At 38.3% G+C, this 1,153,433-nt stretch overlaps 1 protein-coding gene and 1 non-coding gene across 9 annotated transcripts; both read right to left on the minus strand.

The window, feature by feature from the left end:
* Nucleotides 1-63,276: 63,276 nt before the first annotated feature.
* On the minus strand, nt 63,277-950,573 carry Znf385d (zinc finger protein 385D). Of its 8 annotated transcripts, XM_057769818.1 has the most exons (10): nt 950,197-950,573; nt 898,185-898,220; nt 758,361-758,579; nt 317,647-317,789; nt 204,857-204,967; nt 162,224-162,386; nt 88,937-89,170; nt 65,915-66,093; nt 64,586-64,687; nt 63,277-63,651 (listed from the first exon to the last, which is right to left on the minus strand). In XM_057769818.1, the coding sequence occupies exons 1-10, from the start codon at nt 950,300-950,302 to the stop codon at nt 63,418-63,420; spliced, it is 1,527 nt and encodes a 508-aa protein (XP_057625801.1). In that variant the 5' UTR covers nt 950,303-950,573; the 3' UTR covers nt 63,277-63,417. The 8 variants fall into 8 exon arrangements, with proteins under 8 accessions (XP_057625801.1, XP_057625802.1, XP_057625803.1 ...); XM_057769819.1 differs by lacking the exon at nt 898,185-898,220; XM_057769820.1 differs by lacking the exon at nt 204,857-204,967.
* Nucleotides 444,279-444,396, minus strand: LOC130875242 (small nucleolar RNA SNORA44). The gene has a single exon (XR_009057180.1). It is a non-coding gene; the product is annotated as a small nucleolar RNA SNORA44 (small nucleolar RNA).
* Nucleotides 950,574-1,153,433: the final 202,860 nt, after the last annotated feature.

Consider the following 1,153,433-nt stretch of genomic DNA (forward strand, 5'->3'; position numbering starts at 1 on the left):
CCACACTGCTTTTCAAGTGGTTGCACAAGTTTGCATTCCCACCAGCAATGGATGAGAGTGCCCCTTTCTCCACAACCTCTCCAGCAGAGGCTATCATTGGTGTTTTTGATTTCAGCCATTCTGACCGGTGTAAGATGGTATTTTAATGTTGTCTTGATTTGCATTTCACTGATTGCTAAGGAAGTTGAGCACGATCTTAAGTGTCTTTTGGCCATTTGAACTTCTTCTGTTGAAAAGTCTCTGTTCAGCTCAGTGCCCCATTTTATAATTGGATTGATTAACCTTTTACGGTCTAATTTCTTGAGTTCTTTGTATATTTTGGATATCAGACCTTTGTCAGTTGCGGGGTTGGTGAAGATCTTCTCCCAGTCAGTGGGTTGCCTTTCTGTCTTAGTGACAGTGTCCTTTGCTTTACAGAAGCTTCTCAGTCTCAGGAGGTCCCATTTATTCAATGATGTCCTTAGTGTTTGTGCTGCTGGGGTTATACATAGGAAGTGTTCTTCTGTGCCCATGTGTTGTAGAGTACTTCCCACTTTCTCTTCTATCAGGTTCAGTGTGTTTGGACTGATATTGAGGTCTTTAATCCATTTGGACTTGAGTTTTGTGCATGGTGATAGATATGGATCTATTTTCATTCTTCTACAGACTGACTTCCAGTTTTGCCAGCACAATTTGTTGAAGATGCTCTCTTTTTTCCATTGTATATTTTTAGCTCCTTTATCGAAAATCAGGTGTTCATAGGTTTGTGGGCTAAAGTCAGGGTCTTCTATTCTATTACATTGGTCGACTTCTCTGTTTTTATGCCAGTACCAAGCTGTTTTCAGTACTGTAGCTCTGTAATAGAGTTTGAAGTCAGGGATGGTAATGCCTCCAGACAATCCTTTATTGTATAAGATTGTTTTGGCTATCCTGGGTTTTTTGTTTTTCCATATAAAGTTGATTATTGTCTTTTCCAGATCTGTGAAGAATTTTGATGGGATTTTGATGGGGATTGCGTTGAATCTATAGATTGCTTTTGGTAGAATTGCCATTTTTACTATGTTGATCCTCCCAATCCAAGAGCAAGGGAGGTCCTTCCATTTTCTGGTGTCCTCTTCAATTTCTTTCTTCAAAGACTTAAAGTTCTTGCCAAATAGATCTTTCACTTCCTTGGTCAGAGTTACCCCAAGGTATTTTATGCTATTTGTGGCTATCGTGAAAGGTGATGCTTCTCTGATTTCCCTCTCTGCTTCCTTATCCTTAGTGTATAGGAAGGCAACTGATTTTTTGGAGTTGATTTTGTAACCTGCCACATTCCCAAAGGTGTTTATCAGCTGTAGGAGTTCTTTGGTAGAGTTTTTGGGGTCGCTTATGTATACTATCATATCATCTGCAAATAATGAAAGCTTAACTTCTTCCTTTCCAATATGGATCCCCTTGATCCCCTTATGTTGTCTTATTGCTATTGCTAGAACTTCAAGCACTATATTGAAGAGGTATGGAGAGAGTGGACATCCTTGTCGTGTTCCTGATTTTAGTGGGATGGCTTTGAGTTTTTCTCCATTTAATTTAATGTTAGCTGTCGGCTTGCTGTAAATAGCTTTTATTATATTTAGGTATGACCTAAAAAGAATAATAATAATAAAACAGTGACACTCTTTGGCTCATTCATTTTGTCATTTAAATAGTAAATGAGATTAGTCTGGACAGGCAGTTCCCAACACTTTAAATCTTTTGATAGTTTTTCCTGGTTAAAGCAATTTTGTATACATGCCCCAGTTAAGGATGAGCACTCAAATGTAACCTATTCCCCAAATATTGACTAGACATGAGCATCTATATTAACAGTTTTCCTCTTCTAAAATAAAGTTCTCTATCCAGGCTAAGATCAGTACAAATCCTTGGGATCACAAATATTTAGAAAGAAGATTAACAACATGTACATTTAAGGAAGTAAGTGTATGTGCTTCTTTTGAGCCTAAGATGTCCCTACCCAGACATTTCAATAAGCTTGTAATACCAGCTATACAGGTGGCCTCCAAACTACTCATAAAGCAGGTGGTTACCTCCAATAGAGCTATCCCACTCTCAAAACCCCAATTTCTAACCCTGAGTTTTCATTTAATTGTACTTCATTTGTGAGTACGTATGTGTGCATAGACTCAACTTGGAAAGATCGAAATTCTCTGTAAACTTGCAAATAAGATGTGTCAACCAATGAACCCAGTCACATTGTCTGGTGGGTGGATCTGGCAAGAAGCCATAGTAGAAAGTAATGGTGTGTAGAGCCTTACCTCATTACTTTCAAAGCAAATGATCCTGCTGAAATCATTACATCACTCTCAATTTAAAAAGAAAAGAAATGGAGGTGGTTTATTATCTTTTTAATAGATAAGAGTATGAATTTGCTCATTGTGGAACAGTGAACTAAAGACAAGTAGATCAACTTGTCAGTTTCTGTGTCCAAGCCATCAAAGAGACAACACATGCTTAGCTTGGCTGTCAGTGTTCATATATGCTTCCTAGTATCAGTATTCATATCTAGATTGTGTGCTTGTCTGAATTATTTTTGCCACCTGTGAGTCTATTACTTTCAATGTTTGACTTAAAAGTAAGATGATAAAATGAAAGGGAGGTATTTTAGAGTTTTTCTATGACAGACTGCTTCCTTCAGCATGTAATTGTTTATTTGATTATTAGCTAGAGACAAATTATTAAGAATTTCTGTATTTTGGATAAAGAACCCAGAAATACACAGTAAGAAGAATACAGTAAGCCAGGCGGTGGTGGCGCACACCTTTAATCCCAGCACTCGGGAGGCAGAGGCAGGCAGATCTCTGTGAGTTCGAGGCCAGCCTGGTCTACAAGAGCTAGTTCCAGGACAGGAACCAAAAGCTACGGGGAAACCCTGTCTCGAAAATCAAAAAAAAAAAAAAAAAAAAAAAAAAAAGAAGAAGAATACAGTATCTATTGATGCTAGTCAAATAAGAGTGATTAACATAGATCCCTACTTATCACCCTGAGCAAAACTCAAAACCAAATGGATCAAAAACTCAACATTAAAACCAAATATACTGAATCTGATAGAACAGAAAGTGGGGAATACCTTTGAACTCATTGGCACAGACAGATCTCCCTAAAAAAGGGAAATAAAATTGAAAATTATGACTTGTTCAGAGATCTGAAAGAAGGGAATCCAGTGGGGTTCACAGGCGCAAATTCTGCCTGAGATAACTCAAATTTAAAACCATTTGAGTGGCATCGTTGCAGCTTCCTTGTCTCAAAATGTTATGTCAGGGCCTTGTTTTTTCATTGTTGTTTCTTTAACTTATCTTACTTTTGTTTTGCTTACTTAGTTTTTCCCTCTTTTTACCCTACAGATCCTTTGCTTTCAGTCTACTGTTTTTATCAAATTCCTGGAATGTGAAAAAGTGGATCCCTGCATCTGAATCTGCTCTTTTGCTTCTGTTTTTGTTGTAGCTGTTGTTGTTGTTGTCATTATTGTCCTATTCTGATATTTAGGTTTCTGTTTTATCTATTGTATTTTATCATTATCTACTTGAAAACTCTTTGTTTTCTAATGAGAACAAAATGGGGTGAATCTGTATGGGAAGGGAATTGGGGAGGAGTAGAAGGAGAAGAAACCATAATCAAGACATATTACGTGACAAAGAAAGGTATTTTCCCCCCAAAAAAGCAAATAAGGACTGGGGAGAAGGCTCAGTGACTAAGAGCCACTTGCTGTTTTTGCAGAGGTATCATGTATGTTCCCAGCACCCACACAGAAGTTTACAACCATCTGTCACTGCACTTCCCAGGTATATAGTACCTCCTGTGGTCTCCATTGGCACAAGGCATACATATGGCGCATCAAACTAATATTCATACAACTAAAATTATTTTTAAAGTAATTAAAATAACTCTTCTCAGAGAATAAGATGATATCTGAAGGTAAAGTAAAGAAGAAATGAAGAATAAGGAGGGTCAGACGTGTTATGTAAGTTTGCAGTTTCTCCAATAATAGCTAACGTGAATAGCTCTATACCAGTTGGTTTGATTACAGAGTGTGCACTGAGAGCTCTAGCAGAGGAGAAAGGTTTTATAGTCTTGTTTCACATTAGCATGGTTCATGCCTCTGAGTTTAATTTGTAGTTCCCAATATTTGTTGCCAGTGAACATTATAGTACAAGTGAAATATATACACAGTGAAAAACTAACACACACACACACATACACACACACACATATGGAGAGAGAGAGAGAAGGAAAGAGAGAGAATAATTTATTTTCTACTGCTAATATAACAGGGTCGCAGACTGGGTTTATATCAAGAAGTTTTTGTTTTGACTCATGATCTTGGGAATGGAAACTGCTGTATCTGATGACAGCCTCACTGGCAGAGTATGTCATGTCACAGATGCCTGAGACCTGTTCATTTTCTCCCTTCCTATAAAGTTAGTGAGTCAATCATTGCGCTACACCCCTATGGCCTGTAAACCCAACCATCTCCCAATGATGCCATATCCAATATTACAGCTTTGCTAAAACTGTTATTCTCTTAATATCTCACCATGTGTATTGAATTTCATCATGAGGTGGAGAAACAAACCATATTCAAACACTGTAAGGGTTGAAGGTTTTCTAACATGGAATATAGAATATGACAAAAGAATTTAACTGTGCTATATAGGTAGAGAATAACCTCAACAGAAAGGTGGGGTGACGAAGGTGCCCGTGGTAACTTTAGTAATGGATGCCAGTGTTTATCGCATGCTAGTCAATATGCTTATTATATAAAGAAAGAGGTTAAAATTTGAACCCCCATTGCATAAATACTAGAGTTGAAAAACAAAAGAAACAGATGGATGATTATAATAGCAGGTTTCCCATTGGTAGAGTGTATTATTAACATCACATTGCGCTAGACTGAAGAGATCTATGTAATAATGGATTTGAGTTCAAGATAACATTGCAAATTTCTGTTTGGTTTAAAATAAATAAGGTTGTTAAGGACAACATATCTGTAGATATATGTATGTACCTGAATTAGTACACATGTCTATTATTCCTTCTCTGTTGACTGAGACAGTCTGAAAACAGTAAAACTCCAAGAGAAATGCAGATGCCTAGCACCTAGAATGTTGCTTCTAATATTCTCCTACAAAAAGTGAGAATCCCCAGATAAATATTAGACTTTAGAACTTAGATTGCAAATAAATGTAATTTTGGAGCATTTCATTGTGCCAAGAAATAATGAAGTGCCCTTTAAAAGAACAAACCATAATAAAACTGCAGTAGTGGGCTGTATCAAAGGTACATAAGCACCAACCAAAAGAACTCCAAAGATGAAAGTTAGAGAAATGTGAACAACAAATGGTTTGATTATAAAAGAATGTACAAAAGGAATAACTAGACATCCATGATGATATAAAAAAATTGAATGTATAAAAAACTAGTTTCCCTTATAGGAGAATTATAGATAATTTATTTCAAAATGTAGCATTCTTGAAGTGTGGACTGTAAAAGGTGACTTCATGCCAAAAGCTATCACGTGGGAAGCAGGGAGAAGGGATGCAGATTTAGAGTAGAGACAACCAACAAATGTCTCCTTTCCAGCCAGGAGGCTGGATCTGTGAAATATCGTGCTGATGTGTACCTATAGAGACTATGACATACTTCAACTTTACCACTGGAGTTTCATTTCTAAAACTCCATGAATCCAGCCTAATGAGGAGAGATTCATACAGCAGAGTTCAGCTCAAGAACAGTCTTATAAAATCTGACTCACACTTCCAAAATTCTAGATGTCATCAGAACCAGAGTGAGATCAGCAAGGTGAGGGATCAATGTCTCCTAAAGGAATTCAGGTAACAAGTGTCAAAAGCAGGTATATTTTGAATGTTTGTCTCTGTGTTATTTTTGCTTAGCAAACACTGTACCTCAGAGCTTCATCTTTAGACATTGCAAAACTATGAAAAGCTGGTTTGAAGGGCACAAAGAGCTGGAAGACCCTTTCACAGAGATGTCTGTGGAACACAGTTTGTGTACTGACAAAGTGAGTTGTCAATTCTCTACTACTCTTGGTTTTTGTTGTTGTTATTTTATTTGGTTTCGTTTTATTTTTTATTTTGTTTAGTTTTAGAATTGTTTTTTGTTTGTTGTGTTTTTTTCCCATTTTTTGTAGTTTTTCTGTTTGTTGGGATTTTTGTTTTGTTGTTTTTGGAACACAGGTTCCCTTCCTCTTCATCTTATGAGACAGAGTCAGACCATGAGGGTATGTTAGAACTAATGAACAATGGTAGAATTTGGACCAAAGAGTAAATGGATCTTGGTGATTTCTTGGCATTCTGGTTAGCAGAGGAGACACAGCAAGGTGGCGAGCCAGAGGGAGCACGCTGAACAGATCTCCACTGTTTAGTCTCTAGCCAAATTTCCCATGCAGCCTGATACTTTCAATTAGTCTTTCCTAGAATGGTAGAATACCAGAGGCTAGCAGTTAACCATAGACAGCTCTTCCCAAGCCCAGGTGCTGATCAGTGACTTGGTGTTCTGCTTAGGCACTTGTTTAGACAGCAAAACTAGCCCAAGTCCTGGTCATGCCAACCTTGTAAAAACATAATCAGTCTCTAGTCTTGGCATCTGGTACAAAGCTCTGTTTAACAAGAGACCTCACATAACAGTACAACACAGCCATGGAGCTACAGCTCTCCTCCATCAAGTGCAGGGCTGACAATAATATCTGGCTTGATAGAAGTCTCCAGACATCTGTTCCAGCCAGGGGTCTCCCAATACCTAAAAAAACAGCTATTAGTGCCATTTAACTCCAGAGAACAGCATCAGGAGAGAAGTTGACATGTCTGTCTGTTTAGGATTTCTAGAAGGTGGCCTATCACAAGCCTGAATATAATAAATGACAGAAATCTGTTACAGTTAAGGATGACATACAAAGGTAAATAATGTGACAATTCTTAAATGTGTAGCTATCAATGTGAAGACACAAGCGTTATCCCCACCATCCAAAATGCGAGAGAGAGAGAGAGAGAGAGAGAGAGAGAGAGAGAACCACATGGGATTATGATAGTTTCCAAAGAATGAATCTCCAATTATCGACTGAAAAGAAGCAGAATATGACAGAATTCAGAAATCATTTTGAATTCAAGGAGTTGCAAGAACATGTGAATAGAAATGAAAATACAATTTGTAACCTAAATTATGGACACAACAAAACATTGACAAGGAAATAGAATTAATTAAAATAGAAATAGCCAGAAAATGGGTTATTTAAAATTATCAAGAACAAAAATAAAACCAAATTTAAATGAGTAAAGATGGCCTGCAGAGACAATTTGACGCTGCTACAGTTCTAATATGAAATACCTCAGCGTTTGAGCACCCTATCTAAACTCTGGGATGCCTTGAGAATTGTTGCCTGGATGGTGAAGGCAGATCAGGGAGCCTTTCAGGGCTGCGATCTGGTTGTGCCTCTGGCTCTGCTCCCTGGTTTCTGATCAGGAGTCATATGTAGCCAACTACTAACACTGCCAATGGACACAGAGCGAGTTGTTCTCACCCCTATACCTTTTTCTCCATAGTAACCTTGATTTCCCTTCAAACCATGAGCTCAAATGAATGAATCAGTCTGTCCTCCTGTCAACAATGAGAAAGGTAAATACTCAAGCCATCTAGCCAACCAATTTTGTGTAAGAAGAGTTTTTAAAAAGAGAAAAACAGACCTAGAAAACATACTTGAAACAAAAATTACTAGCATCCTTCACATGCCCATCTAGGGAAGATGACAACAGACAAGGACAGGAGGTTCAGAGACCACTAAGGAAATTGAGCTTGAAATTGAACTCACTGTAATACAACATAATGAATGTCAAAGGCAATAAAAGAATGGGAAAGGGTGAAGATACAAGACGTAGATACATTGACTCCAAAACACGGCTTTCAGGGGATTTCTCAGTGGACAAGACTGAGTAGAATGTAAGTGCAGAGAAAAAAAATCTTCCAGTCAAAAGTAATTAACTCAGTAACATCCTTCAGTAATGAGGGAGAAGTCAACCTTTGAGATAAGAAAGAACATAGTTCTTACTTTCTTTTGTTGTCCTAAGTAAAACAAAACCACTGGGTACAATAAAGCCACATCGATTAATAAGAATTAGGAGAAAGAATATACATTTCACTAACCACATCATTAAAAACTGGTGGAAAATGTGTACGGTGTAAAGGTTGTGTAAGTGACTAAAGGTCACCTCTGTGAGAAGAACAAACTATTTTGGTGCTCTGATCATGGTGGTGCACACATGTAATCTCACCATCACCTGAAAAGATGGAAGCAGGGGGATATGTTCAAGGTCAGACTTGGATAAATAGGAAGCCCAAGGCTAGCAAGATCTTGTCTAAAATAAAATCAGTCACTAATACATCAAGAAAAGATAGCAAGGACTGGATAGGTGACTCAACGGAGAAAGTTCTTCTCTAGCATGTGTAAGGCCATTGCATCAACCCTGACTATTGCCTAGCATGTGTGAGACCTTGATTTCCATCCCCGCAACCGAGGAGGATACCCCTCCTACATCAAGTACCAATCAAGAAAATGTCCCTTAGACATGCTCGTAAGCCATTCTGATGGAAATAATGCTCCAACTGAGGACCCTCTTTCCCAGGTGACGCTCATCTGTGTCAAGTTTACAGAAACCAACCAGCACAGCAGCGCTTTTACATTGTTAAGGGAACTGTAAGTCAGTAAACCTGGTGTATAAAACAGTGCCATGGTGACTCACACTTTCAAATATAAAACTATGTGCTCCAGACATTCCCACTTCTGGTTACACATCCAAAGAAAATAAAATTAGTATGCCAAAGAGACACAGAAAGCTTATGGAATGGATGTATCTTGAGGACAATGTGTGGAATTAAAGAAGCTACAGTCAGACAAATGGCACATGCTCTTGCTTAGTAGAGAAACAGAATCAACACCATAAGCAGGAGAATTATGATTATTGGGGCTGTGTAGGTATGTCATACAGTCAAAAGGTACATTGTTTTTAGATCATAGTAGATTTGTGATCTTTTGTGTAGAAAGTGACAATAAGCAGTAATATGGGCTTGTGAGCTACTGCATAAATAGTGATAATAATCAGTAATATATGTCCCTGTGGAAAAATAACTAAAGCAATACATTTCAAACATCTCAATCAATATAATATATCTGCATAATGAAAAAAATAGGAAACTATGTAATATCTCACTAGATAAAGACATCTAAAAATCAAAGAAAGAACACTCTTCAAAACCATTATAACTGTATGTGGCAAGCACAGAGATGATACCATACTGGGTTGGAAAGGATGGAAGTGGTTGATTATCAGATCTATGAATGTCCTCTTTCTGTACTTTGTTTCCCCAACCCCAGGGTGATCAAGTCACTTATAGAAGATGGCACAGTGGACCAAAAGGATGGTATAGAAGGGAAGGCACAACACAAGAGGCCTGAAGACCTGAGTTTGGTCTGAAGATCTCACATGGAGAAAGCAAGGAACAGACTTCTTCAAATTGTTCTCTGATCTCCACACACATACCATGGCACATGTACACAATGTAGGCATATACACAAATAATAAATTTAAATATAACAAAAAATTAATTTAAATGTCACAGTATTTGCATATAACCTGGACAGACCCTTCAGTACACATTTAATCCTCTCAATCATTTCTATGACCTAATATTAAATACTTGTAAACAGCATTTAGAAAACAATTTTAAGAAAATGTCTTTTGTGTTATGTATAGATGAAATTTTGCTCAAGCATTTTCTCCCATTGACTGCAAGCCTTTATAGAAATTGAGCATATACTAAGGGCTTACTAACCATGCCCATGTATGTATAAACATGTATATATGGTGTGCATGTAAGTGACTCCATCCAGACAATTCAACCCTGCTTATTTTCCTACAAAATAGCTATTTCTTAGTCTGTTTGTCAAAGTTCTTTGTAATGTTTTCAGATAGATGTGCACCACCTAAAATATTTCTCATATGTGTTTTTCCTTTGAAGAAAACGACATTTTTGTTCCAAAAATATGAATTAAACTCAAATTGCTTTTTTAAAATTTTTCAAAGAGAACTGGTTGAAATCCACTAAGTGAACTTTAAACCACATAGTAGATAATGTTGCTCTTTAAAATAGAACAGTATGTCATTTTAATATACAAACCCTTATCGTGTTCAAGCTTAAATAATCAGTGGAGATAAATTCAGTAGGAGATTCATTAGCCTTTGTCTTCAAGTTGAAGCCTGCAGTGCAGAGAACAGAGAGGCTAAGTGCCTGCCTCTCGGAGTACATTTACCACTGCACCTGAGCACACGCATGAACAGAATAGTAAAATGGCAAATTGCATGTTCTGATGCCAAACCGCAAGGACAGATTGCTATTTATACCTGCAATTACAACTCGAAGCACACACTACATCACACGCTCTGCACAGATGTGAAGTCAAACTTCGCAGCTGTAGCCTGCGTTTTGGCATTTGCACCCTTCATGACACACAATAAGGCCTCCTGCACATGATCATGACTGCAGTGATGTGAATGTTTCAGTACTATGATTAGAGACTGGGGGTCTCTATGACCTGTGTATAAGGCATATTTTCTGGGGAAGACTTTTCTCATTTGAAATGTGTAAGGACTTCTGCTTATTTGTGATGGCCTATTTTGATCAAGAGTAGAAAGATCATCTTATTTCAAACAGTCAGTCATTCATACAAACAATTTTTCCTCTTTTGTGTTGTGACTGTAATTCTACAGTGGAGCACTTGCCTGGTGGGTGCAAGGTCCTAGGTTCAAGTCCTATTACTACCAAAGAAAGAATGAGACAGTGAGTCTGTAGAAATTGCACATGACTGCAAGAGCTGTGCATGTTGTTTGGAAGCATGGAAGCAGGGCCTCTTGATCCTCAGTGGGTGAATCAGAAGCCAGGAAGTGGAATCACATGAACACAGATACTAGCAGCAGGTGTTGGAGAGTCATTTCTTATGTATTAGGAATCATTCTTCCCAGAATGGAAGCCAACCAAAGCACATAGCCTGTTCCAAATAGAAGCAATCAGGAAATGCTTGGAATTGGGCTAATTCAGACATTTGACAAAGGACGGTATCTCAATATATAAAAATACCTTGTGAGAGTAATATTGCATTCACAGAGGGATATGAACTGACTGCTTTAATTAAAAATTGAAAACTGGCAAATAAAAGTCAGACAAGTAAAATCCTCATGACACTCCTTTGCTTGTTTCTAAATACTGACATTGATTATGGTTTAGCTTTGCTGCAGAGACATTGTTTATACCACTGAGACACCCTCTGTTTAGCAAAGAATTCATTTCCCAAGCTCCTTGGAGTATCACCAGCTGCCAGATCTCTCCAAGAATTTCTTCCACCTGCCTTGATCAGAATGAGACTGCCTCCCCTGAGGCAGGAGTGCTGAGGCCTGTCCTCTCAGCTACTCCAGGAAGTGGCTCTCAGAGGCTCTTCCAGGTTGGAGTTTCCCCACTGGACTCTCTGCTAGGACTCTGCTCTTATGGATATATGAAACGTCTACTCCTACATAGCAATCTTTACCTTCCCTAACAAATCCTTCTTCAGCTGTCCTTATATAAGCCTGAAAACATTTCTAAGTCTCCAAAAGACACTGAAAACCAAATATTACTATCTCAAACTTGGATCTCAGATATAGGACCTAAATTCTCTAGGAATGAGTGAATAAAAGGGACCATTCCATCTGGACCATTTTCAGTAGCCTGGGTGAGGGTGCCTGTGCTTCCCCAGCTCACAAATTCAGATTCTGTGCCTTGGTAGATCTCAGTTCCCAAATGGAATTCCTCCATCAGGTCACAGATGAAGTGTCAATGTGAAACTTTAAACATGGGTTGTCATTAGACGCTTCAGACCCCCTGTGCCAAAGATCTGATAGTTACTGACAGGCGTATTTGACTCTTTTCAGGGAAGGTGGTAAGATTACTCCCACAGCACAGGAGAGTGGCTTAGAGTTGATCCTAAATTTAATACTCAGAACTGAGATGGGCATGGTGACAAAGGACTCACACAGAGGAGGAATGAGGAATATTGAGTCAAACTCTCTAAGAGGGTAGCTAAAATGAGAAAAATCTAAGAGGAGTATTGGAAAAGAAAAGGGAGTTTGCTTTAGAGACAGGAACTATTTCCCTTTCAACACTAGGAAGTTAAGGGTGACTATCCTGATAGAGATTCTCCATACAAAGAGGTGTAATCCATCCTTGAAACAGTGGAGTTCCTTTGAAGTCAGGGTGGACCACAAAGTAGTATTTAATTGTAAAGAGCTATGCAAATAGACTCCTTGGTGTGTGGTCTCAGAGCATGGCAAATCACAGCATTTCTCATATTTTCTCATATCAATGTGACAATTTTAAATAGAACTGGGATGTACTTTGCATGCCTCCTTATAAGGGCATTATCAACATTGTGTGATGATCATTGTAATCTTTTATTTTATTTGTATTCAGATAGAGTCTTTCTTTGTAAATGTGACTGAGCTGTATGTAACTCACTTTGCAGACCGGACTTGTCTGGAACTTGTGGTAATTCTCCCATCTCAACTGTCCAACTGTTAGGACTACAGGTATGGACTGTCATGTCCAGGTATCCACTGTAGTCATTTTTGATGATAAACTATGGTGGAATGTTGAGTCATTATTTTGAATTGTGTGCCTCAGTTAACCCTTTAAAGCTCATACTCATCCTATCTGTCTTTAGAGACAGAGGTGAACATATTGTTCTTCTTACCATGCTAAGATACAGAGTGGATATGTTGCAGGATGCTGTTCCTGTTCTATTACTATGCCTAATCCACAACAATGACTCCTTGACCTGCAAGACCCAGGCTTCTAAAAGTATCAGCCAGAGATGCTGTGTGATTGCTGGTTTCAAATTATACTCCCACATTCAATACTTTTCCAATGTGATATTTTTATTATCTTTTTTTGCCCACCAGTGTTACCATTTAACCTTGAATCCAAGAGCAAGACAGGTAACTGAGAAGGAGGCATATATGCGTGTGTGTATTTAAGGGGCAAGTCTTTTTTTAAACAACCAATTCCCTCAAGAATTTTATTCTAAATTGGAAAGATCCTTTATTTTGACGACTGGTGATGTGATGTCTGGTTAAGCGATTGCTTTGTGAGTGTTGGCACTAGTGACTGACACAGGTTGATAGACACAGGTAGCCAAAATAGCATCCACTGCCAGCTGTTTTTAAATGAACCAAGAAAAGAAGAGGATTAAAATATCCTGCCACTGTGATCCCAAGATGAGGATACAAAGTGACAGCATGGAAAGACGAACAGGGAGATGGGGTATTAACTAGCTTTCTATTCTTGTTACTATTCTGAGCCAGGATGGTTCTGCATCTGGAAGGCAAATCCCACTGCTATTATGCATTTTCTAAACCTCATGTGATTTCTACAGGTGTCATGCAATGCTGAGTTACCACAAGGATTCTGTCCCTTTTGTTCACTTCTGTTTTATAGTCTCCTTCAGTGACATCAGATTTTCCTCAGCAAATAAAAGATGAGATATGTGACATTTATTATTGGAAATGAATCTATGCCTGCCTTGCTTTGGCAATTGATCTGTAACTCTAAGTATTCATATTTAGTTTTAGTTTTTATTGAAACTGCTTGAGTCTTAAAAAACAACACTAGTAACTTGCATGCCAATTCTGAGAAAGAACAAATGTGGCTCAAAAGTCAATGAAGTAAATTATTAGCTAACACATGGCCCTCTAGCCAGACATCTCATGGCATGCAGTGATGCCCAAGGTCCAAAGGCAGCTGGTCTGTTGTTAGCAGTCTTGGATGCGCCCACTACGGTGACATCAGAGTCTGTGTGGAGGCTTCCAGCAACCCTGACCTCAATGGACCCGGCTGGTGAAGAAAGTCTGGGTTTATTCTGGAACCTAAACTTAAATGTAAACATCACAGGGCTGGGTATGTTGCAAGTAGCCAATTCCTTTTGCTCTGGAGTTAAAATTAGCCTTTTTCACACAGAAGCTATTTTTCCCAAATGAAGTGAAACATACTTAGCACATAGTCAGTCATTACCTGCAAGAGGACCAAACTGGGTATGTTCATTAAGTGTCCAAACTCAGCAGATAATGAAAAACCAGTAAGTCTATAATTAATACAACTCTTATATTTGAAAAATGCAGTGTGTGTAAGGATGTGTGTGTGTGTGTGTGCGTGCGGAGGGGTGGTGTGGAGCTTAGAATAACAATAAGAAATAAACAAGAGCTGAATGACTGATACAATATCATAAATAAACATAATTGAGGGCTTATTTTGGTAATTGCTTTCTACAACGAGCCAGGTCAAAATGTTCCTGAAATATTTAAGTATTTCAGGAATTACCTCACCTGTCTGTCTGGTTTTGCACTTCAAATAGATATTTTGAGACTTCAGCTATCTCAAAATTATCAAATAAGTGATCAGCGCAAGGGAAAATGGATTCATTTCACAGAACTGACAAGAATTTTGTAAAAACAAATAGATCAAAGAGGGAGTGCGAACGAGTGAAGCAGACAGCAACTTAGTACCTTGTAGACGTCAGGAAATGTTTCCATACATCGCTAAGTGTTAATACTTTCCAGTAAAGACACAGAGAGTTTAGATATGATGACTCAGTTTCTTCATTTCTTGCCAATACCACAACCCTAAACTAAACATTATCACAATTATTTCTAAAAATAAAAATAACTCAATCCCTAATCATATCATTACCTAACTCATAGGAAGGCAAGGCTGCTCCCAATAACCTTAATTTTCATGTGTTCATTCATTTATTCATTCACTCATTCATTTACTTAATAAATATTTATGATTCCTAAAAGTAGCTCATGCTGTGAGACAGCCACAGACAAATAGGTAAAAGTTAGTTTCCTAATTCTACATGCTTATACTGAATATGGTGAGGTTCAAAACGAAGCAAACAATTGTCAGTGATCTTTGAGTTTGCCACCTGTGCTTGCTCTAGATGTTGTTGCCTGCCCCTATCTGAATCCAGCTTTAATCTTATTTTTCTGTACTAGGATTAAAGCTAGGATTTCACACAAGCAAGTCAAGTGCTCTAACATAGAGTTACATCCCCAGCCCTCTTTGGTACTTTTAATGTTGAGATAAAGTCTCCTTCCATTGCCTAAATTGGCCCTGAACTCACTCTGTAGCCAAGTCAGACTCTGGGCAGCTGATAATCCTCTTGTCATCTCCAAAGCAGCTGAAATTGCAAACTTGAGAAACCAGACTCCACATCTTTGATATTTGCTTCAAATACAAATGCTTGCAGATCCCCAACCTCAGGTCTTCACTGAGTCCCTTCCCATGATGATGCTCTTCTAGAGGACCAGAGTTGGTTCTCAGCAGCAATGTTAAGTGGCTCAAAAGTATCTGTAAGTCCAGCTCCTGGCAATGTGACACCCTCTTCTGGCTTCTGTGGGCACCTGCACTTGCATGTATGCACAGACATAAATAAAATAAATCTTGAAAAAAATGTAACAGACCAAAGTCAATGGAATGCCACAATGGGATGTTAAAAGGGGAGTAATCTACTGTAAAGGCTTTTTTTTGGTAAAATCTCACAAAAAAATAATCTAAATTTACACCTCAGGGAACTAGAACATGAAGACCTGGTCCCAAGAGCAGCTAAAGGAAAGAAACAAAAATGCTCAGAGAAGAAACAAGAAAATGGGACATTTGGTTTCACAAAAACAACATCAACAAGCTTAAACCATTAGTTAAATTAAGAGTTGAACACTAAAAGTATACAAGTAAAAAAAAAAATCACTGAATGACAAAGAATTTAGAATTTAAAGTTTACCAAAAAACGTACATATCAACAACTTAACTGATATATACAAAACATTCCACCCAAACACAAAAGAATATACCTTCTTCTCTGCACCTTATGGAACCTTGTCTAAAAATGCCCACATTCTCAGTAAGAAAGCAAATCTCACTAGATACAAAATAATTGGTATAATCTCCTGTATCTTATCTGGTAACCATGGTTTGATGTTAGAATTCAACAATAACACTAATTGCAGAAAACATACAAATTCATGGAAATTGAATAGTATTATTCCTGAATCAAGGAAAAAATAAAGAAATTATAGACTCCCTAGAATTCAATGAAAAAAATCATAGTGTGCCCAAACTATAGGACAATATCAAAGCAGTGCTATGAGGAAAGTTCAGAGCACTAAGTGCCTACATAAAGAACACAGAGAAATCTCACACAAGTGGCTTAACAGCACATCTAAAAGCTCTAAAATAGCAAGAATCAAAGTCACCCAGGAAAAGTAGATACCAAGAAATAATCAAATTGAAGGCTGAAATCAATAAATAGAAACAAAGAAAACAATACAAAAAATTAATGAGACAAAGATTTGGTTTTTTGAGAAAATTAACAAGGTAGACAAACTCTTATCCAAACTAAACAAAAGGAAGAAAGGGAATATGCAAATTAACAAAATCAGTAATGAAAAGGGGACCATAACAACAGACATAAAGGAAATCCCCAAAAAATCATCAGATCATACTTCAAAACCTGTCCTCCACAAAATTGGAAAATGTAAAAGAAATGGACAATTTTCTGAATAGGTACCATATACCAAAATTAAATCAAGACCTGGTGAACAATTTAAATAGAGCTATAACCTACAAAGAAATAGAAGTTGTCATTTAAAGCCTCTCAACCAAAAAAAAAGTCAAGAGCCTGATAGATTTAGTGCAGAATATTACAAGAACTTCAAAGAAGAGAAAATACCTATAATCCTCTAATTGTTCCATATAATTGAATCAGAGGAAACATTGCCAAACTCTTTCTATGAGGCTACAATTATCCTGATACCGAAAGAGAATAACAGACCAGTCTCTCACATGAACATTGATGCAAAAATACTCATAAAGCACTGGTAAATCAAATCCAAGAACATCAAAAAAATTTAATCCACTATGATCAAGTAGGCTTCATTCCAGAGATGCAGGGATGGTTCACAATACAAAAATCTATCAATGTGACCCATTATGTAATTAAACAGAAAGAAAAACACCATATGATCATCTCATTAGATGCTAAAAAAGCATTTGACAATATCCAACATTCCTTCATGATAAATGTCTTGGAGAGATTGAGGATACAAGGAACATACCTAAACATAATAAAAGTACTATAGAGCAAGCCAGCAGCAAACACAAATTAAATGGATAGAAACTCAAAGCAGTTCTACTAAAATCAAGAACAAGACAAGTGGCTGTCCACTGTCTCCATATCTACTCAACATAGTTCTTGAAGTTCTAGCTAGAGAAACAAAAAAGGAAAAGGAAATCAAAGCAATATAAATTAGAAAGGAAGAACTTTTGCTATTCACAGATAATATGATAGTATACATAAGTGACGCCAAAAACTCTACCAGGGAACTCTAAAAGCTGATAAACATCTTCAGCAATGTGGCAGAATACAAGATCAACTCAAAAGAACCAGTAACCCTCAAATATACAAATGATAAAGGTACTGAGAAAGAAATCAGAGAAATATCACCATTCACAGTAGTCAAAAATAATATATCTTGGGGTAACACTAACTAAAGAAGTGGAAAAACCTGTTCAACAAGAACTTTAAGTCTTTGAAGAAAGAAATTGAAGAAATCAGAAAATGTAAAGATTTCCCATTCTCTTAGATAGGCAGGAACAACATAATAAAAAATGGCATTCCTACCAAAAACAACATATACAGATTCAATAAAATCCCCATCAAAATCTTAGCACAATTCTTCACAGACCTTGAAAGAACAATATTCACCTACATTTGGAACACAAAAAAACTCAGGATCCTCAAAACAATACTATACAAAAAAGAAACTTCCAGAGGTATCACTATCCCTGACATCAAACTCTATTATAGAGATACAGTAATGAAAACAGCTTGGTATTGTCAAAAAACAGACAGGTTAACCAAAGAAATTGAACCGAAGACTCGGATGTTAATCCTTACACCTTATGAGCTCCTGATTTTGACAAAAAGTTAAAATTATACAATGAAAAAGAACAAAGCATCTTCAACAAATGGTGCTGACATAACTGGATTTCAGCATGTAGAAAAATTAAATAGATCCATACTGATCCCCATGCACAAAACACTAATCCAAATAAATTAAAGACCTCAATTTAAATCAGACCACTCTGAACCTGATAGAAGAGAAAGAGGGAAGTAACCTTCAATGCATGGGCACAGTAGATGACTTCCCAAATATAACACTAGTAACAAAGACACTGGAAGAGACAAAGAATAAATGGGACCTCCTCAAACTGAGAAGCTTCTGTAAAGCAAAGGACATAGTCAATAAGACAAAAAGGCAGCCTGCTGAATGGGAAAATATCTTCACCAACCTCACATATGACAAAGGGCAGATCTACAAAATATATAAAGAACTAAAAAAACTAGACATCAAAATATCAAATAATCCAATTAAAATTATGGTATAGATCTAAACAGAGATTTCTCAACAGAAGATTTCAGATGGCTGAAAAACACTTAAGGAAATGTTCAACATCCTTAGCCATCAGGGAAATGCAAATGAAAACGACTCTTAGATACCATCTTATATCTGTAAGAATGGTTAACATCAAAAATACCAATGATAGTTTATTCTGGAGAAGATGCAGAGTAAGGGAAACACCGCTCCATAGCTGGAGAGAATGCAAACATCTACAACCACTCTGGAAATCAGTATAGCAGTTTCTCAGAAAATTGGGAATCAACCTACCACAAGACCCAGCAATACCACTCTTGGTCATATACCCAAAAGAAACTCGACCATACTACAAGGACATTTATTCAACTATGTTTATAAAAGCATTATTTGTAATAGCCAGAACCTTGAGAAAAACGTAGATACCCCTCAACTGAAAAATGGACAAAGAAAATGTGCTACATTTACATATTAGAGTACTGATCAGTTGTAAAAAATAATTACTTCTTCAAATTTGCATGCAATGGAATGGAACTAGAAGAAACCATCCTGATTCAGGTAACCCAGACCCAGGAAAATGAGCATGGTATGTACACACACATAGGTGAATACTAGCTGCTAAACAAAGGATAAGGAGCCTATAGCCCATGAACCCAGAGAAGCTAAGTAACAAGGAGAATCCTAAGAGAAACATACCTAGAGTCCCCCTGGTAAAGGGAAATAAACAAGAGCTCCTGAAAAAATTGGGAGCATGGGGGTGGGTGGAGAAGGGAAGGTTGAATGGGAGGAGGATGACAGAAGAGGAGGGGAAAGAGAACTTGAGGGAACAGGATGGTTGAGATGGGGGAAGGACAGAGACAGATAACAAGGAAAAAAATATCTTGGTTGAGGGAGCCATTATGAGACTAGCAATACACCTAGCACTAGAAAAATTCCTAGGAATCCACAAGGATGACCCAATATAAGACCCTAAGCAATAGTGAACATGGTGCTCTAACTGGCCTTGTCTAGTAGTCAGATTGATGACATCTAGCAACTGATGAAAGCAGATGCAGAGATCCACAGCAGAGCGTCGGGCTGAGCTACCAAAGTCCGGTTAAAGAGAGGGGGGAGTGATATTATGAGTAAAGAGGTCAAGACCTTGGTGGGGATTCCCACTGAAACAGTTTACCTGAGCTAATAGAAACCTTCCAACTCTGGCCTGACAGAGAGGGAACTAACATAGGACCAAACTTGTCCCTCTGAATATGGGTTACAGTTATATGGCTGGGCAGACTGTGGGGCCACTGATAGTCAGACCAGAATTTATCCCTACTGTTTGTTCTGGCTTTTTGGAACCCATTCTCTCTGGAAGGATACCTTGCTCAGGCTAGATATGGAGGGGAGGGCTATGGTCGTGCCTCAAATATATGTGCTAGGTCTTACTCTTTCTGAGGAGTAGATGATGGTGGGAGGGGGAAGGCAGACAAAGCAGGAGGGGAGGGAGTAGGAAATGGATTTGGCATGTAAAATGTGAAAAGACAGTTTTTTTAAAGAGAAAATTTTAACACAAAAAATAAATAAAAATAAATAACTACCCACATTTAGAAGAGTCTAAAGCCTTATTTCAAACTACAGAAAACCAATCAGTTCAGAATGTATTGACAACAAAATTTGAGTACCCAAACTGAGAAAATTCAAAAGGAAAACAAAAAGGTAAGCTTCCTGGTAGTAACTGAGTAAATATTTTCTTGGAAATAATCTCTAAAACACAGGGAAGAAAAGTAAATGTAACAAATGAATTAAATAGCTTCTTCTGTTCATCAAAAGAAATAATAGAAGTACAGTATTACTGATGGACCATTACAATGACAGGGAGTTAATATTCAAGGCATATCAGGATCTCAAATATGTTGAAAGAAAGAAAAACTTTCACCTCACAAATGAGCAAAAGATCTGAATGAACCCTTTTCAGAAGATCAATGAATGTTAACAGGATATGATACAATGCTCACCATCACTAACCACCAGGAAATACAAATCAAAAATGCAAAGAGATAATTTCCCACTTCAGAAAGATCTGCTGCCACCCACTGAAAGGGTGGGACTGATCTAATGGGAGCTCACCAAGGCCAGCTGGACTGGGACTGATGGAGCATGTGATCAAACTGGACTCTCTGAATGTGGCTGACCAGAGGGCCGACTGAGAAGCCAAGGACAATGGCACTGGGTTTTGATTCTACTGCATGTACTGGCTTTGTGGGAGCCTAGTCGGTTTGGACCTTTTTAGACCTGGATGGAGGGGGGAGGACCTTGGACTTCCCACAGGGCAGGGAACCCTGACTGCTCTTTGGACTGGAGCGGCAGGGGGAGGGGAAGTGGGGGGAGTGGGAGGGAAATGGGAGGAGGGGAGGAGGTGGAAATTTTTAATAAATAAAAATAAATAAATAAATAAAGTAACAGAACATCATCAGTGCTCATCAGAAAGAGGAGAGAAAAGTACCATTTATGGTAATATAAATTAACACAGCAATATAGGAAACAGCATGGAGTCTTCTTTAAATCCTAAAGCTAGGGTCTGTGAGATGGCTTTGTAGGTAAAGTGATTGCTGATAAGTCTGGTGGCCTGAATTTAATCCCCAAGTCATATGGTGGTAGGAGAAAACAGACTTGTGCAAGTGGCCCTGTGCTTTCTATATTCATGTTTATGGTACATTCATACCCACACACATACAAAATAAGTAAATAAAATATAATTTGTGAATTAAAACTACCACAAAATTGAACAGTTTCATTTCTGGATATCAAAAAAATAAATCAATATGATTCTGCTAAAAAATTGCTCTACTGAGTTTATTCATTCATAGTAGACAGGAAATAGAATCAATCTAGGTGTCTGTCACTAGACTAATAAAGATAATATGATACATTTTTATGAGCAGTACATGTACACAGTGTATTTCACTCTGGATCCTATATATGTATTATGTGTGATGTGTAGAATGTTAATAACTATCATTTTAATAATAAATTATGTTATTTGTACTAATATGGGATAGGACATTATGCCAAGTAAAATAAGTCAGACAGACAGAAACTACAATGGAAATAGATACAAACTACAGGAGGTATTTTATTGGCCATAAGTCATGCCAGGATGTTTCAGACATTTTTATACTTCCCTGTTCAGCAAAGCAATTTTGACAAGCATGATATTCTGTAGGAAGGAGTACATGAACCTTAGTATAAATATAAAATATATATTCATGTTGAATATTTCAGTGATGACAGTCATATAGCAGAAACATTTTGCTGAAATGAAGACCTTCATATTTCACACAAAAATCTGCTCTCAACTTTTACAGCAATGTCAAAGTCTATGTATAACCAATAGTGTTATAAACAGGGTGAACTTATGAATGTTCTAACATGAAAGCATTTTATGTTCTCCAGACTTTCTTCATCCTCGGCTTGCAGCTAAGGGTGTCTTTAAATGCATCCCAACAGAAAATCATGAACTCATTTATATATGAGATATAAATTTGTTAAATTTTAAATTGTTTTGCTATTTTTTAAAATAATGTGATTGAAAGGTTCTTTTATGAACTTTGTAGATGATATTGTTACAACAAAGGTCATAGGGTTGGACTCACTGCATCTTGAAAACATCCTGAGTAATGTAAGTATTCTCCATTTTATATCCATGCTATGAGCCAGCTTTAAGCTTCTTCCACCCATCCCAAGGTGATAAGGCTGTTTCTTGCCCTTTATCTGTAGCTTGGTCTTCTGCCTTTCCCTGTAGTTAAATTCTTTTTTTAAATTATTAATTATTTATTTATTTATTAAAGATTTCTGCCTCCTCCCCACCACTACCTCCCATTTCCCTCCCCCTCCCCCAATCAAGTTCCCCTCCCTCGTCAGCCCGAAGAGCAATCAGTGTTCCCTGCCCTGTGGGAAGTCCAAGGACCACCCACCTCCATCCCAGGTCTAGTAAGGTGAGCATCCAAACTGCCTAGGCTCCCACAAAGCCAGTACGTGCAGTAGGATCAAATTCTTTGTCTATGACAGAGCACAAACTCAGCAATTTGCTAGAAGACCACTAGCATATCATATTCCACGAACCCCTAGTTAACAACTATCTTTGATGAAATTAAAAGGGGTATTAATTTTACAGATTGAAAGAAATTGTCCCAGCCAAATCTAAAGTTTTTATAACTTTTTGAGGAGGAGGGCTTATATACAAATTTGACATAGTATGCTACATTTGTTGTTCTCTGTCTTAGTGTTGTAGTGTTGTGAAGAGATATCATGGCCATGTCAACTCTTATAATAGAAAGCATTTCCTTGGGGCTTGCTTACAGTTTTAGAGGTCAAATCCGTTGTCAGCATGGTGTGAAGTATGGCAGCAAACAGGAAGATATTGGGTGGGAGATATAGCTGAGAATTCTGTGTCAGATCATAGGTAGCAGGAAAAGAAGACTAGACTTGGAATGGGGTTTATAGAACCCCAAAACACACCCGCAGTGACACACTTCCTCCAAAAAGGTGACACCTCCTAATCCTTTCAAATAATACCACTCCCTGGCAACCAAGTTTTCAAATCTATGAGTTTATGGGGGCCATTCTCAGTCAAACCACCGAGTCTTCCATGGTGACTCTTGATCCTGTGCCTTTACACTGTGGATTATTTGACTTGTTTGACCAATAGAACACTAACCAATATGATATAATCAGAAGCCTGATAACTACTCTCTCTCTCTCTCTCTCTCTCTCTCTCCCTCTCTCCTATTCTCTTTTTTCTCTCTCTGTATGCCTAGAACTTTCTTTTTTTTTTTTTTAAAGAAAAAAAGCCTATACTATAAAGAGACCCATGATATGTAACTTCTTGGGCCTCAACTGCAGCCCTAAACAGACGAACAAATGGTGACAAGTGTCTTTGTCTTCTGCATCAAGTCTTTGCTCACAAAAGACTGAAGAATAGTAATATCAAAACACTGTTTTTGTAAGTCAGTGAGTGATAGAAAATAAGTGTAACTGGGAATCTTTCAATCCCTTAGCTAAAGGACCACAACTGCTATTATCAAGGATAATTTTTGTGATTGTTTTTCTTAAAAATACTAGTTAAATGACTAGTAAAAGTCATTGCTCTGCATTTTTAGTCAATATTAAGGGAAATAAATAATGAATAATTAAATAAATGCATAGCATAATTAAGTAAATAAGTAATTAATAGTTTTCCATTACTGAGAAATGTAAAGCTTTAAACAGGATTTGAAGTCAAGAGTTTACTACTTGTTTGTTTGAAATGCCAACATCATGGAATTTCATATCATCACTGCAAATTTCCAAGAAAAAGTGCTGTAGAATGTCATTTTGTGTTATTTCTAAGAAATGAAAATTTACCAAATGAACCAAATTTTTTTTCTTGGAGAGCATAGTTCACATTGCACAGATCGCTGAATTTGCATAATAATTTCAGTGGTGCTCAGGCTCTGGTAAGTAGCTTAACCTGTGTGTGTGCTGCTATTTATTTCAAAACCTCAAATTATTTGCATAATTTTCATTCCTGAGCTCAGTTTTACCAGCTATAGAGTATGTTGAGTTTCAGGCCATTTCAGCTTGCTCTCCCAACCTCTTTTTATTAAAAATATATTTTACTCTAAATTATACACATTATATATAAGATGATGTTAAAAGATCATTTCCAACTACTCTTGATTTAGTCATACCCCCCAATTTATTTTGCATTACACTATCAGCTTAACGAAACATTTGACAAACTACACTGGGGCATTAGTCTCTGAGGCCACCAATACAGACACACACACAGACACATGTAGATACACACACATATACAAAACAGACACACATACACAGAAACACATGAGATACACACACATATACAAACCAGACACACATACACACAGACATATGTAGATATACACACATATACAAAACAGACACACATACACACAGACACATGAGATACACACACATATACAAAACAGACACACATACACACAGACACATGTAGATATACACACATATACAAAATTTCTTAAGACTTTCTTCCTTTTTATTTATTGTTTTTATTAAGCTATATATTTTCTTCACTGCCCTCCCTTCCCCCTTCCTCCCCTTCTACACTCTCCCATGATCCCCATACTCCATACACAAGGAGATCTTGTCTTTTTTTATTTCCTATGTAGATTAGATCTATGTATGTCTCTCTTAGAGTCCTAGGGTCCTTTTTGTTGTCTCAGATCTATGAATTCGTGAATTGTAGGCTGGTTTTTCTTTGCTTTATGTCTAAAAGCCACTTATAAGTGAATACGTATTATGGTTGTCTTTTTGGATCTGGGTTACCAAATATTCAACATCCTTAGCCATTAGAGAAATACAAGTCAAAACAAATCTGGGATTCCATCTTACACCTGTCAGAATGACCAAGATCAAAAACACTGATGACAACTTATGCTGGAGAGGATATTGGGTAAAGGGAACACTTCTGCATTGCTGATGGGAGTACAAACTGAAACATTCCCTTTGGATGTCAGTGTGGTGTAGTCTCAGAATTAGGAAACAACCTATCTCAAGACTAAGCAGTATCACTTTTGGGTATATACCCAAAGGATGCTCATTCATACCATAAGGACATGTGCTCAACTATGTTCATAGCAGCATTATTTGTAATAGCCAGAACCTGGAAACAACCTAAATGCCCCTTGACTAAAGAATGGATAAAAAAAAAGTGTAGTACATTTACACAATGGAGTACTACACAGAGGAAAAAATAATGGCATCTTAAAATTTGCTGGCAAATGGATGGATCTAGAAGAGTTGCTTTCTAGTAGATAGTATAGAATATCTTGTGCAGCTTTTGAGCCCTATAAAAGAATGTGAATTTTGTTGTCAAGTAGTAATTAATGAACATAACTTCAAGATTTGGGGTAAATGCTTCATTATAGTTTCTTAATTTGTGGTTTGGATTCAATAGATAGGACGGCAATTTTTAATGCCTATAAAATTCCAAGTAGGACTTCAGATTTTATATTCCAGAACTTATTGAACAGTGCCAACAAATGAGAATCTGATACTTAAACCATGGTCCTGTGCAGACAATTTCAGACTGAAGATACCACAAACTTTTAGTGTTCTGTTTCTTCATTTTAAGTAGAATTTTTACATAATTACACTATGTATATCTCTATAGAATCTTTTGTACTTAAACAAACTCCCTTTAAAATATATCAGCCCTTGTATTTCATTGATAAATGTTTACATAATATGTGTTCTTCCCCTTTTAATTTGGAACTACCTAGAACTAAATGACTTTTTAGTGGGAAGCTAATGATTGCATTATTTTTCAATGCTTTAGAACATTGCTGGGTTTTTTTTTTTTTTGTTTTGTTTTGTTTTGGTTTTTTTTTTTTTTTTTGCTTTTGCTATTTTTATTTACTTTGCTTGCTTGTTTTTTGAAATTTACCCATATCCACGATGAACTTGCATGATTTCTTCAGAGCCATTTACAGTGTGCAGATTTTTTTGTGTGTGTGTTTGGTAAAGTCACCCATGTATTTCCCCATTACAGTTATTCTCACAACTATTAATGAAACCCACCATGTTTCAGGCTATTTCTCCATGACATGTTCTAGCCTCATTTCTTGATTGAATTTGCTCTTAAGGAAAGAAATAATAATATTTTAAATAAAATGTAAGTTTTAAAGTTGTTTTTATTCTAGAACATCTATCTGTTGACCTGTAGTTATGTCAAGACTATTTCAGCCACATGGACTTTGTACTTGCTGTTCTTACGCTTGAGCATTTTCTTCACTTTGATATGGCTCCCATATTCATTGCTAATTCTATTTAGAATGTTACTGAAGAGCTACAACCTTCAAAATCACATCACATGAATTTTCAACTGTAAGATCTCTTCTCTCTATTCTCCTTTACTAATGCATTTCAGGTTTCATTTTTAGTCTGCACTGATTGCTTGCTGTCATTTCAGCACTATCCTTTTTCAAACGCCTCTTCTTTTTTATGTCTCCCCTCTCAGTGGTAAAAAGTATTAGGCCCAGGGTACTGCCACTCAAGAACCAGGCAATAGGATATTTGACTTAGTGCATGCTTACTAGGTGTTTTGAGATGTAAGGAGGAAATTGTGCTTGTTTGTTCCTTGTATCATGGGACAGAAGTCTTTTGCCCTCACCTTTTGACTGGGGTATATAAAGACTATGAGTAATAAACCTGAGGCTGTTACAGTCTTCACTGGAAGCCCTCTCGACTCTACCTTATGTCTCTTGTCTATTTCCTCATTCTCATTTCACTTTCGAGGAATGTGCAAGCGGTGCAAGAAATGTGCCGCTGTTCCCGACAAACGGCACACATATGTGGAATCTGAAAACGGGGTAAAATTGAACATCACCACAGATGAAAGTGAGCACTTGAATAGTAGTGCAGTAGAAGTGTGGTGAACAGCTCAGGAGTAAAATTGTAAATATGGGACAGGGTAATAGTAGTCAGCTGCTTGTACATTTGCTTAAAGATATTTTCAAAGACAGAGGAGTCCAAGCAAAGCAGGAACAAGTACAACAATTTTGAGAGTTTGTAGATCTTTTTAACCTCCCTCTCACTCCTCTGCACTGGTAGCACTGATGCTGTCTCCCGGATGTGACAGGTCTTGGGGAAGCGAGGCAGTCGGGTACCCCTTAGGGCCAGTCATTGGTTTCTGGTGGGACTGCCTAGCTGCACAGCATGCAACCCATGTCCTGACTTAATAATACAAGTGGCAACTGAGGTCTGTGAACTCCATGAGCTGCCACCCCACTCCATCCAGCCCTGCCATGTGCCTACAGGGAAAAACAATTAAGGACCTTACTTCCAATGAAGAACATTTGAATGGAAGGGATCAGGCAAGATTTGCCATTAAAAAAAAAGTGAGGCACATATATGAGTGGATCAGTGGCCTCTAACAGAAGAGAAGATATAGATGACATTTTGCTTGCCCATAATAATGAATGAGTTTTGCTTGCAACATATGAAAATTCAGGTAGAATCTAGGTGATGTTTTGGTAGAGAACCAAGTGTGATCAGTGTTCCTTATACTAAATAACAAGTTGATTGGTTATGTCAAAATGATTCTTAGAAGATTGCTTTTGCTCAGTTTTTGGGCCAAATTGATAATCATTTTCTAGCTGATCGATTGTTGCAATTTGCCCAATTGTATTTCTTTATATTTCCTAAAGTAGTCATGAAGAATTCCTTAAAGGATGCTATGCTGGTTTTTACTGATGGTTTCTCCAGTGGAAGAGCGGCCTATGTTACTAATGCAAAAAATTATGTAGTACAAACAACTCCAGCCTCAGCTCAGAAAGTAGAATTATGAGCTGTAGCTATAGTTTTCCAGCTTTTTATACAGTTCAATTAATTTATATGCTGATAGTCATATTTTTGGAATTCTTCAATTTATAGAGACTTTCCCTGTATTGGAACTAGTAATGGTCAGGTTAGGATGCTATTTTAGCAAATTCAAGATGCCATTCATCGAAGAAAGTTACCATACTTTGTAGGTCATATTGGAACTTATTCCAGTCTTCTTAGCCCTCTAGCTGATGGCAATATGTCAGCTGATAAATTAACAAAGATGGTTGCCTCATCCCAGATAGAATTGACTCAACAATTACATGCCCTTCATCATCAGAATATCAGAAGAGTAAGAAAACTTTCTGGTCTTATCAGGAAAGGTGCTCTTCAGATTGTTAAGCAATGTGACGTATGCCTGTATTATCTGTCTATGCCTCACTTCAGGTTAAATCCTTGAGGCCTTCATGCTAAATGGCAAAAGATTTTAACTCATATTGCAGAATTTGGCAAATTAAGATATGTGCATGTGGCTGTTGATCCCTATTCAGGGATCTTGATGACCACTGTACAAACTGGGTACATCACCAAGTGTGTGATAGATAACTCCTTGCTTAAAATGTTATTTAATATGTCAGAATCCCTAAAACTATTAAATAGATAATGGACCCAGATATATTAGTAAAACATTTCAACAATTTTGTTCTCAATGGAAAACTGAATATAAAATAGGCATTCCTTATATTACTCAAGGGCAAGGAATTGTGAAACATGAACATGGTCCTTTGAAAACACAATTTTAAAACATAAAAAAGGGGTAGTTATACCCCCAATCACCACATAATTCATTAAAACATGCCCTCTTTATTTTAAATTTCTTGAATGTGGATGCCTGTGAGCAATCTGCTGTGGACAGATTTTTGGCATGATGGCACTTTGCTTCAGTGAAATGGAGAGATCCTTGCACTGGATTAAGGAAAGGTTCTGACCCTGTTCTAATAAGGGGTTGAGGGCATGCCTATTCTTTTTCGCAAGATGAAAATAAAGCTTGATGATTGTCTGTACATTTGGTGCAGTGTGTGGAACATAGAATGCTGGCCCTGATAATAGTGTGGCTGCTGATGCTCCCCCAAAGAATTTGGGATGAAATGTGCCGAACCTATGTTCCTGACCCTCCAATATTGTATCCAGTAGTCTGAGAAGGGGAAGAGATTACAGTGATTGTTAAGCATTCCCAGCTCCTTGATAGACCTACTGAAGCAGTTTCCCAAAGCTCTGTGAGTATTAATTATTCTGGATCTGGATGAGGAATGCCCATCTGTTTTTCCAAAAATAATTCTGTGACTAAGTGTTTAGCCATTTATCCACACTTGGGATATAGAGGGCACCTTTGCCAGTATAGTGTTCATCTCCTGCTGAAATAGAAGGCCTAGAGAACAGGTGCCTCAGAAATTTCCTTTCTGTGGGAAAGAGATTCATTTGAGCAATCGAACACTATTATGAAAGTGATGTGTAGCCCTTCTTTAGTATATTCTCACTAGAATTCAGAAGTAGTGCATACTGGTCAGAAAATCAAATTGGAGGTGCTAATGGGACTGCCCCTCAAACTGATGCGGAGAAGTGGGATGATGTTTTTGCTGCTGGTATTCAGAACTTGGGGACTGGAACAGCCCAAACATATCATTGGATTTTGATAGCAGCAATACATTAGATTTTAGGAAAGAAAGGGGAAAGACTTATACATTATCCACCACAAAAACATTTCCCTTATTTCAACTGAAATTATGAGAATTGTAATTTAACCAGTTATGTGTCCTTTGTTAATAATCATATTATAATCATGGTATTTGACCTGTTAATGTTTATAATCTCTTCTGTTGGACATGAAATTGCAAATTGGTAGAAAAAAGTTAGAACTCATTCTAAGAGGAATTTGGCATGATTCTAACACTTTATAAACAGAGACTAGTGGTCAAGGATGGATAAGATCTTTTTGCCTCCAGTCAATCTAAGCCAGAACATGTATGATGGAATATGTGTATCAATGATGGGTTAGTCTAGGAGGTTGAAAAAGACAACCTAAGACAGGCATAGTCATCTGTCCTGTGGCAGAAAAACAGGCATAAAAGTTAATTTTAAAAAGGTGGAGTCATAGGGGCTCATAATTTTGAATCTGTTTCACCTTGACTAAAGGTCAGAAAGTCCAAACCTATTCTTGCTCTTCAAGGAAAAATAAAAGGATGTTTGGCCAAAGGTGGAGCTACTGGATGTCTTGATACTCAGAGACCAGGCAACAGGGTACTTGACTTAGTGCATGATTACTGTGTTTTTTGAGATGTAAGCAGGAAATTGTGCTTGTTTGTTCTTTGTATCATGGGACAGAAGTCTTTTGCCCTAACCTTTTGATTGGGATGTATAAAGACTGTGAGTAATGAATTTGAAGCTTTACAATATTCACTGGAAGCCCTCCTGACTCTATCTTCTGTCTCTTGTCTCTTTCCTCAATCATCACTCCCTTTTTCAGGAATGTGTGAACAAGTCCGCTGCTGGTTCTGACAGGGCCATGTCTGTGTTGGTAGTTCTTCAAAATCTAGAGTCTGTGCTGATGTCTCTGGTCATTGAGGTCACATGGATATCCAGGGCCTAGGTCACAACTTGTGGCCGGCCATGTTGGTGTCTGAAAACCATGGTACCACTGAGGTAATGATGATCTGAGTTGCCTGTGCTGCCACCTGGAGCCATGGTGTTTTCCAGGCCCAATCTGCTGCCAAAGGCCATGTCTGGATTCATGGTAGTGCTATAGCTTGGTTCTTTGTTGATATCCATGGCCCATGTTACCCTGCTTTTTTCTGGCCCTGGGATTGCTGTTCCTACTCCATACTAGAGATGTTAGGTACCTGATTTGGGTGCTGGGAATATAACTATGGTCCTTTGGAAAAAACAGTAAGTACAGTTAGCCCTCTCTACAGCTATCATATCCCTTTTTCCCCAAATAATAAAGTAAACAGAAGATAAAAATTAAATAGTTCAGAACTGAAATGACTATAAATAAATTAAAAAAAATAGAAAGAGCAATCTGAAATGAAAAGTAAGTTCTTCAAAATCAATAAAGTTGCTGGATACTGGCCAAACTGACTATAATAAGAAATAAAAATAGAGGGGCTGGAGAGATGGCTCAGAGTTTAAGAGCATTGCCTGCTCTTCCAAAGGTCCTGAGTTCCCAGGAACCACATAGTGGCTCACAACCATCTGTAATGAGGTCTGGTGCCCTCTTCTGGCCAGCAGACATGCACACAGACAGAATATTGTATACATAATAAATAAATAAATATTTAAAAAGAAATAAAAATAGATTATGAATATCACATACAAGATAAGATCAATAAAAGTTCTGCTGATACAGAGTTGAAATAAAAGAATACAAATAATTATATTCCGATATTTGATAATTTAGGAAGCAAGCAAGTCTCTTAAACCCGCAAACCTCTAAAGCTCATTGAGGATGAAGGTGGTAGTGGAAATTGTTATCTAATCATAGTGAGTAGTCATGGCTTTCAAGGAGAATTGAACACACACACCACACATACAGCACCATTCCCCCTGCACATATTTGCATAAAAATAGTGGCCATTTGCATGCTGGGCAGCCTGAGAACCTTATAGCTGCTCAGCCCATGGAGACTGATGACTGAGAAGTCCCCATCTATCAATGAAAGTCTGGGTTTTTTTTTTTTCTTTTGAAAGTCATTGGGTTTAAGTGCACATATAAGCAATTGGAGTATATGAAGAATGATAGAGCAAAGCAGAGGTAACCCTAATCACAAACAAGAAGCAAAGGCAGAAAGAGGGCAGACTGCTACTGCCTCTTCCTCTGACACCGTCACATCAGGGCAATCACTTGAAGGGGCTTTTCACTCTTGGCAGGAGGCTTCTCTCTCTCCTTTAAAACAGGAATGCCCTCACACACCTACGAAAAGGCATATCTTAGTTGATAGTAGATCCAATGAAGGTGACAATCAAGATGGGCCATCACAACTACTTATGAAAAGGAGAGTCCCCTACAAAGAAAACCCCAAACCAAGATGGCTTCACCTGTAATTTGTACAAGCATTTAAGTGAGAAGGAAACACCAAATTAGTACAAACTTTTCAGATAATTAAGAAGTGGCTATTCTCTTCATTTCATTTTAGGAAGATGCAATATAAATATAAAGTCAGAAAAGTGCACTGAAATTCAAAATCTCCCACAGCGAGAATTCACAATGACATTTGTACAAATCAAACATTAAGTAAAACAATGAAAAGATATTCTTGATAAAGATTGCCATGAAATACAGAGACGGTTTAGCATTCAAAAATTGAAAAGTGAAATCTGCCATATTACTATACTGTACAAAAATATTTCAATAAATCCAGAAATATTTTACAAGATGCAATATATATTCACAACAAAAATAACTGCACAAATTACCAATAAAATACAGCTTCCACAAAAACTCCTATCATCACGTAGAATCATAAAAGAATGAATGACATTTTTTCTAAAACATAAATGTCTGTAATAGGGGAGAATGGGACCATTTTTTCCTAACTGGCATTTTGCTGAGCTCTTAGCCACTATAGTGATGTAATAATAAATATACCCAGGCAAATATAAGAAGAATGTGAACACTGCTTACAGACTGAATAATTTTCTACATAAAAAATTAAATGGCATCTTATGAAAATATTACTCAGTAAATAAAAGAGATTATCAAGCTTTTTCATTTTTATTCTTTGTGGTTTTCACATTAAACATTCCAATCTCACTTATCTCCTGTCCCCTTGGATCTACCAGCCCTCTGTCCTAACAGCCTCCAAGGAAAACAAAAGCAAATTTAAAAGAAAAACTAAAATCAAACGAAATAAACAAAACAAAAAAGAAGAATCCTTTTAGAGGACGCTGTAGTTGAGACATGTAATTTACCCTTTAGTCTGTTCATCTTTACTTACAAGTGTTCATTGCCAGGAGTCGTTGGTCTGACTCCAGGGATTTGGTTTCTGCTACACCACCAAAAATGGGCTCTCACAAGGGCTCCTTTTGGATGTCTTGTCATGAGTTATGGATATCCTGCTGCTCTGGCTCTGTACATTGGTCCCCTTCACAAGCTCCAACCATTTGTAGATGGGGTCGGTGTTAGGGTGGACCAACTCGTTGCCCTGGTTCTGGGTATTGGTGTTAGCTGGGTTGGTCAGGTCACTTGCTTTCCCTCATTGTCACTACCCATATGAACTCTCCAGAACTGCCTCGTCTTGCTAACACAAAGCAGTCTAGTAAGACCAGATCCAATTCTGCTCTTGGACCCTTAGATCCAGATCCCCTACACTCAGATCGCCAGAGCCAGCTCTACTGTTTTGCCTAGGCAAGGTACATGGTCCTCTCTCCTGATTGCTGCAGGGGCCATATGGTGGGGGTAGAACCATCAGGGCTGGCTCACTTGAGACTCCAACAAAACAGGGTCAGCTATAGGGTGCTACCTAGTCAGAGTATAGAGTTTGTTCTCTTGTGTGCTGTACCTGCTGTCAAGCAGGGCTAGTTTTCTCACTCTTGTGACCCTACAGCCAGCTCTTTTCACCTGTTTCAGGTGGTAATGGGTTGGAGGGTGGCATCTTTTCCTTACTCATGCCACCACATGACAGATAGAAGCTGGTATAAGTTACTTTTTTCTCATGCCCTCAGGGTTTACTCATCAGTATCCCCAACAATGGGGTCAGCTTAGTGTACTTACCATGTGAGGTGCCTGTCTATAGTGAAACTGGGGACCCAGCAAGAGAAGGACCAGCCTTCCAAGGGCCAGTCAAGGGTTGGGCTGGCTCAGCACAATGTGATTCCAATTACCCCTTTGCTAACAAAGGCCATGGGCATCACAACAGACTCCAGATGCAGTAGGACCATGGACCCAGACAAAGCCCTTGGCAACAGCTTGGCCTGGACATCACCATGGTCCCAGTGGCAGCATAGGCCCTTCAGACAAGCGTGGCTCTGGTAGCAGTGTGGCACACAGTCATCAACATAGTCCCAGTTGGTTGAACAAACTCTTGCTATCCACTGAGCCCTCAGGCGACAACCGGAGACATGGATATCATCCCAGATCCCAGTCTCTGCAGGACTACAGACGCATACATGATCTAGGCAGTGACCTGTGCCTTAAAGTCTCCCTTGTTCTATATGGCAGCACAAGAACAGCGTGGCCCAAAGTATAGCACTATCCTTAAACACTGACACGGTCAGAGGTGGCCAACCAGACCCCAGTCATCTGCATGACCCTCAGTGACAACAGAAGCCCCGACATCAGCTCAGATCCTGATTGTTGTAGGGCCACAGAGATTATCGAGCTTTTAATGTATTATATATTTATACACACACACACACACACACACATATATATATATATATACAAATATAATTTGATTTTTATAAATTGACAACAGAAAATCATGTATCAAATTTTTAAAGAAACCATACAGTATGGGATGAAATTGTGAGTTGATAAGTTTTTTACAGAAATATTTGACCAAAGGAAACTTAGAATACATACATGAAGAAACAAACAATTCTGAAACAAAATAATAGTGAAAAAGTAAATGAAACATGCCAGCTTTATATCACTTCTCCCAAATTTTATTTATGGGTTTGAAATACTTTCAATGGAAAAAAATTCAGAAACTGTTTTGTAGATACAAAATTTAAAATCCATGTAGAGTAGCAGAAAGCCATTTAAATAGATTATACTTGGAGAGCCTAAATCTCCTGACTTCAAGATACAACATAAAGAAAGTAATGGATATAAGATTGATGCAAAAGTTGAATATAGAGGTTAAAGAGAATGTGTGGTTGCCATGCAGATGGGCGGGTGAAGAACGCATCAGCTGAACCCCTCACAGATGCACAGGTTTCCTCAGATAATCCCCGCAGAGATACACACTGATTCCCCACAGCAACACACATGGACCATTCACCAATCCCTACACAGATGTAAATGTGCACCACCCAGCCATCCCATATGCAGAGTCACACATGTACTGTCAGCTCACTTCCAATAGTATGAACACTTCATTTAAAGGGAAAATCAGAGAATTCTCAAAAAAAAAAAGGGAAAGAAAGAAAGAAAGACAAAGAAAAGAAAGAGAAAATAGTGCTGAAACACCAACGCATCATCATGCAAAGGCCAAAAAGCAGCAGTCCTAGATTCACAGAATGGACCATGTGCAGCATGAACACAGCTGACTCCAGATGTTAACAGGACTGAAAGGTTTTGCACTTCCAGAGGAAGCACAAGGGGAATGCTTTTTATAGGCACAATGTCCTAGATTTAACCCTAAACCCAAGACTCATAAAATAGAAATTAAAAACTTCAATGGCATCAAAACAAAAACTGAGTTTTTGAATGATGCTTTTAGGCATGTGTAAATAAATGCACAAAAAAGGAAAACAAATTTTATAAAACTATAACTTTAAAATAATTTATTCTACCATATATAAAGTACTCTCAACTATCAATAATAAGAAAATTAAAAATCCAGTTTGTCATAGGAGAAATAGCCTGCGCAGATGAATTCAATCACCACAACCCATATTAAAAATAAAAGTTGCCTGTAGTGGTACTCACTTGTAATGGCAATGTTGTGGAGGCAGAGATATTTAGCTTATAGGACTTGCTGACCTAGGTGATGTCACAAGCCTCTAGCAAGTAAGCAGCTGTCTTTAAAAATCTGGCAGATGGCCCTTAAGGACAGTACCCTTTGGTTCTGTCCTGCTTTAGGTCCAAAGCAGTTTATTTATTCATTAATGGTAACCACAGCATACAGACAGGAATCCCACATCACCTCCTTTTGTCTGTTTAAATAAAAAAGGTTTTAACTTTAACATAGAAAATTACATACAACAGAACAGTATTAACCAAGAAATACAGTTACAATGTTTATATCTTTTTTATCTTTTATCATAACTAAGGAAAACTGTAACTATCAATTCTTTAACCCCATCAAAGAATGCAAAAAGATATCCTATTACCTAAGCAAGCAAGTTCCAAAACTCTAGAATTGACAGAGAAATCTCACTGCCTGGACAGTCACCTAGAGTTCTTTTGTAAAGTAAAGTTGGGGCATCCAGTCTTCAGCCTATAGGCCCATAGTATTCATCAGACTTTTCATGAAGCAAGAAATTTCAAAGACAATTCTACCTATATTGACAGTTTGTCAATCACTTTCTTCTGTGTCCTACTGAATGTCTAGCAGACTTTTTCATGAAGCTGGAACCCCAGCTGAACATTTCATCTTCCTTAGGCAAATTTAGCAGTCATCTCTCAGTGGGTCCTGTGTATCCAGTTCACAGAGCATGCCATAAAGCAGTTCAGGCAAGAGCAGTTTTTTGTCCAAATGGCTAGAAAACTCCTTAAGGAGTCTCTTCGATGGCCATCTTCCTCTTGAAGTAAATGGTGCTTCAGGAGCAGATGTGTCTTATTGTCATGAAAAGTCTTAAGTTCTTAACACATTTTAAATGCCTTATTTTGAAGGTCATTGAAAGATTTGAAGAATACCTATCTAACTGAAATATATCTCTATATCTAGAAAATCTAACTAATATGACTACAAGCTTGATTATTAAAGATGACTATCTATTTACCTATATTTCTTAATTATATATTACATTTAAAATTTTTTTGAACTCAACAAAATAAATTTATATTACATAAACAATTACATAAAGAGATCATGGATTTGGGAGGAAGTGGAAGATATGAAAGGTGTTAGAAAGAGGAAAGGGAAGGGGAACCTATATAATAACATGTTCCGCACCTCATTACAGCCTGCTGTCTTTTCTCCTTGTTCTCATAAGACAAAAATCTTACATGATCAAAGTTAACATTTTTAGATTACCACAGACATGGCCATGTTAGTCTGCAGAGCTCTTTTTTTTTATTTTATTCTTTTTTAATTAAAATTTCCTCCCCATTTCCCATTTCCCTCCCCCTCCTCCCACACATTGCCCCCTCCCCCCACTCCCCTCCCCCTCTCCCTACTCCTCTCCCCCTCCCTCTAGGTACTGAAGAGCAGTCCAAATTCCCTGCCCTGCGGGAAGACCAAGGTCCTCCCACTTCTATCTAGGTCCAGGAAGGTGAGCATCCAAACAGGCTAGGCTCCCACAAAGCCACTTCATGTATTAGGATCGAAAACTAGTGCCATTGCCCTTGGCTTCTCATCAGCCTTTATTGTCTGCCATGTTAAGAGAGTCCGGTTTCATCCCATGCTTATTCAGTTCCAGTCCAGCTGGCCTTGGTGAGCTCCCAATAGATCAGATCCACTATCACAGTGGGTAGGTGCACTCCTCGTGGTCCTGACTTCCTTGCTCATGTTCTCCCTCCTTCTGCTCCTCATTTGGACCTTAAGAGCTCAGTCCATTGCTCCAAATTGGGTCTCTGTCTCTATCTCGATCCATCGCCAGATGAAGGTTCTAAGGTGATATGCAAGATATTCATCAGTATAGGATAGGGTCATTTCAGGTTCCCTCTCCTCAGTTGCCCAAGGTACCAGCTGGGGACATCTCCCTGGACACCTGCGAGCCCCTCTAGAGTCAAGTCTCTTACCAACCATAAGATGGCTCCCTTAATTAGGATATATATTTCTCTGCTCCTGTATCCACCCTTCCTATATCCCAACCATCCTATTTCCCCAAGCTCCCCCCATCCTTCCCTTCTCACGTTTCTCACCCCATTTCCCCTTAGCCCCATGCCACCTCACCCGCAAGTTCCCAGTTTTTGCCCGGCAATCTTGTCTACTTCCCCTATCCAGGCAGATGACTATAGGTTTTTCTTTGGGTTCACCTTCTTATTTAGCTTCTCTAGGATCACAAATTATATGCTCAATATCCTTTATTTATGGCTAGAAACCAATTATGAGTGAGTACATCCTCTGTTCATATGAGGTCTGGGATACCTAACTCAGGATAGTGTTTTCTATTTCCATCCATTTGCATGCAAAATTCATGATGTCATTAGTTTTACCGCTGAGTAGTACTCTAATATGTATATATTCCACACTTTCTTCATCCATTCTTCCATTGAAGGGCATCTAGGTTGTTTCCAGGTTCTGGCCATTACAAACAATGCTGCTATGAACATAGTTGAACAAATGCTTTTGTCATATGATAGGGCATCTCTTGGGTATATTCACAAGAGTGGTATTACTGGATCTTGGGGTAGGTTGATCCCAAATTTCCTGAGAAATCGCCACACTGATTTCCAAAGTGGTTGCACAAGTTTGCATTCCCACCAGCAATGGATGAGTGTGCCCCTTCCTCCACAACCTCTCCAGCAAAGGCTATCATTGGTGCTTTTGATTTTAGCTGTTCTGACAGGTGTAAGATGATATCTCAAAGTTGTTTTAATTTGCATTTCCCTTATCGCTAAGGAGGTTGAACATGACCTTAAGTGTCTTTTGGCCATTTGAATTTCTTCTGTTTTGAATTCTTTGTTCAGTTCAGTGCCCCATTTTTTAATTGGGTTAATTAGCATTTTAAAGTCTAGTTTCTTGAGTTCTTTATATATTTTGGAGATCAGACCTTTGTCTGTTGCGGGGTTGGTGAAGATCTTCTCCCAGTCAGTGGGTTGCCTTTTTGTCTTAGTGACAGTGTCCTTTGCTTTACAGAAGCTTCTCAGTCTCAGGAGGTCCCATTTATTCAATGTTGTCCTTAATGTCTGTGCTGCTGGGGTTATATGTAGGAAGTGATCTCCTGTGCCCATATGTTGTAGAGTACTTCCCACTTTTTCTTCTATCAGGTTCAGTGTGTTCAGACTGATATTGAGGTCTTTATTCCATTTGGACTTGAGTTTTGTGCATGGCAATAGATATGGATCTATTTTCATTCTTCTACAGGTTGACAACCAGTTCTGCCGGTACCATTTGTTGAAGATGCTTTCTTTCTTCCATTGAATACTACCTGGCAATGAGGAACAGTAAGTGTTGAAATCATGAAACTCCTGAAATTGGTAAATTGGACATCAGTAATTATTATATAATTTATTTGTACAGCTGTGGCATATATACAAATTATCAAAAATATATGCTTCATGATCATATAAAATCATGATATTCAAATAATTTTATCACATATGTGAATTGACAGATGGACTGTTGAGATGATCTTGAGTGTGAGAGATACTCCTTGCCTTCTGTGTAATTTTGTTCCTCATGGAATGTTTAAATTCAACCAATGATGAATTGAAGAGTTTAGGGACATATTAATGGAACTAATTTCCTTTAGGTTATTTGTATATGGTATCTCAATTACTGTAACTGTTTCTATGCTGGGTGACTTCCTCTGTTTCATAATGAAGGACGAGAACATGAGAAGTTCAATTATGTGATCATAGCCATTCCTGAACTCGCTGGATCTGGATCTAATGAGCTAGCAGGTCTGTAGTGCTATCTTGAAATGTGTTTTCCAAGTCTGTGAAACCTGCCATTGACAACCTATCTTCTTGTATTTTTCAGAAATACACAGACTGTACTTAGAGTCTATGATTTTCTCTGAGAGGATCAGAACTTTCAAAGTCCTAGAAGTAAGCATTTTTCATGGAGGAATTTATTTATTTTACTAAAATATTTTTATCACTCACAAGCATCTATTCTGTATTTATTTTTATTTACTTAATTTTTAATTTTATAGGATTTTTTTACATTGAATAAATGCCCAGCGCTTTTATTATGAGAGAGAGGAGCCTTCTTTCAAATAATGGATGATTTTATAATTTAATCACAAACAAAATACAAGCGGCTTGCTATCTTCCGAGGAGATCTCTGCTGTCCTCTGCACACTTCTTATTAGTCTCCTTGGCAACAGGTAATCACTTGTTTCTCTTAAATAGATGAGATGCCAACAAATATGCAATAGTGGTTTGATACTTCAGCACAGAAAATCGGTGTGATGACAGCATAATAAATCTGAACACAAAAAGTTAATAGCCATATTAGTGACAGCCTAGCGTGATCATGAAAGCTCACAAAGGCTGATTTCCCTCTTCCTTTCCCTTCTCTTCGTGATTCTCAGCTCTCCTTTCACTTAATGTCTCTTGTTTAACTCATGCCTAGCTGAAACCCTTCCTAAAAAGAAACAGACCTATTCTTAACTTCTTTTTACCCATAAAAATGGAAGTTAAATTTGGGGGGCATCAGGCAAATGATTGCATCATAAAATAATTTTAAAGATATCCACTGTGATACAGATTTGTGATTTGAGCACAATATATTTCCCTAAATACACTACATTAGGGAAAATTCCCCTGTTTAATTCCTGCTAAGGTCACTAGTTTCCAATAGACTGTTCCCTGTTTGCTGAGATTGGATAGCAGTTCTGTCATGGTGGGAGAGTTCCAATTCTCTGTGGTAGAGCCAGAGATCGCTAAAGCAGTCTTAAAGGAACTATTACCTACAAATCACAATCCCAGATAACCTAGACAACAATGAGGACCCTAAGAGAGACATACATGGATCTAATCTACATGGGAAGTAGTAAAAGACAAGATCTCCTGAGTAAATTGGGAGGATGGGGACCATGGGAGAGGGTTGAAGGGAAGGGCATAAAGTCTACCTCAACTCCTCTTCTTTTGTTCTCAGGTCTACCTCCTTCTCCTTCTAGATTCTTCTCAATATAATTTACCAAATCAAATTCTGCTCTCTCACCTTAACAGTATAATATAACCATCAGAAAAAAAAAAAAAACAAGACCTGTGTCTCCTCTAAGATATCAAAAAGTCCAAAAAAGGGGTAAGACTAGAGAATAATGTTGGTTAGACAAATATATGCACATTAGACAGTATTAGAAATTGATTCCATTATTTGTCAAGTCCTTCTAGTTTATCAAGCAGAGGCCTCAATTTTATGTATTCTACTTCCATTGAATCTTTGTAATATGCTTATTATGATCTGAATTTGCAGGCATTTAAAGTGTACACTGATTTTAAAGATTTTGTCTAAGGTCACATAACTAGAAATTGTCAGAATCAATGTAGAGTTGAAAGGGTTATTGAAAGTAAATGTATAATTTATTTCAAAAATGCAGCCAATGTTCTTTCAGAATCCTTGGAAGGGTAACAGGTTAGTTTCTGAACAGCTCCACATCTCTGTGTTCCAAAGCATTTACAATGTTACTAATAATAAATGGAAGAATAATTAGAGTTTGCATAATGCTTCCAATTCACTAGATATATTCCTAGGCAAAAAATATGAACAATAGTTGTAATCATGGAATCTCATCCCCTTACTCTCAGTCCCGGCTCCACAATTATAACCCCTCAGACCCATGTGTCTTATTATCTCTATTTTCTCATTTATATGCTGAAGAATAATAGCATTGCATATCATATAAGATGATAATGCGAACTAGATGAAGAAGCATCCCATACATGTTATCTGGACTGTTGATTGTTTTTATAGCTGTTATGTTTCCAATGATGTACTAGGTTTATATTTATCATTTAATTCATTCTTCAAAAATTATGCAAGACACATAGTATTAGAGGATAATGGTCAATATTGATTATCAATATGACAGTTCTACTATCACCTGGAAACAAGTTTCCAGTCATTTCTTTGAGGGCATATCTTGATTTGATTAACTGAGGTCAGAAGAGTCACCATGAAAGCGAGGGCATCACTCCCTGAGATTTGGTCCTTGACTGCATTAGATGGAGAATGTAAGTACGGTACACGTGTTTGTCATTTTCTGCTTTATGATCTCAGAGGCAACAGATAAGTAATGCAGTTATAAAAGAATGTGAGCTCATAATATTTTCCTACGTACTCTGAACAAGATTTGGCTGGGCTCTGTTTCAAATGCAGGCACTGTATTTTCAAACCTGGCTTCCAGGCAGATGTGTACATGACACCCTGTAGACAATATAAATGGTTAGAAAAAATATCTACTTTAGATTTATCATTATTTTGTTTGTGTGCATGTTAGTACAAACACACATATGCTAGGCGAGTGCCTAGAGGTCAGAGTACAACTTTTGAGAGTTGGTTCTTCCTATCTTGTTGCCACTTTGCCTCATACTTGGCCAGCAGGCCCTGTGAACTTCTATAAGACAATTCCCCTGTGTCCTTTCTCCAATACAATGTAAGAATACCACCACATTCAGTCTTTTTCTTAAACATGGGTTTCAAAGATGAAACATTAGTCATCAGCTTCTTGTGAGATTCCTTTTATCTAGTAAGTTACTGCAATGGCCCCATGTGTTTCTATTTTAAGTCAATTGTGCTCAGGAAAATCTTCCAACCACTTTGTTAGTTATAGTTATTTCCAGCTTACATACTTTACTGACTTTTCTGTTCAACTCTCTCTTTACTAGTAATAGTCAAGAGATCTATGTCATTAAAAAAAGATCTATTTCTATTATAAGGTTCAGATAATTTCAGCAAAATATGCAAAGCAAACTTGCATGATTCTAAACAAGGAAAAGAAAATTTGTTTATATTTGATGAAAAGTGTGTCTTTAAATTTAATTAGTGCATATTCAGTTTGAGATTAATATTTTTTTTAACGGAAAGTAACAATGATATTCAAGAGGTAAGACATACTCCTAAGGGTTTCTCTGGTTATTATATCCAAATGACCTGTTCTAAATCCTTTGCTGGGAGAGGATGGAACATATATGCCCAGACTTTACCCTTTACTCTGCTTCTGATAGCACAGAGGTTCTGGCTTGGGGACTCCCTGCCCCCTTCAAAAACATAATAATGAAAACACCATTACCATGCTCTGAGACTGCTTTTCAGAAAGCAGAAATTTTAGGGAAGTGGTGTGATGGCTGCAAACTTGTATCACAGAGACATGGACATTTTCAGTAAACAAATATGTTTCAAATAACTTTATCACCAAGGAGATTTCAGATTGTGTCACTTGATGTCCTGTTCTTATGTTGGACCTGAAAATTCCACATTTTTCCCCATTATCAATTATCACAAGTAGAAAATATTTTTCTTTCCAGGGGGAGATGAAACATTGCTTTTCAGGTTTTCTCAGAATAATTAGGGAGACAATGTCAGGAAAAAAAAGTTTGATTTAAAAGAATGAATGTTTGTCGGACTTCATTTCTGCATCTGCTGCTGGAACCACTGGATGAGCTAAGGAGATCTTCTGAATTCATTTCCAGCAAACTCAGAGCTGGTGGGATCTTAATGAACTTGTAGTTAAGTAGTAAAAAAATATTGGTCCACTACAGCAACTTGTAAGATATGGTATTAAATGTGCATAACATTAAATGAATTTCATATACATAATTATGTCAAAAGTGTGTAGGAGAACCGATGACATAGAATGGTTTCCAGGCAGTCTCTGGGAACACGGGATGTCTTTGTTTTGCCTCACTCCTAACCCTGCGTTCTATTACTCATGATCTATTTGAGGACATTTAAGAAACTTAAAGAGTCTTTCTTGTGCACATGTCTCAATGATCAAAGACCGCACTTACTCTTTAGTGGATCAGAATCTCATCCATCATAAGCATTATGGTACCTCTTCATGGGTAGCTGAGAGAAATATTCATTCTACTGTGTCTTTCATGTGACAAACCATTCCCCAGTCCTTTCTCGCTGCCATTCTCTTCTCGCTGAAAGCCTCCATAGAATAAGTTTCACGGCTTTGGTAGCATTATCTCTTCCCTCCTAAAGTATAAGCCTTTTAAAACAGATGTTACATTCTATGCTTTTTAGAAATTTTTCTATGAATCCAACAAAATGCTGTTCCCCAAGTTGGATAAGGATATAGCTTGATGGACAGCTTTATTAAAAAGTAAGAATTTATGGTAAGAAGTTTGTCATTGCTACAGTCAAGGTTTATTAAATAGTCACTAGTTTCCACTAATTAAATTTGGTTAAGTTCGTTAAAGAACAGCTAATTTAGAAACAAGAATACTAAAGTTTAAATGCCTATGATATTTCTTCCTTGCTACTTAGTGTTTCAAGATCATATGACTAAGACTGTTGACATTATTTTACATAGGTTGTGTGCAGTTATGATTACTTCTAAGGAATTTCATAAAAATCAAATAAGATTGTAAATATAATGGATCTAGAAAACATCATCTTAAGTCACGCAACCCAGATCCAGAAAGACAAATATCATATGTACTCACTTTTGAGTGGTTTTTAGAAATAAAGCAAAGAAAACCAGCCTACAAATCACAATCCCAGAGAACTGAGACAACAATGAGGATCTGAAGAGAGACACACATGGATCTAATCTACATGGGTAGTAGAAAAAGACAGAATCTCTTGAGCAAATTGGGAGTATGGGGACAGTGAGAGAGGGTTGAAGAGAAGGAGAGAGGAAGGGAGGGGAGCAGAGGCAAATGTATAGGTCAACCTGGTATCAGAAGATGTTGTATACATAGTACTGGTTTGAATAATATTCAAAAAAGTATGGCAGAGTCATAGAGACATGCACCAAGGTTCCAGAGAAAACCCTTCAAGATTAGGCATTATTATTGAAGAGAACTCTTTGAAATTGTGATAGGGATCCTGAGGTATAGCTTTTCACAACTGGTGCCTTATGGTGGAAATAGAGGGACTCAGTTTTCTTTAAGGGGCTGACCATTGGGTGTATGACCATGCTTCAGTGAGTATGTGGACAACACAAATTGGAGTTGGTATTTTTTTTCATGTTTTTTTTTTTTTTTCATTTCTTCTACTTTCTTTGATGGAGATCAAAAGGGATGGAGTGGATAGACCGGATATGACAGGAAAGTGAATGTGATCAGGACACATTTTATGAAACTTGCAACTATTTGATAGAATTGGATTATGCACAGAGAGGTCTATGGATGCCAATATGTAAAGTGTGGATAGTGATGCCTAAGATACAGTGGAGTCCCCAGTATGTTGGAGATGCCAGGAATATGGAATATCTGCTGAGGAAATCTGTAACCTTTCTGTGGAGTGCCAAAAGAGAGCCATTTGTGTAACAAATAGCAGGTTCATAGAGAAATGGTTGAACAAGGCTACCACGTTTCTAAAATATTAGCCATGAAATTACACAATTTAATGTTTTTTCTGGATAGTTTGAATTCACTTTGGTGCAGTCTTTTATTGCTATTTATATTTTTTCAGGATTCTCTACAAGAATGGAGAAAATATTCCAGGTAATAAAGCAAAGTGCTCTCAAACTGGAGAGGCCAAGAACTGAGCAGTAGTTTAGTCTGTGAGGCTGGATATCACAGTAGTCCCAGTCTGGTGCTGAAGGCCCGGGTGATTCATAGAGAGCCCCTAATGATGTTTGTGCTAATACTGGTGAAGGAACAACACAGCATAAAGTTAGATGAACTTGCGAGAGAGGGAGGGGCGTGCAAAGAGGCAAAACACAAATTTTCTTCTCCCATATTTCTTTCTTTAGGCTGCTACCAGAAGGTACTACACAAATACATGGTAAATCCTCCTGCTTCACATAATTTGAGCAAAAGAATTTCTCAGAGAAGTGCCAGGTTACTTGTGTTTGGTGGATTTCAGATGCAGTCACATTGATAACTGAGATTAGCTCTTGCACTTTCCTTCCATTGCTGTCCGTTGGAATGATCAGCTGAGTCAACAGAGTGAGATCCTAGACAGCCAAAGGTAAACAGAGAAGCCCTGTCTCAAAAACGCGAAAATTGAAAACAAAAACAAAAGAAATAAAGTAAAACAAAAAGCCACATAAAGCTGGAAAATACACAAAGAGTCTGGATTATACATATTATTATATTTCTTTTAAATTTTTTGTGGGTTTTGGAGACAGGGTTTCTTTGTAGCTTTGGAGCCTGTCCTGGAACTAACTCTTGTAGACCAGGCTGGCCTTGAACTCACAGAGAGGAACTCTACCTTCTAAGTGCTGGGATTAATGGCGTGCAGCACCACCGCCTGACTTCTTTGAATTTTTCTACCATGAAATTATATTATACAAGTTAATAGAGTGAAGAAGTAGTATAAAGATTGGTTAAGCTCATCAGTCTTGCAGGGATTTGAAATAATCTCACTGAGTGGCTGCAAGTGTAGATCATCTGTGTTTAAAAAACTGTATACACCTGATTTTACATGTAGAAGTTGGTGAAAAGAAATGCACACCTTGGAAACATGCTCCCCTAGTCTAGGGTGGCTGTGGTTTACACAAAAATTTACAATTATCCACTCAAGTAAACAATGATATTTTAGTGCTTGTGTCTACTACTACCAATGTTAAAGGTGTCCCAGCACAATGGGTAGCAAGCCAAAGAGAGGATGGTCAATATGTCTAAGAATGCCATTTTAATTTGGCTTCATAACACTTTGTGTGTGATTTATCCATTAAGTGGAATGTAAACTCTTAAGTGTTTCTCTGTTATGTAAACTTCCTTCCCTCCCCCACCCCCTTTCTTTCTTTGATACAAGGTTTCTCTATGTAATCAAAGTGGCATCAAACTTGCAGTACTCCTTACTCAGGCTCTAAAGTGTTAGTATTACAGACTTCTGTCCACCTAGTCCTTAATTCAGATATGTAATCTTATAAACTGATAATGAATCCCTATTATATTTTTTATTTGTCTTCATAATACTTTTACCTATTAAATATTTATGTAAGTCCTATTTTACATGAACTTACGAAGACATTACTGAAAATAGCCATGACAAATACATTTTGTGTGTGCATGTGTGTTGTTGTTGTTATTGTTGTTGTTGTTGTTTGGAGATTTTTCCAATAAACACAATAGGCAGCAGAAGGCCCTGTCTGTAATGTCTAGGTTCAGTGTTATGTTCTATTGAAGAATTCTTATTTGATAGGGACTCATCATTGATTGTGTAATTGATAACTCTTCTAGCATCAATCTCATCTCATCATCTTATTTAAGCAACTGTAATATACTAAAGACTGAACAAAGGGAGATAGAAATTTATACATAACAGTTGCTGAAAATAACAGTGATAATGTGGATGATATATTTTTGATTGTTCTAAAGACCTCATTTGGCCGGGCGGTGGTGGCACATGCCTTTAATCCCAGCACTTGTGAGGCAGAGGCAGGCAGATCTCTGTGAGTTCGAGACCAGCCTGGTCTACAAGAGCTGGTTCCAGGACAGGCTCCAAAACCACAGAGAAACCCTGTCTCAAAAAACAAAACAAACAAACAAACAAAGATCTCATTTCACTCTTCTGTGAAGGAAAATACAGAAAATAAAGTGAGTTGTTCTGGACATACAATAAGTTCAGTCACCAGCATCATCTTTACCATGCTATCATTGTTACCATGTTTACTAAACTGTATGGAAAGTTTCACACTTTGGCTTCTCCTATAAATGAATTCTAGTTATCTGATCCTTAACTAGACTTAAAGAAATTTTGTTATTCTCCACAAGAAACATCCTGAATGGAAAATTAGACTTTATAGGTCCCAAGATTGTGCATGTAAACACCATCATCAAAGTTCCCTTCCTGTTTATTCTGAAGAAGTGGATTCACCTTTGTGACAGTGCTTATTCCATATTAGTCATGGGATATAGTAGTATTTTGCTATCATTAAGAAGAAAACATAAAATATGCATTTAACGTAGAGTTTATCAGTAAAAATGCCTCAATCCCCTCCTCACTCATTCTATAAAGTCTAGGGAATCTTATCCCTGTGTAATAATGGAGGACTCATGAGTAGGTGGATTGGGGAATAGGTGGATGGACAAATGAAAAAATTCTTACATTTGTTTTAACTTTATAATAGCGGCCACTTATAAAGAAAAAAACTTCTTGTTCTTTATTGTGTTCACTCATAAATTACTTAGTTTTGTTAAATGCTGAGCACTAGACAAACAAAAAAATTTTATTTCAGCATGCTCATTTTATTTATTTTTCCCCTTTCCCCTGGTTTTTATTTTTTTAATTAATTAATTAATTTAATTATTAAAGATTTCTGTCTCTTCCCCGCCACTACCTCCCATCCCCCCCCCAATCAGGTCTTCCTCCCTCCTCAGCCCAAAGAGAAAGCAGGTTTCCCTGCCCTGTGGGAGGTCCAAGGACCACCCATCTCCATCCAGGTCTATTAAGGTGAGCATCCAAACTACCTAGGCTCCCACAAAGCCATTACGTACAATAGGATCAAAAACCCATTGCCATTGTTCTTCAGTTCTCAGTAGTCCTCATTGTCCGCTATGTTCAGCGAGTCTGGTTTTGTCCCATGCTTTTTCAGACCCCGGCCAGCTGGCCTTGGTGAGTTCCCGATAGAACATCCCCATTGCCTCAGTGTGTGGGTGCACCCCTCGCGGTCCTGAGTTCCTTGCTCATGCTCTCTCTCCTTCTGCTCCTCCTTTGGATCGTGAGACTTCAGTCCAGTGCTCCAATGTTGGTCTCTGTCTCTGTCTTCTTTCATCGCCTGATGAAGGTTAATATTCAGGAGGATGCTTATATGTTTTTCTTTGGGTTCACCTTCTTATTTAGCTTCTCTAGAATGACGAATTATAGTCTCAATGTCCTTTATTTATGGCTAGAAACCAAATATGAGTGAGTACATCCCATGTTCCTCTTTTTGGGTCTGGCTTAACTCACTCAGGATAGTGTTTTCAAAAACACCAATGATAGCCTCTGCTGGAGAGGTTGTGGAGAAAGGGGCACTCTCATCCATTGCTGGTGGGAATGCAAACTTGTGCAACCACTTTGGAAAGCAGTGTGGCAGTTTCTCAGGAAAGTCGGGTTCAACCTACCTCTCGACCCAGCAATACCACTATTGGGAATATACCCAAGAGATGCCCTAACATACAACAAAAGTATATGCTCAACTATGTTCATAGCAGCATTGTTTGTAATAGCCAGAACCTGGAAACAACCTAGATGCCCTTCAATGGAAGAATGGATGAAGAAAGTATGGAATATATACATATTAGAGTACTACTCAGCAGTAAAAAACAATGACTTCTTGAATTTTGCATACAAATGGACGGAAATTGAAAGCATGCTCATTTTATAAATAAAGAAAATAAGAATTTTAAAAAGGCGAGCATACCAAGAAGGAAAATTTCTGACTTTGAAATAGAGCAGCATCCTTGAGCCTTCAGTGTGGCATATATAATGGGTTGTCAAAATTCTCAAGAGCTGAAGGTATCCATTGTCATTTTGTCTAAGTGCAGCTGCCTCCTTTATTATGCCATTCATTGAATATGATAATGATAAAATATATTGTTTTCATAAGAACAAGTTAAAACTAGCTCTTACCTGGTTTCTCTCTGCATCACTCACTTGCTACAGAAAAGGGTGATATTAGTCACACAAAAAGGTTAAGAATTCCATTCCAGTCTCTGATTCTAAAGGAAAAGATACAATGCAACATCCTGAGGACCTAATACTGTGACATTATTTTTAAATAGGCTCTTTTAAGATATACTTAGAATTATGTCACACAGACGTGAGATGATTCTGAAATTCAATATGGCTGATAAACTTATGAGAAAAAAGAGGACAGGTAAACAAGAAGACCTCTAAAGACAAGGACAAAATTAGAACAGGTGATTGCAACCCATAGGACCCCAAAGACTGCAATAAATCAACAGAAGCTGAGGAATATTCATTGAATAGTATCCACCAGGAAATCTCTAAAGCAGTGGTTCTCAACCTGTGTGTCATGGGGATTGCATATCAGATATTTGCACTGCAATGCAAAAAAGCAGCAAAAATTATAGTTATGAAGTAGAAACAAAATAGTTTTATGGTTGGGGGTCACCACAGCATAAGCAACTGTATTAAAAGGTCATAGCATTAGGAAGGGTGAGAACCCCTGCTCTAGAGAAGGACTGTAACATTTGGGACTTTGAATCTCCAGAACCATGAGAGTGAATTCCCGGTGTTTCAAAACACTCAAATTCATGACTACTTCTCTCAGGAGCTCAGGAAAAACAGTAGAATTGCTCCCTAGTAGCAGTGCCTTTGCATAAATGATATTTTTCTCCGTTTTGTAAATCTTTAATACTTATGTCATACCAGTGCCCCTTGCAACCGAGCTTTCTGTTTTAAGTACCTTTTACTCAGAAAAAAATCCAGAGAAGAATCAGCAATTAAACTAGACTATATTCTTTTACCTTGGATAACATATTTTTCCTCCATTAAGTTCTGCTTTTAGGACTAACGAAATCAAGAGTTTATTGAGGTTTTGTTTGTGTATGTTTTCCTCCATAAGCCAGCCCACCTGAACCACCCTGATACTCTCAAAAAGAATTTTAATTAATGAATAAAACATGATAAATGGATAATTAGCTTTTGAAGGTGAACTCTTTAACAGGAAGGTAATCCAGTAATGTCCTAATTGTTTCCCCAGCACCAGACCTTAGCTGACATTTGGTTTTAGCTTCAACCAAACAATTTCCAGTCTATGTTTAGAAAGAGCATGAACAATTTCCAATGACTTGGCCAGATATTATTCACAAAGCCTGAATTACACACTTTGAAAAATGTGAAGTTGTGTGTTATTCAACATCCGGAATCCCATTTTGCAAAGGATTTTGACTTGAAACGCTCAACAGAAACTCACAGACAGTTCTGTAATTTTAATTTCTAAAAAACAAAAACAAAACAATATCAAGGACATTTTTGATGCTGTGTATTTAGCTATTGTAAACTATGGAGCCTAATATTATGTGAATTAATTTACTTTATTTCCTATGTGCATGTAAAAGATATGTGTTCTCCACACTATAGGCAAATCTAAACACTAACTGTTTTCTCCTGAATGTGGGAAATATCAGTACAGCACTTTTGATTGCATTCTGTTCAAACTGACAGATTGTATTTGAGAAAGAGTATCAAACCCCTTGAGAATCAAAATACATTCAGTATGTACAGAAACATTTCTGCAATTACCTTCAATTTATTTTAAAGAAAGAGCAAGAGAAAAAAGGACTCATTTTCTTACGAAATATACTTGGCCATTCTTCCAGAAATCCAATTTTTACGTTTAGCCGAAGACAAATCCTCCTGTTCAGAAACCCAGATTGCATTCCAAAATCACTTACTTCCTTGATTTTGATTCATAAGAGAATCAAATGTCTCCTGATTACCGTGGAACGAAGCCCTCCTTATCCCACTCACCATTGATCTGTCGAAGACCACATTCTGGTGAGAGAAACCTCTCTTGAAGTTAATATTTCTAAAGCATTTCCCCTTATGGACACTTCTCTCCGACATGAGAGCTTAGTGCAGTAACAGAAGGAACTTGAAGACATGAAATTCTAAGTATGGGGAGTGGGAGGAGAGCCTAGAGGGTACCCATGTGGCTGTGGCCCAATAGTTAGGGGGTCTGGCCAGAAACAAGGGAAAGGACCTCTGCACGAAGCTTCCAGAAATTGTGTCCATACGCAACAGCAGCGCTGTGACCGAGAGTATTCATCAGTGTGAGAAAGCAAATGTTATTACCCGTAGAGGTGGGATTCTTCTGCATGCCAAGGCATTTGCATTTGAGTCAGAGGTTAACTTTGGTAGTTGTTTTTTTTTTTTTTTTTTTTCTTTGTACCAAACTCAGGTCATGCACAGCAAGCAATTTACCTACTGAGCTGTCTCACTGGGGGAGAAAAAGTCCTTTTAAAACATATTTGGAAACGAGTTAAATTATTTTAGCTCTGTAGAAAGATGGCCAGCGTCTTTAAGTCTCATATCTGCACTGAGATTTTATTTTAGCAAATACAAACATAATGTTTAAAAGTTACCATGAAAATGATTGTACTGTTTTCTCACTAAAAGGAAGTAAGCAAGCACATGGAAAAAAAAATGGTTCTTGTCCTTCTAACAAGAAAGAAAGACGGGTCGATAAATCAAGTACTGGCTGGAGTTGAATAAGAACAAAGTATTCTACTTCTTTCACGCGTGCTACACACTTCTCCGACATAAGTGAGGAGACACATTTATGATTCACTCAGAGCCTCTATTCAGCCTGGAAATAATCGTGTTGTATGTTGTAATGGGAAGACATTCAGAGGAGTTGTCTGAACCAAGTAGAATGTATAAACACTTGTAATTTTCTTCTTCCAAATAAACTTAAGGAAAGAAAAGTGTATCTGAAATTAGAAACGTTGACTGTGAATTATATTTTTGGGAACCTAAAAATAAGCAACTGCTTTCATTTTGCAGACTAAGAGAAGAATAAAGACAAGAGTGAACCGGTCTCCCAGAATCATCAGTGACTATCCCATATCCATGGACAATGTGGATTATTATCATAAAGGAGGCAAAAATTGAAGATTTTTTAGAACTACTAAAGCAATGGGGAGATTTTAGTACATAAAATGATTGCTAGACTCTTTTACTAAAACAGAAAAGTTCAGATAACCCCCTTATAAAAATGAACATTTATTTTTTGCAACTAGAAATTTAATTTAGTGTAAGACCACAGGTGAGATAAAATGTATTGTGCTTTACATTTCTGTACATGAAATGGGAAGGTGTATGTCAGACTAGAGAGATGTTGCCATTTGGGAGACTTTACTACATGTCATATAGAGACAGTGATTGACATATGGGAACGTGCGATTGCATGTGCACACATGACTGCATGAAACACAGTGTGCTTATTTCCTGGGTAGCTGAGCAATCTTTGAGGCAACCACAAGATAATTAATTAATCTATAATTAAGATAAAATAAATGTAGTAATAACATTGATGATCATTTAATAATTATGATGTAATTTCTTAAACAAAATCTCCATTTCAAGTGTAAAGGCTCTTTGAGAATATCTAGGACTACTGAGAAAGGTTCTATAGCCTTGTTTGACAGAAGAGCAGAGCCACTGATGGTGGGTGTGCAGGTCAGTGGAGTGGTACAGGTTCGCATCCTGAGCATTTGGAACCATACTAGTCAAGTTAAGCTCTCCATGTACACATGAGGACATAGCAAGGAAGGTCAGTACCAGGAGAGGGAGTCCTTGATGTGACCAAGGGTTGCATGAGAATCTGCCTTTGTGCAACTGGTAACTGTGGGGAAGTCTATGTACCTGAGGGATGATTGAGAATCTTCCCCTGTATCCAATGACTGTGAGATCATGTGACTGAGGGATGCATCAAAATTTCTCTCTGTGTAACTGGTAACTATGTGCAGGTCCCTGTCTTCTCTCTCTGTCTTTCTGTTTCCATTCCCCCCGTCTCTCATTCATACACACACACAGAGACACACACATTCTCTCTCTCTCTCTCTCTCTCTCTCTCTCTCTCTCTCTCTCTCTCTCACACACACACACACACACACACACACAAGCAAACAAAACTTCTTTGACGATACACACTATATGCAAGAAGTTGTTTTCATTTGTTATCACTTACTGGATTTCATTGGTGTTGCTCTCAGGAATGTGGATGGGACTATTATTTGGGGCTTAACCACTGCAGAAAACGAATCCCTTTCCTCTGGTAGCTAATTGCTCCCAATGATTCTTCACCAAGGGATAGAAGCTCCCAAGAAATGTCTCCAACCCCAATAAAGTGTGGACATACAGACACATCTTGCGAAGGTCTGTGTAGGTAACCATGGCTATTGTGGTTTACGAGGGCAATGGTCATGTTATCTTCCAGGAGACATAATTTCACAGCAATCCTCCCTGTCCTCTATCTCTTACATTTGTCCTCCCCACACCTTCTGTGATTTTCTCCAGACCATGGTGGCCCATTTAAGACTGAGTATTCAACAAGTCAATGTCCTTAACCTTCTCTTTTGTTTGTGTGATCACTTGTTTTAATAAACCCAAAATAAACACAGATACTGCATATCTCTTCAGTATCTGTGATAATGCATAGCCTAAGACGCTAGAGCTCTCACTCAAGGCTTTGAGCCTGCTAGCCAAGTGGTCCACTACCATCTCCAGTCAACAATGCCTTCGAGAATCTGAAGTATCATTATTAAATTGAATTAGGCAAACCTTGCCAAAAGATTAATGATGGACAGAACTCTAATTGTATTGTTTTAAAAATTGTTTTACAGCATTTATTTATTTATTTAGTTGCCTGTGTATGAGAACCTTGTGCATGTGCATGTGAAGCTGTCAGGCATGTGCATAACAGCTGCTCGGAATTCATTATCTCTTTCACACTTCATGTGGGCTCTGGGGATTTAACTCACCTTTAGACTTGCTTTGCAAGCTCTTCATTTGTTTACCTGAGAAGTCCTCTCATAGGACCCTGCCTGATGCTATTTCCTAACTTAGGGGAACATAAGAGAGAAAAAAAAATCACATGAATATTTTCCCATTTTTTTTTTCAGAAAGGCAAGCATGTAAACCACAGCCCCTTCTGTTTTCATTTCAAAAGTACAGAGTTTTAGAATAGTGATTTAATGTCAAAGTTTGTAAGAAGCCACTTGATTATTAGAGAAAACAATATTGTCTCTAATTTGTTCTCATGAAATGCATACATATTAAGCTATGTTGAGATCTGCTATCTGAAGTCCCAAACTTCTCATGTCAGTAAATCGGTGTACTTGGCATCTCATCCATTTTGATATGATTTCTTCAACTCTTTTGTTAAGAATAAGCATTTTAGGGGGTGGCAAGCTGGCACAATGGTTAAAAACAAAGTTTCTCTTGCAGAGGATCTGGATTTAGCTCCCAGCACCAACAGAGTGGTTCAATCCATCCTTAATTCTAGCTTCAGGGGGATAAAACAACCTCTTCTGACATTTGAGAGCACAACATACACATGGTATGTATATATACATGCAGGCAAAACACACACATAAAATAAAATTAGTAAATCTTGAAATTTTTAAGTAAAGATAGCCAGCATGTAATATTGTGAGAACTGAACGTTTTGTAATAAACTGGCAATAAATTTCCTTTAAACTGGGCATGATGACACATGTCCAAAATCCCAGGAGTCACTCGGAGAACTGACAAGAGGGATATAAATTCCAAGCCTGTCAGGACAATACAGCAAGCTCTCTCACAAATTTTTCCCCTGGAATCTCTTAGGGGTTAGTTTAAAATTAACTTCTATTAATTAAATGTTTCTGGAAAAATGCCACATTAAAAAGTAGATTTTAGCTGTTAGGAAAATGTGCTTTCCACTGAGAAAAGAAGTGAAAATATATGACTAAAAAGACCTCAATTAAAAACATTATTTTAAGCATGAAGCGCCACGGTTCCAGGAAGAAATCTTTTTAAAGCATGCCATCAATTCTTCAGAACAAAAGACAGTGCTTAATATCAATGTAGGTCTGGTCTGAGATATGTTTCATTTCAAATATGTAAGCATTGGGCCATTATCAAATCACGTTTTGAAACAATTTCATTCAAATTTATTGAAATAAGCTTGGATTTTTAAACTATTTGAGTGTCAAAGGACTTCCACTAAATTCAGTTTCTTCTTAGCACAGTATGAGTTACTATTGATCATTATTCAAATTTATTTGAAAAAGAATTGTAATAATAGGAAGTGAGTTTTCCCAGGGAATCCTGGCCTCTGTTCTCTGACACTCAATTATGGTACCAGACCCTTTGGCCACCTACCCGTTTCTCTTCTACTACACAATACATTCACACAAACCATATCAAAATTAATTAAAATATAGTCTTTTAAATCAGATGTTATCAAATGAAATTTATTTTAACTATTTGATAAAAATTAAAAATGTAATCTCAATAACTGTTTCTTCCCCATTTTTGGTAACTTGAACTCAAATCCATAGTAGATCCACATCAGCTCCAGAAAGACATTTTTTTTTTTTTTTTACCACGTGTGTTTTTCCTAATTTGAGTACGTCGTACTATAATTATTCACTGGTAGACTTTTCGGTTGAGCTAACAAGGTTCAATGGAGCCCACAGTAGGTTTACTCAGTCCAACTTCAGAAATACTCATTAAAGCTACAAAAATCTGCAGTGGTCCTCAGTCAGGAATGATGGTCCTTTGCCTATAATTACAGTACTTTGGAGGCAGAGGCAGAAGGGTTGAGGCAAGCTCAAGACCAGCCTAGGCTAACTAATGAGTATCAGATCAATTAGCCTACATAGCAATACCATCAAAAAAAATTTCTGAATGAATTTATATTTCACAACTCTAAAACATAAAGACTAATTAAACATTAATATTATTTTCATCTTTACCAAATATTTTCTTTTTGATAATTTTCCTTCTTTCATGTTCTGTTCCCTGCTTGGTCTTGAGATAAGATTAGGGCTAAAATTTATAATTCAAAATCCAGGTTCTATAAAAGGAAACAGTCAGAGTACACGACCCCAACAGTTAGCACCATGATCTTGGTGTATAGCATTGATTCTCTACATTGCAGCCATTTTTCATCCTTCTACTGCAGCAAAGCCAATATTATTCTCATGTAAAATAAAGTTTTTCTCCTTGAATTTTATGTATATGAGTGTATGCCTGAATGTATGTATGTGTATCAATGCATCCAATGCCCACAGAGGCCAGATGAGGGCATTGGTTCCTTGGAACTGGAGCTACAGATGATAATAGCCCACCATGAGTATGCTGGGAACTAAACCCCAATCATGGAAAAGAACAGCAAGTGCTTTTAACTGTTGAGCCACTTTTCCAGTCCCAGTTTTTCTTAACATAAAGCCAATCTAATCATTAAAAATAAAACATCGCCATAGCTTTAACAGAAATGGCAGATTTGAAAAGCACTGAGAGGCCCATTCAAAAGAATTTTGTATACATATGTGGGCACTGTTAGAACTGCTTGCTATAGAGTTATTTATTTTAGAATACACCTTTACTCACTGTGGTGAGTCAGACCAATTCAAGACTTTCTCATGGCCCTGATGAAGGACAAAGGGAACTTTAGTTCTTTCTCCTTTTCGAAAAGCAGATTTGGAAAGATTGGTCTAGGGCAGGATCCAGCATCACACAAGAGTCAAGTTTGCATCTTTGGAGACACAACTCTTCCCTCTGGGCTATGGTTATCAATAGTAAGGCAGCTGCTTCTTTGGTATCCTGTGCGGTCTTTGTCAACATTGTCTGATTTAGCTCTCTGTGGGTCATGCCCATTTTCAACCTACAAGTTTGTATGATGATCTTCTTCTTAATAAACTTGTTTGATATAAGTCATCAACTTACACAAGACCTCATGGTCTCAGGTATTGCTTTTGTCTTCTTTATCCCTTGTCTTCTTTATTTCTTGTTTCTGGTCTTCCCAACTGGACACCTACCTGTTTGCGATCCTTATTCCTGTGGGTTTGGTAATCATTTTAGTCTAACTCTGGACAAATTATCTTTAGAGATGGCATGGAAAGAATTTGTTCTGTTCTATATAACATTAGTAGATGTGGTAGATTATTAATACTCAATTTGATCAAAATAACAATGGTCAGATCAAATCAGTTCCAAATATATTTGACTGTTTGTAGAGCCAACCCAGACATTAGGAAGGATGAATTTCTATCAGATATAATAGAAAAGAAGATCTCCCTATTAAAAATGTTTCTTAGTTCATTCAATGTTGCTAATCACCCCTCTTCTACCCTGAGGTCATTCCTTAAATTCTGGGAACTCTCATGATCCACATAGACTTCTCTATCACATAGGAGATTTTCCTCTCGATGAAACTGACCTACATCATCATGTGTTATTCTGGTAAGCTGTAAATCTATTTCTGAAAGAAACAACTTTGACGGTCACATAGGGAAAACATGTCAACGAATCCATCTTTCATTGTTAACTGCAATGACATTCTTAAGCCTAGTAAGAGGGCAATGGAGACCTGCCACATAAATGATCCATTTCACCTCTGCATAGAAGTGTTTCTGTTACTGAAGGATGCAGAACAAAGACTAGAAGAGATGCTTTGGGGATAAACCTCTCCCTTTATCATGTGCATCAGCAACTACTAGTCAGGGTGTTTATTGTCAGAAACTCAGTTCGGGCATGGCAGGAAGAAATAACTAATATTTTAGCTGTAAAAGGAAAGGTCTCAACAAGGTTGGTCTTGACTAAAATTGAAAACTGAGGCAACATTAATTAAGCCTTAAGTAGTGGGATGAGGTCCTCAATTGCCTACTGATTCTGTTGTACATTTGTTAACCCAGCATAGGAAAGAGAGATTGCACATAAAATATGGGCTTGATTACAATAAGTGAATATAAATTGAGCCAGTTAACAACTCCCCCAGTATTAACTGATGAAGCCTAGATTCGAGTTGAGAAGATAAATGCTTTACTGTGATATATACACCCAGGATGGGAGTATATAAGTAACTGACTTGCTTTATTCCCTATAAAAATGCAATTTCATGTCAGAGATGATTCCAAAAATACTGTTTTAATGTGCAAACACTAAGCTGTCTTAGCTTTTAATCTGTCAGTATTTTACTAGTGAATTTAAAGCAAGGTAATTTTTTTGACTATATGAACTAACCTTGCTGATCAGAGACAAAATCTACAATAGAGATTCGCCTTTAGTGTGTGTGTGCTAGTGTGTGTGTTACAATACTGGTAGGCCTTATGCATGCTAGGCAAGCAGTCTAGTACAGAAATGTATTCCCAGCCCTGTTTGTTTGTTTGTTTTTGAACTCATTGTGCTGGTGCTATTTTGTAAACTTGAGAAAAACATATAATATCATAAACATATCTGGGAAGAGGGAATCTTAATTAGAAAAATTCCTCCAACAGACTGGTCTGTAGGCAAGTATATGGGATAATATTTTACTTAATGAATGATGTAGAAGGACCTACTCACTGTGGGCCCTATCGTTCCTGTGAGGATGACCTGGGTGTAGAAGAAAGTGGGCTGATCAGTCTAGGTGGAACAAGCCAAGGCAACATTCCTTCACTTCTGCTTCCGATTTGCCTCTAAGCTTCTGCCTGCTGTGACAACCCATGGCTACCAGGGCTTCCATGATAATGGACTGTGCTGTAGAAGTGGAGGTGAAATAAAACTTTTCTTCCCCATGTTGCTTTAGGTCATGGTATTTTATTGCAACAACATGAACCCTAAGTAAGGTAACTACTGTATTTGTGTGTATGTGTGTCTGTGTGTGTGCTTGCCTGTGTGTCTGTGTGTCTGTGTGTGTGTAGGAAATGGAATAGCTTGAAGAAGTTAGTTTTCTCTTTCCACTATTTGGGTCCCAAGAGTTTTCTTGATGGCAAACACTGTTACTCTCTAAGCTGTTCTGTCAGTCCCCAGAACTGTTGAATTTAACTTTTAAAAAGATGTATTTTTAATATTTTATGTGTGTGAATATTTTCCTTGTATATACCATGTGCATGCCTGGTGCTGGCGGCAAGAAGAAGGTGTCAGAACTCCTGAAACTGGAGTTTGGATGATCATGTGCCATTGTGCAGATACTGGGAATTGGATGCAGATCCTGCACAAGCAACCGATGCTTACGCTATTGAGCCATCCCCCCCCCCCATTTTATTTTTTTATTTTATTTGAGGTGGCACTACCTAAGCTGCTAAGCTTGGCTTTATGCTTACAATTTTCCTTCCTCGGCCTTCTGAGTGGCTGACACTGCAGGCCTGTACCGCCAGCTAAACTGACTCTCACTTTCTTTAAGCTTAGCCTGTCATGCTTATGCTTTGCAGAACAATAGTTATTAGTAAGTGCTACCCATGCTCCCATACAGACATGCAGATATCTTTTCAGTGTACACACAGAACAGAGGCTTTTAGATTCCTTTGCACTTTCCACTCGTGGTCTGATCTTGGTATGGTTTCTGTTTGACCCTCTTTCTTTGAAAAGAATAGTACATTCCGTCCCTTGGATTTACTGTTTAATCCTTGAACTTCTGGTCCTTTTGCCTCTGTTTCCCCAGTGTTGACATGACGGGCATGTGCCACCATGTCCAGTTTTGTGCAGTGCTGGAAATCAAATCTAGGGACATAGGCACATTGGGTGATTCATAAGGTCTACCAGCTAACCTGTATCCCCAGCCTTCAAAATCTGGCTGTTTCCAAAATGTTGAAACATGAAGACACAGAGACATTCACTCCAACGTGAGCTTCAAGTAGAACAAATTGCTGAGCCTTGTTGAATCTAGTGGTTTGCAGATGTACACAGTCACATCCACAGTGGCTTCCACCTTATCTTTATAAAGATTTGTTTTCAATCATGTATCTGGGGGGAGGGGTGTACGGCGTACAGACACACGTATAGGCCGGAAGCTTTGGATCTCCTGGAGCTGGAGCTAGAGGTAGCTGTGAGCTCCTCTGTGTGGATACTGTGACATACATGCAGGGCTATATCTCTAGCCCTCCCATATCTTTTCTTGAAAATGTTATTTCTTTAAAATTTTAAAAACCTTTGATTTATTATTTCTTGTTCTCCTGAGTTCTAAATAAAGATTATATCATCTTCACTAATTATTTCCTTGCTAACAAAGTTATGTCTCCAGTCACATAGCGATGAATTTTGTCATGGTAAGAGGTTCCAAAAGCACAGAACAAGAGCAGTCCTTTCCAATGAGGCAGTGGCTAGAGAATTTGCCAAAACCCACTTCTTTTCTGTTTATGGAATGGAAATAACCATTCCTCAGAGTTCCCATCACCTATCTTTGCAGGAGAAAAGCACAGTAGAACCCTAAGAACCTTTGACTCTGTCCTAAATTTTCTGCAAGTATGGCATAAATGTTTTCTGCAGGGTCTTTGACACTTGTAATGTATTTATATTGTTTCAAATAAAATATAAAGCACTCCCAGATCACACCTGCAGTGGGTATGATACACAGAAAGGGAAGTATAACCGTGAAGTCAGACAGCCTTCGGGGATTTTCACAGTACCATTGCTAAACTCCCCAGGGGAAAGACTATGGTTTAGCAGTCTGTACGGTAATAGATGCTGATTGAGTAAAGATAAACAAGGAAGAAGGAAGAAATCACAGAGAAGCCACTGGAGGTTCAATGGTTAGGCTTCATCCTTTATTAGGTAGTGAATAAACGACAACTGATGCTTAAAACTCCAATTTAAGAGACCATTTAAACAAAAGAGATTCCGTCGCGAAGTGAGGCAGACGGGGTTCAGGTTTTTCTGAGTTTTCTCATATGGCTGATGAAGAAAATATGGCTGATTTGTTTGTTCCCAGCAAACCATTAGAGTTACTAAATGCCTTGTGACCCAGGACGCCATGTGACCCACGGGCCCTGACTTCTTGCAGACTGGTTCCTTCACTTTGATGAAAATGGGAGGAACAACGGAAGTATGTGATGATGGAATTGCTTCGAGAATGAGCACAGCGGCCTTGTGGGGTGCAGGGCCTGAGATGCAGTGAGTTCAGTGAACAATCAAATAAGAAAATAAACCCAACACAATTAGGAGCTGCTGGTCACACGGTAACAAACTCTGGGTAACTAAGTCCACCTGGCTGAACTAGCCCCATCTGTAGGCAAAAAAGAAATAAATGAAAAGAAATGCTTGCTAGAACAGAAGGCCGTGCTTGGAAAGACCATAAATGAGAAATCACTATATTCAATGGCAGATATGTCTAAAAGATCTTTGTACCAAAGACTGATGGAATGATTATATTTTCATATTCTTGCTTTCCTTCTACTTTCCATGTTTTTCTTTATAATCTTTCTTTTTCTTTCCTCTTTTAAAATGTTGTTTTGGTTATTTGTTAAGTTACAGGTATATATAGCCAACTGTTTTAAAGCTACACTTATAGACAAGTTTTACAGCTAGACACTGGAAACATCCTCAAAAGACCACAGTTAACAGTCAGCACCAAGCACACTATGCATATTCTCTAAATATAAATGACAAGGGCTACACACCTCTCTCTCCAGGAACTCCTTAGTTCTCTATTCCTCTCTGAAGGTCACTACAATTGAGATGAAAGAAGTTCCAGGAAGGCCACACTCAATTCATCCCTATATTTTTAAATAGTCTTTATAAAACCTTTTCAAAAATAATTTTTTTTTATTTTTAGTCCTAAGTCACAGAAGGCTGATGTGTACATATTTTGTTCTTGTTCTCATGTCAAAGGTTATTATTCTTGAATGCAATAATCTGTCTGCATCCGGCCCCATCTTTTCCACAGGGGCAAGCTAGCTTTCTATGGGAAAAAGCACACTGCCTTTATCGCAAATTAAAGGCACAGCTATTTCATGCCATTTGTTACCAATTTAATGATAACATGTAACACTGAGTGGTTATAGAATTATCTCATATAGATTTTCTTTTTATAAGTTATTTTCTTAATCTTTCTAACATATATACAATATACATATATATATATATATATATTCCCCTGATAAATCTTTTTGTTAAGCTAAAACATCAATTACTTTCAGCTCTGTGGTGAATATAAAGGCAGCTCTTATCTCACAATGCCACTAGAGAAATGATGGTCTAGGGGATCTTGCTAATATACTTTGTTGATGTCCTATAATTGGTGTGCAGTGAACTCAGATTAATTTTTCTTGACAGTACTAGTATTTAAAAGTATGCTAGCTGTTTATGTCATGTCAGTAGGGAAAAGATAACAATAAACACAACCAAAGTTCACGCTTACGTCTGTCTTCCTACATTTCTGTTTAAAGCAAAGCCTTCTGCTATGGCTCTAGAATGACATAAAGGGTTATTGCAGATGGCTAGTTTTCTCTGTTTTTGTGAATCTGTGCTCATGTTACAACATCAACTGAGGTTCTGATGGCTTTTTATGTTAGAATAAAGGTTATACTGATTTCTTACTTCTTGCCCTTAACACATGGGATGGTACGTTTTCAGATACACTGCCATTTCAAACACTTGGCTTTCGCCAGCAACGCCTGTTCCGAGTGAGAAAGTAGTATTTGGTGATGAAGTGTCTGTCTTATTGCCTTTCCACCTCTAAGTTTACAGGAGGGGGTGTTGACCATGTGTGCTTGCAGGATACCATCTGATGTTTGCTTGGTTTTTGTTGTTGTTGTTTTCTTTTTTTACTGATTAATAGGTATGAAATAGCAGTTCATTCTACCTTTTTTGCAATTCCTTAAAACCTAAAGGCAAAGATTGAGACACAGCACTATTGTTTGACAAGACATCTACTGTATCTACTTTTGCTTGGATACATACCCAGGAACTGCTATCATAGTCAGAGGACCAGCAAGGGCACTACTATTCACAGTGTTGCTTTTGTTTTTGTTGCTTTTTTCTTTTATATATATATATATATTATAATCTACAGAGTAAATTATTACATATACATTGGAACCAGTTAATGCCCTTAGACAATGTATACTTGTTTTAGAAAGCAGGAAAGACAATGCAGGGGAAACAGGTGCCCAAAAAGCACAGTCACAAAGATTTCAGAAGTTCTAGATACCACTATGAGTCAGTGCTGGAGATAACTTCTAAAACAAACAGTGTTCAAGAAGAATACTTTAATTTGGAGAAAATGCCACGCCTTCCCTCCCCTCCCCCCCAACCCCACCCCCTCACTTTTATTTATTTATTTTTTTAAATAACCTTTTCATTTTACTATCAAAAGTCCTGGCTCTTCAGGTACACTGGAAACTATAAATAAACACTGCATAGTTCTCTTTTGTTTGATTTTAGTTTCATTTTGTTGTCTTAAAAATTATTGCAGTACAACACCTCCTGTTCGGGAATTCAGTAAGGAGCAAAGAGCACAGGAGTGTGGGTGGTCCGAATGGGTCCAGGAGCTGGCCGCAGGAGGGCTGGAGGAAGTGCTGAGGTCTGGAAGAGGGTGGCTGCTGGAGCAGTTCGAAGACTGAAGGGGGAATTCACAGCCACAGCAGCTGCAGCTGCGGCCGCTGCCAGCGGGTTCGGGAGAATTCTGGGAGCCAGTGGCTTTGAAGCTTCTTTTGAAAATACTAATTTTACCTGCAAAGGAAAGCAACTGTTAAAGGATCAAGAACTAAAGCTTTAGAGTTTGTAGTTGAAATCCAGAATGGTAGGCCTTAGGAGTGAGCAGCTACAAAGGGAAGTACTGGTGGAAGGCTAAAGTAAAACGGGAGAGTGTAGAATTGATCCCTTTGGAAAGGTAGAAGACAACTATCCAAGCATGCTAAAGCATCTTCCAGAGATGGAACTCTACAACATTTTTTGCATTTTGGTTAAAATTTATACCACCACATAAGGTCCCTCTTTTGAGGAAAAGTACAGAAGACACTGTGCTAATCAGTATACACTCAGCAAATGTCTTGCAGCAAATACTTGTTCTAAAAATGACAGTAGTCACACCACCATGCTGTCAACTCTAGAAAGAATGGCTGATGTATTGTGAGAGAACATTTTCTAGGACCTATTTCTCTCAGCTTCTAAATGTTCTTCAATGCATCATTATACAAAATCTAAACCATAACCGTGAGGCAGTGTTTTTAAAATAAACTCCGGAGGATATAAAATAACAAACATGCTCAGACAAAATTAAAGAAACACAATTTAAGGACTTAGCCATCTCTGACATCCTTTTTGAAAGTGTTCAATATCATCAAGACCACATTCTAAGTCATTGCTTTCCTAGCTCAAAATCCTCACTTTTCTCAAGTCTTTGTGCTCAGGGACAAATCTCAGCTTAAATAGATAGATGAGCTGAGTATAAAGGTGGAAAACACTGGAAAAAGCCATGTGACCCAGAGTTCCGTTGGTGGAGGCCAAGCTGAACCAGAAATTCAACTGGTTCTAGTTTCCTCAGTATCGTCCATCCATTCTACCTAATAACTGACAACCTCCACCCCAAAAAACCTACAAAACAGACTGTGGGGCACGAACAACTTCACATTCTCTTTTAGGAAGCAGCAAAAGTGTCACTCACCCCTAGTGGATTTGTTGCCTTCTGCAGTTTGTTGTAGGGACTGTATTTTGGTTTGGGGGGCTTCCCAGCAGCTCTGTCTTTGTGCCTTCTGCTGCTAATGTGCTATGGAAAGCAACAAAAATGACAGCTTTCAAAAACACATCTAGAACACGTCCATGAATATTATTTTTACCTGGAGGGAGATGATGCTGATTTCAGGCAAGTTTCACAAAGATAAAAGGAAAGGAGCATTGTACACTTCTGCATTTGGATATTGAAGCCTTTCACACGATCATTTTAATATACTTTCAGCAAATAAAACAATTTTCTCTTCTCCTCTGCTTTTGCCTTATCACAGCACACATCTCCCAAAAGTATTTACAGACAACAGGATGTCTGAAGGAATTTTATGTGCAAATAAACAAACATGCCCAGACAGGCATGAATGAATTTCCATACTAATAGTTATCCTCATATTTGTGCAGCCAAATGCCAACACCTTAAATTCTAAAAATAAATAACTAAGGTGCAAAGCATCATCCATCCACAAAACACAACACAATATGAGGGCGGAATCTTCAGCTGGCAATGTACCACCACATTCTTTAGGAGGCTATTTGGAGAGCACAGTTAGTGCCCATTGTTAGTCATTACATCAACAGGTGGCTGTAGGAATTAGAAATAAAGTACAATGAATAATAAAATAAAAGGACATACAATAAAAGAACAACACAATATGAAATTAGTTGTAGTATAAAACTATCTAAGTATGTTAAAAATAGAACAGTATAGATTGGTCTTCAAAGAATGCTAACAGTTTTCAGTGGAAAACTCAATAGAGAAAAATTCTCATACTGCTGTTTCTCCCAAAGTGCCTACACAGAAACAGACAAATTCATTGCCAACAATTTCCAACAGGTTTTATTTATTTACCATTGCATCTTAGTATTCTCTCAACAACTAAATTAAGCAAATGCTAATTTAAAAACAGTGAACAAAAGATAAATGAGAGTGTGATCAGATGGATGTACTACTTACTGATAGGTGGATGAAGAGGTAGTTGGATGTCTTAGTGAACGAGGGGGCAGATGGATGACTGGAAGGATAGGTAGATGAGTGAGTAGATGAATGGACTGATGGATGAGTGGATGGGAGGTTGCTTAGATGAATGGTAGATTAATGAATGTTTATATGGATGGTTTTGTTGGTAAAAGGACAGGTAGATGAATGAGTTGTGGATTGGTGAATGGATGGACAGGGAGGTAGATGGATGGGAACGAAAGATGTGAGAACAGGAACATACACAGACAGCTCACAGAGTGGCCCCTTGGGCTTTCAGTCTTATGGTACCTGTTTGAGTTGTGTTTCCGAGTTGACATGCACATCACATATTTCACAGTGAAATGTTTTGTTTTGGAGGCCTGTGTTTCCCTTAGTAACAGGTCCTTTGCCCTTCATTCCTGCCCGAGGAAAAGCCTTGATTGTTCCACTTCCATTGCGGGCTTCTAGCATTGTTTTGTGCTTAGTACCTACCAGGGATATTTAGAAAAAAGAGAAAAAAAATATTTAAAAAGGAGAGAAAAATATTGTATTAATGATAACCTTCAAATGGAACACCAAACTTGAGGCTGTACTAAAATACATCTAGGGCACAGTAGATTGTAAAAAACAAAACAAAACAAAACAAAAAAAACATTTTTTAACAAGATGGTATTAAATTATTAGCTTTTTAAAATACTTGATGTCACATATATGTACCATTCATAAGTAGAGTAATTAAATGGTAGGTCATGGGCAAAATTCAAAGGATGTGATTTTGTCTCATTTGCTGTTAATATGACATAAATGATAGCTGATGATAAGGAGTGACCTGTTTGCTAAACGTGGTGTGCACCAAATATAATCAGCTTAGGCATGGTGGTCTCACAACAGTGGCACTAATTAAATACCTACTTCTAGGCAGAATGCAAGCAAGCTTTCCTGTTTCTGTTTTAGGCTCAAAGACGAAGACCAATAGTAATAGCAAACATGGCATTAATTTTCTTAAAATTTTATTTTAGTCTGTGAGCCAAGTGTTTAATAGCCAAACCATTTCTCCAGACTTTTTTAAGTTTTTGAATCCAGAAGACGATGTTGGATCCTCCAGAACTGGAGTTATGGGCAGCTGTCAGTCACTTGACATGGGTGCTGGGAACAGAACTGGGGTCCTCTGCAGGCAGTCTTAACCACTGAGCAATCTCTTAAGTTAAATGTTAACTACCATTAATTCTTGTTTTCTGGGATTACTATTGTTATATATAATTCCAAGTGACAATTTCCCCTCAAAAATTACTTAAAATGTTCCACATTTTTCTAGCTAATAATTCTTTTTGTCCACTCGATGACATGATTTGCTATGGAATTTTATTTTATCCTTTATGATATTCAAATTTTTAAATTTCTCTTCTGTACCGCTTTCTTTCTACTTGTATTTATAAGATCGTTGGTCACTTCTATGAATATAGAAAAAGTGTTTCTGAGTCACATGTACAGAATTCTTGAATATTCAGAAGACGTTTCTGAATCATGTGTACAGAACACTTGAATATTCATAAGATGTTTCTGAATCACATGTAAAGAACTCATGAATATTCATGAGAAAATAATGCTGTGAGCATGATACAGATGACATCATGCTAAGCAAGAGACAAAACCAGCAAAGAGTTTCATAACCACATTTTCCTCATTCAAAAAAAAAAAAAGCATTACTTCAGCAGGCCCATTTCCTACAGCATAGGCTGCTCATGCGGATGATGACTATTCTTAGTGCGCAGCTGTTAAAACGCTTTTGTGCTAAGGAAGAGAATCAGTGTCCTGCAGGAAGAGACGGTGCACAGAGGCTTAATACACAGAGTGGGCTCACGGTGCTGCCTGGGATGCCTCGTTGCTTGTTTTAGGTGATCACCATTGCAGTGCGGAGTATACAAAGGCTTGCATGTCCTCTGAAGATGGAAGAGAGTAGGGGACACTAACGCCCAAGGGAGCAAGCAAGGCATATGTGGGTGTCTATGCAAAAGATGATTTTACAGATATTTTAGACAAAATGGGAAACATTTATGAGGCCATTTTTGGCTAAGGAAGGTGGAACGTATGGGCCAATTCTCATTCTGATTTTCATGAGTGACCTCTCGCTCAGCTTAGCTTCAAATCATTTGTGACTTGGAACTGGTATCTAATATATACAGAGCGCACACACACACACACAAATACACATATGCTCACATTCATACATGCAAGCACAAAATAGAAATCTAAAAATGTAGCAAAGGTGGTATAACCAAGACCTCTACTAAGTGCTCGGCTCTCTGGCTATGATTAAGCCTCAAATACAGATAAACTTTTGTGCAACTTGACCTTTAGCTCATAGCTGCACAATGTCAGTTATTATAAATAGCTACTGTATAGTTTTTATAAGATTTTCAAAATGAACAAGCTGTATTTTCACTAAATGTAACTAAACTTCAAGAAAACAGTATACTCTTAATTTTAAAGCATTTATATATTTGAGAGAGAAAAATGTGCATTAATAATATAAAAATCATAGCTATTAAAAAGTTACCTTTATTGAATATTTAATGCATTTCAGAGGCTATGCTGAAAATCTCTCCTGTTCACTGGCACTAAGAGTTCAGCGCTATTATCATCCCTTCTCTAGGGAGGACAAAACAGGAGCTGAAAGGTCGGGTTACATGAATGTGGTCATAAAGCAAACACCATATGAAGTCCTAGTAAACGGAAAATATATTTCTGGCTATTTTTTCCAAATACCAAGGACTCATAAACCATTAGGGCACAGTTGTATACAAGGCTTTCTTCGGTACACCTTTCTACACAGCAGTATAGCCTTTAAAAAAGATGGTTTTCACTTCAAGTCTTTTGATGGTCTCCACCTTATGCTGTTCCCTACAATCCATGTTGCCTCCCACTCAGCAGAGCTTCATGAATCCTGACATGTGGAAAGTGTGTCTCTGGCCAGTGATGCCATCACTGTTTACAACATCCTATAGCATTTTGTACAACTGAGACCTGCTTCCATGCCTGCTCAGCAGGGCATTGCAAACTCACTTCTGCCTTTGACTTCTCCCCTTCTGAGGAAAAAAAAACCTTTGGAAGTCAGGTGGATTGAAACCTTTGTAAGAATGACGTTGACATTGCCTCCATTTGAAACTCTGTGCCTTCTGAAAGGAGAAACCACAACTTAAACTCATAAGCCATAGGGTTTTCAGAAACCCTTTTATGTGTTTGTTATTTAGTTTGAGATACCTTGGGCAAGCTAAATACTGTTCCAAAATGGGAAGGAGGGGTTTGTCTTCCTCATCGTTCTCTGTTATCCTTGGGGCTACTTTCTCTTTATCCTCCTCCTTCTCCTTTTCTTTTTCTTGCAATTCCTTCATCTCTTCTTCCTATCTTTCTCTAACTCCTCCTCTTCCAAGTCCTCCCTTCTTCCTTCTACTCTTCCTTCTTCTCTGGCTCTGGGGATTGAACCCATAGCCTCACACACACCAGGGAATTACCCCCTGTAGCTCTCTACCTCAGACCTATGAATTTCTTTTTTTGTCTGCTTTGCAAGTTGGATGTTATAGAGAGGAAAAGTGACGGAGATGGGAAACAAAGGCCTTATTAATAAACATTCAGTTGTAAATAATTTCTTAGAAAATCTGGGGAATATCTTTTTAAAAGAAACAAACAGTTCAACCAACTCAAATTTATCAAAATGTGAAAAATGGTTTTTATGCACCAGTACTTTATTTTCTATTTGAGTTTATTTATGATTAGTGCAAGTATCTTAAGGGCATCATATGTTCCATGGAGCACTATGGTGGTCAGCAGACATCTTTGTGGAATCTGTTTTTTTTGTTTGTTTGTTTTTTGCTTTTGTTTGTTTGTTTTTATGTGGGGATTGAAATTAGATTGCCAGACTGGTGTGGCAAGGCCTTTACTTTAACTAATGAGCCATCTCCCTTTCTCTTTCTTATTCAGATGTGAGTTTTTAAAAGATTGGAGAACTTATCTGAAGTGATCATGCATAAAAAGTCTTATGGAATCAAATATTCTTTTAGAAATGGAAATGGTTTTTAATGACAGCACAATGAATAATCACTTATCCAACACAAGGAATTAGAACTACTTCCTTTTTCTTTAAATAATTAGGTTGCACTAAGCATCATAGTCATTGAATTTTCATTACTGATAGTTTCTTTATAAAAGGTTTCTGTAAATGGTGCTTCAAGAACAAAGAATCTGCATATTTTTAAGTGTCTTGATCTAAATTTTGTAAGTGTTACTAAGGTAGTTCCAGAGGGAAAATGTATCCTGCTACAATCTATCTTGGTATAGTCTGAAGTTTTCCCATTTATAAATAATTCCAAGGCTTTGAATTTAATCCCTTAATGTCCATTTACATTCCTGTGTTTAACACCATGTAACTACAATCTCAGTGCTTCACGGAACTGCCAATAGTCATCTAGCTGCTATCTTACTCACAAGTTCATTTCTTAGGGCTATGGATAAACATTAGTCTAAGAGCTTAAAGGGATCCACACAAACAGCACAGTCCCAGATGCTTTTTGGATGTGTTTTCTTAAACTCTTCATTATGTACTGTCTCCCGTGTGTTAAAGAAGAAAAGCACTAGCACCTGTACACTCAAAATGAATGCTGAGCAACACAAGTCCAGGTACTCTTCTTTAAGACTTTTAACTACAAAATTAGTCTTTTGTCATCCAGAATCCCATATAGAATGCATCTTCTATGTTAATTACATTTTACTTTGTCTCTGGGGAAAATGAAACAATATATTCACAAACATCACTAGAATGGCATTCATGGTATCAGAGGACCAACCAATGCCATAAGTGATTAAAATTATAGTACTTCCGATATTTTGACAGAAGGCACCTGCTCCAACAGATGCCATATCAGCAGCCAGATCCCAAGGAAAAGCCCCGACTCTTGAACCACCAACATACTCTTACACCCCAGAACTCTTACAGTATAACTCCAATAGCTCCTTCTCTCATTACCATTCTATTTTTCCCACACCTCCAAGCCTACCAGATCTCTAGCCCCCAACTCAGGCAGAAACCTCCTGCTGAACCACAGATCACTCTTGCCATGAGAAGTTCAGGTTCCAACTTGGCTGGAGACCCTCTATGCAAATCCAACAAAGACAAACTCAGAAATTCTCACCTATATCTTTAATCACCTCAAACACAGGTGCCTAAACACTGGTGTAAGAAGACAATCAACAAAAGCCAAAGCAGTATGTCACCACTAGACCCCACCCATTCTATTACAGCAAGCACTGAGTATTTCAACACAGCTAGAGCATGCAAAAAGCACCTTAAAAGCTACTTGGCAAAGATGATAAATGTCCCTAATGAGAAACAGAACAAATCCCTTAAAAAAATCCAGGAAAATACAAACAACTGGAAAGAATAAGTGAATCCCTTAAAGACCGCTAAAGGTGGGGGGAGGGGCAGTTGATGTAAATGAAATAAACTGTACAAAACCTGAAAATGGAAATAGAGGTCATAAAGAAAACACGAAATGAGGGAGTTACAGAAAGGGAAAATCTAGGTAAGTGAACAGGAACGACAAACACAAGTATCACAAACAGGATACAAGAGTTGGAAAAGAGAATCTTAGGCACTGAATATACAATAGAAGAATGGATAAACTGGTCAAAGGAAATGTTAAATCTAAAAAATCTCTGATACAAAATATACAGAAAATCTGAGACACTATACAAAGACCAAACCTAAAAAATAATAGGAATAGTTGAAAAGTCCCAAAAACATATTCAACAAAATCATAGAAGAAAGTATTCATAACCTAAAGAAGAACATGCCTTTAAAGGTAGAAGAACACTAAAGAACATCAAATAGATTAGAACAGAAAAGAAATTGCCCTCTCCACATAATAAATAAATACTAAACACACAGACAAAGAAACAATATTGAAAACTACAAAGCAAAGGACAAGTAACATATAAAGGCAGACCTATTAGACTTATACCCAATCAATGAAGTCTTTAAAAATCAGAAGGGCCTGAACAGATGCCCTGAAGACTCTAAGAGAATGCAAATATCAGCCTAGATTGTTCTATGCAAGAAAAGTTTCGATTACCATAGATTAAGAAAACAAGATACTCCATGGTAAAGTCAAGTTTAAACAATAACTATGCACAAATCTAGCTCAACAGAAGTAGAAAGAAAACTCCAACCCCAATATGTTAGCTACATTCTCAAAAACACAGAAAACAAGTCATCTCTCACCAGTAAAAGCCTGAGAACAGGAACCACACACACACACACACACACACACACACACACACACACACTACTACTACTACTACTACTACTAACACTACAAACAGCAACAACATAATAATAAGAATTAACAATCATTGGTTATTGATCATTGGTTGTTCTTAATTTTAGTGGATTAAATTTCCCAATAAAAAGACACATACTAAAAGAACAGACGGGAAAACACTATTGATCCTTCTCATACCTAGAAGAAGCATACCTCAACATCAGAGATAGACATTACTTCAGAATAAAGGATTGGAACAAAATTCACCAAGAATGTAGACCTAAGAGTCAAGCTAATGTAGTCATTCAAATACCTAACAAAATAGACTTCAAAATAAGCTAATAAAACTAACAAAAAGACAAAGAGGACATTTAGTACTCATCAAAGGAAAAGTCAACCAAGATGATGTTTTTAAAACTTGACATCCATGCTCCAAAAACAAGGGCACCCATATTTATAAAGAAAGCACTACTATAGCTTAAATCATACACTGACCCTCACATAATTTAAAGTGAGAGAATCAAATACCCCACATTTGTAAATATATATGTCATCCATACAAAAATGAAACAGAAAAATATTGGAGTGAATGGGCATTGTGAATCAAATGGACATAACATATATACAGAATATTTCACCCAAACAAAAGGCGTATCTTTTCTTTTCAGCATCTCAAAGAACATTCTCCAAAACTGACAATGTACTAGGTCATAAGACAACTCTCAACAAGTACAAAAAATTTTGAAATACCCTCCTGCATCTTGGCAGACTACCACGAAGTAGATTTCAACAACAACAGAAACAATAGAAACTCTAAAAACTCATTGAAACTGCACAACTCTCTACTAAATGACGATTGTGTCAAGGAAGAAATATAAAAAAAATGAAGACTTCCTAAAATGTAATGAAAATGGATGAACAACATAACAAAATGAATGGAACCCAACAAAAGTGGCGTTAGGAGGAAAGTTCACAGTACTAAGTGCCTACATAAAGAAACCAAAGAGATTTTATACTAGCAAGTTAGCAATGCACCTGAAAGCTCTATAGCAAAAGGAAGAAAGTACACCCAATAGGAGTAGACAGCAGGAAATGGTCAAGCTGAGGACTGAAATCAATAAAGTAGAAATAAAGAGAACAATGTAAAGAATCAATGAAACAAAGAGTTGGTTCTTTGAGAAAATCAACAAAATGGACAAACCCTTATCCAAAAATATTCACATTAACAAAATCAGAAATTAAAATGAATATGTATGGATCTCCCTTGCTCTTGGATTGGGAGGATCAACATAGTAAAAATGGCAATTCTACCAAAAACAATCTATAGATTCAATGCAATCCCCACCAATATCCCATCAAAATTCTTCACAGATCTGGAAAAGACAATAATCAACTTTATATGGAAAAGCAAAAAACCCAGGATAGCCAAAACAATCTTATACAATAAAGGATCGTCTGGAGGCATTACCATCCCTGACTTCAAACTCTATTACAGAGCTACAGTGTTGAAAACAGCTTGGTATTAGCATAAAAACAGAGAAGTCGACCAATGGAATTGAATAGAAGACCCTGACTTTAGCCCACAAGCCTACGAACACCTGATTTTCGATAAAGGAGCTAAAAGTATACAATGGAAAAAAGAGAGCATCTTCAACAAATTGTGCTGGCAAAACTGGATGTCAATCTGTAGAAGAATGAAAATAGATCCATATATATCACCATGCACAAAACTCAAGTCCAAATGGATTAAAGACCTCAATATCAGTCCAAATACACTGAACCTGATAGAAGAGAAAGTGGGAAGTACTCTACAACAAATGGGCACAGGAGACCACTTCCTACGTATAACCCCAGCAGCACAAATACTAAGGAAATCATTGAATAAATGGGACCTCCTGAGACTGAGAAGCTTCTGTAAAGCAAAGGACACTGTCACTAAGAAAGAAAGGCAACCCACTGACTGGGAGAAGATCTTCACCAACCCCACAACTGACAAAGGTCTGATCTCCAAAATATATAAAGAACTCAGGAAACTAGACCATAAAAGGTTAATCAACCCAATTATAAAATGGGGCACTGAGCTGAACAGAGAATTCTCAACAGAAGAAGTTCAAATGGCCAAAAGACACTTAAGAACATGCTCAACTTCCTTAGCGATCAGGAAAATGCAAATCAAGACAACATTAAGATAACATCTTACACCTGTCAGAATGGCTAAAATAAAAAACACCAATGATAGTTTCTGCTGGAGAGATTGTGGAGAAAGGGGTACACTCATCCATTGCTGGTGGGAATGCAAACTTGTGCAACCACTTTGGAAAGCAGTATGGCGGTTTCTCAGGAAATTCGGGATCAACCTACCCCTGGACCCAGCAATACCACTCTTGGGAATATACCCAAGAGATGCCCTATCATACAACAAAAGTATATGCTCAACTATGTTCATAGCAGCATTGTTTGTAATAGCCAGAACCTGGAAACAACCTAGATGCCCTTCAACGGAAGAATGGATGAAGAAAGTATGAATGTATACATATTAGAGTACTACTCAGCAGTAAAAAACAAAGACTTCTTGAATTTTGCATACAAATGGATGGAAATAGAAAACACTATCCTGAGTGAGGTAAGCCAGACCCAAAAAGAGGAACACGGGATGTACTCACTCATATTTGCTTTCTGGCCATAAATAAAGAACATTGAGACTATAATTCGTGATCCTAGAGAAGCTAAATAAGAAGGTGAACCCAAAGAAAAACATATAAGCATCCTCCTGAATATTAACCTTTATCAGGAGATGAAAGGAGACAGAGACAGAGAGACCCACATTGGAGCACCGGACTGAAATCTCAAGGTCCAAATCAGCAACAGAAGGAGCGAGAGCAAAAGCAAGGAACTCAGGACCACGAGGGGTGCACCCACACACTGAGAAAACGGGGATGTTCTAATGGGAATTCACCAAGGCCAGCTGGCCCGGGTCTAAGAAAGCATGGGATAAAACCGGACTCGCTGAACATAATGGACAATGAGGACTACTGAGAACTCAAGAACAATGGCAATGGGTTTTTGATCCTACTACACGTACTGGCTTTGTGGGAGCCTAGGCAGTTTGGATGCTCACCTTACTAGACCTGGATGGAGGTGGGTGGTCCTTGGACTTCCCACAGGGCAGGGAACCCTGATTGCCCTTTGGGCTGAGGAGGGAGGAGGACTTGATTGGGGGAGGGGGAGGGAAATGGGAGGCGGTGACAGGGAAGAGGCAGAAATATTTAAGAAATAAATAAATAAATAAAAAATAAATAAATAAATAAAATTCAAAAAAAGAGAACAGTTAGTTATAATAAAAGAATTTATAAATATTAAAAAAAGAAAGAAAATGAGTATGTAACAACAGCCACTAAGGAAATCCAAAGAATTATTAGTTCATACCTCAAAAACCTGTACTCCATGAAATTGGAAAACCAAAGAAATGAATAATTTTCTTGATAAATACCACGTACCAAAGTTTAATCAAGATCAAATAAACAATTCAAATCATTCTGTAATCCCCAGGTAAATAGAAGCAGTCATTAAAAAGTCTCTGAACAAAACACTCAGGACTAGAAAGTTTTAGCATAGAATTCTACCAGACTTTCAAAGAAGAGTTAATATTAATACTCCTCAAATTATTAGACAACATAGAAACTGAAGAGATATTGTCAAATTTATTTTATAAGGTCACAGTTACTCTGATACACAAACTACACAAAGTCTCAAAAAAGAAAGAAAATAACATGAATATTGATTCAGAAATAATCAGTCAAATACTTGCAAACTCAATCTAAGAACACATCAAAAAGATCATCCATCATGATCAAATGGACTTCATCTCAGAGATGCAGGGATTGCTCAGCAAATCTGTCCATACATAAACAATCTGAAAAAGTAAAAGACCATCAGCTCATTAGATACTGAAAGTCTTTGACAAAATCCAACACCCATAAAAGATAAAAGTCCTAGACAGTTCTGGGATACAGGAACATGAGTAAATATAATGAAGGCAATTTACAACAAGCCTATAGTCAACATGAAAATAAAGAAAAATTCAAAGCAATTCCACTAAAATCAGTAATAAGACAAGGCTTTCCACTCTCTCCATATCTATTCAATATAGTGCAAAGTTCTAGCTAGAGCAGTAAGACAACTAAAGCAGATCAAGGGGATACAAATTGGAAAGGAAGAAATCAAAGTATTGCTACTTGCAGATTATATGATAGTAAACACAGTGACCCTAGAAATTCTACCAGATAACTTACAGCTGATTTACACCGTCAGTGAAGTGACTGGATATAAGATCAACTAAAAAAAAAAAAAGAAAGAAAGAAAGAAATCAGTTGTTCTCCTATATAAAAAGGACAAACTGGCTGAGAAAGAAATCATGAAAATAACATCCTTCACACTAGTCATAAATAATATAAACTATCTTGTTGCAATGCTAATTAAGCAAGTGAAATACATATATGACAATAACTTCAAGCCTTTGAAGAAGGAAATTGAAGATGATACCGGAAGATGTAAAGCTCTCCCATGCTCATTGATAGGATTACCATAGTAAAAGTGGCAATCCTACCAAAACCAGTCTACAGATTTAACACAATCCCCATCACAATTCCAGCACAATTCTTTACAGATCATGAAAGAACAACACTCAACTTCATATTGAAAAACAAAACAAAACAAAAAAAAAACAGGATAAGCAACCCTGTACAATATAGGAACTTCCAGTTTTCACCATCCCTGATTTCAAGCTCTACTATAGAGCTATAGTAATAACAACTGTATGGTATTGCATAGAAACAAACAGGTGGATCAATGGAATTGAATTGAAGATATAGATCTAAATCCACACATCCATGGAAGCCTGATTTCTGACAAAGGAGGCAAAATTATACAATGGAAAAAAGAAAGCATCCTCAACAAATGATGCTAGTTTAATTGGTTGTCAGCTTGCAGAAGTATGTAAATCTATCAAATCTATCATCCTGCACAAAACTCAAGTCCAAGTGGTTTGAACACCTCAAGAAACCTGATAGAAGAGAAAGTGGAAAATAGCTCTGTATGCATTTGCACAGGAGACAACTTTCTGAGCAGAACACCAATAGTGCAGACACTAAGATCAACAATTAACAAATGAAATCTTCATGAAACTGAAAAGCTTCTATAAGGCAAAGGACACTGTCAACAGAACAAAATGGAAACCTACAAAACAAGAAAAGATTTTCACAAATCTTGTATCTGACAGACAGTTAATATCCAAAATATATAAAGTACTCAAGAAACTAGAGATCAACAAACCAATAATCCAGTCACAAATGGGGTACAGGGCTAAATAGAGAATTCTTAACAGAGGAATTTCAAATGACATAGAATCACTTAAAGAAATGTTCAATATCCTTGGCCATCAGAGAAACACAAAACAAAACTACTTTGAGATTCCATTATATACATTTCAGAATGGCTAAGATCAAAAAACACAAGTGACAGCTCTTGCTGGAGAGAAATTGGAGCAAGAGGAACACTCCTGCATTTCTGGGGGAAGTGCAAATTTGTACAGCCACCATGGAAGTCAAGATGGATATTCCTCAGAAAATTGGAAATCAATCTAACCTCAAAACCCAGCTTAACCACTCCGTTGAATATATCCATCCAATACAAAGACACTTGCTCCACTATGTTCATAGCAGCTGTATTTGTAAGAGTCAGAAACCAGAAACGATGTAGAAGTCCCTCACCTTAATAATGGATAAAGAAAATGTGGTACATTTACACAACGAAGGATTACTCAGTTCTTAAAAAAAAGTTATGAAATTTACAGGCAAATAAATGGAACTAGTGAAAATCATTCTGAGTGAGGTAACTGATACTCAAAAGACAAACATGGTATGCACTCTATTACAAGTGGTTATTATCTAAAAAATAAACAATAGTCATGCTACAATCCACACACCCAGAGAGGCTAAATAACAAGAAGGGCTCATGTGGGGAATGCACTGGGAAAGGAAAATAGAATAGATTTTGTGGGTAGATTGGAGATAGGTATGGATGGGAACAGGATGGATTAGGTGGGGGATGTGGAAGAAGAGAGTGGTTGGATAGATGACTGGAATGGGGGGCATTTCAGAGGCAAGGTAAAAACCTAGTTCATAGGAAACTACCAAGAATCCATTAGAGTGACCTTAGCAAGACTCCTAATAAAGGGGAAAATGGAACCTGAATGAGCCATCTTCTTTCACCAGACAGGCTTCTGTTGGAAGGACTGGGATACCAACCAAGCCAAAAAACCCTCCTATATACAATTATTTCTGCCTGCAAGGTGTGCTTGGGTAAAGGTTGTGCAGAACTTGTGAGAGTAGCCAGTGACTGGTTCAAACTGAAAAGCAAGTTCATGCCTCACACTGTCTGTAGGGCCAGGAACCAGAAACTGGATAGCCCAGAGACTATAGGGTAGGACCAAACGTGACTGGTATAAAAGAAGAAGGCAATCAATGAAATTATTCCTAATGATTCTCTGCTAAACTTGTAGACAAGATTCTATCATAATCATTACCAGAGAGGCTTCATCCAAGAACTGATAAGAGTAGATGCAGAGACCCACAGCCGAACAACAGGCAAATCTTAGGGAATCCTGAAGGACGGGGTGAGGAAGGACTTAGTAGCCAGAGGTTCAAGACACCATAACAGCCCCTGCTGCTGGGGCTGCAGTCTCTGCTGTGATCTGCTGGACCTGCTCTGCCTGCGCCCTACTTCCCTTAGTCCCTGGCTCATTGGGGCATCCAGGAGTTCCTGTGTAGGTGCCGAGAAGTTTCATCGGGACGGAACCTTCATCTGGCGATGGATCGAGGTAGAGACAGAGTCTCAATTTGGAGCAACGGTCTGAGCTCTTAAGGTCCAAATGAGGAGCAGAAGGAGGGAGAACATGAGCAAAAAATCAGGACCACGAGGGATGCACCCACCCACTGTGACAGTGGAACTGATTTATTGGGAGCCCACCAAGGCCAGCTGGTCTGGGACTGAATAAGCATGGGTTGATTCCGGACTCTCTGAGCATGGCGGTCAATGAAGACTGATGAGAAGCCAAGGACAATGGCACTAGGTTTCGATCCTAATACATGAACTGGCTTTGTGGGAGCTTAGCCTGTTTGGACGCTCACCTTTCTGGACGTAGATAGAAGGACCTTGGTCTTCCCGCAGGGCAGGGAATTTGGACTGCTCTTCAGTATCGAGAGGGAGGGGGAATGGAGTGGGGGGAGGAGAAGAGGAGTGGGGATAGGGGGAGGGAAGTGGGGGGAGGGCAATATTTGGGAGGAGGGGAGGGAAATGGGAAATGGGGAGCAGGTGGAAATTTTAATTAAAAAAGAATAAAAATAAATAAATAAGTAAAAAAAAAAAAAGAAAAAAAAAAGACACCATAACAAAGACAATACACAGAATCAACTAACCAGTGCTCATGGACTCACAGAACCTCAACCAACAATCAGGGAGCCTGTACTGGCCTGACCTGTGTCTTCTGTATATATGTTATGTTTGTGTAGCTTGATGTTCCTGTGGAACTCATAACAGTGGGAATGGGGACTTTCTCTGACTCTTTTCCTTGCTTTTGGGAACCTTTTCCTCTTAGTGGACTGCCTCATCCATCCCTGACATGAGGAGATGTGCTTAGTTTTATGATAATTGACATGCCATGTTTGGTTGATATCTGTGGGAGGCCATTTTCCTAAGGGAAAAGAGGAGGAATGGATCTGGAGGAAACGGTGTGTGGGGGAGAGAGATAATGGATGGCAAGGAGAGAAGAGAGGGGAAACCGCAGCCAGCAATCAATATATGAGAGAAAAATAAATTTTTTAAAATTGTAGTACTTGGGTTAGTTTCCCAGTTTTACCAGCAACTTCAATTTGTTAAGAGATGAGACAAGTAAAAAGCAATGTGTCAAACAGAGACAAGGAAACCTTTTTCTTTACACCACAAAGGCCCTAGCAGAAATAGAAGGACAGCTATGGTAATAGAATCCCAGGGGTGGAGGTGATGTGGGATTATAATACAAAACAAACAATGAGTCAAGTGTCCTAAAAACCTTCGGAAACTCTGTGCGGACTGGAGGTCCCAGTAGTCAGAGGTGATGAGAGGAGAAACATGACACTGGAGAATCCTTATGAGCCAATAAGCAGTCGAACAGCAGACATCCAGAAGCTTCCTTTACTCAGAAAGCCCTAGAACTCTGACTATGGGAAACCAAGTAATTTCCCTGTGAAAAACCGTATGACTATCCCAACACATTAAGAATAGGCCCTGTATGAACAGGACATGACTCCATGCTTTTGTGTTTCTTATTCAACCCTACTTAATAGTCAATAGACAAACAAGAAGTATACTTCTGGAACATAATGAGAGATGCTTAGTTATTTGTCAAAACAGAGTTTTTTATTACTTTTACCATAAACTGGTATGGTAGTTAGACTAAGAATGGCCCCCAGAGGTTCACATATTAGAATGCTTGACCACCATGGAGAGGTACTACTTGAGAGAAATTAGGAAATGTGACCATTTCGAAGGAAATATCTCATTGGGGGTGAGCTTTGGTCTCTCAAAAGCCCAAGGAAGCTTCATTCACCCTGCCCCATCACTCTTCCTGCTACCTGTGAATCCAGATATAGAACTCTCAGCTTTGATGTCTGACTGTGTGTCACCATGCTTTCTGCCAAAGGTACTAAATCTTTGAGACTGTAAGCAAGCTCCAATTAAATGTTTTCTTTTATAACGATTGCCATAGTCATAGTGTCTCTTCAAAGAATTGGACACTAACTAAGACAAGTAATTTGGATTTTTCTTATTTATTTCTTATTTCCCATTTTTTCGAGACATTGTTGGACTATATAAGATAGTTCTGGTTGGCAATAAACTTACAATTTTCCTGTATCAGTCCCCTAAATAATAAGACTAATGGCATATGCAATTTCACTTAGGGTCTTTTGGTTTGTTTAAAGAAGTTTTCAATAAGTTATATGTATTCTATAGCAAACTCCAAAAATTCAAAAAGCCCAAAGCTTGCCTATGTGCCATTGTACATCTCCTTCTGTTTCTGCCTTCAGTAGAAGTAAATTTTCAGGAATGTTCTAAGTCAATGACTTTACTGGAAATACTAGCATTCCTTTGCACATTGGGCAACCTTTAGCAAGAACTGCCATTTAACTTCATAGCCAGAAAATACATGTTTTCATGGCTCTAAAATCATTTCTTCTGTTTGTTACCCAGTAAAAGGTCATGAATATGAAATGGCTAAATCCTAAATATGCACAGGAATGCACAAGCTATTTTTATCAAGTAAGCCAACCCAATCATTCACTGCATGGTCCTGCAAATGTATTTCTAAACTACAGTGCCAGCATGTTGTGTAATTAGGATGTCTGCAGTGGTAAGGATTGCCACCATTGCACAGATCTGAGGTAAAAACCACATCTATTGGCCCTGTGGCTTTCTAGAAGTGGAGGCATGAGAAGCTCAACTTGAAAATAATTTAAAGGAACATGAAGTTAGTGGTGAGCATGTGATATCTCTTTCATAGGCAGGTAGGACAAGGAGGAGGCTTGTGGAATCCAGTTTTTGCTCACTACAGGAAAATAGCAAAAGCATCAACTTAGAGAAGGTATGTGGGCTTGTGCTTTTAGATGTCTCAGTCTTTCATTGAATGGATTCTTGACCTCAGGGATTTTTGATAACTAAGTATTTCATGGCAGGAGCAATTTCGGTAAAGTCATCTATCTCAAAGGCAGAGAAGGACAGCAAACAAAGAAGACAGGAACCTACAACCTCCTCCATGAACATACTCCCAGTGACCTAAAGACCTTCCATTAGACCCACCTTTCTTCCCAGCACGGTATTTTTAATTATTGTTTGAAAATTTCACACTTTGTATTTTGATCTTGTCCCCTCCTCCAACTCCTGTTGGTACCCTTCCAATGTTCTCCTCCCAACTCCATGTCCTCTTTTTCCTTAAGTGACCTAGTCAGTCTAATTAGTACTGCCCCTATATGCATGGGCGTGGTAGGCCCTACCTATGAAAGATTCTGCTACTTTTACAATTACCACATCAGAAAAAAGAACCTTTAACACACAAGCCTCTGAGAATTAAGGAAGGAATAAGTCTGCACTGTGTGTGGGTTTGTGTGCATGCATTCTTGGGTACATGTGACCTGTGCATGTTGGTACTCCTAGTGGCCAGAAGAGGGTAGTAGGTCCCTTGGAACTAGGGTGAAGCACTATGTAGATGCTTCTGATGGAACCTGGATCCTCTCTAAAAGGAGCAAATGATCTTAACCAGTGAACCATTGAAACTCTCTTTGTTTAGTGTCAAATTCAAACTGCAGAGCACAGAGTTTGAATAATAATAAAGCTGTGAATACTGACCATGGCTAAGTAGCTTACATGAGTTCTGCATATGGATTAAGTCTCCACATATTTTTTGGCCTGTATTATCCCAGGGCTTCTTGAAAGCAGAATCCAGGTTTTGCTCATAGCTACATTATCAATATCTAATTCACAGTAGATGATCAATGAGAATCAGTGGAGGTATTAGGCATTAATTTATATCAAGCAGAAAGTATGATTTTTTTCATGTCAGAAGAGTTCTGTTTTCAGACTGTTGATGAGATCCTGTAGTCCTCTTTCACCAACTGTGCAAGGTTTATCCATGTCTCTGTGTCCCCAGCCCAAGAAGGGAAAGACATGTTGTCTTCATTTGAGCACCCTATTTACAGTATGTCTTTTTTTAATGGTTCCTGCAAGCCTTCCATTTGCCCAATAACTTTTGGGCAACTTTCTCTTTCTCTTCCCTTAGTTTACCTTTGTTAACATAGAAGAAAAAATTCCTAGAGATTTTAGGAATGATGAAACTTTTCAAGTGTCTTAAAACTTTGTAAAGTCCACTTTCTAATAGCAATATTTTGTGCTCATTAAAACTTGGAGAGAACTAGAATGAACAGTCAATGTCCCATGCAATTAAGTAACAAATCTGCCCAAATTAGCTTAACTGACAAGCCATTTCAAAGGTTTCTCTTTTCAAGTATGTAGAGGAAAACAAAATCAAAATTAGCAGAACAACTTCAATGTTCAAGAGGACTTTCTTTTTAAAGGCATCTTCTATGAAGTTTGTGTCTGTCTCATGCAAGATTAAAGGGGCTTTCTGTTCACTTGGAAGAACTGGGTCTTCATGGCCTTGTGGATTTACTAATCAACTCCAGAGAGCTTCTAAGTGTGGCAAAGCAGAAATGTTTGTTCCAATTTTGTATTCAGTGGTATGGAATAAAAACCGAATAAGCACAATGCCAAATGGTGACATATTTGCAGAAAGAATGAAGAGAAGCAGCTGAAACAGCTTCACCAGTTCTCAGGGAAGTGTTTGTAGCTGTGCTTCTGCAAACATTGCTCCCACAATATCTGACTCTTAAAAACTATCATATCTTCAAATAACACCATTAAAGATTGAGATGTGAGAGACACCGATCAGAGAAGACAGCTTTCCAGCCCAATGCATAGTCTCATAAGAAGATATCTTATTTGAGAATAAATATTAAATTACTTCTAGTTCATTCTACTAGGCTGCATTATGGACAGATTTTGATGAAAATTCTTATTACCCAAATATGCTTGTATCATTTGTTTGGATTAGGAATACATTTCTAAGTATTAGACATAAATCAGGAACATTTTCTGAAAAGCCATTAGCTTTTCTCTGGCAGCCCAAAGCTGCAGAGTTAACACTCAGTGTTGTGGACACAATTTCGGCTTTAAATATTATTTCTTCTCAGTTGGAAAAAGAGATAACTATTATTTGGATAAAGAAGAAACATCCCTTTTCCCTCTGCTTGGGTGCTTCTGAAGAGAGCTACTATTTAAACCTACAACTAGTTCCAAAGTAAGATGAGATTTGTGTTGTTCTCCAGCTAGGTAGAGGGACAGTAGAGAGACCCAAGGTGAACAGGACTTTCTCTAAGTGCATTAAAAAAAAACAGGAAAAAACACTACATCATTAAATGGACTAAATGAACTTAGAAATCTTCATTCTCCTAGCACTATAAGCCACCAGTGAAAGACTATGCGCAATCCTATTAGCCTATATTTCAATCAATTGATGTGGTTACTATGGAAAAAGGAGAATATGGCCACTGTTTATCCTAGAGCAGGCATAAATCTGGGCTCTAGACACGCAATTCAGGATTTTATTTTGTCACTAAACTCCTAACATTTTGAAAGGCTATGGATAGTGGGGGTATGGCTCATGACCCCTTCATGACTACATCCTTTCAGAAATTACACAGTAGATGATAAGTAAGAAATGGCACCACAAGACAAGAAAGCAGAATTAGAGTCAGTAAAGCTCTGAATTCTGTCATTTGTTCTTTGAAATCCAAGAGAACAGGGTGACATATAAAATAAAGACTTCTATTTCCAGTACTGGGAATTGAAGCCAAAACATCTGACTGGCTTGTAGTTCCTGACCAAATTAGGGTTTGATTTTAAGATCTGTTTTGTTCTGATAACAGACCTACAACCTGTAGGACTAGAGAATTTAGATATAGAGGAAAAGTCAGGCACACATGGATCTCCCTGGAATGGATAAAACGAATAGATTTTATGGGTGAACTGGGGAAGGTTGAGGACAGGAACGAGAGGATCAGGTGGTAAGGGTGAGGAAAAGTAGAGTTGAGAGATAGAATGTGGGAAGAGACATATGGAACTAAGTAGAGATGATGTGGAAACCTAGTATAGTGGAAACACCCTAAAATATATGATTGCAATCTTAATAAGGTCTCTAATAGCGCCACATACAGAATACCACCTGGCCATCTCCTATCACCAAACAAGGCATCTAATACCGGGACTAGGTTCTAGTCAATTGATTTGTTAGCCAAGGTGGTTCCGTGGATATACCCCAAAATCTCAAGCTGTTGTCAAGACAATAGATTTCTTCTGAAAACTGACAGCAGGGTCCCATTGCCAACCACAACACCTACACAATTCATTAAACATGGAAAAGTTGAGCTTGTGCCTACACGGAGCCTTTGATGGAGGAAGGTCATTGGCTAATAAAGAAACTGCCTTGACCCATTTGATAGGCCAGCCTTTAGGTGGGTGGAGAAAACAGAACAGAATGCTGGGAGGAAGAGGAAGTGAGCTCATACGCCTTAGCTCTGCTCTCTGGGGCAGATGCGATGAAGCTCTGACCCAGGATGGACATAGGCTAGAATCTTCCTGGTAAGTGCACCTTGGGGTGCTACACACATTAATAGAAATGGGTAATCAAGATGTAAGAATTAGCCAGTAAGAAATGTAGCCAGTAGAGCTAATGGGCCAGGCAGTGTTTAAATGAATACAATTTGTGTGTTGTTTATTTCAGGGCATAAGCTAGCCAGGCAGCCAGGAGCCGGGAGGGAATGCTGCCCACAGCTCCTTCTACAAGCCTTCACCCTGCTACCAAAAGAGAAAAGTAAATACCAACCTAACCACAAAACCTTTGACCTACAATCTGTCCTGCAAGCAAGGTATGCTAAGGCAATGATAAAATAAAGATTGTGGAAATAACACACCAATACCTAACTTGACTTAAGGTTCATGCCACAAGATGGAACCCATACTTAATACTACTTAGGTGACTAAGAACCAGAGACGAGATAACCCAGAGACCTAGGGTAAATCCAAAAACTACTGATCTAAAAATAGGAGAAAAACGTCAATAAAAAGCATCAATAAATGTGGTATTCTGCTGTACTCATAGATCAGTGCCTTATTCAGTTATCATCAAAGAAGCTTCGTCTTACACAGATGAGAACAGAGACCCATAGCCGGACAACATGCAGAGAGAGAATCCTTTAAACACAAAGCTTTACATGGCATCTCTCCATCAAATGCCTTCCTTCTGAGCTTGGGGATTCCCACTGAAGAGGAGGCAGCAAGATGGTAAAACCAGAGTGGATGGAGGATACTAAGAGAACAAAGCCCTCGAATCAACTCAACAGGACTCACAAGAACTCGCAGAGACTGAAGCAGGAAGCACAATGCCTAAGTGGCTCTGTACCAGGTCCTCTGTATATGTACTATAACTTTCAGCTTAGTAATTCTAATGGGACTCCTTGAGCGTGCGAAGAAGTCAGTCTCTGATTCTTGTGCCTGCTCATGAGGCCCTCTTCCTTCTGTTTGGTTGCCTTATTTGGTCTTGTTGTAATGATTTTGTTTTATTTTACTATATTTTATTTTGTCAAAAAATAAGTGGAAAGCTAAAAACCTATTTATTTTATTCTACTGTGTGTGTGCAGGTGCACATGCGTGTATGTATATGTGAGTAATCCAGAAGAGGCCATTGGATCCCCTGAAGCTTGAAATTTGTTGTACTACACACTAAATTCTGCTCCAATGCCAGAGCAGCAAGCACTGTCAATGACTGAGCCATCTCTGCCCAGTTTTCCAACACTTAAATATTAACAGTTTTTGCCTGCTGACTCCAGCAGCCCTCACCGCAAATCAGTTAGATGAAGCAGCTTGTGCTGTCTGCTTTCCCTTTGTCCTTTCTTTTTCCTAGTCCCCTACCTTTGACCCTTGTGCTCTCTATCTGTTTGCATTCAGATCTCTACCTCAGGATAAGCTACTCTACCACGTCAAATTAAAATACCCTGCAGCAATCCTGTGTTGATTCCTTTGATTCTACATCCATTCCAGCAGAAGTGTGCTGCATATGGAGGTTTTATTCATTACACCCACCCCTTAGATTTCCCTACAGAAGACTGCACACAAAAGACCCCAGAAGCTGCTCATGTGTGAACATGCAACTGGAGTATGGATATGGACACCACTACATGACTTAGATGCACAGAGGCTGAAGTCCAGACTCTGTGACCTCTTGACACTGTTGTAGTTAACAAAAATAGAGCAAGTCAGAGATCAAATACAGTGTGTGCTGGGGAAGAATCAAAAGTCACTGGCTATTTTTGTCTTCTTACTTCACCATTTCTAGTCCAAGGGCAGAACAAGATCTAAATGAGCCGGAGTATCTGGTGGCACTTTCTAAATAGAAACATCTCTCTGATTCAGTAAGGAAAATAAAAGGAGGAGGAGTAGCTGCAGTGGTCAGCACAGGCTGCTCTTCCCAAGAGAACAGTCCTATACAGGGACATGAGGAACAAGTTCTGCTAAAATTCAAATGAGATTCTTCCAGCCATCCTCCAGTTTCTCACCAGAAGACACCAAGGGTCCTTTCTCGGTCTTTTCCCAAAAGGACACCTGTACAGGCCCCAAGTTAAAATCTTGGAATGCCTAGGTATTGTGCCTGGATGAATACACATGTATTCCTTCTTGAGACACTTTGACACACAAAGTGGAAATGAGGACCACACAATTGGAACATAAAAATAATAACCTCATATGATTCAATGAAACATGATTCCTTTGCCCCTAAATCAGAGAATTCTTAGAAAAATTCAAGGTGCCCCAAATCTTTCAAACCACACAGGCATGGTTGGCTTGTATTTTTGACTATCATTGCACAGAATGATCACATGTTTGAGTAGCAAGTGGGTCCTGATGGTGTTCACTAACTCTTGATGTCTACACATCAAGGTGGACCTGCATTTGTAGATGCTGACTTGGGGCAGAAAGCTTTCTGTGTATTTATCTCATGAACTCTGCTGACGGCAGCTGAGGGACTCACGCTCCATTTGCAATCACTTCTCAGGGCATGGAGTCTAAACGTCAGTGTCACCTGCGTAGCACTGGCACTTCTCAGTGATGACACTTCCATCAGTAACATGAAACGAAGGCATGAACAACAATGATACCATCTACTATGTTCATTGACAGAACCTGGCTTATCATTTTAGGGTAAGCCAGAATTTTAGGGTAAGGTTGATCTTGGCAATCACCTAAGGTTTGAGAGAAAAGCTCATGTGTTTAAGTATGTATGCACAAGTAAAAAGAATCATATGCGTATATTGTCACACACATATGCACATATGTATATGTTAGCATGTATGCAAATATCTCACATATGCAAACAAAAAGAGAGCAACTTGATGGAGCCGTAACTGGAAGGCCAGTTGTATCCTGATCCTTTATATTCCAGTTTGCTTCTTTCTGATTTAAAAAGTTTGAAAAGATAAATATAACTTATAAAAATGCTTAAATAAGAGAAAAAGGCTTGAATCATTTTTCTGCCAGTTTGTCCCATGATCTTCTCTGTGCCCAGTCAAAGTAATAATGTCTCCCTGGTGTACGTAGTAAAATCTCTGAAGTAGACTTGCACACATCACACTGATTTGCCTCAGACATTGATATTAACCGCAGAAAACATGACCAGAACTGTGCCTGGGCAGCAGCAACACTGACTAGGTTGAGTTGCAAAGGTTCTCAACCTGTGGATTTGGCCCCATTTGATAGACACATATTCAAGATCCCACATATTCGATATTTACATTGTGATTCATAACAATAGCAAAATTACAGTTATGAAAGAGCAACAGTATAACTTTATGGTTGGGGGTCACCACAATATGAGGAACTGTAGTAAAGGGTCACAGTATTAGGAAGATTAAGAACCACTGAAATAGAGGCTTCATGTGGAAGTAAGTGTACAGTAATAGAGAAACAATGATAGAAAGTACATAAATACTAAGCATATTCTGAAATGACATTTTACTTCATTTCTTGATGCTTCCCACGTACACACATGCACACGTGCGCGCGCGCACACACACACGCACACACCCCCACACCCCCATACCAGCATACATACTCTTGATCTCAAGCCATGGAAACCTTCCTTTGTCCCCACGTAAATGATATTTTGCCTGTCGTTTTTATGTTTTCCTGGCTGGTGGATGCCATGTAATAATTGTCAGTTTTCTGTTACTGCTGGTTCCCCTGCTGCAAATGAGCTAATCTGTTCAGAGGAAGATAATTGCTCAGCAGTTGAGAGAAAAAGGAAGGGCCTGCATCTCACCGCTGTTGTGAGCCTCCAGCTGCGAGGCAGAGTTCACAGCCACCTTGCATAGTGAACAGTAAAGCAGCCTCTTTGCCTTTTCTTCCTCGGTCTCTGTGGAGGGACTTGAGCTGTTGCCAGTGGCTGCCACCGCTGTGGGGCTCTTCTCCGGTTTAGAGATCTCGGTTGTTACGGTGTTGTTCTTGCGCATTTCCACATTTGTCGATGATATCACTGTTGTCCCCGTGGTACTATCTGTATTCGAGACAGAACAGGAGAGTTAGGAAATCATGGCAGTATCTCTCCCTACTCAGAAACACATCACTAATGTAATAATCTGCTAAAAATGATAACAGTATGTAGCCAGAATGTTTTGACACCTGGGACTTAATCCTGGCATCCATCACAAATGATCAAAATTAATTTCACACATTAAAATATGTTAGATGATGCCTCAAAACACACACAAGTACAGTTAGAAACTATCCTTTTGCCCCAGAATAGGCATAACATAAATTTCTCTGAACACACTGCCTCCTTGTAGGAACTTTGAGAGTATGTTTCCTTCTTTATACACACGTTTCAACGCCAATAGTTTTTAAGATAAAGATATAGAATGAATGCTCTTCACTGCTTTCCTTTTCCATAGTTCCTGTCTTCCTATCTTCCTAAAACATACATTTCTTTATTTCCATTTAGATCCTTTGGTACACACTCGGGAAAAAGTTTACAGGATGTTAGTGTCACAATTATTGTGTTCAGTTCAGCAACTCATTGAAATCATGGCTGTATTCATAACGAATTCTAGCTCAGTACCCGGTACCAAAATCACTGATATAAAAAATAAGTGAAATTCTATTCTGAATATTTATTAAAGGCTTGCTCTGTTTCAGCATGTGTGCAGGAAATTCACGGTAGGTGTAGTCAATCAAAGACACTACTCTCAAGGCATCCAAGGCTTGTCATACCATATTAGTATTTCAAGAAGTTGACGACCATGAAAGTCTTGATGTATTGTAACCCAACAACCCTCTCGCTCCAAGTTCTGATACTAAATCTTGAGAGATCAACCTTTGAAGTGCAACCACCTCACCCTAACTTCCCTCAGAGACACACTAAATCCCCAAAATGTATGCCAATCAGCATATCAGTAACGTTCATCATACCCAATGATTGTTTACAAATAAAATCTGTTCTTGGGTACTACCTAAGCTCATATTTCTTCTGCATCTCAGTTGATGCTTAGCCTTCCTAATACTCTCAGCCTACCTCTCCAGCTGCTCTTAGTTTGCTCTTCCATAAGTCATTCCATAGACTGCCATGGTCACTGTTTCATGCCATAATGAAAAGTCTGAAGATAAATGCATTTGTCAGTGGGTATAAGGGACAGTGATCTGTTTGTAATGGTGTATGGTATGGGTAAATATATATATATGATGTGTGTGCATGTGCGCGCATGTGTGTGTGTGTGATTTGAACCTGTATACACAACAGGATGACAGGTGTTGTTCCTTGGGTGCCACCACCCTTGTTTTTGGAGACAGATTTTCACTGATCTGAAGCTTCTCAAGTAAATAAGACCAGTTGGACAAGGAACCCCAGTGACCTGCTCATCTCTGCTTCTACACCAGTGCAACTACAAACATGTGGCACCATTCTCAGCCATTTTATGTACGTTCTGGGGGTCAAACTCAGGTTCTCATGCTTGCACCGCAGGCACCTGACAGACTGGACTGGACATCAGTCCTCTGTAGCTCATATTGTGATGTATTTACTTAGGTGTAGGACTATGGACTGAGGCTGTTTGTCAGTTAAAAGATGAAAAATGGGCTTTTCTTAGGGCTGTTCTATAAAAAGATGCATCTGGATCTAGTTTCCTTCAACTGACATTCACACCCTTTAGTCAGTTATTTAGCAATAAGTCTCTTCCAGTGGAAGGGGACTATTCCCCAATTAGTTATATATTTTTAAAGGGTCATCTGTGAATTAGTACCTCATGGGCAAAGAAAAACAAAATCATTCTAACTTTTGCTTCTGAATACAGGTAGGCGTTCTTTCTTCTTATGATTTGTATTTATGTGTACACATGGTGTGTGTGTTTGTGTGTGCCCCACATGTATGCATACGCCTGTGGAGGTCAGACTAGAGGATTGGATTTCCTGGAGCTGGAATTGCAAGTGGCTTTGAACTTTCAGACCTGAATGAGGGGAACTAAGTTTGATTTCTCTGCCTGTGTAGTAATTGCCCTGACCCACTGAACATCTCTCCAGTCCCAAGATGTCCATCTTCTGATTAGCCCAATAAATTCCCATATTGAAAACCAGATAATAGCTCCAAAATGTCTTTAAGAGTCTAGAACTAGCAAAAAACCAATAGCTCTCAGATAGGTCTATAACTGTTCAGTTCACCAACAAACAAAAACGATTTAAAACACTTGTCTCTAAAATTATCACCAGCATCGAGTTTACCAAGGGTTTATATTATAAAATGAATTTTATGTACTTCTTAAACCATTTTATTTTGCCTTTTCTTGAGCTACAGACATCAGAAATCTCTGGAATTTAAGGAAATGATACAGGGCTTCACAGTAGGACAGAGGGAAGCAGGGTAAAATACTACATGAAATGTATAAACTGGAAATTTAATAAAAGAGAGAGACGTTAATGGCAATCTTTGCCGTGACTGTGATTGTCCATGGTAAGATCAAAAGCAGTTATGAGCTACAATCACTGAAGTTGCTTTGCATTCAGCTCTATGGGGAGTGAGGATTGTAAATACCATACTTTAAACCCAGTGTGTCAGTACAATGAAGTCAATGCATTGGTGTGGACATGTATTTTAGGGAATGACCATGGGAAAGATTTCCCTGGTAATATCCTCCTTCTAAGAGCACTTCCTATGAACCAGTATATTTCTTGTTATATATTGATCTAAAAAGGGTACATAACACAGACCGTATTAATCCTAAACAATGTTCTTATTTACAGTGAGATTTGTAATTAAAAAAATGCAGTCATGGCTCTTCCAATCCCCCAATAACTGTACTAGTCTGTTCCCCTAAATCTAGAGGACAACGCGCATTTACCCCTGCTGTGGAATAATGTTCTTGTACCTTGTAAAGATTTGTCACTCATATTGGTTTAATAAAATGCTAATTGGCCAATAGCCAGGCAGGAAGTATAGGCAGGGCAAACAGAGTAGGAGAATTCTGGGAAGAGGAAGGGTTTAGTCTGCAGTTACCACCTAGACACAGAGGAAGCAAGATGAACATGCTGCACTGAGAAAGTTACCAAACCATGTGGTTAAACATACATAAGACTTATGGGTTAATTTAAGTCATAAGAGCTAGTCAGTAATAAACCTAAGGTAATCACCCAGTTTATTATTAATATAAGTCTCTGTGTGTTTCTATGGAACTGACTTGTTGCAGGACCAGGTGAGACGGAAATCTCCAACTACATATTCCAAAAACACTGTAAGGTGACAAGTGCCAGGCTCTGTGCTTAGGCCTTCTTACCTGATGGAGACTCCTCACTTGAAACAGTATCTGGGAATTCATCACTAAATGCTTAACTTCCAATTATTTTTGACTACATACTTGAGAATGTGTTTGTTGCTTTTTAAGCTTACAAAAATTGATAAAGACACAAAACTATATTTTTCTAATTTTAAATTTAATGTGTATATCTTGAGTTCATAAGGGAAGACCCCTATTCATTTATAAAAAGACACTTGTTTTCTCTTGTTTTTGTTTATCTCCAATAAAGGGACATTTATTTAAATCAATAAATTAACTTAACCTAAAATTATACTGCATTAAGAGAAAACCAACTAGTCTATATTTGGTATTAAATCAGCATAAAAGTTTTTCTACAACATGATACATTAAATCACCAATTATACATAATTCTCTCTCTCTTTTTTTTTTTTTTCTTTTTCGAGACAGAGTTTCTCTGTGGTTTTGGAGCCTGTCCTGGATCTAGCTCTTGTAGACCAGGCTGGTCTCGAACTCACAGAGATCCACCTGCCTCTGCCTCCCAAGTGCTGGTATTAAAGGCGTGCGCCACCACCACCCGGCAATTATACATAATTCTTATTTACCCATTAAAAGAATGTTCAGGTCTGGTGATAGCTCAGTGAGTAAAGGCATGTCTCACCAAGACTTAGAACTCATGTTAAATCCCTGTGTCCCATACAGTTTAAGGACAGACATACATCTTTTTGTTGTCCTCTGACTTATATATATGTGTCATGACATCACACAGACAGGAAGAAAGACAGGCAGACAAATGGGCAGAATGACAGGGACACACACACACATACACAAATGTAAAAAACGGAGAGAATATTATTCAAGGCGGAACAGTTCTCCAGCACACCAAGTGGTGAGATTCACCCGAGGTCCTTTATCCTTGAAATCCACAGTCCCCATAGAGTCTCAGAAAATAAACTAAAAGTCGGAGGCACCACATTTACTTCCTAATCAGTCATCTTCTATACTGTCAAGGTTGTAATGGCAAAGGATGTCTTAGAAATTTTATCAGTGAAGGATGCTCAAGGAGACATGATGACTGAGTGACAGGATACAGTAGTGATTCAAACAAACAACCTCTCTCCCACACCCAGCGCTCCATAAGTCAGAATGAGGCAGAAGCTTTAGGAAATTGCTCATCAATGTGAGTTCATTAGTTTTAAGGAACAAATCACAGCACTGTGAAATACTGATAAGGGGAATTTGGTAAAGAGCCTGGAGGGTTGGAGCTATTTTCTAACATCTATTTCTAAATCTAAATTTAAAACTCAAGTCTATTAAATGCAAGGAAGAGGACTTGCCAACAAAAGTGCAGTACAATCAGAGGCACATCCAGAGCTATAGAACCCAGTTCTCAGTTTGGAGACTGTAGTAATATGAGCGGCAGCTGGGCGGTGGTGGCGCACGCCTTTAATCCCAGCACTTGGGAGGCAGAGGCAGGCGGATCTCTGTGAGTTCGAGACCAGCCTGGTCTACAAGAGCTAGTTCCAGGACAGGCTCCAAAGCCACAGAGAAACCCTGTCTCGAAAAACCAAAAAAAACAACAACAACAGTAATATGAGCAGCAGGGCTGCGTCCCCGGCACCCAGCCGCCCGCATAGCTTATGCCCCAAAATAATTACACGGAAACTGTATTCTTTTAAACACTGTCCAGCCCATTAGTTCCAGCCTCTTATTGGCTAGCTCTTACATATTGATCTAACCCATTTTTGATATTTTGTGTAGCACCACGAGCTGGCTTACCAGGGAGGATCTTAACCTGCGTCTGTGTCTGGCGGGAGAATCATGGCGACTCACTGACTGGGCTTCTTTCTCCTAGCATTTTGTTCTGTTTACTCTGCTTATCTAAATTCTACCCTATCAGAGGCCAAACAGTTTCTTTATTATATAACCAATAAAAGCAACAGATAAAAAGATGACCCTCCTCCATCAGGCGACAAGTTAATTTCAGGACATTTTCTGTGGTCAAGCTGTGCTCTCGAGTGGAAACTCATACTTGGTATTTCATAGCTTACTTCTAAATTTGAGCCTGTCATTGTACTCTGGAATGACTCATGTCTTCAAACTCCATTTCATCAACATTTCATGTTAAGCAGCTAACTTCAGCGTTAAGACACGGTGGGTAGCAAGGTCGTTAAATATAGATCATGCACTTAGTGGTGGAAGGGACACACTCAAAACTTCAAACATTAAGCTCTCACAAACCTAGCCTGTCACCTGCTCTGCTCATTTCTGTATTTCTAGTTTGCACAACCCAGGCACTTGATAATACTTATGGAAAGAAGTGAAGGAAAGAACACGATTGAGTACGGTGAGGCACTTTTCAATGCATTTGTAGGGACTAACTAATCCAACTCATAAAAGCCTAAAAGATGTGTATCATTCTTGTACCCAACTTCTCAAAGAAATTGGGGCCTTGAAAACTGTTGGAAATTCCAATTGACAGATCAGTAGCAGGTAGCACACTGGTCTGAAGTCAGACTGCTTCAGTGGCACTGAGCTGGCATTCATTTCTTTATTGACAAACTTGTGTATTGCAAAAGATTTCGAGTGCATCATGATTCACCTTGAAATCTAAAATATAACATCTCAAACCTTTGATGTGAAATGCAAGTACCCGTAGTCTAAGTTGATCGCGACTGTCTAATTGTGCTTTTATGCACTGCTCAAACCCACTCAGACTAAGAGGGAAAGAGGAAAAGTTACATCTATCAAATCACACAGGTAAGAAACAGCTTACTGACTCTATAGCTGGGGAGCCTGCATGGGACCAAACTAGACCCTCTTCATGTAGGTGACAGCTGTGTAGCCTGGACTATTTGTAGGACCCCAAGCAGTGGAACCAGGATCTATCCTAGTACATGACCTGATTTTGGGGGGCTCATTCCCTATGATGCCTTGCTCAGCTTTGATGCAGTGGGGAGAGTCTTGGTCCTACCTCAACTGAATGTGAAAGTTTTGTTGAGTCTCCATAGGAAGCTTTACCCTCTCTGGGGAGTGGAAGACAGGATGGCTTGGGGGTATTGAGGAGAGGGGAACTGTGGTTGGTATGCAAAATGAATAAAACTTTTTTTAAAAAAAAATAATCACAGACAAGAAATCATGGTTTCTTTACCACCGCAAAATACAGAGGATGCGGGGGTAATGATTCACTCTTCCCAGTGTTCCCCAAAGGCTGTTCAAATTTCTTTGCACTGTTCAGCCAGTGTCTCTAGTAACAATATATGTGACAGGAAGCTGAAAATAATGGGTATGGTTCAGGCAGAAGAAAAATGGTATGAGCCTATATTGCTATGCTCTCTTTCTGCCAGGGCCCCATAGCAAATATTCATTAATGCTACTGTCACTGTTTGGCTCTGCCATCCAAACAGGTTGTTGATACTTTGTGGAGTGGGCTTTAGTTGAAAATGAAAGGATCTATGTCAGGATTCAGAGTGGCCCATTTGCAGTCCCGTCTTCTATAAAAATACATCCTAAATATGGATTTTTTTTAATCTACAAAGCACTGCCCTCAACTTGAATTCTGTATAACAAAGCAGAGCAGAAAAACTATTTAGATGTATTCTCCTGGGGACTTCAGAACTTCAGAACCAGAACCAAGTGTGGAAACATATCTGGGTCCCACCAGGTTCCTTACAGGTACCAGGGATCAATGCTGCGACACTCAGGCCATCATTACATTATCCTGTGGACAGAGGAATCTGAATTGCATGTATCGTTCCTTTCTTCCTCATGAGAATTTTATTCCCAGACTTGCTGACAGATAAATACTGAAACTCTTGAATATGCTGACAAAATGAATTACAAGTTGCAGAAAGCTCTAGGTTCATCCTGGCATTGCTTAAAAGTGGCCCCCAATAGGATACAGCTATAACCCCAATGGGAAAGTTCAAAATCATTCTTTTTATTTAGAAAGTGTTAAGGCTGCCTAGATAGATATATGGGACAATATTTAAGAAATGAAAGGAACAAAGTGAGAGAGGGATGAGAGAGAAAAAGAGAATGAGAGAGAGAGAAAGAGAGAGAGAGAGAGAAGAGAATGGGGGGGAGGGGAGAGGTTTCATTACTAGAACAATAACCTCCACTGAAGAGCTGTTGGCAGTCTATGGCTGCTGAGGAAGGAGAGTCAATATTTTGATATGCATGTCCCCTAATAAGTTGACCATATTCCAGTAATATGTATATGGGCAGATTAATTGGACCCAATGATTATTAAAGACAAAACAAAACACCCATAAATTTGAGAGGGAAATGTGGCAGGGGTATTAGCATAGAAGACTAGAAGTATGTATGACCAAAATATATTGTGACCATGTATGAATTTCCCAAGGAATAAATAAAAATGCACTAAACAGAATCAGGCAAGGGAGAATGAAACAAGGTTATTATTACTTTTACGTCACCTTGTACGAGGTAGTGGGACATTGTCACCAAATCAAAATAAGAGAATAAAAGGGGCTAGGGACAGGTGGCTAATAGTGGGGCTTCTGAGAATTAGAGAGAGTGAAGAAGATTTGAACCATGCAGAGGGGAGAGGCCGTAGCTCTCACAAGCTTCAAAGAAATAGGTCTCATCAGAACCTGTCCAGCATCTCTCAGGGAAGTTAGGAGAATCCAGGCATTGGCCAAGCACAGCTGAGATCTATTTTGCAACTTCACACTGGACAACTTTGAGAAATATCCTTGGCATTTGACAGGATCACACTAATCTGAACTGGGATTTCACCCAGTAAAAGGAGACTACACTGTCTAGGGAAATGTCCCCTTCCACACGACAGCAGCCAACAAGTCAATGGAAGAAGCTAAGTTGAAAACGAGGGAAGTAAGCCAACTGTGCAGTGTTAAGGATATGCACAGCTTCGTCTGATGTTTTGGCTAAAGTCCCAAATGTAAGTTAACCTGTAAATATTCTAAATCATAAATGACAATGTCTCTATTAACATATGTGTTAAAATTCTCAGTTGGCCACAGGCTGTATGGTCTGGGCCACACACTGCTAGTGTTGGAAGGCACTCTGGTACGCAGAGATGTTCATGGTCACCACAGTTAAGGTACAGTCGTGGGGCTTTATTGAGGCTCCTTTCAGAATACAAGGACAGATATGCTTATTAGAAACTATTATAACATTTACTTCTTTTTAATTTTTTCCCCTTTTTAAAACATTTTCTTGTTTTCATATCCTAATCAAAGTTTCGCCTACCTTGCTCTTCCAAGTGTCCCCCTTTTCTCTCCTACTGATCCCATCCACTCTTCCTCCTCTCCTTCTCCTCAGATACAGGCTGGCATCCCATGGATATCAACCAACTGTTGTATATCAAGCTGCAGTGAGACCAGGTACTCCCTTACTCCACTAAGGTTAGATGAGTCAATCTAGTAGGAGGAAGGGTCCCAAAATCAAGCAACAGAGTCAGAGACAGCCTCTGCTGTCACCGCTAGGAGCCCCCCCCCCCCAAAGATCAAGTTGTACAACTCTAGCATATATACAGAGGGCGTAGGTCAGTCCCATGCAGGTTCCTTGGATGTTGGTTCAGACTCTGTTAGCCCCTGTAATCCAGGTTACTTGATTCTGTGAGTTTTCTTGTGGTGCCTTTGACACCTCTGGCTCCTACAATCCTTCCTCCCTCTCTTCAGCAGGTTTCCCCGAGCTCTAACTCTTGGTTGGCTGGGGGTCTCTGCATCTGTTTCCATCAGTTGCTGGATGCAGCCTCTCTGATGACACTTGGGCTAGGCACTAATCTATGAGTACTGAAGATTATAATTAGGAGTCATTTCATTGGTTGTTTTTTTTTTTCCTTGCCTGTCATGTTTGGGTCTATCCCAGGTCTCTGGGGTATCCAGGCTCTGGGTTCTGGCCTTCAGCAGGGATCTCCCTCTCAGGGTGTAAGTCTCCAGCTGGGTCAGACACTGGTTGGTCAGTCCTGAAATTTCTGTGCCATCTTTACCCCAGCACATCTTGCAGACAGGACAAAATGTGGCTGGATTGGCGTCCTAGTCCTTTACCTGGAAGTCTTGCATGGTTATAGAATGGTTCAAGCTCAGGATCTTCCATTACCAAGACTCTTACCTGGGGTCAACCTCATAGATTCCTGGCAGTTTCCATTGCTCTGGGTTTCTAGTTCATCCCAGAAATGCCCCATGACGTTTGCTTTATTACAGGTAATTATTCCTTTCTCCTTTCTTTGGAATCAGAAGGAATAGTGCCTAGGGTGAAAGCCTTCGTGAACCTTCCTACCTCTCTTAATTCTCTGGCATCCTCTGGATTGATAATAGGAAGAAAAGTCCATATAGGAAGACTTCATCACATCAGAATTACGGCTTCTTAGAGTTAATGATGATGCTTTTCTTCATATGCTTCCTGTTTTAATATACCACAGCTAGCCCTGAATCTGCTAGATAAGTGATGATGTCATCAGATGTGTGACGTTAGCCTTTTCTCAGCCTTTCAAAGGATGCATTTCTATCTTTGTCAAGGGCTCAACCAAAAACTGAACAACAGTATACAATAGCACACCTGTGGCCTCCTGAACTCAATTCCAACCTTTATTCATTTTCTCCAAATACTTGGAAAACACTTTCATTCTTTACTTCATTGGTTTCCATAGTATCTCACTGAAACAGGCACAGTGTTAGAAACATTCAAGAATCAAGCATAATGGTGCTACTGAAATTAATAATTCTGGAACTTCCCTTGGCCTCATGACCATGGGGACATTTTAGAGAGGTTTTAAATTCCACTGCCCAGTCTCTGATTCAGTATGAACTGGTGGGAGCCTGAATGTTTGCATTTCTAAAAAATCACCAAGAATTACTGCAGCTGTGAGAAGCATACTTCAAAACTGCCGCAGATATAACCGCCAGTCAGTTTCTGGCTTAGAATTATTGGTGTCAGCTGTGATGTTAAATACCACTTAAACAGCAAGTCACACACTTGAGAAAAGAAAATTAAGAATTGAGTGGCTTAGTCTTTCTCTTTTCCTGTGGCTGAGGAAGTTCAGGGACATGGGACCTTTTGTGCAAAAATTGGGCTCTCTGTGTGTCCCAAGAAAACCAGGACAAGTCAAACACCCATGAAAACCATTTTATAAAAGTAGAAAACATACAAACTAAAATGGAGCTGGAGAACATGGCTCAAGAGTTAAGAGCACTTGCTGCTCTTCTAGAGGAAAAAGTTCAGTTCTAAGCACACCTATCAGGCTGCCTACAACTCCAGATGCAGGGTCCAATACCTCCTCTGGACTCTGGTTATCCCCCCAATGTATGCAAGTATGTATGTGTATGTATATATTTATATTTATATTTATATATATGTGTGTGTATATATGTGTGTATGTACACACATACACACATGCATATATATGTGTGCACACGTGTGCAAACATCCATATATATACACACACATAAAAATCAAAATAAATGTTTTGGAAGAACAAGAAATAGCAATAACAAATACAGAAAGCTGTATGAATGTTTCTGCAAGTGCACATATACACAAGGCATAATGTATGTATAATGATCACAAACACATCATGTGCATTTCTATCATGAGAGGCAGGTCTCAAAATAATTGTTATAATCAAGGATATAAAAAGACACATTCAGATATTTGATGTAGAGCTCAATCCCAATCGATCTTCCATTCAACTGTAAAACGAACCTTTTTTTAAAAAATAGAAATGGAGTCGCATCTCTAATTAGAGTTTGTATTTCTAAGAATTTTTTCCCTCTTAGATGTTTCCTTATAAGTCCCGTTGTTTCATCCCCTCCGAATGTAAATTAAAGCAATGTAAATTAATCATTAGTCAGGCTCAGTCTATCTGGGTGGATCCAGTCACTGTACCCGGAGCTAATAAGCACCAAGATGAATGTGTGCATCTTGTCAGACAATATTCTGAAAACTATTAAGGGAAAGAAAAAGAGGAAAAACAAACAAAAATGGCGTGTTACAAAGCTAGTTTAAGCAACTGAATGCAGTCTTAAGGTTTTATTACTGTGAAGAGACACCATGACCACAGCAACTCTTATAAAGGAAATCATTTAATTGGGGCTGCATTTCAGTTCAGAGGTTCAGCTCATTATTATTATGGCTGGACGCATGGCATCACTCAGGCAGACATAATGCTGCAGAGACAGTTGAGAGCTCTACGTCCAGATTGGCAGGCAGAAGAGAATGAGAATGGACCAGGCTTGAGAATCTGAAACCTCAAAGCTCACACCCAGTGACACACTTCCTCCAAGAAGGCCACATCTCCCAATAGTGTCATCCCTTATGAACCTATGGGGGCCATTTTCACTCAATTTACCTGTCTCAGTTAGGGGTTCTATTGCTGTGAAGAGACACTATGACCACAGCAACTCTCATAAGGGGAAAAAAATAATTAGGACTGACCAGAGGTTCAGTTCATTACCATAATGGTGGGAGCAGACATGGTGCCGGAGAAGGAGCTGCTACATGCTTTATACAGGCGACAGAATATAGACTGTGACACTAGGAGTGGCATGAGCACCGGAGACTGCAAAGCCTAACCCCACAGTGACACAGTTCCTGTAACAAGGCCACACCTCCTAATAGGCCACTCCCTTTGTCGACCATTTTCTTTCAAACTACTACATCACCACAGACGACATGAGATTAGAAAGATATCTTTTTAAGCCTCTTAGATAATATCTTTCCCTCAGTAGCACAAAAAAAAAATCAGTATATATAGTTTCTCATGTTTCCAAAGCTTTCAAAGGTTAAAAAATATGTAAGTACTATATATGGTAGTAAGCATATATATTGAAAGCCTTGATTCCATATCTGGCAAGCAGTCAAGGTTTGATTTTGCAGTTAGTGGCTGAGGTAGTGAGCTGCTTAGAACATATAGCAAGAGCCTTTTCCCTCTGACTGAGTGCTCTAGTATTGTAGGAGGGGCTGCTTGTTCATCTCAGCCACCCCAGAATAACCACACAGAAACTGTAGTAATTAAATAACTGCTTGGCCCATTAGCTCTAGCTTCTTATTGGCTAACTCTTACATCTTAGTTTAACCCATTTCTATTCATCTGTATATTGCCACATGGCAGTGGTTTACTGGTGAAGTTTCAGCAGCATTTCTTACTCTGGAAGCAGATCCATAGCGTCTCCCTGACTCTGCTTTCTTCCTCCCAGAATTCAGTTCTGTCTTCCCCGCCTACCTAAGTTCTGCCCTATCAACAGGCCAGGACAATTTCTTTATTCATTAACCAATGAAAGCTGCACATGGACAGAAGGACCTCCCACCCACTCTAGGGAAGAAATTAGAAAGGACCTTTTGTCCTTAACTTCTATTGTAGCTATATATCTGTTAAGAATTATAGCACAGGGTACTATGAAGTTGGAAATATTTGCTGATTGAAATGGAACACAAAATGAATGAGCTCTTGCCTATTTATATTTCTGATATGTAGAGGATATATAGAAAAGTTAGAAGGCATCATGTCAAATTACTTAGAATATAGATCATTGGTCTAGGATTCTATTGGGCAGAACGTAACAGTGACGAAAATAACAAGTTCTCATAATCAACAGTGCCTGATGAAATACTTAGTATGGAAATAATTTAGAACATTATCCCATCTGGTCATAGGCATTTTAGTACCTGTAGAGATTACTCACATTTTCCACTATAGTTCTAGAGAATTTCATGGATTAACTAGAAAGAACCTATTTTAATTATCAGAAAGAAGCCATAATGTAACCAAGGAGTTTATTCCACAGTCCATTATGCAGACATCCAGAGTAAAGGTCTCTTTAATTTCAGGCTACTAGGAAAAGGATTTCCAGAGAGGCAATTCCATTAGAGAAATGAGAGAATACTTATAAAGAGGAGGAAGAAACAAGATAAGGAAAGGCCTTCACAAAGACGAAGATAATACTCATTTTTATCTACAATTGTATATGGTCTTTTCAACTGAAAACTAAAACTAGCAATTTATTATTACTTTTCGCCTTGAGAGACGAGGGAGAAAGAAGTCACCATACAACTACCTGACAGAATTTCTCCCTTCAAAGTTGTTGCCTCTTTACAGTGTTAGCCATGACAATTTTTAAAAATCAGAACACCCATAAAATAATAGAGAAAATATACAAGTTAAAATACAACAGGAGAAAGCTAAATCTACTTTCTCAGAAGGATGAAAGCAGAAAGATTCCTAGAACTTTCTTGAAAATCATGGAACAATGACATGGAACCCATATTCTCAAAAAGGAAGAAGGGAAATTTTCTACAGAAATCATATAGGCACAATTTCATAAAATTCCAGGTATAGTATTACATTTTCTATTATCTTCATTAACTATAATGCAGTTATTGAACTTCCAAACTATAAAATTCTTTTTTATAATTTCTCAAAATAGTCATTATATCTCCAGTTCAGCAAGAAACATCATTAAACAAAAACAAATAATTACTCTTTAATTTTGCCAAAATTATGAAACTGTTCTCTCTCTCTCTCTCTCTCTCTCTCTCTCTCTCTCTCTCTCTCTTTCTCTCTCTCATTTTTGTAGCTTTGGAGCCTGTCCTGGAACTAGCTCTTGTATACCAGGCTGGCCTAGAACTCACAGAGATCTGCTTGCCTTTCTCTCCCGAGCGCTGAGATTAATGGTGTGTGCCATCGCCATCCAGCCTGTTCTGACTCTCTATAGGCTTCACTTAAAAGTATTCATCTGTGATTAATTCAAACTGAATTGCTTACATATACTGTATTTAGTTTAATAATGTAAATTATTTTAAAGGCAGAACTGTGTTCATAAGAGCATTGTGTTTGAGAGTTAATTTCAAAGGACACATGTGAGCTTTTGGATAACCCTAGTGGCTAGTTCCATCCTGCAGAATGTTAAATATTTTTACAGTCACAAAAGGGCAGAAATAGGCTCCCATGTGTCCTAAATTTGCGAGAGATGCTGATATTTTTCTTTTATTTTAGGAGGCAAAACATCCATCTAATTAGAGCATATCTTATACAGACAGAAGATCTAGACTCTATCATTAGTTTAAGTAAATTAACATTTAATAAAATAACATATAAGACAACTCTTGCATCATAGGAGTCAGCATTTTCATTAAGACCCATATATCTTTTGTAATTTCTTGTTTTGATTTCGGTTTTTGTGGTCATAGCCAATCTTAATTTAGCTTTCTTCATTCCTCCAAGAGATTTATGTATGCTTTATTATTATGCCCATGGGATTGAGTTAATTATCACCAGATTAAGATTTCACCAAATTGTTCTGTGTTTAAATATGCCTGAAATAAACTACTCGAGGTCACAGCCTCAAAGTTTGGATTAACATTGGCTACTTTGTTATGTTGAACTGAACTATTTTCTTGCCTTCCAGAGATCATTACTTTACTGGCCATGGTGGTCTCAGAAACTCCGAAGCCAGGAAGGAGACTGACTCACTGGTTTAATTGTGGTGAAACTGTGTGAAGACAGTAGTGAGTAGGAAGCCTCAGAACCCTGCATCTCCCCCTGCTAGGCCTGTTTTGCTTTCTTCCCACCAGCATGAGTGCCCAGGGGACGATGACACCTTACCTTCTTCTCCCTCTGGCAGGTCCAGTCAAGTATCTGTTGGTTCTTTTTCAACTTTCTAAATGAGTTATTTCATAAAAGAAACAAAAATGGAGCTGAGGACACATATATCTTATGGGTATCCCCACTGGATAGTTGATTTTTGAGACCAGGGTGGCCTCAAATTTAACATCTTTCTGCTTGCCTTAGTTTCCCAAGTACAAGGTGTGCATCACCCAGTTTGGCAAACTCTGTTTTAATTATTGACATTTGTTACTTTTAATCAAAGACCAATTATGAATAATAAAAGTAATTGCTGGTACCTTGATTGTGTCGACTTGCCTTATAGAGTGTTTGCTGAAAGAACTTCTGGTGAGTTCTGCTTTCTGTACAGCTGTTATGAAGGCAGCATAGTCTTTGGAATTGCTTCCCTAGCAATGGAAAAGCCTTCCCATGCAGTATGGCATTCTTTGTCCTCTCTAACATGCTTTTCGTGCCTGAAGAGGAAGTCAGTCCAGGAACACTAACACTCCAGGCTTAGAAATGTGTAGTCAAACATCTCAGTGTGTCAGGCGAAGAACACAGCCAAGCCCTGTATTTGTAAGTGTTCTGCCAAGCAATCAAGATCACAGCCAAGTCCCAACAGCCAATCCACAGGGTTGAGGAGACACGGCAGAGCCAGGAGGCAGGCTGCTCTGAAGAAACAGGGCCTAGGGTATTTGAGGACATGGTTTAAGTACACATTAGGCAAAAAGGTGGTAACCTTGTCAGTTTATTTTTAGCATGACAGCCTGGCCTTTTGGACAGACCTCATGGCTTCATAGAGGAAAATTTCCAAACTCACCATCTGGCCCTCCATAGAAGATGTCAAGGGATGAAGGCAGCAGTGATCCAGATTCTACACATTGTGTCTTGAGATCACACTGGTCTAGACAGGTGACTTCCTACCTCATTACAATAAAAGACCAATGCAAACAAATAGCATATGTGTATATGCATTCTGTCTGTGAGATTTTTACTAGCTTCCATAAACCAGCCCTTTTGGAGGGCATTTCTATTGAAAGCAAATAAAAGCTTTTCTCACTTCTCTGTGGAAAAAATAAAACAAAAAGCAAACAGAAAAAAAATGAAGAAGAAGAAGAAGAAGAAGAAGAAGAAGAAGAAGAAGAAGAAGAAGAAGAAGAAGAAGAAGAAGAAGAAGAAAAAGAAGTAAAACAAAAGTTTTGTCACCTCAGACAATAGAATCCATTTGTATGGTCTGGTCCAGCAACATCATCCTCTCAGAAAGAAAATGTACTTGCCTGGAGCTGTTCTATGAAAAGTATCATTCTTTTCAGAAAAATTAAATCCCAGGATAAAGTCATCAAGATAACTCAAGGGAACAATTGCTTCTAAGTATTATAGGAATTTTTGAAAGAATATTGGATATTAAAAATACTGTATTTTGTTTTTTATACAACTTATTTCCATAGATGATGTGATATGTTTATGTGTGTATGTGAGTATATGAGTATGTGTGTGTTTCTGTGAGTATGGGGGGTGGTCATCATGGTATCATTTCAGGAATTATTTCTCATTTAGCAGTTCAGAAAAAAATAATCCACCATGCCCCAATATTTAGAAGATAATTTCAAAACCAGCTGGTCTCCTTTCTGCTGACCAGTCAGTCATAGGAAATAATCATGGCTCTGAGTAGAGGTCAATTAATGAAAGCTGAATATATTTGAGTAAGAAGCTTTCTTGTATTTGCCCATTAACAGCCATAGAAGTATGTAATTTATGCCTTACATTGTATTTCACTCAGAGGTAAATTTTGTGACCTCCTTCTTTTCCTTTTTCCTCTGTTTGGTTTTATGTTTGACCTGGTGTTTCATTCTCCAGGCTGTCTGGGACCTCATTATGCAGCCCCAGCTGACCTGGATGACCTTCCTGACTCAGCCTCCTGAATATCTGACTTACAGGCACTAACCCAGCTAACCTTTTATTCATAAAATAATGTTTTATCATCGATAATCCCAGAACTTAAGAGGTAGAGTCATGAGGACTGTCATGACGACAAGATCTCTACAGAGTGAAAGCACATGCTAAAAATAATTAATAAACAAATAAGTTTATCATTAATTGAACTTGATAGAATGAAAAGAAAGGAAGGTAGACAATAGGCAAAAAAAAAGGACTGTTGATTTTTATCAACTCATCTGAATAGATGCATAAGATTTGGATACAATCCATCAGTTGTATCTCTGAGGTTCCATCATCACAGGTGCTTTGATTTTATGGAAGGTTTGTCCTCCTAAAATTTCTGAGGTAAAAATGGAAAAGATGTCCACTGTGTAAATGCTGACGGTGATGTTGCTGCACTGCAGGAAGTGAATGAATGGCAAATATGGAAGAATGTAGTCTATTCTGCAAGTTCCCAGCTACACACCACGTTTACAGTTATCAGTTGCAATGCTAAAATGAAGACTCCTTTCTCAATGACTGTAATGACTCATTAGTTTTAGCTATGACTTTCTCTAGATAGCTAGAGCCACAACTTGGCTGTCTAATTTTATAAATGATTATTCTAAATGACATGATTATTACACTAATTCACTATTAGGTATAGCAATAACTGTCTCTTCAAAGTAAACTTGGATCATTACAAAAATTAATGTGCGATTCAAAGTATCAACAAGCTATAAACCAATGACTCCTATTTGGTTCTTTTAGATTTCAAATCATTTTGTGTATTCTCTGCTTTTAGAGCAGTGCTATAAGAAAAACAATATGGGTTTTATAAGATTTGTCTTAATTAATATTTTATTTATATTCACGTGTCTTTGTGTGAGTATGAAGAGAGAGGTATTTACTCATAGAAGAAATTCCTGTAGAGTTAGAATTACAAGATGTTAAGGGTAGCCTCTATGGGTACCAGAAATGAAACTCAGGTCCTTCTTCTTTAAGAACATCAAGTGCTCTGCTGACCCATCATTCTAGGACAAGAGGCCCTATTTTATAATTGAAATCTAGCCGGGCGATGGTGGTGCACGCCTTTAATCCCAGCACTCGGGAGGCAGAGGCAGGCGGATCTCTGTGAGTTCGAGACCAGCCTGGTCTACAGAGCTAGTTCCAGGACAGGCTCCAAAGCCACAGAGAAACCCTGTCTCGAAAAACCAAAAAAAAAAAAAAAAAAAGGTATAATTGAAATCTACCATAGAATGTACATACTTTCTGGAACAATATAGATACTAATTATAAAATTCATATTCAAAATCAAAATTATTTACACATTATTATTATCACCTGGCAGAGAAAACATTATCTCTGACATTAATGAGCAAAGTATAAGAATCTTAAGAGGTATCAATCAGACTTTGTTTCAATCATACAGTTAAAATTTTCTATTTCTACAAAAATATTTCTAAGTTAATATTTATTACTAGAAAGTATTATGTAATTTTGAACTATTTTTGTAGCTTATACAATAAAATATAAGTCTTAAACATTTTAGTGTGATATTGTTATATTATTGTAAATTGGATGTACTGTGCCAGATTTGTAATTCTTTTTGACTATATTTATAAAAGTATTTAACTTTCTCTAAATACAGTTATTTAAAATGCCAAATTTTCAGAGATATGCTTTAAAACTAGGGTTTAGATTTCACTTTATGAACTCCTATGATGGGACTTTCTGTTGTTTCATGTAAGAAAAGGGTTGTTCATCTGCAGGCCTTCCCCTTAGATAAAGAATATTCCAAGGCTTGAGGCATAATGCTGAGGTGAAGGTCACTTGTTGCTCTTCCAGAGGACTCAAGTTTGATTCCCGGTACTAACATGAAGTTCACAACCTCTTATAACTCCACCTACAGAAGATCTGACATTGTCCACTATTTTTCCCAGGAACCCACTATGTGACATATACTGGCACATGCGCCTAAACAATGACTTTTAAAGAATAAGTCAAGCTTTCCCCTCTGTACATGTTACTGCTATTCATCAATGTGGTGAAACTTCTAGTCCCCTGACAAGACCCTTGGTAAGCAAGAAAGAAAGGGACATGGAGATTGGAGGGAACGAAGTAAAACTTTCTTTGCTTTCAGCTATGTAATTTCATGGCTTAACTCCTGTCAAAACCTAAAGAATAAAGCAGAGAATATTAATTTATAAGCTTGATAATGTCATAAATGTAACATTTATGTACAAAATCAGTTGTATTTCTACTAACAGCAATAAATAATCTATAGATTACTATAACAGATAAGCCCATTTACAATTGTATTAAAAACATAAAATATCCAGCACTAAATTCAACCAATATCATGAGAGTTATGCACATAGAAAACTATAAGATAATGTTGAAAGACATTAAAGAGGGCTTGAAGTACTTAAGTAGAAAACACAGGCCCATTTATTGGAACACTTAATGTTAATGTGGCAAGATGGCCCAAATTAGTCCACATTATCTGTGTAATCATTCAAAATTTATAAGTGTAAGTTTTTATAGAGTTTGACAATCTGATCTATAACTCATAGAAAGGCAAGGGTCCTTAACTACAAAGACAAATTTGGAAACGATAAAACTGAATAACTCACACTTCTTGAATTAAACATATATAAAAATGTATAGCAATCAAAGGAGTATGCAGCCTAAGATTGAACTCTATCAAAAAGAAGGTGTCTTAAGGTTTCTTTGCTTGGAAGAGACACCATGACCAGGGTACCGTTTATAAAGGAAAATATTTAATTGGGACTGGCTTACAGTTTCAGAAGTTTAGTTTATTATTATCATGGTGGGGAGCACAGTGTTATATAGGCAGACATAATGCTAAAGAAGAAGCTGCTATATGCTGATATGCAGACTACAGCATGTAGACTGTGACACTAAGAGTAGCTTGAGCATTGAAGACCTCAAAGCCCACCCACACAGTTACACACTTCCTCCATAAGGGCCATCTCCACCCCAATAAAGCCACAGTTCCTAATAGAGCCACTTCTTGTGAGATTAGGGGGAGGGAGCAATTACATTCAAACTATTACAAAACGTAGGAAAACAACATACAATGGCAGAAAATATGTACATATTGTCTACTTTACAATATACAAAGAAACCCTGCAGTTCGACAATAGAGAACAAACAAACAGAAAGTAGACAGGAGATTTGTCAACATACTAGATTAGATTAGCACAAACCAACAAAGACAGGGAAGAAATTCAGCATGATGCATTAGGGAAATAATTGTATTCGTATTCACTAGAACCAAAACAAAGCACAAAATATCAATTCAGATTAAAGCAAAGCCAGTGAGGAAAGAATGTTGGCAAAAGTGCCAAGGAGCTGGAATCTACCCATGATTGGTTATTTCTCAAAAGTGGAAGTTTCTCAAAAAGTTACACATAGGTTTCTCTGTGACTCAGAATCATAGCTCTTTGAAAATACACATATCAGTGAAAATATATGCTTATAAGTAACTTGACCATGAACAGGCATTGCTAAGTTACACTGTTCATACTCATCAAACCAAACTAACACTTTTGCCTAGGCACTGCTTTAAGGATACATCAATGCTGGATGCTTCTACATGGAAATTCTTTCAGCCTGTAGAGAAGATAATGCTGGTTGAAGTTGTGTTATGGCTGAACCTTGATAGCATATGCCAAACAAAAATTAGTTGATCACAAAAGTCCACCCTTTGTGTGGTCTTATTTATATAAAATGTCAGGAGTATCAACAGAGACAGAGAGGAGATTGGCCGTCACAGGTATTGAGACAGGGTGAGTTAGGAGGCTTGGGGTTTCCACTTGTGGGGAAGGAAGCAGTTATGATTGTACTAATGACAGATAATTACAAATATATTTAAACCACTTGGTTATATACCTTGATCTGATAAAATATTTTCATATTATGTAAATTTCCTATCTTTAATTTATTATGAGACCGATGTTTCTGTAGTGGCCAAAGCCTTGGGTGGCCCTGGTCTTCCAGGCTTTATCTTGTTTTATCAACACAGGTGAAAGTGTGTCTACACATCTTGCAACTCTTCTGCCTTCTTTCTCTCAATAGCGTCTATCACATTCAAATAAGCTTTACCACATATTGAAACCACAAATTGTTTTTATCTGTGTCCTAGACTTGCAATCAGAGACTTAGAGTTGTTTTAATTTTTGCTGATCCTTAGTATCTAGAACAATTTCTTAAAGAGAAAGATTTCCTGATAAGTAGTTTCTGCATCAATGAATAAGACAATCCAGAAAAGCAGTGCTTCTTTAAGAAGAGAGGAATAGAGAAATCCAATACCATCACATGGTCACATGTATCAAAGTCATTTTCATTTCTCACCAAGTTTCATCATCTTTGATTGAGGTGTGGTTTAATTAAATGATTTAGGAAGAGTGGTGATTACTTCATTGAGAGTAGGTATATATCCCAAGATTCACCAGGTTCCTTAGAATTTTAAGTTAATTGATTTTGATAAACAAGATGGTTATAAAAACAGAAGTTTTAGGTCTGCTCTGGACTCCTGGAGCAGCGGAGGGGGTCTGTGTTAATGTCTGTTGCTCCTGTTGAAGCTGGGGTCTGTATAGGAGTCTGTAGTCTAGGCGATCACCTGGGACCATGTTGGTGTCTGAGAGCCATGCTACTTTGGGAGCCATGCTGCCCTGCCATCTGAGAACATGGTGACATCCAGGCCAGGGTTGCTGCCTAGGAGCATGTCTGGGCCCATGGTTCTACCATAGCCAGTGTCTATATTGAAGCCCATGGTCCATGTTTCTACCAAAGGCCACATAGATGGACAAGGTGAACCATAACCTGTGGCCATGGGGCTACCCGAGGACCATGCTGCCACCAAAGACATCCTGATCTAAGTGATCTGCACTGCCACCTAGGGCCATGGTGTCATCTGGGCCAGGGCTGCTGCTAAGGACCATGTCTGGGTCCGTGGTGCTGCTGCAGGTGGGGTCTATGGTGATGTCAATGGCCCATGTTAGCACAGCAATCATTGGAACCATGCAGTGCTGAGACAGTCTCTCCCTTTCTGGTCCTGCCCCTCACTGGATACTGAAATGGGTGGGCTGGCCCTACCCATCAGGGCTGAGCTTGCCACTGCACTAGGAAAAGATGACCTTACTGTTGACTGCAGGCATGCACCTCTCCTGGGCAGTATACTAGAGGTAGGTGATACTATAGTCAAGACTCAAGTAAACGAATCCCGAGGGCCTGAGAGCAGAAAAGGTGGTCCTGTCCCCAATACCTTTCCCCATTACCCACTGACATCTGCACCAGGCGATGGAGCTGATTCAGGGGTCACGATAGTAAAAGAAGTAGCCCTGCCCCACTCCAGTTTCAGCACACAGGAGAGCAGGCCCTGGACCTCGCCTGGGCAGCACTCTAGAGCTGACCCTGTTTTCAGGGTTGTGGCTGAACCAGGCATGAGGGTATGAGAGCAGGATAGCTGCCTCTGCCCCTACCCCTGCCTCCCATATCCCCCCCTTCGCAATCATGAGAGATGACCCTGTACCTCGCCTGCGCAAAACAGTAGAGCTGGTATCGGTGAAGTGAGTGTGGGGAACCTGGATCTGAGGGCCTAAGGACAGAAGAATTGCCTGCACCCCTTGCTGCAGGCTGCATTGGGTGAGCTAGGGGAGGCAGTGCTGGATGGTTCGCCTGGCTAATGACAATGAGGGAAAGCAAGCGAGCTGACCAACCCAGTTACCAGGCAGGTCCAGAACCAGGAATATGAGTTGACCCCGCCCAGCACCGACCCCATCTATGAACTGGAGCATGTGAAGGAGATGAACCTACAGATTCAAAATAACAGGAGCTCCATGACACAGGACAACTGCAGGATATCCAGTGAGATCCCATAATCAGAGGTTTGAGAAAACAGAGGCCTAGAGCCAATGACTTATGGCAATAAACACTTGCGCATAAAGAGTAAATTGTGTGATTTAACAGGCCACACTACAGCTTCAAAAACAAGACTCATTTTCATTTATTTCTTTTTTGAGACAGGATTTCTCTGTAGCTTTGGAGCCTGTCTTGGAATTAGCTCTTTTTACAGGCTGACTTTGAACTCACAGAGATCTGCCTGCTTCTGTCTCTGCCTCCCAAGTGTTGGGATTAAAGACATATACCCCCACCCCCCATCTTTTCATTTGTTTCTTTCTGTTTGGTTTGGTTTTTGGGTTTTCTTTTAACTTTGGTTTTGATGTGGGGAGAGGTTACAAGAAAGGGCAGAGGGCAGATCTGAGGAGCCAGGGAGATAAGTAGGATCAGAATGCATGATGTGAAATCCACAAAGACTCAATAAAAGTTATTTTTTTAAGTAGTATTACTACTTACTATTTCTAAAGAAGGATCAGTGGGTGGGGAAATGTATAATTCTGAAGCTGTGGCTTAACTAGCTAGGGTGATGTGGACGGTGCCTTTGGAAGGATGCTGCTGCAGCTGGATGAAGACAGTAATTGTAAGTTCTGTCTCCTTTTCATTCTCCTTGGTCAGAAAGAAGGGAGCCCTGCAGCCAAGGAGAAGGATGCTGAGACTGTTAGGAAAAACAATAAAAACTTACACAGCTGAGAAAGATATTAGGATAAAAACATGAAAATCAGGCCAATAAGACAGTGGGGGAATGTGAACTCTAAGGCATCAAGTAACCAGGGAGTCCCCAAAATAGGACCGGAGATGAAGAAGTAGAGCTGAATTGTCTGCATTTAAGAGATTTATGCAAAGACATGAAAAAAAAAAAACTGAATGTAGTAAATACCGTGATTCCTTCAGCCTTGCTCTGGAGCAAAGGAGCCTCCTGCTTGTCATTTGCTGATGCTTGCACTTCATGTTTGTATATTTCACAGTTTTATGAAAATTCCATCATTGAATAAAAACACATGCTTCTTTTTTTTTTTTTTTTTTCTTTTTGGTCCAGTTAATCTATCCTGTGAGGAATCCACTGTGGAAAGTATCAACCCGATGAAACTTCAATAACACTTTTTTCTTTACGGCTGAGGATAAATAATCTCAAACACAGTGTCCAATAAGCTGTCCCACTTTGGAATCAGTGTGAGAGAAGTCATTCAAATCATAAAATACAGAGTTTCAATATGACCCAGAAGAGCACTGCTTGCCCAATTTCACACATACTCGATAGAAATATAAATGTGTCTACAATAAAAGTATAAATAAAATTTCTTAGGAATATTGCTTATTATCTGAAAAGATTAGAAATAAGAAAATATCATTTCTGAGGAGATGAAAGGAATGGCAAACTGTGGCTTATTCTAACAATGGAATATTACTATGCTCCCCAAAAGAAGTCATCGTGACAAAGTCCATATTTCCAAAAATTTGAAAACATTCCACTTAATTAAAAGAAGTGAGGTGTAAACTACTCTCATATATCATGTCTTTGTATGGACAACCCAGTATGGATACATCCTCACCGAGATACCAAGGGAAGATACAACCCAGTATGGGTACATCCTCACAGAGATACCAAGGGAAGATACAACCCAGTATGGGTACATCCTCACAGAGATACCAAAGGAAGAGGGTCACAGGACTGAGGATAATAGCTGATGGGGGCGGTGTTTTCCTGGAGGTCTGGAATTGACTGAGGTGATAAGTACATACCTCATCATGTACATACCACAAACCATTCGGTGCATCCCTTAAAAGGTATGTTACCTGGTGAGTATACAAGGACCCAGTACATGATAAGAAATCCTTTGAAGCTCTAGTTCCTTCATTTCCTGCTTAGTATTCAGAAGCATGACCTTATGATGACTGCTGCCTTCTGGAAGAGGCTTGCACAGGGCTCTGCACAGATTAGCACTTGCATTGGTTCACTGATGGCTCATGACTAAACCACAGTTACAGACCTTCTGAAGAGCTGTGTGGTCCATGCTTTCTGCATGTTCAATTTGATGGGCGAAAATTATGAATCCACTTATGTGAATGGGATGGTGAGACATGTAACTAGAGCTACTAAGTTTCTTCTAAATGATAACTCTAGATCACTGCTCTGTTAAAAACACCATAACTTCAAAGGCGATCTTCATGGTCAGTCTGGTCCTTGATATACTCCAAGATTTAAGCTACCTCCCCACTACACTTTGCATCTTAATACTATCAGATACCTGCCAGAATTTGAATACTGAATGTTCCCCCAAAGGTTCATGTCTCAGAAATTGGATACCCAGCACTACCAAGAAATGACAGAACTTTTAAAAGGTGTGACCTCATAGGAAAAAAATTAAGTCACGGGGACAATATTTTAAGAGGAATGTAACTAGGTGGTGGCTGCACACGCCTTTAAGCCCAGCATTCAGGAGGCAGATGCAGGGAGATCTTTGTGAGTTCAGGGCCAGTCCGGTCTACAGAGATAGCTCCAGCAGGACAGTTAGAACTGTTACACAGAGACATCTTGTCTCAAAAAAGCAGAGAGGAAGAGAGATGGGAGGCAGGAGAGAGGGGGGAAAGAGAGAGAGAGAGAGAGACAGAGACAGAGAGACAGAGAGACAGAGAGAGGGAGAGAGAGTTTTTCTAATGGACCCTATTATGATGGACTCCCTTGGCACCACAGGTGAGACCTCTACACCCTGAGCCAAATTAGACCTTTCCCTTCATTCTCTAGTCATCTCAGGCATTTCCAAGAGAAAGCTAAGTGTCACCCTATCCCAGCTGCTGGAAAGGAAACCTATTTCCTGTTTTATCTTCTGTCCATGCCTCTCAGAAGTACCAGTGGAGATGTTTTGGGAGTTCTCCACAAGTTCACAACCCTGTCCATATTATTATTTTTGCTTTAGTCATTTTACTGCAATTATTTTTGTGATCAGACATATTTCTCCAAGATTCCAAGCCTCAAAATGGAAATATCTGTCATGTTAACTTTTTAAATAAAGTACCTATTATTTGAGAATTGGGATGAATGGCTGGATCTAGTGTTGCATATAACTATTTCTGTTTGACATCTCTGTTTTATAGGGAAGGAAGACAAGAGGGAAATACAATGGCAATATATAAGTAAATGGAAAATGAAGTTAAACAATCTGGATGAATTAGGCAATCATGCATTCAATGGAAAGGACCGAAATGTGGAGTAAGCTGAAGATGGACAGTTAAGTAGGACATGTTCTACTCTGCGTGAATTCTCAATCAATGTGAAGAACATTCTTCCAGTAAATGTGATCCTTAAACACAAGCCACTTTCCTCATCTACTGATCATCCTATAGACCATCACCTACTGTATTGCTTATTGAAATGTGGTCTGAGTTGGGCCCTCCAGAGGAATAGAGGGTTCTCTTCATATTTCCATCATTTAAATATCTTTAGCTAAAGCTGTAGTCTGTGCTCACTGTAAATTGTAAAGTAGGGCCGGGCGGTGGTGGCGCACGCCTTTAATCCCAGCACTTGGGAGGCAGAGGCAGGCGGATCTCTGTGAGTTCGAGACCAGCCTGGTCTACAGAACTAGTTCCAGGACAGGCTCCAAAACCACAGAGAAACCCTGTCTCGAAAAACCAAAAAAAAAAAAAAAAAATTGTAAAGTAGGCTCTCACATGAGTGGGGGCCTCAGCTCTCTCAATCTGGGCATATGAAGCTGTGTTCAAGCCCCCAGATGACTGCTTACAATCCCCACATTCCTGTTTCTCATCCCAAAGTGCAGTGAGCACTTGCCACATAATGGACACCACGAACTGCTGCTAAGTTGCTAGTTGGAGGTTCTGAATTAGACCCCACTCCATTAGTGCTTAGCTTGCTAGTCTGTGTGGTGTCTCTGTTGATGCTGTTCCCACAAGGATCCCACAGACATTCCAGAATGACCTCAGCTTTGGGCTCTGATAGTTTTCCAGTAAAGCCACCTTTTTCCTTTATAGTATTAGGAAACAAAAAGCTCAACCATTGCTTAGTCCCCATGTTCTGACTTGCAGAATTACTGAAACAAAATTGGAGAAGGCTGTCTTTGTCCTCATTTCTGCCAGAAATTCAGATTCTTTCACCCAAGTCTCTATGCATTTAGTCCACAGAAATAGCACGCCAAAAGGTACTTGGTGGACAATGAGCTTTAATTGCCTAAATTGGTTCCCTGCAAGTGAGAATTGGTATAAAGCTTGAATGACATGATGCATAAACTTTGTCCATTAAGAGGAACAAAGGATACAGCAATAGGTTTCTCTTTAAATATTGCCTTGTATGCATCACAGCATTAAACCCTTCTATTATATATTGTCGAGGATCTATAATTAGTGGGTCATTTAATAAATACAAGTGTACAGGAGGGCTACTGATTTTTGAGTTAATGTTGTGTCCTGCACCCACAAACAGAGAACTCCCAACAGAGGAATCTAAAATGGTTGAAAGACACTTAAGGAAATGTTCAACATCCTTAGTCACCAGAGATATGCAAATCAAAACAACTCTGAGATTCCATCTCACACCTGTAAGAATGGCCAAGATCAAAAACACTGATGATAACTTATGCTGGAGAGGTTGTGGGGTAAAGGGAACACTCCTGCATAGATGGTGGGAATGGGAGCTGGCATAGCCCCTTTGGATGTCAGTGTAGTGATTTATCAGAAAATTAGGAAACAACCTTCCTCAAGAACCAGTAATACCACTTTGGGGTATATATCCAAAGGATGCTCAATCGTGCCACAAGGACATGTGCTCAGCTATGTTCATAGCAGCATTGTTTGTCATAGCCAGAACCTTAAAACAACCTAAATGCCCTTTAACAGAAGAATGGATAAGGAAAATGTGGTACATTTACACAAAGGAGTACATACACAGACCTAATCTACATGGGTAGTAGAAAAAGTCAAGAGCTCCTGAGTAAATTGGGAGAATGGGGACCTTGGGAGAGGGTTGAATGAGAGAGGAGAGGCAGGGAGGGGAGCAGAGAAAAATGTAGAGCTCAACAAAAATCAATAAAAAAATAAACACCAGTTTATACCTATTCTTTATAATGTGTATTATAAGAAGTGCTATTTAATATCATCACTTGGTTTTAGAAAAATGGAAATTGATAAAGTTTCCCACTAAAGCAGCTGTAATCTCTTAAATTGATGGTTGCCTAATTTGATTTGGATTCATGAAGTAGGTCTCTATAAAGGAAAAAGCAATTAATTAGAGCAATTGGGTTCATGAGATATTCCCTACAGGTCTTGAGGCTCATCTTTCTCTGGCATGACAAAACTTTTAAACTGATTTGCCTTAATCATTTCTTGGCTTTCATACTATAGGATATGCAAAATACTTTCATACCCATTCATTCTTAAAAAGCCTCTGTGAAATCAAAATAGTTTTGTTTCCTTTAAAGTGTGGAGGACTGGTGCCTAAAGAGAACCTCCACCTCTACATTCTAGCATCTTTGTTACAAGGCAGTAGCTTTGCAGGCTAATATATATATATATATATATATATATATATATATATATCAAGACAGCCACAAATCCTTTAATGTATAATGATATACTGTCTGCAAGATATGTTAAAGAAATGATGGTGCAAACCTTGTGTGAGTAACCAGCTGATTTGATTTAATGCCCACTCTGATGTGGGATTCCCCTCTGTATATTGTGATTACCATTGATTAATAAAGAAACTGCTTTTGTTCTGCAGGGCAGAACATAAGTAGGCAGGAAAAACTAAACTAATGCTGGAAGGAAAAAGGCAGTGTCAGGAGACGCCATGGAGCCCAGACAGAGACAGATGCTGGAACTTTTCCCAGTAAGCCACAGCCACATGGCAATACACAGATTAATAGAAATGGGTTAAATTAAGATTTAAGAGTTAGCCAATAAGAAGCTAGAGCTAATGGGCCTAGCACTGATTTCATTAATAGAGTTTCTGGGTGGTTATTTTGGGAGTCTGGGTGGCCCAGAAACGAACAAGCGGTCTCCTACAACAACACTCCACAAGATAAAGTCAACACCCAACACTGTTTGTGTGACTATGAACCAGAGACTAGAGAGCCCAGGTACCTAAGATAAAAATGAATAACATTGGCCTAAATAAAAAGAAACAAAGAAAATCAATGCAGTAATAAAATGACTCCTAATGATAGTTTCCTGTACTCGTATATCAGTACCTTGCTCAGCCATCACTGGAGATCTTCCTCCTGCAGCAAATGGAAACAAATACAGACCCACAGCCAGACAATATGCAAAGAAGGAAGCCTAGAAAGAATCAGCTCTAAATGGGATGCCTCCATCAAATCTGTCCCTTTGGGGCTCTGGGAATCCCAAGGAAGAGGAGATGAAAAAGAGTGTAAGAGCCCAGAGGAATGGAGGGCACTGAGAAAACAAGGCCCTCTAAATCAACTGAGCAAAGCTCATATGAACACACCAACATGGAAGCGGGATGCACAAGCCCTGCATAGGTCTGCATCAGGTCCTCTGAGAGTATACGATGGCTTCTGTTCACTGTTTCTATGGGATTCCTGAGTGAGTCTCATTCTTCTGCCTTTCCTTGGACTCTTTTCCTTCTGTTTGTTTTTGGGTTGTCCTGTGCAATTTCAATGTGATAAATTTTGTTTTGTCTTTTGAATTTTATTTTGTAATATTTTTTAAAAATTAATGAACATGAAAGAATAAATGATTTGATGAATGAATGAATGAATGAATGAATGAATGAATGAATGAAGAAACCTAATCACTAGGGTAAAGCTTAAAAACTGAACTGTCATTTATGCATACTGAGAGAGGGAAAATCAGTTTTCTCCAATGGAGTGACACTGGATATCTCAATCACTCCAGGGCAGGTTCCATCTTCAGGAGTTGTTGAACAACATTTAATGAACTTCACAGTTGTTTGTTTTTTGTTTTATTTAATTACAGCTTGATGGCTTTTTTGCTTTGTTTTTGTTTTTCCTTTGGGGTGGTGTTTTATTTGTTTTGTTTTTGTTTTGATTTGTGGGGTTTTATTGTTTCATTGAGTTTTTGTTAGTTTGTTTGCTTTTTCCAAAAGAACTTAAAGGGTGGGGAGAGGGCAGAGAGGATCTGGAAGGACTTAGGGGAGGGGAAGAATGTGATCAAAATAAGTTTAAAATTTAAAAATGTTTTAAATAATAAAAATAATTGAAAAATCAAATAGTGTTGGGAAATATTATTTTAATGTGTGTGATTTTTGTTTATGCTTCATTTGTTTAACTCTGTAAGCTGTGATTCTTTGCCTGTCTAAAACACCTGATGGTCCTAATAATGAGTTGCATTCCAATAGCAAGGCAGGAGCAAGGATGGGGGGCACTGGCAGGCAGAGAGTATAAATAGGAGGAAAAAAACAAGAAAGAGGAGTAGCAAAAAGAGAACAAGAAGAGGAGGACTTCGGGAGTGACCTAGCCAGCCGTGAAATAAGAGTGAAAGTAAGATTGCAGAAATAAGAAAAGGTAAAATGTAGTTGGGATAATTTAAGTTAAGAAAAGCTGTCAAGAAACAAGCCAAGATAAAGTTGGGTGTTTATCAGTAAGAATAAGTTTCCATGTATGATTTATTTTGGAGCTGCGTTCTGGGCCTCATAAAAAGCCAAAAGACTAAAGGAGTAAAACATCACACAACAAAATTAAAATAAAGGAAGTGTGGAGGACTGGATTCACGTGAAAACAAGCCCTGCATTGCACCTACAAGACCACCAGGTGAGGTTCTTAGCGCACGTAACTCCTTAGAGAATAGCAGGGAGGAAAGACCGTTTCTCCCTGCATTCACATTGATTCTCCTTGACATTCACATTCAAGCGACATGATTAACAACATTAAAATTCATCTTTAAAATTAAGTTGTAATTTTGAAGCAAACTGTTTAAGAGAGTAATTTTGGTAAAGATGCTAGAAATACACATTATTCATGTTGGGCCAAATGTTAAATAGTAACTTAATTGCCTTCAGATTTGCACAGTAACTAATTAGGCCTCCAGCCAGTTGAAATCACACACTATCACCTTGTAGCTGGATATCTGAGATGCTTGTGGAAAGAGGGCAAGTAATCTCTGGAGAGTTCGCTCAACTGATAGCTGCCAATATCCAGGCAAATTGTTTGATGGGTGAACCAGGACAGATATCCATCTGCAGCCATGTGGATATTACCCTTCACCTCGATTTACATATGTGTCTGTACTTGGAGTCTCTAGTTCTTAAAATAACAGCTAAAACTATGTATGCAAGAACACCTCATAAAATAGTCTGAGATGTAGGCATTGCCTAATAAAATTTTACATGTAGCTCAATTCTTTAGGTTGCCTATAAAACGTTCATGGCTAAAAGATTGTAGTATGTCATATTATGGCCATGCTTAATACAGAAAGCACACACTTTATACCAACAGACTAGAACCCCCAGAGATCCATATGGCTTGAAGTTTAGTCAGTTTTAAATATTACCATTTCTTATTCTTTTTAATTTCTTTCTCATTTTTCCCCTTCCACCACAAAGACAGAGGAACTTCCCAGGCTCTGCTCTGTGAGACAGGCATTTGCAAGCAAGTCAAGAGAGAAACTGCAACTTTTGAGAAGAAATGGGTGGGTAGGTAGGAAGGTTTCTAGATAATATTTTAAGGAAAAATGCATATGAAATGTGCTCGGTGTAATGTCAGAGGTAAGAGCAAGACTGAGGATGGTGAGGGCAAAAGTGTGTCACACATCAGGAAATCAAAATCTAATTTAAAATCTCATTACATATGGCATGAAATAAGTCAAACTAGTTTATTGAAAAGATAAACAGGCCATACCAAAGAAAATGACTTTTAAAATACTGTAATTAGTTATTCTTGAGGTTTTGTTGGTTTGTTTTGTTTTTTTTTTTTTGTTTTGTTTTGTTTTTTTTTTTTTTGGTTTTTCGAGACAGGGTTTCTCTGTGGTTTTGGAGCCTGTCCTGGAACTAGCTCTTATAGACCATTCTGGTCTCGAATTCCCAGAGATCTGTCTGCCTCTGCCTCCCAAGTGCTGGGATTAAAGGCATGCGCCACCACCGCCTGGCCATTCTTGAGTTTTGATACATTTAAAATGTATCAAATGTAAAATTATAAATATGTAAAAATACAAATGAGGCTAAAATGTTGCACATATCACAATAAATACTATTAGATGAGGTTATTAAAATAAGAAATACACTAAGATTCTCAATTGAAGAGCAAGACAGGCAACAAATAAAACAAAACCCATTAAATGACTTGTAAAAGACATGCAGTCTAGTCAAGCAGCCATCAAAACAAAATCACTGTCTAGTGTCCATTGTGTGGCTGTGATAAAACATTTGACCCAAAACACTAGAGGAGAAAAAGATGTATTGGGCTTATAGCTTTAGGTCTCAGTCCATTACTGAGGAATTCAGGGCAAGAACTCAGACAGGAACTCTGAAAGAACACCGTTGCTGGCTTGCTCCCAGGCTCATGCTTAGCTAGATTTCTTAAACCAGGACCACTTGCTCAGGGAAGATGCAGATCACACTGAGCTTGGCCCTTCTATATAAATTGGTAAGCAAGACAATTCCCCCAGAAAGTTGCCTACATCCAGTCTGATCCCTCAGTTGACGCTCAGTCCTTTCTCAAGTGATCTAGGCTATGTCAACTTGACAGTTAAAGCTAAAAAGAGCAACATATACTTTTAAAAGGAGACTAAAATGAAGACTATGGGGTCTAGAAAGGTTCTGTGTTTCTCCATTAAAGTAAATTGTAAATTCTGTTTTCACAATTAGATTCTGGCCCAGTGAGTTAGACCAATTAACAGAGGGCAGTCAAAAATCTCATGACCCATGTCCTTGGTGCCAGGGTGCAGTGAAAGTCCTAGAGCCCCTCACATATGGCCTTGTAGAACCAACTACTTTGGGATATTGACTGGCTGTCTCACCCATGTGTCCAAGATGGCTAGCCAACGAACATTTATTGTTTGTGGTACCATCATAGCCCAGATATCTGGAACACAAGATAAGCTTGTTCAGGTGTGAGACCTCTCATTTCTTGGTGACAGAATCTATTGCTGAATTCCAAAATATTAGGTCATGATAAACATTTTCATCCTGAAGAGTTACACTGCATGTGGTACATTGGTGGGAAACCCTTCATGCAACAGGAACAAGTGTATGTCCTGTATTTTTTTCTTTATACTGTCCCACAGGTACAAATGAAGCAGAGCAATTACCTGAAATGAGTGCCTAAGGTAAATTCTATGCACAACTCCTAGTTTACCCAAAGGAAGAAACATTAACAGGAAACCCTAAACTCATTTAAATCTCTACTCAAAGCAAATATTTCACTGATTACAATATTCTCAGGGTGTTTTGTAAAGAAGTCCTCCGACCATATAATGTAGATGTTAGAGAGAGTAATTGCAGAGATTTTATAATCACTGACTGCAATTTAATATAGAGCAGCACACACATGTTTTTATGAACCATGTAATCTCCTAATCTCAAATGGAAAGCAAAAAGCCCTCTTTTAAATAATTCTCAGAGACTAGTTCTACTAACATGAAAAGAATAAATCTTTCTGCTAATGTATGAACTTTTTAAAATTAAAAAAAAAGCACAAAATATTTTCTGGTACCAATTATTTTTATTTATCTTTCTCCTTACTGCAGTTAAAATTTTCCATGCACACACACACACAGGAGCACAGGACCTTATATAGTCAGATAGTAATGTCTTTTATCTCTACAATATTCCTTAACTTCAGAAGCAAGAGTTGCAGTTGGCAAACCATAGCTCTTAGAAGCTGCACTTCAATGTTCATATGTATAAGCCATGTCTGCCAAGACAGACACACATGTCCAATTACTTATAATTATCAAAAAATAAAATACACAGTATACATATTCACATAATAGTGAGCTGCACTGCTGCAATGATTTATGAATATAAAAATAATCCAGCTGTTATGTGGCACAGTGAAATGTCTATAGACATAGAACACACATGCACTTCTTCTCTAACCTGGGGACACACAGAGGGATCTCATTCATGTTACGTTACTGGTCAAAGCATACTAAAAAAAAAAAAATAAGCTCTAAATTTCTGTCCCATCAAATACTTAAGTTATCTTCACACAGACTTCACAGACAAACTCTGTGTATCCTGGGATAGAGAGATAGCCAAATATATCTCCCTCTATAGAGAATACTGTGTATTATTCCTTTAATCACCCAGTGAACCTCCATTATAGACCTGTATCTATCTTTCTATTTGCCATATTTCTATGCATCCTGCTAAGTTTCAAATACAAAGCACACTGGTCTCTAAGGATTACTCTTTCCAATGTATATTTTTGGTCTACTAAGACATAAAGGATCTCAATTAATTTGAAATGTGTCCTCTTTTCAAACTGGAGGAAAATGTAGAGCTCAATAAAACAAAAAAAGCATCCCTAAAATGGTGAAAAAAATTATGGCTACCTAGAGTTAACTGGATTACCATGAACTAAATACTTGAACTGAGTACTTTATATCATCTCAAATAAATAAAGAAGAGAGCTACATTTAATGTCAAGCAACTAATGGAAAAATCAAGAAAATATTTTTAATCATGTCCACACCTGTGTGTGTGTGTGTGTGTGTGTGTGTGTGTGTGTGTGTGTGTGTTGATGGATGGATGAGTATGTAGACATGAATTTAGGTACCTGTGAAAGTCAACAGAGGGCACTGGGCTCCCTGGAGCTGCAGTTACAGTTAGTTATTTGCCACCCAATACGGGTTCTGGGAACCTCACTTGGATCCTCTCCAGGAGCAGCAAAGGCTGCTGAGCCATCACTCCAGCACGTGTCCTGAAAGAATTTTGCAATTCTTAGACCTAATGGACCTCTGTCTTTTGTTTGTTTGTTTTTCCTTATCAGGGTCCTCCTATATAGCTTGCACTGCTTGTGTCACCCAGGTTTGCTGTGAACAATAGTTAGTCATCGTCCTTCCTCAGTACCCAAGGTGCTAATATTAGAAGCTTGTGTCACCACACCAGGATGCAGGCCCTCCCTTTTGAACCACACTTTTACAAGTCCTAGCCACACCCTAATCTCAACCCAGACCTAAAAAGGACTGCACCTTTTCATCACCTGGCCAGGGTAGGTAACCAAGATAAAATGCTTCATAAACTCCATGGTGAAACAGTGAATGAATCACACATCATATTGTCAGTTATCACTGTGGTTTGAGCCTAACTCTCAAAGCACTCAAAGAATGACGTGGAGGCATTTATGTTTTTGGCACTCCTTTCTTTCACATCTGTGTGTGTCTCTGGGTCTCTTACGTCCTTTCACAAATATAATTCTAACTGTACTGTGATAAGGCCACCTGTGTGAATTTCAACATTACTGCAATTTGTCTCTCTTTCTGCACATTTCACGAATGTGACTAATAGCACAGGAGACCCAATCCAGGTTCTGAGCAGCAGTATTTGTCACATAACCAGGTGTGCAAGCTACAGAGTTAGACAAACTCTCAGATTACACACACTTCTGTCTCCATCACTCTCCAGGGTGTAGGGTCTGGCTGTGATCACCAAGAAGGATGCATGTCTGTGCCAAGCCTCTGAACTGAGGTTGACCAGATGCTCAGAATACTGGAGTGTTATCTTTACTAACAGCAGAGTTCAAGATACCACTTTCTCCATGCATGAATACAACCATGCTGTGAACCTGGCTTCATAAGCTGCCTCCCACCTCCCAACCCATGCTGATAGGCAAATAAATTCTAGAACTTTACTTTGCAGCACGTTTGCTTGCTCGGCTTTGGGGAAAAGGAAGTTTCAGGTCCTCAGTATGGCTCCCTGGCTCCTTAAATTTCTTCCATTCTCCTTGTGGGGCATAAGAATCTATATTAATGGACACTCATAAACAACTTTATTACTTTATGTAAGCGTAATGTAACTGCAAATGGTAAGCTGGACATGGTAGCACATGCCTGTTGGTCTGGCACTCAGGGAGCTTAGGGAGGAGGATAGCCAGTTAAAGCCAACCTGGACTATGCTATGTAGTCTTGCCTTAACAACAATAAAAATAATACATCTACTTTATGTGTATATCCCTAGATTAAACATTATCAGTTCACCCTAAAATATCTATCACCCTAAAAATAACACTATTGGCCCATTACAGTTAATTTTCCAGCTCCAACAAAGGCCACAAGGGAACTTGCTGCCACAGTAGTTTTCCCTTTTATGGAATTCATTGTCCATGAAAGTCTTCATTTTTACTCTTTTGTGCCTTATGCCTTTTGCTCAGTATGTTTTTTTTAAGGTTTTTCATCAGTTTCAGTTTCACTGCTACCTAGAGTTCACCCTTATTAATTCAATTTTCCCCTTTACCTGATAGAGACTTGAGTTGCTTGAAAGCTGTGTTTTTATGTAGAAAGCCATCTGAACATTCTTATTTACATTTTTCATTCATTTATTATTTTTATTGGAAAATACATAAAATACGTACATTCTAGCTTTGAACCATATTTTATTTTATAAGAAATGCCAGGGTTTTATGTCAATCACTGTAACTTTTGCATTCCCGTAATAACATACCAGCCATATGCCTTATTATTGCCAATAAATAAAATTACAGGCTTTCAAGTTGTAGCATTTAGTCTACCGCATGACATCTAATTAGACTGGCTAATAGTCTTCTTGGAGAGGTGCAGAAAAGGTGGTTTAGAAAGGATACCTTGTCTAAATCTACAGCATAGGTCAGGGGTAGGAGCAATGTCTCTTGTGTGCTGTACGTCCTTTGGCACACATTCCTGTCAGCAGGATTTCCCAGTCCTTAAAAAATGTGGTGTCAGGTAAACCTCAAGGGTTTCACAGGGTAGTTTGTGTTCGCTGGGGGCAGAATTAGAGTTAATACTCTCAGTAGTGAGACACAAGAAACACAACACAGGAAACACTGGCACCAACCATCTGAGAACAGGTCCAAGTTCTAACGCTGGACGGGAACTGAAGTTAGTACTTGCTAGCTCACTTTCCTCTAACAACCAGATCAGAGAGAATGTGACATGCTGAAGGATATCAGATCTACCATATTTTAATTAATGATGTTGTTGCCAAAATATCATGACATCTACAGGCCCAGATAAAATTTCAGAGAGTTCAGGTTCTGTGACTTCCAGTTTGCTTGTACTGAAAAACAAATCTTATTTTGTTAGCAAGATGTTGAAAGTCAATGACACAAATTCTTATGAGCAAATATCACAGCCAACGACTTTTGTCCCAAGAAATTAGAAAAATCATGGCAGCATTGGAGTTTAACCCAAGTAAGTGGCTTCTGTTCCCTTGCATAACCTACCCTGAGAGTATGTCCACCCCAAATGCCTCAGACTCCTGAGTTGTCCCCAGGGTCTCCTCAAATTGCACTGATTTCTCTGTGAGGCAAAATATAAGTAGTTGTTTTGGTTTTTTTAATCCCTTTATTGACAGTGAATTAACACCAGGTATGTGGGTACTCTGAAAATAGCTGGTATTTTCTTCAGCAATAATAGTGGAAATAAGTTGAACACAATACATTGCGTGAATGAACAGATTGAGGCTTACCTTCTCATGGGAGTTTTAGCTCAATGTTTATCAGAAGTCATTCAAGACATGCTCAGACACCTTCTACTCCTTGTATCTACTTCTCTCATATTGATGGCAGTTCAATTACATCAGAACAGTTATAAATATTCTTTTTTGTATTTTAGTGTCTCAAGCAGTTTGGCACAGGTGTAGTCACATAAAGCTCAAGTATTAAAATGGATTTTCAGAATTTAAACAACTATACAAGAAAGACTAAGGAACGGTGAAAAAAGTCAGTAATTGATTTGTGGTGGAGAAATTTAACACAGAAGATGAAAAACAATCTCTTATTATTTTAGAGTGTGACATGAAGCAGGTGCATTAAGGGAAGATTGGTGGGTGAAAGGGCTGAGGATTTAGCTACTAATGGAAGGTGTAGAATTTAAAGTTGGTTAAAAAGGAGGTAAGTGCAAAACTTCTCTCCAACACTTTGCTCAGCGTGTATATTATGCACTTAAAACACTTGATGTTTTCCCTTTGAAAGTACACCACTGTTGCATAATTATGACAGGAACACATTGGATCCTTCTTTTTTGTTCTTTTTTTTTCCCAATTGCCTAGTATAAGGCTTTCCAGATTTGTGATTAGACCAGGATGTACTGGGGAAATTAAAGAATTAAGCTGGTGTTATAAATGTTCTTCATAGTAAACACAAACTCCATCCGAAATGTTTACCTAGGTCTCCTCGTGTGAATGGGGAGCTGTTTGGTTGTAGAACTCTCATCCCATATTCAGTACTGTTGCTCTGAACTGCGGGGGTTTGAGTCTTTAAAGGAATGATTGAAAACAATACAAACTTAGAAACAAAGCTTTCTAAAACTTCAAAATACTGTATCATAGAATTAGCAACAAAAGAATCATGTAAAATAAATTGGAGACAAAAAACATAAAGGAAAGGCCAAAATAAATTAGGTCTGACATGTAACTACAGTGTTTTAAATATTTCAAGTCTTTGGGGGAAGCTGTGCTGCTGCCATTGGTAATGGTCCACTCTTTAAGTCTCTATTCAGTTTCTGTATTAACTAGACTCATAGTGAGAAAAGTGTTCTGACAGATATGAGTATCTTCTAGGGTTCACTCCAGAAGTGAAAATAACAGGATACTCCTATCTGTGGTTGATTTTGCATTATTACTCATAACCTTCTGTCATCCTTGGGCCCAAATATCATTTTACCTACATGGGACAAGGAGGGTTTGTAATTACATTCCAGCACAAGGGATAACTGAACTTGGACAATATACTAAGGAAGCAGTAAGACAACAAATTCATATGTTATATGTATACAGCCCTCAAGTACTAAATTTCTTAATTTAAATAGGAAAACACAGAGGTTTGGGGATGAGTCAGTTTTGTGCCAAGATAGCATACACACACTCTATAGTCAGGATCACCACTGATTAATGTGATTGTCAATTTGACAGGCTCTAGAAGGGCCAAAGTTAAATGCCTCTGAGCTTCTTCCTTCTTTTTTCCCTTTTTTCCTTCCCTCCTTCCTTTTTTTCTTCCTTCCTTCCTTTCCTTCTGTCTTTCCTTTTTTTCTGTGTAACAGCTTTGGCTGTCCTGGAACTCACTCTGTAGACCATTCTGACCTCGAATTCAGAAATCCACCTGCCTCTGCCTCCTGAGTGCTGGGATTAAAGGTGTGTGCCACCACCACCTGGTTCCATAAGAGTTTCTTGAATGAGTTAATTTGAGAAAAGTGAGGTCCTAAAATATGGGTGGCATCTCCCATGGGCCGTGGTACCTGACTGACAAAAATGAAAAAGGTATGCTCCACAGAAGCACTCACCATCTATGATTCCTGATTGTAGACTGCACTCAGTCTTCACCCTCACTCTTTCTGTTACCAAACTTTCCCCCATGACACACTTCCCTCTTGCTCTGTATGTTGGAGTAAACCCACCCTCCCTAAAGTGATTCTGTGAGAGCATTTTAATCTGGGCAACAGGAAAAGTAGTTAAGAGAGTCTCCAAGTCTCCTGAGCACTGGGCTAGATAGAGTTCACCTCACTGTTTATAACTATTGCTTGCTTAGGTCTATTCACGTGACTATATTATTTATATGGATAAAAACCCCGTGTGATAGTCTGCTGATATTTCAGAAGAGTCACTAATACATAATCCTCAGAACAACTCAGACATTCAGTCTGAAAAGCCCAGAGCAAACACAGCCCATTTATCTTCAAGTATACTGTCAGTGGGGTATTTACGGTGAAAATGGTTTTCTGTTAATTAATCTAGTATAAGAAAATTTCAAATAATCAAAAACTCCCAGAGGAGGGAGTACAGAGAAACTCTTCACACCCCTCAAGTGAAAAATATCAAAATATTTAATAATAATCAGTTTTTGTCTCATTCAAAATAGCCTGCAGTAGGGAGGAACATTTCCCTTAAGACTCCTTAATTTTGACACAATTGAAAAGATGATTTCTTTTTGAAAATATTTCAGAGCCTTTATGAGTATATTTGCACATTGAAGTCTCAGAAAGTTAAAGTAAATAACTCAGTATTGTCTATGGTATTCACCATTGGAGTCAAATGTAAGAATTGCTGTTTCTCATTCCATACATGTGTGGGTTCAAAAGACAAAATTGCAGTTTGATAAAAAAAAAAAAATACTTCTCTAACAAGGAAATACTGTGCTCTATGAGGACTTATGAGAATTATGATCCCTTGAAATACATTCAACACAGTGTGAACTGAGTGTTCAAACTATATCTCATACTCTTCAATAAAATTTGAAGGTCAGTTTTCAGAAGCTGTGAAGTAAATAAAGTTTCCTCCTTTCTTTCTCCCTCCCTTCCCTTCTTTCTTTCTCTTCCCTTCCCTTGCTCCCACCCCCTCTCTGTTTAATTTGCTTTGTTTATCAGTGTTGGAAATTGAAATCCCTAAGGCTTGTACATGCCAGGGCCTGAGCTATGTTCCCAGCAGGAATTTTCTTGTGTCCCTATAATAACTTTATGGCCAAAGTAACAACTCAACATTGGAGGAACATTCCATTCCATGTTAACATTCAGTGACTACAGGAACAGAGTGAGAAACTTTACAGTGATAAAAAAAATAAACTAGACTCTGCAACTAGAAACCCCTATGGTTAAAGTGCTGAGAATTAAGAGTAGAAGGACAGAAGTGTACCCAGAATGGTACAGAATAGGTGGTTCTTGACCAGAAGAACATTGAGAATGAGGGTGGCTTCAAAGATAATGGGAATAAGGCCTCTTCAGAAACTATGATGAGCAGTCCCAGACGTACCATTTAATGAGCATCCAGGTAAACCATTGCATTCATATATTATTAAATTGAATTGACTTTACCCTAAAAATGATTTAAAAAAGACAAGTTTTGTTTCTGTTTTTTCACATACATATGTTTTTGTTGAGAATAACTAAAACCTATTTTTTATCAACTAAATATAAAATACTGCTATTAACTACAGTCATTATGCTGGCAGGTAATCCCAATGTTATGAGTTCAAGAATACAATAGCCATGTGGAAATAAATGTTCTAAAACCATGTTCTAATTCTTCTAGCTCTTACATTCTTTCTGCACTTTCTTCCCTCATGTTCTCTGAGCCCTAGAGGATGTGTGTTCATGTGTGTGCATGTGTGTGTATGATATGGATGTCCCATTTATGACTAAGCAATTGTCACTTTTTCTGAGCGGTGCTGTAGGAAGTCTTACAGCCAGTGGTTTCCTGACCACGGGGGCGTGGCCTCTTATGCTATACATGCTGATGTAGAGCTCGTGTCCCGTCTCTTTTCCAGCTGCTCTTTCTGGTTTCTGGTATCGGTTTCTGTTCTCCATTCAAGCAGAGGATTCTGATTTGTGAGTTTACCCCTAAATAAATAACCATCTATTTCTCAATTCTAAGCTAGTGTGGGATTTCTTTTAAAGCGTCCTTCCACATAGCACTTTGGCCAGTTAAGAATTTCTGCAATTGTAAAGATAAGAAATGCTTCTTGAATTTGCATGCTGTCTTTTCACAGGAACCAGTCCCAGTAAATTTACAGTTTTAGCTTATGTGCTGCTGAAGTGAGTGCCCATTACAGTTTTGTTTTGTTTGTGTATTATTTTTTGAAAAAGCAAATTTTAATCTAGCTTTATAAGATATGATAAGCAGCTGGATCTCAACCAATCATATCAGTCAACCTACAGCCAATCATGGGCTGAAATCAGATCATGTCCATGGAAGCCAGAAGGCTGACCCTACTACGTCTGTACAAGACAAACACCAGTCATTAGCCAATCTGATTGTGAAGGCCACTTTCTTTTTTGTGCCTACCTATAACCTTTCCAGAATGTTAGGTGGAATACTCTAAACCTCTCCTTCTCTGAGAACTGTTGACTTACAAACTGGCTTTTCACTTAAGTAATTTCAAGTAGGTTAATTTCTTTAACAACACAGAGATGTATTTTAAGCCTGTCTACATCCTTGTCACCTCTTGCCTGGAAGATGGAAACATCCTCAATCACCCTGCCCCATCCTATCCTCTGTTCTAAAATCATAGAAAGTTTTTGAAGCTTGAAATCCAGATGAGTTCCCTTCAAGTCTTCCAGTAGCTTCCCATCACTCTTCAAAGTCCACCTGCTTGTCACACTTCGCAGCCTTCCATTGTGTTTACTTCCTGCATGTTCAGAGGTCATCGCTTCCTTCTGTGTAGAGGATGTGGTAGTGGCGGACTGAAGAACTAAAACTCTCACCAGGATTGTGTCCATACATGTCCTTGCAGTGGCTTAGTATACCACATGAGATTAAAATGAAAAATTCAGTGCATTCGATCTTTTTCTTCTTCTTCTTTTAGTTTCTGGAATTCGCTTCAGGAAGGGTCTGAGAGCTTGGAGAAGTTTGTTCTTTTATCATTGGTGTGCGCTTTCCTATGCTGAAGTCATGCCTGGCTGCCACTGCAGCTGCAACTGTTGTTGTCTCTTAAGGTCATCATTTATTCCTTTAGATTTTCCAAATGAACCTCTAAGTATCTTCATCTTGCCTACTGAAACTGCAGTGAATGTTAAGACCTACTGTTCAACATTAAAAGATATATTCATTTACTTTCATTTTCTCTAGCAGGACTTTTTTCCCCCTTGTTTCAATATGTTTCTGCATACATTCCATATTGGCTGATTTGGAATTCTTTGGCATCCTTCTTGTCAGTTTTCTCTAAGTCTTTCACACATAAACTGGCTTCTGAATACTCAACCCAGTTTTGATGTTCCCCCACTTCTACTAACCCTCTGCATCTTACGTGAATAATAGAAATATAACATAAGAATTTATAATGAAACACAATATGTGTTCTATCTTATGCCATTGATGTGAATGTGAACAAATACCCACTGTGAGACTGGCCTAGCCACTGTCCATCAATGGATACCTTGTGATCCTGGAGAGTAGCTGGTGTCTGCACAATGCTGTCTTTTTTTAAATTTTTTTTTCATTTATTTTACATACCAACTATAGTTTCCTTTTCTTCCTCTCTTCCTGTTCCCTCCCTCACCTCCTGTCTATTCCCTGCCTCATGGGAGTCAACAAAGTATGTCATATAAAGCTGAGGCAGGACCAAGCTCCTCTGCCTGCATCAAAGCTGGGCAAGTCATCCAAGCATGGAGAATAGGTTCCAAAAGCCAGCTCCTATGCTAGGGGCAGGTTCTGATCCCACTGCTAGGGGTAGCACAAACAGACCAAGCTACACAACTGTCATCCACATGGAGAGGGCCTTGGTTTGGTCCCATGCAAGCTCCCTGTCATCCCAAAGTCCATAAGTTCCCATTATCTCAGGTCAACTGTCTCTGTGGGTTCTCTAGTCATGATCTTCACCACCCTTGCTCAGACAATTTCTTCTCCCTATGGTTAAATGGAATCCCTTAACTCGGCCCAGTACTTGGCTGTGGATCTCGACATCTGCTTCCATCAATTCCTGGATAAAGGAACTCTGTTGACTATTATAGTAGTCCTCAATCTGATTACAGGGAAAGGCTAACCTAGGCACCCTCTCCACTAAGAATGACTTAGCTAGGTCATTCTTTTGGATTCCTGGGAGTTTCCCTGGCACCAGGTTTATCCCTAACCCCCCAAATGGTCCTTCTATCAAGATATCTCTTCATTACTTTCCCCCTCTATCTTGCCCCCAACTTGACCAACCCGATCCCTTATGTTCCCCTCCCCATCCCTTCCCCCATCCCACTAACATTCCACCTCACCCCCAGTTTATCCAGGAGCCCTCATCTATTTTCCTTTCCCAGGGCAATCCATGCATCCCTCTGAGAGTCCTCTTTGTTACCTAGTTTCTCTAGGGCTACGGATTGAAGCCTGGTTATCTTTTGCTTTATATCTAACATCCACTTATGAGTCAGTACATAAAATGTTTGTTTTTCTTGATCAGAGTTGCCTTACTCAGGATGCTTTTTTCTGGTTCTATCCATTTGCCTGGCACAATTTTAGTTTTAAACTACAGAGTACTCCTCTTGTTTCTAGCAACCATTCTACCTTTCGTCAGTCTATTCTGCTTTCACTGCTTTCTGCAGTCCACACCTCAGCTAAGCAAACATCAAGATTCAAGCCATTACAGTCACAGAAGAGATTCTCCCAGACCAGAGCATCAAAGCAAAGTGAAGAATTACACAGTATGGTGATAAAAGAAGACAGTGGGTGTAACTGTTCCATCACTCTGTAGGCTTTGAGCAGGTACCTGGGTGAATAGCAAATAAACCAATCATATACTAACTTATTTATCAAAATCTACTACATTATTTTCAAATGGCTTTGGATAAAAAAAAAATCATCAGACACACAGAAGCTGTCCTACCCTGAAACCACGTTCAAGCAGCCTTTCTCTGAAATTTCTCCTATTTTCACTTCTAAGGTTAGAAATAAGTTTCACTTACTTTAACTCCATCCTGAAAGCAAAAATTATATATCCACTTTAGAGACTTGAAAGCTATGAGATATTTTATAATCAAAACCTTTCATAAAGTTTTTGGTCCTCATGAGCCTGAATGTTCTTACACTACTTGAAAATCGGTTCTGGCTTTCCCGAGAAAACTCTACCAAAGTAACAAACTCTTTACCATGACTATAGTGCTCCTCCTGGCATGCTGTCTAGAACAGGTTTATGGTTTAAGTATGATTGTCTCAGCTACCTTGACTATTATCTGAGACAGTATAGAGTCACCAGAGAAGGGAGTCTGAAGTGTGGGCTGGCCCAGTTCAGATCGGTGTGTGCATATGTTTCTAGAAGACTGTCTTGATTGTTAATTTGGGTTGGAGGGCCCAGCCCACTGTGCCATGCCATCTCCAGGCAGGTTTTCAATCCTGGCATGTTTAAGAACTCTAGGTAAGCATTAGTCTACTAGTGATACAACAAGCAGCGTTCCTCCATGGCCTCTGTTTCAGCTCCTGACTTCAGGTTCTTGTTTTCAGTTCATGCCTTAATTTTCCATAATGATGGACTGTGATGTAGAGGTGTAAGCCAAACAAATCCCTTTCGTCCTGGGCTGATTAATTTTTGTCAAGTTGATACAAACCCATACATATTTGGGAAGAGTGAATCTCAGTTAAGACGATGCCTCCATAGACCGGGTCTAATCAAGGCTCTAAGGTATTTTCTTGATTAGATTAATGCAGGAGGGCTTAGACTACAGTGGTAGTCAGTGTCATGCAGTATGAGGACCCACAAATGTGAGCCTGTTCCACCTTGACTGGAGGTCAGAGAGTCTGAGCTTACTTTTACTCTTTCAAAGTTGTTGACAACAGGAGTGGCTACATACCCTGACCTAGGGTGTGTTTCCTTGGTGCTTTGGATGTTAAGATGGCCCATAGAGGTGGATCTGCTCCATCTTGATCAAAATTCTGAGAATTCAAGTATACTTCTGTTCCTTCATTTAAAATAGGAGGTTTGACATAAGAAGTGTCTGCCTACAGGATACTTGGTCTTGGGTGTGGTCGCTGCATATCCTGCCAGAGACATCAAATCTTTACTCAGGAAATAATGGCTCGATATCCCAAGTATTGAAGCAAGTAGTTGTTCTGGTTTTCCTTTGTGTCATGTTAAAGCAGTCTTTTGCCTTCTTCCCACTCCCCATTTATACTGAGGTATAAAAGCCTATGAAAAATAAATGCAGGTAAATACAATATTTAATATTCACTGGGTTGCCATCCTGGTACTATCTTGTATCTCTGTATTTGTTTCATATTTCTGTTTCCCCTACAAAACATTTTTAATCCACATGTTCCCTACCCTGGAATGTAAGAACCCGTCATGGCTGGACTATAACAGAAGTCACCCCCAAATGTGTGGTTTAGAGCAATGTGGTCCTATGTGGTATATGAAAGCAGACTTAGCAAGCTATGAGCAACAAGTCAATAAGCAGTGTTTCTTCATGGTTTCTGCTCCAGTTCCTGCCTTATCTTCCTACTTTGATTTCCCTCAGCAATGGACAGCCACCTACAAGTACATGGTGAAATAAACCTTTCCCTCCTGAAGTTGCTTTGGGCATGATGTTTTATCACAGGAATAGAAAGTTTGACTAAGACACTTCTCAAAAGAAGTTTGGTAAGAGTTTAGCATAGCAACTGAAAGGAAACTAAAACAATAACGAAGACACAGTGGCATAACTGATGAAGCCCTTTTCTCTAGTTGTCAATGAAAGAAATTTTGTAGAAAATACAAAATAAGATAAAACACCATTTTTAGTTTGTCTTATAGCGAATTTCCTAATATTATGTTTTCTTTCGCATGGTTTATACAAATGGAAAAAAGCTGCCATGTAGGCAGTCAGGCTTGCAAAAGAAAAGATCAGAAGACATTGGCTTGGGGAGGATGGCTCTTCTTTCTTCTGTTCTCATTAACATTACTAGCCGTGAACTCAGTATTTCCATGAACATGTGGTTAAGTGGAGAGTTTTACATTAAAATATCTGTTTTGTGTAATGGGTGTTCAGGCATTTATTTTGAATCACCACTGCTTGTGATGATCATATAATTATTTCACATGGAAAACAACATATTTTTTATTTTCAAATACTTAACTGGCATAACTTCTGTGTTCACAAAGTTAGTATTCATGATACATTTTAAACATGTCCTTGCTACAGAAACAAAAAGTTCCTCTTGAAACCCAAAGCAGCTACTGAGCCCAGTTGATTACATTTGTAAAAAAAAAAAAAAAAAAAAAAAAAAAAGCAAGGAAAATACATTCTTTCACATCTAACACATCAAAAGTATCGAGCCTTTTAAAGATATTTTAATTTTTTTAGTCATAGAACTCTTCTGCTCATAGATAAAGGCAGCCATTTAAAATGCCCTGTTCACTACACCTTTCAGACTTCCATAATTGCAGAGGAACAGACCCACTTCTGTGTGCTGCATCTATAAGACAAGGAGCAACACACCTACCTCTGTGTGGGTATATTAGACAAAGAGCAACAGTGTGTCTAACCTAAGACTTGAAACCAGCATGATGGAAGTTTCTAGGAAAAAGCACTTCTTTCCTCATGATTTTGCAAAGCTTCATATAAAGTAATTTCTAACACATTCTATTAAAAAAAAACCTCATGTTTTTACAGTTCATATGCATCTCAGTGGATTTTGAATTTCCAGTAAATCAACAGCCATAAGCTAACTGCTGATTGAGAAATGAATTACAGTTAAATATTCCAGATTTGAGGTGTGAATGAAGGGGTAGTCTTTCCATATAGACAAGGTTAAGACAGTATTACAAAACCCTGGTGGTTCTAGAAATATAGGCCTATGCCACCATGGCAACCCCTATTCCAGACTACTGAACACAGTTCTATTTTACTCCTGAACTCTGACGACAATGGCTGACACCCTTCTCCTAACCATGGCCTGGGAATTGAAAACAAAGGCTTGTACCTCATAAGCTATTGCCCCACCACAGAGTTAAAGCCCTAGTCCTTCTTTGTGTGTGTGTTTTGTCGTTGTTGTTGTTGTATTTTGAGATAAGATTTTATTACAGTCTCAGGCTGGTCATGAACTTATGATCTTGCTAATGCTGCCTCAAGAGTCACTGCCATGTGACCTCACAGCTAATTTTTTTTTCAAGACCAGGTTTTTCTGTGTAACAAGCTCTGGCTGTCCTGGAACTCACTTTATAGACCAAACTGGCCTTGAACTGACATATCTGGGATTAATGGTATGCATCACCACAATTTTTAAAACATTAAAATTTGTTTGAATACAAAAGTTACATTTATGCCAGTATTTGTGGCAGCTTCACCCTCTTTTCATATAGGATTTCAATCTCATGTGAAACTCACTGCTAGGGGTTGGGTATGACTTTAGTGTACTTACACAAGTTTGTACACTGGAAACATCTCAGGAAGATGTTGAGATGGTGGTGATTCTCAGAGGTGCGTCCTAACGCATTGCTAGGTCACTGGATGTATCAGCTTTGGGAGAGATTGACAGAGTTCTCCTGGGATCCTGAGAATAACTTGTCATAATGAGATTGAGCCTGACTTCTCAGTTTCCCAGACCTTCTGTCTTGCAGAGTGACTCTACTGTCTCTCTCATATGTTGCCACCATGATGCCATCTGTTAGGTTGCAACAAAGCCCAGAGCAGTATCTCTAGGAGCTCAAAAGACAGAGCTGCTGGATCTTGGACTCTAAATGTCCAAAAACATTAGAAACAAACACATTTGCTTCACCGATTTCCTAACCTTAGATTCTTTCTTATGACTAATTGATTACTGGCCTAAACACCCAGTTTAATCATAGTCTTGGAGTAGGACTGAACATTGTCCAACTTGAAGAAAGCATCTCATTATTGAACTCTTCACTGAGGAGGAGTAAAGGGACCATTCCAAGAGATCATCCTTTGAATTGGTTATATATCAAATAGAAAATTATAAAATTTGTTATTTGCCTAATGATTCTAAACAATAAATATAATTCAACCCTCACAAGTAAATTATACTCAGGGTGTGTATGTATGTGTTCATATATGTGCTGTTTATGTACATGTATGTGACAGGAGACCTCTGTCTTCTTTCATTTGGCTACTGCAACATGCAAAATCTACTTAGTAGCTGTTCTCTTCAAGTAACAGAACCCAAACTTTGTCCAAATCAAAAGACAAATTTCCTGCTGCCACAAGTTTTGTATTCCTTTGTTAGGAATCTATTTTTAGTTTCTTTTCATCTTTCACTTTGGCCAGAATCTAATTTTACCTCCAAACACTAGTTCGAGGAAACTGGCCTTCTTTGCCATCCATGGAGGATACTGGTGTGCCAGTACTTCCAGATTAAGAATCCCAGCACATCCACCGGTTTCTGTTTCCCACTACTTGAGAAGACCCTGGGGCCATGAACTACTCTTACCAACAGTCTTCCCACATTTATATCAACCCATCTGTCACCTAAGATCCTTCATCTGAACTCATTCCCAAAGACTACATGACCTCTTTCTATACTGTGTCTAACACACTCCATCAGATCACACTGGTGCTGCTATGCCCTCTTTCCTATGCTTGCTCTCACCACTCCCAGGCTCTGGGGGTGCTGGTGTCATATTTACAACTAACACTTTAACAAAAGTCTCCCTAGCCCAGTTTCTTTCTCAGGTCAGTGCTGTCTAGTGACCACATGTGTCCCTGTGATCACATCCTCAGTCATCAGTGGACTGTGTTTCCCTTCAACTGCTAGCGATATTATCTGCCTTTCCAACTTGGGCACCTCAACACCACAGTAATGTACTCTATAACCATACTTTCATTCTATATTTGTGCATAAAGATAGCCTTCCTGGTTTGCCTCTCCTTTTCCATACTGAAAGTTCCATTAAATTATTCTATATCTCCCCTGGAACTTGATGGCTAGAAGGTAAACCTGCAACTAATATACTGCTCTTGATTCTATTGTTTACACTTATAATAGATCTGAACACACAGCATCTGTCCTCTACTATTGTGATGGGAAGGACATCTTTGCAGAGTTGTATGGAATCTCCAGGGACATGCATAGAAAAGTGCTTGGCTCCAATCCTAGTCTCTCTGCTCCAAAGAGACTTTCCTTCATAAAGGATTATTCACAGTCTCTACAAAAGTGATATGAAAGTGAAATCTATGCACTCTCCAGGGGAATAGACAGTGAATCTATGTTACTGATCTTTCCAGCCAAAAAAAAAAAAATAGGACTTAGAACATATTAGACATTCCAAATTATGCACCAGAAGAACAGATATTTACTGTACAAATGTTAGTGTTATTGTTCTTTATATGTTAAATGTCTTCTCAGTTCCTGTCTCTAATGTGGAGTTGTCCATATCTGATGTGGGATTTCCCTCTGTAATCTGTGATGTGTTTTGTTACCATTGGTTAATAAAGAAGCTGCTTTTGATCAATGGCTTAACAGAGTAAAGCCAGGTGGGAATTCCAAGCAGAGATAGAGGAGAAGGTAAGCGAGTCAAGGAGACACCATGTAACTGCCAAAAGAGACAGACACCCCAGGAATCTTATTGGTAAACACCAGCCTCGTGGTAAAATACAAAATAATAGAAATGGCTTAATTAAAGATGTAAGAGTTAGTTAACAAGAAGTGTAAGCTAATGGGCCAAAAAATGTTGTAATTAATACAGTTTCTGTGTGATTATTTTGGGTCTGGGTAACCAAGAAATGAATGAGCAACCTCTGCCTACACATATCCATACCCAACAGACATTAGCTCTCATAATGCTATTGACATGAACACCAACAACAAAAAAAGGAAATACAGAGGGTGGCATAAACCATCTTCTCATGAGGATATGAGGTTTAACAAATAAAGTATTCCTAAATTTATATTTATATAAATTTTAAGCAACATTGACCTATGTACCTGTTCCCTTAAACCACACACAGAAATAATATATTTAACAGGACCACAGCAAAGAGCAAACTACTGAGATCAGAGTTGACAGAAAGGACTCAGCTTAAACTAATAATACACAAAAAATAAATATCTGAGGCAAGACAACCCTCTCCTACTCTTGGCTGTTTCCGGCAGGAATAAAGGGAAGGTCCTCTTAGAACCAGTTTATGACTACAAAAACAAAGTGCCCAGAGACATAGGAAATTGACTGAAAGGAACATGGGGAAAAGCAGAGTCAGAGGATTTAAATTTTCTTTTTAATTAATTTTCGTCCTTACTGAGAGAAATTTTTGAAAATAAATTAAAAGATGTTCTTAAAATTTTAGGTCATAGAAACATTTTTAAATGTGCCTACTGTGTTTGTGTAATGTAGGCATAAAATGGTGAAGAATGATGAAGATAAAGGAGGGAGCTGAAAGCACAGCATGCATTTCTTATTGACATTTTATGAATACATTAACTACTTCATGTGAAAGCATGAAGTATCAGCTTTTTATGTTTTAACTAATATTCTAACAGTATTGGTATTAATAATAATTATAATTATTATTTATCACTTTACTTTAAGCTTTAGTGAATCCTACAATTCGATATTAATTCCATTTGCTAGTCAACATTCAGGGAGGAAATGCATTTGTTGTCTGATTTCATCCCGGATGCCACCAAAGAAATTCACTGCTGCTTTGTGTGACTTCTGTGGAAATTTTCCTTCTCATGTCAGTTCCATAATTTAGCATGTATAATTAACACATGTAATGATGTGTTAATGAGCTCTTATTTATACAGCATCTAGCTTCAATGAACACAAAGTACACTATTTACCTAATTTATTCTCTGAACATATGCATCTGGAACTATCTTTGGATTTAAGAAAAACTGACAACACTAAGGAGTAGCTTTCTTCAGAAGGGTTTATTGGAGGGCAGGACTTAAAAATAAAGACATGTGACTATCCTTTTGTAGGACAGAATTATGTGAGGCTCTTGATTTCGATTTAGAACATAAGAAACACCCTTCCAACACCCTATCAATGTTCTGCAGGCTTCTGATGGCTGAGAGCCTTACATTTGTATTGCTTTGATAACAACTTAATTTCCAGTGAGAGACTACTTTGCAGATCCTGCTAATGCTGCATTTACCTGCCTCTGTAATTTGCTTCACTTATGACTGTCTCTTACATTAATATTCATTACAAAAGCCCTCTCCAATATTACTTGATTTGACAGAAATGCATTAGCTATGACAAATGCCCCATAAGTTTCTCAGTGTTAATGCAAGCAGATCCTATGGTAATTATTGCTATTTAAACATACAGATTATTCCTTTTGGCCTATTTTTAAAGAATGGAAGTAAAATCTTCAGTCACCAGGGATTAGAACTCTTAGTTTCCTAGAGAATAATTTCTGTAATATTACTTCGCCATATTAAAACAGCCACATACAGAGATGGCAGCCTGTAATAGGTCATATATTTTGGTAGGTCCTTATATTTTAAATACAGAAAATAAGATAATATTTTACTAAAAGACAAAGTACAGTGTGAATTGTAGTAGGCATAAATCTCATATCACCATATCACATTTGATACGAGGAATTATCTTGTATTTATGTATTCATTTATTTATGGTTTTTGAGACAGGGTTTCTCTGTGTAATAGCTCTGGCTGTCATGGAACTTGCTTTGTAGACCAGGTTGCCTTTGAACTTGTTGCACAGATCTGCCAGCCCCTGTCTCCCAAGTCTTAGGATTTAAGGCTTGTGTCACTACTACCTAGCTTATCCTGTTATTTTTTTTTTTTTTTTTTTTTTTTTGGTTTTTCGAGACAGGGTTTCTCTGTGGTTTTGGAGCCTGTCCTGGAACTAGCTCTTGTAGACCAGGCTGGTCTCGAACTCACAGAGATCCGCCTGCCTCTGCCTCCCGAGTGCTGGGATTAAAGGCGTGCGCCACCACCGCCCGGCTTATCCTGTTATTTTTAATGTAAACTTTAACCACAAGTCCCTTTCCTCAGAAAAAAGACTATAAAGAAGTCAATTCCTTAAGAAAAAAAAATACAGGCAGGTATTTAAATAGGGGTGAGATTTGAATTCTACATATAGCTCTTTAGGAGGATCAATGAGAGACAGAGAAAACAGCAAATTATTCCCTACATCTCAGCCTTCCAAATGGCAGAGGCCAAGCCAGTCTATTTCTATATTGTAGAGTCCCAACTACCAAAGTGGTAGACTAAGGACTTACTATGTCAGAAGTCACTTCAGTCTATTTTCAGACAGTTTTTTGTTTCCACATGTAAGTCACTTCAGTCTATTTTCAGACAGTTTTTTGTTTCCACATGTTTAAATTGCAGTCTTTGGAGACAGAACCTCACTGTATCTTATAGGCTGCGGTGGAACCTGGGACTCTCATGCTTCTATCTGCTGAATATTAGAATTACAGTTGTGTAAATCAAGTAATAGACTATTAGTTTTTTGTTGTTGTTGTTGTTTTTTGTTTGGTTTTTTTTTTTTTTTTTTTTTTTTTTTTTTTTTTTTTTTGGATTTTTCGAGACAGGGTTTCTCCGTAGCTTTTGGTTCCTGTCCTGGAACTAGCTCTTGTAGACCAGGCTGGCCTCGAACTCACAGAGATCCGCCTGCCTCTGCCTCCCGAGTGCTGGGATTAAAGGCGTGCGCCAACACTGCCCGGCTTGGACTATTAGTTTTAAGGAAGTCTTTTTTTTTTGTTGTTGTTGTTGTTGATTTAAATGCCAGCTTTCCAAAACTTCCCCTTTCACTGGAACTTATTTGACCCAGAAGGCATGCAAATGTGGTAAGGATCGAATACTTTGTTATTGAGTGAACGATAGATGGGAAGATTTTAAAAAGAAAACAATTCCTCAGACTTTGGTACTGTTTCTCAAAATTTTATTTAGGTTTAGTTTTGTAAGCCCCACCAGTACTTTTCATGTGGTTTTCCAAACATTTGTATTCCTTCCATGACAACATCCTATAATCACAGGAACATGTTTAACACCCAAAACTTTGACATTGAATGGTACTAGGTGACCTAAAGATCTCATTCAGGTTCCATGAGTTTGAGTGGGTACTATTTCTCTAATACATATTTCTATGAAATTCTAATACTGTACAGAGTTTTACAGTCTCCACAGCTAGGAGCAACCCATTATACAATGCCAATAAAACTGACTCCCCTGCCACCCCATGATGGCTGTCTTAAACTATGAGCACTATCTCATCAGCATAATTTATAGAATATCATGTGAAAGAAATAGTAAGGAAGGGTCATTCCAGATCAGCTTTAGTCTCTCCCTTGAAGGCTTTTGAAATCCTCCAAAGTGTTTGCATGTTTTCATGTTTTGTTCTTTTCAGCTGCTGAATGAGATCCCATGTGTTAGTCTACCACTGATAATTCACTTGCCCAATTGAATACATTTAGGTTGTTCCAGAGTTTGGGTAGATTAACAAAATCCCTGTAAATATTTGTGTTGTGTTGTTTGTATGTACATAAACTTTTGTTTGCCTTAGGCAAATACTTAGGGAGAAATAAGCCCAAATCAGATAAGTATGGCATATTTTTCCTTCATTTCCAGATGCTAGAGAGTACATGATGCCTAAAACTGTATGTGTATGAATGACATGGGAAAGAAAGCATGATAGCAGGAAGGAAGAGGGTGAAAGGAAGAGAACTGGATGGTTGAACGTGGTCAAGTACATAATACTTCAAAGATATTCTTAATAGAATTCATAGGCAATGGATAAACACCAATAGAATTTTAATTTAGAGAATAAAGTTGCTTGGTTATATAGTTTAAGTACTTGCTCACTTTGTAAAGAAACTGTGGAACTGTTTTTCTATGCAGCCACATTAGTTAGTATTTCCCCAGTGAGACCTAAATTGTCCCAAAAGAGCCACAATTTTATCAGTATTGCTGGCTTATATTAGCCATTTCATTTTTGCCTTTCTGATATGTGTGCAGTGGTATTTTATCCTGGCTTTTATTCGTTACACAGAGTAATTTAGTTGTCCTGCATAATCATACGTTCTATGGCATGCGTGTGGAGGTCAAAGGACAACTTGCAGACTGATCAAGAGTATCAAGTTTGATAATATGCACTTTCCTGGTGAGGCATCTTGACAGTCCCTCTGTATTTTCTGCTGCATTTATTAACCATTGGGGTACTCTTCAGTGGAATATCTATTCAAACTTCTTGTATAGTTTCAAATGAGATTGCTTCATTTCTTATTAGCAGGTTTCAGGTGTTCTTCACATGCTGTGGATTGAGTGCCTCAGGCAGGTATGTGAATAGAAACCATTCTCTCCCAGACTGAGGCTTGTCTTTCACAGAGAAAAAGTTTTCAATCCTGAAAAATGTCCAACTTATCACTTTTTTTTTGCAGGTCCTACATTCAATGTCATTCTTATTCAGAGTGCACTTGAGATACAGAAAACACCACAACACTTTGAACATGGACTGCTTCATGTTAACTGTGATAAGATTGTGTAACAAGAACTTGAAGATCAAGTATAGGAGATCTCTAAATAATAGAGAACTATGAGGTACTGGGACAGCTGTGTGCCCTAGGAAGGGCCATATTTCTCAAAAAGGGCTGAACACCAGAGAGAATTGGACAGTCATCACCGCCCCTCATTGTGGAGTTTCCTGAAATATATCCTCTTGTCACACAGACATTGCTCATGAAGTAAATCAGGAGGGGTATAATTATAGGGAAAGAGACGTTGGTTCAGAGATGTTCTGGCCATAAGTTTTGCTAGTTTCTGGTCACTGAGCACCATTAGAAATGAGGCATAAAGGTAATCTCTCCTGTAGTATCTTTCTTGCACCTCGGACAAAGGTTACCATCATGCCTACTTGTCAAGTAACCTTAAAGGTTCCCAACCAGTCTCCCCAGAGTAGAACTGGCCAACAGTTCTTTACCTTGCTCCTCTCCAATATCATTTTTCCTTGGCTTTTACTGTGGTATACAAATAAGCTTTATGTAAACAAATGCCTGGTCCTTGGGAATTCTATTAGCTACTTTTTCCTGATTGTAACTAAGAAAGTGACTAGAAGCAAAGTAAGAGGGGATAGGCTTATTTTGGTCACAGTCCAAGAGATATAAACCCATGGCAGAAAAACACGGAAATGCAACGTGTCCATGGTGGAAGGAGCTATTGTTGGAGGAAGGTGACTGCAGGGAGGGAAGCAAAGAAAAATATAGAGCTCAATAAAATAAAAAAAAAAAAAGCATGGGATCAAACTGGGCCCTCTGAATGTGTTTGACAATTGGGGCAGACTGAGCAGCCAATGATAATGGCACTGGGATTTGTCTCTACTGCATGTACTGGCTTTTTGGGATCCTATTCTCTTTGGATGCATACCTTCCTAAGCCTGGATGTAGGGGGGGAGGGGGCTTGAACTTCCCACAGGGAAGGGTGCCATCCTCTCTTAGGACTGGAGGGGGGAGGAGAGGGAAGCAGGGGGGAAGTGGAAGGAGGGGATAAAGTGGGAATTTTGATTGGTATTATTTATAAAGTAATAAAAAATATCTTAGAAGATCAGGAAACAGAACTCTGAGAGCAAGCATTCAGGTAGCTTTTTGGTTTTTGTTTAACTGTTTCATTTTGTTTTGTTTGTTTTTGCCAGTTTAGCATTCAGAAAATAGACTTAGCTGAAAGATCGGGAAAAGAAAAGTATCTACAGAGCCACAAATCCAGCCAAAACTCAGCTGAGTAGCAGGGACAATCTGGGAATAACAGGGCTAATCTGACTGATGATCAAGATTCAGTCATGCATATATATGAGCATCCAACTTGAAATGAGGTGTCACAAGGCACCCATTACCTATGAAGAATCAGAGCCAAGTGTCATAAATGAAAGTACAAGCCTTTCCAACACTCGAATTTCAAAGACTCCTGTTTGATGCTGACATGTGATAAAGCCTCCCATCACTCATGCCGCAGCCTCCCTTTCTGATTACAAAGGACATGCTGTCCATTTCTCTGAGCATGGTGACACATTATCAAAAGATGATGAATGCCTTCACAAACAGAAAAGGCTGAAAAACGTTTGCAATTTTTCTCTGTCATTCTACAACAACAAATGTCTTGACTGGTTTTTCTGGTTGGCTAGTGAGTAATAAGCAAATGCAATAGCCATTAGGAAAGTTCAAATTCAAAGAGATAAGCATAATTCAGAAGATAGAACTAGGTTATATCTACCATATCCACAATACAGAGGTGTACAATAATGTTCTACAAAGTGAACCACAAGCCTGTATTCCAATTTCCCCAAAATTAAGAGTGTATGCATTATTCCTAATATGGAGTTCTTTTGTTGATTTATTCATCTTTTCATGCATTTATTTAGTGGCTGTCATGCTTTCTTTTTATACTTTCTAATTTTTGTTATTTTTTTAGTTTGGTTTTTTACTTTTCTTTTTTTTTTTTTTGAGACAATGTTTTTATGTATGAGCTCTGGCTGTCCTGGAACCCGTGTTGTAGACCAGACTGGGCACCTCCCTCTGCCTCCTGAGAGATGAATTAAAGGAGGCACCACCACTGTCTGGCCATGCTTTTCATTATGAGCTAGGGATATGCAAGTCAATAGGATAATAGCCATATGAAAGTCACATTCCTCCCCACGAGTAGCTTCAGGAAGCAGGCAAAACTAAGTGTGAGTTACAAATGCAATGGAATGTCAGTGATATTATAAGAAATTCTGAACTAATGAGGCTCACTGCATCTTTTTTTCAATTTGTCAGTCACTTCAACTTCCATAGGAAAGGGCTTTTCAGACTTCTGCATGGAGTACACCAAGCAAGTGAAGGTATCTTACCTCTCACTCCCAAACCTTGCTTTAATAGATGTCTCCATTTCCAGTTTTTCTCTCTCCTTTTCTTTTTCCTTCCCTTTCCCTTTTCCTCTGTCTCTGTTGCTCTGTGTCTCTCTATCTCATCTCTGCCTCTCTGTCTTTGTCTCTGTCTCTCTGTCTCATTACAGGCCAAAAACCTTTGACAAAAATCAAACAACCCCTTAAGATAAAAGTTCTGGAGAAATTAGGGATACAAGGGGAAGACCTAAACATGATGAAGGCAGTTTACAGCAAGCCTATAGCCAGCATCAAATTAAATGGAGAGAAATCCAAAGCAATTCCACAAAAATCAGAAACAAAACAAAGCAGCCCACTTATTCTCTCCATCTAGTAAATATAGAACATGAAGTTCTAGCTAGAGCAATAAGACAGCTTACCAAAAGAGAAAAAAGGAATACAAGTTGGAAAGGAATAAGTCAGAGTATTATTTGCAGATGATAGGATAACATGAATAGGTGACCCTAAAAATTCCATTAGGGGAATTCTACAACTGATAAAACCTTTCAGCACAGTGCCTGGATAAAAGACTAACTCAAAAATATTAGTAGCCTTCTCACAAACAAATGACAAACAGATTGATAAGAAATCATAGAAATAACACCCTTCACATTAGCATAAAATAATATAGAACATTGTGGTGTAATTCTAACCTAGCAAGTGAATGACTTGTATTGACAAAACACTCAAGTATTTGAATAAAGAAAGTGAAGATGATACAAGAAAATGGAAAGTTCTCCCATTCTCATGGGTAGATAGAATTAACATAGTTAAAATGGCCATCATACCGAAGACAATCTATAGATTCAATACAATTCCCCTTCAAAATTCTAACACATTTCCTTACAGACATTGAAAGGACAATTTTCAACTTCATAAAAATTCCAAAAACCCTTTTTGTGGCATAATCCTTTTGTATAATGTAAAGACTTGTCACTCGGATTGGTTTAATAAAAAAGATGACTGATCATTAGCTGAGCAGGATAAGGCTAGGCAGGAGAGCCTATCTGAGAATGCTGGGAGAAAGAAGGGTGAAGTTGGAGAGTTGCCAGCAGATGAAGAAAGAAGCAAGATGGGCATGCCATACTGAGAAAAGGTACCAAGCCACATGACAAAAAATATAGGTTAAATAAGACTATAAGAGTTAGCTAGTAACAAGCCTGAGCTATTGGCCAAACATTTACAATTAATACTAAGTTTCTGAGTGATGATGTGGGAGCAGCTGCAAGTACAGGATAGCTCTGTCTTTGTCTGGCATTCCAACATGTGTCTGAAGTTTCCACATATGAACTAACGAAGCTTTAAAAGTGGTTCTAAACAAATTCATTTATTGTGTACAGAAACCTGCACTATAGAGTGCTTACACATAACATGTGAATACACAAACAAACCAGAGTGTGCACACATGCATAAATCAGAGTGCTTCACTTGTAAGTTCTACAGACATGTGTGCTGTCGTTATGATCCACATAGATATGAATGAAAAAATGATCTCATTCTCAAAATCAAGTCAGTCATCCTTTTGACACCATGTTATATATTTGTAAAACTATATTATATATATATAAAGTTTATATATGTTATATTTTTAATAATAATTAATGTGTTGTTTTCATAGTATCTCCAGGTCCCATAGGTTATTTTAAGTAATTCATATGCTCTATAAAACAATTTTAAGAAGGATTACAGCTGTTCATGGCATTTATTCATCTTTCTGAAATTTGAAGCAAAAACGGAAACAAATTCCTTTGACAAATAGAAGGCAGGGCATCTGCTTAAGAAACCAGTCTCTTTGCTCCTCTGGTACCCACATGCATCTTGTCCACAGATCTATGATATAAGTTCCTACTGAATGACCATGGAGGCCAAGTTAATTTTATCCCATCCTAGTAAATTATCTTATCCTAGTGAATTCTAATTTTATGATAGGAAATTTGGTTCTCCTGAAAGAATTCTTGTGAATCCATCCAGTCATCCTGTCTCTCACCCTTCTGTGCATCTAGTACCACAGCTCTCCAGAATCAGGGTAGAACTGAAATCCAGGAGTTCAGGTCAGGAATGGACTTGGGCCTGTGGTGCAGTTTCTACTTCTATTTTCTTAGGCCATGGTTTTTGGAGCATCATAAATCCAGTCAGCCCAGCTCTCTGGAAGGAAAGTTCTAGCATTTATTTATTTAATATTTCCAAAACAGTCCCAAAGCATGACCCCAATACAGAAGTCAAAATTGGCTTTCTGGTCCCAAAGGACAAGGCTGCAGCTAGGAGAGACTTCCCAAAGCCCTGGTCCATAACGAGCACATCTGCAGTGTAAGTCTATTAAAAACTAAGGGAGGGCTCAGGAGCTAAAGCTGAGCAAGGCCATGTATTGCTCTCTGTTGTTTCTAGTAGACTAAACTCTGTTAAATGTTGCGAATGATAAGCAAAGTGTTTCTGAAGTACATAGAGAGATAGAAACTCACACATGCACGAACACGCGTACACATACGCGTGCACATGCACACCCACACACATACACACAAGATGGATTCCTATAGATTCTGCACTAACTAGGGGGGTTTAGTCATACCTAGTCTGCAGGGTTCAGGAGTCCCAAAAAGACTGCCGATGTGACCGGGAAAAGTCCACTCAGATAGAACTTCTATGATTACATTGTCAACTTTCCTGGGGCTATTAAATCGGTGGAGCAAAAAATAGGCACATTTTGGTTCATAGACAGTGAAGGCCGGGTGGAGAGAAGAGAAATGAAAATGGCCTGGCAGCTGTCTCGGGGCTCTGGCATCAAGGTGCATGCTCCAAAGCACTCTTCTGAGGCCGTTAATGCAGAGAATGGCTTATTGAGCACAGAAGTGGGAGAAGTTAGGGGATGGAGTTTTAAAGACTTTTCTCATTCTTTATCTTCCCAGATGGGCTGTTTCCATCTATTTTTGGATGTGTGATGTCAAATCAGCCGGCTAATGTAGTCAGTTCGGTGACACTACTGCTTTCGTGACACCTGGCAGGAATCAGCTTCACTAGTTAATCCTAGCTTTTTCAATCCCAAACCCTCATTTGTTCATCGACCCATCATGTGTACCAGGCCAGCCTTGGGGCACAGCAGGAATCAGAGTTCAGGATGGTGTGAATCTCCTTTTTGAAATAGAATGTGGCCTTCTGTGTCATGGGAACCCCATTCTTTGACTTCACAAACCACTTCTGCTCTCCTTTTAGTCTCTGAACGTGACCCTTCTTCTATCTGTTCAGCTTTTAAACATATTGTTTACCCTCTACTCCTCACATTTTTTTTAACTTAGCAAGCATGGCCCAAACGTTTTGGACCTTATACCAATATGGACGTTGCTTCAGATTTCATAAGTCACTGTTCTCAGTGTGTCCATCTTTTCTAGCTTCACACTCTATTTTGCAGCTCTGCCAATCTTGATGCTCTGTTTTGTTATTTTGCTGTTTGTTCTGCTGTAAAATGTAATAATAATGTAAATCTAAATCTTCAGTGTGTCTGATTGTACTTTCCAAAGACGGTCCCAAGTGTTCTTGCCTCTTTGGGGCTTGCTTTGCAATGGACTGTGCCCTTCCATTATCAGTGCTTGGGAGCCGGCCTCTCTGACCCATTTTTAACCAATAAAGTAATGCGAGTGGATAGTGAACATTAGTGACTGGGTCACGAAGGAACTCATCACTGGCCTGACTGTCACATACTGAGATTCTGTAATTCAAAAGGCCCAGGTCACACACATCGAAGAGTCACTAGTAGTTGTCAGGACTTCATTCCTTGCTGAGTTACAGTCTGACGTAAGAGACTCCGTGAAGCTGCTTCTCCTCACTAATAGTGCTCGAGTACCAATTCCCATACTTAACTTTAGCAAACCAAAAGTATTGCCATAAAGACTAATAATAAGAGATGTCCACTACAAACTTTGATTTATTTGTCCATATTTAGACAATTGAAGCAACCATTAAGTAGCTGAACATTTGGAGTCTCAAGTTTAAAAGCCTGTCCTATGAGCCAAGTTAGTATTGCTGCATCTTATAGTAATAAAATTTTGTTGAAGACAGACATGTTCATTTATCTGTGTTGATAATGGCTGTTTTATGCAAAAGTATTACAACTGTGACATCATGGCAGAGGTGAGCATATTGCTACCTGGCCCCTTGAAGAAAAGAAAGACAAATTGTAGAGCAATCAATAGCCAAAAAGGTGACTTTTTGATTTTGAGAATTGATATGTACCATTTCACAACCTAATCCAGTGGTGTAAAATTTTACATTTGATTTGCACACTAGAGGTAATATAACACAAACACACACACACACAGAGAGAGAGAGAGAGAGAGAGAGAGAGAGAGAGAGAGAGAGAGAGAGAGCATAACTCAGTAAGAAAACTTGGAAACAGCCATGCATATGTGTGTATAATTCTAATATGCAGTTGAGCATGCAGTAGGAATCTAAAAAGCAAATTCGTTCATTAGCTAAGCCAAGGAGGTGGCTTTTCATAATGAAGTTCCTCTTTTTCTGGAATATGAAGACAGCTGATGAAATCAGAAATTCCTGGCTGTGCGGAATATTACAATATTGAGAAGGGTTTTGAGGTCCATTTCATATTATTTTTTAAATTATTTATTTATTAAGTATACAATATTCTGTCTGCATATATGCCTGCAGGCCAGAAGAGGGCACCAGATCTCATTACAGATGGTTGTGAGCCACCATGTGGTTGCTGGGATTTGAACTCAGGACCTTTGGAAGAGCAGGCAATGCTCTTAACCACTGAGCCATCTCGCCAGCCCCTCCATTTCATATTTTTAATAAAGAAATATTCTTTAAAATCTACATCTAAACTGAATCAATTTGATGTCAATTTGCTCACAAATGAAATCAGCTTGCTTTATAGTTTTAAAATGTGCTTGTGCGTGTACATGTGTGTATGTGTGTACATGTGTTTATGTGTGTGTGCATATGTGTTCTTGTGTGTGTGTACGTGTGTGTGTGTGTGTCTGTGTGTTTATGAGGCGGATATGTATATATCAATATGTGATACCTAAAGAGGCCAGAAGAAGCACTGGGGTCCTCTGGAACTGGAGGTACAGATGGTTATAAGCTGCCCAACATGGTAGTAGGAACTGAATTAACGTCCTCTACAGGAGCAGCTACTGCTCCTAACCAGAGCCGTAGGTCCAGCTCCTTAGTTCCATTTGGAATTGAGACAACAGTGGACAGAAGCACTTCATGGTCTTAGAGCAATGGGAAGGAAATTATTCTGACATTGCTCCAGGCATAGATATTAGATCCAGTTGTTAAATTATTTTTTTAACATATTCACTTATTTTTATTACTATTTTGCCTGGATGTTTGCCTGGTGCCCACAAAAGCCAGAAGAAAGTATTGGATGGCCTAGAACTGGGGTTCCTGATGGTTGTGAACCACGTGGGTGCTGAGAACTGAACCCAGGCCCTTTGCGAATGCATCTACTATTCTTAACCATTGCACCATCACTCCAGTCCCCCCCCCCAAATTTGGTGTGTGTGTGTAGCCCAAAGGCACACAACTTTTTGGAGTCTTTGATTACACAAGAAAAACATTTTTATTTGAAGTGGCTAAAACAAAGCTCTTTTTGTTAAAAGTGTCTTAAATGTCCATTCGTCACTCAGGATGCTCGAATCTGGAAATAGCCAGAAGATACACTATTTCATAATTACAGATCTGTGGCATTTCTATTAATAAGGAAATACTGATTTTTGCCCCATTTTGGGTACTGACAATCTTCTGCAGTTCATGTTCCCTAAAATTAGGTGTTAATAGTCAAGAGAGACCTCTTCACTGGGGGTGCTTTTATTATTTATGTGAAGAATGTAAATCAAGGGCAGACATACAACGTAGACATTTTTGACACGTTCAGATTTTGAGAGGCAGGGCAGGTATTTAGGCATGCCAAATAAGAGGAACAACACTGAATAATCTAACAGGCATAATGATACCAACCAGTAACAGAAATTGGAATTAGTGCTAACAAAAAGTATGGTGGGTAAATGCTTACATGACTTTTTCAGGGTCTAGTTTTGATCTTTAGTGCTTCAGTGAAGGTCAGTGTTTTTCTTTCTTCTTTTTCCTACAGACTGATTGTTTCAATTGTAAAAGATTTTAAAAAGCTATTATTTTTCTGCTATTTTCTACTCCCAAATCACTACCTGCAAGGAAATCAGGGTTTGGTGGCACAGGCTTTATTTCTGCTTCCGGTTTTACTAAATCCTAATGTTAGGGAAACAAAAGGCTGAACGAAGCACAACCCGAGATCTAAATGGCTCAGGATTATCCTTACAGTACCTTGATACCCATCTTCTCCTTGACCTTGGCTGCTCCGAGGGTGATTTATTTGAGCAATCATATAAAGTGAAGCATTGTGAAGACTGTCCCAAACTGCAGTTCTAATCAAAGCAAAGTCAACTAGAGGCTAACTGTGACCTGGCTGAATGGCAGCCACTCTTCCCAGTGGAGTCTGTATGTCCGCTGCCCCAGCTTTATCCTGTTACCAATGTCACAGCTGGAAGGTCAATAGATAGTCAACCTGATTCAATAGAGGTTTTTAAAACATTCTTAAGTCTCATTAGAAACCAAAGTAGCACAGTAATTGAAGGATGAATTTGAATGCAATTATGATAATTAAAATAGCAACTTAATTTTAAGCTCTGGGAAATGTTCAGCCCAGTGCTCACACATCCAAATTCTGAGCTATGCTGGTTAATAACTTAGACTTGTACTGCAAAGCCATCAAATGTAGAGTTTAGCTACTAAAATTTACTGATTACAAACACTCAAACGGTTACTATACATTTGGAGTTTGTTGTTTTTATTGCTAATAGGATTCTTGAAGTAATCTTTCTCAAATATAGTACAGTTCTATTTCTGAATATCAGTTCATGCCAGCCCCTAGATGTTAGGATCAAGATGTATGATGAGATTAAGGTGGCTGTTCTACCAGGAGGTGAAATCTTCATGATGTGGACAAACAAAAACCTATATAATATCAGAGTCTGCTGGGGTTGAGTTTACATAAAAGCCTTAAAGATGGAATCAGTGAGGAGTGGAAAGAGATCTGTGCACCTATGCAGATGTACACAAAAAAAGAACACATGCCCCTGTCTACACAGGATTTAACACTGAGTGAGATAAAAGGAGAATTAGTCTACAGTCCTGACTTCTAATCCTCAAGTGATGTTGTTGGGCTGGAGACAAAAAGGGGCAGAGAATGGACAGTCAAAGAAGGACACTGTATTTAGGAGATTGAAACTCTAGGTGATAAAGTCAAGAATAGGTTTAAACTGAACCACCTGTCCTTGAGTATTATTTTTGCTAAGAACCCCACAGAAGCCAGTATGCCCTGTCTACAGGAACTATGCTATTAAAGTGCTTTCCACATTGGTGTTCATCACCATTCTACATGATCTCATAGCTGCACATGCACCATTCTGTAGCTTTTGATCATTGTTTAACTCCTTTGTTATGCCATTGATTTCTATTTTCCATCTTAAATATTTCATAATGTAAGATTGTATGTATTCAATCCATTTATATAAAAGGCACAAAGAATGGGAGGAGGACCTCATGTGTGAAGATTCACAGACACAGATATTATCAATTTATCTGAAGATAAAGTCACTGGGAATTTTGATTTAATTTTAAATTTTAATTATGATAGCTAGATTTCATGGATATGCGTAGTGTATTTAGCTTGCTATTTATTTTTTAGATTTTATATTTCTGGTGAGGAGAGTTTTATACACATACATACATGTCACTTATTCATACTACACACATAGATACAATTGTGCATTTGCTCTGAAGAATTTCAGGTAATGCTGCCCTAAAATACACCAGTGATCAGTTGAGCCTTCAAGCTGAGGGCAAATGATGGAATAGTAGATGAAGAGAAGTACTTTGTTCACTAGCTCCACATCTTCTAAAGAACAGAATCTGTAAAGGGAGACTCACTGCCATTGATGCCCTCCTCTAGACACCCATTGGCCAGGAAAGACTCTAACCTATCACAGGAGAGAGTAAAAAGTCAGGGCCATCCCCAAAGGACTCTGTTGCAGGTTATCAGTGATGTTTCTATAGCAAAGTCAACATTTATTTAAGTGCATTACTTGTGCCTAAGTTGTCTACCTTCTTTCTCTTTTGCCCTGTGCCAACATGGTGTAGAGCTGGCAGATATCATTGGCACTTGGGAATTCTTTTTTCTCTAGGCTTGGCACCTTTGTGTGCCACATGGAACCTTTGTGTGCCTTTTCTCCTACTAATCTGTGGATACCATATGTTTATTTTAAAGCCAAGTCCTCAAGCCAATTGAAGGCAGACAGAAGGTGTTCTACCCTTCACATGAACATACAGGTATATGTATAGTCAAAAACATGGATGTGTGTAGACTCCAATGTAAAATTACACATGAGCATATCTATCTGGCAACAGCTCCTCTTCCCTCATGGATATCATACTGCTATGGGATATTACTTTAAGATGTGTTACATTTGCTTATGTTGTGGAAGATTTGTTTTAATGATGTAAAGGTGTGTTGCATTCTTTGATGTTACATTTGTTTAACTCTGTGAAGCTATGTTACTTTGCTTGTCTAAAACACCTTATTGGTCTAATAAAGAGCTGAACAATCAATAGCTAGGCAAGAGAAATGATAGATGGTCCTGGCAGGCAGAGATTAAATAGAAGGAGATAGAAAAGCAAGAGATCAAAGAAAAGGAAGAAGGAGGAGGACTCAAGGACTCAGTCACCCAGCTACACTCCAAGCCACAGAATAAGAAGTAAAGAAAATTATATAGAAATAGAGAAAGGTAAAAGCCAAGAGACAAAAGATAGATGGAACCATTTGAGTTAAGAAAAACTGGCTAGAAATAAACCAGGCTAAGGCTGGACATTCACAAGTAAGACTAAGCCTCCATGTGCTTACTTGGGAGTTGGATGGCAGGCCCCCCAAAAATCATAAAGTAAAAGTAATCAACAACAACATACAGCAACACCTCAACGAGACTGAGGGCAGAAGCTCAGAGGACCAAATCCTAATGGTTTCATACTCTTGGCACTAAGGAAGATGATTGATTGTTGTCAGAATGAAGAATCCATTCTGCATTTCTTCTATGACTCAGGAGTGGTTTTAAATAATGTGCCCAAATTTTTATCCACCTTATCTAACGAGCAAAATGCCATTATCCTTAAGAATGAAAAAGCTGGGTACATTTCTGCTATTTTCATTTCATCCTCAAAGTGCAATTTGTAACGACTGATTCTTATTCAATGATCTTAGAATCAGACTACTCGAGTATTAGTTGTGATTTTTCTCTTTTGCTTCATCTTCTTTAATTTTTTTCAATCTCTTTTCTGATCTGTTACTCATACAGTATATTGGTACTTATAATACACTTGATAAAATCCCTTTATTAACCAATCTTGAGCCAGTACTAAGAGAGAGAAACCACTTGATGGATAAAGAGCCTCCTGATGGTGCTTGCATTCCTGTGTGAAAATGCTTGTAACAGGATGCTTTATTTTAGGAGTGCATGTCCTGGGAGAGTGGGAGTTTTGCTTGAGAAGTATCTGAAAAAATGAATCTGGGAGCCATCCTAGTCTCCACGTGCTGCAGAACCTAGTACCTGCCCTGTCATACCTCTACAAATCAGTAAAAACATATCCCCGATTCACCTCATGATGTGGGATTGCCCTCTGTATGCTGTGATTACCATTAATGAATAAAGAAAACTGCCTTTGAATGTTGCTAGGGAAGAACTTAGGTAGGAAGGGAAAACTAACCCAGATGCTGAGAAAAAGGAGGCAGAGTCAAAGAGAAGTCATGAGGCTGCTGTCAGAGACATGCTGAAACTTTAGCCAGTAAGCCACAGCCATGTGGTGATATACATATTAATAGAAATGGATAATTGATATGCAAGAGTCAGCAAAAAAGAAGTTAGAGTTAATGGGCCAAGCAGTGATTTAAATAATATAGTTTCTGTGTGATTATTTCAGAGCTGAGTGGCTGGGAACTAACTAGCAGCGTTACTCTAACAAATTGACACCAACATGGTTGAATAAATCCACACAAAACCTGAGAATGCTTTAAAAAGGAATCTTAAACACTAAAGAATAGAGTTAAGCATGGTTTAGTAGCAGAATATTTTTGGGTACGTTCTGTTTGCTGGAAGCAAGCAGAGGAATGGCTCCTTTAAGGGAGGTTTTCCTGACTCAGTGGTAGCAGAATAAAAGCCAAGGTTTTGAAATGCTGGCTTTCTGGGCCATGCTGCCAGAGCAACCTCTGGCTCTTTCAGGAGACTGAGCTTTTAAATGGGTTTTTAAGCAGCATGACGACATAGATCTGCTGCATACTTAGGATTGGGGAAATGTATGTGGCTGTCAGAGGCTGTGAACAGACCTCTTCCACAATGTTGGTCTAGGTGGAGCAAGCAGGCAAGGATGTATTTGACCTAGTAATGATGCAGCATAATTTCATTAGCATTTTAAGAAGCCCTCCTAGTCAGTACAGAATTACAGATACACAAGAGGACAGATTTAGACATAAAATATCTGTAAATGAGCCATAGTATTAGAGAAATGTACATAGGCTTAGAAGAGAGAAGAAAATGAGTATAGAGGTATAAAAGGAAGTATATGGTTTATAAAAGAAATATAAGCCATTTAAAAATGGAAAATTCAGAGAGAGCCTGAATTATGTATATTATTGTGCTTTCTTGTGCTGCTAAACTAAACCAGCATGTATATTATAAAGGTATCTTGACTTCAGGATTTGGATCTAAGTATATGTTGCTTTGGAAGAGAGGTTCTTCTTTTATTTACACAGAGGATGAGAACCTGTGGGCTGCTTCTAGACTAATATTGTTTGATGCACCAAGACTCCCTGAAGTGTCACTGTAAACATGCCCCCCCCCCAAATTACTTTGCCCAACTGCTCACAGAAAACATGTAGGACCAGTGATTAATCTAGAGTTTGGTGCCTTTTGCTGGGAAGTACAATATCCCCAGACTGTGATTTTAAATTTAAAGGAGAGAGAGAGAGAGAAAGAGAGAGAGAGAGAGAGAAGAAAACATGCAACTGAGTGCATGTCTAAATCATGAAACTGAAGAGTACAAATTTGCGATTTAGCAGTTTCATCTGATGAACATATTTGTCATAAAGAGTTGATAAAAAGACTTAGGTAAATTAGCAAAATGTCAGTAAACCATACACACAGTAGGCTAATTAAGTCCTGATTGACAGTCACTGAAGGGCCATTGCAAATGTCAAGTATTTTCTATCTAGACTTAGTAGGTCTCAAAAATTAAGACAAAACAAAACACAAAAACACTTCCCTAGGGGCTCTGCTTGATGACTTTTTGCAAAATTTGCAAGTCTAAAATTTGATGACCAGTGAAGAATCATTGTTACTTAACAGAACCATCTGAAAGGAAAGTATAAAATTCTAGAACTTATTGTGTTCAAATGCTGAGCTTTGTCTTCTTACTTATTTGTTTGTTTACTTATTTTTAGATAAGGGCTTTTGTAGCCCAGGCTGTCTTCAAACTACCTATGTAGTTGGGGCTAGCCTGGGACTCCTGATCCATTTGCATCCATCTACCAAGTGCTATGATTATAAACAGGCACCACTATATCCAAATGAGGACAATATTTAGAATGTATTCCTGGAATATGCTAAATATTGACACTAGCATACTTTCTGAGTAAGTGCCCAGCAAGTATAGGAAGGCAGAAGTAGGCTCATGTTTGACCTGGAGAAAGCTTAGATCTGGCCTGGAGAAGAGGCCAGTGTATGACCTTGAAGGAGAGAAGAGCCTATCCTGACTCAAAGTCATCAGGCCCTGCCTTAGGACTTTTGAGTAAAAACTGAAAGGAATGCATTACATCACTTCCACTGAAATTTCAGCTTCACCCACAAGCTTTTCCACTGATGTGGAATTAGCAAGTCACAGTTAGTGGCTGCTTCAACAGCCTGACCATAGTGTTAAATCCATGTAGAAAGAGATAATGCTGCTGCTGAGATATCAGAGAAAAAATAATTAATTCCTACCTAAATTACTGGGACACGGAGGTTAGGACTTCAGTGTAACTCAGATCCATGTAACTGCTTAAAGAGATAGTGAATGAGAGCCCTCAACATGATAAAAATCTAGGGACAAAGAGACAGAAAACACAATTTGGCCATTTATAATTCATTCTACAAAAGCATACCATAGCATAGATACATTTTTCAAGTTGATTGGGGTATAATTTTTATTAATTTTTAGATTTCAGTTTTACAATTTGTAAATTTATATTTTATTTAGTATTATTGTTTGTATGAATTTAAGTGTGGGCCTGTTTGGAGCATCTAGGAACAACACAGGGAAACCTGGAGGAGTCAGATCTCTTTTACTATAGTAGCTCTAAGATGTATTGAGGTCATAAAGCTTATGAGGTCAACAGCAAATGATTTTACCTGCAGAGATTTCTCAATGGCCCAGTTTTTGTGTTTTGTTGTTGTTTGGAAAAGATGATACAATTATATCAATCCCCCTTCCCTCCCTAAAAAGCGCTCCATATATCCCTCTTGTTCTCTTTCAAGTTCATGGATTCTTTTTTCTTTAATTTTTTTTTTTTTGGGTGTATGTGTTTGTGTACATACTTGTATGTATGTATGAATATATATGTCTTAGTATTCTATTGCTTTGAAGAGACACCATAACCAAAACAACTCTTATAACCAAAAGCATTTAACTGCAGCATGCCTAGTTTCAGAGGTGTAGCCCATTGTCCTCATGGCGAGGAGCTTGGCAGCTTGTAGGCGGGCAGACATGGTACTGGAGAAGTAGCTGAGAGTTCTACATCCGGATCTGCGGGCAGCAGGAAGAAAAAGAACCACTGGGCCTGGTTTGGGCCCTTGAAACCTCAAAGCCCAACCCCAGCAATACACTTCCTCAAAGACCAGACATCCTCCAACAAGGTCATAACCCCTCCAATCCTTCCAAATTTTGCCACCTACTACGCATTCAAATATAGGAACCAGCATACAGAGACCATTCCTATTCACATCCACACACAAACACAAGAAAATATTACACTAGGCCGAAAGCACAATTCTTCTTTACTTTTCTAATCACTGTATGATCTGAGAATTTAAGAGAAAATGTCTGACGAAATTTTTGCTTTTCAAGTGGGTTTGCAACTCAAACTTCTTTTACTATCTTTTTATTAAAACTCCTATAATTAGTCACATGTATACATGTGTGTTTGTGTGTATGTATGTGTGTGTGCCTGTGTATGATGTATATTGTTATTCTTTCCATAGTACATGTTTGGATGTCAGAGGTCAACCAATGGTAGTGTTGTTTCTCTTCTTATATTGTGTGGGCTCTGGGGCTCAAACCCAGGTCATGAGGTTTGTTGTTAATTGCTTTTTCTTGCTAAGCCATCTTCTCTGTCTTTGACTGCCCCACACCTGCCCACTCCCTGCTGCTGCCCTGCTCCCCCACACCTTTCCCCTCCCTGCCACTGCCCTGCTCCCCAACACCTGCTCCCTTCCTGCTGCTGCCCTGCTCCCCAACACCTGCCCTCTCCCTGCCACTGCCCTGCTCCTTCACATCTGCCCCCTTCCTGCCACTGCCCTGCTCCCCCCCGCACCTGCTTCAGTTCCCTTTGCTTCTCTCTCTGTTCTCCTAGGGGATCTCAAAATTTTTTAAACTAGGTTTTTTTTTTTTCCCGATTTTGTTTAATTCATTCATCCTTTCATAATTTCAAAATGTATTCACATAATTGGATTATTTTTATTGAGATGATTTGGTGAAATCAGAAAAATATGTTTTAATGTACTTCAACTTTTTATACATAGACAATATGACAGATCACAACATTCTTGTACAGGAAAAGCAGAGTTCTGATTTCTTATTCTTAATAGACACACAAATTTTGGTTGTAAAGTCCCATCCCCCCCTTTTTGTCTGACAAGTATCTAACTGTTCTAGAAAACTAGTTCTGAGCCTAATTTTGGCACTATTTGAGAGAATTAGGAGATGTGGCCTTGTTGAAGCAAGTGTGTCACTGGGGATGGGTTTTGAGGTTTCAAAAGCCCACTATATGCCTAGAGTCTCTATCTTCCTGCTGCCTGCAGATTCAGATACACAACTCTCAGATATTTCTTCAGTGCCATGCTTGTCTGTGTGTCGCCATGCTCTCCACCATGATGACAATGGACTCAATCTCGGAGACCATAAACAAGAACCAGTTAAATGTTTTCCTTTATAAGAGTTGCTGTGGACATGGTGTTTATTCTTAGCAATAGAACTGAGACATCTTTCCTTGATACCTTGGCACTTGTACATATACACATGCCCACACAATACACACACACACACACACACACCAGAGAGAGAGAGAGACTTAAGACATAAAATATTTCTTAGAAAAGACTACTCATTCAAAAAATTATTATATATTTTTTCAATGTTGGTGCCTGAAAATTGGGGTAATTAAAAGTAGTACTCCAATCTTTAATATCACACTCACCTCTTTCTTCACCCAGCCACTATCTTCTCTGCATTAGAAAACTATCTGTACCTTCTCCATGACAAGAGTGACATTGGGAATACCCATTCTTACACTGCTTTTTGACAACAGAAATCATGGCCCATTCCTCTACAGCCACCAAAATCAAGCAGTAAGGCTTTATCGGTGAGAGAAAAAGCAAATGTTTTTACCATGACCTTCTACATTTACATTAAAATGCAGAACATCATTCTTCTGCTAGATACCCAAGGAGGGGAAATGATAAGCTCCAACAACAACAGCCTGCTCACCCCAAGACAAATGGTGACAACAAAGGGAACCTACCAGAGCGTCACTAAAATGATCATTTACAATCTACAACAGAAGAGACCAGGTGCCAGCATGGAGGGGAAGGATGCTTGTAGCCTCAGTTGTGGGATGCACACCGACTCTTAGAGAAGGGTCAGGGATACCGGTACATCCATAGCAGGTTGGTATGAAATACTCAATGTGGTATGGAAATGTACAGCCCCGTTTAGATTTATATGGAAGTGTCCACAATCACAGATCACTGGAGTACTGTGTATGTGCCCCAAGGATTAAACATACAACTACTTTAATCTGTTCTCCTGCTAAGCATTCAATATTTTTATGTATCTACTAAAAAGATTCCCTTCTGACCTAAGCCCTATAAGTGAGGTTATAAGCATTTCCTTCTTACCCATACCATCTGTACACTCCTGGAGGCAAGTAGTCTCACTAGTCCCTATTTTCTAAATTTTATTCTCTAGTAAGCAGTTTGTTACCACTCTGTCCCCAAATCATGCAGGACTACTTGTTTAGTAAATTCCAAGGACCTGTACTCTCGTATTTTAAATGTCAGCTTAGGGAAACCCACTAGCTTCTTAGCTGTGAATAAGCTGGTCATTTGCATACCAACCCAGTGGTCAATCAGCAGGCCATTATTTTCCAGTGAAGAACCTTAAGAATAAATGGCAGCAGGAACACTTACCTGCACATGCAGAAGGAAGGTGACCCAGCTATCAGGAGCGCAAGCACATAGACACACTGAAAACAATGCAGTGCTTGCAATTTATGCAAATAAAGCCTAGGGATAGTAGTACCTCCATCCAGCTCTTCCCCACTCATTCAGTGGATTTAGCTGTGTGTTCAAGGCTAGACCAATCACTCATGCAGTTGTACTGTAAGTATTGTGCAGAAATTGTTGAAGACATACACAAAAGTCATGCCTGAAAAAGCGGGGACCTTGGCTTCCAGATAATCATAACAACTGGCTCTCTCTAAACAGCCATTAGACTACTGCAGTATGCAAAATCCATTAGGAAACTAGTGATCCTCGTAAGGGTTGTGGAAAATGAAAGGGACCAATTACCATCACACAGATGGATTCCAGAGTGAGTCGATGTAGTGGGCACATACTTGAACAGACATGGGGTTAGACAAAGAAGGGAACCCCCAAACCATGAGAAGGACAACAACGAAGATCATTGCTTAACCTGTTTTGTCAGAGCTGGTGGTCATGGTATTGGTAGTGATGGAGGTGAAGGCAGTCTTTGCGCTGTCCTTGGCAGTGACAGATTTCTGCTTATTTTTCATGGCTTCCAGTGCTTTGAGCTTCTTGGCATGTTTCGTGCCTTTGTAGTGGGCCGCAGCCTGGCTCTACAAAGGAGAACACAATGAACCATGCAATCAGGCTCATTTCTAAACTGGTATTCTCTGTATTACCACAAATACAGACTCTCTTTCAATAACAGGTACCATTCATGCTTAATGCTGGCCAGGGATGTCCTTAAAATGATGCATATAAAGCAATGGGAATTAATTCTAAGAGGCAGAAGAAAGAAATATCCAGTTGCTTCTCTTAAGAAGCTGAATATTAACACATCAACATTTTCTTTTTAGAGTGTGGGGGTGTAAGAATTTATACCTGCATTGCCTTTGTTCTGCCAGCAGAGATGCTGGGCTCCAAGGAAGAACTAACAAAGCTTCTAGCAGAGGAATTCCCACCTACTCTGTTCACAAAACACTTTCTTTTTCTCCAGTGTGACTGAGGAATACTCACTCACTGGGTCTACAAGATTTTACATAACCGAGGATGTGTGCATTCAGGAGGCTGGACTTAAAAACTCAAAAGCAAACACAGCGTTGAAGTCTAAATGGGGCATGGAGAAGCAGGGAGGTTTCCTGATTCTTTCTGTCCTTCTGCTTCCTCCCAGGGCTTCCTTAGGGAGTTCTAGGCGATGTTTCTCTCCAGCATTGATGTCATGATTAGGAGGCTTTGTGGCTCTTAAGTACCTGAAGTGATCATTCTTTCATCTGTGGTTTCTGAGATTCTATTTTAAAGGCAATCTGTATTTCCTAAGGCTGCTACTTGTTACCAGAAGGGGGCAGATATTGAGCCACTGTCTACATAGCTTCCACAAGTCTGGAACTTGAGACATTCTTGCTTCTGCCTTCTCAGGACTGGGATTTATAGACCTGCAGCATCTCCCCTCGCGTATTCTCTTCAAACTCTTTTTAAGGAGTTTTAGACACACTGCTTGAAACATAAAGTCATCTGCTCTGAAATATTTATTAATGTTCATGGAGAAGATAAAAGCCTTTGCAGAAGTGGTACATGGATAAACAAGGAGAGTATTAGATTCCAACTTTGTGCAGTACAAAACTTTTTAAGATTACTTCTGTAAATCTCATTGAAGGTCTACTGCATCTTTTGGGTAACTCATTACTTCCCATTGCATATTAAGCTATGTGTTCCATTTTCCTAGTAAAATGGCAATGATTTCGTTATATCAATTAGAGCAGGTGGGGTCATCTATTTTAATATATTTTAATAAATAAACAAATAGTCTACACCTTAATTTGCATCATTCTGATAAAATGTTCTCAAAGGCCTAGGTACCTTTATTGAAAGAGCACTGGATAAGGAAACTCTATATTAGAAACAGTTTGAACAGAGAGCACACTCATGCACCAGGTACACATTTCTAACGACACAGAACACCAGAAGACATAGTGTGAATCCAACAGAAAGTTCAACCATGCTGCAGTTAACCACAAAGTCAGTGACAGGCTGCATTGCCCTGATCCCAAGGGGGAAAGCTGCTCTGACAGAATACTTTGTTTTGTTTTTCTTGCCTGGCTCTACTTTTCAATTCCCCATGTTGCACTGGAAGTGAAGCACAGACTATAACAGACTAAATGCACGCGAGAGCGGATATGTTCTTCAGATCGCTGCTGCATAATGTCCCTTACAACAAAGTGCTTCCCACTAGTGATTGACAGGAATGTTTTAGTAACACCTATTTAAATATTGAATTTTAATCAAGGTTACTATCTCCACTTATGTCTTCAAATGCACCTATATTTCAAATAGTGAGACAAGTTCATTCTGTAGGCCATGTTGGCCTTGGCCTCACACTTAGGCTGTTCTTGTTCCTGTGTTTTCAGTGTGGAGTTAGAGGTGTGTTGCAGCCATTGCTCAGTTTCAAAGTATACATGTTAAAAGATCCTAGAAAATTAAACATTTTCAAAGGATGAGATTTTTTCCATAATATAGCCTAGGTGAATGATTTTGCTTTTGAAATGAAGACTCTTCCTACAAAAGAATTCCTGCAAAGAGTGAGCACAGTTCACAAAGAAGAGTCTTTCTCCGCACAGGTGCAGAAGCCTGAGGTTCTCTGGTGGCTCAGGAAGACTCAGCCATGAGAGAATGACAGAAGGCACTGGAGTTGGCAGGCTCTTGCTTGACACGTCTGACAAGTTGAGATTGAAAACATAACAATTAAAAGGCATACTCACAGTCACGTTCACCAAGTGCTAGCCTTGAAGTACCACGTTAATCACTTTGGTTACAGATTACCTACATTTTCCCGACTAGACAACAAAGACTTGTCTAAATAAGACAAAAAGAGTCAAAGCGTGGGAAGGTGTAAAGAGCTGTGGGCAGTCTGGGATGTATGGAATTTGAGAGTGATGAACAACAGAGTTGGAGGCCAGCAGAAAAGGCTAGCTGGGTGTGAACAGGTGCATGCTGACAATGGAGGTGGTGGAAAAGATTTGAAAAAGAATACAGATTCATGCCCATCCTAGATATTTTGAATTTCATTCAACTGTCATTTCATGGAGTTTGGGAACTAGTCTTTGGGCATCCTGGTATTAAGGCTCTAATCTATACCTACTGACCCTAATTGCTTTGTCTGACTTGATTCATGGATGCTATGGCTTGTGTGAAAGTGGAAATCTAACCAACTCGCCGTATACTTTAGGGCATGTGACTGACTTCAGAGGGTATTCAAGCTCATCTCTCTGTGTCACCGTTGGCAAGGCTGAAGCCTGAGCAGCATGGTTCTAAGGGACTTTCAAAAACATCGGTTGGCCAAGGCTTATTTGGGGCCTCATCTGCTCTTTGAGGCAGAGAGAGGCAAAGCAGTCTTGCTATACACCAGTGTACTCTGTCCCCTATGAGGCTATTTTGGGTAGTAATCAGTCCGTTTCTGAACTAAACCATTCAGAGAAATATGAGACTCCTGAAGAGACAAGCAAACATCTATTTTTAAACACAAATGATGTCATCATCAAATAAGCAAATATGCTTATAATTGAGATGATTTCAGGATTCTGTCCTCCATAAGTGAAGACGAATCATATACACAGAAGCCAATATAGCAGAACTATGCTATAACAGCAAGCTGATAGTGTCACAGAAATAGCTGCATGGATGTGAATCTTGAGCTAGCATATGGCATCATAGAGCTTAACAGATGTCATCCGAGAGGCATGTCCTGCATAAAGGGATGATACCATTCTAAGTGTGGCCTCCATACCCTGCTTCTCAATGCTATCACAGATTTCCTCATCTTCATATGTTATCACACATATTTCAAGCTGTCTTTTAGCCCCTGCAGACCTCAGTTTCCAAAGAGGATACAATTAACTTTTAAGTAGCTAACACTTGAGAGGGGAGTCATCTCTTAAAATGTACACCAGCAGCTGGGTGGTGCTGGCACACACCTTTGATCCCAGCATTCAGAGGCAGAGGCAGGCAGATCTCTGCGAGTTCAAGGCCAGCCTGGTTGAAAGAGTGAGTTCCAGGACAACCTCCAAAGCTACAGAGAGAAACCCTGCATCTCTTACATCCTGGGAGATTTGATAATGGCTTGTCATTGTATACTTCTACAACTTGCTCCTTATAAATTTATGTTTTGTATAACTTTTATTTGGCATAATTCTCAAAAATTAAGATTTTTTTATGTAAGCATGTATACCTGGTTACCATAAAGAATCAATGTTGAGAGGCTCATGTGGTCTTGGTTAGTTTGTGATAACAAGAATCGCATGTTCCTTAGCACTCGTAAGGACCTGGTAAAGTGCACATCCTCGGTGTCTGTTCTAGGCATCTGGAATCAGAAACTCTAAGGACAGCAGGTTATTATACAGATAGTCAGATATTAGAACACTGTGGTCGCTGAAGATGGGTACCTCTCCCATAATCAGAGCCTTGTAAAATAAGGAGCTGAAACAGCAGCTCTGCTGATTGCGCCAAAGAATGGGATCTGAGTCTACCTCTGGCTCTGGGTGGGAACTTGTCCTTCTGAGGTACCCAGAAGATCATAAGATTACTGTCTAGTGGAGGCCTCCTGGAAAAGAACAAGGACATGCTATCGTATTCTCCAAAGGAACTGTTTATTACCTGAACAAGGAAACCGCTCTCTGACAAGCTGTGAGCGCCGGAAACAGAAAGCCTAGCAGAACATGTGGATCGCCACAGTGGTGTTCTGTCCACTCCCAACTGTCAGACTGTATTCCTCTTCAAAGGCTCCCAACCCTTCAGGTGCCTACAGTGGTTCTTACGGAATGCCTCTGGTCTACACTGCTCCCTGTGTAGCATCTGCATTAATTCAACAGCTGGGAATGGAGAAGCAGGTGAGTAGGTAAGAATACTCGCTGCTCTTGCAGAGGACCTAGGTTGGGTTTCCAGTACCCACACCAGGCCGCTCACAATGACTGATAGCTCCAATTCCAGGGGTTCTGACTTTCTGTCATCCTCTTTTGCCTTTTTAGGCATTTGCACACATGTGGTGTGTGGTGTAAGCATAGGAATCACACACACACATGCACACACACAGAGTAAAAATAAATAAAATTTAAATTCATTCAACAGCAACAGAGAACAAAAGGGACCAGAGAGCAGAAGGGATGGCAGAGTAAGATCCTCTTAACAGGGCCTAAAGTTTGACTGTAGCATAAGCCTGTTGAGTAATTCTGATTTATACCAGCATCTTCTTATGAATTTTCTTCAGGAACTCATTCTCACAAAAATGCTGCTAGGGCACAGAGACCAACAATCCAACAATGGTGCTTTGGCTTTTTCCCCTCCTTATGTACACATTACAGGGGCATGCTTGCTCTTAGTTTATGGCATTTGACTAAAGAATTTTTTACATTGAAGACCTAGTCACACAGCCCATTCTTCTTCCCTATCCTCCCTGTCACTCTTACAAAGAAAGGAGATTGAAAGTTATCAATGCCTGCCTCATCCAGGAAGGTTCTGACCTATGATCTACACTGAGAGTTTAGGCTGATAACTATCTGAGAAATAAGACAGCTTTCTGTTTTCCCTGTATTCTATCTCCTTACCATCCCATAACGCATCACCACTGCTTCCCAAAACCCAAACTCCTGTTCGCTTTCATAACTTAGGAAGCTATCCAACTTGTAGCTACCGACAACCTCAAGCCTTATTGTGTTACTACATGTGCAAGTAATGAGGCTTGTTTGTATTTTCTACTTCCGGTCTACCCATGATGACTTTATTCCACAGACTCAAATTATCAAATCTTCTAAGGCCCGCATCTCCAAAGTATGAGTTTTTAATCATCGATGCAAAATCATTTGAAGGTTAAATAGTTCTATCCATAAATATAGGAAGTGTATGGAGGTGGCAAACACAGGAAGCAGCTTAGTTCCCCGAGGCTCCGCATTTGTCTTGGAGTTAGGAACACGGGCCTCTGTGATAATGCGCTTAGCAGTCTAGTTCCTGCACCTGCATGCACCATGTGCACCAGCCACTCTCCAAATACTGTACCTAGCAACTTTGATCTTGATTGAACTCATCTGGGGGGCATGCTCAGTGAGACAACTGTATTCACTTTTAACATTTTAGGGAGAATCTCCTATATGATGCCTATGTAAAGCTGGGAAGAGGCATAGAGCAGGAACAATGTATGTACGACTTACTCTATCAGTCAAAATAGAAAACTACCCAAACCACGCCCCTTAGTGACCGACTTCTCATTCTCTAGGACCCTATAAAATAAAATGAAGATCTGAGCAGTAATCAGAGTCCTTGGGGATCCTCGCTTTCATGGTCACCAGCAAAGCAGATAGCATCTTACTCTATCACCTAAGCCACCATTTTCCTTCAAATAAGTTTGTCCGGCTTCTTTGGCAAATCTGTGTGAACCAGTTTTCAGCTCTTGGGCTAATAAGCCAAGAAGTTGGAAACACTAGACAGAGGTTCAGACCACTCTGAGTAGCAGTGTGAACCAGGAGTGAACCATTATCAGAAATGTATTTCCTTCCTATTTGGGCCTTGGGGCACATGGCTTGTAATCTCAGGTGCTCAGGAATCCAAGGCCTGAGAATGTGAGTTCTATCTCTGTGGAGTGAGTTCAAGGCCAGCTTTGGTAACTTAGTTAGAGTCTATCTCAAAATTTAAAAAAAAAATGACTAATAATATACTTCAGTGCTAGAGTGCTCACTGAGCATGTAAGATCAAGTACTAGAATAAAACCAAAAATAAAACAAAAATAAAAATAAAACAAAAGTAAAAATAAAGTATACATACCTGCCATAAATTCCAGCCCTTAGGAAGTAGAGACAGGAGGATCAGGATTTCAAATACAGCATGGGATGTGTGAGACTGGTTTAAAAACAAAGAATAAATTCTGATGCCAATCATAGAGCCCATGTCTATGACTTTGTATGTATATATGTTAGCTATATCTCTGTCATCAATACCTATCTACAGCCCTATGCATAGAAACTTCTATCTAGGAGAGATGAACTGAAAATACCAAGTTAACTTGAAAAACTTCCATTCTAATTGAGTCTGTTCTAACCCTCTATGTGATGTCGCCTGAGTTTCTGCTTTTCATTTTCTGATGTTACTTTTCCTGTCTAAGGTAATTATTGTTGCACAGTGAACTCTGACACCATTACTTTCACCTATTACATATATTCTATTGCTTTTCTATGGCCCAAGTTGTGGCAGCTAGAGGAACGTGACTTGTTATGATAATAAATAATAATTATATTGAATAATAATGATGACAATGAATAATAATAGTAAGCAAAAGCTAAGCCCTGTGCCACGACTTTTGGAACTTCATTATAGCAAAGAAGTGTCTCATTCCATTTTACCTGTGGGGATGTGACTTAGAGTTAGCCACGTCTATGCTCTTTAATTATGTATGCATTTCTTTCTCTTATCGAGTTGTTGGGTGGCAAAGACACAAACACAACTCTGAAACCTCAGGGCAGTATTTTCTCTGCTGATTTACTTAATAAAACACTGAAGGAGAAGTTTAAATATAGAATAATGTGGTACTGTATTTTACACCAATGCATATCAATTCTCATAGGCAACAGGGAAAAAGCCACAAGGTTGATATTTGCGGTCCGTAATGACATTCCGTATAGAATATTTAATGATTTGTATCTTCTCACTGCATAGTTTAGAATTCAAGTAGCAGACTCTACTAATAATGACTTTTTATAGTTGTGTGTACAGAAGTACAAAATCACACATGGTGATTCACTCAAGTGTGTTTTGTGAATTCACATGATGGGTAATTCCATTCTTTTGTGCACCCCAATACAGAAACAAATAGTAACAACCATGAGAACTGAAAACAAAGGTAATATCACAAGAGTGGTTGTCATACACTACCACTATTCCAGGCGGGAAACATCTAAATAAATCTACAGAAAAGGAAGGGCTGTGCCTTATTTCCCCAGATACTTGAGAAACTTTTGTAAACAAAGAAAATACTTTGTTGGACTTTGCTACATAGTTGGAAAAAATCTGATGAGATGGGTTCATGTGCCTTGCAAAACTCATGATTTCAACGCATGAAGCAGTTAAGAGTCTCGTGCTTACGCCTTATACAACAGAGTACTTACTTGAGTAAGATAAGCTGAAGGTAGAATCTTTTCCTGTTGTCTGCTGTGGAGAAAACCACAGTATCTGTGCATGTCAAACTCACATGGCTGCATCCTTAACAAATCACACTGGAGAGCTCACTAGGGGCAGGGAATAATGACGGGATTTAGAAACTGGTACTCAAGGTCATATCTGGTTTGGAGAGACATCTCTCTGGCTAAATTTTCTCATCGACTTTGGGCTGTGGCCAGATGTCTCTAGTGAGTATTAACTCTAGAGATCGAACTGAAAATGATCCAGGTTTTGAAGAATGAAGAAAAAAATCAGAGAAATCTAACTATCCAGTCAGTGCATGGGATGCTTGTCCAATTCTTTGCTCATGTTGTGAATGAGACATTCTGTCTCTAAAGTCTGGAGACGAACTAGAGGTGGTGAATCTAATTATGTCCCAGGGTCAAGCTGCCATAAGGTGTTTGTACTATGGAATGACATGAATGTAATCTCTAAGTAGTCTGTAATCCACACCTACCCTAGTTACAATGTCATCTCCAGTAAGGAAAAAACACTCTCACTGGAGATAAATGAGCAGCACCCCCCCACCTTTCATTCTATAAAGAAAAATGCCACAAGAAGAAATCTTTTTCAAGCTCTTATGACTGGTTTGTTCTTGCCTGGAGTATATTTACTGCCTACTGACATGGCATCTGCTCTAGTTTTGGGTTATAACTGATATCCATTATATCACTTATGTCATTACTACAGAGGGTTAAATGTCTGCCCCAACCCGGCCACAGAAATTAGACCTCAAAATGCTGCCCATTCTGTCTCTAGAATCGTCTCTAAACACTTGCCTATTAAATGCATGTTGAATTAATTTCTCATTTTGATTTTTAAATGGAAATATGCATATGGTGTCTCAGTGGATTCTGCGTGTGTGCAGGGTTCAACTTCATTCTCTGCTGTTGGTTGGCACCTCGCCCTGTCTGCTGAACACACTTCAGGGGAATTTTATGGCACTTAGCGCAGGCAAAGCATCTGGCACAAACACAAACTTTCCTCCCTTTCTCTGGGAGGAAGCTTATCGTGAACCACAAATTGTGCTATTTATGAGCACTCTCTTGGCGTAGAATGTAGCCAAGGGATAATTTGGAGATGGTTTGCTTTTAAATTTTTTAGTGAATAATAGTTCCCTCCCCCTTCCCAGGAAATGCACTGGATGACTGCAAGGATGGCTTTACATTTTAAAGGTTATCTGGAACACCAAATTCTTTCAAATACACAGAAATTTTAAATAGTAGGAATTTTTTTGTATAGAATGTTTATTGCCCAAAACTATAAAGAAATTAGGACATCAATAATCGGTTTTCTTCCCCGTACATCCACATAGTAATGTAGCTCTTATATTTCCTGAGGAGAAGCCCTTAGATGAGGGGATCCGTCTCTATATGTCAGCATTTGGGAAAGGCTTCCTCCTATAATGTTCTGGGAAGGTGATTCTGAAATAAATGAATCCAATTGTTTCCTTTTAAAATTCATTTTCCTTTTTAGTTATGTGTACATATGTGTGTCTGTGTGGGGGTGTGTGAAGTTGCCCAAAGATGCCAGGAGGAGACACCAAATTCCCCTGGAGCTGGAGTTCTAGCTGGTCATCATGTTTGGATTCCTTGGAAGAGCAGCAGGTTAAGAGAAGTAAGTGTTCCTAATCACTGAGCTGTCTCTCTAGAGAAGTGGTTCTCAGCCGTCCTAAACCCAGAGCGCTTTAATACGGCTCCTCATGTTTTGGTGGCCTCCAACCATACAATTATATTGTTGCTACTTCAAAACCGTAATTTTGCTACTGCTATGAGTCATACTGTAAATATCTGACATGGAACCCCAAAAAGTTATGGCCCACAGGTTGAAAGTACTACGAGTCTAAGCCCTCCAATTGTCCATTGAGAGATGTTGTCCCAAACACGAGTCTCAAAGGTGTGTGATTATCTATCTGTAAGATCTATGGGGCCTACAGAATTATATTCTGTATATCATCCAGATGTTTTGTCAGAGTTGAACACCACATGGGTCTCTGGAGATCTTTTGTATTGTATGAAAAGATGACGAGTTGCTATCATAGATAACCCCAAACCCCTGTAATCCTGTGGGTGGGGTTCATACATACTCATTTCTTTTTCTAACTGTTCGTTTATTTACAAAGGACTCACTGCACAGTTACTGTGGACCAGACATAATTATAGTATGTGGTCTGGAGATTACAGATGAAGTCTAGGCTGCTGCTAAATTGGGGAATTAATCAGCAACAGATGGTAACTGAAGTCCCTGAGAAATGCCATTTGTAAGACAAATTAAAGATATTTTTCTGTTTAAACATTGGAACCAATCCCCGGTCAGCTGCAGCATTTAAATGAATGAACTCAGACTCCAGCTGACAGTTATATGGCTACATATTTACAAGTCTTTCAGTGAGCTAAAGCACACTTCAGCACTTAGCTGCTTTTACAAAAATCTTTTCTTAGAGGGCAAGTGCATTCGCCCTTGATCTTCAGACGTCAACCATAGTAAACTCTCCTCTTCCCAGCCTAACACCACAGTTAGTTAACTAGGAAAGTCCCCTTCTCCCCCCATCACACACACTTGTCCTTGCCGAGTAGAATGTAGTGAATAGGCCTTGTTCTTTGGAGGCCAATTTCAGAATTAAAGTTCCATTACAAGAACCGTAAAATGAAATGGGCAAACCCTAGCTACAGAAGGTTACAACGAGGTGTCCTCAAAACCAGGCACTAAGACTGTTTTCTCATAGTGAAAATTGCACCAGATGAAATTAGCCTTTTGAAGGAACCTTATTAAAGGGCAGGTCAAAAGCAGGAAGGCACAGTAGGAGCACTAATCAAGGGCTGACTAAATTCAGGATGGGCGATGACTTAATGAATATTATTAGCATGTCTGAAATAAGGCTATGCTTGCCGAATAGATCTCACCCTGGCATCCAGGAGAGGAAATTTAAAGATATGTGGGGCTTTTTCTCTAACCCTGATAAATAGTCTACTGTTAGAAAAGTCACCTTAGGAATGACCAACTCTGACCCAAAGAGATTGGGATAATGGTGAAATTATTCTAGATTTGTATGGCTGCTTTTAGTAAAGAAGTTCTGGTTTCTATGACTAATTCTAGTTTCTATGACTTTCATTGAAGAACAGAAATTCTAAAGCCAATGACCTGCCTTTAATGAAGAAAAAAAGCAAGAAAAACAAGGAAAAAAGCTGGGGAAGTAGTTTCTTGTGAGCACTAGCCTTTCTTTCACTGAAAGTTGTCAGCATGTCATGGACCATGTTTGTTTGGTTGGTTGGTTAGTTGGTTGAATGTTTATTCCAGTACTTAGGCTTGAACCTATTTCTTGCACATTCTAGGCTAATGCTCTATCATGAAGTTAAACACCACCCCCGCACCCAAGGCATCAGAGTCTAAGGGGTTCTCTTCTAGACCCTGGGAACAGTAGTAATTGCAACATTTGAGCATTCTCATCCCACAAATAAATTAAGATGCAAACTGCAACTTCATGCAAACCTCAAAACTAAAGCTTTTTCTTCATGCTTTTCACATTTTCAAAGGTCAGTTTTCACTTTTTCAATTATTCTGCTAAAAGTATATTCAGTGCTCTGGGGCAGGGGACCAAAACCAGGGCTGAATTTATTGGTTTTCAGGAATATTTGAAATTAGTACTGATAAATAAATTACAAAAAAAGCTTTCCCCAAACACAAATTAATAAATTTTGATTTTACAAATGTTAAAAATATACAACATATAATGGCTTATATTATTTAGTGAATTTCTAAGTTGTTTGAGTTCACCAGGGTCAAAGTATGTTTAACAATGAATATACTTTTATATTTTCATGAGAACATTAAATACAGGAGCTTTCTTAGCCATGCTTGTTAATATTACCACTTCTACTGTTTAAACCAGCAAATGATTTTCCCCCTTAGGCATATATATTAACAATTTACTTTTTGTAGACAGTACATAAATATGATTAGCTTTGCAAATTGCTCTTTATTCTGTTACTGGTAAGTAATTTTTATATTATAGCAGCATAAACAGATGCTACTTCCAACTACATATCCAGCTGTAATGAGCTAATGTAATGTGTTAAAACAACAAAAGAACTTCAGGAATGATTTAGTGAGTCAAGCCGCAGGGAAGCTCAGAGTAACACTGAACACAGGGTTTGCAAAAGTATTTTAAGATTTGTGTTACACTAAAGAATCATAGAGTCGCTGTTCTTTGAAATTTACCAATAGTTGTGTAGTCATCTCAGAGACAGGGGCTTCAAATGTCTAAGCAGAAAAGTTCCAGAGATGTTGTTCCTGACTCTCCCATTGCCTCAAGATTGAGATGTCTGCCACTTTTTATACCCTTTCATTTCAATAGTTATGTACTCTCCAAATGTTTCGAGCCTGGGGCATCCCAAAATGGAGACAGATGTTGTAGAGGTAGAGAAGGGAAAGGAGATGCTCAGATGTAGCCCTGTAGACAAGCACCTGAAGAATGGGCCATGATGGAAGCCAAGAAAGGAGTTGCAGAAAGGGATCTACCATAGCTGTTAAGACAGACAAATGGCAGGCAAAACTATCACATCCAGAGAAATGTATATTGTCAGTGACTCTGATTTAGGACAGGGCACTCTAATGCTAATGAACTCTCTTGAAAATGAAGTTTGAGAAAGCTAAGCAATGAACAAAACCGACTTACTAAGAGGGGTGGCTTTCTGAAGCAAGCACTCTGTCTTTAACTTCCCCGCTAAGCTGAGTATTATGACTTAATTCTACATATATGTACTTCTAAATTACAAGCATTAAGAAACAAGTCTGAGCTTAGCAGTAGTGGCTAATGCCTTTGATTCCAGCACTGGGGAGGCCGAGGCAGAGGGGATTTATGAGTTTAAAGTCAGCCTGGTCTAAGAATGAGTTCCAGGACAACCAGGACTATTATTACATAGAGAAACTTGTCTCAAAAAAAACAAACAAATAAATAAAGAAGAAAGAAGAAGAAGAAGAAGAAGAAGAAGAAGAAGAAGAAGAAGAAGAAGAAGAAGAAGAAGAAGAAGAAGAAACAACGAAGCAAATCTTTATTGGATTTTATCATTTGTGATTGCACAAACATTAAACAGCATTTTTAGCAACATTACTTAATATCTTAGCTTTTTCCATAAAGTCTGTAGTATAAGAAATCTTAAAAGTTCAAGTAATAAAAACAAACAATAAAACATGATCTAATCATTCCATGAGAACTCTCAAATTGGCAGAAAAGTGTTTTTCCATGAGAAGATATTTAATGGGCATTCAATATTTGGGGTGATAATTATATAGTATAACATACAAAGTAAACATATAAATGATTTTGTTCACTTAATATATTTCTTCAAAGTTTCTCCATTTGAACAAGGTTTATTTTCCATTTCCTTATGATGCCTGTATTGATTAAAGTAACTGTAGCTTGACACAAGCTAAAAATATGAAGACAGCTCCCAAGCAGGCCCAACATTGTATTTAAATATCTATAAAGAAAATTTTAGCCACAAGAATTAATTTTCTCCAATATCTGCGTTTCAAAGACTATCAAAAATGTATCATCATGTGCATTGGTATACTGATTTATCAGTTAATTCAAAACTCAAAGTGCTTTTTAAATTGTTATTGTTGTGTTGCATTTTGTTTTGTTTTTATTTTGGTTTTTCAAGTCAGGGTCTCACTGTGTAGTCCTGGCTGTCCTGGTACTCATTTTGCTAGCCAGGTTGGCCTCAAACTCACAGAGATCTGCCTGACTCTGTTTCTCGAGTGCTATGATTAAAGACATGCCCTACCACCACCAGCCCAAAAATCAATCTGTAATGATCATGAGTCAAGTCTTAAACCAGACAAATACAATAGACAAATACAAATACAAATCTTGGGCTATCTCCATAGACGAGGATGTTAAGATGGCATCCTGCTGGTTTTCAGTGTTCCAGTTCCTGTCATGGGCATGACTTGCCAAACCACCAAAAAACAAAGCTGCCAAACCACCAAAAAACAAAGCTGCCTGAGAACAGAATGACTGCTGCTGGAAGAACACAAAAAGAGAAATGAACAAACTTCTGGATTCCTCCAACTTCCCCAGCTTATAAGGTATTTGTTGTACCACCTTAAGTGATAACAGAACTAACACAGATACTTTCCATAGAGGACCAAAGAACAAACAAGTGAATTGACAGTGATACCAATAATTCTAAATATTTGCCAACTGTATATTCATGTACTTCTAAAGTTTCTAATTTCTCTAAAGTGAAATTTATTATTACTGTTTCAGAGGTGAATAAGCTTTTTAGAATTAAATAATTCTCCTGAGGTTTAAGAGGATTGAACAGAAGCAAAACCTGAAATCAAATAATTTTCAGAGCTATAAATTTATATAAAAATATCCAATACAATAAAAATGATCCAGGGAAAGGAAAGAGGAGTTTTTTTTTTTTTTTTTTGATTGTTTTGGTTTGGTTGTTGTTCGTTTGTTTTATGTTACACTCTGAAAAAGCACACATCTCAATAACCAAATAGGAAAGAGCTATTGCTAGTTTTTAGGGATCTCTTCTATGTTGACATAACCAGACCATACTCATCCAGGGGGAAAATGACTATATGTTGAAAAAAAATCTGCAACACACTGTACTCCCGTTCATTAAAATCTCCCAAGCACAGTTTTGCTTGTTCTTTCCTTTCCTGTTCATCAAATAAACACAACCCTTGTATGCTTCTCAGTATCTAGTGCCCAGTCAGCTAAAATGGGAGAAACATTTGAAACCAGCAGAGCCAAACAGCTAGATCCCAGATCTAAAAACAAGCACAGAAATTACAAGATGGGCTGGGCAGTGGTGGTGCATGCCTTTAATCCCAGCACTCAGGAGGCAGAGGCAGGCGGATCTCTGTGAGTTCGAGGCCAGCCTGGTCTAGAAGAGCTAGTTCCAGGACAGGAACCAAAAGCTATGGAGAAACCCTGTCTCTAAAATCCAAAAAAGAAAGAAGGAAAGAAAGAAAGAAAGGAAGGAAGGAAGGAAGGAAGGAAGGAAGGAAGGAAGGAAGGAAGAAAGAAAGAAAGAAGAAAAAAGAAATTACAAGATGGTCAACCAGGATGTCACCAAATTTGATGTACATACGGCTAGTATATATTGTTAGACATACTAACAAATTAAGAATATTAATTTTGGGGCTGGAGAGATGGCTCAAAGGTTAAGAGCACTGACTGCTCTTTCAGAGGTCCTGAGTTCAATTCCCAGCAACCACATGATGGCTCACAGCCATCTATAATGAGATCTGGTGCCCTCTTCTGGCATACTAGCATACATGGAAGGAATGTTGTGTATATAATAAATAAATAAATCTTAAAAAAAAGTAGTGAGTGCTGATGGGGAGAAAATTAGCTCAGAAACAACAATTATTAAAAAAGAATATTAATTTTGATTGTAATGTAGGCAAATGTTAATTTTGGATGTTATGTAAGCAAAATATTTTTAGATCATTAGAGGCATTATCCCTTGACTTGTATAGCACACAGTTACATTATGTGAATAACTACATTTACCTAATATTAAAGTCATATGAGCAGAGAATCCCAAGACAAGATGAACAAGACAGGTGGGCACACACGTACCTTATGTAAACGAAGCATCTAAGTGCTCTGAAAATCTACAAGTCCCATGGTGTTAACACACAAACAAAAGGACCAGATCTGTCTTCTGTTGGTCCATTTGGATGCTTTTTTCAATAGGAGGGAGTAAAGGGCACCCAAATAAGGCACTGAACCACAGAACGGATCAGGCTCAAAAGACTCTTCCGTTACTTCTTTGTTAATTCTTAAGCTGTCATTTTCTTGGTATGATTCACCTAACCAGATTCCAGAATGTTCTTCAGAAGAAGCAGAAAACTGGGCAGGGTCTTCTCTGTTCTGAATCAAAGTCAGGAAATCTCTCCCACAGTTCATCAAGACAGGTAGCCGATGTCTGCCCGACTGTGACAGGCTAGATCAAAAGATCCTGTTTCTTTGCTAGAAAAGTAAGAAGTGACTCAAAATATTAATACAGCAGATGTCCCCAAATAACTATAAGTTTTGTTCAAGGAAGCTTTCAAGTACACAGCTTTTCTACCCTTCCTGGCTCTCATTTCTCCCCACATAATGGGAAAATACAAAACAATAAATCACATATGCATCTTTATACAGAAAATTACTTTTAGAGAACACAAAGATGATCTTCTGTCATTTTCCTCATGCTAACCTGACTGCTCTCTACGGATCTCATATGCCTTTGGTAAACAGCTGTTTATTGTTCTGTACCCCAGTGAAGAAAAAACACTGCTTTGGAAAAGGTGGCGAAACACAAAAATGTCTTTATATCAATGCTTCGTAGAATGCAGAAATGTCTATGAGCTTAGTGTTAGCTTCTGAGTCAGCTTCTAAGGGAATCCAAATGAATTCTTGGATTCATTAACCCTGAGGAGAGAGTCTGACGTTTGCTGACCTGCACATGTTACTCGTTCTCGAGACTTGTTTCTTTATTTGCAGCATCATTTCAGGAGGCACTGATCCTCTGATGTGGGGATCAAAACAGAGGATCAAAATCCCCTGGATTCAGTAAAGACTAAGTCTGAGTGGCAAATCCTGAGTATTTAGCCCAGATTTTTGATTTATTTTCTCTTTATTCTTTTAGAAATCTTTTGCGGAAAGAATGACTTTCTCTATCAATTTCCAGATTAATGACCTTTAGAAACCCTCAACTATTTGTCTCTAATCAGCTCTAACATATGGCACAGGGAGAAGGAAAGAGAAGTATTCTCATTAAGGTAAGTTTTTTTTTTAATTATTGATTTTTATTGAGCTCTACATTTTTCTCTGCTCCCCTCCCTGCCTCTCCCCTCCTCTTCAACCCTCCCCCAAGGTCCCTGCGCTCCCAATTTACTCAAGATAAGTATTTAAAATGTCACGAGGGACGTTGTACCTAGGCTGTGCTGAAAAAAACCCTCAGGGACAACACGAGTTTGCTTTGTGGTGTTTGATTCTAGGAACCTCAGAATCCACTGTCTAGGGCACACAGCATCCACGCATGATCTAAAATTGCCTGTCCCTGCTGTTGAGGCACCTAAAGGAAAAGGGGATGAAAGGAGGTGACAGGCAGCACTAAGAGGCATCCAGAGACACTGTCACTGGGGTGTTCGCAAACTTAGAGAATGGTACAGTACAAAATTCAGGGAGAGATGCCTGGAAGGAAAAATTCTACTTCTCGCCTGAAGGGTCTGAGAGTAGACTTCACAGACAGACAGATAACTAGAGAGGAAAGACAAGAAAAGCAAGGCGTACACACACTGATCTCATGAGCTGTCTCCATTCCCTGCCAGGTTATAGACCTTTCCAAGCTACAATTGTCAGCAGCACACCTTTAATCTTAAAAGCTTTCCTAGGAGCCTGGCAGTGGTGGTGAACACCTTAAATCCAGCACTCAGGAAGGCAGAGGCCCTCTGTGGATTTCTGGGTTCAAGGCCAGCCTGATTTACAGAGTGAGTTCAGGGACAACCAGGGCTACACAGAGAAACCCTGTCAGGTTTTTCTAGGAAATGTTTCTTAGCTTTGTACCACACAGAATAAAGAGAGCTGTTCTGCTAAATGCAGAGCCTGGGAAGGTTCTAGACTTCTCACATATATTAATAGGTCTCCTCAGACGATGTCTGTGAATGTTTCAGCAGGAAGGACGGGTGAACATGGCTTTATTTTTCTCATTTTCCCTTCAGTTAAAACATTATAAGCCATTATCATGTTAGAATTAGAGAATTAGGGAGCAGGATGTGGTGCTTTAGAAAAGTTAATCTGCATTTCTTTTTTGAACATTGAAATCCTCCTGGAAGTTATTTACAAAGACAGAATGAATGCATTTTTTTCGAAACATATACAAGATCAATATTTCATTACGAAGTAAATAACACTTCTGTTGTTTTTGCCTTTAAAATCAAACGTTGTGTTGACCGATAAAAAATTAATTACAACTCCCACTTCATTCCCTTTTGAATTTACATTCATGTCACATTTTTCCAGGGCTTCACAAAAATCGGGAAAACAAAAACCACAGTTCAGATTGCCAAAATAAATGCCTTCCCTTTTGTAGAGGCTACAGGAAGGTGTTACATTTAAGAAAATGCAAGTTCTTGGTGCTTCAAGGACAGTGTGCCAGCTTCAGCTCCACCGCTTTCGCGAATGCCATATACTACAATGTAATATGCTCCTTCCATTGACTCTTCTGTGTGCGGCTATTAACTGCACGAAGAGAAGGAACAATTAATGTTTGTTTGTTTATTCCTTCTTGCATCGACAGTGTTATATTATGCTATGATGCCACCAGGACTGCATAGAACTTTAAAAGCAAACACAACAGAGGGCAGAACACTAGGTTCTATTTAGGCTACAGAGAGAGAAATAATAACAATGGTCTCATCCACTGGTCCCGCACGCCACAGTATTGACCTTCCAGGCAAGATGTGCCTACTGGTGCAAGCTGGCATGCCAGTTATGGGAGTAGTTACTTTCTGTTGGATCTGAGGGCTGGTCTACAGATGGGAATTCATGGCTGGTATTGTGAACATGGGTAAAGCCCATGGTTAAGGTTTAAGCACTAATCTACTATTGTTTTGCTAAATAATCATATTGTCAAACTGCTTTTTAAATATTTATATTTATAGACGTGTTTTGTTCCCAACCTTGGTCAGAGGATTTTTTTGTTTTTGTTTTTGTTTTGTTTTGTTTTCTCCATAGGTATTAGTTAATAAAGAGGCTCAAAAGTGTTCAAAGTGCTAAGACTGCATAAAGGTAAGGGTTCCTGTTAATGGAACAATCTCTCATCTCCTCCCTCAAGGAAGAGAGAGCATCAAGGAAGAGGAGATGGAAAGACAGATGATAGAAAAGGTGCTTTGAAATGTCATCTGGGCATCACATAGCTGTTGCAAACATGAACTAAGAGCAGCTGTAATTACCAGCACAAGGTGAAGCCTGGTAAAAATTCCAGCATAGAGGAGGAGGGAATATTGAGACCACATCCCCACCTGAGGTGCTACTGCCCAATGGGTAGGAGGAATCACTTCTCTTGTGTGGGATTAAATGTATTAACCATGATCACTGGATGTTATTTACATTCTTACAAATTGTGTATAACATGACTATTCACCTATTAAAATAAATACTGAGACACCACAATTTTTTTCCATAAAACAAACAAAACCAGATGACAAAGAAATAAAAGATATATAATCTGTCAATAAGTAAAATTGTACTTGTTTATAAGTTATATGATGATCTGTACAGAAAACCCAAAAGAATGAAGCAAAATTCCATCCTGGAACTAGATAAGATTATTGTCTAGCTGTAGGAGTCTGTTCTTGTCCTATGCACAAGAATGAACAACAAGAACTTGAAATTACCAACAAAAATTAAATACTTGGCTAAAAGTCCAATGAGATATGTATAAGTTCTCTAATGGGGAAGATATAAATTCCTATTTAAAAAAATCAAACAATAACTGAACTAATGAAAAACCTTATGTTTATTGATAAAGGTGGTAATGTGAGGTTGTCAGTGTCCCCATTTCTGGTATAGTCAATGCACTAGAAATTAAAATCTTCCCAAATTATTTTGTAAATACTAAAAACCTGATGTTAAAGTTAAATATGAAGTGTAAAAAGACTTCAAAGATCTCATAGAATGACTGATGCTAGCCAACATAAAGACTTATTGCAGAAGTACAATGATCAAGGTAGGGTATGATTGTTGGTAGATTAGACAACAGGAACTATAAAACACATTGGGGCCAGAGCAGGTCAACACGCAGTCAACTGATCTGTGACAGATTGTCACACACAGCAGATGATCTGGGACCAACTGTACACTCACACACAGAAAATAAATCTAGACTTTATATCCCTTAAGAAAAAAAGCTGAAGATGGAGCAAAGATCTAAATGCAAAGCATGAAAGTCCAATGAGATAACATGGAAGACACTCTAGATAGCCTCAGGTTTTCTTGTCAACTTTCTAATACCAAAGGGAAGCCTGATAAAAGACAGGATTAAAAAACTGGCTTCATTAAAATGAAAAAGTTTCTGCTTTATGAAGGACACTGTTGGGAAAATGAAATGTTATATAATAGGGAGAGAATAATTACCCAAAATTTTGAAAAGACAGAATTTTTGAGGGGATATACAGGATCTACAGTTAGCACACCACACTTCACCAGAAACATGCAGATAAATGCAGCTCTAAGATAACAATGAACACATCCAAGAATAGTGGTTGTATAATCTCTGGAAGTACCTAGTCTGATAAAGACTTGGTTCACAGAAGTCCCTTTCTATTACACATGAAGATAAAAAATGGCACAGATATTTTGGAAAATAACTAGCCAGTTTCTTTCCGTATTATGTACATTCTTATCACATAATCTAGTAGTTAAGTTCCTTGGTATTTACCCAAAATATTTGAAAGCTTTAATGTGCACACAGAACCTATATGCAGAGGTTTTTAGCACTTTTATTCACAATTGTCAATATATATAGAGAGGTCAAGACTACCTTCAGTAGGTCAAGTACTAATCTGGGATACATCCACACAATGGAATAGTACTCAGTCGTGTAAGTGAATGAGCCACCAAGTCTTAGAAAAGAAAACCTAAATGTAGACCGTTAAGAAGAAAATAACAATGGTTATATGCTATATTAATCTCATTATTCTGCAGTCTATAAAATGCAGAAGAGCTAAGAAGACAATAAAAAGATTAAGGGCATTAAGGGCCAGAAGATGGAGAAGGATGAACAGGAAGAATATAAAGAACTGGTAGGCTGTCAAATTGCTTCTGTGTTACTTCGATGGTGGCTTTTGTCACTACATATTAGCCTCAACCACCAGCATGTACAACCCTGGGAGTAAATGCTCATGCACAGCACTGGCATCCAAACTAATGATGTGTGAATGGAAGCTGTAATGCAAGAGGTAATTTTTCACCACAGAGAATCTAGCGTCACCTGAGAGAGGGGCTTTTTGGCAAGCCTGCCAGGGAGTATCGTAATTGTACTAGGTAAGAAAGGAAGAAAGGATTGCCTTTGGTGGGTAAGGTCCTTGACTTCATGTATGGAAAACGTGTGCTGAGAAGCAAAATGCACTCATTGCCTCTTAACAGAATATAATGTGACCAATACTTTAAGCTACTCTTTGAGTTCTCTGCCAACCTGGACTATACCCAAAACCATAATAAACCTTTTCTCTCTTAAGATGTGTTTGTCAGGGTATTTTGTCACATTAACAGGAAAAGAAATCAAAACAGAGACTCACAAAGCATAACACAAATGCCACTATAGCGACAGATGCTGGTGTCAGCAATTTCTTCACAATTTTCTTCCATTATTGTGCACTTTAAATCGTGCTAGAGAATTTTCTATAGATAGGAATTAAATATAGAAAGAAATATATACAATCATACTGTGGTTCTATTTTTAATTATTTGAGGCACCTTTATACTGTTTTTCATAATGGTTGTATTAGATTATATTTCAACAAAAAGCATGAATGCTTACATTAATCTAAACCCTTACAGAATTTGTGTGTGTGTGTGTGTGTGTGTGTGTGCATGTTTTGCCTTTAAGTCACAGCCATTCTGACGGGAGTGTCATGATACTTTGTGATGTTTGACCATGGAGACACTGAGAATAGTGTAATGGATAATCGAGGTGGTTTGAGAGGGAGTTGGGTGGCGTTGGGAGGAGGTTACTATTGGTTGCTAAGTAGAAGGTATAAGTTCTAGGGTCCTAGTACACAGTAGAGTTAATATAGATAATTATAAAAATTTGTGTGTCCCACAATACCAAAAGAAAATTCAATGCTTATACCAGACAGACTGATAAATGTTGGTAATAGATATGCCTATTACTCTAACTAGATCAGTACAAAAATATATGTGAATTAAAGCACTACATTATATACTATACGGATATATTTCTTAGGTTTCAATACCAAAACCATAAAAAATAAAAATAAAAAAGGCTTAAACGTATTGGCTTTCAATGAATATCATGGGGTAAAATGTACCTCCTTCTCTGTGTTTAGTTCTCTTTGTCCAGGATAAAGACCTGTGAACTTAGGAGAGAATATTTAAATCTGCAGGTGGCAGACGGGAAACAGGGGAAGTCCCTGGATCCTCAGTGAGCTTGTGAGTTCTTGAGATAACCCTAGAATGAAGCTGCCCTTCAACTTGGTGTCATAGAGTTTATTACTCTTGCTCATAAAAAAACAAAACATTTTATGTGTCCAATGTAGAGCACAACATTTGAGAAAGAAGTAAATAAAAAGATGAATGCACACTGATGAAAAACATAAAGTTCAAAAATGCTGGTCTGGGCCGGGCGGTGGTGGCGCACGCCTTTAATCCCAGCACTCGGGAGGCAGAGGCAGGCGGATTTCTGTGAGTTCGAGACCAGCCTGGTCTACAAGAGCTAGTTCCAGGACAGGCTCCAAAGCCACAGAGAAACCCTGTCTCGAAAAACCAAAAAAAAAAAAAAAAAAAAACCAAAAAACAAAAAACAAAAATGCTGGTCTGTTCACTATCACATTTAACTGAATAAAGACTTTTAAGAGCTGGATAGTAAGACATCTTTTAACATGAAAAACTTTGCTTTTCTTCTACCTAGAGTTTGCAAATGTCAAGTAGAAACCACCTAGAGGTGAAGTCTTCCAAACCCATATGTGAAGTAAATGCAGATAGCATCTGCACAGAGGTTTTGGCACCTCAGCTTACGCTATGAAACTCTGAGCAAATACAGTCATTTCCATGTGCTTCTCCCATTCAGCTTGCTCCCACATGTCTCCTCAGCACACACTGCAGTGACTTATTACCATCTCGTGCCCTACTGTCCTATCCTACCTAGGTCCTTTCAGATTTGAGAGTATTCATAAGTTATAAACATGAAGGACATAATGAAAGAAAATAGACTAATACATTTGTGATTTGACTGTACAAATACCACCTGCCTTTGCTTTTGAACTCTATGCAAATGCTCAGACGGGGAAGGAGATCTAGGGGTTAAACAATATGTGATTCAAAGCCAGAGTCTGGGCTCCATCACGTTGGTTATAATCATGACCATAAATCTGAAAGTTACGCACAAAGCTGTAGTGACAAACAAGGCCACGAGTCATCATAGGCCCTTGAGATTACTGATGGACCACCAGACAAGCCGTGAGGGAATGAGCCGATGCCCTCGCCTCACAGTCTGGCCTCTAAATCTTCCCAATGGACTGAGAAATAAGCACTCCACCATTCAACACAAGCAGAGGACTCTCTTCATCATCTGCTGTCTGGGGAACTGCTGACATGAGAAACCTCCCACTTAGAGAGGTACTAATGCCAACCACATGCGAACGAGAGGGAATGACAGATTTAGCCTGTGATTAGAGTCCCATTTGAAAACCAAGGGCAGCTCTCTTTGAGGAGCAGCGGGTCACTTAGTATTAGAATTCCAGTCATCTACAATTCCCATGGAGTGAAACCTTTGATGAGTCTGACCATGGCCTATAAATTTATTTATAACTTTAGCTATGCCTCTATTATCCATGATATGACTCAAAATGCCAACTGTCTGATGCTTGAACCTCAATTCACTCGATAACATTTTCAAAAAGAAAAAAATGTGAGGTCAAGCCTGCATTTATTACATGCGATCTCACGGTTTAGGATTAGAAAGGAGGAAATCCACCTGCCAGCTACCAAGAACAGTTATACACTGTTTGTGGAATTCATTTACTTTATCTTTTTTTTTAAAATAACGTCATTAATATGGAAGCTTAAAACTCACCTGGAATAGCAAATTGGCCAGAGAGATAAATTACATTGGCAGAAGCCACTTAACATTCAATTATATTATCGCAGAAAACGGAAGCATGGGGTATCTAGTAATCTTTGCCAGAGTCGCCTAGTTTTTTATTTGGAAAGATACTGAGTACATTCTAAACTGTTTTTTATGCAAATATCAAATTTAAGAAGGAAAGAAAATTAATAGTGCCTTTCTAAGAGGAGCCAGACACTTGGTGTATAACCCCCCCCAACACTCAGAGCTCTTTTGTATGCTATTGTTATTTTCATTTTGCAAGTAAGAACCCAAGAATTTTAAAAGTTAAGAACACACCATTTTTTCAAATTTACACAACTACATCCTGAGACAGGATCAGCTTGGTCCAAGTCTTCCCATTTCCCAACAGAGGCAATAATTGTAGCATCAAAAATAACTCCTTCGCCAGCTGCATTTGACTGTAGACCAAATACATACAAAGAACTTTGTTCTTCATGGTTTAGAGATGGATCATGCAAAGATTTGTCCGGGCTCCTTTGTCAAGATTTTGAGATGCCTATAACAGACCTAAGACCATCCTCCCCCACAAAGACTCACCAGAAGTAGTTCATTTCTCCCAACACTCAAAAATTTTGTAATGAGGTTCAGCTTCCCCAGCAGCAGATTGTCCTATGCTGACCAGAGAGCAGGGCACTTGAGAGGGGCCCACACAAGCTGCTAATTCTGATAGGCACAGCTGGGCAGAGGGGACCTCTTTTCCTAAATTCCACTGCCAAACTGAATTTCATGATCTTCCCTGGCAGATGATCAAATGCAAACTCCTAATTTGCAGCCAGGTTATCTCCAGCAGCAGTCACAAGGCATCATTCAGAATGCAAATGCAGTCTTAGTCTCTGGATAACTGCAACGCGAATGATGGCTTCTGAAGCAGAAGTTGAGGAGGTGCTGCTTAAATCTCATAATATTATAGAAAAAGGCAAGTATGGTTACCATTTGTGTTTGTTTTCTTTACAGCAGCACCCTTCCAGGGTGTACTGGAAACCTGGGTACAGAGAGTAAATTTGAAAAAAAAAATCTCTTTGAACTCTTCTTTCTACAGAAATAAAATTGAGGGTGAAGACTAAAATGAAGGCAACATTTCAGGAAAAGTCTTCTCCGTGTCTAAAACTACATCCTTCAGGGATGGTAGCAGGATACAGCAGTTGTTTATGAAAGATTTGTGGTAGAAAAACAGTATCAATAGCAACACCTACCCTTGATGCTTTCTTCAAAGAGTATGAACTCTATACCACATACACTACACGTATAAACCATCAGGGAAACTGGACTTTCTACAGGTGCTCCAAATTAAATACACAAATCCAAATCTTTAAAGTAAGAATTCACATATGTGAGAAAATATTCATTGTTTTTCAGACTCAGGGGATCTCACTCAGTAAAATTTCTAATCCCTTCCATCCATCTAGATGCAAATACTACAATTTCCGTTTTATTTACAGCTGAATAAAATTCCATTGTGTATATATACTACGTTTTCACTATCTGTTCTTCAGTGGATAGACATTGAGGCTGTTTCCATTTCCTAGCGATTATGAATAGAATAGCAATGAACATGGATGAGCAAGTATCTCTGTAGTTGGATACAGAATCCTTTGAGTTTCTGCTCAGGCATAGTATAAGTGAATCATAAGGAAGCTCTGTTTCTAGGAGGCTCCGTACTCCAGAGTGTCTATGCCAGTGTCTTCCCAGTTTTATTCACTGTATAAAAGAACATCAGAGGAAATCCACCTTCACTATGAGGGTTTATTCAGATTCACAGTTCTACACTTTTTGTCCCACGATACTGCAGATCTATTGCTTTGTGCCTCTAGAAACATAGCAAATTATTGTTAAAAGACATGGCAAAGGAGGCCTGCTCTTGCCATAGCTGGGAGTAAAGACAAGCAGGGCACAGTCCCAGGTCCACACTGGAACATCCTAGCTTTCTCCATCAAGCCCATCCTCTAAAGTTCCATCACTCCCTAATAACACCACAGTCACAACAACCTTTAATACTTCAGGATTTTGAGAACACTGACAATTGAAAACCTAGCAATTCATTTAGCACCCAGAAAACAGAAACTTTCTAGCATGCACAATATACTGAGAATGCACTGGATCATTCAAAAACTTTGATCCCTCTTTCCAGTTGAATGAAATCTTTAAAAAAAAATGGCTCAGTGTTTGTTATTAAGAAATTGTTTACAAAAGGAACCTGGGACTTGAGCAATATGTATAAAGATCACATCTTATGATAACTGCTAGAGTTAAGGCCAAGGAAAAAAGCCCCATCTGTTCTTGTTTTGTTGGGCAGTGAAGCTGATTACTTCAGAATTTCAAATCATTGCAAATAATTATTAGGAAAAGAACAAGGAGAAATTGCTCTCGTAAGGACAAGATCAGAAAAGGGAAAATATAGACACCTGGAGACGTTTTCTAGTCTGGCTTTGCACACAGAAGAAGAAAATATTATTTTTGAGTATATCTGGAAACTCTCTTATTTGCTTACCTTAAGTAGCCATGTTTGGAGGATTATTTCTGTTCCATATGAGCTAATACATAACGGGGGGGGGGAGTAAGGTTCCCACTTATTCGCATGTCTAGGCTTGCCCTTCCCTTATCTTATTACCAGACACCTCCAGTGTGATAATTAATTACCAGTGAACTTGACTGTGTTTTCAATCCCTTAGGGGACACATTCATTCCCAGATGTTTTACTGAGGGTAGATGGTACACTCCAAACATGGGCTCCATGTTCATGCTGAATAAGGAGGCGAAAAGAGCAGAGCATCCTGGTACACGAGGTTGAGTTCCCTTTTCTTGACTATGACACTGTATGGTCAGCTGTCCCACACTCCTGGAGCTGCCTCTGCAGCGGTTCTAACCTCTGTTACCATCCCCCCACGTTGAACTGCACTCTCAAACTGTGACTAAGAACCAGCCTTTAGTTGGCCCTTGTCAAACAATTTTTAATGGTGATAACAAAAGCAAGTAATGCATCTACTTTTCTTGGATGCACAGCTCTCTGTATTAGTAATCTGCATAAGACTGCTGTACAGAGGGAGGCTTTGACTGGGACAAAAAATATCCTGGATTTGTTACCATCACACTGGGAATCTGCACCCATGTCTATTACAGTTAGCAGGTTCGGCTCTATGTTCTCTGAGATCACACATTGCAAAAAATCCTTGATCTCTATGAGTTCTTGGTGGTTTAGCAGTAGCAAATGAACAATAAAGCTCTCCTCTATTTTAATATATTGTTACTGAGTAGAGGAAGAAATTCTGGGCTGTTGGAATCATTCATGGGCTGAGTGAATGCGATGATGCTACAATGTCAGAAAATGGAGCAAGATCACAGGAATCTCATATTCACTAAATCAAACATAATGGGCAAATGTGGCTTCTGCCAGCTCCTCAAAAAATGTCTCCACCTCTTCTCATGAAGGGTAGGGTTTTATAGATTGAGTAAGAAAGAAACCTGGGGAAGAAAGGGTTTATTTGGCTTAGGCTTCCAATTCACTGTTCGTCATTGAAGAAAGTCAGAACAAGAACTCAAGCAATGATGAAATCTGGAGGCAGGAACCATGAAGGAGTTGTGATTATTGGCTTGCTCAGTTTACTTTCTTATAGAACCTAGGACCCAGCCCAGGGACGGAAACCATTCTCAAAAAGTACTAATTAAGAAAATGCCTTACTGTTCCTAACCCCGCCTGCTCCCCGTCCACCAGCAAAATCTATTCTATTTCCCATTCTAAGGGAGATCTGTGTATTCCCCTTAAGCCCTCCTTGTTACTTAGCCTCTCTGTCTATGGATTACAGCAAGATTATCTTTTACTTTTTCAGCCATTATCTACTTATACGTGAGTACATACCATGTGTATCTTTCTGGGTCTGGGTTTCTTTACTTGGGATGATTTTTTCCTAGTTCCATCCATTTGCCTGCAAATTTTGTGATATCATTGTTTTAAACATTATTTTCACTAATATTCCACTGTGGAAATGTACCACATTTCTTTATCCATTCTTCTGTTGACAGGCAGCTAGGGTGTTTCCAGTTTCTGACTATTGCAAATAAAGTGCTATGAACATAGTTGAGTAAGTGTCCTTGTGGTAAGATGAAGTATCCTTTGGATATGTGTGTGTGTGTGTGTGTGTGTGTGTGTGTGTGTATATGCGCCCAGGAGTAGTATAGCTGGGTCTCAAGGTAGATTGTGTGTGTCCCAATTTTCTGAGAAACTGCTATATTGATTTCCAAAATGGCTGTACAGCAATGGAGCAGTGTTTCCCCTTGCTCCATATTCACACCAGCATGAGCTGTCACTTGTGCTTTTGATCTAAACCAGATGTCTAAGGATGTTGAACATTTCTTTAAGGTTTTTTTTTTTTTGGCTGCTTGAAATTCTTTTGTTGAGAATTCTAGGTTTAGGGCTGTACCCTATATTTTAATTGGATTATTTTGTTTGTGGATGTTTAGTTTCTTGAGTTCTTTATGTATTTTGAATATTAGCCTCTGTCCCATGTGGAGTTAGTGAAAATCCTTCCCAGTCTCTGGGCTGCCATTTTGTCCTATTGATCTTGTCCTTTGACTTATAGATACTTTTCAGCTTCGTGAGGTCCCATTTATTAACTGTTGATCTTAGTGCCTGCACTATTGGAGTTCTATTCAGGAAGTTGTTTAATGTGCTTTGCATCCAAGCTAGTCTCAGTTTTCTTCTAACCGGTTCAGTGAATCTGGTTTTATGTTGAGGATCGTGTGTGGTTGAATGTGGAGGGAGAAAATAATGGGAGAAATGACTGGATTGTGGAATTTGGGAGGTAAAGTAGAAGCCTAGTGTAATAAAAACTCCATGAAATCTATGAGAGTAACGCTAGCAAAGATGGATAACATGGAGCCTAAACCAGCTGTCTTCTGTAACCAGGCAAGGCCTCAAGTGAAGGAATTGGGACACTAATCCAGCCACAAAACCTTTGACCTACAGTTTGTCCTGCCTGCAGAGTGTTCTGGGAGCACAGTCATCATAGAGACATCACCCAAGTGATGAGAGAAGATGCATAGTCCCACCCCAAACGTTAGGTGGCGCTAAGGTTTAAAACTGTGAAACCAGACTGTAGTCTGCTCTGACAAACTGTCATAGCAAACAAGCCATTGGACATGCCTCTCACAGCTGAGAAGAGAAAATGGTTTATTTTGGCTCCCGAGAAGATATTGGCTGCTTATTTTGGGAAGTCACAGGAGTGGGTTCTGGAAAGTACACAAGGTAACTTTTAAATCCGTGGCACATCGATACATTTACAAGAAACTGAAGAATTCCAGTACTAGGAAGATTTCAGAACACAGAGAAAGTGCTGAATCAATCTGAGCCCAGTTTTTGTAAATGCTGAGCTCGCATCCAGTATTGCATGGTTTATGTGTGTGTGTCCTTAAAGATTGCATGTCATTTGACCTAGCTTTGCTTCATAGCTTACGAACCACAAATTGTCCAATGTCAGTACAATGTGAAAGCACGGAACTCTTTCTCATATCCATTTTAAATGGAGAAATATTTATATAATTTAAAGAGAACTGGGGATAAGTTACTTATTTTACAAAAAGAGAAAATATTAGTGTGAAATTTTAAGCTATTTTAATTAAGCCATTTAATGGGAACAGCTGGTTTCTAATCAAATCCACATTATTCTTTAATTTCCAGCCATAATGTTGCCAGATTCTTTGCACTTTACCTGTTAAATTATTTTCATGATTTTCTGAATTATTTCTTCAGATTTCACACAATAATAAAAATAATACAAATCATGAAGAGAATAGGTACTAAATGGGAGACATATACTTTAACCATGTGTCTGTTTCAAGTATTTAATAAGTAAATAGTTTGCTGTGGATCTATGCTATTATTACTCTAGCAACTTCTCTGCAATGGGACTAGTTTAAAAAAATGTAAGATAACTTAGAGAAATCAGAAAAATTTTGACTGCATAAAGCATATATTACACACACTGTGGAAGAGCGATGCTGACATTGAGCGATTGGTTTCAAAATATTGACTTCTTGATGTCATTTTAAACCACAGAGGCAGACAGCTAATGTTCCTTAAAAGAAGATGAAAATTAAAGATAAATATTCAGTTTCCCAAGCCAAAATAGAAAAAAAAAACTAATTCAGGAAACCATATAAAAAATCAACACAATTAGACTTGCAAACATCCAAGTGAAACATACGATAAACTGATTTTACAGTGGCACTGAATATTCATTGAATTATAATTCATGTGATTTGAATTTCCACAATATCTGCATTAATGATTGGAAAGCTTAATATGATAATAGGGACAAAATAGATTATGAGCAGAATAATTGGGCAAATAATCGAGGAGACTAGGGGAGCTATTTTGGAAGATGATTGTTGCTGAGGGAGGAGGTAGAGTTGAAGCAGACAGGACAACTCAATGAGACACAATGTAAATGATAAAACCTTCCACAAAAACCTTGAGGAAAGTGCTTTTCCCCCACGGAGGGCTGATTTGTACTGGCCTCCAGGTGTAATATTATGTGCACTGATGAGCTGATCAACAGAACAGAACTGCTATCCAGCTGTAATCAAGAGTGATTGATGGTTGAGACAAAAAAAGTTGATTATCATGACAAGTTCACTGATGCAGAGAAAATAAGCCCTGTTTGGGAAAAGGATAGAAACTGTTCGGAGACTACTTCTGCAACCTTATTTAAAAAGGAGTCTACGGGAAGGTTAAAAGCCCCACCAACGGCCCTCATCACCAATAAGCTGGATAGGATTAAATATGCCATACATCCGTCTAAACAGAGCTCCTGTATAAAAGCTGGAAAGCTATTTGTGCCCAGTACATAGACTGGGCCTATATATAGACTGTTAGGTGTTATGCAAAAAAATCACTTGTGTTTCAAAAGCATCAGAACACATGCCTAGAAAACTGAACTGCCAATCACTCTGTGTCCTGCTTCCAATTTCCCTATTCTGCACCCCTACAAACATATGAAACCCACAGGACTATAAGCTTTATCTTGATCAGGTTCAATTTGTGTCAAAACATTGATTTGGAACAAGACAACAGATGCTAGGGGCATTATTCTGCATTTAAAGTAAGATTTGTCTGACTTCAAAACAGCTGAGCCTGGAACAAAATATTTGATGTAAAACAAGCTTTGAAAACACTGCCTAGATGAAGAAGGACTGATAGAATAGGCTCAATAGCCATGTAAGAAATTCTACCAAGGTACCCGAACCTTGGCATGCAGCTTCCAACATGCCTGCGGTAGCTGTAGTTTCAGTTTTATTTACCCAAGGATCAAGCTCAATTATCACCCATGAAACAATTACCATTAAAAAAAAAACTCCTAGTGTGAAGAAAGTAAACTATATTGGTAGGTGCATTTGATCTACAAAGAGATATGGAGCAATTTTGATACTTGGAAAACATAAATGTGTGTTATCATGATTGCTCTGACTACTAATGCAGAAAGTAAACCTCAGTTTAAAAAAAAAAACACATAAGTTAAGAGAAAAGCGTAAAAACGACCAGAAAATCCAGATATTTACAAGTGGATACTTGACTTCAGAATCTTCAAAGTCCTTCACTCCTCTACCCGAGGATGCAGCCCTGCTATTCCAGTTTCATGGCCCTGGTGAAACTCCTTTATAAGAAGTTAAAATAAATTACAATGAAACATAATATCAGGGTCCTGAGGACCAGTGAGTGTAGTTGATCTAAAGGGATAGGCAAGTTTTATCTCTTAAGATTTTGGATTCTTGGTGACAATTAGCTCATTTACAACAATTTTTTAGTGGCTAGTACCACTTTAAGAACCACATATGATTGCCAAAAGAGATAGATAGCCATTGATGAAACTTACATAAGATAGGCATATCAGGTGACTGCTGGGTCAAGAACTGGGTTACATAAGGGTTCTTATCCCATGTTAACAACCCACCAACAGTCAAACTGTGAGGTGGTTGCCAATATCCTATGAAGTCAAGTATAATCACAAAGTTCAAACTTGGTAGTTTAGATGCTAGTGAATTTTTTTCCAAATCATCTAAAATTCCAAGGCTGCCACAAAGCAAGTTTGCAGTTCACGAGTGTCATTGGCAGCCCATGTTGAGGTTCAACTCCATTTTATTCCTTCCGATTGCATAATTAGCTTTTCAGTAATGCAGAGCTTAAGATATGAATCCTGCATAGGGATCATACACTGAGGAGGACTGACTCCCAGAGTTCATTTTCATCCTTCATTGAGGGTGGCAAACACACAGTAGCGCAGCTGCAGCAGGACGTTTCCCAGACTCTTATTTTCACTGCCATTTTCCTTCCAGAGAAACAGGGAAAGTGTCTCTAGGCTTGATCTCCCTTCATCAATCTATGCATAATTTATTGAGTGTTGTCTAAGGCCTTTACAGAATATTCTTGCATCAGCAGGTGCTCACCTCCACGTCTTGAGATCCAAGGGCAACTTTTGGTAAACTGATATGGCAACAAGTCTGTTGTTTCACTGGCACAGGCTTCCTCCTCACGGGCCTACATGCCCATATATTCAGAGATGTGCCCGGAAGAATCTTGTTCATGACAGACTTTCAGCATCTATGGCCACCTTCATGGTTACATTCTTTAAGTGGCTCTAAGTTTTAAAATGCATTTTTTAATTTAGTGGGGATAGGACCCCGATCAGCTTCTATAATATATACAAAAGACCAGTAGCCATAATTGAGAGTATCAGCAATTACAAGGTGGCTCCCAAAAGAAATTTCACCCATGTATAACCTGAGAAATAAAAGCACTATGATGGAACTCAATCACACTCTCTTAGCTATTTTAAGTCTAGGGACCTTCACATAGTCAATGATAAAGTCTGCCCTTTGGTTTCTGTATCTATGAAATCCACAGATGAACAGAAAAACTATTAAAAATAGTTTATTTTTTTTCTGTCTGTCTTTCTTCCTTCCTTTCTATCTATCTTTTTTTGTTATTTTCTCTGTGTGTGAATGTGTGGGCAAGCAGGGCATATATGTGGAGGTCAAAGAGTAACTTGTGTGAGTTTATTTCTCCTCCCACCAAGAGAGATCTAAGGTTGGAAATCAGGGCTTCAGGCTTGACTTGGTGTCTGTCTACCCACTGAGACAGCTATCTGTTCCCAGAAGACCTCTTAGACCTCTCTTTGCACGAATATAGAACAGCTCCCACGGACTCATAGTGCTCAGAAATAGTTATCTTTCTGCTAATGGGAGACTTACTGCTCTTATGAAATATCAACTTTTTCTTTTTAGATGTTTAAAATCTGATTTTCTATGTAGTAAAGAAACAGAGAAATATAAACTCTTGCATTTCTTTTTTCTCTGTCTATCCTTTATTACATCCTCAGATGATGAAACTATGTCCAATTTAGATATTCTTGACTCTCCCATTCCCATTGGCTTGGATCCTCACACTTCCAATAGTCAGAACTGCTTCCTTAGAATATAGGCTGAACAATTAAGAATACTGGCTGTTCTTTCAGAGAATCCAAGCTCCTTTGCCAGTATGCACATACTGATTAACTACTGTCTATAATTCTAATTATGGGAACCTCACATCATCTTCTGGGCTTTGTAAGCACCAGGAGTCAGTCTGTCTCTCTCTTTCTCTTTCTCTTTCTCTTCTCTCTCTCTCTCTCTCTCTCTCTCTCTCTCTCTCTCTCTCTCTCTCTCTCTCTCTCACACACACACACACACAACAAAAACATAAAATAATATAAAAATAAATTGTTAAAAGTTTTGTTTTCTTGTCAATAAGATAAAACTGCAGCTTACATATATGACAGAGGACTGATCTTCAAAACTTATAAAGAACTCAAGAAGCTTGACATCAAAATATGAAATATTCCTATTTTAAAGAAATGAGGTACAGAGCTAAACAAAAAACTCTCAGCAGAAGAATCTCAAATAACCAAGATACATTTAAAGAATTATTCAGCTTTCTTAGCTATCAGGGAAATGCAAAGGAAAATAACTCTGAGATGCCATCTTCTACCTGTCAGAGTTGCTAAGATCAAAAACACTCATGACAGCTTATGTTGGAGAGGATGTATAGTAAGGGGAACCCTCCTCCACTGCAAAATTGTGTGAATGCTTTGGAAATAAGTATGTTGGTTTCTCAGAAAATTGGGAATCAACCTACTTCAAGATCCCACGATAGCACTCTTTGAAATATAGCTAAGGGATACTTAGTCATACCACAAAGACACTTGCTCAGCTATGTTCAAAACAGCATTATTTGTAATAGCCAGAACCTGGAAACAAAATTAATTAAAAATCAACAACCTAGATGCACCTCAACTAAAGAATGGATAAAGAAAATGTGTAACATTTACACAATGGAAAATTACGCAGTGATAAAAAATGGCATCATGAAATGTGCAGGCAAATGGATGGAATTAGAAAAAAAATCATCCTGAGTGAGTTAATCCAGACTCAGAAAGACAAAGATAGTATTTGCTTACTCATAATTGAATATTAGATATAAAACAAAAGATAACCAGGCTATAATACACAACCCTAGAGAAACTAGGTAACAGGAGGAGCCTAAGAGGGGCATATGGATCTCCCTGTAAAGGGGAAATAGATGAGATCTCCTGGGAAAACTAGAGGCAGGAGGGAGTAGAGCGAAGGGAATGGGAGTGGGAAACGTGAGGGATTAGACGGTCAAGTTGGGAGAGATATGAAGAGGGAGAGCAATTAAATCTTGATAGAGAGGGCCATTATAGGGTTAGGGAGAAACCTGGTTCCAGGGAACTCCAAAGGCTCCACAAGGATGACCCCAGCTAAGACTCTTAGCAATAGTAGAGGAAATATCTGGTATGACCTTCCCCTGTATTCAGGTTGCTGAGTACCATAATTTACTCTAATTGTCATCATAGAACTGTCAGTTAGTAACTTATGAAGCAGATGCAGAGATCCAGTCAAGCACTGAGCCACGCTCTAGGAGTCCAGTTGAAGGGGGGAGGGATGATAAAGGTAGTGAAGATCATGAAGGGGAAACCCACAGATGAACAGAGGTCGTGGGAGCTCAGGGACTCTAGATCATTAATTGCTGAAGAACTTGCATGGGATCAACCTAGGCTCTCTGCAACAGGGTGACAGTTATGCACCTTAGTCTGTTTGGGGGGCCACTAGCAATCAGACCGGGACCTCTTCCTGGCACATGAACTGGCTTTAGGGAACCTAGTCCCTATTGCGGGATATCTCTCCCAGCCTTGATTCAGGGCAGTGGAGCTTGGTCCTGCCTTAACTTGATATGCCATGCTTTGTTGATTCCATAGAAGGCCTTACCCTTTCTGAGAGGAGGAGTGGATGGGAGTGGTTAGAAAGAAGGTTGAATGAGGGAGCAGAAGGAGAGGAGGGAGGGGAAACTAATTTGAATGTAAAATAAACAAAAAATTTAATTAAAAAAAGTTTTATTTTCTGAGCTGTTCTGAGAGCACTGCGTTTTCCACACAGAAATCAGCACCTAGTGCATATGAGAGATGAAAGGGCCCAAATGTAAACCTGGAAGATACGATCATCAATGTAACCATCCAAACATGTAGACACACAGCCTACAGTCTGCTAACACACACCCTAGTACACAGCTTACAGAGGTCACCCAATTTCATCAGCACACACCCCAAAACATGGCTTATGCCAGTCACCCAAAAACCCACTTATATTTCATACAACTATTTCTCCCAAGGGTCTCTTCTCTGACAGATTATCCCTGCCAGAACATTGCTCTTCAGAAAGAAATGGTACCTAATAAAAAGACCACGATACTCAGTCCCCAACTATAGCTTACTTTGAGTCCCACAGGTCAACAGATTCTCCTGTGAATGAAATGTGTCAAATCTGAATTGAAATCTATCTTAGAACTCATCCCTCAGAAGACTCTTGAGACACAGAGCCACCAATAACAAACTTAAAGTGGTGAGAAGTTTTTAATAGATGAACCATCACTCTTTATTTAAAAGATGGAAATTCTCCAGTAATGAATGCTTTATATCAATAGAAAAACAAACACTTTAAAACTAAAAGCAAAAGCAACAAATTAACATTTCAAAAAGGAGTATATTATCTAAAGAATAGCAAAGGTATTTCCAGGTTGATATCTCTTAAGAGGTGATTTAACATTCAAGGGGGAAAATCCACATAACTATATTATGTATCCCATGAAAAAAGTGACTTTTGGGTGAGAGTTTTTAAGCCATCATTACATACTGTATTTAATTTTAACACCAATAAAGTATATGGCTAGTAATTTAATTTTACTTATTTTGTTAGTTTTGAGATGATGTCTCACTAAACTGCCCAGGCTAGCATGAGACTCACCACATTCCCCTGTCTCAGCCTGCAGTTCTGCATCTTACTTGGTGAGCCATTTTATCTATTTATTTATAAATTTTTACTTTATTATACATATTTGCTGTGTATGTGAGTATGTATATGTTCAGGCACACTGCACATGCATGTGCAGAAGAAAGATCAATTTGTGGGAGTCAGTTCTTTTCTTCTATCCTGTGGGAGCCAGGGATCAAACTCAGACTTGGTGCCAGGCACCATTATCTACTGACATATCTGGTTGACCCTTGGTTATTCATCTTAAGCCACAAGATTGTGAAACTTTTAACTTCAAAGAGGAGCCCAAAGCAACCAGTCCTGAAGCAGCTGTTAACAACTTGTCCCTAGAAGTTTCTGTACTTCTGTGTTCATTTTTCTGCCCTTTCACTCTCTTCCCCAGTTTTGTCTTCAAGTTTGGAACTGGATGCACATTTTAAGTGCTGGTCATTTAGGAACCTTTCTCCTATGTCATTTAGTAAGACTACAGTGTGGGCTTAAAGTCTATTAACTTTCCTTAGTATATATATAAAGACAATGGATACTACCAGATATGGGTGGATTTTTTTAAAAACCTCAAAATAGAATTTACAATTTAAGAAGAAAAATTAAATGCTAAAGTGTACAAATATATATATATACATATATATGTATGTGTATATATATATATATAATTTCATTTTATGGTTTATAAAATCTATTAATGCTTGCAATATAGATATTAGTTTTGTTTAAGAAAGTTGGAGCTGGACATCTGTGCTACTCAATGGTTAAGAACACTTGCTGATCTTTCAGAGGACCTGGCTTCAGCACCTAGGATCCACATGACAGCTCACAAGCACCTGTAAATCTAGTTTCAGAGGACTTTGTTCTGTAGACACCTGCATGCCTGTAGGGCACCTTAATTCATGAAGGCCTATACACATCCACAGAAAAATAAGAAATAAACAAATATTTTAAGGTAGGATGTAAATGAATCGGTCTTTAATGTTGATACAACCACCAGGTTTTGTTTAGGTTGTATTTAAGCATCAGTCCTAAATAATGTTGTTTTAAATATCAAAAAAAATTTAACACATGTTATGAAGAGAAGGTAATTGAGTGATTTGGATACTTGGAAAGAAAAATCACTGCTAACACTGTCTCTATGAGCATTATGAAAACTCTAAACTGCTTAATCTCACTATATCCCTGGATTAAAACTGTAGAACATAAATAATATTAATCAATTGATTAATTGATTAATAATTATTAATACAACAGCATTGGGAAATCTATTAATGATACTGGTGGTTATTTCAAATATCTCCCTTTAGGGTCAGAGGCCTCTGAGCAATTGGTTTTTCTAATAATATTTTGTTTCCTCTGTTGCTTCATCAAATAAGTTCCTAGCAGTAATTAATGGTTGGTAGTCATGACTTGTCACAGGAATGTTACTGTATTATAACTCAGGCATTTGACTTTGAACTTGGATTTAAACTGTTAGTGTGTCTGTCTGTTCTTGAGTTGCGAGTGGGACTGAGTGAGAATAAGCAGGAATCTTTGTAGGTAAGGCCCATATTATCTCCATATCTGCTTTGAGCTCAACCATTAATCTACTGAAACTTAAGACTATCCCTCCAAGATTGTGTGACTTACAAAGAAGTACACAGAGCTCTAGCCTTGCTACACTGCAGCAGCCTCTGCAATGGGAGAACTAACAAGCAAGCAATGTGAGTGCCTCTCTCTCTCTCTCTCTCTCTCTCTCTCTCTGCTCTTGACTATGGATGTGATGTCTCAAGCTCTTGCTGCTTTGACATGATGATGGACTATCGCCAGGAATTGTAATCTAAAAGTCCTCCTTCCATTGGTTGCTTTTAGTGAGGGCATTGTATCACTGCAAGAGAAATGCAACAAGAACACCAGCTATTCGTCACCTGGCCACTCACAAATCTCTTACAGTATCACTTAGCTTTGGCATAAGGAATTATCAGTTTCTTCTGCTTCTAGAATACAATAAAATTCTGTTATTATGAGTTTGACTATAAAAAAAATTATATTTCTTGGCTTGGAACTTGAGACCTTATTTCATGTTCTACAAACAATCATTAAGTATTTGTTCTTTCGTTCACTCCATCATCTTGTATCCATATTGGTCCAATTTTGAGTTGTTTTTCAAAGGCATACTCACTGACTTGCTCAGGCCACATAGTAAACTGGGCTTATTTTAAGACGATGATAAAATAATTGAGCACATTACAACCTTTCAGCCTTTATTGAATGTTTTTGTGTAACCCCAATATATTCATATGAATATTAAAGTCTTTTATTCCATGAAAAGTTTGTATCGAGGAAAGGTAATCTGATTTCATTGAATGGAATATAATTTATGACATTTTAAAAGCTGTCTGCAGGAACCTAGCTGGAAGTTGTAGCATATAGGAAACAGGTATGTACAACATCAAACTACATAGCTTTTAATATGAAGGGTTAAAAGATAAATAAAAGCTTAGTGATGGAAAGGAAATTGAATTTTCATGATCCAGAGATGAAAAGAATTGAAAGCTATTATTTTCCCTGGAAAGAAAAGAAGCTTTGAAATGTAAAAAGGTTCCTGTGGCAAAAACACTTTCCTAGTGAAAGAAAATTCAATCACACATACATGTGAATTACGATGTTGCTCCAGGCTTAAAATCAGAAACAAGAAATAAAATCCAGATTACCTAGAAAGAACAAATGACCAGAGGTTTGGGGTTAGGAAGGGCTTCCTTGGGGTTAAATATTATGATATCATATACATGTATGTTGATCTTATAAGTTTTCTATATATAGGGATTGTATCATTATGGTGTTATTAATTGATAAATCTAATGATAGCATCTATACAGTTTATAAAATTAGTACTTTAGATATTGCAGGTCAGTAAACACACAATCACATTGCTTCCCATGCTAAGACTGAGGACATCAGTAGGATCCTTGGGACACACATGTTGAAAGGAAAGATTGACTCCGACTTTCACATGCATGCTCATGAACATATGTGTGTAACTAAACAAATATAACAATCATTTAAAGATTAATCTTATATGGTAAATTCACATCAAACATTAAATATAAAGGGAAATATAAGAGCAATGAATGCCTAGAAACTTATAAAATGCACAGCAAATGAACTCTGTGTTTTATAATTTCATGGCTATAAAGTTAATGTCTATGAAATACAGTTGGAGCAATGGTCAGACTTCCTCAGAAAGCATCCACAGTAGAGAGCCACCTCTGAAAGAAGGTTAATATCTCATTCCTTCAAACCGAACATGAGATATATGACATGGAAAAGTATAGTTAGATTAGCAGATTCAGTTAAAGTTGCAAGCCAGTTGAATTAAAAGTGATGCAGTTATCCTGGATTATTAGATTGGCCCAGTATGATCTATTGCTGTGCAGGAGTCTGGGAGAAGAGTCAAGGCAACTGACTGAGGAACTAAAGAGTCTTGTGTTATCTAGAGAAGTAGAGAGGCTCACAAGTCTCTATGAGCTGGAACCCAGACAGAACTGTCTTCTTCAGAGCCCCTAAGAGCAACAAAATCCTTTAATAGCCTGATAACATCCAGAGAGACCTGTGTTATTCTTCTTGCCGCCAGAACAATGAGGGGAAGTATTTGTGTTCTTTCCAACCACAGCGCAAATAGACAACTAGTACCCATTCTGTCTTGTCATGGTTAAGCCTTAAGTGGTTAATTATGACCAAGATCTGCAAGCCTAAATACCACAGTAGCTTGTCTAAATTCCTTTGATCACATTACATGCAGCAAAATTGTGAAAACAGTAGCCAGTTATCCTTGATAAACATACATGTAGACCCTATGCCACCTAGAAACACTATTAGGAAAATAAATAGATATTGTCTTTTAATAAGAAAATTAGATTGTATTGGAGAAAAAAAACATGGTAAAAATTCTTGTATTACCTTCTACAAGTTAATGATAATAATGGCATCTGTGAATGTAAAGGTCTTTAAAAGTTTATTGGATGCCATTTCTAGTTCTTAACCATGGTTTGAATATCACCTTGGAGCAATGTTCCTTACCCTCTCTGGGAAGTGGATCAGGGGAGGCGTTGGGGAGAAGGTGGAGGGAAAGGGAGGAGGGGAGGGAGTGGAAACTGGGATTGGTATGTGAAATGAAAAAAGCTAGTTTGTTTTCCCTTTAAAAATTTTTTTAAAAAGAAAAAGAAAGAAAAGAAAAGAAACACTCTCCCAAATTGGAACCATCGCCTGGAAATGCTGAATGACTCATTAGTGGGAATGATCAATCCAAAGTCCTCGTCTGATATGGCAAGAAGTATTCTTGTACCCAGTGTTAGGTCCAGTGGATGCTAGCTCCAGATACTGAAATATCCTTCTGACTCCTAATACACACAATTGCTCTTTAATAGAGTAGAAAATATTGGTAGTGAATTATTGGAAGATGGAAGTAGTAAATAAAATGGCCTCATCATGTGTGAAAAGTTGGCAAGTTGGTTTAGGGGAGTCTTGTCATCTTTATCTGGTTATTTTCAAAGTAAAATTTTAATTCAATTTAAGGGAAACAAAAATTAGGCAAAAGCAATGTTGAATAATGGTGACAGAAATGGTTTTCATTTATCCAGTGTTCTGAAATGAGCTCACAGTTTACAACACTGCTCTTGACTCTTAGGAAGTATAATTACTACTTATGAAACAAGAACAAATAACTTTTATCTTATTTAAGCTTTTAGGAATTTATAATCTGATCCAAAAAGTATAAGTTGAACACATAAATGAAATTTTAAATAAAAACAATGTTAACTCAGAAAGAAATGAGTTTACCACTTTTATGTACATGTAATAAGGATGCTACATTTTTACAATGACTGGGAGAAATTATTGTTTTATAATATGGTATTTTTCATGAATTCAGCAAATCTATGATAAACTTATGCACCAGCCAAATAAAGATGCTCAGCTTCTAAAAACAAATAAATTTTAAAAGTACTAAAACTATTCTGTCCAAAGACATCATGTATGCTTAGTGTCTCATTTTTTCTTTTTTCTTCTTCTTTTTCTTTTTTTCTTTTTTAAAAAGAAAAAAAAACTATCTTTTTTCATTATACATACCTAATCCAAGTTCCCACTCCCTCTCCTCCTCCCATTCCCCCCACTCACCATCCCATCCACTCCTCAGAGAGGGTAAGGCATATTTAACCAGCTAATATATTATTAGAACCATTTAAGTGAGGCTGTGATTTGGAGTTTCTGCTCTGGTCAAACTCTCATGTTGAAATCCTAACCCTTGAGGTAAACAGTGGGGGTTGAGGCCATTGTTAATGCGATCAGACCATGAGGGCAGAAACTGGTGTTCCATGGAGCTGCTTCATCAGTCTGGTTTGTCAAAGCCTAGTGAGAATGTATCACCTCTAAAACAGGCAGAAGCTCTCTGCCGGATTCTGAAATTGCCAGCAGTTGAGTCTTGGTCTTCCCACCTCTAGAACTAGTAAGTTTCTACTGATTACAAACTACTCAAGTGCACTAGGGGAAGTCTATAAAATTCAAATGCAATGGGACAGGATGAGGAATGCACCCTTATTTCAAGTCAGTGGAAGGACTGTTTGAACTGCAACAGAAATTGTGAGTTCTATGCCCCGAGAAATCCTCACATAAAACGAACTGTTCTGTTACAGAAAGAATGAGTCATCCGTCTAGAACCCATGTATTTTCTGTGGCTGGCACCCTATGGTGTTCTCAACAGATGACATTCTCCACACAGCTGGGAAACTTTGCACAGGAAATGACAGGCCAGGATGGGGTTCCATTTAGATAGCAAGCATGGGCCTTCCATTTGCTCACAGACTGAGCACTAAGTGTCCAATTCCTGTTGCATCAATGTACACAAGTTTTTCTTCTGTGCCTCTCAGGACTAATTCGTCACCAAGACAGACTTAAAGGTTGAGAAAATGTCACAAACATTTTCATATTAGTTACAAGTAAACATTGGAATCACTGGGATGGATCCACAATCTACCTTCCTACTCACGAGAATTGTAAACAGTGTGTAAAGCCTCCCCAGCATTTTCAAACCACTGGCCAAGTCCCCAGACATCTTCTTCTATGTTGTTGCCCATGGAATTTTTGTTCTACTTGTGTTTTATAAATTGAGGTCTTTGGAGCTTCCTGTTCATTTGCACTTCGGAGAGTACATGGGTGTGTGTGTGTGCGTGCACATGCACACACACACATACACACAACACTTACTTCCCAAAGAAATAATTTGGAACTGGGAGTCTGTCAATAGTGAGCAGAAACAGTTGAAGGCAAAGTCTTAGTCTTAGAGAATGATCTGTCTTATTTCAGAGATGTAACCTATTAAAATCTTCACTGGCTCTGAATTTGCTAATCTCCAAAAACAAAGCATATGATATACCTTAAGTATTCTCAAGATACTAAAAGCAAAATAAAGAATAAAACTTCAAATATATCTAGATATACGTGCATTTTTATAGTAAATAATATAATGTGAAATGGTAAACTCCCAAATTAAAGAACATTCGGACTTGCATGCTATCTTTGGATTTGGGCAATGCTCAGTTGCTGGGGAAAAAATGGAACCTGAAAACTGAAACCATATAATACATTTTGTTATTGAAAAAGTTACCACTCACATCTGAATTAAATCTCAACTGGCAAATGTTGCATGAGATGATTTGCTTTCTCCGATGAGGAAGAGGAACCCCGAATGTATGGTTTATTACGGCTTTCTGAATAGGGTCCATCTGTAAAGAGAGAGAACACAACACACACAAGAGAGAGAAATAAAGGCTGTCAGTTTCACTGAATGTTGCTCGTTTCATTAAATCTTCACGGCTCCTGTCTATTGCTTATGTTGTAAAGAATGATTTTAGGCTAAGAAAAGGCACTCCTACGCTCTCGGAAAATAGATAACAATAAGCCCAAAGCATAGTGTGATAAGAAGATGAAAGATGTCCCCATTAGTGTCTGCGCACTAAGTGCTTTCCTCATTTAGGAACAACAATTGCCATAGTCTGATATTACTCATGTATAATTAAAGGTTTACGGAAACCCAAGCTTTTACTAGTTTGTGCAGTCTAACATTGAAATGTGTTTATATCATTGTGGAAATCTGAACTTCAAACTACATAGTCAAGTATGACTATTAATTACGCACCACTATCCAATGCTAGTCTGTGTTTTGTATCATACAGACCCAAAAAGTACATTCCTGCAAATCTAGCAGAAAAGGACACACAGAACTAAACGTTAGCTCACTTGGCAATCCATTTTTGATCACCACCGACGAGCTACATTTCGATCTTCTGTGGACTTACACGCATGGGCACAAAGATTCTTGGCAAAATTTCGGTTATCTCCATCCCAGTTCAGAACAGGGTGAGAAACTTCAAGCTCACTGTCACCAGTCCAACCCTGTTAAATGTAGTAATATTCCTTTACCAAACACTGTCCCAGGGGCCATGTGCCAATATCCCACCAATTAGTATCAGTCAACACTTTGGTCTGCACTGTCATCATTGGATAAGTCACTTGTCCAACTTCTAAGGTTGGGATGAGGTTTAACTATGGTGACTCATAAAAATTACTTAACATCATTTTGTGTGCACAAAGAAACCGATAAGCGTAGATAGCTACATTACAGAGGGTGTGAAAGCAGAAAGTTAACATGAGCCTCATACTTTGATAAACATTGTTGGCATCATTACATGGTCATTTAATGTTTTTCAATATTATGTCCATGTACACACAGATATCCATAAGTCCATAATGTTACTGAATATTCCCATACTCAGGAATTCTTTTCTTCTTTGCTGTCATTATTCCTTTTTGTCTCCCTGTACAACCCAGGTGGGCCTTGAACTCAGTGTTGGTCTCAAACTCATAATCTTTTTGGATCAGCAACCTACAAGCTGGGATGATACATGGGCACTACTACATTTGGCTAGAAATCCTGAACCCATTTTCAGAGGCCTCACTAAAGACTTCATGAGATAGCTTGAAAATGATCTGGCATGGTACGAGGGAAGAATATGTCCAAGGAATGATGCCTAATGTCCAGTGTGTTACATATTACAATTTTCTACTCTTCTGATTCAGAATTTTGGTGAATTTTAAATGGCTGGATCCAGTTAGCTGGCCCTATCCATCTGCTGGTAGGTACGAGAAAGCTCCAGGTCTCCGACTCTTCATTCTTCTATCACATTTGCTGGTCTAATCTACCATTTGTAATATACATTGCAAATAGCACTCAGTGGTTATTAAATGTCTTCCAGGTGTGGCCCCTCAACTTCGTTCTTACTCAACAGTTATAGCAATCAAAAGAACTCATGGGCATATCAAATCCGTCTTCTTCCATCCCTAATTTGTTAATTCCAGTGGGAATGGGGTGTACACCTGTAATGGGCATGACTCTGGAGACTGAGGCAGAAGGATGAAAGCTTTGAGGTCAGTCAGTGCTGCTGCATTGTGAAACTGTGTCTCAAAGAAACAAACAAAATAAGCCATATGACACTTCTTCCCCGCCAGATTATGGGGTTAACGTTGGGGGGAGTGGTTAGTTCATTCCCGGCTGTCCAGACCATTAAATAATCACTATATTATTTGCAATACTGTTTAGCCAATAGCTTAAACATTTTGCTAGCTAGCTCTTATATCCTAAAATAATACATCTCTATTAATCTGTGTATCACCACAAGGTTATGGCCTACTGGCAAAACTTTAGTGGGCTCTGGCGGAAGCATCTGTCTCCTATGGCGGCTACATGACTTCTTTCTGACTCTGCCTACTCTCTCTCTCTCTCTCTCTCTCTCTCTCTATATATATATATATATATATATATATATATATATATATATATATTCTGGTTATATTTTGTTAAACTATTGGCCAAAGCAACTTTTTTATTAACCAATAAAAGAAACACATATACAGAAAAATTTCCAACACCAGGGTAACTTAGGCTGTTCCAGTGACTTTTATTTTATTTTGTTTATTTGTTTATTTTGGTTTTTTGAGGAAGGGTTTCTCTGTAGCTTTGAAGCCTTCCTGAAACTCACTCTGTCAACCAGGTTGGCCTCAAACTCACAGAGATCTGCCTGTCTTTGTCTCCCTAGTGTTGAAAATAAAGGTGTGTGCCACTACTGTCCAACTTGTTCTAATGATTTTTATGTTCACTTCCAAGCAGTAATGAGTTACAAGGTCCCCTCCTCCCACTTGCTGTTCAGTTTTATCGTGCTGTCTTTTAAAATCCATTCTTAGGCATTACTTGCATACAATAAGATACCAATGTTAAATGTGAGGCCCAGAAACAGCAGACCTACTTTCTGTCACTGTATTTTAATTCTTTGTGGTACACGGGATAGAGAGGCTTGTGCATGCCAAGAAAGTGTTCCTCTCCCTAAAGTTTTATCATTTCCCTAAGATCATATAAACGGTATCACAGAACATGATGTCATGTGTGTAATGATCTTACAGTTCATCATGCTGTCACTTACATCCATGGCCTCATCCTTTTTATAACTGAGCAGTGTTCCTTCAAGTGGCTATATCACAATGTATTTTTGCACTTAGCTATAGGCATGCATTTGTGCATTTGCATGGTTTGCAGCACATTCTTCATTATTCTTCAGGCTTAACAATTTAAAAATATTCTTAAATTCAATTCAGTTCCTCTAACGATGGAAAATTAATCAAAAAGGATATGCCCTTTCCTTCACTTGGGTCTGCTACAGAAGAGTGGTGGGAAAGGTGAGGGGTCTGGTAGAGAATTCTTTTCCATTTATACTGCCATATTTTACATCCCAGCCATGTTTTTTTTTTTAATCACCCCCTCAAGCCCTGCTCACCCCTGTTTCCACAGAAACGAAAATAACAGTGAACCAAGCATGAAACCTTAGAGGCCACAAACACCTCACTCTGCTTCCTGGGGTTAGCCTCCCTCTTTAACTTGCCAGCCCACACTTGTACAGCACTCATACAGAATGATTCTCCCTGTGCCCTTCCGGTGAGAGGGAGAAGAAGGCTGCTAATTCAGAGGACTTAATCCTACTGAGCTCTGTTGTAAGTATTCATTGCATAAAAAAGACCCAGTTCTCTCAGGGCAGAAAATGAATTCTTCCCATGACCCATTAAGCCTTAATGATCAATGATTAAGGAATATTACAGTTCTCCTGTAATGGTATTTTAAGACATAACCCCCTCATATTTGTATCAAAGATTTGCTCTGTAAAAATACAGAACTGGTTTTGATCTTCTACTGGTGAGCATGGCATTATTTCAAATTTCAATCTTTCTATAATACTGGAGAAGCAGTATCTACTGGATTGAACACCTCAATTTTTGTGGTATTCCAGATCATCTGGATACTGCATGCAAAATGTAACATGTTCTCAAAATTCTTTTGCTTAGATTGAATAATACCCTGATTATGGTGATTATGAAATCAGATTTCAAGATGCAAACTGGCATATTCTTCAGCAATTATTTTATTTCCCTATATATGTGGCGGGGGAAAAAGACAACTGAATTGTATCTTATAAATGGATATCTCAAAGTACAACTGACATCATCAAAAATCCTTGTAACTTTCAGAATCTAGTCAAACAAATTTACTAAAATATAACACCTTTAACAGTAAAAATTAGTAATAATATGCTATATACAAATGCATACAATGAGTCAATATGAAGAGTTAAGTTTGAATAATAACTAATTCTACTACTAAATGTTAACCGAGTGGCACATGACATGAAATACAGCCAGAACATATATGAACAAACTGGGGACTCTCACACAGCCAGTTTCTCCATTTTCTTATAGTTATAAATATTTACGATGTTTGCCTACAAATGTTATATACATTTTCAACCCATAAGTCAGAGAATTTACAGTCGAGAAGAAAGGCAGCTAGCATGTGCAGAAAACAGAAAAAGAGGGGTTCTTAGGTCAACTTCCGTAGGAAAATCAGAATCCCAACATGGACATTGATACTACACAATTAGAAATTAACATCTCAGAGGCAGCTACCATAAGTGTATTCAAAGGATTCTACAGGAGCATAAATACAGTTTTGCTCTTTTGCTTTTAAATTTGTCATTTTCTAATGCAAACAGCAGTGTGAGAAGAGAAATTTATTTGAAAATATGAATGAAATATTAAGATTTCCATGTAAATAAAGGACACAGAACAAACACTCTAATACAGAGAACCACAAGCAAGGAGCCTTGAGACATACCCAAATGACACCACATGACACTCAGAAAGAGATGGTTTTAAAAAAAAAATCAACGTGGTAAACAGTGGCACATTTGTCCGGTTTCTGAGTAGGGATATTTTAAAGGGCAGAATTTCAAAATTCATTAACTGGGTCTCAAACACAAATGAAAGCCAAGAACGAAACTTTACCTATTGCTATGCTTGCCTCATCTCTAGACTAACATTGCATTTCGAACTCAGTCTAGGGCCTTATTTAAAGCCAAATGAACATGTTTTTCTTCATTTCAGACTGAAGGCCTCTTTTATTTCTATCCTAGTACCAGGTTCTCAATGCATCCACTCTGGGCTTTGTGTTAAATTGATTTAAAAGTGAGCATGCCCCAGGGGCTACAGCTCCACACCCAGTTCTCCCTTCATGAACCTATTTCACTTAAGCAGGGAAAAAGTTTAAACCTTAAGTTATATTTCTGCTATGAAAGATTTCCTCTCCCTTTGTTCTATTATTGTTGTGACTTTCAGATTTTAAGTCAAAGAAAAATAGCATAAATGCCAGGAAGTCTGGGAATGTAGAGGTTGTCCCCTTGCTGATATTTCTAGCAATCCTGAACAACATCAATTCTAAAGGTGATAGGGACACTTCTTGGGTGATTCAGGTCAATGAGTGTTATTTTCATCCTAGCTTTCTGTTGACCTGCCTATGTCCCTTGCTAATGTCAAAGGACTAGGAAGTGTAAAGCCAGCTATCACCCACAAAACTTACATGTTCCCTCTGATACTCTTGGATACCATAATCAAATATTTTTCCATGCATCAACATCTACAAATTTGTGCTTTTATAACTCATATTAATAACCACATGTCTAAAGAAAGTGCAGTACTTGAAATCGTGATTTTTACTATGAAAATATGAAATAGCAGTGAATCCTGCAAGCTATAACAACAATAACCCTGGAAAGGTTTGCTGGTGACATAAATGTTATCCAACTGGGTAATTGGATTTAAAGCCCATATGGATGATCTCTCAGAACATAGATAAATAAAACAAGGATAGAAACTAAAATCTTTGGTTCCAATAAAGTAACCTCTTTTACTTTATATAAGTTAATTTAAGATGTAAGAGCTACTTAGTAATAAGTATAGCAATAACCAAACAGTTTATAATCAATATAAGCCTCTGTGTGTTTATTTGGAACTGTATGACTGCAGGACTGGGCAGGACAGAAACTTCCGTCTACAGAAAGTCAAATCACAACAGAGATGCATTTTCTTTAACTTACCTGTGTACCAAATACTTTCATTTAACTTCCACTTTCCTATTCACTAATGGAATACAATGGAATTTAATTTCCCTGAATGTCTGGGACATAATCATTTAAACAACCTCTATTGTTGGAAATTCAATGTATCTCAATTTTAAATGGGCCTAGACTGGTCATCCCCATGTATGTGTTACTTCCTAGGACCAACAGTGTCTGATATCTAGGAAGAACTATAAGGTTATATTTTGTCCCCTTGTTCAATTGACAAGACACTGAATGCTCCAATGGAAAAGCACTGGCATAAAAGGGATAAACAGTCAGTTCATCACATCTCAGATGTAGGTTCTTACCAGTATACAGTGCTAAATATAACCTTTCACATTTGCCCCTAGATGAGGAATAACAGATAATTACGTGCTAATTGTTAAAGTACTGCACACTGGCCTCTAACTGGTGGGTGATACTCCTGCCTCAGCCTTCTGAGTAATGATTAGGGTAACAAGCATCTGCCACCACACCTGGTACAACTAGTTATTTTAATCAAATTTTCCACATCTTTATTTCTAGACCTCCAAATGGAGTAAACAGAATCTAGGTTATGACTAAATGATTCTACTATATGTATAAGGAGTCCAGTGCTGGTCACGCACACAAAAAGAAGCTTTATTAACATAGCTGTTACTGCCACTATGTCTCACTATGACATAGACAACCCAACTTCTTTCAACAGTAGGAAAGTTAGATAGAGACTGACCTGTGAACCAGGGAGAAAGAATGAATTCAACCGTATGAAGATTCCAACTAATGAAGAAAATAATGACAGATAACAAGAAGCAGGCACATAAATTGGAGATTCATTCTAAATAAGGACCCATGCATCACAATAGATGATGCCCTCAGGGTTTAAGTGGTACCTTTATTTCCCAACCCCTCTTTAAAAAAAAAAGATATATTTTATTTCTTAATTGTATAGTGTGTGTGCGGGTGTGGTATACATGAACTAGGTACCCACGTAATCCAGAAAGGGCATTAGAGCTGCTGAGCTATACTTATTGGCAGTTATGAGACACCATGGCAACCAAGTTCAGGTCCTTTGCAAGATCAGCAAACATTTTGTCTACATCCTTTTTTTTTTTTTTACTTATTTATTTATTTTTATTCTTTTTTAATTAAAATTTCCACCTGCTCCCCATTTCCCATTTCCCTCCCCTCCTCCCAAATATTGCCCTCCCCCCACTTCCCTCCCCCATCCCCACTCCTCTTCTCCTCCCCCCACTCCATTCCCCCTCCCTCTCGTTACTGAAGAGCAGTCCAAATTCCCTGCCCTGCAGGAAGACCAAGGTCCTTCTATCTACGTCCAGAAAGGTGAGCGTCCAAACAGGCTAAGCTCCCACAAAGCCAGTTCATGTATTAGGATCGAAACCTAGTGCCATTGTCCTTGGCTTCTCATCAGTCTTCATTGACCGCCATGCTCAGAGAGTCCGGAATCAACCCATGCTTATTCAGTCCCAGACCAGCTGGCCTTGGTGGGCTCCCAATAAATCAGTTCCACTGTCACAGTGGGTGGGTGCATCCCTCGTGGTCCTGATTTTTTGCTCATGTTCTCCCTCCTTCTGCTCCTCATTTGGACCTTAAGAGCTCAGACCGTTGCTCCAAATTGAGACTCTGTCTCTACCTCGATCCATCGCCAGATGAAGGTTCTAAGGTGATATGCAAGATATTCATCAGTATAGGATAGGGTCATTTCAGGTTCCCTCTCCTTAGTTGCCCAAGGTACCAGCTGGGGACATATTCCTGGACACCTGCGAACCCCTCAAGAGTCAAGTCTCCTGTCTACATCCTTTTTTGTTCCTCTTAAGCAAGGAAGGAATCTTTACGTATCGAAAAATGTTGGTACTTGGAGCATGATTCCTCTAGATGTGTGATTTTAAATTCAAGACATCTAATAACTTTAATCTTTTTCAGTTCTTTAAATATTTACTTATTTATTATATGTGTAGATGTGTGCACATGTGTACATGCCATACTATACTCATGAGGGCCAGAGACTATCTTAAAGGAGTTGATTTTCTCCTATTTTGTTGGTTCAAGAGACTGACTCGGGTCATCAGTCTGAGTGGCCTGTCTCTTTATCCAAAGAATCATCTCTGAACCATATCACTTTTAATTATATTAATTTATTCACTAATTGTTTTGTGTTGAAGTGTGTGTGTGTGTGTGTGTGTGTGTGAGAGAGAGAGAGAGAGACAGAGACAGAGACAGAGACAGAGACAGAGAGAGAGAGTAGGCAGCATGCCATGGCACCCAACATCAGAGGAAGTCATCTACTTTTACTATGTAGTGCCTAGATATCACACTCCGGTAGTCGTTCTCGGGAGTGAGGACCTTTTCCAGCTGAGCCATCTTGCCTGTCATAAGAAATTTAATCTTAATTACTGTATTATTTTGTTCGCAAAATATCTGAACAACAAAAATATGGAAGAAATGTCAAAAATACCTAAATAAAGATAACTGTTCTGTAGATTACAGACCAGCTTTAGAAATGGTAATGAAAAAGGTAAATTAATGCTAATGAAGATGGTTAATGTTGATTAAGCATCCAATATGGAAATACAAGTAAATATCCAGTCAAAGCACAATATTCAGTTTATTTGAAAAATGAAAGTTGAAAGAAGGATATAGTTTTTCACCTGGCTAGTTAGCAAAAGTAAGTCTGATGGCAATGAAGAAACACATTTCTTTATTTCCTGTTTTTTTAATTAGATTTTTGCTTTGTTCTGTTTTTCGTTTGTTTGTTTTGCTTTTGTTTTTGTTTTTCCAGACAGGGTTTTGGTAACCTTGGCTGTCCTGGAACTCGCTCTGTAGACTAGGCTGGCCTTGAACTCACAGAAATCCACTTGCCTCTGCACCCAAATTCAAGGATTAAAGGTGTCACCACCACTGCCCAGCAAAGAAACACATTTCTCAATAAACACAAATAAATTACTCAAAAAGTTGTACAAGCCAAATATGCATGCAGATACAAGAAAACCTCAATTTTCTCATTGAAGAAAACTGCATTTTAATAAAGTCTATGAACTCTGGAAAAAAAAGAAAAAAGTTGAGGGGAAGCACACTTTACCTTCATCTCTAATTTTATGATGTTTTAATCAAAAGAAAAATACAAACTAACATTATTTCTCTTGCGTAATCACTAATAGAGGAAGCTTTAGTAACTGATGGAGCAGCCAGAACACTTATTAGCACAATCAATTTTCATCTCAAAGAGTTTTGTGAACCCCAAGGATCAAGGAAGAAGAAAAGAGTTCAAAGAAGTAATACATCTAGAGACAAGAACAGGGAAAAAAACTGAACTGAGCTCTTACTGACCAGCCTGCGAAATCTTTTTTTTTTTTTTTTTTTTTCCGGTTTTTCGAGACAGGGTTTCTCTGTGGTTTTGGAGCCTGTCCTGGAACTAGCTCTTGTAGACCAGGCTGGTCTCAAACTCACAGAGATCCGCCTGCCTCTGCCTCCCAAGTGCTGGGATTAAAGGCGTGCGCCACCACCGCCGGGCCCAGCCTGCGAAATCTTTAAGTAGTTTTGAAACTTCACAAAATGAGATGTGTAACATCTGAAGAAAAAGTAAGCAATGATCTCAAAGACACCATTTGGGGGATAAATGTTTTTAAATACATATTGTCTCTTGTTACTTTTAGATGTACTTTTTGTATATCTCACTGTTAAATGATTTGAAGATAACCCAGTGACTCTTTTGCAAACTTATCTATAGGTAACCATTATGATTTTTTCATTCTTAAAAGTTTCAAGACAAAAATATACATATACATGTACTTCACTATGAGAGGCATTTTATCTTACCACATGATACAGTGAACCATGTACACTGTTGTTTGATTCATAACAATCAGAAAATGGAAACAACTTACATGTCCTTTGACAGAAGAATGGATAAACAAAATGTGGTACATTTACACAATGTAGTTATTCAGCAGTTAAAAAAAAAAACATAATGAAATTTGCAGAAAAATGGATGAAACTAGAAAAAATTCATCCTGAGTGAGGTAACCCAGACCCAGAAAGATAAACTTGGTATATATTTGATTATATCTGTATATTAGCCATTAAACAAATGATAACTAAACTCCAATCAGTGGACCTAGAGAGGTTAGGCCTAGGGGAAGGAATAAAGGGAAACACATGTATCTCCCTGGGAGGAGAAAATAGAATATATTTTATAGGAGGAGAGATGGGGCGGAACTGGAATACATAGAGGGAAAAGAAACTATATCCAAATTATATTATATTAGAAAAGAAACTATGATTAATATATATTATTAATTCTGGCAAAAAAGAATGAATTCTATCTAGGGTAATTTTCAATTGTTCTTAACTAGGTCTAATTTTTCCAGTGGATATAAAGTGGCATGGGGATTATCATGTTAAAATTCTAACATCTACTACTTAGAAGTTTTAATAAAATATAATAGGATAGCTATCAAAAATAATTTACTGTAGACTAAAAATAACAATGGGTAAGAAATCAACTTGAGCTGGACAACTGTGAACATATTCCACAAGAAAACAAACTTCAATTCAACATGCAAAAGATACTAAGATATAATTATATCAATCTTTGTGGGTAATTGCATCTGTATAAAGTAAATCTTGCTTTAAAGTAGTCATTAGGCCTACCACAGCTTCTCAGAATAAGCTGTATTTCTCAAGTGGAATTTGGCTGAGGGAAGATTAACTATTCAATGCAACAAATAATTTGGTAATTGTCAGAGGGGAAGAAATTCTGATTCCTCAGACTGTAGTTATCACTGTGGACAAGATAAGTTCACTATTTAAATTCTGTGCCCTTATTCCATAATTATACATGATATCATTTACTAAAGCTTGTATACATCAAGCCTTTGTTAACCAAATGATTTTTCACTTGTTTAACTGACTTCTTTGCATACTTAGAGGCAGACACTACAATCTTATTGCTGCACTTAGGTATCTTTAAGCTTCATGAAATCTTTATAAATAAAAAAATTATTTAATTAAAAACCCATTAAATAATAAGGACGGTGGCTATAAAGCTTTAGCAGACTTGGCAGAACAATTCTAGCACAGCAAATCGGGACAGTCCTAGCTCTACATCTCATATCGGAGACCTCGTAAGTTCAGAAATTAAGGATGAGGAAACATCTTATTTTACTTTACTGGGGTTCATTCAACTTGTGAGAAGACAGATTGCTTACGTAACTAGGACCTCAGGGCACAACCTAGACAAGGCTTCCTATGACACAGCTCTGGAACGAGAGTTCAGCAGATGGCATTAATATCATCATTTTCCTAGCTGTTAAAGTATCTGATATGGCCCAGAAATGGCAGCATATTTTCTCAATAAACTTCTCAGCTCCATGGAGAAAGAAAAAGTGGATTCTGCTCTCTTAGGGAATCAGAGCTGTGTTGCCAGCATCGATCTTACACTGTAACTCCAAACCCTCGTCTGGACTCTGAAGGTACCTGGCTCATGTGTACATTCGCACACAGGTATACACGCATTTATTATATATTTTACTAAAGACAAAAAAATCTTCAAAAATACCATCCCAGAGGTAAATTTACTCTTTTTTTATTATCAAGAAGGTATTATTGTCTCAACAGTTGATATCATACAATCAAACGTTGACTGATGTAAATATGAAACAACATTCCAGAATGCACTTGCTATTTTTTTTTATTTTCTTTTTTTTTAATAAAGGAAAGGTGTGTGTGTGTGTGTGTCTGTGTGTCTGTGAATGTATGCACACATGTGAAGGTAATTGTGCCTGTGCAGATGTGGAGGTCAGAAGAAGGCATCAGAACACTTGAGTGTTCTACCAAAATGAATAAAAAAGGAGAAATCACAAGGGACTAAAATAAGAAAAGAATACTGAGATGTTCTAGGTCATATGGGGAGGAAGCCATTGTTTTAATTCGGCACATCTCCCATAAATGTTGGGAAGCAACCTCCTTCTTAGATATGTGCATGCAGAGAACCCCAGTACACTTCACCTTCCAAAGATGCTCAGGTGACCCAGTGGGGTTCTGTGAGGTTCTTTCTATCTCTGCTGGAATTTTGACTGGCTTGATTTTGTCTTCTTCTCACGGGAAGCAGCAGCCAGGTTTCTTCAGGAAATGCCTCTAGCAGCTACCCATGCTCTATTGGATGGTTCTGTATCCGTGCACATATGGATAGGAGAGAACAGATTGGGCCTAATGGAATATCAAAAGAGGGTATGAAGTTGGGGTGTTACAGGGGTGTCCTGAAATAGTTGAAGGGGGAATGCATCCACATTCTCCCTTTAACTACTTAGCAAATGAGGTCAGAAGAGGCCTCTGGTACTTTTACAAGGAAAATTACTACAGTAAAGATGGTCTGATAAACATTAGGCTCCTATCCAATGCAAACTAAACAGGAGCATAAGCCAAGAGTGACAGTTCTATTTGTTTTCCAACATCCTTGTACATACAACATGGCATCTCCAACCAACAACCCAGAAAAAAAATGCTACATTAACATCTCATTTTCTTCTTCTTCTTCTTCTTCTTCTTCTTCTTCTTCTTCTTCTTCTTCTTCTTCTTCTTCTTCTTCTTCTTCATTTTCCCTTTTTTGTGTGTATTCTTTTTTCTTTTAGTGCTCTGTGATTTTTCCATTTGTTCTTATTATATTGTGTACATTATCATATTTTAAAATGTTATTTTTTTACAGATGAATTTTTAAATTATCAATTATCTGTGTGTTTCTACGGGTATATATGTATGAATTCAAATGCCCAGGGAGGCCAAAAGAGGGCATTTGATTTCCCTGAGCTGGAGTTAATGGTGGTTGTGAGTTGCAAGATGCACAACATTGATGTTAAAACCAAACTCGGGTTCTTTGGGAGAGCAACAAGAATGCTTAACCACAAAATTATCCCTCCAACAACCCAATATGTAATTCAAGGTAGTTTTTCTTCATACATTAAATTTTGTTTACTAACTTTTTATTTACAGGACAATCTTTTTCTTTTTTATATTTTTTCTTTCTTTTTCATCTAAAATATCTTACTGCCTCTTTTTCCCCTTCCGCTATATTTTAGCCATATTCTAACTTTATCTATTCATTTGTACAGCATTTTTTGATTTTGTCAAATTGGTTTTTAACTCATATTTTAATTTTTACATTCTTTATCATCATTCAATTTGCTTTCAAATTTTCTCATTGTTGAAAAATCTTTTGGTGTTTTTTTACTTAAGAAGTATTTGCTAATCTCTTTTCTTTTTCTACCCCCAATAACATTATTCTCTATCCCTTATATTTTGTCTCATGTTTTCCTCTTTCCATCTCTCCTTCCTTTATCTAATTTGCTTCCTATTTCCAGTTTTATCTTTAACAATGCTTTGTTTCCCTATTTTTCTGGCTTATGGTATTGGCGATATATTAGTGCTCTTTATCAATTTTAACTTTCTCTATGTAGCTTACCACTTGGTGTTATTGCTAGTATAATCCCTTTCTCCTCCCTGAGTGGTTCTGGGGACTAAGCTTTCAAGAAAATGTGGCTCTGTGAGAGAAGCAAATGGAACAACAGACAAGCTAAGCACATTGTATCCTAGAAACACAGAGCAGTAGGACTCCTTCAAAAGGTCAAAATCCCTCAAATACTGAACTAAAAGATGCTGAAACATGTAAGATACCAGATGAAGATTTCAGAAATTTCTTCAGAAATTATCAGTGACTTTAAAGATGTACAATTATGCAGTTGAATTTTATCTGTGACATGGGAGGCAGTTAAGTGAGAGTGAAACTCAGCAGCATGAATGAGAAATTTATGAAGAAATTTGAAATTTTAAAGGAAGGGAAAAAACAGTAATAAAAAGGAGAAGAAACAATGACAGAAAAGAGAAAAAGCACGGAAAAACACTACACCTACATTAGGGCAGAAAAAATAATAAAAGATCAGGATCATACCATCCAGCAACACTAGAAAACTATCAAGAAACCAAATCTAATAATTCACAGGATAAAGGGAGCTGTGTTTAAAAACTAAAAGCACAGAGTCTGATTAATGAAATTATAGTAGTAACATTTCAAAGAGAAATGGTTTTCCAAAGCAAACCAAAATTATCCATTGAAAACCCCAAATATACATGACTGGAAAAACTTACCAGAATATAAAATGAATTAGTATTTAAAAAGTATACAGTAAAATGGTCAATTCATACAAAGACAGACTTATACCAGAGCTCTCATCAGCAGTGTAAGAACCATGCAAAGGTGGATGATACACTTCAAGCCCTGGATATAAACAGCAGGCAAAACAAATTGATACAGCCAGCAAAACAATCTCACAAAATTAAAATAGGGTGATTATAGGTACAGCCATAGGATGCTCACAACCACTCTTTGTCTCCAAGAAACATCATACTGGAACAGACACCTACAGAATTCAGAGCCAAGGAAGGAACAACAACCTATAAAGAGGATGGAAGTTAAAGAGCAATCTGACATAGCTATTCTAATATCCAAGAAACAGATCTCAAACCAAAACTTAGGAATAGTAAAAACAGCCCCAGTACATACTAACAAAAGAAATGATTCAAGAAGATAAAATCACTGCTTGTTGGAACTTCTAGTTTCAGAAAACATTCTAATCAGTTTGAAAGGTCCAATCCTAATACAGTAATGAAGAGGAGCTGGTGAAATAGCTCACCAAACAAAAGTGTTTTCCACTTCACCCAACCTGATGACCTGCATTCAATCCCTGGGGGCTCCATGACTAAAGAAGAGAACAGACTCTCATAAACTGACCTCTGCATTCCACATGTGCACCATGGCACTTGTGCATACGTACAAATTTCTGTATCTATATCTATCTATCTATCTATCTATCTATCTATCTATCTATCTATCTAGTCTCTCTTCCTCTCTCTCTCTCTCTCTCTCTCACACACACACACACACACACACACATACACACACACACACGACAAATCAAAGTTAAAGTCTCCCATATATCAGATGAACTTAAATGATACCTGAAGACTATGCTATCAATAAGAAATGGAGTACACATTCTTTATATCACCCAATAAATGTCTGCAAGTCAGAGCACATTCCAGACCACAAAATAAATCATAACAAATATCCCTCCCAACAAAACCTTTTCACAATTTATCAGATTTTGTAAAATAAAATAAAACTAGAATCAAGAGCAAGAAAAGCAGCAAACGTTATTCAGCTACTTGGAAAATAAACAATATATTATTGGAAGGCTACTGAGTCATCACTGGGTAAACCAGGAAGAAAAAGTTAAAAATTCCTGGAATCAAATGAAGATGAAATCAAACTTATTAGCCATTTGTAATATATCTAAGGCACCTCTAACAAGAAAATGTACAGCTATAAATAATGACATTAAAACATTTCAAAGTTGTAAATCAATAAGTAGTGTTGAAACTCAAAGTCTTAGACAAACAAACTCCAAATCATTCATAAAAAGATAATAAAGATCAGGATAGAAGTTAATGCATGTGAACTTCAAAAGCAATGTCTGAATTAACCAAACCCAAAGTTGTTTCTTTGAAAAGGAAAATAAGATTAGCAAATCTCGAAAAAGCAACAACAAAAATAATGTGAGAGAGAGAAGACCAGAATTAACAAAATAAGATATGAAAAGGAGGCATTACAACAGGCCTCCCTGAAATCCACCTGACCATCACAGAATACTGCAAAAACTATATTACAAAACAGAAAATCTAGAAGAAATGGAAATAAATGCAATAGCTTACTAATATTAAATAGAAGGGCACGTTAATAGATACATAATAAGCAATATAATTAAAATAGTAATAAAAAGTCATCCCCACAAATAAAGCCCAGGTTCAGTTATGAATTCCATCCAATCAAGAGTGAACTAACACCAGTACTCTCCAAACTGTTCCACAAAATAGAAAAACAATAAATACTAACAAAATCCTTCAACATAGCCAGTATTATCATTATATTAAAAGAAGATAAAGATAAAAAATATAAAAAATACTATAGATCATTTTTTTCTGATGAACATAGATCTAAAAGTTCTCAATAAAATCCACAATAAAAAATCATATGCTTACTGGTTTGGTTCCCCATGGCTTGTTCAGCTTGCTATCTTACACAGCCCAGGACTTACTGCCCAGGATGACACCACCAACAATGGGCTGTGTCCTCCCACATCAAGCACTAATTAAAAAATTGCCCTTGTGCTTGCCCACATGCCAATCATATGCAGGAATTTTCTCTATTTTGGTTCATTCTACTCAAATTTGTCTGAGTTTATGTCAGGTTGACAAAAATCAGCCAACACATATACTAAGAAATTCAAGGGATTACTAATTTTTTCTTTTAGAGTAGGGTTACACAGGACTCACAGTAGGTGCAAAGTTGCCAGTTTACGACAGTCTTTCTTCTAAAGTCTCAGGAGTCTTAATCATTTTCTTCTTCAGATCTTCATGTCGCAGTTGAATAAAGATATTCTGATGAAGTATAATTACTGACTTCTTTCAAAATCTTACCTTTATTTAAAAATTCATGATATTTTATGATTTAATTTTTAGAATGTGTAGTGCCAATGTTTAAATATAAGGGCCAGCTGATTAATTGAAGAATCTATGAATAATTTATCTATCTCTGCAAGAACATGAAGCATTCATCAGTGAGCAATCTTAGAGGAATAATTTGTAAAACATATTTAAAAAGTGAAGAAAGAACTAAACAAGAGAAGGGTATATCATATTTATGAATAAAAAATTCAGTATAAAAAAAGTGTCATACTGTTGTCTCCAAATTGAACTGAACTGGATGGTGGTGGCTCACACCTTAAATCCCAGCACTTAGGAAGCAGAGGCAGGTGGATCTCTGTGAGTTTGAGGGCAGCATAGTCTATAAGTTCCAGGACAGCCAGAGACATTACACAAAGAAACCCTGTCTCAAAAAGTGCATCAACAACAAGAAAACAAATTGAACTGAGACCATATGACATTAATAACAACAACATCAAAAATAATAATAATAATATAAACAATGAGACTTGGCAAAATAATTTTAAAATTTACACAGGATAAAAGGGAATCAAGCATAAATAAACCTCTATTTTAAAAAATGGGAACATGAACAGTCCATGCTCAATTGGATAACAAGCTTTATTATAAAGGTATAGGTCTATTAAGATGGTGATATTCACTCCAAGAAAGAAAACTAGGCTCCTGTGCACATGTTATATGGCCATTCCAATCTCTGTTCAGTAACTATTACTGAGCATTGATAATGGACAGGGATTTTGTTATAAACAAAACAGAGACAAATCTTTTTCTTTAGAAGCAAGGAATGGTGCCACCCACCTGTAATTATAAACTCAGAAGGGGGAGTCAGAAGGATCCTGAGTTTAAACATCATGAGCTACATAATGAGACCTGTTTCAGCAACAATGGCAGTAATAGCTGCACATAACCGCACTCTCACTACGTCCATGTGCTAGCACCTAAGACAGACACATCACTGTCATAAAAATCATACAGAGTCATTAATTAATTCTTCATCTACAGAAAACATTGCATTGGGTTTGTATCACATGTCACACATACTTATATGGGAATGTAAAACAATTTCCTAAGATATAAATAATATTTCAGTGTCCTTAAGGTAAGAAAGCATGTAAATATTTTAATTATTACCATTTTTTTCCATTATGGGAATTGAACCCAAGTGGTTGTTCATGCTAGGATATTGCCTTACCAAGGAGCTACCTTCTAAAACTTTTAGATTTTAAAAGCTTAAATTTTAAAAGAGACAATATCATGCAAAGTTGCCAAGAGTGCTCTTAAATTCATCTGTCTCCCAAGGAAAACATTTTGAAAGAAGAAAATGGATGAAAAATTTGAAATTTAAAAAAATATTGTCCTCCAAAAGTCACTGCAAAGAGAACAAAGCAGCAAGTACCAAGTTTGACAAAGAGTTAACATCTATCCCATGCAATAACCACCAACAATTCAATGAGAAAGTAACTGTGGTGGTTTGAATGAAAATGCTCCCCATAGTCTGGTAGATTTGAACACTTGCTCACCAGGGAGTAGTACTATATGAAAGGATTAAGAGGGGTGGCCTTCTTGGAAGCATCGTGTCACTGGGGGATATGCTCTGGGTTATGTAGAAGTTAACAGTGACTATCCCACAAATAAAAATAATTTTCTCTCTACAGCAGCATCCAAAAACTGCTAATAGCCCCTCAGTTACGGGGAAACTGGGCAGTCCCTCCTTGTTCCCTGCCCGAAGTTTTCACTTGCTTGATGTTGTACAAGTAGCTTTAGTTGTTGTGGTTTTCTACATGTGGTTTCCTCTGTGTCTAGAGGACAGTGCTGGGTAGGTCTCCTTTCCGTCATTCAACTCATCTGTCCTTTTCTCCCTTCTTCCATTATGCACCCTGAGCCTAAGGGGAAGTTTGATAAAGGTGTCCCAAAGTAATTTTTAACATAAAAAATAAAATAATGAATGAAACTCATTTTTCTTATGTTTGTGTTGGTTTCTTTGAAACAGGGTCTCTTGTAATTTAGGCTAGCTTCTGCCTCACCTTCCAACGTGTTGGTATTACACACATGCCTGGCCAAATCAGCTAAAAATTTGAGATAATTTTCATCAAGGACTTTCTGTGTTGCAGAAGCTGCCCCTGACCTCCTGATTCTCCTGCCTCATTCTCCTAAATGCTGAGATTAGAGGTTTGTACACTACCACAGACTCAAAGAGTGATTACCTTTGACTAGTAGGCAAGGAGCTGAGAATATAAGCAGCAAAGAGCACGCATTACTTTAAAATGAGTGTTCAACCCATGAGCCAATGAGATTCAAGACAGCAATGAATGCAGCTCAAAAAACAAAATTGTAAGCTTAAAATATTGTAAGGTTAGTTTTGAGTGTGCCATTCAATTGCATGACTGTCTGACAGGAATTTTCTAGATAATGATAATTGTAAAGCAACATCACACATAATAAATATATCTCTGTTCTCATTATGGCTTATATGGCTTCAGTTTTACAGAAATATGATGCTTCCAGTGTGGTATCCCCTAGGAGCAGACAGCTGAACTGGCACCATCAGATAATTCATATGCTTGTGTTGGTAATTGTGCAAGGGAAGCACAACAATTATTAATAATGTTTAACCTTCCATTGCAATCAATAGGCACTTCACTTTATTTAAAAGGTAGATAAGTATTCTTCTTTGATGATTGAAAGTACTTCCACACCTCAATTGTAGCTTACACTACACAGAAGCAAGCTGCACTTCACAGTCAGTTTTCTGCTTCCCTTTCCATAGGCAGCTGAAATGTGAAAAACTTGAAGCCCAGCTTTCTGCTCTCCTGTCACTTATTTTTATAACAAAAACAAGCACAGCCCCTTGTCTGTTATTATTTTAATCCCATCATGGCTTCAGCAACATCTCAAGAGACAAAGAACCACATAAGATAAAGGGCAGATGAAGGAAGACTGTTCAATAATGAGTGAGACACATAGTTTTTTAATTGAAGGGAGGGTTGGCTAGGTATGCCACATAATTTGTAGATTTCAAAACAAATATGTATCCACAAATCCAGCACTCTAGAAAGTAATAGAAGAAAAACTCCAACCCAAGTAAGTTAACTACACTCACAAAAACACAGGCAATAGATAATCTCATCCTAGCATAACATAAAGAAGGTCCTCTCTCTCCAAAACCACAGAGAAACCCTGTCTCGAAAAACCAAAAAAAAAAAAAGAAGGTCCTCTCTCTCTCTCTCTCTCTCTCTCTCTCTCTCTCTCTCTCTCTCTCTCTCTCCTCCAACAAAATATAATAATATCCAATATCCATACACTCATATCACGAATAAAAAGACACAGACTAACATAATAAATATGAAAACAGGAGTCATGATTAAACCACATCAACACCCCACATTAATAGTGGGAACCTTTAATTCCCCTCTCACCAATGGACAGGTTGTCCAGAGAAAAACTAAACAGAGAAATAAAAGAACAGATGTTAATGACTCAAATAGGCTCAAATAGATATCTACAGAATATCTCACCCAAATAGAAAAGAATATAGCTTCCACCATGGATTAAAGTTGGAGTTCAAGAATGACACAAACTACAGAAAGTCTAAAAACTCATGAAAACTGAGCAATTCACTACTGAGTTACCACTGGGTCAAAAAAGAAACAAAAAATAAAATAAATTAAAAACTCCTAGAATTCAACAAAAAATGAATGCAGCACACATCCAAACTTAGGGCACACAGTAGAAGAGGTGCTAAGTGGAAAGTTCACAGCACTAAGTGCTTTTGTAAAGAATTGGGCAAGATCACATACTAGTGACTTAACAGCACACCTGAAGGTTCTAGAAGAAAAAGAAGTAAACACATGAGGAGTAAACATCAAAAAATAATCAAACTCAGGGCTAAAATCAATAAAATGCAAGGAGAACAATACAATCATCGATGAAACATAGAGTTTGTTTCAGGGAAAATCAGCAAAATAGATAAACCCATATCCAAACTACCTAAAAGACAGAGAGAGAATATCCACATCAACAATGAAATGAAAATCAGAAATGAAAAGGGAGACATAAGAGATTCCTAGGAAATCCAGAGAATTGTTAGTTCAATTAATACTTCAAAAACCTGCACTCCACAAAATTGGGAAATCTAGAGAAATGGACAAATTTCTTGAATATGCCACTTACCAAAGTTAAATCAAGATCAGAAAAACAATTTAAATAGACCTACACCTAAAAGGAAATAGAAACAGTCATTTAAAATCTCTCAAACAAACAAATAGAAAAACAAACTAAAACACAAAAAAAGCCCAGGGCCAGACATTTTTAGTGCAAAATAATTCTACCAGACTTTCAAAGAAGAGGTACTACCAATATCCCTTCAATTATTCCACAAAAGAGAAACAGAAGGAACTTAACCAAACTGTTTTTATGAAGCTATAGTCACCCTAAAACAAAATCACACGAAGGCGCAAAGAAGAAAGAGAATTAGAGACCAACTTCCCCACTGAACATTGATGCAAAAATACTCAATAAAATACTCGCAAACCAAATCCAAGAATATACCAGAAAGATCATCCACCATGATCAAGTAGGCTTAATCCCAGAGATGAAGGGGTGGTTCAACATACAAAAATATGTCAGTGTAACCCACCACATAAATTGAAAGAAAAACACCACAAGATTATCTCCTTAGATGCTAAAAGAGCCTTTTCTAAAATTTAAAACCCCTTCATGATAAAAGTCTTGGAGAGATTAGGGATGTAAGAGATGTAAATAAACATAATAAAAGCAATATCCAGTAATCCGATTTCCAAATGAAATGGAGAGAAATTCAAAGCAGTTCCACTAAAATCAGAAAAAAGACAAGGTTGTCCACTCTTTCTATACATGTTCAGTTTAGTACTTGAAGGTATAGCTAGAGCAATAAGACAACTAAAGGAGACAAAGGGGTTACAAATTGGTAAGGAAAAAGTCAAAGTATCATTTTTATTCATGATAATATGATAGTATAAATAAGCGACCCAAAAATTGTAACAAGGGAACTCCTATAGTTAATAAACACCTTTAGTTAGGTGGCTGGTTACAAGATTTACTCAAAAAAAAAAAAAAAAGAAAAGAAAAAATTGAACAACAATAAAAACAACTTTCAGTAGCCCTCCTATACACAATTTGATAGGGGCTAAGAAAATATAAATCAGGGAATCAACACAATTTAAATAGCCTCAATTAATATAAGATATCTTGAGGTAATTCTAACCAAACATGTGAAAGACCTGTATAACAAGAACTTAAAGTCTTTAAAGAAAGAAATTGGAGAAGATATACAGAAAATGGAAACATCTCTCATGCACATGGATCAGTAGGAGTAACGTTGTGAAAATGGTCATCTCATCAAAAGCAATCATCTAAATTCAATACAATCCCCATTAATATCCTAATACTCAACACATTTCTTTACAGACACTGACAGACATGTACTCAATTTCATATGGAAAAAGCATTTAAAAAAAAGAAAAAAGCATGGTTATCTAAAACAATTCTGTACAATAAAAGAATTTCAAGAAGTATCACCATCCCTCATTTCAACTCTACCATAGAGCTATAGTAATAAAAACTAACTTGGTATTGATATAAAAACAGATAGGTAGACCAATGAAGTCAAGTCAAAGACCAAGATGTAAATTCACACACTTATAAATATGTGATTTTTGGTGAAGAAGCCAAATATATACAACAGAAAAAAAGAAATCATCTTCAACAACTGGTGCTAGTCTAACTGGATATGGACATGAAGAAGAATTCAAAAAGATCCATTTATAGCCATGCACAAATCTCAAGCAAAACTCAAGTTCAAGTGTTTCAAAAACACAGACATAAATCCAGATACAGTGAACCTGATGGACTAGTAAGAGTAAGTGGAAATTGTATTGAAACATTGGCACAGGAGACAACTTCATGAATAAAACCTCAATAGCACAGGCACTAAGACAGCAATTAATAAATGGGACCTCATGAAACAGAAAGTTTCTATATGACAAAAGGCACTGTTGATAAGACAAAATGGCAGCCTACAGAATAGAAAAGAAAATTTGCTGATCTCATTTCTGAATGTTGGTTTCCATATATAAAGAACTCATGAAACTAGACCAACAAATCAAATAATTCACTTGCAAAATGGGTGCATACCTAAACAGAGAACTCTCAACAGAGGAATCTCAAATGGCCAAGATGCACTTAAAGAAATGTTCAACATCTTTAGCTACCAGGGAAATGCAAACCAAAATGACTAAGATTCCATTTTACGTTTGTCAAAATAACTAAGATCAAAAACACAAGTGACAGTTCATGCTATCAAGAATGAGGAGCAAGGAGAACACTTCTCCATTACTGGTAGCAGTGCAAACTTGTACAGTGGCTCTGAAAATCAATAGGGTGGTTTCTCAGAAAACTGGGAATCAATCTACCTCTAGATCCAGCCATATCGCTCTTGGACATATACCCAAATGTTATAGGGAGGGCTGCTTATTTGCCCCGGCCACTCAGCTAGCTTAGCCTTGAAATAATCACACAGAAACTATATTATTTAAATCACTGTTTGGCCCATTAGCTCTAGCTTCTTATTGTCTAACTCTTATGTTAGTTTAATCCATCTCTATTAATTTATATATCACCACACAACAGTGGCATACTGGCAAAGTTTCGGCATGTCTGATTCTGACAGCTCCATGGCATTTCTCTCCCTACCTTCCTTCTCCCAGCATTCAGTCTACTTTTCTCCACCTACCTAAATTCTACTCTATCAACATCCCAAGGTAGTGTCTTTATTCATTAACCAATAAAAGTAACATATAGACAGAGAACCTCCCACACCACCCAAAGAATGCTCAATCATACCAGAAAGACACTTGCTCAACTATGTTCATAGAAGCTTTATTTGTGATAGCCAGAAGTTGAAAACAACTTAGATGTCCATCAGCCAAGGAGTAGGAAAAGAAAATATGGTACATTTGTACAAGGAAGTACTACTCAGTTGGTAAAAATAATGACATCATGCAAGTAAATGATTTAAAGTAGAAAAAAATCATCCAGAGTGAGGTAACTCAAACCCAGAAAGATGAACATGGTATGTACTCACTCATAAATGAATATTAGCTACAAAATAAAGGATAACTATATTACAATTCACAGACCCTGACAGACTAGGTAACAACAAAGGTTCAATGGTAGACATCTGGATTTCTGTGGGAAGGGAAAATAGAGAAGATAATGAGAGTGGACTGTAGGCGGGTGAGGATAAGAAAATGAATGATCAGGTGGGGGGTTCAGTAGAGGAGAGTACTGAAAGAGACTACTGGAAGGGGTGAATTTAAGAGTCAGATAAAAGTCTGGCACAAGAGAATCTTTCATAATTCTACCAGAATGACCTCAGTAAGACTTCTAGCAATAGTAGATATGTAGACTGAACTGGCCATCTCCTGTGACCAGGCAATACTTCAAGTGGAGGGTTGTGGGACACCAAACCAGCCACCCAAACTTTGACCTACAATTTCTCCTTTCTCTAGGATGTGCTGGGTTAAAGGTGGCCTAGAGATTGAGGAAGTGGCCAACCAATAAGTAGTATAGTCTAAAACCCATGCCAGGAGAGGAAGCCATTCCCTAACATTGCCTGAAGCACCAGGACCATAGGCTGGATGATGCAGAGACCTAGTATATAACCAATAAATGACAGGAGGAAACAAAATGTCAGTGTAATGATGCCTAAAGATATTCTGCAATATCTATATTTTGGAAACTAGTCGAATTGTTGCCAGAGAGGCTTCATCCAGCAACTGATGGAAACAGAAGTAGATCCACAGCCAAACATTAGGTAGAGTTCAGAGAATCATGTTGAAGACAGGGAGGAAGAATTGTAAGAGCCAGAGGGGTCAAGGACACCACAGAAAACCCACAGAATCAACTAACTCAGGCTCAAAGGGGCTCATAGAAACTAAACCAACAACCAGACAGCGTGCATGGGACTGACCCAGGCACATTGCATAAATGTTACAGCTGTGTAGTTTGGTCCTCTTATGGGATTTCTAACAGTGGGAACAGCTTAATTCTTTTATTGGCTTTTGAGAACCTACTACTCACACTGGATTGCCTTGCCCAGCCATAATACATGGAGAGATGTTGTTTTACTGCAACTTAATAACATACAGTAGACATGGAAAGTCAGAAAACATGTCTGAACAAACCTTCCAAGAGGTCCCTCCCTATCTGTTTAAATCACCTAAGATTGAGAATCTCTACTTCTCATGTTAGTGACACATTGCTTCAGTAAATAAAGGTATTTTACAGTGTCTGTATTTTCTTACCTAAGGAAAAAGAAATGAAATATAATTCATTTTTCTTAATCCTTCTTGGGTGAGAAAAAATAACTGAAGGGTTATTAGCATGTCAGCAAAAATACATTTCTAGAATCATTTGTTATGAAGAGTTTTCTCTACTGTATTGATTACCTGATTAAATACCATGATAATTAGTAGCTTTAAAAGCCAATTACATTGAATCTAATATGAATGCAAATGAACTTATGGAGAGTCCAAACTGCCTGCTGCATTATCCTCATAATAAAGAATGCACATGATAGCTTCAGTGTTACAAATCAATACTACAGTCACATTCTGACCTTGATTTATCAGGAGCTGCCTGCCTTCATGATCCTAAGTCCTGTTCTCATTCCTGTTCACCCTTTTCTCTGTGTGAAAGTTTATTCAAAACCTTTCTTGTCTTTCTAATTCCTTTTTAATGTTTTTCCCAAAAACCAATGGCCTTGGTTTGTTGGCTGTTTCACTATCCTTCCATCTTTTTCTTATTAGGAGTTTCCATCTTCTATGAAACAAGTGTGATGATTTCTGCCATTTTTATTGTTACTGTTTACTTTTATCAACTGTTGCTACAGACTTATGCTCTTCCAAACATCACCTTCAGTTACTAATGGTGACAGATAAAATAACTAATCTCTTTTAGTCTGATTATTTATAAATAAGACAATGAGATGTGACCCATGGGTATATCGTAGGATCCAGTAATATCGTATTTATCAAAGCGTTGATTATTTACAGTATGTGGCATTGTGTAGAATACATTATAGTAATTATCACTTGTAATTTCTGTAGTTTTCTTGACTTAATGAAGTAAATGACACTATGCAGATATCCTACTGGTTTCTACTCTTTATAAAAACATTTATATTAGATTTGTTCATTTCTCTATGTGTGTACGTGCATGTGCGTGCACATGTATGTGTGCGTGTGTGTGCATTCATGTGTGTGTGCGTGTTTGTATGAATGTGAGTGTGCATGTGTGTGTGCATGTGTGTGTGTGAGCTTGCATGTGTGCATATGTATGTATGCATGCCATACACATAAAAGTCACAGAATAACTAAGAATTCAGTTCTCACCTTCTACATTGTGGGTCCTGGTGATCAAACTCAGATCCTCAGGGTTGACAGCAAGCTCCTTGACCAGCTGGGCCATCTCATCTGCCTGGTTTCTGCTTTTCCTATCTCTACAGCTTTCCTTACCAGACTCTCTTCACACTGTAAATGATACTATTCTTCACTACGTCATTTGTACTCACATCCTTTTATTTAAATTATTAATATTAATTAATATTTTTCAGTGTTCTTATAAAAATACATATTAAAAATGTAAACAAACCCACTACAACAAGTTAACTATGGCTTCAGTTGGCAGTGAATCAGTGGGCATTGTATTATTCTCCTCTAGTTTGTCTTTTTCATATATTTATGTTTTATCAGAGAATGCCTTGTTCAGTAATCTTGTCTTCATAGCACAAAAAGATTATGATTGCATTATGTGCATTTTTTGTCTCTTTCCAAAAGAAAAATTAAAAGAATATACCTGTAGAAAAACTTTTGTTAGCTAAAATTCCTGTTCTCAAATCAAATCTCTTAGATGTGAATGAAATGGCGATTTCTATTTTAAGATTCAAATCCCAGCAACAGGTAACTTCAAGAATAAAACCTATTCCATTTTCTCCTAAGTCGAAAGCAGTTAGAATCTGTCAATCATAGCACAAAACTTCCACCAGGGAAAAGCATTCTAGAACATAAAGCCACACATTTATCTAAAGCAAACGAAAGGGTGATCTCTAAGGCAGGCCCTTTTCTCAGTGGCCTCTATTTCCTGCCCTGGCTAGGAGCCCACATATCCAGCTCTGACCTTCTGTGGCAGGACACCACGTGTAGAAGAACCTTGCTTGACCTCACTGTGTCCCCAAGCATCTACAGTCATCAGGTATAATGGTTAGCAGTCACAGGTGCCCTTTCCTGCTACCGCAAGGCATTCTTCAAATGTCTCTTGTTTTCTAGCCACTCCCAACCAATCCTACTCAGTTTAATTCACTTGCTTTGGAGAGGAGAAGTAGGCTAAATGTCTTAGCGAACGAACAGGTGCACGAGTAGTAAGGCACTCCTCTGTCCTTCTAGCTCCATCGCCTCCTCTTTAAAATGTTTCTGACTTCTATATCAGCTCACTTCCAAGATTAGTCTTGTCTTTCATACTTCAATCTCACAGATCATGTTAAATCAGACCCAATCATCCAAAGCAATTTCTGAAATGTAAATGTCTCCATCCTTTCTGTATAAGTTCTATAATTGACATCTTCCACTAGGGTAGCTGAACAAGAGAAGTACGAAGAAAGTATACGCAATGATGTAGAGTCTTTGGTCTGTGTTGTTTTCATGATGTTTGGTAAAGCTTTCTAAGTACAATTCTGTCCTCCTCCAAGCATAAGCATGCCTGTGTGAACACACAGGTGCATTTATTTTATACAATGCACTTTGAACACTTGCAAAGAGCTCATGTCTCTTAAAAACTACTATGCAAATTTGGGGAAAGACTCTGGTGTAGGAGGTTCTTCTTTCTATGTGTTGCTTGTGTTGGTTAATTAATAAAGAAAACTGCTTTGAGCCCTTGATAGGGCAGAATTTAGGTAGGCGGAGAAGACAGAATGGAATTCTGGGAAGAAGAAGAAAGCACAGTGAAAAAGGAGAGTGAGAGAGCCGCCATGGAGCCGCCAGAGACAGACGTGCCAAATCTTTCCCAGTAGGCCACTGCCATGTGACAATATACAGATTAATAGAAATGGGTAAAATCAAGATGTGTGAGTTAACCATTAAAAAACTAGAGCTAACAGGCCAAGCAGTGCTTTAATTAATACAGTTTCTGTGTGGTTATTCCAGGGTGAAGCTAGCCTGGTGGCCAGGACGAACAAGCGGGCCTCTCTCCTTGCAACAAGACTCTCTAAAATAATTGGCCACGAAATGAGAGAACCAAAAGCATAGGCAGTTCTAGAATCTGGAAGAAAAATAGGAAAGTCTTTAAAAGGGGAAAGGTGTCAGGGTTTGGGCAGGGGCCACAATAAGTTTTTCTGACAGCTTTCTGTTTGTGTGAAAACCACACTGGCTGGTCCTCCTTGTCTAGACTTGCTCCCAGGAGTGTAGGTGAACCTTCAGCAGACTATAACTTGAAATAATATCAGTGTGCCTGTTTGGAGACAACAGACAAGCAGCTTTCTCTTTCCCTGATGATGCAAAGCATTGTGAATCTTAAACAGTCATAACCAAGCAACCTTTCTGCAGGATAGGGCTGGTTCATTATCACAATACTCAATTTTTTTTCTTTTCACAATGAAAGCCATGCAGATCCCTGGGTGATCCTTCATACCTGAGCACCTAAGACATTCAATTATTCACATTTTCTCTGGACTTCCTTTGCTTGAAAGGACATGGTGATAGGGACAGAGCAGAGTCAGCTAATGATGGAGTCTGTGTGCTTCTAATTTAAAATAGTTCTATTCTAGACCTGGCTTCACAAGTCACATTCTAAACAAAGACTGCACTGTACAAATTGATTTTCCATGATAAGCTCAGTTAAGGGGGAAAGGAAGGATGAAGCAGAGAACTGGGGAAGGAGCCAGGCAAGAGAGAGTGTTATCAGACTGTGGCCAGAGAGGAGTCTGGACTAAAACTACCAGGGTTAGTTCTGGTGGAGGAGAAGCACAGGCCCACTTCTGTCACTGCTCCTTAGGGTCCCCTGGCACCTTGCCTCCATGTCTGGGTCAAGAAAGTAACTCCAGTGACCCAATGAATTTTGTGAAGAAGAGTCAAAGATAGAAGATGCTGAGGCAGGGGGTCATTCACTGAAATCAGAAAGGAAAAGATATATGGTAAGCATGACAAAGGCAGCCAGACAGTGTGCACCTTGAGTCCTTCAATCTGTCATAGAAACTGTGGCATAGGCATGGTGATATAAATCAGAACTGGGGAAAAGCATAAGTCAAGTTTAATGTGCAGGATTCTCTCTATCTTGGCATGTCTTAAAAAAATTGTATGCTTTTCAATCAATTGAATCCTTTGTCCTTTCACAATATCATTCTCTTCTCGCCATGACTTATAAAATGAAGAAGTAATGCAAATTGATGACCTAAGATGCAAATGACTTCTGTGATTGGCTATTGTGAATAATGATAATGACAGACATGTGCATAACAAAACACAGATGTATAAACATATGTAACAAGATATATAATAGATATATAAAACATAGATATATAAACATATCGATGTAACCCAGAAGAGTCAAAGTACAAAAACAATCTGGCTATTTGTTACCACAAGTAAAAAATAAAGTTTATTTAATGTTGAAGTAATTTATATTAAATTTACTATGATACAGTCTAACAAAGTTGTAAAACCATACATTTTTGTCTTAAAGAAGTGAAATTGAAAAAAATATAATTTGCAAATTTCTACCAGTACTCTCAAACACTGGGCAGAGCCTGTGATCTTCACCAAATAGTTGTATACTCAGATGACCTGTATTTGTCCCAGGATGAGAAAAAAAACACATCCAGATCTACAGTTTATTTTGGGAGTGAGTGAGTGTGTGTGTGTGTGTGTGTGTGTGTGTGTGTGCGCGCGCATATGTGTATGTGTGCATGCATGCGTGCGTGTGCATGCGTACGTATATGTGTGTGTATGTGTGATGTGTAGGCTAGAGGAAAAACTCAAATCTCATCCTTGAAATGTCCTTTAATACCTTTGAGATTGAGTATCTCATTGTTCTGAAGCCCACTTAGGCTAGTCAGTGTAAACAAGGTATCCCACTAGCTCTTTCTCCTTAGCTCTGGGCTGACAGGTACATCCTCAGGTAGATTCTGGGGACTGAATTTGAGTCCTCGTGTGACAGGTAAACACTTTGCCAACTGAGCAAACAGTGCAGCTCCAGTTTCATTCTTCGTAGTTTTAGGTCCTACAAAACCCTGGCTTGGACAACCTCTGCAGGTCCCTTTAGGATGCACAGCTTCACCTTCACTCAGTCCCCTGCTTTATCCTCCAAGCCTTATTTGTCACTTATAAAATGGGAAAGCAGTGGCTGAAGACATGGCACAGTGCTGAAGATCAGATACTACTCTTAAAAAAAGACCCAGCTTTTGTTTCCAGCATCCATCTACAGTAGCTTACAACCGCCTGTAATTCCAGCCTCGGGTATCTCAGATGCCCCTGGCCTCTGACATGGCACTCACCTGCACATACTCTCACAGTTACAGAGGCAAAAACATAATTTAAGGGCCATGAAAATAAATATTAAAATTTTAAGAGAGTAGAATACTTTCTGCAAATGTCTGCTGAATGCTGGGCCACCTCTAGAAATATCAGCAGACTAATCTCCAGCATTGTCCTCCATCTTCCTATCATGTTTGGTGAAATTCCGCAAACCACAGCACTCTGTTCACTCAGGGAAATGCATGGTTCCTTCAGAATCCCATCTCCCCAAACTGGCCTAATTAGCTTAATCATGGATAAGACCTTTCAGGAAGAGAACTGTGATCACCTTCAGACTCAGTCTGGACCAAGAAAAAGGCAGTCATGGAGACCCTAGGCTGATCTTTCTGAAGTTACTAGTGTACCTCATACGTTAGCCTCCAAACCTTCATTCTGGGGGTGATTTTGAAGTTATCCTCTTCTGATAAGATTAATTTGGGTATCCAAGTAACCTTGCAATGCAAAGGAATCATTCTGTTTATAAGAATTAGCAATTTAAAAGTTATATCTGAAGCATCATGAATATTGCATAAGGCACATGGGATGCCCTCTCCCTCACCTTCCCATGGAAAGACATGGATGACACCAAGAAGTCATCATCTTAGGTACCTCTGAATTTTAATATAGCATCTAAAAGATGACATCATTTGAGTTGGAAAAATGTTTGACAAATATTTCAGTAGTTTTGTAACAAAACGAAAAGAATAAATAAAATCATAAAGCAAAGAGATCAACAAGTCACAAGCCTTACTATTGAGTTTAAACTTTTGAGAAGTCTTGTCGCAGTTAGAGTTCTCAAGACTTCTGGAGTCCATGATCTTCCATTCACAGATCCCACACTCCTTACAATGCAGTCAGAAGCAACACGTTCACCAATCTTATATCCTTCTTTCTTAGAAACAATGGTATGAAGGAATGGTGGTGTCTACTAGAGCGGGTTCAGGCTTGCCACCTCTTTTATTCTCTTCCCAGCTCCTTCATTTTCTCTTTGGAAGTGAAAAGAATTCCCAAGGACAATGATGGCAGTCAGCAGAGTGTGGCTAGAGACTTGCTGTGGCTTCTCCCTTTACTGATGTACTTGGAAATATCAAACTTAGCCTTAAAAGAGTTCCTATCTGATCATTAATTTTGAGCAACACCAAGTCTTGCTTTTTTGAGTTATGACCAATTTCTCTAGTGTATTTTATTTTTTTTATTTTTATTTTATTTTATTTTATTTTATTTATTTATTTATTTTTTTTGGTTTTTCTAGACAGGGTTTCTCTGTGGCTTTGGTTCCTGTCCTGGAACTAGCTCTTGTAGACCAGGCTGGTCTCGAACTCACAGAGATCCACCTGCCTCTGCCTCCCGGGTGCTGGGATTAAAGGCATGCGCCACCACCGCCCGGCTCTCTAGTGTATTTTAGGTATCATTTTATACCAGGATTCTTAATAAATAATAATCAAGATTACAAACAAAAACAAAACAAAACAAAAATGAGAAAGCCACTGATCTACAGCCAAAACTGTTTATTTAAACAAGACTTGCTTTTCAAAATAAGTTTTAGGTAAAATTTTAATCAGTTAGTTAGAATTTATGACCTAACCAATGAGGCTTTATCTCTTTCCCTGATGGAAACACTCACAGAATGTTATCATGACACACCCCTCCCAAGTCCTCCATTTCACACCGCCTGGTAGCTGTTAAAGAAAACACAATGTTCCTGCAATTGGAGAGCTTATAACACCTAGAAACCGTTATTCAAGACTATTCTAAAGACAATGAGACATTCTATTCTATTCTGATAAAAAATACAGAGAATGTAGAAAGAACAGCATATTATATATACAGCGAAAAAAAACAGAGAGGGATTGTGTTCTCTGACTGGAGGAAAGAAGGAACACTTCAGTGAGGGTTAGAAAAGACCATAAATGAGCAAGAAAACTGACATCACAAATGAAGATGGATGGGTAGATGGATGGATGGATGGATGGATGCATGGATGGATGGATGCATGGATGGATGGACAGATGGACGAATGGGTGGGCAGAAGGATGCATGCATGGATGCATGGATGGATGGATGGATAGATGGATGGATGGATGGATGAACAGATGGAGAGGCATACAAGAGGCAGTGTACGCAGCAAAGGGATTTCATCAAACATCTTAACTGTCTTTTAAGATTGTATGAACAACAACACAGTAGTCAGTTTTACAAATTGTCCAACACGACCTTGTTACCTATGAAGTTCACCTTGGAGTATCACACAAGATACAAGGACAAAATCAAGCTGCAAAAATGATTAATAATATTTAATGTGTTTATGATCACTTGTGTTGGGTCTCACTAATAACTATCTTAGGGCACATGTGAAATACAGACCCTAGGCTGGGCAGACACTCCTGCCCAATTGAATACAGCCAACATGTGGATAGATAACCAAGCAGGGAAAACAGAAAGACACAAAACTCTGCTAACATAAGAGTGGTGCTCATGACAACTAATGAATCATGAGATGGGTAGGGTGTCATGCGAGAGTAACACACTTGCAAAGAGAAAAAATGAATGTGGGCTAGAGAAAGGCTTCAGTGGTTAAGAGTGCCTGTTATTCTTGCAGGGGACTGTATTTTGTTCCCTGAACCCATGTGATATGGTTCATATCTGTCTATAACTTCAGGACCAGGGGGTCCAATACCCTTGTTTGGCTATGGCGACCCCTGCACTCATGGGTGTATACACAGAGTAAGTCACATAAAATATACATAGAAGTGAACCTTTTGAAAATAACTAAATGCAGCTGGTACCGCACAATACTTAAGAAATCTCCTAAGTCATGAGAGCTATTTGCAAAATCATTTAATACAATTCCTCACTGGTTAAATCAGTATTTTATATCTTTAGCTTGATCGAACTCTTGGGATTTATATGCCAGGCTTTAGGAGAGATGAATTTTATTTTTCAGTTTTACATTAAAACCAGATGTGAAAATTTTCATATGATAGTCTTTTATATCTCCCTTAATATAGAAGAAAATAAGAGATTCTTAGAGAAAGCAAATAAAGTCTAGTTTTATTTATACCTTAAAAACTTAGTATAAGAATATACTTACACACACTCACACACACACTGAAATAATAAAAATGTAAAAAAAAAAAACCAATTCCAACAACAAGCACACAGAATACTTTTGCATTTAAAAATTTTCAAAATAAATCCTAATTTGATTCAAACTTTTTTTTATAAGATGCTAAAAGAAATTGTGGCCATCAGTCCTAATTCTAGAAAACTAATTACCATAAAATAAATCAGAATATACTTATTTTAAAGGGATCAATAACTAAATCCAATACGCCTTATCAGTATTTGAGAAAATTTTGAAATAGTGAGTTCTCCAAAGTAGAAAAAAAGAGTTTTGTTCATAAAATAATCTATAGAGACACTACAATCATTTCTTTTATTCCCCTTTAAAGAAAATAACAGCACTACAATCAACTAAAATTTCCCAGGCAATTATAGCCTATTATTCTGGACAGATGTGAGCTATGCCTTTGAATTTGCTAATTGATTAAGGTTTTAAGAATAGAGCTCTTCAATTATTTTAAAGTTTGAATTTCTAAAATAGTTGACAGAATTTTTTAGAAAATTGAGTATTTTAACATAGCCATAGAACAAAGCATTATCTTTCTTGGAGGGCAGTGGTTTAAACTGGGGACTGAAGCAACACTCTCAAAAGATGGGAAATAAACAAACGCCAACACGTTCTTTTGATTTATCCCTTCTGAAAAAATCAATGAGAACAAGAAGAGTTTAAAAACCTGTACATGGAATGGTTATTAGACATCCATATGCCTGTACAGTGAAAATGAAGATCAAAGAGAAAAGGGCATGAGATCTGAGCACTGTTTTAGCATTGTGTTATATACAGACAGGTGAGATAATCATTTAAAGGAGAAATGATTGATTCTAATGCATAGATTTGCAGGTTCTAGCCCATGTCTGGTTAGAGAGTTTGTACCTGTAGTGAGTGGTACTCTGTGAGGGCCTGGTGCAGTGAAATGGCTCACTTCACTGAAGGGACGTGAACTGGAAGGAATGGGCAGGAATCCATTCTCTGTCCATCTGAGGTTCCATCCCAATGACCTGAACTCCTCCCACAAGTCGACACCTAGTTCCACTGCTCTTACTCACACTGAGATAGACACTAAGCTTTTAGTACAGGGAACACTTACCCAACCAAAGGAAGTAGTAAGACAGACAAAACGGCCTAAGATTTTGCACATTAGTTGAACTGGGAATATAGCAGGCATTTTACTCTGTTCTATTTTGCTCTGTTTGCTTTTGAGATAAGGAGTCTCAAGTCTCTGAGGTTGACCTGGAACTCACTATGTGGCTAGCTGTTTGCATTATCAATGAGACAGGACCTTGTAGACAAATCTCTGAGTTTCTTGATAGGGAAGGAAGGCACACCTTAATAGAGACAGCATCACTCCTGGGTGTAAACATAGAAGAAACGGAGTATGAGCATTCCTTTCTTCTCTTCTGGGCTGTGGATATCTTTTGACCTGCTGATCTTTCCCCAGTTAACCAAGACAACAGTCAAGGAGTACCTTAAACTTCCAAGCCTACAGCCTCAAGTACTTGGGTGCTTGGGTTGCTTCTACGGCCCACTGTCCACAGTTTGTGCAGCATTGGTGATAGAACCCAGAACTTATGCTTGCACTGCATGTGTGAGTATGCTGCCACATAAGCTACATGGTCAGCCTAACACCATATTGGTGAAGGGTGGTGCTCAAGATCATGAGCGCCAATACTTTGGGTTGTATGGGGAATAGAAAGACTAGGAGGCGCCACATCCTTTTCTTTTCAATGTTCATCCTAGGACTGTTTAGAAGTGAAAAAGGAAGAACATCCTTTGAATATGTGCAATAGTCAAAAAACAGACGCAGCAGGTACTTAGGGCCGTGTATTGAAATAAACTGAGATTGAAAAAAGACCAGTAACCTAATCAGTGGGACTCACAGGTCCCTCTTTCCTCCAACATGTACACCTGTGCAGCAGGTTGTAATTTAAAAATCAGTGTGATAGAGAAAGACACCATGTGACAGAACTCACATGGAGGGTTTTTTTTTTTTTATTAGAGAAATGGGAATGTAAAAAAATGAGGAAGGCGGGGAGGCCAGCCTCAGGAGACAGGAGCAGCAGAAGACAAGAGGGAGGCAAAGTCATGGTGGGGGGGTGGACGGGGCAGAGGTCACAGAGGGGGCGGAGGTCACGGACGTGGAAAAAACAGACAGGCAGAGGAGCAGAGAGAGAAAGGAACAAACAGACAGGAAGAAAGAGAGAGAGAGATAGGAGGTGGGCAAGACCCACCTTTTCAAAAGGAATGTGGCAAAAGTGCACAGGAGGTGCTCTTAGTGGCTGCAGCTGAGGACATATCCTGTCAGGACCCTCAGGGCAGGCCAGTTCAGATGCCTGAATACTAACATGCCTCCATTTTGTTCATTATAAAAACGTGAGGAGTTAGAAAGGGGTAGAGAGCTAGATAGGGATGAGGACACCGTGTTCTCAAGCCTGCTTCACAGCAGCTTAGTCAAATGTAGCTACCGAACTTACAGCTAAATGTAAACAATTTCTGAGCCTCATTCTTCACTGGCATGAATGACCTCCAAACTCTCCATAGCCACCTGTGGCTTATGGCTCCAGCACTAAATTCATAGGTCTGGGAAACTTTATGGTAATCCTGGTGAACAGCATGGAAAAATAAGAAATGTATATCAGCCACCAAATAGAAGGTTAGATGGTGCCTTTCAATAGTACCTGAAAACTGCCCTTGAAGATGTCTAGTTAGTTTTCTGAAGAGGTTAGAGCAGGATCACCCTCCGCTGCTGGCCCATCATCGTTCACATAGTCATTGGTCCACTTCTGAATCTGCCTTAATAAAAAACTACAGCTAACACCATAAGATATCCAGGAAGAGTTTCCAACATGGAAAGCAAGGGCATAAACAAATAGCAAAAACAAAGGAAGACAAGCATACAAGCTTGTGGGTGTGTGTGCGCGCGCACACACACACACACACATGCACACACACAAAAGAAAAAGCAAGTGTTAGTCCCAAAGATGGGAGGAAAAGACCACCAACCCAAATCATCATGGTCAGATAAACTAAAGCAAGCATTTAATTAAAGCAAGCCCCTCTCTCAGGGTTTCTCTACGTAGCCTTGGCTGTCCTGGAATCCATTCTATAGACCAGTCTGGCCTCAAACTCACAGAAGTCGGCTTACCTTTGCTTCCCAAATTCTGGGATTAAAGACATATACCACCACTGCCTAGCTAAAGCAAGCATGTTTATTCCTGTACATGGACTACCTTCCCTTAAGGCAGGGATCAAGAGGTCCAAATTGGACATGAGGAAGACAAAGGTTTTACAACTCAGGGTTGGTGGTTTTCAAATGGGGGATTTGGCAGGAAAAACGGGTGGAGTTAGAGGAGCATCATAAGCATCACAAGTGAGTGCTTCCTGGAACAAACACAAGATTGGAAGGTGGGCGTCAGAAGGTAGTCATCAGTGGTCACATAACCTTCTGAAACAAAGGGAGGGCTACATTACGGTTCTAGACAGCCTTTTGAAATAAAGACATGATTGCCATTCCTGGAACAAGAGTCATTTGGAGTTAAGGTTACAGGTGGGGCATAACCTAAACTTTCAGAGACAGAGGTTTAATCATAAACAGGAATGAACCCAGTTCGTCTTTGCGAGATGTCTTTTAAGCCTCAGATGAAGGCAGGCCGGTTCTTCACAGAAGAGAGAGAAAACAAAAGTTATCCAAACAGAATATATTAATGCTCAAAACCAGAAGAGCCTGTTTAAAACAAATGTTTAAGAGGCCACAGAAAAAGCTCTGAGAGATTACAAATATGAGAATAGACCCCAAAACAAAACAGTTTCCAAGATTAATTGGAAAACTATCTCCTCAAATTTAAAAAGAATAAAAATTAGCTATGAGGCTGGGTATAGTGGCAAACATCTTTAATGCCAGCACTCAGGAGGCAGAAGAAGGGGGATGTCTGTGAGCTGGAGGCCAGCCTGATCTGTAAAATGGGATTCCAGGACAGAACAGCCAGGGCTACACACAGAGAAACCCTATCTTGACAAAACAAAAAAACAAACAAACAATCAAACCAATGATGAAAGAATTAGCTATCAAGATAAGCAATAGGTGAAAAGATAGGACAAAAAAAAAATCTTCAAGAGCCCGTATCTGATGAGTTTAAGTTGTAGCAAAACAAAACAAAACAAAAACTTATTTTAATACTGAGAGTAAATGCCATATAAAATTTGAGAAGTCTGTGAGAAACCTATATTTCATGTTTATTTTATGACTTTTCTTTACATATACATGTTGACTGACTGGCCTGGGAGTTGCCCTGTCTGGACTGCAACTCCCAGCCTGCCAAGCATGACCCCTCCCCCTCGGGGGGAATCACTCCCATAGGCTATGTGGGCTCCCTCCTAAAAAGGAAACACTGTTTCGGGTGTCACATTGATAGAAACAAATTAATCAAGTTATTTCAGAACTCCCAGTCCACTATTCTAAGTTCAAGGACATGGGTATCCTCTACTGAGGAGCTCATCAATATGCACATGAAGTTTTGAGCAGCCACCTCCTTAGAGTGAAACCTAAGGTTTTCCCTCCTTTAAGCAAAAGATAAACCAAACCATAGGCCAACACATCTGAATCCTTCTTGCTGACTCATTTGCATGAATAAAGGAAAACATTCTAAACCTCCAAGAAGATTGAAAAACACCAGCTAATTAGGCCATTTGTGCAAATTCATTAGCATGAACATTTCCAATTGATTAGCACAAAGTGTTACAGGAAAACCTCAAGAGTAAAAACTAACCTGCAAGTTCCCAGCCTGGAGGCTGCTCTCCCAAGATGGAAGAAAATCCCCTGGGGAAAAAGGCTGTGGGGTTAAAAGCAGCAGCTGGTTTCTTTGGCAAATAAAAATCTAAAGACCAATTCTGAGGACTCCGTGAGTGCATCCAAGCAAGGCTTTACTTTTACAAAGTTTCTGAATTTGAAATCATTACGAGAAAGCAATTTTTTACCCTGATTCTTTGTCAAACAATACCATTGTCTTTTAAACGCAAATGATTCAATAGCTTGCCTTGCTCAAAAGCAAAATGACTTGTTCTCTAGCAAGCCAAGTGACTGAGTGACGATAGAGACCCCAAAGATACTTCTGAGCCAACATAGGCATCCCTTTTCATGAAAACAGGTACTTTAACTAACGGGACTTGATATTCTTCTAAGACCCCAATCAGGGCATGGACAGCAACAGTGGTAACGTCTCTTCCTTTGGTCAGCAGTCTTCTGTGATTTTTATGGCCACAGCCTTGATGCAGGGTGAGGAGCTTTGCCCTGTCTCACGTAATGTGTCATGATTTGTTGATACCCAAGGGGGACCTTCTCCTTTATGAACAAAGAGAGAGGATGATTGGACAGGGAGAGGGTTTCTGGGAGGCAGGGGTGGGGAAGGGACAGAAGGGAGAAACTGTGGTTAGTATGTAAAATAAACAAAAGAATTTAATTTAAAAAAATAAAGGGATCAGCCTTTCAGAGGTAGAGATATTTCTTAGACACCAGAGTGCTTGAATACAAGTGTGTATCGGCCTGTGTTTCATCCCCTGAACCACACATACTAGGCTTGGTGAACAAGGCTGAGGTCCCAATGCTTTACAATAGGTGAACAAAGAAGGCTCAGATATTCATATTATCTTTGGCAACTCGATGAGCTTTAGGCTAACCTTGGATACATGAAATTCTGTCTCAAAAAGAAAAAAAAATCAGGTAATCTTGCTCAGTCTGTAGTGTGTCTAGCACTCTTTGGCAAGTAAATATGGGAAGAAAGAATAAACAGACAAACCACTAGAAGTCCCTCATTTTCAAGATGTAGAAAGCAAGACTGCAGTCCCCTGTCCTATGTCCAGGATCACCTAGCAACAAAAGCATCAATCACACGCCCTCTGCGTCTAGGCATAATGTTCTTCCTCAAGGGCTCAAAACAGCTCATGGGTTCACACTCAAACCACTAAAACATGATTGGAAGTCACTTTGAAAGTCTTCTGGGCTCTCTTAGACAAAAAGGTCTTCCATCTGTCCACACACACAGGACAGGAATTACAGCTCCATCTCAGAATGACCTGGCAGCTCCCTAAAAAGGCAAGAGCAGTAATCAGCAAAGGGGAAAAAAAATAGTGGAAACCCTAGAGAGCATTCTAGAGCTTCTTAAACTGTGGGTCATGATCCCTGGGACATTACAGAACTCAATGTGGGGGTCCTGAAAAGCTTTAAAGAATTAACATGTTTGGACAACAATAATTAAAAGTCAACGTGTAAGGCATTGTGTATTTCTAGCAGGGCTTGCCCGTGATGCCTCACACAGCTTCCCTGTGACCTTGGTTCTGAACATATGTGCAATGGCCTTGCCCGTGCTCTTCATGTCACAGAGTACCAATGACACTGACTAAAACTACCTGGTTCAGATTCAAGCCCATCGCAAGCTATGAATTTTAGTAATTTTATTATATGTACAAAATTTTCTGCTCTTATAGTGCAATTATAGAAAACAAAGACTTTTTAATATTTTCCTACTAGTATTCTTTATTATTAGTCAATCTTTGGATTATATTATGTTAGAATATTTGATATTAAAGATTGCTATTTGAACTGCAGACTTGAGTATCATAAAAAGTAGTAATAACTTAATTAAGTGGCCTGCATGTGAATATGCCCTTTTTCACTCTTCATTTATGTAAAGTAGAGTTCTTGGTATTCATTAAAAATTGTATAAACAACTCTGAAAAACATTTGACAATATCCTGCAGTACCAAAGTGTGAGCAAACATTTAATTGTTTATGTAAAAATAAACACACATATCCAGCACATTAGTATGTGAACCTGATTTCCCCTTTAACAACTGGTAAAAGTACATGTATTTAAACATATAATCTATATCAGAGAATTGTTATAAAATAAGTTTTGTTATATCAACAGTTGCTATTGGATTTGTATACCTATTTTATATCTCATATACCCAAGGAAAACACATAAGGATTTCCCTGGCAAAGGGGGACACGGAGGAAGAGTATAAAAAGCCCTTGGCTAGCATCCATGAGTAAAACTTGTGTGAGGAAAGGTGACCGATCATGTAAGATTTCAGGAGGTGAAATGAAACTCTGCTCTACACTTAGAGAAAGCAATTAGTTTAAGCTGGAAAGAAACTAGGTTGAGTTTGCAGCATGAGCTTCAACTTCAGTAGACAAGGAAATGAGGTCACTGGCTATAGGAGACTGGATTTCCGAAGGTGAGGGAAAGGAGGAGACAAAGGGAGCAGCTTGAGGAGACCTTATGAAACATACCTTGCCAAACCTATTTATTTATTTACGAGGAGGGGCACATAGGTAGGACAGAAGGAAACTCTGAAAATTACATTTGTTTTTACATATGTAAGCAATACATCCTGACCACTCTCACCCACACCACAGCCAAGAAGGACGCTTCTGAAAAGTTAAAGAAAGACAGTCTTCTGTTTATTTAGTTTGTTGTTTTATACAAATGATAAGGATAAAGGAAATATTTATGGACTGGAGAGATGGCTTTATGGTTAAGAGTACTGACTGCCCTTCCATAGGATGAGTGTTCAATTCCCAGCACTCACATGGGAGCTTATCATTGTCTATGACTTCAGAATCCAACACCTTCTTATAGACATGCATACAGGAAAGTCACCAAGCACATAAAATAAAATAAATAAGTTATTTTTTTTAAAAAGTTAATATTTATGAGCAAAAAGGAAAGCACACAGGAAGCTAGAGGGAGGTGGTCAAAGGTAGATGTGATCCACACATGGCACCAGATGGATTCAAATACAAAAGACATGCAAGACAAAAGACAAGGGAAGGGATCACTAAGAGATGCTCAGCTGAGGATGAAGGAGTCTGAAAGGAACTCCAAATTAATCCTAATGCTTCTGAAATGGTCCTTCCCTCTAGTATAGCAATTACAACAGTATTAGAATTGAAATGACTGGAAAGAGAAAGTGTGGGAGCTAGGAGTCTGTCCTTCCTAGAGAAGGGAAGGATGGATCACACGTGAATTCAAACCTTGTGAGAATTCATATATGAAAAAGAAGGATGAGAAGAGGCCCCAATACAGACAAAGAAGAACCCTTTCTGGGGAAGGCACAGCAGCCCCAGGACAGAATGATGAAAGCATTTATAGACACTTTATATCTCTGTGCATCACTTTCCCTATTTATACAATGGAATTAAGGATGATAAATTTCCTTAATGATTATATACTCAGTAATCATGATAATTATCTCATTTAATTTTCTATTTTTCTCTATTGAGGTAGAATTATCATCAATTACAGTTGCAAATGAATAAATTGGAGGACTTTATCCTTTGTCCACTTTTGGCTGCTATGAACATGCTTGAGGTTCGATATTTATGAAAAACGGAAGTTTCGTTAGTTAATAATTTTGTAGGAAAGCAGCACCAGATTAGATGAGCTCATCTACTTTACCTCTGGTAACAGGCCCCTTGGATGGGTAACATAGAATGGCAGGAAAGAAAATGAGAAAAGTCAGAAAGTGTTTAGTATACTGTGCAGATTTACTTAAGATCAATGCTCTTGAAAAACCACAACGATACTCTGTCACTGTTCTATTGCTGTGAAGAGACACCATGACTGAGGCAATTTTTACAAAAAGAAGGCCTTTAATTGTAGATTTGTTTATCGTTTCAGAGGTTTGGTTCATTATCATTATGATAGGAAGCATGGTGGCATGCAGGCAAGGGCTGGAGTAGTAGCTGATCCACATGACAGTAGCTACATGCTGATCCACAGACAGAGAGACACACGGAGGAAGAAAGAGAAAACAATGCAGATAACAGACAAAGATACAAAGACAGGGCCTGACTTGAACTTTTGAAATCTCAAATCCTACCCCCAAAGGCACATTTCCCCCAACAATACCATACCTCCTAATCCTTCTAATTCTATCAAATATTACCAGTCTTTGATGAGCAAGTAATCAAATATAAGCTGATGGGGGGGTCATTCTTACTCAAACCATGACATTCAACTCCCTGACACCCGTAAGTTTGTAACTATATAATGAAAAAGTACATTCAGTCAAACTTCAAAAGTACCCATATTCTATCATAGTTTCAACATTGTTTAGAAGTCTAAAGATCAAACTCTCTGAGAATCATAGAAATTTCTTAACTGTAACACCCTGAAAAAAACCTAAGTCAAAGAACAGATCTCATACTTCCAATGTATTGTGGCATATGATATACATTATCATTCCAAAAGGGACAGTGGATGGAAGGGAGGGTGATGAGGAGATAATGAGCCAAAGCAAGACCAAAAGCCAGCAGGGTAAACTACAAATTCTGCATCTCAATGTCTAATGTCAAAATGTTCTTCAGATCTCCAACTCCTTTCAGCTTTGTGGACTGCAACACGTTTCTCTCTCTTGAACTGGTTCTACACATGGTCGGCACCTTTCTGTGGCTTCTCCAACTTCTTGGGGTCTCCAATGAAACAGAGGCTTCACCTTTATGCTTTCATGCACTGTTCTCTCTGGGTTTTTCATGCATGAACACAGCTGACACACCCCAGGCACCTGGCCACAACGGCTTTCTTTAGCAGCAGAGATTGTATCACCCCTTTCTTGTATCCTTGACTCTAAAACCAAAACTGCATGATCAAAGTTGGCAATGCTGTTTGAGGGGCTATAACTTAGCCCCCTAATTCAATTACATCTTCATCAGCTTTCTGTTGTAGATGATGTCACTTGCTGCTTAAGATTTCGTTGATTTCCTTTTTCATAAGATGAAAGCTCAGGGTTAGATCTTGCCCTGAATTCACCTATCACTTTATTCCAATTAGTATCAAGCTTTGCTTTAAACTTTCTATCACCTTGAGCACTGGATTTAGCTCCAGTACATTTTCTGGTGCTCTATTTCTCCTCAACCTATACATCTTGCATTTTTCCTTGCTCAGCTTGTGCCTTTTCTTTGTATATCTGAATAAGAGTGGTCACTCATAACCATATGTCACAGTCAATAATAGGCTGTCTTGAAATCTCCTCTGCCAGTGGAATTAATCCAAAACCATTCAATTTAACCTCAGGCAGATTTTTAGGATAAGTGCAAAAAGTAACCACATTCTTTGCCAAAATATCATAAGAATGGCGTATAGGCCACTTATTAATATTCTTCCCTTACGAATTTTTTTATTTGGGCACCCATGTTGTAGGAATTCCTACCGCCAATAGCCTTTAAATTATTGACACACTTTGGCGTTCCCTTTATACTATAAATGTCAATGTAAAGTGTGAGTCTGGCCTCTTTTCTGGCTGTGGGATTCGGTTGCTGTTCCCCGTTACAGCAGAGGATTGTGATCTGTAAGTCTACCCCTAAATAAATAACCCTCTATTAGACCCAATTCTGAGCTACTGTAGGACTTCTTTTAAGAGTCCTTCTTCATCTGGAGCTCCACGTGGATCTGAACTCCACATCTTCCCAGTGGATCTGCTTAAGGCCTAAATGGTCCAGAGCCCAGAAGGCTCCCACCCACATCTGCTTTACTTGCTTTTAACTACTAAGCGATTTTTTGAAAAACTCCTGCCACAGTGGAGCTGTGTGCAGCAACTTGTAAATTTCCCAAGCTCACACACACTACTCCCACTGCCGTGTTCCCTGCCTCGTGGTGACTTGCGTAAGTTCTGGTTTATACTCCTGGCTCCTAAGTTCTGGTCTTCTTGCTCCATGTATGAAATTGATTTAATTCCTTTTAATTTGTCATGTAAAATATATTTATCAGTATTTAGTCAGCACCAAGGTGAAAAAAAAAAAAAACAAAGTCACTCAAGATTGTTCATGGCACCAGGATGTGCCTCTACTCATGACTCTGCAACCACGACATCTTCTGGACAATAAAGATTATTAGAGCTAAAACAACTTACTTAATTTCCTAATAGGTAATTAATAAATCAATAAACTTGAAAGTTATATAATGGCAGACAACATTATCATTAAAACTTTTAGTAACTTTTTGGCTAATACTATGGATGGTATTCTACAAGGTTTATATGGTTATGGTGATACTGCCATTTATTGGATATTGGAACTCAATTTTTTCTTCATATTATATCCTTAAGAAAATGGTGTGATAAAAGAGCCAAGAATGAGGCAATTTTAAAGCTACACCACATGACTGGCTTCTGTTAGTTTCAGCAGTCCTAGATGATGGACCTCAACTGATGTTTAATTGTTATTTCAGGGAAAAGGCTAAAATTTTAGAACAACAGGGAATAGCAAAAAGACTTGAGACTTCCCAAAATCAAATTCTTGCTGAGGGTGCTTATGCTGACCCATAGGCTTAAGCTCTTTATGATGAACAAATCTTGTCCCTATGGCACAAAACAGCTGTAAATGCTTGGGACAGGATTCAAGAACTAGGAAAACTAATTAAATCATATACCAGGGTTAAATAGGGACAGAGAGAACCCTTTAGTGACTTTTTACAAAGACTAACTAAGGCTGTGCAAATAGGAGTGAAAGACTCAAATGCTAGGCAAGTTCTAATTGAATCTCTGGCTTTTGAAAATGTCAACTTAAAATGCAAAAAGATACTTGGGCCTTTAAAGGTTAGATCAGCACCAATGGATGAATGGATTCTGTATACAATGAACATTGAGACCTTTGACTATAATACTAAATCTTGGGTGGGAGAAGCAATTTCCAAAGGAATGAGGAGACATCAAAATGCCAAATGTTTTAAATGTGGCAGAATAAGACATCTGAGAAGTGATTGTAGCCAAGTAATTCCTAGGAATAATATCTTCTCTGGGAATGGCAGGAATAGGAGGACTCAGCGTTCAGGTATAAGTAGAAGGTGTGGCAAAGGCCGACATTGGACCAATAAATGCAGATCAGCAAAAGACAGACAAGGCAACCTGATACCGTTAGGAAACTCCTTTGGGGGCCTCTCACAGGCTCCCAATTCAAAAGTGGTCCAGTCATTCCCAATTACTATAGAGGACATGTCTCACCAGAAAATTAAAAAATCTAGAGCCTTCTGTAAAAAAAACATAGTGGTCTATATAATGGAATAAACATGGAGGATATATCAAAAATTCCAATAGGAAATAGGAAACGTATATTGTGGCAGACTTCTATAAATAATCAAAGACTAAAGCTAAGAGTGTGTATAAATGACATTGTAATTATGGGTTTGATAGAAATGGGTATCATTACTCCAGAATCTTGGCATTCAAATTGGCCTCTTCAAGAGGCAAATGTTCACTGACTAGGAATTGGAACCCTATCTAATAATGCCAGTCCTTATGAGCCTATGGGCCATTTTCATTCAAACTACCATACTCAGTCTACTTTCTCATAGAGCACAGGACCACCATTCTAGGAATGACCCCATCCACAATGGCCTAGGTCCTCCCACATCAATCATTAATTTTAAAAAATGTTCTACAGGCTTGCTTACATAAAGTCATTTTCTCAATTAGACTCCCTTCTTCTCAAATTATTCTAATCTGTGTCAAATTCACATAAAATTAGGCAATACATCCAATTTCTGGTACCAGCTTCTGTCTTAGTCACTGTTCTGTTGATGCAAAGAGACAGGCCCTTCCAAGATCTACATTAATCTTTTCTAAGGGCAATGACCCAAACATCTTTTAATGAGCTACACCTCTTGGGTTCAATTGCTTCTTAATGTTGTAATATTTTCTTTGTTCTTTAACAAAGAAGACTTACTTGAACATCAGAATTTAGAGTTAGTCACACTAGTTAGCCATAAAGGCCAGGAAACAATGGCACACATCTTTACCTTTGTCCTTGGTTTTTCAAACCCATACAAAGCAATGATATCACCTCTGGATGCCTGAAAATGTTCACTTTGGTTCTTTTATCCCCATCTTTAACTCTAACCATAGCCCTTTGGTTAATGCTTTATTTTTATTTCCTAATTTATTATTGTTTATTAAGAAACCATTTGAGCATACTCTTTCAGTGAGTAGGTAGAGTCATGCACATTGGAAAAGTCACACAAAAGAAACACCGTTCATAAATCTGAGAACTTGAAATGCTTTAGGATGTATTAGGTGAAGAAGCTAAGGGCTGGAAAATAAATTGGTTCCAAGACTGCAAGGTAACAAGAGCAGGAGAGAAGGTCAGGTCTCTCTGTCCCCAGAGCAAACAACCTGTGCTCTACCACATGTCTCTCTCACGAGGAGACCTCAACTGGGAAACAAGAGTTTTTGATTACAGGAAGCATCTTCACATAGTGATTGTGTTTTCCATTAAATATCTTCCACCATAGACCTTTCCACCCCACTGTCAGAACAGCCTGACCATCTCTCTCTGTGGAGAATCTTTGGGTTTAAGCTCCTTGTGAAGTCAGTAGGCTGCTAGCATTCAAAGAGATGTCACAAAGGGTCAAAGCTATTTTCTTCTGGTCAATTCTGTTGCAGTGAAATTCCTCCATTATGTGTGGTGATTGGGGAGAGAGGGTATCATGTTGCTTCTAGCTCTTTTGTATGTGTGTGCACAACAAGTCTTACTTTCAGGCATGGCTGAGGTAAGCAATATTCTCCTTAAAATAGTTCCACCATTCTGAAACACTGAGAGAGAAAGAAATACCTTTTTGTGAATCAAAATGGACTTTAGTTGTGCTGAAATGTGCTCGTTTGAAGACCTTCCTATCTATAGGGCATACTCCTTATCTTTTCACTCTGCGATTGGTATGATCTTTATCAACCTGATCACACACTAAATTTTATTGATGGGGGCAAATTGTGTCCTTCATCAACAGTTTCTTTGTAGTACCACATCTTCTCAGGGAAACCAAGAATGTGCTGGATAGTTTTATGTCAACTTAACATAAGCTAAATTCGTATGAGAGAAGAGAATCTCATTTGAGAAAATGCCTCCATAAGATCCAGCTGTAGACAAGCTTGTAGGGCATTTTCTTAATTAGTAATTTGGCATCCAACATCTAGAAACTTATATCCACATAAGGCCTGAAAACACAAAGAAAAAAAAAGTTCCAAACATGGAGAATGGCTTCCTGATTCAGATTCCTGACAGTCACAGTCTCTCTAGTAAGATGGGGTACAAAGTTGCAGATCTCATAAGAGGCTCTTCTGTGTAGCTGAGTACTTGAATGACCGGCACTGAGTACAAATGCCTGCCGCTGGTAGACACAAATTCCCAAAACTGGGGTGGGTAACTGTGACTCTGGGGTGGGTAGGTCCTTGCTCACAGGAAGCTAGGCTCTCACAGAATCAAGAGGGGCACAGTCAGCCACCAGCACCACTCTGCAGTGGTAGCCTAGCCAGTTAAAGTTTTTCTCTCAGTCAGAAAATACTGCAGGAGTGCAGTAGAGGTCTAGAGAGAGAAAACCTTTAAATAAATATAGTAAAATCATGGATGTAGGTAGTCATAAAAATAGTTTAAAACTAATAAAGTGTATTTTGATTGAGGGAGCCATTATGAGCCTAGCAAGAAACCTGACAGTAGAGAAATTCCCAGGAATCTACAAGGATGAACCCAGCTAAGACTCTAAGCCATAGAGGAGAGGGTACCTGAACTGGCTTTACCCTGTAGTCAGATTGATGACTATCTTAAACAGCACCATAGAACCAACATCCAACAACTGTTGGAAACAGAGGCAGAGACCCACATCAGAGCACTGGACTGAGCTCCTAAAGTCCAGTTGAAGAATGGGACGAATGAGAATATGAGCAAAGATGTCAAGATCATGATGGGGACACCCACTGAAACAGTTTACCTGAGCTAATGGGAGCTCACCAACTCCAGCTTGATAGGGAAGGAAATAGCATAGGTCCAAAGTAGTCTCGCTAAATGTGGGTGACAGTTGTATGGCTGGGCACACTACGGTGCCACTGGCAGTGGCACCAGAATTTATCCCTACTGCATGTACTGGCTTTCTGGGAACCCATTCTCTTTGGATGGATACCTTGCTCAGCCTAGATACAGTACAGAGGGCCTTGGACCTTCCCTAAAGCATTGCTCCTTACCCTCTCTGAGGAGTGGATGAGGGTGGGGTGGGGGGGTAGGTGGAGGAAATGGGAGGAGAGGAAGGAGTGGGATCTAGGATTGGTATGTAAAATGAAAAAAAAAGATAGCTTGTTTTCCTTTTTTAAAATGAAAAAAAATAAAGTCTTTAAAAAAAGAGTGAAGTGACACTTTAAAAATTAGCCACATAAAGATAAAAAATACACAGGATATCTGGATCCTGTATGATGCTTTGTTGACTTTGAAGTTTGTAAATGCTAATGAGCAAAAAACAATAGCTACTGAGAGACATTGGATTACGTAAAACACTAAGTTAAATGAACCTGTATATTTTTAAAATGTCTTGGCTTTAGAGTGAAAGTCAGACACTATGTTCCATTGGGAGAGAAGCTGTGTTTTGTTCCCATGGGAAATGAAAAGCAATGGATTCTTTCAAAATTAATAAAAATCAGATTTGACCTTGACTGTGAGAAATGTCCTGAGGGTCTTGACTACAGACATGAGGGAAGAAATCAGAACAAACTATCAAACAGTGATGTGGATACTGATCCCTCAAAGTCAAAGGAGCTCTGAGCCTGAACAAGACATGATGAATCTTGTTGCCCTCGGAATCCTCATGACTTATTATTACATGCCATTCTTTCATATGGTATGGATAAAGGTTTGGCTATACAGTACAAATGAACTTATAAAGTTGACAACTACCTTTTACTTACTCAAACATAAAACAAAAATTTCATCTTTAGATAACTTTATACATCATACATTCCATATTTGTATTAATGTAGATATATTACCTTTAAAGGTTTGTGTCTTTTTAGAACAAAAGGACCAGACAGCAAAAAAGTCAAATATCTGAGGTGATCCAGCCTCTCAAAATGCTTCTGTTGCAGTTTCTTAAAATTCTACATCCAGAACAACTTCATAACTAACAGCTGAGATGGCCAATCCTCACAAACTATCCAGCAAAGACTTCAGATAAACTCTACACTTTCCCATCATTCTACAGAAACTGAACAACAACAACAACAACATACAGCTAGCTTTCCCAGGACATGACCATCATCCCAATTTTCTCAGGGTATCCTAAAAATACCATTGCCCACAGTAAACATGAAGTAACTAGCAAATATGACACCTACATTTCCAAAAAGTGGCTTTTGGTCATTTGGTGGGTTATGGATGTTTGTCATCATTTAGTGATGTTTGTAACAAATTGTTATTGGTAATGGTCAGAAAAAAAGCTTAACAAGTGAGATTAGATTCAGTGATCTCTTTTCTGAAGAAAAAAGGGGGGATATAGTATAAAAGTGATGATATGAAAGAGTAGATTTTAAACAACCACTGGTTTCAAATATTTGACATTGCTATGAACTTTTATTTATTGATAGAAATTTAAGGTTGTCTTTGTTTTAACTATATATGTTTCTACTCTTGTTTAAGGTATTGTACCTATGTATCTCATTTTTAAAATAATTTAATGTTTTAGTCCTTAAATGTTATTAAAGATAATAAATACAGGTTAGTAGTTATCTATAACAATCAAACTTATAGTTTTGTTAGGTATGTTTTCAAGGTCAAACAGAAACATATTTTAAATAGATTGATGGCCTTCAAACACTACAAAGACCTACAAAATTTGACATTTAAAATGTTTTAATAACATAAGACTTTTCATGACAGTAAAACATGTCCGATTCTGGTAGTGCCAATTTACTTCAAAAAAGGATGGTGAGCACTGAAGAACCTTCATGTGGAGTTTGCTTTCTTTTTGGCAAAGTTAGCAACTGGGCAAAGAATTTGCCCTTGCCTTGACTTATGACAAAATGCTGTCCTAATTAGACAAGCATTACATAAAAAAGACAACTGTTGAACTTTGTAAAGACAAAACAGGCAGTCCTTCATAATTCCTGCTTCATAGAAAAATCTGTCAGATATTCTAGGCTCACATACTGAAGATACCCCAACACTTCAGAGGAGACTTGAGTGACTATCCAGACAGACAGCTGTTCTGTCATTTCCATAGTTTTGGAATTTGCTTTTTGCTTTTCTATTCAGGTAATATTATATCCTTCTTGGGTCTCCGATGGAGTTGAAGAAGAGATAGTTATAGTTAAAATTTTCCTTATTACCAAATTTAAAAATAAAATTCACAGAAGAAATATGAAGTGTATAAGGTTGGGTGACATAAAAGCTTAAATTGTTTGTCTAAGAAAGTGCTTTGAGGTGTTTTGGGGTTGGTAATACAAGTTCAGATGAAAAGTAAATTCGGTCTAAAACTTTGGACTGATCAACATAAGAAAGAAAACAGAATAATCTCTTCAAATTTTTCAAATACAAATGAACTGGACATTGTGAATATAATTATTACTTGATAATTGTTCTTACTATATTTAATTTTATTGTATTCAAGTTAAAACCTTTTCCTTTTATTTAGACAATTGGGGAAATATTTTGGGATATTTGTACACTGTGTAAAGATGTGCCACTATGATTGATTTAATAAGCTGAATGGCCAATAGCAAGGCAGGAAGAGAATAGGCAGGAATTTCTGGGACAGCAAGTACCCTAAGAAAAATAAAGACAGAGTTGCCAGTCAGTCATGGAGAAGAAACAGAAGGTACAAGATGGGAGAGAGGAAACCCATGTAATAGATTGTAGATTAATATAAATGGGTTAATAAGAGTTAGTTATAGAGCTAGTTAGGAACAAGCCTAAACTATAAGTAGAGCTTTCATAATTAATAAGAACTCTCCGTTTCATTATTTGGAATCTGTCTGGTAGGATAGATAAAGACTCATTATGGTAATTGATGCAGGAGGACCTAGGCTATTGTGCATGGCCTATCCCTGGGTTGTTAGTCCTAGGTATTATAGAAAAGTAGGCTGAGTAAGCCATGAGGAAGAAGCCAGTAAGCAGCATGTCTTCATGACTTCTGAATCATCTATATCCAGGTTACTGCCCTAAATTCTTTCAGTGATGAATAGTGGTGTGGAAGTATAAGCCAAATAAGCCCTTTTCTCCCCAAGTTGTGTTGGTCATGGTGTTTCATCACAGCTATTGAAAGCCTACCTAGGACACTCTCCCATCCTAGAGCCATTTAGGAGTGACACTCATTCCTGAAAATGTAGATTTGTGTCTCAGAGACACCAACTTAGGTTCTTTTGGTAATTGAATGGAGATATATCTTAAGTGTGTAGGTCACAAACATTTTGGTCAGATCAGTGACAGCTAGCTACAGGGACAGAACTGACTCAGATTCCCAGAGAGGCAGAGAGTAGATACCATTCAGTTTCAGAAGGGAAATAGCTCAGGCTTGGATGGAACTGCTTTTTGATCGTCATCTAAGAAATCATTTATCACTTCTGCCTCTGTTTTACATGAGACATCCTTTTTTTCTCCTTTAAGTGGTCTCTTTAATTCATATAAACATGTTTGAATAATACTATCTATAGTCAAATAATACTATCTATGATGCAAAAATAGAAAATGTTTTCAGATAATAATTACATGCCTTTCTCAGTACTTCCATTAAGACCATAAATTTTAGACTTTGCTGATTATTAAATCATACACTTAATATAATGTCATATGACCAATGCTGTACATCTCCCAGACAGCGGGTAAAACTGTGGGCTCTACTTTTAGGTTTCCAGGGTTCAAGACTTTATGTCTGTATGGCAGCAACATTAATTTTACATATTCTGCATTTTCTTCCTTTGCAGTAAAACATGAAAAGTGCAAAAAAGCAGTCATGAAAATAAATTCAATTAAGGTATACAGAGCAGTTATCATAAATCACAAATCCCTGACACACAGGAAGAGCAAAGACTGTGTCAAGTTGTGTTATTTGTTGTCCTTGTTGACCTAGCCATCTCCATGGCAACGTTCCCACGTCTCATTCTCCAGATAAAGCTTCATTTGTGATCTTATGTAAAAGATTCAAAACTCCATTTATAAACAAAAATAGTTGCAGATACAGTTGTGAAACAAGAGTCAAGCCTGCCACAGTGATTAATGTCAACATTTATACTTCAAGGAAGATTCATTCATTCTCATGGGAAGCTGCTGAGACAATGAGTCTTTGTTGAGACAGGTTGAAAGTGTCCTAAGCATCTTGCCAATGATAAGTCAGACAACCTTGAGGTATAACCAGAGACTCCCAATTTGGAAATATACTGTCATTCATAAATATAAATGACTATCCACCTTCTTCTCCAGGGAGTTACGCTGGAATCATTTGTTCAGCTATGTTATTAGATCTGAGTTAAATAGCTCCACCTGCTCTGCCATCATCTGAAAGCAAGTGTGCACTTAGGGTTAGAAAAAGCAGATTCCATTTTTCTGGACAGTGATAACCCTGCTGGTACACATGGGGATTCTCCCAGCACTTCTGTCTCATTAGCACACAGCTCTAGCCAACTGAACTAAATAAGGAGAGTTGACTCTAGACAAAACTACCACTAATTGTTTTCAGATTTCAATCTCTGTGCCTTTGATCAAAGCATCTTCAATTATTAGACCAAGAAAAAGCACTCAGGAATTTAGAGTCAGTTCATGGCTCATAATCATCTATTAGTGAGTCAAATGACTCCTTAATAAAGAATGCTATCTAGAACAGTAAATATTTAAATCCCGTGCATTTGCTGGAAAGCTTACAGAAAATTCTAGATACCATAGTTTCACCTAGTGATTATGCCTTCCCTTTTTTTGAGACTACTGCACACTATGCCTAGGAGTGCCCTCCTGAATCAAGCTGAGTCAGTTTGAGAAGTCAGTTTGACCCAGGGGGTAAGAGGCATTGACCCAAGACATCAGAACAGAACTGATAGGAATACAACTGTGTCCATATCTGGGAGACTTTTCAGGAAGCAGTTAAGAAGAATTGTGCTCCCTGACACATATATACTCTGCAGCTAAAATGTATACAATTGTAGGGAGTATTCTCCTTAAAATATACAGAAAATTGCATTGGAAAGAGAATATTTATAAGAAAGAAGCATATAACCAACTTCAGCAACAAAACAAAAGCAGACAAAAACAGACCTGCAAAACCAAAAATACCACATAGCAGAAACACAGAAATCAGGAAAAATTGCGTATTTTTATTAACTCATGTTAATTATACCTTTTCCCTGTATGCCCATGGGCTGCACAGTCTTTATTTGCCTCTCCATATGACAACAGTGATTTTATACAAATTTCAATGAAGAAGATAGACAAAAATCAGTCTTTCATTTGCTATTTTTGACTGACTTATTTTTTTTAAATGCTAGGTTTAGAGATTTGTGGATATTTTTCATATACCAGTTTATTTCTGACATTTCATCTCTTCTCCGTCACTTACACTAAATCTTTGCTGCAGGCTCTCCTGGGCAAGCTTCCACTGAGATCTGACCTGTCACCTGGAGTTTTCTGTCAGATTACATGGAGAGATTAAAAGTGAATGGAAAATGGTTTTTATATGATGGTGGCATCAACTTTACTATATAAGAAAAGTGCCTGGAAGGAAGGAATAGTGGTGCAGGCCATGCATTTAATCCCAGAACTCAGAGGTTCTGGTCAGTTGATCTTTGTGAGTTTGAGGCCAGCCTGGTACGAAAAGCAAGTTCCAGGACAGCCAGAGCTGTTACACACACACACACACACACACACACACACACACACACACACACACACAATCTGTCTCAAAAACAAACAAACAAACAAAAACTACCTTGAACCAAAACAAATACAGGCTGTTTAACTCAAATTGAGTATATCCTCAGTTTAACTCCCCATTAGCAAGATTATCACTCAAGTGTAACTGGAGGTTTCTCTCCTGCCTGTCAGTTCCCGAATATCCACTCTGAGGCTTAATATTAATTACAAACTGTTTGGCCATGTCTCACGCTTATAACTAACTAGCATTCACATTTCAAATGAACCCATTTCTCTTAATCTGTGTATTGCTATGTGGCTATAGTATTATCTCACATCTTGACTCCCAGCAACTGCCTGACTCTGCCTTCTTTCTCCCTGTCTCTCTGCTTGGATTTTCCATCTGGCTCTATTCTTCCTGGCTATTGGCCAAATATGCTTCTTTATTAACCAATGATAATAAAACATATTCACAGCATAGAAGGACATCCTGCATCACCCAACAATTCTGTCCTACATGTTTTGGTGTCTACAGCCAGAACCAAAGCCCGGGGATGTAATAAACAAATTACAACAGCAATGAGGTATTGGTGTGAAGATCTAAGCACATGAGTTACTATGCATAAGAAAACAGTGGCTAGGGTCTGGCATAAGGCTCTCGTGGTCAACCAGGGACTCTGATACCCACAGTTCCAAAGTTTTCACCTTGCACTTTCCAAGGTCACTCACTACACTCCCTTGCGAGAACTGCCTTATCAACATTCCCATGGAAGCTAGAAATCATCTTAATTTCTCTTCCTGATGGAAGAAGAAGATGTTCTGACAAAAGTCATTTAAGGTAGAAAAGGTTGATTTCAGCTTAATGTGCAAGGTGCACCCTATTGTGGAAGGGGATTCAAAGCAGTGGGAACGGAAGCCCTGGTCACATGATATTTACAAGCAAGTTGCCGAAAATGATAAAGGTCAGTGCTCAGCTCAATTTCTCTTTTTACACTGTCTAGGACCCCAGTTCAAAAGGGCTGCCTATTTTAGGCTAGGTCTTTTCCACCTCAGTTAACCTAATCAACATAACCCTTCAGAGTCATGCCAAGAGGCTACATAATCTCTCAGCTGCACCTGAAGGCTTGTCTCCTAGGTGATGCAGGATCCTGTCAAATTGACAGCCAAGATGAACTGTCCTAGCACTCACTTGAGAAACTCAGAGTGGGTGGATTCTCTAAGTAGCAGTTGAATATTGCAAATGCTGATCTTTCTGCAGGAAACCCACAAACTACTCGTCATTGCTGAGATAAAAATGAAGACAGGAGGTCAGGGATTGCAGCTAGGAACTCCAAAATGTAACCACGGTTGGGACTGGCAAGAAGGCTAAATGGCAGCTAAATGACAAGTTGGTAACAGTAAATACAACTAGTTATTCCTTTCTGCCCCAAAGTGGAGTCATGAATGTGTTTAGCTAAGCTCCCATCTCAAAAGCACCAAGTTTGAGCCACTCAGAAAACACTCTGCTTGACTACAAAGTCAAAACACTAATACCATTGACATGTTGATAAATATTTCTTGGTTGGTTGAACAGATGAGGACAAATATAGATTTTACACCCAAGTTTCATGACATCCCAAATCTCATCATGACTGTAACTGTAATTTTCTGCCCACTTCAACTCACCAAGACACGAGATACTTTGTTTCTTGTTCTTTTAAGGTGTTCACTTTATCCTTCTATGTGTGTCTTAGTTTTGTCTGTTGGATTTATCACACATATCCTTTCTTCTGGTCTCTGCTCTGTTCTTTGGGAATAAATACACTTTAGGGAACATGCCAAATGCCTCAGGTTGCCTCAATCAAGGATCAAAGTATTGGCAGTACTTTCTGAATGGATTAGATGGAAATTTACTTTCCAAAGTACTGCCCATGGTGAAATTTTGGGCAGAGATTCCTTCTAAGAACACTACTCTATCACCTCCTCACCCATCTTCCCCTACACAAGCACCTGTGTTGTGATGTCTTCCTAGAAGGACTTTAGGCAGGCTGAAGGAAGAACCACCATAATAACTTCATTTTAGTTTTTTGTTGTTGGTTTTTGTTTTTGCTTTTGTTTTCTGTAGAGGAATTGTCTCTAAGTATATTCTAAATTCCTGAGTATTGTCAATATGGGAATTTGGGAAGAATATACTACAGTCCTTAACAGATATGTTATGGATCCAATTGAATATGGTAAAGTGTAGAAAAAAAGTATATCATAGAGGAATATGAGATACCCTTGCAATATAATATTTTTTGAGGCAGTATTTTGTTTATAGCCCTGTCTGACCTTGATTTCATGGAAAACTTTCTCCCTCATCCTCTCAAGTACTTAGATTACAAATGTACGCCACTAAAGTCTGTGTTACACTGCTCATTCAGGCTTCTTAGTTGTTTCTGAGACAGGAGGCAACATTCTGAGGGAAGCTGGGAAATGTACATCTCTGCCACGATGATGGAAATGTATACATCAGCCACGATGATGGTCTTATGGCAAACAGAACACATCTGTGTGAACAGGTGAGCTTCCTTACCATAGTTCTGTATTCAAAATGTCACCTCTTCTTGTTGGAATGGAGCACAAGAGGATTACATAGCAGGAATGCAGAGGATCAAACAAGACTTTGCTTCATTTATCTGTTTACTTTCCACTCCAGCATTCTTGATCTTGCCCTAATCATTTCTTTTGTTCATTTTTTGAAAACTTAAAAAAAACACTTATTTTGTTAATTGTCTTTTATCAGCCTTAATTAATTAATTAATTTGTTTAGATTTAAAAACCTTTCATGAATTGAGAGAAGCTATGGTTGTTATAATCTGCTGGCCTGGTCTGTCACTTGAGTACCCTGTCCCTTTAAGAGACAAGCTCCACCCTCTCCCAACTTCCCCACATACACCTTCCAATGAAGGCAGGTGGATCTCTTACCTCCTCTCCAGCCTGCTGTTGCTCTTCCTGTCCCTCTTTTAAAGAGGTAACTACTTCCTCCCTCTCTAACCTCCCCTGCATCTCTCTCTTCTCCCTCCTTCTCCCCCTTTCCACTCCCCTCCATAACCTACTAAATAAACTCTATACCAAAACTCTTTCTGCATGGCTTATCTGTCTGTCTCCCACAGAGGCCTCAAAACACCTACCAAGGGGCCCTCTGAGGCCTTGGGTGACCCACCGCCACCCCTCGTGGGATTAGCCTTGGGTCGCTCACGTGTCTTTATAAATGATAAGAATGATTACTGTAGGACCCAGGGCAACTTGGTACATACCTCGCAAGACAGGCCCTATAGACCAACAGAAAGGTAGGCCTGAGACTCAGTTTACCCTAAGACAATACATGGTTCCAAGAAAGACCACAAACTGACACCACCCATGCTCTACCCAGGAACACACCACTCAGAGGAGCCCATCGCTTTTCAGCAGGACACCCCGAGACAAATATCAGCCAATCAGGGTTCCTGAACCTTAAAAATGCCTCTGCTATTATAAAAACCACATTCCAACTGTGCTCAGGTCTCTGAGATTCATTGGGCCAATAGACTGGGCATTCAGAGAGTCCAAGTTCGCGAACTTGTGTAAGAATAAAGGCTCTTTGCTTTACAGACGGGAGTTGGTCTCCTTGTTGGTTTTTGGGAGACTCTGCAGATCTGAGTTTAACAGTTGCCTGCAAAAGATCAAACCTCCCAACAACCAAGCCTAGATGAGGGAGGAATGCAAGAATTCCTACCCCTAGCTAAGGAGCTTTTGGTAGTTGAAGGCTCCTAAGGAAAGGAGAGTCAGTTTTCTTGGGGACTGTTGTTCCTGATAGGCAAATCATCCTCTGGTGAACTATACCACACCATGCCCTTCTCTGTAGCACTAATTGGAAAAAAATCAGAAGTTGAGATGGGGTGTCTTGAAAGGGAAGAAGATAAGGAAGGGTTGCCATAGCAGAGTGGGACATAGTCATGGTCAAAATACATGGTATACATCTATGAAATTTTCAGGAACGAATAAATATTCATAGGAATAATTTACAAAGGATCTTTAGATGAGTTTAGGGTAATCAGTCCATCATATAAGACCTCTTTTCATTGGGGAAATAATTTTTGCACAGACAGTGAAAAAAATGTGTCCAAGGTGATAAAATAATTTTGAAATGACTTCATTATTCCTAGAAAGAAGAGAAGGAGTAACAAGCTGCCCACTCAGCCTCAAGTACTGTTTACCTTGACAAGAGCAGACAAATTTTGAAAGGCTAATCAGAATCATGAATAGAAAAATTAAGAGATAGAATTAATTTATTGAAAATGGTGTGGGGGGGCATGTAATCAGTCATCAAGTTTGCTCTATTTAAATAAGTTGAAATTGATTAAAATACTTAAAACAGAATCACCTTAAGACTGCCTTCTTCTTTAAAATTAAAAACTAAATTAGTAAATTAAGACTTCAAAAAGAAAAGCTAACCTTATCATGATAATATGATGATGCGCTGCTTAATCTGAATCAAAGACAATTTTTATTTATGAGAATGCAGGAGGTCAGATGATGCGAGAATCCAATGTCCCCAGCTCACAAGATTTCTTTGCAAAGGAATCTGGGTAATGGGAAAAGGGCAAGGAATAGCTTAATTCTTCTTTACTGCTGGGAATATACAGACATCTGATTCCCTGATAGAGCTAAATGAGGTGCCTCTCCATTGATGTTCCAGATGCCCTTCCGGACCTCCCACCAGAAAATCAATTTCCTTGCAACAAAGTTTCTAGAGGTTGGGCTACTTTCTTCTGTTATGCTAAATAACTAGTCCCAGCCAAACACATTTTCCTTCCTATGATGACCTCTACAAACAAGGGAATTCATAGTCTTGCAAACAACAGTTTTTTTCTCTAACCTTTAAATCTAATGAGTTCTACCATAAGATGGAACTTGAAAACAGCCCTTTCTCCCACTGACTATTATACTGCTAGCTGTGTTTAGTTGTGAGTTGTCAGCATCTTCTACATTATAGTGAGCGTCCTGGAAGCTAGTGCTCACTGACAGTAGGAGATGGTGTTTAAGTGGACAGTGCAAAACAATTTTCCTAATTGCATGCTTATGATGAATGACATGGAGATAACTGCCAGGTCCCTTTGAAGCTGGGAGGGCAATGCGCTGCAGAGAGGATGTAAACATTTGTTGACTTTTAAGGACATCCACTGGACTTCTTCACAATAGCAAATACCCAAGTTATAATTCCTCTTCCCTGATACAATGTTTTACCGCGACTACATATCCTAAAGCACAAACTTGATATTTCTGGTAATTGCAAGAGTCTGGATTTCAGCAGTGTTCTCTGTGCCCTTGCAACCTGTGCTTTCAATAACAATTTCCACATTTATCCACCTTAGTGTGGTAAGTAATAGAGACTTCTGACTTCTGCGACTAAAGAATCCAAAGTTTCCTTTTAAATTTTTCATTTGCTAAAATTAATAGCAAGGTGTCTGAATCCTTATGTGGCCAGAACAATCACCAAATTCTGGTGTCTTTTTGTTTTGTTTTTCTGGCAAAACCCCAGATATTAAAATGGGTGCTGTGCACAAAGAACACCATCAAGTGCAACAGATGAATTAGAGTTGCTGATGCACTGGCTGTTTGACCTTGAAGGAGAGACAGCAGTCACTCTGATCTAGATCACAGACTTGCTACTGATAGCTCAATGTTTCAGGATGCCCTTGTGGCTGGCTGCTTCCAGTGATGCTCATAAATTAGTTTGTATCATTTTCAGGACACTCCAAGAAAAGGTCCTTTGAATGTCTTTGCCTTACCGATGTAGAAACCCAAGGTAGACCGAAGTTAAAAATCTTGCCCAAGATCAACACAGCAAGTAGGCCCGGTAATGAATAACCTTGGTCACTTTTTCATGCTGTTGAGGTAATGTCTAGCCCTGCTATGTTCTTATTTTGCATGAAACTAAATTGAAGGGAGAGAATACAGGACCTGGAGTTCGGTGACTCTTAAAGAATCTTTTCAAGCCAGGAATGTAACTCATACACTTCTGGTGCGATCTGTCAACAGACTCTGTATATATTGAATGTATAGGAACAGGCATTTGGACATACATGAATATACTCCTACCAGATACACACATAACCCCCATTTCCATACTAATGTCCAGTAAAACCAGTGCTGAAGACACAGCTGGATTACTTCACTATTGTTTATAGTGTGACAAGGACTCTATCCATTAAAATTGTCTTTAAAATAGAGTTGTGTGTGTGTGTTCATTTTATAGCCCTAATCTCTGATCAAAACACTTATCATCTTCATCAGGTCAACGGTGTCTTCTAAGAAGAGCCCAACAGGAGTGGGCATGAGGGAAGGACAGAATGCAAAGGTAATTTTTTCCATCGCCTGACTATCCAGACAATCCTCTCAGCCTTTTCTACATAGTTTTCTAATTGTGAGGGACCGCAGGGTCTCCTGAGTGGCGAGTACATAGGCTAAGGAAGCGCTCCATCCGCACTGCTATAAGGAAGTCATCATCCAGGCTGGGTAAAGACTCTTAAATGGCTACTTTGAGGTCACACATCTTCCTGTCTCCATCTCCTCAATCATACCCTATGAGTCAATCCAGTAAACTCATTAGTTCCCCAGGGTGACCTTTGGCAGAATTGTCCTATGGTTTGTTGTTGTTCTGAGCAGGGTTAGGTATTATTCATATTCCCTAGGATTGTCAAATCAGTGTGTGTGTGTGTGTGTGTGCCTGTGTGTGTGTCGCAAGTGTGCATGCATGCATGTGAGAAAAGGGTGTCAAAATGACAGAAACATTGTGTTCTAGCCCTAGGTTTTTTGTGAGACCAAGGAAAGGTGCTCTCTGAGTCCTTGTCCCTCAATGTTGTGTCCCACACTATGTCAGAGGAAGGAGGAACATACTACTCTATATTCCTGTCCCTAGTGCCTACTTTATAGATTCCAACAGGCCTCACCCTTCACTGTGCATTAACAATGGAATCTAAGTGTGTTATCTATCATCACAGCCCATCAGGGGACGGCACTATGAAAACACAAGGGCCTGTTAGCAACACATTGCCTCCGCTTCCATGGAAGGATGAGTTGTTTGAAAAGTAATTAAGATTTATACCAGACATACAGGAAGGAGAAGCTTATGGCTGAAGACAGAAGCAGTCTGAAAGTGAGGCTTGAAAGCAGTGCAGCTTAGTTCTCCCAACCCTGTAGCTCAAGAAGCTTGGCTCACCCGAAGCTGATGAAGTGAATTATCACAACTCCGAGGAAGGGGTCTCTTTCTGCCATATTCTACGACCTTCTACTCTCTCCCTCCTCTTCTGAATCCTCTCCTGGTGGCTCTTTTCAGTTAGTAGATCAGGGCAAGCCTCTTCCATTTTCCTTAGTAGTCTGTGCTATGCTAATGAAGTGCCATTTTCTCCTAACAAGCCAATGATTAGTCTCTTGCAAAGCAGGGGTTTCAGCAGCGCCCTGGCAGGCTACCCTGCTGCCAGACCTGTTTTTCATTTACACAGCTGCCTGTCATTTTAATATCAGGTAGCCCTGAACAGCAAGCGAAGTGTTTTCCACCCCAGCCCACCCGGTTCCACAGCTGAATGCCTTTAACCTACTCATTCTGCTATTTGGCTCAGTCTGCTGAGTCCTGAGTCATCCATCTCTGGAACAGGGGTGGCTGCTTAAGAGTGGTAGCCAGTACCCCTCAGGAGCAAGCACATTTCCAGAGTTCAAAGGGCAGAACAGACCTGGGTCTCTGAGATCCTGGGGAAGCTTGCCACTATTGCAAATGCACTCCTCATGACTGAAGAAAAAGGCTGTCTGCACATCTGGGCTGTGTGCCTGTGCACACATGGTGTTTACATTCTGAAGGAATGAATACCTAGCTGGGATTAGCCAGGAAACAGTGGGATGAGAGCAGCTCCCTCTACAAATCTGTCCTACCCCAGGGATGACAATAAGGCCATAGGAACAGTTTTACAGCTGGATTCCTTGCCCAAAAGACTGGGTGGTCCCCCCTACCCCCACCCAATAATTAGGCATTTGCTGTCTAAGATTAATCAGGAAAGTTAATGGTGCAAAAAATTACATTTATAATCTAGTCTGAATACAGCTGTACTGCAAGCTAGCTTCTCAGCCCTATTAAAGTAAATGGAATTAATGGGCTGTCGCCAGCAATCTTTAGATCTATCAGTTACTAATTAACATTCTTCTGTAAAGAATAGTTTGTGGTGAGGAAAGAATAAAGTACACCTTAGTAGAGGCTGTAGTAAAGCCTAAGTTTCATTAAGGACAGGCCACAGCAGTGGCTATGGAGTGTGACAGAGAACAAGAAATCTATGATTGGCCGCATCATCACTTAAAAGACCATTCTGTGCATGCATGAGTTTGTGCATGCATGTGTCTGTGTGTCTCTATGTGTGTGTCACTGCTAATTCTATGCTGCAGCACATGGGCACGGCTAAAGATGACCTTCCCAAGGGATGTGCTGACTTCCGCCAGTAACTCAAGGACAGAGGTGGACCAGCTGTAAAAACGCAAGAGATTAGCTTCCCTGGAAATGAAACAGATGCTTGGAAGCTGCTTTTGCTAAAAAGCTTTCGATACCTCGCTTGGGTCCACAAGGTAACTAAAGTCCAAAGAAAAGTCTGCCATTTCTGCCTTCATTTGTATCTGTTTCCTTCAGTGTGTGTGTGTGTGGGGGGTCATTTTCTAACCCCTAACTGTAGGCATGCTAATCATTTAGGGAGTTCCTGACTAAAGCACAACTGGGACTCTAACCTGCAGGCAGAGAGATGTCATTGTCCTTAACTTGAAGTCACCTCGGATATGTGAAACAGGACACCTTGCCCCGGCAGATGCGAGAAACTGTTGTTATTGCTTTTCAAAGCCCAGCGAGGATTCATATTTCCTGAACCTTCCTTTTCCTTTTGAGTCAGATTGTGACATTGATCTCCCACCAACAGGAAGAGATGTAGTTACCATCTACATCAGGGAAGAAAGATGGCAGCTGTGGTGGACCTAGTGTGTTGGTAGGTGGGTTTGGTTCTGGTAAACCCCTTGGGCAAAAGAATTGCCTCGCATTGTGTGTTCTTTGTGAGCATGAATACAAGTGCCTACAGAAGTCAGAGCTGTGAGTTATAAGGTGTTGTAACAATCGACAGTTGTAAGCCACCTGATGTGGTTGTTGAGAATTGAACTCAGGTCCTCAGAAAGATCAGTATGTGTTCTTAACCTCTGAGCCATTTCTGAAGTCTTTCCTCCTCTGTATTTCAATCATGGTTGGAATTTTTTATTCTTACTGTTGTTTATTTTGCTTTTAGTTTCTTATCCAGAAATGTGTGTCTTGCTGCATTATAACCAAAGGCAAGTTAAGTTGCCCATGAAAGGGGCAATTTTATATGCGCCAGTAAGCTTCTAGTCATTTTAATTGCATATATATTGATAATTTGATTGCATAAAGTCATCATAGGTCTTATCCTAGACAGAACCAGTTGTGACTGGGAATAAACAAAGGCTTTGAAAAATGTTTTACAAAGAACTTAAGGCCAAGAGGAACTGAACCCAAATTTGCAATTTCCCAAATATGCCTTGGCCCAAATAGTTAATGCATAGAGTCGAAACTGATCGTTTGTTTGCACACCTTCCAGAAGTCCAGATCTGTCTTCCTTTCAGCTAGACAGACACAGAGACTCACAGCAAAGGAAAAGCTGATGAAGAGATGTGGCCTGAGACCTTCCTGAAGTTCCAGGATAGGAGTATGACTTACTAGAGAGGATCATATATGCTCTATTTCCATCCATCTGAAGCACGGTACAAGACTGGACCTTTCTTGTTCCCACAGAGATACTAAGATGCTTGTCTTAATTTCAGATTACAGACACAGAGTCTTGTACATCACTGAATCAGTTCTGTACATGGAAGCAAGCCCACCCACACAGCCCAAAGAGCCTCATTTTTAAATTTAATTAGTTTTTAATATAAAATACAAGGTGTAGTTTGTTTAATCCTCATTTTATTTGATCACGGCTTAATACCTTTCTATGTTGGCTCATTTTAACTAAGATTTATGTTGACAAACTCCCTCATTTATTTGTTCTCTCAAAATGATTTATGTGGATGCTCCTAGCAACATGCATAGGCAAAGGGGAATCACAATTTCAAAAGCTTGTCCCCAAATGGAAAAGTGTGATTAGTCTGTTTTCCTCAGCTTGTCACTGAAAGTGATGCTGAGATAATTTTTTTTCTCGGTGCATATAATTAGTATTTCATGTAGTTCCAGGCAGGAACAGTCCTGTTGAAGCACTGGCACTCAGGTTGTTCAGAGTTTGCAGCAAGGATGCTGCAAGATCTTTTACAAGGAGCTCTGCTTGTTACCCATTGTGGGTTTGGGAACAGTTTCCTCACCTGTCTTTAAAGACAACACGGCACCCACCGGGTTGTTCTACGGATCCCTAAGGCAATGAAAGCCAAGTACATGCCCTGTCCATTTATAGAACCTAAAATATATTTATTTGAGTTCTGATTACATTACAGTAGAGTACACAAATCATAACATACCTTAACAACATTAAAAGTTTTACATTGTATATATGTGTGTGTGTGTTACCTCTGTATATGTGTCTATATGCAACACATGGACCTATAACTCACGGAAGCCAGAGGGGATTGTTAGATTACCTGGAAGTGGAGTTACAGGCTGTTTAGTGTCAAGAGTTGCAGTGGCAATGTGGGTGCTGAGGGTTGAACCTGGGTCTTCTGGAAGAGCAGCCAGTGCACTTAACTGCTGAACCATCTCTAGCCCCTTAATAAGATTTATATTCTACAGAATTGACACTACTCAGGAAACAAAGATCAAGACTAAGCACTGTGACCCTAGAGTGCTATCAAGTACGTTCACAACTATAAGTACCCAGAAGTCTTAATCCTTATTGTAACACATGACCCAGTAATACTGACTTAAAGCCAGAAACGCCACTGTGGACTGACTAAGACTTGCCATGGCAAATATAGAGCAATAAACCTTTGAAAAACTGACCACAGAAGTATGTTGTCAATGGGTTTTAAGTAAAAATAGAAACTGGTTAAAAAAAAAATTGCCAAGATGGAGAGATCACCAAAAGGAAAGCTTCCAGATGATGCGGCAATTGACTTCTTCAGAGACATAAACGGACTGAAGCGCAGTCAGTGAAGGGGCGGCTAATGAAGGAAATGTCACAAGCTCTTCAATTCAGCCTACGATTCTCTCTTCACCTGAAGCATGAAGATGGCTGAGCTTCAGGGAAGTAAAGGAACTGTGCTAAGAGATGCTGACTTTCATAAGCGTGCCGTGGATCATTCACTTTATGCAACTTTGCATACGATTGCTTTTGGGGTGATCTACACCATAAGTCTAATACTAAATACTAGCATTAAAAGAAGAAATCCACCCTTCCTTAAAAAGAGCATTGCAGTAAAAAATAACAATGCTATCTCCAGCCAGGCGGATACTTTAAAATGACGAAAACTATGCATTACGTGAATTAGAGAAGATTAGGTTTCTTTTAAAATAACCGAAATCTGGGAAAGAATTGTATCCTCTGTGACGTTATAATGGCTACAGGAAAGGACTGGATTGGTAGAAATCCAGGCAGCTGGGAAATTGCCTAATAATTTCATTGAGAAAACTTCAGTCACTCCCCAGAAAAAAAAAAAAAAAAACCATCGACATTTTGAAATGTTCATCTACCAAGCCCAGATTCACTTCCACCCAGGCAGGCTCAATGACACCAATTCCGGGAAAATCAGTGGCCCGTGGCAAACAGACTCCCTGAAGGTGAAGGGCTCTTCCTTCAGCTGGAGTCTACTGCAGCTGTTATGCTGGTTAAAGATCAGAGATAATAAATTTCTTCTGCTTTAGAATGACCAGTACCTACTTTACCCAACCCCTGTGGTAGGTCTGGAAGGGAAAGGAAGAGTTAGTTCCATCAGAGTCCATTCACACAGTTATTTTTCACAACTGATACGTGAAAAGAATACATTTTCATATCGCTTGCATATCATATTTCCTTAGCACCAGTGCCTTATTGTGGTTTGCTGTGATTAAACATCATGAGCAAAAACAACTTGGAGAGGGAAGGGTTAATTTGGCTTACACTTCCACATCACAGTCTATCATCAAGGAAAGGCAGGGAAGGGATTCAAGGCAGTCTCTGTTGCTTACTGGATTGCCGTGCATGTCTTGCTCGGCTTATTTTCTCATACAGTCAAGGACCACCTGCCCAAAGCAAAAAAAAAAAAAAAAAAAAAAAAATGCCCTGCAGCATAGACAAGTGAGAGAGGCCAGTCTGTTGAAGATATTTTCTCAATGGAGGTCCCTTTCCTAAAGATGACTCTAGCTTGTGACATTTGACAAGTTTAAAGGTTAAGTTAGTTAAGATGTTTGCTGACCTTAGTTCACTTCCTAGAATACACAAGATATCCACAAACTGTCCTCTGACCTCTATGCGCATACCATAGCATGCCAGAATGAAAGCTAGTTCTAATATATCACATTAGATCAAAGCAGTGTTTACAATTTTTTAAAACACTTGGTGGTTGATTCCAATAACTAAGTAAAATCACTAAAGGATTAGTAGTTTAATATAAATTGTATTTTATAGATGCATGTATCTGCATACTTGGTCTGTAGATTGAGTTGGGTCTTGAGGTTGGGTTTAATTGTAGGGAATCATGGGGAGCGAGCTTTTAAGTTACTTTGTATGTGACCATCTTCCATCCTTTCTCTGTTTCCTGATTGTAAATGCAGTCTCACCATTTCACTATAGCAAACCTTTTCTACCATGGTGGGTTATGTCCTCTTAGTTAATCTTTCCTGGAAATGTCACATCACATGACAGAGACATAGTCCAAGACATGACCCAGTACTATGCTAGTGTTAGTTAAGCCAATCTAACTGACAACCAGATTTAATCATGATCTCTGATCCGGTTTTGTTACAACTTTTCATTTGTCAGCAGCAAGACTGCCCTCTAAATTTTTGCTGAGTCCACTTCTTTTAAACAAGAAGCTCAGCAATAACTTTCTATTCCTGCACAAGTAGCTATGGAAACACACACACTCATTAGAAAACAAGAGCCACTCAAGAGAATAATACTATTCAACCAAATGAGGAGAATAAGCTTTGACTTACTCCAAAATTTAGTCTGTGGAAAATAGAGTTAAACTTGCATTTTGCACACTTTGTTGAACTGGTCCCCAGGAAAGGCATACAATTTTTACTTATGCATTGTCCAGTGTCACAGACACTACTGTGATGATATTTAAAACTCAGCTCATTTCACAATGCAGCCCCATGTTTCCATGCTGCACAGAAGCATTCAAGGAGGCCCCATAACCTTGACCAACACAGACCACTGCTCTGTCACTCTAGCTGAGATATGTTGAGACAATCTGTCATTGTCATTCCAGAGTCCTGTTCTTTTGGATGTTTTCAAGTTGCCATTTTACTTAAGTCGTAGCATGGGTCAGATACTTCTCACATTGTATTTCCATGTAAGTTTCACAGCTCTGCTGTGATATCAAGGTCAAGGTTTGAATTTCACAGATGAGGAAACTAAAGTTGAGGAAGGAAAGGCATATTGCCCAGGGGAGTTAAAGACCCTGATGATCAAATTGCTAAGCTCCCGCGATTTTATCAACTACCTTAAGACACTCCAGGGCCAGATTGATCATACAGGTCAACTTCACTTGAATTTCTCCCAGGTCTTTTGAGCAAAACCATGAACATTTGTGTTATTCTTTCTCTCCCATGTATCATATATTTGTCTACTTGTTCCCCAACTGGTAATGGGGTTCTGGAAGGTTATATAACTGTTAATAGATAGAAATTGTGAGCAGGAGAATGTCACTGGGGCAACATGTGAGGGCTTATAGCCTGGTACAACTTCCCTTGATCTGTTTTCTAAGTACCAGTGCAATGTGGCCAGTCAGCTTTCAGAACCTGCCACCAGGTCTTTCCTATGTGTTACCACCTCTCTCTCCACTCACCTGGATCCTTTCCCTCTGTAACTGAAAGCCATAATAAACTCTTTTTCACTAAATTTTTCATTTTTTATATAGTAACAGAAAAATATACTTCAGTAAGAAGAAAGGCAATGAACACAGATTGTGATGCTGCTCTCTCTGGAATTATTCAACTGTGGTGTCATAATCTTTATAGATTGCTCATAAATTGGAGATGGCTTCACAGTTAGAGCATTTGTTGCTTTGCCAGAGGACCTGGGCTCAGTACCCAGCATGCACCCCAGGTAGTGTACAACATCTGTAATTCTAGCTTCAGAGGACATGATGTCTGCATGTCATCATCAGAGGATTCCGGTCTCTTCATGCATGTGGTATATGTAAACTCAGGAAGGCACACACATATGCACATAAATAAAAATAATACAGTAATAAAATAAAAATGTTGATCAACTCTGAGAATTATCAAATGTTATTGACAACGTTTTAGCCATGATTCTATTGTTTATGTAAAAATAGAGAAGAACCTCTGCTGTGGAATAATGTTTTCTGGGCATAAAGAGAGAGAGTAAAAGGAGAGGAATTTGGGCATGGTAAAGATGCCAGAGAACGTGGAGAGGATACAGGAAGTGCAAGATGAAAGAGGAGTAAAAGCCATGAGGCAAAACATAAATTAATAAAAATGGATTATAAAAGTTATAAAAGTTAGTGGGACAGGCCCTAAGCTATAGGCTAAGTGTTCATAATTAATAACAAGTCTCCAAGTCATTTTTTGTGAGTTGGCACCCCAAAGAAAAATATGTCTACAAACCTTCATCTTATTAGTATGCAAATTTGGTATTCTCAAGAACAAATGGTAAGATTATATGTATTCAAAAGAATTGTTCTAAAATAAATATTTTGGACAGGTATGATGGATAAGTGATTAAAAACTTTTGCCACCAAGACTGACAACTCAAGAGTTAGATCCCAAGGACCCATACAATGGAAGGAAAGAATTGATTCTAATAAGTTGTTCTCTGACACACAGACATAGACACACACACACATACACACAAACACTCATCAAATAAATAAATAAATAAATAAATAAATAAATAAATTCACGTGAATTCAGAAAGCTTAAAAGTTGAAATAAACATTTCTTAAATGTTTGGTTGATATCTCTAATCTATATACTTATACCCCAGAGGTTTCATAAAAATTTCTCAAGTTAGAAAGGGTTGCTATCAGAGTTTCAGATGTCATGGTTTATATAAACAACCTAGATAAAAGGGAGAAATGTAAGAAGAAAAGAAGATAACCTTTTAATGTCTCCAAGCTTTGATTATTTTTTACTCTTTTCTACAAAAGGCTTATGAGCACGTCAGTGGCTGTTAAATTCCATCCCAGACACAGCTGCCAGCACTGGCCTGGTCTGAGATTTTTTTTTCAGGCAATAGTAAGTTCCTGACAGCCACTGCTTCTAACATTATATCTAAGAAGAAACCATAGAATCTCAACTCTTGCAGGGGGCCGGGGGCAGAAGGTAAAAGAGCATGCTACCAAGCCCGATGACCTAAGTTAAATCTATGGACCCATTATCTGAAAGGGGAAATTTGATGCCTGCAGGTTGCCCTCTGACCCACTTGCACGCACCACCTCTACCATCACCACTACTAAATTTAAAAGTGTAATAAACTGTTACAAAGACCCAGGAAATTTTTGTAGGTAAGCAATGGTGGTGGGCTCCTTCGGATGGCTAAGACTAATGGTGGCAGTAATAGCTGCGCCCCCATAGCATTGACTATGTGCTAGAGTTCCTACTAAATTAACACATACATGTCTTCTCAAGAATATGCATCCAACCTAGTTCCACCATTCTATTCCATGAATCTTTTTACTCATGTCTGTTAGTATTAGTGAGCTCACTTTTGATTGGTTTTTAGATCCATTTACTTTAAGTGTATGAGTGTTCACCTGAAAGTACATCATGTGTTTGCTTCTTAGATGTGAGGCCAGCAGAGGGTCAATTCTCTGAAAGTGGAGTTACAGGCTACTGTGTGTGACCATGTGGGTGCTGGGCATTAAATCTCTGTGCTCTGCCAGAGTAGCAAATGTATTTAAGCAAATGAGCAATCTCTCCAGCCCTTGGTGTTTTTCATTTTGTTGTCATTGCTTTTGTGTTTTCTTTGTGTTTTAGAAAGAAAATTCCCCTAGCAACCAGCACTGTATATTAGGATAAACAGATATTCAATATGTGTGGGTGTCAAAAGTATCGATCTTGTGTTCTATTGTTCCAGATTGATATGCAATGCAGGGCAGTTCTACAGTTTGTTCTGTATATTTATTAAAAGTTAAGGTATGTCAGAATGAGGTGGATAGAGTCAAATTCCCAGAACCCACATAAAAGCAGGGTGGGAAGAGCAGATATGTAATCCTAGCACTTGGGAGATACAGACAGAAGATCCTTGGGGCAAGATGACTACCTGGACCTATCAGAACCCACAATCTCTGCATTTCATGAGAAACCCTGCTTCAGTAAATTAAGTGCAAAGCAATGGAGAAAGACATTTGAGGTCAACCTTCGGCCTATACACACATGCCCATGTATACATATGAACATATATGTACATATGCCACACACATACAAACATACATATGCACAATGTGTGTCTTAAGTTAATAGCTATGGACAGAGAGCTAGGGCAAGTCTGGAGTTCACCTTCGAACCTCCTTTGGCTCCATTTACCTCAAATTACAAAGAACACAGGCACACAACAGAAATTGGTCCTCTCACACAGTACACTATGGAGGTCTATTGATAATATTTATCTAGCATTCACCAAACCTACTTGTCTATGAATAAGTGTTTTGTTAATAAGCAGTTTCTTTAAAAGTAGAAGAGTAAGCATATACATGTCAGTATCCCATGTTCCCTATTTATTTTGGGCAGAAAAAGGAATTAAAACATGGAAAATGATCATATGGCCAAGTAATGTGAGCCCCTAACATTGGATGCTTAATTATGCCCATTTATTTTCCTCTCTGTCGAAGTTTTCCTCCCTCCATCTCCCTAGCACAAATGTTTCAAGAGAAATGATTATTTCTTTATAGACAGGATTTCCTTATAGAGCACAAGCTGGTCTCAAGTTTGGGATGGATCCATTTATCCTATCCTCTCAAATATTGAGATTATATATTCCACCATGCTTGGCCTCTGATTTCCTTCTAAATTGATGACCTCAAACTTCTCCAAAGATGGGCACCATTCATGTGACTCTTTTAAAGATTTATTCTTTTTTTCATTTTTTCTATATGTTTGTATCTGTGTGAGGGTATACACACATGACTGTAGCTGCCCAAATGATCCAGAAGAGGGAGACATATCTTCTAGAGTTGGAGCTGAAGGTTGTTGTAATCCGCTAATGTGGATGTGGGTAGACTCACTTAGGGCTTCTGCAAGAATGATCCTGACTCTTAACCACTGAGGCATCTTTCCAGTCTTTTGGTCTACTCCTTTAAGGTCTGTATACAGTAGGTTTCCATTATTTACTAAACAATAGTTGAAGACGCAATTCATAATATCACAAACTCCTGTAGCTTTTGAACCTTCAAGTCATGGATTAAGTAAAAAAGTTGTGAAATCAAACACACTGTGCCAACTCACCCAGGAACTAGTTTGATGGAATTATATCCTGACATTGTCTCCCTGGCATCTGCTAAGGAACAATGAGGAGACCCATTACAATTTTTGCTGCAAGGGTATTATTAAATATTCATCACATGAACTGTATTTTTCTGTGGAAGCACCCATGAAAAAATGCCCCTCATTATTTTTTCTCACAGTGTCCTCATCTTCTCACAAAGCGAGTTATATTATTACCCATAACCACTTGGCACAAGGGAAGGGAAGTTATAAATCATAAAAAATTTTCTCTGTAATTATCTATCTGGTCAATGATGGAACAGGTATCCAGAATGACTGTGCGTTTCCAAAAGTATAATTGCAACTTGGAAAAACTTCCCATAGTGCAGTGACTCTGACATACTTGCACAAGTAAGCAAGTCATTCTGTTTCTGAGCCTCATGTTGCTGATCTATAAAATAAGGAAGTCAGCAAAAAAACCTTTCAAATGTCCTTATTAATTTTGATGAGGCTATTTGGATATTAAGATGTTTAACCATTGTGTTTATCAGAAAGGTGTGACACTTTCCCCCACTGTCAACACCATCATATTGGCTATCCCTAATACCTAATACTTAATCACTGGATGAGGGGCTTACTTCTTTAGTGAACCCTGAAAATTAGGTACTCTGAATGCCTCCACTTAAAACTGAACTGCAAAAGAACCGAAAAAAGGAAATTATTAATCAATCCACACATTTAGTGGGTGATAAAGATGAGGTAAAAATATAAATAGTCTATCAAGTTTCAAATGTTGATCTTAGGAAACAAACTTTTGGTCTCAATCAAAAAATATCTAAGGAATATTTGTACTATGGACACTAGACCTTTGGGGTGTAGACTATAACACAGGTCAGTGCGTCTTGCAACAACATGCTTTTGCATTGGTTCTGGCCAAAGGCTGACCTGAATGGCATGTGGTTTCTTACTCACCTCCCTGCAAATGTTGATCAAGCATTTCCTCCTGCACCTTAGACAGAGGTCAGGATTACACAATGTAAGACAGCCTGAAGGATACCATGTGATAAACCACACATCACACACACTTTCTGCCATCTTTCTCTTCTTTGCTCTCCTGACCCTGCAGATGAGGATTTGATGAATTTGAAGTGAAGCAAAGGAAGACTTAAAATCTTGTTTTTGTAGGAAATGCTATTTTAATTTGACAGTAATAAGCACAAAAGTGCTTATTTTGCCTTCCTTGTTTATACTAACAATTAATCACTCTCCATCAAAGGTGATGTGATTACATGCTCTATTCAAAATGCCCACAGTGACCTGGCAAACAAGAAGCCTATCTGAATCACAGTTTTTCCACTGTTAAAGCTTTAAACTGGAAGGACTCCAGAGTTCTTCAAACCTTTGTATTTACAGACATTTTTTTTGATTTTTATTGAGCTCTATCTTTTTCTCTGTTCCCCTTCCTGCCTCTCCCCTCTCCACTTCAACCCTCACCCAAGGTCCCCATGCTCCCAATTTACTCAGGAGATCCTGTCTTTTTCTACATATACTAAAAACTAATACAGGATTTAAGAGTAAAGGGGCAGCTTCTTGAAATCAGAACTTGGGTATATAATAAACAAGAGTTCTTTATAAATAATAGGGTAGTGTTTTCATGACTAGAACCTCATATTGGTCTTGGAAACAAAAGCCTTCCTTTTAGGCTCCCAGTGCTGTTGAGGTAATCCTTATCTTTAGAGTGTATATAAATGGACACATGCAAGAGCCCATTGACAAGGTACAGGCATCCAGTTATGGATTTTAAATAGAGAACACCCTCCTTTGATCAGTACTAATGAACTCCAAACATGTACTAGACACTGTTCTATATATAGTACTACCATGGGACTGAAACAAAACCCCTAGTGACACAGAGATTGTAATATAGTTTATGAAGAGAGAAATAAAACAGAGATGCAGTTAGAGCCTGGGTATCCTCAAGCAGCTTTTATCTAGTCGTACAGAGATGGATTCTGTTTTAGTTACTGTTCCTTTGTTGTGTAGTGACACCATGACCAAGGCAATTATGAGAGAAAGCATTTATTCAGCAACTTGCTTTATGATTTTATGTTTAATATGTTGTCATCATAGGGAAAGCATGGTGGCTTGCATGGTGCTGGAGCAGTAGCAGACAGCTGCATCCTGATCTGGAATTTGAAGGGTCAGGGTGGGAAAAAGGAGAGAGACTAGGTCGGGCATGGCTTTTGACACCTCAAAGTCCAACTCCAGGGACATACTTCTTCCAACAAGGTTACACCTCCTAATTCTTCTAATCCTCTTCTCCTGTCAAAGAGTTCCACTCACGGTGACTATTATTCATATACACGAACCTATGGGAACCACTCATAGGTGCCAAATAAATGATTATGCAACATAAAAGCAGGTTTTGGTAAGTGTCATACAGAAAAACAATACTGGGAAGGAGATGAGGCACACTGGATAAGTCACAGGGGATGGCAGGAGTTAACTAAATGTGACCAGAATCAGACTGATGTCCTCAATTTATTCATTTACTGAGTTTGTAACATTAGTTTAAGCCCTTGGGGGAATATATTAAATTTTTTACTTACTTTTCATGCTGAGTTTTGTCAATTCGAAACAATTCTGCATGAAACACATTAAGTTAATTTGTAAAAGAATGTACTTAGGGTGTAAAAGCAATATAATAGCATCTTTCTCAGGGAGACTAAATACAGCTACAAATACAAACTGGACCCACAGAGTGTATTCTTTCATGAAAGAATACAGGGGAGGAAGACATAACAAATCTATTTTTAGATTCATCGGACATAGACCACCATGTTTCCCCAATTTGCTGTGGACACATATCATTTATGTTGGATTGGATATGACAAAACTGGCAAAATATAATAAAACCCGTCGTTTAGTTGTGAAAATTGGAATCAAGTTATTTCATCATCAAGCAATCTGAAGCCCCAAGAAATTAATTCCTGTTATCTCTCTTACCAGTACAGCATAAACAACTAAAGCATCTGTGTTATGTCTCTTTTAATAATTTATTTGAGGAATATGTTTATAGGCAAATTACTGTTTGACATTATTCAGTTACACTTAGTTTTAACAAATGGTTAAAATAGGAATTAAAAAAACTTAGTTGAAATTGAAAATCATATAAAAAATCTGAAAGTCAATGCTTTCAAAAAATTAAAAAGAAAATTATCAATATTTTACCAACAATATCTTGTTAAAGGCAGAAAATAGGAATAAAATCCCCTTAGTTCAGTCCTTTATGAGAGAGAAGTTAAATCCTGAGAGGTAGAACAGTTGTTTTACATTGTTATAATTGATTATCTTGAATAACAGCTGCCTGTAGGATTTGATTATGCAAAGTCAGATGTGTGGACACATCAGGATGATGAATGTGTGAATTAGAATGTGAATACAGATGTAGAGTAAGAAAACAACAAAACATAAAACAAATAGTAAAGAACCAATACCAACAAAAAGACATATCAATGTATTTCCTATTATGTCTGGATTAATCAAAAATAAATCCCCCTTATTACAAAGTTACAAAGCTGGCATGGTGGTACACTCCAGCAATTCCAACATTGAGAATTGGAGGCAGGAGGATTAGGAGTTCAAGAACAGCTTTGGATAAATATCAAGTTTATGGTTGACCTGGTCTGCGTGAGGTCTTGTCTCAAAACAGAGTTGAAAAGCCTTTCATGACATGAGTCCTACCACTGAATTCTAATATTACTTCCACAGTCTCCTGAATTCCAAGGCGACTTCAAGCAAAGTAAGGAATTTCAAGTTGCTAAGTTACTAATTAATACATTTATCAGGATCATCAAGGTAGATGTTTTGGGATCATATTCTTGCAATGAGTTTAGTAAACAGGAAGGAATAATCAAGTCTAGAACTGCAGTGCTTCTTCCAAATCCCTCTCTGTAAAGTGACTATTGCATTATTCATGACTTGCAGATAAACTCAGTGAGTCTCTGGTCTTTACTTGAACACTATCTGTGTTAATCTTCTAAGCCAGCCATACTGGGCAACCTAAAGCAAAGGAAAGGAAAACAGATTTTGTTTTCCATAATAAAAGTAACGATAAAATCTATCATAAAGGGAATCTACAATATTCAGGTTCTAAGTTGCATTCAATGGTTGCCACTCATATCTATCATCTATTAAAATTTTTAAAAACATTTTGCTATTAAGTTTGAAAGCTTTAGCAAATATTTTATTCTTACTTCTCAGTCAATGTAAAAGGACACAAAGGCTAAGTAAGAGCAATATTCTCTTCATTTCCCCGGTTACATGGAACAAAGCAACATTGTGGTTATACTACTCTCATGGTTTATCATTTTGATATTTTCATAGCAAATAATAAACCAGTTAATCAAATCGCATAAAATAAGGCATTCTTGTTATACCTTCCTTCAGTATAGTCTACAATTTAAATTCACTCTTTCAGTCTATTTTATTATATTTTAGATTTTGAAATTTTTTCTTTTAGATTTTACTTCATGCAGACACAAAAATTGTCACTTAGGAGAAATGCAATTGAAACTGTGAGTCCAGAAAATGAACTTATGCACACATAGCAGGGTAATGTGTCAATTAGCTTATGATTTTAATGGGAGCAAATGGTGGATTTTGCTAAAAGTCCAACTCTGTGATCAAAATGTTCTTCCCTTAAAGTCACAGCTGATTTTCACACAAATAGAAAGGTCCAGCCACATATGCACATGTACAGATTAGCATCACAGGAAGAGACCCTTCATCCACTTGTTTAATAAATATTGACCTACAGGGCAGAGGACGCAGCTACTAATGTGATATTGAACAAGTCATATTTGCCTCCTGCCCTTGGAAAAAGAAAGAGTTTCAGAAATAATATTTTCTAAAACAAATTAATGCCAACAATACAATTAAATGATATCGGCTAAAATATCTGAATGCCACCACATCCTATCGCTCATTTGAGCCTCAGGACTCTCTTACAAGTAGTTTCATTAAATCCCATTTCTGCAGTTTAGGAGCTCTAAGCCTCCACTTACACTGACTGCAGCCTCTGGGAGGTGATGGGCACTTGCCCTTATTTGCTAAGTAAATTATAAAGTAGACTTTAAGTTCGTGGAGAGATGGCTCAACAGTCAAGAGAGCTTTCTTCTCTGTCATGAGGACTGGGGTTCTAATTCTATCAACTATGTTAGACTGCTCATAAAACCTGGTAACTCTGGTTCCGAGAGATCCAACATCCTCTTCTGGCCTCTACAGGCACCCTCCCACATACATACACATGTTCATATACTTACTCAGACATACTTACTCATACAAAAACATGAATAACAAGGAGAAACTTAACAAAAACTAAGAAAAACTAAAAAACCTAGATACTATATTATACACCACGTTCAACAGGTGCCTCTCAGGGGGCCACGGTAGTAAGAGCTGCTTCCTTTTCAGGGAGGAAATAGAATTTTAAGAAGCTTTTAATTATTTCCACAAATCTAAAAGTTTTGATACAGACTAGATTTAAACTTAAGATTTACTCCCCAAATATAGCTCTGCACTTTTTTCTTTTTTTAACTTTCCTTTTCTTTGTTCTTTGCCTCTTTCACATTATGCATCTCGATCCCATTCATTTTGCATCCCTGCTTATCAGTCCTCTACCCTTTCAGCCCCCAACCCTTGACAAAATTTAAGAAAAAGAAAAAGAGGAAAAAAAAAAAACAACTCGTCAAGAAGCTGTAGTGTGACATAGTAAGTCACACAGTAAACTCTTTTGTCCCTATATCTTTAATTGTGGATGTTTACTGCAAAGAGCCATTGGTTTGGTTCAAGGCCACTGTAGGGATAAGTCCTGCCCCTTAGGGGGTGTGTTCGCCTCGGGCTAATGTTTACCTATAAATCTGGCAAGCTGCAGCTCTTGCTTCTGCTTTCCTGGTCTCCAAGGGAATGGTGGTTCTGTAAGTCTATTTCCCCATTAAAGCTGTATATATTTTTACAATCTCTCTGCATTCATTTACGCCGTTACATTTTGGCACCCAACGTGGGGCTTGAACCCACGACCCTGGGATTAAGAGTCCCATGCTCTACTGACTGAGCTAGCCGGGCTATGCGCTTGAGTCGGGGGCAAATTAGACCAATGCTTGAGTTGGGGGCAAAATAGCCTGCTGGGGCGGCAGGAACACAGCCCATAGCTCCTACTACAGGCCACCCTGCACTTTCTTGTTCAAATCTGTTACTGAACACATCCCCAAATATTCCAAACAGATGATAGAAAGAAATTTGGCAATAAAAGTAAAATAACAGTGACTGTTGCATTGGACAGATGATTTAAGCTAGTGTCTTTGAAGGTATTAACAAATGTGAACATTTCCCACCAAAGGAGGAAGTCAAGAAAGTACACATAACATTAGAGTTTCAGGTTTTAGTGTGCCACACTCAATTGGGAGGCAGTTTTCAAGGGTCTGGTACATCTGTAATGATATCATTATTCCTGATATTGGAATCTCATGGCTAGAATTCACAGCACTAAACCTGTGCTAGGCTAAAACTAACTCACTTACTTGCAAACGCTGTGACATTTGCAATACCACACCGCTTCTGGCATTTTCCTATAACAAACAAGTTGTTTTTTTTTTTTTTTTGAATACATATGTATTTTAGCCATCTTTTGCTTAAATCTTTATCTAGTCATTATAATCTTCAGATTTCTTGAAGAAATCATAGTGAAATAAATGTGTACTTGAAGCTGGGTGGTAGTGGCCAATGCCATTTATCCCAGCACTCAGGAGATAGAGGCAGGCAGATCTCTGGGAGTTTGAGGCCAGCCTGATCTACAGAGCTAGTTCCAGGAAGCCAAGGCTGTTTAAACAGTGAAACCCTATCTCAAAAAACAAAAACAAGATGTATCTTTTAACTTGACCAAAATTGATTCAATGGCAATCAATCATATTTTAACCTTTCATTTATATAAATTTCCTTAGTTACTGAAACTTAAACTATTCACTAATAGAAAACTATAAGGAAATGTCAGTTCTGATATACAGATTGTCAGACACACATACACACACTCACACACACAGAAGCAACATTGGAGGGGAGGAGAATGAGCAACTTTCAAAAAGAGTAATTTATATTTCATCAGAGTTAAGTATCAATCTGTGACTTATTTTTAACATGCAGAACCTGGACAGTAATCAATTACAAGTTTTCAAATTGTTCAAGAACAATTAAGACAGCTGATACTGTCAGCCCTCTATGTGTGGAATTCACATTCACTGCTTCAATTAACCTTAGATCAAAACAGTACTGAAATGAATTGCATCAGTATTGTACACATAAGGACATTTTTCTTTTGATGATTCCCTAAACTCTTACACAGCAGATGTACTATACTGAATATTGCAAATAATCTAGACTTGACTTAAAATGCATTTCCATACACATGTGTCTGGCTTATACACAAATATCATGACACTTACTATAATGGACTTCAGTGTGTATAGATTTGGCTAACTGTGCAGGTCAGGGACATGCAGGAAACATCTCCATAGGTACGGAATTGTAAACATAAGGATAGATCCCTCACTCCTGTGTATGCTGTAGTTTTTCCAGGCTTTTTGTTTAATTCATTTTTCCAACACATGTAGTACCTTCTCATATACTTGACTTATTACCTATTTACATATTTTCTGTCTCCTTCTCCTAATGTTCAAGCAGCAGGAAGACAGAAATGTGTTTTCTAAAGCTCTCCAGAACCATAGCAGTATCTGACTTATAACAGGCACTCAGTATTCAGCGAATTAACTGATAAATATGCTAAACAAATAGATACACTAATTGAATTTCACAAAATTGGGAGACTACTAAAAACACTGTGCGATTCTTTATAAATTTAAGTATCGTGACACTTGCAAATCCAAATATCAGGAATTATTCTTCCAAACCACTTGTTCTATGACAGTACAAGATTCCATTGTATCAGTCCAGCACAACGAAGGGATTCTTTTACGGGTCAACAGTTAGCCTTTTTTCCGGTCAACTGTTTTGATATGAATTTTGATTTGAATGACCCTGTCTCAGATGAACACAGAACCTTCAGTAGTCTCAAAAGTACAACACAGTATTTTCATTTTAATGAACTCCTTTCCTTACAATTTATGCCTGAAAAGCAACTGAGCCACAGACATGTTGTGCTTTAAAGGAATTCCAGGTAAAACGAATAATTATGTACATTATAATAGCTGTAGATTTTTATTTTAAGGATGACTATTGCCTCTCTCCTTTTCCATTAGTCAAGAGGAGAGATATGACAGCAGTCATCAGAAACACAGCTTCACTCTGACACATGGTGCAAAGACACTTGAGGGATTTTAATTTATTATTCTTTCTCCGCAGCAGTTTAAGTAGATTAAATTGCGAGCTTGAAATGGTCTCGAAATTTAAGCTGGAATTCTGTTTTGCTTCATTGAAAGTTTTACTTTCTAAATCTTTGGGAATTAACCTTGAAATCTACTGTGTAGTGGGAGACTTATCTATCATCTTGTACCTCCTCCCAATCTTTCTGTTCATGCACCATATACAATTAAGAGATGGGAAGTGCTATGTCACTTGAAGCTCTAACATGATTCAAAAACACATGAAAGAGTGTGAGCATGTGTGTGGGCACACATATACATGTCTTCATCTAGTCACCATCATAGTCCTTCCTCTTTAACTAAGCTGTGGTATCAGCTAAGACAAAGAGTCAACCCCTTCATGTGTGTTCCTGGTCAGGGAATGTAGCAGAATCACCACTCTTGAAACCTGATGCCTACGATCATGGAGTGATCCCCTGATTCCCCTAATTCAAATACTGCCTTAATGCTCAAAATTGATGATATTGGTATCCTCTAGGTACAGAGACTCTTTCTCCCTATCCTCAATGGACAGGGGCTCTGTCAGCACCACAGTCTTGGGTTTCCCAGATGCCAGAATTATCTGAGCTAAATATCTATTATATATCTATTATTTAATCTGCACAGTAGAAGAAGAAAATTCCTTACTGCTTCCCAAATCTTTACTTTTTAAAATTTATTTGGATGTGTGTGTGTGTGTGTGTGTGTGTGTGTGTGTGTGTGTGAGAGAGAGAGAGAGAGAGAGAGAGAGAGAGAGAGAGAGAGAGAGAGAGAGAAACTATTGGATACTGAGTTAAGGTCCTCTGAAATAGAGACAAGCCTGATTAACTGGTAAGCCATCTCTTTAGCCCTTTTCCTAAAGATTGCTTTTTGATAATATGGTAATATCTTTTCCATGTAGTGACAAGCATTGTAGTTAATGAGGTAAAAATAACTCTGTGACTGGGAACTGCCAAATAAGTTAATGTAGCAATGTTGGCTTTCTTTGTCATGTGGCTGTGCATTGGGACCTCACAATGTCACACACTAGGAATGGGATGGAATGGGAAGATAATTTTCAAGATGAGTTTCACCATCTTCCCACAAGCCCAAATAAGATAAATCCTCCAGAAATGTAACAAAGACATAGCATTTTGGCTCCTGTTAATCTTTCTATGAAAGTGAAGATCAGTGCCGCATGTCAACAAATAGTTGTGTGGAAAGCTGGGGGCACGTGCAGCAATGCCTGCTTGTATGCTGTTATTATGTCATGTAATAAGAAGGTGGCTGAGTGTAGACCAGGACAGAACTTCTCTGTAAAAGCCAAACAGTAAAAATGCTAGTGTAGGGAAGAAATTGGTAGAGAATAATAGAGAAGGAAAAGGGATGGGAAGCAGAAAGAAGACAAGACTGAAAGAAGGGAGGAAGGAAGAAATCAACATTTATAACTACGATTTTTGTTCTCCTTACTGGGAGCTGCATAATCATGTCTGTCTACTGTCTATTCCCCCTGTACTGCCAATCAAAATGTTCTTCCTCCTGACAACTACTTATCTCTCCATTTTCTCCAAGAGAACATATCACTCGTTCTTCACCAGTACACAATGTAAATTGCTCGTCATATCATCATCAAGAGAATATTAGCTCTCCTTTAAATTCATTCCATGCTAACCTGACACATGATAACTTTTGCAAGTTAATAACCCCCTCAAGGTATTTTTATGGCCCTCATTTGTTTAGCAGCAGTTCTTAGTCATGAGAAAAACAGAAACCTCTGCTCATTGTATCAAGAGAATTAGTAACCTGACAGATATGCACCAATGTCCACAGCAGGATCATCCGTAATTGTCAACAAGCAGAAATACCATTTGTTGATAGGTAAATGTGACATTTGAAAACAAGAGTATTATTCACACAGATTTACATGTGCTATGTGTAACATTAAGGACATTGTATTATGTGAACTAGGTTGAACATGCAAGAAAAATGTATGCCTTAGGAGCTACCTAAAATGATCAAATTTGTGGAGATAGAAAGTAGGTTAGTAGCTGTCATAGCTGGGGAGGGGAAGGTTGATTCACAGGCACAGAGTTTAAGTCTGGGAAGACTTGAGCATTCTGGAGCCAGATGATGCTAATGAATCGACAGCAGGGGAGCATTGTCATTTCCACTGAGCCTTACACAGAAGCATGGACAATGCTAATTTTGTGTTTGTGTGTGTGTGTGTTACCATAATAAAAAAGTGAAGAGGCATAGCAGATGCACTTGATTTTCAAAAGCCAGAGTTTTGAATTTAAGAGCTCTTTACCTCAGTTCATAAGTCAGTATGAAAAGAAGGATGGAGAAGATATACTCAGGTAAAAGTGGTGCTTCCTATTTCAAAGGATGACACCAATATTTATAGTGGAGTCAATGCCGTGGCCTGGGAGGAGTTGGTTAGGTTGCCACTTGCGTAACTGGATAAGGGAAAAGAACTCTTTTACCTCTGTGTTGGAGGTCTGGCCCATGGTGCTTTGGGTACCTTACATCTGGGTTCGTGTCTACTAGGAAGACAAAATATTATGATATCTAGCATGTGGAGAAACACATGCTAGCACTTGACAGAAAGCAGAAAATTGAGCACAAATAGACCCTGCAAAACCACAAAGTCAATGATTCCCTTTCTAACCAGGCCCTATCTCACAGCTTCCAATATTTCCCAATAATGCTACCAAATAGTAATCAATCATGGAATTATTTATTTATCAAGCTAACACCCTGAGAGATCAATCACTTTCCAAGCATCACACATGATCCCTGAAAATACTTTCCCATTAGAAGGGTCACAGTGAGTAGCTGATGTCAAGGTCACCACATGCATTTCTGGGAAAGCAAGGAACAGAAAGCTCTGGCTCTCTTCTCTATGCTCATATCCAAAGAAATAAGTGGCCAATGAAACACAAGAGCCAGAGTGTCTTTTTGTCAGCACAGTTTAGAAAATAAATACAAAAGTTCAGGACTCAACAGCATCACAGATTTCCATAATTTTCCAGGGACGTGTAGTTCAGTCTGACTTCTCATGACTCATTGGAGTAGCATTAAAACTGCTAATGATTAGGAGAGCCTCATCAACTTCCTATCTCTTGGGTGTCACAGAAGAAATGACTACAAGACCTTGAATGATATATAGAGAGACGACGAGAAGTACTGTGGCCAGCAAAGACCCTGTGATTTTAATCTGTGCCGTTCAGTGCAATAGCTAGTAAGCCATATGTGACTATGAAGTAAATGAAGGTTTAGATACTCAGTCACATTACCAAAGCTTTAGCCAGTGACGCTCAGTATTTAGTGGCCAGTGGTGGGCCCACTAAGCCTTCACACAGGAAACACTTCCAACATGGCAGAAAGACCTATTGGATGGTGCAGTTTAGAACCAAGTCCACAGTAGTAACTTATGTGGCTGAACAACCAAGACATGCAGTCTAGACAACCGTGCTTCCTATCCTCTGCCCACAGGGGCAGATACCATCTAAACTACATTTCCTTACACATACAACTGATGTTCAAAATTAAAAATAGGCTTATCTATCAGGGGAGAAGGTAAGCTTCTTACATGGCCTTATACACTAAAATTTACCCCACAGAAAACACACATGTGAAAGGCACTTTGTGGGTCACACTAATGTGATTGGCAGTTTCAGTGTTTTGATCAGTACTTATGTGAAAGCCAGGACACTTTCTGGTTGATTTTCCTTACTGATATATGGCTCTCAAAGCTGCTAGCTTCTTTGATTATTATTCCCTAGATATCGCTCATAAACAGGAAAAACAATACAGAGTATCTGAGAAGAAACAAAACTCCTGTATTTGAAAATGGCAAAGCTAAATCAGAAAATAAGCTATCAGCCTTCGAGCTCACCCACAGATGTAAAGAATGTGGCTTGTATGAACTATAGTATGCAGACATAAAGATTTAAATGGTGTTATTTGTAAGAAAACGGGTGGAACAAAAGATTATTATATTAATCAAAATAAATCAGATTTAGAATTTAAGAAAGACAAATGTCATGTTTCCTTAATGTAGGACTGGAGGGAAAAAAGGATTCGACGTAAAAGGAACACATTAACTTGGATGTCAACCTGGAAGGAAAAAGAAGGATTGGGGTTAGCAAGAATAACAATGGATGAAATGAAAGTATGGAAGTACATTAAACCCTTCTGAAGAAATCTCATACATTATACAATTAATATATGCTAATTAAAATAGAAAAAAATCACAATAACTTTGATATTTGGAGTCAGAAGACTCCTGTGTACGTTTAGTCCAACGGTCTCTGAAAATTGTGTTCCAGTGAAGGTTGCATTGATGGAGGTGTGGAGTATCAGTGGAGATTAGTATCAAGGAAGTAGGTGTGGATGAAGGTGTGTACAGATGGGGGTGCATATCAGTGGCGGTGTGTAGAGATGAAAGTGTGTGTGTGAAGGTATGTATCGCCTCAACTCCTTGCCCTGCCTCAGTCTCAGAACTGGCAACAGCTATGCTGTCAAATTCACACCCATTGGTTAGCAGCTGTCCAAATCAAATTGCAGCCAAGGTTGTTAGAGCCAGTGGGAAAATAAGCAGCTGTTGAGGGGGAGGTGGTGCAAGTTGCCAAGCTGGGGTTATGATGGGGTGCTATGATGCCCAGGAATGGGTGGGCAGGGAGACTCCTATTGCTCCTATGATTGTAGACTCGCCTTCACCTGAATCTTTCATTTGGTCTGGAACTCCCCTGACTGTGGGAATTAAACTGCGTTAAAGTCATTGAGAAGTGAAAGACACAGAGGTCACAGTGTTTAAAAGCAAAACTCCATTTTGAGTGTGATAATGATGTTGAGGGATAGAAGTTTAATTCTCTAAGTCACCTGCTGGCCAAACTGGGAGATTGACATCTGGCATGTGGGAGACAAGCCTGACTGTTGAATTGTCTGCATAACTGTTGATCCTTACTTAATTGTTAACGCCCGAATTCTGGAGTAGCTGCACTTCTGTTGACTCCATTCCTCTCAGACCAGTCACCCACCCTCACTATCACTCGGGTCACATGCTATCAGTCCCCGAGCAGAGATCGGACTGTACAAGGGAAGGCAGCAAATGACAGAGGTGAAATGTATTTCCTCTAGCTATCTTTTAGTTTTGGCCCTGTGTCAAGGTCACAATCACTGGGATGTGCCTTTTTTAGCTTTACTGGACTTGGTGTACAGAGAGGCAGACTGTGTATCACTAATAATAAGAACTCTTAGCCCAGGCCTGTAGGTCCAATTACTAAAATGTAGATACACACAATCACAAATCTAACTTTTGTCTGAGCTAGACTGAATTCAAACAACTTTTATAGAGAATGAAGGACACGTAATTCTCAGCTTCTGAAAACAAGACCACACAAGCCAGTGCAGTCATGAGTTTTGGTTATGTTAAGACAATGAAAGAGGAAAATGCACTAGCTATTATCTGCCTGTCATTGTGCTTGCTGATTCTCATTGTTGAATATAAACTGTCCTTCACGGGATCATGTGTGGAATAGCTTCCCCAGTTGGTGACACTATTTTTTGGGGGGTGGGAATTCTGAAATCTTTAGAAGTGAGCCGTTGAGAATGTCTTTGAAGGATATACTTGGCTTCTGGTATCTTCTTCAGTTTCTGCTTCCTTTCTGACATGAGAAGAAACTCCTCTCCTGGGCACTCCTGCCATCATGATGCTATACCCAAGTGTGTGGACCCAACAAACTTTGGATTGGATCCTCAGAAATCATGAGCCAAAATAATCATTCCTTCTTTAAACTATTTTCTTACATACTTTGGACAGCAGTGTGAAATACATTTACACATTATGGAATGGGACGGACTTTACCGAGGACTCGCTACTGTGTTCCATGCCATTACCATCATTCTATAGATGAAAATATAGATGCTAAGGAAGGTGAAGAAGCTCTGTTTGCATCTGAGCCAAGGGCTTCATGTCCAAAAGTACGCTACAAATTTGAATGTGTAGTCATAGGTCACAGATGATTTCCAGCAGTAATTGTCACTAATATGCTCAATAAAGATTGAGTGCCAAGGTGCCAACCCCTTCTGTGAGCAAATAGCTCATTTATAGAATATGTCAAACCTAGGGAAAATACAGTGTGAGAGTTATCTGTAACTGTAAACTTGAAAGACTTAGAATCACCTGGAAAGAGGATCTCAAAGATAGATTGTTGAGATCAGGTTGGTCTGTGGATATGTCAATGGGAGATTATCTTAATTAAGTAAATTGATACAGAAAGACTCGGTCCACTGTGGGTCGTATTATTCCCGACATAGGCAGTTCTCTGCTGTGCAAGAGTGGAGAAACTGAACTGAGTGCAGGCAGGCAAGAGAGCAGGTATGCATTCATTAATCTTGTCCTTGATTATGGATGTGATGTGGCCAGTAATATCAAGTTTCTGCTGCCATGATTTTCCCAAATAGCGGACTATAATTTAGATTATCTTATTATAAAAACAGAAATGTATTAAGAATACATGATAATTTTGGCAATCTTTGGTTTATACTTAGCTCACAGAATTAATAGTAAGGTAAGTTTTCTTCCCCTCTGCCTCATCAGGCTTGCACAATCTTTTCTACTTCCTTTCCCTCACCACTTGAGCATGGATTAAAGTTGATTTCATAGCCAACAGCCTCAGGACAGTGGATCTCTCAGAAAACAATGGAAAGTACTAGGTCATTATGTGTCATGAAAGCTGGATCTGCCCCCCTACCCTCTGCTTTACCCAAGCACCACTGGAATTAAGATGTGAAAGAATCAAAAGCCAGTTGAAAGCACGTCTGTCACCTATCACTTACAATACACTACCGGAGATGTGCTTAATTAGTGATCCATTTCTTAATTATATATATATATATATATATATATATATATATATATATATATATATGTATGTATGTATCTTACTGCTAAGTAAAACAGAATGCCAAGGAAGCAGCAGATATGGAAAGTTGTAAGATTTTCAATATTATATTTAAAGACAATCCAATACAGAATAATTCATATCTTTCAAATTAGAACATAGATTTAATAAATTATACATGATTTCTCAGTACTAGTTATTACACAGTTGTTTAATTTTCTCATTTTTTAATTTATTTATGCATTTGTTCATTTATTCATTTATTTATTTAGTGTGTGTGTGTGTGTCTGTGTGTGGCCAGGCATCCAATGGCACATGTGCAAAGGTCAGAAGACATCGTGATGGAGTGAAATCTCTCCTTTCCTCATGTGGGTTTCTTGTTTCAAACTCAGGTCTTCAGGCTTGTCAGCAACTTCCCTTACCTAATGAATTGTCTTGATACTTCAGTACCAGTGTTTGAAAGTGATTTCCTAAAGAGCATGTACAGAACCTCAACATGAGTTCTCTTTTTTGTAATGTTTATCATATTTACTGGCATTTAGTATTTCTGAAATTATTAAATTACATGCCTTTAACATATGTTCCTTGCTTAATATTGTCTATGCTGGTTGTAATTATAATCTTATACTTGATATCTGTTCCTAGTGTATACAGTTTTGTATTGAGATTGGAACTCTCTTCTTTAAACAAAAGGGGGAGGTGCTAAGGGAGTTCCTCCTTCGGCCAATAGCCTTTAAGATATGGTGCAGTGGGAGCTCCTTCCACTCCTTCAGCCAATAGCCTTTAAAATACCAGCCCACTTGGACATGGTCTCTTATACTATAAATGTAACTAAAGCATGTGCTTGCTCTCTTGCTTCCGGCTCTCACTTCCAGCTGCTAGACTCTGTTCCTGCTTTGTGCAGAGGATTGTGATCTAGGACAGTGATCTTTAAGTCTCCCTTAAATAAATAACTATTATACATAAAAAAATACATGCCATTTTATTAGTGTTTATATTTCCTTAAAATAGACTGCTTAGCTTTATTTTTGAGATTATAATTAAATCATCTCCCCCTTCTCTTTCCACTCTCCAAACCCTCTCCTCACTCATGGATTTGAAATCCGTGTCCTCTTTTTAAATTTGTTTCAACATGATATTTTCATTACCATTCTACAGAGATACATTTCTGCAGGGTATTCTATAATATTAGTTCCCAGTCTTCTTTTCTTCCTGACCTTCTCTCCCTCGCTGCAACTCTCCCTTCCTCCCTCCTTCTCTTCCTTCCTTCCTTTTTCCTTCCCTCTTCTCTTCTCCCCTTTTTCTTACAAATAAAACTTCTTTCCTCTCTCTTTCCTCATTTTTCTTGTTTCATTCTCTGTGAAGCTGTGTTACTTTGCCTGTCTAAAACCTAAAACACCTGATTGGCCTAATAAAGAGCTAAACAAACAAACAAATAAACAAAAAAAAAAAACAAAATACAAGCCTTTCTGAAGCATGTTAGGAGTCACAGAGAGTTATATAGTATATATCCATACTTTTAAGTTTCTAAAATAATCATTTTGTTCTTCTATTACCTGTCAGTCTGTTCACTCATGCAATTAATTGTGGATATAAGCAAGTTTCTCTCTACTTTCCATAGTTTATATAATTTCTTATCATACACCACTTTCCATTTTAAACCTAGTTTCAGAAAACAGGCTATCAGCTTCCTCCATTTAACTCTAGATTTCTTGTGTCTGTGTATCATCCATTTCTGACTCTATAGGATTAATAAAGCAAAATAAGCATTGATCTTTTCTCATATGAGTGCTGTTGAGAAAATACGATAAACATGTACGGATTAAGATTCTTAAGACTCTTTATTAAAATTTATGTTAAAGCAACTTTTCTCATTAAAATTTGACAGATCTAGAGAATGCTTCATTTAATCTCCTTAGGAATATGTTTTGTACACAGAGAGGAACTTGGGAACTGAGAGATTCTAGGAAGGCTTGAGCCTGGATGGGCACTCTCAGGTGTGCCTTGTAGCTTCACACTGAAAATTGCGTCTTGCATAAATCAAGGTGGAAAGAAAGGAGAAATAGCAAGCTTGATTACAGTTTCTATTTTCTATAGACTTTAATAACCATTGGAGAGAGGAACAATTACCAATTAAAATCTGTATCTTTCTGTAAGAATCACTTATGATTACTTCATGAAAATATCTCCTAACAAGAATTCAGCTTATCTGATGGATATTAGAAGGTGACAAAAGAATCGGAAAGAACCAACCAAGAAACAACAATGGAGAAATCATCACTGTTGCTCGCATGACCACCCAGGCAAGGGCAGTGTCAGTGAGCCAGAAGTGTTCCAAGAAAGATATAAAAATATGAGTGAGAGTGACATCTCACCTAATTCACAAATAACCTAGGAGACATGAAACAGTACCATATTCAAGTTATAAATAAGAAAACAGAGGATTAAAGTCTGAAGACCTTTCTGAACATCCTGTATGTTCATCGTGTATGGTGAACGTAGACTGTGGATGAAACATTGGTTCCAAATACATTTGCTCTTTAATTTGCTAACTAGCGTGCAGTTTTCCAGAGATACTTCAAAAAGCTTTGCATGTAGTGGTACAGAGTCTTCAGAGCACATCAGCCTTTGGAAGCACTTCTACATGAAATGAGACTATAAATAGAAACAACATATGTGACATTGCAGATTTATAACTTAAAAGTATATGTGTATACCATGAAAGTGTTCCACTTTAAGAAATTAAACAATGGAAATCAGAAAGAGAGAAGCATTCTTCTCTCCATTTTTAACTCCATGAATGAGACAAAATAGACTTAGAGATAATAAAAGAAAAAAACTTATATGTGTAGATAGATAATATGTAAATATCTATGAGCAAGCCAAGGCTGTTCTTGGACATGAACAGAAAGTGTTTCGTGTTGATCTTTATGAGATGACATGAGCCTCCAGTACTTGGGGTGGGGGTGGGGGCGGGATTAAGAATAGGTGGCTGTAATTTATGCCTCTGTTTAGTATGAGACATCATGGAAATTTTCTGAACCTGTCCAGGTTGCCCAAGCACATGTCGTCGTAAGTGACATCAACTGTCCTTTTTGAGAACATGAAAGACAAAACATCCACTTCATATAATATTGTTTACTATACGATATTTAGAACTCTGACCTCTCAAAATTGAATGCCATACCGGATAGAGTTTGTTTACTACACACGTAAGTCATCTTGTAATCCTTTGGTCATATTGAACTTGGTGCAAAGGCTGAAAGATACGGTGAGTCAGACATTCAGGAGAAGTTATTTTTGTTAACTTTAAATCTCTAGAATGATTTCAGGAACCAAAACTGTTTGGAGTATTCTTTTTGCTTCTGCAATAAATGTATTTTTAGGATTTCTCAGTCTCTCCCTGCCACACTCACTACTATTTATTCCTAAACCAGTTTTCTCTCTCTCTCTCTCTCTCTCTCTCTGTCTTTTTGTCTCTCTGTCTCTCTCTGTCTCTCTGTCTCTCTCTGTTTCTCTCTCTCTCTCTGTGTCTCTCTGTCTCTCTCTCTCTCACACACACACACACACACATATTTATTACTCATCCAGCATAACTTTAAAACATGAATTTTAATTAATTAAAGAAAAACTTTCCCCAAAGCTCCTAAGCATCATATTACTTTAGGATGACTTACATAAGTGCCTCATGCTTTCAAATAACCGTGAAAATGGCATGGACACTCTCATTTTACAGTCTCAGCTATCTGATGCCCAGCACCTCCCAGCGAAGTTGGAAATCGGCTCAAGTGAAGTTCAAGAGCATGTGTAACAAAAAGCATCAGGACTTTGCTGCCCACTTTGAAACCTCAACTGTGTCGGAGAAATGTGTCTATGAAAGAGGTACAGCTGTCACACCATGTGTAATGGCACTGAGCGATTTGAAACCCTACGAGGGTATTTTGATTTGTCTTTGAGTATGTTAACTTTTCAATTTTTATTTTTGCCAGAAAGATGCTTTTCAGGCTCTTAACAATTATTCTAATACATTGAGACTCAGATTATTTGCATTCAGATAAAATTGAATATATTGTTCAGGTTCTATACAACACATCAGTGATCACAGAATATACTACTCTGGCTGGTATTCATAGCATGCTGTGATTTTTTTTTCTGGATTGAGGATAGTGGGGTGAGGCAATTCTTGAAACTTGCTGTTACACTATTTACAGCAGTGGCATTTATATAGCAGGTTGAACACAAACAAATTCAGCCAACCTGAATTTGTGTTGTACTTGGATGTCTCTATCTCAACTAGTTCTATGATAGAAATATTAGAGTAATCTCAATGACCCTTGCTTCTAAAATTAAAGCTTTCCAATCAGTCTGAGTTATCTTAAAACCACAGCATTTCCACTAAAACATAAATACCTTCTATAGAAAATTAACTACCATCTTGACTTTTTAAATTTTCTGCCTGGATCAACTTCATGTAAGGATATATATATATATATATATATTTGTAAAGTTGATCATGCCTGAGAAATAACAGAAGGGCAGATTTTTAAAGATGATAATATTTAGAGTTTATAATTTAAAAATGATAAATTTTAGAGTCTAGAGTCTGAAGACTCTAAAATTACATGGCTACCACAGGATGAAATAATGCACACTAGATGCTCAGTCGGGCTCTGCAGGACTGATGAATTGTTCCAGAAATCAGTTCAAGGAAGATATCTGCTCATTTACTTCATCTTCACTGAATGCATGTGTATTTAGATGATAGCATCTTTAATAAGCAAATTGTAATTTTGTTTCAAGGGTAGAGTGTCAACTATAGTCAAGATGTTTTCTAATCGGTGATGTAATTGCATCTAAATAATAGGTCATAGGAATCAATGAGTGAATGAACCTTTCTCCTGGTTATGACTCTATACAGGTCTATGACCCTTTGATCAAATCAACAGAGCTGAGCATCTACAACAGATCATACCTAGGGTGCCTAAGACCAAATATTTATCAGCAAGGCCCTAAATATATGCTATTGTAGGTGGCAAATATAAGCGATATAGCATTCTCTTGAAGACATGTCAAGTTTATAAAACTGAAGAGCTTTTTAAATACAAAAGCATATATAACATACTCAGTAACCATGAATTACAATTTATATGAGCATTGATATCTCTTCATATTTTTCAGATCTTCTTTAAAACAAAATTTAAAGATTATAGAATGTTGAATTATATTTTATTACCCTTCTACTAGCCTATTCTCTTCCCCTTTACTCCTTAAAAACACTTGCCTACAAGCAAGAAATTCATTTGGCTTTCTAGGTCATGTACTGTAATTCCCTGTCTCTCTTTGTTTCTCTTACTCTATTTCTGTCTCTGATCTTATCTGTTTCTTTGGTCATCTAAATAAGACTTCCACAGTGATATATGTTGACATTCAAACATAGATAGGGAAATCTTAAAAGGCCCTATACCTAGAAAGAGAGATACAGGGTGTTCTAGGAAAGGGAGAATCAGTCTTTTCCAGAAGAAACCCCCTGATCAGTTATGCAACCACAAGTGGTTAACCCTACTCACATATACATATGAGCATCACAAAATGAATTCAGTAGGTTGTGTTTACATATCAATATCACACACACACACACACACACACATACATACATACATACATATATATATATATATATATATATATATATATATATATATATATATGGAGAGAGAGAGAGAAAGAGAGAGAGGAAGTTCTACGTGGGGACAAAATAGGAGTTAGAGGGGGAGCGAGTAGGGTGGAAATTATACAAATAAAGAACTCTGTAAGGAGTTGAGAAAACCCTAAAAGAATATGTATTATGAACATAGGCATGGCTATATCAAGAATTTCAGTGTTTCAGCCTCCAGGAGTGGCAAAGCCTTACCCAGGCAAGGCTCAAGAGGAATGTTAAGTCTTTCCTCAGACTGCCAGTTCGAGTGCTTATGAACAACTGTTCTGTGTGTACAAAGACTGGTAACTGAAGTTTTCTCCTTCTGGATGTTTTCAGCCCAAGACTGCTTACCCACAGAGACTACATACTAAGACTAGCTAATCCCTGTACTATATTTATTAAACAGACTTAAGTTCCAGGTTTTCAACAGTAGCAGATACTCTCCATCAGAGGTAGCAGACCCCACCTGATCCTGAGTCTATCATTTCTGTATATGACCCTGTCCTTTTTTTCATTCCTTTGTTGCCTCTACTCGGGGTTCCAGGACCCAAACTGTAGAAATCACAGTGCTCAGTTCTCAAAAAAGAAAAAAGAAAAAAAAAAAAAAAAACACTGAACCTTTTGTTTAGATGTTCTTTAAATACTGACCAAGTAGCAGTTAGATTACAGAGGAATGCATTATAATTTAGTGATAGTTACAGCTATCTGATGTGAGATTCCCCTCTGTATGCTGTGATTACCATTAATGAATAAAGAAATTGCTTTGGACCTATAGCAGGGCACAACTTAGTTAGGCTGTGAAAACTAAGCTGAATGCTTGGAGAAAGGAGGTGGAGTCCGAGAGAGGCCATGTAGCCCCGCTGGAACGAGACAGAAATATCCAGGAAGCCACAGCCATGTGGTGATACACAGATTAATAGTAATGGGCTAAATTAAGATGTAAGAGTTATTCAGTAAGAAGCTAGAGCTAATGGACCAAACAGTGATTTAATTAATACAGTTTCTGTGTGATTATTTTTGGGATCTGGGCTGCAGGGAAACCAACAGGTGCCCAAGCAGTCTTCCTTCAACACCTATCTCTAGATCACCATAAAAAATAAAGAAGCATGCTCATATTCAGGGGAGGGAGATAGTTTTTCAGTAGTAGTTTCCACAGAGAGCACGCCATTGATCTAAATGCACTCTTCCCCTGCAGGCAGGAAAGCACCAGAAAGAGCTGGGATCCTCTCACATCGCAAGTTTCAACAAAGGGAAAAGTCATTGCTTCGCAGGTAGCTGTGTGGATTCCTTCTTGTCCCTTGACACAAGCAAGACTCCTCTGGGAAGAAGGGACCACAACTGAGAGAATCCCTCCATGCATAGCCTGGAGACTGCTCTATAGGTGTATTGTATCAATTAATGATTGATGTGGAGGGCCCAGGACCCAGGCAGGCGGTCCGGGGCAGACGGAAGAGCAGGATGAGAAAGCAATGGAAACCATGCCCATAAGCAGCATTCCTCAATGGTCTTGGTTTCAGTTTTGCCTTCAGTTTCCCGCTTTGAGTTCCTGAAATAAACACTTTCTTCTCCACATTTCTTTTGTACATAATATTTTATCAAAGTAGTAAAAAGCAGGTAAGACAGTGGCAATGTCACAGAAATGTTTGGCAGAAATTATGCAAAGGTGTTCTAAAGAGATCTGGGTATTTTCATAAAACTAATCATATGTCTGTACAATTTTCCATAGGAAGTTATTTAGCACTATAGATGATCTATGGCTGCTAATAAAAGGAGAGTTGATTTCCTTCTTGGATAAGATCCTTAATAGGTTTTCCAATTCCAAGTACATATGAGCAATGCAAAATTTACTCAATAGTGTATGTGTGTGTGCATTTATGTGTGTACAACGAAGAAGAGATTATGATTGGGGGCATGGGAGGAGTTGGACGGGGAGTGGGGTGAACCTATGTAGGTGCATCGTTCAAGTATAAAGTTCTAATAAAATAAAATAGCTAACAGAATTAAAAGAAGAAATATCTTTAACTTACTATACAACTAGACTAGTATTATTCTATTTTCTATTTAAAAAAACCAAGAAATAGAAATCAAAACATGGTCTCTTAATCCTATAAACTCACTTAGAATGTGTTTATGAAAAGCTAGTTCTATCAAAACACTTAAGGTCATTAGACTCTGTTTTGAAGCAGTGAATAACAGACATTTAAAAATGTAACAGTATTTTTTCCACTTTACCATTTGTCTAAGTTCAAGATGGAATGTGGAAGAAGAGGTTATGGCTCAGTGAAAGGTAAAATGAAGAGACCTTACTTTGAAATTCCTTGTGTCTTGATTTATGGACTTTAGGAAGAATCACTAGCCACGAACACACCTCTCCAGGAGAATGGAAATTGAGTACAGCTAAGAGAATGAGTGAAAATGAATTCATGACTCTCTTCCACATTGTGCACATTACCTAAAGGCCCAGCTCAAAGTCTTTTGATATATGTATAGAATTCACACTGGTCACCGCTTACATCAGGACAGCAGCATGACTGCTGACTGCCCTCATCTGTGAGAGATCACTACTTTTATAAAATAACATGAATTACTTGTGAAAGAGAATAAGATGAACGAAACATACAAAATTTAGGTAGGATGAATATACATGCATATAACAACAGTTAATAAAGAAAGAGGCCATGACCTTGAAAGAGAGCAAGACGTGGCACATGGAAGAGTTTGGTAGAAGAAAAAGGGAGGGGAAAAATGATGTAATTATAATCTTAAAAAGTAAAGGAAGTATTTTTAATGCATCCTGTTGTTCTTAATGATTTCTACAGAATAAAATGATACTTAGGTTTCTATAAGAACATCTAAATGCTCACTTTTGTTCTTACTTCATAACTGAGAAGTATGGCTATAGAAGTGCAGGTCTGTGACCCAGTTTTGAGAAGCACATGGTTTGAAAAGCTAAGCTTGCTTCCGAGATATTGGAAACTAGTTGGCTCCTTTGCTATAATTCAGACCTCAGACTAAAGAACCAATTGTTATTTAGACAAGAGGTGAGATGACCACAACAATAGGTACTCAACCCTTTGACTAAGGATTAAAAGAAATTGCAACATCATTGTTCTTTGAAGTTTGTTGAGAGAAGAGGGTGCATTAGAAACTTTTTTCAAATGATAGTGGAGGAGGTCAGTGTCTGTACTGAACTCAGAAGTGAATTTCACATCAATTTTAGCTACACGGTAGAATGCAGTGACTCTCACCGTTTAAACCACACACACACAAACACACACTTACACACGCACACACGAAAATAACCACAACTTGAAGATGTCTACATAAAAAAATTTTTTAGTCTTTCAGTCCTACAAAGTTTGCCTCCACAAACTTCCTCGATTCTATGTTCCCATGCTTACTTGTTCTCAACTTTAGAGCCTACAAGGTCCATATTCTAGTGCCAGAGATGGTGACATAAAGATTCAGGAAAGAAGAGAGATTCAAATGTAGAACTCAAATCCTTTAGATACTACGCTCAGTTTTGTTTTCTGTTGCTTTCTTATTTCTGTCTTCTAGTGTGAATGGGTCTAGCAGCTTAGGAAGACTAAGTCGCTCTTGGAATAAGATTTTAAAAACCTGTTGCCATGTAATGACTCCTGTGACAGTGATAGCCCACATACAATGTAAATGCTTGTGTGGGTGACATAAGGCACGGCCATGAGTCTCCTTGAAGTTTCCATTCATTACCATCCAATCTCAGCCACAATCTTCTTGGAGACGAACTTCTGAGCTATTACTGATTATTTAATTACTTAGCTTGTAGGGCATACCAAAGCACTGACAGCTTTTAAAGAAGCTGCCACCATTTAGACAAGAGGTTATCTGACTCAGTGACACACAGAGACACTCTGCACTTGGATTGCTGAGGTTAGAGACAAGCCAGGACTCAGCCACTGACTCCTTTGTGGAAGCAAATAATTTCTCCTCTCAGAGTTCAACTGTATTTCCTATATAATTCATATAACACCTATGACCTGCAAGTCTCTTGTGAAAATATTCTGAAACATAACAAGTGCAATAGTGCTTGCTTGAATATGAATGACAAGTTGCTTTTTGTTAAAAAGGCAATATGATTATATTGACTTTTTGCTTGGCGTGCATTATTTTGGGAAGGGTGAATTGGTTCCAAACAGAGAATTTCCTTACAGTGCAGGTGGCTGAGGTTCTAATTCCCAGGTGGATTGGATGCTTAATCAGTGCTGCTGATCTAGTCATGCAAAACCCTGCATTGCCAGGTATTAGGCACATTGTGAGGCACTCCCAGCAAGAACAGGTAGGGGATCAAATGACTCAAAAATCCTTTCCCTGCTAGGGCTAGTAACACAATACCAAAACTAGGGTCATTTCAAGAACAACAACAAAATTGTATAATTCTCTGTTCTGGAAGTAAGAAGTCCAAAATATAGGGTTGGTGGGGATAGTTCCTTCAGGAGGCTGGAGGCAATAATTATTTCTGCTATTCCTGACATGGTCCTTACTTCAGTGTGACTCTAAGACCATAATGAATTTGGTCCTACCTTTGTAGCTTCATGTTAATTATAATTTTAATGACCCTCTTTACAAGTGCCACACTGTAGTTCAGCAGGGGATAGTACTTTAATGTTTGAATTTTGAGGGGCATAATCCAATTCATAATGTTAGGATTTTAATGTTTGGCACTGTAAACAAGAAGAAGTGAAGTGGCCAAGACTTTCAGGGTTTTCTTCTTCTTCTTCTTCTTCTTCTTCTTCTTCTTCTTCTTCTTCTTCTTCTTCTTCTTCTTCTTCTTCTTCTTCTTCTTCTTCTTCTTCTTCTTCTTCTTCGTTTTTCCATAAAGTAAATGACATGAGGCAGAAACAAATTAGTGATAAGAATCTTCCTTTCTTTTTGAATATGTCTGTATCTGAGAAAATATGTGTGGAGCAGAAATGGTCAGGCAGTTGTGAGCCTGCTGAGGGAGCTGTGAGCATCCATGTTTTCATACTGAGGTTCTGTTATTTTCCCAGAATCTCACTGAGACAGACGGTCAGTCAGCAACAGATACCTTCTTCTCAACGCTTCATCTCCTAATGATTAAAGCAATTATCTCAAGGCATTTGTGCCTACATGTGTATATGGGAGAATAAACATTCATCATTTTCACTGGAAGGAAGGTGGAGAAGTCGCTCACCATCCTGACCACTACTTAGCAGTGAGCATCAAGGGGAAACAGTATAGACATGTATGGTTCTTGACACTCTGAGTCATAACAATGCCATTCAAAGAGTAAATGACTGTCATAAAGGGGAAGAAGACACAAACCAACTTGTGTGCTGTGCATTTCTTTAGACTTTTATTTCCAAGCCTGAGTTGTCTATATTTGATGTTTTGTGTGTGTCTGGATCATTATGGTGAGTTGCTTATCTTCTACAAACTGGTGTTTTCACAGGAGGCTGCAGGACTCAGCAAACAGGCTTGGTTATTTGTTTCCACTGGAGGCATGATGAAAGACGATCTCTAAGCCGATGTTTCTTAAGAAGATGTGCTATCCAAATATGACAGCGTTAGTGCCCATGGTAAACAATTTGCTGTTCTGTTGCCAAAGGGTGAGGAGCTTAGCCATCGATAGCATATTAATGAAGGCATCCACCTCCAGACATGCCTCCCCCCTGTCAGTTGTGACCAAGGAAAACAGACTTGGTTTTCAATTCATAATTTTACCTTTGCTTCCAACTTATACTAATGGCAGCAACAGTAACTCAGAGCACTTCCTAGTGTATAAATGGGATACAATTAATGATTCTTGAACTAAACACATAGACATGTCCTTAACCTCCATTTCTACCCCTTCTAGCATTGGCTGTAGGAAGGGAAGTTTTCCCATGATTGTGGCTAGGTAACAAGAGATAGATAGTCACAGAAGACAGTAATATTTCAAGAATATACTTACAGATCATTTTTACTTATAGAGACTCTCGTGCATTCTAGCAAAGCACTGCGCTGACACAGAGCATCATCCTGATTGCTCGGGAATTCTGCTTAAGTGTCTTTTCAGATTGTCAGATTGGTGAATATTTATATGTACATAACAAGATAATTTAGGGATGGGACTCAAGAGAAACATGGATCATTTTTTAACATGCACATCATATACATAGCCTAGAGATGATATCAAAGATTATTTTTAACTGCAATGAATCTTATTGGTTCATATACACAATTTACTATCTGTGACATCTTGCCAAGACTCACAATCTTTGACATCCTGGAACATGTCTGATTTTTTATTTTTGAGTTAGGGGAGATCAACACATAATTCAGTCTTAAAGGTAGAGGAAATGGTAGCTTCTGGCAGGTATATATCTAAAGGTAAAATAGAAATAACCCAATTTGAGCCCTCTGTGTTAATCAATATTGTAAGTGCACACTTCAACTTCCATTCTGAAATATTTTCTATAGCATAAGCTCATTTAGTCTTTCTTTCTAACACCCTAAAGTGCCAAAGTCCAAGTACCTCTTCCAGACTTATATAACACAATTGATGAATATTATAAAGGACTGGGGGATTCCACATCACTGTCTACTTAGATAATAAAAATAAATGAATACATGAGCCGACATAAAACTATGAATAAGAATTCATGGGATGTTTAATGCTGTGTTATGCTTCTTTATAATTACTTAAATAGCTAATTCTGGCTAGATAGAAGAAATCTAATATGTAAAAGAGAGAGCACTTAGAGTTTACGCTTTCTTTTTTATTTTATTCATTTATTTTATCTGTATGTATGTCTGTACAGAGGAGAGTATTGCAGTGACAGACAACTGTAAGCTTCGATGTAGGTGCTGGGAATTGAACCTAGGCGCTCAGGAAAAGGATCCAGTGCATTTATCTGCTGGGCCATGTTCCCAACCCCTAGATTTTGTGCTTTCTTATTGAGACACCTTCACTAACTGCATCTCATTTCATAAATTGTGACTATCTCTCCAATTAACTATCTACTGTGGTTTTCCCCCTTTTTTCCATTTTTCTATATGTGTCTGTCTTTCCTGTGCTAGTTCATTAATGAATTGTTTGCTGAGTCCTTGCCGTGACCCAGGTTCTGTATTATGATCACTTTAATGAACAGCATTATGTGACAACATAAATATGGAATTTTCCACTGAAATACTGATCCCAGATCAGAAAATAACATAGATTGAGCTTTTATATTGGAGAGAAAAGATAAACATGGAAATGGCCTCTGATCTTGGATCAAAGATGAACCTTTACCATATATTTTCTTTGAACTCCCCCCGCCCCAGCCCAGTGATGTCACCTTTCCTAGAATTCTATTAGCAAAACTTTCAAAGAACTTTATTTGATCATCTAAGTACACTTACTCCAGTTACTCACAATGATTTAACTACTTGTCTGAGTTTCTTTGCTGCTTCTATGTTAAAACACCATGGCCCAAAACGTCTTAGGGATGGAAAGGACTATTTGCCTTACAGTTTCGTATTATAGTCCACCCTTGAAGAAAGTCATGGCAGGAACTTGATGCACAAATCAGGAAGGAGAGCTGCCTGCTAGCATGCGTGCTAGCTTGTTTGCAGAGCCATACATAGCTAGCTTTCTTATACTGGACAGGATCACTTGCCCAGGGAATGGTACTGCCCACAGTGGACTGGGCCCTCCTTTATCAAATAACAATCAAGATTAGCTCCCCCTCTGAGCAGCCCACAAGCCAACCTAATCTTGGCAATCACTTTAGTTAACAATCCTTTCTTGGATGAGGTTGTGTCAAACTAATAGTTGAGGCAAACTAGCACAATACTTTTCTGCAGTGCTTTTCAACAGATGAAGTAAACTATACAAACAGGGCTCCTGCTTGCACAGCTTGCTGTCTACTCTGGTGTTTTAATCTCTAGATGCCTTGGTTTCCTTAGGGAAGAGTATTTTAGGGAGTAACTAATGAGCTATATAAACTCTGAAGTAGGAACTGCATTCTACCCTTCCCACTGCTTTAATCTCTCTATCCTCTCCTCTTTCTCCTCCCCCTCATCTCTTTCCTTGTTTTCCCCTCTTCCCTCCTGCTTTCTGTTCTGTTTTTCTCCTCTATTTCTCTACTCCCCCTCCAACTCCTCCTCCTTTTCTCACTCGTCCTTATCCTCACCCTCCTGTCACTCCTTCATCCTCTCTAGTCCTTATCTCCTCTCCCCTCCCTGTCTTATGCTTCTCTTCCCTCTCCATCCCCTGATGCCTTTCTTCCTCTCATTGTTGTAAATCTGGTGTATACATTGATCAGACATACAATCTGGGTCTGACAAATGCCCAGTAGGCAGGTCAGACAGAGTTGAATTACTCATTCCTTACCCTCATACTCAATCATATTCAGTAGAGCCAGGCTCACAGCAGATGCTCTTGAATAAAATTATTTTCAGTAGGCACATTTTCCTCCACTGAGAATTATTCAGTAGGACACAGTTTGTAAAACAAAGAAATCATTGAATAAGCAAATGAAAACTCATTCATGTAGTTTTCACACCCAAGAGGAAGTTACGCCACTGAGGACTTAGCTCACTACTGGAAACTCGAGGTCCATCACATGGCAAGTCTGCAGTGAAGACTTGCTGAATGCATGCTAGCATGATTCGCATGATTACAGTCCAAGGTTTGCATCTCTCCTCTAGCTTCTTCCTCCACCCTGTTAGGTTATGGATCCTCTAGCCACTCAGTGCTCTCTCTGGTCCAGTGATGCGTCCATATCCACCAGAGGGGCCTTTCCCTTCAGGACCACTTTGTCTCTGATTGTGAGCACCCCTAATAACGTTCTTCAGAAAGGTAATTCCTTCCAGCTCCATAAACATGTGAAATTTCTAAATTAAAACATCTCAGAGCTACTGACTAGGAATCTGCATTTTAACATGATTTCCCACAATTCCTACGAGAATCACGAGTACAAATAGCATAAACTCCTCTTTTCTGCCCCAGCCTGCTTTTCTTCTGCCTCCCCCTCCCACCTCTCTTGCAACTGAAAAATCTGATCCTGGCTGGCAAGGTAGCTCAGAGGATCAAAGCACCTGCTGCTGAACCCGACATCCCGAGTTTGATACCTAGAACGGACACGGTAGAGAGAACCAACTCCCTCAAATCATCTTCTGACATCCACACAGGCACCAATGCATGCTTGCCCACATACATAAATAAAATAATCACACTTAAGAAAACCTTCTATACTTGAATTTCAAGGCATTCACGTTGATTAGAAAAAGGAAGATGGGAAACTAGAGTCGTGCCCACTGTTAAGAGTCTGATCATTTTTTTAGGAAGTCATTTCTTCTTTCTCCCATCCTCCTCTACCATGTCCTCTCCCTTCTCAAATCACCCTTTTCTATGTCAGTTCACATTTTCAAACTAAAAGGTGTTTAGCCAGAACCAAGCAGAGCCTTCCTCCTCCTATTTCATTCCTCCAGCCCCTTGTGACCTCTGTGGTCCTCCCCGAGAAAGGAGAGCACTCCTTAGGTACTGAGGACAAAACATAGGCAAGAACATTCAATCAGTTTCTATTATTTCCTTACTTATAACAATGAGATATAGAACCATGAAGCATGAGCAGTGGAGCCGAGTGTCTATCAGTACTCAGGACACCTTCAAATATAACTTTACAACAATATTTTAATGGTTCATCATCAACACCTGTTGTGTGACATTTTTCTCCTAGTGAAATACTTCTTCCCGGAGTTAGGCTCATTAAGACTCAGAAAGTAGTTGAAACACGAAAGACCCAGGAAGGAAAGAATAGCATTTCAGTTCTTGAGACGTATACCAAGTCAGAGAGAGCTCATCAAAGTTAATTAAGTAGTAGAACTTCTAGGGAGAGAGGACTCTGATGTGTCAAGCTGACAGTCACACAAGGGAGCTCCAGTTATGCAGATTTTGTAAGTTATTACCTAGACTGGATTGGGCTTTTTGATGAAGTAGCTGTCTCTAATTCATCCGTATTCCTACAGGCAATCCTTTACTGGTATTCCCATAATTGACCCCAATATCTGTGGTAAATAGGCATCTATTCACATCTCCAGAGTAAAATTTCACAGTGCTTTGGCTGCAGATTAGAATATAAAGAAACTATGTGATAGATATAAAAATTAAAAGGAGGCTGTAAAGTCCAGGAAGAAAACCATCAAGCAACACACTTTAATAATTTGATACCATTCTGAAAAATAATCCCAGGCCTTTCCAGGCCCATACTGATGAATTTCTTGCATATCACCTTAGAACCTTCATCTGGCGATGGATCGAGGTAGAGACAGATTCTCAATTTGGAGCAACGGTCTGAGCTCTTAAGGTCCAAATGAGGAGCAGAAGGAGGGAGAACAAGAGCAAAAAATCAGGACCACGAGGGATGCACCCACCCACTGTGACAGTGGAACTGATTTATTAGGAGCCCACCAAGGCCAGCTGGTCTGGGACTGAATAAGCATGGGTTGATTCCGGACTCTCTGAGCATGGCGGTCAATGAAGACTGATGAGAAGCCAAGGACAATGGCACTAGGTTTCAATCCTAATACATGAACTGGCTTTGTGGGAGCTTAGCCTGTTTAGAAGCTCACCTTCCTGGACGTAGATAGAAGACCTTCGTCTTCCCGCAGGGCAGAGAATTTGGACTGCTCTTCAGTATCGAGAGGGAGGGGGAATGGTGTGGGGGGAGGAGAAGAGGAGTGGGGATAGGGGGAGGGGAGTGGGGGGAGGGGGCAATATTTGGGAGGAGGGGAGGGAAATGGGAAACGGGGAGCAGGTGGAAATTTTAATTAAAAAAGAATAAAAAAATAAATAAAAGAAAAAAAAAAAGAATTTAAAAGCTATGTAATTTCAGTTAACAAACCTAAATGTTCTTTCCTTTTAGCTCTGTTTGCGGACATGTTTAAGACCTTCTGATTCAATGTAGCTTGCTCTACTCAGGTCTTCTGGATTGCAGGGCAATCCAGCTCTGCACCCCACATCTTTTTGCCCGTCAATCTCGCTGGCCAATCTCATTAAGGAGAAGCAGATCATGGGATTTGAGTTAAAGATCTTGTATAGGATATTAGATATTTTTCTAACTCTACAACTCCGTGAGAACCCTGGAAAAACCTTATTCAGAAGCAAGCTTATCTTTATTTTTTGTAAGCAAACAATTATTTCACATGAAACTAAATCTTTACCTTAAATCATCCACTAATTGAGAGGCAAGAATAGTAGTTTTTTTTCTCATAAAGTCTCACTAGAAGAACTGCACTCTAGTATATGCTGGCATATTATGCTGTGACCATCACCATGAAAGCAACAATATAGTCCATTTTCAAATTCCTCTTTGTACATTCATCTGTCTTCATAGCAGGGGTCATAATAGAATCTCTGATAGAACTACTTTTGGCAAATTCTACACCAGGTGAATGCAAAAACCAGTTGACTCAATGGATCAGTTGTGCTGTTTCCAATTCTTTCCTTCCTAAATACTATCTACCTGCTTTCTGAATGAGTTTTGCTTAGAAACAGTAGTTAGAATAGGTTCCCTAGGCTCTAATACTTTTGAACACTGAAATTTTCCTGAGTGATTGATGGGCAGCATTGTGGTTTGGATCGGCAATAATCTTATATCTGCACATTTTACAAGCTTCATTCCTTGGTTAGAGTACTGCTTAAAAAGGTGTGATCTTGCTAGCAGAAGCAGGTCACTAGAGTGAGTTTTGAAGGACATACCTTTTCTTGGATCCAGTCTGAAGAATTCTGCTTTCTCTGTTGTTCCATGCCATGAGTAGTCTCCACTATATACATCTACCACTTTCCAAACAGTGATGATCTACAACTTTCTGAGACTGTGAATCAAAACAAACCATTCCTTCTAAAAGTCATTTCTGTCAAGATTTGCTCATGACACAGAAATGGCTACTAATAAAGGTTGTGATGGTTGCGTAGAAACTTTCCTTTTTGCAACATTTTCTGAAACATTCAAGACTGTAGCACTCTTAGGACCAAGAAGCATTTTATTTTGTTCCTTCCTAAAAAGTAGCTTTGGAGACCAAGGGGTTCTGATATTTTTCCTAAGTCAACCACAGTTCTGACTGCACTCATACAACCCTCACTGTGGTTCTTTTTCTTTTTCTTTTTTAAGGAGGGAAAGGTTTATTTGGGCTTACAATCTGAGGGTACAATCCAACATGGTGAGGAAGGCATGTTGGCAAGAGCAAGAGGCACCTCGTCACACTGCATCTACAGTCAGGACGCCAAGAGTGACAGATGCTGGTGTTTAGCTCGATTTCTCCTTTTTCTTTGGTCTCCAGTCCATGGAATAGTGCCACTTACCCTCAGGGTAGGTTTTACTTCTTCAGGTAAGCCTCTCTAAAACACTCTCATAGACATGCCCAGAGGATGCTGCCTAGGTGACTCTAACTCAGTGACATTGACAGAGAATGTTAACTGTCACACACAGTAATTCGGGAATCTACACAAAGCAGTCACAACTCCCTAGCACCTTATCAGTGGCTATTAGCTCTGTTGCATGAATAGACTTCTGACCTCCCAGTTCTCCCAAAGTGGCCAAGATGATGTGTTTATTTCACACCTCTTGCTTTCTTCATTATGAGGAGCATACGGCATGGGGATGCCAAGGTCTTAGTTAGCATCGGTTGAGAGATGGAAGATTCCTAAGTCCTCAGTATTCATGTATTCTGGTAGCAATCAAGTTCATTAACTGCTCCCACATTTACCCAACCAATCTGTGATGCTGCTTCTGTGGTACAGAGTGGAGTAAATGGAAGGCTAAAGTATTATCCTTGAAATATGCATGTTGAGAGCTACTGTGGTAAATAGTTAAGAAACAGACTTGAAAAATGAGTATGTAATAAAAGAATCTTCAAAATCTATAGAAGAGTGATCTTTACACACCACAGTATGATGTGGGAGTGATTACCATTAATGAATAAAGAAACTGCCTTGGCCTGTTGATAGGATGGAATTTAGGTAGGTGGGAAAAATGGACTAAATGTTGGGAGGAAGAACGGCAGAGTTAGACGGAGATGCCATGGATCCTCCACCATAGATAGACATGTTGAAACTTTGCTGGTAGGCCATGACCTCACGACGATGCACAGATTAATGGAAATGGTTTAAATTAAAATTTAAGAGCTAGCTGATAAGAAGTTAGAGCTAATGGGCCAAGCGGTGTTTTAATTAATATGGTTTCTGTGTTGTTACTTTGGTTCTGAGTGGTTGGGACGAAGAAGTGGCCCCATGCAACAACAGTAGATTCCAGTCACCGGAATTCAGGTGTCGCTTCGTAAGACATAACCTTGGAACTGTATCCTTAAAGCACATTTTGGAAGAAACCACTAGTTTCAAGAATGGTGACATCAAAAGCACATATAGGTGTTTCCCACCCTCAGTATGCTAACTGGATTTGCACTGACAAGACGGAAAGTTGTCAAAAGCATTGTTGCCATTATAATATATTCTCTACCATTTCTAAAATAGCAGGCATGCAAACATTTGCCCATCCATCTGTCCGTTCACTGGTCCACATGCCTCTCTACTATTTATTATTTTAAAGGAAAACAATCTATCTTTTTTTCATTTTACATACCAATCCCAGTTCCCACTCCTTCTTCTCCTCCCATTCCCTTCACCTATCCCCACCCAACTGGCCATACACTCTTCAGAGAGGGTAAGGCACATTGCTTTGGGAAAGGTCCAAGGCCCTCCCTACTATATCTAGACTGAGCAAGGCATACATCCAAAGAGAATGGGTTCTAAAAAACCCAGCACATGCAGTAGGGATAAATCCTGGTGCCACTGTCAGTGGCCATCAGTCTGCCCCAGACATGCAACTGTCAACCACATTCAGAGGGACTAGTTTGGCCCTTTGCTCCTTCCCAGCCCAGCTGGAGTTGGTGAGCTCCCATTAGCTCAAGTACACTGTTTCAGTGGGTCTAACCATCATGGTCTTGACCTTTTTGCTCACATTCTCACTCTTCCCACTCTTCAACTGGACCATGGGAGCTCAGTCCAGTGCTTTGATGCAGGTCTCTGTCTCTGTTTCTATCAGTTGGTGGATGAAGTTTCTATGGTGATATTTAAGAAATTCATCAGTCTGACTACAGGGCAAGGCCATTTCAGACACCCTCTGCTCTATTGCTTAGGGTCTTAGCTGGGGTCATCCTGGTGGATTCTTGGCAATTTCTCTAGTGCCAGGTTTCTTGCTATCCCCATAATGGTTATTTCAATCAAAATATCTTTCTTTACTCTTATCACTGTCCTTCCTTCATCTTGACTATCTTGTTCTCTCAAGTTATCTTCCATCCTCCCCTTCTCCCCTTGTCTTCTCCTTCCACCCTCTCTACTCACCCTACTCCCATGCTCCCTATTTTGTCAGGTGATCTTGTCTATTTTCTTTTCCCAGGTGGATCTGTGTATGTTTTTTTCTTAGAGTTCACCTTGTTACTTAGCTTCTCTAGGATCATGAACTATAGGCTCAATATCTTTTGCTTAAAGCTAGTATCCACCAATGAGTGAGTACATAGTATGTTCATCTTTCTGGGTCTGGGTTAGCTCACTCAGAATGTTTTTTTTTTCTGGTTCTGTCCATTTGTATGCAAATTTCAAGATGTCATTGGTTTTTACCACTGAGTAGTATTCTAATGTGTAAATGTACTACATTTTCTTTATCCATTCTTTGGTTGACGGGCATTTAGCTTGTTTCCAATTTCTGGCTATTACAAATAATGCTGGTATGAATATAGTTGAACAAATGTCCTTGAAGAATGACTGAGCATTTTTTGGGTATATTCACAAGAATGGTATTGCTGGGTCCTTAGGTGGATTTATTCTCAATTTTCTGAGAAACCGCCATACTGATTTCCAAAGTGATTATTTAAGTTTGCATTCCCACCAGGAATTGAAGAGTGCTCCACTTACTCAGCATCCTCTCCAGCATAAGCTGTCATTGGTGTTTTTGATCTTAACCATTCTGACTGGTATAAGATAGTATCTCAGAGTCATTTTGATTTCATTGTGCCTATTTTCATGGGCTTATTTTTGATATTTGTTTTGACTCATGTATGAATCCACTGGTTTATGTTCTCGTAGAAGGACAGTAATCAGAGAGGGCTAGTTACATATTTATCTATTTTGTTTTGGAAGAATGATTTTTAAGATTTCCTTCATCTTTATGGCAGACCATACTCCAAATGAGCAAAGGATGTCATATTCATACTGTCATGGAAAAAATAAAGTTGATAATTGATGATCATGAAAATTGTTTAAAATCATAGATGAGTGGAAGTTGGAGACAGGATGGATAAGGAGTATTTTCTTTCAAAAAAATAAAAGCTACATGAAGAGTCTGAAATGCTGGAACACTGACAGTTTTGTGAGGTTTGTGGGTCCTAAGCACAACACAAAAAAGCTTGATGCTTCAATGGCTAATCCAACCACAAATAACTAACAAATGCCTTTGCACACAAAAACCCAGCAATGTCCCACCACCACAGTATGAATAGGACTGCTAGGTTCTAAAACTTTAGCACACTCTATAATGAAATTAGATTGAAGGGAGTGGAGAGATGTTCAGTGTGTAAGAGTAATTGTTATTTTTTTCAGGGTGCCTGGATTTGATGCACAGAACCCACAAGGTGTCTTATAACTACCTTTAACTTCATTACAAGGGGATACAACACTTTCTATTGATTTTCTTGTGTACCAGGCACACACAGTTATATGCAGGCAAACACTCATATACATAGAATTAAATAAGTGAATCTAGAAGAAGAAACTCAATTGGATTTATCTTCAGCCTGAATGGAGTGAGAGCTTCACAATCCAAAATTGGAAACAACAATAAAAGGAAATTTAAAATACCCTGGATAGAGTTTCCAACTGCTATAAAACCAAGAACCTACAACAATACAGAAATTCTATGTCCTGATTCTGAGTCTAATGCCCATGACTGTGAACTTTCCAAACATTACCCTTGTTTGAAAGCAAGAAAGGTTTAATCCTTAACTAGCTGCAGCTTGACCAATGCTAGAACCACCAAGAATAAACAACAAGCATAAGAGCAGAGGGCCTTGAGGTCCTAGTGAACAATATAAGTCAAACTCCAGAAAACAGGAACACATTCATGCCAAACTCTACCAACAAGTTAACCAATGGACTACCATGTTCAAACTCATAAGAGTTTTGAATCCCCTTAGGAGAATATGACTGCATCATTCAATAGCCTGCCTGTATGCTGAAGTCCTGTTTGAAACACTTTGACCCACATACCCAGTACACACATACATATGTTCTATTACTAGTCTTATTTTGTGGATGAAGATATTGATGTACACAGGAAATGTGTGACTTACCTAAGGCCATATGTGTGACATGAAATATTCCTAGTATTTGAACTTGGTCTAGCTGCAGAGTTCATCTTGGATCACAAAGACTATCTTCACTCACAAGGGCTCACAAGGAGGACAACATCCAACTTATCCAACTTTGAATGGCTTCACTAACAAAAGAAGAGGTTCCTGTGTCTGCTTTATTCTTTTTTTTTTTTTTTTTTTTTTTTTTGGAGGGGGATTCAAGACAGGGTTTCTTTATATAGCCTTGACTGCCCAGAACTCTGTAGACCAGGCTAGTTTCAAACTCAGTGAGATCTACCTGTCTCTGCCTTTAAGTCCTGGGATTAAGGGTGTCTGCCACCACTACCTGGCTGTCCAATTTAGTCTTAAAAGGAGGAAATAGCAGCAAAGAAGATAAAGAGATCTGCTCAGTCGCAGAGCATAGCAAGTCAGGTCATTTTTTTTTTTTTCTCATTGCAAACAATGCTCACTGTCACTCAAGATAAGCACTCTGTTTTTAATGTTTCCCAAGAGGCATATTGAAAATTTTAAATTAGGCTTGAATAATCTTCCAAAAGTATTGCTTAAACAACTATAAAGCTGACTTGGGACTGACATACCAGGGCATTTGCAGCAATGTCATTTAAGAGGAAAGAATGCCAGTGCTTGGCCAGTTTTTCTCTGGTCTTCTTAAAAGTTGAGGTTAGCAAGAGTGTTAGAAATGTAATTTTTATGCTGCTCTATTTCTGCCTGAATCTGTTTATTTCCTCCCGCACTTCTGCCCACTCTCTTATTTCCTCATTCCTTTGCTTCCTTCCCTCTTTTTATTTCAGAGAGTTTCATATGTGTATATTTTTATTATTCTGCCTCTCCTATTCCTTCTCTTACCGACTTCCTTCTCCTGCTTAACTTCTTTTTAACCATACCACCCCTCTACTTCAATGTTTTTTTAGTGTGTGACTTAAATTACTTGTTTAAGCACTTTTCAGTTGCTACACCACTGAAGATTTCTCCATTTTGTCTCAGCTGGAGCAATCTTTACTTTAACCTGAAGCTGACCCTTTCGTTTCTATGCCGTGAAGTCCCATGGGAAACCACCCAATCCTGTCCTAGAAACTTGGATTCCCAAGGCCCTAGCTAACTGCATCTTTTGGCTTCTGTTAAACTGTTTTCTTGCTTGTTTGCTTTACTTCTCCTGCAATGCCCAACAGGGATATAGTTTTTCGTGTTCTTTCCCTTTAAAAGTTACCTGTTCAGCAAACAGCAGAATGTTGGATCCTGTTTTCGTATCCAATCTTTTAGTCTGTGTCTTTTTTGACATAATGGACAATGAGGACTACTGAGAACTCAAGAACAATGGCAATGGGTTTTTGATCCTCCTGCACGTACTGGCTTTGTGGGAGCCTAGGCAGTTTGGATGCTCACCTTACTAGACCTGGATGGAGGTGGGTGGTCCTTGGACTTCCCACAGGGCAGGGAACCCTGATTACTCTTAGGGATGATGAGGGAGGGGCCTTGATGGGGGAGGGGGAGGGAAATGGGAGGTGGTGGCGGGGAGAAGGCAGAAATCTTTAATAAATAAATAAATAAAAATAAATAAATAAAAGTTACCTGTTGCATTCCAGGCAAGGCTGCTCTGTAAGGAGGATTTCTCTCCAGGCAGTTTACACAAGGCTCTCAATTCCTACTTTGGTCATACTGAGTAATAGTTTGTTCTCTACCCTGCAACAGAGGAGCATGACACGATACTCCTCCCCAGCAACCATTCACTGCCAATAGCCCCTCAGGGAGAGATAAGACCTTGTCCATGATGAAATATCGATGGCCTCTATCATGTGCAGGTCTTATGTAGATATCCATAAGTGCAGAGAGTTCTTGAATGCATCAGTGCAGTCAGTTCATGAACGGAGCAGCCTTGTTATATCCAGAAGATATCTTTTTGTAAGACACCTAGGCATGTTCCAGCTCTTTAATTCTTTATGTCCTCTCTCTCACAGTGTTCTCTCAGTCTTGGAAAGAGTGATAAAGTCAATACTATTAGGGCCAACCACACCCCTAAACCCTGTCTTTTATCTTTTATCTCATCTGTATATCACCTGCCTTCTAATGAAATCTTTTTTCTTTTTTCTCTCCTCCTCCTCCTCCTCCTCCTCCTCCTCCTCCTCCTCCTCCTCCTCCTCCTCCTCCCTCTCTCTCTCTCTCTCTCTCCTTTTGAAACAAAGTCTCTCTCAATATGAGATCAGGCTGACCTTGAACTCAAGATACTCCTGTCTCAGCCTCCAGAGGGCAGGAATGACAAGCATATACTACCATATCTTTCTTACCTTATCCATCTCAAAATAAGGTTCTTATGGAAAAATTCCTCTTCATGACTAAATATAAAGTGATCAATGGATATGCCTTTGTCTACTAACATTGACTAGCATATGATTGTCATTCAAATAGTATCCAGCGTGTTTCAAGTCCCTGTGATAAAATGCTATTAAGGAAATAAGTTCTCCTGGACCTCCATTCTCATGAATGGCTTCATTGTGGGCAGATTACTATACTTTTTCTTAAGTTCATCTCTGGGTAAGGTGCTGCAACCAGAAAACAGTATTATTGAGCTCACTGGGCACTGGGTGACCTCTTGTATTAATCCTCTTTTCTTTGGCTGTGTTGACACATCCTGTCACTGAAAAACCTGGCCCTGCATTGCAGCAACCGCTGAAAGCTGAAGCAGGTGATTCTCAGAAAACAAGCGACTTACTTTGTTTCTAACCATTATGAGTTCACCTCAATGTCTGTCTTAAGAATAGTCTCATGGTATGCAAACACACACACAAGAATTATGATACATAATGCCAATTTACAGTAAAAAAGTGAAAAAGGACAAGAAAATAATGGAATTCGTGCTGAGAAGGCTTCTGACAAACCCAAGGAACCAAAATAATTTAGGAAACATTTGTCGGGACTCATCTGTAACTGGGGATGATGTACACGGTGGAGTGGAGGGGGTGCCAGAGTCCTATGTGGGTTTAAGGTAAGGAGGAATGCAGCTACATACATTAAGCATATTGCTGTTTTGGTTTTATCAGACTGTCTTCATTACGTTGGTCTTTCAGATGAAATAATTATTGGTAACACTTAGCCACTCATCTCAGCTAGGACAGGAAATCTAACAACACACAGAACCAAGGAAATCCCTTGATTTTATAGACTTTAGAGGTGAGGCTTCCTAAGTTTAGAGTGAGAAATGTCTCTGTTTTTAGACGAAAGGGGGTCTCAGAATTTAGCAGCTGAGTGAAGGTAGAAGAAAGGGTAGAATGCTGTAATTTAGAACATCAGCTTGCTGTTCCACCCTACCTTGGAGCTTCTACATGCTAGGAGCTCCTCATATGGTGGAAGCTAATAGGTCAGACAGTGACAAGCTGACCCCTCTACGGCAGTAACCTCTGCATTCTAATGTCCAGTGTTTTTGTTCACACACAAACACAGATACACAAATACCTAAACACCACACACACACACACACACACACACACACTGAACCACTCCATTGAGCAGAGGGAAATGGAAAACAAGCACTTTTGGAGACCAGCTTTAGTTCTGGCTTCTTTCACAGCCCTACGTATTGCAGTAGAAAAGAAACAGATTTGAAGCATCTTAGAAGACTCCGATGTCAAAAAACAAAAAAAAAAAAAAAAAAAAAAAAAAGAGCTACGTCAAACTTCAACTTTTACACTATATAATAAATTTGTTCAATTTCAGTTTGGCAAGTTCCAAACAATAGCAGCATTGTCTGTTTTACAAAAGAGATTCTCATTGATGACATGAACTCATATCAACCAATGAATTATCTTTCCATCCCCTGCCCAGGAGCCTGACTTTTTGAACATTATCTCTCTAGCTTGACATCCAGTTTCACCATGGCACACAAAAACACTGTGGAATAAACAAAACGTCAAGACAGAAATAGTAACAGAAATATCCCAGACCTTTAATAAGGCTTCTCATCCCGGACAGGTGTAAATTTGGATCTGATACTTACTGCATTAAAATTGGGAAACAGGTTGACTGCCGCTGCAGTGTCAAGAGGAAAAGGAAGGAAGGGCTTAATATCCAATGATGGCTGCAAAGGAGGGGCTGGCGGCCGGACCAAGGCTGGGAGAGCAGGACTCTGGCATGTACCACCTATAGAGACAAGAGCAAAGCGATGATCAGGGTCACCAGGCACAGAAAAGGAAACATCATGACCTTTGCGGGGGTGGGGTGGGAAGACCAGCTTTCTGGGTCACTAGAAATAACAAGACAGAGTCTACTCACACCAGTCAAGATTTGGCCAGTGAATAGCTTTGTCATTGAACAGCACCTTTCCCTGGGATAGCAGCTGTATGATTAGGTGAAGATCAGTCAATATTTCACACCGCACAACTTGCTTCTGTTGTATTGCCTGGAACTCAGTCAGCCTTGCACCTGTAACCAAGCTCTCCAGAGTCCAAGGGAAACCCCCCTACAATCCAACACTGTTCCCTCATCCCTCCTTGAAAACTAACCTGTTCAGAATATGCTTCAAGTCTGAGTGGCTATTTTGCAGAACTGCTCTTTTCACCAAAACTCTGACAGAATAATGACATAAATCTGGAACAGAAAAGAAACCAAACCACAAGCACAGGCAGCCGTACCGCACTGCCCTGGCAGCAAGAGGATTATAAAAGCCAGTACTACAAGCCCAACAGCCCTGAGTTATTCAGCACCCTGGAGCTTTGACAATTCAACAACTGCCTGTCTCCACCCCAGTCATGAGTGGGAGGAATTTAGACCAGCACCAATGAGCAGCCAATGAGAATATTACACCAACACAGATCTTCCTCTGCACACTGGTGGGCAGGCGGCTGGTTACAAGGAGCACAGAGTTCTGCCCCTGTTTTCAGACTAACTGCATTTAGAAACTGCAAGGATGGAAGCATAGCTCCAGTGTTCTGTCTCCCATATTTTGATAACATTCCAAAACATCAATTTCCCGTTAATTAAAGGCTGTTTGAATCCTAGGAAACTGTTAAAATATGCCAGCATTCTTCTAATCTGAGAGGCAAGCAACAGACTGTAAAAACCTGCTGGTGAGGAGCCAAGAAACATTAGGAAAACAAAATGCGGTGAGGAATTTTCTTGACTCACAAAGAATTCTTGCAGACAGAGACAGAAGACAATGGCAGGCCATGCCACTTTCCTCCCATCTCGGTTGGAGAGCAGACTAAACCAAAACCCCATGCACATCACCTTCACAGATCCCACGTCCAATGGACCATTGTCCTGTCCTCAGCCAGGTACCTGAACATGAAGTAAACACTCTGGAGAGTATCCCTAGTGATCAATTTAACCCTATCTGGTAGAGTTCAGCTAAAAATGAGAAGGGTTTAATACGAGAAAGGGAAGTCATATGCACAGGATTTAACTAGCCATGCACCTGGCACTAGAACCACCAGCTTTCAGCTGTAAAGTAAGCTTGAGTCAAATGAGCACAGTTTTCTTTTTTCCAGTTTGAACTCCCCCCTTGAAATATTCTTCAGCAAGAACAAGGTCAACAGAGTTCAAATAAGCCCAGCAAATTCAGTTTTTGCTCCCCCCCAATAAAGTATATAGGTCAAGGAACAGAGGACAAATGTTAAAACAAAAAGAAATAAAAGCAAAATATAGCAAGCCTACGTCCACCAAAGCACACCATAAACTCATTTTATTATCCACCTGGAAGTATATTGAGTGTGTGCAGATAACCTTTTCTAGAGAGGCCGTCTATAAAACTTCAGTGATAAGCCTGTCATGAGCTTTGTATTGCTAAAAGTTTCCCTTTAATAAAAAGTTAAAGAACTCAAATAAATTTCTGGTTGACATCTCTTCATAAAACAGGGAGGTGAAGTAAAAGTTTTGACAAAATTCAACTTTAAAGAGTCCACAACTAATATTGAGCTTCAATATATATTTTTTAATTTCCCTCATGGAAGATATTACTATAGTCTTATTTATCCTCTGTACTATGTTTGAGCTTAAAATTCCTCAAACAGGTAAAGACTGATATTATATCATGTTAAAAACATAGTAACAGGCCGGGCGGTGGTGGCGCACGCCTTTAATCCCAGCACTCGGGAGGCAGGGGCAGGCGGATCTCTGTGAGTCCGAGGCCAGCCTGGTCTACAAGAGCTAGTTCCAGGACAGGAACCAAAATCTACGGAGAAACCCTGTCTCGAAAAATCAAAAAAAACAAAAAAACAAAACAAAAAAAAACATAGTAACAAGCTATAACAACTTTAGTTGTTTCCACAGAAGCTTAGAAGCTTTCCACACACAGAGTTATAAGAACTTAACAGCAGGCTGTATTTTGCAATTATTTACTTTTAAGTCCTCCTCTGTTTTATTATTCGAAAGAATCTAACACATAGATTCCTTTTTGTCTAGCACATTGTGAGGTAATATATATATATACAAATAAATTGGACTGCCAGATAAATATACCCAACCCCTAACCAGGTTTGTATTTGATTTTTATCTGTGTGTACAGTTCAGGAACCTTTACCAAAAGGAGTTTTTTTCACAGGACATGAAAATACCAAATAAGAGTTACAAAAGTTTCACATGTTGGAAAAACCATGCAGATCCATTTTATCTCTTCCCACTCATATAAAGGAAAACATATAGGACCGTGCATTCTTTGCTGCTCTCTACGAAAGTAGGACTTGGCAAATTCTGTGGTATTAGTGGCTCATTTTATTTATAATCTTCATCAGTCACATTTTGCTTTTTGGAAAGTCATACGTCAGGACATACAATATTCTTAAAGAAGACAATTCAGAGTCTCTAGAAAGTTGAGATTCAAAATTACATAAGATCATGTGTCTTGCTGTTGCAACTGTGTTGTTTAGATGAACACTTTGGTGTGTCTCTGCAATGTCAGGACACATTGAATAACAACAATTCACAAGTCTGTTGAGTGTGTTAGGTGTGATTCGCCAAGCCATCTCAATTATCTGTGCTATCTAGATTGGAAGCACAAGTTCTTTTATTCCAATCTCAGTAATAGTCACTCAACATATCATACATCATGCAGCATGCAGTACCTATATATATATATATATATATATATATATATATATATATGCTACAAACTGAATAAAAAAGGCTGCAGCAGAGTACAAGGAGTCTGAAGGGGTCTTGCAGGAAACAGAAGCGAAGCAGGGAGTTGATAATGTGCAGTCTTCTTAGAGGCTGTATAGGAAGAGAGTTGCTGAAGAGGCAAGGATTAGTCCAAGCCGCAGCGCAGGGATTGAGCTGAGTTTCAGAAGTAAGGTGTGACCATGAGGCCAGTGAGGCAAGGTACATGTTAGATGTAGATCCAGATAGACTAATAGGTGGAGAGATGTTTGAATATATGGATCAGTGCCAACTAAAGAAGGCTGATTCAGAACAGTAGGGACTGAGATAAGCTGAAGTCCCAGGGCCTGCTGGAAGTTTGATCTGATTTTCCCTTAAGGTACAACACACAGAAGGGTCAGATGGTTCAATGGCTCAAGCACCATTGCTGTATTAAGTGGAGTCCTCTTATGAGATCCAGGCGATATTGTTGTCATCTGGCACATTAAATAATATCTCAGATCCGATATTTCTGTTATGGTTTCATATGACCAAGAATTCACATGGTCCTAATCTACCTTGATAAGTTTATAAGGTGGTCTCTTTTCACACTTAGGGATAATATCTTGTCAATCTGTGACCTATGGGTGGTGTAGAACATGTGGTGATGTGATAAGTGTATGACAAGGTACAGTGTCCCCTTGCCTTTGATTTGCTCTCAAAATAGTGCCAAATATCGCTGTCAAATAGAGTCACCCACGGCAAAGCTCACCTTAAATCCTGTTGCTTGGAGCACAAGGGACAGTCTAATCCCAAGACTTGCATTTCAATCTATATATGTAGTAGTATGGATTTCATGTATGATTAATTGGTGCAACTTTAACAAACTAAAATGTAATCAGTCTGATTCCAGACCAGCTACTATTATTTTTCCATAGAAGTTGATTAAATTAAAAATCATTCAATGAAGGCCTGGAGAGATGACTTGGTGATTAAGAGCCCATACTGCTCATGCAGGGGACCCAAATAAGATGGCTCAGAGAAGTTTCCTATAACTTGCACTCCAGGGGCATCTGAAGCTTCTAGCCTCCAATGGCATGTGTGTGCATGCGCACACACACACACACACATTTACTTACTCACTCACATACACACACAAACACACACACTTAGTTACTCACATACACAGGCTTACTCACACACACATATTCACACACTCACATAGATGTACACACATACTTATACACACAAACACACATGCTTATGTACTCACATACATACACTCTTACTTACACACTCACATACACACATACTCATATACACAAATGCTCACACACACACATACACACACACCTACATAAAAATAATAAAACATTCTTTTTATAAAAGCACTATGTAAGTACAAGGCCCTTTGTGTTCACCGCATGAGAGACTGAGTAAAGAGAGTAAATTCTTTTGATATGGGGAAGATGTGTTCTTGGATCTACCATCTTTCTCCCTCTTTTTCTCATGTGTGTTACTGCTAGTGTATATTTACAGCTACAGTTTCAAATTGTGAGCTGTAGAACAAGCATTTAGACGCAACATTGGTCTTTTCACAAGCACCTGCATCTTCACAAAAGCATTACCTTGTAAATTTGAAAACAATAACTAGCTCTTCATCAATACAGACTGAGAAACTAAGACGTTGCCTTCTCTGACTTTCCCCTCTGAAAAGCAGGGGTGGGATAAATAGTGTTTGTTTTAATGACTTTTCCAGAAATAACACCGACAGAGCCTTGGAGTTCTGAGTCAGTGGTTATCAGCTGGAGGATATTTGAGGGTGCTGTACATGGAGGACCTCGTTCAGAGTGTGATCCACTGGTGCGTACAGTCTTTAATAAACACAATAAACTAACAGCTGTTCAGGCCTTCTGACAGCTGTTGTCAAGATTTTTTTTTTTTTTTTTTTTTTTTTTTTTTTGGTTTTTCGAGACAGGGTTTCTCTGTGGTTTTGGAGCCTATCCTGGAACTAGCTCTTGTAGACCAGGCTGGTCTCGAACTCACAGAGATCCGCCTGCCTCTGCCTCCCAAGTGCTGGGATTAAAGGCGTGCGCCACCACCGCCGGGCGTCAAGATATTTTTGAATTTCTTTTCAAAATCTTACCTTTGTTATGTTGACTTTTCTGGAGAAATCCTCACAAGATTTCAAAATTACTATTTTTGAAAACTGCAGACAAATGAGGTACTGTCTTCACAGAGTACAGCACTCACCTCAGAACTTCTGCACTTGCCCTTCTTGGAGTTCAAGACAGTCATGGACACTGTCTGACAACTTAACATGAATCTCAGTGTTACTTTAAAATTTTTAACCTCAGTCTTAATTTCTGACTTAATCTTTCATGTTCTCTGTTGAGAACTGAATTTCAGAATGATTAGAGCTTGTTATTGTCAAATGTTCATTTCATTATGTGACTTAGAACTAAAAATTAAATATGTATGCATGTGTTTATAGAAAATAGCAATAACTTTCTGATTTTCTGCAGATATTTTATACTATCTACAGCCAATTTCACTGATAGTAAGGTATATGAATATGTGCACATATACATATATATCCATATGTATACTTATGTATGTACTGAACTAGATATGTATTTGTTTACATAGAAATATATATGTATATACATTAAGCACTGATAACTAGGCACCATGTTCGGTTAGATAGAATAGATAAATTCTAGACTTTTACTTCATAGTTGGGCAACTGCAGACAACAACAATATATCATAGATTTCAAAAAAGCTTGAAGAAAGGAATTTTACTTTTTTTTTAACCACAGAGAAATAATAAATAATTCTAAGTAAATATTCTTACACTTACTTGAAAGGTATACATGTATTGAAATGTCAGCCCCTATAACCTGTTCAATTTTAGTGTGGCAATAAACAATTTTAGGTCAAAGAATAAAAATGTATTTCAATAAAGGTATGATCATATTGTTAACCATATTAAAATTATGAACAGTAGGAAATACCAAGAATATTATCAACAATGTTAGATTATAAGGAGTTATTTGATAATCTAATTTGCTATATCTGAAATACTACTTACATCTATTTCCAAATATTTCTTTTAGAATTCGTCATATCTAAAGTCAAGCATAGTGTGCAGTCTTTTATCCTAGCACTTGGGATACTGAATTAGGACAATAGAGGATCTGAGACCATTCTGGGCTACACAGAGATCATCTAGCTCAAAGATAATAATTAAAGAATTTGTTATGTCCATTGGAGACAATATCATTGTATGTTATTGTAAAACATTTGGATCTGTGTGATAGTTGAGATATGATGGCACTAAATGGAAGTAGAAAAGAAATGACAGATTTGGAGCCTTAAAGCAAAACTCTGTATGGGACCAAACATTGGTCATGGAGGGATATAGTGAAACTGGCAAGTTATGGTTGGAATAGGGGTAGAGTATTGTTAAATTTAATGTCAATATGCCTTGATATCCCCTTAACTTTTTCAAAGCACACAATTCTACGAGATAACTACCTATTTGTTCAATGTATATATTCAAACCCAAAAACTCCGGAGAGAGAAAGAACATACAGAAGACATCAGGCAAACAACCCAACCACTTTCAATGTTCTGATAAAAATAGATTTAAGGTGACACAATAACAAAATGAAATAAAGAAAGAGAAGAAAAGGAAATAAAAATTAAACAGAACATTGTAGATATTTGACTTTTTAATGTTATGAAGGACAATGTACTTGCTGCAAATAAAAGTCCTTTAAAACCAGAAATCTTGGGCTAGTGAGCATGAAAGTCTGATGAATTGCTATGTAAAGATAAATGTTAGTACTGCCTCAACTTGATATGCCATGCTTTGTTGATACCCACGGGAAGTCTGCTCTTTCTGAACAGAAAGAGAGTAGGAGTGGATTGGGAGGGGGCGAGGGAGGAGTCGAGGAGGGAGCAGAAACTACAGCAGGGATGTAAAATAAATGAATAGATTTAATAAAAATTAAAAATAGAAAGATTAGAGCCATCTAATCTTCAACAAGTTCTTATTACTAGTAGAAAAGAAAAAGGAGAAAATAATGATAATAAAAAAGACTGGTCACTTTTCTTGTCAAGGTAAAGGAGACAGCAAAGAAATGACCAGAAGCTCATCTAGCATGTGAACATCCTGCCTAGTGTTGCTTCTAACAGAGGAAGGATCTCGAAAGGCAAAAGTATCACATCAAATGTGCTTCTAAAGCACTCAAGTCTATATTAATATCAATTGCCTAATCAGAAAACATACATTTCTTATATTCCTTTGAATGAGTGCCTCTGCAATGCTCAAGATTATTCACTAAGGATACAACCACTTTTTAAAATTTTAATCTTAATCTTCATTTTTGCTTTTTTAAGACAAGATTTCTCTGTGTAGCTCTAGCTGTCCTAGAACGCGTTCTGAAGATTAGGCTGACCTCGAATCACAGAGAGTCTGTCTCTGCTTCCCAAGTGCTGGGATTAAAGGTGTGTGACACCATTGCCCGGCAACTCTTAATATTTTTGTAGTTGACTTTTACTCTTTGTATAGGACAACTATTTTCTTCTAAATTTCAGTGATCCAAACTGCCATTCAATTCCTATTTGTTTAATGATTCTTAACTGAAAAGCACAGCTACTTATTTTGAGAACTTAGTGTGATTTTCCCTGCACTGCTTTTATTGCCTACATGATTGGAAGTTCTGAATCACACTGGGGTTTTATGAGAGAGACTTTCAACATGTTCTACCTTCTGTTGCCTCTCTTTAATGACCTGAAGTGACCTGCTCTGGGCAAGTGAGCTTGAATGTAATGATCCCGCAAGGAAAAGCTGGAACGTGAACCCACTAGGAATATCTGTTGTGTCATGCACACTGATGCTGAGCTCAAGAAGGAATGAGGTGAAGTTTGGAACATGACTCAGGGCAGAGTAGAACATCCTTCCTTCTGTAAACACTGACTTTGGAGCTTCTGACAAAATCTATTGCTGAGGATTGGACTTTATTCACCAAAATCAAAACAACCAAAATGAATAAATGATTGGAATTGTACTTTATCCAAATACTTCATTGTTCTTTATTTTATGTTGTATTTGAACACTCCAGTAATTAACTCCAAAAGTAATTTGGGAAAGAAGGTTGGAATGATGTTCTGACAAGATTGGTTACTTCTGCCACAAAATCCATGACCCAGACCAGTGCAGGGAGTGAATTGTTCACTGGAAGGAAAATGGATTCTCTCATGTATTTAAATGACTTTCCTGTTCACCTCGGGCAGCTGATAACACCTGGAGAAAGCTCTACTAGGAGTACCCGGGAAATCTCTGGCCCTCTAACATTTTCTCCTGGATGACAGGTCATAAATCAAGACAAACACCTGTGTCATAGGAAATCCATGCTTTACCTGAAACATCCCTCAACAGTCAGGAAGTAGTGGTGGAGAATATCCTTGGTGCAAGGATTTCTTGGCAAGGACTTCCTTGGCCTAATTTTAGCCATCAACTACACCTATTAAAGATTCTCGATTGCTGAGATATCCAAGTTGGTTATTGTTATATCCACATGAGGCTATTTTAAAGATAGGTTAATTAAAACCAAAAATTAAATGAAAAGTACATGTTCTCAAGCACAGTGGAGTCTTTATTTCAAATGTTCATTAGCCACATGTTGCTACTGTGATGTATATTACAGATTTTATAATGTATATATATATATATATATATATATATATATATATATATATGAGCCAACATCATCCAAAACTTGGAATTTATGTAAACATCATATCTACATTTATTCATATGTTGCCTGTTTTGATTTTTAGATGTAGTATCACAACATAGTACAGGCTATTCTGGAACTCCCTATATAGCTCAGGCTAGCCATCAATTCAAGATCATTTTGTCTCAGCCTCCCAAGTGCATGTGCCTCCAGCTTGGCTCTGGTTTTTCTTAGTGGAAGACAGTAGAAAATATCTCACAGAGATACCAACTTGAAATAAATTAGATTTTGCAAAATCAAATCAAGTTAATGAATGTGGAGTGGCATGTTCTTGTCAATCACTGGATTATTCAGTAACTATTTCACGTTTCTTTCCCCTGCTGCAGCCTACAACCCAGTACTTTACAGATGGTGAATACATATGGAGCTGACTAGGTACTCTTTGTCTTAGGCATGTTCTGTCTCTGTGAAGAGACACCATGACCATAGCAATCCTTACAAAGGAAAATATTTCACTGGGGCTTGCCTACAGGTTCAAAGGTTTAGTTCATTATCATCATGGCAGGAAGCAGAACCACACTAAGGCAGACATGGTGCTGGAGATGTAGCTGAGAGTTTTACATCAGGATTGGCAGGCAACAGGGAGAGATGCTACGCCTTGCTTGAGCATGTGAAACCTCCAAGCCCAACCCCAGTGAGACACTTTCTCAAACAAAGCCACGCCTACAAGGAAACATCTCCAAATCTCTTTCAAGGAGTTTAACTCCCTAATGACCAAGCATTCAAATATATGGGCATATGGTGTTCATTGCTATTCAAACTATGACACCCTGCATCTAGACTAAGCTAGATTTTTACTGTTCATGCTAACATGTATGGTTCCATCCTATATTTCACTCTGAGCAGTCCAGATAAGCCAATGGAAGTTATGTTTGCTTCTGCCCTTGTTAATAACCTTGAACTGAATGGTAACACCTCCTGGATTCTTATTCAAATTCTTTCATTCAGTGTTTCCATGTAATTTCTTTTAAACATTAAATCTGATTTTCTAACATGATGAGTATGACTCACTCTAACTCCTTGGAGATGGTGTTATTGGCACTGGGAGACACTGTCCATTGCCATCACTTTTGTCACAATCAGATTAAATAAAATGCACTAAGAAAAGCAAAGACTGCATCCTTGTTTTCTTAAGGGACCCTCACAGAGTCCTCTCTCCTTCCAATGTCCATGAGCAATGTGAGAATTGCAAGTCTTGTTTCCATAGCTTTGGGAAACATTTTTGAGAACTTTATAATAGCACAAAAACCCTTTGATTTCATTCTTTCAAGAACATTCCCCATGGTGCTGGGATATGCTTTGTTTAGTCTTGGCCTCAATGTTTCTTCTGGCAGAATTTTTTGGGAAAAAAAAAAAAGCCTAGCTATATTTTCTTCTAGTTCTAAAAACTGTAGTCCCAGAAAAGCAATGTAAAATCACTTACTAATGAAATTGAAGTAATTGTAGAATCTAATAAATTATTTGCTTCATGGGAAAGAGAAATAAATGCATACTAAATGACTGCAAGCAAGAATGTGCATGTGACCCATTTTACTCTTAAAAGTCCTGTCATTTTGAGTCCTTATTATATGCTGGGTGTTATTTTGTTCAACATTCATATCTTTTTAAATTGATTTTTATTGAGCTCTACCTTTTTCTCTGCTGCCCACTTTTCCTCTCCCCTCCCCTTCAACCCTCCCCCAAAGTCCCCATGCTCCCAACGCACTCAGGAGATCTTGTCTATTTCTACTACTGATACAACAATGAAGACATCCTTACTCTCAACTTACAGGTAAAGGAACAAAGGCTTACTGAGGTCATTTTACTCGAGACAAACAGCCTTCTTAAACAGTAGAGCCTTTAAGAAGAATTAGAAACCAGAGATGTTCATTGTCTCTCAAATAGCTACCAATACCTGATTTCCCATAAAATTGAAGAAGCAGTTGTGGCGGCAAAAATTGTTTCTGGGAAAAAGACCGACATTTTTACATTTAAATAGCCAGGAGAATCAGGTATGGGGTTTATGAATTCAGAAGAGAGATATTGTTGAGAGCTTCAGGGAGAAGAACGTCCTCATTGTCAATTCATCACTGAGGCACATCACATAAGATGTCAATATTGTGGTACAACAAGGCATGTCATAACATAGAGCAGGGAATGCACATGTTGACAGTAACATACATGAAGAGGAGGCTATCAATGCAATCCACCCTCACCATGAGTCATGTCAGCAGACCTGTAAAACATTAACAGCAAAGGACGAGAGATGGCTTCTCGGGAGACTCCTTAGCTCTGAGAAGCCAAACACTTACCAGAAGTCAGAGAACAGAGGTCAAGGTTCACGAGAAAACCCAGATTTGTCTAGTCAACTTCAACACATTCTCATACTCCACTGAATTGGCACCCAAAACAAACAGACCCCTTCACCAACAGAGGATGCATACACATTGCAACTTGTACAATTTATATTACCTCAGCTCAAAGAAGCCAGAATTGGCTGATAGAATATGTTAAAGAAATTTTCTCTGAGGTTTTTCTTTTGCTGTAAGTTTAACTAAAGTGCTTGAAAAATCATATTTGCAACAAGAATAAATGAGGGTGTTGCTTAAAACTGATCCTGGTATACTGTGGGCCATATATACAAAATCATTAAAAACAGCCTAAATTTCAAATAATGATGACATGAAAAGCAAATAAAACCACCATCAATTCTATGTGTATCCATCTATGTATCTGCATATTACGTATGTATCTATCTATCTATCTTAATTATCTAATGCATATTTGCATATGCATATACATAATGAGCATTTTACTTTTACACAATAATTCTATTAATTCTTAATGACTTACCTATCTAATTTTGGAAGCTGAAGTTCTGTAGGATAGAGACTCAATATGTGCAATAGCTAATTCAAGCTAGGCTCTTATTCAAGCTAAGGATGCTCATATAAGTTGATTGATTTCTAAAAGTCACATTCTCTCCATTTTTCTGAGGTCAAAGACAGGAATTCATAGTACAGTTATCTTCCTAGCTCTTGAGCCTTTTACAATCCCTCATATTTCCAGTTCGTCCAAAACCTTTACCCCATAGACCTCATCAGTGTCAAGTTCACTTGTTCTGTTAGCTGTGTGCATGCACATACATTCAAAAATAATAGCCAGGAAGTGGTGGCGCACGCCTTTATTCCCAGCACTCGGAAGGCAGAGGCAGGTGGAGCTCTGTGAGTTCAAGGCCAGCCAGTTCCACAAAAACTAGTTCCAGGGTAGGCTTCAAAGCTACAGAGAAACACTGTCTCAAAAAAAAAAACCCATATATATATATATATATATATATATATATATATATATATATATATATATATATATGTAGTAAGCAGCAGGGGACCAAAGAGATGACACAGTGGTAAACACAATTTGTTTCTCACCCACGTTCAGCTTCCAGCTGCCATGTTAAGCATCTCACAAACTTCTATAGTTCGAGATCCAGGGGATTTGATTCCCTTTTGGACTTTGCACGCCTTGGCACTCATTTACACACACACACACACACAACACACACACACACACACTTTTAAGCATTCACTCCTTTAAAAAGACCCTGATCATGATAACATTCGGTCTTGGTAGACTGTGCTCTTAAGACTAGCCATCAAGCTAATGGATGCACAGAAGTCATCTGTAAGTTTCCCAAGACATTAAGTGAATTCAAACTGTGGTGTCCTTGTGGGCAGTCATCTGGCAACGTATTTCACCATTGCTCGGTTAGGATCTGTGGAACTGATGAAGGAAGGTCCCTGGATTTTATGAGGAGTGCTGGAAATAAGCACCTGTTCCTAAGTTAACAAAAGACTTCTATTCCTAGACTTTCTGCATGAACCTAAGCACAAAATTTTCTGAAATTCCCTCATGACTCAAGTGTGATGGAGCGTCTCAGAACACACAGCTCCCTGAAAGCCCTTCTTCTTTATTAATATGTCTGGGTACTGGAATTTTGTAGGGCAACCTAATCTCTATAAACCCCCAAGCTCCATGGGAAAGCACATAATTACTAACCCTAAAAGGAGAGTAGAGAGGGGGCTCTGATCACAGTCTCAGAAATTAATGTGAGTCCTTTCACATTTGTACGGCTGTTTGCCTTAAACTGAAAAGATTATTTTGTACTTTTGCAAGGACATTAATCCCAAAGGAAGAACAAAACAAAGTGAGTCAAATTGCTCTGAGCAGGAATGCCTGCTGAGAGAGGAGAGAGTTTCTGCAAGAAGCATGTCTTCTGAAATTGGCCCTGTATTTTCCTCAATGATTCCAATCTGTCCTGTGCAGACTTTTCAAAAGCCATTACATCTTCCAAATTTGAGAATCTTTTTCTGAGTTGTCAATGTCATTATGACCTTGTCTCACCCATTCACGTCATTTACTGCTCTTAGGAAAATGAGGCAAATACTTTTTGCTCCTCACATTTTCCACATCCAAGCCCTTTCATCCAGGGTTCAGATGAAACTCTTCAGTTTCCTGAACCCATTTGATACTACAATGAACTCTGCTCGTTTCAAACTTCCTCAGAATATTTTAAGTAGCTAAGGGTTGCATTACCATCAGAAAGCAACAGCAATTCCAGCTGACCCTGCACTAAAGAATGGAGACTTTAATTAGTTCTCTGTCTGTAAAGCAAGATGCATAGTATGGCCCAAGGAGATGGGTCTGTGTGGAAACCGCCTATTGTGTGAACATATGGACCTGAGTTTAGACCCCAGCACTCATGCAAGTGTAAGGCTCAGTGGCATGCTGCAGAGATGAAAGAGTGGATTCTGGGGACTTGTTGGCCTAGCCATAATGACAAAACTCCAGTTTTACTGACACAGCCAGTCTCAAAAAGAAGATCAAAGAATGACAGAAGAATATACCTGGGGTCAACCCATAACTTGTGCATTTGTATGCATGGGTAAGCACAAACCCATAAGCACACATGTGTATTCATACACATGCATACACAGACACATAAATCTATATATACACATATACATACGCATACATATACACATAAATACACAGATACACATACTGAATAATAAATAATGATTAAGTAGGTATGAAAAGAAATATGATATCTAAATGCCAACACTCCTATGAGAATCACACAGAGAAATGCTTAACTGATTAATACAAGAGTATGGTAACAAATTCTTATTGTTGTTTTAAGTCAGATTATATTATGAAAATGACATGAAATAAATGGAACGTATTTTAATAACACAGCTGTTTACACCACCAATAATATGTCTCTCAAACTTCTCACTATTTGTTTATTAGTAGAGTTGTCTGGTTCTGGCTTTTGAAAGGGACCATCCATGATTTTATCACCTAATAAAGTACTTTGAACATGATAGGCAGATATGGAAGTGCTGTTGAGCTAATGGATGCTTGCATGAATGAATAAACAGGACATCTCTGTGTTGTAATCTAGAGAGAAATAAAAGACTTTTTAGTTTCATTAATGCTATTAGGTTGTCATACTGAAAAAAATGAACTATCCGTTTTCTTCAGTATGTGCTTATTGTAAAGTCACTGACATAAAAAACATTAAACAGAGGGATTTTTGCTATTCAGTAAAAAAAAAAAAACTTATTTTTGCTGGGAAGTGGTGGTGCATGCCTTTGATTATAGCACTCAGGAGGCAAAGGCAGATGAAGCCCTGTGAGTTCGAGGCCAGCCTGGTTTACAGAGCAAATTCCAAGACAGTATCCAAAGCCACAAAGAGAAACCCTCTCTCAAAAAAATAATAATAACAACAATAATAATAATTGTTTTCTAATTTGTTAATATTATCATATATTTTAACAGACCAAGTTTGACTTACGTTTCCTCTTTCTTTGACATTTCCACACAGTTTGCAACACACTTCATTTAGCCAAGCATCATATGGAATGTATCAGATACAATGATTGACTTTAGCTTTGGTTTGCTTTTTGAGACAGGGTTTTACTATCTATATCGCCCAGGCTGGGCTTGGGCTTATGTTATTTCTCCTGCTCAGCCTTTCCGTACTGGGACGAAACGAGTACCTAACCAGATCCTTTGTGACTGACACTTGCCTGACTGACATAGTCAACACACGCTGAAAACTAGAATCATAGCCGTTCTGGGATCTGTGTGGCCTTCCTGTTCACTGTTCATCAATTACATTTGAACATATTTTTCTCTGTTTTGAGATGCTGTTCTGATGGCGGGGAATTCTGGTTAATAACTCTATGTGGTAGTCTAGTCTGGAAATCCAATTAGGTGAGTCAAAACTTTAGTTGCTTATTTTTTTCTTCAAAGTCTTAGCCAAATTCTGAGAGCTTACATAATTCAACACAATAGTCTTACTTCACCACCCCCACATACAACATTACAGTCTTGTCATTCTCAGAGATGCGAAGCCTTGAAGGCCCCTGTCACAGAGCCAGGGGTATATCCTTCTGCATCATATTTTCTGACTTAAAAAAAAAAATATCTCCTATTTTGAATTGCACCTGACTACCTTTCCATTTGGCTAGCATGAATTTCATTTCAACTGTAACTATAAACCCCAGTGATGGGGTTGGGCACGACAGAAGTGTCTGAAGCACCGAGACATGTCCACAGCCTCCACTGTACTGCAGAGGGACCGCTGTTGTCAGAGACCTAACGCCGCTCGTTATGGAACAGTAGCATGGTAATATACATCTTCCCCAAAGCACCACACATTCTTCTAAAGAAGTCGCATCTTCAGAAAGCTGTGTGACTGCATCCTGGGAGTGAGAACCATTTAGGCACACAGCCTATGAATTTGATTGACACAAAGCAAACGGTACTGCTCATTATGTTTCCGGGAAGGTAAAGGCTGTACAATTGGTAAATTAAACATGATTATTTCAGTAATGTGAGATTTCAAATAAGCACACTTTAAGCTGCTGGAGGAAATGGCAGGGTGTATACCTCAAGGGGCAAGTTCAGAGAAGCTGGCTGTCCTTCAAAGAAAGTCATAACAACAGAGTAGAAATGTGCATCACTGAAAATATGGGACAGGAGAGAATCAAAGGGGCACCTTAATAAATGCTCATATGTGGAACACACAACACACACACACACTACATGCATACACAATCATACATACACACATACTTACACCACATACACATAAACACACACAAACACACACATACACACACATATGTTTAAAGGAAGAATTGAAGCAAGCTAGGAATGATAAGGATATAATAAATACACACACACACACAAACCCCAACAAAAATTCATTTAGTTTTAGAGTTAAAAGTCAGGGAAATAACAAATATAGGGGTAAAGTTAATGCTATAAAAAGAAGTAAATAAAAAGCAGAAATTCAATGGACTGGTTTACTAATTTATTCACTAGATACTACAAACACAGAAAGAATGAAGAAAAGGCATGTAAACTTAGAGTTGGTTGCCTGGGTTAGGGAGACTCAAATATCTATCAGAAAATTTGCCATGCCAAATGCCGTATATTACTAAGGCCAGCAGAAAGAGCGAGAACCCTCACAGTAGCTCTAACCCCTGGGCTTCTGTGGGAGGAAGGATCATATAACAGAAGAGATGCAGTCCATATCCTGTGCACTTCACACAAGCATGTGGAGGATTTATTGTCACCCAGAACTCCCACAAAACCAACTGCTGAACCTCAGATGGGTGTGGGGATAGTTTTTGATTTGTTTCATTGGTTTATGTTGAAGTAAAAAGAAAGATTAGTGAAGCATGTTCACACTCTAAGGAGCTGTAAAACAAGTAAGTCCAAGGCAGAAAATCTCTAAAGGTGAGAAACAGGTGTGAAAGGGGGTTTGCAGGCAGGGAAAGTGAAGGAAAAGTAGCGAACTATGGTGTCGACAATGCCTCGCTGAAGTGACGTGAGACAGGGTGATTTATCAGTTGGTCTTCAACAAGGCAATATCTAGAACACATGGCCTTTTGTTCCTTATAAGCGAGAGCAAGCCAACAAAGAACTGGAAGTGCAGAGGAGGTAAAAATAAAAATGTCCTGGCTGCTCTCATTTGTGGAAGCAGGGTGTGCTTCGGGTCCTCTGTGAGGAGTTTCTGCCAGTCCTTACCCATCTGGGAAGAATGAGTCTCTAAATATCAAACACAGATGTTTAGGGTTTATAGAACAAAATGTATGAACTCAAATGGCGAGGGTTGAAGGAGATGTACATGTCACATGATGTCCTGAACAGGAATAGACAAAGTGGCTTCTTGGGAAAGACAGAGACTGCTGTGCCCTGTGGGCAGCTCCTGCTTCTGTCATTGTGCTATGAACAAACTTCAGTGCATATGCGCTCAAAAGAACAAGCAATGTTCAATACAGGTTTACTTACTAAAACACCGTTCAACCTAGTTTTATACTCTAGCACCAGCTGCTGTTTGCTGATCCTGGACTGGAGCACTGCTCCTCAAACATTGGTAGCCATCAGAAGTATCTGGTGGGCACGCCACAGCAACTCCACTGCAACGGTACCCGGCTGGATCTTCTGACCAGCATGTGAGTCGGGGACTACAACCTGTGTTTCTTGGCAATTCACAAGTAACGCCTCTCCTAGTGATCCAGTAAAAACACATGTAGACAACAAATCCTGGAGATGGAAATCATGAGCACAAGGCCCAGCTAAGGGTGTGGGTGTCTATCAAGGTAAGCACAAATCCAAGATGGCCTCTGAAGCACAAGTACCACACCATCCTCTGGACTGCAGAGAGCTGGTGGATATTACCCCTGTAGCCAAGTTAAGCTATAAGATCTTGAAAATGATTTCCCAGATGGGCCTGAACTAAGTGCGTAAGACCTGAACAAGCAAAGAAGATGCGACAGAAGGAGTCTTTGGTTGCTGGAGGAGGAAAGTCGCTAGTGTCTGGCACTAGGAGTAGGACCAGGTTGACAGTGAGCATGGGAACAGAGACTGCATCCCAACAACTATAGAAAGTGGTAAAGAGCTTGAGAAGCTGGGAGAATGAGAAGTCTCCACATGAAGATGTGGTCCAGCCATGATTTGTCTTCTATATTATGATGCCCTGAATGGAGAAAACAGGAACACTGAACTTCTGAACTTTAAGGCTGCAGCGTAACAGATAAATCACACACAGAGGAAACCAATTTCTAGTAAGTGTAAGTACCCTCTGTGAGAAGCCTAAAACTGGTGGGAAGTGGGTCCCACCTTAGACCTAAAGTTGCCGTAGTGCCATTTCCAGACACCATAATCTTTGGTAACAACTTCCAGATGTGCTAGTCCCCATCACAACCCATCCACACTTCAGAGCAACATACACAAGTCATTGCTCTTTGAATTCAAACCTTGTCCAAGTGCCGATTCTCCTCTTCTGCCAGAGCTCAGAGAAACTGAGGTAGTAAATAGCTTACATACTTGGCAAGCATAGCTACACTAACCTTCCATGACGTAACTCTTTCCAAGCAGTTATAAATTCTTTAGCATCAAATGTGAGCCAAAATAGATCATTCCTGTATAGATAGATCCTTGTATATACGTTATTAAGCCCAAGTTTACCCAAATTGAAAAGTTGCCATCAATTGCTAAATATTCAAAAATAACATTAATTTACAAGCGTTATATTTTCTCATATTTAATGTCTGCTACATGGCATAGCCATCACTTGATTTTTCTAATGTTTTATAAAGAAATCCTGCTTACAGTATAAACAGCTCAACTTGCACAGTTATTAATCAGAGCTAGGTTGCAAATAGACTTCCAAAGAATTTCTCTTCTTAAGTTGCATGTATTATCTACTTAAGAATTTCACAATTTTAAGGGTCTGCTTAGGAAAAAAAATTAAAGATTAATTAAAGATTAATTTTGATCAATGTTATGCCCTCATTCCGAATGAAGTCACAGAGGAGTTTAGGCAAACAAATGGCAGGGATTTAGAGTGCTTGCCCAACAAACTGGTATGGTGATTTGGAAAACTCTCATTTTTAAGTTGATGCTAATTACTAAGGCATATAAGAGTCCCGTAGTTACCTGCCCATGTTATTCTAACTGGGATGAAAGGGTCAACTATTCTGACTACTAAGAAATCCTTACTTTGAGCGCTAAGGGAGTACACTACTCAACACCCGGAGAGGCTCCATTTTGTATCCAGCCTCTGACTCCATGTTGAAAATGAAAAATGGATGTGAACCTGGGTGAGTATGTGAAACACATCAAGAGTCCAGCATCACTTGGGGAACCCAGATTGATAAATGACTTATTCCTAGAAGCAGAAAGGATACCATTCTACAAATTTATTGGGGTGAATTGTGACAGTAGAGATGCAAGGGTGGGTGTGTCCTATCAGGGAAACCAGGACAAAGAAATTATCAGACACGTCAAAGAGGAACAGGAACACATGTACCCTCCCCATCAGACACTGTAAAGGCGTAGAAATCTAACACTGCAGTCATGACTGTCATATGACCAACTGGTATGTGCTTAAAGACTGAAAGGCAGAGAGCTTCCAACTGACCCTGAACTTTCAGCTCCTTCAGAGTCCCCACAGTTTATGCAGCTTACTCAACTGTCATCTGACTGTTCCTTATTCTGGCTGCGAACCTCTATCTATCTACCCCTTCCCTTGTCTGAACCCATGCATGCTCTTTCACCTCTGAAACTTGATTCAACTTGCAGATCTTAAAACTCTGACATACATCTCCCTCACTCTGTTGGAGCAGCTGCTTTCCAGCCAGTGGGTTCAGTTTCTTTTCTTAATTTCGCTCAGCCCATTTCTGAAACCTCATGGAACATTATGGTAGCCTTCGAAACCCTTTGTATCCATTCTGTAACCCACATGTATGTGTGTGTGTGTGTGTATGTGTGTGTGCGTGCGCGTGCATGCACGCACATGTGTGTGTGTGTATCTGTGTTTCGGTGATGGGCGATATGAGTTAATATCAGCAATCAAAACCGAAAAAAAAAACCTTGTTTATTTTGGCCAGATTATAAAGAAAAGCAGTATTTTCTGGCAAATTGGTGCTATTAAAAACCTCTGTACCTTGGAATGAAAATACACATACATGATCCTCCATGTTTCTTACAGAGCATATTCATGTCATCCCAATCCTGGTCCTGGGGGAATTGAACTTTATTACCTCAATTACCTTCCCATTTTATCTCAGCAAGAAAGAAATTAGACTGCTAGTTAGATATAGAAAATTAGACTTCTTTGTTTTAAAATGTGGGAAATGCCATGAAGAGGCGGCGTTTTTGAAGATGACTATTGACCATTTGGAAACATTATTTGTCTTAGTGACAAAAATTCACCTTCCCCTTTAACCCTTTTCAAATGCTTGATTATAGCATAAAAATAAACATACAGCATAGTTCATCCCCACCTTCTCCAACAGACACAAGTTGCAGACTTTTAATAACTTTAAATAACTATAAATAAATTATTTAATAAATTTAAATAATTCTCTCCAATCCTGTCTGGGTTGAACTTCCCAAACCAGATAAATCAGCACATGTGGTCTTGCTCCTAAAGGAGGAAGTATTGGCTCCAAATAACTTCTTCACCTGTGGAGTATTTAAGGTATATGCACCAACCAAGTTTTAAGGGCTCTGAATCAAAAGTACCACACATCAGAAAGTGTTGTGAGTCATTGGAATCAACCAGCTTCTAATGATCCAAGGCTTCTGGAAAACCTTTCTTACAGCTTTTAATACTTGTGTCTTCTGTAATTCAGAGTTAGGCATGATCTGACACAAAGAGATTGGTCAAGAACACAGTGAGGCAACTTGAAAGAAAACACAGGTGAGTTCCCCTAGGCAAAATTTCCTCACCAAAGACAATTGGAGCAGGAAAGATAATTCTGTCAAGGATGAAGAAAGGGTAAGATCAGAAAATCAGGAATCTTTTTCTACTTCCCATGCAGATTAGATCTATGTAAGTATCTCTTAGTGTTCTCATTTTTGTCTACGTTCTCTGGGATTGTGGTTTGTAGGCTGGTTTTGCTTTATGTATAAGAAAACAAGATCGTCTGAGCAAAGTGGGAGCATGGGGACCTTGGGGGAGGCTTGAAGGGAGGAGGGAAGAGGCAGGGAGGGAACAGAGCTCAATAAAATCAATTTTAAAAAGTTAAAAAGAAAAAAAAAGAAAATCAGGAATCTCAGGCTTGTATTCAGATATGTTGTCCAGCATGGCTTTCCCAAAATTAAGAAGCAAATAAAAATTGAGATGAGATTTGAATAAGAATGGTATAATAGGTATCGGACAAGAGGGAGGTAGTCACATAATGAAAATTACTAAGTAACTTTTTTTTAAAAAAGAAGCAATTTGGTTATTGTAAACATTTGAATATGTGTAGAATACATTTTGGGGGAATGATTTATAAATCTCTTCACTGGCCTAAGACCAAGTTACTTGCTTTAGATATTAAGTTTGCTAGTCATTTTTCTTGATAATTATGGGTAGGTGTATAGGACTTTAAACATTGTACACGGAAATTACTTATAGTCTCCAACGAGGGAAATGAAGAGCATGCGTCATTCAATGCTACATGAAAAGCATTGGTTCTGAGAGCAACAACGCTGACTTGCAATACAATATGAGCCACGAATGCAGGTCATGTCTAGGTTTTTTCATTTCCAAGTGCCCACATACAAAAAAAAAAATTAAAGGTGGAATTAACTTATTTTTATTCAATAAATATACAAACGATTATCTGATTAAACAATATAAAAACAGCAAGGAAGAACCTTACAATCACATTTTCTTTCTTTTTTTTTTTTTTTTTTTTTTTTTTTGGTTTTTTGAGACAGGGTTTCTCTGTGGTTTTGGAGCCTGTCCTGGAACTAGCTCTTGTAGACCAGGCTGGTCTCGAACTCACAGAGATCCGCCTGTCTCTGCCTCCCGAGTGCTGGGATTAAAGGCGTGCGCCACCACCGCCCGGCTACAATCACATTTTCTGTACAGTCATTGGCACCCAGAATGCATTTTACATGCAACCCAACTAAGTTAAGACAGTCTAGTTTTAGGTGCGCAGTAACACATGTGGCAGGTTGCATTTGGTAGTCCAGGCTTAGAAGTTCTATATCATTAGCTAGCTATGAAATAATGGTATTTTCCCTTATCTGGAAAATTAAGAAAATATTAGTTTTTAATTTTATCCCCAAAATTCTACCTCAGATTCCTGATTAAAAGAGATCAGTTATACAAAAAGGCATTATTTGACAATAAATATTCTATTTTTTTAGTTTTAAGATTTTATTAATATGGTATTGAAATTACTTATATTCTCAAAATTTAAATGTCACAGATTACTTTGGCCATTATCGGTGTTGACTTTAATTTTACCAAAAGATAAGAGATCAGACCCAATTGAAAACTGTCAATAACTGCAATTATTCTATTTAGTGGTGAGGTAAACAATGCCAATGGCATTGATTCTGCTCCAGAAGAGATCCTGTTTCCATCCTGAGTTAGGTTTGCTTCCAGCAAGGCTGCAGTGTACAGGTAAAGCCAGGAATCTGCCAGAGGTCTTCAGACTACTTGAGAAAAAAAGCCAGTGCAGACCTCAGGAAGTTAAAAAATCATTAAAAAGGTGAACCAGCATCCACAGTTAACAGGAAGCCCTGTTAATCAGTCTGCCAACTACCACCCAGACTGCGGGTAGCCCACACCAATACACACCTCATGGATGAACTGCTGGAGCCCATAAAGAGACTAGACCTACAGATCTGAAACTGCAGAGTCTCCACTACACAGGACAACAGGAGATCCAAGGGGAGTTCCAGTGAAAGCCTAGTATTGAAGAGTTAGAAGCCAGAGGCCTCAACCCATACCAATTGTTCATAGCAATGAAGATTCATAAGTAAAGATATAAAGACTGTGTGACTGACTGAGCCACACTATAGCTTCCATGCCAATTTTTTGTTTGTTTTTTGTTTGCTTGCTTGTGTGTTTTGTTTTATTTTTATTTTTTTGTTTTTATTTTTAAATTTTGTTTCAGGTTGCAGTGGCAGAGGATGAAAGTGAAGGGACAGGGAGGTGAGTGAGATTGGGATGCATGAGGTTAAATACACAAAGAATCAATAAAAAGAAAAAAAAAAGAATGAAATTCCAACGGCAATCAGCACCCTGAGAGGGAGAAAGGTAGCATACTATAAAACACATGACCTTGTTTATCATTGATTGTATAACAAAACTTATTAAACATACCCTTATCTCAGACAGTCATTACTTGCACTTTTCCCAAGTCCTAGAGGCTTTAAATGTTCTCCACAGTGTCCTAGTGATACAGAGCATGGATTCCAATAACTTCATTTTAATTACACAAACCCTCTCATAACCATTTCCTGGTAAAGTTCTAATGTGCACATAATTAATAACTCTAGGAATGCAATATAAAAGCTAAGTACTAGGCTGTATAATTTTAAAATGCCACAAAGAGAAATTTCTTATTTTAGAAGCTTTGTAATGTACTATATGCTTATAAAATCAATTAAGAAAGCATCAGGATATCTGAATGCAATATTTGTATGTGATGAAATTGTTGTAATGTGTTTTGTGTGCCTGACCACACACTTCAGTCTATGCTAAGAAACCCCTAAGCCAGGAAAGCTGCCACCTGGTTAAACAAATAAAATGGAAATATTCCCTGTGATAAAGAAAGGGAATTCCAGCATCCAAACAAAACTAAGGCATTCTTCTTTGACAGAATGAGCTATTCCTGATGTCCAAATATTTAGAACCACCCAGACTGCTCTATCTCCTTAACATACAAAAGGTGCTATTCTGTTTGAAGACAAGTTGACCATGGGTATTCTAGAACAATACTTTAAATATGCAGAGCAAAAAAAAAAAGAAGAGTCCAGAAAGGAGCTTCATCCTCACGAAGAACCCACTCAAGTTCAGCTACTGGAACAGGGCACTTTCCTGTGGGACATCATTTGGTGACAGAATCTACGGTGTATAGACAGAAAAATCACTCCATATGATCCATTTCCCTTTCATTCCACACTTAGCAAGCAACCTGCAGAAGGACTAGGCCTCCATAGAAATTTGGAAAGAGTGGACTGAGAATCTGGTACAACTACTAAAACAACACTGGAAATCCCACAAGAACGCAACTATGGATGACCAGTTAGGCATATGTTTGGTACTCACGGCTACTTTGTTTGCAGGTATCAATCTCTGAAACTCTGCTTGCCTTCTCTTATAGTAATATCAGATGATAGAGAGACCAGCTGGGCAGCTGCCTGGGCATCACCCAATGGTGAGAAGCTCTAAAACACTAAGTCTCAAAGGTTTCCAGAACCTTCTAGAGGGATGAGCAAACCACAGGACCCTGTCTTTGAGATGCCCAGTGCTGCTGATTCTATTTTCACCAGAGACCTTACTGTAACAACTGGGGCCTATTAGGGTTGGGGTCTTTGATAACTATGCCCACCTCTGGCCTAGCTGTTTCTATTTCCTGGTCGACCATACTGTGAGGCAGCTCTTCCACAGTCACTTTTACTAGGAAAAGAGTGATGCATTGCCTGCTATGATGGATTGAAATTGCTCAGAAGTTATGAACCATAGTAGAACTTTCCATTATACTCTATTTGACATTCTATCAGAGCGATTGAAAAGTAAGGGATACCCTATATGAAGCATCCTCGAGTTACGATATGAATGTGAGGCCAACCTATACCTTAGCAGTTTTGTAGATATGACACTCTACAGAATACAGGGTGAGACGAAGATGCCCTGTCCAGGCAGACATTGCCACATGATATCCAATAACAGGACATCACAACCCCCCATTAACTCTAATTATGATCAATTCTTAGTTGCTTGAAAACACAAATTAGCAGCTTAGAGTCTAGAGTTGAATGAAACTCTCCATGGTTCTACTTGCTGCAGATTAAGGGATCATTTTCATAATTTGAAAACCTAAATGTCTGGTTCTGGAGCATTGGCTAGGGAGTTGACAGCACCTGCTGCTTTTGCAGAAGACAGAAGTCTGGTTCCCATCCCCACCTCACGAGGCTCACAAAAGTCTATAGCTATAGTTTCCAGGGTCTGACCTGCTCTTCCGACAGACACAGACAACTTCGTACTTGTGATGCACATACAGATAGATAGGCAGGCACACATATACAAATGCATTTAAATAAATAAGAATCTAAATTAACTATGTGTACTGTCTGTTGCCATGATAAAAACACTGACCAATAACAATTAGGGAAGGAAATGTTTATTACAATGTAAAGGACAAAGTCCATCGTCAAGATAAAGCAGGGCAGGGACTCAAACAGGAACCCAGAGGAGGAAATTTAGAAGCCATGGCAGACTGCTGCCCCACTGACCCACTCTCCATGGCTCCCTCAGCTTTATTTTCTTATACAACCCAGTAGCACCTACTCAGGGGAAGTACCACCAACCTGAAGTGGGCTGATCCCTCTTATATCAGTCATTAATCATAAAGATGACCCCACAGATTTACCTATAGGGCAATCTGATGGAGGCAATTCCTCAAATGAGGTTCGCCCTTCTGAGTGTCTCTATGCGTCTGTCAAGTTGACAAAAACTAGCTAACACAAAAATTTTAATCATTTTAATAATTTTTCCAACTATTTGACTGCTTCAAGAAAGCTACAAAACAAGCCTCAAAATGGTACTCATTAAAAGAGAGGCAGATTCTTCCTCATTTTGAATGATTCTCCGCAGCTATCTGAATAAACGTGAGTGATCACTAATAAAGATGGAGAGAAACTGGAGATAAAAAAAATGCATGAAACTAAAGGGGATGAAAATCTTCTTTTACACAGAATGTAAATCTTTCACTTTTAATTGAAAATCCATTTTTCTTTTTGCATTTACTAACTAAATGCAAAAATTTAGTATAAAAGATGATGTCTGTTTCTGTTTACATATATGCTTTGACTAATACACAAAAATTCATCCTTGCATTCATCATTTTATATACACAGACTACATAACCATAAATACTCATGTGCTTCCATTTCCATCCATATAACAAGACTAAAGCAAAGTGGTTTAAAAGGAGAATGAGTGCAAACCACTTGAGGTGCATCAATAACTCACAGCAGCCTTGCCTAGGCATTCATTATTATGTTATTAAAGTCACACACACACTGCATGCACTATATGAAAGTCTCAGCGGGATAGATAACAGGTCAATCTACGAAGTCAGATGCTTACATGCCCACCACACCACACATACTCTAAGTAGCATTCATTTTGCATTCTTCTCAGTGTCTTCAGATTCCCTAGCCTGACCTTTATGCTCTTCAAAAACACTGGAATATTGCTCAGAGTCCCCTTTCTTTGTGCTGTGCCATGTAAAGTTGTGCCTGCCTTAAAGTTCTACCTTACCTCCTATGCATTTCCCCTGTGTTCTAGTTCAGGGCCTCTCTGAGTGTGGTCCTCAGGCCAGCAGCCTCAAAGCAGAATGTGTCATATATTTAAATTCACCCCACCCCAAACCAGAGGTATTAGACCCTCTGGATATTTACCAAATAATGTACTTTTGTGATGTTTTGGCCTGAATGTGTGATCTTCTATCTGCCCTCCTATCAGTACAGGGATTTACCAGTGTGTATCACTAGTGCATCCAGCACAGAATACATTAAAGAGTCTCAATTGATTATGGCATAACTTAAGGTTGAGCACTACTCCGTAAGCATCTGCCCTTGGCCTGCATACTTTCTTATCATCCTTGGAACATCCCTGGCATTCATGTTGTGACTGTCATGCATCTGTACTGCCTCTTCCTGACATTAATACCAGTAGCTTCTAAATGCTGCCCAGGGTTCTCTAAATCTTTCCACCCTCCTTCTTTCTTTCTCTCCAGCTGGACTACAAAGTTCACTTAATTGTATTCTATGGAGTCCTGTCTACTAAACATTTGACCACAACAAAGGAGAATATGTCAGACTTTTGACCACAACTAATACCATACCATATATCAACCCAACTCCCTGTTACGCAAGGCTGTTGCCAGCTACCACTACAGAACACGACACAACCATAGTGACTGGCTCGACTGAAAATGTATTATAGCCAACTTTAGCTAGTAAAGTGTCAATTCTTTGATTCTCCCAGTCAACTTGCTTTCCGACTCACAGCCGCTGTTAGAGAGCTTAGAGGAAGTCCCCATACTCCAGTTCACCCTGAACCTTCTCATTCTTTTACCAAAGAAGACTGTCACCAGACTGACACTCAGGCATAAATACACAAACCTATCATTTACTTCTTTTTTCTTTCTAGAAAGAGGCTTCTTGGTGTCTCTTTGTCTTGCCATTCATCCCATATCCAACAGCATGATCATCTCGATGAACTATTCTTTCTACTTTCCTAACCTGCTGTCTCAAAAGCGTGTTTAATGTGTGTTTAAATACAGGTATCTTGTAACAGGTGTCAAATATTACTGACCATTTTCAGCCTTTTAAAGCTTACTGTTGGGGAATTTCAAGCACACCCCTATTGTTGTGTGCACCTTCAGAGCTTCCTCAGGATCTCAAACTGAAACTCTATATCTACTCACTAATTGCTCTCTGTTCCCCTTTCCCACTTTTTGGAATCTCTGCTCTACTTCGCATATCTGTGATTGGGCTGTTTCAGAAATCTCACAAGTAGAATATTTGTATAATGCAGTTTACCCCACTTAGCATAGTGGCAAGGCTCACCAGGTTGCAGCATGCTGGAGAATTTCATTCTGTGTTAGGACTAAATAGTACCCCACAATATGCTATGTGTATGGCTGATTGTGAGGAGGTTCACTTGTGTGTAGATACTGCAGAGTCCAGAAGCAAACAGAAGATTCTCTGGAGCAAGAGTAGTAAAGTCCTCAGTGCAGGTGCTGGGATTTGAATTCTAGTCCTTTGACAAAGTAGCAAGACCATTGAGCCATCTCTCCAGTCCCAGTTAAAACTAGTCTTAACTCTATTTTTTGATAGAGAACCACAAAGATTCTCTAGAGAAATCCAAAAACCTGGCTGTGAAGCAGGTCTAGAAACCATATCTACAGTCTTCTAACTTTCTAGCTTTGTACTTTGCCTCCGTTCCAAATTCTGTTTCATACATTTTTTTTTCTTCTAACACTGTACCTAACATCTATTCCCTACTTCCGGTTGACTTGACTTTCTACTTACAAGTCCTTTAAAAAATTGTTCACTTTTAGACAATCTTAAAAATTGTTGAGCCTTAGGCCAGAACTGCTATCTTTTAGCAACTCACTGAGACTGCAGACAGAGGGGGTGGGGAGTGCACCAAGTCTATGATCACAAGGCCTTTCTAAAATATAGAAGGGTTCCTTTGTCCGCATCAATATGACTCTATGAGAGAGGTGACATTGCAGGCTGTCCATAAAGGAATACCACAGTAATGTCACCTTGGTGAAGCTGAGAGAGTCTATTGTGTTTCTCAGCATGCTGCTGCCACTGCTTTAAGCTAGCAGGTTAAGGGCAGGATTCTTGCCAAGAAGATTAATACATGAACTGAGCCCATTAAGCACTCTAAGACCCGAGATGGCTCACAGAATAAGTGAAGGAAAATGAAGAGAAGGAACAGGGCAAAGAGAAAGCCGTGAGGGATCCATGGTTGCCCCAGCATGCCCTAGCATGCTTAACCCAGAGAGGCACAGCCTGAGAGTCAATGGGAAGGAAAGGAGCTGATAAAGCCTGCTCCCTGTGGATCTCTGGCTTACTAGGGGTAAAACCAAAATGATTCTGGACTATAAAAATGTTTTTCTAGCGAGTTCCAGAACAGCCAAGACTGTTAAACAGAGAAAGCCTGTCTCAAAAACCAAAAGCAAAAACAAAAAATAAAACAAAGAAGTTTTATTAATTGAATGTGAGTATTCTATCCAATCCTTCACAGAAATCTTGAAAGCAGGTTTTCAAACACTAATTATTTGTTTTTTAGTTATTTCCAAAACTTCTCTACACTTAATCATATTACCAGCAGTGCCCTCAAATGTACTTCTTGCTTCTCTTTCTCCAGCATGCTGGCAGTATTCTACCTTCACAGCCCAGCATCATTATGTTTGCCAGGTCTTATCTGCTGATGGCAGACTCTCACTCACACACACACATGTGCCAAAGAACATGCTTTCATCCTTCATTTCACAATTTCCTACTGATGCAATTTCTGCCATTCCTCTTTCGGTTCTACTCTTGTTCAAGCACAAGTCAGTGTTATCTTTGCAGAAGTTTCAGCCCCTGCTCTCACCCATGTTAGGGGATTATTGATGTCACTGGACAGCATTTTATGACTTTTATGTGAACATCTGTGAGTCTATTCTACTGTATGATGCAGTTGTTAACTCCAATCACTTTGCTACATATATTGGAGACAAAGCCTTGCTGCATATAGAGTCCAAGTTAACCTGGTACTTACTGCGCAGCCCAGGTTGGTCTCAAATCAGGCACATCTCCTTCCTCCCCCTCCTGCATGATGAGAGTACAGATGCATACCACCATACCCAGCTGGCAATCATTCATTTTAAATAAAATAAAAACTTACATATGGATACTTCTCTTGACTTCCTTAGCACAACTTAGCCATTTTTCTCAATGAATCTTGTTATGATTCCCATCACCTTACTGTGCTCAGATCATCGCTCACCCCCAGAACAATGGCTATCTCTTGCTTCCTTCCCCAAACTGTCCTAATGTCTCAGAACTACTCGCTCACAGTTTGCTTTGTTTTCAGATACAAATTTGAATTCAGTATCCTGTGGTTTTACCTCCTACCCAAGTGGAGAGGAATCGTGTACAAATGCCTTCTTATTCAGTTAAGAAATATATCACAGCAAGCTCCATAGCTTGCGTCACTTCAGTGTTCAGCCTTTGTTTTGCTCCTTTTGTTGTCTGTTTTCCATCCCGAGATCCCTTTTAGGATAAACAGACACATGTTGTGTAGACCTTCCCCATAATCTCGGAGATCCTTTTCAATATAAATATCTGTAGTGTAGATCCTCCCCATCCTGTCCCTGAGATCCTTCTCAGGGTACATGCTTTCTATGTAGAAGATCCTTCCCAGGAGAGACACCTGTAGTGTAGACCCTCCTTAACATCTGTCCCTAAGAATTTCCTCATGATAGATACCTGCAATGTAGACTTGCACATCTTTGCCCCTGAGAGACATCTACAGTGTAGACCCTTGTGTCAAGTTCAGCTTTTATGAAGAGCTTAAGTAAAAATAACGAATTCAATAAATAAAATAAAAATTGACAAACAACAACAAAATGCTTATACTAACAATACATTTGCCTGTTCAGGACTTTGCTCTTTATGAGCTTTGTCACCTTGGGGGAGTCATGCTTAACACCTGAGCTTCTGTATTTCTTACCCATGGAAATGGAGGGTGACCAAGAAGAATGATGCTCAGACTCATAAGCTAAGAAACTGTGTGACCACTTTAAAGAATCTTAGGTTTTAGGAATACTACTTTTCTTATTATACCCTTATTGATTATTTTAAAAGCTTTTAAAAATCAGGTTCCACATATTAATGACACTTAAGAAATTCACTGAACAGCTTTTAAATGTTTTTCCTTTAATAAATGGTATATTACCTAGCCAGAAAAAGTGAGATTCTAGTTAAAATCAGTATGATTGAATACTTTAAGAGTCCTTCAGAACATGGACACATTTCTAAGAACTGCTTTGTGATCTAAGACAGGATTTGGGGATAAACCCATATATATGTAGCACGTTCAAGAGCAAGAGGGCACAGTGAAAGGAGATAGTATTAGGACAGTGTCACATGTCCCTTCCTTTGTCTCTCCTTCCCTCCTTGACCTCTTGTTCTGACTCTTCTCGCTCTCTCTTTCTGTACCCCCTCTCCCTTTATCCTTCTCTCAATTCCTCCCTCCCTTCTTAAACATCACCTTGTTTTACTGCCAGACCCTGTACTAAGAGATTTCTGGGTTTTAGGGCATCCCACACTTCACTTGTTTGGGGAATAAAGGAAAAAAAGCAATCAGAATTAGTATCAATTACTTCTTCAAATGGCTTTGAGTGTTCATTTGTTCATTTGTGTGCTTCTATTTGAAGAAGGAATCTTGGGTGTCTGACTGTAGAGCAATGCAAGAGGTTAGCTTAGTGCTTAGTGATGAATTTGAATGAAGCACCCTCATGGTTGCAATTTAGACCTAAATTCCCCCAACCCAACAGTGTCAAAGCAGTTGTTTAGCAACACCGCGTCTTGAAAAGGAGCAAAAAACAAATAAAGAACCTTAAAAGTGAAAGAAAAGAAGGGTGATGAGATGAAAGGTGAGTTTGAGAGAAAATCAGAACAGGTTTGACTGGAAGCAGGCAGACCTGGACTTGGATGATAAGACTCAAAGAAAACATTCTGTGTTGCAAACTGCATGCCATCACAAGATGCCACCTGATGCTGCCATTTTTAGTTCAAAGGTTAAAAACATCACAGAATGCCATCAGGATCTCATAGGCCAGGTATCTGGTCTGTCAAATGAGAGCAGTTTCTGCAGGTTAGACAATCCCTATCAGACTGCGTGAAACACACGTGTTTTACATAATGGATTATTCTATTCGCAGACACCATACCTACAGCTCTGAGCATCTCTGTTTCCAAAATCTCTTCCTTGCGAAGATGTGAACTATGTTTATCCCCTCCTCCTAAGGCCCTGAGCACAAACCAAAATACAATTTCACCATATTTTACCCTGGGTAACCAAGAGTTTATAGGAATTGGTTAATGTGGTTGAGGATTTTTAGGCAAAGGCACAGCTGATTCCAACACATTCACAGTGATGTGCTCCAGCATGGACAATGGCAGGGACTCTGATCTCTTTGGAGATCACCAGAGGTCACTTCCTCTTAGTGTCATCACAGCCTGGAGACAAGACTGATGAATGCTGAGTTAGGATACTGCAGAGGTGTGGTGTCTGGAATGGGACTATTGATGTTATAGCGGTTACACAGGTGGTTGACCTTGTAGATTTAATATTCTATTTTAGAGTGTCTATGAAGCAAAACCATCAAACTTCTGTCTAAGCATGCCTGAGAAAAATCTCTGGCTTTTGCTTTGCCAGGCACTAAGAAGTATTTCTGGGTTTTGTCATAGTGTTCATTAGATTGTACATAACTTGATCGTAAGTAGTCATGCCAAAGCTGACCTGGGAAAGTGAAAGGCAGACAGTAAATTCAGCCATCATCCACAGCATCTAGGCATTTCCCTCTCACCTCACTTAGTGCTGACTAATGGGATTTCCGGTCCAGTACGCATGTTTTGTGTGCACATAACATACACACGTCCATCAGTCTGCAGGTCTTTACAAAATTCTTTGCTGTCCATCAGAGCTAAGCAATGACTTTGGAGTGCCTCTTCCAATAAAATAATCACGAGGCTAGTGGGAAATAATGCCTCCCTGTGGGGCAAGACCTATGCCTGAGCCAACTTCCCTATAAATCAGCAGGGCCTTCAATTACTTGGACCCAGAGGGAGCAAGAGCATCACCACTGAACCAGACCTAGAAGTTAGCATTTTTCATTTTCACTTACGTCTTGTTAACGTTTCTTGATTTGACACTATTGGAAATAAAGTGATAAGAAAAATATAAGAATGATAGCTTATTTCTCTCTGTCCTCAGTTTATGGGGGTGTAAACACAGAAGGACAACTTGGTCAGAGTGCTCTGAGAGCCGTCCTGAAGCGATCATCATCTGGCTTGGTGTGCTGAAGACAGGTACAGGTACTGGCTCTATTTCTCTAGAGTGACCAGAGGAACCTGGGTCAGGAAAGTGTGATCACCTTGCAGACATCCAGGTTTGCTATAGACTCCACATATTACAAGCAATGAGTAGCACATGCTAATCTTTCTGCCTTTAAAAGTTCATAGTGAGGGCTGGGGCTGAGTCAGTAACTCCAGAGTATATACTCATACAAGCAGTTAGAGAGAATGCTTGAAGCCTGGGTTCAATCTGAAGCCCACAAATGAATAAAAAATACGTGTATAAGCCTATAACAAAAATAATAAATCAACAGGTAATATGCCCAAAGTGGTCAGTTAAATCCTTTCTTAGCTCTGACATGAGTACACTTTGTGATTTGTTTTGAGTAACCCATTTGACTGTACCAAACTTCATGATGCTAAATACAAAACATAAAAAGCTGTTGCTTCCTGGACTTTAATTCAGTTGCAGCCAACCCAAAACTGAGATGCACACCGAGTCCCAGTGATCTTGGAGTAAAGAACTGATGTGTTCTGATGTGAACGCTGCAGTGTAAAGACATAGTATGGAAATGGAAATTGGAAAATGTGAGTATTTTATATGGATATTATTGAAATTATACTACTTTGTGAGTAGTAAGTAAACAAAGTAAAAAGTCTTTGTGACTTCTTTCTTTTAGCCCATTTCAAACATGATTGCAAGAAATTTACAAACATATGCACAGTCCGCACCTATAGTTTGTGTTATGTTTCTTTATGTGTTTATGTTTGTGTTATGGACAGGAAAATGTTAGATTAATGGGGGTTGGTGAGAAGGGTGAAACACAGAATGACTAAGGAATGACTATTTGTTAAGGGGACATTATTATTAAGTTATTTTTTATTATTAAAATAATAATAAATGCTAAATAACTATAAAGGGGCCTGACATGTAATAAAAGAATAAACTTAAGTTTATTAAGAATTAGCTAAAGCTATTCAGCTTCAAAAATATAACCTATGAATTGTAAAGAAATATTTGTGCCATATGATTTTTAATTTAAAAACTTGTTTTCCTTCTTTTTGAGAAGGAATAGCCAGGATTAACTTATTTGAAAGGATCACAGAGAAGCAGCTAGACCTAATACCTAAACACACTCTTTGGTTCTGACAAATATTTTGACCTTGTGACATTGAGTGGTTGTGTCATCCTGGGCCTCATGTCCTGAGGTGCAAAATTTGGAAGAAAGACTCAGTATTTGGAATATCCCCTCCACTTCCTATGCAGAACTGTAAGACTTTGTATAGAAGGCCTTAAAAAGCTTCATAAAGAATGGCAATGGGATACTCAGGGGTCATACGCGTACTGATGTCGTCAATGAAACATACAGGCGAGATATCCAAAGCAAGTCCAGCACAATCTCTTACGACTTCCTAAGGCAATAGGGGAGCAGAATGAAGTTCTCTTCTCAGGGTACCTGTCTAGAACAACCATTGTGTTTTTTTTCCCTCTGGGTTTGAATTGTGAACTTAATCTGCAGACCCTTTGGCAGGTTCTCAAAATCTGGTAGGCAGAGACCAAGGCCACATGCCCCACTACTCTCTAGATTACAGTGGTGTATGTTATTGGGGACAGTAAGCAATCTTGGGGAAGAATAAATGATTGTGTGTGTGTGTGATTTATTTTTCGCTAACATTTTTGTTTGTTTGCTTTTTGAGACAGGGTTTCTTAGTGCAACCCTGGCTTTCCTTTAGCTCGCTCTCTAAGACCTGGCTGGCCTGGAACTCAGAGATCCATCTGTCTTTGCCTCCCTAGAACTTGAATTAAAGGCATGTGCCACCCCACCTCCAGGCTATTTTAAAAAAAGTTTTATTCCATGATGGATTAGAATGAATTGGTTGTGACCCTCTAGCAAGCCTCCAGGAGGACTGTTAGCCATACAGCTCAATGATGACTATTCTCCTTCCATAGCCTGCTGTGTTTCCTTAAACCCTCATGAAATTTGTAAATAATTTATTTCATAAATTCTCCACAGCTCTGCAGTTTTTGTGTGCCACCTGTTTCTTGATGAGTCCCACAACATAGCTAAGTGTGTAGAATATACTATTTCAATGATAAAGTAGCAACATCAACCCCATAAAAGTAGCTTATTACTACATATCTTTCTATAAGACTTGAGAGGAAAAACAGATTCTCTTCTGTAAAGACATTGGGATTAATGGTCCTTTCATTTTGAGGTCCATCAGGCTGGCCACGATGCCAGAGAGTTGACAAAAGATGTTGCTTGTGGCACCTCCTTATCCTTAATTTGGATGTTTTTAGGGGCAGCCATGTATAGAACAATTCAACTTTAATCACCCTTTCTCCCCAAAGTATAACTGAGTGGCACTAATGTACCCCTCTCCCACCCTCCGTCAATCTGAAGTCTGTCTCACATATGGGGACACTCCTACCTGGTTAGGTCCTGTACCACAAACATCAAAAAAAAAAAAAAAAGCCTGTTTTTCTTTTCTTTGTGGTTTCTCTCTGTATTGGATGAGCAGAGAGAGTCTTTGCTATGACCAACTGTCAGGAAGAATTTCTACCTCAACCAACTACCATCATCTTTCATAAATGTAGGTGTGGTGTTACCAGAATATTCCATATTTGAAGAAAAGGACAACTATATCTTTTATACACACAAATTTTCCATTTACAAAAGGAAATTTTTGTAATACAAAATGATGCTACGGTCCCGTGCAATTAAAATGAACTCTGTCCAAGCATAACGTAGTTAGGAGTTTATAGGAGTGTGGCCCCTGACCCACACCCCTGCCCCATATAGTGAATCCACTGGATAAAGTCCACAGTAAATATCACTACTTGAGGTCCTTTTAAAAAGTCAAAAGCAGATTCTTCTATACTTCTAGAAGCTATAGCAAATGTTCCTATAATTATACAAAATAAATTCTTAAAGAGACAGTAAACATTGCTAATTATTTTGAAACTCAACGATAAGTGGATTCTACTAGACTTAAGTTTCAGTAAGCTCCACGATGCCCTGAGCTTCCGTGTGTGTGGGAAATGGTTCTTCCCAAGAGACCTAGAAGACACAAAACATCCTGGTCAAAACAGCTCTTCCAAATTCATTTACCGATGATTTCACTGGAGAGCCAAAAGAACAAGAGACTGGCTTGAAGCCATGTGACGTCACAGCTTGAGTGCTTTCTGATGCATTGCCCACATTTCCAATGACAACCCTCCTTTGTCATAACGCTCATCCTGGAAGCAGAACTTCGGCACTGGAGCAGGAACTTGTTACTCTACTCTCACACTTAGTCTTGGGAATTAACCTTGTTTTCTGACCCTATGGAGCCCACTAACTCATATCCTATCATTTCTACACCCAGACATAATAGCCAAACCTCAGCCTGGGACATGAGCCCAGATGAGCACAGTCACCAGGGAAAGAGCATGCTGGATCAATGATGACTGAGGTGTGGACAAGGAGTGGGAATTTTCCATCCTTGTACACTCTGGAACATCTGAGTCATGGCTGGACTTCCTCAGATCATACCGACACATTGACCTGACCTTTGAAAAACTCACTTTTTTTGATAAAATGCTTCAAATACTTGTTGAGAATTTCATACATGAATAAAATATATTTTACTTTTATTTTACAAGGCTAATAATAACAGAAAAAAATTCTTTATTCCGTCTCCCCATGAAAAAAAAAATAACAGATTCAACAAGGTCATGCAACTTTACATGATGACACATTGCCTTAGAGTGCTCTTTATTTGATCTTGGCATGCCATTAGCTGGCCTCCTCCCTAACATTTGGCATGATCATGGGTCACCAGATTATTAGAGTTTTTAATCTTTTAGCTGCTCAAAAGGGAATAACAAATAAGGCCAATATCAGAAAGTCTTGTTATTCCTCTACCAAGTGCCAGGAAGACTATTGTCAGCACTTAACTTCGGGGGTAGCAACATGTAGACAGATGGACAGGTGGAGAGACAGACAGATGGACCCATAGAAGGCAAAACAGGCTCCAGTCTCAGAGATAAAGTCCAGCTTAAGAAAGTGAAGCTCTTGTTCCACACCCTTTCTCGCACCTGCCACAGTTTCCATTCCTCTCTGTGTGTGGACAGATGCACAGAGACAATCACAAAGCTTGCTGAAGATGCAGATCAAAGGTTTTCTGTAGCTTACCTATAATAAAATTCAGATGTGCTTCCACTTTGAGTAGGTCTTACTTACTGAGTGTATTCACTATTGTTTAAAGAAAAACTGAGCAAGTTGACGACGTGACCCACACTGCCAGGGGAGAAAGATGCCTAGCTAAATAGTTAGTATTCTCATTAATGACTACTATTTGGATTGGCTTCATTATGTAACCTACAAATCACTTCATATTTATTAAAGACATTTAAAATATGCAATGTGAAATGAAACCCCAAATGCTTGATTTACTGTGAATTGTGCACCGGTGTGGGGCCGTTTACAGTGCTTTGACGCAGTGCAAAGGCAAGCTTTCATTTACATCCCATGGTGCCAGAAGTACCATTTAACTCTGCAATGATAGGAGCATTACAGGGGGGGTTAAAATGTGAAGCAAATGTCGATACAAATCAAACTTTAGGCTGAACCACCACTTAAGCTACATTACAAGTGCTTTCTTGATGGAGGAAGGTCATTGGTTAAAAAATAAAGAAACTGCTTGGCCCTCATAGCTTAGAACATAGGTGGGTGGAGTGAACAGAACAGAATGCTGGGAGGAAGAGGAAGTGAGCTCAGATGCAGGGCAGCTCATCTCAGAGACAGACGCAAAGCAACTCATCGCCAGACGTGATGAAGCAAGCCGCCAGGTCAGACATGCTGAATCTTTCCTGGTAAGACTGGTGCTACACAGATTATTAGAGATGGGTTGATCGGGATATGAGAATTAGCCAGTAAGGGCTAGAGCTAATGGGCCAAGCAGTGTTTATATGAATATAGTTTGTGTGTTGTTATTTTGGGGCATAAGCTAGCCAGGCTACCAGGAGCTGGGGCAGCAGGAACACAGCCCGCAGCTCCTACTACACTTTCTGGTTCGAGCATTGAAGAGTCAAAAGCAGATATCTATAATCAGAAGACATATGAGGAACTTAATGCTCCAAGGAGGGAAAAGTAGCAAAGAAAGTGTATGCTAATTTCAGGACAAAACGAACCCCCAAACACTCAACCTCCATGCCCACCTCGACCCAGGTAGACACTATGTGGTAAGGAAGTGGTCCCCTGGGGTGCAGTTTCAAACATCTCTTCTATAGGGGAGATCATCTGAGAATACACCGATCTCTTAAACTACATTTTGGTTAATGTTTGCAGTTAGTAAAATTCAATTTCTTAACCTGCCTTAAGAAATCAGAAATTTTACTTAAAAATTATAAAATAAAGGACACAGCCTGTAAAAGGCAGATGTTTTGAAATGTTAAGCCAGTGAATGAGTAAGCAGGATCAGATGTGTTTGTGTTGGCAGTGTGAAGTCATCTGTGATGACATTCAAGTGGCTCTGAGCTGGGACCAGACAGCTTGGCTTTACTGGCACTATAAACACCTAAGATTTTGGAAAGGAATAAACCCCTATATGACTCAGTTTCCCCGTTTATCAGAGGAATAGCTTTGAAGTAATCCTGGACTTTGTCTTAAACAAAGTTCCATGATAGGCAATATTTAAAATAAGACAAAGATCTTGAGTGTTATTAGGTAAGTGTTGTGCACTTGCTATGTTGTAAGCATTGGACTAAGATTTGGGAAGTGTTCCAGGAAGAAAAATCTGATGGTGAAGTTGCTTACTGCCAAGTCTGGTCATCTGAGTTCAAGCCCTGGGACCCACAGTTTGAGAGGAGAAAACAGACTCTAAAAAGATGTGCTTTTTCTTCCACATGTACACTTTGGCACACACACACACACACACACACACACACAATAAATGCAATTAAAAAATTAACAAGCAGCATTTGATGTGGTTCATAGACCAGTCCTGTAGAGAGGCACTAATCTCCATTTTCCAGGTGGCTAAAGCAACTCACTGAGGTTGGCACGAATCCAAAATACTATCGGCAAGATTTACACTGGGGTAAAGGCAGGTGACACACGTTTATTTCACTTCTAAGACTTTCACACTCCTGAATGTTCCAGCCAGTTCCACGACCTTCGCCCACACAGATATGTATTTTACCTTGGTATTTTGTTCATGTCATAGCCCGGGATGTGGATACACATTCAGCATTGTTTTGCTATATAATTTAAAATACAGTGCTCCTACTCATCCCTCCTTGTTTCAGTTTTATTGCTGTCACTCACTTTTGTGCTAAATATTAAAGATTATTTTACTAGAGTGTGGTTGAGTCTTCCTAATTAATATAATTACATTTCCTCATCAACTTTCAAAAAACACATAATTGCCTAAAATTTTTGGCTGATTTGTGTCAGTAGTTTTTATTTTTTAAAGTATTAAGTCATTAAAGTGAGTCAATGACAAAGTATTCAAAATTCATATACATAGACATACTAAAATTTTAAACAAGGATATTAGCATCAATGTACAATGCACACATTTGCATAAACAAGTGGCAGTCAGGGGATAACTTTCAGGAGTCTTTTCTACGTCCACTAAATGGGTCTGGGATATCAAACTCAAATAATCAGGTTTGGTGTTTTTGCTGACAAGCCAAGGACAAGCACATCTACTGTCCATCACAATGGCCCCAGACTGAAGGTAAGGACTCATTCTGAAAAGACAATGTTCATTTATTTACCTCTAGAAAAGATTAAATTGAGATGGAAATTAGGTGAGTGTTTGCAGGAGGTGGGACTGAAATATAATGGGTTATGATAACTATGGTATACTAATCAGGATTCTCTACAGTAACAGAAGTTATAGAATAGTGCAAGAATCCAGTAGTTTCTCTGTCCATGAGACTGAATGTCTCAGCTGGTCTTCACTATACACAAGAATCCCAAGAAGTAGGCTCTAACACCGGTGAAGGAATGGACATGCTACCAAGGTAAAAGCAAACAAACAAAGAACTTTCTTCTTCCATGTCCTTTTGCAGACTTCCAGCAGAAAGTGGCCCAGGTTAGAGGTGGATTTTTCAAGATCAAAAGATCTGAATTAAAGGCTTGTCTTCCTACCTTGAAGTTCCAGATTAGAAATGGATCATTCTACTTCGGATTAAGGCAAAATTCCTCACAGACATGCCTTCGATTTCCAGGTTTTAGATAATTCCAAATGTAGTCAATTTTACAACGAAAAATACCCATTGTGGATGGCAAGGGGCATTTAAGGAGAAAACAAAGCATTCTGGAATCTAACTGAGGTAATGGTAATACACACACACACGCCAATATTTGTACAACTGTACAATTGAATACTATAAATAGTAAATTATTCCTCTTTAAAGACAGATAAACAACAGGGCCTTCTATACACAATGGTTTAGTGAGACAAGACAGGATAGTATGACTGTGAGAATGGTCAATTGTATGACTTTTTTTTAAAAAAATTAATTGCTTCTTGCCAGAGTAAACACGTTTTCTCCTTTTATTGTGTGTGTCCCAAGGAAAAAACTCCAATTGTTAGGCTTGGTAGCAAAGTTCTTTTATTCTTTGAAACATTCAACTGGCCCCTTTTTTTGAATTCTTATGAGGTGCTTTGAACTTGTCCTGTCTGTATGGCTCAACTAACCTGAGATCCATTTTCTTCACCACACCCACTAGTGAGCACCACCAACCCACACTGCATCTGACATTCATAGTTTATAATCCTCACATTATCTGGGTTTTGATATTTAGTTATTTTTTACCTACATTCAGGCAAGCTGAAAAATATGCATTAAATTATAATTAATAATCTATATTAATTATGTCAACTGCAAGTATTGGGAGAGGCGTTCAAGGTCTCTAAACCATGAATGTTTAGATATATCCATTTCAGCTTTTCCATTTGAAAGTTATTGAGCTTCTTATTGGATACAGGTAAAGTGGGGGAGCTCATCAGCTCATGAGTTTATTTGATTGATTATACAGGTCCAAACATCTCTTTCTTACATCCAGCATCCACCAATAACCAGAATAAATAAACCATATTTCTAGTGAAACCTCTAGCAAGGTTTCCTAACTTTCTCTTCTACTGTAGACAAGTGACAGTTGTCTTTGAGCAACTCAGACCTTTGGATTTGGTGTTCCTCCTCCTTCTCATATATTTATAAAACACAATGCAATCACACACACACACACACACACACACACACACACACACACACTCACTCCACCACCACCACCACCACCACCACCACCACCACCACCACCACCACCACCACCACCACCAGATGATTCCAGAATTCTTTATCTGCTACTGATCCTTGTCAAGACTGGGGAAATTATTGGAATACTTACAAAGAATTTGACTGTCACTCATGCAATGTTTTTCACAACAACAATAATCAAAAGACAATTTGGAAAGTCCATACCTATGCCTCATCAACACATACCTGCTGTGTCATGTCAAAAAAAAAATGAACAGAGTTTTTTAAAAAAAGACACTCATTCCCTTATAAAATTTAAAATACATCCCGAGAAATGTATTTGTATTTAGATGTAAAAAAGAGTGGCCACATACAAAATCCAAAGCATTTCTTCTCAGAACTGGAGAGAGAAAGCTAAGACCCAGGAAGACAGAAAATGGCAGTGGGACTAGGGTTCTATGTGGGTACCCCATTGCTCTGTGTCCTCTGTTTTATTGAGTAGCCAGTCCTATGAAAGGAGTAGAATTGCTAACCAAATACCCATTTTACTAAAATATGAATGTTATCTTGCTAATTATAGCATCCAGAAATTGTCTGTAGTATTAATTCAGTTTTCACTGATGACATCCTTGAAGCCTTTTCAAAAGACAAAACCAGACCTTCTGTCTCTTTGGTGACAGGAACCATAACATCACAGCCTTTTTCTTCTGTTTTGAGGACTCTCCAGCTTGCGGTCTATGACCAATTTATCAATTTACTGTCACTACAGCCTCTCTATCCTAAAATAGTAATTCCTATTTTTTTTTTAAAAAAAAAAAAAACCCGTTGTTTTCTTCAATATTTTTTTTCTCCCCTGTTTGGACATGCCTATTTCCATGCATCATTGCAGGTGTGTGACATCCATGCTAAAAGTCAGCTGCCCTCTATTCCTCATTTCCTGTGGACTTTCTCACCCACCTGCCTTCTCATAGTTCCCAGGCCTTATGTGACTTATGTGGAGAGTCACAGCAGGCTCCTGTTTTAACAATGTTTCAATAACTGGTAACGTCCTTATAATTTCTTGGCTTAAGTCATTGTTAAATAATATTAATTAAAATAGTAGATAACAGAGTCTTAAAATATTTTTTACTCCTTTGCATGCCCTTGCAAAATTCTGCTTAATAATAACTTTTATCACGAGGTGTCCCTACTTGTACGTACTGGTCTCTATGTGAAAATTTTATGCAGAAATGGATGAAAATAGTTCATAAGTCAGTGGCTGTAGTTCACAAATACATAAGCACTTGAAAATGCTATGGGTTTTACTATTTCTGAATATATAAAACCTATCAATAGTCTTTATCTAGTCTGAACAAATATAGTTTTCTCTACTCAATCAAAAGTAATTTATTTCTTGAATCTTTCATATCCTTTTAGCCTCTACTGACGGATAATTAAGTTGTTCTCTAATAATTTTCTGAATTATCATAATGGATTTCTAATGGACTTTGATTTTAGTCCTAAATCACCATATACACGAACACACACAACTGCATGTACACACACACACACAAACATAAACTTTTTCTTACTTGCTAAGAATGCCACATTTTGTGAATTATAGAAAGCTAGTAAAATACCATTTTCTCTCCTATCAACCATGCTACCTTCTTAGCTGTGCTGGGGCCACTGGAAAAGATGTCAGCAAAGAGACCAATATTTATAAATTGAGATTTTTTTTTTTCTGTCATTGCCCTAGAACACCAGGGGCAATTTTCCTTTGCGTTTTCATACTTGTCTGAGAGTTGAGTGAGTTTTAGCCTTATATCCCCATCTTGCTTTCTTAAGATTCTTAAGTATGTTACTTAAGTTCAGCATTTCATTCAAACACCGTGGAGTCGCTAACATTTTTCTTCACTGCCCACCCCTTTGACATTCTACTTAGAGAAAATTTGTATGCAGAACAAGAAACAATTCAGGCTGGACATATTGTTCACCTCCATCTCTCCACTACAGCACAGGTACCATCAATGAGGGACAGGGTTTCTGTTTCTTTATTGCCCTTTCTCAGTATCTACGAGAGCTCTGGAGAAGAAAGAAACTGAATAATGAATAACCCCATGTATCTGCTGATTGACAAAATACACGGAGAGTGTTTTAATAAATGCCGTTATGCCTTTTGGTAGGTTCTCTTTCATAATATTTTAAACCATTTAGCATATTAAAAATAGGATAAAAAGATGTCTACAGGGAATATTCTGAACCCTCCCAGAGTTTCAAACTTGCAGGAAATTTGTGGAGAGCCACCTAAGATTTTTTTTTATTTGAAATACTATTTTTATTAATTCTATAAGAATTTTAAACAATGGGTTTTGATCATATTTCATCTCCAAACTCCTCCTAGAACCATCACTACCTCCTTATCCACCCAAATTTGTGTTTATTTCTGTATTTTTAACTTTGTTGAGTTTAATTTGTATTGCCCACATACTCTTAGGTATAGGACTTGCATTGGGGGGGTAGTCTATCTATCAGGGGTCACAGGTCGCATCCGTAGCTCCTCAGTTAAGGATGGGATTTCATTTCCACCTACTGTCCCCCATGCCATTCCTTGTCTGGTATGGTTTCAGCATGTACAGGTCTTGTACATGTCGTCACAATGACTCTGAGCTCGTATGTCTCCTACCCTGCTGTGTCAGGATAGCACTGTGTCTTAACAGTCCTCCACCATTCTGGTTCTTATACCCTTTCACCCCCTCTTCTTTGAAGATCCCCAAACCTTGGGTGGAAAGATATGATATATACATCCCATTTGGGATTTTCAAATCCCCTATAGGCCGGGCGGTGGTGGCGCACGCCTTTAATCCCAGCACTCAGGAGGCAGAGGCAGGCGGATCTCTGTGAGTTCGAGACCAGGCTGGTCTACAGAGCTAGTTCCAGGACAGGCTCCAAAGCCACAGAGAAACCCTGTCTTGAAAAAACCAAAAAAAAAAAAAAAAAAAAAAAAATCCCCTATAATAACTTCCTGGTCTCCCAGCAATCCTTGATCCTGAAATTTAAATCAGTACTCAATTGTTTTGCCAAGATCATCTTTCCCAAATGCAAAATACAATTTACCCCCACCATATCCTTCGTCTGATTAAAAATATTTTGAATTTATTTTTATTTGTGTGTATGAATGTGTGTATATGCATAAATGAGTACAGTGTCTGAAGATGCATAAAGAGCATGCCAGATCTCCTAGAGGTGAGTTACGGTCTCCCAACATGGTTGCTAGGAACCGAAATCATGTCTTCTGCAAGAGCTGTAAATGCTCTTAATATCTGAATTATCTCTCTAGCTTCATTTATTTGTTTTATTTTACAGTTAAAGTCTTTTATGATTTACCATGTGTACCATATTATTTTCCCTACTTTGATCTGCATAAGAATCACCTGGGGAGCATTTAAAAACAATATTACTGGGTCCCTTCCCACATTTTCAACTTGACCAGGTCTAGGGGACCAGAGAAGGTGCATTTTGACCATCATCTGGTGATCCAATGACAGCTGGTGCTCACTGGTACTCTGCAAGCACTGCTACGAAATGACAGTGCTCACTTTCATGTCTTCCACAAATGAACCTTTCAGGGTCCAGCAGGTGAGGGGCTTCTAGTCAAGCCTAAGGGGAGCATTTCAACTTTCTTCTAGATTTGCTCCTGATTAACTTTTTCTGGATCACTAAGACAAGGCCATTTTGCAATTCAACTCCCTAGAGCAGGTATAAGGAAGCCTTGTTTGTCTCCAAGAAGCCCTTGCAGGGACATTTCAGAAAGTTGATTCTGAGAACTAAGTCCTGGAAATGTCACTGTTACATACATCAGTCAGCTGTGGCCACGAGCTAGGCAAGGTGAGGACAAAATCCAATATTTGTCTAAGAGCTTACAAAGTGTCTGGGTATTTGCTAAGAACTTTATATGTATTATGTTATTCAATCCTCTCCAAACTCTATAGGGTAATTATCGTTATTATTTCCATCTGGTAGATAAGGAAAAGGAGCTTGATCAAGATAAAGTACTAAAGTCATAATTAAATAGCTTATTGGTGGCAAAGCCTGGAGTTGAGCCCAGACATTTTAACTCTAGAGGCTAAAATAACCACCATGCTGTATACTACCTTTCCACAAAAATGCAATGGAGGGTGAGTAAAACTCAAACAAATACTTGCTTCTCGACATCATTGGGCCCCTTAACTTGTGGTTCCCAGGCCAGCAGCAGCATCACCTGGACACTTAATCAGAAGTGCGATTCTTCACCCTCTGCCTCAGACATGCTGACTCAGAAATTCTGGGGTGGGCTCAGCTGTCTGATTAACAGGTTCTCTGGGTGCATTCCAAGAACACACTCTAGACTAACAACAGTGATGTGCAAACATCACCAAGGTCTCTTACTTCCTGCATAGCTGTGGATTTTGACTGGGAATGCTAAGAGTATGCCTGCTCTATAAATCCCATGGCATTGAATTTGAAGGCCAGTTTTATGGCGGTTATGGAGTTTGAAAGAGAAAAATAAACTTTCTTCGTGATGATAAAAATTTTCTCAGATGGCCATCATGCAATTATTTGATAATCGACGAGGCAAGAATAGACTCTTCCCATGTACTTGATGGCAAACTTTAGGTTAAGTGTGTGATGGACAGTTTTATGTCAACTTGATACAAGCTAGAGCTATCAGAGTAGCGGAAGAACACTGAGAAAATGCTCCCATAAGACAAAACAAACCTATAGGCACTTTCTTATGGGCCTATTGTGGGTGGTGCCATCCCTGGACTGGAGGTCCTGGGTTCTATAAGAATGCAGATTAAACAAGCCATGAATAGTAAGCCAGTAAGCAGCACTCCTCCATGGTCTATGCACCAGTTCCTTCTTCCATGTTTCTATCCTGAGTTCCTGACATGACTTTGTTTGATGATGGACTATGATGTGGAAGTGTAAGCCAAATTAACCCTTTCCCCCCAAGATGATTTTGCTTTTGGTTTTTCATTGCAGCAATAGTAACCCTAACTGAGTGTTGTAATGCGAGCAGCGGGGCTGCGTCCCCGGCACCTGGTCACCCGCATGGCTAGCTTATGCCCCGAAATAATTACATGGAAACTGTATTCTTTTAAACACTGTCTGGCCCATTAGTTTCAGCCTCTTATTGGCTAGCTCTTACATATTGATCTAACCCATTTTTAATATTCTGTGTAGCACCATGAGCTGGCTTACCAGGAAAGATCTTAACCTGCATCTGTCTGGAGTACAAGAATCATGGTGACTCACTGACTCGGCTTCTTTCTCCCAGCATTTTGTTCTGTTTACTCCGCCTATCTAAATTCTACCCTATCAGAGGCCAAGCAGTTTCTTTATTAATTAACCAATAAAAGCAACAGATAGATACAAGACCCACCTCCATCAACTAAAATAAGGTGGAACATTGTTGTAGGGATAGTAATCAGGGAGCATATTCTTTGTTATTCAGAGAAAACTATATTTGGATTTTTAAATAATAGGGACAGTCTATACACAGACACCTCACTGCATTCTATGCTCCTAGAAATAGGCGTTACCACTCCGGGGACCCAGCTCCTGATCATCAAAAGTAGAATGGTAAATTCTAGGTCCCTAACAAGTTCTCACTCAGTGATACTTACTCTGCCAATTCCAAAAGCAGGATCCATCTGACCACCCTCTGGTAGAGCACAAAAGCAGGGTAAGTGAGAGCTGAAAATGGAAGGCATTTCAGTTGATGAGGTGAAAGGCCACTTGCCCTTCTCTGTCAGGCTCTGTCCTCCAAGGTCTTCGATATCCTTTCCATGGCTACAAAAATAAACCGGCCAGAGAAGGGCAGACTAACATAGACATCATAAAAACAGGGAAATGTCCTCTTAAAAGTATAGAGAAATCATTTTCTTATGCTTTGGATTTCTTCATAATCAAATTGAAGACAATAAAATCCAACTTGGAAGAATATGTAATTTATTTTGAAATATTTTTGATCCTTAAGTCCTCAGAAATCATAGTAATATTAGCTCAGACCATACAGAGATATTCTAGTGAAATGTTAGACTTTATGGAAATCAAGTACATATAAAGGTACCATCTCTTTTAGCTGTATTTTTAAAAGATCCACCCTGAATTGGCTGGTGGTGGCACAGGCCTTTACTTTCACCATTCTGTAGGCAAGGACACATGGATCTCTGTGAGTTTGGGTCAGCCTGAACTACAGAGGGAATTTCAGGACAGCCAGAGCTACATAGAAAAATCTTGCCTCAAAAAACCTAAAACGAAAACAAAGAAACAAAATCAATAACAAAAAAAAAAAAAGGGAAGGAAGGAAGGAAGGAAGGAAGGAAGGAAGGAAGGAAGGAAGAAAGAAAGAAAGAAAGAAAGAAAGAAAGAAAGAAAGAAAGAAAGATCTATTCTGCTTTTTGAGCTAAGCCTGGCATTTTCTGTCTGAGATATAAGAGTGTCCTATATATCTCTGCAAAGAGGAAACAGTCTGCAAAGAGGAAACAGTACAAGAAGCCAAAAGTTAAGCAAAGTGCCATTTTTCCCTTTCCAGAAATTGCTTAACCCTGAAAATAGCTCCAAGTCAAAGCCTTCCTGGCCACCATGGTATGTGAAGAACAGATACCTAACAGGACATGTATATGTGTCCCTTCCATCTTCTGCCTCTCTCCTCCTGAGAGACACCATATTAAAGTGTCCAATCTCTGCTCTCCTCTTTTTGGCTTATATTTTCTTCTCTGTCTTATTGGGACAACAAACATCATACTATTTAGAGGCAGGTGCAAGCTTACTTCACAGAACTCTATCACCTCTTCCAGAGGAAACAAGAAGTCTTTTTGCTCCTGTTAGTAGGGGAGGAAGACTGATGTCACCACATCCTCTGAGCAGCTCATGACCATCCTTCCTCTGGCTCACTGAGGTTTTCTAGGGGACAACATGCACCAACTCTTCTGACAGTCTGCCCCATGGGACAATGGATCCATTTCTTAATGATATAAACCAATTCTGAATATTACTGTCTCTCAAAAAGGTCCTGAAACCTGTAGGGGGCCCTTAGTGCCTCCAAGCGCAGAATTTCTTACATCATCCACCAGATCATCAATCTATGTTTTCAACCATTCAATTTCAATCCCCCTGGCTGAAATGACCATACCTTTAATATTGGTTCTGTGATCTGACTTTCCTCTACTTATTCCTACAGCCAGATTCACACTTGAGTCCTACTTACCCCTTTCATCCTCTGTCTATGGTTTTATTTGCTTATGAAACATCACCATCAAGACCTGCTCAAATAAAGACCTTAGGTAGTTCCCCAAGATTATATGGGGTAAAAGGAAGACAAAGACAAGATGCCCACCAACCCAAGTGGCAGCGTTTTCTTTTCCAAGGCCAGGTTATAAACAGCAGCAACAACAATAAATGTTTTACTAGAACATACAAACTCAAGACTCACAAACCTCCATCATCAGACATATTCATTCAAAAGCAAAACAAAACACACAGAAACGAAACACCCCATTCAAGCTGGGTCGACAGCTTAGTCGCTAAAGAGTTTGCTGTACAAGCGAGAGTGAACAAAATCCTAGAACCTCTGGAAATGTTGGGTGAATGGGTGTCCTTCCTGTAATTCCAGACTTATGAGGAATTCTCAGAGCAACCTGGCTGTGGAGATTAGTTCTATTGATGAGCCCTCAAAATGGATAAACTTGGAGAGTGATCAAGTAAGATTTCCAACAGCCATGCTTAGTTTCCATCTATACCCACACACATACATGAGCCCATACATATGTGAATATGTGCACATACACGACATACACATGAAGGGAAGAAATGAATATGACTAAAATAAATACATAGATTTGATTAAAGTGATTTTACTGATATTTTTAAATGAAAGCTCACATATCTGAACTTAATAAATAAGTAAACAAATAACTTTCTGAAGATCCTGCTGTACAAGTTAGCTATAACTGTCAGCTTATCACAGCCTGCAACCACCTGACAAGGGAATCTCAATAGAGGGATTTCCCAGGTAAGATGGGGCTTCATGCCTTGACTTAAACATGAGTTTCATGTGAGCAGCTGCATCAGTGCTCTGCTTATCTCCCTGAAATCTGCCTGTCTTGTCATGGTAACTATTACAGTCATGTATGCTACCTGTGTTAGGTGACAGTTGTTCTTGTTTAGTTTCCATTTCTCCTTACGCAAACACAAATGTTCCAAGGAATTTTTTGTTTTGCTTTCTGACTCGACTCACCTCTCTTGTCTGATACCATGCCTGGAAATGGCAGAACTAGGTTGGATGGAAAGAAAATCCTAACGGAATGTCTAGATGTTGCTGCTGTTCACACTATGAAGGAATACTCTGTAATGCCTCTATTAATAGAAACACTAGTTCATGCCATGCTGGGCCATGATCTTCAACAGAGATTTGAAAACAGATGGGCAGAGAGGTCTGACACCATCCTGGTATCTTGCTAATGACAAACATCAAAGATACATCTGTTCCAGTATGCTTCATACTATGACTTACAAAGACATACAAACAAACACTTTGCAAACATACAAAACCTGGAAATTAACTGGTCGGGGAGCTGCATTTCTCCCAGGGTCGGTTTACGAGGTACATTTTGGAATAGCTCTATTCAAGCTTCCTTGAGAAGAATAAACATTTATTTTATGACCTACAATGAATATGGATTATCTTCTCACTCCACTATCTTTGAAAATAAAAGTTGTTGCTTCCACAGACAATAGAAGGCACTGGAACTCAATAAGCATGGGTTGAAACTGGACTCTCTGAACATGGCGGACAATGAAGGCTGATGAGAAGCCAAGGACAATGGCACTAGGTTTCGATCCTAATACATGAACTGGCTTTGTGGGAGCTTAGCCTGTTTGGACGACCACCTTCCTGGACCTAGATAGAAGTGGGAGGACCTTGGTCTTCCCGCAGGGCAGGGAATTTGTACTGCTCTTCAGTATCGAGAGGGAGGGGGAATGGAGTGGGGGGAGGAGAAGAGGAGTGGGGATAGGGAAAGGGGAGTGGGGGGAGGGGCAATATTTGGGAGGAGGGGGAGGGAAATGGGGAACGGGGACAGGTGAAATTTTAATTAAAAAAGAATAAAAATAATTTTTTTTAAAAAAAAGAACTTTGGCAATCTTGTAAATCCAGAGGACTCCAGTGGGATGGCAGCCTTTCTCTCCCCAATGGGTTCTTTAAGATATGGAATAGGGCTCAGCCAGTACCTCACCAGGCAGTGTTTCTGTAATCTGTAATAATCCATCCCAAAATGGGCTGGTCATTAACTGGGAAGACAATCTAGCTCAAGAAGAGAACAAGGAAATTTGAAAGAATAGAAATCAGGCCATGATATGAAGGCCATATCTGATCACCTTAAATTACACAATAAGGTAGGACTTTGCTCCAAGACATGAATGAATGGGAACCAAGATCTGCTTGCAGGTTTAAGAAGATAATTTGGCTGCCCAATTTGAAGGATAGTACTGATATTTCATGAAGTTGATTTCAGAGGTACTAAGATGCACGAGTAGCCTGCCTCTGGCTTCCAAGAGTACAAGGGCTTCATTTCTTCCTTTCTAAATTATTATTCTGTAATCTCTTGCTGATTGAATCACTATGTTCCAAGTGACAAAATGCTATTACATAAGTGACAATTTGTATCGTGTTGAGAACACATGTAATCTTACTGGAGAACAACCCTATGAAGAAACTTATATATCGAAGAACCAGCCTACCTCCATCTTAGGCTCAAAAGCCATCTTATAGCTAAGACAAACTAGGTTCATTATAGTTTATAATTAAACAAAAATTAAAACCCTATGATTAAACCTCTGTTTCTCAAAGATTGGGCTATGCCCCACCTATAACCTTAACTACAAATTGTTCCGTATTGCCTGTTCCAGGAATGGCAATCATGTGTTTGTTTATAACAATTTTTGCAAGCCTATTTTTGTTACAAAAGAATGTTGTGCCCACCTTGCAACCATGTCTTTGTTTCAGGAGGTCATTAAGGGTTAACTTGCTATGATGTTCTGCTCCTATCACCCTACCTATTTTGCCTATGAAATCTCCCATTTGGAAACCTCCTATAAAAGCTATAAAAGCCTTGCCATCCTCTTGAATACCACCATAGAGAAAAGAGCCCATGTTTATGAATATAAAAGCTTCCTTTAATTAATTGCTTGCTTGAATTAATTTGGCCATGATGATTTGAGTTGGTGGTCGTTCTCCTCCTGCCTTTATAATTAACAATACCAAAATCAAGGAGTATGTCAAGAGTCACTTTGCTGATGGGCACAGATTGGGAACTTAAACCTACCTACAGAATATAAATTCCAATTTTTTTTCAGCTTGGGACCAGAGGCAGCTCATCCTGCAATCACTCACAAACCTAAAGTAGAGGTGATTCTTAACCACAAACCACATACATCTATTCTGCCCTCTGACAGAGATGGAGCCCAAAAAGAGAAATAAAAAGCCCCAAATATTAGCCAGGTAGTTCTTATGCACATTACACATTCACGTCAAAGGACTACATGTCTTTTTCTATGTAAGTGCAGAGACAGAAGGAAATGACACAACAAAACTGAGATTCACAATCTAATATCAGGTAAATGTATGAAAAATCTACAGATACAGCCAAAGAGATAGTTCAGAGGGTAAAGGCAATTGCTGCCAAGCCCCAGAATCTGCACTGTGAATGGACGGAACTGACTCTGCAAGTTGTCCTCCTACCTCCAGAAACTTGTTGTGGCATGGGGTCACATGTGCATGCGCATGCACATACATACATACATACATACACACACACACACACACACACACACACTACCAAAAGCAATTTAAAGAATACAGTTTATGGATAATGTTGATCACTTCGTCTGCCAGGCACAGGTTGATGCTGGGGCTAGAGCAGCAGTCAGACACCTGAGCCCCTACACTATGGTCCATGCCACATATTAGCATGCCATTCCAGGTAAAGTTCAAGCCTTCATCCCTGATCTAACAACTGTAAAGTACCTTCTAGCTTTCCTTTGGAAACATAACAGCATAGGCCATCTTCATCTTTATTCCCCCAAGGATTTCTTATTTCCCTCTGAGCTCTCTTTCTTCGTAGGTGTTTTTACAAGTCACAACATCCGAAGAACTGGTTTCACAGACACAGACAATTTCAGGATTTTGGATGCAATAACACTTTGCTTATTTCAATTTGTGATTTCCAAAAGCAAAGTAACATTTAACATCCCTAATGCAAAGTTTCAGCAGCTTTTTAGGAGTAAACAGCCTATTAGGAGAAAGCATGTTAGGGAACAGAGTACCACTTCAACACAAACATATGGAGATATAAGTGTTAACAATTTACCTTCATATAACTTGGCAAACAAACTTATTCTCTTCATGTGATTGTGTTGAATAATAGCTAACACTAGATCTTAACTACACTTAAAAATTTCCTAGGTGAAAGGGTATATATTACATATTTAGCTGCCAGAGAGATAGCCAGCATGTTGGTCAGTCGGTAAATGCTCCAATCCTGTCCAGCACATGGTGATTCACAGGGTTCTGATATTTTACCTTTTCAGGTAAAAGGTAAAATAAATAAAATAAAAGGTAAAATTTTACCTTTTATTGGCTGTTTTGAGGCCAGGTCTGGATATATAACACAACCTAGCCCCTAGCAACCTTCCTGTCTCATCCTCCTGAGCACTGGAGCTGGTCCAGATTTCTCATCATCTTTGGTAGGAAAGCCATTTTGTCCCATAGGTGTTTGCATCTGCGTTTCCTGATGATTTGTAATGTGGAATATGTTTTGGAAGTCTTGTGTTCCTTGTTTTAAATCTTTCTGATAAGATTGTTGGCTCACTTTTCAATCAGGGCTGCTTTCTTGCTATAGTAACAGACTCTTTCTTTCAAACACACCACATAACACAGGCTAGCCGTAGATCTCTTTCCTTCTTTATCCTTGAGTATGAAGAGTTTCTTTGTCTAAACCTTTTTATCAGGCTTGTCTCCCAAATATCCTCTCCCAGCAGCGACAGGAGTCCTTAATCTCCTGGCAGCATCTTTGGTCTTAGAGTCGTATCCGAAGAATCATCACCATGCTCAATGGTTTCCAGGCTTTTTCCTGTGTTGTCATCTTCATTTTATTTGGTTTTATAATCCTTTTGTGTTATATTTGTGTGAACTCTATTAAGTCATTAAGTGAAATGACGTAGTCATTGCATTTTTTGCATGTGAATACACAGTTGTTTTGGGACCACTCATATAAGTACCGTCATTTTCCTCTGTTGGAAAACCAAGAACTACCTGCATTCCTGAACTAACCTACCCTCTGCCACCAGCCGAACCTGCAGCAACTCAATGCCAGTGGGTACATCATCACCAGCTGCCAAATTCTCCACATATGCACTGCCAACGAGAGTCCCATATTCTCCCTATGCACATGCACTCTCCCCCTTTTTAAAGTCCTATGACTTCACAGTTTTAGCTCTTTCTTCTCCACCCTCACTCAGAGGCAGCCTTATATTAATACCTGCCCCCCAAATCTCTCTCATGTGAGGTCTTTTGCATAGTGAGACTTCGTGGTATTGCTTGGCACTATCCTCCAAGGTGTACTCTTCCACTGCAAAACTATAATATCCTCAGCATTTCCTTGTAGCACATTCAAGACTTCACATGTGTTACTCAGTTTCTGAGCAACTGTGAGAGGCAAAGTTTGGTTTTAAGTTGTAATTACTATGCCTAAGAGATCTGGGAAACAAAACTGCTTCTGACCTATAGGCCCCTTGCTCAAGAACAGGTACTTCCTAATAAGATGGAAACTATCGTTTATGGGAGATAGCAAGCCATAAGTGAAGACAAATTTGGTTGACCCAACTACAACGGATGTGCATGATCACATGCGGATGAAAGGTGTGTAGGCAGGAAATATGCCAGGATGTACGTTTCCCCCTGTTTGGATCTGATGGAAAACACCGTGAATAACGGGTTTGGCCTTTATAAACCTGTGCAAGCCACGGTGCAGTGCCATTTTCGGGAAACCCAGAGATGGACCTGCGCAGAAAATCCATCAACCTGGTCAGTATTTAATTTAAAATTGCTTAAAATTTCACTTTAAAAAACTTAAAATCTGTGGTAGTGGTCTTATTCTCGATCAGTGTAATTAACACTTGCCCTCTGCTTCATCCATGTCTTGTACATTTCACGCCAAGGCCACACTGCCCTGAATGTAACAGCTTGATAATAAACGTTTGAAGTAGGATGATATGAGTAGTCTGATTTTATTTCCTCTGTCAGTGTTTTCTGGGCAGTGCTGGATAGTTTTCTCTTTTAGAATAAGTCAAGACCCTGATGGCAATCCCCACTGAAACAAGTTGTCTGAACTAATGTGAGCTCACTGACTCCATCCTGACAGCAGGGGAACCAGCATGGGACCAAACTAGACTCTCTATATGTGGGAGATAGTTGTGTGGCTGGGACAGATTATGGAGTCGCTGACAGTAAGACCATGATTTATTCTTACTGCTAGTACTGGTTATTTTAATCCCATTTTCTTTGGAGGAATACCTTGCTCAGCCTAGATATAGTGGAGAGATCAGAGGATAATCTGCAGTAGTCAGCTCTCTTCTTCCACCAAGGAGACCTCAGGGTTTAAGCCAAGGTCATCAGGCTTGATGGTAAGTGCCCTCAGCTGCTGAGTCATCTCATCAGAGCCATAATTTAATTTATGCCATGAAATGTATTGGTTCTTTCCTTCGATGTACTGGAGACTCAATCTGTAGTACAGGCTGACCACAACCCGGGTATCCTCATTCCTCAGCCTCTGAGGCATCTGTAGATAGATTTTCACATTTGAACTTGTGCCAAGTCCAACATTTCTTTGGTTATAATAAACGGAATAGGAATCTACCTTGTGTATTTGCTTTATTACTTATGCAGTTGTCTCCAAACCATTCAGTTAATAATTTGGTTTGTTTTTTTTTAGCAATGAGTTGAAATGTCATTTTCATTAGAGCTCAAATCTTTAGTTACAAGAGTCTTGACATTTACTTCCTGGTCTTCTGGTTTCATTACTTGTGTATTATTCAGGACCGCATTATTTAATTATCTCAGTTCTCTGATGTATTACAGGACAAGAAGCCTGAACATTCCACGTTCATAATTTCCCCTGCATTCATTTATGTGCCCATACACACAGCTTATAATATTCTTATAGCTTAATGACAAATCCTGTTAGCATCGGAACCTCAGTCATACCACACCTATGGATTCATTTATGGTGAGCCAATACTCCCAGGATATCAAATTTGGGAACACTTTTTGAAAATGATCGTTCCTGTGCTAAACCCATGGAGATTCTGACACTATAGCTGTAAAGTAGGGAACTGAAAAATTAGAAGTTTAAAAATACCCAGACATTGGTTCAGATGGGACATAGACAATCATAGACCAGAATATTTATTCCTGATTGGTAGCAGGGTTTAGATGCGCCTTCTTAAGAGAGTCACATTGGCAGGCAGCCTTCTGAAACAATTTGTGAATCTTATTTGTCTGTGTTGATATTTTTTAAAGAAAAAAGAAAGAAGAGTGAAAATATGCTTAGAATTTTGAAGACACAAAGTGAAAACAAATAATAGATCAAGTAAAAATATCACAAGGTAATGGCCTAGAAGAGAAAGAAATTAAAAAGTTTTAGGGTGGGAATATAGGGTGAGAAGAGTTGCAAGGGCATGGGCTGTTCAAAGAAAACTGCCAGGTACATTAAAATGTGATTAATTTGACCTGGATAAGAAGTTGGAGCATCACAAATCATGAAAAAGAAACTACTGGCATTGAGTGTGTGTGTGTGCGTGTGTGTGTGTGTGTGTGTGTAGTATGTGTGTGTGGGTGTGTGTTTGTGTCTGTGGCAGTGTTGCATCTGTAGCTATTTCTTAGGACAACAGCATGTGAGCTGCTTTAAAGCCGGAGAGAAAAAGCCAGCAAACTCATTAGGGACGATTCTAGTTGTCCATGCTCGAGGTAAATGATGTGCCCCTCTGACAGTGAGGGATGAGCTGCAGGAGACTTGACTCGACCTCTGGGACTCCGGAGGGCTGTAGTGATTTATTGCTGCAACAAGTTCCACTCTTTTATCTCCACTCCACTACTGTGCCATCAGCGATTTCGAAGACTAGGAAAGACGGTTGAATTAATGTAGATGTTGGGCCGTGCAGGGGTCTCCTCACATTCAAATCAAGTACAAAGGAAAAGATGGGAGCTCTGCAGCCAAGGAGACAAGAAGCTCTTTGTCCTGTATAATAGTGGGAAAGTAACTGAATGTTACTTCCTTTACCTACTAAGTGACAAAGACAGTAATCTTATCTCCTAGATCTGTTAAGAAGAAAGAATAAGAGAGTGATATCTGTCCATCCACATGGAGCATGACAGTGGATGGAGTCAGTGGGCCTAGGTTCTAAGCAGCTTTACCATTCCCTACTCACGGTTTATATTGGTTTGCCAATTTACTCTTCTGGTTTTTCTTTTTCTCACCTGAAGTTAAGTATAAGGTAAAGAATTTAATATCAGATAAGACTTCAAGTTACAGGTCACATGAGGCACCCCTGTGGTATAACCAAGAATAGGGAGAACTTTAGGTTCAGTAAACACAAGAAAGTAAGATAAAGATTTCCACATAGCATTCCTAATTAACATATCACGAAGTCTGATGATTTATTGATTTCTTCATTCACTTGCCTTTGTTTCAGCACATTCAAGGTTTGTACAATGAGAAAGAGTTTGCCGTTCTGTTCATACTTTAGTGGTGATAGCCTTGATTGATTAAGCCTTCCCTTAAGACTTAGGAGGGGGAATGGTGTGGGGGGTGGAGAAGAGGAGTGGGGATAGGGGGAGGGGAGTGGGGGGAGGGGGCAATATTTGGGAGGAGGGGAGGGAAATGGGAAACGGGGAGCAGGTGGAAATATTAATTAAAAAAAAAAAGACTTATAGCAAAGACCAGCAATCTAGAAGTCCTCCACTTTCATCGTTCAACAGAAATGACTCAAGAGTAGCTCTCAGAACAGAACTATGTTTGAAAACATAATGTGAATGTTTCGATTTATAAGATGAATTTCCACTCACTGCTCCAAATCCTCCATCTACTTACCTTGCCCAGGAACTTAACCTTTCAAGCTTCCCTGTAGTCTTTTATGCACAGAGGACAATGACACACAGTTCATTAAAGTAATACTAAGAACTTGTACTAAGGACATGGGGAGGGCAGGGCTAAATGTCTGTAAGCACCAAAGAGTTCACCAGAATATATCCACATTCATTGCCTGGGGGTTTCTTTCGTAAATAAATGTGACATTTTCCTTTTTGTAATAAAGACATGCTACATCTTCTAGACACCCTAGATCATTCAATGTATGCTGAATAAACATGCCAGAAAAAAAAAAAAAAAAACAGGACATTAGCAATGTGACAAAAAAAAAAAAAACCTGGAAATACAGAGCAATAAGGGTATGCACACACTTGCAAATACACAACTGCTCCAAAAAGGTGGAGCTCTCACTCATGCTTAGAATGCTGGCCTCTTTGGACTGACCTAAGAAAACAACTTTCTTTCAAGGATGAGCCCCCAATCTGGGAGCTAGAAACTCTCATTTCACTCACAAGACACATTTTTCATTGGATTTATTCTTATTTTAAAATTATAGAAAACCTCTCAATTTTACTGCACTGTTGATTTTATGAATTTAAAAACTAACCGGAATATGTAATTAGAGCAATAGAAGTGAAATAAAGAAGTAGACTAGGAGGGAAGGGCATGGGCAGAAATAAATGAAGCTATTTCATGTTGAATCATCCTGAAAATTCACCCTCTGAGAGAGGTCAGCATGGCAGTTTCCTCATGAATGGCTTACCAGTAGAAGCAGTTAATCCACACTTAATGACAGAAATTGACCAATAGGCTTTTTTCCCCTAAGATACTTTGGCAGTACTCATGAGAATTAACTAAGCTTTACATCAGTAATTCTTGTTCTAAGAGTTTCCACTATAAGTACAAAAATTTTAGCACAATAATTTTCATATGTATAGTGATAATTATTGTTTTATTAGTAAAAGATGAAAATTATTTTTTCTTTAAAAGAACCAATAAGATACAATATTAAAGTTTCTGGATTAGAATACCACACAGCCATAAAATAAAAAGAATGAGAAATGTCAACATATGATAAATAAGGCAATATAAAAATATAGTTCACACCATGCTTCTATTCTGTGCTTATAAATAAGAAGAGTCATGATCATACACTCTTAAAACATTTAGTCTCACAAATTAATGCAATAAGATGTTCGGTGTGTATGGAAGGCAGGTGCAGCTTTCACTCTTTGCACATGTATGGCATCTGAGTAAACTGTACTGATATCACATTTGATATACACACATATTGTTAGGGAATATTATTTTAAGATGTATGATGTTCAGGTTGCATTGATTCAACTCTTTGAAGTTGTGTTATGTTACTGTACCTATCTAAAACACCTAATAGTCTAATAAGGAGCTGAACAGCCAGTAGCAAGGCAGGAGAAAAGATAGGCAAGGCTAGCAGGCAGAGTATAAATAGAAGGAGAAATCTGGGAGGATAGAGAAAGAAGTAACAGGAGAACAAGGAGAGGAGGACATCAAGGGCCAGCCACCCAGCCACCCAGCCAGCCACAGAGTAAGAAGGAAAGTAAGATATACAGAAGTAAGAAAGACAGAATCCCAGAGGGAAACAGTAGAAGGGAATAACGTAAGATAAGAAAAACTGACAAGTAACAAGTCAAACTAAGGCTGGTCATTCATAATTAAGAATAAGCCTCCATGTGTGATTTATTTGGGAACTGGGATATATATATATATATATATATATATATATATATTGATGTCAGCACACATGTATTGCAATATGTATATACAATATAATTGCCTTTATTGCAAATGTAATATATAAGTGTATTACATAAATTGTGTTAAGGATACACACATACATACACATAAAGAATGTACAAAGAGCCACTGGTCTTTTTTAGATTTTGATGTCCTATGGACCTAAAAAAAATTCAAACTTTTACCTGTAAAGAGAATCATTGCCTATGTAGCACTTTTCCAGCTGTCTAAAGAATGAACAACAGACAAATTCAGGGCTCCATTGGGAGGAGTGTGGTCACCACCAGTTACAACACACAGGTTCAGCACCTACCTCCTGGCACTTAGCAAGCACGTGAAAGAAACAAGCTGACCTTGTAGTTTTGGAGGAATTCTAGGTGTGAGGGATGCAGGTCCTGTGAGCAGGAACTTTAGTCTTCCCTGACCTCAGGCTATACTACTGATAGTCATGTGGAGACCTCAAATGCTAAAGACTTTTTTTCACATTTGTGTGGATAACCAAGATTGGTGCACCAATGTGGGGCTGACTACATCCACATTAAAAAAAAAAAAAAAAAAAACTGAGAGAGCTTTAAAAAATTCTATACACAAAAGAACAGAGCTAAGCATGGCTTTTTGGTAGCAGCATTTTCTTGGGTGGGCTCTGTTTGCTAGAAGGAATCAGAGGCACAATTCTTTTAGGAGAAGGCTTCCTAACTCAGCAGTAGCAGCAAAAGCTGTGCGTCTCCTTTTTTGAATGCTTCCTGTTTTGTGCTAGTTGCACTAACAACTCTGACTCTTTTGAGAGGTCTGGTTACATAGCATTTAAGTGGCGTTTTTGAGCTGAGTGATAGAACTTGCTTAATGGCATCATAGACCTGCTGTGTACCTAAAAATGAGGCTGTGAGCCTGATTTGCAGAGGAGGTGAATGGACCTCCACCATGTTGGACTGGGCAGAGCAAGCAGGAAAGACAGAGTTGGTCCAAGTCATGCATTTCGACATTTAAATAAAAAGCACTCCTGGTCAGATAATAATTACAGATACACAATAAAGACAGACTCAGAAGAAAAAGATCTCTAAATGGGTCACAGTGTTGGATAAATGTGTGCAGGCTTGAAAGAGAGAAGAAAAAGACAATGGACAGTTAAAAATGGAAATAAATGATTTTAAAAATATAACAGTCTTTAAAGAGACAGAAGATGGACAGTCATAGATAAAAGGAATAAAGAAAAATAAGCCGAGTAAAGATGGAATATACACACAGAGTCTGGATTATGTATATTATTAGTTTTCCTTGAATTTTTTTTACCGTAAATGAGCTAAGTACAGAGAGACATTACATTGTACAAGCTGCTAAGCTAAACCAAAATATGTATTTTAAAGGAACCTTGACTTCAAAATTTGGGTCTAAGGATTTGATGCTTTGGAAAAGAGGTTCTTCTTTTGTTTCCAGAGAGGATGAAAACCTGTGGATTTCTCCCAGACTAATGTGGTTGATGGACCAAAACCCCCAAAAGGTCACCATAAACACCCCCAAAAAATACTTCACCCAACAAAAAGAAGGAAGCAGTTTGGAGAGAACTACACCTAAATATTGTTTATAATTGTTTGTTTATTTTTAAAGGTGTAAATGTTATAGATATTTTCATTGTTATAGATCTTGGTTTATTGATACAAATTTAAGATCAATTTTTGTGTATATACACTCCTGATTTTGTATAGCTCATTAAAAAATGTAATGTATAATTAAGAAATGAAGGTTAATAGAGAGTCATCTATAATAGTCAAGCTTGTAGTCATGTTAGTTAGGTTTCCTAGATATACAGAGATGTACTTCAGGTGAGTAGATACTCTTTAGATCTTTCAGAGATTACTGACTATAACATTTAAAATGTTTTAAGAACTTAGGACTTTTCATGGTAGTGAGACACATCTGCTCCTAGCAGCACCAATCTACTTCAAGAGGATGATGGACATCAAAGAGGCTCTTTATGGAGTTTGCTAGCCATTTGTTCAAGAAACTGCTCTTGTTTGGACTGCTTGATGGTATGATATATGAACTGAACTTGCATGAGCCACAAAAAAAATGACTGCTGAACTTGTGTAAAGGGGAGAAGTTCTTCAGGGTTCCTGCTTCATAAAAGAGTCTGCCAGACATTCTGCAGTACACAGAAACAGTATTGCAATTAATATAGTTTCTCTGTGGTTATTTCATGTGTGAGTAGCGATGAATGAATGAACAGCCTCTGACAATACTTACCTGTGCTGTATTTCCAATAGAAATTTCACATGTCAGGCTTGAGTTTTGAGAATCTGCTCAAGCTCACCCAAAGAATGTAGCAGAGAGGCCTGGGACATGGAAAATGACAGTTTGACTCTGGTCAGCCTGGGACATCACTCTCATTACTCATCCTCTCTTTTTCTGAGTTTCCTCATCATTGAAACTGGCATACAGATGATATTCTCATCGAAGGGCTGCAGTAAGGACTCAGTCCTCAACACTCAGCTCTTACTAGGAGTTCTAGTTCTGACTTGTGAGATCCAGCAGGCCCTGGTGTTATTTCAAATTACCTGTTTGGATGCCATGACTCAGGGCAATTCCTTAAGCAATTCCAACACTAGGTCAAGATTAGGCTTTAAATTTTAATTAAAAATTTATTGTTATAAGCACTATCACAAAAATTGGGTTTTTGTTATTATTGATTGTTTGGTTGGTTTCAGTTTGATTTTTGTTTTTTTGAGAAAATGCTTTTGAGAAAACTCTTGGCTGTTCTGGAACTCACTCTATAAATCATGCTGGTTTCAAACTCACAGAGATTCCCCCTGTCTCTGCCTCCTGAGTAGTAAAAATGTTTTCAGATAAACAAAAACATTATGTAAAAAAGTTAACCAAAATATCTGTTCAATACAATGAACAGTTAGAATGGAAACAGAGGAACTTTGTGATAAACTTTACACTTAGAAAAGTTTTAAGTATTAGTAGAAGTATTTCGATAGCCAGATACAGATATTTAAGTAGCTTGGCCTCTATTTTCTTGTCTATTAAATTGAGATGCTGGCTTGTTTCATGCAACACATTTTCAGAATAGTACTAGCTATTGCTTCAGTAATACAGTTAAGAAGAGACAAAGCTGTACTACACTCACTTGCAAAGAGGACATCAGTAAAAGGGTGCTTCTGTTAGGTCTTTCCGCCATCCCACGTACCCTGATTTGCTGTACACTGTTTTCCAGTCTAACACACTCTCCAGTATTGGCTCAGTTCCAAACCCCCACTGTGGAGTGTGCAAATCATAACAGAAAAAAAAAGAGGACATCTTTCATAGTTCTCACATACCTACAGACATAAACACTCAGTAAATGAATGGCATTTGATAGTTGGCTTTCCTGGACAAAAACTGGCAAAGCAAGCCATGGTCACTCAATATCAGTCAAACGATCAAGAAAATTAGAACCATAGGTCCAGACTGAAAAATTACGTGTGTGTGTGTGTGTGTGGGGGGTGCTCATAGTTCACAGCACGTGCCACCATCATTAAGAATCAAATGTCCTGTGGCAGGTTTGGTGCTGGGAAGGGAATGGGTTAAAAACCTCTTTTCCTTTTCTCTGGTTCTCCTCAGTGGAAGCTGTGGCAGAGGCCTGCCTTGTCTGGCTGCCTTTTGTTTTAAGGATATCGATTGTTAACACAATGACTGTGCAGGAGATAGAAGGCACCATCATTAGCTGCAGCTACCTCATCAGTTGTTAAGGAGCTCAGAGAGACACTAATGGATAAACAAAGTCGGCAGGAGCACCATTGGCCTGTTCACAGTGTTCCAAGGTGGCCGAGCTTTAGTCAAGCCTTTTTCTATCCTCCCAAGGCAAACAAAACCCATTAGTATCAATATTTGGGGGTCTCCAAAATGTACCCTGGACCAAGAACCACGTCACACGACCTTGCTCGTCATCTGCTGTCATTGATGGATCACTTGAAGCAGTGTGCACAGACAGACATGTGTGCAGATGATGTGGCAAGGAAGAATCGTGGCTGCCTGCCTTGTTTCTTTCCAGTACGAGGAGCGGTGCTGAGTAAGGTCTATGAGTAAGTGGCCATGGACACTGCCAACACCTAGTGACTGTCTACATCATGATAGTGATGTTCTAATGCCTTCCATATGCTGTTTGATTTTATCCTTATGAGGGCTTTGCAGAGAATTTCTTTTTAAAATAATATTCTTATTTATTCTTTGAAAATGTTAGACATTTTCACAATGTGTTTTGATCACATTCGTCTATGACTACCTCCCTTCAGGGCTTCCTAGAGTCTTCCATGCTAAAACCCTCAACACTCTGTGCCCTATTAATTACCCTCTCCCCATGCAATTAGTGCTTCCCATAGATGTGGACCTATGTAGTGAGGTATGGGCAACCTACCAGAGACTGCACCTCCAATGGACAATGACTTCCCCTCCCTTGACTCCATCAACTGCAATAGATCCCTACCTGGGGTATGGCCTTGTGAGACCCTCCCCCCCCCATTAAGACTGGAAATTTTACTGGCTTGACCTCATGCAGTCAATTACTGCCCCTGTGAGTCACTGTATGTAACAACCATTTCATGTCTAGAAATCGGCATTTTATAGCTCTCTTCCCCATCATTCTGTGCGTACATTCTTCCTGCCCACTCTTCCTTTATGTCCTCTGAGCGTATTTTGCCCAGGAACTCAGAGAATCATTTCTTGTTTTTGATTTAGAAAGAGGAAACCTGAGGCTAGAAAACTGACCTGCTTGTCTAACTGCTTTCCACTCCCTAGCAATAAAGTCCAGGTAAAAACTTTGTTGTCTGGTCAATTCATTCCCATATGCCTAAGACGCGTACAATTTTTGCATCAAAGGTTTCAAGTCCTGGGATTCCAAAATCTCAAGCCAAATAATTAGTTGTTGTCCTGGTTTCAATTTTGTAGCTCTGATACAATACTCTGACAAAAAAAAATCTTAGGAGATACAGGAGTTTATTACAACTTAATATTCCAAGTAACAGCAGTTCAGTGTTGCTAGAGAAATCAAGGCAGGGACTTCAATTTTCTAGTCATACGACATCCACAGTCAGGAACAGAGAGGAATAAGTGCATATGTTTTCCCTTACTTTCTTGCTTATGCTCAGCTCATTTTTGACTTTTCCCACATATACACTTTAGAACTACTGCCTAGGGAATGGTGTTAGCCAACAGTAGGCCAGCTTTTGCCATGCTGATTAACTTGATTAAGATAACCTCCTACAGACACTACCAAGGCCACCTCATTGCCAAAAATTCCTGATTGTGACTCTCTTCCCAGGTGACTTTCACTTGTGTCAAGTTCATACTTAAAGTTAGTAACCAGAGATGTTAACTCTGTGAACCCAACAGAAACCACTTGTTTTAGTTAAGATTTCCATTGCATGAAGAGACACCATGACCAGACAATTCCTTTTAAGGAAAACACTTAATTGTAGCTAGCTTACAGTTCAGTTTAGTGTATTATTGTCATGGTGGATGGCTTGCAGGCAGACGTGGTATGGAGAAGGAGCTTAGAGTTCTACATTTTGATCCACAGGCAGCAGAAGTAGTCTTTGTCTCAATGTATACAGATTGAGCATAGGAGGCCTCAAAGCCCTCCCCAAAAGTGACACAGTTCCTCCAATCAGGCCACACCTATTCCAACAAAACCACACCTCCTAATAGTGCCATTCCCTATGGGGATCATTTTCTTTCAAACTACTGCACAAATTGTAGAATTTAAATGGAGAGATGAACTACAATCAGACCAAGGTCCGAAAGTAGGAATTCAGCAAAATGATCACTTTAAGTCCTGACCACTCAAGGTACAGTGGGAGAGTGTGCCAATGGTATCTACATCACATGGGAATGTGCTAGAGAAGATAAATCCCACCCCCAGGGTGGCTCAGGCCATCTTGAATGTGATCTCATTTTAATACGATTCTCATGAGATTTGCACAAATCTCAAAATCATCAAAATTCATTTTGAGAAGTCTTGTTCCCCCATTCTTTCCGGAGCCATGATACTGTGATCTTGGTTAAGCACAATACAAGACTCTACAAGTGGTCAATCATAAGAAAAGGAAAGACTTCTCATTCTTAAGAAATTTCCATTCAGAAATGGGTGTTACAGGACACTGTGTAAACAGGCCCAGGAATCATACTCTGAAAGGAGCCACGGGTCCTGGGGCCTGTGAACTCCAACTGACCTGGGTTAGGTTCCTGATCCTGCCACCTGCTGCCTGGAGAGTCTCTTGCAAACTGGAAACTTCTAAGTCCTCAGGAGGCTCTTTATTAGAGAAATAAAATTACCCGTCTGAGGGACTCAGTTCTGCCCTATTGAACCAACTGTAGGTTTTTACGAGAAAAGGCAGGTGCTTGGAACTGTAACCAAAGCATAGGGTTTTTATTAGACTGTATTGACGCTCTGTTGTTAGTATCATTTCAAAGCCTCCTTCCTGGTGGAGTCTTGCAGACATGCAGGATTTATATCCCCTGGCCTTCTTGGAAAGGATGGTGGCTATGTGCCAATGGCATACCTGCCAACACTGCTATCCCCAAACATTGAGAACCATTGAATTCCATTTCCCTGAGAACCTGTTTGCAGGGCCAATCCCATGTCAGCTCCACAGAGCTTCACAAAGGAAGGCCAAAATCTCCTTAATGAAGCAAAGAGCCCAAGAGGCTCCGACCTTGAGATTGTCATTCATCTGTCTTTCTTAGTTGAAGATTTTAAAAAAAGGAATTCTGACCACATTACAAAAAAACTTCACCTAAATATCAGCATTTAGGACTACAGATAACTTGTTTTATAAAGAAAAATAATAGTTGTAAAGCAACCTGCCTTGCAATACACCTTTTAATTGATAACTTTTCCTTAGTACTAAATCCTAAAATGCCCCATAGACCTCCACAGTACAGCTTATCTTTCCTTGGGCCAGCTAATTAAAGAACCCAGTGGGAATTCGCGTCATCCATATTATTCACAGCAAGGAAGATGTCTTCCAGCAGTTAACAGAGCATTGCCCGAAAGCAAGGGAGCTAAGATCAAGAGGGAAGATGTCACGGGGTTCTAGAAGGAAGCTTGAAAGGTGGCAGTAATAATCCCAATCTCCAATCTTGCAAAGTCCCAGCGTAGCAGGCATAAGGTAGACATGAAGTCCCTTGCTGATCTGAAAAGCTGCTGGCAATTTGACAGCTTCTGGGAGAGGGAGCGCTGACTTACTTTAATGCTATGACCCCTGGTATGCCAAACACATGCCACAGTGGCACACTACCAAGACTAGAAAGGTAACACAAACTGGACTCTGGGAGAGAAGAAAAAGAAGAAGGAGCAGGAGGAGGAAGAGCTGGAGGGACGGAAGAAGGAAGGAACCTCAGAATTGAGCATGAAAGAATGGAAGGGTAGAGAGGGTGGCATAGGAGACGATGGAGGGATGTGTATGTTCAAAATATAAAAAATTCTCAGAAGCTACTGTAAAAATAAGAAAATTACATTTTAAAAAAGAATGAATTTCTTTTCTGCTTGTGGATAGATGTACAATCAGCCAAAGAAATGCAAACCCCAACAATATACAAAGAGCTACATTAAATCAATGAGATCAGCAGCATATCCCTTTTCTTTTCTCAAGAAAGTTCAAGGCCAGCCTGGTCTACACGAGCTAGTTCCGGGACAGGCACCAAAGCTACAGAGAAACCTTGTCTCAGAAAAAAAAGAAATTATTAATAAACTTGCACAGGTTTCAATGAATCTAAACCCATCATTGTCCTGGCAAGGAAGGAATATAGTACTCCGTCCCATGGAAGGTCAGGTGCCCCTCCTTGCTTACTTTCCGTCTTCTGCAGTATCCTTTCGTTATGGAACAACGATTAAGGACAGGTTATCTGGCTTATAAGATATATTTAAGCCCTTTAAGATATTACAAAGGACTCTTTGATGAAGTAGCCAGAAGTAACCACTTCCATGTACTGAAAACTCTGTGCTGGAGTTCCTAAACTGCTAGTTAGAATATATATCCAGGTTACATTCCCCATCATCACAAGGCCCATTCATATGGTGTTTTACAGATTATGTATTCAAAGATCATAGAACTCACCATGAGATAGACCCTAACCCATTATAAAAAAGGGAAATTGTGATGCAGAGAGATCAACAGGTTTTGTATATGAGACACCACTGGAAAATAAAGGAAGTACTTGAACCAGCAGGCATTGATCTACGTTCTCTAACCATACATCACTCATTGCCTCTTACTGTCCCCCCCTTTTGAGTCGTCTTTGCAGAAACTTGCTCCCATTTATTTACCACTTACATCAGCTATAAAACCTCCTTGCAGGTCTTTGCCATCTTGACTCAAGACAGCTAAAATCTGCAGGTGGCATTTCCCAGGATGCCACACCATGCAGTCATTGGGGAAGACCAGCAATAAGGAGCCAAGGCAATGATTAAAGAATGTAAGAAAGGAAGAAGGCTGGGGATACCTCTATCTCTCTCTGGAATTAAACCAGGATACCTTTATGCTTTACCTTCTTGGATCTGCTGTGACCCCAGCCCTGTCAGAAGGCCCCGGGCCTTGGCCTTCAGAACTCTCTCCTGTCTTTCCATCCACCTCTGTCAGTTGATTTCTATTGGTCCCCTTTCTGGATTCTTACCATTCCACCACATACACCTTCGCTGATGAAACAATCTATTCCCTGTAAGGTCCTTATACATAAAAGACTTGAATAATCCTATTTTGGAGTTTAATCTTAGTGAAAATAAGTTCTTTTCTCAAATTTTATACATCTGTATGTCATTTGTATGCATGTAAAAATTTAAGAAAGACTTAATTAACTTTTACTTCCATGTGCCTCTTGGTGTTCAATATTTTTATGTCTATTGCATATTTTGGTTGTCAAAACACAACTGTAGAAAAAATAATTTTTTACAAAAAAGAATATTCAAGGTGTAAGGACATGCTCAGATACTAAGACAATTAGTGGAGCAGTTAGATTTCAGAGTAGTCCATTTTTTCTTCTGTTTTTGTCCCATAGTGAAGACAATAGACTATCTTGAACATTCAGAAGACTAAGAGGCCATCTTCAACATCTGGAAGACAAGATTGAGAGGCCATCTTGAACATTCCTGGCAATGAGGTCTTTGTGAACATCAAAGACATCAAAGCATGAATAATGATTGGCGATACCTACCAAACCTTGGTTTAACTAGTAAAAGAGCATACATGCCACAAAACTAATGTAAGCTTTAACATCTGGCTCAACTCTGGAGCACAGAAAGATGGGCTCTGCCCACAGCTGACACTTAGCTTAGGCTGCCAAGACAAAATGCCATCGCTTGGAGATCTTAAAGAATAGATGCTCATCTGTTTGAGCACTGGAGTCTGGATAGTCTAAGTTCAAAGGCCTGCAGTCTGCCTGGGTGACTTGGCGAAGGCTGTTTTGCTGGTTCCCTCTTACTGCACAGGGCAGGAAGAGTCAACACTGCTGTGCTGTTGTTCCTTTGCCCCTTTACAGCAGCTCTGTCCCTATGATCACCACCAAACTACTCCCCTAATGCCATCATATTGAGATCAGGACTTCAACATAGAAATTTGGGTGAGGCATAAACATCCATTTTATCACACCAACTCATGCCTTCTAGGCAGGATTGATTTTCTCTGATTAAATTTTTACATAAATGGCAAAGCAGAACAAATAAAATTATGAATTATGTCCATACCCCTCTATTGAGCTACGATTCTTTAGTCAGAGTCACTTCTCCCATCCCAATCATTTCTTCATGTCTTTTGTTTATTGGTAAGAATGGTTTTATACAAGTATTATTCCAAATACATTCTATTCACAAAGTTGTACAGTCTGCTAAAAAAGAGCATTGAGTACATCTCCAATGTTCTGAATTAAAAGTGTGAGCATTGATATTAACTAGCAGTGTGATCTTGAAAATGCATTTTGTCTATGTCCTGAAATAAGTCATTTTGAGGATAGAAGCAGCATGTTTTGAAAAGCAAATCCCTACACAAGTGTGAGAGATCATGTTTACTAAAGGACATTTACGTTCATTACTGAATTTTTATCCTCACAGAAATCTGCCTCCAGTACCTTTCCTCCTCAGAAAAAATGCATGAAAATAAAAAAAAAAATTACAGGTGAAGAAAATTCTGCAAAAATCTTGCAAATACTTGTCAATACTTGCAAATACTTGTGCTTCTTTTTTCCTACCAGAACAATAACGTCAGAACTAGTGACCTTCCTGGCACTCTGAGATACGGGCTCACCAGCTCTTTTATGACTATACCCCAGTGAGAGAAAGTCACTGAGGCTAAGAACTAGCACTGTAACAGGTGACTTATGCAAATTCCAATCTGTCCATCTTATATAATAATTTATGTTCTCTTGAGAGATGTTTGCATATTGATCTTAATATTCTACAGAGTTCTTTCTTTTCTCTTCCCACTTCACAGTCCTATGACAATGAAAACAGTACAAACAAAAAAAGTATGTGATTCGACTATATTTAATGTACGGTCTAATATCTAAGGATTAGTCTTCACATCTATGGGAAAAATTAAAAACCACAGATACACACTTAGATACACACAGCAATAACAATTAAATAAAAAATAAAAATGTCATGAGTCTGTGAGAACACCAACAGTGATATATATATATATATATATATATATATATATACATACATATATATGTATATATGTGTGAGTGTGTTTGCGTGTGTCTGTGATATATGTAATCACACACACACACAGCTGAAGAGATTACTCAGTGGTTAAGATTACTTGCTACTTTTGCAAAAGACATGTGTTTTTTTTCTCGCCACCCATGTCAAGTGGCTTACAAGTTAACAGTTATTTCATTTCAGGGGATCAGATACCTCTGGCCTTCTCAGACAACTGCATTCTATGCTCTCCCTGTACCCCATCCCAGAATGCATGCAAATTAAATAAAACAAATCTAGAAACAAAGTAAATAATAGGACCTTATATTTTTGAAGGTCTGTTTCTTCTCAACGTAAAGTCCAAACTTTCAGATAAGTGCTGACATTGAACTATGAGTTGAGGAGGCTATTCTTTCTCACCACCTTCAAGCCCTGGCTCAATCCAGAGCAACCAACACATAGTACTGAGTGTTCAACACTGGACTCAGATTCAATAGCCTTCATCCATTAAAAACTCTCAGTCTAAGAACCCATCTGCATCCTCTCCGCCTCCATCCCTTTGCAGGTACAGTATTTTGGAACACAGCACATCCTCTGCGGTCAATTAGGACATCTTGTGATAGTGCTGCTGATATCTGCTCTGACTTTGGCCACGTTGCTTTTCTCCTTTCCCTCACCTTACAGAAACATAATATTGCAGAAGGACCAAATGGGGGAACCTGAGAGATGGGTCAGGAGAAGGGCCTTAAGGTGTCCTCTCCCCTGTGTAAAATGCATTGGAGACTTTCGACAGGGGAGTTTTCATGACAATGCTTTCTATGTTAAATGCTGTGCCAAGCTGGGCTTCACATACTATGAGGGCTGGCTGACTTCCAACTGCCTCATAACCATTTGAATGCTGTGACTGAGAGAAATGCCTTCCTATTTCCAACCCTAGCAATTTGCTTCAAGCATGATCTCAGCCACTTGAAGTTTTGATATTTCTAGCCACCTCCTAGACTGTATTTTCTCTTAATGCCACCAATCATTTGTGAAATTCTGCTGCAAAACTAATCTTTGGGGAAAATGATACATAATGGTTTCCTTACAGACAGATGGACAAGGGCTATGACTTTTGCTGTTTTATGACATGTTTTGCACTGTTGATACTAATAGAAACATCCCCTTCTCAAGGTCAAGAAAAAAAATTAATTTGTGCTTATACAAGTATTTTGGTTTCTTAAGTAGGAGAAACAAGAATTAACTTTACAGTTTGATTTTTTAGTACTATAATGTATCGAATAATTGTTCAAGTTAAAAATTAGCTAAGCTAAAACTATACATTAAATCTACTATATTAATCAGCATTTAAGTGCAATTTTAGTGTCATGTGTGCGCACATACACACACACACACACACACACACACCTTGTCTTATGTGGGAGAACTCGGTCAAAAGCAGCTGCATCCTCTTCTGAAAAGGAAATCAGAAACCACTAATTTAAATTTTTCATTTTTTTTTTTTCAGAACAATTTGCCACCCACAAAAGGGTAACTTTGTAAGTCTTCATTATCTCATGAATTTTGGGACTTACCCCTTAAACTCATCTCATTTCCATATAATTATAGCAAATAAGAAGGGTCTTTAAGAAAAAGAAAAAGTCAGGGGGAAAATGACACAAAATGTACGGCTGCATTGAAGAATCTGTGTTACTGTTACAATGACCACATTTGGCTTTTGAAAATGAGAACTTTCAATGAATTCAGAGGAAAACCAGCTTTAGGAAGAATGTGTTTGAAGGTCCCTTTGGCTTAGATTCCTTTCCAAGACCCGTCCTGGCAGCATGCGTTATTCTGAGTCTCTATTGCTGCTTGCTATTGTGTGGCATGTCATTGTGATCCATTCGTAATAGGACGTGACAGTACAAATTCAACATTTGAAGAGAGAAACTTGGATGTACCACTTCCTAAATTATTCTCTATTCATATCGATTCAGGGGATATAGAAATTTCTCCTGGGTGAATGGAAAGATGCTCCCAAAGCTCATTCCTCATAATGGATGGTTTATTGCAAATGAGAAGGAGTTGGGTGTTCAGAAAGAGAGGGGTGTTTCTCTCTGCTACATGCTGTTTTCTTCTCATCTTAGCCTTGCTGCACAAAGGACATTTCTAGCACCCTGGCTCAGAGGTGAAACGTCATAGTTAAACCACTGCCCAAGGTGCAATCACTGAGATGAGCTGTTCTAGATATCGAGGTAAAACTGTTCTTTGAGGGCTGAACATGTGCATCTATTACAGGGAGGGGATAAGGATCTTCTTTAGACATTTCAAACTGTGTGTTGTGTTAAAAACTTCCTTGAGGAAGCATTTCTGCATATGACAGGCATACTATTAAGTATTTTTCTTCCATTCCTTAGTCATTTCAAAGGACACAGCCGAACCACAATTAACATCAAGCTGAACTTGAACAGCTCAGTCACACTTTCTAAAATTTGCTTGCCCTTTTCTCTGGGTTTAATTATTATACTATTAATAGTAACATTTGCAATGAGTGCTAGCATTTGTCTCTCAGTTCTGTCTATTTGTTTCAAGTGGATCATTTTCTTTTTTAGGAGTATTATCAAGGAGTGAGCCCCATCCACTTTTCGATGGTCCGATTGCCATAGGTTCCATTTGGGTGACTCTCTTTGGGAAGCCCTGATATAGGACCATACAGAAATTCTTGAGTACAGTCACTCTCCTGCTTCTCTCCTGACATCTAAGGACAAAACGTGGCATCTTTGTGGCCAACTGAGGGCAGTTTGTGTGGGTAGCATGCCCACTGTCAATGACAACTGACCCTCCAGAAAGGAAAAAAAGGCATGGGATGGGGGAGAGAGATGATTCAGACATACGATGGCCAGAGCTGGAGGCAGTGACTTACTACAAGCTTCTGCTGGGCACTGGGAGACTACGGTAAAATGTTCAGGCAAACAACCTGTCCTTCATACCAGCACAGTCCTCAGCCCCACTGTGACCTGGCAGCCTTGCCTGCTGTACTGACAACCACCTGCAGCCTCTCTTCCTGAGTCTGGGGAGAAGTCTCCTAGGTGCCTGACTTTCGCTACTGAATAAATTATTAATGGCTATTAATCCATGGCACATGTAATTTTTAACTTTGAAAAATCTATATGGGGCAGGGAGGTTAATTTCATCGTCTTTGCTCTTTTCCTTTTGCTTTTAAGAGTACATCCCACTGACGGGGTGGCTGACTGAGATTTCCCCTCTTCTCCTTTGTGAGGGTCACATTTAACTACATGTGATGCATGTAGAACTGGAAGAGTGACAGGAGCACCCACAGGAACTGACCAGCAAACTGAAGTCACTAAATAACAAGTGCAGACAATTACTGAAAGCCCCGCAGCAGAATCTTAATAGGACAAGAGGACAAGAAAGTGGGCTTACGTAATTAAAAGGGACCAGCAGCCCCATAGATACAAGAGAACACATTCAGATAGGATCTGATGGTTAGAACTGGAAATCAAGCCTGGCATGGTAGCCCAAGCCTTTAATGCCAGCAGTATGGGAGGCAGAGGTAGGCAGATCTCTGTGTTCAAGTCCAGCCTGGTCTACAGAGTGAGTTCCAGAAGAGAGAAACTATGTCTAGAAAAACCAAAGGTTGAAGAAAAGAATTGGAAATCATACACAGCTCACCCACTTGTATACACATACAATTCACTCCAGCTGACTTTGCACAGGTCCAGCTACTTAGTGTCCCAAGGGGAAGAAGCTTAAATCGCATCAACCCAGCCACCCTCATCAAGAAAGGAGTCTTCAGCTGCATCTGAAGTGGGACAACACCTTGCAAAACAGGCTGTGGATGCGAGAAGGGAATAACTCACTTGCCTTGCAATTCACCTCCTCACATAGTACCACATGCTCATCATCATTTCTACCGGGGATGCAAATAAAAGACTTGCCATGGCTCTCCCACTATCACCAGTCACCAGAAACGCCCAAGAATGAAGCTTTCCCTGTGCCCCTATTGGTCTTGGCTTGGTAAATCATCATCAGTTCAGAAATGAAGGAAATAATGAAGCATCAATAAATTTGCAAATGAAAGCACTGTTTCCTTAAACTACCTAAAATAGAAATATTTTAGCTCTATACGCACATAAACATGCACATGTGTGCAGATACACACACACACACACACACACACATTAGCCTACTATAGGATCAGAAGACACCCAGGCTATTCTCGGTTTGTTTGTTTATTTACTTATTTGCCCTGGCTCTAGTGACAGATGACTTTCTTAGAGGCGGTTTGGCTCCAAGGGTTCTAAATGTCTAGCAGCTTCAGTGAGGGGCTGCCAAAGCCCAACCTCTTAATATACACATCACTTTCTACAAGAATGGAAAACATTTCACACGCTGGACCGATGGTGGGGATGATGGAGAGGCAGAACCATGTTCACAACCCTGAGGACAACTTTAGCCTGGCCTTAGCAAAAGTGTATTTCCAGCTGGAGTATCTAGAACAGCACACTTCAATTCATAGTATTAAAAGCTTACATGACACAGTGAAACTAATTGCCTGTAGATCTGCCCACTTTCCAAAACACTGGGGTTAACACACAGTTAACAACCGGAGCCAGCTCTGTGAGCATTTCTTCAGTCCGCGACACCACAGATCATCGCAGTGCCCACAGACTCTAACCCCGACTTTGAGACATTTCCTATTTCTCTAGTTAGTCCTACTTCAAAATCTTATTAGGCATTTTATAATACCCCCAAACTAAAACTATAATATTTTCTTCTATTCCTGATTCTCATTACAGAAGCTTAAATTTAATTATGTTCAGAAGATGCATTATCTTTACAAGTTTTTCCATTTGTCAGAAATCACACATATGAAGAATCTTGTTCCGTTCGTTACTAATAAACAAACATGTTCCCTTATAGCTATCCACGGGGAAAGTGCTACTTAAGTCTGGATTCTGCTTAAATTGGGCTATGGAATGAGGATCCTTTTTCTCAAATAAATTCTGATTATTTTAAGATTTCTTTTCTAATATGACACTAATTATAGGGAGATCAAAGCTTCTGTCAAGACAGCTAAAGGCATTAAGCTTTCGTATCTTGGGATTCTTCCACACTTTCTCAAATGTTTCAAAAGGCTCAAATAAAAACAAAAGACAAGGCAAATAAGATACAGGGAAATACATGCCCACCAAACTAATAGCTCCCCATCCACACATATCTGAATATAACTTCAAGGAAGAAAGCTTATTTCATACTTAAAGCAACCCCCCCCCATTACCCATTGAGTCTGCAGCATACAAAAGTACCCCCAGTCCCTCTCCAGTCGCTCCCACCAACCTTTTAATATCAGATAGATGCTGTTATATGATGACACCGGCTGGGACTTACAGAACGAAAGCATAACGCCAGGGAGGAGGAAAGCCTCCTCAGTCTTACTCTTCGGTTTCTTCCCCAGAAGTGAAGGACTCTGCCTCCTTTCTCAGATGTAAGCTGCAGCGTTGCAGAGCAAAGGTACAACTCAGCTCCCAGCCTGCTCAGCCCAGAGCCCACATCTAAGCCTCCACATGTTTTCTGCAAATGCAAGCAGCTCAGCTGAAAACCTTGGGGAGCGTTCTGCCGCAGCCCCAGACTAAACCGCACACATATTTAACAGCCCCCGTGACCTCGAAAGGTTTAAAGTAATAAGCATTTGGTGCGAGCCTCTTGTAACCTGAAGGAGCGCCAGGCTGGGCAGGACTGCTCACTCGACAATGTTTTCCTTTCCTGCCTCTGAACTACGGACAATCCCAATGCCTGAGATGTACATTCATGTTGTCTAAGCTCGCAGGCCATCAGTCGTGTGGGAACTTTGTCTTGCATTCCATTAAGTTAGCCCACGACTTCCCACGCTGCACCACGTCTCATACACCCAGCTAAATAAGCCAACTTCGTGGCCACAAGTCAAAGCAAAGTTTATCCACCCCACCCTCACCTCTTCTTTTCCAGCTTACATCCGTGCACAGTTGATAACCAGCTCCAAAGGTGGCACAAAAGAAGCTCTTAATACCATTCTAGCGGGTTCGCCAGTTGCCCACCGGAGGTAGGTTTCGTATAACACATTCTCGCAGCTTAAAGATTTTTAAAACAGCGTTTGCTTGCATGATGGAGAGCCGCCAGACACCCCACCGAATTGCATCATCAGAGAGAACACTCACCAAAATACATTATTTTTCTCATTAATCAACCAGCTGGAAGCCCACCGTGGCGTCTTCAGCCTCCGCTCGCACCCAGGGCTGGGACGCCAAGCAGAGCCGTGGCATGCTACGGTCAGTGTAGACGTTTCCAGCGTGGCGAGCAGCAGCGCGGAGCGTCCCTCCTCCCCGGCAGGCTGGGCAAGCGGCGCGGGGCAGGCTCCTGCCTTCCCGAGGCTACGATCCCTCGCGGCTGGAGCGTGCGCTCCGGCCGTGCGCACCACTGCCCATCCTTACTGTAACACGACTCCTCCTTGCGATGTCCTTGCCGCTCCCGTGACATCAGGACTTCCCGGGAGTACTACAAACACAACCCCCACCGCCACCCCACAGCATCCCAGCCCCGCTTGCACTCCCCCAGGAGGTGATGTGTTAATGGCCTGCCAGGACCAACCAAGGCTCTGGGAAGCTTGAACCAGCCCAGAGACCTGGGCGTGGGCGGAGTGAGGGGCACGGAAGCTGGTTTAAAGAGAAGGGTCTGGCGTGCACCGGGAGTCACGCAGGGGAAATTCTCCCCAGATGCGGGGTGGGAAACTGGCTCAGGCGAGTTCTGCCATGCTCGTGTAATTAGACACACTTTTATCTCGCCCCTCCGGAGAGGGCTGCCACTCTCATCAAAATTAAGCCTGAGTGGATGCTGAGAAGGCATGCCTTGGGCTCTGAGCTTTAGGGCTGTAAGTCCGCTTACTAGGGTAGTGTGATCCTGTCACGGAAAATCTGGAGAGGGGTGATTTCTGTATTTCCTGCTTTAGGTTGATAGATAGAAAAATGTGATAAAAAGTCACCTCCCACTGTGGCACACCAAAATTGCACCCCCTCCCTGAGCAGATGCTGGAAGGTGCATTGGGGTGGAAATGATCTTTGACCCTCTAAAGGGGGTCATATTATGATGGAAACTCCACCAAGATTCGGTCATAATTGGAGCCTCGTCGCCAATATTGAGTACACACACATTAAATTTGAGACGAACAGTCAAGAAAGGCACAGGCTGGCAGAATCTTTCTCCTGCAACGGTGTTATGAATTGCAGTGCTTATCGTACACAGAAAAGAATGTTAGAAAGAAATCCTTCAAAGCTGGGTGATTAAGGCGCAAATGCTCGCGGTGAAAAATACAACCACCAGCAAGCTCTCTTTCCCCACTGTGGGACCCCGTTTACCCACTGGAGTCTTTGAACTTGAAAATTTCTGTAAAAGCTATGGAGCAGAAGCAGTGGAGATGGAAAAAAAAATGCAGTCTCTGGAGGAAGCGTGTGTGTGTGTGTGTGTGTGTGTGTGAAATCTGAGCATTTCAAAACCATGTTAGCAAATAGCTCCACAGTCTAATATTAAAATATTCAGCGATGCTTCCTTTGATAATTCTGCATCTGGTAAGTATTCTGCACGTTGAACCTAGGGGGCAGAGGACCCCATAGCGACATCTTTCTGTGCTGTCTTGTACAAACTTAACCCTTGTTTCCCCTCCCTGAGCAGAGTGCTTTCATATTGGAATGTAAGGAACTGGGTAAACAAATAATTGATAATAATTGGAACCACAGTGATTTTTAAGTCTAGTCCTCCTCTTCCCCCCTCCCCGCCCCCCACCCTTCTCTTCATGTCATTTGTTGTTTGAGACAGGGTTCTTCTGTGTAGCCTGGGTTGTCCTTAAACTTGTGCTGTCTCATTTAGCTTTCAGTTCTGGGGTCACACACAGGTGAACAGCACACTGTCCAGCTAAGTTCTGTTTCTGGAGAAATATCTTCACTCATTTAAACACATTGGAGGAGGAAAGTGTAAGTATCAAATTTACGATTTTACAACCTTTTGAGATTAAAAGTAAAGGCATCCTCACAGGCCAACCCAGAGGACAGATGGAAAACATCCAAAGTGCTGTGTGAATGGCCACCCCTTCCAGAGGCAAGAGAACCTTGGCGGCAGAACTTCATCAGCTGCTTCACCGCCTTCTCAGGCTAGAGGGCGCTGTAGTTTAACGTTACAGGTTTTGGTCCGCTTGAGCTCTTGTAGTTGGAAGATGCAAACATCAAGAGTAGAGGTTAAGAAAGACTGATAATGCCAAAGAACTGGCTTCCATCATTAATGAATCAGTTGAATTTGTCTGGCATTTTACAGTTACTTGCACACACAACCTTTTTTATTGGTTGCATATAAAGTTTAAATAGGGAAAATAGATGTTACCTTTGTCACAAATAAAGCACCTTTTCCAATTAAAGAGTTACTGCTTTCCTATCTGTAATGTGGAATATGTGTAGCATCCATCAACAGGTTTCTATATACAAACACAACTGCTATTTGTACTGGGTCTAGTATCATCTTCCCAATGAGTACGCCACTGGCTGTTACAAAAACAAATATAACCACATGATCATGAATTTACAGACTTGGAGTGGTTCAGGTGGACAGAATATGCCAACATCTGTCTGTTTTATAAAGAATTATATGCCAAAAGCAGAAGTAGCCCCTAAAATGTTACAGTGTCCCAAGAGCATATTAGTGCCTGCCTATGTGTGCAGTACATCCCTGGCCAAGCAAGTCAAGAGGATGCTTTCCTAATTTACAAGTGTCTGCTCCTTCTCCTTCTGTCAGGGTTGTCTGCAATATCAAGGTCTGTGACATAACCTTGCTCATAACTGTATGAAAAAAAAATTAAGTGTTAGCATTCAATTTTTCCGTTCTGCTTAAACAATGACATTATTTATGCATACTGTATTTACCCAAGAAAAATGCTACCTCCTTTTCTTTTACTAATATCTTCTCTATCTTTTCATTTCCCTTTCCATTGCTATGAGCATAACTTTCATGCAGGTTGCACGGCCTCATGGGATCGTGGTGTCTTCCTGCTGTGCCTGGCTTAGTTCATGTAACATAATCTTCCAGTTTACTCATATTGTTTTGTATGACGTATTTCCATTTTTAAAGGCGGACTAATACATCCATTTGTATTTTTTTCCTGATTTTTTTTGTGGACCCAGATTGCCATAGCTATCGTAATTAATGATGTAACCAGCAGTCAGCACAGCTATCTCCTCAACATACTATTTTAAGATATTAATTTATTAATATTTTATGTACATGTGTTTTACTTGCATGTGCGTCTGTGTACTATGCATGCCTTCACTATCCAGAGCAGGCAAATAGAGGGCACTAGGTCTCCTTGGAACAAGAGTTTCCTGACTGTGGTGCTGGAAATAAACCCAGGTCCTGTGCAAGAACCGCAAATGATCTGAACTGCTGACTCCAGCCAAATTCAACTAAGTATTTTTAAAAATTTAATTTTCATTTTAATCATAAATGTAAGTGTTTGCTTGTGTGAGTGGATGCCTAGTGTATGTGGATGGCTTAGATCTCCTGGAGCTGGAATTATAGAAGGTTCTATGCACTCTTACGTGGATGCTGTGAATTGAACTCAAATCCTCTGAAAGAGTAATAATGCTATTAGCCACCGAGCAATCTTTCAGCCCAATATACTATTTTTTTAATTTTAAAGTGATAACATTCAAATGAATCTTTACTCTCCTCTTGGGTTGCAAATATGTCATCTGTGCCTGAGATACTTCCTGGTGTCACCTCTAGAGGGTCCAGTTGCTTCCAAGGAAGGAAGGACCTGATTTAAGTCTCTGAGGTTTGCTAGACACTAACTATGAGAAGCTCTCAGATCATGGGTCTGTCTGCAGGGAATCAGGTCAGGTCCTCTGAGACTAACCAAACAGTAACACATCTTTTCCTATTAAAACAAAGAATGACCCCAAAACAGCACCATGCTTTAGATTAAAGCACCGTAAATCGGTGAGAATCTTCTCTTCGCTCCCAGATGCAGAGGACTGCCAGCCTCAGTTCCTCACCTCCTGCAAGTCTGCCTCACACTTTCACCTGGCGTCCACTCCCCACTTGACAGGCTCACAGACTCCTTTCCTCTTTTGGCTTTTCCTAACACCTCTCTCTTCTGTTTCTCACAGGAATTTCCATTTGAGATACCAAGGCCCACATTTGTTTAATCCGACTTCTCATCACTGTAATATAATCTCCCTTAGGCCAGTGATTTCCGTCAGTTCAATGGTACCTCCACATCCTTTAGAGTACCTATCACTTATTATTCAATAAACACTCGTGAAAAACGAATGAAGAAACACACTCAGTCCAGCTGGACTGTGTGTAAAACATCAGGCTTTTCTATTCGCCTGCAGTTAGTTCTTTGGGACTGGTGGGGTTTTATGCAGCGCGTTTACACAAATTGGATCTGCCCATGCTCAGCAGCAGCTGTTCTTAAATTCCACGCAATACAGATGCCAGGTGGTACCGTGGACCACAGTTTAGAAGCTTGTTTGTCCTTTCAAATTCCTCCAGCTGTATGCCTCCATAATTCAGCAATGGGTTAGCTTAGCCCGGTTAAGCCTCCTGTTACCTTTCCCTGACCTTCACTTTGACTTACTCATATCTCTTGTCCTCACTGAAGAAATAAAATCACATCCAATGTTGCTGACTCCAGGGTTGCCAATGAGCAGTTTCGGACAGGAGGTACATTATTATCTGCTTAAAACTGATATGATCTTGGTTCTCCATTGCTATGTCTGCCTCCTTTGTCTATTTCATCTTTTAGGGTAGATTAGGTCTTTCCTGACCAAGGCCTTATTTAAGTCTCCATTTCTAAGTGTGTTCCACTTCACGTCCCTCACTCCAGCGTGCATCCCACCTTCATCCCTGCTCCAATGCTTGAACATTTATTAGGAATTAACCTTGTCAGTCAAGCAAATGGAAGGGGAGGCTTTTCGTGATCACCACGATCTAGCAGATTAGTCATCTAATGAATGAATTATCTATTAATTCAATATTTTTAGTACACTGAATGTCTTCTCATCGCCTAGTACATTCCAGACTTTGTTCGATGGAGTACATAAAGAACTCTGCAGAAAGTACAAAGATAAAAAAGTCATGTCTCATGGGAACGTGGAGAAACAACAAGGCCGATATAATGGAGTCAGATAGTTCACATGGGCAAAGGTTAGAGTCAAATAGGTCACATGGGTAAAGGGTAGGAAGCACCAGCCCTAGGCAGGTGCGCCTGGGCGGCATGAAAATGCAAATGAAGCCCAGAAGCACTGGTTCTGCTTCTAGCTCCTGCCTTCAGTTCCTACCTTGGTTTTAATTGATGATGACAGCTCTGTTGGGACCTGGACGAGGAAATAATCCCTTTTCTCCCTAAATTACCGCTGGTTTGTGTTTACCATAGCAACAGAAAGCAAACTCAAACAGATTAAATGAATGTGAAGGAATCATGTGGCACACTCTTGGTTTCGCTGTGGCTGATATTTGTGGAGGACAAACGGGTTTAGAGCAGGTAGAAGATGAGCAGTTAGGGAGAAAGGGCTTGTGGTCTGGCCTAGGGTAAGAGGGGTAAAATGGTAGAATGTGGCCCTATTCTATGCAGCCATCAAACTGGCTTAGAAGGATTTGAGAAGGATTTCCCAGTGGCTTGTAGGGCAACTGAGGAAAGAGAAAAACAGAAGTGACACAATAGCAAAATGGAGAAGGAAGAGCAGTCAAAAAGATGACAATAAACATACAAACGAGACTCAAGACTAGAGGTCGTCCGCGAGGGTGGTACTGTGTCTGAGATTCTTACATTGCAAGTAAGAGATCATAGTCCAGAGCGGTTTGACTGTATGGGTCCTGAGATGTTCAATTTTCATTTATATTTGTAAGTCATCACTTTGCAGATGGCTATGAAATTCAGGAGACTGAATCTTCAAAGGAAGATGGAGAAAAAGAAGGAGGGCAGGGATGGATACCAGGACATTTTAAGGACATGAGAACTTGGCTGTGGGTATTTGTGACAGAGTATTTGTTATAAGCATAACAACATGTTGGATGAATATTTGCTGATATGTAGGCATGTGATGGGAGGCTATTTATTTTAAGCCTGAATGTACCTCTAATAGTCCATCATCCAATGTCAAAACAGCTTGAAAAGTGTGGAAATAATTTGTCCATATGAGAACAATGGCTGAATTCCATTAATCTATGTAGTATTTTAATCAGAACTGTTTAGATTGTGTTGACAGTGTTACAAAATCATAAATCATTTTTATTCTCAAATCCTCTCTTGACGCTCTTATGGAAATTAAATGCCTGGGGACTTTAATCTAAAAAATTAATCATGTATAAAAAGGATATGCTAGCATTGTGATAAGAATAAAAATCCTATAAATAACATGTTTCCCAATTATACCTCATTGTATTTCCCTTTTATATGTGCACCTGTCTCTCTTGATAGCCAATTAATAGGGACTATTATTTATTTCTCATTATTAACATTGAGATTTTCCTATAATTACCACTTTGTTGTAATATAGGAATGTTTCATTTATTCAGGAATTATTACCAAGGTTCCATGTGCTAAAGGCTATCCTAGATTTCTAAGGTTCATGAATGTACTCATAGAATCTCTGTGTTCAGGAGTCCCCACATTTCAGTGCGTCAAGTGGGACTTGGATATATCTCCATCTGTTACACAGGGCAGAACCAAAAGCCTTCTTTAGCTCTTTCATTTATCAATCACAAGTTGTTACTTCTTTCCCAATACCATAGACATAGGGCAGAGACATGTATATCACATTCATGCTATGAATCAAATACATGGAAACAATGCTGTAGGTATGTTCATTGAGGGAGCCTTTTACATATAGATTATGATTCCTCCTGACCCTATTGGAGATGTAAAGTTAGGGAAGACCTCTCTGGTATGTGGAAGCCTGTACCAACAGGTGTTGGCACATTTTAAAGATGATACCTACATATAGATATGTACCTGTGATTAAACTTCTAGAATTAGTCAAAGGTAGTTAATTATTAATAGAATGTATGTAATAATATGCTTGTGTTATTCTGTTTTCTGCTGCCAACCATGTAATACCACAGGTTGGATGATTTAAGACAAAGGTCTAGGGTTGTAGTTCAGTGTCAGGTTAGTTTTGAATGAACAAAGTCCTGGGTTCAAGACTAGGGAAAAGAAAGGAGAGAGGTGGGGAAGGGATGAAGGAATAAAGATGGTGAGGAAGGAAGGAGGAAGGGAAGGATGAGGGTAGAAGAGAGGGAGGGAAAGAAGGAAATGGGTCTATTTGGCTGGTGAAGCTGGAGGCTCTAGGTTAAGGTGTTTCACATGGTGATGGTCTATCAGTGGACAGAAAGTATCACATAGCATTAGACAGTGTGCATGAACATGTGCATGCCTGTGTGTTTGTGTATATGTGTGTATGCATGTGTATGTGTGTGCACAAATGCATGCACTCCTGTGCACATATCTTAGTTAAGGCTTCTAGTCTTATGAAGAGGTACCATGACCATAGTAACACTTAAAAAGGCCAACATTTAATTGTGGGTGTCTTACATTTCAGAGTTTCACAGATGTGGTGTCATCATGTCATGACATGGCAGTCTTCAGGCAGACATGGTGCTGGAGAAAGAGCTGAGAATCCTACATCTGGATCCACAGGCAGCAGAAGGGGTCTGTGTGCCACACTGAATGTAGTTTGAGCACAGGAGACCTCAATACTTCCTTCCACAGTTGACAGGAGGAGATCAGTTTAGGGTGGCAGTGGCATGAGGCAGAATATCTGTTAACATTTTAGAGGACCAGTGTGGTGGCTTGAATCAGAATGATTCCCATGGGTTTATATATTTGAACGCTTGGTCCCCAGTTGATGGAACTATCTGTGAAGAATTAGGAGGTGTGGCTTTTCTGGAGGATGTGTATCACCGGTGGGGGATTTTTAAGGTTCAAAAGCTGATGCCGGGTTCTGTTAGTTATTTCTCTCCAGATCATGGTTGTGCCTAGGATTGTAAGGTCACACCTACTGCCTCAGTGACACGTCTGTCTGCCTGCTGCCATGTTTCTTGCCATGATGATCATGGACTTTACTATCCACTGGAACCATGAGCCTGAAATTAAATGATTTCTGTTATAAGGTGCCTTGGTCATGGTGTTCAGTCATGCTAATAGAAAAGCAACTAATACAATCTGGAATCATAGAATGAGGCATGAAGCAGGGCTTAGGGTGTGCTCTGCAGGGCCAGCTCCCAGTGAGCAACTTCTGCCAGCCCTAGATGGGGACACACTTTTGAGTGACATTTCATCATGAAATCCTAACAAGTGTGAGATGATTGTACGTTTTTTTCCCACAATGTCCCTTTCTCCTATTCTAGTTTGTCTGTTTGGGTACTTTTTTGTTCAGTGACCCTAGAATGTTCAAAAATTCTGTCTGCTAAGATGTCTCCCAAATGTAGCTCTTTACAGAAAAGAAGAATTTCAGTGTATATTCTTTGTGCAACTCCATTTCAGTATTCAACAGACTGTATTTCAGTAGCCAGTCCAATTATCAGCACTCCTCAGTAGGATGACAGTCCTTTGGAGTGGGGGAAATTAGATACAGAGCTCTTAGAATGTTTTAGCATTGCCAAGAGCATCACAGAAATATGTCCCCAGGCAATAGCATAATGAGTTAGTGATTTGAACATGCCAGTAACACCAGAAGCCATCTCTGATTTAGGAAGCAGCAGTGTCCCTTGCTTTGGAATGAGACATTGGCCTGCAAGAAGAGCCTTCGAGTGCTATTGCTATTGGATGATAGATAAAGAAGCCCCAGACCCAAGGAAAAACTAGCAAGGATTTCGAGAGCTTTCTACCTCTTCAGAAAGAGACTTGAGATATTGGGGGTTGATTAGGTAGGAAGTCAAATTGGGAACCAAATTTGCAGAGGCCAAAATAGAGAGGCAAAGAAGGGAAGGACTGAGAGGAAGTTTGTAGACCTCAGAGACGCTTTCACAGGGAACTTCCTATTTCTGAATCTGTCTTGATAGGTTGTTCTGATCCTCTTACACGAAGGAGGGTATTCCCCTTCTGACAGTTCTCAATACAACCTCTTGTTTATAACTCTTTTTTTCATACACCAAAGCCCCCTTTCCCAAAATTCTGTTTATCTGTATCTAGTCTTGATGTGGACTCTGGCCACTCTTCTTATCTGTATTTACACTGTTCCCCCAAAATAATAGCCACTGTGCCTTGTGGTTGACAGCCTGAAGGCAGCTGTCACTTAGAACAATTCAAATTATGGTAAACCTCATCACCACTGTCAAAATGTCTATGCCAGCTGTCCCACCATAACAATTTAGTAAACTGTAGAATGCTAAGCCTCTTCTTTGCTGTTTTTTCCTGTCTTCTGATTGTTTTGTACTAAGACTTGAACTTAGAACAACATATGTCTTAAAGGCTCCTAGTCCTTCTCCTACTTTTTATTTGTTTATTTTTCCTTTTTAAAAAATTTTTGTAGTAACTGTATTGAGTGTTCGTGTATGTGTGTGTGTGTATGTGTGTTTACAGATCTGCCATGGTGCAGTTGGAGCGCAAAGAACAACAAGAACGAGTCAGTTCTCCCCCTCTACCGCGCGGTGTCTGGGGATAGAATGCAGGCCCTCCGGATAGCTGGCCTTGAACTTGTAACCTTCTTGCTTCTTTTTTATAGGTAGCTCACATTATAGGTTTGTGCTACAAAAGCCGGCTTCTTTGCTTCTGAAACCACTTGGTATCTTACTTAGAGAAAGCAACACATATCCAAAATGGCAGCAGAAGCAAAGGTGGCAAAAGCACTGCACGGATTCTCCTAGGGTGTCTCTGTAATAAGTCGGTAAATAAAAGATGTTGTTAAAGGTCAGGCACAATCCCTGGGATGAGGGAGGGCCATGCCCTGACACAGATTGCTGTGAAGCAGAAGACTTTGACAGAAGATGTGCAGCAAAGATGAGGATACACACAATGGCTGGAGGAGAGCAGGGCTCATTGAGTTTTAAAGTGGAGTTCCTTAAAAGATCATCAAGAGAAATGAGTTTGAATGAGAAGATGTGGACGCTGTAATAGATGTCTCTGCTCCTTGCACATAAAATGGAAAGGGTTTCATTTGACACGTAATATAGAGAGTGTTTGCTGAATGAATACATGAATGAATTTCATGCTTTACCAGGACAAAAGCGTACTAATATACTTCTGCAGGCATCTGATGAAACAATACCATGAGTAAATATATCTTGTGGAGCAGATTGGATGATATTGTACACCCCACAGGTTTCCAATTTTTCTCCAAATCAAATCCATTTACAGCTTCTTGACAACTGTTTGAGAATCACCCCTTTTCCCAGCTCCCCAACAAATGTGCATTCAAATAAAATGGAAGAAATAAACAACGTTGTATTAAATTTAGTTTGACCTGAAAATGAGAGAAAAGGGATTTTTCAAGATGAATTGAGCAAAGCTTTTTAAGTCTGATGTTTGAGACTTAACAAACATCATTCTTTTTTAAAATATATAATGAGATAATAAGAACACAGAGGAAGTAGAGGCAAAACCCCGGAGCACCTTGATATTGTAAGAATTCACAAAGTAATTGAAAGTATTTCCAGGTATGTGTAATTCTGAGCCTCCAGCTAAGTACACTATGTGGAAATTTATTTAGTTCTCTTTGCCAAAATGTCTAAAATACATAAATAAACACTGGAAAATGGAAACACATCACAGTTTCGACGCTCTCTTGATTATATTTCAATCTCATCTTGACTTTGCTAAAACACAGGAATAATTCTTTCATAGATGCAATGACCTGATGTGATTTTTACCCTTGGCTCAAAAGTGTCACTTCAGGAAACCTACAACATTTGTCACCATGAACACCATTTAACAGCAGTGGTACCCAAAGGGACTCTGCACAGTCACACTCGAATATGATGAGAAGAACTTAATTAATCTTGCTGTCACTTCCATGGTGCTTTTCATTAGTTTCACAGTGATCTGATCAACAAGTCGTCCCCGAATTGGAAATGGCAACCCACAGCCTCTTGGGAAAGTGTTTTCGGTAAACGTTCACCAGTGTGGTAGATAGACTCAGACAGATGCCATTATTGCTATTCTGAAGAAGGTGTATCATGTTTAAGATGATAAAATTCCTGAAAACATAAAGTAACTCTAACTATTTTCAATGATAAATACTGATTATGTACTTGAAAGCAAACTTCCTATTTCAAACTCTCTTTAAAATACTGATCTTTGGTTTGACACCAGGAACAGTACTTGATGTGAAATTCCCCACTATATGCTTATGAATATGTTTTTATTACCATTGGTTAATGAAGAAGCTGCTTTGGGCTATAACAGGGCAGACTATAGCCAGGCTGGGCTCTGCTTAATGAGTTTTGACTGAAGTCACTAGTCACCACTGGGAAGCATACTAAGTGGCAGGCAAGTGTAAGCAAGAGAAGAAGGCAGCCAGTGATGTGCTAATCAGCTCTCAGGGAGTCCTAATTTGTAAATGACTGGCTTGGATTGTGCATTTTCAGGTGTAGTTTTTACTTATCTATGTTATTTGCATTTTTAGGGTGCTGACCATAGTTTAATATTCTAAAAAGAAAGTTAAACAATTTTATAAAACATATTAGCAGATTGATTGTAGGAAGTTCATCTGCAATTATCAGGTCATCATCAAGAACTAAAACTCAAGATTATCTGGTTATTTGACAGATGGACACACACACAGGTTCTGTAATATGGCCCCTTTCTTTATGGGAAAGCTGGCTTCTCATATAGTCACATTTGCTTCCCATTTCCTTGTACTTAATTCCTTGTACTGCCATTCCGCTGCAGAATAGAACTGACTTTTACACCAACCTGGAAAGTATGGATTGACCGACAAGCCTCCAAAGGCAAAATGCCCTCTTCTGCCTCTAGGTTCAAGCAGTCTTAGAAAAGCCATCTGCCACGCTGTGAGGACATTCAAGAAGACCTATGAAGAAGTGCGTGGGACGAAGAACAGATCCTAGCCAATGACCAACACCAATCAGAAATGCAAGTAAACAGCTATTTTGTCCAAAGGACTTTTTAGCTTGTTTCAAGCCCCTCCTACTTGAAGCCAGGCCTAACATTTCAGTTCAAAGTCTGTGAGACTGCACATTAACATGACAAAAATTTTACATTTCAATTTGACACCATATGGGTTTAAAGTTCTGTTTGAAATGCCTCCCGACTCCCACATGTTCTATGCACCCCTGCTAATAGACTCTGTCTTTGCAGTCATTCTTCCCGACTATTTAATTTTATTTTTACTGCCAGACTTTGGCTACTCATTGCCAGCCCCGTTCCTTAGTGCCTGGCTGTGTGCTTGTCTGCTGCCCTTGAGACCTTTGCCACGTAGTTTCTACCTGTAGAAACATCACTCATATTTGGGTTGTGTATTCATAGTCCTCTCCTGTGAGACTTTTCTCTTTTGTCTAAGTCATAATTAGCGATTTCTTTCCCTGTCTTCTAGTATTTTATTTTATTTTTTATTTATTGATTTTTTGAAATGTGCCACTGTTTGCAATGCTAACATTTTCACAACTCCCTTGTTATATCATGCAGCTTTCCCTAGGATGGCAGACCTGTTCTGTCTCTGGGAATGCTGTACACAGAACTTGGCAGCCAGCCCTCTACACATGTACGATCTAAGCAGAAGTAGGATGCCTAGTAAAGGCACTCGGTGAAAGACATTGTCCAGTGATTTACACAGGAACAGAAAGACCTGGCCATGTTGGACTAACCTGGGACATATTGGGCAAACTGAAACATCCAGAAGTGCCTTGTGCCACAGGTTAATTCTTTGTGTCCCAAATGCCCTATTCATCTCCCTTTGAAAGACCTGAAACCAGTACACACTCAAATAGCATTATAACCTTCATAGGAGACTTTTATACTAAATTTGAGTTGATATAAAATAAATGCTTTTAGGGTAAATTAAACCCCCAAGAACGTAGCTTCAGATAAACAGAACTCATTTCCCAAAGGCAAGGGAAGTTTATGATTACTTCCTGGAAATTCTTGGACATCCTGGGTAATTCCTAAAGAAACGTCACCTCTTTTGAGAATGCTTTAACAGGTAATGTGATGAGGTATTCTTGAATGCCTGGGCTGAAGGCTCTGTCTGACGAGAAGCAGGGCACAAAGCTGATGGGTCTATAAGGAGTTCTCTTCTATAGAGGTTATCATTCAACAATTTTCTCTTTTCTAGAGCATCATTTTTTTTAACTTTTATTGATTCTTTGTAGATTTCACATCATGCCTTCCAGTCCCACTTATCTCCCCAATGCCCTTGCTTCTGTACTCTGCCCTTCCACAATCAAAACCCAATTTAAAAGAAAACTCCAAAACCGAAACAACAACACAACAAAAACAAAAACCGAAACAAAAGCAAAACAAAATAAAAAAAATCTTTGTCTTAGAAACTCTAATGTTGTTCATTGAGTCACACAAGTTTACTCTTTAGTCCATTCGCCTTACTAGGAAGTGTTCATTGCCAAAAGTCATAGATCTGGCTTGAGGTCGCTGGCTTCTCCTACATCATCAATAATGGACTCTCGCTGGGACTCCTTTTGGATCTACTGTTGTCCTCTGTCATGGAAATCCTGCTTTCTTTTTTGGATCTATAGCTTCATCCCCTTCTCATGCTCCAACAGTTCATAGATGGGGTGGATATTGAGGTTGGCCAACTCATAGCCCCGGTTCTGAACCTGATTCCAACTAGTTTGGTCAGCCCACCACCTTTCTCCCATTGCTACATCTGGGAGAGCCTCCAGCACTGCCTCAGCTAGCTCACCCAATGAAGCCTACAGCAAGAAGCCAGGGGAGTTCTCCTGCTCTCAGCTGCTCAGATTCAGGTCACCCAAACTCATACCACAAGGGTCAGCTCTACTGTTTGGGCATCATTATTGTTAAAAGTCAAAAAGACCCTCTATGGTACAGAAAAAAGTTTTCTCTTTACCTTTGAAAAGAGGAGAAAAAAAAAAAAACTAAAAAGGAAAAAAAAACACACCTAACTAATTTAAGTGCAATACAATACATCGAATTGGAGTAATTTCCATATATTTATAGTACAAAATGTTGGGACATGGGGAAATAGTTCAGTTAAGAGCACAGATTGCTCTTCCTGTGGATCCAAGTAACCCCGTTGAATAGCTCACAAACAGCTAATTCCTCCAGCTCATGTGCACAAACTGCAGCACACACACACACACACACACACTTTAAAAAAAACAGATCTTTTATCTGTATAAAATTTCATGGAATATTCTTTCTAATGAGTCATTTTTTCAAGTGACCTAAGGGCTCTTATTTGAGACATCTTCAATAATGTCGTTGATTGATTGATTGATTGCTATCGTGAGAACTTAATACATGCTGAATAAGAGCTATATCATGGAGATCTATTACCAGAGGTTTTTTGTTCCTTTTTTTTCTTTTTATTTTGGGACAGGGTCTCACTAACTTGTGCAGAGAAACTTGAATTTGCAGTTTTCCTACTCTGTCTCCTGAATATAGCCCATACTACATAAAATTACAATATTTTAACTAAATAACAAGATTATTTTCTCCATGAAGGAATATGAAATCTGACTTGAGAAAAAAAAATCTATGATATAGGGAACTGTATAGAGAGTTTGACCTATAGGAGCTGTAAATAATAAGCTTCTTGAAATTCACTGGGTATTTAATAACAATTTACCAATATTCATCTGTTAAGCATGTGTTAGAGACCAAGGACACAGAATGATCTTGGTGGTTTTATGGCATCCAGAGAATAGGGTCCTGCAATGACAAGATGATCGATGTCTGTCTCAATCCGAAGCCATGTGCATTAGGACAGTAGGGAGGTTACCACAGGGCTTATGAGGATTTAATATCTAGATTACAAAATTTGATATTATTCAACTATAAAGGACGAATAGCCCAGATAGAGTTAAAATCCCATGCAAAGATCCAGATGTAAAACCAACATGTTGACAAGAGTTAAGTGATGTCCAGGAAGAGATAGGAACTCCACTCCTTTTCACACCTTTGGTCTATAGAACCTCACTTCCCAGTACCTCTGGATCTGCATTGCTCTCAACTTTGTTCAGAAAACCTTTCTCTGTAAAGTGGGTAGCAATTAATGCAGAAGTTCATATCTGGTCAAAGTATCAAGTATAAGTAACTGTGCCTGCTAGGCTCAGAATAAAGCATCTACATCAACTTTCTGCCATTAGAAACTCAGGAAACATGGAAGAGTAAGTGAAAGAGCTGACAGATGAAGAGGAGAACTAGGAAAGGAAGATTTCTGGACAGGGCAATTCACAGCACCTATGGTTACCTGCATGAGGTCGAGTCAGTCAAAACTGCAGTATGGATGGGGAAGAGCCCTGAGGCTCCAACCCTATGAAAGGAGATGTTGGCAGGTGATGGTTGCAGACAGAGGGAGAGCCACTTTTCATTAGGACTGAGCCTACTGGTATGTCGCTCATGCCACAATAAATAGCCTCACACATTTCCACCTAGGAGCGACACCAACTGGAGCAGGTCTGGGTAGGTATTAATATCTACAATAGAAAGACCTGAAGTTGAAAGGGAAACGAGGTATGGGACTTCAGGAGGAATTGGTGAGAGGGAGTTGGGGATGGATATGACCATATAAATCTATGAAAATTTCCGAAGAATAAATAAAACTCTTATTTGAAAATAAGAAGAAGTGGCAGAAAGAGGGATTAAAATTCCATAGAACATACATATAGGACTCAGTCTTGTTCCCTGTCACACGGATGAAGAAGAGGTCAGAGTATTTTTAGGAAAGCTCTGTGCCTTATGATTACTTGTTCAAAATGTAGAATATGTAACTACCGAACATGGGAATGTGGTTGTTGTACCGTTGGGTGACAGTGGGAGTATATAATAATGCTGGAGTTTCTGCTGCCAGTCAAGGTGTTCCCTTCCACAGGGTTTCTGTCTTCATGCTACCTGCTGACACAACAGAACTTAGAAAAAAAAAACTCATGATAATAATAATTTTGCAGAGCTTGTCTTTTCCAATAGAATACTCATTTACTTAAGTAGTTTTGGAGCAATCATAGTTTTTAGCTACCGTGAGATCTGAGCACTTGAATATGAGTAATAACTGCCTGACAATTGAGTTAGTCCATAAAGCTTCCTAGGAAAAGGACCACGTCAAACTCTCGAGTATGCTGGCCTCTGTGCAGCACGTATTGACACAATCATTATTGGGAAAGGAGTGAAGATAGGAGTGTAGTGGAAATGTATACATTCCTGATTCCCACATTCACCTCTTTGTCAACAGAGAGCTTCCCTGCTAGGATGTTCCTGCATTATACTGCCACATCATTGGTGAGCATGTTTGTGAGACCCTCAGACTCTAAGAAATAGCTTCAGACTGAGATTGTTTACAATTGTCTTGAGCAAGTAAAGCTTCAGAAACCCACAGTGTGCAGGGATATCATATTTCTCCTCAATGATTTTCTAATCACAGTATATATATATATATATATATATATTAAAAGAAAGCTATGGGGTTTTTGCTTGCTTGTTTTAGAAACATAAAAAGCATAGGTTTAAAAAGATTTACACGCTTTCTACATGTGTTTATGGACATGTGAGTATGAGCCATAGATTTCACAACCTTGTTTTACTAGAAATAAGCAAAGGCATCAATGTTGATAAGAACAATGGGAAGTTGTGCATTTCAGAGCATCTCTACATCACACCTCTATCTAGGGCAGGTCCTTTTCCGTATGACGTATTCAAAGCTGAAAGAAACCTGGACATAACTGACTTGATTAGGATGACCACTGCAAAGGATTCTTTGAGGTTTATTACATAAGCCCAGCTAGTGTGACCTTACTTGAAAAGATAAAATGTGACAGTCACATTTTCCTCCAAAACACTCATTGAGAGATAGACGGGGAGCATGTAACTCATGAAGGAGACTGACAGCTGTAGGGTCCCACTGACCCATGTCGGCGAGTCCACTGTACAAAAGATGGATAAACACAAGAAGGCAGAAGAAACAGATGATGAGAGGGAGAGGGATAGAAGAGGATAAAGAGGTGAGAGGGGGTCAGGCAGGGACAGAGGAAGAACTAGGAACTGGTCAGAAGGGTAGATTAGGGAGGCACTTTCTTTTAAATAAGCTTATAAACAAAGAAAGAAACAAATAGGTCATTCAAGGATTTATTACAAACTCAGTAATCTTGTGTTGTTGTTTCTTCAGAGTCAAATTTAAAGTCCCTGTTCCTCAGATAACAACCCATATCTTTTATTCTACTCTTAATTTGGTGGAAGGGATTCAATGGATAGAAGGTAGGAGGAGACACTGTCAAGAATTTTTGCAACTACCTGCTGGTGCCATTTGACTGTGTCTCCAAAGTAAAAGAAATCAAAATGGCAGCCTTATGAAGAAAGGAACAGCACAGCCAGGGAGAAGGAAGAGGAAAGTATCTCTGAGGAGCTAATAGGAATGAGAGCGTGGCATGATGAAGTTACATGGTTAATATGAAGGCGTCTTCAAGAGACAGGTACTAGCTTCCAGCACACAAGATAAAAATATTGCCTTCTACTCTTGCACACTGCAGATTTGTAAGAGTTGTGTGTGAAGAACAAGCATAAAAGCCGTTGACAGTTATTGTCAGTGTGAATCCTATATCTCTTGGGCTTGTATGTGAGATATTTTTTTTCCTGATAATCAAAGTTTTTCTCTAAAAAAATTTGAGAATACTGATAGAGTATTAACTTTTGACACAATGTTTCATCTGATATGCACGAGAGTGATGGCCTTAATGCCTCAGAACCCCAAATAATTACTTTGCCCAAGACTGGCATGGTCAGCACACTTTTACAGAAGAATGAACCTGTGGCATTTTGTTGACTCCATATGACTTGCACGCTTTATCTGAATTTGTGGTAGCTAGCTGTGGATCTGCAACAGGACACAGATACTTATTTGGTTGTATGTTTTTGAGATAGTGTCTCATATAACCTAGGTTAGCCTTGAATTGACTATGTCTAAGGATGACCTTGAACTCCTAATCCTCCTCTCTTCGCACTCAAGAAATAGAATTACGGAAGCACACTTTCACCATTGCTCCAAGACACAAATAGTTGAGGGAGATTTTGCAGAACAGACAAAATTTTATTCACCACTGTAGAAAATATGTCACAGAAATCATTTTGGGCATGCATGAAAAAAAATCAATAGTAAGGGAACGAAGAGAACAGCAAAATAGATAGCATTTAAAAGTAGATATTTCAAACCAAGTAAAAATAGGATATCATGAGTTAGAACGAGGCAAAAGCAGCAGAGAACCTTGAAATCAAAACATGTGGCTAAAATTGTATTTACTGGAAAAATCGTGAGCAGCTGAATCAAGGTACTTGACAGGATTTCCAGCTACAAGTAAAGAGAGCAGACAGATGATATTCTATTAATATAAATCTTAGCTAACTCAATACTTGACTCAAGTAGTGGGTTCAATGGCCATATTTAATATAGTTGTCAAGTATAAGAACTTTTTTTTTCTCAAACCCAATCTGTTCTTTTTACTTTTGAGAAGTGGTTAAATGCTGAGTATAAACACACACACACACACGTTAGTGCTGTTGAAGTCAGAAATTGAAACAAAATTAGCTAGCAAGTATCACCAATAACCTTCTTTCAGAAATCATTTATCAGAGAAATTAAGGCCAGAGAAAGAGACATCTTTCTGCATTGTTGATGCTAGGTGGACATCTCAGGTCTTACAATCACCCCATTTCATCTTCATATACCTCCTACTTACATCTGACAAACACCCTGCATTCTTCCTCTCGAGTAGCCGGTGGTTCCCTCAAAGATTGTCTCAACTTTGCTGATAATCTTCCCTGTGTATATCCACAGAACCCTCTTCTCACCGATTTCTAAAAATTCTGAAGTAATTTGATCTAATCTCCTCAATAGCAGCTGCCCATTCCTTTACTAGACTATAAGATTCTGGGTGACAGTTGTGTAGTTTGGTCTCCTTGCGGGGTCCCTAGCAGTGAGACCAGAATCTGTCCCTGGTGCATGAGCTGGCTTTTATGGTGGGTAGCCTCACTCAACCTTGATGCATGGGGGTGGAGCTTGGTCCTGCCTCAACTCAATATGCCAGGTTTAGAGGCGGGAAACAAGAGGAGAGAAGGGAGGGGAAATTGTGGTTGGTATGTAAAATAAATTGAAAAAAAAATTAAATTAAAAATAAAAAAGATTCCAGACAGCAGATTTCTCAGTGGAGTCTACGTGATGTTTCCGCGGTACTGTGTGTGACAAACACACCCGTTGTATAGTTTGGGCTCATGGATAGAAAGGGAACAGAGAGGGGGATTAGGAGAGTAGAGGGTCGGGAACAGTAGAAGAGAAAGGCTTTTATACAAAATTTTGTAGTCTGTGGTGTGAGGTTATGAAGAAGTATTTGAAGACATTTCATAACAGACCTGTGTTCTGCATAATTTTGGTAAACAAAGTGGTCTTTCTTATAATGACAAACATGAGAATGCTTGCAATACCTTTATAATACTATGAATATTCTTAGCATAGCCAAATGAAAAAAATCCCTTTTAATTCCTAATGAACTCATCATCTTCGCATCTAATTTCAGATCTTTTGTGTGCACGTGTGATCATTTGAGTTCAGATAGGATAGTTTGTATGAGTCTTAGGCTATTTACTCGCACATAGGCAACTAACTACTGGGCATAGTACAGAAAATGATTCACCCTCCCCAGAGGCTATTAACTGCTACTGCTTCACACAAAGGAGTAGAACTTTCTGAGTGTCTCCCCAGCCCACGACAGACAACAGGGTCAGTCTTGTGCATGTCTTGTGTCAGTAACTACAGCTGCTTTGAGATTATGTCTGAGTGAACACACCATATGTAGAAAACAGTGCCTCATAGCTCTCCCCATCTTAGATGTCTTTGGCCACTACTCCTGGGAAGGTTCCTAAGTCTTAGAGGAGGGGCTGAGGATGCCCAGTGTAGTGCTGAGTATCCCGAAGTCACTTATTCTTGGCACTTTGATTAGTTAGCCATGTGTCTCATCATTAACTGCCATTCAGTGGGAAACTGCAATGTCAATTTTCATGTTTATGACACTCAGAGACAGTGCTGCTCTCAGCCTTGGTCAGAGAAGCTTCTGTCTTATGTATTTAATGTCTGTATCATCAGAATTTAGTATGTTTCTATCTAGACAGTACTGAATAGATACCGCCAAGTTTGGAGCAATTACTTATTATCATTTAACCATAAAAATCCTCTGAATGCCCTTTTAAGCTAGACATATTGTTCCAGGGTTAGATTGAATTGGACTAGGTTCAGGGTTGGAGTTAACTCTGAAATATGGACAGAGGATAAGAAATCAAGTGCATCTTAAATGTTTCCCAGGCTTGAATCAAGAGTGATAACAGTAGTGATGAAGGGCCTCTGGGGCCGGTAGACAGCAAAACAGTCATAGCAGGAGCAGTAGTTTGGGTTAGTAATCACCAGGAACGACACTATGCATTATCACTCCACAGATGTGATATTCCCTAGAAGTTACTTAACGATTTTCCTTGCTCTTTAAAGATTTTTTTTTTAAACTTGGTAATTTGTGTCCATGTGCATGCAGGTGGTTGGGGGGGGGTAGATGAGGATGTCTGATTCACTGGGGCTGGACTTATAGATGATTGTGAGTCACCTGACGTGGGTGCTATGAACAGAACCATTTCCTCTGGAAGGGGATAATCTCTTGAGCCTCCAATGTTTTATTGATTTCTTGTGTGTTTTCATGTCACTGGGCAATATAGGCACTAAATAAGCTGCCATTATCATCTGTATTAATCATACCTTAATAACATACCATTAATTTATGTGTTTAAATTTTCATACCAATATAAAATGGAAATTTTCTCTTGAAAATTGAAGGATAGAAAATACTAGAAAGCTACATACACAACACTGGCAGAATTTGACAGAAAACGTGAACTTCTGAGAAATGGTAGACACTCAAGTGAAGCTTGTTTGACGTTACCAGTTCTTAGTGAGGTAGCAGAACCCATCCCTGACCTCCACACCTTCTGAAGTAGTTTGTACATATCCTGCAAGAGTGAGGTGAAGAAAATTACACTTTTCTCCAAATACCAGGAATGTGTGCTTTATTCTAGCTGTTGAATTGGAGGACAAAGTTAGAGAAATCTGTGGAAATAAAGTCCCATTGAATCCATTGCAACCCAGGTCTTGAAGTTAAGCTGTAATTTAAAGGATTAGACTTGCTCTTCTTTGATTCTTAAAAATCTGCTATCCCTTTTGGGAATCAGACACTGAAGACTAGAACCTTGAGAAGTAGATGCATTTATGAGATTTTGATAACGAAACTGTGGGTACCCAGTGAAAAGACCCAAGAAGAACTTAAATAAATGCATGGCTCTGATTGACTTTTGACACAGATACTATTAAAATTATTAATTCCAGAGGATTCTGGAATGCTGGGGCTACAGTGAGGTTCAGCAATGACCAACACTTTCTATGCAATCATGAGGACTAGAGTTTGAACTTCAGCACCCACATAGCAAGCCAGGTATTCTACAAACACCTGTAACTCCAGCTTTGGGGAATTCAGTGTCCTGTTCTGGACTCTTCTTATACCCAGGTGTGTACACCCACATACACATGTGTGCATATACTCACACAGACTTAAACATAAATATGCACTGAAGTATGTACTTTAAATTGTATACTGAATTTTTTTATTGAATGCAATAAATAATTAACCATTTTTGTGCTTTCAGACCAGGTAACTTTAGACTTCCTCATTCTTTCTTGAAATTTCTTCCTCTGTAAGAATAGGAGAAATGCCGGGCGGTGGTGGCGCATGCCTTTAATCCCAGCACTCAGGAGGCAGAGGCAGGTGGATGTCTGGGAGTTCGGGGAGTTCGAGGCCAGCCTGGTCTACAAGAGCTAGTTCCGGGACAGGCACCAAAGCTACAGAGAAACCCTGTCTTGAAAAACCAAAAAAAAAAAAAAAAAAAAAAAAGAGAGAGAGAGAGAGAGAATAGAAGAAACACCTTTTAAAAACCCCAACAAGATAGATACTCCAAAAGAGTCAGACGGGAACAGATTCTCCATTCCATTGATTCTAAAGGGAAAGATAAATTGGGTAACAAAAATCACAAGGAAGGACTTGATGGTACACACAGTGTACATTGAGAAATGTTAAGAGGTGTTGTTGACCGTAGTGGTTTACCAATGAACATATGTGACAGAAAATAACTAGCTTTTCTAGTTCACTGCCAAGACAACATGGAGAACTTTGACAGCATCCATTTTCAATCAGGAAGACTGGAAAATAGGGTAAGGTGTTTAGGATACTTTTAACTGAGAGAGAAGAGGGTACCAGAAAGCTCATTGAAGGCTCTGAAGCAGAATGACCATGCCTGGTAGGTTGTGTCCTGGGAAATACATAACAATTTGCTTATTAGGGGAAGAGAGCACTGACTGGAAAGGACTGACAGCCTCCATGATTGACTGCTCCAACCAGTCGGTGATTTCATGGTCTCAATTCAAGCTACATGGCTTAGGAAAAGACTAGAGAAACTGGAAACTGGTCAGCGCTAGCTCCCTCACATGTGGGCTGACTCAGGAAGCAAGGACAGTATCAAACATAAATTGTTCTTGGATGGTGAGTTGGTTCCTCTTAACAAGAAATGAATTGAAAATCCTTTGCTGTCACTTATCTGGTAATGACTCATGCTCTAGAAATGGGTACAGGATGTTGTTAGCACCCATCTGTTCTTTAAACAGCCCTGTGCTGTTGTTCTAGGTACTTGCATGACCTACCATTTGTCAAGGTCCCCATGTTATTGAGGATGAGTAAAGCCTCACTTTTCTTTACAAAGAGGAAATGGGGAGCACTTATACTATTACCCTATTACCTAAGCTGTCAATAAACCCATTTGCAACTGATCTGAACTTAACCTTTTTTCATGAATCTAATTCCCTGGAGATATATCTCTCATCAGTAAGGAACCTATACAGTGTCTATTTTCCAGATCTACCTTCTCTATAAATTTATCATAAATGTTTTGGATATTTCTTAACCACTTACTCATCTATAGCTATTCATAACTATTCATAAAATTTTATTGAATTAATGATAAGTTTCTGGAGTCCACTGTATAGTTAATAACTATAATTAATACATATTTCTAGATAGAGATAATTTTCATAAATAGCAGTTTCCAATGATCATAAAATTAAGGCATGTTCTTTATAAAATGCTTGAAAATTATTTAAAATGTAAAGAAAACAGTATTAGTAATGCATACACAGAGTGGGGCAGCTGTTGAGGGGAGCTGCGGGCTGCATTCCTGCCACCCAGCTCCCGGCCGCCTAGCTAGTTTATGCCCTGAAATAATTACACGAAACTCTATTCTTTTAAACACTGCTTGGTCCATTAGTTCTAGCCTCTTAATGGCTAATTCTCACATCTTGCCTTAACCCATATTTAGTAATCTGTGTAGCACCAGTCTTACCAGGAAAGATTTAGCATGTCTGACCTGGCGGCTTGCTTCATCGTGTCTGCCCTGGAGAAGAGTGGCATCGCGTCTGAGCTCACTTCCTCTTCCTCCCAGCATTCTGTTCTGTTTACTCCACCCACCTAAAGGCTGGCCTATCAAATGGGCCAAGGCAGTTTCTTTATTAGCCAATGACCTTCCTCCATCAGGCAGTGGTCGTGCATGCCTTTAATCCTAGTACTCAGGAGGCAGACGTAGGTGGATCTCTGTGAGTTTGAGGCCAGCCTGGTCTACAAGAGCTAGTTTCAGGACAGGACACCAAAGTTATAGAAAAACCTGTGTCAAAAACAAACAAACAAAAAAATCCATACACAAAACCCATTTGTATTTTGGGGGAGATATTAATTTGCTGACAGTTGGCTTACCTACATAGTTTATATAGAATATTGTAGTAATTGAAACAGCGGGCTGCGTCCCGCCACCCAGCTAGCTTTACCTGAAAAAACAACACACAAATTGTATTCTTTTAAACACTGCTTGGCCCATTAGTTCCTGCCTCTTATTGGCTAGCTCTTACATATTGATCTAACCCATTTTTAATATTCTGTGTAGCACCATGAGCTGGCTTACCACGAAAGATCTTAACCTGCGTCTGTCTGGAGTGGGAGAATCATGGCGACTCCCTGACTCGGCTTCTTTTTCCCAGCATTCTGTTCTGTTTACTCCACCCACCTAAGGGTTGGCCTATCAAATGGGTCAAGGCAGTTTCTTTATTAATTAACCAATGAAAGCAACAGATTAGAAAGAAATCACTCCCACATCAGAATATGACATACATTGTTTAACTAATAAGTATTTAATATTTTTTTAATCCCAGCACTCGGGAGGCAGAGGCAGGTGGATCTCTGTAAGTTCGAGACCAGCCTGGTCTACAAGAGCTAGTTCCAGGAAAGGCTCCAAAACCACAGAGAAACCCAGTCTCGATAAACCAAAATAAATAAATAAATAAATATTTAATATTTTGTCACACTTTGAAATTTTGTTAAATATACTATTGGCATCTTATGTAATTAAAATGCTGAATACAATAATTGCAATTAAATAATATTCTCTAGACTTGATAGAGATATTTATTTCAATTTAAATTTTTTTTGGATATTTAAGCTGGTTGCCAAGTTTTATTACTATGAATAAAATGTTATTTGGCATCCTTTTCTAGTAATTTTGATGCTTATAAAGCATCTTGCTTTGAATAGGACATTACAAATGTAATTTCTTGGTTAAGGGTAAAACGGTGGTGAGGAATTCTGATACATACTGTTCTGTCATTCTCCCACCACACAGTGCCATTTTCTACCATGTCAGCACTAAGTGTGAGCATTTATTTTCACTTCACCGCTGTCACTGGCATTAGCTACCTCTCAAAAAGGAAATATGTGTATTCACACCATTTCTGACAGTGCTTTATTGCTACTCAAATTCATTTTTTTCTTTGAGAAAGTTGATACTTTATAGAAGAAATGTATGTGAGTGTATGTGTTTCTCTTGATAGCCTTATTCATTTTTCTGTGATGCTGACTGTTCTATATTACATAACAACTATGATATGCTTTAGACATAACTGAAATAATAACCTTTATTTAAGTTTCTGGAAATATAATTTCTAAATGGTCCATCAGCCATTACCAAAAAAGGGGACATTAAGCAGATACTGGAATACATGCAGACGATGCAAGCTATAATTACGCAAAGAAAAAGAAATATTCCTTACAGATGTTGGAAGGCCATGAGGAAGGCACACTCACCATGGCTGAGGGCCGAAACAAGTGTTTTCTTTTGTGCAAGGGCACAGCTGGATTTGAAGGCTTCCTCAGAAAGTTTGGAAGTCCTTTCATTGTTGCTGCAGAGTAGTGCAGGGGAATCCTTGCGAACAATTGCTGTGAGCTTTAGATATGATTTTCTAATTCTTTCTTGGCCTCCAAACATGCGACATCCATGGCCTTTTTCCCCAACTGGAACCATGTTGCCAATAATGTCTTTGGGATAAATTTGAATTCATCAGGCTTGAATTTAATTACATTATGTAAACTAGAAAATATCCCCAGTAGGCTTGGAGGGAACAGCTTCTGTATGTGACTGCAAAGTTTTGTTTTGGTTAAAATAGTAACATTTTGACAAATCTACTTGAACTCTAAATCAGTTTCATCCTCAGATTGGATTTACTTTTTAAGGAATATAGATACATGCTTGTACAATTTTGCCCTGAATATTTCCCTTTGTTCCTTCCATAGTATTCTCTTTGTCTCCATTTGGCAAGACATTAGAGGAAGTGTACAGTTGATGGGTGGAGGTGGTGCACACCTTTAATCCCAGCACTCAGGAGACAGAAGCAGGGGAATCTCTTTGAGTTCGAGTCCAGTCTGTCTGTTAGGGTTGTTACACAGAGAAACCCTGTCTCAAACCCTCACTGGCCCCCCAACAGCAACAAAAAAAAATATGGATAAGGCCCTGAATTCATGGTCTATTTCACCACCACAGAAGCTCTGTGTGGTGAGCATTGTCACAGTGTGTACACCATACCTGCACCCAAACTCACTGTGAGGCAACAAGGAGAAAGGACTATGGTGGATGATGGGTATCATAATTGAATTCATAATGTCAACAATATCATTATTGGACTCATCCCCACCCCCCAATATTCTTGCCCTTTTCATGTACATTTCTAATTTCATCTTCTATCTGGCATGCTGTATTTCCACCCCTTCTTTAGCTTGAGCTTGGCTCAGTCGCATGCTTAATAGAATGATGCAGCTCATGTTAAGGCTAACTTTCTAAGATTTCCTGGCGTCACCATGAAAACTACTTGTCTTGCAAAGCTTCTCCCAAGAGAAAAAGAGAGGTGTAGAGCAGAGACGCCCCATCTGGCTTAAAACTTAACCAAAGCAATGCTAGGCTGAAGCCAACCTTCCTAGCTGAGCCAAACCCAGTTGAGAAAAGAACTCTCTTTTATAAAAGCCACCAGACGTGGCTGTGCTAGCCCAGTGAGCTCAAGAGAGGCTTAGCAAGCAGTCACATAAACTGCTCTCTAAAGTTTTACACCTTCACATTCTGCAAAACTTGACAAAATTCCTTGGTTAGAATTCTAGAAAGCTCATCCATGTCCTTCACTGTAGAGTGGGGATGTTCAACTTTGCCTGTTTCTTATTTACAGCACCAAAGAAATGCCTTCTGCTGGCAACTTGGCTTTTAAGGAAACATTTCTCACTGCAAATAGACTTTTTATTTCCCCTCAACACACTTCAGCAGTCACCTCTCTTCAAAGCTCCTCCCCAAATCCTCCTTTGCTGTTCCTGCCCTTGGAGATGCAAAGGGGTTGATGGGAAAGTGGCAATGTTTGAGCTTCAGGAGTAAGACAAGTGTCCCATTTCCTATTCGCCTCACAGAGGCAATCTAAACCTCCAAGCACACTGCAGTCAGTCAGGCATACTTCTGCTGCCAGGTTTTAAAAGATGTAGAAAATGATTCAGATTCAGGCCATGGGTCATGAAAACCAGAATCTCCAGTCAGAGAAAGCATATATGTATTCACACCTGTCTCATACAAGGTAGAAAAAATCACATTGCTGTGGATATTTCTGATTTCTTGAAATATAAAAAAAAGACTGTGTTTTCTTTATAACTTAAAAGCAATTAGAAAAAAATCTGAAGCCAAGTTATTCAAAGGATTGTGCTGTGGCTCGGTTTTACCAAAATCCATAAGCTACTTATGGCTCAATGTTTTGAAAACTACAGGGAAATATTGTGATGAAAATAGTATTTTAGTGAAACAAATGACCATCTGGCATACTACTGACTGCAAGAGGACAGAACCTATTAATATCTCAGCTTTACTAAAGACAGCAATCCTAGCTTATTGCCGTAGGCAGAACTAAATCCTCCCCCACAGAAAGCCAGGTTGTGAGTAATCCATGCCCAGGAAGAGGAGAATCAGCATGGACATAGACTGAAACTCACTGCTGTTAGGTCAGAGGAGGCAAAGATTACACACAGCTACAGTAAGTTATAAACAACTGGTGAATTTACTGTATCCTCGGCTCCTGTGACAAAATCAGGATCACGCCTGTCCTTTAGCATTTCAGGATCAAGAACCATATATATCTTGTGAATCACAATTAAGCAAATTATTGAAGTCCAATTCGTTTCTATGTTAGTGATCATAACCCAGAAAGGTTGTCAGGTTTGTACATCAACACATGTCTGTGTCTTGTAAAGGGAATAAAGTAGTATTTAGGGTTCCATCAGAATCAGCAAGAATCTTGCTGATTCTGTTTATACAATAGTTCGTCATGAGAATTCGGAGTGAAAATTCTTTTTATGACAGTTTTTATACTGGGGACAGCACAGGGAGAAACGAGTATTAATATTTACCAAGTCACTTCTGAATGCCATTAGCAGCACTCCTGCATCTGTGACATGAAGGAACACGGGCTCCCCTGAGGATTCTGTCTATTTGTGCTTTAGTGAGACAGACATCTAGACATCCTTCCACTTGGAGTGCAGCCTTAGATTTAGCAGATTCTCTATTCTGTCAAATGTTTTACAAATCTACTAACTCAGTCATAGCAAATAACTGTTTTAATGTTTTTTGTTGCTCCTTAAACTTAGTCCCAAAATTAAATTCACATTTCATAATGAAATAAAACTTTCTCAGAAGAAGGCATATCTAGGTATTGTTTTGCATAGTGACTTCGCTGCCAGAAGAATAAAGAAAGGTTGGGTCACATGAAAAGTGACTTTTAGGAGCTCAGGAGTTCATTAGTGTTCAGTGCACATCTACACAGTAATGTGCCTGGCCAGCTCCATAGCAATCAAACACTCAAGGAGAGTCCACAACAATGTGTTCACCACAAATCACAAGTACCACAAGAAAAGCCATGTTTTTAGAACTTTACTTATATTAAATACTTTAATCCTAGGAGACAAGTGTCACACATTCCAAAGGAAAATAACAGATTAATAGACTTTGTGTCAAAAGTAGGTACCAGAAGCAGGGCATATTCTGATTGTAACTGCTATCAAGGGAGTCATGACACCATTTACTGAGTCTTTTTCTAGCATCCTTCTTTTCCTATTTTTCCTCCTTCTTTTTAGCCTGCACATTTTCTTTCTCAATGTAAGCCTTATACGGATATGATGCATTTACATAATTTTTGGTATTATTTGCTGATAATTTAAATATGTTCTTTTTTAATTTCAAGAGTAACATTGATAAATACGTTTTCTTCTTTGTTTAGAATACTTCAATAATGATAAGGAATTAGAAGTTTATCTATGAAAATGTTTCTGTGAGTCACTGAACCTCCAACTGAGGCCAAGTATGTATTACTATCTCTAACAGCATTCTAATAGAATAAACAACAGGACCTGCACAGACCTAAAAAGATCTATTCTGTCCGCACCACATCAAAGGGAACATTCTTAGTAAGTATCTCCAGCCAGTGACTAACAACAAGATCACAATATTAACAACAGCTACAAAACCCTAAAGACATCCTGTAAAACCCATCTATTATGGATGACTGGCCTTTCTAACAGTGAGATAGCAATGATTAAGACATCAGCATCCAGAGATGGAGAGGTGGACAGTGGTTAGAGGCACATACTGTCTTTGATGAAGACCAATGTTCAGTTTCCAGTACCTACATCGTGTGACTCACAACCACCTGTGACTCAAGCTCCAGGGGGATCCAAAGCTTCTGGTGTCCTTGGATACTAGCAAATATTTAATGACTCAAGAATTAGAAAAACTGTCTGAAAAATGCCATCCTTGCACTTCAGTTTGACCAAGACTCATGAATCTTGTCTCCGATAATACCTCATAGAAATTCAGGCCAGAGAGCGGCTTAGTATTCCTCACTGTTATTGACAATGCAAGTCAGATACCTTGAACAAAGACTAAGTCATATTATGGCTCTCAACCGCATATTGTCAAAGGATATAAACATCTCCGCAGCTCCAACAGACATGCACAGAGAAAAATCCTTCCCAGTTGACCTCTAGGCCCAGGTCCACACACATCACAGCCAGACCTTTTCGACTCAGAAAGACACTGTGGCACTTTACTGAAAACTAGAAGGGCTGAAGGGGGCCAAACAACAGGTACCTTCCATTACTATTAGAACAATAGAAATTGTCTCCATCTAATTCTCTTGGTTCTCTGTTGCACTGTGGAGAAGAAGCTCATCTCTGCTTTTTGTCTAACATTTTGTTCTTTCTCTTTGGTGGCAAGGTTATTTCATACTCAGAACAAAGACATCCATGACACGGTTTGTTTAGGGGTAGCACTTTTCCAGATTTCCTAGGTGTCAATTGTCACCTAAGAGCTCTATGCAAGTGCCTGCTCGCTTTAGTCTCCCATCCAAGGAAGAAGATGGGCAATATTGACTAAGTGCCAGCCAAGTGGATGGCACGGTCTGACCACTTGTCTTCCTGAGGCATTAGCAGGTGATAATGTAGAATCCCCACCTTGAAACTGAGAGACAATCTGCCCTACACAGGAAGTTTCAGGAACAGATTTTGGTAAGAAAATCGAGTCTTGGAAAGAATTAACGGGTTCATTCAATGTTATCAGTTGACTCAAGACCAGTAATGCTAACAGTCTAACCCAGGTTACTCTTAAGGCAAGACTCTGATCATTCTAACTGACATATAAGTGGATACTTCTGTACTACATGGTCCCTTTTGTAATGATTTCTAACCTTTAAGTCTTCATAGATTTGTAGTCCTGTGGCATTGAGCAGGTATTGACCTTTCTGGAACTGTTGCCTTGCCAGCAGAAACATGCATCTTAATAGACAAGATGACTCTAACTTTATGCTGCTCCAGAGGATCTAGACAATCCAGTTAGGCGATGCTCTTAGAAAATGCACATTATAGTTTCCTGCCATTTCACTAAGGCTACCAACCCAGAGCAGCGAGTCCCTGACCAGAGGGCAGGCCTCAAGGTACCCGCCAGGGAAAGCGGGCCCTTGCTGCTGGGGCTGCAGTCTCTGCTGTGATCTGCTGGACCTGCTCTGCCTGCGCCCTACTTCCCTTAGTCCCTGGCTCATTGGGGCATCCAGGAGTTCCTGTGTAGGTGCCGAGAAGTTTCATCGGGACGGGTGAGTGTGTGCTATCCTGGGGCGGACTGTCCAGGTAGAGAGCACAAACACCCCTCCCCCAGCTCCTGCTGCAGGGCTTGCTCTCCTACACACACGCCCCCACCCCCACCCCCAAACCTGCCTTGTCTGCAAGGTCCTTAGCTGTGGAACAGTTTCCTGCCATTTCACTAAGGCTACCAACCCAGAGCAGTGAGTCCCTGACTAGAGGGCAGGCCTCAAGGTCCCCGCCAGGGAAAGCGGGCCCCTGCTGCTGGGGCTGCAGTCTCTGCTGTGATCTGCTGGACCTGCTCTGCCTGCGCCCTACTTCCATTAGTCCCTGGCTCATTGGGGCATCCAGGAGTTCCTGTGTAGGTGCCAAGAAGTTTCATCGGGACGGGTGAGTGTGTACTATCCTGGGGCGGACGGTCCCGGTAGAGAGCACAAACGCCCCTACACTAAGGCTACCCAACCAGAGCAGTGGGCAGGCCTCAGCAACCCCCGAAAGGGAGCGCAGGCACCTCCAGCTTGTACTGCAGTGTCGCCTGTGTTCTACTGGACCCCGCCCGACCCCTTGCATTCGGCCTTCTTTACGCGGGTCATTGGAATACCACGCATCCATGTTTTGGTGTTGAGGAGTTCACCTGGAAGGGAACGGTTCCTGCCCCTACACTGAGGAGATACACCTAGAGAGTTAGTCACAGCAAAGACTGGTCCAAGACATCAGGCCTCTCCTGGCTCCATTTGAAGGAAAAGATGGGCAGGCGCCAATGCAAGAATTCCCCCAACAACTTGAAAGGCAACGTGACATCACCAGGATCCAGGAATCCCGAAATGAGAAGTCTAAACCCTAATACAGAAGAATTAGAAGAATTCGACTCAAAAGTGAATTTTATGAAAATAATAGAGGACCTTAAACAGGAGGTGAAAAACTGCCACAACCAATTAGAGATTACAAACAAAAAGGTAGAGGAAATGAATAAATATCTCAAAGATACCCAAGAAAACCAAGAGAAACAAGAAAAAGTAATCAAACAGGTAAGGGAAACGGTTCAAGACTTGAAGAACGAAGTGGAAGTAATAAAGAAAACACAAACCGAGGGAAGGATGGAGATGGAAAATTTGAATAAACGAACAGGAACTACAGAGACAAGTACCACCAACAGATTACAAGAGATAGAAGAAAGAATCTCAGACACTGAAGATACCATAGAGAAAATAAACACTCTCATCAAAGAAAACAGCATAACCAACAAATTCTCATCACAAAACATTCAGGAAATCTGGGACACAATAAAAAGACCAAACCTAAGAATAATAGGGATAGAAGAAGGAGAAGAAGTACAGCTCAATGGTCCAGAAAATATATTTAATAAAATTATAGAAGAAAACTTTCCCAACCTTAAGAAAGATATTCCTTTGAAGGTCCAAGAAGCATACAGAACACCAAATCGACTGGATCAAAAAAAAACATCTCCTCGTCATATAATAATCAAAACACAAAACATACAGAATAAAGAAAGAATATTAAGAGCTGCAAAGGAAAAAGGTCAAGTTACCTATAAAGGTAAACCTATCAGACTTACACCTGATTTCTCTATGGAAACCATGAAAGCCAGAAGGTCCTGGATAGATATACTGCAGAAACTACGAGACCATGGATGCAAGCCCAGACTACTATACCCAGCCAAGCTTTCGTTCACTATAAATGGAGAAAACAAAGTTTTCCAGGATAAAAACAAATTTAAACAATACGTAGCCACAAATCCAGCCCTTCAGAAAGTAATTGAAGGAAAATCACAAGCCAAGGAGTCCAACAATGCCCACAATAACTCAGACATCTAAAGACCCTTCACCAGCACAACTTGAAGAAGGGAAACACACAAACTCTACTACCAAAGGAAAGAAAGAAAGAAAGGAAAAATGACCGGAGTTAACAACCACTGGTCATTAATATCACTTAATATCAATGGACTCAACTCACCTATAAAGAGGCACAGGCTAAGAGATTGGATACGAAAACAGGATCCAACATTCTGCTGCTTACAAGAAACACACCTCAACCACAAAGACAGACATCTACTCAGAGTAAAGGGCTGGGAAAAGGTTTATCAAGCAAACGGACCTAAGAAACAAGCAGGTGTGGCCATACTAATTTCTAAGAAAGTTGACTTCAAACTAAAATCAATCAAAAGAGATGGAGATGGACATTTTTTACTCATAACAGGAACAATTCACCAGGATGAAATCTCAATCCTGAATATATATGCCCCTAATATAAAAGCACCCACTTATGTAAAAGAAACGTTACTAAAACTCAAGGCAGTCATCAAACCACACACACTAATAGTAGGAGATTTCAACACTCCTCTCTCACCAATGGACAGGTCAATCAAACAGAAACCTAACAGAGAAATAAGAGGATTAAGGGAGGTAATGAATCAAATGGACTTAACAGACATCTATAGAACATTCCACCCAAATAGGAAAGAATATACCTTCTTCTCTGCAGCTCATGGAACCTTCTCGAAAATAGACCACATACTCGGTAACAAAGCAAACTTACACAGTTACAAAAAAATATCGGTAACCACCTGTGTCTTATCAGATCACCTTGGATTAAAGTTAGAAATCAACAACAATGCTATCCCCAGAAAGCCTATGAACTCATGGAAACTGGACAGTCAACTACTGAACCTCACCTGGATCAAGGAAGAAATAAAGAAAGAAATTAAAGTCTTTCTTGAATTCAATGAAAACGAAGACTCAACATACTCAAACCTATGGGACACTATGAAAGCAGTGCTAAGAGGAAAATTCATAGCATTAAGTGCCCACTTAAAGAAAACGGAGAAAGCACACATTGGAGACTTAATAGCCCACCTGAAAGCTTTAGAAAAAAAAGAAGCAGACTCACCTAGGAGAAGTAGAAGACTGGAAATAATCAAATTGAGGGCTGAAATCAACAAAATAGAAACACAGAAAACAATCCAAAGAATCAATGAAACAAAAAGCTGGTTCATGGAGAAAATCAATAAGATTGATAAACCCCTATCCAAACTAATCAAACGGCGGAGAGAGAATACGCAAATTAACAAAATCAGAAACGAAAAGGGAGACATAACCACAGACTCAGAGGAAATTCAGAAAATCATTAGATCTTACTACAAAAATCTGTATGCCACAAAATTGGAAAATGTTATAGAAATGGACACTTTTTTAGATAAGTACCATATACCAAAGTTAAACCAGGACCAGGTGAACAATCTAAATAGACCTGTTAGTCGCGAAGAATTAGAAGTTGTTATAAAAAACCTCCCCACCAAAAAAAGCCCAGGTCCAGATGGCTTCAATGCAGAATTCTACCAGAACTTCCAAGAAGACCTAATACCTATACTCCTTAATGTATTTCACAATATTGAAACAGAGAAGTCATTGCCAAATTCCTTTTATGAAGCTGAAGTTACTCTGATACCAAAACCACACAAAGACACAACCAAGAAAGAGAACTACAGGCCAATCTCACTCATGAACATCGACGCAAAAATACTCAATAAAATACTGGCAAACCGAATCCAAGAACACATCAGAAAAATTATCCATTATGATCAAGTAGGCTTCATCCCAGAGATGCAGGGCTGGTTCAACATACGAAAATCTATCAATGTAATCCATCATATAAATAAACTGAAAGAAAAAAAACATATGATCATTTCATTAGATGCTGAAAAAGCATTTGACAAAATTCAACATCCCTTTATGATAAAGGTCTTAGAGAGATTAGGAATACAAGGGTCGTTCCTAACTATAATAAAAGCTATTTATAGCAAGCCGTCAGCTAACATCAAATTAAATGGAGAGAAACTCAAAGCTATTCCACTAAAATCAGGAACACGACAAGGTTGTCCACTCTCTCCATACCTCTTTAATATAGTGCTTGAAATTCTAGCAATAGCAATAAGACAACATAAGGGGATCAAAGGGATTCAAATCGGAAAGGAAGAAGTTAAACTTTCATTATTTGCAGACGATATGATAGTGTACATAAGCGACCCCAAAAACTCCAGCAAAGAACTCCTTCAGCTGATAAACACCTTTAGTAGCGTTGCAGGATACAAGATCAATTCCAAAAAATCAGTTGCCCTCCTATACACAAAGGATAAGGAAGCAGAGATGGAAATCAGAGAAGCATCACCCTTCACGATAGCCACAAATAGCATAAAATATCTTGGGGTAACCCTAACCAAGGAAGTAAAGGATCTATTTGACAAGAACTTTAAGTCAATGAAGAAAGAAATTGAGGAGGATACCAGAAAATGGAAGGATCTCCCTTGCTCTTGGATAGGGAGGATCAACATAGTAAAAATGGCAATTCTACCAAGGGCAATTTATAGATTCAATGCAATCCCCATTAAAATCCCATCAAAATTCTTCACAGATCTTGAGAGGACAATAATCAACTTTATATGGAGAAACAAAAAACCCAGGATAGCCAAAACAATCTTATATAATAAAGGATCGTCTGGAGGCATTACCATCCCTGACCTCAAACTCTATTACAGAGCCTCAGTATTGAAAACAGTTTGGTATTGGCATAAAAACAGAGAAGTCGACCAATGGAACCGAGTAGAAGACCCTGATTTTAACCCACAAACTTATGAACACCTAATTTTTGATAAAGGAGCTAAAAGTATTCAATGGAAAAAAGAGAGCATCTTCAACAAATGGTGCTGGCAGAACTGGTTGTCAACGTGTAGAAGAATGAAAATAGATCCATATCTATCACCATGCACAAAACTCAAGTCCAAATGGATTAAAGACCTCAATATTAGTCTGAACACACTGAACCTGATAGAAGAAAAAGTTGGAAGTACTCTACAACATATGGGTACAGGAGATCACTTCCTACGTTTATCCCCAGCAGCACAGACATTAAGGGCAACATTGAATAAATGGGACCTCCTGAAACTGAGTAGCTTCTGTAAAGCAAAGGACACTGTCACTAAGACAAAAAGGCAACCCACTGACTGGGAGAAGATCTTCACCAACCCTGCAACAGACAAAGGTCTGATCACCAAAATATATAAAGAACTCAAGAAACTAAACTTTAAAATGCTAATGAACCCAATAAAAAAATGGGGCACTGATCTGAACAGAGAATTCTCAACAGAAGAAATTCAAATGGCCAAAAGACACCTAAGGTCATGCTCAACCTCCTTAGCGATAAGGGAAATGCAAATTAAAACAACTTTGAGATACCATCTTACACCTGTCAGAATGGCTAAAATCAAGAACACCAATGATAGCCTTTGCTGGAGAGGTTGTGGAGAAAGAGGCACACTCATTCATTGCTGGTGGGAATGCAAACTTGTGCAACCACTTTGGAAATCAGTGTGGCGATTTCTCAGGAAATTTGGGATCAACCTACCCCAAGATCCAGTAATACCACTATTGGGAATATACCCAAGAGATGCCACATCAAATGACAAAAGTATCTGTTCAACTATGTTCATAGCAGCATTGTTTGTAATAGCCAAAACCTGGAAACAACCTAGATGCCCTTCAATGGAGGAATGGATGAAGAAAGTGTGGAATATATACATATTAGAGTACTACTCAGCAGTAAAAAACAATGACTTCTCGAATTTTGCGTGCAAATGGATGGAAATAGAAAACACTATCCTGAGTGAGGTATCCCAGACTCAAAAAGAGGAACATGGGATGTACTCACTCATAATCGGTTTCTAGCCATAAAATAAAAGACATTAAGCATATAATGTGTGATCCTATAGAAGCTAAATAAGAAAGTGAACCCAAAGAAAATCATATAGTCATCCGCATGGAGAGGGGGAAGTAGACAAGATTCCAGGGCAAAAACTGGGAACTTGCGGGTGAGGTGACATGGGTCAAAGGGGAAATGGGATGAGAAATATGAGAAGGGGAGGATGGGAGGAGCTCGGAGGATTGGGATGGTTGGGATATAGGAAGGATGGATACGGGAGCAGCGAAGTATATATCCTATCTAAGGGAGCCATCTTAGGGTTGGCAAGAGACTTGACTCTTGAGGGGTTCGCAGGTGTCCAGGAATATGTCCCCAGCTGGTACCTTGGGCAACTAAGGAGAGGGAACCTGAAATGACCCTATCCTATACTGATGAATATCTTGCATATCACCTTAGAACCTTCATCTGGCGATGGATCGAGGTAGAGACAGAGTCTCAATTTGGAGCAACGGTCTGAGCTCTTAAGGTCCAAATGAGGAGCAGAAGGAGGGAGAACATGAGCAAAAAATCAGGACCACGAGGGATGCACCCACCCACTGTGACAGTGGAACTGATTTATTGGGAGCCCACCAAGGCCAGCTGGTCTGGGACTGAATAAGCATGGGTTGATTCCGGACTCTCTGAGCATGGCGGTCAATGAAGACTGATGAGAAGCCAAGGACAATGGCACTAGGTTTCGATCCTAATACATGAACTGGCTTTGTGGGAGCTTAGCCTGTTTGGACGCTCACCTTTCTGGACGTAGATAGAAGGACCTTGGTCTTCCCGCAGGGCAGGGAATTTGGACTGCTCTTCAGTATCGAGAGGGAGGGGGAATGGAGTGGGGGGAGGAGAAGAGGAGTGGGGATAGGGGGAGGGAAGTGGGGGGAGGGCAATATTTGGGAGGAGGGGAGGGAAATGGGAAATGGGGAGCAGGTGGAAATTTTAATTAAAAAAGAATAAAAATAAATAAATAAGTAAAAAAAAAAAAGAAAAGAAAATGCACATTATTATTTATACAGTCATAAGTATCTGACATGCATCCGTTCCCTACCTCTTTTCTTGGAGTGAAGGTGATGAAATAAAGTGTTTTAAAATAATGAAAATTTTTTTATCATGGCATGATTTATGGGACATAATTAGGGAAGTTGCATAGGAACTTCATTTGACTTGATCTGGCAATACACACTAGATAATTGGGCTTACTCACCTGAAAACTCCTTATGTAATTATAATTGCACTTCTACTTGGGTGTATAGGCATGATTTAAGTAAAATATCTTCAAGTGGACTTCCTACTTGTTTCCCAGATCTTCATCCTGGTACCGCTTCTGTATCTTCACAGATGATAAAATAGCTAATATTTTCATAGCTATTTGTTCTTTCTGTGTGTCCCCTTTTCTGTCTCTCTGCTGTCTGTATGTCTCTCTGCCTGTCTCTCATGTGTGTATGTGTGTGTGTTCCTTCTTCCTCTCCTCCCTCACTCAATTCTGCCTTTTGGCTAATCATTTCAAGGTCATCATAGAAGAAGAATACAAAATTCTAATAAATTTTATTTAGAAGCCCTGTTAAATTTCTATTTTGTAAGTAGGTGATATCAGAAATAATATGAAAAAAGGAGAAATGTGGATAATGAATAAAAGCCTGACTCACATAATATTTTATGGACATGAGCTTTGCTATAATGATATCCTGAAATTCCAGTGGCATTCATTGAAGTGGGGGGGGGGAGAGAGAGAGAGGAGAGAGAGAGAGAGAGAGGAAACCAGAAAGTACATCCATAAAAATCTCACTGCTGGGAGAATAAGCACACCAACTTCTCTTAAGAAAACAGAAGTTGGTCCCACACCTGTAATCCAAACATTTCCAGAGAGGCCCCCTGCACACCCAGACCATGAATGTAAGAGACCTTACCCTCACCACTGAACTCTAATAGAGTGTCAACCTGGTCTCTTGGGAGTTGGTGCTGTTCTGCATTGAGTCACAATTTTTTTTTTTTTGTCTTCACAGTACCAGGCTCATTCCATAGTATTTCTCAGTTCAAGACAGCAACTGTAGAGGCACAAATACCCTGGCTAACAAATGTTCTTTAAACACATACATAGACCAGTAAAACTGCATGAAACCAGTCTCAGGCAAAACCAGCTGATCCTTCTCCATGTGAACGTGGGGCATTTATTTGGATAAGGAAACATCAAAAGCTTACAATATTGCTGGGGCAAGCTAAGCTTTGCTAAAAATACCGTGATCGACATGGACTTCCTAGGATAAGGCTAAAAATACAGCCTATAAACAAGGTGGCCATGACCGTCTCCTTCCTCCCTTTCTTTCAGGCCTGGCGGACTGCAGGATTGCCACTATCAGCAATGCTGCACCATTTCAGCAGGTCTCGAGGCCCTCCACATGCTGGCTTATCAGTCCCCTGCCAGAACTCTGCCCCTTACTGCACTACGGGTGTTAGCACAGAGCTACCAGGAAGAAATTCTGCTTGGAGTAAAACCATAGAAACCAGTCAATAAAGAGGGAGAGTCGGAACATCGTTTTAAGATCCATCAGCTTTAAAAGAAAGTAAAAACAGTCCTTGGGTGGGTTTCTCTTTCTAGCCAGCATTCCACACGTGCTCTTATTGACACACTCCACCCCCAAGCCTAGCTTTTAGTGTTCCTCCTTAAGATACTGCTGCAAATACTTAAACCACTCTGATGGCTTTTCGTGTATCTAAGATTGGTATCTGTGTACTTTAAAGATGTTTACTTAACATACAGATTTCAGAAAAATGGAAATTACAGAGACCTTTCCAATACTCTTCTTTAAAGTTCTATGTAAATATGTTCACATACAGACACTGACAAAGAGAAGGAATCAGGGCATGGGCTAGATGAAAATACTGACATTCCATTAAGGAAGACCATTTACCATGCTCCAGCTCTCCCAGTATTTAACATGAACAGTATTTTAATCAGACTAATTTCAGACATTGTATATGTTAAATTTGTACAACACCATGCTTTTGATACATAGCATTCCAAAACTTATTTTCAAAAGAGCCCCAAACGGAAGGCAATGCCACATTTTAAATTAGGACAAGTCAGTCTCCCTGAGCTCTCTCTTGCCCCAGGCTCCATGTGGCATGGTTACTGACTGACCATGATTTTGCCTTAAGACTTTCATGTTTGTTGTCTGATTGAATTTTTTTTGAATTTTATTTATTTATTTATTATGTATTTATTTATTAAAGATTTCTGCCTCCTCCCCACCACCACCTCCCATTTCCCTCCCCCAATCAAGTCCTCCTCCCTTGTCAGCCCTAAGAGCAATCAGGGTTCCATGCCCTGTGGGAAGTCCAAAGACCATCCACCTCCATCCCGGTCCAGTAAGAGGAGTATCCAAACTGCCTAGGCTCCCACAAAGCCAGTACGTGCAGTAGGATCAAAAACCCATTGCCATTGTTCTTGAGTTCTCAGTAGTCCTCATTGTCCACTATGTTCAGTGAGTCCGGTTTTATCCCATGCTTTTTCTGGAGCCAGCTGGCCTTGGTGAGTTCCCGATAGAACTAGACCAAAAAAGGCTAATCAACCCAATTATAAAATGGGGCACTGAGCTGAACAGAGAATTCTCAACAGAAGAATTTCAAATGGCCAAAAAACACTTAAGGTCATGCTCAACTTCCTTAGTGATCAGGGAAATGCAAATTAAGACAACTTTAAGATACCATCTTACACCTGTCAGAATGGCTAAAATATAAAGCACCAATGATAGCCTTTGCTGGAGAGGTTGTGGAGAAAGGGGTACACTCATCCATTGCTGGTGGGAATGCAAACTTGTGCAACCACTTTGGAAAGCAGTGTGGTGGTTCCTCAGGAAATTCGGGGTCAACCTACCCCTGGACCCAGCAATACCACTCTTGGGAATATACCCAAGAGATGCCTTATCATACAACAAAAGTATATGCTCAACTATGTTCATAGCAGCATTGTTTGTAATAGCCAGAACCTGGAAACAACCTAGATGCCCTTCAATGGAAGAATGGATGAAGAAAGTATGGAATATATACATATTAGAGTATTATTCAGCAGTAAAAAACAATGACTTCTTGAATTTTGCGTGATTGAATTTTTAACCCACATTCCAGTTTCATGAAACATATTTTCTTGCACTAAAATAGTAATTTTACATTTTAAAGATTTCTTTTAAAAATTATTTTTCACTTTATGTGTATTTTGTGTGCCTGTTGAGTTTCTGTACTGCACGTATTCTTGGTGCTAGCACAGATCAAAAGAGGCCACTGAATCCCCATGTGGGTGCTGGGAGCTGAACTCTGGTCTTCTAGAGGAGCAGCTGCTGCTCCTAACTCCTGACAGATTTCTCCATTGTTCTACTTTTCATTTTTAATTATGTGCGTGTGTGAGTGTGTGCCTTGAGTGAAGTGTCTACAGAGGACAGAGACATCAAGTTCCTGACGCCAGAGTTATAGGAAACTGTGAGCTGCTCACAGGTACTGAGAACTAAACTTGGTTACTTTCTCTGCAAGAGCAGTAGGTTCTATTAACCTCCGTACTATCTCTCATCTCCCAGCCCTCATAATTTTATTAAATTGTGGTAAACACAATACACACATGCCATGTCAATGCCAGCCTATAATGACAAAGTTCAGGTGTTGCATAGCACAATAGGATAAAGTGGGTTGAAAATAATTAATCGCATATTTCCAAATCACTAATAGAGAGGAATCTGGGAGCTTCCAACATGAAGAAACATCTGACAAACATCTGAGATTATAGACATCCTAATTTTATTTTTTTGGGTTAAAAATCAGATATTTTCAATTTTATTTTAATTACTAAGGATTCTGTTGACCTCATAAACATTCTGACCAAAGCAAATGTTCACCCAGTGTATTCTATCCCCAAGAGATCCAGAAGGGAGAGGCCCATATCAACCACACGCTATACACTTAATATGAAGTCCTCTGCTCAGACCTCAGAAGTTGCAGCTGTGGAAACCAAGGTTCACAGTTCACTGAGCATTAGTTTTAACTGAAATCTTGACACAATGTAGAACCACGTAGAACAGAAATCTCAATAAGGCATAATCAAGGTCCATCTGACCTATCGGCCAATCTTTGAGGGGTTAATTGATATGGGGAAACCCAGTTTGAATTTATGTGTCACCATTTCACAGATTTGGATCCTGGACTATAGAGTCCTGGACTCAAGAAACAAAGGAGGTTGAACATTAAGCCTGCATGTCCTTTTCTCTCTGCTCTTGACTCTGTTTGTGATGTGACTAGCTGCTTCACACTCTTTCCTTGTGTCTTTTACACAGGGATGGACTACAGTTTGAAATGGTAATCTAAAATAAACCTTTCCTTCCTAGGTAGTTTTTTGTCAGAGCAATAGAAATGAAATTAAGAGAAGAGCCTTGGTACTTTTTAAGTTCCATAAATGTGAAGGGAGAAGCTACAAGGGAGAACCTTGTCACTATCAAACCCCATTTACATCTCATAACTCCACTGATGAATAAGTAACCACTGAAAGTTGTCAATGTTTAAGATGAAACAACTCAATGAGTTGGCATCTGCGCGCATTGAGACATAACCACGCAAATCAAATCTGTCCACAAACTCTCCACCATCTGTGTTTGTGTGCAGTTTGAATTTGATTACCATTGTCACCTTAGCAAACCTCTGTATGACAATGCAATATTGTTAACTGCAGTTATAATATGTACGTATCAACCATTAGAAATGTGCATACCTGACACACTACTCTAACCATAGCATCAACATGGCCCCTGACAATCTCCATTCTCATCTCTGCTTCTACACCTTCGACTATGAAATTCCACATATAAGTGATATCAGGCAATAACTTAAGGTGCTGGGGAGATCATTTATACAGCAAAGTGCCTGCCAAAGAAGCATGAAATCGTGAATTTAGATCCCCACAACCTGAGTAAAAGCTGTGTGTGGTGGCATGCATCTGGAAACTCACTAACCAGCTGTCAAGCTTAATCACTGGGCTCTTGGCTTAACAGAATTTCAGAAACATAACATAAAGACCAATAGATTTGTAGATTGCACATGTATACATATCGGCACATGTACCATGCATATGCATGAACATTTGCATATAACACTTGTAAATGTAAACACTTGTACATACAAACCCAAAGATCAGTAGTATCAGCAGTACTTTATATACAATTATATGTTTCTTTCCTATTCAGAGTTATCATAACAGAGCACAAATAGAATTCAACAAACACTTATTAAGAACCTACCTTACAAGTTAAGACATTTCATAGAAAAATATAAAGGCAAGTATGGGACTTTGTGTCAATATGTTTATGTCACTGAAGTACACATAAACTATTTGATTAGCATATGGTATAAGGTCAGTGCCTTGTTCTCTGTGATGGCTAGTGTTGTCAGCAGTGAGGAAAGTCTCTATGAGACTGTCTCGATCAGACTGACTGGTAGGTATGTCTATGGGGGATTATGATTAGCACATTAGTTGATATGGGAAGAACTGTTCAATGTAAACAGTACCATCTCCTAGGCAGAGGATCCCAGACTATAGAGGAATAGAGAGGTAGCTGAGCACAAAGAAGCATGCAGATGTCATGTTTCTTTGCTATTGATGGTGGGTATGACTATCTTTTTCAAGGCCCTGCCTTGACTTCCTGCAGTAATGGGTTAGAACCTGTACTTTTCAGTCAAAATAAAACCTTTATCCCCTGAGCTACTTTTTGGCCAGGGTATTTTATTGCAGAAATAGAAATAAAAATGAAAATACCATCCTTATCAGCACTCTTCTTATAAATTCATTATTTCTCTTCCATAGAGACGACAGTGGGCTAGAGACTAAGAATCAGCATTAACCTTGGCCTGAGAGTGGGTGGGGAAAAGGCCTGGAAGGGTTGTTCATGCCGTCAGCCCATACAATGTGATGTCCCTTCATGAAATGAAAAAGTGACAAAGGTGCCTCATTATTTTAAACAAGAGTCTTCCTCATGTTTCTAACTTGCTCAGCATCATAAGCACAACTGGGAAGATGAAAACTCACATCAGCTCTCCAGCTGCCCTTCCCCAGGATTTCTTCCAAAGAACTTCATACATAGGTCTCAATGCTAAGCACTTCAGCTGCCCAGGACAGGACACTGTGTACCAAGATCCATTGGTTGTGCTGGGAGGGGACAACCCTCCTGACCAAAAGTCCTTGAGCCAAGAAAAGCACAAGAGTAGTGAGTGTGCAGTACTTTTCTGGGGAAATCTTTGTTTGCTTTTTGCATATTTCAGATTTTAAACATACACAATTCACAACTAATGAGATCATGTGATATAAGCACTGCCTCCCACAAGAATTATTCAAAAGTTTTAATCAGAAAATTTGCTCCCTTTCCCTGTGCCCTGAAACCTTTTATTCTCATAGTACATTATCCCCTGATCAATCTATGCTGGGTCATCGGTAAGAAAACAACTTTCAGATGTCTCCCAATGTGCAAAGACTGTGGCATGGAACAACACAGCTCTACAGCTCAAAGAATAATAAGGCCATTTATACTTTTCTATTTGGTAATTCAGAAAAGCAAGTTGCAGCCAACTAATATTTTTAAGCATTAAACTCTTCCATGTCTGTGAAAGTATGTTAATGAAAGAACTCAACAGATTATTTTTGTTTAAACAAATCATATCTTTTAAATCAGAAACTAATACTCATGCTATGTCTCCAAATACATAAATATATTTTCTATGTTCACATGGTAAAATAAAGCTTTGCATTATTTTAGGAATTATGCTTCTAACAGGAAAAAATGAAAGAAAATGCATTTATTTAAGACAATGTAGTAAATTGAGCACACATGTTTCTTTTCATTTTTTTCCTCAAAAAAGAATTAAATGACAGCAAAGGATTAAAATTTGCATTAATATTTAAGGTCACTGAAATCAGGGAACAAACATTATGTAAGTGGTGGTGATGAGGCTTTAGAAGGCAAAGGGAAAAGACAACAGACTTGGAAGTTTATATATGAGATATTAGACCCTCTAAAGATTCAAGAGTTAGAAGCTTTTCCATTTTAATGTCATTAAGAACAAAATATGCTTAAAGGGACATAAACTTCAGTTTACTAGGCGAGGACACAGGTGATTCGGAAAAGGCAGCGAGATGGGCAGTTTTTACTGTCAACTTGACTCCACCTAGAATCCCCTGGTCTTAAAGAAGAACTATATAGATCAGGTTGGTCTACAGTCATTTTTGTAGAGGACTATTTTGATTCCTAATTGATGTAAGAAGATCTAGCCCATTGTGGATAGCATCGTTGCCTCTAAAATGCTTTCTGGTCTTTGTAAGAGAGAAGAGAGCTTAATGAAAGTGAGCAAGCAAGGATTCATGCATTTATTCTCTGCTCTGATGATGGATGCAATGTCTAATGTTTCTGCCTTGACTTCCTACAGTAATGGCCTCTGACCTTAAACTGTAAGCCAAATAAACCCTTGTCTTCTTTACATAGCCTTTTTTCAGGTAATTGCCATGGAAATGAAACTAGAACAGAGAGAGAAAGGAGAACATAAAATAAAAAACCTAGAAACAAAGACAGTCATCATTTCTAAACCCTCTGTACCTTCTGTAGTTCTCAGTGCAGTCCTGGTCACCTAACAGCTGGGGAGCCCTCACACACTGTGGCAGAAGGCCGACTATACAGAGCCCAAACAGTCTCTGGAGACACCATTCTGAGAGTATATTTCTGGAAGCTGCAGTGTCAGCCGCACAGAAGCTCTTTTATTTATCTTTAAAAATAATCTTAAAAGTTGACCCAACAAAAAATAGAAACCAAGGCAATCCCAGATAAAGTTCAAAGAGATATAATGTGCAGAGTGGAAGTGAAATGGCTAGGGAAAAATCAAGGCCTGGTAGCTTCAAAGAATTTGAAGTCAAAATCATACCCATTTCAAAGAACATAATGGGCTAGGCATGGTGTCACATGATTTTAATTCTAAGACTAGGAAGTGAGAAGGAAGAATGTCAAGTAATAGACAAATCTATATTTCATAGAAATATCTTGTCTCCAAAACCAAGAAATAAAATAATAAACACTAATGATAATGGAAGAGATAGAAAAAGTTAAAATTGTGATTCAAAAAGTCAAATATGCAATGAAAGTGATGTTAGGTAAAGATAAGGATATTTTCCAAAGGGTATGCACAGTAAGATAAAAAGAAAGGAAGAAAGAAAGAAAACTTATAACAAAATAGATAACCCAAAAACATAATCTGATGTTTACTTAACAAGAAATCAGAAAATTAAAAGAAAACTCAAGTAGAAGACATAGGACATGCTGCATGCAAATAGAGCCTGTGGTTGTTTGCTCTGTCAGATTGTCATAACTGAGACCTGGGAAATGATTACCAATGTGATACCCCCTAGATCAGACTGACATGTAAACAAGTCTATGGGGCATTGTCTTGATTCACAAAGGAGGACTCAGTCTGTGGTGAGTGGTACCTTTCCCTGGGCAGTGATCCTGGGCTGTTTAACTATAGAGAGGAGACTGAGCATGACTTTTCTCTGCTCTTGACTATGGATGTGACTAGATACTTCAAGTTCCTGCTGCTTGACTTTCCTTTAGAGATAGACTGTAACCTGGAATTGGGAGTTGTACAAAAAGCCTTTCTCCAGGAAGTTGCTTTTCTCAGGTGTTTTATCACAGAACAGGAGAGGGTTCAAGCAAAATAAACCAGAAAAGGAAGAAATGAGAATTCTATTGAAGCTGTCCTAGTCTGCTGTGACAAAACCCAATGATCTAAAGTGATTTAGGAAGAAACGATCTATCTCGTGTTTAGTCACCATGAAGGAAAGTCAGGGCAGGAATCTTGAAGCAGGAATGGATGTAGAAGACATGGAGAACACTACTTACTGGCTTGCCATGACTCAGGCAGCCTCCTTTCTTATACAGTCTAGGATCACATGCCAATGGAAGCACAACCTACAGTTGGGCCCTTCCACATCCAGAAAATCATCAATCAAAAAATATTCTACACAGACTTGCCCACAGGCCAACCTGATAGAAGCAATTTGTCAAATGAGTTTTCCTTGTCCACAGGGCCCTACCTTGTGTCAAGTTGACAAAAGAACTAACAAGCAGAGAAGCTCATCACGTAAGTGTGGGACTAAAATCAAAACTAAATGCTCTAAATTATAACCTGCACCTCTTTTCTCTACTGTTAGAGGCACGTGCCATCATGCTGGATATGATTTGGATATAGGCCTCTGAATCTTGGGATCTGGCACATATTGTGTGTTTATATATCTGCAAGAGGATAAACAGTAAGATGCTACAATAAAAGAAATATTTGGGAATTATGTTGGATGTACTTTTGTAGACATGTTGCTTTTATTGGTTAGTGAATAAAGCTGATTTGGCCTATGGCAGGGCAGAATATAGCCAGGCTGGAAAAGACAGAAGAGAATAGGCAGAGTCAAGAGAAAGGCACCAGGAGGAAGACTTACTGGTAAGCTACAATTTCATGGGTTAACTTAAAATATAAGAAGAGTTAGCTAAAAAGATGCCTAAGCTATTGGCCAGTGCTGTAATTAATATAGTTTCTGTGTGATTATTTGGGTCTGGGCACCTGGAAAACAAATGAACAGTCTATGTTTACATAGGAAGCCTTAAGAATGGTCTAGAGTCAGAAATGAGGGCAACAGGAAGGAGGAATAAAATTCTGTGACCTTTTCTAATAGATGACAATGATATGCTATTTAAAAAGGTATGAGGAAAAGGTCTTCTTAATTGGGTAAAAAAAATTAAAGCAATATATAACTCCTAGAAAAACTAAAGGAAATCTCACAGTAATTACAACTAATTATTTGAGTCTACCATAAACAGTAGGTTAAAAGAAAATCCCAAATAGAGTTTTAATTAAAATCCATGATACAGTTATTCTTGGAGAACAGGAAAGGGTATATGAGGTAGCATTTTAATTTAGGAATTTCAGATATTTCTTAAGATTTTAAAACAACCAAAATATATATTGCTGTTACTGTTTTCAGATGCAACCTCCTTTCTCCTAATATATAAGGGAACTAAAAGTGGCCTGTCCTGGTGAGGACTGGGGAGTAGGAAGCACTGGGTTATAATTTTGGTTTGGTTTGATGGTGTAATTCTTGAAGAACTATTTGAATTTCAAACCACAGGCTGTGTTTACTCGTTAAATATATTAATTAATAGAAACATTGCTATCACTGATGACAGGAAAGAGCCTAATTTTCTTGATGTCTAGAAAATTATGGATTTTCATATTTATGTAAAAATAGATATAATGAAGCAAGGAAAGGAATTAAGTAAGCAAGGGTTTTATGTGCTTAATGTATAGAACAAGGCTGTTGCATCTTTTCTGTGTTTACATGAGAACAATTTGTGGAGATTCTCTGATCGCCTCACATATGAGTTTCTGGCATTTTTAACTTCTTGATGTTGTCTGAATATAATAAGAACTCTGTGTAATGGCCTAAAATTTATGCAACAGAATTGATTAATGCCAATCATACTTTAAAAGAAACATATTGAAGTTGTCAATGCATCTATAGAGGTCTGAAGAAAAGCTGTCTTCTGGTACATAGGGAAATGAAGGAGGAAGACTCAGAACAGAGAGCCCAATGGGATTTCTCCAGGATGTGAGCACAGCATACATGAGTAGCAAAGCTTATAGATGAACCAACTAAGATGTGGAGGAAAAGAAAGTGCTAACAGTGCACACCTCCAAAGAGAAACAATACGATTTCATCTGTATGTTAGTACTCTGATTTAAAAACATACATGCATGTATGGATTTTTTATCAATTATAAAGTAGTTGATAATGATACATTAAAGGCCAATTTTTATGCTGCTGTTAAAATGGATGGCTTTGAAGAGAAAGAGGCAAAAAGGGTGGTGATCTTTCTATGTCAGACAGGCACACAGTAATTGTTGGTGATGAAATAAGAAGTGATTGCTAATTTTGAAGCACAGGAGTAACTGAGAGTATATATGGTATTTAAGTAAAAGAAAATATGATACTTTCAAAACTGAGAAAGTTCTCTGTCACCTTCCTGGGCTCTTGAGATATGCCATCAGAATGCAGCAACGGGAAAGGAGAGGCAACGTCTCAGGTTTATATTTGTGGATGGACTGCATACTAAGCAGATGGGTGTTTGTCTCAAAGACAATTATTTCTGCAGTGGCAGGAACTGCTACTTAAACCTTGGCGGGTTCTGTTTCTCCATGTTGGACTTTTCTTTCTCCAATATGCACTTTAAGAATGTGCTTAGGTTTTCCTGGGAAAGGTCTCCATCATTGAGATTATATTTTTCTTTGTAAAGATTTCAAACAACGGAATCTGAGGCCTCGAGCTTTTTTCTAGACCTCTTCATATTTTTTCTTTCTGTTTCCAAAATGACCAGATATGTGAAAAACAAGGGCTACAAAAATAAAACAGGATCAACCAATGTGAGAAAGAAAATGAACAATACTAGCCACATACACAAGACACTCAAAACATGTTTTTAGAACAGTAATCAACTCTGTTTGCAGTTTGTCAAAATCGATAGTTTTGAACATCATAAGTGATTTCTTCTGGAAGTAAAGGTCGTTGGCGAGATCAGTGTGGAAATTGCTAAGCTTTGCCATGTTCTCTCTCTCTCTCTCTCTCTCTCTCTCTCTCTCTCTCTCTCTCTCTCTCTCTCTCTCTCTCCCTTTCTTTCCTTTTTTCCTTCTGGTTATGTAAAGGAACATGAAGAAATTATTCTCTTTTCTTAAACTCAGCTAGATAGAGAAATTGTTAAAAAATGATTAGGTCTCTCTCTCTCTGATTTACTTCTCTCTCTCTCTCTCTGTGTGTGTGTGTGTGTGTGTGTGTACACACGCACACACATGAATTTGTATGTGTCTGTGGAGGCCAGAAAATGTCAGATGTCCTGGAACTGGAATTTACATGTAGTTGCGAGTGGCCTAACATGGGTTCTGGGAAGCAACTTCAGGTCTTCGGCAAAAGCAGCAAGCTCATCTAATGCCAGCAATCTCCTATCCCCTGTAGCACTTGCTTTCCTTCAAATCACCATGTAGTGATTTTGGTTTACTAGGCTTATTCTTAGCAAAAAGAAAACATGTGTTTAGAGTAGATTGAAGTGCATGTAGTCAAACAACATGGAAAAGAGAATGAAGCTCAGTTCTCTGTGAGCAACAAGTGACCAAAGGAATGTGTCACGGAACAGCCTCTATGGTAGAGTTGGCCTTAAATTCAAGGTGTTCCGTTGAAAGAGTTCAGAACTCCTTTTCCTGAAAAAGAAATCTGGTTCCTTCAGTTTTTCATCCTGCTATGCAGATAAAAATCTGGAACTCTGGCAGGACTTAGACAAGCGAATCCTCCAGGGGATATTTTATAAGACATTAGCAGCTCTAATGGTTTCACTGCTTAATGGTTCCTAACATTATACGTTGGAGTGAAAAAGTAAAGTTTAGAAAGTTTAAGTATTAACAAATTTTGCAGTCTACATTTGGGGCCTACACTTATTCCTTTTCTTATTTTCTTTGGCCTTTTCCCCAAAAGTCACTGGATAATGCAAAAAAGGGGAGGGGCAAGTTATTGATTTCTTCCATCAGGAAGTTGTACTGAGTTGTCAACTTTTCAGGACTTGATTTTCATATCTACAAACAATTTCACATACACTCTGATGATCCAACCCAACTTCAGTATTCAGTGATGGAAACATACAACTCTCATCTCTAGAGCATGTTGTTCTTCCATTACAGGACAGATGTGGAGATCTGTAGAGCCAGGGCACTCGTGTTCTAGATGTGGGTAGTACACTTCATCCAGGAACAACTCCCCTCAGCTCCCCACAGCCTCCACATTCCTGATCTACTCTGTCTCCTGATTCGTGCATTAGCAATGCCCTCTTTTCCTTTTTTCCTTCCCTCCTTCTTACCTTTTCCTCCATCCTTTCTTTCTTTCCTAGCTACATATAAGCTTTGATTGGAAATTGCCTTCCTCCTAGCTCTTCTTTGTTATTGTGGCTTTCCCCTCATGCTGGCACAACTGAGTACCTAGGGTGGAGCCCGTAGAGAGCACTAAGTTTGACACATTTGCTCAGGGCAGCTGGCTCCATACAGAAAGGGTCTAAATTCCAGGCTTAAAGTTTCTTTGAGCTCCAAGATCTGAAAGTGATGGGTAGCTGGAGAGTTTTAGGGTATAAATTCAGATGCACACATAACCAGATTCAAGGTCATTTCCTATACCATCTGCATCATAACCCAGCTGTGCAAAGCCCTACTACAGAGATCCTTAAGACTTACAGAAAAGCTTTCATCATGAATAGTTTGCAGCATTTTTATTACTAATAGCGTCTTAAAAACGCCTTAATATTTCTTAAAATACTTCTTAATTCAATTAATACATACTAAATAGGATTTATTGGTAAAACATGAAAGATGTGGCAACTTCTAAAAAAAATCATGAAAAATAATGTTCAGTTCACTTCTATTGGTTTATATTCCCTGAAAACAGTGATGGGTTTCAGAAAGGCATTTTCATTCACTAATGTGGTGTACTTTCCTTCATTCACTAATGTGGTGTACTTTCCTTGACTACCAAGCACCATGCCCTGCATTTCCTTCCCTCCCCCTTGCTTTTATTTTTTTTTTTAATTTTTTTTTTATTTATTTATTTTTTTACATGTATAGGAAAGTCGAGTGGCAGCTGCAGGCACTGTGCTGGCCTGGGCTGTCAAAGTCTCTCCAGTTACTCTGGCATGCAATTGGAGACCCCATGCCCCTTGCTTTTAGATATACGGAAAATCGAGGGTCCACAAACAGAGGAATACATAATGTCTTTTTAGATCTGACTTTTTTTTTATCAAATATAATGGTTTCAATTCTATCTAATTTTCTGGATATGTAATTTAATTTTTCTTTGTGGTTTAATAAACCCATATCATATATATTTGCCACACTTTATTCATCTGTGGACAAACAGCCAGGCTAATTTCAAAACTTAGCCATTAAGAATGGAACTGCAGACTGGTGCATGGTGACTCAATGCCTTTAATCCAAACACTTCGGAGGTAGAGGAGGTGGACCTCTGGGAGCTTGAGGTCAGCTTGGTCTACACAGAGAATTTCAGGACAGACAGGGCTGTTGCACAGGGAAACCCTGCCTCACAAAACCAAAGGAGATAAAAAAGAAAGAAAGAAACTGCAACGAACAGGTGTGTGTGTGTGAGTGTCTGTAGCTGGAGGAATGGTAGAGCTATACTTGGTAGTAGCTCTATTTTTGGGATTTTGAGGAAGCTTCATACAGATTTTCATATGGCTGCATCAATTTACATTCCCAGCAACAGCACATAGGTTTCCTTTTCTCACTTGGTCTTTATCTCCATCTGAACTCATCTCCTTCGCTAGAGTAACTATTCTAACTGGGGTGACACAGAGTCCCAGTATAGTTTTAAGTCGTATTATCTTATGGCTAAGGACACTGAATATTTTATATGTTAATTGGATATTTGTACTTCATCTTTTGAGAACTTTTGTACAGAGGTTTTGGAGTATGTAGTAGGCGGCTACTAGCCTAAGAATTTAGAATGCAGATAAACTGTGGAATAATCTTGCTATAAATGCTAATATTAGTGTGTAAAAATGAATGCATATGTAACACTGAATAGAGTACGTTAGATGTGGGGAAGACAAGTGTCTTTGTCTATGTGATAGACATGCCATGGTCAGCCATGAACATTGTCTGTGTTTCAGTTTTTCCTTTATTAAATAGTAAAATCAAGGGGACCATTTAATCAGTAAATTATTACTAGACAACCATAATCCCCGAATTCAGTTTCCAAGAGACCACTTTACAAAATCAGGTATAACAAAATGACAAAGCATGTACAAAAGTATCTCATATTAAAAAGTTAAAAACTAGTTTAAATAATAAATGTAGCAATTGTAGTCTATGAAAAAAAATCAACTGGGCTATTGCTAAATGAGCATTTTTGATTTCTTTCATTTTGATTATATATATGTATGTGGTGTGTGTGTGTGTGTGTGTGTATGTGTGTTCAGACCAGAGACAATTATGTATGCATGCACCTGTGGATACCAGAGTCATTTGATGCCCTGGAGCTGGAATTAGAATCATTTGTAAACTTCCCAAGTGGGTGCTGGTACTGAACTCTAGTCTTCTTCAGGAGCAGTACAAAATAATCTCTCCAGAAGAATTTTTTATCAGCCTCAAGTGTCACTCCATTGAGAAGTGAGTGAGTTTTACAGCAATTTTGCAAATGAAAGTAACAAAAGAACATCAAGTTTTGTTGCTGTTGTTAACTCCAAATATGATCCTGGCAGCCAAAATGTCAGCATCTGCTGAAAATTTGCTAGAATCCGAGATTCTCCAGGCCTGACCTAGAGCTAGTGAATCAGAGCTCGCATTTTCCAAAATCCCCAAGTCATTTTAGGAAATGCCATGCTAAAAACTTTAGGAGCAACCACTTTCAAAATCTATTCTCTTTAAATAAAGAAATGAGGCCCAGAGAGATTACAGTTCGTGTTGTGGCTGTTATAAGCTTACAGACAATTTATTTGGAAGAAAACAGACCCTGACAAATATTTTTTAATTGATTCTCTGCTCAGAACACTCATTGCCCAGTTAAAAGTGGAATTCTGTTAAATAAACAAAACATGATAAAGACACACTTTAGATTCCCTTGATCCATAAAGGTTGGGCACATTTACTGCTGTGTGTTCATGAAACCACCATTTAATCATGACAAAAATTTCTAGGGCATTCTTTTCATTGGAAAAAGTTTGCAACAGAGAGTTTTGTATTCATTCTCCATATTTTCCATTAAGAGGCGCAAAAACAATTAAGAAATTTAAGCTATTTTTTTTGGCTAGTCTCCCTCTGTACCCATGACTTCTATAACATTGTAGATAATAACAGGGTTCAGGATTGAGAATATAACATGGAAGAAAAAAGGAAAGAGGAAAAAGTGTGACCAAGGATGAGATCTACCTCCTATCAAGTAATGAAGATGCAGCAGCAAGAACATGCTAGAGGTAAGAGTTGTGCTGTGGAGCCTTGTTCATGGTGGAGCAATGGGAATGAGACAATGGGCAGAAAGAGAAAAAATGAGAAACCTTAAAGCAAAGAGGCTGAGAATGGAAAGAATATGACTGTGGTCACTATTGATCTCTGAGCCATCTCCAGAAATCCAGAGATGCCGAGGAGAAGACTAAGATGTCTCTTTAAACTGCTACCATAAATACCACCATAAGGTAGCTCATGAACTGAATAACCTCATTCCTCACTGTTCTAGAAGCTGGACAGTCGAAGATCAGCTATAAGCAGAACAGGATTGGGTTCGTAGATGCTACTACCTTCTAATTGATTTTTCATGAAGGAATTAGCACTTTGGGAATCTCCTGGATAAGGGTACTAATTCCAATCACAGTCCCCAAATGTGGTATTGTAACAGAAACAAGATTATATTATCCAGGGTTCTGTAGAAGAAGAAAAGCAGTGCAACACAATGAAAAACATATCTTTATGATTAAATGTATGAATATTAAGCCAGCTTCAAAATAGTAACTAAAGCAGAATCACATCTGAGAGATGAGAACCTTGTAGTTGCTCCATCCACAACTCAGTCATCTCAATCTGTTCCTGAAGTCCAGAGGTTCCTGGAGATCTGCTGGTCTCTAGTCACCAATGAGAGCTTAGAAACTTTGGTTCTATATCAGCAGAGGAATCATTAGTAGCAACAGCCAGCAGGACAAGTTAATTCAGCAGCAAGAGGGAAGGCCAATGAGCAAAAGGCAAGATAAACTTTTTTTCTGCTATGCCCTTTTGTGAATATTGCTACTAGAAGGCTCCATCCACAATCTAAATGATATTTCCTCATTAATCCAGATATCAGCACTTCTTTCCAGGAGAGACTTCTTATATAGATAATTTATGTTTGTGCTAAGTTGACATTGTTCAAATCAATTATAATAAGAATAACCTAAGATGTATTAACATTAAAAGAATTGAAACGTTTGTAACTGATTCTATTCATTCTGTTGGTGGTAGAACAAAAAGGAGTTAAGGGGAAAAAACCTAAATTCAAAATTCCAATTTTCTCTTTGTTGTTACTGTAAAATCTCATGTACTGTGCTTTCAGTAGCATCTACCTACTCCCTCAGAAGACTGAAGATATTCTTATACATCGCAAAATATTGTTCTAAATCAAATGATTATCGAGTATTAACATGTTATATGTGGCCATGACAGATCCATTCCATGTCACCCCTTTGTTTAAGGTGAAAGACCAAGTTTTCAGCTCCTGGACACACACATTGTCTTTGGTGTTGCGCATTATATCAAGGAAACCTGTATGATCCTTAATTAAAACAAAATAAAAGTTTAATGAAAGAAGAGAATGTAATGCTTTAGTTTGACTGTTCCAGCACTGGTTGTCCTCAGATCACCCTTTAAGTTGAGTTATCTAACAGCAGTGTCTGCCTGCTCTAAGATCACCTAGCGTCAATGGAAAGCCAACTAAGTCCTTTCTTTTCTTTTCTTTTTGCATAATTATATTCACAGTTGCTCTGGGCCCCAGGGACCGCATTGCACCTCCAATAACTAAGAAGCCTGGCAAGTCTATGCATCCTCAAGTTACAATAGTGGCAGCTATGAACTCATCTCAGTGACAGATGGTTTTATTAGTGGCCACTGCCAGACGCTTGGCTAAGGGAGGGGCACATGGCCATTAGTGTCTGTTCCGCTTTGGTGGAGTGGCAGCTGTGGGCACAGGACAGCTGAGTCTGAAAATAATGGCCAGAGAGGGATATGGTGTACCTTTGATGGCATCCATGAGGTAAATAAGCTCAAGCAATGTTTTAAAATGCCTTTTCTTGGATCCTGAGGCAAAAAAGATAGCAGCCAAAGGAATTGTGCTAATTCTATCCATAGGAGGACAAGATATCTTCTCAAAGGGTAATCATAAAACTTGGGGCAGGATATTAGAAAGTGTTGAATAATCAGTGAATTTTAACCCTAATTTCTTTGGCAAAAGAAAGTTCAGAAATAAAGTTTTCATTTGCTAGTGCTCCTTCAAATTATTATTCCCAACATAGGGAATATAGGGAATTGGGATGCTTATTAAAAATATGTCATAAAAATAAATGACCCATCCTCCGTGGTAAACAGAAAGTACTCTTTAAGCTGCAGTTAGCTACAACGATGTGAAATGATATCAGAAGCATACTGCTTAGAGACAAAAGGATAATGGCCATCTAGCTAAACAGAGAAGATAACCAACAAGAGCATCAAAGACCAAGGAGTTCAAGGTTAAATTTTGTAGTTGGCATCTAATGTGCACTGTAACTTGATGCTTTGTTTACTTAATACAACATGCACCAAGTTTCTCTCATACTTTGGCATCCAAGAGTCAGAATATACTGAAAAGTATACTGATGGGTATCTACCAGTCTTCACTTTCTATTCACCACCAACTGAACAGCTAGGACAGCACAGATTTTCTAACTCAGTTTATGAACCCCGCATTAGACAATTACCAAAGTCAGACAAAGCTTTGACAACAACAAAAGCACAGAGTAGTGTCTTAGGGAAATAGACATAAGACTAACAAAATATAAAATCCTTTATCTGAATACTTCAGAATCAATCCAAAAATGAAAAACAAAATACATATCTTTACAAATTGGAATTTGTACTAGTTATTAAAGGTTAGATCAACACTTACAAAGTCAATTAATGTAATTGATCATCACAATAATAAATGGTACAAGGAAAAACCTATCACATGATCATTTCATGAAGAATATTTAAACAAAACCTAAAACAAATCCTTGCTTCCTGAGAGGGAGCTATAAACTTAGGCACTGAGATCAGAAAAAAAGAAAAGATTCCTCTTCCACTAAGTTTCTTATACCATGTTGTGCTAGAAGTCTCATCCAAAGAAATTCAAGAAGAGATGGAAGCAAATTAGAAACACAGTGAGACGAAAACTTAAGATGATCCATGACAGTAGATGATACAGTTTATTTATAGAGAAACCCACAAAGAACTAACAGATTGCTTGCAACAGAGTTCAGGCTACAGAGGTATGATGGTTACCTCTACCAATTAAATATAATCTAGAATCATTATGCAAGCGAATTTTAAGAGGGAATTGTTTCCAGTGGTTGACCTGTATGCCAGTCTGTGTGTGTGTGTGTATGTGTGTGGGGGGGGTTATAGTAAGTTAATTGATATGGGAATAGTCAGTCCACTGTGGATGGCAATATTCCCTAGGCTAGGAGCCATGGCCTGTGCAAAATCAGGATGAGCAAAAGCAAGCAGGAAAGCAAACATGTACACACGCATTTTTCTCTGCTCATGGTGGAAGTTAACAAATGAGATGTTACAAGTTCCCACAATAAAAGATGGCAGCTTGGAAAGAGAAGCTGTAATTAAACTCCTTTCTCCTTTCCTATGTTGCACTTTGTCACATGATTTATAACAGCGACAGAAAGGAAATGATGATAATGAGTAATATAAACACATCAACTGCTTTGTTGCATACCACAGAGAAGATTTAAAATTTCAATACAATGAAGTTTATATTTGTACTCCTGACAATATTTGTAGGATTTACATCAGGAAAATTAAAGCACCAATGAAAGAAGCAAGTAACTAGGTAAATGGAATGAAGATGTATGCCACATCCAATTACAACAGACCATCAATGTGTTGGGAACATATCACTTTTTACTAGGCTTATCCATAGCTCTAACAACAATTTGAAAATCCTCCAAATTATTTTTTAGGTATTAACAAAATATTTATAAGGTTTATTGGTCTGTGAAGTTTTGATGAAGATGCAAAAGACCAAGAGAGCTGATAAAACCCTGATGAAAAACCAAGTTGGAGGACTGAGGCTCCCACAAAGCTTATTATAAACTTACAGGAGTGGAGCCAGTGTGATGATGGTGTCAACAAGAAAGATGCTGCCGCAAAGGCTACAAAGCCTGCTCACGTACAGACAGCCGAATTTTGACAAGACAGGAAAACAAATGAACAAAGGAAAAAAAAAACAAACAAAAACCCAACCAAGCAAGCAAACAAACAAGAAACAGTATAAAGGAAAAAAGATGCTTCAAAACAATAAATAAGATGGTACTGCAACAACTAGACATCAGCAAACAAAAGTGAGATCAAGCTTCTACTCCTCATAAAAAGCAGACCAGAGTGTAAAAGCTAAATGTAAAAACAAATAAACAAGTTTCTAGAGGATAACACCAAAGATGATTGGCAAAATGACACAGATGGTAAATGTGATTGCACCCAAACCTGATGACCTGAGTTCTATCCAGGGGACCTACATGATGGAAGGGACACACTGACTCCTCCATCTTGTCTTCTGAATGAAACACATACACACACACACACACACACACATCAAACAAACAAACAAGGGCCACAGTGGGTAAAGGCACTTGATGCACCAAGTCTGATCACCTGAGTTTTATCCCCAGGCCCTCCATGCTGGAGAGACAATTCTAACCAGTAGCCCTATGAGCTCCTATGTGTGTGCTGGCATGTACAAACACACAGTTGTGCAACACACACACACACACACACATTTAGAAAGTAATAAAAGGTTTAAAGGACAACACTGGAGAAAATAATACAAGTTGTAGAAAAATGCCATTACTATCATCTTAAAAGTATGGAAATGTAGGTGTTGGGGCAGGTGTAAGGTGTGTGCCTCTAATCCCAGCACTTGGGAGAAAGCAGAAGGATCAAGCAGTCAAAAAAAAGGTCTTTGTTAGCATTATGAAACTTTCTAGGTTATCCTAGCCTGCAAAAGGCCCTGATTCTAAAAACCGAAAGGGGGCAAAAAACAGAATACTGGTTGCTTAGAAAATGCAGCATCTATAAGGATTCAAAGTCCCTTGTGCCTGAAAAGTTGATCAAGCAAGAAATGACATCTTCCAGCACTTTCTGCAAAGGGAAAGCAATTATATTTTGGTCTGGGGAGGGGCTAGGCAGATTCCTAAACAGCCTCACATGCTGGACAATGACAAACTAGAAGATATAAGTACACCATGATCCAAATATTCCCAGAGAATTTTAAATGTATTCTATATAGTTAATTCTATATAGTTAAATGTTTCTGAAACAGCAAAAACAATATAGGAAAGGTTTTATGGTTTAGTCTTGATAATGGGGTTAATCATTTAATAAATCTAAGTTTTCAGATGGATTTTGTTTCCAAAGCATGCCATGTCTCTCTCTCTCTCTACACACACAGAGAGACACACACATACACATGCACACACACACATTCTCACCCTCACACCACACACATACACATACATACACATGTCCCCTAAAGCAGAAAGTAATGAGCTCTTTGAAAAACCAGAATAAAATGATGTTTCTAAAGACAGACATCACAAAATCCTCAGCTAAGCACCCGCCTTAACATCTTATCTTGTAGAAAAAGAATTTTTGTTTCAAAATGGATTGTTTTGACTTATAATATACAGTAGGTGAATATGCATGAGCTCCTGATGATGAAGGATAGCCATGGCATTTGGAGGTGGGATTGTTGCTCTGGGTGATAGCCCTAGTTTGGAAATTAAAAGGTGCCATATAGGAATCATTGACCATCTAATGCCATTCCTTGGGCAAACTGACAAGTTGCTTAAACTCCGGACCTTTCTGTTCTCATACCTAATGTAAAAATAAGACTGGCTGCAGACTCACCTGAGAGACAATGTAACCTGAGATGCCCTGAAAGTCATCAGGCTTAAGGACTATAGGCGAAGACTAGTGAGTGAACAGAGATCAGGGAGGAGAGAAGGAAGAGTGGAAATGAGTGCTAACCATCACCCTAGGGATCCTGGGGTCTTCATATGAACCAGAGCCTGTCAGGCCCAAAGGCAAAATGACCCTACATCACAGCATCTATACCCTGATCCTTCTGAAGAGCTGCCCTCATCACTGCCTGAGTGAAACTACCCCACCCCACCCCAGAGCTTATGAACATTCTCCACAGAGGATGCTGCTAGCACATTAACATCAAGAGAGATGGGAGGCTGAGTGCATCCACAATGGCATACCTTATTAGCAGGCTCTAGGTAGAACTTAAGAGCATGCCATAAACACTCTACTAATACTGAGTTTTGATCCCAGATGTTTGCTTTGTAAACCAGGGTCAACATTATTGATAGGGTGGTCTGTTTGCTGGTTAACTCTTATGACACCAAAAGCACTCATTATTTTCCTTAATATGTTTTTTTGAAAGTATTTTGATTTTTTGTTTAATTTTATATTGAAGAAAAAAATATTTTCTTTGAAAGTGTAGTAACTTTGAAAGGATTCTGAGGAGCCACTGGTGTTTCCTCTGAGCCACAAATGGCACATGTTTCCATTCCTGTTATAGCTGAAATAAAATGTAACCTAGAGGACAGTGCATCGAGAATCACAGGCATTTTTGTCGGCATCTTCTCACTTCCCTTGGGACAGTTAATCTTGGCTCATTGGAACTGCACCTGTCTCTGACACAGCCAGTTGGGGGTAAGGTATCCTGTATCATTGCACATCAACTGGACTGCTGTGAACTTATGAAGAACTTCCATTTCACGCTTAGAAAATGAAGGAATTTCAGCTTGAAGTACTCATCCCAAGACTAAAGGAAGGTGATTTGACAAAGCTGTATATCGGTTCAGCTCAGAACTTGTGAGGTTCCAAGACGAAACAAAACACATGTATGTTTTTCCTAGACACAAACCCCTTTGCTTACAACTACAAACTAAATTTAAATATTCTTGATGTGCCTGTTTTCATATACAGAGTCCCCTTTATTTATACCACATGACTTTTGTTCACAATTAATGCCCTCTATGAATTTTTAATTTGTTTTTTTTTATACAATGAAATGCAACTTCCATGTAAGATCAAAAGGGCAAAATAAGTCTCTTGGGGCCAGCTGTAATTAGAATAAACACAATCGTGAGAACTACAACTATCCAGGGAGAGGGAGGTTTTGAAGAAATCAGTCAGATGAAAAATTGAGTAAATATCACAAGAAAATGCTTCAGCTTCTACAGGGGATGCAGATTGCTGATGTGGAAATTATTCAAAGGCTTCATAAGTGACATTTTCATTTGTCAAGCTTTGCCAGGGGTGTGTCCTCAGCCCAGTGTCTGTGGGGAAGTGTTTTGAGACAGCCAGTAGACAGGGTTCTCAAACCCCTTTCCAATAAAGAATTGTCAATCCTTGGGCAATTCACTTCTCTTTAGTCTCTATAACCCTCCCTTTCTCTAATTATTTCCAAAAAGCATTGTCTGGCTTAATGTCCATTCTTAGCTTAATTTTACAGATGAAAAAATGGAACTGTAAACGATTGTGCGACAATCAAGGCTCCAGGTGGGTGGTTTATTGGTTCAAGGATGCTCCCTGTGCAGTCTCTGTGTTCCAACCTATCTACCTTTTCTTTAATTCCTGGCAGTAAAATGAATGATGTTTGAAAATCAAGCTAAAATACCTATCATTTCTTTTAAGAATACTATTTCAGCCAGTCAGTGGTGGCACACTCCTTTAATTCCAGCACTCAGGAGCGGAAGCAGGCAGATCTCTGTAAGTTCAAGGCCAGCATGATCTACAAGAGTTAGTTCCAGAACAGGTTCCAAAGCTACAGAGAAACCCTGTCTTGGAAAACCAAAAAAGAAAAGAAAAGAAGAAAACTACTAATGCAACCACTTTGGAAATCAGTGTGGCAGTTTCTCCGGAAACTGGGAGTCAACCTACCTCGGGATCCAGCAATTCCACTCTTTGGAATATACCCAAGAGATGCCCAATCATGTTACAAAAGCATTTGTTCAATTATGTTCATAGCAGCACTATTTGTAATAGCCAGAATCTGGAAACAACCTAGGTGACCCTTAACAGAAGAATAGATAAAGAAGGTGTGGCACATATACACTTTAGAGTTCTACTCAGCGGTAAAAAAACAATGACATCTTGAATTTTGCATGCAAATGGATGGAAATAGAAAACACTTTACTGAGTGAGATAATCCACACCCCCAAAGAAGAATATGGTATGTACTCACTCATAAGTGGATTCTAGCCATAAACAAAGGACATTAGCCTATAGTCTATGATCCTAGAGAAGCTAAATAAGAAGGTGAAACCAAAAAAAAAGAAAAAAAAAACCTTAGGACTGGGGAGTGAGGGGGAGGGGGAGGGGGTGAGGGGAAGGGAAATGGGAGGATGGGAGGAGGTGGAAATTTTTAATAAATAAATAAATAAATAAAATTTAAAAAATTCTCCCTGATTCTTTTACAAATTCATATAATGTGCTTTGAAATTTTTTCACTCTCCTTTCTCCTTTTTCTTTTACTTATATTTATCCTCCTGGATATTGGAAGTAGACAGGATCGCCAGGCAAAAGTTGGGAGCATGGGAGTGGAGGTGGGGTGGGGAGAAGAGAAGATAGGGAGAGAGAAGGGAGAAGGGGAGGATTGGGGAGAGCTTGGGGAAATGGGATGGTTTAGATGGAGGAAGGGTTGATATGAGAGCAGGGAAGAAGATATCTTAACTAAGGGAGTCATTTTAGGGTTGGCAAGAGACTTGGCTCTAGAGGGGTTCCCAGTTGTCTAAGGGGATTTCCCCAGCTAGGTCTGTGGGCAGCAGAGGAGAGGGTGCCTTAACTGGTCTCCTCCCATAGCCACATTGATGAATATCTTGCATATCATTATAGAACCTTCATCTGGCGATGAATGGAGATAAGGACAGAGACCTACATTGGAGCACTGGACTGAGGTCCCAAGGTCCAGATGAAGAGCAGAAGGAGGGAGAGCATGAGCAAGGAAGTCAGGATCGCGAGGGGTGCGTCCACCCACGGAGACAGAGGGACTGATCTATTGGGAGCTCACCAAGGCCAGCTGGACTGGGACTGAATGAGCATGTGATCAAATCAGACTCTCTGAATGAGGATGACAATGAGGGCGTACTGAGAAGCCAATGATAACGACACTGGGTTTTGATTCTACTGCATGTACTGGCTTTTTGGGAGCCTAGTCTGTTTGGATGCGAGTGAATGCTGCTTATTTTCAGTGACCCCTTACCTTAGATCTCAGACCCACGTCAATTCCAACAGCCACATTGCCACTAGGAGAAAGACCAAAATCTATTTCCAGGACTGAGACATTTGTCTCTGGTTGTTTTACGTAGTCCCGTCGCTCCCTTAAGGGACATTGACTTTTACATGATGACCCAACAGAGCAATTCGGATGGTCCCATCTCCTGAAATCTGGCTCTTCCTAGCGCTGGCTCAGTTTTTCTCAGTGATTTTAAGAACACAGTCACAGTCATAAGACTGAGTTTTACCTCATCTTCTACTGTCTGTCAAGTGGAATTGTCTCTTAGCTCCTTCCTGTGGCTATAAAAATAACCATCAACTACAACTGACAATGGATAGGTTTATTTTGTGTTACAGTTCTAGGGTGCAGCTGGCTGTATTGCTCTCTCAGTCATGGAACAGAGAAGGATGAGCTCTGGGGTTCAAATAGTTTTCTGCATTGCACGCAGTCCAGGACTCCAGCCTGGGAAATGGGGCATCTACGTTTCAGAGCGGGTCTTCCCATAACGCCGTAATCAGAATAACGCCTTCCAGGCGACCAAAGGCTTTCCTCCTACGTCATCGTGATCCTGTCATGTTGACGATAGGCAGCATCTATACGTAATCATAATGCAGGTGTGTGGGGAGGAAGAGTGGTAACCTCTTCAGGCTTGGAGCGCCTAGAAAACAAAGGCTATCTGGGCTTGACTGAAATGCCTACTGTCTATCTCTCCTACTCCCCTCCATCACACCACAAAATGGGATTCTGATCGCTTTCAAAGCATTTCAGACACCATCAAACTATATCGTCTGCAAATACATAGTGTTGTGTGTGTGTGTGTGTGTTTTATTTATTTATTTCTTAAAGATTTCTGCCTCTTCCCCGCTACCGCCTCCCATTTCCCTCCCCCTCCCCCGATCAAGTCCCCCTCCCTCGTCAGCCCAAAGAGCAATCAGGGTTCTCTGCCCTGTGGGAAGTCCAAGGACCACCCACCTCCATCCAGGTCTAGTAAGGTGAGCATGCAAACTGCCTAGGCTCCCACAAAGCCAGTATGTGCAGTAGGATCAAAAACCCATTGCCATTGTTCTTGAGTTCTCAGTAGTCCTCATTGTCCGCTATATTCAGCAAGTCCCGTTTTATCCCATGCTTTTTCAGACCCAGGCCAGCTGGCCTTGGTGAGTTCCTGATAGAACATCCCCATAGTCTCAGTGTGTGGGTGCACCCCTCGCGGTCCTGAGTTCCTTGCTCATGCTTTCTCTCCTTCTGCTCCTGATTTGGACCTTGGGATTTCAGTCCGGTGCTCCAATGTGGATCTTTGTCTCTGTCTCCTTTCATCGCCTGATGAAGGTTAATATTCAGGAGGATGCTTATATGTTTTTCTTTGGGTTCACCTTCTTATTTAGCTTCTCTAGGATCATGAATTATAGGCTCAATGTACTTTATTTATGGGTAGAAACCAAATATGAGTGAGTACATCCCATGTTCCTCTTTTTGGGTCTGGCTTACCTCATTCAGGATAGTGTTTTCTATTTCCGTCCATTTGTATGCAAAATTCAAGAAGTCATTGTTTTTTACTGCTGAGTAGTACTCTAATATGTATATATTCCATACTTTTTTCATCCATTCTTCCATTGAAGGGCATCTAGGTTGTTTCCAGGTTCTGGCTATTACAAACAATGCTGCTATGAACATAGTTAAGCATATACTTTTGTTGTATGATAGGGTATCTCTCATAGTGTTTGAATAAATAATCTTCTTGCCTTTCCTCAGACAACTGACCTGATGGTAGCCAGACAGTAAAGCGTGCTCACTCATTGAGTGCCCCAGAGGCACTTTGCTTCTTTCGGCTCTCCCTCCCTGGCAGCTTCCCTTTTTCCTATAGCACTTTATCACAACTGCTGTTTGTTCATTTGCATACTGAATACTACCAAGAACAGTAGCACTATGAGCCCCTGTGGCAGTTAATATTAACTGTCAATTTGATTGAGTGCAAAAGCCTAAGAAGGTTAAGGAAGTCCAGTTCTGGACTGTATTGATCTTTTTATTTCTAGAGGTAATTAGATCATCAAGACTAATGAATAAATTGAGTATTTGATGGATTCAAAACATGGTGATGCTATTGAGATGACAAATATTGTGGTGACAAAAAATAGAGGTACTGTGTCAAAAGATGGAACGCAGGAGAAAATAGGTCACTGGAGATATAGGTCTCTGGAAGTCCCTTGTAGTTTCTTGCTACAATAGCTGTGACCAGGAAGCAAATGGATGTCCTTTTCCAAATACTTTGACCACCATAAAGCTCTTCCCAAGGCCAAACAACCGTGGACATCATGATTCCCCAATCAGTCTGTCCTTCTTTACATTGGGTTAAGTGAGGCATTTTGGTGAAAACTAGGTAGTACACTCTTTGTCTTAATTATTCCTCACTCCTTACTACTGTATTCATTCTACAGCCAATTTCATTTTAATAATCTACATGCTCTTTTAGATCTCAAACTTCCATTTTACAATATTTGTGATAGTTAAGATCAGAGGCAACTCCAACAGGGAGGTTTAGGAAACTCTGACAGAGGGTGGCATGCACCAACTTTGCACTTGTTTAACAACTTTGCACTTGTTTATTAGAAAACAAACCCCCATTGCTGCACAGCATCTGCTTTCTGTTGGTTCGTATTTTCTTTTTCTTTTTTCTTTTTTGTACTGGTGACAAGATAGAAAAGCATAGAAGACTATAATATTCCCGTTTCCTTTCTATTGCTGAGATTGAACATTCTGGTCAAAGCAATTTAAGGAAGGAAATTGGCTTCCACATCCTGGTCACATCCCATCATGAAACGAAGCATATATGTACATGAGTGGAAAGTTCAGAGGTCAAAAGCAGATATTTCTCTTTATCCTGTCCAACTTAATTTTTGAAAGCAAATCTCTCACTGAATCTGGAGCTCACCCATTGGTCAGTAAATCCCAGGAATCCTCCTGCCTCTGGCTCCCCACCAACTGTTATTATAAACCACAAACTACAAGCTTGGCCTGGAAATTCTTATGCTTATAATGTAAACACTGTAGGATCTGAGTCACCTGCCCAGTCCCCAACTATTTCTAAGCTTCTCGGGACCATGGTATGACTTTCAAAGGGCCATGCTCTGAGGGAGATTTATGGAAAGTTTCTGAGATGTTCCTGTGGCCCTCACAACAGTCACCCACCAAATCTTCAGTCTCCTTATGTAGTCCCTACAAATAAAGCCTGGATAAAACTGCACTGATTAAAAAAAAATACAGATATAGACTGAGCTTGATACCAGTGCAAAGGTGCCAGTGTCAATTTAATTCTTAGATAATATTTGAGGGAAAAACGTGCTGCCTAAATCACAGGAAGCCACACGAAGCATTTTGTTAATGTCATAGTTGCCTATTCATACCACACGAAATGCTTGTGTGGCTTAGAAGGTGTGAGGTAAATTTAGTGAAGAAAGTAATTTCCTAAACTTTTATATTTTCTCTATTATCCAAATCTTATTTTTATATCAGCTTTAATATCATGTTCAACCAAATGTATTTTAAAAAAATGCAAAAGATTCTAGCTTTGCTTTTATTATTGCTGCCTAATGTTGCAGTTGTCCTGAATAAATAAAGAGATGGAAAGCCAAAGGCAGGGTGAAAGGAAAGAAATGGTATTTTTGTATAAAATATTCTATGCATAATCAATAGTGATAACCTCTTTTGTTGGTTTCTTTGTCCAATACATATGCTTCCTAATTTTCATAACTGTATAAACTACATTCCTATACATTTTATATTTAAAAACCTAAATCTTTCTGTGGTATTAAGCAAAGATGCATCATATTGTACAGAATTTCTAATTTCCCAATTTATGTTACAAATTAGACCCCAGTCATGTTTTGCCCATTAATATTGCCCATCATTCCTTGCAGTTAGGGCTATTCATATGATGGAGCAATAAGCAGTTTGATGTAAACTAAAGATCCTGCCTGAGACATCTATTTAAATTTCGTATAGTAGGGAAGACCTGGCCTGTTTTTCTTTGCTCCTCCATTCCAGTGGCCTTTTCTGGCTTAGACTGGAGAGCACACCAGTTCGCTCTTCTCAGGATCTTCTCATGAGGAACTAGTTCACATGAAGTATGGAAGTAGAAAATAAACATAACATGAGATACTTTCATGCTTTGAACACAAAATGTCACTATCACCTTGGGCACTTGGGTTTGTCTCCCTGTTAATGGACTTGTGAGAAATGTTTGGCTTCCGAGGACAACTGTTCAACAGCACATGAATTCCTTGATGGTTTCATAGCACAACAGTATCACTGAGAGATGTCACAGAGAATAGTACTAGATGGTTGTTGGAAGAGGTCAGCTTGCCACTAGGGATGTGTGATTGGGGATCTCTCTTCTCCTTGTTCCTTCCTGTAATTCCTCTCTGCTCCTAACACTGAGTTGTTCATCTCCACCAAAACGAAACTGGGAGCAAAAGCACAGGATTCCTCCCTGCAATTCAGTATCTCAGGTACCTGGTCTCACCAGCAACAGAGCAAAGACCCCCACATCATTGGTAACCATTCTTGCACCAACTTTGGAGTGTTCATGTCCAGGAATTTGTGTAGTGAAAAGTAAAATGTCACAAGTTTTTCAAGGTTCTGATCAAACGACTATGGAAGTTATAGAGCTGGGCAAACAAAAACATCGTGGAAATTTTAAAATATTACTATGTAAGATTAGGTCATTATAACATTCCCTAAGTAACTTTACCTTAAGGTACGATTAGTCCTCTTAGAATCGTCTTCAGAAAAATGAAAGAAGTTTTTAAACAGAATAGCTCTTCCAAATATATTTACAATATGATAAAATTTTAGAAAAAGGAGGTGGTGCAGTAATAATAAGTTTCTCTTTCTTTGACAGCTTGCTTAAATTTTAAAATTGTTTCCTGATTTTTCCATAGTGCTACAAAAATCTGTCACTGGTATAATTTTACTGAGAAACATTGACTTGTGCCTTAATAACACATGACACGTTGAAATTAGGAATTGAAATCAATTATTAGAAAGACAGTTTTGAAAGATTTGCCCATGGGGATTAAACATATTAATAAGGTCATCATGACTTTGTGAGGCACTGGGTTGAGAAAATCAGAAAACAGCTCACTTTGACTCTAAGTGCCTCCAAATGCTGGCAGAAACTTCCCACCGTTCCCACAAGTGTGAGCTGCACTGTGCTGATAAGAAATAGAAAGTAATTTCTGACATATAATATATAAACTCTTTAAATTGATTTTTAAATCTGCTCTTTCTAAATTGTCTATTTTGTGGCTCATCCAGATAGTCTCACTGCCTAGAAAGCCAGCTGTGACAGCTGTTGCATACCAAGCATGCAGTCATTTTTTTATTAGAAAATATTTTTATCCGTCATCTCCAGATGCACAGCACTTTATCAGATGTCGGATTCCATGGCGAAGATGAGATATATTGCCATTCGAAGATTTTAAACATGAATTTTCTAAGGATGATTGCTGGCTGAGGTTTCTGTTCCACCAGGTCTCACATCTGTTTATTTCCAAATAAACACAAAAAGGTCTACATTAATTCTAAACTGATTGACCTATTAGCTCAGGCTTCTTATCAACTCTTGTAACTTATATTAGTCCATAAATCTTGTCTGTGTGAGTCACATAGCTTGGTACCTTTTTCGGTGAGGCAGTCACATCTTGCTTCCTCTGTGTCTGGATGATGACTGCAGACTGAATCTTTCCTCTTCCCAAAATTCTCCTGTTCTTGTCACCCTCCCTATACTTCCTGCCTGGCTACTGGCCTATCAGTGTTTTATTAAAAATACAATTGACAGGGTACAGATCATTGTCCCACAGCAGATGATACTGCTCTAACTTTTACATGTCTATCCCAAATAAACTATCAAAGGCATAAAGCATTTTCATATGTGAGGGGAAGGTAATATATGTATAAAATGAAGAGTTGTAGATAGAAGGCACAGAAGTTAAGCCCCATCTTTTGGTTTTGCTGGGGATCCTCATTGAGGTCCCAGCACCCACATCAGGCATCTCACAGCCATCTGCAATTGAAGTTCCACAGAATCTTATCTCCTCTTCTTGCTCTGTGGGCACCTGCATGCATATGCATGGGTATACTTGCACACAGATATACACATACATAGCATACTTGCACACAGATATACACATAGATATAATTAAGAATAAAATATTTTTGAATTAAAGAAAATGAGAAAACAAGCCAATAATTAAAAAATAGACTGACTACCTAATGAAAACTGTAGAACACTGGTGTGTTAAAATGTCAAGTTGTCATTATATTCATGTATATGACAGAGGTAATGATGCTTAAGTAAAAATTCATATTGTTTATGGAAAGATGAATGTGGGATATGCCACAACAGACAAAGTTAAAATAGTCAGACATTAAGTGTACAAGTCACCACATGTATTGTGATATAAATGGTTTATGAGCAAGACCAATATATAATTTTCTATGCACACTATATATTAGCACTAACTAGTATAATTAACATTACATAAAAGACTCTTTAAAATGTGTCAGTTGATCAATGTTCTAGAAGCCCTGAAAATATAAGAATAAACATTCCTCATGTCATTTATATGACAAGGTTAAAAATGAGAATCCAATGTTAAAACATTATGAAGGAGTTTAATTCTTTAGTTTAAAAGCATGAAGTGCTCATTACCAGTTTGCTTGCATGATACTGTGGAATGTGTATTTTGTTCCTCTATAATTTCTGGGTTGAAACTGTAACCTCAGTGTGATTATCATTCCAGCTGAGGCCTTTGGGACGTAAATGGCTGATAAGGGTGAAGCTAGAGTAAACTGAATTAGTGCAGCCAACTGATCACAAAGTGAGGAGAGAGGACGATCATAAGAAGGATTCTCTTAATTAAGATACATACTTCCCTGGTCCCATATCTACTCCTCCTCCATCCCAACTGTCCCATTCCCCCAAGCTCTCCCCATCCTCCCCTTCTCACTTCTCTCTCCCCATCTCCCCTTACCCTTGTCCCACCCTTACCCCCAAGCTCTCAATTTTTGCCTGGAAATCTTGTATACTTCCAATATCCAGGAGGATAACTACATATTTTTGGGGGGGTACACCTTCCTATTTAGCATCTCTAGGATCATGAATTATAGCCTCAATGTCCTTTATTTATAGCTAGAATCCACTAATGAGTGAGTACATACCATATTCATCTTTTTGGGTCTGGGTTACCTCACTCAGGATAGTGCTCTCCATTTACATCCATTTGCATGCAAAATTCAAAATGTCATTGTTTATATCTTAATTAAGGGAGCCATTTGAGGGTTGGTAAGAGACTGAACTCTAGAGGGGTTGCCAGATGTCCAAGGAGATGTCCCCAGCTTGTTCCTTGAGCAGCTGAGGAGAGGGCGCCTGAACTGGCCCTATACTATAGCCACTCTGATGAATATCTTGCATATCACCATAGAACCTTCATCTGGCGATGGATGGAGATAGAGACAGAGACCCACATTGTAGCACTGGACTGAGCTCCCAAGGTCCAAATGAGGAGCAGAAGGAGAGAGAACCTGAGCAAGGAAGTCAGGGCCGTGAGGGGTGTGCCTATCCACTGTGACGGTGGGGCCGATCTAATGGGAACCCACCAAGGCCAGCTGGACTGGGACTGATGGAGCATGTGATCAAACCAGACTCTCTGAATGTGGCTGACATGGAGGACTGACTGAGAAGCCAAGGACAAAGGCACTGGGTTTTGGTTCTACTCCATGTACTGGTTTTGTGGGAACCTAGTCTGTTTGGATCCTCAACTTCCTAGATCTGGATGGAGGGGGGAGGACCTCGGACTTCCCACAGGGCAGGGAACCCTGACTGCTCTTTGGACTGGAGAGAGAGGGGGAGGAGAAATGGGGGAGGGGAGGGAAATGAAAGGAGGGGAGGAGGTGAAAATTTGTAATAATAATAATAATAAAAGAAGGATTCTCATCTGGTCTCAAGCATGCTACCACCAGGATCCCTAAGTGGCACCATAATAATGAGATCAATTTTTTAAATCCATAGTCTATACAATTTGTGGTATCTTGTTATAGTAACTTGAACTGAACTGATAAAATTATATAGAAAAGAACAGTACCAGTAGGAGGCAAGAGTATAGACATTCTTTCAAATTTTAAGCATTATAAAGGATCACACTAAACACGTACATACGAATTTTGAAAAGAAAACACCCCTAAAATATGCTTTCCTTATACAGAGAGCTATAGACTATTATCTTTCAGATATAATTATTTGATACTTAGCAAAGACAAACATATCCTTAAGCCTTGCAGTCTCTGCTCTCTGCCATAGTCTTTGAGATGGCTAGAAGTAGAAATGATTACCGCATCCCTGACCCTCTGAGAAAACTCAAGTAGAGATGGCACCTATTCAGCTTAGTGCTGGGTCTGTGTGTCTGCTCCAGGACAGTAAAATGGGGTGGAGTGAAAGGAATGGAGCATTTTCTGCTGCTGTCCTCTTGTCCAGAGATAATAACGTGAAAGGGGAACACTACACCAATTTCCCAACTGAGAAGCAAAAAGAATGAGTTAAACAGGGAGCTGAATGAATGTCCTGAATGTTCACCAACCATAGGTCACCAAAAGGTCAATGATGAATGAAGTCCTGGGTGAATGAAACCAACCACAGTGAATCCAGTATGGACTGAATAGTATTATTGAACAGTAATCCAGGCGGCCTCTGGAAGACACATATGGTGGTATAGAATAAAAGACTGAAAATTAAACTGGCATTTGAACGATAGCTTGCAATGGATCATCTTCCAGGAAATGCATGTGTTCTAAATTCAGGGTCTTGCTCACATACTATGGCACTCTACTTTAATAAGAAGCTCGAAGGTTATAGATTGCCCAAAATACAATGTGATGTTTTCTATCATGGATAGAGCTAGGAAATTCCCACCAGGAATGAGAAATGGCAATCAAAAATGCAAGATGACATAAAGTTGGAATTAAAACATAAATTTTCGGGGTTTTGTTTTATGGGTTTTTCTTTTTGAGACATGGTTTTTCTGTAGCTTTGGTGCCTGTCTCGGGACTAGCTTTTGTAGACCAGGCTGGCCTCGAACTCTCAGAGATCCACCTGCCTCTGCCTCCCAAGTGCTGGCACATAAATTTTTAAGGCAGTTACCAGATGTGTCCCAGCATACAATTGTAAACATTCTTTTAAGAAATAGAAGAAAGAGAAACTGTAGAGATAGTTCAGAAGCTAAGAGCATGTGTTACTTTGGTAAATGACCTGGTTCCCAACACCCATGTGGAGACTTGGTTCACAAATCCCATAATGATGAGAAAATAAATATCACCTAAAAGGTGGCAAGGTTGTAATAACCCAATTGTGAAACAATTGATGTAAAGAGGTACAGAAAACATTGGTGACTTAAAAGTCAATAATTACTTTGTGCAATTTAAAATCTAATTTTTATTTTAAACTGCATACATGTCTGTATGGGTGGGGGCAGTGTTTGATTGTGATTGGATTTCCTGTGGAGGGCAGAAGAGGTCATTGAAAACACTAGACTTAGAGTTATAGGCAGTTGGGAGTCACCTCACAAGGATACCAAGAACTAGACTCAGGATTTCTATAAATGTAGCACATGATCTTAACCACTAAATCATTTTTCTATTTCCTATTTTGAACAATTTTTAACAGATAGTTTTGAGTATACACTCTTGGTAGCTATATTCTGAGGACCAAATAAATCATAAGCATATTTCATATTAATAATAGGCCATCTTTAATAATCACATCCAGATAATAATAACAAAGATAGAAAACAAATATAAATGCAAAAATCAAAAGCATTAAGGAAAATAACCTGATATATTAAATATAAACTGAAAATATCAAATTATCTCACATTTTCTATATAGCATAAAACTTACTTCTGAGTTCATACTATGAATAGCTCTAGACAAATATAGTAGCAGTGAACATATGAACTGCTGAAATTATAGTAATTAAATAATCTTTTCTACTTATAAATATCAAGGCTTCATGAGACTGGCAAAGGACACAGCCCAGGGACTAGAGCAGACTTTCATGAGCAAATAAAGAAAGGGAAGCTACAGAAAGTATTGTAGTCAATTCAAATAAACCAAGTGCCCATAAAAGATGCTCCCATGTTCCATAAAGGATGATTTTAAAAAGCACAAAATATTAATGGATGGTATTTATAAATACATAAGTGTTAACAAGGGTGGTGTTATAATAATAAAAAAACACAAAACAGAACATAAACATATTTAGAGGCTACTAAAGTAGAACCATGTATAAAAGAAAACCTCTTGTGGTTACCAGCTTTTATTTTACAAACTCTAATTCTAGAAACCCAGAAATTGATGGGATAAAAGACTCTTAATGGAAGAAATAATCTCAGCTAAATAATGCCTTCTAGTAGAAGTAAAGCCAGAATGTCACCATTGTGCAAACCTCAGTGGCATTGTGCAGTTACTCAGTGGTCATCAATTCCTAGGGATACATATGAAAAATGCTGGCTGTCAGTGAATTGTGGATGAATGGACACGTGTAACAAAGCCTGAAGCTCCTTGCCACCATCAACACCCCACATAAAGACAAGAAATCTTAAACATTCTGCACCTTCTGATAACACGCAAACATTCTTGAGCAAATTCCAAGCCAGACCTCAGCAACCATCTTGACAAGTTACTAGTCTTTAAGGAAGATATGGCAGAAGGAAAACATAAGAAAAAGAAAACCTGCTTCCTTTATAAAAGTAGAAGAGGTCTCTTTTGTAATATAACAGCTTCATCGAAAGACACTGAACTGAGTAAATGTCTCATTCTAACCTTTGCTGAGACTCAACTGTCAAAACAGGAATAGGGCAGCTCGGGATCTGAATGCTACCTGCATATCCAGTGGGATTAAAGGATAATTCTTTCTATTTAGTACCAGCAAAATAGTGTGTTAAGTTTTAAATAAAACCCTAATCTTCTCAATACACATTCTGAAATATTTATAAAAGAAAGAAAGAATGGTTAGAATTAACTTGAAAGGATCCAGTAGGCTATGGTGGTATTGATGAGATAGAGAGGAGGAACCATTGAAGAGATGTGGGGCATCCACAGTCCCTGTCAAGAGGGGAAATGCACATCCATTACACAATTTCACTTTTTTCAGACATATCTAAAGTTATTTTATACTAATAGAAAAAACATTATCATAGTGAAAAATTTTGCTAAAAGGAAGCAAAAACATTAAGAAAATGCCCCAAACAGTTTTTAGAAGCACATTCATGAGTCTGTGCTATTAAGCATGTAAAAAACAAATCTATTAGGTTTTTCATATTGGAAATAAAATTAAGGTTGGAAGAAAAGATGGCATACACACTAATAGGAAATTATTTATATTAACCTGTCCTTGTTAACAATAAATTGTATTTTTCAGAAATTTAATAGATACTATTTCACTTTATACTTAAATATAATTAATATACTATTAAATGCTTAAACTAACCACCAAAAGTATTAAGAGCATAATGAAAAATCTTAAACAGAAGTAACTACCAAAAGAGAGGAAAAAGGAAGAAATAGCTTGGAAAAGAAAGAAAGGAACCCAATAAAATATTAAAGATGAATTCAATGCAATTCAAGACCAGAATAGCCTCATATTCCTTGACGGACTCAAACCAAAAACAAATAACGTGAGGAGTTTGACAGTAAAGTATGAAGGTTTGCATCAGTTAAATACGGACTGGGTAGTACCCCTGTTATCTATGGTTTAACTTTTTGTGGTTTCACTCCACAGACAACAAAGCCTGAGTATATTACGTGAGAATTTCCAACAAACAAATTCTACTTTTTAACAAACAAACACACACCCCCAAAATAATTTTAAGTTACACACCATCACTATTATGAGGAGCATCACAAAGTCTCACACTATTGGGTTCTGCCTCTTCAGTAGCATGAGTCTTCCCTATGCTCAGAGTTTCTACTACATCACCTGCTAATTGCGGTAATCATATTGGCTGATGTGACCCTGTACAGCTCTGTTCAATAGATCCTTATTTTATTTAATAATGGACCCAAAACAGAAGAATTGATACTGGCAACGTTCATGAAAAGACTAAAAAGGCTGAGACAGAAGATGGAAGGACTGATATAGAGAGCATATTACTTTAGAATTATAATACATAATTTAAAAGGATTACAAAATAAATCAGTTGGGCAGTGGTGGCACACACCTTTAATCACAGCAATCTGAGCAGAGGCAGGTAAATGTCTGTAAATTCTATGTCAGCCTGATCTAGAGTGAGTTCCAGGATAGCTAGTTCTAAACAGAGAACCCCTGCCTTGAAAAACAAAAAACAAAATAAAATAAAACCAAAAAAACAATAAATCATCAACAACATTAACAAATCATCACATTATGGCATCTTAGTAATACTATACTAAGCATATAAAACAATAATATAGAATATGTAAAAGCATATTCAATAAGCTCTATCTGATGAATCCGTTTATTACACTTTATTTTATGCTTTCTCTCCAAGCTGAGGAATGACCATTATTTTCAAGAACATCTGCAGCATTTAAAAATTTCAATTATTCTTGTTGATAAGACTCGCCCGGCACATTTCAGGAAGGTTAAGCATGCAGCTCATGTTCTATGAGCACAAAGCAATGGAATTCAGAATCAATAGAAAAACAATCATAAAAAGTAAAAACAAAACTGTGTTTATGAATAGTCCAGAGCAGGAGAGGCAATGTTTAGAAACATGTAAAAAAGTCAACTCATGAAAACCACACAAGGCATATCTGAAGGTGTACAGCAGACTCAAGACAAAGTAGGAAGATTTGTACCACCTAGTTCTGTATATACATACATATACATATGTTCATTATGTAGCTAGATACAAACGCGCATACATACATACATACATGCACAAATATATACATAAATCACTTAAGCTTTCTACTAAGAGTTGTTTTTTTCTGTGTTGAGGGTTGAACCCAGGGCCTTGCACATACTAAGCAAGAGCTCCAAAACTAGTGTACACCTTCAACTAAGGATTCATGGGAAAAAAATAAATTAAAAAGCCATAGCTAGAATGTAACAAAGATAAAAATTATAAGATTCCAAAAATGCCTGTTTTTAGGAAAAAACAAATAATTTTTAGAACTTTCTGAAATAAAAATAGAGAGAAAGTACAAATGATTACTATTTGGAATAGAAAAAAAGAGGGATATAGTTACATATACATTCAATTTGCACAAAAACTGAGCAAATAAGATACAGAAAAACTTTCTTAAGAAAGTAAAAATGTACTAAAAATTGATTCAAGAAAACATTCACAAGTTTTTATTAATATATATACACACATCCATATAGATATATATGACTCTATTTAAGATTTGGCACTAAACTATTAAATTTTGGCTCAGAAATAAAGAGTAGCTGGCTAAAGTTTTCAAAACTATGAATGATGTCTTAAAGAAAAAAAAACTTGACATAGTCACACAACAATGTCAAACTTTGCTGTCAATCAGGAAGATATAGGCAATAGCACCATATGGATACAAGGCACAATGTCTGGATTGTCAAATATTGTCAAAGCTGACTAATGCTTTGGATCTGGCTCAGTGGTAGAACTCTTGCCTAGTATGCATGGGGTTCTAACAAGCTGGGAAGAATGGGGTATGTCTATAATTCCAGCACTCATAAGATTGAAGAGGCGGATATCTGTGAGTTGGAGGCCAGTCTGGTCTTCATAGTAAGCACAAACTATTTCTAAATTATTCATATGTTAAATATCCCTAAGTGTTTCTGGATTGACACCCTCACAAATTGTATAAATAGTATTGCAAATAATATAATTTCTGTGTGATTATTTTGGTTCTAGGTAGCCAGAATTTACAAGCAGCCTCCCACCAACACTTAGATTTGTCAACAGTTAAATTTGTATCCTTTAACCTGGTACATACATCGAAAGTTGTACAAATAAAGATAACAGTGGCATTCTCCACAGCTTAACCACAAAAACAAGTCAAATACATTACTATAGAAAAAAATGGCTTGAATAATTTGTGATAATTATAGACTGAAGCAGAGCAGGAAAAAGGATGAACTCTGGTTACACAAGTTAGCATGAAGGAATCCCCGGAAGGACATGGAATAAATGGAGAAAGTGTCACAATGACAGGCAAGAACCTAATGTGAATACCAACACCAAGAACAAAGTAGCAAAACTATGTAAGGTATTGTTTAGAGATCGGTACATGTATTATAAAGCTACAAATAAGAAAAAAAATGGAACACTCAGAATTCAAGATGGTGGTCATCTTGGAGGGAGCAAGATTAGATGAGCTTGTAATCAAAAGGTAACACAAGAACTTCAAAGGTATTATAAGTTTTCAGGGCTCTAAAATTATGTTACTGTGTGAGGATAGGTGTGACCAGCCTCCACTTCACATTTTAAACTGAAGAATGGACATGTAAGTGTTTCTGTCATTATGAATGCATACATTGTGCATATGTGTATATATTTGTCAATTAGTGATTTGCTACATAAAAACCAATGGTTACAATAAGAAATTTGGAAAAAAAAAACAATTCCTGTATGTTTTATGCAGTTGCTTATTCGTATTCAAATTTGCAACTTATACTAATTAGAAGCATATGACTTGAGGTAGCTCTAGGTTCAATTCAGTACATGCAAATATTCAGCATGATAATTCAGAGTATTGACTTTAGTAATATTTGCTGCCTTGTACTCATATACATATGCAATGCATGTGGACACCTGGTAATCCCCCTTTCACTACTCTATTAATATAAACATATTTTCTTTTAATTCACTTCTCTGATCATCAGACATTACAGGCTCTTTCTGGGTATGAAGTCAAGCGTTGCTATGTTCAGATGAATTTTCTGGCCCAAGGAGATAATTTTGCACACAGTCAATAGTAATATCACAAAAGTGAACCAGAAAACTCAACTAGTAAAACAAAATTCAATAACAATATCAGATCATAGGACCCCTAAGCAATAGAAGATATGTTTCCAGAGAGCATACCAGTAAATGCAAAATGGCACCCAGAATATCTACATAGATCAGAGGAAATGATGCCATTTTGTTAAAGAAGACTGCCATAGTGGTGGGAGGGGGCACAAAATCATTTTGCATCTTTGACTCCCAGCTGGTGCCTGTACCACTTAGTTCACTGAAAGTCAATTTATGGTAATAGATTGCACCGAGCTGTGCATCAAAGCTCAGGTAAAGTTCTCTCTTTAATGGCAAATCATCCCATTGTCACACTACTTAGTTATGCATGAAAACAAAGCAAAAGAAAGCCTACGTGTGAAGACAGGCATTTTTAGTCCAGACTCTATATTTTCATTAAGACAGAATGTAGAATTTTTGTCAGCTCCCTGAACTCAGCATGGCCATCTGTGCAAATCTAAAACCAACGAGATGACAAAAGGTGACTAATTAAAACACGACTTCTTTCAAAGTCCATCGTGTCACAGCACAGTGTGCCACCCGCGGCCTCAAGACTTGTGACCAACATGACATAGGCACAGCTGTCACATCGCTTAAATTCACTTTGTCCTTAGAGCCTTATGTGTATGCTTTGAAGATTTTTTTTATTTAAGGGTAGATGGCACTGGACACCACAGCTTTGAACTTTGATTGGTTGTAAGGAATGCCAGAAGCTACAGCTATAAAGTTTCACCAACATGGCTGCCTTGACTGGAACTGAACAAGGATGACTCCTTATAGACATGCTAACTTTGATATGGACAAACCCACTAGCTCTCACCTTTTTATGGAGAGTTATGAACCATAAAGGAATGCTGAAAATAGGAGAAATATTCTTCCCCAGAGAAGAGCATACTAATTGGCTATCCAATTTGTTAGTACCAAATTGTTAGTGCAGATAACACACACACACACAAATGTAAACACAAACATGCACACAACACAACACGTATTTATTTTTATATACATATGTGTTTTAGTCCACGTTCTATTGCTAAGAAGAGACACCATGGCCAATGACCATGGCAACTGCAACTCTTTTTTTTGTTTTGTTTTGTTTTGTTCTGTTTTGTTTTGTTTTTCAAAACAGGGTTTCTCTGTAGCTTTGGAGACTGTCCTGGAACTAATGCTTGTAGACCATGCTGGTCTTAACTTGAACTCACAGAGATCTGCCTGCCTCTGTCTCCTGAATGCTGGGATTAAAGTCACACGCCACCACTGCCAGGCTTTGGGCAGCTCTTATGAAATAAAACATTTAATTGGGGGATTACTTATGGTTTCAGAAGTTTAGTCCATTATCATCATGTCAGGGAGCGTGGCAGCATGCAGGCAGACATGGTGCTCAAGAAGTAGCAGAAGTCTTACAACTGGATACACAGGCAGCAGGATGAGACTCTGAGCTAGACACGGGCTTTGAAACATCAGAGTTCACCCCCAGTGACATACTTCCTTGCAGAAGACCATACCTCCTAATTATTTCAATGAGTGCTACCCCCTAGTGACAAAGCATTTAAATCTATATCTATGGGGGCCATTCTTACTTAAACCACCACTGTGTGTATGCATAGATCAGGAATTAATGAAAAAAAAAACCACGATTTTGAAAAAGAACAGGAAAGTTCAAAGGGAGAAAACAGAAGGCAATAATTATATAATTATAATCTCAAAAATAAAAGAAATAATTAAGAAAAAGTAGATGGTAGCTGTGCCTTATAAAACTATTGTCTGATACATGTTTTCTTCACACATATGAGTTCAAACATGTAAGCTTTGCAACATCACTGATGTTATATATTCTGATGGAAGACTAAGAATCTATGGTGGTTTGAAATGTCACCATAAGTTCCCATATTAGAACACTGGTCCACAGTTGGTGGTGCTATTGAAAGAGATTATAGAATCTTTGAGAAGTCGATCCTGACTGGAAGAAGTTATGTTACAGGGGCCAGGCTGAAATCTTTTATAATTTTGTTTTACTTCCTGTCTGTTGGGCCAAAATTATCTCAGGACCTGTACCCCAATGCCTGTAGGAAAGAAAAAAGCCTGGTTCAAGTTTGAGGGAACCGAGTGAGGATGAAACAGCAAAATCTAGGTAGATGCCCCTCCAGTCAGAAGGAGGGCTTAGCTGTCTCTCATTGGCTGGAGGTACCCTGGCATCACATGATGTTACTTAACCTATACAAGCTGATCCTCACAGTAATAAACTGAATTTTTGCTTTGACTCCCTATGCTGTCTGATTGTCCTGCATTGTGGAGCTGCAGATCTGCTTGTCCTACATCATGGGGCTGAGGAAAGGGCAGATAACATACTCACCTTTCCCTGGGGGAATGAGGAGGCTAAAGAAGCCTAGCACCTGTCCACACTGTTAGTTTCCTCCTACTGCCACTATGTCTGGCACCTGCCAATATGCCTCCACCTCACTATGATGGACTCCTATTCTTATAGAGTCTTAAGCCAAAATAAACCATTTTTTTTCTTAAGTTACCTTTGGTCATGGTGTTTTAGCACAGCAATAGGAAAGTAACTAATAGACTATCCAAAACAATGGAAATTGAAATGTTCTTCTCTAAATTAAAAGGGTGCTTGCTTTCCTATGAACACACAGATAGTCAGATGCATGTGCATATCTGCTTTACCTAATCTTACATAAATAAAAAACATTTTGTTTATTGTTTGAAAAGTTCATATATCTACAATACTTTTTAAAAAATCCCTTACCTATACCACTACCTCCATAAAAAAAAATGAAAACCAAAAATCTTATCTATTCCACTGCCTCCATGACGCATGATTGAGAGCCAGGCAAGGACAAGTTTGTGTGCCTTTTATAGTGCTCTTGTTTGAGTGTTGGTGTAAACAGAGACCTTTGTTTCCCAGATATCCAGACCCAAATAATCACACAGAAACTATGTTAATTACAATACTGTTTGGCCAATAACTTAGGCATATGTCTAGCTAGCTCTTATATTTTAAATTAACTCTTTTCTATTAATCTGTGTTTCACCATAAGGCTGTGGCTGACCAATAAGATTCCAGCATCTTTCTTCTTTGGCAGCTACATGGTGCCTCCTTGGCTCCACCTACTCTCTCTTTATATATCTTTCAGCCTGGCTATATTCTGCCCTGCCATAGGTCAAAACAGCTTCTTTATTAACCGATGGTAATAAAACATTTTCATAACATACAGAGAGGAATCCCACAGCATGTTGGTAAATTACTAATCTACATACCAGTAACATAATTCCCTGGGTGACAGTAATTTTCAGAAATATGTGATATGAAAACACATAGGTCAATGTAATTTAAAGTTTACAAACACTGCAGAGATGGGAAAGACGTTCAGTAAGAGTATACTTGCAGGTTCATCTCTGTCTTTAGAAAATATAGGTGATATGGGGAATATCTGTCTCTGTTCATATAGGCAGAAGACCAAACCCAGCTGGAGTCAGAGACAGCGTCAAGATAACAGGCACAGTCCTATTGAGGACAGTGAAGGTTTGAAGGTTTGCTTCTCAAGTTCTACTATGTCTTAAGTAGACGGAGTGTTTATACAACAACAATTGTTAAACAACTCTAGAGCAAGCCCATGATACTTAACATTGAATAATACAGAAAGAATGGGTTGACTGACAAGGAATGAGGAGAATCAGGGAAAACACTCCCAAAGGGCAAGAGTGCATGGTCACTAAGTTCTCTTCTTCAGAGCACACTGAAAAGCAAGGCTCTGTCATTGTTCACCTGGACAGCTTCTGTCAGATGGTTCTGCCAGCCTATGTTTCTGCTTCTACATCCATGAGCTAGAGACTCTAATAACATCCATCCATACTGCAGGATTCCGGAGGTCTAGGCAGGAGGGTAATGAATTTGAGGCCAGCATGGTGTGTAAACAGTGAGTGGGAGGCCATGCCTCCAGATCCACAAATGATCATGAATTGATTGTATAAAGATAATAAGGAAAAGTTCATAGCAACATCATGTACTTGTGAGCATGAAACTTGGGTAAAGCATGTGACACACATGTAACTATCAATTATGATGCATATATCTGATATGAATATACACTGCACCTATTCATTGTCTTCAGCTCTGTCACAACCATTGACAGTCTAATCACACTTGTTTCAGAATTTGCTGGACTTCCAGAACAGATTTCAGTTAAATACCACAGCTTCCTTGAATATCACCTACCTTATATTAACTCATCTACTGAACATCTGTATATATAAACACATATTCACACATATGTATGCATGTATGTATCTGGGCTTAATTGGGTTGTTTTATGGATTTCATAGGATTCTAAGTTAGTAAAGTTTCTTCTGAAAGACCCTCTGGACCGCCCCCCCCCCCCCCGAACTCACAGCTGGCTGGCTCCCGTGAGAACAACCTGTTTGAAAGATTTTCAGGACCTGCAGCCGGCTGTTCCCATGGGAACAGCCTGTTTTGAGACCCTTAGGACCCCCTCAGGATCTGCAGCTAGTGAGAACATTCCATTTGCTTAGGAGAACAGGATATCTGTGGCCACACATCTGTGCTGGGAGAGGATGTCTGAGGTCAGGGCCCCTAGCTGCAAAACAGGATATCTGTAAAATAGGATATCTGCAAAACAGGACATCTGTGGCCATACATCTATGCTGGGAGAGGAAAAACCACATATGCCCCTCGCCTCATTCCAACCGACCAATGAGATCCCTGTAACCATGTATCTGCTTCTATATGCCTGCTTCTGCCGCCCTTTTCCTATAAAAAGACCTTCTCCCAGACTGCAGGCGCGCAAGTCCTCAGAAAAGACTTTGCCGCCCGCAGGTACCTGTGTACACCCAATAAACCTCTTGCTATTTGCAGCCAGTGAGTGGTCTCGGACTATTCCTTGGGTCCTGGGGTCACCTCCTGAGGGAAGGTCCTCTCCGAGGGTCTTTCACTTCAAACACTTTTATCATTACATTTACTTATTTATTTAGTGTATTTGTATGTGTGCATGTTTTTGTCTATATGTGTGTATGTACATATGTGCCCTTCTAATCATTTATGGATGGAGGTCATAGAACACCTTTTAGGAGTTGACTCTCTTCTTTCTACCCTGTGAGTTGCTTGGCAGCAAGTGCCTTTTCATACTGAGATATCTTGCAAGCCCCTTCAGACACCTTATAAGGGAGCAGTTGGAAAGCTGGGACAGCAGTGTCCCTGAGAGCAAGCACCTTGTTTACTTGTGTGAAAGCATCAGTAAAAGCCCATTTTGGACTGGGTTCATGCACGAGGCAGTCCATGACTCACCCAGAATTCATAAGGGAAGATTACTAATCACGCCAGTACCCTGTTATATTAATACACTTGAATGCCTCTGACTGAAGTACTCTCAGTACTTTGGGAGGCTTAAGGAAGGAAAATTACAAAAGAATGATTATCCTAAGAGTTACAGGTCTTAAAAAAAAAAAAAAAACCCGCAAAATTCACATGATAGGAGTCTCTTTGTTTGAATGCAAGTTTTGGTTTTTTCGAAGCTTTCCTTTCACAAGTTAAATATGTGACTCAGGAAAAGAAAAACATGCTGAATTTATAGCTCTTATTTTTCTCCATTCAAACAACACTTAAAGGCTCACAGATAGGGGTGGGAAGTGACAATGACCACAGAAGTCTCCACCTAGTTCACCTGCATGGATTCTGATACAAGGCACTCCATTGGATACTATGCTGGTGAGATATTTTGGGCAACTTGACACAGGTATGCTATTTTGGAAGAGGGAACTTCATTTGAGAAAATGTCTCCATTAAATTGGATTGTAGACAAGCCTGTTGGGCATTTTCTTGATTAATGACTTATGTGGAAAGGCCCAAAATACTGCAGGCAATACAATCCCTAGGAAGGTCATCCTGGGTTACATAAGAAAGCAGGCTGAGCCGGGCGGTGGTGGCGCACGCCTTTAATCCCAGCACTTGGGAGGCAGAGGCAGGTGGATCTCTGTGAGTTCGAGACCAGCCTGGTCTACAGAGCTAGTTCCAGGACAGGCTCCAAAACCACAGAGAAACCCTGTCTCGAAAAACCAAAAAAAAAAAAAAAAAAAAAAAAAAAAAAAAAAAAAAAAGAAAGCAGGCTGAATAAGCCAGGAGTATAAAGCCAGTAAGGAGAAGTCCTCCATGATCTCTGCTTGAGTTCCTCTCTCAAGCTCCTGCCCTTACTTCTCTTCATGATGACTACAATGCACTTCAATGTTAAATAAACCCTTCCTCCATAAGTTCCTTTTGATCATGGTCTTTATTAAGGCAATAGAAACTAAATTGGTACCAGGATCATGGGGTATTACTGTGATAGACCTGACTATGATGTTTTGGGAAGAACGATGAAGAATTTTAGTCCTTTGTTCTAGAAATCCTTTAAGTGTTTAGAGATTTAAGAGATGTAAAAATTTGCAAGTTAATTCTGAGAATAGTACAGACTATAGAGGCCTAGAGTGTGGATTTTCACATGGAAGCTAACACTCTGTCAGGATTGTATGTCTGACATTTTGGATTAAGAATCTGTAGAAGTGAAACCTTTGTTTTATCATGACAACTGATATCGATTAGCTGAGGGTGAGAAACCAGTTGTGATTTAAAAGAGCCCATCACCTTTGAGGGGAAAATTGCTGTGAGTGTTTTCTTGGTCTCGGCACTCAGAACCTGTGGACCAGATGGTGCCAGGGCTGCCCCTCATACTACAAATTGAAGATGGTAATGTGCTAGCTTTGAAGGCAGGAAGGTGCCACGGAATACAGCTGAGGCTTGTTGCCACTAGAGGCCATTAGTGAAGAAGCAACCTCTGTTGCAGTAGAAACCCTGGGATTGATGGAGTCACAAAGAAAGGCTGAACATTGTCCCTATGTTTGGTCAGAGTTGCTGAAGGCAGGCCAGGGGCCACTGGAAAACATACAGCCTGTGAAGACCCTGGTATATTGCAGATGCTAAGACTGGGACCACCATGAAGGATAACAACTGTTGTGGAGTGGAGTCAGAGAATATGAGACAAGTTACATGTGCTGGGAATGGCAAAGCTTGAGAACTAGAGTAGCCCAAGCTCTTTGGAGCCCAGAAGATCATGAATAAATCCCCAATACTAAACTTTGGGCTAATAGATTTAATTTATACTACTGGGTTTTGTTTTGCTTTGTTCAGATTGTACTGCACCCTGGTACCTCCCTCTTCTAATAAGAAGTATGTAACTTATGTTTTATTTTACAGGATCCCAGAGTCAATTGACTTTGGATTTTTAGAGAGATTTGAGAATATTAAAGGGATTTTGAATTATTTATTTATTTATTTACTTACTTATTTATTTTTGGTTTTTCAAAACAGGGCTTCTCTGTTTGGCTCTGGCTGTCCTGGAACTCACTGTGTAGACCATGTTGGGCTCAAACTCAGAGATCTGCCTGCCTCTGCCTCCTGAGTGCTGGGATTAAAGGTGTGCACCATCACTATCCAACCTGAACTGGGATATTTTAAAGAAATTGAACCTTTAAAATGTTTGAATTTTGGAAGGCTGAAAGTTCTAAAAATTGATATTAATATTGATATATCAATATTAATGTGAGATCTTGGGAATTAACAACAAATAAATTAAATTAAAATAAGACAAACTAAGAAATAAAACAAATAACAGCAAAAAGAATGGGGAGGCACTATACATTTTAAAATAAATGATATTTACCACTGTGGAACTATTGATTTATAGCCTAAATCCTTTAACAGGCAGAAGTTCCTGTTTATGGTTTATATTTCTTATTCTGTCAATATGCTTGGTTCCTCTGAGATTTAATCTTGCTGAGATCACATCATGTCATAGAGATGAGTAATACACACTGACGGATATGTGATCAAAGCCATTTTAAAGGACTATGAGATGATGTGATTCATTCCACTATGGACTTAAAGATGACAGGGGCATGACACATCTGGATAAACAAAGTAGAACAGCATGATCATACCCTTGGGACTGCATCATTCTCTGTTTACTTCTTGTTGCTTCTGCTCCCTATTTCCTGTTTGCAGTGTGGTGAAGCTCCTCCTCAAATCCCTCTGGCCATGGTGACATTCTGCTCACATCAGGTCCATACCCATGACCATAGACTGGATGAAGCCTATGAAATTAAGAGCTGGAATAAACCCCATAGGCCATTTTCATCAGTAATTTGACACACCATTACAAAAGTAATTAATACAACAACTGACTACATGCACGATTGGATTCAGGAAAGAGCAAAGCAAGTTTGCTTTTATTAGTTGGAATTAGTTGCACTGGTCTAAATTCAAGCTGTGGCTAATGCTGGTGTCTTCTGGAAGATAGAGGAGAAAGATGGTTTCCTGTGCTACTTTATAGAGATATTAACATTTGAAAAATCCTTCTCCTCCTCTATCTTCAAAGCATAACAGTCTAACCTTTGGTTCCATTTTCATATCTCCTTTCATTGGTACTGATTCTCTTTTCTCCCTGTGAGAGAGACGCCATCTAGATCATACAAAATGATGTATCCATCACATCTTCAAACTTTGATTGCCTTATGAAATAACATTTACAATGCCGATGGGACATAGCTGTCACTGTGTCAGCATCATGAAATAGGACACTATTCTGTATACACTGTCGAATTTATCCCCATGAAACTTGTGTTTTGGTGGAAGACAATAAATATGTAAACAGATCTCAAAATAGTTTGAAGAACTATTATGCTCTATGCATAAAAGACAATCAGAGCAAGAAAAAAGTGAGGCGTACAATGATCAACCAGAGCTGCCCGGGAAGGCTTTTGAGAAATAGGAAGTCTTTTCACAGACATTCAAAGAAAGAAAATATGGAAGAATTAGCAGATATAAAAACTAAGAATTTTTAATAATTTTGGGTGCTTTAAGAGTCCCAAGCAACCAGTGCTATCGCTTAAAGAGAGAACAGCAGGAGATAGATTAGTGAGCAAGTTTATGCTCTGACCTGGGAATATGTGTAGATTATGGACAGAACCAAGAATTTTACAAACTAGGAAGAGAAAGCAAAGATGACCTTTCAACATTATGAAGCTATGGTATGTGTTGTGCTTTGAGAATAAAGGTCAAGCTTCTGGTGATGAGGAAGCTGAGAGGAAGGTCTAGGGTCCTCAGCTAGGTCATGAGGGCATTCATTATAGATTAAACTCTTCATGTACCAGATTTTGAAAAATTACTGGAATATCTCCTAATTATAGCTCCGAAAACCTTGATTAACCCATAATTATTGCCTTGGAAATACATGTGCATGCTTGGCTAACAGATACCATGATTGCTATGTACATATATACTAATCTGGAATTATTTTATGATTTACTTGTTCAAGCAGTTCACTTAATTGAGTTGTTTGACTAAGTTGATAGGACTAATCAGTTATACAGCATTGACTCTGCTACAGTCATCTCTAGAGAATCCAATGGCCTTGTGCTTATCTGATTGAAACCCTCCTAGAGATGCTAGGGAAAGCCTCAACATATCTTGTTCTGCTATTGATAATGACTTGATTCTGTAGCTCAAACTCTATTTACTCAGGCAATATTACTCAGCATTTGTTTGTTTTTCTATTTTTGCATCTTGGTTGCTGTCTAGCCATAGAGAGATGGAATGCTGGCCAACATTTTGCTCAAAGCAACTTTATTCTCAGAGTTGCAGGATGTGCCTGTCAAACCTGAAGTATTACATGTTGTGGTTTCTTTGGCCTTGGCAAATGTTAGTGTCTGGAAATTTCACTTAAAAACTACAAGGAAACCTTGTACTGTTGGGGTATTGTGGGGTATGAAAACAGCCACGACCATGTCTGCCATTGCCTTGGAATAGTAAGCTCTGGAATGAATCAGAAGGAAAGATTTTGTGCCATTTATACAAAGTTCTTCACCCAACTTCACCCTAGAATTCTATCACTTTAGGAAGTTTTCAAATCTAGGGAATGAAATATCCTGTTAAAAACTAATATTTGGGTTCAAGAACAAAGAAAAATAAACAGGGAAGATTCTAGGACTTCCAAATATATGTACACAGTGAGACTTGGACTGAACTTAGGCATGAAAGGAAATGCTTCCTTGACATTTCCTTTCAAAACAAATCAACACCCAGGGTTGTTTTTAGAGGCGCAATTCAGTCAGTCACTGTTCAAAATCATTTTACTTAGAAAATTCCACTCCCTCACTACCTGGAACTTCCTTTCTCTTGTAAAATATCATTCATTTCTAAATTTAACTCCAGGACTCTGCCACACTGAGAGGTAAGAGAAACTGAAATTGTGTTTACTTCCTAGAATGACATGATACAGAGGAAAGTACACACAAAATATCTTATGAGAAATGAGAAGTAAACTTGCCTCAAGGAGTCAAGGGGATTTGACATTGAAATGTACTATACTACAGTTGATATGGTTCAAAGATAAAGCCCTTGCCCAGCAAGATAGTGTCTTTCTTCAGGCTTAGTACAATCATCCAAAGACATGAAATGAAAAGTCATTCTTTCTTTAACTAGTTTGTGTATTATCATTAAAATTTAGCAAAATACACTTTAAAAACCATGTGGTTTATCTTCTGCATACTCTATTGCCCTTCACGCTTGTTCTAGTTTTTCCTTTTAATAATTTTAAGAAAAATATTGCATTAATTAACCCCATCTGATTAAGTTATCTTTCTTTTACAGTTAATTTTATTTAAATTATTTAATTAAATAGAGAATAATAAGAGCATAGTTCTGGAAATCAGCACATCACCATGAAATTTGTTCCTTATCATTTTACCAGTAAGCACAGTGTTAGAGTGTTATGATATAATAGCTTTCTTTTTAAGAGTAATTTAAGAAATTATGCTGCCTAGTCTTGATCTAGGAAAATAAATCACTATCTTCTTAAGAGGGTACCATACATTTTTGTGGATGATGAAAGCTATATGTAGTTGCTCCCCTTTGCAAAGAAGTTCTCCCACAACTTATACTGTAGACTCTAGACAATGCCTGTGTGACTAGAAAACACTCTGCAGAGTCTGCTGCATCAGAACAACAACAACAAAAAAGGCTGAAGGAGAAAGTGGTGTGATCCTCCAATTTGGAACACTGAAATGGAGTTTAGATTCAAAAATAAAAATAAAATGGATTAATCGATTAACATTTTAATTTAGATTTTAAATTAATATGATAATCTTGGGAATTGCTGAATTATTTAATATCAGCAACTAAAGAGTTTGGTTCCACAGTGCAAAAGTTCACTCTGCATTACAACTTCATCATGAAATATGATTAAAACCATGTTCCATGAATGCTACTCATTGGTTTAATAAAATGCTGATTGGCCAGGTAGGAAGTATAGATAGGGCAACCAGACTAAGACAATTCTGGGAAGAAGAAAGGCTCAGTCTACAGTCAACAGTCAGACACAGAGGAAGCAAGATGAGAATGCCTCATTGTTTAAAATAGACAAGAATTATGGCTTAAGATGTTAGAGTTAGTTATTAAGAAGCCTGAACTAATAGGCCAAATAGTTAATAATTGTTATAAGCCTCTGTATGTTTCTTTGGGACTGAACAGCTGTGGTACCAGTTGGAACAGAAATTTTTATCTACAACTACTTGCTGCTATTCCAAAAGCCTTCACCTGTCTAAGCCTACTACTAAAGAATAATTCTAAGTTTCTTGGTCTAATTATTACCGAAGACAAACCCAAATAGAGGAAACTCTAGTAGTCAAGACGGGCGAGATTTCTTCTATAACAACCAAAAGCTGAGCACTCATACTAGCTTACAAGAACAAAGATTCACCTTTCTTGCAATACTTTGAGTCAATTAAAATGAACTCTGTGTCACTTTCTTTCAGTCCAGGGCCAAGCACAGCAATCATTATTTGGACCATGTCCAAGAAAGAACTAAAGCAGAAAATTCAGCCCTGAGATATCACACACTGGTGATTAAAGGACTGACCTAGACATTACCTTTATCACTTTCTGTTTCACTAGCTAAAACTGCTACCAGCAGTGTCAGGAACCACATGGCCTCATACACCTAAAATGTGGACAGCATCCATAAGCACTGAGTTTCTCTGAGTTCTGCACAGAAGAGCATGAAGTCTAATGCATATGCCTACAATACTGTATGTTTATGCAACTGTTCTATAACATCTGGGGGTATGAAGTCATTTTGTTTTAAGATTTCCTTTTATTTTATATTTATGAATTATTTTCCCTACAAATGTGTATGTGCCCAATGTGCACAGTGTTCACAGAATCCAGAAGAGGTTACTGACTTTCCTACAAGTGGAATTATAGGTACTTTAAGCCACAATATAGGAAGGTGATGGGGACCAAATCCAGATCTTCTTCAATAAAAGTGGTTACTCTGAGCCCTTGCTCCAGCAACCCTGTACTAACCCCTGTACTTACCCCCTCCACGCGGGACCATTTAGAGATAAAAAGCAGACTGTGATAGCTTCTTAGAGTAATAGCTTGATTTTTTATCAGATATTTGAGAAATTATACATGATAAAAACTCTAGGCTACTTCAATCATTTAAAATAAAACAAAGCAAAACACCCCCAAACCTCTTATTGACTGTGCTGGGAACTGAGGACAATGTCTCCCAAAACACAGTTGCATGCCTGCCTCCAACATTTCAAACAGACCTTGATTTCTGTGTTGACATTGGATATGCGTGTTCTTGAAAGCAGCTCTTGGACATAGAATTGTGTTCTTCTGTCAATATTGCATCACTCATGCCTTGGGTCTGTGAGACACCTAAAAGATTCCAGCTGTTGGTTACAAATGCGACTCATTGCTCCACAGACACAAACAAATTAAAGCAAGTTCTATTTTCAAAGACCAAAAAGGAAAATAGATATTAGAAGAGCTATAGCCCCATGAGGCCTGACTTACACTCTTTAAGGGTCTGTGTTCTCTGTCAAAGGCAGTGGGCTTTCTATTCTCAGGATAGCTTGAAAAGGCATTTTTGCCTAATTCAGCAGTAACTAAACTTTAGAAAGTTTAAGAATTACTGTATCAAAAATCATCACCAACTTTTCTTTATTAGTAACAATGGAAATTTTCTAAAAGAACTTATTTTGGAGCCAGGTTTGTACCAACATGGTATTATTGTTTGGCAGCCCATAAACTAGACAGCACTGCCTCCTTCTCTGACTCTCTGTAGATGCTGTTCTTCACTGTGTGGTGGCATTTGATGCTATTCAAGCCTTTCTTCTTTACTTATTTTGGATATTACCTATAGGATGTGACTGGATTATAACATCATTTACTATTTGGCAAAGCTTGGCGAATCTCCCCTCTATGGAAACTACTTCATTTATGTAACATCTATAGACCATGCTAGGATGCTGAGGTTACACAGCCTTTGGCTTTGAAGAATTTGTTCTCTAATGGAAACTAAGGTGTGAATCCATGGTTATCATCACAACCTTCTTAGGTTAATGCCATCATTAATCAATTTGCAAAGGATTAATATGGAGCTATCAATTTAGCGTCACTGAAAAGTAGAAGATTTTGCTAAATATTTAAGAATGTGTGAGAATAAGAGGATATACATAGTGAAGAATGCCTCTCTAGGAAAAAGAAAAAGCATAGACTAGGCAAGAAGGCAAGGGTATTGACAGCAAAGATGGTGTCAACTATCAATGTGACTGTGCAGTGCCCACCTAAGTATAATGAACACTCCTACAGAAGAGTAGGGACTGATGAACCAATTCTTCCCATCTGTCTTAATTAGGGTTTGTACTACTGTCTTAGATCATCATTACCAAAAGCAGTTTTCAGAGCAAATGATTTATTTCTTCTTATATTACTCAGGTCATATTCTGTCACTGAGGGAGGTCAGGGCAGGAACTCAAGGCAGGAACCTGAAGGCAGGAACTGAAACAGAAGCCATGGAAAAATGCAGTTTTCTGACTTGCTCCTCCTGGATTGTTCAGTTTGCTTTCATATACACAGCAGGACCACCCACCTAGGGGTGCCACCACCCACAGTGAAGTGTTTCACATCAATCTTAAATCAAGAAAATGTCCCACAGGCTTGCTTATAAGCCATTATAATGGAGGCATTTTCTCAATAGAAGTTCCCTCTTGTGTTAAGATGACAAACAACAATAAAATAACACAGTTGACCATTGTAAACTTGATACACAAATACGTCTTTTTCAGCTATAAACTTTCCTAAGAACTCATATTATTGTCACTATCATAATGCAAAACACTTGAACTTCTAAGAGTTCAGTTTCTTTCTTTCCTTCTTTCTTTTTCTTTTTTGTTTTCTGAGACAGGTTTTGATAAGAATAAGAGCAGCTCCACTTGGGCAAAAAAAATCCAATTAGGTCAAATCAAACCAAATTAAAATGCCCATCATTTTATTGAGTAAGATGCTCTCAGATGACCAAAGCACATGGCAGGGAGACAAGATAGGAGCAACCCATGCAGTCCCCCCAAACGATGTGTTTCTCCTTTGGGAGTTCACATAAATACCCTGTGACCTGGAATGCTGGGATTTGGAGTCCAGATGACCGCAACTCCCAGGCCAGAAGCTGGGGGCTACACTCCCAACTTAACAGGTTTATCTATGTAACAGTTCTAGATACTCTGGAACTAGCTCTTGCAGATGAGGCTTCCCTTGAACTCACAGAGATCTGCCTGCCTCTGCCTCTTGAGTGCTGGGATCAAAGGAAAGTACCACCACTGCTGGTTGAGCTCAGTTTCTTTAGAATAACTAGCGTCTTTCTAAAATATCCAATCTTGCCCAGCAATCTTGTCTACTTCCCTTATCCAGGTGGATGACTATACGATTTTCTTTGGGTTCACTTTCTTATTTAGCTTCTCTAGGATCACAAATTATATGCTCAATGTCCTTTATTTATGGCTAGAAACCAATTATGAGTGAGTACATCCCAAGTTCCTCTCTTTGGGTCTGGGATACCTCACTCAGGATAGTATTTTCTATTTCCATCCATTTGCATGCAAAATTCGAGAAGTCATTGTTTTTTACCACTGAGTAGTACTCTAATATGTATATATTCCACACTTTCTTCATCCATTCCTCCATTGAAGGGCATCTAGGTTGTTTCCAGGTTCTGGCTATTACAAACAATGCTGCTATGAACATAGTTGAACAGATACTTTTGTCATATGATAGGGCATCTCTTGGGTATATTCCCAAGAGTGGTATTACTGGGAACTTGCGGGTGAGGTGGCTTGGGGCTAAGGGGAAATGGGATGAGAAACGTGAGAAGGGGAGGATGGGAGGAGCTTGAGGGATTGGGATGGTTAGGATATAGGAAGGGTGGATAAGGGAGCAGCCAAGTATATATCCTAAATAAGGGAGCCATCTTAGGGTTGGCAAGAGACTTGACTCTAGAGGGGATTGCAGGTGTCCAGGGAGATGTCCCCAGCTGGTACCTTGGGCAACTGAGGAGAAGGAACCTGAAATGATCCTATCCTATACTGATGAATATCTTACATATCACCTTAGAACCTTCATCTGGCGATGGATCGAGATAGAGACAGAGTCTCAATTTGGAGCAACGGTCTGAGCTCTTAAGGTCCAAATGAGGAGCAGAAGGAGGGAGAACATGAGCAAGGATGTCAGGACCACGAGGGGTGCACCCACCCACTGTGACATTGGAACTGATTTATTGGGAGCCCACCAAGGCCAGCGGGACTGGGACTGAAAAAGTATGGGTTGAAACTGGACTCTCTGAACATGGCGGACCATGAAGGCTGATGAGAAGCCAAGGACAATAGCACTAGGTTTCGATCCTAATACATGAACTGGCTTTGTGGGAGCTTAACCTGTTTGGACGATCACCTTCCTGGACCTAGATAGAAGTGGGAGGACCTTGGTCTTCCCGCAGGGCAGAGAATTTGTACTGCTCTTCAGTATCGAGAGGGAGGGGGAATGGAGTGGGGGGAGGAGAAGAGGAGTGGGGATAGGGAAAGGGGAGTGGGGGGAGGGGCAATATTTGGGAGGAGGGAGAGGGAAATGGGAAACAGGGACAGGTGGAAATTTTAATTAAAAAAGAATAAAAATAAAAAAAAATCCAATCTTTCAACAGTGGGGTCCTATGAAATAAAAAATAAGGTACTTAGTTTTTTACTCCAGGATAGAAAAATCAGAGCACAACCACAATCAAATAAAATAAAAAGTGTAACAGAGTAAAGCCCACTGTTGGACTTCTGGGGTTCATTTTATGGGTTCATAGGGCCTGGGAAGTACTACTTCCCCGGCTCTGCTACCAACCAGAGTACATGTTGATTGTCTCGAAGTCTTATGCCCATTCATCTCCACAGCTGCTTCTGTCCTTGGTGGTCACACTACGGCCCTGGCAGCATGTTCAAAATGATGATGTGTCTATAGCAACTGGGATGAATCCTTAGCCATAACTGCCTCTAGGCTCTAATCAGTGACTCTGACCTTGTCATATGATGCTAAACCTAAGAAGCTCTCCATGATCCCTTCTTACCTTCAAAGTTCTCACCATCTGGGAGACTTTTACACATTAATAAGTTTGGCTACTAACTCAAAATATGGCCTTGGTGCCCTCTGGAGGGCAACTTTTGTATACTGACCTTAGGGAAATATTCCCAGAAGGTTTTGTATCGATGATGCTGGTCTCTTTTTGATCACAGATAAACAGCATCAATTACTCCAGTAAAGCAAAGGTTTCCAAACTTATTAATTACAGACAATTATTTAGTCCACACTCTCCAGAGCCAGTCACCAATTGAGAATCACCCATACAGTCCTTCTAGTTTTTTTTCCTTCTTTCTGAAAGTTCACAAGCCAGGCATCCATTGTCTGCATTGGTCTTCACATACTTATTTGCTTATTTTCCATAATCCCGTAGCTCTGAGCACTCAACACCATTTCCAGACAAAAGTTCAAATGCAATCATGATCCTCTCCCAAAATACATGATCAGCTCTGTCACAGGAACACGCCAGGAACCTGTTACTAATTCCTGTCTTGGTTAGGATTTTCAATTCTATGATAAAACACTGGCTAAACACAATTTGTGAAAGAAGGGGTTTATTTCACCTTACACCTATAGGTAATAAATAGTTCATTGCTGAGAGGAGTTGGGGGCACGAGCTAAAGCAGGGCAGAAAATGAAGCAGAAACCATGGAGGAATGCTGCTTACTGTCTTGCTCCTTTTGGCATGCTCAGTTTGTTTTATTATATGCACCAGGTCCACCTATCCAAGGATGCTACCCACAGGGTATAAACTCTTTCACATCAACTATCAATCAAGAAAATGTACCATAGACTTTCTCACATGTCAATCTAATGGAAGCATTTTTTAAATTGAGGTTTCTACTTCTCAGGTCACTCTAGCTTATGTCAAGTTAACAAAGAAACAAAACAAAAACAAATGAAAACAAAAAAGAAACTGAAGAACATCATAACTTCCTCATAATCTGAAAATTAGCTGTGTATTATCAATCAGACTTTTGATCTACTAAGGAATATTCACATCATTTCCAAGCTTTTGTTTATCCCTCTACCGTGAGCATGTACCGAACACCCATTTGTCATTGCCGTGTCTGGGTGATTTATTGTGTATATTGGCATTATCATGTCAAAGGACTTTTATTTTTCTCATTAGGTCACCCAGATTGCTTTCAACATCATGATCTCCCGCATGTGCTAGGATCAACAGCATACAGCAGCGTGTCTGGCCCCACAACTCTCATTTTTAATGCCATATACTCTAACAATTTATCATTCCCCCTCTGCAGCAAGTTATAAATCTTATTAAGCATTTCTAATTTCATGAGCATGATAATATTCCCTGGGTGTGATTTTTTTTTATCCTGTCCATTGATTGAGTTGGAAACTTGTCTCATTCTGTGATCAGCATGTTTTATAACTAGCTTTAGTTGTCAATTTTCCATACCTAGGAAGAGGAAACTTCAGTTGCAGAATTTTGGCCTATGAGCATGTCTGTGGGGCTTTTGCTTGTTTTACAAATGGTGAAAGAAGACTCAGGACACCGTGAGTGGAACCATCTCTGGACAGGTAGGCCTGGACTATATATGCAAGGTAGCTGAGAAAAAAAGGGTAACAAGCCATTAAGTAGTACTGCCCCATGATTTCTGCTTATGATCCTACATGAGTTCCTGCCCTGGTGTTTCTCACTGATGAATTGTGGCTGGGGAGTTATAAGATGAAATAAACTCTTCCCTCGCCAAACTACACTTGGTCATACTTTGAGGTCATTAACTGTAGTGTAAGTAGAAATTTGCATAATTATTTAAAATTATATACACTTTTACTTTTGTCGTTCAACCTGACTTATGTAAAACTTAGGTCCATTTCAAACAAAATTTTTTAAGAAGTTATAATTTTAGTATACTTTATAATTTCAAATTCATGTATATCACTCTTCGCTTTTATAGATTATTTATATTTGGTCTGTGATTTTCCTTTTTTATAATTTATTTCACTTTTATTTTATGTGTATTAGTGCGAAGGTGTCAGAGCCCCTGAAACAAAAGTTATAGACAGTTGTGAGCTGTTATGAGGTTGCTGGGAATTGAACCAGGGTCGTCTGGAAGAGCTATCAGTGCTCTTAACCACTGAGCCATCTTTCCAGCTCTGGCTTGTGATTTTCTTATATAAATCAACCACATTTTCTTTTTTCTTTTTTTTTATTTTTTATTTTTTTTGTGTGTGTGTGATTATTTTTTTATTCTTTTTTAATTAAAATTTCCACCTGCTCCCCGTTTCCCATTTCCCTCCCCCTCCTCCCACATATTGCCCTCTCCCCCCACTCCCCTCCCCCTATCACCACTCCTTTTCTCCTCCCCCCACTCCATTCCCCCTCCCTCTTGATACTGAAGAGCAGTACAAATTCCCTGCCCTGCGGGAAGACCAAGGTCCTCCCACTTCTATCTAGGTCCAGGAAGGTGAGCATCCAAACAGGCTAAGCTCCCACAAAGCCAGTTCATGTATTAGGATCGAAACCTAGTGACATTGTCCTTGGCTTCTCATCAGCCTTCATGGTCCGCCATGTTCAGAGAGTCCAGTTTCAACCCATGCTTATTCAGTCCCAGTCCAGCTGGCCTTGGAGAGCTCCCAATAGATCAGTTCCACTGTCACTGTGGGTGGGTGCATCCCTCGTGGTCCTGATTTCCTTGCTCATGTTCTCCCTCCTTCTGCTCCTCATTTGGATCTTAAGAGCTCAGACCGTTGCTCCAAATTCGGTCTCTGTCTCGATCTCGATCCATCGCCAGATGAAGGTTCTAAGGTCATCCGCCTGGATAGGGGAAGTAGACAAGTTTGCCGGGCAAAAACTGGGAACTTGCGGGTGAGGTGGCATGGGGCTAAGGGGAAATGGGGTGAGAAACGTGAGAAGGGGAGGATGGGAGGAGCTCGCGGGAATGGGATGGTTGGGATATAGGAAGGGTGGATACGGGAGCAGCGAAGTATATATCCTAACTAAGGGAGCCATCTTAGGGTTGGCAAGAGACTTGACTCTAGAGGGGTTCGCAGGTGTCCAGGGAGATGTCCCCAGCTGGTACCTTGGGCAACTGAGGAGAGGGAACCTGAAATGACCCTATCCTATACTGATAAATATCTTGCAAATCAACCACATTTTCAAGTTATACCACTATCAATTTAAATTTCTTTCGTATTTCTTTCTCTCTTTTAAAACATACTTAACATTTACATTTATCATTTGCTTAGAAACTGTTTGTCATTGTATGGTCATTTTCTCTTTCATAATAGCAACCAAGGAGAGAGAAGTAGTTAAATTATATATATATATATTTGTGAAAACTTCCCAGGGCTCCATTTCACTCTGCAATGCAGAATGGGAGAAGTCTTTAGAACAACAATTTGAATTTTATCCCATTTAGAATACGTGTGCTGTTAGGAAGTAACAAGTCAAAAAAAAAAAAAAAAAAAAAACCAAAAAAACAACGAGCATTGGCCCCAGGTTTTTCTGTCAGCTCATTAATGCTAATCAATCTAGAGCCTGCTTAGCTTCCAAGAATAGGAGAGAATGGAATCATTCAGGGTGTTTTGGTTATAGGTGGATTTCTACCAGAACTAATTCCTATTACTTCAGTTCTCTGAGGCCACAGTAGTTGCTGACCCATGGTGGTGTTTTTTAATGTTAACATTGTGATGAGGGCTCTGAACTGGCTGCTCATGATTTGGTTTGGGGATGTGAATTTATGTCGGAAAGCCTTTCCCCATAACTTTATCAGCATCCTGAAAGCTTTTTTGTTTAACTCAGCAACAAAGCCAATCCATTTCCTTTGAATGCCAAAGTGGCACAGAAAAATAGCACTTTCAGCTTTGGTTGCCTTTCTCTTTGATCTGCTGTCAAATGCAGTTAAACTGATGCAGGACGATTATTATGATAAGGCTACTTCCAAAGACAGATTCAAAACAAGAACATTATGGTTTTCTCCATTAATGTCAAATAAGCAGTATTCTGTCAGACATGGTTGGTACACTTCTGAAAAATTTTTTTTTCTCTCTCAAATTTCCCTGCACTTCTGAGTTCTACTTGGTTCATGTCGAAAACATTTTAAAGTACAAGCTTTCAAGAGCATATTCCGTAAAGGCTAGAGTTGGCAGTTCTTGGAAGCTATGGCTTACCTTGGAAAGTGGTTCCAAGGAAATGGCAGAACAATGGTCACTGTGAAAAATAATCTTTTCATCTTGTCAGGATTTAGACTCACGTAGGCGGCAAGCCTCTGGCATGCCTGGGAGGGAATTTCTAGACTGGATGAACAGAGCTGGGAAGACCCATCATAACTGTTTGTGGCATTAGGCTATGCTCTGAGTTCTCTAACCACATACAAAAGGAGATAGTAAGCCAATCATGAGAATTTTCACTTTCTGACTGGTCACTATGTGGCTAGCTCTCTCAAGTTCCTACTAGTAGGAATTATGTCCTGAATCTGTAAGCCAAAATAAGCCATTCTTTATTTAAGCTGTGTGTATCAAAAACAGCAAAGTAAAAAGAAACTAACACAGAAAAATCTCACTTCATAATGAGGTGGGCAGAGCCATCCTCCCAGAAGTAGAGAATAATCAAGACTGATGCCCCGCAGGAAAAATTGGTTTCAGAACCAGTATCTGAAAGCACCCAGGACCTCATCCTAAGTCCTGTTACCAATTTTCTCTTTGTCCCTATCTAACATTTGTGGGTTGGAAATTACCTCACCATTTGGGCCACCCTCAAGTTCAGTGAAAGACACAGAGCCTGATATCAGGGATACGGCAAGAGCCTCCAGGTAAGATTTTCCTCCCAGGGGAGGGGACCACAGTCACTGTTTCTTTAGCTCTAACAATCAGCAAGTCCTTCCAAAGCTGCATGTTTCCTACTGGCTAAATGGTGGGACACATATGCCCTGTACTGTGCGCGGAAGGAAATCCAGCAGGGAGATCCTACATATCTACAAATCAGAATCAGGTAAGGGAGAAGGAACAGGGTTGGTTGTGATGGATTACATGCAGAATGACCTGCGGAATGACAGGAGACTAAAGAGGAGGGGCTGGGAAGGCTCAGCGTGGATCTGAAATCCTTTTCACCATCTTCTTGTGGAGAAACAACCCCAAGAAGTTGACAATATAAAACAGATGAGAAAACTCCAACCGTGAAAGATGGAGCATTATTTTTTGCTTTTTTTCTCAAAACTCAGTTTCAGAAGACCATTCTATGTGAGTTTTGAGGAATAAAGCAAAAGACCTGTTTCCCCCTGTGTCTTCCTTGTGGTCAGATATCATGGCTGTGATGTCCTAGAAATGTCAGTGGCTATTCAGTCAGGCTAAAGTTGTCTGAAACTGTTCCCCACATGCTAAGTTTGGGGGTGTTATAAAAATCTGCCTATCTTGCTCCGAAAAATTAAAACAGATGCCATTTAAACCCAGAAAGGCAAGGTGCTAAGCTTCGCACTTAGGATGTTTGTTTCAAATTCAGTTTTTATGATGTCACTTAAAAATGCATCCTGGTGCAAGACACTCAGTGTCTAAAACATGACGTTCTATTGGGAATTTTTCACAATCAGCCGAATGGTGCTGCCCCTAACTCATTAACATTGCTCTTGGAGCCAGTACTTTCACTGATTTCTGAAGGGGAAAATGATCAGTTGTACTGTCATTTTTCTGAGTTGTCTTGTTCAATATCAGAGCACAGTACAGCCCCAGATAATTCAAGAGACCCTGGTAAAGTTGTGATTAGTTTTATAGGTGTTGTTTGGCTCCCAATACTCTGCACTTCCGACACATAGAAGCATGTGCTGATATACTGCTAAGCATGGGCAGAGGCCAACAACAAAAGAGGAAAGAGCTACATTGAAATGGATTTAAAGATTCTCTCAAGCAGTTGTCATTTTTTTTTTTCAGTCCAATTTCTTCCACAGACTCCTTTAGAGCCTAAATGCTGGGAATGTTATTAGTCATTTGCTTTGCCATCTAGTTCTGAAAATCTCCTGTCACAGGCACCCGTCTCAGCTGCAAATGTTCTGCCTGAAATAAAATGAGAGCTTCCGGACATTAAAAATAAAAAGCAGAAACTACAGGCTTTATTTTCCTGGTGGCAACATTTCCTGTACAAATGTGACTTCTAGTGTAATGACATGTAATAGGGATTTCAATTTGGTTGTGGCATAAACTTGGCCAAAAAAGCACGAAGCATGACAATCCCAGCCCTGACCAGTGCCATTGTATTATTGTATTATCCTTTTATCTTCTCTTTTCCTTTATTTCCCCCCTCTTTCTCCTTTTTTCCCATTGTTTGTATATATGTATCCCTGGCTGCCCCAGAACTTGCTACGCCTATCAGGCTGATCTCCAACTCACAGAGATACATCTGTCCCTCTCTTCAAGTGCTGGAATTAAAGGTGTGCATCACCATGCAACACTGCATTCTCTCTTCCTCCTTCTCCTGCTTTTTTCTTCCTTTCTTCCACCTCCTCCTCTCTTTCTCTTATTTTTTCCATAAATACCTTTGCAACTAAGAAATATAACTCCTGAACTGAAATAGAAATTTTCCAAAACAAAATAAATTTGTCCCATGTTAAATTTTAGAAAAACATACCAAATAAGCCATGCTATTTTCCACTTAATAAAGAAAGCCTTCCCACACTACATTCCTCCCAGGAAGAGCTATCCCCCTACAGTGTGACAAGTGTTTTGGGTATGCAAATACACCCAAGCAGAGCCTGGTGAATAACATGAGGAATGTTTGTCTTTGTGGAATTCAATAGAAACCACAGCAGATTTGATTTTTAGATATCTGGTTTTTATCGCTGATGAACTTGTTAAGAATCAGTCTTTGACTTTTAAAGAAAAACGCTGGGATGAAGTTTCTTCATTAATATCAGGTTGTGAAAACACACCTAGATACAAAAAAAAAAAAAACATTTAGAGTTCACGCCTAGAGGCTACTAGAGCAAACTCGTACTAGGTACATTGACACTCATAACTGTTAAGTTTTACACAGCACATTAAACATGTACAATGCCCAGGAGATGATAGAGCCTGTGGTCCTCAGGATTGAGAGTCTGCTGATCAGTCACAGTGGAACAAGTCTACTGTAGCTACCTGGGCCATTTGAGAAAGGGCAAAATGTTTTGCCTGTCTGTCTTTGTCATGGAAAGATCAGAGACTTCCTAAGGACAAGACCTGAGAGGAAGATCTTGGATGGAAAGGTACTTAGCAGGCAATTCCAGGATCTGGATTTCTCCAGAAGCTCAACAACTATTGGTACTTTTCACAGGCCTTCACATTTCATTTTTAACTTTCCTAAAGTTCCTTAATACTGGGGTAGAATTTACAGATTTAAAAGGCATTTTCTCAAAAAAACTGCTGTAGTGGGAAATTTACCAAATTCTGTTATTAGAATTTAAGCCCATAATAAGATTTTATGAATATTGCTTTATGGTTTGCCATGGTTGGGGTGAAGCAGTTCCTTCCAGGCATAAGAGAAACAAAGGATCTATTGGTAATAGATGGCAGGTGGCCAAAAGGACAAGAGTAGCAGAGTGAACCTGTGGTGGGGAGTGGAGATACCAGAGCATGGAAAGTGATGGAGACCAGGCTGAGCGTACCCATTTGACACTACCCTCCCTAACATATATTTTATATTTACATACTGAGAAAGAGAAAGGAGCAGCTCAGTGTTGGCAAAAAGGTGCAACTGGAAAACAGCCGCAGAAAGCCTTCAGCCCCGAGGCATGAGAAGACTTCATGCTGAGGGTCACAGTTGTCTTGAAAGCAGCAAAGACAGGGATTGAATTGTTGATGGTGCACTTGATGTTCACATGTGCACAAGCCTTACCAGAGATCACACAGCAGCAGCAGAAAACAAAAGCAAGAGCCCGCATTCCCAGAGGAGCAGCCTCCGGCTTCAAGCTGTTGGCACTAAAGATATTTCTAAATTCTAATCCCACTTCCCCTGCCACAGTCTACATCTGGAAACCTAGCCATTTTGCTGTTTTCACCAGAAGAAACAGGGACTAATTTATATTTTTAATAACTCATGTTTTAAGGAACTCTGAAACAGTAAATTAAGAAGGAAAGAATTTATTTGAAACATTTCAGCTGCTTTCAAAACAGGACTGGGCAGATGAGATTACCCAGTGGGGAAAGGCATTTGCTGCCATTGCCTGATACCTGAGTTCAGTCTCCTTGACCTACAGATCTGTGCAGAGAGGCAGCAGAACATTCATGTGTGCATTCGTATTTATAGGTATACATGTACAAACATGTACTAAATAGATAATTATATGCAATAAAAATTTAAGTACCCAATATCTGCGGTGATGCCTTTGCTTCAAGATGTTTGAGCATATGGCAGGAAGGAGATTAATAACTTAACATTGCAATTCTAAAAATTAAAATAAATACAACTGTTAATCAGACCACACCAGGCAAGTAAAACACTGTATTGCTAAGCTGTTGACAGCAAAAATTAAAAGCATTTTGTATACCAGTTCTTTTGTAGTAATAAGAAACTTCCTACACTATCATATTATCATGCAATGAATGACTAGAAAGATAGGAAATTGACTAAATAACGGCTTTTATTGTTTATGTGTATAATTATGTAATTATTTTGATTATACAATGTTTACACAATAGTTATGTAAGCTATAGAGTTTCTTTTTTTGTTTGTGTATTTTTTGTTGATTTTACACAGAACCAAACTTAGTTATTTTAAATGTATAATAGTGTAGTTCTGATTAGTGGATAAGTTGAATAAGTGCTGATAGGTTCATGTCTTAAGGAATTCCTATTTCCTTAGAAAATACCCTTGCTTTTCTTCCCAGCCAATACACTTTATCTTTGATGTTGACAGACTTTTAAAAATATTTACTTACTTATATTTATTTAATGTTGTTATTTAATGTATATGTGTTTATATTCCTGACTGTATATATGTGCACCAGGTATACCCAGGTGCCTGTGGAAGCCAGAAAAGGGCGTTGAATTCTCTGAAACTGAAGTTATAGGCAGTTATGATCTGCTGGATGGGGGTTCTGGGAACCAAACTGAGGTCCCCTACAAAAATAGCAACTGCTTTTTTTAAACTGCTGAGCTATCTTTTCAGTTGCATCTATCTGTTTCGGTTTTCTTGTGGGAAGTCCAAGTGGCTGACTTCTGACAGGCTTCTCAGTATGTAGTATGGGACTGGCAAAGACAGTGGGTGCCCTGATAAGGAACGACTCTTCCAAGCTTGTCATAAGTTCGACCTTCATATCTGGAAAGTAGCTGCCTCTCCTTTCTCCCTTCTTAGTCATTGTCACTCAGCTCTCCACTTTCTTTGTCTGCAAGTCTGACAGGGTTAGATATCTTCTATAAGTGTTTTTATGCAAATATGATGTAAGTAGTGTGTTCCACTTAAAATAATGTCCTCCAAGTCCACACATGATTTTCAAATAGTGTAATATTCTCACTTTCTGAAAGAGTAAATAGTATCACCTTGTATATATGTGCCATGTCTCCCTTATCACTTTACCCATTCACAGAGATTTCAGGTATTTCTACATTTTGACTATATAATAGTGCTTTAGGAAAAAGAAGATAATAAATTCTTGAGATTCTCATCTTAATTATTTTGAATAAGTAAACAGAGGTTGGTTTTCTGGGGCAGTTGGTAGGAAATAATCAAGATTAGAACAGAAATAAATGAAACAAGAAGCAAAAAACCAATAGGAAAATAAAACAAACAACAACTATTTTTTTTCCTGGAAATATAACATTAATTAACATATGCTGGGTGGGAGAGGGGCGAACACAATTCAAATAATGTAAGTGGTAATATCACTGCTGATTTTGCAGAATTCATAAGGAAATATGGTAAGAAGCACATCAACAAACTAGATTCTTAAGCACGAACAAATTCCTAGAAGCAGGAAACCCACCAAAATTGAATCTCGAGGAAAGAGAACATATAAAGAAAATTGAAATTAGTAAGGAGACAGCTAGTAAAGTGTCCTAGCTAAGAAAACCTAATGTCACAAGATTCACCTGTGAATTTTTGAAAATATTATAAAAAAAAAGAAAATATTATAAAAATATTTCAAAGCAATTGTGGAAATATTACTTTGTTTCCAAACTCAGGCAAAAACACCACAAGAAAAGAAGACTGCAGGTCAATACCCCTGCTCATAAACTTATTGATTCGCTTGGAAATCTACAATACACTTATGAAAGAAATTACAGACATGAACAAATAGGAAAATAAACTAGGTTGATAAGTTGAAATTTTAACATTGTTAGAGTATCTTAAAATATCCAAGTTAACAAGCATATCCAAAACTATTCATTATGAGTTATAATCATTGTCATTCTATGGAAATTTTAAAAAATTCTAAGTTTTTATATAAACTACCAGGGATCCTGAGTAGCCACATAATTCTAAGCTGAAAAATGTTAAGGGTTCCAATTTTCTGGTTTCAAACTGGATTACAAGTCTACAGAACTTTACACAGTATAGCACTGGTATAAAAGCATATACACAGCCCAGTGGAAAGAATAGAACACCATCAAGTCATACACAAGAAGTTAACTGATATTCAATGGGTAGGTCCGGGACAAATGCAATAAGGAGAAACTAGTCCTCCAACAGATGTTGCTAGGGGATGTTTCATCCACGAACCGAGTAATGAAATTTAAGTTTTGCTTTATATTCTTCACATAAATCAACTAAGAAAGATTAAAAACACAAACTTAAAACACAAGACTTAAAGCTAGGGCTGTACAGACGGCTCAGTGGTTATGAGCATCTACCAAGATTGAAGAACTGTGTTTGGTTCCTAGCACCCATGTATGGTGGCTCAAAACCACATGGACTTCTAGTTCCAGGAGAGTGATAATCTCTTCTGTGGGCACTTGCACTCACATGCACATACAGGCACACACATGCACAAACAAGAATCTATCAACAAACAAATAAACAAGCAAAACTAACACTAAAATATATCTTGAAAAATAGAAGACTTGAAGCTATAAAATTACTACAAGAAAATGATGAGGAAAGGTCTGTGGTATTGGTTGTAGAAATAGACTATGAAACACAACAAAAAGTATCACATGAAGTAAAATGGAAACAAGCCATGGGCTGTTTCCCATCTCATGTCAATTGCCATTCATCTCTTCCAGCATTTCCTATGAATAAATGACACATCATCTAATACATTTATGCCTGATTTTGTTTACTTAACTCAATATTATAGATAATCATCCTTGGTGCATTTTTACTATGGAGTAGTATTTCAGTGTAAGGCTTAATTTCTTAATCGAGCAGTAAATTTATTTAGTGTGTGTGTGTATGTGTGTGTGTGTGATATCATGTTTTGATGTAGAAACACATATTCTCTCTTGGACAAATAAGCAGGAATGGTGTTTTGTGTTGAACAGTAGGAGGGAAAAAAGTAAAATGATGTACCACTTCAGAATTCAAAAAATGAGACTCTAGGAACTCAGCTGCACTGCCTCTGTGCTTTACAGGGTCAGTTTTCTACATTTTGGTAGATAATATGAAAACATAGCTGGTTGTAATTTTAATTTTTATGCACCTGGTGGGTAACGATGTTGAACATTTTTCTACCCACTTTTTTGCAAAGTTTGTGCTTGAGCAGCTTAAGCAGTTTTCAGTGACTTATTTAATCTTTTCATTATAGAGTTTAGAAATCTTTCATGGTATACAGATTAAAAAATAAACAAAACTTTTAGACTAAGAGGATATGATTACCTCTATCAAAAACTTGAAATGATACTTAAAATAAACTACTATTAAAAACAAATGAATTTAGCAAAATGCAGGTTTGTCAGCATACAAATAAAATTGTACAAATGAACATGAAAATAAATATAAGTGAAACATATTATGCATATATAGATATACACATATAATTTTAAAAGCCTTCTTTACTAAGACATAAAAGTAAATACTTTGCTAAGAAGTTAAAAATCTGGAAAATCTATTTCCTGAAAACTATAAAAAATTGCTGAGAGAAAATTCAGAGATTTGTCTCTAGATTTTTAATACTAGAAATTGTTAAGGTGTCAAGTCTCCTAAAATTGATACATAGACACAAACAACCCAAACTGATATCTTCATAGGACTTTTCGTAGATAGTGATAGAGGGAGTAGTATAAATTGTTGGAAGACATTGCTGGCTGGTAGGTCACAGTCTGCTGTAGCCTGGCAGCTTATCTCAATAGCTTGGCGACACCAAGTTCCCTCCCTCCAGCAGAACTTTCTGCCTCTACCTGCTCTTATCTGGAGAATGTCTTCTAGCGGGTAGGACTGACCTTATCTGAAAGCTGTTTCTAAACAGCCTATCTCTAAACCAGACGCCTGACTTATCTCTAGACTGAACCCTGGCATAGAGCCCCACTAGAAAGTTCCCTTGCTACACATTTGACGCTAAGATTTGTGCTGTGAGCCTTTCGATAGGAGCGAGCCACTTAATGTAAATTAGGGTTTGTCTCCAGATTTCCAGTCCTATATATTCCTTATATTCTGGAATAAAATTGAATTAATTCACCCAAATCTGCCTGACTCCGTTTGTGCTCATGGGCCACGTACAAAGTTTTCTGTTACCGCTACTGCCTCTTGCCCTCTTGAGCTGGTAGCCAACAGTAACGACAGGGAAGGAGGACCCAGATAATATATCACACAGGCACAAAGATCTAGAGCAGTCAAAGCAAAACTATTGGGAAAGCGAAACAGTTTTAGAGAATTCACACTTTATACTCTAGATCATTAAAGGAAAACCAGGGTGAAGCAACTGAAGACCTGGGGAAGCCAGACGTGTGGATGAATGGAGCCCAGCAATGGCCCCTAGACATATCCTTAGGTGCACAGGCAGTTATGTCAATGTACCTTGGTGCTTCAATGGCGACAAGAGTGATTGTCTCAAGAAATGTTGCTAGAAGCAGTGGAATCAATTATCTGTCAACTGAAGAATGGAAGAATAAATTTATTTATATTTAAAAAACAAAGTTAGAGCGTGAAAGATTGAACTCATCCTTACTCCATACCATCCACAAACAATAACTCAGAATAGACTTTGGGCTTATATAGTATAAAATAACCATTTTTGTTCAATGATGAAAGGGGAAATTATCAATGACCTTACATCATCAGGCAAAGGTTGTTTTTTTTAATAAATGGAAAGCATAAACTACAGAATTGAATGATAATTTAGACTGTATTAAAGTTAAATGTTTGATTGCAAAGTGAGCTGCTAATAAAATTAAATGAACAATTTTTCAGCATTGTGTCGTATGTCTACACTGAACATATTGACACATGTGAGGACCTGTGTAATAGCTAATTATTACCTGGCTTCTCCCTTCCACACTGTTCTCATAAATTTGTGCAGAGCCACCAGAATTCTGCAGCAAAAGCGGAGATGCATTCTAGACATTCTTGGTTGATGCTAGGGGACAAGTTCCAGTAGCATGGGAGCAGGTCTCTGGGGCCAAGATTCTATCTTATTAACTCACCCAAGAGCTGCTTGTAACTCATCCTACAAAACCTCAGTCTCCATTGTCAAAATCCATGGACTTGGCATGTAGACCTGTCATTATAGTCTTATATGGCTGTGATTCAGAACAGCGTTATCAACAAACTTGTTAACAATGGGCAACAATGAAACAACATAAACATTCTGTTCTTTTTATCTCTGACCTCAATGATCTGACCATAATAATAACAAACACCAAAGCTGTCACCTGATAATTAAATGATCACAATTTCAAATACAATTTTAAAGGAATTCTAGACGTTTACCAATCTTAATGTAAAAGCTAGAATATTAGTGGACTAACTACATGACTCCAGGCATAAGAAGCTTGATATCAAGCCAGATGACCTGAGTTCAATCCCTAAGGTTCACATTGTAGAAGAGAGCCAAATTCCACATGCTATTGTCTGGTCTCTATACATGCTAGTATCATGTACACGTGCGAACATGTTCACACATGCACATGCTCATGTGCACACACACATACACACTAACTAATTAATTAATTAGAAAAGAAGATTAGAGCATTTAAATCAGCATAGTCTCTACATTAAAGGGAGAGTTTAGTATTTAGAGACCTAACAGGATACAATTGTGATTGAAACAATATGGGTCCCCAGAGTATACACTATGGTCAAGTCAGAGTAGCTGCCACGCAAATGGTCCATGCTCTTATATCTATGATCAATACATGAGCCGTAAATGATTAAAACCTGGCTCGTTAGCCTTGAAATTTGAAGACTGGCTGTGTTATCCTAGAACTCTTCATCCATCACCAAATGACATAAAGCGAATAATATTGAGCTTTCTAAATGTAATTTTCTCTAGCTCTAAAATGGATGCTATCTGCCAAAAGATCTCCCATAGTCTTGGTTAATAATCAGAGATCATCTTCCTCTGCTTTGGAACGTAGCTGTCACCTTAGTGTCAAAAACATCGTTTTCTGTCAAAATGCCACTGCTTTAATACATTTAAGACTTCTCTTAATGTTTTATTAACAGTATGAAAATATTTCTGCATGGTTGTTTCCTTGCATTTTATAAGACTCTCAAACATGAAAACAACTGTTATTAATGTTTTTGGTACTTAGGATTGATACATACACAATCACCTTGTGATAGCTAGGCTTTGGAAAGCTTAACACAAACCCAGATAAACCTAGGAAGAAGAAATCCTCATTGAGGAAATGCTTCCCTCAGATTGGACTGTGCACAACTATGCAGGGCAATTACTTGATTGATGACTGCTATGAGCAGGCTCAAATCATATGTTTCCTTTAAGAAAGCAAGGAGAGCAAGCCATGGACAGCAAACCCATAAGCAGAACTCCTCCAAGGCCTCTGCTTCAGTTTCTGCCTCTGGGGTCCTGCCCTGACTTCCCTTCCTGAAGAACTGTAACCTGTGAGGTAAAACAACTTTCTTCCCCAAGTTGCTCTTGGTGGTGGGTTTTCTCATAGCAGTAAAACTTACCTATGATCTACTTGTAATACTTTATTTTCTTTTGTATTGTTTTTATTGAGATGTACATTTTTCTTTACTACTCTCCCTTCCTCCCCTCTCCTTTTCTACCCTCCCCTGTGATCCCCATGCTCCCAGTTTACTCAGGAGATCTTGACATTTTCACCTTCCTATGTAGACCCTTGTATGTCTCTCTTAGAGTCCTCTTTGATGTCCACATTCTCTGGGGTTGTGCACTGTTGGTTGGATTTTTTTTGCTTTGTGTATAAAAGCTTCTTATGAGTGACCACATATTATAGTTGTCTTTCTGGGTCTGGGCTTCCTCACTCAATGTGGTTTTTTTCTAGATCCATCCATTTGCCTGCAAATTTCAAGATGTCACTATATTTTTTTACCACTGAGTAGTGCTCCATTGTGTAAATGTATCACATTTTCTTTATCCATTCTTTGGTTGAGGGGCATCCAGGTTGTTCCCAGATTCCGACTATCAAGAATAATGCTGCTATGAAATCCCACCTGTCGGACCACCTGTCCACCAGAGCTAGTACAAATGTAGTACACACTTTCTATTCAAAGTATTGTCCTGTGTTACATATTAATGAACATCAGAGTAATTTATTTACTTAATATTCAGAAGAATAAGATTTCTATGATAAGAAGGGAATTCTAAACTGCTTTAAAATCATGAGCTCATATGAGCACTGTTCACATGTCTGAATTATTTTTGCTTTTAACATGAAACTATTAAATATAGTCAGCATGAACTTTCTCTAATAGACAGTATGCTTTTAATTAAAATGAAAAGATAGAAGACAGACTCTAAAAATGAGACATTAACCAATTAAATACCAGCTTTTCTTAAACCTGAAGTAGCATTTAGTGTATATTCAAACTGTACATCATATAGTCCACTTTCTATTCCTATCACATTAATCAACTGATAACCACCACATTGTGATTAAATCCTAAAGCCACTTTTGTATTTTCTAATATAGTATTTGTAAAAAATGTTGTCTACTTATTTTTTAAAGATTTATTTATTTATATTGTATGAGTGCTTTCCCTGAATATTTGCATGGGTACTATATGTACACATAGGCATAGTGTTCATTAAGGTTGGAGGACATTGGATCCCGTGAAACTGAATTTATAACAGATAGGTGTGAGTCACCATGTGATGCTGAAAACCAAACCTGGGCCTTCTGAAAGGATCATATTTTTAATTTCTGACCCATCTCTAGACTCCTTGGTTGTCTATTTCTTTAGTGAACTTTGTATATTTTTATTTTCTCTTTGCATGTCTTCAACTAGATGTTAAATCTTCTTTTGTGACCTTAAATAAGTGCAAAAAGTAAAAGCTAGTGATTTCATTCCTGTTATCCCACATAAAAAACTGAATGTTACATTTTAGGTTTAGAGGCTTAATGGATGATAAACAGACAACTTGGTACTCACCTTATCAAATACCTGGATCAGATAAAGAATACTTTATATATTACAATATAGTCACTACTGAGCATTTCAGACATCTAGAAAAGCAATACCTTAAAAGGAATAATAAACTGGCCAAAGAATAATGGTTTTGCCTCATTGACAGAGATTAAAATGTAAAATTTACAAAGCTTGCACTCAATTAAACAAATTGCTAATAAAGCAGAACAAAGCATCCTTTAAGGACAAGCACCAAGATCCAGATGACCAGTAACATATCCACTCATCAGCATCCTATAAAAAATAAATATGTCAAGAATTAATATATATATATATATATATATATATATATATATAGAGAGAGAGAGAGAGAGAGAGTTTAGAGTCAATAAAAATAAATTATAGGCAAGAATGCTAACTTAATTATAGGACAAAGGTTCAAGTGTGCTTCATTGTACTATGCTTAAAGATGTAAAGAAATCACACACACACAATTTAGGTAAATGGTAGCTGCAAGAGAAGCAGAGAGAGAAGGTGTAACACTTGCAAAGATTCACTGTCTGAAGAGCTGGACCATGGGCTAGGTGCTGAAAGACACTGTGAGGGTGAGGACAGGGCCTTACCAATGACTTACAGTAAGGGGAAGGGGAAAGCTGCAAAGCTGAAAAAATACTGGCTTTGGGACAACAGCAAGAGGACCAATGAGACAAAGAGGCCAGGAAACAAATCTAAGGAAGAAAGGCACAGAAATGATTTTGAGATGAAGAGAACTAAAATTCTTTTGTGTTCTATGAAAAGAATGTCAAGTCATCTATCCAAAGTTCAAAGAAATTGTAAAATAAATGAGCATACATGCCTCATAAGGAAAATGTTAAAAAAATTCTTTAAAAACAAGCAGAATTATTTAAAGATTTTAACAAATTTCCCTGTTTTCTTATCATACCTAAGGAATACCACATGAATTGGGAAAGATTGCATTTTAGGAACTGAAGGAGGAGGGGGAGAGATGTGGAAAAACTGCCTGTGAACTGAAAATTCTACTGCAGAAAAGGAAAATCTCCTTGAAAAAGATAAGCAAAGCTACACCCATTTCATTAAAACAGAATGCTCTTCAGAGTGTTCTATAGGTTCATCATGATGTTGACGTGAAGGCTTCTGTATTTAATCAACAATATGGCTTCATGAATTTGAAGAAGTGTAAGACTACAGAATCAGTTTCTTTCTTAAAAAGCCAGAAGACTTTCAGAACATACACATAATGTAAAGCTACTTTAATGTTGATTTCTAAATTTAAAAACAGGCACTTTCCAGTCATGAAAAAGAGATAGGAGTGGATCTGTGCATATGCCATCAGTTAAATCTCAAAAATTTGCTGTGATTATATCAGGAAAGACAGAAGGGAAAAGCTGTTCAACAAAATGATAAAGCTACAGAGTAGAAGAAAATATTTTCAATGAACACAGCTATTCTTTTCACGAGAAATTTATAAGAAAACAACTTTATCATTCAAAATTTAAAAAGAGAAAAAAGCATGTTAGAAGTGGCAATAGATTCCAATGCATAGTCACGTCCGTATGATGGGATGTAGCTCAGTTTGTAATTTACTGAGCATATGGAAGGATTCGTACTGGAAAGAAGCAAATACTCCAAATAATTGTTCCTGTCAGCACCGCTTGATCCCATGAAGGCGTTATTATTATCACCAGAAAAATGAAAACAGTAAAAGATCTAGTACTCTCCACTGGTAACAGGAGAATTAAAACTTGTTCCTTGAGGACGAGGACACATTGTAGAAGAGGGTTTGGAAAGAATCTAAGTGTGGAAGTATGTGAGGAAGGCTGTGAAATGCTATCTTCTGGGCGTGGCAAAAATAGGGCATACTCACTTCCCTTGTGGTTACTTGTCTTAGAACAAGCTGAGGAGAGCAGTCACTGTCCATGCAGGCAGCACCAACTGAACTCTGAGAGTAACAATAAAGATAAAGACAGACATACAGATGGATGCACGCGCGCGTGTGCGCGCACACACACACACGAGGGGTACAAGGAGAGGGAGAGAAGAAGGGACAGGGATGGTGAAAGATGGGAAGGTGCTGGGTTGTTTGGGAGATGTCTTCAGGAAGTCAGAAAATGAAGATGGTAGTCGATCTGATCAACTAGTATTTCATACAAATGTGAAACTGTCAAAAAAAATACAGGATTCTAAAGAAAATAAATAGGGGCTGAAGGAAGATTCAGTCTTTAAAAGTACTTGCTGCTCTTGCAGAGGATCAATGTTTGGTTCCCAGCAAAGATGGGATTGTTTTTAACTGACTGTATCCCCAGTTCCATGGGATCTAATACTGTCTTCTGGACTCCACAGGTACCAGGAACAAATGTGATCAATAGAAAATAGGAAGAATTAGCAAGGATGTAGAACAATTTGAACTCAAACATGGTGGTGGAATAGAAAGACCCACAGCCTCTTCAAATGCATCCTCAGTAGATGTGGCCAGGGTATGACATACTTAAGTCACTGTGCAGAAAAATCAAACTCCACACATATTCCCATGGGTTTGGACACCTGCATTTGCAATGCTAAAAGATACCTAATCCTTTGTCTCCCTGAACAAGTAATGGGTAAAGAAACTGAACCTTTTACCTAGTTAGGTATCAAAAATTAATAAAAAATAAAATCTCTTGTGATCACACCCCTTTGTAAATTAAAAATGCTGTGATTTTAATAGTGATATCTGATTAACTACCACATAACAACAAATTTAAAAACACAAGGATATAACTAATAATGAGTTCTATTTCCTTTTTTTTTTTTTTGTTTATTGCTGCCAGAGCTAAGCACTATATTCACATGAATAAATAGAAGATAGACAAAAGGAGGCATTCAGTGCAACCAAGTCACTAGATGTCACTGCACAGTAATAGGCCCACTGTGACCTACTGGACAGTAGTCTAAACAATCTTGCTGAAGAATTAGAAATCACCTAATTGGCAAACTGACTTTTTATTCGCTAGCTCTAAAACCTTTTCCAGAAGCAGGTCATCTTATACTGCCCAAGCTAGCCTGGTACTCATTGGTCCTAAGAGTTCCTTCTGCTTCAGCCTCCTGAAAAGCCATAGGAATGTATAGCAGACACATCCTTGTCCCTCATATCAATATTTCTAAACATTCTTGACTTGGTGTTCTGGGTGGTTTTGCAAGAATGGTGTATATAGTCGATTCCAGGAGGACAAAAGATGAGCCTTCCTTTTCTAAACCATAAAGAAGGACATGAGAAAAAGAAGCATGCATAGAACATTTTCAAGAAGCACCATCATAGACAAGAAGAACCCTGTGAGCTGAGAAGCCATGAACTAGTTCTAATAATCGACCCATCACATAGTGCCTTGTGCAGTGCTCTCCCCACGGGTGGCATGTCTGAACTGGCACCAGTACTCTAACAATCCCCACTGTCACCAACTGCCTCCCACAACTGGATGGCGGTGATATTTATGGCTTTAACTATCAGATATTTTTATCATCTGTGTTGCTGTTCTTTCAAACCCTTCTCCATGTTACATTTGCTACTTGAATGAAGGGAACGCTTGACTGTGAGAATAGTGTCTCTTCTCCTGCTTTGCTTTAGTTCTTTCTCTCTCCTTAGGGCCCCATGGTAAACACCCTCGTTCCTCAGACACGTCAACTTCATTCTTGGCCTGACCTCCTAGTTGCACAGAAAAGACCATAGAGTTTCTCCTCGTTTTACATCACTGTGAGGACTTCCTACCGCACATCACTAGCTGATATCTACATCAGTGTCTCAGTGTCCCTCTTATAATAGGCTTCCACACAATAGCACCAAATCTTCTTCCTTTCTTCCTTTCATCTGCCCAATGCCTTATCAAAACTGCTTTCCAGGGTGGATGGATGAAGGGATGAAATATTATCAAGTAAGTGTTGTTATCAGTTTCGACACTTGGTGTTGAATAACCAAAAACAGGTCGGTTCTATCTCAGGAGATGAGTTTGTTTCCTAAAACTGCGAGATACATTGTGTGTCCTCACTTAACTTGACCCTCTCTAAGGAATCTCCGGCTGCAAGGCAATTTAGAGACGGCAGAAATTTCAACAAGTTCAATTAATTGCATGGCAGCTTCTCTCAGGACATTTCAACCCTGTTTTCAAGCCTCAGTCATAAAAGAGATTCCCTAAGTGGCTGCAATAGACAGATCCTGTTTTGAAAACTGCAACCTTTAGACCCGGGGCCTTATTGATTTCACATGGCTTTTACTTTTGAGTCATCAAAGTCAGAAACAAACAAATATCGTGCTAAGTGGGTAATTGGGCAAAGATTACTTTCTCAGAAGAATTCTGAAGACATGTCACTGTTCTGAGTCATATAAGATTAAGCAGTAATTACGGTCTCAAGTGGAACAGTAATGCAGTTATTTCTCCCACACTATTTAGGACACACTATTTAGACTAAGCACAGCCTAAAAAGGGGACGAGGATAAAATGAGAAGGTTTGAGCTGCAGAGGTACTTTGTGGAGTAGAGGCCAGTATAAAATAATTAAATTTTAATTGAAGGAGCATAGCAAGAAATAGTGGGACATGAAGGAAATTTTATCCAAATTAAAAATCCTTTCCCTAAAGCCCCTGTTCAGTCATGACATATATAGTGTCATCTCACACAGAAAGTGTCACTGATCCAAACCCAGAATTGTGGAGCAGTCTGCTTTCATATTAGTCTTTGGTTTGTTCTCCTACAGGCTCATAGTAGTTCCCTGTGCGGTTGTTCCTCATATTTCCTTTTTTGCCCTCAAAGCCAATGAGCATTTTCTATACATTAGAAAAAGTCACACCTAACCTAGCATGGTGGCACATGCTTGAAATCTGTTACTCGGAGGCTGAGGAAGGAGGATAGGGACGTAGAGGCCAGACTGGACTACAGAACAAGAACATACGGTGGAAAAGAAAAACAAACAAGCAACACATCAGACTTCTATGGAAGCTGAAAATCTTAAGAGGAGAAAGACATAGTCAGAGTAATGATTCTAAAAGCCAGCGACTGCTTTTAAAATTCAGATGTGATTGTAGTTATGGATTCTTACCTATGTATGGATGTGTTTTCTTTTTAATGGTAAGAAATAGCTGTGGTTAATTATTTTCTGTATATGGGCAGTAAAAGCATTGAGGAGGAAATGCATATGTTTTAAAAGTATTTTCCCATTTGATATTTTAAAGTTAAAAAATACAATTTAAATAAAGGGTGTGCTGCTAGTTCAGAAGCATGGTCACAAAGTCAGCCCCACTACACACCGTTGCATTGCTCTTACCGTGATGAAAGCCACAGGAATTACAAATGCCATTACTAGAGGTTTTTAAGTAATTTTAAACTTACTTTTTCAAAAAAAATTGTGGTTTTACCCGTTTTAGTTCTGGAATGTCATGTTGTCGCACGATAAAGAACTAAGGGGATATCCAAGAACACATTTTTAAAAATAAACAGAAACAGGGTGCAGAGAGGCAAGTAGGACAAGTAAAGTGGGGAAATACAGATCAGGAGGAGTGGTCACGGTTCTTTTTTTTTTTTTTTTGATTTTCGAGACAGGGTTTCTCTGTGGTTTTGGAGCCTGTCCTGGAACTAGCTCTTGTAGACCAGGCTGGCCTCAAACTCACAGAGATCCTCCTGCCTCTGCCTCCCGAGGGCTGGGATTAAAGGCGTGCGCTGTCACCGCCCGGCTGGTCACGGTTCTTTGTGTTGATCATGTGGCGTGTGTAATTTCATTTCCAGAAAAATTTCCATTAATTTCCTCATCAGTGAAAGAGTGCCAGCATATAGCTGGGTGATTGCTTATTTAGTATTATGTGAAAAATCAAAAAAAAGACTAGATACTATATGATCCCACTCCTGTGGCATTCAAGAAAGTCAAGACGAATGTCAAGGTAAAAGAAGAAGAATGGTGATCACAGGTGTTGACTTACTCACTGGGAAGAAACCCAGTAGATTATTCAGAGATGGCAAAATATTCTATGTCTTTGTGCAGATGGCAGATCAAGGGCATTGCTTGTGTAAAAACATCCTCCAGATAGACATTTCATTCAGAACTCTACAATCTGGGTAAACTAAACCCAAGAAGTAAAAATAGAAAATCTGAACTGACAACTACCCACGGTCCATAGCACGGCAGTAGGGACCTTGCTTCTGCTCTAAATTCTATTTTCTGCACACTCTGTTCTCCTTGGACCAGTGTGTGAACCACCCAACATGTTCTGGCCACCCAGTTTGCTTCTTAACGTCAATGGAACATCCATTTCTTCCAACCAGGCCAAGCTGTGTGGAACAAGTCTGCCCTGGAGCCTGGCAGACGCCAGCAAAAAGTCAAGCAGAACCAGTGAATTTTGGACATTCTTTCTTTCAGGTTTTCTGATAAATCTTTTGGACTTTATTTATTATGTACTCCTAAGATCATTCTTCACCAGTGCAACACATTTTGCTTCTTGCCAGTAGAAGGAAACAATGGCTTCCAAACTACATGCTCAGGCTTATATTGCACTGCGAACATGCAATGAGTTTTTGTTCTTGTGCCAGGTTAATAACACATACCCCAGCTGCTGTTCAGGTACACATCTTTCCGTGGAGGCATCAACTGTTACGCTCTACATCTTTCTTCCTAAGGTACTCAGGTATCTCTTGGCACTTCAAAGATTTAACGCTGTACATCTAAGTTCCATTGCTGTCTTCTTCTCTAATTTTTATGTTTTATCTTTACTTGTCAGGAAAACATGATCCATATAAAATGTCTATCAGCCCATATGTGATGCCCCTTCACCTGATATTTGTCTTTCTTGGCGAAGTTTTCTTAATGACGTGAATAGATAAAGCATGCAATCTTGTTTTAATGGTGCACTAAAAGCCATAGCTTATATAAACTCACACTGAATGTGCTTCAGGTGTAATGGGATGATGTGTATCACATCTAAATTTTTATAACAACACATTGTAGCAGTCACTGTAGTGAACAATAAAGTTAATTCAGTTTGGTTCTCTCTTCTTACATGTTTTTAGAAGAGACAGCTAGTGAAAATACACAACCGCACATTGCTAGTTGAAATCTGACTATCATCCACTGATCTCCACATACATACACTATATACTATATAAACATGTGTATCTACAAACATACAGCACCTATCTGCTTTTTGTTATCTTCTTTTCATTATATATTCTATGTGGAGTATATATCTGAGAGTGTTCTATGTGTGTGTCACCTGGTTTTCAGTGTCCTTGGAGTCCAACATAAGAAAAAAGAGTGTCGGTGACATGATACTCATTACCTGAGAGAAGTCCTCTTTCCATTTTAAAGATAGTTCATTCCCACAAGGTATTCTATGGTTCAGGTGTAGTTTGTACCCATCAAAATCATGTAACATTAATCTGATTGCAACTGGTGGGAGGTGGTAGAAACTTTAAGGGGTGAAGAAGTCCTGATTAGTGATTCATATATTTTTCTCAGGAGAGTGAGTTCCAGATCCTTCAGGACTGAGCTACTTGTCTTGAGTCACTTGAAAACTGAAACTCCCTCTCATGCCTTCTTTATTTTGCAAGTGCCTATTGAGTCTTCTGCACGCCTGCCTGGTTGCTATAGTATCAAACCTCTACCAGCAGCATGCTTTCTGACTTTCTCACTTGTGAGTCAAAATTAACATGTTTCTGCCATACATTTTCCAGCCTTAAAAATAGCTACGGCCCAGAGGGTGGGGTACTCTGTTGCATTTCTTCACATCTGTGTCTTCCAGTGCTCTTCATCACACACTAGTCATGTCTGAATAGCACTCTTTACTCTCTGGTTTGGTTCATCTTCACTTTAACCTTTAGCAGAGTCCACAAATCCTGTAATTTGTTAGTTTTGCTCACCTTCCTTATAATGTCAGCCCCTTGGGGTCTGATTATCACTTATGTTTTTCTCCTGACTTTAAATGCATTTACCTCTTTGTCATCTCCACATACTTGTTAACAACACCTCCGATTCAGCACATGTAATATACATCAAACTTTTCTTCAGCATTTGCTGTCTTTGCAACCTGTCCACTTCTTTCTAGTACTCTGTCCTAAAACATTGGAGTTGTATTCAAGTGTAAAGTGGAACCATGGTATCTTCAAGAAAACAGATGAATATAGAAATTGCTTACACTGAGCGAAGTAATGCTGACTCAGAATGACGAATCGCATGTCTCTTTCATATGTAGATTCTAGACTTTGCATTTTATGTATGACTCTGTATGGGCATACGTCATTAAACTATTAAACCAGAATGACTGTTTTTTCTTCCTTCAGGGATTCTATTGACTTTGCAGTCAGAATATTCAGACTGATCTGCCATTATTCGACCATTGCACCCAGTTAATGTCACTGTCATCTTCTGCCTCGATTACTGGAGGGCGTCCTGAGACAGATGACTTGGATTTCCTTTTGTTCTTAAGGAGCTGAACAAGCACAATCTGCTCAGTAAAGATGTCCTTAAAGTATGGTTACAGCAAAGAAGCTGATGCAGGCGACACAGAGATTGTTTAGAAAGAACTAAGAAAGAAGGGGGGCAGGAGAAAGCATGAGGGAGTGAGTGAAGAGGTGAGGCGAAATGGAGAGAGGAGAGGAAAAATAATAGAATCAAACTAAAATCCAGGTCCCAAGTAGAAACTTTATTCAGATTCTTTGTGCATGTTATTCTAGGCTTGCTTTAGAGTGAGTTCTGCTCACAGTGGAAATAGTTTCTAAGTCACAATGCGCTGTCCTGTGGATGTCTTCTTTTAATACATCATTTATTTAGTGCTCCTTGTTCTTTTGTTTATTACTTTTTTAAGTTAGAATACAAAGTAAGGACTTTCTTTATAAATTATCCTTTCATGTCTGTTTTGCTTGCTCATGTGTCTGTGAACCACATGCATACAGTGGCCATGGAGGCCAGAAGAGAGTAACAGATCCTCTGGAACTGGAGTTACAGACAGTTGTGAGCACGTGGGTGCTGAGAATTTAACCAGGGTCCTCTGGAAGAGCTTGTAACTGCTGTGCAATCCAGTCACTAAAGATTCTACTTATTTACTTTACTTATTTATTTGCTTATTTATTTGTTTGTGTGATAGAGTCTCACTATGTAAATCAGAAGGGCCTAGATCTCTTTATGCAGACCAGGTTGATCTTGAACTCAGAGCAATCTTCCTGCTTCTGATTCCAAAGAGCTGGGATTGAAGCCATGAACTGCTCTAAGTGGCTTATTATGGAACTCATAGACATTGTTTTTGTGGATTTCCCTACCCCCAACTTCATCACTCAAGCCTCCTCCCCTATCTCACTAGTCATTTTCCTTCACCCTATGACCACTTCTTGGTTTCTAAGTCATACCTTTTCACGAATGACTCCCATTAAGATCTTTCTCACAGTAGCCACTACAGTGAGTACCACTGTGGAGATAGAGGACTTAACTGGGAGAATTTAGAGCTCAAGACCTGGAAAACAGCAAGACAAGCAAGCAAAACTAGTAGTCTGGTCTCAGACCTTACACACTTGCCCTATGCCATGCCACCTGAAAGCATCACTAAAGAGACTATATTTAAGCACCACCTTGTGGTGGTCCTAACTGCCTCTGTACCTTGTTGTTTTCTTGGGTTAGAATGCAGTTACACAAAGGCCAGGTTTCCTTGATGTTCTTCACCGTCTGTCCTCTGATTGGGAAATATGCTTAGCACATGGTTACATTGTTCAGGTTTCAGAGAAAAATAGAATTTTATTCAACTAGACAGAGTAGTAAAATTTTTCTTTTCTGTAGAAAAGTCTGGTAGAAAATCACTAAATCTTTGATGAATTTTTGACATGTAAAAATTAGCAACCATGGGACAGGGAGTCCTTATGATCTCAATCATTCAAGAAACAATTAGGAAGCTTAACGACCAAAACTCTGTGTCATCTGCCTCTATGGAGGAGGGCAGTGGCAAGGCACATGATCCTGTAAGGAGTGAGTCGAGTCCCAATCCCATCACTGGAAGCAACGAGGCAGCAAGAATGTACACCCTGACCTCTGCTGTCTATGCTTCAACTCGCTTTTCAGTGATATCTTCTTGCCAAACACAATGAAAAACAGTGTTTGGCAGAGTCCAAGTTTCAAACCAAAGCTCAGTTTCCCAGGGCACAGACACAAGCAGGGAAGGATGGTTCTGAAGAGCCACCGGCTCATAAGAATTCATAAATAGTCGTGGAAGACCATGAGGAAACGTTCTTAAAATATTTTCTCAAAGGAAACCTAGAAATAGAATCCAAATGACTCTTTATCTCAAAGGCTTTAGAAAAAGTCAGCAGCATGAAGTAAAAATAATACTTTAAGTAACATGACATAACTTTGTTAGAAAACAACCCTCATGAAAGTTTGGTACCAACCAGAGGAGGAATGGGAGTTGCAAAAGTCTTTAAGAGGTGGAGTCCACAGTTGGTATTTTTGTGTGTGGTTTTTAATGTTTTTTTTTTTTCTGGGTTTGTTTGGGGGGAGTTGTTGTATTGGGTGTTTATTTGTTTTTTGAGAAAGAATTTAAATTTGGGTGTGTAGGGAGAGGGGATAATCTGCAAAGAATTGGGGGAGGGGAAGAATATGATCAAAATATACTTAAAGTTAAAAATTTATTAAAATAATAAAAAGCAATATTTATAAAAGGGGTAAAATCCAGTGGAAAGAAATCAAATCATTGTGTGTGGACAGAGACACTGGGAGTCTGACTGTAATGAAAATAGCTTATTCTTGCCCTCTATTTCCTTCTAATCAAAGATACCAAAACAAGAGAGCTGACCATGCAGCGAAGCTCTGAAACCTTGATTCAAAACAGTCTTCCCTCATTCAATATTTATATTAAGTATTTTGTCACAGCAATAGAACAACATTTAACCAAGGGCAACCTGGAGTGTGCTAAGATGATGAAGAGATTTCAAATGTGTTAACATCTGCTGTTGAGCAATAAGGAATACTACAGACCCTTTAGTGTGCTGTAAAAGTTTTGTGTATTATGACAGGGATCTTTACATCTCTTGTATCCACCCCCCTCAAAAAATAAAGCAGTGTAAAAAGGATCCATGTCCTCATAAAGAAGTCCTGGAGAGCTTCCTTGTCTCTTCTGCCACAGGAGGGTCTGAAGGCATGGAGTGATGAAAGAACCAATACTGTATGAATTATCTGTTGGACATTTAATCTGGCACTGTGAGAAATAAATATATGTTGCCCTTAAGCCACTCAGTTTATGGTATGTAGTGAAGAGATGAGCAGGCCTGATTTTCATTCCGCCCACCAGGCTCCTGCACGGTTGGCTTAGCCCCAGAAATAACAACACACAAATTGTATTCATTTATACACTGCTTGGCCCATTAGTTCTAGCCTCTTATTGGCTAACTCTCACATCTTGATTAACCCATTTCTAATAATCTGTGTAGTGATGGAGGTGGGTCTTGTATTAATCTGTTGCTTTCATTGGTTAATTAATAAAGAAACTGCCTAGGCCCATTTGATAGGCCAACCCTTAGGTGGGTGGAGTAAATAGAACAGAATGCTGGGAGAAAGAAGCCAAGTCAGTGAGTCGCCATGATTCTCCCACTCCAGACAAACACAGGTTAAGATCTTTCCTGGTAAGCCAGCTCGTGGTACTACACAATATATTAGAAATGGGTTAGATCAATATGTAAGAGCTAGCCAATAAGAGGCTGGAACTAATGGGCCAGGCAGTGATTAAAAGAATACAGTTTCTGTGTAATTATTTTGGGGCATAAGCCATGCGGGCGGCCGGGTGCCGGGGACGCAGCCCTGCCGCTCATATTTCAACAGTGTAGCACCACGAGGTGGTGGCTTACGGGGAAAGATTCAGCATGTCTGACCTGGCAGCTGGCTCCATGGCGTCAGCATGACTCTGCTTTCTTCCTCCCAGAATGCTGTTCTTTCTTCCCCGCCTACCTATGTTCTGACCTATCAGGCCAAGCAGTTTTCTTTATTAATTAACCAATGAAAGTAACAGATAGATAGAAGATACTCCTATATCAATGGTATTTTATGTTTATGGGTATAACAACCAAAATCGACTAATAGCATGGGTGATTCTAAATAGGCTTTATAAGTGTGCTACCTATAATCTCTTCATTTAACCAGATGGTCTTTCTGAATCTTATGCTTCATTCAGCTCTCTTCCATGCTGTAGCTCTCTGCTGCTCTCTACACAGTGACAATTGGTCGGGTAATGGGACCAATCCTTGAACACCATGTAGTTGATGCTTTCTTTGACTGTATAGGCCACTGTTTCATCTCAAGAAATCTTGGAAAGGATTTGCTATCCCAAAGCCAGGACAGCAGATATCACTGTCAGCATCTGCCTACATACAGTAGGTGCGATGTAAGAGTCAGTTTTGCCATTGGAGGTTGAAAGAAGGGATTCTTTTAAGGAGCACCTCTGCAAGAATTAAACTTTATCATTTCTATAATGAGAAAGCAGGTAAGAGATGAAACCTGAAGACCAGTTATGAAATATTTTGGTCCCAAGAGACTGTAAAGATTCAAAGAATTCCCCTAGCAAAAATGTGCTTTCTATTCTATCTGTAGATTCTTTTGCCTCAGGAAGGAAGTTCTGAGCCAGAAACAGCCCATGAAGAGGCCAAAAGTTTAAGTCCAGGCTTATTCATGTGTAGATTTATCTCTCCCCTTAAGTAGTTGGTTTGGATAAAGAGAAGCAGAGGAAGAGTGAGAACGAAAGGAGAGGACAGCAATCACCTTGATTGTGTGGCCATGTGACTGGTACCCATGACTGCTTCTCTTCCATGTGCCCATCAGTAGCTGGGAACCAGGACATCAATCGAATTCAGAATGAGCAATAAGTATGACCATGTTAAGGTGCAGACCCTTTATTCAGCCTCCCAAAGAGTGCTTCTCCCTTTGGTCTTGCTGGCCCTGAAACATTACAGTGGGCTGTGAATGGAGATTACTAAAGGCATTTTTCCTTTTCTACCTTGCAGTTATGAGGTCCTGACCTCCCTGCTGGAATTGGAAGATAAGAAACAAGAATGTTTTAATCCGTATGTTAATTATTGAAATTAGAATGGCAAACAAATATTTTGGGAAACTTCGAGTTGCTTCCAAATGTGGTACTTTCCATTTTAAGCCCAAAGTGCAATTGTGTATTCAAAACTCAGATCTTCATGGAGCCTCATGCATTATGTATGCTTTACTTCCCTGGGACAAGGAGGATGTCACGCTCTGCATCCTGCTGAAATGGGAAATCATTTCAGACACAGTCTGACTTGAAAAGTCAAAAAGCTCTAAAAGGGAAGGAGAAACTTGGGACATATTTTTGGGGGACATAGAAACTTTAACTCAATTTGAGGCTCTTTTTGAGTTAAAAATGATGAAGTTCAATGAACATTGAAATAGTTCATGGACAACTGGGAAAAAGGAAACAGGGTTTATGACAGAGCTTGGTGTCCTTAGTATGATGGTTGAGTTTTTAGCTCAGAGAAGCAACATTGACAGTGCAAATTTGGGGTGAGCTTGGGTGACCCTAGTTCCAGGATGGACTTAGCTATAAAGAGAGACCTTGTTGCAAACTGCAACTAAGGAGAAATTGGTTCTGAAATGTCAGCACATATTTTTCTATAAAGATCTGGGTAGTAACATGCTGGACCTTGTAGTGACAAGGTCTTTGTCATAGTTATCCAATGTTACCATTGTCACAGAAATATAGTCACATATGAACAATAGTGCAGGACTGGGCCCATGCTTTTCAGAATCTATTGGTCAAAATCATTTGACCTGCAAGCTCTGGTCTGACAACCTCCACATTAACTATTCATCTTAGGTAATACTTTCACTAGACAAGTTAATGCATAAGGCATCGATTACTTTCATAAGCTGCTTATTCCACTTGATAATCCTTGGCCTTCATCATCAATTGAGTTGGTGCTGAAGTCCTTATACCAACCTCAGTTTAAGAAGGGAGGCATCTACACTGCAGACAGCAATGTGCTCCTGGGAATGAAGACAGATCAAGTGCCCTGTACACATCAGTGTTAACACTGTCCTTGTCAGATTTAATAAAATCTTATTAATAAAATCTCATAGCCAGGCCTGTACACATTCTGACTTCTAAGTCAGAAGAGCATGCTAATTTCAATGACTGGGACCCCAGGCCCTGGGTGCTACTCAGGCTTTCTGCTGTCCAGGTTAAGGGATTCTGAGCCCTGCCTAGAGTGACTCTACTTAGTCTCTACTCAGAGACTCTTGCCACACTCAGTGAGAAGGAGTAGGATGTATAACAACCACTTAGGTTTTCAGCCTCATCCACATTTAGTTCTGATTTCTTTGGATCTCTGGGCACATCTGCCAGTGCTTGTTTCTACGGCTGATTTAAAATAAATGTCTGATTAAGGTGTCTCTATTGCATTGCAATGCTTAAAATATATAGCACAGACCAAGGAAGGAGCAGTTGAAACCCTATCAATTCAGACAAGATAAAATATTCTAGTTCTTCCGGACTAGCCAATGTGGTCAGCTAATTCACCAAGCAGGACAGTCGCCTGCTTCATCTTGGTGTGTTTGGAAAAACGGAGCAGTGGTTGGCTTTCAAACAACTTCCCTTTATTCTATCCTGCCACAGCACAGACATTTCAATAGCATGGATACAGTTAGTTAGCAGGTACTGGGGACTGCAGAATAATAAAGTGAGACGTTTTAGAGGCATTAGCCGCTCCTCATAAACATTTATTTAACCACCTTGCATTTATTTCACCACCTTGAATCATATTGCACAATGTGTGTGACTCCCATGACTTTTATAATAGGATCCCAAAGAATATAAACTCTTATATCTTAAGTGGAAACTTGGATAAATACAATTAATTAAAATGTCTATGAGGAGGAGTTCTCCAAAACAAACAAAAAATTGAAATGACTAAACACTGACGTCACTGATCAGACAGCACAATTCTGTGAAAGCTAACTAACTGAGAAAGCCAGGGGGCAAACACTGGAAAAATATTCCTACTGTCTGTAGGAATGGCTTCAGCAAAGGCGAAAATGTTGTGAATGTGTGGGAAATGTCATTTAGCAGGATAGATTATACTCCCAATTAGAGTAAGATAACTCCCCCAAGAACAGTCGTGGGCATAAAAATAACCAGCTTTATGCCAATCAATGCACAGCAATCTATGGATATATAGACATACACAATCAAGAGCAGTTCAGTGGGAAGGAGAGTCCTAACAGTAATGTAAAAAGTGACTTCTGGCACTTAGAGAGACTATATGCCATATCTTACCTTGCCTGTTTATATTTTTCTTCTTTTCATGTATTTATGTGTATGCATGTTCCTATGTATGGGAGCACACATGAATACAGACTTAAGCATGTGAAGGCCTGAAGTTGGTATCCAGAATCCTCCTCATAGCTCTCCTACTATACTCTTTGGATGCAAAGTCTCTTAATCAAGTCCAGAAGAGCATGCTGAGCGAATGAAGCTGTGAATGAAGAGGGCTGTTGACAGAGACATGGCCATGTCAGTAATCTTAGCTTCAGACCCTTGGGAAAATGGCAATGCCTCTCCCAAGGGGAAAACCTCATAAGGATGTCAAACCCTTTCCAGGGGTTCAAGTGCAAACATTGACTATGTATACATAAATGTATGCACAGGGTTAATATGTACATTCATCATAGCTTCATCCCCTTGATATTCAGAGCCGGAAGACTGCTCTTACTTAGATTAGCAAACCCCGTTCTCTTCTCTTACTGTGCACCATAAACCCTGACTCCTTCTTTGTCTGTATGCAATAACCCAGCTTCCCTATTGAATTGTATTACATGAACACACTGAGCTTTGGGGTTTCAGAGAGCTCAGTCCACCCATTCTCAGCATTTCTGAGTATATCTGTTTGCCTTTCCTTCATCCTCTGATTGCCTCAGCATGCCAAGTCAGGTCAAGTTCCTGGACCTTTGTAACTATAAGACAAAAAATTTCCCTGTCATGACCTTCCGAGGCTGGAATTGCAGGCGAGTTGCCATGCCCACCCCGTATTTGTGTGAGTTCTTGGAATCCAAGCTCCGGTACTCCTTGCACAAAATATGCTTCAGAAACTGAGCCATCTCTGACCCCAGCCCTTCTTTCTGTATCTTGAAGACATCACTGTGTGATCAAAGGAACTGAAGAGCCATAACTAGGCCATCTGCACCTTCCAAGTAGATGAATCCTTTACTGTTTTATGAGTATAAAACAGAGTTTCGAGCTGCATTAAATAAATAGAGAAAAATCAAAGTGCTGCACTTACAGTAAGAAATGTTAATATTTGTCTATGCTTATGTCAGATCCTTTTGAAAATCAAATGTGCTAAACTTGTATAATTTTAAAATTCATATTTCTTCATTAAATTAATTAGGAATTTGAATTGCCTCACCACTGAAGCTCCATTGATGAAATGAGCATTCTGGGCAGGATATCTCTACTTTGTTTGTATAGAAATGTGTGAAAATATTATAAATACTATGCTTGCAAAGGGCTATAGATATTTGCAAACACAGACATAAATATTTATAGAGTTTAATGTCCCTAAGAACTAGATGCCAATAGCCTTAAAGCATGCTGGGAAGCCATATTAGAGTTCCTAGCTCAGCAAAATGACATCCACTGGGTGAGAAACGCCAACAAAAGTGAAGTTGGACACTACATTTCTCTCTGACTTTTTTCAATTGGCTTTTTCACTTCAATTTTATCAAATTTCATTTCGAAATGTCTTCCTTGCCTTTTTAAAATAAACATTGTTTCTAATTAAACTTTATAATGTGTTTTTTTTATTGTTTATTTATTTATTAAAGATTTCTGCCTTCTCCCGGCCACCACCTCCCATTTCCCTCCCCCTCCCCCATCAAGTCCCCCTCCCTCATCATCCCTAAGAGTAATACGGGTTCCCTGCCCTGTGGGAAGTCCAAGGACCACCCACCTCCATCCAGGTCTAGTAAGGTGAGCATCCAAACTGCCTAGGCTCCCACAAAGCCAGTACGTGCAGTAGGATCAAAAACCCATTGCCATTGTTCTTGAGTTCTCAGTAGTCCTCATTGTCCATTATGTTCAGCAAGTCCGGTTTTATCCCATGCTTTTTCAGACCCAGGCCAGCTGGCCTTGGTGAGTTCCTGATAGAACATCCCCATTGCCTCAGTGTGTGGGTGCACCCCTCGCGGTCCTGAGTTCCTTGCTCGTGCTCTGTCTCCTGCTCTTGATTTGGACCTTGAGATTTCAGTCCGGTGCTCCAATGTGGGTCTTTGTCTCTGTCTCCTTTCATCGCCTAAATGTTTTCTATTGCAGACACCTTGGCCATTCCTGAGTGTATGAAAGTGTAAAGCACTCTGTCTGCTCTGCATGCTATATGGTCTGGTTTGGGATTTGGGCATGGGCCTGGAGATTTAAACACACAAGGACACACAGAGGGACAGGGACATGGGTCACTCTTGATACAAGAATGCCAAGAATGTCCCCTTTATTGTGCTCAAGGGTGGTTTATATAGGGCTTTGGCCCCAGCTCTTGGGATCTTTCAGTTGAAGCCCCACCTGAATCATTCCCCTGCCATCAAGGTCTTGTGCTCAGAGCAGCTGCTGGCTGCTCAGATCAGTGGAAAACAAGTTGTTTACAGAAAATTCCAGGTCTGGTGGTCTGTCATCCTTAACATGAAAGGATAAAGAAATTAACAAATGTCAAAAACCTCACTTTAAAAATTAATTCTTCAGCATGTAGTTTAAGAAATAAAAATAGTATGAACTCATAAACTTAGTACACATGAGTTGGCCAGTGAAACCATATATTTAAGACTATATTTACCAAAGCATGATAAAATAAGAGACTAAGGAGGATAGTGGAAGTGCATTATTCAGCAAGGATGTAACATGACAGGACAAGGGGTTTATAAAGTCTGAGCTCACATGGGAGAATCAAGAGCTATTCAGGTATCTATGAACACACAAGTAAACACCCAATTCAGAAGTAGTGGAAGTATCTCAAACATTAATTTGAAATACAGATTCTAATTACGGAAATCCAGAGAAGAATTTGCCAGACAGTGCTTATGGTACTGGGTCATAGGTCACTCACTGGGTAACAACCATTGAAGGAGATTCAGAGGACATTGTCTTCCCCAACACGTGTGCGGGCATGTGATTCTTATAAACAGACACAGAGTACACTTCATTGATTTAATTCCTAATTAATCTTCATGCTGCTGTTTTGAAAATATGACCAACATCTCAGATATATATATTTTTTATTTTTATTCTTTTTTAATTAAAATTTCCACCTGTCCCCGTTTCCCATTTCCCTCCCCCTCCTCCCAAATATTGCCCCCACCCCCTACTCCCCTTTCCCTATCCCCACTCCTCTTCTCCTTCCCCCACTCCATTCCCCCTCCCTCTCAATACTGAAGAGCAGTACAAATTCCCTGCCCTGCGGGAAGACCAAGGTCCTCCCACTTCTATCTAGGTCCAGGAAGGTGATCGTCCAAACAGGCTAAGCTCCCACAAAGCCAGTTCATGTATTAGGATCGAAACCTAGTGCCATTGTCCTTGGCTTCTCATCAGCCTTCATTGTCCGCCATGTTCAGAGAGTCCAGTTTCAACCCATGCTTATTCAGTCCCAGTCCAGCTGGCCTTGGTGGGCTCCCAAGATAATTTATTTTATTGCTTTTTAATTATGTGTGTGTGCGTGTGTATGCATGAGTGTGTGCACATGTGCAAGTGCATGAAAGTATAATATCTCTCAACTCAAAATCCATGGAACTGGACTTGCTGAGAGTTGCAGCTTTTAACAAAATCTCAATTACTCAATTTTACCACTAAAGACTCAGGAGCTAGATGGTGGAGTGAAAGCCTGCTAGCTCAGAGAAGCAGAGAAAGCACCCACCTAATCTTCCTTCTCTGCCAATGTCTCAGAAGCCTCTCTCTCCTAAGCTGTCTCAAACACAAAATCCTCAAACTGAATGTCCCTCTCCTCTACTTCCTGTGTGTCTCTCTATCTGTCCTCCTGACTCCCTCTAATACTCTATGATTTAATCTTATCTTCACTTCCTGTTAACTGCTTGCTTGCTCTGCCTCCTTGACGTGTAGTTGACTTTATTCAATCTTGTTTACAAGATTCAAGCCGAAAGCTCCTGGATGAAAGGTGTGTGCTAGGGCTGAACCACACCACAACGAGAAACAGATTTTTTTTTTCCAGGGACTAATGCAATTTTGGTGTTCACAGTGTGATCACATATCTTGCAACACAGTTATGAGCTTCTTAAGATAGGTGATGGAAAGTGAACTCAGATTCTCTATAGAGGACCTGACATGCTCTTGAACTCAAAGCCATTTCTCCAGCACCCCCAAACTTAGCTCTTTTAAAGAAAAGGAATTATGAATTATAGTCCTTATGAAATTCAAGAGGTATGAATGATTTGCTTAAGTTGGCATTTTGTTTTCCTATCAACACCATTTATGGAAAGAATAGGGAAGAACAGGTTCTCTGAGCACTTACTATATCCTATGGATTGGGTCTATTTGCTTTAATCCTTGATCATTTATTTCTATTTATTTTGCTTGTTTAATCTTTGCTCTTTTACTTCTACCTTTGTGAGTAGAAAGTTGCTTAGCTATTAGTCTTAGTCTTATCTGTCAATTTGTTACAGTCTTGAATCACCTGAGAAGGGAATCTTAAATGAGGGGTTGCCCACACTGCATTGTCCTCTGGGTATTGCTATTGTGGGAATTTTCTTGATTGTTAATTAATGTAGGAAGGTACAGCCCATGGTGGGTAGCACTGTCTCTAGGCAGGTCCTGGTCTGTATAAGAAAACTACCTGAGATTAAGCAGAGTGAACAACCCAGTATGCAGTGTTCCTCTATGATTTCTGATTTAAATTATTGCTAGAATTCCTGCCCTGACTTTCCTCAATGGTGGATGGACTGTGACCTCGAAGTGTAAGTTAAATAAGGAATTTCCTTGTCTAAGTTGCTTTTGGTCAGAGTATTTATCAAACCAACAGAAAAGAAACAAGAACCAGCATTGTTAGTCTGAGCTTCCCTATTTTGATGTTATGGATAAAAGGCATACTTTCAAGAATTAAACAGGCAAATGCTTGTAAAGCACTCATCACAAACATTGGCACATTATTAATGTGGTGGTTTGAGTGAGAATGTCCCCCATAGGCTCATACTTTGTAACATTTGATCTCCACTTGGTATTGGGGAAGGAATAGTATGTGTATATCAATGAGGGTGCGCTTTGAGGGTTTTAAAACCTTAAACAATTCCCACTTGACTCTCTCTACCTCACACTGGTAGATAAGGATGTACGCTCTCAACTACTGCTCTAGGATCATGACTGCCTTCCGGTTGACATGTTCCTTCCCTATCATGACAGTCATGGATGTACCCTTTGAAATTGTAAACTCTTTGGTAAACTACCTTGGTCATGTTATCTCTTCACAGCAATAGAGAAAAAACTAAGATAATAAATGTTCAATAAGGTATGGTATCTTAAATTTTTGTGAATCCTCAAATTGTACTTTTGTTTTTAAAAGTAATATACAGCTTTTTATGACTATTACTGTTATCATTAATACATGATAATGATACAAATTAATGGGAATCATCATAGTAATCATATACAGGCATATAATATGCACTAGTATTTTTATAATATTATAATTAGTCTTTTATTCATGGATATCCCTGAAAATGACCATAAAGCTCTCTGAGCCATTATGTACTCTTTTCTGTCACCTTGTTTAAGTGTATTCATTCATTATTTCTTTGTACGAAGAGGTTTAATTTTCTAAGCTAAAACATCCCCATAAAATATCATTTTTATTGTGCCATTAACTCAGAAATGCAGGTCAAGTAAATGCAAGTGGTTTGTAAAATTAAGCCTTCAGAGTTTATAGTGCTACTTGCCAAAGAGCCAACAATGGTTAGTGTGATTGTAAAAGCCTGAAAGAACCATCCACATACCACAACAATGCTTTTGTCGCCTTTGCTAATTTTCTTTTGCAGCAAATGCTTGGTGAAGTAAGGGAAGCCATGCTTTATTATAAGAATGGCCTCAGAGAGGAGGCCACAATGTGCTTTGTCTATTTTCATTTGATATAATATAATTATTAATTTTTACACATAATTATTTGTAATATTAAACTATCCCAGTTATTGGAACATATCACATACCCTATGAAATTCTAGAATCTTTGAAAAGTATCAGGAATTGGCTAGGCTATATAAACTAATAAGTAAACAGAATTAGCTTGTGATTTATCAGAAACACACTGACTGAACATTAATTTTGCACCATCCATGGGTGGAAAAGTATCTTTGTGAAAGAACTTAGCAAGGTAATTTATATTTCTTTTGAACTGCGTACTTGTTAAGAAATTTCAAGTGGAATTAGGGGGCGGCAGTACATAAATCACCAACCTTTCTATGAGTTCATTAAGGTGAAACTTATTGCTAATGTGCATTCTTAGCATTACGAAAAGAACTTATTAAGCAGTTCTTTCATGAGAATGTGTTGTGAAAGAGGGGAGCTGAACCAGCTTGTGAGCTTCCGTCCTAGGAAGGTGATGATCTGAATCCACTGGTGCATTTCCACCCTGGGAGGCAAAGGTGAACATCTAAATTCACTGGTGCATTCCCACACGGGGAGGTGGAGGTTTGAGCCAATTGGTGAGTTCCCACACTGGATGATCTCCTAAGAAACTCACTTGGAGGAAATATTTGAGCATTCATTTCTACCCTGAATTGCAATCCCAGAGAATTTTGCTCAGTTACCAAACATGACCTGGGGCAATAATATGCGTTTATTAACAAGAGTTGAGAACTAATTGAGAACTAAATTACAGGCCTAGCATCTGCTCCTTGAGGAGTCCGTGTTCCATCACAAACTCTACTCTTCACTCACGCGAGGATCATGGTCTTCAGTAAGCCGATTTATCACTCCCTCCTTCCTTGTCTGTCTCAAGACTTCATCTTGATTCTATCTCAGTGCCTTTTTGCATTTCCTCTAGTTACATTTTAATTTTTAATTTTAAAACTTTTAGAACCATTCCACATGAATGTCTATACTTAAATTATAACTTGGTTGCTTGACACAAGCGAGGGTCATCTGAGAAGAGAGTATTTCAACTCTTCAAATGCTCCAATAGATTGGACTATAGGCAAGCCTGTGGAACTTCTTCTTGATTGATGAATGATACGGAAGAGCTCCACCCACTTTGGCCAGTACCGTTCCTGGTAGGTGATGATGGGGTGTAGAAGAAAGAACCCGAGGGCACCAGTACACAGCGTTCTTCCATGGTTCTTACTGTATTTCTTGCCCTTAGGTTCCTGTCTTAAGTTTCTGTTTTGATTTCCCTCAATGTTGGAATGCGACCTAAATTATAAGATGAAATGAACTCTTTTCTCCCCAAGTTGCTTTTGGCAATGGTGTTTTATTATAGCAATAGAAACTGTAAGACAAATTATTTACTTGTTTATTAACTAATTTTAATTTAATAACTTCCAATGTATTACGGAATGCCAAAAAGTCAATATAGTTCAGCAAAATAGCAAAACAAAATCAATATACGTTCAGTCAGGTTCCTCACCTTAAGGAAGAGCTAAACAACAGAAATTTCTAAAGGACAGACATGTCATACTCTGACCCATACACTTGCTACATGTGATTCTGAAGTACTTAAAATGTGACTGGTGTGCCCCACAAACTTAACTTCAGGTTATTTTAACTATAATTTAATTTTAAGTATCCATATGTTGCAGTGGTACCCAGTGGGAAGTATATAACTTTGAATAAATAGTCAATTGAATTAAGCAGGAGCATGGCTGATAATTTTCAAGCATAAGTGCCTTTTCTAAGTACCTGCTCATTGTGAAGTGATGCTCTGAGTTTCTTAGCATTTGATTTGCATGATGTATAGGTGGAAGCATCTTCTGGCAGAGTCAGAGATTATGACCATACCAGCACTGTTGCAATGATTCTATTGCAGTGAAAGCAATACACGTACTAAGTACAATTCATGCATAAAGGCTCTTGACTGAGTATAAATGATCCAGTTTGCAAGCCTGTTTTAAAACAACTGCCCCTGAAATTTTATAAGTTTATGGATAAAGAAATGACAGAGGAAAGATGACAAAAAAAATGGTACTCCAAGAATGGGTCGACTCAACAGCTTCTTTCCCACTTTCTTTTATCATTTTATTTGGAGAAGACAAGGTAACTGTGTGATATGAGTTACCTTTAATAAGAAACTCCTTGCTCAATTTTTCTTTCCGCTCCTCCATTTGGAGACAAGTGTTTGAATACTAGCAGACTACTGTTTTAATATGATTGTCTCCTAGGATTTTATAATGCAGTTGTTGGTTCCAATACCTAGTGAACATTTGTATGGACATATGTGTATCATTGTGTAATATACTATAAAACACTGACCTGTCACAGTTTTTTATTAATTCATACAGCACTAATTAAATGCCTCTTATTTTCAAGGTGCACTGCTGGCCACAAAGTGGAAAATAGGAGGAAACAGCGTGATTCTTTTCAGGGAATGTGAAAATCTGAAGCAGGAGATGGTATGAGCATAAATTACAGGAATACAAGGCAGTCTAAGAGAGGCAGAAGCTAAGTATTAGGAGCACAGAAAATCTAGAAGCTCAGTTTGCTCTAGAAATGGAGTCCATCAAATCAACAAGAACCACCTGAGTATCTGCCTTGCCCCAAGAATTTTACCAGTCTAGTAGCAGAAGACAAGTGTAGAAGAAAATTAGCCGTCTAATTCTTGTAGTTTTGACATTATTACATGGGTAAAGTACAAACATAATTGACAAACAAGTGAGAAGACTGCTCAGGGGTTAACTTCATTTTTTCTATGAACTATTCTGCATAAGAGTCAAGAGAATTAAAAGGCAGGGAGAACACTATAAATATAATTAGGGTTTGAAGCCTCAGGTCCCAGGAATAGACCTTCAGGGCTAGAATGCTGTCTTTATAGAAGTCAAGCCATATTGGTTTTCAGGTAAGTTACCTTATTTACAATAAAAAGATGTAGATTTACAAAAACATAAGCCAAAGTGACCTAGCCATCATTCATTGTATTATCTCAGAAAAGTATTAAGCAAGGCATGGGAGTATAGGTCAGGGATTTCAACATTCAGAAGGCAGAGTCAAATCAAAACAACAACAACAACAACAACAACAAAACAGACTACGTTACATATTGAGACCTTTTCTCAAAAACAGAAAACCAGAAACATGTAATATGAAGATAAATATTTTAGGAACCATGTTTTAGAACTGTATAATGCTTTGTGGTAACTGACTTGTGGCAGATTGACTGAGAATGTCCCCTATCGGCTCATATATTTGAGTGCTTAGTCACCATGGAGTAGAATTATTGGGAAGGATTACTAGTATGGCCTTGTTGGAAGACGTGTGATCTTGTTGGAGGAGGTATTTCACTGGGGATGGGCTTTGAGGTTTCAAAATCCCATGCTAGGCCCAGTGTCTCTCTGTAGGTCTGCTGTCTTCGGATCAGGATATAAACCTTTCAGCTACTGCTCCAGTGCCATATCTGTCTGCTTCATGTCATGATAACTTCAGACTAACTCTCTAAAACTGCAAGAAAGTCCCCTAATAAATGATTTCTTTTGTAAGAGTTGCCTTGATCATTGTGTCTTTTCATAGCAATAGAACAACAACTAAGAAGACAAGATTGGATATGAGATAACCATGTCTCAACAAGTCACTACCAAGCCTTATGCTTGATGTCTTCACAATGTTACATGGAATTCATAACAGAAAGGAGATACTGGTAAGAATTTAATAATAATAATAATAATAATAACAATAATAATAATAATAATAATAATTTCAGATTGTGAAACCTCATAACATCACCCCAAAATGCCATCCATTTTGTTTTCAGAGAGCTCTGTTTGGGCTGTTAATAATATACCTGGTTCTTATTTGTTGTTTCTTTTTTTTCTTCTCCTTAAATTCCTTTTAAACCCTTCTCAGTAATCACTTGACAACCTTGCAAATTTTTGTATAATTGCATATATATATTCAAAAATTATATCACATATGTAAAGTATGTTTGATATATCCAATGGTGTGATAGAATATATTATTTCAAATGAATAAAGCAGTAGACAGAAAGTATAAAAACCATTTCCAAACTCTAAACAAACAGGTAAGAGTTTTGTTGTTGTTTTGTTTTTAACCTGAATAGAATACAATGTCTAGTTGGGGCTGTGCTAGTTTTCCCTGTATTGCTGAATTGTAGATATTCAATCGGTATGCTACAGGGTAAGTAAGGATTATTTTGCCTTCCTGAGATAGACAACTGTGTGTAAGATGAATGTCATGCTCTCTCATATTCTAAAGATCCTGGAACCATTGAACATCTTAGATCTGAAGTATCAGATGATAGGGCTGGTGTATTTGGTAATATAGAAGTGCATGTTGAATAACTTAACCCTGAGCTAAGATTTAAAATTCCATTTTAAGTAGATGTGGTGTTATGTCTTCCCTAACATGTAGCTATCAAAATGGGTTTTTGCATTATTCTCTATACTGTTATTGGCCACAATGCCACATTGATACAAACACAGACACTGAAGTGGAATGAACGGCTTGCAGCTCTTTAATACTGACAAGATGAGAGTTGGGCAAAGTGTACTCACATGAATAAGCAGAATTAAACTCTATTTGAGCAATCAATAATGCACAATTGAGCATTTGAATAGAGTTTTCAAATTATTCAAGGTGTTAAGTGATGCTAACAGCTTCCACAGTAGAAAAAATATAAAGTGTAGTTAGCTTTTACTTCTATATAATAGGAAAAATTAAAGATTTTATATGTTATAATTATTTAATGACATTTTTAAAACAGACATGAAGCTGCCTCACACAAGAGAAACTTAAGCTGAATGTGTGTTGAGGTGAGCCTTTTGCTGTAGTACTATCAACAACATTCAATAAAATAGATATTGATTTCTTAAATGCAGAATTGGGAATTATCAGTAGGACTGCTTTTTCTTTAACTTAAATGAAGAGTGATATACCCAAAATAATACAACCAAAAGAAATATAAATGCACATTCTCACTAATGCACCAACTCCCAAAACATAAACTTTTATATCTTGTTGTGAAATTAAGAACTAAAGTCTCTTATGAGATATGTTCAACTTGTGTTTATAGTTGAATGGCTGCAAACTGCATTCCAGAAACATACAACTGTTAATAGCGCTTCATTCTAGTTGATTTGTGTAAAAAGAAAAGACATGCACAGTCAAGTCAAGTTCACCATGCTACACAGATTCCCTCCTTCTTTCAAGGCTTGTCTTACTTTGTATAAAATTTGTTTTATGAACCGTAAATACTTTTGAAATATAATAGGATATATATTAAACAGAAGAGATATAAATGCCTAAGATAATGCTAAGCACTACATACATACATAAGTGTATTTTCATGCAAGATGCATTATGGTTGTAAATGCTTAACATGTATGTGTAGGCATATATATGCATATCAACAATACCACAACCCACACAAAGTTTGTATTTTTAAGTTAGTTATAAACTAATCTCACACAATAGGCATAGATTGTAAAACATAGTATAATTTTTATAATTAGTATAGGTAGTAAGTGGAAATTTTAACTATTTTTAAAATTTCATGCTTCATGAAAAAGTCTGCTGGATACTATGGGCCAGTAGGCTAAAGATGGATGCTCCAACAGTACAAAAGCGACTGTACAGGTAATGAGATGTGTCTGTCAATTATAGAGTTTTAGAAGTTGCTTACAATGCACTTCCTGTGTATTGAGACCAAGGTAGTCTCAATTATGCCTGTCTCCAAGTATCACATCCCTTATTTCACACTGTATTACTGATCATTACTTATTGCGGCTTAGTTTCATTTGTTTAAAAATCCCACAACATAAGATTTACTTTCTGCCATGATTTAAGTGTTATTTGAGTAATATATAATATAGTAGATCTCTGGAAGCCACCTAAGCCTCCTGTGTGTGTGTGTGTTCAAATGTATAGAGGGGTATGTCTGTACAATTTTGCAACACTGTGTGTTGTCTTGCTATTCTGAGAGAGATTCTTTCACTAGGACTAGGACCTGGGCACACTTACTAGACAAGGCTAATAGGACAGTAAGCTTATCTCCACCTCGTTAGTGTCAATCTCAATCACATGGCAACATGCCCTGCCTTTTTCCTGGGTTCTTGGGATCAAATTCAAGTTCTCATGTTTGTGAGGCAAACACTTCACTGACTGTACATCTACCTAGCCCTAAAGTGTTTCCCTCTTGTATGTTAAAAATTACAGCCCATACTTAGTTATGTACTATTTCTCCTTACCCTTGGCATCAGGCAATCACATTGCATTATCTAACTTACGACTTTGATTGTTTTCAGTAACTTGTATCATGAGTATTTCTTTGTGATTATTTAACTTAGAATTACGTTTTCAGGGGCCATCAATAGTCTTACAAACTGTAGGACTCCATTTCTTTAGAAGTTAAATAATCCTCTATTGTGCGTGCTAGATTTTCTTTCTCTCTTCATCCTTCAGTGGACACTGCTTTCTATATATTGGCTCCCAGAAATAATGCGACATTGCACACGAGTATGACAATTTCCCTGTAAACTCTGATAAAATTGCGGTCTGTATGCCTTGAAGAAATATTGTGGGATCATACATAATTGTACTTTTACATTTTCTGTGGTGGAATCTGCATATTATCTTCCACAAATATACTATGCTACATTCCCAACAGTTGGTAAGCATACTATCTTCTCCCTACACTTATTAATAACTACACCCATATTCCCAAATATTGTTTATAAATTTTTTTTTTTTTTACATTTAAAGGGGACATGCTATAGAGATTTGCAATGGTATGGATTTTGGTTTATTGATACAAATTTAAGGTCAGTTTTGTTATACTGTGTATATGTATTTCTGATCTTGATTAAGGCATTATGTTTGTCCAGTTCATTTAACAATGTAATGTATAATTAAGAAATATAGGTTAATAGATAATCATCTATAATAGTCAAGCTTGTATTCATGTTAGTTAGATTTTCGAGATGTACAAAGATATATTTCAGACAGATAGGTATTCTTCAAATCTTTCAAAGACTACAAAATATGCTATGTAAAATGTTTTAAGAAGTTAGGACTTTTCATGACAGAGACATGTCTGCTCCTGGCAGCACCAGTTACTTCAAGAGGAAGATGAGCATCAAAGAGGCTCCTTATGGAGTTAGCCATTTGGGCAAGAAACTGCTTTCGCCAGTACAGCTTGATGAACTGGACATAGAGGACCCACAAAAAAAATGACTGCTAAACTTGCCTAAAGTTAAGATGGTCCTTTGGGATTCCTGCTACACAAAGGAGTCTGCAAAAAAAATTTTCAGAACACAAAATAAATGTGACAAACTGTTAATATAAGCAGAACTGTCTTTAAATTTTAGTGCTTCATGAAAAAGTCTGCTGTATACTATGGGCCAGTAAGCTAAAGATGGATGCCCCAACAGTACAAAAGTGACTGTCCGGGTAGTGAGATGTCTCTGTCAATTCTAGAGTTTTAGAAGTTGCTTACAATGCACTTCCTGTGTACTTAGGATATTATATCCTTCTGGAGTCTTTGATAGACTTAAAAATAGTTATAGTTATTTTTTTCTGTTGTTGTTGTTTTGTTTGTTTGTTCGTTTGTTTTTTGAGACAGGGTTTCTTTGTAGCTTTGGAGCCTGTCCTGGAACTAGCTCTTGTAGACCAGATTGGCCTCAAACTCACAAATATCTGCCTTTCCCTAATTATAATAAAAGATAAAGTAGATATAAATATTGTAACTGTAAGTCTTGTTTGATAACTGTTTTGTATAATTTTACTATGTTAAAGTTAAAACCTTCCTTTTTATTTGAACAGAAAATGGGAGGTGATATGGGAGTCCCCTCTGTATGATGTTATTACCTTTAATGAATAAAGAAACTGCTCTGAACCTATAGCTAGGCAAAACTTAGGTAGGTGGGAAAACAAAAGTGAATGCTGGGAGAAAGAAGGGTGGCATTAGAGAGAAGCCAAATATCCCTGTTGGAGACAGATGCTGAAACTTTAGCTGGAAAGCCAAAGCCACATGGCAATACACAGATTAATAGAAATGGGTTAAACTAACATGTAAGAGTTAACCAATAAGAAGCTAGAGCTAATAGACCAAGTAGTTATTTAATTAATACAGCTTCTGTGTGATTATTTCAGTTTTTGGGCAGCTGGGAAACAAACAAGCAGCCTCCCCCAACAATAATACTGTTTTTTTTTTTTTTTGTTTTAGTTTTTATTTTTTGTTGTTTTGTCTATCGTATATGAACACACAGATATATGTTCAGGAGCCTATAGAGGCAAAAAAGGAAGCATCCGGTATCCTGGAATGTGAGTTACAGGCAGGTGTGAGTTTCCTGTTATGGTGTTTGTATTTGAATCCAGGTCCCCAACAAGAGTGTCAAGTGTTTCCTTGCTGAGAAATCTCTTCAGCACCACATTTTCCTTTCACTTATTTAAAATAATGACCATTTATACCTACCTTTATGAAGTGCTACTACCCTGTGGTCTTAATTTGCATTTCTTTTGTGTTTAAACATCTTTCTGCACACCTGTTGGCAATTTGTGAATCTTACTCAGAGAAATGTCCATTTCTTCACTATAATTTTTTCATTTTTATTCCTTGGTTTGGTTTTGCAACAGAATTGAAGAGATTCCTATTATATTTTGGATCGTCAACTCATTGGAGATTTGTTGTGATATGAGCGGTGAGCTGTGTTCCCACCCAGCTCTGCACGGTTAGCTTTCCCGAAATAATTACACGGAAATTGTATTTTTTTAAACATTGCTTGGCCCATTAGTTTTAACCTCTTATTGGCTAGCTCTTACATATTGATCTAACCCATTTCTGATATTTTGTGTAGCCCCACGAGGTGGCTTACCAGGGAGATCTTACCCTGCGTCTGTCTGGAGTGAGAGAATCATGGCGACTCATTGACTTGGCTTCTTTCTCCCAGCATTCTGTTCTGTTTACTCCACCCACCTAAGGGTTGACCTATCAAATGGCCTAGGCAGTTTCTTTATTAATTAACCATGAAAGCAACAGATTAAAAAGAAATCACTCCCACATCAGAGATTCACAGGGTCCAGATTCTTATAATGCTCTTTTTAGGCTAGGCCTACCCTATTTTGTCTGTATGTAACAGCTCAATTTTGCTTTTCTTTTTTTTTCTGATAAATATGCTATGTAGTTCTATAATTTACTATTGGTACTTATATCTGTCTTGTAAATATACTTCATTTCTTATATTTACCATAGCTTAAAAATATACTTTAAAACAAGATTGTGAGGTATTTAGCTTTGTTCTTTTTCAGACGCTTCTATTTGTGGCACTTTACAGTTCACTCTAAAACTTAATATGTTGATCACAATTTCTATACAAAATGTTCCTGGGAGTTTGATAGGTATGGAAATTGGACATATTTCTGTGCCATTTTTCCCTGATTCATAAACAAGAGACGCTGCCTTAGTTTCATGTCTAGTCCTGTGATACAATACATGGACAGAAAGCAACTTAAGGTCTAAAGGGTTTATTCTGACCTACAAATGCAGCAGGATAGAATCTGCAATGGCAAAGAAGACATGAAAACATCAAAAGAAGTATAGAGGCAGGAGTGGGAAATTGGCTGTTCTCATTTTATTCCCATCAGGATGTAGCAAAAACAAGATGTTGAGCTACTGTATAAAAGCTCCAAACCCATCCTCAACAGCTAGCTTTCTCCTATGAGCTCCACCTCCTAAAGGTTCCATAACTTTCCTAAACATTAATTACTACAATGTGGAGACATATGAACCCATGGGGACATTTTATATTCAAACACAACAGATGCTCTTCCATTAGTTATCTTGACTTCTACCCATGTTTTATAGTTTTCAGTACACAAAACTTTATCGATCTGAGTTACTTTTTCATAAATATTTTATTGTATTTAATTTATTTAGTTTATATTATTACATTTAAATTAGGATTAGTCTCAAGTTTTCTTTCAGCTTGTTTTAAAAGATATAGAAACAACCACTTTTTAAATGCATACTGTATAATGCAATGTTTGTGATCCCATTTATTAGTTCTAATGGAGGATTTCTGTTTGCGTGTGTGTATGTGTCTGTGATGCAGATCTATATGTGTGTCTAACATGGGAAAATTTCTGTGTATGAAATCCTTCCACAGAGAACAGACAATTTTGCTTGTTTTCCAAATTGTACACCTTGTGTTCCTTCTGTTCTCCAAATTGTTCTGGCTAGGCTTTCCAATGCTGATTCTCACGGCTACGTAATCTTTCAGGATTTCTTTCTCAACTGCCTTGACTGTGATTTAGATCACAATTTCCCTTAGATCTTACTTGTTTTGCCATTTCCTTGGTATTCCACCGTTATCCCTTTATTTTGGCTGTTTACCTTGTATTTTGAATTCTAAACTGCTTTAACTTATTCCCCAGCAGTTGCCAAATGCATTATTCCAGTTAGTTTGGTTTTTTTTTCCTTGTGATGAACTGACGAGAAGCAATTCAGGGGAAAATAGTTACCCATACCCACAGGTCCATGACAGGAGGAATGAAAATTGGGATTGGCTTGGATGTAAGAGCTTGCAGTTGCTCATCTCCCGGTAGCATATGGGAAACAAAAAGACAGATGAACCTGGGGTCAGGATAAAGCAACAAGCCCACCCTGGTGACCTTCATGCAGCAGGCAGACCTCACCTTTTACAGTTCCACAACCTTGAAAGCCAGTTCTGCCAGCTGGAGATGAAAGGTTCCAGTTCCTTCGCTTTTCCAATCAAACCGTGTAATTACTCCATCTCAGGGTCTAGCTCTACACGGTTCACATTCTGTTAAAACCTTATTGTCTCTGGACCCTAGTCTCCAAGCTAATTTTTAGAAAATCTCAAATCTGCTCTAAGACAAAATGGTCTCGGTATAGTAATGTCAATCTTTTCTTTCCTTTGACTGAGCCTTCTCTTACGTACAATATTCTTTATCTTCTTACTCGACTACCTGGTATCTGGTCCAGTCTTTCGTATCCAACTCTGGGCCTACTCCAGGTGGGAGCAGCTGCATCCTACCAGTATCAACATCCCCATAATTCCAGCTCTGATTGTCCAACCTCACATGAAGTACTAACTCAAACTGCCAACCTAGTCTGGCCAGCTAGTGCTTTCTAAGTCACACCAGAAGATGAGGGCTGGAGTTCAGACTAAATGTTCACAAACCTCAGTGTCAGTTTAACTTTGTCAATAATAGCAATGCCAATGAGAAGGGGCAATGGAAATATGCCAGCTCTCAAGAGGTTATAAATTAAAGACCAAAGAAATAAGTTATCGTGGTGGGTAGGACTGGAGAGATAGGTGAGCAGACAAAACCAGCTCACAGCTGTCTTTGCTGCCATCATTTCTAGGGGATCAGACACCTTCTGGCCTCTGCAATATCCATATGGGTACGGAGCACATGGTTTACATAAAGTTATGCAGGAATTCACACAGAGATACACATAAATATAAATAAATCAATACATCCTCGTAAAATATTTATTTTCTTTTTTGAGATTATAATTATATAATCCCCCCACCATTAATACCTTTAAACTCCCCACCACTCATATCCCTACTTGGTCTTTTTCAAATTTGAGGCTTCTATTATTGTGTATATGTATATATTACATATATAATACATATCTAATCCTAAGTATATATAAACACAACCTGCTCAATGATATAATTTATTAGTTTATATATGTTTAATTTTAAAGAAGCTAGTGCTTGGCCTGGAGTGATGACTCAGCCATTAAAGGCTAGGCTCACAACCAAAAACATAAGAAGCTAGTGCTATATACCTTCAAAGTTAAAGTTTTGTTTAATAATGTTTTACCAAAGTTCTTCACATAAATTAACATACAATTTATGCTGTGATGTTTAGATGTCATTTATATATTATAACTATAAAAGGTATAAAACACGAAAATACAAAGATTTAAAAATGCTCATGATTTACCAGAATGTCGATCTTATGATAGAACCTTAGATTTTTCAATCATGGGACTCTTTTGTCTCCTCTCTTCCATTACTAGTGTAACAGCAGAACCCCACAGTGACTCTGTCCTTTTAATGGGGAACCTCCTTCAACCAGTGGCCTATAAGAGGCTGGACCAGGTTGGGGCATGACTTAGGGACCAAAAAGGCACGGTCAAACCCAGGCCATTCTCTTTTTCCCATGCTCCACACCTTGATGTTGAACACCTGTTCCTATTCCGTGAGTTTTCCTTTTTAATAAAGAAAAACCTTAGAATACTCTATTCAGAGTTAGTTTGGGATTATTTGACTCATGTTACCCCATTTGACATTTTCAGCATCATCCGGCACCCAATATGGGACTAAGATCATGCTCATTGATTAGGACACTCCCCCACTCCTGCGGTTCTCCCGGTTCACCAGCCAATACATCCTATGATGCTCCCAATTTGCCAGCTCGGCATATTCCTTGCTGGCAGCTCACGGCACACTGCTGCCTCCCCAGCCTGCAATTCCCGAGGCTTGCACACTACACGGCTCACAACTGATGGAAAGCATTGGGCTCTCTCCTTATTCTGATCACCAACTCTCGGAATCACTTTGATTGTCCTTAATAACTGCTCTGAATTTGTTAAACATAGCATATTTATCACTATTTAAGTAGGTGAAGGCAGAGCAACTGATCCCTGACAATGCTGCCAGCTTCTCCTCCTCATCTCTCTGCCACACAGCTGCAATTGCGACACCTGCTGGCAAATAACGATTATTACATTTATTCACTGAAAATTTCTATAGGAGGTGTGATAAATTTAAATTACACGAAACCTAACAATATTATCACTCAGAAATTTAATAATCATTTTGCTTATGCTATGGATGCTATTCTACAAGGTTTATGTGATTTTACTTATACATTCATTTATTTGATTTTGTTTTTCATATTATCTCATTAAGAAAATGATTTGATTACAGGACCAAGAAAGACGCACTTCTAGAAATGATACAGTCTTTAATGACTAATAATAAACAGCTGGTTGTAAAAATTAATACGATGAAGAGGAATAGCATTAATTTGACAGAAAAAATCTAGTCAATGTCAAGGGGTGTTGAGACATTATCTAAAAGACTTGGTGATGCTAAATTTAATAATTAGAATCTGTAAAACATTGTTATAGATTAACAGATAAGGCATTTATCCAAAAAAAGTAATATGCACATCATCAAAATTATGTTCAAGGATAAAATGTTATCTTTACTGGACAAATTCTATACCTTGAAATTCTCAATGAGAACATTAGAATGGAACACTGAACAGGAAATTCAGACTGTACAAAAGGCAATGGTAAAAAGATTTAAAAAGATTGAGGAAATTATCAAACTGATGAACAGAGACAAAACATACAAGGACAGTATATAGACTCATCAGTATGTGCCAGACTCTGGGATGACTTACCCAGAGATTTAACTGCCTATCTGGTAATTTCCTCAAAAAAAATCTTGCACAATATAATCTAAGGTAGGCAAAGGATATACATAGCAAACTATAGGTATGAGAGATCTAAAAAATATTAAACAAGCAATAATTGCTTATGGCTTACATTTGCCATTTGTTAGGAAAATGGTAAAATCATTCTAGAAGATAGACCCCAGATGATTTTAAAATGTTATTGGCAAGAAGAGACAAAAATATTAAAACAACAGGAAAAAAAACAATGATTCAAGACTTCCCAAGATCAAATTCTTGGTGAGGGCCATTACTCTAACCCTCAGGATCAGGTTCTCAACAATGAACACAGTCCCTATGTAGCACAACAGTTTTAAATGCTTGTTAGATTAAGGTGAGCTTCCTCACATTAATAATAATAATAATAATAATAATGAGTAATAGACTAAATACTTAATGAAGTATTATTTATGAACAATTTACGTTGGCATAGATTCTTATATATTGATGCAAATTCAAATTATATTTGTTGTATTGAATATGTTCCTATTTCAGTTTACAATATTTGTACACCTATGAAAAGTTATTTTGTCAGATTGTACACATGCATGCTTATAACTATGCTTAAGATATTTTGTATATTGACATAAATTTAGGATATATTTATTATATTGCATTATATAATTCTATATCTGATAAAGATATTTATACATTGTTTATATTTTGAGGTCCTGGTCCTTATTTACTGCACAGTTGTTTAAAGATTGTTCATTTCCCAGCTTCCCAGATGCCCAAAATAACCACACAGAAACTGTATTAATTAAATCACTGCTTGGCCCATTAGCTCCAGCTTCTTATTGACTAACTCTTACATCTTAATTTAACTCATCTCCATTAATCTGTATATCATCATATGGCAGTGGCTTACCTGCAAATTTCTGCATGTCTGTCTCTGGCAGTGGTTCCATGACTTCTCCCTGGCTCTTCCTTCTTCCTCCCAGCTATCAGTTTAGTTTTCCCCACCTAGCTCTACTTTTTTGCCCTATCACAGGCCACGTTTAATAACCAATGGTATCCACAGTATACAGAGGGGAATCACACATCAGACAGGTAGTCTTCAAACACTTTAAAGATATATCAAACATGACATTTAAATATCTTACGGGTCTGTTGACGTGTGACATGATTGTTCCTGAGAGAATGTTGAACATTGAAGACACTCCACTTGGAGCTTGTTTTCTTCTTGGCACAAGTGGCCTTTGAACAAGGAACTGCTTATGCCCTGAACACTGACAAAGTGCATGGTGTCAGAACTAGATAATCAGGATACTAGAAAAAAGACTGCCAAACCTTGCCAAGACAGAGTAAGACAGTTTTGAAAAATATTCCTGCTTCTGAAAATGGTCTGTCAATTACTCTAGGCCTTTGCCAAAGTTGGTACCTTCAACATTGCAAATGAGACTTTGAGTGACTGTCTAGGTAGCCAGTTATCTCTGTCATTTGCTGTACATTTTGGAAGTTGCTTGATTATACTTCCTGCCTACTCAAGTAATGTCTCCCTTCACAGGCCTTTGAACTAGCTGAAGATTAGATAGTCATAGTTACTTTCCTCTTATGATCTAGCCAAGCCATTTTTAATACAAGACTTTGACTTCTTAGAAAAGAATGATTATTAAAACATTTAGCATATGATCCTTGCTTAATATTGTTTATACTGACTATAATTCTAATTTTTATACTTGGTATCTGTTCTCAGTGTATATAGTTTTGTATTGGGATTGGAACTCTTTTATTTAGACATAAATAAAAGAGAACTTTCTTCAGTCAATGGCCTTTAAGAGGCTTGACCAGGTTGGGGTGTGACTTTGGGATCAAAAAGGTGTGGCCACACACAAATCACTCTCTTCTTTCCATGCTCTACACCTTGATGTTGGACCCCTGTTCCTGTTCCATAAGTTTTCCCTTTTAATAAAGAAAAACCTTAAAATACTCTATTCAGAGTTAGCTTGATATTATTTGATCATGTTTCCCCCCATTTGTCATGTTCAGTAAAATTCTTTCAACTTCCTTGGTTTGGAAGTATATTTTTGAATCATTAAAGATCTATTGGGTAGGTAATTTTTACTTATTTATGCAAATTAATATAGCACTTCTCTTGAATAAAATGAAACATACATATACACTAAGAACACTCTTCAAGAGGGAGAGGGAATATATGAACAAGGAAGGTCAAGATCATGAAGAAGTTTACAGAGATAGCTGAATCAAGCTTGTAGAAACTCATGATCTCTAGACAAATAGCTGTGGAGCTTCCAAGGGACCAAACTAGGCCCTCTATATGTGGGAGATGGTGGTAAAATCCAGAGACTATCTGAGAGGACCCTGGCAGTGGGACAAGCATCTATCCCTGGTGCATAAACTAGCATATTGGAGTCTACTCCTTATGGTGAAGTGCCATGTTCATCCTCAGTGCAGGAGGGAAAAGCATGGTACTGCACGAACTTAATGCTTTGTTGATTCCCCATTGGAACCCTTACCCATTGACAGTGGTGAATGGGAAGTGGGCTGGGGAGGGTGAGGTGAGGGGAGATGGGAGAAGAGTAGGACAGAGAATGGTGATTGGAACGTAAAATGAAATGTAAAAAAAAGAAGAAATAAATTAAAAAGTTACTCTTCAGAACTGACTTTCTTCTTAATCTGTATACCCATTAGCTACTAGACATTTCCTCATTTATCTTCTGAGTCTGATGCCTTGTATGCAGTACTGCTCCCATAAGAAAAAATAAAATCCTTTACAACACTGAGTTCAGAGTTTAGACAATAGCTTGGGATCAAAATTCAGTTGTTCTTAATCCAGGTACTTCTTGATACCTTTGGAAATCATCTAAATGTTAGTTTTTCTGGTAGACAAAGATAAAAAGATTCTGTCTGATATGGAAATATCATTCTTCACAGTTTATTTCTGCTGAAAACCAATGAACTTGAGATGTGGCAAAAAGTGCTTCCTCTCTTTGGTTGCTTTCCATCTGCTAGGAATCATCCTTTATGTTGTGCCTTTACTCAATAACCAGGGAAACCTTTCTTTTTACAAATTCTAAGGAAACACTAAGAATGACTGCTAGAACAATTATAGTCCAGCTGAATTTCTTAATTTACATGAATAGTGGAAACTTCTGTAGGGCATGGGATCCTATGGCATGGGTCTATTCCCTGACCAAAGTGACCTGGACTGCAAGGAGGCATGGCACAGCACCCTCACTTACCAAGAAAGATGACTACAAATTTCCCCCAAAGGAGAAATTGTTTTAATACTTTCCCTGCTATGACTCTCTATGAAACTGAACACCATCGCTGCCAGCACCGTTCTCATACATTTAGTGCAGCCTGAGGAAGTCTCAGCAGCACTGTGGCCTGGAATTTTGATCCACTAAGGAAATCAATTTAAGAGGCAATGCCCTCAATAAGTGACCCATTCTCTGTGCTGTGATTCTAAGGATGTGCACAACACGGGAATGTGTTGGAGTACAAAGATGACAGCGGTGACATGCAGACTTTGAAAGTTATTTAAAGTTAATTAATTTAACCTGGCCTTTCCATATAAGTATAATGCACAATAGACTCCTGGTGATAATTAATTCTGTAAAAGCTCTGAAATGGTTCAACGAAAGCACAGCTGGGCTGTGCCACAGTTCCTGTTTGCTCTGGATTCTAAGCTATTTTTGGTACTTGGTTAATAACATTTATTTTCTAAAGCGGGCTCTAGTGGAATGTATGAACTGCCCTGGCAGATGCTGATGGACCTGGGATTTGTAATGGATGAATCTAAGATAATTAATTCTACCAAGCTTCTAGATTCTCAGAGCTGAGTCTCCAGGATATTTGCATGAGAGATTCCTAAAAAAAAAAATAGGGAGAGCCCAGTTCATAACTTCCTGGAGTGGACCTCTGAAGGTTTAGACAGATTAATTTGCTTGGTTTCCTCTATTTTATATATTGATATTTTAAGTTTAAAATCACTAAAATAAAGATTCCATGACACAGAAGGCCAAGTGTCTAATATCAAGTGCCCAGCGTTCACTACTTACATTGTACTGCATTTATATTCCCCAAGTTTTTCATGTTTTCAAATTAATTGATGCCATGCTATGTCTAAATATAGCAACTGCAGCAGTAGTCTGACTGCCGTTTTTCCTCATTAAGTAAAGAATACACAGAGGGCTCTTAAGTAACTTGTCCAGAGAGCTGTGTAAACAGAAGATCTGGGAACTGAGTCAGATGATCAATTCCCTGAAATGTTTTCTGGATTCATTTAGATCCATCTCAGGTGTATCAGGAGCAAGTTCACTTTATAACAAAGAACTATTACAGATTTCATGATTGAACCATCAGTATGAGCAAAGCACTAATAGACACAAAGTAGAAAATACATAGTAGAGCTTTGAGCATCTTTATAGAAAAGCATATGACTATGATAATCCACTTTGTTTTTAGTGACTCAATACTAATATGCATGGCATTGTTTTTTCTTGGAAACTTCTTCAGCCACTTGACAGCAAGGTTGGACATAGGAATTCATGTATTTGTTATTAACAGCACAGCAATAAAGTGTATTTCAAAGCTTGCATTTAAATAAATGTCTTCCAGGCTTCTCACAGAAGATGGAGTTTCTATATCATAGATGTGCCTGTTTTTGTGTTTCAGACATAGATACTGTAGCTCTTACACTCAGTTTTTCATAAGGCATTTGTTCTTAAGATGATCACATTATTTATGACCATATTAGCTATTTTTGAAACTCATTCAAAGTCCTGTTCAGTATCACATGGAAATCTTAAGATATTTCTGCACAGCTGAAGGGCAGTTTATAAAAAGGAGTCTTGAATATTTGCAGAGTAGCAGAGCTGGCTGCAGTCACTGCTGTGTTCTCTGGTGACATGCTAACAGAGAAGAGACATGTTGCTACTCATCAGCATTTAAATTTGTAAAACATATCAAGATGCTGACATCCTGTTTGCCACGAATGATACTAACAAGGAGTCAAACGATATGATATTTCTCCTCTCATTGGATCCTAGGAATCCTGGATGTGAGAAATACCATGCACTTGTCATATTCGTTCAGCACTATGAATTTTGTTCTCTTGACAAAGTGTTTGTTTTTGTAATTATTTCTAACAAACACTAGTGCTGTGTAATGGACAGAGTGTCTGTTCAGTGTCTCCAAGGAAATGAGAAAGCTGGTTATTGCCAGCAATGGATCCTAAGCTATGTGTGCAGATGTTTGTTTTCTTTGATTTTTTAATATAGTTGTTTAGCACTAAGAACAGTCTTGTTACCAGAACCCCTCCTATCAAAGGCAGAACTGTGATCCTGAAATGGCATAAGCTTTTGTGTATTAACTAATATTCTATAAATTGCCTTCTTCAAAGGTGGGAAACTGTTAATATGTTATTAACTCGAGCACTCCAGATATGATGCTCTCAGTTGCTATAATATGCCATAGTACTTCAATTATGAAATAGATAGTTGGATTTCTTAGGAATAACTAAATACAAGTGAAGCCCTATCTCCAAGTCGCTAGGCACCACTTGTAGAAAAGCACAAGAGAGCTCACTTGAGAGGTTGCTCCTCAGCATGGGAAGTCTTCCAGTGGCATATTGAAGAGTGATCATTTTTCATCAGTGTTCTCACCTTTCAAAAAATAGAGGGTGCTAGAGGACAGGGATCAGATCTTTCCTCCACAAATGTTGAATGGCTGAATTCATCACAGAAAACAAATCCAATAATTCCTATAACTTTTAAATCTGTTAAAATGTGACCATGCACAGTAATGCTTGGGAGGCACAGGTAAGAGAATCGTTTTATGATTGAAGATAGTTTGCTGTTTGTAGTGAGTTCTAGGTTAGCCTAGAGTATATAGTAGACCATGTTGCCAAAGAAAGATCAAAAGTAAGCTAGTGAAGGCATACAATAGGTTAAAATTATATGAATATACAAATAACATGCAAACCATAAAAGTAGCACTTTTTATCTGATGTTCTTCATATGTTGATTAATTAATTCAGAAGAGTCTGGCCAGAGTTTGGAATCCTTCTTCCTCTGGCAACTGAGTAGCTGGGATTATAAAGATGCATCACTGCATACATCACCAGTTTTTAAAAAAATATTATACATATATAATAATGACGGCATAATGGTGACTTACTGTTCAAACTGTGGCCAGACCTGCAGCTTCAACTTCATCTCTAAGTGCGGGGGCAAAAGTACAGAAGCACACGTTTTTGTCCAAAAGCTGTAAATCAAAATTTACATTTTATCCAGAATCCTGATTCACAATTGTGCAAGTATGAGCAGGTCTCTACATGGCATAAAATCCATCCTAAATTGATTTGTAATTTGTATAAGATCAAGTACATGAATTGCTGAAGTGATATGTTGCCTGCAACTAATGAGAATGTTACAGCTTCGATTAGAAAGATCTCTTACAAACTTTGAAATATTTTCAGAAGTTATTATGAGGTATACAGTGGTTATAGCACTATTTAAAATTTTCTTAAGGCAATCTTGAGCCCCTCAGTGAGAATCTTAAGAGGAGTAGTGATCCCAGTTCCACTAGACTTCTTACAGACTCTGCTAGACAAGTACTGACATAGTAAAAGTATGTAATACAAAATCAGCAGACACATTATATTAATTGTTATCAACCTTGGCAGGCATGTATTTTACCTACAAAATTTACTTCTACAATAGTATTATGGCAAAATGGCCCTCTTTTATTGGCTACACCTTTCTGTTTCACCAGTCAATGTAATAAACCATTATTTTTGAAGCAGTAGCTTGTTTAGTACAAAAAAAAAAAGCCAGATTGAATCTAGGCAATATTTTGGTAAGGAACCTAATGTGATCAATGTTCCTTATACTAAGAAACAGGTAGACTGGTTATTCTAAAATAATGATTCTTGGACAATTGTGTTTGCTCAAGTTTTAGGTCAAATTGAAAATCATCTTCCAGCTGATTGCTGGAATTTGCACAAGTACATTTTTAATTTTTTCCTAAAATTATAATGAAAGATCATTTAAAGGATGCTATGTTAATTTTTGCAGACGGTTCTTCTAATGGAACAGAAGAGTGTGTTGTTAATAGTAAAGGATGTGTAGTGAAAACAGATCTGTCCTCAGCTCAAATAGTTGAGCTGTGAGCTGTTGCTGTGGTATTCCAGCTTTTTTCAAATAGTGCATTTAATTTATATACTGACAGTCATTAATTTTTAAGTCTCTTCAGGTCATATAAACGTCCCTTGCATTGGAACTAGTAACAGACAAGTGAAAATACCCTTCCAGCAAGCTCAACTTGAGATAAAGTGATCAATTGCGTAAATTTGACAGCTAAGATATTGCCTTGAGACAATGGGCCAGGAAGAATTGAATGTGCCCTAACATGACCCACAAAGCATGGCAATTGTCTTTGAAGAATGGCATCCTCAATTTGCTGGAACAGCATTTTCACTTAACTGTTACTAATACCAAAATGCAGGGGACATTTTCTATGACCTGAAGAGATTTAAAATTTAATGACTGTCAGTGTATAAATTAAATTCATCATCAAAATAGTAAATGTAGAAAAAAACAAATTGGAATAACAAGAGAAATTGCTTGGCAGATTGTTAGGCAATGTAATATATACCTGCAGTATTTATTTGTATCTCATCTTGGAGTAGATCCTTGAGGCCTGATTCCTAGGCATTTATAGAAAATGACTGTTACTCATATTGCAGAGCTTTGAAAACTAAGGTATGTGCATATGACAACCAATACATATTCAGGTTTCTTAATGGCCTCTGCACAAACTGGAGAAGTCACTAAGCACATGATAACTTATTGTTTAAAGTGATTTTCATATATGGGAATACCTAAAATTGTAAAACTGAATAATGAATCTGGATATATTAGGAAAGCATTTCAGTAGTTTTATTACCAGTGGAATATTGAGCATAAACAAGTGTTCCTTATAATCCTCAAGGACAAGGAATTGTGGAGCATGCCCATGGCTCCTTGAAAACACAACTTCAAAAGATGAGAGGGGAATTTATACATAATGCATTAAATCCTGCCCTCTTCATTCTAAATTTCTTAAATGTGGATGCCTATGAGCAATCTTCTGTGCATAACGTTTGGCATGATGGCATCAGAGAGACTGTCACTAAAGCAAAGTGAAAAGACCCTTGCAATAGATTATAGAAAGGAACCCATCCTGTTTCAGTATGGGGTTGAGGACATGTTTGTCTTTTATCACAGTAAGAAAATGAGGCTTGAAAACTCCCTCAACATTTGTTGTGGTATGTGAAGCATAAGAAGCATCCCCCAGTGACATCATAGTTGCTGGTGCCCCCACAGAAGAGTTGCAGTGAGATATCTAAACATGTGCTCCTGAATTGCTGATGTCATCAATCTGCAGTCTGAGAAGGGAAGGAGATCATGGTAATGGCTGGTGATTCCCATTTTCTCTTAGAACTGCTACACAGATTTCCAGACCTTAGTGAGTCCTATTTACTCTAAAGTTGACACAAGATTACTGACTGATCGTTTGGCCATGTATCTGCAAAATATCTTGAGACACAAAATTTAACTTTGCCAGTATGGTGTTCAATCTGCTACTGAAATAGAGGGCCTGACAACTGAGACCTCAGATATTTCTCCTCTCTGTTAATGAGAATTGTTAAAGCAAAAGAACACTAATATGGAGGCAATGTGTGACTGAAGCTTCTCTTCAGAATATGTGGAGGAGTGACATAAAAGTTTTTACTGCTACTCAGAGAATGGGGCAGTCCAAACTTGTCTTTGAATGCTAGAAGCATCAATGCACTTGGATTGTAGGAGAAAAAAAGACTCATAGATCACCCAACACACAAACATTTTCTTATTTTTTGATTAGAACAAAATTATGAGAATTTTAATTTGACAAATTGTGCGTTTACTGTTAATTTTCATACTAGAATTATAGTATTGACCTGTTAGCATTTGTAACTCTTTTGGTTCACTATGAAGATGCTATTGATTAGAAAATTATTAGAGCTGATCTAAGAAAAATTTGACACAGTGTCAATTTGATATGCTTAATAAGACAAACTTGGATTTTGGTGCAACTGAGACTTCTGAAGTCACCCTAGACCTTTTTAAAAGGTTATCTTATGTTGGTCATCCTCTACTTTCTTTATTAGGAGGCTTTGTGGTCATAAAAGCATGTGCATCACAAAGCAATAGCTGCTTGCCTATGATTATCCAGTTATTTGTGAACTCTCTCAATGGAAAGTTTGCTCAGACATGCGTAGTGTCTAACTGCAGTCTTTCTTAGTCCTTTATAAACAGATGCTGGTAGTCAATGATCAGTAAGATCTTCCCTCCAGGCAACTTAAGACAGAATATGCATGAAAGAATGTATGTACCAATGACAGGTAAGACTGGAAGGTAGAAGAAGACACACTAAAACAAGCACAATCATCTGTCCTGTAGTAGAAGCCAGGCTTTAATACATAAATTTTAAAATGGGGGGAGAATATGTTCAAGCCCATAAATGTGGATTCATTCTACCTTGACAGAAAATCAGAGAATTCAGGCTATTCTTGCTCCTTCAAGGTTATGACAGGAGATTTGATCCAGAGTGTGGTTACCAACAGGATGCTTGGCCTAGGATATGGTCATGGTATATCCCACCTAAACAACACAATATTAACTCAGGATATAATCATTTGGTGTTTCAGGTATTGAAGAGATAATTATTCTGCTTATTTTGATATCATGGTAAAACAGTCTTTTACCTTCTTCTTCACTTTTGGATTGGGGTATATGAACACATGAAAAATAAATATGGGTGAATTCAGTGTTCACTGGGTTTGCCTCCTGACTCTGTCCTGTGACGCTGTCTGTTTCTTTTGTGTCTCTGGCTTTTTTTTTTCTGTCTAAAATTTCAAGTTCACATACCCTACTCTGGAAAGAATGAACCTGTCTAGGCTGGACCCTGACAGTTAATGTATCTTAACATCTATTCTTTATCTTTAAGCTCATAAACTTTTTAACATGAAAAATCAGTAGCAGGAGTATATTTTATTGAAGTTATACTAGCTTCAAATTAAATTGGTCAAAACTGTTTCTCTGTTTTGCAAATCTATAAAAAGAGAAGCTTGTACCTGCTGAAGAGGCTTTATGATACATATTGAGACATAAACAATTATGACTATGCAACACTACCACTCATCCATTATGTTATTTTATTGCATGAATAAACACTTATAATTTGACAGGTTTTTGCATGAGTCTTGAAGGTTGGAATGGCAATGACTCTAATAAAATTTGCAAAAATGATGAAAAATGAGTGTCATGCTGATGCACAGCGCTTTGCAAGGGAAATAAAATATAGCAACAACACAAATGTAGGCCATTTCATTTTCACTATGCTTTTTGAAATGTTGCACAGAAAAGGATGGCCTTTTATACAGTTCGAATTACTTTTTATTGGATACAAAGTGTGAGTAAGAAGAACTAGTCTCAGATTGAGACATGCCAACAGTAGCTCATCCATTTTCCCAGGAGGAAGTCATAGCTTAGGCAACATAAATTCGACAACAAGGTATTTCTTGTCTTTCAAAAGTAATTGATTTGCAAACCATTTCACAGTGTCCCGAGAGCATGTGAGTAGTGTGATACTGAGGCATTTGGAGATATGTCACCCAAGATGATGATTCAGTGGGTTGAGGAAGATTGCAGTCAGATATATTTCATTTGGATTGACTGTCCTTTTGGAAAAAAAAATCCCCAAAATGTACAGGTGGTTAAACTATTCATATGAGATCTATAAAATCTAATTTTAGCCAAGTATTTATCTTGCATTCTAAAAGTGACCCTGCCATCTCTTTGTTTATAGGCAGCATATAAAATGTTAATATATAATTATAAAGAATAAGTTTTTAAAGCTAATTGGTCAGAACCTGAGACTGGATACAATGAAATGCTAATTTTATCTAAGTTTCAATCACATTCTTATGCCATGGAAGAGCTCTCCTGGTCTCCACAAAGCCATCCCACTAAAATCAGGAACACGACAAGGATGTCCACTCTCTCCATACCTCTTCAATATAGTGCTTGAAGTTCTAGCAATAGCAATAAGACAACATAAGGGGATCAAGGGGATCCATATTGGAAAGGAAGAAGTTAAGCTTTCATTATTTGCAGATGATATGATAGTATACATAACCGACCCCAAAAACTCTACCAAAGAACTCCTACAGCTGATAAACACCTTTGGTAATGTGGCAGGATACAAAATCAACTCCAAAAAATCAGTTGCCTTCCTATACACTAAGGATAAGGAAGCAGAGAGGGAAATCAGAGAAGCATCACCTTTCACGATAGCCACAAATAGCATAAAATACCTTGGGGTAACTCTGACCAAGGAAGTGAAAGATCTATTTGGCAAGAACTTTAAGTCTTTGAAGAAAGAAATTGAAGAGGACACCAGAAAATGGAAGGACCTCCCTTGCTCTTGGATTGGGAGGATCAACATAGTAAAAATGGCAATTCTACCAAAAGCAATCTATAGATTCAACGCAATCCCCATCAAAATCCCATCAAAATTCTTCACAGATCTGGAGAAGACAATAATCAACTTTATATGGAAAAACAAAAAACCCAGGATAGCCAAAACAATCTTATACAATAAAGGATTGTCTGGAGGCATTACCATCCCTGACTTCAAACTCTATTACAGAGCTACAGTACTGAAAACGGCTTGGTACTGGCATAAAAACAGAGAAGTCGACCAATGGAATAGAATAGAAGACCCTGACTTTAGCCCACAAACCTACGAACACCTGATTTTCGATAAAGGAGCTAAAAGTATACAATGGAAAAAAGAGAGCATCTTCAACAAATTGTGCTGGCAAAACTGGAAGTCAATCTGTAGAAGAATGAAAATAGATCCATATATATCACCATGCACAAAACTCAAGTCCAAATGGATTAAAGACCTCAATATCAGTCCAAACACACTGAACCTGATAGAAGAGAAAGTGGGAAGTACTCTACAACACATGGGCACAGGAGAACACTTCCTACGTATAACCCCAGCAGCACAAACACTAAGGACATCATTGAATAAATGGGACCTCCTGAGACTGAGAAGCTTCTGTAAAGCAAAGGACACTGTCACTAAGACAGAAAGGCAACCCACTGACTAGGAGAAGATCTTCACCAACCCCGCAACTGACAAAGGTCTGATATCCAAAATATACAAAGAACTCAAGAAATTAGACCGTAAAATGTTAATCAATCCAATTATAAAATGGGGCACTGAGCTGAACAGAGACTTTTCAACAGAAGAAGTTCAAATGGCCAAAAGTCACTTAAGATCATGCTCAACTTCCTTAGCAATCAGGGAAATGCAAATCAAGACAACATTAAGATACCATCTTACACCGGTCAGAATGGCTAAAATCAAAAACACCAATGATAGCCTCTACTGGAGAGGTTGTGGAGAAAGGGGCACTCTCATCCATTGCTGGTGGGAATGCAAACTTGTGCAACCACTTTGGAAAGCAGTGTGGCGGTTTCTCAGGAAAGTCGGGTTCAACCTACCTCTTGACCCAGCAATACCACTATTGGGAATATACCCAAGAGATGCCCAAACATACAACAAAAGTATATGCTCAACTATGTTCATAGCAGCATTGTTTGTAATTGCCAGAACCTGGAAACAACCTAGATGTCCTTCAATGGAAGAATGGATGAAGAAAGTATGGAATATATACATATTAGAGTACTACTCAGCAGTAAAAAACAATGACTTCTTGAATTTTGCATACAAATGGACGGAAATTGAAAACACTATCCTGAGTGAGGTAAGCCAGACCCAAAAAGAGGAACATGGGATGTACTCACTCATATTTGGTTTCTAGCCATAAATAAAGGACATTGAGACTATAATTCGTGACTCTAGAGAAGCTAAATAAGAAGGTGAACCCAAAGAAAAACATATAAGCATCCCCCTGAATATTAACCTTCATCAGGCGATGAAAGAAGACAGAGACAGAGACCAACATTGGAGCACTGGACTGAAGTCTCACGATCCAAAGGAGGAGCAGAAGGAGAGTGAGCACGAGCAAGGAACTCAGGACGGCGAGGGGTGCACCCACACACTGAGGCAATGGGGATGATCTATCGGGAACTCACCAAGGCCAGCTGGCCGGGGACTGAAAAAACATGGGACAAAACCGGTCTCGCTGAACATAATGGACAATGAGGACTACTGAGAACTGAAGAACAATGGCAATGGGTTCTTGATCCTATTGCATGTAATGGCTTTGTGGGAGCCCAGGTAGTTTGGATGCTCACCTTAATAGACCTGGATGGAGGTGGGTGGTCCTTGGACCTCCCACAGGGCAGAGAAACCTGCTTGCTCTTTGGGCTGAGGATGAAGAAAGACTTGATTGGGGGAGGGGGAGGGAATGGGAGGTGGTGGCGGGGAAGAGGCAGAAATCTTTAATAATTAAATTAATTAATAAAAAAAAATCAGCAAGAAAAAAAAAGAAGTAAATGGTTAAAAAAAAGGTAAAGTCTTTAAAGAGACAGAGTACAGGCAGTCATAGAGTAAAAGGAGTAAAGAAAAATAAGCCACATTAAGATGGAAAATACACAAAGAATCTGGATTATATATATTATTGTGTTTTCTTTGAATTTTTTGACTATGAAGGAGATAAGTACAGAGAGACATTTCATTATATGGACTGCTAAAATAAACCAACAAAGAGGTATCTTAACTTCAAAATTTGGATCTAAGAATTGTTTTGGAAAAGAGGTTCTTCTTTCGTTTCCACAGAAGATGAGAACCTGTGGATTTTTTTCCAGACTAATGTGGTTCAATGCAAAAAGACCCACAGAAAGGTCACCACGAACACCCCCAAAAATTTTATTGTGCCCAACAAAAAGCAGACAGCAGTTTGGAGAGAACTATGCCCATATTCACAAATATTGTTTATAAATGTTTGTTTGCATTTAAAGGGGGTATATGCTAGAAAGATTTGCATTGGTATGGACCTTGTTCTACTGATGCAAATTTAAGGTCAATTTTGTTATATATGTATTTCTGATCTTTATTAAGGCATTGTGTTGTGCAGCTCATTTAAAAACGTAATGTATAATTAAGAAATACAGGTTAATAGATGATCATCTATAATAGTCAAGCTTCTAGTTATGTTAGTTAGGTCTTTCAGATATATAGAGATATATTCAGTTAGATAGGTATTCTTCAAATCTTTCAGAGACCTTCAGAATATGGCATTTAAAATGTTTTAACATCTTAGGACATTTCATGACATGAGACACATCTGCTCCTGGCAGCACCAGTCTACTTGAGGAGGACAATGGACATCGAAGAGGTTTTCTTGCCTGGACTGCAAAATATTATGCTGTATGAACTGGACATGCAGAACCCACAGAGATGTTGACTGCTGAACTTATCTAAAGACGAGACCATCCTTCGGGGTTCCTACTTCATAAAAGAGTCTGCAGACATTCTGCAGGACAGAGAAAAAAGTGACTGACAAACTGCCAATTTAGGCGGAACTTTCTTTAAAATTTCCTGCTTCATGGAAAAGTTTGCTGGATTCTATGGGCCTGTAGGCTGAAGATGGATGCCCCAGTGGTACAAAAGAACTTTGTGTGACTGTCCAGGCAGCAATATATCTCTGTCACTTCTAAAGTTTTGGAAGTTGCTTACAATGTACCTTCTATTTACTTGGGGTAATATTATATCCTTCTGGGGTCTTTTTAATGGAGTTAAAAAATAGTTTTAATTTTTCTTAGTTATGATAAAAGATAAAGTAGATATAAATATTTTAACTATAATTCTTGCTTGATAACTATTTTGCCATATATAATTTTACTATGTTAAAGTTAAAACCTTCCTTTTTTATTTAAACAGAAAAGGGGGAGTGATGTGGGATTCCCCTCTGTGTGCTGTGATTATCATTAATGAATAAAGAAACTGCTTTGCATCTAAAAAAAAAAGACATTAAGTTCGTTCATTTTCTTTTTTACCAACATAATATTTCTTATGAATTATTTATAAATTTCATACAATGCACCCCAATCACACTTGCTTCCAATTTTTCTCAGAGGTCCACCTTCCCATCTTTGTGTTCCCCAAAAACAAAACCAGAAAAGACCACCACAAACCTAAGTCCAATTTGTGTTACCCAAATAATCTTTTAAATTGTTCTTGATTGGATTAGATAGAAATTAGCAACAGCTTTTATGGTCTCATGGGAGCTAAGTTTTAAGTTGTTAAGAATCACGTAAGCCAGTTTTATATTATAATCAATATATAAAAACTAAGTTACATATACTTCAATTAAACTGAGAACATGGGTTAGTATATTATCAGAAGTGAGCAGTTCTCAATTGTTTTGTTGTGATTCATGTTTCTCTATTCCCTTTATGGTATTCATATGTGAGTGTGTGTGTGTGTGTGTGTGTTGTATTTCAGTGGAAAAGTATACAGTGGTGCTGTACTCAATCTCTTTTCAGTTCATTTCTTCAGTTGGCCATGAGGGAAAATGTAAACCACAAAACTCAGCAAGCAGTACCAATCTAGTCTTTGTTCCTATTTTTAAAGCAGAGGTAAGGGGAGTGTGACCACAGTGCCAAAACTATCCTGTTTGCTTTTGTCTCTGAGGTCCTTTTAGTAAACACTTGCTTATTTGAATATTCTCCATTGCTATATTAGCTTCCAATAGCAAAACATCTTAATGTTCCTTACAGAGTAACAGGTTTAGAAAGCCTAAAATAGCTACTCTCTGGTCATTTGGATGATTCTAACCCAATGCATATATGGTCAGTCCTAACTGGACTCAGAAGGTTAAGATAGATAGAAAGATAGATAGATAGATAGATAGATGATAGATAGATAGATAGATAGATAGATAGATAGATAGATAGATAGATAGAGATATTAATAAGAAGAGACCTTGAATGTCACAGGGAAATGTGATGGGTAGTCCTGGGGAGAGAGAAGATGAGACCAAAGCACAGAGTATACATATATGGTAATTTTCAATGACTAAATTAAATAATTAAAAATTTCATCTACTTTCTATGTAGAAAGTGATGGTAAAATATTTGCAATTTTAATTAAATTAAAAACTGTGTAATATATATTGTATTAAGAATAGCACATAGATGGAGAAAATCTTGTTCCACTATTATCCAGTTCAGTGAAGTTCCCACTATTGTGTTGTCCCATTCTTCCCTTACATGGGAATCTAAAGTAGAATGCCAGCAGTCACTTGTGTTGAATTGCACTTGTTCACAATAATCTGACTTCTTGGCTGGATCACACAGTGGTGGAATGCTTTCTTGCATGTGATTTTGTGACACATTTGTTAACAATATAATTTTATAACCAAACAATAGATTGTGCCAGTCCACACATCAGGCTTTATGACAATATGCTTATTGGGAAAAGACTTAGCAGACTGAGTTACAACTCCGTTTGTCAAATCATGGTTAAATTGTAACCATAAGTTATCTAGGAATATAACAATTACTCAAAAACCATAAAAGCAAAAAAGCATTATACTAACAATTGGAAAGTATGATGAAGGGTTTTCTATATTTTATTATGTTTTTAAATTGGGTGCTGTACAACTTTTTATTTCAGTAAACTTTATAGTTAGCTCTGCATATTATTTTAAATTTCTTTAGAATAAGAATATAAATTTGTACATGGATATGCATATACATATAAACACACATGTGTACATGTACTAAGAAAGTGTGTGTGTGTGTGTGTTTGTGTGTGTGTGTGTGTGTGTGAGTATGACATAAAGCAGAGAGCAACGAGAAAGACAGAATTGGATCACACAATTATGGGACTTTAAAATCACAAAGTCTTAGTTAGTACAGGGCCATGAGATGAGCCACATATATCTGAAAGCATCCTATAGTAAGATCCCCAAACATTAGATGTATTTCATTATTACAGAAAGTAAGCTACTTTGTTTGAAATCCACTGATATGAGTATTAATTTCTTTTGCAATATGTCTTTACAGAGACATCCAGAACAATATTTAGCCAAATATCTGACTACCATTCCTTATATTGACACAAAGAGTTGGTCAACATATATGATTTTTATCTTCAAGTACAAGTTAATTATTTTTGCCACATCCTGAAACTGGCTCAGCCTCCTCTACCTACCTACTCCTTCTGGGTATAAAGATCCAGAGTAAAGCAGAGTCTCCACCCCTCTTCTGGATGTCAGTTAGGGAGGGGGTATAACATTCTGTTTGCAGCACAAGAGCTGTGATTGCTAAGCTAGTAACTGAACCTGGCTGTATTTAGAAATCAAAGCAGAGAAAATAAACAAAGAAACATCTCTTTTGCTGTGTTCATAACATGGAATCATTTGAGCAAATTCTTTGTATTTGTTTTGCCACCCTTTCTGATCATTATTACCTTTCACTGAGGATGTTATCTTTGCTGAGGAAATGAGGCTCCAGTCGGATTAGAGATGTGTGACTCTAAGAAAACATAGCAATTTCTATAGTTATGGGTCTTGTGTTGTCCTAGCCTTTCAGATTTTAGGATTCTCCTTATTTGCACAAAGACAAAGGACAGTTGCCATAGATCCCTGGAATTTCAGAGCCTCACAACCAAAGAGAGCAATATGTTGATAAGAGTTGAAATCGAATATCAAGATCTCCTTGTCCTTGCTCGAGACCCGATGGTGAAGTGTGAATGCCTTGATAGCTCCCCCACCTAATGATAGTGTACAGTCTTTTTGATCGCGGTCATGGTTAGAGCAGCATGGTCTCCGTGACTCACCTTCTCTCACACTGATTCATTCACGTGTGCAACCACCTGGCTAGAACACCTGTCACCCTGTTTGATGCCAGATTTTTTCAAGGCTCTTGGAAAATGTCCCTTTCCTCCCTCACCTTTCCAAGGATGTCCCTTTGAAACTATTTTGATTGATTTTTTTCTTATGGATCCTTTTTTATTTTTTAGATGCTGACCAGAGGAAAAATGTTCCTTCCTCTGTGGAGCTCATATAAAACCCTTGGGAACTAGTGAGAACAGATATTGGCTTTGGTTTCTTCAATTTTTAGGAAGAGTTTATTTTCTGAATTAAAGTGCCATGAAATATGTTCATTTGCTTTGTGCATACTTATTATATATGTATATATATATATATATACACACATATATATGATAGTTTCCACATGTTCCTTTATTCATGTACTACTAGTATTTTATTGTACATTTAAGAAACACTTAAAATAACTTTACTGTTTAATGCCATCATAAAATTTTAAAAGTGAGCTTATGGAGCATAAAAAAAATTTGTGGATGAGTAATATAGAGGCAAATAAAAGAAAAAATAACAGCAGCAAGTAAAACCCACAGTCAGTTTTCTAGCATACTATCTGGCATTTCTTTGTCTATTGTGCTGCAGAATTAAAAAAAACTTAAGTATTTTTTTTGTTTTTAAAATGCTTTATAAGTAAATATTAGCTGCTGATATCAAGGAGACAAAAACCAGCATCAACTGGAATAGTTGCTGTCCAGAAAATTATTAAGGGAGTCAATAGTTCAAAAACAGTAAAAAAATGAAAAACTTTATTGCAATAAAGATTCAGCATCAGAAGCATAATAATTATCAGTTCAAAGTGTTAGCTCCTAAATAATGAATGTGAATGATACTCCATTAACACTCAACATGTTCTTCCATATCACACATGAATAACATGAGGCATTAAAGCATTATAGAGAGGAAAAAACTTAGCTAATAAATTTGTGAAGATGATTTAAAATAATGCTGTTTGAATCATAAGTGAAGGATTTTAAGTAGGTAATATTTCAACTGAAGAATCCTTAATATGCTGTAAAATAAGCTTGTTACACATAAGTACTATTAAATAAGCAAGTTACTTCTAGAACAAAATGATTATATGAGTAAGAAGCTAGTTCTAAAATGGCCAAGTCCAGACTGAAAGAAAATATTCATGAGCCAGTGTAGATATTTAGATTCATGAGTGACCAGGGGAATATCCATATATTGGGTTAATTACTAAAGGAGAAGGTAAGTAGAGATGGGGGTAAGGAAATAAACTTATGGAGCAGAATCATTTAATGGAAGCTGGAAGAAGAAGGAATATGAGCGATTGAGAATAGGGAGATTAGAGAATGATGTGAGATGCCCGAGGGCATAGTCCCACATCCATGAACACGTGGGAAGCACTATTTGGATGAAAAAGTTATAGCAATAACAAAAAAGGGGGGACATGAAATTTAGAGAGGGGTGAGTGGAGAGGACTAGGAAAAATTGAGGATAGTGCTGCGTGAATATAATCAAAATAGATTACATAAACATATTAAGATTTTCAACAAACAATTTATAGATACAATTTTTTAAAATGGTGTTTGTGTTCAGGGTGAAGGGTGTCTAAAAAGAAGGCAAAGTTCATATTTGGTCTCAGAGTTCCAATAGAAACTATGTGATTTTCTATTAGATTTCTATTAGAAAGTCAAAATGAATAAGTTAGATTCACATACAGTGCTGGGTTGCTGTGGGAATAGAAGAGAGAGCTGCAAAAAACGGGGGATTAGAAAATTAAACAGAAGATGAATATCAGTGATTGACTAGCTAAAACTTGATCTCTTTTCTAGTTTTTTTGTTCCCTCAGGTTGACAGGACAAAGAAAGGGGGTGAGTGTTCTCAGAGGAAGGGCCCAGACACCTGCAGTGTGGGTGTAGAGAGTCAGGTCTTTCCCTCCATTCATCCACCTACCTCCAGCCAGCGACTTGTTTGAAGAGCAGCCCTTGCAGGCTGCTTTTTCTATATCTTTCTCGGCCCTCAATTGAAGCTAGAAGCCCAGAGAAAAGGTTGACTAACACCTTTGGAGAGAGAAGACAGTTGTGAGTCTACTTCACTAAGTGTGAGTTGCAGGAAAGACACACGTTGCTTTTTCAGCATAATTTTGGGGACACAGAGGTAAGGTACCCCGACACTGAAAGCAGTCAATAGAGAACTAAGTTGTTTAGGTTGCTTGGGGCACCAGAGGAGAAGGTCTTAAGCAGCTTAATTCTGAGCTCAAATGAATTGCTCTGTGTCCTACAGATCAGATGAGGCATGAGTAAGACAGATGTTGCAAAGCTTTCCCCAAGAGGCCCATTGAGCAGGGGCAGGAGGCATCAGAGGCACGACAGAAAGAGAGAGGGATGGAATGCCTTGACTGAGTAGGCAATAGAGCTATTGATATGTCAAAAGTTACCTCATGTCCTTTTATAACATCTCCCTAAGTGTGTGCGTGCGTGCATGTGTGCATGTGTGCATGTGTGTCTGTCTGTGTATGTGTGTGTGTGTGAGAGAGAGACTTTTGTGACTCAAATTTCCTCTTTATATAAAGATAGATGTCATCCTAGAGTAGACCATACCAAGATTACATTTTAACTTGATAACCTGTTTAATGTCCCTATTCCTTCTTCACAAGGGCCCATTCAGGTGTATTGGAGATTAGGATTCAAATCTTCCTAGAGAAAGGACACAGTTCAGTCATAATACCCCAAAAAATGCTAAAGAAGGAAAAAAATTACTTAACATTATTGGATTAGCAAAAAATCTGAAGAAAAGTGATCATGATGACATTCTCTAGTGGTTTCAGGAAGATTAGAGTGAGTTTGGGAAACACAGGCTTATCATCCCAGATTCTTAGGAGGCTAAAGGAAGAAGAACACAAGCCGGGCGGTGGTGGCGCACGCCTTTAATCCCAGCACTTGGGAGGCAGAGGCAGGCGGATCTCTGTGAGTTCGAGACCAGCCTGGTCTACAAGAGCTAGTTCCAGGACAGGCTCCAAAGCCACAGAGAAACCCTGTCTCGAAAAAAAAAAAAAAAAAGGAAGAAGAACACAGTCCTAGGCAGCTTAGGGAGATGGGTCTGAGGATTTAGCTTCATGGCAGAAAACTTGAATAGCACAGAAAAGACACTGGGATTCAGTCTGCTGAATTTCAAAAGGAAAAAATGTACCACAAAGGGCACAGTCAGGTACAAGAAAGCATGGGCTGTTGAGCTGTATCCTACTAGGGACTAGATTATCCAATCTGGATAGATGGTGGATGGCCTAAAGCAACATTGACTGAGCAGCATGACTGCTGTGCTGAGAAAGGGCTCACAGGGAAAAAAAGTCAGAGAAGTTAATCTTTTGCAGACAGGTCAGACAACCATAAATACCACAGACTTTCTGTGTCCTCAACCACAGTGGTTGAGTGAATTTGGGGTTTGGGCTTTTTTCTTTCCCTAGACAGTATGTAAGCATTTGAGAGTGAAGCAAAAGAAAGTGTTGTTTTTCCACTAGTATGCCCAAACCCAAGTCTAGCTGGAGTTTGATGGATATAGCTTTCAGGTTTCTTGTGAGCTTATAAGTGATCTAGAAGCTCAGGTGCTCATCATTTTAAAATGGTCGAGATAATTGTCCAATGAAAAAAAAATCACGACAGAGGGGAAACACTAATCTAATATCCTAATAAGATACACGGAAAAATACTCAAGTATGTATTTTTACTATTGCTACTATTGGTCTGCAAATGGAGAATGTGGTTTGAGGTCTCTTGGCCACCCAGACGAGAATAATCACACAAAAACTATATTAATTACAACACTGCTTGGCCAATTTAAGCCAATATTTGGCTTACAAATTTAAGCATATTCCTAGCTAGCTCTTAAATCTCAAATTAATTCATTTCTATTAATCTGTGTATTTATGGACACAATGTTGTGGCTTACTGGTAAGGTTCTGGCATATTTTTCCTTAGATACTGACATCCACACATCTTAAAAATCATCCCAAATCACCCTTTCCATGCTGGATCCTCCTTCACAGCCCCTTGCTTCACCAAGATGGCAATAAGTTTCAGGCAGTGGTTTGCTAACATGGAATCCTAAATAAAACAGTGTGCTCACAGGAGTGACATATTATTTTCTTACTCATTTTATAGGGTTAAAAGCAAGACACAGGTCTTATTTGCCTTTTAATGGAAGGGTTCATACAAAGGTGAGACCACCACAAGAAAGAGCTAACCATGCAGCACCAGAGGATGCTGTGTGCAAAAGCTGTGACAGAGTTCACCAAAATCATTGCTGTGACATTTCCTGGCTTCCTCCTACAAATGTGTATAAATGTCTCCACTTCATTCTACCTATCACGTCAGTTCTATTCTTTAAGGTGGGTAATAAAATCTGTAGATGTGAATGGTATTATACTCTTGCATCAAGATGGAAAAATATACTCAAGCCGTGTTCATTCAAGTGCGATAATAAGTCAACACAACAAAACTCTTACCAAGACAAAAAGTTATTCAAAAATTAGAAAATAAAACTAGCCATCCAATCTACCTTTTAGTCGGAACAGAACGCTCACAGATCTTTAGTTCTCTGGTGTAATCAGCCATACATGGTTCAGGAAAAGGTTGACAGGAAACAACAAGCATAAATGGAAGATCTTTCTGACTAGGGATGCCTAAAGAACAGTTGTGTGTCAGTATTCAGGTGGCGTTCTGTTCCCAGTGTACTGGACTGAATGCACAGGAGGTCTTCCAGAGAGTGAACTGGGGACCAAAGGTAGGGAAAAACAAATGAAATCCATATTGAAATCTGGCCCCCAAGAAATGGTACCAAGATGAAGAAATCTGGCCGGGCGATGGTGGCGCACGCCTTTAATCCCAGCACTCGGGAGGCAGAGGCAGGCGGATCTCTGTGAGTTCGAGACCAGCCTGGTCTACAGAGCTAGTTCCAGGACAGGCTCCAAAGCCACAGAGAAACCCTGTCTCGAAAATCCAAAAAAAAAAAAAAGATGAAGAAATCTCTTGATCCATCTCAAATGTGTCTTTAACTTTTCACCTTCTTACACTGTTGTTTTTTCTCAAGGTTCTTTTCCTTACAAGGTGCCCTATTGTGGTTCTATTTATAATCCTTCCCAACTGGAAGGTGAGATGTAAGGGAAGTGTTTGTCTACTTTACCTATGTGTATCTGAAATTAGAACATAGTCTATTAGGAAGCAAATAATAAATGCCTAAAGAAGAGATGAATGTAATGGCTTTATACACACTAATGTTTTGTGGTTGCTTTTTTGTTTATTTATTTTTGTTGTTGTTTTATGCTGTGGTGTGTGAGTGTGTATGGGTTTCAGAGGTCAACATCTGCTATCTTCCTCGATCACTTTCTTATAGTGCATGGTCTTTCATTGAACCTGAAATTCTTATATTAAATTTGGCTGGCTGTCTAAAAAGCTCTAAGGATAATTTGCTTCTGATCCCAGTGCTGGGATTTCAAGTAAATCTGACTATGTTTAGCTGTTTTCTTTATGTCGGTTCTAGGAATTGAACTCAAATTCCCATGTTTGAGTGTCGGGCACTTTGCTCAATAAACTATCTCCATAGCGCCATAATCTAATTTTCTGAATCAAGTGTTGGATAACTTTAAATTATAGAGAGAGGTCTTGTAATGTTCTATTTGATGTATTAATGATAAGTGTGGTATTTTTCTGTCATTGTTATTCAATGAACTATAACTTAAAATACAGTGAATTTTCTTGCAACATTTAAGTCACTAATTCCTCATACTCTATAATCTTTAGCAGGATTACCATAGATGTGACTTAGATGAAATCCACTCAGTTTATTTAATCACCTTAAAAATAGAGTTCCAAGCTGACTAGAAAATACTAAGTCAAAGGAATAGCATTAATGAAAAGTAAATATTGGTATTCATGTGTGTTTGCAGAGTATCCATTTTAATTTAATTGTAGTTATATATTTGTTCATTTCAAGAACAATGGAAATTTCCTACATATTTCAATTTCTACCTTTCGCTTTCTGGGCTAAGATGCATTTTAAAAGAAAAAAATCACTCCAAGCAAAGGAGATTTTTAAAAGGCTTTCTCTCAGAGGATGAGATGGGAGGATTCAAAATAACAGGGTATAGGAGAAAGATGCTGTACTGAATTTGAGCTTCAAACCCCCTCTAGTGCTAGGGATCTGCTGGCTAAGCACAGAAACCTCCAGAGGCAAAAGGTAGCAAATAGTGGCCAAAGGTTTACTGAACCAAGTCCATCAAAACATCTCCAGGGATATCATAGCCCAGAAAAAAAAATGCCACTTCAAATGTTCTTTGTCTCATTAGATCCAGAAGCCACGATTATCTTGACTGATTTGATTAAGTACCACAAGTTAATGTAAGAATGACTTCTCTCAAAATACACTTGAATAAATAATCAAGATTACATTTTATAAGCTGCAACAAAACAAATCCTATTTATACATAAGGAGCTAAATATAGGTCTTTAATGGATTTCAAATTAAATCAAATCAAAACACAGTAAATCTCTCCATCAACATTTGTCCTCCTTTTGCCTAAATGACTCCTAGTCCTCTGAAGTTAATCTTTTCAAACTACTTATCTCACAGCAACAAAAACCTCAGAAGTAAAGTGAAGATTACTTTTTTTTTTCACTTTCTAAAACTGGACTATGATCAATTAGTGGGTTGTGAAATCAATTTATGACTTTATGTTTTACAAAACCAAATAGAGTGGAAGGGTTCATTGCAAGACTCAGATTGTAGATGTTTCATCTGAAATATGTTGACATTTGTTTCACATATAAAAACATGTGTATTTGAAATATATATCATACTGAAATGTAAGTAACATCTGAAAAATATTTTTTTGTTAGAATCTGAACTCTATATCATGTAAAATGCATTCTTTTGAAAGATTTGAGCTACAAATTTGAAATATCTAGGGCCAACAGAGAACAGAATGTAGAGGAAAATGGACCTCACCTAAAACTGGTTTTAAACATCCCTGTGTAACTTTGATGCAATGATAAGAATGGTGGTAAGAATTCCAGGTAGTTAATTAAAAGAATATCAGGCTTTTACAACATGCCAGTAGATGCAGGCAATATAATGACAAAATCAGCACCCATTCGTGATAAAAACTGACCAAACCAGCTGAAGAAGAAATGTAACTTAACATGATAAAGAACATGCATAACAGCTTGCCGCTAGTACACTATTGAATGAGGAGAAATGGAAGGATTGCTCTCTCAAATCTGGATCATGGAAACGATGACATCTTTACTACTTATTTCACATGGCTTTGCAGAATAGAATCAGAGCGATTAGACCACAGAAAGAAAGAAGGGCATAGAACTTAGTAGAAAGAAGTAAAACTGTAATTGACATAATTTCAAGAATATAAAACCTCAAAAACTACTATAATTATTTTTTAATGTGTCAAAATTTCAGGGTAGAAACACAACTAAACTGGAAATCAAGAAAGAAATCCCATTTTCAATTTTTAAAATAATTAAACAAAACATTTGTGAACACGTTTAACTGGAGAGCTGAATATTTTAACAACAAAAGTAATACAAAGCACTGATGAGAGAAATTGAAGAAAATACAAAGAAATAGAAAGACCTCACATACTAATGGATTAGAATAGCTTATATTGTTATGATACCTATACTGGACAAGGAGATGGCTCTGTAGGTAAAGTTCTTGATGCACATACATGAAAACCTGAGTTCTAATACTCAAAACATACATTAAAGCTTGGCATAGTAGCAGCTATCTATAGTCTGAGAGCTGGGTTGGGGTAGGGCAGGCAAGACAGGAAGATCCACGAACCTGCTTACCAGCCCTTTAAGTTAGCCAAATTCCTCAACTCCAGGTTTAGCAAAAGAATCTGTCTCCAAAAAAAGTAAAATTAAAAAAAAAATGTTTAAAAAGGAGGAAAGAGGCCAAAGGAGAGGAAATACAGACTAAACCCAGTGTCAACCTCTGGTCTTCACACACATGCACAATATAAACATATAACTGAATACACACTATACAACATGCAGATGAGTGCTTGAACACTCCCATTCACACAAAATGTTCATGTTAACTTAAAACAAAAATTTAAACATATTCAACCACTCTGTAACTTACAAATCCAATATAATTTCTTTCAAAATGCAAATAATTTTGTATTGAATATGGAGCCACAAAAATGCCTAATAACTGAAGCAACCAAACAAGAAAAGAAGAAAGTTTGAATTATCATGCTATTTGATTTAAAAGTATACTACAAATCTATAGGAACAAAAACAGCATGGCATTAGACAAAAAAGATGTGTAGCCCCATGGAATAAAATAGGGGGGCTAAACACAAACCTTTGCATCTTTACCTAACTAATATACAGCAAAAATATTAAGATCATGCGTTGAATGAAGATAATCTGTAATGATTGTGCTATGACATTAGTTGTCTACATACATACATAAGAAACTGAACTCCTATCTGCCATCATCAACACATATCACCTTAAACAGAATTAAAGGCTAATTGTAAGATATGAATCTTTGAAACCTGTAGAAAAAAAAATGTGTTGAACGACTGAAGACTTTTAAATAGACAAAGTCTCCTGGGATAAGACTTCTAAGAACAGGAAATCCAACCAGAAATAAATAAATTAGATATGTCACAGTAAACACAGTACAGAAAAGTAGACAATGGAAAAAAGCATCTTATTTAGTAGGAGAAAATATTTAGAAAATACACATTTAAGGAAAAAATAAGTAAGTTAAGTCATATGGTCGACAATGCTCATTACAAGAACCACAGATTAACTGCAATCTCAATACCAGATATGACAGATCTTCTTCCAAAGGGTTGATCCGCGTACAAGTAACTCACTAAACAATATAGGATGCTGCTTATAGCCTAGGACTTAGATGATTGGAGTGTTGACACTATCCTGAATGTCTCCTTCCTGCAATCTATCTTCTTCTTTTATGTGTTTTTTGTTTTTGTTTTTTTTTTTTGAGAAACATGCCTCTGCGGCTTTGAAGCCAGTCCTAAAACTAGCTCTTGTAGACCAGGGTGGCCTCATACTCACAGAGATCCACCTGCCTCTGTCTCCTGAGTGCTGGGATTAAAGGGATGTGCCACTGCCTGGAACAATCTAGTTTCTATAGTACCAAGAAATACTTCAAAGTCTGCCAAGGGAGGGAAGCAATTAATAATCCTGCCAAGGAATGACATGTATGAATCACAATGTAGACAGAAGTCTGTCCTTCCCAGTCCCTCAGTGGCTCAGACCCAAAGAAACACACAGAGGGTTATATTAATTATAAACTGTTTAGCCTATTAGCTTAGGCTTATTATTAACTAGCTCTTACAACTTTAATGCATAAATCTTGTCTGTGTTTAGCAACATGGCTTAGTACCTTTTCTCAGTGAGGTATCTCATCTTACTTCCTCTGTGTCTGAAAGGTGACTGTGTCTCTGCCTTTCCTCTTCCCAGAATTCTCTTAGTCTTTTTGCCGCACCTATACTTCCTGCCTGGTTACTGGCCAATTGGCAGTTTGTTAAACCAATACAAGTGACAAATCTTTACATTGTACAAAAGCAATATCCCACAGTACCACAACAATGATAAGAATGGCAAGATATTTGTAAAGGTACAATTGTGGCACTCATGTGATTTTGTTAACCAATAGATGTCTAATTGGACTTAGGTCCCACTCAGTAAGGAGATCATGCCTGGTATGAACATGTTAGTTAGCTAACTGGGGCTACTGAGGTCATGGATCACAGAAGAGAATCTACCACCACCATTTAGCTAGACCACCATAAATTTAACTACATTTTAAATAGTATTTTTATACCCAAAGGTAAGTGCAGCTACCACCCCTCATTAAAGAAGCTTCTCTTTATAGCAAATGGAGGCTATCACAGAAAACTAGAGATGGACACAATGCAGAGATCAAAGGATTCTGGGAGATCAGACCAAATAGTTACATCTACATCACAGAACTTGCATGTAAGCTTGCCCAGTAAGAATGGGTGGAAAAATTGTAAGAGCCAGAATACCAAGAAGTCTACTGTGAAATAGTTTCTCATAGAATGGTTTCATAAGCAAGACTAGAATTATAGCAATATCAATGGTCATGTTAATGTTGAAGAGGAAAACATTTTGAGAACTTCCACCCATAGACAAACTACTATAGTCAATTATTGATTGCTGGAGGAAGTGTAATTAGCCTCTTCAAGAATGAGCACCCTTATTAGTAGTCCAGTGTAGTGTGGTCATATGTGTGGCATGTGTGTCATTGTGTGTATGCATATATGTGCATATATACATACATGTACATGTGTTATATATATGTATTATAGGTGTATGTAGCAAATATAGTCACAGAATAAGAGGCTATCAACTTAAGAGTGGTAGGGCATGGGAGGGATCCCTGAGAGAGGGAGTTGGGGTAGGACTGGAGGGAAGAAAGGGGGAGCGATATAATTCCACTTCAATAAAAAATTATAAAAATAAAAATGAAAAGATAAATGTTCAGAATGTGTAATAAACTAATAGCAAATCTTCTAAATAACCCTGTTTTAAAGTAGAAAAGTATCCTGTTTAAAAGCTAGAAAAAAATGATTCCTTTTTTTTACCACAAATCAAGTGGTTTTGACACATGTGTTTATCTTGGCTTGAACATTATTAAGTGTATGTATTCATCAAACCATGTTATGACAAGCCACGAATGTGTAAAATTTTAATGAATCACTTGAAAACATTTTAAAATAAAAAGGTTAAACACAGTGCTGAGAAAGAACAAATTGGATTTTGATCTCATATATACTTGCTTTTATCTCAGACCTGCTTTCTCTAAATATTAGTTGCATATTTAGAGGGGAGAAGGGAAGGATTGGCCGAAACTTTAAAACCCTTTGTCAAAATAATGCACAAAGTCTTCCTCTCCTGGTACAGCAGTAGGTCCCTAGAAACCCATGTCCTCAAAGTGAGTTATTAGTGTCAGACCATGGTCTGGGAGATATCACTAGAGAATGAATAGATGAGTCATAACCCTCAAGAATAATATTTTTAAAGGCCAACTTGTAAATGTCCAGCATTTTGTGATATTTGAAATCATTGTCAACCTCTGTATCCTCAAATAGTTCAACTCATCAAACGTTTCTCCACTGAACTTATTCTGTTATCTGGAGGAGTCATCTGAAATCTGAGTTGTGCTGAGTTGGGGAGTCAGTCATACTCCAGAGGTTGATATTTTCTTTACAGAGACACCTAAAACAGAGTTCTAGCAACAATGACAATTTCCTTCCTCACCAGTCCAGCTGTCACAGACTTTGGGCAATCATAGGCACCCCACTGTTTATCAAAGTCACCGTTGTAATGCCAGGACTTGAGTGAGGCAGTCAGCTGAGCAGACAGTCAATAATGTCAACTGAGATTGAATTTGGATATTGATGTTATCGTTTTTAAAAAGAAATGATTTCTACTGTATAAGCTATATGCCTGTACCTAGAGGTAATCACTGCCTCAGGTAATTCACAACCGGAATGTTTAATACATTTAAAGCCTATGCCAGAACGCTAAAAAGTTCTAAGGATAGAATATTTATTCCTATGTGAGTGTGTGTGTGTTTGTTTGTATAAAACTTTCCATTTGGGGATCTTGCACCACAATGGTTATCAAAATAGTTTTAAAATTTCCTTAAGCTAGAAATCTGACTTATTTACATCTATAGAATATATATATAATAACCACATCATATCTCCAATATTAAAGTTCAAATGTCAGGTTGCTCAGTTAATAACCAGTACACCTAAACTGATTATTACTGATGGTATAACTGATCTATTCCTATAATATTATTTTTAGAAATCATTAATGGAAAGATGTTTAATGACCATATAGCTATAAATTCAATAAAAATAATGGTGTCATTATAGTAAATAATATAGTATGTATGCTATATGATATAATATATAATATATACAATATATATAATATATAATGATAAAACAAAGCACATCCTAGATTTCAGAACTTTTTTCAATTCTTCTCTATCTTGTGTAATTAAAAATGGCATCTGTGAGAGTTTTATCTTACTGAGTTTCAGATGTCACACTACTTTAGTTAATATTTCAGAAATGGAAAATTCCCTGCACTTTAAAGACTCACTTTACAATTATATTTAATTAAACTAATTTGTGAATGGTAATGACTTTCCAAATTCATGGTATATGGGCTCCCTCCAGTGGCTAATTTAACACTCCCAAACCTGGACCAGTCACTTTTAAACCAGAGCAATGCCCCTCAACCGTCATAAACTCTAGGTTCAAATTCTACAGACGTAGAGTTTGAGTTTAAATCTTACAGGATCAGATATGTAGTAAGTGAGCACATCAAGACAAATTCTTCATTTATTTACTCACTTATCAGGAAATATAAAGCTTGACACCCTTATGCCAGGTACGACACCAACTTGTATAGATTCATGAATCCAAGAGCACATGTTGTATAAGAAACACAGATGTTCACGAACAAAAAGAAGCAAAAATTCCTGAAATCCAGTGGATGAGTATAATACCATAGGCTTACCAAACATAAAGTGGAGAAATGCAAGTAAACAAAGCACATATCTGAGATAACTTTCCCACAAACTATAAAAATCTGTAGTTTGGTAAGAAGACATTCTAAGCAAAGATGGATTGCCTTTGCAAAATAGACACACACAAGCACACATGTACATACACTAAGTAAAGTTCTCTGCTTGACTGAGAAGAGCTCACCTGGACAATGGGTGGGAATTAAGAACAATCAGGGAGTTGAAAATGAGAACATGGAGGACACGATTTCTCTATGTATCTGGAAAATGACTTTTTGGTGTGTATTAATAATAGCTTTGAAGTACTGATAGAGCTCTTGCTGGGGAAAAGAAAGCGGCATGCATAGCAGAAAGGAGCAGAGAACAAAACCAAGTGCGTGGGATTCAGTTAGATAAGGTTTAAAGGAGAATCATATGATAAGAAGGAAGTGAAGGGCAGAGTTTGCCGACAGAGATCAGCATTTCCTGTATTTCAAATATTAAAATGAATTGTCTGGTAGATAGAGCAGGAGATAAATGTCACCTAGAGATTCCCTACGTGGCTTATTCTACCAGTTGACCTTGGAGTTCTGTTGTAGTATGAACAAGACAAAAGCAAGCTAAAGCCCCAGCATCTGATATCATGGGTTTACTGCTGTCTTCATTGTTGTTTGCCAACTTAAAAAGAGCTATTCCTGAAGATTTTCTCAATACAGTTGTCTAGAGATTCTTAAAAAATGTTTATTTTTTATTTTTATTGATGTTTCTCTATGTTAGAGAGTATGTATCTTGTGCCAAATTCCCATATAGGCTAAAAGAGGTGCTGGATCCACTGGAATTAGAGTTATAAGCAATTGTGAGCTACCCAACATAGGTGCTGGAAAGAGAACTCAAGTCCTGAAGCAGAGTATAAAGTGATCTTAACCACTAAACCATCTCTCTATTCTAAGTTCTTTTCACAGACAGAACTATGACTAAATCATGAGCAGTGGGATTGTATTTTTGATCATTAAAATGTTAGATTATGAATAAGGGGATAAAAATGAACATTTCTGCATTTCTCTAAGACTTCTGAGGTCAATTACTTTAAAACAAAAAAGGAACAATGCATAATAAAGTGACAAAATTATTTCAGAGATTTTCAATATCACAAAAATTTTTCATTATCACTGAATATAAAGACACCTAGGTACATATTCACTATTAATCTTCCCCCAAGATTTAGTACAATAATACAAAGCAGCCTACTGAAAAGGAATTTTCCTAATGTGGATATCGTAATGTGGTTTCTGATGAGTTTTATTCTTGTTACTAATGAAGACAAGCTTCATACATTAACAGATAAAAATGTAGTTCATACATTAACTACACTCAGATGCCATTCTATCAATAGTATTGTGCCTATTACTTATATTTGTAGTTTGTTTCATTCTAGTTATTTTAGAAAAACAAAAATAAATGTACATAACTATTTGCAAGATTTTATAATGCAGCATCTCCCTCGTGTTGAATGTAAACGTTTCATTAGTCTTAGCTATTAATAAAACAAACCAACTAAGGTGATCAAAACAGTGGGTTGGTTACTTTCTGAAACAATATGGATCCTCAGTGTGTGCTTTCTAGGCTGAAACATGAATTAACTCAATTATGGCATTCACTCTGTTTTCATGTATCAAGCCTTCTCAAACTTACAGCTTCCCTGTGGTAAGAATGATCTCCAAAAAGCAAAAATGGGAGAAAATACTTCCTTCCAGGCATAGCCATCTTTACAAAATAAGGGCATATTTCTGAGAACTATTCAAAAGATTTCACCTGAAATTCACTTCACAGACTGGATCACATGCTTCTACTCTCATCATGAGAAATTAAGAAAGAAGTTTTGATGTTCTGATTAGAACAACTTTTCTATTAGGTATCATCCCTCTAAGGAAGTGTTCCCCAGGAGAATGGTTGGGAAGATTAACCTCAATCCACGTGTGTTACATTTAGCAGTGGTGTCAATCAATTTCCAATTTCTGATGCTGCAGCTTACTTTGTGAGATTACTATTATCAATTACTAAGCTGTAGTGTGAGAAATACCTCTTCCAATAAAACATTTTGTCCAGGAAGAACACTAATTAAGACTTGAGAAGTTCTAAAGGGAGGGTCCTTAAGACCCTGGAAGTAAGCAGTTTACAAGTCTCAGAAAGTCCCTGAAAGTTATCAGATGTGTAAGGATCCCTTATTCACCAAAATTATATAAGCAGTAAGGAGAGTTTAGCAGAGTCTCTGACCCATGGAGCTACCTACAAGTCCTGTATACTCTAGTGTTCATTTCATAAGCTGTCCTCCATAGTGGGGGTGAACTCTTGATTATGCTGCTGCCTTTGATCATCCACACTCTTGTAAGTGAACTCTCACTCACATTGTTATAAGTGACTCCAGTGAATTCATTGATTTACTAAGTTGGACTTTGATGGTATCATTACTTTGGTCTGTCTTCAATTTCCTGTTTGTGGTTAGTAGATGTTTGTTTACGTGTCTCCAGGGATAGTGTCACAGAAGATAAGGAATAGTAAGAATGCTGTTATATATACCACAGTTCACCTTAAGGTTCTGCCTACAACAGAAAATACCCAAAATAATATAAAGGTTCAGCAAACTTGCTTTAGGATTTTGCTTACCTATTCTTATCATACTGTGTTTTTTTTTTAATTTTTTATTTATTTTACATACAAACCACAGTTTTTCCTTCTTCCAATTCTCCCATTCCCTTTCTCCACCTCCTTTCTACCTTCCACGTTCACTCCTCAGAGAGGGTAAGGCTTCCCATGAGGAGTCAATAAAGCTTGGCATATCAAGTTGAGGCAGGACCAAGTTCCTTCCTCTACATCAAGGCAGAGCAAGGCATCACACCATAGGGAATGGGTTCCAAAAACCATCTCATGTGCCACAGAGAGATCCTGTCCCCACTGCTAGGGGCCCTACAAACAGACTAAGCTATACAACTGTCACCCACATGCAAGTGGCCTAGGTTGGTCCCATGAAGATGTCCTAGATGTTGGTCATTGATCTCCAATGAGCTAGGGTGAGCTGTATCTGTGGCTTTCCCTGCCATGATCTTGACCCCAATTCTTGCTCATATCATTTCTTCTCCCTCTCTTCTACTGGATTTCTGGAGCTCAGCTCAGGGCTTAGCTGTGGGATCTCTGCTTCTTCATCCATGAGTTAGTGGATGAAGGTTCTATGAAGATAATCAGAGTAGTCACTAATCTGATGACAGGAGGAGGCCAGTTCAGACACCCTCTCCAATATTGCTAGGAGCCTCACCTGGGGTCTTTGTTGTAGGTTTCTAGGCATTTGCCTGGTACCAGGTTTCTCTTTAATCCCATAAAGACCTCCTCTATCAAGATACCTCTTTCATTGTTCTCCCTCTCCATTTCTCCCCCAACTCCACCATCCTGTTCCCTCGTGCTCTCTGCTCCCAGCCATTCCCTTAAATAACCCCACTTCCAGTTTATTGAGGAGATCTTTTCTATTTCCTCTCCCAAAGGTGAGCCAGGAATAACTCTTAAAATCTTCTCCTTACCCAAAATCTCAGGGCCTGTGGGTTGTATCCTGGTTATTTTTTGATTTACATCTAATATCCATTTACAAGTGAGTGCATACCTTGTTTGTCTTTTTGGGTCTGGGTTACCACAATAAGGATAATTTTTAATTATTCCATTTATTTCCCTGAAAATTTCACGATAAGATTATTTTTTACCACTGAGTAATACTCTGTCATGTAAATGTACCACATTTTCTTTATTAGATTTTCAGTTGAGAGATATCTAGGCTGTTTCCAGATTCTGACTGTTATGAATAATACTGTTATGAACATAATTGAGCACATATCCTTGTGGTATGATTGAGCATCCTTTGGGTATATGCTCAGGAGTGGTATTGCTGGATCTTGAGGTAGATTAATTTTCAAATTTTTGAGAAACTACCAGACTAATTCCCAAAGTATGTATACAAGTTTTCACTCTCACCGGGAGTGGAGGAGAGTTCCCTTTACTGCATATCTCTCCAACATAAGCTGTCATCAGTGTTTTTGATCTTAGACTTTCTGACAGGTGTAAGATGGTATCTCAGAGTAATTTTTGATTTGCATCTCCCGGATGATTAAGGATGTTGAGCAATTCCATAAATGTCTTCAGTCATCTGAGATTTTTTTCTGCTGAAAATTCTCTATATAGATCCATACCCCATTTAAAATTGGATTATTTTGTATTTTGATATCTAGATTCTTGAGTTCTTTATGTATTTTGGAGATAGTTACAAGAGTGTCTTTGGGTTTCTATTGGAGATTAGTCCTCTGTCAGATGATTCTGTCCACAATAAATTAATAGTGTATTCTATGTAGAGAAATTATATCATGTCTATTACTCCAAAAATGTAGAGCCCATCACTTTCTAAGGATGCCTACTTAACATGCACTGCTCGATGTAGTAAAAATACCACTTGTTTGTTTCCAGGCCTCCCAGCAGCTCAGACCCAAAATAATCACACAGAAACTTACTTGACCCATTAGCTCTGGCTTCTTATTGGCTAATTCTTAGATCTTAATTTATCCCATTTCTCTTGATCTGTGTATTGCCACAAGGCTGATGCTTACCGGGTAATGTTCCAGCATCTGTGTCTGGCAGAGCTACATGGCTTCTCTCTGAATCTGACCTTCTTTCTCACAGGATTCGGTTTAGTTTTCCCTTCCTAGCTCTGTTATACCCTACCACAGGCCTAAGACAGTTTCTTTATTAACCAACTGTATTCACAGCATACAGAGGGGAATCCCATATCAGCTGGACACATTTTCATATATTCTGATATAGTGTGTTTGGGATCAGGTTTTAAAAGTTTACATTTCTATCAAGCTCCAAGTTGTTCACTGTTGGTACAGACACTACAGAATGTCAAGATGTGTGTTTGAACTGGTTAATTTTTTATTGGCTGTGAATTAAATCAGCTAACTTCACCCCTTAGAGATTCTACCTTATCATCAGTAAAACAATCAGTCTATTAACAGTGGACCATTGCATATCTGGTGGTTTGTGTTTTTTATAATAATTCTTGCATTTTGCTCTATTGAGTCCATGTTTCCTTTGTTAGATTTTTTTCTATGTTTCTCAATAAAATGTTTATTTCCCCCTACACTTCAAAAGTAACCATACTGTACAAACAAAAAATCAGAACACTTGAAGTTTTTTAAATATGGAAAAAGATTGAACCACATAAAAGAAAAAAGTAGGTCAACTGAATTTCTTTCAAGAAGAACACCAAGAGAATGTGACTCAATATCAGGGGCTACAAATCAAGTTAAATGGTTGAGTAGCTAAAGAGAGGTATACCTCAGCACTGTGATGGGAACAAGCAAAAGAAAATGCAATGTAAATTTAAATAGCTTATCACACAATGAGGAGGATAAGATGCTAATGAGATTTTACAAAAATATCCAACTAACAGTCAAAGAAACATCCACAAAAAGAGGCATGACCTACTGTTGACAATGATAAAGAGAAATGTGAAGACACTTTCTGGCAGTTCTGAAGAAACCAACTGGAATCACTTCTCACACTACTTAGTAAATTCAACTCCAGGTGGCTAATAGAATCTAATAAGAAAATCAAATTATGGAGAAAATTGAGATATCTTATACAGCTATGGAAAAATGATTTCCTGCTTAGCTTCAGAATGAATGAGCACTATTAAGGTTTAGCTAGTGGTGGTATTGTTAAAAATATATTTTTGCTTACTAATATAATAAAGGAAAGGGAAAGAGATTCCTGAGAAAATACCCATTCATATCACATCAGAAAAGTGGCTAATGTGTAAATTCTTTAAGTTTTGGTTTAATGGGAGAAATAACAAAACCATAAATACACAGGAATACAAGGAAACTGATAACTCATTGAAGATGAACTGCAAAATATAATTAAACCAAGGAATTATATTGGAAAAATAAAATCAGTGTTATTAATTTGATGTCAGTATAAAAGACACATGCATGTGTAAATATACATAAATAGAATCATAATTATTGTAATCTCTTCAATAGGTGGATTGTGAATGGTCTGACAGAAGTCTTTACTGACTGGCTTTGGCTTGGACTAAATTAAAAGCTGGCTGTTGCTCAGTATCATGCCTGGTGTATCTTGTGGACACCATCTCACTTAGTTTACATGCTTGCCCCCTAGGCAACCTTGTTCTCTTTCCTGAACATAAGAACACGCTATGGTTCAGAGAGGTTAAGTGAACTACCTTGTCTTCCCTGACATCAGAGCCTGTGTTCTTCCAATTCTAATTTCAGTGTTGCCTTTGGATGATGATAACTCACATCAGAACATTAATGATTAACATTTACTGAACATCAAGGGCCATGCTAAGCAAATTGCCTGCATTATCCCATTTAATTCTCGAGATGTAACATGTTATCTATTCCCATTTGTAGGAGATAAAATTAAGAGGCTCTGCACAGGGTCACAGGACTATTAAATCTATGACTGATTCCTAAACCCATACGCAAACTGCTTCTTCAAAGTTTTGTTTTTACAAAACATATAAAAAGAAATATAGGAAGAAATATGGTGTGGGAGGGGGACACAAGCACAGATTTCTATCAACAGACTCCAAATCTATGTGAAAGAGGAATTTGTTATTTTATTACTTATTAAGCCACCAACGGAAATGCACTACCTGCTCTAAGTTAGCTATGAATTTCCACCCAGCCTTAAACTTGGACTCCAAATGGAATAAAATGAATGTGTGAAAGACAGAATTAAGACACACTTAAGAATATTTGGTTCCTTGAAAATAAGATATTAAATAACTACCATTATATATGTTAGGCAATCACATGATAACATTTGGGCAAAATAATTACAAGATCACTAATCCTGCATGGCCTTTACTTCAGGAAATTTTATTCTAGGTATTGTCATTCAAGCTTCACAAACATGTTGCTATTCAGTCACAGGCTTGTGGTGGCTCTTGATGCAGACAAGGGCACTGAAGCATGGCATGTCTACATGGGAAACTGTCTGTCGATGCTGTGGTTTTATTATCTAGTCATTTAATCACAGGGTTTACATGGTCTAACTTGCCAAACTAGTAGCTTTTTATAAATCTACATACATGCCAAGCATGAAGACACAAGTTGTCACAGAAAAAACAAGATGGATTATTTAAGAGTAAAAAGAGGTGGGAAAACAGTTTAGGGATGAAGCTACCAGCGAGAAGGAAGACACAGAGGAACCCAGAACCTATTTTTAAAGATTCCATGTGGAAGTCTTGCTTTACCAATATCTGCTTTCAAAACTGGAAAGGAAGTTCTGTCTTTTCATCCACTCAGTGGTAAGCTGTTGTTCTTTTCTCTCTTGGTGTCCTTGGACACACAGCACTAAACTTAGTCTTGGTGGGTAAAGAACTCCAGTGTTTAAATTATATAAATATGATATAAACATTAATATATTTATAGAATAATATAACACCTACTTGTGTTTAAAATTTCACTCTATACTAACATTAACATTGAGTACAAAAGCTTCCAGGGGCCCAGATTTTCTAATAATGATGTCAGTGGCTTACAGGCACCTTGCACAAAAACTGATAAACACAGAGTTTATCAATCCTAATTTAACTGAGATGTGTATGATTTATGTTCTGTGTGAGGGCTGGAAATGTCAAAGGGCTTTATCTGGTTGAGGCTCAATGCTGTTGTCAATAGGAAGAAAATGAATATTTGATGGGATTAAATCAAATTATGAACTTCATTTTCTCAAGTTCTTTTTCCCCTTTCTCTACTCAGAGTGTTTAATGAAAACAGAAGAAAGATACATTTTCAAGATGGGATATTTCAACCACCCAGAGAACTTAAGTATTTTTTTCTGTAGAGTATTATTTTACTTAACTGCTTTACTAAACAACAGCACTTGTATAGACTCGCACTGGTCTTTAACCTACACTTAACTCCTCACTGCAAGCCTGTTTCTTTAGTTCTGACTTCATTACTCAAACTTCAGCACTGGTCTAGTGGAATGGTAACTTGATTTCTGATTAAAGTTATTTGTAAGCAAACAGCCTTGGAGTGGCTTGGCAACCCCACAGCCATAAAACAACTGCACCTGTCTCGTCTGGACATAAGGTCTTAAGATCATAAAATCAAACAACTACCGAGTCATCTTTCTAAAACAGCCTGGTTTATTTTCATGATGGTGATGTGTAGAAATTCCCTAGCCCTGCAGTGACGTATTTAATAGGACCTAGGAAGCCATTTCTTTCACTCAGAGCAGATTACAGAAAACAGGAGTGGAAATAAGCTCACAACAAACAGGAGCCATTGGTGTCAGTAAACCTAGATGCAATGCAGTGATTCAGTTGTATGAAGTTGTGACCTGCTAACTGTTGTGGCACAGTCACATCTGTGAATCTTTGGTCTGATCAGCTGGCTTCACATACAGCATCAGCCCAGCCCAGGCAGCCAACGGCCAAGTATCTAAATACACTGTGTGACTAGCACATATGAAGGCTGTTGTGGAAGTTTATGGGTTGGAGTGTCCTGTGTCTTGTTTGGAATAGTGATCATGCTGACAAAATATTTTCCTACCTTCAATGAAATAGGTTCAATTCCGTATATGGAAATAATGCCTTATTAAAGTTGTTTTTCACAAACTGACTGCTACCCATGTTGCCTTTGAATACAAACCTGTCTTGCCAAAACAGCTGTAGCTATGATGTCAGTTCTGAATGATCTCTAATAAAGATTAAATATAGCATTTATGACTGAGAAGCCATGGGAAGAAAAGATTCCTTCTGAGAAGCTGAAACCCTGGCCAATATAGATCTACTGACTTTATTTCTCACTCACAAAGTAAGTCATTTGGGGTTCTTAATTTCATTTCTATCCTTTGTTAAACCAAATATCGAGTACATCAGCCTGCTTGAAGTTTACTTCTCCATATGTGCACACAGCTTGTCATAAGGGAAGTAATCAAGTCAAATTTGGATATAACTAAAAAGAATGTTGCTTATATTTTATTTAAGGCAGCATCATATAGCTCAGCATGCTGACATAAATCTGTAAGTCCAGCTGAGGCAGAAGGATCAAAAAATTACAACATCAGTTACAAGATGAGATCCTGCCTTATAAAGAAGAAAACAAGAAAGGGAAGGGAGTATAAGATGAAGAAGAAAAGGAGGAATAGCAGGAAGAAGAGTGTAGCTACTTCCTTGAGATTACTGAAGACATATTCAAGACATTGTCATACAGAGAAACTTTCCAAACATGTGATGTTTACATAATAAAAATCAAGACAGTTTGCAGTTTTATTTGTGTTGAACTGAGAAAGTCACAGCTCTTTGGATTCCTTTTTTTTTCTGTAAAATAAAAGGGTTAAGCCAAATGGAGCCCTGTGTCATGTGCAGCCCCAACAATGAGTAACACAAACAATACTTGTTCCAGTAAATTGTGGTTCATAACCATAGCTTACTAAACAGATTTATTTGGGAGAGGGGGTTTCGAGACAGGGTTTCTCTGAGTAACAGCCCAAGCTGTCTTAGAACTAGCTCTTGTAGATCAGGCTGGCCTTGAACACACAGAGATCCACCTGCCTCTCCCTCCTGAGCACTGGGATTAAAGGCAAGCACCACCACCTCCTGGCTTCAGAAAAGATTTCTTTTGTTTCAGTCTAATGCATTCTTTTCTCCTGTGATGCCAGATTTAGAAAAAGAATGTACTGACTAGAGAGAGAGAAAAAAATATGTAGTTATTTCTCTAAGAAATCTATTAGTAGCTAGTTATAGTCGAGACGTATGAAGTCCCAACACTCAGAGCTAAAAGAACTGAAAGTCCCAGCCTAGGCTTAGAAAGCAAGACCCTGGCTCAACACAGGCACAGACAGACACACAGATCACACACAGATTACACACACACACACACACACACACACACACACACAGATTATACACATAAACACATACGAGAGAGAGAGAGAGAGTTGAAACAACCACTAGCTCCTTCTAGCATGTTTGATTACTCTGGTTTTTATGAAACACACACAGCCAAGGTCCCACAGCTGAACCTGTGGGACATATAACCCTAACACATAGCCTTGGCTGAGATTACTATTTTAGAGATAAATAATTAGAGATAGTAGCAAGGGTTCCTCTTATCACACAAAAGCCCCATATTATCTAAGCTTCCATTGATTCATTTAGTATAGCCTGTCGGTTTCTGGCAATCCTTCTCAGATTTCAAAAAAGGTGAAACTCATTACATAACACTTAAAGATATAACAACAGATTTTTCCAAGGCAGACGTAGAGAAGAAAACAAAGACATGACTAAAACAAATGACAGAGTCCAGAGTATCAGGAACATCACCTAAACCTCAAAGCACGGCGTAAAACTTTGCAAGGCATCCTTTAACATATTTCCCATTAGGCCATGTGAGGATCATTGAGGACACACGTTAGTTGGGCACATTGTTTAAATGAGAAGCTCACCTTTAGTTGAGTTATGTAAACACTTCTATTGGTTTTTAACTGCTAATTTATAGCCTTTGGACATTTGCTGTTTGGGAATTTTTTTGTATTTTTATTTTGTTCTTTTGTTTTGTTTTTCAGTTGTTTCACTTTTTAACTATAGCCTAACAATTATTTTGTGTATGAAAAAAAAGCTGATGAATATCTTATTTCTCAAATATTCTCTAAACTGCCGAGAACCTCACACTTTTTAATTAGCTACTGGGTGAAGTATATACATAGTTTACATACTTATTCTATATCTGCTTGACAATCATGACTTTACTTGTCTAAAGGGACGGTTCAACAAAAGATCGAGATGCCAGGAGGGAACTATTAGTTTCTGTTTTAATAGAGGTTTGAAGCCAAAGGGTTTGGTCATGTAACTGATAAATTTATGACACTTGCACTGTGGTGGCTTTTTCAAAGATGTAGCTACCACTCTTCTCAGTAATGCTGACTCTTGCTGCTGTAAGGAAACCCATTAAACCCATTAGTTTTCTAGGGCATGGTGCCATCCGCAGTAGGCTTTAATCTACCCATATCAGTTAACTTAATTAAGGCAATCCCACACAGACATGCCCTCAGATTAATGTCAAGTAGACAATTCTAGACTCTTTGAAGGTAATTCTAGGTCGTGTCATGTTGGCAATTAATGTTAACCATCTGCTTCCTGATATCTAATGGGAGGAAGAACACATATTAGCTATACAGATACTGCTTTGAAAGTGGATATTTAATTCCTAGATGTCTACTTAATGTTTAACATTGAATATATACTCTTTCTTAACACGTTTATAATTGCTTCCATCTTTCTCACACCCAAATTCTTCATTCATCAGATAAAAAATTTAGTCATTTGTTTCAGCTCATAATATATATAAAATTGTTCTTGAATTACAATGCAAACACTAACAATAAAATGATATAATTTTTTTTGATTTCTGGCTTTTGGATTTTTTTTTAATGTTTAATGGCTACAAAGTTTCACTCTGGAAAAAAAAGGAGGTTTCCAGAGGAGAGTGATAGCAGCAATGTAACAATGTAATATCACAATGTAATATCTGGGGTCTCCAGAGATGTATAGGTTAAAGCTGGCCCAAAAGAGAGGAAATATCTTTAAGTGAGCAAAACTAAACTATAAGTGAGTGAGCTAAACTATATGCCAAAGATTCATTTAGGTGTTAAAATAATTTTTCAGTTCGAGGAAGTGATTGCTATAAAACAAAGATAAGGGGAAGGGTATATGGTTCGGATGAGGCTGGACGAAAATAGTAACATTCTGCTTTACTTATTAATGTGGTTTGCTAGACCTTCATTTTGTTTGAATAATAAAATGACATGTTTAAGTATTTAAATCTTCTTGAAATATGGTCTCATATAGTCCAGGATGACCTTGAACTTCTGAACTTCCTGTCATCATCTTCTGAGTGATGGAATTATGAGACTCTGCCACAATGACTGAGTTTTATGCAGTAATGGGGATCAAATTGAGGACTCTGCTCAAGCACTCTGACAACTGAATTGCATCCCCAGGATTCAAGCATTGACACTTTATTAGGCATTTCATTATCTTGATTCTGTTGTGTATCATATACAATCTTATATTACAATTTGGCTGTGCGATTTGCTTTGTCTGTTTTTTATTCTTAGGTATGAATAATTTACATTCCTAAAATTGTTGTTACTCATTTTCATGCCCAATGTTAGCTTCATGAAGATTGGTTTTAGTGACTGCCTAAAGGATTTTTACCTATGGTTGGGCCTCTGAGTTATGTTCACTTCTATAGATGATTCCTGCCATTCATTTCCAAGTTTAGAAATTGGTATTTTTCTAAGAAAGATGCAGGTATTTTAGTTAAATAGTATGTTTAAATGAAAAGAACAAGAGATTGCATTTTATATTGTATGTACAGTGAGACATTCGGCTGACCAATGTTAAAGTCATGGAGAACCACAGTTTTATACAAGACAATGAATATTCCTGTACTAACACTGATAAGAAAGGGTGAGAATATGGCTGGCTATGGCAGATATTGTGCAAAAGAAACGACAGTAAACTGGCAAGCAACACAGTTCTAATTAAAACTTTCATGAAATAAAAAAAAAAAGATAACCATCAAGTTCATCCTCTGCTCTTTCTATCTGACATGAGAAACTGTGAAATATCTACCATTTTATAACCAAGTCAAGGCTCTAATTATTTCCCCATGAATAGTTACAAGAGTGTCTTTGTTTGGGTTTCTATTGCTACAAAAAAGACACCATGACAACTGTGGGGTCTCACAGATGTGAGGCTTTTCCACCTTGACCACAGGTCAGAGAGTTTGAGCTTATTTTTGCTCTTTCAAAGATGGTAACAATAGGTGTGGCTACAAACAAGAGATCCTGACCTAGGATATAGTTAATTAGTATTTTGTTTTTTTTTTCCGTTTTATTGTTTATTTATTTATTAAAGATTTCTGCCTTCTCCCCACCACCACCTCCCATTTCCCTCCCCCTCCCCCATCAAGTCCCCCTCCCTCATCATCCCTAAGAGTAATACGGGTTCCCTGTCCTGTGGGAAGTCCAAGGACCACCCACCTCCATCAAGGTCTAGGAAGGTGAGCATCCAAACTGCCTAGGCTCCCACAAAGCCAGTACGTGCAGTAGGATCAAAAACCCATTGCCATTGTTCTTGAGTTCTCAGTAGTCCTCATTGTCCATTATGTTCAGCAAGTCCGGTTTTATCCCATGCTTTTTCAGACACAGGCCAGCTGGCCTTGGTGAGATCCTGATAGAGCATCCCCATTGTCTCAGTGTGTGGGTGCACCCTCGCAGTCCTAAATTCCTTGCTCGTGCTCTGTCTCCTGCTCATGATTTGGACCTTGAGATTTAAGTCCGGTGCTCCAATGTGGGTCTTTGTCTCTGTCTCCTTTCATCGCCTAAATGTTTTTCTTTGGGTTCACCTTCTTAATTAGCTTCTCTAGGACCACGCATAATAGGCTCAACATCGCCTATTCATGGCTAGAAACCAAATATGAGTGAGTACATCCCATGTTCCTCTTTTTGGGTCTGGCTCACCTCACTCAGGATAGTGTTTTCTATTTCCGTCCATTTGCCTGCAAAATTCAGGAAGTCATTGTTTTTTACTGCTGAGTAGTACTCTAATATGTATATATTCCATACTTTCTTCATCCATTCTTCCATTGAAGGGCATCTAGGTTGTTTCCAGGTTCTGGCTATTACAAACAATGCTGCTATGAACATAGTTGAGCATATACTTTTGTTGTATGATAGGACACCTCTTGGGTATATTCCCAAGAGTGGTATTGCTGGGTCCAGGGGTAGGTGGATCCCGAAATTCCTGAGAAACCGCCACACTGTTTTCCAAAGTGGTTGCACAAGTTTGCATTCCCACCAGCAATGGATGAGTGTACCCCTTTCTCCACAACCTCTCCAGCAAAGGCTATCATTGGTGTTTTTTATTTTAGCCATTCTGACATGTGTAAGATGGTATCTTAAAGTTGTCTTGATTTGCATTTCCCTGATCACTAGGGCGTATAGAGGTCGATCTGTTACATCTGCACCAAAGTCAGAGAATTCAAGTCTATTCTTTATACCATGTTCATGAATTTTGTTGCCTTCCTCCTCCCCTTTTGAAGTGAAGTATATAAGCATGTGGAAAATAAAAGTGGGTGGTTCAATAATCACTGAATTCCCTACTCAATGTTGTTTTGTGTTCCTGTCTTTTACTTCTTTCATATCTCTGTTCCTTTTGCTTAATAATTTTAATCTTGTTGCTCCTTCCCTGGAATGTGCAAATTTCATCAAGGCTGAACACTGATAAATGTCACCCCAACATGCAGCTTACAATAGAACACAGCATCTCTTATAAGGAAAACATTTAATTGTGATGGCTTGCTTATAGTTTCAAAGGTTCAGTTCATTATCATCATGGCAGGGAGCATGGAAATACATAAGAAGACATTGTACTGGAGAAGTAGCTGTGAGTCCTACATCTTGCAAGCAAAAGGAAGTTGACTGAGACATTGGGTGGTATCTTTAGCACAGGAAACCTCAAAGCCTGCCTCCACAGTGACATGCTTCCTCTACCAAGGCCATACCCCCTCCAACAAAGCCACATCACCTACTAGTACCACTCCCTATGAGATTGTGGGGGCCACCAACTACATTCACGCTACCACAAACAGTAAACTAAGTCAAATGAGCCATCATCCTATGATGGAAATAATTTATTCAAGTCTACTTTCCAGTTACATCTCCACTGGGAGCATCGTTAGGAATAGCAAAACCAGTAGTGATGTATTTCTCTTCATGCACAGCAGCTGTACTGTGACTAATGTGTTTTTAGTTTGTAGCATCCATCTGTGTCTTGCTTAGTTTAAACCTTGACCGCATGAGAGGTCAAAGCCCTAATTAGACCATAACCTTAATAACCATTCACTCTGGGTCTCACCACCTCTCCATGGCTTCACTCTGGTTCTCAGCATCCACTTCTATCTTACCACCTACCTTTGGCATGAAGAAAATGGTGATTTCAGAGTAATTTTAGTTCTCACCTCTTCTTTCTTTCTACACTTGATGGTTCAGATTCTTATAAGGCATCACCCAGAAGCTTGTCTTCAGTTTCCTGGGCTCGTTTCCCTCAGCCATGGGCTGGCGTTACTTTAAGCCCAGGCACAGTGACTTCCAAACCACAGGTTCGTCCAGCGAGTTGAGTTGTTTGGCAGATCTTCATAGGGGTTTTTGTTATTAATTTCTACTATTGCTTTTATGTCATATGATCTTTTGGGAGACCACATGACTCTACCTATCTCTGCTACTGGTCTGAGAACTTACTGTCTAGTCAAATGGGGCATTTGACAAGTTTGTATTCACAGACTTCTGCCCCCTTCAGAGACTATTGGTAAATATATTCAAGTTTTGTATTAGTTGGCTGAGGTGTCATTACTCATGTGAAAACAATGTGACCACACATTTGCTCTAACCTCCCAGGATACAGACTAACAATGGTCTTTATTGTGGTAATTTGGCACTTGAATCTTTTGAGAAATATATTCCCACATCAACATTGTCTATCAGAACTAATACCTACTAAGCTATTCATTTCTATATTTTAAACTTTTAGAAAGAAGAGTTATTATCTGTGTATGTATGCGTGCATATGCATGCATGTACATGCACATGTGTGTGTTTATGATGATAATGGTGAGCATGCCTGCATATAATAGTATATTGTGTGTGAAGGTCATAATTCCTTGACATTGTTGATACTGTCTTTACACCTTTATGTACTGTCTAAGAATAAACTTCAGATTAGCCAGCTTCTCCAACAAAAATATTTACCTGCTGTGATATTTCACTAGTCCAATGTTCTCTTAATCTCATGTCTTCTTTACTTTACATTGGAGATTCAATAAAATTAATATATATATATATACTTAATTTCAACAAAATTAATTTTATTGAAAGATAAGATAAGCACAGTTAAAGCTCTGTCATCTACAAGCACAACTAATTTTGTGGTCTTTTTATATTTTCCCCTACAATCTATTAGTACTCATTATTACAAAATAGCAATTTTACCCTTTAAAATCTATTTTTTATCTATAAGAAAATCCATTTCCATATCAATATGTATAATTTTCTCACATCCTTTTAATAGACAAATGGCATTTCAGTGTCCAAAAGATCATATTTGAGTGAACACCTTACAGCTAGAATTTAGTCATTTTCTATTTCTTATAATCATAAATGGCACTGCAGTTGACATTTTGATGATAAATGTACATGAGTCAAATTAGCCCTCGCCATGTGACCAATTGTGTACTATAAGACTGACTGATGTCCAGTGCCTTGTAGGAAGATTGTTCTTAGAGCTTATTGTCTACCAGTACACCCAACACTCTTACTATCCACATTACCATTCAATATTGTCAGTTGATTTCCAATAGTTGACACTAAAATATAACAAAGGGTGATGATTTAAAGTTGCTGTGGGCTGTCCACATCATGGTTCTTCCCACATGAACTCTGACATCAGAGTTTTAGGAAGTTAAACACAGTCAGAAGTTTGAGTCCCAGAAGATTCCGTAATATTGCCCAATGAAAGGACTACACCTATTAAGACCTCCCTCAAGGAAAGATAAGTAGGACAAGAGAATGAAGACAATGAGGAGATTATGAAATCATCAAGAATATGTAGCAGGGAGCATATTTTATTGAAGATAAAAAATACTGTTTAATATATTACTGATACAAATATGGAAAAATGTTATCTGATTTTTTATACTTCATTTTAAAATTTAAAACAGAGAGGGAAACTGATGAGGTGGAAATGCAAGTGAAAAGTATAATATATGAATGAATTAAAAAAATGTAATGAAGGTTGGAGAGATGGCTCAATGTTTAAGAAGACATGTTGTTCTTAAAGAGGACCATAGTAAAGCTTTAAGCGTCCAGTTTAAGTGGTTCAAAACTGCCCATTACTCCAGCTCCAGGGAATCTATCACCCTCCCCCATGGGCGCTGCACTTACGGGTATATACACACAAGCATCATACATGCACATATATAGTTAAAAACAGAAATAAATACTTAAAGCAATGTAAGGAAAAGAAAACCATAAATGCAGAGTATGATGCTGCACTGTGGACAGGAAGTGGCTCAAATGGTGTTACCAAGGGAGTGGGTATCTCGGTATCTCTTCTGTGGATAGTGGGGCTGTGCTGTTTCTTATGCTTCTATTCTCACAAAGCAAACAAACCCTCCATATTTCAATCTGTGGATAAACAAAGTCACCGTGCACCAAGAGTTTACCTTATAGAGGAGGAGGCAGATGTGAACCCTTCTAATAGGCTGAGGTCTTTGAGAAAGGTTGAGGTATAAGCTGAAGTGTCAGTCATGGTGGAAGATTAGCAACCCACAGGGTGGGCTCTTCACACATGCTGTGACAGACAAGTCACGGCCGTTACAATGACATAGGTTTGGCATGACTCTGTGGTGATGAACAGAATCTCAATCTGGGAGTGGATAGACAATATTGGCAGAGATTTACCATTCAATGCCTCATAATTATGGGGTGGAGGGAGGACACGTAGCGTAGTGGTTTATAACATTTTTGCAAATCATTAACTTAAGCATGAGCATCTACATGCCAATCTTATGACTGTTTGTTATTAGAAACCACATAATATAACTTCAGAATGTGAGTTACTTTGCCTATGGGGCAGTTTTATTTCACAGAGTTGAGTTTTTTTTTTCTTATATAAAAGTCACAAAACAAATCTCTCAAATACTTAAAAAAAAAATAAAAGGTTAGACAGCAGAGGTGCGGTTTCCGATGTTTATATTTTTTCCTAGAGGTCTCATTGTCTAAACAGAGAGTTCATTGCTCATTGATGGTGCCAGTGTTGAAAACACAGATGCTCTGTTTCCTTGAATAGCATCTCTTCGAACAGGGACGGCTGTGTCCTGTGAGTTGTGAGTTCATCCGAATATAATGTGGCTCACATATGGAGGCAATCACACTCTGTTTTTGGAACCACTTGACAGAGCTCTATCACTGCACAGAACATATGCTTCCTCTCTCCCTCCCCCTTCTCCCGTGGCAAGGCTCCCATTAACAACACAAAAGGAAGATGATTGGTTGGAAACTTGGAAATGCATCATCTTCCGCTGTCTGAATGGGGTGAAAGGGAGGAACTGAGCTGATCACGATGCAGAAGTCTGGTCTTCAGTTTAAGTGCAGGCTGGAGACATTAATGGCAAAATCCTCATTTGAAACATAGCTGAACACAATGTTCAATTTGGACATGATTCCAAGTTTGAAAGAGAGGATGTTGTTGGCTGTTTATAGAGACTCGTCTTTAGGTGACTTGGTCAAGACTCCACAAAAAGTTCCCAAAGTCATCATTCTACCTCTTGCAGAAATGAAGCAGGGATGGGTCAGATTTGTTTGGCTAGGACAGAAACACCGTATATAGAATGTGAGGACAAATCCTAGATGGTTAATTCTGAAATCGCTATGAAGATTCATTAAATGAATTTCTGGCTTCCTAGCTAGAAAGTGGAATTTCCAATGAGACTGCACAATGGCCAATGGAGAAATGAGAACACTTATGCAGGAATATTCTGAACAGGCTGAACATTTACAAATGAATCTTTAGGAGCAATGTATCATTATTAGCAAATAGAATAGATTTTACAGTGGACCAGCACACAAAGTAGGCTGTTGAAGAATTATAAAGTCCTTTCCCATACCTGTTACTAAGTTAACAGTTGTGTTTCAAAGTAGTGTATAAATCCACCCAGCTACAGGTAAAACGCGCATGCTCTACAAAAGACACACAGACACTACCAGCCGCTTTTCTTCAGCAAAGCATCATTGTTCTCCTCCACTTCATGACAGGACTGTTACATCTGCCAGAGCCTCCTGACTGGAGGGCTCTACTCACTATTCCGTACACTTTTGAAACATGACACTGTTGGCCATTACGCTTATTGTATGAGTTTATTTTTAGATTCCATATATTTAAAACAGTATCCAGCTGTCTGAAAGAAAAAGAAGACACTTTATTTTTAAAAATTAAGATGAAGTAAAGCAAGAAGGCTTAGTGGGTCAAGGCACCTGCCCACAAGCCTGCCAACCCTAGTTTAAACACTGGGCTCACATGGTAGAAGGAAAGTAACGACTTCTAGAAGTTGTCCTCTGATCTTGAATGCACCTTGGCATTCGCTGTGCGCGAGCGCACACACACATTTGTACACACCTTAATAGGTAAATAAGTATAATAACAACTTTAAGGTTATTAAGACAATAATCTTGAAATTCCTCTTCTAATCAGTATTAAGATTCCAGTATTAACTTCCCTAAAACTTAAAAAACAAACAAACAAACAAACAAAAAACTATGTTGCTTGCTTCCAGATAAAACTGTGTTAAGTAAAACTTATTTTCTTTGGGAGATTACTTAAATTGTCATTTTAAAATTATGAAGTTGGAAGTCATGATGCATGCCTATAATTCCACATCTTTGGAGACTGAAGAAAGAAGATCCAGAGTCAGCTGCTGCTTGGGTTGTGTTACAAAACCCTTGCCTCAAAAGAGGAGAAGAAAATGATAAATTGGTTTTGTTCAAAAAGTCAAATGCCTTTGAGAGATTAACTAGAAAACTGGAAACCTATTCAGTCTCCAACAAACACTGCATCTCATGTATCCTAATATCCACGGTTTGGAATTGGATCTATAAAGCCACACTGCGAATGCAGAGAACTTGGGATGACAGAACCAGACAGGAAGAGCTGAAGAGAGTTTATTAGAGAATAGTGAGAAGAAAACTGCATTAATTCCTAGGAGGAAGAGATGGCATTGAGAAATGAATGACTTAATTTCAAAGTGCACAGGAAATAAAACCTTTAAGATGAAATTTATTTTTAGAGTTTCACATCTAATTATTGGAAATTTACTTGTTTCAGGTTGGAAACATGCTCTGTATTAAACATGTGTAAATAAGTGTATGTAAAAGTATATATATGTGTGTATATGTATACACACACACACACATATATATATCCCATATAATATTTTCTAAATTTTCTAGTATTAAAAGAACACATATAGTACATGATAGGCTGGGAATAGGTATTAAACAGAAGAAACAGAACATCTAAAAATCAAACGTAATATTGAAACTTATTAACTCAAACCGTTTTGCTATTTTTTCCTCCCATAGCTTTTTTTCCCCAATTCTTAATATGTAACCCAGGCTGGCCTTCTAACTGACAATGATCCTATTGCCTTAGCCTCCTAAGTGCTAAGATCGGCCATGATGTCTGCCTTTAAAATAATTTTTTAATACTAATGACTCTTATAATTGGAAATATATTGACAATTATCTAACCCAACAAAAGTAATTGCATACTTTGATATAAGCTGTAAAAATGTTCTATAGATTCAGAGGATGTCATTTCTTTACTTATTAAACACTGCAGAAAATATCTGGAAGGATTTTTAGAAGGTTCTGAAAAAAGTCAAAGGGAAAGTGAAGTCATCCTGGCTGGCAGGTGTCCTGCTGACACTGCTCACTGTGCCATGGTCCTGCTGTGAGGAGGTGGCAGAGGTGAGCACCTATCCTCCTCATGACATTTAGCAGATGTGTGACCCTAGGCAAGCTGCCATGTCCTCACGACTTTTTATCTGTGACATGAAAGATCCCTGAGCTCTTTCTTCTAAACTTCTTTTCATCTTCAAGTTTCCTGGGGCCAGAAAGTTACAGAAGCTGTATGCACTCAGCACCCCTAGCGAGAAATAGCTGGTTCCATCACAAGTTGTGCAGTTATGGCCATTAAAATCTGTTTCATAATTTTCTTAAAGTATTTGTCAATGCTATTTCCTGAAGTAGCATATTAAATGGGAAATAATAGCGACATCACAGTAACTGTAGGTTCTTATTCCCATTAAATTCCATTAGATGATTTCTATGTTAAAATTACTTGCTGCTAAGTTATTTTACTAAATCAAATAGGACAGGCATAGTTGTCATGTGTCTGAAAAAAAATGAATCATGTTCAACAGTCACTGAAATGTCTCTAAAGACAAAATGTAAGATAAGTCTTTTAAAAACCCAAAGAACTAATATTTTTTCTTATACTTATTAATGTCAGAGAAGAGGGTATAATTATAGTTGGTTGTTAATACACCAACCCCAAAGTAAATTTAAAAACCAATTTTCACTTTGAGAAGTAAAATTCACATGAGGCTTATAAATCTGTGGGAAACCACATCTGGAGTAAGCATAATTAACCTAGTTTCTTTTTCAACATGTGTACATTCCTGGTACATTTACATGTATGTGCATATACACACCTTGCTCTGTGTCCACAACTGACCTAGAGCTGTGATATCACAAGCTGCCCCTTCTTAATTATGCCTCTGTCTTGAAAGTTCTGTGTCAACGCTGCTTAACCTGGATATTAGCAGTACTCCTTATTTTCTCATTTGGAAATATTACGGCAAAGTCGTCCATGCCCTGACTGCAGTGAGTCTGACAAAGTTACCTTTGCTTCATAAACAAACTTCTGGTAGACTTGCGGGCAGTTGATGGGTAACATCACTTATTAACAAGGTTTCCTTTGATGCTGTTTAGAGACAGGAGCTATTCCTGAGTAGCATGGTCCTTTGTTTGTAATCAATGACAAAGTATAAATGTGAACACATGCAGAAGAAGCTAAACAAAACCCACGCACTGCCGTTGCCATGTGGACTGCTCTCTGATGCACGAAGAGCAAGAGACAGATGTGAAATCACACATCAGTAGAAAACCTAATATCATATTAGAAAAACATGATATTAAAGATTTATCATTAGCATTTCCATTGTCCTTGTGAAGCTAAAACATGGAGAAATTTTAACTAACTGATATACTCTCTAACACTCTGACAGTAAATTATGTTACACACAAGCCTTAGTTATCCAGACAGGTTGGCAGGTCGACTTCGCTCCCCTGTTGTCTTCACTTGTACTCTTTAATGATTCTAAACAAACTGCCTCTAGCTGAGGAAGTGAGGAAGTGTCATTTGTTTGTACAAATATTTTATTATTTTTAATTATCTATATTCATGCATGCTTGTGTGGAGGCATGTACACATGCGAACAGGTGACAAAGAAGTTGGATCACCTGTACAAAGGATCACCTGTTACAGGGTGTTATGGGTCACCTGACGTGGATGCTGGATACAAAATTTGGGTCCACTTGAAGAGCAATAGGTGCTCTGAACCACTGAGCTAAGTCTCCAGCTCCAGCATTTATCACACACACACACACACACACACACACACACACACACACACACATCTCTTAAGCTGTTTTGGCTCCATTGGCTTCCATAACCAATAAATTGAAATGGTACTGACAACAGTGTTCTGGGTGGAAACCATTATGGACTCACAGAACTTGAGGCTGTAAACATGGGTCCTGCAACAAGGCTCTGCTCCAGGTCCTCTGCATCTATGCTTGCGGGTGTTGTGTGGACTCCTAACTGAAGGAGCAGGTGTGTCTCTGACTCTTTTGCTCCTCTTGGGACTCTTTTTCTGCTATTGGGTGGCCTGGTCCAGCCTTGATATAAGGGCATTTGCCTTGTCTTATTGTATCTTGTTTCATTGTTTGGTTGATGTCTCTTGTCAGCCTGCTCTTTTCTGAAGGGAAACAGAGGTGGAGTGGATCTGGGCATGTGGGGATTTTGGAGGAATCTCAGTGGAGCGGAAGGAGGAGAAAATGCAGACAGAATGTATGATGTGAGAGAAACATCAATTTTCAATTAAAGAAAAGGAAAAGAAAGAAAAATGCATTCCTGAGGAGTAATTTTGTTGTTGTTGCTTTGTTTTGTTTTCTGACTGTTGTTCTGGATGATTCTCACTTTTAAAAGAATAGTGGGCATTGACTCTGGGCAAGGATTTTTGGAATAGTACTTTAGATGAGTGATTGACCAAACTGCCTCCAGCTGGGGAAGTGATTATTGCAGCCAGTGTGAAATGCTTGCTCATTCCTCACTAGTAGACTAAATCCTTGTGGTCCTGAGTGCTGCCATAGTGAGGAAGGCAATGGCTCTTTCTTATAACTGACTGTGGTGGATTGGAAGAAAATGGTCCCAAGCTGATCTCTTGCCTTCTTTCTTCCTCTTCTGAAGAAGAAACTACTGCCTCCCTTCTTTCTTCCCTCCCCCTCCCCTCCCCCAGTCTTTTTTCTTTCTCACCTCTCTCTTTCCTCTTTCTCTGGCCCCCTTCTCTCTCTCCCCTCCCCTCAGTAAACCCTTACTCTTACACCATTCCCAATACACACTAAGTAAACTCTATACCCAAGTTCTCTCCAAATGACGCAGCTATCTGTCTCCCATCCAACATGGTGTCCCACCCACTAGGAGACCTGCCAGGGTCATGCCACCAAATATTTTTCAACTGTGGAGGTAAGCTTTGCAGTCTCATGTATGCTCAACCGTGCTTAGTGAGTAAGATCACTTTCTGTTACCCTTGGCTCAAGATATAAGGACTCTCAGCTCTGACACCATTTGTGCCTGCATGCTGCCTTACTTCACACCATGACGATAATGGACTAAAGCTCTGAACTGTAAGGGAGCCACCACAATGAAATGTTTTCCTTTATAAGAGTTGCCAAGATCATGGTGTGTCTTCACAACAATAGAAACCCTAAAACACCTTGAAACCTTATGTACTGAAAAAAAAAAAAAGACTCCTATATCCCTTTGCATGCATCCCAGTTCTTCCAAGTTGTATATCTACCAATGTTTTAAATAACTGACTTGAAATAACAGAGAGACCCAGCCATTCACTGTATTTTCCAAGGGTCTAATAAGTGCTGCGCATGTATACTTTTGTGCTTATCATTCACTGAAAGGCATTTATTGAGAGACTAGTGTATTCGGGTATTATAGCTGCTCTTAAAATGATGACATTTAATATTTTGATATAAAAGTTAGATTTATATAAACAAGCACCCATGTGATTCTATTTCTTTCACAGAACTAGCACATCTAAAGCCTGGTCTTCATTAAAATGTAAATGCAAAGATGTTTGCTGCTGGTGGTGTTCATACAGAGCCTATTGTGGTTTTGTTAAAGGCAGAAGAAAAGTCCAGGAACTATTTTGCTTTCCCAAGCAAGATTATAACTCTGACTTGCAGGGGATTAGCAATCTCATCCTAAAGAGTGTCGCTCCCAACAGCCAATTGACAACGTTTGGTCACAAAACTAAACCATCCTAGATGTAAGCCATCTGTCTAGATTTCCTCATCACTAGCTGGTAAAATTGAGCAAAGATTTTTTTGTGTGTGTGTGTGGGCAGGGGAGGCATTTTTACTTATAACCACACCAACACAAACTCCAAAGAGTCCAGTTTGCAGGATGTAGACTTTTCTGCAGGGTGCACAGACCTGCAGCTTCTTTCTTATATGTCTCCCTGTGAGACAATAAACCACCGCCTCCCAAGCATGAGCCTCTCTTTATTCTTCTCTTTAAATAAAACCAGCTCCAGAGTTTTCATACAAGGATAAACCTAAGCATGTCTGATCATGGCACCAGAGGGTGGAAGTGGGGGACTCGCTAATGCTCCATGTTATGCTTTAGAGATAAATCACATTGACTTCAATGTTTGTGAGTAAATTATCTTCAAATATACTTAAACTCTTCTGCCTCTAATCCATCTCTTATTCAGGGCTTCTATTTGCTTCTCCCCCCCCCCCCCAGTTCTTATCTCCTTTTTCAAATATTGAACTAATGAAAATGTATGCAATTAAACCTTTTCTTATTTTACCATGTTCCTGGCAAAAGATCCTATCAGTAAAACCTCATTCAACTATCTCATTAAAATTCAGTCCCCAGATGAGCAAACTTAATTGGCATGAAGTCAAAATACATAATTATTTAAATTATGAGTGTTCCAGAAACAGGAGATTATGATAAATGGCATCTATTTATCTAGTGTAGTTCCATTTTGTTGACTTTATAGTAAATATTCTACATTGTTGCTGACACCACAATGCTACCCCCCCACACTTAAGATATTTTAAATGCCCTTTGGTTTATTTGCATTGGGAAGCAAGAAGATAAAGATTTTCTTTGACCAAAACATTGAGATCATGACTAATAATATTGTGATAAATTATTGTGTTATTTAACACAGACTGTTTTAAACATAAAACAAATAGCAGCCAAAAACTTTTCAATAATTCAAAGTTATTAAGTGTGCAAATGCCACAGTCATAAAAAAGAGTTGAAGACTGATTAATTAACTAATGTGAGTAACCCAAACCACATGTGATGGGAGCCAGACAGTCAGAATTACTTTAAGATTTGAGAGAAATGAAAAAAGAATCATATGGTTATTCATACCTTGCCTATTTCTAGCCCCGTGTTTCTCAATTGCCTAATGTTGCAACCCTTTAATAGAATTCCTGATGTTATGGTAACTCCCAACCATAAAATTATTTTATTGCTACATCATAAGTATAATTTTTCTACTATTATGAATCATAAAGTAAATATCTGATATGCAGGATATCTGAGAAGTGACCAGCAAAGAGGAAGTGGTTCACAGGTTGAAAATCACTTCTCTATGGTATCATTCTTAAACCATGTCTTGTTCCTACTACTCACGGCTCCTGAGTAATAAGACCCAACAATACAGAGGTTGTTTGGGGAGACAGACTTTTTAAAGAAAAAGTTTATGGGTCAATAAAATCAACACACTGCACAACACTGGTGCCACACTTTGTATTTCCCAAAAGCTGAGATTATTTCTCCTTATTTAAGCTATGACTAAATAATTTATAAAATTATGACTTTTAACTCATAACATTGGAAACAGAACTATAAGCCCAAAACACTTAATGGAACTATCTCAATCTAAAGATGCTTTCATGGTGCTTTTGCTATATGTGCTTCTTTTCTATTCACTTATGCTTTTGTTTAAATATTTTTCGGCAACCATTCAAAATGAGGTTTTTTTATAAACCCTTTTGTAGTAATGTTTTTGTAGACCTGGTTAAAGTAAAACAACTTGGAATAGCTCCCCTGCTCCTCAACAAAATGGCTGGCTGACACTTTTGCTGGAATGTAAAATGGACTGGCCATTGCAAAAACAGTGTGTGGTTCCTCAGGAAATTAAAATATAACTGCCCTGTGATCTGGCCATTCCATTAATGAGGATACACAGAAAAGAAAGGAGACCAATATGGCAAAGAAACATCTCTGCTCCTGGTTCCCTATAGTGAAGAAATGGAAACAACCCAAGTATTTATCAAGTAATGAATAGGTAAGAAATGTGATGTGGTGTGGTGTGTGTGTGTGTGTGTGTGTTTTATCTGACTGAGGAACTCATTGATCTGAGAGGGCTATACAGTAGTGTGAGTGCTGATAACAATAACCTGCTGTGTAAAAAAATAAATACTAAAGAACCAGACATGGTGGCACACACCTTTAATCCCAGTACTTAGGAGACTGATAAAGGCAGATCTCTGAGTTTGAGGCCAGTCTGGTCTACAAAGTGAGTTCTAAGACAGCCAGGGCTACACAGACAAACATTGTCTCAAAAAAAAAAAAAAAAAAGAAAGAAAAAAAAAAAGAAAAGAAAGAATAAAATAGAAATGTTTTCATAAAAATGGTGTGTTTGAAGAGATGTATGTTTATGCTGCTGCAAATATTATATATTAGCATATTTGTACTGATTTAATTTAATAATGCACATTAAATAAATACATGTGCAAACTAATCACACAGAATGTCAATTTTTTATAATTTATATGCCAGTAATATTAAAACTAAGAAAAGAGGAGAATAGTGACAAGCACATTTCTCCCCATATAAAACTAAAAAGAGGTGAAGGGTCTGCTGGATAAAGAAGGAAGGAGGTGGACTATCAGGAGCTGGTCCCGGAGGAGGAGCTCATTCGCAACGTGTTCATTAAGCACATTCTGTTCTCAGATGTCACCAATTTTATGAAATTCAAGGCAAACTAAGGGCTAGTAGGTAATTTTGTTGCTGTTGTTGGACCACTACCAATGGTGAAAAGACCGTCTTTCCCTCTGCGACCATTTGAAGGTGGCTCTTATTGCCCTTGCCTAGAGCTGTTTCAGAGCTGAAATGTTTTCATAAAATTCTCCATAAAATTGGAAGGTGACTAACAACAAGCAGTCATCGATTAGACTTTGTTTTAATAAAGATATCAAATTGCCCAAAACAATAGTGATTCTAATAATACCCCTAAAATATATGTACCTTTCTCTGTTACCACAGGACAAAGAAATAAAACTTGTGATTAAAAAAAAAGAAAACAGAATATCTGAAAAGTAATGACTTTTCTATTAATACATGAATGTTATCATATTATATAAACTGTATGTACTTTCTGGGGTTTCAATTTTTCACCCATTTTCTGCTTTCTTAACTTCTCAGTCTGTTATCTCAAAATTCTGATATAATAACCTTTTGGATTAAGTTTGTGCTTTGTGATCTCTCATGAATATTTTAAATTGTGTATTTATACTCAAAATATAAACTTTAAACAACTAACTACTACAGACTTTATAGATGGAATAAAGAACAAATGTTTCTCAAGAAAGAAATCTTTTAAATGTGAAATAAAAGGCTGTACACGGTCATTTGAATGTTCTTTGCCATGGGGTTTTCCAGATTCACCTATCTGATGCTCCAAAACTATGACTTATAATCTAGTATTAGTCTTCTCAAGCAATATTTTAATAAAGTACTTCTTCAAAATGCTCTCGATTAATTTATAATCTACCATATTTAGTTTATTTTCCTAGATACGTTTTGTTTGATATTTTGGCCCCTTTAAAATATTCGATATAGGCAGGGAATATGGTTCAGTGGTAGAACACTTTTCTAGCATGTGTGAGTCACTAATTCAATTCCTAGGACTGCAATAAATAAATCAACAAAAGTAAAAACTAAAATAAAGTTAAAAAATTAATTTAGTGAATCTCCATGCCACTCTGTCAGATAACTTCATTTATTAAACTGTAGTAGGAAGCCATTTGTTAGTTTTCTGGCTGCCCAGACTCCCAAAATAACCACACAGAAACTGTATTAATTAAACCGCTGTTTGTCCTATTAGTTCTAACTTCTTATTGGCTAGCTTTTACATCTAACCAATTTCCATTACTTTATATTTTACTGCAAGGCTCATGGCCTACTGGCAAGGTTCCACAATATCTGTCTCCAGCATCAGCTTCATGATTCTGCTCCTTTCTTCAATCATTCAGTTTAGTTTTCCCCTCCTAGCTCTACTCTATCCTATCACAGGCTTAAGGAAGTTTCTTTATTAACCAATGGTATTCACAGCATACATAGGGAAATCCCACATCACTAAACATTCCTAGAATGTGTGTACGGGGTAAATTTGAGCACTTAGCAGTAACCCATGATTGACACTGTCAAATTAACCATTAGAAAGTCACTTCAAACTCATTGTGTATTGCCATCATTGGCTTCCCACATGCCTTGAATACAGGTTTTTATCATGTCTTCTTCCTAAGCCTTCGCTAATTACTGGGTGTGATGGTTAACCTCAGCTGTTTATCTTGACATTGTCTAGCATCCTCTGGCCATGCATGGCTGTGTGTGAGGGTGGGAGCAGGGATTAGATTAGTCTAACTGAAATGTAAAGACACTGTGGTGGCACCATTTTCTGGGCTAGCATCCTGTATGAAAAGGAGAAAGTGAGCTGAGCATAGGCATTTATTTTAGCTCCTTCGTGGATGTGCATACAATGTGACCAACTCCAACCACCAGCATTTCCCTGCCATGGTGGGCTACAGTTTTAAACAGTGAATCAGAATACAATCCTTCCTCCTTAAATTGTAGTTGCCAGAAAAGTTTTTATAAACACGAAAGTAAACTCGGATAATCAGCCAAAAATGAATCACTGTTTTGGCTTGGATCTTAAAGAATCCCTGCACATCAAAGGCTTGTCTCTTCTTACTCCAACTGAGAAGCAGCTTTGCTCTGCCACAGGCTTCTGGCCTCCATGTCTTCCAGGCTGTTGGTTCACAGGAACGTGTCCTCTCTGAGACTAATTTTACAGGCAAGGGCTGGGAACTCAGAAACCAAAAATCATGTGCTCTTTCTTTAAGTTAGTTTTCTTGAGTATTTTGTCAACCACGTGAAAAGCTAAAGATGGCATATTTGCAAACCTGTAGTTGTTTTTATTAATGAAACTGAAAGGAATATATTAACTATTATGAACTGTTACCTTTAGAACAAACAAATCACAACGAAACTTTGGAAAAACAAAGGTAATTGTAAGAGCCTATCTCTGGGGAGAATGAAGATACTCTTGCTACAGATGGGCTATATAGGATAGAAAGAATTATACTAGAGAAAAAGTTGAGTTCTTACAACATAAAAATCATACATGACTTAATGGGTTGGAACTGTGTCATTTTTTGTTGACTTTCAAGATATCTGCTTCACTTTGGAGACCTTTGAGTTGTATACCTGGAATGCTTATTAGAGAAAATATTGCTGCAGATTTTTCTATTAATTTGCAAGAAAGAAAAAACAGGAAAAAAACCAACAGAATAGGTTAGTGGTTGATCAAAAGCATCACCTTAACTCCCTAACACCCCTTTATACAAAACAAAAAGTCTGGATTGTTTGCCTGGGAGCTTAATCCCAGCTCCTGGAATAAGCTCCCTTCCCTGCTCATTGTCTCAGTATAGACCCCACCAAATGGTAACTCCTCTGCAGGTAAGGTCAGGACCACTTAAACTGCCCCCCAGAGAATGAACATGTGGCCTCCCCTTCTCTCTCTTTCCCTCTCCATGTTTTCCCAGGGCTTCCCAGGAGTATTGCACTAAACATGGGCATCTTTAATTTGGTTTGATTGGAATTATTTGCATCAGCAGAAAGGTTTGGCTTAACAAAATACCTAAAAGTTAGTATGTGGCATAGTGTCATCTGCACTCTGAGAGGTTAGATGGAGTCCATTGACAGTGCAATGCTTCTGTTTTTGTTCATCATGTCTATTGCTACATGTTCCATAAAGCATTTAAGTCACACACTAATCAGTCAGTAGGCTGCAGCATATATATGAGGACCTGGGGAGTCCTGAATGGTTGTAGAGGAACTAGAGATAGAAAACACTTAAGGTGTAATACTCGAATATTATATTTGCAGGAAAGATAATCTAGATTGACAGCACAGGCAGGTCCTTTGTACTTTCAGTCAGAGAGAGTGACATTTTGTTTGGTAGACATATTTTTATATGTCATAATAATCTTTTCTTTTAATTAATTTATTTAATTATTAAAGATTTCTGCCTCTTCCCCGCCACCACCTCCCATTCCCTCCCCCTCCCCCAATCAAGTCTTCCTCCCTCCTCAGCCCAAAGAGCAAGCAGGTTTCTCTGCCCTGTGGGAGGTCCAAGGACCACCCACCTCCATCCAGGTCTATTAAGGTGAGCATCCAAACTACCTGGGCTCCCACAAAGCCATTACGTGCAATAGGATCAAGAACCCGTTGCCAGTGTTCTTCAGCTCTCAGTAGTCCTCATTGTCCGTTATGTTCAGCGAGACCGGTTTTGTCCCATGCTTTTTCAGACCCCTGCCAGCTGGCCTTGGTGAGTTCCCGATAGAACATCCCCTTTGCCTCAATGTGTGGGTGCACCCCTCGCGGTCCTGAGTTCCTTGCTCGTGCTCAGTCTCCTTCTGCTCCTCCTTTGGATCGTGAGACTTCAGTCCAGTGCTCCAATGTTGGTCTCTGTCTCTGTCTTCTTTCATCACCTGATGAAGGTTAATATTCAGGAGGATGCTTATATGTTTTTCTTTGGGTTCACCTTCTTATTTTTGAAAAACCTATGTACTAAACCATTGTTTAATCATAGGTAGATGGATTTAAAATTGGAAATAAGATTCAATGGTGACGTTGAAAACTGTCTTCAGAAAGCTAAGTACATAGTATGCTCAGACATTTGGTGAAGACCAGGGCAGGTCTTCCAATATCTAGTATAGTAAGAAAAGAATTAAGAGGATAACACACTGATAGGAAAGGAAAAATGATAGTGCATCACCAATTAATAAGTATTGGAATTAGAAGAAATGTTTTTGTTTCATTTTGTTTTCTGTTTGTTTATTTTTTGCCAATTTTTGGTTCTGTTTTTTGAGTAAAGAGCAAGTAGATGTAGTGGCCTTTTTCTGGTAAAGGATTCCTAATTTTGGGAGACTGCACAGAGCAGACCAAGAGGTGAGTGATCACCCCTCAGCTGAAAAACCTGGTTCCTAGGCCCTAGGCCTCAGGGCAAAACCTCTGGCCATCCCCCACTTACCTCAGCTGTCTTAGCCAGCCAGCAGGCAAGCTTCCTGAAGGCTGGATGCTCCAACATTGGACCCTACAATCTACAAGTCAAACTCTTCCCTCAAACCCACCCATAATCCAAGACTTTAGCAGCTCCCTGAAGCTCCCTGAGACAAGAACAGCAACTGCAATGATCAGTCCTAAAGATGATACCTGAGACATAGACAACAACTGCAAAGACTGGTTGAAGAGGTAAAGACACTGCATGCATCCATTGGAGGGAGAGAATGTAGATGCCAATGCAAGAATACATTCAACAACCTAAAGAGCAATATAGCAATGCCAGAAACTAGTGGTCCTACAACAGGAAGACCTGAACATTGTATTCTAGAAAAGGCAGAAGAAAGCAACCTTATTAACTTTATGAAGGTTATACAGACCCTTGAAGAGGAAAAGAAAATTTCCTTAAAGAAATAGAGGAAAAGACAAAGAAAAAATGAAAAAGGAAAAACTCAATAAATCTTTTAAGGAAAGCCAAGAAAAAATAATTAAACAGGTAAAGCAAACAGCTCAAACAGTTCAAGGCTTGAAAATTGAAATGGAGGCAGTAAAGAACATAGAAATCAATGGAATTCTGGAAATGGAAAAGCTGGGTAAATGAACAGGAACTACAGATGCAAGCATAACCAACAGAATACAAGAAAGAAGAGAGAGCCTCAGAAGTTGAAGATACAATAGAGGAAATGAATTCATCAGAAAATATAATGTTAAATCTAGCAAATTTTTAATCCAAAATATCCAGGAAATCTGGAACACCATGAAAAGATCAAACCTAAGAATAATAGGGATAGAAGAAGGTGAGGCGCTCAAGTTCACAGAAAATATATTCAACAAAATTGTAGAAGAAAACTTATCTAACCTAAAGAAGGCTGTACATATGAAGATACAAGAAGGTTATGGAACGCCAAATATACTAAATCAAAAAAAAAATTCCTTCACCATATAATAATCAAAACACTAAATGTAGAAAATAAATAATATTAAAAGCTGCAAAGGATAAAGGCCAAGTAACATATAAAGACCTATCAGACTGGGGCTAGAGAAATGGCTCAGTGATTAAGAGCATTGCCTGCTCTTCCAAAGGTTCTGAGTTCAATTCCCAGCAACCACATGTACAACCATCCAGTTACAACCTTCTGTAATGAGGGCTGGTGCCCTCTTCTGGCCTGCAGACATACACACAGACAGAATATTGTATACATAATAAATAGATAAATAAATAAATATTTTTTTTTAAAAAGACCTATCAGACTTGCACCTGACTTCTCAATGGAAACTCTGAAATTCAGAAGGTCCTGGACAGATGTGATGCAGATGCTAAGAGACTATGATTGCAAACCCTAATTACTATACCCAGCAAAGCTTTAAATCATTATAGACAGAGAAAACAAGATATTCCATGACAAATCCGGATTTAAACAATACCTATCCACAAATACAGCCTGATAAAAGTATTAGAAGGAAAACTCCTACCCAAAGAAGTTACTTGCACCCATGAAAACATAGGCAGCGGGTAGCCTCACACCAACAAACCCAAAAGAATGGAAAAACACAAACATTACCACTGGAAAATAACAGAAATTAACAATCACTGGTTATTAATGTCTCTTAATATCAATGGACTCAAATCACCTATATAAAGACACAGACTAACAGAATGGATACGAAAACAGGATCCATCCTTGTGCTTCAAACAAGAAACACACCTCAATATCAAAGACAAATATTACCTCAGAGTAAAGAGATGGGAAAAGAGTTTTCAATCAATTTAACCTAAGAAACAAATGGGTATAGCTATTATAATATCTAACAAAATAGATTTTAAACTAAAATCAATAAAAAGAGATGGAGAAGGACACTTCATACACACCACAGGTAAAATCCAGCAAGATGAGTTCTCAATTCTGAATATCTATGCCCCAAATACAAGAGCATCCATGATGTTGGATTCTCCTTTGTATGCTAAAAATATATTTTACTACCATTGGTTAATAAAGAATCTGCTTTGGGCCTATGGCAGGGCCAAACCAGGTAGGGAATCTGAACAGAGACATAGAGAGAAAGTAGGCAGACAGGAGATAGATACACCAGAACCTTACCAATAAACCACAAGCCTCGTGGTAAAATATAAAATAATAGAAATGGGTTAATTTAAGGTGGAAGAGTTAGTTAATAAGAAGCCTGAGCTAATAGGCCAAGCAGTGTTTTAATTAATATAGTTTCTGTGTGATTATTTCAGGTCTGAACAGTGGGGAATGAACAAGCAGTATCAGCCTACACACCACATGTGAAAAGAAACAGTACTAAAGCTTAAATCTCACCACAAAACCCACACACTAATAATAAGAGACTTTAATACCTCACTCTCCCCAATGAGCAAGTCTGCCAGACAAAAACTTAACAGAGGTATATATAAGAGGACTAACAGATGTCATGACTTAAATGGACTTAAAAGACAACTATAGAACAGTTCATCCAGACACATCTCGGAACTTTCTCTAAAATTGACCACATACTCAGTAACAAAGTCTCAACAGTTGCAAAAAAAAAAAAAAAAAAAAAATGGAATAACCTCTGTATCTTATTGGATCACTATGGCTTAAAGTTAGAATTCAACAACAACACTAATTGCAGAAAGTCTACAAACTTAGGAAAATTGAAAATGCTCAAATGGATCACCCCTAGGTCAAGGAAGAATTAAAGATAGAAATTAAAGACTTCCTAGAATTCAACAAAAATGAATTCACAATATACCTAAACCTAAGGGACACTATGAAAGCAGTACTAAGAGGAAAGTACATAGCATTAAGTGTATACATAACAAAAGTGGAGAAATCTCACACTAATGACTTAATAGTAAATCTGAAAGCTCTAGAACAAAGTGAAGCAAACTCACCCAGGAAGAGTGACTACAAGAAATAATCAAATTGAGGGCTGAAATAAATAAAATAGAACCAAAACATTACAAAGAATGAATAAAACAAAGAGCTGTGTTATTTTTTGAGAAAATAAACAAGATAGACAAACCTTATCAAAACTAACCAAAAAAACGAAAGAGAATATCGACATTAACAAAATCAGAAATTAAAAAGGGGTCATAACAATAGAAATTGAGGGAACTCACAGCATCATTAGGTCATACTTCAAAACCTGTATCCTGCAATATTGGAAATCTAAAAGAAATGAATAACTTTGTGGTTAGATACTGCATACCAAAATTAAATCCAGACCAGATGAACAGTTTAAATGGAACTTTAACCTCTAAGGAAATAGAAGCAGTCATCAAAAGTCTCCCCCAACTCTAAAAAAAATCAGAAAAAAAACCCAAAAACCAGAATTCTACCAGGACATCAAAGAAGAGTTAATACCTTTACTCCTTAAATTATTCCACACAATAGAAATGGAAGAAACAGTGCCAAACTCCTTTTATGAGGTTATTCTTAACAAAACCAAAGACTCAACTAAGAAAAAAAATAGAGACAAATCATGAACACTGATGTAAAAATACTCAATAAATTGCTGGCAAGCTGAATCTAAGACCACATCAAAAAAATCATCCACCATGATTTCATTCCAGAGATGCAGAGATGACACAACATATGAATATCTGTCAATGTAATCCACCATATAAATAAACTGAAAGAAAAATATGATTATCTCATTAGGTGCTGAAGAGTCTTTGACAAAATCCAACACCCATTCATGACATAGTTCTTGGAGAAATCAGGGCAAAAAGAACATATCTAAACAGTAAAAGCAATATACTCAAGCCAACAGCTAACATTAAATTAATTGGAGAGAAGCCAAAGTAATTCCACTAAAAGCAAGAACAAGTCAAGGCTGTCCACTCGCTCCATATCTGTTCAATATAGTATTGAAGTTCTAGCTAGAACAATAAGAAAACAAAAGATCAAGGGGATAAAACTTCAAAAGGAAAAAGTCAAAATTTTGGTAGTTGTAGATGATATGATAGTATATGTAAGTGACCCCCAAAAATTCTGCCAGAAAACTCCTACAACTAATAAACACCTTCAGTAATGTTGTAGGATACAATATCAACTAAAAAAATCAGTACCCTTCCTATATACAAATGAGAAAATAGCTGAGAAAGAAATTAGAGAAACATCACCCTTTACAATAGCCACAAATAACATAAAATATTTCATAGTAACACTAACCAAAGAAGTAAAAGACCTCTTCAAAGAAATAAATTGATGAAGATATCAGAAAATGGAAAGATCTCCTGTGCTCTTGGATAAGTTAGTAAAAACGAAAGTCTTACCAAAAGCAATCTACATATTCAATGTAATTCTCATCAAAATCCCAACACATTCTTCACAAACCTCAAAAGAACAATATTTAACTTTTTATGGAGAAACAAAAAACCCAGAATAGTCAAAACAATCCTGTACAATAATGGAACTTTTAGAAGCATCACCATTCCTAACATCAAGCTCTATTACAAAGACAGTAATGAAAACAGTTTGGTATTGGCATAAAAACAGACAGGTGGACCAATAGAATCTAATTGAAGACCCTGTTATTAATCCACACACCTATGAATACCTGATTTTTGACAAAGACGCTAAAAATATAAAATGGAAAAAAGAAAGCAGCTTCAGCAAATGGTGCTGTCACAACTGGATATCAACCTGTCAAAGAATGCAAATAGATCCATATTGATCCCCATGTACAAAACTCAAGCCCAAATGGGTCAAAGTCCTCAACATAATTCTAGTCATACTGAACCTCATAGAAGAAAAAATGGAAAATAACCTTGAACACATGAACACAGAGATCACTTCCTAAATATAATACCAGTAGCACAGACAATGAAAGCAACAATAAATAAATGGGACCTTCAGGAACTGAGACGATTCTGTAAGGCAAAGGACAATGTGATAAGGCCAAAGGGCAGACAAATGAATGGAAAAATATCTTCACCAACCCCACATCAGACATAGGACTGCTCTCCAAAATATAAAAAGAACTCAAGAAACTAGGCATCAAAATACAAAATAATCCAATTAAAAGTTGGGGTACAGATCTAAACAGAGAATTTTCAACAAAAGAATCTCAAATGACTAAAGACACATAAGGAATTGTTAATATCCTTAGCTTTCAGGGAAGTGCAAATCAAAACAACTCTGAGATACCATCTTATACCATTCAAAATGATTAAAATCAAAAATACTGATGATAGATTATGCTGGAGAGGATTGGAGTAAGGGGAACATGCCTCCATTGCTGGTCGGAGTGCAATCTTATATGACCACTTTGGAAATCAGTTTGACAGTTTCTGAGAGAATTGTGACTCAATTTATCTCAAGACGCAGCAATATCACTTTTGGGTATATACCCAAAGAATGTACACTTATACCACAAGAACTTTTGTCCAACTGGGTTCATAGCACATTGTTTGTAATAGCCAGAACCTGGAAACAACCTGGATGCCCCTCACCCAAATAGAAAAAGAAAATGTGGCACATTTATACAATGGAGTAATATTCATCTGCAAAAAAAACAATGATATCTTGAAATTTACATGCAAATGGATGCAACTATAAAAATACATCCTGAGTAAAGTAACCAGATCCAGAAAGATGAACTGGGTATGTATTCACTCATAAGTGGATATCAGATATAAAGCAAAAGATAACTAGTCTACACTTCATGTCCCCAGACAAGCTAGGTAACAAGGAGAACCCTGAGAGAGAGATATATGGATCCCCATGGGAAAGGGATTTATACAAGATCTCCTGAGAAAATTGGTAGTGGGCAGAAGAAAGTGGGGAGGAGAACATGAGGAAAAGGGATCGCCAAGATGGGGGAAGGAGAGAGATGGAGAGCAGGGAAAAAGATAACTCAATTGAGCGAACCATTATGGGGTCAGGAGAAACCTATCATTAGGAAAACTCCCAGGAATCCACAAGAATGACTCCAGTGAATACCCTAAGCAGTAGTGGTGAAGGTACTTGATCTGGCTTTTCCCCTGAAATCAGATTGATGACTATATTAATTGTCATCATAGAAACTTCATCCAGGAACGGATGGAAACAAATGCAGAGAGTTCCACAGTTAGCACTGGGCGGAACTCCCAGAGTCTAGGAAAAGAGAGGGGTCAAGACCATGATTGGGACACCCACAGAAACAGCTGATCTGAGCTAATGACAGCTCACTGACTCCAGACTGACAGTTGGGGGACATGCATAGGCCCAAACTAGGCTCAATGAATGTGGGTGACAGTTGTGTGGCTGGGCAGTCTGTGGGGTCACTGGCAGAGGGACCAGGATTTATCCCTAGTGCTTGAACTGGATTTTTGAGCTTATTCTCTTTGGATGGATGCCTTGGTCAGCCTAGATATTGGGGGCGGGGGAGCATTGGTCCTTCTTCAGAGTGATGTGCCAGACTTTGTGGCCACTCCATGGGAAGCCTTACCCTCTTTGTGAGAAGTGGGTGGGGAATGGGTGGGAGAAGGTGGGGGGGAGTAGGAGGAGGGAAGGAAGAGGGAGCTGGGATTGGTATATAAAATGAGAAAAGATTGGGTTTTATTTTTTTAAAAAAAAATCATATTCCTAAACTGCCTTTCTTGATCTTAGGAAAAATTTAGGTGGTTTACCCAAATAGATGTGCACTTACTCAATGAATTGAAGAGAACATGTGAAAACATCATTTCTCTGCTAACACTGAAGTCAATCATTTCACAGACCGTACACCTGAGATGAAAGTAAAGCCGCGTAGGCTATAAAATAAACTGCAACTTAGAAAAATAACAACTACAACAGAAAAACAACACCCATTCCTCCTGAAATTATTTGTCTGTTCCTCTGAATTATGATCTTATTCTATGACTTCAGACATTACATTTAACTTTCCTGGCAGAAGCACAGAGGGTTGAAAGTATTTTATCTTCTTACTAAGAAAGATTTAAGTTAAATTATCAGATTGGTATGAATTCTTGGTGGGAAGATCTGACATATTAGGCAATGTCTTAATTTTTGGACTTAACTCTTTATTAATTTATTAGTGCCAGGGCTATTTCCAATGCTTGTTCTGTGTGCCAACATCTCAAAAAAATATTCAAGGCATCTTTAATTTAAAGCCTTTCCAATTGCTATCAGATGGCTCAACAATAGATTAAACAGTGCCAACACATAGCTGTCTCTAATAACAAGAATTTTAACAATACTGTCATATCGTGCCTTTGATAGTTTTGTCATAAATATCACCAAGGGATTCCGAGAAGTTGAATTAGAATGTCAGGATCCAATCGTCATTTGTTCATTCAGTATTTGACAAGCAAGTATTAAAGCAACCATATGTAGGGACTAAGCTTATCACAAGAGATTAAAAGGCATGAGATATTTGGCACGCGGTATCAAATGTTCTGGACTCCATGTGCCAGTGTAACTATAACTGTAAAATACTTTGAAAGGATCAACCCTGGTGGCTGGAGCTGACTTTCAAGACTTTCTCTTCTGGTTGACTCTTCTACCTGCTACCTCTGTGGTTGAGGGTGTGTAATTATGTACTCAGGGAAGGGGTTTTCAACAAACTCTTGAATTGGATACATTCTCACTAAGTTTGCATCACTGTCCTTGCTGATATCAGACCCATTTGCAAAATAAATGAGAGCTTGGCCTAAAATTAGGCCTAAAACACATTCTGATCTGGTGTTTGAGAGGAAATAGTCCACCTGGACTTTCAGGATAAGTAGGTGCTAACCACCAAACACAGAAAGGGAAGACCCGAGATGCAATTAGCACTAACTCACAGGAACACGTTTGCCATGATCTCCAGTAAATAAAGCAACAGCAATAAAACATAGGCCATAGCAACATAATACATCAGCAGCCAAATGCTTTGTGTGTGTGTGTGTGTGTGTGAAGTGTCTGGTGATTCACACTTTAGTCATTGGGTGTTTAGCCAGTTCTGATGGTTATGTAAATTTCTGTGAACCAATGTCAAGGATTTGCACTTTTTTCTATAAATGCTCAGAAAATCATTAGCTTGTATTTTTTAGTTGGATTTTTATCATGACTATTTGTTTTCTAATAAAGCTCTACAGATGCTAAATTTGGCTCTCACATGATTTTCAAATTCCAGAAAATATTCATTAGTACAACTGTTCTATTGTTTCAATTATTTAATAATGCAAAATGTCTTTAGTTCCTGATAGGCTGTGAATCAAATTTGGAACTCTGTCTAGATTATTCCCCTAAGTCACAGAGTGTACTATGACAATGAAGATAGCGTGCTGGCTAAATACAATACTCAATGACACAGCAATGTGCTCTTACCAGATGACCTGAAACAGGAAAGTCTGTGAGGAATCATAAAGGAAACAACCTTGCTGACTGTGTTAATGATCATAACATGGCATCATTTTATGTTTGGGGCTTTCCATCTTCTCTGTGTTCAGTATGGATTATTTTAAAATAAAATGAAAATATCTTATAGCATTTAATGTGCTCAAACTTGTTTACTTGAATTCATGGCCCTTCAAAAACATAAATACACAAATAAAACTAACATTGATAGCTGCTTCTTCTTTTAAAGGGATCCTCACTTGTGTTTAATAAATAATTAATAAAATATTATGATTTATAGAAGGAAGAATGGGGGAAACCATAAAGGATCTTTCTGTTGTGCGAAGATCACTTTTGCTTTTTTATTTTCCCTTTTAAAAATTTAGTTAAAATACAATTATGTCATCTTCCTCACTCTACTATTTCTTCCCATCTCTCCCATGTTTGCCCCCTCCCAAATTCATGGCCTACTCTTCAGTCATCATTGTTAAAGATACATATAAACAATCAAAAATACAACCTGCTGTGTTTGGTCAATGTAGCTTGCATTTATATATTTCTTTAACAATTTATTTTTATATTAACCCATATGGATAAAGAAAAATCTTGTCAAAGATGATTTCAAGATACTCTTATCAGTTTTCTCTAGTAAATTTGAGAATTTTCTTTCATTTCAAATCTAACCTTTGTTACATGTAGTTTTTTTGGAAAATAATGGCAAATGTTTCTATATTGGTATTGGCTCACATAAGCAAGAGATAGTACTAATAATGATGGCAGAGAGAAATCAAAACCAAAGAAAATCTGAAGATCCTGTCTACAGTTAAGTATATATTTTATGTAATTGCACTTTTATTATATAATCCTTAAATAAATAAAGGTATAAGCAAAGAAATACATTGCAGTCAATAACAATAAAATGAGAAACAAATTCATTCCAGGATCTTTATTTGCTGGCAATCAACGGTGGGGAAGACATTGATATAAACCATGAAGACAACAGTGAAAGACATCATGTTTAAACTCGCTAGTATTAGTTTTAAATGATGAATGAGATGGCCAAACTCATATTACTGCTTCTCATCAATATGAAGGTTTAATTAAATAAAATAAATAAATAAATAATTATTAGTTTAATGAAACAATTACAGCAACAAATTTAGAATAATAAAGTTTTCTTAATGGAAAATTATAATTATAGTTATTTGCCAAAACACTTCAGAAATTCTTTCACATATAGGAGCTACTTATATAATAAAAATATCCTGCAACATCTAAAAATTCAATTTATACTGAATAAAAAGGGAGCAGATCACCAGCATTCATTCTCTACTTTGCTTACTGATCTGCCCAGATGTGTGTGAGCAGCTGTGCGACATTTGATCACACTGTGTGAAGATGTCTCTACTTTACTTCACCTGTCTAAGGTACCTTCTGATTGGTTTAATAAAGAGTGGAATTGACAATAGCTAGGCAGGATAAAATAGGTAGGACTTCTAGGGAGAGAGAGGAACTCAGGCAAAGAATCTGAGAGGTGGAGGATTTGCCTTCTAGATGCAGAGGGAGTTGGATGAACGGAGCTTAAATGAGGTAACAAGCCATGTGGTAGAATGCAGATTATTATAAATGGTTTTAAGAGTTTCTTGGGAACAAGCCTAAGATAAGGCCAAACTTTCATAATTAATAATAAGTTTCCATGTCGTTATTTGGGTAATGTGCGAGTCCCCTCTGTGTGCTGTGATTGCCATTAATGAATAAAGAAACTGCTTTGGACCAATAAGAAAACAAAACTTAGGTAGGTAGGGAAAACTAAGCTGAATGCTGGAAGAAAGAAAGGTGGAGTCAGGGAGAAACCATGGAGCCGCTGCCAGAGATATATATGCTGAAACTTTACTAGTAAGCCATGATCTCATATTGATGCACAGATTAATGGAGATGGGTTAAATTAATATGGAGTTAACCAATAAGAAGCTAGAGCTAATGGGCCAATGGTGATTTAATTTATTGTTTCTGTGTGATTATTTTGGGTCTAAGCTAGCCAGGCAGCAGGGAACCAACAAGCACCCTCTCCACAACATTTAGGAGATGGACGTTCAAAGAAAGATCCATTACAAGCAGTCTCCTACTCTTGCCAACACAGCTTCAAACCACTCTTGCCAATACAGCAACCATACACTCCTTCCAACACAGCCACAAGGCACTCCTGACACAACAGCCACAATCCACTTTTGACAATACAACCACCATCCACTCCTTCCAACACAGCCACAAGGCATTCCTGACACAACAGCCACGATTCATTCCTGCCAACGGAACTCCAGTTTACTTCTGCTACCATAATTTCTTTCAAACCATGAGCCCAAACAAACCCCTTCTTTATGTTGATTTTGGTCAGTTATTTGGTTAAAGGGATGAAAAAGTCACTAATATCATTCCCAGCAAATGATAGCAAAAGTCACATGTAAAAAAGCCTGCTTTAGACCAAGCATAGCTCTAAGACAACTTAGAAGATGAACAAAATGTAGGTACTTGCCCCATAAAATGTTAATAGTGAGTTTATATTTACAGTAGTTTAGTATTGAAAAGACTAACAGTGGGAAACAAAGAGCTAGACACATAATCATGTCAGGATGTGAGATGGATTTTATAACGATGATCCTTTACAATAAAAATATTCTACAATTTATCCAAGAAAATAATTCTATACCCTTGCAAAACACAAAATATAAAATACAAAAATCTGTCAAAAGCGCTTTATAATTTCAATTTGATTCATGGAAAAATAAGCTGTTTTTACAATTTGTTCAGATTACACAATTATTATATATTCCAAAGAATATGACAATCAGTGATCTAGAAGTTTAAGGGTTTGAATGTCATGGTACCTTTCAATAAAGTGCATCTGTAGTCCTCACATTGAGAAAGACACAAGAGAGTTTCACTGAGACATCACAGCAGTGCTTTAATTAGATGTCAAGAGAGTCACACAAAGGCAAGCCTAGATCCTCAGCTCTCATGGTCTTCCTTGCCTGCAAAGCATTATCTGCTTGACAATCCACAGAAGACTCTTACTGCATGTGAACATCCTCCAAGTGAACCTGAATGATTCTATATGCAATTATAGAGGATCTTCATAATACTGCAGAGCCATGCCTGGAGATGAATACCATTTGCCTCTGGTTCACTAGTTGTACCATATGGCAAATAAAATGACCCTAATAATGAGCCTATGAAGTATATGGAATGCTTATATCATGATATTTTCATGGTTATTACCCACTGTTCAAAAATTTTTAGAATTTAGATCCATATACTTCACTACAAAAAAAAATTCATTTCAACTTCTAAAAGGAAAATAAGAGATAAAAATGTGGGAGGAAAATAACTGTAAAAGTCTGAGAATGCTCCCTTATGACAGTTTTCCTCTTTGAGATTGGATAATGTATCTGAATTAAAGATCTGATTGATGCAGTAAGGAGATGAGATTAATTTCTGCACAGCAGAAATTACTTAGCTGCTTAAATGGAACACCCCTTTTCCTTAGGTTTTAAAAAGAACTCACAGTCTCATTTTACAGAACTAGCAGTCTTCACAAGGCCCATCAGGGGATCTGAACATTTTCCCAGCCACTTGCTTTGCTGGTTCATTCCAACCTTGTATTCACCACATTTGAAATAGTAAATTATATCTGACAGCCCTTTCAAAGTGAGCTTTCATTTAAGCTCAGTGTATATGCAGTTCTTGACCACAAAAAGAAGAACAACTTCCTATTTACCCCACTGTTCCAGAATATTGCTGTCACTATTAGGACTGGAGAACTGTGGTCTGCTAGTTGAATGTGGACAATGTCTGTTTTGTTGTAGGGATTTAAACAGAAGTAAATCATTAAGATGGAGAAATCCAGGAAAATGGAGAATATGGAATAAGGACAATAGCTGCTCATCCAAGACCAAATTATCTGTCTTCTGGTCATTTATAAAGACTGTATGAGATCTAATAGGGACCAACTGTAGCAGTAATAAAGACATGTTTCACTTATTTCACATATATCAACGAAAGTTGAGTGGGAAACCTACCCCTTCACCCCACTTGAACTCAAGGAGACTACCCATTAGTTGGTGTATTGAGGCCTATGCTGAAACCTGCACCTCTAACCCTAACACCTCTTTATTGAGGGAGTGTTTCTACATGCGCCCTTAGAACAATGCCAGAGAAAGCTAACTAAAATGCAAAACAATGTCAAAACTAAAAATATCATATCAATAACTAGAGAAGAATAGCCTGTGTTGGAAGCTTCAACACTATGAGGGTATTGTTTCTACTGTGAAATAGAAGTTCAGATATCATTTAGTTCTTGTTAGACTACCACAGTACTAAGTAGGTTCTGACACCTGATTCTGAAATACTCAAATAAAGGCAAAGAAAACAGAACAGCTAAGATAATTTCAATAATTTGGAGGAACCAGTGACAAGAACAAACTCTAACTGGAAACCAATCCAGTTCCAAGACTTAAAACTTCAGTAATCAAAACTGTGTAGCATTAATAGAATAGGAATGTGGAATAATGGACTGCAATGGAAAATTTAAAAATATACACAAAAATATGCCTAATTTACTTTTGACAAAGGGGTCAAAGACTTTAAAAGCAGGAAGCAAAATTACTAAAAGGAATCAGATAAGCATACACAAAACAAAACAATAATTGTAAAACAGTTTTAACCTAGAGATAATATCTTACATAAAATTTAATTGAAAATAGATCATAAATTTAAGTGTATAGTGCTAAGAAAATAACTTTGATAAAATAAAAACAATGGAAGAAAAGCTATCATATCTAGTATTTTACAAAAAGAGTTCTTAGAATTGCCATGAATGCAATCCATAAAAAGATAAAAAGCAAGTTATATTTATTAAACCTATAAACATTTACTCTGCAAATGTTAATAAAGACAACTTACAGGTTAAAAGAAAACAGATATCCAGATATCCAACCATATATAATAAAATCTTAATACTTAAAAGTGAAAAAATAATCACACAGTCCATGGTTCTCCATGGCAAAATAATAGATATGAGAAAATACCCGAAGAGACATTTTGCCAAAAGAATATACAGATGGAAAATAAGAAATAAAAAAGAACTGAGCATCATTAATCATTAGAGATAAATAAATTGAGATGAAGTCTTAGTCTTTAAGCTTTATAGGTATTAGGAATTATAGGCGAATAGTCATTCATGTTTATCTTATTTATAGTTAGACTAATCAGGTTCTTTAGATGCATAGAGATTGTATTTCACATAGATAGTTAATCTTCAAACACTTCAAAGAATATGGCATTTAAATAACTTAGGGTTCTGTTGATGTGAGATACCATTGCTCTTGACAGCACCAATGTATTCCCGAGGGAACGTTGGGCACCGAAGACACTTCACTTGGAACTTGTTTTCTTCTTCTTCCCAAAACTGATCTGTGGGCAAAGAACTGCCCCTGCCTCGACCACTGACAAAATGCACAACGTCCAGACTGAACAAACAGGATACTAGTAAAATGACTGCCAAACCTAGCCAAGACAGGGTAAGATTTTTTTTTTTAATTTTCCTGCCTCTGAAAATGATCTGTCAGATATTCTAGGCCTTAGTCAAAGTTGGTTTCTCCAATGTTGCAATGAGACTTTAGGTGATTGCCTACGTAGCCAGTTATCTGTGTCATTTCTTGCACCTTTTGGAAGTTACTTGATTGTACTTCTTCTTTAGTCAAGTAATATTTCCCTTCTCAGGTCTTTTATGGGGTTGAAGACTGGATAATCATAGTTGTTTTCCTCTCATGACTTAGTCAAGCCATATTTAATATAAAACTTAGACTCCGTAGGATAAGATAACTATTGAAAAATTTAGCATATTTTTTTGTTTGATGTTGTTTATGCTGGTTGTAATTCTAATTTTTAAGTATGTTTTTGCCTCCTTTTCCTGGACAATACTTGATATTTGTCTTTATTGTATATGGTTTTGCATTAAGCTTAGAACTCTCTTACATAGACAAAAGGGGGAGGTGCTATGGGAACTCCTTCAGCTAATAGCCTTTAAGTCACCACCTCAATTTGAGTGTGCTCTCATGTACTATAAATGAAGACAAAATGCATGCATGTGCCTCTTGGCTGCTGGATTCAGCGCCAGTTCACAGTGAACACAGAGGGCCATAGATAGCTACTCTTCATGTGTGTTTATTCTCAGGTAAATAAACCTTTGTTATACTCCATTCCAGCTATTGTGAAACTCTTTTGTTTGCCAACAGTGAGAATTTCAATTGTATACCATAATCTATCTTCAAACTATGGCTGAATAAGCAGTAGCTATACTAGATGTTGAAAGAGATGTAGAACTTCTCCAGTAAGTAGGTTGTGGCCATCAGAGGGTAAAGAATCAGAATACCCAGAGCACCCTGGCAATCTCTATGAGATGTAAAGACTCAGAGCATCTAGAGACTCAAGATATAACCGTGCAGATGTCAAGCAATAGAGCATTAGATAAAAAATTAGGAAGAATTTTAAGAAACGAAACATATGCCATCAACATATAAATTTATGATTGTAGTCCTAAACACTTAAGGAAATAAAAATACAAATTTCTTTAAAAAAAAACAAAACAACAAAACAAACTAAACAAAAATAAAACCAGTGTGCTATCTGTTTAGTTCCTTAGTGACTTCAAACCGGAAACAATCCATCTTCATAATCATGCAAATTTTTAAAGAACCTCAGTATAGCTACACAGTAGAATAACAGCAATTGACAAATTAAACACAGTATCAATTCTGTGTCTTCCATGTGTGTATGAGTATTTGTCTGTATGTGTGCATGAACTCATGCAAAGTATGTATGAATGTGTTATCTATCTATCTATCCATATTTATCTATATTACTTAAAAAAGATAGTCTGTGTTTATGGACTGGAAGTTGAAGTCTTCATTTATTTAGGTGGTAATATTACCCCAAAGTTGGTATTTCGACCCCAAAATTAATAGAATCCATCTGGATTATATGCAAACTTCCAAGTTCAACATAAAAATTCATATGGAAATAGGCATACATCAGATTATTCTAATTTATTCAGAACAGCTGAAAATACCAAAAAGATAAAAATAGACAAATACTTTACTTTTTAAAACTCACTATATAAAGCTTTAGAAATCAAACAATGTGTTAATAGTTTGCAAAATTTTACACATACACACATGATATAAAAAAGATTGGGATTACCTCAAAAATAAACTCTTAAATTGATGACAAATTGAGTTGCAGTAAAGCTGAAAGACTGAAATATAAAATTCTAAGTAAACAGTGTTTGTACTATTGACTGTCTACATATAAAAGAAAAAAGTTGCAAACTCAATTTACTTGGTTAAAAATATCTTAAAATTGATTTTTACTTAATTTTAGTATGCATAAGCATAAAGTCATTTGTTTAAAATTGAAGTTTTGAGCAATTTGTCTTAGTTGATTCATTTCTGTTACGATTGTGGTTCCTGGCAATATGGGCTTTTTGTTTGTTTGGTTGGTTGGTTTTGATTGTTTGCCTTTTATCTTCTTAATCATCAATCAGAAAGGAAAACATTCTGAGTGACATCATTCAAAACAGACCAAAAAAAAAAAAACTCAGTCAGGAATAATTATCATAAAGCAAGTACAAAGTACTTGATACTCACAGAGGGATCAAACAGTTTGTCCTTCCTCTCTATTCTATAGCATGCAACTTAAAGTGCATTATTTGAGACTTAATTCTACTTGTTCTGCAGAGGGCCCAAAAGATGATATGGAGCAGCTGTGTGAAGAAGTGCACTCAGATAGGATTTCTTTTCATTAGTGGTGCATTTCTAAGTAGTCAGCTTCTTCATTCACATCAGCTAAAAACTGTTGTAACTACATAAAACACAGGACAATTTTTATTAAAAGAAAAAAAAAACCTTCACTACTACTGTACTCATACAAAGATGACTGAGTAGCAACAGTAAGATTTATTAACAATTGACCAAATCTTGGTAATTGCAATTCGCTGAGTCTTCTTTTTTAAAATGATTCATTTTATTTTATATGTATGAGTGTTTACATACGCATATAACACAAGCAAAGTTCAGAAGAGGGCATCAAAACCACAGAACTGGAGATATGGATGTTTAAATTCCACCATGTGGTTGTTTAGAATTGAACTCTTGTACTTTGCAAGAGCAACAAATACTCTCAACCTCTGAGCCATCCACCAAGCATCAACATTAAGTACAAAATATTTAAGAGTACAGATAGTTAGTCTCCATATCCCAGCCCACAGCTTCAATAGATACCCACTGTTCTACTTGAGGCTATGCTGGTATCAAAAACCTTAGGAAAGATCCCACCCATAGATCTCCAACACTCCTTAGAGTCCACCGAGTCCACCCCCAGCTGCACCCTGGTGTGGGAATCCCCTCTGCATGCTCTGAATGCCATTGGTTAATAAAGAAGCTGTTTTGAGCCTATAATAGAGCAGGGCAGAGCGGAGCTAGGTGGGGAAAACTGAACTGAATGCTGGGAGAAAGAAGGGTGGAGTCAGGAGAGAAGCCATTTAGCAACCACCAGAGACAGACACACTGAAACATTGCGGGTACGCCATAACCCTCATGGTAAAATATAAAATAATAAAGATGTGTTAATTCTAGATGTAAGAGCCTAGCTAGCAATACACTTAATTGGTCAAGCAGTGATTTAAATAATATAGTTTCTGTGTGATTATTTCAGGAGTCTGGGCAGCCGGGAAATGAACAAGCAGCCTAACATCTGTCAAAACAAATTTCAAAACAAAATTAACTGAGAGAGATGAGTAAGGGCACTTTATACTCACCAAGGAACAATCCAACAAGATGATCCTTTAGTTCTTAACACTTATGCTCCAACCACAAAACCATTCACTTTAGTAAACATGACTAAAGCTTAAGTCACACACAGACCCTCATACATTTATAGTAGAACACTTTAGTAACTCACTCTCACCAACAGACAGGTCACCCAGACAAAAGCTAAACAGAGAAATACTGGAGCTGATGGAGTTTCTCAACCAAACACACCTAACAGGTAACTATAGAACATTTCACCCAAACACAAAAGAATATGCCTTCTTCTCAGCAACGCACAGTTCTTTCTCCAAAATTTAACTCATACTAGGTCCCAATGAAAGTCTCACCAGGTAAAAGAAAATTTAAATAACTGCCTGCGTCCTATCAGACCACCATGGATTAAACCTGGATTTCAACATCAGAAAAAACAAAAAGCCTAAAAATTCATGGAAACTGACTAACTTTCTACTGAACGATTACTGGGTCAAGGCAGAAATAAACAAAAATTAAAGACTTATTAGAATTTAATGAAAATGAATGCACAATATACCTAAACTTAGAGAGCACAATGAAAACAGTGCCCGGAAGAAAGTCCCTAACACTAAGTGCCTACATAAAGCTATCAGAGGCTTTTCATACTAGTAACTTAACAACATATTTAAAAGCTCTAGAATTTTTTTTAAAAAAAAGCAAGTTCATCTAAAAGGAATAGATAACAACAATTAAATTGTGGGCTGAAATCAATAAAAAAGAAATAAAGAGAACAATGCATAGAATCAATAGAAAAAAATAGTTGGTTTATTGAGATAATCAATAAGATAGACAAACCCTTTTCCAAACTAACTAAAAGGCAAGGAGAGAATATTCAAATTAACAAATTCAGAAAAGAAAAATGGGACATTAAAACCAGACATCTATGAAATCCAAAGGATCATTAAGTCATATTTTAAATGATTGTACTCCGCAAAATTGGAAAATCTAAAAGAAGTGGATAAATTTCTTGACAGATACCACTTACCAAAGTTAAATCATATAAGCAATATAAATAGACCTATAACCATTAAGGCAATAGAAGCAGTCCTTATAATTATCTTAGCCAAAAATTAAATCTCAGAAGCAAACAGTTTTAACATAGAATATTACCAGATTTTCAAAGAAGAGTTGTCTTTGATAACATTATCATTGATAATGCTCCTCAAATTATTTAGCAAAATAAAAATGTAAGAAATATTGCTAAACTCATTTTGATGAGGGCAGTCACCGTGATAATCATACTACTCAACGATTCTACTCAATTTTTCTTCTGATCATAGATACAAAAACACTCAATAAAATACTCACAAACTAAATCCAAGAACACATTAAAAAGATCATCCATCATGACCAAGTAGGCATTATCCCAGAGATGCTGGGATGGTTCAACAAACAAAAAGCAATCAATGTAATTCACCATATAAGCATACTGAAGAAAAAAATAATACATGATCATCGCATTAGATGCTGAAAAAGACATTGACAATATTCAACACCACTTCATGATATAATCTTAGAGAGAGTAGTGATATAAGGAACATCAATGAATATAGTAAAAGTATTTGCAATAAGCCTACAATCAACATCAAAGTAAATGGAGAAAACTCAAACAAATCTACTAAAATCAAGAATAAGACAATCCAACCCACCATCTCCATTTCTATTCAATATAGTGCTTGAAGTTCTAGATATAACAATAACACAATTAAACGAGGTCATGGGGATACGTATTGGAAAGGAAGAAGTCAAAGTGTCTTTATTCAGTGAGTATATAGTCAAATACATTAGTGACATATTTTTCAAAGTTCAACAACACATATTTGGTTCTTTAATTTTTTTTCAAAGAGGATGATGTTGCTTCATTTTCCTTTCATTCATATTTTAATCTCTACATTGAAAAGGGGTATCTAACTCTGATGCCTTTCTGTATCCAAAATGAATGACTCTGCCTTGCTCTAGAGTTTTTGTTTGAAATGTTTGTCTTACTTTATAGTGCATTTACAGTAATGTACCTCTGAATTGTGTAAATCTGATTGAGGATAGTGATCAAAGGGCATATCAAAATAGCCAATTCTATCCATTTTCAAAAAAGGCCACTGCTTTATTGCTCTGACTACCTAGTATCAAATTTTCTAGATGAGTCTGTAAGAAGCTCATGAAATAAGTGTGACTATCTGCTGCTATATCTGCAGAACTGTACACTAGCCAAAGATCTGAGTTCATTTTCCAGAACCTACATGGTGAAAGACAAGAAATTATTCATATAAGTTGTCTCCTAATCTCCATTTATACACACACCCACACATACTCACAGAAACGTTGGCTTGGTAAGTTAAAACGATAGCCTTTACTTTTATTTTTTGAAAGAGAACAAACTTTCCCTAATTTCTCCAGTGTAGGATGATATATATGAATAAATGGATCATATCTAAGAACAACTCTACTTGCAAATTTTCATATAAATCAAGTCTTATTAAAAAGGTCGCCGGGCGTTGGTGGTGCACCCCTTTAATCCCAACACTCGGGAGGCAGAGGCAGGAGGATCTCTGTGAGTTCGAGGCCAGCCTGGTCTACAAGAGCTAGTGCCAGGACAGGCTCCAAAGCTACAGAGAAACCCTGTCTCGAAAAACAAAACAAAATAATAATAATAAAAAAAGTCAAACTACATTCAAGTCATACTGCTAATCTCTTAACTATAATAATTAAATTAGCTACATACTCATAGACCAGAGCATTATTCAGCCATCACCAGAGAAACTTTCTCCTGCAGAATATAGGAATAAATGCAAAGACTTACATCTAGACATTATGGAAGTGAGAAAAAGAAACAAAGAGAAAGACCTTTGAACACTTAGCTCTAAATGGGTTGACTCCATCAAATCCCTTCCCTGAGAGTTTGGAAGACCCTGAAGAAGAGGATCTGAAAAGAGTGTAAGAGTCAGGGGGATGACACCAGGAGAACCAAGCCATTTAAAACAACTGAAGTATCAGACATAGGGCCTGCATGGCTCTGCACCAGGTCCTCTGTGTATATATTATAGCTTCTAGTTTAGGATATTTACACGACTCCTGGGTATGTGAACAAGTGGATTTCGGATACATATGTCTTTTCTTGAGTTCATTTCCTTCTGCTGGTTTGCCGTGTCCAATTCAAGGTGATCTTTTGTGTTTTATTTTATTATTATGTTTTATGTTCTATGTTTTACTTGAAAATAAAAAGAATTTCAAATTTGATACACACTACTATTATCAAATTGAATCCTATGGATAACCAGCTTACTTACTTTATAATTGGTAGGACCCCTCATTAATAATTTCCTCTGAGACTTGTATGATCATGGTCCTAAGTATTAAGTGGACAGCCATCTTGTCATTTTATCATGGCTCCCACTCGCAACTGCATGTGCAACAACAGAGCAGCATAGCTTCTGGGACCTAAGTCACTTGTTTGCTGCTTCATAGATGCACTAGAATTATATCACGGCCAAAAATTTTATGCAGATTGATAACACAGTATGATATGTTGTAATGTGATGAGAAAGTTTAATTTGGGCGACTAAATTCCATGAGCTAAGGCATAAATAAACACTACCAGCTCTGAGAAAGTTTGCTTTGGTTGGCAGCTTGGCTGTGATAACAGATGAACTTGTTTTGCAAGCAAAACGAGTAAACAAATCTGTTAAACATAATTAATTTTCATGTTCTGTCTTCACTGTTTTTACCGCCAAATAATTATCATTTCCATTTAAACATAGAGGATGGATGGAAGAGACATTAGCTATGTCTTACTTGATGGAAATAAGAAATTAAGCAAAAATGTTTCTTAGCATGATGGCTGACTTTATCTTGCATGTTACTACGCTACAGGGCTGGGAGATGGCTCACCAAGTAAAAATACTTGCCTCCAAACATGAGCTCCTGAGTTTTAGCCCTGAGAGTCATGGGATAGAAAACTGTCTCCTGCAAGTTATCCTCTGACCTCTATATATACATAGTGACATCCATGTGAACACAAACACATGGATGTATATAATATATCATAATCAAACTTCCTGATTTACATAATGCATCCTTTGTACATGACTTATCTAGCTATATTATATGCAGAATTACTTAGTAAATAACTATAAAAGTGGAATTAATGGGCACATGTTTTATTCTCTAATCAGAAATGTGAGCCACAATTAGTAATAAACATGTCAACACAGATCTATAGTGTAAGCACAAAATCATTTTCAACAGAATGTTGATTTGATAAGTTTTATATGAAACGTAATATATATGAAGCAAAGTATATATGGCATATCAACTCATTTTCAGATTATCCCCATGTTGAAAATAAAGCAACACAGACCTAGCATTTAAATTTTAAATATGCACTTTCTTAATCCTGCCTTTCTAGTATCTATTCCAAAATTGTTTACTTGAGAATTTTGTAGACCAACTATGACATTCTACAACTTGACTTTCTTGGACCAACTAGAATATACTGTCCTCTTGGAAGTGGCCTCATGCTTCTGAGTACTTCCTGTGGAGTCTTTTATATTGTGATAATACGTATTATAATTTGTCACCGTATCCCCCATTTAAAATTTAAATTGTTCCATGGCTTCATAGACCAGTCTACAATCTCCAGGAAGACATAACGACAAAGCATAACCTCATATTGGCATAGCTCATAATTAAAGATAGCAAGTGATTTAGGATTCCTCTTGTCACTAAAAGATAAATAATCTGAAAGAAAAAAACCATATGATCATTTCATTAGATGCGGAAAAAGCATTCGACAAAATTCAACATCCCTTTATGATAAAGGTCTTAGAGAGATTAGGAATACAAGGGTCGTTCCTAAATATAATAAAAGCAATTTATAGCAAGCCGTCAGCTAACATCAAATTAAATGGAGAGAAACTCAAAGCTATTCCACTAAAATCAGGAACACGACAAGGTTGTCCACTCTCTCCATACCTCTTTAATATAGTGCTTGAAATTCTAGCAATAGCAATAAGACAACATAAGGGGATCAAAGGGATTCAAATCGGAAAGGAAGAAGTTAAACTTTCATTATTTGCAGACGATATGATAGTGTACATAAGCGACCCCAAAAACTCCAGCAAAGAACTCCTTCAGCTGATAAACACCTTTAGTAGCGTTGCAGGATACAAGATCAATTCCAAAAAATCAGTTGCCCTCCTATACACAAAGGATAAGGAAGCAGAGATGGAAATCAGAGAAGCATCACCCTTCACGATAGCCACAAATAGCATAAAATATCTTGGGGTAACCCTAACCAAGGAAGTAAAGGATCTATTTGACAAGAACTTTAAGTCAATGAAGAAAGAAATTGAGGAGGATACCAGAAAATGGAAGGATCTCCCTTGCTCTTGGATAGGGAGGATCAACATAGTAAAAATGGCAATTCTACCAAGGGCAATTTATAGATTCAATGCAATCCCCATTAAAATCCCATCAAAATTCTTCACAGATCTTGAGAGGACAATAATCAACTTTATATGGAGAAACAAAAAACCCAGGATAGCCAAAACAATCTTATATAATAAAGGATCGTCTGGAGGCATTACCATCCCTGACCTCAAACTCTATTACAGAGCCTCAGTATTGAAAACAGCTTGGTATTGGTATAAAAACAGAGAAGTTGATCAATGGAACCGAGTAGAAGACCCTGATTTCAACCCACAAACTTATGAACACCTAATTTTTGATAAAGGAGCTAAAAGTATTCAATGGAAAAAAGAGAGCATCTTCAACAAATGGTGCTGGCAGAACTGGTTGTCAACGTGTAGAAGAATGAAAATAGATCCATATCTATCACCATGCACAAAACTCAAGTCCAAATGGATTAAAGACCTCAATATTAGTCTGAACACACTGAACCTGATAGAAGAAAAAGTTGGAAGTACTCTACAACATATGGGTACAGGAGATCACTTCCTACGTTTATCCCCAGCAGCACAGACATTAAGGGCAACATTGAATAAATGGGACCTCCTGAAACTGAGTAGCTTCTGTAAAGCAAAGGACACTGTCACTAAGACAAAAAGGCAACCCACTGACTGGGAGAAGATCTTCACCAACCCTGCAACAGACAAAGGTCTGATCACCAAAATATATAAAGAACTCAAGAAACTAAACTTTAAAATGCTAATGAACCCAATAAAAAAATGGGGCACTGATCTGAACAGAGAATTCTCAACAGAAGAAATTCAAATGGCCAAAAGACACCTAAGGTCATGCTCAACCTCCTTAGCGATAAGGGAAATGCAAATTAAAACAACTTTGAGATACCATCTTACACCTGTCAGAATGGCTAAAATCAAGAACACCAATGATAGCCTTTGCTGGAGAGGTTGTGGAGAACGAGGCACACTCATTCATTGCTGGTGGGAATGCAAACTTGTGCAACCACTTTGGAAATCAGTGTGGCGATTTCTCAGGAAATTTGGGATCAACCTACCCCAAGATCCAGTAATACCACTATTGGGAATATACCCAAGAGATGCCACATCAAATGACAAAAGTATCTGTTCAACTATGTTCATAGCAGCATTGTTTGTAATAGCCAAAACCTGGAAACAACCTAGATGCCCTTCAATGGAGGAATGGATAAAGAAAGTGTGGAATATATACATATTAGAGTACTACTCAGCAGTAAAAAACAATGACTTCTCGAATTTTGCGTGCAAATGGATGGAAATAGAAAACACTATCCTGAGTGAGGTATCCCAGACCCAAAAAGAGGAACATGGGATGTACTCACTCATAATCGGTTTCTAGCCATAAATAAAAGACATTAAGCATATAATGTGTGATCCTATAGAAGTTAAATAAGAAAGTGAACCCAAAGAAAATCATATAGTCATCCGCATGGAGAGGGGGAAGTAGACAAGATTGCAGGGCAAAAACTGGGAACTTGCGGGTGAGGTGGCACGGGGCAAAGGGGAAATGGGATGAGAAATATGAGAAGGGGAGGATGGGAGGAGCTCGGGGGATTGGGATGGTTGGGATATAGGAAGGATGGATACGGGAGCAGCGAAGTATATATCCTATCTAAGGGAGCCATCTTAGGGCTGGCAAGAGACTTGACTCTAGAGGGGTTCGCAGGTGTCCAGGAATATGTCCCCAGCTGGTACCTTGGGCAACTAAGGAGAGGGAACCTGAAATGACCCTATCCTATACTGATGAATTTCTTGCATATCACCTTAGAACCTTCATCTGGCGATGGATCGAGGTAGAGACAGATTCTCAATTTGGAGCAACGGTCTGAGCTCTTAAGGTCCAAATGAGGAGCAGAAGGAGGGAGAACAAGAGCAAAAAATCAGGACCACGAGGGATGCACCCACCCACTGTGACAGTGGAACTGATTTATTAGGAGCCCACCAAGGCCAGCTGGTCTGGGACTGAATAAGCATGGGTTGATTCCGGACTCTCTGAGCATGGCGGTCAATGAAGACTGATGAGAAGCCAAGGACAATGGCACTAGGTTTCAATCCTAATACATGAACTGGCTTTGTGGGAGCTTAGCCTGTTTAGAAGCTCACCTTCCTGGACGTAGATAGAAGACCTTCGTCTTCCCGCAGGGCAGAGAATTTGGACTGCTCTTCAGTATCGAGAGGGAGGGGGAATGGTGTGGGGGGAGGAGAAGAGGAGTGGGGATAGGGGGAGGGGAGTGGGGGGAGGGGGCAATATTTGGGAGGAGGGGAGGGAAATGGGAAACGGGGAGCAGGTGGAAATTTTAATTAAAAAAGAATAAAAAAAAAAAAAAAAAAAAAAAAAAAAAAAAAAAAAAAAAAAAAAAAAAAAAAAAAAAAAAAAAAAAAAAAAAAAAAAAAAAAAAAAAAAAAAAAAAAAAAAAAACTGAGGTAGTACCTGGGTGTTTTTATTCACAGTTCTGTGGTTAATAAAATAAATAATAGAATAAAAATAAATCTAAGTCTAGAAACTTCCTGAGCCATTGAGAAGCAAAAGTTAGGAATGGGTGACTGACAGTTATCAGTAATTTGCCAAGTTGATATCATCCTCTGTGAAATGCAGGCTCTCAGTTTCCTCTTTCAAATACGTTTTTTGTTTGTTTTGTTTTTTGCTGTTGTTCTTCTGTTACTTTTTTTTTTTTTTTGGTTGTTGTTCTTTCTTTTGTTTTCTTGATTGCTTACTTTTTGTTTTGTTTTCTTCCATGGAGGGGATGCCACAGGGATGAGGGGGAGAATATGTGGGAGCCAGGAGGTGAACAGAGCAGGGGTACATGATGGGAAACCTTCAAAGATTCCATAAAGAATTCAAAAAAAAGAAAGTTCTCTATTAACACTTTACACTTGCAGGTTTCTCACAAGCAAAATATTGACTAACAGAACAGACTGATGTAACAACATTCCAGCACTCAGACAGAGTGACAACCTCAGGATCAGAACAACTCACAGTACAACCTATAAGATTAAGTCTCACAAAGGGATCACTACAAAAGCACAAACAAAACAAAGTAAAAAATACAAAACTTATTAAGGTTAAAAAAAAAAGCATGTGCTCACAGAAGTTCAAGAATTTCAATCAGAGTACAGTGTGGCTAATTCTTTTCACAGTTGAAAGATCCAAATAAAGTAAGCTTTAAAAAAATCCAAGTACAATAATGGTCTGTGATCCAGAACGTCTTCTGTCACAGCCTCTGACTAGCATCTAATTTCAGCTCTCTCCACTCCAGTGCCTTTGACCTTCAGAGGAAAATAATGCCTGTGACGTCTCTGTATTTTCCCTCCTGTGCCACTCTAATGGAGATCAGCAACAGACCTTGTGACATCATCTTAGTAATTATTCATCCTGGAGTTGTGCTAGCTATACCATTAACTCTCCTAGAATCTAATGAAGAAAGAAAACCTAGAGGAAGCCTTGTGTTTACAAGGAGACGCTTCCAGTTCTATTGAGTTTTTCAGTGTTTGCATTTTCAACAACCAGTTTACCTGTATATCTGCAAATTAAAACAAAAACGACACTTATAAGAACTATAACTTTTGTCTCTTGAAGTTAAAGAAATTTTTTTTCATAGGTGCTCCTATATTTTTGTACGCAAGAAAACAATCACTATTTTCTTTTTGAAGGCCTAGCAAATGCATGCCATGCCACTTCCTTTAACTGATTTGTATTTCTCAAATGGCTTATCTATTCACATTTCTTCTTAGCACATGATCAAATATAGTAATATCCTAAGCTCAGTTTCCAAAATATAAAATTTTTATAATTTATTTTAATTTATTTTGTGTGTAAAGGTGTGTGTCTGCATGGGAGTATGTGTGCATGTATACAGATGTCTCTCTACAGAGACCTGAAGTCAGCTATTAACTGCTGACCCATCTCTCCAGTCCCAAATATAGCAACATTTTAAAGTCATAATTAAGCAAAATTAGCCAAAGTAGAAAGCAAATACTAGCTTTCACAAAGCTCCTTCTTGTAGGAAGTGTCTAAACTCTTCAACTGCAGGTATGCAATTTCCAAAAATGCTAACACACTAAGAATTGTGTAGGTAGAGATAAATGTTTGCCAATTACATTCAACACATCAGAACCCCCATGGAGAGTGGGTTAGGTACCTTTGCTTTTCATGTAATCAGATTTGCCAATTGAACTAAGATTTTAAAATAGATCTGTTTAGTTGAATAATTCCCTCGAAAAGAAAGGTAAGTTTTGATCACATAGCTTACAAGGGGCTGTGCCCAAGCAGGCCCTGTGTGAATGCTGATTAGGAAGGGCGCTTTTCTGCCTCTGGGGAGCCTGGTGGATGAGCATATATGAGGTGTGACACTGAGTGTATCATTGTTGGTCTGGAGTCGGTTGAGTGATTCTAGTAATGACAATATTGCCTGCTCCTGTGCTAGGCATGGGCCTGGTCATTTCTTGCCATGTGTTGCCCCAGATCACACACAAATGACTGTTCTTTTGAACCGTGTCAATTCCTGGTGAATTGTCATGTACATTTCAAGCCTGTCTATAATTTTGATTTGTTCCTCCCTATATTAGACCTGTCTTCTTGCTTATCACAACCTCATATAATACATCATTCCTATCTGTTTTTAACGCCTTTTCCTCTAAAATTTATATGTGCCCAACACCTTTGCTTGAATTGTTTATCTTTCTATCTATACTTGTTCAATATTATGTTTGCCACCCCAGAATCAATTTCCCTTCAGCCCATCCCTAACGGTTTTTTTTTTTTTTTTTTTTTTTTTTTTTTTTTTTTTTTTTGGTTTTTCGAGACAGGGTTTTTCTGTAGCTTTGTCCTCGAACTCCCAGAGATCCACCTGCCTCTGCCTCCTGAGTGCTGGGATTAAAGGCGTGCGCCACCGCCCGGCCATCCCTAATGTTTTTAACTTAAATATAGACACTGTTTTGTAATTATTTATTTATTTATTTATTTATTTATTAAAGATTTCTGCCTTCTCCCTGCCACCACCTCCCATTTCCCTCCCCCTCCCCCATCAAGTTCCCCTCCCTCATCATCCCTAAGAGTAATCCAGGTTCCCTGCCCTGTGGGAAGTCCAAGGACCACCCACCTCCATCCAGGTCTAGTAAGGTGAGCATCCAAACTGCCTAGGCTCCCACAAAGCCAGTACGTGCAGTAGGATCAAAAACCCATTGCCATTGTTCTTGAGTTCTCAGTAGTCCTCATTGTCCATTATGTTCAGCAAGTCCAGTTTTATCCCATGCTTTTTCAGACCCAGGCCAGCTGGCCTTGGTGAGTTCCTGATAGAACATCCCCATTGTCTCAGTGTGTGGGTGCACCCCTCGCGGTCCTGAGTTCCTTGCTCGTAACTTTTAAAATAAATTAGAGTTTGTCTCAGTGCTAAGATACATGATCTATGAGGGCAGAAAGATGGCCAAGAACCAAAAAACAGATCTGTAATACTGTCTACAGCCTAGCAAAAAAAAAAAATAAAATAGACCAAGAAAGAGGTGGATAGTTATATGCTATTGACACAGATAGTGCATATACAAAGAGTCTCTGTGCAATGTTGGCCAACAGAACAATAACTCAGAAATAGCTGTGAGTTATGAAAAAGTATTATGTACATCATAAGCCCCTCCTTCAAACACAATTACATCATGAAGGATCTATACACATGGTTGGCAAGTACTATCTTATCAAAATCTAAAAGAACAAGAACATTATAAGTTAAAGTGTTTGAAATAAAGAACTAGTCAAATCAATTAAAAACAATCCTAGTTATCTTTAGAACTGTGATTTAACCCAATGGTATACTGTGGTTAGTTACCTTTAAATCTCTATCCTATTTTAGAAAAAAAAAAAAAGATTCAACAGAACAAATGGACTACTGTTGGTAGTAAAAAAGAAGCTTCCTGACTTTCCCACATTGTAGGGTATAGTCCATATTACTTATGTAATGTTTAGTTTGGCCAATATTTTCCAGTAGTTTTGGAAGTTTTATTATTTTGACATGAGAAGTATACTGTAATAAAAATGTTCTCTACTTGAAAGTGAGGTAGCATTTAAAATTGTATTAAGGGTACTGAAATGTTGGTTGAAATACAACTTCCTATTTAGCCAAATAAAAGAAGTAAGAAATGTCAACCAAATACAGTCAGGTTTGATCTTGGTCACATTCTTTTCTATGGTCAATGACACAATTCCTCAATTTCTATTGTATCTTATAACCCACTTTCCTTTGTTGTTGACCCGAGAGAGGCAAAGTTTGAATCCAAATGGTTGACAACTGTAAAGGATTGTTTGTAGTGTCAGCTACTCTTGCAAAGTGACATAAACTGTTGAGTAACATATAATTTTTCTCTTTGAATTCGAGAAATACTGTTTTCTGAGTCACACACTCTCTCTGTTGCTCTCTTGTTTTCCCGCTCACTCTCTTTCTGCCTTTCTCCAACTGCCGCACACATCATAGCTATTTAAATACATGGAACTCACGGTGTACTATATTCATCATAGCAATGAGTTATCAGTACTTCCTATCATTTTTCCTAATTTCTAAAACACTTGCATTTACATTTTTATGGAAATCATATCTCCTAGGCACTCACACAGCGGCAAGAAAAATGAGCAAAACATCATTGCTTGTTCTTCCTTCCTAGCACTGTATCCAAGTGAGGAGCTTTTTATGATTTACATTCTAGAGTTTATTAAGACACCTTCTGTCAGGCAAATTCAAATGCAAAGACAACACGGAAAACAGACTTCAGCCCCACAACTCTGTCTAGAGACTTGCAAACTTGGGGTAAGAACATCTGCTAGCCAAGACACAAGAAAAGCATAACTCCTCAGACTGCAGCCAGATAATTTGCTCTTTGATTTATCGTGTTTCTGACAGACAAGGCTCAAAGCTTCCATGCCTATCTGGGCAATTGGGGCATCTGTGATGTAGTGAAGTTGACAGAAATATGGCCTGTGGTAACACCATGCCTATAATAAGGAACCATGGTAAGTCTGACAGCTGCAACAACCACCATCCTCTGCTTTGATATTTCAAAATGCCAAGCACTATCACAGACTGCCAGAAGGAAAAAAACGTAAAGCTACGAGGAACGACCACATCTCTCTTTACGTTAATAAAGCTATTGTTAAAGATGGTCCTAATCACAGAGATGTAACACTTGCTTCTCTGTCACTTTTCTGAGACTAGAGAATGCTATCACAGGCCAAAGGCCAAGTTCATCAGAATTATTTTAAGAAACTATTTACTTTGTAGGTCAATGTTCAAATAGTTCTGTCATGACTGAAGGATAAATAAGGCATCTGTAGTTCACATATGAACTTACACTTCTAATAACAAACATTGCCTTAAAGAAGCCATCAAGACTATGAACTTTTGGCTGAATTAATTTATTTTATTGCTGAAAGCATTGATTGAAATATTGATCTAGCCCACAGATTTCACCCTTTGAAGCTGTGTAATTTACAGGAGGAAAACAGCTATAAAGAAAAAAGTAATTGTTTTCTATCTGACTCTCCCGTTTCTTGAGTCCCTTTTCTATTCTCCAATTTATCAAATATTGATCTTTACAGTATTAATGACTGTATGATAACTTCATAAAAACAAAAGATATACCCTACTGACGTAAATATGTTCAGTATATTTTATCAATTCTTTAAGTCAAGAAGTCTTAATAAAATATGGATTAATTCTAAAAGATAAATTAAGAATATGTAGTCAAAAATGAACTATACTTGACTTCAGAGGAAAAGTATCCCTGTCAGACACACATATAATTTATAAATTCATCCACTGTTTAGTTATAGTGTGCAATATAAAAACAAAACCTGTATATTTTTTCTCCACAATAATTAGAAGTCTTCCTAAATAAGAGTGCTTATCCTAGCAAAGAAGTTGCTCATGGAAGAGCAATTCAGTTCTGACAATTTAATAAAACAACCAAATTAAGCCTGAAGATGTGGAGCCATTTTGCTGCATACAGAACTACAAAGAAGTCATTAAATATTGTTGCATTCCATGAGAAGACCTGTGATTGTGGTGAAAACTCAATCAACTTGTCTGTCCAATAACAATAATTTTAACATGTTCATACCAAAACTTGCTGAACCATGGCTTTACCTTCAATAAACATAATGAATCTAGACATGACGCCTATGATGCAGAAATTGTAAAATATATTTACTATTTATATTTTTAGTTAAGTTAAAGGATGCCTTTTTAAAAAAATGGATTAATAATTCTTATAAATATAGTTGACTATTATTTTTGATGCTCACATCAACTTACCCAATAGCATTGCACTTGCTACTAGTGAATAGAAAGAGAGCTGTTCAAATCTTTAATTCTCCTGTGGCAAGAACACTATTACAGAAATGAATGGAAGGGAGCTTCTGCAGCCTTCCGCCTGCCTTCTTCTTTTACCACAGGCTGTTAAGATCACCCTGGGAACTACCAAAGCTGGATAAAGCCCCGACAATTGGCTTTTACACCCTTCGGGCAGCCAAGCTTTCAGAGGGGATCATTAGGTTTTGTTCAAGCACCAATATATCAGAAACAATGTGAAATCTAAGGGACATGAGCCTCGCTTCCCACCACAGACAGAGTGACCCTTCTCAGCTGGGGCTTTACAGGGAAAGGCTTGTCATGTAGAGTTAATTCAAGCAACCCCAAATTCCATCAACCCCAATGTGTCCCACTACCACGAATCTGCAGTTCCGTACAGTGTTCTTTTCCAAAATAGGTCTTCTGGAGGCTGGGAGAACAACTGAATTTTACAGAACCTCTTAGAAATATGCAGTATCTTAACTTCAGTCATTGAGCAGAAGATACAGATTTAACTACTCTGGGGTAACTTAAGAAGACTGTTTTCCAAGTGACCTTTCAAATTGCTTGAATTGTTAGGAAGTCAAAATCTGATAACTATCTTGTCATATTTTCTGAACACATTCAACTCTTCTGAAATAAATGAGGAAATCTATTGATCACTTTGAAAGACCCCCATATTTAAAAGACCCCCCCATGCCCATGTACTATGTTAAACTTTGCTGAAATTCAGCTGGGCCCCTCAGCTCAGCCGAAGTTAAAACTGAATATCTATGGGTTGCAGACTCACTGACTAGATTAAGAAGAGAGAATCCTCCACCCCCCAAGGCAGTCTATCTAAACTGTCAAACTTGCTGCAGAGTGCTCTATCTAGCTTTGTGGTTTTTCGGGGATATTCCACCCCCCCAAGACATCCTATCTAAATTGTCAACTTGCTACAGGGTGTTTTATGTGTCTTTATGGTTTTTCAGGGAAATCCGAGAATAGACATGGGGCCATTCCCAGGAAGAGCTAAGCCCACCAATTTGAGAGCCAATGAAATGCTTGTACTATATTACCCTCTTATGTAATCATTTTTCCCTATAAATATGGCTGTTTGAATTTGCCCGGGGTGGGCAGTTGGCATAAGCTACTGTTACACCCTCAGGCGCCTGTGTAATCAATAAAGACACCTCTTGCTGATTGCATCTGTTGGCCTGAATTATTGAGACTGGGGGATTTCTCCCACCGCCCTTGAAAACGAGAGTTTTTCAACTTGAATTATGGAAGTATAGATGTATAGAAGGTACTTCTGTGATTAAGAGTTTATAACCTGCATAATAGAAATAAGAATGTCACATTTACATAGTAAACAACAAACAATTAAATGCAACTAATTTTAACATTCACATGTTCAATTTATAAGATGGACATGTAGAAAATATATAGCATGTTTGTCTTAGTTTGCTTCCTGTTGCTGTGACAAACACCATGACCAAAGGCAACTTGGAATGGGATGGTTTTATTGCATTATACAGCATCATGAAGGAGCATAAGGACAGGAAGCCAAGGCAGCAACCTGGGGACAGGAATTAAAGCAGAGACCAATGAATGCTGCTTATTGGCTTGCTCCTCGTGGTTTGCTCAGTTTGTTTGCTTGTTTGTTTATTTGTTGTTTAGTTGTATCACCTGCCCAAGGGCTGTACTACCTACAGTGGGCAGTACTCATTACAGCTACTGGACATTTGTGTATTAATCATTAATTAAGATAACACATTAATTAAGATAACAATTTGACTGTATATTTTCTAGGGAAAAGAAAAGATATTAGGACTATTTTTCTTTTACTTAACAGATGTGTAAATTTAATCAACACATTAAAACAATTCAAAAGATACTTTTATAAAACAGAAATGACAGTATTGTATTGAAGGGTTACATAAGTCTAAATTATTTTATTCATGTTTAAGATGATAACATAAAGTAGATTGAACAAATGTTGACTTTACTGTCATTGGAATATTAGATGATAGAAAAACTAATCTTTACAAGAATATTCTGTGCTCACACAGAAACGTGTGTTTGCTAATGACCCCGTGTCTAATTTCTGGGGCACCTCCATCACATACTTTAAAACAAGGCTCCCATGTTAAACTTTCATCTTATTTTCATCGTATGAAAAGTTTATGAAAGCATCTTTGAAGAAAAGACATTGAAATCTATGCCATGAGATGCTCTATTGATGACGTAGTGTTCATTAGAGAAACATGGTAAAAGACGCTTCACTTCTTCTTTAAGATTATGTATTTAGGAGGATAAGTTTCATGTTTTCGATTATGAGGCTCAATTTTAGAAGATTAAGAAACTAATTCATAGTAATAGATATTAAAGCTAAACCTAGCAATCATCTCTTAATTTTATCTAGTGTAGTATGTATATTCATCACATGGAAAATTAGCTGATTTAGTTGACCCATGTGCAGGTTATATATGCGTCAAATGTATTTATGTATTTCTCCATGGTCATACACCAATGAACCACAAAATTAGGAGGGAACATTGGTTTTTTGATTTTCTTCATAATTCTCTTTTAATTTAACTATTTCTATCCTTTCGTTAAATAAACCAAGTGGGACAGTGAGGAGTGTAAATGCCTTTTGAATATGTTTTAAATAGACTCATAAAACCATCTAGTCAGGGTTCACATTGTACACCAGAAAAAAACAACACACAAGCTGAGTCACTCGCCTGTGACTGCAGGAGAAGCCCAGTGGCCGGTCCCTGTGACATCTTAGAAATCTCTCAAGAAGATAAGGAAACATGGGTTTCACTGTCAATAAAATTAACTGGCTGTTGTGGTACATTTGGAATGAAATACTTCACCCTCTGACTAAAATTCCTGATTTTATACTTATTTTTACATAAATTTGGGTCTCATTTTCTGCTTTCCATTTCTACTTCATTAATTAATGTCCATATTTCCTTATGTTAATATCAAACTGTTATAATGATGAGAGCTTCATAATAACTAATAGTTCATACTGCCCATGGTTTATAATAATTAGTTTAATTTCTCATTCTTAGTCATATCGAAAGTCTTATATAAGTTTCTATTTTAACAAACCCTTTTAAGTAAATTTAAGAAAACAACAACACTTTCAATCCTGAACTTCTAAAAAAGATGAAAAACAGATAAAATGTTTTTGTACAAGTATTTGAAACCAAACACTCTTATAAAAAGCAGTGTTTTTTTTCTTTTTTTGACAACTCTTTGAATTTCTGCTATAAATATTGATTTCCTGTCTCTTCCCCAAATTCAAAACACCTTTAGAAGTTTATATTTTTAATGAAATATTCAGTATTCACCAAGGGTTAGAGACAGGCCATATGTTCACAGTGATAATAGCCCCATTGAAAATTTTAATAATATATATTTGTATATTGTTTATATATTGAAGAATAAAAAACTTAGATAGCTCTGTATGAAATTAGGATATATACTCATATGTATGCAAATTTATTTGTCATTTTAATCTTTCCTGAATAACTTTACTATAATTCTGGTATTTTATTTCTGTATTGTTTTGTTTACCAGTTCTATCAGATGTGTTCTTATTTTACCTCCTGTCATTCTTTTCTCAGTTTTACTGCTCACTGTCAAAAAAAGATGAAGAATGGAGGAAGGGAGAGAATTTAAAATTAACCATATACTACAATGAAAGCTAATTTCATTTGCTAAAAATTAAAAAAGGTATCTCTCACATCTAGAAATTTTTTATGAGCTTTCAGGATAAACTAACATTAATTTTTTTAAATCTAACGATCGCAGAATTGAGTTAATTGTATTGAAGAATTTCCCTCTGGGAAGGTTTCCCCCACTGATAGGGAATTATTGAAAAGTTTTAGTTATCCACACTGTCTTGACATTAGTGTGGATAACACTGTCATCTTTACTTAATGTCAAAAACTAATCTCTTTCCCCTTTTGTAATTGCCATTTCTTTTATTATTTAGGTTTTTGGTTCACTTATGATCCATTGTGTTGTAATTCATATTATCTTATCTGCTCAAGAATCTCTTGTGATTGTTTTGCAATGAGTTGTAACAGTTCATAGGGGATTGCAACTTTTGGATAAAATGATGCAAATAAGATTCTTTGGTTTTCAATATTGTTTAAAAGCTGTTATAGCTAGCATATAGGTGAGTGAGTGTGTGCATGTGTGTGTGTGCATGTGTGTGGTGTGCATGTGTGCACATATGTATGTGTGTGGTGTGATGCCATCTTCATCACAACCTCTGTTTTGTTTCTACCTGAAAAATGGGATCAGTTTTAACCAAGAGCAGGCCATGCTGTTTGGGAGTCAACCAGAGAGCAGGGTAGCTAAATACCCCTACACACGCCACCCTGGGTTTTAGAGCAATTCTAAGCTTAATGACTGCCTTTTCTTATTTTCCCAATTCCCACCTCTAGGCTCAAGTTTTCTAATTTAAGGTGCTTCCAATTCTGTCCACTATTTATTTACCATCACAGTGTACTGCCTTCTAAAACCCTGAAGCCAGCATTCATGCCCATTCTCACAAGTTCTTATTGTGGCCCAATTATCATTATATGTCAAAATAAGCCTTCTACAATTCAGTGATATATATATTTTTTTTCAGTGATATATATGGCTTAAATGTAGGCTCTCTCTCTCTAAGACTATCTCATATTCTTCATTTCCTGCTTCTATAAATAATAGGGGAAGGGCACTTTAGTGTCTATGATCCATGTTTCCACCAAAGGTCATGTTGATATCCATGGTCTGTACTGCTACCTGAAGTCCTGTTGATATTCATGGGCCATGCTGCTGCTGGCAAACTTGTAATGAGTGGACTGTGTTGCTACCTGAGGCCATGTTGATGTCCTTGAGCTGTGCTGTTACTGAGAGCTACGATGGTGTCTATGTACAGCAGAGGGCCATATTATTAGTGTCTGTACTACCACCAGAGACCATGCTGAGGTCCCTGACACATGCTGACACCAGATCATGCCAATGTCCATATGTAAGCCTGTGATCCATGTCTCTGCTTACTGTAAAGGGAAAGAAAGCTACTTTTGCCACGGTAATGATGATTGTAGACTCACAGTTGAGAAAAAGGGACATCTACATCTTCTGTGATAACCCTTATCTTCCTACTCCACCTTACTCCCCAAAAGAGTAACAGCCTAGACAGAATGACACAGAAGAGAACTCTTGAAAGTTGTGCTGGGGATGCTGTGGTGAAGCTCTCAACAATTTATGACTTCTAGTGGGGTGCTGGTGGGGAAGGAGCTTTCTTTAAGGGGTTGGGCACCAGGAGCTTGATCATGCTCAAGTGAATGCATGGAGTATATGGGAAACACAATTTGGTCTTATCTTTTTTTCTTTCTTTTTGTGAGGGGCAGTCTATCACATGGGTAAGGGGCAAACCTAGGAGGACTAGACAGTAAGTATGATCAGGGTTTATGATCTGAAATTCCTAAATAATTAATAAAAATATTAGGTAAAAAATAAGAATAGAATGTCAAACATTTGTTAACATAGTGCCTTCTTAGGAAAAGTCAAAACAAGACAGTATGATTTCCCTACCAGCCCTAGACATCAGAAGTCAAAGAGCAACCACATCAAAACCACAGCTGACCCTCAATGGTTCACGAGAAGACTCTTCTCTTGTACAAAGACAATGGGACTTTGCTTCATTCTCTATCAAACCACTATTTCAGGTCTAAGATCCCACAGATCAAATCACAAATGTAACCAAAGCTTTTATTAGTAGGGTACAGTAGTAAACACAAACACGAAGACAAAATATTTACATTAATTTTGAACCACCCACCTGATTTCAGAATAGCTGAAATATGAAGAAGAAAGGGTATGTCTGGCTCTGGGCTTAATTCTTGATCCCATTGGTAAATAACATTGAGATCCTCTTGGGCCTCCATGTTACCTTTTGAAAAACCCCTCTCTCTCTCTCTCTCTCTCTCTCTCTCTCTCTCTCTCCCTCCCTCCCTCCCTCCCTCCCTCTCTCTCTCTCTCTCTCTCTCTCTCTCTCTCTCTCTCTCTCCCCTCCTTATTTCCACCAACTGTGTGGAGTGTGAGTGTGTGTGTGTGTGTGTGTGTGTGTATGTGTGCCATGAATAGAGCTGGTTTCTAAGGCCACAAGTAGGGATGGAATCCCTTATATCTGGAGTTCCAGGTGATTGTAAGTCGCCTGGATCCTAGCTAAGTTATTTTATCCTTTGTAAAAAACTGCCTGATCATGTGGAAGCTCTTCCAGTTAACTAACCACTTATCTTAGCTTCTACTCAAAACTGCTTGCTTCAAACTGCTTACTCCACAAACCACCCTCCAGCCGCCAAGCAAGATGCCTGGAAAGATGTCTCTGCTCTTAAAAACCCTATGTTCCCTAAGTCCCTGAACACTTGGACATGTTCCCGGTTGGCTGAAATAAAAACTTCCTCTTGGCTGTACACTGTGTCTGAGTGGTCATTTCTGATGAGCTCCCCATTACCATATCCACCTCTTTTCACAGATGCAGATAAACCAAGAGGAAAAGCATTTAAGACGCCAACAATTGACTTGGTATTTAGTTACTCCACAGAGTTTGATGACCTCCTAGTTCATTTCTCTCACTTTGCAGCAACATCTGCTGATGGTTCTCGTGCTTTCTCTTCTGTGCTCAAAGAAAATGTCATGACCAACAGCAAAATCGAGGCTGTTAGTGGTTGAGGTGGGATTCCCCTCTGTATGCTGTGAATACCATTGGTTAATAAAGAATCTGCCTTGGATCAGAGGTAGTAGGGAAAAACTATACTGAATATTGGGAGAAAGAAGGCAGAGTGAAGAGACTCCATGTAGCCCTACCAGACACAGATGCCAGACAGAATTTTACTGAGTAAGCCACAGCCACGTGGCAATACCCAGATTAATAGAAATGGGTTAAATTAATATGTAAGAGCTGGCCAATCACAAGCTAGAGCTAATAGGCCAAGCAATAATTTAATTAATAGAGTTTCTGTGTGATTATTTCAGGAGTTTGGGCAGCTAGGAAATGAACAAGCCTCCTAAGACTACAGATGGTCATCTTTATTTTCCAGCTTAATATAGTTCACTGGGTTGTAATCTACCACGGTGATCAAACTCGAACACATGACAACATAATTCCTCTGAGGTATGGAGTCTTCTCAAATTATCTCCTTATTGAACTGCCTATGGCTTATGAAGTGTAATAAAACATTTGCCACAGTCTATGAAGAGGTGCATGTTTCAAGCAGCAGAACATGCATACTAGATGTTAAGCATGAAACAACTTTTTCTCCTCCGCAAAGCCATTCGATATGTGGTTTGGGAGGCCTCAGTTAAATAATTGGCTAACAGTGCAGCAACAATTCATTCTGATTTTTCCTTGCAGTATTATCCCAGTAGTCATCTTTTATGACTTCATTCATTATGACCTAGTTACAGCCTCCTGACTTAATATAGCTCCAGTAAATTAAATCATCTCCTACACATATAACTTTTAGCAAATGACTGACAGCCAACATACTTAATCATTTTGGGTGTTAGTAACTATTTTCAAATAACATAACTATGAGAAGAATAGCAGTAATGAAGTGTGTGGCACTGGTCTCTAAACACTCAAGATGTACAGTGTTTATGCACTCTCTTTTGACTTTAGCAAATGCTGTGCACAGCCATTTAGTTCTTTAATGCCCATGTAATGAAAATGAATACTGGACCCAAGGGAACAATCTATTTAGGCTCACACAAAGATGGCACTGTAGTAGTTGGATAAGAGGTAATTAGAGTGTGAGAAATCTAATTAGGAATTAAGAAAGTAAACACGAACAGTCCTGCAAATATACAGATGCATAGACACAATGAAGATATATGTGATCTTAAACAATCTATTGATGAACTATTGCTTATCTTTTCTGATAGACTTTGCTGAGCTATATTCATAAGATTGTTAACAAAAACAGAGCTTGTCAATACTCTGGGTTTATGCTAGTTGAATACCTTAAGATAGCAAATCAGACTGGAGGTGTTGTAATATGAGCGGCAGGGCTGCGTCCCCGGCACCCGGCCGCCTGCATGGCTAGCTTATGCCCCGAAATAATTACAAGGAAACTGTATTCTTTTGATCACTGCCTGGCCCATTAGTTCCAGCCTCTTATTGGCTAGCTCTTACATATTGATCTAACCCATTTCTAATATTCTGCGTAGTACCACGAGCTGACTTACCAGGAAAGATCTTAACCTGCATCTGTCTGGAGTGGGAGAATCATGGCGACTCCTGACTCAGCTTCTTTCTCCCAGCATTCTGTCTGTTTACTCCACCCACCTAAAGGCTGGCCTATAAATGGGCCAAGGCAGTTTCTTTATTAAATGAAAGTAACTCCTCCATCATTTCCCCTTTTTTTGTTTAAACAAAAAAGAAAGACTTTAACTTTAACATAGTAAAATTACATATAACAAAATGGTTATCAAGCAAGAATTACACTTACAATATTTATATCTATTTTATCTTTTATCATAACTAAGGAAAACTATAACTATAACTAACCATTCTTCAACTCCATCAAAGACTCCAGAAGGATATAATACTAACTAAGTAAACAAAAAGTAAGTAACTTCTAAAATTCTAGAAATGACAGAGACACCTTGCTGCCTGCACAGCCACGCAAAGTTCCTCTGTACCGTTGGGGCATCCATCTTCGGCCTTCAGGCCCATAGTATCCAGCAGACTTTTCCATGAAACAGGAAATTTCAAAGACAGTTCAGTCACTTTTTGCTGTGTCCTGCAGAATGTCTCGCAGACTCTTTCATGAGTCAGGAACCCCAAAAGACCATCTTACCTTTAGGCAAGTTCAGCAGTCCTCTTTCTGCGGGTTCTCTGTGTCCAGTTTATGCAACAGTCCAGGCATGAGCAGTTTCTTGCCCAAATGGGAGTGGGAGAATCATGGCGACTCCTGACTCAGCTTCTTTCTCCCAGCATTCTGTCTGTTTACTCCACCCACCTAAGGGCTGGCCTATAAATGGGCCAAGGCAGTTTCTTTATTAAATGAAAGTAACTCCTCCATCATGGAGGTCCATCTGCCCTTCTCCTGCAGAAGAGATGCTCTTATCACCTTTTGAATGGTAAGAAGGTAGAAGATAAACCAATGCCACCAGAAAGCATCATTTGAGCTTCATCTCCTTAGTGCCAGGATTGTAAATAAAAAAACCAACAAAAAACAAACAAACAAAAAAACTCATGATAACACTGACATCTTCAAGTGAAAAAATTCTTTCTAACAGTTTTTGCAGTGGGGAGATGTTTGGTCCTGAACAGATGAACTGTATTTATCTACATGTCGCTTCTTGCATTTGCGTAGGCATCAGTTAGCTCACAATTGTAGTTCTCAAATGTTTCTTCCTATGATACTTTCCTGGTATTTTTCTTTTTTCAGACTCATAGGAACTGAGGAAGTTTCTCAAAGCAGAATAATTCCTGAATGAAATGTTTTCAATTTTTCTTATTCTGTGGCATTTTTCTGGTCTTAGTGATTTTTACAATGTTGTACCTGCGCTAAAAAGCATGTATGAGTTCACTAAGAAGGGTTTTAAAGCACAAAAAGCAATGGAGTATTTAATTGAAAATAAAAATAATTTTCCTTTAATTCTTAATTATTGCATTAGCTTACTAACAAGATGCATGTGCTCTTTAGGCCTGGCACACGATTTGAAAGAAAATAGCATACCTCCATTCTCATTGCTGGGTCCTCACTGATGGCTGCAATACACTACTAGCTAACACAGCAAGGACACAAAGCTAAGATTTTTGAAAATATGACATCATGGTAATAAAGACCCAATAACCAGTATCTCAGCTGTGAACAGCCTCAAGAAAACTCTGTTTCATATTCCACATGCTGTACTACAGAGAGACACAATGTCTAGCCATAGGCTGAGCTGCAGAGAGACACTTAGCCCAGAGTCTAGCTGTGCTCTATGCTTGGATTTGGGAGTCTGGAACCTTAAAGATATGTCTATCATAAAATAAGCCAAGGCATTTTACTGTTACCAGCAGAAGTTTTGTTGTAAGAGTCACTCAATGTGATGGTTTGAATGGGAAATGTCTCCTACAGACTCGTGTTTGAATACTTGGTTCCCAGGTGGTGATAGCATCTGGGGGAGGTTATGAAGATTTTAGGAGGTGGAACTTTGCTGAATGACTTAAGTCACTGGGGAAGGTTTTTGAGAATGTATGGTCTCATTGCACTTCCTGTTCTCTTTCTCTGTTCCTGTTTTCCTATGAAACACAGTTTTCCGTTCCTGCTGCCATGCCCCGCCAAGCCTTCCCCACCATCATGGACTCTTTTCTTCAAAACCCTTTCTTCTTTAAGTTGCTCTTGATTGTGGTATTTACCACTGCAGAAAAGTAACTGCATTGTGTATGTCTGTAAAGAACTCGTTCCTCAAACAAAAGAAAACAGCTAGAAAACAGAAATAAAAAGTCTTTCCCAGTAACACACAGGACGATAACACAGAGTGCAATAACACTCAATAACGCACAGTGTGATAACACTCAATACAATAACACATAGGGCTATGACACATCACAGCGCAATAATACAGTGAAATAACAAAAGTGAACACAATGCTGCTAGGAGATAGCTCCTTGCCCATTTTAGTTGCTGTGTTGACAATGATATGGGAGAAGAGAATGACATAGCAGGAAATACTGTAGGTTTTTATGCTCTGGGGGGAGGAGCGCAGACCATGAATAGAGAACAGAGCTGATTGGAAAGTACAGGGAACTGTGCCCTACACTGATGCCTTAAAGCTCTTTCCTTCCCAGGAAGTCACTATATAGGAGCAGGATCTAGAATTGTGTCTGTCAGTGCCTATACCTGGGCCAGAACACTTTAGTAGGTTGCACCAAACCAAGTAAAAATCTGGGTTTTATAACACCTCCCAATTAATTAATTCTCTGATAATTCAAGGAGAATATTTTGAGATTCCTCATATATAAACTAAAACCTGTGTATTAGCATCATATACCTCAACCATGATATTAACCTTTGTCCCTGACTTTGATAGAGCAGAAAGACAACGTGTCAGTATTTCCTGCAGTGCTGCAAGCCCTTGAAGAATGTTAAGAGTAGATTCCGTATAAAATGACAACATGATCACTCCATGGTATGGATAAGGGGAAGGATTTTAGTGTAGAAATGAGAGAGAAAACAGCTGGAGTTATCTGGAAGAGTCCAGAGCAAAGAGAGAAAATAGTATACTGAACAAGGTTACCAGACTGGGCCTGGCCATGAGAGAAACAGGAGCAGAACAGAGAGGAGAGAGGGATAGAGGGAAGGGAAGCATGGGAAAGCAAAGAGAGGGACAGAGACAGAAGACAGACACACTGAAAGAGTGAAGATTTTTGAAAGGGTTATAAGGAGAATGCGTAGCTGGAGAGAAGGAAGTCTGTGAACTTGAAGGGAAGTCAGAAGAGCTAGGATGCCAGCTAGAAGGAACTGTGAAGTGTGTAACAGGTCCTTGTGACACAGAGGAAGTCCTGAGGCCAGCACGTGGTTTAGGATGCTAAAAGGCATCACATATAGCCAATTGTGTCCTCTGCCTTTTGGAATTTGGGCAAATCGAGTTTTCTTTGAGCCTGACAAGATCCTATAGTGATGAGAAGATATATCCATATCAGGGATCAGATGTGTGCCCTATGATGTGCTTGTATCTGTTTGAAACATGTAGAAACAAGAATACTTGTTTCCAATACATAGTTACCATCAGTGAGTTCATTGAATCTTTTCAGTAGGGCTTTTGTATTATTGACTAATTGTTGCTTGTTTTCTTCTATATTTATATCTATTTCCTTGATTTTCTAACTCATTTGACTAAAAAACACAGTCTAATGTGTAGACTGTGGCAGTTTGAAAGGAAATGACTCTCCATAGGCTTGGAGAGAGCAGTACTATTTAGTGTTGTGACCTTCTTGGAGTAGTTATGACTTTGTTGGAGGAAGTGTGTCTTTCAGGTCTAAACTGCTCAACCCAAGTCTAGTGTGACATTTACTTCCTGCTGCCTACAATCCAGATGTAGAACTCTCAGCTGGCTCTCCAGCATCATGTCTGCCTGCATGCCACTATGCTTCCTGCCCTGGCAACAATGGACTAACACTGACTGTAAGTCAGTCCCAATTTAATGTATTCCTTTATGAGTTGCCGTGGTCATGGTGTCTCTTCACAGCAATAAAACACTAAGATACATATATAATATACTCTATCCCTAACCGTAACAAAATCCTCCTAGCAATATACTATTGAGCAATACAAGTTATTTAGCAAAAATTAAGCACAGTAGTTCAACCCTGTAATCCTAGCACTCAGGATCTAGAGAGAGGAGGATCAACCGTTCCATGTCATTCTTGACTAACTGGTGAGGTACAGGCTAGCCTAGGTAATATATATCCTGTGCTTACTTCAATTAAATATTTAAGTATATATTTAAATTGAATATTTAAATATATATAGTTTCTAAGTCCTTTATAGTGAAGATGCAGCTTCACTTGTAATGGAAACCCCAGGACCAAAGAGGATATTGACACCATGTGCAAGGTCAGAAGAAAGGCCAAGAAGCCACTGGTGAAAGTACATCCTATGGAGATCACAGCATATTGGAGCTGAGAGACAAGTGTCCTGTGGAGATCACAGCAGCCAGTGCCGAGTCAATGTACAGGGAGCTTGTGAGATGCACTAGATGTACCATGCGATGGGCAGAGCTGGAGAAGTGGAGATGTCCAGGCTCTTAGGAGCCAGCAGAACATGAATGGGTCCCAGATATCAAGGACTGAACTTTTTATATTATTGAATGCTGCTATTTGATTAAGATGATGCCCTGTTTCTTCCCTCTTGGAGTAAGAAAGTATGTAACTTCCTTATTTTACAGGAGACCCTAGTTAAGAGACTGAGTTTTTAGAGAGACTTTGGACTCCTATAGAAACAGTATATTTTAGAGACTAAACTGTTAACATGTTACAGTTTTTAAATACTGTGTTGAATGTGTTTTATATTATGATATAGATATTAATCTGTGGCCTTAGAGATTAACAGGAAAGGATAGGTAGTGGTCTAATAGAAATGTATTGGTGTTTCAAATTGACAAGGAGTCAATTATCGTTTTTTTTTTTCTAGCTTGACACAATTAGCACTTTCTGGGAAGAGGAAGCTCAATTAAAAACATTCCTCCAGTGGATTGTCTGGAGGGAACTCTGCAGAGCATTTTCTTGATTAATGATTGATAAAGGAGAATTTGGGTACCAAGAAAAGTATCACACCACTTCAGCAAGTGGTCCTGGGATACATAATAAAACAAACTGAGCAAGCCATAAAGACCAAACATGTAAGCATCTTCCTCATAATTGATTTCTGCTTCACTCCCTGCTTCCAACTTCCTGCCTCCAACTTCCTATGCTGTGTTCCTCCTGATGTCTCTCACTAGATGGAATAAATGTGCCCCCCACTTCAAGTTGCTGTTTTGGTAAGGGTATTTATTACAGCAATAAAAATCAAAATAAGAAAATAATCCTGAACTTTATCTGTCTGTCTCTTATGATCTCACATGATCTATTTTCAGCATGAATGTCTAAAGCAACTGAATTTTATATTTAAGTGCACATTATATGCTCTTAAAGAAAAAAATATCCTAGCAAGACTCTAGAAAGGGAAAGAGCTTGTCCATACACTATTGTTTAGGTGGTTGCTGTGACAATAACAGCAATCCAGATCGCCTTCCATAGTCTCCCTGTTTAATTTTCCTGCTTGTCACAAGCTAATGTGAGGGTGGAAGAGGCTGCTTAGTGGGAGTGGTGAAGCTTCCCATTTAGTGAAATCCTGCCATACATTCTTAGCACCTGTTTATCATAGATGAATTAACATGAATAGTCTGAGGGGTAGAGCTCATTTATATGCATAATTTATTTAACAGATTGCCAGAACCCAAGAATCTCACATCTCATCACAGCTCTGAAAGCCTCCAATCTTATAATCATTATATACACACACACACACACACACACACACACACACACATATACATACATACACACACACACATCTCACACACACACACAAATACACACACACACAGAGTCGCAGGTCTCATGCAGAATGCTTTTCTCTGAGTAGATTTTCTTCTTCTTCCCCTCCATTATTTCAAACTATATGCTAATTTCCAACATTGTCAGTCTAGCTATTACTAGCTTACACCATTTTATTGAAGTGCCTTTCAATCTACAGAAGAAATTACCCTTTCCAGCTCCTCGGCCTTGCAGGACACAATTGTTCAAGAGCCCTAAATGATATGAACTGTATCTTGCTGGAGCGGTGTGCCGTTATGCTTGGATGTCTTTCTTAGATTGTCTCCATCAGCCTTTTCCTCATGCCTTGGAGCTGATTAGGCACGAAGTGCACCCACCTGTCCTCGTCCTTAAACCTTTCCACCCTCTATTATGCAGATCCAAAGTTCTCCCCATAAGATCCACAAAAATTATCCTGGTTAAAAAAAGAAATCACGTGAACGCAGCACTTTTTATTAATATGCTGGTATATACTGATCATGGAATCAGGAGGAAGACAGCATTAAATGATATCAGCACACTGTTCCTCCGTCACCTCTGGACGCGGTGAGCTGTGGCATACAGTGACCATCAACGCTCCCTCTAACAAAACTTTCATAATAATATGTTACAACAGTAAAACAAGTCATTGGACTGGAAATATGTAGACTACACTCTATTTAACTGAAAAGTCCTGATCTCTTCCATATTTTCTAATCCTATACAAGTAAGCTAGGCAGATTGCATTATATTTCATGAATACCAGTTCACACAAACAATATGCAGGACTTGTATTTTTCAGTTAGGGTATAGACAGTGGTAACCGAAGTCCAGAACTTTGTTCATTGATTCCATACCACCCACCCAGAGTTCAAATTTGATTACAGTGATTTATGTGGTGTTAGGCAATGGGTTATGAGATTAATACATGGGAGCTCCTGTTTTGTTGATATTCCCATTCTTATTTGCTTCTGACTAAAGCTGCATTACTAATAAAGACAAAACAATTGCTCCTGGTCAATGAAAATGAACATTTTCATGAGTAACTTAATTTCAGGTAGGACCAGTTTCTATTTCCAAACTGTATCATAACTGAATAACCTATTTTTCAAAATTACTTTAGCAAGTTTTGTAATTGAAGTAAAAATCTCAATAAATATGCCAGAGAGGGTTGGCCTGAGGTTAACAGTCAGAACAGTGAATGCTCATAATAGTTTTACTCTCCTAGCAGAATGAAACACAAGTAGGGTTGTTCATTTGCTTGTTTTTGTCTTTATCATGATAAGAAACCAAGAAAGGAAAGCACCGACCGTAAGTGAGACACCGTGTTACATATTCCACAAAAGGAGAAAAAAACAAAACCAGAATGTTCTTCCTCTAAAGCCTTACAGTTTCATAATGTAGCACTACAAAATGACACTGGCTGGGGTTGTATCATAAAATAGTCTTCTGGCTGTTATCGTTAGGCCATGCAGCTAACAAAGTTCTTTCTAAAGTGATTTCACAACCAGTAGCTCAGTTATGTGGATTCTTTTGCCTTCAGCGTCACACAAACAACACGTGATCTCCCGAACAAATCTCTGATCCATAGCAATTTGAGCGCTCTATAGTTTTCCTCACTCAGAAACCTATTTAAATTAGTGAATTGAGCAAGCACACTTCTAACACATAGAAAAGAGTCTTTTCAGCAGCAGGGCAAAGGGTATTGTCAAGAAAGCAAGTGAGAACAGTTAATCACATGCAATTTCTCCTTCAGGATTTCTTTTCTATCTGTCAGACTAAAATAAAAGAGAAAATAATTTATAAGGTTGTAAAATATCACAATGTTTCTCATTAAAGAGTAAAAAAGTAAAATCTAATCTCTCACTGCCTGCTGAGCCAACACAGGCAATCAAGAGTTCATTTCAATCCAATGTTACCAAAGTGTGGTAAATAGTCACCTGAGGTTTTTGTCTGACTCCAGTAATAGAGGTGACTCTAGACATTAGGCATGATCCTGTTACTTCTCACCACTCTGCTAAGAATGTGGGTTCAGCAAAATGGTGGGCACAGGAAGACATTGCCTCAAGCTTGAGAGACAGCCTGCCTTCAGGAGGATTTGCTACACAATGTTCCTCATGTCAAGGTCACAGTGAGGGTCTGGCCCAGAGAGAGAAGAGATCTGGAAGTCCAGCAGCTTCCTCAGCCTCAGACTTCTGACATGCTAACATGTGCTTGGCATGGAAAAAGCGTGATTGTAAATTATTAAATAAATCGATGAACTTATTTACAGGAGTATGTTGTTCTGAGAGACTAGGACTTACACAGACAGTTAGGCAAACAGACAGCCAAAGCTAATAAAGATGACAAATTTCCAAGATGACCAGCTTCTTCCACATTCTCTTGACTTGAAACAAAAGCCTGACAGAGTAAAACAAAAGCTTTGCTGGTTTCTGTCTCCCACTAGCAGATCCTGTTGACAGACTGATTCAACAAGTTCAAGACCAGCTCAGGATGACACATAACAGTTCCCGGCCAATCAACCATCCTTACTTTCTTCAAACTGACCAACGCTAAGTTAGGAGATGAAGACTCTTCAGAGGCTTTGAACCCCCAACACTGGAGAAGAGACTGGATTTTCAGCCCTCTAAGTTTCCCTTTTCTCTTCTTGGAGGGTCCTTTTCTTTTTGTGTCTGCCGTGTGCAAGTTTTCTCACCCCAATCATTGTTTCCTGTTCTTTAAATTTTTCTTGCCTTTTAATTCTTTAACTGGCACTGGAAATGCTGCACAACCCCCAGGACAGTATCAGTACTGTCATCAATCTGACCAAATTCATGTGGCATTTGAAAAAAATTAAACTTCACAACGTTTTAAGGTATTTGTTTCTCATTTTATTTAACACCAGTCATTTTGAGAGAAAATATTTAAAGGAAGTCAGTGCAATCAATAACATTAAGTACTCTTAGAATCATTTCAATTGCTTAATTAAAGCAACTTGTGGCACAGAAGGGGAACTTTCCTTAGAACACATTGCTGTGGTGAATTGAGTTTATTTGTTGCTTTAATTATTACCTTCATTTGTACAGACGTAGAAGTAAGTCCTGCACACTTCATTTCAGTCATTGACAGCGCATTTCCTAGTACATTGAGAAAGAATCGACGGAAGTTTCGTGGGAATTCCAACATGAACTGGAGGTCAGAAAACTTCTCAGAGACTAAGTTTGGAAATAGATACAGAAATCCATCCTTTCGTGGAAGAGTGGAACACAAGATAGGGAACCATACTGGAAGAGGAGTATGTGCAAAACTATTGAGATAAACAGAACCGCAGTGCCTACTAGAAACTAAGAGAACACTAGTTTGTGTAGAAGAGAAGGGGTGAAGTGAACCAAAAGAGAAGTCCATGATCAGGCTAAGAACTGTTTCTCAATTCTGAGATTAACTGGAAGACAGAGAATCACATAGAACAGAGATGAGGCATGATCACAGGAGGGTTTGGCAAAGAGCCTACTCATTGAAGTATAATGGGCATATTTTGAGCAGAAGAAGGATGCAACATAACCCCTAAGGACATAAAAATGATCATTGTAGGCTTACCGGAAATGGTACCCTTGAAATGACTGTATTACTTCCTAAAATAGATATCACTGAGAAGTCTGGAAAGAACTGCATGATGTTCATAGAGATGTGTATTTAGAACTGTAAATACTTGATGGAGAAAATCAAGTCCTATACCATTTTTTTAAGAACATGGGACATGGGGATGCAACCTTCTTGCAGGTAGAATACAAACAAGATCTCAGAAAGAAAAGTTGTCCGTATTCGCATTGGCTCCTAGCTGGGTTTGGGAACCAATAGTGGGTTCAGTTCTCTGTGGATAGGTATTTTGGTGCCCTGTAATCATTTTGTTTGTATGTCTTGTAATATTTTTGCTCTCATTATCTCATAAATTCTGTAGTTTTTACATTGTATTTCCTGATGAAGAAATACTAATACAGATTTGGGAAATGGCTCATTAAAGAAAAGATGGTTTTGAGTGCAAGATATTATAGAATCATATTTAGTCTGAGGTGTAAAGAGATAAAGTAATGACAAATTTCTCTAAATATTTAAAAATATTCCATGTATTTAATATAATGAGTAACAAATAGTGTTATATAAGAATGTATGTTTAGAAGTGGGAAGGGACAGTGGCCAGACTGTATGTAGCAGGCTTCAATCTAACTTGTCAGCTTATAACCAATCACAGTCTTTGAGGAATGAGATGAATGAAATTAGGAAAGTAATCCTGCTGTCCCTCTGCTGTGAATGCCTGTCCTCTTCCAATCCAGTATCCTAGGTGTCTAAGATGCTAAGCATAGTTGCTCATAAATTAATATTCTAGCCTCAGACTTCAAATGAAAACTACCAGAACCCTGAGCTCTACTCATTGAAATATTTTGTTTTACACTCTGTTTTCCCTAGTACCATAGTGATTTTCTGTTTGCTTTACTTATGCAATCCACCCTTTTAAAAATATAATACAATGATCCTTTTATTTGTGTGTGATAACTTTGTGTTCCTAATTTTTCAATAATTAAAAAGGCATGCAAATCCATGATTACAGAGCTTTACTTCAAAGTAACACAATGTGAACTGAGAGAATTGTTACAGTAATGATCGAGATAAATGCAAAGTTAAATCTAGAGCAGACACACGAAACCAATTGGGATCAATGGTGAATGGACTTGGATATCAATATTTTATGTACAAAGACACACTATGTCATTTATATAAATAGATTAAATATTTGAGGATTTTAAGTAAACAAGGACAGGCATATAATTGCATGCAATGTTTTCTAAAAATGTAATAAACAATCCACTAGGTACTTATCATTTCTTCAATTTAACTCTTCTAATTCAAGTTCATCCAATGATCCTCATGATCCAGAAACCAATTTATATTCATGAGTAAAGAAGGAACAAACTTCCATCAGTCAGTATTTCAAAAAATCAAGGTCAGAAATTTAAAAGTGTAATTTTCCAAATTTTTCTGTGTCTCAGTCAGTGAAAAAAAATGTAATTAGTATATTTTTTAAGTGCAATGAAAGAGCTTGTTTTTAAGATTGCAAAGTAGAGTCAGGCAGTGGACATTCAATTCCAGTACTGAGGAGGCAGCTCTGAGTTCAAAGCCAGCCTGACCTAGAAAGCAATGTCTAGGAAAGTCAGGGCTACACACAGAAAACATGTCTCAGAAAAACAAAAACAAACAAAAGATTGCTAAGGATGGAGTAAGAATAAGACAAGGAGAGGAAGACGGGGGGGGGAAGGGGAAGATGGAAAGGAGAAGGGTGTGGAAGGAAAGGATAGGAGGGCAGGAGGAAGGATGGGAGGATTGAAGGGAGGAAGAAGAGATTGGGAAAAGGAGCATCTTTGAAAACAGAAAACCCTCTAGGATTTACCTGAATATCAGCATTAGAAAAATCTTTAAATGCTTGTTTAGCAGTTTGAGCCTTAAAAAAAGAAAGAAAAAAAAAAGAAAGAAAGGCAAAAAGATAGAGGTTAGTTATAAAGTGACATCCCTTAGAGGCTGCCTAAATGTATGTGGTGCTGTGTTCATTCAATCATCAAATAAATATAGCACATGGGCACTTAAGCTAATTTCGTTCCATTCAGTTGTACTTAACGTGCTCTAGGAGTTGCTTGTTTGTTCCTGCCTGATCACCCCTGAAATAACCACACAGTAACTGTATTAATTAAATCACTGATTGGCCTATTAGCTCTAGCTTTTTATTGGCCAGCTCTGATATCCCAATTTAACTTATTCCTATTAATCTGTATATCGACACATGGTTGTGACTTACCGGGTAATGTTCCATCTGGTGTCTGTCTCCAGCCGAGCTACATGGCTTCTCTGACTCTGCCTTCTTTCTCCCAGCATTCAGTTTAGTTTTCCCCACCTAGCTCTGTTCTGCACTGCCATAGGCTCAAAGTTGTGTTTTTATTCATTAACCAATAAAAGTAACACATATACAGAAGTACTTCCCACATCAGTTACCTTGTAATAAGTGGCTGGCATAGTTAATTCAAGTAGATATCAGAACTAGGGTATCAGTACTAACACACAAGATAGAAAAAAAGAAATTCAGAGACAGTGAAAATCATGTGAGGAAAAAAGATTTGTGACTACAACAGGTTGCTATCCATCTTAGGATTCTTACCTAACATATATTTGTAAAATGGACCCAATGAAAAATTAACTTTTACAAGTTTAGCAAGGATTATAAGTGAAGCAATGATAAAGTCCAAGTCTGTGTAATACCTATTCCAAGTTCTCTAGAATATATAATGAAACCTCATTTTCTTTCAATGATTATAAATTATCTGTTGACTTAATGAAGTATTTCTTTTTATTTATTTATTTATCTATTTATTTATTTATTAAAGATTTCTGCCTCCTCCCCGCCACCGCCTCCTATTTCCCTCCCCCTCCTCCTCCCCAATCAAGTCCCCCTCCCTCGTCAGCCCTAAGAGCAGTCAGGGTTCCCTGCCTTGTGGGAAGTCCAAGGATCTCCCACCTCCTTCCAGGTCTAGTAAGGTGAGCATCCAAACTGCCTAGGCTCCCACAAAGCCAGTACGTGCAATAGGATCAAAACCCAGTGCCATTGTTCTTGGCTTCTCAGTAGTCCTCACTGTCCACTATGTTCAGCGAGTCCGGTTTTATCCCATGCTTTTTTTAGACCCAGTCCAGCTGGCCTTGGTGAGTTCCCGATAGATCATCCCCATTGTCTCAGTGTGTGGGTGCACCCCTCAGGGTCCTGAGTTCCTTGCTCATGCTCGCTCTCCTTCTGCTCCTCATTTGGGACTTGGGATTTCAGTCCCGTGCTCCAATGTGGGTCTCCATCTCTGTCTCCTTTCATCGCCTTTCTTTTTAATTCTTTATTTTTTTGAGATTAAAATATAATTATATAATTTTTTGTTTTTCTTTATTCTAACCTCTGTAACCCCCATTTATCCCTCTTTGCTCATTTTCAAATTTACAGTCTCTTTTTCATTAATTGCTATTTCATAGTTAGATAGATATCCTTAAATATAGTATGCTGAATCTGTGTAATGTTACTTTTATGTATTTTTTCAGGACTGAACAGTTTATATTGGATAGCAAATTGATGAGCTCTTCCCTGGGGAGACTATTTCTCTCAGTCTCAGCATTCCTTTGTTGTATCTAACACTTGGTGTAGGGTTGAGGTCTCTTGAGCTCTTTTTTCTATCTTCTTTAGCATGTCTGTTGTTTTCCTTGCTCAGCTCATGTTTAGGCAGAAGTATTGGTGAGAATTTATGGGTGTCAGCTTCTGATATTATTAGGAGACACAACCTCAAAGCAAACCCCCTGATCTTCTGGCTCTTAACAACTTTTCTGTCCCTCTTCCATGTTGTTCTTCATCTGTTACACAGTTAAGCTTCCTTGAGAGCTGATGGCTACACTTTTATTTGGGAATAAGAACAAATATTTAGAATAGTTAGGGATTATGCTAGTTTATCAAACTAGAGGTTGTATGCTCTCCTTCTAGATCCATGACTTCACCATCCCTGGGTAGTTGGCTAGGTTTCTAGTATCAGGTAAAATTTTCCACTTGTTAAACAGAGTTTTATAAATACATCCATGTTTTTTTCCTCTTTTGAAATCTTCAATCTCAAACCCAGTTTTGTGATATCATCTGGTATTTTAAATAGCGGTCAAAAGAGTCCTGGGCTTTGGTAAAAAGTTTTCAACATTTTTTACTGACTTGGCAAAATTCTTCCAAACTTGCACTAGCAGGCAAGCCTATATTAAGGCCATATCAAGATTATCGATCAAGTAGATCAAATACCCATGGTCACCACTGAGAATTTTCTTCAGTTCTACCAAGACCCTCTCTCCTGATATTCCATGAAATTTTTGGCATTTTCTGCCATTGCTTCTAGAATCTTGGGGCCACTTGTTTTTCATCATGCGCGCACCAGCTGACTGGAACATCTCCTTTATCTGAGTGGAGAAGCCAATGGGGTAAAATCCACATTTTGAGTCTTCACCCCATTTCATAAGTCTTCCACAGTTCCTCCTGCTCATCTTCATTTATGATTACCTTTGATAAATAATTCTATCAGATTCTACAATACTTCTGTGAAAAGTACTGGGATTCTAGAGACTACACCTTCATGGTAAGTAAGTATTGCTTTGGCAGGCATAATCTTCTCTAACTACAGCTCAAGAACTGTGTGTACTTATGGTACAGGTACCTCAGCATCCAGAGAGAGTCACCAAACACACGTTTGAAAATTCACTTGGAATCCTGAGAAGCAGTCAGTGCTTGCTTTGAAAAGAAACCTGGTTCTGCAACAAGCAGATATAGGCCAAGCCTCAACATTCTTCCATTTCCCCCAGAGGCAACTCTGAATTGGGGTTACCATGACCCTGTGCAAAGTGCCTGCTTTCCCTGTACATTTCCAATTGTTGTACTTTTGCTTCTGTATGCTATATACACAGTTTTAAAAAAAGAGGCTTAAAATCTAAGTCAGGATTTGGTGGTGATGGTGGCTCTGGAGTAGCTTCAGGCTAGTCACCTGCACCTCTTCCAGTTAATCCAACCTGTGAGGACACTGGAGACTTTGTGCTTGCAAGGAATACTAAGATTGAACTTGGGGAGAGAAAGTTGGCAGGTGAAAGGAAATAACAAGAGGTTGAGTGGTACGTGTTTGCATAGATACCTTAAAGCTTCTCCCCATCTTGATAGGTCTTCCAAGAAGTGAGCAGAAAGCCAGCAGTGAAAGACAAGCCACCTATCACCCCAAGTTGCTATTCTCCAAGCAGCTCTGAAGGTTTGGCGTCAATGGGAGTTGCCAAAGGCAAGAAGTTGTGACACAGATACTAATAATGATTCTTCTTTAGGTATTATAAATAATACATCAACATGCTTCCTGGTCTCTTTTTAAAACTTTGTCCTAGGGATTTTTGTTTGTTTGTTTTTGTGGTTTTCTTTGTTTTACTCTTTCCAGGTAAGATATCTCAAGCTTCTTTGGAACATCTTTTGTGACTTTATTTCCCTTTTGATTACAGTCTCTATAGGTTCTAGATACTCGGTCCTCTAAGTATGGTACATTTATTAGCTGGATGTTTATATTCCTTGCAATAGAATTAGCTGTAACAAGCTAACATTGTCTAGACATTGTCTTCAGCAAGAGACAGTATTTTAACATACATGGCAAGATGCATGTTCTATCTTTTCTATTTCCCTGGAAATGAATTGCAACAAATAAACATACACTAGGGATGTGTGTGCAGTGTACAATTAAGATCACCCTATGTTTTCTTGGAGATGAGAGGGTTTTTTCTATGATCTCACATATATGTTTATAATCAGACTTGGTTTTTACCTCAAGACTAGACTAAACATTACTAAAAGTTTCTGCATATCTTGTCAACTTCTTCCTCCTGAGTGCAAGGCATTTCTGTTAATTTTCTGTATAACTCACTGTAAATTTAATCATCCAGGCAATTGGCAAATTAACACCTAGACTGCTTCCTTAGCGAGTAAAATTACTATGTAGTAGAAGCTAACATAAGGTGTTTATTATGAATATAAATATTTCTTGAACGGCTAAAGTTATTCCATATTTTTAAAAAGAGGAGACACAGAGGACTGCCAGAAAACTCTTAGAACTAATAAATACTTTTAGTAAAGTGGCAGATACAAAATTAAAAAAAATAAAAAGGAACAACCTTCCTATGTTCTGAAACATAGGAAACATACCAGGGAAATCATTGTATTCACGATATGTACAACTAGTTTTAAAAAATAAACCTAATGCCCCAATGTGAACTTCAAAGCACTGAAGACATTCAGGAAGATATAGAATAGGGAATGAACTCCCATATTCATGGATTAGAACAGTTAATATCATGAAAATGTATCTTCAGAGCAGTAGAAAAGTAAGACAACACATCATAATGGAATCTTCCAACCATTAAGAAGAGCAAAGTTATGTCATATGCATGAAAATGGAACCAACCAGATATAACAACATTGAGTAAATAAGGAAAATCACAAAAAAAACATGTATCAAATATTTTCTTTGATGTATGGCTGGTAGATTATATATAGATAAGTAAAATCACACATATATATTCACATACATGTGCATGTCATAATAGTAGAACTAACCTGTCTAGTAAAACAAAAATGATCAATACTGGGGGGAAGAGAAGAGGTAATAAGGGAGAGGGGAATAAACTCAATATAAAATTCATATATGTACAAAAGTATTTACCTAACTTTATACTAAAGAAATGTCTCTAGATATAAATATATATTCATCATATTTAAAATTGGAACTTCAAGCCTAAAAGCTTACTTTCTCCACATGTAGTTCACAAAAGTTCAAGATCTCCAATCTCAATAGCCTAGCCAATGGATAAACTCCAAGCTTGTGTCTATATCCAGCACACTCTAGTTTCCCTTATTAGTGGTCATTCTGATGAAATGATAGCCCAGAGTTGACTCATTTTTCTATAGAATATTATGGACTACATTTCACACTTTACAAAAAAAGCAAAAATGATACGGTTGAAGTCATGGCTTGGAGGTTAATTAAGACTGACTACTGCAGCCAGAGGACCCAAGTTTTGTTACTAGCACTCACATAAGGCAGTTCACAACAGCATTCAACTCCAGTTTCAGGTGATCAGACATATTATTCTGGCCTACATCCTTACCTAGGTGTATATGATATACATTTACACAGAGTCATACATACATACATATAAAAATACTTTTTCTAAAAATTACCCCAAACAAAGCAGCACATACATATCTTCTCATCATCATAAATACTTTTATCAAACAAAAAAATGCAAAATCATAAAAACCTATACGCATATACAACAACACATAGAATTCTATACATTTGCAATAGCCAATCATATAATATCATGTGCATTTAAAACATCCATAGCGGCAATTCTACTGTAGAGATTAGGAACGCTTAAATTGGCTGAGCTACATAAGCTGAAACCATGACTCAGAAGCTGAGTCTTTCTCCTGAAAATTGTTGGTGTTAACTGTTTTCAAGATACATGATTTCAGGGCTTAATGTGAAGATGACAAAATTAATTTTCTAGCCCCATTATTAAGCCATTTACTTTCTAACATAGGAGATTCAGGAAGGTTGCCTTCATGGGCCCCTTAAACTAAACAAGATAAAGATCCAAGCTTTTCAGATATTCACTTCTCCTGACATGCTGAAGAAAGAAAAGAATAAGATCTTTATAGGAATCCCTAACACAAAGAGAAGGTAAATAAAAGCAGAGGGTGTCAGGGAAGGAAAGTATGTGTCAAGCTGTCAACATAAGAAGGCTTATAGTACTAAAAATGTGTCTACAGCTTAGTGGTTTACAAACATACAAAGGGGGGAGGAGAGAGAGAGAAATAGCGTGCAATCCCACTTAAAAAAACAAAAAAAGAAACAAAACCTCAAAACACAAAGAGACGATGTGATGAAAAGCAGTGGGAATGTATTGGTCGTAGCTTGAGGAAGTGGGAGGAGAGGTTGGCAGTGAATATGATTAAAATGCATTGTTTATATCTTTAAGCTTATCAAAAATTAAATAAAATAGCCAATAAAAGTAGTTTGATGTGGAGAGATTAAAAACATATTTATCCATAGAATGTTTGATACTGATCCTTCCAAAATGCGGAACTTAATTTTTCAATCTTCATAGTGAGCCAGACTAAGTATGATGGTTGGTGCAAGATGTCAGCTAAAAAGCACCAAGAGATTGCTGGGAATTGGGCCTCTTGGCTCTGATTGTGGGAGACAGCTTTGACGGTGATGATTATGTTGGGAAAAATCCACTTAGTATGGGAAATGTCATTCTGGATAGAATCCTGGACTCTTTTGAGTGAGAAAGAGAGTTGAGTAGCTGCAGCTATACATCGGTCTTTGCTTCTTGAGAATGGATACAATGTTGCTAGCTGTTTCAAGTTTACTCTTCCATACTGGCTGCCTTGATATCCTAGCTACTATGGACTTTGCTTTGCAGATGACACATAATAAACCCTCTTTCCCGTGGTATTTTATCACAACAAAAGGTAAAGAAACTACAACACTTTGTTGGAATATGGTTAAAGGAAAGATACATGGTGAATAAAGCTTTGGGGAACTGTGAGAGAGGATCCAGGAAGAAAGGCAGGGGGCTGTTTATCTCCAGTGCATTTCATTCCGTGGATTGTTCTGGAAAGCGATTTCATGCTTCCTGCAACAAACATTTACGTTCAATTTATAAGACATGTTTATACTTGTTGGATGCCGGAACCCAGCTGTAGAATCCAATCCAATGAAAGGATAGGCTGAGTGTTGTCCTCAGTGTACCCCGAATCTAGATATGGCCTTTTCTCTTTCTTTTGTGATTTCCCAGATGTGATCTAATATATGCCAGGCAATTGGGTTTAAATTTGTCTGTCCTGAGAAAATTCTGGGAAAGGGCTGCTCTGTTAATATTTAGTATACACTTACTGATGTGTCTTTCCACGTCTTTCTGAACTCAAACAACCTTCCTTGGATCAATGTTTTCGTTGTTTCATTTATGTATAAAAGTACACTGAAACTGAAGTCACATTGTCTACAGCATTACACTGTAGCCTGCAGTCTTCTTTAAGGTCCTCAGATCCAAGGTCTTGCAGACTGATCTCCATAGGTCATGAAAGATATTTTGTGTTCATGCCAAGATGACACACTTCCTTTTTTCCCCATTAGTCATTTCCTTTAGATTACCGGAACAGTCATATTGTATAGTCACTGCAATAGACTTCCAAAACAGTCCTGTGGCAAGGACTAAATACCTCTTTTCAGAAACCGATTGAGCCTTCTTAGAAGCAGACCATTCAGCTGTAAGAAGGCTTCAGATGCCCTCAGCCATTTCTTTACCATTATCTAATAAGAAATCCTGAACCCAAATCACCCAGTCCAGCCATACGTGAATTCTTCAGACACAGAAACTGTGATATGCCACTAAATTTTGGGGTGATTTCTTAAGCATGCAACTAATGATAGGCTATTGAGTTGAAAAGCAGTCCACAGTAATTACAAAGTGCAACCGTGATTTGCATGGGTTACAAACTATTATCTATCCACACCATGCTTATTTCATTCCAAATTTGGACTGGACTCTGGATGCTCAAGATGGACATTGTTGAATCTGTTTTTCCGATGCTCTAGACTACACACCAGCATAGTGAAGATTTATTGACACGCAGTCCTGGTGCAACAGCTGGAAACAAATTACTGAAAGATTATCTCTTAGTTTAGACATGTAAGAGAAGATTAATAGCAAATGATCATCCTTTCTTTCAAAGCATATTTGGTTTTGGCCTCTAAGCAAATATTTGATTAAATGAAGAAGGTTTCACGTATCTTTCACAACCCTAATTACAGAAAACTATTTTCTTCTGATCCTTAGACATCCTGCGGGGAAATTCTTGGATGTCATTTGTTTGTGTGAAACATATACACACCACGGAGTCTCTGGAGATGTAATTACCGTAAGTGTTCTCATCATTTTGTCCCAGAATGCTGTTTTACTTTGACCCAGGTAGCACAGCATTGAGTTTCTTCTAACCCACGATCTGTTGTTGGCACAGAGCCAGTTCTTTCCACATCTCTCTTGATGACATGTCAAGCTGCTGAGTGAGGATTTTTTTCTGTTTCTGTTCTCTCTGGAGCCCTTGCAGGTGTGCCTGAAGAAACGCAGAGATTCACAAGAAGCCTTTCCCCACTTGCCTACAACAGTGTCTTGCTGGCTGTTCTCCAGGACAGCTTTAGTTAAGGGTAGATTTGCAGATCTAACAGCAAGAAGTGCACAGCACCCTGACCCCAAATGCAAGATTCTGCTATTACTTTACTTGTCAAATTCCATTGCTGAAGAACTGCTCTGAACACCTTTCATGATGTATTTACTGCTCTGAAAACAGGGATGCTAAGCTCACATTTTTAATTTACTAACAGTTATTATAAAATGAGGGATCTGCTGGTGATGATGCAAGCATAGTACTTTGCTTTCTCTGTTACTACATCAGAGAAAGGATTGGTCAACAGCAAATTAAAGGAAGAATAGAATGTCCCACTTCCTGTAATAGCAAGACATGATTTGCCAACCTCCTCAACCACTCCATAAGGACTTGTGTGAACTTGGCCATTGTTGGGGAGTGAGAAAGTTAGATCTGATATTTGTTTTCATTTCTGCTCACTCTTATTTGTTTAAGTTAATTTTAAAAGTTAATATGTATTCATAATATGAATCATATTAGAATGAATAATTAACAACCAATGTGTATTTAATACATAATCCATGTTCTACAAATTGCATCTTTCCTAAAGAGTAAACATCATCACTCTCAGCAGAAATAGTGTATATACAAAGCTGTCAGGATGCCCAAGTGTAATCAAAAAGCTTATTGACAGTTTTCCTTAACTTCTTTGTTCAGAGCTCTCACATCCTCTTTAGAGAAACACCACAAGATGAAAAAAACTGCCTCCCAGTGGGAAATGGAGAAATTCTGAGCTTCTAAAACTGTTAAAAGATGCATGACTTCAATGTCCTTTGAAAACAGAACATCACATTAAAGGACCACAAATCTCCAGGTAGTAACTCAAATCTAACAGATTGAAGCTGCACATTCATCTTTGTGAACAACCCACATGCAACCCAACAGGGGAGTCACTGGTCCATGGACTCAAGTATAAGAATGCTGTATTGAAGCTGCTAGTTGGCACTGGCTTTTATGGGGGTATAATTTTCCACTCAAAATGTAAAATTCTCTGTACAGAAACACCAGAATAATTATGAAAATATAAGTAATCCTTTGCAAAAAGTGATTAAGGTGTAGGAGACTTGACTTCTCTTCAGTGTTGTTATTCATGTATTTGGTTCCATAAGCAAGGTAATTAAAATATTGCAAGACACACTGAAATGCTGGCATTCTCCATAGAATGCAGTTGTACCCCTGGCAGGAGCTGTCTTAGTGTTTTTAAGGACTTTGAAAACATAGTTACAAATAACCATTCCATCGAGCAAACTGAAAACAAGAACCAGCATCACACTCTCAGCAATGAGATCTGAAGCCACTAGCCAGGACAAAGCTGTGTATTTTCAATGTGTAATGTGGACCAATACACACATTTATTTTTTTCAGTAAATATCTGAGGCATTTGCGTGTGCGTGGCTCTGGGATGAAACAAAAGGCTGAAATCAGGAAGCAATTTGGAACTAATTGTTTTCAACCATTCAGAAATTTTCAGTCAAATGGCTGGGGAAATATTGCTTCCATCACAAACAGGAAGAAGGTGTTCACCTGATGGTAACAAAGTCAAGCACAGGCCAAGGGTAGGAGCCTAGCAGTGTCTACAGGTCTGGAGAGCCGAGGAGGAAAAAGTCAGTACTAGAGCGACTATCAGAAAAGCTCTTTACAAAGTCTTGCCTTTGGTTATCCATTTGCTCAATGTGTGAGCACCTTCCCCACAGCAGTTTGGAGGGGAGAAGTCCTTGTGACACCACTGAATGTCAGTGTGTGCCTAGATGGATTTCACAGTCCAGTTTCCTTAGGTTAGCGTGAGTACGAATTATGGAAACTTGGGCTTCATTGTCAGCTCTGACACTAATCATCAGAATAACTGTGGGCAAGTTAGCTGTTGTTTTGGGATGCTCACAGAAATAAGAATATCAGAGGTCATTCCTCAAGTGTTGCTTGTGAGAGTTGAATGGGGTAACCTGTGCATAAATACATAGTGCCTGGCAGGCAGTGGTTGAAATTGGTTGTTTGCTGTTTTTACCTTTAATGTAAAAAGGAAGTGCTACAAAGAATGCTTGAGACACATTCTACATAGTGTTACTAAGGTGGTGGCCAGGGAGAATGGTCAGAAAATGTTGGTGCTATAGAACGAGAGACGGCTGTCTGAATACTGCTATTTATCCTGTAGGCAAAACACGAAAGTTCACCACAGCCAAACCCCAAACAAGTGCACATCAAGCAAGACAGAAGGAAATAAAAATGATAACTGACATCAGCCAGAGGAGGCAACAGAAACATTTGCTGTGAGTAAAAGAAAAATAGACTGAAATTCCACCATCATCCAAGGCAGCCAAAATGGACTCTGTTGCTGCTAGTATTCAAGGTCCTGAGCTCTGTAGCTCTACAGAGGTCTCTTCCCCGTAATCCCCCTCTGAATCCTCACACAGCCCCAATACTCTGCAGAATTACTGGATGATGACATTAAGGCTGAGGTAACATAACAAATTTTTACCAGGCTGTATGGGTAGTTAGTGAAGAAACTATACCAAGAACTCCAATTTCTATGAGAATAAACTCCCAGTTTTAAATTCGACTCCTATGCATATATTGTTCTGAACAATTTCCAAAACTGTTGCATAGCCTGAAAAATCACATTTTCCAACTGGTGCAAAGTGTCCCAGGCTTTGCCATATCATAGCTGATTGCGTCTGTCTTATTGAATATTTATGCTGTTTCTACTCGCAGAGATCTTGTAACCTATTTGCAATAAAACTTTTCATGTATGAATCAAAATATACATAACTGATGAGGTTCTTAGTATAAATGAGAAGAAGTGGAATCACAGAGCCACGGGATTTGAAAATTTCTAAAACCCTTAATGAAAACTGTCAAATCACACATAAGAAATGTTCCAGCCATTTCTATTCCTTTAACAATTTTTTAGCTTTCTGATTGCACTGTCTCCTTCCCAGTCTGAATGTAGTCAAAATGAATTTTCTAAAAGTCATTGCGAGATCTTTTCATAAATCTCATTGGTTTAATCTGTATGCTGCGTTTCTATTTGCATTCTTAGAGAACACTTCACCACTTTTATTAAACCAACAAATGTAGGCTGTAATTTATGTTTCATCTATATCTCTGGCTCCAGTCTTCTTGAAGGAAACTTCTGCTTTATCTTTAACAGAAACTTAATGCTACAACGTTTGGTAAGTTTTCCCAACTAGTCTAAGCAAAGTGTACCATCTGCTCTGACCTGTGCAAATATTGCTACATTATAATTTAGTTGACTGTGGATAAACTATAGATTTCTACTTTCTTGATGTAGGATTCCCTTCTATATGCTGTGAATTCCCTTCTATATGCTGGAATTGGTAATTTTCAAGACTTCCTTTACCAGCAAAGAGACCTTCTTCAAAGGCCAGTTCTATATACATTAGAAATCAATTCAACCACAAATGGGGCTGAAATTTTGTCAATTGTAGGAAAAAGGATGGAACTACAGATCACCTGTTACATGAAATAAGCCAACTAAGACAAATACCCTGTTTTCTCTCATATGTGCATTTAAATTTAAATCTCTGTCTATTTCTGTCTGTCTATCTCTCTATTTCTCTCTGTGTGTCTCTGTCTTTCTCGGTCTCTGTCTTTTTCCCCCTCTCTCTCTACATGTATATGACATGAATGTAGGAAAAGAACTACATGAAGGAGAATCCAGTTTAAGTGAGGGTGTATGGAATTAAAGACCAATGATGATAAAGGAAAAAAACACTTAATTTTATCTCATATGAGGATACTGAACTTCTAATGAGAAGCAGGCAAAGGCAGAAAATGTGAATCAGTATGAAAAAGTACGATGGCACGTAATTTGTGAAAATATAATGAGGCTTTTTTATCAAATGCAAATGTAAAACAATAGATAAAAGAAAGAACAAAGCTCAAGTGAAAATTAAGTGGGAAAGTATGAGAGCAAATTTTGGAAGAGACATGAGTGTGCTAGAATTATTGTGTTTGAGCACTTTCAAGCCATTTTATTCTTTCTTTAAATCTGGGTTTAGATAACCTGAGAGGAAAATGCCAATGGAAATCAAAAATTTTGAAACATTTAGTACTACCTATTTTTGTCTTATGCCTGATATTTATAGCTCATGTTTCCCAGGTTCTTGGAAAAATACTGAATGCATGTATCTATGGATATACATGGTGTGTATAGTCTTTTAACTAAGCAGATCTTGTGATAGAGCTATTAAAGTAGTTCTTTCATAAATAAGAATATTAGTAAAAAACTATTGATTCAAGGTTATTAATCATATCTTATTTCTCTTCTTAAATTTGTATGAAGGAATAAATTATTTAAGTACAACTAAAATAGCAAACATCCTAATATCTGTCATGAATGAATGTTGTATTACAATGTGTCCATATTTTCTTAGAGATGATAGGATTAATGAAAACAATTTGACTCTTTTGTCTAAAGTATCATTTTAGAAGAAGTAAACATTTATTTTACTCAATTCTGAGCTAGTGTAGGATTTCTTTTTAGCATCCTTCTTCAGTCAGCTAACTATAGAAGTCCTTCAATGAAAGTCTTGGAATACAACATCTTTGCTATGGGCATTTAAATTTTGCATGGTGACCTTGTGTTCTTATTGATAAGACCACAGCAGGACCACAAAGGACAGGCTGAAGTTCAGGAAGTCTATAGGATTCTCAGGACTAGGCATTGACATTACTAAATTCAAGCTTGAACTGAGTGTTAGGGATCAGCAGACAGAACAGGAGAGGCTCTGCAAGGCCTTCTTCCCAAATGCTAAATTCAGAGATCCTAGGAAACCACCTCAAATAGACAATAGTTGGCCCAGCATCAGAATCTTCCATTCCTTCTTGGAAGACCTACACTACAAAGTATAATTTCTGTGGATTAATCCACCAGTACACTTGAGGCTTTGGATATCAAGAATGACAGGTTTTCAATGTCTAAAGCAAAGTATAAATTTGTAAATAATTATAGAACCAGGTAATATTAAGTTGTTAAGAACATTGGAGTCTTTTCTTTGTTCATTTTGCTGACCTCTTGTTCCACACCTGCCTCTCTGCTCATTTACAACCCCATGCTGTTCTGATTCTCCTATCTCATATTCCTTTTTATTTATACATTTTTTTCTACAAGTTTTGTATTTTAAGAAATCTTTTGGATTAACACAATCACAGTTATTTGAAATATTACTCATTTGATCATCCTATTAACCTTAAAAAATATTGGCCTAATATTTCAGGAAACCAAGATGTTAGTTTGTGGCTTGGTTAACACTCTTGCAATCCATGGACCATGATACCAGTGTAAAGTGTGGGATAATCACTCAAAAAGCTAATCTAGCATTTCTGCTCTTTAAAGAGAAATACATAGAGAGATATCCACTAGTCCATCTTGTTCTTACAGGGAGTGCACACAATTTTAAGTAATGGTGGGATAACATTTTAAATTTGTAACAGAGCAGGGAAGTTTTCATCCTTTGGAAAAATTAGAACACCTGGGTGAGAAGTGAGTCTTATTTTTTGTTTGATATGGGAGAATTCTGATTAAACAAATAGAAATTGGAAGCTATGTTAATCTGAGCTTAAAGCGTCTTTGGGAACTAACTGTGTGGCAGTCCGTGCCCATTTATTAATCTAATTATTTAGCTTTTGATAAAAGGCTATTCTCAAGAAAGACAAGTCCCAGCAATGCTAACCAAAATACATCCTCCTCTGCCTCTATAGACTTAGGGAGTTGTTCCCTAAAGGTCCCACTTACAAAATTAGTCATAATGAGGGCCACACTCATCTAACTGATGGAGGAAGGTCATTGGCTAATAAAGAAACTGCCTTGGCCCATTTGATTGGCCAGCCTTTAGGTGGGTGGAGTAAACAGAATAAAATGCTGGGAGGAAGAGGAAGTGAGCTCAGATGCAGGGCAGCTCCTCTGAGAGACAGACGCCATGCTCTCCTCTCCAGAGCAGATGCGATGAAGCTCTGACCCAGGATGGACGTAGGCTAGAATCTTCCTGGTAAGCGCACCTTGGGGTGCTACACAGATGATTAGAAATGGGCTAAATTAATATGTGAGAATTAGCCAAGAAGAGGCTAGATATAATGGGCCAGGCAGTACTTAAAAGAATACAGTTTGTGTGTCGTTATTTTGGGGACATAAGCTAGCCAGGCAGCCATGAGCCGGGCTATGAGAAGAGGCCCGCAGCTCCGCACTACATCTAACAGATTTTAACTTATTAAGAGTGAAATTGCAAATGACTAAAAGTGTCCTTGTTTTAGCAGCAATTGTCAATAAGGGTGAGTTTTCAGAGTTTTAAAAAAGCAGAAGACATGTATTGGAGGGCACTGAATGGTGGTCCTCTCTGTCTCCAAGGACTGATTTTCAAGACATTAAAACTTAGGAAGTATTCTAAGACATTATCTCCTGAATGGGCCTTCTTTTAGTTTCTGACGGTAAATATGCAGAGAAAGAAGAACAGTTTATATGTGTTTAAGTACATGCCAAGGCCCTCACCCCCATCCCCAATTTCATAGAATGACCAGCACTTAGATAATTATTTTTAAATCCTAGACACATTTTTAAAGAACACAGGAAAATTTAGATGCAATGGAGAATTCCTGTAATTACAATAACAGGTAGGCCGAGGTCAAAGAATTATGATGAGTTTGAGGACTCACAGTTTATTTACATTGTGAGTTCGAAGCCAGCCGGGTGATATAGTCAAACCCTGTTACATGATCCTAATTAGTCTTATCAATAAAAACTCAGAGTCAGATATTGAGGTAGATGCTGAAAGATCAAAGAAGCAAAGGACCAGCTGCAGACACATCTGACCTCTCCCTGTAGTCAGACTGAAAAGGCAGAGTTCTTGTCTACAACCCGCCTTATCACTTCCTCTCTCTGCCCCACCTATCACTTCCTGTTTTCTACCTGTACAGACCTCCAGATCTTTAGGGTAAACTAGTGGCTAGCTCTGTCCTCTGATCTCCAGGCAAATTTTGTTAGAACACAAACAAAATATCACAACAAAACCCTGTCTCAGTAAACAAAGGGAACAAAAGAACTCTGGAAACATAAACACAATTTGGAATAATTTAAGTACTGCTTAAATTTGACCCCTGAGAAGAGGGGAAAACCAAGCAGACCACCTGTGTTTATACATGCAAATACAGAGACATTTATCCATATACAATACATACAAACCATGCTATTAGAAACTGAACTGGAAATAGCAGATATGTGGGCAACCAAGAGGCAACCAGATTTTAAAACCGTCCCAGATTGTCATCATGGCCCTGGGTCTGTGTAGGTTGTAAAGTCAGACATTTGACTTAGGGATAATTTGGCCCTTACTTTTTAAATCTTCATTGATTAACTATTTGAAAATGTAAATTGATGACGTAGTTAAAAAGAGCATGCTAGAGTAAAAAAGCCAATCAGAGAAATTGCAGTGCCTTCCATGAGTTTCTACCCCTTTTCCATCCTTTCCTGTTCATGACCGTGATCCTCACAGAGCCTGAGTCCATGTCCCTTTGCTTTCTTTGCAAAAACGGAAAAAAAAAATGACTCTTGCATTTGTTATTTTATTCAGTAATGAATTCTGATATTCTGAGCTCTGTTCCATAGAGTTTATGAGATCTTATTCATGCTTTTCCACACCTGAATATTGGGCTTTTGTATGTCTGCCCTAGTTTATTCAAATCATACTTCTCTGAATATTTATTTCAGCAGTTGCTAAAATTTGAGCCTTATAAATAACTTTGCATAAATAATGCTGTGTTATATGTAGAGGTATATCCTCAGGGTGTAGAGCTATAAAATGTACTTACTACTGGCTCAGTGGGAAATTATTACCTAGTTTTGAAAACTCTTGGTAATCTCCTGCTAGAGGATCTGTGCATATTTTTCAGTATTGTAGATTCATAGGTATAAAACATGGCCTCTTTTTCCAATGGTTGCCAATTTATAGGTGAGAAATGCTAGTCAAAGCAATTTTACCTATAGTTGAAGGATTAACTTGATAATTTTTGCTTGCATAAGAGATTATTTTCTTATGTCCTTTCTGAACTACACATACACATAAAACAATAAAATATTTATAAAATAAGTTCTTTCTTATAGTGATATTTTACTTATGTTTTAATAAATAAAGCTTGCCTGAAGATCAGAAGATAAAACCAAGTCACTAGAGGCCAGGCAGTGGCATAACATACCTTTAATTCCAGGATTTGGGAGAAGAGGCAGAAGGATCTCTGTGAGTTCAAGGCTACCCTGGACTATGCAAGATCATTAAGGAAATAGATCCACATGGTTGTGGATCACACCTTTAATCTCAGTACTAGAGAGTCACATGTCTTTAATTCCAGCACTAAAGGGGAATATAAAATGGGAGGAGAATGAAGCTCAGGGATGAATCTGCAGGCACTCAGCCTTGGTAGAGGTATGATTTCTCTAGTGGCTTGGCTGTTTTGTTTTTCTGATCTTCAGCTTGAACCCCAATATCTGTCTCTGGGCTTTTATTATTCGTGCTACAACTTCTAACTTACTATTTCGTTTTGTTTTATTTCTTAAGTGAAAATATTTTAAAATAACATTTGTCATTAAATTTTCTAGCATTTTGTCATTGATGAATTTTGAGTCTTTACGTGGTATTTGTGTATATGTGATGTGTCAGTGTATTTGTGGGTGGGCATACACATGCATGTGTAGGTAGAGGCCAAAGGCAAAACTCAGTTATCTCCCTCGAATATTGTGCTGGATAATTTCATTTCAATTTGTCACAAGCTACAGTTATTTGGGGAAAAGGAGTGTCACTCCACCAGACGTGGCTGCGGACAAGCCTGTGATAAATTTTCTTAATTAGTGATTGGTATAGGAAGGCACATTCCACTGTAGGTGGTGCCTTCCCTGGGCAGATAATCCTGGAAAATGTAATAAATGAGGTTAATCCAGCCATGAAAAGTGCTCTCTGCATCAGCATCTGCCTTGAACTCATCCCTTGACTTCATTTGATGACGAACTTGGATGTGGAAGTGGAAGCAAAATAAACCCATTCCTTCCCCAGTTGCTTCTGGGCCATGATATTCATCATAGCAATAGAAGCCCTAGCTATCAGGAATGTTTTCTATCGTATCATTGAGTCAGGGTCTCCCATTGAATCTGGTGCTCACTTACTAGCTAGAGTAGCTGGCAAGCCCTAGACAATCCTCCTTCTCAGTCTACCAGTGCTGAAATTACAGGCGTGTGCCAATATTCCCAGACTTTTACATCATGCTGTGCATCCTAGTTCAGGTCTTCACACCAACTGGACCATCTCCTCAGCCCCTCAAGACAATAGCTTTAAAATAAATATCATAAAGTTTAATAAAAGTTCTCAATTTATTTTGACGAGTTTTAGAGCCAAGACTAATCATAAAATTCAAGCCTCCAAGTATTATATTATAAAACATGGTTGAGAGCTGTCCTCAGACAAAAGTAGAAGAGAACTTTCTCTTTGGGTTTAATTTGAAGTAAGAAAGAACTCAAGGAACAAAAGACAAAATTCAATGGAGAGGAAGACTCAGTTTCTTCCAGAACATGATTTTACTCATAAAGTAGTCAAGTGGAAAACAATTTCAAAATGCAACTGAAAACATCTCTGAAGCAACTGTCACACACACTTCAAGTAATAAGAATGAAAATGGGAAAATGCTTAAAGCAAAACAGTTATGAAAATGCCACAAATTGTAACATCGGTCAATTAGATACATCAGTGTATATGAGGATAATTATAAATTAAAAGTTTTATATCACAAATGAATGACAACTCTAACGTAGAAAGATGTTGCAAAATCATAGAATAAATAAAAATGATTGGACAAAAGTGAAAATTCAAACAATAGGAATTCTAAAAAATAGAAACACAAGTCACAGAATTTCTTCTCTTGCTTGACATGAAAGATGGAGACTCTCATACACAAATGACAGAAGTCACCAGCAAAATCAAGATAGTGGGGCATGAAAACATGAAGGAGAAATGAGAAAGGAACATGGAATTAAAAACATCTTTTTACTTTCTTAATATTTTTTTGCATTTATTTTGCATACTGTCTACAGTCCCTCACCCATTCTGTCTCCCATCTACCTCCCTCCCTATCTAATCGACCTCCTTCTCCATTCAGAAAGGCACGGGCCTCTCATAGGCTTGAACAAAGCATGACACATCAAGTTGAGGCAGGATCAAGCTCTCCCCCTGTATTAAGACTAGGCCAGGCAGCCCAGCATGGGAAATAGGTTCCCAAAACCCAGCTGAAGCACCAGATCCTGATCACACTGGTAGGAGCCCAACAAACAAACCAAGCTACACAACTGTCACACACATGCAGAGTACATAGGTAGATCCCACACAGTCTCCCTAACTGTTGGTCCAGAGTCCATGAGCTCCCACAAGCTCAAGTCATCTGTCTCTGTGAGTTCTCCCAAAACAGGAACATGTTAAGTAGAGAAGGTAAAAGAAGCACACACAACACCCCTTCTGTACTTGCCCCCCAAGGAACCTGGTAAGAGGCAGATGGACTATAAAGGTTTCTAAGACTGTCAGGTTTCAGATGATAAAAAGTATGATTTTTATAAATTAGCAGGGTGGTTTAACAGAAAGGTTACAAGGCACAGAACAAAATGTTAGGAGGGTGGCACCAGAGGGTGTTCACCAGCCCTTCTGACAACATGCAGAAGATTGGGGAAATCAGGTCATTTTGAGCACAGTAAAACTTGCACCCACTAACTAAATCCTTTCTGTCCTACCAAAGCAAAAATACTCTAGGACTAATCACTTGATGCCAACACCGCCTCATTCCTAAACTAGTCCTTGAGTCATTTAAAACGCAAGAGCTTTCTGTTTCATTTCCTGTGTGTAGGGTTAGCATGGCATTTATCCAGTCTAGAGACTGGGAGTTAGAGAGGATGTTGTTGATAATAGGAAGAGAATTTACAGTCCAGGTCTAACTAATAGACTCCTATGCATCCTATTCCAATGGGTCATAATAGAGGAAGGATTCACTCACTGAAGAAAGATACATGGATTTCTGTAAATTTTGTAAATAAATCATCCTTGAACTTCTCCCAGGATTGCAATAAATACATAATTTTTAAAGTTTGTTTTATTTTAGCAATAATTTCAATGATTTATGAGAAAATCTCACTGAGTTTATTGTGTCTGAAAAACATTTTAGTATTTAAGCTGCTTTCCCTTAAGCTAGTTTAGTGAAAATAAATGTAGGGTCAGTAATTATTTAAGATATTCAAAACATCGAAGAACTTTACATTTATTCTGAGACTAGAAAGTTGTGTCCATATGCTCTCAGAGTTTAATTACCTACCTACAAATATGTGTGTCGTTAACATGGTGTAATTGCCCCCAGTGAACATACTAGGTTATCTATTCCTTGACTGTCGTTGTTTAGTTCTCCTCACGAGTTGGACAGATTCAGAGGAAATCAAGGACATCACTTATTACTTAAGGGATACTCAGAAAATAAAGACTGCACTCCTAGGACCATTTAATGTTTCTTAGACTATTTTTAAACATTTTATTTAATATTTTTAATAATTTTGTTATTAAATATTTTTAATGTCATAAAAAGGTTATGGATAGACAGAGAAAAACATCTAGGAATCTGCATCATATTAAATTCACAGAAGCTGTAGGTCTATAGCATAGTTGCAGACACCCAATGGCATCCTTAAACTTATCACAGCACCCATAGCAATCCCCTGAAAACCACTGGGCATTTTGGTCCCCTCTTCAAGATACAACTACTTTTACAGACACACACTTTCAATTAATAACCATAAGCAAGGTATAAGCCTGACATTCTGCTGGTGATCTATGTAAACCCAAACAGTACAGTAGTTCTGGACCACAGCAACACAGGTAGATCAGACATCTCAAGGAAGGATGCAAGCTGGAAGCAGGTTTTCTACCCACGCTTCTTCCTCTCTGATTTTGCTTTTTTCAAATATTGTGGTTCTAAGTACAGATACATTATGTATATGAAAAGACACAAGAACTTCTCAATCAGAGTTCATCACTTGGTATCTATAGACAGGAACCAGGGAGCCTCCTGCCCTACTAAAGCTGGTGAGCAAGGTGTCTTGCTTTTGTCAGAGAAGCGCTTCATTTTCAACCTGTGTTTAAGATAGTTTAAAAACCATGGCTGGAAGTTTTATGTTCACACACACTTGTACAGTGTATGACATTCAGAACTTTGTCCAACTGTGAAGTACATTAACAACTAAAGTTAAATGTTAACCAAAAGATACCACTTTTATCTTGTTTCAGAAATGTGTTTTCATATTGAAAGATAAGTTTTTGATTTTCTTTTTTTGCAATGGTAAACCAGAAATCAAAACTCAGTTTCTCACTTAATTTTATCTCCTACTCCCTTCATCTTCCTCCGGCTCCTTTTCTTTCTCTTTCCCCTTTTCCACCTCCTTCTCTCCTCTTCATCTTCTCTCTGTATGAATGACTGGATTTTATGAACTGTGAGCTAAATTTTTTTTTGTTTTTTGTTTTTTTTTCCATATTTATTGTTATTTTATTAAATTTAGGTTTTTTTAATATTAATTAATTAATTTAATTATTAAAGATTTCTGCCTCTTCCCCGCCACCACCTCCCATTCCCTCCCCCTCCCCCAATCAAGTCTTCCTTCCTCCTCAGCCCAAAGAGCAAGCAGGTTTCTCTGCCCTGTGGGAGGTCCAAGGACCACCCACCTCCATCCAGGTCTATTAAGGTGAGCATCTAAACTACCTGGGCTCCCACAAAGCCATTACGTGCAATAGGATCAAGAACCCATTGCCATTGTTCTTCAGTTCTCAGTAGTCCTCATTGTCCATTATGTTCAGCGAGACCAGTTTTGTCCCAAGCTGGTGAGCAAGGTGTCTTGCTTTTGTCAGAGAAGCGCTTCATTTTCAACCTGTGTTTAAGATAATTTAAAAACCATGGCTGGAAGTTTTATGTTCACACACACTTGTACAGTGTATGACATTCAGAACTTTGTCCAACTGTGAAGTACATTAACAACTAAAGTTAAATGTTAACCAAAAGATACCACTTTTATCTTGTTTCAGAAATGTGTTTTCATATTGAAAAATAAGTTTTTGATTTTCTTTTTTTGCAATGGTAAACCAGAAATCAAAACTCAGTTTCTCACTTAATTTTATCTCCTACTCCCTTCATCTTCCTCCGGCTCCTTTTCTTTCTCTTTCCCCTTTTCCACCTCCTTCTCTCCTCTTCATCTTCTCTCTGTATGAATGACTGGATTTTATGAACTGTGAGCTAAATTAAACTTCTTCTCCCTTAAGTTGTTTCTGTCCCTCGCTCTGTCACAGATAAAAGCAAAGAAACTGAATATTGCAATTAAGAATTTGAATTATTGGTCTTTAGACCTGTGCCCATGAGAGGACAGTAGTCACAGCTCTGTGTCAACCAGGAGCTTACCCGGAAAGAGGTACCAGATGGTAGCAACCTTACGGTAAATCGGTACAGCGTGGGGAGGTAGAAGAGAGAGTGAAGCATCATGGGCCAGAGAGAGAGAGACAGGCTGACATGAGAGTAATGAGGAACAGGCTGACATGAATGGCCTGCTTGTCACTAGAGTCCAAGGTGATATCCAGGCATGGGCTATAGCCAAGAGCCAAGTCTTGGTTCGAGGTCCTGAAGCAGCTGAGAGAGCCTGAGTTGTCTGAGGCTCCTGTCACCATGGAGGGTGATGCAGAGGGCTGCAGTCTGGGCTGCCACCTATGCCCATGTTGCTGTCCAAGGGTCATACTGCTGCAAAGCCATGCTGATCTGAGTGGCCTGGACTGCCATCTGGGGCCATGGTGATATCCAAGCAGGAGCTTCTGCTTGAGACAATTTCTGGGTCTGTTGTACTACCACAGCTGGGGTCTGTATTGATGTTTGTGGCCCATGTTGCTGCCAAAGGCCACAAGGATGCCAGGGGTCTTGGCTGCAACCTATGCCTATGTGGGTGCCCAAGGGCTGTCACTCCACTTTGTTCATACTAATCTGAGTGCCCTGCTGTCACTCAGGCCATGGTGTTATCCAAGTCAGAGTTGCCCAGGGCCATGTCTGGTTCTGTGATTCTACAGCAGCCAGGTTCTCGAGTTGATGTTCTCAGCTCCTGTTATAACTAAGAGCCATAGAGTTGCCCAGGATCTGGTAAGCCTACCTGAGATCATGTTGTTGTTCCAGGTCCATGCCACTGCTGGGTCTATACTTATCTGAGGAACGGGGATGGGGGAGATTGCGGTGGGGGTGTGTGATGCCTGGGCTGCCCTAGAGCCATGATGAGATTCGAGTCCAAGATGGTGCCAAGGTCCATGTCTGGGTATGTGGTCCTGCAGCTGTTAGGGTCTGTGTTGATGCCTGTGGCCCATGCTACCAAAAAAAGGCCAAAGGAACCAGGCTGTTGAAATCTAAGGGCCTTACTGACCTGGCTATGTCCTTCACTGGCCCTGGCGAAGCTGACCATGCCCCCTTTGTTGGATACTACATCGGGAGAACTGGCCCCTACTCTCCTCAGGAAGGATGCCCCACCCCTCACCACAGGTATTCCCCTCACCTGGGCAGCACACTATAGTGGACCCTGTTGTTAGTGGTGGAGGTGAGTCGGTTCTGAAAACTTGGGAACACCAGTGCTGACCCCACCCCATCTGCCATGTGCTGGCATAGGGGAAGGAAAGGTGCCCTCCCCCCATGTCCTTTGTTACCTGTAGCTGATCCCAGGGTTGCAAGAGTGGGAGAACTAGCCCTGCCCCTCACCAGCTGCTGCCCACAGAAGAGTAGGTGCTGCACCTTGCGAGGATAGCACACTAAAGCTACCTCTCTTGTTGGGGGTGGAGATGACCCAACCCTGAGGGGAGTGATAGCAGGAGAGGAGAGGTGGCCCGACTTCTTGCTCAAGCTGATTTGGGTGTGCCAGCTAAGGCAGTACTGGAGAGCTTGCCTGATAGTTAAGATGGGGGAAAGCTGATGGACTGACCAGCCCAGCTACCACACAGGCCCTTAACCAGGACAACCAGTTAGCCCACTCCACCATTCACCGCATCTATGAGCTGTTGAAAAATGAGAAAAGAATGAACCTACAGATCCAAAACTTTAGGATCTCTAGGACAGAGAACAGCAGGATATCCAAGAGGAACCCCAGTGAGAGCCTTTTATCAATGCTGTAGAAGTCAGAGGCCTCAACCCACACCAAAGCCTCATGGCAATGAGCACTTTCAAGTGAAGATGGAAAGACTCACAGAGCCACCTACAGCTTCCCTAAAGAGATTCTTGGTTTTTTTTTTGTTGTTGTTGTTTTTTTGTTGTTGTTTGTTTGTTTTGCTATGGTTTTGTTTATTTTGAGATTCTTTTCGGGTTTTTGTTTGTTTGCTTGCTTTGATTGTTTTGTTTGTTTGTTTTGTTTTTTGGGAGTATTCGATCTTTCTTTTAAATTTGAATTTGTTTTGTGGGGAGGCTGCAAGGAGGAAGGAAGACACTGGGAGATGAAGAGATAGGTAGGACTTGAATATATGATGTAAAATCCACAAAGAATAAATAAAAGTTTTAAAAAAAGAATCTGAACCTGACTGTAGTTTTGTAGGGCTTTGTAGATCTTTGGAGCTGGAATATCAGAGGAAATTCAAAGAATGTTGGAGCTGTGGTCTAGAAGAGCTGTTGAATGCTGAAGTAGAGCTTATTGGGTGATTCTAGTGATTCTCAGTATATTTTGGGACATCATGTGGTGTCCACAGATGTCACAAGAGGGCTTGGGATACCTCTAACTGGAATTATTAGCAGTTGAGAGCCACCATTTGGGCTCTGTGAACCAAACTTGGGTCCTCTACAAGAGCATCACGTACTCTTAACCACTGAGCTATTTCTCCATGTCTTTATTTCTTTATGCTGAATTATATGTATTTGAGTGTGTCTCTTAAGTTTATGAGTGCTATGTGTGTGTGGGTGGTGGTGACGTTTGAGATGGCGAGAAAATCCTCTGGAACTGGAGTGACAAGCAGTTGTTAGCTTCCCCATGTGGGTTCTAGGAACCAAATCTTGATCCTTTGCAAAAGCAGAACATGTTTTTCACTTCTGAGCCATCTCTCCAGTCCTCAACCTATTTTTTAGATTCAAATTATTTTAAGCATAAGTGATATTTCTCCCAGTGGAGGTCTATGAGCCGGTGACTCAGTCTTTATCTTATGTGTTCATTCCATGCTTAGTTTTGCATATTTTACTTGGTATAGAATTCTATGACAGTTATTCCCCACTGAAACACTGAAAATAATATTTTACCCTCATGAAGCTTGATAAGAATTTAACTGTCAGCCAAATTACTTTCTATTAGTATGCAAGCTCTTCTGGTTGCTCTTAAAATATTATCTGCATTTTGATTTCAAAGGATGCTTTCTCATGTAAATTACTTAGAATTACAAGTAATTCTTGTCATTGAGGGATTTATGTCTGTCTCTAAACAATTTCAGAAAATCAGTGTTATTCTCTTTTCTTTTTTCTTTCTTTTCATTTACTTTATTCTATTCCACTCTGTAATCTTTCAACCTCCGGATTCTTCAGCATTCTTAAATTCATTTTTTGACCTGTCTTGTTTTTATATCTTTTACATTTTATGATAATTTTATCACTTGCATCTTTCTCTAAACGAGTTGCTTCTTCAAAAGGATCAACTGTATTTTCCCAGTTCTGCAAGCTCTCGTTACCGTTGTGGTATTTTCACACATTGGAAGATTTAACTGGTTTCTGACACTAGTTGTTCTCAATTTATCTTTCACTCTAAGCTCTGGTTCTTCCCCACCACTTCAGGAATTGTTAGTAATTATTTTTCTCCTACCCATTCTCGTGTGACCTGTGCATTTTGATTTTCCTCATTTCCTCTCTCTACATTACTGCTCACACTCATGACTTTGGTTCCAATTGCATTTCTCTTTTTTTAAAAATTAATTTATTATTTACTTATATTGAAAATAGAGTCTTTTCTCACATAATATATCTTGATTACAGTTCCTTCCCACCCTAGATCCCATCCTGATCCACTTCCTTTATGTCTAAAACAAAGACCATCACATTGAAGACAGACAAGGCAAAACAACAGAACAAAAAGAACCCGAAGGAGGGCACAAGAATCAGAGACCCATTTGTTCACATTCAGGATTCCCATAAAACCATAAAGCTCGATGCCATAATATATACGCGTAGGACCTGGTGCCCCCTGTGTAGGTTCTTTGCATACCACTTCAGGCTTCTTGAGTCTGTATGAGCTTTGCTCAGTTGATTTAGAGGAACTTGCTCTTTTGGTGTCCTCCATCCCTTCTGGTTCTTGTACTCCTTTCCATTTCCTGAGCTCTAAGGGGAGGGATTTGATGGAGACATTCCATAGAGCTGTGTGTTCCAAGTTCTCTCTCTCTCTCTCTCTCTCTCTCTCTCTCTCTCTCTCTCTCTGTCTGTCTCTCTCTCTCTCTTCATGATGTCTAGCTATGGTCTCTGTATTTGTTCCCATCTGCCATAGGAGGAAAACACTCTGACAATAGCTGAACAAGGAATTGATCTCTGAGTATAGCAGAATATCATTAGGAGTCATTTTATCACTACATTTTTATTTAGGTAAGTAGTATTTGGTTTCAGCTTAGGTTCCTGGGTTATCTATAGTCTCTGTTTCTTGGTCACACAATCAATTTTGGGTACGGCTTCCAACACATGGAGTGAACTTAAGTCAAATCAGTTATTGATTGGTTATACCCACAAACCTTGTGTCACCAATTGCCCTAGCATGCCTTGCAGAGACACCATTGTAGATCAAAGGGTTTGTGGCTGGCTTAGTGTTCACATTTCTCTTTTGGTAGCATGCAAAGCACCTTCCTGTACCTAAGATGCTAGAACATAAGGGTGAATACTCTATGTAGTCAGAGGCACCACCTTGACTTCTTCATGTTCAGGGAGTTTTGTAGGTATTGTCTTCAGAAATGGGATCTTACTGCCAGTTTGTAGAGACAAACATTGTCTTTGGAGCATCCTGAGTTGTTTGGGGATTCCCGTCGGACTCCTTTGGCCAAGAACTTAATTATATGTAACCCAATTCCAGTGATGGAAGCTTCGATGTGTGACAATGATGGCCAATTGGACTTTTGTCTATCCCATTATTTGGAGATAGTCATCATATATGTGTATATTTCAGGATTTTTCTACTGTATTAGGTTTCCATACAGCCTTTCAAACCTCCCCTTGATTTTAGCTGTCTCCATATTCTCTCTCTCAACTCCTTCTCCTCTCAGCCTCCCCCACTGAATTCTCCTGTTCTACTTCTATCCCCCCCACACCAATCATATCATGATTATGTTTTCTATTTACCTTTTCTAAGATCTACAGAATCCTGTGTGCTTTGAGTTTAAGAAATATCTCTACAAAGACATTTTACCTATGGTTTTACAGAGTGACCAATGTGTTTCATAGATCTTGATGAAGCTTAAATATAAATATTTGAGTTTAGATTTATAAACTAAATAAATTTATATTTATAAACTAAATAGATTTATAAACTAACTAAATAAATTTGGACTCTATGTATAGAACACAGTTTTGAAGTGCAGTTTCCATCTTCTCTCCATTCTCTGACTTTACAACTCTCACAAATACTTAACTCCCTCTTATTTCCCTCTCTAGTGTGCAGAACTATTCAATATTCTGTCCTATGGTGAGTAATAAGGCACAGCTCTAGGTCAAGGTCATGCTTATATCTGATCTAGAGCTCTCCAGAGAAAGACATTCTCATATTGTTTTTGGAAAAGGAGTACTTCTTAAGTATTAAGTATGTATTATTTTAAATTTTACCTCATTTTTTCATATTCTTATCTTCAGGAGTAGAAATGAGAACGTTTATTTTAATCCATTTAGTTAATTATCAGACAAACCATCAATTATATCAAGGATACTATTCAAATACATGTCTAGATTTTGCAGATGGTCATGCCTCATTCTCTTGATCTATGATTCCAGAAAGGAAACTAAAAAGTTGTGACTTGCAGTCACCTATACATATATTTTTTATAAAGTGAATATGGACATACATAGAAAGACAGTGATCAGTGAAATTCTTGATTTCCTATCCCTATGACACTAACTTCTAAAACAACATGCCAGGCACCATGGAATGAAGATCTTCCCAAACCCTGTATACCCGCTTTGGAGATATTGAGTTTTGATGAGACATACACAATATAGGCAGAATCTACTACATGAGAATGTGCTGCAGGAGCTATCAAGTCTTCATTTAGAAGTCCCTAAGAATTGGAAAAGATGCTAAGAGAGCAGGCACTGAAACACCATGAACTCGGGAGCATGAAGACTTGTTTGCCGAACACATTGTGTAGCACTAATGGGCTTTGTTTCTGCAATGCATCCAGAATTCAGTAAATTTGATTCAGTCATTCATCCAATGTGTTCTCCTTCAATGTATCAGATGCTATAAAACAATGAACAAAGATAATATTTTGTTGTGAAGTGGAGTGCACCAAAATTTTGTTTTAACAACTCTTCAGATATTAAAGATGAAAATTAGATAATAAAAAGTTATACTCTCCTCTAATAAGAAGCCATTATAGGTGCTCAGTAGATTTTATGAGAATGTGTGTGAAGAACTGTGGATCATTATGTAACTAATGATGCTAAGATGTGTCATGCCGCACGGGATGAGTTATTCGACAAGTGCTGTGGCTGTAACAGGAGCGGAAAACAGCAAGTTTCAACTGAGAAAGACCCATTTCCTTAAAAAACGAAGAGGGAGATACATCTCCAAAGAAATCAATAAAAACAAATGGGATTTTATAAGTGTCTAAGGGCGCTGGAACAGCACATGTGCTGTATGTAACTGGGCATCCTCAAGTATGTCAGAGACCTGCAGTTCTGAAGAGGAATATTTCCCTTAGGTGAACTTATTATAAATCATGTTTTTTGAAAGGATGAAGCAGAAATCAAGAAAGACAATACATTTTGAAGAATATTTAAAACTTTAAAAGCTATCATAGAGATGAAGCATCTCTGCTTTCAAACAATGTGATAGGGTCGAGAAGACACAAGGAATCTTTGGACAGTCCAGGCCACTGTGGGATTCATTCAGCCTCTTTTCCTTTGTCAGAGTAGCCATGGATCAAGCTGTTGAAATCAGGAAACAGCAACTACCTGAGGTAACCACAGGTAGCAAAGAGAAAAAAATTAAAGAGGAAATAAAAGTACACATTCCAAGCTGGAAGATAGCTGAGCAGTTAGGAGCACTGGCTGCTCCTCTAGAGGACCTGGATTTTATTCTCAGCATCTACATGGCAGCTCACAGCGTTCTGTAACCAATTCCAAGAGATTTTAGTTCACCAAGCATAAAAGTTATGCATAGATATCCATACACAATTGAAAAGGAAAAGCCACATTTTTGTTCACCTTAAACATAGTACATATTTTTATTCATTTATTTACATTTTTTGACCCTTCATTGAGGTTTTTCTTGTTATTGTTACCTTCTCTATTGTAATATACATAATACTGACAAATTGTCATATGGGATTTAAAGTTATTAAAAAGCAATCAAAATCTAGAAAAAGGAATGTATCCTGTGTCTCCTCTAACTGCCCCTGCACTGGGTCAGGCTGTCCCACTGGCTCTGTAAATGAAAGAGGGAAAACAGCAAGGATATTATAGACATTGTGTCTTTGAGGACAACTAGAAGGTGAACCATTTCGAGGAGGCATTATTAGTGTTTGTTCCATGGTATTAAAATGCCACCGATGTGAATGGGAAGGCAGAAATTCATCCATGCAGAGATTGTTAAGTAATATTTATTCCCTTCTCAGATCTTTGACGGAGTTAAAGATTATATAATTGTAGTTACTCTCTATGTTATTTAGACTCCTTGAGATAGAATGTTTAGCAAAAGTTTTGTCCTCAATATTGTTTGTTATATTTATTATTTGTTATTATTGTATATAGTTGTATTTGGTTTGGTTCTATCTTATTTAGACAAAAGGGGAGATGTAGGGACATAGCCCCACCCATTGGGGGCGTGTTTGCCTCGGGCTAATGTTTATGGATAAATCTGCCGGGCGTGAGCCCAGCAGCCCTTTTCTTTTGCTCCGCTTTTCCGGTACACCGCGGGAACCTGTGGTCCTGTAAGTTTATTTCCTTATTAAAGCTGTATATATCTATATAATCTGTCTACATTCATTTGCGCCACCACATGTGTGTATATATACATATAGATATATACACACACATGCACACACACATATGCTATTTCTCTTTATCTTTGACTTGCTATTTATTTTCCTACTTTTGTTTGCTGCTTAATGAACACACTCATTCAAAAACAAGAGTGTGGCTATTTTAAATCATTCTCCATACTATATAGAGCACCCACCTAAGCCCGAATATCCAGTCATAAAACTTTGGTATAATTTGATTAAATTTAAGAAGTGACAATAGAACATGTATTAGGGAAAGAGTATGAAGTATAAAGCAATAGACGGCAGAGTGGGAATCACTCTTGTCTCATACTCTTTGTCCCTGTGATGAATCACAAACTTCAAGCTCAAGTTGGTACATGTATGAAGTTACATAGCACATTCATACTCAAATCTGAAAACTCCACCACATACCACACGCTGGAAGATTATACTAGAAAACCATATCCAGAATCTTTCAAATTGAAATTTTTTCATCAAATGGAGTCACGGTGACATTGTTTCCTATTGTTGACCATTTGGTATATTATCAAGCTGATTCTTGACATCATGTATGTGTGACTGTGTAACTTAGAGGTGGGAAAGTACAGCCAGGAGAAAATGCTCCTTCTGTTAATTATCCTCAAGTAAACCAAGGCAATTGTAACACTGTGCTAGTTAATTTTTATTGTTAACACAACCTAGAGTTAGCATTCCTTTTTATTAGGATCAGGTTGGCATGTGGTCATGTTTATGAGAGACTGTCTTGATTAATTTTTGGTGTGGCATGATGTGTAATACTATTTTAGCCACATAAAGATATGTTATGTTTGCTTATTCTGTGGAATGTTCCTTTAACTATGTGAGCATGTGTTATATTTGTTTCTGCTGCCTTTGTTAACAATGTAAGGAGGTGTTACATTTTGTTTGTGCTACATTTGTTTAATTATGTAAAGATACTAAGGCACCTGATTGGTCTAATAGAATGTTGAACAGCCAATAGCTAACTAAGTAGAAAAAAGGGTAGGGCAGCCTGGCAGGGAGAAAGAATAAGTGGAGGGAGAAAAATCTAAACAAAGGAATAGAAGTAGAAGATAAGGAGAGAGAAAGAGAGGGACACACCCAGAGTCAGAAGTCCTGCAGACAGACATGCAGACATCAGGGAAGTAAGATAGAAAAAAAGAAAGGAAGGAAGGAAGGAAGGAAGGAAGGAAGGAAGGAAGGAAGGAAGGAAGGAAGGAAAGAAGGAAGGTGAAAAATCCCTAAGGCAAAACATAGATAAAGAGAAACAGATTAAAATAAGAGCTAAGATAAGCATAAGATAAGCTAAAATAAAGAGAGTATTCGTAGCTAACACAAAGTCTCTGTGTCTTGATTTGGGCGCTGGTCGATGATACCAAAAGAAAGCCATCTACAATGGGAGGGCACAGCTCACTGTGGACAGAACAATTCTAGGCATATGGGGATGGGCTGAAGGAGCTGGTGAGTGAGCCAGAAAGCAAAGTTTCTCTGTAATTTTGTTTTCTATTCCTGTCTGAGACCACGCCGTGAGTTCATTACTATGATGAACTACCAGTTTTCCAGGTTAAAATCTTAAGCTAAGTAAATTCTTTCTCACACTGGTTTTGTTTATGGGGCTTGTCACAGCAATGACAACCAAACTGCACAAATGTGGAAAGTCTACTACTTCTGCAACAATTTCTGGTCAGGAAGAAATTAAATTAGTAGATAATATTATCATGAAATGCTATTTGAGTGATCAAAATATGTTAAGTTGTAGAAGATGTTGTTTAATATTCACTTCTGTTACATTTTACATGAAAATTTTGGGGGGCTAGAGAAGTGGCTCAGTGGATTAAGAGCATCAGCTGTTTTTCCAGAGGACCTGTGTTCAATTCCCAGCCCTCATATTGAGGTGACAACTGTGTATAACTCAGTTCTAGAGCATCTGGCACCATCACTGAAACACACTTGAAAGCAAAACCAAAAAAATTGGTGCATATAAAACTAGCCATGATCGTCATCATCATCATCACCACCAACCATCATCACCATCATTACCACCACGACTACCACCACCACCATCATCATCATCATTATCATCATGGTTCCCCAGTGGCCTATTTCTTTGCCATGACCACTTTCTGCAACCCAATCTTTCATAAAACCATACCACCAACTTAGGAACAAGACTTCAAAATGTGAGCCACTGAGTCTTTTAAAGTCCAAAATCACATAGCAGAAATGGAATATGAAGAGTAAAAAGTAAGCCATATTTGTTTCCTGGAATTTCTTTGAATTAATATCCTGTCTTGTATGTCAAGCTACCTGTTATCAGGAAAAATATATTCTGGCAGGGGTCTGAATTCTACCACAAGCTTTTAAAACAACATTCATGAAATTTAATAATGTTCAAATATCAGAGAAAAAGTTTCAGATAAAACTGCAGGAACTAAATCAAAGCAGAGCCAGATGTGAAAGAATATTCATGAGAAGGAAAGTATTTGGATGCTCTCAGAAGCAAACATCAGGGAAGAATACAGGTTGCTATAAGACATTCCCTCAGCAGCAGTACACTATCAATCAAGGAAACAATTATGAAATTAATTAATCTCCCTATCTAAAGGCATCTGTGTCTATTTGACCCTCCCTGACTTGAGAGCCTGTTTTCTCCTCCCATTGCTTAGGCTTGAGTAAGATTAGTTCTACCAGGGCCCTCTTAATTTGCTACCTTCCCCTCTCTCCTCAATAAACAAATGTTCTTTTATTAAACACTTCACAAGGTATCCTGATTTGAATATGTTTGTTTGTTTCCCAAATCCAAATTGAGCCGAATTATTACATTTAGTTTTAATTCCTTAAGAAAGTTTTGACACTCTTCATTTTTATGAATAAGGGTTATGAATCTAGAGGAAGCTAGTTTGGCCAAGATCATTAAAGAATGAGTTTATTGATCTAGATTTGGGATTTTAGTACGTTGTTGACACTAGACACTGATCTTCAGGACTGGCTGAAAATTAGCCTGATTTTCTAAAATGGAGAAAATAAATGTCAGAAAACTTCCATTGCTGATAAAAACAGAAATAATGAATATTTTAAGTTTTAGGATGGATTATTAATCATGTATATTTATTCATATGGAATATTGAGAACATGGTAAATATTTATGAGAACAAGTCTTAAATAGACTTGAAGAGACCTGTCAGAATTTTGTAAACAACATAAGCAGAAAGAAATGACAGGCTTATGACATTTTCTGATGATCCAAAGATGTGGCAGAATATTAGAAGAATCAGGATTTCGTAGTCTTTGACAAGGTAAAGACGTTCAAGAAGCTGAATGATAATAAAGAGGGCATGTTGACACACTGACCACAGAGAAGTGTTGCTTACCAAAGCAAAAGTCCAAAGTGAAGGGGCTGAAATTGAGGACAGCAGTTTTTAGCAGATCTTCAAGGTACACTCTTAAAGGTACACTCTAATGAAGGAAAGAGTATGAAAGTAAAGAAAGAGTATAATATGTCGAGTACTCCCTCTCTGTGATCCTTTTGCACCTTCCTCTATCTGATTCATGTCACCACAAGGGTGACCTGCAACCTTCGAGCTCAGGTTTAATTACTGCCCTGTACACTGCAAATAAAGTCACAGTTACACATCATGGGCTCTGAAACACACCACTTCCAATCGCATAGGTCTGTGATTCTCTGACTGGCCAGGCATGAATGCCTAACTCCCACCCAGAGAAAATAGCTCCCTCCAATCACACCAATTACTTTTCTTGAACATACAAAGTCGTGTGTGCCAATATTATATGTTGGATAACCACAATGAACTTTAAACATGATAACATTTTAAGAAAAAAAAAACGTTTATCTAAATGCATTGTCTTAGTTTCTGTTAAAAGCAATAAAAGATTTTTTGAGTTTACATTCTTCAGTGTTCGGAAGATGAACTATTATATTGTAGTGAACCCACATTGAGGGTTATTTGTTGTAGCCTCACAATAAGGGGCATCTATCCTCATCGAGGCTGAACCCCAACGATATGTTCTAAGTATTTTTCTAAAATCTAAGACTTTTTTTCTTTTTTACTGATTTTTATTGAACTCTACATTTTTTTGCTCCCCTCCCTGCCTCTCCCCTCCCCTTCAACCCTCCCCCAAGGTCCCCATGCTCCCAATTTACTCAAGATGAAGAAGACATAGTCATTACCTCCCTGTACACTAGCAAAGCAGCCTTGGAGATATCCTCCAATGACTTCTCTGTATCTAAAATCTTTATAGTTATGTCCTCTTTTCTGTGCACTAGGTAAAAAACTTGCTTCTAGCAAACATAGCATGCCAAAAATGAGATGTCACTCAGGCTGCGAAGCCCAACATCTTCTGATCACCTCCTTCTTCCCAATGATAGCACAAAAGAGTTGTTTGAGAAAGTCAGTTGCCACGCAGAGATTTCCCAAAAAGAGCCTCATGTTCATTCACACCACTATTTTTTAAAATTATTTTTTGCTGTTTTTATTGAGCTATACATCTTTATCTGCTCTACTTCCTTCCTTCCCTGCCATTCTCTCCTCTCTCACGACCCCCATGCTCCCAATTTACTCAGAATTTCCTCCTCCCTATGGAGATCCAGGTATGTCTCTCCCCTTTGTTGTCTAGGTTCTCTGAGATTGTGAATTGTAGGCTGGTTTTTCTTTGATTTATGTCTAAAAGCCACTTATGAGTGAGTATATATTAAATTTGTCTTTCTGGATCTGGGTGGCCTCACTCAATACAGGTTTTTCTAGATACATTCATGACTCGTGACAAATTGAATTCTGTTACTAACAGTGTGAGTGAGCCTGGAAGCAGATCCCCTCCACTGGTCTCATGAGCAGAACCCACAAACCTAGGCTGGTTTCCTGCCCTCCAGAAACAGTGATGTTAATCTGTTTAAGTCATCAAGTATGTTAGGGTAATTGCTCTACAGCCATCAAACTAGGACAGGGTGGGGGAAGATACTGTAAGGAAAAAAGAACATCAGGATGGGATCAGGAGATGGTTAGAAGGATTTTTCAAGGTAATGACCTTTCCATCGATTTGATATTTGGGTTAATAATCACGTACAGTTATAAGAATCTGCACGTGAGCCAGGCCTAGTGGGACATACTTGTAATCACTTGGAATCCTCCCACCTCAGTTCAAGGTCAGTCAAAGTTATAGTGCAGAAAGGCTCAATCTCAAAAATAAATGTCTATGTATCAGTATTAAAATAGCAATAGGTAGCACTAAGAATAAGAGGGCATCTTGGAGGAAAGAAGTGAAAGAGAGAAGGCTAGGATACAGTGAAGGGATGGTGACGCAAACAGAATGGACCAAAAGACAGCATTACCATCTTACACCTAGGAAATATGAAAAGCATTTCAGAGCACTAAGCAAAACTATGACACTATTTTCTTAGGATTTCGCTAGAAATTTAGTAAGGAAGGCAAAGCCCTGAAGTCAGTAGACAGTTGACAGCAGAAGCTTACTACTGAGGAGGAGAGCACACATCTATCAAAGGTGCTTTGCAATTAAACACTGCAGGCTACAGGACTTGACAGCCTAGGTCTTAAACTGAGATTGGTAACCTCTGGGAAATGTAATTAAGACAGAAACACTGGTTTAAAGTGGTGTTTGAAGGGTGAAATTTGCAAATGCTTTTTAGTAATCCATGCAGAGTTGAGCAGTGTGCAATTGAGGCAGAGTGTGGTTTTAGATACAGTGTTATTAGAAATCTTAGACAGAGGGCCCTGTGGGCTAAAATCAGACTATCTCTGCTGTGTGGGATCTGCTCTTCACCAGGGCTTCAGTTGTCCAGGTATAATTCAATTGGAAAAGTATAACCCAAAGGTTATGACAATCTAGGTATAGAACTTCTATGTATTTACACCTCATTTCAAACAAGGCAATTCTAATGAAAAAATTGGTATAAGTGAATTCAATATCTGTGTTGGCTAGTTTTACAGGAACTTTATACAAGCTATAGTCATCTGAGAGGAGAGAGCCTCTATTGAAAAAAAATGTCTCCATAATATCTGGCTATAGGCAAGTTTACAGGGTAATTTTTTAATTAGTGATTAATTTGGGAGGACCCAGACCATGGTGGGTGATATCATCTTTGGGCTGGTCATCCTGGGGTCTATAAGAAAAGTAGACTAAGCAATACATGGACAGCAAGACAGGGTGCAGCACCCGTCCATGGCCTCTGCATCAGTTCCTGCCTCCAGGTTCCTGCCCTGTTTTTCCTTCCCTGACTTCTTTCAGTAATGAACAATAACATGGAAGTGTAAACCAAATAAACTCTTTTCTCCACTAGTTGCTTTTGGTCATGGTGTTTTATCACAGAAATGGTAACTCTAATTAGGACAATATTCTACTATTCAAAAGTGATTATCATATGACATGGTGATAATTAAGAAGAAGTAGGTTCAATACAAACAAAATGACAAGGAATGATCAAGTTGCAGGGAGACTGAGCAGTTACATGTGTCTGAAGGTGACTGCAGGCAGCTTTCTTGGGTACTGTTAAGAAGTCAAAGATTTCTTACAATGTTTAGGAAATAAGTGTCTTCCTGATGTCACTGGAGATCTTGACAAAAGCAATTTCGAATAGGACAGAGGCCACAATAGATGACTTGAGAGAAAAATGTTTCTAATTAAAGTAATGACAAAACATATTCCCAAATCATTGTAGAATTTTTTTCTGTAAAGAGGAATAAAGAAATGTAGTGATCCCAAACAATATGAAATGTGATAGCAGAATGTATTCATAAAGTTTGCTTTTACTCATGCCATGACTGAATTACACACACACACACACACACTCACATACACACATGCATAAATGCATGCACAAACATCACACACACATGTACACAATACAGAAGAACCATAAGGGATAATAAATGTTCCTTATTATGACTTACTTTAAATACAAGTATAATGGAGAATAAGAGCAATAACAGAAATACAATATAATAGTAAAATACAGAAAAGCATAACATAAATATACTAAAGAAGAAGAGATTCATGTGTGGGACTTAAGAGAAATAGGGAAGAGAGAATCAAACCAGGGCATAAGGAGCGAAAGGCTTTAGTGTCCAGAGATTCTATAACATTCCTCCTGGAAAATCTGGGATGGATTGTTCCTAAGCTCCTTTCTCTTTCAATTTCTGTTTCATTTTTAGTTAAGTTACAGCCTGAAATTCCAAGTCTACAAGTCCAAGTTCACGTGTGATTTCCCGTTCTCTCTCAATCCATGAGAGCAGAAACTCTCCGCATATTTCATTATCATTCTGGCAGTGAGGTAAGATGATATTTTCATATAAATTTATGTCTAATATACTATAATCATTTTTGAAGTTTATGCAGACTTCATGCTTCTACCGCTTTTGATTTTTCAGATTCCTGACTACATTTGCAAACCAATGAAGTCTGGAAGCTGTGCAATTATGGTCAGGCCATCAGTGAGTGGCTTCCTGGGACCTCAGCTGCTCCTGAGATAGGAATCTCAAATCTCTTCACAATTAATCATAGGTGGAATTATAACAGAGATCTAAATAAATCTCTTTATCTCCATGCCCCAGAGAAAAAGCTAGGGGCAATCATATCAGTTGCCTCCAGGGAAGAAAAATAATGAGGGAGGGAATTGGAATGACAGAGTACTCCTGAACAGGCACTAATGGTTAATAATGACTGTCAACCTTCAACTGGGAGAATTCATGAAAGCCCAGTATAACTATTGACACCAAAAACAGCCAGTGAGCAGCAAGTGCAAATGGTAATAAACAAATGGACAAGAAAATAAGAAAGTAAAGGAGGATATGACCATAGGGCAGTTCAGGGCACTGGTACATACTTTTGCAAGTTAGATAAATTTATTTTTCCCTAAAACTGCCTATATTCCTTCAGTTTCATTAATTTTACAGTGTGGTTTGGGGTTCTTACTTCTTTCTAGCTCTCAATAGGGTTATCTGTAATATAGACACTGCCTTGTCAACCCATTATATTCAATGTTTATATGAAGAAGACACTGCAGATTGATTGAAATTCTGTGTAAAGTAATACATTCAATGCAGGCAAATGTTCTGAAAGCAGTTGTTCCTGTATGTGTTACCCAATATATAATGTCCTAAAGGAATGCAACTTCCTACTGATCTACGTATATTAATTAAACATTGCTCATAAAATCTTCACTTGCCCTAGTGATTTCAAATACACTGAGATTTATTCAAGAAATCCCTCCAAACTTATGAAACAACAACCACTGCTTTGTTCCCTGAGGAAGTAGATTCCCAACTACTCTGGGTACAGCTGATCATTGTCTTTCTTCTGTCACTGTTTTATTTGGAGTAAACAGCAGAAACTTTTATAAACCATATAGTTCGAAAAGCAATTTGTTTTATCATATAATGCAGGACAATGGAAAAGCAGATATCAGAACATCTTTAAAATAAACACACTTTTGGCATTATTTCCTCTGGAAATACCTTGCTGCCACCTTGCAGTAGACATTCGCTTGGTCCGGTAGCTGTGGTAGCAAGAATGGAGCTAGAGTGACAGCTTAGTTTATAGTGTTGGTAATGGAACTATTGATTTTGCTCAGTAGAGAGAGGACAGGCTTATGAGGCCCTCACCTGGGATTACTACTGCTGCTCCCTGCTTCCCGAGGCTGCAAGTGATTCTGAGAGATGCTATATGCTATGGAAAGTGGAAGGTTAATTGAAAGTGAAACTCTGTATTGCAACCTCTAGAAAGTGATCTTCCATGGTGGAGTGACATTCCAGTGAGATGGGTGTTTTGGAATACTCACACACCTGTTAGTGCTCACACATACCCTAGAAGTAAGTAAGCCCAATAAACTCAATGGTTTCCCAAGTTGGACTTCCTGTAATTATATTCTTATCGGTTTTTGGGTCACACCAAGGGTGAATTTAATAGGCATTTATTTATGTCTTCCCTAGAAATATTACTGCAGCAAGATACCATATAAGATTTAACAAATAGTTGGGAAATATACTACCAGATTATTTCACATCTAATTTCAGTGCATGCATACATACACACACAATTAACAAAACAAAAACCAACAATGACAAAACCCAAAACATTGATATGTATTTATTATTTTTTTGTTTTGTTTGTTATGGTCAACTTGACGGTTGCTAAATTATCCTTTCTGGATGCATATGTGATGTGTCTGAGAGAACTATTTAAATAAGTGGACTGAGAAAATGAAGACCCACCATCACTGAAGAGGCAGGCGGAACTCAATCACAGAGGGCCTGAGGAATACAAGTAGAAGGACAGATTCATGTTTTATTTCGTTTTCCCTCTCCCTCTGAACTATGGCACCAGCTTTCTCTTGTTTCCAAATTATCAGGAACTCATGGCTCTCATGTCCTTTTTCCTGAAACCAATCGTGGATCCCAACTCTTTCTTAAGCTTTGTATTTGACCTGAATTGCATCATCAGGTCTCTATGATTGTTTCTGGTAAATCATGGGACACCCCAGCCTTCAAAGCCATTTAAATCAATAAGCATTATGTAAAGAACCTGAACTCTGCTGTGGTCATAAATATTTGTGGTCAAGAATATTTGTGTCACAAGTTCAGATCACTTGAGACAAAATTCAAATTGAATTTCAATCAACCATCAATAAGATGCTATTTTAAATAGTTACACAAATAAAATAATATTAATGAGGATCAAGTAATGGGCAGACAAGTATACCCAAGATCAAATTAGGTATTACTTCATCAATAAATTTTAATTTTATAAATTAAACTCCCTTTTGGGGAATCAAAAAATGTAACCAATAAACTAAATATTCTAAAGGATTCTGAGGAATTTTCCTTATGTGATTTTAATAATGAATTCATTTTAGGTCCCACTTAAAGAGTGCAGAGATCTTGGGTCATGAAGACATAAGGTTTGAATTATTAAAATTAAAGGTAGAAGGAGAATAGGAAATTATTTTTGGATTAGCATTGTTCAATTAGAAACAAGAATAAAATTTAACATGGAAACACTTCTACTCTGGATTTTTTATAAAAATAGTGACTATTAATTATAAAAGTGTGGATTGAACATCAATCCTAATTGCTTCACCATGCAATAATCAGGCAGAGAATATTTTGGTTCTCATAGTAAAGTAGGAAAAATACATTCAAAAGAAACTTTAAACTGATAATAAAGTTAAATTTATATCAAAGTAAGATGAAGCAATTTCATTCCCACCAAGATAATGTCATATAATATATGAGGAACTGATAAACGGATGTTCACTTCACTAACTAGCAGTAAACATTAAAGAGGCTACAGCTTTTGATAACTGAATACTTTGCTAGTTGTGAAGTTTTGCTTTTCCATGGTGATTATTTTCTGACATTTCTTCTCAAGGAAAAAAATACCAGAGAACATTTCAGCACTGAGCATGAGAAACAACGACCATTAGCATGGTGTCTGTAGGCCACAAAAATTGGGTTTGCTCTTCCCTCTTTTATCTCTCTTCTGCACAAAAGTATATGTATATCTAGTTTACCCTTCCCTACCCAGTTCTGTTTGACACTGCTCTTTCCTGATAAATATAACATAGGGATGTTAAAAAAGAATGAGCATCTTATCATGTAAAACTCATGAAGGAAAACTCAAAGGAAATCTTGATTACTCTTCTCACTGTCATCAAATACCCGAGAAAAACAAGTTAGGGGGAAGAAGACTTACTTTGACTTACAGAATGTTGGCAGAGAGGACCCGCTTGTTCTTCCCAGCCGCCTAGCTAGCTTAGATCCGAAATAATCACACAGAACCGCTATTATTTAAATCACTGCTTGGCCTATTTGCTCTAGCATTTTATTAGCTAACTCTTACATATTATTTAACCCATTTCTATTTATTTGTAATCACCATGAGGTCATGGCCTACCAGCAAAGTTTCAACATGTCTATCTCCAGCTGCGGCTCCATGGCTTCTCTGACTCCACCCTTCTTCCACCCAACATTCAGTTCAGTTTTTCCTGTCTACGTAAGCTCTGCCTTGCTATAGGTCCAAAAGGCTATTTTCAAATACAACAACAAATCTTTTCATCTCTAAATTGTTTCCTGAATGTTTGTTGAGTACATGCCATGCCAAACTGTTTTGTATGCATGTAAAGCACTAATCAAAATATGTCCTTATACCTGCCAATAAACAAATTAACAGAAGAGAAAGAGAAGACATTCTAGACTATTATAATAAGGGCATCAATCTGTACAAGGCAAGAATTATGTAAGTGCAAGAGCCATGTTGGAAAATAGAAAAATAAAAGGGGGCATGTAGTTTTAACTTAACGTCACTAACATGATGCTTTATGTATATTTGAATTGTGATTGTCATCAATTTGACTACAGGACAAGGCCAGTCCAGGTACCCTCTCCACTATTGCTTAGGGTCTTAGCTAGGATCATCCTTGTGGATTCCTGGGAGTTTCTCTAGTGCCATGCTCCCAATTTTCTCATATCTTATTTAATTCCCCTTCCCAGGGGGATCCATGTATGTCTCTCTTAGGGTTCTTCTTGTTACTTAGCTTCTCTGGGGTCATGAACAATGGGCTGGTTATTTTTTGCTTTATGTCTAATACTCACTGCAAACTCTGAAGCTGAACTCTGTTGATATGGGATTCCACTCTGTGTGCTTTGATTACCATTAATGAATTAAATAAAAAAACTGCTTTGGACACCAGGGATACCCTGCCTGCAGTGTCACAGTTCCTTCAACAAGACCATACCTCCTAATCCTATCCAAACATTTCCACCACTTGGGAGACAAGTTTTCAATTATATGAGCCTATGGAGGCCATTCTCATTCAAACTACCACAATAACTAAGAAGGCATTGCCTTACATAGGATCTGCTTTGGTCAGAAATCAAGAAAACATTTACACTGAATAATGGTTTTAACTGTGGTCAAAGGTTTTAAAAGTAAGCACATGGGCTGCTTTAAGATATTCTATACTGTGCTGATTCTAAAACATATCTACCGATTCTTAAAGAATTTACCATATCCTTGACCCACAAATATATGCTCTTTACTTGCTGTAACTGTAAACCAGGCTTAATGAGCTGAGATCGAGGAGTAGGTTATGACATAATTGGTGAACTAAGCTTAAGTTGTGAGAGTAGAGTTTAAAAAACTTAGTACTACATGTTTGCTCAGTTCATGGGGTGTGGGCTGTGCCTGCTAAATAGCATATTGTGAGAAGACTCAAGTAGCCATGCAGAATACACAGGTGTGTGACTGTGGCATCAGTCCTTAATGGCTCCAGCAAACCACCACAGAAGTCCTCTTTCAGTTCTAGGGACAGCTTCCCATGACTGCACCCTGGACAATGTCTTGACCATTACCCAAGAAAAATTCATCTGAAATTCTGATGGAGGAAGGTCATTGGTTAAAAAATAAAGAAACTGCTTGGCCCTCATAGGTTAGAACATAGGTGGGTAGAGTAAACAGAACAGAATGCTGGGAGGAAGAGGAAGTGAGCTCAGACTCGATAGCTCTCCTCTCTGGGGCAGATGTTATGAAGCTCTGAACCAGGATGGACATAGGCTAGAATCTTCCCAGTAAGCACACCTTGCGGTGCTACACACATTATTAGAAATGGGCTAGTCCAGGTGCGAGAGTTAGCCAAGAAAAGGCTAGATATAATGGGCCAAGCAGTGTTTAAAAGAATAGTTTGTGTGTTGTTATTTCGGGGCATAAGCTAGCCAGGCGACAAGGAGCTGGGGCGGCAGGAACACAGCATGCAGCTCCTACAACAAAATTCCACCAAGCTACTTATAGCTTCATAATCCAAGGAAAATAGAGAAGAGTAAGTTATTATTTGACCAAGTATTATGGGGCACTTCATTATATACTGACATATAATGATGACAGGTTTTAATGCACCCTTTAAACATAAACTAAAAATTTCCAAGCTGGACAAGGGATATGCAAATTTTGTAAGTGAAACCTCTCTTAGCCACAGTCATCTGAAGATGAGTGCTGTCAACTGTATCACCTCACTGTGAAGAGTAAATAAATTTGTTCTCTGTGAGCAAAGTCTAGAACAATCTGATTTTGGTTTTACTTTTACCCTTGAGAATCCAAAATCATATTACATCACTTTGTTGACTCTTTTCTGGATGAGAACAGCGTAAAGAAGGCCTGAGAGTATAAAGAAGCTAATTTCCAAATGCATTATAAGCAAGATTTAGTGAACAAGCTGTTTAATTTGGATGGGGTAATGGATTTACTCATAAAACCATCCTTGCAAAGTGAAAATAACACTTGGAAAGCCCATTGAAGTCTCCTAAATTCTACAAAGTCCTTCAAAGCATCTAAATTGGAAGCTAGAATAATAATATGGTAATACAAACACACACATATATTACCATATTATTATTCTAGCTTCCAATATTACCATATATATGTGTGTGTGTGTGTGTGTGCGTGTATGTATATATATATTACTAGATGCTCTACTCTGGTACTCCAGTTCCCTTTAGGGAATATAAGGATTTATTCCCTGATTGTTAGGTGTTCTGTGTGCTGACAGCAAACAGTGCCTTCATCTTGAGGGAATAAATCCATCTGAAGACAGCCGCCTTACCCAAAGTCACACTCTCTCCCTCTAAGCAGCCTGCTTTTATTTCTGGGCCCATATGTGCTCCTGAAGAGACATCCCATTGGCAGAGCTCCCCATGTGGACTGACCCGAACCTTAGTAACATAATCATGAGAGCCTGCCTCTTCTATCCATCACATCTTTCCTCCTACTCTGTGCCCTATAATTGCCAGTGTCTGAGAGTACCCTGATGAACTTCATGCCCGTGAATCTTCATTTTAGAATCTGCTACCTGGGCCACCCAAATGTTGACATTGTTGCCCATTTTCTGGGCCAAAGCTATCTTTACAGTCCATCTGTAAATAGTAATTATAGTAATGTTTAGAAGTGGCTTAGTAGAGCTACCTCTCAAAGAACTTCATCGTGGCTATACATGGGAATTAGCTTACCTGGGGCATTATGTTGCCTCAGGAAGTAGAGAAAAATTATTATTTTTCTTTTCTTTATTTATTTTTCCATTCAAAAAATTTACACTTCCTCCCCTCCTCCCATTCCCCTCCCACTCCCTCCTTCCCCTCCTCCCTCCCCCTCCCTCCTTAAGAGAGGGCAGGGAACCCTGCCCTGTGGGAAGTCCAACCCCCCATATCCAGTCCTAGGAAGCTTTTCATCCAAATAGACAAATAGACTCTAAATAATACTCTTTGAGAAATAGAAAATTTTACGAGAAAAGGTCAAATAATAGAGATGTTTATGATGAACATCATAGTGACTTCAGGAGATTTTCAAGAATTATTACATGGTAAAGTATGCATCACTATATGCATTTCTTTTAAAAAATTATCCTACATATGGGTATACAAGCAAAACATTAGAAATCAGTACATTGAAGAAATGCTTACATCCCAGGTTCAATGCAACATGAGATATAAAGCAAAGACATGCAATCAACTCATTGTGAAGCAACAGATGAATGGAAAGGAAAAGAGGACACTGTGACAAGCTAAGCAGCCACTAATTGTGTATGTGTTGGGGGGGTGCAGGGGTAGTTATGTTATCATCAAAGACATGGACAATCCTGGAGGGTGCCAGGACAAATGAAGAAAGCCGGACACAGAATGGAAAATACACATTGTATGTTGGAAAGAGATAGGTTCCCTGAACAATGAGCTGGGGGCAAAGGGAAAGAGAGGCAGGAACAACAGGAACAAGAGAAGGAAAAAGGGTTCCCTTGTGAAAGGGAAGGGAACGAGGTAAAAACAATGCTAGGTGAGATATTCCCTATTCATCCTTCCCCCCCCCCCTCCCGGCCAGGGGCAGCATACAAAAGGGGCAGCTGAGCTCTTCCCAGTTCTAAGGAGGACAAAGGAGCATGGGGTCCTAGTTAGAATGCAATCAGAAGCTAAGGAGTGCAAACTTTGCTGCATATGTTTTTGGATGGTCTCTGGTTACTCCTGATATGAGATAGGCGTATTCTAGAAAGACAGTTAGACACCTGAAAAGAAAGTGAAAAATGGATCTAGTTGAAAACAGGACCCAGCTGCTAAATAAGTTTTGCTGGCACTGAGGATTTCATCAAAATCAGTGATCCCCATAATCAGAAGGACCCTCTTCTTGTTTAGTTTTCACGCTTCCCACCATCTGTCAATTCAGCAATGGATTGTGAATGTCTGGACCACACTCAGGCACCTCGAGTAGCTATAAAGAAGTGGTCTTTTCTGCAGTAGAATTACCCTTTTAATGCTGCTGAACTCCAATTTCCATTTGTTATGAGCAGTGGAAGTAATGGCATGCACATTAGGAAAATGAAGAGGACATGGGAAGGAAGATTGCTCTCGCCTATGATTCATTCATCACGCTGCCTGTGGAGTCCTATCACTGGCTGCAGTTTTAGCTGTCTCTCCCTTCTTTCATGAATGCAGCCATTAAGGGGAAGCTGTCATCACTGTAAAATAAGATTTGGAGGCTTTTGGATCTCTTCAGCATAATCTTTAATAACTGTCTTATGCGTGCGTTGACAGCAAGCACGTGATAAGATGTCTAGGACAACTTTATAGGTCACGCAACACCTCAGTTTATTTTGGCTCAGAAGGGCAATAAAAGGTAACAGATAATGAAGTCACTATAGATTTGTATAATGTCATTTCTCAGTTGGCAGCAACTTCGGAAAAGCCTTAGAAATTTGATTTTAAGCTATGACAAAACAGAAGTGTTTCTCATTGTCATTCCTTCTGATAGTTTAGAACACTAGCATTAACCTTCAAAACAGCATGCTTCAGATTTTACAACTTGATGTCAGTTATTATGCAAACACAACAGTGTTTTTTATTGACAAGATGACTTCCCCCAGAACTCCAGATTAAAAAAATGAAAGAAGCACTTTTCTATAGCTCTGTAGAAAATGCAAAATCAAAAACATACCCAAGATATTTTCATGTAATAGAGTAGCCACTGGCCAAAAGTAGGTGGTAATTATAAAAAGATGGATTTAAACTACATAGAATTTAAAATCCTGTAACAGCAGTGATTTTTTTTACTATGGTTTGTCTCCTTTAGTATAATACTTCCTAATACTCTATGTTATATAGAGTAAAAACAGCTAATAATAATACCTTAAGGGGAGGTATCAAGCAGAAAATATTTCAAAATTAGACATTAATTTTGTGATGTTTTCCCAATAAACAATTTGCAATAAATTTATATATATATTATATTTGTATAAACATAATCCCTTAGATATTCTTTGTTATTTCTAGGCATTATGGTATGGATTAATTTTAAAATTTATGTGTATGGGTGCTTGCCTGTATGCATGTCTGTGTAGTGTGTATGTGTGTATGTGTGTGTATGTGTGTGTGTGCATGTATGTATGTATGTGTGTGTGCTGCCTGTGGAGGCCAGAAGAGGAAATCAGATACCCTGAGACTGGAGTTACAGATGGTTGTGTAGATGCTAGGAATTAAACCTGGACCTCTCCAGCCACTAAGGAGTCTTCTGCAGAGTATAGTTCCAGATTAACAGACTGATTTTTATTATTTCAAGGACATGAAATAACAAAGCAATACATCCTTTAAGAAATGCTTTTCGGTTTCAGGAATTCCACACAGGGCCTTGTGGGTGTCATGTAACTGCTCTTCCACTCCATCACCCGCAGCCTAAGATAGTCCATCATGAAGGCCCATGCCCAATGGTGATATTGGAAAAATCTCATGTTTTCCCTTGTCCCTTGTACTGTAGTTTTGTCTCTCCTCTTTTCCTTTCTCCCTTTCTCCTTCAATATGACTGTTGGTACTAGAGAGGGTAGATTTTCAATATATTCTTTTCAAACATACATTTTTAATTGAAACACAATAGTATCACTTTCTTCCCTCCCTTTCTTCCCCTGAGACTTTCCTTCTTGGGGATCTACTCTTTCCAACTAGTATGCATGACTTCCTGCTGACACAAAAATCAGAACAAGCTTTTTCTTTTCTGGGTGGCTTTCGGTTATGGAATTTTATCATAGCAGGAAGAAATATTTAATACACATATCCAGCACACCTCTGAGTGTGCCTAGGACATATTTCTAGAAAGGTTTAACTGCAGAGAGGAGGCTCAACCTAAGTGTGGGCGGCACCATCTTGCAGGCTGGGGACCCAAACTGAACACAGAGCTTCTTGACTGTGACTGCAATGTGACTAGCCCCATCACGATTGTGCCATGAGCTCCCCACCATGACAGACTATACTTATGACTTTTCTTATTGCTGTGACCTAAATAACTGATAAGAACCAACCTAAGGAAGGAAGGCTTTATTTTATATTACAGTTCCAGGGGGGAATACAGTCTATCACGGTAGGGAAAGCATGTCAGGAGGGGCAGGAGGTGGACTGGTCATGTGGCATCAACAGTCAAGAAGTCGGACAGGGACCAGGGAGTGAGGCCAGGCTATATAACCTCAAGCCCTGCCCTCAATGATCTACTTCTGCCAGCAGAACTCTATGTCTCAAAAGTTTTCCACAACTTCACAGGGAAAACAGCACCTGCAGCCAGGGACTAAGTATTTAAGCCTGCAAGTCAATGAGGGACACTTTTTACTCAGAACACATTGGATTGCACTGTCACTTGAATCATGAGCCAAAGTAACACCTGCTTCCCTTAAGTGTCCTAGGACAAGTATTTTGTAAAAGTGGTGAAGATACAAAAAAAAAAAAAAAAAAAAAAAAAAAAAAAAAAAAAAAAAAAAAAAAAAAAAAACTCACTAATACAGGAAGTTGTTGCTGAAATGTGGCGATTTCTGTGACAGGCAGAGCATTATGATTCATAGCCTTAGGAACTGGTTTGTGAGTAAATATGAAACTTCGGAACTGCAAGTTAGAGACACCATAGAATGATGCCATGGGACCTTAATGTTCCAATGTAATATGAGTTCAGATGGCTGATGGAAATGAAGAGGGGACACACTTTATGAGATTTTATAGGTGGACAAGGAAATGCTCAGGAAGTTGACTAAAGGTCATTCGTGTTACAGCAGGCAACAACGACAACCACAAATGGCGATTTTCCTCCATGCCCTAAGAGTATGAATGGGCTAAATCTAAGACTAATGAACTAATTTGTTTGATGTCTGTCTCTGCCTGCTGCCTGCATATCAGGATGTAAAGCCCTCAGCTACTGCTCCAGTGTCAGGCCTGTCTGCCTCCTACCATGATGATCATGAACTAATTATAAACTCTAAGCAGTCCCCTAATTAAACGCTTTCTTTAATAAGAGTTGCCATGGACACGAGGAAGTGTAGGTGCACTCCTTTAATTCCAGCATGTGGGAGGAAGAGGCAGGTGGATCTCTACAAGTTTGAGACTAGCCTGTTCTATAGAGTGAGTTCTAACACAGACTCCAAAGCTACACAGAGAAACCTTGTCTTGAAAAACAAACCAACCAAACAAACAAGACAGTTGCCATGGGCATAGAGTCTCTTCATAGCGATAGAACAGTAACTAAGACACCAGGTTATACAGGCTTGCAGCATGGTTCTAGCTGATAAAGTCAGGAAGTATGCAGCAGGAGTTCCAAAGAGACCTTGAAGCTGAGAAAGGGAAGGATAAGTTGCAGAGGAATCAATCTTCAGGATGTTGGAAATGCCAGGATCATGGAATATGCATAAAATATGATCAAGGAAAGCTGTAGGCATAGTATGGAGTTTATTCATGTCTTCTTTGTTTTTACTGAACAGTCTTCTAGTAATTTTATTTTAATCTGTGTTATTTCCTCCTCTTTACTCTCTTTGCAATTCGTTACTGGGGTTAATGATCTCAAGGGAGTCATGTTGCCTGCTTTATATGTTGCAGTTTTCTGTTTGGAATTAGGTCACAGGGTAGAGTTTGGAAGAATTGCTGACATTCTTCCTGTTGAGTCTTTGCAGTGTTCTACTGGAATTAATGGATAACAGGGTGGAATTGTTTCCCCATCCCCGCCTTAGAATTCTATATACTTTGGGGTCCTAGGCACAATTTCCATCACTATTCTGAAAGTAGGTTCATAACTACAAAAATAGCTTTAACTGATGAACAGACCGTCTATGAAAACACAGTCATGGTGTTCTTGAACTCTAGTAAGAAAAATTATGGGGAAAAGCTGAGATAGCAATTATTAAAAATAGGGACATGGAAAGTAGGTAAAAGTAAAAAGTTGATATGATTAGCATAAAAGAACGTAGACATTATACAACTATAATTATATAATTAATTATATAAATTAATATTATTAATAAGTATAAAGAGGAGTGGTGGAGTGAAAGAAAAGGAGAAATTAGTAGGAATGAGAGAGAAAGTGAATGGGTTGAACACCAGGAGAAAACAATAGAATAAGTACAGAAAATTGGAAAAATTATATAAGCTAATTAGGGAAAAATTTAAACCCAATATGTATATAAGGTCAAATATTTTTAAAAGTTAAAATTAAAAAATAATATATCTCAAAAGTGTCTCTCCATTACTTATTACATCAACAAATATTCCTCTCCTCCATGAGATGCTGGATGACTCATTACTCTATAGCTGTGAGTTTGAGACTAGCCTGCATCTTTAGATTAAACTTATTTAAATGGATTTTAGTGTCTCAGTGATGATCAAACAAAAGACCGGTGAGACTGACTTTGGAGCTTGTGTCTACAAAAGTGATTCCTCCCGTAGGAGTCTACCAGGCCTTGCTATATGTATAGCTTCAGAGTCTTTTCTATCCAAGCAGTTTCTCTTTTCCAACTGAGGTTTGTGATTCCACGCCACTCTCTTCATGTTGATTTTAATGTCCAAGCCACCTCCCTACTTGTGGTACTCTGCAGCTGGAAATTCTGCTCTTACCAGTGTCAGAAAGACTTGTTTTTTATTCTTGTTACAAGTTTCAACTTACTTGGTTCTGGGCTTCTCTGCATATCATTCCTAGTGGTGTAGTGGAGAATTCCTCTTTTACTTTCATTTTAAAATAACTTAACCTATGTGTTAAGTAACCTTTCAGCTTCCATGCCATCTATTGGCGCATCTACAAATTCCTTATCACATTCTCACCAATGTTGGATGCTGGAATTGCCAAAACGCTCAAGGTAAATGACAACCTGTTTATCCAGTTTGTACCTAATATTTTCCTCAAAGTAAATAAAAATACTTTAGATAACCAAAGAAAGATGACACCCAGCCAGGAACTTGGGGTCACAGAAGAACTGAAAGGAAACTGCTAGCCTTTGTCTCTGAAGTAGAGTCTCAACAGAAAGACCCTTCCCACTCCCGTCTTCACTGACTTTTCCTCCACTCTTCTGGATATCTTTGTTAAAGTTCTTCTCATTCACTCCTCTATATAATTTCCCGTATAATAAGGAAATAATAAGCATTGTATGATGGGTTAGCCCAAGATTACAATGTACGTAGAAAATATCTCTACTTATTTTGGGAGTAAGCTCATGTTCTTTTGGGTTGGAAAATGAGGGAGTCATGCAGAGTACTCTCTGAAGCTCAGGGAAAGCTTGATGTCCAAATCTCCCTTCCTGCCTGGGCTAATGTGCACCTGTTACAGTCATGCTATTTTTAGACAGTCTGAAGTTGATATATTGAAGGATTGCTACATCAAAGGAACTCAAAGCTGGTTCATGTACTTTTGGTGTCTTCTTCCTTTAGTAATCAATACTGCCTCTAAGGAATACATAGGATGTTATCAAATTCAATCAATCAATAAATGGAACAACTTTTCCTGAGAAGAGCAGTGATTTCTACATGTTAATGCCCATTTTAGGTGAACTGTGAGATTATTTTCTCTTTCCTCTATTAGTGACCATAATAAAATTAGACATTGAAGAAAAACCCACCATAAGACAATAAATCTGACGTTTTATTCCAAAATAATATGGCAGTACATTACAAAACTCTCCCTGTTCTCACGGAGTCCAAGAAAGGGCAAGGTTTCTTAATTAGAAAGTGTAAATTCCTTAACTGCACATGGACAAACACATACACAGCATACACTGTGGCCATATTCACACAAAGTTTTTGGAAGTCGGGTGTTTCATCAATTATCCAAACCTTGGGACATCCAAGAGGCTTTCCCTGTCCCTTTAACGAGCAGCAAACAAGCCCTGCAGCATCACATCCAGCATTGCTAGAATGGAGAACTGGAGCCTCTTCTAAATGCTGCTTCATATACAGTGATTTGCTGACAAATTTTACTTCTGAAAATAATGGTTACAAATGGGCAATTTTTAATAGTCAGAGTAAGAACTAAATATAAGATAGACTGTAATATACACTAGTTAAAATTATATCTGAGAAGGAAAACAAGGAAGTTGACGAGGAAGGGAGTACTCAAGTCAGACAAAAAGAAAAAGGGAGGAGAGAACAAAGAAGGAAGAGGAGATGCCAGGCGTGGTGGTGCACACCTTTAATCCCAGCACTCGGGAGGCAGAGGCAGGCGGATCTCTGTGAGTTCGAGACCAGCCTGGTCTACAGAGCTAGTTCCAGGACAGGCTCCAAAGCCACAGAGAAACCCTGTCTCGAAAAAACAAAAAACAAAAAACAAACAAACAAAAAAAAAAAAAACAAAAAAAAACCAAAAAAACAAAAAAAAACAAGGAAGAGGAGGAGACTAATGTGAGGAATGAGAACTAAGGGGAAGGTCTAGATTTCATTCCAGATGCCCCTGGGTTCTCATCCTGCCCCAAGGCTGCATTCCTTCATTCCAAATCTAGGTTCTCTTGCAAGAGACTCTGGATAAAAGTGTTGGCTTTCAATACACAACGATGGCCACTAGGACTGACCTGCTAGTCTGAGATTTCAGGCAGTTTTATTCTTTTCTGAAGCTAGGATTTCTACCCCAAAGCCCCTCAAATACTCAGTGAACTGGAAAGCTGCTCAGTAATGAAAACAAAGGAAAGCTTCACTGAGGTCAGAGAGAAGGAGGCTAAGCTAGAAGGAAGGTTTCCTTGCATATCCGTCCATGAGAAATACAAAAACAAAAAGCCAAACTGGAAGATGGAAAATCCCAAACCCTCAATTTCTGTTAAGCTTCAGCATTTAATTAAAATCACCACTTGTGAACAAATCCAATAATATTTTCCTTTCAGGTCCTCCGTATTCACTTTCCAAAGTACTTTAAGATAAAATTAGTTTTGTATAAAGGAGAGATTAGCAGGGAAATAAAGAAATGAGCATAATTGCCTTGGAAGGAGGGCACTGAGAGAATAAAATGCCATTATTTCTCCATTATTACTGCTTTATTCCTTAGGGCAAAAGAAGTTGAGGTTTCTCGAAAGTTAATCTTTCCTCAAACTTAATAACTGTTTTATTTTTAAAAAGCGTTAAAGGCCAAATGCAACAGCTGTTTGAGGGAAAGCATTGGCAAAGACTCAGGAAGCCGGGGTCGAGCCCATTTGTGTTTCCAATTTTAAGACAAGGCACATGATTTACACTCCTTTGCCTTTCACAGTTATAGGCATATGACATCAGCTGCCCTGCTTTGCAAATTTGTAGCAAGCATCAAAGGCATGGCAAGTCTGTACCAGAAGAATGAAAAACTGTTCCCTAAACTGCAGAATACTTTTGGAAGCTCTTTGACTAGGTAATCAGAAAATACACCAGAAGTTAACTTCCCGGACTATGTATTGACCATTTTAAGGCAAAATATTTATAACAAGAGTAGCAGGTTTTTTTTTTCTCTATAAAACTACTCTTTACCGACAAGATTGTTTTGTGCTATTCATACTCAGATTTGCACCCTGAGAGGAACATCACTGCTTAAGTTGACTTTGCAGGGTGGAGAGATGGCTGAGTAGTTAAGACTTGCTGCTTGCCCATGGGACTTGAGTGTGGTTCCCAGCATTCGCGTCAGGCAGCTCTGAAGCTCCTTTAACTCTACATCCAGGGACTGCAAAACACTCTTCTGGCCCATGTAGGCATCTGAAAGGAACACACTCCCAAGATCTACACCTACACCCCCCCCACGCAGCAACAACAACAAACACACAAAACAAGAGCCAAAACCAAAGAATTAAAAGATTGTTAACTTTTTTGTTTTTGTGTCAAGGTACACGGAAGGACTTCTTTACATTTTACATTTTATAATTTGGCTTCAGAGCATTTACTACCCCAAAAGAACCCCTCTGTATACACAATACCTTTCTAAGCTGTTCTTCAGCTTCTAGGTACCCCTAAGATAAAGACATGTAGTGTGGCCTTCCCAAAAGGTTTTACCAAAGCAATTGTCAACAGCTGTTCGATTTGCCAGCCCTGCCAGCTCATTTACTCTGAAGAAAAAAGGCGACCAGATGCCACAATTATCAGCTGCCACGAAGGCATTGATTATGTCAACGCAAAAGCAATTAGATACATAGCTACCACAAACAGCCTTTGAAGTGGCTCAATAGCAGTAATTCTACCCACTACTGCCATCTTTGCATTGGCAGGGAAACCAGCTCTCAAATTTTGCGTGGATGACTCCAAACAAAAAGCTTCTAACCTACTGCCTAATACGAGAAAATTGCCATTAAATGACAGCTGGACGGGAGTTTCTATGTAGGTTACTTGCTGTAAATTACATAAACACTTGACTCTTTCCCTTTGCAAATTTCTGCCTTAAGCCTTTAAAGGATACTCTCTCATATTTTGTTATATCTTCATAGCATATTTAATGTTCACAATAGAAGATCTCTTCTTTCGGGATCCCACCTTTTTGTTAGCCTCCCCTGATAATCTGAGTAGCAGACAGGTGTTAGAAAGAAGGTGGAGGTCTGCCTTCCCGGTTAGGTCAATTCCACTCCTAGCTTCATGTTCCCTTCAATGGGAGATGATGTGAGCATTAGACTGTTAAAAGTGCATCTTTCTATATAGCCTTTGGGCTTTCTATTCACCTACTTGTGGACTTCATTTGTTCTCCTAGTTTAGTGAGGCTCAGTATGATACCTGCACATCAAAACTGGAATTAGCAATTACTTTGGAAGATGATTCTTATATCTTCTTCTTCTCCTCCTTCTCCTTCTTCTTTTCCTTCTTCTTTTTATATTTCCTTCTTTTCTCATACACTATACCCCAACCACAGTTTCCCCTCCCTCTACTTTTCCCAGTCACCCCCACCCCTATCTTCCTTTTCCCCAAATCCATTCCTCCCCAGTTTCCCTTCAGAAAAGAGCAGACCTTCCAGGGATATGAAATGAACATGGAATAAGAAGATACAATAAGACTAGGCACAAACATTCATATCAGGGTTAGGTGAGGCAATCAAGGAGGAGCAAAAGGATATTGAGAGTAGGCAAAAGAGTCAGAAACACCCCAGCCCCACTCTTAGGAGTACCACAAAACATCAATCTAACAATCATAGCATATATGCAGAGGACATAATGTAGACCCTTGTAGGCTCCGTGATTGTCATTTCAGTCTCTGTGATCCCCAATGAGCCTTTCTTAGTTGAGTCTGTGGACCATGTTCTTATGATGTCTTCAACCCCTCTGGGTCATACAATCTTTCTTCTCTTCTAGGGATTTTCCAGAGCTCTGAGGAGAAGGAACCAATGGAGATCTCCAGTTTGGGCTCTCTTATCGTCTAATGTTTGACTATGTGTCTTTGCTTCTGCTCTCATCAGTTGCCAGAGGAAACCTCTCTGATGATGGTTAGCCTAGGCACCAATCTATGAGTATAGCAAAACTAACATACTCTTAAACTGGAGAACCATTCTGGGCTAGCTCAGGGCTTCTCAGTACTAATTAGTGTTAGTTAGTGAATGTAGGACTTAAAAAAATACCAACAATCAAAGTCTCACTCCTGTACATTTGATTAATTGTCCCAGGATTACCCTGAGCATCAGCATTTGAAATCTTCCCAGATGATTTGAATGTGATCCTAGGTTTCGGGTGCTAGTAGCTTTTCTTTTGAGTATTCCCATGAAACTTTATGCACACTCTTAACACATACCATGAAGAATACATAATACCCTTGAGTGAGATAATCAAGGCTCAGGGAAACAAATGTTGTATGTACTCTATCATTTGTAGTTCCTTGTTCCACATCTTCTGATATGATTATATAGCCTAGAATAACTGCAGAAGCCAGAAAACAGAAGGAGGAACACTAGACAGAGTAATATCAGGAGAGAGGTGATATGAAGTCAGAGGAGGAAAAATGGGAACTTGAACTTAGGAGTAGGGAGAGCTAGTGAAGTCATGGACCTTAGAGGAGAACCTATGACTGTTACTTTCCTAAGCCAGTATAATCTTCAAATGCATTATAAATGCTCATCCTCATGCCCAACATAAATATAGCTCTAAGTTCTCATATGAGGAGATTTTTTTCACAATAGATGGATAAATAGACACAAAAACAACAACTAGTCAAAATACAAAGAACAACTGATTGCCTGGCCCCAGTTGGTATATCTACAACAATAATTCTTACACTGAAGGCTTGAAAAACAGTAGATGAGGAATCAAAATTACTGTAAGAGCCAGATAGTCAAGGCATCTTCTGTGAGATTTTGTCTTTTTGATATGACAGGAAAGCTGTTATGAAATCTCAGTCATAAGGCTACCTAAACAAGACCTGAAGGAGAACAATACCGGTCAGAATACCGGTGGGGTTAAGTGAAATCTCATGGAATCCCACCCTGTGGTTAGGAGCAATAGGCAATTAGTGACTGCTGAGAGAGAGAGAAAGAGAGAGAGATAGAGAGAGAGAGAAAGAGAGAGAGAGAGAGAGGAGAGAAAGAGAGAAAGAGACCGATAATTCGTGTTTTCTAGGATGAGCACCTAATGGTTATTTAATACCAAGTAGTCAGTTCCAAAATCATACATATATAAGAAATACCAAATATGTTTTAGTTATGTATTCTGTATTTACACACACAAACATTTAACAGGGATTGAAAATCGAATATGAATTTGAGAAAGCATGGGGGGAGATGTAAAAAGTTGGAAGAAATAGAGGGGAGAAATGATATATTTTAATTAAAAACAAAATTAAAAAATTAAAAACCCTCTTCTTCAGATTTCTTGAGCATAGCCCTTCTGAGATTATAGATCTGAAGCCATTCACAATCACCCCTCTCCCATTTCCCACTAAGTATTCAAATCAGTCCCATTCGCAAGATCCCATAGAAAGTGTGACATCCAAAGTTGCCAGTGAACTCCATCTTTCCCCACATGAATGCTGTCTTCATAACACTATCAAATCACGCAGGGTTCTTTGAGGAACAGAGCCAAGATGATGTGGGATCCTTTACTACAATGTGGGCTTTATAATGGCTGTTTGAAGACAGGAAGAGCGCAGAATACCCTTACCCTCTGGAAGAGGTCTCGGGGCTTTAGCAGTCTTCACCTGGCTCTGGAGGCATGGAAACCCTCGAGGGAAAGACGTTAGTAATGAGTGCTCTTTGAAAAGCTGAAGGAACTGCAGTCTGATGTCAGTGCACAATAACAACACCCACACACTGTTCCCTCAGAAGGGCACACCTAATTTTCCTTCCTCCATCTTCCTCCAGTCCCCTCCTACACAAACTGCCACTCACTGAATGATGCCCTGCCCACATGTGACTGGCTCTTTCTCTCACCCTGTCCATCACTACCCCACATGTCAGTGCTTTCTGGAAATGCCCTTGCAGACACACACAGGTTCGTTTCAGCATATCCTTAATTCCATGAGGGTCATAACCAAACAAACCCGAACAACCCTCTTCACTCTTCCTTTATTCTTTTATCCTCAAAGGCTCCTGGAATTCTAAGTCCTTGGTACACTCCTTTTGAAGAGCTGCTTTTTTTTTCTGATATCTTTTATAAAATTATAGTTCACTGCTGAACTACTAAAATTTAGAAATCCCCAAGATTTATCCTCTTTTTTCTTTATTTTATTCCAAAGAAGCTTTGGTTCATTCCTTGGCTTTGAGTACCACGCAAGTAAAAACTTCACATCCAACTCAGGTTGTTCTGAGTTTCATGGCTTCCATGCTCTCTTGCTGCTCCTAGAAACATCTCTGTGTGACAAGGATGAGTCTAAGCCCTTATTTAAAGTCTCCCCGGACTTAGTGAGCAGTTTCCCTTTCTTAATTTTGTGTGGCCTTCACAATAGTATACTCTGTTGATTCAAGCTGCAAAGTCCATCTAAACTGGATCCATCTCTGAAAACCACCATTGCTACCTCAGCCTAAATCACTTGGGCCTCCTACCCACCATATTGCTTTTTCATCTTGCTTCCTACTTTGTCTCCAAAGCCCTCTTTCATTCATTGAACTTCCAGAAAAATAATTTAAAAACCAGTTATGTTTTATAATTGTCCTACTTAAAACTCATTAGTTTCTTATTTGTTTTACATCTAAAGAAGACTTCTCATTCTGCATGGTTGTGCTCTGGTCTTTACTCATCTCCACAACTACTCATTCTATACCTCAATCCGTACTCACTTTTGCTTCATTCCAGCCAGTTATCTGTCATATGTGCCCTACCTGACACCCTGCTGACTGCTATGGTGTTGTATAGAAACTTCCTCTTAGGTTAAAACCTTCTACCAGGAGGGAAACTTGCTAAGACACAGGATGCTTAGGAGGTAAAACTGCAAGATGTTCCAAGGGGAAATGAAACATTGAACCTTCAGGGAATCTTGTTAGTTTATAATTAAACAGCTCAAAGATACAGGAAATCCCTGAAACCAACCAGATTTACTAGGCCCCTGTTTCCCTAATCACACATAAGTGGTAAGGACTGATGTGAAACACTCACAGGCCTGCTGAACTGACTGGAAGGGCCTCAAACCAATCAGCTGAACTACCATGAAATGACAGTCTCCAACTTGTGGAGGTGACCAGGCTCTTTAGCTCTCACACATGCTAGGGTGGGCTTTGGTACTGCAGCTGTCTTTAAGTTATGTCTACTTCTGTAAGTATTATACCCATATTCCTGTAAGTAGCCCAAATAAAACGTATTGGTTAAAACAGTTGAACTTTATTTGTGACTGTATATTGGAATGACATTGGTTAGCTATCTGGTGTGAGTAGACATTTGTTATTTATAAATAACATCACACAACATGTGGTTGGCTGCTCTTAAACACAGCAGATTTCAGCTTGAGGCTTTACTACAGCAAAACCCTCTATCACCAGTCTACTAAGAAGGCTGTGCTCTGGTGCCTGGCCACCCCAGTCCTTTCCTTGTGGGATTCATAATTTCCTGTTCAAAGAGCCTTCCAGTTGCTTCTTACACCATAAATACAAAGGCATGGCTGTGTGGTTCAGCTTTAATTTTAGTTTCTGTCAAAGAACACATCCTGGCAGTATTCTTTAAAAATAACTTATTCATGGATTTATTATATAGTTCAGGCTGTCTTGGAATTACTGTGTAGCCCAAGCTAGACATGAACCCAAAGCTCACTTGCTGATGCCTCAGCCACACTAAACTTAACAACCACATGGTTACCACACTGATATTTTTTTTCATGTATGAATTGTATATTTAAAATATCATTAAAAAGCAAGTATCTTTTAACCTTAGTAACAAACTAAAAAGTTTTGTAATTTATTCTTGAACAAAATACTTTTGAGGTAAGGATTCCATTCTTCACAGATCTGCATAAAATTACCCATTTTCAAAATAGATAAAAGGAAAAACTAAAAATACAATGACAGCAATAAATATATTTCAGTGTCTCAGAGCATCAGGGAAAGAGCCATCTTCCAGGATCTTAGCACTCTCTGGTTAGAGGCCCTGATTTAAAATGATATGCGAATTATCTTTACTAATACTCCAGAAGGGACTGGAGAAATGACTTAGAGGTTAGGTGCACTGTTTCTAGGACATCTGACACCTTTGACTTCTTCAGGTGTCTGAATTTATGAGCACACACCTACATACATACATACACACACACACATACACACACAGAGATTATATTAAAAATAATAAAATATATATTAGAAAATAACACAAGATTCTTATATTTGCATCACCCATATGAATAAAATAGATTTTGCTACAAATTATGGGTGAGGTGTCTGCTTTTTATTAAGAGTATAGGAGTGTTTAACTTCCCCCCCCTTTGCTATTGTGTATTACTCTAAATTCACCTTAAGTATTTTATGTTCCAATATAGTAGATTTTAAATAAATTCTGTTCTGCTTTGCCTAAATTTACTTTCCACAAAAGATTATCCTTTGCCGGGCGGTGATGGCGCACACCTTTAATCCCAGCAATCAGGAGGCAGAGGCAGGCAGATCTCTGTGAGTTCGAGTCCAGCCTGGTCTACGAGAGCTAGTTCCAGGACAGGAACCAAAAGCTACGGAGAAACCCTGTCTCGAAAAATCCAAAAAAAAAGATTATCCTTTGACAGAAGACAACACAAAGTACTTAAAAATTCTAGACTCATCAGAAAACCTAAACTGAAGGAACAGCGGTGATCACCTGAAAACATCATTTGTGCCAGTATGGTATGTGCTGATTGATATGAGTGAAAAACATGGGGTTTCTCCTCAATAGATTATCCCAGAAATTACTTTGCCTTCATTGAATGGAAGACCCACTCAGAGTAAGATTCTGCATCTGAAATCAGGGCAGTTTACTATTCACGTTTTTTCCCAAGGAAATCTCACACACCGTGGGCCTTAGTATGTGTTTGTTGTTAGTTTTGTTGATATGTCATACAGATGCCTTTCCGCAGATGTTTTGAAGTATAGTCATAATGGCTGGATTAATGTCTGCCATAGGAGCTGCTTCTGATAGAAATGGGGAGTGGGCAAGGGGATGGAACGCTCCAAGGCTCAGTACCAGGTCACTGCCCATTTGACAGTGAGCTCTCCCCACATGTAGAATGTACTTCTGTGCTGAAAACCAGAATCATGGCTGTGACACATTTACCTTACAAACAAGCAGACAATCTGAAAGCCCATAGTGAAAAAAAGATATCGGACTGCTCATTTAAGATCATTTTATGATACATGAAGATAAATTTTATTACATTTCAAAATGAAAAACAATATACCTTAAAGTGATATTTGTGAAAAGTACTTTAACTCCTTGAGATTACCATCCCAATATGCAAATCTGTGAATTTTCTAGGCTCACGTGTATTCCATGAAAAGAGGCTTGTGTACACATTGCAAGGTGGGTTTACATTTGTTGGCCATCTGCAACTATAATAGAATGTTGACTAACCGAAAGCCTGAGCTCAACTGAGAGGCCATCACTATGTGATCATTATGGATGGCTCTGACCCAGCAGACTACGGAGCTCAATCCAGACATACTGTGCAGCCATCAAACACAAACCTATTTATTTCTCTTCCTGGGAATGAAAAGAAATAAGGACAAGGTCTTGAGATATCTTGTCTTCAAGTTTATAGATGAGAGATTGTATTGAATTTTATTTAGAAAATTGTGACGGTGATGGGCAAAGTGTTTAGCAAGGCATGAAAATTCAACAACAAAACCAATAATGCCAGGTTACTGTGTTGACACAATCTTCAAAACAAGAACTCTAATAGTGACAGGGAACAACAATCAGTGTATTTTCAACCCACTCAGGCACAGCTGTCAAGAACTTGTATCACAAATAATGACAAGTCACATAAAGAAATGGCATAAATTTGAAGGTGGCTTTAAAAAATCATTTTCTATATAGAATCTGGTTTTAAAACAAAGTGGACAAAAATAAGATAAGCTGAATACAGAAACCATTAATTACACCTAAAGACCTGAATACAATCATAATGTTTCTAAACAAGTCTATGCAGCACAAACGATATCTGTTGTTCTACTTCCCTAATTAAAATGTGGGGATTATTTACACCCAATGCTTGCGAGACAAAGTTTCACTCTATTGCCAATACTGGTCTCAAAGCACTGGAGAAAACTTTCTGTTTCATTTTTGCCATTTAGAATTCCTTACATTAAGCTTTTCCTGTTGAGAATACTGTAAGACTTCCACCGTGAAATGGTCCAAAGAAGGATGCCTACATGTGGCTATGTGGGATTGCTTTGGCCTCATTCTGGGGCTGACAGCAGTGCTAGGCTGCTTTGCAATGAGAAAGGGGAAGCCGAGAACCCATGGTATGAGGTGACATAATAGTCAATCACTCTGTCACCTGTGGTGCCCTGTGATGGAGTGCCAACTAAAGCACGAGCCTTGAGAGCCCAAGTGGCAGCTGCATTGATCACAATGGTTGTAAGGATAGCTGTGGGGACTGTGGTGTGGAGCAGGTTTTCCTTAGCACTCTGGAATGCTTCCAGAGCAAAACATCAATCTGTCAACTACAGCCCTCTGCCTGAGGACCAGAGAGCTACCATGAGAACCATAAAAATGTATGCATTCTGTGGCTACAGGGCTGATGGTGCTGAAATGTCAACACAGCGTTTAATTGTGGAGGGTGCTACGATACAACCCCCATTATAGTCACAGTACAGCCAGAACCTCCTGTGAAGTTTAGGTCACTAGCTGGGACAAATGAGCTGTTGACACTTGGAACAGGGTGGGATCAGTCTAGTGGGTTATGAAAGAACCCAGTTTAGAAGTTTTGTGTTTAGACAAGAGATAAAAGAAAGTACTACATCCGGGCAATGGTGGTACATGCCTTTAATCCCAGCACTCGGGAGGCAGAGGGAAATGGATCTCTGTGAGTTCAAAGCCAGCCTGCTCTACAGAGTGAGTTCCAGGACAGGCACCAAAGCTACCCAGAGAAATTCTGTTTCAAGACAAAAAAAAAAAAAAAAAAAATTACTCCGGTCAGATCTGACCCATTTTTTTTTTTTTTAGGAAGAATAAGCTATTTTTAGTTAACATTAACTAATAAACTTTTTATTTCCTTATCATTTACAAATCACTTATTTTCATAGTTATTAAAATAATTTACATGTAATGAAATAATTATTTTTGAACTATTTTAAATAAGTGTGACAAAGCTGTCCAACATTCAGAATTCCAAAATGCCTAAAATGAATAATGGTCGGGGATCTAAAAGAACAACTTAGTTGTTAAGAGCTTGAAGCATGCACTATAGTTCTTTGTACAGCATGAAGCCTCCTGTGATTTCCTCTGTGCACACTGGCATAGCTATTGTCACTGTCCTTGTTCATCTTGTGTCTAAGTAGTTATGTTGGTGAGACTTTATTGTGTAGCTTCTAGCAATTCTAAGAGACTAAGAGTTTCTCCCTAAGAAAGAACACAGCAATTGATCATTCACAAGAATATACATAAATGCAACATTATGCTGACTGAGCAAATAAAATTTATATATTAAGGAATATGTGTGTGTACGTGCATGTATGTGTGTATAATAACTGATGTGGAATGACTTTCTCTACACTGCATATATGTGTTCCTTTTATTGGTTGATGAATAAACCTGCTTTGGGCTACAGCAGGGAAAAACATAGCTATGGAGGAAAGCCAACTGAACACAGGGAGAAAGAAGGTAGAGTCAAGGTAGAAGCCAGAATCATGTAGCCACCCAAGAAGAGAAATTCCAGCAGCAGCAGTCTAAGGGGAGAGATGCCAGAACACAGCTAACACCATGACTATGCAGCAATATGCAGATCAGTAGAAATGGGTTCATTAATAGGTAGAGCTAGCCATTAAGAAGCCTAAACCATCAACCAAATAATTATATTTAATATATTAGCCTCTGAGTGATTATTTCATAAGCAACTGTGGGGACTGGTCCAGGGGACTGGGAAAAGAGGGAAAAGTCTCCATTTACATCTGGCATCTGAACATTTGGGTCTAAGACAAAGGCCCACCTAGGCAAGTGGCTGGATCAGGTTTGCTAGGCATGCACAGGCAGGAGAGCATGGAGGATTCCCACCACAGTACACAGAGTGCTACATGGCAAATTTAACTTATATTGAGACCAAAAAACAAACAAACAAACAAAAACAAAGTTTATGTTCTACACACTGCTTCCCAGAGTTGAGGCGGTGACCACAGAAGCTCCCACCTGGGGGGGTGCCAGAGCTGCCACTGAATGTGCCTCCATTGTGCTGGATGATTGAGGAGGTGGGAGCCAGAATCCAGGGCTGCCACAATCATGCAGCAGTTTACCATTTTACAAAATACTCCTAGTCAAAAAAGGATTTCAAATATACAATAAGGACATATTCAGACAAGAAAGCTTCTAAACAGAGCATAGTATGTTTGATAAATGTGCATAGGCTTAGGAGAGAGAGAGAGATGAAAGAGTACAGACAGTCAGAGATTAAAAGACTAGTGATAATAAAATAAATATTAGAAAATAATAGAAAAATCCATGTAAAGATGGAATATATACAAAGAGTCTAGATTATGTGTATTATTGTGTTTTCTTTAAATTTTTTAACTGCAGAAAGACATTTGATTCTGGGGGCTGCTAAACTAAATCAGCATACATGTTTTAAATGTATCTTGACTTCAAAATTTGAGTTAAGAATATATTACTTTGGAAAAGAGGTATGCTTTTGTTTCCACAAAAGATGAGAACCTGTAGACTCCTTCCAGGCTAATGTGCTTTGTTAGAGCAAGAACCCCTGAAAGGTCTCTATGAACCCCAAATATACTTCACTCAACAAACAGCAGGAAGTTATCTAGAGAACTATGCTCACATTTTCAAATATTGCTTATAAATGTTTGTTTTAATTTAAATAGGGTTGATTATAAATGGTAGATAATCACATTCAATCTCTTTCCAAAGAAAAAAGGGGATATGATACAGAAATAAATACTTTATATTAGTTTGGATTTTGGTCTATTGATACAAATTTAAGGTCAATTTTGCTACACTGTATATATATTATATATCTATATAATATATACTCTTGTTTAAGGATTATGTTTATTCAGCTCATTTAAAATGTAATCTATAATTGAGAAATACTGATTAATATACAGTCATCTATAATAATCAAACTTTTAGTAATGTTACCTAGGTTTTCTAGATATAGAGATATATTTCAGTTTAATAGACAATCTTCAACACTTCAAAGACCTACAGAATATGCATTTAAAATGTTTTAAAAACTTTAACTTTTCCTGATAATGAAACAAATCTGTTCTTGGTAGTAGCAATAACATCAGAGAGAATGATGGGTGTCAAAGAAACTCATTTGAAGTTTGCCTTCAGTGTGACAGGCTAGGCAATTGAGCAAGAAACTGCTCTTACCTGGATTGCTTGATGGTATGCTGTTAAACTGGACATATGGGACCCTCAGGACAGTGACTGCTAAACTTGAAAGATAAGATGGGATGGTCCTCCAGGATTCCTGCTTCACAGAGGAAACTGCCAGAAATTCTTCAGGACACAAAGGAAATCAACTAACAATCTTTGCCAGTACAGGCAGAACAGATCTTCAAATGTCTTGCTTCACTAAAATGTCTGTAAGATGCTCTGGTCTTGTAGGCTGACGATAGATCCCCCAATATTACAAAAGAAACTTTGGGTGACTGTTCAAGCAGTGAAATGTCTCTTGTCCAATTCTAGAGTTTTGGAAGTTACTTACAATGCACTTCCTGTTTACTTAGGTAATATTATATTCTTCTGCGGTCTTTGAAGAGTTGAAGACAGATGGTTATAGTTACATTTTCCCTAGTTATGATAAAAATAAATTAAATATAGACTCACCAAGAGAGGATAGGTTATAGAGTATTTTTTTAATTTTGTAAAATACAAATTGACTATATGTTGTAACTGTAATTCTTGCTCAATAACCATTTTGTTATATGTAATTTTGCAATGTCTTCCTTTTTAATAAGACAGAAATGGGGAGATGATGTGGGATGTCTTTCTGTATGCTACAAATATGTGTTACTTTTATTGGTTTATGAATAAAGTTGCTTTGGCCTTCAACGGGGCAGAATATCAATACAGAAAAACCAAACTAAATACATGAAGGAAAACAGCAACGTCAAGGGAAATGCCATGTAGCTACAAAAAAAAAAAAAAAAAAAAAAAAAAAAAAACAGAAGTAACACCATGGCTATGTGGTGATACACAGATCAATAGAAATGGGTTCATTTATTTGTAGAACTAGCCAGTAAGAAGCCCAAATCATCAACCAAATAATTATATTTAATATATTAGCCTCTGAGTGATTATTTCATAACTGTCTATGGGGACTGGAAGGTGGAGAGAAACTGGTCCAGTGGGATTGAGAGAGACAGAGAAAAGTCTCCATATATAATCAACAATACAACAGAGGCTGTGATTTCAAAAGTGAACAAGGAGAGTATATGGGAGAATTCAGAGGGAGGGAAAGATGTAATTACGTTGATAATCTCAACAATTAAAAGAAATATAAGTTTAAAAAACATGTAATCATCTTGTAAAGGACCTTAGTTTGGTTTTAAGCATGTAGTGCATATAGTTTACAACCTCCTAATTCCACTCCCAGTGCTTCTAGAGTCTCTCTTGACTTCTGTGGGCATTGTATTCATGTGCACATGCTACGACCCACCCTCCCAACACACACAGATGCAAATAACAAAATGATAATAAATACTTAAATGATATTCAGGGCTTGTGATGTATCTAACTGATAGAGTGTTTTCCTAGCATGTTTAATGTTCTGAGAACAGAGAGAAGGAGAACAGAAAAAGTTTAAGATTCAGTGCTGATAAATATAATATACACCAAGTAAAAATAAATATAATATATAAAATAATAAATAAATATAAATATACCAAATATAGCAATAGATTACAGAAAATAAATATTGGAGAGGTATATTAAAATAATGATCCAGGGTCTGGAGAGATTGTTCAGTGATCTTATGGAAGACCTGAATTTGATTCCCAACATATATATGGTGGCTCACTATAGTCTGTAGCTTCAGCTCCATGGAATACAAATGCCTTCTAACTTCCACAGACACCAGGGATATACATGGTGTGGAGATAAATGCAGGTAAAACACTCATGTACATAAAATAATATAATAAAAACAGAGAAAAACAAAAACCCAATGCTACTACACACATTCTCTCTCTCACACACCACTTATAAAACTAACCAAAAACACATTGTGAATGGATTATAATGGATAATATTAGATAGATAATATTACTTTATTTATCTACCAAAAATTTAAAAATTTCAGGGGAAATCCTACTCTTATGTCAATTCGGGATAAAATCCTGGTCTTTTTGGCACACTGCTTGACTTATGGACAATAAAAAGTTCTCATCACTTTCCAGTGACCCGTACCTCCCTGAAAGAATGGAAGCTTAATTCAGTAACAATTGAAGAGAACAAGTGTTCACTTGCACCCTCACTCCTGGGTAGGTGGTGTCAGGAGTTCCATAATAACAGCTGGAGAGAACAGCTGTGTACCTGGGAGCTCACTCCTGTGCAAGTGGTGTCGGGATTTCATAGCAACAGCTGGAGAGAACATGTGTCCACCTGTCAGGACTCTCATAGCAACTGCTTACAGGAACAGCTGTCTACTTGCACTCTCTCTAATGTGTAGGTAGTGACAGGAGTCTCATCACTTCAGTGGCCCTGTCAAATATCTTCCTCACAAAAATCCTTTTTTTTCAAGTATTTGGTCATCTTTTTGCAAGATTTTGTTTATTTTGCATTTGGAAAATCAGTGAGGAGCCAAATTGCTGCAGAATGTGGCAGTTCCGAGACCGCCGGGCAGAACGGGCATCTTCTGTTGTATCTAGTGCCTTGGCTGGAATGTCATAGGGTATTTTTGTACATATTAAAATATCCAATCATTGCATGGCTTAGTTAAGTACATTTCAACAGATAATTAACACATTAAAATGCTTCTAATATTTAATAATTTAAAGTTAAGCCCTTAAAATAATGCGATAGAAAGTTACAAAGGACTCTTGAATTCTCAACGCTTTCTCTGGAAGAATCTGTTGAAGTACTGATACACTTGTTCTTTTGCTAACTGCCTAATTTCCCTGTTCTGAAAGCTTCCCTAGGTGATCATACAACCATTAAATGTGAAAAGGTGGACTTGGTTAATGATTTCTTTATATTTCATTGTGTAATTCACATTTTAAGATTAAAAATCATTTTGACCATTTTACTGTCTATCGTCCTGCTTTGCTCTCCGAAAGGGCTAGAAGGTTCCCAAAATAGACATGCAAGCATGAAGAGAAGATAGAATCTTCATTCGCTGACTGGGTAGCTACTGGGTTGTCCAGATCCAGTGGATGGTCTTACTTTAAAAAGCACTAACTAAACTTAATTATTGAAAAAAACAAGCAAAAGTGAAGGAAGGAAAAGAAGAAGGTGAGAAGACATTGAGTAGATGATGTGTTGGGGGTTTACAGGGACGTTTTAGTGGTGAAGTGAGAGTGGATATTATAATATTTCATTGTTTAATGTATGAAAATCTCAAATAATTAAATTTTCATTTAAAATATGCTGCTTTGTAGCCTACCTATGGTGAATGATTAAAAAAAATTTAATGGATGGAACTAGAAAAAAAATCATCCTGAGTGAGATAATCCAGGCCCAGTAAGACAAAACAGCATGTACTCACTTATAAGTGGATTATTAGATAACCAGGCTATAATCCACAGTGCTAGAGAAGCTAGGTAACAATGAGGATGCTAAGAGGGACACTTGGATCACCCACAAAAGGAGAAATAGATGAGATCTCTTGAAATAACTGGGGGTGGCACAGAGTGGGAGAAGGAGTGTAAAGGGTAGAGGATGGGAGGTAGGAACATGGGGATCAGAATGGTTGAATTGGGAGGGCAGAGAGGCAGAGCAATGAAAAAGATATCTTGATAAAAGATGACATTATGGACTTAGGGAGAAACCCAGTGCCAGGGAAACTCCCAGGAATGCTTAAGGATGACCCTGGCTAAGACTCCTAGCAATAGTGGAGGTGTCTCAACAGGACATCTACTGTAATCAGATTGGTGACTACTCTAATTATCATCATAGAATTTTCATTGATGGGAGCAATGCAGAGATTCACAGCCAAGCAAGGGCCTGAGCTCCAGGAGGTCCCTGAAGAGAGGGAAGAGGGATTATATGAGCAAGGGGGCGGAGTCAAGATCATGACAGGGAAACCCACAAAGACAGTTGAGTGGAGCTCATGGGAGCTCACAGACAACACCAATAGCTAGGGATCCTACATGGGACCAACCTAGACCTTCTTTTTAACCAGATCAAACCAAAAATGTCTAAACTATCAGAAAGGACAGGTTTAGTGCTTGTAAAATGACCTTGACATTTAAGTATTTAAAGATGTTAATAAAATCAACTGTCATAATTCACACAAAAATTATAAAAACATAATATACATACTATCTGAATACTATCTGCTAAATTTATTGCACCTGGTTTAATGCACATTAAAAAGGTCTAAGTGAATGCAGTTGATGGACAGTCTTCTCCATGATGGTGCTGCTGAAAAGCGTAAGCACAGACTTTTGAAAACTAAAGACGCTGGGAGTGGGCTTCTACTGCTCTTTCTAAGCACTGCTTCCCTAAACTCCAGATTTGCTACATTTGTTATGCATTTTATTACTTCATATTTAGGACTTACTAATAGTTCATGGCTTACTAATATAGTTCATGGTACATTATGATCTATAATTCCATGATTTACCCATTTTAGTATTTTGTTTCTCGAAGATTACTAATATGTAGGTTATGATATAATTCCATAATTTCTAGTTATTTACTCATTTCATTACTTTTATATTCCTCAGGCTTACCGAGAACCTCCATATAACACACACAGCTCAAGAATACAGCATAAATAGCAGTTCAGCAGACTTTCTTTCCACTCCTTTACACCCTTAATGTAGATAAATTATTAACTATCATGGTTTTAAATGAATATAAACTTAATTCATTTGAATTTTAATAAACAAGTTGATATGATTTATTTATTTTTCTTGGAGAACTGGTCTTGCTATGCATTCCAGGCTGACCTCAAACTCGTGGCAATCTTCCTGCCTCGGTGCTGGCACGACAGCTGTGAGCAATCTGGCTTCTAATGAAAGGTTTACTGCTGCTGAACTCTCCAGATTCTCTGATTCTGGAAAACATGCTCTCTGTTTGATGCATAAAACAATTATTCTAATGTATCCCTGGGTCACTATGAACTGATTTTTCCCCATCTCACCAGCCAGCCACGCCTGCATCTCTGTCTTGTCTGGACCCTATTATCAAGCAGTATTTATTTGCAAATTCCCATTGTCATATATGTTGTTTAATATTTATAAATACATTTCTTGATAACCCAGGCAGATATCATGTGATCAAATTGTCCCTTGTTTCATCCATGCTCTTTCACCGTCCTCTGTTGTACTGCATCATTTGCATTTCTAAATAGAAAAATAAAGGCATAACACTACTCCAAGGAAAAGACAGAATACCATGGCACACTTGGAAGATCCAGATTTTTATTGGGAGGCAACTCCTGAGAAACCAGAGAAGAGAGGGAATTATACAAGGAAAACCTTCAGGCCAAGAAATAGGTCTGCTATATAAAAGGAAGGGAGGAAGGAAGAAGTAAGCACATGCTGAGAGTCTCAGAGCAAGTAAGGGCAGATTCTATAAGTTCCTTTCCCTTTTCAGCAAGGAATCTGAGTATGTCACCATCCAACCACCCATTTAGAGGTAACTACCCCCCCTATCAACAAGTGACTAAAGGACCACCACATTGAGCAATGTGTGACTGCATGCCTAATTCTGGGTCAGATCTTGAAAACAGGGACACTGTGTGTCCTTAGCTAACTACACTACTGAGAGCTGCATGGAGATACCTTTCTCTAGGTGTACCTTCATGGTTGCCAGCTCTCATTTTTTCTTTGGGATGAGAGTCTTCTTTCGTATCCTGAAGGTAACCTCATTGTGAACATTTCATGACATTTTCTCTGGCCCACTCTTTCTGTTCATCCTCTGGATCCAATTTCTTTATTAAAGCAAGCATTGGTAAAGCCTCTTTGGCTCTTCCCCTCTCTTCCACCAGATGAACGAAGCACTAACTTTTCCTCTGGGAACTTTCTCAAATACCCTGTACTAGTGGATGCTGGAAAGTCCATTCCTCCTGGGCAACCTCTCCATGTATGGGTTTGCTGATTCACTCCATCTGGAAACCTTGATATAAGCTCTTTTAAAAATATGCCTCCCTTGAAAATGCTGCTTGCACATGCCTAAGTCGTGGTACTCTGACTAGTGGTCCCTTGGCTTTTCTGGAGTGCAGAATATAAAAAATCTTGTGGGATGAAATTTGTCTTTGTTTTATTCTCGCTGTTATTAGTGAATACACACATTAAATTTTTATTATGTTCTTTTGAAGGAATATACTCTAATTTGGCATCATTCTGTTTACTGTAGGTGATGGTTTTGATTGGTTTGTGGGCAAATCTGGGAGGGCAACTGTTCTAATAAGTGAATCAATAGGAGCAGACACAGCCTAATAAGGGGAGCTCCATTTCCAGTTTTATCTCTGAATTGTTTATGAACAGACAAAGCTACCTAGGCAGTTAATATGCATGCATGCATCTCTCTGCTCTTGACTGTGGATGTGATGTGACTGTCGCTACCTTGACTTCCGTCCCGACAATGATGTTCTGTCACCTGGAATTGTGATCCAACTAAACCCTTTCTCTCTATTGGCACACTTTTTTTTGTCAGCAGTAGAAATGAAATTACAGCACTCTTCAATAAAGTTTAATTTATTCTAAATACAAAAGCTGAAATTGGAGCTGGAACCCAGCTGGTTGTATGCTTCTCAAGGTTTTAGGAAGTCCCATGTTTAGCCACTAACATTGTAAAAATTAGGAATGGTAGTGAATGCCTATAATTCCAGCACTGAGGAGGTAGAGGCAAGGGAATCAGAAGTCCAATATCATTCTTGTTCACATAGCAAGTTTACAGCCAGCCTGGGAAACATGAAACTATGTCTCAAAAATACCCATTTAAAATAAATTAATTATGAAAAGTATAAAATTTGTCCATTTGAAAAATATAAGGCAAAGTACCACACACCAAAAAAATACATTTTTATCTCTTCCCACCCTGTTCTTTCTCTCTTGTAGATAAAGCTGGATGTATTAACTTGCAAATGTCCACCACTATTATCTCTAAAGTCTTAAATTATGGATTAACTATTCTCTGGGGCTCCTCTCCTTTAGAGATATCATTATTGGCCTTCCTTCTTACATCTCTGCTTCATGTGCGATCAGCTGGGATCATCCTGTGTCATTTTCCAGGCTCAAGCTTCAAGAAGTTGGGAACTGTTGTAGAGTCTTAATTTAAGATGGGTTATATTTGTTTATGCTGTGGAACATCTGTTTAATGATGCAAAGATGTATTGCCTTCTTTAATGTTGTATTTGTTCAACTCTGTGAAGCTGTGTTACTTTGCCTGTCTAAAACACCTGATTGGTCTAATAGAGAGCCAAATGGCCATTGGAAGGAGGAGAAAGGATAGGCAGAGCTGCCAGGCAGAGAGAATAAAAAGGGGGAGAAATCTGAGTGGGAGGAAGAGTAAGAAAAGGAGGATATCAAGGACCAGTCACCCAGCTATATAGCAAGCCACTGAGTAGGAAGTAAAGAAAGGTATACAGAAATAGAGAAAGATAAAAGCCTAGAGGTAAAAGATAGATGGGGTAATTTAAGAAAAACTGGTAAGAAACAGACAAAGTTAGGGCCAGGCATTCATATAATAAAGAATAAATCTCCATGTGGACAGATTGCGTAGAAAAGACTAACATAAATAATTACACATAAGTGTAGAGATGCTGGAAGAAAGTCAAGTAAAGCTGGTTCACTTGCCAGGTCCCAGCCTGAGTGCTAGGTGTTCTCAGAGGGGTTTACAATCATGCCTGTGCCTACTGCACACATAACTCTCAGAAACGCTGGTTGTCTACCCAAGACTTGAGCAAAATCAAGAAATCAAATTCTCAGCACAGATGGGGTAGGGGTTCTGAGGCCTTCTTCCAGTGGAGCAGCTACGCACAGGTGATTACTGGGATGGCTGCTGAGCCGTGAGGGAGTCACTGTTTTTTGAGGACATGACCTTTGTTACATTACTATTGTTCACGTGGAAGGCCACACACCTCTGTACATATAGGAAACATGAATTGGATTCATTTATTAATAACCTGTTATTAATTATTAAGATTACTTCTTGGAATTGGGAGAAGAACACTAGGGAAGTAGGAGGGAGGACAAGGCAGATATAACTTTAAAATGTTATATAAATGTATGACATTTTCAAAGAATGAGAAGTATGAATGATGTTTTCAAAGAATAAAAAATACTATTGAAAAATATATAAAATGGAAAATTAAACAAGAGAAATATCACATTCAGTATAATACTCCTACTAATCAGCAAGTATAAGGTTTAAACATTAATCTAAATATGGAAAACACCTTATTATTATTCTCTATTGTAGCATTTCTCTGCATGTTCTATTTATACCATGCTAAGGTGGTAAAAATGACACATTTAATTTAAGAACTATAGCTATACTGAAAGAATAATAAGATCCTGTAACTTCTGTAAAAGTTCAGTTGAGTTCCAAACCACATGGATTCTCAGCTTGCATACACATACACGTGCACGCATATCCACCCCCCCACACACACACATCCCAAGTCAGCACTCTTTGCCCACATATGAAATCAAGAATTCAAATCATGTTCTCCCAAGGAATATTGGAATAAATTCCAGGCTGTATTCTAAATTCTCATGAATAAATTCCAGGTTGTTTTCTAAACCCCCAGTGACTTATCTTTATTTTACCAAGAGTGTGTTGGTCTCGGAAAGGGAAAGGAATTTTTCTCAAGTGACAGAATGGTAGACAGTTTAGGCGACTGTAGAGATTATGTTTGGGGGACTTAGTATCTGGGAACTTTAGACCTCTTAATGACATAATGAAATTAAAAAGCAATTTATGTAGGAACCTGCCAAAATGAACAGCTATGGCAGAAGTCCCTTAAAGTTGCTTAAGGACCAAAACATGCTAGGTCCTGTCCTTTGTGGTTGAGGGCTGAAGACAATCTCACAACTGACTCTGTTAGTCAATATTCTTTGAGCACTTGCTCTATGCCAGACACTACCAAGTACCTATGATCATTTCATTTAATTTTACTCTTCTAGTGGTCATGAGAGCTAAGTATAATTATTTTTATTTCCAAATGAAAGGTGAAGAAAGGAAAGAGAAGCAATCAGTCTGGTACTACTCAGATGGTATGAGTTAGAATCAGCATCCCTGCAGTGTGACTGAAGAGTTCCTGCTCTTTATGCATTGATAACCAAGTTGTTCCCCCACCACATAGCGCAGACCATCAGTTACAGCATTTTCATTCAAAATTCACTCCAGGACAAAGGCTGCTCTGGATCTTATGACTTCTTCAGTGCCACTGACCACATGAATAGACAAAGAAAAATAAAACCAACAATAGAAAATAAGAAATAAGAAAAAACAAAAGCCTGAACTGGTTTTTAAATGAAGAAAAATTTTGAGTTAATGGATCTTTAACTTCCCTGACAGTTATAACATTACCCAAAGTCATGGTGTTCTCTCTATTTAATCACAGAATTTAACATATACTCCTGTAACCACAGACATTGGACTTGTTTACAGCATTTAGGAGATTTTTTTAAAAAGCATATGTTTACCAGTTAGAGCTCAGTAGAGCACTTGCCTAGCATGTGTTAGGCCTTGATTCCATCCTCAGAACAAAAAAAAAAAAGTAAGATCTAAAAGATTTTCAGTAAAGAATTACATAAAGTTAATGGCCATATCCCAGTCATTACTGTTGCCCACCATTTTGTCTGGAATTTAAATGTTCAGTAAACTGGGTGTGAGAATGGAATTCTACTGTTGGAAAGCAAACATTTGCCCTATAGCTACCCAGGCCTCCGTGATGCTCTATGGTACCCTCAAGATGATATTAACCATGTAACAATTGAGTAAGCTGGTAAAAATGGCACATTTAATTTAAGAAGTATAGCTATACTGAAAGAATAATAAGATTCTGTAACTTCTGTAAAAGTTCAGTTCGGTTCCAAACTACATGAATTCTCAGCTTGCACACATGCATGCACATCTCCCACCCACCCCCTCTCTCCTTGTGTATTTTCGTAATTCCTGGTATTCCTGGTCTACCTTTATGTATTTTCAATTTTATATGAGAAAAGTTTCTTCAATAATTTATTGTCTTGTTTGCATTTTGATGTTGTAAAAGACTGGCACAATTTTATAATTCATAAAACTGAAACCCAGTCTGTTTTTTTCATCCCAGTACCCACATTTAAGGAGGGGTTTATCACATCAGTGCTATATGAAGATGAACAATTTTGGTGATAGGAAAATCTCGTCACAGGGAATAAAAGACTAAGAAATCAGTCCTTGTGTAGCTCAGGTCAGAACAAGTATCCAGGCCTCCCCATAGTCAGGGAAGGAAAGTACATTTGGAAAGTAAATAGTCTCACTTTGCAAAACCCTTCAAATGCACCTACTAAATCAAAAGGATTAACTGGGATTAGAAAGCATTAGAGTTTCATTGTAACAAATAAGTTGGTTTCCCCTTTAATCATACCAGCAACATAGACCAGTAACTGTTCATTTCCAATTACATAACATATAAAATATTAAAAACATTACTTCAAATATTCTTATGTAATGATCACATTGTAAAGTGATGTGGGAGTCCTTCTGTCTATGTGTTGCTTTTATTGGTTAATGAATAAAGAAACTGCCTTGGCCTGTTGATAGGGCAGAACTTAAGTACGCGGGGAAAAACTGGACTGAATGCTGGGAGAAGGAAGGTAGAGAGAGACACCATGTAGCTGCCAGAAACAGACACTGGTTGGAACTTTAGCCTGTAAGCCACAGTCACGTGGCAATACGCAGATTAATAGAAATGGGATAAATTAATATGTAAGAGTTAGCCAATAAAAAGCTAGAGCTAATGGGCCAAGCAGTGGTTTAATTAATACAGTTTACTGAGTGGTTATTTTATGGCTGGGTGGTCAGGATGGACAAGCAACCCTTCCCGCAACAGCAATAATCACATTGTAAAGTGATTTTACTTTCTCAGGGAAGGCAAGCAAACTGTAGAAACCCTCCTAAACCTTTCCCCTAAATAGGTATTATGCCTTGTTCAAACCAGACACAAGGTGGTCCAACTCTAGGAAAGATGCAGTTAGGTCAGGGATTAGTGTCGTAACCATCACTCCAAGGTCGAAGCAGATACACCTGCAGAAAGCTTTGTCCTCATTAGTTAACTTATCAGAACCCATTCCTTATGGTGGGATGCCATGCTCAGGCTTAATGCAGCAGGGATAGGCTTGGTCCTACCTCAACTTTATGGGCTGGGCTTTGTTGGCCCATGGAAGCCCTTACCGTTTGGGAGGAGTAGATGAGTAGTGAGCTGGGAAGAGGAAAAGGGGCAAGAGCAGGGGTGGGAAGGAGAGCTGTGACTAGAATGTAAAATGAAATTGTAAGTAAAAAAGAAAGCTTTGTCCTTGCTGTCTGTGACATTGTCCATAATGCATCCTCACACTGTCTCTCCTGTCCCAGGCACCAGAGCTCACCAACAGTATGTCTTGCTATCAAAGGCTACTTGGAAGAAAACAAGGATGCTCCAAGACTGTACACTGTAATGTACTGTCAATGCTTACCACTGCTCAGTTAGAGAAGAGTGGCATCCTTCCACAGGTAGCACTGCTGTTTGTTTGTTTTTGTTTTTGAAGGTACAAATATTTCTTCTAGTTCAATAACTAAATGTCACTATTACACTTCCCTGAGTCGGGCAGACATTTCTTGTTGGGGTATATGCTTCTCAATGATGTTTCTATGTTTTCATTTCTTAGTTTTATTGATTTCTACTGCCTTCTACATAAAAACTACAACATGAAATGGGCAGAAAATTAAGACAGAAGTTGTTAGTCTTTTCCTACCCACATTAGAAAGAGAAATTGCTCTAATCAAAAGCACTACAAAGTAGAGAATTGTTAGGGGAGATAAATTATGCCTTCTAGAAAGCATGAATTTTGGTCTTGCCATGAAGTATATTGCCTGCAATAAATTGTCTGAAATAAAAAAAAAAACAGTCTCTGAATATGACTGAATTAAGTCAAAGTTAAGTTACCCAGAAAATCTAGCCACTGCTTCTAGGAAATAACGTGGCTCATTGCTGTTTGCAGTGGTGTGTGTATCCTGACTGTGTTATGAGACCACCACAGGAGTTCAGGAGAATAAATGAGATGACAGGTATGAAGCTGATGCTGTTTCAATAACAAAAAGAAACGAAATCTCTTTAGACAGAGATGTGAGGAGAACAAAGCATCCTCTATTTATTTATTCATGTACTTATTACATGCGGAAGTATATGGGAGGAAGGCATAAAGGAAATTGATTTGCTTGTAAGAATTACAAGACACTGTCATAGAAGTGTACTATTTCTCTATCATATGTAACTAACAACCATGTAAGACATAGTCAGAAATCGTGACAAGCTGCCTTATAGTTTTCAGAGACATATTGCATTCAGGGTCCTCTAAGGTGTATAAGTTCTCCAAATAAGGAGTACATATTTGCAACAAAAAGGTAAATTAATCTGAAATTTTACTATTTTTTGACCCCCAAATCCAAAGTCTTGCCATCAAACTGACCTGACCTTAATCCTTATAAAGGCAAACCAAGTTGTACCAAACCCAAGTAAATGAACACAGAGATGGAAATCAGTCCACTACCTCACAAAGAACTGGTGAACCCAGTGCTTCCTAAGGTATTGGTTATTACCCAATACTGATTAACTTCACTAAAAAATCTAGTCCCTACTTTGGTATAAATTCTAATTCAAAGAATTTCTGAATAATTTTGTCTGGGAAATGAAAATAATCAGCAGAAAATGACTAAAAATCTTTGTAGCCGTTGACCATTTGAATCTAGTCATTTCTCTCTCAACTGATCCTGAGAGGCAAGGGGAAATAGAGGAAAGGAATTCCATGCATGATGACATATGAGAAGATATAAAACGTATAGTGGTTGTGATAGCCTAAACAAATCATGGTCATTATTTTTATTTCTGATTTGTAGACAGCATCATATTTATCAATATCATAAATTTATATTTTTTCTATTATTACATTTTATAATTATCTGTTAGTAGTTTTCGTCTTTGTTGTTTATGAATAAAAGAGGGATAAGTATATTTGAATCAGGGAAAAATGAGTTGGTCTTCCAATCCCTCCACTTGAGGCCTTGGCTAGTTATAGGAAATGACTGATTCAGACTCCATGTCCTCCATTACTAGGAATCTTTGCTAGGGTTACTCTCATAGATTTCATGGAATTTCCATTGCACTAGGTGGTTTCCACCTCACCCACCAAATATTCTCCAATTCCAGTTGTCTGTTCCAGTATTTTCTCAGGTTGGGGACCCTGATCTCACTTATTCTTAATCCCACCCACCCCCAGTCCACCCACTAAGTCTATTCTATTTTCTTCCCAGGGAGATCTTTGTACCAAACTAGTCACAAAAACCTCAAACTATAGTGTTTTCTGTCTGCTGAGTATTCTGGGACTGGAACACAGCAAAACCATCATCAAAGAGACCAGAGAGACTTCCAGCAGCTAATGGGGGCAGATGCAGAGTACCACAGCCAAATATTAGGATGCGGTTCAGGGAGTCTCCTGGAGGAAGAGGAGAAAGAAGGAAAGAGTGCAGATATCAAAGAGATCAGGGATTCCATGGGAACACAGTCCACAGAATCAATTGACTGGGACTCTTGGGAGCTTACAGAGATCAGTGATCTGTAGATGGCTTAGGTCATCTATATATGTGCCATACCTGAGTAGCTTGGTGTTCTTGTGGGATTCCTAAAAGTGGGGTAAGGGCAGTCTCTGACTCTTTTGCCTGATTGTGGGACCCTCCCATTCTGTTGTCTTTTCGAGCCTTGATGTGATGTTGTGTGCCTGGTCTTATTGTAGTTTGTCATGCTGTGCTTGTTCGATTTCCCTGCGGTGCCTGCTCTTTTCTGAGAGGAAACAAAGGGGGTGTGGATCTGGGGGATAGGGGAGGTGGAGGTGGTGCCAGGAGACAGTGAGGAAGAGGAGGGAGGGGAAACTCTGGTCAGGAAATAATGCGTGAGAGAAGAATAAAAATAAAAGGAAAAATAAAAGAATTAGGGAAAATGAATCTGTGTAGTATAGGCAGAAAGTAGTTTCAAGTGCCCTGAGTTCTGTTTTCAGAAATAGCTAAGAGCATTGAGTGGCATGTCCAGGATACCAGGTCAGTTTTCAGATTAGCCTCTACTTCATCCCAGCACTCAACTGTGAATTTTACCACAGAGAAAAAGTATAGGACACTTTTCAACTTAAATAATGTGTTCTGCAGAAGAGCTGGGGATGAACGAACAACATGGTTGTAGGCCATCTGTGGGTATAAAGAAAAGTAAATTTCTTTGAGAAGTTAGCAACTCTGTCAGGGACCATACTGGAGAATATGAACGTTTCTGAGAGAGAGATAGAAATTCATTCTATCAGTACACCCCAATGTCATAGTACTCCAGCCTGTCAATGTGTCCTAGAAGTGTGCAATCCCATGTTGTAATATGCTGGAGAAGCACAGAACTTGATCCCATACTGAAAGGAACCAGTAGTGTGGTCTTCACCAACACCATTAACCTCGGAAATGGAGTCAGTTAGAACCTAGATAACATATCAATCATCTTTACATCATGTGTCAATGGTGTCAACAGCAAGGACTGCTGGTACCATGCTGACAGCACTCACACTGCCTCAGGGCTGAAAGGACAGGTGTGTGGTGGGGTCCTGGAGATGTAACTCTTGCCTATTTGCTCCCCTTGCCTGAGCAGATGTCAGAGTAACTTTGCATCTGTTGTCTCACAGCAGATTAATATCAAAACAACAGGTGAGAAAAATGGACTTGTGGAAGCAGCCTTCAGGAAAGCTCAAGGACTTTAAAATTCAATTTCATCTCCCTTGCCTGCTGCAGCATTTTAAGTTTCAATTATTCATTATTTACATTTAAGTAAGAAATATGCCATTATCAGACCTAACTATTACTAATCATAAATATTTGGTGAAAGTGAATTGATTAACTTAGCTAAATTATGATGAAGTCCCTGGAAGAAATAAGATCTATGATAAATATATTTGCATGAGTTAGAAGGAGTGGAGTCCTTTGTGTGTGTGACATTACTGTCACTAGACTTAATGCAGATAGAAAGAGTCTATGAACAGCTGAGGATACCATTGTTCAGGACTCATAGGAAGTGCCTGGAAACAAGGGAGGAGGGTGGTAGAAGATGAACCAAATGATTCACAAATATTAAGGAAAGTCTGTCTGTCTTCAGGGTGTTTTGGAGGTCTGTCCAATCTAAAGGACTAAGAGAATCTGGCTCTTTTTCAAGACTGAATACATTAATAAAGATCACTGTACCCATTCAAGACGGAAGTGCCCTACCCTGATAATCTAGGTCAAATGAAATAGGTGGAAACACTGGCATTCAAACAACAAAACTACAATTGCCAATCTCAGCATTGCTTAAGGGCTTTCTTTTGCCTTTTGTTTCATCAAACTGAGCATAGAGACATATCTGATTATGTGAATATAATTATTAGCAGTGTTAAACTGCATCAAGACATATTTAACAAGGGAAATGAGAAAGCATTAATTATGTGTGTTATAGCCATTTAGACTGAAATGTTGATAATATTTGGATAATATCAAACACCATCCAAATCTTACATATCCATTAGACTCAATGCAGATAATTATTTTACTATAGATAATAATCTTAAGAAATATCAAATATGTATATTGGTTAAATATAAATATTAGTGGGTTTTCATATGTCCCTGTATATATATATCAACTGTGAGTGGTTATAACCATAATGATACATGATCTCTCTATGTATTAGTATTATACCATTTCACATACATAGGCATAAGAGATGCAGTGTTAATTAACTATAAAATTAGTTTATATTTGTGTGCATCTGTATGTGTCTGTAGTATATACGTGAGTATCTGTGTGTGTGCAAGTGTGCATGTAAGTGTAGGTCAGAGATCAAAGTCCAGTATTGTATGGCATGGGCCTCTGCCTTATTTTTAAGATGATGTCTCTTCTTGAGCTCACCCAGTGGTTACATTGGCTGGCCTTAAAGTTCTGCAGGTCAGTTTGTCTCCATGTCAAAGTGCTACGATTATTGATGCTCACCGCCATGCCTGTTTCTTTATGTTGGTTTCAAGGGTCTGGTTCAGTTCCTTAGGCTTGAGTGGTAGCTCTTTCCTCACTGAGCCATCTCCCCAGCCTCAAATTATGCAAACTGTATCTCTAAACGGGGAACTAATCCAGTTCACCGCATTGATAGGCCAGAGGCTGAGCAATCTTACACTTTATACTAAGGTAGGGAAGATCCATTAACAAAAGAAAACTAACAAAACTTCCAAGCATTTGAATTATGTTCTAATGCTAAGATTCAAGAAAATAAAGTTATGATTATTTAAGAAAGAAGCATATGTATGAGTGAGCTTTCTAAACTCCTCAAATATCTAATGACAGAGATTTCAGTGATAACTGTTAGAATAATTATATATAATTATTAGGAAATAAAAATCACTAACACTCATTTTTCTACAATTGAGCACTTGGGTGATATTGCAATCTTTATGGCACAGTCAGTAAGAAATTAAGAAGCAATGTCTACAGAAGTTATAACTTTTCCTAGAAATACCTTATTGCCATAACACTAGGGAAACAGCACCTAAATTACTCAGTTTTATATTTTCTTCATGTTCTGGATTGTTCAGCAACCCTAATCCTAAGAACTTCACATTGAGGACTAAGGAGATGGCATAATAGATAAAGCAAGCAAGCAAGCATGAGGAACCAGTTTCGAGTCCAAGACCTCACAAAGAAGCTGATAGTGGCAGCTTGAACCTATAATTAGCATGCTGGGGAAGCGGACAGGCCTGGTAAAATCAGACTAAATATTAAGTGAGAAAACCTGTCACATAAAACAGATTAGAAAGCTGTGGAAGTGGGCACCCCACATTGACCTCTGAACTTGACACATGTACACAAGGATATACATCACACACACACGCATATATGTATATCTGCATATAGCACACTAAGAATATAATACTAAGAGATCTTGAATACATTAGTTTGGGTTTGTGCTCACTTTTCATCTAGATGATATTTTGCATTTTCATCTTCACTCACAGTGAACATCTAAGCATTGGAATTTTTAGAAATGTTAAGGAAATTAATTCAATAATAGTAGTGTTTGCATGATCTATAGACATGTATGATGTGACTATAAACTAGAAAAATCATGATGTACTCCTAATGGGGAAACATTCAAAACCACAACAAGCAAAACTATCCTTAAAATATATAAACTCAGAGTGCACAGGAGTAACTGAGGGAACTTTTTTCTTTCTTTTGATTTGATTACTATCCCACAGTAGCAACTGTGCAGTTTTTATTATGATCATAGCTTAAAGTGACAAGAACTCTGACAGATTGTTCTGTTGCACCAACAGAATTCAATTGGAAGTGCATATGGTTTAACCACAACTGCCTCAGCAAAATTACTACACTGTTGTTTCTACACACTGTGAGCAACTCATATTATCCTCTCTTTGTTCATGGGAAAAGATATTTTACATACCTACCAAATTATCTTATATTTGAATAGTATCAATCACTAAATAATTTTGAGGAAAATAAGCTAAAATTTTCAGATGGGTCACTTAGCTAACTGAATACTGTGCCAGCTAGTTGTTTTGTTTGTTTGTTTGTTTTGTTTTTTTTAATTCCTATATCTCGGAAGAGGGACCCTTAAATGAGAATATGCCTTCGCTAGATTGGCCTGTAAGTAAGTTTGTGGGGCATTTCATGATTAATTATTGATATAGGAGGGTCCAATTCACTAGGGGAGGTGTCGCTCGTGGTCAGGTGCTCCTGGATGGATTAAGGTGGTGGCGCACGCCTTTTATCCCAGCACTTGGGAGGCAGAGGCAGGCGGATGTCTGTGAGTTCGAGACCAGCCTGGTCTACAAGAGCTAGTTCCAGGACAGGCTCCAAAACCACAGAGAAACCCTGTCTCGAAAAACCAAAAAAAAAAAAAAAAAAAAAAAAAAAGAAAGCAGACCAGATGGAGCAATCCACGGGGAGCAAGCCAGGAAGCAGTGTTCCTCCATGGTCTCTGCTTGAGTTCTTGCTACCAGGTTCTTGTCTTGTTTCTGCTATAGCTTCCCCTGATGATAGAATGTAACCTGTAAGCCAAATAAACCATTTCTTCCCTAAGTTACTTTCGACCTTGGAGTTTCATCACAATAGTAGTCAAGTAATTAAGACAGTCACTACAATTTTAAGAGGGGTATTTGGTAAACTAGATAAAGGGAAGATTTATCCATATCTCTCTGTTCTAGTTTCAGTTTTGTGATAAAATATCATGACAAAAAGCAAAATGTGGAAGTAATAGTTTATTTGCCTTACAATTTCAGGTTATATTCATCATTTCAGGAAACAGATGAAGAAAGCTCCAGCAGATAGCTACACCACAGCTGCATTCAGTAGCAGAGAGAAACGAAGGCATGCATTTTTCTTGTTCTCATCCAGCTGCTTTATTATCTCTTGTCTAGAGAATGGTGCAGCTCACAATGCACAGGGTCTTTGCATTGTGTCAATTAACAATTAATAACTGCCAAAAAAGGCACATACTAGATTCCAAAACAAAAACCACATGATCATCCCATTAGATTCAGAAAAGGTTTTTGACTAAATCTAACAACCACTTATGATCAAAATCCTGGGAAAATATAGATATAGGAGGCATATTTCAATATAATATAGATAATATATAGTATTCTATAACCAACCTCTTCCTAAAAGGAGAAAACACTTAAGGCATTTCCACTGAAATCAGGAACAAGACAAGAATGTTTATACTCTCCTGCTTGGTCAACATACTAATTTATATCTTAGAGCCGTAAAACAAGAAAAGAAGATCAAGATGGCATAAATAGGAAAGAAAGAAGTTAAAGTAACTCTTCTTTTCAGATGGTTTGATTCTATACACAGAGACCCTAAAGACTTTACTAGAAATCTAGTGCTCATAAACTCCTTAGGAAAAGTAGCAGGATATGGAAGGAACACACAAAACACAGTAGCCATTAATTATACTAAGGACAGACATACTAAAGTAAAACAAATAAGGGAAATGATATCACTCACAACAGCCTCAAAATTTATTTCTGTATTAATTTGACTAAGGAAGTATTTAATGAATACATTAACACATGAAAAAAGAATAAAGAAAATACAGGAAGATAAACCTTTGCTCATGGGTTTGAAAGATTGAAACTGTGAAAATGATCTTCTGTCTTAGTTTTTATTGCTGTGATAAGATCGAAGACTTGAGGAAAAGTATTATTTCATCTTACGCGTCTTGGTCGTATTCCATCATGAAGCAAAGTCAGTATGAATAGAATGGGGAAAACATTTGCCAGTTATATATCTGGCAGAGAGTTGTGTCTTGAATATGAAAGAACTAAAAACTCATAATATCAAGGAAACAACTTGATTAGAAAGTTGGCCATAAAGCTGCAAAGAAATTTCTCAGAATAAGAAGAAATACAAATGGCAAAGATATATAAGTGCCCACCACCTTGAGTCCTCAGGGAGATGCAAATTAAAACTACTTTGAGAAGCCATCTTGACTCAGTCTGAACGACTGAAATGAAGAAACAAAACACAACAAATGTTGGTGGGGATATGGGGAAATGGGAAGCTTCAAGAGATCTGGATTAAACTTGTATCTTCCAACCTCAAAATCAAGATTAGAAGTGAATCTTTCTGCTTCAAATGATTTATTTAAGCAAAAATCCGACACATGTGTGCCCAGCCATCTATGATTATTAGTTAATTTCAGATGTAGTCAAGATGACAAACAAGAATAGCCATCACAGTGTTTAACATGGAGTGCATGTCTTTGTGTAAATATGAGCAAAATGCATTGCATGAAATTCTCAAAGAATTAAAAGTATACTTCTTTAAAGATATATATATATATATATAATGTAATTTAAAAACACATAAATTTAAACACACACACACACATAACATATTCTTGCTTCAGAGGCAAAACTGCTTTCATGTCATTGTTACCTCAGCTTTGTATTTGTCAAGAATGGAAGGAAAGCAGCCATGTTTAAGGCACTCCAAATGATGCTGCTGCTGCATAGCAGACAAGACTAGAGGCAAACAAAATCTATTCCATATTGCTAGCAACCTTAGTAATATCTAGAATTTACTAGCAGAAAATTTCTTATTCCCAGAGAGCAAACAAAATAGAGCAATTAGATGCTTAATGAGTTTTTTTTCAAAGTCCTACATGGAATTTATAGTATCTTTTCTAACATTCATTTCCTAGATCTACCTATTTTAGGTGCAGTTTGAATCATTGAGCTTTTCAACATGTGGGTAGACCTCGGTTAAAAGAAGGAAAATACAGAGATTTGTTTTAACTAAAATTATTTCCTAACCAAATACCTTGTCAATGACCTCAGGTGAGCTGATGTAACAGGGTCTGTAGCCATGGGAGCATCTAGATGAAGGATAAACTGGTTAACAGCATCAACCTAAAGTCATTTCACACAACCTAGAAGCAGGACTAATATTTTTCTGCATCCATGGGAAACTTTCAAACAATTGGAGCTAATATCCATGATGCATGAATAATATTTCAATGTGCCAGGGGATTCAGCTACTCCCCATGAAAGCGAATATTTAGAATAAAGAACTGTTCAGAGTGAGAGCTGAGAGAATCAATCCTCCAAATGCTGAAGGCCTCTTTGAACTTTGATCCATCTCATAATGGATAGTATTTCTTAGTGTGGGTACCATCACTAGAGCCCTTGGAGTGACAGCTTCCTTAGCTAATAGATGCTACCCTTTCTTTCCAGCAATTTAGAGAGTTGGCTCATAAGGAACAAATGCTCATTTTGTTTACTTTCTTGCATGAATGGTACAATTCATTACACACTAAGAAGGAATCTAAAGCATCTTATGAAAATATAGACAACGAGATTAAATAGAAGTCAGCTTAAAATAGATTAAAAATGAAAATAAAGAGAAAAAACAAATATGGAGGTTATGTTATGCAAGGTTCCTTAGAAACAGGAGCAATTTTGCATGTGAGCTTTCTGATAATAGAAAGAGAAACATGACTTTTAATTGATGTCAGGTTATCATCAGACAAAGCTGAATAAACTGCACACACTGTCTGATTAATGGAAGTAATTAACTGAGGAAGGGTCTTCCCCAAAATCTAGGAACATATTAGCTATGTTCCACAGAATCTAATTTCTATAAAATGATAATGTATTTCATAAGGCATGCTATGCTGAATAGCACAGAGAAGTTATCTACAACATTAACATAAATAACATTTACAAAGTCATTGCCATGTGCTGGTTACTGCACATCACTACGTATTTAGAGCTTTCGATTATAGCCACTCTGGGCAATAGGGACATTTACTGTTCAGTAGATAGAGAAACAGCTGAGAAATGTCAAGCAGATTGTCAAGCTCACTTCCTCATGAGAGGGCATGTCAGGATTCAAACTGATCCCAAGGCAGCTCTGAGCAGCAGCTGGAGGACTCCCCAGATCACAATCGCTAAAATGTACTTATGTACACAGACAATCCCAGCAGTGTGGAGTTATGGAAATATCTACATTATTTCAAGTGGTTTGCTCTAAGTATCAAGGACTTTGGGCTCTCAGGGAGATTCAACAGACTCAGAAAATTGCTCATAAGCTACATTGTGAGCTATTCACTCCTTAGTGTTCTTTCCAAGAGAAGAAGGGTGCGAATGAGCTCCTAGCATTGCATGAGAGAACAGGTTACACAGGAATGCTAGCTATGAGCCAGTCAGTTAGAGAGCATGCATTGTGATCAATGCTTTTGAAGTGGAGAAAATGTTTAATTATCTTCCTTCGGGAGGCAGGACTGAGGCATAGGTATCTCACCCAATACAAACTGGAATGAAGCGTGTAAGTGGCAGGTTCAACAGAGAAATCCTTCAAGTCACAGTGATTTATCACACTGGATTTTTCAACAGTGATTTTATATGATCCTATGTCAAAATTAAACAGATCTAGCTCACATATTTCAGATGCTTATATTTAAAGAAACTTGACACTCATAACCCTGTAACAGATAATATTATTAAAAGAATTTACATGAAATATCCATTATTGCTAAAGAAGAAACTGAGACCAAAGATTTACTTTTCCATATACAGCATTTAGATAACAAAAGGTAGTAATCTATTTAGTCAAATACAGACATTATTGCTCAAAGGCTTTGATTTTTAAAAAGCATTTCCTATAGTATAATTCTTGCCACCTGAACCAGGTGCTCTACTGCCCTCTTATGGATATGATACAAGTTGCAATGAGAATAAACCTTGTTTTGATTGGGGTCAACAAAAGGGATTTTATTAAAATAAATCCTGTGAATATGACAGTCCCACCAGAAAATATGTGCTATTTTTTTATTTGAAATGACATAAGAGTTTTGGACACTGAAACGTTTAATTATTGTGGAGATAAATGGAATATATTTACCAATAGTTTTCAGAACCATTGAAGAAAATAGTGTCTGTTTTACTTGTAAATCGTGTGCTGGCTTCATCTCCTGGAGTTTAGCAGTCTCATAAAGCTGACTAGCATAGATAGTATAGGTAGTCAAGGACTTTAGCTTCGCCAGCCTTCCTGATAGCAGGACCTGCTGTAATGGATAAATTCTTTCTTTCACAGAACAGGAAGTGAAAGGATTCATGACTTTGTATGTGTAAATTGAGACCCAATTTTATTTCTCAAAATAAGAGATAGTGCTTGTGGCAGGCTAGAAGGGTGTTAAGACAAGTTTGTTGTGTCCAATTGTGTGGTTGGGTTGTAGGCAGTATGTAGCAGAATGGTGAATTCTGCATGGAATATTTTTAAAGCTATGTATGTATTAGATCTGGTGCTTGGAGTAGTATGACAAACTAGTAAACTTTTCTTTTTTTTTCCCTCAAAAAAAATTTATCCCCAGAGGTCTGAGAAACAACATAGAGATGCTGGTATGGGCATGTTGGTTTGCTTACACTGAATTTGTACATACAAATTTATGTGTTTAAACAATGTGCCTGTGAAGTATGCTACCTTCCACCAGACTTAGTAAGCCTTCACTTTGCAGAGTTTAGAATTTCACTGGTCTCAGGCCAAGATGGAAAAAATACTTCTTGATTCATTTCAACATACATAGATAAACATTACTTATGTACCTTCTCTGATACGTTTTGGCTTTAATGCTTTTGAAAAGAATTGCAAGTTTTACAGCATGACCAGCCAGATTAAAACCTTTTTCAGTTGTCAGAAACCACCTACCACATACTGTGAACTGTTCCTCAGAACAAATGAGTATTTGGTTACACCAAGGAACCATGTCCATATTTCTTGTCCTAGGGGAGCTAGAGAAGTCACCTAAAAACCCCCAGAGTCGATGGCGAAAATACACCTGTCAATTGTACTTTACCATTCGCTCTGTAGAAGAAATTTCTTGGGACTTAATGTGATATAAATACTTACTACTCAACAAGGTTCATGGGTACAAGGGCAAACTTTATTACAACCCAGTGAACAGAATTAGTAAATAAAAATATGCACACCCTTACATCCAATTTTAATAAATCTCCATTTCCACAGCACTTGAACTGAAACACATTGCATGGTAACTCTTCTTCACTTTAATCTGAATATTTTAAAGTTATAGTTTATTTATTTTTATGTATGTGTGTATGCATGTCTGGGTGCCAGCAGAAGCCCCAAGAAGGCAACAGATCTCCTGGAACTAGCATTATAGGCAGTTATATGTTTCTGTACTTGGACCACTACATGGGCCAGATCCCTGAGCTAAGGCAATGGAGTAACAGAAGACATTGATTACCTTCTCTAGTGACTTCATATCTAATTGCTCAGGGAGACACATGATTAGTGAAGATTTATTCCACATGATGCTATAGAGAATACTTACCATACTTGCGAAAGTAGACTGCTTAATTTTGCTAGGACTACAGTAACTAATGCCGAAACTCTAGTAGCTTAAACAGCAAAATTCTTTTCCAAATTTCTCTGGAGGTTGGAAATCTAAGATTAAGGTGCGGGAAGGGTAGTTCTTTTGTGACATCTTCCCCTGGTTTATATTGTTTTTCCTGTGTCCTGTGGCCTTTTCTCTATCTAGGCCATTGTTGATATCTTTTCTCTCTTACATCAATCCCAGTGGATCAGGGCTCTACCAGATGACACCACATAATACTAACGGCCCTTGATAGGCCCTGTCTCTACTACAGTCACATTGCGGAAAGTGGTATCAGTCTATGGATTTAAGGGAGACTCAGGACAGCCTACAGTATATAGAATCACACATCTCTTACATTTTCCTGTTTTGCATTCATCCTTCCTTACTCCTAATGGGCTGTGTGACAATATATAAACTACTTAAATGAAAACTGTGCAGATTTAGCTTTATCACCTACATTTTATGATTAATAATAATTTATCCATGCTCAGAACACGAATGCCCATGTCATCTAATATCCAACGATTCCCACAATATAGTTTTTTATTTATTTAAAAAAGAACAAATATAAGATAGAAATGATATTTTTCATTTAATTCTTAAATCTCTATAATATTACATAAGAATGAAAACAAATTAATCTCTGAAATTATTTCGTGAGTAAAAACCTAAAAATGATGACTACAATAATTAGAAGCACTTAGTGATTCTCTTTGTACCTGCAAATGAAATACAGCCCCAATTTTCTTTTCCTTTTCAGGAGCCCTTATACTCAGTACCTGAGAGATCATGGTGACTCTCTGTCCAAATCATGTTTAGTCAAAGAATACCCAATTAAGCTACTTAGTTGATGTTCACAGTAACATATGTATGTTTCTTTGAAACAGTGATGTTATGAACCTCACCACTGAAACCAAAATCTAAAAACAACTATTTCAAGCTCAATTTCATCCTACTTTTTGATCTGTGTCTGATTCCTCACAGTCCTGGTGATCTACGAAAAATTGACCAGTCAAGGAATGTAGTTCAGAGGCAATGATTTCCCCACCTTGGAGAATCTCACACGTGAATCCCTTCACAGTTGGCAGCCCCCAGATTTAATTTAGCATGTATAATAAGCGAGAATAGCTGAAGTCTTCGATTAAACTTTTATGTCGCCCCTTAATGTGATACAAATGGGGAGAACCATTGATTAAAGCATCTTAAAATGGTAACCTGTTGAGATGAGAAAGAAGTGTTGTGAGCTGGTGAGCCAGCTCATGTAGGAACAATACCAAGAGAACTTCCATCTTCAAACAGGAGAAACTGTGTCTGTATCTATAACTCTTCATGACAGAGCTTAGTGCAAGGAAAGTGGTTGAATGGTGAAATTATTTTATTTAACAATAAATACTACCTGGCAAACTTTAATCTCTAATCTTAAAAATGATCTAACCTTCTACTCTGGATACTGAATTTTGGTGTTTAGTTTTCCTACTTACTAACTGATTTTAGATTTCACGGTGGCTCACTACTATCTCATTCTAATCATATTCTCTGAAAGTGTTAACAATTCGACACTGAGCCAATATGATATTAGTAGGAGTCAGTGAATGAGAGTTTGGGGACCTAAGTAATGAACACGAAATCTCCACGGATGGATTAGTTTCCTTGTACAAGAAGTTACAAAGACTCCTGACCCCTCAGATCATGGAGGATCCAGGAAAGGGGCACTATTCATGGAACCGGAAAGCAGCCTCCTCAGACAAAGACACTCTCAGTGCTTTGATCATGGAATTCTCAGTCTCCAGGATTGTAAGAAATTTATTTTTTGCTTCTAATCCACTCAGCACATGACATTTTGTTATAACAGCCCAGGTGCATTAAGACAAATTATAAAACATATACTTTAAGTAGTATAATTCCAAACCAAAAACTTGATGACAGTGAGTTTGATAGTTGTGTCAACACAGTAGATTAAAGCCATACTTAAATGTGCACTATTTACTATAAACCTTCACTCTGTGAGTTTATTTTATAAATAAAAATTTACAAATGACTTATAGAAGCATTACTACTTAGTAATCACTAATGATGATCTTAAATTGATAATGTGTCATAAAATTTACTACCTAATGATTTAGTGTCCAGGGAATAGTAATAAATTAGCAATTCGATGATTTACCTGTATACTCTTTATGATTAGCTTAAGAGAAACTGAAATTGTGTCATGATTAATTATGTTCTCTTATAGTTCTTAAATTTAAGGAAATACATCTAAAGTGCTTAAAATAATTGTGAATAAAAAACATAAATTTGCATAGTATTCACTGAAAATCATTTAAGTTAAATAGATATAAATTAATAAGCACATTATATGTAAACACTGTCATAAAGAAATAAAAGAATGAAAGCCATAGCAGTTGGCTCACAGAGAAACCTAACCTATAATTCTCCTCAATGAGGTTTATTCAAACAAGAAGAACTCCGTGGTGGTTTGAAAATTAAATGGCCCGCAGATAGAGTGACAATACTGGGAGGTATGGCTTAGTTGGAGTAGGTGGAGCCTTGTTGGAGTAAGTATGTTATGGTGAAGCCAGGCTTTGAGGCCTCCTTTGTTCCAGCTACATGCAGTGTAACACATAGATTCCTTCTGCTGCCAGCAAATCAAGATGGAGAACTCTCAGATCCTTCTCCAGCACTATGTCTGCCCGTACGTTGCCATGTCCCACCGTGGTCATAATGGACTAAACCAGTTGAAACTGTAAGTAGCTACCCCAATGAAATGTTTTCCTTTCTAAGATTTACCATGATCATGATGTCTCTTCATAGCAATAGAAAGCCTTAGTAAGTCAAACTCAAAGCTATGATCAGACCTTGAGGTATGAAGGAAAGCATTTGATGGTAACAATATAGGATATGGAAAATTTAAACACAATGGAGAGGAGCTTCACCAAATGTGAGAATTAGAGATAGATCGGCAGAGGGTAGGAGGGAGGGAGGAAAGGAGAGAAGAGAAATAGATAAAAAGAGAGACTGAGACCACAAGAGTGATAAGAGTCCATCTCTCTGAGGAGTCTCAGACCAATCCCCAAAACAAAGGAAACATCTGACTTTTTATAACATTTTAGGGGTGTGTAGGAAGTTTTATATAATAAGATTTAGGTCAGCACACCATAATTGACAAAGAATATAGAGAAGCCAGATACCACAGAGAGCTGTCACTACAGCGAAAAACTACTCTTTAACTCTCCATCTTAGAAAGAGCTTTCAGGGAGGCCTGGTCTGATTGGGGCTTTTATTTCAGGCCTAAAAGTGCAGGCCTTTCTAACAAATCCTATAATCATCCCTTAAAATACTTCTTTTTATGTGAAATGTTGTGGAAAAAAATAAAACTCCAATAGACTGAATATCTTGGATCTGAAATTCTTGGAACCAGCAGTATTCCAAATTTCAGATTTTTTCAGAATTTAGAATATTTCCTATCATATATTTGTTTAGACATTCTATGATATTTAAATGTGGACAGTGATGTGGGATGTCCTTCTGTATATGTGTTGCTTTTATTGGTTAATGAATAAAGCTATTTCAGCCAACGGCTTAGCAGAGTACAGTCAGGCAGAAAATCTGAACAGAGATATAGAAAGAGAATAGGAAGAGTCAAGGAGACGCCACATAGCTGCCAAAGGAGAAAAGGCCAGATGCCACACCAGCTAGAACCTTACCGGTAGGCCACAGCCTCGTGGCAATACACAAAAATAATAGAAATGGGTTAAATTTAAGGAGTAAAAGTTAGCTAGAAATATGTCTAAGCTAATGGACAAACAATGCTGTAATTAACATAGTTTCTGTGTTATTATTTGGGCCTGGGTGGCCAGGAAATGGACTAGCAGTCTTTGCCTACAGGATAGTATTTACTTGTGAATTTCATATGCCATATGTCTTTAGCTTTATATACACAGCTTAAAAATGTTTTCCCATAATTAATAATCCTCTGTACTGGACAGCATGGCATGGTAGCAACGTTGATTACTGAGACAACCTCTGTGGACTTCAAATTCATAATCTTGCCTAAGTGAAAAGACATTCCCGAAACCATCAGTACTACAAGACTCCATTTCTAGAGCATCTTGTAATAGAAAAATCATAACAATTTATGAAACTATCACCGATAAATCAAGAAATATTTTATTGTTTTAGAAAAGTACTAGAACGTCTATCAAAATCGTCTGTATAATAAAGCAAAAAGATAAACACTTAAAAAGAGTTAATTATTTAAAAACATATACTTACTACCAATTTAGATAAGATTTTTTTAAATGTATAACAAAATAAAATATAGTAGTTTCAATCAAAACCCAACATTTTGAAGCTGGACAAGATAAACCAATAGAAAGAAAAGAGCCCAAGAGAAGGTAAAAGATTCAAAGACCCACTCATCCACATATTCCTTCCATAAAGCCACTAAACTGGAAGCCATGATATATGCAGAGGACCTGGTACAGACGTGAGCAGGTGCTATAAGCACTATTTCAGTCTCTGTGAGTTTATATGAGTTTTGATTGGTTGATTTACAGGACCTTGTTCTCCTAGTATCCTTCATTTATTGAAAATATTGGTTTATTTTCAAGTATGTATTCATGGCTTCTCTATCAAAATCATGTGTCCATAGGTGTGCAGATTTATGCCTGGGTCTTGAACTCAATTCAAGATCAGTTTATCTCTTTCTTTCTTTCATTTTTTTTGCTAATACCATGATTTTTTTTAAATTATGCTATCTTTGTAGTACAAATTAAAATCAGAATACTTATAAATCCAGAAGTCTTTTAATTGTTCAAAATTATCTTAGTTAGCTTGTGTGTATGTGTGTTTCAATATGAAGCGGAGAATTATCCTTTCAAGTTCTGTGAAGAGTTGTGTTGAAATTTTAATGATAATTTCATTGAGTCTGTAAATTACTTTAGGTAGGATGCCTATTTTTACTATGTTAATCCTACCATCCATGAACATGGGAGAACTTTCCATCTGCTGATTTCTTCTTCTTCAATTTCTCTCTTCAGAGACTTGAATTTTTTTTATCATAATTCTCTGAATGTTTACATTGTCTATTTTACGGCCCTCCTTTCATTTTTGATTCGGTCGATCTTGCCGATTTTCTCAAAGAACCAACTCTGTTTCTGTGATTCTCTGTAATGCTTTCTGTGTTTCTATTTTATTGGTTTCAGCCACCAAGTATAATTTTTTTCTTTCCATCTGATTCTCCTGGGTGTGGTTTCTTCTTTTTGTTCTAGAACTGAGGCATCCATTTCCTCACAAGTATCTTCACCTGGGGGTTCTCTATTCTGTCTCTTGCATTCTATGGAAGAGGCTTGCCTCCACAGTTCCTGTTTGAATTCCTAAATTTTTCATATCCAGAATTTTTCATTTTGAGTTTTCTTTATTAACTCTATTTCCATTTCCAGGTTTTGAACATCTTTGTTCATTTCCCTCTACTGTTTGCATTTTCCTGGGTTTCTCTAAGGTATTATTCATCTTCTCTTTAAGGACCTCCTATCACATTCATACAGTGTATTTTACAATCTCTATCTTGTGGTTCAACTATTTTGGAATGCTCAGGACCTGCTTTTGTAGGGCTTCTTTTGGGTTCTAGTGGTGAGGTGGGTGTTGCTGTTGTTTTTATTGCTTGTGCTTTTACACTGCCATCTAAGTATCTGGGATTTGGAAGGTTATAATTCTAGGTGCTTATATCTAGTTTTGTCTTTGCAGTGTGGGTATTTTATTTCTAGATTTCTGTTTTATTCTTTTTTTTTTTTTTTTTTTTGGTTTTTCGAGACAGGGTTTCTCTGTGGTTTTGGAGCCTGTCCTGGAACTAGCTCTTGTAGCCCAGGCTGGTCTCAAACTCACAGAGATCCACCTGCCTCTGCCTCCCGAGTGCTGGGATTAAAGGCGTGCGCCACCACAGCCCGGCTTTTGTTTTATTCTTTTGTTTGTTTGTTTGTTTTGAGTGTAGTGGCTGTGTGTCAGCTCACAGGAAGTTTTCTGTGGACCTGAAAGGTGTGGTTTCCAGGTATTACAGGTACAATGTTTTTCTCGGTATTGGGGACTGACACACAGAAATGGGGATAGGCTAAGGGCCTGAGGGGTTTCACCGGATAAAGGAAAGCAGTGTGTTCAACCAATAGCTGCATATTCATTCTCATTGGAATGGCAACAGAGAGTGAAGAAAGGTCACCCCAGAAGTTCTGTTATATAGGTAGGGATGAGACTAGGGGATTGGACTGTAGGGATGGAAAGAGAGGTGAAGATCTACCATCACCTGCTGTCTTCACTGTCAGGACTAACCTGTGGATTAGCAGGGAGTTCCTGCTGGACTTTGGGGTGTAGATAAAGCAACAAGTGAATGAAGAGAGGTTTGGGGAGGGAAGATCTGTGTGATCTACTAGAGATGGGGTCGGGGAGGCTTCTGCAGCTGTTCTGCTATAGTGCTGGAGATGAATCCAGGGATTAGATCTTTAGTAGCAGAGGGAAAGGGTGAAAATCTGCAGTCCTTCAGTCAGCTGACTAGCTTCTCTTTCAGGAGTGCTGTGTTAGGGAATTCCTACTAGCGTTGGGGCCTGGGATAAACCAATGAGTGAGGTTAGGAGGGGAAGGTCTGTGGGAAGGTCAGGAGAGGAAGGCTGCAATGGGTGTTCTGTTGTAGAGCTAAGCATGTGACTAAGGGATTGGATTTGGAGGAGGGGAGGGAGTGTTGGAGGCCTTCAGTTAGCTAACCTTCTTCCATGGCTTGTTTACCTACTGCATTCCACAGAACGTTTGCTGGTATCATGGGCTGGAGGAAATAAGTTTGAAGGAGATCTTTGTGATCCATTAGGGGATGGGGTCAGAGAGAAAAGGGAGGCAGATATGTAGAAACAGGAAGACGTTGAGACTTGGATTGTCACATTAATCTAAACTATTTGGGGCTAAATGATGACCAACTTTACAGACAGCATCATTGGGTAGCAGCTACTCAGCAGAAGGGTGGTGAGAGGAGAACATGATACAAAAGGACTTAGCACTAGAAGGAAACTCGTGAAACATTCAAGCCTATCTAAATGACACCTCTATTTCTGACAAGATCCTTTCTTTGCTCATTGAATTATTATGGGGTTTTGTTGAAATGATTGATTGTTCCACGTTTGATGTGTTCAACATTCAAGCTTTTCTTAACTAGTGCTTTTACTAAAAGCAGAGCCTATTTTTTTAACTAGGTCTTAGTAGGAATTTATTGTATAACATATGTGACCTTCTAATTTCACTTCCAACTAAGCAGCTCTTCCCAGTTTTTGTTTGATTTTACTGCTTACTGTTTTATCACGTTTGGCTGTTGTTTCTTGAAAGCTTTCTCTATTCTTAAAGGAAATGGTGAGGTGATAGGTTTGGGGGAGAGGAAATGTAGGGATAACTGGGAGGAGAAACTGTGGTCAGGATGTATTATATGAGAGAGCAACCTATTTTCAGTAATAATAATAACAATAATAACATAAAGAAGTCAATCTCCCTTATATTCTGAAATAAAGGTCAGATTTTTTTGGCATGTGTACTAACATCTGATGTGGAATACAAAGCAAAGCACAAAGTAGAGCAGGCCCACTGAAGCTCTGAGCAAAAGCATGCATGCGTGAAGGTAGCATGCGTGTGAATAAGTAGTTTATGGTAAGTGCAGATCCTGGAGCTGTTCCTATGGACTCCCTAGGGGTGGTTCCATCTGTGAGGACTAAGGACTGTACTTATGCTCGGCTTTTAGTAGCCATCAGTCAATGAAGAATCCCTCAGGGAACACAACAGATAAATGAGGTTGATGACATCAGATATTTGCTTCCACATTCTAATACTGCAGGACACATTTTCTCTAGAAACTGTCATCTGTACAATAATTCTTCCTCAGTTGCTCCCTTTTAGCCTTCCATGAAGAGTGATAATGAGCCCCCATAAGAAACATTCAAGAATGCCATATTAGTTTTTACCTCAGGATCATGAATCATGAACTTGACAATGAATACATTTGGAGATACAGAGGTCCACATAATATGTTTGGTTACATTTTGCATGTGCTTTACAAAAAAAAAAATCAGAAGAATTAAAACAAGTACAAATCAAGAAAGGAAGTTTCTACATGTGAATTTCTGTAGTGGTCTCCATCTGTGATAAGAAGAAGCTTATCTGATGATGGACGGGTTAGATACGCTCATTGTGGGAATAAGGACAAGTCTTGAAAATGTTCTTATAGGTAATACTGATGTTGCAAAGGCTTAGTAGTAGGTTCTCCTTTAGGCTTTAGTTTACAGTACCAGGCATCAGATTCCTCCTACTGAGGAGGCTCTTAATCCAATTAGGTAGCCACTGGTTACCTCTAATATATAAGTGTCATTCTTTTACCTTTTGGAATATCTTTCCAGTTATTTTGGTCATTGTTGTGGTTAATAGACCATATATTCCACTAGGAATAGCATCTTCCATACATGACAGTAAAGTTGCACCCACAGAAGCTCAATAAACAATATGGTAGCTTAAGCAAAATTACTGACAATTACAACACCTGCTGACATGCCAGTGTGGATGGGGAAGAATCTAATGAAGACCCACTCAGAAATGAAGCACTACTAGCAATCGATGGCTAGTGAGTGAAGATGAATTGGTCTTCTCCAGGAATAAGACATCTGATATAGTATCTGATCCCAATTTGTCAGTCCTAAACACACACGCACACACACACACGAAGAAACATAGACTCAGCAGTGAAAATAATATGTAACAATACCTTGCTTATCATTCACATGTCCTTTTCTAATTCTTAACAACAACAAAAGTCTTTGCAACCACCAAATGTTATTTAATAAATAGCCATGAACAGTCAAGCTCTAGTTGAATCTACAAGTGCACTTCTGAAGGAATATGTATGCATGAAAGCCAAATTATTACCAATGAATTCTTTGAATAAAAGCAACCACACATCTATCTTATTGAATGAAAGTTATATTTTATGCTTTTCACATAGATATTTTGTTTATTCTTCATTACCACTGTGAACCACAGCTCTCCTTTGGTGGATATAGAGTTGAAGAGGAGAGTACCACAAAGTCCTCAAGCTACCTTTCTTTATCTGACTGTAAGCATGCTGTCTAAAAGCTGCTCTGGGGATTTCCCATTTTCTTCCTTCATTGAGCACATTGCTTGAGTGCAACTCAGGCTCAGCATAGTCATGGATTATAAACAGTTCACTTGGATACAGGATTTGTTTATCCTTGCTTGTTTCATTTTGTTTTTGATACAGAGTCTCACTTAGTCCTGCCTGACCTCAAAGTGTAGTGCTGTGGAATATTAATTTAAGATGTGTTACATTCATTTATGTTATGGAATATTTGTTTAATGATGCAAAGATGTGTTACATGTGCTTGATTAAATAAAATTAACCTGGGGTCAGGAGGCTGAGCCAGCAACTAGCTGACAGGAAGCGGGAGTGAGGAACCATATGTAGTTAGGGTTCTTAAGTGGGAGTTAAGCAGAAGAATGCTCACTTTCTTTGGGAGACTTGAGCTAGGGGAGAAGGTTAGCTACTTGCTAATCTGCCTCTCTGAATGATCAAAATTTCTCCTCTTCCTTTGAATCCAGAGTTCTACAGAGAGATAGAAATCTAAGCAAAGTTCCCTTTAGTGGTGGTGATAGAGTCGGTGCCTGAGGGAAGAGAATTCCTGCCTGGCTATGGACAGTGAAGTCTAACCTATACTCTGAATTGTGGAGTTGTAATTGCCAATTAGGAGAGCAGTTGCTTAAGGGACAGTTAGTGAATTTAATGAAAAACAACAGTGTAAAATTCTGTTTTACAATGTGATTCTAGTTTTCTTTCTTGTGCAACCTTCCTAATCTAGAGTATTCTTTCCGTTCATTCTAAATAAAAGTGTAGCATTCAAAGGCTGCTTTAGAACAAGTTTTAACAAATAGGATTCCAGTTGTACAGTGTGGAGTATATTTAGTATACAATGATTTCATTTAACGGAACCCAACTGAGTTATTTTCTGTGCTTCATAACTGTGTCTTTAGTCATGCATGCTAAGTGGTCAAATTCAAACCCACAAGAGAACAGAGTAAAGCATCTGGGAAAGTTTTAAACGCTGTAGAGTCTGCTCAGGTATGTCTTGTTGTAAAGAGGAGTGGTGGGCTGCATCCTGCCACCCGGCTAGGTTACATCTGAAATAATTACACAGAAACTGTATTCATTTAAACACTGCCTGGCCCATTAGATCTAGCCTCTTATTGGCTAACTCTCACATCTTGATTAACCCATTTCCATTAATATGTATCGCCACTTGACTGTGGCTTCCCGGCATGAGTCCTACCAGCGTTCATCTCGGCCAGGAGAATCATGGCGTCTGCCACAATATCTTGTTCTTTCTTCCCCAGGAACCATCACTTTAAATGCAACCCTGTTGCTTAAAAGATAGAACCACCTGCTAAGACCACCTAGCTACTCCTGCTAAACTACAGAATGTAATTTTCAAATATTTCTTAGACAATCAATAAAACAGTCAAAGTTTAGACTGAATACTATTTAAACAAAGTATAAATACTTCAAAGATTGTAGTTGGTGTCATCTATCTTGCTAAACACTAAGAATCCACATGAGCCTGTCTGTAATAACAGTTCCAGGGAAATCTGACTTCCCTCACACTGGCCCTACATGCAGGCAAAATACCAGTGGACATAAAATAAAAATAATCACATTATTAAAAATAAAACACTTTCAAAAAGAGTCCGTGTGAATATGCTTGCATGTGTGTGTGTTTAAATGAGTAGAAACAAATTTAGCTTTAGAAGAGCAATTGCTTTTGACAATTAAACCTGACAGGTTTACTTTGTAAAAAAGCAAGAACCATCTAGGTAGTTTTATCATTGAAATCTACACAGTTATCTGTCTGATGGACCTGTTTCAACATTTGCAGAATCCAGCAATTCTTTGTGTCTCCCACTGAATTGATGTCTTTAGTGGGAATGAGTATGTAGGTTTAAGCACTTCTGGCTACTCTCCATACTCTGTTAGAGTAATGTTAAATCACTCCATACATAAAATGGATATATGTTACAACTCAAGGGTGGAGATATAATGACTCCATAGAGTCCCAGATGGCTGTCTTTATGCACTTTTTGATGTCTCTAAGAAGATAGCATTCTGTGGGAGTAAAGGGGGTCACAGGCTAGATTCTCTCTCCTTGTGGGGATCCAGGGCTAGCATTGAGAGCATCATGTCAGGGTGGCTGGAAATGTATAATACATATCAGGATGAGAGAACCAATTAGCCATCAAATGGAACTTACCCTTTTGAAGCAATCACGTTTTCTTTTGAGTAATAGAAAATTTGAAACTAAATCCCATAACTTATTCAAAATTTAAGCATCATAAAAATCAGCATTTGTTGTGCATCAAAGATGATAAAACATTAGGGAACCATAATGAAAACAAAATGTATTTTTGCGTAATTTGGGTTAATTTAATTTTAGCATTTTTCATTTTGATCACGGAGGGAAGTGTGAACACAGGCATACTTCTTACATTAGCTTTGCAGTGTGGCACACACTGATGTGGGTGATGATACTCACTGAGGCTCTTTGGTGTGTCACACACTAATGTGGGTAATGATACTATGGCTCACCAGTGTGTTACACACTGATGTGGGTGATGATACTCACTATGGTTCTTCAGTGTGTCACACGCTGATGTGGGTGATGATACTATGACTCAGCAGTGTGTCACATGGTGATGTGAGTGATGATACTATGGCTCAGCAGTGTGTTACACACTGATGTGGGTGATGATACTCACTATGGCTTGGGATGGTGTCACACACTGGTCCACTGATGATGATGCAAGTGAGCACCATTAAGTAAGACACTGCATTAGTAAATAAAACTCCAAAAGAGACCACTGAGAAGTCACAAATGTACTGGCAAGTTCCATTGGTTTATTGATAGTCTACAAAAGCATAAAAAGTCCTTGAAGGTCAAAAGGTAAGACAAATTTATATATAAGTTATAGGTCTGTGCTACAAATTCAGGGCTGGAGGTCCTAGAAAATTCTGGGACTGTTTTATTTTCAATAACAATCAGTATTACAGAAAAAGCAAATCTTATAAATTGGAGTTCCCTGACACCTTAACACCATCTGGAGTAATCAATGTGTAGGACAATAGAAATGACAAATGCACTCAGTTATTCTGCTAAGTGAAGTACAATTGAATGCGAAAAGGGTATATAAACTAGAAATACCCTAGATTTATATGGAAAGGAACAATGAGCAGCAAGAGACTGACTGTAGGATGCTAGATAAAATTGAATTATTCGATAGCAGTTATAGACAGAAATAGAAAATTAGGTTTGACAACATAAGTCAAATATGACAATGAATACGGGAATATAATAAAGCTACAGTGATTGGTTAGTGTGTTGCTCAGACCTTTAAACTAGCATTGGCAACCAGCTTACCCAAGGTGAGCACAGATGGCTGAATGAAGTTAATTGGGCACAAAAGTTTTACACATCTCAAAAACTGTGACTTTCACTATATGTGTTTCAAAGAGTTTTCACAGATGACAGATATTTTTATTACAATCTTTAATTTTGTCTTAGGTATATTTTCTCGTGATATTTTAATACTGCATTTTATACTTGATTATAAAGATTTTCTACTGCGTATTATGTTACAGGACTAAGAAAAGACAAATATGAGTAGGATGTCGACATTTAATCAGAAATCTTAACTCTTAACCTCTTATGGTACTTTCATAATTTTTTACATTCTTTTAGTTGAATACAGGAAGTGTGTTTGTGTGCAGAACAAAGCATGTGTGGCAGGTGCAGGTAAATTTGGAGAGCTGCTTCTCTCTCTTTCCACTATTTGAGTCTCATGGGTCAAATTTAAATCATCAAGCTTGGCAGTGAGTATCTTTACATGATGAGTCATCTGGCCAACCAATTATTCTAAATTATATACCATAAAAATCTGTGCTGAACAAGCATTATTATGTCACAGTATAGAGTATGTTTATAAAACTATGTGTTTTATATTACTCACTCATATTTATCATGTACTTGAATTGTTGCTAGAAATTTAGTATTCTTAGTTATGATAAATTTACTTTTGTTCATTTGAGCACAGCATAAATTGACAATGTAATATTTATAATAAAAAATCACAAGTTGCAAAATTCATGAGTCAAATTATGAAATCAAAACCTTTACTAAAGAGGTTTCTTTATTGTAATTTCTGCTATCTGAAGGGTTCATGAGCTGTGATCCACAGGACTTCTAAAAATTGGCAGTCAACATACTCAGTTAACTTTTAACTCTAGAACTCCCAATGGCCACTAGGGAGGTTTCATCTTACCTCATCGCAAATAGTTTGTGCTAAAAGAAGACACACACATTCCTGAAGTGACATAAGATGTGCAGAGGAAATTAACAAAGTTTCTATTTATGTGATTTTTGTTTCTGCTCGAGATGTTTTAGCAGTTGAGTTGCTGATGAAAATTTAAAGGAATCATCAGCTCTTTGTAACAATTTAGGTTAAGTTATTTCAGAAATGACCTAAACTCAACAGCATGTGGAAATACCCAAATATACATCCCAATTCTGATGATAATGAGACAGGTTCTGCATATCATTAACATACAGTCGTCAGCATTTCTAAAGTTAAATGAAAATACTGGCAAATCTCAGTCCTTTGGATCCCGGCTACGTAATTTGTGAAACAGGTGTAATTGTATCTATTTTTGATGCTCGTTGACTGGAACTCCATAGATGATGGATACGAAGTACCCAGAGAAATTGATTCTAGTCCTTTTCTCATTCCTTTGCACTTTTGATGTTGAAAACATCAAACAGAAACCAACTATAGAGAAACTATTAAACTGTATTTGGTATGGTGCACATGGTTAAAACTGAGATCCACTGGTGGTTTCCCAGATAGACTCCTATGATGCAGAAGCTGAAAGGATTTTCTAGGGGCAAAGCAGGGTAAGGAAGTCAGGAAGCAGCTAGGGCCTCAGTAAAGGGTAAGGTCACTGTGTCATGATTTCAGCAAGACATCAGACAATCTAGCAGGCAAGCCTTTCAGAGATACTCTCCTGTTGCTGAAGTAAAAGACTACACTTTGTACCACAGTCCTAACCAGGTATTGGATATGGGATGCTCCAGAATGAAAGAAGAGTGTCCCAGCTGATGGGAACTATTCTCAAGAAGGGCCTCTCAATTTGACAGAAGGAATCATGGAGACTGAGGATTCTGCTGCACAATCTGTGAGGAACACATGATCAGTTTTAATTTGGTTTTACCCAAAGGTTATCACTATCAGGCACTGCAGAGAAGTCTCACTTTGACTCCAGCATGTCAGCTAGTTTTTCTCTGTGATGGAAGATAATTTTCCCTAATAAACATGATGACATGGGAAGTGTCACCCTTTGTTCACGAACACAGAAGACACATTTTAGATCACATGCTCTCTAGTAATTTTTATTGTATTTTATAGAGAACATATGCCCTTAATTACATAACATCTTCATATATATAGATACATATTTTTAAAATTTCATTCACAGTTCTTCCTATCACCATTGGCCCTTTCATTCAGTAACTGACGTAACCAGTTGCAGAGATCTACAACTAAGCACTAGGCCAAGCTCCAGGAATCTAGTGGAAGAGAGGGAGAAAGGAAGATATGTACATGGTATCTTGTAATCATTCAAGGCTAAATGACACTTTTCCTTTATAAATACCTAAAGTAATACTGGCCATAACTTGAATGTCTATTATTTTATTTGGACCATGCAGACATAGTCCAATTAAAACAAACACTCAAATTATGTAAGTATGTATGTACATATGCATCTATCTATCTATCTATCTATCTATCTATCTATCTATCTATCTATCTATCTATCTATCATATATATTATATGGATATACACATATATGTGTGTATATATATACATACAAATATGTGTATATATGGATGGATTCATGTAATATTTCTATAACACATTCTTTCACGTCACAGTATATTTAGTACTATTCTTTTTGAAATCTAAACTAAAGTTTATCTAAAGATGGAAGAAGTTTGCAATGGTTATATTTGAAACATGAGAGGGCAGAATAAAACAAATTCCTTTATACCCCTCTAGAAAATCTAATATGGTGTTCTGTTATTAATAATGTAAAGGACTGGGACTGTAGATATGGCTCTGCAGCTAAAAATAAAAAGAAAGGTTACTGTTCTTATGGAGGCCCTGGTTTCAGTTCCCAGTGCCTGCATTGAGCAGCTTGAAATGCTTGTAACTGTGGGGGATCCAGCACCATCTTCATGTCTCTGTGGGTATCCAACACATGCACGAGCACATACCCACACACACTTAGAATATAAGGAAAGATAAATATTTTTAAAAGGTGTAGTAGTTAATCACATGCATAAATCCATGTCTGTATAACAAATGAGTAACCATTACCAGATTTGTCAGGTTCATAGTGTGCCCTTTCTTATTCCCAACAAGGCTAGAAGGCACATTTTTACAGTTGAAGGAATGAGGGCATGTGTAAAAGATGTGTTTCTGTGCTAATGTAAAACAGTAGCTCACTTTGTGATGGTGATATAAAAAGGCTATGGTTCTCTCTCTTTAGAAAAGGATTTAGGACTGTCTGGTACAACCTAGCACCCAAAGTGGCAATGTTGCAGGAAAACACAGGATCCGACACTTTTCACTTTATAGTAATCCATCCTTTCATCCTATTCCTATGTCCCCCCCTTTTTCTTTTTAGAATGAGATTCCTGAATATAATCTCCTTTGTTCAGCTTTTTTTCCTGACCATTATCCATAACAACTTGTAACCAACTCCCTAAATGATGACAAACATTCATAATTTATTTTTTGGAATGTGAGTGTACTTCTCTAGATTACTTCCTGTTGACTGTGGATGCTGGTAATCTTTGGGGGATTCTTAGAAAATTTAGGATTATGGTCAAATCCTCCCTGAAGTATTCTATGAGACTGAACTTTGAAGTAATTTTGGATGTAGAATTCAGAGGAAATTTCAACAGAGAGATTCTGAAATGTCAGATCATCTGGGCCATCCACTTCCAACATCGAATTTTCAGGAGGTCTACCTTGGTCAAACCTGATTTTTTAAAATCCAGAATGAATCCATATTCTCTCATTTCCTGTGTAAATACCAGCAGAAATTCTTTCCCAAAGTAACATTTTCTGACTTAAATTTTGAAGCCAAGATATTCTTATAGTACATGAGTTGGTTTAATCTAGCAACTTTCATAATCAAATGTCTCTTATCATTTGTTCACTAGTAGTCAAAAAACTTAAGGACAACACAATGACATACAGTATCCAGATTCTGTGTACTTCCCATCTTTACATGGCTTATTATAATTTTTATGATTCCATTTCTTTTTTAAAGGACTTTTTCATCCTTTTTCCTTTCTCTCCCAAGCCTACATATATTTTTTTCAACACACTATAACCCGTTTGGCAGTTTTTTTTTTTTTTTTTGTATGAATCTGTCTTTACTGTGTATCTCCATCTTTAGCTGACACATGAGTCTTTAAACTGCTAAAAGGCATGGATAGGAGCAAAGTAGTGGCTTTGGTGGCTGGTTCTGTTCTACCCCATTCCTTTGATCCTTGACAGGCTAGTCTTATGGTGGTGGTACATTTACTTCCAGTTCTGGGAGTCATGTTTATTACCCCAAATCTGGGATAGTTTCTAGATCCATGCCACTCCCAAGGAGCATGCAGCCTACTACTCACAAACCCCATTCAAATGAAGGACTTCTCAAAAGAACTGCCCCTGCTGCCAGCATGAACCAGGAAGTCACTTTTTAAAGGAACCATGTCTTTGCTTGCTGCCAGCAAACAGAACCTACCAGCAAAAAGACAATTACCAGGAAGCTGTGCTTGACTCCCATTTTTGTTTAGAATCCTTTAAACTTTGTTAGGTCTTATGTGGAAATTTCAGCCACACATTGGAACGCCATATGTAAGCAGACATTTCTTTCCTGACTGCCTATTCCCAAATAACCAGCAGCTGCTTTCCAAATAATTGACTTGGAGGCTTAATATAAATTATAAAGGCTTGGCTGATATCTTAGACTTCTTACTAATTAGCTCTTACTTTTTAAGTTAACTAATATTCCTTATTTACACTGTCTCACGTGGCAGTACTTTTATTAGCATGGTACGTTCATGTCCTGCTCCCTCTTCATAGGGCTGGCGACTACTTATCCATCCTTCTTCTTTCCATCATCCTTAGTTTGGTCACCCAACCTCTACTTCCTGCCTGGCTACTGGCCAATCAGCAATTTATTAAACCAATTCGTGTGACAAATATTTACAGTGTACACAAGGATTATTGCACAGCAAACATAGTTGTTCTTTTAAGACTTTGCAAATTAGGCTAAAATTGATTATTATTTGCAGCTGGAAATCTTGCGGATGCTGCAGTTTGCTTAGGAGGAAGCTCCAGGGCTGAACTTCACTGAGATCTGAACTCTATTGAGTGGTTATAATAACCTGCTCCTTAAATATAAACCTATTCCATGGACTAGAGTCCACACAAACTCATAATTAATGACAAAAAGTATTTCAGTGCTTTTTGTTCCACATCAAGTTACACCTCTCTGTTATTTATTGTATTTACAATATACACTTTAGTTACAGTTTCCTTAGTAACAGACCCTGCCCAGGCTAAGGACAGCCTTGCCATACTTTCATAGACAATGAAACACACACTGTTGCCTTGAAAAACTTTTCCAATTATTTAAGTCCGTGAGACTCGGATATGATACTTGTTGCTCTCATAGTCATGGATACCTTCCTTTTAAGGGTAACTTCAGATCAAATGAGTGTGATTTGGCTCTCCTAGAGCTCCAATGAATCATTGTTGTCGTCCGTCCGTCGTCCCGTGTCCCCCCGCCACCCAGTGGTCTACATAGTAACCTAAAATGTCTTAAACAGTAACTAGTTTAACAGAAAGTCCAGTTAGTGTATAGCATTTGATTAAGGTATTCGGAGGAATACAATAGAATTTCAATTTCTCTGTTCTTTCAGAAATAATTTCTCCATTTGAACAGAGAATATCACAGTACTTCTCAATATTAATTTGGAGAAACAGTAGATCCAAGAAGTACAGATATTTATGTGAAGAGTAGATGCTCTGATTGCTGGTTTGAACAAATAAGAGATATCTTCTCCTCAGCGTTAAAGTCAGTCAGTGCCACTGCTAATCTCCATATCTACAAAATAAGGAACTGGTTATCCGAGGAAATTAAGATATATATTTAAAACCTTTAGTGCAAACTAACACATAATAAGAGCACTGGTGTGATTATCATAAATATCAGACTTGAGCAAATCCATGCAATGTGTTATACTTTGAAAATCTTTGGTCTCTTTTTGTAGCAGGATCTAGTTTGGGTAATATATCAGATATGCTGGTGTCTTAGTTATTTCTACTGTACCAGCTGCTATTTATTCTAAAGAAGTGTGACTGCAAACACAGCAGCCCACACCAGCACCCCTAGTAATACTGAAAAACCATCAGTCTGGGATTGAATTCTGTCATTTAGGGGAATATCGGTTGACCTAGAAGTTGATGCTAAATAACACATTCTTCCTGGACAATTTTAAGCAAAGACTTCAATATGTACATTTTCAACCATCATGTTAGTATATTGCTTTCTAGGTTCAGGGTATGCTCTTTACTAGAGTTCAGTTTTTAAGTTCTGTTTCTTATATATTCTTCACAAACAACCTCAATGATAAGCTTAAATCCATTTGAAAGAAAAATCTGAAATTCTTTCCAATGAAATATTCTAGCATGAGAACATATAGGCATGTGCATGGACAGAAACACACAAACTTAGGCATGACACAGTTGAAGGAGATGCTATTTTCTAAATGTTCCCTTGTTTAGTACTACCAAAATGTACTGCAAAATGATATCTTTATGATATCCAATAACTACACACATTGAGATTCAGTCTTATGGTCAGAAAAACTTCTTATTTCACTCACCAAACATGAAATATCTGATTATATGCAACATTACAATTATCTTTGTAGTTATTAAACTTTAGTTCTTCAAAGTACCCCCTACAAAAGTCAATCCGTTTCTTTCTACCTCTCCTTTTTTGCTAATAAACTTGCATCTGCTTTTCTGAGTATTTAATTTTTAGAACCGAGTTTTCGTGCAATCAGAACCTACTTTAAAATAACAGTGACAAATAGTCCAACAAACTGATAATGCCACTACAAATCTCAACAACATACTTACTGAATTAAACACCTCTTTGGGAAGAAATATGTTAACCTACATAATTAACAATCATACTAGTCAACAGGATAAAACATATCTGTCTCCTCAAATGCTTAAAACCCCATTCTTTTACGTGCATCCCGAAAGAACATCCATTTGCACCCATTTCTATCAAAAGCAAACAGAAAGAATTCCTATCATCATATGCATCATGAAGGAATATCCATCTGTCAGTCTATCTATATCAAAAGTGAACATCATAAAAACTGCATCAATGTTTTTCAAATTCTAGAAACTCCCTGGGCTAACAATCTCATACAGCCACAAAATACAGTGTTTTTCCACTTACAGGGAGATATTGTTCAGCTTAAGGCAATGTACTAACCATTTTTTAAAATAATTTTCTCTTGATTTTAAATAAGAACCTGGTCTCTTCTTCCGTCTTCACATATGCAGACACACACCAGAATCTGATGATATAAAATTAACCACATACTTTGACGAATCTTACCATTGCCGTTCTTCAGTGCGCCATTGGTCAGCTGTTTCAGTCTCTTCTGGTGAGATTTGCCATTGTAGTGGATCTGTGCTTGAGCAGCTGAGTTCAGTTGAATGTTACACACACTGCACAAGGTGAAGTTCGAGTGTTTCTTTTCCCTTCCTGGTTTCTCTTCAAACTCATCAGGCATTAACTCAGCCTCACTCTCTCCATCTTGGGCACTTGTGAAATCTGGAGAAAGAGATAGGCAAGCAGATTAAGGTTTTCCAATCCCCAGTGTTTATCGAACTAGGTATCAAATAAAAGGGGCTCTGGAAGTCAGAAAATTAAAACTTCCCACTTCTTCCCACTTTAGTAGGTGGCATTCATAATTAACAAGGGGTGTGTGTGGATGTTGCCTGTCTAGGAGAATATAGACAATAATCATTTAACCAAAACAATGTGTTTGGTACATAATACTTGTCATTTCATTTTGACTGCCATTAACAATGGAAGAGGTATTTTCCATTATGGAAATGGGTTTCCAATTCCATAGCGGATGAAGCTAAGTGGTGGTTAAACAACTTGTTTAAGGTCACACAAATAATGAGCAAAATATAGTCAAAATAAACATGCATTTTAGCTATAAGTCAGAAGGTAGCTCTGATCATTGTATTCTTTAGGATGCACGAATGTATTGGATATTCTTCTTTTGATTCAGTGAAATAAAATTCCTTTCATTTTTGTCAGGCCTGAGGGCACAGACATGAAGCCCTAGTCATTGAATGTGTTATCACAGGGGATAGTAAGTTCAAGATCAACCAGGATAATACGTTGGGCTGGCCTTTCAATTTTTTTTTTCTTTAGGAAGTAAAAGGAAGGCTAGATGTTGTTGGGTGGCAGGTCTACTACTTTCTGTGCTTGATGCTGGAGTTAAATCTCTACCTCCAATTACAACTTTCTCTTAAGCATACAAGATGGCCTCGGGCTCAGAACTGAATAACCACAGTGCAATAATATGCAACTGATCAGTGATTATCTTGTAAAGCATTTGGTATTCCTGTTCACAATTTCAGTTGGTTTAAGATTGGAATAGTTAAGTGACTATAGCATCCTCTATTTACTCTTCTTTTTCAAGTCATTTGAAATCTTTCTGTGTTCTTGTTACAAGGAACTCAGCAGAATCCTCATGCTCTAGCTGTGGTCTTTGCATGCCCTTTGCATGGATTCTTTTATGAGTCTAGTCACAGTCTTAAACATGCAGGCAATGATTATAGTCATAGATTGTCCCTACAATCTCTCTTGCATGTTTATGCCTATTTATTTTATTATCTAATCCACCAATTTTAACTAGTGTGAAAGTAAGGGGACTCTTCCCAAAGAAGACAATTTCTCCTTCTGTCAGTATTTTTTGATTGCCCACAGTTCTTTGTTTAAGATTGGGCCCCATGTGAGTGCTCCATTATTAAGAAGGATACATTAATTTTCTTACTTAGGAATCTCCATTAAAATAATATTAATGTTTTAATTGTAAAGATTACATTTAAGTAAAACAACCCATAGTTTTTTTTACAAATGATGTCACTATTTTAGTTAAATCCATTATACAAGCATACTAGCTTTTCTTTTATAGATAATTTAAATGTTTACCAATATCATAGTTAGAATATGTAAAAATTCTTTTACATTGATTTAAACCTTTAAACCCTTATATCTTAAGCATTATTCCGGAATGGAAAGACTAACTAATTTATGGTTTTCCTATTAATATATTACACACGCATTAAAAAGAGAACACAAACAGGATATGGGGAGTCACTTCTACAGTCCTAACACTTCAGAAGATGATGCAGGAGGACCATCGTGAGTGCTATAGAGTAGCTTTTGCTTCACAGAAAAAAAAAAAGAATGTAAAAGACTTTTAACACCGTATTTTATGTTTTAATCTAAGACATGTTAACAAGCCACTTAAAACTGTGACGAACACTAGAGATGATGACTGCTAGCAACATTTGCTTTGTGATACTTGTAATATTAGGTGATATTTGGTGACAATTTGATATTTGGTGAGATTATAATTGGCTATTTTTCTTTAGTTTTTTTGTATTTTTTTTAATGTTGCATGATAACCACTTGTTAATTTATCAAGAAAAAAAATAAATCAATGTCTATCAAAGAAATTTACCAGAAAGGGTACTTATATCATGCAAACAAATAGCTCAAGGTTTTGAAGGCCCTGGTGAGAACTTGTGACACGCCGTTTTGCTAAATACATTCATGTTCAGAAGGAAACACTATCTTCCTTGGTTCACACTGCTACCTAGTCACATAAAATAAGATTATCTGCCAACACCTCAGTGAAAATCCAAGGAAGGCTTTTCTGCTTGTACAGGAAAATGTAGTGAGCAGCAGACAGCATAAGTGTGTTTGGTGATTAGCTCATCTTCATTCTAATGGAAACCACCCTGAATAGTCACAAGGACCAGCTCTAAAGCAGTGCCTGTCATTTGGCAAATAAACCAAGATTTCTGCATGGAAAGTGTTCTCATCAATAATACCAGAGTTATCTTCCACAGCTAATAGCTTAGGCTTCACTGTTCCATTCATAACTAGTTGTTCCCTTGTTCTGTGATCTGCTACCAGATCTTGGTATTGAGATACCAAGAATCTCTATCATCTTATGTAATGTAATACCACATGAAAAGGGAATAGAAGGCAGGTGCTAAAAACATTATAGATGTATTCTGAGAACTTCTCCAAATTACCTGTAATATCATAAAATTGTAAGTGGCAGGCAGAACATACAATAACCTTGTTTATTATGGTTCTTACCATGGCAAAATTAAAAAATAAATTCCAAGGGATTTGTAAAGCTAGATCACATTTCATCTACTTATGTCTCTCATAATCTCATAAGTAGCAGTGGCAGCAACTCAATATTAAAAATGTCTTTTTTTTTTTTTTGGTTTTTCGAGACAGGGTTTCTCTGTGGTTTTGGAGCCTGTCCTGGGACTAGTTCTTGTAGACCAGGCTGGTCTCGAACTCACAGAGATCCGCCTGCCTCTGCCTCCCGAGTGCTGGGATTAAGGCTCAGTCTTAAATTAGAACTTCAACAGCCATGTTGTTCAAACTAAAAAATAAATAAAATTTGATCTAGAGATACTTCATGGTGAAATTTTGCAAGTCTGTGTGATAGGAGCCAAAAATTTAACAGAGAATAGAATTTACAAGGACATTTGACAAACAGTTATAACTCTAAGTTTTAACAGATGAGAGACTTTGGCTCTTCCAAGGTCAATTAGAGGAAATAAAATCATGTCAAAATATTCAAATATAAGAAAAAGCGGCTTAAAGAAATTGTCCTTCTGAGCAGTAGGAATTCCTTGTGGAATCAATTTTATAATGAGAATTTTTGTTACTTGCTTTATTGTTGGGGAAGTAATCCCTTGTGAAGAAAGGAAGGCCATGTATACAGTCTCAGAGGGCTTGGACTTTTTAAAACTTCCCTTGACTGATTAACTATAACAAGAAGATTTTTTAAAGGGGGGAACTATTTGCAAGGACTCAGTTCTAGAACTGCAACAGCATTTATTTTGGAAGAAGCTATTCAAGATTCCTTTAAAATTAGAATAATGGCACATAAATCATGAAAGAGTGTCTATCAAGGGAAATGAGCAAATGCAATGTCACCAACGGTTGCAATTTCCAGTGGCAACCACCTCACCCCTGGGCTTCCAAGCCTTTGTTTGCAAGAACTCAGAAGGGGCAGGAACATCAGTTGCTGGAAGGTAACTGGAGGAGTGCCAGAGATACTCTCAAGGCACCCATGTGGGATCCAATCACAGTGCACAAAACTAAGGGGTGAAATGATGCAAGCCAGTATCTAAGTCTTGTTCTCATGCCATATATGGTATACAAAATGAGGAATTAATTATGATTTAGTTTTTCTTTATATTAAGATGTTCAAGTGGCCTCTATACTCAAATATCTATGTTTGTGTGTACTCTCTATATATACTGTAAGAAACCAAACAAAACATTTTACTGGTGTGTTCTCTTCAAAATTTAAGAGTGATTTTTTTTTTTAAAAAAAAAAGCATATTTTCTCTGAGATATAACATATACAACCCATTTGTGGAATTTTACCTCTATTGCTATTAGAATGTCACAGTAGTGTTCATGTCTTACTACCATAATTACAAATTGCCCACAATGGCATGACATACCAACACAGAAGCTACTTTGCGTTGAACTTATTCCCCACTAGAGAGCAGTGTAAATTTAGGAATTAAAACTGCAGAACTTAGAAATTTCCTAAACACAAGGCATGCAAATGGCATTATTCTGCTTCTTAATACCTAATGAATAATATAGATGTAAGATATGTAAAATTCAATGTCAATTTTATATCCATCATCATACATATACATATGCATGTGTATATGGTATGGCTAATGAAATACAATCTCATCAAAATACAACTTGAAAAAAAATCAGACATCAAAGAGAAAGTGGAGAAAAGCCACAGAAGAGTAGATGATTGGTATCATTTGTCAAGGGTCAGCATAACTTCCTTATTATTAGCAATCATTGCTTTCAACAGTTTCCTATTAAAACCAGCACTTTGAAACCTCAGAAGTAGAATCATTATAATTTGATATATCTTACTTTCATCATGAGAAACATTATAAGTGAGTACATAAGATAAATCAAGGCCAACAAACTATATTTCACGTGTAGATTATATCCCATTAAATTTAATGAAGTAAAATTTATGACTGCTGACATAGTCACAGAATTGACAGAATGTGGAAACTCCTACCGATCAGTCAAGAATTCACCCACAAAATGACAACCTTAAAAGGTTCCTTAAAAGGAAGGTAAACTGCCAACTAGTATCTATATTCAGGAACATCTGAAATCACATCTTAAACTGCAACATGATTTGTGGTATCTCATGAAGTTATAAAATACTATAACATTGTATCCTTGTTCTTTAAGAAATATGGAGCTTCCTCCCATATTCTTTCCTGATGCAGTTTTCTGCAATCATTAACACTCTCAGGGCTCCTAGGGAAAACAAGAGCCAGTGCCTGTGCCATACTGAGGGCTCCGTTCGAGACTCTGGCCATATATTTTTGAAAGCCTCTCTAAAGTACTAAATCTTTTCTACTGAAGCCACACCCACTATCTTTGTGTTTTCAGCCAGCTCTACCCCAGTTTATATTTAAAACAACAGACTTAAGAAAGCCTTGTCCTCAAAACTTCCTGCAGACTCAGCAGAGAGAGTGTGGTTTGACCTCTACGTAGTAAGAAGGGATAGTAAAGATGAGTTACAGCAGGACCACTGCAAGACATTTTGCTAATTCATTTTAATTCATACATTCATCCACATGCTCTTTAGCCAGCTGGGATATTAGCATATCAGCCTGTGTAACTTACCAGGGAGTTTCGGAAGAGGTTAGACATTGAGATGAGATTTCCTTGTGATTGACTACTTTCAAAAACTGCGTGCTAAGAGTAGAACCACGGACTGTGTTGTGGCTCAGATCTTGGCTGGGAGCTTCAGCACTATTTGCCTGCTTTTTATTTCTTATAAGAGATGTCTCTGCTTTCTCTCTTCCATATACAGGTCTGAAAACCCAGGATTTTCTTTCTCATTCCATTGATTCTACTTTTCAGAATTGTGTGTTCCTGCATTGATGACTTCAACTTCTGATTCTAGTCTTTTCTTAATACAGGCTTTCTCAGAACCCTGCCTGCACTGTTGCACCATAGCAAATCTAACCCATGGCGCTAAATGTTGTGTCCCCTGTCTGTTTTCCCTGTCAGATTAGCTCTATTCAAGAGTCATAAAATCCTTACAATGTCTGAGGTGTATTATAAGACTTACCAGCCACCACCTCCCTGGGAAGCTTAGCCTTTTTCTTCCTTGTGAATATCTTCTACCGTGGCTTCTCTGATGCCCACTGTGTGGGAAGCAGACTTCCTACGGTTCACTCTCCTGTAGTGTAACCAGAACGTAATAAGCTGCTTCTGTCAGAGTACCAGAAAAGTGATGGAGCACCATCTGGGACAGTAAAAGTGAGTCTGTGTCACATAGACTATAATGACATCTTGGGAGGGAACACCATACTCGGCTTGCTTTGAAGAAGAAGCTGCCAAGTTCTGAGATTTCCAGCAGAGAGGACCATGTGGTGAGGAGCTTATAGTCACTTGCAGCCAGGCACAAATGAGGCCATAATGAGTAACTGGATATCCAAAACAGCAACATGAGTGAGGACATGGTGTTGGCTTCCTTAAGTTAGGTGAAGATAGGGTTTAGAAAGAGGACCCAGTGAAGGGACTTCTGAGCTCTGCATCGTCAGCAATGGAGGAGGATCACCTGCAGAACCTTAAGCCATTCAGTTTTCTAACAATCATGTGCAGTCATAGACAGCAATAGTCCCAGCCAACTGCTTTACGTGACATTTTAGCAACACTGGGAATCGACTGAAATTCTCAAGAAGATGTTTGTCAAGAAAAGCACCACAAATCACAAAGCATTCTTCTTAAGTGCTGTGTGCTTTAAACGCCCCAGTGAAGTCCTTGCTACAACCTTTTAGTAAAATAGGATGCAAAGCGAATTATCCTTTCCTTAGGAATCTTCAGGTTATTCAATCAAGATCCATCCATGCAGGCATTATTAATCCATAATTACATCATTTCCTTCAGCTCCTAAGTTTGATTTTACATGCCCAGATGCTATTGGAGGATTCAGATGCTAGGATTGTTCAGATATGACATCCTAGACTGATGAGTATAGTATAAGATTAGTGTAATGTAGGCATTCTTTTTTTTTGTAGTAATACTTTTTGTATTTTCCTGAAGTTCAAGCAACTGTGAACATTTATTAAGTTCAGAACCAAATAATCAATAGAAAATACTAAAATTTAAAAAAAATAAAATAATGATTTTGCTAAACTACAAAGGCTATTCTAAGTAAAAAGCAAGGCAGAATGAAAAATTTAAGATAGAAAACAGCCAGACATACACAGTAGGAGTTTTTATTTGAAGTACATTTTAGTGAAGATTGATTTTATTTTATTTGTGTTTCTCACATGCATTAAATTCAGATCAAATTTTTAACTGGAGATATGATAAAGAGAAAGGTGGTCTAAAAAGCAATATAAACACCACTAAATGCTGAACAGTAGATTTATAAAGGACACTGAAAAAATGAGCAGAGAGGGGCATCCTTAGAGGAAGATAGAAATAACCCATAGCATGAGTACTAAAGTACACAGAGTGAGGCGTGGAACAAGACACAGGTGGACTAAGGCTCTCCACTAATTTCTCCCCATGCACATACTGACCTGAAAGCTGATCACACACCAGCAGATAACTTATGAAATTTGGAAGAAAGACCCTAATACCATCGGTAAACAGAGCAAAAGGAAAAGGTTGTTGAAGGCAGGCAGAAAGATTTGCATCCATCACTTCTGTCTGCACTCTCGGGCAGCATAGCTACCGAGAGGCACCTCCCACTTTAGAAAGAGAAAAAATTAACCCTGGAACAGACTTGTGTTTCAGTCTTGCAGGCATGGGTCAGCTAGTATCAGTCCAATGGGCAGGGTTCTCTCTTCAACAATAGACCCCAAACTGGGAAAGCATGGCATGTGTATAAAATCTTATTTGCTGAGTTTAGGACAGGATAGTAAGAACAAGACTTTACCTTGGAACTTTGAGCTAGGCTGAGAAGATAAAATATTAGACAAATCATGACAATTGTCATCCAGAGGTCTGTCTGCAAATGGAGTCTTAAAACAGCTCTAGCACCAGGGGAAGAAGATTGACAGTTCCAATTCATCAGAATTTTGCTTCAATGAACCTTCCAGTGGCCGGCTTCAACAGTCTTGGGCAGTGATTCTGTTTTAGAAATAGGGTCAGGCCGGGCGATGGTGGCGCACGCCTTTAATCCCAGCACTCGGGAGGCAGAGGCAGGCGGATCTCTGTGAGTTCGAGACCAGCCTGGTCTACAAGAACTAGTTCCAGGACAGGCTCCAAAGCCACAGAGAAACCCTGTCTCGAAACCCCCCCCCCCCCAAAAAAAAAAGAAAAAAAAAAGAGATAGGGTCATAGGGTCAGTTTGTGACATACTGTGGATCCTTTGGTGATCATAGATATGATGCAGCAGCTGAGGGCTGATCCACCTATGATAGCTTTGCCTAGAACCAAGCAGAATTCTGTAGGGCCTACTGATAGGCCAGTAGCTGTGGATGTGACATTTAGGCCAAGTCTGGGCCCGGGCAGAGGCTTGTGGGAAGAGGTAACCGTAACCTGTTTCTGAACACAACACCAGCAAAATGCTGTGGGGAAAGTGGCCTTAGGTTTCCATCTGGGACTCCAATAGAAGAAAACACAGCAGGAGCAAGAGATTGGAATATGTGCACCGAGGTGCTCCCTAGTGCTGAAATGGCAGAGCCTGAAAACTGGCTCAGAGAAAATAAGGAGCCCTGTTATACTTTCTCGAAAGAGAGGTACAAACAAATGAGTTTAGAAAAATGAGAATAAATACAAGATTATTTGATGCCCTAAGGGGACTCTAAGTCTGGAAGTATCAGGCACTTCCAGGAAACCATTTTCTCACCTCAAAACAGGTGCCAAAATCTGATCAGACAGTCATAAGTGTGGAAAAATTGTCAGACAACTTAAAGCAAGGTAACAGGGAAATGGAAAGAAACTGAGAAAATGTTGCTGCAGACTAACAGAAAATTAAGCAAAGGCATGGGAGAAATTGTAAAAACAAACAAGCAAACAACAACAAAAAAAAAAACACAGAAAATCTGGAGTTGAAAAATACACAACAGATGCCCACAATTTCACTGCCCTGGATTTTGAACTCAGGCTGGGTGATAGAGATGCCTTCCCAGGGTGATGAGATGGGAAAAGGCCAGGTCTCCCAGCTTCCCTTCTCTGTAGCTTGCTGTTGGTCCTAAAAATGTATGCAGTATTTGCCTTCACAGGCTACACTGGCTGCAGCAGACTCTTAACAACCCTAAGAATACCCTGCAACATAGAAACCTCCAGTCTGTCAAGAGTGATCCAGATGTGGAACAGTGCCTCTCAGTCAACTATAATGACAGGAAAAATCAACCCATTCTTCTGTCTGGGCTTTGTCTACTTGTTGAATTATCTTGGGTTGAGAAAAAAACAAACTAACTAAAAGAAAGACCAATTATATTTTTTCTTTATTATAAGGGGCAAACTCACAAAACAGTCCAAGCTCAGCTGTGTAGTGTGGAAACCACACAGAGAGAGTGAACCCTAGTACCCAAAGGTCACACCTTAACCTGATCCCACCCCTTAAAGATAATTGGCTGACAAAGATTTCCCATCATCTACTCATGCCTGAGACCCAAGTATTTGTTTTCCTAAATACATTTCCCCACCATTCTAAAGGCCAGGTAGAATACATGGAAATTTACCCAGGCAAGCTGAATCCCTACATCCGTTCTAGGACTTACATCCTAGCCTAGTACTTCTGTGTCTTCATGGCCCTACAGATCCCCTGGGATGTGGCCTACCACCTGGGAGCAACAGTTGAAGGCTCCCCACCACTGAGGACTGAGAGTTCTGGAGGCTGAAACTGGGGACTTGATGTCCTTCTAGAATAGGGATAGGCTCACATTCTGAATTTCTCAGGGTCAGGGTTCTTTGGTCACATAGGTATAGCTATACCTATGTATCTCCCCCCCTCTTGTTCTCTCTCTTTCTCTCTCTCTCTGTCTCTCTTTCTCTTTCTGTCTATCTCTCTGCCTGTCTCTCTGTCTCTGTGCCTCTCTCTCTGTATGTGTGTGTGTTTGCCTGTGTGTAAGCCTTTTTGGATCCTGAATGAATTGTACAATTAAAACCATTTACATAAGGAGAAAATTATATAAAGGTTGACTGTGATAGAAGTGATAGAACTCATTCATAACAAGTGTTCTAGTTAGCCTTAATTATTAATTTGGCAAAACGTAGTCATCTGAAATAGAAACCTAGAATTTGGACTTACCTATATTACAATAGCCTGTGGATAAGTTTATGGCGATTGTCTATATTATAATAACTGCAGGAAGACACAGCCCACCGGAAGTGGCATCTTTCATAGAGAGGTGCTCCTGAACTACATAAGAAAGCTAAATATGACCAGGTAAGTGGTCAGAAGAGCAGGGGGGAAACCAATGTTCTTCCAAAGTTTCTGCTTTGAGTTCCTTCTCTGACTTCTCTCAATGGAATGAGACCTGGAAGCATAAATAAAATTAATTTTTTCTTCCTCTAAGCTACTTTTGGACTTGGAATTTGTCACCACAGCAGTATAAAACAAGATCAACAGGATAGATACCATGAAAGAAACAATCAGTGAGCATCAAGGGACCCTGCCTGAAAATGCTCAATTGAAGATGAAAAAAGTAGAAAGGAATGCAGAAAGCGCACAGAATTTAGAAAGGATACTAAAGTTTTTGGAGGAAGACTTGAGAAGCCCAAAATGGCTGAAACTTATTAAAAATAAAATAATTACACAAGGCTTTCCAAATATAGACCCAAATACCCAGATCAAAGGTCTTCAAACAAATTTCACCCATTCAAATGGAAACACCTTGTATTTAAGCTGTCACAGTTAATGGTAAGAGAAACCTTTTGGTCAGAGAGGTTCAGTACTTAAGAGCACTTTCTATTTTTGCAGAGGATCCTGGTTTCATTCTCGGCACCTATGTGTTGGATTACAGCCAACCATAACTGCACTTCCATAGAACAAACACCATGTTCTGCCCTCCACTGGCACTAGACACTAGTACATATCAAATAAATTAATAATGAATAAAAAAATTTTCAAAGAAGAGGGCAGATTTCAAGACTCCAGGAGAAAAGGAACTTAGGAACGAGATGGGCACTCCAATTTTCCCAGACTTTTCACCCGAAAGGTCACAGACCAATAAAGAGTGGTAGAAAACTTGCACAGGACTCAAGGGACAAAAGTTGGAACGGAGAATGTGGCTCCCAACACAAAGCTGTGCTGTAGAGAAGAAAATGACACACTTAACAAAACACGCACACACACACACACAACTGAAGCCAAAATCTTCAGCAGATCAGTTTTTACAAGGAGCAATAAAGTGAGGTCTTCAAGTTGAAAGGAAGGATATCAATAAGAAAGAAGAAAACATGAAAAGGTACAAATTTTATTGTTAAAATTATACAAACAAATTCAAAAATTTCAATATTGCAAGCAAGGTTGCATAAGGAATATATTGGATATGAAGACCAAAAGAAAAACAATAACTAGGTTGTATGTTAAGTTATAGACAACATGCAATGAATGCATGTTAAGAAAAATAAAAACATAAATACACAAAGATGATTTTTTTCAGTTATCAAACCATAAATATATTTATGTACTTTCTATATGTATTAATGTATCATGTATCTCACACAAAATTTTTAATGTTAAACTTAGGGATGAATAAAAATCAATAATTTTGTCTACAGAGTAGGTTTATTGAGTCCCCAACAATATCAAATAAAGAAAAATTCAAAATAAGTTCAATAAGCGTAACTATATAATTCTCTCTTTGAATGTTGCACATTAATTGAAATGAATTTAGGAAACAGTAAATCTTAGAAACATTAGTATTTTTTTCATCTTGATTATTTATTTGATTTTCAACACCAAGTATTTTTCATGATTTTTTTAAGATTTCATTTAATTTTCAGGAAAGAAAATCAAGTTTTTTTTTTTTAAGTTTCATTTTGTTAACACATTTAGAATTGTGAGTAACAACATCAAAATATCTTCAACTCTGTATGTGGGCTTTTATCAGCTCTGACTCCCTGCTAAATTTGAAGACCAGCTTAAGAGGTTCTGCTCATGTATTTCCCCACGGTTGTGTTTTGTAGATGCAAGTCTCTTCAAAGTGTTGATCTTAACATTTCTAGCTGTGCAGTCTTGAGTAAAACCTTCACTCCCTCTGACAACTCCTACATGTTTAAAACCATGGAGGGCTACCTATGGCTTCCTCCCAGTGCTATCAATGTCAGGGAAATGTAGGAAATAAATATATCTTTAAAGTAATTTTTCAAACTTTATATGCTTTGTAACTTTAGGTTTATACATACATTTTAAATACTATTCTCATTTTCCTTTCGCCCAAACACAGTGGATCTCAAGGTTTTGGTAATGTGGCAGGCGATTGCAGTCAATATTGCATTTTATTGATACCTCAGGATAAGATTATTTAAGCAATGTCTCGATAGTACAGGACTGACCAGGAAGCAAGTGGAATGGATGACAACAAAATTATTTCATTACAAAGCTTTCCAGATTTGTTGTTCCACATATCTGCATTTTAAACTCTTATGGTAGGATGTGGTTGGCAACTGTTGAGTCAGTTTTCATTAAGAAGGTGGTCCCTTATTGATCAACCATGCCCCAGTGGATGAATCCACACCCATGCACATACTGGTAATACTATTTGAACTCAGTGAGTTATTTAAGATAGACGACAGACAGACAGACAGACAGACAGACAGACAGACAGGGAAATGAAAGAAGATATAAAATGAAGAGAATGTGGTATACTTTGGATGTGGGAATTAGAAAGAGTGTGATCAAAGTTCTATGTACACATCTATGAAATACCAAATTAAAATATTATATCAAAATTGCTTTTTGTTTATCCTGCTTTTGTGTAAGCTTTGAAGTGTGTTTAAGTGAAAAGGTATTTCAAGTAAATATTCCACAAATGATTGCATCAACAGAGAATCAGCTAAATACTGAATATTTATCACAGACATCAGTTCATATCATCTGTCATCAACCTGACAGATCTGTGCTCTACTCTGTCTGTTCCCAGATGCTACTGTGGAATATGGGAAGGCCATGAACTATTCGGGAAGCAATTTATAGTTCAACAGTCATCTGGGACAGAAATGGCGAAAAAGAGAACATCTGCGTTAAGTGAGACAGAAGAGAAGAAAACATATTCCAATATCATATTCAATGCCCAGCCCACATTTGAGGAAATGAGGTTGACTAGGAAGCAAGTACCTCTGCATCCAGAGAGCAAGCCAAATCCAGCTCCATGAACAGAAGACACGGTCACTACAATGTGGTTTCAAAAAAAAAAACAAACAAAAAAACCAACAACAAAACCAGTTACATGCACATGCCCTAAATTCTCCAATATTTGTTATTTTAAATCATTTTTATTTAATCTTGGAGTATTTCATATATGCATACAATGGGTTTTGATCAAATCAACCAGCGACTCCCTATGCTCTAATTCCTACCAGAAATACTCCATCAGGTCTCTCTCCCAAATTCAGAAACTTGATTTTTAACCCATTGAGTTTAATTAGTGTTGACTTTATTTTTATTTGCATGAGTATAGGCTCACTCAGTGGGTCATGGGCAACCTATCAGGAATCACATCACAGGAGAAAATGGACTGTTCTTCCAGGAACAGCCATCAGTTGCCAATAGCTCCCCAGCTAGAGGTAGTGTTTGCTTAGCTTCTCCTCTATGGGTGCTGGAATTGACTGGTTCAGTCTAGTCCACATATAATGAATGCAGCCACAGAATCTTAAGTTGTGTACACAATAGCCCAGTCACAATAACTCAATCTTTGTTTCGAGCAAGAATTACTGTCCCATGTGAAGGAATCACTCTTGAAGGGATGTACAGCTTATGTTTCATATGTCTACTTAGAGAAAGGGGAGTTGATGATTCTTTTGTAAATTTAATTACATGGTCATCTGAGAATTCCCTTCTTTGCATAAAGAAAAAACAAAATCGCACACTAGCATGAAGGAACATATTTGTAGGAAAATCATGCAGGATGATTTTAATGCAACTATTAATATTTATTATTAAGTGTTCAAATTGGCAAGAGGATGATTTGGACTCCTCTCAGCAGAGTCACTCTCTAAAATACTGTCTCAAAGTTCAAATTGGGTTCACGTTCTGCTGACTTAATTAAGGAAGTTGACTTCATGCATGTTGGAGTTAGAAAGTAAGGCTTCCCCAAGAATTTCAAAATAAGAAAGGTTTTTGAATATTTTAAAAACTACTTCTTTCACAGGTCTTGCAACTCTGTTCCAAGTTTTTCTCCTGGTATCTAAAAAAAAATCATAAATGCCTGCCCTGTGTCACAAGATGGGAGTTTCCACAGCAGTATCAAAGGGAACTGACACCAGGTCGGTGTCACCGGTCTACCATGCATCACTGTTGCTCTCCCATATGTTAACTTGGAAAACCAAGGTGCTCTAGTTAATCTGGTGGAAGCCATTAAAACATAGTAATGGCAGAAATTATGAGATCTGCCATCGGAGAGACAAAGTCCTAAGTCCAAAATCTATGATTCACATTTCCAAGGTGGAAAAGGCAAAGCCTGAAGAACTCACCACTAAACTGAGTTAAATGTATACTCATAAGTTTTATGTTCATAAACATAAATAAAATTTGCCCTTCAAAAAAGGGAATCACAAATTTTTTCATATGTATTCTTATTTTCTGAGTTATAACAAAAATATTTGTCTTCTAATTTGTAACTAATTCCTTCAATGATATTTGCTATGTGCCATATACCATTGCAACACACTACAAGTACTATGAATCTAATTCACAAAGTACTGTCCATGAGGCAGGCAGTGCACTTATCTCCAAATATAGGTATGGCAAACTCAATTATGTAACGTGGTTTTGAACTCAGCTCTGGATCTTGAGTCAGAATCCATACTGTAACAAGTGACAAGAACCCACTATAGCCTACTATCTAAAACGGTGGGAGAAGGCAGGAGGAAACACTGCAAGAATGACATGGCCATTCTTAACTGAAATTTCCTCATTTCTTGGTTCAATGTAATTTTCCTAGCTACCATTTTTAACTGTCATCGTATAGTCTGGAAATATACCACAGTCATTTATTAAATTGAAGTCTATTAAAATAAGAGTGCTAAGTGCTAATCAGATCCATGTGCTTTTCAATTAATTGGTAATCCATATCTATTTCTCAAGTTTGTGCTAATTAATTGAGCACTTTGAGAGAACTAAACTATTTAAGATAATAATTTATAGAAATTAACATGCAAAATATAAAACTCATGAAGTGATTAATTTCTTTTTCTCCCTCTCTCTTCACTCCCCCCCATGATTCCTCCCCTGATGCTGTCAGTTTGCAGAAAATTTTCTGGCACTAGGCCCCTAGAATGAGGAAAGCATACTTGGTATATACTGAAACGCCAAATCTATATGGAAAAAATGTTATCCGTTTACCTCTCTCCTGAGGAGTAATAATTTGTATGGTATCCTTTCCTGGACATTTCGACTTGTTATATTGTTTGCCATTGTTTTACTAACTCAGACTTATTAGAGCAATAGATCAAATTCCTGGTTGTATTCGTTAATACAATGGTTTAAAGTAGCAACCCAAATTCCAAATTTAGCCTTTCAGGATCAGATAAGAGTACAGATAGGATCACAGAGGAACCATGGAAATAAAATATCCCTCAGAACTAGAAACCTAATTGCTGAAGTTTGCATCTTTTGTAGGGGAAATAATAAATTCTTTTACCAAGAGATTTGTTGCTTCCTGAGACACCGCTAGTACAGCCACCGAGAAAGGCTTGAAGCGGAGATGGATGACCCATGGGAAATGAAGAAGTTTCCCACTAGTTCCTGCACAAGGAGCCCCCATTTCTGCATTGAGAGGACACTATACACTCTTGTGATTTGAGCACAGTAAATATGTGCATGGATATGAGTATATGCAAATGTATTCACATATATTTAAATATGTTTAAATGTCTTGGGAGGGATATTTTCATTGGACATGAATTTCTTTTGCTCATAGGGATTTGTTTCATTTTTCTCCTCGGAAGACTTGTAGTTCATAACTGTGAAACACTAGTCTCAAAAGAAAAAAGAAAATGTATAACAAGAACGGAATAGACATGCTCTAGCTGAACTTCTGGAGAATGAAGCATGGATATGGGCGTAGGGAATGTGTTCCCACAAAGTCAAACAAGCTTCTAGGTTTAGCAGCAAGCCCATGAACTACAGTCTTCTTGAAAAAAGAATACAAACCCCTCCCTAGCAGGAAGAAACTGTGATAATATTAAATGTTAAGACCTTCTTTAACTATTGAAATTTGTATTCTGTAGGATTTCATTTTTGCACACTTAGACATTAAACGGAATCTGTTATTACTATTCTTCTGCTTTTACCTTCAGCTGTGTCTTCCTGTGTCCTGACTATTTTTGTTGCTGTTTATTGTGGTTAACTTGACATGAGCTAGAGTTTTCTGAGAAGGGGGAATGACAACTGAGAAAAATGCCTCTATAAGACTGGCTGATCGCAAGCCTGTGAGGGAATTTTCATAACTAGGGATTGATGTGGGAGGGCCCATCCCATTGTAAGCAATGGTAGCTCAGGACAGCTGGTCATGGGATATATAAAAAAGCAGGCTGAGCAAACTGTGGGGAACAAGCCTGTAAGCAGCATTCCTATATGGATTCTGTTTCAGTTCCTGCCTCCAGGTTTCTCCCTGTTTAAGTTCTTCCCTTGGATTCCATCAACATTGGTGTGTGATCAGACACTTGCAACCTAAAATAAATCTTTTCTTTCCCATGTTCCACTTGATAGTGTTTTAACAGCAATAGGAACCCAGAGAGAGAAATTGGTACCAATAGTGAATCATTATTATGACAGACCTGATCATGTGTTTTGGGGAGGATTGTGGTGGCATTTTAACTTTGGACTGGAAAGTCCAGTTCAGAGCTCAATTGGCTATTCCATGGACTAGAAGATAAGAGTATTGAAAATAATACAGACAATGGAGACCTGGCATGTGAGTTTTCAGAGGGAAATTTGAGAGTTCCTTAAAGATTCTATGTCTGATACCTTGTATTAAAATCCTGTGTTTCTGGTCAGGTAGGTAGAAAAATCAACTAAAATTAAGAAGAAACTGGTATGATTTAGGCAAATTTTCTGAGACCTGCCACCCCTTGTGGCCTGCTGCCCCTCAGAAACTGCATCATTTTATCCAAACCATAACCAAATTTACACAAGCTAGAGTTACTGATGAAATGCCTCCATAAGAGGGAGGTGGAGTACTTTCTTGATTAATGAGGGATGTAAGAGAGTCTAGTCCATTGTGGGTAGTTTTGCACTTGTGTTGTTTGTTGTAGGGAGAGGGTCCACTTTTTTGTCCTGGCTGCCTGGATGCTTAGCCCCAAAATAACCACACAGAAACCACATTAATTAAATCACCGCTTGGTCCATTAGTTTTAGTTTCTTATTGGCTAATTTTTACATCTTAATTTAACCTATTTCTATTAATCTGTATTGCCACATGGCAGTGGCTTACCAGGTAAATTTCTAACCGGCATTCATCTCAGGGAGAGGATCCATGACTTCTCCCTGATTCTGCTTTCTTCCTCCCAGCATTAAGTTCTGTCTTCTCCACCTACCTAAGTTCTGCCCTATCAACTAGACCAAGGCAGTTTCTTTATCCATTAACCAATGAGAGCAACACAGAAACAGAAGGAACTCCTACACCATTTCTGCTTTTCTATTTAAACAAAAAGGAAGGCTTTAACTTTAACACAGTAAAATTACATATAACAAAACAGTTATCAACCAAGAATTACAGTTACAATATTTATATCTACTTTATCTTTTATCATAACTAAGGGAAACTATAACTATCTATTCTTCAACTACCTCAAGGACTCCAGAAGGATATAGTATTACCTAAGTAAACAGGAAGTACATTGTAAGCAACTTGCAAAACTCTAGAAATGACAGAGACATCTTGCTGCCTGTACAGTTACCCAAAGTTCTTCTGTACCATTGGGGCATCCATCTTCGGCCTTCAGGCCCATAGTATCCCACAGACTTTTTCACAAAGCAAGAGATTTTAAAGACAGTTCAGTCACTTTATCCTGCATCATGAAAGACTCTGCAAGACAGTTGGTGACCCTGAGATACACAAGAAAACAGAATAAGCAACATTCCTTAACAGCCTCTGCCTCAGCTCCTGCCCCATTTTCCTCCTCTGCTTGAGTTCTTGTCTTGACTTCCCTCAGAGATAGAGTGTGACCTGAGAGCTATAACCAGAGATATATCCATTTCTTCTCATGTTGTAGTCATGGTGTTTATCACAGAAATATGATCCCTAGGTAAGACAACATGTTACTTAGAGAATCTGTCAGGAGTCCAATATCCTATGGGTACAAACTATATATAGTAAATCAACCTATACCTGAGTGTAAAATAGCTATATACTCCATATGTGCATATGTATGCATATGTGTATGTATACAAATACACACACATATATGCATATACATACAAACATGCACGCATACATACATGCATATGGAGTAGTTGAAGCACCAGCCACTAGAACCATTCCATCTATGCTTCAGAAGAAAATACCCAGAAAAATTATTTAAATCAAGATCAACTCATACTCAAGACTAACTGGAAAGACCTCAGTTAGCCTGTACCCAATCAATATCTGAGATCTTATGGAAATACTGGTTTTAAATTCTAAGCTAAGTCACTGTGAAGGCTCAAAAATATGAATCTATCCACCTTATTCTGAAGGTCAGAGAGTTTTAGCTTGTTCAAAGTTGTTGACAACATCCTTACCTAGGGTGTGGTTACTTAATGCTTTTGACATTAAGATGACCCATATAGGTAGATCCACTCTACTCTGAACAAAGGTCAGAGAATTCAATTGTACTTCTCCTTCCTTTGAATTAAGAGGTTTGGCCATGGGAGTACGTGCCTTCAGTTTACTTGGACTAGAGTGGGTTCACTCCCTAAACAATAGAATCCTTTTCTCATGAATTAATGACTTGATGTTTCAAAGTATTGAATCAAGTAGCTGTTCTAGTTATCATTTGTATCATATTCAAGCAGTCTTTTGCCTTCTCCCCTCTGTTGTATTGGGATATAAAAGTGTATAGAAAATTAAACGTGCGCAATTACAATATTCACTAGAACTTCTTCCCAGTACTATCCTCTGCTTCTGTTTTATTATTTTCACACATGTCTTCATTCTGTTTACTAACTTTTTAATCCCCATGTCCCTACCCCGGTAAGTGGTATGCTTCTCAAAGCTGGCCCCCGACAATTCACAGGACTATATGGGAACTTCCTTTTTTGTGGCAGAAGTGATAATGGATGTATTCCTTTAACTAAAAATATGGAAAATAGTAACGGAGGGAAGAAAAAAGAGAGTTACAATACCTTAAATAAAGATATGTTGTTTTTAGATTTATGGTGCTCCAACCGATCTATAACAGTGACACACTAAAGAGTTCAGAGAAAGGATTTTTATTTAGAAAGGCATAGTATAAAAATACATGTCTTTAGGTTCTTGGTTATCATTTTGTATATGACCCTTTGGGTCATTTTAATGAGTCACATTTAAGTAGCACAATGTCATTTTGCTTGGCAATTAACAACAGAAGTTAGCAAACACAGATATAGGGCCAAAGAGATGATTTTACAGTGTTTTGGATCCTTCTTCAAGAGTCCTGTTGTTTGTTCAGCAGGCACAGGTACTGCCTTCTGAGTGATATTTAGAATTCTGACCCTGCATACAGAGCTATCTCCAAGCTCACTGTCATCTGCCATCTGCTATTTTTTTTTCACTAATACTAACACACATTTGCTCTGATGTGTTTGTGTTATTTGGAAAATGAACACATACCAATTAAATTCAACAATAAAAATGGCCCAGTGGGTGTAATGAAGCAATAAAAGCAATATTCTTGCTAAGTGTCACCATCACAGTTTGAGATTCTCAATTGCTGCTGAGAAGCAATTTCTAAAACAATTACTTATGGGCAAATATATTAATAATATTCAAAGTCAGTCAAAGTAGAAAATCAAACCTGTAAGAATGGAAGTCATAATTTAAAGTTGGCATTCTCTCTATGCACAGGTGACAGACTTGAGTTTGTATGTGGTAAGGTATTTTAATTATTTAAGACTTTAATCCCCTGAGGATAGCTGCACTTAAAAGCTATGGTAAACAGATGTCTTGTGGATAATTCTTTTCTTCAGTTCTTTTAAATTCATGTTAGTAAACTTAATTTGATTTTTAGAGAAGCCAGAAATTCTTTATGAATTGTCTAGAAGCAGTTTTTGAAAACACTTCTTTGAAGAGATTTGCTGATGCCACTCACCATATGGTGAATAGTCACAAGTATATGAAGCAATTGGAAGAATTATAAACCCTAATGTCCAGAGTTATTACAACAAGGTATTTTAAGTAATATACAACAAACTCCCAGAACCTTCTGAAATAATCTAGCACTAAAGGTGAATATTTAGTTAAATCAACCTTTGTGTACCATCTTGTACTTCTTTAGTGTTTCTTCATAGTGAAAACAAGCCTTTAAACATAGTCTTCAACATAACCTTTTGTTACTCTGCCTTAGATGACTTTAAAATTTTGCAAGTTAGTTTATAAATTAAGAGGGTTTAAAATTATCTTCAGTGGCTGGAATAGCAGCTCTGTGGTTAAGAGCACTTGATGTTCTTACAAAAGACCCAAGCTTAGTCCTGTCACCAATGTTGGATAGCTCATAACTCTCTATGGAACACCAGCTCAAAGAACAGATGCCCCCTTCTGGCCTCTGACCTGTATAGGCAACTCACATGGTATATACACAAAGGCATATAGGCACACTCATGTCCATGTGTGCATTAAGCAAAATTAAAAAAAAAAAAAAACTATCATACAGGCAAGACATACAGGATGCTTTGTGAATTTGCAAATTTTTAAATCTTCTCAAAATACAAGATTTCCTTCCTCAGATTTAGTCTTCCATACTAGATGCCTATCAATGTGGCTGTTTTTATGAAAATGGAACCATAAACTCACAGGGAGTGGCATTATTGGAGGTGAGGCCTTTATGGAGTAGGTGTGGCCTTGATAGAAGAAGTATGTCACAGGGGTGAACTTTGAGGTTTCTGAAGATCAAGCCAGACCCAGTGTCACTCTCTCTTCCTGATGCTTGCTGATCCAGATGTAGAACTCTCAGCTACTTCTCCAGTACCATGCCTGTCTGTGTGCCACCATTTTTCTCACATTGCCAATAATGGACTAAACCTCTGAACCTGTAAATCAGCTCCAAATAATGTTTTCCTTTATAAGACTTACTGTATTCATGGTGTCCTTTCACATTAATAGAACACTAAGACAATCAGATATATCTGACCTTAAAGAAATTGGCAGTAATTATTTAATTGTTGATTTAACAGCAAATTATGGTTAATGCAGTACTTTAATTTTCTTTACAAATATAGTGAGTTGCTTGAGATATCATTATTTCAATGAATTATTATTGACCTAGCTAAACACATGTATGTACAGTTCTTGCTAAAATGTTAAGACCATTTTCTATAATAAACAATAACAGGCAGGTATTCCTTGAACTTATTATTGTATAAAACTCATCTAAGACAGAAAACACAGATCACATTAATTCAGTTTTAGTATACTTAGCCTTAAAAACTGTCGAGCCATTTTTAAAATAAATAAGAAAAACTAATCATTTTTTGAAAAAATGATTAAAATAAAAGATAGCATTGAATATTTCAGTGAGTCCTTAAAATTATATAGGAAATTTCAATTCAGGCATTTAAAATATTATACATACTGAGAAATACAAGAGAAAGTGCTGACTTTTTATTATAGAAAGTTTATAAAATAACCCCCTAAAGTGTCTAAATCTGAAAGAAATAGAAGGGATTTCCAGTTAAATCTGCTAATCAAGAACCTTTCCCAGTCTACTATATATGGAACATGGTGTGAGGATAATATGATCAAAATGCAATTGCCTCTGTCAAGCTACCACAAAATATCATCACTTAATCTGACTCTCCATCAAAGCGCAATGTTTAAACTGAGTCTATCAATCACAGAGACCTTTCCCTGACCTGGACTATAAGCTAGGGACATGACTCCAATACAGGACTAAAGGGACAACATACAATGTTTTGAGTGATGCTCAGAAGTGTTGGTTTCCATTCCCTAGATTGCAAGCTGTAATACAATGGTGGGGTTGCATTCCCAAGGGCCACCACTTCCCACACTGGGGAGAAATCTCAGAGTGCGAAGGAGTCTGCACTAGTGTTCCAACATTCCTCATCTGCTATCTCCATCTTGTTATGCATGTTGCTGTATGGTACCCTAATGAATAGGATACCAAATGACCAGTAGTGCTGACAATGATGCTGTGATTCCTGAGGCTAGGTCATGTGACTAACAATTCTGAGTCAAACCAGCAGCCATAGTAGGGGTGGGGGCACTTGAGCAAGCCCCGATGTGGAAACCACTTTATAAGTGGATCTTATTTCTGTCAGTTCATGTACTTCTCCTGCGCATCCAGGACTCCAAGAAGATGGAGGTGGAGTTTTGCTTCTCTGAAATTGAAATAATTGCCAATTAGAAACATCTTAATGAACCAACCCTGTGGTTATCGGATGAAGAGCTATCCTCTATTTTTTATGCGTTTTTCCAGACATGTTTACATATTTACCATCAGACCATACTGAATGCAAAAGTGCCTTGACAACTCACCAAACTGTGTTTTATCTGCCATGGTATATGCCTTCACTGTTCAAGTTCCTTCCACCATGGCTTTACATCCTATTTCTATATAGTTTGTACAGGTTTAGGCTCAGACAGGGCAGGCGTAACTGCTTTTATTACTCCCCATTCAAAGGGAACCATCTGTTACCACAAATTTAGTTTTGATTCTTAGGATATTCACAGTGGTTACTTATGTATACTTTCTACCTCACCCACATTCAAGAAGACCCTTACATCATGTCATGACTGTCCTCCACACTTCCTCCAAGGCAACATTAACTATTCCGTCACTTTGCTTATTTAAAATTTCAACCAAAGTCTAATCTTAGCCTTTCATGATCAATTCGTTCTGAATTAAAGACTGTTTCTTCTTCCCAATTGACCATGAAATTTTGAGATCAACATTCCTTGATTAGTATTTTTATATATAATTATTTTTCTACCATCAAGCAAGATAGTTTATCAACTTTTACTTAAAGAAAATCATGAAAATTTTAGTTAACCCAATTACACTGTATTGCATTACTTAAAATTATTATATGAAGTAATAACACTTACTATATGTGAAATCTGAAATTTATAAGGACAAGTCAGTTTGTAAAAAAACTGAATGCACAAAGTCAGACAGAATTATATACTTAAAATATTTAACATATAGGTTTTAATTGTGACTCAAAAATAAAGAATATAAAATGCAGGCCCTACTTGATACAAATAGAAATATTTGATTCAAATAAAAAAATCCTTCTCACGTATATGTTATGAAAAGTAAATAGGTAAAAAGTGTTTGATATCATGAACCGTTAGGGAAGCGCAATTGAAATCGTGATGTGATTTGTAGATCATCAGTGAGAATGGCTGGAATTTGAAATAAAACACCAACAGTGTTAAGTACTCACGATGATGTGCAGCAATTGCATTTCTATCCATTGCTGATAGGAATATAAAATTATGCTCTATATTTGGAAAACAGTTTGCAGGTTCTTACAAAATCAAGTATTGCCTTACAATCACACCGTTCCTGGGTACTTATTTCAGATGAATAAAATCCTATATTCATGTAGAAACCTGTTCATGAATGTTTCTGCTGCCTGTGTTTATAATCAGCCAAAATTGAGAAAATCTTAAGTACACCTCAACAGGTGAACAGATATGTGCATATGGTAACCATCTCAGAAAATAAGAAATAACTTGAGGCTCCAGAAATTGGAAGGGTACCAAGAACACTTCTTGAGTTCAAGCTACTGCTAAAGGGTATAGCCCTCTGTTTGCTCCTATTTATATTACCCTCTGGAAGTGTCACAAAACTAGCCACTACACCTGCTCTGACTGCCAGTGACAGCTGCTATTACTGTACCAAGGGCAGCATCTAGGGTGGGTTTACAGTGGAGAGCTGCACCTGTCTTATCTCTGGCACAGAGCATTTTGCAATACAGGTCAGGCCTGGCACTTTAACCCTGGTCCAGGCACCAGGTTGCGGTTGTTGTATGTTGTATAATGGTGTATTTGCCGTGAGCTAAACTTGGTTTGGGAAAAGAGAATACTGTCATGAATGTCTTCATCTGCATTGCAAGGCTTCAGTCCCTGAGATTATGAATGGAGAAACACTGTGAGAGATAGAGATGCTGCCAAGTAATGGGATGACCCTTGTAGCATTTCACTCTTCATGGAGACTCATATCTCGTGAAGTTTCTTCTCTGGCTGATTAAGTGTCTGCTCTGAGGGTCTTCCCTGACTCTAGCATTACTTTTCATTATCTAACTGGGTTTTTATAAAGATTTCAAATTTTGAAGAAACCCATTTATAATTTTCTTCATATATGAATTAGGATTATGATGGCAGGAACAGTCACCTTTTCCAACTTCAGTTCATAGAAGACTTTCTATTTCTGTATTTTCCAATAAATATTCTCATTTCTTGCATTCTTTTTGTCATCTGTTTTAATTACAGTTCCATTACTATGAAGAGACATCATGACCAAGGCAACTCTTAGAGAAACAAAGCATGTAATTGGGAGCTGGTTGAGAGTTTAGAGGGTTAGTCTATCACCATCAAGACAGAGAGCGTGGTGGCAGGAAGGCAACCATGATGCTAAAGAAGTAGCTGAGAGCTGTAGCCTAATCAATAGGCATAAAAAACCAGAGAGAGGTGGGAGAGAGGGGAAAGCAAGCAAGAGAGACTGGGCTTGGCAATGTTTTTTGAAACCTGAAAACCCATCCCAAGGAAAAATTTCCTTCAAAAAAAGGCATATCTCCTAATCTTGCCTGAATAGTTCATCAACCGGGATATATATACATACATATACATATACATATGTGCAAATATATGAGCCTAAAGGGACATTTTCATTCAAATCACCACATTTCACTCCCTGCCCCCTATAGACTTACAACAGTCTCATAATGTAAAATGTATTAGTCTATCACAGTTTCAACAGTGTTTCTTTCCAGTGTGGCATTCCTTTTCTCCCCAAACAATGCAGTTTGTATTTCTATGTCATCCTCATTCCTTTCCACTACAAATACACATGAATGTGATCACTAATCTCTATGTGATACAGTCATACTTGGTTGGCTGTCTTAAAATCTTCTCTGCCAATGCCATTCATCCAAAATTAAGTTTAGCCTATGGCCTATTATTCAGACAAGGGCAGAAAACAGCCACATTCTTTGAGAAAATACCACAAGAATGGTCTGTAGCCCTACTACTACTACCACTACTATGTTTCTCTCTGAAGCCTCTTGAGCCAGACCTCCATAATTTGAATCACTATGAGCATTACTGTCTTCTGTATTCTGACTAGGATGGCTAATTAAGCCCTACTTAAAGCATCCAACAACTTTCCTAGACTTAAGTTTCAAAGTCTCCCATATTCTTTCAAATAACAGAATCATCAGGGCTGTCACAGAAACACCTCAGTCCCTGACATCAACTTCTGTCTTAGTCATTGTTCTATTGTTGCAAAGAAAGCATCATGAGGTTGAGCATGTGAAGGAACCAGACCTGCAGATCCAAAGCCACAGGACTTTCATGACACAAGTCAACAACTATGTATACAATAGGATACCCAGAGAGGGTCCAGTACTGAGGGTATAGCAGATCCAAGAGGCCTTGAACCAGATCAATGACTCATTACAATGAACACTACAAGTAAAGATGTATGGACTAAAGGGTATACTATGTGACTCACTGGATCACACTGCTGTGGATGCTCTTTCTATATACTGTGAATATGTATTTCTCTTATTGGTTAATAATAAAAGCTGTTTGACCAATAGCCAGGCAGGATAAGGTTAGGTAGAACAAACTGTGAACTCAAATGAGGAGGTGTGGAATCTGGAGATGTACCAGTCAGCCACTGGAGGAAAAAGATATACTAGAACACAAAAAAAGCCACAAGACACATTGCAAAACATAGATTAATAAAAATGGGTTAATTTAAAGGCAAGAGATAGTTAGAAGTAAGCCTGAGCTATTTAATCAAGCATTTTGTAATTAATATTAAGCCACGAGAGATTATTTAGGAGTGACTGTGGTACAGTGTACAACAGAAAAACCTCTGTTTATACCGCACTACAGTTTTTATGCTAAAACTTTATTTGTTTTTACTTTTCCTTTAAAATTTATCTTACTTTGGGAGGGAGGTTACAAGGGCAGAGGGCAGATATGAAGGGACAGGGGCACAAAAGAGAACTGGATACATGATTTCAAATCCATAAATAATCAATAAAAAGTTTTTTTAAAAAAGAAAGGGCAATACTATTCTAAATATAAATAACCATTGGAATTTTCATCACAGCTGTTAAGTTTGATCTGTAAAAAGATAGTCAAGAAGCTTCAGGATAATTAATGAGTTGGTACCCATCATACCATGAGAGAGAATGCTAAGTCATTTATACACAAGAGAGAATTGATGAGTTCTTGTTTATGTAAATAAACTTTCAGGAAATAGGAAAGAGATAAGCTATATTTCCTTATCTTATTATGATGCAGTCTCTGTAAAAGCAAGGATATACAACTTTCTCAACAAAAGCAGAGCTTTTACATATTTAGAATCTCTTTGTAGAAATTCTATTTTACTTTAAATCACATTTTATGGCAACATACAATATAAACAAATGGCTACATATCAGAAACTCTATAATTAATATGTGTAGGTAGAAAAAATTATGTAGATGAAAGTCCTGAGACAACGGGATGAGCATTCCACTTGCAAGTGGACAACTGGGCATCACCTTTATGTTTCTCATCACCCTGAGCCCCTTTTTACTTGAGTTACATTTTTCTACTAGTTTCATATCAAAAGCTAAGCTGTTTTCATTAACAGCACTGAAAAAATTTACATAATTTGAGGTGTTATGCTGTTTTAATAATGCATACAGTATAAAATATTTAAATCAAGTTTACTCAATCTAGATCCTTGCTATGGCTTGCAAAATGTTCTCCACAGGCTCATGTGTTTCGATACTTAATCTGCTTGGGAAGGCTGTAAAAACCTAGAAGGTAGTACCTTACTGGGAGAAGCGGGTAACTGTGGAGGGGTTTGAGGTATTTCAAGCCAGCCCTGCTTCTTTCTTTTCTCCTTTTGATATGCACTGATGTGGTCAGGCAGCCTCACATTGTAGCTGCCACAGGGATGGGCCATTCCTTGCTGCCATATCTTGACCACTGTGAACCCCTGAATCCTTCAAGTCATGAGTCAAAACAAACATCTCTTATTTTGAGTTCACTTTCATTCTTTTGTTTCTTTCTTTTCTTCCTCCTTCCTCCCTTCCTTTCTTCCTTCCTTCCTCTGTTGTGTGTGTGTGTGTGTGTGTGTGTGTGTATGTGTTATATGCTTGGTATATGTATGTTAGTGAGTATGTGTTGCATAGTCAGAAGAAAACATTTGATCTTTATGAGTGATGTAGGTGGGACTTCTACCTATTTGTTTCTTTCATTTGTTAATTAATAAAGAAAACTGCTTGGCCTGATAAGTCAAAACATAGGTAGGAGGGGAAGACAGAACAGGATGCTGGGAGGAAGAAGGCAGTGAGACAGACGCTATAGCTTTCCTCTCCAAGATGGACACAGGTTAAGATCCTTCCCGGTAAGCCACCACCTCGTGGTGCCACACACATTAATAGAAATGGCTTAATCAAGATATGAGACTTAGCCAATAAGAAGCTAGAACTAACTAATGGGCCGAGCAGTGTTTAAATGAATACAATTTGTGTGTTGTTATTTCAAGTGTAAAGCTAGTTGGTAGCCGGGAGCCGGGTGGCAGGAAGTGGCTTGCAGCTCCTTCTACATATAAGTATCTCCTTTGATACTGAATCTAGAGCTGTCTAGTTTTCATAGCTAGGACGGCTGATCCTGCTTTCTCCACATGCCAGAGCTAGAGCAATAGGCATGTAAGGCCATGTTTGACATTGTTGTGGCTGCTTGGGATCTGAACTCATACCCTTAAGTTGTTTCTTGTATCGGTCAAAGGAAAAGAGAAGTAACTAATACATCCCTCCAATATTTGCCATTGTTTTAATTCAAACTCTCATCTGTAGTTTATTGAAATATGATTATCCATGGTCACCCTACTGTACAAAATATTTGCTCCTATCTCATTGTACTTTTCTCCCTACTTCCCTCTACTTTCCCTGCCTGTGGTAGCCATACTTTCAATTTCTAACTTGAGTGTTTTAAGCTCCGTATATGAATGAGATCATGCAGGACTTGTCTCTCTATGCCTACTTCATTTTACCTGTGGTAACAACCTATTCTCCCACAATTTACAAAAATCAATGTAAAAAAGATTAATGACTTAAATATAAGACTTGAAACAATGACTGTATAAGAAGGTATACTTCAGGACAGGGAAATGGAAAAGATGTTTTAGATAATATCTACAGCCATGGAGTGGGTGGTCTACAAACATAGACAAATTGGACTTTGATAAAGTATGAGTCTGCATTAACTGAAACCACATGACAAAAAAAAAAGAGAGAGAGAACTCTGCTTCAGGTTGAGAATTCCACTAATCTGTGAGCACAAACATATTTGGAAGGTAGTATGACAACACGCCCATTATTAAAATAATAATAGCACTATCCACCCAACCCATGAACCTCCCCCCATAGACCCATGAGTTGCCTCCCACAAACCCATGAACTGCCCAGCCATAGGTTTTTTGAGTAGATATATAATGCCAAATGTAGATTATTTCTGTGAAAAAGGGCCTTAAAAATCAGAAAGTGGTTATGAATGTCAAGAGAGTTGTTCCATCTGATACCCCCAGTGAATACTAGTTGCTTGGAAGATTGTTGTGGTAACACACATGGTTTACAGATAACTCTAGGCTTTTACCATGTTTTTAATTCATTCAAATGACTTTTGACTTTAACAGCAGGAGGCTAAGAAAACTGTTCTTTCTAAATTCTCCAGAAGTTACCCTGTTCTTCACACACTCCTTGGGTATAATTGATTCCAAATGTACACACAGCAATTTCCAATGTTGAACAACAGTAAATAGGAGAATTTTTCTTGACTAATATCTTCTTTGACAAAATTCTGCCCTCCTTGCATTTGCAAAGATGTTTCTTTCTCAGTTAATTCTGACAGAGGAAAAAGAAAAAGACAAACAAACAAGCACAACACACACATCATCAAATACTGCATGATTATACCTACTCAGCTCAACCTCTCCTTGGTTCACATATTAATACTTTCTCCACAAGAGGATAAAAAAAATACCCTTCCATGCTTACATTTTCATATGCTGTCTCCCTACATTTCTCTGTGCACACCCTACATTTCTCCATGCAGTGGTTTTTAACAGGAAACTGGAGGAAAAAGAAATTGATTAGCACAGATCAAGTGGCTCTGATCCACCTGCTCTAAGGTGATAAATTGTTGACCTTTTAAAAGCACATTAGTGATGTTTCACTTAAGAGAGTCTCTTTTCTAGGAACTAATATGTCTCTAAAATGTCAGGCTTTATTCCCTCATCATTAAACAAATCAGGTTTAATATGTTTCTTCTTTCATGTAACTATTTTAAATGAGTCAAAAGGCCATCTTTAATGTCAATATAAAGATGATTTAAGTAAGGAAAGGTAAAGTCAAATCAAAACTCTCCTGGGGTTAAGTAGAACACAGAGCTTGCCTGCTCTAACTGGAAACAGTAACACCAGAGTAAATAAAATTAATAGAGGTTTCAATTAGTATAGAACTCAGAATTTACTTTTCTTCTACATGACCTTTCTGAGACAAAATCACTAATATTTAATATTATTAAATAGTATTAAGTAATGGGTTAAGATTTACACCCAAATTAATTTTATTAATTAGGGTGGAAAAAGTATTAAATGTATTTATCTGGAGTCAGTAAATTACTGTTTGAACACAATGAAAGATAGAGTGTCTTCAGTTTTGAAATTGTGAAAAAGATTCACTCTGTAGGCCTTGATAAATGAAATGCAGGCTAACTAATGGGAGTTTCCAAGCCACATTCTTTTCTCAGTATGTATTTCCTATAGATAGATTATTGTTTGCGGGACAAATTTAACTAGAAGAAATTAGTCACATGGCAATGGAGTTAGCAAATTATCATTGTGCCTTAGATTGGCTTGGGTAGTAAGGCAGGTAGATAAATGTTATCTATACAAGGCCAGGTAGTGTGTGCAGGCCACATGTAGTCCCTGCTACAGAGCTGTCAAATCTTTCTCTGTCCATAGTGGTATTTACAATTATTTACCGATGCTGACAGCAATTTTCAGTTTACAGGAAATACAAAAACAAGTCAAGGAACATATTTATCCAAGGGGGTGCAGTTTGTTGATTGATTATATGGCAAACAATGATGAGATATGACATAAAAAGATAGTGTTTTCTTCTAATACACATGCTTGTGGCAGTCTTTCTTTCCTGGTGAATTCTGAAAGGATAAATGTAAACACGGGGTCTCCTACAAATGAGCACTAGGTATCAAGGACCACTGGTCTAAGCAATGATGAATAATGCATCCTTTCCTTAACATCACAGTGGCTTAAAAATATGACACAGTAAAAATACCAAATGACAGTAGAAAATTTCATATTATGGACAATTGTAATTAGACAATCACTTTCACTACAAAAACAATGATACTTTGACTCTGATTTCTATGGTAGTTCTGTCAACAGTTCGGGCTCAGTGTATAAATAGTCCTGTAAAACCAGATGAGTGAAAGAACCCTCCATTCCACACTGTGCAAAAGGACAGGGAATAAATACCTGGACAGTGGAATTTGGGGATTTTGAGGCCACCATCTCAAGAGCTAATTGTTTTTGGTTTTGGTTTTGGTTTTTTGAAACAGGGTTTCTCTGTAGCTTTGGATCCTATCCTGGAATTAGCTCTTGTAGCCCAGGCTGACCTCGGACTCACAGAGATCTGTCTGCCTCTGCATCCTGAGTGCTGAGATTAAAGGCATGCGCCACCACTGCCTGGTTTTCAAAAGCTAATTGTAAAGAAGTTTGAACTCACTGCTCAGGGTGCTCTAGAAGAAGGACATAGGACATTGCTATACTGGGAAGTAAGACCACGTACATGTCTAGGGAAAGCTTGAGTGTAGTTCTTCACTGTGATGCCCATGGCATGAGATTGATGCAGACTGAGTAAGGTCAGGAGTGACTAACTACAATGATTTGGGTAGGTTCGTGTATGCTAGTGTTCTAATCACTGGACACCTGGGGGTAGGAGCAGATGTCCAAATCTTAGTGTGAAAACCCAGAAAGAGGTCTCCCTCAGGAGCACACCTGATTGGTTGGTTTACAGTGCAAAGCCAAGCTATAGCAGGGTTTTTCCCATCTCTTTGATTGAGCTAGTTTGCAGTGGCAGAAGTTCTAGGACAAGTAAGACCAAAGACATCAATAATGATATAAAGAAAAAAATTACATAGTGTTTGTCTTTATTATTATTGGTGTTCTTATAAAGGAAGAGTTAGGACACAGACATACATGCAGTGAAAGAAAATGTGAAAATACAGACAGATAGCAGACAACAATTCTAGTGCCATTATACTACCAAAACCCTAAAAAAGAGAAAGGAAGCTCAGAAAAGGTTCTCAGACAACTCTGCTGACATCCACCTCTCTGATGCAGAGGTTCTAAGCTTCTGTTGTGTACATTTCCCAGGTTATATTACTGTGGTACAACACAGCTGCAAACCAGTATAACCTCTAACATCCTCAGCTTCAAGTACCATCATGAAAACACTGAGCTCACAGTCCCTCCACTGAGAGAGGCATGGTGTAAGTGGAAGAGAAGAAATGAGCCACAGTGTTCTTGCACTAATAAGCTTCATAGTCTAGAACTAAGAGAGTGTACAGGCCCTGAATTTGTATGACATAAGTCAAAAATAGCTGTTCCGGAAACTTTATCTATTAGAGTTAGTGTATCAAATGTATAAATCTTCTTATTACAGAGAGGCACAACTGAAACATAATTTTTCTGAGGAATATCAAATGGATCTGAAATACAATTTTAGAAAGAAATAACCTGAAAAATTCATTTAAGAATATCAGCTCAATAAAAATCAATAAAATCAAAGAATATCTCTCTCACATACCATTCAGTCCCAGTCTCTATATCCAGACCCACACCTCCAGCAACTTTACTAGAGGCCAGACAGTTCCCGAGAATCCGAGGTATGACATGCTAACACTCCTAAAAATTATCCAACAATGCTAGACTGCACTTTTCTCAAGGGCTACATATTCTAGAAAACAATTTAGGCAGAAGACTTTTGCTTTACTGGAGGCTAGAAACACAAGAATCTAGGGATACCACCCATAAGTACCCAACACTCACTAAAAATGATACAACAGTCTCCACCTCCATCAACTCCCATGACCTCCATAGTCCAGTCCACAAACTTGGTAGAAAACTTCTGTTGTACTTGAGGACATCACTTACTAGGAATATTTTAAGCTAAGTAGTTACCCAGAACCCCAGAGACAAGACATACTCTTAAAACAGAAGAGGTAATATTGGTATCCAAACCTTGGAGGTCTTTCAGGCTGCAAAAGCCCACTGGAGATACCATTCTTGATGTGAACACTTGTTAATAATCAGAAACGCTAACCACTTATATCAGGAGACCAGAGAGGAAACAGAAAGCAATGAAAAAAACACCCATCCAATGAAGACAAACTTGGGCGTGTATACCAAGACGTATAGTCATCCAAAAACCTGATTCCTAAATGCCAGTGTAAGAACACCATCAACAACAGAAGGGGCCATATGGCACCATGAGAGACCAACCATTCTATGACAACAATACCTGAACAAGCTAACATAGCTGAAGCACAAGAAAACTACCTTAGAATGAACTTTATGAAGGTGATAGAGGTCCTTAAAGATGAAATGAAAAATATCCCTTAATGAAATTGAAGAAAAGACATAAAAAATGTAAGAAACTGATACATACCTTAAAGAATGTCAAGAAAAAAAATAAAAAGCTGAAAGAAATTGGTTAAAAATTTTAATAATGGAAATGTAAGCAGTAAAAATAAAAAACAAAAATTGAGGCAATTCTGGAAACAAAAAAAAAATCTGGGAAATCAAATAGGAATGAGAGATGCAAGCACCATAAACAGAATACATGAGATGGGAGAGAAAATCTCAAACTTGAAAATATGGTAAAGGAAATAGATTAATTCATCAAAGAAAGTATTAAATCTAAAAAGTTCTTAATATAAAACATCCAAGAAATCTGGTATATTATGGAAAGATCAAACCAAAGAATAATGGGAAGAGGAGAAGAATCTTATCTCAAAGACCTAGAAAATATATTCACCAAGAGCATAGAAGAAAAATTTCCTAACCCAGACCTTGGGCTGGAGCAAGCCTGAGGCAACAAATTCCAGAGGAGTGGGACTGAACTAGCTACATAAGCCATAGTGGGTCTGAGAAAGCAAGCTTCACAGGAGCAGGAGTTGATCCAATCCTGGGACATTGGCAGAGCAGGAGTGAGCCAGCGACCTGGTACAGAGCAGAACTGAGACTCCACCAGAACAGGTACAGGGGAATAACCACTGAACAAGTGAGCCAGAACAAGAGACCACTGAGGGTCTGGACATGAATCTGGGACCTTCAAAAAAGTAGACCTAAGCTAGGTCCCTGTGGGTCTGGATGTGAGTCTAGGACCTCTGAGGAACTAGGCCTAAGCCAGGACCTCTGCCAGTATGGGAATGAATCTGGGAGGGACCTCTAAGGGAGTAGGCAGGAACCAGAGACCTCTGTAGGTCCAGGTGTGAGTCTTTCTAGAAAAAATAAGGGGGATATGATGTGGAAATGGAAACTTTATATTGGTATTGGTATGAACTTTGGTTTATTGATAAAATTTAAGGTCTATTTTGTTATACGTATATTCCTAGTCTCATAAAAAGCATTATGTTTATGCAGTTCATTTAAAAATGTAGTGTATAATTTAAAAATGCAGATTAATAGATAGCCATTTATAGTAGTCATACTTTTCATCATATTAGGTTTTCTAGATGTACAGAGATATATTTCAGATGGATAGGTATTCTTCAAACTTTTCAAAGACCTACAGAATATGGCATTTAAAATGTATAGAACTTAGAATTTTCTCAGCAGTGAGACATGTCTGTTTCTGGCAGCACCAGTTACTTCAGAGAGGTGGATGAGAATTGAAGAAACTCGTTCTGGAATTTGCCTTTAATATGACAAGGCTAGCTATTTGGGCAAGAAACTGCTCTTGCCTGGTGTACTTGATGGTATGCTGTATGAACTGGACATGCATGACCCACAGGAAAATATCTAAGCTTTCCAAAAGATGGGATATTCCTTCAGGTTTTCTGATTCACAGAATAAACTGCTAGACATTCTGCGGAAAACAGAAGAAAGTGACCGACAAACTGTCCATATAGGCAAAACAGTCTTTCAAATTTCCTGTTTGATGGCAAAATCTGCCAGATACTATGGGCCTGTAGACTGAAGATGGATGCCCCACATTACAGAAGAACTTTACTGACTGTCCTGGGAGTGAGATGCCTTTGTCAATTCTAGAGGTTTGATGTTGCTTACGATGCACTCCTGTTTACTTAGGTAATATTATATCCTTCTGAGGTCTTTGATCAAGTTGAAGACATATAGTTACAATTTTCCTTAGTTATGATAAAAGATAAATTAGATATGACACTTGAGATTCACAAAGAAATATTGTAACTGTAATTATTGTTTGATACCTGTTGTTTTATCAAGTGTACTATGTTCAAGTTTAAACCTTCCTTTCTGTTTAGACAGAAAAGGGGAAATGATATGGGATGCCCCTCTTTATGCTATAAATATATTTATTACCACTGGTTATTAAAGAAGTTGCTGTGGCCAATCGCAGGGCAAAATATAGGTAGGTGGGAAAAGTAAACTGAATGAAGGGAGAAAGAAGTCAGAGTCAGGAAGATATTATGTAACCTCCAAAGGAGAAAGACACCAAAGCATTACCAGCCACAACCTCATGGTGTTACACAGATAAAGAGAAGTTGGTTAATTTAAGGTATAAAAACTATCTAGGAATACACCTGAGCCATTGATCAAAATTGTTGCAATTAATATAGCTTTTGTATGATTATTCAGATCTGTGTGGCTAAAAACAAAAGCACTGTCTCCATTTACAAACCCTCAGTATAGTGTTATTAGTTAATACTGGAACCTCTAAGACTTGGTGCTCAGTGCTGGGTTGTATAACAGTTGTAGAGTGCTGGCTTAGTATGCATGAGATTCTGTGTTTGAGACACATTTCCAGAAAAAAAAAAGATATGTGCAACCCAATTGTGTCATTTTAGGTCACAGACTACATCTCATTAAGTGAATTGTGGTGCCCTGGCCCTTTTTTTTCCTATTTTACTCTCTAGACAAGAGTACAATTGCATATGTCTGGCATAATTTGATATCTTGGTACAGGCCCTATGTAAAGGAGACAGCAGACATAGACTGAGACCTCCAAAACAATGACCAAATTGAGCTGAGAGTGATGGAAAGTTAACTGGTTGAAGGTTTACAATCACAGGTCTATAATATTTGGCATAATATTATTTAAAGATTTTATTATAAGAATGGTGGTAATCAGCCGGGCAGTGGTGGCGCATGCCTTTAATCCCAGCACTCGGGAGGCAGAGGCAGGCAGATCTCTGTGAGTTCGAGGCCAGCCTGGTCTACAAGAGCTAGTTCCAGAACAGGAACCAAAAAAGCTACGGAGAAACCCTGTCTCAAAAAATCCAAAAAAAAAAAAAAAAAAAAAAAAAAAAAAAAATGGTGGTAATCATATTTCAAGTCTCTGATTTATTATTATGCCTCCTCTAAATTTCAGAAGTAAATACACTTGTACTCATCCCATCTTCAATGAAAGCATGCCAAGGGAAAAGGGAGATGAGTAATGAGAATTTTCATACATTGTACTTGCTCCTTTTCCTTGATAATGTCACTGAGTTTTCTAGAAACTATTTGCATAACTAGTTTTCACAGTTACAGTCAATACTTCTACAAAAACAAAGGTACAATGAATGATTATATAATGAGCTTAAAAATCCACATTCCAAACAAAAGAAGGCAAACCTTTATGTTTCTTGTATCACTGAATTCTGGGTATCTTGGCTTCAGCACGCTATTTAATTTCCTTAGGCCTCACACTCATTTGTAATCTAGAAAGATAATACTGCTTATGTCATAGAATCATTAATTAAATAAGAGAGCTTTTATGCTTATGCCAGGCATCCTGACCATTATCAGAGCAAAATTTATTTAATAATGACAACTCAGGCCTACTGAAAACACTCTTGTGCTACCAAATTAGCTCAGTGCTGAGTATTGCTATCAAGCTCAGTGTCGGTTTGCTCAGAATGACTTGTGGAATTGTCTCTCTTTTCAGTAGTTGCTACCACACTGCAAAAAGTATAGGAAGAATTCTCCGGGCCTTTTCTTTGTTCTTTGACCTTTACCACCTTTGATTCCCAGTGAGATTAAAACCCCACAGACCATTTCTATACGCACAATATTGTACCTTCACTGCAAGACTCCACATGAAAAGAAACTTAGCTCCTTGAAGTAAATGGATTAAAGGTGAGGGGGTAAGTGCTACTCATTTTATATTTATGCCCCCTTTCTCTAGTTGGATCCTATAGAAGAAAAGAACATTCAATTTCTTTTTGAAGGGTATTCACTTTAGCCACAGCAGGACAAAAAATACATATATGTCAGATCTCTGAGGTGGTAAAGGTGCTTGAAAGCATGCCTCTGTGTTGCAGGTAAACTCCAAGAATTATACACAGATAACACGGGAACATTGCCAGTTGAGAACTATACAGAACAACCAGAGAGTCAGGCAGAAAACAGCAAGGACTTTCTGAGGCCCAAAAGCTTGTTTTACACAAAGTTACTTTCCAAAGCTTAGCCTTTTATTTCTCCTATTTATTAATGAGAAAATACTAGAAGTTCTGCAATGGACATTATATTTTCAAATTGCTGCGTGTTTGTGATCTCACCAGGAAGATTGCTCTGGAAGTGAGATTATCTCACTTTAGACCCAAGCATGTTTATGTCACGTCCTTCAAACCCCTTGTTCTAAGTCATCCTGGGTCCTGATTATATAATGAAATGGAAAACCAGTAAGTAGTTAAGGGTACTAAAACACTGGCCTCGAAAACAGATGGAAGGGTTACTTTTGCCTATCACATGACATAAAAACACCTTGGCACATACCTTTCATACAGGCACTTGCTAATACTTTGCTCATTCATCATCAGAGAAGCTTCCTTCTGAAGCAGATGAGAATAAATACTCATACCCAGATTTATGCAGACACAGAAGGACCTTGGGATACTCAACCCTAAATGAGATATCTCAGCCAAATTCCTCCCCTCATGGCTCAAGCAACTCAACAGAAGAGGAAAGAGAAAGAATATAGGAATCTAAAGGCTCTCTAAACCAAAGGAATAAATGCACATATGAACTCAAATAGACTGAGGAAGCGTTCACAAGGCCTACATGGATCTGTAGCAGATAGGGTACCAGAGCTGAAAGAATAAGTGGACACATGCATCATCCACAAATCAGAAGATCTCCAATTGATAACCACTTGCAAATTAAAATTTGTTTTCTTTCAGGGGAGTCTCACGGGGTAAACAAATTATTCTTAAGAGTAGGCTGCATCCCATTAGTAGATGACCAACAGAAGACCAATTCAAAGGTATCACTCAAAGTTTCTTGTGTCATAATATCAGGTCAGGGCTGTTTTTTTTAATTATCTCATTATTTTAAAACTTTCATTTATTTTTTTCTTCTCTCCTTTTACCCTACAGGTTATCTGTGTGTGTGTATATATACTTATAGTTTAGTTTTTTTTTTTTATGGGATTCCTGAGTAAGGCAATGAGAAATCTCTGAATCTTGCACCTTTTTTGAACTCCTTTCCTCCTCTTTGTTTTGTCTAGTTCTGATGTGCTAGTAATTGTTTTATTTTATTTCATCATTATTCCTTAAAAGCCAGTTTGTTTTCTAATGTGAGGCAGAAAGGGGATGGATCTGGATGAGAAGGGAGGAAGGGAGGAACTGGAGGGTGTAGATGGAGGGAAAACTGTAATCAGGATACATTGTATGACAGTATCTGCTTTTGATAAAAGGGGAAAAAGAAAGAAAGGTAGAGTCAGAGATTTGTGAGTGCAGTGCATAATGAGATTCTGTGAGTGTTATTTTTGAAAAAAAAAGATGCTGTGGTGGGAATGGGAACTCAGAATTTCTTCCTTAAGAAATTCATTCATGGAAAAAAATCTCAGTTGAGAACTGCATCTGTATGCCTTAACTTTATCTGTTGGTTTCTGATGGACATTGTAAGCATCTGATGTGATGATGTCAACTATTTTTTTTGTTTAATTAAATTATTCATTTTACATCCTGAACAAAGTTTCCCCCCTCTCTTCCCATTATCTCTCCCCTTTAGCATCCTCAATCTATTCCCCCTCTATTTCTGTTTAGAAAGGGGTAGGCCTCCCATGGCTCTCTTTAAAGCATAGCACAGATGATGTCAACTATCGGCTTCTATCTGTTCTTCAGGTGGAAGTTTCACCACAGAGCATATTCTACTATACCTTTGACTCTATCTCTAAGTCTAAATGGATGCCCCAATGAGCTTTCTCCTGTTGATTTCTATTTGTAAACCCCTAATATTAATGAGGTTAGCTTCTTTGCTCTCTCAACTGGACTACTCCAGCTGGTTCTGCTGGTTGTTCTAAGTACCAGATTTAATGATGCTTTGCTTTCTATCTGTTGTTTCTATCAGCTACCAACTATTTATTCTTTCACGCTTATCTACTATATACATGTTAACACACTCAAATTGAAAGGACAACTAGCTTAGACTGTTCTCTGTCCTGCACAGAACAATTGTGAAAATAGAATCCTTGACAGCACCTCTGCGATAATTATTCTCTTGAAGAATCAGCGGTTGAAGTTGCCAAGCAGACCATCACTCTTGCTTGTATGAGTGAAGAAATTCCCCCAAGACGCAAGCTTTCAGCAGTCAGCCCTTTTGAAGTCTAGGTCATCTATTTATAGCAATCCTCCACATCCTTGTCATGTTTTCATGTTCCCTGTTTTCTTCCACACTCTTCACTTGTCTTGCTTTTTTCACTGCCTCGTCTTCTGTCATGTTATATGATGCTGGTTAGCATCTCTGTTGATTTTCTTATCTAGTGGCAATATGTAGACGACTTCTGTGTCCTCAGTATTCTTTCAGCTGGATCTTCAATAACAACTTTGAGATCGCTCTTCCTTGTCATATTCTGCTCTCAGATGCCAAGAAGGAAGTAGGTAGGTTAGGTCTCTAAGGCTCAGAGTATATTCAAGCATACCGTGGGAGATGATGATATGGATTTGCACAAATGACTTTTTCCATGAGTGTTATGGTCAATTATTAGACACTTCAAATTAATTTTTACACCAAATGTGAGACTGTGGATCTGGAATCTTCCTTTCCCTTTAAGTGATTTGATTCCCTTATCAAAAAGAGGCTGGTGAGATGGCTCGGCTGTCAAGGTACATGTCACAGAAACCTGGCAACCTGAGTTCCACCTCTAGAACACATGTAAATGTAGAAGAGAGAACCATTTCCATGAATTTGGACTCTGACCACATGCATGCCATTGCATGCATGCATTCAACACATGCTATACATAGTACATGCATGTACATGCACAAGCACACAACACACACAACCCCAAAAGCAATTCTAAAACACTTTGATCATGTATGTTTGTTCTTAGGCATGTTTCCTGTTGCACCACGAATAGCTTTGGGACTGAGGCATGTGCATCCTCCAACTCTGTTTTCAAGCTTTGGCTCACTCAGGTCCTACTATTTTCACATGGGATTTATATGCAGCTTGTTGACTTTTGCAAAGATTCCTTTTGTAATTATGCTCAGGACAGGTTTGAATATGCATATCAACAGAGAACATCATCATCTCAATTTTGGATCTTTTATTCTAGGAAATATAATACTGAAATTAATTTTAAAAATGATTTGTAGTTTTACTATAGAAGTTTTATATAACTTCTGTTAAATTTATCGCTGTATATTTATTGTAAATGAAAAACATAAATTTGCTTTCAAATAGTTTTTTGCTTGTGCGTAAAGGTACATGGAAACAATGTTTGGTATCTTTTTTTTAATAAAAATAATTGTGTAACTTCGAGTGTATGTACGAGTATGTGTATATCTGTGTGAATGTGCACAAGGTATACTTTCTATATGTATGCCATAATATGGATTTAGACAAATATAAAGTACTTTTCTTAAAAATTGATGATGTGATTAAATGAAATTTCAAATACTTTAAAAGTTAAACTCCCTAAGTTTCCAAGAATAATAAGTGGTCATATAAAATGCTTTCAAATGAAGCTCTTTTTAATGTTATTGGTGTGGTTGATTATCTCCTTCTTGGTTTGTTAAGACAGAGTATTTGAAAACCAGGAGGTAACTGCTAAATTTTGCCTGCTACCAGTTTCTGCAACTAATATTTTGTTGAAACATGGCCATGCTCATTTCTTAATAAATTAATCTATGTTGGATTTCATTTTAAAATGCTGTTGTGGTATATATGGAAATGGTTGGCCTTCTGGAGTTCAGAATCTAAGATATAAAGATAAGTACTATCTATCCCTGCCTAGAATGTGTTAACTTTCTGTTGACTACATCCTAAACAAAAATACAAAGCATTAAGCTTAAATTTAAAATGTTTCTTGTCAATGATGTTCTCCAAGCCCCAGGTGTAGGAGTTGCTCTGCAGACGTACCTATTGGCATTGTGCATCATGTGGTCTGTGGAATTTGAGCAGTTGTGGGTTTCTGTAATAGACTTTGTTATTAAAAATATAGTGCTTGATGAGGGATAAAAGTTACACTCATCTGTGAGAATAAGGATAAATCTTTAGAATTCAGATAGATTGGTTTAGGGTAGTGACAGTAATAAGCATTCCTCCAGAGTTCATGACTTCATAAACGATGGGTAATTGACTTAATTTATATTACCAGAAAAGAATTACCTTCTATTGAGTGGGCGTTAAGTCCAATTAGATGCCCTCCAGGATGCAAGTTTCACTATTGCATCATTGAGTGTATCATTCCAGCATGGTCATTGGTGTAGTTCATAGGGTTTTCAATGGTGTAGGACTACTGATTGCTTTTTTTTCCATTGGTGGTTTGCATCATACCTAGAGTATTATGAGAGTTATTTCTCATGGAGGAAGCTTCCATGTCAGTTTCAGCATGATTTTATTCAAATCATGTGGTCAAAGTGTGTGATGTCTTCAGCAATAGGGTCTTCAAGCTGACCTTAAGTTCTAGGAAGCAGCCAAAGGCAAAGGCAATAGCCTTCATTGTTTGGGGAGTATCTTGAATTCTTTTGATCATCAACTGGAAGGGATCTTGTGATGAAGATGAAAGATGTAAGATAGTGTCTTCTATATATGATTAGGAAGTTGTAGCCATAAAATTTCAACAATATGTTCACTTAAACAAGAATTATATAATGACAATAGCAGTTGACATGGCAGCATAGATCAAGGAAACTTCGCAAGCCCTACCCTAACTGAAGAGTTACAGACAACTAATGACTACTGAGAGAAGGAAATAAGTCTAATCCAGACAGAAGATTCCAGAATGTTATCTAATCCCAAATGGTCAATTTTAAATTCTCTCTCTCTCTCTCTCTCTCTCTCTCTCTCTCTCTCTCTCTCCCTCTCTTTCTATGCTGGATCCATTTAGTGATTTGTGTGTGTGTGTGTGTGTATGAAAAGAAATATTAAAGAATAGGTCAATAATTTGAAAAGAGATTAGGTAGACATGGGAGGAGTTGACATGAGAAGAGAGGATTCAAAATGATATAGATACAATACTCACCTACAAAATTAAAAATATTTTAAAAATACCATGTACATCACTCTGCCAAAATGAGGGCTGGGAACCAGAACCAGATCCTTCAAAAGAGCAACATCTACTCATAACTGCTGGGTCATTTCTATCTCTCAATTCCTCCATCCCTAATGACACATATCACCATTTACAGAAAATACATTGTGTGATACTCTGTCTTTAAATTATTTAGTAGACTAAACCAATTACTAAAAAAATATTATTGTATTGTAGGTTTCCTAATTTATTTCTTTTTAGTGAAATATCTAGCCTTATATTTAAATTATTACCTAAATAAATATTCTAAAATATCCTCCACAAAAGTGTATCAACCTATATTTGGATCATATGAAATTAGATGATTTATTGAAAGAAATGTCTTCCTGAGACTTCCAAATGAGATGTAGAAAGAGAAGTAAATAGCAAATTTTCATATAAAGCAGAATAAATTACACATCTTCCTTTATATATACATACATAAAGAATGTCAGAATATTTCCTTTTATAGTTTAGACTCTATTCTTGTCCCCCCAGGAGCTGTTACTGGCAGACACTTTGTGATTTTTTAACTGCAGGCATATGTCTACTTTGCCCCTGCCCTACAGATGTCCCACAGGGTAGAAAGACACTCCCACCTTAAGAACCTCAGCTTAACACTTAGTACCAATGCAGTTCAGGTCACTCTGTGCTGCTTGTATTTATGTATGTGAGTTTGTATGTATACACTGTAGCCTGTGTGTTTGTGTGTATATGTTAGGTGTCCAAGTCTGTGTGTAAGCTAGAGTACAGCCCCAGGCTAATATTTTGGATGAGGTCAAATCGAAATCCATGAATAGCTATCACGAGTCCTATTACTAATTGTAAGAGTAGTTTTGCCCTTGCTCTACCTAAAATATTTAACTATAGAGTTGGATGACTAAAATAAAAGTTAGAAATAGCTTTGTGAGCCGGGCGATGGTGGCGCACGCCTTTAATCCCAGCACTTGGGAGGCAGAGGCAGGCGGATCTCTGTGAGTTCAAGACCAGCCTGGTCTACAGAGCTAGTTCCAGGACAGGCTCCAAAGCCACAGAGAAACCCTGTCTCGAAAAACCAAAAAAAAAAAAAAAAAAAAAAAAAAAAAAAAAAAAAAAAGAAATAGCTTTGTTTGAGAAAGAGAAAGCCATTAACATTAGACTTTTGGAGCCCTGGCTAGATCAAAATTCACTAATTTAGTAGACTTATTAACTTTTATTTCAGCAATGTAGTCAATGCAGAAGAGAATCATCCCTTTATAAAAAGAAAAATTGCCACTAAAATGTGAGCATGACATTAAGAAAGATCATGAATAGTATATAAGGAGGAAAATTGTCAAGAAAAAATTTATAAAGGAACACATAATCCAAGAATTCACCAAGAATCAGCATGAAATGCAAAACCCTGGACAAGAAATCTTAAACTAAGAAAGTTTAGTTTCAAAGGCTGATGGGATGGCTCAGTGCATAAAGTCACATGAAAGCCTCAGTAGATCCACAACATCCACAGAAAAACCACAGTGTAAAGCATATCACTCACAGCAGGGCTAGAAGAATTCAGAAAGGCAGATTCTTCAGAGATGACTGGAGTACAGCTGGATGTTCAGTGGGAGACACAGTTTCAAAAAGAAAGGTAGAGTAACAGGAGGAAACATCCTGCAGCGGTTACTGAACTATGCACACATGCACAAGCATACACATAAGTGTTCACACATATGCCTATGTGCACATGGTGTGGAAGTCCTTCTGTCTCTGTGTTGCTTTCATTGGTTAATGAATAAATCTGTTTTGGAAAGTGGCTTAGCAGAATAGAGCGAGGTGGGAAAACTAAACTGAATGCTGGGAGGAAGAAGGTAGAGTTAGTGAGAAGCCATAGAGCCACTGCCAGAGACAGAAGCGCTGGAACTTTGTGGGTAGGCCACAGGCTTCATGGTAAAATATAAAATAGTAGAAATGGGTTAGCTTAGGATATAAGAGTTAGCCAGAGATACACTTAAGTGATTGGCCAAGCAGTGATTTAAATAATATAGTTTCTATGTGGTTATTTCAAGTCTTAGCAGCCTGGAACAAACATGAAGCTTCCCTCAACAAATTGGTGCCCAACATGGGCCCCAAATCCATGGCCTTGAGATTAAATATCTCATGCTCTAGGCCTCCGTCAACATGCACACATTCCCAGGAACACACACACACACATACACACATGCACAAAAAGGTATCTCTGTTTAGATTCCTTAAGTAATTTATGATAAAACCTATTTCAAATAACAACTTTATAGACACAATGCAAATAATTTTTTCAGCTATTGCTATAGAACAACTGTTGGTCCTTTCTGAAGCACAATCTTACCTTCAACAGAACAATAAACATTTAGCAAATAACCTGATATGTGGAAAAGGAATCTTTAATGCCTTCACACACACACACACACACATCATTGTTTTTATATGAGTTTAAAAATGCTACTGGCTTGATATCTTGCTTGAGGGATGGAACACAGGGCATATCTCAAGTCATGAATTTGTACTACAGTATATACAAAGAAAACTTAGTAAAAGGGGGAAAATCAAAAGATTAAGTCCCAGTCCGTCCTTTTAAAATTGTTCTTTCTAGATTCATATATTATTGTTCTAAAGACAAAGTTTCATCTGTCAGATAATATTCCCTTTAAAATGCATATAATGTCTCTCTCTCTCTCTCCCCCACCCCCCACGTACATACACACCAGCAAAATGTAACAGCAAATTGACCTAAGGAAAAACAGCATAAATAATGAAATGTGACCCACAGTTACTCAGCACCCATGCTTTAGCAAGTGTTATGTTTTCCTTGAGTGCTTGGAGAGCATCACCTCGATTGTCCAGAAGCATGCTCCCTAAATGGAAGATCTAAATTTTTATTGCCTTTTAATTTTCTCAGTGGACTCTAGTCTTTAGAGAGGAATGTCTATAACCACTTACTTCAAATTGTACCAGAATCATTTCTTTCAGTCTCTAAAATTATTCTCAGTGTTTACAAGCATTTTAACATATTAAATCAGTGTCCTATAAGATTCCTTATCATGAAAACCAATTTTAAGGTTGACATAGCAGTTGAGTTTCTGCACATATGTGAAGCAGTTGAGTTCTTATGTACTTGTACTCAGGTCTAGTTTCTGCATGTTCGTACAGATGTAGAGTATCTGCATTAAATTGAGCCTATGCTTAATTATAATTGTATTGTACTCACAACAATAGTGTTTCTACATATCTATACAGTAGTAGTCGTGTATAACTGCAAAGCAATAGCATCACTGAGTACATCCAGAGGAGTCAAGTCCTTACATATGTACATATCAGTTGTGTTTTGTTATGAATGTAAAACATTTGAGTTCTAGCATATATGCATGCAGAAGCATTCCTGTATATATGCATAACATTACATCAGCAATCTTGATTCTTGATACTAGTGTGTTACTACCCTCCTGCATGGACACACTTCAGCAACTTTGCTGCATGCATGTGCAGCAGAAGTACCATTCCATGTATGTGCAGCAGGAGACTTCCTGCATAAATCCAAAATGGTAGCATCTCCACACGTGTGTGTCATAGCCTTGTTCTTATATTATGTGCAGCACCCGTTCTATATGTATGAGCAGCAGTATGTATGTATGTATGTATGTATGTATGTATGTATCTGCAGGTGTGCACAGCAGTAGCTTTCCTCTTTAACACGCACATATGTGAAGCAGTAAGAGCCCATGAATGTGGGTGTGATTTCTGTAAGGAAATAAGGCAACAATACATACCTTCTTGCCAACAGTCTCCAGGCATTTTATAGCTCTCCCTTGCTCTCTGACATTTCTAGAAGTATTTTTATTGAGTTTTATTTCTTGATTTCTACGAAGTTTAAGGAAACTTATATTTAACTATCTCTTAATTTAAAAGTAGCATATAGAAAAGTGTAAAAAAATAAACCCTAAAATATTCTCTAACCCAGGAGTCTAGAAGTAATCTTCTCTGAATTGTGCTGTGTTGTTTCACTCAGTCACTCCTCTTTTCTCTTCCTTCCTTCCCCATCCTCTTCTTTATCCTTTCCATCATCCAGTCAGTCTTGCCTGTCCATTCTTCTAAGTTTCTACTTATTATACATTATGCTGAAAGAGTGAGAACTCAATTATATCTTCCAAGAGTCAATCATCAGCCAGCACATTTGACATCTTGTCCCTGGAGGCTCTTATTGCCCATGCAAATTAACTCATCTTGTCTCATCTCTTTCTTGCTTTTACTACCTCCATAAGCATCTGCTTACATGGCTGCTTGTCGAAGTGAATTGAAATTGGTTTATTTCAATATCTATCATGTCTGTCACACTGAGAATTCCTCCTCCTACCCTGCATACCCTTTAGGCAACATGTGATTGTTCAGTTGAACATACTGAATGTACTTTGAACCTTACTTCAGAACTCTTAAGTGACAAATATTCAAGCTTGGTGAATAATATAATAAAATTTTCTCATTGATTTTAGGTTGAATCAACAGTGATTCCTGGTTCTGGTTTCCCCTTTAACAAATAATTTTCTCATATAACCACACAGAGGTAAAAGGAAATTTGAATATGACGGCTTTTCTGGTGGGTCTGCAAAGGGGACACTCTGTCTCTACAGACTTCCTTTCTCATTAATTTTTCTTGTCTATCTTCTTGTAGGGTCCTGCTCAGTTTTGACCTCAGCCTAGTGTATCTCTGTGCTGTTTACACTTGTATTTGTTTCCTTCTTGGGTAATGGGAAACTGACCCTGCTTTAACCTCTAGCAGTTGCTGAATCATACCAATGACTGATTCATGTATTTTGCTCAAATACTTGTGAACATTTAAGTATTGACTGTTTCTTGCTTAGATTTATGGTTTGTATGTTTGTTACAACTCCCTGGCTCTTAATATATGTATAAAGTTTTAAGGCTCAGGACAGGACTGATCTACTCTAATTTGTTTTTATTAGTTATTTTGGAGTGGAGACAAAGAACTCCTAGATGGTATGTTTCCATGGAGATTGATGTGAAAGACAATGAAGAAACTATTTTTTCAAACAAAAGCATACTCATTTTAAAACTCCAAAGCAATGGATACCATTATCTATGACACCAGGAATGTGCTGACAGCTGAACTGAGAAGTTCTGAGCACAGGACTCAAACTGAAATTTTCCCTAGTAATATTTATATTGAAGGAATTTTCTTCAAATAAGTGACAGCTCTAAATATTTATATTCCCCAAAGTAGACTATTGTGAGTTACAAGAAGAAATTTAACTTTGGAACAGAAATTATGAATACTTATTTATCACTAAGTAAATTGTTTTTCATTTATTAAAACAGTAAGGAATTCAATGGAGAAACTGGCTTTGACAAATGGCTCAAGGATAATTGAACATTTACAGGCATGAAAATGAACATTACATATTCTAATTTACTACAAAAATAGTAGAAAATTAAATTATGATCCAATTGTAAAAATGTAAAAATATATAGGTATTGTATTGGAGGAGACATCTTTGTGACCTTAGGGCTGTACATAAAACATCAAGGATGATTTAAAAAGGAAAAAAATGATACAATCAATTTTATAAAATCTAAACACCCATTTCAGCTCCCATATCATTCTATAACTATTTATTCTATTTCCATCTATCTGCCCACCCCAATCCCTTACTCTCTATATAAATTCTCTGGTTCTATCAATTATAGTTTGGTTATTTACCTGGAGAGGAGGATAAAAGAAGGGAACAAGGGAGGGAATACAGGGAGAAAAAGTTAAAATTAAGGGCCATTTAAGGGATAGTATGGAAACCTAATACAGTATAAGATTCCCAAAATATATATACATGTGATGGTGACATACATGAATTCTGCAAATAATGGGGGGAGACAGACAGAGTCCAAGTGACTATCTATTATCACTAAATGCCACTTAAAATACCAAGATTAAGTTATATCTAATTTAGTTGTTAGCCAAAGAGATCCCATAGGAATCCCCAAATAATCCAACCTGTTACCAAGACTATTGGTTTCTCTCTACCCCTTTGCTGAAGTCAACACCTACAAACTCATTGAACATGGAAAAGTCAAACCAATGCTTACATAGAGCCTTCACCCTTACATTCTAGAACTTTTGTATGAGAAGTTCACTCTATATGCTACCAAAGGATAAACATAAACAACTACCTAGCCACAAATCTTTGGTCTACAATAGTGTCCTCCATCCAAGATAATTTAGAGCAAAGGTGGCATAAAAATCTGTGAGAGTAAACAACCAATATACGATTTGACTTAAGGTCTATGATATAAGATGAAAGCTATATTAGATAGTGCTTGGGTAACCAAGAACCTGAGACTAGATAGCCCAGGAACCTAGGGTAAAACCAAACACTACTATTCTTCTATAAAAAAAATGTAGCAATAAAATGATTCCTAATGACATTATTTTATGCTCATAGAACAGTGTCCAATTCTGACATCATTAGCAAAGCTTCATCCTACAGCAGATAGGACCAAATATGGACACCCACAGCCAGAAATTATGCAGAGAGTAAGAGTCCTTGAAACACTCAACTCTAAATGGGATGTCTCCATCAAATTCCTCCCTGAAGACTTAGGGAACCCTGTAGAAGGAGCAGAAAGAGTTAAAGAGTCAGAGGGAATGGAAGACATCAAGAAACAAGACCCCCTGGATCAATATATGTAAAGCTGCTACAGAATCACAGACCGAAACCACATGTACCAGACCTACACGGGTCTGCATCAGGTTCTCTGTGTATACATTATGACTTCCATGGGATTCCTAAGTATGTGAACAAGTGGGTCTTTGATTCTTTTGACTTCTCTTGGGCCTTTTTTTTTTCTTCGTTTTGTCTTTTCCAATTTCAATATGCTATTTTTATTTTGTTTTATCTCACTTTATTTTATTATCACTTAGAAGTCTGTGTTTTTCTTTTTTAACACCTTTTATTGCTTTTTTAGTTATGAGGTCATATTCATTTATTTATTTTACTTTTCATTTTTATTGATTTTATTGAGCTATATATTTTTCTCTGCTGCCCTACCTTTCACTCCCCTCCCCTTCTACCCTCCCTCCCATGGTCCCAATGCTCCCAATTTACTCAGGAGATCTTGTCTTTTTCTATTTCCCATGTAGATTAGATTCATGTATATCTCTCTTAGGGTCCTCATTGTTGTCTAGGTTCTCAGGCATGGAGAATTGGAGGCTGGTTTATTTGTATTATGTCTAAAAGCCACTTACGAGTGAGTACATATTATATTTGTCTCTCTGGGTCTGGGTTACCTCACTCCATATATTTTCTAGATCCATCCATTTGCCTGCAAATTTCAAGATGTCACTTTTTTTTCACTGTGTAGTACTCCATTGTGTAAATGGACCACATTTTCCTATCCATTCTTTGTTCGAGGGACATTTTGGCTGTTTTCAGGTTTTGGATGTTACAAATAATGTTGCTATGAAGTTGAGCACATGTCCTTGTGATACAAACTATTGAACATCCTTTGGGTATATACCCAAAAGTGGTATTGCTGGGTCTTGAGGTAGGTTGTTTTTCAATTTTCTGAGAAATCATCATACTGATTTCCAAAGCAGTTGTACCAGGTCTAAATGCTGGGAAAAGTCCCTCTCTTGTGAGCTCACAGAAAAACTGGAAACTCTAGACAAAAAGAAGCAAACTCACTCAGAGCACTAGATGGCAGGAAGTAATCAAAGAAAAATGAAGAAAACAATACAAAGAATCAATGAGACAAAGAATTGATTCTTCAAGAATATCAACAAAATAGACAAACCTTTATCCAAACTAACCAAAAGGCAGAGAGAGATATCTAAATTAACAAAATCAGAAATGAAAAGGCAGATAAAACAACAGACATAGAGGAAATTCAGAGAATCATCAGGTCATACTTTGAAACCTGTACTCCACAAAATTGGAAAACTTAAAGAAAAAGGACAATTTTCTAGGGGAATATTACTGTTTTTTTTTTTTCTAATGAGAGACAGAAAGCAAGTGAATCTGGATGGGAGGGGAGGTAGGGAATAACTGGAAGGAGTAGAGGGAGGGGAAACCATAATCAGGATACATTATGTAAGAAAATAATCTACTTTCAATAAAAGAAAAACCTAAAACCAACACATTTATGACTAACACTACTAAAACAAGGAAGCAACATATTGTAGACTGAAATAAAATATTTGCAAACTGCATACACATAAAAGATATAGGCAGGTTGTATAAAGTACATTTGAAACAGCATTAAAATTCAAAAATTTCAGAATTGTGAACAGCCAGAGTAAACACTGAATCATATATAGCAATAATATACCAGCATATGGGTGTTTGTTGCTGGGCCCTAATGGATAATAATAAAATAAAATAAAATGGGATGATATAAAAACAGTCATTGGAATAAGACAAAACAAGAGTAGGGAAAAAACAAAAAAAAGGTAAGAGAAATAGGTACAGATACAGAGACCAACTCATTTGTACACTCAGGAACCCTATTAAAATACAAAATTGGTTGCTATTATGTATATATGCAAAGGGCCTGTAGGGTATAAAAAGAGATAAATAAATATATAAATAAATAGAATTATAAACAAATAATGAATAAATATTAATAACCAAGTAAAAGCAACTATGGCAATATGTATAGGGCCTCCAGGTGTCTGTACCAGATGGAATCCTAGAGCTAAAAGGTAAAAATGATATACATCCCCATCCCTAACCCAGAAACTTTCTCAAACTGATAACCACTTGCAAATGAAAATTTAGTGCCCTTCAAGGGAAGCTCTCTGGGGAAACAAAGGACTCTTCAGGGCAGACCACATGCCCAGCAGGAGGGGCCAACAGAAAATGAGTTCACAGCATCTTTGGAGACTCCTTGTCACATAATGAGGTATCAGGGATTTTTTTTTTTTTTAGTAAATTGAGCTCAGTTCACTGTGTAGATAAAAGCAATGATTCACAAGCACCCCCAGCACCAAATCTTGGTTTCATCATACCTTCCTGCAATGGAAGAATCTATCTCCTTGGAGAAAGGCTAGGAATGGAGAGAGACAACAGAAATACGGGATAACTGGAAAATCCAGAAAGTGTGGGCAGCTCTACCTGTTGCTTCTCACAAATATTTTAATCAAAGCAAAGGAAAACAAAGGCTTCAAACCACCAGTTCTTATTTTTAAGGCATTTCTGGAAACTGTTCTTTGTTCAAATTCATTTACTTCAAACCAAGACCAGCATACAGCAAACTGAAAATAGCACAAGATTACTTATTCTCACATTGTCCCAGACATTGCCTGTGACTTCTAACATTATGGTATGGAACTCTAATCCAGGAATAGTACTGCAACATGGCCTATTATACTCTTCAAGTTTTTTTTTTCTTTTTTTTCATTTGTGGTTGATTTGCCAATGAAATAAAGACAGTGAGAGGAGATCTGGAGTCTCCAAACCCTGTTTCCCCTGCAAGTAGAAATACTGTCGCCTATCTTCAAGGGAACCGTGAGGTGCTAGAGATTGTGCAGTAAAATAAATAAATAAATGATGTGGGATTTCATTGGTCAATAAAGAAACTGCCTTGGCCCATCTGATAGGGCAAAATTTAGATAGGCGGAGTAAACAGAACAGAATGCTGGGAAGGAAGAGGAAGTGAGCTCAGATGCAGGGCAGCTCCTCTCAGAGACAGACACCATGCAGCTCAGATGCAGGGCAGACGCGATGAAGCAAGCCACCAGATCAGACATGCTGAATCTTTCCTGGTAAGATTGATGCTACACTGATTATTAGAGATGGGTTGATCGGGATATGAGAATTAGCCAGTAAGGGCTAGAGCTAATGGGCCAAGCAGTGTTTAAAAGAATACAGTTTGTGTGTTGTTATTTTGGGGCATGAGCTAGCCAGGCTACCAGGAGCTGGGGCGGCAGGAGCAAAGCCCGCAGCTCCCACAACAAATAAATAAATACATAAATTTCAGAAATTGAATTGATATTGCCTTTGCTTTCATATTTCTTTTTCATTACTCAGTCTTGAATCTAGGATCTCAGGCATATGAGGTGAGTCACTTCTCCACTCATCTACAGCTCTGATCCTGCTTCCAGGTAACTCTTGATAAAAATTGTTCCTTGAAGAATGCCCTGGTAAAGGAGGTGGGCTGTGCTTTGATTGAGCCACCAACACTTTGGCCCTTACGCTAAGAATGCATGCCGGTGCTGGGGCAGCCGTGACACCTGTATTCTAAGAATGGCATGCAGCTGGTTTCACCAAGACTTCATATGAGTATGTTATATGAATATTCAGAGAAAGCATAGGCTAGTATAGTGAGACTCAGTTATTTTTTTCCAAAGACAAATAAGCAATAAATGAATTAATGAATGAATATGAACATTTGTTTACTCTTATAACAGTAATTTTAAAATCAGCTGATTGACACATTTGATATTTAAAGGGACAGATTTGTTCCAGGCTTCATAGCTCACCATGATGGATTGGCACATACTGCACTGCCACAGAGGATAAAGTAAAAAGTGGTTCCACTTTCCTTTTCTTTGTTGCTTTGTGAATGTGTATAGAGAATTTTCAGTTGCCATCTGTCTCAGCAGGCAGGACGATCAAATTCCCTGCTCCGCCAGCTATTAGAAGCAACAGTGATTAAAGCTGACATGATGAAGCACTATAATCAAGTAATAATCGCTCTGACTCAGTTCCAGGAAAAAAAATCCATAAAGGGCCAGGGCCCAGCCCTAGCTCCTGTGCAGACAAGGAGTTCCCACCCCAACCAATCAGGAAGCAAGCTCCTGTGCAGACAAGGAGTCCCCACCCCAGCCAATCAGGAAGCTAGTTCCCTGTGCAGACAGGAGTCCCCACTCCAGCCAATCTCAATTGAACAGGCAGGACCTGAACCGGCTTCCAGGGCTTTCATTTCTTGAAGTCACCATCTGGCCTGGATATAGGAACACTTGAATAGATGATCGGATAAAGTTCCCCAAACCACAGTTAATGAGGAAAATTTTACTTGTGAACCTTTATTTAAACATCCATCTACAATTATTTTAATAGTTCATTTCTTCAGTGTCTCTTTGTGTTTAAAATTTTCCTCAGCTGGGTATGTGCATTTCTTTGATGATTAGCAAAATGATTTTTCAGTCTTTCATTTTTTATAGAGTGACTACCTGTGATTGTTTTCTGACCTTGTCTATTCCAGAATATGCTGCCTTTGATAACTTGCCATAAACCTTTCCCTCAACATGAGACAGTTCAAACTTCGTGTTTGCAGGTAACAATCAAAAGCCACACTGAAGCCTTTACCTAATGAACGTCAAAGAACAAGTTAGAATTATTCTTTTAGTTACACTCACAAACTACAAAGATGTATTCAGGTCTCGTCAAGCCCCAGAGCTATGTTTATCATGAAACTAACTGAAGTCACGTGGTTTGGTTAACAAGTTATTATCTCTAGTGCTTGACACAGACACTAAGTCCTTCTAAGAGAAAGGAAGCTATAACAGCTTTGACTTTTCTACCCTATGATCAAAGTGGGAAAGTTTACTGCAATTTTTCTCCCACAAGGGAGATGGAGAAAATGGAAATCTTTCAGAAACGATTTAGCAACCTGCTGGGCCAGTTATGTCTCTGGTCTCAGAAACTCCTGCTCTCCTCATTTCTGTTTCTAAAATGCCCATCTCCCCAGAGAAGTTCGGACACTTGTTTTGAGGCTTTTCGATGATTTTTTTTTCCAGAATAAAAATTTTCTGTTCAGATATTCCTATGAATAATCATTGCACTTTCTGTCAAACAAGCACGTACATATAGATCATGGAACTCTAGTTATGTACAAACTAAGTCCAGTTTGTCTCATTATGTCTAAAAGCAGACATGTTTATTCTACATGCATAATTTTATATTATTTCTCACATACGTGAGTGTATGTGTGTCTGTCTGACTGTCTGCCTCTCACACACAGGTACAATTATCAGATGAACTAGTTTTCTGAATTATAAATGTTGGGGCAGAAAAATGCACCATTATTTCATATTTTCTTTATCATACAGAGGCTTCTCACTTTATGAAATGGTTGAATCCTGGTTAAACTTATCATGAAAATCTAAGTGAATTTCATTCCTCTATATTGCTAAAGATCCAAGCACAGCATCAATATGCCAATAAAACAGCTGCCAATGCTCAGCACTAAGAAAGCACTAACCAACAAAAGATTAAAAATTAAAACTCTCAGCATGGTTTCTATGGAATGTGTACTGCTTTATTTCCAACCTTCATAATATCCAAAGGCGTCAGTTTCAAATCACTGTAGATTGGAGGGTATCTGTGATGCCTTTCAGATGAATTGATTATTTAGTATAGGAAATCAACTAATTAATACAAAACATCACTTTGAGCAATTGAAAGTTTTTCTTAAACTAAGCCCCAAGGCAAAATATGCTAGCAATGAGAAAGTATGCATAGTTAAAATTTAAATATAACTGTCTTTGAAACAGAATTTTTGACTATAAGAAATAGTGTTAAACTCAAGGCAACCTCTACCAACATTGTGCTGCAAAAATATAAGATCTTAGAAAACCATGCTTTACTGGAGATTTCAGATATGTTGTAAGGCTCATACTACATTGCACCCCAAAATCATACAAGTTGAACTTGGATTTATTTTTCAATATTTAGCAGATTACTATTTACATACCACAATTTCCTGACAAGACAATTGATACAGATTTCCCATGAATTGAAAACTAACCACATCAGGTTTAAGAATTTCACAGCATTGTCTACATACATAATTTCACAAAAAGCTTGTGTGCTTTAAGGAGACACAGAAAAACTCCAGTGTTGTTTGGAGGTTCATGGCCAAGCTAACATTGCAACCACTTGGCTTTTGACTTTGCATCTGGCGTTCCACCCTCTAACAGGGTAGCATGTTCAAGGCATTCATTTATTCTGTAAAGGGGAGAGATCCCACCCCCAGGCACCTGCAGAGGAGGTAGGGCCACACTGTACAGGACTTCGTGGTCCTATAGAAGGAAAGGCTCACTGTTAGTGAAACACAATGCCATTGCACCCACCTTCTTTCCTTTAGCAAGTATTTAATGTGTTCTCCACTTCTACTCTAGTTACTGTCATGTACTAGGGAAGCAGGGAAGAAGAGAGACACAGCTCTACACCATTCATAAGGTGCTGTCCTGGGAGGGTAAGGTGTTAAAGACAACCACACAGCTAGTAATCCACACACCGGGAAGGCCAAGGCCAGATGAGGAGGAAGAAAGCGAGGTGCCTAAAACTGACAATCCTTGGTAAGAGAGTTTGTATATTTTTCTTGCTCCCTGATGTGGCAACATCATCAACATATTAGTCCTGCCTTCTTCAACTCTAATGTGGGAACTAGTTTCTTTATGTAGGGACTCCTTTAGAGGGACTGCAAATTATTTGCCATCCTTCTGCTAAGCAGGTAAACTTCTGCTTATTCCAAGAGACTGCTTTGACCTACAGGGTACAGGGGTGATTAACATTCCACTGTCCAGGTAAGGTCAGACACAGTCAGGCAACTCATACTTCCACCTGCCCATCAGGGACACATTGACTAAAGACTTGTTCTGGATGATATATCCAGATGTTGCAGACAGAAAACCAACCAGGGATAAGCTGTGTAAGAACTCAAATGGTTCTAGTTGACATTCCCCAACTCTGAGTGCAGAAAGCCAGTTTCATAGTGTATACCCCAACTGAGAGTTTAGACTTTTAGAAGAAGCTATGTCCATTCGGAAGCTCAGTTTGAAGCTTGTGTCTTAGAATCTACAAGAAAAAAAATGTGATACCCACAATTTTCTAGCAAATAAATTTTCTGAGAAGCTTATTACATTTCAGTACGCCAACAGAATCCCCTCTATCTCTATCAGTCACTGTTGCAATGAATGTGAATCAGAAAGAATTGTCTCTTGAACGCACTGGAATTTAATTCAAAGGACAAATTACATTATATGGTTTATCATAAATTTCAAGGAGGTGCCACATACTTGGTGTCATACCTGATAGACTACCAAGCATTCTACTACCTTATAGTCTTCTGGGAGTTTCCCTTGATCTTAATTCCTAAAATTATAGTAAGATAAAATTTAATTTTAAAAGACTTATTAGTAGAGCAAAGTAATGCAAATCACATGCATATAATTCTATAAGTAAGGATGACACAAGCCAACGTGTTATGCTCAAAAATTCTAAAGACAAAAATTATCATGTTGTAGATAAATTCGTGAGTAATGAAGATACAGAATAGCAGTGGGTAATGGCAAACTCTTTCAAAGCTCCTAAGAAATGTACAAACTTGTATGATCAGAAATTGTGCTGCACTTCAACTTCTAGCTGTTGGAAGTTGAAATTGCCTTGCCTTTATGCTCTGGTCCATAAAAGTTTATCGGGGGAGGGGGAACAGCTCACGGGGTCAGCTCCCTTGTCAGCTCCTCATTCTTGGAAAAGCTACTGCATCATACAGGTTACAAGGATATGGATCACCCACTGGAGACTAACCGTACACTGTCATTAGGCAGAGGGCATTGTTATGCAAAGCAAGTACAGTGAATGAAATCTCACTTTTTTTTTTCAAAAAAATAATACATCTCCAACTAGTTTTCTGTGTTTATTGTTGCTCTGTCTCTATCCAGTAATTAGGCAAAAGGACAAGACAAAAGTAAGCTCAATTTAGAGTATTTTCTCCACATTTCATTAGTAGCAAAACATAGTGCTATATAATCACATACGATACAATGAAAGGATGTCTTTAAGTCTACTGTCCAGTATTATATACCATCTTTTTTTTAGTTGCAAGGAAAGATTTTATTTATTATAACATGGATAGAAATGCTGAAACAAATTTTTCAAGCTATATTTTAACAAACACTGTGATATCCGTCTCAGGCAAGTATATTCTCATTATCTCTTTCTCTAAGCTGCCCCCTGTTTTACTGGTAAAAAATTAATGCCATTTATTTGAATTGAAATGGCTTTGCTCTTAGCAGATCCATTAGGCATACATTGGAATACTGCCCCCAGCACTCTGTGTCATCAGTCTGACAATATGTAAGCAAAAGGATGAACGGCAATCTGGGATCCAGAGCAAAATGAATATATGATCTGTAGTTCAAAAGTTTTGGATTCCAAAAGGATGGGTAGAAGGACCTTAGACAAAGACTAGCCCCTGCTGAACACACCGAGCTAAGCCTCTGCCCATCAAACCAGTATTCTACAGAAATCCATGGTGAACAAGAATCAGAGAGGAACACACTGTCAGTGGAAGGCCCAGTGTAGTCTGTTGGTACTTCTGTGCCTTTAAATCTCAACCCTTCTTGCCAAAAAAGAAAAAGAAATGATCCAAAGCATGGACTCCAATATCTCTCAAGAAAACGACTCGCAAAAACTTACAGACTGTCAGGCACTTTGGCAAAATGAAAGTTGTCACAACCTTCTCCCCTTTAAAAGACTGAATGCTGCCAGCTTGAGAAATAGGGTCCATGAGATGCTCCTCCACAAAGGAGCATGCTCCAGGCTGGATTTGTGATACTTCTTGAAGGGTTAGCTTAGTATTTGCCACCTGTTAAACATTAAGTCTGTTATTAAAAGCTGCAAATGAAATGCAGTTTAACCGAAATCAATAGAATGGTAATCAGAGACTTGGGAAAGGAGAGCAGAACAATCCACACAGCTTCACATCTGTCTGCAGCACTCCTCTATTTGATGCATGCTGAAGACAGTGGTAAGTTATTTTTTTTATTATTATTGAAAAAATTTCTGCCTCCTCCCCCCAGTGGTAAGTTATTGCACAACTCACATTTCCAAAGACTTGACGTGAAAGTTAAACTGGAAAATTTTGTCCTTTCTCCAGCCACCATCCTCCCTTTCCTCACTCCCCCGTCTTTCTTTGTGATTGTTTGAGAACAGGTCTTATAATAATCCACATTGGGATTATTTAATAATAATCCAAACTCGTGAGCTTGCTGTCTCCGCGTTAAGTGCTGGAATTACTAGTGTGCTCTGCCAGGCCTAGATTACATGTTTCTTAACAGATACTTCAGTCAAGTTTTTGAAAACAAATTGGGGTAAAGAATACTGGTCATGAGAACACTGGTCGTTGTTTTAATTTTTACTAATCCTTCAGTATTTTCCTACATGAATGCAATGTATTTAGATCATAACTACCTCTGCAAGTCCCCTATCTGTTCTCTCTGTCCAACTCCTTGGAAGTCTTATTTCAAAGGAGAAAAATCACACCTCATTGCTGTAATATTAATCAAGAGCACTTGGGTAGGGAGATGATAGGCCCTAATACTGTTACTTTGCTAAAGGGACACAGTATCACATTGCCTTCTAAATATTCCTTGTACTCACAGACTAGTACAACTCTCCACCTTCATCAGAGAAGACGCTTAATTTAGCAGATGGAAGTTAATATAAACTCAAAATGGGTCTAAGTGAAGAGAATAGTGACTCCCAGGTGCTTAGGAAACATCACAGAAAGGGGGCAAAAAGATTGTAAAAGCCAGAGGTCAGGAGATAAATAATGTCGTCTGGACATGGCAGAATCATGAATTCATGAAATCCCAGCAACTTTGGTTGACTTCATCCCATGTTTTAACAACATTCAGAGCCCATGTTAAATACTGCTTATTTGATAATTTTAATCAGAAAGGGCACTGGGTCACTATGGGACGAGAACGGATGTTTAATGCTTAGATTTGCTTCCAAGAGACCTGAGTCTTTAGGTAAGGTGCTATCTAAGTATATCATGGTGTTATACAATTACTCAGTACTCAAGCTAGTCAAAAACAATTAAATGACTAAGACTTTTCTGTGATTACTGCCCTAAGTCTTCAGCATTCAATGTGTCCTATAGTGCTGTACTGCCTCTGTAGCTTAGGAAGGCTTTCTAGGCAAAAATGCAGATGCTGGCATTGACTTCAAAAGGATGGCACATGTGCACCAAAGACTGAATGAAGAACTGTGCTTCAGAAAAGAACAACGAAACAAACAACAAACAGGCAATCTTTGAACACAGGCTATAACCTGGAGACATGTGCAATCAGTTTAACAAAGCTTCAATATGGTTGAAGCATGTAACTATAATGTTGAAAAATCAAGAGCTCACAGACCAAAATTATTTTAAAAAGTATCTCTTATCCTATTTTACAGTGGGGATTTTTGTTATTGTTTTTTCTTCCCTACTGGAATCCGAAAATAACAATGATTGTGTTGAGTGATGCTGTAAAATTTTTTCTCAAGGAGCTGATTTCAGAGCAAAGTGTCAGTCTGAACTGGAATACAAGAAGATGTGACAAAGAGTCAGATGTTAGGAGATGTGGAAGGGGAGGGGAATCAGTTCAAACCTGGCCTAATGCCCTAGAGAGTTGGATAGACTGCAAGGAGAGACTGAGAAAAAGGGCACTGAACACAAATGCTGTCTGTGAGTGAAAAAGTACTAACCACGACTGAAAGTTAGGAACCATGTCTAAGAAGACTGCTATAAAGGCATGGTTGGGATAGCCTTGGGGTGGGAAGGGAAAAGAAATATAGAATAGATTGCAATCACAGCTAGAACCATATGGCTAGCTGTAATCAAGGAAGCAATTACAAAGCTAGATAAGAACTTACAGTAAAATAAGCTTCTAGGTTGACTAGTTCACAGATTTGAATGATGGTTTCAACCTCAGCATCCCAATAATGATAAATTACAAAAGACTCTATTTATCTACTAAGCATATTTTCAGATGGAAAGATTAGGCATTTCCAAACAATTAAATTATAATACTTTCCTTCTTATATTGTTATGAGTGATAAAGGAGAATTTGTCTTACCGTGGGACACATCACATCCTCATGAACGAGGCAAGCTCACCGTGGACAAGATTCCAGTTTTCAGTTATTGATTTTTAGAGATTTGATTTCATTTGAAATTTCAAATAAGGTTAATTTAGAATTTTTTTATTGTTTTTATATTTTTATTTTTTGGTCATTGATCCGAATTGGAACCCTAAGTAGAATTATATAACAATATCCAGAGTAGCATAGCCAAAGTGATAAGATCATGAGAATACATAATTACTAAAGCTGCAGCACACTCTCACAGCAATAGCCAAACTCTGATGAAAAAGGAAAGAATTCTGGAACCCAAAACAGAACAAGAGGGACATTTCAGAAAAGTATCGCAACATCTCTCCATACTCAACATATCAAATTGAACAAGCCCCTGCTTAATCAAGAAACAATAGCTAACCTTATAGTTATGATTGCAGAAAACAATCATTCTTTTCAGTATGTTAAAAAAAAGAAGCACAAGCACATTCCAAAGGTCTATAATAACAGAGGAAAATATTTACAGGTTGTGAAACCTAAAAAACCCTGTTAATCTTACTGCAGACAATTCCCTCATGATTGGCTAAAAAGATAAATCAAAAAAAGAGAAACTTTTTTTATAGAAATAGAGTGAGAGACATACACAAATGATCCATAAAAGAAGAAAGAAGACTGAGCAATAAATACTTCAAACATTGTGAGTTTGAATCATCATTATGCAAATTAAATCACTAATGGGCAATTTGTTTATTCAACTGGCAAATACAGCTGCATGTATTTAGTGTTACTCTCGGGGTAGGCAGAATACATACATATTGGCTTTTCCTCCAGTGACACATACCTTCTGTGGAAAATATAATTTTGCTTTCACTATCAGAGATATCTAATCTGTCCATTTTTAACCCAGCAAGCACCTTGTGAGTGTTTTTATACAAGTATTATTTATTTCTAATTGCTTTATGCATTTCATTATTAAATATGTTTCCTTAAGTACATAGTAGATTTCCTTTACTGTGTAAATCTTAAAGATGCTGAAAAGAAAAAAAAAACTTTGTAATCACCAGTAATGCAGCAAATTAATGTCGGCATTAATTTTATTGTAAGTTCAGACTGTTAACAAAATTAGGGGACATGAATTACTATCATTATCCCTACCTGTTTCCCTCACATAAAATCATAGACACATTTTATTTATTATTTTAATTCTGGAAACATTACAAGTTATACATATTAAATAATTTGTTTAAAGAATTTCTTAATATTTAGGTGTTTCTTTTTATTTTTTTTATTCTTAACAAGACTATATAAGTATTGTTGAATATCTCCTTCTAAATTACCAATTATTTATTTTACATTTTTCTGTTTTATAGGATAGTTTTACCAAAGACCTATGAAGTTTTCAAACTTACCAGAATGGGGACATCTTTGACACTTTGACATATTTGTCTGTTTTTCAAGAATGTTGATATGTTGAAGACAAAGCAACATATTGTGAAATATGACATTAATAAAGAAAATTTTCTGTGACAATATTCATTTGATATTTAATTATTGGGCTGAAGAGATGGTGATGTTGCCTGAAGAAGACGCACACCCACAAATCCATGCATATATACAAATATAAATTTTTATTAAAAAAATCTTAACATATATGTGTATATATATATTTATTGAGAAATTTTATGAACACACTTAATCAGAGTCTGTATTTTTTCTCTTTGAATTTAAATTTAATAACAGAATATTTCAATTTTATTTTAACCGTGTTTCAAGTTTTCTCATGTATCTTTATAAGAATGCTCATGTTATTGAAGAGGATCTTCACAAATGCTATGTCAACTTAGCTAATCAAGATGACACTTGAATATTCTTCTGGTTATTTCTGTACCACTGTGATGAAATAACCAACTTACACAAATTTAAGGGGGAGGGTTTATTTTAGCTGATGCTTTTAGGAAACCAGTGGGTGACTGTTTGAACTCATGGTATGACTAGAACTGTGGTGGACAATGCAATGAAGCAAGGGGCTGAAGACTAGGTGTGTCACTTCACAAGACTCCCCAGTGAGCCACCTCCTCCAAACATGCTCCACTTCCCAAAGTTTCCAAAACCTTACAAAATCATATCCTTCAGGACCAGGAGCTGGAGACCAAGCATCTAATATAGCATTCTGGTACAATTCCACATCCTTCCAGGGCTTACTAGGACAGGGAATGAAGAAAGGGCACATAGACTTTGCAAAGTCTGGATCTGGAAGACTTGGCTCTCTGGCATTGAAGCTTCAGCACCTCAGAAGCCTTTTGTGCTTTTTATTTACAGTTGGATAGTGAAATGGCATTTTACATTCACCTGAAGAAGGAGGGGGAATTTATGGTTCACAGGTGAACAAACAGGCAGAGTTAGCTAATCTCTGTAAAAGTCGTCTCTATAGGGAGAGGTCTTCATGATGGCACCCATATCAACTAACACACAGTCACTCACGACTTCACTTGCTCTCTACAGGGCACACTTCATAGCTGAGCCACAGTAATTATCAACATATATGCAGAGAATTTTATCAAAATGAATCAGTCAGTTTTAACTTGATCTCCTGTCCACAAACAAGGTCACACTTCAGAAAGCTCTTTCCCAATTTGAAACTAAATTACATTTCCTTTGATTTGGAGCCAATGTGGGTATAAGTCATGAGGCAACATGGCAATTCCCTTCTTTATACACATAAATCATCGCATCTGTCGAAAGGCATTGGCTGATGTCTTAGTACTGTAGCTACTGTCATCTTGGCACACAGTTAATTTGTTGACTGTTAAGCCTATGTTTCTATAGCCAAACTTTAAAGCACTATATTTATTATATAGTCATTATTTTCACTAACATATGCTAATGGTTGTATCCATTTGACAATTTCCCCACTATTTGGCGGGCATTATGTGATCAGCTATACATAACCCCAAAAGAAGATTTCTTATGCTACATACTCCATGCCCCATTCCCTTTCTAGAGCTTACTTTTTATTGGCCTACTTCTTCACAATACATCTAGCAGTCATTTCTGCCAACAGTTAAATGCAGGTTCTCTCTAGAACGTTTTGTGTGCCTCTTTCCCACTGTGATCTATATAATTTAAGAATTCACGTCTATTGGAGGTGAAGGAAAAAAACTAAGTATCCATTTTGTGATGGGAGCCAAGGATGAGTGATGGTGTCCTGCCAATCTTCCTTTTAACCTCCCTTTTAAATGATGTTAACTCATATTATCACTCTAAGTTTTAAATATAAATCCACAGAGAACAGAGCTGTGATTATCTCAGATCTGAGACTCACTGTATGATTACTGAAACTGTGAATAAGCAGGACACTTCTGGTTACTGGGTCATAGACTGTATACTTTGGTAGGAAATTATTTCCTAGCTCTATTTACAAAAGGAAAAAAATCAATGGCACCATCCATCCTAGTACCTACTATTGAGTAGTTGGGCTCATGACACTGGTTTTGGTAGTAAGGTCACTCTGTGCAGACAAGAGAGGTATTACAGGAAGACTAAGTGCTCCTCCTCTTTCTTACATTATAGAAGGATGCAGGGGAGCAGTTTGAGTTTGCAGTTGGAGAGTGAGGGGCAAAGATTGAGCCTTCATGGGTAGAACACATTGCATTTTCATCTCTCAACAGGGAAATTTCTTCAAACAAGTTAACTAGCAAAAATTAGCAAGTACTGGAATCTTTTAATGTCAACCAGCTCAAATGTTCAATGAAACATTGCATTGAAAAGGGCAAAGCAGAGCCAAGATAAGGGAAGCAATTACTTCCATTCTCAGTGAGGTAGATGGACAGATATACAGAAATGAGTTTAAGACTGGACAGACTCTTGGCTAGACACAAGTTAGTAACTTTTCCTAGTATGGTAAAATACTCTGACAAATGCAACTTTAAGGGATGTATATATTTGATTCATAGACAGTGTTTGTGCAATTTATTTAAAAATATAATAGATAATTAAGAAATACAGGTTAATAGATAATCATTTATAATAGTCAAGTTTGTAGCCATGTTATTTAGCTTTTCTAGGTGTACAGATATGTATTTAGCATGGATGAATATTCTTCAGATCTTTCAAAGACTACAGAATATGGCATTTAAAAATGTTTTAAGAACTTAGGACTTTTCATGACAGTGAGACACATCTAGTCCTGGCAACACCATCTACTTCAAGAAAAGGATGGACATCGAAGAGGCTCCTCATGGAGTTTGTTAGCCATATGGGCAAGAAACTGCTGTTGCCTGAACTGTTTGACTGGACTTTTTAGGACCCACAGAAAAGTGACTGCTGAAGCTGCCTAAAGAAGATGAGACAGTTCTTCAGGGTTCCTGCTTCATGAAAGAGTCTGCCAGACATTCTGCAGTACATAGAAGAAAGTGACTGACAAACTGCCAATATAGGTGGAACTGTCTTTGAAATTTTCTGCTTCACGAAAAAGTCTGTCAAACACTGCACCAGTAGGCTGAAGATGGGTGCCCCAAGTGTTACAGAAGAACTTTGGGTGACTGTCTAGGCAGTGAGATGTCTCCATCAATTCTAAAGTTTTGGAGGTTGCTTACAATGCACTTTCTGTTTACTTAGGTAATATATTCTTTTGGAGTCTTGGATGGAGTTGAAGAATAGATATTTATAGTTTTCCTTAGTTATGATAAAAGATAAAGTTATAAAAATATTTAACTATAATTCTGGCTTGATACTTGTTTTGTTATATGTAATCTTGTTAAGTTAACGTTAAAACCTTCCTTTTTATTACACTGAAAAGAGGAGGTGATGTGGGATTTCATGTATATCATTGGTTAATAAAGAAACTGCTTCCAGCCAATAGCTTAACAGAATATAGCCGGGCTGGAAGAGATATATAGAGAGAGTAGATGGGGTCAGGGAGAACCCATGTAGCTGCCCGAAGACGCCTCTGCCAGGTTCCACCAGAACCTTGCCAGTAAGCCACAACCGCGTAGATTAATAGAAATGGGATAGTTTAAGATATAAGAGCTAGCCAGAAATATGCTTAAACTATTGGCCAAACAGTATTGCAATTAATACAGATATCTGTGTGATTATTTTTGGAGTCTGGTGGCCAGGAAATAAACAAGCAGCCTCCCCCAACACCGATGTGTATTGCTAAATTTAACAGTTATCCTTTTGAATTGATTTAGAAACAAAGAATTTTCTAGATGAGCAATAAGTAAAGGAGTGCCTGAGAACTAACCCAGTACTGCAAAAATACTCACCAGAATCCTTCCCATGGAGGAAAGAAGATGTAGAAATTATGAAATATCATCAATGGATCAGATGAGCCAAGAAGGCATAGGAAAGAATCAAACATGAGAGGAACAACAATACCACTGGAGTTAATGCAGACTTCTCAATCATACCTCAAACAATGTAAGGGGTTTTAATGCTCCAATTAAAATAGGGATTAGGAAACTGGATTCAAAAGATAAAGCTGAATGCTTCTTGCAGGAAATATAACCTATAGTCAGGTGAGACAGGCACACAGTGAAAATAAAAGAATGGAAAACTATATACACTTGTGTTTGCATATTAGCTAAGCTCTTTGTTGCTGTGACTAACTCGCAAACAAACAAATTACAGGAGGAAATCTAGAATGACTGACTATCACAGAGTAAACAGTTCATCATGATGGGAAAGGGATGATGGCATGCAGATTCATAGTGGCAAGATATCTATCTAGTGCAACTCATATCATGGGATACTGAACAGAAAAGTAGAACGTGTGCCTGGAATATAAAACCTCAAGAAACACATCAGTGAAGTTCTCCCTTCTAAATGTTATATAACCTCCTGAGTGCTAGGATGTAAATGATATTCTCAGAAAATGGCATCGGAGAAAAACAAAAAGTCGTACTCTTATTCAATAAGGGCTATTTGAAGTAAACATTGGAGGAGAAAATATTATCACTGTGTATTGTTAAAAGAAACAATACGTAAAGAAATCACATAATTTGAACATACATACTCTCTGAGTGCTGGTGTTTCCAATTGCATGAAACAAACATTACTGAACGTTAAGGAACAGATTTTTCCCCAAACAGCAATGATGTTCAATACCCTTCTCCCACCAGTACAAAGGTCATCAGTACAAAGAACTTCAAACTTAAACTACATCTTATATGAAATGGGCTTCCTAGACATCTACAGAAAATTTTATTCAAAAACTGCAGAGAACACACTCATTTCAGAGCTTATGGAAGGTTCTCTAAAGTTATTCACATTTTAATTTATAATACAAGTCTTCACAAATGCGGAAGGTTCTCTAAAGTTATTCATATTTTAATTTATAATACAAGTCTTCACAAATGCATTATAACATAAATATGGAATAAAACTAAAACTCACCAAATATCTATGAAGATGTACACAAGCAAACAAGCACACATATAGCGAGGTTAGTGTGAAACCTCATACTCTATAACTATTTAGAGGAAAACCAAGAAGAAATATTTCAAGCTATAGATATGGACAATACATTTCTGAATACAAATCTAAAAGCTCTGGAAAGAGCAAGAATTGACAAATGAGACTGCATTAATTTGCAAGGCTTCTACACAACAAAATAGAAAAAAGAATGAGCCTTCACAATGGGAAAAATATGAGCTATTCTCATAACAGGAAATTCATGTCGATAATTAACATGCAAAAGATCCAATCAACAAATGGTCAAATTAACTGAACAAACACTTCCAAAGAAGCAATATAGCTAGGCATGGTACTATGCCCATAATAATAGCACTTGGGAGGTGAAAGTAGGAAGATCAGAGGTTCAAGCCTGCTTCCACCATGTAGCAAGTTTAAAGTCAATAGGAGTTATATGAGATCCTGCCTCAAAGGAGAGAAGAAAGAGGAAGGGAGGTAAGGAGGGAGAAAGGAAGGGGAGGAGATGAAGGATAAAGTGAGGGAGAGTAGGTAGAGGAAAGAAAGGCCACAACAGCAGCACAGAGGTATATTACAGAAAGTTGGCATTATCTCAGTTGATGAGGGTGTGTGGAAGGAATGGGAGGAGGGGAGGGAGTGGAAACTTGGAATGGTATTTTTTTTTTTAAAAAAATCTAATAAATAAAATCGTCCATCTAGCACACAACCATAAAAAAAGAGACTCATCATGACAAGGGGCACAAACGAATCTCGCAAAACAGTGATTGCACTTCATGTATGGAAGGGAGAAATACTGAAAGAGGAAGAAAGCATGAATGTAGATAAAAAAGTTATCAGATAAAAAAGAGGGTGAGGTGGATGGAGGGTAAGAGCGGGCAAGTGAGTGAGAAGATCAGCAGTGCACACCGCAGGCATGTGTGAAAGCTCTCCCATATTCTCCAGTAAGTTTGGATTGCTAGGGAAGCGCATTCCATGCTGTGCTGTCAAGATCAGAGGACAGATTTTTACAGATGTGGGTCTCTCCTTCCAAGTCAGCTCCTAGAACTGAACTCAGGTCATCAGATGTGGCGGCCAGTGCCTTTACCCAATGAATCATCTCACCAGCACAAAATGCCTTTTACAAGAAAGGCATAGCACATCTTGTTTAAAAAAGTTAATTCTGTGGCCTCCATTTATTTAATATTCAAATATGCCGAATAAAAGAAAACATTATATTTCTCAATTCACAATGTACAAATATTTAAATAAAAGAGAGCTAAACCTAAATTGTGATTGTGAGGCAAACACATGCTTTGTAATTTCAGAAGAGATTCCGGTGTAATCCCTGTGATATCGTGGAAACATTTTGCTTGTATAACTAAATTTATCAAATTTCAAGACTAAAATGTACAAGCTTTAATAGAAATAAAATTCATATATTTCCCCAAAAGATGTAAAAATTAATTTGAATCATTGTAGAAAATCTTAATGCTTTGGTCTCATGACCTCTTTTAATAAAAAATAAACATTGAAAACATTATTTATGTGAGTTATATCTATAGTTATATTAGAAATGAAAAGTCAGAGAAAGTGCTTCAGTGCTAATTTTTAAATAATAATCTTAAACTCTACATGCTCAAATAGATCATTTTTTATTAAAAATGTTATTTCACTGGTTTACAACCAAGTAGAATCTTTCTGCTTTTATGTGTATTTTGTGCCATTTATTATTTTCTTTGAAGTCTCTGAAGATCCTCCAGAGAGGTAACTGATAAGCTAGAAGTCATAATTCTGGATATACTTTGAAGCCACCACAGAGCCCAACATATACTTGTTTAGTAAAGTCTTGTTTAGCTATGAATTATGAAATTATATGTCAATGAACTGATTTTCATACAGTGCCTATCTTCTACTTTGAGTTATTCTTTTAGGCACAATTTTGTAATATCATGCATTTCTCACTTGGAACATAGTTCAAAAAGTTATACTAATTTTTAAAATTGATGTGCTGATTATGTATATGTTTTAAATATTTTTATGTATCACTATTGATTTCATCAGAAAAAATCATATGTGACAGTGATTTGTTGAGGTGTTGAAATCATGATAGCACATTCAGCATTTCAAAAATTTCCACTTGCAGTTGGAATTGTATGTGTGTGTTCATGAGTAGACACACATGTCTGGGTGCATGCACATATGGCAACCTTGAGAACTATTGTTCACCCCTTGTGTCTACCCCATTTTAAGAAATAGAGTCTCTAACCAAGACCTGGGTTTATCCTTTAGGACGGGGCAGCCAGCAGGGTAGCCCACTATCCACCTGTCTTTGCCTTCCTAGTGCTGTGTTATAAGTGTGTGTCACCATCTGTGACATTCAATACAGGTTCTGAGTATCTAATCAAGTCACTGCACAGAAGCTCAAAATTAAACTTTTGCTTGCAACAAAAGCTAAATTATTTTCCTAAAATAATTGACTCCACTGATTTTGCCAAATATTCACCTATGAGTAAGCAGTTTGCCAGGTGTTCTTTCAAGCACAATTGACATTCTGCCATAAAAGGTTCAAGTTTATTCTGAAATCCCTTGAGAGCTGTTGTCCTTCGATGCAGCTGTTATGCATTATTAACACTGCAGTGCTTCAGTGTGCAGCACTCTGTGGGTCTTTCCTGTTTTGTCCACAGGCTATTAGAAAAAATATGAATTTGTGTCTCGTGATGCAAGAAAGTATTTTTTTTCCTAGGTGAAATTAGTAACTAAAAGTAATTAGTTAAATCCAAGGAGTACATAGTTGTGTAGTGTTTACCAGATCCTCAGTGTAATCCCAGTGAAGATGGACTAAACAAACAAAAGTCACAGTCATACTTAGGAGACTTGTCCCCACTCCCCACCCTCTGAAGAAGCAGTAGCAACCAAATTCATATCTGTTATAGAACCTCAGTGTCCACAGAAAGAGAAGAGGGGGACTAGAAAAGGTCATAAAGCAGAGAAATTAATGCGCCAAGGAGTTAAGTCTGATTTGCTGGTGTTTGTTCTGGACACCATTAAGGGTTTTTCTGTGCTCCACCCCAGGTAACAAGGAGCACAAATGGACTTCTCTCATACTTTAACTCTGAAATAAAGTTTAAGGAAAACGCAATATCTTAACTAAAAATGGGAATATTTTACCCAATAAATAAAAATTAGATTATAACTGACTTCCATGGGTCATAAATACTTTCATTTTCTTAAGTAAAATTATTCTGAGTTTGATATCTAGGTAAAATGTATTTAATCCTAAATACATGAGGATTATACAATGAATTGAAATTTGTCTGTTCACAAAATGAAGTCCTTTTAGTCATGTAAAAACTACATTCACATTTAGCCACAAGTAAAAACCACACAACTTCGTTATGATATTATGTTGAAGAACTGAATGTGGTATTGCTACAATCAAATTTAATTGAACTTAATAATAGCCAGATTTTAATTCTGGAGAAACAGGCTTATACTAGTTGTCATAAAGAGTTAATTCTCATGAAAGAGCAAGCTTAGTAAACAAAAGAAAGTATGCTAATATTTTATAATAACATTAAATAAGATCACTTCAGATTCCTTTAGAAAGTGACATTTCACTATTATAGTTATTTGTTTTATATATATATATATGTTTTATATATATATATATATATATCAAACATATATATGTGAGAAACCTGTAAAATCAACACTGGAGTTATTACACAGTTATTTACTTCAGCCCCAGCTTAGTGAGGATCATACCTCCAAGAGCAAAGCAAAGTAAGCAAAGTGAGGGGCAAGAGCAGACCTTGTGATGGGAAGGTGTTAGATCCATGAAGACAAAGTTTCCATCTCTATTCCTGTTATATCCTATGTAAATGGATACTGAGACTTTCTCTGTCTCACTGCTCTCCCTGGGCCTGTTCCTCTCTACCCACCAGGTCCCCACTTAATAGTTTCTGAAGCCATTCATGAAATAACCACCCGAAGGCTTAATATCAGTTACAATTGTTTGGCAAATGTCTTAGGCTTCTTACCAGCTATAAATTAACCTATTTCTATAGTTTGTATATTACCACGAGCCTCGTGATTTGTTACCTCACATCTTGCTTCTTGGGCAGCTACAGGGCATCTCCCTGGTTTCTCCTTCTATCTTCCTGCATTCAGTTTAGTTTTCCCACCTACCTATATACTGCCTTGTAATAGGCCAAAGCAGCTACTTTATTAACCAATGGTGATGAAACATATTCACAGCATACAGAGGGCAATCCAACATCAATCTCCAAATTGCTGAACTGTGGGTAGATGATAAACATTAGATAAATGAAGAAAGAGATGAATAAATGGGCAAACAGAAAATGCCCTAGGATCAGTAACAAGAGATGTGGCACAGTAACTGAAAACACCATTAACTGCTACATCTGAGCCAGAATGCTATCACTCCCAGTGTGTATGGCTGCAAATGCTACTAAAGTGTCTGATACTCACAAGACATCCCCGACAGCAAATAATCACCTGACATAAAATGCTAATAGCATAAAGTGTCAGAGACTCAACTCAATTTTAAAGAATATAAACCCCCTAATAAGAAACCACTTTCTTTGATTACTTATTTTACAGCTGTCAAAAGTAAAGAGTCTTGAAAAAAAATGAATATAGACAGTGAATCCCCAGGAACATGAAACAGAGGAAAGTGGAAGACAAACCAAAGGAATTGAGACTGGAAGAATCTAACTATGATTCCAAAGCCAAAGCAAGTGTAAGGTAAAAGTGGTGCCTGTGCCAGCAGAAGTTCAGGAAGTAAGTGATAAAGCACATCTGGAAATAGAGTGAAAATTGTATCATTATCTGGTGTCTATTACAAAAGAATATTGTGCTTCTCCAGGAACAAAGAAAAGAAGTTACTCCACAGTTATTGGCTTTATGGAAGAGCTCCAAATGCATGAGGAGAGCGGAATGTTTACTAGCAATAGAGCAAGGATCAGAGAGTGAGGTCTGGGTCCCCATGGTGAGGAGGAAATGCAAGCAGCCAAAAATGCATGCATCAAGGAACTCATAAAAAAAGCAAAGTGTAAATGAAATGCCAATTACTGCAGAGGTGGGGTGGGACTGAAGCTTTAAGCCCTGAAGACAACAAGGTGGGACCTATTCTCTAATTTCTCTTCCTGAGAGAAAGTGTCTACAAGGTTCTTTATCTAGTTTACACTGGACTCTCAAAGCTTCTGCCTTTGTTACTTAAGTCACTGTAGACATACTATATAGACAAAACATGTAGACTTACTATGTTTATTGGTTAAGGTGGGTCTCCCTTCTATACTTCAAGAATCTGTATAGATGTAGGTTGGTACAAAACTAGGAGTTTGAAAATTATTTTAATAATCCAATGAATAAAAGTAGTGGACTGTATAGTCATGAAAATATTCCAAAGTCAAAAATGAAGAATCTGAATGTAAAGTTCCAATCTCCATCCCAGAGGACAAGGAGTCATTAATTCATTAACTCTTTCAAACATGCCAATCCCTATAGCAGCCTCAGAATTTAGTGAAATGGAAACTTCTGCTCTCATATTGTTTTGGTGCTCACAGTCCTCAGTTTATGGGTTTGTTTTCCCGTTTAATATAAATTTCACCTAACACTTTGAATATGCTGTGACATAAAACCAGCCTTTGGGATAGTATAGTGAGAAAAATAGATCTGCCCTAAAGAGCAAGGATTTTACAAATTAGCGGAGGATGAAAGCGTAAGAGCTGCGGTAGTAATCTGTGAGTAGCAAAATGACAAGCCTTGCTCAGGGGTTCACAGAGCAACCTGAACAAGTGATGCAATTTTCAGCGACAGAGAGGCAAGAATGTTGGAGCTAAGAACACTTAGGTTTTCTAAATGTCATCTATAACTATATTAAAGCATTTTAAAGTGAATAAAATCACTTAGGTGTTACAGCCTTTTCTTGAAACACTTTTGACAAATGAGGTGAAATGCACTCCTTATCTAAACAAATAAACACTTAAAACTCTAAGTCTTTTAAGGTCATGACATACCTGAAGAATAAAGTGGATTACTGAGAGAGGGAAGCAAGTAAAACTCAATTGACCTTGTTGCCATCAACCAGACACACACTATCAGGACCACTTTTGTCATGGAAGGATTATGATACAACCTGTGCATTTGCAAAGCAATGTAACAAGCTTTCTCGTCAGACTATCTTTGAAACTTTAACCCAAAGACCGATTATTAATTATGAAAGTTTGGCCTTAGCTTAGGCTTCTTTTTCCAAATTATCTCTTATAAGTTAATAACCTTTCTCTATTAATGTACATTCTGCCACGTGGCTCAGCTACCTCTTCTTAGTAAGGTACATTCAAGTTGCTCCAAGTCTGTCTATAAAATCATGCACCTAGATTTCTCCTCCCAATTTTTTTCTCTGCCTGGAAGTACTATTTATTCTCTCTTGCCAAGTTATTGGCCAGTTATCTCTTTATTAAACCAATGAGAAACTGTCTTAGGCAGAGAAACATCTTTACAGTGTAAACAAATATTCTGCAACTTTTCCTCTTTCTGTTAATTAAAAAGGAAAAGTTTTAATGCAAACATAGAAAACTATATACAATAATAAGAGTTATCAAGTAAGAATTAAATTCACAATGTTCAGCTCATTTGTATTTGCATATTCAGAGAAAATACTCTATTAGTAATCCTATCTTTAGGAATCGAAAGTTTTATACCTAAACTACTTTTTGTGATAACTTGTATTACCATTCTTGGAATATATTTTCAGACCGTAAAACATTTTCATTGAGAAACAACATAAGCTTTTATGTTTCTCAATCTTATAAACTTTACATAGTTTTCTAAGCTACTTCCTGCTGATTGGGGGTGCTGATAATCTTATGGGGACCTAAAGAAAAGTGAGAATTATGGTTAAGATGCCCCAGTGATGCAGAAGAACTTTGAGTGGCTGTCTAGGCAGTGACAATTCTCTGTCAATTCTAGAGTTTTGGAAGTTGCTTACAATGCACTTCGTGATTACTTAGGTAATATATCCTTTTGGAGTCTTTGATGGAGTTAAAGAATAAATAGTTATATATTTAGTTTTTCTTAGTCATGATAAAAGATAAATCAGATATAAATATTATAACTATAATCTTTGCTTGATACCTGTTTTGTTATATGTAATTTTACTATGTTAAAGTTAAAACCTTCCTTTTTATTTAAACAGAAAAGGGCAAATGGTGTGGGAAGTCCTTCTGTATATGTGTGGCTTTTATTGGTTAATAAATAAAGAAGCTGCTGTCAGCCAATGGCTTAACAGACTATAGCCAGTCTGGAAGATTAGATATAGATATAGATATAGATATAGATATAGATATAGATATAGATATAGATGTAGATGTAGATGTAGATGTAGATGTAGATGTAGATGTAGATGTAGATGTAGATGTAGATGTAGATGTAGAGGTAGAGAAATGATAGATAGATAGATAGATAGATAGATAGATAGATAGATAGATAGATAGATATAGATAGATCACTCAATGTAACATATTTCTGACTTTCATTTTGAAGTTAAGATATTTTTAAAATATATAGTTTGGTTAAATTTAGCACTTTCCATAATCCAATGCACCTTTCTAGTTATTGCTTTTGGTTTAAAAATTTAAAAATTCGAAGTCAGTAAAGCATCATATGGAATCTAGATACCCTGTGCATTTCCCATATTTATGTGGCTCTTTCCTTTTATATTACTTTATTCTCTCTTTAAAGACTTAATTATTCTTAAGCTATTTATTTTTATGTGACTGTCTATATCCATTTTCTCTTCTGTTTTAGAATCTAAGCACATTTTAAGGACACTACACTCTGTTTTGTTTTGTTTTTTTAATAACCTGGACCTGGACCTGACTTTACTAAGTGCCTACAGCTGTTCAGTTGCAGTGTGCTCTGACTGTGTGAGCCAAACCTAAGTGGTGGCAAGGCCTTTTGTTACACAGCTCTGCTTAGCACATGGTCTTATGGCTGGCTTCACCCTTTTTAGGTCTGTGAAAATGGAGCCTCATGCCTATGGCCTGACCTGGATCCAGTCTATTGGCCCCAGCTCTGGGAAGTTGTTGGGTCATGCTGTGGTAGTTGTTTCTACCTAGTCTCCCAACACTGAGTAATACATTGCCTGCCACTCATAAACCCCATTGAAGGCTTTGGTAACAGGGCCTCTTAAATGGGCCATGCCTCTGTATACAGCAAGCACTGTGTCTACTCAGATAATTTTCCCCCAGCTTCTTAGGCCCTTGGTGGATTTATATGCCACACGTTGGGCATCAATTGTAACAAGCTTGCTTCTCAAACTATCTTTGAAACACCAGCCCACAATAATGACCTTGAGACTTATTATTAATTATAAACATTTGGACATAGCCTAGGCTTTTCTCCAACTAGTTCTTATACCTTATTAACCTGTTTCTAATAACCTATATTCTTCCACATGACTCAGTTTACCTCCTCTTCGTACATCACATCCAACTTGCTCTGGTTCTGGTAGCAAAATCATGTGCCTAGATTCCTCCTTCCAGTTTCTCTCTCTCTGCTCAGAAGTCCTGCCTATTTTCTTCTGCCTCCATATTGGCCATTTAGTTCTTTAGTAAACCAGTCAGAAGGCATCTGAGGCAGAGAGATATTTTCATGGTGTAAACAAATATTCCACAACAGTCCTAACTCAAAATTATAAATAGATAGAAAGGTGTTTCACAGCAGCGCTGACTTGGATAACTGCCTCCTAGGGGCCTTTAGGAAAGAAAAATTACCACTATTATAACCCCTACTCCCTAACATACTAACCGTGTTAGCATCTGCTGTCCTACCTCAGTCTGTGAGGATAGAGTCATCTAGAGATTAAACCGCTTCCTTTGATAACACATAACCAATAAAAAATCAATGACCTGAAACCATTTCCATGTGATTGCCATGTGTGTAGTGGTATTTCAGTTGTATTTTAATAAATAAATCTTGTCTGAAGATCTGAGAATAAAGCAGCCCCACTCGTCAACCTTACAGACCCAGTAATGGTAACACACACTTCTAATCACAGTAACCATAAATGACACACACCTTTAATCCCAGTAGCCACACTAGTTGCCATAGAAACCAGGTGGTGCATGCCTTTAATCCCAGTGATGCATACCATTAATCCCAACCCTAGAGAGGACTTTAAAAGGAAAGAAAACATCTCTCAACCACAACCTTAATCTGAGATTCCTGGAAGTAGTATCGCCATTTCATGCTGAGGTTGAGGTAAGAGGCAGTGACGGGCTGCTTTGCTTTGGGGGGACTTCAGATTGAACCTCAATTTCCCTCTCTGAGTTTTTTTTATTAATTATGCTTCACATATGTTTTTTTGGAGCATACCATTGTGTCCTCTTTGTTTTGCAAACAGTTTACTACAGACCATTTTGACCTTCCTTTCTTCATGAGTAAAACGGACCTGGCTTAGCTCCACATATCTTACAGCACTGTGAATGTTGTGATTTCTCTCAGTTTGTTACATGCTGTTATACCTCCGAAGCATAAAAACATCAAAAGTGCTTTTTACCTTCGTCATCAATGTTAAGGCTACAATCAACTAAGATGAAAGTCACTCAGCACTCATATGAGGAATTTTCCTGACCAGGAAAGACTCAGCTTAAATGTGGGCAACACCTTTGGTGGCAGCTGAGTTAAAAATAGGTAAAAGAAGGAAGGGTTTTGGTTTTTTTTTTGTTTTTTTTTGGCCTACTTGCCTTCTCTCTAGTTAGCAAGTTAATCTACTCTGCTGTTGCCACTGCTACATTCCTTCACTGACATCAGAACCCAGATAGTTCAGACTCTTCAAAAATCTTCTAGGCCTTCAGCAGTACATGGATCCGGTCTCACAGACTCTCCAGCATGAGATAGCCATTGTTGGATTACCCAGATCATATCATGTAACCCAACCTAACATTTCAATATATTCACACATCAATTTTTAATGTATATTGACTATCAGATCTTTTTCTATGCAAAACGCTGATTAACACAGGAGTTCAGTTAAGTTTTGTTGCCTCTCTTCTTGGAACAGTCCAGTATATACATTTCAGCAAACGATAACAAAATGTGACTCCTCTCTACCAGATTCACAACACTTGTCAATGACTCTACTGGATCAGAATATAAAAGCAGGCTGCTTCATCCCACTGAGTCATCAGTCAGAAGACACATGAGAAGGGGGGTTCAAAGCTTTTTCTGAGGCATACAGCATAAAAGTTCTCCTACTGCAACCTTATATTAGCTTAAAGACATCACTGAAATTTCCTTAACGAATCATAAGGGGCCATGGGAGAATAACAAGAAAACACAAGCACAAGGTACATGGGTCAATTTAAGGGCACCAGTCTTGGGCAAGATGGTGCTTTGAGAACTAAGTTAAATAACGAAAACAAATAGAGTGTGCAATATCAGTATTCTAGTTACATGCATAGTACATTTACACTTCACTGTTTACTTATCTATCCTTCATGTCCCAAAACCACTCTTGTTGGACACTTCTTCAGCTTTATCAACATTTGATACATCTGCTCAAATACTGGGGAGTAAGTTCCTGAAGACACCCAGGCAGAATCATGTTCTCTGCACAGGAAAAAGTCGGTTATTCCATTGTTCTTATTCTGTTCATAGATTCAAACACACACACACACACACACGTGTTTGTCTTAGGGATATGTTCTGATGATAAATAAAGGACCTGATTCTTCAGTATGTTGCTTCAATACCAGGAGCCACATATGCATTATTGAAGCAAAACAAAAAGACAAATCCTTCTAAAGTTTAATTTATAAAAGAGAGATTAGTTTACTTCTTCATTTTCATAATAAACAATTATATCATAATTTTCTACAGGTGAAGGTCTGAAATTAAAGCTAAACTGGAAACAAAGTCTATGGGGAAGATATTTGATAGGTATTGACTTTGGATTCAGAGCAACTAAATAGACAAGCTCAAAAGAGAAACAGTAACCTTGTCTACAGGTCTCTAAGTAAAATATAGGCATACTGAAATCCATTTTCCTTTAGTCACAGTTCCAAAGTTCTAATCTCATGCATACTTAACCACTCTTTAACTACAGTCTGGTTTCCCACTGTACTTACCAAACACGTTCCTCTTAAAACTTCATATTTAGATTATAAGGTTATTTTCAAGAAACAGAAGGTAAATATAAACTTCACATATGCCACCGAGTGATTTTTCTGTTCTTATTTTGAAAAGGATTAACTTATTTTGAAAAGAATTAAACTATAGCCTTGTTGAAAATATTATTTATGTTTCTCATCAGTGTTCCTCAGTAAGAAACAGAAAGTGACAACCCCAGAAAGCAACAGAATAACATCACCTTTAGTTTCATTAGGACTCCATTATTTTGATTTTAATCATATTTTCCTATAATTCATTTGCCCTGTAAAGAGGTTTGGTTGTAAATAATTGATTGTTTCCTAAATACACTCCCAGGATAGCACAATACCTATGTAAGCAAATGTTATATTTTGATTTCATTTCACCTATTAAATTATTAAACAGAAATCAATCTCCAAGTAACTGAAGTATTAAAAAATATATTCAGTGGATACTTTCCATATTTTTGTGAAATGAAAGGCAATGAAAACATTGATTGAACAGAATAAATATTGAATATGTTCTCATTTAAAGTTTAAAAGCATGACTCACTACTATTTTGAGTTTAGTTGAAAATATGGATCTGTAATAATGAGGCAATATGCTGCCTCTTATTTTCCAATTACAGTGAAAGTTTGCATTATGAGAGAGATTATTTAGTAATTTTATACAGCATCTTCGGGTTATTCTAAATAGCAACATTGAAAACTTTTCATCTTGGATATTAAGCCAGTGAGTAAAAGTAACAGCCTCTGTAGCAACCCTGTGAATGGTCATCCAGATGTCCAACCCCAAGGTGCCCCTAGAGCCATCATAAGACAAACAGCAATTACATAGACTAGCCCTGTTTTCTAAAGGAGAGAATATTTCCCATCTGATTCTATTGAATGACAATGGGGCAACAGTAATCATTATAAATTACCATCAGTGTGTGAAAATCACAGTGTTCTGTGTTTTGATGCTCTACAGAGGCTACAGGATGTGTTTGTGCTTTTTTATTTCTGGAAAAGGAGCTTGAAAAGTTCTATAGGTCAGAAGGACGTTATTCTTAGAGTTCAAGCCCTGTCACTAGAAGAACAAAGTAGTCATGAAAAGAAAGTACCCAAATAGTATAGTCATGTTCTGATATAGTCTTGTTTACTAAATAAATGTGGAATATGATATGGTTCTTAGACCCCTGACATCTGAGAGAGTAGGGACAGTATTAGTGTGCAGAAAAAAGAAGTTACATTCATCTAGCAAAGCAAAGTGGAGAATGACTATATGCTGTAGGGGGAAGTATCCTTCCCTGTAAAGGCAGAAGGGTTCAAACTAGCTCACCTCAGTTTGCTCCTAAGTACATCTACTGGCTATCATATGACTTTTCACCAGTTACTTAATCCTGCATGTCACATTCCTCATTGGAAAAATGCTGGGAAATGAGAGGAAATAGAGCATTTGTAAAGACTGAGTTAATTCAGGTGGTTCACTCAGAGACATGCCTGTTTAATTCTAAGCTAAACAAACAGCAACAATTATTATAAACATTTATTCGTATACAAAATTTCTCATCAGAGAAATAAAATAATCCATATATACCTTCCAGCTTCTGGTTAGTAACTAGATGCACATATAAAAATATGGGTCTTGTATTAACAGAATATTAGGAATTCACATGCACACCATCATTCTGAGTTTCCAAAGACCATGCCAAGGATTGTTTATTTTTGTATCTCCAGCACTCAGCCAGTGTATGATACAATAGTCAAGAAATGTGATGGGAATGGTTAAATTGAATGCATGACTAGAACAATAGAAATATCCCTGGAGACTAAGGACAGTAATAATACTGATAAAACTGTCTCTGGGGTTGAACAAAGAAAAGAGATACAATTAGAGAATGAAGTGCAATTAAGAATAGGTCTTAGAAATGGAGACTGGGAATCTAGTAAAAGCAAGGCAAAATATGTATACTATATGGAGTTCATTGCCAAGCTTGTAATATTTCAGGCCCAGCTGATGACTTCATAGTCATTTTCTATCGGTCATGCACAGTCTGGAGCAGTTTCAGTGATGGAGACAAGGTATTGGTAATGTAAGACATAGAATATATTCTAAGCAAAGGAGGATACTGGAGGGGAAAGCAGAGTGAACTGACGTGTTACAGGAAAAATTTCTCCAGGTTGTTCAAGATCTGCAAGGATAAATACAACTGAATACTTTTTCCTAGTCAGGACAGAGTCGTTAAAGTGACCTTCGAACCCCACACTTCAGAGTCATCACCCACGTTTTGTCACTTGCCTGCTGTGTAAGCCTCACAGCAACTCAAAGTCCTGAGCATCCCGAAGTAATAGATTCCAGCTCACTACTGTATACAGTGTCTTCATAGATGGAAATCAGCCCTCTACTCCGTGCTACCATCTTCAACTCCATTCCTCTCTCTGTCAGCAAGTCTAAGCAATACCTGGATGCATGATGAGATGCTTCCTCAGAAATCCTAGAAGAATCTTTAAACCAATCCCCCTCTTTCCCTCTCCTTCCCTCTGTAACCCCTCTCAAATCTTTCATTCAATCCTCCTCCCTCTCCGTCCCTCTCTTCATATCCTCTCTCTCCCTTTTCTGTCTCCTGTTCTACATGGTGTATGAGTAACAGAGTGAGTGGGTGCATGCATGCATAAGTGTGGGTGTGTGCACGCACGTGTACATGCATGCATGTGCATAAGAGACAGAGAGTGAGATTGGTTGTTTCTGGGGCATTTGAAGTCACATTGCTCAAAGGATGTAATACACAGTCAGGTTCAAATATTTAGTTAAGTTTAAAAATTAAGCAAAAGAAACAAACAAAAGTGAGCTAGTTTGCTTAAAATAAAGAATTTTCTTCAGTTAATGAAACTGTATGTTGGTTTGTGAGGAATGTTTTTTGTGTTTCCTTGCAGAAAAAGTTCAAGTTCACAAACATGTTGACATTAAACCTGGTCCACTAGCTGTAGGGCTCTTCTAGTAAAAAGGTTCTCTATGCAGGAAATCCTCAAAGCAGTGTGACTTACCAGTTGTGTTTGTTTCCCCGACTCCAAGCTAATGAAAAGCTTCTGTGGGTCCCAGGACTGGAAGGACCTTATTCTCCCACATTCTCTGATTTTCTGTCTCTCCATCCTGCCTCACCACTACATTCTTCAAGCCCCGAGAAAAGGGTTTTCTTTTTTTTTCTCATTTTTTTAATTCTTTTTTAATTAAAATTTCCAACTGCTCCCCGTTTCCCATTTCCCTCCCCCTCCTCCCACATATTGCCCCTCCCCCCGCTCCCCTCCCCCTATCCCCACTCCTCTTCTCCTCCCCCCAGTCCATTCCCCCTCCCTCTCGATACTGAAGACCAGTCCAAATTCCCTGCCCTACAGGAAGACCAAGGTCCTCTCACTTCTATCTAGGTCCAGGAAGGTGAGCATCCAAACAGGCTAAGCTCCCACAAAGCCAGTTCATGAATTAGGATCGAAACCTAGTGCCATTGTCCTTGGCTTCTCATCAGCCTTCATTGTCCGCCACGTTCAGAGAGTCCAGTTTCAACCCATGCTTATTCCGTCCCAGTCCAACTGGCCTTGGAGAGCTCCCAATAGATCAGTTCCACTGTCACAGTGGGTGGGTGCACGCCTCGTGGTCCTGATTTCCTTGCTCATGTTCTCCCTCCTTCTGCTCCTCATTTGGACCTTAAGAGCTCAGACCATTGCTCCAAATTGGGTCTCTGTCTCTCTCTCGGTCCATCGCCAGATGAAAGTTCCCATGCCATTCTCCTTGGCCTCTCGTCAGCTCTCATTGTCCGCCACATTCAGAGAGTCCGGTTTTATCCCATGTTTTTTCAGTAGCAGTCCAGCTGGCCTTGGTGAGCTCCCAATAGATCGGCCCCACTGTCTCAGTGGTTGGGTGCACCCCTCATGGTCCTGACTTCCTTGTTCATGTTCTCTCTCCTTCTGCTCCTCATTATAACTTTGGGTCTCTGGAACACAGTTCACACTGTACTCATCCTTTCCCTTCACTTAATTAATAATGTGGCCATTATTAATCTGGTAAATGGATTTGTACAGAGTCTTAGTTTAGGACGACTCCTCAGAGTTATCAAAGACTGAAGCTTTTCCACAGCATTTCATCTTTATTTTGATATTAAAAACTCTGACATTTTTGTGTATCTGCTAAAAGTCAATCCTCAAGCATCTTTTTTTAATTATTTTTTAAATTTCATTTTAATTTAATTTTGTATAGGTGTTTTGTCTCCATTGTCTGCATGTATGTCTGTTCACCACATCCATGTCTGGTTCCCACCAAGGCCATAAACAGATCTCAGATACCCTAGACCTGGAATTACACACAGTTATGAGCTGCTAGGTGGGTACTGGGAATTCAACCCAGGTCTTCTGGAGGAGCAGCTAGTGTTACCAACTAGTTAGGCATTTCTTCAGGCAAGTTTTTATTTTTATTTTTCATTAGTACAGCTAAACATTTTTACAACTTCATTCCCTGTGGATACACTTGTATTTAAATTAAACATAGTATTTAGTTCTCACTTGCACTTTCACAGAAGATATTTTACTGACTGAGTCATCCCCCAGCCCCATTACCCTTCACTCTCAGTTTTATAATTGCACAGATTAAATAACTGACGTATAAAAATACTTCCACAGAACAAAGCAAATATCCTTTCAATACAAGAAAAGAGTATAGATAAACTACAGATCTTCATTAGAATAACTTGCATTATTCAAACTCTTAATCAAAATACTTTATGTTATTTCTCCTATCAACAGGGTTGGGTACTGACATGTTATCTATCTTACTAAGACATACTAAATCTAACCAGACCGAAATTATTTTAAGTGTACCTACATCAGTCAATGTAAAACATGTATAAATGCCCCAAGTTTCCATTTTGAGAGTGAAATGCCTTTGGTGTCCTTTGGTCAAGGATCAGTATCTCACAGCAACTCTGCTGTACCCATTTCTCACTTAGTCACTAACTGTATCCTCTATCAATTCTGCATCCTGACAGCTCCCATTCTCCCTGTTCTCTATGTGATACTCAACGTCCTTATTGAGATTCCTTACTCCCATCTCCTTGTCCCCAAAATCTTTGGGACATTCCCCTGTCATAACCACAGGCTTTGCTGTCTCCTCATCCAGTCTATTGCCTATGCTCTCACTGATTCATATCCACTGGCATTTGGGTTAACAGCCCATACAGTCCTACATGTGGCATGGTCCTTAGGGTAAAATACTCAAGAGAGCATTATAACTGTACCTTTAATGAGGGGAAGGAAGAGGGCAGAGTAGAAAGCAGTGAGAAAAGATGAACACAACAAAGTAGACGAATTTTGCTTCGTTTGCCACATAATCTTTCTACACAGACATTTTTCTCTTTCAAAAGTTTGATTTTTTTTCCAAAAGCAAACATTTTCTTTCAAACTTTTTGAAAGATGTCTCCAGTCAAATAATTTCAAGATAAAAACAAGATAAGAAAAAAAATTCTATTTCAAAAAGAAAAAGCAATTACCCTCGGAACAAAAGTCAGACTTCATATCACAGCATAAAAGTCCACCACGTCTGACTTAGTTTATGTCTCCAAAATCACCACTGATTTCATCCTATGTCTCTAAATCTAGCTCACCATGCTCCAGAATTTGCTTTCTGAGACACAATTTCATTACTAACTCAAATTGCTTATCTGTTGTTCTTCCAGTCATAAAGACCCTTCCATCCCCAAAGCCTTTCCATCATTTGAGCCTCCACAAGTGCCCTGCTTTCAGGAGTACCCCATCGCATCACCAACCCCTCCCATCTCACACCATTGGTGCTAAATTATATTCTCTTTGTACTTCTCGGTCACTGCCATAACTCACATTGTTTCCCAACAATAGCTTGTCATCTTTCATCCTGGAACAGAAGCTCCTGGGTGCTGACTTTTCCGTCTCATTATGTAAATGATTATCAACCAGAACAAGAAACTCTGTCACTGACCACAATTTATGATCACCATCATTCAACATTGCCCCTGCAATGCACACACTGAACTGCAGGAGCAGCAGCCAATAATACCCAGGAACGAATTTCACTGGGGAGGCAGTGAGGGCACTATCTCTTACACTGACATCCCACACCATTGCACTCATCACTCATTTAAAAAAATCATATAATGTTTGGAACAATTGTCATAAATATTATTGTATGCAATGATCCATGAGCATTTCCTGCTTTGCTTTGTCAACAGTGTATTGAATTCTGAAACCTGAGACCTGCCTTTCCTACTGGTGTCCTTGCTGACACACACTGCACCCATGAACTGAGATTTCTCTAAACCTCACATTGTTCCTCTCACTGAGACATTACAGAAATCTTGCCTGAGAACTGTGGTAAGGCGATTTCAAGGGCATCCTCATGGCACAGCCAGCTTCCCTGGCAGACCACTCTCACCAGGTTGGCTCTGGTGAGTAATTTCTCCCCAATCAGCTAGCATACAATTTCCAGAAATTCCTCAACTGTGTTCATTCACATCCGCAGCCTGAGACTCATCATGCCTCACACACTATGCCACAAATAACAAGTCTTGAGCTGTTTAAAGCACTCAGAGCCAGCAGCAAGTCAACCACCATGGCTGGGTCTGGCTGTTGCCCTCAATGCTCCAAACAAACGCTTGGTTTTGGACTTGACTGTCATGGTGATAAGAGGAAAGCATTCTCACATCTTTTCTTCAGTCTAGTCTTAGGAATCTTGGATTTGCTACAGGCTCTTTTCAGCTTGTGTTAGTCTCACCACTGACAAGGAACCATCCATTGCTCTGCTCTCATTCCTCAAAGTGCAGCTTTGAATGATATTATGGGGCATGCCTGAGTAACAAGCCGTAACCACCACTGATTTTCTAAGATTTAAGAGTCCTTAATCACTTTTAAATTTGTTCCCTGGTTAATCACATTACATGGCTTCTAAGAACGTAGCAGATTCTGTGAACTAAGGAGATTGGGGGAACTAAACAAGAGATTTAGGAGGTAGCTAAAGGCATTATATGACATACTGTTTTGCAGTAAAAAATGTTACTAGGAAAATAAGTAGAAAGGGCACAATAAAACACTGATTAAAAATCTAATGTATTAAAATGATAAGCCAGGAAAAAGAACGATTTACTATCACTTTCAAATATGTCTGTAGTGGAATGGTTGTCTTGCTCTGAGTTTGACACGCAGTTTTTTGTTTTTTGTTTTTTTTTTAATGAAAGGATAAAGAAGAAAGAAAAATCATTTTATGTGTGCCTTGGAGAAGAAGGTTCTATATGTGAACTATGTTTCTTCAGGATAGTACATGGGATAAATTAAGATCAGTTTTCAATATCCAATTAATAGAATTATCACTATCTCTGTCAAATACCATTTTCTTTCACTCTCACAGACCATGCTTCTGTGCACATCAGCATCACAACAAACAGGTGTAAAAACAGCTTCACTAAGCTGTCACCATGGTTACAAGGTCATTTGTGACAGACATTTTCAACTCCTGTATATCACTGCACCGCCACTGTCTATATTACATATCTAAAGTACTATGCATCATCTAACTGCATTCACCTGTGGATTACAGCCTGTAGCTTTCAGAGGATTTCTTGAATAAAGCAAGCAGTAGTCATACTGACTGTGTGTACTAATCCATACCATGCTGCTCCCTGTCCTAGATACACAGTGTGCTTTACGCTGGTACTAACCCATCCTTACAACTGCAAAAACCAGAGGAGAGAGATGAAACAATGAGAAAAGTGGCAGAATAAAAACATGAAGACGAGAAAGATTTCGCAACACAGCAAAATGTGTTCTGCAGGCCCAAGATGTAGTCAAGAAGCTGTATAAAGTAGATTACGACATGAAATGAAACTGCACGCAAATTTTCTTAAAGTATTCATTGAGCATTAGTCAAAACTTTATCTTTCAGATCCACCATTACACGCACACACACACCTAATGAACATAAGTTAGATGTGTAAACACTGTATAGTATATTTTAGCGAAAAGAAAATGTGCATATATCTTGGTTCCCCAGTTAGGACTTATTTAAAATATTTTGGCACTGTCTGGAGACATTTTTAGTGACATTACTAGAGCCTAATATGTACATAGGAAAGGTGAGCACATGGAAAAAGTCACTGGTCCCAATATTAGTAGGACTCACAGTGAGAGGGAAGTGATTTACAATTAATTACATGGGTAAGAAAAATCAAGATTCTCATATAAATATAAGGTTGATGTATCTTAAAATTATATTTGAGTCAATATTTCACAAAGAATTATTTACAGATCAGGTATATTTGCAGATCAAGAACCTGAAGCTGCAAATGAAAGCAAAACTATCTTCTCTATAGAAGAGGGGCATTGACTGGATAGACAGACTTCCACTGGACCAGCAGAGGTCATATACAATATACAGAAATCATACAAGATCCCTCATTGTATCAAGGGTATGCTACGTAAGGGATAGGAATGACAGTCCATTGGAGTATACTGTTGTTCCTAAATAGGAAAGGCAAGTAGGCCTAGACATGCTGCTAACCACTAAATGCTAATTGACTGAGTATATCCTGGTAGTGTTTAGGTATTGTTCATCAAAGAATGGGTTTAATCAGCACATAAACAATAATTCTACTTACTGGATATTGGATAATCTTAATTTATCCTAGTCTCCTGAGAAAGCATAGTTCACATATAGTACCTTATTCTCCAAGTTATACATAAAACACCTTTCTTTTTCTCTTTATTTTTTCATATTTTTTAAAAAAAACTGGGGGTCATACTTAGAGAAAAGCAACCATTCTGCTCCTGACAAATATCCCTGCTGTGGAACAGTCACTTGTATTATTTTAATAAAACACTGATTGGCCAGTAGCCAGGCAGGAAGAATGGACAGGGTGACCAGGCAGGAAGTAGAGGCAGGCAATGAGGACAGGATAATTCTTAGAAGAGGAAAGAGGCAGTCTGCAGTCATCACCCAGATGCAGAGGAAGCAAGATGAGAATGCCTCGCTGATAAATGTAACAAGCCATGTGACTAACATAGGCAAGAATGATGGGCTAATTTAAGATTTAAGAAAGAGTAAATAAGAAGCCTGGGCTAACAGTCCAACCAGTTTATAATTAATTTAGGCCTCTGTGTATTTCTTTGAGACTGAACGGCTGCAGGACCAGGCAGGATAGAAACCTCAGTCAACATATCCCCAACCTAGAAACCACTTAATAACCTAAATTAGATATTCAAACTTGAATTCCATTCCCTCTATCACCACCACTTAAGTAAGTAACATTAATCAAAATAGAAGAAAATATGCTAACATTCTATCTTTGTCTATCTAGAAAATAAAGCTAAATCAAATGTTTTATTTTTGTAAATAGACTTTCTATAAAAAAAAGACTTCCATTTTGTTATAGTCTAAGAGTGGCAATAGTATAATTATCATATTTTACATAAACAGCAAGTTAATGTCTTCTCTGAGTAGCCAACACAGATCCCCAAGGAAGGAGGGAAATAAACTTCATATAAATCACTCAGTGTTTCCTTGGCTCACAGTTATATCACTATTTCTGTGTCAATTTTCTCACCAATGTTGGACAATAGTTCATTGCAATAAAAATGCCTAACTGACATTCTAATAGTTCAGCTGTCTGATTATGTGCTTAATATTTCTACTCAATGACACCAAATATATTTATCTCCTTAAATTTGGAAAGGAAAGAATCCTTGAAAGAAACGTTTTTCACTTAAGATAATTTTTTATTCAGTCACCTAGGAGAGATGAAAATTATGGCTAAGACTCAAATAATGATCACGCTCATATTTAAATGTGTAGTGGATTATTTTTAAATTAAAATATTAAAAGTTTCAAAAATATTTTGACTAGACTTCAGAATAAAAGAGATACCAAAAATATCATAAAGATGAAAACATTGTAAGATTTCAATTTGATTAGAAAAAGAAATAAGATTTGTTTAAATGACATGTCAAGAGATTACAGAATCACATAATCCAGCAGATGTCTACCAGGCTCACTGAAATCCTGAACTTCATGAACTCAGAGATCAATAATTAAACACCACTCAGCTGTGTTCTATGAGCACTGTATTTTGCACCTTTCTATTATTTAAAATGCATCACATGCAATGTGTGATAACTCAGTAAAGACAATGCTTGCTCTACACTAGCAAAAGCAGATTTCAACCAGGGACACATTACTTTGCATCCCATTTCCTCATGTGATTAACTGTGGCATTAATCAAAATGAATTCTGATTAGTGAATACAAAATTTGATTAGGCCCTTGTAAAATGATGGAAATAGATATTAATCAAAGACTATCAGTGGGGCATAGCTAGACCATTACCTCATCAACACCTGCACACACAGCAGGGATGTAATGGCTAGGAGCACAGGAGAGGTGAGCGCCCTCTGATGGCTGTAAAAGCCTCTAGTTCTCCTTTATCAAGGTAATTACAGAATGTAACCACAACTTGAAGCCTACAGTCTCTCAGGATTGACTCGGGTTGTTTTAAAGATACTGTTAACTTGTGATGTGGTTAAGAAATATAACAACTTACTCTGTCCATTCTATTGTTACATATTTTGTTCTCCATTATAATTTCTCCAATTCAGATTAATATTCCTACTCAAAACTCATTATATTTCAGCATAGATAATATGAGTGTCCAACATTGGTAAAAGTCAATACTCACATTTTCTAATGTTAAGAAATAATTTTTCTCGTGTTTCAACATTATTACACAACCAACCATTAGTAAAAGTCACATTCTTACATCTGCAAATATCAACAAACTTTCCTAATCAGGCAACATTCAGTATATCATTGCATCAATTTTCTATAACTAATAATGGAAATTGATACAGGTGGCAATAGGGAAGCAGCTCAGCAATGGAAATTTTTTTCATTGTTGTAGTTTGAATGTAATTGCCCCCATAATCTTCTAAAGAGTGTCACTGTTAGGAGGACTTTGTTGGAGTGGGTTTAGCCTTGTTGGAGAAAGTATGTCACTGTGGAGGTGGACTTTGAGGTTTCCTATGCTCAGGACACTGCCACGTGTTTCAGTCAACTTCCTGTTGCCTGCAAAATGTAGAACTCTGGGAAACATCTCTTGTAGTATGTATGCCTGGATGCTGCCATGCTCTCCATCATGATGTTAATGGATAATCAAGTCACCCCATTTAATTGTTTTTTTAATAAAAGTTGCCATGGTCATGATGTCTCTTTACAACAATAAAAACTTTGAGACACTTATCATGAATGGTCACAATCTTGTTTTGTGTTACACACATTCATACTTCAGAAATATCCCTTGGGGAAGTAGTAAAGAAGGTCTGATCCTTACAGTAAAGATTCAGAACTCAAATTATCAAGATTTTTTCTCTTATAAAATCTATCCTATTCAATATGATTATAGGATAGGTTCATTTCAGGTTCCCTATCCTCAGGTGCCCGAACCTATCCTATAATCATACTGATGAATATCTTGCATATCGCCATAGAACCTTCATCTAGCGATGGATGGAGATAGAGCCAGAGACCCACACTGGAGCACCGGACTGAGCTCCCAAGGTTATAATGAGGAGCAGAAGGAGAGAGAACATGAACAAGGAAGTCAGGACCATGAGGGGTGCACCCAACCACTGAGACAGTGGGGCCGATCTATTGGGAGCTCACCAAGGTCAGCTGGACTGCTACTGAAAAAACATGGGATAAAACCGGACTCTCGGAATGTGGTGGACAATGAGAGCTGACAAGAGGCCAAGGAGAATGGCACAGGAACTTTCAACTGGCGATAGATCGAGAGAGAGACAGAGACCCAAATTGGAGCAACGGTCTGAGCTCTTAAGGTCCAAATGAGGAGCAGAAGGAGGGAGAACATGAGCAAGGAAATCAGGACCACGAGGCGTGCACCCACCCACTGTGACAGTGGAACTGATCTATTGGGAGCTCTTCAAGGCCAGCTGGACTGGGACTGAATAAGCATGGGTTGAAACTGGACTCTCTGAACATGGCGGACAATGAAGGCTGATGAGAAGCCAAGGACAATGGCACTAGGTTTCGATCCTAATACATGAACTGGCTTTGTGGGAGCTTAGCCTGTTTGGATGCTCACCTTCCTGGGCCTGGATGGAAGTGGGAGGACCTTGGTCTTCCTGAAGGGCAGGGAATTTGGACTGCTCTTCAGTATCGAGAGGGAGGGGGAATGGACTGGGGGGAGGAGAAGAGGAGTGGGGATGGGGGAGGGGAGTGGGGGGAGGGGGCAATGTGTGGGAGGAGGGGAGGGAAATGGGAAACGGGGAGCAGTTGGAAATTTTAATTAAAAAAGAATAAAAAAAATGGAAAAAAATCTATCCTATTCAAGCAATGCACATCATATTTCATCACAGTCATTCCTGGATGTTTGAGAATGTAAGCAAGATTAAAGTCTCACACACTGAAACTAGTCTTAACGTTTAACATTGAAATTATGAAAATATGTGGAGGCACCTCAAAACAGTAAAAGTTAAGTTACTATAGTATACATAAGTTCCACTAACAGGTTCATACCTGAAGGAAATAAATTCAACCCTATAAGAGCTATCTGCATTCCATAGTAACAGAAGCATTATTCCTAATAGCTAAGAGTTGAATTCCAAAATGAATGAACAAAAGGAAATATTTATATACAAAATACAATACTATTAACCATAAAAAATAAAATTCTGTTCTTTTTGATAACAAACACATACAGCCCTGGAGTATATTATACCGACCAAAATAAATAAGACACTACACCAAGACAAAGATTGTATGAGATCAGTCATATGTGAAATTTTTAGCAAGTTGGTCTCCTATTAGTAGAGTGGAATAGTGAATGATTCTTAAATTCTGGGAAACATAGGAAGAACACACAGAGGACAGCAAGGGACTGGTCAGCTACAGTGATGTGGTGTACAATTAGGAAGTGTAGGAAGTGACAGGTAACAACAGTGCAATTTTAAATGAGTAGAAGAGAATTGTTTACTTTTTATGCTCTCTCTCTCTCTCTCACACACACACACACACACACACACACACATACAGAAGGGCAAGTATATGAGGTAATAAAGTTCCTAATTACCCCAATTTGAACATTGCAAGGTGTGTACAAGTGTGAAAACATTATTTCTACACCAGAAGTATGCATAACTGGTACATCATACAGAAAAGATGTTATGTTTAAAGAGTTAGCTTTAAAATATATTTGTTTCTTTTCTGTATGATGCTAACAGAGACTTCAAGTCCTTCAAAAGACTGAATATCTGGCACCAACCCAAGGAGGCAAAGGGATCTTCTGGAATGCAAGGGTGTAGGAGCTTGCCTAGAAGAATGTAGGCAGAGGCAACAGGCCCATTCAGGCAGGCCCTGGGTAGCACACAAATAGTAAAATCTGCAAACTTGTGAAAGAAACACAAGAAAGACATGCCCAAAGCCAAAATCATCACATGCTGATTAATGACTCCCTAAACAATATCGGTCAAACTAATGCCGCAAATTTTTATCTTGTGCTTGACAGCTGCTAGAAGCACAATACTGAAGAAAATAGACAAGAGTCTTGCTTGGTTCCATGCTGTTTGTAGTTTTAAGTAAATGAAAGTAGTAGCTGTGCTAGCACAGATGTTATTTATGTTCTTATAATTGCTATTTACAATTTTAAAATCTGAAGGAAACAGCAGGCTCATTAAATAGCAGGGAGGAAAACTTTAGCTGCTCCACTCAGGTTGTTTTTTATCTACAGAAATGAAATTTCATCTGAGTCTTAAAGGAAACTCAGTTATGGATGTCGTATGAGTGATTAAGGCATAGGGTGGGGCAGATGTAGAACAAGGCTTGGTATATACAAATACTATCATAGCTCAAGTGAAGAAAACAAGTCATAGCTGAAATAAAGATTTTATTGTTTATTATTTGACAGTTTCAATCATACATATAACAAGCCTGGCCACACTCACCATGCTACTCTCTCGTATCCTCTTCCTACCAATAACAACCCTCCCGTTCCTCTCACCATGTCTCCAGTCCACTTGCATATCTTTATTTTTTGACTTTGTGACTCACTGGTCTTAAACAGGGCCACCCAAGCTAGTATTCTTGTTGGGCTACTCACTAGAGCATGGGTAACTGGCTAAATCACTAAAGACAATGACTTACTGTGCCCCAATAGCCCTGTGTGATCACTGGCTCCCTTAGGCAATGATAGGACTCAGGACCCCCTTCACCATCTATGATTACTATTTATGCCTCAGTCTTCTGTAGAACTTTGTAGACACCCCAGTCACAAATGTTGTGAGTTTCTGACTACTGCGGCCACATTTTGCCCATAAGACAGCATCTCAAGGCGTCTTCTTCATTATCTACCTCTGGCACACGTCCCCAAGAAAGATATTTATAAACTTTTACTGAGACTCTCTCTCTCTCTCTCTCTCTCTCTCTCTCTCTCTCTCTCTCTCTGTGTGTGTGTGTGTGTGTTTATGTGTCTCTCTGTCTCATTCTGTTTCTCTCTGTGTGTTTTTCTGTGTGTTTCTCTCTCTCTCTCTCTCGTGTGTGTGTGTGTGTGTTTGTGTGTGTGTGTGTATGTATACATCAGAAAACAACTTTCATGAGTCAGTTATTGCCTCTCTTCCTACCATGTAGGTTCTGGGGATCAAACTCAGATGGCCATGCTTAGCAGCAAGCATCCTTATCTGGGAGAGCGATATTTCTGGCCCAAGAAGGACTTCTTGACTGCTTCTGCTTTAGCTCTACCATTGTACTTGTTAGACTTTATATTAATCTACTTGCATGATGTTTTCTGCACTGCACCAAGAGCTTATCCAGAACAGGTCTCATTTACTCCTATTCATCTTATATTTAAAATAGTTTATATTAATATCAAGAATATAGGTATTCAATAAACTATCACTGAAAATGAAGAACTAATGCAGTTTTAAATGCAAGCATTGGGTGTACGATAGTAGGGTTGAAGAGCATACAGTCATTGAAAGTTAATAACACTTCCCATTCATTACTCTTTTGGGTGAATCACTGTTGTAACCATTTGATTAGATTTCCAATCTAAGCCAGCATTCTCTCATTTACCACCAGGAGGTCAGAACTTCATGAAAATTGTTGAATAATCAGAATCCCATAAAAGTATTTTAATTCTTCCCTGGAATTCTTTTTGTTTCCCCATGTGACCACGCCCTGTTTAGTATCTTTTTCTTCTTTCCCTTTTAAGACCCTATTGTGATCAGAGTTTCATGTTTGTTAAATATATTCTCTACCACTTGTGCCCTCACTTTACACCCTACCCTTGTCTTCTGCATAGCAAATCTTGTTTGGAAGATGCAATGAGTTTTCAATAATTCAAGTATTGAACAATGTCATTAAGTCAATGCAGTTTAGAATTTTGTTGTTAAATCTTTAATTCTTCAAACTCCCTCAAAAGCCAATACCTCATATAAGTTCAAGGTTAGGGAATGAACAGATGTATTCTTCCTGTCCTACCCTATAAACTCATGGCATATCAGGTAATATATGTAGTAAAGAGTTGACAAAATTAGTCAAACTTGAGTTTAAAGTATGTACTCATGTTTATAATTGTTAATCTTCATTGACAAGTGAACGAGATTCAGAATCATCTAAGAGATAAATCTAGGCATAGCTGTGATGGTGTTGCCTGAGACATTTCACTGAAAATGGAAGAAACACCCTAGATATAGCAACACAATCACATGGCCTATGGTTCTATACTGAAGGAAAAAGTAAAAATAAATAAATAAATAAATAAATAAGGTTGGTGAGGCCCACACTTCATCCTCTTGTATTTAATGCTACCTCCTACCCCTGCTATTATGTCCTCATATCCTAATGAACCATATGCTATCCTAACTTCAGACCCTGGTGAAGTGTATTCTGCCATGCCTTTGACCTTAGTGAGCTCTATGCTACCATGTCATTACACTTGCTGAACTCTATGCTATCATGCCTCAATCCTGAAGAGGAAATATATGCTACCATACCTTCACACCCAGATGGGCTATATTCCTTCTTGAACTGTTAGCCCTAGCAAACCCTTGACCTGACAGTTGATTCAGTAAGTTGTTTTGTGTTAGTGACGAGAGTGAAAATTCCATCCTTTGGTCACAGGTGTGAACACCAGCTTTCCTAGGAGCCTTTCTGAGCATTCCCCTGCTCAGACAATGGGAGTGAGATTGATTTGAGGTTTTCAGAATTCCCCATTTCTCTCCTCTGGTAGCATCCCTTACAGCTCTTACCCATTGGTTCTCTTCCTTCACATAAGGTTGGTACAAACACAGTCCTGGACATGCTATTTCCCATATTGCTCCCATACCATACAGGAAAATGGTAGATCTTGCCACAAAAATGGAGAATATATGTGACTCTCTCCACTCACTCCTAATTGTTTTAAAATTTGTTATTGTTATTTTCTTAAATAACCACAGGAAATAGATCTGCAAACCAATGTATAGCAGATACCCAATGAGGTAACAGTGTCATAATTTTCCTTTTTTGCCAGAATCAATATTCTTATATGTGAGAGCCAGAAAATATAGAACTGAAGTCAGATTCTTAGAGAAAATAGTTATGTATGGTCTTAAGCAAAATAATGCCTCCTCTCCCTCCTCATCTCCTCATTTTTTCTCCTCCTGCCTCCTTCAGTCTAGGCCTTTAGGTGTGTAGATGTGTTTCCCACTGGGCAAAATAATTCATTTGCTTAGACTTTATAATATATAAGTTAAAGATATCAGAATCTCCTGCCTTAGAGCATAGCTACAAAGTGAACTAAGTTCATAGTTAACTATGGTTTTCTTAGTCTTTTACCTATTTCAGAGATAAGAGTCAACAAACCATAGCTGTTATTATACTTTTATTAAATTCCCTCCAATCATTAAGAAAAACTATTTCTCCACATATTCTCCCCATGAGACAAGTCTTTCAACGGGAATACACATTTCTAGCGATTTCTGACTCTCGAACTCTTTTCCTTCTTTAGAAAGAACAGAGGTCATAATTTCTAAGGTCCTCTGGTGGTTCCAATGTCCTGGGAAGGGGGTGGGACATGTTTGACTCATACTTCTAGGTCACAGTCCATGACCAATATAGGCTAGAAGCCTCAAGGAATGGTACTGCCCAAAATGGACTAGGCTTTCCTACCCGATTAAAAATCTAGAAAATGCTCCCTACACATATCCACAGGTGGTCTCTTGTTGGGAGCCTGACAGATGAAGCTGTTATGTGCTTGATGTGCTTTTTAATGAGACTTACTCTTCTCTGGCAAATGACCATACTTAAGTATACTTAAACATACCTCCAAGACAATAGAGAACTAGAATTCACACTCCTGTTATTACTTGGGGCAAGATACTAAAACCACCATTCTATATTCACCATTAAAAGTAATATACAATCTTTTAAAAACTAAGGCATTAACATCAAGCACAGGATTAATACCCCATCGCCAATGCTTAGCCAATCACTCATTATTCATATCACACAGTAGACCACACAGAAGTCCATCCTTCAAGAACCATTAAACAGCATGGCTGATTTTAACTTTAAGTACACATCTAACATTAAACACTTAGCACTGCCAAAGTACTAAAGAGAAATCAAGCATGAACCAACCACAGCAAGCTTTCTTGTTTTACTTTCATATTCTTCTTCAATGAATCACTCATTCATCTAGGAAAAATGAAAAAAAAATCATAGTTGTGGGAAAGAAGAATATTAATGATTTACAGTTGAAAAAAGAAAATCCGTACCGGGAGAGTATTCTGTCAGGCCAAGATTAACTGAGTAAAATAGCAGCTCATCACTTTAAAGGACAGGCAGGGAAATGACATAAAGTAATGAATATGAAAATACAAAGTTATGATGGGAAATAAGCCAAAATGGAAGCAGAAAATTGAAGATTTAAGTTGTCTAACTAGTAAGTTAAACATTACTAGATGACACACTGAATGGAGGTTAGTACAGACTTAATGGGTTAAAAAAAAGTAGAAAAGTTCAGTCACTAGAGGTGATATGGCAAAGAAAGAAACTCGGAAAGAAATTTGGCTACAAAGAGGTCTGTCTGTGGACTTCCCAGGTTGACCCAGACTCTCAAGAGGGTAGCTTCCAAGTGCTGCTGAAATATCTTTTGATATTAATAGCCTCCTTCACTCCCTTTACCCCACTCATTTCTAGCTTAAGACACTTGATACAGGGTCACATAAAATGAAGGTGGAGGTCACAAAAGTGGCAACAGTGGTTGCCAGTGACTACTTGTCAAAAATGGCCACTTCTGAAAGCACAGCCCAAAATTAATCTAAAATAAAATACAACAAGATCTGTGGTCTTACCCTTTGTGAGAAGTGGGTGAGGTTAGGTTGGGGGGGAGCGGAGGTAGAAGGGAGAAGGAATGGTGGCTGGTATGTAAAATGAATAAAAAAAAATACAAGAAAAAGAAAAAAAATTGAATAGGACAAAACAAACAGAAGAAAAAGAGTCAAAGAAAACAGCACCAGAAACAACATATAGACCAAGAGCTATACACATTCACACACGCAGGAATCCCATAAAAGTTTAACATGAAATGAATACAAGGGTTTCCTTGCGAGACTCACCTGTGTTGCCACCCATGATTTCATTGCAGACTTGAATACACACATGCACTCTGCGCTGAGCATGCCTGAAATAACTTAGGCTGGAGATTACACGTAGGCTGCAGTAATTTTACTGTACAGAGCTATCTCATTTCACAGAATCATTGTGCCTAGATTACAGGATGTGAACACTCACTAATTTTCTACTGTAACTCTGTAGAAGATAAATCACAGTCAGTATGTCTTTGGAGTGTAGTATATTAGTGTGTATGATATCTTTAATTTTAATTTTAATTTTAGTTGCTGACTTGAGTTTCATTAAAAATTATCTCAAAGAATTCTGGTTTAGGATTAGGTCTCAAACATATTTTTGTCATTGTATACTACATATTTATGGAATTTTTAGCACTGACTACTATAAAACCAAAATACTAATTACAAAGTTGTTCCATATCCTGCAGTATCAAATATTAAGCCAATATTTATTTTCTCTGTGTATGTGGTCATGCACATTTGTGGGTGCATGTATAGTGTGCATGTGTGTGTGCATGCACACATGCAACACACACATGCAAAGGTTATGTTATGGAATTAGAGGTATGCAACAATATACTGAGTTTTTACATGGGTACTAGCAACTCATATCTGCATGTCAAGTACATTAAGAACTGATAAATTCCCAAGATTTATTTATGTAAACAAAGGAAAATACATAAGCAAATTTGCTTTTGTCCATAATACATTTTAAAGCTGTCTTTTGATTAATTCTTGATCTATATGCCTATTTTATGTAGTGATATAATTAGTATCACAGGGGATCTCAAACTGTGGCCATCAGCTGAAATATTAAGAACCCATGTTCTAATACTTCCTCTTTATACATAACTTCATAGATCTTTTACATTGTTTTATATGTAATATTGTATTGTATTATAGTGTATTGATTATATACACTAATGAGTTTCATATTTTGACACAAACAAATAACATTTATCATTTATTTCTAATTAAAACCACTTAATTATAACAAATAATCATTATTTTTCCTTTAAATAGCTGAATAAGACTATAAACTTTAAAGATTTGTTATTCTGAGTCGTCTTGCTTGTATGGGTATGATCTTGCTATTGTAGAACAAGATAACCTCAAACTTGAGGTCATTCTGTGTCAATTTCATTGGTATAAACAGGGCATATTTATCTTTATTTCAATGCACCTTTTGTTCCAGATGAGGAATTTAAGATAAAGTAGGAAAAGTTTTTCTAGTTGGAAAGTGACTTTGCTCTTTACTTCCCATGTCAATATTGAGTTTGCAATTGTCTTTTCTGGGGTTTTTATTGTTGTAAAGATACACCATGACCACGGCAACACTTGTATAGGAAAAGATTTAGTTGGGGCTAGCTGGCAATTTCAGAAGCTTAGACCATTATTATCATTGCAGGACATGGCATCAGACAAGCAGACATGGTGCTGGAGAAGGACCTGAAAGTTCTACATCTTGATTTGAAGGCAGCATAAGCAGTCTGTGTCCCACACTGGGTGTAGCTTTAGTATAGGAAACCTCAAAGTCCATCCCCACAGGACACACTTCCTCCAACAAGGTCACAGATCCTGGTAGTATCATTGCCTATGAGGGCCATTTTCTTTCAAACACCACAGCAATGTACAAGAATTCACTCTCACTCAGCTGGCCAAACATCCCATACAGTATGTTTAAATATGAATTCCACGACTATGAACAGTAGTTGTTATGCTCTACAATGTATTGGTAGCGTGTCTTTCCAATGTAAATACCATATTCTTTGACTAGCACCCGTCCCTCTACCACTTCCCTTCAATTCCAAACAATGTCTGCAAATTTCCATTCTCTAGTCAGTGTTTGTTAATTTAGGAACTGGAGGAATCTGTCTTATTCACTGGTTCACTGATCCCAGGTTCATTTATGTTGTTGAAAATTACCGAACTTCCTTACCCTACACTGAGAATATAGACATGTGATTACTTCACTCTGCTCATAGACTGTTATGTTTATTCTTTATCTTGATGTCCATGGAACCATGCTGAGAGGAACAGAAGTTCAACTCCCCTGCATCAAACTCTTTTCTTTTGGCAACATAGTCAGAGCTAGAAGTAGAATATATGGAATATCTCTCATTAGTCGTTTTAGTAATGACCAGACTCTTTTTTTCATGATGTATCCAGCGGACATATCAGCTATTTTCACTGGTTGTATCTTGTCATAGTCCCACTAACCTTTGTCTTCTGATTAAATTGATTTTAACAGCTGTTAAGTTATAAAGGTGGTTTTAAAATGATTAGTTATGATGAAAAGTTTTCAATATAAGGGTTGCCCACTGTGTATTTGGAGAACAATTTAGTAATGCCTTTTGTCAGTTTTTCATGGAACTATTTATTTATTCACTTTTTTATTGCTTTGTATTGATTTTTTGTGGATTTGTCCATCATGCATCACAGTCCCACTCATCTCCCTGTCCCCTGGCCTCTACCCCTTTGACCTGCTCTACCCAAACAAAATTTAAAAGTACAACCTAAAAATGAAATTAAATAATAAAATTCTGGCATGGAAATTGCAATCATGTAGTATGGAGGAGTGGGCCACATCCCACCGCCTGGCTAGCTTAACCCCTGAAATAACTACACAGAAATTGTATTAGTTAAATTACTGCCTGGCCCATTATATATAGCATCTTCTTGGCTAACTCTCACATATTAGTTTAACCCATCTCCATTAATGTGTATCACCATGGCATGAGTCTAACCACCATCCATCACAGGCAGGAGAACTATGGCATCTTGCCACTCTGCCCTTCTTCCTCCCAGCATTCTATTCTGTCTTCCCCGCCTACCTGAGTTCCACCCTATAAACTAGGCCAAGGCAGTTTTTTAATAACCAATGAAAGCGACACAAATACAGAAGGGCCTCCTACACCACAATCAGACCCAGTGAGTCATAGTATATACCACAGTTCATCTATAGTTATTGTAAGTATTCTTTGCAACAGATCTTTGCTCAGGCATGAGGCCTCTGGCTCCTGCTATTCTATCAATAATGGATCCTCACTGAGACTGCTCCTGGATATACTGTTGTTGTCCTGCTTCATGGAGATCCTGCAGCTTTGGATTTGCAGATATGGTCCCTTCCCATATTCTAGCAGCTCATAGATGAGTTGGATGAAGGGATGGACTAACTCACAGCTTCTTGTACCTGGGCTGGTCAGCCCACCAACTTACCCTCATCATGGCCATCAGAGCCAACTCTCCAGCACTGTCCCAGCTAGTTCATCTAGCTAACAAGCAGAAGGAAGCAAGGCCAGTTCTCCTGCTCTCATGACCTCGGATTCAGCTTACCCAAACTCAAACCACCAGGACCAGCTCAAAGATTCTCTTGCTTCTGAGGCCTGTTCTCCCACCTGCTGCAGTTGGTACAGGATGAGGTGGAGGGCATATTTTCCCCATCCAAGCCACCACATGGCATTTCAGTGAGGGGACAGGGGCCAATTTCCTGCTCATATGCACCCCTGCCAACGGGGTCATCTCCATTGTAAAGTTATTTTATTCAGTGGAGTTGCTTGAATTCTTTCTCCCTCCCTCTCCCCCCCCCCTCTCTCTCTATCTATCTATCTATCTATCTATCTATCTATCTATCTATCTATCTATCTACATACATATATATAACAATATTATATATAATATAATATATAATGATATTACTATTTTCTTTTCAATCTTACTTAAATTTCTTCCACAGGTTGTCCTTTCTTCACTCTGGATTATTTCCATTTTTGTTAAATTTTTTTTTTTGGAAATCTTATCTTTGTTTTATTTTGTCTTGTTTTAATTGATTAATTAATTTACTCAGATCATTTTCCTCAGTCATTTTTCAACTGAGTCTCATATTTAAGTCTCTAATCCATCCAGTGTGAGTATTTTCATAAAAGTCCAATTTTGTTCTTCTACATGTAGATATGCAGCTTTCCCAGTTTTCTTTCTTGAAGAGACAATTGTCTTCCTCTGCCCATGTCTTCTTGACACTATTGTCAAAAGTTATTTCCTTTTATCTCAGAACTTAGTCTTTTCTATTTAGCTGATACACTTATTTGTATGTTAGTACCATGCCATTTGGCTTAGAACAGCTCCAGAGAATATTCTGCAATTCAAAATTACTGGAGTTAGTATCTACATGTTTGCTACCTCTGATGAATTTTGCTATGGATCTTTGAGATCTTTGATGTTTTCATACAAAATGTTAGGAGTTTAATTCCATTGCCATGAAGAATCTGATTGGTATTTCAATAATAATTATTGAGATTTGTTTGATTGAACTTGTGACAGTCTTATAGGGACATTTTACCACCACTGAATCTTTTCTTTAGTATATGCACATTAGATATATTTACCTTTTTTATGTCTTCTTTAAATTTGTTAAACAGTGTCAAAATTTTAAGTGTAAATATTTGTATTTCCTAAAGTAAATTTACATAATGTAAAATTATAGAAAGAAACTAGGGACATACATTGTTTTATAGTTAAGTGTTAGAGAACAGAAATACAACTAATTTTTAATGCATTCTCTATCCTCTTACTTTTCTATGTGCTGGTTGGCTTATTTTTTTCTCAACTTGACACAAGTTGAGGTTATCTGGAGAAAGGGTCCTGTAAACGAGAAAGATTGGCCTGTAGGCAAGTTTGATGTTGGGCATTCTCTTGATTAATGATCTATGCTTGACTGTGTGTGGTATCACCTCTGGGAAAGTGGTGCTGGGGTTTCTAAGAAAGTAGGCTAGGCAGGCCAGGCAAAGCAAGTTACCCTTCATTTGCTCTGTTTCTGCCTCCAGGTGCTTTCCTTAATTTCCTGACTTGACCTTGTGCAGCAATGGAGTTACCCAAAAGTATAAAATGAAATAAAAAAATTTCTTTCCCTAAATTGATTTTTATCACAGCAATAGAAAACAAACTAGGAAACCTAAATCCACTAACTGGTTCTAACTGGCTTTGGATAGGCTTCAGGGTTTTCTATATAAATTTGAGACATTTTGGTTTCTATTCCTACTTGGATGGCATCTCTTTCTTGCATAACTGCAATATCTAGGACTTCCGTTGTGTTTAGCACAGTGGAGATACTGGGAATTATTTTATTCTGACTGAATTTGGCTTTGAATTTCTGAATAATATATTATTTGGATTTGTATCATATGGGCTTTCATGAGTTGACATACATTCCTTTTAACATAACTGTTGGTAGTTTTTATTGGTAATTTAATTAATGGATAGGGATTTTGTCGATAATTTTAACTATTAAGATGAGAATATAATTTATGACTCTCTCCTTCTAGTTAATGTAATAACTTTTGAATTTGTGAATGTTAAACCATACTTGCATTCCTAATCATGGATAATAATAATCGGCTTTTTAAATGTGAACTTAATTTTCTTTATATTTCTGATATGACCTTGAAGTTTCCTTTTGGTTTTCTTGTCTGGCTTTGATATCAGGATAAACTAGCTATTAAATGAGTAAAGCAGCCTCACCTCAAGAAAACTTTGAATGAATTTGAGGAAGGTTGGTATCAGTTAATCATGAACATTCTGTAGAATTCAGACCTGAAATATGTACTAAATTTCTTCTTATTAGGATACTTTCAGTGCTTTTTTAACTTGAAAATATTTTTCTTTTTCTTTTTTTTTTTTTTTTTTTTTTTTGGACTTTTGTGGCAGGGTTTGTCCGTAGCTTTTGGTTCCTGTCCTGGCACTAGCTCTTGTAGACCAGGCTGGACTCGAACTCACAGAGATCCGCCTGCCTCTGCCTCCCGAGTGCTGGGATTAAAGGCATGCGCCACCACCGCCCGGCTATTTTTTCATATAATATATTCTAATTATGGTTTCTCCTCCCTGAGTTCCTCCCAGATCCTCCCCACCTTCCCACATGTCCAAATCTACACCCCTTCCTTCTCTTTCTCACTGAAACAAAAACAGAAATCTAAAATATAACAATAAAAAATAGAATTAAACCATATTAGGAAAATCCAAACAGAAGAATGTAAAGCACCTAAACAAACTTCCTTTGTGATCACAATTCAAACCTATGTTTATTCAGAGGCAAAACCATTATGAATTTTCGTCCTGTGAGATTTTACATTTGAGAAAATTACTTTTGACCAACATATTTCTGGATAACATTATTTCATGGTACATTAATTAAATTAGTAATAAGTTATTAAGTGGAAGGCTATTATATGAAATTTTATATTATGATATATATATATATATATATATATATATATATATATATATATATAATTTCCCAATAGATCTTTTATAAGTGAGGATCTTATTAATGTCATTCCTAGAATGCTTTAATTGACTTGGTATATAATTTGCAAATAATTCTAATTTCATGCCATTATTTACAGTAGTTATTTTTATACTCATCACTATTTTACTATTTCACCCAGACCTCAGTGACTCATTTTGTCACTGTGTTTTGTATCATGGGTCTTGTTTTCTCTCGTTATTAGAAATATTTTTTTCTGGATGATGTGAGAGTTTATTACAAATTTAGTAACAGTAAATGATTTATATTCAAGATGTTAATCTCATTTATGCTGTTTCAACATAGAACAATGAAATTTTGATTTTATTTTCTCACATATTTCTTTCCACATTTTTATATCTGGAAGTATGTTTTTCTCCTACCACTTTTCATAGATTTCAATAACATAATCAAGTTGTATTCATAAAATCAATTGGGAATTCATTAATTTCCACTAAAGACTACAAAATACATATGTTTCGTTTTCTGTCTTCTTTGGGACAGGGAAAGCTGTAACATCTAACTTTTTCCTCTGTCATATTGCCTAAAAGTTAGGTAAATTTTAGTGGTGCTTTCCAACTGACTAATTCTGTTTTATCAAAATTATTTTCAATATATGCACTGCTACCTACTTCACCATGCTGAGTGAGGGCATGCCTCTGAAATGTTTGTGGGGGGAGTGTTTTATTATTGTGAAGTGAGAAACATGGAAAACCTCCCATTTGAGCCTTAGTATTATATTTATATTATAATATTCTGGTTGTTGTTTTAACATGTTAGATAAAATTCTGGAAAACTGAGTTGCTATATTGGATTTTTACTGACTCCCAGTTGTTGAAGCATGTAGATTGCAAAAACGGGTCAGAGGACACTATAAAAAGTTCTACAATTTTAAAAATTTTTAAAATCATATGGCTGTGCTTTCTTCAAATAGAGGCATAAAATTTTGCTTCCTTAAAAATATTTTTGTTTTGCATTTCAAGTGCTATCTTGAAGCAGTGCTGGAAGACACATGGGTGAGCAGCTGCCTCTGACCATCATCCCTGCTCTCTGCATTAATAGTGTTACATAGGATCTGCTAGGGTTCTATTATTTCCATAGTAAATTATAAATTGTATTTTTTCTATAGAAAATTTTATTTTTCCCAGCATGTGAAAAAGAGCCTCTATGCCTTTATGCAGTCCCTCGTTTGTGTCCAGCTGCGTTTGGAGCAGGTATTTTCTGGGCTGGGTTCTCCTGACACTCCGGACAATTTCAGGAGGTACCACCTTCTGGTCTTCAGTCTTCTGGGCTACAAACTTCTTGCCTGGCACTGACATCTACTTGGTTGGATCTTTAGGGTTAGTGTCAGCAACTGCCGGACCAGCAATGGCAACCTTAGCAATGGGTAATTCTTTGGGAGAAGCTTTCAGGGTAGACATTCTTTGAAGTTTCTTGACTTTTTGCATTGTTATTGTTCCTCATTTTCTTTGCATTCTTGACTTTGAAATGATCAAAATCTGTCTCCTTTATTTTGCTTTCTCTGACATCAGTCTTTTTGTACTGTCTGGTGGCTTCCTATTCCGTATGGATATCTGCCTTCCTGCAAGCTTTTTGTATATACTTCTGGCAGGCATTGTATAGGAACTTGAGGATGAAGTCACTGACCTGTATGAAAGGCATGACCTGTCTTCTCACCAGAGTGTAAGGTTCACCCTTTAAAGCCATATTCTGACCAATAATAACTACAATCATGACCAGCTTTCTAGCTTCAGGACCAAAGGAGAAATGGACAACCCAAACAACCCCTAGGAAGCACTTGAACACATGTAAGCCATGTTAGGTGAGGATGTGAGAATTTCATATCGTATACAATGATGTATGATTATGTCTACCACTAATTTTCCCTCTCTAATTCTTCATTCATGCACATCTCCCTTCCCATTTTCATATTCACTTACATCAAGGTCCACCAAGTTCAGCTAGTGCTACCCAGATGTGCAACAGTCTTTAGAAATGACACACATTCAAGCAGATTAAGCAACATACTAGTGAATGGAGAAAGAATAACAGGAAATCAAAAAAAAGTTCCTGAAGGAAAATTAAATCAAGACCCCAGGGTTTTTACTGCTGACTCTACCTCTAATTCTATTACTCCATGGGGACAAAAACAGTGCCAAAACAAAGTCAGGATATAATTTTAAGGAGAAGCTGTTATAAATATACCAGTTCCTGATCTCTGAAACAACTGCTTGTATTATCTCTGTCTCAGGTTCCTGCTCTCAATTTTTTCAGCTTCTGTAGAAGGACATTAAGATACATTTTACAGAGAAAACCACCTGCCTACCTTATCTGTTGGAAAATTAGGTGAAGTAGTAAGAAAACAGAGGCCAACAGGCCTCACAAGTGTGAGCTTCCTTTTATTTTATTTTTTATATTTAACTCAAATGATGGTTGATCATCATCTGTTTACTATAAATGCCTCCAGGTAGTGTTCACTCATCCTGCATACCTTGTCCTCCCCTTTGTTTTCATGTGCCATTATAATTTCATTACCCAGAAGAGGGCAAACCCCATTGCTGGGGCATCCAGTAGTCAGAAGTATATAGCAAACCTTTGTTACTTTTATTAAACTCCAGCTTTGTCCTTAGCTCCATTCTATCAGTAGTCTCATTATTTGCTAATTTAATTTCTCCTCTTCCCCACACAATCTCAATAAATTATACACGTTGTCTTTAATTTAGAAACTTCAGCTATTCTCTCTCTGGCAACTAAAGCTACTACACTCCCATGAGTCATTTAGTACTTTCTTTTGGTCAGCAGTCCTCTTACAGCCCCTAAGGACAATGGCAGACAAAAATCCACAAGAAAAAATGGTGTGCGTGCCAGCTGGGAATAGCCTCTGCTTTCCTAACTGCAGGAGTAACAGGGTTATATGAAATCCTACACTGCTATAAAAATTCAAAATAAGTAAATAAAATGTCAAGAGAGTAAGGAATCAACATCAAACATGATAGATTTTAGCATCTATCATGTAGTTACTAAATTGCTAATTTAATCTGATACAGATACTAGTCTCTGTGTTTTAAAGAGTGTTCAGTATATCAATTTCAAGTTTTGATTACATAACAGAGGCATGACTACTCTTCCATGTGTACACATACACCCACACACATTCACACACAAACAATACATACACTCATGTATACACAATTTTTCTCTCTAGAATATAATTGGTTTAAATATTTGCTTATACCTGTTAATTTATTGTATTGTTAGCAAAGAAGCTCTAGCATTGCTATTAATGGAAGAATCAAAATGCTGTATTGAAATTAGCAGTTGTTTGGATTACATACAACAGGAAGTTCTCCACACTTAATAGCAAACTGTAAAGCTTTGACACTCTTCCAGAGCCTAGGTAAGCTACAAACAAATATCTGTTATATATTAAGGTTTATTATTTGCAATGGTAAAGGTAACATGATAAAGAAACAACAACAAATATTCTGATGAAACCCATTAGCTATGGAAACTATCATGCAGCATCACCTTATGAACAGAAAGTAATAAAAAGGCCTGCCTTACATGCATCCAACCTGGTGATTGGTAAGAAATATATATCATATAAAATAAAATAAATAAATATATATTTACATATCTAATTGTATATATATGTCTAACCTCCACATGTTTTATACATGCATATATGCATGCATATACATATGTGTATATAGCGCCACACATAGATATACGTAAATATGCACACATATATATGTTCATACATACATATACACATATATATCCAACACATTTCTTGATCCATTCATTTACTTATGGGCATTTTAATAGTTTTTAAATTTTGATCAACACAAACAGTGACACCACAAAAGTGGAGGTACAGGCATATTTATTGTCTGTTGATTTTGATTTTTGATTAAAATACTTGAGGAAGACACAAATAAGTGCAGAGATATCCCTTCCTCAGCATCGAAAGATTTAATATCATCAAAGTTGATTTATACAAAGTATAAATTAAGAAATATTGTAAACTCAATAAAAATCACAATGGACAGATATCATGACAATAAAATAATGGTAAACAGAATGCAAACTCAATAAAAACCACAATAATTTTTCCCTAAAATAGTAAATAACACAAAACTTTGTGTGGAACTAGGAAAGTCCTTAAATAGTCAAGAGAACCTTGAATAAAATGAACAAAGCTGGAGCCATTACACTTTGAAACTTCAAATAATACAACTGTATTATCATCACCAAGCAGCAAAATGGTATTGGCATAGAAAAGACACACAGACCAAAAAACAAAAAAAAAAAAGAACCCAGAAATCTATGTATCTATAGTAAGCTTACATTTTTAGAGCTATTTCAATAATATACAATAGAATTTAATAAACTCTTCACTAAATATCTTTGGGAAAATTGGATAGCAAGTGGATCCATATCAACTCTGGTTGAGAAGAAAAATGGAACTCGAACCCTTCTCATACTAATATACAAAAGATAATTTCAGATTTATTAAAGACTTTGAGAATTGAATCTATAGAAATACTAGAAGAAAACAGTGATGAGGAACCCCATGAAGGAAGCTTGGCTAATAACATTTCCATAGACAACTGCAAACAGGGAAAAAAACACAAAAAAATAGGTCAGAGCAATTTCATCCAAATAAGAAGTATCTACACATCAAAGAAAACTATCTGTAGACTGAAGAATCAGCACACCAACCCACAGGCTGGCAAAAAAAAAAAAAAAAAAAAAAAAAAAAAAGTTTTGTGAAACCTCTATCTGGCACAGGGTAAATGGACACCTTATACAAAGAAACTATAAACAACAGCAAGAACAATATAACTGAAGAACTTGAATAAACACTTCTTGTAAGAGTCAAAGTGCCTATCAGAATACAAAAATTAGGTTGCTTTGTTTTGTTTTCTTTTGTTTGAGACAGGTTATGTCTCTCTGTGTAGCTCTGGGTCAGGAGAAAATTCCCTTGACTTCTTACCACACACCTATCAGAATGTCTATTATCAAAAAGACAAAATAAGAAATAATGGTAAGGACTTGGAGAAAAGAGAAACTTTGAATACTTTTGGTAGTAGCCTTTGCAGTAAACAATATGGATGTTCCTCTCAAAAAGAGATGCCTCTACTTCATGGTCCATGTGATCCAGAAATTCCCTTTGGAGAATGAATAAGAACAGTTAAAAGATAGATAGACAGAAAGACCCAAAGTTAGAAATGACAGCAGTACTTCAAAGATAGCTTTCTCCCCCTATCTTCCTTAAAGTATTTTTCACAGTATCCAAGACACCAATCACCATAAGTGTCGATCAATGAATAAATTCAAAAGAATTATGTATATGTAACATTTCATAAATGTAATATGAATATATACTAGTTAAAATTTAGTCATTTGCAACAATATGGATGAACTTTGAAAACACTATATCAAAAAATATAAGCTGAACACAAGAAGACAAATTTTTCATTATCTTACCTATGTGTGAAATTTAGGAATACTGAATTCATAGAAAACAATAGAATGATCTTTACATAGCCTGAGTGTATGTCCAGAGTTTTAAAACATGTTGGATAAGCACTACAAAAGTTCAGCAGGAGAAAATATATCAACCATATATCATGGTGCTATTAATTATTAATAATAATAAATGTGCTAGTAATTAATAATAACATATGTGCTAGTAATTAATGATACAATAGGTGATAAGTCAAGGGGGCTTGCTTTAACCTTCATTCCCTGATGACTCATTATGTTTAATCCAGGGCAGCCAGAGAGAGGAAGAGAGTGCCAGCCTGCCCCAAACAAAACAAAACATTATAAAACAAACAAATAATAATAGTAATATCAATAAAATAATAATATATTAATATTCTTGAAGATCACTAAGAACATAAATCTGAACTGTTTTCTCCAAAGAAAATAAGCCTTAAAGGTTACATTATATATTTTAATTAACTGGTCCTAATCATTTCACAATTTACAACGTCTTAAAATATCATGATTTATCTAATAAATAAATATGACTTTATCAATTGCTTTCTGGCAACTAAGCAAGAAAGAACATGATACATTATTTTGTAAAAAGAACTCTTCAGACATGAATTAAGAATAAACGTCTGTAAATGGACTCACAAGTTACATATTAAAAATTTAGTTGACTCCTTTACCCTGATTCATCCTTTACCCATTGCTCCGGAGAAAATATTATTATGACTTTAGGTTATTTCATCTCAAACTACTGCATATGAATTTGGCTTCTCTGAAAAAAATGTATATTATGGTTTTGAGGTTGTTTTTTTTCTATGTATGTTTCAATAGTATATGTACATTTTTATTTAGCCAGAGCACAATTCATTTATTTACTCTGTTCAGCAACATTTACCTTGTTTCCATATTTGCACTGTGTAAAGATTTGATAAAATAGTTGTTATGTACCTACCAGAGCATGGAGCTTTCTCTATTCTATAAACTGAGCCCCAACTTCTAGATTTCAGCACAATTTAAATGACACAGTCTGAACATTTATCTCCATAATTATTTTATAAATTTGTGCCACTGCTTAGCACTGTAGAAGAGGTCCTGTTTTCCTTATCCCTAACAGCACTTAACAGCAACACGGTTTTAAATATCTTGTTCTCTGTCAGTGTATGTTTCTCATTGTGGTTGCAATGTATGCCTTTATTATCTAATTCATAATAGAGCTCCGAATGGCTTATATGTGTCTATGAAACACATTCATTTTCTTTTCTATGTGTTTTGTTCCTACTCATTCTTCTTCGGTTGCTTTTGTTTGGTGTGGGGTGGCAGTACCTTCCAATGCTTACTGTCAACAGAGGAATAGCCCACAAAATGAAAGAAGGGAATTTGATTCAACATGGCTTAATTAGCTGGGCTGACTCAAACTTCTGGAGTCTGACAGTGGGCAGTGGGACATATTTAAGTACAGTAAAATTTTAGAAAAATAAACTTTATGGTTACATTTATCTCAATCTCATGTGTACAATAAAGCTTAAGGCATGGCTACATCAAAACTTTTTTACAAAGTACGGTTGACCTCTACAAAGAGGATGGATTCTATAGCCTAGAGTATCGTGTGGTCTCATTTCATATAGTGAGCATAGAAGTCACCAAGCTTTAACATACATGTGACATCTTCCCTAAGGATGGGTTCTATGTCTGAGAAGCAATGCTCAAGATAAAGGTCTTGGGAGGCAGAATTTGGGATAAACATAATAGTCTGGAGGATTCGAATCTAGCCAGGCCCAATAGACATCACAGATCACCGGGATATTAACTACATCCGTTCTGACCCTTCCGGGTGGAACACAGGTATGCATCCTTTTTGTTGAAGAGCCAAGCCTGGATGCTTAACCTTTCTCATTTCCCTTGTGTTTATCTGTGAGCTTGCTCTTCTGCAGTTCAGTTTTTGAGATAGGGTGCCCCTATGTAGCCCAGGGTGTCCTTGAACACATGAGCCTCCAGCAATCTCTGTAGTGTTGGCATTACCAATATCTACCCCATCAAGTGTCCAACTCACTTTCACAAACTGCACCCCATACTTTGTGCATTTTACTTCTATATCAAGGTCTGCCTCAGAGAGAAAGGCACTGTGGTGTTTTAGTAACACCCATCCCGTATTTGCAAATGATTTTTCATATTCTTCGGTCCCTGCTCTTCTATTAGGATTAGTGAAAACTTCAGTTCAGGTGGACCACATTTGTTGGCCTTTTCAATTGGATCACACGCTGTCTGCAGGTTTGGTGAGACTTAAGAGGATGTCATTTGCATATGGACTCACGTCTATCTACACACTTTACAGGCTCTTTAGGATTAGTTTAATATTTTTCTACTGAGGCTTTACATGTCATTAATCAAGTTTTTCTTAGTTATTTAATATTTGTTTCTGTTTTAAACTGAAATTTAAATTGTCGTCTTGTTGCCCTATCTAAAGAAATGTGATGTTTTTAGTAGCTATGACAGGAAGCTTTCTTCTATCTTTACTTTTATAAGAGTTTTAATCACTGAAGGTGTAAGATTTTAATTAATTCCCTAATCCAAATTTAAAAGTAGACAGTTAATCTTTTTTGTTGGTCTTCCTAACTTAATTGTATTGTGATGAGAAGAAAATGTGTACATACTGATTCTGTTAGCAAGACTGGCCTCAGTTCAGGAACTGTTACTCCCCCGCCCCCACGGGCTTACCTGCTCTGCTTCATGGATAAGAATACCAACTGTTCATGAAGCTGAGGGTAAACCATATTTCCCAGACTACCTTACAGTAACAAGCACTGTAAAAAAAATTTCTTAATCTGGCTTCACTGGAGTGTCTGTCCTATGCAAGGTCTGGATTTTATCCCCTGTTCCTATCTCATTTTCATAAACATAGAGTCTAGAAGAAGCAAGTTGCCCCACCCCAAGGAATGTGACAAGGTACCCGGAACACATACATACTCAACTCTTTCGTGCACGCTTCCTCCTTCATTTCCTACCTGCAAGGCTTTCGTTAGACTTTTACCAGAATGCCTAGGCATGGAAAATTACTTTAAAAAACCACTGTCTACACTTTATTGACTTTACTTTTCCAGCAGAGTTAGTCTGTTTCTTTAGTATGCTATTTTAATTATGGCCAAACAACTAATCTGGTCTTTTTATATACAGTACAATAGACAAATGTAGTTTTAATGTTGAAAACCATTTGACCTCAATTACAGTTATATATTTCCACAGGTTTTTTTTTTCTTTTTGTACTTACTTATGTACATTTCCACTGACTAGATCAAGTAAACCATCCAGAGCAGGAATCTTTGTCTTTCTATGAGAACAGCCCTCATATGTATTTTCTTACTGGGGATGGCATTCTACCCGTTTTGTGTTTTAAAGACATCAAACATTATAGCAGCTATGATTCTAATATATAGAATCTGAAAATGTAGCTCACTTTCTTCATAATTAATACTCAGTTGAGTTTTCTTGAGATCCTTAAATGTGTTCATATTTTTACTTTTCTGTTTGTTTTGTATTCTCAGTTTTGGTATTGTGTTAATACTGAGATGCACAAAGGATCTCTCACACTGGTTTCACAGAGATGTGAAATAAATAACAGTTCAGCCCTCTGAGGCCAGGCCCCCTGTGTGGAATCGTTCTTTGATATATTCAATGCTTCATGAGGTCCTTTGGGCTCCACACTTTATCTAGCACCTATTTGGAAGGTGTACAACTTAGTAATCCCTTTCTTTAAAATAATCATATCTGTTGGTAAACATATTTTTTACGTTGATGCACATACATTAAAAATTTCACTGGCCAATTGTGGTCCCCTGTGTTTCTAATCTTTTTTTATTTCCTTTATTTTTACTCCATCCCTGTGTTTTTAATCTTAACATGCAGAAAGTAGATGCAGGTGGCTCTCCATAAAATCAAAAGCCAGTCTTGACTACACATCAAGTGCAAGGTCAGCCAGAACCATATAGTGAGACATTGTCTAAAAACATGCATTTTTATCTCTATGCTTTAATTAATATCTAAAAAACATATTATGTTGATGTTTTCACACATTTTGGAGCTGATAAAATGGATCAGCAGTTACCACTGCTTATTGTTCCTCCCGAGGAACTGGGTTTTTCTCTGTACCCACACAAGGGATCTCACAAACTCCTTGAATTCCAGTTTCAGACAACCTGATACCATATTCCAGCCTCTCTGATCACCAGGCACATGCATAATGCACATACATACATGTAGACAAAACATTCACACACTAATTACATCCTAACATTTGCTTCCTTATGTAAACTTCATCATCTTTATGTAATCAAGCAAGTATGAACACTTTTGACCTTTTAAGCAACCATATATCTTCCTTACAGATGACATTCTTCCTTCTTAAATTATTAAATTTGATCACATTTTATTGTTCATCTCTATGAAGGAGGTAGCAGCTGGTTTGTGGAGACACTTCACTTTCTCCTTCGTCTCATCCCCCTGCCTTAATATCCTCCAAAGACTTCTACTTCATGGCTGCACTCTTAATGCCTGGAGGTTTTTTCTCTCTTTTAGTTCCTTTTAACCCTGACCTTTACCCTAGGCAGCTTTTTAACCGTGTTATTCTTTGCAATCCCAGAATCCTGGAGAAAGGAAACATGTGCTTCTGAAGAGCATCCCATTCTGAATTCTCCTTCCCAAACACAGCATCATTTTCCAGAAAGGGGTTCGATCCTTCTGTTCAGTTTCTACAGTCAGTCCCTCTGTCTCTGTCTTTCTCTGCCCCCCTCTCTCTGTCTCTCTTTCAACATCTGTCTCTCTGTCTCCCCTCCCCTGCATATACACAAGAGTGCTTGTCTTTCTCTTTCTTTAAACTCAGTTGCCCCTGTGAGAGTACTCAGTTTAACTATTCTTGGGTGTACTAAACATGGTCAGTCACATTATAATAGAGAGGCAGGTAACTTCAAAGCCTCAATAGCTAAGAAATAGAAAGAACAAAATTGAGTGGGTAGTAGGTGGGGGTGCATCTGGGGGAAGAAGTCATGGGGCAAATAAAATCAAAGTACATTGTAGAGAATCTCAAAGAATTAATGAAAAACACCATTTTTAAAAAATAAGCCTTGAGTTCTTTCTCAAAGCAGAGCAATCCAGTCAGTGCTGAGCTCTGCTTCATGCCCCCTAAGCTGATGGTACATCTGCCTTCTGAACCAGCTGTCACAGTACAGGAAAGAGCACAGGGAATGGACCATTAGGGATTCAGGCCAATGATGCCTGGCTGTCAACAGTCTAAGCAAGTTTCATGGTCACATCTAAACTCAGGGAAGGCAAGAAGTGAATCGCTACCTTATGTCAAGAAAGAGATGCGTACTAAAAAGAACTGTTAACACTGCTAGCTGTGCCCCACCCGTGCCCAGTTCTGCCCCAGTAACACACAGTGCTGCTCTTTTAAAGGAGGTGTGTGCCCTTCAGCTTGTCCTTTGCTTAACCTCAAACTAGTTTAATTTTCCAAGTAGAATTTTATTAATTGTGAATGTTTCAATTAAAATATAATTACATCCTCCCCCTTTTTTATCCCTCCAGTCCCTTCTGTATGCTTCCTTCTTACTAGTTTTTTTTTAAATAGATAGCCTATTCCTTTTTTATTGTAATAGACATGCATAAATCTATACAAATATAAACTCTTGAGTCAATATAGTGTGAATTGGGTGTGTATGATTTCAGAACCAATCACTTTAAATTGGATAAAGAATTAGGGGGCTCATTCCTAGGAGAGTCTAACTCTCTCTTAACAGTCATCATTGTCTGTAGTTGTTTGTCTAGAGTTAGGGTCCCACGAGATTTCCCATTTTGCTCAGCATGCCTATTGATATAGTCATTGTTTATTTCCTTTTTAGGCAGCCTTTACCCCCCCAGTCTTTTTTTTATTTACCATCATTCTTTTCTTTTTTATTGATTTTACTGAGCTATACATTTTTCACTGCTTAGCTCCCTTCCTCTTCCCTTCAGCCCTCTCCCATGGTTCCCATGTTCCTAATTTACTCAGGAGATCTTGTCTTTTTCTACTTTCCATGTAGATTAGATTTACATATGTCTCTTGGGGCTCTCATTGTTGTCCTAACTCTTCCAGTCTCTCCGCCTGCTTTTGTGATGATCCCTGAGCCTTAGATGAATGAGTTGTGTTGTAGATATATCTGATAGAGACACATATCCCACTAACAGTTGATTTCTGCATTATGACTATTTGTCGCTCTCTACAATGGTCTCCATTTGCTCTCTTGGGAAGCTTTATTGATGAGGGCAAGAGCCACATTTCATGTTGGTGTAAGTTTTAGAATATAGTTAGAAATTATGCTGGTCTAATAGTAACAGTAGAGTCTCTTCTAAAATTTTTGACCTCAACAGTCCCATATATTTGTCTAGGTTATAATACACATAAAATTTCTCTTATGTTAAAGAGGCCTCAAGTCTAACTTGACAGCTATTGCTTATCACCAAGATATGTGTCTCATTACTATAATTTATACATATCCTGTCATGCTGCTAGTCTAGCTCATAGTCATGAAAACTGGATAGGAATATTGATTGGGTTCCTCTCGTGGCAGCTTGAATAGTACTCTCTGGTGCTATGGAAACTAGACAGAAGGAAGGAGGCTTTCAGGTCAAGTAAAGCTCCAGCATTCTGAGTTCCATGGCTAAAGAATGTAGTGTCTTCTTCAGCAATATGGTCGTACCTTAAACTCAGAGGCAGCCAACAGCAGCAGCAATAGCTCTATGATTTTGGGACTCACTTCACCCTCTGACCATCAATGCCAGTGGACGTTTTTCATCCCTGGTACGGCAGCTTTTGTTAGATATCCCATAGCTCTTGTGGGGAGCATTTCTTTAAAATTACTTTTTTTCACAATAACATCAATTATTATAGTAGTTTTGTTGAAGTGAAGGAAATTTTTTGGTCTTGTTCTTTTGAGCTGTATCATTTACTGATGGCAAGTGAACTTCCTTACCTAAAAATGTATATAGTTTATTACTTATGGAAGGAAGACTGTACTTTTTGTTTTCTTTCTTTCTTTGTTTCATTTTTTTTTTCACTCATGTGTGGGCCTGTCACCCAGTTCACAAGTAAATACATGGAGATTATTTTACTTATGAATGTCTGACCTTCGCTTGGCCTATTTCTAGTCAGCTTTTCTTAAATTATCCTGTCTACTTTTTGCCTGTGGGCTTTTAGCTTTTGCTATTCTATATTCTTTTCTTTCCTTTTTACTCTGTGGCTGGCTGGGTTGCTGTGTAGCTCGTCCCTGGCATCCTTCTCTCCTTCTCATTTTATTGGTCCTCCCTTTTCTCTTGAACCTAGATTTCTCCTTCTATTTATTCTCTCTCTCTGCTGGGCAGCCCCACCCATTTCTCTCTCTGCCTAGGTATTGGTTTTCAGTTCTTTATTAGACCAGTCTTTTAGGCAAGCAAAACAACTGAGCTTTACAGAGTCAAACAAATTCAACACAAAGGAATGCAACATGTCTTTGTTACATTAAACAAATATTCCACAGCATAAACAAATGAACTGATATTCCACAACAGAAGACAAAGTATATTTATTCATATTCAGCATTACTTGTCAATAATTTCTTCTAAATTTTAACCAATCTTAGAATTGTTACGGGTATGATATCAGGGATCCCAGAGAAAAGCCTTGCCTCGAGCTGTTGAGAAATTAAGTGCCCAAGTCTCTAATCTTTTTATAAACTTTCTTTAGTTTGGAAAGTTCTTTTTAGTTGACAGCTGTTATCCTGTTTTTCCACCTTGCCTATACTATATCCTCCAATTCCTACTGAAGAATTATTGCTAATAAGTTGGAGCTTTACCAAGTCTCAGCTATATTCATGTATTATGCTTTGTCTGTCCACTAAGAATCCCTATGATCATGGGCAAAGGAAGGGGCTCTATTGAGCAGCTGCCTTAAATGGGTAGCCACTGTGGATCTGCAGAGAAGCAGTAGGAAGACAGTGAGGCTCTACCTGGCATGAAGGAGATTCTCTACACCAAGATGAGAAAAGAATAGTTTCATTATAGGTAAAGCCTTGTTGTGCCCTGTATTCTTCAGGGGCCACAAAGCATGTGAACATCATGAAAAATATGACCTGGAAAGTAGAGATTGATGATCAGTTAGTTATGAGCTACAGAGTTCAGATTAGGTTAAAATAAAAAGACCATGAACATAAGATAAAATATTTCAGAAGAGCTACCCATGTTCTCAAGGCATCTGTATTTAGATGAAGGGAAAACACAAAAAACAGATCATTGTGACTTTATCAAAATAAGAAGTATCTACATATCAAAGAAAACTATCTGTAGACTGAAGAATCAGCATGCCAACACACACTTGCAAAAAGATTTGCGAAACCTTTATCTGGTACAGGGTAAAAGGATAACTTATACAAAGAAACTGTAAACAACAGTAAGAATAATATAACTTGAAGAACTTGAATAAACACTTCTTCTAAGAGGCAAAGTGCCCATCAGAATACAAAAATATAGGTTATTTTGTTTTGCTTTGTTTGAGACAGGTTATATCTTTCTCTGTAGCTCTGGCTGTCCTGGAATAAACATCAGTAATGGTCAGGAAAAAAATCCCCTTGACTTTTTACCTCACACCTATCAGAATGGCTATTATCAAAAAGGCAAAATAAGAAAACACAATAAGCAACATGAATACAGAGCTGAAGAGGCTCTCAGAAGTTCTGGGAACATGTATACTGCAGTTCTTGAAGGCAGCGAGGACCTCCTAGCGCAGGCTCTGAGGAAGCCCTAAGCACAAAGAAAGAGAAATAAAAGGAACTCCACTGATTCCCGCAGAAGCTAAATTACCAGACTAATTCTCAGTTGGATGAGTTGAAGCATGAAGAAGGAGCAGGCAGGAAATATATGATAGAAGTAACTTCCTTCCAGAGAATCGTCCCTAAGGTAAGGATGCTGGGAGTTGTGCGGAGAAGGGAAGTGGTCATCAAAGCAGAAAAGGAGGAGGATTGAAGATCAGTAATATAGCCTAAAATTATAATCCATACTCTTTGAATACCACAAAAAAGATTATTTCAAACTTAATAGCATGCACCCCAGGATCTTTGATCAAATAAACATAGTTTGGGAGAACCTCCAGATATAGATTTTTGAAATTTCCATAACAGAAGTGGTTAAAAAACAATTATCTTGACACAAGAATTAAATGTATAAAGTCTAGTTCTACAACTATAACTATATATAATGTTATATAAGCTCTTAGTTCTCCTGTGTATATATGTCCCTCATGTTACTACATCCATGTAACAAAAAGTATTGAGAAAAATAATAAATCATAAATTTAACATGGTAGATTCAACTTTTCAGAGAGAGAGAGAGAGGAGAGAGAGAGAGAGAGAGAGAGAGAGAGAGAGAGAGAGAGAGAGAGAGAGAGAGTGGTAAAGCATTAATTTACTTGTTTGAATGTTTAAAGCTATCACACCTACATCTTTTGGCGTCCCAACGACCTACATCTTTTGGCGTCCCAACGTCGGGCTATTTTGCCCCCAACCCGGCACAGGGGGGCGCAAGCTCCACCTTTCCCGGCTAGTTGCCTGAGCTCAGGAAGGCGGTTTACAGCGCGCTCCCTGCTCGCTTTCCCTTCTCCCACTCCAGCAGAAGAATACAGTTTCCGTGTAATTATTTTGGGTAAAGCCATGCGGGCGGCCGGGTGCTGGGGACGCAGCCCCGCCGCTCATATTACAACAACATCTTATAAAGAGTTTGTTTACCACTTAAAATTAATTAAAAAACCTTTCTTCAAGTAACCGAAAGTAGATCAGTTTCAAGGCAAATAATACAAAAGATATACAAAGAAGAAATATTGATTATCTGTAACAATATTTCTCAATCCACCAAACTCATACATATCTGGGTGGCTTTTGAAAGTTAAACAAAACTAAAATTAAACTTAATTTTCTATCTAATGGAATCAGACATTTTCCAATACATAACCAACTTTTACTATATCAGAAGCTCCCGGAAGACTCTATTTCTGTTTCAGTTGGAGCAGGAGGCAGGTTTGTCTAAAGACCCTAGAAAGGTAAAGGCTATAGTGGCCCTGAGTCGCTACCATTATCATGAGAACACACATCACTAAAGTACCATAGACAACTTCGGGTGGCAGAAGAGCCAAGACAGTCATTTATCAGAGAACGACTGGCTATCATTTGCATTCACCTTTATTTTAGGTTATTTTTTATTTCTCTGAGTGGAATTTTATAAATCAAAATTCAATTTTTTTCTTTCTTTCTAAAATTCCATAGTCATAAAAAATTCACAACTCTAATAGTATGATTTTTCCAAACTCTGTCAGTAAGTTATTTAAAGAAAACCACTTGGTTATAATAAAAAAAAAAAGTTGCAAGAGCAGCAAAATCTCTGGGTTTTATGAGGAATATAGTGACAATCACTAAGAGGTTCCCAGGGAATGAAAGCTGACACAGCCTTGACCTGAAGATGGGCAGGAAGCTGGTTGCTGAGAACATGGAGGGGGACACGGACATTAGGGTCTGCGGAAAGGAGACAACACCACAAGACAGCACATTTTACAGAGTAGTAACTGTCAAAAGAGGTTATGTGAGAAAACCAAAATTTTAGGACTTTAACGTGACCTTTAAAAATAGTTCCACAAAAGGTATGTGATCAAAGATGACCCATTTACTTTGTTTAAATAACATTTTTTACTTATTTTACACACCAACCAATTTCCCATCCCTCCTTTCCTCCCATGCTCTCCTCTTTCCCACCTACCCTCTTCCCCATCCACTTCTCTTTTATCTCCATTCAGAAAGGGACATGCCTCCCATGGGCTTACACAAAGCATGGCACATCAAGTTGGGGCAGGACTGAGCTCCTCTCCTTATATTTAGACTGGACAAGGTAATCCATGATGGGGAACAGGTTACCAAAAGCCACCTAAGCACCAGAGAGAGGTCCTGCTCTCACTGTTAGAAGCCTAAGAGATCAAGCTACAGAATTGTCACACACAGGCAGCAGGACTCAATCAGTCCCATGCAAGCTCCCTGAGTGTTGGTCTAGCATTCATGAGCTTCCACGAGCTCAGGTCAGCTTTCTCCGTGGGTACCATCATGATGCCCTCTGACTAATATAATCCCTCCTTCCTTTCTTCTGCAAGACTCTCGGAGCTCAGCGCAGTGCTCATCTGTGGATCTCTGCCTCTGCTTCCATCAGTTACTGGATAGAGTATCTCTGATGGTGATTAGGGAGGTCACCAATCTGCTTACAGATGGCTAGTTCAGGCACGCTCTCCATTACAGCTAGGAGTCTTAGTTGGTGTCATTCTTGTGGGATTCTGGGGGTTTCCTAGCACCAGAATTCTCCCTAATCATAAAATGCCCCCCCATCAAGACATCTCTTGTGTTACTTTCCCCCTCCATCCTGCCTCCAACCTACCTCTTGTACCGAGCCTGACCAACCTGTTCCGTCTAGTTCCCATCCCTCCATTTCACCCACTCCCATCCCCAGTTTACCCAGGAGATACTTTTTCTTCCCCAGGAAATCCATGCATCCCTCTTTGGGCCCTCCTTGTTATCTCTGGGACTGTGGATTGTAGGTTGGTTTTCCTATACTTTACTCCTAATAACCACCTATAAATGAGTAGGACTCATTTTATTTTTACTATCAAAATTCCATTTTTTTTTTGTTCTGCAAAAGAACAAATAAATACAGTCAAAATCTTTCTTCGGAGTGCAAATTAATAAATGTCAAATAAACTAGCCAAGTTCAAAAGTAAATATGGAGGGTATGTTCCCTGGCTGTCAACTGTTTAATCTCTATACCATATCTATAAGGAAATGGGATGCTGCTGTGTGGTAATATTTCCACATTCTGTGCTGGCATTCATACTCTATCTGAATGAGTGTTAGCCCAGAAAACCATAGTTTCTATCTCCAAGGCTGCTGAGACCAACAGACAGGAATTGAGAAGGAAGAGCAGCTGATGTGTCTTCACCACATCTGAAGTGCAGTAAAACTGCAAGAAGAAAGTGAAAAGTCAGCATCGATGATCATCAAATCCCCACACTGCTCGTACATTACAGAAAAATGAGCTATGCCTGTGATTATTTACTCGTCTCTGCTTTGTACATTCAATAAATTCAATTATTCATGTGGTAATCCTTCCCATAATAAAGCATTTGAAGGAAGGAGAAAAAAAAAAAACACTTCTTAGACTTAAGAGAGTGTGACCTTGCCCCAATTTCTTGTTTCTAAAGGTGAAAATAAGGACATCAAGCTATTTTGGTATAGGCTATATATAGAGGGAATATTAATACAGTCACACGGTCAAACACATTCTCTGTCCAAATGTTGAAATATATATATATATATATATATATATATATATATATATATATATATATACTTGAAATTTGAAAGACAGGTTTTCAGATAAATCATGAACAGATCAAGAACAATACCAAAATAGCTTCTTTTATTTAAAAACTCTAAAACACCAATAGAGGCAGCCGACAGTCACACTGATTTAATTCGGACATCACTTAATGTTTTTTGAGCATTCTGAGTTGATCACTCCTTTGGGATGACTGTTCACCCTCTCTGAAGAGAGCCCTTCAGATGTCAGGCGTTGTATACGTAAAGATCCCCACATTCCCATGTTCCATCTTAGCATTTCTGCATTCTGCATGAGCCTTGACTTTCAAAGAAGATGGCCAAAATGACAAGCATGATGGAATTTTTGTGAAGACCAAACAAGCAAAGGAAAATATGCAACATTCCCAGGAAGCTACAGAGATTTAGGGTCTAGTTTCAGGGACCAATGCACTTCACCATCAAGAAAAGGGTTACCCTCAGTAAGTTTCCACTCAGTGGGAACTCACCATGTCTGCAGTGCTAAACACCATGGATTTGTCTCAAGATCAGATTTTAATCATTGACAGTTCAATGATAATATTGTGTAAAGTTAAGAGCAGACTATACACACATTGTCTGGGAGCTTTAATCCAGCAATTTCCATGACCACAGGCAAGAAATCTGGCTACATAGGGAACAGCATTATTGTTCTTAAAAGTTAGAGATACCTTTTCTTGAGTCTCTGAAAATTATATGAGCTAATACATGAGAAGACAGCACACCCCACGTGATGTCCCAATTTAAACCTCCGCTGCTGCTGGCTAAACAAAACTTTTGGAAACATAACTGATTGTTCATATATTGTAGATGCACTATTATGTATTTGACATGGTACCAATTTCAGATATTTATGGTATTTTGTGAGTTTTACAGTTGAAAATATGATTGTAATTAACACTATATTTATATATCTAGTTATTTCCCTCAAATTAGAATTATTGAGTCAAAGAAACTAAATATTTTCAACATTTTTGACATTTTATATGACCTACTTATCACTCTATAAGAAAGCATAGATATAAGTGTCTTCTAGTTGGCCCCCTGTACCTTTCTGATCACACTACTAGGAATATTTTCTCAAAATTTACATATGTAATTATATACAGTTTCTGCATGGAAAAAATTTAAGTAGTTTTGAAACTTTCTCTATAACTTTAATATTCATCTTTGTATCAACATATGTTGTCTAACCATTTTAATATTTTCTTAGTGATTTGAATGAACAAATTCATATCTTCAACTTTTCCCCTGTCGTACAGCATGTGCTGGTTTTAACTGAAGATACCAAGCAAGCCCTTGTTATGGGTAAGTTAGCTATTAAACTTTCAAATTTGCAACTATGAGTCCTTGCCTTTTTAGTAACATACAATGGTTTTATGCTTAGGAACTATTTACCATGTGGTTCTACACACAGGAGTCTGAGGAAAGAGGATTATGAGTTCTAGCCCTGGTGGGCTTTCTCCATACAAACACCAAAAGTATTCACTATCTCTAGATTACTTAAATTTTAATGCTTTTTATTAAATATTTTAATTCATTTTTAAATGAGGTGTGGCAGGAAAGAAGAAGAATGTTGGCTTTGCCTTTTTCCTTCAAATTAAATGATTACCAACTACACTAAACCTCTTTAAGGCTATTATTTTCAAGATTCTATTACTTAACAAATGTGTTTTAAGCTGCCTTAATTTCTAATAGGATTTGTTTTTCTTCCTTCAAATAATATTACAATGTGCATTTTCTTGCTTCTTCTTTGGTTTAAATTTTGCCTTAAGTGAATGCTAAGTCAAATCAGATAAAGCTGGGAAGCAATTAGTATATAAATGTAAATACATTAAAATTTGAGATTTGGCTTTTGTTTATATCTTAATATATAAATACAGATGGACATAACACGTGATGCAAAGAGCACAGAATCAGGAGATTCTGATGTATCACTGCCTCAGAATATGATGAAGCTAGTGTTTTTTAAATCTTCAGCAAGGCAGATGATAGTTCCAGGAAATATGGAATTTTATTGCCATTATAATCACTGTCAAGTTGTTATAAAGTAATTCAGCAACCTGCCATAGACTAACAAATTTGCTGAATGGCATGTTTGTCATTAGCATGATGGAAGGCGCTGGTTCCAAGACATTAGTCCCAGTAGATATATTGCATAGCAGGACATCAATGTTGCACAGCAGTGTTATGGTCATTCTCTCCTCAGTCCCAGCCACCATGCTGGGCCACTTCGCTGCAGGTCCTCGTGCTGTCCACTCATAGACTCACCCACCCCTCCATGCAAAGAGAGTACATCCCTCAGCACTCTGAGAATCAGTCATATCCCTCAGGTCTGGAGTTATACAGCTACTGTTCTGACAATGAACTTTCCTCATTTATCCAGAAATGTTGCCAGAAAATGAGATGCTCACAATTATTTTCTAGTGATAATGCAATTAAATTCATTATCCTGACCATTTCCTATTTCAAAGTGCACTATCACAGCTAGGAGATGAGAATTTAAAAATTGCCTATAAAAGCAGCTAAATCTCAGCTGTAGTCGGGTTCAGATATCAAATTTTTACCATGTACAGAATACTAAAGTTAACACATCAATATTTACTTATTCTAGTATTGGAGACATTCACTGGAAGATAAGTTAAGTAAGGCTAAGTTCTTAAACACCCTTTCACTTTGTAGTGAGAGTGATTCAGAGTTTCAACCAAATAAGATTGCAGTTTTGCAGGAAATCAGTCGGTACCCACCTCCATTTCTCCCCTCCCCTCTTTTTCCCTGTCCATTGCTAGGGAAATCAAGGAACAAGAATACACGAGGATCAAGTGTCAGGCTTCTCTTTGGAAGACCAAGGCAGAGCTGGAACCCATCAGAGCCTAGAGCTAAGTGGTTATCTCTGAACTCACTCCATCTCTAAGCCAAGCAGCCACTCTGATGGACCAGACTTGGATCCACATATCCTCCCCCACATCTTTTTCACACACACACACACACACACACCACAAATGGATAGTGGAACAATTGTTTGTGCAACATGGAAGAGTCTATGATGTTATGACAGAGGGCGAAGTAAATGTATGTAGAATAAGTTTAAGAAGTAAAAAGATCTAGATTGCTGTGGGATAACACTGTTGTATACTGTAAAGATTTGTCAGTAGCCAGGTAGAAAGTATAGGCAGGATGACCGGATGAGGAAAATTCTGGGAAAAAGAATAGAGAGTCAGTTTGTAGTCACCACCTAGACTCAGAGGACACAAGATGTAAAATGCTTCATTGAGAATAGGTACCAAGTCACATGGCTAAATATAGATAAAAATTATGAGTTAATTTAAGTTGTAAGAGCTAGTTGATATTAAGCCTGAACTAATAAACCAAAACATTTATAATTAATATAAGCCTCTGTGTATTTCTTTGAGACTGAACGTCTGCAGGACGAGGGGGGACAGAACATTCTATCTACACTAGATCCACCATATTTTCATTTGAAGAAAGGCCAGTATTAAAAGTGTCCATTGTGAGGGCCAAAGTGGATAAAAGCGTGACAAGAGATATCAACCCAGGCTACAGGAAAAAGTGACAGTTACAAGTAGAGGTGATAAAACCAGAGGGCAATTAGGGGCAAGGCAAGGAAAAAAGAAGCCAAATTTCACCTGAAACAGAGTAAATATCATTTGCAGGTCAGTAGGTTAGAGGTTGAAAGGGAGGAAGGGTACAGTGATGGGTGAAAGGCTTGGGAAAGCATGGTTCTCTTTGAGAATTTTGATAACCCTAATGGTCTGCAAGCAGAGATGGCCATGAAGGAATTGGAAACTCAGATCTGGATACTCAGCCATTAAGACACACTGATCTGTACAGAGTATCTGTATCTTTGCAGAAGATGAGCGCCCAGAGGACATACCCAGCAAACAAGACCCCCAAGGGAACTGTTGGGGATTACTCTGCAGGAAAAGGAAATACTAAGGGGAGATGGAGCATCTACAGATGTGCATAGTACACAGAGAGAATGCAGCTTCTCTGAAACGAGTGCCTCCAAAGGATAAGCAAAGGCATAGCAAATGGAACAGGACTTTCCTTAAAGACCTGTAGAGTAAAATTTGTTTTTGTGTACGTTTGTTTGGTTTTTTGAACATATTCTTTCATTACCTTAAAAATCTTTCATTTTATTGATAATGGATGTTTTCTTCTCACATAATATTTACTGACAATAGTTTTCCCTCCCTCTATTCCTCCCAGTTTGTTCCCATCTTTTCTTCTGTCTAGATCCACTTTCTTTCAGTCTCTCAATAGAAAATAAACAGGCTTCTAAGGCATAATAAAATAAGATAAAATGAAATATCATTAAAACAGAAACTGTTACTTCAGAGTTAGACAAGAAGGCGCAAGAATCAGAGACTCATTTGTACATTCATGAATCTTATAAAAACACTAAACTGAAAGTCAAAATATATATACAGGATCTAATGCAGACCCATGCAGGTCCTGTGCATGCTACCTCAGTCTCTGTCTGTTCATATGCTTTTTGATCATGTTGATTTTGAGGACTTTGTTTTCTTAGCATCCTCCATACATCTGGCCCTTTACTATTTTTGCCTCATCTTTTATGTGGTTCTCTGAGCCCTGAGGGGAAGAATTTGATAAAGACCTCTTATTTAGTGATGAGTGTTCCAAAGTCTCTCACTCTCTGCATAATGTCTGCCTGTAGGTATTTGTATTTACTCCTATCTGCTGCATGGAGGAAGATCCTCTGATGAGGTACTTATCTAAGGGTGTAGTAGAATGTCAGTAAGAGTCATTTTATTGCTGGTTTTGTTTTGTTTTGTTTTGTTCTTGGTAGGGTAGTAACAGTAGTACTCGCTTTACCCTAGGTCCGTGTGCTAACTAGTCTCAGGTTCTTAGTCAGCTAAGCAGTACCATGTATGGGTTCCATCTCGTGGAGTGTGCCTTATGTCAAATCAGTAATGGTTGATTACTCCCACAAGCTTTGTACCATCATTGCCCTAGAATATCTTGCATGCAGGGAGGACACCTTTGTAGATAAAATGATTTATGACTGAGTTTATATTTATGTGTCTCCTTTGGTAGTTTGCAGAGTACGTTCCTGTATCAAAGACACTAGAATATGAAGGTGATGGCTTGATGTAGACACCAGCTCAGCTTCTTCATGTTCTGTGAGTTGTGTAATGTAGCCCGATTAATAAAAATTCACAGACACATATTGGGGTAAAACCTGGAGACCAGAAAAGAAAAGCTGCCAGCCACCATCTCTTACCTTTATCTCAGTCTAAAAATGGTGATCCTGCATCCAGGAATCCTCAGAACGAGACTGTGAGTGAGAGCTGTCTCCTCATATCTTATATTCCTCTCTAGTGCTCAGATTAAAGGCAAAGAACAAGCAGCCTCTGCCAACAGGATTAAAGGCATGCACCACTATCATCCAGTTTCAATGGCAAACCAGTATGGCTACTGGGACTAAAGAATGTGGGCTACCATTGCCTGTTCTTTAAGTCTGACCAGGGAGACTGTTTTACTCTCTGATCTTCAGTCAAGCTTTATTTATTAAAATACAAATGAAATATCACTGCAGTGTGGGTGTTACCTTCAGCAACAGGACATTGCTGTCAATTTGAAGAGAGGAACCAATAGTCTTGGCAAAATTCCAACTGATACATCTAATTAACACAATTCATCAGCAAACCAAGAACAAAATCTTCAGACAAAGTAATTATTTATTATTTAATTTTGCAGCTTGTTGGTTTCATAAAAATGCCTCTTTATGTGGCCAAGGTTGACATGTAACTTGTGGTAATCCTCCTGCATCATCATCCAAAAAGGCTGAAAGTGACAACATGGAAAATACATGAGGAAGGATGTATGTGAGGAAGTACAGGAGGAAGGATGGTGAGCTAGAGCTGATTTTGAAATCTTGACACATTTGAATTTTGCATATTACAAAATTACTTATTACTTATATTCTCTAAAACTTTGTTTGCAACTCCATAAATTAGATTAAAAGCAATAGTTATTGTGGCTGGAGAGTGGGTTCAGGGTTAAGAGTGTATATTGCTCTTGCAGAAGACAGAAGTTCAGTTCACAGTACTTTGGTCAAATGGTTCACAAATACCTGTAACTTCTATGCCAGGGGATCTGACGCCCTCTTCTGGCCTCCGTGGTCCCCTGTACTTGTGTGTGTGTGTGTGTGTGTGTGTGTGCGTGTGCGCACGCGCACCCAAACACACACAGAGACACTTAAATAAGTATTTATAAAAAACAATAGTTATATAGACAAGTTCAATCATGAACATGAAATTTTAATTGGAATGTTGAGACATGAAGGTGTACTGTAAGCCCTGGCTATGGATTTTAAATGAAAGAAAAACAATGAGGAAATCACAATATTGACATTGGTAATGGCTGAGAACACAAGAGCCAGCTGGGCCAGCGGAAACTAATTCTGTACTGAGTGCCGAGCAGTGGGAAGAGAGCTCTATTATATGTTATAAAATGAAATTATTCCATGTAGAAAGCAGTGGTGAAAACAGATGAAACTGAAGGAGGATTCTGATGTGCCAAGTACCGGAATCAAGCCCTGACTGATTCTTAGGAACCAGGCAGCTTCTCATCCAGAATGAAGAGTGAGGACACAGAATTGAGAGGCTTGGAAAACTGGAGCAGCAGATGCATGAAACACATCTGGAGATAAGTCATCAGTCAAGTTGAGAAGTTTCTATCTGAGAAAGGAAATGAGCTGAATTAGTGTTGAGTGAACATTGGCGGAAGAAACTGGGCCCTGTTCTGACACTTGCCATAGCAGCAGTTAAGCAGCGAGGAAAGAAACACACATAAATATCAGGGGCCCTCTATTTTCTAAGAAAGCAGGATGAGCAAGCCATGGTGAGCAAGGTAGGAAGTCGCACCGCTGCATGGCTTCTGCATCAGCTCCTGTCTCCAAAATCCTGCACTGTTGCAGAACCTGCCCTGACTTCTTTCAGTAAAAGTCTGTACTGAGGAAACATAAGCTGAAGAGACAATTTCCTCCCAAGCTTGCTTTGGTCATGGTGTTTTACCACAGCTGTACGAACCCTAAGATAAGGATCATCAGCAACGGGGACGGCAGGAAACATCCCAGGAGATGACACATTTTTAACTTAACAAACCTCAGTCTGCCATCTACACTAACACAGAAAGATGCACTGATAGGAAAACCATCAGGGAGTTGTAGGTCATCAAGACAGAGGAGAGTTTCCTATAATAAATGGCTTGGAAATTTGGTAGCTGTATGCCGAGAAGAAACATTCAGAGATCAAACTCTCTAACGTGTGATTCTCAAGAAGCGAAATGCTTAGCTTTATAAAAACATTTTCCTTAAAAGTGAGAAGAGGTTCCCTAAGTTGCCAGTGGTTTTGCAACTTTTCTGTTCCATAGAAAATGCAAAAACTCATCAAGAGCAGAAAGTACATTTGTACCTATCCTGTAGTTACCCAATATAAAGAGTATCTATTTGTTTTTGAGACAAAAGCATCCAACCTACCTTCTGAATATTTTTAGATTTATTTTTATTTTATAAGGTGAGTATTATTTTGTTGGCATATGTGTACCTGGCACCATGTATGGGCCTGGTATTTACAGAGCTTAGAAGAGGGCATTAGATCCTTGAAATCGAAGTTAGGGACAATTGTAAGCCACCATGTAGTTGCAGGGAAGCTAACCTGGGACCTTGGGAAGAGCATCTAAGGTTCTTAATCCCTAAACCAACTCTCAGCCTCTTGCAATTGATTTTTAAGATATTAACTTTCTTCAAAGAAGATTTTTATACTGTAGTTCAATAAAAATAGCAAGAAAAGTAAATTATATGAAAAAGCAATAACCATGAATTACACTGTATGGTTTGGTGTGAATTGGTTTCACTTTTAAAAATGCTTTATAAATTTTATTTTCCATCAATATTTAATTTCACATTTTGTTCTGTTTGAATGATTTATCCCTAAATCCCACCTTATTCAATAGTAACATTGCTAATCTTTTCCCCCCATTTGTTATTTCTTCTTCTGTTCTTATACTGGCAATCTTTGATCACAATAGTGGTTTGAATGAGATGGCCTCCACAGACTCCTGTGCTCGAATACTTGGTCACCAGTTGGTGGAGCTGTTTAGAAAAATTAGGAGGTATGACCTTGTAGGAGTTGGGCCCTGGCTTTGAGGTTTCCAAAAAACACACAAATTTTTCAATGTCTCTGTTTATCTCTGCCTCATGCATGTTTAGAGGAGAGTTTAATCCCTTTATTTTGTTCCTTGAAGCTAATACTAGTCATTTATTTCAAGTGTTTCTTCCTTTTCTCTGATTTCCTTATTTTCATTGGTGTTAACAAGTGAATATTCACTTTACCCCATTCTAAATCCTAGATTTATTTTCCTTTCTATTCCTTATATGTTCTCCTATCCGTTGGTAACTGAACTCCACTAGTAAGATCCATTGCTGATTTACTTTTCTTTTATCAAATGTTTTTATCTCACTGTTGTTGTAAGCTTCTACTGATGATTTTAACTGCTTCCTTATTATTATGTGCTTGGGTATGTGCTATGGGATGACACATAGAGGTCAGGCTGATGGGGTTAGCATTATCTTTCTCCCTTCTATGAGGGTTGCAGGGATTCAGTTCTGGCTGTTAGGCTAGTGCTGCAGATGTCTTTCCTGTTGAGCCATTTCACTTCATTGTCCCCTTCCTTTTTTAAAAAGAGATTTTATTTTTAGTTCTCTCTCTTTCTCTCTCTCTCTCTCTCTCTCTCTCTCTCTCTCTTTGTGCATGCGTGTGTGCACGCACAGTTGTCTACAGAGGACAAGCACTTGGTTTAGCACAAGAAATAGAGTTCAGGCATTTGTGGGGCATCAGATTTGCATGCTGGGAACTGAACTGAGATCCTCTGTAAGAGCAGCACGTGACCTTGCCTCAGCTCTGTCTCTCCAGCACTCTTATTCTGAAGTTTTATTCCTTTTACGACTCCAGCAGGATGAGAATTTTTCTCTACCGATCCATTTTCTTTAGCTGTTGTCATTTAGTCTACTTTCAGTGCTATTATCACATATGTGTGTGTGATGTGTGTTTTCTTTCACCTTCATCCACATTCCTGAGCTGTGCACATTTACACACATCACAGACAACAACATCATCTCACCCCATCGTTCTCTCATATGAGGATGCAGTTGTTCGTTATGTATATTGTGCATTTAGTACCTCCTCAGTACGAACATGAAAGTTAAATCTCCTGAGTTTCAGGCACCCTCAAATGCCTTCCCTTTACCTAAACATAGAAGGACTCTTAGAGATGTATAGAAACACTACACTGCCATACCATTCCCTGAGAGGTCCAAGGCTTCTCTCTTCGAAGAATAGGAAGCATAAACACAATGATGGGCATATTTAGGTGTTTTCAGAATTTTATACTGTTCTCCTTCATCATCAGGAATTTTGTCAGCCTATTTCTTCTCCAGCCCAACATTTTCATTTGTGCCCTATCATCTTCAGTTTGGGGTCATTTTCATCTGTAATTTTTTGTCTCACTTCCATCCATATTTTCTCTCACACTAGAATAAAATTATATGTCTTAGATATATTTTTCAGAGCCATGAGCAAATATTTTCCAACATCATATCTCTGGTTTTACTTTTCAATTATTTAAATGTTCAGTGATTACTTTTCTCCCTCAATTCTTCTACTGAATTATTAAACTAAGAAATAATTTTTAAATAATTTAAGATCTACGTACTTTTCATTTAATGTTCTTTTATTATTTTTGGAGAGGTTGCTGTCTGCTGCAACCCTCACGAGCTGCTATATTCTACCATAGTTCTTTCTCATTGCTGGCCAAATTCAGTGAAATTTTGAAGGAAGGAAAAGTTTTATTGTATGGTTTGAAATATCAGAACTACAGATAATCACAGTACTGAAGATGGTAGAAGTTGGCAACCACTCTCTCCTACATGGAAAATGTGCAAAAATATTTTCTGTAGAAATTTTTTTTCATTCTAGCTTTGCATATACCGTGACTTTTTCTGCCTATCTAACATCTTTATGGCTTCTAAGGAGAGCTGGAATATGTCTCCTACTAATGCCAATCATTTCCACACCCAAGACCACAGGTCTATGTGTGTTGAACTTTTTGTAGGCTATATCCCATTCTAGCCCTGCCTAGGGGAAATTCTTATGCTAGGACAGAGGGATATATACAAGAGTATGAAAAAAATTCTCCTTAACACTTGTCCTCATAAGGCCTTATAGGCTCATGACAGAAAATGTACAAGAAAGAAGAAAGAACAAAGAAAGGAGTGCTAGGTTGCTAGATTTCTTGTGCACACACATGTGAGGCCATTAGATAACAGATGATTTTCCCACAATGCTGACATATTGGCTGTCATCCCTTTCTCTAGATACAGCCCCCAGAGTACAAGATGTAAGTGAAGAAGGGGAAATTAAATGTGGGAATTACTTTTCCTGCTGTTCTTCTTCCTTGGCACCCAGTGCCAGGAGTACCAATTATTGTTTCATTTTACAAGATTAATTAAATGTAAATGTCTAAAGATAAGGTCAAAGATCCACAAAACAATACTGTTTATGTGAAGAGAGGTGAATGCTGATCAAGAGATAATAAACTGTACTGTCACTTGATAAAAAATGACAGATAATATCTAATTCAAAACTTGATAAAACAGTCAATATGTTAAGTGATAAATACAAATTGTGGCTGACTACCTCTACTAGGGCTTGTTATTTTTCCTGTTTACATGTAATATTAGTTTATCAAATGAGAACACACGCAAATTACTACATCATTGATACTTGGGGAATACTAGAATGCTCACACATATCAGACATTATAGGTTTCCTCTGGTACAATAGATGCTACTCACAACGTGGGGCTATATACTATAAAAAGGAGGTCTTGATCCAGAGAATATCTGAGATTTACGAGAAGGGTAAGAAGAGATCACAGGGTGTTTTTTTTTTTTTTAATGACATTAGTCGAAACTCAATAGTCATACTAAAAGTAATTATAAATCAAGCAAAATGGAGAAGTATTCCTGCTTAATGTGGCAAAAACTCCTGACATTATTCAAGTACCAAACTGAAAGTGAGGTAATTACAGGTTTCCTTTGGGAAAGTAGTTATAAACCGTACTGCTGAGTACAAATAACATTGATAATTATTAGATAAATGAGTGGCTGAAAAATGAAATAACCATTAATTGAAAATACGAAGCATTAGAACACCACTAAAGAGAAAAACTCTGTTGGCTGAACTAAGCCATCTCAAAAAAGGTCCAATTCTCCAATAAGTACATGGGATTTTGACATCTCTTTTACCTGCCAAACATAAGGTTTGCGATGTAATAGAAATCTTTTCATAGAAGCAATATATATCAAAATACAAAAACAGAGCATGAATACACAGAGGTTGGATCAAATAATCCACAAATTTACTAACAGAAGATAAAATACAATGGGGAGATATTTATCACAATGTAAGCTGTTCTGGGATTCTAAAGCATTTGGTTTTCCTCAAATGATTTACAAACTCAGTGAAGACCAAAGCAAAACAAAAACAGCATCTTCTTTGAGTATTGAAAAAGTAAAAAAAATCACCCCCTTCAAAAGCTAGTTGTTAGTATTAAATGCACATGCAAAGTGCTTGAGATAAGACAGATCTTCCATGCTTTAAAGTAATATTTATACCTACAATAAATCCTAAAGGGAGGTCAGGTATTGATTTTTAGTATCCCTAGAAAGTTGTTACAGGGATTTTCAAAGTTTGACCAAAACATGAACAAGTTTAAACTTTCAATTTTAAGATTTAAATATCATTAGGCTAGCATGGGATGCTGAATATACTTTTGATAGACAAAAGGGACCAACGGAACAAGTATTCTAATTGATGATTTAGTTGTACAGCAGGAAAGACAAACATTTCATATAGGTGGACACACTCTAGGGAATTCTATAAATCTTACACGGTGATGACTGTAATCTGACAGAAGGGACATCTTACTTTCACTAAAGGCCCAACCCAGAACTGTGAGGGAAGAAATAATCACAGTATTTTTTCTTCCCTGAAGCAGCTGATCCTGACAGGAAGCAAGAGGAACTTACTACAGAACATAAGACAATTTCCCAAGCATTACCCACAACATTGACTCCTCAGAGCATCTGCAGGGGCTCACCTTTCTCAGGAGCAATGCTGACCCTCTGGCTCCTTCTGTCTTTCATTTCCAACTGCAGAGGTGGGTCTGCAATTTCTTCCTCACTTTCAACTTTTTCCTCCTGTTGGTTGCTAGGCACTCTAACTCAGTTTTCACTCTGAATTTAGACCCAAGTCTGCATGGCATTCAGTACTCAACCAAGAAAAAGACTGGCAATGCTCACAGTTCAGATCCATTTCTGTCTCCAGCAAGAACATATTCTCTTAAGACTAAAATGTTGCCCCCATCCTCTCCTTCACACTTTTCTCTCCCCATCTCCCCTTACCCTATCCCACCCCAACCCCAAGATTCCAATTTTTTGCCCAACAATCTTGTCTACTTCCCATAGCCAGGAGGATAACTATATGTTTTTCCTTGGGCTCACCCTCTTATTTAGCTTCTTTAGGATCACAAATTATAGACTCAGTGGCCCCTATCCACGGCTAGAAACCAATTATGAGTGAGTACATCCCATGATCTTCTTTTTGGGTCTGGGTTACCTCACTCAGGATAGTATTTTCTATTTCCATCCATTTGCATGCAAAATTCGAGAAGTCATTGTTTTTTACCGCAGAATAGTACTCTAATGTATATATATTCCACACTTTCTTCAACCATTCTTCCATTGAAGGACATCTAGGTTGCTTCCAGGTTCTGCCTATTACAAATAGTGCTGCTATGAACATAGTTGAACAAATGCTTTTGTCATATAATAGGGCATCTCTTGGGTATATTCCCAAGAGTGGTATTGCTGGGTCCAGGGGTAGGTTGATCCCAAATTTCCTGAGAAACCGCCACACTGATTTCCAAAGTGGTTGCACAAGTTTGCATTCCCACCAGCAATGGATGAGAGTACCCCTTTCTCCACAACCCCTCCAGCAAAGGCTATCCTTGGTGTTTTTGATTTTAGCCATTCTGACAGGTGTAAGATGATATCTCAAAGTTGTTTTGATTTGCATTTCTCTGATCGCTAAGGAGGTTGAGCAAGACCTTAAGTGTCTTTTGGCCATTTGAAGTTCTTCTGTTGAAAATTCTCTGTTCTGTGAAGGAGAGGATGGGGGGAACTTGGGGAAACGGGATGATTGGAGATAAAGGAAGGTTGGATAGGTGAGCAGGGAAGCACATATATTAGTTAAGGGAGCCACCTAAGGGTTGGCAAGAGACTTGAACCTGGAGTGACTACCTGGTGCCAGGGCAATGTCCCCAGTAAGTCAGAGGTTTGTGGTCACATTGACTGTCATACCCCTCTGGAAGCATGCAAAGTAACTCCTGGGAGCATGAATGCTAATCAATAGGAAGAAAACTTCTTGTTAGGCATCAGCTCAATTTCTCTGCATTCTATATGTGATAGTGAAAGGTTATCTTTGACAATAGGGCCTCAATATCAGTTTATGGAGAGCAATCAATAGCTTTGGCAGTAGCCTACGATGTTATGGGACCCAACAATTAAGCAATATATAACCCATTCCTGGCACTGGAGGCTTTATTTGGTGACACAAAATGTATATTTGGGGATTTATCGCCCTCAATATGACCCCATTCAGATCCATTTCTGTAACATGAAGGGGTCCTGTTTGTTGTTGGGGTTTTTGTCCCACCCAGTACCCCACAACTGTTTAGCCCCAAAGAAAATCACACATAGGTCTCCATAAATTATAAGCTGATTGGCCCATTAGCTCTAGCCTCTCATTGGCTAACTCTTACATCTTGATTAACCCATTTTTTTGATCATGTGGCTCAGTACGTTTTTTTAGTGGGGCAGATCACATCCTGCTGCTTCGGTGGTCTGGGCAGTAGTGGGAAGAATCAACTTCCTCCTTCCCAGAATTATCCTGTTCTCATTACATCATTTTTATTTTTTGTCTGGTTTTCCCACCTATACTTTCTGCCTGGCCAATCAGCATTTATTTAAAAAATGATTGACAGATTACAGACAATTCTCCCGCATCACATTTCATATACATATATATTTTAGGAAGCTTTAAGTAGCAATTTAAATTGTAGTTCACAGCTAGATAGGAGGGTATTCTTGGGTTGTGACATTGAACATTAGGGTGCACACAGAAAAGAGATTGAACATTTCATAAAATTGGAGGGAAAATGTTTAAAAAAACACTATATGAAAATAATAAGAATAAATGTGCTTAAACTGATTGAAACTTTGTACAGTATGGATATATATGAATGATTTTACTGTGCCCCAACTAGTGTACTCATTTTTGTGTTCTTGGGTATTAAATAGATTAAGGAAATAATACTTCAAGGGACTTTTTTTTCCAGAATGTTATGAAAATTACAGACTTACAACAGTGAAAAATGCATGTCACTACATATTCATATACCATTTCAAAATATCAAAGCATTTCAATCAAGGTTCATCCAGTGTGTAGAATCTCTTCCCCACAGATTCTCCTAGATAACATCTTCTGTCATATTGCACAGCCAATGGCAGCTGGACTATGTGGATACCCTGTTGTGTATTCAAGCTGAGCTCTGGGCCAGGGAAAATGAGCCACATTTCAGTAATGTCACATAGATATGATTTAATACCTATCCCCTGTGCCTCTAAATGCTGACCTTGTACCAAAGAGAAAGTTGCTGCTTCTTAAGGCATTTCTCTTCATTATGTTTTAACACTCCAGGTGTAAGGTAAAGAACCTAATAATGGGAAGCAAAAGAAAAATCTATCCTCTAGAAATAAACTTGTGAAATCAGAAACTTTATTGAATGACTGCTGTGTGGAAGGTACACTTCTAAAAGTAGACCTTTCTCTCAGTCTGTCCGCTTTTCATCATTTGAATTGATTATCAGTGCCTTTTGTTTAGATTATGTTGCTTTTTTAACATTTTTGACTTTGAACAGAGTATTTAACCCAGTTATGCAGTATGACTACTAATCCAGTTAGACTTTAAAAATAGATATATTGTATGCTTCAGATCTGAAATCCATTTATCCCTATCCTTTGTTCCTCTACTTTATATTTATATCTTGCTGTCCTTTATCCTCACTTTCTATATTATAGTTATACTTAGTGATACTTGTTTTAAGGATTATCTTTAATTTCATAATTCATATACTTTATTTAGAGGCTCAGTTAAATAATTCAGTACAATTTTATTGTGAGTGTTGGCAGACTCGAAATCTACCAATACTTGCACTATCACATCCTATTACTTCATCCAAATTTAAATGAATGCATTTTGAAGTAGAAAAAAATGCAATAAAGAGAATTATATGTGGCAGTATCTGGTACTTTCTCCCTTCACTGCTGTCTCCAAACCTAAGCCTTCCTCTGCCACTTTTTTTCTGTACTAGTGCAGTAGTTTCTTGTGTACCAAGCCTTTTTCTAATCTATGTTCTTGCTGCTGCCTCCCACATAGCTGCCTTCCTCTACCCCATGATCTTACTGGTGTACATGCCTCACTGCATCCTTTAGCAAACCTCCTAGGTATCTCCTAGATGCATTGTTTTCTTCTGTCTTTATTACAATCTTAAGTAATAGTTGTGTATTCATGATTGTGGAAACACATTTCAACAGAGAGCTACATTTGCTCCCCACTTCAGATACTACCCCTCTGTCAATAGCCCCTAGAGCAATAATGCTCAACCTTCATAATGCTGGGACCCTTTGATACAGTTCTTCATGTTGTAGTGACCCTTCCAGTGGTACAATAATTTTTGTTGCTACTCCGTGACTATAATTCTGCTACTGTTATGAACTGTAATGTAAATATCTGTTTTCCGATGGTCTTAGGTGACCCCTGTGAAAGGGTCATTTGACCTGCATAGTGGTCAAGCCTTAGAGGTTGAGAGCCACTGTCCTTGGGGTTTATCAGTGTCAGTTAGTACTAGTGTTATCTCATGGGCACCTGTACTGCACAAAAACAGTTAGGAAAATGTTATTTTTATAATTTCTTTTAAAAATTGATTTATTTTACAACCCAACCACAGCCTCCCATTCCTCTTCTCCTCTCACCCCCTCCTCCAACCTGCTCTGTCAATGACTCCTCCATATTCACTCAGAAAGTGGCGGGCCTTCCATGGGTATCAGCAAAGCATGGCATATCAAACTGCTGTAAGACCAAGCACCTGCCCCTGTATTCAGGCTGATCAAGACAGTCCAGCATGAGGAATAGGTTCCCAAGAACCACCCAAAGCACCAGGAGCAGGCCCTGCTCCCATTGTAGGACTCGCAGGATTCCAACAAATAGACCAAGCTACACAACTGTCATATTTATACAGAGGGCTTAGGTCAGTTCCATGTGGGCTCCCTGGCTGTAGGTTCAGACTCTATGAATTCCCATGAGCTAGACTAGCTGTTTCTATGGATTTTCTTGAGATATCCCTGACCTTCCTGGCTCCTAAATTCCTCCCCCCTCTCTTCAGCAGGACTCCATGAACTAGGCCCAATGTTTGGCCAGTGGTCTCTGAATCAGCCTCCATCAGTCACTGGATGAAGGCTCTCTGATGACAACTATGTTAGTCACCAAACCAATCACAGGGGATGCCTGGCAGCAGTCAAAACTTTTCTCTTCATAACCAGTTGGTTCAGTTTCACCCTAAATTTTTACTTACGGATTCTCTTACATGATTCATGAAAAATATTGCCTATCTATTGCTTTTTAATCAAACAAAATTTTTACTAATATATCTTCAAACTAATTTTTTGCTATTCCTTTCAATTTACTTACCAAACCACTTATTAGTGCACTGCTACCATATATTAGGAGAGTAAACAAACCCCAAATGTAATATTTTTCTCATGTAGTCATGAGACGAAGTAAAATGTAACAGGTAATTCTTTCATTTATATTTAATTTTCAAAACATTATCCTTTTAGTGTAAAATATATTTTATTGAATTTTATTGATTGAGCTCTACATTTTTCTCTGCTACCTTCCCTACCTTTACCCCCCCCTTAAACCCATACTCCCAATTTACTCAGGAGATCTTGTCTCTTCCTACTTTCCATGTAGATTAGATCTATGTATGTGTCTCTTAGGGTCCTCCTCATTGTTGTCTAGGTTCTCTGGGATTGTGATTTGTAGGCTGGTTTTCTTTGCTTTATGTTTAAAACCCACTTATGAGTGAGTACATGTGATAATTGTCTTTCTGTATCTGGGTTACCTCACTCAAAATGATGTTTTACAGCTTCATCCACTTGCCTACAAAATTCAAGATGTTGTTATATTTTCTGCTGTGTAGTACTCCATTGTGTAAATGTATCAAATTTTCCTTATTCATTTTTTGGTCGAGGGGCATTTAAGAACTCAAGAAATTGGTCATCAAAAAAACAAATAATCCAATAAAAAATGAAGTAAAATTTTTTTTTTAAAAAAATACAGTCTTTAAGAAGTCAGGTGTGATTCTAATAGGTTTGTGTTTAAAGGCTTATGAGACCCTACTCCTCATACTGGGTTGCCTTGCCCATTCTTAATAATGGGGGGCAGGGGAGATTAGTCTTACTGCAACTTGATATGCCATGTTTTGTTGATATTCTTGGGACACCTGCCCTTTCCCAAACAGAAATGGAGGAGTAAACTCTGGAGTGGGAATAGAAGGGTGTTGCACAGAGACAAAGAGGGGAAACTGTGGCCAGGAAACAAAATCAATCAATCAATTAAAAACAAACAAACAAAATAAAACAAACCTCAGTCTTTGAAATCTGGTATGTGTTGCTTCCCTATTGGAGCTGTAAGGCACCTACTCAGAACCACCCAGTATGATGGTTAGTTTTAATGTCAACTTGCCACTAGTTAGAATCTCCTGAATATGAAGTCCCACAAGAAGAATTGTACCAATTGCCATGATTGATCTGGAAAAATGTACTTTCCGTGTGGATAGCATCTCCTGGAAACAGCCAGATGATAAAACTCTTGGCAGAAGATTTGCTTTTTGATTACTCCCCTGCCCCTCGGCCACTGAGTAGATTTACTCTGCTGCTGCTGTTGCTGGTGGTGATAATGATGGTGATGATGATGAAGATGATAGTGATGACAACGATGATGATGTTGATGACAACAATAATGATGATGATGATGATGGTAATTATGATGATGATGATGATGATAATTTTTTCTAGATAGAAAAACCAGCTTTTCCTGGTTTCCAGAGTTAACTATACATCAGCATGTCTCCAGGAACCTCTCAGATTTTGGGTACCAGATTGGGACTGCTGAGACAGGCATCCCTTGTAGACTTAGGCACTACTGGGATGTCTGCCTTCCCAGTGAGGGATTCCTACAGTGGTACTATTTCACGTGTCAGATTCTTTCACATGTTTGTCAGACAGCTCAGTAAAACCAGTTTTATCTTTTGTAAATTCAGGTACTGAGTCCAGGGACATCAGAGTACCATCTTGGCGTTCTTAGTCTTATTACTAGACCACTTTAAGAATAGACTCAAACACTTGTGCATGGACAATTTATTAAAATTTAAAAACTCTGTGAACAGACAAGCTGTAAATCTCTGCAGCTGCCTTGAGAAGGAGTGAAAGAAACACAGTCATGCAGTTTGCATTAAGTAGGCATGGAGGTCAGTAACATGGTGCAGGTGGTATCATTCAAAAGAAAAAGACAGAAGCAGAAGAGAAGAAAGGTGAAATTTTGTCTGTCTTAATCATACTCAAACAGGCTGACACAGTAGAACATCATGGTGGATCATAGGAATGGCAATAAAGATGGGAATTCTCAGAGAAAACAGTATATTACTTCATCAAGGCACCAATTATACCTCCCTACCTCTTTAACATAGTCAGCTTGACCACCTTTGTGAGAGACGGTTGCGTGGCCAGGTAATTAACTGCCCATATGTAGTAGCTCTTTAAGAGATACTGATATGCCTTCAACTAGAAAGAGATTCTATTCCTTTCTGTAACAGCACTATCTTTTATTTACTGTTTTTTGTAAGTGGACCTATTTTGTGTTTTTCAAATTTATACCTAAAAGAACATTAAGAAGCTTACTGTTTCATTATTTCTACTAGGCCCAAATCCTCACTGCCTTCTTTTACAACAGCTAATCTATCTGTATCCTACTATCCTCACCCAAAATTCCAGTTCCCATTCTTCTGTATTAGCAGAACATTGGGTCAGACATCTCACTTTCTCAGGGGGTTCTCTCCTCAATTTCCTCCCATCTTCATTACCCTTGTGAAAACAAGGTGATCTCTGTATACATACCATTCAAGTGGGAATTGGTGTTTCCATAAATGGACACTGAACAAGAAGAATGAATAGAAAGAATCATTAAAGGTTTGTTTGGCGACATGAGCATGACTTTATATACCTAAAATATTCTCTCTGTAACCCCATAGGTTTAAAATGCTAAATAACAACTTATCTAATTTAGAGACTGCAGGCAGAAGGACACAGCTTCAGCTCAAGTTTTGGGTAAGAATCTCAGTCTCTTTCTTAATCTGTATATAGTTTGACCTTATGATAGAATTACACATGCTTTTATGTTCTTAAATTGCTTTTAATAAAATAGTACGTATGTATGTAGGTATTCACACAGTTCATTGTTTTCTGTTTATATCAGAAAAGAATTTTTGAAGCCTAACTTTCCTGCCACAATTTCACCTTTACTACTTTACCCATAGAAAGGGAGCCCTACCCTGAATGCAAGTGGAACATTCTGTGGACCTAGGTACTAGACTAAATCAAAAGGAGAAAGCAAGTGAGGGAACCTATATTCATCTCTCTGCTTCATGTTGTTCTGTGTTTGCAACACCATGCTTGTCACCATAATGAAGCATACCACGTTTAACCCATAAGCCAAACACACCCTTTCTGCCTGTGTATGCATTATATATTTTGTCAAAACTGTGAGAAAATAAATGCAATAAATATTTTAAATATGGTAATAGTTTTACCTCTAGAACAAGTTGACCCCAAGGCCTAAATATAATCCATTTTAAGAATTACAGCTATAATAGCATAGTAGGTTTGCTTGTAAATCTGCTCTTTTCATTCCCAGTGACTAGCAGTTTTTCATCTAGCATGGATTTACAGTGAGTATGCTTCCTGTGCACAGAAAATATCAGTCTAAAGAACCAGTGTCATGATGATTTATAAAAATGATTTTCACAGAAATGAGCTATTCTGGAGACTTTTAGGGATTGTCAGAGGAAGAAAAGGTATGGCTGCAATGAGTTGTAAAAGCTGAACGTGAATCGGGAAAAGCAAGAAAATAAGAAAACATGATCAGACCTAACAACCGAATGCCTGTAAGATAAGAATGGCTTATAAAGAAACAAACAAAAAACCACAAACTCAAAATTAAAGTAAGAATTTCACATAAGAAGGAACTTATTTCACTTTAGTGAAGATGAATTTAAGTTATGTGGACAAAGATTAAAAAGTTCATTTAATATGTGCTGATGACTATGGAAGGAAAATAAGAAAACTATTTATACCATCAAAGGTAAACAGGTATAAGTTTCATACAGAATTTCCATGTTTCTGGAAGTAAATCATCCTCAATGGCTGTGGTTACAAATTGAGCGCAGTAGTGTGTCTTATTAATTCAGAACTTACTGTTTCCTTTTTCTTTTTAAAATTTTACATCTCCTTCTAATAACATTTTTAATCTGCCTGAGAGATTTCCTTCATCAACTGTTTCTCAGAATTGTGCTTCATATTCTTGATAGTCTCTTGACCACAGAATGTCTTTCTCTTCTGTCTGAAATGATATTTTCTAAACATAAAATTCTAAATCGGCAGTTCTTTTCAGTGACTTAAAAAATATGCCATGATACTTTGGCCTTTTCAAAATCTTCGTCAGGGTTGTCCAAAAGATGCCAAAAATAATAATATAGGCTATTGTTGTTTACCCTTGAATACCTCCCAAAGGTTGAAGGTAAGTTTGTATTACTAAAGTAATGATGCCTTGCAGTGACAGGATTTGGAGGATTCTAGCTGGATGGATCTGCAGGCCTCCGCCCCTAGGAGCAGCTTTCATGGTACTAGAAGTTGTCATGCTAGCTGCCAAGGGAGGGAAGCAACGGAGAGTCCTACCCATTTGTGAACTCTTTGAACCCCAACAATTACCAGCATTACAAGATATCCCTGAAGGTAAAATGGCGGCATTCATATATTGGTAGTTACCAATAACTGTCTAATCGGAATAAAGAACCATTCAGCAGGTGGGAAATCATATCTGGTACTGGAAACCTGATCAAATATCTAGGAATAGTGAAGTCATGGATCTTAGAGAGAAATCTACTACTGCCACATAACTAGAGAGCATAATTCCTTTTCCTTTTTATTATTTTTAATTAAAATTTTTCATTTCTTTTATATGCAAACCATTTTTCCCTCCCTATTCTCTTCCAGTTCCCTACAGTCCAATTGCCATCTAACCTCCCATCCATGCCCCCTCCATTCAGAAAGTGGTAAGCCTCCCATGAGAGTCAACACAGCACAGTGTATCAAGTTGAGGCAGGACCAAGCTCTTTCCCCTGCATTAAGGCTGGGTGAGGCATCCCAGTATGGGAAACAGATTCCAAAAAGCCAGCTTATGTACCAGCAACAGGTCCTAATACCACTGCTAGGGACCACACAAACAACCAGCTACACAATTGCCACCCACATGTGGTGTGCCTAGGTGAGTCCCATGAAAGATTCCTAGATGTAGGTCCAGAGTGGGTGAGCTCCTACCAGCTCAGGTCAGCTGTTTCTGTGTGTTCCCTTGTCACGATCCTGAACCCCCTTGCTCATACAATCCCTCCTCCCTTTCTGTCAACTGGACTGCCAGAGTTTGGCCCAGTGCTTGGCTGTGGACCTCTGTACAAGTTTGCAATCCCACCAAAAACTTAAAGTTCTTGTCATACAGATCTTTCACTTTCTCGGTTAGAGTTACCACAAGATATTTTATATTATTTGTGGCTATTGTAAAGGGCCTGATTTATTTCTCAACCTATTTACCATTTGTATATGTGAAGACAAATGATTTTTTTTTTTTTACTTAATCTTGTATCCAACTACAATACTGAAGGTGCTTATCAGCTGTAGGAGCTTCCTGTTCGGATTTTTGGGTCGCTTATTCTATCATATCATCAACAAATTGTGAAAGTTTGACTTGTTCCTTCACATTTTTTATTCTTTGTACTCCTTTGGTTGCCTTATTGTTCTGGCTACAAATTCAAGTGCTATATTGAATAGATAAAGAGAGAGTGGACGGTTTTTTTTTTTTTTCCCCTGATTTTAGTGGAATTGTTTTGAGTTTCTTTCCATTTAATTTGTGCTAGCTTGCTATATGTTGCTTTATTTATGTTTCGGTATGTTACTTGTATTTCTGATCTTTCCAGAACCTTTATCATAAAGGGATATTGGATTTTGTCAAAGGCTTTTTCAACATCTAATGAAATGATCATATTTTTTTTCTTTCAGTGTGTTTATTTGGTGGATTACATTGATATATTTTTTGTTTGTTGAACCATTCCTGCATCTCTGGGATGAAGCCTACTTGATTATCATGGATGATTTTTTTTTGATGTGTTCATAGATTCAGTTTGCCAGTATTTTATTAGGTATTTTTACATCAATGTTTATGGGGGATATTGGTCTGTAATTCTCATTCTTTGTTTCATCTCTGTGTTGTTTGGGTATCAGGGTCACTATGGCCTCATGAAAGAATTTGGCAAAGTTCCTTCTGTTTTTATTGTGTGGAACAATTTGAGAAGTATTGGTGTAGACTCTTCTTTGAAATTCTGGAAGAATTCTGGGCTGAAACCCTACGACCTTTTGCTTTTTCTCTGTTTGTTAGATTTCTAATAGCTGTTTCTTTTTCCTTAGGTGTTATAAGTTTATTTAAATTGCTTATTTGGTCTTGATTTAATTTTGGTATGTGATACCTATGCAGAAAATTTTCCGTTTCTTTAAGGCTTTCCAATTTTGTGGCATACAGGCTTTTGAAATGTAACCTTAATGATTCTCTGAACTTCCTTAATGTCTGTTGTTATGCCCCCTTTTCATTGCTGATTTTGTTAATTTTTATATTCTTTCTCTGACTTTTAGTTACTTTGGATAAGGGACTGTCTATCTTGTTGATTTTCTCAAAGAACCAACTCTTTGTTTTATTGATTCTTTTTCTTGTTTTCTTTGTTTATATTTTATTGATTTCAGCCCAGAATTTGATTATTTCCTCCCATTTACTCCTCCTTGGTGAATTTGCTTCTTTTTCTTTTTTTCTTTGCTTTTAGGTATATTATTAAGTTGCTAGTGTGAGATTTCCCCAAATTCTTTATCTGGGCACTTAGTGCTAAGAACTTTCTTTTTAGAACTGCTTTCATAGTCTCCCATAAGATTGAGTATGTTGTGGATTTATTTTCATTGAATTCTGGAAAGTCTTTAATTTTTTTTCTTTAAACCTTTTTGACCCGCTGGTGATTCTAAATACTTATCCTTATATCCACAGATAACTGTAGTTCTCACTCCTCATCACAAAAACTTCTCTTTGCAGCACACAGACATATTTATAGAAAACAACTGGTCACAATACAGAGAATGACAGCTTCTTTGGTACCTAGTCCCAGTGGATGCATCTACAATATGTTTTCTGTACATTAGGCTCAGGGAACATCACAGAAACAGGGATGGAAATATCATAAGAACAAGAGAAACATGAAATTAGCTGCTAAATGGTCTCGCGTACAAATGTCAGGGAAGCTTCACAGATGATCCCTCATAAGACCTGAACATGGACAGCACCAACAGACATGCTAGAGTATAAGGATCCTGTGGGTCCACCCAGACAAAGAACTATAGGCAACTAAGGAATAGCGAGAGGAAACTTAAGTCTTCTCTAGCATGAGACCCCTAATTGATTACCCAGTAGAAAGTGGTCAATCCTGCTATACATGCATATAGACAACAATAAATGGATTCACCACTTTGTAATTATGTATGGGTGTATATAAACAATATGAACCATACCATTTTATTTATTTATTTATTTATTTATTAAAGATTTCTGCCCCCTCCCCGCCACCGCCTCCCATTTCCCTCCCCCTCCCACAATCAACTCCCCCTCCCTCAGCAGCCCGAAGAGCAGTCAGGGTTCCCTGCCCTGTGGGAAGTCCAAGGATCTCCCACCTCCTTCCAGGTCAAGTAAGGTGAGCATCATAACAGCCTAGGCTCCCACAAAGCCAGTACGTGCAGTAGGATCAAAACCCAGTGCCATTGTTCTTGACTTCTCAGCAACCTTCATTGTCTGCTATGTTCAGCGAGTCCGGTTTTATCCCATGCTTTGAGAGAGAGCACGAACAAAAAACTCAGGACCGCGAGGGGTGCACCCACACACTGAGACAATGGGGATGTTCTATCGGGAACTCACCAAGGCCAGCTGGACTGGGTCTAAAAAAAGCATGGGATAAAACCATTTTTTTTTAAGCCCAAGAATTTGAACTTTGTTAGGTTGCAACATGGAAGACGTTAAAGGGAAGGGAGATGTAATTATGCAATTATATTTAATATGAAAATAATGTATTTCTACTATGTTTAAAAATCTCTGTCACTCAACACTGGAATTTCTCTGGATTTTTCTTTTTTTTTAGTTTTCAAGAGTTTGTAGAGTTGGGTAAAACTTTTGGGAATTATTTTGCTTGCTTGGTGTCTACTTAGATTATTAAATATGTGAACATATGCCATTCCTCAAATGCCAGGAGTTTTGATCATTTATTTACATATCTGTTTTTGACTCTCTTCGTCTGAGCTGTTTCCTAGTTTTCTTTGTATATTCACATTGGATAATTTCTATTAATCCATATCTTAGTACACTGGTATGTTGTGATATATATAGATAGTCTAAGATTCAGTGCATTCAGAGTATTTACTTTTCTATTGGTTCTATAATTTCACACATGTTTATCTTTCTTATTCTAACTCTTGAGACTTTCAACATCCATTCATTTCACAACTTAAAACATTATCCTATATTTATTCATGTGTACCTGTATATGTGTGTACAGGTATGTGTATGTGAGTACAGGTGCCCTCAAGGGACAAGAAATGGAAACAGAGTCCCCAGAGATGGAGATACAGTAGGTATTTTAAAGGGTTAAACTAGTGACTTATACAGAAAATTTTATATTTTTATCTTGACAGGCATGACGACAAACCATCAAAGTATATGCTCAACTATGTTCATAGCAGCATTGTTTGTAATTGCCAGAACCTGGAAACAACCTAGATGTCCTTCAATGGAAGAATGGATGAAGAAAGTATGGAATATATACATATTAGAGTACTACTCAGCAGTAAAAAACAATGACTTCTTGAATTTTGCATACAAATGGACGGAAATTGAAAACACTATCCTGAGTGAGTTAAGCCAGACCCAAAAAGAGGAACATGGGATGTACTCACTCATATTTGGTTTCTAGCCATAAATAGACATTGAGACTATAATTCGTGACTCTAGAGAAGCTAAATAAGAAGGTGAACCCAAAGAAAAGCATATAAGCATCCCCCTGAATATTAACCTTCATCAGGCGATGAAAGAAGACAGAGACAGAGACCAACATTGGAGCACTGGACTGAAGTCTCACGATCCAAAGGAGGAGCAGAAGGAGAGTGAGCACGAGCAAGGAACTCAGGACGGCGAGGGGTGCACCCACACACTGAGGCAATGGGGATGATCTATCGGGAACTCACCAAGGCCAGCTGGCCGGGGACTGAAAAAGCATGGAACAAAACCGGTCTCGCTGAACATAATGGACAATGAGGACTACTGAGAACTGAAGAACAATGGCAATGGGTTCTTGATCCTATTGCATGTAATGGCTTTGTGGGAGCCCAGGTAGTTTGGATGCTCACCTTAATAGACCTGGATGGAGGTGGGTGGTCCTTGGACCTCCCACAGGGCAGAGAAACCTGCTTGCTCTTTGGGCTGAGGAGGAAGGAAGACTTGATTGGGGGAGGGGGAGGGAATGGGAGGTGGTGGCAGGGAAGAGGCAGAAATCTTTAATAATTAAATTAATTAATTAATAAAAAAAATCAGCAAGAAAAAAAAAAGAAAAAAAAAAAACAAACCATCAAATATTCTAGTACGCATATACTGTATGATAATTGTCTTCTAGCCTGCAAAGATTGTCACTTGTATTGGTTTAATAAAACACTGATAGGCCAATAGCTAGGCAGGAAGTTTAGGCGGAGTGATGAGAATAGGAAAATTCTGGGAAGAAGAAAGGTCATTCTGCAGTCATCACCCAGATGCAGAGGAAACAAGATGAGAATGCCTCATTGATAAAAGGTAGCAAGCCACGTGGCTAACACAGTCAAGAATTATGGGTTAACTTAAGATGTAAGATTTAGTTAATAAGAAACCTGAGTTAATAGGCCAACCAGTTTATAATTAATGTAAGCCTCACTTGTTTCTTTGGGAATGAACATCTGTGGGACCTGGTGGGACAGAGGCTTTTGTCAACACATATAGAATTTTTATACTTATTTTTGGAAAGATGTAGATTAGCCCCATATTTATTTTTAGTCCTTGGTAATACTTTAAAATGATATTCTTATATTATTTCTATAACAGAGTTCATTTTAATGTTATGTGGGTAAGCCATCTTGAAGCAAGGGCCAGAGAAGTGAATAGAAATACTACCCACGTGGGTATATCCTTCACTACACCAAACACAGAGTGCTTAATTCATTACCAAGGAGAAAAGCCTTAAGGTACATTTAATGAGCACCTCTACAAAGTTTCTTTAACTGCAGTTATTCAAAGAGTCATGAAAACCCATTCACTTACCTTTAGCCACAGAGTAGTAAATCACTTCCAGTACATTGCATATCATTGGTAAATCATTGCAACTGTGTGTGATGAATTACTTCAATGTTGGAGCTAAAACTTGTTGGTTACTTTCTACTGTAATACACATCATTAAGGAAGCTTTGGGAACAAACAGATTATTTTAGCTTATGTATTGAAGCAGAGAAGGCATGGCAGCCCTTATACTTGTGAAAAGCTACTTATCCAAGATGGTAGACTATGAGGAAGGTTGCTCATATCTCAGTATGGTGGATCATGCATGGGACAGTCCATAAACTTCAAGTCTGTTTCATTGGGCTCTGCAGATGCTAACTTGGTCCCATGCCCACAAGGCCCCACAGCCCATATACATATACTGAAGCAGTGCTGGCAGTATAACAGATATAGCCTACATCACATGAGTCCCTGAAGGACACATCAAACCAGAACATAAATACATAAGTGTCAATTTTGTCCATAAACTTTTATTTTTCATTCTTTCTTTCACATTTTCTCTCTCTCTCTCTCTCTCTCTCTCTCTCTCTCTCTCTCTCTCTTTCTCTCTCTCTTTCTGTCTTCCTTTCTTCCTTTCATTCATTCATTCTTTCTTTCTTCCTTTCTTTCTTTCTCTTTTTTTATTTTTTGTTTTTGTTTTTGGGATAAAGGGTTTCTCTGTAGCTTTTAGAGCCTGTCTTGGAACTTACTCTGTAGACCAGGCTGGCCTCAAGCTCACAGAGATCTATTTGCCTCTGCCTCTGCCTCTTGAATGCCTGGATTAAAGGTACATGGCACCCCTGCCCAGATGAAGCTTTTATTTTCTAATATACCGTACTTCTAATAAGAAGAACTAGTCCCTAGCCACATGCTGGTAGTGAATGCCTTTAATCCTAGCACTTGGAGGGTAGAAGCAATCAGATCTCTGAGTTCAAGACTAGCCTGGTCTACAGAGTAAGTTCTAGGACAGCCAGGTTACATGGAGAAACCCTTTCTCAAAAAAAAAAAAAGCAGAAAAAAATAGCTAGTTTGTTGTTTTAATCTTATTGCATTTTTTAATTTGTCTTCATTTTCAAAGTATTTTTAAAAGATTTTTATTTTATGTGTATATTGTGTCTACATTACGTCTGTATATGTCCCACAGTTTATCAGAATGCATTTCGTCATGATGCTTCCTTGCTTCTGGCACCTCAACCACTTAAACAACTCAGCAGTCACAGAGAAGCACATAGACTGGTGGAGCATTTTAAGCTAGTGTACTTGAAGCAGCAGAAATAATAGAGAACTTTTCCCTATCCACTCCAGGTTCCTTTCAGATTTGTGTGGATTTGGAAAACTGCGGATGGTGAGGAATGGCTCCGCGTTTGTTTTACATACGCGCACTGAGGGTGAATGAGACCAGAGAAGAATGAGCGCAGCTACCGCTGTAGCTTTCACACCCAGTTACTGGATGATGAGAACGTGGCCTGAATTTTAAGAAGCAAAAAAATTGGACTGTTTGCCTTTTCAACAACAATTATTTTTGCATGCCAGGCTTGCCTAAGGAAGGGAAAGGCAGCCTGTTTCCCAAGTGGGATTTTTCTTCCTTCAGGACCGCAGTTATTACACCCAAGTAACTCCTAGTACAAAGCGTAAAGCATAGACAGTCCTCTTTTAAGAAAATTTGCTTGAAATATTTTTGGAATAACTCAGAAATATAAAGACAAGGCAGGAGAAAAGTGACTTTTACTATTGAAGAGAATTACAATAAAGTCTCTTTTAGGCATTTATCTCTACACTTCCCTTGCCATTCGTGACAAACTGAATTTTATATACCACATAAGATATAGATAAAGTAGTACTTTGATAAATTGTTTTTTGAAGAAAACTTTGACAGCAGTGACTTCTGTATTAATTTCAAGTTAAACAATTCAAGGAAAAATGAAAATAAGTGAGAGAAATTTTGTGAGTTCCAATAAGAGGATTCATTGTTTAGTAATGGATGGTCTGTACAGATGCAGACCAGGGCAGGTAAAGAAAAGCATTAGAAACTCCATAAGTGTCATGGTAGAGTGGCTAGAAATTAACACTGAGTCAAGAATCAGTTTAGTATAAATTGCTTCAGATACACCTGTTCCTGTTACACTTAGCTGCTTCCAAATCCCAGAATATAATGAGACTTTTAGATTTAAAACCATAAAGCGATAGAAAGGCATTGGAAAGGAAATGTAAGAGAACAATAGTTTTGTGGCTTTGCAAAAAATATTGATGATTACATATATGCACGCAGATATAGATAATACTATAATAATAGATGTATACACATACATGAACATATGTGCAAGCATACATAATGATAATATATTAATATGATGGCTAATACAATATAGTATTTTAGCACATTTCTGTGTGTGCATGTGTGTGCACATTGTAAACTATGCAATCTTTGTATCTCCTTGTATAAAATCTGTTCCTCCTTCTTATTGGTTTTCACACAGCTTTAGTAATACTCACTAGTCCCTCTTACTTTAGATTCCTCTTTTAGCTATTACTCCTTGGGACACCTAATGTTTCTATCTTTATCCTTAAATAGCTAGAGTCACATATCCATATCAGCACACAGGTTTTTATACTCTTTAACATTCATTTAAGAAAATTTATTCCTCTAAATCTTTGGGTTTCTGTGACTTAGTTTCTCCACCAAGTTCCCCAAGTCCCTCTTATGTGTTCTCCAGCTTTCTGTGAGCTTTCTCTGAGCAGTCAGAAATACAACATATGCTTTCCTTAATGAAAGTCACACATCTCCATTGGTTGCATTTGAAACTCAAATAAAAACATAAGATTCATTCAATGTTATCTGTGAATGTAAATCAAATATTACATGTTTGGAAAAAATCAGAACATTACTTATTGGAAGAATAGTAATATAAAAACATATTCATATGAAATATCAGATATGAGCAAGCCTGTAAAGTTCCCATTTTAGCAACAAAAGCTGGAGCTGTGTTTAACCAAGTTAGATCTGCTTCATAACACTGGAATTATTAAAGAGGTGGACTCAATTCAAACCTATTACCACATTGTTTCCACTAGATAAAATAAAAGTGTTCCTAGGTCATTAGAAAGCAAGATGCAGGTGTGGAGATTGCTCAGTGGGTAGAGCACTTCTGTAGTACTCTAAAGGTATGATCACAGATCCCCTGAACCACATAGAATTAAAAATGATAGTGTGTGTTTATGATAACCTTGCTCCTCCAGCTTGATAGGAGGCACAGTCAGGTGAATCCTGAGGCTCCTGTGCCACTCAGTGTGGCGCACACAGCAGGAAATACACTTGTAACTAATGAGGCAAGAGGCAAACACCATCACCTGGGCTATCCTCTGACTTCCACATGTGTGCTAAGGCAAATGTGTGCCTGCACTTACACACTTGAAAATACACATGTGTGTAAAAACTCCTTTAGCCAGTAGCCTTTAAGATACCAGCCAACTTGCACGTGGCCTTTTATAGTATAAATTCCAATGCAAAGTGTGTGCTCATTCTCTCTTCTGGCTGGTTCCTGTTTCTCATTTGTGCAGAGGAACAGGAGTCTACCCCTAAATAAATAAATCTGTGAGTCTACCCCTAAATAAATAATCCTTTATTGTACTCAATTTTGATCTAGCATGGGTTCGTTTTTTAGTGTCCATCTTCACATATGTATGCACACACACATGAGACTTTTAAAGAGAAAAAAAAATCAAGACAAAAGGGAATGATTATACTCACACATCACTGAGGTTTTCGTACATTCACACGAATGTTCTATCAATAGGAGAAATTGCAGCCACATGTAATGAAGAATCCTGTACTACAAGGGACCCAGCGTCACAGCCTAACAGCCTCTTTGCTGGAAGTAGACTGATAAAAAAGCCACATCATCCCAAATGACCTTCTTCCAGCCCAGGGGTGAATTTTTAGCTCAGATCTTGTTACACCATGCTCTTTGTGTACTATCTCTTTTCATAGCAAAGGTACCACAAACTATAACTCACTTAGACTAACAATAACAGCTTTGCCAATTAGAAGTGTGGCATCTAGAGAATCAGATTCACAGAAACCTATCTTCTTGGCAACAACAATGATTTCAGGAAATTATTTAACATTAATTCTATTTCATTTTCTCCTCATTTAAATTAAATGAAGCCACATGGTAACAGACACATCTGCAAACAGTAATATATTACTTTAACAACATTTTTGTATTTATCAACGTGCATATATTAGGCCATAAGTCCCAGTCTACCCTGCCGTCTCATCTGCTTTTTTAAATAAATTTGTTTTGCAATATAGCCATGTCTAAACCATGGAACCTGTAGCTGCTTTTCCTACAGTGCCTAAATTAAGAATTTGTTACAGAGATTATACAGCCCTAAAAGTTCAAATCATTTACCATCCAGCCCTCAACCAGAAATTTTTGCTGACCCACAAATCTATAATACTCCACTTGTGGTCACCTTATGTCTTTGGAGATCAGTTTCCTATCTCCATTCATTTCTATACACACCACTTAATGGACCACCAATGGCACAGCCCTCATCTGGCATTTATTTCTACATTCTCTGCTTTTATTCATTTGGGGGCAGGTGCCTAAAAGTCCTCGCGATCCACAACTGAGCCCCCTTATTGAGAGACTGTTGTGTACCAGTTATTATATACCTGGGGTATAAATGTCTGCATAATAAAATGGAATTAAAATGAATTTTTTTCCTAATCAATCGCTATTTCTTTAGCTAGTAGTTCATTTCAATTCTGAATATTATTCCTTGTAAAACATCCATATCAGCACGTAAACACAATAATTACTCTATAACTCTGAGTTGTTATGACACCTAAGCTACTAACACTAGCTTCTTAAACCTGCCAAGTATACAATAAACATTCAAAGAACCTTTTATTAATAAACAAGTTAATTAAAAGGGGGAGTGATTATTAACAAAGGGAAATTTATTAGTCAGTTACTCGGACTAAATTGTCAAGTCAACCCGTTATTTTATATCTCTTGTAGACTCATAATCAAGTTTTCTTATATTTAACTTGTAAGCTTCTTGGAATTGAGTCTCTAGACTTTTCCCTCTAAATTAGTTGCTGTCTCCTTTCCCACTTACCTAGAAAATCCCATGAAACACTGTTCTAGTTTGTTTCTCTGAAAAAAGTTACCCAGGGATGTTACTACCCACAGAGAACTGGACATTCCTATACTAGTTAACAACCAAGAAAATACCCCACAGATAAGCCCACAGGCTAGTCAAGTGCCAGCAACTGTTAAATTATGATTCCCTCTCCCCAAGTGAACTTAAGTTGACTAAAATAAGCAGCACAGATACCAGAATGTATGCCACAATTTCCATATCTTGTAACAGAAATCTATATTAACTACCTGAAGAACAGATTTTAACCTACATGCGACAGATACATAAAACAGTTAATAAGAAGACAAATGAACTGAATGGTTTTTCATAAAAGAATTACAAATGACAAGTAAATATACACAAGGACACACAGACACACACACATACACACACATGCATGCACAATTCAACAACCTTAGCCATAAGGGAAGTGAAAATTAACATTTCATTGAAGTTCTTCCTGAAACCACTTGGAATGACCATCTTTGAGACTACAAGAACAATATGTGGAGGATATAAAAACTAAGAACTCTTATATGGTGTAGATAAGAATGTAAATTTATATAGCCATTATGGAAATCAGCATGGAGGCTTCTTTAAAAACCGAGGCTATGTCTCAGCCTTCCCAGTTCTTGACATAAACTCCAAGAAGACATGGTCAGCAAGCCTTAGAGATATCTGCATCCCCATGTTGCTTCATCAACAGTAGCCACGCTATAGCACCAGTATAAGTAACATCCATAGTGATCAGTCAGTAGCTGGCAAATTACAATAGAGATCTATAACCAGGCAAGAGCACCCGCCTTTATTTTACCTGCTTCATATAAACGTTCTGTGAATATCCTGTTTTCATTGCTAGTGTCAGATCTTTACTAAAAATAGGACTGAAATTTTAACTACTAAGAGAAAATTCCATCTTTGAAAAGAATGCTAGGGCCTGGCAAGATGGTTCATCAGTCAAAGACACGGTGTTCTTATTTAGGACCTGAGTTTGATCACAGTATCTATCAGACAGCTAATAACTACCTGTAACTCCTGCTCCAGAGCATCCAATGCCTCCACGTGTACCTGCACGCAATTGTATATATGTACACAGACATAAACAGATTTAAATAAAATTTTAAAACATAAAAAGTAAAACAAGGATATTTTCCTTGAAACTTAGGGGAATTAGTAGTACTGTACTGACTGGTAAGGAAATCTGAGATCCGATCACAGACCTGGCTCTTCCATTTTACACACACACACACACACACACACACACACACACACACACACAGGTGTATGTGCACACCCATGCACATAGCAACAGTGTGCATGTAAAGTTTCAGCAAATGACAGCAGAGAAAATAGAACGATGTGTTTCAATAATTCCTGTAAAAAATATTTAGTATATACATTATGTTCATTGCTCATGGTAATTCTTATCTATGAGGAGCTTTGTGACTGGAGAAGGCTACTTTGGGAATTAGTGATTGCAATGTAGAAATGAGGGCAGAAGTGAAAACTATCTTCTCGGTTCAGTTTTTAAAATACACTAAGATGATAAAATGTTAACAGCTATCAAATTTACTACTCAAAGAATATGGTCAATAGACCATCAATATCAGAATTGCCCAGGAACTTACTAGAAATATGGAATGTGTCCGGCTTCTCCCTATATTTGTAAAATCAGCAATGGACATTAGATTACTTCTTGTCATTTAATATACTTTAACATTGATGAAACTCAGCCTGAAGAACATCCACAGACTAGTGTTGCTGGAACCAAGAGAAAAAGTGAATTACTTTAGTAAATACACAGTACAGAGAGGAAGGTGCCGCTGGTTTAGGAATAAGCCACAGCACTGAGCTATCAGAATCTTTTATGTTTCAAATATAATTTGTATTTTAATAAAATTACAAAACCAGAAAATATCTTAATTATGAATAAGGACATGGAACCAAACATGGCTTCTTCTGGCAGTTAAGGGGAGCCGATAAAGAGAGCAATAGCCAAACATTAGTTGGAGCTCAGGAAACCCCACAGAAGATGGAGAGGAAAGATTGTGGGGATCAGAGGGGTTAAGGATACCATGAGAACATGACCCAGAGAATCAACTAAGCAGGACTCATAGGGGCTCACAGAGAATGAAGCAGCAATCATGGAACCTGCAAGGATGCGCACTAGGTTCTCTGCATCCGTGCTGTGGTTGTTTAACTTGGCGTTTGTGGGACGCCTGACAGTGGGAGTGGGAGTGGCTCTGACTCTTTTACCTGTTCTCGGGACCTTTTCCCACTACTGAGTTGCCTTGTTCAGCCTTGACATGAGGGTGTGGACCTATTTGTTATGCCATGATTGGTTGCTATCCATGGGAGGCCTGCTCTTTTCGGAAGGGAAATAGAGGAATAGTCGGTAAGGGAGAGGGAAGCAGGGGAGAAACTTGGAGGAGTGGAGGAAGAGAAAGCTGCAGTCCATCTGGACTGTAATGTGCTGTATGAGAAAGGAGGAAATTAGAAGAAAATAAGAAGGGCAAAGAGATCGCTCCATTTGATATTTTTGCACATGTGAGTGTGCATGTCCCTGTCCTAGGAGCGCTGTTATCTCCTGAATAAAGTAAAACATACCAGCTGCGTTATGTACTGTTTATAAATGCAACAGAAGCTCAATTTAGTTAACAGGGATAGAAATACAATAGAAGATCATTCAGAGGCTTACAGCTGTGAGCCACCCAATGTGGGTGCTAGATCCCTATGTACTCTTCACACTGATCTTTCCAGTCCCTATTCAGGACACTTCAAGACATGGATATGTTACCTCCAACAGACGTAGATATGCTTATTACTGAATTGCAAACATGGCACATTCCTCCAGTGACTACGACACTGTTGTTGTTTGTTCTTTGCTTGCTGCTGATTCATGGTTAAATCTATGGAGCATCACTCTGGAGAACACGCAAAATCCAAAGCTCTGAATGTTATATGCCTTGATTGTCTTGTGCACAAAGACTTGCAACTGTATGGTTTTGTTTCATTGTGGTATATTCCTGACTGCACAGAGCATACTTGGATCATAATACAGTCCCTAATTACCAGATCTTACTCATCTCTCCCCACAGCTCTGGACCCACATATACATCAAGGTGTCCATTGTTTTTTTCTTGTCATTTTTTTCTAGGTTCCACAAACAATATAAAAGATGCTACATTTGTCTTTAAGAGTCTGGCTTGTTGTGTTTAATATAATTAGCTCAACTTCTACACACTTTCCTGCAACCATGATTCCAGCTTGTCTTACAATAATACATATCTGCCTTGGACTCCAAATTACAGGCAACTTCATGTCCAATGTAATTACCAATCTAGACACAGATGAGGTGCAATCCTAGTGCTTTTGATACAGAGGAATCCAATTACCTCAGAATATTTGAATAATTTTTATGATATTAAGTTGTCAGAGGTTCCTGAGACAGACATCAACCTTGACACCATCAGATGTACATTCAAGGAAGGACAGATAATATTTTTGCTAATTTAACTTTAAAACTTTATGACTATACAAAATAATGGACTGCATTTTTAAATGTATTTTCAAGTGTCTTTAATGTACTCTGATTATAATGTCCCCTCCCATTGTCCTTATCGAATAAGCTCTCCATGTTGGCTTCTGTCATCTTTGTAGAAAGTTCTCTTCCACTTTGCCACCTTTATTTCTAACATTAAGTCCCACATATAAGAGAAAACACCTGGTATTTGTTTCTCTGAGTTTTTCTTGTTTGATTTAATGTGGTGATATATAATTTCATTCATTTTTCTGCAAATAGCATAACACTGCTTTTCGGGACTGGACAGTATTCTATTTTCTGTATAAACTCTATTTTCTTTCTCCAGTCATGTGATAATAGGCAGGTAACTGGTTTCTTTCCTCTGATATTGTGAACAATGCACAAATAAACACAAGTGCAGATAACTGTGTTGTAAATTTGCCTAGATTCCTTCAGATATGAATCTCTATACTGTTTACACATGATTGTGTTAATACACTACTCCTAGAAGAATGAGTAAGCCTTCCTCAGCTCATATCCTCACCAGCAAGCACTACTGATTGTTTTGTTGATGACAGCCATTCTGATTGGACATAGTTTTATATTTCCCAGGTAGCTAATGATGTTGAACATGTCTTCCTTGATTTGCTATTTGTATTCCTTGAGAACTGCTATTCACACATTGATTGCATTTTTGGTTCTTTGAGTATTTTATAAGTTGTATGTATTAAACTCATAAGATGAATAGCTGACAGATATCGTCCCTTTATATAAAAAAAAGTCTTAACTCTGAATTTTCATTTTGAGTTTGAAAATTTTGTAAATTTTAAGCATTAATATTTTCTTCAAAACTTTCTATGTTCTGAGCTCCTAGATCCATAAACAAAAAACTTTCCCATGGTTATATTATCAAGTTTCCTCCATTTCCTCTAGCAGTTCCAGAGATTTGAATCTCAGGTGAGGGGCTTTGATACATTTTAAGATGATTTTTGTTAAGAGTAAGAAATAAAGATAGTTCTGTTTCCTGTATGTATGTGCCTGTTTTCTAAGCACCACATGTTGAAGAAATAATTTATTCTCCAAATTATCACTTAGACCCTGTCTTAGTTTTATTTCTGTCTCTATGGATAAATTATCTTTACAAAAAGCAACTTAGGAAGAAAGAGTTTAATTTATTATTCCAAGCTCTTGTCCATCACTGCAGAGAAATCAAGTGTCACTTGAGGAGCCTTGTGAGGTCACATCCACCGTCAAGAGCAGAAGGAAATAAGAGCAGGCATTCCTGCTGACTTGCTTTCTTCATTTTCTCTTAAGAAATTCAGAACTCTTTATCTAAGGAATGGTGATGCCCATGGTGGGCTGGGCCTTCTACATCAATTAACAATCAAGACAATTCCCCACAGACATGATAAAGACAAAAATAATAAGAAAAACGGGAAAATGTTAAAAATAACAAGCAAACCTAAATAGAAGAAAAGGAGAATATGAAAGAAGAAAATAGCAAGAGACCAATAGGATCACAGAATTAAAACTAGATGGTTATAAGAAAGGGGCGAGAAGTAAAAGCAGAGGTATTTTCAAAACGTAATGAAAACAACATTAAAACGTATAGTGTTGTAATATGAGCGGCAGGGCTGCGTCCCCTGCACCCAGCCGCCCGCATGGCTAGCTTATGCCCCAAAATAATTACATGGAAACTGTATTCTTTTAATCACTGCCTGGCCCATTAGTTCCAGCCTCTTATTGGCTAGCTCTTACATATTGATCTAACCCATTTCTAATATTCTGTGTAGCACCATGGGCTGGCTTACCAGGAAAGATCTTAACCTGCATCTGTCTGGAATGGGAGAATCATGGCAACTCCCTGACTCAGCTTCTTTCTCCCAGCCTTCTGTTCTGTTTACTCCACCCACCTAAGGGCTGGCCTATAAATGGGCCAAGGCAGTTTCTTTATTAAATGAAAGTAACTCCTCCATCAGTATAGAGTTTTTGGTTAAAAGTGAGAACCAAGGAAATTCTGTTCTACCTCCTCTAAAGCAGCAATTTTCCAGGTCTGAGAGGCTGGGTTAGAGAGAACAGTACACCATATCTGAGTCTCTTACAGCTTCATTCTGTCCCCATGGCCCTAGTTGCTACTGAATGACACCCAGTTGGTTGGCCATCTTCAATTTCTCAGCTGCATATATTTTCCAAGTATCTCTTCTCTATGTATTTGAAGTTGTTTCTGGATTCTGTCCTTAAGGATTTGTGTGACCTTTGGGAAGGGCTTCTTTCTTCCTGCAGAGATTCATCCCAGTGTGGGCTCTCATGGCTGCCATCTTTTCAAGCTGAGGCAAGTCCCCCAGTGCACTGGGCATGTGGGGAAAAAAAAACAAAGACCTGCTCTGGAAGGCAAGCTCTGAAGCTGACCTGCATTGAGCTCATTTCTGCTGCTTGGGATCCCTCCCAACAAACCGCTGTGTGAAGAGAGATGGCTACAGAAATCAAATAATTAATTCATGGAGGTTAAGCTTAGAGTTCTTGGACCTTCTAAACTGCTAGGTACCCAAGGCAGAAGGCAGTTCTGAACATCCAGGAGTCAGCTGACCACAGGCCCAAGGTTCTTAGTCTCCACAATTATCAAGTTATGGAACCCACTCTTTCCCACAGCAGGAATCTAATCCCACAACTTGAAATTCTCATTCATTTTTATTTTATGTACCTTGATGATTTGCCTGTATGTATTTCTAGATACAGACAGTTTTGAGTTGCATGTGAATTCTTGAAATTGAACCCAGGTCCTCTAAAAGAGCAGCAACTGCTTGTAACCACTGAGTCATCTCTTCATCCTGCCTTCTTTTAAAAAACATTATTGTATATGTGCGGGTGTTTTCCCTCCTTCCCTCCCTCTTTCTGTCTCTCTCTTTTTGTATGTGTTTATGTATGTGCATGTGTGTTTATACCAAATTGTGTCATTGAGGATCCCCTGGACCTGGGGTTACAGATATTCACAAACTGTTATGTGGGTACTAGGAATTAAACCTCAGTCCTCTGCAAGGAAAACAAGTGTTCATAACCTCTGAGTCATCTCTATGCACCTGAAATTTATATGTGTGTGTATATATATTTATATATTGATATATACACACGTATACACACACACACATATATACATATATATGTATACACACACATATATATATATCAAATAAAAGCTATATACAGTATACAGGAGAAGGGCCGTTTAGTAGATGCAGGGTTGAACCATCAAGATCCCTTCATACAGATCTTAATGACTACATCTCCTAACTCCTAGAAAAATGTTGACACCTACAAAGAAATTTAGAACTCATATCTGAAAAGAATAACTAGGGCCCAGATCACATCCTCTTACAAGGATACCTGGCTCTACCGATTGCTCAGTATGAGGCTGAATTCTGCTGAGAATGCATCTGAGCTCAGCCTCAGCCCTGTCCCAGTCCCACTTCCTTTGCACATATTGATCTCTGACAAATTCCATACTCAATCTTTCTCCCAGTCTACTCTCATTGGAATCCTATTGCCATGGTCTGTATTGGAAATGGAACCCTTGCTTCCTCCTCTCTCAGCTCTGAGCACACCAGTTAAATTTCCTATTTGTATTGCCTTTGTGCTTGTAGAATGACTTTATTTAGAAGTCAGGCTCTCTGTAAAATTGTTTCTAGTAATTGTTCAGCTGAGATGAAAAAGAAAAGGACAGATTTTAGGCTCAAGTAAATATTCCTTTCTTTCTCTAAGAACATTTGATGGCAGTATGAATAATGCCATCCTTTTTCAAAAGAAAGGAAGCCCAGCTCATCTGAGGCACTGTGCTGGGAAACCTCCCTTGGCTCCATTCTCAAGTGTTTTCATAACAATGTTGCCAAGGTACATTTACAGAGTTTTTGTCTACAATAGGATGTGAATTTTATACATTTATTATTTCATTTTATCCCAAGAATGCCTTGAAGAGCTTACAAATTATTACTTTGTTACAATCAGCAGACTAAGGTTTTGTGAATATAAATAAGTATATTCAACAACTAAAAGCCAGCTGGGTAATAAAATTTTAATTTTAACACACAGACCATGGATACCTGACCCTAATCATTCTTTGATTTCATCTTTGTTGGGAAACTCCCAAAGGTCATATATAAAGTCAAAGAAAAGTTAACTCATCCTCTTCTACCCCAAGGAACAATAAGTACATTTTGTTCCGGTCAAGAAAAGCAAGAGTGACTTCAAGTATGTAAAGTACTGATACTAATGCTACTTTACAAAGACAAATGAATTTTCCACACTTTTTCCAGAGATCCACTCCACCATATTGATGCTTTTTTATTTTATTAATGCTCCCCATCTGTCAGGTGCTGTTAATACTCCAGTGAGACAACACAAGGCTGAGAGCTGATTCGAGGAGCTGGTCTCATGGGGTTTCTGATAATGACTGCCAATCCCGCTGATGCTGAAGTACAGAGAAAGATTACTCACATTTAGGTAAGACACCTCTAAAATGACACAGACCTTCTCTACCATATTAGATTTAACATTTTATCAATTATCTTCTAAGATAGAGCCTGAAATCATATGGTTTTCACATAACACATTTGTTAATATTTTAATTATTCATTTTCAAGCAATGAACTTAAACTTATCATGGCTGTCCTATTTTAAGATAGCCTTGAAAAACTGTTCTACAGTTTATAAGAAAATATACCACTGGCAGTGCTGAAACACAATTATTTCAGGTCAAAGCCCAGCAGGAAAGACAGGTTTCCTTCTTTAAGGCTTGATCTATATAGTTCTAAAGTCAAAAGGGCTCTCTGAGGAGAGTAAACTGCCCTTGATCCAACCCACAAGGAGGAGAAAGAAAGTAGATTCTGAGTTGATTTGAAGAAAGGCAAGCTAATGCTGGACAAATTTCACAGCTGCAAATAGAGCCCAGAATCTGATGTCTTTCACTGTTAAACAAAATAAAACTCCAAGTTGAAATCTAAAAATAGATTCTACCACTTGGCCATGTCATACAAAGGTTAGAATAAATTGTTGAGAACATAAGCAGACGTGATTGTTTTGCTTTCTTTGTGCTATAACAGTACAGGAGTCACAGAGGAATGAGGATGGGAAAATAAGGTCTAAGCCATGAAGGTTAAAAGGAACAAAATTTTAAGATGTCATTCATTGCTTTATACAGATCACAAATAAAAGATCTGCATGTAAGGAGATACAATTTCAAATCATATTTTTACAACCCTGTCATCATTCAAGTAACTACCTGTCAACAGTGTGGCTACACTGTCTTGCTTCATCTGAAATATAATAAATGAATTCCAGCAGAAGTTTCAGAACCATATTTCTAGAATTCTGTGACAAGGGCACATTTACAAATTATATACAAGGTTGATATGTACGAAATCCAAATATATGACCTATGACATATATGGAGCATATATTGACAAAATTCATCAGTTATTTAATGGGATTTGATAATATAAAACACTTTTTTTAAGAAAAGCAAACTATGTTCTGCATTTATGCCCCCATTAATTCTCATGTTCACATTCTCAACCATTATCTCATTATACATCTATACAGGAAGAAATAAACAATAAGTTAAAATGAAGTTATTCGGTTGGGCCTCAATTCTAAATGGATGCTGGATGTTCTGATAAGAAGGATTTGGCACTCAAATACCTACTGAGAGAAGGCTACTATGTAGAGACACAGGAGAAGGCAGCCGTGTGAAAGCCAAATTAAGAGAATTCTTAAATTCTAGTTTGATTTCTGTTGCTGTGATAAAATAAACACTCTCCTCAAATGGCAGCATGAAGAAGGAAATTATTTACTTGACTTATAATTACAAGATACAGTTCATTGTTGAAGGGATTGCAAAGCAGAAGCTCTAGGAGCCAATCATATCACAACCACAGGCAAACACTGAGAGATACGAATGCATCCATGTCGCCCATGTGCTGCTATTGCTGTTGCTCCATTCTTACACAATAACTGGCTGAGCCCATGGAATGGGGCTACTTACATTCACGTTGGTCTTCCCACCTGTCCCGGTTTGCTTTTCTATCGGAATAACACATCATGATCAAAAGCAACTTTGGAAGGAAAAGCACTATTTGGTTTACACTTCCACATCATGGCATCATTGAGAGGAGCCAGTCCAAGAACCTGGAGGCAGGAACTGAAGCAGAAGTCATGGAAGAATAACCCTCACAGGCTTTCTCCCCATGGCTTGCTCAACCTGCTTTCTTATACGCCCTATGACCACCTTTCCAGGGATGACACTGCTCACAGTGTTCTGGACCCTTCCTTCCATACAAATCACAATTTAAACAATTAACAAGAAGTGAAGGCCAGTCTGGTAGAGGTGTTTTCTCAGAAGAGTTTCTCTCTTTTCAGGTGACTCTTGTGTCAAGTTGGCAAACTAACCAGCAGAAGATCTCAATTAACAATCAAGACAATGCCTCCTCCAAATTACCACAGCCCAAAGTAAGTATAATATTTTCTGAATTGAGACTCTCTTGAGTCAATTGAGACTTACAGGCGACTATAGGTTGGAGCAAGTTGACACTGAAAACTAGCATTCACAACAGCACACTTCTGACTTACAGAATGGTGAGAAGGCTCTCTTTGTTTATGTCCCCTGGTCTGTGGGCTCCTTTTTATAACAACCTCCACAACTATTAAAAGCACATCATGTGGACAAAGACAAGCAGTAAGGAGCAAAACTACATAATATTATGCAGCTAGAAAGGCAGGACAGCAACAAATACAGCCAGAGCTAATGCTAACTGCTGTAGTCATGGACTAAGCAATTAACCCCACTTGGTTTATTTATCTAATTAGTCTACATTTGCTTCCAAATCTGAAGTTCATGTTCTGTTCTCTGGCCTGTACATTTCTCAAAGATAAATGTAATACTTTTTAGCATTAATATGCAGAACCCAGAGAGGAACCTGGCAATTACCTGAATGTTGCAGGATTAAGCTGAATCTGTGAACTTAAGAGTCATTTCATAAAACTCTCTGGCAAAGAAGTTCCAAGTTGACACAAGGCCATGAGAGCATGATTTGCTCTTTAATATTCACTGCCACCACGTGAACAACACTGGCCTTAGGGTCCCATGCCTTGAAAAATCATGATTTTCTTCAGTGTGAAAAAGTTACATGTTTTAGTGATCACTCATCCTCCGGGTAACTTCCCACTTGACTTCAGTGCTATACTGGACATACTGGGGATTTCATTACTGACTCTGTCGTCTGGACACATACTGAGCATTTACACACGGATGAGAAGTCAGCAGGATAATGCAATTGAACTTACTTTGTAAAACATCTTTTATGGGATTTGACATTTCTGGGACAATACCCAATGCTTTACCGTTTCTGGCAAGTATCTGTGTTAGAAACTGGAAGGCACACATGATAAATGACTGATAAGGGACGTGCTGCACTGTAAGTCAAGTGGACACACGGGTTCTCATCCAGATCCCACAGCAGTTTCCAGGCTTGGCTACAACTGTGCTCACAATGGGAGTGAAGTGAGGTTCAAAAGTTCACTGAGAATTAACTTCTATAATTTTCTAGGCATTGTTTTATTTTCCTTCTAATTCCTCCAACCACGGAGTAGGATATCAACCTTCCTGGGAACCTTTCATTAAACTGTAAATTATGTGCCAAAGAATATCAAAAAAAGGTAAAATACATCCTGCGTTTATAGGAAATGTGAAATGCAGTATGCCTGCCATACAAGCAAGAGTGTATTTGCTCCATACTTAGTTTAATTCAATGGCTCCACATATAACCTCCAAAATTTTCTTCCTGTCCAATAGATACTCAATGCCAAAATCCATGGTGTCCAATTCTGTGTTATTTGCCCAGGATTCTAGATCACACTTTCCAACATTCAAATTAGTGTGCCCTGGTTTTGGGTTATAGAAGAAAAAACACCGCTATGTTTTTTACCATAAATATGGCAGCTGTCCATAATTATGTTGAGTTTTGCATTATTTTAGAACTATTTTTCACCTGGCATGTGATAATACTTTTTAAAGATTTATTTCTTATTATTATATGGGTATGAGTGTTTTGTTTGGATTTATGTATGTGGACCATGCATATTCTTGGTGCCTGCAGAATGCAAAAGAGGGTTTATACCCCTGAGTATTGGAATTGGCTACAGATGGTTATGTGCCATCATGGGGGTACTGGGAATCAGACATGGCTCCTCTGTAAGAGCAGCAATTGTCCTGAACCACGGTGCCATCTCCCCAGCCCCATAATCAAATTTTTGGAACAGAAACTAAGTTTACAAAATATGTCAGCTAAAGATATCCTTTTGCACCTTACCCCTTCAAGCTGGAATTTTATATGTGTATAAATACCTTGAACTCAGAGTTTGGAGTGATATCTTCATACAAAATACACACACACACACACACACACATATGCACGCACAAACATAAATATTCATCACAGGATACTATTTGTTTTCATAACTAATTTAGATGCTCTAATAAAGCCACAACAGTTGCTTAAAAAAAATACCCCCACAATCTTCTCCATAAACTCTGCAACCCCGCTTCTTTCTGGGTTAGCATATCCTCAAATGCATAATGCCACAATGGCATCAGCAGAAATTAAATATTATTATTTCTCTCAACTCCATGGATGTCTATAATTATCTCAAAATATAAAGGTTAATTAAAAAAGTAATTAGGTTGATAAAGTAACCACTTAGGTTATAAAGTAAGACTGCAAAACAGTCAGAATTGCCTATTTGCCATGAAAACAGGAATTTCATTTTAGCTAAATGAATACATTCCATGCTAATTACATTCATGCCAAACACATCTTTCTATGAAAATTAGTCCAATATCATACAGGTTATATTTGTCCTTAAACCCTTCCTCATTTATATATTTCTGGAATACTCTATATTTCCAAACTGAAAACGTTTTACAAGGATACTTAAATACAAATACCTTAAATTAGAATATGACAAATAATTGTTTAATTACAAAATTAACAAGCACAATTACTATACCATACTAAATTGTTCAAACTGACAAAAAATACTTCATCATTTTCCAAATTTTAGCATGTCATCAATTTGATTCATATTCTTATAAAACCTTCTAAAGTATAATTAGACTTACTGCCATGATTACATTGCTTGAAATTTGGGCAAGAATTTCAGTTAGTGGAACCCAATGTGCAGAAGCCAACAAGGACATACAGTAATTAACTCTACATCAAGTTTGCTAGCCTGATGCAGCTTTCACACAAACCTCTGCATCTTCAGACAGTTTCCAAGTAACACAATGACCATGGCTTCTCAGGCTTCACAATGTGAGAGCCTGAACTGCTCTTCCTTCCTGCCAGATGAAAAAAAAGGCCACTCAAAAATCAGGCAAAGTATGCATGATAAATTTAAGTCAGTTTTCTTCTCAAATATATAGAGAACATGCTGCCGACCTGAAGATAATGACTGACCAGTACTCCCCCGACTTTCTTCCACCTGCAAGAAAAATTTCTCTTTTAACTCCAAGTGGGAAAATTGTACTGCCTTTCCTTCCCTGGCATCTACAAAACCTAAGAAATTAGTTTCCTAGTTAAAATTCTCTGATGGAAGGTTCTTCTGTGCTCCATATAATACACTTGTGAACATGTTCCCCAAAGCACTTTGAGTGTTAGACCAACTTCAAGTCCATCTGGGCTAGAGGAGTCCTGTTTCCCGCAGGTGTGATTTCTATTCTAGTGTGTGACATAGTGTGATTTAGTTCCGCATTAGCTGAGGTGAAATGTGAGTTCACAGCCCAGGTGGGAAGCCTGATGTAAGATTAATGAGTCTCAAATGGAGAGAAGTCTTTTTACTTGTGGATTTCTGTAACACATTTTTACAGAGTAACTTCCTCTTGACATGATCAGGCTGACACAACTATATGCATCAGTAAATAAATAAGTGCACACAGTTGCAAGAAACACCCATCTCAGGCTGCATCATTTTCTGCTTACATACAGCTGGTAAACATATGAGGGCATAGGTAATTTTCCAAAACAACGTAACCAAAGATTTTCTATGGCAGTCCCCTTTGGCCTTAAACAAGCATTTTGGTTTAATTGTAAAGTCTGTCATCATTTTCAGAGTGTTAAGGTTCATTCCTATATGTGCTAATATTTCAGTTGTCTATTTGGTTAAAAATTCAGCCCCTTACCTACAAGCTCTGGACTTTATGTAGCAGCGTTTGAGGCCTTAGCTGTTTTATAACACCTGTTCCATGTGGCTTCATGTTCTACAGAGATGAAGTAAGAAGATTGGAGGAATAAAGATGCTTCTTCCTGACATAGCCCATAGAGACTTGACTGTCTTTTTTTAATGACTATGTGTTCCTTGAATAGTAAACTCAAGGTGCATTCCATAATTTCCTTTCCATTTATTTCTTCCCTAGGCATCTAAGGTGTTAGTGTTTAGTCTCTACTCTTACCAGTTCACGCGGATTTCTACTGTAAAGTGCTCACACCTCAGCCTTGTCACAGTATCCCACTACTTGACACACCTTCTCTAATAGAAGTTTCTATCTGTGGAAACAGAGCCACCCACTCATTTGTGCCACACCAGCAGGTGCAGGGTCATCTAAATCCTACTATGACGACTGGATCACATCCCCATCTAAGTAGAATCGGGTTGTCTCCCAGGTCCGAGCTTAGAATATGTCATATTCTAAGGTATGATTACTCCCTCCTGACTTTGAGCTGCAGGCCCTGCATTATTTATTTAATAATCCATTCTTTTATCACACACACCAAGTATAGAAAATATACCCAATGTGTATTCACATCTTGAAACAATTCTTTCCTGTATGCCATAACGTGACATCACAACAATCAAAGAGGGTTGATCATATGTCTCAACACTGCAGTGCCATCCCCTTCCTTGTAGGTGATGTACTATATGAATTTAGTCTTTACTTCACTACCACGTTGTCTAAAATGACCATTTATGTCCTTTGCGGTGATTTGATATGTGTGTAATTGCCCATTTATAGCCTGTTTCTTAAGCCTGAGATAAACTTGCCTAATGTTAGCCAGACATTCACACAATAGGACTTCATGTCAGCTGGACAAAGAAACTAAGAAACTCATATTTTGTAAAACAAGCATTTCACTTCCTAGTCTTCCACTTTTCCTGTTTACTATGCTCTGTACCAGCCTGATACAGCTCTTACCACCACCAACTCTACATTTAACACTCCTCATTTCAATGTTATTTTCCTTATTGTTCAATAAGAATCCCATAGACAATCATTTTTAAAGCCACACATGCACAAGGTCAACTTCTTTGATGTTTCTCTTGCTTTATCTTCCTTCTCTACTGACAAAACCATAACTTCCCAATCTGTTGAGCCACCTCCCTCTCCCTAACCATCACCCTCCCCCAATGACTATGGAAAGAGAAGCAGCTGTGCTGACTTCTGGAATTTTCTACTTTTTGTCTGAAAACCAGCTCTTATCCCTCCACTCCTCTGTGTTTTACCTTGGTGATCATGGCAAAATGCAAATTCTTTATTAAACCTTCTTCAGTTTCTTCTACTGTAAGATGGAGAAAATCATAGTACCTATCTTCAATAGACCAAGCAAACATTGGCTGAGCTTCTATGTGTAATGCCTGGCAATTAACAAAGTTTGAAGATATTAGCTAGTATTTAAAATATTGTTTTTTGCTTTACAAACACAAATTTGATCCAAAAGACATAATCAGATAAGGTAAAAATTTAATTATCACTGGAATACAGCAGAAAAATTAATGTGAGTTAAATTTTTAAAAAGTTGTGCAAATTCTTCAGGAATGTTTTGGTTATCACGGTTTTGATAGAGGAATAATACCCACCAGATGGTATAAGAAGTCCTTCTGTATATGTGTTGCTTTTATTGGATAGGGTAGAATAGAGCTAGGTGAGGAAAACTAAACTAAATGCTGAGAGAAAGAAGGCAGAGTCAGGGAGACAAATGTAGTCACCAGGAGCAGACAAGCCAGAAACTTGCCAGTAAGCCACAACCATGTGGTGATACACAGATAAATAGAAAGGAATTGGACTGGAGAGATGGCTCAGTGGTTAAGAGCATTGCCTGCTCTTTCAAAGGTCCTGAGTTCAATTCCCAGCAAGCACATGGTGGCTCACAACCACCTGTAATGAGGTCTAGTGCCCTCTTCTGGCCTTCAGGCATACACGCAGAAAGAATATTGTATACATAATAAACAAATAAATATTTTCAAAAAAGGGATTAAATGAAGATGTAAGAGCTAGCCAATAAGGAGATAGAGCTAGTAGGCCAAGTAGTGATTTAAATAGTACAGTTTCTGTGTGGTTATTTCGTTGCTGAGCAGTTGGGAACATGCAAGCAGCCTCCTCCAACAACCAGGTATATTGATACAAATGATATTTTGTATATTACATCTATCAAGAACTACAACTTAAAAATAAATCATGCTATATAGAAAGGTAAACATGATACATTCTCACTTATATAGAGATATTAACTATTGAGTAAAGAATAATCATACTACAATCCACAGACCTAGAGAAGATACATAAAGAGGAGAGGTTTAGAGGAGCTGAATTCATCCCCCTGGGAAGGCAAAATAGAATAAATTTTGTGAGTGGACTTGGTAAGGGTCTGGATGGGAACAGAGGGGATCAGTTTGGGAATGGAGGGATGGAGGGAGAGAATATGGGGAGACATGACTGGATAGGTGGGCATTTACAGGCAATGTGTAAAGCTAGTGCAGAGGGAAATTTCCTAGAACCTATAAGGGGTGACCCTAGCGAGGACTTCTAGTAATAGAGGATGTGGAGCCTGAGCTGGTCATCTTCTGTAAACAGGCTAGGGACTGGAACACCAACCCAGCCACAAAACCTTTGACATAAAATCTATTCTGCCTGTAAGATGCCCCGGGAGCAAAGGCGACTAGGAGTGGCCATTCAATGAATGATGAGGCCATGTCATAAGAGCGAGTCCATGGCCAACACTGCCTGGATGGTTGCGATGCAGAAGCTGGGTCTCTCAGAGACATAGGATGGAAGCAAGCATAGCTGACAAAAAAAAGTCAATGAAATCATTCCTAATGATATTCTGTTGTGATAGGAGCGGCAGGGCTGTGTCCCCGGCACCCGGCCGCCCACATGGCTAGCTTATGTCCCGAAATAATTACACAGAAACTGTATTCTTTTAAACACTGCTTGGCCCATTACTTTTAACCTCTTATTGGCTAGCTTTTACATATTGATCTAACCCATTTTTAATATTCTGTGTAGCACAATGAGCTGGCTTACCAGGAAAGATCTTAACCTGCATCTGTATGGAGTGGGAGAATCATGGCGACTCACTGACTCGGCTTCTTTCTCCCAGCATTCTGTCTGTTTACTCCACCCACCTAAGGGCTGGCCTATAAATGGGCTGAGTCAGAAGTCGCCATGATTCTCCCACTCCAGACAGACACAGGTTAAGATCTTTCCTGATAAGCCAGCTCATGGTACTACACAAAATATTAAAAATGGGTTAGATCAATATGTAAGAGCTAGCCAATAAGAGGCTGGAACTAATGGGCCAGGCAATGATTAAAAGAATACAGTTTCCGTGTAATTATTTCGGGACATAAACTAGCCATGCGGGCGGCCAGGTGCTGGGGACACAGCCCTGCTGTTCATATTACAACAATATTCTGCTACACTCAAAGACCAGTGCCTAGCCCAATCATCATGAGAGAAGCTTCTTTCAGCAATTGATGGGAGGCCCACAGTCAAACCGGGCAGAGCTCAGGGAACTTCACAAAAGATGGGGAGGAAGGATTGCATCAGCCAGAGGAGTTAAGGATACTAAGAAAACATAGCCCACAGGATCAACTAAACAGAGGTTGTAGGAACTCACAGAGACTTGAAGCAGTAACCAGGGAGCCTGCATAGGTCTGATAGGCCCTCAACATAATGCTGTGGTAGTTTAACTTGGGACTTTTGTTGAACCCCTAACAATGGGAGTGGGGGAGGAGTGTCCTTGACTCTTTTGCTTACTATCGGGACTATTTTCCTCCTACTGGGCTGCCTTTGTCCATCGTTACTTGTTATGAGGGTTTATGCCTCGTCTTACTTCATCTCCTTATACTGTGTTCAGTTGATGTCACTGGGAGCCCTGCTCTTTTCTGATGGGAAACAGAGGAGCAGTGGGTCTGGGGAAAAGGGGAGGGGGAGACATCTGGTCAGGATGTATTATATGAAGAATAAATTTAAATAAAAATACATCAGGAAGTCCATAATTGATTCTTCCTACGATTCCATGACCATATTAACGATTGAAATATAAATTGCCTTCTAAACTGATGAAACTCCATATGATAGTCTGATTATTTATTTCAGTTATACAAAATTTGAAATTCAGTTTCTTGTGCATATAACCATATCTACAATTGATGGAGGAATTACTTTCATTTAATAAAGAAACTGCCTTGGCCCATTTATAGGCCAGCCCTTAGGTGGGTGGAGTAAACAGACAGAATGCTGGGAGAAAGAAGCTGAGTCAGGAGTCGCCATGATTCTCCCACTCCAGACAGACGCAGGTTAAGATCTTTCCTGGTAAGCCAGCTCGTGGTACTACACAGAATATTAGAAATGGGTTAGATCAATATGTAAGAGCTATCCAATAAGAGGCCGGAACTAATGGGCCAGGCAGTGATTAAAAGAATACAGTTTCCGTGTAATTATTTTGGGGCATAAGCTAGCCATGCGGGCGGCTGGGTGCTAGGAATGCAGCCCCGCCGCTCTTGTTACAACAGAGTGGCACCCAACGTGCTAATGAACTCCACGTAAAACCTGAGAGGGCTTAAAAAGGAGAGAGAATTTAAGACAGCTTTTTGCTGTTTGTGGGTTGCGTGCGGCAAAGAAATTGTCCTGACTCAGCAGCAGGAAAAAACTGGCTGTTTTAAAATGCCGGCTTTCTGGGCTGTGCCGCCATTGCGATCTCTGTCTGGCTCCTGCGGGAGACAGAGCTTTTGAATGGAGCATTTGGAGTAAAGTGCTATGGCTTGCTTGATGGCAATGTGGACTGCTGTGTGCCTGGAACTGTGAGTGGCTCAGGGGCACCAAATGGCTCTGAGGCAGGAGTGGCTCAGCTCCGCCATGTTGAACTGTGCTGGTCTCAGGCAGGAACTACCATAATTACCATAATAATAGCACAGTTAAGGTTTAAACTGGGCAGGACACAGGCCGTACCATATTATTTGTACATGGTGCAACTCAAGTTTTTAAGAAGTGCTTAACATTTTAAAAAATGCTCCTGGATATTAAAAAAATTACGGATTCACAATAGAACTGATTCAGACACTGTTGGATGAATGTACGTAGGCTTGAGAGAGAGAAAAAAATATATATAAAGAATAAAGTTAATGTCTTATAAAAAGGGTAAAGTCTTTAAAGAGACAGAGTACAGATAGTTATAGATTAAAATAAATAAAGAAAAATAAGCCACGTAAAAATGGAAAATTCACAGAGAGTCTGGATTCTTTGTATTATTGTGTTTTCTTTAAAATTTTTGACTGTAAAGGAGCTAAGTGCAGAGAGACATTTCATTATACGGGCTGCCAAGCTAAACCAGAATGGATATAAGGGTATTATGATTTCAGAATATGGGTCTAAGGGTATGATGCTTTGGAGAGGGTCTTCTTTTGTTTTCACAGAGGATGAGACTCTGTGGATTGCGTCTATCCCAATATGGTATGATAGACCACGCCCTCCTGAAAGGTTGCTGTGAACACCTTCAGAAAATTACTTCACTCAACTGCCGACTGAGATGACCCTGACACACAGGTTACACCATGAAAGATCTGAATACAGCGCCCCCATTCAGCAGGAAGCAGTTTGGAGAGAAAAAACTGCGCCCATATTCCCAAATATTGTTTATGAATATTCTTTTACATTTAAAGGGGGATATGATATAGATATGAATAATTTGCATTTGTATAGATTTTAAGGTCAATTTTGTTATATGTATACGTATTTCTGATCTTGATTAAGGTATTGTGATTGTGTAGTTCATTTAAAAATGTAATGTATAATTAGGAAATATAGGTTGCTAATGGATAATCATAAATAATAGTCAAGCTTGTAGTCACGTTAGTTAGATTTTCTAGATATATAGAGATATATTTCAATTAGATAGACATTCTTCATATCTTTCAAAGACTACAGAACATGGCATTTAAAATATTTTAATAACTTAGGGCTTTTCATGACAATGAGACACGTCTGCTCCTGGCAGTACCAATCTACTTCAAGAGGAAGATGGGCATTGAAGAGGCTCCTTATGGAGTTTGATAGCCATTTGGGCAAGAAACTGTTCTTGCCTGGACTGTTACATAAACTGGACACAAAGAACCTACAGAGAGAGGACTACTGAACTTGCCTAAAGGTGAGATGGTCTTTCGGGGTTCCTGACTCATGAAAGAGTCTGCGAGACATTCTGCAGGACACAGCAAAAAATGACTGAACTGTCTTTGGAATTTCCTGCTTGATGAAAATGTCTGCTGGATACTATGGGCCTATAGGCTGAAGATGGATGCCACAACGGTACAGAGGAACTTTGAATGACTGTCCAGGCAGCGAAATGTCTCTGTCATTTCTAGAGTTTTGGATTTCTTGTTTACTTAGGTAATATTATATCCTTCTGGAGTCTTTGATGGAGTTGAAGAATGGATAGATAGTTATAGTTTTCCTTAGTTATGATAAGAGATAAAATAGATATAAATATTGTAAAAATAATTCTTGCTTGATAACCATTTTGTTATATGTAATTTTACTATGTTAAAGTTAAAGCCTTTCTTTTTTGTTTAAACAAAAAAAGGGGAAATGATGGAGGAATTACTTTCATTTAATAAAGAAACTGCCTTGGCCCATTTATAGGCCAGCCCTTAGGTGGGTGGAGTAAACAGACAGAATGCTGGGAGAAAGAAGCTGAGTCAGGAGTCGCCATGATTCTCCCACTCCAGACAGACGCAGGTTAAGATCTTTCCTGGTAAGCCAGCTCGTGGTACTACACAGAATATTAGAAATGGGTTAGATCAATATGTAAGAGCTATCCAATAAGAGGCCGGAACTAATGGGCCAGGCAGTGATTAAAAGAATACAGTTTCCGTGTAATTATTTTGGGGCATAAGCTAGCCATGCGGGCGGCTGGGTGCTAGGAACACAGCCCCGCCGCTTGTATTACAACATACAATGCTCACCAACCACATGTCACGAGTTACTAGTGGCTAGTTGCTGCCATACTGAAACACGCAAAAACACAGCATGATACCTGAAATGCAGAAAGTTCTGCTTAAGAGCACTATTGGTACCCTTTGCTACAGATGAAAACTATAAAACTGGAAAGAAACAGGAATCTATTATAACTGGGGGGGGGGTGTTTCTATGTTGGCCTGCAGTACAACATGTAGAGAGAAATGTGACCAGACGTGTTCTAAAGCACCATGGTGAAAACACCCTGAATCTGAAGCATATTATACCTTAGAAGCTGTCCTTAAATCTTTATGGATGTTGAAGCATTTTCCTCTTAAAATACCCTTTAGAAGTAGATCATACAAGCTAATTTGTTAGATCAAATTGTCTAGGTTTTTGTGAAGACTGGCACATTTTATGTCTTACACACATCTTTTCAAAGAGTTGCTTATTATTTTATAGCTGAAATGACAACTAGTTCCGGGGAAATGATTACAGAAGTCATAAAGAATAGCAAATAGGAGTTTACAAAGTTGAAATAGACGTTTAGGTTGGCATCTCTTGAAAAAGACTAGAAAGTAACTGAGGGCAAGAAAGTCAGTGAATACAGGGATTTAAAGATGAGGTCTAAAATAAACCACATGGAATTAGCTGAACAATGCCTGAAAATAATAAACACAAAGTGTCCTTAGTAATAGGGACAAAGTGAAATCCATCAGAATATCGTAGCCATATAGGATCCCAGCTGAAATGTATCCTGACCTTGAATAATACATAAACTATAAATTTTCCGGCGGCTAAGGATCAACTAAAGATGAATTTCCTTATATTCAGTAAACATCACATCATAAATTTAACAATACAGCACACTGACAAAAAGCATTATATTATATTTTCAAATAATGAAAGTGCACATATTGTATGACTGTTGAGGAAAATAGAGTTTTTTTTTTCTACATAAACACTTGACATGCCCTCAGCTTCTTTAGAAAGCACAGACACACAACAATATAGCATAAAATTTTTAGAGTATATGCATGTGAGTGTATGTGTGTGTGTAATTAGATGTGAGTTAAGCAGCTTGAGTTTTAATGACTTTGGGTCTCAAAGACTATCTGGGTATATCAAGAAGCAAAAATGCTTTCTATATGCAAAAATATCATAAATGCTATGCCTTCTTTTATTACTGAAAATTTTGAAATAATTTACACTTGAAACAGAAAAATAATATACAGAGCATATACTTCAATGGATATTGATTAAAACTCCGTCTGCACTCTTTCAAATTTTATTCATGTATGACTGCTCTTTAATATCATTTTTCTTTTGTATGAGTGTGTATGTGTGTATGGACAGATTTGCATGTGGGTGTGCATGCCTGTGTATGCATAGGTGGAGGCCAGAGGTCAATACTGAGAGTGTTCCTCAATTGCTCTCCATTTCACTTTTCTTTATTGATTTTTATTGAGCTCTACATTTTCTATCTGTTCCCCTCCCTGCCTCTTCCCTACCCTCCAGCCCTCCCCCATGGTTCCCATGCTCCCAATTTACTCAGGAGATCCTGTATTTTTCTACTTCCCATGTAGATTAGATCTATGTATGTCTCTCTTAGTGTCCTCGTTGTTGACTAAGTTTTCTGGAATTGTTATTTGTGGACTGGTTTCTTTTCTTTATGTTTAAAAACCCCTTTTGAATGAGTACATGTGATACTTGTCTTTCTGTGTCTGGGTTACCTCACTCAAAATTTTCACTGAAACCAAAGCTCACTGAGAGAATAGGCTGTGTGGACAGAGAATCTGAGTAATCTTCGTGCCTTGCCACACCACCAGTGTTAGATTACAGATAGACATGTTCCACCATGCTCAGATTATCAAGTGGATGATGAGCATCTGAACTTGGGTCTTAATTCATATTTGGCAAGCATTTTACACACGGTTCCATCACCCCAATCGATCCACTTTTATTTCCTAATAAAATAAAGGGGGTTGATGGTATAGCAGCAATTGGGAGGACAGGTCATGAGAGGTGAGATGAAAAGAGGCAGAAAAAAGAGGCCAAACACAAATAGCATTCTTTCCTCGAGGCTACATAAAGCACTGTCTTACTGAGTCTCCAACAGTTCTGCTTCGTAACTGGTCATTCTGATACCTATAGAGAAATACAGTTAAAAATATGAAATTATGTAGATGGAAGATGATTGATTGATGACAGCCAACTTGTATCTATGTAGATGATTGATATATGGGTGATAGACAATAGACAGGCAGATAATAGATAATGAGGTAGTTAATTTTGGTTGTCAGTTTTACTAGATCCAGAATCTACAAGCCTCAGGGTACAGCTGTGGGGGGTGATGCTCTTGATTAGATAAGTTGAAGGGAGAGGGACCAGCCCTAAATGTGAACACTTCCCAGTAGCTGCCTAGATATTATAAGGCCTAAGGGAATGGCTTTTGCTTTTGATTGCTTGTCTTCATGTCTGACAAGTTCAACCCTATAGCTGCTGCTACCACCACAATTGCTTTCATTCTTTGCTGAAAATTAAACCCAGCTTAAGCCTTTCAACATAAACCAAAGACTGATGATGTCTCCCCTAGAATCATCCAGGCCTTCAGCCTTAGGTTGTGACTGCTCGAGCATATACCCTTACAGACTGAACAGCCTCTGTTGGCCTCCACTGACTGCATAACATAAGACAATCCAATAAACCACATTTTAATATGTATTCTTTCTATGTGTTCTCTCCAACACATATAAATAAATAAATAGATAGATAAATAAATAAATAATAGATAATAGATTTATAGGTAGATAGCGGACACATAGATAAGAGATGATAAATGACAGGAAGATAGAAGCTGGAGTGGAGAAAATTATAATACTTGAAAAATGTGGATCAATAGATTTGTGACATATAAAAGCATGAACCAATTATCTAGACATCCAAATGACATGTTTCTGTTTTTTCAATTCAACATTATCCTGAATGATAAATATTGAACGTATTACAAAGCAAATCTTTGGTAAAAATCTATGAAAGAGGAAGAAAAGATGACAGGAAGTATTAAGAGCAAAGAGGTGAGAAAAACGAGTCTACCATTAAGTGAGCAAAACATTTACTATGCAGACAATGTGCGAGCTTCAGTGTGTACAGAAAATTGAGACAGCAAGTATAATAAGGCCTGCAATACTGTGTGCATATTAATTATATAAAAAGTGCAGGAATGGGCATTAGCACATAAAAAGAAAATTCCATCACAGAGATTATCAAGAAGTTCACAGGCATAATTATAGAGGACAATTCCAGTCTTAACACAATGAAGCTTTCAGCTGACAGGAACATTAGACCACAGCATATCATTATTCCCAGATCGCTATAGGAACTTGAATTCTTCCAAGTCTCAAGAAGTTCATAGAGGAAGAAATGCAAACTAGATTAGTCCTCAACTGGGATATGTGCATTAAGAGAAATGATTTACATGGTTGGGTTGGTTGTGCACTTGTTTCCTTTCTGGTGTGTGTGTGTGTGTGTGTGTGTGTGTGTGTGTGTGTGTGTGCATGTGTGTGTGTTTGTGTATGCTATATTTGTTGGTAGATATCTGTTAGTATTAATGTATATATTTATTAGATATACATGTATACATCCTTAAGAAGGCCAGCAGTGCATGCTGGTGTCTTTTCTCAACCACCCTTCCCCTTTATTGTTTGAGACAGGTATTGCATAGAATATCAGTGATTGGTCTGACTGGCCACTGAGCTACAGAGATTCCCCTGTCTCCAGCTGTCCTCCTACCCCCCACCCCCAGTATTACCATTACAAGCACATACCATCGTGCCCAGCTTTTTACGTGCATTCTGCAAATCTGAGCTCAGGTCCTCATGTTTCCATAGCAAGCACTTTACATAATCAACCATCTTCCCAGACCAGTAAATTGGTTTTCTCATAGCCCCTCCCCCTACAGTACCTTTTAGTTTAATGGAAGCCGACCTAGTTTATTTCCCTTATTGTCTAGCCAAAATTTTCATATTTTAGAAATTATCATTTTGGTGACTAAAAGGAACTTGAAATATCCATGCAAAAAGGCTGAGCTGAGCTGAGAAGTGGTGATTAAATGCTTGGAAAACAGATGCGTTCACAAGGTATATTATTTAATTTTTCATCACAGCACTGTTTCAGTTAGCATATGCTAGCCTGTGCTGATGTAACAAAATCATATTATTCTTGCCAACTTACAAATGGAAAAATATCGGCGTCTGAACAGAACTGGTATCTGGATGAAAGAGAGGCATCTAGCAAATGCTGCACCAACCTTGGCAGAAGACATGAGAACCAAGACAGAATTCGGAATAGGCATTTTAGTAAGGAATGATGGGACTAGGAGGGTAGCTGTGTGAACCCTAAGTGGGGCTGAATTTACAAGCAGTAAAGGAGACCTTTTAGTTATTGGAATGACCTAATCAAATCAGTCTAGAATTCCAAACCCTGAAGACCATATGGCCACACAAAGAACCAGTACCAGGAACTTTAATCACAGGGAGCAGAGCACAGAGCCCACTTATATAAACAAATAAAAAAATATAATATATTAAAAGCCTCCTAAAATTATTGTTATTTTGACTTAATTGCTGATGATGGCTATATAATATGCTTTTCTCAAATCTCTATATTAAATTTGCTATCATGAGTTAATGCTAGCAGCAGCCTGCATTGATTCAAGTAACTGAAAATATATACAAAAGTATTGTTATGCAGCTTAAAAGAAATTGGTCTTCACATCGTGAAGAGTTCAATACATCCTTTAAAATGTGCTTGCAGGACTGGCTGGCAGATGTCTTAAGGGTCAAAACACTTGTCCTACGTCCTGTGACCCGAGTTGTTTTACTGCTTCTGACCCTCTTGCCTTGTGACCTGAGTTTTATCCCTGCTCTCCCCTCTGGGAAAGGAAATAAGCAACCTCTGAAAGTTGTCCTCTAACCTCCACATGTGACTTATACAGATGTGTCTGTATTCATACACACACACACTCACACACACACACATACACCATACACGTATGTATACATATTATTGATATAAAACTAACAAATGGAAAATTAAGAATAAAATGAAATGATGGTTCTAAAATGAGAGGAAAATAAAATTGACTTTTTGTCATATTTTCCAAAAGAAATCTTTTCCTTTCCTTGGATATTTGCTACCTTGGATTTATATATTGGTCCCAGCACTGGTGAGAACTACAGAAAGAAACACAAATATAGAAAACAGGACTTTTTAACATTCCCCGTAGACTTAATATGCTATCATTATAAGTCAAAATTCGTATCTCAGACACCAACATGGGTATAGACCTGAGGCATTCGCATGACTTTCAATGGTACCAGGAGTCTCAGACATTAACACAAATCCCAGCTGCAGTTGGGTCACAGACCCACACATGGCCCTAGGCAGGGAATCGGCCCAGCTTATATCCTGGCTCCAGGTGGAAGCACTGGTTACTCAGATCAGGAAGGCTAGCAGCAGGTCGTGGCCCAGATCCCAGGCTTCCACGTGTCCTTTGGTAGCAACATGGCTCTCGAACTTCAACACAGACCCTGGCTGTAGTAGGACCACAAAACTAGACATGGTCCTTGGCAGCAGCTGGGTCTAGATGTCACCTAGGTCCTCTCTTTCCCCCGAATCCCCCGTTAGAACTTGCTGCTGCTTGTTTTCTTGTTAAATGTTAAAAGCACTTGTTAAATGTGGATGAAAAGTGAAAGAAAAACTGTAAGCTACATAAAAGAGTTAGTGTGGGATTCCTGTTTGTTTTTTGGGGTATTTTTTGAACTTTATTTTAATTTTCACACATTGATGTTTGGCCTGCATATATGTGTAGGGGGCAAATCCACTGGAACAGGAGCTACAGACAGTGTGAGCTGGGAATTGAACCCAGGTCTTCTGAAAGAGAAGTCGGTGCTCTTAACCCCTGAACTCTCTAGGCCCCTGGATTTTTGTTTTGAAAGCTAGCTGAGGCAGCTTAACCAGATCCTCCCTGGGATTTTTCTATGTTCAGTCAGAAGATAATTCATACTGGAATGTATAAGTTATTTAATTTTCTGAAAAATTATAGAAAATGGTAAACATTGCCTGGTGACTTTAAAAGGGCAATTTCCTACATTAAAAGGTTCATCTGCCTTTCTCATTCTTTCCAATAAAACTACTTTCATTATTTAACAAAAATGAAGAAGTACGACAAGCCATTCTCAAGTTTACCTATGGATGACTTCCAAACTATTTTAGTGGCAACAATCCTGTATGTAACCAGATGTGTTCACAGAAGCCCTTCCAGAATTCCAGCTTAAAACACAGTAAGCACCATGCAATGCTTGGCAGTATCCCAAAGGAAACATTTCTCTGTCTTCTCTACATACATAATGACAATCAACCAAATCTCTCTCATTTATTAGAATCACCATTTATTAGACTCCATTGATTGACACCTCAGTAAGATCCAGCTTCCAAGAGTCACTTCTGTTTATTTTAGTGATAAAGCAATAATCTAAAGCCTTGAAAATTATTTCAAAATGAAACAGATATGGATGCCTGTGTTTGCTCTGCTCCCCACAGGGAGTACAAGAATCCATGGTGTTGGCTCACATTATCTTTCTATGTCTCCCTGTTTACCCCATGTCTTAATAGTTAGAGGAATAAAAATAATGCTTCCATATCAGCGATCCGACTCTTCTTCAGTGGAATTTATGAAATAGACATGAATACCTGCCATCCTCAGAGACACTGCTTATCAGGTTGATCAGTCAGTTGGCACGGGTCTGCTCCTTCCAGTTATAGAAGTTGAGAGGTTTCTAATATGATTTGATTATGTTGTCCCTCTAGAGGTGGCTCATTATCACTACCTTAAATCTTTTATTACTCCCAAACACACAGTGTTGGTTAGAAAATACTGCATTTGAATTTGAAGGTTGTAAATGCCCCAGCAGTTTGCTGCTCAATGCAGAAACCAATTGACACTGCATCCCCAAATCATCCGAGAGAGGAGTTGAATTGCTGGGTTTCAAAATCAAACATGGAAATAGCACATCTTTCTGGAGACAGATGCTGGACAAGATAACCTCCTCACGCAGGATACCAGATGGAAGGCAGCAACCAGAAAGGAGCCTTGGAACTGAAGAACCTTTGCAAACTCAAGCAAGAAAGTCTCTGTAATCAGAATATATAACAGGCAGCATTAATTTATACAAAGACATCTTCTGGAGCACCTAATTAGTCGTCTAATCAATTTAGAAACTTATTAATGGGCCTGACAACTTTCCTTAAGGATCACATCAAGGTATTTAAAGGAACTATCAAAGTCACTTCAGCATTTGCATGAAATTCATTTATCTGCACCTCGGATGTGAGTGTGGTTAGAAAGCCCATCTGGGAAAACATTTTCTTAGGGTTGCTTTGATGCCCTTCGCTCCCAGGTGCTCTCCATCATCTCCAGGCCTGCAGAGCCACTATGTGAAAACTCTCAGAAAAGCACCTGTCTCCCTAGCATTCCAAAGGGAAGACGGCAAGAGAGCCAGCAGAGAGAGCCCTGGGCTGGTACTGGAGGTGGGAAGCTCACAATTCAACTCCATCCCAAAGTCCTTAAAATATAAAGAGAAGATGCTGGGGTGAAGATCACTTTTGCAGCTCTAGTCTTGCTTAAGGTCACAAGTTTAAGCCTCTGAACCAACAACAAGGCTATTAAGAACACATAACTCCTACCGATCTAATCTGTGAAAAGTAGCAAGCAAATTTTATAGCCATAATTTTCAAGTTCTATGAAGTGTTATTTCAATGTAAGCTTCTAATATAGACTTACAGAAGAAATAAAGTTCTCTAAAGATGAACATGGAAACGTATATCCCATCTTTCCTAAATGCTGACTTTATTATTATAAAAAATATCCATTTTATTAGTGACAAATTAAAAATGTTCTTAAATGGTCTTGTATAGGCAAGAAACTCTTAATTGTAGTTTTGAATTGTAGTAATAACACTTTACTTTCATTAAGAGCAATTTCCTAGGAATATTCTTTGGAATCCTGAAAGATTCTTCAATACTTAAAAAACTTAAAACATGAGGACATGTCCTAACTCATGTTCTAAAGAGAACACTCTTGCATTTTTTGAGAATTTTCTTGGCAGGTCAAACTGCATTAATGTTTCATATATAAAGAGTCAAAAGTGAGACTTTGAAATCAGGAACAATTTATACATAAAATAATTAAGAAAATATATATACCTCTTATTAATAAGAAATATCAAATTCAAAGTCTCTCCCAAATTCTGTAAAAATTGGAAATTTTTACATGGAATATCGAAAATAATTGCTAAGGTAGAAATATAATTCATAAAGTCCTAGACATTTTTTAAAATTTTTTATTGATTTTATTGAGCTATTCATTTTTTCTGTTCTCCTCCCTTCCTCTTCCCTCCCCTTCTACCCTCTCCCATGTTCTCCATGCTCCCAATTTTACTCAGGAGATCTTGTCTTTTTCTTTTTCCCATGTAGATTAGATCCATGTATGTCTCTCTTAGGGTCCTCTTTGTCGTCTAGGTTCTCTGTGGTTGTGAACTCTAGTCTGGTTTTCTTTGCTTTATGCCTAAAAGGCACTTATGAGTGAGTGCGTATGATATTTGTCTTTCTAGGTCTGGGTTACCTCACTCAATATGATGTTTTCTAGATCCATCCATTTTATTAAACCTACTCAAAACAAGCAGTTACCAGCAATCCAGCTGTACTCATTTTCTTTCCAGAGAAAACAGGCTTGAAAATCCAATTGACTGTTGCACTGCTTTTAAGACAAAATTCAGAGTATCTTTAGATTTTGAAAGAAAAGAGACTCAGTTTTTATATGTTCCACAAGTGGAATTTCATGATTTACTTAATTATGAATGCTTCGTGTGGCATATTTTATTCAAAAACATTGCAGGGAGTAGAAAGACTACTACATCCCTGAATCCTAATGAAACTCGCCATTAGATTACTGACATTCAAGAGGTGTGTGGAAAAATATATTGTCAGGGAAAACTCGGGTGCATTCACGGTGGCCCTACTTGAAACTTCACAAAGTGAGGCTATAGCCAGCTCCACACAGAGGTCTCAAGAGTACCCAACCATTCCCCTATTTCCATGGGTTCCCAACAGGAAGAGGAACACTACTTCCAATTTCCAAAACAAAACAGTTCAAACCCTCTGCCCGCCCCCACAAATTATTATCAAAAGCGTTATTAAGACCCTAAGCAATAGAGGAGAGGGTGTCTAAACTGACTACAGTCCCTGTAGTCAGACTGATATCACCATAGAACCTTCATCCAACAACAGACGGGAACAGAAGCAATGTCCCACACTGGAGCACTGGACTGAGCTCTCAAGATCCAGTTAAAGAGTGGAAGGAGCGAGAGTATGAGCAAGGAATTCAAGACCATGAGGGGGTCATCCACTGAGACAGTTTGCTTGAACTAATGGGAGCTCACCAACTCCAACTGGACTAGGAGTGAATGAGCATGGCAACAACCAAGCCCCTCTGAAGGGGGCTGACAGCTGGGGCTGACTGAGGGGTCACTGAGAGTGACACAGGGATTTGTCTCTACTGCATGTACCGGCTTTATGGGATCCTATTCTCTTTGGATGTAAACCTTGCTCAAACTAGATGTAGTAGGGAGGGCCTTGGACTTTCCACAGGGCAGGGTGCATGGCACTCCCTTAGGGTTGGAGGGGTTGGGGAAGGGTCTGTGGAGGGAGAGGGAGGGGACTGGGAGGAGAGGAGGGAGTAGGAATTTGGATTGGTATTTTTTAAGTAATAATAAAAAAGAAAGAAAAAAAGATTACTAAACATGATAGGGCATTAAGAGGTCCATTCCCCCTCATCCTTTTGAAATCTCTGTGTTAAGCCTAACAAGAAGAGGTCCTAGGATCTAAGTTACTTTATACACTGTAGAGATTATTCTTATGGAAGCATCTTCTATATTAATAAGGATATCACTTGATGGACAAATCTAGTCCTTTTTTTAAAAACACATAGAAAAATTTCTCTCTATTCACACCATCAGGAATTGCCTTTTGTTTTTTTTTATAGAAAAATAGGATTCCAATTACATGTGCTTCTTTGAGTCTTACGCGTCCTAAAACCTCACAGCCAAATTAATGGCCAAATGCAGTGTGTGCACACTCCCCAGACACAGGCTCAAGCTCTTTCCTCTCTCATATTTCACAAAAATTTTCCTCTGTGGGTTTCTCAGGGTTTTATATCTTAACTATGTGATGCGGTGCAAACAGCACATGTGTACAGCTGGATGGGTTTTCACAGGTGAACAGATCCATTCAGACAACATCAAGGCTGGGCAGAAGGGGTCACTTCAGCCTCCTATCCTTCTCAAGAGAAATCTGGAGTAAATCTCAGATGTCAGCTTTGCTTGAGAACAGAAAGCCATGCAAACACAACTGTGCCATATCTGGTGCCTCAGTATTATGCTTGTAACACATATTTGAATCTATTCTTGGAGCTCGCCTATTCATTCCCTAGTCATTTAGTGCCTTTATTATTGCTCTTTAAATGGTTTCTAAAAATTCTGAAATGTGTTGCCAAAAAATAGTTAAGAATAGGCAGAAATTTTGGCTATGTCACTGAAAGCAACAAGATAAATTGTACTTCATGAAAATCTCTTATACATTTTGTGTGGCTAATTCACTCTCCTACAACTCAAAAGTCAACAGAATAAAAAGAGATTATTTACAAAATCACCTATTTTATAGATAATCTGTATATAGAATATCATATAAACTTTTAGTATTCAACAATAACACCAAACAAATCTCTGGCTCAAAAATGTTCAAAGGTCAGAAGCAGAACTTTCTGTATGGCAAAACACATGGAAAGCCCTGAACATCACCAGTGCATCCAGGAAATGCAAGTCCAGTGAGATGCTGTCTCACATTAATCTGGAGCGCTCTCATGGAACCATGAAACCATGCCCAGGAGAGATGTGGGGGTATACTCCAGGGTTCTGTGTGTGGAACTGGACAGTGGCAAATGAATGGCCTCAAAGGATGGCAAAGGGACCCACACCCAACTTCTTCATTCTCTCCAATTGTTATATACAAAGCAGATTGAAACTTGAGTCCTGAAGAGATCTTTGTTCACTAATGTTCAGAGCAAAATTAATCATAATAACTAAAATGTTAAAGTCATTAGCCCACAGTAAAATGAACAGATTATAAATACAAAGAAAGTCATTCTTGAATATGCTCTGAAAGAATGAAATTTGTAGACATTATAGAAAAAGAAATAAGCTAATGCACACACACACACACACACACGTGTGTGTGCGCACGCACCTATACAAGGCCACTAATATGAGTCATTTAGAATAACCACAGTCATCAAAACAGAGAATATAATGATGGCTACCAAGAGCTAGAGAGCGATTTATTGGAGAGTGAGTCTCAGTTTAAAAGAGAAATCGTTGTGGAGCTTGACTGATGGAGATGGTCACGTGACAGTGTAAGCGTTCTTCAGACCACTGCACTGTGGAATTTCAATGACGAGAATAGCACTTTTTTGTTTTATGCATTTTACCACATTATAAAATTCAAAAATGTGAGCCACAGATAACTGAATTGATGTATCTATTCAGTAACAGTAATAGTTTTTTAATATATAAATTAAATTAAAAATCGAATAAATGGTTAAATGTGCAGTTACATCAGAGCCCAAATATCCATAAGTTCTCATTAGTTGATGTTTATAGTCAACACCATTATGTGGTTGATGAATTCTCTTTATGTTTTTAAAATATTTACTTTTATTTATTTCATTAAGCTTACAACTGATCGGTTTTATCCCAAGACTGTATCTACAATCAGCAGAGCTTAGAGAGTTCAGCTGTTGGCCCTTCTGAGTGCCGAGTATAGTCTTTGGCACAGTTCCTCATCTTTCAAGTGAGCTTAATAGTGATTTTTAAGCTTTTGAGGTTAAAGCTAAAGGGCCACCTATACTCTGTAATGAAATGTAAAATGATCACGTGTCTAAAGCAATGATGCTATTCACTCATTGAACACTGCAGTCCCTGAAGTTGGGGGTCTCAGTTCTCTGGTCAGCTCTGATCTCCCAGCATGAGTCCTCTGCAGGAGCATGGGAGTCACTCCCTTTCATGGCTGGGCACATTATGCTATGCTGAAGAGAACACAAAGGAGTGGTTGGCTATGCAAGTATGATGAAAAAAATGATCAAAATTTAAATATGTTAAAATAATGGAGTTTAAAACACATTAAATTCCACATCTTTTCTGATATCTTTACCTTCCTTACAGCTAGTTTCATACACATGGCACACGTTATAATATACAGGTGATGATCAGCAATATACATAAACACACACATTCCCATTCCCCTTCCGTACTGACAAAATGCCAGTTCCTAATCCTTGGAATCTATAATTGTTACCTTTGTCAGTTCAGATAGGATTAAACAAAGGCATGAAATGGAGAGAGTGTTCTAGATTGTCAACCCTGATCTTAGATACACTTAGTGCATCATAGCAGAGAAGAAGAGAGGACTTGACATGAAAGAAAGGGCAACAGGAAGTCATAATCACAGTTGATGAAGCCACAAGCTGAGGAAAGTCAAGAAATTGCTGGGTAAAGCAAGGGATAGTTTCTCTCCTAAACCCTCCTAAATAAACATAGCCTTACTTATACCTTGATTTATACCTATTACACAAGTAATAGACCTCTAGCATTTTGAGAAGTTACTTGGAAAATTTTTATTGGGTCAGGTTACAGGATATAAATATACAACATTCAGTACCAATGGGTAATGGATGCATAACAACTATCTTTAAAAAATAATAAAGCAAACAAGAAAAACTTAACATCTGGGCTAGAGTCTGGCATACCAGTAAAGTACCTATGCAACATGTCCTAGGCTCCAGTTTCAACCCCCATAAACATCTTAAATACTTTACATAGATGTCTTGCTAAATCTTCAATCGAGAGCTTTCTTAGCCCTCAATCACAGGCAAAGTCACTAGAGCAAATGCATGCAGAAGTGTGCAATTAGTTGACTCAAATTCTCAAATTCCTGAGAAATAAGGTGAGGATTCAAACAGAGGCATTCGAGTTCTCAAGCTCAGCCACAGCCACAGCATGTTCATAGTGATTCTTGCCAGTTCCTTTTGATAGCAAATTCTCCTGTGCATGGGAAACGTAGACACCAGAGAACTCAGCACAGGACATGGAACACTGTTCTTTTCATCCCAGGGTACTAGGATGGCTTTGGGAAACTGAGTCTGTTAATTCCTAAAAGTTGAACATAGCAGATTTTTAAAAATCTTGATTTGTCAAGGTGTTTTCTACATACCTGTGCCATGTTAAGGAGTACATGCCTGAAAGGAATTACACTCGGCAAATATTTCTTTCTCTTTTCAGATGAGGGCAGAGGGAGATAAGGGAGGCTGGTCCAATAAATTCTAGAGCATGCTACAAAATTTACAGTGAATAACATTTTGTAGCTAAACCAAGCCACAAAAAGCACACTTTCTCTTTTTTTCTTAGACACACACACTGAACAAATACCTGACCCCACATCCTGAGAAGTCCCCACAAATGAAACCAGAGCACTTTGTAGTGCATTTTGATGACAACCTCCCACGGGGCGCAGATAGGTCCAATGGGTGTCAGACACGTGAGGATAGGAACTTTCCCTGGATGGGATATGTAACTACATGAACTAGGCATTATTGCAAATCTCCCCTTTAAAAGACATATTAAGAAATACCAAACACTTTTTGGACTTGTTATGTTTTCAGTGTTGAATGGGGAAAACTTGCTGGCTCTTTGCTTGCCAAATGTAGTAAAACATTAGACGGATTATTTGGAGAACAATATATGTAAAGTTGTGAAGACTTTGAACATCCTTTCTCCTCTCTAGAATTATGTTCGACATCCTTACATTCATAAGAGAGGAATATGATACCATTCATAATATATTACCAATCTAGGCAAATACTAGAAGTGGTACCAAATTACCTGACTATGACAAAAAATACATTCAAAATTGGAAAAGGGCTTTGCAAAGGAATTTGATCCATGCATGTCTCTTATTACAGTTTTCTTTCACATTAAGGATAGACTGAGCCACCAATGACAGATTCACCAGACTGGAAGAAATGTGATGGTCAGTCGTGACTAAATTAGCTAACACTCATTTCTGATAATTCTAAGGTTGAAAGTTCAAGATCAAGGAGCAATAAAGTCAATGACAACCTCAGCCCCTCTAGAAGTATAGCCACCCTTTTACCGTGACCTCTCAGAGCAGAGGAGGACAGGTCTCTGGTCTCTTCTGTTTCTTATGGTCACTAATGTCGTGATAGGGACTCTGTCCTCATATCCCAACCAACTCTCCTTTTCAGACTGCACCTCTAGGTTCCATCATCTTAGAGGTTAATCATGACTTTCAGGAGAACTCAATGTTCAGTCTACCACAAGGAGCTCTCACTAATTTCATCTGGCTCTAAAAGATATGAATAAATACATTTTTAATGTACTAAAAAAGTTTAAAGGCTCTCCAGTGTGTTATCTACTTGCTTAAAATATAAATTAGACTCGTAAATTTTGTACATGCACTCTCCATAATCTTTTTAAGTGCTATTTAAGTGTTCACTTGAGTTTCATTCAACCTGAACCCTTTATTTTATTCAAACTTTCACTTTAGGATGCTTGTCAGAACACCAAGTGCAATCTACCTATAATTCTAAGTACTTTAAACACTCAGACTTCTATATATCTTTCCAATAGTGGTGTCTTTAACCTGTGATGTCAAGGTGACTCACCCTTCATGACGTTTAAGTCACCTTCCAGAGACCTGTTTCTTAGAATTACCCTATAATATCTATAGAAACCTTGGTCCTGTATTTGTGATGTGGAGTTGAAATGTGTGTAAAGCGCAATAAAGAAAGCATCTGCTCAGCCCTGGGGAACAGCTCAGTGTACAACAGCACCCCCTGGGCAATCACAAGGACCTGAGTTGGAATCCCCAGAAACCAGCTTTAAAAGCTGAGTACAGTCAACTTCAGTGACCTGGTGAGAAGCACACACAGGCAGGGACCTGGGGTTTCCAAGCCCCAGCCTAACACTAAGTTCAGTGAAAACCCTATCTTAAGGGAATTAGGCAGAGAGTAATGGAGCAGGACCCCTGATGTTCTTCCACATTGCACAAGCAGAGGCAAGCATGCACCACTCATGCACACACACACACACACACAGAGAGAGAGAGAGAGAGAGAGAGAGAGAGAGAGAGCATCTTTGGGGAAAAGTTAACTATTTACAAGACTCACATCACCATAAAATGCTTTGAACTTTAAGAATTAAGATTTCACCTCTGGCATAAGTGTATATACAGTTCCATACTTAGCATGATGGCATCGATGCCAAAACATATCCGTATGCTCGTTATCACTACTCTTTCCTTTTGTTATTTCTCTGCTAAAGCTATGCATACTGAGAAATAAATTGTTTACAGTGGACACAATATGTGCTATAGGACTCTAAGTGTAAAGATGAAAGAAGGACCTAAAGTCTATTTCACATGTGGCTCTTACTAGAATCCAAACTGACCCCCTCCCTGAACAAAAGAGAGACCACAGCAATACTGCGTGTTTCATGAGGAAGAGAAATTTTAGTTTTACTTAACAACTTGGAAGCATAACAACACACAGCATATCTTTAATTTCTTAGGATTTCCAAATTCTGGGTAGGGAAGTTGGTTCAGGGGGCGTTTGCTGCTTAAGCCTGATTGTCTGAATTCAGCCCCTGGCACCCACAAGGCATAAAGAGAGAACTGACTTCTGCAAATTATCCTCTAGCCTCTAAATATATGCCTTGTATACATATTCCTCCACAAACATAGGAATATATGCAATAAGTATATATTGTAATATACAAAAAGATAGACTGTTTTCCAAAGTTGTTCCCACATTCGACTTTAAAAATTTTAAAGGAGAGCCTTTAAAAATTTTTAGCACATTAAAAATGTATTTATTCATATCTTTTAGAGCCAGATGAAATTAGTGAGAGCTCCTTGTGGTGGACTGAACATTGAGTTCTCCTGAAAGTCATGATAATAATAATGACAATGGGTTTATCAAATTTTTATTTGGTAATTCCATTCATTGCTTTTTGTTTTGTGATTACATAAAAACTCACTTACAATGAGTTTATACAGCCGGAGTCTCCAAGAAAATAAAGGAGGACATGTACTTGGGCAGATGCATACATTTTACAATGAGGGGCAAGCTTTTAATTAAATTTCAAATGAAACAAATTCTTAGCAGGAGTGTCTGTTATTGCTATAAATAGAAACTGTCTTGTTGGGTGGCAGTCATTTTTCAATATTGAGCATTTGAGGCACCTGCTAAATAGGAAATCACAGCAGGGGGAGTAATTGTTTTGAAAATACTATTGAAAATTAAAAGGAAAATTTGAAACAAGTGGCTCATACCTTTTAATAGAAATCTACTAGACCTAAGCTTTGATTACAAGTGGGTGAAAATACCAGTGTCTGCAAAGACCCAAGGCAAAGTCTACAAGCACAGAAATGTGGTGTTATCAATCACAGTGGTAAGGGCTAGAGTACAGCACTATTGATTTGCAATAAGGGAACTCAAGAAATGCCATCAAGGTGAACACCAGCACTCAGCAGTCAGTCTTCGCTGGCACAGATAGGCTGAGTTATGTAAGGGTTACACACAATTTTCAGCCAACACATACCTTAATCCCATCTAGGTTACATTATAGCTTTACTGACTGTATATTAATCAGTCAGTGATAGTGCATCATCATATCAGGATCTCATGTGATTTAGACAGCCAAACGACTTATTCTTTCAAACAATCCTCAAGGAGATTTTACTGTGCTTGGTGGGACTGTCTTTGGAGTCTAGCAGCCTCAGGTTCCAAAGCACTTACTGTTCCTGATTTGACATCTTTAAAATTCTTATCCTCAGCTTGTAACAGGCATGGTAAACCCAAAACTGCTATCCTGGCATCCTCAACAATCTAACTGGCCATGAAACAAGATGCACAGTTAATAAGACAAAAATTCCAGAGATACCACTACTGAATGCTTCAAAGGCCCCATCAGCGGTCCTAGTTTCTGGCTTGGGTGTCTTTCTTTTGAAACACAACTTCCAACACTTCATTTGCTTCCATCTGAAATCGTACATTAACTGAGGATGTTTTGTCCATTTTGAGGTCTATTTTTTAAGCTTCACAAGTTCCATGTTTAAATTAATTTCTGTGGAACATCTGGGAATATTTATAAAGAAATTACAGCAACCCCCAGATATGTTGTACTATCCGCCTCTATGGACTGAAGTGATCCACATTGACATACTTGGGGATGGGGTAGTAGGACTTGAATTATGCAGGACAGGTCAAAGGAGCTGCAAAATACCAAGGGGCATGCACCTCTCACGTGGTAAACCAAAACTGAGTAGATAGATCAAAGGAGGCTTCACTGACAAAATAGCAAATAATCCTGGCTTGCCAAAGAGAGACCATTCCTCACTCAGATCTCCAGAGAGCAAGGTAGAATATTAAGAACCATGATAGCACGTGGAAATTTCAACATCCCATGTCTTTCCACTGGGTTCCATGCCCCATGATTTTGAGACTCTCAAATGTTCAAGAATCTTGTCTTCCTCACATGCAATATCACACACACACACACACACAGAGAGAGAGAGAGAGAGAGAGAGAGAGAGAGAGAGAGAGTCAAAAAGAGACACATGCACAGCTCCTAAAACCATGAGATGAAAGCAATTCTGAATCATCTATGTGTTGGGGAGGGTAAAAAAGCATTTCATATATTGTAGAGACTGTAGGTATTCTACTTCAATTCACACACACAAGAAAACTTCCAACAAGCAAGAAGCTAAGGCAAGCCAAGGAATCTGCATCCTTTTAACTAGGTCACCTGGGTGTAAGACACCTGATGTCCAATAAAACTAGAAATCTGGAGGGCTCTGGCTCACCTGTGGGTTTCCAATGCCACCCTACATGCCAATGTGAACCTCCTGGATGGATGCTTCTAGAACTCTATCTTCTCACTCTGCCCTCAAAGTCCATTTAAAACTATCATTCATCATCATCATCATCATCATCATCTATAAGAAAAGCAGTCGGGATGCCAGGTGCCTCTGTATCCCATCAACTTCACCAGGATTTGAGGACTGAAGGCACACCCTACACACACCCAGCAGGCTATAGCCAGCCGGGCATGCTTAGAGGCAGCTCCACTTCCCTTATCTCCAAGGTAGCGCTTTGAGGACCCTCTTGACTGAGTTTTTTGGGACTCAGTGAGAGTCTCAGCATGGGGCAACCCAGACTGCACGGAGGTGGCTAAGGCAGAGGTGGCAGGGATTTGATTGTACCCACTGCCAACCTGAGCCCTGCTGCCCCTTCCCGCGCTCAACTCACCAGCTCTGGGCAGCTTCTTCGGAGTCCCCAGGAGCTTCTCCTGCTTTCCTCCCACCGCGTTCTTCATCCTCCTGCAGCTCACGGCGCGGCGCCCCGGGCCCGGCATCAGGGAGCAGAGGCGGCAACTGGGGCACTAGGGTGCCCCGCAAGGCGTACAGCTGCACCACCAAGTCACGCCGAGGTCAGGGCGGGCAGGGAGCAGCGGCTGTGGAGCGAGGGGTGCGCGGCGCGGCAGAGGTAGACAGCCTCTGCCACCGCCGGCCGCTGAGCTCTTAGCTCTGCAAGTCCGGAGTCCGAGCCGCCCCAGGTGCAGCCCGAATCGGAGATGCGAACCCGCTGAGCTCCAGGAGCACTGTGCAGAGCGACCAGATGCCCAGACTGAAACCAAGCCGGGACTAGCGCACGCCCAGCCAACGGATATTAAACCTGACCCGCAAGCACCAGGAAGAAAAATGCATCAGGCATTAGAGAAGACACTCCAGGGAACAGCTTCTAAGGAGTCTCCTGTGCCCAGATCCTTCGCGCCCCTGCTTTAGGTGCAGCATCTTAACACCCCACCCCGCTCAGCTTCAATACCACTCCCAGCAGCCTTGTACAGCACAGAGGGAGACTGAGTGAAGCCACTGCCAGGACAAACAAGCTTCACAGCTACAGGACCTCCTGTTTCGCCTGGCTTTCCTGATCTCCCCTGCACTCTCTAGCCGTACCGTTCTAGGGCTTACAAGTGTGCTCCTCCACACTAACTGTTCTCAGGACTCATTCTGGGATCTTATTTAAGTTCAGGTGGGATAGCACAGCTCAGGAGGGGAGGGGCCTTCTGAGCTTCTGCTGCTTTAAAGGCTTGGCAGAGGTTGTGATGCAAGAATCACGTTTTGATTTTGTAAAAGACAAAGAAGCAATCAAAACATAAATACATACATACACGTATACGCTCATATGCACATTAATGTACATATATACATACACGAGTAAATAAATAAGTTAACTAGTATTAAAACATGAAAAAAGGGCTGTTCAGAGGCTGGCCAGCTGTGCCTCCGTTATCCCACCAGCCTCTCCAGGGTTCTCAGAAGGGAGCAGGGCTACTTGTTGTCTAATACCAGCTGAGACAGTTATAATCTAAACTTAACTATAGCAGGCTGGTTTTCATGATGTTCAGGATGCTGTGGAGAAAGAGGGACAACCCATAGCCATGAACCAAGTACCTGGGCAAATGCGCGCTAGGCTTTTGTTGCTGTTAGCCATCACTCTTGGTACAACTCTGAGGGCGACTAATGCTCATCAATGGGTGGAAGTATCGGGAAACTGTGTGCATGTTGTCAAGAGACGCTCGTGTAAAAAGCAGCCTCCCAGCTGTCATTTGGAAAGATGGAAAGAAAACGTGGTTTACAGAGCCTGTTTTTTTTAACCAAGGACCCAAGTTCAAATCCTAGCACCTACAAATTTCTCACTTGGAAACTGGGATACCGAGTTCCAGGAGAGCTATGCCCTCTTATGACATCTACATACACACACACACACACACACACAGAGAGAGAGAGAGAGAGAGAGAGAGAGAGAGAGAGAGAGAGAGAGAGAGAGAATATAAATCTTTTCAAGACAATGTAAATAATAACCTCAAAGTTGCAATCTGTTATTACTCCAAACAGCTGTGGGTTGTCAAAGATACCCATTGTTGTTCAATTGTTGCATTAAGCACTCAAATCACTTATCAAAAAATAAAAAAAGAAAAGAAAAGAACCAAGAGCAACTGGCAAGAAGGAAAAAAAAAAGGAAACCAAAGATACACTGTGGCTTGACTTAGCCTGACTGCTAGGATTAGCATGCCTCATGCTCCCCGGCCCATGCTTTGGTTGGGATTGAAATTAATGCACATGTGATTCAATTTAGCAAGTGCACACGAAGAAATCATCATGCTGAGGACCTTTGCTGGGGTGAACGCAGTTCATGTTTTGGAAATAAAATTGATAATATACCCCAAAGAATGCCCCATTTGGCAGCCTGTGATGCCAGAAGGAACCTAGAGCACATTACCATGATGTCCCAAATGTGCTAGACCTCCTGAGAGAAACCACATTAAAAATAAGCCATATTCTATAACGTGATATGGTGTGCTAGACAGGGAAGGGATGGATATTGTCTGATCCTTTATCCAAATGGCTTGAAAAATCTACAAAGACCATTTCAAAATGAGTTATGATTGCTCCCTTAAAATGTATTCAATTGGAGCGTATTATCATCTGAAATATACCAAGAAGATTAGTTGGAGAGAAGAGGTTGCTAAGGTGATCCAGAACCTGAAAAGGCACAACTACAGAACATTTAGGAGGGGCAAGACCTGTAGGGAAACGACTGTGAATATAGGCACAACAGTAGCATTTGTAGATGATGGAACATGAGGATGCTCACAAAGCAATATCTCTGGGATGTAACCAACAGTAGTAACTACCTAGAAGGGATGAATTTGTTCCAGATATCCAGAAGGTTGTGTCCAGGGGGCTAGTGAGCTCATGTTAGAATAGAACAGAAGATGACAAGGTCCATATTCAAAAGGATATAAATGAAGCATGAAGATAAGTGATTGACAGGGGTCATCATTGGATATCAGAGGCTGGGATTCTGACGGTCATATTTAGTATGAGAAAATGTGGACAACTAATCATTATCAGGAGTTTGGGGCCAGTAAAAAACCTCAAGATTTCAGAGTCATGGAGATATGTGTTTGCTTTTTTTTCTAGTATTTCTTAAAATGGTGGTTAGTAGTAAATACCAGGAGTAGTATAATAAAGAATACCGTTCATTAGAAGAGATGAAGGGGCTAGGGGATGAACATAAGTCATGTCAGCAGAGATGTTCACTACAATGGCTGGGTATGAATGCAGAGCCAGGGCTCGCCCTTGGCAGGCATGAAGAACCAGAAAGCAGACATGGCTTAGCCATCACTGTGCAAGAGGAAGATCTGTAACTCCCAGGCTCTCAGGTTGGAAAAGTGACCCTCTCACACTTTGAGAAGCATCTGTCTAGAAGTCACTGGGGAACATGGAGCTCGTGTGGCTTTGTGAAGGAGGAAACCTCAATGCAAGTGAGTGTAAGGTACTTCAGCACAAGGATGATAAAAGCACAACTGGGAAAACCTAGGAAGGGGGCTAACGGTGAGTCTCCTAGACTGAACTTCACCTGCTGGAGGCCTCACTGCACTGAGCATCTGTGTTTTTTTTATTTTAATTAATTAATTAATTAATTTTTAATTTAAAATTTCCACCTCCTCCCCTCCTCCCATTTCCCTCCCCCGTTCCCCTCCCCCTCCCTCTCCAGTCCAAGGAGCAGTCAGGGTTCCCTGCCCAGTGGGAAGTCCAAGATCCTCCCCACTCCATCCAGGTCTAGGAAAGTTAGCATCCAAACAAACTAGGCTAAGCATCTGTGTTTTGTTATATACCACAGTGATGCTTTATGTCTGTCACCGATGGACCCTGGTAAGATTCCTTTTCTGAGATATCAAAGAAAGACTTAGAGAAATCGAGGCTGTTCTCTGAGATCACAACTGACCAGCTCCAACTTCTTTGAGGCATATATCAATTCCACTCAAAATACTTTCTCTAAAAAAGTTAATGAATATGGTCCCTCCATCCCTTGGATCTTGGGTTCTTTAGGGAATGGATTCTGGACAAGTGAAAATGAGTGTGCAGTAAAACCACTAGAGAGAGCTCATGAGGTCAAGACCCATGAGAGCAAAACCACAGGCTGTATAAGGGGAAAATGATTGACAGATGAGTAAAGGAGTTCTCTGCCAGTCCTAGGAGAATCTTGGGTTGAGTCATACTTCACAGCTGTCCTGAACCCGAGAGGGAAATAAGTTGTCATACCACTGCAATAATTTGCCATTTCTAATTACCAGGGGTCACTTCATGTAGAAGCCTTCAGATCCAACCTACTTCAGTATTCAAATATTATGTCACTGCTTCCTAGGAAAGCAAAAATATTAATTTTTAACACACAGTATCATGTGGAAGTCATTGAGATGGATAAATCTGGGCAATACCAATGTATTGTTAGAGCACACATTTGGGGACATGCGACTTAGAAGTAAGTGAAATATATAGAAGAAAATCACCTGCAAAATGAAAAAATAACAACTCCCTCACAGAAAGATATGAATATTGGATAGACTAACACAAAATAATTTGAGTGTTTTCTGTTTTTCTTACTACAATAGATGAAGGACTCTCTAACAGGACCTGAGCATGGCAAACATGGCACCTGCAGGTTTTGTCTTTTCCCCTTCCTTCTCCCTACTAAAACATCATTAAATTACACTCCTCAAACTAGCCCTTTATTCCCCTATATAGCCACTGCCTCATTCCTGAGACAAAACACCAACGTCCAACAAACAAAATTCATTATTTGGCTACACTGGCTAACCTGTCTAATCAGGACTAAGCAACTTACCCTAGACAGACTTCCCCTTTCCTCACTAAAACCACTTTTGTAGAGATGCCTGCTGTGTGCTGTCTGCCTTTGTCTCATCCAGAGGCAGTCGCTGCCTCCATATAACTTCCCCGGGGTAATAAATCTTTATGTTGCGAACTTGGTGTCTGAGTATGTTCTAAGTCGACTCTGAGCAGCTTTCGCACGGCTTTCTCCTGCTGAATTCTTCCTTACTCTCAAAAGTCCCCCTTCTGCTTTCATCTCTCTCTCTCTCTCTCTCTCTCTCTCTCTCTCTCTCTCTCTTTCTCTCTCTCTCTCACACACACACACACACATACACGCACACAAATTCCACATATGAGAGAAAACATACAGTGTTTATCTTTCTGAGTGTTTCTTATTTCATTTAAAATAAAGAATTCTGGTTTTATGCATTTACCTTCAAATAACATTTTATGTAGAGAGAAAGATCACATTTTCTTTAGCTCTTCATTTGTTGGTGGACATCTGGGATAGTTTCATATCTTGGCTATTGTGAATAGTTATGTAGCAAATGTGGGTATGCAAGAATCTCTATGGTGTGCTGACACAGATTCCATCATACATTTGGAGGTATGTCTATGGTATGCTGGCATGAATTCCTTCATGGATGTACAGGTATCTCTATGATGACACAGATTTCTTACATGTGGAGATATAACTATGGCATGCTGACATTCTTTCATAATATGTAGGAGTTTCTGTGAGGGTTTTTAAAGCTTTTTTTTTTAGAATGAATCTTTAATACAAAGTTTATTCCATTTGCTTTGGATACGAGATTTGATATCATTGATTTGCCTATTTTACTAGAAGTAGCAAAGCAGGAGACATCCTCAGAGAGCTTGCAGGGCATTTAGAGAGAAGTGCTGAACAGCACACTTTCCTTATCAAAAACAGCCAGATGAAAAGCACTTCCCATTATTGGAAAGATTCTTGAAGGGCTAATGAAAATACACACAAAAGTGTAGCAAATTTAAAAGGCTCAAAATAATTCCAGCTTCCATACTGAGGTGGCGGCTCATCAATAGATGTGGATTTGAGCACATGCAAACTAAAGTCAAGGGAAGACATGGGGATCCTCTTGGGAGATCCTTCTGGATAAATGGGCAAGAAGGTAAAAGAATGAATTGGCGAGGCATGGGGCAGGGCTGGACTGTAGCCCCAGAGCTACAAACAGTGTATTGTTAAGTCTAGGACCGGCATTTCTTACAAACAACCAGTTGTCCCCACTAGTGGCCCAGCTCAGATATCACCATTGCAGAACCACGGCCTAGCAAGCTCTTTCTCACCATTACTAGTCTAGGCTCACTGCAGTCCCTCTGCAATTGTACACCCCGCTTTGTACCTTAGTAAAACCTTTCTGAACAACGCCCCCTTGCAATGACAGCATTCACCTCTGACGCTCTTTTAACGTATTATCAACACAACTGAGTCTACATTTGGCAAATCCACATTGTTCTATTATAGACTCCTAGAAGCACCTTAGGGTTGGCAGTGTGTGTGGAGATAATATTTAAAGAATTGTCTGAGAAAAATCAGTTAGCATGGGACAAATAGGAAAGACAAAGGACGAAAATCAAGCCAGTGTGTGGGTGACTTCCCACAGAGGGTAGCTTCAGCCTCATTCTACACCAAGAGTCTTGAATCACGGAGCTGGACTTTCCTGTTCTATCATTATTAATGCTTCCCAGGAGGAGACACATTGATTGACAGGAGATTCCAGGTCTGAGTAGTGGGGCAAAAGGGGTCCCTTGATCCAAGAAAAGTGTCTGAGAATGCATCACTGTTCCAAATAAAAATAGTATTTTTAAAAGTGAGGGATGTTCTCAGAGAACGCTGGAGATTGTTGGTGAAATCACAAAGTTCACTCACCTGTAAGGGAAAACAGTTATAAAGAAAAAAAGAGTTTGAGAAAACATTGGAGAATATTGTCAGAACGTTGCCATACATCATCACTAGTATTTGGGAAGACTTCATGAGAACTCATCCTTGCTTCTAACGAGCTTCCAAACTCATGGTGAATCACAGATGTTGTGGCTTTCCTTAGGTGGATCCATAGGAAATTGCCATCTTTGAGGAACAAACCTGGTAAGTATGCACAGCTCCACTGGGCTCCTGGGTCTGACCTGAGCACCTTCAACAAAGGGAAGGATGAATTGCGGAGGAAAGATTCATGAGGGTCTCCGTTCTGCAGAACCCCTCTCTACAAATGCTGCAACAGCTGAAGGCCACTTTTGCAGTGCCTGCAATTGCTGCTCTTATAAATTGGCCAATTTTGTTTTACTTTTATAATTTTAGTCATACTTATTGATTTGAACTCCCATAAACTAATAAAATGTGAATGTGAAAATCAGGTCTCAACTTTGCAAATTAAATTTAATGCTTTTCAGATTTTTGAAATATAAGTTGCTTAAAAATAAACAAACTCTTCTAGAATAGATGTACCAGCAAGTGAGCGGTGAAACCACAGAAAGTCTTAACAGTTGGGAAGGTTTGATCACATGGAACATCTCAGTAAGTAGCCTTACTGTCTAACTATAGATCAAAGAAACTCAACCTAAGAATTGTGGTGTTTTAATTAGATTTTTTTCACATGAAATATGAGAAATTTTTCTTAAAAGGCTTATGAAGAATAATAGATCTGTCATTTCTTCTGACCAAAAGTTCTGGGGTAGAAGATCTCCAGGCCTATTAAATAGAATGACTACTATTTTCTCATATTGATATATTTATTTGTGGAGTCAAAATAGCTGAAGCTATACAAGAAATAGTTTCTGGGTAAACAGTTGCCAAAGCACAACAGGGGGACTCCTGAGCTTCAAGGTCTATCTATGCAATTTTATTAAAAAGCAAAGTGTTATTTAAAAGAAGCCTCCAAGTTTCCTTTGGGTCTCCTTGGGCAAGAATAGGTAGATGCCAACATCATTAACTGGCAAGGTAGAACTTAAGAGCTCACTTGGCATGAAAAAGGAACTAAAAAGAAGCAAAACTGTTGGCATCAGGAGAGCAGGAAAATAGCTGGGCAGACAACACAGTGAGGTGAAAGAAGACTCCGCATCCTGAAAGGAGCAAGAAAATTGATGATAAACACCCAAGCCAAAAGGATGATCTTTGTCCATTTAAGAAGTAGTGAAGGGAGGCTGGGCAAATGATTCCAGTCAAGAAGTATTTGCTATTCAAACCAGAAGGCTTGTGTTATTCATCTGCAGCATTTGAGTTAAATGCTTAGGTTGGTGGTACTTGCCTGAAATCCCAGGACTGGAAAGGCAGAGATGGGCGAATCCCTGGAGCATACTGGACAGATAGTCTTGTTGAATCACTGGTTTTAGCTCAGGGAGATACCTGTCTAGAAGCATAATATGGTGAGAAATGGAGGGCATTCAATGTCAACCTCTGGCTTCCACACATAAGCAAACTATACAGGTGTGTACACAGATGAGCACAGAAATGTGCATACACCATACAGAGAGAAACAAAAGTATTAAGTATATGTACAATTATATGTATTAAAAAAGCCAAAAAAAATTTCAGCTATAATACCTCATTTTTTTTAAACTTTGGCACAGTCACTGGTCTTAATCATGCCAGATAAGTAGTTAAATTATATTGTATAAAATTATTTTTAATGAAAGAAAAAAAGAAATTTCCTAGTGTATATACTTAGCCATTCTAGAAGCTAGACAGTACAGGTTGTTGCATACAGTATCAGGCCCACGGGTGACAGGGACAGTGATGACTTATTAGGTAGATCAGGAACAGAGAACAATAGGCGAAGATATTCACAGGACTATTAAGTATCTTGTCTTTACCCTAGAAACCATGACTATGGCCAAGACAGTAGGTTCTCTATTTAAAATATTGTGGGCTTCCTACCACTAAGATTATCCACATTGATACTTTTAAAAGCCACTAGAAGCAGAAAAAGAAATATTATGTGTTGATTAAATTCTCTGTACCCTCTCTTAGAGTACCAGAAACTCTCCAGCCGGCTTCCAAGCATCTAGCTTGAAACACTGACTGCAAACACTGTCCCTAAAGAACCATCATATCTTCCAGGAGTTTTGAACTTTTTATTTGCCCCTAAGCCCTGCTGACCGAGCACTTTTAAACCTAAAATAGAGAATAAGGAGATGCTAGGTCCCAGAATCTGAGAGAGACACACTGCTAAGCATCCTGTTGGAATGAATCCTCCCTTCTCTTCTACTCCCAAGACTATACCCACACTATATCAGAGAGCCTTGCCACGGGTAGAGTAAGGGGTAACTGCTGCAAGCATCCTGAAACCAGGGATAGCAGTCGTCTTTAATGAATGTCTCCGCAGTGTGGTTCACTAGAAAATGTACCTCTCCTAGATTTTAATTTTTATGTGCACTTCGCTCTAAATAATTACACACATTTGTGTTGTTCTCCTAAGAGGAAAAAGAGAGAGAGAAATTCATCACAACATGCCTTGTTATAAAGGATGCAATTTGTTGCACTCTTCCAGGTTCATTTGCATTTTAAAGGGACTACTGAAGGACCACAATGCTTACACCTAAAGAATGAACTCACTAATGATTGAATTCCAATCATCAGAAAGAGGAAAAGTATTATTATGCAGATTAGACCATATAGGCAATAGACTGCTTCACTGCAAGTCCTAACACTAAAGAGAAATTAAGTTTACATTTTTTTCTAAAATAATATACTAAAATACAGCAATGGCTCTATTTACATTTCTTTCTCTACATGGATCACAATCCACTCTTATTTAGATCCAACTAAACCAGTCTTTTTAAACTAGAAGTTTTTTAATTGTATGTATTGCCATAACTCATGAATTTTAAAATGTCTAAAATTAAAAAGATAATTAAGGAAATGATTGCATCAAATTTAATTGTGAAAATGAACAATATTCACTAACTATGTAATGGTCGCTGAATTGCTTCACATATTTAGAAACATTATTTTTATGTTAGTTTTCTCAATTTTAGACCAAAAGCAGTCTCAGGGCAGGAAGTATAACTTACTTTATTTGGACATATATGAAGAACTCCAAAAATTAAAATTCTAGTGTTGAGATTATCTTTTACTCTTTGAAATGGAAGACAAATTTTGCATTTATGGTATGGCATGAACTTATAATCTACAATTAAAATTTATTTTGAATAAACAAAAAAAGAATCACAAAGTAACTCATCCATTTCCTGAACACTATGCCTTCCTTTCTTGATGATGGATAGTGTAAGACAGGCAGAAAAGGGATTTTATGTTGACTCACTTACAAAATCAAAACTAATTCGATCTATCCTAGTTTTGTTGCTAGAGATTTTACTGTAAATGTCTGGACCTCGTTTGTTCCAGCAATTTAGGCTCAGTAGCCATTTCCCAATAAACTCACTGAGGAAACAACAGGGAGACAGTTATCTATTGGTGAATGCTTTCTCATGAAGCATGAGGATCTGCATTTAGATCCTCAGCACTCATGTAAAAGCCAGGTATAGAGATCCAGGCCTGTAACTCCAGTTCTGAGGAGGAAGACACAGAAAGATCCCTGGAGATTGTTGACTAATCAAGCAAAATCAAAATTAGGGAGCTTGATGGTCAGTAAGAGAACCTGAGTCAGAAAATGAGGTAGAGAATGAATGGCGAAGGAAGAAGCTTGACACGAACCCCTAGTCCTAACATGCTTGTATACATCCATGAGACACACACACAGGAAGACAGAGAGGAACATAAAACATGCAGAAAGGAGATTTACGATGTATTCAATGAGGCCACACTGAGAAGAATCTTTAGAGACACAGAGGACAAGAAATAGTAGAATTAAGCAATTCTGCTCTGAGTACAGTCCTGCTCATCATCCACCCACCATTGCCTCAGCTGTTCTGTACTGTAGACCGTAAGACTGTGTAAAACCTTTTCCTGGCAATTAAGTCCTCAGCATTCTCCTTCCCCTAGAAATGGGGTGCTCTCTGAGAAGCTCTAACTCCACAGGGTCCTTTGTTTTAAAAGACTCACAGCTGAAGAGAAGGGACAGGTGTGTCTTTAGAACAGTTTCTACCTTAGCCAGGCGGTGATGGCACACACCTTTAATTCCAGAACTCAGGAGGCAGAGGCAGGTGGATCTCTATGAGTCTAAAACCAACCTGGTCTACAAGAGCTAGGTCCAGGACAGGCTATAAAGCTATAGAGAAACCCTGTCTCAAAAAAAAAAAAAAAAAAATCTCCTGATAAGCAGGTACATATTCAGTTTGTCTCTTCTGAGAGGATATATACGACCACCTGAACATTTGATTTCTTTCAAGTTCTTTCTTTTGTCAGAGTATCACCCTACTTCATATTTATTCCAAATGACTCGATGCTCTGGTGGATGCTGGCTCTCTCTCTCTGCTTTGAAGTGCCGAATGATGCCCCTTTCTGCCAAGTAAGTGCAGCCCCTTGCAGAACACATGGTTGTCACATCCTTCAGTCTCCTGTTGCCATCTAAATTATCCCATTTGGCACAAACATACCCAAAGAGTATCCATAATTCCTGAGAACATTTTACTGGTTGAAAAATTGCTGCCATTTTGTCTTGTTAATCGTGTCCTTTGCTTTATAGAAGCTTCAGAGGGGATAATTCTTATAATAGTCAGTTGTCATTCAACCTTTTTAAGTGACAAACTATAACCAAAAGCTATTAATAAAATGATAATATGTAACGTCAATATTATTCTGAAAAGGTAAGAGGTAAAAATATTTGCCTGACATGTGCCTTGAATCAGAAATTCATATTCCAGATCTAGCTTTATTAGATCCTATCCTATTTATGATGTCATACTTCTGTCTCAGGTTGCTTTCTATTGCTGTGACTAAATGCAACTTAGGGAAAGAAAGGGATTGTTGTATCTTACAACTCCTGAGTCATAGTCTATCACTGAGGGAAGTCAAGGCAGTACCTCAGGCAAGGTAGGACCGGAAGCAAGAACTGAAGCACAGACCATGTAGACACTCATTACTCACTTGCTTCATAGTTTACTCTGCTTGTTGTTTTTTTAAATACAAGGCAGGACTAACTGCTCAGGGCTGGCAATAACCCTAGTGGTCTGGGTCCTCTCACATCAATCACTAACAAGGAAAAAAATGCTCACACACACATTCTTGTCTATAGGCCTATCTGGAGATATTTTCTCAGTTGAGGTTCTCTATTTCCAAATGACCCTAACTTGTGTCAATTGGGAAAAAAAGGAAGAACAATTTGACTATTTGGATCCCTATTTAACCAATTAAACCAGATTATTTTTCCATAAAATGGCTATTGGTTATTACAAGACTTATTTTATCATTTTATAACATCTTGAGTATTGAATTTGAGTAACACATTTGGAAACATTTAGGACATGGGAATCTCTGACACAAAAAGAAAATGGTCTCTTGATCTTTGTGGGTCAATTCATTTTGTGTCCTTAACACTTTGGAAAGAATACAATTAACTGTCCCTGAATCCTCACAACGTCCTGCATGTAATAAAATTTCAATAAAGGTCACCTATTTGATTAATTATTGGCAAAGGGAAAACAGATGGCAGTGCTGACTAGTACGGATGTCCAGTGTCTGCACTGGCGTTCCCTGGTAGTTAAAGAATTTGAGAAGTCCTTTTTGACTGCTGATGGAATATTGTGAGAGAGCAGGATAAAATCAAATAAGGTCAATTTTGCAGATATTGTGAAAAAGATGTCAGACACCAAATAAAGTTAAGGTTAATAATGGATTGAAATAATTCCCAGAATTCCCTCCTACACACACCTCCACCACATCAGCACCACTTGGGAAATAAGAACCAGAGAGTCCCAAACCTCTTTCTCAGCCTCCAGCATCAGAACAAAACAAAACAAAAGTAAAATATACAAAATCTCGAGTAGTGGACAGAAAATGTTTTCTTTCCTCAGATCTTTAAAATTTCCAAGAATGATGGAGATAATTCCAGCACATACTATCCCTGCTGCAGACCACAGTTCAGACTGGCCTTAATGTACTTCCCCCAATCTTAGCATCTTAAGTTTGAGAAATGGCTTCTGCGGTCCCAGTGGTCACGTTCTCAATAATGACAGGAAGAGAAGCAATGAAACAATAGTATCAGGTCATATGAGACCAATGCTTTACTACAAAATTCAGGGCTCTCTCAAGAAGTCTCCATTCTTAGTTTCCCACACAGGTCATTGCCTAGAAATGAATTCTTTGCTATTTTGGTTGTCATGTAAATGAACAGATTGCTCAAATTCTATATAGATGTCAAGAAGAAAAGAAGGTAAAAAAGGATATTTGGTTATCCAAATAACAGTGTTTCCAATCAATGGGGATTATATCGTAATCCCAGTACTTTAAAAGATTTGTCCTGAAAATGTGAATACATGGAAAATGAAATCTGCTGCAAACAACTGAAAAATTTTCATGACTTTAGAAATGAAATACAAATTCCATATATGCTGTGTGTATGACATATTTCTCACAATCGTTTACCCCATCCACCTTCTAGAACCTAAAAAGCATCCATGAAAACATGCCTAGTGGGCAACTTCTCAATATTTTTCTTTGAAAAAAGTTGTCCCGCAGGTGTGACTGTCATTCACTCTTTCTATGTTCTTTGAGTTAAAACTCCTATTTACCTTGATTCAGTTTTATTGTCAACTTGACAGAACCAAGTGTTGCCTAAAAGGCTCATAATTGAGGAATCACCCAGATCAGATCAGGTTGTTGGCCTTGTTTGTGACGAATTGTTTGAATTTTTATTGCTTTGGTGGACCTAGCCCAATGTAGGTGTTGCTACTCTTGAGCAAACCAGACTAGACAAAAAGGTTTTTTGAGCAGGAGTTACACTATGCAAGTTAGAAAACAAAGTTCTAACAGATTTTTTGCTTTATGTTCTGTCCTGACATTCCTCAATGAGGAACTCTGAGCGGAAAGTGTAAACCAAATAAACTTTTTTTTCTCCCAATTTTTTCCATCAGGTTGTTGATGGCAGCAACGACATGCAAACTAGAAGAGTGTCACCAACACATTCAAAAGAATACATCATTATTTTTAGCTCCTGGGCTAAACCTGATAAGAGTTTTGGCAATTCATTTACTCATACTCCTAGTGTCTACATTCTCATACATATCTGACAAAGTAGATAAGAAATAAAAAAATTGGTTGGATACATTAATGAATTTATGGCTCTCAATCTCAAAATCCCTTGTGCAACAATATGTGATTTGTTTCATATTAATCTTCTGATCATTTCTCTGTGGGTGTACATTATTCTCCACTTGATAAAAGCAAAGCAAAATTAAACAAAAATCATTTGTTTTCAAACACTATGGCTAATTCCATATTGACAGTTTCATGCTAAGAATTGCCATACTGGCATCCAGAAAGCAAAACATAGCAATGGAAAGCTTTAGAGTAGAATACTGTTCCCACTTCAAAGTTAGGTTTGTGATGTAGAACCACACCACAAAAATCTTGAAAAGTGAACATAGTATGCTAACTTCAAAATGGAAGTCTAATATTAAAATGAAAACCCATGGGTCAGTGAGCTGTCCAGTAGGTACAGGCATTTATCATCAAGCCTGATGACCTAAGTTTAAAACCAGGGATCTACCTGCCAGAAGGAATGAACTGAATCTAACGAGGTGCCTTTTGACCTCATCTACATGCACTTTTTGTGTCTTGGTTAATTTTTACTGCCAACTTGATACAACCTGAGAAGACAGAACATTAATTTAAGAATTGCTTCCATCAGATTGACTTCTGACCGCGCCATGTCTCTGGGAGATGGATGGTCTCGATGAACTATTGCTATGAGAGAGTCCAGCCTGTTGTGTCAGCACCATCTCTGGACAGGTTAGTCCTGGGCTATATAGAAAAGCAAGTTGAGCATGACCCTGGGAACCAGCCAATAAGCAGCGTCCCCCATTGCTCCTGCTTGAGCTCACGCTCCTCTCCACTTTAAGGATGGACTGTGAGCAAGAAGTCTAAACTAGAAATCAACTCTTTGCTCCTCAAGCTGCTTTTGGTCTTGGTATGTGTTATAGTAACAGAAAGGAAACTAGAATTCTGTGAAACATGGACACACACATAAATATGCGTACACACAGGTAAATAAATAAAAGTGCAATACAAATGAAGACAATAAGAGACAAAATTGCTATAGAAAACTGACTGTCCCAAGGGTACAGGTGTTAAATAACCCCTCAAAAGGAGCAATTTCCTCAGCATACCAGCTATAAATGCTTCATTATTGTTGTGTTTTATAAAAATATGTAAAACAGTACATTTAGCATTTTAACCTGAGCAAATGATAATTCAGTGGCATTACATTTATTTAAACTGCTGTGCAACCACCAATACCATATGTCCCCAAACCTGTTTCATAAATTCAACAGTATCTGGTGCTAACAATAGTCCTTCTTTAATTCTGATGTTACAAGCATCCCCATGAGGACCATACCCTTCACTGTTAATAAGAATAATTCTGAAAATACATACACTGGAAAGAGAAATATGTTTTAGCTAGATAAACTTAATCCTGATGACTTATAGAAATAACTGTAGTGACAGATCATGTACTAAAGATAGCTACACTAAAAATCACATGCATTGTTATTTAGAAATTAATACCAATGTTGACTCTCAATTACAGTTATGTGTCATTTGGAATTTTGGCAGTGTGTAAGACCACAAAGTAAATGGGGATCATGGGTCATTCTTTCAAGACTTCAGTAAAATACTCATTAAAAACAAATTTTTTTACATAATGTGATATAATAGCCAATGCTTGAATAACAGGTACAATTAAAAGTCAAGACTCTTAAATAAGCGCCATGTGTCTTCTGTTACTGCAAACAATGCACGGGTTCCAGGCAATGCTTGTAAAAAGCACAGAGTTGTAAGTCAAAGATCAAGTCAACAGAGATAAAATCATGGCAGGTTTATCCCTTTGAGTAACAGTAATCAGAAATCTAGTGTTTCAAGAATAAAAATGCTCTACTCTCAGATATGCAAACAAGGCAGACAATAACTTGGAATTTCATGCACAGAGATTGACTGTGATCTGGTTGCCAGGTGATTAAGCCATCATTCCAAGGATATCCTCAGCCTAAAATCTAAGGACAGCAAGGGAACTCCAGGTCCAACCTCTTTCTTCATCAATTATGGAAGTTGATTATCTATAGTGCTCAAGAGGAAGGCAGTTCTAAATATTTTTGTGCAAGCGGTAGCATACCATGTGTGCACTCCTAAGATCAGCATATTTCAAGATTCAGCTGTTTAGAAAGCACTATAACTTATCTGCTTTCTTTCCTTCACAAAGTAATATTTCTTGTTCTCCTAAGTAGCTTCTGGCTGTTTTCATGTCTTACTGTTTTAGTACTACAAACACTGTTATCTTATAGAAATCTTGCTGAAACTCTATAAAGACTTAGCATATGCCTAGCAGTATAATTAATAGAAAGAGGACAGAGAAACGAGTGTATTGTTATCTTAAAAAATAATTCTAAGGCAAGACAAAAGACAGGGAGAGTTATGGGGACATGGGAAGGCAATGGAGCCCTTACACGAGAGTCTGGTTGAGGTCTCTTTGTTAATTGAGAATCAAGAATTCCAGAATAGTTAACAAAATTCATTTTAAGATTTCTTGCATGGAGAGAATGTTTCTTCTATGTAAAGATATGTCATTTAATAATGTTAAAAAACCCAATTGTATAACCTAAATGCATGTTTCTTTTAAGAATGCTCTTAACCCTTTCAAGATGGGAACTGGCAATTTTCTAGGAATTACGCACAAAAACCTATAGCCTTTGTTTACAAGAAAGACATATTTTAATTCCATTGTGCAATTCTTGTGAGACATAATTTTATCCTATCAGATGTAATCCTGTCTAATAAACATGGATAACCACTATATGACCTCAATAAGCTCTTCAGAAACCTTTTGCAATGTAGTTTCCAAGTCATCATAAGTATATACAGGTTATCCTGAAAAAATGTAAGCACTAGGCTATTTTGAGAAGACCATACTCATACTCTTGAGTGAGCAGATAGTTTTCCCAAATAACCTGCCTTGCTATTAGCTTGTAGACTTAAACCCACATTGAAACTACCTTCTTAGGCTGGGAAGATAGCTCAAGGCAGGAAGTACTTGCCAGGTAAGTTTAAAGACTTGAGTTTGAATCACTAGAATGCACATAATGCTGGGCACAAAGGGAAACATCTTTAATCTGAGTATTGCTGTGGCACATGTGGGGTGGGAATGGAAGAGTCCCTGGAAACTTTCCAGTCATCAGGCTTGGGGACACAGCAGGAAACAGTACAAGAGATCCTGCCTTTAATAGGTGAATGGTGAGGACCAATGTCTGAAGTTGTCGTCTAATCTATGCATGTTCCTGAATACACACACCTAATTGTGCACATCTTAAACAAAAAAAAACACTCAAGATATTTTAAAGTATTCTTAATAAACTACCACTTATTTCATAAATTGACACTTCATGAAATTATTTTTTCTGTTGTGACATGAAAACCCCCTTTGCTAGATGGATTGATGTCTCTGAAAATAAGTTCCCAGGCTAGGCAGCATTTAGGCAGCTTTGTCCCTGGTTCCTGCCTCCCTGTGGCTGACTGACATGATGTTTTCCTCAGTGATTCTACCCAGGAATTCTATAAGAATCAGTGAGAGGTTTTTTCCCCCCCTTTGGAATTATTAGCCCTGTATGTATCAATGAATTTTTAGATTTTCTAAAATCTGTTTAATCTTGGTTTCATCACAGGGGTGTTTAAACTTGTGTTTCCATATTTAACAATTCTGAGCACAAAAAAAAATCTCATCAATCATTCAGGCTTTACCCTCTCTAAAAGGTAAGTTCAAGTCCTGTGGTCATTTATATTCTTGACTGTTTCTCACCTGGTATTAATTTGTAGTATAGTTATTTTCAAAACCACTATGTGAGTGATAATCTCCACTTGTTGTAAGGAAAATCTGCTTCAAGGAATGGTGGTAGTGACAATTTTCCATGGGTATAAGAATAAGATTTAGTACATAGTAAGGAATTATTCTGTTCTAGCAAAGTGGCAGTAGTAGATTCTTTCCTAAGATCCATGACCTCACTAGTCCTGGGACTTCCCTCTTGTTGACTGGACCTTAACTCCAATTAGACTTCTGTTGGTTGCTTCTGACATGTGAGTGCCACTTATTTTACCTTCATGCATACCTTGCCATGATGAAAATTGTCAAAGTTCACATGTGTAGACCTGTTTAATTGTTTTTCTCCAGTGACAGCGCTGATATGGGATTTCCCTTTGTATGCTGTGATTACCATGGTTAATAAAGGAACTGCTTTGGTCTATAGCAGAGCTATAGGGGAACAGAGTTAGGTGGGGGAAAACTAAACAGAATGCTGGGAGAAAGGAGGCAGAGTCAGAGAGAAGCAGTGGAGCCTCCAGAGACAGACTCTGGGAACTTTAGCTGGTAAGCCACTGCCATCTGACGATACACAGATTAATAGAAATGGGTTAAATTAATATGTAAGAGATTAACCAATAAGAAGCTAGAGCTAATGGGCCAAGCAATGATTGAATTAATACAGTTTCTGTGTGATTATTTCAGGTCTAAGCTAGTGGGGCAGTGGGGAACCAACAAGCAGTCAAGAGGCCTCCTCCAACAGCAGCACAGATAGTATTTTCTGGAATTAGGGAAGCTAGATCAGATTCAACTTAAATTATCTGAGTCCTGTATAGAGTGTCTGCAGCAATAAGAGCCCACTATCAACGTCTGAGAAGCAAACAAGGGCTATCTCAATAATCTATATTGTTTTGGAAGACATTTGGACTACCATGACTATATTAGTTAGTGTTTCTATTGATGTGAAGAGACATCATGACCATGGCAACTCTTAAAATGGAAAATATTTAATTAGAACTAGCTTACAGATTCAGAGATTTAGTACATTGATATGCCAGGATATGGCAGTATACAGACAGACATCATGCTGGAGAAGGAACTGAGAGTTCTACATCTTGATCTGTAGGCAGAAGAAGACTATCACACTAGACCTAGTTTGAGCATATAAGACCTCAAAGCCCACATACAAAGTGACACATTTCCTCCAATAAAGCCACATCCATTCCAACAAGGTCATAGGTACTAATAGTGCCATTCCTTATAGGTCAAGTATTCAAACAGCCAAGTTTATTGGGGGTTACCCATTTCAAACCACCACGATGACCAACCACTCAATAGGAGTGTTTCTCATGCATGTTTTAGAGTTTTGTTAGTCTATTCTTTTGTGATGAGCGTTTTAGCCCAAGTGACATCACAGAAAAACTAAACCTAGAAACAATGCAAAAATTAACAGATCATGAGGAACCCATCCCCAACATATTTGTAAGTATGTATATATGCATACACACACATATATACACATACGTACACACACGTATTTGTGTGTGTGTGTTTTCCTGGATCTACTGCTATAGGAACATCAAAAACAAAGAGTAGAAAGCCATAACACCAGAAAGTTTCCTTTGAAATGGTGTCTTTTGATAAAGCTATGTAAATAAGACCAGAAAAATGGAATTATCAGCAGATATGTTAAAATGGAAGGGGAATATTTCTCATGGTCTTGGCTCTAGACAAAGAACTACAAGTAGCTTATAACTACTGATAGAAGAACTACCCTCTCCTGGGGATGAGCCACCTTATAGGTTTTCAAATGCAGAGTGACCATCCTTGAAATTATGTACACACAGTAAATATATACTCAAATGCATATATATATATATACATTCACATGCATACATGTAAAATCATGTACTTAATAATAATCAAAAAAGACTATCAACTTGAGAGTGAAAGACTACGTGGGGAAAGTTAAGGGGAGGGTCTGGATGTAGGAAAAGAAGGTGGAAGGTATATAACTTTTTCCTTAAAAACATTTTAAATAATTACTGTTTTCATAGTTGGTTATTAGTGTTGAAAATATTTCCTCCCAGATGCTACCTGCACTTTAGTTGCTTTCCTTGTCTTTGGTTTAAAGGGGCATTCAAGCTTAGTATATTTATCAACTTTTTTCTTGTGATTAGTGACTTCATATGTTATTTATGAAATTCTTATCTACTATTGATTTTCAACAAGTGTGACTAATACATTATCCAGTTCCTAATTTAATTAAAATCCTCCTAAAGTGTCTCTCATACCTCAATCTTGCTGTGAAACCTTTCCGAGTTTGTGTGGGGGTTCTTTCCCAGTTCCCCCATGCTACCTGTCTGCTCAGACCAGGTCCCTCCTTTGCATGATCTTCATGGGAAGTGGAGGAATGAGCCTCATGCAGCATTTTCTAGGCATGGATTATTTTTCCTTTTGGAGGCACAGGTTAGAGAAAAGACTACTGCTTCTTCAATCCCCACCCTAATGACTCTGAAGCATCTCTCAGAAAATCAAAGAGATTGCCTCTGAGAAGGACATGCAGGAGACACTCCACCTATACAGCCTTCCCTCCACAGAAAAGGCTCAAAATCACCATTTACAAAATAGGTACCAGTTTCTGGAACTTTGAAAGGTTTTGTTTTGTTTTGTTTATAGTTCTATTATATATATTATATAGTTCTATTACATATATGACAGGAAATGCTGTCATTAAGGAGTGAGAAACGGCAGCTGCTCACATTTCTCACGCAAATCTAGGGCTGAGATGAGCTCTTCAAGGTGGGCAGGTGATGCATTTGGCATTGATGTTAAGGAAGGTTCCCAAAAGATTGAGCAAAGCAAGAGCCATCTAGACCACACCACAGCCCAAGTCAGCTGAACAGCAAGTCACTTAGCATTTTACAAGTTTATCTAGAATTAGAGTTACTGAAAACTGGATCACCACTAGTGGTGACTTCATCTATTTTATTACAAATGGAAGTGATATATCCTTCCTAAAATCTTTGAAGCAATAACAACATCTGGCATAATTTTGTAACAAAATACCAGGTTTAACAGTATGGGGTTAGATAAGATCTTAATTAAACTTAATACACAAGATTTGACACTTTGACTTTTCCTATGAGAGATATATGAGAAATCTAACCTTTTATTTCCTCACCAGAACCTTCAGGTTTCTTCTCTAACACAGAGCTCTATATGAAAGGTGATGGGGAATTTCGCTCTGTATGCTGTGATTACCATTAATGAATACAGAAACTGCTTTGGATCTATAGGAGGGCAGAACTTAGCTAGGCAGTGAAAACTAAATGGAATGCTGGGAGGAAAAAGGCAGAGTCAGGGAGCACTCATGTAGCCCTGTTGGAGACAGATGCTTTAGCTGGTAAGCCACAGCCATGTGGCCATACACAGATTAATAGAAATTGGTTAAATTAAGATGTAAAAGTTATCCAATAAGAAGCTAGAGCTAATGGGCCAAGCAGTCATTTAATTAATACAGTTTCTGTGTATTTATTTCAGGGCTAAGCAGCAGGAACCAACAAGTGGCCTCCTCCTACTACAGAAAGGAGCTGCAAATGTCAATAGACTTATGAGAGTTGGAGGGATGTCTCAGTTCCTCTCAAGTGCGGCTTTCAACACCTATGTCAGCTGACTCACATCAGCCTGTAACTCCTGGTCCAGGATATTTGATGCTCTTTTCTGTCCTCTGTAGATACCTGCATACAGGTCAAACACAGACACACATACATTGGGAAGAAACTTAACCTGCTTTGAACAACATCAAAAACAAAAACAAACAAACAAAAAACCACAGAGTATTGGAAACTGTAGCTAACTGGAGTTAAGAGCATTTGCTGCTCTACCAGACAACCAGCGTTTGATTCACAACACGAATTCGGCAGCTTACAATTGTTCGATAACTCCAGTTTCAGGTGATTTTGATGCCCTCTTCTGTCCTCAGCTGGTACCAGGTTCACTCATGGGACACATATATACAATTAGGGAAACACTCATACACATAAATTAATGTAAATAAATTAAAACTAGAATATTTTCCTGGCATAAATCTTGCTAAAAACTACAAGATTAAATATGAAAAGAAAAGCTCTATTTTTTCCTTAAAGCCTTTTACATCAAATATGTTTTGTGGAATTAATGTTGATAAAATCCACTACAATTAAAAAGGGGAAATGTAAAAGTCAAGGTAGCATTAGGATTTATGCCAATATTACTGACCAGCAAGTTTCCAAGCATCAGTAGACTTCTATGGAAAATTAATTTCATGCTTGTCTGCTCTGGTAAAACCCCTTACTGAGTTGTTATAAAGAGAGAAAATTGAGATCGCCCACAGGAATACCAAAAAGAGTTGGTGCAGCTAAAAAGAATTGTCAGGTTTACATGTCTTACAGCTTTAGGGTCCTATCTACCTAGAACCGTCAATAAATTGTCTTTTCTAATCTAAGAACCCAGAATGTCACATCATGGATTCTCCCCAAAACTCCAGGAAGATGCATTCATATCGACACTGAGTAAATAACAATAAGAAATGGGGTCTGGAGATATGGCTCAGCTGTTGAGACTGCTTGCTGCTCTTGTAGAGGACATGAGTTCGATTCACAGCATGCACGTCAGGCATCTCACAGCCATCTGCAATTCTAGCCCCTGAGATTTCAATGCCTTCTTCTGGCCTCCCTGGGCACCTGCCAGTATGTGGCACACACACACACATACACACACACACACACACACACACACACATGCGCACATGCATGCAAACACATACACATTCATATATACATCTTAAAAATTAATCTAAAACAGAGAAATGATAATAAGTCACTTATTAAGCAGGTGGGAAATACTTCCATATTGAAACATTGGCCGTCTTTGGCAAGTCTATGCAATTTTTGCCATTCACAGTTCTCACCTTCCAGTTAGTTGTAATAGCTAGTGTTGCTACTCTTCATTGAACAGCACTAAGGGCTTTGTACACTCGTCTTGGTTAGGGAACTGCTGCATCATTTCCCGAATTCTGTAGAGAAATAGTCGAGAAGAAAATAAACATCTTCTTTTATTTATTTTAGGAAGCAATTTGCTTCAGGAAGGAATTTCAAAGCCCACCTCCAAAATGATTTCAATTTTTGCTGCTGTCCTGGGTCAGACATTTGAAGGCAGTTCAGGCATGACACGACACCCACTTTCTGCTCTTCTAAATCAGACCAAGGAACAGATGGCTGCTGACCTTTAGCTTCAGTCAGGTTCTGCCTGCTTGAATTTTATCTTATTTGTAAAAATAATCTTTATTACTTTCGAATATATTTCAGTTAGGATATTTGCATAATTATTGAGACCTTGACACACATGCAATTTCTGCCTCAAATTCTTCTTTTGGAAAAGAGCTGCTTCAGACTTTAAACAATCCTATCCCAGGTGGAGATCTAAGCCAATATAAACTATTGTATCCACTCAAAATCATCTGGTACATTTATTAGGCAAGTGAACAAATACTTCTAATAGCAATGGAAAAAGCCACTTCATCTTCCATATTGAATAGAAAGATGAACTCTTGAAAAGGAAAGGCATTAGCCTTATTCTAGAGCATGTGATCATTTACCAAAAAGACCTTTTGAGAGTGAAAACCTTTTGTGATATAGTCTATTTCTTTAGCAATTAATCACAAGTTCTACAAAGATAAAGTTGATCGGTTATATAAGAAAAATACCTAGATTCTTGACATTTATGTGAGCATGCCTGTAAAGCACATAGTGGCCAAAAAATTCACATGATTATTATATATATCACAAACTCCTTCACATAGAGTTCCTCACTTCATCTTCACATATGAAGTGGTGCAGACAGAATTCTGTTAAACATCTAGAAATTTTAGATCAATAAACTTTATCTTTCAGGAGGTGTGATGGAGGAGGGTCATCTTTCTATCTGTTGTTTCATTGGTTAATTAATAAAGAAAATTGCTTGGCCTGATAGGACAGAAAATTAGGTAGGCGGAGTAGACAGAACAGAATACTGGGAGAAAGAAGCAGATCAGGCAGTTGCCATGATTCTCCAACCCGAGACAGACGCAGGAATCTTTCCTGGTAAGCCACCACCTCATGGTGCTACACACTTATTAGAAATGGGTTAATCAAGAAGTGAGAATTAGCCAGTAAGAGGCTAGAGCTAATGGGCCAAGCAGTGTTTAAAAGAATACAATTTCTGTTTAATTATTTTGGGTAAAGCTAGCCATGCGAAAGCTGGGTGGTGGGAAGTGGCCCGAAGCTTATATTATTACAAAGATGCTTATGTAATATCTTAAACTTTGTGAAACTGTGTTTTGATAATGAAGGTCCAGACAAATTTTACTCTAGTCCAAGGGTGATCAAAATAATAATATAAATTTTGGAGAGATTGACTGTTTAAGAGTTGTGTGATTTAGGGCTAGCAAGATGACACAGCAGTTAAGAGCACTTGCTGCTGTTGTAGATGATCAGGGTTCAGCTCCCAGCACTCACATCAGGCAACTCACTTCCATCTGTAATTCCAACTCTGGAGGATCTGATACCCTCTTTAGAGGATCCAATGGCATTGCATGAACATGAACTTAGAGTAATAAAATAAAAATAAATAAATAAATACAAAGACGAGCAAATAAATAAACAAAAAGTTTAAAAGGAACGGTGGGACAATTTAACACAGGTTGTGTGTTCAGAAAACAGTCTTTCCGATCATTTCTTGGGAAATGCCTGAAAACTTTCTCCTTATATGCGAACATGTGTTTTGTTAAATAAGTGAGCCAGACTAAAAGCCTTACCTTAGAAATGCAAGCTATTGTGATATTTGACTATATGATCCTGAGCATGAGTCTCGGGCTTTTTATTATATACGAGTTGTTTCCAGCACCGTTATTATTATCCTGATATTTTTATTTGAAAAGAAAGCAAGCTGTTTGTTTCTTGTACACTGGATATTTAATCTTTGATCATAATCCCTAGAGATTCAACCCAGTTTGATGACTTACAAACAGCACACCACAGTTCACTAACTGCGTAGTCTATTAGAGCTTTTCCTTCGATCTCAAAAGTAATTAAAATAACATAGATTGACAAAATCAGAGTTCAAAATGCCTCCTGATTACATTTTTCTAAGAATTAAGTAGAAACAATGAAGAGGTAGTTATCATTGTTCCCCTCTCCTGCTTTCTTTTTAGCTAAAAGCCAAACTCACCAACTGAAGCTTTCATTATAAAAGGAAAGTAATGATCTTCTTTCTTTCCTTATGCATGACTAGAGAGTAATAGTTTATCATTAAAAAGACAGTAATCCAGCTCACATAATTGATATTCTATGAGTAAAATTTAATTGGACTTTTAAAATCTTATATAAAACGATGGAACTTAAGAAATAATATAACCAATTTTTAACAAACTTTGTTATCTAGAAGAACAAAATGAGAATGAATAATATAATGGCTAATCTTGATTAATATGGAATCACCTACAACCCAAGATGCCAAAGATACCTGTGAGTGATTTTCTTAAGTTAATCACTTGTGACAAGAGACCCTCCTTAAGTCTGGGCTGTATCTTCTGGTTGGCAGCTCACATAGAAGAACATGGAAGAAAGAATTTTTTTCTTTTTTTGCCTGCGTGGCCTCAATCTCTATGGCAAGTGCATAAATCCCACTGCTGTTGGCATTCAGTCAGTCTTTTCAAGATTCCAGCATAGACTGGAGGGCAGCAGCTCTACAGGAATCCTCTAGGACTCCAGTGCCAGATAGGGGCTGCTGAAACATCCAGCCTTGTGAAATGAACAACTACTGAATGCACAGACCTTCCTATTGTGCTATAGCCTTTGTTGGACTAGCCTTACCATAACATGCAAGCCAGTCTAATATATCCTCTTTTAACATACACTCACACACACACAAAGAAGGGGAGAGAACACACACAGACAGACACATAGGTACATTCTCGCTCTCTTTTTCCCTCTCTCATTCTATCAGTTCTGCTCCTTTAGAGAACCATGGATAATATAAACAATATGACCAAAATATTTATTTTTATTTTATTTTACAAGAATATTTATCCTAAGCCACTTTACAAAAGAGTATAGCTTTACAAATGACAACTAATATTTCACTGATTCTCTGAGAGTCAGGAATCGTGAGAGAATGGCATTATTAAAAATGCATAAAGTCAGGTAACTATAAAAACAGGCATTGTAAAATCAAGGAATCAAAGCTTATCAGGCTCAGAACTATTCAAATATATCAAATATATTTTCAAACATATCCCCAAGGTCTAGAATTTACTTCAGAGCAGAGGAGGAATGAATTCAAAGGAACAAAGACATTAATTTCAAATACTTTTGAAGTCATTGTTGTTGCTTTAATATCTAATAAAATATATCTTGCTATTTTTTCAGAAATTTTTTCCTACAGTCTTTGAGAAACAATAAATCCTGAATTACCCGTATGTTGAAAACTTCAGTTGGTTAGAATCTGACCAATACAAGCAGCTAGCTACATGATAGTTGCTCTAAGATAAGACCTCATTTCTTAGCTTGTAATCTGTGCGTTGAAATTTGATATCACATTTTTCCCCCATGAACTAGTTACAATTGTGCCATGAACTAGGCACAATTAAGGATCTATAAAGTCCACTACAGTGTAGCTCACTATTATATAGATCCAGATACTCTGTAATCTCATAATAATTCCAATAACAACTTCCCATAATGAAGAATGGACATAAAGTGCCTGAGTAGAGAAATAAGATTCAATACAGAGTGGTACAGACTTGATGCTTCTGGGATGGTTCTGACTGTAACATGTAAATAAGAAGAAGAGGAGAGGAGAGGACAGAAGAGGACAGAAGAGAAGATCACAATAATCCAAAAGGAATGAGGTCTTTAAGAAAAAATATAAACCAATATTTTGCTGAACTCCTCTTTCTACTAATCACTGTTATAAATATGCTTTGAGAATCAGTTTTTCTGGCACTCATAGTTAACCTTTAAGGTTATTGCTAGCAACAGCCTTGATTTTTTTCCATAAGAAGAGATTAGGAGAGTTTAGGTCCTCCTATGAGAACATGGGCAAGCTAAGCAATGAAAACGTAGTAGGTAGGGATTGAAACTCCAGCCATCTCGTTGCAGAGTACAGAAACTGAACCACCCATATTTGAATCATAAAGATTATCACATTGTACACTACAGGCTCTTTTGTCCAAACCTTGCCACTCGCTACTATAAGGTGGTCAATAAGAAGTCATAGGTATTTCAGGGGAAGACGGAGAAGGATGGAAAGGAGGAGGAAAAAACACAGACACAGGATGAAGGAGTTGGAGTGTTAGACTCAAGTGGTATCAGGACTACAGGTCAAAAACCCTAAGCCATAGGTTTAAAGTTTATTTGAAACTTCTACTTTAAAAGGGCTATCAACAATCTTAGGGTTTTATCTTTAATTTTTTAAAAATTATTTTCAGTGTCTCATTTTCACAACCCCAAATTAAGAACACATATTCTGCTATTGCAACACAAATTTTTCCACTGTAAATGAAGCAATCCAACATGAGTAAATACCTTTATAATTTCAGTGGTAAAAGTGAGAACATTCTAGACAAGTTGCTTTCTTCTGCACATTTTGAGTCTTATAGTTTACATCAGCACCTGCAGATAAGTATTCTCTTTAGTATTTGTGAATTATTGCATCTATGTTTTATAATTATCTTTACAATTTCATTTGTAGTCATGTATGTGTGTGCATGTGTACGTGCACATGTGAACACATGAGCACAACACACATGCAGCCAAGAAGAGAGTGACAGATCCCCTGGAACTTGAATCACAGACAGTTGCGAGCTGCATGTGTACTGGTAGCTGAACTCGGGTCATCTGGAAGAGCAGAAGCATTTTTAACTGCTGAGTTGTCTCTCCAGGGCTGTGTGCCATTACTTAAATGACAACTGTATTGTTGGAAAAAATAAATCAAGATTCTCAGAAAGAACAAGTTTGAAGGGAGTCTTGTAAACAAGAGTATCAGAAGTTCCTGATCACTGAAGACAATAACAGAGATGAAAGTTCAGAAATGGTCTCCAGTGATCTTGGCTGGGGGAAGATAGAAAGTATTTAGTCTATTCATAAAAGTAGTTACATCAGAATCTGCATAAAATCCCCTAGAAACATGAGTGACAGTGCCTAGAACTATGTCTCAAAAGTTGAAAACATCCTTACGGAGGACATATTTTATAAGGAATAGAAAAGTATACCCCACAAATATATATGTGTGTGCATATAGACATAGGAATCATGTGTGTGGTTGTAAGAATGTCAGAAAGAGAGCATAAAGTTCCTATGTCCATGTCAATGTCATAATGATGTTCTGATATAGATAGATAGATAGATAGATAGATAGATAGATAGATAGATAGATAGATAGATAGATAGATAGATAGATAGATAGATAGATAGATAGATAGATATAGATTTCATTCTTATTCCTAATATTCATGTTCTGGTTCTAACAAGACAATAGGAAACTGACTGCTTGCCATAGCCCATTCTCAAGTTCATTTCTGTGCATTTTCGGTCAGTATCTCTGCCAAAAATAAATCCCTTGGAGAACCTTGAGTGCCTAATACTTTTGCTGGCTACACGTCTATGCACAGCATTATCCTACAATATTGAATCACTGGCCCTTCAGATTTGTTTAAATTTTCCAGGAACCATCCCATGGGGAATTCATATCCCTAATCCTTTCTTGTGTCATACATTTATCTACACTTACTAAATATCTGTTCATGATACCAAGGCACTCTCTGCAACCCACATTATTGTTCTGTAAAGCCTGATATTTGTATTTCTAACTTCTATGTCACAATATTCTCTCTCATCTGTGGTTCTTAACTCCATGACTTCAGAAATTAGTAGATGCACTAGAATAACTCCAGAAATCAGGAAAGTAAAATGAAAAAAAAATAGAGGAGAGAGAAGAAGCAGAGAAGGGGGTAGCAAGGTACAAGTGATTTGAACCAGGAGATGGGGAAAAATAAGAGGACGTTAATTAGGGGGAGGAAAAGGAGATAAATATAGAAAACAGGATTATTCTTAATAACAGTATGGATGTCTGAAGAACCACATAAGTAATTATTATCTACCTGCATAAAATTACACAGAAATCTTTTCATGCACATATAATTTAAATAAAAAAAATTCTGTAGGTTGGCAATGCCCAACAAAGACTTGAAAAGGCACTTTTTGAGTTGTTGACCAGGATTTTCCAAGAAACTCAAAATATAGGCTACTATTGTAGCCCTTGCTTGGCTCCCAGAAGTTTAAGGAACTCCCTACTGCTGAAGACACCACTCACTTTGGACAAAGAATACGGAGACCCTGAGCTAGGCTTGATATGGAAACCTCCTCTGTGAGTACTAGCTTTCATGGTACCAAAAGTAGTTAAGCAAGTGTCCAAGGGAGAGAAGCAACCAATAGTCTTATCCAGCAAAAGTACCTATGAACTACACCAACAATAAGGATGGCACAATAACTCTAAGAGTGTCACAAAGTCACACACACACCTTGGTGTCAACTAACAGCCATATAATTAGATTTAAAATTCACTTGTTACAACAGGATAATCATACGAGGTACTGAAAACCCAACTAGCTATCTAAGACTAGAGAAGTCATTATTCTTGAAAATATGACTAACTACCTAAGGCTAGAGAAGTCATGGTTCTTGAAAGAGAACCTATAATTGCCATTTTACTAAGCCATCATAATTCATTACTGTATTCAATCCTAGACAAAGAACAATGGGCAACAAAGAAAAGACTCCCAATTGGTTATACAAAGCCAAGGGGTCAGCCCTAAAATCATACACATGAGAGTAACATTTTACATACTGAGCAGGTTGGACTTATAGATTTAGGAATACGTGTGTGTGTGTGTGTGTGTGTGTGTGTATGTAACACAAATTAAAGAAAAAAATAAATCTGAGAAAAAGCAAGGGCTACATATGTCGAGCTTAGGGAAGAAAGGGAAGGAAGGAAGTTAATGGTACAATTATATTATGGTTTCAAAACAATTTTAAATCACCAATTTAGATTTGCCTTAGCTACATCCAAGTTGTATTGTCCCAGTGTAAGCCTGCCATTACAAGTTAAGGCAGCCCCTCCCAGTTATTTTTATTTATTTTTGATGATCCCCCAAGCTTATGCAGGAAACCATGCAAGAACCATCTATGATGTCAATGAGCATCAAAGAACACCAAACCTAAGAATAAGCTTTGAATCCATTATTGCATTTATATTGAGGCAATGAATAAATCTTGAGGAGCACTGAAGGAGCTCACAAGAGTTCCCATGTTATCGTTCATCTGTAGACAAGAGTCTCTTCTGATGGCTGACTTTACCTGGAGAGTGTCTTAAAAATCACCCTACAGAAAATGCTTCAGACTTTACAGCTGTCTGGGACAAGTGTGCCCAACATTCTCTTTCTGACCTTTGTTTGCTATGGCTTAGAGTCACATCATGACCAGCCAACACTACTCATATCCCTCCTAGTTTTCTGTCAAATAAGTGATCTACTTAATATTTTTTCACATTTTAATACAACAGTTGCATCTCCTCTTCAACGTTTCTGTAAAAGTTTATTATCTTTTTCATCTTATGTAAGTCCTATTGACCTTTTTTCCCTAAGTGAGCCCTAAATCTAATTCCATTGTATTTGATATAGAAGATCAGGCCACCAGAACTTATTAGCCTTGTTGTTTTTTAATGTGAAAGTTCTATTGAGATACACATAACATATCATGGTACTCAGTGACAGGCAGACTGTAATAACATGACATTTTTAGAGTATTTTCCCCTCAAGAAAGAAACTCCACACTCAGTAGTCATTGTTAACCGGTTATTCTCTGGGGCATTCTCTTGGAAATCTTTAACATACTTCATTTGTCTATCGATCTTCACAGCACATGTCTACCATTTAAATGAAATCACAGAACATGCACCTTTGGGGACCTTTCATTAAAAGTTTTCAAGTTCATGTACTTTGTAGCATGTTTCAGTACCATATTCTTTGTTGCTGATGAATACATTTTCATCATGAGCATTTTATTTATCTACTCATAAATTGATGCATTTTAAGAGTTTTATGAATTTTCTTTTTGTCAGTACTATGAATGATTTTGCTGTGAGTATTTATGTTTAAGTTTTGAGGGCACACATTTTATTTCTCATGAATAATAACGAGAAAGGATAAACATCACATGATAATTCTGCTGGGAGTACCAGATTTTTATAGGGGCTCAAAGATGAGGCATCTCCAGTGTGTAAGGGTTCCAATCCTCACCAACAGTAGTTAATGATCGTCCTTTTGATGATAACCATCTTTTTTATTTGAATTCTCCTAACAATTAACAATTATCTAGCACCTTTTCCTATGATGTTTAGTAACTGGTTGTATATGTTCTGGAACAATATCTATTAGGACTCCTTTCTTATTCTTTTCAATTGTTTATTTATTTACTTATTAATCCATGTGTCAGTAGGGGCCATATTTGTCTCAGTCCTTGCTGGTGGACATCAGAAGACAACTTGCAGGGATTGTTTGATTCTCTCCTTCAGTCATGGCTGTGCCAGGGATAGAACGCAGGCCATCAATCTTGCAGCCAGAAACTTGACATGTTGGGACATTACAGTACACGTCTCTTCCTTTTTAATAATATTTTGTTTGATTTTATTGAATTGTCAGCAATTTTAATACATCCTAGACACAATAAATTATGTATAAACATTTGTAATATTTTCTTCATCCTGTGATGTTCTTTCTCTTAGTTAAAGTTGTCCTTTGACTCACAAAGTGTCAAATGCCATTTTTTTCTTTTTCCTGGGGACTTAGTGTCACATCATAAATGCATTGCTACTCTATGTTCACAAAAATGAACACATTACTATGTTTTATTTGGAAAATTTTATAGTTTAACTATTATGTTTAATCTTCAATTTATTGTCATTTTCAAATACAGAATGAGGAGCATATCTAACATCCTTGTTTTAAGTGTGGATATTCAGTAATTGAGTTACATAAAAGATTATTCATTCTCCCTCTGAACTGTATTAGCATTCTCACTGAATATCAGTAAATTACAAATGTGGGAGTTTATTTCCAAATCCACTATATTATTTTATTAAACTAAATGTCTGTCCTATATTACTTTAAAAAGTCTTGGATAATGTAAGGTTTGTATTAAGTTATGAAAACAAAAAATAAAAATCCCCTAATAAGTTAAATTTTGAAGATTAATTTTCATATGACTTTTGTATCAGCTAAGTCAGCAGAGATTGTAACAGGGCTGTGTTGAATCCACACATTCATCTGTGGGCTATTGCTATACCTTCCACTTGTTAAACCCTCTATTCTTTTCACCGATATTCTACAGGTATGTGGGTTTAGTTTTGTAATTATCTCAATAAGTTCTAAATATTTAATGTCTTGAGATGTTGCTGCAGGGGAACTTTAAATTTTGTTACCTAATTGGTCATTGAAATATAAGCATTTCCCTATGTGCATTAATATCATATTCTGTGACTTTATTTATTATACTAGCTTTTAAAAGTGTATTTGTCAGTCGTTCAATGGCGGCACATGCCTTTAATTCCAGGACAGGTCTTGGGAAGCAGAGACAGGTGGATCTCTGTGAGTTCAAGACCAGCTTGTTCTACAAAAGCTAGTACCAGGACAGGCTCCAAAGCCACAGAGAAGCCCTATCTAAAAGGAATATATATATATATAATGTCTGCAATCATTGTAAAACCTAAAAACTCATGCATAGTTTAAATAGTTAATACTATAAACTCTCCAAATAAAATTCATTGTTCCAAATTCACCCATTGGAAATATGTCTAAATTTACTGGGCTACTGTTTATAAGTCCTTAGCCAGTCTTTGTTAATCTTAAGATAAAATCTAAATATCTCAATTTATTTCTAAGACTGCCTCTAAACATGATTGCTAATGCAGTTTTTGTTATACCACCTCATCTTTATCTCCTGGCTTATCTAATTACACCCTCTTTCTTGACTCTTCCCTGTCTTCTTATTAGAGGATCACACAGGATGGTGCTTTCTAATATGCACTACCTTATATTTAGGGAACCTGTAATATTCTCCTAATTTGAGCAATTTATATGAGTTAGTTTTGCACAGCTGTAACCAAAACAGAAAAGATCAATGTAAGAAATGAAGATCTTATTCTGGTTTATACTTTCACAAGCTTCAATCAGTTTCTTTGCGCCATGTGTTGGGCAAAACATCATGATGGAGGGATCATATGACAGAGGAAAGACGTTGGACATCAGGAAAGGGCCAAAGTAAGGCATTGCTCATAATGACTTATTCCAAGAAACCTGCTTCCTCAAACTAGGCCTCACCTCCTTTTTCCACCTTCTTTCAGTAAGACCAGCCATCTACTGATTAAATCATAGGCTTCAAGATACAGCTGCCCCCCAACCCATAATCAAGTTCCCAGCACATGAGCCAGTGAGGGATAGTTCACATTTAAACTATAAGAAGGCTCGTTTTCAACAAAATTTCCACTAGAATTTTTATTGTGTCGTAAGTGTTCCAAAAAAGTCCTTACTCCTCCTTGTCTGCCTTTAAATAGCTGAATATCTTCCACCGAAAGTTTTATATCTGTTTTTAACATTTACTCCACTATTATTATTAATTATTAAACAAATATTGTTGATATATATGTGAACTTGTAGAACGTAGATCCATGACATCTATAATCTGGCATTTTTTACAGTGCACATAGTACACAAAGGTAGGGAAATCTCTGTGAGTTTGAGTGTACATAGTAAGTTCCAAACAAACCTAGGCTACAAAGTGAATCCTTGTCTCAAGAAAAACTAATCAGTATACTGGGGTATTATAATTCCATGTACTTTCATTATTATCCACACAAAGGGGTTTGTGTCTCTTCTAAAACACAGGTCCCAATGTTTCAAAACAAGAGCTAATCTTGTTTTGAAAACAAAACTTAAATACCAAAACCAAACCAAACCTAGAGAAACAAGAAACAGTTAAACTATTAAAATTGATCGTTGATAGTTTTAATTAAAGCTCCAAAGAAAACTATTCATTAGAATAAAAAACACTCAAGCTCACTGTCATGTGTTTTTAACATATAAGACAGACCAATAATTTGAGTTCAATATCTCTTTACTCATTCAATTGTATGGAACACGAGCAGAAGAATACTGGGGTAGACAGATTCTGACAGCATGCGGAGAGACACAACAGTTAGCAATGTTAGAGGAGAGACTGGGGAAAACCTGTTAAGGAATGAGGAATGTAGTCTGAGAACTCAATGAGATTAGAAACTGTCAAAAACAGCAACACATTGAAAGGACACAGTATTCTAAGAAATACATTAATAAGAGTAAGTTCCCTGTAGAGGATAGACTCACCCAGACAATCTCTGCCTCGTAGTAATGACCCGCAGGTGATTGGTTGGCCCTTAGCTTCAACAAGGTTCTTTGAGATCACACAACTCAAGTTAGGCTGATGGAGGAGGATATCAGACTCCTGGTCTACGAGATCACACAACTCAAGTTAGGCTGATGGAGGGGGATATCAGACTCCTGGTCTACCTCTATATGTTCATATGTAACAAGTTGTATTAACCAAATTTCTCTTTTTGTACCTCATGCCTAGTGATTCCCTGTTTTCTTGTTTTGTTTTCTTTTTGTTTTGTTTGTGTGTATGTGTGTGTGTGTGTGTGTGTGTGTGTGTGTGCACCTTCATCTGCTCACTTCATGAAGGGACCAGAATCTAGACCCTGGATCATATGCTACTTTCTTTTTTTGTCCATGGATTTAATTTTTTAATTGCTTATTTAAATTTTTTTTTCTTTTTATTCACCAACTGCAGTTCTCCCATCCTCCCATTCTCCCTCCCATCCCCCTACCCAACCACCCGTTCACTCATCAGGAAGAATAAGGCCTCCCATGGGGAGTCAACAAAGTCTGGCATATCAGTTTTGCTCATGGATTTAAATAGTGTCTCCTTCTGTGGTGACTCACTCATCAAATAATTTTTAATAATAACCCATAATGGAACTTTGTCCCACTGAACTTATCTAGTAAACATACGCATTTAGTATTGTTGTATATGTGTGTCTATGTGTATGAGTTTATGTGCAGCATGGAATCCTGGAGCCCGCAGAAGCCAGACAAAGGAATGTGGAACTGGAATAACTAGCAGTTGCAATTCACCCAAACTGAGTGCTGTGGACCAAACTTGGGTCTTAACTACTCAAACATCCCTCTATTCCCAATAAATTAATCTTATTTTTTAAATTTATTTATTTACTATGTATACAATGTTCTGTCTATATGTATGCCTGCAGGCCAGAAGAGGGCACCGGACCTCATTACAGATGGTTGTGAGCCACCATGTGGTTGCTGGGAATTGAACTCAGGACCTTTGGAAGAGGAGGCGATGCTCTTAACCGCTGAGCCATTTCTCCAGCCCCATAAATTAATCTTAAATTGAAAATGTAACTCAGTGCATTTAGTACATAGAACTCACCAACGCAAACTGTCTAACAACTTCAAATGTGCTCAAAACATGTGCATGATCTGACAACTATAGACACTATAACGGTAAATATAATGCACAACACTGAACAGAGAATATTCTACTTTTCCAAACTGATCAGAAGCAGTGACTCACTGCCACTACCCAGGATTGACAGACAGGATTATTATATTGTATATCATTATCCAGGGAAGACACCAACATTCAAAATCACTGGTGTGTTTGTACTGAGTGTAGCTTGCTATTTTACTATCATAAAACAGTAATGTGTTCTGTTGAACTAGCCACATTCTAACTTACCACATACCCTGCAACACACTGGCAACACCTGAACATTGTCATAAATTCAGAGCCAGCATCCTCCCCCCCACATAGGAGGACACTTCCAGGGGCTTGCACACACAGTAAGGCATGAGAAGCTCTGCTCTATCTTCTCCAATTAACCTCCACTTCTATTCCTATCCAACAACTTTATTCTTCACATTGGCATTTCTATAACCAATTCCCTTTTATCACTTTAGGAATAACATGTGTTGTCATGGTTATTAGCCTTGGGGAAGAATTTAAATTAGTAAACAAAGACAAAAACTGAAAGCACAGCAGTGATGAAAACTTGAGTTGTCCTTATTACTTTAGTTGGTAATATAACCCACTTGTAATGCAGGTTAAGGAAGGAGACACTACAGGGTTAATTTTATAAAGATTTCTCCATATCTATGCTGGGACTTTGTTGTCATTGTTTCAAAGTTTGGGCCATGTTAAAGTTTTGGGAGTTACCATATGCTTGGAGGAATAACTATTAAAAGTGTTGCCACATATTCCAATCATGTCTGCATCCCAATGCCTTCACCACCCTGCCCTCAATGAGAAATAGCTCTTTGATAGACGCATATAATTACTTATAAACTGTCACCACCACCATCCGTTGATACGTTCTAAAGGAGAAGTTTACTGCTTTCTAGGACAGAAATAGTTTCAAGACTGTCATCAGTTTCCAGCAGCAGAGTTCCATATCTCATCATTCACACCAAGATCACCATGGAATGCAGGAGCAAACTACAGAACACAGGCAACACAGAAACACATTTCTCACGCACACATTGTCTTGCAGTGCTGTGCAGTCCAACATAGGCCTGGAAAAAGGTCGACTAAAAGAAGGCATCGATAATTTCACAATCTTATTCTTTCATGCCCCTATCTTATCCTTTCATCTCCATAAATTATGCCACCAAGGAAATAAGCAAGTTTAAATCCCAAGTCCAATGTTACATGGATACGATTACATACTAGCTGATAATAGCTCACTTTTTTTTCTTGTTCATTGTATGCCAACGCTTGTTCCAGGACATAATCTTAATAATCTTTGTAATCACTATATTTGCTTTCAATTAAAAATTTAAATATGCTATCTTATCCTCAGTTTAAATATGATATCTTCAGTTTAAATATGATATCTTCTTAAGCTGAGCTTTAAAGTATTGCTATTTTATTTATAAACTTGGTAATATGGAAGTTAAAATTTTAAATACTTTTTTTGCCTTTTCTTTCATTACCTTACAATTGTACAGTCCTGTGTATAGTTCTATATTCCTCAACGTTTATAAGTATTTTAAATTTAGTTGCTAAATTTAAGAAATTATGATCAGCCCAGGTCTGATGACACATTCTTGTAATGCCAAAACTCAGAGACCAGCTAGGATGACATGGCATGTCTAAAAGTCTAAGTGCATCCTAGGCTACATAGTAAATAATTAGGTTGTACTAGATTAAGAAAGGCAACTGCTGCTGTGAGAACCAGCCTTCAGTAGCTTGGGAATGGAAGAGGAGCCACGGAATAAGCGAACTAATCACTCAATTTGACTTTTCTATCTGAGGGAAAAAAATTAATTCTCTGGGGCCAATGAGTAGGACAAAGCTTAGCTCTCTAGGTGGAAAAAGGAAACACACACACACACACACACACACACACACAAACCTTTAGGGCATTACTATCATCTCTCCCTCATATCTTTAACTCTTTTCTTACCTCTATCCAGTTGTTTCCTGTCTATGCATTCTTAATTTTTTACAACTTATATACCCCAGCAAAATCTTTCAAGCAGTATAAAAATTAAAATGTTCTTACATTCTGTTTTTTAAGTGAGTGATTACAATAAATACAAGTAAGAAACATCATGTTTTCCATATTACGTACAAGATTAAACATGTTACATATTGCAGGTGAAAACCAAATTATCTCTAAGAACCCATATGCATTCATGTCCAAGTAACTTGTTGTAGATTAGCAGAGTATAAGCAAGCAAGCAAGGCATTTCCTCAGCCATTTCTTTTACTAGCAGGTTGGATTTTTCTGTTACAAAGAAACTTTATTATTTATCTGAAAAGGTAATCTTACAAAAATTTAAAAGAATCACAAATCTAGACTTTTATTATGAAAAATCTATCATCTCTATTCTAAATCCTTGGGGTGCATACCTGGTCATCAACAGTCTGTTATGTCAGGAAGCTGAGGGCAGAAATGGGTACAAGGAATCGATCGTCACCTTTGATCACAAACCCATCTTAGCAAGAAAGGCCTGTCAGCTAATAATAACCAGGCTGTCTTTGTTCTTGCTTCTTAACTGCAGCGAGCCCCTCAATCAACTATGTGCCTTTCTACATTAAATTGTTTCCCAAGATTTTCTACCTCAAAGTCATTAACAAAAAATCTTAACCTAACCTTAAGTCATGATTTGAATAAAGTTTTGTGTTAGCTATGATGCACACTGAAACCTGTGAACACATCTCCCAACATAAAGATTGAAAGAACTCGAGCTAGTCTAGCTTCTGGGACACAACTGTTTTTCTTAATCACTAATGTAAACTACACTGTCTACGGATCTGCAAGAGAAACTCTTAAGTCCTAGCGCATGTCACTTTCTTGTTCTTATTTTCTATCCTCTGCAACCCAGAATTTATCAAGACCAGGGACAACATTCCATCCTGCCTTTACCTGTATTAATTTTCCCATTAAGCTAACCTCTATTATAATCCCTTATTATATTTTTAAAAGCCTTTTATCACCAAAATTCTGTTTAAACTAACACTTTTATTGTATTAAATCATTACTTCAGTCAAGCAGTACAGTTTAAGAGAAAATCATCTTCATAATAATCCATAGGGGAAAATATTCAGTGTAACAGGATATGTCCTTGAGATAATCACCTATATTAAAGGCAGTGGGGTTACCCCTCATATTCACTCATGCCCATGCCAAATACCAGAGAAAAATGGCAGTGGCAAACATGTAAAGGCACAGCAGTAACAAGACACATTCAGAAGCTGAAGCCTTTGCGGCCTTGCCTATCAACCGTAAGTGTTTTGCTCTCTTGGTGGGTTGATCTCCTGAAGTTCAATTGCTACCTGCTGCTCCTCTAGCATGCTGAATGGCAGGAAGTCAACATGTTGCCACTGAGGCTGTACTAATAAGGATGGCCTGTTCTGCTACCCAGGGCCATGGTAAAGTCTGGAACCAAGCTGCAGCTGAGGGCCATGCATGGTTCATAGCCCTTTACCAGCTGGTGTCTGAGTCGATGTTCATGGTTCTTGTTACCACAGAGCTTCTCCCCATCTTGTTTGGCATGTCCATTGGTATTGTACTCGTCCCTCTCATGTTAGGCAGTCACGTTGATAAGAATTTGTAGTGTAGCTTCTGATATTAGATACTAGGATACACAAGCTCATATCAAACTCTCTGCTCCTCTGGCTCTAACCTTGAGCTTTAGGTGGGGGAGTATTTTGTAGATGTATCCATGAGACTGGGCTCTACAACTCTATATTTTGTCTGAGGTTAAAAATACTAAGTATAAAATAATCTATATAAATCATAAGATTTTTAATTATTAATATGATCATATATGAACCAAACGAGTTTAGCTCATATATATATTTATCATGTTCAACCTTAATATCATGATAACTGTGGGCTTATCCCAATTTCATGGAGAACAGAATTGACAGTCTCCAAGAAAACAAAGTCTTGTCAGCATAAAACAAACCATTAATTACAGCTGCATAACCAGAACTTTTCAGGACTATTGGAAAATGGCCAGCTTACAGCTAGTGCTTTCCCAGGACTTCTCCTTCCAGCTTATACCCTTTCCTCAGATACTTCCTGCATTATCCTCAGGTCATCGTTGTATGGAATTACCGCTTTGTCTTCAATAACATGTTCACAGTTTGATTCTTTTACTTTTATCAGAGCATAAGATTCTTTATCTTGGCTTTCCAAGATATTACTACTCCAAACCTTGGCTACACTAGTTTACAGTCTAGAACGCACACCACTAGTTACCTATTAGCCATCCATTAAACCTTCCTTGTCCCAAGAAAAATTCAGGTTTGTTCTGGAATTCCACAAAGTGGGCAATCAGAAGAAATTGTCCCACTCTTGGATCCAAGTGCGTTTCCTAATCAGTTGCAGTCAATGAAGGCAAAGGCAGACACTTGAGAGCATTGGTTTACATTACATCAAAGAACTGAAGGTATCAAAGTTGAGTGGAGGAGATTCTGCTTCTTCCAACCACGAATAGCCCATCACTTCTCATCAGGAACTAATCAATATTGGTGGGGAACATATACTGTGAGTGTCTCAGTGAATACAAAAGGACATGAGCATCTTGGCATGTGGTAATAGTATTTCCTTATGTAAAAACCATATGCTTCCCCCCAATACCAAGAGTGCCATAGAAAGCTCTACCATTTTGCAGGGTGATTCACTTGAGACACTTGTCATAATGTGAAGGTAGAATGCCCCTGCTTCAAAATCATAATATAAAACTTCTTCAAAATAATACATTGGAAATTTATAAGTTCCTTCCCTTTAACATTATTATTTGGAAAATTATAAGTTCCTTCCCTTTAACATTATTATTTTTAATATTATTTGGAGCTTACGGCTCTTAGAAAATATTTGTTTCAGCAGTAAAAAACAATGACTTCTTGAATTTTGTATACAAATGGATGGAAATAGAAAACACTATCCTGAGAGAGGTAAGCCAGACCCAAAAAGAGGAACATGGGATGTACTCACTCATATTTGGTTTCTAGCCATAAGTAAAGGACATTGAGCCTTTAATTCATGATCCTAGAGAAGCTAAATAAGAAGGTGAACCCAAAGAAAAACATATAAGCATCCTCCTGAATATTAACCTTCATCAGGCGATGAAAGGAGACAGAGACAGAGACCCACATTGGAGCACCGGACTGAAATCTCAAGGTCCAAATCAGGAGCAGAAGGAGAGAGAGCACGAGCAAGGAACTCAGGACCGCAAGGGGTGCACCCACACACTGAGACAATGGGGATGTTCTATCGGGAACTCACCAAGGCCAGCTGGCCCGGGTCTGAAAAAGCTTGGAATATAACCGGACTCGCAGAATATAGCGAACAATGAGGACTACTGAGAACTCAAGAACAATGGCAATGGGTTTTTGATACTACTGCACGTATTGGCTTTGTGGGAGCCTAGGCAGTTTGGATGCTCACCTTACTAGACCTGAATGGAGGTGGGTGGTCCTTGGTCTTCGCACAGGGAAGGGAACCCTGATTGATCTTAGGGCTGACGAGGGAGGGGGACTTGATTGGGGGAGGGGGAGGGAAATGGGAGGCGGTGGTGGGGAGGAGGCAGAAATCTTTAATAAAAAAAAATAAATAAAAAATGAAATAAAATAAAATAAAAAAAGAAGAGACTCTCCAAAACTACATTCAACCCCCCCCCAAAAAAAGAAAATATTGGTTTCTATGTGAATCTCAAATTATAGCAGTTGAGTCTGTGGGAAACTCTTCACCTTGACTCCTTTGTTATTTCAAGAATGTTCCCCAATTTCTACTAATAGTATTTATGTCTGGAAAGAGTAAGAACATAAGAACATAATCATACATTCCCTATTATATGAAACGCCAATTCCCTTAGGTAAAGGTCAGAATAAGACAATCAAAATCTGAGTGTAAATATAGTTATTCATAAATGATTAATGATGATTTAAAGAAAAAACACATGACACCTATTGTAAATCTGCTTACAAAGAAAACATTTTAATGGTGATAAATTCACATTGACATTTATGATTTCTTTATTGACTAACTCCATCAGTTAAACAACAGCAGCAACAGCAACAAAGCCTTGTTGTGCCACTCAGCCTGACCCTGAACTTACCAGGATGGCCTCAAACTCATAATCTTCCTGCTTCATATTCCTGAGTGTTGAGATTGTTAAAAACAAAACATCAGCTATGTCTGACTCAACTGAAAACGTCTTAAGGAGTTTATTTCAAAATAAAACTATTTGTACCTCGGTAGGCTCTAAGAAAAAAATCCTCATTTAAATTGTACAGAGGACACTTTTGCAAACGTTTTATCATCCTCTGAAACATGCATTTATAGAAACTCTAAAAGCAGATAATCTAGAGTGATGAGTTACAGGGGAAGATAGGAAAGGAAAATTGGGAAGGAAAAAATTTTTAAGCATAGTGTTGTAGACACATCTGTAATCCTGGTGCTAAGGAGGCAGAGAAAGGCAGATGGGGGAGGGGGTGGGTTATGCTGGCCAGTAACCACTGCCAAATTGATGAGTTTCAGGTTTATTTAGAGACCATATCTCAAAAGATTAAGTGTACATTGATAAGGGGAGAAACCTATTATAAACCTTTGACCTCCACACACACACACACCCACACACACACACAATAATATATGCATGCATGTACACACACACACAAGAACACACACACAGCTTGTATAAAAGTATATTTTCGGAGTCTGAAGAGAAGACTTGGCACTTAAACATTCATCTTACTCTTGTAGAGGATCTGTTTCTAACTCCCAGGTGAGGTAGGTTACAACTTCATTAGTAACTATAGCTCTGAGGGATCTGACACCCTCTTCTGGTCTCTACAGGCACCCGTACTCATACCTGCACACAGGCATACACATATGCACAAAATTCAAAATAAAATGTCATCCTAACTGTTTTAGAAGAAATGATATTTTTAACTTTGGAAAACATCAGAGAATAGAAAGAAAGCTATGCAACTTTGTTGACTAAGTTCATCCTAGTATTCCTGACAAGTTTGAATATACAGGTCTTCAGTGATTAATATTGGCTTAGTATATTTAATTCTCAACCTACTAGACTTCATCCGTACTACATGAATAAACACTGAAAACTGGAGGAACTCTATAGTGATGAAAAAAAAGCTCTTGTAGAATTACAATGCAGCTTACAGCATAGTTCTCTCTGATATTTATAATGTCCCATAAAAAGCATCAGACAGAAAGGCTGTATCTTAATGTGCCAGAAAAAATTTAGAAGTTGCCTGTACCACAACTGTGCAATAAACAAGCTTGCAACAGCTAATCTATGATGGTACTTGTATTTACAGGAAATTGAAAATCTGGATATTGAAGGGCTGCTCTGCAGAGCATTTATCTTGTACAACATCTCCCTCGTTCTTTAGTTTCTGAAGGAAAACATGTAAACTTGTGCATTGAAGAGATGATTTAAGATACTAGACCTATGTGACTGCATTTGAAAAAATATCTCACAAAGTGGGAGTTCTGGGACACTTTGTAGAATACTGTTTGCATTGTAACACACAAGGATTCTATGGATTTCTGAAAGTATAAAATACTCAGAATATATATGTATAGGTATATATTATAAAATACTCAGAATACATTAGACAGCTAATTTAACAGAGATTCTGTTCTTTTCTTTAAGGACTCTATCAACAGGAATTCACATAGTTCCAATTCTGAGGGTACATCTGATACCAACATGAAGCTGTTGCTGGGCGCTGTCTTGGAATACAGGTAGAGTGTTTTCACAGTGTAAATTTCACCTATCACAGCAAAAGCATTTGTAAATATATTTATAGAGAAAAATATTAGTCTGCAACAAGAATAAAAATCAAATTAGAAGGCACTTTGCCATCAAACCAGCCTTAACTAAAAAAAAAAAAAAAAAAAAAAACCCTCAAATAGATATCAGAAGCTCCAAGGACTCAAACTGGTCAAGGAATCAATTACACATTCATACGGGTTGTACCCCGAAAGGAATTTACATGAACTCAAAGAACATGTGTGATTCTTTTTTCTTTTCTTTTCTTTTTGGTGGTAGGAGGGGTTGAGACAGGATTTCTCTGTAGCTTTGGGGCCTGTCCTGGAACTTGCTATGAAGACCAGGTTGGCCTCTAACTCACAGAGATCCACCTGCACCTGCCTACTGAGTGCTGAGATGAAAGGCATGTGCCACCACCGCCCAGAGATTCTTTTTTTTAAAGAATGCTTTCTGTTTAATTTATATTCACTCCCAATACCCCGTGTGTCGTGTGTGTGTGTGTGTGTGTGTGTAAGAGAGAGAAGAGAGAGAGAGAGAGAGAGAGAGAGAGAGAGAGAGAGAGAGAGAGAGAGAGAGTTTGGTTTCCGTTCTGTGATAAACCCATAAACAAATCAACCTTATGAAGAAAGGGTTTATTACATGTTACAACTCTCAGTTCGCAGTTCATAATTAAGGGAAGTCAGGTAAGGAATTTAAGCAGAAACCTGAAGGCAGGAACGGGAGAAAAGGCATATGAAGGGATACTGATTACTGGCTTGCTCCTCATTTGTAGTGGCATTTCAATCATATTTTAATAAATAAAGACTGCCTGAACATCTGAGAGTAAACAGTCCCATTGGTGAACCTTACAGACCAGATTATGGTAAAACACACCTTTAATCTCAGTAGTCATAATGACACACATCTTTAATCCCAGTAACCATACTAGTTGCCATAGAAACTGAATGGTACATGCCTTTAATAATGATGGTGCATGCTTTTAATCCTAACCCTAGAGAGGAATATAAAACAAGGAAAGAGCGCTCAGGCACAGTCTCCTCCTGAGATTCCTGGAGGCCGGATCACCATTTTCAAACTGAAGTTGAGGTAAGAGGCGGTGGCTGGCTGTTTTACTTTTTGGATCTTCAGGTTGAACCCCAATTTCTCTCCCTGAGTTTTTATTAATCGTGCATCACCCATTGCTTTCCCAGTTTGCTTTATTGTATACGACAAGACCACCCATGCAATGGTGGCACAGCCTACGGTGGGCTAAGCTCTTCCACACCAATCATCAATCAAGAAAATGTCCCAATTGTTTGATTAAAAGTCAATCTAATTAGAGCATTTTCTTAACTGCGTCTCCCTATTCTCATAACTCTAGCTTGCAACAACTTGATAAAAACATAACCAACACAGTGTGTATGCCAAATGATTGCAAGAGCCTACAGGATCCAGAAGAGGGCACGTGATACCCCAGAGCTGGAGTCCCTGCTAAAATGTCAATGGTAAAATACCCTACATGGATACTGGAAAGTAAACATCTGTAAAAACAGGATGTATTCTTAACTCCTGAGCTATCCCGGCCCCACCTATGAGGTTCTTGAAGGAAGAAAAGTGAAGACTACTTTGAGCCTCAAAACAAGCAGGGGACCTTTTGGATAAGTTATCCTTGGAAACCATAAGCATCTATCCTAGGAATTCTATCATGGGTGCTGCAGCTCGGAACATTTAGCTAATATGGGCTTTCAGGAGGCTACAAAAAGAAAGAGCAGGTCCTTAAGAAGCACACAGTTTCACGGACTTTCTGTGTTCAAACCTCTTTCTATTAATACTTCTTTTTATAGTATCCTTTTTATTTATTTATTTATGTTTTATTCTTTGGAAACATAATATAGTGTATTTTATCATATCTGTCACCCTCCATCTATTTCCCCCAGGTCCTCTTCCTTACCCACATAACTTTCTCTTCCCTCTCTTTTTAAACCAATCAAGTACAGTGCCCTGTCTCTATAGTCTTGAATGAGTTAACCTTCCACAGGAACATGGTCCACCACCAGGAGTCACACTGTGAAGAAAACTATTACTAGATTTGCCACCAGATGTCAACAGCTAAGAGCTCCTTAGCAAGGGTTGGCATCTCATGCCCATCCTCCTATCTGTTTTGGGGTTTCGTCTAACTTGAGACTGTTTAGGCCTTCTGCATGCTACCACAACTGCTGTGAATTTATATGCAGAATTGACTCATTGTTTTTGGAAAATGCTATTTTTGTGTTCTAATAACACATTAAAAAGATTTATTCTTATTATTTTTAAAACTATTTGTAGGTATGTGTTCTCAGGTGGGTAGGTACTTGTGAGTGCAGGTGCCTTCAGAGGTCAGAGATTCTTATTTCCTGGATCCTGAGTACTGAATTACAGATGCACTGCCTGCTGTGGTTGGAGGTGACCAAATTCAGGTCTTCTTAAAGCATCAAGTGCTTTTAATCTCTCGCTCCATCTACTAACACTTTTAAACTGTATATGTGATGAGAGCTGTAAGTGTCTGAAATTAATTTCCATGCCTAAGTAAGCATGATGACACTGCTTAATAGCATGGCGTGAAGAAACTAGAGCTAAGGATACGATACACAGAGGCAAATGTCACAGCACTTGAAGAATTCAGACTATTAATAAAACTAGCTCAATTTGCCCATCCAAAAAAGTTCTGTAAAAATAGACATGCTTCCCTGGGAGCTATTCACCCTTTTGCTATAGCCATATAGGAGGGAGTTCACCTGAATTTTTTTGTTTTTTTGTTTTTGTTTTTTTCATTTTTTATTGATTTTATTGAGCTATACATTTTCCCCTCCCCTTCAACCCTTTCCCATGGTCCTAATTCTCCCAATTTACTCAGGAGATCTTGTCTTTTTCTACTTCCCATGTAGATTAGATCCATGTATGTCTCTCTTAGGGTCATCATTGTTGTTTAGGTTCTCAGGGATTATGATTTGTAGGCTGGTTTTCTTTGTTTAATGTTTTAAAACCTCTTATTAGTGAGTACATATGATAATTATCATTCTGAATCTGGATTACCTCACTCAATATGATGTTTTCTAGCTTCATCCATTTGCCTTCAAATATCAAGATGTCATTTTTTTCTCTGCTGTGTAGTACTCCATTGTGTAAATGTATCATATTTTCCTTATCCATTCTTCAGTCAAGGGGCATTTAGGTTGTTTCTAGGTTTTGACTATGACAAACAATGCTGCTGTGAACATAGTTGAGCACATGTTCTTGTGGTATGATTGAGCATCCTTTGGGTATATACCCAAAAGTGGTATTGCTGGGTCTTAAGGAAGGTTGTTTCCTAATTTTCTGAGAAATCACCATACTGATATCAAAAGGAGCTGTACCAGCTTGTGCTCACAACAGCAATGCAGAAGTGTTCCCTTTACCCCACATCTCTCCAGCATAAGTTGTCATCAGTGTCTTTGGTCTTGGCCATTCTTCAGGTGTAAGATGGAATCTCAGAATTATTGTGATTTGCATTTCTCTGATGACTAATGACGTTGAGCATTTTCTTAAGTGTCTTTAAGCCATTTTAGACTCCTCTGTTAAGAGTTTTCTATTTAAGTCTATAATCCATTTTTATTGGATTATTTGTTCTTTTGATAACCAATTTCTTGAGTTCTTTGTATATTTTAGAGATCAGACCTCTGTCTGATGTGGGATTGGTGAAGATCTTTTCCCATTCTGTAGGCTGGTGTTTTGTCTTATGACCATGTCCTTTGCTTTATAAAAGCTTTTCGATTTCAGGAGGTCCCATTTATTAATTGTTGCTCTCAGTGTCTGTGCTACTGGGGTTATATTTAGGAAGAGATCTCCTATGTTAATGGATTCAAGTGGATTTTCCACTTTCTCTTCTATGAGGTTCAATGTGGTTGGCTTTTTGTTGAGGTCTTTGATCAATTTGGACTTGAGTTTTGTGCACAATAATAGATATGAATCTATTTTCACTCTTCTACATGTTGATATACAGTTATGCCAGCACCATTTGTTAAATATGTTTTCTTTTTTCTATTTGATATTTTTTGCTTCTTTGTCAAAAATCAGGTGTTTGAAGGTGTGTAGATTAATATCTGGGTCTTCAATTCTGCTCCATTGGTTCTCTTGTCTGTTTTTATGCCAATACCAGCCTGTTTTCAGTACTGTAGCTCTGTAGTAGAATTTGAAGTCAGGGATTGCGATGCCTCCAGAAGTTCTTTTATTGTACAAGATTGTTTTGGCTATCCTGGGTTTCACATATGAGGATGTCCTTGTTTTAGTGATCTTAGCCTTTCTGACAGATGTTAAATGAAATTCTCAAAGTAGTGTTAATTCCCTGACCCAGGGGTGGTTCAGTAGTTGACTGTTCAGCAACAAACTTGCCTTCTCATTTTTTAAATTTATTTTATTTATTTTTAAAAAGAATACAAACTGTTTTCATTTTACATACCAACCCCCAATTCCCACTCCCACTCCTCCTCCCATTTCCCCTACCTACTCCCACCCAACCCCCTATCCACTCCTCAGAGAGGGTAAGGCACATTGATTTGAGGAAGGTCCAAGGCCCTCCCTTCTATATCTAGACTGAGCAAGGTATCCATCCAAAAAAGGAGGTTCCCTAAAATCCAGTACATGAAATAGGGATAAATCAGTGGTCCCTTAGTCTTCCCCAGCCAAGTAACTGTCAACCACATTCAGGGGGACTAGTTTGGACCTATGCTGGTTCCTTCCCTAACTGGATGGAGTTGGTGAGCTTCCATTAGTTCAGGTAAATCTTTTCAATGGATAGCCCCATCACAGTCTTGACATCTTTGGTCATATTCCCACTCTTCGATCGACTTTGGCAACTCAGCTCAGTGCTCTGCTGTGGGTCTCTGCCTCTGTTTTCATCAGTTGCTTGATGAAGGTTCTAAGGTGATATTTCAGATATTCACCAATCTGACTACAGGGAAAGGCCAGTTCAGACATGCTCTCCTTTATTGTGTAGGGTCTTAAGTGCCAAGTCTTGCTAGCCCCATAATGGCTCCCTGAATCAGAATATCTCTTTCCTTGCTCTCATCTCTGTCCTTCCTCCATCTTGACTATCCTGTTCCCCCAAGTTCTCTTTCCCTCTCCCCTTCTTCCTGTTCAATAGCCTTCATTATGTCTGGTATGTTTGGTTATGTTGTGCACTCATTTTCTTTCAGTTTTATTCATTTCTGTCATGACCCAGTTCTAATTCAGTAGAGAGTTGTTTGATTTTCATGAGTTTGTAAGCTCTCTGTTGCTTCTGTTGTTGTTGATAAGTAGCCTTGCTCTGCAGTGGCTAGATAGGAAGTAAGGTTTTATTTCAATTTTCTTGTATCTGTTGAGAATTTGTGTGTATGTGTGTGTGTGTCTGAATGTTGTCAACTTTAAAGAAAGTTCAATGAGCTACAAGAAAAAGCTATATTCTTTTGTGTTTAGGTGAGATATTTTGTGGACATTTGTTTTATAACTTCAGTAATCTCCAACATTTGTATAATTTAATTTTACTGAATGATCTGCTTACTAGCAAGAGTAGGGTACAGAAGTCACCTAATATCAGTGTATTGGGATCAATATGTGATTTATCTGTTATGTTTTGGTTTGAAGTTTATTTTGTCAGATGTTTAAATGGCTGCATCAGCTTGTTTCTTAGGTCTCTTTGCTTTGAATGCATTCTCCCAGCTCTATCTTGAGGTAATGCCTGTTTTTGCATGTAGCAAAAAGAAGAATCCCTTTTTTTGCATCTGTTCTATTAAAAAATAGAAATAACAACAAAACAATATAAAGGATCAAAGTAAGAAAGTGTTGTTGCTGTTGGCAGTTGTGGGGTCATGGTGTGTGTGTGTGTGAGTGTGTGTGTGTGTGTGTGGTATGGTGTGCTTCCCTTCTTTTGACTTTTCTGGTCTCTGATTATTTATTCCATGTGTTTTCTTGGATGTTGTTAACCTCTTTGGGTTGGAGTTCTAGAACCTCCTCTATATCTATTTTGTAGACAGATCTTGCTTAAATTTGGTTTTATTATAGAATGTTTTATTTTCTCCATTTACGGTGATTTTAAGTTGTGCTGGGTGTAATAGTCTAGTCTAGCACCTGTGGTCTCTCAGAGTTTGTAGCGTATCTGTCCAGGCCTTTCTGTATTTTAGAGGGTCCATTGAGAAGTCGGGTATGATTTTAATAGACTTTTATATGTTACCTAGTCTTTTTCTTTTGCAGCTATTAATATGATTTCTTTGTTTTGTTGCTTTTGTTATTATTATTCTCTGAGGAATCTTTCTTTTCTGCACCAATCTATTTGGTGTTCTGTATGCTTCATATACCTTCATAGACATCTACTTCTTTAAGTTAGGGAAATTTTCTTCAATGATTTTGTTGAAAATATTTTCTGTGCCTGGACCTGTGTTTCTTCTTCCTCTACTCCTATTACTTGTTTATTCATTTTTTCCGACTGTCCAGATTTCCCTGGATGTCTTGTACCAGTAATTTTTTAGATTTAATATTTTCTTTGGCTTAAGTATCCATTTCTTCAATCAATACCTTAGTTTCTGTCTTCAATATTTTATAAACTACTGGTGAGAAGTCCCTCTGAGATTCCTGTTCATGTTCCTAAATTTTTTATTTCCAGATTTCCCTCCGTTTGAGTTTTCTTTATTGATTCTATTTCAACTTTCAGAACTTCAATTGTTTTATTCATTCCCACTGTTATGCTTTCATATATTTCCTAAGAAGATTTATTCATTTTCTCTTTAATGACCTCTTATGTATTTATAAAGGCTGTTTTAAAGTCCTTTCCTTTTGTTTCAGTTACATTAGAAAATTCAGGGCCTGCTGTGGTAGTGTTGCAGGGGTCTAATGGGAACATATTGTCCTGGCTGTTATTGATTGGGTTTTTCACTAGCATATAAGCATCTGGGATTGGAAAGACTGTAATTCTAGATGCTAACATATGGTCCTGTCTTGTTGGGTGGGTGTTTTGTTCATTGGTTTCTATTTTCTGTCTGATTTTTAGGAGAGGGTGTTGCCTGTGTTCTCCTAATAGAAAAAAAAAATATTCTGGGGTCCAGACCGATGTCAGCACTGGAGGTTCCATGTATAATGGTTTCTGGGTATTGGGTCCTGACACTTCAGAGTAGGAATAGACCCGGAGCAGTGGACAGGCTTCACAAAATGGAGGAAAGCAGGGTGCTCCACCTGAATCTTCTTAGTTAATTCCCTGGGAATCGGGACATAGAGGATGGAACTGGGGGATTGTAGTTGCGGAGGTGGAGAACTGGTGGGAGGGGTGAAGATTTTTACAGTTAGCCTGCTTGTTTCTCAAGTTGGGTTGATCTGTGGGTTCTGAGGGGATGGCCACTCACATTGGGAGCTGGGACAAAGCAATGGGTATGGAGAAAGAAGTTTCAACTGGAAGATTCGTGTGGTCCACTAGAGATGAGTGCACAACTGTAGATGAGACTGGGCAATCGGATTTGGAGGAGCAGAGGGATAGGCGAACATCTGTTCTTAAACACCTGTTTCTCCGCACAGCATGGCCTATGGATTCGCAGGGATAGTCTGCTGGGTGAGGCTGGGGTTACTATAAAGCAATAAGCTTAAGAAAGTATGTTAGAAGGGGGACAGTCTGTGTGGCCCATTAGAGGTGGGAATGGGCAGGAGAAGGCAGACTGCAGTCTGTGTTCTGCTGCAAAGCTGGGGATGAGACGGGGGCATTTGATTTGGAACAACTGAGGGAGAGGTGAAGCTCTGGTGTTAGGGTACTTGTTTTCTGTTTTCTGTACCTGAATAGTTTATACGTTCCCAAGGAACACCTGCTGGAGTTAAGGCTTAGGATAACGCCATGAGTGTGTATGGAGGTGGAGGATTAAGTGGAGGAGATCTTTGGGATCCACTAGAGATGGGGGCGAGGCCAGTACAGATTTTGTGTTCCAGAGCTGGGAGTGAGACTGGGGGGCAGTATCTGGCAGAGCCAAGGGAAAAGGAAAGCTTTGTAGTCACCCTACCTGCTTCCCTCCTCCTTTATTGCTTCTTAAAGCAATTTGTCTTTCCTTTGAGCGGGCATATTTTTCATGAGGTGTAAACCGCCATCTTTTTGTGCTTGTACAATTCACACCTTAAAGAACACTATTTTCATTACTGACTAATTGGCTGGAAGAGTTTGAATTGTTGTGCCAGGTTTCTTGTCCAGAAATTACAATTTGATAGTAAGTTGACCCATTCATAAGCTGTATCAAGTTGAGTAGGCCACCAGAAACTCATCCGGAAAATTACTGTTTAAATTTATGTAGCTCCCACAATGCCTAATTAATTCTCAAGATGTAATTTATTCTCTGGAAGAAGGTATCTTATTAAATTTATGCTCCTTCAAATTAAAAGATTATTTTAAAATAAAGGCTACTGCATGCTCAATATCTCTATTCTCCAGATGAAATGTCCTGAAGGTGGCTGTAATTACCTTAATAAGCTTTTTCTGCAGTATTTTCTACATTCCAAAGAACTTCCACACTTGGCCCACAATACAAGTCCTATGAGGCAGCCACACTCAGTATTGACTTTGCCTGCAGTGTGAAGCAAGTACTTGAGAGAGTAAAATGTGCCTATGACCGACCAGAAGCAACGTTGGCACTGGTCCCAACTCATTCCTCATTTCCCTTTTCCATCAATATTCTTGCACTTTTGCAGACTCCACAAGAGCTTACATCTGTCACAGCTTAGCCACTGTTCACGGAATGCCAGTATTCTGAAGCTCTCCTTTGTTGAGGAGAGAAACCACTTGTCTTTACCAAGTACGAAGGTGTTGACTCCAATAATGATCCTCAGACAACAGGTCCTGAAAGCAGTGGGAGGAGCCTTAGAAGACAGGTGTTCTTTCAGCCTGCCTTCAGGGATCAGTATCAGCAGCTACATTACCACCAGCCGCCAGCAATTAAATGTGACACGCCTGTCCTTTAAAAGTTTCCTGCTGGCCCTGTCTGGGTCACCTGTGCTGCCACCTGGGGCCATGGAGGCCTCTGGGCCCAGTCGAATGCCTAGGGCTATGTCTGGGTTCATGGCCTTGCAACAGCCAGGATCTGAGGTGACATTTTTGTCTTCTCTTACCACTGAGGGCTTTGCATATGCCAAGGGTCTGGTCAACAACCTGAGACCATGCTGATGCCCAAGGGCCATACTGCCACTAGAGTCATACTGATCCAGGTGGCCTGTGCTATCTCAAGGGCCACAGTGATGTCCGAGCTGAGCTGTTGCTGAGGGACATGTCTAGGTCCACAGTCCTACTGCATCTGGGATCTGTTTTGATGTCCATGGCCGATGTTAGCACAGGGACTCATTGGAACCACATTGTACTGAGCCATCCCAGAGTTTCTCTGGTCCTGGGGTAGCTGGTCCTACCCTCCTCACTTGATGCTGCTGCAGGAGAACTGGCCCCTCCCTTCAGGGGAGAACTGGACTGCCACACTCAAAAGAGATATCCCCACCCCTCCCAACAGGCAGGCATGAGCTTCACCTATATACTAGAGCTGACCCTGTGGTTGGGGGTCCAGGTGAGCTGACACTGAGGGCATCAGAGCAGGAGAGCTGACCTCATAAACCCCTCATCTGCCATATCGTGGCATGGGTGAGAGAAAGATGCCCTATCCCCCTTTGTTCATTACCACCTGCAGCAGGTAAGAAAGTTGGCCAGGGTTCCAAAAAGCTGGAGAGCTAGCCCCTGACCCTCACTGGATGCAGCACACAAGAGAGCGCGAGTGAGCACTGCATAAAGTCTTAGCATCACAGTAGAGCTTACCTTGTTGTCAGGGACACAGGTAAGCCAGCCCTGAGGGCATGAGAGCATTAGAATTGACCCTACCCCCTCTCTCTGCCATGCAGTGGCAGGAATGAGGGAAAGATGCCCTCCTCCCTCCAGCCCTTGCTACCTGTGGCAGGTAAGAGAGCTGGTCCCTGGTTGGAAGAATGAGAAAACTAGCCATGCCCCTCACCAGCTGTAACGCACAAGAGAGTGGGCCCTGGACAGCACACTAGAGCTGACCTGGTTGTGGAGGGGGAAAGGGCAGCAAGCAGGTGAGCTGCACTCCCCTCCACCACCTTGTATGCCCTCTACAGCAATTGGGAAAACAGACCCTGGACAAAACTAAAGTTGGCCTTGATGGTGTGAGTGTGGGTGACCTGTATCTGAGGGCCTGACCTTACTCTTGGCTGTGGGTTTCCTGGGGTGCACCACCTGAGGCAGTTCTGGAAAGCTAATCCAGGGGGGCGATAATGGGGGAAGTAGGTGAGCTAGCTATCTAGGCCCAGAGCCAGGCCTATGAGTTGGCCCACCACAACACCCACCTCATCTGTGGATTGTTGGATGTTGGAGCAGGTAAAGTGACGAACCTACAAATCAAAAAAAAAAAAAAAAAAAAAAAAAAGGATCTTCACAACACAGGACAATAGGATATCCAAGAGGAGCCCAGTGAGAGCCCATTATCAGTGGTGTCTCCCAAGTCAGACCTTGAATCAGAACAATGACTTATCCTCGGAAAGAAAGAGAAAACTGTGCGACTCAACAGGACACGTCACAGCTTCCATGACAAGATTCTTCTCTCTTTTCCTTTCTGTTTGTTTTGTTTCTTTCTTTTGTTTTGTTTTAAATTTGTTATTGGTAGGGGAAGGTTGGTGGGTTTGAGGGAACAGGTAGATAAGTGGGATCTAAATGCATGATGTGAACTCCACAGAAAAATCAATAAAAATTAAAAAATAGTAGTTCCTCATTATCACAAACTTCTCTCTTGCCCCTTCTCTCTGTGTGTCTCCCTGCTTGCCTGCCTGTCTGTCTGTCTCTCTCTCTCTCTTACCCCTGCTCTGAGGAAGCCTTTCACTCTCCCTGAAAATCTCTTGTATGAGATCTGTTTCAGGGTGTGATTTTTGTAGCATACCCTCATCCTGACCCTAACGAGGAGGAAGAGTCCGCTGCCATTTTGATGGACACTCTTCTCTGACTCTTGCTTCCTTCCAGGAGATACACCCTGCAGACTGAGAAAATGCACCAGAACAGGACACCATTCACATTGTGTTTGAGAATTAGCCAAAGCCAAGTTCGGAACGATTTGTTGCCCTCCAGAACTGGAATAGGTGAAAATCTCACAGCCAAGAACAGTGAGAGAGAACTCGGCAACCCCCTGTGCTGTGTGAGGAGGACTCAGCTAGGAAGGGGCACAGACAATTCAGCAGAGCTTAATCTGAATTTGCATCTTGTCCTCACTATAGACACTTTTTCTTCAGTGAGATGAACAATCAGGGCAGGAATGGGGGTGCAAACAACTAATCCCAGCACAGCCAGGTTTAACTCTGTGAATTGGAGGCCACAGCCACCTAGTGGTTTCCCTCTCATGAAACCCAACACTCAGGACTGATTCTCACCCGTATGTGACCCTGGTCAGCAAAACACTGAAAGGGGGAGTAAAGCAAAGACTCAGACAACAGCAAAGTCCATCCAACTGCCTTTTTTATCTGGCTTCATGGCATAGTTCTGCTATGGTGCTATGTTACAGACACTTTCATAATTTTTTAATAGAGTATTCTTTGCTATGGAAGACAAGGTGTTCTTCAGAAGCTCCAGAAGTGTAGCAGCTGGAGGAAGATAATGGCAGCAACAAACACTAAGCTATGAGCAAAGTAGGCTGGCCTCCAAATTTTTGCACGTTGCCAGGGATACAAGAGCATTAACAATAGCCTATGTACAGAGCTTGACACTTGGGAGCTGACCAACAGTGGGTGTACCATGGATAAAGCCAACACAATGAGGAGCCTAATCTAAGACAGATACTAGCTGCATTTCAAGTGCTTAGCAGACATGTGGCTGGTGCTACCACTTGGACATCTGTTGTCGGAAGCTCTACTGAACAGCTCTCATTTAGAAATGACCGTACCTAGCAAAAAGAAGCCACCCTCTTATGGACACTTTTTAAAACTATTTATTTAATTTCATGTACATGAATGTCTTGTTTTACATGTATGAATGTGCACCCCATGCCCAGAAAAGGACATTAGATCTCATGGAACGAGAGTCAAACACTATTGTTGATCATTTTCCTCGGATCAGAACCTGGGTCCTCTGCAAAAGCCCTAAACCACTGAGCCAGCCATCTCTCCAGCCCCTAGTGAGCACTTTTGTACAACAAACAGGAATTCCAGAGAGAAAGTAGATACCCTGCACTTCTTAGACTCCAGATAGATGAGAGAAGAGTGAGGTGGTATTAGAGAAGGTGCTAGGCACACGGTAGAAATGGCATCCCAACGACTGCACAACAGAGCACAATAGTAACTACTAGTGCAATCTAAACCTGTAGGCCCATCTACACAGCTCCATTTCCATAGCTAAAATGATTCACGAATACATCTGTATTTTTGGTTATTTATATTTTATGTGTATGAGATTTTTGCCTGCATGCATGTCTTTATATCATACATGAGCAGCACCAGAAGAGTCCAGAAAACAGTGTGTGATAGCTGGAATTACAGACAGCTGTGAGACACCACGGGGATGCAGGGACCTGATCCTAGTTTCTATAGAAGAGCACCAAGTGCTCTTATCTACTGAGCCATCTCCTCCTCAGCCCGATATCTGTATGTCTTTTAAAATTGCTTGCATTTACAAATTTGTACATGACTGTGCACTACAGTCATGCAATATTTTGCAACGGAAAGAAATCAAAACATTTTTTTTAAAAAAAATATAGAGTCCAGAGCATCTTAGCCATCAATCACTTCCAGTCCTCAAACTTCCTACCCACATGTGTAAATGTTCCAGTGCCACAGTATTCCCAATAAATAAAGCTTTGAGACTCCATTCTCCTTGACAGATTTCTAACAGCGTTTAAGTAGCTTAAATAACTACGTGAGTAAAATTTTATATTTTGCTTTAAAATTATTTGCCTAAGGACTTTTTTTTATGACCGCTAAAACTATTATCTGGAAGCAAAGTCATTTTCTTTGTTATATATTAAAAAGAATATGGAGTCATTTCTTTTATGCAACAGAAAGCAATGCAATTAAATAATAGTCAGAGAAGGCTTTGGGGTGCTCTCAACTACTGTCGATTCTCATGCATTAGCTAAAAGGACGTGTTAGTAGTACCGTACATAAATCTACTTCTTTTTTCTTTGGAGCTATTGCATTTGACATGTCAACACAAAAGAAGTAGTTATTAAGACTCTGTGATAGTAAGAATCTCTAGGGCTTGTCTAGACCTGGCAGGACCTTTGGTCAGAATTTCACACGTGCTGAAATGGAGTCCTCATGCTGAACCAAGGGAAACAAACCATGCATGCCTTTTATTGTCAAGGTGTATAACATGTCCTTCTCTCCGATGCTCCACACCCATTCCTATGCCTACACATTGTATGCACAATAAAGCATTACTGATTTATGAAATTATTTATTTAAATGCTCTTAATATATCAAAATTAAAGGGGTTTGTATTGCAAATATGTAACAGAAAGAAAATTCCATAGTACACCCTTATAATAAATGCTTTGTCCTGCTTCTTTGAGAGACACTGAGATAAGCATATTAATATATTGACCTAATTCAACAACTATGAATTAAATATTTGTTATTTAGTGTAAAAGATGCAAAAGAAGAAAAGTGCAGAACCTAGTAATGTTGTTGAGGTGAAAGAGGGGAAAATTTTAAATACAATGGCCAAAGTGACCTTCTTGGGGTTGATATTTTCAGCAAAGCCTCAAATGTAGAAGGTGAGGGTAGTACTACGTGGGTATTGGGAAGTGAGTGTCCTAGAAACAAGGCAAATCCAGAGTAGACACTTTCTGATGGATGCAATTGCAATGAGTAAAGGAAGAGGAGACTGGCCTAGCTAGTGTTGACCAGTGGTGGGAAGCAGATTTTACAAGGACAATGGGTGGCTACCTCATAGCCAGCTCTTAGGTGATTTGAGATGTTCTTTTCTTTTAGGAAGAGATGAAATGTGTTAAGTGTTTCCTGTTTCAGCAGAGTGAAAGCTACTAGATACACCTTTTAAAATGAGCAATGTGGCTATTTTGCTGAGAGGAACCTAAAACAAGACAGAGGAGAAAGCAGGGTGCCCAGCCAGACTGCTACAGGGATGGCTGATAGAAATAGCAGATCGATAACAGAAGCCAGATTGCCAATCTACTTTGAAAATAACATTGTTGGGATTCTCTGGTGGCAAACACCAACAATGTCTAATTGTAAGCTGACGACAAAAGGTTTGACAAAAATATGCATTCAGGACGAATACTGACATATCACTCCAAATGGAACATTTGGAGGACATTTTTCTCTTCTTCTTAGTCCATAAAAACAGTCTTTCATTAAGAAGAGAGGACAGAGTATAAATAAAGCAAGAAAACTCATGCAAAGTTTGACGTCTCACTGTACGTTTTTAAAGATATTCCATGTGGATCAGAGGAAGAGAGTATTTACTTTTAAACTCCAGCTGCAGTTGGTCCTGGAGTATTATAACAGTAAGAGAAAGTATTTCTCATCTTTCATCATCTTCATCTAAGAATATTAATAGCTATGCCTCAGTATTTTTTAACTGAAGCACTTCTTGTTCTAAAGATGCAATGGTTTCCTAGATGACCATTTTTTAGTTTGTGAACTTCTTTCCACTTTGATATTTGTTAATACCTGAAACTGTTCAACATTTACCTCTGAATCTCCCTTCCATGAAAATGGAATATATACATATTAGAGTACTACTCAGCAGTAAAAAACAATGACTTCCTGAATTTTGCAGGCAAATGGACGGAAATAGAAAACACTATCCTGAGTGAGGTGAGCCAGACCCAAAAAGAGGAACAGGGGATGTACTCACTCATATTTGGTTTCTAGCCATAAATAAAGGACATTGAGCCTATAATACGTGATCCTAGAGAAGCTAAATAAGAAGGTGAACCCAAAGAAAAACATATAGGCATCCTCCTGAATATTAACCTTCATCAGGCGATGAAAGGAGACAGAGACAGAGACCCACATTGGAGCACCGGACTGAAATCTCAAGGTCCAAATCAGGAGCAGAAGGAGAGAGAGCACAAGCAAGGAACTCAGGACCGCGAGGGGTGCACCCACACACTGAGACAATGGGGATGTTCTATCGTAAACTCACCAAGGCCAGTTGGCCTGGGTCTGAAAAAGCATGGGATAAAACCGGACTCGCTGAACATAAGGGACAATGAGGACTACTGAGAACTTAAGAACAATGGCAATGGGTTTTTGATCCTACTGCACGTACTGACTTTGTGGGAGCCTAGGCAGTTTGTATGCTCACCTTACTAGATCTGGATGGAGGTGGGTGGTCCTTGGACTTCCCACAGGGCAGAGAACCCTGATTGCTCTTAGGGATGATGAAGAGGGGGACTTAAATTGGGGGAGGGGGAGGGAAATGGGAGGCGGTGGCGGGGAGAAGGCAGAAATCATAAATAAATAAATAAATAAATAAATAAATAAATAAATAAATAAATAAATAAAAGAAAATGTCTGGTAATCTTCCTGAGATCTTAATCCTAAATTAATCCTGAAAAGCAATATAAAACCTTTAAAGAACTGTCAGGTATAGATCCAAAGAATGCTCATTCATACCACAAGGACATGTGCTCAACTATGTTCATAGCAGCATTATTTGACATAGTCAAAACCTGGAAACAACCTAAATTACCCTCAACTTATGAATAAATAAAGAAGATGTGGTACATTTACACAATGGAGTACTATACAGAGGAAAAAAATATGACATCTTGAGGTTTAAAGACAAATGGATTGATCTGGAAAACATCATACTGAGTGAGGTAACCCAGACCCAGAAAGTCAAATATAATATGTACTCACTCATTAGTAGCTTTCTGACATAAAGCAAAGAAAAACTAGCCTATAAGTCACAAACCCAGAGAACCTAGGCAATAAAGAGGATCCTAAGAGAGACATACATGAATCTAATCTACATGGGAAGTAGAAAAAGACAAGACCTCCTGAGTAAATTTGGGAGCATAGAGATTATGGGAGAAGGTAGAAGAGGGGGGAAGAAGGGAGTGGAGAAAAAATATAGCTAAATAAAAACAATAAAAAGAATTGTCTATGCATTTTTTAAGATGTTTTAAGGTCTGTTATTTATATGAGCTCTTGTATAATAAAAACTTGAAAAAAAACTATTTTAAACTAATAAAACTGGCAAAAAATGTCTACATATGCACCATAATCACAATTGTTTCAGAATGAAATTGATAGCTATATAAGATACCCACTTGAAAGCAAAGAAAATACAAAATATGTTTTATGACTAAAGTTAGGAGTACCTAAAGAAATAGCTCCTTTGGTTGATAAAGTAGTAGAACCCACATAAAAAGTCAAGAGTGATAGTCAATGCCTGTAATCCCAGTACTGGGAGAGTAGAGGCAGATGGAGCCCTGAGGCTGCTGGCTAGCCAGCCCGGCAGAACTGGTGAGGCACAGATCAAGAAGAGATGTTGGGTAAAACAACAAGGTGGAAAGCACCTAGGGAATTACACCTGGCATTTTACATGCCTACACACAGATATTCAAACACCCTCAAACACATACACACATATGCACACACTCATGCACGTAAGAGATAAGCTAACATATAATGTGTTGAATGTAGTATAAATTTCAGAGAACTTTTAAAGAAGATACAAAGAAAGTAAAAGCCTGTGAAAATGCCTTTCTCTACAAAGATAAGAGTAAATCAAATAGCTCATATAACAAGAAATGAAACTGTCTACATTAAGAATTAATAATAGAGAAACAATCAAAATTAAAATAGCCTCAAGAATTAAGGTATTTCAAGACCTCACATATAATTGGAAGCAGTTTATATCTTGGATGAATTAAGGTAATAGAGGGAAAGAGCATGACCCTGCTGCCTACTTACATTCATGTACTGTATTCAACAGAAGCAGAGAGGTCAATATCCCAAAATGATGAAAGGGGAATAATAAGCTAAGTAGCACAGTTAGAAATTTCAGCAACATAATAAGAGCAAAGATGATTTCAATGTCCTCAGAATTGTTTTCCTTGCTAATTAACTGGTGTTATGTTGCTTAACTAATGTTAATTAAAAAGCAAATGTGGTAAGAGTAGATCAAGGTCTCTACTCTCTGCCTGGGATTTTAAAGAAAAAAAATCCCAGCTTATCAATACATTAACACCTGAAGGCTTTGTGCTTGTAGCACACAATTAACTCAGGTAATAGATCAAGGGCCACCAGACATTCTCCTGTTTCAGAGGACACAGGTTCAGGTTAAAGCAAACATGTCAAGAAAACAAAATGCAGAGGACTGGTACTGTATACTATAGCAGCCAGACATGCATGTGCACAATGTTTTCATTTAATAATGAAAACAATAATAATGTTCTGGATAGCTGCTAAAATACAGCTCATGGAATCGTTTCTTCCCTATGAGACCCATTCACTAATATTTATTATTCCTGGGTAATGAAGAATTTATCAAAATAGCTCATAGGTAGATGTACAGCATAGATTAGAAAACAGAGCACTCTTCATACTAAATACACTTCAGTAATTAATTATCATCCAATAAGTGAAGTCAGCCCAAATGTTTTTGCTGTCCTTGCTACCTGCAGAAAACAATCATTTCTACCCTAGCATCCTGAGTCTCAGCTTGATCCTAAACTCCATTGTATATTCATCTAATTGTCTTGCGAAAGGAAAACAAACAAAAATGCCCTCCTATGAATAGAAGATGTCTCTTCTTCCTTAGAAGATAGCTTACGACTGAGTAAGCTTTCCCAGAGAAGTTTCACCTCCTCCCTCAAATTCTGACACAAGTATTTCTTCCCATAAAAATTAGGCTTTTCTTGAAAGAGGTCTGCTAAATGACATCTGCTTTATCTTATTCTGTGTCATGGAAAAATGAACAAACAACCTAATGTGTTACTTATGTGGGTGCCCAGTGGCGTTGAGGTGGGGGCTCCACATGGGTTTTCACAGCTTAACTGTCCTGCTGTACATTTTTCAGGCATGACTCTAGTAAATCGGAAGACTTCAGTGAGAGGGGAAGATGGTAATGTCAAAATAAATGACACCTATTTGTGAAAAGGTCATAGCAAAATTATTTTTTGTAATGAATATATACTCATTAAAAACAAGAAAGTACAAAATTAAAGGAAAATACTGCAAGTTAAGAATCCAAGTGTGTCTATTAGTGGTTTATAAGAGATTGGTGGCTAACATAATCTCTTTTTTTTAATTTATTAGGTTTTTAAAAAATACCAATTCAAGTTCCCACTCCCTTCTCTCCTCCCATTTCCTGCACAAACCCTACCACCCACCCCCCATCCTATCCTCAGAGAGGGTAAGGCACATTGCTTTGGGGAAGGTCCAAGGCCCTCCCTACTTTATCTAGGCTGAGCAAAGTATACATCCAAATAGAATAGGATCCCAAAATGCCAGTACATGCAGTAGAGATAAATCCTGGTGCCACTCACTGCCAGTGGCCCTTCAGTCTGCCCCAGCCATGCAACTGTCAACCACATTCAGAGAGACTAGTTTGGTCCTATGCTTGTTCCTTCCCAGTCTGGCTGTAGTTGGTGAGCTCCCATTAGCTCAGGTAAACTGTTTTAGTGGGTGAAACCATCATGGTCTTGATCTCTTTTCATTTCTCCCACTCTTCAACTGGACTTTGGGATCTCTCAGTCCAGTGCTCCAATGTGGGTCTCTGCCTCTGTTTCCATCAGTTGCTGGATAAAGGTTCTATGGTGATATTTAAGATGTGCATCAGTCTGACTACAAGGCAAGTCAAGATCAGGCAATGTAATCCATCATCTAAATAAACTGAAAGAAAAAACAAGATCATTTTATTAGATGTTGAAAAAGCAGCATTTGACAAAATCCAACACCCCTTCATGATAAAGGTCTTGGAGGGTTCAGGGATACAAGGAACACATCTAAATATAATAAAAGCAATATACAACACATTAAACAGAGAGAAACTTAAAGCAATTCCACTAAAATCAGGAACACGACAAGGTTGTCCACTCTCTCCATATCTCTTCAACATAGTTCTTGAAGTATGGCAATAGCAATAAGACAACAAAAGAAGATCAAGAGAATTCAAATTGGGAAGGAAGAAGTCAAGCTTTCATTATTTGCAGATGATATGATAGTATACATAAGTGACTCCAAAAACTCTACCAAAAAACTCCTACAGCTGATAAATACATCCAGTGATGTGGCAAGATACAAGATCAACTCAAAAACATCAATAGCCCTCCTATACACAAATGATAAAGAAGCTGAGAGGGAAATCAGAGAAACATCACCTTTCACAATAGCCACAAATAATATAAAATATCTTGGGGTAACACTAACCAAAGAAGTGAAAGACCTATTTTACAAGAACTTTAAGTCTTTGAAGAAAGAAATTAAAGATACCAGAAAATGGAAACATCTCCCATGCTCTTTGATAAGTAGGAGCAACATAGTAAAAATGGCAATCCTACCAAAAGCAATCTATAGATTGAATGCAATCCCCATCAAAATCACAACACAATTCTTCACACATCTTGAAAGAACAATAATCAACTTCATATGGAAAAACAAAAAGCCCAGGATAACCAAAAGAATTCTGTACAATAAAGAAACACCCAGAGGCATCACCATCCCTGACATCAAGCTCTATTACAGAGCTACAGTAATGAAAACAACTCTGTATTGGCATAAAAACAGAGAGGTTGGCCAATGGAATTGAGTTGAAGACCCAGATATTAATTCACATACCCATGAACACCTGGTTTTTGACAATGTGGCTAGCATAATCTTAACCACCCAGCTGCCAGTGATAGCCTGCATTCTTAACTTTAGGTGTGTTTCACCAAATCCTGATGCCAGGAGATTGCACACTGAGCACACCAAGCATGACACTGTATCTTTTAGAATAGGGTCATGATTAAGATAACTCATAGAATGAATGACATTTCTGCTTTTGATACTGTTGTGCCCAGACTCTTGCCCCGCAGAAATACTACCAGGGATCTGGGACTTGGATGCAAAAGCAAGGTTTATTCCAAAGCACAGTACAAGCTAGGCAAGGAACTTGTCCAGGACACTCAATGCATGGTGGGAGGAGCTCCTTTCCAGAGATTACAGGACATTTTATAGACAATCTTGCAGGACTACCAGTTCTCACCTAATTTGCATACCTGGACCTAATTGAGGACAGCAAATGATTACAAAAGGGTGTTAAATTCAATAAGCATGCTATCATTATGCAAATGAAGTATGGACATAAGTATGTTCTCAGTTGGCCTGTTCCTATCTGTCCTTGGGGTATGTAGATGAAGCATACTATGGTCACATTTTTAATTGGTCAGTTCTTGGCTATCTTTGAAGCAATGCTCTCCCACTTGTTATCGGCTCCTGACCCTTGTGATGTATGAAATGTTTTAGTCTAGCCTAAATAGCATGATTCAGGCAGAAAACAATTAGGTCACTCTGACCAGTTCTTCATTTCTCTCAATACAAATTATAGAGTGAAAGAAGAAAATTTAGAAGATTTCAAATTCTTGTGGAGTTAATGTATTTCTGCCTTTTAAAGCATTTCTTCGCTTTGCTCATTATGCGTTCCTGAAACAGAACCCAATTAAGGACAAATTCACTTTATCTAAAATTAAGTGGGTAATACACAAGGCTTTCCATATCTATTTAGAGCTGAATGAAAGAAATCCCCTGTGTCAAAGGACAGACTCCTCCCTAACTGTGAGCTGCATTTGGTGTGTATTTTGCAGACCAAAGAAAATCGGTCCCTGTTAAGATAGCTTTAACAAAAAAAAAATGGTAAAAGCAAAATTTGGAAGGAAGAGAAAGTAGATGTAACTTAAAATTCACTTCAAAATTAACTGCCTAACAAAGATTTTATTCCATCTTAATTGCATAACATTTCTATGATTCAAAAGAGGAAAGACTTTATTTAGTTGCATGCATGATTGCATATCTCTATAAGATTCATTAAAGGAAATTTTAGCAAATCAAAATATTGTAGTAACTGCATGTTTCTTTAGTCAAAAATTTCACAGCAGCTGTTATAGAAAAAGGATTGTTGCTTCTCAAACAAATTGTTTAGATAATAATTGCTATCATTTAATTTCATCATTTGATTCATTCACTAGACAGAGAATGTTTGTGTCTTATGCAATATTGGAAATGTAGCCTCTTTGATCAAATTGAGTTTGGAGGTCCTGATGTCAGGAACTGCTTTGTGTTTAGTCAACTCATTCTTTCAATTATTTATTGACAATATTCACACAAGCATTAACTTAGCAAATTGACATTGTTAATCTCAGTCACTGAGGGAAAAACAATATCATCACTGTCAAATTACTTGGCAGCATGGTGTCTGGTCAAATTAAGTAAGTTTTCTGTTTCATAATAAATCAAGTTAATGGCTTGCTTTGCAAATCTAAGTGTTAAAATTAATCTTTCCAAAGATATAAAACCATCATATGAGATCATTTGAAATGACATAGTTTAATGACAAAAAAACATTAAGTGTTACCTAAACCTCTATGTGGATAAGTATATGGAGGCAATGAGGAATCATGATATTTAACCTAAAAAATTATACATTCGGGTTTTCCAAACCAACATTTTCAGACTATGTGTATCATGTGTGTACATATGCATACGTATATGTGTATATATGCCTCTGTGTGTATGTGTTTGTGTGTGAGTGAAAGAGAGAGAGAGAGCAAAGGAATAAATATAAATTAGAACTGTACTCATGAGATGGTGTGCATTGCTGTAGCGATTGCACACTTACTATACATTTAGCACTGAAATGATGAGCTTAATCTGGTGTTAGAGATGGTAGGGGCTTGAAGAATGCTACAAGAGGACTTTTTGTTGTTGTTGTTGTTGTTGTTGTTTTGCATAGTCTGACAATCACAATGAGGGATAGAGCATATCAGGGAAGGCTTCCGCGAAGTTTTCCTCAAGAAACAATGGAGCTGAGTCCCCAGCAAAATTAAGTATAGGTGAATACCAGTGAATTTCTGAGAAATGTTGCCTTAGTGACTGGGATGACCAAGTTAATGCAGACAAAAGCTTATCTCCAATCTCCAAGGTAAATTTAATCAATTTCAATATGAAAAAGTGCATCGCCCCTGCTCAGCAGAGCTCAGGGAATCTTGTGGAAGTGAGAGAGGAAGGATTGTAGAAACCAGAGGGGTCAAAGACACAACTAGAAAACCCACATAATCGGCTAACCTAGGCTCATGGGAACTCACAGAGAATGAACCAACAAATAGGGAGCCTAGGGGCAGGTCTAGGTCTGGGGCATGTATGGTATGTTTTGTGTCTTGGTCTTCTTATGGGACTCCTAATAGTGGGGGTGGGGGCTGACTCTGATTCTTTTGACTGTTTTTTGGAACTCTTTTCCTCCTGCTGAGTTACCTTATACAAAGGAAACTTGATATGCTATGTTTTGTTGGTATCAATGGGAGCCCAGCCCTATTCTGAAGAGAAATAAGGAAGAGGAGGAGGGGAGGAACTGGGAAGGAAAAAGGGAGGTAAAACTGCAGTCAGGATATAATATATGAGAAAATAATAAAAAATTAGAAATAAATGAATAAATTTTTGTAATAAAAATAAAGATAAATAAATATAAAACTATGGAAATTGATTTGAATGTGGTGTGAAAGAGGCAGGAACTAAAGACAAAGCTGGGGCCAGTTTGTAACCTTTACCGTTATTTTCCATAATCTCCACACCAATACTAACTTGAGCCTAAAATGAAATGAATCCTATGATCACAGGTCCTCAGCCATAGTCATCTGTCTTCTGGGTGGATGAAGGTTATGGTCTAATAGATTCTTTGAGAAAAACTGAAACTCTCCAAATTAATTACTGTTTTTACTTAGCAATCTATTTGGTTTAAACATAAAAGCTCCAGTTTAATTTTGTTAAAGATGTTAAAGAGTTCTCAGCAACATTTTCTCGCTTAGAGAAGCAAAGGTCACATGAATTTGCATTGCTTAACATGGCTATTTTATTTAAATTTGTAAAAAAAAAGTGTCCATCTTAGGAAATTCTGCAAGAAGTCTCAAAAATTAGGTCTATAAATACAATGGGTAAAACTTTAAGATTACCAAAAAAAATATAACAGTCAAAAGTGATTTTTAATAAGGGCCACACTAGAAGATAATACCAGAACTGTCAATTGAGTTAGTAGGAAATAAGTCTCAGAACAGGAGAAAATCTTTACCAGATATACATCTGATGAGAGGAATATTTTCTAAAATATACAAAAAAAGACCCTAAAATTTAAAGATCAAAAATCAAAGCAGCCAAGCCTGACAAGGCGGTACAAACATTAGGAGGCAGAGGCAGGCCAATCTCTCTGCGATTTCAGCCAACCTGATATATAAATTACATTCTGGGCTGCATAGTGAGAACACACAACTTAAAAACTGGTCTATGGAACTGAACAGAAAGTTCTCAAAAGAAGAAATACAAATGGCTAGTAAATAATTCAAAAAGTTCTCAATATCCTTATCCATCAGGAAAATGCAGATGCAAACAACTTTAAGACTCCACCCCAGCTTACTTCATCAGCACTGACAACTTCAGGAGTACAAAGAACAAGAAACACTAGTGTGGCTGTGATAGGAAGGGACTCTTACACACTACTGGGGGGAGTGTAAGCTGGAGTGACCTCTGCGGCGATTAATCTGGAATTTCTTAAAATGCTAGGAATTGAGCTGACACATTACCTAGCTATAGACCCAAAGGACTTTATAACTGTCTGCAGAAATTGTATAAAATTAAATATTACTGAGATGTAATGAAAAATCCACATGTAGATCTGTGAATCTAGAAATTTTACTTAAGTTGTCATGCAGGCCCCAAAACAAATACTGTATTTTTTTAATATGTGGGTCCTAATTCATGATTTTTTGTTTTCTATGTAAATATTGAATGTGTAATTCACAGAGAGTCTGAATTATGTATTATTGTTGTGTTCTTATTGCAATCATAGGAAGCAAAAATAACAACAATAACAAGAACAACAAAACAATAATCAAAACAAAGACAGAAACATGGCTTGGAGCTCATAGGCTCTGGGGGAGAATTTACTAAAGTCATTTTCTCTAAACGTTTCTGTTGACAAGCCATCTTCTAAATATTTATGTTTATATCCACATATTTGTGATGCTCTTAACCTTAGTTAGAGAAGTTTCTTATTGCTGCGAGTCACCATTAATAGGGAGACTCTCAACTATTAAAGTATAATAATTAGTGACTGTGAAGGCTCAGGTAAATATTAGCCATCTATATCAATCTCACTCTTTTCCACAATGTCTAAACATACCATGGAAGAATGAACAGAAAGAATATAAAACCCCCAGCATGGAGGAGAAGAGCATGATGAAACACTGCCTTCTGGACCTGAATTGGCTATTAATTCATTTGAACTCCCAACAGCAGCGGCTACCTGCCCCATACCCTGCAAAAGATAAAGTCAACTGATAAGTCCACTATATAAGGAAGATGGGATACATGAGGCTTAACTCCTAGCTGAAGAGCTATTGATAGTTGCTGGTGGCTGGGAGAAAGCGAGCCAGTTTTCTTTCAGAGTTGGCCACCAGTAAGGTACCCAGGCTCCAGTGGATGTATCTATACCCATTCGCAAAGGGAAAGCACTAATTGGAGTCAATGGATTTAAAGTAAACAAACAAACAAAAACAATGAGTTAGGAGGGAAATGCATTAAGGTGTCTTTGACATAGTTGGGGTTGTGTTTGGAAGTGGAGGAACAATATGGTATAGCTATATTCTGTTTATGAGTTTATCGTATGATATAATGTATTTATGAAATTTTCAAAAATTAAATAAAATGTTATTTTAAAATAGAAAAAACATAAAACAAATAACATATGCTGATGTAGATATTGGAATAAAGAAACACATATGTCTGCTTTTTGAAAATCTTAATTCAGCTTCTACAAAAATTATTATGGAGAAAATATATGTCCTATATCACTTCTGGATATATGCCTGAATGAATCTAAGTCACCATATACTAGAAACAGCAGAACATTTTTGTTTATTGCAGCATTATTTATAATAATAGAGTGTAGAACCATTCTAGGAGTTCTACAATAGATGAGTGGATAAAGAAAATGTGTGTGTGTGCAACCATGTGTGCATACATATGCACAAGTGCACATGTGCATGCACACATATAGCTACACATGGACACAAAATGGAGTTTTATTCATTTATAAAGAATAATAGTATGTTTTCTGGTGAAGATGGATGCAGAAAGCAAGCATGATATTAAACAAAATAAATCATACTCTAAATTTTTTTAGATATCAGAACTCAAGTTCCAAATGTCTATCTATATATGACTATACATCAGAATTGAAAATTTAATATATTATATTCAGAGGGAAGGTATATTCAGATGAATTATTCATCTTTTCCTAACAAATATTATTATCTCTCAGCTCTTTATTATATGAGCTTTTCCAGCTTCCATGCAAAACATCCATGACACTCAAAAAGAAAAAGAAAAGGCAGAATTCCTGTTCTTAGTGAGAGCTCTTTCACTGCAACATGCTCTCAAGGTTGAGAAAGAAGTTGAGTTTGTGCATTGTCTTCCTAGGAGTAATGCCTAAGAATAATGCCTGTGTGTGTACGTGTGTGTCTGAGTGCTTCAGTGACAGAAAAACAGTGCATAGCCCAGAATGAAACCTTCACATTCCTTAAAATTTGTGGAATAAGATAAACAATGCAACTAAAAGCAAGAATTGCTGGAGCAGGGAGAAAGACACAGCATAGCTACTAAACCCACTAAAATCCTCAATGCTGGTGATGCCTATACTGGCAAAGACTAAAAACAAAGGAAAGTTGTACCAATTCTTGGCCATGTTGGAAGACAGTTTCACAGTTTCTTATAAAATAAACAGTGGCCAGGTAGTTGTGCTCCTTGATATTGAATCACGTGCTTGGAAAATTAATATTCATCTAAAAGCTAGCACCTGAGCATCAATGGTAGCTTTATTTATTATTCAAAATTTTGGTGGTCATGGAAGCACACATCATGAGCCCAGCACTCAGAAGGTAAAGTTAGACAAATCACATGTTAAAACCAGTAGATTTATGGAAAATCTGTTTTTTAAGGAAACATATATTCTATACTCAGGCTGTGAACAAAATGTTTCTTGAGAAGTGAGTGAATTCAAATGGCCATGGCACCAAGCTATGAAAAGCTAGAGAGAGGATAAATGCATACTGCTAAATAAAAGAAGCCACAAGGAAAGACTATAGACTATGCTATTTCCACACTGTGACATTCTGGAAAATACAAAACTATGAAGATAGAAAATCATAGTCATGATCGCTAAGCACTTAGGGGTAGGAAGAAAAAGAGAATTAGGCAGAATGTGGGGTGGATCTAGACTATGGGATGTTCTAATGGTAGCTACATGGTATTATATACTTGTTAAACTTCATAGACTGAAGAAGGGACAAGTTCACTCTTTTATCTTATTGAATTATTGAATTATTTTTTATGTTGTTTATTTATTTATGTCTGACCTCCTTGTCAGTGTATAGTTTACAAAATACTTCCTTTAATTTTATGTTAAGGAAGCCAACTTTGTGAAGTTTTCTTACAATGAAGACATGGGAAAAAGAACGTGATGTCTCTGGTAATATCACTAACAGGATTTCACTCATATTAATGCTGTTCTCTATTTCATTTAGTGAACAACTAATGCTAGACATAGAAATAGAATATTGATAAGGACAGTAACGGATACACAAATATATAGAGATATGTGTTATGCATCATGTGGTGGTTTGAATGAGAAAGACCCCCCAGAGGAGGCCTCATGTCTCTCTCTCTCTCTCTCTCTCTCTCTCTCTCTCTCTCTCGCTCGGTTGCTCGCTCGCTCTCTCTGCCTACTGCCTGCAGATTAGGATATAATGCCCTCAACTACTGCTCCAATGGCATGCCTGCTTACAACCTCCCATCAAGATCATGGACTTATCCTCTAAAACTGTAAGCAAGCTGTCGTAATATTTTATTTGTGCTTTAATAAATAAAGCTGGCCTGAATATTAGAGTTCAGAGGTAGCCACACTAGCCACAAAGGCCAGACAATGGTGGCACATGCTTTTATTCATAGTACTCGGGAGACAGAGGCAGATGAATCTCTGAGTTCAAGGTCCTCCTAGGCTACACAAGATTTCTAAAAGAGAAACATAGCCATGTGGTGGTGGCTCACATCTTTAATCCCAGCACTAGGGAGGTGGACATGGGAAGTAATATGGCTGGACAGAGAGAGGAATATAAGGTGGGAGGAGACAGAAGCTCATATTTAATCTGAGGCTTTATAGAGATGGCAGACAGTCTGAGGACTTGTAGAGACAGGATATCCTCTGATTATCAGGCAAGCTTTATTTGTAAAAACAAGCAAAATATCACCACAGCAAACCAATTAAATGTTTCATTTATAGGTGTTGCCTTAGTCATGGTGTCTCTTCACAGCAATAGAATAGTAACTAAGATAGGTGCATGCATGGCTAAGAGTAAAGTTAAAAAATGGTCAGTTTTCACAAGAAACCTATGATGTTGGGTTAAAAGAATAAAAGAAATATTATGGAAAATGCACTAATTTGCTAAGGTTACATAGTCCATAATTTCTGCCAGGTTTCTAACTCTGTGTTGAAAAAGTCCATGCGGCTTTTTCTGAGGATGGGGACAGGCAAACAGACGCTCTACATTGCCCAGGGTGATTTTGAGATTTTGAACTTGAGAGTCTCCTCCCTCAGTCTCTTTAGAACTTGAATTATGGGCAGACATCACAGCACCTGGACAAATCATATGCTGTCTACACTATTATCTGTTGAGATTCTTTTTACTTTTAACCAAGATACAGGCAAAAGGATTAGGTAACAGGTTGTTGGTGAAAGACTATTCATTCGTTCCCAGCTGCCCAGACCCAAAATAATCACATTGAAACTATATTATTTGCAATACTATTTGACCAATAGCTTAAGCATATTTTTAGCTAGCTCTTATATTCTAAACTAACCCATCTCATGAGGTCATGGCCTACCAGCAAAATTCTGGCAGGCTCAGGTGGGGTATCTGTCTCCTGTGGTGGCTACATGACTTCTCCCCAACTCTACCTACTCTCTCTCTACATCTCTGTCTGGATTTTCTACCTGGCTTTACTCTGTTAAACCATTGGTCAAAAACAGCCTTATTCATTAACCAATACAAGCAACACATATACAGAAGGACCTCCCACATCAACAGGTCCAGAAAATAAATGTATGCCTTAAATTCTCCTGCTTAAAGATGCCATAGAGTTCTAAATAAGTATGTATAGGCACTCATAGATGCTGGATCCTTATGAGTACCCTAATGCAAGCCAGAGATTTACCTAGGAGAGAGGATGTAGGACTAGGAAACAAGCTTGGAGATAGTTAAAGTAAACAAAAACACAGGGAATTAGCAGATGTCCAGACTGAACTTCTGTTTCATGCCAAGAATAGATATTGAATCATGATAGATATAACAAGAGACACTAAGGATCTAACCTCAGTATTTTCAGTTATTAAGGGATCAGGGCTACAGGCCATGACAGGATGTAAGAACAGAGGCATTTGTACATGGTATAAATGTCCTTAGATCTTTGAATATCTCTTGTAAGCTGGCACACATGGTGCAGGACGGTTTTAACTTCTTAATTCTCAACTGGCACTGATTTAAATCTCTTGGTTGTCCAAACTTTTGAGAAAGGAATGATACATGCAGGCAGTGGGTGAAGGCCAGGCTGCTACTCACTCTACTACAGGGTACAGGCACCCTTCAAAACAGTTTTCAACCACAGATGTCAATGATGTAACTGTCCAGAAATCTTGCATTTGGGGATCAAGTATCTGTGATTTTTAGACTGGTCATTCACAGGGAAAGTGGGACTAAATGGGATGAAATGATGACTGTTCACTTTTCAGTGTTTTGGGTACATTTCCAAGTACTTGAAGAAAAAAGTTAGCAATAGAAGCTGACAGAGCTGATTTTAAAATAAGCGTTAGAAGCTTGAGAACAATAGTTCTGTTGCCTCAATTTCAGGGAACAAAGTTCAACTGAGGACAAAGGAAAGGGTGTTTTCCTCACTTCAGCTAAGATTCAGATATGGATCTGGTTTTACAATAATCTCTCTTCAATCAGCGTTTTGATTATGGCAGCCATCAAAGTACAAAGCTCCTTCAACATGTCACAGGAGGACTGCTGAAGTCAAATGGAACACCACAGAAATATTGGGTAAGTAGGCTGTCCATAGTCCTGTCTGAACATGTGGGTAGCTTCAGTTCCATACTCATGTATGGTAGATAAGGGAGCTGTGTTGGGTGACTGAAGAACTTATATGGTATGCAAGTGACAGAAAGAACCTTGATTTGTGTGTAATTTTGAGACCAAAATGTTAGTTCGTGCTAAGGGAGTGTTAAAGTGTTTTTATTACATGATATACTAAAATAAGATGCATATATACTGGAAAACCCCCATGTAAGACTTCCTGCGGATAGTCAGACAGATCGAGATCTCTTTCTCCACCTACTCCCATGCAGGCTAATTGCAAGTTATTAGTGGACACTTAGATTTTTATGACATAGCTTCACTATCATTCAGGAAAACTTTCTGGAGAAAGATTAAAAGAGCAAGAAGGGCTCAAAAATTGATGAGGGCTTGTCAAAAATACCCAAAGTCGTCTTGAAGGATCTGTTGACTAAATAGAGAAATATAAAAATCACAAAGATATTGGGGCAAATGAACATTTATTGTAATGAAATTATCCAGCAGGACACACTGTTATAAATAAATATTAAAATCCCCTTTCACATAGTTCAGCTGCCAATTCATAAGTACAGATTAAAGATGGGAATTAGGGAATTGTAATTTGGTAAACAACATCTTTTTAAAGAATTTCAATGAAGAATTATCAATGTATTCCTAAACTAATGAGCAAAAGCTTGAAAGACAAGGATCTTTGAAATATGTAAAATTTTGACTCTGAAACAATAAATAATTACCAAGGAAAGTTAATTACTTTAAAATGGAGAAATGCGGCTAGGATCCTAGCACTGAGAAGCATGGCTACTTCTGGAAAGAGCTAGATGTACTTTCAAAAGATGGTGATGTACCAAACAATACAATACCTAGACTTGTAGATGCTGCTATCAGACAACAGTTGCTGTTTGGGAAATAGCTGCTGTACTCTGAGCACAGAGTTCTCCATCTTCACAATGAAGACAAACAGCATCATTGCCAAGAAGAAGGCAATAAAAACAGCAAGTCCAGTGCCTGGCATGTGAGTATCCATTATTATTTTATTTCCTCAAACATCTATTCATGCACTTTCTTAGAATTAACACAGCTTAAAGAAAGAAAACAATGCCGGGCAGTGGTGGCGCACGCCTTTAATCCCAGCACTCAGGAGGCAGAGGCAGATGCATCTCTGAAAGTTCGAGGCCAGCCTGGTCTACAAGAGCTAGTTCCGGGACGGGCACCAAAGCTACAGAGAAACCCTGTCTCAAAAAACAAAAAAAAACAAAACAAAAAAAAACAAAAAAAAAAAAAAAAAAAAAAGGAAAGTAAACAATGATCTTAAAAGAAGAGGGTAATGGGAGAAAACACTTACTCATGAAAAAGAGAGGTGACTTCTTGGGAAGTAGAGTATGCAACACTTGGTGGGACCTGGTAGCACAAAGCTTCACTGCTTCCCAGGAATCCAGGGAACAAACTTAACTTGTCATGTTGGCCTTATTGTTTCTAAAAGGCCATATGGAGATACTAAAGAAATGGCATAATAATAACAGGAAAGTCCTTCCCACTTATGGAGCACCCTACCCAGGACTGGAAGTTTTGCTTATCTTACATACATCAGCTTCTTATGAAACCTCATTGAGGTGACTATTAAAATCCTATTTCTCAGAAGGAACAGTTGGACTTTGCATCTTAGTAAGATTTGATAGCCTTTACTCATAACCACTGTGCTACATTACCACTTTGACTATGTTCCCTGTGAACAACCAGAGAAGACTCATGAAACTTGCATGCAGGAAAGATAAAGTTCCAAGATATTACAAGCCAATAGCAAACATCAAATTAAATGGAAAGAAACTTAAAGCAATCCCACTGAAATCAGGGACAAGACAAGGTTGTCCACTCTCTGTATGTCTATTCAATATAGCACTTGAAGTTTTAGCAATAACAATAAAAAACAAAAAGAGATCGTGGGAATACAAGTTGGAGGGAGGAAATTAAAGTATTACTATTTGCAGATTGTATAATAGTGTACATAAGAAACCCCACAAATACGATCAGGGAACCCCTACATCTGACAAACACCTTCAGTGAGATGGCTGGATACAAAATAAACTAAAAAAAGCAATAGCTTTTCAATATACAAACAATATATGGGCTGAAAAATAAATTGGGGAAACACCCTTTACAATAGCAATAATTAATATAAAATATCTTGGTATGACTCTAACAAAGCAAGTGAAAGATTGGTAAGGGGGGCTGGAGAGATGGCTCAGAGGTTAAGAGCATTGCCTGCTCTTCCAAAGGTCCTGAGTTCAATTCCCAGCAACCACATGATGGCTCACATCCATCTGTAAGGGGGTCTTGTGCCCTCTGCTGGCCTGCAGGCATACACACAGACAGAATATTGTATACATAATAAATAAATAAATAAATAAATAATAAAAAAAAACCAACAAAAATTTTTTAAAAAAGAAAGTTTGGTAAGAACTTCAAGTCATGTAGAAGAAATTGAAAAAGATAACAGAACATGGAAAGATCTCTCATGCTCTTGGGTAAATAAAATTAATATAGTAAAAATGGCAGTCTTACCAAAAGCAATCCACAGATTCAATGCGATACCCATTAAAATCCCAGTAAAATTCTTCACAGACCTTAAAAGATTGGGACTCAGCTTCATATGGAAAAGAAAACAAACCCAGGATAGCCAAAACAATATTGTACAAAAAGGAACTTCTGGAGGCATCACAATCCCTGACTTCAAACTCCACGACAGAGCTAAAGTACTGAAAACAGCATGATACTGGCATAAAAATAAACAGAAGGACCAATGGAACAGAATTGATGACACAGATATTAGTCCACACACCTATGAACACCTGATTTTTGACAAAGAAGAAAAAAATATCAAATGGAAAAAAGAAAGAATATTTAACAAATAGTGCTGGCATAACTGGACATCAACATGTAGAAGACAGAAAATAGTCTCATATCAATCACCATGCACAGAACTCAAGTCCAAATGGATCACAGACCTCAACATAAAGCCATACACACTGAACCTCATAGAAGAGAAAATGTGAAATACACTTGAACCCACTGGCACAGGAGAACACTTCCTAAATATAACTCCAGTAATAACACAGACACTGTGAGAAAAAATTAATAAATGAGACCTCCTGACACTGAAAAGCTTCTGTAAAGCAAAGGATGTGGTCAACAAGACAAAATGACAGCCTTCAGAATGGAAGAAGATCTTTACTAACCCATACATTGGAAAGAGGGCTGATCTCCAAAATGTACAAAGAACTCAAAAAATGGTTATCAGAGAAATGCAAATCAAAACAACTCTGAGATTCCATCTTATACCTGTAAGAATGGCCAAGATCAAAAACACTAATGATAGCTTATGCTGGAGAGGATGTGGGGTAAAGCAAACACTTCTGCATTGCCGGTGGGAGTTCAAATGGTACAGCCCCTTTGGATATCAGTATGGTGATTTCTCAGAAAATTAGAAAACAACTTTCCTCAAGATCCAGCAATATCACTTTTGTGTATATGCCAAAGGATGTTGAATTGTACCACAAAGACTTGTTTTCAACTATGTTCATAGCAGCATTGTTGTCATAGCCATAACCTGAAAACAACCTAAATGTTCCTCAACCAAAGAATGAATAAGGAAAATGTGGTACATTTACACAATAGAGTACTACAAAGCAAAGAAAAATAATGAGATCTTGAAATTTATAGGCAAATGGATGGATCTAGAAAACATCATATTGAGTGAGGTAACCCACACCCAGAATGACAATTATCATATGTACTCACTCATAAGTGGCTTTTAGACATAAAGCAAAGAAAATCATCCTACAATTTACCAGCCCAGAGAACCTAAACAACAAGAAGGACCCTAAGAAAGAAATGCATGGCTCTAATCTACATGGGAAGTAGAAAAGAACAAGATCCCCTGAGTAAATTGGGAGCATAGGGACCTTGGAATACGGCTGAAGGGGAGAGGAGAGAAAGGGAGTGGAGCAAAGAAAAAATGTACAGCTCAATAAAATCAATTTTAAAAATGTCTAATTGAATCTTTGTATATTCTGCATGAAAACTGGTTTATTTGTGTGGACTGAAAATGGAGTTGAAAATATATTAAAATGTTCATTAACTTCCCAGAAAAAAGATAATGTGATGTACATCCATAATGTAAAAATTTTCAACAAAAAAGAAGATCTAAATTACATCATTTCAGGAAAATGGCTGGACTAGAGATATTAAGCAAATAAAGTCACTATTAGAAAGACAAAATTTATGGGTTTTTTTCTGATTTGTTGTTCCTAGATTTTATAGACACATAAAATGTGTATGAAATTATGACTATATGACATGAAGATAGAATTAAAACTGTCTATGAAAACAAAGGAACAAATCAATAGGGACATTTGAGAACAGAAATAGTAAGAGAATATGCATAGCATAAAATATATACTGGTATGAGAATTTTAAAAATAATATTTTGAAAGAAAAAAGAAATTTAAAAATAAAGAAAAGACCCCACTTACTGCCCAATACTATAGCAGGTCCTGGAAAAGAAGAAAAGCAGTGCTAGGTAAACATGGGCATCAGCACAGCCCCAAAACAATATTCACACAGACATAAAAACTATTTATGCAAGAACAAAACTCATAAATGGGTAGGGACTGAAGGAGTTGTTGGATAATCAAAAAATCTCTAAGAAGTGCTCATCCCTTTTTAGTAAATAGTTGAGAATATCTCAAAAATAAAAGATTATTTTAACATGAGAGAAAGAGCCATCTAGAAAACAAAAACCTTGACACACGAGAGAAACAAAGCTTCTTGGTAAAAGCCCATGGGACAGATCCCAGAAAGAAAGGGTATGTGGTACAGAGAGAAACCATTCTGGACTAGAGACAGAGTACTATGGGAATGTCTACTCTGAGAAACCAAAATTTTAAGAATTACTCAAGGTGAGGAAGTGAAGATGAATTTGAAACAAGTAAGCAAGAATTTCCAAGCAAATCCTTAAACCTTGGTAAAGCCAAAGTCCTTGAGGGAAAGATGGGTCAAGGGAAAGAAATTGTTTCCTACAACATATCTTATCTGAATAACATTTGCTTAAACATAAACAATTGCTATTGACCCACAAAATATGATACCAATTACTTTAGGATGGTCTATAAACAGGAAGAGTCTCCACGGGTGCTGTGGAAGAAGGACATGAACCTCAGCTCAGTCTTATCTCCCACAGCAGGATGGCAATATTGTTGTCACCAGCAGAGGAAGAAATGTGAGTATTTTCTTGGAGTCCTGTGAACAAAAGCTCCAAGCTAAGAATGGAAGTCGCTGTAAAGTAGGGAACACATTGGGAGAGGAAACAGAGAGCAGTGCTTTTCTTCATTTTTGTCAGCTCTGACTTAACAAAACACATGCGGGGAACAAAACGTTCTATTAAGACATACAATGATGTTGGCTGTTAGCTTGCTCTATACTGCCTTTATTATGTTTAGGTACCTTCTATGTATCCCTGCTCTCTCCAAGACCTTTATCATGAAGGGGTGTTATAGTTCGTCAAAGGCTTTTTCAGCATCTAATAAGATGATCATATGGATTTTTTTTTTCAAATTGTTTATATGGTAGATTACATTGACAGATTTTTGTATGTTGAACCATCCCTGCGTCACTGGGATGATGTCTATTTGGTCATAGTGGATGATTTTTCTGATGTGTTCTTGGATTTAGTTTGGCACTATTTTATTGAGTATTTTTGCATCAATGTTCATGAGTGAGATTGGTCTGTAATTCTCTTAGTAATGCCTTTGTGTAGTTTGGGTATCAGGGTAATTGTAGCCTTGTAAAAAGAGTTCCTTCTGTTTCTATTGTGTGGAATATTATTGGTATTAGTTCTTCTTTGAAAATCTTGTAGAATTCTGTGCTGAAACAATCTGGTCCTGGACTTTATTTGGTTGGAAGTTTTTGATGACTGTTTCTATTTTGTTAGCAGTTATAAGTCTACATAATTTGCTTATCTGGTCTTGATTTAATTTTAGTAAGTGATATTTATCCAGAAAATGTCCATTTCCTTTATGTTTTCCAATTTTGTGGAATACATGTTTTCAAAGTATGACCTGATGATTCTCCAGATTTCCTTCACAAGAGTCACAAATAGTATAAAATATCTTGGAGTAACTCTAACCAAACAAGTGGAAAACCTGTATGACAATAACTTTAAATCTTTGAAGAAAAAAAAATGAATAAGACACCAGAAAATGGAAAGATCTCCCATGCCCTTGGGTAGGTAAAATTAACGTAGTAAAATGGCAATCTTACCTAAAGCAGTCTACAGACTCAATGCAGTGCCCATCAGAATTCCAGCAGGACTGTTCCCAGACTGTGAAAGAATAATACTGAACGTCATAAAGAAAAGCAAAAAAACCCCAGCATATCCAAAACAATCCTGTACAATGCAGGAATCTGTGGATGCATCACAATCCCTGACTTCAAACGCTACTACAGAGCTACAGTACTGAAAAGAGCCTAAAAACAGACCAGAAGACTAATGAATTCTAATCAAAGACCCAGATGTTAGTCCACACACCTATGAACTCCTGATTTTTTACAAAAAGCCAAAAATATAAAATGGAAAAAGGAAAGTATATTCAACAAATGATGTTGGTGTACAAAAAAAGTTCCACAATAGCCCAGAATGGAGCATAATAAAGATTTATTTATTTATTTATTTATTTGGGGTTAAATTCACAGAAAGGGTAGTGATCCACAAACCTCTGTATACACTGGGAAGTAGAATAGAACCCGGCAGCCAAAGGCACACACAGAATTTTCATTTACATTTATAGTACATGAGACCATGCCCAAAGTGACTGATTCTTAAAGGCTATTGACTGAAGGAGTTTCCGCAACACCTCCCACTTTGTCTAAATAAGAGAGGTCTAAAGCCTAATACAAAACTATATACAGTAAGAACACTTGATATTTGTCTCAAGTATTATCCAGGGAAAAGAAGTGGCAAAAACATACATAAAAATTAGAATTACAACCAGCATGAACAACATCAAGCAAGAAACCTGTGCTAAATGTTTCAATAGTTATTCTATCCTAAGTAGTCTAAATCTTACATTAAAATATCTTGCCTAAGTCTTGAGAGGAAAGTAACTACAACTATCTAGTCTTCAAGCCCATCAAAAACCTGAGAAGGGAAGTAATATTACTTGAGTAAACAGGAAGTGTTATCAAGCAGTTTTCAAAAGGTTCAAGAACAGAGACAACCGATTACCTGGGAAATTACCCAAAGTCTCATTTGCAACATTTGAGAAACCAACTTTGGTTAAGGCTTAAAGTATCTGACAGACCATTTTCAGAGGCAGGAAAATTTGAAAAACGGTCTTACCCTGTCTTAGGAAGGTTTGGCAATCTTTTTGCTTCTGTTGTGCTTGTCCAGACTGGACACCATGCATTTTGTCAGTAGCCAAGACAGAGGCAGTTCTTTGCCCAAAGGTCAGTTTTGCCAGGAAGAAAACAAGCTCCAAGTGGAGTGTCTTTGGTGCTCAACATTCTCTTGGGAACAGATCAGTGCTGCCAGGAACAATTGTGTCTTACATCAACAGAATCCTAAGTTATTTAAATGTCACACTCTACAGTTTTTTTGAAGTGTTTTAAGATTATCTATCTATGTGAAATCTCTATTCACCTAAAGAACCTGATTAATCTAAATATAAGTATGATAAACATGGATGACTATTGACTTTTAATTCTTAATACCTATATAGCTTAAAGACTAAGGCTTTGTATTAAAAAGTTAAACAAATGTGCAGCAAGTGAGGATAATGACCTCAAAATGTAAACAATGTTAAAGTATATTGATTAGAGGTAGAAATGTATAGTGCAATAATAAATATATCCTAAAATTACATCAATATACAAATATCTTAAGCAGAGCTGGAAATGTGCATGCATACAATATGACAAAATATTTTGCATAGGTGCACAAATATTGTAAACAGAAATAGAAGCATATTCAATATAACAAATATAATTTTAATTTGTACCAATATACAAGAATCTATACTAATGTAAATTGTCTATAAATAATAACTCACAAGTAACCTCACTATTACTCACTATTATAATTAGTGAAAGTTCACATTAATCTACCTATTATTCCATCCCATTCATTCCATTTTTATTGTTTTTTTAAGAGAAATCCATGAGTCTACTTAATTTCCACCCCCAACCCTATGCCAGCCATAACCAACCATTAATAATGTCCCTAGCCCTGAGGACAATCATTGTTGGAAGACGGGATGTCGTTTTCTAGACTCACTTCCAGCTGACATGGTGGCAATGTTATTCTATGGGATCTGTAAAAAGTAAAATGATGGTTAAGTTTCAAGATAACTATCTGATATATTTGCAGATAGTTTCTGAGTAGTCAAAAGGTTTTTCTAAACATCTTATTTGAAGTTCTGGCCAAAAAGTTGTAAGAAGGTGCACCATCTCAGCTAGTCAAGTTGGAATCATCTATCTTGAGAAGTTTATAATCCAAAACTGATTGTAAAGTGGTACTATTAGCATAATGGCATCAGATCAACCAGGTGGAATCATTGTTGTGGAGACCCATCTTCATTGGGAGAGGCTACTCATTTATATTTAGCCACCTAGACTTGAAACAAACACACAGGAACTGTATTAACTAAATCATTAATTGGCCTATTGGTTCTAGTTTCTTATTGGTTAGTGCTTACAACTTAAATTAACCCATTTCCATTATTTTGTGTATTGCTGCATAGCTCTGGCTTGCCAGCATGGTTCCAACACATCTATCTCCTGCAGCGGCTACATGGTATATCTCTGATTCTGCCTTTTTTCTCCCAGCATTCACTTTAGTTTTTCTTCCTAGCTCTACTCTGCCCTATCACAGGCCAAAGAGGCTTCTTTATTCATTAGCCAATAAAGGCAACACATATATAGAAGGACTTTCCATGTCACATCTTCTTCCTGGAAACTTCAAAGATTACTGCAGGAAAATTTATTGTTCATTGTGGGAAACTTAAATTTTTTTCATATAGGCATATATTTAACAAAAGGTACCAAAAAGACAATAACAGGTATGGGGAGAAGTCAAATATTTTAAAAGCAGAATTTTGATAATAGTAGCCCCAAAATTTTATCTTCCTTCTTTCCCATACCAGGTGGCTCCTGATATGAGAGAAAAACTCTGAATTTTTCTTTTAACTACATGCTTAGATTGTGAGTATAGCCATTGTTCTACTCCAAAGACAGCTTTGATTTTTTGATAAAAAAAATCTTACTTACTCTGCAGATGATATTGACATCATAAATCAGATTTTTCTTTGCTTGATGATTCTTTTTGGATAGCTATGTTTTATTCTTTAAGCATTTAGACGTCCAAGGCCCTTTGACTTTTCAAAGATGGGTATTTTCCTGCAAAGACAAGAACAGAACACTGCCCCAACCCTTATGAGATTTACTTACAACCTGGAGGATTTTCACCTATATGGATGAACTGTTATTTCTCTTTATCAAGAGGTTGCTCCTTTTCAAACTGAATCTTTATTAATTTTGATGGTATCCATAGTTTTTCTTCTCCTGTGGAAACAGGAGCACAATCCCTTCCCAATGTAGTGTGTCTCCTGACTTCCATTCTGAGGTCAACACATCCTTGAAATACACTGAGCTATTTTGATTGAGAGAGCAATAGTGGAGAGGGTGCTCGAACTGGCCTTGTCCTGTAGTCAGATGATAACTATCTTAAAGTGTCACCATGGAACCTCTATTCAGCAACTGATGGAAACACAGGCAGAGATCCACAGCAGAGCACTGGGCTGGCTTCCTCTGTATCTGGGTGATGACTGCAGATTGAAACTTTCCTCTTCCCAGAATTCTCATTGCCCCACCTCTACTTCCTGCCTGGTCACCCCACCTATATGTCCTGCCTGGCTACTGACAAATCAACGTTTATTTAAAATATAAGTTGCAGGATAGAGACCATTGTATCACAACACACACACCCCTTTTTTTAAAACAAGAACTCTGAATCGCATCTCCTTTGTTTAGCTTTTCTACTGACCATTATTGATAATAACTTTTAACCAACATTCTAAACAAGGGCAAACATCCATAATCCTCTCCCTCCCTACATGCATGTATCCATATCTATGCATCTCTACTTTTGTCTGTATGTGTGCTGGTATGTATACATATGTGCATGCGTGTGTGACTGTGTGTGTGTTAGTGCGTGTGTGTATGTGTGTGTGTAGAGGCAAGTTCTCTCTATGTAGCACTGGCAGGCTTGGAATTCATCATGTGGATCATGCTGTTCTTAAACTTAAACAATAATCTTCTTGTCTTTTCATGCAGGTATGTAGGACCACACCTGGTTTGACTTCAGCTTCTTTATATCATGTAACCAAATATGGGAGAATCACACACACCTGGCAAAGCCAAAGTTTACTGAATGTGTGACAAATTCAAATTTATACAAGTTACTGAATGTGAGCTGTTGCAGCAAACACCAAGGATGTGTCTGTCACATGACTTCGCTGTGGTCTTGGCTCTAAACTTGCATGTGTATTTTGCCCTGGTGCAAATCAACATGCCACACATACTAACAAAACCTGTTGAAACTCTGCTAAGATTTGAGACTATTGTGTGCTGTGAATTGCAGTGTTTTTATTCAACATACAAAGCTTTATTCTCTTATAGAAATGTATTGTGTTAATTACAGACAGAGTTTAAATATTTTCCTGTCATCATTCCTCAGCAAGTATCATCTATCAAATTAGTTTACCTCTGAATCTTAGTGTCTGATTTTAAAAAGTGACATCTTATTCACTGATTTGAGTTTCATTAAAGGTTATTAAATGAATTTTGGTTTGGGAGGAGGACAGACTTTTCTATCACTTCTGAAATGGCCATAAACATGCATCTGTTATTTTGTGCTGTGTTTATTTGAAGTGACAGGCTCATCAATGATGAGTTGATATGCCAATCAACATTGAGAAACATGAGAAATGCTTTGTCCTGCAGCACCAAATAGTCAGTTGGGGGTTAACTGTATGAAAATAAAAAGTACATCTACTTCATTACTTTGCAAATACGCTTTCTCTACAATAAATGGCAAAATTATATGTACAGTAAACTATGCTTTGAAATACATTTGTTTATAATTTGTTGTCAATATTTGATTGATTTTTATACTTATGTCTATACATGTGGGGTTATATATAAAAATCTCTCAGACCAAAGGCATTCACCAATTGAAAAATTTATAACTAATCTTGTTCAAAACTACCTTTACATTTTCTGCTAGTCATAGCTCAATTAAATTCTAAGTAGGATCACATCTGTGTTGAGGTTTTTTGATGCAAGGACTCCAAAGAATAGCATCTCCCATTTCCTTTTTCATTTCTGATAGCAGAGCATGGAGCTGTTTCCTTCCAGAATGTGCAGTTTTAATTTCTTCAAGCATAGGGAGAGTTTCAATGTTATCATCCAAAAGAAGAATTACCACAATTCTGAATTCATTTGACTACCACCCTCCTGTGTCACTGCAAGGCTGCAAGCAAAAAAGAGCAATCGATATTTAGAAGAGAACAATAGCAAGAATGAAAGACAAAGGAAAATTGTTGAGTAAGCAGGGCTCCAGGCTCCTCTTATGGCATACTGCTGGATATTGGATGTAGTCAAAACCACTCATTTGAAACAGCAGCCAATATCCTTAGAATTGCCATGGGCTGAGAAGCAAGTACCAAAGTACAAATGTGAGATCTGGGCCATTCACGATGGGAGCATTTTCCCACCTAAACAGGAAAGGGGAAAATGTATTTTCTAATTACTCTAAGAAAACTCACTGATCACAATCTATTCAGTTCATTGTTATTTACCACATGCTTTCCTTCCCCTTTTCTGAGAACTGGTCTGAAGAATGTTTCCTATCCACTTGTTCTGTAGCATATACGTTCTGCTAGTTCAATGTGTGTTTCTATTTAAACAGTTCACTGGGCATTTTGTGTGAACTACTTCATTTTCAAGACAACTACTTCTTTTCTGACAGGGCTGACTTTGGGTGCTTAATGCTGTTTACACACTTTGCTGTGAATTCTGTATTTAAAGCCATCTTCAGTCACAATTGACAAAGTGCCTGGCGTTTAATCGCTTCTTAAATACTGGCTCTGCTATGTAAAGGGACTGCTTGTTGTTATTCTGAGCATCCGGCAAGAAGGGAGGAAACCTGTTCAGGGAGCCACACACTGAGTGATTCTCTTCCAGGTGTGTGGAGGCCGGCCTTGGGAAGAATGCAAACTAGAAGAAAGCTTAATTTATTAGCTCGGTGAGTCCATAGCTGCAGGAGCAATGGACTTAAAACCTGGCTTCTGCACACAGCAGTCGTATCAGCTGGCAACAGCACGCAGAGCAGTGGAAGAAAAGGAAAAGATTATCTTGGAAAGAAAATCATGTGGCATTTTGCCAGGTGTGAGTAGCTGGTCATAGCTGTCCATTCTAGTTCTCATCACGTGCAGAGAGAATTAAGTATGGAGCAGCAGATCATTTCTGGTGTTGGCAAGACTATAAAATAGCAAACAAGGTGTTATATTTAGATTTATAAAAAAACAGAGATAAGGTGTGCTTAAGGTAGTACTGGAAATGATAACATTCTGAGATAACATGGCAATCCATTGAACATGGCATTCTTTCTCTATCTCATTTCTCCAATCACCTTATTTTAACTCTTGAGAGAGCTTAGGGATCAAGACTGTTTGTTCCCCACAGAACCTTGATCCAAGGGAATGCCACTTCCATTTATGCCACACTCAGATCTTCTAATACAAGAGATTTAACAATATATTTCCTTTTTAAATTGGTGTTCTGGATGTGACTGTGCACTGGAGATTGTTTATAGAGATACAGTGTGCCAGTTAATCTTCATGGTTGATTGGTTCTGGAATCACCTAGGAAGCACACTTCTGGACACACCTACGAGATAGTTTCTAGAGATTTAACTGAGGCAGGATGACACACTGTGATGTTTTCCAGCTGCATATCACTGCATCCATGAATCTGCCATGCCTTCAAGGCTGCGATGGACTATACCCTCTCAAACTAGGAATTCAAGTAAATCCCTCTTTCTCTAAGTTGCTTTTGGTCTGGCATTTTGTCACAACCACAATAATAGTAACAAATCCAGATAAGATAAATCTGAGTGTGTGTTGTGTGCTAGGGTACTTCTCAGAAGCAAGCTCAGTACCAACCTGGTACTGGTTTTGCCTGTCTTGAAGAGTGCTTCATTTGTCACTTGAGTCTTGACAGTTTGGATTGCCAACATGGGGCTGACCAAATACACTTAAAATCCTGAGAGAGCTTTGGGAGTTATTCCAGAAAGAAACCTACATATAGATAGCACTATACAGACTGAACAGGTTATATTTAAGAATACGTATACACATTCAATAGCAATTAATAAAAATAAGAGGCCATGAATTTGAAGGAGAGCAGGGAGGGAAATATGAGAGGACTAGGAAGAAGAAAAGGGAATGGAGAAATGTTGTAGTTAAATTATAATCTCTAAAACAGTTTAAAATAAGAATGGCTTGAGTGTGTGAGCTGAAAGTGTCCGGAGCTGTCACAACAAGGCCCATGGGAGATGTGCTTACTGAGTTCCTCTGAAGATGGGTCCTCTTCCTCCCTTCCTCTTGCCCTTTCTTCATTTCTCCTCACTTTCAGCAGGTCTTGAGCTTGTTTAGAATGACAAAAATGAACATGTCAGCTTTCATTGCAAATCACTGCCCAGCTAAAATGGAATTCTGAAAAGATGTGCTGCCTGCTTCGTTAGTAATCACATCAAATTCCTTTTTCTTGGTTTGTTTTATGACTTCACCCTTCTCAGTTCCACAAATCATTTCTTTATGTGATCGGAGGTGTTTTTTTTTTTTAAAGACTGAATTTTCTTCATCTGTTACTATGAATTTCATAAATATAAGATGGAGAACTCTTTCTGCTTTAAATACCAAGAAATCTATTCTACAAAGGAAAGAAGGAGGTGTAAGAAGAAAGCAAGGGGGTGAAAACCCTACATCTCTGAAAGAAGTATTAGAAACAAGAATATCCAGTAATGGGCTTAATTATCAGAAATAATAAATTATTAATTCAATCCAATAGTTTATGCACAGGCCACTTTTGTAGTTCATAATGTATGAATCAGAAGACAGAATAATATTGAAACTCCATGAGTTATGCTTTGGAATAATCTGCTACTGTGGTAATTCAGTGGCCTGCAGCACTTACAAGGCACAGATGGGATTAGCCACCATCTCCCAAACAGCGACTAATTCCTTTATGACGCGTGAGCTGCGGTTATTGTGGGCTCCATTCTTGCCTCTCATCAGCATTTGTTTGCTGTTTTCATGACCAAACTAACATGTAGCCTTTGTATTTCACAGGCATAGCTATCAGACTGCCACTTCAGTCTCTAGGAAGACATATTGAAGCAACTGTTTTTATTTTTTAAATAATTTCCATACTGGCATGCCAAAGCTATAAAATGTCTGGAAATAAAAACTTGGTCCAGTTGTTTGACTTTTTTTTTTTTTTTTAGTCTTCGCTCTCAAGGACAAAGCAATGCCTAAGCAGTCCAGTCACCCTCCATTGTAGCTACAAGGGATGCAGTGGGAGCTCTGGGGAAGGTCCTAGATGCTTTTACTTCAGTGAAGGAGTCATGAGCAGACTTTACATTCTGCTAAAATGCAGTGTTTTAGACTGAGCTCAGCTGTGCCCCATCAAAAGTGACTGTTCTAGCCTTTACCAGGGAATCATTGGGGCATACATCTTAAACAACTTCATGTAAAAGTTGTCCCCAAAGGATAAAGGATATTCTGGCAACTAGCAGGCACTCAAAGGCTGTGACCAGCCTGAAGCCTAGATGTTTCCTATGCTTCCTGAACCAATGGACTAAATATCTTTGACATAACACATGGGAGTTATTGATCTGACCCATTTCTAATATTCTGTGTAGCACCACGAGCTGGCTTACCAGGGAAGATCTTAACCTGCGTCTGTCTGGAGTGGGAGAATCATGGCGACTGACTGACTCGGCTTCTTTCTCCCAGCATTTTGTTCTGTCTACTCCGCCTACCTAATTTTCTGTTTTATTAAAGGGCCAAGGCAGTCTCTTTACTTAACCAATGCAATTAACACAAAACAGAAAACTCTCCCCCATCAGGGAGTTTTAGAACTATCCTGTCCAGTAATTCCACAGTTGGGTTTTCTTAAAACCCAGTCAGTAAAGCTTGTTCTGAGTATCAGTTCATTTGCTGATGTGATGGTTTTTGATATGAAGCTATTCATTTCATCTTTGGGGTTTATTTTGAATTATCTGTCTTTATTTAGGCATAAATGACAAATAATAACATAGATTTTGGGGCATATAGTACAACTTTTTAATAGATGTATGTTTTATATTGTGATTACTGTAATCATACTAATTAGTATATTCATCGCTTTGTATAGTAAATATTTGGGATGGGTGGATGAGAAACACACTCTAATCTCATTGTAAATTTCAAGTAAATATCACATGGTTAACTACAATTATATGTTTTATACTAAACCTTAAGAATATATTCATCTTATAGCAAATATTTTATCATTTGACAAAATCTGTATTTTCTTGGCAAGTGACTTTTTCTTATGTTTTTGTTAAATTTCCTTCTACTTCATGATCTCACTGATCTGTGAACTTGAAAGAAGGAAAATATTGTCTGTTCAGATTTTATTGGACCAATCAGGTGCCTTAGGCAGCAAAATGAAACAAGTGCAGCACATCCTTACATAATTAAACAAATGCAGCATCAACAAAAGAAACACACCTTTACATCATTAACAAAGGCCACAGAAGCAAATATAACACACATTTACACAATTAATGTTATGTTCCACAGCATCAATAAATGTAACACACTTTACATAGTAAAAAAATTTACATAATAGCATACTCACATGGAAAAGAATGAAATTGAATTTATGCCTTACACATCCCCAAAATAAATACATAATGGATTGAATGTTTAAATATGATATCTGAAATCACAAAAGACCTATAAGAAAATATTTAATAATATCTCTTGCCTTAGTTAGTTTGTTCCTGAATATTAGTCTCAATAAAAAAATGGCACAAATAAGAATAATTAAAAGGGACACCATATTGAACAGTTTGACATTCTGTCCAGAAGAGGGAAAAAAATAGGAATAATAGAAAGTAACTTAACACTATATTTATATGCTGGGGGCTAATATCTAAGATGCACCAGGTACTCACTCAATTCAAAGCCAAATGAAAGCAAAGCCAATAACCTAATTTTTACAAGGGGGCGAAAGAAAAATATTTTCCCAAAGAAGGTAGAGATATGCCCAACAGCCATGTGGGAAAAAGTCCAAAATCATTATTCACAAGGAAGTGAAAATTAAAATCACAGTGAGATACTTCATCAGATTTGCTAAGATGGCTATTTTAAATATTAAACAATTTTACAAGCATTGGCAAGGATGTAAAGGAAAAGAGAAGACTCACAAAGTGAAGATGGGAGTGTGACCTGGTACACATCATGGAGGCCCTTCAAGACACAAAAGAACTGTCATGACCTGGGAATCTAACCTTGAGCTATACACAGAAAGGTTTTAAACTAAGAACCTGTGCTTTCATGTTCACTGAAGCACTGACTCTTACAACTGAGATTTGAAAATAGCTTGAACCTCATCCCCAAATGTGTAAGTGTGCTACATATGTAAGAACAACGGTAAGTTTTAAGTTCCCCAAGAGACAAAAAGTCATCCCTTTTCCAAATATGCACATGTCTAAGAGACAATCTTCTAAGCAAATCATCCATATTCAGTTGGATATTGGTTTTTAAACTCTTTGGAATAATTGATAAGGAGAAAAAAAAATATATGCAGTAAATCTAATGAGCCAGCATATTAACTCAAAGTAATTAAGTATGCTTTAATGTCATTTAAATGTATTACTATTAATTAATTATGCATGAATTTTACATAAGGAGTCTAAAATTTTTCTTCATAGGGACAGATACAAGTTATTTGATGCTCTTGGGACCCAGATACAAAGCTGTCTAAGATAATCAAATGTGGTATTCCCCTGCATCAAAATGTGAAAATTTTCTTAGCTCCTGGTAGTGTAGACATAGGAAATGGGCAAGATCTGGCTATAAGCTGAGGTTTTCAGGTCTCTGATTTATTTCAAAAATCTCAACAATTTAAGAAATGGCGATCTGGGCAGTAGGAAATGCTCCGTAAGTGGGAAAACCTGGACCATTGATGTTACTACTGTTGTTGTAGAGCTTGACGTCACCAGCTGGGGCTTCTGGGGGATCAAAAAGTAGTGCTTCTGTGAATATCCATAGAAAATATAAGAATAATAAGGTCTGCACTATCATGTTTCATTGCATTTGAAAGGAGTGCACACCACCTTGACCCTCAAAAAAAGCAAGTCTCAAAGTACAAAAGAAAAGTTTGCTAAGACAGAAAGCAAACTCCTTCACACTTGACAGCATGAAGTGCTGAGGTTATTTAGAAACCACTTGAAATGGTGAATAGGAAAAAACTGTTGAATACCAGTGATTCAAATTCTGAGTGCCAGAGTTGAGCAATGTATACCTTTTTAAGTTTTTCCTTTGGCCAAGAAATATTATGCAATTTACTTAATGGGAAGCTCCATACAGGCTATGTTTAAGGTCAGAAAGGATGTCCCGCAGTTATTATTAACTGCATATTAGTGTTAGGGGCCATGGCCTACATTATTACCCACATCCTTAGCTAAGTTAAGACTGCACATAACCTGTGAGCCAAAGCTGACATGGGTTAACTATCTGCTATCTAAGAAGAATTCTCTGGCCATCCTTGAGCTGTTAGTTGCGAAAAGAAGATACTATGTTATTAGGACTGTAGCAAAGCAGGCTGGCCTACTATATTGGCACTGGAGGAACATTATAGAACACTGGGCATCTCAGTAATCCAGAACAATAACCTGGCTCTAGAGAAGTCCTGCCATATGACACTACTTCCAGTACAGTTCATCTACAATTTTTTTTCTGTTTTTTCCTCAGCAGGTTGAAGTAACAATGTTATTAAATCTAAACTAAGAAGTATCTACCTTCACATCATTCCTAGCTCCTCAACCTAATCAATAGTAAGAAGCAAAAGTTATAAATGCTCATCAGACTCTTGACACAGACTGAAGTTCAGCACCACCTCCATGGGGCCCAGAGGTCCACACACATTAATCTACAACACAAAAGGGGTTTACAGGCTTATCTAGTTGCAGAGAGACCCAGAGGATCCCACAATCAAATACACAGTTCCTTTTCCAAAACTGTTAGCACGGGGGAACTCTGCCAGGCTGAAGGCTGAAGAGAAGTCCCAGCCAGTCTCTGGTTCATTGCTCAGCTGCACATTCTTCAGTGGAAAGCCAGACACCTTGTCTAATCTCATTCAGAAGAAGTCTAGTGAAAGACAGTGACTCTTAACTGGAAGCAAAGGCTGGGGAAAAAATGATGTGCCAAGAGGTCATGGACATCTGTTACTCAAAACACAAATTGGGAAGACAAATCAAAAGAGAAAATTCCCTAATCTTTCTTATTTTTCTAATAATGGGACACTTATTCAAAGCCTAAATTACATAAAGCAACATGGAACCCTTTGTTTTTCTCTTCTTTGGGAGAAGGATTGTCACCAGATGTCTCCATCACTAGTCAGTGAAAAGTGATTTACTTTGGGTAAAGTCCCAATTGTTTTTGTACTTATACCCACTTGTGAGGGTTAAATGAAAGGCTCATTGAGAAATGCAGAGATATGCACTCCTGAGAAAATAATTGGATTATACAGCTTCATGGGTATTTATAGAGCTCTGACCACATGTTGGAAATTGTTCTAGTCAGTATCCATTAGGAGTAAAACAATGTCCCTTGTCTGCATGCAGCTTGCATTCCAACCAGAGAGAGAAAGAAGGAATAGCAGCAGAGACAACCTGGAGTGGGTAGAAATTACAAAATTAGTAAATAATTTAATATACCACAATAAAATAGAGCAAAATTAAGGGCAAAGTACAGGCGAGAACAGAAGGACCATAAGATAGCCAAGGTGAAAGGAGCTGTGGCTCTTCTTGGTATCCACCTTGTCTTTTAAAGTTTCCTTAACAAAATTTTTATTGAAGCAGTTTATCATGGTAACTAGAAACCTTCATTTAGAGCAAGAATTGGGATCCGGTCCTTTGCCCATTAAGCTGTAAATTTTAGCTGTAAACTATGTAAGGCATAGTATTCAATCTTTCTATGTCCCTTTGAAGAGTAAAGAAATTTTCATGTCACCTATGCACAGACATATTAAGAAACAAATAGCTCGTAAATAGCATTGGCTTTTGCACACAAAGTAATTGCTTTGCTAAATGTATTGGTGCACATGTTTTTCCATTTTCAGGTAGAACAGCAAAGTGCAGAGCCTCATCTGTAGTGGAATCCAGTAGTGTGTGTGATACCACAGCACATCCAGTGCACACAGACAAACACACAAGGACATGCACATATACATACACACATACATACACAAAGATGGACACACATACACACAATACATATATACACAGACATATATAAACATATATATGCATACATAAATACTTTATAAGAGAGAGAGGGGGTGTATATGTGTGTATGTGTGTGTGTGTGTGTGTGTGTGTGTGTGAGAGAGAGAGAGAGAGAGAGAGAGAGAGAGAGAGAGAGAGAGAGAAAGTTGCACAAAATTTGGGCACCACCATGAGGGATTGTCTCAATCAGATTACTTAAAACAGGAAAAACAACTCTAAATCTGGGCCACACCTTCTCATGACAGCCAAGATAAAAGGACATGGAAAATGGAAGCTTTGCTCTTTTCCTGCTTCCTCCTCGTCTCTCTGGTCAATGTGCCTATCCTGTTGCTGTTGGCATTCCATCAGTCTTTTCAGGATTCAACATAGACTGAAGAGCAGCAGCTCTACAGGAATCCTTCAGGACTTCAGTGCCAGACAGGGACTGCTGCAACAAATGCCGAATCCTTGGGGCTTTCTATTGTGCCTCTGTTGTACTAGCCTTCAACCTCACTGCCTGCAGTATGTAAGCCAGTCTAGCAGAATGTAAGCCATATATATATATATATATATATATATATATATATATATATATATATTTCTGTTCTTTAGAGAACCCCAACTAACCAACTAATACAGGAAGTAAGACAGGATGGATGGCTTCAACCAAGTGCTTTTCCCTAAACCAGAGTTACATATCAAGAAAATGCATGCAGGTTTGCAAAACAGTTTATGTACAGTTGTGTTCTTGATAATATCATAAAACAAGGTGGGCTTTCCTGAGAAATGAAAATTTTCCTTATATGATGGATGTCTCTTCTGTTTCTCCATACTCAGAAGCCCATGTTTCTTCTTGCCTGAAACCCAGGTGTTGCCTCAAGGCCTGCCAAGTATTTGATTGTCTCCAGATGGACATCCATGGTCCTTACGGTTGTGATTGCTATTATGGGATTGTTGCTGCTGGCAATTCTAGTAGACAATAAAGACAGGTGATGAAAGTAAAGAATAGTCTGTTATCTTCACAGTGAGCACAGCTGTTCATGGCCAACAATGGTCCAAAACTTAGAGCAGAAATAGATACGTCATCATGTAATTGAAGGGGTCCAATGTACTATTGGAAAAAATAACTGTAGGGTATGTAATAATTGGAAAATTTGATCTCTTTTCTACAATAGACATTCCAATTTTTATAATAGCCTTGCACTATTAAAGTCTTATGTGTAGTCATATTATTTTCTGTGCCAAATAGCTTTAATCATTCATATATATATATATATATATATATATATATATATAATTTGTGTATATATGTGAGGGAGAAACAATGCCACAATGTGTATGTGAGGGGTAGGTGAAATTTTCTTTTCTGTCGGCTAGTTCCCAAATATCTGACAAGGAGACTTGATATTAATTATAAATGTTTGGCTGATAGCTCAGGCTTATTACTAACCAGCTCAAATTAACCCATACTTCTTATCTAAGTTTGACCACATGGCTTATGACTTGTTAGCTCATTTTGTACAAGTCCTGCTTTCTCTGTGTCTGCTTGTTGACTTCTTCCCAGCGTCTTCCTAGTCCCACGCTCCCATCCAATCTCTTCCTGCCCAGCTATAGTCCCGTCAGCTTTTTATTAACCATGGAGAATAATGCATATTTACAGTGCACAGAGATTGTTTCCACAGCATGAAGTAAGTAATGACGAAAGTAAGGACATGTGTCAGTCCTTTTCTTCCACTATGTGGGTTCTGGGAATCAAATTCAAGTCTAGTGGCAAGTGCCTCCATCTGGTGTCTCTCTGTGCATCTCTCTGGCCCTGCCCTGAGTGTCCTGAAGCATCAAAGTATCTGTTTATCTGTGATGGACTCTGAATGCCTTCTAGCAGGGCTAATCAGACCTTCTCTGAATCATCTTCCTCCAGACACTTGGGAGCATTGTTCTTCTGTGTCTTTTGAAGTAAGCTATGACCATGGGATTTGTCTGAGGAATTTCACGAGTAAAAGCAACCTAAGATACTTCTGAAAGCTTTAAGAGGCAACACAGGATTGCCATACTCCCTCCACTTGATTTGGGGAATGCAGAGTTGAGATAATAACGTCATCAGGTTCACTCGCTGTGTGTGACCATCAATCAGATCTCTATTGGAAGCACAGAAAGATTACGAGAGTAATGGTTAGGTTGCTATGGGGTTTTGGCCACTAGGATGTGTGGTTTAGTTATCTGCACTCAGTTCTGCAAGGACTCCTCAGTGACAGAGAAATTTAATGAATTTAAAGATGAATTTTAAGCCAGGGGAGATGGTACCTGTTTGTAATACCAGTGCCCAGGAAGCAGAAACAAGAAGGCAAAAAGCTCAGGGCTTGATGAGTTCCAGCCCAGCTGTGAATACAGAGAGATTGTTTCTAAACAATATGAAATGAAACAAGACACGACAAAAACAAACAAAACAAAACAAAATCAGTCAGATACTTAATTTTTAAACACTGTGATATTGCGGATGGTCTGGGATCAAGCATTTCAAATTGGCAAGCCTTCAGTAAGACCATGAGAGTGTAGATAAGAGCAGGTCTCCAGAGTTCTCAACTTTCCATAGTTTGGAAACACAACAGACAATGAGACAAAGCACCCACTTCCATATACGACGTGAATAAAGGTCACCTTTGTATGCGCCGTCCATGCTCGGTTTTGTCATTCTCAGATGTCTCAGACAAGGAAATACTGATGACTTCTCTTAGAATTCATTAGTGCACAGAAAATAATGAGGGACACCTAGAGATGCATAAATAACTCCTCCGTTGTTGAGGCTGCTCTTGGAGAAGAAATGAAAACTGTGGATTTGTGCTTGTCACCAGGTTCCTTGTAATGCCACTATTACCAGTGAAGTCTTTAAAACAAACAGAGACTGTCTGTGGAGGGAGAATCTGTTCTATCTGGAACTGATAACTAAATAGTTGTGTGTGTGTGTGTGTCTGTGTGTGTTGCATACGTGGTTTTCTGTGTATTTATGACTATCTTCTTGGTCACTGTCCACCTTAATTTTTGAAGCAGGGTCTCTCAATAAACCAAATCTTACTGATTTATCTAGGTTGGCTGAGCCACAAGCCCTGGGTTCCTCCTGTTTCTCCATCCCAAGAACCAGTATGCCAACATTTTACATAGGATTCAGTTAACTGAATTCAGTTCCTCATGTCCACTGTGAGCATTTTACTGTGAGTCATCTCCCCAGCCTCTTAATTAAATACATTTTAAGAGACAAGGCAGCAAAAGATAGGGTTGGGTAAAAAAGATATTATATAACAAATATGCAAAACAATATCAGACTTTTATACGTAGAAATTATTTACTAAACTTTTGAGCTATGACAATTTTTGAGCATAAAAATACTTTAAGGTTGGTAAATCTAGACTAAGGATGTACAAAAAGTGATAAGTCCTATGGGGAACTGGAGTGCTGGCTCAGCAGTTAAGAGCACTTGCTACTCTTAAAGAGGAAACAAGTTGATTTCCTAGCACCCACACAGTAGCTTACAACCATCCCGGTTCATTGGGAGCTTGATGTCCTCTTCTGACCTCCAGAGTTACAGACAGGTATGTGGAACACATACATACATACACATAAAACACTTGCATACATTAAATAAAACATTTAAGGAGATAAATGATCTAATGTAATAGTAACAGGAATTTTGTCCCATTAATTTAATAATAAGGAGTTCTTTAAAAGAGTACATGACTTGCTGACACATACTGGTCTGTGCCAGGTGACCATAGGATGATGAACTCCCTAATAGACTGTAATCGAAAGGGCCAATCACAATTGTAAAGGCTGACCTAGTAGAGCATTTTCATAAAATGATAGTGACAAGACTAATAAAACCCTTCAATGTGATGATTAAAAAGATCCCATGAAATAAAGTTTAAGTATCATTCCTAAACACTTGCTTAGCTTTAGGGAAATGAATGCTAGGTGAATGATTTGAGATTTTAAAACTTACTTGCAGAGATTATTGCTAGCACTGTGCAGGGTTTTACATTTTCTGAAGCCCTAGATTAAATTTCACCTAATCGTATCCTCGCACGATCCTAAGTAGCTACATGGGAATAGCAATGCACATTTCCTACTGAAGAGACATTTCAAAGAGATTATTAAAGAACTCGCTCATGGCCAAGCAAACTGGTGAGGGAAACTGGCCGTGGAGATCCTTTTATACAATCCCAGACCCAGCTAGCAGGCCCACTCCAGCAGGCAACTTTGTCTCCTGCTCAGGAAAAGTCAGGCTGACAAGGAAGACTGTGTTCTATCCAGGCAGCCACAGCTTAAATAAGAAGTGAGAAATTTAGTTTTCATTTAGAGGAAAATAATAATCAATGATCCTTGTGTGAGAAATATATCCTAAGAAGATAATAACCAATCCCATTTGTCAGGAAAATGTAGAAGGCAAAAGTTCAGGCAGGAACATTCCAATATGAGCCCTCGGAAGGAGCTGGCACAAGTTTTCTTTCATTTAAAATGTTAAAAGAGACATGAATTTTTATGACATAGGTAGGGTCGTGTTAAATTGTTAAGGATATACTGGAATATGAATTTTCAGATGCTTATGTTCTTGGGTGACTCAAGCCAGTCTTTTTATGAAAGATCTTAAAGACTGGTACCATCTGCATCACATTTGTATATGAGATTCCAAATTAAAAGGATGCTTTAGACTCTCAGTGATGACGATTCACCCATCATCTCTAGCAGAGCCTTCTCACTGGATTTATTCATTCATTCTACATTGCATACCAAAATGCTCATTCAGAATTTCAAAAAGTCTGGAAACCATGCCAAAGTTAGTATGCTCGTACAATCAGTACAATTTTTTTATCCTTTTCAGAAAACTTCTGAACGCATATATAGATGGGATAAATATGCAATGATCAAGTTCCCCATTTTTGTAGGTGGCATGCCAGTACCGTGGAACATCTTAGCACACACATCAGCCACTAGTTCTAAGTGTTTGTAACCAGGGTGACTAACATCTCCATGAACTGAATTTGTTTGAAGAGACTTTTTTCAAAGATGTTGACATCATCTTCTAAAGATCTAGAATAGTTTGGAAGCAAAAACTACAGCGATGACTCTGATGGATTTGCTGTCTATCACCCCTCGACTTCAGCAGTCTTCATATTCTAGATCAATGGTGGGGGGTATGTTTAATATGGTTAGAAAATGTTTGTAATATTTCCCACTCTCAGATGTTACCAATGATCAAATTCATTCATTCTTTTATTGAGTGTTGTCAATTATTAAAGCAAACCATTACCAGTTTAAATTTGTATCATCTGACATGTGTAGCCATATCAGACAACTTAAAAATCTCCAACGTGTTTCAAGACGGAAACCATTGTAACTTCTGTGGAGAATCAAAGGCTGACAAGATGGCTCAGCAGCTGAGAGTGCATAGTCCCCTTGCAAAGGAAATGTGTTCAGTTCCCACCATGTCAGCTGGCTCACTATTCCTGCAATTCCAGCTCCAGGGGATCTGGGCCCTCTGGCCTCCATTGGTACAGACAGTAATGTGTACATGCCCATACACAGACATGCATCTACACACAATTAAATATAAAAAAATCTAAATTATAAAAGATTATAAAATTATAAAAACAGTTAAGTGAAAAATACTATGTTGTATGTCATTATTTTCTAAACTTATACAAGAATGCAGATGCTCATCCCTTTCAACACAGAATACTGTGATCATTGCACAAAGAAAGTATGAAGGCAGGTACAATTGTAATATCTGAACAAATAAGCTTATTTTTTCAATATATCACAGAGTTCCTTTCTTGTTTCTGCATATCTGCTTCTTTTCTAAAGAAAGTTTTATCCAGAATATACTGGTCATGAGGCACAGATATAACAGAAATATCACTATTTTATTGGAAACAATTGCATCAATTTATTCACAGTCAAATTATTATGCTTGCCCTAGAGGATCGGTGTGAAGGTCAGGTGAAACTATACAGTGTGCGCTCTATTCTAGTTCCTTTTCTGTTGCTGTTGACAAACACCATGGTCAAAAGCAACTTGGGAAGGAAAGATATTGTTTGACTTATATTCCCAGGTAATAATCTATCACCATTGAGGGAAGTAGTGGCAGAACTTAAAGGCACAAACCATAGAGAAGCATTATTTGCTGACTCTCTCTCTCTCTCTCTCTCTCTCTCTCTCTCTCTCTCTCTCTCTCTCTCTCTCTCTCTCGGGTTTGTGCTCAGGTAGCTTTCTTATACAGCTCTGACTACCTGTTGGAAAAATGGCACCAAACATAGCTGGGTGGTCCCTCCTACATCAATTAAAATAATCAAGATTATCCCTCCCAGAAATATTTGCAAACCATTCTGATGAAGAAATACTCAACTGAGATTTTTTTCAAAGAATTCTATGCTTTGTCAAGATGAAGTCAAGTAAGACACATCAAGTTAGATGTTTGGCAAAGAGTCTGTGAGTTATTGAAACTTTTACTTTTCCTCAGAACTCACATCAGACACAGAGGCAGGAGGAAGGAATGAAGGGAGGGAGAGAGTGAGAGACTTCAAAACTAGAGAGGATTGAAAGTGAACTCTCAGTTTTAAAACCTTCTTTGATGATGGGAGAAAAAAGTATGAGGATACTCAAAACTCCCATCTTCTCTTTCTTCCACCCCTAGGAGTACCGTACTGAGTGTGAATGAGACAAACAGTCAGTATCTCTCGCATCCCAGACTGAGATTCCCATGGCAGGAAACATAACTCTGTCTGTCTATGTTTGATCAAGGAAGTAAAATGAGAATGTGACTCTTGAAAGCTATCATGAGTAATATCCATGTGACAATTTGAGAGAAATTAGGATTGAGTGGTGAGGTGCAGATATACAAATAAATGTTCCAGGATCTGACCTAACAGTATGAATAAGACACAGTGAGTAGATGGTTGAGGTAATTCAACTGAAGCAGAAGGAAGGACCTATATCATGGAAGGAATTGCGGGCATGGATATTTGGAAGCATCTAATACACTGTGATTGTGGTTTTCACAAATATTTTTAAAAACTATTTTTTGCATTTGCATATTTATTCTGAGTGGGGCCTGTGGATGGCCTTTGTATGGAATTCAGAGGACATATTGTGAAAGTCAGTTCTCTTCTTCCAGCAGGAGGATTCTTATGATTACACTCAGGTTATCATTTCAAGGGAAGAATCTTTACTGACCGAAACTTCCTGTTACTAATACCCCACCACACGCAGAGACATACTTCTTTTGTTTTTATTGTTTGGGTTTGGTTTCTTATTTTGTTTTCTTTCTTTTCACAAATAATTATCTTCTGAGCCATGAGGGGCACTAGATGTAAGAAATATATCCCTCAGATAGGATGCACTGACCGAGGAGCCCCTTAGAGGATGATTTTGGATCTAAGTGCCTAAGTCTATAAATCACTTCTGTCCATTGGCTATTTGCTCCAAGGGAGACCAGCTTCAGGTTTCATCCTATCAAACATCATAGCAGTTTCTTATCATGAGCAGTGATTCAAGCAAGTGGAGAGGACAGGAGATGTAGAGATTGCTGAAGCCGCTAATGCCACGTGAAGTACAGTCTGCAAAAAATAAAGAGAAAAGTGTATTTATTGTGAGGGAGAAGATAAGTCAAATATTTGATAATGAACATAGCACATTGATGCATATATAGTATTTGATTGTTCTTTCTGATTTTGTGTATCTGAAAATATAATGAGGAAGACTTTAGTAATCTCGGGTGCACCATTTGTAAGTAATCTTTTATAGATTATTTAGTGCTTCTAAATCATACTTTCTTAATTTTTTTAATGAGAAACATACCCATCATATATTTCATGTGAATGTGGGCTGAAAAGATAAAGAAAAACAATTGGGCACAGGAGTGGGGTCAAAAAGAAAGAGCTCTGTAGACAATAGAGTCTGTCATTTTGAGGATCAACATAGTAAAACCTTATTTAAGCATCAGCATGCGGCAAACTTTGGCCTTCTTGTCTTAGCCTGGAATCCTGGACCTTCTCTCTCACTTTAATCAGCAAATGAAACATCTAGAAGCATTGGTAAGATACAATTTCTCATTCAGTTGATCTTGTGGAGTCCCAGGGTTCAACCTTACTAACAAGTCTCCAGGTGATGCAGAAGCAGTAGCCCACAGACAACACAGAAGCATGCTCTGACTTCTGTTTGACTCCTGAGTTTAAACTTCCAGTGATATATGACTTGGTTATTAGATTTACGTCTTATCCTCCAGCTGTGACTGATATTGGCGAGATACCTCGTGCATGACTTCAGTCTCTTCAAGGACTGTCCCGAGCATAGATGAATGAATAACTTTCCTAATGATCTAAGCTCTTGTTCCTGAACTTCAGTGTGGAGTAGCCAGAGAGTACTTCTGGTTTGGAGCCCCACAAATCCTATGGTTCTAGATATTTGGCTACTGTGATGCTTCTATTTTATCTTCTATGTGCAGTTCTCTTAGAAGAAAAGAGACAATTGTTACTTACTTGGAGCAAAAAAAAAAAAAAGTGGATTCTTCTGATTAGGTAGACCTACCAACTGACTTATCTTCCAACTACTTGCATTGAAATTTTCCCCTTTTGTGCTTTTCAAAGCTTGCTTCAAATTTAGTTTCTTTTCCACATCTCCTACATTGGGTCTTTGCATTTTGTCTTAAATCTAGTTCATACCCTCCCCCCATCACAATCACTTTCCCACAAATATCACGTTCATATCCATCTATGACAGGGAAAATAGTTCTTCACTGGGTGAAGGAAAAAGAACATTTCTCAATAACAGCAAGCAAGCAGATGCCTTATTTGAAATCAATCTAACCGTATGCTCCTGAAGTTTAACAAAAAGCACTGCACTTACAACTCTAAGAACAGGGCTTAGAATTATGTTTTGTTTATCTTATTCAGAATCATCCTTACAGCTTTTAGATGAGTGGGATACATGAATTCTGAAACCCACCTATGAAGAGAAATCTATCAACTTTGTTATCTGTAAATAGATTGTGAAATTATACTCTAGAAAGATTAATGAAATCATATAATATGTAATATGTGTACAAACATATACTATATATGTGTATATGTACATCAACGTATACCTAATCACACACTCACACACACACGTGCACACATTTTCCATTCCTCCAGGAACAAACACAAACACTGTAAAAATCAGCACAAAAGCAAACACTGAGAATCCTGCACTCATGTTTAAACATGATGGCCACTTTTCAGAAAAGGCCTTGACAAGCTGCCACCCTCTCCACGTTCTAAACTGATAGGATACTTCACATCTTTCTGGTGGCACTGAAAGACAATTTGCAGAATTAACAGCTCACATTGCACTTGAAAGGAAGTGCCTTGCCCTAATGCAAACAGAATCTCTGGAAATGCACTGAAACTCAGCATTCAAAACTGTCCGCAGTGCCTCCTTGCAACTCTCAGGAGCCTACTTCTGTGAATAACGTTTCCTCTTGAATGAAGCCTCATGATGCTGTTGGACAGCTTCTTCCTTGTTTTCTGCTTCTTGTATTCTCTATGCTTAATTATCAGTCCAGATCCCAGTGCCTATGGCACATGACTTGATACAGGTTCTGAATTTGTTATGTACTACCTTCTGAGAAGCAATCTTTACAGAGTAAGAAGCAGTGGTAGGTATTTGTCGGGTTTGTCGGTGCAACGTTCCATTCTTCACATTTATTTCAGGAAAATTTCTACTTATACTCCAGAGAACAGACGATCCTAATCTTATCCACGGAGACATCTAGTGACCAAGGCTGCTGCTGACTCCACTTTCAGCTCTAGGGGCAAGCATTTAGCTCAGGATATACCCAATCACGGTGAGTAGTCTACTGGATTTGAGAAGAAAAGAGGAGGTCTCCTGAGAAAAAGGCAAGGATTTTTCTTTATTTGAACAGTGGTTCAGGCTGGAGTCTTGTTGCCCTGTTGTTAGTGAAGAAAGAGTAAATCTGGGAAAATAGTCAAAGCAAAGGGAAAGAGTGGGGACAGGAGGATTTCATGAGCTCTTCACCCAAGTCCACTGCCTACTACAGACTTGCTAATTATTTGGCTCCATAAGGAATTCCATTTTTGCTTAAGAAACTTTGATTCGTGTTTTTGCCACATGCAGTCAAGAGAATGCTAACACATGCTAAGTTGGGCTAAGCTCAGGGTGGGGTGGGGGCTGAGAGAGTTCCTAGAAACAGTTCTTACAGTGATGCACAAAATTCTGAAATTCTCAGTTACCAGTTTCTAGAAAACATAGGAATAATTCAATTATCTTTGAATACTGTTCTTCATTATAGTTTGATTCTTGTGAATAACGAGTCTTTTAAACTACTATTATTTTCTGTTGTAATATTTATGCATATAAAATGAGCTATAACATAAAATTGTGTGACAGTTACATCGACACAGAATATATTAAAATACTTCTTGTGGAAAATATAAAAGTTAAAATTCTATTTAAGTAAAGATTTCATTCACAATCTAAAGATATATCCAGCTAGTTTAAAATCTTAACCCTTCACTTGCCAATTTTTTTTGTTGTTTTATAAGAATACTTTATGTCTGTGAGACATTTATAGCTAATAAAATATTTTACATTTGTTATAGTGTGTCAGATTTATTTTGCAAAGGTTCATTACTTTTTGGCTACGTGTATGTTTGTGGGTCTCTGTGTGGATCTATGACAGTAGTACGTTGTTGGGCCTCATGAGGCCCCGGGAGTGAGGCCCAGTGTAATTTTCTGTGTCTAACTGGAGTTGGCAAGAGGCCTAGTGTACCTAGTGTAACTTCCTAAGCCTAGCTAGAGTTTGGAGAACTGTCTCTGGCTACCTGACCTAGACCTGCCTCTGCCCAGCTACAGCTAGCGTGGCAGAATATTACCCATCCCAAGCTTCTCCACCCCCATCACAACCCTATGTAAGTCCCTGATTGATACCATTAAACGAGATCCTGCTTTGACAAACTCCAAACTAGTGGGTATGTTCCCCCGCTACGGTGACCAAGTGTGTGAGGGGGGCAACTGGATCATTGGGCACTCACCACTATGCTCAGACCCAGGGAGAGTCCTAAGGTTCCATCTCTGTCCCTGCTCTTTCAGCCAGAGAACCTGGCAGTACAGGTGCCTGCAGAATTCAGAAAAAGACATCAGATCACTCTGGAACTGTAGTGGTGAAGCCAACCAGGGTGGGTTCTGGGACTGAAAGCCAGATTCTCTGCAAAAGCAGTGCATACTGTTACCTGCTGAGCGGTCTCTCCAGCCCTTCAGGCTTATTGTTTAGAATCAAGATGATCATTGTATAGATTTGCTACTTCCATCTGAGTAGCACTGCCCTAACTGCATTGATATTCTCAGGTTACTGGGCTTCAATAGAAGAATGATATGCTAGCAAGTGTGCACACTATAAATGTCTCAGGTTGTATAACTTAATTTAAAATATAGGACCACAGCTTGGTATAACTGATATGCTACTTTATTTCAGATCCATCATAGGAAAAGTTACTTAAAGACAATGAGTTTATATCCACAATGGTAATAACATTGCTATGGTAACGGAATGAATGTAAAACTAAGCTTTCAAACTAGTTCAAGATCAGAGAACAAATTCAGGTTGATTTGAACTGTAGCGTATCCTAGACTTTAGGCAGAGGGGCTGAGAACAGACAAGCAAACACCCACCTGATTCTGTATGACCGTGAGGATGCTAACTCTGTAAGCACCTCTCTTCGTGTAGAAGTGATAGGATAACCCTAAACATCTATCTGCCCTTTCTCTAATTACATAAAATAGGCCAAGTTATTAGATATCTCACATTTGACTGTGCCTCCTTCCTCTAAGACTAGCTATGGGACTCTCTGGGACTTGCTCTACCCAAAGACTTCTTCCTAGAGGTACCCAACTGTCTGTTTGGTCAACAAGAGTAGACACAGTCCTTTGGGTTAATTTGCTCAAGGTTGACTGGTCAACTTTAGAATTACACAAGGGAGAAATGAAGGTCTGCCTTATGTTTGCCTTTCCTAGTCTTAGCTTCAACACTTTCCTCAAAGGTTGGTCATTTTCCAATAAACTTTTTATACACCAGTCCTCACTTCATTCATTCATATGTGATTGATATCAGCGGCAGCAGTGGTGGTGGTGGTAATGAAGCTGACATGAGGAGGAGGAAACAGAAACTCCATTACTTTGTTGTATTGAAGACCAACTTAAACATGCATAGAAACCTTCCTTAAATCATGTTATCCAACAATAGAAGACTTATCTCATGTGCAGAGGCACAGCTACTCTGCACCCACAATCAACTGTCAGTATATGCTATCTAAAGTCTCACTTCCATTTTCATTTCAGCAAAATTTGTTTAGCTATTCTGTTTTGCAGATTTTATCACATTGAATAAGTGTTAATCAATTATTTTTAAGTAGCTCTAGAGAACAGTTTTCTCTAAGGGCTCCTTATACTTTAATATTCCATGATTCTGTAATTTTGATAATGGCAATATTTAAATAATACATTCCCTGGAAAATAAGGTCATTTAAGTACTCAAATTGTCCTGTAAAATAACACTTTATAAATTATGCAAAGCAGGGATAGTGTGGAAAAATAATTCTACTGGCAATATGCAATCTACCTCCGCAGAAGCACAAGAGTGTGAGCCTTTGTTCTAATAGAATCACAGTCATATCTATGGGACATATTGGACAGTGTCTGGTAATGCAGAAAGCCTTATAAGACAAGGTACTATAATGGACACTGGAAATCGCCATATAGAATCATCTGTCTTCCTCGGGCACTAAGCAACATGTAGATGTGCTTTCACGATCATGCTAGAGACAGGACAAAGACCCAAAGAGGCATGCTCAAACCAACTCTTCCCATTCCTCCCTCAGTCCATTGTTTCACATGTTTCTCTTTTAAAGGTCTTGTCCCAGCTGAGGCAAGCACCTTCCCTCTTGTTCATTCATGTCAGTCATTCCATGTTGTCCACCTGAGCCAAGGCAGGTCTTCTTTTCTCTAACATCCTCCAAGATTTTCTGTAGGGAATTTGTCCAAGACATATAAGTCTTCAGCAAATTTTCAATTGCTTCAGTTAATAATCAGTAATATAGGTCATAATACACACATTTATTTGCTTCTAATGAACCCATTTGCTCTCTATCAGATCTTCATGAATAGTGACAAAGTTTAAATTAATGTGATAAAGTTAAAACAATAACTTCACTTGGTTTTTTAACATAGTTTTAGAAAGTATAGAACAAAGAGTAAGTAAAGAATAACATGTTCTATCAGGAACTCACCAAGGCCAGCTGGCCTGGGTCTGAAAAAGCATGGGATAAAACCAGACTTGCTGAACATAATGGACAATGAGGACTACTGAGAACTCAAGAACAATGGCAATGGGTTTTTGATCCTCCTGCACGTACTGGCTTTGTGGGAGCCTAGGCAGTTTGGATGCTCACCTTACTAGACCTGGATGGAGGTGGGTGGTCCTTGAACTTCCCACAGGGCAGGGAACCCGGATTACTCTTAGGGATGATGAGGGAGGGGGACTTGATGGGGGAGGGAAATGGGAGGTGGTGGCGGGGAGAAGGCAGAAATCTTTAATAAATAAATAAATAAATAAATAAATTAAAAAAAGAATAACAAAATGTTTTCCTGATTCACCAAATATTATTTTAATGTAATTAAGTCCTTACCAGTTACAACCCCTATAATAACAGATTTGTGGGACACATTTTCTAAGCTTTATACAAAGGTTGATAAGCCTCAATTTAAAGTTTGGATCAAAATAGTTCTCATGACCAGTTAGTAGAGAAATTTATATAAATATTAAATTTTAAAATAATTATATTTTGGACATCCAATTAAAAAATTGTTTTAATTGTGGAAGAAATTCTAAACACGGATTTAGAATAATCATAATAAATTGAAATGGAGCCATTACGCTTGAGCAGTATGTTTTTTCTTCACAATTGAAATATATGATATATTTTCAATAAACCCATACATGCGTAGCGTGTCTATAACAAAGACATCCTCTAAGGCACAAACAAACTCTGTAAGAAGTTTCAGCAGCCTGTGTTTCTTAATGGGTTGTCTCATAATGGAATCGTGGCATATGGAAACCACACTGCACAGTGAAGATCCCAGCTCTGTGTAAGCACCTTGAGCAGCTCATCAACTACATTGTTTGGGTGTCTTATGCCCACGGGTTTGATGGTTGAAAATGCATTCAGCCTACAAATAAAATCATCTCCTATTTCTACATACTCCTGGGGGGAACCCACCCACTACCCTTCGCCAATCACCTGACTCTGTCAATTAGCCACTTCAATTTCGTTCTGCTTTGGTAGAAGCAAATGATCCATCTGTTCCCTTTCCAGCTCTGGACACGCATTCGTGTGTGTTCACCTCTCTTACCCAGGCTGTTTCAGACTACGAATTTATATAAATATGTGAGGAAAATGAGTACTTCTTGCAGCCACTTTTGAAGCTGGTATTTTTATAGGTCTGTCCTTCTGTGCCCAGGTGATCATAAGAACGTTTGTATTGTGTCAAGGCTGGATCGGTAAGGATTAGGAAAGAAGAGAAACAGTATCAGAGGTGGTCATAGCACTGCCCATTTGATCACATCTGTGACTTAGGCTGGTTACTCCTGGAGCAACTGTGGCCAGGTGACACCTCTATCAGAGTACGATGATTGTGCCATAGGATGACTGGCATACACATGTCAGCTACGTGTGTCACAAGACCTGTTTGCCTCTTGTTGATGGTCTTAGATGTCTGTGTTTCTGGCTTCCACAATCTGTTTGTGACACTAATCACAGAGCTTCAGTGAACAGCAATGGAAAGCAAAAACAGGTGCCCAGTCTACACTGGCCATACACAGTACCAGGATGAGAAAAACATACCTCCTGACAGACATATGCTCTGCCCAAAGCCTATTCATTAAAACATAGGCTGAATATGCAAAGCTCAAATTAACCACCCCAAATGACTGGCTGAGTTTGAATAAAATATAGGCCCATTAGCATCCAACAACGCTGCTCAGCAAGACCAGGAAGAATGGAGAAGGGGGGAAGAACACATGCATGTTCAGTATTTTCTTTTCAGTATGACAGAATACATTCCTTTTTAAATTTCAAATCATTTTTTCTTAATATTTAACTATCTGTGAAGGAAAAAAAAAACCACTCAAGTGATGGAATCCTCTCAAACTGCAGACTTTCTAGTGGCCTAATTTGGAAAAATCGCTTCACTTCAAGTTTGTTTCTTCCTTTGTAAAGTGAAGACATTGATGACAAAAAGTCTTAAAATTCACACAAATTTCTTAAACAGTGCTCAGAGAACTATATGCGAATTACGGCAACGGTTCATCCAATAGCCACCCTGCCACTGGCACGGGGGAGGGAAGCTGCATCCCTTATCCCTAGACTTCCTGCTACATCTAGCGGGCTGCGGGGGTTTGGTTTTCAGAAGTCATTCATTCGTTCATCCAAGTATTCCTTTTGCAGATACTCCTCTAAGAAGATATTCTTTTGAATAGAACATTAGAGTACATTTTAAAAACCATGAAATGATGTTGAAGTATAAGCAGTAAGTAATGAAAGTAGGCACACTGTTACATGAGTTATTAATTTTGCTTAAATCACAATAATGAAAAGTTGCTATCTGTTTAGCCAAATGAGAGTCTTCAGGTGTTACTATATTTAAATGAACCATCCCTGGGGACAAACTATGCTGTCTCCCTGAGCAAATATCAAGTCCGGTCATCGCCATTTCTGCTTTCCAGTGAATAGCTTATGTTTCAAAAGAAACATTTAATGAAATGCTTCATTTGCTTTGCTTCTGCTAATAGCAAGGCTGACATGTAGGTCAAGAGCCTGGGACTCATTTCGGGTCCATTTTGTGAAAAATATTTGTCCATTTACTACCGAAATTGCAGGTGATTGTAGCTCCAGATTCTGGATAGCAACAAAGCAATGAATGAGAGCTGCAGGGTGGCTCCAAAAATGAGAGACCATTACTCATGGTGACTTATGTCTACATTTGGCCAATGCGTCATTGGGGCCCTACACCAAAATACCAATGCACATTTATCTTGTCCTCAGACACTAACACATCTCTTGGAAATCAAGCTCACCTTGTTGCTGAAAAGTCTTCAAAATATAATTTTTAAATCATAAGGCAGTGAAACACAGTGTTGTGGAATGTTAGTTTAAGATGTGTTACATTCAGTTTTGCTGTGGAATATTTGTTAAATGATGCAGAATTGTGTTGCATTCTTTTATGTTGTATTTGTTTAACTCTGTCAGCTGTGTGACTTTTTCCATCTAAAACACCTGATTGGTCTACTAAAGAGCTGAATAGCCAATACCAAGGCAGGAGAGAGGCAGGTGGGACTGCCAGGCAGAGAGAATAAATAGGAAGAAAAATCTAGGCTCAAGAAAAGAGCAAGGGGTGAGGAGCAAGAAGAAAAGGAGAAGAAGAGGACTCCAGGGGCCTGCCACCTATCTACGTAGCAAGCCACAGAGCAAGATGGAAAGAAAGACATGCAGAATAAAGAAAGGTAAAAAGTCCAGAGGCAAACGCAGTTAATGAAAAATGGAGTGATTTAAATTAGAAACAACTACAGCACAGTGTCAAGTTCTCTCAGTTTCAAGACTCCCACAGTGAATGACCCTCACAACATGAAGTAACTCATCCCTCCTCTTGTATTCTTTATGATACACGTCCCCATGCAAGGAGGCCCTTCATCACAGTGGCCCTCACTGAAACGACCTGTGTATGCTTCCCAATTGGCCTATAACACAAAATGAAACACAAAGTCACCCAATTTTGTACTTAAAATCTTCTTATAGGGCTGGGGGTGGGCTCAATTGGCAAAGTATTGGTCATACCAGCGTGATTATCAGTGTTCTACCCAGGAAGAATGTGTGTTAAAACGCCTGGGGTGGATGAGCCCTTGTAATTCCTGTGCTGGAGAGGCAGAGCCAGGAGGATACCTGGGGATGCTGGTGAGCCAGTCTAGTCTAACTGGGTGTGCTCCAAGCCAGCCAGAGTCTCTGCTTCCAGGGAGGTAGCTGGAATTCCTTAAGATGAAACATCAGGTAGTTCTCCAGCCCCCACAAACACAACCCCCACACACACATGTGCACCCACCCACTCACATATACACACATTAAAAACTTACTTAAGAACAAAAAAATGTTATCAGACAAATTCCTGTCATGGCCCTACGGAGAGATTGTAGATATGTTTGCTGTTACTCTTAAACAAATAATATGCCACACACAAAATAGTGATTTCGTAATGAACTTAACGAAGAATAAATCACAATGGGGTATGATCCGCATTACTCTCCCAGAACAGGACTGCATGCTCTCAAGTAAGTGGCAGTGTCATCACTTACACTGGCTTCAACTGGATTGAGCAATAACTCAGGGCCTTAGGGCAGGACAGCTGAGGTAATTAGCACTTGAAAAGGTTCCTGGTCTCACAGAGGTACAATCACAGCCCTTCTTCTCCGGTCCACAAGCTTCCTAATAGCAGATTATAAGCCATGGTTTCTGAACTGTCTGCCTTGCCTTCTCAAAGTGATTACACTTTATAGGGGTGCTGACAGGTGCCATCCTTAAACTAACATAAGAAGCTTTACTAAGGAAACAGCCTTAGGTAAAAGACCTTGCAGAGGCTCTGTCGATGAAGAAGGGGGCTTCCCATTCTTGCTTTAATTTCCTTTTTAATCCATTTTAATTAAAATATAATTATATCACTTCTTCTTTTACTTCCCTTTCCTCCCTCCAAAGAATTCCATGACCCCCACTTTCAAATTCATAGTCCCTTCTTTCCTGTTTATTTTGTTACATATATTTGTGTGTGCGTATTTTGTATGTATATGTATATGTGCACATAACTATATAATACAACTGACTGAGTCTGTTTTCGTTGTGTGTGTGTGTGTGTATGTAGTTTCAGTCAAAACTACTTTGGACTGTACAGCCAACTAGGGTCTCATGTCTGGGATATTCTAACTTTCTCCCTCCCAATGGTCCTCATGTGCCTGTTGTTCCATGTCCAAGGGTGTGACTCCATGAGATTGTTTCCCTTCAACACTAGCATGCCTGTGGATATCTCCACCATTCAGATCTTATTCATGCAGCCACGTCTATCAGGAACTGTTTCACACCAGAACTACTGGTGTTCTGATTCTTATAATCTCCCCCTCTTTCATGATGTGCCCTGAACTACAGATGCAAGAACTGTGATGCAGATGTTTCCACTGGGTCTGAGCTTCCCCACAATGCATTGATCTCTGCATCCTGCCAAGTTGTGCTTTTTTTCAGATGGTCTCATTTTCTGTAGAGACACTTCTTTAATGAGGGGTGACAGCTACACTTGTGGGGGCAACAGGGTAAGATTTAGACTGTAGTGAAGAATTGAGCTGGTCTAGCAAAACCATGCTAATAGATTATTTTTCTACTATCCATGACCTCACCCTTTCTGGAAAGCTGGGTAGTTTCCCTCCTATCAAGTGGGCCTTACACTCAGTTGAACATCTATGAATGTCATTTATTGTATTGCATCCTTATGGATATCTTGCCATTGTGTGGTTCACAGGCATCAAATCTGGGCAAAACAGATAGGAGAAAAGACTCATTCTCAAGAGTGCTGGGAAACTGGGTGTTCACAAGAATGAAATGGGGCAATGTCATTAAGCCTGTGCAAAAACAAATTAGCTCCAGATGGATCAAAGACCTCAGTGTGGGGCTTTGTGCCTACGTCCTCTGATCAGTGCTAGGACACAGTCTATAGTTCCTGTGCCGACTGTCACATTCTCTCTTGATGGAGGAATTACTTTCATTTAATAAAGAAACTGCCTTGGCCCATTTATAGGCCAGCCCTTAGGTGGGTGGAGTAAACAGAACAGAAGGCTGGGAGAAAGAAGCCGAGTCAGGAGTCGCCATGATTCTCCCACTCCAGACAGACGCAGGTTAAGATCCTCCCTGGTAAGCCAGCTCATGGGGCTACACAGAATATTAGAAATGGGTTAGATCAATATGTAAGAGCTAGTCAATAAGAGGCTGGAGCTAATGGGCCAGGCAGTGATTAAAAGAATACAGTTTCCGTGTAATTATTTCGGGGCATAAGCTAGCCATGTGGGCGGCCGGGTGCCGGGGACGCAGCCTTGCCGCTTCATATTACAACACTCTCTGAGTTCATATGTGCATAATTCCTCTTGTGTCTGGATCTCACAATCTTTGTGTCTCCTCTTCTGCATGGATCCTTATGCTTTAGCGCAGGAGTTTGGTGAAGACATAGCACTTAGGACTGAGTGCTGTTAAATATCTAACTCTCTGCCCACTTCTCAGTTGTGCATCTGTGTTAATTCCCATCTGCTGCCAAATAAGCTTCTCTAATGAGAGTTCAGTGAGACACTGATCTATGGGGATAACAATATGTCATTAGGAGTCTTTCTTAGATAAGATTCAAATATTATAAACCTGCTCCTTCTCTGAACTAAAGAAGTATATTCAAAGAAGTCAATATTCAAGACATTTTCCATTGAAAATTTGAAGATTGAAATGTTAATGATTAAAGATTTCATCCATGATGAAAAGAAGAAATATTTCAGGGTCTCTTCTTAGGTAAAATTCAAGCTTACCTAATCTAGTCACTATTCTTTAAAACATGTATATTTTCAAGAAGAGATAAGGTCAAAGGATTGAGAAACTGTATGTCTTAGTTGGGGCTATTATTGCTATGATGAAAGACTATGACAAAAAGTCCCTTGTGGGGGATAGGGTTTATTTAGTTGACTCTTTCATATAATAGCTTATAACTAAAAGCAATGAGGGAAGGAAATCAAACAAGGGCAGAACCCTGGAGTCAGGAGCTGATGCAGAGGCCATGGAGGAGAGCGGTTGACTGGCTTGTTCCCCATGGCCAACTCACTGCTCAGCCTGCCTTCTTATAGACCTAGGACCACCAGTTCAGGGATGGCACCTCCTGCAATGGGGTAGGACCTTCCTTATTAATAACGAATACAAAAATGCCCTAGAGGACCTGCAACCTGGTCTTCTGGGGACATTTTCACATTTAAATTTCCCTCCTCTAAGTTGATATAGCTTGTATCAAGTTAACATAAAACTGGCATATTCTTTCAGATTATTTTCAATACACATAAAATCTTTTTTTCTAATGCTGGTTGTTAACCATAGAGATCTGTGAATGTGTATCATCAGTATTCCATAGAATTGCTGATTTTAGGTACCTGGAATACACAAAGTTACTAAGTGGACATGCTGTAGTATTTCAATCCACAACCATTCAAAGTCTCAAATGGCCAGGGAATTCTAAATTTTGTCTTTCTGTATCTGTTGATTTAAACATAAAGGAATATGTGAGTCGTTATTATATAAAAGTTTTGAGTCAAGTAATGGTTAATCTTATCCTAGATGGCAGGATTAACAATCAGTTAGGAGGCAGATCTCTGGGTTTGTCTTTGGGGACGTTACTAGACCAGTTTAAGTGAGGAAGGAAGCCCTGCCCTGCATGTCTGAGGCATATCGTGTGGACTGGTGCTTGAGACAGGATGAAAAGAAGAACTAGAACAGTGGAATAAGCCTTGGCACCAATCTCTCTCTGCTTCCTGGCTGCTGCATAGGTGACCAGGTACCTCATACTCCTGTAGTCAGAGCAACAGCGGACTTTGGTGCCTCCCCTCTCTGCCATGATGGACTCTCCGTCCCAATAAGCCCTTTCTTCCTTAGCTAGTTTTATTTACATATTTTGACATAGCAAGAAGAAAAATAGCAAACACCAGAACTGATTTTCCAAATATCACATCTATCCAGAAACACAGAACTAAGACATTTACAGTGACACACAGCTTTACAAAGGATAAGTCCCTGAGGGTCTGTTCACTTACTGTTACTTAGAAATTCCTCTAATTATACAACAAAGACACATTTCAGAAGTGCTTGGTTTGTTCATAAGCAGCAGCATCTGCTGTTTCCTTCGAACTCGAGAGACAAGGCACTTAGACTTCTTGCTCCTGTCTTATAAATAAATACTCTAGGACTGAGTAATCTCCAGCTGCAACTCTATACCAATAAAAACAAATTTACTTCTTACAAATTCACGGTCCAGTTAATCCATTTCTATTATACTCTGACTTGGCTATTTCTTTGTCTCTCTGCTAGGTTCATAATCTATTCAGCTCAAATCAAACATTCTCTCTTATGTTGTTTTTATTCATTTTCCTTAATCAACTATCCCCGAGAGAGAGGTGAGGACTGGGAAAACATCTGGAGCTTACAAATCTTAGAGATATGTATAATGTACAAATGTTGGCCTTGCTTTGTTATTAGTTAAGGTAAACCAGAAAGCATCCTATCAAACCATAAAGGATCAGAGCTTGTGCACAAGAAATATGTTAAATTATGCTATAGAGCTGGCCCCAAGCACCTAGTAAGTTAGTTTTCTTCATCTGAGTAGTGGTGGCCTATGACCAGCGATCTGAATAAGCCATCATGGCTAACCCACAGGTGACCAACCAGGAAGATATGAGATCACACCAAGACATTGATTCAGTCTGTGTTCAGGCCTAATTCAGAAAACAACCTGTAGGCAACCCATACCTCAGGACTCTAAACTACAGGTTTGAGTTGTCTAACCATTCTCAGAATGCTAACTTCCTTCCCTGGAGGAAAATATCTGATCTCTCCATTGGTTGTGTTAAAATCAAGATAAAAGTATAACTTTTCCTTGAATCCCTTATGACTTTTATGTCTGTCTTTTCCTGGCTTCTCTTCAACAGCAGCACAGTCTGTTGTCTCTCCACCCATAGGACACAATCAGCCGAAACTAGCAATTTCCTCTGATCTCTCTTGCTCTGATAATGGTTAGGAAGCAAAGCCTGCTTCACCCTCTTCCAGATATAACTTTCTGATTAAGCTGTCTGTACTCCCTCCTTTGGACAGAAAAGACCTTTGGTTCCTCGCTTCTGGCTGCTGGCCCATCCTACTCCAGTTTTTTTTTTTTTTTCCACAAATGGCTGCCCAAATCATTTCCCCAAATACTTTTCCATTTCATTACTTTAATCGAATATTACACAGGTAATTTCTAGCTAGATTTGTAAAATTTTATATATGTACTTTTCTCCAGTACTTCCTGAAAACTCATTCACATGGCAGTAAAGGTATTTCCAAAAAATATGTAACTGACAAGGATATTGAAAATCAGGAGGTAGCCTGGTCTACAGAGCTAGTTCCAGGACAGGCTCCAAAGCCACAGAGAAACCCTGTCTCGAAAAACCAAAAAAAAAAAAAAAAAAAAAAAGAAAGAAAGAAAATCAGGAGGTAACAGAATCAAAGATTCATGTCTCCTTGGGGCAGTAGTAGGAGGGCCACCTGCCCTAAATAGATCACGGTTCTTGACCGCCTAGTTTAGTGTGAGGCAGAAACCTGGCAGAACCTCAAGTCTTGGTTGTTTGCCCACTAGGAAGAGAAAAGGAGAAGAAATAATAGGGTTGAAAATAAGAAAACTTTTTCAGTCCCCGGCCAGCTGGCCTTGGTGAGTTCCCGATAGATCATGGGACAAAACCGGTCTCGCTGAACATAATGGACAATGAGGACTACTGAGAACTGAAGAACAATGGCAATGGGTTCTTGATCCTATTGCATGTAATGGCTTTGTGGGAGCCCAGGTAGTTTGGATGCTCACCTTAATAGACCTGGATGGAGGTGGGTGGTCCTTGGACCTCCCACAGGGCAGAGAAACCTGCTTGCTCTTTGGGCTGAGGAGGAAGGAAGACTTGATTGGGGGAGGGGGAGGGAACGGGAGGTGGTGGCGGGGAAGAGGCAGAAATCTTTAATAATTAAATTAATTAATTAAAAAAAAATCCCAGAAAAGGTGTGTTAAAGAGAAGTTGCCTTCTGAGTCAAATAAAATAAGTTGCAAACTTAAAAAAAAAAAAAAAAAAAAAGAAAATAAGAAAACTTTCAAAAATCATCATCAACAACAAGAATACAGTTTGGGTCATTGTTGAGAGAGAGAGAGAGAGATAGAGAGAGAGAGAGAGAGAGAGAGAGAGAGAGAGAGAGAGAGAGAGAGAGAGAGAGAGGAGACATAAGTGCCTCTTTAAACTGTCTTCATTTCTACCTGACTTATTACAAAGTGGCAAAGTAAAAGGAGGATGGGCAATCAGGAAGTTGTAAAGGTTCGATGATATGAGAGCAAATTTACACATCAACAATTTTAAGTCATTGAAGAAGACAAGATCTCCTGAGTAAATTGGGAGCATGGGGGAGGGTTGAAGGGGAGGGGAGAGTCAGGGGGGGAGCAAAGAAAAATGTAGAGCTGAATAAAAATGAATAAAAAATAAAAAATAAGAACACACCATCTACTCTACCACTGATGTGTACCCACGGAGGCTCAAGGTCATGATCTAACCAGTAGCAACAATGACTGTGAAACATGGACCTTGATTCCCAAAGCAGTGTACTCAAGTGGCTTCGTGACTATGAATGACTGAATTAAAAACTGATAAAATATGTCACAGCAAGGATAGCCTCTTGGTTTCAGAAAGCACAGTAGAGAGAAAGAATGAATGTGTATTGTCCCCTATGTCAGTAATAGAAGACGCTACTCTTAAATGATGCCCTTTACATAGATGGTGTTAGAGTTACAACAGCAATTTATGAGCTAACTATCACTGGAGATGTCACCCACTCTCCTCGATGGATTTAATGCTCAGGGAGAAAACACATGCTTCGTTTGATCTCCTGACTGGAAATGGCTTCAATGCCGGCCCTCTGCTCCAACTTCCAGAGCTCTTTCATCCCCACCAGGCCCTCCCAGGCCTTGGGTTAGCGATTTCCTCCCGCAAAATGACTTTTGTTTATGAGACATCCACTTATTTGTTTGGTATGAATCGGCTTGCCGGAGACGACTGGTTACATAGGCTTGAATGCTTTATGCTTTTCACCTAGATAACAGACACAGGAGCACAACAGCAGCCGGCGAACAGCCTGAGGGAGGGCAGAGCTCATGATTTTACCACCACCTCACACCAACTATATCTGGCCTGGACTTGAAGAATAACCAGCCCCAGCTTTCCGTAGTTGTTTCTCTCTCTCTCTCTCTCTCTCTCTCTCTCTCTCTCTCTCTCTCTCTCTCTCTCTCTTTTTACTCTTTGCTTTTTGCTCTTTTGAGGGGTCTACCACCCAGTCCCAAAATAAATGATGCACGAGTCTTATTCCTTCTTATAAATGTCTGGCCTTAGCTTGGCTTGCTTCTAGCCAGGTTTTCTTAAATTATCCCATCTACCTTTTGCCTCTGGGCTTCTATCTATCTCTATTTTGTATACCTTTTCTTTCCTTCTAATTCCATGAGTGGCTGTGTGGTTGTGTGGCTGACCCTTATTGTCTTGCTCCTTCTCTAGTTCCTTGTTTCTCCAATCCCAGATTTCTCTCCTCCATTTATTCTCTCCCTGCCAGCCCCTCATTCTTTCCTGCAAAGAGACTGGCTGTTTAGACCAATAGCTTTATTAAGTCAATCAAGTGTTTTAGATAGGCACAGAAACACAGATTCACAGAGTTAAACAAATGCAAAAATACAACACATCTTTGCATCACTAAAGAAATATACCATAGCATAAATATATGTAATACATCTTAAAATAATATCTCACAATAGACTCCTTTCTAATTCCCAGGCTACTTTTCAATAACTAAACCCATTTATTTGCAGCTCAAATCTCACTGGATTGTCTGAATTGCTATATTTTCATTAAAGCCATCCTGAAAGTTGTTGATGCTAAATTAAAATACCTTTGTAGAAATACCAATGTCTGTTCACTCTGGTCATTTCTTTGTGTGACGTTTCCATGGCATGGAAGCTTTCATCCCATGTCCAGCTCTGCGACTGGTCTACTTGGACCAATCCACTCCATTTCTTTGAAACTCAGTTCCCTTGTCTATGCAAGAGGAGCAAACCCTTATACGTTGGGAGGGACATAGAGCAGTGACAGTAAATGGAAAGTCCTCCACAGGGCACCTCACTAGCAAACATGGGCTCTTAGCTAGAGCACAGCCATGGAAAGAAACAGGACAAACTACATGGAACTTACAGTTTCCAGAACAGGAAGCCTTTCCTAGATGAATGATGTAAGGTGATTCGATTCCTCTGAACTTCATGTCTCTCACCAGAGAAATCTATTTAAGCATTTCTCATGTCTTCTCTGAGGCAGGCAGAAGTCGGGAGGCTTGGGAAATATTAATAAACAGAACAGGCTGGGATCACCGCCGTGGAAGTGTGTGGAAGTGACTGAGTCTTATCTCTCAGCATTATCGAAGACACAGATAGACGGGCACAGGGAACGCTTTGCAGGTGTACCTGGGTTCAACCATTGCTTTAGTCACTGTAGAATCCTGAACAGAGGTGCTGCACATGAGACTCAATCAGACTGTCTCATTCCAGAGGTAGCTGTGTTGCTGTAAATCACATCTGTGGATACACAGCCAGAGAGCTGGTGTGAAAATGCGAGTTTCTTGGGCTAGTGAGATGGCTCAGCAGATAACGGCGTTAGCCTCCAAAACCTGATAATCTGAGTTTTACCTCTGGATTCATAAGATAGGAAATAAATGACTCTCTGACTTCCACATGTGTACACTGGTGTGTCTCTCTCTCACACACATACACACTCTCACAACTTAATGTAGTTTTTAAAATTAAATGTAAATCCCCTTCCTACTATACAACCCTCTTTTCCATGTGCCAATACACTGAGGTAGCAAGTATAGGGTAATGGACAGGTGAAAACAATAAGGTATTGAAGTCAAGGAAATCCTAACCAAGCAGGTTGACTCAGTTATGTATTTCCATTTGAGCTCTTGGTGGATTGTAATATGTGGTTATGATTTAAAATGAAATAAAACACTACATATGATGAAACATTTTTGTTAGATACGTGCAATTTTCAGATATATATATATATATATTTCTTTATTATTACAAAAAGTGCTGTGGAAATACTGGGTGATAGTGGCAAAAGCTGGTGTGCTACAGATATTAAATACGTGACATGCCTTCATAGATGCCTAATAAATGAATAATAAACAAGCAATGTTCGCAAAACAACATGGTCCTTACTAGGAAATTACCCTAAAATATTCAGATTTTATCACATCAGACGATAGGATCTCTGCAGTTGTAAGAATCAATGTCACACAAAAGAAAGGGATTTCATTTGAGTGCTAAATCACTCCCATTAACCAGGTAATGGATGTCCGGATTGTCAGTCATGCTTGAGCTTTCTTACATGTCTCGATACACATATGAAGCACACATAAATCTCTCTTCTCTCTCTCTCTCACTTCAGCTGTCATTTTGACAACAGACTGTTTCAACGTCTATTCATTTTCTATCTCTATGATAAGTGACATGTCTGTTTACCTGTTCCCTGAAAGGGCAATTCTACTTCTGTGTATAAGAAAGATAACAATTTGGCCTTCATAGACAGATTTGTTAGAATTTGAATCATAGGCTGCCTCATAAACATGCTCCAAGATGAGCTTTGCTGGGTAGAAGCATTCTGTAAAGCAAATGCCCTCTTTCATTTAATCTTGAATCATTTGGTATAGGAATGTTTATTGATTTTCCACCTTCTCTGGGCCTACTGCAGAGGTGACCGTTGACTGTATACAGACTACTTAATTTACAAGGTCAGCTCTCTTTCTGCATTTCCTTGAATAGTTATTATTTTCATGCAAGGAGGAGCTCACAGTTAAAAAGGCCTTCTACCATGCTCAGAGAGTCCGGTTTCAACCCATGCTTATTCAGTCCCAGTCCAGCTGGCCTTGGTGGGCTCCCAATAAATCAGATCCACTGTCACAGTGGGTGGGTGCATCCCTCGTGGATTTCCTTGCTCATGTTCTCCCTCCTTCTGCTCCTCATTTGGACCTTAAGAGCTCAGACCGTTGCTCCAAATTGAGTCTGTCTCTACCTCGATCCATCACCAGATGAAGGTTCTAAGGTGATATGTAAGATATTCATCAGTATAGGATAGGGTCATTTCAGGTTCCCTCTCCTCAGTTGCCCAAGGTACCAGCTGGGGACCTCTCCCTGGACACCTGCGAACCCCTCTAGAGTCAAGTCTCTTGCCAACCCTAAGATGGCTCCCTTAGGATATATACTTCGCTGCTCCCGTATCCACCCTTCCTATATCCCAACCATCCCAATCCCCCGAGCTCCTCCCATCCTCCCCTTCTCATGTTTCTCATCCCATTTCCCCTTTGCCCCATGTCACCTCACCCGCAAGTTCCCAGTTTTTGCCCTGCAATCTTGTCTACTTCCCCTCTCCAGGCGGATGACTATACGATTTTCTTTGGGTTCACTTTCTCAAGGACAATGGCACTGGGTTTCGATCCTAATACATGAACTGGCTTTGTGGGAGCTTAGCCTGTTTAGATGCTCACCTTCCTGGACGTAGATAGAAGACCTTTGTCTTCCCGCAGGGCAGAGAATTTGGACTGCTCTTCAGTATCGAGAGGGAGGGGGAATGGTGTGGGGGGTGGAGAAGAGGAGTGGGGATAGGGGGAGGGGAGTGGGGGGAGGGGGCAATATGTGGGAGGAGGGGAGGGAAATGGGAAACGGGGAGCAGGTGGAAATATTAATTAAAAAAGAATAAAAAAAAAAAAGGCCTTCTACCCAGAGACCTACAATATCTCTCAGCCATTACTATGTCACCATACTAAGGAACCAAAAGTCTGTTCACCACCTCCATGAACACTATCTGAAGCTACAGGAGAGAAGTAGCCAAGCCCAGCCTCAGCCTTACTGAGCCCAGTATTGATTTAGAGAACCATGTGTTCAGTCGAGTTTGCTTAGACTTGGAGGGATTCTTCAATTGGTAACCCACTGAGATCCAAATGCTGAATTACAGAAGGGTTTGTTTCTTTTGGATCTCTTTTATTGTGCAAGAAACACAATGACACATTTTTATATAAAAGTAAATGTACTCTCAGTACTCCCAGGGCCATTTAAGTATGTTTACATTACTTCCTCCAGACATTCACAGAGAGTAAAGTGATTTGCCCGGCATGAGTTTCTTTCTTTATTGACATAGAATTAACTTTGCTGACTTGATAAATCCAAACTAAAACCAAAATTGCATTAATTTTGTTTTTTCTTTTTTTTTAATAGCTGCTTCAGCTAAGATAGTCTTAGTGAAAACTTTCATTTTATGCTTTATTTAATTCCATGGAATTTCACTTAAGTCTGAGCTTTAAGCATCTATGTGCTGGTTCTTTTGCTTTGCTATAGTTTCAGAAGGAAATTTTTGAATTACACTTATTATTTCTGTCTTACGATATCATACTTTCCTAAATGTAATAGAAATGGAGTTCTAAGCTTTTCTATTTCCTTTTGGAGGAAAAGACTTCTCCTAATAAATATGTTGCCAACTGTGGAAATAAGCAACCTCCTTTTTCCTTGTAAAGTTTTTCTGTAGAAACCCACCATAGAGACTTCTCCCATGGTTCAACATTGTAACTACTCTAATAGGAGATTTTATTCATTGCTGTTTAACTGGTTAATTTTCTTTCTTCCTTTCTTCCTTCCTTCCTTTCTTTATTCCATTCTTTTTACAACTTGACAGAAGCTAGAGTCATCTCAGAAGAATTTTATTGACAACTGACATTTAGCTTAGAGTGTGTTTCTCCCAGAGCTTGCTTCTTAGGTAAAGCAGCCCTTAAACAATCCAATGGTCAGCACCAGCATGGGGAGGGAGAGCAGGGCAGCTTCTTCCGACTTCCAGAACTGCACCTCATAGGTTTTATTCTGGGCTTGACTTTCCTGTTGGTAGTTCTTGAGCTAAGTTTTTTGAGGTTTAAGAGGGGTCAACGGTCTGGATGACTTTGTAAGGATCCAATTGTCTATCTAGTGAAATTTAGTAACAAAGTCGTTTTTAAACTCCTTCTGGGAGAAGACAATGAGAAAGCCAATAGAGCACACAAAGATCCCTATGCAACCTTTCCAAGCATCTTTACAGGCAGTTTCTTGGTATTTTTCTGATTCTCTGTAGGTGCTAAATGATTTTCATTTCAGTATATTATACCACACACTGTGTTGAGAACTAGGCAATGTTTGGCATTGTACTGTAATATTAGTTTCTAAAAAACATCAACACATTCTCAAGTGACCAAAGGTCCAAAGAAATGACATAGTATATCAGCAAAAGTAAGGATAACACAAAGTACGGTGTTAAAATGAAGCTGGAAAAGTCATTATAGAATCTATTTTACTTAAAAACTCAGGGTCTTTTTCTATTGTTAACATTTAATATGCATGCATATTTTAAGTCACAAGACCCATCAAAAGCTTGACAGATAGGATTGCTTAGCTTATAGCCAGAGAATCACTGAAACAAAAATCCCAAGCAAATTGCATTACAAATGCACATACACTCAGACCTGACTTAACTACCCCCTTTATGTCTCATTCTTTCCATGTATAGTAGTCATTATTGATGCATGTAAAAACATCAGGAGACTATCTTTGTCCTCTTTGGGGCTGGTTGACTGTGTTGGGTCTGACAGGAATTGTAAGACTCCTTATGGTTTTCCAACACTGCTATTCCCATGAGAAACATGCTCCATGGCAAGTAATTATACAAATATGGTTGAGCCATGAACATAGAATATCCTTTGTGAAGGAAGGAAAGCCCTTCTTAAATATAGAAACCACTTTAACTTGATTATCACTTTCCTCCTTAGGTGTGCCAAGGAAACCTGACTAAAATTGATCAGCATCTTCTCTATTTGATGCCCTGATAATTGAGGTACTGATATGGTCACTTACTTTTCTTCATTGATGTAAATTAGTCTTCAATAATGAAATGATTGCTCTAGATAAAGATATGAGGGCAGCTCTTCAGTCACTGCAATCCTACCACTGCAAATCTTGTGATGAGTTCTTTTATTATTTTCTTTAACACATCTCACTGTATGTGTAGTACATACCAGGAGCCATGCTGGCACCTGGGACTCAGAGGAAGAGAACACTCATCACCAACACTCAACATCATGTCTCCCTGTTCAATGGAACAAAATAATTCAGTTTTCTAAGGTAGGGACTGCAGTGGGGTGAAGGGAACCTCTCAAGACCATAGCACATATAGAGGAGTTTTGCTTCCTCCCCCCATTAGGCTTCTAAAATGCTGGCACATTTAAAAATCTTAACTCTCCAAAGAAAAGTCAGAGTGTTTTCTGTCCTGTTTGACACAATGTTCTATCTAGATAATAGATCTCAAAGTATGGCTCCCTCCACTGTACCAGGGCCCCTCCCACTTCCCCAGGGCCCCTCATCACTCCAAAACCAGTAAGTTATCTTTGACTGATGATCACAATTTGTCTCAGCTCAAGAAAGTGATGGAGCAATGGAAACATCACCTGAATGAAAGCTGATGCTGATCACTAAGGTTTGGGGGGATCACTTAGTGAACTCTATGCAAGTGCCATTATCTTGGCACGGTGCTTTTATTTCTTATAACTAGGTAATAATAACAAGAGAAATATGGTGGCTACTGTCAGCACAACAACTAACAGAAGAGAACATTGCATCATTTAAGAACAAGTCTTACTTATTCTTCACAATGTCATGATCTTTTGATTCATAACATAATATATATCTACAGAGAAGGAAACTGAGGCTAAATAAATATTGGAGGACTTGTATGTGTCCTTAGATCTGCCAAAAAATAATGTTACTATGTGAACCCGACTGTGCTTGACTCCAAATGCTGCTGATACCAACTATGGGGATGGCTTATATTTTTACATTCTCTTTTTGAAAGAATAAGACTGTGAGAAATTATTCTCTAGTTATACTAAGTCCATTCCTACATTAAGAAACCAGTCCTGGAAAAAGGCTTCTAAGAGCCAAACATTCTGCCTCATCCTCTGAGGGCAAAGTGTGTGTGCTCTCATCAGTTCATATAACAAATGATTCTAGAGAGCTACTTGAAAGATAAGATCCTGGGTTCTAGAGATTCAAGGATGTGCAATCCCTGGTGTTGCCCTCAAAGCTCTCACCCACTGAAGATGAACACAGTCTGAAAACCATAAAATATTTACCCACCATGTTTACCAAGAAAACATGTGATGACCCTGAGAATAGGAGTGAGACTCAGGGAAGAATTCAGAACTGGGAATTATAGGTACCCAACAAAGCTATGGGTTGAGAAAAAATCACTCAAGGAGAGAAAAGAGAAGTTGAGAACTTCATCCCAAACCACAGCTTGTCAGTGTACTAAACAATTGAACTACACGTTGACCAGTGGCCTCCTGTGTGTCTCACATGGCTCATGCTTCACAAAACTCTGATTTCTCATACTCAATGAGTGAGATATAAGAGAGGATATAAGAGAGTCTTTTGTGGAGTCTCTGAAAAATAAGGCTGATTGTTTGGGGGACATTCCTGAGTCTCCGTGATAGGCTTAGAGCACAATGGTTGGCAGCAGAGGTGACTGGCCCAGCAGCAGAACACAGATCTACAATCTCTGAGTTCTAGTTGTATTTGATCTCTCTGTGCCCTATTCTACAAGATAGGGCAATACCTGGTCGCCTCAGAATTTACAGAGACAGTTGATGCACAGAAAGTAGTGTCTAACCAATGCTTAGCCCTTCTAAAGGGCAACCACTGTCAGTCAATGAGTGCTGATATCTGCTCAAGAGCTGGAATCCACCTACAAGATCTTCTACACTAAGGGAAGCTACAGGGGGGAAACACACCTGGAAAATCAGATTAAGCTAACTTAGTCTAACTCAGCAAGCTCTTCCGCTGAAGCAAGCACAAATGGTTGCACCAAAGAGTAGGCAACCTTTATCATACTCAAAAGGAAGAACAAATGAAGCAAAATTCAGTGGGGCAGGATGTTGTCACAGCTCTCCAAATCCTAGAAAGAACTCGAAAAGGCATAGCATAGTAGGAATTGAGTTTCAAGCCTGAAGCCACCAATTACAGTGAATCAGCACTCAAGCAGGCTCTGGTGTCAGAGGTCTGCATCATCAGGGCATAAAATTTAACTTGAAGAAGTCATTTCTACCCATTATCCATAGATGAAAGCTGTTTTGATGCTAAACTAATAAGTCCGTACTCCCCCAACCAATTCCCTGAGTAATTATTCTAAGTGATCCTATCTTCCTGTAATTGTGCGGTATTGACCGAGTCTGCCACTGCCTTCTCTCTGGCTTACCAACCTTTTGAGGGCTCAGTGGTTCTCCTGTAGTCACTCAGATGGAAAATGTGGAAAACACCTGAAGATTAATGGATTAGGAAATTTGGAGCGCAAACTCCATTTGGCAGCACACATACATCATTTCACACAAAATCATAAAAGAAAATAAAAACCAAAGAGGCTCTTTCACTTCAAGGTCCATATTTCAAGGTCTAAAAGAGCCACGAAGTGGAAAATAGAAAGCCTTGTGGTGTGTGTCTTTGTGTGTGTGTGTGTGTGCACATGTGCGCACGCACGTGAGTGTGTGCCTGTGTGTGTTTCTCCAGAGAGGTATTTCAGTAATTCAGTTCCTTGTCTGTTGATACCTGGGATATCAAATACTTACCTTACTCATTTTCCAAGTGAAGTGACATCTATTGTACTATTCTTTTTCTCTCCCTGAAACAGATCTATAATGTCTTCCCTGGGTTTCCTCTGAATCAGCATCTTCTTGCTTACTTCATACAATACCATAATGTGATTGCTCATTGGAAAGATTCTACACTTACCTCTGGAAGTTTTCTATCAAAATAACAAAGTTTTGTTTTGTCTACAGAGCCTAGGAGGATATAAATAAAGTCTGTGAGATTGGCACAATAGTAATGGTACTCTATTCCACCTAGCATCACTGGGGTATTAAGAACTTAAAATATGAAAATCCACATGACTCCCCAAGTATTCAAATCTAAAGTTAAAGACTGTATGTAACAGAACCATAGGCAATGCACTGTCTGACCACCCAGATGCCCTGAAGGGTTCCAGAAACCTCTTATTCTCAGCTTAGCAGCATGTAACCTTAAGGTCTGTGACGCTGTGTCTGTTTCCCTCCATGTGGAACTCCAGATTATCACATCCACTTGTTCCTGGTCACCCAGTACACATTTGTAAAATGAAGAATTAATTAATGACTCCAAGAACATGGGTTTGTCTAAGCCTCTTGTTAAAAATATGTCCTTCAACGTCGATTTGGTAGTGAATTGGCATTCCTTTCATTGTTGGAAGGGGAAATGGGGGAAAATGCAGAACATGATCATAACAAAGCATAATTTGGGGAAGTGTTAAGTTTCTGCAACAGAGAAATGGGCATATCTCTCCTGAAGTCAGGTTACCCAACCCCTACTTCCAGAGACCCAGGCTAGAGCAGTCCTGATGTGTGAACCGCTATTCTCATCTGCCCTTCATATTTGAATGCTGACTACATACATCTACACACCAGGATCAAGGACAAAAGCAAAGCAAAGCAAAACAAAACAAACAAAAAACCCACAAGGAAATATGGGTAAAAATTTATCACTTCATGTTCCAAATGTCTAAAGAAACTCTAGCTCAGAAATTGATACAGCTACATCCACACACACCAGAAGCAGAAAGTTTTTCCCTGCTGTAAAATTTGATCTACAGATCTTTATGATACCTTCCTAAAAAAACTAACTTGAAAAGATTTACAAGAAATCCAAAACTCCTCAACCCCTCCCCCATAGTGTCAGTACATGAATGAGCAGTACTTTGTCCTCAGTTGATGTGCCTTGTGCACCACAGGAAGAACCCTTGATTGCATACATTACTTAATTGACATCACCAGAAACATTTATAACCTCTAGCCATTCTGGTTTTTTGGTTTATACAACACGCTTGAATGGAACAGACACTTTACTTAACAGTCAACTGAATGCTTAATTTCCAACTGGTTATCTTCTTGACAGGGACATGCCGCTCTTTTCAAGACAGACATTCTATATAATCATTTGACTATGTCTAACACTACTTTAAATAAAATTGATAGAAATTGAATCAACACATATAGGAAACATAAGATTTGATATTCCTAGAACTGAGCATCATTATTTCCGAGACAAGAAATTTCAGAATTCCACAGTGGCCAAGATACAGAGCAGGAGAAAGTGGAAGTGAGGCTAGATGGTCCTCCAGCTGATAAGGGACGAACAGAGCTACTGGTAGGCAGCTAGTCAGATTCTCCCTTCCTACTATGCAGATCTAGTATTCCAACATGTCTAGATAATGTGTGACAAAGCAGGAAGGCTAACATGCTGGAAACTCATTTGCATGGTGGACTGATATGACCAGTTATTTATTTTTTGTCAAAGCTTTGATAAAATATCTTATAAAGGCAACTGAAAGGAGAATGGTTTTATTTGGGTTCTTAGTGTAAGGGCATATGGTTTGGATGGTATTGGATGGACATGGCAGAAGGACCACTGAATTGCATTCATAGACAGGAAGCATGGGTGAATGCTTCTACTTTCTCCAACATCTTGCTTTTGTTATCTTGCTTTTGTTCAGCACAGGGTCGCAGATCACAGAAAGGTGATGCTCACACTTCAGGTGAATCTTCCTACCAAAATGGAAACAGTCTGAAAACTCCCTCAGATGTATTCCTGGAAGGTCCATCTCCTTTTTGAATCTTGACATTGACCACCGTGTATGGCTTCTAGATGGGAACCCTAGTAGGGAAAGAACGGGCTAAATGGTCCTCTTTCAAGGGGAGAGTTATGGATGGTGGCTATCTTCTAGAGCAGACATTTGTCCTCTAACTCCCCTTCATATACATGTATCTGAAATCCAGGTAGAAAAGACAAGAAAAGGAAGAACAATGAAGTAGGTAAAAGCTTAAAGAACATATACACCGAGAAACGCGAGGACAGAATCAGCACTGCCCCAATTTCCCTATAAAAGAATAAGATATGAGGAGAGAAGACAGGAAGCTTCCCCTGATTAACTGAAGAACACAGAACTCTCATGTCTCCAAAGCCCAAGAAGCATCTGAAATGAGGATCAACCACAAAGAGGCCCAGAGAGAGGACAAAACACTGAGAATTTTCCAAACAGGTGTATCTCCAGAGAGAAGGCAGACTGCAAGGGAACAGAAAGTTTTTGTGAACAAGCAGATTTATTTTGTGGATGATTAAGCTACTCTAAAATTAGGTTACAATGACGGTCACATAAATCTGTAAATATTCTACAAGTTTTGAATTGTACTTTAAATAATAAGCTATCATATGTAAATTATATCTTAAAAACATTTCTAAAAACATGTTCTCAGTAAATAAATAAAACTTCCAATGGAAGGGTTTTAGTGTCGTCATAATCATATTTACATACTCACTGCTACAATATTTAAGTTGAAAATACTGTGTCAGGAGGAAGGTTATTGAAAAGTAAAGTAAGGTATTCAACATAATTCTGGAATCCATCTAATTTTCAGATATTTATTTCCTTTAATTCTTATACTTTGCATATGTTATTTTAAATGTAACAGTGTATATCACATAATATGACTCTACATTTTCCTTCCATGCTAAAGATTAGCTTCATGAAGAGGCAAGTAATAGAACATTTTTGTCTGATGTAGTATCTAATAGGCACATTCATTTATAGCTATATTTAAATAAGTTAAAATTAAATAACAATGAAACCCCAGTTCCTAACACTGGGCATGGTCATAGTAGTCTGTAATCCCAGCACTAAAGAGGAGAGGCAAGGGCATTATGAGTTAAAGGCTAGCCTAGGCTATATACTAAGTTCAGGCCAGCCTGAACTGGACAGCACCTTTCTCAAGACATAAATACAAGCAAAACTTATGAAGCAAAACCAAAAATTAAAACAGGCAAGCTCAAACAAATAAACTAACAAACTAATTCCCTGATCCATGCAGCCATATGAGACACATTAATAGACATAAAGGCAATGTTTAAATTGTTAAACAATACAGAAAATAAAATATTTGTGCAACCACAGACAATTCTGTTTCTCTCATTAGTGTTACTGATTGGTAGTTCTAGGATTTACACCAGGTTTGAGATCCTCATGTTTGGGATTCATCTCTCAGAGCACTGGAGTTATCATTATTTGGATTCTGCTACAACTGTTTTTAACATTCCACTTTTTTATTATATTTATTTAAAATTATGTTTATTATTTTAGTTTTATAAATTAAGCCTTGCATCATTCACCCCTTCTCTTTTTCCCTTCCAACTTCTTCTGTGCCTACCTTGCTCTCTCAGGAAATCATGGCTTCTCTTTTTAATTGTTATTGGTGTGTGTGCGTGTGTGGGTGTGTATTCGAAAATGTATAAGCACAACCTGCTCGGTCCATTTAGTACGATCTGCACATATATGCTTTAGAGTTGATTACTTGATGTTGAAAACCCAGTTGGGAGGCTAAGTCCAGAGGAAGACTATTTCTTCTGTTCCCAGCATTCCTTGCTGGCCTGTAGTTCTGTGTCTTCTATTACTCTTAAAACTCTCATCTCCAACAGTAAATCAGACTTGCTGCTCTTGACTTCCATAATCATCAGTTCACGAGACTGCTCTTCAGATCTTTGTCAGTTTTCAGATTTGTTATCCAGAAAGATCAGCTGGATTCTGCCCTGTGCCCCCAACACCTTCCTAGTCTCTAAGATTGTCATTAGACATGGAAGTAAAATAATTTACAATGCACTTCATAGTGTCAAAGGGGTCCATCATTTCCAAGAGGTGGCTATGTAGAAAAGTCATTATGGAGTAAAGTAGAACCCATAGTGGGGAGAAGCAAAAGCTGGGAGCAATAAAATAAATACTGCTTAATTACAACTAGATCTAGAATTGGAACTCATAGTGTACACCATAAGAGGAGGAACCACTTTGGAAAGAAGTGTGGCGGTTTCTCAGAAAATTCGGGATCAGCATACCCCTGGACCCAGCAATACCACTCTTGGGAATATACCCAAGAGATGCCCTATCATACAACAAAAGTATATGCTCAACTATGTTCATAGCAGCATTATTTGTAATAGCCAGAACCTGGAAACAACCTAGATGCCCTTCAATGGAAGAATGGATGAAGAAAGTATGGAATATATACATATTAGAGTACTACTCAGCAATAAAAAACAATAACTTCTTGAATTTTGCACACAAATGGACAGAAATAGAAAACACTATCCTGAGTGAGGTAAGCCAGACCCAAAAAGAGGAACATGGGATGTACTCACTCATATTTGATTTCTAGCCATAAATAAAGGACATTGAGCCTATAATTCATGATCCTAGAGAAGCTAAATATGAAGGTGAACCCAAAGAAAAAACATATAGTTATCCTCCTGGATATTAACCTTCATCAGGTGATGAAAGGAGACACAGACAGAGACCCATATTGGAGCACCGGACTGAAATCCCAAGGTCCAAATCAGGAGCAGAAGGAGAGAGAGCACAAGCAAGGAACTCAGGATCACGAGGGGTGCACCCACACACTTAGACAATGGGGATGTTCTGTCAGGAACTCACCAAGGTCAGCTGGACTGGGTCTGAAAAAGCATGGGATAAGCACCGGACTCGCTGAACATAGTGGACAATGAGGGCTGCTGAGAATTCAAGAACAATGGCACTGGGTTTTGATCCTACTGCACGTACTGGCTTTGTGGGAGCCTAGGCAGTTTGGATGCTCACCTTACTAGACCTGGAAGGAGGTGGGAGGTCCTTGGACTTCCCACAGGGCAGGGAATCCTGATTGCTCTTTGGGCTGATGAGGGAGAGGGACTTGATTGGGGGAGGGGGGGGAAATGGGAGGCAGTGGAGGGGAGGAGGCAGAAATCTTTAATAAATAAACAAACAAACAAATAAATAAAAGAGTAGGAAGATGAATGTGTACTGGCTTCTGAATACCAAATTGACTTTCCAAAGTAATGAGAACCTCCACCATCGCATCTGCTAGGTGCACTAATAAATAAAAAAGAAAGAAGAATTTAGATCTTGAGTCTTCCTGACTCTCCTCATTGATCATGAGCAGCTTCTAGTAAATGTCTCTCTTTAGAGACAAGGCTTCAGGCTCTTAGAAGGAAGTAGCATTTTTCCAAGGGATCCATGACTCCCTGAAGGGGCTCTCTGCTTAGGTCTGTACTCCAGATCCCTTTGACTTTTAAGACCCATGTTGAGGCTGTGACTATACCTACTTTTCAATGATGCTAGCTTTGGTCTTGTCCTTTAAGGGCAGACAAACATGTTACTCTTTGTGGATACCTTGCCAACACAATATGAGGAAAATCCCTGTGCTGTAATGTGACACTATATTAGATAGATAGATGATAAACAGATTAATAGTTTATAGATAAATAATTATATGATAATAGGTAGGTAGTTAAAAGATTTTTTTCGGTTCTCTGTGTTCTATAGAAATTTAGCTGTGGACAACTGTGTCCCTCCACCAATTAATTATGTAAAGCTTTCCAAATAGTCCACTTTTCTCACCCAATTAGAATAAAGGAATTAGAAATTTCTTTCTCAGTATCGGGTACATATAACACTTCTTAACAATTTTAACCCTCCACCCAAGACATTCCAAGTTAACAGAGAACTGTGTGGCACCCTTGTATGGACTAGCTTTCTATGGTGTCTGGAAAAATAGTACCATTCTTATGAACAAAGCTTCTAGATGTATCTATCATAAACATGGGACCAGATGCAGCTATTCAGCTGTGCTATCTGTCTCTTGCAAAGGATTTTCAGGAACCAGTCCTAATGGTTCAAAGCATTATTACTGAAACTGGAAAATAATAATTTCAAATAAAAGTTACCTGCAACAAGTCGGTGAATGTAGTCAGACTAAACACTGCCAGCTATACCAGGACATTAATGATGAGGCAAGGCATAGATAACACAAAGCTAAACACCATAACTCACTTAGATAGTCCATCCTTGCCCAAACAGAATAGTGTACTTTTAGATTATTGTGTAAGTTCCATGTCTTGTAAAAACATGTTATTCCTTACAAAGGACATTATAAACTAGGCCATACTCTGTATCATAGAAGGGGTAAAGTCATCTGTGTTCTAGCCATCTTATCTCATAGCGTGCACAATCAGTCGGAACTTCCTTCATAGTTATTTAAAGTTTTAACATTTTGTCTAGAGCGCCAGCGAACTCAATCTATCGCAATGATTTAAGCAGGATGAGAGGGTAAGCACATAGATTATTTGCTTTCTTTGTTGCTGGAACACACAAGGCCTTCCTTTCCCTTAACTAGCTTTCAGAACATTTACTAGCAAGGATTGCCAAATTATAGTTTCATTTGAAACATATAATATACTTTGAAGCAATATATGTAATCTTTGGATTGATTCACCACCCTAGCTCAAGCTACAATTTAAGTGAGTTTATTATGGCCGTAAATAAAGTGGTATTAATAGACCGGTTCATCTATCCTTCTGTCAAGCCAAGCATAAAGAATGTAATCACCATTTTGAAGATTTCTAAAATTAAACTGAAAGTGTAAACAGAGACACTGAGCAAAAAAGATTGCCAAAGAAAACCTTGGGGCCCTGTCTGTTCCCATGGCTGCTTTTGGAAGGAACTGAAGACAGATTTTCAAAGTCCATATAAGGCAGTTCCACAGTGACTCTGGTAACCCAGAGTACACTGGTGAGACAGTGACTCTGATCACCCTGTGTGTACTGTGAAGACAGCAACTATGATCACCCTGTGAGCATTATGCAGACAGTAACTCTGGTCACCCAGAGTACACTAGGGAGACAGTGACTGGTCACCCTCTGTGCACTAGAGAGACAGCGACTATGATCACTCTCCTTAGCCCTGAGACAGGATAACAATAGGAACCCGGGAGCAGAAAACCATGGAAAAAGCCAACCCTGGCTCAGTGGAGAAAGAGCAGCATTTTGGGAAGGAACAGGAGATGCTTTGCGGAGAGATTCTATGCAACCTTCTCAGAGAAATACTGTGCCGGCCTGGATGAGCAGGGTCAGTTCCTGTTTTCAGAAATCAACAAGCCTTTCTTTCAAAAGGCAGAAGGATGTGTGGTAGCTTTGTGTTAAGCTCTGACTCTGGGCCACACTGTTAATCTGTCTTGTACAATACCCATTTTCTATATTTTCCTTTTTACAAGTTGATTTTTACTTCACTTTGAGGATTTGTGATAACGTTACATCTCAGATGTGGGAAGGGTACCATTTGTCCAGAAGCTCCCACACAGCATAGACTAATCAATTATTCATAGGGGTAGAAAAATGTCTTCTGATCATGTTAGCAGGGTGAATTGGGACTGGCAGGACACATGCATGCGGTAAAATTATATCAAGAAAACCAGGCCCTAGAATTCATCAGACATCCCAGATTAAGCAACGGGAGTCACTTCTTATCTCAGGCCCCATAAAAAAGATGGGCAAGCAAAATTGTGGTTGCAACAGTCCCATCTGAGAACCCATTGTGTGGGTCATGGTGCAGACAGCTTGAGGATTTTGTACCACCCTAGAGATTTCAGCCAGGACTGATCTCTGCTGCTGATCTATTCTACTCATGCCATTTGTCCATCTTGTTGGCTTACATGGACCTGATACCCATCTGTTCACCAATTCCTTCACTGGTGCCTAGTCCTATACTCTCTTTCTCTGCAACTGGACTCAACTTTGCACCTCAATCCTGCCTCAGCAGTCTGACTTTAAGACATCAGCCAGTAGCTCTCCTGCTTCCTCTAAGCTCAGTTATCCCCTCCTCTTATCAATACCTGCTTCCTCTGCACTCTGTTTCCTCCTCTTTTTCAATACAGACTATATTTACATTTCTATCAGCTTTGCTCCTCAAGATTTCTAAGATAAGACAGTGGTGGTGGCACATGCCTTTAATTCCAACACTCAGCAGGCAGAGGCAGGGAGATCGCTGTGAGTTTGAGGTCAGTTTGGTCTACAAAGCTAGGTCCAGGATAGCTAGAGCTGTTAAACAGAAATCTTGTCTCAAAAAAACAAAAAAGAAAAAAAGAAAAAGAAAAATATTTCTGAGCTTTCTGAAATATGTGATGACCCTTATCTCTCTACAGCCTTTCTTTAAGGTAGAGAATCAACCTGGGAGCCCAACATGGATGAATTAATAAATAAATTTATAATAAATAAAATATGATACATTCACAGTGGAGGTATTAATCATCATGATGAATAATGTAATTACTGTCACCCATGGGGAGATATATGTAATTGAAGATCATTATCAGCTAAACTCAGAAGGACAAATAACTACACATTTTCCCTCATCCATGGACTCAATAGTAGCATAAATATAGATACACATATATAACATGAAAACAAAAAGGAGAAAGGAAACTGAAGCAAGAAGGCAATAAAAGGAGTGAGGAGATGAGAACAGGAGACTGAAGTAGAACAAGGAAGGTAAATACTGCACGTTTCCTCTCATATGCAGACCCTGCTTATATAGAAAGGTAGAGATATCTCTTTCAAAAGAAAGATTGGTTATTAATAGTTTGCTTTAATATTCTTCAAACTAAGAATTGTTTCAGACATAGAGAAAAGTACAGACTCCAATAAAAGCTGGCTTATTTATCTGATGTGCATTCTGTTATGCGTATTTAATATTAATCTTTTATAGAAGCACAGCATGCCCAATTAAAGGGACTACTGTGACACATGAGGAAGTTAGCAAGCACCAAAAAGCTTGACAGCACCTGGAAGTACCCTCTGATACCAGAGAGAGGCTTTGTTTCCTTTAAAAACCGTGTATGAGTTATAACCATAACATTTTTTTTTCCGAGACAGGGTTTCTCTGTGGTTTTGGAGCCTGTCCTGGAACTAGCTCTTGTAGACCAGGCTGGTCTCAAACTCACAGAGAACCGCCTGCCTCTGCCTCCCGGAGTGCTGGGATTAAAGGTGTGCGCCACCACCGCCCAGCCTAACCATAACATTTTCATGGCCTAGATTATTTAGCTTAAAGTTAAGTAATGGGAATTTATTAAAAATCTTGTTGATACTATCAGTTCACTCAATGAGGTTCTTATACACACAGAATGAGGACAGGGAGTGGGGTTGGACCTTATTGGTCCATCCTCAGTGTTTGGTGGGAAACAAGCAGGTAGATCTTGCTACAGTTCGCAAATGTGCATAACACTAAACCTATTGCTCAATTTGGGATATCGTGAGTAGCAGTGTAAGAATCCTTTCACACACTGCTGTTAGGTATAGTTCTAGGTAGAGTGTTGGGTCTAACAGTTTTAGGAAAATGCGAATAATATGGGAAAATACATATTAGTATTTTGATAAATGATGTTAAATTTAGACTGGCTTGACTAACGATGAATAAAGTGACATCTAATTTATACATTAAAGCTTATACCATATGAAAAAATGCGAATAATATTCCACAAGGGCAAAGCTAAGATATGAGATACAAACACATTACAATGAAGATGGTGGCAGGAATGTCTTTAAGCAGGTAGAAGGCAAAGAACAAGTTGAGGTGTCCAACTTCAGCACCTGGAATCACCATGGGCTCATGCGAAACATATACGACCCCTAAAAGTCAGTAAGAAATACCCATGCAAAAAGTCTCAAGAGGCTTAAGCACTTCAAAAACTACAGTACCCAAAGACCAATAAGTGAAATATGTTTAGTTATTACTAAGTTGAATAACAACAAACTCTTTCAGAAAGTAATTTTAAAAATAAGTACCAAATCCGCTCTGTGTTTAACCTGTGGTTCACATAATTGGCATAAAACTGATTTTGGTTGGTTTTGTTTTGCTTTGTTTTCGCTTGTTCTGCTATCTACTTTTAAAACCCAACTTGGTAGTCTCCATGTTTTAACTGAAAAAGCTAATCAACCCATATTGGTAGTTATCATCGACATGCTTGGACAACTTGTTACTTTTTCTTTTTTTTTTTTTACTGTTGAACCAGTTTATTTCTTTATATCGAAGAGTCAAAATCAAACCTATAATAAAATTTGCAAGGGTCTACCTTAAAACTAATGAATAGAAAGTATGAGGGCAAAACACAAGTGTAAGTCAACAACATGCATTGCTTTTCCTTCCTCCTTTCCTTCTCCTTCCCTCCCTCCCTCCCTCGCTCCCTCCCTCCCTCCCTTCTTTCTTTCCTTTCACACTAGTGGTACCCATACTTTATTGGCTTTTGCCATAGATTTTGGAATTGTCCAAGGTTTATTAGTCTTTCAATAATTCTCTGAACTGTTCGCATGAATGTTGCTCATGTCAACTTCTGCATTTCCTTCTTTCAAATTCTTTTTTTGTTTGTTCTTTTTTAATTAAAATTTCCACCTGCTCCCCGTTTCCCATTTCCCTCCCCTCCTCCCAAATATTGCCCCCTCCCCCCAGTCCCCTCCCCCTATCCCCACTCCTCTTCTCCTCCCCCCTTTTTCTTGTTCTTCCCTGCTGTTCTTCCCACATCTTTATTGCCAACTCTGAAAACCACAATTTAAGTACAAATAACTTCAGATATTCTCATCTTCTTTACTAGAAATGCAGACACTTTCATTGTCCATATGACTGAGGTAATTTTAAAAACTCTCTCTCTCTCTTTCTCTCTCTCTCTGTGCGTGTGTGTGTGTATGTATGAATGCACATGTATGTGTTTAACAATGTACATGTATGTATTCTTGGAGGCCACATCAGCATGTTGGATCCCCCCGGAGGATGGAGTTAGAGGTCATAGTTCTGCACGAGGAGTGCTAACTGCTAACTGCTAAGCCATTTCTCTATCCCTGTGATGGACGTTTAAATTATTCTAAGATATTATCATTACCCACAGTGTTGAAAAGCACACTAGTTTATATTTTCTGACACAGGTCAAATTTGTCTTCATTATAACCAAGAGGAAAATATGTGAACATGTACATATGCAGCTATATTTGGGATTGAGAAACTGCACTCTAAGACGTTTAAATCAATTTATGTTATTCTGCAAATGATCTGAACATACTCGCTATCATGTCTTTAATCCTTGCTACTGTTCAATTTGTTTCAACAAGGTTAGTTTGAAGTTGTATTGGCTATCTGAATTTGCCCTTAATTTTCTATATGTTTTTGTGAGTGATTCTAACTGGCCTTATGTGATTTTTATGAATAAGTTCTTTTTCACATTTTGTCCCTCTTACATTGTGTAACTATCTCTTTACACACACATACACACACAAACACACGCACAAACACATAAACACACACACATATATAATTTGATCCACTATTCTTTTTATTTAATAATTTTTGAATGAACACATCTATATCACTCCTGCCCCTTCCCCTTTCTGTTCTAATCCTGTGTTTCCACCTCTTGTTTATTATATTTTCTTTATCATTGCTATATGCACACATGCATGTATAACCTACCGAATCAAATCCATTTGGCTTTGCTTGTGTGTGAGTGTGTGTGTGATGTGTGTGGTGTGTGGGTGTGTTCAGGTTTGACTACTTTGGGATAGGACAACCTGTGTGGGAGCTTGTCCCTGAAGGAGACTGACTCTCCATGCTTCAGCAGACATTGATCAGCTGTGGCTCTTCACTAAGGGTGGGACCATGTGGACATTTCCCTGTCCTCACTAGCAAATCAAATAGTATGATGTCATTGTGCTGACTTCGTTCAGTCAGTCAAAGTGCTGACAGTTCTTGGGTACAGCTTCCCTGACATGACTATTCTTTATTCTTGTCTTACGTACATTCATATACCATTCAACTATATTGTGTTGTATAAAATTGAGAGGGGGAAATATTTCCCTTTTTTGTCTTTTTCTTTCAAAATTGCAAGTCATTTTGTTTGTTGCTAGTATGATTTAAATATTTAAGGGAATTTTTACCTGTTTTCATTTTTTTGGACAAGTTGTAAGAGTTCCAGCCTTCAGTTTAAAAATATAAAAGATTTTCAAGAAATAACATGGTTATTCTCGGGAATGTTCGTTTTCAGTCTCTTAAGAAATGCTTAAGTAAGTCAAGCAGTGGTGGCGCACACCTTTCATTCCAGCACTTGGGAGACAGAAACAGAAGAATCTCTGTGAGTTCGAGGCCAGCCTGGTCTACAAGAACTAGTTCCAGGACAACCAGGGCTGTTACACAGAAAAACTCTTTCTCGAAAAACCAAAGAAAAAAAGAAAAGAAATAAATAAAAAGAAATGTTTAAGTAAGCACATAGGTCATTTGCATCACTCTCTCTAAGGCTCAGGGAACATTACAGATGAGAGAGTGGATATATTATAAAACCAAAAAATAGAAAAGAGGCAAAGTATTGCCTTAAGTTTTGTCTTAAGTACTGTCTTAACATTGACATTTTATTATTTTTTTTAACATTGCCAATTTAAGCATGAGCTCACAATAGCTACAGTTGCCTGCATGGTCCTATGCAAGACCAGACCTGCCAGCAATCACTCATATATTAGAGAGGGGATGAGCCCTGTTGAACCATTGCCTGAACTATTGGCTACTGGTGGATTCTGGAGGAGATGACAATTGTGTATCCAGTGGTGAGCCCATCAGGATCCAATGGACCTCTTCAAACCCTCCCAGTACTTTCAAATCCAGCAAGTAACAAAACAAAGCAAAAGGGCATGGATGTAGAAAAGGGACTAGTAGTTTGTAGGAGCCCAGCAGTGGTGGCACACCGTTAATCCAGGCATTAAGGAGGCAGAGACATGTGAATCTCTGTGTGATTGAGGCCAGCCTGGTCTACAGAGTGAGTTGTAGGTCAGCAAGGACTACACAGAGAAACCCAGTTCTAAAACACCAAAAACAAAAACAAAAAAGCAAGCAAAAAGACTTGTAGGAAAGACGGAAGCTGATAATATCACAAGGGAGGTTCTTACCCCTTGGATGGGAGCAACCAGAAAGTACTATATACATACATCTATGAAATTGTCACGGATAAATTTTGTAAAATTTAAAATTACAAAACTGAGGTAAAAAGCAACTGAGGAGGACATTCAGGGTCAACCTTTGACCTCTATGTGAGCACACATATACACACATGTACACAGACACTTATGTGCTAGTATACATACTTGCACAAACACATCTATACATGCATACACATGTACATACATTCACAAACATTAACTACTTATTAGCCCAATTTACTTGGAATGCTGTCTCAGATAAAGTCTCTAAATATAACAACAGTATTTAGTCTATCTTATATTAACAAAACTACTTAGAAATACTCAAAAGTGAGAAATGCTTAAGTAATATGAAAGCTGGCTTTGACTTATGTTTAAGAATCTCAAAAATAAATGCAACAAAGAAAGGAGGTGAGGCTCAGAGTCCGCATTAAATATGAATGAAAATAAAACACAGGGAGAGAAATGGTCTGTGAGAGTTTCCACTCCACTGAGTAACCACCGTTTATAGCAGCAGTAACATAGTTGCAGAAAGATCTGCCATAGGATAGAAGGGCTGAGAGGGAGGGCTGGATCTGTCAGCTGTTCTCTGACAGTCTCCTGGAGGGATCAAAAGAAGGATACACTGATAGCTGACCTCACTGGAGAATCAGAATACCAGTTCCCTGTCCGCATTGATTGTTGGCTGCCTGTTCCATGCATACAGCATTTTTGTGTAAATGAATCCCCCCCCACACAGAGAGAGAATTAAAATAAGAAACAACACATTTTGCGTTGTTTAGTCGTAGGACTGCATGCAAATCCCCAGTCATTTTTACAATCCTGTGATCAGAGCTAACATTTCCATATGGAAACAGCAGTTGACCTGTCTAACACTGTGTGTGCATGTGTGTTGGTGCATTCACATGGGTGCTGAGTCTCCTTCATTGCCAAACAAATAGAGTAATGAAATTCTCTGTTCTCCCAGATGACAAACACACTGCCTTTCTGCTAAAGTGGCCTTACAGCAGTATCCATGCCCTTCCCTCCTTTACTTAAGATGGGATTTAGGGAAACGTCAGATAAAGAATAAGTTGACAAAAATTATCAACTCAAATTGATATGGCCAGCAGTTTCAAAACACTTTGTGGATGTACAAGAATTGTTCATATTAGTTTCTGTGAGTGTTACCAATCAAAAACAATTACCAAAACCAGATGGGTCCATAGTGAGGAACCATTCTGTGTTTTGACTGTGGCAACGGTTCCTGCCCTCCCAAAGAAATACTGTAAAGTATGTCGGTAAGATCTTAGACTCAGCAGTGGTGAGAGTTTGAAATTCATGAAGGATAGCTCTTCCATGAGTTGCTACTGATTTATCTCACTCCCTCATCCTCACATCTAGTACAGGTTATCAGCTGTTAGGAAACAGAGAATAATAGGAGCTGCCAGCTATGGCTACGTATCATTTATCTCAGGTTTGCTTATCTAATTGTCTTAGGGAGATACATCTCAACAGACATAAAAGTTATTTTTCTTGTTATTTTCAAAACATACTTTTCTTAAACAATGTTTTTCTGATCAAATTTTCTAAAAATAAAATCAATTAAAAATTAGTCTGTAGCTAGACTCACTTAAAATTTCCTTTGAAATCAGTGTAAGTATTTATTGTTATTTTTTATTTGAAGACTGTGAAGTGAATAATTTTGTAACTTAGTTTAAAAAGTCAGCTCAAAATCTGAAACGGGAGGGATGGTTTCTAGCCATGGATAGGGGGCCACTGAGTCTATAATTTGTGGTCCTAAAGAAGCTAAACAAGAGGGCAAACCCAAGGAAAAGCATATAGTTATCCTCCTGGCTATGGGAAATAGACAAGATTGCCGGGCAAAAAATTGAAATCTTGGGGGTGGGGTGGGATGGGGGTAAGGGGAGATGGAGAGAGAAAAGTGTGAAGGAGAGGATGAGGGGAACTTGGGGAAACGGGATGATTGGGGATATAGGAAGTTTGGATAGGGGAGCTGGGAAACTCATATCTTAGTTAAGGGAGCCACCTAAGGGTTGGCAAGAGACTTGAACTTGGAGTGGCTACCAGATGCCCAGGGCAATGTCCCCAGTTAGTTCCTTGGGCACCTGAGGATAGGGAACCTGAAATGAACCTATCCTATAGCCATACTGATGAATATCTTGCATATCACCATAGAACCTTCAACTAGCAATGGATGGAGATAGAGACAGAGACCCACACTGGAGCACCGGACTGAGCTCCCAAGGTCCTAATGAGTAGCAGAAGGAGGGAGAACATGAACAACGAAGTCAGGACCACGAGGGGTGCACCCACCCACTAAGACAGTGGGGCTGATCTATTGGGAGCTCACCAAGGCCAGTTGGACTGTGACTGAAAAAGCATGGGATAAAACCGGACTCTCTGAACATGGTGGACAATGAGAGCTGACGAGAGGCCAAGGACAATGGCACGGGGTTTTGATCCTACTTCAGGTTCTGGCTTTGTGGGAGCCTAGACAGTTTGGATGTTCACCTTCCTAGACCTGGATGGAGTGGGGAGGACCTTGGACTTTCCACAGGGCAGGGAACTCTGACTGCTCCTGGGACTGGAGAGGGAGGAGAAGAAGAGTGGGGGGAGGGGGAGAGGGGCGGGAGGATGGGGAGGGAAATGGGAGGTGGGGAGGAGGCGGAAAATTTTTTTTTCAATAAAAAAAAATCTGAAACGGTTTTGCTATACTTGACTATCACATACGTGGTAATTGGGTGAAAGAAAAAGATTTGGGAATGTATAGTTAACAGCATGATCCAAAAGGAATCCAATGAATCATAAGACTGTGTCTCAGTTCAGTAGAAAGGTCTGAGCAGCGGTTGTATGCTTGTTCCTGTCTAGCCCACACTTGGTCTTAAGGAACCTCCCATCACTTTGGTCACTGAGATTACTTATGTAAAAGTCGTCTGGTATCTATGAAGTCCAACCTACATCCTCCTTCCTCCTTTTGCCTGCTATGGTCTTCACTCTTCTAAAGTTCCCATTATCCCCACTGTTCTTAGTACAGTCATGCCCTTAAGAGGAACCCATATGCAAGACCAAGTCAGCAACCCTTTATTGATTAGTATCAACCAAAAGAATGTCACTCACATTTAGACAGTGATGTTGATGACACATTATGAGTGTAAGTCCTGATATTATTTAGAGACACATTCTTCCATCAAACTTGCTGATCCTCTTGCTCTTACAACAATTTCTATCTCCTTTCCGCCATGTTCCCTGAGTCTTAGATATAGGCCTGTTCCACAGATGTAGCCCTTTAGTTCCACAGCTCTGCATTTTCATTGCTTATGGTTTCCGTAGTGCTTTCTGTCTGTTGTAAAAAGAACTTTCCTTGAGGAAAGTCAAAGACTACACTTACCTGTAGGTATAACAGGGATGACACCAATGGACACACCAAACTGGATGGGGAAGAGCCCACGAGGCCTCAACTCTACACAAGGAACTACAGGCAACTGCATAAACGCTGGAATTAGGAGAAATGATCCTTACCAATAAAGAGCACACCTATTGGTTGTCCATTACCAAATTGTTAGCCTTGGAAACACACATACAAATGGTATCGTCTGTACTCAATACGGTATAGTTAGGAATATATATGTATATACAAATATACATATGTATCCAAAACCCATGCATGAAAAGAGAGGCCATGAAACCGAAGGGAGAGCAGGAAGATATATATGGGAGAGTTTGGAGGGAAAAAAAAAAGGAGAAAGGTTGCAATTAAATTGAACTCTCAAAAATAAACCCAAAAAATAAAATAAAATGCCATTCACATGCGTATTATAAATGGCATGATTCAGTTGATAAAACAGGATATCTCCTGGGTGCTTTTTAGAATGAATCCCCTACCCTTATGGCTCTTCACATGGGGCACAGTGCAGAAAAAGCCTATTTGCTTCTGTCATCCAGAGTGAGAACAGAAAATTTAGGGATGTCAAACATCCCCATTTAAAAGAAAAAAAAAAAAGTATGGCAGGGTAAGGCCAGAAGCAGAACCAAAGTATGGGATAGGGAATAATTTGTGGATCAGGGACCATTATTTGTGAAACAAAAAGACAGAAACAGTAATCAGTCAAAGGAGAAATTGAAAGGTGATGTGGTCCCTCAAAACACGTGCCAAAGTCACCTTTGGCCAGAACCATCTATAGGAAGTGTATTTTGGGTAGAAATGGCCCTGATCTGCCAGTTCTGTAGCAAGGGCATGGATCAAGGCAGATATCTGCAACTCATATAAATAAGACATTTTTGCCAAACCCCTGTCCTCTGAGCTGGGCATCAGGACATTCCTTGAAGGGGAATCAAGGTGACCTATCTTCCTGTCACCAGAGAGTAAAATCTAGTTTGCTGAAAATTTCATGTGGAATGAAGAAAATCCCTGGATCCTTTTTAATGTCACCAATGCACTAAATTATCCATGCCTCCAGTCTTCTTATTATAGAATACCACAAAGGCTCAAGTTTTGCTAAATTCTCACTTATTTGTAGCAGACAGTCCCTTACTTGAGATAGAAATTTGCATCAAGATTGTATACTTTTACAGAAATGAGGGACAAACCTTCACAGACTAACCTTGAAATCTTCAGGCATAATTTTGTTTTATTGCATCCTTTTCAACTCTACCTTCTGGGGTAATGAAGAAAGGTGGCAAATTCCAACTTTTGGTATGCACGGCATAAGGAAAATCCTGGTTTAATGCAAATCATGCATAGTAATTATTATTAGCCTTGTAGTATCTTCATAATGAAGTATAGTGTGTGACCCAGCTCTCTATATTGAATTTAATTGTATTATATGTAGATTTATTCAAGATCCATCTCCTCCATTAACTCACTTTGTAAGTCTAATGTCTTAATAAAACCCCAGATTTCTCATTTATAAAATGAGAGCTTTGGTTAGACTGTATAATATATTTTTTTCTGTTCACAGTATTATTTTTCCTGCAGAGCACTTTCAATAATAATACATGTAATCGCTGCCCCGACCCTTTCTTCCTTAACGTTCCTTTTACCCGTTGTCACCCTGAGTGAGCACTCCCTTCTAAGCTGTTGTCCACTGAAATGCCTCATCATTTCTGCTGCATGCAGGCAGTTGGCCAGTCCCTGGCTCAGATCAGAGGAAATCAATCCATAGAGCGTTCCCCAAGGAGAGCCATGTTCCAGCAGGCTGTGCGAACAGGAACTGGTAATCACGGGATCTTGTGAAAAAACTGAAGGAGGCCCAGTGTGCATCTTAGAAGACACAGTTTTCTACAAACAATTAGTCTTGGTCTGGAAATAGAGGTTCATAAAGAAAGGTGTCATTTTTTTAAAATGATTACACTCAAGAAGAGCACTAATCTATCCTCAACCCAGAAGAGCAGCACAATATTCATTTGGTCAAGTTTTCTTTTTTCTTTTTATCTCTCAGTAGGCACCATGCAAAGGTACACATCCCAGTGGCTCATAGGCCTGTGAGATGTTGCCTCATTTTTGCCTCCAAATTGAAACATTATGACAGTGGCACATGCCTTTAATCTCAGTAGTTGGGAGGCAGAGGCAGGCAGATCTCTGTAAATTCGAGACCAGCCTGGCCAGGACAGGCTCCAAAAGCTACAGAGAAATCCTGTCTCCAAAGCAAACAAAAAAAGAATGAATGAATGAAGGGGGGGAGGGAAGGAGGAAGAAAGGGAAGAAGGAAGGAAGGAAGGAAGGAAGGAAGGAAGGAAGGAAGGAAGGAAGGAAGGAAGAAGGAAGAAGGAAGAAAGAAGAAGGAAGGACAAAAGAAAAAACAGGTCTCTGGTTGTCACAAGGTTTTACCAGGCCTCTCCTCACTGCTTGAGAGGAAGAGGAGCTTCCTGCAGCCACCTGAAGTTGTGAGGGTGAGCGTCTCTGTGGCACAGCTGCCTTTGAGTCTTTATCCTGTAAGTAACCCTACTAAAAATCACCAGTTTCCTAAGCAAGGCTTGGTTGTCTGTAGTCTGTGATAGACGCCCTCTCTGGGTTAAACATGAAAGACCCTCGGGGAGGACCTTCCCTCAGGAGGAGACCCCTGAACCCAAGGAACAATCCGAGACCACTCATTGGCTGCAAATAGCAAGAGGTTTATTGGGTATACACAGGTACCTGTGGGCGGCAAAGTCTTTTTGGAGGACTTGCGTGCCCGCAGTCTGGGAGAAGGTCTTTTTATAGGAAAAGGGTGGCAGAAGCAGGCATACAGAAGCAGATGCATGGTTACAGGGTCAGTTCGAATGAGGCGATGGGTTCACTTGGGGACAAACTCCTAGGGGACATGAAGATCTGATAATAGCTGACTTGGCTCTATCTTAGGCACATGTTTTTCCCAGAACTTTTCGTTCCCCTCCTAGGCCTGATGTCTGACCACAGATATCCTGATTGGCAGCCTAGGAGTACCAACTTTACCTTGAACTTATTTTTGTTTGTGTGAAAGCCTTGCAAAATGGCGTTACAGCAGCTAAGCTGGGGTCTTTCAAAACAGTTTTCATCACACCTGTCCAGGAAAAGTCACACAACACATGTACTCCAGAACATACAGATTAAATGTATGAAGTGATGTCACCTTCAACACACAGCAATAGACACAAGCTAAGACTCACAATGTGTGAGGGAGGGTGCAGCATGCTAGGACTTTCGTATACTGTGATTGGGAATGGAACCATACTTGGCGAAGTCTGGCAGATTCTAATAAAATAAAACATACTGATAAAATTAAATATATCTTTCTCTTATGTCTCAAAACTTCCAATCCTGGGTTACTCAAGAGAAATTACGGAACAAATTCACAAGGAGACTCACAAGTGAATTCTCCCAGAATATCAGTTCAGAATAGTCCATTGCCGCAATGTCTGTCAAGAGTCAGTGACGTTTTCACACATAGGTGGATCCTAGATACGTTGATCAATGGGAGTTAAAAGGAAATACTACGCAATTAGTTCTGGGAGATATTTGTATGATTTTTAAATAACAGACAAAACTATTTGTTAATAGAAACCAAAGTAATTGTTACCCGTAAGTGGAGTCAAGGATTCTGCTGGCAAACTGGCACAAAGTGTATCTCTCGGGTCTGATGTCATGTTACCTTACTGTGGTGTGACTGCATAGACACAAAAATACAGAAAAGTCGACCAAGTGTACATGACTTGTGCAATTTCTTCTGTGTAAATTATATCTACATAAAAATTAATTCCCTCAATAAAAGTAGACCAGATGTACTATTCCATAACCTGGTTTCTATCCTGGAAGTGATCCTTTTTGTCTTGAAGCAATCTCCCCGTGGGAGCTGGAATATGTTAGCACCTCACAATAAAAAGGACCATTCACATCCCAGGATGCCTGGCATTTGACAGAAGGGCAAGAGGCACCACCACTAATCTAAATGGCATTTTAATATAAAACTTTATATGCACAGAGCACTGCACACACCATGATTCTTTGTCCTCACTACCATTCTGGAAAAAAGGCAATATTAATTACATTTTCTGTATAACAAAACTGGTCCTCAGTTAACTAACATTCCCAATATAACACATCCATTAAGAGATGGACTGGGAATCAGCTTGAATCTGGACTTAATATAAGTCCTGTATTTTTGAAATTCTTCCTGCCCCTTTTAATGACAGAAGTGCTGAAGGCCGCTTGCCCCACTGGGAACACTGCCTTTACACGCTCCCTCCTGCCGTTCTGAGACTGATCTCGGTGTTACTAGATGAGCTCTGAGTGGGTCAGAGTGTAAGCACCTCAGGTGTGAGAGGAAGCTCTCTTGCATGAAGTGAGAAGATAGTAATGAATCACCCAGGCTCCCACTGGTAAAACATGGCCCTCACACCTGTTCAGTGGGAAAATGAGCAACAGACTCCACAGGGAGGGGAGGATAAACTTACACTGTTTATGAATGTACTAGGGGGGAGTTTTGCAGATGCATCTTTTTTTAATTTTAAAAATATGACAACTTTGTTTCCAATTACCGCCCTTACTTTCTCCCACACCAGGCTGTCAAACACTGGCATCAAGGAACTTTTATATCTGAAAGTGCTTCCTTTGGGGGATGGGTGGCTGTGATTAAAACTGGAAACCACTACATTCCACTGACAAAAAAGCTGAAATTAATGCCATTCCGCGACCCGTCACTGCTGCTCTATCCTTTTGTGCCTTTGAAATGACTTTTAAGAGTTATTATTAAAATGTATTGGGGGCTCAGTGCAATTATAAACACAGAAAAAAATAATGAAAGCAAACCCCACCGAGCACCAGCAGTAATTCCCACATGCCACTGCTGCTTCAACACGTGTGTTGGAAATGAAAAATAAAAGGCTTAACATTTTAAAGTCAGAATTTTAATCTCTTAGTCATTAGCGAATGTTTGACGAACCCCATAATGCCTTATTAACAGCTGGAATTGAGTTCTTGCCATATTTTGAGACTCAGAAAAGGACAGTAATAACAAAATTCACAAAGGTATGCCAAAGCTCCTAGAAAACAAGTAGGAATCATAATCCATAGCCCAAGATGTTTCCCCTGAACTAAGGTGGTGACCATCAGCCTGTCTTGACCATTGTATGAGCTATAATAAAATACCACACTCAATGGCCAATTAAACAACACAAGTTTATTTCCCAGCATTCAGGGTGCCAGAAAGTCCGAGATCAGGAAGCAATATATTGTCTCATGAGGGTCCAGTTTATAGATGATTTCTCACTCTAAATAGCAGAATGACTGTCAAGTTCCTCCCAGGCCTCTTTGACTAGAGCACTAACTCATGAAGATTAAGCCTGGATTGCCTAGCTATTGCCTCCCCAAATCTCAGTTCCTAATAATATCACACTGGGGAGGGAGCCTCAGCATATCAGTTCAAGGGCAACTGGTGAAGTGTTCAGACCACAGACAATGGAGCCACACAGATCTAAAGAATTACCTAAACTAATAAATACTCTCAACAGGTAAGTTCATACAAATCACATTTAAGACAGAAAATGCAACCACTTCTTGGAAATCATACATAACTAAATCATATATTACATTTATCACCTTAAAAAGAAAAACATATCCAAGGCTCTCCAATGCAGCCCAGGAGCACTGGGCCTTAGGATATGTGGCTTCAGGTGAATCGCTTTTTTCTATTAAAGGCGTTAATCTTTAATCTACTTGGCAGATCAACGGTGAAGCTGGAGGAAGTCAAAAGAAAGCAACCATGAACGCAAAGGACCTAGAAACATATTTTGGAGCACAAACCACAGAGGCCACAAAATACCGTAGCAGGTAAATTGAGACACCAGGGCATCTCCAGCGAATAACAACAAAGTATTTGCTCCCAAATCTACTTTATCTTTGAACTTCCAGGTACTAATCATATCTAAAAAAGTTAAGCAAAACTGCCCACCAACTCTTAAAAACAAGCCAGTCAATTTGAAGAAATCACCTTATCCCACACTGTGATCTTCCTCTCAGGGTTTTAATTACATTTCCTGTCCTGTGTTTCATGTGTACGATATTTACAGCTGAAGTCAAGGTGACTAGGCAGCAAGGAGTCTTCAAAAATCCCAGCAAAAGCTGGGTGGTGGTGGCGCACGCCTTTAATCCCAGCACTCGGGAGGCAGAGGCAGGCGGATCTCTGGGAGTTCGAGACCAGCCTGGTCTACAGAGCTAGTTCCAGGACAGGCTCCAAAACCACAGAGAAACCCTGTCTCAAAAAACCAAAAAAAAAAAAAAAAAATCCTAGCAAAAGTTTATTCTACCAGAACTCTGAAGCAAACTGGAATCTCTGACACGCCTAGTTAGAAAGAAAAGGTGTGTCTAGTATCTTGAATACACATATTCCATCTTTAACATTCTTGTATTTTATCTTTAACATACAAAATAATATTTAATTTTTATATTTTATACACACACATGCTTCATTTGTTATCTTCTCACTTCCCACTCTTGCCCCTCATTCCTCATAATTGTGGTCTTCTTCTCCACAATTAGTCTCCATTATGATCAGTTGTTTATATATGTACATGTATAATAAAGCTATACATATATGTAGCATTGTTTATGTATATGTGTGTGTGCATGCACATATGTGTGGACATTGTACCACTGAATATGCATGAAAATCAGAGGACAACTTGGGGAATTCATTTCTTTCCTTCTGGCTTGTGGGATTCAGGGACTGAACTTTGGTCATCAGGCTTAGCCACAAACACCGTAATTACTGCATCATTTTGCTGGACCATATTTACATTTTCCATGTAGATTCCACAGATGTCATATTAGTTGGAGTTTGCTCATATGAATAAACACGATGATCTCTAGTTACATCTAAAGCAGAAAAGGGTAGAGCGGACCAATGATTAGCTATTGATTTCTTTAGCATCTGCTTTAATCACGGCTTGTACTGCCTGTTTGCCAAGCATGACTTCACCTGCTACCTGGAACAGAGTGGCCTGGAGAAATCGCTGAAATAATGAGTCACGCCCTTAACAACCTGCTGACTGCCACATATGTTTCTGTAAAATCTTGTTTGTTTGCCCACCAAACCTTGTTTTTTTAGAATATAAAATGAGAGTACAAACTCAATCCAGCATCAAGACCTTTCAGGAACTGTTCTTTCTTTGGTCTACTGGGGACATCTCCTCTCTTCCACTCCATTAATATTTAAATGGTTATTCCCTAGAGATTCCCACAACACATTAATTTTCCAGCAAATGTTTCAATTTCATTTTTCTTCCTCATGACTGTATAAAACTTCATTGTGTGTGTGCTCCAGTTTCTTTTTTGTTACAGATGTTTATTGGGTTCTACATTTTTCTCTTCTCCCCTCCCTGTCTCTCCCCTCCCCTTCAACCCTCTCCCAATGTCCCTAGTACTACATTTTCTTTGTCCAGTACAGGTGGATTTCAAAAGCTGTTTATAAAACTCAGGACAATTTAACTGTTAATACATCACAGGAAAGGAGACAGGAATGTATCTTGCCTGGCATGTGGTACTCACCCCTGGCCATCACACACATGTGCTTCCTCAGTCTTTTCTCTAAACTTTGTGAAACTCACTTTTTCTGCTCTCGTGGCCCTAAACAGTTACAGGCTCAAATTTTTATCTGGAAAATGTATGCCTCATGATTTTGATCAACAAAAACGGAGTCTACTTCTCTGTAGACAAAAAAAAAAAAAAAAAAAAAAAAAACAATGCTTGAAAAAAGACGGCTAGGCCAGTGCAATCAGCCGAGGCACAGTTTGTATAACTAGGAAACTTTCATTCCATTTTTCTGGAATCCAGTGATGTCATTCCCATACCTGGACCCTAAGCAATTGAAAAATGAAAGTTATGTCTCATGCTAGTGACAGCACAGAGCCTGTAGCTGAACCAGGAAGCTTGGTTTGGTTTTCCCACAGTCTCATCATAAAGGAACCAGCGAAAAAATCATGGCGTTTAGTCAGGATTTTGAAATTTTTGCACCACACACAAAAGCAAGCAACACTATTATTGAGGACCTCATTGTTCTAAGGCTAAATGTTTTCACATGGTTTGAATTATTGGATCCAAAAGACATAGAGTTGAAATTGTTATTCAAATAAAGATGCAGGTAATTGTTGAGGACATAAAAAAAAACTAATAATTGAAAACTGCACTTTATCTGAGATAAAGCATCCATGGTTTCTCTGGTTGCAACTGTCAGCAACAACTGAGGATGGTTTCAGAGGGAACAGACAGTTCCCCTGAGCTTGGCTGCAATTTCTATTTGAATTCCTTCATGGAAACCTCTCTTTCCTGATGGTCTCTCCAGTGTCTATACATTTCCCTGAGCAATACTGATATTTTTTTTTGACAAAAACACAAGCTCTAGAAGGACAGAAGAAGTATCTGTTATTCCCACTGTGTCCACAACAAGCATTTCAAAGACAATAGCAGAGGGAATGAAGAAAGGGACACAGGAAAGGAGATTTGAATGATTCAACATCTCACGATGTGAAAGTTTTTATATTGCTGTAAGTTATAAATACAAAGCAAATAAGAATAACACATAAACAATAGCCTAGAAACAAATCCACTTAAGTGGTAATGAGTAGGAAATAGTAACCTTCAACAGAAAGTGCTAGAATATTTTAAAGCCTCGAATAACTGGTATGGAAACATGCAAAGCATTCGGTAGTATTATTCAAACTTGTCTTATACTTTAATGCTTAGTAGCATACACTTGGAACACACTTCTAAAGGCAAGAAATCTGTTAGGCTTACTTCTAAAATAATTAAGGCATTTATTGTGTAAAATTAAATGAATCATATAATGAAATGAACATTGTGTAGTGAAATATAGAGTGTGCCTTATTTTAGTGGAAGTAGCTTATAATTGTGCTGCTTAAATCTACACGATTGCTTTGGACACTTTGCATCAGGAACTTGTTATGTGAAGTTCTCTTCTGCTTATTGTTCCCAGCTAGCTTGATCAGAGTTAAGTCCTGTACTGTACAGCTATCATTCCAGTGTATGCATAAATTACATTTGGTACCACCAAAAGTAAAAATACATAAATTTAATTACATAAAAGGAGACAGCATATAGTGTAAGTACCCACTATTACTGACTGGGCCAAGGTCAGCTAATATGGCTTCGAGGAATTAAACCTAGTCAGTTAGAGAGGCCACAGCAAGACTGAGGCTGGAACACTTTTATTGGGAGCAATCAGACTTTTTATACTTTTATCAAGAAACAGAATATAGTGGCAATCATCAGGATCAATACAGTTGTAGTTGCCAGGATACAATAATGTTTGCAAACTTTATGGGGTACACAAGATTAATATCTAAGACAATTGTCCTGCCCAGCTGCCTTGTTTCCTTGACTTCCAAGGGAACATACAGAGAAACACAAAGTAGTCTCAGCACCTAACTGTCAGAGGCAGTGTCTGCCTCTCAAGGCAGGTAGGCCAGGCCAGCTTCATGATTTCCTGCAATAGAAAATAGGAAAACATATCTGCATGTCATGCACTTATAAATACCCAGATAGCAAAGAATAACAGCGATTTGATAATACAAAAGAAAGTTCTTCAAAAATAGAAAAGAAAGAAGCATCCTCCTGTAGCAGATGGGAACAAATATGGACACCCACAGACAGACATTATACAGATAGTGAGAGACCATGGAACACTCAGCCCTAAATTGGATGTCTCTACTAAATCTCTCCCCTCAGGACTTAAGAAACCCACAAAAAAGTCGGCAGAAAGAAGGTATAAGCCAGATGGGATGGAAGACACCAATAAATCAAGACCCTCAAAACACACATGAGCAAAGCTCACATAAACTCACAGAGACTGAGCCCGTATGCACAGGGCCTGCATGGGTGTGCACCAGGCCCTCACTGTATGTATCACGGCTTCCACCATAGTGTTTTTCTAAGATTACTGAGGATGGCCATGAAGCAGGATCTGATTTTTGTGCCTTCTCTTGGCCTCTTTTCTTTCCGTTTAAGTCTTGTCCCATTCCTATATGATAGCTTTTGTGTTATCCTATTGTATTTTAATTTGTTATATTTTATTATTTTCCCTTAGAAGACAGAAAGGAGAGGATCCCAATGGGAGGGAAGGTGAAGCCCACGTGTTTTTGATAGATGGACATAACACACTGTGGCATTTTAAAAATAACAGTGATGTTGCCACATGGTGCCACATGGGTGAGTATTAAAGAATTTAGGAGTAACAGTTGAAAAAGAACCACTGTAGCCCATGGTTTCACTGCCATGTGATGTCTAGAAAAAACAGATGCAGAATAGGATGGTGGCGGCCAAAGAGAGGATGAAGGCAATCAAAGAAGAAATCTATAAGAGAACATCACGTATTTAAGAAAGTAAGAGTCTAAGCATTGGTTTAGCAACTATGTGAACTTTTGACAGACACAGAAAATTTTATATTTGTGTGTTTTACCATAATTTAATTTTTTGTTATATCAGATAGAGACTTAGATATAGATATCAGCACTGACTCAGTATTCATTATTGGTCTTTTGTTTGACTAGGCTATGTCTTTCTATGTGTTAAAGTGAAGGTCAGGACTGGAGAGATGTCTTAATAGTTAAGAACACTTGCAGTTCCTTCATAGGAACTGGGTTTGATTCCTAACATCCACATTGTGATTTCCAGTTGTGAAGTCCAGTTCCAGGAAATCTGATATGCTCTTCTACCTTCTGTGGATACGGCACACATGTGATACATGTACATCTAGGTGGGCAAAACATGAATACATATGAAATAAAAGTTAAGAAAACTTTTAGAAAATAAAGTGAAATACTAATCCATAGTAGGGTATGTCTATAATACAAGAACATGGGAAGCTGAAACAAGAGAATAGCAAGTAAGAGGCTGATGTGTAACAAATAAATATATAACAAGGTCCTGTATCAAAAACAAACAGAAGGCTGAAGTAGGTATTTTAGTGCCTTACACACTTATCTATACTTAATATTTGATTAAACCATAGACTTGGTTTTGAGAAGTTAAAGTGTCATCTATTTTTAGCAGATCAAAATTCATTAACACGTTCTTTGTCATTTTCTCATAAAAATTTTAAAACATACTAATGTCAACTTTATAGACCATTTGTAAAGACTCGCTGATATAAATGGCTTTAAAATATTGCCTGACTTCTGTTTTCTGATAGTCTCAGAATATATCATATTATGTTTTGAATTTTGAAATGTACATTTAATCTTTTATAGAGACCAAAATATTTTTTAGATTTATTTTTATTTTATGTGCACTGTTGTCTCACCTGTCTGTCATTTATGTGACGTGTCAGATCCCCAGAATCTGGAGTTACAGACAGTTGTGAGCTGCCATGGGATTGCTGGGAATTGAACCTGGGTCCCCAGGAAGAGCAGCCGGTGCTCTTAACCACTGAGCCATCTTGCCAGTCCAGAACAAAATATTTATATAATCATTAAAAATTGGCAGTAGGTAATGAAAGAATGCTTTTTAAAAATCCTTGGGATGGCCTCCACTCACACAAACACCCGTGCCTCCTTCAGTTCTGCTCCCTCCAGCATCATTCTCATCCTCCACCACCACGTTTCCAGCTTCCTTCCAACCCCAGGACTCAGGGGACAGTTTTGAGCAGAGTGAGTTCTACTCAGAGTTCTGATACAGAGTGAGCCTGCTTTTCATCTCCTACCTGGAAAGACAAAAAATAAGTACTAAGACCATAATAATAACAATCTACTTGATGACTGTGTAATACACTAACTTGCTCAGACTCCCTTTTGACCAATAAAGCAGATTCACAGAGAGTGAATAATTTGACTTTTATTATAGAGTTATTCTTGACCTTCTTATGCTCACGTTTTCATTGTAAAATGAAATTTCATTGTAAAAGGACATTTGGAAGTAAAGAGCAGACATAAATAAATAATGTAAACCAGCATTTTCAACTTCAAAGTATCATTTTATTTAGTGCTAAGCAGTAAGGACAGAGGGCTGTAAAAACTAGAAGAGATCAGTCATGGACCACAGGGCCCACAGAGGTTTCCTGAGTGACCGCCAAAACAGAGAGCCCCTAATTGCCTGTGGCCTCCCCACCCCTGCATCTTCATCTCCTACACAGGATCTCTTCCTGTTAGCCTCAAAGAAAGAAGAAAAATGAGATTAAAATGTGTTCATAAAATCAACTTGCAGTAAAGTTCAATATGTTAATAAAAGCATTCAATGTTTTTGTATGAAAGTCATTATTCCACAATAATTTTTTTTTTTTTTTTTTTTTTTGGTTTTTCGAGACAGTGTTTCTCTGTGGTTTTGGAGCCTGTCCTGGAACTAGCTCTTGTAGACCAGGCTGGTCTCAAATTCACAGAGATTCGCCTGCCTCTGCCTCCCGAGTGCTGGGGTTTTTTAAAATTATCCAGATTTATTGAAAATAAAATTCAGTTTTCTAGGATTATTGGGTGTTTTATTCAATTATATCCCTGAGGGTAAAATGAATATAAATTGATATCTGTTACTTTTTAATGTATTTGTAGAAGTTACCATTCAGAAATTGACAGGAACTTTATTAAATAAGAACTTGCAAAGGTGTTAATAATGTTGCTGATTTTAGCAACAGTCTTTTAAAAAGGAATAAAATAAGAATTATAAGAAATGTCTATCTATAAGTATTTATGGAATCAAACATTGTACAAGAGGAACTAAGATCATAAGTAGACTTATATTTACTGAGGATTCCATTTATATACCTACATTTACAAAGGATGATTCCATTCACCTCAACGGATATTACTGTATATTTTCACTCGAATAAAATACCTGACAGGAAATGCTAAGACACACTTTGCCCATCTGTCTAAAGATTTGACATTATGTGATGATGCTATCAACAAAGTTCACACTTGAGAACTGTGTAATCAACTCGCAAAAATAGACATAAAACTTGTAACGGTGGTTTAAGTGAGTTCACAGCTCTGTGTAGGGGCTACATTTATAACACACAGCTAGTGAGCCACAGGCTGGACCTGCTTGCTTGGCATTGTCTCCACATAAGCTCCTGGATTTCCTTTCTTGCTCATACATTCCTTTGTTATCTTTTACTAATATATAAATAGCCAGCTGAATTTTGTTATGGCTAAAAGGACAATAAAGTTATATTAGTCTTCACAATCACATGATATGTTTAACATACCTGTCCCAAATTAATATAGCATTACAGGAACCACAAGGAATTTGCCTTGAAAATCCCAACAGTAATTTTTTTCACATTCATATTGCATTAAAAATATCAATGGATAAAGCAAGGAGGATTAATATGCAATCTTGTGACACAGTGAGACAAAGTTCTTATTTTTCATTTGTTTTCATGTCTTCCTTGATTTCTTCACGTTTGATAAGAATAATGACACCATACACAATGTCAGTATCTGAATCCCCACAAAGTATTATGTTATTTTACACGACCAAAAAGAATTAAGAATACATTAGAATGAGAGCTGCAAAAAGAAAGATTTAATATGAAGATATTAACCTGTACCATCCCAGGGAGCTCCATATAATCACAAGGGTCTTTTAAATGTAGAAATGGGAGATAGAAAGCCAAGGTTAGACTGATGCATCTTGGGAAAGACTAGGCCAGTCATTGCTAATTTTGAAGATGAAGACACACATCCAGGAATGCCTACCAGTGAAAAAAATTGAGGCTGCCAAATAAATTTTTTTTCAGATCTTTCAGAATGGATGTAACCTTGTCAGAATCTTGATTTCTATCTTACTGAGATCCATTTCAAAGTTTAAATCCCAAATACTGTGAGATAACAAATTTGTACTGCTTAAAACTGCCTAGTCAGATGTTCAAATGAGGAGCAGAAGGAGGGAGAACATGAGCAAGGATGTCAGGACCGCGATTGATGCACACACCCACTGAGACAGTGGGGCTGATCTATTGGGAGCTCACCAAGGCCAGCTGGACTGTTACTGAATAAGCATGGGATAAAACCGGACTCTCTGAACATGGTGGACAATGAAGGCTGATGAGAAGCCACGGACAATGGCACTAGGTTTCGATCCTACTGCATGAACTGGCTTTGTGGGAGCCTAGCCTGTTTGGATGCTCACCTTCCTGGACCTGGATGGAGTGGGGAGGACCTTGAACTTCCCACAGAGCAGGGAATCCAGACTGCTCTTCAGACTCCAGAGGGAGGGGGAATGAAGTAGGGGGAGGGGAAGAGGAGTGAGGAGAGGGGGAGAGGAGTGGTGGGGGAGAGGAGGGAGAGGGAAATGGGAGGCGGGGAGGAGGCAAAATTTTTTTTCAACAACAACAAAAAAAAACCTGCCTGGTCAGTGGTAAGTTTTGGTGCCAGGATATATGAGCCTTAATATTTTCCTGAGTTTTTAAAGTTGAGTCTCTGCTTCTTCCTTAAAATCAATTAATGTTCCTGTGTTCTTCTCACAAAAATAAAATATGTCCTTTGGCTAGTCCTTATTCTTTTTAATATTATTTTACTAGAAATCTACGTTCACACACACACAGGCACATCCCACTGACTCATTAATTTCTGGAAGAAACTTTGCTTTTTTTTTTTTTTACATCACAACAGTTTCCCCTCTTTCCCTTCCTCCCAATTGCTCTCCCCACCTCCACTCTGCCTCCTGCCCCCCCCATCCAGCCCCCCCCCCCATCCAGTCCTCCTCCATTTCTGTTTAGAAAAGGGCAGGCTTCTGATGGATATCGACAAAATGTGGCATATCAAATTGTAGTAAGGCTAAGAACCTCCCCTTGTGCTAAGGCTGCACAAGAAAACCCAGTATGAAGAATGGGGTCCCAATAGCCTGTAAGAGAGTGAGAGACACCCCCTGCTCCCACTCTTAGGAATCCCACAAAAATATTAAGCTACACAACTGTCCCATATATGCAGAGGGCCTAGATCAGTACCATGCAGGCTGCCTGGTTGTCAGTCCAGTCTCTGTGAGCCCCTGTGAGCCCAGGTTGGTTGATTCTGTGGGTTTTCTCATGAAGTCCTTGACCCCTCTGGCTCCTATAATCCTCCCTCCCTTCAGCAGGATTCCCCAAGCTCCACCTAATTAATTGTCTGTGGGTCTCTGCATCTGTTTCCATTAGTAACTGATGGTAACTGGGTTAGGTATCAAAATAGCAGAATATCATTCAGCATCGTTATATTGACATTTTTTCCCTAGTCATGTTTGGTTCTCTCCTAGGTCTCTGGGTCATCCATCCTACGGGTGGTGGCGCTCCAGGCTGTGTCAGGGGTAGGCTCAATCTCATGAGATAGGTCTCAGGCTGGACCAGTCCCTCAACCTCTGTGCCACTCGTACTTGAAGGTTATGTGGCTGGGTTGGTGTCCCAATCCCTCCACTAAATGTCTTGCTTGCTCACCTATTTATTGGCACCTCTTCTCTCTAATTTAAAAAGTCTATAAGTTCATGGAGCCTGGTCTACAATCAATAGTGCTAAAACAAAAGAATCTTAACCTAGAGAATTAGTCTCAGTCTCAACTATGAACTAAAATACATATGTTCTAGCTTAGGTCTATTACTGTAATAAACACCATGACCAAAATAATTTGAGAAGTTAAGTGTTAATTTCAACTTGCGCTTTACAATGCATCATCAAAGGAAGTCACAGCAGGAACCTGGAAGCAGAAGCTGAAGAAGGGATCGCAAAGAACACTGCTTACAGACTTGCTTCTCCTGACTTGCTCAGCTCCCTTTACTACTTAGCTTAGGTCTACCTGCTCAGGGATGGATAACCCATAGTGCTCTGGGTCCCCCTTACATCACTTGTCAATCAAGAGACTATTCAATAGATATACCTGAGCCAGTCCTTAGAGACAATTACTCAGCTGAAGCTCCTGCTTCCCAATAGTGTCTAATTGTCAACTGAAGCTAGATATGAAAATATATCATCCTTCTTCATTTTGAATCCATATTTTGGGGTGATTTATAGAACTATTGAATTGAAAACAGTGTGCCCATGTCTTTCTCAGGCTTATTACTATGAAAACTCTTGCTTTGATCTTTTTTTAACATTGACCATTACTTTACATAACAATTTTGTAGATATGTTTTCTAAGTCATAGCATAGAAATAATTTATAACAAGTTAGAAGGTGTTTTCATGACTATATTCTCACTTTTTTAAGGTTTAAGAAGATACAGAATAAAGATAGGAATCAAATTCCATTATTTGTTACTAAATAATATTTATATGAATATAAAATGGTTAGTTTTGCTGTAACCTTCAATTTTATTACAATTCAAGTAACTCGGACTCAAAGGTGATTTTCTTGTGGGAACTAAATGGATGAGTTTCAAAGTCAGTGTGCATTCTAGTTTCCTTTCTGTTGCTATAGCAAAATGCTCTAATTAAAACAGACTTAGGAGAGGAAAGGGTTATTTGTCTTACAATTTCCAGTTTGGGTCTGTCTTTGAGGGAACTAAGGGCAGGCACTTGAGTCAGAAACCATGAAAAAATGCTGTACTTCCTAGCTCAGTCACTCATTGGCTTATGCTTAGCTGGATTTTCTGTACAGCCCGGAACAGGTCCCTAAAGATAGAGCTACTCACAGTGGGCTGGACCTTCCGGCATCACTTAGCAATCCAGACAATGTCCCTTAAACATGAGCACAAACCAACCTGATCTAGGGAACTCCTCAGTGGCAGCTTCTCTCTCGGATGACACTGTGATGTGTCTTGTTAACAATTGAAGCTGACTATAATAATACACTTTCCACAAGATCTCCTATATTAAACTGTTGTTGTCTTTTGTGAGGATAGGGATTTTTATTTAAAGTTTATTTTTTGTCTTCTTTATACTTTAAATGCCAATGTGGGGGGATCTGATAATTAAAAATCATTTGCCAAATAAAGCTCTAAAATGGTAGGTCTTAAAATATAACTATGGTAATATGCCCCCCTAAATAATTTCCAAATCATGCTATTTTTCTGATTCCCACTAAATCTCTACTTCTTTGTAAGATTTATGACCCAATAAAGCATTTCCTTATCAGTTAGATTTTTAAATGTTATTATTTCTGAATTAGTTAGCCTCTCTGTATTATCTCCCCAAAGATTTCTTTTGCCTCAAAATCCCTGGAAATATTCTATACATAAAAGAGATTCTGGAGGTATTACCATCCCTGATTTCAAGCTCTACCATAGAACATATGATATTGGCATAAAACAGGTGGATCAATAGAACCAAATTGCAGACCCAGACATAAATTCACACATCAAAAAGCATCCTCAATAAATGGTGCTGGCATAATGGATGTTGGCGTGTAAATAGATTCATATCTATTATCCTGCACAAAGCTCAAGTCCAAGTGGATCAAAGATCTCACTGTAAGTCCAGTTTCACTGAACCTGACAGAAGAGAACATATATATTGAACACGCTGGTACAAGAGACAACTTCCTGAATAGAACACTGGTAGTACTGACACTAAAATCGACAATGAATAAATGGAACCTATTGAAACTGAGAAGTTTCTGTAAGGCAAAGAACACTGCCAATAGGACAAAATAGCAGCCTACAGAATGAGAAAAGATGTCCACCAACCCCACATCTGACAGAGGGCCTATCTTCAAAATATACAAAAACTTAAGAAACTAGATATCAAAAAAAATCCAGTTTAAAAATGGGGTACAGACCTAAATAGAGAATTCTCAGCAGAAGAATCACAAATGGCAGAGAAACACTTTTTAAAAAACTGTTCAATATCCTTAGCCATGAGGGAAATTCAAATCAAAACAACTCTGAGATCCCATCCTATACCTGTCAGAACGAATAAAATCAAAAACACAAAGGCTTTTGCTGGAGAGGATGTGGAGCAAGGGGAACACTCTTCCATTTCTGGTGGAAATGCAAACTCATACAGCTCCTTTGGAAATCAGTAGGGCAGTTTCCCAGGAAACTGGGAATCAATCTACCACAGGATCCAGCTATATCACTCTTGGTCATATACCCAAAGGATGCTCAATTATACCACAAGAACACTTTCTCAGCTATGTTCATAGATGTGTTATTCATAATAACCAAGAGCTAGAAACAACCAAGACTCCCCACAACCAAAGAATAGATACAGAAAATATGGTAAATATTTACACAATAGAGTATTAGCTATTAAAAACAATGATATCAGGATATTTAAAGGCAAATGAATGGAACTAGAAGAAATCATCCTGAATGATTAACTCAGTCCCAGAAAAACAAACATAGTATATTACTCACTTAAAGTGGATAATAGCTGTAAAATAAAGGATAATCGTGTTACATAATCCACAGACCCAGAGAGGTTAGGTAAGGAGGTGGACCCAAGGGAGGAATGTGTGGATCTCCCTGGGAGGGGGAAATAGAAGAGCTCTCCTACACAGACATGGGTGGGTGAGGTTGGGAACTTAAGGGATTGGGTTGGGGGAGATGGAGGGAGAGAGTACTGAAAGAGATGACTGGAAAAGGGTGCTTTGATGGGTTAGGTAGAAACCTGGTACAAGGTAATCTCCCACCAATCTACAAGAATGAACCCAGCTAAGACTCATTAGCATAGTGGATTCTTAACCTGAACTAGCCATCTTCTGTGACCAGATTGGTGACTACCCTAATTGTCCTCAGAGAACCTTCATCCAGTAACTGATAGATGCAGAGACCCACAGAAAAATATCAGGCTGAGCTCAAGGTAAAGAAGAGAGGAAGGCTTATAGGAGCCAAGGGGTCAAGGACATCACAAGAAAGTCCAAAATGGAAACAACTAACCTGGCTTATCAGGAACTCACAGAGTCTAAATTAACAACTAGGGAGTGTAGCATGAATTAAAAAAAAAAAAAAAAAAAAAAAAAAAAAAAAAAAAAAAAAAAAAAAAAAAAAAAAAAAAAAAAAAAACTAGAGACAGATATTGGGCTTCAACATGAAGATCAGAAAAGCAAAGCAGCCAAGTCACTAGAGAGCTATTACCTCTATTAAATCTTCAGACTAAAAGAGCGCGAGCTCCTGTCTCAGCCCATTTTATATAGTCCTCTCTAATGCTGAGATTAAAGGTGTGCACCACCACTGCCTAGCCTCTATGGCTAGCTAGTGTGGCTGCTGGGATAGAAGGTGTATGCCACCATTGTCTGATCTCTATGACTGACTAATGTGACTGTTTTGCACTCTGGTCTTCAGGCAAGCTTTATTTATCAAAATACAAATGAAATATCACTATAAGGGTGTCAGATACTAACTTCAACAAAAAGACCACTTACCATGGTAGAGGCATAAGGTTCAGAAAAATAGTAATTTGTCTATATTGACCTGTATTCATGCCATGTATCCATGAAATTTTTGCTTGCAAATATAAACAAAAGAATATAATCTGCACACTCTCCATGTACACATAAAAGAATTCCTATCATCTGTTTGGCCATCTCTATACACTTGGTAGGATGCTGTACTTTATAACCTTATAGCACAAATATACACCAAACTAAACACATTGTCTCTCGGGAATGAATCATGCTGTCAGTAACAGTATAGAGCACAGTGTTGGAATACCTCTACCAAAGTGAGCTGAAGTTTTTGTAAAGGGGCACACTTTTTAAACATAGATTTGTGCTTTAGAAACACCACATGCTCTAATTGTAAATTAGGGCTCTATGCTTATATACAGTCTGTGTTCCTTTTCATGGCATAAGAAGTAAACATGTAGAATCATCATTAAAACTGCCCAGGCCTGATTTTGTGAGTTTAGTGTTTTGCAAATATGTTCTATGATTTAATAAACCAGTGATGCTTAAATGCGTGTTTGCAAAAAGTACATTGTGCATCAGTCTAGAAGGAGAATGCCTGAAATCACACTTTGAGAACTGTTGGATGGCTACATTTCTCAGGATTATTGCAAATCTAGTTAGAGGAAGTAGATTCTAGGTGCTTTAGATCGGTTATAGATGTTTGCCTAGGGCAAAGCCCTGGGTCGGATCCCCAGCACTTGCATAAGCCAGGCAGGGCAGCAATGCAATAAACTAAGACTTGGGATCAGGATTTCAAGGTCATTCTTGGCTACATAAAGAGTTCAATACCATCCTGGACTACATGAGACTCTATCCTCAAAGTGATTGTAATTCAGTGTAACTGAGCTGTTACCCACAGTCTACAAGTCTAGCCAGGTCCCAGGAGCTACCAAATCTATTAGCAGGGAGATCACACTTAGGGTGGTGTACTTCACTGTGTCACCATTAGACATAGTTAGAAAACAGTGGTCTCCTTAAAATTTAACAAGCAGACATTTGCTTGTTTACTTCAATAATTTAGAGATAAAATTATTATTATCTGAAACAGAAGTTATTTTTGTTGGTGGTGGTGGTGATGATGGTAGTGATAGGTGGTAGTGTGTGTGTAAGTGCATTTATGTGTGTGTGTGTGTGTTTAAAGAAGAGGTGGACTATCATTTTAACTATTGCAAACTGCACTAGTTGTTACTTATAGAACTGTATAAACTCTAAGCATCACTCTTGAGTCTCTAGCTTTATTTATTTGCTTAGTCTTATTAATTTATTTGTTCCACAGTTTGGAAATTGAAAACAGGTCCTCATAACATGGTAGCCTAGCTTGTACCATCACCTTATATATACAGCACAGCTGTTCTTATAATTTGAGACACTTAATTATTTAGACTGGTGTTAAACTCACTCTGAGTCCAGGTTAGTCTTGAACTTGTAATCCTTCTGCCTCAGCCTCCAGAGTAGCCATCATCGAAACTGAGCTTTATATTTTTGATGCTCAAATCTTACAGTCTGTTCTCATTTTTCTCTGATTGATTGTTGGATCTGTTGTTTATATTGCTTAACTCCCAAGACCCATATTCCTTTCCCTGCATTCCCTGGGTTCACATATGTTGAGTACATAAAGTATGGTTGGTCCTGAATTAAATGGGGTCCAGATCCACAGTACTCAATAAAGCATGATCCTTACCTTGCAAAGTATATGAAGTTTAGTAGAAGAAACAAGAAATGAACTGAGTATCTTTTCAAAAGGAAAACAGGTCTTACTTTGAAGTCCAGGCTGATACTGAGCATGCAGCCTAGGCCACAAAACTAAGACCCTATTGCTTCAGATTCTTGAGGCATGTACTACCATACTGGACTTGAACTTGAGTAATTTAGGGTATTATGTTACAGCATGCCAACAGAAACACCACTATTATTGTTACAAGAATTCAGAGAAAAGAAGTGATTTCTGATTGCACTGTCAGGGCACACAAGATATATGATATAAATCATGTTTGTCTGATTGACAAGCACCATATAAGACTGGAGACTGGAGAAATGTATTCAACCCACTTGTCCATGGGCAGTGCATGTGCTGGCACAGGTTTGCATTCCCACCTGGCAGTTAGCCATCAATGGCAAGTTTAGAAAGATGAACCTTGTTTTTCTTTGGGGCTATCCAGTGAGTCTTGGAGTCAGGGGATTAGATTGAATAAATACAATTTTCATTTATGCCATTTGACATTCATTTCTCTGCTGTATGACATGCAACAACTGGCATCATTCCTCAGGACATATATAATGTTTTAATTATCATGCTCTGATTCTAAAACTTTCTTAATTTTATTTAGTTCATTTTTAGTATAAGAAAGGAAATTGATTTTTAAAAAGTAATCATAGTCCATGTGGGAATTGCAATCAATATCTACACTCATTTGAATTACGATCATTATTATGGTTGATTCTGCTTTTAAAAGAATTTAAGGGAATAATATAAGATTATTTATATCATAATACAGATAACACAACACAAGCAAATTAATTTGTATGATTCATTTAGAATTATGAGTTTACTTTCATAGAGGGCCTTGGGAAAAGTTATCATTTCAAAAGAAACTACACTGGAAAGCATAGAATAGGAAGCAATTTACCAGTTCTATGACTAAGAAACTGCAAAGCTTTTATTCCATATTATGCACCTAAATCTGCATAACTCAGAAAATGGACCATTAATAGTTTTGTGAAATATTGAATTGTTCATCTTTGTGCATGAAACAACACATTTTATGGAAGAAAATATATGCACAATTTTTATTGTTGAAAGGCAAGAAGCATAACATCTCAGCAATATGGTAATATATTTTGACAATGGTTATTTATTGTTTGCCTGCATCTTGAAATAAAAGAAAAGGTCTATATTCTTATGAACAATGCCCCCATTCCTTGCCTGAATTAATCATCTTTAGAGTTCTTCAAACTATAGACATATAATAATGTTTTATTTTGACAGTGCCAATCTGGGAGTTGTACTGCAGCTTCATGAGAAGCAAGCTATTTACCTGTCAGGAAGAACAATGATATGAAGACTGATTTCATAAGTCACATGGCTACACCATAATATTGATGGTCATCAGAATTTTGGCTTTGGAGCTGGGTCAGTTTGTCCTCTAAAAATAGTACTGAGAGAAGCTTGTCTAAGCTGTGAAAACTGAACAGGATTGGGACACCACACTGGAGACCCTCAAAATACTTTGTATCATTCCCGGTAGAGGCGGGTGGACATCTGTTGGTAGACCAGTTCTCCACAAGCTTTATGATTCAAGTAGTTCTTCCAGGACCACGTGAAAATCAAGACCTACTGTCTGGTGGGTCCTGTTTACTCTGGTCATCCCTCTACCGCAAAGCACCAGGAAGGACAGACAGCTAGAAATACCTCCCATTGTCTGATGTGAGCAGGAACTGGTTCCCCCAGGAATTACTTTCCATGTACAGATTTCCCTGGTGAAAGCATGAATTGCTATGGTGGTAACATTATCTTTCGAAATCTTCTTTGTAAAATGGTCCTAAAGGAGAAATATGAGAAAATTAGAGCCTCCTTGGAGAAATGACAATAACAAGAATAGATATGCCTAGTGTGTATGTCTAATATAAAGGAAATTTATTTTTCCACAAATTCTGTATTACCAAAGAATATTTTATTGAGATATTTTAAATAATATTATTAATTATTTGAGAATTTCATACAATGAATTTTTGCTTATATTCATCCCCAACTTAAACTCCTCAGTCTCTGCAGATCCACCCCACCTCCTTACTACCTCATAGTTGAGTATTATTTTAAAAAAAACATATACTTCAATTTATGTTGTTCATATACTTCTGCATATGAGGCATACCTAAATATGTCTGCCATATAAAGAGCCACACCTAAAAATAAAATTATTTCCCCACTCCAAAAGCAATCAGCTCCATAACTCTTCACTTAAGGGTGCAAACTCATGAACTCTTTCCTACTCCATGATTGTGTGTGTTTGTGTGTATAAACACTTTGCTCTTATTTTCTATGTATGAGTGTTTGCTTGCTTTTACGTCTGTGTACAGTTGCACGAACTGTCTGCAGAAGCGAGAAGATGGTAAGGAATTACCCTGGAGCAAAGATATGGATGATATATATATATATATATATATATATATATATATATATATATAGTGCAAAATAGGTTTTCATATGGCTTTTCCAAATAGTATTAGTTTTCTCTACCAAATCTCTATTGAGATCTTTGGAAGTTTTGTGAGTATTGGGGGGGGGGTGCTTAATCTATTGCCTTATTATATACTACTTATTTATTTCTGTGTTTCTAGGGATTGGATCCTGCAAAGAAAAGGGGTTTCCCACTGAGCTGCAGTTCCCACTCAGCAACTGCCTTATTTTCAAAGAACAAAACTGTTTCAGTGATGCATTATCATAAAAACATGGGTGGTCAGTACAATGTCTGTAGGACTGCCTCACAGAACCTGTAACAAAGGACAGATAGATTTAATACAAGTACCATGATGACTTCTGTGCTTATGACATCAGCACTGCTACCTCCATGTGCCATTACAAAGAAGCCTCTCAACAGTCACTTAGAAAAGCATTATGGGAAGCTGTTACCTTAGGAAGTCCTGAGCATCCAACCCTAGAAGAGATGAACACACACTGCTTTGAGCACAAATTCATGTACCGCAGCATCATTTTCTCAGCATAAAGTAAAAACCATCTTGTATAAAACCATAGGAGCCAGAAGATGCCTCTAATGGTAAGTTTTAAAGTTGCCTTTCAAATCGAACATAAAAGAGTGAAGGAAATTGCTGTCAAATGTGAAATCAGAAAAGCTGGCATTGAAAATGATGGTTAGTGGGTGTAATACTAGCTATGAATATGGAACTGAGGAAATAGCTATGATCTAATGGAATTAATTGAATACCTGTATGGTTTGTTTACTTCTTGAAGTTAGATGCATCAAACCGCTGCTGATATAGTGAATGAATGGTGTAGCTGGATGGACATACCCCTTTAACCTCAGTAGGAAACAGCGTTCCCCCAAGCTCAGGATGTCATTGTATATAATAATGTATGGTATTGCCTTGTTTATGTTGAGATTGAAAAATGGATTCAGAAAGAAATAAAAATAAAAATAGCTTTGTGCTGATCACTAATTTTGCAATGTTTTATGAAATTTTAAGTAGGGTGTATGTGTGTGGTGTGACAGAAAGAGAGAGACGGAGAGAAAGATAGACAGACAGAGAGTAAATGTGCCCATGGAGGCCAGCAGAAAGTGTCAAATCCTCACCAGGAGGTGTTATAGACAATTGGAAGGCACCTACCTACCAGACACAGGTGCTGAGAAGGGAACTTGAGTCCTCCGAAAGAGCAGTTAATGTTCCTAACTGCTGAGCCATACCTACAGCTCCCCCTATATTTCTTTTCAAAATGTCTCTCCCCAAATAGTATCATCTTGCTTGGTTAGAGTTACCCCAAGATATTTTATATTATTTGAAGCTATTGTGAATGCGTTGTTTCCCTTATTTTCTCTCAGGTCATTTGTCACATGAGAAGGTTACTGGGGTTTTTTTTTTGTGTGTGTGAGTTAATTTTACATCCCACTACAATGTTGATGGTGTTTATCAGCTATAGGGCTTTCTCAGTGGAAATTTTAGGATAGCTTATGTATACTATTATGTCATCTCTAAATAAAGATGCTTTGACTTCCTCCCTTCCTACTTGATTCCCCTTGATCTCCCTCAGTTGTCTTACTGTTCTAACTAAAACTTCAAGTGCTATATTGCTATTATAGGCATGAAGAAAGTGGACAACAACCTTGCCTTAATTCCTGATTTTAGTAATTGCTTTGAACTTCTCTCCATTTAAGTTGATGTTGGTAAGAGGTTTGCTGTAAACTACTTATTATGTTTAGGTGTATTCCTTGTAACCATAATCTCTCCAGGACTTTTATCACGAAGTGGTGTTAGATTTTGTTAAAGGCCTTTTCTGCATCTAATGAGATGATCATCTGGTTTTTGTCTTTCTGTTTATTTATCCAGTGGATTTCATTCATCACTTCATGTATGTTGAAGTATCCCTGCATCTCTGTAATTAAGCCTTTTTGACAATGGTTAATGAACTTCTAATGCATTTTTGGATTAGATTTGCAACTATTTTATTAATAATTTTTGCACCTATGGGAAGAGAAAGTGGGGAATAGTCTTGAACCTACTGTCACAGGAAAAGTCTTTCTAAACAGAACATCATTGGCACAAAAACTGAGATAAACAAAAAATGGGGAGAAATTTTAGAATAAATTAATTAATTTAAAAAACAATAAATTGAACATCATGAAAATGAAAAGCTTCTCAATGATAAAGGACACTATCATTCAGGTAAAATGGTAGCCTACAGAACTAGAAAAGGCATTTACCAACTACACATCCCATAGAGGGATAATATTCAAAATATATAAAGAACTAAAAAAAACAAGATAACAAGAAAACAAATAACCCAATTTAGAATGGGATACAGATATAAACAAAGAATTCTCTAAAGGAATCTCAAAAGGCTAAGAAACACTTAAAGAAATGTTCAGCATCTTTAGCCATCAGGGAAATGTAATCAAAACTACTTTAAGATTTTATCTTATACAACTCATAATAACTAAGATCAATGGGGAACACTCATCCACTGTTGTTAGGAGTGCTGGAAATCAATAGCACTATGGAAATCAGTGTGGCAGTTCCTCAAGAAGACAGTTATACCACTCTTCGATTTATAACCAAAGGACACTTCATCCTGCTAAAGAGAACATGTACATTGTCACTGTATTTATAATAACCAGAAATTGGGGGAAAAAAAACTAGATGCCCTCAATAAATGGATAGGTAAAGGTAATGTGGTTTTACAATATTACAACATTTACACGATGAAATACTACCCAACAGTTTAAAAACTGAAATTTTCAGGTAAATGATTGGGACTAGAAAAAAATCATCCAGAGTGATGTAACCCAAATCGGGAAACAAATATATAGTATGTATTACATACATGTGGATATTAGCTGTGAAGTCAATGATACCAAGATACAATCCTTAGACCCACAGCAAGGAGGTATAGAGTAAGGGACTAGAAGGCGGCAAACAGCTCTCTTTATGCAAAGGAAATAGGATTTATAGCTATGGTTGAATGTGGGAGTACTGGAATCGGAGGATCTGTGGAGCCTGAGAAATGTGGGCCCATTTCTACCTTGTCTGACAGTCAGAGAGTTTGGAGGTTACTCAAATGATCAACAAATGTAGCTGCAGGTCCCAACTCAGGATGTGATCGCTTGGTTCTTTTAACATGGAAATAGCTTATTCTAGTAGGTCCATGCCATCCTGACAAGTGTTCAGAATATGCAAATGTACTTCTGCTCCTTCTTTTGTAACTATGTGGTCACCTGGGGAAGGGCAGCCTTCAGGATGCATGGCCTAGAGCAGCTCCACTACCTGGACAACAAAATGTTAATGATTTGATGTCTCAGACTGATAAAACAACTGTGTGAGTTACCCTGTGTTAATAAAGCCTTTGGTTATGTTTTTCCCAACCCATGTACTTTGGGTATAAAAGCTGTGGAAACTTAAATGTGGGTGATTTTAGTAATCACTGGAATACCCTCCCGGTATTATTCTGTTTTCTGCTTAATTATTTTTATGCATCTTCATATTCTTTACTTATATTTCTAAGATTCCCATGCCCCTACCCTGGTAAGAGGTGTTTGTCAAGGATGGTCATTGACAAGGATCAAGGAAGGACTATGAGGAGAGACAGCTAAAATTAGGATCTATTTGAGGTGTAGTATAGAAACATAACATAGTATAATCTTCCTAAAATATATACATATATGAAGGCATTCTAAACAAAACACCCAAATAATAAGTGAGACAGAGCCACAACTGGACATCTCTTGTCATCAAATGAAGCTTCTAGTACCAGGATTGTGTTACATCTAATTTAGTTGTTGGTCAACTGGGTCTCATCAGAATCCCCCCAAAACTCAGGCTTTTGATAAGACTGTAGGTTGATCTTCACAAACTAACAGCAAGCTTCATGCCTGAAGACAACACCTACACAGCTCAATGAACATGGAGAAGTCAAACTGGTGCCTACAGAGAGACTTCACCCCTACATTCTAGCACCTTCTGTACGGGAAGGTAGCCTGAATTATACCAGAGGAGAAAGCTAAAGCCAATCACAAACCTTTTGATCTCCAATAGTGCCCTGCCTGCAAGATATGCTAGTACAATAGTGGTACAAAACTAGTGGGAACAACCAACCAATAATCAGTTTAGTGTTTTTACAGAATTCCTGAGTGTGAATGAGTGGTTCTCTGTGTCCATATCTTTCTGGTAACTTTCCATGGACTGTTTTCCTTCTGGTTGTTTTGTCCTCTTCTGATGTGTCAGTTTTTGTTTTATTTTATTTTATTTTTATTTTCTGTTAGAAGCTTGTTTGTTTTCTAATAAGGGACAGGAAAAAGGTGGATCCAGAAGGGAGGGGGACTGAAGAACTGCTGGAAGTAGAGGAAGGGGAAAACAGAATCAGAATATACTGTGTGAGAAAGGGGATGTTTTCAAAAAAGGGAAAAAATACTAACATCATTGAGAAAATTCTTGAGTCTACTTACCAGGAATAGAGAGGATAAGTCAAAGTAGTAAGTCTACTAAGCAAAACAGAAGCATTTTTCAAATTTATTCCTTGTAATTTCATGTGTTTAGGCTGTCTTTCTACTTTTCCTGAAGCTCACCACATACCCCTCTCCCACCTTCGTGTATTTTTCTTGTTTTTAAAATTACATACATTTCCAATATTTATTTTTCACATAATTTAAAAATAAAATATCTAAAATTATGTTTAATCCACCCAGACTAATATAACGATGAACCACAATCTAGTAATTTATGAACAACAGAAATGTCTATCTCTCAATTCTGGAGGGGCTGGAATATGTAGTGTGTGGCTAGAGCCTATTTCTTGGCTTCTGGTTGGGACCTTCTATTATTGTGGTCATTTTTCAGCAGAAACAAGACAGCCCCCTTTATAAGGTACGGATTTCTTCATGGATGCCTGACTAGAGAGGCACAAATATTCAAACACAGAGCCAATTGATGATGTATAATAGAAAAGACAAAATAAAATGGCCTATGGAATTGAGAGGTTTTTTTTGTTGTTGTTGTTAGTTTTGTTTTAAATAAGTCAATAGATAAGCAACTTCTAGACTATAGACTATAGTCATCAAGGGTCATATTTCCTATTTATATGACCAGGTCCAATTAACGTTGCTTGCATGTGCACAGGTACTATATGCTGAAGCATAAGCAACCTGCTATGAGCCATACAGCTGGAGAAAATTAGTTCTTTCTCTTCTAAGAGCCATCTGTAGCAAATAAGAGCCCTTTCTGAAGTATTGAAAACAAATATTGTTATGCACAAGTATTGATGAGGCAGGTCATGGAGCCCCTCTTTCATTTCCTCTGTATTGTTTTAACAAAGCACAAATGAGCCTTACAATAGTGGACACTGTGTCTAGAAATGGCACTATACTATCAGTTTGATCAGTATGGCGGAATTGCCTGCTGTCCAGGGACACTTTTGAATTGAACCAACATGTAGTTTTAAAAAAGAAGAAAATAGTCTAGGCTGTAGATTTCTTGCCAGTAATAAAGAAGAGGTCCAAATAAGCACAGAGTAGAGACTCTTTTAACTCTAAAATTCATACTTTCAGGCATCTCAATGAATGTAAAATAGTTTTCACATACCTGGCCGGATGAACCTTCTTATACCATTAGAACTCAGTCACCTTAAGGCCACCCTGGTGCAAAGAAGGATCTATGAGCAGTTAACCTTGAGAGACCAACTATCTAGGCAGCCACCCTACCTACAGAAAGTCTGTGAGTTTCCTTATGTTGTGCAAGCTCTACAGGACCCAATTGCACATATTGCTTGTGCATCAGTTAGCATGTCCTTCAGCATTAGTAAGCATCAGAGACAGGAACAGCCTGGATTTCAAAGTAGTTACTGAAATGATTATGTTTCATATCGAACTACTTCCAGGGTGCTGAGCCAGCAGTCAGCTCCTATATACCGCAAATCTGCTTTCTCCCAGATCGACTTCTGTACACCACTGGGAATTCCCAGAGAGGCGCAGGATCTCAGCAGTATGGGCTCAGCTCGAGTTGCTCTTTTAGTCTGTTTTAAGTGGCAGTGGCAGAAGTTATATATAAAGAACCGCAGGAAAAAGATTGCTTTGAAGAACATTTTGGAGCATTTGGGAACAGAAATTCCTGGATTCGACAGGAACTCTGAATACACTCTAGGAACACTTTTAGATCTAAAATTTCATGAAAATTTCTTTTGGGGCCTGGAAAGATGTCTCAGTGATGAGGAGCACTTACCACCTTTGCAGAGGATCCAAGTTTAGTTCCAAATTTGGCAGCTCACAACTGTTTGTAGCTCTGGTTCCAGGGGATCCCACATTCTCCTCTGGCCTCCTTGGTCACCCATATGCATACACACACACATGCATATATACAGAAATAAAAATTTTAAATATTTTTTCTTTTCCTCTCAAGTAAAATAAAATAAAATAAAATCACAAATTGATGTATAAATCTGCCCCTCACATTTATATCTCTTGGGCCTTTGTTAGCTCTCTGCATATTTCAAGATGGAAATCTGTCATCCCTCCAGCCACACAGCAGGGTCAGTGAGGTGACTCATCCTTCCAGACATGCCACAGGTCCAGTGAGGTCACTCATCCTCCTAGACACATCACAGGTCCAGTGAGATAACTAAGCCTTCCAGCCACACCACAGGGCCAATGCAGTGACTCTGCCCTCTGCAAACACAGCAACCTGTGTAGACATTCTGACAGAAGCACTCTATGTAGTTTCTTGGTCATGGTTTCTTTCTGATATTTTGGACTATAATCCACTTTTAGAATAGTTGGCTGCTTAATCAATTATGCTGAGTGAAATTTTAGATACATTGATATCTAGTAAAGAACATACTAGAATTGCTCATTTGGAGGTAAAATCTGGGTTGAACTCTATTCTACCTGTTTGTATCAATGTTTACCCATATTCTAGCTGATTGTGTCTCTTTTACAAATTAGTGGGTGTGTTAGTCAGCATTCCCTAAAGAAACAGAATAGTAGTAAGACATTAGCTTGTCTTACATGACATGGTCTGGGTAGTTCATCAATGGGAGAGGCTGAGAATCCCAGGACTTGCTCAGCTCATAAGGCAGGATATCCCAGCAGTTCCCACCTGCTGATAAAAGGTTTGATGCTGATGGAGGGTGGGTGGTCTCCTGTGTATGCTGGGAGTTCAAACAAACTGGGTCTCATATTGGGGAAAGAAATCCAGAGCAAGAAAATAGATATGCTTGTCAGGAGAACTGAAAGCAAGCAAGTGAAAAGGAAAGATTCCATATACCATGTCCTTTCATCTGGGCTGTTCCACATAGGCAAATACACAAACACAGCATATACTGATGACAAATACACAAACACAAGCATATACTGATGGTGTTGGCCACATTTAGAGTGGGTCTTTCCACCTCTAATAGCCAATGAAAAAAGCCCCTCACAGGAGTGAGTGCCCAGCAACTTCCACTGTGGTCCATTCTAGATCCAGCCAAACTGAAAACCATAAATGAGCCATCACGGTAAGTATGTATTAGGCACCAAAAATTTTGTCATTAGAGCTGTGCGTGTATCTATTTTTCCCCCAGGAAAAGTCTGAATAGCAAATATAAGAATTAATGTGTTTTATCATTTTTCAAACATAAATCAAATATATCAAATTACTGACTGGAAAGGTGAGTTAAAACTAAATAAAAAATGTAGGGTCTGACATACAAGGGTACCATCCAGGAATAAATTAACCATTTGATTTTTAAGATTATTACTTAAGGTTTCCAAGCTGTGTTTTCTTGCTAAGAATATGTGATTTGCAATCTAAAAATTGCACAGTCATGCTTAGGATTGATTAAGTAAAACTGTCAAAGTTTAAAGTCAGTAGGAGTTCAGTGACCATTTCTTAAATCACTTTTGCAAACTTATACTGATTCTCAAATCCTACTTCAAGGCAGGAGATTATGAATTATGAAACTAAGAATTTCTGCATTAATACATTTTGCAGAGCCAGCATATTGATCAATTTTAGATGTATCTTAAATATTCAGTATATTTTGCTATTTTATGATACTTTTGTATTTTTAATTATATTTAGGTGTATTTATATTTTAAATATAAAACAATAACAAAATTCTTATTTATACTGAATTTATTTATGACCAAGTCATAGTTGTGTAGCAGTTAAAGAACACAGAGAGATAGCTCTGATGGACCTGGTCTTGCTTGTCCTCCTTTCCATCTACAACACATATGAAATACACACATGTCTAGGTGTCTGCTCATCCACAGTACATAGGAAGCACACACATGTCAAGGTGTCTGCTCATCCCTTAATGGACTTTTGAGATCGGAAGTGTCATTCTTGATCCATGCTTGGACAGAATCACTTTGTGTCTCTCCTGCCAGCCCCATCTAGATAAGAACTAGATCCATTATTCCCCCACTCCACTCATCATATATTTGTATTGCTTTTGGTGTGGGATACCACATAGCAGAATCAACACAGAAACCGGAAAGCATTCCCCATTCATCTCTGTTCCTCACTTTTCCTCATCCAGTTGATGACTGGCTCTTGAATCATCTACTTCTTGTTCCTCACCCAGAGAATGAAGTATCATTAATAAAAATAGAGAGGGAAACAAAGAAGAAGATGCATTCATAACGGGAGATGGAAATCTCTCTGTAGCTGGCTCTGTGATGGACAATAGTGATTTCCACTGCTTGCTATGCCGTTAGCATGAATCATGATAAGAGAAGCCTGGGGGAAAATATTGATGTGTGTGTTTTGTAGAACAGGTTAGAAAATAGAGACCATGAAAGTCTCCTGACATTCAGATTTCTGACAGCCAAATATTAACTGAACACCTAGAGATAGCAGAGTAAACAGACAACAATGGAATACATTTCAACCTTCACTGAGCAAATATATAAAGTAAATATTACTGGATTAAGCCGCTGAAGTGCAAACATTTTAAATACCCTTTCTGCTCTGCAAGGATGAAAATTCCCAAGATATGTGTGACAAGTGGCCAATTCAATTCAGTAATATGTGTTTTAAAAGTATATTTATCTATAGGGTTCTGTGAACCAGGCTTTTAACAAAGTACAATTTGTGTCCTTTCTGTTAGTCTGCATTCAAATCATTACAAGAATTTTGAGGCTCATGAATATAGAGGGATAAAGCAAAAGCAGAAAAATCAAACATGTTGCCTGAAAAGCAAAATAATTAGAGCTTTAAGAAAACAGAACAAGAAAAGAGTGATGAAACACATTTTGAAATTTAGAAACAGCATAGGGTATATCATCATAAAGCATAAGGGTCATAGATATTTATAAGCATGTCTTATAAAAGTTACATTACATTAAAATGAAATAGCCCAGATGAAAAGATCACAATTTCAAAAAGAAACAAATCAGCGTGGATAAGGAATGAATAGGAAATCTGATCAGATTGACATCAAGTAAAAAATTAGTAATTAGAAATCTTCCCCATAAAATAAATCTAGGTCATATATCTTCTATCAGTGTATTTTGTAAAATATTTAAATTTAAGAAAAATCCAAAACAAATTTTTCTTTTCAGTAAAGAGAAGAGGGAACATTTCCCAATTCAATTGATGAGGCACAGCTTGATCACCATTATCAGATACCAAAACCAGACCATAACATCACAAGAAAGCATAGCAATAGTGACTAACCGTGGAACAAAACATGATGGTTTTAATTGGTTGTAGCGTAAATTAGCAGTATCTTTTCCACATAAGACATGGTGGCATTTTTAAATAAAATCAAAGTGAGTTTTGAGACCCTACTTCCTACTAAGCATTCAACGAACCCTGTGAGAGCAGTGAAGGGCAATCTCTATGTCTGAGTTGCTCATTGTCTTGAAGGAGGCGACAGAAGGGGGAGTTAGCTGAGATCATGCTCTGGAGGGTGCTTTGCAGTACATGGAAAGCAACAGCATGAAGAATGAACATCACAAGATGCTCGGAGACATTAGCAAGCGCTCTATACAAGGAAAATAATGTGGACAGCATTAAAAATTCTAGAGGACAGTAATATCCATTTAGAGATCTATTTTGTTAATGGAGAAAATTATTTTGGCCAATACATAAATGATGAAATATCTGGCCTTGACTCCAGACACATATAACAAGAAGCTCTGTAGAACAGACCAGAAATTTGTTTTGTTTTTTGTGTGTGTGTGTGTTGCCTAGACTGTCATCAAATTCATAATCTTCCTCCTGCAGCCTCCAGAGCAGTGGCTCTCAACCTTCTTAATGCTGTGACCCTTTAATATAGCACCTCATGTGATAGTGACCCCCAACCACAAAATTATTTTTATTGCTACTTCATACTGCAATTTTGCTACAATTATGAACCATAATGTAAAGATCTGTGTTTTCTGATAGTCTTAGGTAACCCCTGTGAAAGGGTCCTTCAACCGCCAAAGGGGTTGCTACTCTCAGGTTAAGAATTTCTGCTGCAGAGTTTTAGGATTACAGGAATATAGCACCATCAAGCTAGAACAGAAATATGTAAGCAGAGTCATTTCCTAGGGATTGAAAATGCATTCCTTAGAACAGTGTCTTCACTTTGGTCTCTGCTTAGGCTGCCTTCCCAATCATTTTGGTCTCTTCTTTTTTTTTTATTTATTTTATTCTTTTTTAATTAAAATTTCCGCCTCCTCCCCGTTTCCCATTTCCCTCCCCCTCATCCCACACATTGCCCCTTCCCCCCACTCCCCCTCTCCCCACTCCTCTCCCCCTCCCCCCACTTCATTCCCCCTCCCTCTCAATACTGAAGAGCAACCCAAATTCCCTGCCCTGCGGGAAGTCCAAGGTCCTCCCACTTCTATCTAGGTCCAGGAAGGTGAGCATCCAAACAGGCTAGGCTCCCTCAAAGCCAGTTCACGTATTAGGATCGAAACCTAGTGCCATTGTCCTTGGCTTCTCATCAGCCTTCATTGTCTGCCATGTTCAGAGAGTCCGGTTTCATCCCATGCTTATTCAGTCCCAGTCCAGCTGACCTTGGTGAGCTCCCAATAGGTCAGTTCCACTGTCACAGTGGGTGGGCGCACCCCTCGTGATCCCGACTTCCTTGCTCATGTTCTCCCTCCTTCTGCTCCTCATTTGGACCTTAAGAGCTCAGTCAGTTGCTCCAAATTGGGTCTCTGTCTCTACCTCGATTCATCGCCAGATGAAGGTTCTAAGGTGATATGCAAGATATTCATCAGTATAGGATAGGGTCATTTCAGGTTCCCTCTCCTCAGTTGCCCAAGGTACCAGCTTGGGGACCTCTCCCTGGACACCTGCGAGCCCCTCAAGAGTCAAGTCTCTTGCCAACCCTAAGATGGCTCCCTTAATTAGGATATATATTTCTCTGCTCCTGTATCCACCCTTCCTATATCCCAACCATCCCATTCCCTCAAGCTCCCCCATCCTCCCCTTCTCACGCTTCTCACCCCATTTCCCCTTAGCCCCATACCACCTCACCTGCAAGTTCCCAGTTTTTGCCTGGCAATCTTGTCTACTTCCCCTATCCAGGCGGATGACTATACGTTTTTCTTTGGGTTCACCTTCTTATTTAGCTTCTCTAGGATCACAAATTATATGTTCAATGTCCTTTATTTATGGCTAGAAACCAATTATGAGTGAGTACATCCCATGTTCCTCTTTTTGGGTCTAGGATACCTCACTCAGGATAGTGTTTTCTATTTCCATCCATTTGCACGCAAAATTCATGATGCATTGTTTTTTTACCGCTGAGTAGTACTCTAATATGTATATATTCCACACTTTCTTCATCCATTCTTCCATTGAAGGGCATCTGGGTTGTTTCCAGGTTCTTGACTTCCCATTACTCTTCTCCACCGTGAGTTACAGAGCACCCTTCTAGTCATTGAGAGCTTCCGTGGTCTTCCTTATCATCCATCATTTGATAATGGTCTTCCATTATCTTGGTCTCAGTTCTAATAAGTCACAGTCCTGCTCAACAGGTTCATTAAACCATGCACACAAGTTCATCGCATCCATGCATTTTTAAGTGGAGACATTTGCCTACATCAGTGGTTTGGCAAAATCAGCGTTTGTTTGTTTGTTTGTTTGTTTGGTTGGTTGGTTGGTTGGTTGGTTGGTTGGTTGGTTGGTTTTTGTACCATGTTGTACATTACATTCCTTTGAAAGTGGGGTAGGTATGTGGTAAAAATATGGGTAGATATAATATTTTATATGAAACTTAAAAGCTTTCCATTTCTAGCATGTGGGCATTTGTTAAAGATTTCATGCCCACAGAAATCACATGGGCACTGGGCTAGGAAGACATCCTTAGGGATGGTTTGCTGGCATAGTGGCGAGCATAGCTTTCCAAGAAAAACAGACATTAAATAAACTGGAGTTGGGACAAGGGAAGGAGTGAGACATATTTCCTTGAGCTGCCACTCACTGGGGCTTGTATTAGCAAATATTTATTCCTTCGTTTCTCATCACATCTGCAGAAGCATGTTTCCTGTGGGAGCCTGGGCGCAGGTTTTCACCTCCTCACTGCCTCAGCTTGACACTGAGCAGCTCTGCTTTGTGACTCCATCCATTTACAGGACTTTCTCTTCATCAACTACACACACATCTCTCTTTTGTGCTCATCTTGCATCTAAGATTGTGTCATCTTGAAACTCACAAGGACATCTAAAAAGGCGTTTTCTACAAAGAATGTCACATTCCCCAATTTTGAGTTCGGACATGGACAATACATGGCGGGAGGATACAGTCAACCCACTACAGTGTGATGGAGGAGTTACTTTCATTTAATAAAGAAACTGCCTTGGCCCATTTATAGGCCAGCCCTTAGGTGGGTGGAGTAAACAGACAGAATGCTGGGAGAAAGAAGCCGAGTAAGGAGTCGCCATGATTCTCCCACTCCAGACAGATGCAGGTTAAGATCTTCCCTGGTAAGCCAGCTCATGGGCTACACAGAATATTAGAAATGGGTTAGATCAATATGTAAGAGCTAGCCAATAAGAGGTTGGAACTAATGGGCCAGGCAGTGATTAAAAGAATACAGTTTCCGTGTAATTATTTCGGGGCATAAGGTAGCCATGCGGGCAGCTGGGTGCCGGGGACGCAGCCCTGCCGCTCTTATTACAACAACAGTGAGACACGTGTTAAACAGAAGTGTCGTAAAAATGAAGGGGACTCTGCATGGAGCTACATAGGAGGATGTGGCGCCTTGTGTCTTGCACTATGCTACTCAATGTGAAATAGGAAAGCGTAGGGAAAAGTCTACCCAGCTCTACTTCTCTGGGAAACCCACACAGAGAGGCTGCTAAATGATGCCTTTTACAGTAAACTATAAATTATCTGTGAGATATAATCTTAATCTAAAAGTTACTGGGTTCTTTAAAATCGTTGTTTTATGTGAATGGTCTTCCAGAAAAATACCTATTGTTTAAATACATAAACACATAAATAAGCTACACATACTCATTAATACATGTCCAATGTTAGAGAATGGGTCATATAATCATAATTCTGAAAACTCTCTGAAGAAAAATGAGATGACATTTGCAATTGCATTGAGAGAAAGTCCTTTAAAGGACACCGCCTACAAGAATAGCATGTAAAGTGTGCAGTTTAAGTCTCAAATTCTGCCTTTCTCATCCTTTCCCGAGTTCCATTTATGATGCTGGACCACAGATTCCATGGGACATGCCTTCTTTGATTTCCTTTGGTGTCTGCAATAGGGAGAGATGAGACTGTGGCCCAAGCTCCTTCCTGTTTCCTTCTGTTGTTCAGTCTATATGACTTCCCAGCACCAGGAACAGCAAGGCAGTGCTTTCCTCCAGACACTAAGATCCTGCACAGAGCAGCCCTCATCAGTGCCCAAGTCATGTAGTGGGGTCCTCCTTGATAGTTAAGCAACACGTGCCTCTTTATCCACCCGCTTCTCTGAGCTCTTCATCAACTTTTGCATTGAATTCTCTTTATTAAAATAATAGAAATATCCTGTGTTTTTATGGTTTAATTCCAACAGACTCAGTCAGCAGTAGTTCTTACATACCCATTGTTCAATAACCATGAATAGACTCCATGTGTGTCTGTGTGTATATGTGCATGTATGTGTGTGTAACAGTATGGTCATTGAACAAAGAACAGAAAAATGAGAGATGAACCAGAAATTCTTCCAGCAGCCCAACCTGAGTGTCTGTGCTCTCTCTCTCTCTCTCTCTCTCTCTCTCTCTCTCTCTCTCTCTCTCTCTCTCTCTCTCTCCCCCTTCTGTCTCCTCCCCACTTTCAACCTCTCATCCCTCTCTTTCTCCTCTTTCTCCCTCTCCTCTTTTCCTTAATCCTTTCTTCTCTCCCTTCTCTCTTTCAATAATTTGACAAAATGATTCCTTTATCACTCTGGTTCTTTTTCTTCCTCTACTTCAGAGTGTTCTCAAATGGTGTGTTTTGTTTTGTTTTTTCTTCACAATTCAAACATATACTGTTTACCACAACGATGTTCTGATCTTTACCTGTTTCTTCAGCTGACATTTAAGCTTTTTATTTTAAACCTGAAGGTTCAATTTGTTAGCCCATTTATCATCATTTTTTCCGACGAGATGAAAAGCAATTCTACTAAGTGCCCACAGATACCTCTGGGAGACCTGACCTTCTGTATCTCCAACACTGCAGTCAGACTTTTCGAAAGGTATCTAAACAGATGCCACAATCAATCACCTTCGATGTCAGTGCCTCATCTTTTAGACAGCTCACTCACTGCTGCTCCACAGATGTGCACTCTTGCTGGAGATGAATTAGCTTGTTATGAGTGATTCCCAACCCCACGTACGGCCGATTTCAGAAATCCTCTGTTATTAAAGCTGATGCTGAGATGGAGCACAGAACTAGCTCTTATTTATTTACTAAGGGGAAATGGGATGTTTCTGAATTAATTATGGGATAGAAATAATATGAAAGCAGAGAGTCGGGACTTCCCAAACAGCAGAATGAGGAAGTCAGCAGAGGTACCCAGGCAAACAATTTTGCTGAAGCCAATTGTAGTAACATATGTCTATAATTCCAGCATTCACCAGACACAGGAGGGAGAGGCTGAACTGAAGGCTAGCTGAGCTATACAGTGCAGGGTATCTTATAATATGTTTGCCTTTTTCATCCAGGAACTTTTCATGACACTAGGAGTGTGTGTTTGTGTGTGTGTGAAATATGTATACATATCAAACATTTGCTAATAATAAATAATTAAGAAATTATTTAAAAGAAATTTTGGTATCATATAATTTTATCATTTACTAGTGACTAAAGCAAATATTTTAATCATTGAAATGGATATAGCTATTATACATAAAAAATCATATATTAGCTGAATATTTGAGAATGTGGAATAGTCACAGAGCTTATTTTTTGACATTTTCAGAATTGACTAATATTTTATAATTATCAATAGTGAGAACATTACTTCTCACATAGACACATAGTACAAAATGGCATACATATGTCCAGGGCAATTTCAGAAAGTGTTGGGATTTCTGTCCTAATCACAAAAGTCATTGCTGATTTTAAGGAGATTCAGGTTAGTCATCAAATAGCAACTTTAGTATCAGAATTTCTGGGTGGGAAAAGAGCTCAGTAAATGAGAAACCTTGCTATGAAATCAAGAGGATCAGAGTTCAAATTTCTTGCACTTGCATTAAAAATTCGACAAGGCCAGGTAAACCTGAAAACACAGCGCCCTAGGGCAGAAAGGGGTGAATTTCAGAGCTTCCCAGCCTCCAGTTTGACTGAAATCATCAGTTTCAATTGCAGCAGGGGACATCTCCTCATAAATAGATAAATAAAAAGTGGGAATGGGAAATGATAAAACATTTAATCTTCTCTGGTCTCTACTTGTAAGTACAAGAACACACAGGACCGTATATAAATGTGTATAAACCACCCACAACATGCACATAAATGAATAAATAATTAATAAATAAAATCTAATGCTCTAACACAATACAATCATTGGATATACCAATTTGATACACAATGACAAATGAAGGGGGAAAGTATTAAAGGCCTTTTTGGAATAATTAAACCATTTTACTTCTCTATGAGAAGTAAAATTTTGTATCATATGTACTCAGTCGTAAGTGGCTTTCAGACATAAAGAAGAGAAACCAGCCCACAAATCACAATCCCAGAGAACCTAGACAACAACAATAAGGACCCTAATAGAGACATACACTGATCTAATCTACGTGGGAAGTAGAAAAGGACAAGACCTCCAGAGTAAATTGGGAGCATGGGAGAGGGTTGAAGGGGAGGGGATCAGAGAAAAATGTACAGCTCATTAAAATCAATTTTTAAAGAGGGAGGAGAAAGTTTGTGTGCACAGCGCAAATATTGCAGTTCGTAACATGCAATGCTGATATCCAAGTGTATTAAATGATGCTTTGCAAGCTGCTGAGGGTGGCAGGCAATCAGCAGTCCTACCTCTGTGTAACACCTATGAACTACAATGACCAGTCCTGAAAGAAAATCCTATAGGTGCAACAGGGGTACTCACAAATTGGCTGCAACCTATCGCTCCCAAATTGAACTTAAGGCCCAATCAATGGGAAGGAAATAACGCCTGGTACTGAAAACTTAGCCAACTATTCGGGGCTACTGAGATCATAGATCATAGAGGAGAACCTACAGTCACTATTTCAGAGGCATCATTTCTCATTATGTTCTAAATATTTATCCTTATACCCACAGATATGCATAGCTCTCACGTTTCATCCAAGAGGCTTCTTTTCTCAGTAGACAGAGATCATTACAGAAAGTCAAATTAGCCATAGCAAAGAAAACAACTCATGACAAAATCCAACTCCAATGCCTAATGTTAGGGAACACTGAAGTAGAGGAACAGAAAGGTTTTAAGAGCCAAAGGAGCAGGGCAAGTGTTGTGCGTTTGTATCTCTGAGAAACAACAGGAAAGCTATTGCACACCCATAATACAGCAACAATATGGCTGCCTAAATAAGAAAAACACCTATTGCAAGGTAAATGAGGGAAGTTCATGAGGCCCAGCCCTAGCAAAGAACTATTGACAAATAAGGAATGCAGAAAGAGCAAATTAGTCTTCCCCAGGGATGAGCTCCCCAGCTAGTTATTCAAACCAAGTGGTCAGTCCTGAAATCATACACATATGAGCAACACCAGATGGAATCAGCAGGTTGTAGTTATGCATTTGTGCCTGTATGTATGCAATAAAAATAAGTAAAGAAAAAGAGGCTATGACATTGAGAGAAAGTAAGTGGTAGATGGCAAGGGAGGGTGTAAGAGAAGAAAGAAAAGGGCAAAATTCTGGCAGTCTTGTCATCCCACTTCCAAGACTGAGGAGAATAAGCAGAATGCCAAGCAAAAATTAACGTACTATAAACAAATTAATTATTACTCAGACATCCATGGAACTCCCTCAATATCCATAAATATAGATGATTCTCAAGGAACATGAAACTGCAAAGTCCCTCAGAGGGTGAGACACACTTGTAAATACATATGTGTATGCACATTTATAAAGAAATCAAATACAGCCGTGCGGTGGTGGTGCACGCCTTTAATCCCAGCACTCGGGAGTTCGAGGCCAGCCTGGTCTACAAGAGCTAGTTCCGGGACAGGCACCAAAGCTACAGAGAAACCCTGTCTCGAAAAACCAAAAAAAAAAAAAAAAAAAAAAAAAAAAAGAAGAACTCAAATACATGTGCAATTGATATATAAATACATATAAAACTTATGCAGAATTTACATATATACATACATGTGTATATATGGTTTCAAGTTCTCTCAAGGAAAAAATGGCCCAGAAGGTCCAGGTTAAAGCAACCTGAACAAGAGATTCCTATCTCAGCAGAAGAAAGTGCAGATAAGGAGCAGAAGGAAAAGGATGATGAAGATTAGAGCAGAGATAAATCAACAGAGACAGAAAATCAATAAAGCCAAAAGATGGCGCCTTGAAAGATCAATAAAATTGCCCTGAAACCATATTCACACAAAAAACCAAAATCTACTCAACACATTGTGTTTATGTATTTGTGCACACATATTCAATGTGTGTGTGTGTGTGTTTAAAACAATAAGAAAAAGATGTTATCAACTTCAGATGAGGGGAGAAGGAGGTTCTGGAGGGAGGACTGTGAAGTGGAAAATCAAATTTCAAAGAAGCAGAAATTTTGTTTTTGTCAATTTTTTAAATTTTTTTAATTTATTTTTTTGTTGAAAAAATTTCTGCCTCCTCCCCGCCTCCCATTTCCCTCCCCCTCTTCCCACTCCTCCCCCTCTCCCCCCATCTCCTCTCCCCCTCTCCCCACTACTCTCCCCCTCCCCGACTCCATTCCCCCTCCCTCTGGAGTCTGAAGAGCAGTCCGGATTCCCTGCCCTGTGGGAAATCTGTCTAGATATGGGATGTTTTTGTCAGTTTTTAAGGAGACTCACAAGACAAGTGAAGCCTCAAACAGGTAAATTAGGAATGAAAGATGAGTTATTCATCACCACTGAAACTGAAGTCTACACTATAAGGAATTTTATGTTCTACTTTTGGTGCTCCTCACACCAAATAATAAATGCATAAAAAATTATCTTAAAAGACTCACACCAAGAATATGGATCTTGATGTAGAACTATGGCCAGGCCATAGTGAACCAGCACACATTTCCACGGTGGCTGTGCCACAACCACACCACACTGGTTTCCACGGTGTCTGTGCCACAACCACAACACACTGGTTTCCACGGTGGCTGTGCCACAACCACACCACCTGGTTTCCACGGTGGCAGGGCCAGCTTGCACCCCAGCTAACAATGATGAATTGTTCACATTTCCCCACATCCTTACTAGCATGTGCTGAAGGTTGTTTTACTGATCGTGGTCACTGAGCCTGGGGTAAAACATAAAATCTCAAAGTTGTTTTAGTTGTTATTCCCTAATGGCTAAGGATGGTGAATATTTCCTTAAGTGTTTTTCTGCATTTCTTTTTCATCTTTTGAGAACTCTCCATTTTGGTCTGTACCCCATTTTAAGTTTGTTTGCTTTTTTCTTGATATTCTAGTTATTTAGTTCTTTATATATTCTATATAATAACCCTATACTGAAAGTATAATCAGTAAATCTCTTCCCATTTTATAGGTTACTGCTTTGCTAGAATGAAGGATTCTACATCCTATCACAGAGATACTTGTTAAGCCATGTTCATTGCAGTTCTATGTATAAAGATCAGAAATTCGAAACAGCCCTGTTGTCCACATACCAATGGATGGAAAATGAAGATGAGGTACATTTACACAACGGAATACTATTCAGTTGCTAATAAAAATGAAGCTATGAAATTTGAAGGTAATTGGATGGAGCTACAGTCATCCAGAGTGAGGTAATTGAGACCCTGGAAGACAGCTATTGAATGTTTTCTCTTGTAAGTGTATGTTCAATTTGAAGCTTTCATTGTGTAGACTGCAATACAAATGACCACAGAGGTTAAGTAACTAGCAACGATCAGTCCTAAATGGGATGTCCTCACTAAACCTCTCCCCTCAAAGCTCACGGAGCTATGCGAAAGAAGAGACAGAAAGGTTGAAAAGCCAGAAGTGATTGGGTGACTCCAAAGAAATTGCTTTCTCTACACAACAGGACTGATTCACTTATAAACTCAGAGAGACAATGTGAGACCTGCACAGGCTCAAGCCATAGAGGGTTCCAAAAATAGAGAAGGAAGTAGATACACGACCCCATTCTTTAGGAAGAAGCTATGTGTAATTGATACCTACTAGCAAGGGAAAATCAGTTTTTTTAAATGTAGTGTCCCCAGGCATATCAAGGACACTTGAGCTAGGCCCAACAGTAGTTGATCAACACAAAAAAGAACTCCCTGGGTTTTCTGTGAGCTTTCTGTTTCATTTGTTTTGTTTGGTTTTTTTTCTTTGTTTTACTGCTTTGTTTGTTTTAGTTTTCATTTTTAAGGTATTTTTTGAAAGAGAGAGAAAGAACATAATGTCGGTAGGTAAAGAGGGAGGAAAAAATCAAATATGACAATGCTCTTAAGAATTCTTTAAAGAGAAAGATTCACATAAATCTTCATGACCTTGTTACATATTGATGTTTACAAAAAATATTAAGGTCAAAGTAAATAAGAATACATGTATTCCTATTTATATATTTTCTTATTTTAAGAATATATTCATATATGTGTGTGTTTCTCTCTCTCTCTCTCTGTGTGTGTGTGTGTGTGTGTGTGTGTGTGTGTCTGTATTACCAAGGACTAAGTGTATGGTTAAGCTGGTACAGTTTCTAGCATACAGGAAGCTTGGATTGATTTCCAAGCACTGTATAAACCTAGAGCGATGGTGCATGCTTGCAAAGCCAGCACTCTGGAGGTAGAGGCAGGAAGATCAGATGTTCAGAGTTTTCGTCGGCTACAAGGTGAGTTAGAACCCAACCAGGGATATATGAAACCTTGTCTCAAAAAGAAATTAAATAGAACAAACTTCATCAAAACTAAATCCTTCTGTGACTACCTTTGTTAAGACCTGCACAAGATCAAACCAGATGAAACCCTAGCATGTGTGGAGGAGGAGTTCGTGAAGTTGCACTTCTGGCTCAGAAGCTACTGGCAAATGAAGGCAGCTGGAAGAAGAGCCACTTTTCTTCAGCAATGTCACCTCTAAAAGTCTACCCATGCTCCAGCAGATGTACCTCTATGTGGATTCAATGCGTTTTAAAAAAATTGTTTTAAGGAGTACATGAAGTTGGAGAAGAAAATTAGCAGGAAGGACATAGGAGGAATTATAGAGCAGGGAATGGGAGATTGGATTTGATCAAAACATTTATGAAATTCTCAAAAATAAAAATAATCTAAAATTGTTTGAGATTCAGTAGGTGACCATGGTAAGGAGATGGTCACAGGGTTTTAATAGCCCACGAGCTGGGGGTAGGGATGCAGAGCCAGGCAAGGTGTTGGAGACTAGTATGAGAAGAGAGGGGCCTTATGAAAGTCAAATAAATTTGAACCAATTGAAAATGTGATGTTTGTACTTCCAAATACCTGATTTTTTTTATAAAGAAGCCAGAAATACACATTGGGAAAGAAAGATATTATCTTCAACAAATGGTACTGATCAAACTGGATATCTGTATGTAGAAGAATACAAATAGATCCATACATACTTTTATGTCTCTGTACAAAACCCAAGGCTGAGGGAATCAAAGACCTAAACAAAAATCAGTCCACTGACCCTAATAAAAGAGAAAGTAGGGAATAGTCTTGAACTCATTGACACAGGAAAAGACTTTCTGAAGAGAACACAGCGTAAACACTAAGATCAACAAGTAACAAATGAGACCTTATGAAACTGAAAAGCTTCTGTAAGACAAAGGACACCATCAATTTGACAAAGCAGCCTACAGAATGGGAAAATTTTTTTACTAACTTCACATCCAATAGAGGGCTAACACACACACACACACACACACAAACTAGATACCTAGCTGTTAGAATGACTAAGATCAATAACACAAGTGACATTTCATGCTGGCAAGGATGGGGAGCAACGGGAACATGCCTTTATTGGTGACAGGAATATAAACTTATACAGCCACTATTGAAAATCAATACAGCATTTCCTCAAAAAAAAAATGGAATCAGTCTACCTTAAGAGCTAGTTATACTACTCTTGGACATATCCCCAAAGGACACTTCATCCTACCACAAGGACATTTTCTCAACTATGTTCACTGTGGCTTTATTCATAATATCCAGAAACTGGAAACAACATAGATGTCCCTCAACAGAAGACTAAATAAAGAAAATGTAGTACAAAATGTAGGCAAATAAATAGAATTAGAAAAATAATTCTGAGTAAGGTAAGCCAGACCCAGAAAGACAAATATGATATGTACTGAAACATAAGTGGAAGTTAGTTGTTAAGTAAATTATAGTCAAGCTACGATTTATAGACCCAGAAAGGTTAAGTAAGGAGGAGTGTTCTAGGGGGAACATACAAATCTCCTGGGGAACGAAAAGCAGAATATTTTGCAGGTAAATTGGGGAGGGCAGGTGGGAATGGGAGCCGGGGGATTAAGTGGGGGAAAGTGCCAGGAGAGATGACTGGCAATGTGAGGAATAGGAGAGCAGTGTGGAAATCTAGCACAGTGGGAACTTCCTGGGATCTATGAGAGTGGTCCTAGTGAAGAATTTTACTAATGGGGGATACGACGTCTGAACTGGAATATAGCCAGGCAAGACTTCCATTGGTGGGATTAAATTGCATTAGGTTAAATGGTTGGCCAAAAGAGTCCTGTGGAGATCCCTAATCTCACCCAGGTTGATGCTAGAGCAAGGGTTTCTCTCTGATATCTGACAGTTGGACCCATTGCTGAGGACAACATCCATAACTCATTGAATGTGTTGAGGTCAAGCTGGTTCCTAGATGGAGCCTTCATTTCAACATTCTAGTCTCTTTGGTGTGGGAAGGTATTCTGCAAGTTACCTAAAGAGACACAGACCCCAACTCAGACACAAAACCTTTTACCTACAATCAGTACTGCCTGAAAGATGTGCTGGGGAAATAGTGATATAAAACTTGTAGTAACAGTCCACAAATGCCTGGTTTTAAACACTCCATGAGAAGGAGCCCATCCCTGATACTGCTCAGTAGGCCATGAACCAAAGTCTTGATACCCCAGAACCTTAGGATAGAACAAAACATAACTGTTCAGATAGATAGGTGGGTAGATAGGTAGGTAGGTTGTAGATAGATAGATAGATAGATAGATAGATAGATAGATAGATAGATAGATAGAGGGAAAGAGAGAAAGAGAATTCATAATGATATTCTGCTATACTCATAAATCAGTGCCTTGTCCAGTCTCCATCAGAGAGGCTTCCTTTGGCAGAAAATGGGAGCAGATGCAGAGACCCATGACCAGACATTATTCAGAGTCTAAATTGGAGGTCCCCGTTGGATTCCTCTGTGTCAGAGAATAGGGAACCCCATAAAAGATGAGGAAGAAAGATTGTACGAGCCAGGGAGAATGGAAGACACCAGGAGAACATGGCCTACTGAATCAACTAAGCAGGGTGTATATGGGCTCACAGAGACTAATGTGACAAGCACAGGGGTGCAGGGGTCTGTACCAGGTCCTCTGAGTACATGCTGTGACTTAGTGTCTTAGTGGGAACTCCTACCTGTGGGAGTGAGTGTGTCTTTGATTCTTTTCCCTGCTCTTGAGACTCTCTTCCTCCTGTTGGGTTGCCTTGTCCAGCCTAGGCATGGGGGGATTTCACCTCATCTTACTGCCTCTTGTTTCGTTATATGTGCTTTTGTCTATTGGAGTCATGTTTTCTGAAGGAAGATGGAGAAGAGGCTCATGGGGAGAGGAGAGGTAGAGGTGCTGGAAGGAGTAGAGGGAGGGGAAACTGTGGTCACAATGGATTGTATGACAGAAGCATATACTTTCAAAAGCAAGAAAAGTTAAAAAGAAATAACTTCCAAAAACTCATAAAATAAAAATGTGAAATGGCAAGCTTTGAATGGCAGAGATATTCAAAAAAATACTTTAAGATCCTATAACATGAATTACTTGATCATAATTTCACATCTGGTGGGTGAAGGCTACAAATTGTGTGCCATAATATATTTAATGATATCTTTTTTTTCTCACTCATAAGTAGTTTTTATTTTTTTATTAATTAATTTATTTAATTATTAAAGATTTCTGCCTCTTCCCCACCACCACCTCCCAATCCCTCCCCCTCCCCCAATCAAGTCTCCCTTCCTCCTCAGCCCAAAGAGCAAGCAGGTTTCTCTGTCCTGTGGGAGGTCCAAGGACCACCCACCTCCATCCAGGTCTATCTTAATTTTAAAAACATAAAAATCGTGACATAAAAATAAATAATAAAAAGAAATAAAGTTATGTGTTTGGATCCTTAATCCAATGTGATGGAGATGAAGCTTTGGGAAAGCAATTAGGTCTGAACAGGTTTGGTGCCCTGATAGAAAATGACCGCAAACAGAGTCACATGAGTCCACAGAAAGAGGATAACCTCCTTGATCCTGCGCTTCCCATCGCACGAACTATGAAAAACAGGCAGCAGCTGCTTCAGGCTTGCAGTCCACAGCACCTGCTACAGCAGCCAAGGATAAAAGACATTCAAGGAAATGCTTGAGAATGAAATATACAATTAGAACTTATCAAAAAGCAATAAAAATTTTCCACCATAATATAACAATTAATAAAAATTAAGAGTGTGAAGAGAAGCCGGGCGGTGGTGGTGCACGCCTTTAATCCCAGCACTCAGGAGGCAGAGGCAGGCGGATCTCTGTGAGTTCGAGACCAGCCTGGTCTACAAGAGCTAGTTCCAGGACAGGAACCAAAAAGCTACAGAGAAACCCTGTCTCGAAAATCCAAAAAAAAAAAGAAAGAAAGAAAGAAAGAGTGTGAAGAGATATGTCTCCAAAGAAGATAAATGACTTTATCAGGCCCAGAAAAAAATAATCAATGTTGTTATCCATTAGTTGAGTGAAAATCAAAACAACAATGGGATATGGGATGCCACTTCACTCTCACTAGGATGTGAAATGCAGGTAATAAACGCCTGCAACTATGCGGGGAGAATGGAAACCTGTATTTTATATGCTGCTGGCCAGAATGTAAACTGTTGCAGAATCTGTAAAAATATCAAATGGCAGTGCATCAAGGTATAAAACTCTGAGAAGTTCACTACGAGTGTAATGATAACATACATTTTTACAAAAATCGCAGAAATAAAATGTGTTATACCCACAGCATATAAACATTATTGGCAATAAAAAAAGAATGGAATAGTAACACATGCTTCTACATGAATAGACTTTGGAGACATTGTCCAGAGTGAGGCAAGCAACATGCATGAGACATCTAAATAGTCAGATCTAAATAGTCAACCTATAGAAACGGGAGACAGAACAGTGATTGTTTGAGAGTAAGAGAATAATACTGGGGAAAACAAATGCTGAGAGGCATTGTGTTTGCTCAGAGGTGTAAAAGTTTACATGTATGATGCAGTAAAGGTGGCATGAGGACACACATTTTAAATGCATGCATTTTAGAAAGGCTGAATATCAAGGTCAAAGGTCACCTTGTTTTCAAGAGACTGGGGAAATTACCTGGTTGCTTTCCACCAACTCCTAGTCTAACAAATACGCTCATTCCTTGCTTCCTCTGTGTTCCTAAGTTAAGGGAGTAAATAATTTTTCTGTAGCCACCATAAGTTGTCCCCAGGCTTCACGGGTTTAACACAGTATGAATTAAAATTCTGCTTCGTTTCTACAGATGCAGACTTGGGTGCAGTCCCAGTGCATTTCTTCCTTTGGTAGACTTCACAGGAAAACTTCTTTTCCTGTGGTCCCATGCATTTCTGAGCCTGCTATCTTCCACTGTAAAAGCAGAAATTATGCTGAGAATCCTCTTTGGAAGATCCATTTGACTCTCTTGAGGCCACCTGGATATTCTCAGTTGTATCTGATTAGCACCCTCATTCCATCAGAAATGTATTCCTGCACACTATAAAGCACTGTATCTCTCCAGAAAGGGATCAAATATGAACGTCTCTGGGAAGCCTAATTCTTCGCATTCTATAGGATGAGTATGGTTTAGAGTGTGATTAATAAAAATACAGGTAAAGGTGCCATGGGAACAAACCCTTGACTTCCTATCTGTTGGGTGTCACTCTTTCAGCCCACATGGTTAGCTTATGTCCCGAAATAATTACACAGAAACTGTATTTTTTTGAACATTGTCTGGCCCATTAGTTTTAGCCTCTTATTAGCTAGCTCTTACATATTGATCTAACCCATTTTTAATATTGTGTGTAGCACAACGAGTTGGCTTACCAGGGAAGATCTTAACCTGCGTTTGTCTGGAGTGGGAGAATCATGGCGACTCCCTACTCAGCTTCTTTTTCCCAGCATTTTGTCTGTTTACTCCACCCACCTAAGGGCTGGCCTATAAATGGGCTAAGGCAGTTTTTTTTATTAAATGAAAGTAACTCCTCCATCAACCTCTGAAAATTCAAAGGGTAAAGTTGAGCTGACCTGACCTCCCCTTCACCTCGTGTTGGCTTTTTCTCCTTCCTTTCCCTTTGCACGTGTGTATAATCCATCCCTCTCTTGATTACCTGCGGTCTTTCCCACTTTCACTTCCTCGATGAGCGCCCTTCCTCCTGCATCTTCAAAGCTTATCTCCTCTCCACAGCTGTGTGTTCAAAGTTGAGAGCCTGACACTGATTTAACCATCTTGAATTGCTCTGAAATAAATTCCACGGGGCAGAGACCAATTTCTTATGCATTGTCAACAGTGGAATGAACTGTTTGTGCTTCCTAAGCATTGGGTGGATACAAATAACAGGCAGTCCAAAAATAGGGGAGTAATTCTGTATATCAAACAATTAAAATCTGAAAAATGAACTCTGGATAACCTCGCAGTCTAGAAGCAGGAGTTCTATTCTGCTGTGGGAAATAGAACCTTAAAAATTAGAGATTCTCTTAGCCAGGAAAGATGACTTATTCAATCAAGCCAGACTACATGGCAGAGATTGGCTGTCCATGGCTATTTTGTGTGTTTGTGTGACCTAGCCATGAGCAGAAGCCATCTGGGTGCTATGACTTTGAACATAGCTACAATAAACGTAAGCTAGTTCTGAGATGCCAAAACACGTAGAATTTTAGGTCACTGAGTATGGGACTCTTGTAACAAGGTTTGGGACCTATGAGATGGCTCAGCATGTAGAGATCTTCACCATCAGGCTTGAGGGCTCAGGGTCAATCACTGAGACTCATAAGGTAGAAGGAGGGAACCAAATTCTGAAAGTTGTCCTCTAATCTCCAGCTGCATGCTGTGTCTCTGGCGCCCTTACCCTGCCCCCCCCAGACACACACACACACACACACACACAGAGAGAGAGAGAAGGGGGGAGAGAGAGAGAGAGAGAGAGAGAGAGAGAGAGAGAGAGAATCTGTTTTTATGGTACCCAAGGCCATGCCCAAAGTGGTACAGCATCTCAAAGGCCATTGGTTGAAGGAGTTCCCACAGCAATTTATTCTCTCTCTCTCTCTCTCTCTCTCTCTCTCTCTCTCTCTCTCTCTCTGCTGTTGCGGCTGGATTCAGTTCCTGTTCCCCACTCCTGCAGAAGATTGTTGGTCTGTGAGTCAACCCCTAAATAAAGAACCCTTTATTATGCTCTGTTCTGAGCTAGTATGTGACTACTTTATTGAAATCTCTTACAGTAAATAAACAACATTAAAAATAAACAATCTTTTAAGAGGGTTTAGTGCTAAAGTCAGTTTCATGGAGATCGTTGAATTTTGAGCATCTATCTTCGAATTGTTTAAATTCTGAGCTTCTATCTTCGAATTTTGATTGTTTTCTACTGGCAAGAGCCTACAGACAGACAGATCCTCTCAGATGAGGACAAGGAACAAGATCAGGTAGACTTAAGGCTGTCCCTCTCACAAACCTGACAGGTGAGAGATCAGCCAACTGAACTTCCTTGATCTCCTCAAACTCATCCCAAATGTCAGCTGTACTTTACAGAGTGACACCAGCATGGCCACACTCAGCAAACCCTAAGTTATAGATCATGATCATAGCAATTTTTTTTATTCTAAGCCACTAAGTTGAGTCAGTTTGTTACACAGCAATATGATGGAGGAAGGTCATTTGTCAATAAACAAACTGCCTTGGCCCATTTGATAGGCTACCCCTTAGGTGGGTGGAGTAAACAGAATAGAATGCTGGGAGGAAGAGGAAGTGAGCTCAGATGCAAGGCAGCTCCTCTCAGAGACAGACGCCATGCTCTCCTCTCCAGAGCAGATGAGATGAAACTCCAACCCAGGATGGATGTAGGCTAGAATCTTCCCGGTAAGCGCACCTGGGGTGCTACATACATGAATAGAAATGGGCCAAGCAGTGTTTAAAAGAATAGAGTTTGTGTGTCGTTATTTTGGGGCATAAGCTAGCCAGGCAACCATGAGCCGGGCTGTGGGAAGAGGCCCGCAGCCCCTACTACAGATGGCGCCCAGACATGGTGCACTGAATCTACAGAAAGCTTGAGAAAGCTTGGGAAAGAATAGAGTAAAGCGTGTTTTCTTGGTAGCAGCAATTTCTCGGGTCTGCTCTGCTTGCTAGAGGCAAGCAAGTGCTCTCATCTAAGAGAGGCTTCCTGACTCAGCTTCAGCTGTGAAACCTTGCAGCTCATTTAAGAGGTCCTGCCACGAAATACTTAAAACGGTGTTGGTGAAAAGCTGAAGACATGCTTTTCGGTTTTCAGCCATAGCAGGAAAAAAATTGTGCTGTTTTAAAATGCCGGCTTTCTGGGCCATCCTGCCAGGGCAAACTCTGACTGTTTGAGGCAGGAGGGCTGACTACAGAGAGAGGAGTTGAATGTTGTCTGTGGATATAGTATTGCAGCTTGTTTGCTGGCAAGGACCTTGAAACGCCACAGAGTTGTGGTGGTAAACATGGCTACAGCCAGTACCTCAGCCATGAGGCTGGAAAGCTAAGGAATGGCTGAATCCAGCCGTCAAAGCCACGGCTTTCATCCTACTGATATTGCTTGGTAAATTAAAGACTCATGTGGTCAGAAAAAGAGAGATATACAGTAAAGAGAGATTCAAAGACAAAGAAAACTTTAAATGATTTACAGTGTGTTTAAAAATATATGCAGGCTGAAAGTTAAAGTTCCTAAAAGTAAAATAAGGAAGAAAGAGAGTAGTTGGGTGTGGTAGTACACACCTTTAATCCCAACACTTGGGAGGCAGAGGGAGATTGACCTCTGAGACTTCAAGGTGTGGTAGCACACGCCTTTAATCCCAGTGCCTAGAAGGTAGAGACAAACTGATCTCTGAGAGTTCAAGGACAGCCTGGCCTAAAGAGTTATTCCAGGACGAAGATATACAGAAAATATAAAATAAAAGTAAAAGTAAACGAAATAGAGGTTAAAATAAAGCTGCACAAAGATGGAAAATACAATGAGAATCTTGATACTGTATGCTATTATGCTCTCTTTGAATTGTTTTAATGCTGAGGAAGGAGCAACAGATGCTAAAAGATATTTGTTTATAAATGCTGCTGAATTAATCCAAGATAGATATTTTCAAAATACCTTGATTTCAGAATTTGGATCTAAGGATATGATACTTTGGAAAAGAGTTTCTTCTTTTGTTTTCACAGAGGATGAGACTCTTTGGATTGCTTCTTCGATCCCAATATAGTATGATAGACCACGTCCTCCTGAAGGGTTGCCGTGAACACCTTCAAAAAATTACTTTGCTCAACTGCCGACTGAGAGGAACCTAGCACACAGGTTATACCATGAAAGACTTGATTAACAGCGCCCCCATTCAGCAGGAAGCAGTTTGGAGAGAAATAACTGCGCCCATATTCCCAAATATTGTTTATAAATGTTCTTTTACATTTCAAGAGGGAGATGATATAGATGTGAATAATTTGCATTGATATGAATCTTGGTTTACTGATATTAATTTAAGGTCAATTTTATTATATGTATATGTATTTCTGATATTGATTAAGGTATTGTGATTGTGTAGTTCACTTAAAAATGTAATGTGTATAGGTTGTTAATGGATAATTATCAATAATAGTCAAGTTTGTAGTCATGTTAGTTAGATTTTCTAGATGTGCATGCATATATTTCAGATAGGCATTCATCATATCTTTCAAAGGCTAGAGAATATGGTATTTTAAATGTTTTAATAACTTAGGGTTTTTCATGACAATGAGACACTCTGCTCCTGGCAGCACCAATCTACTTCAAGAAGGAGATGGGCATCGAAGAGGATCCTTATGGAGTTTGATAGCCATTTGGGCAAGAAACTGCTCTTGCCTGGACTATTTTATAAACTGGACACAAAGAACCCGCAGAGAGAGGACTGCTGAACTTGCCTAAAGGTGAGATGATCTTTCGGGGTTCCTGATTCATGAAAGAGTCTGTGAGACATTCTGCAGGACACAGCAGATAGTGACTGAACTGCCTTTAAATTTCTTGCTTCATGGAAACGTCTCTGGATACTATGGGCCTTTAGGCCGAAGATGGATGCCCCAACGGTACAGAGGAACTTTGGGTGACTGTCCAGGCAGTGAGATGTCTCTGTCATTTCTAGAGTTTGAAAGTTGCTTATTTCTTGTTTGCTTAGGTAATAATATATCCTTCTGGAGTCTTTGAGGGAGTTAAAGAATATATAGATAGTTATTGTTTTCCTTAGTTATGATAAAGATAAAATAGATGTAAATATTGTAATTTTTACTTGATAACTGTTTTGTTATATGTAATTTTGCTATGTTAAAGTTAAAGCCTTCCTTTTTTTTTTTTTTTTTGTTTAAACAGAAAAAAGGGAAATGATGGAGGAAGGTCATTTGTCAATAAACAAACTGCCTTGGCCCATTTGATAGGCTACCCCTTAGGTGGGTGGAGTAAACAGAATAGAATGCTGGGAGGAAGAGGAAGTGAGCTCAGATGCAAGGCAGCTCCTCTCAGAGACAGACGCCATGCTCTCCTCTCCAGAGCAGATGAGATGAAACTCCAACCCAGGATGGATGTAGGCTAGAATCTTCCCGGTAAGCGCACCTGGGGTGCTACATACATGAATAGAAATGGGCCAAGCAGTGTTTAAAAGAATAGAGTTTGTGTGTCGTTATTTTGGGGCATAAGCTAGCCAGGCAACCATGAGCCGGGCTGTGGGAAGAGGCCCGCAGCCCCTACTACAGCAATAGGTTCTTTTATAAGTTTTACATGAATTGTGTCATTGGGTTCATGCTTTTGATACCTAGCTGCTGATCCTTTTTGGAAAGGTTCTATGCCCTTTCAGGAAGAAAGCCTTACTGGATGAAGAAAGGCACTGGCCGTGGGTTTTGAGGTTTTCTCCTCTGACCACCCTTCCTGTTCTCTTCCTCTGCTTCCAAGTTGTGACTAAGGCCCCCTGCTGCCATGCTTCCCTGCATAATGAATTCTATTCTCTGTCAAACTGTAAACTAAAATAAACCTTTTCTCCCCTAAACTGATTGCATCAAGGTCTTCTATCACAGCAACAAACTAGAAACTGGAAAAACTGATAGATAGTCAGAACATGTGGGACACACACACACACACACACACACACACACACACACACACACATATATATATATATATATATATATATATATATATATATATATAGAGAGAGAGAGAGAGAGAGAGAGAGAGAGAGAGAGAAAGGGAGAGAGGTAGCAAATCTGAGTAAGCATTTAGGAAAAAGCTGTTATCTGTAGGTTAAACACCATGCTTGTTTGTTTCTCACATTAAAAATAGTACAAACAAAATGTGTAGCATTCTTTTATAGTTGAAGAAGTGGAAAATAGACACAAAAATATTTACCCAAAGGCAGATGAGTGTCTGCCTGCCCTAAAGAGGGTCAGAGCATTCCCCAGTCCCTTAAACACACTGAATCAAAATTAGACAAATTTAGAACCTACTCACAGCCTTCATACTTTCCAGAGCAACCAGGCAGTTAGTTTAACAAGTCTTTTAATAAATGCTGAAACATTTAGCATCTACAGAAAGAGTAATGCAGGAACCTACCCAGGTATCAAGGTGTTGGAAGAGATGTCAAAGAACATATTCAAAGAAAAAAAACTATTTCCAATTGGAAAAACAAGCAAATAAGAAAACAGTATTCACGGCAAAGACAAGAGATACCTAGTAATTCATGAAGAGCTGGTAGAATTAAAAGAAATCCCAAAGCAAGATACTGCTACCTTTTGGCTCTAGGTGGACTTGTGCTCAGGAACAGATTTGGCTGGGTAGGAAACTGGATTACAGAGTTAGTGATGATTTTCATGAGAATATTTACACAGATACAATGTGTCAAAATGTTCCTAGTCACTTAAAAATAATGGAATCTAACAAGATCCTGAAGAAAGGATTGGAATAAGTAAAGAAAATAGCTATGTCTAGTGAGATGTCTAGTTAGTGATGCATCCCTTTATACCAAATGATTACACTGGAATTTGATGTATGATGCTTTGTGTGCAACTGTTGTCTATTTTAGAACCAGATTTGATTCTTATCTATATTTTCTGTTTCTGTGCCAATATCAAAATGAAGTAGTTAAAATACATATTTCAATATTTTGGAAGGAAATGCTTATTTACTTCAATTTTATACAATTTTGCATATCTGTAATAAAGACATATGAATATATATACACATATCTTTAAAAATACCTATAAGTAGAACAGTTATCTATTGTTTATATGTACTAATGCACCTATTGTTACATATATACATACATGCACATGAATGTTTGTGCTTACAAACATCTATTTATTTTATATATTCAAGTACCTTAATTATACATGTTATATAAATGTGTAACATATATACATTAAAATGCATGTGGATTAATAAACTTTTCCCTGAAATCACACTTGTGGTTCTAATATCAAGTGCATTTATCTTGTGTGCTTATTTGCAGGAGAGTGAAAACATCAATGTTCTACTCTTTCATCTGTGAACTTAAAGTATTTGGCTCTTTAACATGGGATACATCTCTGTACATCAGACTGTTTAACATTGGTATGTAATTATTCAGCCTTTCAGACCAAGTATTTTGCTGAAATAGATATTATCATTATTTGGAGAGCAGCCACACCCATTTTCAAATGCTAATGGATGGGTTGGGGGCATGTTCACTGCCATATTAACAGATTTGTGCTAATGTTTTATTCATTGACTTTCTGGACATGCAATCACATTTAGCAGAAGAAATGACATTAAATCATCACATCTCTAAAAAGTTAACAAAACCCTTTCCTTCTTATGGCATACTCTAAAAACCTGACTCTCTTCCTTCTAGTACATCTTGAAGTTAATGTGGAATAAACAGCAGTTATGGGACTTCTTCCACCATCCTGAATGTAGCAATGTTAATATTTGTTTGCATTTCAATATTTAAGATATTTTTTTTACTTTCAAAAATGCATTTATTTGTGTGTATATATATGTGTGTGTGTGTACATATGCACATATGTGAGCTTGTTTGTATGTGTCTGTGTGCCTTCAGGTGCCCAAGGAGGCCAGAAAAGAGCATCTGATCCCCTGAACCTGGGATTACTGGCAGTAGTGTGCCACCAGACTTGGATACTGGGCACTAAACTCGCCAGGAACAAGAAGCACTCTTAACCATTGAGCCATCTTTCCAGTCTCTCATTTCTTTATAAATAGCTATTCATTGCATTTGGTTTCTTCAATAATTTTTAAATTACAATAAAATTGCTACTGGGTATTGCAAATGTGTTTAATGGAAGAATATTTGATATAAATATATATTTAATACTGTCTGCTACATGACAACATTGAGAACCATTGTTTTCCTACATTATCAGTTTTTAGCTACACTTTTATAATTTTGAATAAATCATGGAATTCTCTTTACTCATATCCTATTCAGTTTAAAATTTGACTCTATGTTTGTAAGTACTACATATTTCATTCTTTAGACTATAGTTTTATTATCAGGTTTTGCTGTTAGTATTGTTTTGTCTTCCAAATAAAATGGCAGCATTTATATCCTATACTATGGACTAGTTTATCTTAAAGAAAATTGTAACAATCTAGGTTTTCTATTGAATTCCATTGAATCATATCTGTTGTTGTACCAGTAACATACTGGGACTATGACTCTGTAGTATAATTTGAAATCAAGGATGGTTATGTCTGCAGTATTTTCATTGTTGACAATGCTTTTGGCTATCCTAGGTCTTTTAGATTGCCATATAAATTTTAACATATTAGTTTTAATTTCTGCAAAGAATTTCATTGGGGTTTTGATGAGGATTGCACCTATACAATTACACCTATAGATTTCTGTTGGTAAGATGGATATTCATAAGCCTATGTTCTCACATTCACTTAACTTTTGACAAAGAGACCAAAATGAACTCTGAAGATAGGACAGTATCCCCAACAAACATTACTCATCATACATGAAAAAATGAAACTAGAACCATATCTTTTACCTTAAACAAAATTCTGCCAGGTTCCTGTCTTGAATTCTTGCCTTTGTTCCTCTAAATGGACTGTATCTCATGATATGTAACCCAAATAAACCCTTTGCTCCCCTGTACTTTTGGTCATGGTCTTTATTACAGAAATAGACAGCAAATTGACATGTTTCTTTTTTAAAAATCATTAACAAGGGGGCTGGAGAGATGGCTCAGTGGTTAAGAGCATTGCCTGCTCTTCCAAAGGTCCTGAGTTCAATTCCCAGCAACCACATGGTGGCTCACAACCATCTGTAAAGAGGTCTGGCGCCCTCTTCTGGCCTTCAGGCATACACACAGACAGAATATTGTATACATAATAAATAAATAAATTTAAAAAAAATCATTAACAAATAAAATTACCTCATTGGCTCTGAATGTAACTATATTTGTGTCATCAATTTGCACTGCTTCCAAAGCAGCACACAGAAATCTTTTGATTTCTTGTTTCCCCCAGCAATTACCCAGAGGCCTACTCTTAGTTTTATGAACTGAATGTTTTGGGGTTATCTTCATTCCACTTATTTCTTATGTGTAATAATTGATTTATTCAATTTCTTTAGCAATTGCAATAGATCCTTCTAGATCTTGGCATTGCAGATTAAAGAGAACAATGTAGGTAATGAAGAGGTTCTTCTTATTCCAAGAACAGACATGGACCTGCCTCTCCTCATCACTATTCCCCCAGTCTCAACCTGTCCTTACTCTCTGTTACCCAGATCTGTCATCTTGGAGACTGTTTCTTCTTTATTTGCATATACATCCAAACATCCCAGAGTAGACAGAAGGCTCTCTGTCATGCTGTTCCCCTGGACTGGCTTCTCTCTGCCTGCCTATTCCCTAAAAAGCACTCAGAGGCTTAGTATCAGTCACAATTGTCTGGCCAATTACTTAGGCTATTACTGGCCAGCTCTAACTATAAATTAACCCATTTCTATTAGTTTACATTTTACCATAAGACTCATAGCTTGTTACCTCATGTCTTGTTTCTTGGATGACTACATGACATTTTCCTGACATTACATATATATATATAGGACTTCCTGCCTACCTTTACTCTGCTAAGCTATTGACAGAAATAGCTTTATTCATCAACCTGTAAAATCAGCACACATATGAAGAGACATCTCACATCATCTCCCCCTTTCTGTCTAAGTAGAAAGGAAGGCTTTAGCTGTAACATAGCAACTCTCATGTACCTCTCACATTATCCCCAGACTTTATACCCATGATAGAACCTTTTCAGCAGAACTCTCTCTCTTGCAGATTTTGTTCTATGCTTTAGCATGTAGAACTTAAATGATGCCTTAGTCAACAAACTCACCCGCAACTAAATCAGAAACACTCTCACTGAACTCATTTTGAGCTACTGGGCAGTGCTTCACATGCTTATAATTCTTCAAGTTTCCATTTGTCTGCTCTACTGTCATTGGCCTTTCAGCTCTCCATGTGCTCATCTTTTTTGAGCATTTTTTATTGATTTTTGCTGAGTTGTACATTTTTCTCTGCTTCCCTCCCTGACTCTCCCCTCCCTGTCAACCCTCTCCCAAGGTCCCAATGCTCCCAATTTACTCAGGAGATCTAGTCTTTTCCTACTTTCCATATAGATTAGATCTATGTAAGCCTCTCTTAGTGTCCTCATTGTTGTCTAAGTTCTCTGGGATTGTGATTTGTAGGCTGGTTTTCTTTGCTTTATGTTTATCTTTAATTTCATCCATCTCTGGAGTATGAGGACTGATTTCTGAGGGACACTAAATCTGAAAGCAACAGAAAGGGAAGTGTGATCAACTCCTTTTCCTGATCCTGGATACTTTCTGTTCTTTGACTCAGGGAAGGCAGGCACTGCCAATGGCTTCTAGCCACCTATTCACTACAGCTGCCAATCATGCACATGCCGATATGGACTTCCTATCATGCCCTTCACACTGGGGGTTACATTTCCCTTGGGTCTTTCCTGCTCTGACTCTTGTCACAGTCCCCTCCAGTTTAGTGTTTGAGTTCTGCTGCGCATCTGTTCCCTCCAGAGTAAAATATTTCTTCCAGGAGGGAGGGAGGAAACTCACAAGGCTCAGCAAACCTATGAAGCTTACAGAACTTCTGAAACCCAGAAAAGCACATGAGACAATATTCTCCTCAAGGTTACATAAATAGTCAACAGGCAAAGAAAGGCAAAACTCCATGCTCCTCTGACGCAGCCTAATCTATGGAGCCCCCAGATGTTGTCTGCCTCCAGCTGCCTTCCTGCAGTTGTTCAGTTCATTCAGGAAGGACAGACTAGGATGACCAGGGCTGTGAGCCCCACTGAGCTCCACTTTCTTGAAAAGTTTGAAAAACCTTCATGTCTTGTTTTGGTTGATTCTCATATCACTGCTCAGAAACAGAGATTGAAACTCTGAAATTTCAGAGCAAGACCATGTTCACTTTTAAAAAGTTTTAGAAGAGCTGACAGATAGGCTGCCGCATGACTCCTAACAGTGGGAATGGGGCTGTCTTACTCTTTTGCCTGCTTGTGAAACCATTTTCTTCCTACTGGTTGCCTTGTCCAGCCTTGATTCGAGGGTTTCTACCTAGACTTATTGAATCTTGTTATGTAGTATTCAGCCGATATCACTGGGAGACCTGCTCTTATCTGAAGGAAAACAGAGGAGCAGTGGATCTGGAAAAGAGAAGAGATGGGGAAAGCTAGAAGGAGGGGACGGAGAGGAAGCTGTGCTCTGAATGTATTGTTTGAGAGAAAAAAGATAGAAAGGAAGTTTGGATGTATTGTTTAAGAGAAGAATACAGAAAAAGAAAGGAAGGAAGGAAGGGAGGGAGGGAGGGAGGGAGGGAGGGAGAGAGAGAGAGAGAGAGAGAGAGAGAGAGAGAGAGAGAGAGAAAGAAAGAAAGAAAGAAAGAAAGAAAGAAAGAAAGAAAGAAAGAAAGAAAGAAAGAAAGAAAGAAAGAAAGAATAACTTTAGGAAACAGAGAAAAAGAAACCATTTGAGTTTTCTAGCTTGGGATGCACAGTCACAGAACTCGAACATTCCCAGGTTCTAGGTCCTGTGAACAAGCACTGGAGCCTTGGGAAGTGTTTAGGAACTCCATGGGAGAAGGAATGGATGAATTAGTTGTCAGAGTTTGTAGCTTACAGAACCTATGGGTGCATGGCCATCATTAACATTTCTTAGCTGATCATTCATGCCCAGCATAGGCCAGCTGCAGGCAGAACATGGAGCGTTCTCTGAGCAGATAAAATCAAGATCCATACTGATAAAACTATTTCTGATGATTCTTAAAATAGGATCGTTCTACTTGCTGTGACAAATACTATAACCAGAAATGACCTAAGGAATGAAAATATTTATTTGGCTTAAATTTCCAGGCCACAGTTCATCATTCAAAAAAGTCAGGACAGGAATTTGAAGGAAGGCCTGGTTGCTGTTCCACACAGTGCTTCTTCTTGGCACTCACTTCAAAGCCAAACAAGTACATCGGGAACCACAGGGGCTGTTGCTCATAGCTAGCTTGCAGCTTATACTCAGTCAGCTTCCTTCTAGAGCTCAGAACAATCCCTGCCTCCAAATGCTGCTGTGTAAAGTGGGCTATGTCCTACTGAACCAAGGCAATCAGGCCAGTTTGACTCGGCAATTCTTCAATGGAAGCTTTCCTTTCAGGTGACTCTAGGGTGGGTCAAGTTGACAGGACATAGATTTTCCAGACAACAGTTAACAACCTTCAATGAACTGAATGTACTAAAAACTGCCTGTCTAATGCTCATTAAATTTGTAGTTAGGTTATCTATTACACATAAAAATTCATATTCAAAGGTACTCTTGGAAAGTCCCCATTCACTTTAAAAGAAATCAACAGAAGGGCTGCTTTCTCTGACACACAAAGCCCTGGCCACATTGTGTCCCAGTGTTTCACAGTGGCAGACAGCCCTTCCTCTATGAGATATGCCACCTACCAGTGATTTGAATGGTGTCATAATTTTTAGCTTTTAACTCTCCTTCACCCTTCTCTTTTCTTCAGTTCCTTCCCACTCAGGGTCATTGCCGAAAAACTAGGTTTGTGTGCCTAAGATTTTAAGTTCGGTTCTGGTGACAGCTTAAGAGGAAGCACCATTTATAACTCCTACCCTTCCCCATCCCTGCCCTCCACTTTGCTCTCATGGAAATCCCCTTAACCAGCTTCCGGGTTAGAACAATCATTCAGAGAAGGTTCCTTCGGAGGCCATTGACTCTGTTCAGTCATTGGTCTTCTCTGTCACTTGCACACCTTCCTATCTCATCAGAAAGCTTCCAGCCTTAACAACAACTCAGGGTGTGAAAGTGAATGTTCTCTCGCTGTAAAACTTTCTTCTGCTCAAGAAGAGTAAGGACAGCACCAGACATGCTAC

This window comes from Chionomys nivalis, chromosome 5, assembly GCF_950005125.1.
Source record: "Chionomys nivalis chromosome 5, mChiNiv1.1, whole genome shotgun sequence".
Classification (NCBI taxonomy): domain Eukaryota; kingdom Metazoa; phylum Chordata; class Mammalia; order Rodentia; family Cricetidae; genus Chionomys; species Chionomys nivalis.

Excerpts from the sequence above, each read along its gene's own strand:
- Znf385d (XM_057769818.1), bottom strand. The coding sequence starts at position 950,302 with ATGCCGGGCCCGGGGCGCCGCGCCGTGAGCTGCAGGAGGATGAAGAAC. Across the intron at positions 66,094-88,936 it reads GCTGGAGGCTCACAACAGCG|GTACTAAGCACAAAACAATG; the intron begins GTGAGATGCAGG and ends TATCCCTGGTAG. Across the intron at positions 63,652-64,585 it reads AGGCAACAAATCCACTAGGG|GTAAAATTAGTATTTTCAAA; the intron begins GTGAGTGACACT and ends TTTCCTTTGCAG.